This window comes from Schistocerca americana, chromosome 3 (assembly GCF_021461395.2).
Source record: "Schistocerca americana isolate TAMUIC-IGC-003095 chromosome 3, iqSchAmer2.1, whole genome shotgun sequence".
Classification (NCBI taxonomy): Eukaryota; Metazoa; Arthropoda; class Insecta; order Orthoptera; family Acrididae; genus Schistocerca; species Schistocerca americana.
In genome coordinates this window covers 254,682,489-255,811,753 of record NC_060121.1, presented here as the reverse complement: position 1 = coordinate 255,811,753, position 1,129,265 = coordinate 254,682,489, and the positions used below count along the sequence as shown (strand labels likewise).

The 1,129,265-nt window shown below is 41.3% G+C and overlaps 1 protein-coding gene and 1 non-coding gene across 2 annotated transcripts; both read right to left on the bottom strand.

Moving 5' to 3' along the window:
- Window positions 1-275,438: 275,438 nt before the first annotated feature.
- LOC124606003 (dynein beta chain, ciliary) lies at window positions 275,439-1,084,975 on the bottom strand. Its single transcript, XM_047137965.1, has 85 exons — window positions 1,084,771-1,084,975; window positions 1,044,567-1,044,857; window positions 1,039,409-1,039,581; window positions 1,032,801-1,032,995; window positions 1,021,482-1,021,678; window positions 1,008,749-1,008,888; window positions 987,226-987,378; window positions 976,437-976,648; window positions 960,466-960,563; window positions 951,979-952,111; window positions 947,673-947,957; window positions 927,306-927,416; window positions 918,531-918,685; window positions 904,973-905,168; window positions 894,781-894,917; window positions 870,129-870,250; window positions 847,244-847,439; window positions 839,041-839,205; window positions 811,781-811,997; window positions 796,743-796,820; window positions 795,698-795,883; window positions 794,361-794,530; window positions 774,347-774,569; window positions 770,092-770,258; window positions 768,758-768,923; window positions 768,083-768,206; window positions 761,240-761,388; window positions 749,096-749,125; window positions 741,358-741,454; window positions 730,526-730,674; window positions 724,269-724,493; window positions 713,628-713,854; window positions 712,197-712,341; window positions 702,501-702,734; window positions 694,424-694,602; window positions 669,174-669,444; window positions 665,769-665,888; window positions 665,457-665,599; window positions 653,460-653,661; window positions 650,852-650,920; window positions 638,298-638,453; window positions 628,729-628,939; window positions 620,772-620,899; window positions 593,278-593,426; window positions 585,514-585,716; window positions 580,902-580,981; window positions 564,177-564,350; window positions 552,516-552,708; window positions 552,236-552,348; window positions 548,264-548,457; window positions 547,354-547,573; window positions 545,658-545,819; window positions 530,491-530,690; window positions 521,633-521,789; window positions 510,083-510,271; window positions 508,882-509,121; window positions 502,515-502,748; window positions 502,158-502,284; window positions 493,130-493,263; window positions 474,449-474,577; window positions 468,740-468,893; window positions 459,732-459,874; window positions 456,546-456,715; window positions 456,243-456,381; window positions 451,711-451,875; window positions 450,996-451,189; window positions 441,983-442,187; window positions 427,884-428,189; window positions 419,442-419,612; window positions 419,215-419,363; window positions 407,490-407,657; window positions 392,359-392,491; window positions 374,690-374,833; window positions 368,444-368,581; window positions 357,521-357,746; window positions 345,579-345,754; window positions 327,246-327,324; window positions 325,972-326,135; window positions 312,016-312,198; window positions 302,603-302,662; window positions 299,504-299,617; window positions 288,731-288,874; window positions 279,759-279,766; window positions 277,106-277,235; window positions 275,439-276,899 (listed from the first exon to the last, which is right to left on the bottom strand). The coding sequence occupies exons 1-85, from the start codon at window positions 1,084,973-1,084,975 to the stop codon at window positions 276,738-276,740; spliced, it is 13,953 nt and encodes a 4,650-aa protein (XP_046993921.1). The 3' UTR covers window positions 275,439-276,737.
- Window positions 536,490-536,564, bottom strand: Trnas-uga. The gene has a single exon. It is a non-coding gene; the product is annotated as a tRNA-Ser (tRNA).
- Window positions 1,084,976-1,129,265: the final 44,290 nt, after the last annotated feature.

Genomic DNA, 1,129,265 nt, shown 5'->3' with positions numbered 1-1,129,265 from the left:
TTTAGTAACAAAATGGGTCATATCCATCGCAGATTTGAATGTTGCGCAGTTGTGATTTGGAGCATCACATATACAGTAATTCTGGAGACGATAAAAGTAAGTAAAAATACAACAATGTGTTACATATTTGCTCATTCAGAGTTTTAAATTAAATGTTATGATTGGTTTTCCCGTCTAAAGCTTACTGCCCTTGTGGAGTATTTTTCACCAGATGCTTTTCGCTTTTGCTTATTAAGCATCATCTGTGGTCAGCCCGGAAATATAGATACCTCTTACGTCTCAACACTTCGGTATTTGTAGACAAATAAAACTTAGAGCACTTTGGTGGTTCGAAACAGCGAACACAAATACTGAATTAGATACAAAAAGTGTATGAACCAATTTAAGGCCATGCAGAAGAAAAATGAAAAAGTTGATAGATTTAGCTATGTCACAAGACATATGGAAGTTGAAGGAAAAAATAGCACAGAGTGAAATTCCTAGAACCTTAGTTGATAGTTGGGTCACAACAAGAAACAACTCCTTGACAGATTATTAAACCACACACACACACACACACACACACACACACCACAGAGCAGCCCAACATAAGTGTCAGTCACTACTGTTACATTTATCGTCACTTCTTTATATTTTATAACTTTAAATTTGAGACGCCCACGCAAACGATTGCTATCACGTTTAAGCTCATAGATATGTAGCATGAACGCTACAGCACTTCAGAAGTGCTACAAAAGTGAGATATACAGTCCGGCTGTAAATCGTAAGTCACAGATTGACAGAAAAAACTTAAATTGTACTTGCTTTGTTAACTGAAATGATATTTCCTTCAGTAGTTTCCTGGAGATAATCAGCTAACGTTACTGCAATCTCACATCGTGTGTACAGTTCAGCATCTTCTGTAATTCACCGACAGGAGCCGGTGTAAGGTTCCTTCCGATATAGTCGATTATGTACTGTCTGCCATCGGGTTCCCTAAATGGCAGGCAGCATCGCATAACAGCCACGCTATGAGGGAAACAAACCAACAGCCAAACAGGCGAAGACATCAGGTAAACACGCCGAAGATTCCAGTCGATTAATAGGAACCTTTCCTTGCAGAGGGCGCCGCAACATATCCGGCCACGGATTCCTACGCCGGGTTTCTATTGGCTCCAGCTCACTATATAGGCCCGGCCGGTCGAAGGCAGACCAGTCTTCGTCCGCTGCTAATGGCAACCGCTATACCAGTCTCCGAGAAGATATCACCGAAGCCGCTGTACTGCACCGCCGATAGAAGTACCAGCCGACCGAGAGGAACCACATCTCCGGCTAGATCGACGGACGTCCCTCTCCACCCTGGCCAGGCTCTACAATGTAGTCCTGTCCACCGGTTACTACCCCGACCTGTGGAAAACCTCCCGTATCTTCATGTTCCTTAAACCTGGCAAACCGCCGTCCGCCGTCTCCTCCTACCGTCCCATCAGCCTTACCTCGGTCTTCAGCAAGGTCCTGGAATCTATCCTCACCCGACGCATCCACCAGCATCTCCGCCAGCACCGCCTCCTTCCCGTTACCCAGTGTGGCTTTCGGCCGTCCTTCTCTTCCGACGACCTTCTGCTTCACCTCACTCATCTCCTTTCCGAACAGCTTAATTCCCGTCGCTCCGCAATCTTCCTCTCCCTGGACCTCGAACGTGCATATGACCGCGTATGGCATTCCGGTCTCCTCTTCAAGCTCCAAACCTTCACCCTTCCCATTAACTACGTACGTCTGATCGGCTCCTTTCTCTCCCGCCGTCCATCCTATGTCACCATCCATAACACAGATTCCTACACCTTTTTCCCCTCTGCCGGTGTGCCCCAAGGCTCTGTCCTCTCCCCCCCTCTGTACCTTTTGTACACGGCGGACATGCCGCCGCCGTCAGCCCCCGTCCACCTTCTCCAGTTTGCCGATGACACCGCCTTCCTTGCCCTTGCCCCCACCCTACAGCGCTCCCAACACCTTCTCCAATCCCATCTTGACCGGTTCACCGCTTGGTGCAACCAGTGGTTGCTCAAGGTCAATCCCTCCAAAACCCAGGCGATCATTGTAGGCAAAACCACCCCTTCCTTCCGCCTCCTTGATTTCTATCACACCATCTATGGCCGTCCTATCGCCCTCACTCCCACCCTTAAGTACCTTGGCGTCACCCTCGACCGTCGCCTCTCCTGGACTCCCCACCTCCGGACAATCCAAGCCAAGGCACGCTCCCGCCTCAGTCTCCTCAAGCTCCTCTCTGGCCGTACGTGGGGTCTGGACCCCTCCACCACCCTCCACACCTATAAGTCCCTCATCCGCCCAATCCGTTGTTATGCCCATCCGGGTTGGATCTCCGCCCCACCCCCCTACCTTTTATAAATCCCTCCAAATCCTTGAACATCATGCTCTCCGCCTCGCCTATCACATCCGTCTCCCCTCCCCCATGCGGATCCTGTACAATCTCATCCCCTTCCGCCACCTCCTCCATTTTCTTGAAAGGATACGGATCCTGTACACCTCCCGCAAACTCGATCCTCCTCACCCGCTCGTCTCCCCGATCCTCTACCACCCCCGCCTGCTGCCGCGCCTGTATTCGCACGTCCCACCCGGTCTCCATCTCTCCACCCTCCTTACCCTCTCCCAAGGTGGCTTCCGCCAGCTCCCCCTCCCTGATGATGTCCTCCTCCCCTCCATCTACCCCTCCTATCAACTTTGACCCTGCCCCACCCCCACTTCTGGTGTCCTTTCCTTTGAGCACCCTCCCTCCCTTCTCTTCCCTTCCCTTCTCTTTCCTTTTCCCACGTCCCCTCCCTCCACCCCTCTTCCCCTGGGATTCCCCTCCCCCTTCCTCCCTCCCCCCTTTCTCCCCTGCCCGTGGCATCTCTGCTCTCCCCTCTCGCTCTCCCACTCCCCTTCCTCCTCCTCCTCTCTTGGCAGGTCCCCGGACTCGCACACGCATAGTGAACATTCGCGCGCTGGAGATCATCGACATCAGTATCTCGTGTGTGTGCTTCGTTTTCTGTTTCGTGCAGTTACGACTCCACTGTTCACATGTGCCATCGCCGTTCTCCGTGTTTTGTGCGCCGTGTCCACAAGTGTTAGTGTTTTTATCGTCCAACGCGAACGGCTTCATGTTTATTTGTTTTTTTTTTTGTATCTCCATTTTTTGCCCGCCGTTTTTTTGTATTGTCTGTATGACCTCTATGTCATGTTATTGTTCCACTTAAGGCTGAAGAGCAGCGTAATGTGCTGCTGCCAGCCCGCCTGTATAGGTGATTAAAATTACAATAAAGGAAAAAAAAAGACGGACGTCTACATCTATTGTACAGCCAGCTATTGTATTGTAGAAGAAGTTACGTTCAATAAACTGTTGGAGAATACAACAGATTACAAGGTCATTACACACGTAGCACAAGATCCAATTGGACAAGGATATGGTAAGAGCCAGTTATGTCCTTTTCAAAGCGACCATCCCCATATTCGCATAAAGTGATTTAGAAAAACCAGGAAAAACTTAAATTTGATAAGCCTGAAAGGGCGTTACACCCCTGAGTGCGAGTCCTGTGCTTAAAGCACAACGCCAACTAGCTCAGCACTTTTACGACTGTTCCCAAAACGTTAACTGTACGTTATTTTTTAACACTTGTTCTTAGATTAACGCCATCTTCTTTTCTGTTCTGCAAATTTAAGTTTTAGGCGAGTGAGCAAATTTTGGGAAGACAAAATATAAAAGAAAACCAACATAATTTAATTGTTGGAAAGGACAACAGTAACCGTACCTGATATCTTAACTTTTCCTTCCTTCCAGTGATTTCCTTCTTTCCAGTTTCTGATACTAGGCTTTATCAACGAAGAATCTGACATGCTGACAAAGGACAGGAAGTATTACTTGTCAGGCTGGGCACTAAAGACCAAGTAATGATCAGCGCTTAAGTCTGACCTGGTGATAACGTACCGCTTAGATTCACCGTGAAGTCCCATACAATCAAGAAAAGAAGCAAAGTAATTAAGTCTCACCTGATAATGTACCACTTGGATTCACAGTGAAGGCCCATACAATGCAATAAAAGGACAAAATCATGTTTCTCGTGTGTGTGTGTGTGTGTGTGTGTGTGTGTGTGTGTGTGTGTTGGGGGAGGGGGGAGGTTTATAGCACTCCTAAGCAGCGTCGACAGGTCATGGAGCCTCCCCATGATCAGATGCAGACGCAAATCCGTCGTGGCATACCATCTATGACATCAAACTTCAGTCCCACTCTTCAATGGAGATTCTGTATAAGTCGCGCAGGGTTTGTGGTCGTTGTTGACATTGAGAAACAGCTCGTTTCAATCGATCCCTCAAATATTCGACGATTGGGTTCACGTCAAGGGAACATGCAGGCCATTCCATTCTGGTGATCCTAGAATGCTGAAGGAATCTATTCGTGAGAACAGTATGATGGGCACGCGAGTTATCCTCCATCAAGATGAAATTTTCACCAAAACTGAAAAGGTACAGTACTACCCGGCATAGAAAAGAATTGCCTCATTGGGTACAGTAATACCCGTTGTATAATAACATACTTCGTTGTTCTTGTCAGCCGGCCGGAGTGGCCGAGCGGTTCTAGGTGCTACAATCTGGAACCGCGAGACCGCTACGGTCGCAGGTTCGAATCCTGCCTCGGGCATGGATGTGTGTGATGTCCTTAGGTTAGTTAGGTTTAAGTAGTTCTAAGTCAAGGGGACTGATGACCTCAGATGTCAAGTCCCATAGTGCTCAGAACCATTTTTTGTACCAATCCAAAAAGTGCACTATAGTAATAAGGAAAACCATTAAGAGACCATGGGATTTTGAAATGTGTACGTAATATAGTGCCTTCTGGGCAGAGGATTCTTTGTTTTCTTTTATGTTTAAATGTACTGGAGGAAATTTTGTATCACTGCAGTGGTAGAATCTCAGAAAATAAAAGAAGAGATAGGAAACAAAATGATGGTCATGATCATTCAGTAGAGGGTAGTCATTTTGTTCAGACATTCCATAAGCTAGATATTATTGGAATAGCCAAGCTCTGATTAAAATGAATGCAATAGAATGGGAATGTGATCTTACCGAGTTGGTTTGAGTACATCGGAAATGTTTACAGACAGTGCCATATTTAAAATTTATTAGTCAGATGCGTTTAATTCCGTTGCGTTGAGATAATTAAGAAGAAAAAATTATAGAAAAACAGTTGGGTGATAGGGCTTTGCTGTCAATGTACAGTAGCAGTGGCTACGGTAGGTTTATCAACATTTCCGATGCACAAATATTAAAAGCAATCGCTGGCAGGCCACACATCTAGTAGACCTAACTGCTAGATGCAACAGGTGGGAGAGTTGCGACCGGAAAAGATAACGATCGTAAACTCTCTAAATGTTGGCGACACTGTCCCACTACTGGTTGCAGAATCATGTCTCTGTACGATAGAGCAGTGATATTGCCCTCAGCAAGCACGAAAACTGTGCGGTGGTCCCACGTAATGCCACCCTACAACATCACTATACTATCATCTTGTTGCACATGCGGCACACAATGTTGGAAGTGGTCGACATTACTAGGTTGTCTCCAGACACATTGTCTGCGACTGTCAGGGTACAAACAGATCTGTGTTTCATCAGCAAACACGCGACGCAAATCCTGGGGCATCAGTTCTGCATGATTTCTTGCCCATCGGCAACAGAGTCGATGATGTTGTTGTGTACATCGGTTGGAACCGATTACGTGTCCAGAGCATATCACTTTGAGTCTGGCACACAGGTCGAGCAGCTTCCACGGTTGACAAGCCTTCTGCGCATAACCCAGTAACGCTCACCAGCCGATAGGTGCCGATCATCCTTCGTGGCACAATGACTGTTCACGCTGCTATTGGCCGGACGTGTCTAACGCGCCTCAACTGGTGCTTTGCTTTGAACTGAAGTGCTACAATCCGTTCAAATGCGGCTTTCTACCTATAGGTGGTGCTCATGGTGACTGCTTGTAGGTTTACAAAGAAAATCATGAGTGAACTTCCAATCGGTTGAACAGCAGTCGCTGTAGCAGCACACCAGCACGACATATTGGGGTGATCCTAAACTTTCGTTGATGTGTGTATGACGACAGTTGAATCATTTCCGAAATCTCAGCAGCTGTTCCATCACCTGAATCGTCTATTAACCGTCTCGCGTTTGTAGGTACGTTCGCACAGGCCGCGGAAAATGACATTCTAGATAGATCATTTACGGCTCGCCAGATGACAGTTCATAACCTAATCGACATCCACCTATCAGTCCGATAGACTAATGTTATCCTAGGCTCTACTTCTTCTTTCAATGAGCTTTGCATAAAGTAGTATCGGCTCACACTCTTAACTAGCCCAATTATTTCATACAGTATTTTAAGAGGGTAATACCAAAAGTACGGTCTCCTATTTTTTTATGTCTCCTATTTTTTTATAAGTACATAAACCTGTTTATTTCTACAATGGTTTACATCAGTTTACAGCTCGAACATTTAGCTATTTTTCGACATCATCGCCATTTTTGTAGAGGCTGTGGCAGTTTTCGTATGCCCATGTCACACCAGCTCGCCGCCATGCTGTTCAAAAAGTCATGAGCCTCGTCTTTCACCTCGTCGTCGGAGCTGAATCGCTTTCCGGCCAAATGGTCGTTTAACTTAGGGAACAGGTGATAGTCAATGGGCGCCAGGTCAGGACTATAGGGTGCCGAGCGACATGTGGGCGAGCGTTGTCATGAGGAATGTGTACGCCCTTGCTCAACATTCCTCTTCTCCGGTTCTGAATTGCCCGTTTGAGTTTTTTCAGAGTCTCACAGTATCTGCAGCGTTAATTGTGATTCCACTGCATAACCTTCGACACTGTCTCCTCAGGAATTGACGGTCTCCCGCTCCTTTGTTCGTCGTGAATTTCGGTCCGACTAGCTGCAAACTCTCTACACCACTTACGAACATTTTCGACATCCATGCACGACTCACCATACACTTCCGTCAATTGGCAATGGATTTCAATCAGCGCAGTGCCCTTTGCGTTCAAAAACCGAATAACTGCGCGCAATTCGCACTTGATGGTGACATCCAACCGGTGCTCCATTCTCAACGGCTGCCAAGCCTCACAGTGGCGTGCGCTTGTTTACACACAGCGCGTGAAGCACTCTTCATAACAGTGTGACAGTTGGTCACACATACAGAGTTCTGTACTTATAAAAAAAATAGGAGACCTTACTATTGGGATTACCCTTGTACCTTCCCCTTTCGCCTAGCACCCATTCTCTAGCACTTCTCCACCTGAACCTCACTTCATTAGACACTCCTGCCAGACACTCATTTTTTACGCGTGATCGAGATACATTAATAAATCACTATAGATAACGGAAAACCTAGTTTAATAAATGCAAGAAAATCGTAAAAACAGGAGTAAGGCGATTAACGGGATGGAAAGGTGACACAAGAGACCATAGCAACTTACACGGACAATACTGAAGATGTAGGGTGGCTTTCGATCGCCTCGTCAACACTGCCAGGTATCTTGATTTCACCGGGACTGTGCCGACATTCCTGTTGAAGAGATTACTCTTGATTATACCTTCTCAGGATCCCCCGTTTCCTTCACGACAGAACACTCATAGACAAGCTGAGATATCGACTCAGTTCCAGTGCAAGTATCCGAGATATCAACGACCAGTTACAATAGTTGTGGGCCAGATTGCCTTGGGAGAGAATACACCTTCCCCAACCGAATCAATGTATGCTTCCACGCCAAACTGAGTACAACGTCGTACTGATAAGTGAGCTCACATTGCCAAGCTCTTTGTAAATCTGATTTGATTTTGTAATAACTAGCATAACATCACATACCCTCACAAGTCGTGCAGTTTCATTCCGTTCCCTTCTCCCCTTCTGGATGTTTCACTTTTTTTCCTATTTTTTTTTTTTTTTTTTTTTTGAACCAATAAATTTTCCTACAAAATTGCACCAAAACTCGGTCTGTAAGTCGCCTGAATAAGTTTTTATGAATTTCCAAAGTTGACACCTAGTACTGTGAATGAAGGTACGTCTGGGGAGGTAATACCACGCGTAAAAGTATCCGAACGATTTGAATTACAATCTAACTGACTGGTATGCAACCCATAAAGCTGAAATAACATGAGAATACAATTAAAATAAAGGGATGATCTTCAAGACTTTAAAATAATATGTAAACTCGAAAGTAAGTGGTAACTTTAGGTTATAAACTGATCTCGGAATAGTTAAGAATTCTTCCTGGCATTTCCAGGTTACAGTAAGAATTCTTAGAAAACAAACAAGCAAAAAAAGAGCGTAGAAAGAATACACAAAGGAAGAGCGAAGCATAAAGGCAAATAGCTAGTTTACAAATGCAAGCAGAAAATAAAAGATATAAAAGGGAAGGAGTACAAGCACTAATGGAATAGTACCTGGAGGGCTGCAGTTTTACGTTCGCTTGACAGTGAAAGATACTTTCTTGCTCTGGTGGACGAGAATCATGGGAAGAATCCAGCCTTGTCGGAGGAACGTATCGACGTTTGCTTGAAGCGTTGCCCTGACGACACGCAAAATGTCAGGAAAATAAGGAAGGAAGATTGTATTTAACGTCCCGTCAACAGCGAGGTCATTAGAGACAGAACACAAGCTCGGATTGTGTCAAGGATGGGGAAGAAAATCGCCCTTGCCCTTTCAAAGAAACCATACCGGTATTTGCCTGGAGCGATTTAGGGAAATCACGGAAAACCTAAATCTGGATGGTCAGACGCAAGTTTGAACCGTCGTCTTCGCGAATGCGCGTCAAGTGTGCTAACCACAGTGCCACCTCGCTCGATAAATGTCAGGGTGGTGGACAGAGACTTACACCCCACTTCCCTCAAATTCGAAAGAGCTTATACTAAAAGAAAAGTGGGTATACGTCGTCACTTCACCTTCCTAGGGAGCAAAAAGTGCAGAAAACTCAGAGTGAAGTATTCTGGAAAACGGATTATTACTTATTGTCGGTATACCTGATTTGCAATTGGCGAGGAAGGTTTAAATAGAATACTAAAGCGAATGACCGTTTACTGAACAATATAGGTCTGGAATTTCAAAGAAAAGGAAAGTAAACAGAAATAAAGCGAAAAATACGAGAATTATCCAAGTAATGAAAGTAGTGGGTAATCTGCGCCACACAATACTGTAAGTCAACCAGTAAAGAGCCATAATATCAAGTGTTAAGAAAAGTTAAAAAACAAAGCAAAATAAAAATAAAATTTGTTCAGCGTATCTGAGCAAACTGATAATTGAGAATGTGTGAATAAAACACAACGTATGTGCACCTTAACACACATTGGTCAGCACCATCTAGATGATTGTGATGGACTTCATAGTATTGATCTGGAACGGAGCGTGAGCAAAACAACCTTTTGCTAGACGTCAAAAGTACAACTGTGACAAATTTTAGCGTCACTAAAGTGCAAGACTGGTGAAATGAAATCACTGGAACACAGTAGCAGATTTAAAAAAATTCATAATATATATTAAGAAAGAAACAGTTGCAAGCACCTGGAATTTTTTGGTGCATTGAATAACTAGGTGGGTGGTCGCAAAACGTTTTTGCTCAGAAGCCAATACTGAAATTGTGGGGCACCACCTCTGGCCGCATATGTAAAGATCTTACTATTCATTGGTAACCTACATAAGTTGGTGTGTTGATACGTTCCCAGTAGGCTTTCCGTAGTAACAGTGCGGTAAGTTGGGCGTTGGCCCCCTTAAGTTACTGATCGTTAAAAGTCGGCACCATTCGGAACCCTCCGTGTCGACTGTTCTCTGTTTTAAATTGTCTCAGCGAACCCAAAGCTGTGACACTAATTTTATTGTCTGATGATGTGTTATTGTGATGTCTCTGTAATGGTACCTAAATTTAAATGTACACTCCTGGAAATTGAAATAAGAACACCGTGAATTCATTGTCCCAGGAAGGGGAAACTTTATTGACACATTCCTGGGGTCAGATACATCACATGATCACACTGACAGAACCACAGGCACATAGACACAGGCAACAGAGCATGCACAATGTCGGCACTAGTACATTGTATATCCACCTTTCGCAGCAATGCAGGCTGCTATTCTCCCATGGAGACGATCGTAGAGATGCTGGATGTAGTCCTGTGGAACGGCTTGCCATGCCATTTCCACCTGGCGCCTCAGTTGGACCAGCGTTCGTGCTGGACGTGCAGACCGCGTGAGACGACGCTTCATCCAGTCCCAAACATGCTCAATGGGGGACAGATCCGGAGATATTGCTGGCCAGGGTAGTTGACTTACACCTTCTAGAGCACGTTGGGTGGCACGGGATACATGCGGACGTGCATTGTCCTGTTGGAACACCAAGTTGCCTTGCCGGTCTAGGAATGGTAGAACGATGGGTTCGATGACGGTTTGGATGTACCGTGCACTATTCAGTGTCCCCTCGACGATCACCAGTGGTGTACGGCCAGTGTAGGAGATCGCTCCCCACACTATGATGCCGGGTGTTGGCCCTGTGTGCCTCGGTCGTATGCAGTCCTGATTGTGGCGCTCACCTGCACGGCGCCAAACACGCATACGACCATCATTGGCACCAAGGCAGAAGCGACTCTCACCGCTGAAGACGACACGTCTCCATTCGTCCCTCCATTCACGCCTGTCGCGACACCACTGGAGGCGGCCTGCACGATGTTGGGGCGTGAGCGGAAGACGGCCTAACGGTGTGCGGGACCGTAGCCCAGCTTCATGGAGACGGTTGCGAATGGTCCTCGCCGATACCCCAGGAACAACAGTGTCCCTAATCTGCTGGGAAGTGGCGGTGCGGTCCCCTACGGCACTGCGTAGGATCCTACGGTCTTGGCGTGCATCCGTGCGTCGCTGCGGTCCGGTCCCAGGTCGACGGGCACGTGCACCTTTCGCCGACCACTGGCGACAACATCGATGTACTGTGGAGACCTCACGCCCCACGTGTTGAGCAATTCGGCGGTACGTCCACCCGGCCTCCCGCATGCCCACTATACGCCCTCGCTCAAAGTCCGTCAACTGCACATACGGTTCACGTCCACGCTGTCGCGGCATGCTACCAGTGTTAAAGACTGCGATGGAGCTCCGTATGCCACGGCAAACTGGCTGACACTGACGGCGGCGGTGCACAAATGCTGCGCAGCTAGCGCCATTCGACGGCCAACACCGCGGTTCCTGGTGTGTCCGCTGTGCCGTGGGTGTGATCATTGCTTGTACAGCCCTCTCGCAGTGTCCGGAGCAAGTATGGTGGGTCTGACACACCGGTGTCAATGTGTTCTTTTTTCCATTTCCAGGAGTGTATTTGCGGTATGAGACATGATCGCAAATATTTACTAAATGTTTCGAAAGTCTTTCTTCCACTTGTCTTATATTACGAAAGCTTTAGTTTAATTTCATATTTCTTGCTACAAATATGTATCGCATCTGAAAATGACTATGTTTATGATGCCTATTCACAAATTCATGTAGAGTCTCTGATTTACGCAGGGTGACAAAACAACAATGGTCTCAGCCCATTGTTACCCGCACTGAAACTTAGTTTATTGTGCGGTTTCTCTTCCTGTAATTGTAGTAAAGCCAGCCGGTACCTCTGAAGCGTAGTACAAAATCTTTTACCAGTTTTTTTTTATTAGACTCAGTTTCTTCAGGAACTAATGACTCGAATATTCTGTGTCTTTTGACCTCCAACGGTTCGCACTGCAAGATTAAATATGGTGCGGCTTCATTCCCATCACCGCATACTCTGCACTTAGGGACTTCTTTCGCTAAACCCATCTCGTGTAGGCGTTTTCTAAAATTGCCATGACCAGTCATCAGTGCTAATGAGTTTAATCAGGCTCATGTTCAAGCCCAGGATTACAGAACATTTATTGGAATATGGCTTTGGCATCATTAGCTTATTATATTTCTTTTTGTGGAACTTAGTCCAGTATTCTGCGTGCTGCCTTCTAATCCAAATTGGCAGTTTTCTGTCGCACCTGTCCTGGCCAACCTATCGCCTTGTTCATTGCTACTGATTCATGAATGATCAGGAACCGCAGCAGTTACCCTGTTGCCTTCCCCAAGTCTCACAAGGGCCGTACAGCATTATGCAACTATCTTCGAACTCGTTGCAGGGAGTGATGGAGATTTAAGAGCTGCTTGGCTGTCTGAATGAATGTAGATTCCACGATCCTTGTAGCACCTCCGAAAATTCTCTTCCGCGCACTCTCTGATAGCGGATATTTCCGCCTGGTTCAAAATGGTTCAAATGGCTCTGAGCACTATGGGACTTAACTTCTGAAGTCATCAGTCCCCTAGAACTTAGAACTGCTTAAACCTGACTAACCTGAGGACATCACACACATCCATGCCCGTGGCAGGATTCGAACCTGCGACCGGGACGGTCGCGCGGTTCCAGACTGTAGCGCCTAGAACCGCTCGGCCACCCCGGCCGGCTTTCCGCCTAGATTACCGTGCCAGCTTCCCTAGAGAAATTGCTCCCTCTAGTCTATCTTTTAGCTCGTATACCTCGTCCCCAGCACCTTCGTCTGTTTTCGATCCGTCAACAAACTACGGTATGCACCTGAGTTCCTGCTTCCACTACTGTCTACTTCCAGTTATTACATTGAAAGGTTTATTGTCATAGATGGGAGTTGTTGAATAGCCTGCCGGTATTTCCCCGAGCATTCCTATATTTATTACATTCACCATATTGATGTGCGATTCTGTATTTCCTAACGGTTTTCAGTGGAGGTGATCGGCCAACTTTTCACTGGCCAACTATAATTTCTCCAGTGCACTTTTGATTCGACGAATGAGTCAGGTACACCCAGCAGTTGGGAATGGCAAGCATTTATTCTTTACCATTTTCAGATATACATAAGTCACGCTTATTCAGACGCTACTAAACGTTAACACCATTTACACTGGAAATTTATACTCGAAACCGGTAAAGAATAAACACTTATCAGTCGCAACTGTGGTTTGTAAATGACTCCTCAGTCGAATAAATCTACTGCGCAGCTGTTGACAATGCCCCGCCATGTTTATGACATCAAAATTCGCCAATGTAGGGAACAAAAAGTTTAAATTACAGTGCGCCAGTCTGACAACGATTAAGCACATCGTAAAATATTACTGTCTCTGTAAGTATTTTTGTTTGTTACTGAGTGAGAAACATACACTCTTAAGAAGTTCTTAATGTTAGTTGATATTTTTGGATTCGACTGTTAGTTGTTAAGTGCATTTTATTGTAAACTGCGGCTCAGAACCGCGGGGCACACGAATATTTGATTTGGGCCACATACAGCCCACGGGTCATAGTTTTGTAGTGTCGCAGAATAGTAAAGAGTTGGAAACGTGGAACATTGTCACTGTTTCGTTGCCTATGCCGAGAGCCAGAGGCAGTAGGTTAGCCAAGAGGTAAGAGGGTTGCATATGTATCGGAATGTGTCGTCAAGCAGGGGCAGTGGCCTGGTTACACACAACAGGCGAGAGAGGATTGCTTAGCACGCGGGTTTGTGTTACACAGAGACTTTCGTAGAGTGTAAGACAGTTATAGCGTCAGCTGTACTGCATTTCATAACTTCGCATAAGTCTGCCGTAACAGCACATAACTCTGTCACAAGAACACCTAAGGGGCGAGTACGACAGATAAATCAGCGTTCATTACAAACGAGCATGACGTCAGGACGTCGCTCGTGCTTCCTTTAAATACGCCAGCTTTGATAGCAACAAGGCACTCGCAGTTAGATGTGTGCTGGGACGCGGCGTATCGCTCAGTTTGTGCTGGGACGCGGCGTATCGCTCAGTTCGGTGATCGACATGTTAATCTTTATTAAGGAGATGTTGCAGTAAGGGCGGCCCATCCAGCAGCAGACGGGAGGGGATAGTACCAGCTCTGGTCCTCTCTGCTGCCGCTGTCAATCATCCACCTAGGATTAGCAGACATCGCGGCAGACTCGCTCGCCGCCAATGCTGACCACATCAGTGAGCCGTCGTCGAGATCGTGCGGGGCCTAGGCCCTGTGAATCCGCCATCACAACCGGGTGAGCCGATGACGGTGGGGGACTGCAGCCCGTTCCGCCCGTCCACCACAGACGAGCCACCAGGAGAAGCAGGGAAGAAGACGGGGTGGGATAGAGTACACTCCACACTACGAGAACGCCTCTTGTGCCGACAGCGCCGGGACTCCAACCCAGAGTCTCCTACGCGCAGCAGCTTGCTGTCCGCCGCTGAGCCGGCTGCCCAGCCGGAAGCCACCAGCCACGCGCGGCCAAAGTAAGGGCATTCCACTGCTACGTCACAACACGCGGCGCTGCTCTAGCAAGACTGGTACGGCCCGGAGCTGGTGTCATCGCTCCAAGTCAGCGAGGATTCGGGGAAGGTCGTTGATATCACCAAGCTCAGCCAGCCTGTGCTATGCGGGCCACATTGTACTCAGCAGGAATAAAGGTGTCAAGAATTAATAATGTTTCTTTGGCATTTCTGACGCGTCCACAGTCATTTCCTAGCATCCTGACAACTGGAGAGGTCACCGCTCGGCTTCCAGTCCACTGTAGGCGACCGGGACCACCGGGGCGCCTACAGTTTGACGACCATAGAACTAGGTGACCCAGAAACGTGATATGTGCGACCTCTGTGTCACGGGCTGCCTGCATCATCAGTCAGTATTTGAGAGGAGGCTGCCCTTCCGGCCACTGGCGCTGGATTACTTAAGGCAGACTGGACAGTTCTGTTTTGGGTTGGTTCTTTCTTGAACTCGCATAACTGAGGGTCTCCCGCCCCAGTTCTTCCACAAAGGACCATTCTTTGCCAGTACAGGGAATCGATCCCGTTCCATCCGTATGGCAATGAGACATTTCACCACTCAACTATGGAGGTGGATTGATTTTAATAAATAGTCATGAAATTTGAAGCGCAATTGTGTGCGCAACAGAGGAGGAAAAGCTTTGCATTACAAACTGCAAGGCAGTGACACATGTAACGTCCTAAAGTATTCCACCATGATGTAGGACGCAAATCTTGATCTAGATTTTTCATCCTTGATTGAAGTAACTGTGACAGTCGATCTTATATCGAGGACTGACGAACGCTTCAGTCTTCCAACATATGTCTTCTACTCTCGTAAATCCTGCACATTTCTTACTTTTACGAGGGAGATAGTTCAATGGTTAAGTCCAGTGTGATTTAATTTTGCATGGCTCTCATAAATCATTTGAGAGAGTACCTGGGACGTTCCTCCAGCGAGGGGTAACAAGTTCCATTACATTATCTTTCCCTCGATAATGACCTGAATGCCATGAGATGTTAAGCACTTTTCTACTTTCCTTACATGGGCATACAGTGCTGAACGAGGAAGAAGAAGGAAAGTCTGCGTCCACATGTGTGATTTTTACAGCGGGATTCGAGCTGGAAAAAAAGCAGTAGGAATTTTAGCAACCGTTTCGGTCACACCAGAGCAAGAAAAACGCCGGGCGTTGGATGTCAGACGGCCACGCACACCTGCCAGAGAAGCAGCTTCTCGTGAACAGCCGGTATTTCACTGCATGGCAATTCAGATTTCGCAGTATGTTTGTTACTCGCTCGTCGTCGTCCAAGGCGGAAACGTATGAGGAAAATGGTTAATCCGCTCTATATTAAGTGACAAGTCAACAAAGGGAAAGGTCTTTCTCCTACTTTATGAATTGAGAAATATCTCGATATATTTTTTGAGTATTATCAAATGTCAGTTAGTTCAATGGGAAAACTGTTATCTATTGCGAAACTGACATTTCTAAAACAAATACAGAGATCAGGGATTGTTCTTTTCGATTGTTCTATTACATGTGGCAGATAAAAATTACTTTTTCAGATAGAATAATGTCGGAGGCTACAGCCATGAAGGATCTTTAAATTTTTCTATACTCCTGACATTGTCAGCCCGTGGGCGATCTGCAATGTGTGATAACTGAAGAAAAATTCACAAGCCAAGATCACTGAAAAAGCATTTTATCGGATGACCGTTCTGACAGAGGTGTGCTGTCATCTTTACATGCGAACGTCTTAGATTAGCCTTTACCGTGACTGTTACACTGATATCGAATGAAGCAATAAGTTTACTGTTACCAGTCACTATTTATATCCATGAAGCGTTTCGAAGGTTTAAACCTCCATCATCAGGTGGATTAACTGTGTTAGTATGACATATGTGTGTTTTGTTACGATTTTGGGGTAACTTGTGGCACTATCTAGTGGAGAAACAAAAACCCTGTTTCAGAACATGGTTTCGGAAGTTTTTTGAGTAAAAACTAAACGTACATTTTCACTGCGAAACACGTTAAGTTTTTTAATCAAAAATTTTGAAAAACTATGTTCTGAAATAGTGTTATTGTTTCTCCAAAAGACAGTACCACTGGTTACCCCAAAACCATAACACAACACACACATATATGATCATATGTAAGTCCACCTGATGATGGAGGTTTAAACCATCGAAACATTCGTGGATATGAATGGACAGTGACTGGTAATAGTAAACTTATTGCCTCATTCGATATCAGTAACAGTCACGGTAAAGCCTAACCTAAAACGTTCGCATGTAAAGATAACAGTATAGCTCTGTCGAAACCGGTCATCCAATAAAATGCTTTTTAGCGATCTTGGCTTGCGAAATTCAAAAATGGTTCAAATGGCACTGAGCACTATGGGACTTAACATCTGTGGTCATCAGTACCCTAGAACTTAGAACTACCTAAACCTAGCTAACCTAAGGACATCACACACATCCATGCCTGAGGCAGGATTCGAACCTGCGACCGTAGCGGTCACGTGGTTCCAGGCTGAAGCGCCTAGAACCGCACGGCCACAACGGCCGGCCGCTTGTGAAGTTTTCTGCAGCTGTGCAGCAGCGGCTAGAGTTCCAACGCCGTGCCGCCGCCCTCACTAAGGACTGCAGCTGTATTTCTGCTGAGTTTTTTCCAACTCGAATTCAACTGGAAAAATCGCAGATGTGGCTGCAGCCTAAGATTGTTTTAAAAGACTGATTGTCCGAAAGTGTTCTCCTACAAACGTTAAAACAACGTGCTTAAACGAAGATATTTTTTACACAGCGAGAGACGTACGGACTGCTGAAAGTCCTGCAATGATCGGTAAGGCATGCCGTGAAATTGATGGTATTTTAAATACAACAGTTCTTTTATACCAACAAATAACTTTCACTATTGCCCATTAAAATTGCTACACCAAGAAGAAATGCAGATGCTAAACGGGTATTCACTGGACAAATATATTATACTAGAACTGACATGTCATTACATTTTCACGCAATTTGGGTGCATAGATCCTGAGAAATCAGTACCCAGAACAACCACCTCTGGCCGTAATAACGGCCTTGACACGCCTGGGCATTGAGCCAAACAGAGCTTGGATGGCGTGTACAGGTACAGCTGCCCATGCAGCTTCAACACGATACCACAGTTCATCAAGAGTAGTGACTGACGTATTGTGACGAGCCAGTTGCGCAGCCACCATTGACCAGACGTTCTCAGTTGGTGAGAGATCTGGAGATTGTGCTGGCCAGGGCAGCTGTCGAACATTTTCTGTACCCAGAGAGGCCCATACAGGACCTGCAACATGCGGTCGTGCACTATCCTGCTGAAATGTAGGGTTTCGCAGGGATCGAATGAAGGGTAGAGCCACGGGTCGTAACACATCTGAAATGTAACGTCCACGGTCAAAGTGCTGTCAATGCGAACAAGAGGTGACCGAGAGGTGTAACCAATGACACACCATACCATCACGCCGGGTGATACGCCAGTATGGCGATGACGAATACACTCTTCCAATGTGCGTCCACCGTGATGTCGCCTGGTCTACCCGACGGGAGGCCCTAGCCACACGACATTTCCATTTACCGTGATGTCGCCAAACACGGATGTGACCATTCGAAAAAATGACGTTTAGCCATTGGTGCACCCAGGTTCGTCATTGAGTACACCATCGCAGGCGCTCCTGTCTGTGATGCAGCGTCAACGGTAACTGCAGCCATGGTCTACGAGCTGATAGTCCATGCTGCTGCAAACGTCGTCGAACTGATCGGGCAGATGGTTGTTGTCTTGCAAACGTCCCCATCAGTTGACTCAGGGATCGAAACGTGGCTGCACCATCCGTTACAGCCATGTAGATAAGATGCCTGTCATCTCGACTGCTAGTGATACGAGGCCGTTGGGATCCAGCACGGCGTTCCGTATTACCCTCCTGAACCCACCGATTCCATATTCTGCTAACAGTCCTTGAATCTCGGCCAACGCGAGCAGCAATGTTGCGATACGATAAACCGCAATCGCAGGCTACAATCCGACATTTATCAAAGTCGGAAAAGTGATGGTACACATTTCTCCTCCTTACACGAGGCATCAGAACAACGTTTCACCAGGCAACGCCGGTCAGCTGCTGTTTGTGTATGAGAAATCGGTTGGAAACTTTCGTCATGTCAGTACGTTGTAGATGTCGCCACCGGCGCCAACCTTGTGTGATTGCTCTGAAAAGCTAATCATTTGCATATCACAGCATCTTCTTCCTGTCGGTTAAATTTCGCGTCTGTAGCACATCACCTTCGTGGCGTAGCAATTTTAATGGTCAATAGTGTATTTATTACATCAATAGCCAAGTGATTTTTTAAAGATTAGAATTGATTTTGCCGAGATAGGTGTGGCAATGCTAAGACACTGCACTCATATTCGAGAGAATGACCATTCAAATTTTCGTCTAGAAGTCCAGATTCAGGTTTTCCTTGTTTTCCCTAAATCGCTCAAGGAAAATACCGGGACGGTTGCGGCCCAATTTCTTCCTCATCCTGCCCAAATCATTAACCTCCCTTTCTTTAGAAGTTGGTGTCCTAATGAGATAATGAAAAAAAATATTCTAGACCGCTGTAATCATAGCTCATTTTCGTTTCTAGGATTTGTCTTTCACTGGTGAAAGGCTTAGGCGCAATAAAACAACGTTCAACTTTGGTAATGTGAAAGCACTTGGTAAATATCAACTTAGATTTTAAAAGATTCAGACAAAAACCAGATTTCATATTTTTTTGTGGGCTCTAAAATTTAAAAAACCTCTCTCACACCGGCCTGATCTAGCTACACTGATCAGGATAGTAAAAACATGCGCATATTAAGGGAATTTTCATTCACAAAGCAGGCTTATCACATTCACACAGTTCAATACTATTCTATTCTGATTAAACTGAGCTTAACTTAAATTCCATAAGGCAGTGAAGCAATTTCGAAGTCTCGGCGCGGCGAAAATTGTCAGTCGATCTCCTGAAAACATTTATAATAATTATTAACTTCCGGTGATCACATGGGGAAGACCGGAGATATGCTGGTAAGACCGTGTTAGCCTATTTATTTGAAGTAATAAACTAGATATCTTGAGCATACAAAACGGCAGGTTCGTCCAGTGTAAATCAGACGTTTCCCAGTGATCCCGTGCAACACAGCGTAGTAAGCAGACACTGTCAATAATAATCAGTTAAATAATACGCGAACACACTTACTTTAGTTTAGTTCATGTATTAAATTCCTTCTCATACAGAATCTCATCAAGATGGCGACTAGCTCAACAATACATACGTATACATCCCCCTTCTATCACGGCTAATCGGCAAGATCTCCTTCATTCTTTTCATAAGAGAAAACATAGATAGCAGAGAAGCTATTCCATGGAGTAAATGGACGCTCCAAGGAATAATAGGGCTTGAAACTACTTTGCATTTATAATCATCGTATATTAAAGTTTAGGAATCGGTAAGATAAGAAGAGATATTTCGAGATATGTACTGAGTTATATAATTTATAAAATTTCTGAAAATATCGCGGAGAGACCGCTGCAAGAGACATTACACAGAGTATTTAAAGAATAGATCTCCCATGTATAAAACAGCTCCAAACGTCCGATTACTTTACAAATAAGTTAATGTGTTAAATATTTGGCGTTGAGCACGTAAACGAGTAATTTTTAGAAAAGATTTGAAATTATGCTTGAATTCTGCTGAAAATCGCTAAGTGCTCTCATTATGAAACACCGGGTGCATATAGTGTGGATAATTTACATTCCATTATAAGAAAACGCTAGATTTTCACGAATCTCAGTGTTTATGATGTCATATCTGTATTGCTATACTATTACAGGTACATTCAGTCCTGCAAATAGAATTAATAGTTAAGACGTAGTAAATTAAAACATCATTCCTGATGCTGAAGTTTGCATGAAAAACGAAAATGTAGCAGGCGAAAATATTTTTTTCCTTTCATCATTTTGTGTGGAGGTGTCAGACAAAAAGAGTTTCGTACAGGCTTGAAAATACGTGTAAAGCTTATAGGAAGTCACTAAGTGTTCTCATTCTCAAATATTGGATGTTTATAGTACAGGTATTTGCAATCAGTCAGTTATTTTTTATTATCTCTTTTTATTTTTTTAATACCGGCTTCCGGTACGTAACTGTATAGCCATACCAACAGTGGAAAGGCGATACGAAAGTTTGTCACGACACTTCAGAATATTCATTAGGGTCAAGCCGTACTCTAGTACGAAGTTACATAGCCTTCGGCTTGTCATGTGACGCCTTGCAGCCGATTTTCGTGTCACTTATGACGATCTGAAAATAAGAACATTACGGCAGCCAGTCATGAGACGAGAGGCCGTCAATTATACTGCCTCAGGACAAACAAACAGTTCCTGTCATACTTGCACTACTGGGTTAATATTTTAAAATAATATTATCCTTCTTAACGATTGGATTGTGACAGCATTTGCAATTTTTAAGTTCAGTAAATAATTAAGCGAAATAGTGAAAATCAAATTTTTGTCACCCCTGGATGCTGTTAGGTAGGCAACCTGCGAGTGGCGTTGCACAGACGGTTCTGCGACCGTGCAGGCTGCAGGTTCCTCGACTTCTGGCACAGATTGGTGGGTTTCTGGCATCTGCTTAACAGGCCAGGTGTCCACTGCACACAGAAAGCGGCTACACGGGTAGCGGGGGCTGTGTGGAGGAGACTGGGCGGCGTTTTAGTTTAGAGCGTTTAGGAATCTACAAGCTGTGAGGATCGGGCGTGAGACGTGCTTCGGTAGCTCAGGTGGTGGAGTACTTGCCAGCGAAAGGCAAAGGTCCCGAATTCGAGTCTCGGTCGGGCAGACTTTTAATCTGCCAGAAAGTTTCATATCAGCGCCCACTCCGCTGCAGAGTGAAAATCTCATTTTGGAAACATCCCCCAGGCTGTGGCTAAGCCATGTCTCCGTAGTATCCTTTCTTTCAGGAGTGCTAGTTCTGCAAGTTTCGCAGTAGAGCTTCTGTAAAGTTTGGAAGGTAGGAGACGAGATACTGGCCGAAGTAAAGCTGTGAGGACCGGGCGTGAGTCGTGCTTCGGGAGCTCAGATGGTATTCCGGCTTTCGCTGTCGCCGCGGCCGGACGTGCTAGCTGGTTGCTCCGCGTCGTCGGTGTCCTTGCCAGTGTTAACTGTTTGCCGTTGTGTGTTCCTGTGTTCCGAGTGATTTACGTGTATTGTACTTTTTTGTGGTCGTCCTTTTCGTCAGCAACTTGCCGATTTTGTACGGGATTCGGGCTTGACCGGATTCCCTACAGCTGCAGCGCCATGTCTACCACCATCCGGAAAAACACCCTGCTTTTTGGCTTTGACAAGGATACCCGCCGAGTTCAACCGAGAGCCCTCGAGATTCATGACTGGCTCACCGAGGTAATAGGCATCACTTCTGATTCTGTGCACACCACCCAGCTAGATTCTGATCGTTCTTGCGTGTTTGTCAAATTTCTCAGTCCAGTAGCAGTTGATCGACTTCTTGAAAAAATCGGCAAACAAGTCCCATTTGTTCATCGCGACGGCACCACTAGTATGGTTACTGTAACACGTGCCGATACCTCGATTCAGACAGTTCGAGTACTTAACTTGCCCACAGAGATTGACAATGCTAAAATTAAAGATGCACTTTCTAAGTTTGGTGAGGTTAAAGAAATTGTCAACGAAAAGTGGTCGTCTCGCTACAAATTACAATGTTTCAATGGGATTAGAACTGTGGACATGGAAGTAAAAATGAGCATTCCTTCTCACATCACGGTCGATGGTTATAAAGCTCACATTATATATTCTGGCCAAGCCCCCACCTGTCATTTGCAATGAATTAGGCCATCTTCGCCAGGACCGTCCCCGCCGAGTTTTTGTCTTGAAAAGTAATCTCCAGCCGCGGCGTAGATTAACACTTAACGAGGTAATGGCAGTAGATACTTCTGGTTCTTCTGCACACCCTGATGTTGATGCTCCCCAGGCAACTACATCCGAGACCCCGCCCATAACCGCTGATGCGTTTCCACCACTCGTAGGATGGCAAACTGCTGCGTCAGTTTGTCTTGAAAGTGAATCTCAGCAAAAGAAAAGGCCACTGGAAGGTAGTGATGAGCATTCAGATGAGGAAGTATCTCACACGACTCCTGCAACCCGGAAACCAAAACCATCAATCGCGGAGGATTTAGTACCCGATGATGTTATGCGGGTCGACTTTGAAGCCAGTGCGGATGGACTTGAGGGGATGCCGAATTCTGAGACGCCAGGTCATGAGCAGGAACCTCCAATTTTGCGTGCCGCGCCCGAAGAACAACAGCCGCTACAACACGCACACAGTGAGGAAGTGTTGTGTCAACAACGCGATACAGCTGAAGCCCGACAACAAGTTCCGGGTGGAAGTACACAAGCGAAAGTGTTTACCAACCTGCCAGCTGCCGGCGACAGTGCTGCGACAACGACACCACCTCTCAAAGAATCCACAAAAACTCCGGGACCTCAAAACACCCCACGACGAAGGCTCAATCCACAGCCAAATCTCTCCGTTCCTCGCAACAAGGGTAATTCCACTTCGTCGCAGGCGGATGTAGCACCCCGAAATATTAGTTATGAAATTGTGAGGGAAGGATTCGGTGATGATAACAGCAAAGAACTCGGCGAAGCCCACCTCCAACAGTAGTAATTCCGTTGGTACAAGGTTTGTTCCGTGCTGTCGCCTAAGGTTGCAAAGCTTCTTCGTGTTTCTTTCTGTCCTTTTATCCGGTTATGGTTCGCAGCATTCACTGTGTCGTTTTTGCTTCAACCGGCCTATGATTCATAGTGTATCACTTGTTGTGGTTTTTATTTAGCTTCTTGATCCAATAATCCTCTCATGGCTGCCCACGTTATACCTTTTTTAATCCTGCAGCCGGCACTCTTGAGACCCATGCCATCGTTTTGTTATACTTTTACATCTCATTATCTATATGCTACAGACCTACACTATCACCTCCCTTAATATCAATAGGATTACGTCAGAGTTAAAACTTGCTTTATTAAAACAATTTTTGTTTGACTCTGGTACGGATATAGTCCTTTTACAAGAGGTCGCAACATGGCAAATTAACATTCCCGGCTATGTTGCAATAATCAATTTCGCTCCCGAATTGAGTGCTGGCACAGCGATTTTAGTCAGGGAAGGAATACCTCTAACCGATGTCGAAAAGTTAGACTCTGGACGGGGGATAGGCGAGAATATCATGGGCGTCAGTATAATCAATCTGTACGCACCATCAGAAAGTGCACGGCGCGCTGACAGATCTAAGTTTTTTTAAGGAGGATATCATTTACTTATTGCGGAGAGATTCTCCAAACTTGATCATTGCAGGCGATTTTAATTGTGTATTGCACCGTAAAGATCAATCCCCCAATTTTAATTATTCCCCTGCATTAAACTTTCTTGTCTCCCAAATGAAATTGAGGGATGCGTGGGAAGTTAAGTATCCCACGCTTGTGAAATATACGCACATTTCACATTATTCTAGCAGCAGGATTGATAGAATCTATATGTCGAGTCACATAGTGAGGAATTTGCTACAAGTGGAAATCACTCCAGTCAGCTTTTCTGATCACTGTAGTGTGAGTGCCTGCATAAACTTAGACCTGCAACCAACTCACTGGTTTAGGAATCAGTGGAGCATGAATGTCGGCCTTTTAACAGACGACGAGCTCGAGGCCGAATTAAAAAAAGCTTGGGTATTTTGCTTGCACTCTGTGCACAACTTTCCGAGTGTCTTGGAGTGGTGGACCCGCAAGGCGAAGCCCAAATCACGGAAAGTAATTATATCTTATAGTATAGAGAGATCTCGGGCAGTTCACCGTACAATGGAATTTTACTACATGGTTTTACGGGACTTGTATGATCAGGCAGATGGCTCAGACAGGCGATTGTCCGACATCAAGAAAATTAAAGCGACATTATTAAGCTTAAAGAGAAAACAACTGGAGGGTCTTAAAATTAAGTCAAAAGCCAGATCTGTCAGCGAGGACGAAACGGCTGCGTTATATCATCTGATTAATCACCGCAAGAACCGACGACGGATATTCATGGACGAACTAAGATTAGAAAACGGTACTGTCCTTACTGTGCAAAACGAGATAATCAGAGAAATCCACAGGTATTACAGTGCCCTGTATGAGGCAGAAGCAACGCAAGAGGACGATTCGGATGAGTTATTTGCGCTTACAACCTCCACAATTACGGCCGACGACAACGCCAGCTTATTTTCGGCTTTTAGTCCAGATGACGTCTTTGAAATAATTCGCGGCTCCCCTAAAAGGAAATCGCCGGGCCCTGATGGCCTTCCGGTCGTATTCTATCAACGATACTGGAGTATCATAGGTGATAAGTTGACACAAGCCGTTAACGACATCCTGCGGGGAAAATTTGTACCACCAGAACTTAAAGAATGTAAAATCGTGTTGATTCCTAAAAATAAGGGATGTAAAAAGATTAACAACTTCCGGCCGATTTCTCTTCTTAATTCAGGTTATAAGATTATTGCGAGAGCTTTAAACAAACGAATGATGCCGTTGACCGCAACCATAATTGGGCAACAGCAAACTTGTGCTTATAGGCGATCAATATGTCATACTACAGCACAATATAGAGATATCGTCGCCTGTCGTCTGCCAGCACCATTAATTGCGGCCTCCTTTTTGTCGATTTTTATAAAGCATTTGACCGTGTCAGCTATAAATACCTCTTCGAAACGATGCGGAGGATGGGCTTCCGGCATGCCTCCATCGCTGTCGTGCGCAATATGATCACTGGTCTGGCCGCCACGATCTCTGTCAACTGCCAGCTCACAAGACCAATCACCATCGCAAGGGGTGTCCCCCAAGGAAGCCCCCTTTCCATGTTGCTCTTTGTCATCTCACTAGAACCATTGCTGCGGCTAGTACAAGAGCACATGACGGGCATAATGATCGCCGGGAAGAAAACTGCAGTTGGGGCATATGCTGATGATGTCGGCATCGTCGTGAGGAACAGGGAAGATGTGATTCAACTGGAGGCAGACCTCAGAAGCTATTGTTCCGCTTCGGCGCAAAAATGAATGAAACCAAAAGCAAATTTCTACGTATAAGGGGACTTCACGATGTCGGCCTAGAATGGGCTAACCATGTTACGGAACACAAATCTCTTCGGACGATACTGACGGTCCCCCCACAAAGGATGATAACGGCGAATTGGCGGGATGTCTCGCTCAAAGCCAAGGGTGCTTTAATAGATAACGTCTATCGCAGCATGGACCAAATGCAAGGGGTTAAATTTATAAATACATGTATCCTGTCGCGGGCGTATTATGTGGCACAGGTCTTTCCAATCCCCACTGTCATAGCCAAACAGATAATGAGCAAGTTGACCAATTTTCTGTGGCGGGGGGAAATATTTCGAGTTGACGTGAAGAATGTAACCCTCGACCCTCTGCATGGCGGTATGGGTCTGACCGATCTGAACGCCAAAGCAATGGCTTTGTACATTAAACGGATGACATCCTTAATCCAAAGCTACTCTGCACCCTTACGGCAAAGTTGTTTGAGGCAGTCGCGCCGAAAAGCGTAGAACCGCCGACCAATGTGCAGACGATCGACTACCAGCTCTCCCACATCCGCACATATTATCTGGAAAAGAACTATTTGAGCGAGGTCCTTCTCCAACATCGACCCTTAACTGCCAAGGACATTCTGGAGCACAGGAAACAAAATAAGGGCAAGAACAAAATCGAACAAAAGCATACTGGTGGCAATTGGGATGTCCTGTGGGCGAACATCAGCAGCAGTGTACTTCCGTCCTTGGTCAGATCGACGTGGTACAAAACGGTCAACAACATTAGCAGCACAAATGAGCGCCTGCATGCGATTGGGCTAAGCGACACTGCCCATTGTCTAGATTGTCACCAAGTGGATACTGTTCCCCACACATATACTTGCAGTTACCGCATGCGCAATTGGCAATGGGTTCGTCAAAAAGTCGCCCTTATAACTAGGACTTCTGAAAATAACATAGACACGAACTTACTGCACAGACCGGACGTCAAATATTTTCCGCCAACTAAAAACAATGCCGTCATGTGGCTGTTGGGCCACTATACAAGTCATGTCTTCAATCGGCTGACGGGCGACGATTACAGCGAACTTCTGTTACACATGGAAACGGAATATATTAAAATTAGACACTACGTGGATCACCGTCGCAAGTACGGTAATATGCTCCATATTGCATTCAATAGAACAGGTATTGGATAACTGGTCGAGCTCTAAAACCTTCACCCGTTTATGTATCAACTGAATGAACTGGCTCCAATCCCCTATTGATGCTTTTCAAAAAAAAAAAAAAATCTATGTTCCTTTACAGTCAATGTGAGTGGTGACGGGTATGAGGGCGGCACCGTGGCCAGGCCTCGGACAAATTGACCCCTGCCCTCCTTGCCGCCACCTGCCCGCCCCGCTCGCAAGTTTAACAACAACAAAAAAAAACAGATGGTAGAGCACTTGCCCGCGAAAGGCAAAGGTCCCGAGTTCGAGTCTCGGTCGGGCACACAGTTTTAATCTGCCAGGAAGTTTCATATCAGCGCACACTCCGCTGCAGAGTGAAAATCTCATTCTGGAAACATTCCCCAGGCTGTGGCTAAGCCATATCTCCGCAGTATCCTTTCTTTCAGGAGTGCTAGTTCTGCAAGTTTTGCAGGAGAGCTTCTGTAAAGTTTGGAAGGTAGGAGACGAGATACTGGCAGAAGTAAAGATGTGAGGACCGGGCGCGAGTCGTGCTTCGGTAGCTCAGATGGTAGAGCACTTGCCCGCGAAAGGCAAAGGTCCCGAGTTCGAGTCTCGGTCGGGCACACAGTTTAAGCTGCCAGGAAGTTTCAGAAAGCACTGAGGTTCAAATAGTTATAGGTATGGAAATCTGGCTAGTAATAAGTTTAACCTAAATGTTTACAAAGATCTAACCGTGCTTAGAAAGGACAGAAATCTTTACAAAGATCTAACCGTTTTCAGACAGGACAGATTAAATATTGTTGGTAGTGGAGGATTTATTGCTGTCAGAAGTAGTTTATCTTACGTGAAATCGAAATAGATGGTTCCTGTGACTTAGTAAGCCTTAGGGTTACACTTGACAACCGAAATAAACTTATAAATGGTTCCTTTTATCGACCCTCCCACACTGATGATACAGTTTCTGAACAGTTCAAAGAAAACTTGAGTCATTTCAAGTTGGTATCCCACTCATACAATTATGGTTGGTGATGACTGCAATCTACCATCGATATGTTGGCGAAAATACACGTTTACATTCGGAGGGTGGGATAAAACGTCGTCCGAAATCGTTGTGAATGCGGTCTCAGAAAATTGTTTTGAATAATTAATTCAGGAGCCAACTCGAAGTGTAAAATGTTGCGAAAACATACTTCACCCTCTTAGAAAAAATAATCGTGTGCAATTAGGAAGCATTATAGCGGATACAGGTATTAGTGACCAAAGGTTTTTGTAGTGTGACTGAATATCATAACATCCAAACCGACCAAAAATAAAGTCAAAATACATATATTTAAAAAACAGAAGAAATTCACTTGAGGCCTCCCTAAGAGACAGTCTCTATTCCTTCCAACCTGAATCTGTAAGCGTAGACCAGATGTGGTTTGAATGCAGAGAAATAGTATCGACAGCTATTGAGAGACGTATATCAAATAAATTAATAAGAGCAGAGGTTGAAAATACCGCTTCAGTTGTAAGATTCTTTTCATTTAGAACACGATCGGTTTCGGGCTCTTATGTGCCCATCATCAGATGCAAGCTTGTGCTGTGGGGACCGGGTACAGAACGCAGTGTATCACCAGAGCTCCGAGTCCTGTGCTTGCCCACTGCGGCGCTCGGGGTCGCAGCACAAAGTTAAAACACCTGATGATGAGCGTATACGAGCCCGAAACCGATCTTCTTCTAAATAAAAAGAATCTTATGACTGAAGCTGTATTTTAAACCTCTGCTATAATGCTCAGTTGCAGATGTTTCTTCGACGGGATTGTTTGAAATGAGTAAGAGATAGTACTGATCATCCATGGTACACAAAATAGGTCATAACACTGTTGCAGTCGCAAAGAAAAATGCATGCCAAATTTAAAAGAACGCAAAACCCTCAAGATTGGCGAAGATTTAAAGAAGCTTGAAATGTAGCGCGGACTTCACTGCGAGATGCTTCTAATACTTTCCATAACGACACTGTCTGTCTCAAAATCTGCCAGAAAGTCTAAAGATATTCTGGTTTTATGTAAGGTACACCAGCGGAGAGATACAATCAATATCTTCACTGCGCGCTAACAATGGCAGTGTTACTGATGACTGCGCCACTATGGCAGACTTAAATGGTTCAAATGGGTCTGAGCACTATGGGACTTAACATCCGAGGTCATCAGTCCCCTAGAATTTAAAACTACTTAAACCTAACTAACCTAGGGATATCACACACATCCATGCCCGAGGCAGGATTCGAACCTGAGACCGTAGCAGTCGCGCGGCTCCGGACTGAAGAGCCTAGAACCGCTCGGCTACCGCGGCCGGCGTGGCAGACTTACTAAATACGTTTCTCCGAAATTTCTTAACCGAAGCAGATGAAGTAAATGTTCCAAAAATTCGAAACAAAAACAACTGCCAACATGAGTAGCTTATAAGTAGATAAACCCGGTGTAGCAAAGCAGCTTAAATCACTCAATAAAGGCAAAGCCCCTAGTCCTCACTGTATACCTGTCAGAATCCTCTCAGAGTATGTTGATACAATAGCTCTATATTTAACAATCATATACCACCGCTCGCTCGTCGAAAGATCTGCAGCTAAAGACCGGAAAGTTGCACGACTACACCAGTACCCAAGAAAGGAAATAGGAGTAATCCGCTGAATTACTGACCCATATGTTAACGTCGATTTGCAGTAGGATTTTGGAACATATACTGCGTTCGAGCATTTATGGGTTATCTCGAAGAAAACTATTTATTGAGGAACAGCTAACACGGTTTCAGAAAATATCGTTCTTGTGAAACGCAACTAGCTTTTTATTCTTACGAAATAATGAGTGCTATTGACAGCGGATGTCAAACTGATTCCATACCTCACGAGGGACTTCTAATCAAATTACGTGCCTATGGAGTATCGTCTCAGTTGGGCGACTGAATTCGTGATTTCCTATCAGAAACCTCACTGTTCGTAGTAAGTGAACCGAAAGTCACCGAGTAACCGTGTTATAGGGTGTCCGCTGTTCCTGATCTACATAAATGGTTAGGTGGAAATCGAAGTAACCCTCTTAGATTGTTTGCATGTGATACTATCATTTACCATCTTATTAAGTCATCAGGTGATCAAAACAAATTACAAAACGATTTAGACAAGATATTTGAATGGTATGAAAAGTGGTAATTGACTCTAAATAATGAGAAATGTGAAGTCATCCGCAAGAGTGCTAAAAGGAATCCGCTAATTTCGGATGCATGATAAATCATATAAATGTAAAGGCTGTAAATTCAATCAAATACAATTACGAATAAGTCAAGTTGGAACAATCACACAGATGATATTGAGGATAAAGTAAACAAAAGACTACGATTTATTGGAAGAACAATTAGAAAATGCAACATGTGTATTAAAGAGACTACCTGCACTAGCTTTTACGTCCTCTACTGAAGTATCGCTGTGGGGTGTGGGATCCGCATCAGATGAGATCCGCAGAGGACTTCGAGAAAGTTCGAACAAGGACCGCCCGTTCTGTACTGTCGCGAAATAGGCGAGAGAGCGGCACGGATATGATACGCGAACTAGGGAGGCAGTCTTTAAAACAAGGGCAGCAGGATCTTCCCATGAAATTTCAATCACCACATTTCTTCTCAGAAAGTGAGAATATTTTGTTGGCGCCTCCTACATAGGCAGAAATAGTTATCATAATAAAATAATAGAAATCAGAGCTCGCACGGAAAGATTTAAGTGTTCGTTTTTACTGCGCACTTTTCGAGAGTGGAGCGATAAAGAAATAGCTTGAAGGTGGTCCGATGAATTCTCTGCTAGGCACTTAACTGTGAATTGCAGAGTAATCATGTAAATGTAGATGTAGATACAGACGTAGATCGGTGCCTCGTTACTCGCTTACTAATATAGGTCCTCATTTGTGAACATCATTTAGAGATTTTTGTTACCAAATAATACGTACATTAAATAATATCCAAACAATCTTATTGCTTAAAGGAATACATTTTGTTAGAAAAACTGGTGTTTTAAAGAAAACAAGTGGTCCACATTATATTGCATGAAAATGCAAAATAAATTACCAGATGGAAACAGACAATAGCTCTGAATATGAAGGGATTATGAGTGGAATTTAGCAACGTGTAATCCTGAACCCATTTTGTTTTCTCTATTAAGAGAATGATCTTTGTTACAGAAACCAGATTAGGAATAGTTACACAAAAGTAACATTTACTAGGCATACAGTGTCACAGATTATATTTGTAACGAAAGGTTACATGTTTTTCAGCAAGTTGTCTTTCCATTAATTTGCATAGCATTCAGTACTACAGCATTGATAAATGCAGACCAAGAGGCTAGTAGACATGGCAGACACTTCAAAATTTTTATGGCTGAGGGTTTCGCCGTAACACATATATGCTGGAATGTCTTATTCAATTAGGTTTAACAAATTTTACATCTTGTATCACTTTGTGTCTTGGAGAATAAAAACTGCTGACAATAAAAAAGTAGCGAAAAGGATATTCAAAGCATTGAGAGGCAGAGAAATCGATTTCTCTTTGTTATTGGTATATAATTTACTGGTGGCTGGATACCTTAAAATGTACAGTGCAGTATTAACGTTAGTTGAATTCTTCTCACTCTAACGTGTTTCCAGTCTGTTTGAAACTACTCAATAGTTTAAACTTGAAACTACTTAATAGTTAAAACTTTCATATCCTACGTATCATTATTCTTGTATATTCAAATTCGACTAACATTAGTAAATTTTAAAATATCCAGCGAACAATGGTTTGTGTATTTTTTGTTGTTATCGTTGTTCTTGTAAGAGTTCAGAAATTTAAGAGTATGACACGAGAAAGGAAGAGAAGGGCGACCATTAAAAAAAGTCTTACCGAGACATGAGAAAACAGTAGCGTAATGGAGCAGCGACTACACACTGATAGCGGCTGCTACAGACTAAGAATCGCGGGCCGAGTGCGTGGGATCGATGGGACACTCGTGGCCAGCGATAAGCAGAGCGTCATTCTGTGCCTGTAATGACAACACTACCGCTATGTCAGCCTAAATTAACTCGCCGCTCCACCTGACTTCCCGCACGTATGAAGCCGGGCGCTTGCTATCTCCCGTTTCGCAGATGTGTTCACAAACACGTACAAAGGACCGCAACAGCTAGTTTTCTCTCTTTGTGTTTTCCGTTTGGGCTGCTTAAACAAAATTTACTCAAAGTAAAGCTTAATTCGATTTCAATTCTGCACAAGTTATTCTTAGTGATAGCCCATTCTTCCATCATGAATAGTATCACTACGTGTGCCGCTACCTGTAGGTGGCTGTTCTGTTCCTGTTACGAGCCACTTGTTGGCCAAACACCAAAGTCAATGGTTTTCAGACTGTATCAAACAGTACCTCTGTGTGTACCGCTTCATGTATGGTGGCTATTCTGTTCTTGTTACGACCCATTTGTTGATCAAACGTGTAAGTCAGTGGTGATCAAACTGCGACCCGAATCAAGTGTTCGTGCGGCTCGCGTTTCTCAGCCATATTTCATAATAATACGCTTTAGGCGATTAACAGCAGGATCCAAAAACGTCATGTAACGTTAAGGCCTCCTTAAAAGAGTGCTTTTCTTGCACAGTAACGAACAAAAATACTTACAGACACAATAATATCTGAAAATGTGCTTAATTTTAATTGACGTCGGTAATTTCGGCCGTGAGCTAAGTGAAGTTGCAGCGCGGCCACTGCGTGGTTAATAGACATGAGAGAAGGAATGTTTTATTGTTTGTGTTCTAATTCTGACAACTCAGCAGCGTGCACAAGTAGCACCGATCACCTGCTACGGTCCAAATGTCAAACGAAGTAACATGGTATTCATCATTTTGATTTGCAGCTCCTTGTGTTAGCCGTGTTTGCAGTTAAAATTGTTGGATGTGAGGTCCGCCAGTTATGCAAAACACCGTTTTTTCTCAGTACCCAAACATGTTTCGGCACCACTGTGCCATCATCAGTGGGTTTTCGTTTTTATTTATTCTATAATGTGAACATTTTTGTTAAATGATTATAAAATTATGTGGATGTTTATTTAAAACAATAGATCGTTTCTTTTTGTAAATACCTTTACATTTGGAGTGCATATATTTACAAAAAGAAACAATTTTTTGTTTGAACTAAACTTCCACATTATTTTATAATCATTTAACAAAAAAATGTTCACATTACAGAATAAATAAAAACGAAACTGATGATGGCACAGTGGTGCCGAAACATGTTTGGTACTGAGAAAAAACGGTGTTTTGCATGAATGGCGGGCCTCACATCCAACGAAGTAACATGGATTTGTAAACGTGCATTATAGGGACGGTCATCTTCAAATGTGGTGCATGTTTGTAGCAAGTAATATGAAATCAAATTCAGATTGTAGTAATACCACGCAATGACTAAAAGGAAAATGGCATTCAAAACTCACTGAAGCGCCAAACAAACTGGTATAGGCATCCGCATTCAAATACAGATATACGTAAACAGGCAGAATACCGCGCTGCTTTCGGCAAAGCCTATACAACAACTGTCTGGTGCAGTTGTTAGATGGTCTACTGCTGCTGAAATGGCAAGTTATTAAGATTTAAATGAGTTAGTTTGAACGTGTTGTTATAGTCCGCGCATGGGCGATGGGACACAGCACCTCTGAGGTAGCGATGAAGTGGGGATTTTCCCGTACGACCATTTCACGAGTGTATCATGAATATCAGGAATCCGGTAAAGCATCAAATCTCCGACATCGCTGCTGCTGGAAAAAGATCCTGAGAGAACTGGACCAACGACGACTGAAGATAATCGTTCAACGCGACAGAAGTGCAAGCCTTCTGCAAATCGCAGCGGATTTCAATGCTGGGCCATAAAAAAGTGTCAGCGTGCGAACCATTCAACGAAACATCATCGACATGGGCTTTCGAAGCAGAAGGCCCAGTCGTGTACCCTTGACGATGCTTTACGCCTCGCCTGGGCCGTCAACACCGACATTGGACTGTTGATGACTTGAAACATGTTACCTGGTCGGAACAATCTCTTTTCAAATTGTATCGAGCGGATGGATGTGTACGGTTACGGAGACGAACTCATGAATCCATGGACCCTGAATATCAGCAGGGGACTGTTCAAGCTGGTGGAGGGTCTGTAATGGTATGGGGCGTGTGCAGTTGGAGTGATGTGGACCCATGATACGTCTAGATACGACTCTGACGGATGACACGTACGTAAACATCCTGTTTGATCACCTGCATCCATTCGTGCCCATTGTGCATTATGACGGACTTGGGAAATTCCGGCAGCACAATGTGACACCCCACACGTCCGGAATTGGTACAGAGTGGCTCCAGGAACACTCTTCTGAGTTTAAACATTTCCGCTGGCCAACAGACTCCCCAGATATGAACATTATTGCGCACATCTGGGATGCCTTGCAACGTGCTGTTCAGAAGAGATCTCCACCCCTTCGTACTCTTACGGATTTATGGACAGTCCTGAAGGATTCATGATGTCAATTCCCTCCAGCACTACTCCAGACATTATTCGAGTCCATGTCACGTCGTGTTGCAGCACTTCTGCGTGCTTGCAGGGGCCCCGCATATTAGGCGGATGTACCAGTTTCTTTGGCTCTTCAGTGTATTTGGTAAACATTTGTGATCGTGTCTCATATAGTAATTACTGATAGTGACTGATATAACATAGCAAATTAGGTAGATTACCAATCAACAATGAGATCAGTAGCGGAAAGTGTGCTGAAGCGGCCAGAAAGGGAAAAGTAGCCTTTGCTTATCTTTTTGCCCCGAACAAGTCGCTGCCTGCCGAAAAGTGGTCAGACTAGTTCTAACATACGTCGGCATTGTTGTCAGTGAGACCGACAGAGGAAGTTTCTTCCGTTACTTTTTAGTGAAAATTTTTTTCTTTTTGAGTCGTGTGATCTAAGATAAGTTATTTCTATTATTCTTGTTACCTCACTTGTCTGGATAGTAATATTTTTTTTAAATATCAGTGTTTAAATAACGTCTTTTGGTCTACAAACTTTGTTTCAATTTGATAATTTCTTCTGTGAATCGCAAATGCCGACATGGCATCCGGTCGGGAAAAGTGGCCACACTACTCGTCTGGAAGAGTGGCCAACGTGTTCACTCCTACGAGACTTGTTTACTTCCAAGAACTACGCATAGTACAACAGATAAAACTTTCAAAATCCTTTTATATCCAAAGCTTTCATGCACCGTTCTAACCCTGGTGACAATTTTCAATTAACTGGGTTATGTTCTATTTGGCCTAATACAAAAGTCAAATCGAAAACGGTCTGCTCCATCCGCTTACATTCTTTCAGATAGTAGGGCGTTAAAATGACGAGAAAATATGCCCGGAAATAAGTTAAACAAACATGGTATGCTACTGCGATGGCACTAGCCACTGTACCCACTTACGTACGGCAACTGGTCACTATGTAAGCCTTCAGAAAAATGCATGTAGTTGCAATATATTATTTTCTTTTTCATTTAAACGTATTTGGCGTGACAGCTTACAATATGTAGATTCAAAAAGTGTAAGTTGTAAGCTTGTATTAAGAAGCTGGTGAAAGTTGAATTTTTCTTCGAGTGACGTGGCCACTTTTCAACCTCCCTTCCTCCCACCCCATACCCCTTCTTCCTGAGCGAAACGGTCCAATACACCGCCCAATATCAGGTCTTAAACAAAAGAGTTTGACGCCAGCTGGTATAAATCATTAAATACCCAAGGAGCGTAAAAGGTTCCGCAGGCATGTTCACACACTGCGTGCAACATAAACTCCGTACAAAATATGAGTAACTTAAGTGCCCTCACACGGAGAAGAACCTCTGTTTAGTTTCATCTGAATACACTGATGTTGGTATCCCTGAATCAATTCCGGGACATATCAGTGAATGCAGATCCGTATCCACCAGTTTGCAAAGCAAAAATAGCGAAGGCTACTGCATGTAGTGGACGTTGGGAGTCGGGTACATCGTAAAAGGTCATTTCTCGCAGTAGCGCGTGAAGCTGCACGTCTTCAGTAGGTGAAACAATACAGACAGCGGATGCCTGGAGGGGTGTGGTATGGACCGAAGAGTCATGGTTTTACCTCTTTTCAAATGATGCAAGGTGTATGGAGCACCGGCAGCCCAATCAGGCAGCGTGTGGAGAGTGTAGTTTAGGTCAGACGTGGTACTGTGGTGTTTCAGGGGAGACTCTCGTGCTGCCATGACTTGGGTCCACTGATTCAGGTTACCGTGAAAATGATCCAGCATGTTTATTTCAACATTCCCGGTGACCAGGTGTCACCCTTTCTTCTACATCTCCATGGTGAGTATGTCGTGGACACTCCCATCGTCCAAACTCACAACATCCTTACTCAAAGGGCCGCTAGCTTAAGAGCCGGATTTAACGACCATTCAGGAATCCCGCCCCTCCTTAACTCGGTCGCTTGACCGCCCGACCTTCATCGCAAAGAAAATGTCTGAGAGTATTTGGAAAAGCCGGTAAAACGTAGTGATCAACACCCCTACAATTTGATATTTTTATGAGATCTAATACACAGTGAGTGGCTTCAGTTGGGTATAGCACAACTGAAGAAAATTTTCTTCCTCGCCGAATTGAGGCTATTATAAAATGTGTATGCGGTAGGCGGTGTTACACCGTATTAGGGGCGTGTGTCCCGAGATTAATTGATGTTTTGTCCAGTGTTATCCGTAGTACTGTGATGTTGTTCGAATGCCAGAAATTCTAAAACCTCCAAACGACTCGAAGTAGCCATCAATGCTTGCATAAGATGTATATTTAATGTTTGGTACCTCACGTCAGCCTTTCCTACGATCAGTTGGGTCGTATGTGAACGGATACAGTCTGTTTTCTTCATCGTGTTCTTAGTCACTGCTATCCCCAGTACCTGTCCTCGAATATCAGATACATATCATCGTTATGTAACTTCATTACAAGATCTGACACGTCCAGATTCATGGCTGTACCTATGCGTAACGGCAGATCATACTCCATCCCATCCTCCATTTTAGCCGTATGACTCTGTAACACACTACCCAATAACGTGGGGTAATCCAAGACCACTTCTCATACAAAAGGAGATTAAAGTTTTTCCCGTTTTCATCAGTACAGCTTCTCTCTCGACATATCCCAATTGTCTTCTTTCTGTCCAACAGGAAACTAGTAATTCTATCACGCTGGAAACGTCATCTATGCTTTCGTCATACCCATCGTTGTTTTTCTCTTCCATCTCATCTGCTAAACGTGTTCTGTTTTTTTTTCTTGTTTTGCTCTTGGCCTATCAAATTTTATTCCAGATTTGATCCATTCTGTACTGCTATTATACACAGAAGAGCAAAAGAAATTGGTACACCTGCGTAATATCGTGTAGGGCCCCCGCGAGCACACAGAAGTCCCGCAACACGACGTGGCATGGACGCGACTAATGTCTGAAGTAGTGCTGGAGGGAAATGACACCGTGAAGCCTGCAGGGCTGCCCATAAATCCGTAAGAGTACGAAGGGGTTGAGCTCTCTCCTGAACAGCACGTTGCAAGGCATCCCAGATATGCTCAATAATGCTCATGTCTGGGGAGTCTAGGGACCAGAGGAAGTGTTTAAACTCAGAAGACGTGTGGAGCGTCGCATTGTACTGCTGGAATTGCCCAAGTCCGTCGGAATGCGCAATGGACATGAATGGATGTAGGTGATCAGACAGGATTCTTACATACGTGTCACCTATCAGGGTCATTTCGAGACGTACCAGGGATCGCTCATCACTCCAACTGCATACGATCCACACTATAATAGAGCCTCCACCAGCCTGAACAGTCCCCTGCTGACATGCAGGGTCCATGGATTCGTAAGGTTGTCTCCATACCCGTTCACGTCCATCCACTCGATACAATTTGAAACGAGACTCGTCCGGCCAGGCAACATGTTTCCAGTCATCAACAGTACAATGTCGGTGGTGACGGGCCCAGGCGAGGCATGAAGCTTTGTGTCGTACAGTCATCGAGGGTACACGAGTGGGCCTTCGGCTCCGAAAACCCATATCGATGATACTTGTTGATGGCCCAGCACTGAAATCTGCAGCAATTTACGTTGAACGATTCTCTTCAGTCGTCGTTCGTCCTGTTCTTGCAGGATCCTTTTCCGGCCGCAGCGATGTTGGAGATTTGATGCTATCCCGGATTACTGATATTCACGGCACACTCGTAAAATGGTCGTACGGGAAAATCCCCACTCCATCGCTACCTCGGAGATGCTGTGTCTCGTCGCTCTTGCGCCGACTCAATTAATCGAGAAACCAGCCATTATAGGAGCAGTAAGCCATCTAACAACTGCGCCATACACTTGTTGTTTTATATAGGCATTGCTGACCGCAGCGCCGTATTATGCTTGTTTACATAGCTCTGTATTTGAATCAGCACGCTTATACCAGTTTCTTTGGGGCTTCAGTGTATATGTCTGTTAGTCATTACTTGCACCCAAATCAACATAATTACTAAATTGTTTAACACGTGTTAATTAGAGTGACATTCCTAAAATATCGTTTAGTCTTTGTTACTTCTTTTATTATAATTATGCACTGATCGTATACTATGCATGTTGTAAGCACACTGTATCTATTAGTACTGCTCATGTGATGCAGGTATTCTAATGTTGAGTAACCAAGGACGTCTGGTTAGCTGCAATAGAGAGTCCATATGCACTAATATTGCCAGATGAAAGAAATTCACAACTAAAGAAAGTGAAAGGGAATGTCAGCGTTCAGACCCCTTCAGAAATCGAGTTCGTTAAAGACGAAGCACTAAATCGGTCGGTAATCTCACACCATTTTTCTGAGTTTATTTCGGGAAACCACAGAAAAAACCTACACCAGGACAGGCGGACGGCAATTCGAGTTCATTCCCCTTGCATATGAATCTAATGTCTTAACCATTGTGTAGCCTTCCTTGGTTACAGAGTCTAACAAAATTTATAAAGGACCCTAAAAGATTCAAATTTTACATTCGAAACTTGCTTCAAATGCAACGAAATAAAAGAAACCCTCTTTTGCCTGCAAATGTTTGGTGATGCGGAATTAAGCAGCCTTAAGTTACGTGCTGACTCGGTTCGAACAACTAAACAAGCAGGCATAATGAGCGATTTAATGCAGTTCATAGAGGTGAAGAAATTACCTCGTGTTGCACTCACTGATTTTAATTAATCAGAGTTCTCTAAGATCTGAGTACGCTATTTCTGTTTCCTCCTTTTTTCGTCTATTTTTTTAACTTTCTCTCTTGCTAGCCACCATTTTAGTAGGGGAATATTCCCCTCGTCGAAACTAGGACGGGAAGTAACCATTAAACTCTGTGGTCAAGCGACACCGTGAAATGATAATGGGTTTCTAAAAAAAAAAAAAAAAAAAAAAAAAAAAAAAAAAAAAAAAAAAAAAAAAAAAAAAAAAAAAAAGACTGAAGGAGACTGATGATCCAGGAAATTTTTGGCGTCGCTAGCAGATATTTCAAAAAAAAGTCTACGTTAATATACCAAGTTGTGAAGCGATGGAGTCAATCAGACATAAGATTCCTGTATTATTCGAGAGCCTCTACATTACTAAATCGCTAACCCGGTTCATGGCTGACAGTGCAGGTTCCAGTTCCAAGCTGTCTATCTAACGACTTCCAGGGGCAACAAAAATGTTATTTTCAGTCTTTAGTGTGACTATTGACCGAATTTAAGAACTTCAAATGCTGTCATAATGTATTCATTAAGAGATACAATCTTAGTTGAAGGTTTGACGCAGTAAGACAAGTATTACAGCTACAGCCTGTGCGTGAGATCCGCTCAAAATATTTCGTAACAGTCGTAATTTCAAGCCAGTGGTGTGCTGGAGCGAAATGCGGTTAGAATCGCTACACACACCTGTGTGTTATGTGTAACTGCAGGAAGTTCCATTGCTGTATGTCAGATATCGTTCAGTGCTGTATAGAGTAGAACGTCGTGTCGCACAGTTTGTGGATTTCGAGAGGGCAGAGTTAGAGGAGCAACGCGTCTGCATTAAGTTTTGCGTGAATCTTGAGAAAACCTTTACAGAGACACACCAAATGATGCAGGAAACCTACGGTGATGAGTGCTTAAGCCGTACTCAGTTTTACGAATGGTTCACATGGTATAAAAATGGCCGGACGGAAGTTAGAGATTACTTCGACTCTACCGACGACGCTCCTGTCAAGAACGTCAACGAAATTGTATGTGCCAATAGAAGACTGACTGTCAGACAGATTGCAGAACAATGTAAAATTTCGGTTGCATCATTACATGAAATCCTGACGCAGAATCTTGGAATGCATCGTGTTGCCGCCAAGTTCGTCCCACGCCTCATGAGTGAAGACGATAAAAGCCTACGCCACGCAATCAATCAAGAGCTTAAAGATCGCGCAAATGAGAACGATATGTTCCTTAAGAGATTCATAACCGATGGTGAGACGTGGGTCTACGGCTATGACGTAGAGGCCAAGGTTATAAAAAAAAAAAATAATAATAAAAAAAAAAAAGAACACGTTTGAAGTTGAATCTCTTTTGTCCGTGTTTGCTTTAACAATACATAATGCCGGCCGGAGTGGCCGAGCGGTTCTAGGCGCTACAGTCTGGAACCGCGCGACCGCTACGGTCGCAGGTTCGAATCCTGCATCGGGAATGGATGTGTGTGATGTCCTTAGGTTAGTTAGGTTTAATTAGTTCTAAGTTCTAGCGGACTGATGACCTGAGAAGTTAAGTCCCATAGTGCTCCGAGCCATTTGAACCAATACATAATGTAAATAGACACAAACACACACAACCTTCGACATAGAATAATTAATTTCAGGCATAGCCATAACCGTTTCCAAATCATAATTTTTGCTTAAATAATTTGTCTGCATTAAGTTTCATATGGCTACAGATGACAGATTGAAAGAAGACAGGCACTATAAAAACATAATACCTCAAGAGAACCACATCATGTAGTAAAGAAGATATGAGTACATAACTTCATGTGTTCTTCAAAAAATTTGTAATTACGGTATTAAAAACTAATATTTACGTGTGTACAAGCAGTAAAGAGCATTCTTTATGTTTAACAGCCATAAAATAAAAGCCCTCTGATGATACATGCTGCAACTGCAGTGAAACATGTTTGGGATATAAAACAAAATTATGTTTTTCTGAAGCTGGACCCCATCCAAAAACACATGTATAAAAAAGCCGTCGGATCAGGTCAAATGTCAAAGCCATTCTGACACTTTTCTTTGACTTCGAAGGATTTGTTCATCATGAATTCGTGCCACAGAGAGAAACTGTTAGTCGGTGGTACTATCAGGACGTGTTATGACGCCTGCGAGAAAATGTGAGAAGGAAACGGCCTGAAATATGACGAGAAAATTCATCCCTGTTGGTGCACACTATTGCGCAAGAACGAAATCGCTGTGCTGCGTCATCCGCCATACTCTCCAAACCTGGCCCCTGCGGACTTCTTTTACTTCCAAAGTAGAAAAAGCCGTTGAAAGGACGAAGATTTTGCAACGATAGACGAGATAAAAGAAAATTCGCAGGCACGATTCAGCAAGAGGCGTACCAAGATTGCTTCCCAAGTGGAAACGGCGTTAGGAGTGGTGTGTCAATTGTGGAGGAGAGTCTTTCGAAAGTGACGAAGCGCTATAGGTAAAAGGTAAGCGTAGAAAAATGTTGTGGACAAAGTTCTGGAATTTTTTGAACAGACCTCGCAAATGTCTTGAGGCAGCGCAACTGATAACGCTCAGTTCCCAGACTATAACCATCTACTGTTCGAGAATGAGAACACTTAGTGACTTGCAACAAACATTATACAATATTTCAAATCTTTACGAAACTTTCACCCTCCTACGCGCTTAGAAAATGATCAAAGGAAGAAAATACTATCGCTTCTTACATTTTCGTTGTCCGTGCACTAAAACTGCCGCATCAGGCATGTCGTCTTTATTTTCTTACTTATTTACTATTAACTATATGCGCAACACATTTTGCAAAGAGTGTCCACACATACCACTGAATTTGCCTGCAGAATGATGTCATTGTACGAGGCACGGTTCAGGTAGTACGACGTCACAATGGCCGGCCTCTGTGGCCGAGCGGTTCTAGGCGCTTCAGTCCGGAACCACGCAGCTGCTACTGTCGCAGGTTCGAATCCTGCCTCGGGCATGGATGTTTGTAATGCCCTTAGGTTAGTCAGGTTTACGCAGTTCTAAGTCTAGGGGACTGATGATCTCAAATGTTAAGTCCCATAGTGCACAGAGCCATTTGAACCATTTGAACGACGTCACAAACATTGAGACGTGGAAAAAGGCCAGCTTTCGCTCAAAACGGAGCACAAATTACCCAGAAAATATGATACACATCCAGTTTTAGATAGTGAGAGCATTTAGCGACTTCCAACATATTTTAAACATAATTACAAACTTTTTTAAGACTTTTTCTTGCTTACGTGCTTGAAATCAAATTCTTAACACACTAACTCATTTGTAAAGTAATCAGAACTTTGAAACTCTTGTACACATGGGAGTTCGATTCTTTAAAGGATCGAGGGTTTACTGGATTATTCTAAAAGGCAAATCTATCGTTAACTTGAAGATTGATTTGACCTCTGCGCTGATTTATTTGCATGGTCCCATTGCAGGTGGTGTGCCATCGTCTTTCTCCGACCTTTTAACCGACCTACCCAGCCCGGAATTTTTCACATTGATATATATATATATATATATATATATATATATATATATATATATATATATATATATATAAATTGTTGCTGTTGAAAGAAGCGAAAAGTGACAAAAAAAATCCTGTGACTGGCCAGGGTTTGAACACCGGGCCTTTGGAGTAACAGTATGACATTTAGTCACCGGACCACACCTTGCGCATTAAATTCCAGCCAGTCCAAAAATTTTGCAGGCATTACAATGGGTGTTGGCAAATGGTTCGATAATGCTATCCCTGTTAAGACGATGACTAATATTTTTCCACAACAGTATCATCTTCCGTCCACAGAGAAAATTTTTGTCATTAACCAGAGAACAGTTCGCGCGCACTTAAGGACAGTTACAACCAAAACAATCCTACTGTTATACCTTTTGATGTGATGCGGATTGATTAGATATTGAGCTCCGTTTAACGGTAATTTAGCAGCCAATATCCGCCTATATGCTAGATACTACATAATGAGTTTCATTAGAAAAGAGAAACACCATTTTCCTTTAACGGGAAGGAACGCCATCCTACTGTCACCCACAATGGAACCGTCCCACACACAGCGCCATAGCGGGTCCACTAATTTCTTTCTGTGGAATCACGCAGTTTCATCTCTGAATCAAACGCGCTAAAGAAATATTGAATGTGATAAAAAATTATGAATTTCACAAATATGTAAAACAACGTCTCCACCGTGTTCAACAGTCAGCCAGTCATAAAACTGGAAACTGTTTATAGGCCGAGGACCTAATGGAAAGGAATTCGTGCAAATCAAATACTTGCTTTGGAAGTAGCAGTTCCACTTTTTTTAAATACAGAAAGTGTTATGCAACTGAAAAGGAGGGAAGAAAATTAACATTTAACGAGGTAATTAGAGAAGAAAGACAAGTTTGGATAGGACAAGAATCAAACAGGAAACTGCCCACGTCCTCTTCAAAGGAACCACCCCCAACATTCATTTATATTTCACTTCTTTGCGGCTATTGTCGGCGCCGCAGGCATTTTCTCCAGCGCTCATTCGTGTATGCAGGCAACCAGTCGTGATGAAATTTGGAAACTAGACATATAAATAACTACAATATGTACGAGCAGTAGCTTTGGAACTGATTTTCCCAAGCAAATACTTTATCTCCTTCGAAAATAATGGAGAAGATTATTAAAAGTCCACTTCCTGTTGTACTTATCATAATGCAATGGGATGTTTCCTGACATTCTATTCCGAACGTAAGGGATGGCTGATACGTAAGGAGGAACTGACTTCGCAGCACTTTCAGTAAATTAAATATTACACTGGTCCAAATGGACGATTAAATGTATGGACTTCTTCCTGACGACACATCACGACAGTCACTTGGAATGATGTAGGGAAGCAACTGAAAATCTAAATCTGGATATCTGCATGGTAAACTAAACCACAGTTCTTGTAATACAAGACTAGCGCATTAATCATTGCACCACCTACTACACGATTGTAGTATGAAGAGTGCAGTCCCCTTCCAGTGAGGTGAGACAGTACTTGAATTACTGGACTGACATATGGGAAGAGAGGGGTTCAAATCTCCCTACAGCCTTCCAGACTTCGGTTTTCCGTGATTTCACTCTACCTTATGTTGGGATGGTTCGTTTGAAGAGGAAGTGGTCAGTTTCCTTTCTCATTCTTGTCCTATCCAAACTTGTGTTCCTTCTCTAATGACCTCGTTAAAAGTTAATTTTCCTCCCTCCTTTTCAGATGTATAACACTTTCTGTATTTTAAAAAAATATGTCACTCCTCCTCTCCAGAACTAGTCCCAACAGCACACTGCTTCATCACCAAGTGATGCAAGAACTTCATTGTGTCACTCAACATGCTTATTAAATCTACCAGCCATTTGTGCTGTCCATGTCGAAAGAACCAGAGGTTGTACAGAGTTTCAGGGAGAGCATAAGGGAACAATTGACAGAAATTGAGGAAAGAAATACAGTACAAGAAGAATGGGTAGCTTTGAGGGATGAAGTAGTGAAGGCAGCAGAGGATCAAGTAGGTAAAAAAAGATGAGGGCTAGTAGAAATCCTTGGGTAACAGAAGAAATATTGAATTTAATTGATGAAAGGAGAAAATATAAAAATGCAGTAAATGAAGCAGGCAAAAAGGAATACAAACGTCTCAAAAATGAGGTCGACAGGAAGTGCAAAATGGCTAAGCAGGGATGGCTAGAGGACAAATGTAAGGATGTGGAGGCTTATCTCACTAGGGGTAAGATAGATACTGGTTACAGGAAAATTAAAGAGACCTTTGGAGATAAGAGAACCACTTGTATGAACATCAAGAGCTCAGATGGAAACCTAGTTCTAAGCAAAGAAGGGAAAGCACAAAGGTGGAAGGAGTATATAGAGGGTCTATACAAGGGCGATGTACTTGAGGACAATATTATGGAAATGGAAGAGGATGTAGATGAAGATGAAATGGGAGATACAATACTGCGTGAAGAGTTTGACAGAGCACTGAAAGACTTGGGTCGAAACAAGGCCCCCGGAGTAGACAACATTCCATTGGAACTACTGACGGCCTTGGGAGAGCCAGTCCTGACAAAACTCTACCATCTGGTGAGCAAGATGTATGAAACAGGCGAAATACCCTCAGACTTCAAGAAGAATATAATAATTCCAATCCCAAAGAAAGCAGGTGTTGACAGATGTGAAAATTACCGAACTACCAGTTTAATAAGTCACAGCTGCAAAATAGTAACACGAATTCTTTACAGACGAATGGAAAAACTAGTAGAAGCCGACCTCAGGGAAGATCAGTTTGGATTCCGTAAAAATACTGGAACACGTGAGGCAATACTGACCTTACGACTTATCTTAGAAGACTTAGAGAAAGCTTTTGACAATGTTGATGGAATACTCTCTTTCAAATTCTAAAGGTGGCAGGGGTAAAATACAGGGAGCGAAAGGCTATTTACAATTTGTACACAAACCAGATGGAAGGTATAAGACTCGAGGGACATGAAAGGGAAGCAGTGGTTGGGAAGGGAGTAAGACAGGGCTGTAGCCTCTCTTCGATGTTATTCAATCTGTATATTGAGCAAGCAGTGAAGGAAACAAAAGAAAAATTCGGAGTAGGTATTAAAATCCATGGAGAAGAAATAAAAATTTTGAGGTTTGCCGATGACATTGTAATTCTGTCAGAGACAGCAAAGGACTTGGAAGAGCAGTTGAATGGAATGGACAGTGTCTTGAAAGGAGGATATAAGATGAACATCAACAAAAGCAAAACGAGGGTAATGGAATGTAGTCGAATTAAGTCGGGTGATGCTGAGGGAATTAGATTAGGAAATGAGACACTTAAAGTAGTAAAGGAGTTTTTCTATTTGGGGAGCAAAATAACTGATGATGGTCGAAGTAGAGAGGATATAAAATGTAGACTGGCAATGGCAAGGAAAACGTTTCTGAAGAAGAGAAATTTGTTAACATCGAGTATAGATTTAAGTGTCAGGAAGTCATTTCTGAAAGTATTTGAATTGAGCGTAGCCATGTATGGAAGTGAAACATGGTCGATAAATAGTTTGGACAAGAAGAGAATAGAAGCTTTCGAAATGTGGTGCTACAGAAGAATGCTGAAGATTAGATGGGTAGATCACATAACTAATGAGGAAGTATTGAATAGGATTGGGGAGAAGAGAAGTTTGTGGCACATCTTGACCAGAAGAAGGGATCGGTTGGTAGGACATGTTCTGAGGCATCAAGGGATCACCAATTTAGTATTGGAGGGCAGCGTGGAGGGTAAAAATCGTAGAGGGAGACCAAGAGATGAGTACACTAAGCAGATTCAGAAGGATGTAGGTTGCAGTAGGTACTGGGAGATGAAGAAGCTTGCACAGCATAGAGTAGCATGGAGAGCTGCATCAAACCAGTCTCAGGACTGAGGACCACAACAACAACCACAATGTCAAGTTGTTATGTTTCATTTTAGATTGTAGTCCTTCTTATAACTGACTACATGAGGAAGGCATGCGCCTGTACCACCTCGGAATGAAATATAGCGATTTTGTTATTAATGACGTCTACTCCCCCAACTTTTTAGCGAACTACATTGTTATTTAATATCCTTACAAACTGCATAATTATTTGATATGATGAGCTTGCTACGGTCGCAGGTTCGAATCCTGCCTCGGGCATGGATGTGTGTCATGTCCATAGGTTAGTTAGGTTTAAGTAGTTCTAAGTTCTAGCGGACTGATACCGCAGCAGTTAAGTCTCATAGTGCTCAGAGCCATTTGAACCATTTAATTACTTAAAGAATAGCATTTATAAGTAAAAATTTCCGTTTGATGCGTTGTTTAAGCACATATTGAACCGACGGAGACACCGATGGGGGTATATAAACACCAACTTGTAACTAAGGGGTTAGTGTGCATTTCGAATGGAAACTTTTTGATCGTCCCTTATATAAACCAGTTTCAGATGTCTGATTACTTTAAAAATGAGTTAATGTGTTAACTATTTGGTGTTAAGCACGTAAAGTCTTTTTGAATGAAGCACACCCTAATAACGTTGGTTTAACATCTTTCTAATTATTCACCTATTGGCTAACGAAGAATGCAAAAGCTACTTTTTCGCCCTTCTCAACGTTTGTGATATATCTCCTGAACTGTGTGTCGAACAATGATTTTGCAGGTACATTCAGTTATATGTGTGGATACTGTCCGCAAAATGTGTTGCGATTAGCAGTAGGCGAAAGAAGAAATAACTTAAAACGTCGTGCCTGATGTTGAAGTTTTACTTCATGATCAACGAAACTGTAGCGAGGGATAAAGTTTTTTCTTTTCATTAGTTAGTTGGAGTGTCAGCGAGAACAAGTTTCTAAAAGGTTTGAAACCACGTGTAAAGTTTTTTGGAAGTCGGAAAATGTTCCCATTCTCAAATACTGGATTTCTGAAGTCTGGGTATTGAAACGTCCCCTTAGAAAAATTAAGAATAACTGTGCTGGTAAACTTCTACTTTATTTGATTCAAAGACAGCTCAGTAGAACTGAACGTTCTCAGACAGTTCTCTCTTTACTTATTCTGTTCACTAAACTGACACACAATGTTTTTTAGCGCAACGCAATCTGACTTTCAATAATCCCTGCAAAAGAATGGCCCTGACTAACAGTTACCTATACCTTTCATGAATCACTTACCTCACAAAAATCTTCGTTACTCGAACTACTGCAATACAGCGAGCGCCGGTACTGCCAGCTAAATAAAAGATTCTAACTACTGAAGGCACTAACTACTGATGGGCATAGTTAGCAAATGAAAGATTTTGATAGAGATGAAACAATGTATTTGCCTTAATAGCGTTCAAAAGTCTATATATATATAAATATATATATATATATATATATATATATATATATATATATATATATATATCAATTCATGACATCCATCTTTACAAATTTCCTTTTTCTGTCGGACACATGTCCAGACCGTCCGCTTATAGCAACGTCTCAAAACTCTGGCGTCTCTCTCTCAGTCCACATCCACCACTGCTGGCGACTCACCTCCAACTGTCCAACACTACACCAGCGAAAAGTCCAACCAACAACAGACTGCACACAGCGCAGTCAGTCATTTTCATACAGAGCGCTACGTGGCGTTACCAACATAAAAAAAACAGCCTACTTACAGTATTTGCGCACCGTTAGTTACGCTGTCTTAAGACAAACACGCCGTTCCTCACTGTAATACCTGTCTTATTGTGTAAACCGTTTAACGTAAAATTCTACCTCCTAATTAGTAGATAATCACAGAATTTTAGATTTTTAAATTCAGTCGGTAATTATAATTGCGAAGTACTGAAAATTGAACTTTTATTGCCACTGGAGACTGTTAGACCGAGTGACGTGGTGACAGTTTTAACACTTTAGTAATATAGAGTCTAGTTTGCCAAGACAGAACTACCTAACCACGATCATATAGATCGAAACAGGTCATACAATAAAACAATAATTTTGTGGCCGAAGACTATTATAAATTCTACACATTATTTGATATGTTTATATGTTTGTAAAAATCACTGTAAACATATCAAATAATTATACATTATGCAAACACTTTAAATAACAGCAAAGTTGGCTAAATAGGTGGGAAACTAGGGGCCATGGAGTAAAAGCAAGTAAAAAATTTGCACAGTCTTGTTGGTAGTGGAATGGCTTTCGCTCCTAGTCAGCGACAGGGAAGAACACTTCAACCTAACTTGAATCGTAACAGCTTGATATGGGCTTTTTAGCAATCACCAATTGCCGACAGAAGCAAAAGTAGCGTTTGGTATCACGAGGAAATCTTCGCACCACCTGATGGTCGTAAGATTTGGTTTCCTAGTCTGCCTGTTGCCAGACGAGACACGAAGCCAGTCATTACACACGTTCCATATTTTTAAAAGGCACGAAATCAACAGACAAGAGATTCTGTTGGTTAGACGGCACAGCTGTTGATCGTAAGTTTAACAGACATGCTCCAAAAAGGGAACATACTCTCCCTGGCCGAGGGTGGTAGCACTCACCGGAAACTGTAGTCGCCCTCGCCGACTGGTCAGATGTGGGTGCGGACGTCCACTGGAGGCGGTGTCAGTGTCGCGGTCGCACGTCCACTAAGCTGGATTACCGACCTCCAGATTACCTCTCTCTTATCCACGCCGCTAATCGCCGCTGTCTTTTACTAATTCCTGCAATAAAATTCCTGCCGGCACTGCTTCACTACTTATCTCTATTTCGGTAGGCTAAGCACCTTGAGTGCAACTTCGGTGACGCGGTACCGGACTCCGTACGTTTATGACAAAGGCGTAGCCCCCGAAAGAGTGCTGTGACGAGGTTTCTGCAGGCCACCGAATTCGGCGGGGTGGAGTTACGGAAGGCATGCTGACGCGTTTTTCGATCCTCTACGACTTCCACTCTTGTGCCAAACTTCTCATAGTAGCACCTTCGCCGGCCGGTGTGACCGAACTGTTCTAGGCGCTTCAGTCGGGAACCGCGCGACCTCTACGGTCGCAGGTTCGAATCCTGCCTCGGGCATGGATGTGTGTGATGTCCTTAGGTTAGTTAGGTTTAGGTAGTTCCAAGTTCTAGGGGACTGATGACCTCAAATGTTAAGTCCCAGAGTCCTCAGAGCCATTTGAACCATTTTTGAAGTAGCACCTTCACAAGACGTCCTCAATTATTTGGTGGATGAATTCTAATCCTTGCTTTCCCTTTCCGTTTTGGCACTCTTACAGCTCCATGGAATTTATTCTTTGACATATTAAGAGACCAACCATCCTGTAACTTATGAAACGTCCCCCTAGAAAAATTAAAAAATGACAGTGCTGTAAAAACTCTTACGTTATTTGATACAGAGACAGCTGAGTAAAACTCAACGTACTCAGACATTTCTCTCTTGTTCTGATCATCACTAAACTGTCACATAATATTTTTAGCTCAACGCAATCTGACTTTCAATAATCCCTACAAAAGAATGGCCCTGGCTAACAATAACCTATCTTTCATGAATCACTTACAAAAATCTTCGTTACTCGAACTACTGCAATACAGCGAGCGCCAATACTGCCAGCTAAATAAAAGATTCTAACTGCTGAAGATTTTGATAGAGAACAAGCAATTATTTACCTTAATAATGTTCAAAAGTCATCAATTCATGACCTCCATCTTTACAAATTACTTTTTCTGGCGGACACACGTTCAGATTGTCCGCTTATAGTAACCTCTCAAAACTCTGGCATCTCTCTCTCCACATCCACCACAGCTGGCGGCTCACCTCCGACTGCCCAACGCTACGCGCTATTCACATCCAGCTGCCCAACACTACAATAGCGAATATTCCAACAATGCCAACCAGCCACAAACTGCACACAGCACAGTTAGTGATTTCCATACAGAGCGCTACGTGGCGTTACCAACATAAAAACCTAAACAGCCTACTTACAAACTTCTTACAGTTATTACTTTCCAAATACACTCAAAGACAAAAATAAATAAATAAATAAACGATGCATCACGAAGGTATTATGAGAATGGGACGGAAATTGGTAGATGTGTTGTACATGTACAGATAAACAAGTGATTACAATTTCAGAAAAATTGGATGATTTATTCAAGAGAAAGACCTTCGCAAATTGAGCAAGTCACTAACACGTTGGTCCGTCTCTGGCCCTTATGCAAGCAGTTATTCGGCTTGGATGATTGAGAGAGTTCTTGGATGTCGTTATGTGGAATATAGTGCAAAATTCTGTCCAATTAGGATCGTGAAAAACTTGGGCTGCCTGGAGGGCCCCGCCCATAATGATCCAAACGCTCTCAGTTGGGGAGAGATACAGCGACCCTGTTGACGGAGGTTGGGTTTATCAACCATGAAGACACGCAGTAGAAACTCTCGCTGTGTGCGGGGCGGGCATTATCTTGCTGAAATGTAAGCCCAGGATGGCATGACATGAAGTGTAACAAAACCAGGCGTACAAGCTGTCGTGCTACGGAAAGAAATGGCACTCCAGAACATGACTTCTAATTGTTGGGCCGTAATGCGGCCTACAGTCAGGCTGGTATCCCACTGATGTCCGGGGAGTCATCAGTATACGTCTTCGGCCTGTAATCTTATTGAATGGAGTAGAATTCCCAAGATTGGCAAAGTTTTACAGAAGTTAGAAATATGGCGCGTACTTCAATGCGAGATGCTTTTAATAATTTCCACAACGAAATTCTGTGTCTAAATATGGTAGAAAACCCAGAGAGATTCTGGTCATACATAAAGCACGCCAGTGGCAAGACGCAATCAATACCTTCACTGCGCGATAACAACGGTGAAGTGACTGATGACAGTGCCACTAAAGCAGAGTTATTAAACACGGTTTTCCGAAACTCCTTCACCAAAGAAGACGAAGTAAATATTCTTGAATTCCAATCAAGAATAACTACCAAGATGAGAAACATAGAAGTAGATATCCTCGGAGTAACGAAGCAGCTTAAATCGCTTAATAAAGGCAAGACCTGTGGTCCAGATTGTATGCCTGTCAGGTTCCTCTCAGAGTATGCTGATAAAAATAGCTCTATATTTAGCGATTATGTACAATCACTCGCTCACAGAATGATTCGTACCTAAAGACTGGAAAACTGCTCAAGTCACACCAATACCCTAAAAGGGAAGTAGGCGTAATTCGCTGAATTACAGGCCTATATCACTAACGTCGATTTGCAGTAGGGTTTTGGAACATATACTGTATTCGAACGTTATGAAGTACTTCGAAGAAAACGATTTATTGACACATAGCACGGTTTTAGAAAATATCGTTCTTGTGAAACACAACTAACTCTTTATACTCATGAAGTAATAAGTGCTATCGACAGGGGATGTCAAATTGATTCCATATTTTTAGATTTCCAGACGGCTTTCGACACCGTTCCTCACAAGCGTCTTCTAACCAGACTGCATGTCTACGGAAGATCGCCTCAGTTGTGCGACTGGATTCGTCATTTTCTGTCAGAAAGGTAGTAGTAATAGATGGAAAGTCATCGAGTAAAACAGAAGTAATATCGGCCGTTCCCAAAGGAAGTGTTATAGGCCCTCTATTGTTCCTGATCTATATTAACGACATAGGAGACAATCTGAGTAGCCGTCTTAGATTGTTTCCAGATGATGCTGTCATTTACCGTCTTGTAAAGTCATCAGATGATGAAAACGACTTGCAAAATGATTTAGATAAGATATCTGTATGGTGCGAAAAGTGGCAATTGACCATGAATAAGGAAAATTGTGAAGTTATTCACATGAGTACTAAAAGAAATCAGCTAAATTTCGATTACGCGATAAGTCACACAAATCTGAAGGCTGTAAATTCAACTAATTACTTAGGGATTACAATTACAAACAACCTAAATTGGAACGATCACGTAGATAATATTGTGGGTAGAGCAAACCAAAGACTGCGATTCGTTGGCAGAGCACTTAGAAGGTGCAACAGGTCTATTAAAGAGACTGCTTACACCACGTTTGTCCGCCTTTTTCTGGAGTACTGCTGTGCGGTGTGTGATCCGCATCAGGTGAGACTGACGGATGACATCGAAAAAGTACAAAGAAGGGCAGCTCGTTTTTATTATCGCGAAATAGGGGAGATAGTGTCACAGACTTGATACTTGAATTGGAGAGGCAATCATTAAAACAAAGGCGTTTTTCGTTGCGACAGGATCTTCTCATGAAATTTCAATCACCAGTTTTCGCCTCCGATTGCGAAAACATTCTGTTGCCACCCACCTACATAGGGAGAAATGATCATCACCATAAAGTAAGAGAAATCAGGGCTCGCACAGAAAAATTTAAGTGCTCGTTTTTCCCACGTGCCGTTCGAGAGTGGAACGGTAGAGAGACAGCTTGGAGGTGGTTCATTGAACCCTCTGCCAGGCACTTTATTGTGAATAGCAGAGTGATCACGTAGATGTAGATGTAGTCCCGCTTCGAAGTGAGTCCCGAGGACCATTGATACCAACCTGACTTTCACCCGTCGTACTGGCCGACAACCAGAAATGATGGTCTGGGGTGCCATTTCTTTTCTTAGCAGTTACCTTTTTGGTTGTCATCTGCTGCATCCTTGCAGCACGGAGGTACGTCGACAATATTCTACTCGCAGTTTTGTTGCCCTTCACGGCAAGCCCTCCTGGGCTTACAGTTCAGCAAGATAACGCCCGCCCGCACACGGCGAGAGTTTCTGCTGTTTTTTTTTTTTTTTTTTTTTTCGTGCTTGCCAAACCCTACCTTGGTCAACAAGGCCGCCAGATCTCTCTGCAACTGAGAACGTCCGGAGCATTATGGACAGTGGTCCCCAACCAGCTCGAGTTTCCGACGATCTAACGCGCCACCTGGACAGAATATGGCACGACATCCCACAGGAGGACATCCAACAATTCTGTTAACCAATTCGAAGCCGAATAACTGCCTGCATTAGGACCAGTGGCGGACCAACGTGCTATTGACTGGCTCAATTTGTGAAGCTCTTTCTCCTGAATAAATCATCTAATTTACTGAAACTGTAATCAATTGTACATGAACATCACATCTGCCAACTTCGTCTCATTCGGATAATTCCTTCGTGGTGCGTCGCTTTTTTCTGTCAGAGTTTGTTTCCTTGCTTATCAATTCTGCGGCGATTCTCCTTGTTTCCTAACTTGTTAATGTACATAATTTTCATCATCATTCTAGAACCACATAATAGGAAGGAGAGGCACACTGCAAACATTCGAAATCCCCTTAATTTTTATTACTTTTGCACATCTAGATTTCGGCTGTAAATAGCCATCTTCAGCGCTAAGGTACAAGGTTCAAATGGTTCAAATGGGGGAGCACTATGAGACTTAACATCGGAGGTCATCAGTCCCCTAGAACTTAGAACTACTTAAACCTAACCTAAAGACATCACACACATCCATGCCCGAGGCAGGGGCAGGGTTCGAATCTGCGATCGTAGCAGTCGCGCATTTCCGGATTGAAGCACCTAGAATTGCTCGGCCACCGCGACTGGCTAAGGTACAAGGAAAAGCACATAATCAGAATTAACCTTACATAGAACAACAAGTAAAACACCTTGTTATCCATTAGCAAGGCCTCAAACCGGATATCTAGACAGCTGCTACTGGATAACATTTTACTTATTGTTCTATGTAAAGTTAATTCTGATTCTGTAATTTTCCTGTGTGTTTTAGCACTGAAGATGGCTATTTGTAGCGGAAGCCTAGATAAAAGAACACAGGATTGCGACAGATTGCAGTGTGCCTCTCCTTCCTTGTTGTCTACGGTCGCTGTACAGAACAGTTCCTCATAGAATCAAAGTTTGTTAACATCTCAAACGCTTGGATTCTTTTTTCTTCTATGCGGTCGCCCTGTAGATCCCCTAAGGTAATTCAGCGTGTTCGGTAGGGAACGGGCCACCGTCTGTAATTAAAATAAAAAAAAACTGAGTGGCGTTCTCATTGATGAAATTTGAAAAATTTCATGCGATTCATGCGACAGCGGCAGAAAATCACTGACGAATAAGCGACGAAGATATAAATTGAAAGAAAGAAGAATGAAAGTATCGTCGGCGTCGCTGCATTCGGTTTGGCGGGACCAGGGTTCGATTCCGATACCACGTCACATTTTTCTGAGGTAAGGAGGTGTGGAACGGGGTCCTCTCGACCCGGTAAGGCCATATGAGAAGCTGCTCAAGTAAAGCACCAGTGAGTGACATCACAAGGCTTCATCTGCTGGCAGTAACGGCTGGGGGGATTGCTAACATGCTGATCACGTGTCCCACAGCCAGAGATCGCTTCTCGTACTGCCCTATAGGGTGCAGGCGGCCATTCGGAATAGGGCTAAGATCTAATCTGTGAATGGTGTTTACGCTGACGTTCGCCTTGTAAAATTACGGTAGCAAGCTGTTTGCTTCTTTGGTGCCTTTCGGTTTCTGTTGAGAGTCGGCCGGAGGCTAGCGTGACGAGTGTAGTTGAGGCTAAAGCGCCGGGTGGAATAATGTAAGTGTTTCAAGTTAGGACTGTAGCCAGAGTGCTGAGTAAATGAGAATAAGAAAAGCACAAATGTGTACCAATTATTTGTCATCGGAAATTCTGCTGAGATCTGGATAAGGTGTCGAGCAGAAAGAGATGACTGTTGGAATTCAGAACAGAAGCCAGAGCGATAAATATAAATTATAAGGAGAAAAGCATAATATGTGCGTATTACACGTTTGGCATCAGTAATAAGTGTTAAGTGAAATACAAAGTTTTGATGTAACTGTCGTGTTCCAAAAGTTTATGACTCCGAATATTCAAGGCAGAAATAAGTGATTGAACCATGAAAATTCAAAATCTCGTTCTTAAATTAAGGTCTATGTTTCATACCAGTAGATTTCTCTTGGCGAGGACTGCTCTCTTTGACTGTCCTAATTTGTTTCTGATATCCTCATTTCTTCGTCCATTATTTAGCTATGTCCATTATTACGCTTCCAAGATGGCAGGATCCCTTTACTTCGTCTACAACATGATTGCTAATTTTGATGTTACATTTGTCGCTAATCTCATTTCCGTTGCTCTTTAATATATGCGTCCTTGTAGACCATATAATTCAACGGATACTGTAATTCTTCCTCACTTTAACAGGGGATCGCTGATGCATGACCGCTCTAGAGCTCCCCGGAACTCGTGGAGGTTGGTCGGAGCGTGGTAAAAGTGGACAAACCTCTCTCTTCTCAAACAAAAGCACAGTCTGGAGACATGGAAGAGCCATTTGAACCATTTTTTCATTAAAGCCTCAAATGTTGGGGAAAAACCAGTGGAAGCAAAGTTGTACACCTTGTACAAATAATAAATCTACATCTACATCTACATCCATACTCCGCAAGCCATCTGATGGTGTGTGGCGGAGGTTACCTTGAGTACCTCTATCGGTTCTCCCTTCTATTCCAGACTCGTATTGTTCGTGGAAAGAAGAATTGTCGGTATGCCTCTGTGTGGGCTCTAATCTATCTGATTTTATCTTAATATACTGCTTGACTCCTCGGTGAAGGTATGTTCTCGAAACTTCAACAAAGGCCCGTACCGAGCTACTGAGCGTCTCTCCTGCAGAGTCTTCCACTGGAGTTTATCTACCATCTCCATAACGCTTTCACGATTACTAAATGATCCTGTAACGAATCGCGCTGCTCTCCGTTGAATCTTCTATATCTCTTCTATCAACCCTATCTGGTACGGATCCCACACTGCTGAGTAGTATTCAAGCAGAGGGCGAACAAGCATACTGTAACCTAATTCCTTTGTTTTCGGATTGCATTTCCTCAGGATTCTTCCAGTGAATCTCAGTCTGACATCTGCTTTACCGACGATCAACTTTATATGATCATTCCATTTTAAATCACTCCTAATGCCTGCTCCCATATAATTTATGGAATTAATTGCTTCCAGTTGCTGACCTGCTATACTGTAGCTAAATGATATGGGAGCTTTCTTTCTATGTATTCGCAGCACATTACACTTGTCTACATTGAGATTCAATTGCCATTCCCTGCACCATGCGTCAATTCGCTGCAGATCCTCCTGCATTTCAGTACAATTTTCCGTTGTTACAGCCTCTCGATATACCACAGCATCATCCACAAAAAGCCTCAGTGAACTTCCGATGTCATCCACAAGGTCATTTATGTACACTCCTGGAAATGGAAAAAAGAACACATTGACACCGGTGTGTCAGACCCACCATACTTGCTCCGGACACTGCGAGAGGGCTGTACAAGCAATGATCACACGCACGGCACAGCGGACACACCAGGAACCGCGGTGTTGGCCGTCGAATGGCGCTAGCTGCGCAGCATTTGTGCACCGCCGCCGTCAGTGTCAGCCAGTTTGCTGTGGCATACGGAGCTCCATCGCAGTCTTTAACACTGGTAGCATGCCGCGACAGCGTGGACGTGAACCGTATGTGCAGTTGACGGACTTTGAGCGAGGGCGTATAGTGGGCATGCGGGAGGCCGGGTGGACGTACCGCCGAATTGCTCAACACGTGGGGCGTGAGGTCTCCACAGTACATCGATGTTGTCGCCAGTGGTCGGCGGAAGGTGCACGTGCCCGTCGACCTGGGACCGGACCGCAGCGACGCACGGATGCACGCCAAGATCGTAGGATCCTACGCAGTGCCGTAGGGGACCGCACCGCCACTTCCCAGCAAATTAGGGACACAGTTGCTCCTGGGGTATCGGCGAGGACCATTCGCAACCGTCTCCATGAAGCTGGGCTACGGTCCCGCACACCGTTAGGCCGTCTTCCGCTCACGCCCCAACATCGTGCAGCCCGCCTCCAGTGGTGTCGCGACAGGCGTGAATGGAGGGACGAATGGAGACGTGTCGTCTTCAGCGATGAGAGTCGCTTCTGCCTTGGTGCCAATGATGGTCGTATGCGTGTTTGGCGCCGTGCAGGTGAGCGCCACAATCAGGACTGCATACGACCGAGGCACACAGGGCCAACACCCGGCATCATGGTGTGGGGAGCGATCTCCTACAGTGGCCGTACACCACTGGTGATCGTCGAGGGGACACTGAATAGTGCACGGTACATCCAAACCGTCATCGAACCCATCATTCTACCATTCCTAGACCGGCAAGGGAACTTGCTGTTCCAACAGGACAATGCACGTCCGCATGTACCCCGTGCCACCCAACGTGCTCTAGAAGGTGTAAGTCAACTACCCTGGCCAGCAAGGTCTCCGGATCTATCCCCCATTGAGCATGTTTGGGACTGGATGAAGCGTCGTCTCACGCGGTCTGCACGTCCAGCACGAACGCTGGTCCAACTGAGGCGCCAGGTGGAAATGGCATGGCAAGCCGTTCCACAGGACTACATCCAGCATCTCTACGATCGTCTCCATGGGAGAATAGCAGCCTGCATTGCTGCGAAAGGTGGATATACACTGTACTAGTGCCGACATTGTGCATGCTCTGTTGCCTGTGTCTATGTGCCTGTGGTTCTGTCAGTGTGATCATGTGATGTATCTGACCCCAGGAATGTGTCAATAAAGTTTCCCCTTCCTGGGACAATGAATTCACGGTGTTCTTATTTCAATTTCCAGGAGTGTATATTGTGAATAGCAACGGTCCTACGACACTCCCCTGCGGCACACCTGAAATCACTCTTACTTCGGAAGACTTCTCTCCATTGAGAATGACATGCTCCGTTCTGTTATCTAGGAACTCTTCAATCCAATCACACAATTGGTCTGATAGTCCATATGCTCTGTGGGGAACTGTATCGAACGCCTTGCGGAAGCCAAGAAACACGGCATCTACCTAGGAACCCGTGTCTATGGCCCTCTGAGACTCGTGGACGAATAGCGCGAGCTGGCTTTCACACGATCGTCTTTTTCGAAACCCATGCTGATTCCCACAGAGTAGGTTTCTAGTTTCCAGAAAAGTCATTATACTCGAAGATAATACGTGTTCCAAAATTCTACAACTGATCGACGTTAGAGATATAGGTCTACAGTTCTGCACATCTGTTCGACGTCCCTTCTTGAAAACGGGTATGACCTGTGCCCTTTTCCAATTCTTTGGAACGCTACACTCTTCTAGAGACCTACGGTACACCGCTGCAAGAAGGGGGGGGGGGCAAATTTCTTCGCGTACTCCGTGTAAAATCGAACTGGTATTCCATCAGGTCCAGCGGCCTTTCCTCTTTTGAGCGATTTTAATTGTTTCTCTATCACCGTTCTTGATGCGTTGAAACCACTCACGACACGTTCTTTCACTAACAGCGTCCTTACCATACATTCCTGAGAGCATTCGATGAGACTCATCCGCTATTTTCTTCATATCGAAACAAAACAGTAACACCTAACACCTCTCGCAAATGACGAGAGGTAGGGTTGTAAACTGACATTTTCAATCAAGAACAACTTTATAATGAAGACACAAATCGACTAACGTTTGAATGAGGCTATGTTGACCGAGGTATAAGCTAACTGCCTGACGTCTGCGATCTGTTTCTTTCGAAGGCTACTTACCGTTGTCGCCACCTATCAGCAAAGTTCTACACCTTGTATATATCACTGAAATGCGTTATATACGTACAACCACACTGTACTTTTTCTTTAATAAATAAACTGACGTCTTAGAGCCGTTTGTATGAGCTATATTCCCTAGATGGTCCTATGGTGCGTCCTCGCCAGGGTCAATTTTTTTATAACTACCTCCCCAAAGTAGCATTTTACATCAGTTTTCAAATTAAATGCTTATAATGAAGCACTAACATCTATTATTAAAACGCATAAAATTTTAATTGCCATTTTAATGAATTGATAAAATTCAAAACAACGGAAAGCGTAGAAATCATTACGGCATTTACAGGGTGTTTCAAAAATGACCGGTATATTTGAAACGGCAATAAAAACTAAACGAGCAGCGATAGAAATACACCTTTTGTTGCAATATGCTTGGGACAATAGTACATTTTCAGGCAGACAAACTTTCGAAATTACAGTAGTTACAATTTTCAACAACAGATGGCGCTGCGGTCTGGGAAACTCTATAGTACGATATTTTCCACATATCCACCATGCGTAGCAATAATATGGCGTAGTCTCTGAATGAAATTACCCGAAACCTTTGACAACGTGTCTGGCGGAATGGCTTCACATGCAGATGAGATGTACTGCTTCAGCTGTTCAATTGTTTCTGGATTCTGGCGGTACACCTGGTCTTTCAAGTGTCCCCACAGAAAGAAGTCACAGGGGTTCATGTCTGGCGAATAGGGAGGCCAATCCACGCCGCCTCCTGTATGTTTCGGATAGCCCAAAGCAATCACACGATCATCGAAATATTCATTCAGGAAATTAAAGACGTCGGCCGTGCGATGTGGCCGGGCACCATCTTGCATAAACCACGAGGTGTTCGCAGTGTCGTCTAAGGCAGTTTGTACCGCCACAAATTCACGAAGAATGTCCAGATAGCGTGATGCAGTAATCGTTTCGGATCTGAAAAATGGGCCAATGACTCCTTTGGAAGAAATGGCGGCCCAGACCAGTACTTTTTGAGGATGCAGGGACGATGGGACTGCAACATGGGGCTTTTCGGTTCCCCATATGCGCCAGTTCTGTTTATTGACGAAGCCGTCCAGGTAAAAATAAGCTTCGTCAGTAAACCAAATGCTGCCCACATGCATATCACCGTCATCAATCCTGTGCACTATATCGTTAGCGAATGTCTCTCGTGCAGCAATGGTAGCGGCGCTGAGGGGTTGCCGCGTTTGAATTTTGTATGGATAGAGGTGTAAACTCTGGCGCATGAGACGATACGTGGACGTTGGCGTCATTTGGACCGCAGCTGCAACACGGCGAACGGAAACCCGAGGCTGCTGTTGGATCACCTGCTGCACTAGCTGCGCGTTGCCCTCTGTGGTTTCCGTACGCGGTCGCCCTACCTTTCCAGCACGTTCATCCATCACGTTCCGAGTCCGTTGAAATTTTTCAAACAGACCCTTTATTGTATCGCTTTTCGGTCCTTTGGTTACATTAAACCTCCGTTGAAAACTTCGTCTTGTTGCAACAACACTGTGTTCTAGGCGGTGGAATTCCAACACCAGAAAAATCCTCTGTTCTAAGGAATAAACCATGTTGTCTACGTTGTGAACAGCACACGCTTACAGCAGAAAGACGACGTACAGAATGGCTCACCCACAGACTGCGTTGTCTTCTATATCTTTCACATCACTTGCAGCGCCATCTGTTGTTGAAAATTGTAACTACTGTAATTTCGAAAGTTTGTCTGCCTGAAAATGTGCTGTTGTCCCAAGCATATTGCAACAAACGGTGTATTTCTATCGCTGCTCGTTTAGTTTTTATTGCCGTTTCAAATATACCGGTCATTTTTGAAACACCCTGTAAAATGGTTTATGAACATCGATATAAACACATATATTTCCAAAAAGAATAATTACTGGATCGCACGAAGCACCGTCTGCGAATTTTCTTTCATCTCGTCTATCGTTGCACATCTTCGTCCTTTCAACGGGTTTTCCAACTCTGGAAATAAGAAGAATGTGCGAGGGTCCAGGTTTGGAGAGTACGGAGGATGAGGCAGCGCAGTGATTTGGTTTTTTGTGCAATAGTCACGCACCAACAGGGGTGAATGAGTGGGTGCGATAACGTGATGCAAGAGCCATGAGCTGTCGCGCCACATTCCAGGACGTTTGCTTCACACATTATCTCGCATCTCGCAGGCGTCGCAACAATTCCGATAGTACCATTGACTAACAGTTTCTCCCTGTGGCACGAGTCAAAGTCAAAGAAAAGTATCAGCATGCCTTTAGCATTTGACCTGTCCTGTCGAGCTTTTCGTGGTCTTGGAGAACCTTTCCCGGCCCATTATGAGAACTGAACCTTGACTCTACATCATAACCGTAGAGCCACGTCTCATCACCAGTTACGATTCCTTTAAGGAACATCTTGTTCTCATCTACGCGATCCAAAACCTCTTCACAGACTGTGAGGCGAAGGTCTTTCTGGTCTTGACTCATGAGCCGTAGTATGAAGTCGGGGGCAACACGATGCATTCCAAGATGCCGTGTCAGGATTTCATGACATGATGCGACTGATACGTTACATTCTTCTGCTGTCCCTCGGACAGTCAGTCTTCGATTTACACTCACAGTTTTGTTGACGTTCATAACGTGACCGTCGTCGGTAGACATCGAAGGTCGTCGTGAACGAGAGTCATCTTCCGTCCGTCCAATTTCATACCGTGTGAACCATCGAAAAACCCAGTACGGCTTAAGCAATCATCACCGTAGGCATCCTGCATCATTTGGTGTATCTCTGTAAAGGATTTCTTGACTTTCACTTAAAACTCAGTGCAGACGCATTGCTCCTCTAACTCTGCCCTCTCGAAATTCCCAGACCTGTGTGACACAACGTCCTACTCAATACTGCATTGGACAACAACTAGCAGACATACAACAATGAAACTTCCAGCAGTTACACATTAAACAAAGGCGTGTGCAGGAATACCAACCGTATTTCGCTCCAACACACCATTGGTGCGAAATTACGAATGTTCCGAAATTTTTTGAACAGACCCCGTATGTTTTCCTAAGTAATCAAAACTAAAATGAAAGTTATAAATAAACTTACTGGCTACACCTCGTACTAATGAAGCCACTTCAAAAAAAGTAAAGTCTGTGGCGCTAGCTCGTGACCGGGCTATTGGGCCAACTGCGGATAGAGTGCATGAAGCGTTTCTCCGCTACAACGCTGGGAGGGGTAGAGGAGCAACCGGCCGTTGTGGCCGAACAGTTCTAGGCGTTTCAGTCCGGAACCACGCGGCTGCTACGGTCGCAGGTTTGAATCCTGCCTCGGGCATGGATGTGTGTGATGTCCTTAGGTTAGTTATGTTTAAGTAGTTCTAAGTCTAGGGGACTGATGACCTCAGATGTTAAGTCCCATAGTGTTTAGCGCCATTTTAACCATTTTTGAAGAGGAGCAAGCCCATCGCCCGGCTGCCTCTTACTACGGGGAAGCTCTCCGGCAGCATTTGGTAGCAGGCTGAGTGAAGCTCTCCGGCAGCATTTGGTAGCAAGCTGAGTGGACCTGGGCTGTCTTGGAGGAAAATGAAACTACCTACAATACCTTAATACCGTAGCCGTCTTAACATATCTCTTTCAGAACTAGCGAAATCAAAACCACGAGTCTGTCTTCTGAGTTGGAGATTAGAAACCCGTATCTGATCAATTTTGAAATGCTATTTTATCCGATTCTCTTTGTAACCATAAGTGATATTAAGGCAACAATGTTTAACGTTTTATGTGTACTGGTTTGGAGGAGATAAGGTATGTTCAGAAATATGATTTCCGAGAAATCGAGCTCATTTAAAACTGCGAAACTTCCGTTAACCATTCTTTCAAAAGTATTTGCGGTTTTCCCAGCCGAAGTAACATGACTTGGTGCCACTGGGAATTTGGAACACGGAAAAGAGAGATTCGAGAGGTGGATGCTCATTTAATTTATATGAGCTGTGCACCGAAAAATTCATCTGAGACAGCCCATGCAAAGTAGTGACGTATACATCTTCTACGATTGTAAGGCTGTCCACACAATAGCATTAAATGTAGATTATTTTTTTATTTATAATTTTTGTGGTGCGGGTACCTAGGCTGCAATGTAGATAGCTTGCGACTAAATGCGGCGCTGTGAAGTCTAAAATTTTATAGGTTAATAATGTAAGTTTCACTGCATTTATTAATTCTCAGGATATTGTCTTTTTGTTTGGTTAATTAATTCTGAAGTTTGTTTTCTAGTTACAAGGTACGTGTCATAGGCATTTCTGATTTGTTACTGTTCCACGTTTTGAAAGCCTTCTGGCGAGACCGTACCGCCTTTTCATAATCATCATTCCAACAAAGCCGTTTTTTTCGCCCTTGTAAAAGAGTTTGGTTTTGAGCAGTTTAGATGAATTGAATTAATGGACGACATTATTTATACGAGGTGGTCAGAAAGAGTTTGAAAAGCTTGTAAGGCTGTTGCAGGGTAGTTTGTGTTGAGAAGTAACTGTTAAGAAAACGTTCGATACAGTGCGCCTCTTCCGAGTTAATTACATCTACATCTACATCTACATCTATACTCCGCGAGCCACCTTACGGTGTGTGGCGGAGGGTACTTATTGTACCACTATCTGATCCCCCCTTCCCTGTTCCATTCACGAATTGTGCGTGGGAAGAACGACTGCTTGTAAGGCTCCGTATTTGCTCTAATTTCTCGGATCTTTTCGTTGTGATCATTACGCGAGATATATGTGGGCGGTAGTAATATGTTGCCCATCTCTTCCCGGAATGTGCTCTCTCGTAATTTCGATAATAAATCTCTCCGTATTGCGTAACGCCTTTCTTGAAGTGTCCGCCACTGGAGCTTGTTCAGCATCTCCGTAACGCTCTCGCGCTAACTAAATGTCCCCATGACGAATCGCGCTGCTTTTCGCTGGATCATGTCTATCTCTTCTATTAATCCAACCTGGTAAGGGTCCCATACTGATGAGCAATACTCAAGAATCGGACGAACAAGCGTTTTGTAAGCTACTTCTTTCGTCGATGAGTCACATTTTCTTAGAATTCTTCCTGTGAATCTCAGCCTGGCGCCTGCTTTTCCCACTATTTGTTTTATGTGATCATTCCACTTCAGATCGCTCCGGATAGCAACTCCTAAGTATTTTACGGTCGTTACCGCTTCCAATGATTTACCACCTATGGCATAATCGTACTGGAATGGATTTCTGCCCCTATGTATGCGCATTATATTACATTTATCTACGTTTAGGGAAAGCTGCCAGCTGTCGCACCATGCATTAATCCTCTGCAGGTCCTCCTGGAGTACGTACGAGTCTTCTGATGTTGCTACTTTCTTGTAGACAACCGTGTCATCTGCAAATAGCCTCACGGAGCTACCGATGTTGTCAACTAAGTCATTTATGTATATTGTAAACAATAAAGGTCCTATCACGCTTCCCTGCGGTACTCCCGAAATTACCTCTACATCTGCAGATTTTGAACCGTTAAGAATGACATGTTGTGTTCTTTCTTCTAGGAAATCCTGAATCCAATCACAAACCTGGTCCGATATTCCGTAAGCTCGTATTTTTTTCACTAAACGTAAGTGCGGAACCGTATCAAATGCCTTCCTGAAGTCCAGGAATACGGCATAAATCTGCTCGCCAGTGTCTACGGCACTGTGAATTTCTTGGGCAAATAGGGCGAGCTGAGTTTCACATGATCTCTGTTTGCGGAATCCATGTTGGTTATGATGAAGGAGATTTGTATTATCTAAGAACGTCATAATACGAGAACACAAAACATGTTCCATTATTCTACAACAGATTGACGTAAGCGAAATAGGCCTATAATTATTCGCATCTGATTTATGACCCTTCTTGAAAATGGGAACGACCTGCGGTTTCTTCCAGTCGCTAGGTACTTTACGTTCTTCCAGCGATCTACGATAAATTGCTGATAGAAAGGGGGCAAGTTCTTTAGCATAATCACTGTAGAATCTTAAGGGTATCTCGTCTGGTCCGGATGCTTTTCCGCTACTAAGTGATAGCAGTTGTTTTTCAATTCCGATATCGTTTATTTCAATATTTTCCATTTTGGCGTCCGTGCGACGGCTGAAGTCAGGGACCGTGTTATGATTTTCCGCAGTGAAACAGTTTCGGAACACTGAATTCAGTATTTCTGCCTTTCTTCGGTCGTCCTCTGTTTCGGTGCCATCGTGGTCAACGAGTGACTGAATAGGGGATTTAGATCCGCTTACCGATTTTACATATGACCAAAACTTTTTAGGGTTCTTGTTTAGATTGTTTGCCAATGTTTTATGTTCGAATTCGTTGAATGCTTCTCTCATTGCTCTCTTTACGCTCTTTTTCGCTTCGTTCAGCTTTTCCTTATCAGCTATGATTCGACTACTCTTAAACCTATGATGAAGCTTTCTTTGTTTCCGTAGTACCTTTCGTACATGATTGTTATACCACGGTGGATCTTTCCCCTCGCTTTGGACCTTAGTCGGTACGAACTTATCTAAGGCGTACTGGACGATGTTTCTGAATTTTTTCCATTTTTGTTCCACATCCTCTTCCTCAGAAATGAACGTTTGATGGTGGTCACTCAGATATTCTGCGATTTGTGCCCTATCACTCTTGTTAAGCAAATATATTTTCCTTCCTTTCTTGGCATTTCTTATTACACTTGTAGTCATTGATGCAACCACTGACTTATGATCACTGATACCCTCTTCTACATTCACGGAGTCGAAAAGTTCCGGTCTATTTGTTGCTATGAGGTCTAAAACGTTAGCTTCACGAGTTGGTTCTCTAGCTATCTGCTCGAAGTAATTCTCGGACAAGGCAGTCAGGATAATGTCACAAGAGTCTCTGTCCCTGGCTCCAGTTCTGATTGTGTGACTATCCCATTCTATACCTGGTAGATTGAAGTCTCCCCCTATTACAATAGTATGATCACGAAACTTCTTCACGACGTTCTGCAGGTTCTCTCTGAGGCGCTCAACTACTACGGTTGCTGATGCAGGTGGTCTATAGAAGCATCCGACTATCATATCTGACCCACCTTTGATACTTAACTTAACCCAGATTATTTCACATTCGCATTCGCTAATAACTTCACTGGATATTATTGAATTCTTTACTGCTATAAATACTCCTCCACCATTGGCGTTTATCCTATCCTTGCGGTATATATTCCATTCTGTGTCTAGGATTTCGTTACTGTTCACTTCCGGTTTTAACCAACTTTCCGTTCCTAATACTATATGCGCACTATTTCCTTCAATAAGAGATACTAATTCAGGAACCTTGCCCTGGATACTCCTGCAGTTTACCAATATTACGTTAACTTTTCCTGTTTTTGGTCTCTGAGGACGGACGTTCTTTATCAACGATGATAATGTCCTCTCTGGTAAGCCGTCAGGTATTTTATCGTTTCGCCTAAGGGGGGTCCCTCTAACCTAAAAAACCCCCGTGTGCACGCCACACGTACTCTGCTACCCTAGTAGCTGCTTCCGGTGTGTAGTGCACGCCTGACCTGTCTAGGGGGGGCCCTACAGTTCTCCACCCAATAACGGAGGTCGATGAATTTGCAACCATTATAGTCGCAGAGTCGTCTGAGCCTCTGGTTTAGACCCTCCACACGGCTCCAAACCAGAGGACCGCGAACGACTCTGGGCACTATGCTGCAGATATTAAGCTCAGCTTGCACTCCGCGTGCGATGCTGGTTGTCTTCATCAAATCAGCCAGCCGCCGGAAGGAACCAAGGATGGCCTCAGAACCCAAGCGGCAGGCGTCATTCGTTCCGACATGTGCTACTATCTGCAGCCGGTCACACCCAGTGCGTTCAATAGCTGCCGGAAGGGCCCCCTCCACATTACGGACGAGACCCCCCGGCAAGCACACCGAGTGCACACTGGCATTCTTCCCCGACCTACCCGCTATTTTCCTGAGGGGCTCCATAACTCGCTTAACGTTGGAGCTCCCTATAACTAATAGGCCCGCCCTCTGTGACTGTCGGGACCTTGCCGGAGAATCGGCCACTGGCCCAACAGGCGAGGCATCCTGTGGTGGCTAGGAAACGATGTCATCACCACTAGGAAGCACCCCGTACCTGTTGGAAAGGGGTAAGGCAGCTGCCACGCGGCCAGATCCCACCTTCGCCTTTCGGCCAGGCACGCGCGAGCCCACCACTGTCCGCCATTCACCCTGGAGTGATGGCTGACCGGTAAGATGCTCACTGCCGGAAGACGCAGCGACATCAGGGGTTCCATGTGATTCCAAGGCCACCGAAGTAGGCATAGGTCTCACCACAGTTGCCCCAACGCCACTACGAGCCGACGCCTGCGCCTCGAGCTCGATGAGCCTAACAGACAAAGCCTCCACCTGCCCCCGAAGAGTGGCCAATTCTCCTTGCGTCCGCTCACAACCACCACAGTCCCTACACATGACTATGTTTACCCTACTCTATACGGTGACAAATTCCCAAGATAATCTTCTGATGAGCTACTCTGATAATCAAGAAACACACACTGAAATACGAGACGCGAAAACTACGCTAGGTTTTCCCAGAAAAACTATTTAAAAGCTAAGCGCAGCAAATAAGTACAAAAACGCTTTATACAAACAGTACTCGCTGCTGCTGGTGCACTCGCTCTGGCTGTCACAAGACAACTGCTGATTCAAGTGACTAGTGGCTAACGGCCGCGAAACAAACAAAAGACGGTTTTAGGGCGCTTTCTGTTCTAAACGATCAAGAAAACACTACGAAATCTAACACGAAAACTATGCAAAGTTTTATCAAGAACTGTTAGTTACTATGCAGAGCAGATAAACACAAATAGAATCCCTTCCTTAGTGGAAGGTCGTAAACAAAATGCAAAATAAACGCTTTATACAAACAGTACTCGCTGCTGCTGGTGCTCTCGCTCTGGCTGTCACAAGACAACTGCTGATTCAAGTGACTAGTGGCTAACGGCCGCGAAACAAACAAAAGACGGTTTTAGGGCGCTTTCTGTTCTAAACGATCAAGAAAACACTAAGAAATCTAACACGAAAACTACGTAAAGTTTTATCAAGAACTGTTAGTTACTATGCAGAGCAGATAAACACAAATAGAATCCCTTCCTTAGTGGAAGGTCGTAAACAAAATGCAAAATAAACGCTTTATACAAACAGTACTCGCTGCTGCTGGTGCTCTCGCTCTGGCTGTCACAAGACAAGCATTGAAGTTAGCCCATCAGGCCGTTGCGCGCTCAAATTCAAGCTGCCCGCCAGAGATGGTGTCGCCAAACATGTGCTTCGTTTGGTTTCCTAGAACCGAACAAGAGAGTGATAAAGAAATTAATTATAACTGGTGGTCCGCACGATTTTGCGCGAGCAGCGGCTTGATTGGCTAACTTAGGTGCTAATTATCTCGGAAACGGCGCTACATATGGAAATCTTGTCTTAACAATAACATTTCTCAGCTTATATATTTTGACTCGATCGTTTCCGGCCTACGGCCCCTTACTCAAATTAATACATTTACCTTCGTCCATCATCCCTGAAAGTTTGTAACCTTATCACGGAATCACCCTGTGTTAGGTGCATTAAAAAAGAAACGAGCTGGGGGATGTAAAATGAAAACGATGAAAGGATCGTAAGAAGGAGGTGGGCATCCTGTAAAATTATTGAGGTCCCAAACTCGTCGCTAGAGGAACACAAGCTCATACCCACGAAAATAACAGTCACCAGTTATTTTACTGAGCTTTTCTCTCTTTCCCTAAATGTGCATTACAATCGCCCACCAGAATTTTCACATGATTTTTGGAATTTTAGAGACTGTGATTTCTACCCCACCCCTCATGACTTGTTTACTTTTTTTGTGTTTGCTTTATTTTCTTGCTTGATCGGCATATGTGGATTAGCTACCGTGTACGTTTTATTTGCAGATTGAAATACATTATGACGACAGTCAATTCTGTGAAACTGAAAAGATTTTTTAATAAACATTAATATCAAGAATTTTTATAATCCTCTTAAAACAAAGCTAAATGGATAACGGCTCTAAAATTTCTGTTTCAAGAAGGGAAACAGCAAGTGACACTCAGCAACCAAGTAAACTATAGAGAATGTTGCCAATGTTTTAAGAAACTTCAAATCTGCTCTGAACCCACAGAAATATTTCCACCAGAAATTCTCCTAAAAAAAGATTCATAAGTATCAAAAGTAAGGAAAATTATAGACAAATTAAAAGGTTAAAAAATAACAATGCATTAGGCGAAGACGGAACTGTCGCAGAACATCTGAAATCTTTAAAAGAAATCACACTGATGATGCAAAACATTTGACGAAATGAGAAAACTCCGCGTGACAGGAAAACTGTATTGATGCATCCAGTAATAGCACAACAACTTGAATGCAAAATTTGTGGGCATCAAACAGGTTTCAGACAAGTACATTTTGCCTACAACAGTTTTTAATTTGGAAACTGATTCTATGGCAGTAAAAAATTTATAATAATAAAGTAGTTTGTATGTTCGTAGAATTTAGATATCCGTATGACTGAGTGAGCCGGAAGTCTCTCTTCAAGACTCCGAAAGAACAAGATATGGACTTCAATTGTTCAAATGTGTGTGAATTCCTAAGGGACCAAACTGCTAAGGTCATCGGTCCCTACACTTACACGCTTGTTAAACCAACTTATGCTAAGAACAGCACACACACACCCATGCCCGACGGAGGACTCGAAACCCCCGCGGGAGGGGCTGCGCAATCCGTGCACAGTGCCTCAAACCGCACGACCATTCCACGTGCCAACCATCCACAAACTGGCCGGCACACCGGACCTCGACACTAATCGGATTCGTGCCGGGGACCGGCACGCCTTCCCCCTCGGGAAGCAGCGCGTTAGACCGCGCGGCTAGCCGGCTGGGCTCGGGCTTCAAAACCGTTGCAGTTGTTGGCGAAACAGTAAATGGTATACAATCGGTGGTAAAATCCAGTGGAGAAATTTCTGAATATTTTGAAATTAAGGTAGGACTGAGACAAGGTGATGGACTCTATGCACTACTTTCTAACTGTGTCTTAGAGAAAATAATCCAAGAGTGACGACAACTGAAAGCAGAGCTAAAAACTTACGAGCCACTCAAATTAGGAACAACCAATATTAGCACAGACTGCTTAGCTTTTGCAGCTGTATTGGCGATTCTATGTCAGGACATTGATACAGGACAAAATTTTATTAGAAATTCTTATGGGGACGACAGAAATAGTAAGGCTCCAAGTACCATTATAAGATAGAAAATACATGCCTAACGACTACCTCCCACCCACGTTTCTAAAAAGTACACACGGGAATATTTAGAGAGTTTCTCAGTTCAAATATTTGTGCAAATCCTTTCAGGAAATTGGCCTGGAGAAGATTTGTTACGATACTCGTTGTGACAATGGAAACGGCTTTCAGGATTACATAAGACATCTATAACAAAAATCTATCTCAAAATACACTTTAACAGTAAAACGCAATCATCAAACCATAGTGCATTTATGGGAATGAAAAATCCGTTTTAAACAGAAATTAAACACATTGACGAAATTCGAAAGGGAAAGCAAAACGTAATTAGGAAAGTTTTAGGTCCAAATTATACTGAAGAAGAAACATATAGAGTAAGAGCAAATAATGAAATTGAAAAGTATACTGACGTACATTCTAATATGAAAAAATGTAGGCTAAAATTTTGTGGTCCTGTTGAAAGAACAGAACCACTCAGATTTAACTAGACAGGTTGAAAAATTCTGTGAAACCGACAGTAGAATTAAAATTGAAGCAAAAAAAAAAAACAATAAAATTGGTCGATAGGGTAAAGGAAGATGTGAAGGAAGCAGAAATAACAACTTAATATACCAAACAGGAAAATCTTCAGGTAGAAAATCACGACTGGACCGGGAGGAGACCAGAACAGCTTCGTCTGACGAGCACATTCTGCGAGGCTGAAATTAACATGGACACAAAGGAAAGCCAAAATGAAACCCTGAATTTTCCTTTGTTGTACGCCATACGGTCCCACAGGGACCAATCGGGAGTCTTCTGTATAAAAATACAGCCTACGTGTGTTTGTGCTCGCAAAATTCGAAAAGTAGTTGGATGGTTGACTTGAAATTTTTGCACACTACTGTAATAAATGTTTGGGCACATATAGGATATATATTTATATATAAAAAATAGGGGCCGGCCGGCGTGGCCGAGCGGTTCTAGGCGTTACAGTTTGGGACCGCGCGATCGCTACGGTCGCAGGTTCGAATCCTGCCTCGGGCATGAATGTGTGTGATGTCCTTAGGTTAGTTAGGTTTAAGTAGTTCTAAGTTCTTGGGGACTGATGACCTCAGAAGTTAAGTCCCATAGTGCTCAGAGCCATATAATAGGGACACGATAGCAAATAAAAAAGTTGTAAAACTACTCCACAATTTGAATTTGCAGTGGCAATATACAAGGGTCAAGGTCGGACAGCGGAGGAAGAGGAGAGGGACAGGAGGAGCTAGAGGGGAAAGGAGAAAATGGAACGAGAAAGCTGGTAGGAGGCAGTAGGCAGAGAGAGCGGGGTAGAGGGGGGGGGGGGGGGCAGGAGGCGTTGGAGGAAGAGGGGGGTAGAAGGAGACGGACAGAGAAAGGCACGAGGAGATGGTGGACAGAGAGGAGGAGAGAGCAGGAGCAGGAGGAGATGGAAAAGGTTGGAGAGGATGAGAGGGGCAGTCGATAGAGAGACAGAGATGGATAAGGAGGAGGAGGTGGACAAAGAGAGAGTGAATATGAGCTGGACAAGGACGGGGGAGATTAGGACGTATATCCACTTCCTATACATATTTAGGAATTTTCATTCAACCAGACTGAGACACAACAACATGTGAGCGGATACAGCTAGTACTATAATTTGAGAAATTACAGTAGTTCACGCACCTTAATATAGGCAACACAACATACATTACCTGCAACAAGGGCAGACGGTATAAGTTGGGTTGCCTGTCTTAACGGGCGTGACGTATTTTGCAGGTTTTACTTTGCCCGCCCTGTATAACATTAAACATGAACACTGTCCGAATGTCCTGCAAATTTATGTTTATTTTATCACATAGGAACCAAGGGGAACACCGGTATCTGTGTCCATACCTTAACTTGTAAAGAACAGAGCTGGCCGACTGGAGAGTGTATACAGCACAGGGGAGTCAATGTCTAACGTACAAACAGCACCGACAGAATAACGCGACAAGCTGGAGTAATTGCAGTTCTACACACTTACCCGCTTTGAGAACGGTTTAGTGGCCGGCCGAAGTGGCCGTGCGGTTAAAGGCGCTGCAGTCTGGAACCGCAAGGCCGCTACGGTCGCCGGTTCGAATCCTGCCTCGGGCATGGATGTTTGTGATGTCCTTGGGTTAGTTAGGTTTAACTAGTTCTAAGTTCTAGGGGACTAATGACCTCAGCAGTTGAGTCCCATAGTGCTCATAGCCATTTGAACGGTTTAGTGCTTGTTGGCTACTTGGAGGACAGGAGGAAATTGCCAAGACAGACGATCGGAACAAGACGTGAGAGCAATTTTGTAAATGCGCTTAGACTGTAAATGCTTCATCCAGTTGTACGTCCAGATACTGACTCAGTTTGATAGAGGAGATGTAGTGTAAGTGGAAATTAAAGCAAATGCGTCTGCATCAGCAGCGCAACTCGTTTTTCCTTTTTAAACTCTCACGTGACGCTCCCAGATATACTCACACTTGTCACTCTCAGATTATTGCCTGGGGCTCTGAAGCATCTGGATCTAGAACAGATCCATCGTACCTCTTTCACTGTTACTTGGCAAGGGCAGCCGTGGTGAATGACTAGTCAATACACGCCATAAGAGTCCCCCATGCCCACAGAGCAGGCGCCAGGCGAAGTGTGGTCAACAGTGGGGCTTCCTTTGCAAAAGTCGTGGTCATTGGAGCTAGATGAGATATACATTCACTGAAATGCTAGGAAGCAGAGCTGCAGGGGTACGGTGCTGCGCTCTCAATGTCTTCAACCTTCACAGATGGCGCACTAGACAAGCAGGGGAAGCCGCAGATCGTGGTCAGTTGCTGCCATAATTCCTGTAATTGATAACTTCCTTTTATTTCAAACACAGTCACGATGTATAACGATCATAACCGATTTCGGTCTACAAACGCCATCTTCAGATGCTCCATTAGGAAGAATGTGAAATGCCTAAATTAATATCTTAAAATCTGTAAAAAAAGTTATTATTGTGAATCAAGCAAAGTATAATTACAATACACGACGTATCAAATGTCATGGGATAGCGGAGCACAGACGGCGCAGGTGTGTTGTATGCGCACCACACTCCCCCTGTGTCAGCTGCAGTTGTATAGGGGATCTGAGAAGTGGCTGTGCAAATGATTTGTATAACATGCAACGTTGTCGGGAGCTGACGCCATTCGAATGGAGTGTGGTGGTCGGTGCCCGACGGATGGTAATTTCGATTTCGGCAGTGGCGCACGAATTAAGCTTCACACATTCGACCGCGTCCAGGATGTATCGTGAATGGTTGAACGAGGGTGTCACAGTTCACAACGGACGACCTACTGGCGTCCAGCTACCCAAGATGACTGTGACCTGCGACATCTGAGACAGATCGTCAATAGCGACAGAAGAGTAACAATGCAACAAATCACAGGGCGTGTTAGACACGTGTCCCTCTGGACAGTTCGTAGGAACATGGGTTCCACGGGGTATGGGAGCCGGCGCCGCACACGGGTGTCACTGTTAACTCAACGTCATCGGGCACAACAGCTTGCATTTGTCACCAGTCACCAGAGATGGACACTGGAACAATGTCGTAACGTGATATGGTCGGACTAATCACGCTTTCAACTGCATCTTGCCGATTGGCGACACCGTGTGTGGCACAGACTACATGACTCTGTGGATTCAGCCGGCCAGGAAGGTGTGGCTCAAGGAGATGGTGTCTCTTTTATGGTCTGTGGTGTATTATCTTAGAACGGAACGGGCCCCTAGTCGTTCCGGTCAGCGGAATGTTGAGCTGCACGGGAACCATTTCAAGCCACTTTTGGCGTTTCAACACCATGACAGTTCTGCTGTGTTTCGAGATGATAAGGGGCCGCCACACCGCTCTCACATCGCCCAGGAATGGTTCCAGGAACATGGGAGGGGAGGTCTAAAGACTAAGATGGCCATGCCGGAGCACAGATTTGAACCCCATCGAGGTTATCTGGCACGTCGTGGAACGCAGGCTGCGTGCCATGTATCCTGCACCCACGAACAGACCAGAATTGGCTGCCGTTCTGCAAACGATTTGGTGTCAGCTGCTTCCAGAAGAGTACCAGGGACCTGGAGACTGACTACTATGGCGTGTCACTGAAGTCCGCAGGGCCAGAGGAGACCACACGTGATATCAGGTGCCTATCCCATGACTTTTGCTACGTCAGTATACGTTGAAATATGCAACACTTAATTGTCTTAGAAAAATTTTATTTTAAATTTTTTATTTTAAATTCCAGTCACTTTTTGAGATCAAGCCTCTATTTTATGATAAATTATTAGAGTAGCGTCCCATCTAGGTTTCTAACAATGAAAAGAGATGATTATAAACAAATTAAGGCAGAGATGCGGAAGTAACACCAACAGATTCACACTTCATATTTGAGGAAGCTTATGAAGGTAATACACCTGCGCTTTGTTTTTCCGCCCTTTTCATTTCACTTCACAGACCTTCCTTCGCATATTCAAAAGCGTGTATTACCTCCTCTTGCACCAATCACGGCATCCAACTTTTCAGGCAGGCATCTAATTAATGCTACAATGTCCTCATGAGGAATCATCTCCCAATCTTTCAGGAGGGCTTCCAGTAGGTCCTGTAGGACCTCTGGGTGGTGCTGACGGTCCTTTCTCCGCAGACGATCACATTAATGGTCAATAGGATTGAAATCAGGGCTTCGTACTGGCCAAGACGTACCATGAATCTGCTTGATCCAAGAACTCTTGCACAGCTCTCACAACGAGTGGGCGGTAATTGTCATGCATTAGTGTAAAACCATAACCAATAAATGGAGCGGAAGGCACAACATGCTCCAAAAGTATTTTCTCCACATACCTAGTGTAATAAAATATCGCAGAATAACATTAACAGCTTCCCAAACCCTGATGACATGATTAAATATATATGTCTAGTATAAAAGTACCCTATGTTCACTTTTCAGTTATATTTTGTTTAAGGAACAAATGCTGGCCCCGCAGCAACTACTATTGTCTTTCTTCTCCTGGCGCTCCTCCTGATTGCACATAAGGCAGAAGGTAGTCTCATTTCTTATTGTAGATCTTGTAATAATTACAATCTTAGTACGATACATATTGCAATTACTTATTACTTTTAAACATCCCTCGTCCTAATCCGTTTCCTAATTTTTTTCGGCAATTTGTCAGAGAGCGTGATTCAAGTCGGTCGTCTCAGTATGGTGATACCAGAGATCAGCCGCCACTGTAGCAGCCTTAAATGCATATCGCATGATCGACGCAAGAACCTGCTTTCACTTTAAATTTACGTTTGAAGTCCGATATAATTTTTGAACAATCATTCTATTACAAATGTAAGATATGCATTATCTTATTAACGATAGCTCGGCTGTTAATAGTTACGCCAATTTCATAATAGCTCCCAACACTGATATAATCGTACTCAATTTCTCTATTTGCTTACTTTATCCTTTACGATCGACATTCAAAATCTGGTACTACAGGGAAAAATGGTTCAAATGGCTCTGAGCACTATGGGACGTGACTGCTGAGGTCATCAGTCCCCTAGAATTTAGAACTACTTAAACCTAGCTAACCTAAGGACATCACACACATCCATGCCCGAAGCAGGATTCGAACCTGCGACCGTAGCGGTCGCGCGGTTCCAGACTGTAGCGCCTAGAATCGCTCGGCCACACTGGCCGGCACTACAGGGAAAGAGCGATTAAACAATGTGCTGTAAGGCGAACATTCGCCACGAAGATGAATCCGTACTGGCAGTCGTACTGATTCTACACCATCAGAGAACCACCCAGAAAAGCGTGCTGGATGAGAACGTGCAAGGGAAATTCCCCAGGCCGTCTACAGGCCCTCTCTGAACCGTCAGGTGATTCCAGGCCGAATCGCGAGTCATCGATGAACGACACTTGCCCCCACTGTTGTATTCTCAATTCACGACATTTCCTTATGTAACATTATAGACCTGCACTAAGCTTTCTGGTGAGTTCTTTTGTGAACAAAACGTACGTGACATTGGTTGCCAATGAAAACTTAATAACAAAAAATCGGGAATTGCGTGTTCGCCTCCGTAACATAGAGGTAGCGTTACCGCCTACCACGCAGGGGGCCCGGGTTCGATTCCCGGCAGGGGCCTACCCAATCTTCATCATCTCGCAAGTCGCCGACATGGCGTCACCTGAAAAGGACTTGCAATACGGTGGCCGAACTCCCCCGAATAAGTCTGCTTTGCTTTCCTTACTCTTTGCGTTGGATGCGCACGTCCGCTACAGGATAAGTCATTGTAAAAACAAGACAATATATATAAGTTACAATGAAAATTGGAAAGGTTATTCGTTTTATATAGAGCAATACGCTGAGGTAGTAAAGCCACATTTAAAACAGAGCAAGGTCTTTGCAAAAAAAAAAAAAAAAAAAAAAAAAAAAAAAAAAAAAAAAAAAAAAAAAAAAAAAGAAGAAGAAGAAGGGAAACAGGAGCGATCCGCTTATGACTCATACGCTCTAAGAAAAAAAAAAAAAGAATGGGACGAAAAACGGTAGATGTGATTTACAAGTACAGACAAACAAACAGTTACAATTTCAGAAAAACCGAATGATTTATTCAAAAGAAAGAGCTTCTCAAATTGAGCAAGTCAGTATCGTGCTGATCCACCTTTGGCCCTTATGCAAGCAGATTCCGTCCAATTGGTGGGTTAGATCGTCAAAATACCGAGTTGTCCATAGTGAAACAAACGTTACCAGTTGGGGAGGGATCCGGAAATCAAGCTGGCCAACCTAGGGTTTGGCAGGTCTGAAGACAAGCAGTAGAAACTCTCGCATGCAGCCACTATCTTGCTGAAATGTAAAGGCAGAATGGATTACCATGAAGGGCAAGAAAACGGGGCGCAGAATATCGTCAACGTACAGCTGTGCTGTAAGGGTGCAGCGAATGACAACCATAACATATAAAAAGAAATGGCACCCTGTACCATCATTCCTGTTTGTCGGACTCAACGGTGGGCGACAGTCAGATATCCGAGGTGTCTCCAGATACATCTTCGGCCTCGTGTCTCATTGACTGGAGTGGAATTGTCTTCAGTGGTGAGTTCCGTTTCGAACTGAGCCCAGATGACCAACGAAGTCGTGCCTGGTGACGCCCCGGACAGTGGTGGGATGCCAACCTGAGTATCGCCCACCACACGGCTCGACAACCGGGAGTGATGGTCTGGGATGCCATTTCACTTCGTAGCAGAACCGCTTTGGTTGTCATCCGTGGCACCCTTACAGCACAGCACTAGGTCTAGGATATTTTACGCCCCGTTTTGTTGGCCTTCATAGAAAGCCATCCTGGCCTGACAATCCAGTAGTATAATGTCCTCCCGCACCAAACGAGAGTGTCTATTGCTCGTCTTCATACTTGCCAAACTCTGCCTTAGCCACCTAGTTTGTCGGATCTCTTCCCAACTGGGAACGTTGGGGATGTTATGGTCAGGGCCCTCCAATCACCTCGGTATTCTGACTATCTAACGCGCCAATTGGACAAAATCTGGCACGATATCCCTCAGAAGGATGTCCAAGGCGAATAACTGCTTGGATAAGGGCCAGAGCTGATCAAGTGCGTCACTGACTTGCTCAATTTGTGAAGCTCTTTCTCTTGAATAAATCATCCAATTTTACTAAAATTGTACTCATTTGTTTCTCTGAACATGTACATTACAGCCACCGATTTCCGTCCCATACGTATTACTTCGTGGTGTGTCGTTTCTTTTCTTTTTTTTTCTTTTTTTTTTTAGTGTATTGTGTATTTCCGACTGTTGAAGGCACTGCACCTTGGTTTGCGGGATGTTTACATGTTTACACCCGTGGCCATAATCTCGAGAGAAATGTTGCGTCCCACACCGTCACGGACAGCTGGCACTCATTGCGGCTGCAATGTGTTTGCGTTAGTCGGGCCTATGCTCGCAAGCAAAGATAGTACAGCGCAGGACTCCGTCGCAGAGAGGTCCCGTCAGCTGGAGCACGCAAGCACAATAGGCCGACACTGGTTATAATTTTGTCTGAAATAAAAGGAAATTCACAATACGTCGGTCAACCATCTCCTTCGACGGAATGTCATTTTTTTCTTCCAAATCCCTGTATTGTTGGAGACCTTATACTACTTACACCAAACAGGATGATTTGTCATCTCAACTGTCACTTATGCAGAATCTCTGAATTAAAACAGGGACATTTGTAAGACACACACAATCTACAGGCATTTATTAGTACATTACAAATGTTGATTCAATGCGCATCAAAATGGCAGTAAGTTACATACCCTATGGCTTTCATATTTCAGGTACTTTAAATACCGATTATTTGGCGTCCCCGGCCGTAAGTAGCATTCAGTTAGTCAACTAGACATCTAAAAGCCCATTATTTTCATCACATAATTATAAACCATGTCCGCCCCTGGTAGCTGAGTGATCAGCGCGACGGAATGTTATATCTAAAGGCCCGGGTTCGATTCCCGGCTGGGCGGACATTTTCTCCGCTCAGGGACTGGGTGTTGTGTTTCATCATCATTTCATCCCCATTGACACGCAATTCGCCGAAGTGGCTTCAACTCGAAAGACTTGCACCAAGCGAACGGTCTACCCGACGGAAGGCTCTAGCCACACGGCATTTATATTATAAACCATTACATATTTAGCGAACTACCAATAAAGGGCTGTTATGCTACTGAGTGCTGAGCTTAGATTTTATGAACGATAATTTTAAATTGTTTGTCACTGCATTCTTTTCAGACAAAATAAAACGAAAGAGCTATATTTAAAAAAGCGATATGATATACCAGAGTCTGAGGACATGTTCAACATTTATGTCAGAAAGTAACCTAAACATATAGAAAGCTCAAAAAACTCAATATTAAACACCTAAAAGTTATGAAAACGTTGCCACAGGAATGTGAAAGTACAGATCATTGCCAAATGTAGACCCAGTGCTACACCGAAAAAAATATTAGCTGTTTTGCTGTGATGAAATGAATTGTTACGAACTCGATAGCGTTGGGTATAGCAGCATATTATAAACAGATTCTACCTCAAAATTACTAAAAACAAGCAAAATTTTTCCTCACTTCTCATGCTGGCACACCGATAAAACGCTTTCTTCAAGGAGGTGCTGTCACTTAAGGAAACATTCTTTCTTTCTTTCGCTTATGCCATAGTCACGCAGCGATCGCAGGATCGGCATGGTTACAACGCATTTGGCAATGTTAGTTTTTAGGGATGGCCGGATGCCCTTCCTGCCGCCACCCAATACACCCCAGGATGGAATCAGTGTACCTCAACTGCTGTGTCTAGTGTAAAGTTTGAAATAGTCGGACGTGTTCCAAATATCTGTGACGCGTGTAACTGAGGCGGAACGTGGGGACCAGCGCGGTATTCACCTAGCGGGATGAGGAAAACCGCCTAAAAACCACTTCCAGGCTGGACGGCACACCAGCCTTCGTCGTTAATCTGCCGGGCGGATTCGACCCAGGGCCGGCGGGCCTACCCGAGTACAGGCAGCAGCGCGTTAGCGCTCTCGGCTATCCTGGAAACATGTTAGAAAGGAAAAGTAACGATGCACGGAAATCACGTTATGTAAATCAATTGCTACAATCGGGCACAGCGAGTTTAGTTATTCCCTCAGTTAGAAAAAAATAATGGGTGCATGTGGTATACTGCTACATAAGGACTGTGAAGTCTAAATTTGGTGCCCAGTCTATGAGCGGTTGTCATAACCACCAAGAGACTTGCAAAACGTAAGTGAAGTACACTTACGTTGCTATTAACAATGTTTATATCATTTTCATTAATGATTACAAGGAAACAAAAGAATCACTTCCTCAAACCTAGCCAAATTTAAGTCATAACAGTTTAGCACATGATGTGCCTCACGTTTCTCAAGAAGCAGAGTCGTATACGGACAGGACGTGTCTAGTACATTGGAAGACCGAGATTGTCAGATTCTGTGAAATGGCATCATAATTCTTTGTATGTTATCTTGTCTTTTTAAGCATATCGCTAATCCTAGCGAAAACATCAAAACTATTGCACAATATCTGTTTCTGTTGTTTGTATGACGGCCATGATTTAACGGCCGTATACACTGTTTATCTCACAACATTCACACCGGCGTCAAAACTATACAAAAAAATCTGCATTCCGATGCGCTTACTAAATTTGTCGGCTCAGAATTGTTGCAGTTGTGTGTTTTCTTTTTACAGGTCTGAATTTATGTTATTGTTAATGATGAATAAAGAAGAACGAGCAATTTGGAAAATGGGACTTGTTAGGTAGTGGCTCTGAGCACTATGCGACTTAACTGCTGAGGTCATCAGTCGCCTAGAACTTAGAACTAATTAAACATAACTAACCTAAGGACATCACACACATCCATGCCCGAGGCAGGATTCGAACCTGCGACCGTAGCAGTCGCTCGGCTCCAGACTGTAGCGCCTAGAACCGCACGGCCACTCCGGCCGACACTTGTTAGATTAGTTGTTCAAAAAGACCTGCTAGTTGTGTATCTTCTTTTTAACTCCGAATTGACCCTAATCCTGCTGAGCTGGCATGCCAACGGCAGATCGTGCTTACCTTTTGCCGCAGTCAGAACATCCCTACTGAATATTACGAATAACGGGAACCTGATGTAGAGGGGTAAGTAGGATATTATTTCCTGTCTTTCTCTGACCTTGTAAAACTTCGTGAAGTGTTACTTCTGGCAGATACTCAGTAGAAGCTTTATCAACGAAAAAAAATCATAGCAGCATTTCAATTAATCCATGGTGTCTTCAGTTGATAAACAAAGACAGCACACTCAAATTTATTGCATGTAATAAATCGGAAAACTGCGTGTAAATATCGGTTTGTAGCGACTTCGTGCTGCTGGGCTACACTTTCACCTACGGGTATTCGTAGGTTCATTTGGTAATACTGTTATGCAGTTACACAGGCTGGACCAAAATTCGCGCACTCGGACGCCGCAGCGCGATTCAGTGCATATCGACAGTGCAAAAATGTCTCTTACATAATTTCGTTCCGTGTATATTTTCGGTAGAAAATGGACGTAGGAAAAAGGCAGTTTGTCAGCATTGTAATTGCAAGTTTCCTTATTCACTAGGAAACAGCTGTCCTGCGTATTTAAGTGTTGAGCGCAGCGTTTCGTGTTGGAAGTCTCGAGATCACGAATTCGATTCTGGATCGATGTGTATTTTCATATTATTATCTAATTTCGATCTGCCCAATAATGCTGTGGTACATTCTCTGAAATCTTTACAGCATAACTGCATCCGCAGTTACATAAGCAGCATAGAAGCGAGCTAATAGTCTTTCCACATTGCGTATGTGTGGAAAAGTCCATGAAAACGCTTCATTCGTCGAAATGGACCGTTGTCCCTAACACGCATCAGTACTTCAGTAGGTTGTTTTTGGTAGCGTTTTTGCCCAGGCAGTTATGGAGGTAAACTTTTTAGGTTTTAAAATTGTACTTTAAGTAATAACACTTTCCCTCGCAAAGTCGATGATATAAATATTTTCAGAACACTCTGGGAGATCCTACTAAGCTGTTTCCATAGCGTTAATAGAAGCGATTTTCTAGATATCCAATGATGTGTCAATAATAATAATAATAAAAATAAATAATAATAAAATTAACTCCGCCATAGCCGACCCAAAGCGCGGTACTGGTCCTCATATGGGTCAGGTTCTGAGCGACATACTACTTGATTAGGATATGACCCAAATGCTGTGGTCAATGTACTACTGACTTCTACTTCAATTGAATACGATTAGGTTTGAAGACATGTAGCAGCTTGGCAAGCGACTCACAGAACGTTTGCAGAACTAGAGAGTTCTGTTCGTGTAAATGTTGTAGAGCCCTTCAAAACCTCATCGACAATTACGCTGACACCACGCTACGCAGGCGCCAAGCTGTACTATGATTCGGGATGACCACAGACTGCATTAGGATATTAATATCACCATTTGGGTGTGTCAGAAAGAATATTAGACTTAAATGCTCCATCGATGAGTAGGCCATTAGGAGCGAACAAAAGCTTGTATTCGTCAAACAATGGAAAGAAATTGGTCGCGCCTTTTTCAAAGGAACTATCTCCGCATCCGTCCTAAATATGGATAGCCAGATAGACATTGGAACATCATTCCTTCCGGATACGCATGTTCCTAGCTATGTCAAAGGACCAGTAAGTGCTCCACCATGTTTCGAGTCTGTGGACAAGAATTACAAAGCTCTTGTATCAGCTCCTGAATTAGTGTTCACAGTCGCTACCACAAATTTCATAGAACTTCTAATATCTGAAAAATACAAAATGAGTACAGTTTTAGTCGACGATCAGTCGCTTTGCGGAAGCAGACGTTGTGACTAACGTGATCTCTACTTCAGTTTGCTGGAATCACCACGTAATTGCAACATTCATAATATATCCACCATATACCCCTTTAATATTTTTGTGTGGTTGACAGTCTTTTTATGGGTCTGGTGACATTCTGTATTCCTATGTATCTTTTACTAATCTTTTAGCCTCTTCAGTGCTACTACATCCGAAATAAACGATAGACCCTGACACATTTTGCAATGAAGCGCTCAACGACTTCGAAAGTAAAATTCTATCCACAGACTTGACAGAGATTCGTAAGAAATTTTGACCTTCTGCTAATTCAGTAAGTGGATGGAGGCCATTTGTCCACACATTCTGTAATCGTCATGGTATCGAAACGTGGGACGACGGGAATGGTCGAAATACTAAATGCCTTTTTCCAAAACTGTTTCACTAAATAACATCGTACTGGAGTTCCTGCTTCACATCGTCGCACCAATTTCGAAGTGAGAGATAACGAAATAAGCGACTACGGGATACATAAGGAACTGAATCGCCCAGTAGAGGAAATACCACTGGACACGATGAGATACCAATATGATTGTATGTAGAGCGTAAATCAGAACTGGCTCCTCCTCTAGCAGCAGAGTACCGTAGGTCGCTGGAGGAGTGAAGAGTTCCTAGTGGTTGGAAAAAAGACAGATCACATTCCCGACATCAAGAAGGGTCGCCGACAGACACACAAAATCAAAGACTTTTATCTCTGACGTCGGTCTCATGCTCGCCAGTTATGACAATTCTGAAGACCGAAAATCTCCTCTGTAGGGATCAACATGGGCTCCTAAAACAAAGAACGTGTGACACCCAATTCATTCTGTTCGTCCGCGGGATTCAGAAAGCAGCAGATATCGACGCCCAGCTTGACGTCGTGTTCATTGACTGTCTAATGAACAAAAAAAGAGCTTACCGAATCTCAGACCAACTGTGTTATTGGACAGAAGAGTATTTACCTAACAGAACAAACATGTTAACTACAACGTAGAAAAATCTTCAGACCTAAATGTAACGTCGAGTGTAACTCAAGGGAGTATCGCAGGACCATTACTTTCCACAAATATGCACTGACGGAAAAAAATCGCAACACCAAGAGGAGCTGCGCGACACAAACGTAGGTTTATAGGCATGTTTCCTACATCTCAAAGATGATGTGTATTCAGAGTTCACGCGAGTCGCACAAGAGTGGTGCAGGTAGCGCCACTATGAGAATGCAAATCAGGTTTGCTGTTATGGTCGTCAGCGTTTGCTACCTTTGAGACTGGAAGTGGTGCGTTGATGTAAGTCAAGAATGTCTCTAGGGCAACAAAGACGCCATTATCAACACCTCACTGAGTTTCAACGAGGCCGTGCAATAGGGCTTCGAGAAGCTGGATGCTCCTTCTGCGATATTACAGAAAGACTTGGCAGGAATATAGCCACTGTACATGGTTGCTGGCAGCATTGGTCACGAGAATGTACGGCCGCAGGAAGACTTGGTTCTGGACAGCTATGTGGCATTGCCGAGAGAGACGACGATCGTGTTCGGCGTATGTCTCTGCCGCATCGTACTGCATCTGCAGCAGCAATCTGAGCAGCAGTTGGCACCACTGTACCACAACGAACTGCTCAAGAACAGCTCCGTGGCAGATGTCCTGCAGCGTGCATTCCACTAACCCAAAACCATCGCCATTTGTGAGAGCTCATTGGAGGGCTGGGTGGAAGTCTGTTGTGTTTTCTGATGAAAGCTGTCTCGGTTGCCAATAATGGAGGAGCCCAATTGAAGACCTCCAACCATCATGTCTGCATGCTAGACACACCGGATCTACACCTGAAGTTATGGTACGGGGTACGATTTCGTACAACAGCAGGAGTACTCTCGTGAGTATCCCACGCACCCCGGCCGGCCGCTGTGGCCGAGCGCTTCTAGGCGCTTCAGTCTGGAACCGCGCCGCTGCTACGGTCGCAGGTCCGAATCCTGTTTCGGGCATGGATGTGTGTGATGTCCTTAGGGTAGTTAGGTTTAAGTAGTTCTAAGTCTAGGGGACTGATGACCTCAGATGTTACATTCCATAGTGCTTAGAGCCATTTGAACCATGCACCCTGACTGTAGTTTTGTACGTCATCTGGTGATTCAACCTGCTGTGCTGCTGTTCATGAACACCATAACAGGGGTGTTTTCCAACAGGATAACGCTTGCCCACATGCTTTACGGAGTGTCGAAATGTTGCCTTGACTCGCTCAATCGCCATATCTGTCTCCAGTTGAGCACATATGGGGCATCATCGGACGAAATCTCCACTTTCATCCACAAACAGCATTAAACGCCCCTGTATTGTCCGACCAAGTGTAACAGGCATGGGACTCCACCCCACAAATTGACATCCGGCGCCTGTACAACACAATGCATGCACGCTTCCATGCTTTCATTCAACATTGTGGCAGTTACACCACTTATTAATGTACCAGCATTTCCATCTATAATGACTCATCTCGCGCTTACGTTGTGATCTTGCAATGTTAATCGCTTAAATAATTTACCTGGACAAATTCATTACTCTAAGTTAATTATTTTTGAGTCTTGTAATTTTTCCGACGTTGTAGACACTTCTAACCCTAAGTACAGCAATGTTTTTCCGCTGGCGAAATATTAATTCTTCTCCAACATTTACATGAAAGTGACAGAACACTAAGTTCAGAATGTCAGTGCCACGGACTTAATTTACACAAGTAGCGTTAATGGAATTCAACAGGGGCACTTTAAGTGGATTTCGTAACGAAGAATGGATTATGTGTCATACAAATTCTGTTAGTGTTGGCAACATAACTACAGATTTTCGAGCAATGTGCTCCTGTGCGAATCATGCGGATGCTGTGAACTGCAAATACCACAAGAATCTGCCATTATTTGTGATATGAGTTGGTGATGCGCAAAACTTATCTATAAACTGGGAGAAAAAGGATCGTCAACAACTTTGGGTTCCCAGATAATCTCATGAAGAATAAAAAAGATCAGTAGAGGTTGTTTAAAATAGTTTTTGTTGCAGGAACAAAATGTCTACTCCATGGTGGATGGGCTCAGGCGTGAATCAGGAAGTTGATCCTCGGTTGAGGTCGCTTTCCTGCGTGCAAATATAACTTAACTTTATAGCCATTTTTAACGTGCCGCAGATGACTAGGACATTAACAATAATGATGATAATAAAATGTTTTAATATAATCATAATAATCCATTTACATTTGTGTTTAGCACAGTGCTCTTTCTCTTTGGTGATTATAAGCTCCGTGACACCCCCCCCCCCCCCCCTCCCTTTTCCCTATTTTAAGTATGGATATATCGGTCATTTTTGACCTCATATAGTTACCCTCCACTTCACTGCATTTAGTCAGTTAATATTTTATAATGTAGTATCAGCCCCCTGTTGGATCCGCAACTGGTATGGCTGTGATTTCTAAAAGTTTCCTCCCTATTGATCCGCGGAAGACTCACTCGTCAGTAGTAAGAGGATGTAGCACTGAAGAGTCCGTGGCCGACGGATGGATGGCTAAAATGTCACGGCAAATACAAATTTCGTCCACACTGTTACTCAGATTCGGCTAATAGGGTTTTAATCCATCTAAATCTTTCTCCACGAGGAAACTAAATGATTTATTGCTGAGATAAAACAAGGCCATACCTTTAGGCGCCTACTCAGTTTTCCACGCGACGCATCAGCGATATTTTCTCGGCCAAACGCGCAGTATATTATAACGGAAAAATAAGCCCGTTTTATGTTCTGATTTAATGATGACTGGCACGTGTCTGATCAACCGAAAAGGAAGTTCATACTTATGACTGTGTGTGCTACAAGACCGAGATGCGAGGAAAATTACGGGTAAATCCCCTACAACACGCAGAAGTTTGCTTTGTGAGAACATATTTTTAAATATTCCATGATGCGTATTCTCTGTCTTTTCACTCTAAATTAGACTTTCTTTAAGTAAGGGATATGTTCGTCACCTTTGACCGCACATAGTTATCATCGATTTCAATGCATTTAATCAAGTGAATATTTTAATGTGATATTCAAAAAGAACATGTTATATCAGCCTTTCTCGAGTAGTATGTGTGTGTTTTTACGGTTATATCTAATTCAGTGGTCGTCAAACCGCGGCCCGTGGGCCACATGCGGCCCGATTCAAGTATTTGCACGGGTCGTGGTTCTCAGACTATTACGTGGTAATACACATCTCGCAAGTAACAGCCGGGTCCAAAAACGTCATCTACCGTTAAGAGCGTCTTAAGAGCAAGAAGTAAAAACATAAAGACAGTAATATTTTGGACTTCTTACCTCAAGGGAGCCAACGGCCTTGTTGCAGTGGTAACATCGGTTCCTGTCAGATCACCGAAGTTAAGCGCTGTCGGGCTGGGCTAGCACTTGTATGGGTGACCATCCGGTCTGCCGAGCGCTGTTGGCAAGCGGGATGCACCCAGCCCTTGTGAGGCAAACTGAGGAGCTACTTAACTGAGAAGTAGCGGCTCCGGTCTCGGAAGCTGACATACTGCCGGGAGAGCGATGTCGTGACCACATGCCCCTCCATATCCGCATCCTGTGACGCCTCTGAGCTGAGGATGACACGGCGGCCGTCAGTACCGTTGGGCCTACATCGCCTGTTCGGGAGGAGTTTAGTTTAGTTTTTATCTCAGGGGAACATGGCAAAGTAGCGTGGCCCCTGCGGGGTTAGAGGATGTGAGAGGGCAATGTTTTATTGTTTGTCTTCCAGTTTTGGTTTTGAAAACTCACGGGCGTGCGTGACTTGTACCGATCAGCTGCTATGATATAAATTTCATATTGAAATAACCCCAATGGTCCCGCCGCAGTGGTAACATCGGTTCCCGTCAGACCACCGAAGCTTGCCTAACACTTCGATGGGTCACCGTCAAGGGTCTGCCGAGTGCTGTTGGCAAGCACGCTGCACTCAGCCCTTGTGGGACCAATTGAGCAGCTACTTGACTGAGGAGTGATGGATCTGGTCACGAAAACTGACAACGACTGGGAGAGCACTTTGCTGACCACACGCATATCCGGTGACGCCTCAGGGTTGAGGATGACACGGCTGCCGACCGGTAGCGCTGGGTCTGAAATTTTAAAAAAAATATCATTATCGGCTGTCGATGTATAGAAAAAAGTATTGATATATCGACGGAAAAATATCGACGTATCTGCCTATAAAAATATCGACTACACATTGTAAATATACTGCCGGCTTCAGAGATGCATATTTGAATGTTGATTTATTGTTAGATATTCCGTCCATCAACAAGTTAGCCGACTCCCTATGCCCCTTAGAGCAAGAATTGAAAGGAAGGCGATTCACGTTCACGCCTGGTGATAACCTCTTTGCTGACAACGGTAACTGCATGTAAGTGATTCAACAAAACGTATCCGATGAGACCGTCGTCCGGTTTCGTCACGTCGAATTTGTCCGAACACTTTATGTCGACTTCCCAATTTTTCATTTTTGCCAACGCCAGAGACCTAGCAGTTACAGTATTAAAATTTCGTGTCGAAGCTAAACGTTGCAGTTTCTGTAGGTAGCGCCAAGCACAGAGTATGTCAACATTTCCTGTCACATGCCTCTCTGCCCACCGCAAAGATCAGTCTTGTCATTTAGATTTTTGTTCATAATTTCAGCAACTGATTTTGAAGAGTGCCGATGTGAAAAAATTATAGCACACTAGTTACTTTAATTTGTTTTCTTTTTGGCGCAACTAGTATGCTATTCCTTCACGTCGGATATCTTGTTGTTATTCCATTCACAACACTCCCTTCTTCTTTTGTGTCACATATACCAGGCAAACAGAAAGACTGGACGCGATGAAAGCTCAAAAACTAGTAAGACACACCACACAGTGAAAGCAAAGTTATGTTCTACTACAATATCAAAAAACAACTTCAAATTTATACCGAAAATTGTGAAAATATATAATATAAAATGAAACATATCTCTTGTACTGCAAGCTCTTTCGTTTGTATGTTTATGGAGGACATAATATGGACCAAAAAAAAAAGGAAGTCCGGTAAACATGGGCTCTAAAATGTTTACCTGAAGAGCTGTGGGCCATTGTTTAGCAGATGACATATTTCACAGAAGCGACGATGAACCCGTGCTTTTACCTCGTAAGGTATGCACCTTACAGCCCACATATACTAGACCTCTATTTCTTGCTTTGGTCCGTACTAGCTCCTTTGATAGTTGTGCAGTCTACAATCTTATGTTAGTAACAACAGTACCGGTACATGTATTCCTGTGTCAGAGATATCAGAACGATTTTCGCTTATAACTTCCGATTCCGAATATTACGGACCAGGTTCTCTTACCTCAAGTTGAAACATTTACTCTTCTCCAACATCACTGAAGGTATGTAATATCAACACGGAATCACCCTGTATTTTCACCAAGGAAAGCAAAATTAAATTAACGCTGTTGTAATGAGGAGAAATAAACTGACATTCAAAACACTTAGTTAACATTTGTGATCATGTCTCATACTGTATATCGCATTTTAATGTATTTTTTAATGTGGAGAGATGCTGTTGCCTTCTTGCACATTGCAGTTACATGCTCAGTTCAATTTAGATTATCATCTGTTATTACTCTTAGACTCTTTGATGAAGGAGAGAAGTTGATATTTGCCCCATTTATGGCTAAATATGGCAGGGAATACTGATAATTTGGGCTAATGATCTATAGTAACCAACTAGAACCACTTGGATTTTGGACAGGTTGAGCCTTAACATATACTGCGCCCATTTCGATAGTGCTCACAGATAGGTATTGAGTTTCTCGATAGCTGTCTTCAAATTTTTGTTTTGCATTTAGATACAACTGGAGGTCAGCAGTGAACATTCAGTTTTTGCATCAGGCCAAAACTGATAATACATCATTTACTTACAATTAAAGGAATATAGGACCTAATACTGAATCCTGTGGGTACTACCTGCTCCACTGCGATTTTATCTACATCTACATCTACATCTACATCTACATTGATACTCCGCAAGCCACCCAACGGTGTGTGGCGGAGGGCACTTTACGTGCCACTGTCATTACCTCCCTTTCCTGTTCCAGTCGCGTATGGTTCGCGGGAAGAACGACTGTCTGAAAGCCTCCATGCGCGCTCTAATCTCTCTAATTTTACATTCGTGATCTCCTCGGGAGGTATAAGTAGGGGGAAGCAGTATATTCGATACCTCATCCAGAAACGCACCCTCCGAAACCTGGCGAGCAAGCTACACCGCGATGCAGAGCGCCTCTCTTGCAGAGTCTGCCACTTGAGTTTATTAAACATCTCCGTAACGCTATCACGGTTACCAAATAACCCTGTGACGAAACGCGCCCTGAAGTTCTAGAAATCCTTCTTCAGATTTCTTCCACACCTCTGTTGTAGGAGTATGTAAATATTTGGTCTGTAGAACAGTCCATATAGCCTGGCACACTATTTCACTTTATGGTGCCAGGTGTGTTGGTGTGAGCTGTCGCCAGCAAACCAGTCAGCAAAGATGTTGCACGAAGATCGATGGTAGGTTCTGGATCAAGCGCACCTATCACAAGAGTGACCAGAGACACACCGACAAGCAACAGGCCGCCAACGCCCTCTCGACAGCAAGTATTTAGGCCGCCAACGCCCTCTCGACAGCAAGTATTTAAGCCGCCGCCGCTAACCGCAGGCCGCACTGTTGAATCGCTCGTTACTGTATGGCGGCCGTCACGTACAGTGCGGCTTTGACGCACCGGCATACGGCCTGCCGCACCGGCCGCCGCCGGTTTGTCACAGATTACAGATTCGCCGCAAGCCGGAGCGGCTACTTGCCTCTGTTGTCGCACTCGGCTGCTCTGTGGTCACACTGGAGCGGCGGGAGGCGGTTTTTGTCTTGCAGCTCGTAGTGCGTACATCATGGACACAGAAAGACTTACAGAGGAGGTGAGAGAATACAACTTTTTGTCTAATACACGCGATCCTGATTTGGAGGTAGAATGCTTTTGCCCTTGATATACTCTTGATAGAAAGCTGAATTCTCAGAAATAGTATTGTCACTGTGACGTCCATAACTTCCAATATCAACTACTGTAAACTCGTAGTATGGATCAACGATCGCCAGGAGAACTAGCTAAAAGAACTGTTTGTAACAGAAGAACTGGGATCCACTATCCTTCGGGCATTTTAACCTGATAGGCTTTCCGTCTATGCTTCCAAGGCAGTCCGGAAACCCCTGAAGTTCTAGAAATCCTTCTTCAGATTTCTTCCACATCTCTGTTGTAGGAGTATGTAAATATTTGGTCTGTAGAACAGTCCATATAGCCTGGCACACTATTTCACAATATCTGAGACTGTTGAACGTCCTAACCGAAAAGAAAAGGCTATGGTCTGGCGACTGTCGACTGTAGTCAAGTATCTGGAAAAGATTAAAATCTGTTATGCCGATAGAACGAATGGATAAGTTAACGACCAAAGATATGTTTGTTTAAATTCAATGACAATGGTATGAATACAGTGAAACAAAACAATGTATTAAGTAGAAAGTTGTCTCTAGCGGGACATACGGAACTAGATGTTACTATCGTTTGCTGTATTCGTAAACACTGCAAATAAATTTATCACTCCACTCCTAACTACGTTGTGGGATAGCACTTTCTTCCGCCGAACCTTTCATATGATACAGCAAAACCGAAATGGAATAATTTATATGACTTCTGTTTGAAGCACAAAGAGGCCACAAACGTTAAAACTTACCTCAAACAAATGGTTACCCTGTGCCTTGCATCAATTGGCTTTCTCCAGTTCGTTGTGCACTTCTCGGCGCTACCTTATCAGACGATGCATTTCCTCGAAACATTCTCGCAACATACGAAAATACACTCCTGGAAATGGAAAAAAGAACACATTGACACCGGTGTGTCAGATCCACCATACTTGCTCCGGACACTGCGAGAGGGCTGTACAAGCAATGATCACACGCACGGCACAGCGGACACACCAGGAACCGCGGTATTGGCCGTCGAATGGCGCTAGCTACGCAGCATTTGTGCACCGCCGCCGTCAGTGTCAGCCAGTTTGCCGTGGCATACGGAGCTCCATCGCAGTCTTTAACACTGGTAGCATGCCGCGACAGCGTGGACGTGAACCGTATGTGCAGTTGACGGACTTTGAGCGAGGGCGTATAGTGGGCATGCGGGAGGCCGGGTGGACGTACCGCCGAATTGCTCAACACGTGGGGCGTGAGGTCTCCACAGTACATCGATGTTGTCGCCAGTGGTCGGCGGAAGGTGCACGTGCCCGTCGACCTGGGACCGGACCGCAGCGACGCACGGATGCACGCCAAGACCGTAGGATCCTACACAGTGCCGTGGGGGACCGCACCGCCACTTCCCAGCAAATTAGGGACACTGTTGCTCCTGGGGTATCGGCGAGGACCATTCGCAACCGTCTCCATGAAGCTGGGCTACGGTCCCGCACACCGTTAGGCCGTCTTCCGCTCACGCCCCAACATCGTGCAGCCCGCCTCCAGTGGTGTCGCGACAGGCGTGAATGGAGGGACGAATGGAGACGTGTCGTCTTCAGCGATGAGAGTCGCTTCTGCCTTGGTGCCAATGATGGTCGTATGCGTGTTTGGCGCCGTGCAGGTGAGCGCCACAATCAGGACCGCATACGACCGAGGCACACAGGGCCAACACCCGGCATCATGGTGTGGGGAGCGATCTCCTACACTGGCCGTACACCACTGGTGATCGTCGAGGGGACACTGAATAGTGCACGGTACATCCAAACCGTCATCGAACCCATCGTTCTACCATTCCTAGACCGGCAAGCGAACTTGCTGTTCCAACAGGACAATGCACGTCCGCATGTATCCCGTGCCACCCAACGTGCTCTAGAAGGTGTAAGTCAACTACCCTGGCCAGCAAGATCTCCGGATCTGTCCCCCATTGAGCATGTTTGGGACTGGATGAAGCGTCGTCTCACGCGGTCTGCACGTCCAGCACGAACGCTGGTCCAACTGAGGTGCCAGGTGGAAATGGCATGGCAAGCCGTTCCACAGGAGTACATCCAGCATCTCTACGATCGTCTCCATGGGAGAATAGCAGCCTGCATTGCTGCGAAAGGTGGATATACACTGTACTGGTGCCGACATTGTGCATGCTCTGTTGCCTGTGTCTATGTGCCTGTGGTTCTGTCAGTGAGATCATGTGATGTATCTGACCCCAGGAATGTGTCAATAAAGTTTCCCCTTCCTGGGACAATGAATTCACGGTGTTCTTATTTCAATTTCCAGGAGTGTATTTGAAGAACCTATCTTCGTCAGACTCTTAGATCAATACACAGACGATGGTATTCTCCTAAGCTTTCTCTCTTGCTATTAATGTCGTGCACCCAACATCTCCTCTTCTTGGTGCCATTTCGTATCGCTAGTGCGAGCTACTCATTTCTGCAATTAAAAGAAAAAAAAAACTCGCACAAAGATAACGCGTCCCGTGTGAAGATTCCAAATCGTCTAACGCCAAGACAATCGCGCTACGCATGCAAGGTTAATAATGGGGTTCGGCCCTTTCCACAGTGTAACGCAGCTGACGCATCAAGAGTCGCTGCGGCCGGCCGTTGCCTGTGTGGCATCCCTGGCCGCTGACGGGTCCGGCCCACCGCTGCGCCGTCCGTCGCAGCGGCAGGCCGGATTCTGTCTGGCCAGGCCTTAACTCACACTCCAGTTTGGCGTCCGTCAGTCCACTCGTGAGGCGGATATAGTTCATCGCAGGCTACGACAGTACTTAGCGACCAGGTTAGTGACCGTAGCGAGGCTCAAGTTTGCAGTAGCAAGATTACCGTTATTGTCTGCAAGAGGACTATTACTGATGAGCTTGTACCACGAACATACACTGCATTCAATTTAAGTAGAGCTTCATGTAGATAAAGAACCGTATTAACCCATGTGTACATTTGTGTTGAAAGAGGATACCGACCACCCATGAAACATCCTCTCCCTTGCTTCTTTGCGGTAGAAGACTCTACAGTGGCGACGAGGATGCCACACAGGAGAAGAGGATACTACACCGGGCATGACGCATTTCCGAAGAGATGTTTGGTATAAGCGAAACCATTGCACTGCATTTGGCGAGAAGTTTAGGTTGCTCAGTTTGGCAAGTAAACTGTCAAACTACTGCCTAGATCAGATCTGTAACTAAGATTAAACGAACATAAGAATGAGAGGCGTTTGTTGTACATTATTCGGCTACAAAAGATAAATAATTAAAAACTTAAAAAATATTTGTTTTTTTTCTTTTCCATTCTATTTTCCAGTTCGTACTTGTAAAATGGCAGTCTTTACATTGCAAACTTTCAAAGTCCACTTACAATACACGATTTAAATGTGTGTTGTTGCACATTCACAAAATTAGCTTCTCAGATAATAGCAGTAAGTCCCTGCGGATTTCACCTAAATTTGACAATAAGTATTTATTAAATCTACTTTATAATGAAATTATCACAATGGAATCGTTAGGCAGGAAATGTTGTAGGGCAGGAGAACCAAAAACAGCGTTTTATTGGCAAAACCCTCAGAAAATGCAGCAATTCTACATCCACACGATTACTCTGTAATTCAAAATGAAGTATCAGGTAGAGCGTTCATCCAACCACCTTCAAGCTATTTCTCTACTGTTCCACTCTCCAACAGCGCGCAGGAAAAACGAACACGTAGATTTTTCCGTGCGAGCTCTGATTTCTCTTATTTTATTATATCATATCTTCCCATTTATGTGAGCCCCAACAAAATATTTTCGTTGTCTGATTGAAATTTCACGGGAAAATCCTGACACAACGAAAGACGCCTTTCTTTTAAGGACTTTTTAAGTACCAAGGCCGCTGAAATTTAAGTACCAAGACCGCTGAAACCATTTATTCATATAGATTACCGACTTCGACAGTTCTCTGTTGCCACCTTCGGATCTGCAAAAGATGGGACCGAGGGATACAGCAGCTAACATAACAGCACACATAATTATTTCTAAGATTTGCAGTACATAGAACAACAACATACGTATGTTTACATCATTACACAATCTTCTCATTCAGTACAGTACGCCGTGCTACACAATGTATCTTCATGTTAGTATCGTGGACTATACTAGAAGTCGGAATGGAGTTTTAAAATAACTGACAATCCAAGAGTAAACATTCTTGGTGCGACTCTGGGATCTGTCTTTTGTCAAGTGGTGATGAATGTGAACACTTGTAATCGGTGATATAACATGCGTGTGCATAACTGTTATTTTAAAACTGACATGCCGACTACTAGTACAGCTCACGATACCAACATGGAGATAACGTTGTAGAGCATCACTTACTGTACTGTAGGAGATTGTATAATGAAGTAAACGTAGATATGTTGTTCCATGTATTACAAATCTTGGATATAATTAGGTGTGCTGTTATTTTAGTTACTGTATGCTAGCACATTCGGTCCTATCTTTTGCATATCCGAAGACAGCAACAGAGAATTGCCGCAACCGGTAATCCAAATGAATAAATGATTTCAGCGGTCTTGGAAGTTGAAAAGTTATTCAGTGTTGATAATACTACAGATCGCCCCCACGCTGCTGTTGTCAGAAGTATATTTGTTTTAATATTTGTCACCCCAATTCGCTTGTCAAATCCGTGGAACTTTGTCCCTTATTTCGCGATAATACAAAACGAGCTGTCCTTCTTTTAAATTTTGCGGTGTCCTCCATTAATTCCATCTGATACGGATCCCATACCGCGCAGGAATACTCCAGAAGAGGAAGGACAAGCGTAGTGTAGGCTGTCTCTTTAGTAGACCTGCTGTATTTTCTAAGTACTCTGCCATTACATCGCACTCTTTGGTTTGCTTTCTGCACAACATTATCTATATGATAGTTCAAGTTTAAGTAATTGTAATCCCTAAGCATTTACTTGAATTTATAACATTTACAGTTGTTTGATTTGTCGTATAACCATTATTTAGTGGATTCATTTTAGCATTCATCTGGATGAATTCACACTTTTCATTACTTAGAGTCAATTGACACTTTTCAGACCATACAGATATCTTGTCTAAATCGTTTTGCAGTTAGTTTTGATCATCTGATAACTTTACAAGACGATAAATGACAACATCATCTGCAAACAATCAAAGAGGGCTACTCAGATCGTCTACTGAATCGTTTATGTAGATCAAGAACAGGAGATGGCCTGTAACACTTCCTTGGGCGACGCCATATATCATTTCTGTTTTACTCGATGACTTTCCATCAATTTCTACGAACTGTGACCTTTCTGACAAGAAGACAAGAATGAGTAAAGAGGCTGCCTACACTATCCTTCTCCGTTCTCTGGTAGAGTACAGTTGTGCGTTATGGGATCCTTACTAGATAGGATTGACGGAAGACACCAACAAAATTCAGAGAAGTGCACCTCGTTTTGTATTATTGTGAAATTGGGAAGGGAGAGAGAGAGAGAGAGAGAGAGAGAGAGAGAACATGTCGCGGATGTGATATGCAAATTGGGGTGGCAGTTATTAGAATAAAGGCATTTTTCGTTGAGGTGAGGTCTTTTCATAAAAATTTCAGTCACCAACTTCCTTCTCTGAAATAGAAAATATTTTTTTACTCCCTCCTGCTTATGGAGCAATGACCATCGTGATAAAATAAGAGAAATGAGAGATTTAGATTTAGAGATTTAGGTGTTCATTATTCCCTTGTGCTCTCCGAGAGGAGAACGGTCAGGAAACAGTCTGAAAGTGGTTTTGTGAACCCTCTGCCAAGCACTTGGATGTGAATTACTGAGTCACATTTGCTCGTTATCGTTATTTCAGCCCCCCACGAAGGGCAGGCTGGAATGACCAAATACCACTCTTTAGCCAAAGATTATGCGTATTTAAAAGAAGTTTTGAAATATAAAAAAATGAGGTGACAATAAATGATGTTTTCTAAAAAAAAACGCATTTATGCACATTTTTATGAAGTTTGAAACATTTTACACGGTTTTAAATTGCAATTAAAATGAAATCACTATTGATAATATTAATGATAGTAAGGTATAATGATGATGCTAGTGGTTCACGAAAATGATAATGGTCATGATGGAGATGGAATGATAGTATGATATTGGGGCCCTGTGGTACCGAAGGTAGCGAATGATAGTCATAAAGGGGGAGGGATGGAAAGGGGTTGTGTGAAGCGAAGCATTGTGACTAGAGCTGGATTTCGTCGCTTGGTAGTGGGAGTAGACTGAAATTCTGGCAGAAGCGGAGGGATAAACCATAAAAATGCATCGAAGGTGGAATATGAATGTAGTGCCGCAGCATGGCATCAGTGTTGTTGTTCAAAATGGTTCAAATGGCTCTGAGCACTATGGGACTTAACTCCTGAGGACATCAGTCCCCTAGAACTTAGAACTACTTAAACCTAACTAACCTAAGGACATCACACATATCCATACCCGAGGCAGGATTCGAACCTGCGACCGTAGCGCTCGCGCGGTTCAGACTGTAGCGTCTAGAACCGCTCGGCCACTCCGGCCGGCGTTGTTGTTTAGTGGGTGGATATACGTTAATGTGTTGGATCTGAAGGTGCTCTAGGAAGAGAAGGAAGTGTAGCACGTGCATGAGTTGGTACAGGATGTGAGTTGCGGAAGGGAGGAGGATACGGAAGGCGAACTGGAGCGCATATCTTTCCTGGATTTCAAATGACTTATAGAATTTAGGGCAGGCTGAGATCCAAGCACTGTTGGCGTAAGTTAGGATTGGGAGGATGAGGGATTTATAGATGACGATAATGGTAGAAGGATATAGACCCAGGTGCGGCCTGTTAGTAGTTTTAGTTGGTTTCGGGCTTCGTGTTGTACGGTAAGGAGGTGTATATTCCGTGTTAGTTGTCCGTGAAGGGTTAGTCCTAAACATTGTATTGTGTTAGCCAGAAGAATGAGCTGCTTGTAGATGGAGAGGTGGAAATCTAGACGACGGCCGGCCGGGGTGGCCGAGCGGTTCTAGGCGCTACAGTCTGGAACCGCGCGACCGCTACGGTCGCAGGTTCGAATCCTGCCTCGGGCATGGATGTGTGTGATGTCCTTAGGTTAGTTAGGTTTAAGTAGTTCTAAGTTCAAGGGGACTGATGACCTCAGAAGTTAAGTCCCATAGTGCTCAGAGCCATTTCAACCAATTTTTTCTAGACGACGAAACGCTAAGTAGTGCGACCAAAGATAGTACCTTGGCTTTCCTGACGGGTTTACTTGAAGTTTCCACTAGACCAAGAGATTCCAGTGGAGCTGGAGGGAGCCAAGGGAAAGTTGGAGGGTGTGGTCAATAACTAGGTAGGTGAAGTCGTCAGAATACTGCAGAATATATGTGAGAGTTGGTGGTTTGGGAATGTCTGCAGTGTAGAAGACGTAAAGGACGGAGTACAGGAAAGAGCCTTGAGGCACGCCTGCATTGAATGAAATGTACAGAAGAAAGTGTGGTTGATTGTGAGATGTGGATGATGGTGGGGAAAGAGGGATGTGAGTAGGTGGATGTAGTTAACGTGGAGTACATTAGTTTGTAGCTTGAAGAACAGCCCAGAATGCAATACCTGGTCTAAAGATTTCTGGATATAAAAGGAGACAAATATGGTGGACTTTCTGTTATTTAGTTGATGGGATATCAGTCGGGTAAGATAAGGATCGTCGATGGAACAAGTAGGTGTTGCGGATGGATATATGTGTTGAAACGTGCTTGTGGATTTGTTGGGTGTGGATGGTTTCAATGACATTGCTGAAAAGTGGCGTGAGACAGATCGACTTCGGGTGTATTCCACAGCTCTGAGTAATGATCTATCCAGAATCGATACTGCCTGCTTCACTCAGAATTAATTCGAGAAATTTTTATTTCCTGATCATATTACACAAGGATTTCTTATTGCTGACCGTTTCAGCTGAATCTTTACGTAGAGTGTCCATGCTATCGACATGCAAGCTCCTTTTGTGCTTCGGATTAACGACGCGGAAAACAGTACCGAGATTCATCCCGTCAGTCCTTTGATAAGAGATGGTGCGTCAACAGTATTCCTTGTTGCGTCATACATAAAACAGCTGCAATCTTCAAAAATAATCGAATAATCCTATTCTGCGATTTTGCATTGCCAGGAAAAATTGTCTTTAGTTTACGTAGGGACTTCATAAAGTAAGCGACATATGTCGTCATACGTTAAGGTCATTGCGCAACAAGAGTAGCGCATTGTCGTAAGAGAGTACGTGTCCCTAGTTTCCTGCAGAGACAGTTCTGCTGCGGTACGGTCAACAGTTGCGTCATAGTGTGCGTGTGACGTGGCGCGACAACTGGAAGCGTGTACCAACTTTGAAACACGCGGTATAGTATGATTCTTGGTGGCAAAACGTCTAAATTACACACAGATTAGCGGTGAAAGTCTGGCGGTATTTCGACCAAATACAAAGTCACGTCGAGGTGTAGTGAAATGGCGTCAACAATTTGACCTAGGGCTTACAAGCGTGGATGATGCTGATCGGGAAGGACGGAAGAACTTGCGCAATACGATTTTCATCTTTTCGGTAAGCTGAATGTACATCTGGGGAGGGGGGGGGGAAGCTTCCCCAACGAAGAAAACGTTCACACAATGGATCTCGAATGGCTCAGTGACCAAGAAACGGATTTCTATCGTGGAGGAATTGAACTTTTAGTCGAACGTTCAGACCGGTTTGCAAGCCTTAGTAACTACGTCGAATGCGTCTATGTCATTTCGAAGTGTAGAAGAGCATTCAAAAAAAGATACTGCCATAATAATGTGTAACTTACTTTTTGAAGTCTTCTTATAGGTACATAAAACCTATCGGGTAAATTATGGGGTGTGAGATAAATAATGGTACACACTTCGAGTGGATACTCCTTGTGCCAAGAATAAATCGAAGTCCAAAGGATTAATTGTGGGAACCCTTTTTCCAGTACAGACTTCACTTCTGCGCGACGCATTGTTTACTCTTAATATCATTGCACGAACGTCTTTAATGCTGGTAAATGCATGCGAAATCCGAACGTGCAAATCGGCCCACCCGTTCTCTAGGCTAATATAAACCAAACACTTGGTACGTTCTCACTAGAAAAACTCCAGTAGGTGGAGGTTGTAAGAGTACGGCTACATTTATTTTAAACTTGAGGTGTGCGGAGGATGGTGCTCCATGTAACACTGTCATCTCTCCCCCCCCCCCCCCCCCCTCGCCCTTTTCCCCCATCCCCCACCGTTTTCCTGTTAAATTCTCGAACGGTATGCAGGAAGAATTACCGTCCGTAACATTTCGAGTTGGCTCGGATTTCTTTATTTTTCCCATCACGGTAATTGCACAAAACGTATGGGGGAGACAGTGATTTCTTGATTAATTCTTTTTGGACTGTAATAGTAAACCTCATATGACGTTCCACTTTTTGTCGACTCTGCCGCCACTAGAGTTACATAAATACCAGAAAACCCTCAACCACCGATTCCTTAAGGAATCCAACTCCCATATAAAACTCACCTGCAAACATCTGACTACTTTACAAGCGAGTTAAGGTGTTGAATATTTGAAGTTAAGCATGTAGGTGAAAAAAAAGTTTAGAAAAAGTTTGAAATTAGATTTAAAGTTTTTTGGTAGTTGCTCAGTGCTCCCATTATCAAACACAGTACGAATACAGTCTGGGTACCTTGCGCTACGTTTTAAACAAACGGCATTTTTTCACGCATGTCAGTGTTTATGACGTCATGTCTCCTGGACTATGCGTCGTACAATGATATAAGGTACATTCAGTGGTACATGTGGTATTGATTCGAAAATGTGTTGCGAATAGAGTTAGTAATAAAGAAGTAATAAATTAAAGTATCATGTCAGATGCTATAGTTTTACTGCACAGAGTGCAAAAATGTAGTAAGCGATAAACTTCTCACTTTCATCATTTTGTGGATGGTGATGGTGAGGAGGGGGAGGGGGGGGGGTGTCAGCAGGAAAAATCTTTGTAGAGGTTTGAAATTATGTGTGAAGTTTGATGTGAGTCGCAAAGTGCTCACATTCTCAAATACTGGAGGAATGTAATCTAGGTAACTTGCGCGCTCCGAGTTACGCTGTCTCAAGCGTTTAACATATCATGTTAAATCTGCAACAGAAGATTGTACCTCTTAATATGTAGATTATGACAGAATTTTAAAATTTTACACTGGGTCAGTAATTCTATGAAATACTGAAATTCAAATTTTTGTTGACCCTGGAAGCTGTTAGATAGGCAACCTGAAACTGATGAACGTGAACCGAATTAACCGTTTAGCAATTCACAGCTCTCTCGCTCTCACTGAAGGAACCCGTGACGAAATGCGCTGCATGCGTTTAGATCTTCATGGAGCACGTCTGGCGATTACTGTAGCATCCACTGGCGGTATACGAATAGTAGCTTGTTCATTCCGCCTGAGGCAGATGCAGCAGTAGTGATCAAACTGCATATCTCGACGTAACTTCATCAATTGTTCGATAATGTTCCACTACAGGGCTAACCCCAACGCCGTTGTCAGAATTTGTTGTTCAGGGAAACGTTTTCTGAGTATTTTGGTGTATAACGGACTCTTTGCCCTAGGTGCCTCGTTACACAGTATGATATATTCGGTTTGTTGCTCTGATTACCTTTGTTTTTGTGGAAATATGAGGTGCAGTCAAATGAAAACGAGACAGGTGGAAAAGGTAAGTGAACTGTTTATCACATCAAAAGTAATCGCCGTAATTGTTAATACATTTATCCCACTGTTACAGACGATGGTCAATGACATCACGGAAAAAAGGTTTGCGGTTGCCTACGGAACCATAATTATACCCAGATGTCGTGCACCTCTTCGTCCGAAGCAAATCAACGGCCACAAATGTGCTTTTTCAGGCCTTCAAACAAAACATTGCGTGGAGAGGGATCGGGGCAGAATAAAGGATTTGTGAGGGCTCCCCAGCGAAACTTCTACAGCGTAGTCGAAACATTAGGCACGCCAGGTCCGGGAAAGTCATGATGGCCGTTTTCTTTGACTACAAGAGCCCGCTGGTCATTGACTTACTCGAACACGGCTCCACGATTAACGCGCAGTGGTCGTGGAACCATTGCAGAAACTGATGCGCGTTATCAAGTCCAAACGCTCACGAATGGCGACGGATAGTATCATTCCGTTGCAGGGTAATGGTCACCCACATATTGCCAAGGTTATTTCGAGTAAGTTGCAGAAGTTTCACTGGGAAGTCCTTACACATCCTCCACACCATCCCGATCTCTTCTCACGTGGTTTCCATATTTCTGGAGACATGAAGAAAGACAATTTGCTTCGGACGAAGAGGGGCACGTGTGGGTACAACCATGGTTCCGTAGGCAACCGCAGTTTTCCAGAAGGTATTGATTGTCTTGTCTCACTGTTGGATACACGGATTAACAAGTATATCGATTACTTTTGATTAATAAACAGTTTGCTTACTTTTTTTCCCTCTGTCTCGGTTTCATATAAATGTCCCTTTTTACCATCAAGTTAGTGAACACGTCTACTACACAAAACATATAGTCGTGCAACAGTCCTCGGACAGATGCAAAAGTAATTACTATGACGAGGTTGCCATCGCTGTGGGATCTGCTCAACATACTGTCTTCATGTCGATCTTCCTTTACATTCAGTAAACCCGTACACGAGGACCATATCGACCAACTCACCATCAATAAACCTATCCACACCGTTGTGTATCACTGTTGATATACAACTAATACTTTCGAAATAACAGACCCGAGAAAGGAACCGAGGATTACTAATTGTAAACTTGAGGACGAAGAGTAAAGTGCCCATTACTGTTGCAACAACCATAGTAAATGTAACGATTTTCTTCCCAAACAAAATACACACCGTATGCCGTCAGTATTTCTACTGTTGTGTAGATATCTTCACTGCAACATATACACAAAGATAAATGCGGGTGAGAACTCAAATGAAACGGAGTTTCTCTGTAACCAGCGACCGCTCCGAAATTTTTGGAGATGGGGTTCTGCCTGTATGCCCTAGTCACGCCTCACGTCATCTTTCGTACACTGAAGCATATTCAAATATAGAGATATGTAAACAGGTAGAAAACGGCGCTGCCGTCGGCAACGCCTATGCGATAGAAGTGTCTGGCGCAGTTGTTAGGTCGGTTGCTGCTGCTACAATGGCACGCTATCAAGATTTTAGTGAGTTTGAACGCCGTGTTATAGTCGGCGCATGAGCTATGGGACGCACCGTCTCCGAGGCAGCGATGAAGTGGGGATTTTTCCCTACGACCATTTCACGAGTGTGCCGTGAATATCAGGAATCCGGTAAAACATAAGATCTCCGACATCGCTGCGGCCGGAGAAAGACCCTGCTAGAAAGAGACCAACGACGACTGAAGAGAATCGTTCAGCGTGACAGAAATGCAACCCTTCTGCAAATTGCTGCGGATTTCAATACTGGGACATCATCAACTGTCAGCGTGCGAACCATTCAATAAAACATCATCGATACGGGCTTTCGGAGCCGAAGGCGCACTCGTGTACCCTTGATGACTGCACGACACAAACATTTACACCTAGCTTGGGCCCGTCAACACCGACATCGGACTGTTGATGACTGGAAACACGTTGCCTGGTCGGACGAGTCGCGACTCCATATAGTATCGAGTGGACAGACGTGTACGGCTACGGAGACAACCTCATGAAACCATGGACCCTTCATCATGTAAGCAGGGGACTGTTCAAGCTAGTGCTGTGGGAAGGAGGGTGGGGGGTGCAGTTGGTGTCATATGGAATCCCTGATATGTCTAAATACGACTCTGACAGGTGACACGTACGTTAGCATCCTATCTGATCTCCTGCATCCATTCATGTTCATTGTGCATTCCGACGGACTTGGGCAATTCCAGCAGGACAGCATCCCACACGTCCAGAATTGATACAGAGTGGCCTCGGGGACACTCTTCTGAGTTTAAACAGTTCCGTTGACCTCTAAACTTGCCAGACATGAACATTATTGAGCATATCTGGGATGCCTTGCAATGTGCTCTTCAGAGGAGATCTCCACCTCCTCGTACTTTTAAGGATTTATGGATACCCCTGCAGGATTCATGGTGTCAATTCCATCCAGCACTGCTTTGGACATTAATCGAGACGATGCCACGCAAGGTTGCGGCACTTCTGCGTGTTCGCTGGGGTGCTACACGATATTAAACAGGTGTACCACTTCCTTTCGTCCTTCAATGTGGATCAGACCTATCGATACGCCGTGTTGCCTTGTAAGATATTTTTGACAAATAAATCACATAACTCGCATGACAGTGGATGAAAAGAGCGATTTTATGTAAATTATGGTGTTAATATTACATCTTTACAATGTCGCAGATTCCCAGAGGACGTCTAGCATCTCAAGTAATTAAGGCCTAGAATAAAGCCCAGAATCCTGTGCAGACGAGCCGATACAAACTTTTCGTGGTGTCGCTTAATCACAATTTTCATAATGCCGTACACTACATCACGCATCATCCTCTTATCAATCTTTTTTGCATTACTACGTGTTCCCGACCATTAGACACTACCCAGTTTACACGAATGTTAAAGCAAGAAAGTATTCTATTAAGTGTAATTTCCCCAACGTGTTACTCGCTGGTAATGGAAAGCCTCACGAAGCTACAGAACGTATTGGGAAATTTACCAGACGCCAAGAGTCAAAGACTTAATTCACGCGCGTGGGTGTACGACTTAACACATGTTTTCCTCAAAACTCTGTTGTGGAATACGAAAACAAAAGCGGCGACTACAAACGGGATTATAGTCTTCAAACGTCGGAGAGTTTAACTCCTGTAATCCTCTTTGAATGCCATCTGTCGCTGCGGACTGTCTAACTAACGCGTAAGATTGTCGGGACACTACGGATTTCAGCATCTAGATAATTGTTTGCTGAGTCCGTAATGACCTGTCCTACTGATTACGCTGACGGCATCCTCAACAGTTTGACGCAAAGGCTCCACCGTCAACGGCACGGAGGACTTTCGCACCTTACTTACCACATACCAAATAATATTTTAAATAATATTTCTGTAAGAAAAAAGAAAAAAAAAGAAAAAGTTTTTACTCAGCGTAAAGATTATTATATAAATACAGAAAAATGCAGCCACTCACTTTTTGAAATATTCGTTTATTCCAGCAATTAATTTTCGAACCTTTTCAGACTCATCTGAAGATGGTGCACCAGGAAGATACATGTTTATATGCACAGCGTAATGCTGGGTACTAGCTCTGTGACAAGAAGACAGATAAAAAAGACTTTGATGTATCGCTGAGAGTGATGTTTACTCGGCTAGTTGTATCCAAAGACATAATTCTGAATTCTGTTAGTTACTGTAATAGTGTGGGATGCTTTATAATTGGTATCAACCTGGGAGCTTCCATTGTGTTTCAGAAGTGAAAACTGAGTGATCTGTGGCAAACTGGAAATCACAATGGAAGTTGCCAGCTGGATAACAATTATAAGGCCGACAATACTGTCTCAGTAAAAGAATTCATCTTTCGGTACAACTCGCCGTATAAACATTACTCATTGCTATATATTAAATTTTTTAGGGTTCCGTGCCTCAGCCTGTAAAAAATGGAATCCTTAAAGGATCGTTTTGTTGTCCGTTCGCCTGTCTCCCTCACCGATTATTTAGAACCCTTTTTCTTGGGGAGGGATAGATGTATGAAGTTCAAATTTGTCACATATTAAGGTCTACGGTACCTTGACAATATATAATTTTGAGCTTCTAAGTCAATTCAATCAAAAGGTGTGGCCATTTAAGTCACATATTTTGATTCTCGGAAACTCACTCGTCAAAGCCTGTTCATCTAGAATCATGAAATTTGCAAAGGAGCAAAATTTCATACTACGAGTAAAGGAAAATCTAAAAATTGTTAATTTGTAATTATACCACACGAAAAACTATTTTTTATCACTTTTATCCATATATCCGTTCGTTTGTTGAGCTCCCTTTTTCTTTGGAACAGGTAGGCGTATCAAATTCAGATTTATGTCACATATTAAAGTTTGTAATTTCTTGGTAGTGTACAATACTTAAGCTTTTAACTCAATTTTCAAAAGATTCCGCCATTTATGTCACATATTTTGAAACTCGGAAACCCGCTAACCAAAACCTATAGGCTACTTCCCGCTGACCCGGAACCATGAAAATCGGCAAGAAGCAAGGTTTTATAGTACAGGTCAAGGGAAATGTCCGAAAATTGTTAATTTGTAATTATACCACACGAATAAATAGTTTTGTCTTTTTTTTAAATTCTGTCTATTTGTTTTCCGTGAACAGGTTGGCGTATCAAATTCAAATTTACGTCACTTTTAAGGTGCATTGGCGGTCTAAAAAACCTAATGCTTTTACGTCCATGCAGTCGAAAGATTCGTCCGTTTACGACATATATTTTGACAGTCGCCATCTCAGTTATCAAAACCTTTAGGATACTTCCCGCTGAAGTAGAATCATGTAATTTGCCGAAGTTTCGCAGTACAAGTAAAGTAAAAAATCATAAAATTGTTAAATTGTAGTTATATCACAGAAAATATCTTTCTGGCATTAGAACAAACGAATACATTGCATTCATCATACGTCAAAAGCGTAACAGACGATCATTACTGTTTTGCTTTTGTTTTTCTTTATCTGGCCTTCAGCGACGAACATTACTGCATGCAAACATACGCTGAAGAGCCAAAGAAACTGGTACACGTGCCTAATATCCTGTACGGCTCCCGCGAGCACGCAGAAGTGCCGCAACACGACATTGCATGAACTCATTAATGTCTAATGTGGTGCTGGAGGGAATTGACATCATGAATCCTACAGGGCTGTCCATAAATCCTTAAAAGTCCTCGGGGGTGGAGATCTCTTCTGAACAACACGCTTCAAGGCATTCAAGATATGCTCAATAATGTTCATGTCTGACGAGTTTGGTGGCCAGCGGAAGTATTTAAACTCAGAAGAGTTGATCCTGGAGCCATTCTGTAGCATTTCTGGACGTGTCGGTGCACATCACTAACTAGACACGCCCCACTCCATTACAGAGCCTCCACCAGCCTCGGCAGTCCCCCGCTGACATTCAGGGTCCATGGATTCATGATGTTGTCTCCATACCTATATTCGTTCATCCACTCGATATAATCTGTAACGAGACTCGTCCGACCAGGGAACGTGTTTCTAGTCATCAGCAGCCCAGTGTCAGTGTTGACGGGCACAGGCGATGGGTAAAGCTTTGCACTGTACAGTTATCAAGGATACACGAGTAGACCTTCGGCTCCGAAGGCCCATATCGATGATGTATCGTTGAATGGTTCGCACGCAGACACTTGTTGATGGCCCAGCATTGAAATCTGCAGCAATTTGCGGAAGGGTTGCACATCTCTCACGCTGAACGATTCTCTTCAGTCGTCATTGGTCCTGTTCTTGCAGGGTCTTTTTCCGGCCGCCGCGATGTCGGAGATTTGATGTTCTACCGGATTCCTGGTATTCACGGTACACTCGTCAGATGATCGTACGTGAAAGTCCCCTCTACATCGCTGCCTCGGAGATGCTGTGTCTCATTGCTCGTGCGCGTTCAAACTCACGTTAATCTTGATAACCTGCCAATATACTGAAACACGTATGTAACGCAGCAGCGATGGCGAGGCATTGTAGCATCTGTGACCAGAGAGTATGCGCTTGACCGCGCGAGTGTTGCGAGCGGTTCTCAGTCAGTAGTTGTCTTTGCGAGTTAGTTGTCGCTATGCAGAGTAGCAGTCAGTCAGTCGTTGCGAGTCTGTAGCTCTGTCTAGTTGAGAGCAGTACTCAGTCTGTAGTCGTCATGCAGAGCGGTCGGTCAGTAGTAGCAGCCCAGTGCGGTTGTGTGATGTAGGCGGTCGGCAACAATGGTCAAGATGAGGAATAAGGTATACTGTTAATTAATATAATCATTAGATAATGAAAAATTTTATTTATTGTAATTATTCTCCAACAAGTCTCCCAATAATAATTTTTTATTTCAAAAGCATTTTTTCAAAAGTTTAATTTTTTTTGAACTAAAGATCTCGTTGCACTTCCCATTTCATTCCACTTCTTTTGAAGAAAAATTCCACTAAAATCACAAAAAAAGAGAATATTATTATTTGCAATGCAGTTCCTCCAAGCGGTGCGCAACAACAACAGCAGATATGTGACATCCATTTATTCTGAGGTAAGACTTTAATTCTGATTGTTTTACACAGGGCCAAGACCGATATTTCGGTTTAATTAAATTTTCTTATCACTGAATGGACTTTAATTTTTCATGAGGAATTTATATTTGAGTCAGATTGCAAATTTCACATTTTTGTTGCCATTGTCAGTACATTTCATTGTGGGCAGGTTACGCATTGAGCAATGTCCATCAGCATTTCTAATTAGCATCGTCCTTTCTTTAAAAATTTTGTGGGGAGGTTACACTTGGCTCCCACATTTCTATTAAGTATTGCTATATTTTCTTTTAAAAAAATTGCGGTGGGGAGGTTACACTTGGCGACACCCAGTCCAGGATCGTATTTCGTTGAGAGTCTTTTGAACAACAGTCAGATATCTGCTCTTGTTTGCTTAGATATAATTAGGATTTAGCGCAACGCTGTTAATAATATTGTGACTTTCTCTCTACAGGTCAACGGCAGTTTGTTGCTTTGTTGTATTTGTGTGTTGCTTTTGCACTGTGTTGATTTGTTTTGTGAAAAATTTTGACTATTGTAAAAATGCCGCGAAAGACTGTGAATAGTGTATCGCGAAGTATTGTGAATGAAATTACCGACTTAAACAACGTGACCGATAGTAATTGTGATACGCAACGTAATGATGACAATCCTGCGTTCACTAACAATCAGTGCATTCCAACCACTAATGATGACTTTCACCTTAATGATGAACAAACGAACTCAATTGCCTCGTCTGTTAACTTGACGACAATTGATGACGCAGAATGCTCTATAGTAATGAGCGCTGCCGAGCCTAACACACCCGGTTTGAAAAATTCTCGTGAAAGTGGTCAGTGTACCGAAATTACGACGGACTCGAGTGAGAAACCTTTTTGTAAATTACAGAATGACCAAATGGTCGCGCAAAACAAGACAATTCCAGATCCACCACTAAACAGCACAGAGAGTATAAACGCTAATTTTGGCCTTGATCAATTTTTGGCACTAGTGTTGCAACGACTTGACCAAATTTGTGAAAAATTTGATGAGCAGCACAAAGAATTTATAGAACGGAACAAACAATTTTCTGAAAATTTTAAACAGCAGAACGAAAAACACGACAACGTTAATGAACAGAAGAAACAAGTTAGTGAACAGATTACAGCTGTTACCGTTCAATGTCAGGACAATAAAGAACAATTACGTGAGGATACTGAGGATTGTGCTAAAAACAGTAATAAAGAAGTTGGCACTTTTGCACAAGAATTAAGTAGCACACGTGTAGACACAACAGAATCACATAAAGACGAGATTATTGCAGTCACCGAACAATGTTCGGCAAACGCAACATTGATACACGAAATTAATGCATTCACCGAACAATGCCGTAAAAACGCAGTACAGATTCGCGACGAGGTTAATTTAGAGTCAGCGGAAGTTTCACACACTCCGAATACGGAAGTTGACGAGAAATTTGCACGACAGATCAACCAAATTGACGAAAGTGTTACAGTAACAGAGTTGAAAACTATTCCAGTCACCAATACGTCACAGAATCCGCCAGTTTGCGAACATTTGTCTGACTCACGCAGCGTGTATAATGCGAACAATTTACAGAGAATACGCGAATTAAAATCCGGAAAGCCACGCGACTTAAAATCTGAAAAGCTATGCAACTTGAAATCCGAAATGACACAGACGAACAGATTCACTCACAAACCCGAACGTGTTATCAAACCGAGTGACGAGAACGTAGATTTCAAGCAATTTGCATTTGTAAGAAAATGTAAGGAATTTAATAATGACAGCGTACAGGTACACGATTTGCACTGTATACGACAATTTATCTTTGTACATTCACCGCTATTACCTGTAATGGAGAAGCTAGCTTTGAACCAGATGCGACAATTTATTTTTTTATTTACAACAGCATTGCCTGTAATGAAGAAATTTGAATTAGCACGGATACAACAATTTACTTTTGGAATTTTACCGCAATTGCCTGTAACGCAAAAGCCAAAATTTATTTGCAGTACGTAATAGACCTCAGGGGATTCATTACGCTTTAATGAATATGTGCCGTAGCGAGCATAGGGCCCCGAGCTGTAGTAGTGCTGTTTCATCTTTAGTTTTCTGCACTGCTGCCTTCTCTTCTACTATCCTTTATATCTATCCAAACTGCTCTTTAACTATTGCTCTTTGTAGTATTAAGAAACATGTAATGAATATCCGATGTGACAAACTTTTACCGAATGTGACAATTTTCAGTAGGCACTCCCGTAATGACAACTACCGCCGTAATTTTAATTACAGATAAAATCGTAATCATCAGTATGTGTAAAAGTAAAATTAACAGCAAACGCATTTTTTGGTAACAATAGATGTTTTTCACCACAATAGCATGAAAGTCAACCGCTTAGCATACGTAACCAACAATGCAGTCTACAAGGTCAACCAAACTTTAATGTTTCGCCGCGTGCACGTATAGTCCCAGCTCCAACAAATAGTAACGCATGGCAGCAAAGAAATAACTACGTACAGACAACACACTATTTCAACTCGTATCGCAATGCGCCGTATAGAAATTACTATCATGACAGACGTAAAAAAAAAAAAAAAATTATGAGCACAATTTTCAGCGTACATTTAATAACAGTCGATCTTATGAGCAGCAACAACATCAGCAACAACAAATAATCATGAATGAAACAGACAATAGGTGTCATCCATAGCGTAACACGTCAGTAAGAAATAACAGAACAGTTCGTATAGTGGATATGCCACAACATTGTCCCGTAAATAATAACACGTACGATAAATTTTAACCAGATACAGCACAGATTGCATATTCCAGTAACGCAAACATTACTTTTGATACGCAGAATTTTGCTCACGAGAATGTTATTTGAAACATGCTCTGTTGAATGCACCACTTTTATCGCACCAAGACCTTACTAGAAATTTTTGCATTGCCACCGACAGTTCCAACACCGCCTTAGGCGTACACATTTTCCAGGAAATAGAAGAAGATGGTTCTACAGTAATTAAAAACATCGCATTTGCAAGTCGCATTTTGTCACCTGCTGAACGAAATTATTCCGTCACAGAACTTGAAACATTATGTGTTGTATGGGCTTTCACGAGATTTAGGCACTTTCTTTACGGCAGACATACCACCGTCTACACAGACCACAGAGCAATACAATTTTTGCTTTCAGCTAAATTTACTCACGACAGATTAAGTAGATGGAAACTATATTTACAAGAGTTTAATTTTACGATTGTTCATATTCCCGGCACGCAAAATGTTATAGCAGACGCACTATCGCGTTCTCTCGGCAACAATCAGCAAGACGTAGCAACCAACTTCTGCAAAACAAATTTCAGCGTCATGTACATTCAACAAGTTGCATTTGAAAATTTCATTTCGTCGTCATTACGAGACATAGTATTCTTTTTTTTTTTCTTCACATGCTTTGGTCAGCTGCGCGAGCTAATGCTTCTGTCCGTCAGCTGTGTTGTCTTCTGCTGTCACTACCAATTTACGACACTCACAAAACACAAACAAATGTTTTTCAGCAAATGATTAATTTTGACACGTGCAAACTATTACGGATAGTAACAAAGTAGAATCGGAACACAAAAGAACATGTCCGACCTCACTACCATGTTTTTGCTACATTTTTGTCGCTGTTGAGCTCACTTCAAAATTTGTTACTTTCACTCCGTTACGCAAAGCTACTGCTAAAACTGTTTCGAAAGCATTTGTAAAACATTTTCTATTTCATGTAGGGCATGTAATGAAAGTAATTTCTGATAATTGATCTCAATTTCGTAGTAGTGTATGGACACGCATGTTACGAGCTAGAAACATTTCTCCGATCTATATATCCAAGTACCACGCTTCTTCGAACCCTTGTGAAAGATTAATGAAGGAAATTGGTAAGCTGTGCAGAATATACTGCCACAAAAGACATATTGATTGGGATACACACATACTCTCATTCCAAGATGTAATTAATTCCATTCCAAATGAATCCACTATGCTATCTCCGACTGTTATACTGAAAAACGTTGAACCACCGAACAAAATTAAAGAATTAATAGAATTCCCCAAAAATCGTCGCCTACGACACCACGAAATAATTGACATTGCGCTGAACAACATCAAACGTGCCGCAGAGCGCCGGAGAAGACAGCAAAAACAGGTTTGTACACGCCGCGACTTTCACGTTGGACAGAAGATATTAGTACGTACACACTATTTATCCAGCAAATTAAAAGGTAAGTGCAGTAAATTTGAACTTCTATACGCAGGTCCGTATCGGATTCGCAGCATCCCTCACCCCAATGTTGTACACGTCGAAACTTTGAGAACCAGAAAATCGAAAGGCAATCACCATATCTCAAACATTAAACCGTTTATTGAGTGAAACCACTGTATGATTCAACACACTATGATGCCATTTACTAATGCAATTAATTCACCTGACTAATTATTGATGATTATCGTATTTTTTTTCTTGGCAAGTGCCCGGCAAGGTAAGGTTAGCAGGTCGCTCTTCTTGTCGTTACACATCAGACCATGCATATTTTTCCAGATGAATTTACACATTTACGACTATTTCTGCAATTATATTTATGTGACTACTTATTGATGATTATCGTATTTTTTTTCTTGGCAAGTGCCCGGCAAGGTAAGGTTAGCAGGTCGCTCTTCTTGTCGTCACACATCAGACCGTGCATATTTTTCCAGATGAATTTACACATTTACGACTATTTCTGCAATTATATTTATGTGACTACTTATTGATGATTATCGTATTTTTTTTTTCTTGGCAAGTGCCCGGCAAGGTAAGGTTAGCAGGTCGCTCTTCTTGTCGTTACACATCAGACCGTGCATATTTTTCCAGATGAATTTACACATTTACGACTATTTCTGCAATTATATTTATGTGACTACTTATTGATGATTATCGTATTTTTTTCTTGGCAAGTGCCCGGCAAGGTAAGGTTAGCAGGTCGCTTTTCTTGTCGTTACACATCAGACCGTGCACATTTTCCATTTTTTTGTGTATATGACTGTACTCCAGTTTTGTTTGTATGCACTATGAAATAGTTAAGATATAACACACACCAGTCGACTTTGACATTTTTTTTTTGCCTTATGACATCTCAACATCGTGACTGTTTCACATTTTTTTTGCTACTGCATTGTATTATTCTGTGTACATTTTTTCGCATCCGAACACTGTCAATGTCTTGGACATATTACGTTTTCTGTCATGTTATGCTGTATGGTTAATTGTGTCACCATAAACCAGTCATTATTTAGTGGGTATAGGATTTAAATGCAAGACATTAATCTTTGTTCATCAATTTCAGAAAGGAATGATGATTCTAAGAAATAAATTTAACATAAATGGGAATTTCACCTACGGAATAAACGAAAGGAGATGCAATAACTTTATGAGGAAGAGTAAAGGGATCAGGATTAACAAGCATTAACAAGACTATACTATACTCATCACAGAATAGCAGTCTTAACTAATTTTTTCTTTCAGAATACAAGGTGATTGATGCAGGCTGTCAGAGAGAACTACACATCTTATTTTTAGTGATGAAATATGCTAGAGATAAGGAATAGTTAGGTAATGAGTAATGAAGTGATTTTTTGCAGATGATAGTGAATACTGATGAATAATGATGAAGGAAATGGTATTATGAATAATGAAGTTTTTCTTTACAGGTGATGATAATGGTGAAGTTATGATGATATGGATAATGAAGTTTTTTTCTTTATGCCACGTAGTTATTTAAGTATTTGTTGCGGTTTGCTTTGACAGCAGGTGTTACATTGCATAGTAGGATGACGGAAAGTTTTGGAAAGGACAGCTATGGAACACATTTTATACACATTTCACTACTTGTTAATTCGAAGTTCACTACTTTTCAGCATAGTGTGCGTTTCTTCTTTCAGGTCAATAATCCGTTTTTGTATTTTTTCCAGGAGAAGTTTTTCATGACACTTACTAAACCTGTTACTTATTATACCTGTTCTAGTACTTGCATTTTTATATTTTTTACCCATTTGTGTTTATCATTTATAAATGTGATCACATGTACTGCCTTGTTACATAATCTTGCTACAGCTGACTCATGACGAATGACGTTACCTATCCTCATTTGCAGCAATAGGTCAAAAGCAAAAAGTATTATGCCTCAGCAATTAATTATCGATCCCAACGCAATGCATTGCTACCAAAAAAATGTATTACCAGACCCACATAATGTCACTAGTTTATGATAATTCTGAATAATACTGATCAACTCTGAATAGCACGTCACTCGAGTAATGACCTCTTAATGAGACTATATTCAAAATAATGCTTTGTCACTAGCTAATAACTGCCACTGTTTATTGTAATGCCTGTGATTACTAATGATTTGACTGTAATTAACTGATTTTTAATAATGACTTTGTAATGATCTGAATAATACTGAATGATGAACTATGTTTTATTCTATTCAATACTTGATGGCCACTGAGTGCCAATAATTAATGTCAATCAACGAAATTGTTATTAATTATGCCATTAATTAACTCTTGTTTTCAATGTTCATACTTTGTAATTGGAAATAAATGTGATTGTTTAATAATGCTTTGTAATTAGGAAAAGACTAATGATTCTTAATAGATTGGAATGACACATAATTAATTAACTATGGTACTGTTTAATAATGCTTTGTAATTAATTAAGGCTAATAATTCTTAGTATATTGAAATGACAAATGATTAATTAATTAACTGTAATTAGACAAATGATTAATTAACGACAAATGATTAATTAACTGTAATTAGACAAATGATTAATTAACGACAAATGATTAATTAACTGTAATTATACAAATGATTAATTAACTGTAATTAGACAAATGATTAATTAAAAACAAATGATTAATTAACTGTAATTAGGAGAAGGTTAATGATTCTTGATTATACTCTGTAACTGAAAAGAATGCGATTATTTCATAATGCTTTGTAACCAGGAAAAGAAGGCTACTGATTCTATGTAAAACAATTAATGAACATTTTTCTGTAATACTACATACTTGGTACAGAAATGTTCAATAACTGGGCTATGAATGCCACGAACTATCAATGAAGACTGTAATTGTCAATATTATGTGACTTGATGTCCTTCACCTCATAAGCTGACTACCCTGAATTACTGCAATGTCCATTTGTCCTGTTTATCCCAGTGATCATGGAGCACTATATTTGGTTTTGCACTAATTCTACGTTGGTGTGCCTTGTAAGAGTGTGGTGTTGACACGACATGCTGTCCACCACCATGAGCGATGAAGACATTATTATGGTCCCACTGTTTGGTGTACCTAATGTACTGCCAAAATGAAAACATGGAACATTACTACGACAGTTCAGTGTCTTGGCTACACTGATAAATTCTGATGGGAAAAGAACTTCAAGTTGTGTCACTTGGTGTTGTACTACTGTGGAAAGATATGGACTTTCAGAGCAGCTGTGTGCAATCTAAAGTGCTACAACCATGATGCAATCCTTCCCTTTCCTATCCTGATTCTTGTCACAAAAAAAATTTTTTTTTGGTAACATCATTTATGTTCATAGGTTATACATTTTTCGATTCGCTAAACTCCAGTGTGAGTACACTTATGTCACTGGTCGACATGATGTTTGCCATTATGTTTATTTGTTGTGAAAATACTAAAGACATTTTTCAGTGCATGTGCACTTTGGACATGAATTTTTTTGCCATTATGTTTATTTGTTGTGAAAATACTAAAGACATTTTTCAGTGCATGTGCACTTTGGACATGAATTTTTTTTTTTTGCCATTATGTTTATTTGTTGTGAAAATACTAAAGACATTTTTCAGTGCATGTGCACTTTGGACATGAATTTTTTTTTGCCATTTTTCAGTGCATGTACACTTGTCAACATAATATTTTTTGCCAGTCTGTTTATTTGTTCTGAATATGCTAAAGAATTTTTTCAGTGCCTGTGCACTTTGTTATCTGTCAAATAATTTGTATATACTTTTCTGATTTGCTACTATGTTTAGTATTCACATTTTGTCCTTGTCTGATATATTTTGTACTTAGTGCGTGTGCACAACATTTACTTTATGTACTACATCTAATTATTCTTGCCAGTCTGTTTATTTGTTCTGCATATGCTAAAGAATTTTTTCAGTGCCTGTGCACTTTATCTGTCAAAAAGTTTGTATATACTTTTTTCTGATTTGCTACTATGTTTAGTATTCACATTTTGTCCTTGTCTGATATATTTTGTACTTAGTGCGTGTGCACAACATTTAAATATTCTGTAAGTTGTAGGATTTTGTTAATTAAAGAAAAATTTTGCCGCGCTTGGCAAGTCCAAATGACTCACCATCGCTGCCAAATTTTTGCCCCCCGAGTGGAGGGTTATGAAACACGTATGTAACGCAGCAGCGATGGCGAGGCATTGTAGCATCTGTGACCAGAGAGTATGCGCTTGACCGCGCGAGTGTTGCGAGCGGTTCTCAGTCAGTAGTTGTCTTTGCGAGTTAGTTGTCGCTATGCAGAGTAGCAGTCAGTCAGTCGTTGCGAGTCTGTAGCTCTGTCTAGTTGAGAGCAGTACTCAGTCTGTAGTCGTCATGCAGAGCGGTCGGTCAGTAGTAGCAGCCCAGTGCGGTTGTGTGATGTAGGCGGTCGGCAACAATGGTCAAGATGAGGAATAAGGTATACTGTTAATTAATATAATCATTAGATAATGAAAAATTTTATTTATTGTAATTATTCTCCAACAAGTCTCCCAATAATAATTTTTTATTTCAAAAGCATTTTTTCAAAAGTTTAATTTTTTTTGAACTAAAGATCTCGTTGCACTTCCCATTTCATTCCACTTCTTTTGAAGAAAAATTCCACTAAAATCACAAAAAAAGAGAATATTATTATTTGCAATGCAGTTCCTCCAAGCGGTGCGCAACAACAACAGCAGATATGTGACATCCATTTATTCTGAGGTAAGACTTTAATTCTGATTGTTTTACACAGGGCCAAGACCGATATTTCGGTTTAATTAAATTTTCTTATCACTGAATGGACTTTAATTTTTCATGAGGAATTTATATTTGAGTCAGATTGCAAATTTCACATTTTTGTTGCCATTGTCAGTACATTTCATTGTGGGCAGGTTACGCATTGAGCAATGTCCATCAGCATTTCTAATTAGCATCGTCCTTTCTTTAAAAATTTTGTGGGGAGGTTACACTTGGCTCCCACATTTCTATTAAGTATTGCTATATTTTCTTTTAAAAAAATTGCGGTGGGGAGGTTACAATACAGTCCTGGAAATTGAAATAAGAACACCGTGAATTCATTGTCCCAGGAAGGGGAAACTTTATTGACACATTCCTGGGGTCAGATACATGATCACACTGACAGAACCACAGGCACATAGACACAGGCAACAGAGCATGCACAATGTCGGCACTAGTACAGTGTATATCCACCTTTCGCAGCAATGCAGGCTGCTATTCTCCCATGGAGACGATCGTAGAGATGCTGGATGTAGTCCTGTGGAACGGCTTGCCATGCCATTTCCACCTGGCGCCTCAGTTGGACCAGCGTTCGTGCTGGACGTGCAGACCGCGTGAGACGACGCTTCATCCAGTCCCAAACATGCTCAATGGGGGACAGATCCGGAGATCTTGCTGGCCAGGGTAGTTGACTTACACCTTCTAGAGCACGTTGGGTGGCACAGGATACATGCGGACGTGCATTGTCCTCTTGGAACAGCAAGTTCCCTTGCCGGTCTAGGAATGGTAGAACGATGGGTTCGATGACCGTTTGGATGTACCGTGCACTATTCAGTGTCCCCTCGACGATCACCAGTGGTGTACGGCCAGTGTAGGAGATCGCTCCCCACACCATGATGCCGGGTGTTGGCCCTGTGTGCCTCGGTCGTATGCAGTCCTGATTGTGGCGCTCACCTACACGGCGCCAAACACGCATACGACCATCATTGGCACCAAGGCAGAAGCGACTCTCTTCGCTGAAGACGACACGTCTCCATTCGTCCCTCCATTCACGCCTGTCGCGACACCACTGGAGGCGGGCTGCACGATGTTGGGGCGTGAGCGGAAGACGGCCTAACGGTGTGCGGGACCGTAGCCCAGCTTCATGGAGACGGTTGCGAATGGTCCTCGCCGATACCCCAGGAGCAACAGTGTCCCTAATTTGCTGGGAAGTGGCGGTGCGGTCCCCTACGGCACTGCGTAGGATCCTACGGTCTTGGCGTGCATCCGTGCGTCGCTGCGGTCCGGTCCCAGGTCGACGGGCACGTGCACCTTCCGCCGACCACTGGCGACAACATCGATGTACTGTGGAGACCTCACGCCCCACGTGTTGAGCAATTCGGCGGTACGTCCACCCGGCCTCCCGCATGCCCACTATACGCCCTCGCTCAAAGTCCGTCAACTGCACATACGGTTCACGTCCACGCTGTCGCGGCATGCTACCAGTGTTAAAGACTGCGATGGAGCTCCGTATGCCACGGCAAACTGGCTGACACTGACGGCGGCGGTGCACAAATGCTGCGTAGCTAGCGCCATTCGACGGCCAACACCGCGGTTCCTGGTGTGTCCGTTGTGCCGTGAGTGTGATCATTGCTTGTACAGCCCTCTCGCAGTGTCCGGAGCAAGTATGGTGGGTCTGACACACCAGTGTCAATGTGTTCTTTTTTCCATTTCCAGGAGTGTAGCAGCAGTAACCTATCTAACAACTGCGCCAGACACTTGTTGTCTTATATAGGCGTTGCCAATCGCAGTGCCAATTTCTGTCTGTTTACATACGTCTGTATTGGAATATGCACGCCTATACTAGTTTCTTTGGCGCTTCAGTGTAAACTGTAAGTTGTAGTCATGCTTTAGTAAGCAAATAAAAAATATTTTATTAAATATTGTAAATATCCCTACATAAACTGAAGTCGCCTGCACGCTTCTTTTTGTGTGTCCTGATTAGTCTGACACTGCTGTAAAGATTTTGACTGCATCTTGAAATTCCCGGGACCGATATCTTGGCAGTATCTATATCGAAAACTGGGAATATTTGTTAAGATTTTCGGGAACCCTCAATGAACGAGTCCTTCTCGCAGTTTTGTCACTGGGCCAGTAGCCGGCATTATGCTATGAAAATAAACATTTAACTTCGTCGCGCGGGGTAGCCGCGCGGACTGAGGCGCCTTGCCACAGTTCGCGTGGCTTCCCCCGTCGGAGGTTCGAGCCCTCTCTCGGGCATCGGTGTGTGTGTTGTTCTTAGCGTAAGTTAGTTTAGTTTAAGTTAGATTAAGTAGTGTGTAAGCATAGGGACCGATGACGTAAGCAGTTTAGTCCCATAGGACCTTACCACAAATTTTTACATGTAACTTCCCTGTGAGCCGACTGAAGATCAGCCAGAAAAGATTCGAACATTAGTTAATGGAATAATGCACTACCTGGGGTAGCCATCGTCGGCGAATAATGTGGCAATATGGAGGGAGGTCGCATTATTCCAATGTCTTGGAGAGGCACAGCGGTTTTAGTCCTGACGTCATGGTCGAGGAGCCACCGGGTATGACTTCAGGTCGCTACTGGTAGTGATTGATGGAAATCTGCCGGCAGAATGGGCATCCTACGTCCTCATGTGTTACCCCTCATGCGATAGTATCGTGATGCTGTTTTTCAACAGGACGATTCTCGTCCACACGTGTCACGTATCTCTATGTACTGTCTGCGTGATGTTGACATACTTCTGTGCTCACCAACATCCCCAGATCTGTTCCCGATAGAACTGGTAGCGACCAACTTGGACGTCAACTCTTTACCAATGCCAGTAGGCAGCGTATCAACGACCACTTGCGTCAGTTGTTGGTCAACTCGCCTCAGGAGAAGCTACAATGGCGTTAGGACACGCTTAACTTCTGACTAAGTGAATCCACTCAAGTCAGAGGGGGGGGGGGGCAAGGTCATAATGATAAGTGGGCCCAGCCGGCCGTTGTGGCCGAGCGGTTCTAGGCGCTTCAGTCCGGAACCGCGCTGCTGCTACGGTCGCAGGTTCGAATCCTGCTTCGGGCATGGATGTGTGTAATGTCCTTAGGTTAGTTAGGTGTAAGTAGTTCTAAGGCTAGGGGACTGATGACCTCAGATGTTAAGTCCCATAGTGCTCAGAGCCATTTGAACCATTTGATAAGTGGGCTCATATGGCCAGGTTCTCTATAAATTTGACTAGATTTTGTATCTGAAATAACATCGCATACCCTCTCAACCTGTGGAGTTTCATTTCGTTTCTTCCTCCCCTTCTGCGTTCCTCCCTTTTTTTTGTCAGGCACGGTATTTATGACTGTACAGCTGAGGTTTTCATTACCATAGCAGTATATATGATATACTTGGTACAATATGCATCTTGTACTGAGGTCCTGTTGTTTGTTTACTCGTTTACACCTGCTGTCTCAGGCTAAAATAAACCTAAATCTCTTCAATTTAAAGTTTAATACCACAAGGGAAGTTTCATTTCCGTAGTGTTTCTGACTGGAATTCTCTTTACCGTAATCTGGCTCATCTGGGGATTGTACGAACACAGCATGGTCGAGAAGTACAGGGACCTTTGACAGAGCACGAGAAACGTAAAAAGAAAGAAAAGAAAAAGATAGACCTTCAACGTGTAACATTTTTTCCATTTGTATCCAATTTAAGCTTGCCTTAAAATTGGTTGACTATCGTTTAGTACTTACGTTGTTACAAAGTAATGTTGACATTGTATTTACGAAAGGTGCCATTGCAAGTGTTGAAATTAGAAATTTTATTTGCTGTTATTGAGGGTGGCCACTAAAATACATAAATTTTCGAAGTTCGAGATAGCAAACGAAAGAGTCTTGCAAAGTGTGTAATGCTTAGTACAAAACACAACACCTGCAGGAAGTACCTGTGTATTTATACATTGCTAAGAAAGTATCTGTGTAACAGTGGCATCTGCAGCTATTGCGCCTTACAAACGCTACTTACTTTTTGTTGTTAGGCTCAGTTGATTCAAAGTTCTTCGGCTCTCCCAAATTTCACTTTTGACGTTCTTTTTCTTTCTGTCTGTCTTATTATCTAGATCTGAACTTTCCGTTGATTACAAACCAATAGATGTAAAGAATCATCAGGGATAAAACAGCGATCGGTGAGTAATTAGCTCTGAATTCGTCCAAGGTTCGATTCCGTGTTCATGTAGAATAACATGGAAATGCGATAACCACGTCACACACTGTTTAACTTCTCTATGAGGTGTTAGTATTTTACTCGGCTGTCGATACATGGTTGTTCAAGCAATGTTAATTGATCCATCTTGTGGCACAAACTTGCCCAAAAGAATCGGCATAGTGATAAGACTTTAGACTCATATTCGGGAGCGTCCGGAACTAATACCTCGTCCGGCCATCGAGATTAACGTTTGTCTTGGTTACGCTGAATAAGATCCATGCTACGATAGCTCCTTTAAAAGGAAACGTCACAGATTGTTGACAGCCTGCCAAACCACAAACGGAGCTAAGGCAACGGTTCCTTTCCAACCAATGGCAGTCTGGCGAATTTTGCTAATCGTCCTCTCCTTTTATGAGCATAGTTTTGTACAGCACATCTTATTTACCAGAGTCTTCAGTTAAACGCAGCTAAGGCAACGGTTCCTTTCCAACCAATGGCAGTCTGGCGAATTTTGCTGATCGTCCTCTCCTTTTCTGAGTGTAGTTTTGCAGCACATCTTATTTACCAGAGTCTTCGGTTATTTGATCACTGTTTCATTTTAACAGATCCGTTCTGGATTGCAATACGGAGCCCTAATAATTTCGTGCGTCTTTCACTGAATAATGTGGACGTATTTATGTGTTTTTCATTCGCGCTGGTGATAAGTGGTATGCAAAATACACTGTCTGCCAAGAAAAGTAAAGCACCTAGAACATATTGTTAGATATTAATGTAACTTTGGCACCATCGTGCGTGAACACAAAGCCACCGTTGGAACACCATTCATTCACCTGAGGCAAAAGCCTCTTTTTCAGAACTTTCCCAAACTGAGATTGATTCATGGTGCCTTAGCCACTTTAAAGGCGACCAGTCCCCTTTGCTGTCATGACATTCCACACCATAACAGACAAAGGATATTTTACGGTTTGCGCTATACAAAGCTCAGAAGACTCTTCTTCAACCGTTCTTTGGACATATTGGCTACTTTCTTCACACATGGAAAACGTAGACTCATCAGAAAAGCAGACCTGAAAGGAAAAAAGAACAGTTGAATCACAAAAAGTCCATGATACCAGATTTTGTATGCTCATATGAACAGAAGAAAAAAAGGAAAATTTTTCTGTGTCTTTTTTTCAATATTTTGTTGAAAACAAATATCGTCTTTCAAAAGAAATTTTCATATACAGATTCTCAATTGGTTTAAACATAGTTTATTTACTTTGCTCCAGTCCTCTCCAAATTGATTTCTAGCTTCATAAGTTCATTCCAGTCTCTTTGCACTCATCGCAGCGGTAAGTTTTGATTTTTTGCGTGGACGACGACCTGGAAGCCCTGCACTAATAAGCTTCCTGCGGGCTGTGGAGGTACAAACATCGACCACGAAGTTCGCCAGAGCCTTCTTCAATTCTTGACTGTTAGCTCTTCTGTTGCCTTCCGCCATCTGGACAAGTTTGCTCTCGCATCCATAGAGGACTGAAATGAAGGCCATCTTTCGCTGCCTGGCAAATGCGGCTTACAAATTCTTGTGAAATTTTTAAACTGTTTCTTCAAGTAATAGTTTTATAGTATCAACTTTTCTCGGCGGCATATCACTTTTCCAACATCTAACCAACAAATGTCTGACAATTGATTATTGATAATAATGAAAATATTTATATTTTATGCCTAAATTGCAAGTAGAGATAGTCATAAATTATTGTTTGATGATACATTAAATATAAAACGCACCGTAAGTACGTCCCAGCTGAATAAACTGTCTTCGAAACAGCTGCAACCACGCAATCTCAACAGTAACAATTGACAGCCTAGGGAGTGCTGCCAACATTGTAATTGGTACATTACTGCCAATAGGACAGACAAATTCTGCCATATAGATGGTATTGAGTGAAAACCCCAGTATCACATGGCTGAATAATTCCGGAGTGGTAGAAAACATAAAACTTCTCGTTATGAGTCTAATAATTTTCACATCTCTGTACATTAGTGTTGTTCGTGTTTAGTATTGTTTCCAAGCCAGGTAGTTTATATAAGGGACGTGAACATCACACGTTGAGCGATAAATGTGAAGGACATAGACACCTTATTAGTACCGAACAGGGATTCAAAGAGGCCTAATTGTACGTCTCCATTCGGCCGGGTGATCAAAGTTGTGGGGTACTCGGATGTGATAGTGACCGATACTGGACTGCGTGCGAACGTATCGAGCAGGGATATTCGTCGTCAAAATTCCGAACACGTCTGGCCGCCACAAGGAAGGATCGCCGATTTGTGCATTAAGCACACCGTAACCCCTTGACATACGCGCCTGTCATCCGAGAACAAGTAATGGATCCCCTGCAACATAGTGTTCGTCCCTCACCAGTGATCGGCAGCAGTTGGACTAGGGAATTAACGCCGCATCCGTAGGCTGCTGTTAACACCACAACACAAACGGCTGCGTTTGAAAGCGTGAGCAGCTGATGAATGTCATCGCATTGTATGCATCGATGAATCGCAGTTCTGTGGTGTTCCAGATGACATAGTCGTAGAATATGACGGCGATCTGAGTGGATGTCTTATTGTGCCACGGTTTTGGAGAGGTTGAAACGCGTATGTATTTAGTACAGCGATGACGAGGCATGACAGAATCTCTGACCAGAGAGTTATTTATCGTTGCTAGTCTGCGCTTGACCGCGCGGGAGTTCAGTTGCATGTAGGGAGTCGGTAGTAGCAGTTGCTAGTTGCACTCAGTCTGTGCTAGTAGCGCGTGAGAGACAGTCGGAGTTGTGTGAGGAGTCGGCGGGCGTCGAATGGCCCTCTGGTCAAGATTCGGGACAAGGTATATTTTTTAATAAGGTAATGGAGCAGCATTGCGCACATCTGATAATGTAATGCATCTTAACTGTAATTAATTTGTCCAAGAAATGCCCCAATAATAATTTTATTTTCAAAGCAAATTTTTAAGAGAACAAACATTTTATTGAAAGAGAATTTCCGATGCATTTCCTTAAAAAAAAATTTACTAAAATTCAAAAAATATTTGCGATGCATTTCCTCCAAGCTATGGCGAAAATAAGAGCAGATGCAGTTTTACTGAGGTAAGAATTTGAGTTTAATTATTTGACAGGGCCTAAGATCGACATTTCGGTCTATTTGCGTTTTCATTGTCACTGAGATTTCATTTTTATTGAATTGACTTTCATTTTTGTGGGCAGCTTACATTTGGTTCAGATTGCTATTTCACATTTAATTGTCATTGTCCATATATTATATTTTTGTTGGGAGGTTACACTGGGTTCTATTGCCATTAACATTTAAATATTGTCTTTCTTTCGAAATTTTGCGGGGAGGTTACAAGGTACAGCGGTGTTTTTCTTGGAGTCATCGTATGGGGAGTCACCAGGTATGACTTCAGGCCACGGCTTGTAGTGATTGTGGGAACTCTGACGTGCATATTTTTCCAGACTGACTTACGTATTTTATGAATAATTATGCAATTCTATGTAGTGACGTATTAATTTTATCAAATTCTCTCTCCATTAAAGTCTTTAATTCTCGCCTCTATTAACTACACTACATACACGCTGAACACAACGAACGTCACATTTTTTTTTCTTTCTTATGTATATACGATTATTTCATGTTTTGTTTGTATGCACTGTGAAATGGTTAAGATATAACACACACCAGTTGACTTTGACATTTTTTGCCCTATGATATCTCAACATCGTGACTGTTTTACATTTTTTTTTTTTTTTTTTTTTTGCTGCTGCATTGTGATATTCTCTGTGCATTTTTGCCTTTGAACACTGTCTATGCTTTTGACATATTACGTTTTCTGTCATGTTATGCTGTATGCTTAATTATGTCACCATAAACCAGTCATTATTTAGCGAGTATATGATGTAAATGCAAGACATTAATCTTTGTTTATCATTTTCTGAAAGAAATAACGTGTAAAGGAAATAAATTAAACAGAAATGGGAATTTCAACTGCGGAATGATCGAAAGAAGATGCAAACCTCGCGAGGAAGAGTAAATGGATCAGAATTAACAAGCATTAACAAGAATATACTATACATCGTAGAATAGCAGTCTTAACTAATTTTTTCTTTCAGAAAACAAGGCGATTGATGCAGGCTGTCAGATAGAACTACACATCTTAGTTTTAGTGATGAAATATGCTAGAGATAAGGAATAGTTGTGTAATGAGTAATGAAGTGATTTTTTGCAGATGATAATGAATGCTGATGAAGAGTAATGATGAAGAATATGCTACTATGGATAATGAAGTTTTTCTTTACAGGTGATGATAATAATGGAGTTATGATAATATGGATAATGAAGTGATGGATAATGAAGTTTTTTCTTTACAGATGAGGATGATGTTGAAGTTTATGTATTTATGCTATGTAGTTATTTAAGTATTTGTTGCAGTTTGTTTTGACAGTATGTTTTATATCGTATGGTATGATGACTGAAGGTTTTGGAGAGGACAGCTATGGAACACATTTTTATACACATTTCACTACCTGTTAATTCGAAGTTCACTACTTTTCAGCATAGTATGCGTTTCTTCTTTCAGCTCAATAATCCATTTTGTATTTTTTTTCAGGAGAAGCTTTTCATGATACTTACTAAACCTGTTACTTATTAAACCTGTACTAGTACTTGCATTTTTTTTTACCCAGTTGTGTCTATCATTTATAAATGTGATCACATATACTTCCTTGTTCACAACCTTGCTACAGCTGACTCATGACGAATGACATTACACATTTTTCATTTACAGGAACAACCTAGAAGCAAATTTTTTTCTTTTTCTCTTCTTGCTTTCCCTTATAATTACCCAAAGCAATGCATTGCTAACAAAAAAAAGGTGTGTATCACCAGTTCCAAATAATGCTACCCATTTAAGAGAGTTCTGAATAATACTGAATGATGAACAATGTTTTGTACTGTTCAATACTTGCTGGCCACTGAGTGCCAATAATTAGTGCAACTAAATGAATTATGTTAATACTATACCATTCATTAGCTCCTGTTTTTAATGATGACTTTTGATGTTTTGCAACTGGCCACTGAGTGCCAATAATTAGTGTAACTAAATGAATTATGTTAATACTATGCCATTCATTAGCTCCTGTTTTCAATGATGACTTTTGATGTTTTGTAACTGGCCACTGAGTGCCAATAATTAGTGTAACTAAATGAATTATGTTAATACTATGCCATTCATTAGCTCCTGTTTTCAATTATGACTTTTGATGCTTTGTAACAGGCCAATGACTGCCAATAATTAAAAATGTTGTACTATTCAATACTTGCTGGCCAATGAGTGCCAATAATTAGTATAACTCAATGAATTACGTTAATGCTATGCCAATAATTGACTCTCCTTTTCAATGATGACTTCTGATGGTTTATAATTGGCCAATAAGTGCCAATGTTTACTATAATCAGTTAATTTTATGAACATTATTCTGTCATACTAAATATGCTTTGTAACTGTCCAAGGACTGCCACTGTTTATTGTAATACGATTACCCATGATGCCAATAATTGCTATATTCAGTTAATTTTATGAACATTATTCTGTAATACTAAATACATGGTACAGAAATGTTCAATAACTGGGCTATGAATGCCGCAAACTACTAATGTAATCCTCAATGAAGACTGCTATGTGACTTAATGTCCTTCACCTTATGACCTAATTACCTGGAATTACTGTAATATCCATTTGTCCTGTCTATCCTCATGATCATGCAGCACTATATTTGGTTTTTGCACTGATTCTACGTTGGTGTGCCTTGTAAGAGCGTGGTGTTGACACGACATGCTGTCCACCACCGTGAGCGATGAAGACGTTATTATGGTCCCACTGTTTGGTGTACCTGATGTACTGCCAAAATGATAACAGGGAATATTACTACGACATTTCAGTGTCTTGGATACGCTGATAAATACTTCTGGGAAAAGAACTGCAAATTGTCTCACTTGGTGTTGTATTTCTGTGGAAAGATATGGACTTTCAGTGCAGCTGCGTGCAACCTAAGTGCTACAACCATGACGCAATCCTTCCTATTCCTTCCCTAATTCTTGTAAAATGAAAAAGTCATATACAGTGCGTGAGCACTTCCTTTCATTTGTTAATAAGATCAGTTATCCTGAAATTACTAAAGACTTCTATAGTGCATGTGCACTTTATTACACTCCTTGATTAGTTTGTTTGTTGTAGAAAAATACTAGAGAGTACTACAGTGCGTCAGCGTTTTTGTCATTTGTCAATATGATTTGTACTCATTAGGTTTATTTGTCGTAAAAATATTAGAGAGTTTTTCAGTGCGTGTGCACTTTATGCCATTCGTACTCATTACGTATATATTTTGTGGTTTTCTGATATGTTCTGTACTACAGTGCGTGTGCACTTTTGCCATTTATTAATACATTTTGTGATTTGCTGATATATACTCAACTGCAGTGCATGTGCACTTATGTCACTTGTCAACATGATTTTTTACCATTGCGTTTATTTGTTATGAAAATGCTAAAGAGTTTTTCAGTGCATGTACACTTATGTCATGTGTTAATATGTTTTGTGCTGAACGTCAGTAACTGTGCACCTATGTCATATGTTCTGTACTCATTGTCATTGTCTGAAATGTTTTGTGCTTGGTGCATGTGCACCACATTTAATTCATGTTCTGGTTAATTAATTAAGAAAAAATTTGTTGCTCATGGCAAGTCCAAATGACTCACCATCGCTGCCAAATTTTTGCCCCCCCAGTGGAGGGTTATGAAACGCGTATGTATTTAGTACAGCGATGGCGAGGCATGACAGAATCTATGACCAGAGAGTTATTTATCGTTGCTAGTCTGCGCTTGACCGCGCGAGAGTTCAGTTGCATGTAGGGAGTCGGTAGTAGCAGTTTGCTGCAGGGTGTTTCAAAAATGACCAGTATATTTGAAACGGCAATAAAAACTAAACGAGCAGCGATAGAAATACACCGTTTGTTGCAATATGCTTGGGACAACAGTACATTTTCAGGCAGACAAACTTTCGAAATTACAGTAATTACAATTTTCAACAACAGATGGCGCTGCGGTCTGGGAAACTCTATAGTACGATATTTTCCACATATCCACCATGCGTAGCAATAATACGGCGTAGTCTCTGAATGAAATTACCCGAAACCTTTGACAACGTGTCTGCGGAATGGCTTCACATGCAGATGAGATGTACTGCTTCAGCTGTTCAATTGTTTCTGGATTCTGGCGGTACACCTGGTCTTTCAAGTGTCCCCACAGGAAGATGTCACAGGGGTTCATGTCTGGCGAATAGGGAGGCCAATCCACGCCGCCTCCTGTATGTTTCGGATAGCCCAAAGCAATCACACGATCATCGAAATATTCATTCAGGAAATTAAAGACGTCGGCCGTGCGATGTGGCCGGGCACCATCTTGCATAAACCACGAGGTGTTCGCAGTGTCGTCTAAGGCAGTTTGTACCGCCACAAATTCACGAAGAATGTCCAGATAGCGTGATGCAGTAATCGTTTCGGATCTGAAAAATGGGCCAATGATTCCTTTGGAAGAAATGGGGCCCAGACCAGTACTTTTTGAGGATGCAGGGACGATGGGACTGCAACATGTGGCTTTTCGGTTCCCCATATGCGCCAGTTCTGTTTATTGACGAAGCCGTCCAGGTAAAAATAAGCTTCGTCAGTAAACCAAATGCTGCCCACATGCATATCACCGTCATCAATCCTGTGCACTATATCGTTAGCGAATGTCTCTCGTGCAGCAATGGTTGCAGCGCTGAGGGGTTGCCACGTTTGAATTTTGTATGGATAGAGGTGTAAACTCTGGCGCATGAGACGATACGTGGACGTTGGCGTCATTTGGACCGCAGCTGCAACACGGCGAACGGAAACCCGAGGCCGCTGTTGAATCACCTGCTGCACTAGCTGTGCGTTGCCCTCTGTGGTTGCCGTACGCGGTCGCCCTACCTTTCCAGCACGTTCATCCGTCACGTTCCCAGTCCGTTGAAATTTTTCAAACAGATCCTTTATCGTATCGCTTTTCAGTCCTTTGGTTACATTAAACCTCTGTTGAAAACTTCGTCTTGTTGCAACAACACTGCGTTCTAGGCAGTAGAATTCCAACACCAGAAAAATCCTCTGTTCTAAGGAATAAACCATGTTGTCTACAGCACACTTGCACGTTGTGAACAGCACACGCTTACAGCAGAAAGACGACGTACAGAATGGCGCACCCACAGACTGCGTTGTCTTCTATATCTTCCACATCACTTGCAGTGCCATCTGTTGTTGAAAATTGTAACTACTGTAATTTCGAAAGATTGTCCGCCTGAAAATGTACTGTTGTCCCAAGCATATTGCAACAAACGGTGTAATTCTATCACTGCTCGTTTAGTTTTTATTGCCGTTTCAAATATACCGGTCATTTTTTAAACACCCTGTAGTTGCACTCAGTCTGTGCTACTAGCGCGTGAGAGACAGTCGGAGTTGTGTGAGGAGTCGGCGGGCGTCGAATGGCCCTCTGGTCAAGATTCGGGACAAGGTAAATTTTTTAATAAGGTAATGAAGCAGCATTGCGCAGATCTGATAATGTAATGCATCTTAAGTGTAATTAATTTGTCCAAGAAATGCCCCAATAATAATTTTATTTTCAAAGCAAATTTTTAAGAGAACAAACATTTTATTGAAAGAAAATTTCCGATGCATTTCCTTAAAAAAAATTACTAAAATTCAAAGAACATTTGCGATGCATTTCCTCCAAGCTATGGCGAAAATAAGAGCAGATGCAGTTTTACTGAGGTAAGAATTTGAGTTTAATTATTTGACAGGGCCTAAGATCGACATTTCGGTCTATTTGCGTTTTCATTGTCACTGAGATTTCATTTTTATTGAATTGACTTTCATTTTTGTGGGCAGTTTACATTTGGTTCAGATTGCTATTTCACATTTAATTGTCATTGTCCATATATTATATTTTTGTTGGGAGGTTACACTGGGTTCTATTGCCATTAACATTTAAATATTGTCTTTCTTTCGAAATTTTGCGGGGAGGTTACAAGGTACAGCGGTGTTTTTCTTGGAGTCATCGTATGGGGAGTCACCAGGTATGACTTCAGGCCACGGCTTGTAGTGATTGTGGGAACTCTGACGTAACAGCTCTACGTCACAGGCGTCCCGCTTCTTCATGTGTTACTTCTCGTACAATATTTTGGTGCTATTTTTCAACACGGCAATGCTCAACCACACACGCCACAGCTCTCTAAGACGTGTCTGCGTGATGTTGAAGTACAGCTGTGGCCAGCGGGTATCCCCAAATCTGGCCCTGATACAACATGTGTGCGACCAGTTCGGCCACCAATTCCATCCAAATATCATTATCCGCGATGTTAATGGTCGGTTACAACAGATGTAGGGCAGCTTGTTTCGGGGGAGTATACAACAGTTTCCAAACACCAGTCTCTGCACTCAGTTAAAATACAGGGAGCGATAGGCTGTTTACAGCTTGTACAGAAACCAGACGGCAGTTATGAGTCGATGCGTATGAAAAAGAAACAGAGGTTGAGAAGTGATTGAGACAGGGTTGTAGCCAGCCCAAATTTTATTCAATCAGTACACTGAACAAACAGTTTAGGAAACAAAACAAAAATTTGGAGTCGGAATTAAAGTTCATGGAGGAGAAATAAAAACGTTGAGGTTTGCTGATGACATTGTAATTCTGTCAGAGACAGCAAAGTACTTGGAAGAGCAGTTGAAGGGAATGGATTGCGTCTTGAAAGGAGGATATAATGGAACATTGTGGAATTGAATTAGGTGATACTGAGAGTACTGGATTAGAAAACGAGACACTAAGAGTAGTTGATGAGCTTTGTCATGTGGGCAGCAAAATAACTGATGATGCCCGAAGTAGAGAGAATATGAAATGTAGATTGGCAGAGGGAAGAAAAGTATTTCTGAAGAAGAGAAATTTGTTAACCTCGAATATAGAGTCAAGTGTTGGGAACTCTTTTCTGAAGGTTCCACTTCTGAATAGAAGTGGAACATGGATGATAAATAGTTCAAACAAGGAGAAAATAGTGCTACAGAAGAATGCCGAAGATTAGATTGGTAGATCGCGTAACTAATGAGAATGTACTGAATATAACTGGGGAGAAATGTGTTGCACAGTTTCACTAAGACGAGGGATCGGTTGATGGGACACATTCTGAGATATCAGCGAATGACAAATTTTGAACTGGAAGAGAGTGTGTGGGGTAAAAATCGTAGAGGGAGACCAAGAAATGAATGCCGTAAGCAGATTCAGAAGGATGTAGGCTGCAGCAGTTATTCGGAGATGCCCAGGATAGAGTAGTATGGAGAGCTGCTGAAACTGGTCTTTGGACTGAAGAGCATAACAACAACACTGTACCACGTATCTCCCGAACCCGTGAAGTTAAATTGTTTCCTCCTTCCCTTTTGGTTGGAGCCTTGCCTTTTTTTCAGTCTGTGTATATACTTGCGTTAAATCGATCGCAATGGAAGTGAAATTCGGCTAATATTTTAGAGAAACGTCTTTACTTTCGACAGCATATCTAAAGTAAGAGGTTAAGGGCCTCCGGAACGCCCTATACTTGCAATGTTAAAATAACGCTTATAAATTACATCTTTCCTCACAAAGTATTTGAGGTAGGAAGTTGAACTTTTTACAGATTATTTATTGGAATATGGGCTACAACTTAACACAGGGATTTTACAAAATTTTAGTTCAGTTATTAAAGATGATTCTTTTTTTTCAATTGTAATGAAAATTCACAACATTTTTTTGCAATTTTTTATTTATATATTCAAAAATATACAGTTTTTTGGAAAAAGGCTGTGTTAAATTATGCAGAAGGTACTGTGTAACATTTACTGAAAGTTTGAAACAAATATGTTTGGAAGATCCTTAGAAAACATGTAATTAGTATGAGAAAATAAAAGTTTTGGGAATCGAGCGACAAAGATTGGATTAACTTTTTAGTGCATTCCAGGTCCATAGGATGGATTATCTTCATCCTCTGAAAACTCCTCCTCCAGCTTCCTCTTGTTCCTCCTCCTGTTTACTCTTGCTTGTATTTCTAGACTCTTTACAGCCCTGTCTGCAGCCCGAAGGCGATCCTTGTCTAAAGCAAGCATCCCTCGTTGTTGTGTTCGTAGATTTTGCTACCATTTTCTTCAGTTGCAGTTACTGCAACACTGTTCCAAAAGGTGGTCATGTATGAACACTTATCACATTTCAGTTGTATTTCACTAGTAAGTCCTACGCGCTTTATTATGGAGAGTTCCAGACCAACTTCACTACAATGAATACATGTTACACAGTTTGAAAAAATTCCTTTGAGAACCGACATATCAAATATTTCATTCACATCCGATTCGCCCATAAAACATTCATAGTTTTCACTCATTGAACCAAGCTTCTTCTGTGAAGTATTTTCTTTCCCACTTTGATTGCTATGGGCAGGTGTACTTGAGAGGTTAGGTTCACTCACTGGGTTATCGTCTTTATTGTTTACAGTAATAACACATACCTTTGGCTTTCCAACATTTCTCCTTTTCTTAAAAGCCTTCAGAGGATTTCTAATAACTTTACTTTTACTCATTATTATACTTCAACAAAACAGAGACTCAAGAAACAGAATTACGAATAATTTCGAGATAGCGACAGAGTAAATAAACATGAAACAATCGATAATCACACCAGCGATATATATTGAACCATCAGAGGTTAGCCACAACACATACTTTATCTCACATCACTAAAATGTACCTGATGAACACGGACGTTAATAATAACACCATTTGACAGCAGTTTAACAGCGCCACAGTGGGTCACGCCCATGTAGAACAAACACATTTCAAAAAAAATTTAAAAATAGTTGTAGTCTTCGGAATTGAATAAATTATATATCTATTAAAAGATTCAGAAAACGCAAAAAAGTAAAAATTGAACTTTTCATGATTTTGAGCCTTTCCGGAGCCCCTTAAGTGACATTTTTGTACTCAAGTAGAATACGAAGGAAATAGCTGATAACGTCATGTCCACTGACGCAAGAGCTATTGTAAACGTCTCCTTCTGCATTCCAATGCATTAATCCAGGTTGAATGTACCAAAAGCGCTGTTGAAGTGACTAGCCTTTGTCTGTTGGTTTCATGGACGTGACCATTTAAAGAGATATCTGAACGCAGGGAATTCTGAGCAGAAGCTATAGATAAGGCAGTGTTGGTGACTAACGGGACCCAACGTGCATGCTTCTCAGAAGGCTCGTTGTGAAGCATCTACATCAATACTCCATCTTCGTTGCACAGATGAGTCCTAACACTGTACGAGGGCCAAATTTTCGAATATCACTGGGTCAGTTGTGAACTGCATAAGCTGAACAGTCGCATCTTCCAGCTAGTTCGCTGCTAATAACTGGTATTAGTTTTACCCGCAGAGTCACGTATTGCGCAGCAATGCGATATTACAACTTATGAAAAACTGAACATATTAACGTCCAGGCAGAACATTGATTTGATGTTTCCACACTTAAGTGCGGAAGAGGGGCAAGAAAGGGAACTTGCCTCTCTGGAAACTGGAGAGTTAAAGATTTTATTAATATGTTGAGTGGATAATCATAAATTCTCTGAGCTATAACAAGTTGAAACTGTCCAACACATTTATATAAAAAAAAATGACGATTTTAGACTCTTGTCCGCCCCCCTCTGCCAGGAAAAATTTCTGCGGACGACCATGCTGAGATACCTTGTCATAAATTGGAATACACGGGAAAATCGTAGTAACTGGGTACATTGTTTGTTCAAAGAGCAGACACAACATCTTAGAAGCCACAGACACACAATTGTAAGAAGTAGTCAGTCACATAATTTTTATTCGAATATGCATTATTAAGTGCATGAATGAAAAATGAATAGCAAACTCTCTCAAACGATGTTTACACATAAACGATGGTTTATTTTTTTCGGATATTGGAGATTGGGGCCCCTGAGTGCTCTCTTACATCGAATCAGACTCCCCACAATTAGCAATCTAAATGAAAACAGTTTTGCGCAATAGTGAAAGACAATACTTTGAACGCATTTATCTGCTTATTTATTTTAGATTATTTCACTGGAATTTGTTGCGTGTGTCACGCAGATAGCAGCATACAAGAGGTACATCTGCGATTAAAACAAATTTTCGCTAGTACATATAGAGCAGACTGTAGCTGATGACAGATCAATGTAACACATCATGGTAACAATGCAACAAACGAAAACCTTTTACACCTTTTGTTCTGGGACGGCTTCCGCAAGTGGAAATTAAGCAGTACGTAGATGAAGCAGTGCCTAGCTGACGGTGTTTATAAACGACTTGAAATGACTAAGAGTTTATTTTTTAAGGTACCTAAAAATTTGTGGCTTCTTTGACGTTTCGAAGAGATTATTCATGCCTGTGTCTTTTAGTAATTTCACAGATAGAATAATTGAGGACAGTGGCTTCCGTTGTGACACAATTTCGAGCAACTCAGCTAGTCCAAGCTTCTGAGATCCACGTCTTATCTTTTCAGCCGTGAACAATTTCGTCTTTCTTTGTTGCGAAAGCTTGTGTGTTACCACGAACAATAGAGTGATACGGAGCATTATCCATAACGACAGCTGTTGTGAGATTTGTCACAACTATGTTTCGAACAACTTCGGAAAACTACACTAATGATGGCCCAATTTTTTTCGAACGAAACAATAAGAGGCAGTGACAATAACTTTTCCACCTTTTTCAACAAGAATTGCTGTTGTCCCATTTGTTTTATTTCGCAGTGCAGCAAAGTGGCTCATAACTACCCACTTTAGCACCGTCTATCTTTTCTGTCTTTCTGCGGTCGCTGGGCAACGAAATAACGCTGCTCAGCTGTTTGCGCCAAAAAAAAAAAAAAAAAAAAAAAAAATCGTCTCCCAGACTGTGTGTTTCAACTTGCTTGTACAAAGCGACTTCCTGGCCTAACTGGTTTCTGCGTGCTCTGTAGGGAAACTTCACATTCCGTTTTTGCTGCGTGTTCACTATCGTTTGGCATCCAAACACATAATTTTCATCAACAATAGATACAGATTCAGTGGCTATGTTTGTCAGACCGTACTTAGATAAACATGGGAAGAGGAGCAGAAGTACTTAGATAAACATGGGAAGAGGAGCAGAATTTAAAATGCACATCGAATTGTCACTATACACTGAGGTGATAAAAGTCATGGGATACCTCCTAATATCGTGTCGGACCTCCTTTTGCCCTGCGTAATGTAGCAAGACGTAGCATGGATTCAACAAATTGTTCGAAGTCCCCTGCAGAAATACTGAGCCATGCTGCCCCTATATTCGTCCATAATTACGTAAGTGTTGCCGGTGTATGATTTTTTGCACGAACTGACCACTCGATTGTGTCCCATAAGTATTCGGTGGGATTCATATCGGACGACCTAGATGGCCAAATCATTTTCTTGAATTGTCCAGAATGTTCTTCAAAACAATCGCGAACGATTGTGGCCAAGTGACATTGCGCATTGTCATCTGTAAAAATTCCATCGCTATTTGGGAACTTGAACCCCAGGATCGTCTGTAAACGGTCTCCAGGTAGCCGAAAATAACAATTTCCAGTCAATGGTCGATTCAGTTGGACCAGAGGACCCAGTCAGCTCCATGTAAACACAGGCCACACTATAAGGAGCCACCATAAACTTGCACAGTGCCTAATTGACAGTTTGGGTCCATGTATTGGTGGCGTCTGCGACACACTCGAACCCTACCATCAGCTCTTACGAGCTGAAATCGGGAGTCATCTGACTAGGCCACGGTCTCCTAGTCGTATAGGGTCCAACCGACATGGTTATGAGCCCAGGACAGGCGCCGTAGGCGATGTCGTGTTGTTAGCAATGGCCTTCACGACCGTCACCTACTGCCATAAGCCACTGACGCCAGATTTTGCCGCACTGTCCTAACGGATACGTTCGCCTTACGACCCACATTGATTTATGTGTTTATTTGACGCAGTGCTGCTTGTCTGTTAACACTGACAACTCTACGCAAACGTAGCTGTTCTCGATCGTTAAGTGAAGTAGTTGACCACTGTGTTGTCCATGGTGAGAGGTAATGCCTGAAGTGTGGTATTCTAGGAACACTTTTGATACTGTGTCTCCCGGAATATTGAATTCCCTAATAATTTGCGAAGTGGAAAGTTCCATACCATAATCTACCCCCTCCTTCCTACCTGCACCTGTTATCCACATTAGTCTTTTATGAAGATTTGAGAGGAGCGAAGATTACAATAACTTTCTAGTTTACTTATATTTTCAGGCTCCAGTTCTTGTCTAGGGGTCTGTTTCTTGAAGCCGAAATTCTTTCATTATAGGTCCACATGGTTGAACTGATCGAAATAAATTTGAAGATTGTTGTTGCAGAATTTTTCGTTGTTACGTTAATATATTTTGTCACATTTTAGTATATCATACAGTCTTTTGATTTTTCACATTAACAAAGCCGAAATTACATTGCTCGCACAATATACAAATAATACGTCCGTTCATATCAGAGGCATGCTTACGTCTGTATCACTGAGCGGAAAGGTATACAAGTTTTGTTGACAAATTATTTTATATTGGTTTCGATTATTATTTCATAAACGAATCCAGAAATAACCATAATAAACAGTACTAGATTGCGTAATTAATAATAGAAATTTTAAGCGTGCCCAATAATTCGTAATTTCAAATGTTTCTGAAAAAATAATTTTAACTGTACATACAGAACTAGTACTTGTCGATCATAATATTCAAGATAAAGTAATTCCTTTTCGTAAATTTTAGCTTGAAATATAACATACAGGGCTATTACAAATGATTGAAGCGATTTCATAAATTCACTGTAGCTCCATTCATTGACATATGGTGATGACACACTACAGATACGTAGAAAAACTCATAAAGTTTTGTTCGGCTGAGGCCAAACTTCAGGTTTCTGCCGCCAGAGCGCTCGAGAGCGCAGTGAGACAAAATGGCGACAGGAGCCGAGAAAGCGGATGTGGTGCTTGAAATGCACTCACATCAGTCAGTCATAACAGTGCAACGACACTTCAGGACGAAGTTCAACAAAGATCCACCAACTGCTAACGCCATTCGGTGATGGTATGCGCAGTTTAAAGCTTCTGGATGCCTCTGTAAGGGGAAATCAAAGGGTCGGCCTGCAGTGAGCAAAGAAACGGTTGAACGCGTGCGGGCAAGTTTCACGCGTAGCCCGCGGAAGTCGACGAATAAAGCAAGCAGGGAGCTAAACGTACCACAGCCGACGGTTTGTAAAATCTTACGGAAAAGGCTAAAGCAGAAGCCTTACCGTTTACAATTGCTACAAGCCCTGACACCCGATGACAAAGTCAAACGCTTTGAATTTTCGGCGCGGTTGCAACAGCTCATGGAAGAGGATGCGTTCAGTGCAAAACTTGTTTTCAGTGATGAAGCAACATTTTTTCTTAATGGTGAAGTGAACAGACACAATGCGCGAATCTGGGCGGTAGAGAATCCTCACGCGTTTGTGCAGCAAATTCGCAATTCACCAAAAGTTAACGTGTTTTGTGCAATCTCACAGTTTAAAGTTTACGGCCCCTTTTTCTTCTGCAAAAAAAAAAGTTACAGGACACGTGTATCTGGACATGCTGGAAAATTGGCTCATGCCACAACTGGAGACCGACAGCGCCGACTTCATCTTTCAACAGGATGGTGCTCCACCACACTTCCATCACGATGTTCGGCATTTCTTAAACAGGAGATTGGAAAACCGATGGATCGGTCGTGGTGGAGATCACGATCAGCAATTCATGTCATGGCCTCCACACTCTCCCGACTTAACCCCATGCGATTTCTTTCTGTGGGGTTATGTGAAAGATTCAGTGTTTAAACCTCCTCTACCAAGAAACGTGCCAGAACTGCGAGCTTGCATCAACGATGCTTTCGAACTCATTGATGGGGACATGCTGCGCCGAGTGTGGGAGGAACTTGATTATCGGCTTGATGTCTGCCGAATCACTAAAGGGGCACATATTGAACATTTGTGAGTGCCTAAAAAAACTTTTTGAGTTTTTGTAGGTGTGTGCAAAGCATTGTGAAAATATCTCAAATAATAAAGTTATTGTAGAGCTGTGAAATCGCTTCAATCATTTGTAATAACCTTGTACTTTGTATACAATTATATGATAATTTTCAGAAAAGCAGCTGAGATAATACTGACTTGTTCAAAATTCGAAAAATAATACTGGTATCGACAACTACTGTTGAGGAAAAGTAATGCTATAGGAGGACGTCCCGTTACAACTACCATTCCGCACTCACAGCCCGTTAATTCCCGTCGTGCGGCCTTAATCACGTCGGGAACCTCTTCACATAAATCACTTGAGTTCAAAAGACACGTCTGCCACTGCATTGCCCATTTACATGTTGTGTACGCAATTATAGCTCCATCTGTATATGTGCATATTGCTCTATCCCATGATTCTTGTCTCCTCAGTGTACTGCCGCCACGTTGCGTATAAAGAGAACACCAGATACGGCTGACTAATAGCCGTCACTCCTTTTTCCCTCATACCACAAGTGCGTATGGCTAACCTGTTGTGTTGAAACCACTCGGTTGTGGAATAATTTCGCCGTAACATTAGAGAAGCCACGGATTTAGGTAATTTAAAAAATAAACAAATGAATTGCCTTTTAGTCATATACATTGCTAGGCACATAATGCTCCACTGCAATTGCCAACTATAATATTCGTGAAATTACTGAAAGACACAGGCCTGAAAATGAAATGGCTCTGAGCACTCTGGGACTCAACTTCTGAGGTCATTAGTCCCCTAGAACTTAGAACTAATTAAACCTACCTAACCTAAGGACATCACACACATCCATGCCCGAGACAGGATTCGAACCTGCGACCGTAGCGGTCTCGCGGTTCCAGACTGCAACGCCTAGAACCGCACGGCCACATCGGCCGGCCACAGGCCTGAAATTATTTCATATCTTTCCCTCAGAATAGAACAATACTTTCTTATAAACAACAAAAAGTTCATGTTGTAGAAGCTGCGAATCGAGTTACTAATGAGATATAGAGGAAAATAATGAACAGCCCTGCAGTGGCAGCCAAGAACGAAGGCGATGAGGAAGACTGCTCCTGAGAGGGAGCTGTGATAGTTCGAGCAGTACAGAGGAAAACGATTCCCAATTAGATACAGACAGTGATATAAATGGAATTTTTCCGTATTATGAACGCAATGCAATCAGCTATTTAAAAGGAGAGGGTGGTAGCAGCAGGTCATCACATGAGAACACGGTGTTGGCTGCAAGTTGTCCAATCAGATCCTTAGTCTGGAATCGCTAGAAGTCGGAAGGTTCAAATGGCTCTGAGCGCTATGGGGCTTCACTTCTGAGGTCATCAGTCCCCTAGATCTTAGAACTACTTAAACCTAACTAACCTAAGAACATCACAAACAGCCATGCCCGAGGAAGGATTCGAACATGCGACCGTAGCGGTCGCGCGGTTCCAGACTGTAGCGCCTAGAACCGCTCGGTCACTGCGGCCGGCGAAGTCAGAAGGGATTGGCCATTGTTGTCTGCTATGTTACTATTTCACACGTTACTATTTCATATTCTTTCTTTTCCTGTGATACGTGTAATTAATTGTTGCAGTTAGAATCTTTGTTAAACGTGCATGACAATACATAAAACTATTTCACTTTCGATTACAAACAAAATTCAAGCAGTCTTTATTTCCGTGCATGACGTCTACTTTAGTGGAAGCATGATAAGATTCTTGTGTCACTCGTTGGTAGAACAAGTTAATAATTAAAATGTTTTACAATAAAAAAAGAAAGTCCAAATACTCTGCAATGTTACGAAAACATTTTTCATTTCCATGGTGAAGTATAAAACACACGGGTTGGAAAAAGATATGGAAACATCGTGAGAAACGCATGCTTGAATATAAATTTAGATTCCAGCCAAACCTGCGGCTGGCACGGCTGTATTTGACCACGAACGGGACATGTGCAATGTCCTCAATAATTCGCATGTGTCAGTGTGCGTTGAGTGATGATGTCAGACGGTCATTGTAGACGATTTTGACGAAAAATAAGAAAACGGCATCTGCAAAAATCACTGCAAAGCTGAATGTCGCACTCGCGAACCCTATCAGCCCAAAAACAACACGAAGGGACTCCGTAAGCCGAGAACAGCAGGGCGAACTCGAATTCCATAACCACCCAGCAGTGATTAAAATGGCCGTAACACAAAACCATGTTGCCGAGGCCGTAAAACCTGGACTATTGAGCAATAGAAGAAAGTCATGTGGTCGGATGAACCTTGTTTCTCACTATTTCCAACTCCTGGTCGGGTTTACGTCTCAACACTGAAACGTGGGGGCAGGGGGGCGGGGGAGGGGGGGAGGGGGATTAGGTGATGACTTGGGCAGCTATATCATGGTAGTCTACGAATCCCATCATTGACTTTTTATGGATTATTAATTGCTCATATAATTGGAAGCAATCCTCCGGAGGGCTTTTATAGCTGTGTACTAGCGGGCGATAATGCCTATTTTATGTGTTCCACAAACTTCTTATCGTGGATAGCATTATATAACAATAAAATTACGCTTCAATATTTCATAGCATTTTACCTATGCATTCTTTACTCGCGTTGGTAAAGAGTGTGACTTATTGGCCTAATGGATCGGACGTGGCAGCCTCAAGTATCTGTTGTTTTTCCTCGTTTCCAAACGGATTATGTTGCGGTCATTTTTCTTCGGCGGCAGAGTAGTTACAGGAACATGCAGAAGGACGTTTAGGTGCCATAGTTAGTGCTGTAACTTCCGGTGGTACTGGAGGGACACAGTTTCTTCCCAATAAGACTTCGCCACACTGATGTACCACCATCCAAGAGTATTTCATTTACTCCCCCAGCCATATGGTTGTTCGTTCATTGAGCTCTGGACTAAGACAATGCTTACATACATCTACCTGCAGCTATGTGCTGAGAAGGGGCATTGCCGTAACCATAGCACTCAATGTATTAGTTGAGAAAGCTTGGCACGTATGATAATGCTAACTAGACAACTGTCGTTTTACGCGTGGAGCTGGCCCCTGTTGCCTGTAAACACTGTTCGTAGAAATGAAACATCGCTGAATGATCTAACAGTTTATAGCCCCTCTGTATTTATTTCTAAGCGTTATCGTAATGTGTCATAGTTTTTTTCGATTTTCTGTTGCTCTGAAAATGTGTCCTTGTTCGTTTCGTTTTCGTGTAACGACCGTGTAGGCGCAGCAGCACGTTACATTGACAGTTGGTCCAGACTGTATATCTGCTGCTACAAAGTTAGAATGATAACGTGCCGTGAGAGCTAGGTATCAGCTGGATAATTCGAACGTTGAGCTCTGCGTGGAATGTGAACACACACACATCACAGCGTTGATTTATGACCGTTTACGTAATTTTCGGTACAGAAGAACCTGGGCTACAACGAAGATTTGGCGGAGATGGCTTTATTTCCTGTTAACTGTACCGAAGTATCTCTGTACCGTAATAAAAGGTGGTGCTTCCCAGCTTACAGAAACAGAAGTAAGGTTGAGAAATAAATAGAGGTGTTCGCTAGATCCCTCTCTGAAGGAGGAGATCAAACGAAGCCCGTGGTATAAGTGGGGAGCCATTATACAGTGCTAATGATTATTTATGTAATGTACAACGATTTCCTAGGGACTTAAATCGTAAACAAACATTGAGTTATTCAATAGTTAACGTGCTACATTGTCAGTTCAATATTTAGTAAATCGTCCATTTGAAGGAGAAATCGTTGACATGCCAGTTCGCTAGGCTACATGCCCGAAGATCATCATATGATGCTTTACAAATAAATAAAATGATAGACTTAAGAGTGTTACAAATGGTCCAAATGGCTCTAAGCACTATGGGACTTAACATCTGAGGTCATCAGTCCCCTAGACTCAGAACTACTTAAACCTAACTAACCTAAGGACAGCACACACATCCATGATTGAGGCAGGATTCGAACCTGCGACCGTAGCAGCAGCGCGGTTCCAGACTGAAGCGCCTAGAACCGCTCGGTTACAGCGGCCGACAATGTCTTACAATAGTTTCGTCGAGTGGAAAGATGAGATGAGATAAAACGGGTGATTGGTTAGCTGATATGGGGGAGGGATAAAAGAGCGAGGTCATCGGTACCACCGAGTTAGGGAAGGATGGGGAAGGAAAGAGACCATGTCATCCCGGCATTTGCCTGAAGCGATTTCGGGAAACCACGGAAAACCTAAATCGGGATGGCCAGATGCGGGTTTGAAGCGTCGTCCTTCCGAATGCGAGTCCAGTGTGCTAACCACTGCGCCACCTCTCTCGGTCTAAAACCGATGGTTATGAAGCAGGTACACACAGCAGACCGTCTTCCCAAATAATAAGAAGTAATTTCTAGTTGTCCTGACGAGGTAAATCCTTACACAATAAGGTTTGTATGTTAAGTGAAATGGTAGTAAATTACAGTTTGTTTGGCATGTTACCACTTGGTCCATCTTGGAATGCAAATACAAGGATGAAACATCTTTGCATGCCAAACACATGACTTGTGCCTACGGACAGCAAATCTTGGTGCCGGTCGGTTGCGCTCGGCATATATCGTGTCTTACGGGTCTGCAGCTCGTAGCGCTTCCTGGTGGCGGACAGAGAAAGCTTACACTCACCTTTTGATTCATTCAGCGCTAAATTCAAAATTGTATGTTAATTACTTAAGTTTTTAATGTCATGTACATCGTCACAGTCTTCACACCACAACGTGAGGAAGTGCCTATCTTGCTTATGCAATTGTTAAGACCTTCAGTTTACGTTGCTGAAGGACTTTACAAATCGCATAGTACTGCATCTGCTGCAGCAACTTGACTACTAGTTGGCAGCACAGTGACGCAACGAACTTTTATAAATCGGTTGCTTCATATTAGAGAAGCTTAATATTTTTGTCAAGATCCCTAGTAATACCATTTATTCTGGATAACGGGTTTCGGTAATCAATGTTTCCATTTTCATATCTCAACAGACAGGTTATTCCACATTTTGAAGAATGTCACATTGATTACTGAAACCAGTTATCGAGAATAAAAGTTAATATTACCGATCGTGGTAAAGAAGTTTAGCTTCTCTAATAAACACTGAAGCGCCAAAGAAACTGGTATAGGCATGCTTATTCAAATACAGATATATGTAAACAGGCAGAATATAACGCTGCTGTCGGCAACGCCTATATAAGACGTGTCTGGCGCTGTTGCTAGATCGATTACTGCTGCTACAATGGCAAGTTATCAAGATTTAAGTGAGTTTGAGCGTGCTGTTATGGTCGGCGCACGACCGATGGGACACAGCATCTAAAGGGTAGCGATGAAGTGGGAATTTTACCTACGAATACTTTACGAGTGTATCGTGAGTATCGGGAATCCGATACAACATCAAATTTCCGACATCGCTGCGATGGAAAAAAGATCCTGCAAGAACATCTACATCTACATCTACATTGATACTCCGCAAGCCACCCAACGGTGTGTGGCGGAGGGCACTTTACGTGCCACTGTCATTACCTCCCTTTCCTGTTCCAGTCGCGTATGGTTCGCGGGAAGAACGACTGTCTGAAAGCCTCCGTGCGCGCTCTAATCTCTCTAATTTTACATTCGTGATCTCCTCGGGAAGTATAAGTAGGGGGAAGCAATATATTCGATACCTCATCCAGAAACGCACCCTCTCGAAACCTGGCGAGCAAGCTACACCGCGATGCAGAGCGCCTCTCTTGCAGAGTCTGCCACTTGAGTTTATTAAACATCTCCGTAACGCTATCACGGTTACCAAATAACCCAGTGACGAAACGCGCCGCTCTTCTTTGGATCTTCTCTATCTCCTCCGTCAACCCGACCTGGTACGGATCCCACACTGATGAGCAATACTCAAGTATAGGTCGAACGAGTGTTTTGTAAGCCACCTCCTTTGTTGATGGACTACATTTTCTAAGCACTCTCCCAACGAATCTCAACCTGGTACCCGCCTTACCAACAATTAGTTTTATATGATCATTCCACTTCAAATCGTTCCGTACGCATACTCCCAGATATTTTACAGAAGTAACTGCTACCAGTGTTTGTTCCGCTATCATATAATCATACAATAAAGGATCCTTCTTTCTATGTATTCGCAATACATTACATTTGTCTATGTTAAGGGTCAGTTGCCACTCCCTGCACCAAGTGCCTATCCGCTGCAGATCTTCCTGTATTTCGCTACAATTTTCTAATGCAGCAACTTCTCTGTATACTACAGCATCATCCGCGAAAAGCCGCATGGAACTTCCGACACTATCTACTAAGTCATTTATATATATTGTGAAAAGCAATGGTCCCATAACACTCCCCTGTGGCACGCCAGAGGTTACTTTAACGTCTGTAGACGTCTCTCCATTGATAACAACATGCTGTGTTCTGTTTGCTAAAAACTCTTCAATCCAGCCACACAGCTGGTCTGATATTCCGTAGGCTCTTACTTTGTTTATCAGGCGACAGTGCGGAACTGTATCGAACGCCTTCCGGAAGTCAAGAAAAATAGCATCTACCTGGGAGCCTGTATCTAATATTTTCTGGGTCTCATGAACAAATAAGGCGAGTTGGGTCTCACACGATCGCTGTTTCCGGAATCCATGTTGATTCCTACATAGTAGATTCTGGGTTTCCAGAAATGACATGATACGCGAGCAAAAAACATGTTCTAAAATTCTACAAGAGATCGACGTAAGAGATATAGGTCTATAGTTTTGCGCATCTGCTCGACGACCCTTCTTGAAGACTGAGACTATCTGTGCTCTTTTCCAATCATTTGGAACCCTCCGTTCCTCTAGAGACTTGCGGTACACGGCTGTTAGAAGGGGGGCAAGTTCTTTCGCGTACTCTGTGTAGAATCGAATTGGTATCCCGTCAGGTCCAGTGGACTTTCCTCTATTGAGTGATTCCAGTTGCTTTTCTATTCCTAACGAGACCAACGGCGACTGAAGAGAATCGCTCAACGTGACGGAAGTGCAACCCTTCCGCAAATTGCTCCAGATTTCAATGCTGGCCCATCAACAAATGTCAGCGTGCAAACCATTCAACAAAACGTCATTGATACGGGCTTTCGGAACCGAAGGCCCACTCATGTACGCTTGATGATTGCACAACACAAAGCTTTACGCCTCGCCTGGGCCCGTCAACACCGATATTGGACTGTTAGCGACTGGAAACATGTTGCCTGGTCGGATGAGTCTCGTTTCAAATTGTATCGGGCGGATGGACGTGCACAGGGAAGGAGACAACTTCATGAATGCAAGGACCCAGCATTTCACCAGGGGACTATTCAAGCTGATGGAGGCTCTGTAATGGCTTGAGGCGCGTGCGCCGGCCACGGTGACCGAGCGGTTCTAGGCGCTCCAGCCTGGAACCGCGGGACTGCTACGATCGCAGGTTCGAATCCTGCCTCGGGCATGGATGTTTGTGATGTCCTTAGGTTAGTTATGTTTATGTAGTTCTAAGTTCTATGGGACTGATGACCTCAGATGTTAAGTCCCATAGTGCTCAGAGCCATTTGATTTGAGGCGTGTGCATTCGGAATGATAAGGGACCCTTGGTACGTTTACATACGACTGTGACAGGTGACATCTACGTCAGCAGCCTGTCTGAACATCTGCATCCATTCGTGTCCATTGTGCATTCCGACTGACTTGGGCAATTCCAGCAGGACAATGCGACATCCCACACGTCCAGAATTGCTACAGACTGACTCCAGGAGCACTTTTCTGAGTTTAAACACTCCCCAGACATGAACATTATTGAGCATATCTGGGACGCGTTGCAACATGCTGTTCAGAAGAGATCTACCCCCCCCCCCCCTCGTAATTTTACGGATTTATGGACAGCCCTGCAGGATTCATGGTGTCCATTCCCTCCAGCACTACTTCAGACATTATTCGAGTCCATGCCACGTAGTGCTGCGGCACTTCTGAGTGCTCACTTGGGCCCTACACGATATTAGGCATGTGTGCCAGTTTCTTTGGCTTTTCAATGCATTACCACAGATCGCCCCTTGCTTCTTAAAATAAATAATAGACGCCCTGCAGCGTGCATTCCACTGACTCCAAACCACCTCCGTTTGCGATTTCACTGGTGCCAAGCGAGAGCTCATTGGAAGGCAGAGTGGAGTTCTCTTATGTTTTCTGATTAAGATGGTTCAGTCTGGGTGCCACTGATGACCGTTTGTTGGTTAGAAGAAGGACATTTGAGGGCCTGCAACCATCCTGTCTGCCAGCTACACATATTGGATATACACCTGCAGTTATTGTCTGGGGTGTGATTTCGTATGACAGCAGGAGTACTTTCGCGGTTATCCCACGTAACCTGGCAGCAAAACTGTACGTCAATGTGGTGAATCGACCTGTTGTGCTGCCTTTCATGAAGAGTATTCCAGTGGGTGTTTCCCAACAGATAATGCTCGCCCACATACCACTGTTGTAACCCAACAGTCTCTACAGAGTGTCGACATGTCGTTTTGGCCTGCTCGATCACCAGATCTATCTCCAATCGAGCTGGGAAAACTTCGGAGGACAACTGCCGAGCCATAAACAAACAGCTTAACCGTCCTAGCACTGACCGATCAAGTGCAAAAGGCTTGGAACTCCATCCCACAAAGTGACATTCGGCCGCTGTACAACACGATGCATGCACGTTTGCATGCTTACTTTAAAGATTCTGGCGGTTACTTCGGTTATTTATGTACCAGTATGTCACATTAGAAATGGCTTACCTTAATCTGTTATCTTGCAGTGTTAATCACTTAAATGTATTATCTAGATAAATGTATTCCCGAAATTCGGTTCTAGACGTGTCAGTCCAGAACCGTGCTGCTGCTACGGTCGCAGGTTCGAATCCTGCCTTGGGCATGGATGTGTGTGATGTCCTTAGGTTAGTTAGGTTTAAATAGTTCTACGTCTAGCGGACTGATGATCCGAGATGTTAAGTCCTATAGTGCTTAGAGCCACTTGAACCATTTTCAACCGAAATTTCATTACTCTATATTAATTATTTTTTGGGGTTGCGATTTTTTTCCGACAGTGTATTTACATCGGCTGAGTAATTGGATTATTACGAAATAATACTGGCGCCGTCCAACTGCAAACTACACAGCAAAATCAGTTGATTACAGGAGTGGTGTACATGAACTAGAAATGCGCATATAACTCGTTTGTGTAATTTTTTATTGTGTCTGTTGATGCAAATATTACAGGCGATTTCTGAAATAAGAATGCTTGAATCACTCCGTATTCGCAAACGGGGAATGGAACGGATACAACAGGAGCATCAGCAGTGTTTGTTTGCACACAGGATTTATTTCGGTTTAGTTTCTGCGAAGAAGTGAATTGTATCTGTACTTTTTACAGTGTTGACTGGAACTTATTCTGAATTTTTTCGTAAGCCTTAGTGCATCTGCATTGTGTTAACTGATTTACTAGTGTACCTTCGTGCCAACATAAGCTCTACTGCCGCCTGATTCAGCGTGGATCTCGGTGACCGTTGATTAAAATGTTCAATGGCTAGTGTACCGGTAGCTATAGAACACAGCCGTCGCACCAGGAGTTTCTGTTTGTACATTGGATTTAGTTTAGTTTTTTTCTCGCGAGTTTCTGCGTAGAAGTGAGTTGTATTTGAATATTTTACCGTCTTGACTTGGGTTACATAATTTATACTACGTTTTGCATAAACTTCAATTCATCTGCATTGTGTGACTCAGTTTTGTAGTGTAATATAAAGCAAAAGTACCGTAGCAGAAATACGAGGGTGAGTCAAATGAAAACCTTAAATGTTTTTTTTAAATGTTATTTATTGTGCAGAAGTGGTACAAAGCTGTATCACTTTTCAACATAATCTCCCACATGCTCAATGCAAGTCCTCCAGCGCTTACAAAGTGCATAAATTCCTTTAGAAAAAAATTCTTTTGGTAGTCCGCGCCACCACTCATCCACCGCATGGCGTACCTCTTCATCAGAACGGAACTCCTTTCCTCCCGTTGCGTCTTTGAGTGGTCCAAACATATGGAAATCACTTGGCGTTGAGGAATGGCGCCATTCCTTGCTCGCTCTCTTCGTTTCTGGTTGGTGGAAGTGAACCCAGGTTTCGTCCCCAGTAACGATTCTTGCAAGGAAGCCATCACCTTCTCGGTCAAAGAGCCGAAGAAGTTCTTCAAAATCATCAACACGTCGTTCTCTCATTTCAGGAGTCAGCTGCCGTGGCACCCATATTGCAGACACTTTGTCAAACTGGAGCACATCATGCACAATGTGGTGTGCTGACCCATGACTAATCTGTAAACATGCTGCAATGTCATTCAGTGTCACTCGGCGGTTTTTCTTCACTATGGCTTCAACTGCTGCAATGTTCTGTGGAGTCACAACTCGTTGTGCCTGACCTGGACGAGGAGCATCTTCCACTAAAGTCACACCATTTGCGAACTTCCTACTCCATTCGTAGACTTGCTGCTGTGACAAACATGCATCACCGTACTGAACCTTCATTCGTCGATGAATTTCAATAGGTTTCACACCTTCACTACGCAAAAACCGAATAACAGAACGCTGTTCTTCTCTGGTGCAAGTCGCAAGTGGGGCGGCCATTATTATACTAGTACTGCGACGGTATGTGTGCATCTGCACTATGCTGCCACCTACAGTCGATTCTGCACGCTGTTTGTAGCATGCTTAATAACTTAGAGGATAACGGCGCGAAATTTCGATTTGTTAATATAAATTTAAGGTTTTCATTTGGCTCGCCCTCGTACTTGGATTGCATCCAGTGGCTGCTTGGTTAGTGTTACGTTCCCTGTGGTATACGAGGTCTGTTCAAAAAATTCCGGAACTTTGACCAAAAAATTATTCTGCGCTTACCTTTTACTTATTGCGCTTGGTTTCCTTAGAGATACTCTCCTTCACAATTGATGTTGTAAGGGGTCCGTAGGCCCTTACTATAAGTTTGCACTCGGCACAGGTCGAGGGGGCAAACAATCGATAGTGTGTCGTGTTGCGAGAGCGAGCGTAGAGTTGAGTCAGTTCCCAGGTTGCGGGCCTAGCCGCGCGGAGCCCTGTTGCGGTAATACAGGGCTGACCGACAAAGGGAGTGGCCATCGCCGCGGTTTAACCCCTTTGTGTTAGAATAATACGGGAAAGTGAAGAAGTACAATTACGAGAGTGATCAGTGATTCTTCTGTGCCGTTATTTGTGGTTTCGCTTCTACCGCGCCGGCATCATTTGGATTGCAGTGTTGGATTACAGTGATTGAATTTGCGTGTGACGATAATGAATAGCGAGGAAGCCTGTGCTGAGATTAGCCATTATTAAATATGTATGACGAAGGCAGTGGCTGTCTCCTTTTTCTTGTGTTTTTCAGACGAATGTAGGTCTTGATTAGTGAAGCTGTGTTGGCGTTCTTCTTGTCACCAGACATTTCATTATTACAGCATTTGAGAAGGACAAAATGGAATGTAACAACTCCGTAGCAGTCCATTCCGATTGCCAGCCCCATTAGGTACACGGTCACATTAATTAATATTTATTAGGGCTGCTACCTGATCCCGATCGAGCGGGATATATAAATCGGAGGTGTTACACCCTTGGCTTACCGTGAAAGGACAAGTGCAATTTTGGGACGAATCGTAAAGAACAGTAGGTAATTTTATCTTGCTTAACGCGAGAAAATATTTTTCAATGTTGGATCGGGACAGAGCATAGACTTTAAAATCGCGACAAGAATCAGTGCATTTTTGAACAATACGAAGTAATAATATCTTACGATTGTGGCTAAACTGTTTCTTCTCGCCATATTTGATAAGAATAATAGTGTTGATAAACTGTGTTATAATGTGCAAATGCGTAAATCCGCGTAAAAAACTGTGAAAAGTGAACACTAAAGAAAGACACGTGTGAACATTACTATAGCAAAACGAACTAAGAATTTGTCACGGAAGCTTTTAAAGAAGTGTTTAGTTGTAATATTTTGACTGAAATTGCTTTTTGAATAGTGAAAATCGGACAGCTTCAAGTGGACCCATAAACTGTTATGCGGACGACAATTCATGTGGCGACGCAATTGTTGAGTGACGTCACGCAGACCCGTGTAGCAGCTGCGCCAAAGAGCTTCGATCTGCGAAGTGATTTCACACGTCATCCCAACTACCTGTGCAAGGAGTAGGTCAAGCGCAGACGCACTACACCGAGCGCCGACCCGGCATCTAGCGGCCGAACTACAACTACGCCCGCCTGCAGCGCCACGGAGCGGCCAACGGAGAACTACGATGACTCGCCACGGATCTTCAGCACGACTTCACGCGGCTCCGGCAGCAGTACAGCGCCACGCCCACTTCAAACGTCAAAACATCGCGACTCGTGGTAACGTCAGTTGGTGAGTGGAGACGACTGGTTAGCATAATATTAAATTGCAGTGTACTGTTTTCGCGGTAAATAAACAATGATAAACGGAATTTCACATTAGGAAAAGTGCCCAATTACAGTAATTTCCGTAAAGTTTGCGAAACATACTCTGAAATATAGCATACTTATTTATGCATACTGCGCTGTCTAAATGGTAATTATACAGATATGGTCATTGTTTTTGGGGATTTTACATTTATAGATTTTATGAGTGGTGTGATTTATCTTGTTTAGAACATTTTACATAAGCTGTGTATGTGAGAATTGATATTTGAAGTTATTAGGTTTTGAGAGTTGTTATGTTCGGTATTCATACGTATTGTATCAATTTTGGGATTAACTGAAAATACTGCAGGCACTGTTTGGTTAGTTTCATGGTAATTAGGAGTGTTTTGGGTTACTAGAGGTTATTTTGTTTTACTTGCCTGTGCATTAAAAATAAACCAAACGTGTCTACTGACGATAAGCAGGTTTGTGAGGCAGTAGTTGAAAGGAAAGGGATAGGACAGGAAGACAGAGAGGATTCGGGAATCAGTGATTATGGAGTGTCATTAGATAGCCCATTAGCACATTCAACTAGTTATCCCAAGACACCGGGACAAACGATGAGAAATAAGTCAGTTTCAGAGGATGCAGATAAGTGGTCGATGTTGGTAGACTTGATAAAGGAGACTAACGCATCATTAAGGAAAGATTTACAAGAAACTAGAGAGAGGGAAGAAATATTCTGCAAATCGTTAGAGAAAGGTTTACAAGAAACTAGAGAAGAGGGAAGAATAGCCCGAGAATCATTAGAGAAGGGTTTACAAGAAAATAACGCATCATTAGAGAAAGGTTTACAATACTCTATAGAAAGGGAAGAAATATTCCGCAAATCATTAAAGGAAGATTTACAAGAAACTATAGCACAAGAGATCAAAACATCGCAGATGGAGATGGAATGTAATCTGAAGAAGGAAATGCAGGAGCTACAAGAACGACTGAAGATGGACATCGACGAGAGAGAGAGGAAGCTACAGAAGAGCATAGATCAAGTCCAGGGAGACGTGGAGAAGATGGAAGGAAAGTTGACAAAAAAGATAGAAGACGATGTTGAAGAAACTAAAGCCGAGTTGGGAGAAAGGATCGCCGAGGTGACGCAGATGCAGAAACAATGCAATGATGCAGTTAAGGGGATAGGAGATAGGCAAAACCAACTGGCTGTCAATCTGAGAAATGCTATAGCCATGCAACGAGAAGAGGATAACAAGAGGGTTGCAATGGAGGTCAGGCAATTACAACAGGGAGTGCAGCAATTGGAGAGCAAGACAGAAGAAATTGATAAACGAATTAGCAATGCCACTTTAACCGTTGGGGAAGGTAGAGTCGTTACCTTGATGAGCAGTGATAATCGGTACGTCCAAAATAATACAGGGCAGAAATTTAGACCGAAAGGAGGGTTGCACCAAATGATATTTATAAAATGGTTAAAAGGAGTTTTCCCAGCACATCTTAAAGACTCAGACAAGATTCAATTTGCAATAGATAGAATGGAAGGTGAGGCCTTCACTTGGGGAGTCAGGAAGAAGGAAGGAACTACTAGTTATGATCAGTTTGAAGAGGAATTCTTGAAGAAATACTGGTCCAAAAGTCATCAGTGTGCAGCAATTGAGGACCTACTCCACCGCAAGTCACTTAGTACATGGAGAGGAACGTTGAGAGAGTTTGCCAAACATTTGTGGGAATTGAACGAGACCTTGGAACAACCCCTGAGTGATGACGTAATCATATCAGCGATAAAAAGAAGAATGAGCCGGAGAATGCAAGAAACTGTATCCGGGAGCCTAATTAAAGATAGGGAGGCCTTGATGGAAATACTGGAACAGTTGCAATCCGTTCGATCACAGGAACACAATCAAGCTAATGATCAAAACCGAGGGGGAAGTAATGACCCAAGGAATCATTTTGGTAATTCGTCTAATTATAGAGGAAGGGATGGTGGCCATAGGTACAGGAACCATGGTGGTGAACGGCAATGGAGAAATGATTGGAGAAGGAGTGAAGATCCAAGAGATCATGAGAGAGGATGGAATAGGCGAATGAATGACACAGTGCATATAGAAGAGGCGGAGAGACCGGAAAACTGAATGACACTCCAGGTGAGGTCCGGTCAAGAGTGAGAGCTACAAGGACCCGAATAAACCTACTAAGATATATTTAGGACATTTAGTTGTTGAACGGACATTTGGAAAAGGAAAATGTTTATTTACATTGTGTTTTCTGATGTATTATAATTAGAATTGCATATTTCATATCGACGATTACCTGAGAGTGGGTATAAAACCTGTAACAACTAATTTGTAGTATAATAATTCATATGTCATGTGTTCAAGTAATAATTTTTTATTGTATGTTGTGTGTTTCATTCAATATGGACTATAGAGGACTATTGCTGCTTGATAAAAAAATTGTAATTTGGACAAAGCCATGTTTATGAGATGTAATAACCTTTTGTAGAAATTATTGTGGAGGCAGCCCACTACCGGAGTCGAGGGATTATTTGGTGAATTGTAATTACATTTATTATTTACACTCTGTGTTTTGTTCAGATGTAGCAGTGTCTAATTCCCATGCCGATTCTTTTACGCTGCAGGCTCCAAAGAAGTTTTCGAGGGCGGGGATGTAAGGGGTCCGTAGGCCCTTACTATAAGTTTGCACTCGGCACAGGTCGAGGGGGCAAACAATCGATAGTGTGTCGTGTTGCGAGAGCGAGCGTAGAGTTGAGTCAGTTCCCAGGTTGCGGGCCTAGCCGCGCGGAGCCCTGTTGCGGTAATACAGGGCTGACCGACAAAGGGAGTGGCCATCGCCGCGGTTTAACCCCTTTGTGTTAAAATAATACGGGAAAGTGAAGAAGTACAATTACGAGAGTGATCAGTGATTCTTCTGTGCCGATATTTGTGGTTTCGCGTCTACCGCGCCGGCATCATTTGGATTGCAGTGTTGGATTGCAGTGTTGGATTACAGTGATCGAATTTGCGTGTGACGATAATGAATAGCGAGGAAGCCTGTGCTAAGATTAGCCATTATGAAGTATGTATGACGAAGGCAGTGGCTGTCTCCTTTTTCTTGTGTTTTTGAGACGAATATAGGTCTTGATTAGTGAAGCTGTGTTGGCATTCTTCTTGGCACCAGACATTTCATTATTACAGCATTTGAGAAGGACAAAATGGAATGTAACAACTCCGTAGCAGTCCATTCCTTGCCAGCCCCATTAGGTACACGGTCACATTAATTAATATACCACGATTCCGTAATTTTCAAGTGTATCGATCGGCTGTAGTTACTGACGACAAGCGGCCCTTCATTTCTTACATGGTTTAGATGCCGTCCACATGAGATTCTTCCTTGTGTCATTCTTCTTTCTTGCTTCAATTAGTCTTTCTTTATTTAAATGCCCGATACGTATAAAAGTTCACTTCCTAACACACAAACTAATTATGTTACCGTGTACATGAGGAAACTTTGTTCTGATAATCGAAGTTAAACTTTTAATTACGTTGTTACATTTAGAAATTGTTTGTCCATGGAAACCTGAAAATATAACTTCGAACTGTTTCACGGTATTCACCCAATCTGTTGTTGGTGTTAGGCGACCCCCACGAGAAATAGTATTTATCCATGATTGAGAACTTGTTCCAGGAATCGAGCACATTTCAGTGCGCGATCCCAAGGTTTTAAGGTTTTCAAATGCGAGATAGCCAACCAAGTATTGAACAGAGTCGGGAGTAGCATCTTCTATATCAGCACTATTTTGATCTATTTCGTGGACAGTTCTCGGGAATTCTTCTTCCTCTTCGACAATATCTAACATGTCACAACTATCTGCACGTTTCACTTGTCGTTCGTCTGTTTTCTCAATACAGAGTTTACTTGGGATGAACTTCAAGATGTCGTCATCGTGTGTTTCAGTAACAGTATCTGCAGAAACGGCAGTGACTCTTTCTGCAGCAACTGCTGCACTGCCTGATAAAGGTATGTTGTCCGCATTTCCAGTTAAAAGAAGAAGCTGTGGGATTATTGTAAAACGCACCAAGTCCTTGAATTCTAGAAAAATAATTTTCCAAGCAGTCCTGATTTAGACGTGATGTTAAGATAAACTTCACGTTATCTTTCTTTACCTCTTCGAGAAACCCTAGAAGGGATGTGATTGAGACTATAAACCCCTTCTGAAATGGCAACAAATCGTTCCTGTTTCCACAGCGCATGTCATGGAAAACATCGCGAAACCTTTTTAAAGTTTTCTCTTGAGTTTTAAAATTCAGACCAAATCCGCAACGTAAAGGCGTAACATCATGAATGGGAGTTCTGGAATGTAAAACGTCGAAAACATCGTTTACTAAATCAAAGAGCATGCTTTCCCGTTCTTTTCCCAAAACATACAAGAGAGGTTTAGCTGTGCGACGTAAAAATAAGCGGGCTGGCATCCTAACATTTTTTCGAGCACGTCCTGTAACACTGATGTGCGCTTCTGAAATGTGATGTACTACATTCAGATCGCCTTTCTGGCTGTCTAACAAATTCTCAATTGCATTCTTGGTTATCAAAGTTCCATCACGAAGAGATAACCCTTCATCTAAAAAGTGGTTCCTAAGGAACCTCAATAGATGTGGCACATCGTAGAAACCCAGATTTACCTTTCATTGTGCGCTGGATTTTTGAAAAGGTTTTTAAGATGTTGACACAAAGTTCATTCCATACTTTAGAGTTTTTTGCACCTATATCACACGTTACAGCCTTAACATGTAGTCCCGAATTTTCAATTTTTAATATTATATCTAGTAGCAGGCCACAGTTCACTGTGACATCAAAATTGTAACAAATCGGCGGCTTCCAAGATGAACACAAACCACGAATCATTGCAACTAGAACATTTGTATGAGGTCCTAAAATCCTGTCTTCCGAAGCATCATAGCAGATTCTAGCATCAATGTTCATTTCATCGAAACACAACATAGTTGTCTTCTGTAGGGGAGTAAATGTACGACTCTTTGCTTTCAAAATTGCCATAACTTCTTCTGAAATACCTGGATAACACTTAAAATTCGTAGTCCATTTCTGACGTGTTCAAATGGGTCAAATGGCTCTGAGTACTGTGGGACTTAACATCTGTGGTCATCAGTCCCCTAGAACTTAGAACTACTTAAACGTAAGTAACCTAAGGACATCACACACATCCATGCCCGAGGCAGGATTCGAACCTGCGACCGTAGCAGTCGCGCGATTCTGGACTGAGCGCCTAGAACCGCTAGACTACCGCGGCAAGCTTCTGACGTGCTGCTCGACATGGCAAAGGAATATTTCGCTTCCTCAAATATGCATAAACTTTTTGAGAAAGAGCTTTTAGAGTTAGGGCATTGGCAATATCCTGAGCAGTCCATTTAACACGGCTGTTGCCTTGCAACAGCGAATTTGTCCTGAAGTGAAACACTTAGCCAAGATGTTTTGTACTTCAGAATGAGATTTTCACTCTGCAGCGGAGTGTGCGCTGATATGAAACTTCCTGGCAGATACTACCTTATATGTCTAGCTACCTTGCCCAGTACGCCTTAAGCACTCATCACCGTGGGCTTTCTGCAGCATTTGGTGTATCTCTGTAAAGGATTTCTTGAGTTTCACGCAAAATTTAATGCAGACGCGTTGTTCCTGTAACTCTACCATCACGATATTCGCAAACTGTGAGACACAACGTTCTACTCAAAACAGCACTCGACAATAACTAACAGACATACAGCAATGAAACTTCCGGCAGTTACACATTAAACACAGGCGTGTGCAGGAATGACAACCATTTCGCTCCAACACACCACTGGCGCGAAATTACGAATGTTCCGGAATTTTTTGAACTGACCTCGTAAACAAAGATTGAACAAAGATAGACAGGAAATACGCCTGTTGGGTGTGGATGCAGGGGAATTCATCACCGTCCATAAATAGCTGTAATTTACCGACTAGTAAAATCATCAGACGATGAATTCCAATTACAAATGATCTAGAGAGAATTTCTGTATGGGACGAAAAGTGGCAATTAGCACTAATCAAAGAAAAGTGCGAGGTTATCCACATGGGTACTAAAAGAAATCAGATAAATTTTGGGTATACGATAAAACGCACAAATCTAAGGGCTGTCAATTCGACTAAATACCTAGGAATTACAATTACGAGCAACTGAAACTGAAAAGACCACATAGATAATATTGTGGGGAAGGCGAAACAAAGTCTGCGATTTGTTGGCAGGACACTTACAAGATGCGACAAACCCACTAAAGAGACAGCCTATATTACACTTGTCCGTCCTCTGCTGGAATATTGCTGCGCGGTATTTGATCCTTACCGCGTAGGATTGACGGAGGACATCGAAAAAGTGCAAAGAAGGGTAACATCCATTAGATAAATTTTAACTACAGTGCGACGAGCGGAAATTATGCCTCTAACTGTTATAAACATTATCCATCCGACATACAGAAAACAGTGAAATAAAACAAAACGATGGTAAATATTAATTATTTATATAATATTTTATGATTTAATTGGACATATCGATGTGTATCACACAAAGACAATGATAATTGTAAATTCCTTTTATGATCTGCGTTCGTCTTCCTTTGTTTTTACCTTTTTTTGGTTGGCTATTGTAGGTTGCGGACGCAAGACGTATATCAAACTGAGATCTGTAAGAAATTGTAATTATTTGTTAATTATTACTTGAGAATAGAGTTCATAATTATTATAAATATGAGTGAATAATTATTTGTAACTTTAATTCCTCTCTCAATAATCATTATCTGTGTTAATTATTTCTTTCCGCTGCAATGCGCGCAGCCATTGATGATAGCGATTTGTATCGCATTTTTATCTGTGTTTCTTATGAAAGTATCAAAGATTTGCTTGATTGAAATTAGTCTAAATTGTGCACAATATAAAAATAAAGTTTAATGGGCATTAATTCAAATATATATCGCGTTATAAGGAAATTTGCTCTAACAATAGAAGGTCTCTGTCAATTGTCTGCTGCCATCTTAACAATTATCTCAGCCGCAAATTCAAATTACGCAACTCTGCAGAGATAAATGCCGAAGGTAACAAAAATGTGTAAAAATAAATGTGCACCAGTGGTCTCGAACTTATTTTAATGAAAATAGTTCGAATCAGATTGGTTCTTTAAAAACAGTGCTCATAGCACGATCCATACAACAAACTTTTCTTGCTGATGTATGGAGCCGAAATTAATTACGCACGAGTCGCGAAGAATATTGTTTCAGGTAACATACGTCAGTGTTGTGCGCGCTGATATTCGATGGTTTTAATGATCATTTTGCTGAAGATAACTGTTTCCATCATAATCAATAGTTGTATAGAATCTGTTGTATGAACTGTGATTTAACGACACTTACACAACTTACAGACAACACTTTAACACAACGTTAACTTTGATTTCTTTGGCAAATTGACCAAATCTTTAGCCGGGAGAAAAAATTATTTTGTAATTACTCACTGTAATGAAATAGCATTATCATTTTCATTTACAATTTAGTTAAATACCAAACCACTGAATAACACAGCGAACGCCACAAAGGGCAGCTCGTTTCATGTTATCGCGCAATAGGAATGAGAGTGTCACTGATATGATACGCGAGTTGGGATGGTAGTCACTGAAACAAAGGCGGTTTTCTTTGCCGCGAGATCTATTTACGAAATTTCAATCACCAACTTTCACTTTCGAATATGTGAATATTTTGTTGACACCCACTTACGTAGGGAGAAATGATCATCATAATAAAATAAGAGAAATCAGAGCTCGAACGGAAAAATTTTGGTGTTCCTTTTTCCCACGCGCCATTCGAGAGAGGAATGGTAGAGAAGTAGTATGAAAATGGTTCGATGAACCCTCTGCAAGGCACTTAAGTGTGAATTGCAGAGTAACCATGTAGATGTGGATTTGGTGTAGAAGCTGTAGTGGCCTCTGTCGACAGACTTCATGCTCTTCGCGGTGGGCTGCCCTGGGAATGGGGCACCTGAGAAGAATGCTTAGGCACCCCTAATACCTGTAGCGTCGCCTATGGTCCCTGGTGTCGCAACGCTTCCGATTCGTTCGTTATGGCTGGTTGTTACTTGCCTGACGGTGAACGGCAAACAGTCGGGAATTTCAGGACGGAAAGCGAAAGTGGGTGCTGGTCGTATGGCTGTCCCCTTACACCTTAAAACAGGTATGAGATACTGGCCACTGCTGAAAGTACATCTGAAACAGCACGGGACGCCTCGTCCGCTGGGACTGGATCCGATCTTCCTGATAGATCTGAACAAATACAGAGGGTGGGTTGCTTATCATTGCGAGCTCCAACGTTAAAAGGGCGATGGAGCCCATTAGGAAAACAGCGGACGGATTAGGAAGGAAGGCACACTCTCATGACAGAGGAGTACGTCCGAGATGTGAAGGAGGTCCTGCCTGCAGCAAATGACCGCAGTGGGTGCACCCGGTTGCGAATCGTGGCTCATGTCAGCACGAATGACGTCTGCTGTCTGGGTTCAAACGCTATCTACTGTTCCGATGGGCGGCTGTTGCTTTGGGGAAGACAGCTGGTTTCGACATGGCGTGGAAGCAGAACTAGCGTTTTGTTGCATCGTCCCCAGAACTGATTACGATACTCTCAATTGGAGTCGAGTGCAAGGCTTAAACCAGAGGCTCACGTGGTTCTGTGACTTGGATGCTGATTTTTCGATTTCCGCTGTCGTGTGGAGAGTCGTAGTAGGACTCCCCCCCCCCCCCCCCAAACAAATCTGTCGTGCACTAACAGGAAGCAGCTACTGGGTTAGCGGTCTACGTGTGACGTGCGCATATAGGTATTTTAGAATAAAGAAATCCCTCCACAGGCCTGAAACAATAAGTTCTGACTTCACATTAGGAAGAATACTATCCCCTTTAATTAAAGTAAAGAAAGTGTCATTCGTCATGGCAGAGCAGAGAACATAAATGGTAATATAGTAATAGTTAACTGCAGGGATCTCTACGGACGTCCAGGTCCCCAGTCCTAATCTCGCTTATAAATGGTATTAATACACATATAGTACTAGGGACAGCAGTGAGACTCTAAATTACGATTGGAATGTACTCGTATATGGCAAAGATTGATTGAGCACCAGTGGTGGAGGTGTGTTTTTGGCTGTAGAACACGATAATAGTGAGGTTAGTACAGATTCCGAATGTATTTTGGGTGAAGGTAAGTGTTAAAGGAGGATCAACATAATAAATGAAAAGCACCAGTTTGCTTTTCATTTATTATAATGTTGCTCTACCAAGAACCGACGGAAGATTCTGTTAATATGAGGATCAACATGTTCATTGGATGCTTCTATAGACTCAGCAGCAGTTGTAGTGGCGGAACATTTGAGAGAAAAATGGCTCTGAGCACTATGGGACTTAACATCTGAGGTCATCAGTCCCCTAGAACTTAGAACTATTTAAACCTAACTAACCTATGCATATCACACACATCCATGCCCGACGCAGGATTCGAACCTGCGACCGTAGCGGTCGCGCGGTTCCAGACTGAAGCGCCTAGAACCGCTCTGTCATCCCGGCCGGTCATTTGAGAGAAAACTTGGAGAAGGCTTCGCGCCGATTTTCTGGTCATGTTATAGAATTAGGCGGAGTTTTAACTTACCAGTTATAAACTGAGAGACTCAAGTGATTAAGATGGGTATTAGCGATAGGGAATCGTGTGAAATTGCTCTAAATGCCTAATCCGAAATTTAACTTGTGCAACATGTCAGAGATCTAAGTCGTGAAGGCAACATACTTAATTTCCTGATCACCATCAGTACCGAATTTTTGACTCAGCGTAGTATACAGTGCACGTTAGACCGAGCAAAGTGGCGATGGATGGGAAAGACCCGCTGTAGTTCGACACGTTATTAGAAACGGTTCAAATGGCTATGAGCACTATGGGACTTAACATCTGAGGTCATCAGTCCCCTAGAACTTAGAACTACTTAAACCTAACCAACCTAAGGACATCACACACATCCATGCCCGAGGCAGAATTCGAACCTGCGACCGTAGCGGTAGCGCGGTTCCGGACTGAAGCGCCTACAACCGCTCGGCCACACCGGCCGGCCGTTATTAGAAACCTGTTACGCGAGCGAAGAGAGTTTCACTGCAAATTTAGATACAGTCAATGCCTCACAGACAAACAAAAATTAAAGGAAGCCAAAATTGGCGTAAGGAGAGCTACGTGTGAAGCATTCAACAAATTCTAAAATAAACATACATCTACCAACTTGACAGAAAATACCAGGAAGTTTCGGTACTACGTTAAATCATTGAATGAATTAAAACCAGTGGTCCAGGCACTCTACGACCTAATGGCATTCAAACGGAGGGTGACAGACCAGTTCGTAATACTAAGCGCGTTTCTCCAAAACAGTCTCACTGAGGAAGATCGTATTGTGGTTACTCTGTTATATCGTTGCACGAACGTCAGTACGACATACACGGATGAACCAAAATATTATGATCAGCTGCTTAATAGCTAGTTTGTCCGTCTTTGGAACGAAATACATCACTGATTCTGCGTATCAAGGATCCAATCCCGTTCGCTGTGTCGCCTTTTTTGTCGTAGAGTATTTATGAGCTTTTTCTCAGCCTAAGATCCTAATCAAGCAGAGCAGAAATTAAAGGAATAGTTTTGTGCTTCATCACTGACTCAATTAGTCAGAAAGAGAACCTAACAGAAATGCATAACAGATTCCAATGAGTGGCGCTTACATCTGCATCTACGAGGGGCGTTTGAAAAGTCCGTACAGAAATAAAAACTACTTACGTGTTTGGGGTAAATCTTTTTTATTTTTCGACGTAGTCTCCTTTTAGACTTATACACTTCGCCCAATGCTGTTCTAATTTCTTGATCCCTTCCAAATAATAGGAATTGTCCAAGTCTGCAAAATAGCTATTAGTTGCTGCAATCACCTCCTTGGCTGAATAAAAGCTTTGGCCCGCCAGCCATTTCTTCAAATTGTAGTCAAAGAGAGCCACGCCTGGAGAATAAGGGTGATGTGAAACAAGTTGGAATCCTATTTCCATTAATTTTGCGACCACAACTGCTGAGGTGTGTGCAGGTGCATTGTCGTGATGGAAAAAGGACATTTTTGCGGTCCAATCGCCGGCGTTTTTCTTGTAGCTCGGTTTTCAAACGGTCCAATAACGATGAATAATATGCACCTGTAATAATTTTACCCTTTTCCTGATAGTCGATGAGGATTATCCCTTGCGAATCCCAAAAGACAGCCGCCATAACCTTTCTGGCCGAAGGACTGGTCTTCGCCTTTTTTGGAGCAGATTCTCCCTTGGTATCCCATTGTTTAGAATGTTGTTTGGTCTCAGGAGCATAGTAATGTATCCATGTTTCATCCACAGTCACGAAACAACACTTAAAGTCCTGCGGATTCTTCCTGAACAGCTGCAGACCATCCTTGCAACACTTCAAACGATTCCGTTTTTGGTCAAGTGTGAGCAATCGCGGAACCCATCTTGCGGATAGCTTTCCCATGTCCAAGTGTTTATACAAAATATTATGTACCCGTTCATTCGAGATGCCCACAGCACTAGCAATCTCACGCACCTTAACTTTTCTGTCATCCATCACCATATCATGGATTTTATCAATGATTTCTGGAGTGGTAACCTCCACAGGGCGACCAGAACGTTCAGCATCACTTGTGCCCATATGGCCACACCGAAAATTTTGAAACCACTTATAAACTGTTCTGATCGATGGTGCAGAGTCACTGTAATGTTTATCAAGCTTCTCTTTAATCTCCTGAGGCGTTTTGCCTTTCATAAAGTAATGTTTAATCACCACACGAAATTCTTGTTCGTCCATTTTTTGACAATCTCTCGGACTTTGCACGGACTTTTCAAACACCCCTCGTACATCGCTTAGACTCATATTGTAACGTTACGAGAGCCTTCGCCCCGCGAGAGTCAAAACTGACGTTACTTCTTCCAACTTATATCGAGTGCAAGACTAAAAGTGCAAAATTAGGGAAACTCAGACGTGCACAGAGCGATACCATCTGACTTCGCTTGCACAAATTTCTGTTAGAGAAAAGGAATGCGCAAGCGGTGGCGAAGAGAGTGATTATCGTTCATCATGAAGTTTCCGTCACGCACCAAACGTTTGCTGTAGGTCAAACTAAATTCAGATGGTTCAAATGGCTCTGAGCACTATGGGACGCAACTTCTGAGGTCATTAGTCCCCTAGAACTTAGAACTACTTAAACCTAACTAACCTAAGGACATCACACACATCCATGCCCGAGGCAGGATTCGAACCTGCGACCGTAGCGGCCTCGCAGATCAAACTATCGTGATATTATACACAGGGGGAAAATGTGATCATATGCTTGTCAATCAGCTGTCAGCCATTTTCCTCCTCTTACAAATGTTCTAACAGCCTTCAATTGATGCTGAAATTTAAGAAAACGTTTCCGCACAAGCCTATAGTGGGGCACGATACTAGTTCCTCTCATAAACACTTAAAGTGCGAGCAGAAAATCAGAGTTGATAACCAGATCGACTCGGATCAGATACTAGTCCACGTGTCGCTTTCATCCTGCAATACTATTTCATCCGTGACTTGCATAGCGAATGACACATTTTGATTGACTGTGTAGACATTGGACTGGAACTAAAAAGGCGGAGAATTCCCAACGTCTCCCCCGCACGTGATTGCCATTTGATTACATGGAAATGAAAATCTATGATTCACGTCTGATATTCACAGGGATTTGCTTTGTGGTTTGTTTAGAAATGTCATTGCTGTCGTTACTCCCGAATCTGAATTCTTCCTGTACGTGCATTTATCACGTTTGCATTCTGCTCTTATCTGATAATGTACCTTTAGGCTATCGCAGTTGCCCGACGGTGTAGCTCAGGAGGAGATCTCGTGGGATTTACGGATTTAGGGAAGCTTGAAGGTTGGGTTTTTTGTGTTATTGCTTCGTTGCCTATGAGAAACAACTGTCGAATGCGTAAGCAACATTTTCTTTTTGATGAATAGTTGACGTGCTATTCATGTTACTGTAGTACAGCAACAAACGGCAATTCATTCTTCACAGAAATGCTATGACTACGACACTGAGTGCAAGGAAATATTGTAGACTTCATCCTGGAAGTTGTGTCCTGCTATAATGACTACTCTGCGCTAGAATGGCGAGAGACTTAGTTGAGCGTTCACACTTTTCTAGAAATCAGAACTCGATCCAGCTAAAAGCAGCTGCTTTGCCAGCACTTTACAGGTGGAGAAACTGGAGATACGTAAGAAACCAATCACTAGTGCGAAAGCATAAAATGTCATAATGTTGGTGAAGCGTTTCTAAATACCTGTCGTAGATCAGATGTAGACAAGGCACCTTAAAAATGATAAAGCCTGACTAGTGAACAGCTGTAGAGAACTTTAAAATGCGTATTAGAGGCAAACTGGGCGTGACTATCAAGCCACTACCAAATAAAGACAAAGACTCCAAGAATTGAATGGTGTAAGCTTATTATCACACTTCCTTATTGAAGCGTTGGTGCTTGGTGACAGATTGTAATAATTACGTTATTAAGACGTGTGGTAGAGTTTCTGTTAAAACTCGAAACGTAATGAGTTTTGACGTAAGCTGGACAATTTTTCCATTAGAATAGTCTTGTAGCGAAGCATGCCACATCTACACAACAGAGACATTGACCATAAGAGTTTAGTTATATAAGCAAGCAGTAAGAATGTACCTGGTCTTGAGAATATTAATCAGCTACTTCGACAAAGCTAAGGCTTCCTAAAATCGTGCCCTGAAACGAGGTGCTCTCTGTCTGATATTTTGCCCACCCATATCTAGAACAGCTTTTCCTTGCTCCCCGCCCGCTCCACAGCCCAAACTCCCATTCTCCGCATTATCCTGGTCAGACCAGACCGCATGCTCCTTCTGCACCCATTTCCATACCCACGGTACCGTTCCCGCTGTAAGAGTTGTCAGGAACACCTTCCTACGACCACGTACACAAGCTTTGTAACTGGCGAAACGTATACTATCAAAGGATGTGCCATCTGGGAAATGGCACAAGTCGTCTGCTAACTGCCTTGTAAACACTGTTCGGCCCTACACATTGGTATGACTACCACCAAGTTATCAGTAAGGATGAATGGGAATAGACAGAGTGTGTATAGTGGCAAAAGCACGGCCTGCAACATGACAGTCTTGACCTCGGAGCCTGCTTTACTGCGTATGTCGTCGAGACTCTCCCTCCTCACGCCAGTTTCACAGAACTTCTTATGTGTGAACTGTCTTTACAACATGAGCTTTGTTCTCGCCACCAAGCTAGCCTAAATTGTCGTTAATGTCTTTGATCTGAGTATTTCTTTTCAGTGATTATTCCCTTTCTTCCCCCCTTTTATCTTTCATTGTTTATTTTTCGACCTATTTTTTAGGGTGCTACAAAGTTAAGATGCGACATGGATTTGTACTAGACTAAAAGAACACTACAGAAACTAAGTATGGCAACTAATTCTGCATTTTCAGGACATTGTCATGAAGCCAAACACAAATACATCACATCTAGAAATTTTACGTTAGGAACAAAAAATACAGCAAGTAGCTGAACTGGAAATTCTGTAAACCAAACTACATGACAGACCCACCTGGACGAAAAATGAATACATGACATTAAAAAGGGATCCACCGTTCAAGAAGTGTGCTAGCGTAAGTGTTAATTCCTGTAAAAATGTGTTAAATTTCTCCAATGGCTGTTGGTTTAAATCAACTAACACTGAGAGAAGAGCTAATTAGAAAAAGAAGTAAATCTACCTTCAGTCTGAAGGTTGGTATGAATACCACAATGCCTTACTTTTCATTGTTCTATTGCAGTTGCTACGCTCTTGCCTTTCTCCAATCTCAAAACTGACCAACCCAGCGAATTATATGGGAACCTATAGTTTAAAGTGGACACCGAACCAGAGAGAAACTGAGCTAATAGAAATCAGGCAAGGGAGTTGTTACACCTTGCAGGATGTGGATTTGAAAAACGTACCTCAACAGATCGTTATTGTTCGAAAGCTACTAGCGTTAACTTCCGTCGACTTCAGGAAAGCGCTAAATTCAATCCATCTAGAATCACTTTGAAGTATCGCAATGTTTCGTCAAAATACACTGAAGGGCCAAAGAAACTGGTACACCTGCCCAATATCGTGTAGGGCCCCCGCGAGCACGCAGAAGTGCCGCAACACGACGTGACATACTGGAGGGAATTGACACCATGAATCCTGCAGGGCTGTCCATAAAACTGTAAGAGTGCGAGGGGGTGGGGATCTCTTCTGAGCAGCACTTTGCAAGTCATCCCCGATATGCTCAATAATGCTCATGTCAGGGGAGTTTAGTGGCCAGCGGAAGTGTTTAAACTCAGAAGAGTGTTCCTGAAGCCACTCTGCAGCAATTCTGGACGTGTGAGGTGTCGCATTGTCCTGCTGCAATTGCCCAAATCCGTCGGAATGCACAATGGACGTGAACAGATGCAGGTGATCAGACAGGAGGCTGATGTACGTGTCACCTGTCAGAGTCGTATCTAGACGTTATCAGGAGTCCCATATCACTCCAACTGCACAAGCCCCATACCATTACAGAGCCTCCACCAATTTGAATAGTCCCCTGCTTACATTCAGGGTCCATGGATTCAAGAGGATGTCTCCATACCCGTACACGTCCATCCACTCAATACAATTTGAAACGAGACTCGTCCGACCAGGCAACATTTTTCCAGTCACCAACAGTTCTATATCGGTGTTGACGGGCTCAGGCGAGGCGTAAAACTTTGCGTCGCGTGGTCATCAAGGGTATACTAATGGGCCTTCGGCTCCGAAATCCCATATCGATGATGTTTCGTTGAATGGTTCGCATGCTGACACTTGTTGATGGCCCAGCAATGAAATCTGCAGCAATTTGCGGAAGAGTAATACTTATGCCACAATGAACGAGTCTCTTCCATCTTCGTTGCTCCCGAACTTGCAGGATCTTTTTCCAGCCGCAGTGATGTCGGAGATCTGATGTTTTACCGGATTCCTGATATTCACATACACTCGTGAAATGGTTGTACGGGAAAATCCCCACTTCATCCCTAACTCGGAGACGCTGTGTCCCATCGCTCGTGCACCGACTATAACGCCACCTTCAGATTCACTTAAAACTTGATAACCTGCCATTGCAGCAGACGTAACCGATCTAACAACTGCGCCAGATGCTTGTTGTCTTCTATAGACTTTGCCAGCTGCAGTGCTGTATTCTGCCTGTTTACACATCTCTGTATTTGAATACGCATGACTATAACGGTTTCTTTGGCGCTTCAGTGTATGATGCCTGAACTCCAGTTGCTGCTGAAGACTTTACCTGGAAATATAGACTTCTTAATCATCAATACGCGGGTCAGATAAGGATGTGTTGCCACTCTTATTTGATTTACATGCTGTATGTACATATTACTATGTAGAATGCAAACGCCAAATTTAACTTTAGAAAGTGTCCTTCAAAGCCCCATTCCTTGAAGAAGACATTTTATTGTTTTATGTACCTCCAGAAAATGACTGCCAACCACGTTCACAACACCGCGTGTGCCCAAGACCGTGGAAATCGAAAGTACTTTCGTATCTCGATCAGTGTGCTCGATGTAGGAATTCCCTTGCCTGATTTCTACTTTTTCAGTTTCCCTGTCCTTCGTGGTCCACCTTAAACTGTGATGTCCCTCCGTCGTAACAATTGTAATAGGATCATGAACAGTAAATCAGCGCGGTGGTCAAACCAATGACATGATAAATACCACTGGCAATAAGTTTTGCTGTGCCGATAACCTTGCCATAGCCATACAAACCAGCATACTCGAGGAAAGTCAAAATATATTTTTACAGTCTTAGAAAATCTCAATACGTATTACAAAGCATGGAGACTTCAACCAAACGCAGCTAAGACAGAAGTCTGCGCATTCAAGTTAAACGACAGAAACGCAAACCAACAGCCCAATGTGAACTGCTGTCATCAGTGGATTAGACACTATTTTCAGCCTAAATAGCTTAGCGTTACTCGATCAGAAACACTAGCCAGAAGGTAAAGACCCGAAACAACATAACAAAGAAACTATCTGACACAATCCAGGGTGCTGTAACATTCACTCTGCGGACTGTAGTTCTGGCACTTATATACCCAGTAGCTGAATACTGTGCCCCTGTTTGGCAACACAGTGCTCATAGAAGGAAACTAGACATCCATCAGAATGAATGAATAAGAATTATTAAGGGTATACTAAAATCCACACCGATCCCTTAGCAGCACACACAATATTCCACCACCTTCATTGCTACGCCAAGAAACAACCGATCGAGAATGCAGGAAGCTCCATCATCCCGACTACCTCCAAGACCTTACAATTTCCACAGTTTTAAATGACCCTCATCTAGACCGCTTGATATCACTCATTCCACTGCGGCATAATGGAAGGAACAATAAGAAGTTTGACCTTAAAGAAGAGTAGTGCAAGAGATGGAATGCTGCAACAATAAAATGGCAAGAAGTTCAAGAACCATCTGCTAGTCTACCAGGATTTGATCTGAAAAGTGGACACGATTCAACAGGTTAAGAACCGATCAAGCCAAGTATAAGGCTCTGATGCACAAGAGGGGCATCCGAGACTCTCCAGCCTGCATTTGTGGGGCTCAAGAACAAATAGTTCTGAATAGTGTCAGAGACTGCCCTCTGAGAGAGTACCCAGGACCATTCAGTGTTTTTATTGATGCTGCTCACTCCTCTATCAATTGGCTGCATTCAGTGGATGTTGAACTCTGATTAAATGTATCTGTCCTAATTTTGTAATTTAAATGTCTTCCTTTTAGCAATACTGAAGTATTAACATTAAGAATCTGAATACATTAGCTCTGTGCCGAAATCCATAAATGTATAATTGCAAACTGTATGTACTTCTCAATATTTTCTGTGTCGCCATTCGATAAACAACTAAATCTCGAACCACAGTCACCCACAAACAATGAGGCAGGGGAGAGTGTTGTTCATACCTCGGAACACATTATGCTTTTGGTCGATAATTCAGTCTAGCGAATCACACGAGGTAATGAGCACTAGAGATCGAAATAAGCCGTTCCCGTCATTTTCTGCAGTTTTTGTTGTTAGACATAAGGTTGTGTTTTCTGCAGAATCTGCAAATATTTCGCTTTCTACACATTTGAATACTGTAAAATGCATTAGTGCTATTTGGAATATATTGTTAATTCTTCAGTTTTAGAATTTTAGGCTGAATAAAATGCTATTATTTTTGGAATGGATAAATCTTATAAAAATGGAGGTATGTGTCTGCATGTGTGTGTGTGTGTGTGTGTGTGTGTGTGTGTGTGTGTGTGTGAGTGAGTGAGTGAGTGAGTGAGTGTACACGTTTCACATATCCTCCTAAAACACTGGACCGATTTCAACCAAACATGATACACATATCTCCTACTGTCAGGCAACAACCACTGTGGGTGTAAGATCCACCTACCTATCACAGTTCGAGATATGACGCCATAAACAATTAGTAGCGTGAAAAACAGAAGCATCATGCATGACGCTTAAAGTTATTACTTCTGTGTTACAAACTCAACTAGCAATAAATTTCATAGGCAGTATCTGCATATATCGATAACTGCATCTACAAAATTATTTTATGGTACCACACATAGTCCTTAAACATGACGTCATAAACACTGAGATGTGTGAAAAACTGTCGCATTGTGCATGATGTTTAAATGTATTACTTACTTGCTACTAAATCTAATCGTAATACATTTTGCACACAGTATCCACATATGCCGCTGAATGTGCCTAAGAAATTGTAACATTGTACGACACACAACTCAAGAGATATGACGTCATAAACAGTGAGATAAGTAAAAAACTGCCGCATCGTGCATGACGTTCAAATTTATTACTTCTTTGGTAATGACTATATTCGCAACATATTTCGCGTACAGTACCCACAGATGCCTCTTGAACGTACCTACACAAATATATCACAATACGACAAATGTTTCCAGAGATATGATGTCATAAGCACTGAGATGCGTAAACAAATGCCGCTTGATGCATTAACCTTCAATATATTTATTCTTTATTACTAAGACGCTCTTACAGCCGAGTCAAGTGTCACCTGCCAGCGCTTTTGACAGCTTTCAACTGCGAAGCGCTAACAGCTGTGGGCGAAAGCAATAGAATGGTTCAAATGGCACTGAGAACTATGGGACTTAACAGCTGCGGTCATCAGTCTCCTAGAATTTAGAACTACTTAAACCTAACTAACTTAAGGACATCACACACATTCATGCCTGAAGCAGGATTCGAACCTGCGACCGTAGCGGTCACGCGGTTCCAGACTGTAGCGCCTAGAACCGCTCGGCCACTCTGGCCGGCGCGAAAGCAATAGCCGTCTCTACAACGTTGCCACAGCACGTTTACAAAATCGCGTTGTAGATATGTGAAGCAACTGCGACTAGCGTATAGAAACTGCATGTTTCTAATAGAAATCCGGCAAAATGAATACCTGGGCGACGCCGGGTTTGTCGGCTAATAATTGGCATAACATGTTCCTTGAAACAGAAGGAGCCCTTTTAGCATGGGACATGTGATATTTGCAAATGAAATGAGTTTCTATAATATCTAAATAATTTTACCTATCTTGAAAATGGACGTTTTAGTAGTTTCCATTAGCTTCTATGTCAAAATGTATTTAACTTGTAACTTTGTGATGATAATTCCGCTTAATCTGATTTCCATACTGATTATTGGCTTGTAGTTGAGTAACAGATAGACGATTCAGTAGAGCATCTACAACATTTCCGAGATTGCAATGCTTTTAAATTTAAAATCCTTGGTACATGGTCTTGTTGTACCTTGGAAAATGCTTTCACAGTTGAAAAAAACCTTAATTTTCCGAAGTAATTTAAAAAAAACTGCAGCACATAAAAACTAAATGTCATCATATACAAGTGGAATAAGAAAGTGCATTGAACTTCTGTTTACAATGCTGACAGGGGGTGAAAGGCTGAAAGGTGTGTAAGGTGTCAGGTAAATCCAACACCTTCCATGAAAACCCTGACATGATAAGCAAATCCAGTAGTATGTCACATAACTCCGAATAAATCGTGACATTAAATTAACCAAAGTAATACGAGTAACGAGTGAGCAAATGGAATACCACAGACTAACACAAGAATGCCTAAATGCATGTCATACCTTCCCACCGTGAGACAAACGCAGTTCCGAGGGGAGAAACGAGAACAGAAGCCGAGAGCAGAACCGTGTTAAGCTGGAAGGCCCTACGATTGGGGACGGACGGACACCCACGTCGCCAGCTAACCGCTAGGACCACACCACCCGCAAGTTTTAGCGTGACACTTTTTCGCGTCTCTGTTACGTCAAGACCACCCCACAGCCAATGTTAAAGCTAGAGCCCTCCAGAAGAACAGTATAGATCTTATTATAACACAAAAAGGGCCACATCACCCGCAAGTTTTTAGCGTGAGACTTTTTCACGTCTCTGTTACGTTAGGACCACCCCCCAGCCCATGTTAAAAGCTAGAGCCCTCCAGAAGAACAGTATAGATCTTATGATAACGCTAAAAGGACCACACCAGCTGCAAGTTTTAGCGTGAGACTTTTTCCCGTCTCTGTTACGTTGCAAACTTTAAAAAACATTGCCCCACCACGAAAAGTACAACGTTTCTCATTGGATAGACAGAATTTTTGTAGGCGGAGCTTAAGGTTAACATTGAGACCCTAATTGGTCAGATGAAAACACAGCCAGATAGTTTTTTTAAACCAATTTCGGTAAATTGTAGTAAGGAGAAGTTAGGAGAGAGTTGCTTCCGAGACGGCGAGGTGAGCGGAGCTGTGCTGTCCGCCGCCCCCTGACGAACACCGACGAGGTAATGAACACACGCGATGCCGCATTTTTGAGCGCATAAGGCTTCACTCAGAACTGCAGAAGTCTAATCTGTTACATCCCCTTTTTGCGTAATACTAGTGTCGATCGTCAATTAAAGCTCATGGTGTTCACATTTGCCACTTGAAGTAAAAATGTGAAACGCGATGATTTTCCTGTTATATAGTTATTGAGAAGCCACATCAGCCACTGTAATTTACGACAAGTTAGATAAGTAATTAAAGATAATTGAGGGTCACTGTAGACCATTTTTGTAGTTTTCTCTTTTGTGAAACTTAATTTAAACCTAGAATATAGATATGATATGGCATAGGTCATCCTTCGATCCATTGTAAAACTTGGAAACCCATTCAGGGAATATTCATTCACATTTTTGTTGAACGCAGTTGGTTTTTACCATCCTGTATTAAAACATTTCCTTTATCAATAGTGCATTTTATAAACAATGTTTTGTGAGTAGAATAAAATTTCCAATGGTAAACTTAACTGCTTTTTCGACGTTATTTTACCGTCTAACTAAAAATAGGAAAGCCTTGAACCCCTTCCACTAAATTTAGTTAGTATTAAGATTCTTTTACAGGGAGTGCAGTGGAGCTGACGCTGAAATCATTAAGTATTTGGTTATATCATCGCTAGTCTCACTGAACTCTTCTGAATTCTACATGTCATGTGTGGTCTGGCGTCTCCTTACCAGCAACAGGTCCCAGGTTCAAACTAGTCAATTCCCTAAAAAACACGCTCAGAGCGTCGTTCTGCGAAAGTGGTAGGGAGACACGATATAGAACAAACAGTCATCACGCAGAATGTTAGAAGTGTACTAAGGTATAACACTTTGCTGTGCAAAACTTAAGGGCGAAAATAGCTTTCGTATGATGTTTTACTGCCAAGTGACACAGCTCGATGAATCTTGGACCATACATAGAAAAATATGTTACAGTATAGTACAAAAAGTTACTGAAAGAAATGCGCAGTGAGACGAACAGAAATGACATTTTTATTCAAAGACAATAACTGCCCCCTGGACATTACAAAAGGCAAGAAATAGCTGTTGTTAATAGGATATGAGATTACCACAGACAACAAAGCATACTCTGCATTGTTCCCCCATGCTGGCCACAAAGTTGGAAAGGGGTCCTTGTGGCAGGGCGCTCCATTCCCCCATCAGTACGGTTGACAGTTGCTGGATGATCGTCGGCGCTTCTCGATGTGCCGCGTACATGAGATTTAAGTCGCGGGGACGAGCAGGCTAATCCATTAAGCCGAATATCCTCTTGTTCTAAGAACTCCTCCACCTTCGCTGTTGGATGAGGTCTAGCATTCTCTTCCATAAAAATGAAGTCAGGCCCAAATGCACCCCTGAGAAGATGCACTTGGGGAGGGAGTTCAGTGTCACAATAACGTTGACCGATTAGTGTACCGTCTTCAGCACTCTGGTGGTCAGTACATCTATGCATCATTATGCGTCCCCATAACACATGACCTGGACCACCGAAACGATCATGTTCGACAATGTTGCAGGTCAGGTGTCAGGTGAGAATACGTAATGCACTCAGGTACATTGTCGAACATGATGGTTTTGGTGGTCCAGGTGATTTGGAGTGGTGTTAACGGGCGTACTGACTTCCGATCTTTGAACACGGTACGCTCCACAGTCAGCGTTGTTCTGACACTGTACTCCTTCCCCGTGTGGCGTCCGTGATGACTTCACATCCTACTGAGAACCATGTGCTACCTTTTGTATTATCCAGTCGACCATCATATACCGCGGTGACTTCACGGTAATTATTGTCTTTGAACAAAAGTTATCTCCTGTACTATGTGGCCGTGTGGCCGGAGTGGCCGTGCGTTTCTAGGCGCTACAGTCTGGAACCGAGCGACCGCTACGGTCGCAGGTTCGAATCCTGCCTCGGGCATGGATGTGTGTGCGACTGATGACCTCAGAAGTTAATTCGCATAGTGCTCAGAGTTATTTGAGAGCCATTCTTCACACCACACAACGTTTGGATCATTAATGTTTACGCTCCTTACACCAACCTATGCGTCGTTTGGCGTTTACCGGCGTGATGTGTGGTTTATGAGCTGCCGCTCGACCATGAAATTCAAGTTTTCTCAGCTCCCGCCTAACTGTCATAGTACTTGCAGTGGATCCCGATGCAGTTTTGAATTTCTGTGTGACGGTCTAGATAGATGTCTGCCTATTACACATTGCGACCCTCTTCAACTGTCGGCAGTCTCTGTCAGTCAACAGACGAGGTCGGCCTGAACGCTTTTGTGCTGCACGTGTCCCTTCACGTTTGCACTTCACTATCACATCGGAAACAGTGGACCTAGGGATGTTTAGGAGTCTGGAAATCTCGCATACTGACGTATGACACATGTGGCACACAATCACCTCACCACATTCGATCTCCGTGAGTTCTGCGGAGCACCCCATTCTGCTCTCTCGCGATGTCTAATGGCTACTGAAGTAGCTGATATGGAATACCTGGCAGTAGATGGCACCACAAAGCACCTAATATGAAAAACGTATGTTTTTGGGGATGTCCGGATACTTTTGATCACAGAGTGTATGTTACTTGGCACTTAACACATGCGAAAGCTATTTCCGTTCTTTAGTTTCGCACACCAGTGTATTTAGTCAGCACATGTTCTTTCAGATAAGTTACGTAATAATTTACTGTTCTTATACCCGACTGGTTAACGAACAGAGATTGTCTAATTATACCACCAACCATATTTATAAATAATTTCATTGACTTGCTCTGCACTGTTCAAAATATCGTGGTACTTTTCATTGTCTTTGTTACGTGTAATTTGCACTACTTTATAGCGACCATTCAAAATTTAATGTAAAGGAAATTGTGTAAGTTCTTTAAAAGTAGCTTTTTGTACACATTCCCCACGAATCAGTTATTATCTTGGAAACGACTGCCTCAATTTTTGCATCCAATTAGGCTTACCCAATCATGGTCATTTGCACAGCCAATTGGAGAGGGGGAGAGTTACAAGCTGCTGAGTTGCTCCTGCCATAGTTCTTGCGTATTCCTGACCCTGTTGTTTTTGGGATTGTGTTGATGATATTCATTGGAAAGCCCGATGGTATATCTCCAGTCTCGTAGATTGTACACAAAATATTAAATAATTGTTTGGTTGCCATTTCCCCGAATGAATTTAGAAATTTCAAAGGAATGCTATCAGTTCCTTCTTCCTAGTTTGAGCACAAGTCTTACAAAGCTCTTCCAAACTCTGGATCTAATATTGGATCTCCAGCGTCTGCCAGAGCGACACTCATTTCTTCTTCTGTCAATTCCATCTACTCGCAGAAGCCATGAATGTACTCTTTCTGCCTATCCGATCTATCTGCAGCATTTAATAGTGGAATGTCTTTTGTACTCTCAATGCTGACGTCTTCACTTGCAATGTGATCGGAATTTATTTTGACTTTTCCGTACGCTGACTTTCTGCTCCCGACGTCCAATTTCTTTTCTCTTTCTTTACATTTTTCCTGTATCTATTTCGTTTTAGCTTTCCAGCATATTCTAATGATTTCATTCCTATGTAACTTATATTAGTGTATATCTTTCTTTTATCAAATGTTTTTGTGTTTCCTTCCTTTGTCAATCAAAAATGGTTAAATTGGCTCTGAGCACTATGGGACTTAACATCTGAGGTCATCAGTCCCCTAGAACTTAGAACTACTTAAATCTAACTAACCTAAGGACATCACACACATCCATGCCCGAGGCAGGATTCGAACCTGCGACCGTAGCGATCGTGCGGTTCCTGACTGACGGGCCTAGAACCACTTGGCCACACCGGCCGGCCTTTGTCAATCATTTCCCTTGCGACTGAATGATTCTTCGAGTACCTTCATTGTATCTATATTTGTCTGTACAGCTTCCGTGCCATCCCTTTTTAGGGATGTCAACTCCTCTTCAGCTGAACTGCCTACTGTGATATTCACTGTCGCAGTATCTACAGCCTTTGAGAACCTGAAAGACACACTGTTATGCCCTAAAACTTAAGTATCACACTTTGTCCAGTTATATTTTTCTGAGATGTTATTTGCAGGTAGTTATCCTTATTTCATAATTAAACAGATGGCAGTGAGGTCGCCGGCCACTGAGGCTGAGCGGTTCTAGGCACTTCAGTCCAGAACTGCGCTGCTGCTATGGTCGCAGGTTCAAATCCTGCCTCGGGCATGGATGTGTGTGATATCCTCAGGTTAGTTAGGTTTAAGTAGTTTAAGTATCTTTAGCATCAGATGTTAAGTCCCATAGTGCTTAGAGCCATTTAAGTCTTTTTGAGCAGTGGGGTCCTATTTTAATACATGCTCTACAATTTCTCGACAATTGTCCCGAAATCAGTTCTCAGCACTTATAAACCATATCAATTGTTTATCAGGAGGTTAAATTCGGAAGGTTCTCCTAAGGCATATGGCATTATGTTGAGAGTTTTTTGTATATAGTTATCGCGAAAGATTTCAAAATCCGCACTAGTAATCTGGTTGAACGACAGTGGTTTAAAGATGTGAAACTTCTTGCTTTCATGGTGTATCACTTAATCCATAAAATTGTCGGAATTCTCTGGTACCCCAGCCCAGCGATTCTGAAATCCTGCTGGAGGGCATGGAACTCGATGACAGCCACTATACCAGTGGTTCCCAGCCTTTCTTAGGCCATTACCTCTGAGTGCAATGAGACATTAGCTAGCGTCCTTGCCCTGCCATCTTTCCCCCCTCCCTCACATTATCACCAGTTTTACTACTACCTAAGCTGTAGAATTTCTGGGAACAGATTTATGTTTAAAATGATGAAACATGTTTGATATTAGTTTCTGTGGGGGGGGGAGGGGAGGGGTCAGCAAGGGAGGAGGAAGCGGAGCGGGAGAGGGGGAGAGTAGGGGTGGGGGTGATGTTAGAATAAATGATGAAAGAATTCGTTCTGCATCGCATGTGCTACCCACAACTCCTTCTCAGATAAAAAAAAAAAAAGCTAACTATTGCGACGGAGCGGAAAATAAGTGCGGTTGAAGAGTTCACACGAATGTGCATATATAAATGTTCGTTAAAAAATGTTAATGCAAATTTTGGCTCTCACGTAAGTCTCAGGGGATAATTTCCACACTAGGTGCATTAGTACACTGTTCCACACCCACTCATTAGTTATAGTTTTTGTATTAATATTCACTCAGACATTAGTACAGTTTATGCTAGAGAACAAAAATTAGGCGATTATTATAGTAAAATCATTTTTCACAACACAGTTCAATCACTATTTATTAGCGTCGTCCTTTTCTTTCACACAATGAAATTAGCACTGGTGAGACGCTTTACAGTTTTACTTAAATAATAATTTGACTCCGAGCTCCCAATAACAGTAATGTAGGCTGCTGTAATCGAAAATTACTCTATCAGTTCGAACAGAAACACAAGTCCCAATGTCCTCTTTGTTTTAACAGTTTGGGCGCGAAATCACAGATTGCCACATGTTCACTTACGCCGATGTATACCTCGTAATTCGTACTGACACAAATTATCGTAGCACTTCCAGTTCACCAGATATATGCTTGCACACTTGCACTATTAAACAACACTCTTTGTCGAAATAAATCGGCGCGAAAAATTCTTACTCAAACGACCACATGGGCCACCCACAAGTGGGGCTCGCTCGCCACCCACCGGCCAACGACTGACGAACGACTGACTGACTGCCCCTTGGACAAGATGGCCGCTCGCTTATATAGGCTCGGATGTCTACCCACTCTTGGTTATGCAAGTACCAACCTCTCTATTTAAGGTTGCAAATTTAGACACGCGCACCCTTCAACAGAAATAAGTACACTATCGGAACCGTGCTAAAAAGTACATCTAATTTACAACGTTACATTAATTTCTAGGATTATTCTATCGCCCGTAAATCAAGTTTTAGTTTTTGTAAAATTTCGCCACTTAGCGTAAATTTGTTTGTTTACATCTGTGCTGCAAAATTTTAACATAGAACTGCATATAGCACTGTTTTTAGACGTAAACTATAGCGATCTACACATTGCGCTGCTCAAAATCCTCATATCTATAATAATTAATTATGGGCGATAAATGTTAATAATAATTTGCAAACAATGAAAACTATTGCAAGTTAAGTGTATAGTATAACTTAACTAGTTTAAAATACGTGTGATGCCACCCAAAATATTATATAGTGCCGTTCTTACCTCATGAATTTTCTATTGAATTTTATAAACAATTTCCCATCAAACTTTGTTTATTGCTTTTTACTAGCTTAATTATTTATGAATCTTAACATATAACTACGGCACTCGATCCGCTATGACGAAACGTTTGTAATGAGCGCTCGCTCATCTCTGTAAGTTGTTATTTACTACTTTTATTAATTTTTCAGTATTCAGGATATTAAATAATTTTCAAGTTACTATAACTTTTGCGTCTCATGACTTCAAATAAATATCGATCTTTCAGAAGGTGCATATTGCTGACCACAATCCACTGCCGCATCGCTCTTCACCGTAAGTTACATAGTTTTCGAGTAATGCGCGAAAAACTAAACAAAGCTCCAAGCTGCGGGCACGTGGCCGCCCGGCAGCGGAGGCATCTCGCCGACACGTTGCTTATCTCGCGTGGGCGCGCCACGCGCTTCCGCGAATGGCGCACCATGTCGCGCGCTCGCTTTCCACAAAGCAATTCATGCATACTACACATGTTCATCTAGTAGCGGGGGTTTGTACCGTCACACTAATCACAGTGAGGGTAGACACTTATCCCCTGCATTACTCTTCTAGACTGCGGCACTTGCTTGAACTGCTCATTGCAACCCCATTTAAAATCAACCAAGTTAAAATGTGTGTGCTATACTTAACGTTCGTAAATCATGTGATTGCTGCATTCCTTACTTCTGAATTGTCGGAAATTGGAAGACTTCAGGCTGTTAATGCTTTGTATATGTTCACAGCCACTAATAACAGTAATAATAACAATAATAATAATGCGTAAAGCACTATAGTAGCCCTGATGTAGTTACCGCTGTGTGTCGTGCTGTCAATTAATCATTTATCTGTTTCGAAGCGAGTAATGAAGCAATTTTTGGACTACTGCAGGTACTATCTACAACTTGGGGAAGACATTTTCTTGAAATTTTAGCATTTGTTACGTATTTGTATTACTTTTATCATCAGCGACATGCGGGACAAAGCATAATAATGGCGACGACGTAAAACGTTAGCAATGTTCCATGGATGCAAACCTTGTGCAACTCGCGAAACAGCAGCAGCAATGTTGCAGCAGCAATTGCAATAGCACTTTCAATGGCAAACTGAATTGCTCCATCAGGAAACTCAGCTTTTGAAGGGTAAACTGCAGATTGACAGTACCCACTCCATACAGGCAATGGCTGCTTCTCAAGAGGACAGCCGGCCCCGCGTTTCTGCCTTCTGACAATAACAAACAGGCTTGAGACATATATTTTCAATGAATGAAGCAGCACTTCACCGCCTTTTGGATGTCTGATGACGCTCTCTCATGGTCGCTCTTCCTTACTTGGGCTTTCTTGGGGACGTTTTCTTGCTGAAAAAATTGTCTCTGCTCTCGAATCTAGTCGTACTCACCTTCGAGGAGATGTGCTTGTTTCTTTCAAATTGTCAGTCGTGACCGTTCCATGTGACCATATCATGATTCGAGTTTTATCACTACCATAAGCAGCCTGGTCAGTCGTATCACTCGCAATATTTGAGTCACCATTGCAATTTCACTTATGTGAACTCAGCTTGCAAAACCTTATGTGCTGACTCCTTAAATCGATGTATAGAGATCCAATTGGCTCCAAATTCGGCAGTATACACTGCAGCTCTCATGCTGGACACTCCTCTCTTGGACGGTATTTTGAAAACCGCACACTGTTTCTAAATCGTGCAGATAGAAAATGAGCGCCTTATGGCGCGGCCATGCACAGCAGCGTTTCAATTGCCGCACCACACTTCAGAGGGGAGCGGAATACTCGTAACCCACTTTCCAGATGGCAGTATTGTGATTCATCGATTTCTGACGTGTTGATGACTTCTGAACAGCCAGTCACACCCCATCAGAGTGGGCGGCAGGGACTTCCGTCATGTCCTGACTGCTTCACAGCACACCCAAGTGCGAACCGTCTGGATTTCTGAGCACATTGCAACTTGTTGTGGGAAAGATGGGTGTCCCTGAACTGTCTGGCGTAAAACGTCGGGACAGTCGGACCCAGTTCCTTTTATGAATCATGGTATGGTGCATGAACTTCAGGTGATTGTTTCCCAGGGGGATCCTTCCACTACCAAGCTGTTTATCAGTCTCACAATCGCTGAACCATACGCCCATTTCAAGGGTGGGCCGGCCGCGGTAGTCTTGCGGTTCTAGGCGCTGCAGTCCGGAACCGCGGGACTGCTACGGTCGCAGGTTCGAATCCTGCCTCGGGCATGGATGTGTGTGATGTCCTTAGGTTAGTTAGGTTTAAGTAGTTCTAAGTTCTAGGGGACTGATGACCTAAGATGTTTAGTCCCATAGTGCTCAGAGCCATTTGAACCATCAAGGGTGACGTAGGAGCTACCATTTCCTTGGTAAACCTCCAAATGTATGCTCATCTGGGTTCCCCTGAATTGCCCCTTCCTCCTGTGCACTGGTCACGGGTGGTGACTGTTCGATTCCCCTCTGGGGTCAGTTCATAGTCACACTGTCTATAAGAAGGTCACCTGGCTGATGACGCTGTTTGTCACTCAGCTGGAAACCTTTTCAGTTTTGTTGCATTCTAGCTGTTTCACTTATCCATCACTGATGAGGTTCATGTCGTCTCTGACACGCTTCCTTTCTTTGAATTTGATGAACATCACATCTATATTTGAAACTGGCCTTGGGAGCGCCATAGATTTACAGAATCATACTTCATTACATCCAGAGGCAGTGGACCATTTCTGCAGGGCATGACACATTCCAGTCCCCGTATGGATGACCATTAAGCGGGGACTCGATCGCTTCCATGAAGCTGGAGTGATTGAACCTGTGAAAGCTAGCGCTTGGTCCACACCTCTGTTAGTGGTCAAGAAACCCAATGGTTCCGGCTGTATGGGGACTTCATAGTGACATCATTGCCCTGATGAAGTGGAAACCTACCCCATGCTTTGTACAGAAAACCTCCTCACAATACTTGTCAGAGGTGAATGTTTTTCTAAGATAGACCGTGCCTAATCCACCCTAGTAGATGAGGAGTCACCATGCATCATGATCATTAACACACCCTTCATCTTATACAAATAAAAGCAGTTGTCTTTTGAGTTCTGTATTGCTCTGGGCTTCTTCCAGGAATACTTGGGACAGTCAACAATGTCCATCCTGCATGTACTAAGTATCTTGATGACGTAATTGTTATGGGCAGTACACATGAGGACCACCTGCGCAACCTTTGCACTAGAGATTGGCAAACTTGTTCATCCTTGGGAACGTTCACTGGTGAGCGCTCTTTTTCGGGAACCGTTCATTTTAACTCGTTCACCGTTCATTTGTGCTTAGTATATCGTTCTTATTAAAAACTTAAAATTAGTAGCATAGGTGACTGAAGATGGAAGACGCCGAGAGCGGGTACTTGCCTGTGCCCTGCAGTACAGAGTTTTTATTCATAACAGAATTCTCATGCACTTCTACTTTTCGTGAGTCTGCAGAATCTCTCGTTTAGCCAACAGTAGTGTTATGTGGGTCATCGCAGTGAAGTAATATAAGGTGGCGCACGAAAAACAGGCCCCGATTACAGACTGCTCGCCAATTACGTACGATTTGTTGACTGCTACTAGCAGAATAAACATGTAATAATTAGGTAGTGAAGAAATAACAAATAAGCAAATGCAAACAACAACAACTTTGAAACAATAGATGACGATTGGTAGGCGACAATCAACAGTCTAGTACTCGGGGCCGATTTTTTGTGCCTCACCCTGTACCACTGAAATAGTATTGTAGAAATTATCATATTCTCTTTACAAAATGTGACAGCAGACACTGGATTATGGATTGCGGACTTCATTTGGTTGTAACAATGAACATACATTTTACCTTAGATAAAAAAGACGGAAAAAGCCACTCATACGTGACGTGCCAACTTCCTTTGCATGTGAAATAACAAAAAAAATCTTGCCTTTTTACAATTATTTCTTCTGCTGTTTATCGAAATAGTGAAGAAAGCTGATACGCCGTTTTGTTTCCTAAAAAGATATATGTATCTACATACAACGTAATTTTTATGTGATTTACGTAATTATAATATTCATTTTAATTACCGGTCGTGGACGCTGAATAGAATACGAAAAGAACCAGGACTTCAGAGTTCAAAAAGGTTTGAAACAGATCTAGAATGGGCGTGCGCAGCGAATGAAATGAACAACTCTTTACTGAACTATGAGCAGTCGGCAGTGGAGCTGCGACGAGTGGCCACGCGAAGAAGGACGAGTCCGGCCGAGCGGGACCGAGGCCGAGACAGAAGGGAACGGGACCGGGCCTGAAACGAGACCGACTGACAGAACGAGACCGACCGTTTCCCGTTCCCGGGACGGACGGGAACTGGACCGACGCTGAACCAGACCGGGCGACGTGCCGTTGCAGGAACGAGACCGACCGTTTCCCGTTCCCGGGAACTACAAGTAGAAAGCCGCGACCGAAGTGAACTATGAAAGACTGTTCCTTAGAATTCGTTCCTCGCTCGTTCTGTGCATCTTGGTGAACCGTTCCTTTGGATCCGTTAGTTCGCGAACAACCCACCTCTACTTTGCACCCTCTTTACTGTGTAGCATGATTCAACGCTCAAGAGCCACTTACACGATACGATTTATTTCAGGAGCAATTGGAATACCTCGGACACTTGCTCAACAAAGAAGGAATCCAGATCACTGACCATGATATTGCAACTATCGACTCCTTGCCTACCCCCAAAACTTGAAGGAACTGTAGGCTCTTTCGGGGCAGGTGAATTATCATTCGAAATCTCTCCAACAAGTATCCTATATTATGCATCTTCTCAGACCGTTACAGAAGAAAGCTGTGAGATACAGATGGATGGCTGCCTGTGAGCATGCTTTCACACAGCTGAGGTGACTGCTGCTCTCAGAGCCTTACATTCTTTCCCCCATCACATCCACTGGTTTTGGCCACAGATGCCTCTTCTTATGGCATTGGTGCAGTGCTCGTGCATAGGAATGATGACAGTACTTGTAGTATATGCATTTTCAGTAACCACACTCATGCATATGCTTCATGGGTCAAGTACGGCCCCTACCTCACCACAGGAAGTTGCTCGTCAACAGAAGGTTCACTGAGCTGTTCGCTGCCAAGGCTCCTAAAGCTGCCACTGCTTCTGGGGGCGCAAACCGCGAAATTATGTGGAGTGCAGGTTGTGGTAAACAGTGCTACAGTTCCAGGCATCTATTTGCTTCCTCACTGTCATGTGTCCACATGGCACCCCACGTATATTCCAACACTGGCGAGTACGTAGGTCGCCACTCAGACTCCCGATGGCAAGTTTAGCTCTGGGCTCCAGACCGACCACCAGCTGACCTCGAGCATGCGGTTCAGACTCCAACACCTGACGCTGCCGCTACCCATCAGACAGTGCTATCTCGTGCCTCCACCAGAATGGCAGCCGTTGGCTGTCTGGCAGCCACTGCACAAAGCCCCGTTACACTGGACCTAGGCCTCTGTCAGGATCTCTACTGCTACCATCCGACAGTTGCTGTACTGAGCTCACAATCAATAAACAAGCAGTTTTATTTCAAAGTGTGCATATCAATCACAACCTTGGTACAGCACTCAGCCAAGGATTCTTCAGTACTGACCAGCGAATTGCATATACATCAAAGACTACGACACCTGCTCAAAAGAACTATTTGCAGCTAGAGAAAGAAACTTGTTCAATTATCTCTGCAAGTAATAAGTTCCATGTATGCACCTATTTGTGACCAAATTCAACCTCATTACATACTACAAACCGCTCACAGCACTCTTTGGGCCTTGCTCGCAGCTTCCAGAGCGAACAGCACAATGGCTCTTTCATTGGGCACTTTTCCCCAGCTCCTATAATTATATCATTAAATAGAAGCCCACAGCACAACACACAAATGTGGACTCTCTATCTCGCCTATCAGTGGGACACCTTCAGTCTTTGACCAATGGGAAATCTCATGTTTCCACATAGAAGTGGAACAGCCACAAATCTCAGATGGATTTCCCATTACGGCTATTTGAATCATTGCAGACCCATACCATGACCTTATCTTTGTCATGCACTATGTTCTCCATGAATGGCACATATATTTTTCAAGGAAAATCAGTGTAGAGCTCCAGGCTTGGGCTCACCTCTCCCACCATTTGTGAGTTGTCACTGTTGTTGACACAGGGGCAGATACACAGGATGTCATCATCTGAACTGCCTTATGGCCTCATGTTTTACAATTTCTCCATCTCAAGCACTAGGGTATGTCAGGCATGAAAGCCCTCATGAAGTGCATCACTTCTGGTGAGGCTTGAACAAGAACATGAAGGCTAAGATGCACAGTTTTCCTGCTTGAGCCTGGCACCAGGCTGCCTCGCCCCAGTTCAAATGGTTCAAATGGCTCTGAGCACTATGGGACTCAACATCTTAGGTCATAAGTCCCCTAGAACTTAGAACTACTTAAACCTAACTAACCTAAGGACATCACACACGTCCATGCCCGAGGCAGGATTCGAACCTGCGACCGTAGCAGTCGCGCGGCTCTGGACTGCGCGCCTAGAACCGCGAGACCACCGCGGCCGGCCCTCGCCCCAGTCTTTCGCCTCATGGCCCACGTCCCATTGCTCGTAAAACTGCGTTCATTTGGACTTTGAGGGACATTTTTGGGGCTCCATGTGGCTAATTATCATAGACGCTTACCCTAACTATCAATATGTGGTCAGCTTGGCCTCCACCATACTTAAATGCTCGCACAGATTCTTGCTGTCTAAGGGATTCCCCAACCATATCGTTGGACAATGGGCTCCAATTCATGGCGATGGCTTTAGAAGAATTTTGCACCTCAAACGGCACCAGTTGGCTATTTAATCTGCCATTTCACTTGTCCTCCAATGATGCAGCAAAGTGCACGTGCAGATGTTTAAACAGCAGATTTTAAAAGCAGCACCACAGTTGCACTCATGATGTTTCTGAGCACATACTGGACCACTCCCACGCCTGATGGTAGCCCAGCGCAGCTCCTCCCTGAGTGGCAACTGCTTACTGTGCTCCACCTCCTAGCCCCATAGCCTTGGGAACTCTGGACTCAGCACTCCAGGTGCTACACACCGGATGCAACAATGTGGGCCCTGTGCACATGAGGCAGAGGATGCGTGGACACTGGTTATGGTAGTTTCCACTCAAGAGTGTAGCCTTACAACAATTGATACTATGAGGGGTTTGGAGGAGCATCACACCAACCAAACCCATCTGTACCGACCGACTGTACCACTGATGATGACTCAATCAGACCTGGAACACCCACCATTGCTGGTCCCACACGCACACAGGTATTCACTAGGCATCAAAAGTTTTCGATCGCCCATGATAAAAACTATTAGTTTATTTCAATGTACGAGCGTTGCCCAGAAAGTAATGCACCATATTTTTTTTTCAACAATTCTTTATTGAACATAATGAAAATTACACACATGAAAGAATAGCGGTTTATCTACACACCCTATTTTTCCTCGTAATCTCCATCCCATTCTATGGCCTTCCTCCAGCGCGAGACAAGGGCGTGCATGCCCTATTGGTACCAATCCTTATCCTGGTGGCGTTGTCAGTGCTTCAGTGTGTGGATTACCTCCTCATCGTCCTCAAAATGTCTTCCACGAATGGCATCCTTTAATGGCACAAACAAGTGGAACTGCGAGGGGTCTAGGTCACGGCTGTAGTGGCAGATGGGGTAACACTGTCCAGCCTTGTTTTGCGATATGTTCTGGAATACTCAGACATGTGTTGGGCCGAGAGTTTTCGTGTTGCAGCAAAGCATGTCCTGGACTGGTGTGGTACCGAGGTCGCCGGAAGCGCATCTTCAGTTTTGTTAATAAGTTGACATATGCTTCTGAATTAATGGCACCGCCTCTTGGCATCACTGCAATGAGAATCACACTTTCACAGTCCCAGAACACGGTGATCATGACCTTACCGGCGCAAGCAGCTGGTTTTAAATTTTTTCTTCTGTGGGAAGTGAGAATGGCATAACTCCATCGATTGTCGTTTTGTTTCGGGCTCAAAATGGTGAACCCAGGTTTCATCTGCTGTCACAATCGGGACAAGAAGGGCTCCCCCTCAGCTTCAAAACGTTGCAACAAATCAAGAGAAATGTTCTTTCTGTGCAATTTGTGATCCACCGTTAGACACCGTGGGACCCATCTTGCACACATTTTTGAGTATCCATGAGTGCAGATAATTGCATTCATACTTCCTTTGCTGATTGACAGATGCAGCGCCAACTGCCGAGTCATAATGCGTCTGTCGTCGCGAATGGCAATATCAACTCCTGCAACATGTCAGGTGTGACAGCCGTGGATGGTCTCCCCGACCGCTGCAAATCGTGGAGCTCCGCCGAACCGCCTTCTGGAAACCTCACCTCCGTGCCCAGCGACTAACTGTACTCCTGTCGACAGAACATGCTCCATAGACTTCTTTGCACAAGCGTTTGTGAACATTCTCCACAGTTTCTTTCCCTGCAGTGAGAAATTTAATGACGGCATGTTGCTTATAACGTACATCAACTACAGACACAAATTTGAAACTGTCCTGCAGCTGCGCTATCCGCCGGAAATGATGGCAACTTGGCGCGCTCGGTCAGTAGACTTCAGATAATACATACGTAATGTTTCGCATTCGTAGCATTGTTTTTGGCTGAGAGAAAAAAAATGCGGTGCTTTACTTTCTGGGCAACCGTCGTAGAAGCACATTCTACAAACTGAATAGACCAACAAAACAAGTATTTTCTATTTCCATCATTATGTACAGTACAATATGGTTCAGATTTTTCCAAAAAATGGTTCAAATGGCTCTGAGCACTATGGGACTTAACATCTGAGGTCATTAGTCCACTAGAACTTAGATCTACTTAAACCTAACTAACCACGGACATCACACACATCAACTCCCCAGGCAGGATTCGAACCTGCAACCGTAGCGGTCGCGCGGTTCCAGACTGAAGCGCCTAGAACCGCTCGGCCACATCGGCCGGCGGTTCAGATTTTAGCCTCTTCAAAGTCTCCACCCTTCGCCGTCAGAACAGCTGCACAAACACTCGGTGTTCTGGAGATAAGATTTTCTAGTGTTTTTGCAGATATTGAAGTCCAATACGTCCATAAATTTACGAAAGAAAAATCACCAAGCAGCCCTATTTAGAGTTATATATTAATACCTTCAGCTGCTGACGGGCGTTGATATGTATCAACAGGGACAGGTAAAAATGTGTGCCCTGACCAGGACTCGAAACCGGGATCTCCTGCTTACATGACAGACGCTCTAGCCATCGGAGCCACCGAGGCCACAGAGGATAGTGCAACTGCAGGGACTACCTCTCGCACGTCTCCCGCGAGACGCACCTTATATGTCCACACACTACATTCATAGTGTCCCTGCCCAAGACATTCTAACCAAGTCTTGTAAGAGTTCGGGTAATATGTGTGCATCCACACAGAAGAAGAAGGTCATGGCTGGTACTGCCAGAACTATATACTTATATGGATGTGGTGTCTGTTCTTTCGGACTCAGTCAGTGGTTTTTTCTTTTTTAATCTACTGGCGATGAGGATATTTGTTGCTGAAACTAGTTTGGGAAATAAACAGTTAAACAAATAACAAGATGTTTTGCATCAAGGCAGATTCAATTTCTGATATTGACGTTTTTCTATGCAAACACGGACCAAATGGAAGAGTTCCAAGATACAGTTAATCAGTCCAGTAATACCACGCAAATGAGCATGTGCACCAAGTAAGGGTCAATTTCCCAACCGTGTTGTAACCGCAACCAACAGACCACAGAGTGAGAGCCGTTCTGCCTCGACGCTGCCGACTTAAATAGCCGGACCGGCGGTGAACAGCCAACTCGCGGCCGGCCAAAGCGAAATCGAGGGCAAAGATGACACTGCAAGAAAGGGGTACTGGCGCCAACTGCGCAACTTGTCAGCAATCTTCATCCGGCCATCTTGATTCGGTTTTCCCGTGGTTTCCCTAAGTTACTTCTGGTAAATGCTGGGATGGTTCCTACTATAAGGCCACAGCCGACTACCTGTCCCATCCTTGTCAAACTAAACCAATGGTCGTCAAAGAGCGGCCCATGAGCTCCATGCGACCCGAATCAAGAATTCGTGTCAACCCCATTTCTCAGCTGTATTTTGTAATACAGGGTTATTACAAATGATTGAAGCGATTTCACAGCTCTACAATAACTTTATTATTTGAGATATTTTCACATACAAAAACTCAAAAAGTTTTTTTAGGCGTTCACAAATGTTCGATATGTGCCCCTTTAGTGATTCGGCAGACAACAAGCCGATAATCAAGTTCCTCCCACATTCGGCGCAGCATGTCCCCCTCAATGAGTTCGAAAGCATCGTTGATGCGAGCTCGCAGTTCCGGCACGTTTCTTGGTAGAGGAGATTTAAACACTGAATCTTTCACATAACCCCACAGAAAGAAATCGCATGGGGTTAAGTCGGGAGAGCGTGGAGGCCATGACATGAATTGCTGATCATGATCTCCACCACGCCGGCCGCGGTGGTCTCGCGGTTCTAGGCGCAGTCGGCTTTCAGCCGTGTTACCGTGCGGACGGGCTCGGCGCGCCGGGCAGTGCTCCGCAGCTGTTGTTGTTTACCCGCTAGCGCGCGGTCGCGTCGTTGTCTTGCCGTATAGTACCTGTACCGACCCGACATGGCGTTCTCATATCGAAAAGCTACAATCAAACTAACGTTCAACGCATCGTACACGAGACCGAAGGCCCATGAAATTGAACGGTTTCTACGAGACATCATGCACATCGAACCACAAGAACTGATAGGAATTCATCTGTCTATTGTAACCAGCACAGTGTACCTCAAACTGATTGACGAAGCGGCCTGCGACAGATTACTCCAACGATCTGCAAACGGCTTTCGCTTCTGTCACGCAGACGGTAACGTGAGCGTGGTAGGAGTTGACCATGCTGGTCTGGGGGTGCGTACCGTGCGCATCTTTGAACTACCGTTCGAAGTCCCTGCCAACCTAGTCGTTGATGCGCTGCGGCCAAACGGCACAGTTCTGAGCCACACAGAGGAGAAATGGAACACAGTCGAAACGTACCCTGTCCTTAACGGGGTACGACAAGTGCGCATAGAACTTAAGAAGCACGTTCCATCGTATGTTTTCGTTGGTGGCTGCCGCGCAATTGTTATATACGATGGACAACCGAGGACCTGCTCGGGCTGCTGCCAGGAGGGCCATGTTAGAACTGAGTGTCTGCAGCGCCGCCTCGTTCAGGTGCCCCGCAATGAACTTCCCCAACGATCCACTATGACCGCTCTCCCGCTAACATATGTGGAGGCGGCACGACATGATGTGATGGATGATCAAAACCTGCTACCTCCTCAAGCCGCTGCCAGCTCCGTTGGCGAGCCAGCGCCGTCGACGACGCCGCAGCCCAACGGTGCAGAGGATCCTACAGCCTCCGCCCACCGCAGCGTCGTGGGCACCCAGCCACCGTCACTGTCGGGATCAGACACAGGGGTTCCTAGCGACCGAGACTGTGTCGAGCCCCGCCCTCCAGTGGGTGTCGAATCTCGGACCCGAAAGCAAAAATCACCCAAGCGACACAAGAAGAGGCGATTGTCAGCTGACGAACAGGACAGGAATGTGAAGCTGGCGGAAGACATCGACTTCGTTGACTCGCCCACAATTGCAACAGACTCCAGTGGCATCATTCACCAGAAGGTGCCTGAAGACAAGGAACACTCTCCTAAATCTGGTGGCCCAGAAAACGAGGCGCACTGCGTCGACTCCCAAAATGTGGGCTCCTGTGAAAGCGTCCAGCCCCCAATGACATCACAATCGTCTCTTGGTGATTGGGCAGACGATATGGAGGCAGATGATGCACAGCAAACATCGATATCTCCACCAGAGCCCATGGCTGACAATGAGCCCGGAGGGCTCTGCCAGTCAGGGACTTCTACGGCACAGTAATGCACAGCATGCAGGTGGATGGCTGTGTGGTGTGTGGTGTGTGAAATCACTGTGGGATTGCACCGGCACACTGCCTCCGCCACTTGATATGTCTCAGTCATATCGTGTGGGAACAGTCAACGTAAATGGTGTCCACTCCACTGTCAAGACCCGCATGTTACACGACATGATCAGAGCGGCAGACTTGGACATTGCCCTTCTCCAGGAGGTCCGTCCCGAGCTGTGTTTAGACCTATATGGCTACACCACGTACAGCCTACCCGTAGGTGGTGGCGCAGGAGGAACGGCCATCCTTCTCCGAGATGGCATAGACGCGACGGACGCGACGTACTTGCCGAACGGGCGAGGCATCGCACTCACACTTGGCGCAGTCCGCCTCATTAACGTCTACGCTCCCTCCGGTAATTCGCACCGTGATGACAGGCATGTCTTCTATTCGGAGGAGTTGGCCCCACTTTTGCAAGGAAATATGGACCATTACATAGTGCGCGGCGATTTTAACAGTGTTCTGCGGCCCGAGGACCAGATACCGCATTACGTCCCATGCCCCGCTCTACAAGCATTGATACGTGACCTCGCGCTCCACAACACATGGCTCTTGCATCATGGGACCCAGAGTGGATATACGCACTTTACCAGCCATTCTGCCAGTCGTCTGGACCGGATATACGTCTCGCGTGCCCTCCGCACAGCAACCCGTGATGCAGAACTCTGGCCGACGGCCTTCACGGACCATCTCGCGTACATCTGCACTGTCACCTTGCCCCGACAACTCACAAGACGCAGCAGGGGCCCGTGGACGCTGAACGTCTCCCTCCTTCGCGAGGAAGCGTGTCGGCGAGCAGTCACTGACACGTGGCGTCGATGTATCAGGCGCCTGCCTATGTATGCTTCCACGTTGCTGTGGTGGCTGGGATGTGTCAAACCTGCCATCCGAAAGACCTTGATGGCCTACGGGCGTGACAGATCGAACTGGCACAGGGCAACATCGGAATTTTACTATACAGCGTTACGTGAGCTGGCGACGCAACCGCCGTCTCCCGAACGTCAGATGTCCGTACAACGCATCAAAGCTCGTCTACTTCGCATCAGGACAGAGCAGCTAGACGGTGTCCGCATCCGTGCGCGAGTGCAAGACTGTATCCCCAACGAAACAGCGTCAGTGTATCACATTGTGCGCGAGAGGCGCCACCGCAAACGTCAGCTCATTACGGCGGTAAACACGGAGGACGGCGGGCGCGCAGTGACACAAACGGACATCGCGCACACGTTCGCCAGACACTATGGGACCTTGTACATGGAAGATCCGCGAAATGCACGCGATTATGACGGGCTGTTGCACGATTTTTCCGCCCCTCGGGACGTGGCTTCCGATGATAGTCTGCTGTTGCCCATTACACCCGACGAGCTGACATCGGCCTTGGCACGCGGAGCACCGAACAAGTCGCCTGGACCGGACGGTTTACCCCTGGAATTCTACCGCACTTTTTACCACCTTATGGGTGACAAGTGGCTCCAAATGTTTCAAGACCTGATCCGCCCTGATTTCACTGTCCCCACAGAATTCACAGAAGGCATCTTGATCCCAGTTCCGAAACCGAATGGTGGTTGTAGGTGGCAGGATTTTCGCCCACTCACACTCCTCAACAACGACTACAAGATCTTCGCCCGTATCCTCCGCGCGCGTCTCCACACCGCTATCGGGAAAGCCATCCACACCGATCAGACATGTTTAGGTGGTGTCAGCAACATTCATACGGCGTTAGGAGCATACCGCGACGTAATTGCTTTGACGGCGGCCTGCAAAATACGAGGCGCCCTTGTCGCCGTAGATTTTGACCACGCATTCGACCGCGTCGATCACGGCTTCTTACGCGCAGTTTTGCATCGCATGGGCCTCTCTCCGGAGTCTGCACAGGTGGTCCTTCGACTGGTCCACGGAGCGCGCTGCCGCATGACGGTCAACGGTTATCAGTCTGGTCACATTGTTGTTGGACGGTCAGTGCGACAAGGGTGCCCCCTGTCGGGCATATTATTTGCTGCAGCACTTGAACCAGCTTTACATGGTCTACGGCAGCGATTAACTGGTATCTCCTTGCGGGACGTGACCTTTTGTTGTGGTGCATTCGCCGATGACGTGGTGTTCCTGGCCAGATCAGAGGATGAAATGCATATGGCGCTACAGTGGCTACGCCAGTACGGGGCGGTCGCTGGGAGCGTCATCAACGTGAAGAAGACAAAATACATGGACGTCGGAGGGGGGATTTCCCACACAACGGCGGTGCCCTTTGAAAAGGTGCCCGTACTCAAGTGTTTAGGAGTGCAATTCTATAGCAATGTCCGCCGCACGGTGGCGGCTACGTACCGCCGGCTCCTACACCAGACACGTGCTCTGCTGCAGGACAACAAACTGCGTCGCTTGGATATGCTCCTCAGAACACGTTATGTCAACACCTATCTTGTCTCAAAACTGAACTATTTTGCGAATATCCTTCCCTTGACAGCTACGATGGCCGACAGATTTCAAGCAGCATATGGACATTTCGTAAGCACCGGTCTGGTTTTTAAAGTCCGATACGCCACCCTGACACTGCCGCAGCGGGCGGGCGGTATCGGTTTAATTCACGTATATAACCGTGCGCGATCGCTTTATCTCAACACTATGCGTCGCACGTGGACCTCTGCCCACGCCACTCTGACGGGCACCCTGATAGCGGAAGTGGCACCACACTCTCTGCATCCCCCGGTTTCTGTAGGACACATTTCACCGGCACTCACCCACATCAGAGAGTTCTTTATTGACTTCAGCTACTTACGTTCAGAACTTCCGACGACACGGAAGCCCAGCACAAAAGACTATTATCGCCTCTATCAGCAGCGGCAACCTGTAAATACGGTCACCCACAGACACCCTGAAGTTGCCTGGAACACGGTGTGGCGAGCGGTACACACGCCTTTTCTACCTACGACGGTGCGTTCATTGTGGTACGTAGTTGTGAATGGGAAGTTCGCTACTCGTCAGAGGTTACATTCCATACATCTGACGGACGACCCCTTGTGTCCGACATGCTCAGTTGCTGACTCGGATGCACACCGTCTGACGTGTGCCGCGACCAGCGAGTGCTGGCTACTGACGCAGCGCATGCTGGCATTACTCTTGCGGCGATTGCCGGAGTCTATCTCCCCTGATGACGTATTGCGCCCCGACGTCGTATACTTTCCATCAACCAGAACGAACGCCGTTAACTGGCTAAAAGGCATGGCCGTTTACTACATATTTTGCGATGCTCCCAAAGGCACACTCGACTTTTGGTCCCTATTGATGACGACACATGCAGCTTTCAGCCGCCACCCGAAGTACAGAACTCGTTTCGCAAATTATTTAGGTTCATTATTTGCGGATCCTCCTGCTCACTGGGGCGTTCCGGGTATGAGACGTTGAAAATGAAGAAGAATCCTGGAGCATATTGATCCTCTACGGACGGAATAGGGGGGAACCCCTCCCAACAGACGAGAAGACGACTCGGACGCTCGGCTACGGCAGTTTGTAGGATCTTTCTTTGTAATGAAACAAAAATAAATCTATAATACAAAAAAAATGTTATAAAAATTAAAGAAAAAAATAAATAAAAAGAACAACATCGACAAACCCACTCCATCCTCTTCCTGATCCTTCGATCCTCGAACTCGAACACGTTGCTTGGGCGTGGCGGCGGGATGGCCAGGCTTCGGGTGTCGACCCCTGCCCTACCCGTCGTCCTGCTCCTGCAGCGGTTCATTAGAAAAAAAAAAAAAAAAAAAAAAAAAAAAAAAAAAAAAAAAAAAAAAAAAAAAAAAAAAAAAAAAAAAAGGCGCGCAGTCCGGAACCGTGCGACTGCTACGGTCGCAGGTTCGAATCCTGCCTCGGGCATGGATGTGTGTGATGTCCTTAGGTTAGTTAGGTTTAAGTAGTTCTAAGTTCTAGGGGACTGATGACCACAGCTGTTAAGTCCCATAGTGCTCAGAGCCATTTGAACCATTTTTTTTCTCCACCACGACCGATCCATCGGTTTTCCAATCTCCTGCTTAAGAAATGCCGAACATCATTTTCATAATTTCATAACTTTATTTAGTTTTTCTCTTAACTTTTTTTTTTTACTGAGAGAGGTGTTAAACCACAGCACTCGCCTGTGGCAGAGGCAAGGTTCAAACGGCCGTCTGCCTATCCCGATTCAGATTTTCCATGGTCTCCCTGAATCATTAAGGCTAATGTCGGCATGATTACTTCGAAAAGGATACGTCGATTTTCTTCCTGATACTGTTCAATTAATGTATGAGGTCCGTTCCAAATGACTTCGTCATCGACAGGAAGTAAAATTCTAATCTTCCGTCCTTTTCTAGTGTCCTTTTTTGTATGTAAAACAGTGGCAAGGGTACGAAAGTACTTCCTAACCCTTTGTGCAATGAGACCTGTTCGCAGAACTAGTGATACGCCCAATGCCTCCCTAACGACAATTCCGTCTTGCAAGGAACGAATCGCCCAATAAGTATGACAGAATCATTCACCGTTCACTGACAAAACATTTGAAGACACAGTGGAACCTCGCATAGCGAGCATAACTCTTTCCAGAGTCTTACTACTAGTACGAAACACTCGTGTAGCGAAACAATTTATCCCATATAAATTAATGTAACATACAATAATGCGTTCCACGCAGGAAAAGTACTAAAAGATTTATCGCATTCATGCTATTTATCCAAACAAAATTATACACACAGTATTACGCACTTTATGGTTCACGATATGTTAATTAATTCTTTTTTAATAGGAAGCTACCTATAGTCATTTATTTCTGGCGACGCTTCGACACTTTGGCGAAAATTCGACACAGCATTACCGTCAAATAAATTTGTAGCGCGCGTAGCCACTGCTTTAGTGGTGTCACGATTTTCAATGTACGATGCAACTGATTCCCATGCTTTCAGCATTTCTCTTATTGCGTCAGAAGATTGCTGCTTTGCTGTTACCGCCACCTCCTGCACATCTGAAGAACTTGGTTCAAATGGCTCTGAGCACTATGGGACTTAACATCTGTGGTCATCAGTCCCCTAGAACTTAGAACTACTTAAACCTAACTAACCTAAGGACATCACACACATCCATGCCCGAGGCAGGATTCGAACCTGCGACCGTAGCGGTCACGCGGTTCCAGACTGAAGCGCCTAGAACCGCACGGCTACTCCTCTCCACAACTTCCTGGTGTGAAACAAACTGCAACTCCATAAGCTCTTCGGTCTTATTATTACTTGATAACCTCCTGAGTCATTACAATTAAAGAGGTTAATTACAAGGGCCCAATCTGTGTAATAACTATCGTATGGGCAGCGAAACTTGGTAGATAATCTATTGCCTTAATGTGAAACTGATTTACGCTGGAAAAATAATTAGTTCCAAGTTTGGCCACCAGTTGCATATCTGTCGCTGTGAAAGCAAGAAAATGTACAGACATGTTTGCATATGTAATGGTTCAAATGGCTCTGAGCACTATGGGACTCAACTGCTGAGGTCATTAGTCCCCTAGAACGTAGAACTAGTTAAACCTAACTAACCTAAGGACATCACAAACATCCATGCCCGAGGCAGGATTCGAACCTGCGACCGTAGCGGTCTTGCGGTTCCAGACTGCAGCGCCTTTAACCGCACGGCCACTTCGGCCGGCCATATGTAATGGATTAGGAACGAGACGTGGGCAGAAAAGGTCAAACAAGTGGGAAAGGTGTGATGTTGATTTTATTACTAACCGCTGCATAAACAATTTGTTCAATATGAGCGCTGAAGACGTCGACAAGACGCAGTATAGTGCCAGATTTGCACCCGTTCGTCAAAATTGGAACTATTTTTTTTTGTTGCCTTTGATCTTCTGTAACTTCATCGATATCATTGTTATCCACTTCTAGTCCCATGCTCTTCGCCAAAACACAATCTCTTCTACTATAGGCTCCGTAGGTACTGACTCAGATGCCTCAGAGTCACATTCAACAACGCACTCTTGGCAATCCCTTCCCACGCCTTTTCGATCATCTTGACGCAGGCAACGATGTTGAGGTGGTATTTCCAAAACTCTTTGAGAGTGAGACTGGAAGCTTCAGTCAACTCAAAGCAATGCTCGAATAGTGTTTTAGTGTAGATCTTCTTAAAGTTAGAAATAATCTGCTGGTCCATACACTGGAGTAACGGAGCAGCGTACGGAGGCAGAAATTGGATCTTGATGAATCTAAATTCTTCAAGGAAGTGGTATTGTAGGCCTGGAGAATGGACAGGAGCATTGTTCACAATAAGCAAGACATGGAGTGGCAGATTCATCTCAAGCTAATATTTTTTCGCCGAAGGACCAAACACTTCATCGACCCGAAATGTTCAAATGTGTGTGAGTTCCTAAGGGACCAAACTGCTAAGGTCATCGGTCCCTAGACTTACACACTACTTAAACTAACTTATTCTAACAACAATACACACACCCATGTCCGAGGGACGACTCGAACCTCCGGCGGGAGGGGCCGCGCAATCCGTGACAGGGCGCCTCTAACCGCACGGCCACTCCGAGCGGCTTCATCGATCCGATCACAAAGAAGATAACATGCCACCCAAGCCTTGTTGTTGAACCTCCATATCACATTTAACGTGCTCTTCTGGACTTAAAGACTTCTTTAAGGCTCATGGAGTTTCGGAATGACAAACAAGCAGCGGTTTAATTTTAAAATTGCCTCTTGCATTGGCACAGAATATTAGTGTGAGACTGTCTTTCATTGGCTTTTGACCGAACAATAGATTCTTCTCTGCTGTTATAAAGATATCTTCAGCATCTATTTGCAGAATAGACCCGTCTCGTCGCAAATGAAAACCTGTTGCGGCATATCACCCTCAGAATCTACGAGCATTTGGAAGTTGCTGATGAAGTTCTCTGCTGCTTTTGTGTCAGATCTGGCTGCTTCGCCGTGCCTCACAACACTGTTGATGCTGGTTCCTCACCGGTTCCTCTCTTAGACTTCTCGAACCACCCACAGCTTCCGTTAAACACTTCTTCGGCCGCAAATGATCCTGGCGTCTTCTTAACGAGGTCAGCGAAAATCATTCTCGGCTTCTCACAAATGATGTTCTTGTTAACAGTGTCGCCTTGCAATTGCTTTCTATTTATCCATAAAAGGAGCAACCTTTCGACATAGCCCAGAATACAAAACCGTTGTTTAGGTACTCTTGACAAAAGCACTGTGTGAACACAAGTTTAGAAAACTGTGTGGTTAAAGGCTGTACTAATCATTATCAGTTTCTCAAAAATGATGTTCTTGTTAACAGTGTCGCTTGCAATTGCTTTCCATTTACCCATAAAAGTAGCAACCTTTCAATGTCGCCCAGAATACGAAATCCAAGGTACTCTTGACAAAAGCACTGTGTGAACCCAAGTTTAGAAAACTGTGTAATCAATAGCTGTACTAAGATGGTAGCAGAAAGAGCGCTAAATCCAGTCTACAGTACGTACTAAAGACATTGTCCATATGCCGCTGCCGACAATGGAAGGTGTTCATGTTGTTGAACGTTTCCCCACCCACGCTGGGCTACATCACACTAAATCGTCCATCACTCGTTACACGAAACATTGCTCGTCTCAGTGAGTCATTTTTTTTACAGTTTGTTTTGCTTGATACGCCAATTGCGCGTAATTCTGAGGTGCTCGCTATGCGAAGTTCCACTGTATCTTTGAAACAACAGAAGTTAATATTTAATCAATGAACTTTTGAATTAACAACTTTTAATCGCTTCATGTGATTCCAAAAAACGGTATATGATATGATAGCATTGTACTACAGCTATCAGCCCTGAAATCTGTGTGTCTGTGTCTATTGTCTTTATTGATTTACATCTTTTATATATGTGTTTCATTACGCAAACGTTGATTGCAAGTGCTATTAAAAAACGGCGCTAATTTAAAAGTGTTCAACTACATATGTTCGCAGACACGTAATTGAAAAGAGAACCATACACGCTTCTGACAAGCAGGTCTACATAACTGTTTAAACCATATTTAACGACAATCTGCAGTCATTTATTGTGACCACATTTGTACAAGAATACTGGCTTACTTATGCGTGGACAAACCTTTATTTACGTTTATTGTGAATGTTCTGAGTGTGACGGAATATTTATAACATTTGTTTGTTTAAATACTGTTGTAATATATTAATTTAAGTGGCGAAGTGGTCATATTTAGTAGAATCATGCCTTAAGAACGATGTTCTTGTGGTGGGGACGGTCTTCAGCCAATGAAGAAGCAGACAGTAGCGGAGTACTAAGGGAATCAAGTTGAGACTATGACTTTTTGAGTGAAGAGCTTAAGGCAGACCCACCGGCAGTAACATATGTGATCAAGGGCGTACGCAGGATCTGAACTAGGGGGGGGGGGGGGGGGGGGGGGCAAGTCATACTAGTCTCAGGAAACAAGGACTCGAGACAACAACATACAGCACTTCTTATTAAATGAAACAGTAAACCAGTGAAAAACTGCTTTTAATAAACATTTTAAATACAAGAATGCACTTGTACAATCCGAGAAAACATGCAGCATTTCTTATTAAATAAAATAGTAAACTAGTGAAAAACTGCGAATATCTTCTAGGGGGGGGAGGGCAGCTGCCCCCCCCCCCCTTCTCCCTGTCCCTCGCCGGGTACGCCCATGTATGTGATTCAATCGTGGAGGATTTTGATTCTGGCCGGTAAACGGTCGCTATCATACTTCTGAAGGGATTTTATAATTCGAGAGCTCTGAATGTGTTCCAGAGTAGAACTCTAAATCTTTCCGCTTGTTATGCTGAACGGTGCATAAACAGTGTATGAGTTACTGTTGTTTGCATCACGTGAGTTAATTTGTGAATTTGTGAGTCATCATGTTGAACTCTGAACTGTTTTGAGCTGGTGAATATTTTGTATATATTGCGATCATGAAACGGACTTAGTTTTCACATCTTTGATTACACTTTGTACTGTGTTCATCATAAGAATAAACGTGATGTAAACATTATACCATATATTTTCTGCATTTTCTTGAATTCTACTGGATTTCGTTTCACGTGGAGTGAAAGCCAATCCGTGTCCAGTACAGTCAAGTACGTATACAAGGTTACGTTTTATGCTGTTTTACTCGTACTTAAGCTGGCCGCTGTGGCCGAGCGGTTCCAGGCGCTTCAGTCTGGAACCGCGCTGCTGCTATGGTCGCAGGTTCGAATCCTGCTTCGGGCATGGATGTGTGTAATGTCCTTAGGTTAGTTAGGTTTAAGTAGTTCTAAGTTCTAGGGGACTGATGAGCTCAGATGTTAAGTCCCTTAGTGCTTAGGGCCATTTGAACCATTTTTTACACGTACATAGACTGAGCGATAATGCGGAACAACAACTTTACCGGCGCATTTAACTGCTTCAGCTGGTCCAACTAACCTCCAATTATATGAGCAGTTGCAATTCAGAAGTAAAAAGCAACGACCATAGAAACAATATAGCTTCGAACGTCATTTAATTTTTAAAGAGAATGAAATAATATTCGGCAAAACTTCAGCACTACTACAAGCGTCCTAGCTGACCACACAAAAAGCATAAAATGCCCTCGTTCTCACCTACCATAGTATTCTAATTACAAACAAGAATGATGAAGATGCCTAACCCAAACACATGGTAAATTTTCTGAGCGAGCTATGTGTGATTCAAAAGCATGCAGCAGGGATTTCGGGATTTCACCGTATTGTTGAATACTGACGCCACTGAAGATATTTATTACAGTCAGTCGTCTGGTAATGTCTTAACTCCTTCCTTATCCGAATTCGAGAAATCCATTTCAGTTCTGGAACTGTCATCTGCTACGCTGATAACGAGTCGATCAAGAATAGAATCCTCGAGGCCATCCAAGCGCCGGCATTTTCTTTTCTTTTATGACGTGCCGTTCTATATCCAGCCACCGTTCGGCGGTGACATGTGAAACATTTACGTGCGTTCGTTCCAGGAAGTGACTGGCAGCTTAACAGTCTTGTTATTTCTCGCTACAAATGCCTTAACTTGGCTCCAGATCAGTTCTGTTGGGTTCATACTGTAATGGTACAGTCCGCCTGCTTAGCTGGGTGGTAACGTGCTCGCCTCGTATGCGAGCGGGCCCCTGCTCAATTCCCGACAGGGTTGGAGATTTTCTCCGCTCAGGGACTGAGTGCTGTGTTGTCCTCGTCATCATTTCATCCTCATCACCGGCGTGCTAGTCGCCCAATATGGCGTCGACTGAAATAAGACTTGTACTTGGGGGCCGAATTTCTCCGGATGGGGCCTCCCGACCAACGATGCCATACGCTTATTTCATTTTTGGTTAATGGTACAGTGGCAAATGTAAAAATGCAGCATTTGTATGGTGTGCTCGATACTGTGAAAATGATTGTTTTGCATGTTTCTACGACACTTATCGCTCTAGTTCGTGTGAGACTTCACCTGTGGTATAAAACAATGGACATAATCCAAATAAAGAGTATTTGGTTTTTCATTTTTGTCCCAACAAATTAAATTGTTATGTGTTCTTAATTTAAGCAACGTTTATTAACAACCTTTCATAAAATATCGATTATTATGAAGTTATATTCCAAATGAAAACAGGAATTTTGCGTGCAATACGTAATTAGAAAAAGGGCGACGCGCATTATCCATAAAAATCATGGTGAATTTTACAATTACGAGATGTAGGTATTTCAAATTGAACGAAAAAATGGAAGGGTGACCAAGGTGAGACTTGAACCAACGACCCATGAATTGCACCAGATTATCATCTACTACAGTGTTTCCCAACCTTTGTTAGACCATTACCCCTAAGGGCAGTCAGACGTTAGCTAGTACCCCCGCCCCCTCCCCCCCCTTTTGCTATCCGTTACCCCTCCCCCCCCCCCCCCCGCCCCTCCACCTCTGCACTATCGCGAACTTTAGCACCTACTAAGCTGTAGAATGACACACTTTTTCTGGAACATTTTTATTTTGGAAATGACGAAATATGAATGATATTTAGTTTGTGTGTGTGTGTGTGTGTTTGAACGTGGAAGGAATTCGTGGTGCATCGCAAGTGCTACCCACAACTTCTTCTCGGATAAGAAAACTAACTATCCAGAGTGAGGGCAGATACTCGTTACAAAACATACTTCCCCTGCACTACTCCCCTCCATTGCAGCACTTGATTGACCTGCACACTGTAACCTCACTTCAAATCAAAGTTAAAACGTGTGCACTATACTTACTGTTCGTAAATCACTTGATTGCTGCATTCCTTACTTCGGAACTGACAGAAATTGGAAGACTTCAGGCTGTTAGTGATTAATAATAATACTGTGTACAGCACTATAGTAGCTCTTATGTAGCTACTGCTGTGCTATCAATGAATTGGTTCAAATGGCTCTGAGCACTATGGGACTTAACTTCTGTGTTCATCAGTCCCCTAGAACTTAGAACTACTTAAACCTAACTAACCTAAGGACATCACACACATCCATGCCCGAGGCAGGATTCGAACCTGCGACCGTAGCAGTCCCGCGGTTCCGGACTGCGCGCCTAGAACCACTAGACCACCGCGGCCGGCTATCAATGAATTCATTTATCTGTTTCGAAGAAGGTAATGACGCAATTTTTGGAATACTGCAGGTATTATCTATAACATGGAAAAAATGTCCTTGAGGTATTTAGCATTTGTTACGTACATGTCTCACTTTTATCATCAGCGATGTACGGGGCAAAGGAAAGCACATGAGCTTAGTGGAAGGACTATGTGAGGAACCTGTAATGTCCACTGCATTAATGCTACTAATTGAGAAAAAGTAATACCTATTAGAGTCTTACAATATTGTGATTATAGTAATAATCTTTTGAAAATAATTTAGTTTCGTGATTGAAGCAGAGTTGGATCGTTTGGGTTGCACCCCTCTGAAAATTGCAATGTACCCCTCAGGGGGTAATTACCCCCAGGTTGGGAACCATTGATCTACTACGATAGCGATTCCGCTACACATACATTGTGTATTTGCATCTCAAATGTATCGAGTAGGTCCTTTGGAAAACTTCAAAGCCGATTTTTTCTGTAAATTTTTTGAAAAACATTAAGAACAGCCTATTTCTCGACACTTAACTGTGTTCCTCATGCGTGTTTCACTGCGGAGCAGAAAGCAGGTTCAACCATTGTCATTCTGCGTATTAACAGCGCGACAATCAGAGCACAACAGTACAGAGACAGTGACTGTACACGTGTTTTGAAATAAGAAGCGTGATTAAGAAAAACATTGATTGTTGTTAATATACTGAAATATCTTAAAGTTTCATTTGACGTAACTTAGTAATAAGATATCCAATACATGAATGGGACCTACTTCCAAAAGCGTAACGACACCAGCGTACGTGTGCCATGACTTCTGACCAATCACCTCTGTTCATCATAAGAATAAACCTGATGTAAACAAACGCAAACGAGGTGATTGGTCAGCAGCCGTACCTCTTGTACACTGGTGTTGTTACGCTATTGGAAGTAGGTCCAACTTACGTATTAGATATTTTATTAATATGCTACTGTAAATGAAACTTTAAGACATTCTGATGTACAAACAGCCATCAACGTTTTTCTTATTCATATTTTAGCTACGTAATTGTTTCAAAAATCGTGTAGTCACAGTCTGCAAGCGCCACTTGTGCTCTGTTTGTCTCACTGTTCATATGTACCGTGAAAATGGATGACACTCCCTCCTGTTTCGTAGAGAAACACGCGCGGAACACCGTTAATGGCTGGAAACAAGTTGTTCTTAATGTTTTTTATAACATTACAGAGAAAAATGAGCTTTGACGTTGAGAAACATGATATAATTTACATAAATATTTAAACTGCAAATTGTACACTTGGCGTAACCGGTAGCGTCATTGTTTGTTTAATGATGGAGCTGACGGGCAGAGGTTCGAAACCTCTTTTTTGCGCCGTTTAAATACTAAATCATTTAAATAGAAATTTATCAATGTGTGGTAATTAACTCACACTCAACCATCATTTTTCAAGAAAAATGCACTAATTACATATCACACGCAGAATTCTGGTTTTAATTGCAATAACACATACTTCATTATCGATATCTTGTAAAAGAGTGTTACAGATTTTGAAGTTACGGAAACATTACACAATTACACAAATAAATCTTTTGGAGAAAAATGAACACTCAAATGCTCTTTGTTTGCATATCGGCGTCGAGCACACTGCACAAATACTGCGTTTTTACAGTTGCCACTGTACCACTGATATCTGAACCCAATGGAACTGATCCGGGGCCGAGTTACGTGGTATGTCGCGAGAAATAACAAGACATTTAAGCTGCCAAGCTTACTGGAACTAATGTACGAAGCTTTGTGAAACGTCACTACCGAAAGTTGGTGAAATGCAGAACAGCACGTCATAAAAGAGGAGGAGGAAATGTAAACTTTGGTGACTTGGGATTCTGTTGTTGATCGCCTCGTTATCAGTGTAGCAGTAGTGAAAGATACCGCCTTCCTTGGAGTCTGCTATGGAAGAAGTTCAGACGTTACCAGTGGTTGTGGCTTCAATATAATTAAGTACATGGTGAAACTCCAGCAGTGCGCTTTTATGTCGCACGTAGCTCGTGCAAAAAAATTACCTTGTTTAAGTCATCACTCTCGTTTTTAATTACAGTACTATGTTAGGTAAGTTCGAGAGCACGTTTTCCTTCATCTCACGTAAGAACGTATCGCCATTTTATGTCTTTACTACAACTGTTCAGGTTAGCTGGACCAGGTGGCTGGCCAGTGCTTTCCAAATTATATGCGCCAGTGAAGCTGTCGTCCCGTATTATCGCTGAATGAGCCGGCCGCAGTGACCGAGCGGTTATAGGCGCTTCAGTCTGGAGCCGCGCGACCGCTACGGTCGCAGGTTCGTATCCTGCCTCAGGCATTGATGTGTGTGATGTCCTTAGGTTAGTTAGGTGTAAGTAGTTCTACGTTCTAGGGAACTGATGACCTCAGATGTTAAGTCCCATAGTGCTCAGAGCCAATTGAACCATTATTGCTGAATCGATGTACACGTAATGCACAGCCTAAAACGTATTCTCATTTCATATTTGACTGTGCTCAAGACAGATTGGCTTCTGGTCCACGTGAAATGAAATCCAATGAGGTACCAGCAAACGCGGAAGAATACATAGTATAATGTTTGTGTGAGGTTTATTCTTATGATGGACGGAGTACAGATTACTCAGGTTTATTCTTACACTTTCAACATAAGTTTACTGCATTTGATAAGGGTGTTTTGTCTGTATTGTTTACTGAATACCATATGATCACCAGATTTAATTCGACTCAACAAATAAAATTGGTACTTTTTGCAGACGATACTTCTATCATAACAAATCCCGATAGAAAGAAAGCAACAGAAGATTTAGTAAAAGATATTTTCCAAAGAACTACCACTACACTCAATTGTGTGCAACAAATGAAGTCATACCAATAACTGCTGTGACACATGAGCGCCGGCCAGTGTGGCCGTGCGGTTCTAGGCGCGTCAGTCTGGAACCGCGAGACCGCTACGGTCGCAGGTTCGAATCCTGCTTCGGGCATGGATGTGTGTGAGGTCCTTAGGTTAGTTAGGTTTAAGTAGTTCTAAGTTCTAGGGGACTGATGACCTCAGCTTTTAAGTCCCATAGTGCTCAGAGCCATTTGAACCATTTGACACATGAGCAGTAGTCAGTAAGTATTGCAGAATGCTCCAACTTGAGCTGGAAGAAGCACGTTACTGAGCTCTCAAACAATTAAGTTCAGCTACTTTTCCTACTCGTATAATTGCTAACCTTGGAAGCAAACGCATCAACCACATAAAATATTTTGTATATTTCCACTTGGTAATGATGTACGGAATAACTTTTTGGGGTAATTCACCACATATAAAGAACGCACTGAAATCACAAAAGCTACTTAAGAACTAGTAGCCGGAAAAAAACTAGTTTTTAAGCGAAGTTGCATGAGTAGGAATAAAACGATAATATATTCATTAATATTAACGCTAATCATGTATACATATCCTATAATCTGACTCGTTCCACATCATTTCGACAAACAAATGCGAATGGAGACTGCTGCTAGAGAAAATCTAGCGGTAGTGGCTGCCGGCGATTAACTGTAAATGTGTGTTGTAACAGATCATGCTGATCATCAAAGCAATAAACTAACAATAAACTGTAAATAAATAATGCACTATTGTGTGTTGGAAATTTCGTCGCTGAAAGCTAGTGCCTTCTTCTGGAACTGTTCTCGTGTCCTGTTATCAGCAACGTCCATTCGCATTTGATTCATGAGGCTCACAGCAAATATAGGGGTCGTTTCTGTAGTTAACGTAGTGTTGCTGTTCCGCGTGCTGGCTGTAGGACGCTGCTCACTGGTGCGACATCAGTTTACTCGGTTCAGTGAAAGGGTCTGAACCCATATTTTGTCATTATCCGCTCTGATTTTACCCCAACACGAACCCTTGTAAGTAGGCTGTTTAGGTTTTTTTATTGGTAACGCCACGTAGCGCTCTGTATGAAAATCACTGGCTGTGCTGTGTGTAGTCTGTGGGTGGTTTGCATTGCTGTTGGCTATTGTAGTGTTGGGCAGTTGGCTGTTGACAGCGCGTAGCGTTGCGCAGTTGGAGGTGAGCCGCCAGCAGTGGTGGATGTGGCGAGAGAAATGGCGGAGTTTTGAGAGCGGATGACGTGGACAGAGACAGTAAATTTGTAAGACTGGATGTCATGAACTGATATATATATATATATATATATATATATATATATATATATATATATTATGACTTTTGAACACTATTAATGCAAATACATTGTTTGTTCTCTATCAAAATCTTTCATTTGCTAACTATGCCTATCAGTAGTTAGTGCCTTCAGTAGTTAGAATCTTTTATTTAGCTGGCAGTATTGGCGCTCGCCGTATTGCAGTAGTTCGAGTAACGAAGATTTTTGTGAGGTAAGAATTCAAGAAAGGTATAGGTTATTGTTAGTCAGGGCCATTCTTTTGTAGGGATTATTAAAAGTCAGATTGCGTTGCGCTAAAAATATTGTGTGTCAGTTTAAGCACGATTTTGATAATTTTTCTAAGGGGACGTTACATATGAATTTACTGTCTCTGTCCAGATCATCCGCTCTCAAAAACTCCGCCATTTCTCTCGCCACATCCACCACTGCTGGCGGCTCACCAACTGCGCAACGCTACGCGCTGTTACCAGCCAACTGCCCAACACTACAATAACCAACAACAGTGCAAACCAGCCACAGACTGCACACAGCACAGCCAGTGATTTTCATACAGAGCGCTTCGTGGCATTACCAATAAAAAAACCTAAACAGCCTACTTACACCATCCCTTAGAAAGTGATTTGTTCCCGTGAGTCATTTAGATTGCTTAAGCTAAATTTTAGACCTACACATTTTCTGGACATTGTGCTGAGTGGTCAACGCGGCAGTCTGTCACGCCAAGGGGCCCGGGTTCGATTCCCGGCAGGGTCGGATATTTTCTCCGCTCAGGAACTGAGTGTTGTGTTGTCCTCATTATCATTTCATCATCATCAGTGGAAGGCAACGGGAAACCACCACTGGAATCACTTCCATAGACGCTCATGCGGTGAACCTCTCTGACGAGGCTTCCCCCATTACAAAACCTGGCTTAAGGCAGAACGCAAAGTGCCAACTCCCAGAAATAGGAAGCGTGCCCTCGGCGGGTTAGTTAACATATTACTCTTGATGAGGAATTTTCAAATTGCACAGGCCTTCTTTTGCTAGTAATGCACGATCCAGTCACATTAACGCGACCAACGCCTATGTTCGACGCCAAGTTGCAATAACCACTCACAGACGGTTGGTGGCAGCACTATCAGTGGAAGTATATAAAACGTGACGGGAGAGGCGAATGTAATGCGGAAACGGAGTGATGCATCTGACGTCCAAAAGGGCCTGATCGTTGGCTTTCGGGCCAGGGTTGGAAGCATTTCTGAAATGACTAAGTTTGTAAACTGTTTGCGTGCCGCCGTTGTTTGAGTATACCGTGCATGGCAAAATGAAGCTATCCGTAACCAGCGCGGATGCAAGTGTGGAGCACCACAGGCCATATACGACAGGGGTGAACGACATGTGTATGGGCGAACAGACGTGCAATTGTTGAGCGACTGACCGCTCAGTTACCAACACCGTCTCCTCAACAATCATTAAGCGAACGTTCCTGTGTATGGGCCTCTGCAGCATGTATCTGGTCTGCGCACCCTACTGACTACTGCTCATCGGCGGCGAAGGCTGGAATTTGCAGCCAATACCGCAACTTGACGCCCACAGAGTGACGACAGTTGGCCTTTTCAAATGAATCACGTTCTGTGCTCCATTAGACAGATGGCCATTGGGGTGTACGCCGCGGAACGTATAAAAGTCAACAACCGTCATTGTGTGATGGTCTGGGTAATATTTTCGTAGCATTCCCTGGGTGATCTCGTCATTCTGGAAGCCACAATTTTGCATCCCGCCTGGAAGGCGGCGCGTGGGTAGGAGCAGGAGCAGGAAAAACACGTCGGTACTGCACGTACGTAAAAGTGGTTTACTGGAGCCGGAACATATATTCAGAGGCATATATAACTTGTACAGATGAGCACAGTCTCAAGCTGAAGCCAAGTGTCCCGGCCGTCTACTATTGATCAAAAAAAAAAAAAAAAAAAAAAAAATGGTTCAAATGGCTCTGAGCACTATGGGACTTAACTGCTGAGGTCATCAGTCCCCTAGAACTTAGAACTACTTAAACCTAACTAACCTAAGGACATCACACACATCCATGCCCGAGGCAGGATTCGAACCTGCGACCGTAGCGGTCACGCGGTTCCAAACTGACGCGCTTAGAACCGCACGGCCACTCCTCTCCACAACTTCCTGGTGTGAAACAAACTGCAACTCCATAAGCTCTTCGGTCTTATTATTACTTGATAACCTCCTGAGTCACTATTGATCAAATGGGCTGAAACTGGAGCGGAGCTCGTGGAGCTCTCCCGCTCCGGCTAGAGTGCTCTGTCGTCGGTGACTCGTAGTGCCAACTTGAGAAAATATGCCGTGGCATCCACACTACAGCCCTCGCTTTCTCTATTGTTAATAGTTTTTATCATTTAATAGTGAAGTACTGGTTCTGCTTTCATCGTTTCTGTCTGTGATTTTGAAATGACTTTCCACAGCAAATATAACAATTTCTCAATATTATCCATTATGCAAATAGTTTTCTATTCCTATACCTTCTCTACAGGGTGGTCCATTGATTGTGACCGGGCCAAATATCTCACTAAACAAGCGTCAAACGACAAAACTACAAAGAACGAAACTTGTCTAACTTGAAGGGGGAAACCAGATGGCGCTATGGTTGGCCCGCTAGATAGCGCTGCCATAGGTCAAACGGATATCAACTGCGTTTATTTAAATAGGAACCCCCATATTTTGTTACATATTCGTGTCGTACGTAAATAAATATGGGTGTTTTAGTTGGACCACATTTCTCGCTTTGTGATGGATGGCGCTGTAATAGTCACAAACGTGTAGTATGTGGTATCACGTAACATTCCGCCAGTGCGGACGGTATTTGCTTCGTGATACATTACCCGTCTTAAAATGGACCGTTTACGCGGAGAAGATCGATATCGTGTTGATGTATGGCTATTGTGGTCAAAATGCCCAACGGGCGTGTGCTATGTATGCTGCTCGGTATCCTGGACGACATCATCCAAGTGTCCGGACCGTTCGCCGGATAGTTACGTTATTTAAAGAAACAGGAAATGTTCAGCCACATGTGAAACGTCAACCACGACCTGAAACAAATGATGATGCCCAAGTAGGTGTTTCAGCTGCTGTCGCGGCTAATCCGCACATCAGTAGCAGACAAGTTTCGCGAGAATCGGGAATCTCAAAAACGTCGGTGTTGAGAATGCAACATCAACATCGATTGCACCCGTACCATATTTCTATGCACCAGGAATTTCATGGCGACGACTTTGAACGTCGTGTACAGTTCTGCCACTTGGCAGAAGAGAAATTACGAGACGACGACAGATTTTTTGCACGCGTTCTATTTAGCGACGAAGCGTCATTCACCAACAGCGGTAACGTAAACCGGCATAATATGCACTATTGGGCAACGGAAAATCCACGATGGCTGCGACAAGTGGAACATCAGCGACCTCGACGGGTTAATGTATGGCGCTGCATTATGAGAGGAAGGATAACTGGCCCCCATTTTATCGATGGCAATCTAAATGGTGCAATGTATGCTGATTTCCTACGTCATGTTCTACCGATGTTACTACAAGGTGTTTCACTGCATGACAGAATGGCCTTGTACTTCCAACATGATGCATGTCCGGCACATAGCTCGCGTGCTGTTAAAGAGGTACTGAATAGCATATTTCATGACAGGTGGATTGGCCGTTGAAGCACCATACCATGGCCCGCACGTTCACCGGATCTGACGTCCCCGGATTTCTTTCTGTGGGGAAAGTTGAAGGATATTTGCTATCGTGATCCACCGACAACACCTGACAACATGCGTCATCGCATTGTCAATGATTGTGCGAACATTACGGGAGGCGAACTACCCGCTGTTGAGAGGAATGTCGTTAAACGTATTGCTATCGATACCACACACAATGGATCAACACAAGTATGTATCTATGCTTGGCGACCATGTCCATCCTTAAATGCAGTTTGTTTTTCCATGGCATGATGGCATCTACCAGCCGGACAATGGAACATATTACATAGTTCACAGTGTACACGCGTAGTTCGAGAATCACCAGGATGAGTTAACCGTACTCTCCTGGTATAAAATTCGCCAGATTTAAACCCAATAAAGAATCTGTGGGACCACAGAAGTCTACACTGTAAAATGTGGTTATTATCCATGCTTTTGACACTGGCAGTATGTTTTCCGCCAGACAACATGGTAAGAATGTTCTTGCCATCATTCTCCTACGTGCTCTTTGAGGCTTTCCCACGCACAGACTGCTTCAATTGTTTATAGGCGTTGTGTCAAATGGTATTTCCCTCGAGGCAGCTGTACTTCATCTTCAGGTTCTACTGACGCAATGGTGTTGTGGCTCACTGATTTATGCGCTGGTTCTCTAGAAAAATGCAGCCGCCTAGGGGCAGGATTATAACGTCATCGCAGAGGGCGTCGACATCCAGAGCCCTATGTTGGAGAAACGTGTCGCGATCTACGCATGTGTGGGCGAGGATAATCACAGCCGCAAGCCGAGTACCGCAACGCTCGCATCAAGGCAAGCTGTAGGTGCTCATCTGAACTGCCCAAGCTTGAAACTTCCTGGCAGATTAAGACTGTGTGCCGGACCGAGACTCGAACTCGGGACAATTGCCTTACGCGGGCAAGTGCTCTACCAACTGAGCTACCCAAGCACGACACACGCCCCGTACTCACAGCTTTACTTCTGCCAGTATCTCGTCTCCTACCTTCCAAATTTTATAGAAGCTCTCGTGCGAACCATGGAGAACTAGCACTCCTGAAAGAAAGGATACTGCGGAGACATGGCTTAGCCACAGCCTGGGGGATGTTTCTAGAATTCGATTTTCACTCTGCAGCGGTGTGTGCGCTGATATGAAACTTCCTGACAGATAAAAATTGCTTGGGTAGCTCAGTTGGTAGAGAACTTGCCCGCGAAAGGCAATGGTCCCAAGTTCGTGTCTCGGTCCGGCACACAGTTTTAATCTGCCAGGAAGTTTCATATCAGCGCACACTCTGCTGCAGAGTGAAAATCTCATTCTGGAAACACCCCCCAGGCTGTGGCTAAGCCATGTCTCCGCAATATCCTTTCTTTCAGGAGTGCTAGTTCTGCAAGGTTCGCAGGAGAGCTTCTGTCAAGTTTGGAACGTAGGAGGCGAGGTACTGGCAGAAGTAAAGCTGTGAGGACGGGGCGTGAGTCGTGCTTGGGTAGCTCAGTTGGTAGAGCACTTGCCCGCGAAAGGCAATGGTCCCGAGTTCGAGTCTCGGTCTGGCACACAGTTTTAATCTGCCAGGAAGTTTCATATCAGCGCACACTCCGCTACAGAGTGAAAATCTCATTCTGTCCTAGCTTTGATTTGCCATTTGTGTTAGCTCGCTGGATTTCTTTGCTTTCAGCCGATGAAATCCCGTGACTGTTACATAAGTCGTTAGCTATACTTTTTTCGACTGTTTCTTTAATGATGGAGGCGGATGACAGAATCTTAGTCTCTCTGTAGTTCATGCCGTGTCCCATGTCAAGAAAGTATTCAGCGACAGCAGATTTTTGTGGCTGATCCAATCTGATATGATGTCTCCGTTCATTGCATATGTTTTTAACAGTGCGATACATCTGGCCCATGTAAGATTTAGGACACTGACACAAGATTTTATTTAAGAGGCAGTCAAATGAAAACTGAAAACCTGCCATAATACACGGTCCGCGCGACAAGTTCAAAATGGTTCAAATGGCTCTGAGAACTATGGGACTTGACTTCTGAGATCATCAGTCCCCTAGAACTTAGAACTACTTAAACCTAACTAACCTAAGGACATCACACACATCCATGCCCGAGGCAGGATTCGAACCTGCGACCTAGCGGTCACGCGGTTCCAGACTGAAGCGCCTACAACCGCACGGCCACTCCTCTCCACAACTTCCTGGTGTGAAACAAACTGCAACTCCATAGGCTCTTCGGTCTTATTATTACTTGATAACCTCCTGAGTCATTACAATTAAAGAGGTTACTTACAAGGGCCCAATGTGGGCAATAACTATCGTATGGGCAGCGAAACTTGGTAGATAATCTTTTGCCTTAATGTGAAACTGATTTACGCTGGAAAAATAATTAGCTCCAAGTTTGGCCACCAGTTGCATATCTGCCGCTGTGAACGCAAGAAAACGTACAGACATGTTTGCATATGTAATGGATTAGGAACGAGACGTGGGCAGAAAAGGTCAAACAAGTGAGAAAGGTGTGATGTTGATTTTATTACTAACCGCTGCATAGACAATTTGTTCAATATGAGCGCTGAAGACGTCGACAAGACGCAGTGTAGTACCAGATTTGCACCCGTTCGTCAAAATTGGAACTATTTTTTTTTTTTGTTGCCTTTGATCTTCCGTAACTTCATCGATATCATTGTTATCCACCTCTAGTCCCATGCTCTTCGCCAAAACACAATCTCTTCTACTATAGGCTCCATAGGTACTGACTCAGATGCCTCAGAGTCACATTCAACAACGCACTCTTGGCAACCCCTTCCCACGCCTTTTCGATCATCTTGACGCAGGCAACGATGTTGAGGTGGTATTCCCAAAACTCTTTGAGAGTGAGACTGGAAGCTTCAGTCAACTCAAAGCAATGCTCGAATAGTGCAGGACTGTAGCGGTCGCGCGGTTCCAGACTGTAGCGCCTAGAACCGCTCGGCCACAACGTTAAGCTTGCGCGACAAGTGTCCCCACTGTTGTTATATTTCGATACTGGCGCGCCGGCCGTTGTGGACGAGCGGTTCTAGGCTCTTCAGTTTGGAGCCGTGCGACGGCTACGCTCGCAGGTTCGAATCCTGCCTCGGGCATGGACGTGTGTGATGTCCTTAGGTTAGTTAGGTTTAAGTAGTTCTAAGTTCTAGGGGACTGATGACCTCAGATGTTACGTCCCATAGTGAACAGAGCCATTTGAACCATTTTTTTGATACTGGCGCCACTGTGGTAGGGGAATGCCATAGCGCCAACTCAGAGGTACACGCTATTCAAGAAAGGTAGTAGGAGTAATCCACTAAATTGCAGGCCCATATCGTTAACGTCCATATGCTGCAGGATTTTAGAACATATATTGTGTTCGAACGTAATGAATTACCTCGAAGAAAACGGTCTATTGACACACAGTCAAGATTGGTTTAGAAAACATCGTTCTTGTGAAACACAACTAGCTCTTTATTCACATGAAGTGCTGAGTGCTATTGACAAGGGATTTCAGATCGATTCCATATTTCTGGGTTTCCGGAAGGCTTGTGACACTGTACCACACATGCGGCTCGCAGCGAAATTGCGAGCTTATGCAATATCGTCTCAGTTATGTGACTAGATCTGCGATTTCCTGTCAGAGAGGTCACAGTTCGTTGTAATTGACGGAAAATCATCGAGTAAAACAGAAGTGGCGTTCCCCAAGGTAGTGTTATAGGCCCTTTGCTGTTCTTATCTATGAAAACGATTTGGGAGACAATTTGAGCAGCCGTCTTCGGTTGTTTGCAGATGACGCTGTCGTTTATCGACTAATAAAGTCATCAGACGATCAAAACAAACTGCAAAACTATTTAGAAGAAATATCGGAATGGTGCGAAAAGTTGCAATTGACCTTAAATAACGGAAAGTGTGAGGTCATCCACATGAGTTCTAAAAGGAACGCGTTAAACTTCGGTTACACGATAAATCAGTCTAATCTAAAAGCCATAAATTCTACTAAATACCTAGGTATTACAATTACGAACAATTTAAATTGGAAGGAACACATAGAAAATGTTGTGGGGAAGGCTAACCAAAGACTGCGTTTCATTCTCAGGACACTTAGAAAATGTAACAGACCTACTAGGGAGACTGCCTACACTATGCTTGTCCGTCCTCTTTTAGAATACTGTTGCGCGGTGTGGGATCCTTATCAGGTAGGATTGACTGAGTACACCGAAAAATTTCAAAGAAAGGCAGCACCTTTTGTATTATCGCGAAATATGGGAGAGAGTGTCACAGAAATGATACAGGATTTGGGCTGGAAATCATTAAAAGAAAGGCGTTTTTCGTTGCGCCGGAATCTCCTCACGAAATTCCAATCACCAACTTTCTCCTTCGAATGCGAAAATACTTTGTTGACACCGACTTTCATAGGGAGGAACGATCACAATGATAAAATAAGGGAAATCAGAGCTCGTACGGAAAGATATAAGTGTTCATTCTTTCCGCGCGCTATACGAGATTGGAATAATAGAGAATTGTGAAGGTGGTTCGATGAACCCTCTGCCAGGCACTTAAATGTGATTTGCAGAGTATCCACGTAGATGTAGATGTATTGTTGGTTATGACCTTGGTTGATGGCGGCCTGGTCTAGTGTGTTCGTCCAGCTGTTGACATGACGGCAAGCGACGAATAGCAGAAAGGTGTGGTTCGTTTTCCTGTGGCTGAGAGTGCCGGAGTACGCGAAGTTCATCGTCGCATGTCCGCTGTGAATGGCGAACACTGCATGTCACTGACATGTGTGCACGAATGGAAGAGGAAATTCGGAGGGCGTACATCACCACAAAACGATCCGCGCCCATCGAACCATTACCCCTGATGTGATGGGCCGGATTGATGATCGTATCCGGGGACACCGACGAAACATGGAGGATGAAAATTGTGTTCATGTTCGCATTAGCGATGAGTCCATGCATGTTGTCGTCAAAGACCACTTGCATTACCGCAAAATTTGAGCGCAGTGGCTGCCGTATCACTGACGGAGGAACAAAAGATGAACAGAAGGACGTCAAATCTGAGTCATCTGCTGCGCTAACACGAGGAAGAGCATACGTTTCTATCCTATGTCGTTACTGGGGACGAAACGTTGTGCCCCCATTTCAGGCTGGAGGGCAAACGGCAAAGCAAACGGTGGAAACATTCCACATCTCCCCCACCAAAGAAATCCACAGCTGTTCACACAAGTTCCGCTAACGTCACGATGCCCTCCTTCTTCGACTGCCCTCTGCTCGTCGAGTTCCTGGAGCGTCGAACCATGCTCAATGCACATTGCTGTGAAGACACTTTGCAGAAACTGCAAAGCGCCATAAGGCCAAAGCGCCGAGGAATGCTGTTGGACAGAATCATCCTGATGCACGATAATCCCCCCCCCCTCCCCCCACACTGCCAACTGGACGAAGGTTGCCTTCAGAGATTTGATTCGGAAACATCCTCCGGATCCTTCACGTGTCAATTTCACATCTTTGGCGGCCTCAAGAAAAACGTACTTGAACATCGGTTTCAGTCGGACTAGGAATTGCAAGAGTTGGTGTGGTTGTGGAATCTTCAGCGGCCGATCGCGCTCTACGAAACAAGAATTGATCGTCTTGTCTCCCAGTGGGAAAAATTATTAACACGTGTGGCGATAAATTCTTAACAAGTGCGGTGATTACTTCTGAATGGAACCATTCCATGGTCCCGTTGTGGCGGGTGTTCTGTTTTATTTGAGTGTCCCTCACATATTCGTGGTCTCCTTAGATCCAGGTCGCCTCTAACGAAATCCAGCACCTTTGCACTCGCGCCAGAGGGCAGAAGACACTTTATTTGATTTTTATGGAATAGTCTGCCGACCTTAAAGGGCATACTGTCCTCATGGTTTTCTGGGCTTCTTCCGGCTGTTCTTGAGGTTTAGCGCGTTTTGGTCGAAAAGCATTGCGCATCTGCTTTTCGTACCCGTTCTGGACAGGCACAGAGAGCAGATAGCTAAACTCTCCTAGTATGCTCTCTGGGTCTGAGATAGCTCTAGCCCTGCGAAAGAGAGTTCGTAATACATTGATGCATTTCGGAGTGGTGATTACAGTTCGTAGCTCGTAGGTACAGGTCGATGTGTTCAAGGTTTACGAAACACACTTGGACACAAGGAACCGCATTCTTTTCTACGAAGCAAGACGTCCAGAAAAGGAAGGTTATCACATTGCACCACTTCCACGATGAAGCAGTTGCTCGTATGGAGGGAGTGAACATGTTGCAAAAATAATGGAAGCGTTGCTGTTCCATGTGACGGTACCATAGAAGTATCGTCTATATCCCTCCAAAAACGTTTAGATTTCAAATCCGCCGATTGAACTCATCCATAAAAACGTTAGCTACTGTGAGAGACCGAGAGCTACCCATAGCACCATCGACAGGCGAAAAAAATGTCAGATGTCCTCTTCCGGTTTAGCTTCTATCAGTTGTAGTGAACCCACCAGAGGTATTTGTAAGAAAAAACAGACCACAACGAAACTCACTAATACGTAGGATGGTTCGAGACGCAGGTTCTTCAGCTGCCATATAAAATTCTCTGAATTCCGAATATCATATTCACAATTCCCTATCAAAGGGTTCAAGAGAGAAGCCAGATGTTTTGCTAACTAGTACAGAGAGGTGACAAAGGTTATTGGATATCTCCTTATAACGTGTCAGGCCTCCTTTTAACCGGCGTAGCGCAGCAACTCGACGTGGCACACATTCAATACGTCGCTCGAAGTTCCCTGCAGAATTACTGAGCCATGGTGCCTCTGTAGCCGTCCATATTTGCGAAAGTGTTGCCGGGGTATGATTTTGCGCACGAACTCACCACTCGATTATGTCCAACAAATCTTCGATGGGACTCATGTTGGATGATCTGGGTGGCCGAATCATTAGTACGAATTGTCCAGAATGTTCTTCAAACCAATCGCGGACAATTGTAGCCCAGTGACACGGCCCATTATCACCATAAAAATTCCAGGGTTGTTTGGTAACATGAAGCCCGTGAATCGCTACAAATGGTCTCCAGATAGTCGAACGTAACCATTTCCAGTCAATTATCGATTCATTTGGACCAGAGGACTCAGTCCATTCCTTGCAAACACAGCCCACACCATTATGGAACCACCGATAGCTTGCACAGTGTCTTGTTGACAAATTGGGTCCATGGCTTCGTGGGGTCTGTGCCATACTCGAAACCTACCATCAGCTCTTAACAAGTGAAATCGGGACTCATCTGACCAGGCCACGGTTTTCCAGTCGTCTGAGATCCAATCGATGTGGTGACGAGACCAAGAGAGGTGCTGTAGGCGATATCATGCTGTGAGCAAAAGCACTCGCGTTGGTCGTCTGCTGCCATAGTCTATCATCCCCAGATTTCGCCTCACTGTCCTAACGGATGCATTCCTCGTATGTCCCACATTGATTTCTGTGGTTACTTCACGCCTTTTGCCTTTCTGTTAGCACTGACATGCCTAGACAAATGCTGCTGCTCTCTGTTGTTAAGAGAAGGCCGTCGGGCACTGCGTTGTCCGTGGTGAGAGATAATGCCTGAACTGTGGTGTTCTCGGCACGATCTTGACACTGCGGATCTCGAAATATTGAATTCCCTAACGATTTCCGAAATGAAATGTCCCATGCATCTAGCTCCAACTACCATTCCTCATTCCAAGTCTGTTACTTCCCGTCGTGCGGCCATAATCACGTCGGAAACCTTTTCACATGTATCACTTGAGTACAAATGACAGCTCCGCCAATGCACTGCCCTCTTACACCTTCTGTACGTGATACTACCACCATCCGTATATGAGCATACCGCTGTAACATGAATTTGTCAGCTCAGCGTACGTTAGGACTCTTATATTACTCACAATATTGTGCAGTTTACACAGCACTCTTCGTCGCAAAGCCCGTGAGCCATTCAAACAATCCTATATTAGCAAGTTTTTCTTTGGTTGGGTTTAGTAGTGTTTAGCACAGGAGTGATCACAAAATTGTTTACGGTTGGTATTGTATTGTTAATTATGACCTTTGAGGCACATTGATGCTGTTCGATAATGCTTTATGGGCATAGAATATTTCCCTGTTCATGACGACGCACACCCTACCAACTCGCCTCTTAACGTTTATTTAGTGTCGTTCGATCAGCCTTACGTTGCTTAGCGCGTAGTAATTGCTGTCCTTACACTTTTACACATGTGACTGAACACTTCCTGTTTCCTTAAATAACGTAACTATCCGGCGAACGGTCCGGACAATTGGAGGATGTCGTCCAGGATACCGAGCAGCATACATAGCACACGCCCGTTGGGAATTTTGATCACAATAGCCATACATCAACACGATATCGACCTTTTTCGCAATTGGTAAACGGTCCATTTTAACACGGGTAATGTATCACAAACCCAATATCGTCCACACTGGCGGAATGTTACGTGATACCACGTACTTATACGTTTGTAATTATTACAGCAAAACGAGGATAATGGAATGTAGTGGAATTAAGTCGGGTGATGCTGAGAGAATTAGGTTAGGAAATGAGACACTTAAAGTAGTAAAGGAGTTTTGCTATTTGGGGAGCAAAATAACTGACGGTGGTCGAAGTAGAGAGGTTATAAAATGCAGACTGGCAATGGGAAGGAAAGCGTTTCTGAATAAGAGAAAGTTGTTAACATCGAGTATAGATTTAAGTGTCAGGAAGTCGTTTCTGAAAGTATTTGTACGGAGTGTAGCCATGTATGGAAGTGAAACATGGACGATAAATAGTTTGGACAAGAAGAGAATAGACGCTTTCGAAATGTAGTGCTACAGAAGAATGCTGAAGATTAGATGGGTAGATCACATAACTAATGAGGAGGTATTGAATACAATTGGGGAGAAGAGGAATTTGTGGCACAACTTGACAAGAAGAAGGGACCGGTTGGTAGCACATGTTCTGAGTCATCAAGGGATCACAAATTTAGCATTGGAGAGCAGCGTGGAGGCTAAAAATCGTAGAGGGAGACCAAGAGATGAATAAACTAAGCAGATTCAGAAGGATGTAGGTTGCAGTAAGTACTGGGAGATGAAGAAGCTTGCACAGGATAGAGTAGCATGGAAAGCTGCATCAAACCAGCCTCAGGACTGAAGACCACAGCAACAACAACAACAACCACAATTATAACAGCGCCGTCTATCACAAAGCAAAAAAAGTGGTCCAACTAAACATTCATATTTCTTTACGTACTACACGAATATGTAATAAAAATGGGGGTTCCTATTTTTAAAAAACGCAGTTGATATCCGTTTGACCTATGGCAGCGCCATATAGCGGGCCGACCATAGCGCCATCTGATTACCCCCTTCAAGCCAGACAAGTTTCGTTCTTTGTAGATTTTTCGTTTGACGCTTATTTCGTGAGATATTTGGCCCGGTCACGACCAATGGACCACTGCTCAAACCAGTAAGGATAGAAACTTGAAATTTGCAGAGAGTGTTGATCTTATACTGTAGACGTTGTTTAAGAAGAGATTTTTCGAAATTCCACCCCTAAGGGGGTGAAATAGAGCAGAAAAGGTTTTTTTTAAACAAGACGCTGTTAAGGCAATTTTGAAGCAAGACATACGAAAATTGGTATTTGTTTTCTTGGTTAGAAATAAATAAATACCTGTTTCAGCATTTTTGGAAATTTAACCCGTATATGTGTGAAATAGTGGATGGATTTTTTTTTTAAATAAATCTTTATTAAAGAACTACTAAAGGATTTTTAAAGCAGCATCTATGAAAATTGGTATTGAATCTCGGTTACAAATATAAAAAATGTGTTTCGAGATTTCTGGAAATTCAGCCTCTATGAGGATGAAATAGCGGATGATAGTTTTATGGAACTATTTCATTGTGCAAGCATTTTTGAAGCTAAATCTATGAAAATTTATATTTGGCTTCTCTGTCAGAAATAAAACATAAATATTTCACTGATTTGGGGAATTCAACTCCTAAGGGGGTGAAATAGGAGGGGGTGAATTAGAGCCAGACTGATTATCCACTAACTCACCATCACCCAGCCGAAACTTGAGATTTGGAAAGGGTGTTGATCGTATACTGTAGGCAACATTTAAGGAGGGATGTTCGAAATTCCGCTCCTAAGGGGGTGAACAGGGGATGAAAGGCTTTTTGAAACCATGTCACTAATAGGCCAATTTTGATGCTAGAACTACGAAAATTGGTATTTGATTTCTCGGTCAAAAATAAAGAATAGAGTGTTTCAGCGTTTTAGATATTCAAGCACTAAGGGAGTAAAATAGTGGGTGAAAGTTTTTGTAAAATAAATCATTACTGTTTTTGAAGCTACATCTACGAAAATTGGTATTTGACGTCTCGCATAGTAATGAAAAAAATACGTGTTTCATATTTTTTGGAAATTCAACCCCTAAGGGAATGAAATTGAGGAAAATAAGTTTTATGAAATTATTTTCTTATGAAAGCATTTTCAACGCTGAATCTATGATAATTTGTATTTGGCTTCTCTGGTAGATTAAAAAAAATGTGTTTTACTGTTCTTGGAAATTCATCCCCTAAGAAGTTAAAAAGGAGATGAAAATTTGTAATAAAATAGTTTTTTATATATAAAAAAAAATTTAAATCCAAATCTATAGCAATTGTTATTTCACTTTCCGGTTAGATATAAAGAAATATCTGTTAAGGGATAAAAGTTTCTATGGGAATATCGCCACAACAGTGCAAAAGGCGTTATTATCTAAAACCTTGGACTCCAGCTAGCAGAATCGCTTTTCGGGTCAGAAGCATATTCGGAAAAGCCCACGCTTCTGTAGCCTTAATTAGCGCGAAACGTTTAGAAAGTGTTGCAATTTGTGAACAACATAAAAATTCGATTAAAGAAAATTTTAAAATATCTGTGCACACCATACAGTGAGCACTAAGCTAGTTTCTCATAAGAAGTAGTTGGGTTCGCGCTTAAGCAAATCAGGTTACAGCTTCTCTAAGCAGTTCGCCGTATTTTTAACTGTTTCAGTTGCTTTCCACCACTCTCACTGCTTCCTTCTAGACCATTTAGTTGGAACCTAGAACGTCGGTCGAGTGGCATTAGTTTCGTTCAATTTTTTTGCGTCAACAAACTTTTAAAAGTGGAATTTCGGTCTCTATCGTATTTCTACTTCAGGTTTGTATGAGACACTTGAGAGCGTCACAGAAATTTTGAAAAATCAGAAATGGCCTACGAAAAACGGTACCTCTCGACTCACGAAGACGTACTAAAAATTTTCTGGAGCCTCCTACATAGATCTCCCATAGTTTTAGACAATGGTTTGGACTAATAACAGATGGTCGATGGATGTGTACAATTCATTCAAGTTCCATTCGTTAATATAGCGATGTTAAGTATCCCTTTCATAATTTTCTAGTATAGCGTGACGTCGAGAGAGGAATTTGGATATAATTAATCTAGCACCTTCCTGTACAACACTACAAGCTGCAGTTTGGTAGGTAAGTGCGTAGCAGTTCCATATCTCTTGGGCGTAAATCAGACAAATCGCCTCGTACATGCATTAGCTCTGCTGACAACTTTTGTTATCTGTGTGAAATGTTTATTGCTCAGCACTGTTGGTGATGAAAACATTCAGAATGTAATGTTATAGTGGCGTTCATAGAGAAGTCGGAATGACATGTCACTTTAACATAAGCTGCGGTAATACAAACTGAATTTTTGAAAGTGAAGAAAAGTACATATATTTCCTTAATCTTGTGGTTTGCTGATTTCTGTTTAGTCATATCCAACATAATGAATCCTTCTATCAGACAGAAAGGGTCTAACGTGGAATACTTCTTTATGACATGGACTTTTCGCTCCGTTCTCCGCGGTGAAAATTTTGCACTCATCTAAGCCAAAACATTAGTGCAAGAAGATGGTCCATATTCCAACGGTGCGACCCATGACGAAAGCCAACCTACATGCTCTGTAATTGAGCATCTTATATGTTTGATCTCATAGAGGTCTCTATTTTACCGAGGAAAATGTACCACCACACTATCCTGTCGAAAGCAAACACTATGAGGACCATAGCTTCAGTACAGTTATATACCTTATAAAATGTACTACATGCTTTCACGATTACAAAACCGAAGTTAACTGCTTCAAAGCATTAGTTCTTACCAAGAGTAATACAGATGTTTCCACTAGCCAATATATGTTTAAGTTCTGTTCATGGTTGCAATAGCTTTTGATTCTAATGGATAGAGCCTTTATTTTACCAGAGATAAGTTCAGCTTCAGCGATGTACCGTATTATTACGCCATTGCAATGAAGTTGTTTCAGTTTCGGGAATAATACATAAAGCAAAATTAATATGAAGAAAAAATTCCGTGAAAGTGTAAAGCGTAAAGTAAATGGAACACAAGCAGTAGAGGTGTTGCGATTTTGAAGAGAGATACTGTTTTTTTTTTCCCCGTCTGCATATGATTCCGTGGAGATGTGTGTGAGGTTATGTGGTTACAGAAGTTGGGCCAGAGACGAGATACGGAATCAACTACAAATACCTGAACTGATAGTAATGACACTTAAGGTGAATTTCAAAGTTTATGTTCAGGACAAAGAATTGTCTTTGCGCTAAATGACCTTGAACGTGTATTATTTCTCAAAAAAAATTTATAAATATGTTTAAATGGAGTCTATATTAACATTAACCATGCAACGTCGATGGCAAACTTTTTTTCTCGGTCATTCAATTATGAAAATTCAAGGCACAGAAAAAAGTTCTGAAACGTTTTCAGTTGAAAATCTTACTTATTGGGAGAACCCTTCTGTACGGAAGTGTTTCATTGAGACCAAAAGGAGTTTTGCGAAAAATATATCACTAACATGCAAGTCAGGACATGCGGGGACCAAGCAGCAATCGGTATTGTAATTGTCAACTGTCGAAGCTGCGTTGGTAAAGTACCGGAACTTCAAGCGCTGATAGAAAGCACCGAAGCTGAAATCGTTATAGGTACAGAAAGCTGGCTTAAGCCAGAGATAAATTCTGCCGAAATTTTTACAAAGGTACAGACGGTGTTTAGAAAGGATAGATTGCATGCAACCGGTGGTGGAGTGTTCGTCGCTGTTAGTAGTAGTTTATCCTGTAGTGAAGTAGAAGTGGATAGTTCCTGTGAATTATTATGGGTGGAGGTTACACTAAACAACCGAACTAGGTTAATAATTGGCTCCTTTTACCGACCTCCCGACTCAGCAGCATTAGTGGCAGAACAACTGAGAGAAAATTTGGAATACATTTCACATAAATTTTCTCAGCATGTTATAGTCTTAGGTGGAGATTTCAATTTACCAGATATAGACTGGGACACTCAGATGTTTAGGACGGGTGGTAGGGACAGAGCATCGAGTGACATTATACTGAGTGCACTATCCGAAAATTACCTCGAGCAATTAAACAGAGAACCGACTCGTGGAGATAACATCTTGGACCTACTGATAACAAACAGACCCGAACTTTTCGACTCTGTATGTACAGAACAGGGAATCAGTGATCATAAGGCCGTTGCAGCATCCCTGAATATGGAAGTTAATAGGAATATAAAAAAAGGGAGGAAGGTTTATCTGTTTAGCAAGAGTAATAGAAGGCAGATTTCAGACTACCTAACAGATCAAAACGAAAATTTCTGTTCCGACACTGACAATGTTGAGTGTTTATGGAAAAAGTTCAAGGCAATCGTAAAATGCGTTTTAGACAGGTACATGCCGAGTAAAATTGTGAGGGACGGGAAAAACCCACCGTGGTACAACAACAAAGTTAGGAAACTACTGCGAAAGCAAAGAGAGCTCCACTCCAAGTTTAAACGCAGCCAAAACCTCTCAGACAAACAGAAGCTAAACGATGTCAAAGTTAGCGTAAGGAGGGCTATGCGTGAAGCGTTCATTGAATTCGAAAGTAAAATTCTATGTACCGACTTGACAGAAAATCCTAGGAAGTTCTGGTCTTACGTTAAATCAGTAAGTGGCTCGAAACAGCATATCCAGACACTACGGGATGATGATGGCATTGAAACAGAGGATGACACGCGTAAAGCTGAAATACTAAACACCTTTTTCCAAAGCTGTTTCACAGAGGAAGACCGCACTGCAGTTCCTTCTCTAAATCCTCGCACAAACGAAAAAATGGCTGACATCGAAATAAGTGTCCAAGGAATAGAAAAGCAACTGGAATCACTCAATAGAGGAAAGTCCACTGGACCTGACGGGATACCAATTCGATTCTACACAGAGTACGCGAAAGAACTTGCCCCCCTTCTAACAGCCGTGTACCGCAAGTCTCTAGAGGAACGGAGGGTTCCAAATGATTGGAAAAGAGCACAGATAGTCCCAGTCTTCAAGAAGGGTCGTTGAGCAGATGCGCAAAACTATAGACCTATATCTCTTACGTCGATCTCTTGTAGAATTTTAGAACATGTTTTTTGCTCGCGTATCATGTCATTTCTGGAAACCCAGAATCTACTATGTAGGAATCAACATGGATTCCGGAAACAGCGATCGTGTGAGACCCAACTCGCCTTATTTGTTCATGAGACCCAGAAAATATTAGATACAGGCTCCCAGGTAGATGCTATTTTTCTTGACTTCCGGAAGGCGTTCGATACAGTTCCGCACTGTCGCCTGATAAACAAAGTAAGAGCCTACGGAATATCAGACCAGCTGTGTGGCTGGATTGAAGAGTTTTTAGCAAACAGAACACAGCATGTTGTTATCAATGGAGAGACGTCTACAGACGTTAAAGTAACCTCTGGCGTGCCACAGGGGAGTGTTATGGGACCATTGCTTTTCACAATATATATAAATGACTTAGTAGATAGTGTCGGAAGTTCCATGCGGCTTTTCGCGGATGATGCTGTAGTATACAGAGAAGTTGCTGCATTAGAAAATTGTAGCGAAATACAGGAAGATCTGCAGCGGATAGGCACTTGGTGCAGGGAGTGGCAACTGACCCTTAACATAGACAAATGTAATGTATTGCGAATACATAGAAAGAAGGACCCTTTATTGTATGATTATATGATAGCGGAACAAACACTGGTAGCAGTTACTTCTGTAAAATATCTGGGAGTATGCGTACGGAACGATTTGAAGTGGAATGATCATATAAAATTAATTGTTGGTAAGGCGGGTACCAGGTTGAGATTCATTGGGAGAGTGCTTAGAAAATGTAGTCCATCAACAAAGGAGGTGGCTTACAAAACACTCGTTCGACCTATACTTAAGTATTGCTCATCAGTGTGGGATCCGTACCAGGTCGGGTTGACGGAGGAGATAGAAAAGATCCAAAGAAGAGCGGCGCGTTTCGTCACCGGGTTATTTGGTAACCGTGATAGCGTTACGGAGATGTTTAATAAACTCAAGTGGCAGACTCTGCAAGAGAGGCGCTCTGCATCGCGGTGTAGCTTGCTGTCCAGGTTTCGAGAGGGTGCGTTTCTGGATGAGGTATCGAATATATTGCTTCCCCCTACTTATACCTCCCGAGGAGATCACGAATGTAAAATTAGAGAGATAAGAGCGCGCACGGAGGCTTTCAGACAGTCGTTCTTCCCGCGAACCATACGCGACTGGAACAGGAAAGGGAGGTAATGACAGTGGCACGTAAAGTGCCCTCCGCCACACACCGTTGGGTGGCTTGCGGAGTATCAATGTAGATGTAGATGTAGATGAACTTTGGCTGTACAGTATAGCACGACACCTCAAAGAACGAATATTAAAAAACAAAGAACAAAGACTTATTAGCTCTGTGCTAAACCAGGTAATTTCAAAATTGACCTATCCTTCCATTATCACACTTGGGCTGGATTCAGTATAGAATGTTGCTGAATGTACGGTTAAATAATTCATTCCTCTAGTTTTGGTAAAACAGCCTCTGTGAAGGATAAATAAGACTAGAAACACTACTAAGTCAGTTCAAATACTGAAGAATTCAATCAAAGATGCCAGACTCGATCGTTCATGCAACGATGTCACCTGTTCAAATGGCTCTGAGCACTATGGGACTCAACTGCTGAGGTCATTAGTCCCCTAGAACTTAGAACTAGTTAAACCTAACTAACCTAAGGACATCACAAACATCCATGCCCGAGGCAGGATTCGAACCTGCGACCGTAGCGGTCTTGCGGTTCCAGACTGCAGCGCCTTTAACCGCACGGCCACTTCGGCCGGCCGATGTCACCTGTTTTTGATGTTGATAGGTTGCACACCAAATAAATTTACAACTTAAAATCTCACAAGCTGATGTCTTCGATACATGATGCAATTTAGGGTGTAAAGTTTTCAAGTTTAAAAATTGTTCTTAATTCTATATTTATTACCTCAGTAGTGTGTGGAAATGGGCATCCTTAATAACACTTTGTGAAACTGTGTTAAATTGGAGTATGCAGAATGAATAATACCGAATTTGAAGGAAGAACTATATAAATGAGGAAAAAGCACGTGAAAAAAAATCGTATCTAGTAATTGTCTTTCAAGATTATGTTTCAAATCAAAAAGGAAAGATTGTTAAAACGACGTAGATGTCCAAGTTATCGTAAAAAGTTAAAATTTTGGGACTGTGTCGTCATCCGTATTTGTCTGCCCCTTGGAGCTATCGTGTGATCATACGATAAACAGAGATGTTATCGCCGTATGGCTGGCTAGGATCCAGAGATTGTTATCATTATATTCCTTTGGATATAATTGCCTCGGAAGCGCGATACCCATCGACAGCAGCCAGGCCAGGACGATTTATACACTATTGTAAATTATCATATGAAGCTTAGCAAAGTGGCCTGATGTTTTCTAATCTCATACGTCAGGGACAGAGGTGACATTTCCCAGTTTACACCATTCATACAATGTTTATTGCTGCTGTGTCAATCTCATAGCCGGAGCAGTAGCTTCGTAATAGCAGTCTTTTCATTGCCAGTCACACAATGCACTGCAAGTTTAGGTTGTATCCCAACAACGTTGGAGCAGCATTATTTCTTTGGTAAAAGCAAGTATTCACATTGCCTACGAGCATCATAAAACTAAACTATGATTTAGGTGGTTGAAGATAATTCGAGTATTCGGAGAAAACTGTGTATGAAAGGGCGAAAATTCGCGTTATTGTTACGAATAGCAGAATTGGAACATGTGCTGTGGATCGACGATATACAGAGTGCGTTCCATAAGTAATGCGACCAATTCTTTTCCCACACAACGGTACACCACAGCGTGTTGTAACGAGCTGGGTATAAGTGGAGGCGGTGTTAGCTTCAAAATGCTCTTTGTCTCATTCGGCTGCGAGCTGCCGGAGAGTCAGGACGTGCGTTTCCGTCAACCCCGTTTTGAGTTTATATAACTCCGCACAGTGGATCATTCTGCAGAGCAACGGTGCTCTGTCAAATTTGCGTTAAATTTGGGAAGTCCGCCACCGAAAAGTTTCCATTACTTCAGCATGCCTTTGGAATGATTGCTTGTCCAAATCACAAGTTTTCCGATGGCACAAGTCGTTCACGGAGGGCCGAGAGGAGATCACCTACGAACCTCGCAGTGGACGGCCATCAACCGCACGAGCCGAAGAAAATGTGACGCGGGTGCGTGATTGTTTGAACTCTGACAGACGGCTGAGCCTTCAATTGATAGCACTAACTCTAAACGTGTCAAAAGCATCCGCTTTCCGCATTGTGACCGAAGATTTGAACATGAGAAAGGTGTGTGCCAAACTCGTCCCAAAAGTGTTGACCGACGAACACAAGCACATGCGAGTGATTCGGTGCCGAGAAATTTTGGAAATGTGTGAAAATGATCCTTCTTTTTTAAACTCAGTTATCACTGGTATGCGTCGTGGATTTCTGAGTACGACCCTGAGACAAAAAGGCAGAGTTCAGAGTGGCACACCCCATCGTCGCCCCGCCTCAAGAAGGCACGTATGAGCAAGTCCAGGATCAAAACCGTTCTCATTGTCTTCTTTGACGTCAGAGGCGTGGAAAGTTCACCGCGACAACGCGCCGAGTCACAGCGCCTTCATTGTCAATGACTTCCTGGCCAGGACCAAGCCCCCATTGGTTCCTCAGCCTCCCTACAGTCCTGACCTGGCTCCCGCTGACCTTTTTTTTTTTGTTTCCTCGATTAAAAGGAGTCATGAAAGGAAATCATTGGAGCGCAATTGAAAGCATCCAGGCGCATGTTACATCAGCTCTAAAGGACATTCCGGAAAAGGCATTCCAGGATGCCTTCCAGGCATGGAAACACCGCCTCCAGAAGTGTATCGACGCAAGAGGGTGCTATTTTGAAAATTTTTGATTATTTGTACGAATATATACAATAAATGATTTTTTATGAATTTGTTCGCATTACTTATTGAACGCACCTTGTATGCTCCGGCATGCTCTTTAGCCTCATCGGATTTAACTGTGAGGTTCGCCCGACAGCCAACAATAATGGTACAAATGAGAGACTTTCGGTACGCATTGCTTGAAGTTTCCGGACTGGGTGCGCAAATTTATGTTTCCTCCGACAGGTAGCGTAGCTGCAGCAATGTTTCAAAATGGCGTTTATAAGTGATATTCGTTACAAGCAGTGCGTCGTCATTAAATTTCTCACTGTGCAGAAAGAAACTGTTGGGAACATTCACAAACGTTTATGTGTAGTTTATGGATCATTTGCAGCCGACAGAAGTACTTTCAGTCACTGGGAAAAGAGGGTTAGGCATTTACGAGAACGCGGTTCGGCGGAGCTCCAAGATTTGCAGCGTTTGGGGAGGCTATCGACGGCTCTCACACCTGATAAAATGCAACTTGCTGATGTGCTCATCCGAGATGCTATTAATTCTGAAGCATATGTGAACACATTAACCAAACTCAAGAAGCGCGCCCACCGACTTCGGCACCACAACAACGCAGGTGCTTGTTTGATTCAATATAATAACCCTCGGCCTCACATAAGTTTGAGGACCTTGGAAAACATCACTAAACAAGTCGTCGACTCACCTCGGAAGATGTTCTCCGTAGTTGAGAACGAAACGTCAGGGAGAAGAAATTCTACAGATCGACCACGGCAACTTAGCCCAGAAGAGTTTACTGATAAAGACGCCGGCCGTGAAAGCCTACATGGAATGATCACTAAACAAGGTTGGACAGTGTTACCCCGTCCACCCTACAGCCCTGACTTACGCGGAGCAGTCAATAAGTTTTGCAACGCATTTTCTTCTGAAAGCTGGTTGATTTTGTTCAGGATTCCAAAACACCATGTTATTCACCACTCTTCAGTAAGACGGCCTTAGGCTACCTTAGTAGGAGACCCTCTATGTCTGCATGGTACCACTCTACTGGTTGACGTTGGAGCCAACGTCTTGCTGCATCAATAACCCCCTCCCCCCCCCCCCCTTTCATCCACGTGCATCTTCCAGCGGAGTGCATCCTTCAGTGGGCCAAAGAGCTGGAAGTCGAAAGGTGCGAGATCCGGGCTGTAGGAAGAGCAAGAGCAGTCCAACGAAGCTTTGTGAGCTTCTCTCAGGTGCGCAAACTTGTGTGAGGCCTTGTATGTTGTGGAGAAGGAGAAGATCGCTTGCACTTTTGTGTCGACGAACAAGCTGAAGTCGTTTCTTCTATTTCCTGGGGGTAGCACTGTATACTTCAGTGCATGCAGGAGATCGGACAGATTTGCGCGACCTTGTTGTGATGATGACAGATGCCGGGAAAACTCGCCATAGCACACCCCTCAGAGTGTGGTTTCAGTTGCCTGAGATTGCGGTCTTGTATGTAAGTTGTCTGTATGTGTGTCTGTGTGTGTGTGTGTGTGTGTCTATTGTTAACGACGGCCTTAATGGCCGAAAGCTTTATTTATTTGTGCAGGTCTTTTTGTTGTGTCTATCTCCGACTGCATCAACATCTCCGCTATATGGTGAGTGGCAACTTTCCTCAGATTTAGTGGTAAGAGGGCACAGTGGACTGCTCGTCAAAAACTGAACATAGATCACTCATGAAAACAGGAAGAAGGTGTACTGAACCAAGAAAAAAAAATCAAAATAGAAACAGTGAACGGTCCAACTACAAGAAGTGGAAATATAGAAACATGTGCGGACGACGGCGTCGTGGTTACGGGGTCATGATGTTGGACTGCCGAGTGGTCGCGCCGTGTTCAAAGTTCTCTCGTACCAGTGTCCACTTTTTTTTTAAAAATTTTTTTTTGCCCTCCGCTGTACTCAAATTTGTGTCTGTGTCGTGGTGTTGTGTCCGTTTGCAACAGCGAAGTGTAAGGAAGGGACTTATAATGAAAGTTGATTCCGCAGTACTACTCTATTAGCAGCCGAATGGGGACCGCAAACGTTTGACGACAAGGAGAAAAGTCAACTGAATCCTCCACCGCAAAACACGTCTGGTGTGTCATACATGGCATTAGGTGTCAGTACGTGCGTCGTATGATAGGGATCCCTTATTGACGCACCTAGTTTATACGCCCGGTAAATGTGTGAGATATGCCTACACGCCCGATTTAGGTGTTTGTATGAATGTGAACGTGATCATTTCCAAGGGAATGATGAAAATATAATAGGTTGTCACTTAAGCTGCAACAAATGAACGCAAGAACTTCACAATCGCAGAGTTCTCTGTGCTCTGTCAAAACACACGTTTTTAACGTTTTTTGAAATTGCATTCCATTCTGGAAGTTTTGACTCTTGGATTCTTTTGTTGTAACGTGGTTCACACCCCTTTACTTGTTGTTTTCATTTCTGTAGGACTTCTACGTGGTATCTTGCCTGCTCTCACTATTCGTCACATTTACTTGCGACGGTAACTTATTGTGTAATCGATGTATAGTGTGACAACTGCAAGACTACAAAAAGACTACAGAAAGAGAAACATTTCACTGACCGGACGGACAATTCATAACGTTGCAAAATAAATAAATGACACCAGTAGATTTGAAACATGGCGCGTCCACTTTGCAGTCCAACACCGTGACCACTTAACCAAGACGCCGTGGCCCCTCCAATCCGCGCAATGTTGCACTTGTTAATCTTGGATCGTTCACTGTTTCTGTTTTGCTTTTCTTTTCAGAGATCAGTACATCTTCTTCCTGTTTTCAAGCTTGATCTGTGTTCGGTTTTTAATGGGCTGTCCACTGGGCCATCTTACCACTAAATATGAGGGGGGTGCAACGGGGACTTTCCCTTCTTAGAGCCATAACAACTCAGGTGCTTGTTTGATTCAACATGATAACGCTCAGCCTCACACAAGCCTGAGGAAGTCGGAAGACATCACTAAACGGGGTTGGATAGTATCTCCACATCCACCCTACAGCCCTGACTTTGCTCCCTCAGACTTCCACTTGTCTGGTTCATTAGAGCGTGCCATTCGTGGAAGACGTTTTTAGGATGAAGAAGAGGTGACTCCCACAGTAAAGAAATGGCTTCATAACGAAAACAAGGGAGTGGTACCGGCTGTCCATACACGCCCCAGTGATTCGCTGCAGGAAGGCTATAGAATGGGAAGGAGATTACGTGGAAAAATAAGGAGTGTAGAAGAAACACCATTCTTTCTTGTGTTTTCGTTTCAATAAACAATTGTTGAAGAAAAAATATAGGGCATTACATTTTGGCCAATTTTAATGTGTATTTCATTTCCCTTTGTGTCTCACATATACAACAGGTAAACAGCTGAAAGTCGCTTAAGACACACTCTTGGTTGGAAACATTGTAACACCAGGAAGCATAGCACAAACCATTTTTTCTTATTGTGCGTATACAGTATAGTAGAAAGAATACCCGATTAAATTTTCTGATGATGTGAGGGCAAACAGGGTGTGAAATTTAGTATACAGAGCTGCCATATCTGGCAGCAGCAATCTACATCTCCATCGATACTGCGCAATCCACCTTATGGCGTGTGGCGGAGAGTACTCTATACCGCAACTAGGCAGTTCCCTTCCTGTTTCTCTCGCAAATAGAACGAGAGAAAAACGACTATCTATATCCTTCCATCTGTGCCCTAGTTTCTCGTACATTATCTTCGTGGTCCTTATGCGCATTGTATGTTGGAGGCAGTAGCAATCAGCTTCAAATGCCAGTCTTCTAAATTTTCTCAATAGTGTTCCTAAAAAAAGAACGTCGCCCTCCCTCCAGCATTTCCCATTTGAGCTTCCGAAGCACCTCCGCAACACTTGTGTGTTGTTCGAACCTATCAGTAACAAATAGTTCAAATGGCTCTGAGCACTATGGGACTTAACTTCTGAAGTCATCAGTCCCCTAGAACTTGGAACTACTTAAACCTAACTAACCTAAGGACATCACACACATCGATGCCCGAGGCAGGATTCGAACCTGCGACCGTAGCGGTGGCGCGGTTCCAGACTGTAGCGCCTAGAACCGCTCCGCCACTCCGGCCGGCGAACCTATCAGTAACAAATCTTGCCGCTCGCCCCTGAATTTCTTCGATGTTTTCTTTCAATCCGACCTGGTACGGATCCCAAACACTCGAGCAGTACGCAAGAATAGGTAACACTAGCGTCCTTCACTGAAGCGCCACAGAAACTGGTATAAGCATGGGTATCCAAATACAGAGATAGGCAGAATACGGCGCTGCGGTTGGCAATGCCTACATAAGACAGTTTAGTGACACATCACTAAACGGGATTGGATAGTATCTCCACATCCACCCTACAGCCCTGACTTTGCTCCCTCAGACTTCCACTTGTCTGGTTCATTAAAGTGTGCCATTCGTGGAAGACAATAAGTTCAGTTGTTACGGCTGCTACAATGGCGGGTTATCAAGATTTAAGTGACTTATACCGTGGTGTTATAGTCCGCGCACTAACGGTGGGACACGGCACCTCCGAGGTAGCGATGCAGTGCGGATCTTCGCATACGACCATATCACGAGTGTGCCGTGAATGGCAGGAATCCGATAAAACATCAAATCTCCGACATCGCTGCGGCCGAAGAAAGATTCTGTAAGAACGGGACCAATGACGACTGAAGAGAATCGTTCAACGTGACAGAAGTGCAACCCTTCCACAAATTTCTGAATATTTCATTACTGGGCCATTAACAAGTGTCAGAGTGCAAACCATTCAACGAAATATTATCGAATGGGCTTTCGGAGCCGATGGCCCACTCATGTATCCTTGATGACTGCAAGACACAAAGCTTTACGCCTCGCCTGGGACCGTCAACACGGACATTGGACTGTTGATGAATGGAAACATGTTGCCTGGTCGGACGAGTCTCGTTTTGTGTAGTAACGATCGTATGGACGTGTACGGGTACGGTGACAGCCTCATGAGTCCATGGACACTGCATGTCAGCAGGGGACTGTTCAAGCTGGTGTAGAATCTGTAACAGTGTGGGGCGTGTGCAATTGGGGTGATATGGGATCCCTGGTATGTCTAGATACGACTCTGACGTGTGACACGTACCTAAGCATCCTGCCTGATCACCTGCATCCATTTATGTGCATTGTGTATTCCGACGAACTTGTGAAATTCGAGCAGGACAATGTGACACCCCACATGTTCAGAATGGCTGGAGAATGGCTCCAGGAACGCTCTTCTGAGTTTGCACTTCCGCTGGCCACCGAACTCCCCAGACATGGGCATTATTGAGCCTATCTAGGATGCCTTGCAACGTGCTGTTCAGAAGAGATATTCACCCCCTCGTACTCTTACGGACGTATGGACAGCCCTGCAGGATTTATGGTGTCAATTTCCTGTCCACGTCGTGCTGCAGCACTTCTGCGTGCTCGCGGGCGCCCTACAAGATATTAGGCTGGTGTACCGGTTTCTTTGACTATTCAGTGGAATAGCAGTACTGTGTCACAAATTTATTTGTGCTATTTGTTTTTCGCAACAGTCGGTCTAATGTATATTCGACATATTTTATTCAGGGTTTGATAATGTTTTCAATAAAATGGCAATGGGCATTGTTATTCTACGTAATCCATTAACGACAAAAAATGCATTTACGCAATATCCATGTCTTGTATTTTAATTCTGTTGCCTGGTATTCTTTTCTCATGTGGTTTACTTCAGCGTTGTACGTTACAATTTAAATATAGAATTACATTCATTCTGATTGACCTTCCATAAACTACTGACACTCTTAACTACTGCCAACGTGATCTTCTTTTATCGCCAACCATGTAGAGTAAGCTGCTACTGTATCTGTGTGAGATAATGCGACGGAAGTAAACAACAATAAGCGTGTTGCGAAATTTATTAAACTTGCACAGTGTTACATTACTGCAGCTTATAGCGTCCCCAGTGCCTAATTTTTTATCATATAGCCGTAAAATAATAATTTCTCTGTGTAGGTTTAGATTGCAAAGAAATAATTTATGACAGAATGATCTAAAGAGACGACAAGATACGCTCTTTTGTTAATTTTTTAGTCGACTTCACTTCCTCTTTTGTCTTGAATGTGTCTAGAGGGACATCTTGCGTGTGCTGACGAATGTAAGCATATTTGTATGAGTTAAGCATATAATATACTGATTTAATATTATTGTGCACTTTTAATTTGTAAGAGGTGATCCCGATTTCATGTCCGCCTTCCTTGAATTAACCTGCATTCAAGTAATTTACAGCTCAACAATCGCAGCGGCCGATGCAGCCAACGACGCCATTACGTGGCGATATTAACTTATGAAAATTTAACGGAAGCTGAAAAACTCGCCCGCTATTAGCATAATATCAATTTTTCTCCACAGCCGCACGAAGTTGCAGCTTTAAGATTCTTATTTTCAGTACCATAGCTGAGAGCCAGAGCCAGGACTCCGACTACAATACAATGGTCAACGGAGGTAAGAAAAATACTCTCGCGCGTGTGTGGGCCGCAATTTTAATTAATAACTAAAGATTTCTTGCTTTAAAGTGAACTGACTAGCCGAGGAAAGTAATATGAAAAGTTTATTACCTTGTTCAACTTAAATATCATTTTTATTAAGGCCCACCACGTAAGTCGGCAACAATCAAAAAATAATAATAACAATAATAATACATATATTAAATTACGACGGCCGACGGACGCGGGATTGGCGCCGCAACTTTGGGGCCCGATTAATATGATTCTATTGTACTGAATGTAATTATGTATGTGTCTAATTGTTGTAAAATATTAATGCTTGTATGAATTCTTTTACATGTACAACAACAAAACCACACCCTGAGGAGATCTGGAGAAGAAAAAGTGTAGGAAAGAAAGAGGATTGCGAGAAAGAAAAATAAGTAAGGTAAGGCCTATTGTGCAAGCATCCTGTGTAGCTCTGTGCGGAATATGGAACCCATGTGCACATGAGATACCTTCGGTGTTTTGTTTATTTATGTGTTTATTTTTGGAGGGGTAATTATTCGTTTTGTGTATTTATATGTTTATTTTTGGAGGGGATAATTATTCGTGTGTGCATCAGTGTTAAAGATTTGTCAGTGGCTTAAAGTGAATTTATTATGGGTAAGATAGGACAACCTAAAACATCCGTACCAGAAGAACAAAATTCGGTTAATATGGAAAGTGAGGATCATTTGCAATACGTAAACGAATTCCAAGCCACCGCCTCGGATAACATAATTTCCGGAGCGGGGGGCGAGGATCTGTGGACGGTGAATGACGCTCCACAGCAGAATGGGAATAGAGTAACAACTCCACTGCCTGGGCAGGGGGGCCAATCGAGTGCTAGATTAAGCGGGGTACCAGTATGCTCACCGATTGCAGACCCATTTGCAGAATTTCTGCGCAGGTTAGAAGAAAGAGATAGGGAAAGAGATCAGAAACTGGCTCAGATGCTACGTGAGCAAGAGCAGCGCAATGAAGCAAAACTAGATAGGATCCAAAGCGAACTTGCCGAGATGCGGGACGCGTGCAAAGAAATACCCGATCTTGTGCAAAGCTTAGCCGGCGAAATGCAAAAATTACAGATATCGCAGGCTAGGCTTGAAGACAATGTCCAGACTTTAACCAACCGCGTGGATAATGTGGAGATAGATGCACGGAAAAGTATTGACGCATATTTGGAAGTGCAAGCTCAAAAAGTAGAAAAAGAATTAAATGAATGGCTAGAAGTAAAGGATCGCGAGATATCTGCAAAGATTGAAAGCGATGTAAAAACAGCTGTAGAACAAGCGACTGCGGCCGCGAGTGTAAATATTGACGCTAGCGCTGCCGCACTACATGCCGAATTAACACAGATCAAATCCCGTGTGACAGCGGAGTTGCCAAATTGGCAACAGGAGGTCGCGCGGAGACTGTCTGCGTTGGAAAGCAGTTGGCGGACAGATCATGAATCCGACTCCGCGTACTGATTACTATAATAACGCTGACGGTAGGCAGGGTGCGAGTGCGCAACCGCAACCTAATGCGAATTATGAGCACGAACAACATGCGATACCGTGCAGCGCACATCACGAAGTGAAGAATGTCCCAGAATGTAGCAATCAGACGTGCAAAAAAGAGGACAATGTAATAAAACACAGGACATTCCAACCCTTCAATAGCGAAAAACGAAATGTCCACCCTGTTGTATTTATTAAGAGCTTTAGGAATGTGTTTCCCAGGACATGGACGGAAAGACAAAGAATACAGTTCGTGGTCTCCTTTATTCAAGGTGACGCGGCACTGTGGGCCACCGACGTGTCCGAAAAATGTCTAACGATGCAACAGTTTGAAGGTGCATTCTTGCAAAAATTCTGGTCCGATAGCGTCCAAGAAAGACTACGTAAGGAGTTGTACAGTCCAGAAATGTACAATCCTAAGATGGGAACGTTACGCAAATATTTCGAAAAGTATATAAACAAAGCCAGGTACTGGGACAAGCCAATGTCCGATCGTGCCATAATCAGATTGATAAAAATGAAGTTGCCCAGTGAAATTAAAAGATATTTCATCAATGTGCCGGAATACGATATAGAACAATTCATGGAAATAGTGGATTCTGTTGACTTATTGATCGAAGATATGAAAACCGAAAACAAGTGGAACCATGCAGGCTGTAATCAACAAAAAGCCGATTACAATAGCAGCCACAGTAATGGTAGTAAGTTAGTACCAAATGATAACGGGAATAGGCAAGAGCACCGGCAACAGAATCGAGGCACAAACAATGGCAATGGTTATAACGGCAACGGTTATAATCGCCAAAATCGAAAGAGACATCATGATGGACGCATGAGTAATGGATATAATGGTAACGGCAATCCGCAATGGCGGAACAACCGAAACCAGTGGCGTGGTTATAACGAACCGACACCACAGTGGCAACAAAACACAGCGCCACAATGGAACGCCAACCCAGGTCCGTCACAGAATATGTCAGGGAGTTACAACTGACCACCGCAAAACCAGAGCCATACACAATATCAAAATACACCATCGGGGAGGCAGGGCGGCCAACCCAACAGTAGCAACAACAACAACCAGAACCACAATGTGAGGTTAGTGGAAGTGACAGACAACTGTCAACCCACTAATGCTCATCCGTTAAACTAAAGACAGCCACAATACGCTCTCCGTTGTTGGCTGCAGGATGGTGTAGTGAGGGCACATTCACAGACGACAGCCATGAACTTTGTATGCTGAGATACAATGAAGGAACAAAAATAGAAAAGGAACTTGTAGACATACCGCAGAAATGTAACCGAACCGACAAAAGTGTTGTGCAGGCTATATTGCAAGCAGATATGTATGGAGCACAAATACACATAATAGTCGATACCGGTGCGTCAACCAATGTCATGAGCGCAAATTTTTACAAGTACTTGAGTCAAAATAATAGAATACCAGTATTGCCAGTGAAGAATTGTCGTGTTACAGGTGCAATAGGTGCACAATCTCATATCATAAAGCACCAGGTGCAAGTCGAGTTTACGGTAGGAAATGAAGCAATGAAAAGCTCGTTCCTAGTAGTTAAGGGATTAGGTGTTGCTTGCATCCTGGGGATGGAATTTTTACGCCAGAGGGACGCAAAAATCGACCTCTTGTGCGGGGAAGTAAGCCTTATGAATGAGGATAGACGTGTAGTTTTGCCGTTGTTGAGGACACGGGAAGTGCACGGTAAATATTGCCGGAGCTTTCAAACGAGATTCGAAGGAATACAGGTAATGAATTTATATTCTGACTTAAGTACAAGACAAGCGTATTATAAAGAATTTATTACTGAAGATAAAGAGGAAAAAAGGAAACTGATAGCCATGAAAGTTAGGGAGTCAGAACATGTGACTGAAGCACAACAAAACGAATTGACTCAGCTACTTACAGATTATGAGAATGTGTTTTCGGAAAAACCCGGTGTTATCGAGAGCTACACCTATGACATCGAAGTGGTACCTCACGATACTTTCTGTCACGCAAACTACACCATCCCGTGGTCAAAGAAGGAAGCAGTTACGAAGGAAACAAGAAAAATACTTACAAAGACTTAAAGAAGTTTGCTCAGTAGAGCAACGTTTACATTTGTGTGTAGTAGGTTAAGTTTAGAGTGTATTTTTTTTCTGTGTGTAAATGTTCAGATTTTAGTGTAACATTTAAAGACAATGTGGCACACAAGATTAGTGCGATTCAATTTTGTAGATGTTAAGGAATAATAGTATTTTTAAACAATTGCATTTTGAAGAAAAAAATGAACGTAGGTTTAAGAATATGTTAAAAATTTCATGTTGAAAAATGCTTTAAAAAATATTTTTTAAAAAAATTCACCAGCATGTAATGATGAAAGAATTTTTCATTAGCGTGTCATGAATATTTTTGAACTGTAGTAGTAATGAAACTTATGAAAATTTAATATTATAATGTATATGTTGTTCCATGTATTTATGTCTATACCGATCTTGAAATATGCTCAATCATAATTTACTAAACAACATGAGTGCAGGGTGTACATCACCCAAGGTACCTCATGTGTTGTGGACAAGGTACAAAGCAAATCAATAAACGCGACTACCGCTAAGCACTGTTAAAATATATTGCCATCTGCTAAGGCAGAGATTTGCACGAATTTGTAGTGCAAACAAAAGTCACAAATCTAACATTAATCTAAGAACTTGCACGCTAGGCCTAGATTATAAAATGTGTACAATAATGCGAGAGGCAAAGTTTTGTAAAGTCGAGCCTGGCTCTGGAGGGCAAGTACGCAATGAGTGGGCAGACATGACATGGGGACTGACCTCAGATGAGACGGAAATACAATTGTATAGTCAAAAAATCTGAAGGCAAGTACGACTCTAAGTGGAAAAGGAAAAGAGACAAGTAGTGCGAGAGACTGGTAAAATCCAGCACAAGCCAAAATCCAGTTCAGACTGAATGAAATACATTAGTGTTTGTGAACTAATCGAAACAGTTACTTTAAACAGTGTGAAAAACTGTGAAGGTGAAACTGTGATATGGACAGTGAAGTGCTAGTATTGAACGTTCAACAGCGGTGAGGACGCCAAACGCCAATATTACGCACGAAAAACTGTGAATTTGCTTATAAATGTGAACTGTTAACGTGAAGTGAACCCACAGTCAATATTTTTGGGACAGACTGTAATTTCAGTGAGTACAACAATGCGAGATTGGAATGCGATGCGTGGACTGTTGCAAAACAGCGACCGCAGAAACGGCGAATGTTTGTGCTAAGCTCGTATTGGGACACTCACCAGTGCCTGCGAGTGCGGCGAAAACAAATAATTTTGTCAAGACAAAAACTGACGTGTAATGGAAACAGTGGCGCATCAAAACTTCATTCACGGGAGAACGTCCATGTCATATATTCTGCAAGACAGTGCTAGCTTGACACTCGGAAACTGGCGAAAACTTAACAACAACTGCCGCACTAATAAATTCTTCTTTCCCACTAGCGTAACCATCTGCAGCAGGAAACAAATATTACGTTGGTTGTGTGTATGTTTCATGTACTACGTCGGAGATGCGTAGCAGAGCTGACTCCTGCCAACAAGAGGGGGGGGGGGGGGGGGCGAATATCATCCCACTCCGCCACACCCGGGCGAGACAGAAGCGCATCGCCAACCGTGCAGCCGATCAGCTGATTCTGCGCGTTCCGCGACGGCGAGACACACGCTGGCGTCGAGCGGGCGTTGACCTCTCCGCAGCCGCCGCGAACGCCGAGCACCGAACACACCAACCGACGCCGTCGCGAGCCAAACGTCGCGGCGTAGATCATCAACGACACCGCAATCAATTGTTATAATGACCTCATTTTTTGCATAGTGCAACAAAAATATTTGTATGCACATCCTGTACTCCAATGACATTCCAGAAACAATTAAGTGAAAGTGACCAAAGCAGTTAGTCTGTCGCTCCGCCGAGGTTTTCCCCAGGTTTCCCTACGGCCGCGCCAAATGGGGAGCGAACAGTTGACACCCCTGGGACTTCAAGTTTATGGACTAACTCGTGGTTGTATACCTTTGAACACTGCAAAAGTTGCAACCCTAAGAAGAAGCAGCCAAAATAAAACTAGTTGTATTCTATGTCCTTTTGTACATGACTGCATACGTAACCAATTGTATATTATATTGTTATGTAGATAACTTCATCTGTATTACACTTTGTGCGCAACACACCTCAGTAATTTAACGATTTAAATATACGATGTGACATATATAGACTGTGAAAGAAAAATCTGCGTGTGGACACTGTGGACATGAAAGTGGAAATATTTATGTCAAAAAACACGAACATTTTTTATGACATAAACATTTCGGGGGGCAATATAGCGTCCCCAGTGCTTAATTTTTTATCATGTAGCCGTAAAATAATAATTTCTCTGTGTAGGTTTAGATTGCAAAGAAATAATTTATGACAGAATGATCTAAAGAGACGACAAGATACGCTCTTTTGTTAATTTTTTAGTCGACTTCACTTCCTCTTTTGTCTTGAATGTGTCTAGAGGGACATCTTGCGTGTGCTGACGAATGTAAGCATATTTGTATGAGTTAAGCATATAATATACTGATTTAATATTATTGTGCACTTTTAATTTGTAAGAGGTGATCCCGATTTCATGTCCGCCTTCCTTGAATTAACCTGCATTCAAGTAATTTACAGCTCAACAATCGCAGCGGCCGATGCAGCCAACGACGCCATTACGTGGCGATATTAACTTATGAAAATTTAACGGAAGCTGAAAAACTCGCCCGCTATTAGCATAATATCAATTTTTCTCCACAGCCGCACGAAGTTGCAGCTTTAAGATTCTTATTTTCAGTACCATAGCTGAGAGCCAGAGCCAGGACTCCGACTACAATACAATGGTCAACGGAGGTAAGAAAAATACTCTCGCGCGTGTGTGGGCCGCAATTTTAATTAATAACTAAAGATTTCTTGCTTTAAAGTGAACTGACTAGCCGAGGAAAGTAATATGAAAAGTTTATTACATTGTTCAACTTAAATATCATTTTTATTAAGGCCCACCACGTAAGTCGGCAACAATCAAAAAATAATAATAACAATAATAATATATATATTAAATTACGACGGCCGACGGACGCGAGAAGCTGAAAAACGAGGTATGGTTTTCAGCATAACAGGAACACCTACGTAATCAGAAACCTTAACGACTTTTAACTATTCATAAAACACAGTCGTAAAGAAATGCAGGAAGACTGGGACAAGATTGCCACTCTTTGAGACTGAATAAACGCAAGGTAATGTCCATTACAAACAGATTGAAGCCGATAGTGAATGATCACAAGATTACTGGTAGTACACCACCAGATTAAAAGTGTCCTGATACCCCTATGTGATGCAGAATTGACCATTAGAGGACATGAGAACCAGATGAGCCACTATAAAAGTAGATGGGAAGTATTGTGTTATCAGTTGAGAAACTGTAACTGCAGAATGTGTCGGTGAGGAGAGCTCAGTGATTTCGACTGTCTATTAGTCGTTGGGTGTCACCTGAGTAACAAATCCTTCATCAACAATCAACCCTTCTAAAGCTACTCAGTTCGACTGTTGGTGACGTAATTGTGAAATGGAAACGTTAAGGAACAACCAAGATGAAACCAAGACCTGGCAGACCTCACCTACTGACGGACAAGTATCGTTGAGCACTGCGGAGAGTGGTTTTAAGAAAAACGAATGAAAAGAGCGAAGTAAAACCTCGTGAGTTCCGAAGAGCTGTCAACAGTCCAACCAGCACAATGACTTTGCATGGGGAGTTGTGGGTGCAATGCTCGAGCAGCTCCTCATGAGCCACACATTTCTGAAGCAAATACTAAGCAACGCTTGAGGAGGGATAAAGGAGGAGGAGATTAGTGTTTAACGTCCCGTCGACAACGAGGTCATTAGAGACGGAGCGCAAGCTCGGGTGAGGGAAGGATGGGGAAGGAAATCGGCCGTGCCCTTTCAAAGGAACCATCCTGGCATTTGCCTGAAGCGATTTAGGGAAATCACGGAAAACCTAAATCAGGATGGCCGGAGACGGAGGGATAAAGGGCGATGCCTCTGAACAACGATTGGAAACAAGTGATTTGAGGTGATGAATCACGCGATACTGTGTGTCAGCGCAATGGAGAAGTATGAGTTTAGTGAGAGAACGTTACCTACAAGGGTGGTCTGAAAAGTTCTCAGAACGGAACAGAAAAAAAGTACTTAGTAAGTCACTGAAACTTTTTTTTTATTTTTCAATGTAGTCTCCTTGTAGATTAATGCACCTGGTCCAACGATGTTCCAGTGCCTTGATCCCACCTCGAAAATAAGTTTACTCCAGGCCTGCAAAATACTCCGGCTATCAATTCTTCGTTTGAAATGAATCTTCGTCCACCAAGAAAAATTTTCAGTTTTGGGAGGAGATGGAAGTTTGACGGAGGCATATCAAGTGAATAAGACGGGTGTGGCAATTCATACTTTAGTTCGTGTAATTTTCCCATGGCGACGGCACATGTGTACAGGTGGGCATTTGTCTTGATGGAAGATAACTTTCTTCCTTGCTAAACCTTGCCCTTTTTCGAGTTTCTTTTGTTGTAATTTGTCCAGAAGTTTAGCATAGTATTCTCCAACAATTGTTTGCCCATTGGGGAGATAATCCACAAACAGAATCCCCTTCACATCCCAGAACACTGATGCCATGATCTTTCCCGCCGAAAGAATTGTCTTTGCTTTCTTTGGTGGCGGAGAATCAGTATGTTTCCACTGCTTTGAGTGTTGTTTTGTCTCTGTGGTATAGTAGTGCACCCAAGTTTCATCTGTGGTTACAAACCGTTTCAAAAAATCTTGTTCGTTTCTCCTAAAACAGGCCAAACATTGTTCCAATATGAAAATTCTCATACGTTTTTGATCCAGCGTCAAGAGTCGCACCACCCATGCTGCAGATAATTGCCAGAGGACATCTGGCAAGCGTGAGCAATTTCACGCACTTTCAATCTGCGCTCCCCTATGACCATTTTGTGCGTTTTGCAATGATTTCTGGGAAGTGACACATCTTGGCCAACCACTGTGAGGATCATCATCTAAGCTCAGCCGACCAAATTTAAATTCATTTTTCCACTTGGCAACAGCTGAATATGAAGGAGCAGAGTCGCCCAATGTATTCTGGAAATCGGCATGAATGTCCTTTGCTCTCATACCTTTCTTTACGAAGTACTTAATCACCGCTTGAATCTCAATTTTTTCTATCTTCGCAAATCACTACGCGGGAACAACAACAGAGCCAAATCACCGTCACAGCTCTCTTCCAGGAGCACTGACGTGGCACGTGTTTACAGGCAACATACTAATGAATATCACATGAACAACTCGTTGCGCTAGCGCTGACCTCTCGTGGTGATTCCGAGAACTTTTCAAACCACTCTCGTACAATCTTCTGCAGTAGCAGTAGTGAAGAACAAAGGAGGTATTGTTATTGGTCGTTTCTTTTTTTTGTTGTTAGGTTATGTTTCCCTTACTGCACTTAAGAAAACATTAAATGCTGAATGATACATACACGTTTTAGAGCATTGTGTAATGTGTACGGCAGAGGAGCAGTTCACAGAAGACGACAGTTGATTAGCGTGACAATGCACGTTGACATAAAGCAGCATCTGTGAGGCAGTAGATTGTGGATAATACCATTACTGAAACGGACTAGCCTGCCCAGAGTCCCAACTTGAACACAAAGGAACATCTTTGAAGAGTTCGAAGATCTACTTCCCTCCAGACCTCAGCGTCCAACATCACTGCCTTCCCTGGTTTCGTTTCTTGAGGACGAATGGGCTGCCTTCCTCCACAGGCGTTTATACACGTCAGTGATAGTCTCCCCAGCAGTGATGTGACAAAAGTCACCGGATACCTCCCAAAATAATGTCGGACGTCCTTTTGCCTGGCATGCACTCAACAAGTCGTTCGAAGTCCCCTGCAGAAATATGAAGCCATGCTGCCTCTATAGCTGTCCATAATTGCGAAAGTGTTTCACAAATAACCTCTCGATTACGCCCCATGTCAGGAGATATGACTGGACAAATGATTTGCTCAGATTGTCCAGAATGTTCTTTAAACCAATCGCGAACTATTGTGACCTGATGACATGGCCCACTATTGTCCATAAAATTCCATCGTTCGTTGAGAACATGAGGTCCATGAATGGCTTCAGATGGTCTCCAAGCATCCGAACGTAAACATTTCCAGTCAATGATCGGTTCGCTTGGGCCACATGACCCAGTCCATTCCATGTAAACACAGCCCACACCATTATGGAACCACCACCAACTTGCACTCCGCCTTCTTGACAACATGGGTTCATGTCTTCGTGGCGTCTGCGCCACACTTGAACCCTAACATCAGCTCTTACCAAATGAAATCGGGACGCATCTGATCAGGTCGCGGTTTTCCAGTAGTTTAGGGTCCAACCAATACGGTTATGAGCTAGGGAGAGGCGCTGCAACCGACGTAGTGCGTTAGCAAAGCAACTCGCGTCGGCCGTCTGCTGCCACAGCCAATTAACCCCAATTTCTGCGGTTATTTCACGCAGTATTGCTTGTCTGTTAGCACTGACAACTCTGCGCTGCTTAAGTTTAGGTGTCGGCCACTGGATTGTCCGTGGTGAAAGGTGATGCCTGAAATTTGGTATTCTCGGCATACTCTGACACTGTGGATGCCGAAATATTGAATGCGCCAACGATTTCCGAAATGGAATGTCCCATGCGTCTAGCTCCAGCTACCATTCCGCACTCAAATTCCCGTCATGCGGTCATACGACGTCGGAAACCTTTTCACACGAATCACCTCTCCGCCAATGCCTTGACTTTTTATACATTGTGGACACGATACTACTACCATTCGTATAGGTGCATATCGCTACCCCATCACTTTTATCACCTCAGCATTAAGGCGAAGGGTGTACGCACTGCATATTAATGTTTGATCAGATAAACATACTTTTTGAGCCGAACACAGTTTGAACATTTAGAAGTAATACTAAGAAGTGAAATTAAACGAACACGTAAAATTAATTGGAGGGAAGGCGACTGGAAGACCTAGATTTGTTGGAAAAAGTTCAGGGGAAGTGCGTCGCGATTTCTAAGGAAATCAAAGGCAAGACACTGTTGCGACCAACTGTATAGTAATGCTCCAATGTCTGGAGTCTTTACTCAGTAGGCGCGACAACAGACATTGAACAGTTTCAGGGACGTGTAACAGGGCGGTATAGGCCATGTAAAAATGTAACAAAGGTGTTCGGGAAATTTACATGGAAATTCGTGGAAGAAAAGCTATGTTGTACTCGGGAAACTCTGTTTGTTAAATTAAAGAAGCTGATGTTCAGGAAAGACTAAGCGCGCCACCTCGTATATCTCGTCTGGGTATCATGACAAAAAGTAAGAGAGATGGGAGCGCGTACAGAGGCATGGAGTTAGTCACATTTCTCCTCGCTCAGTATGCGAACAGAATACGACAGAAAATCGCTAATGTTGGCACAATATACCTCTTGCTACGCACTGTACAGTGGCTTGCAGAGTACATTTGTAGATATAGAATAAACTGTAGAGTTCGTTGCCTTGATCGATTTTAATATTTTTGAACTGACAACCGGTTTCCACCGTACAGTCATCATCAAATCTAAAACAGAAAAATAGAAACAAATGTATCCCCACTTCATAATTGATTGAAACATGAACTTGAACCTACTACAAACACGCGGAAAACAAGTAAGCTAATTATGTTAAAAAGCTGGAACAACACAGAGCACGTAGTCGTAAAAAAGATTTGATTAACAATGTAGGTAATAATTACAAATGGTGATTCTCTGTTGATGTCACAAATTTTCAGGGATGATAGAGAAGGGTAACTGTATCAATCTGAGACGAAGGACCCTGGTTTGGAAACGACTGAGTCGAAAGTCCTAAGAAAAATCGTTCTGAAACCTCTGAGCGTGGAATACATATGCCGGTACTGTTTTTGCTAACATTGCAGGTTAGGAAACTTGTAGAGGTGGTGGTATGGACTAAAACAACAAAAAAGTCTAGTAAACGTCGGCTCTAAAATGTTTATTGTGAGAGCTGTGAGCAATTGTTCCTCTTCGATACTGTGCAACACTTCTCTTCCACGGCAAGCTCTTTGGTTTCCATATTTTTTGACGAGCTAGTGTGAACGAAAACAAGAAAAAAGGTCCTGCAAATATGGCCTCTGAGATGCATACGTTACGAGCTATAGGTACTAGTTCAGTAGAGGAGATGTGTTTCACAGTAGCGAAGATGAACAAGTGCTCATAAATCTGGAGATATACGTTTTACAGCCCATATTTACTAGACTTTTTTCTTGTTTTTTGTCCATATTACTATCGCTGAAAGTTGCCTACCCTGCAGTCTTATCGACAACAGTAAAATGATAATGTAATCCTTTGTCAGAGATATCAGAACAATTTTCGCTTATAACTTTCGACTTAGTTATTTCCCGACCAGATTCCCTCGCCTAAATTGATACATTGGCCCTTCTCTATCACCCCTCAGAGCATGTAACATCATCAAGGGCAAACACAACAAATTGCGTGTCATTAAGGAGAATATGAATGTGTGGAAGTCTTCCATGCAGGCCTCTCTCAGGGAATCAGTTGTCCTCTGCCGGCTCTGCATTGGCCATACGTGCCTAACGCATGGTTACCTACTCCGTCGCGAGGACCCACCTCAGTGTCGCTGTGGCTCCCAAATGACAGTCGTCCACCTCTTGCTGGACTGCCCACTTTTAGCCGCTCTACGGCAGACTTTTAACTTTCCCAGCACTCTGCCTTCGGTGTTGGGTGACAATGCCTCCACAGCAGCTTTATTTTTACGTTTTGTCTGTGTCCTCCACCCTAGCGCTGTTAGGGTGGAGGTTTTAATGTATTGCAGAGTGGCTGGCTTTCCCTTTTTATTCTTGTAGTTGGCCAGCCACTGTAATCTGCTTTCATGTTTTACTCTCTTCTGTTTCTAGCGTCTCTCTGTTGTTCTCTTGTCCCCTTTTGTTCCTTTTAGTGTCCGTTGCCTTCCCTTCGTTCTTGTGGCTTTTCCTTTCTTTCCGATTTGTGTTATATGTTTCGTCCGTTTTATTCTCACACTTGTGGCATTGTTTTATTAGGAACAAGGGACCGATGACCTCATAGTTTGGTCCCTTCTCCCGCATTTAAACCAAACAACAACCAACCATCATCACGGTATCACCCTGCACAATGAAGTTACAAACAATGGTCAGTATTGACGCTGATGCAAGGGTGGGTTAAAGACCTTTGATAAGCAGATATTTAGTAAGACTAATTAAAAGTCAGAAAATGCAGTCAAATGTCAAGTTCATCCAATTGTCAGTCCAAAAAGTTCTGAGACTAGTTTTACTGCTGACGTATTAGCGACGTCAGCGCAGTAACTACGGTGGCGGCTGGAACTAACGGCTGTAAACAATAGATATGCATTCAGTCAGTTGTGAGCAGGCACTATAAAGCAGTGGATGAGCGTCCATTGTTTGTCACCTTTTTTGTGTCACAAATTGCAAAGGGACGAGGAAATGAACATCTCTGAATCAAGTGTTGAAGATATTCTCCAGAAAGTTTTGAAGAAGAGAAAGTTGTGTGGAAAGTATGACCACACACCTCAATTTCCGAAAAACAGCAGTGAAATGCGGACGCCTACGCAACTTGTGTGAAATGAATAACCGGACATCTCGATGATGAGACTTAGTGTTTTCCGTAAGTAACTACCAAAAACTTACAAAATGCAGAACAGCTCTGATGGTGCGCCAAGACTGAAGAAAGTATGAATGTGATGCGCAAGTTTAAACAACATCCCCAAGAAGTACTTTTCTGACTGTTTCACATGACTGTATGGAAGTTCTATGCACTGCTCAAGTGAGGGAAGACTGTATAGAACACCTGAAGCATTAAAAGCATCATCTATTTTGTATCAGTCCATTCTCGAAACTTTTTGGACTGACGGGATTTACGAAAGTTTTAACTGTCATCTCGAAAAAATCAAGTTACTGCAGTTATCTGACTGCACTTCTGATTAACTTTGAAATCTCAGTGCCACAGTACCGTCGCATGCCGCTACAGGGACCAAAACAAAAGCGCGCAGCTCATTGCTAATATGGAGAACCGTGCGGTATATCGTTTTCTGCATTTGAGGAGGAATAACAGTGGAACAATTCACGCTGAGTTGGTGGGAGTTTACTACAATGCACCCTTATATGATACAGTGGTTGGGTGGCGTAGACGCTTCCATTGAAGTCAAACAAGTCTAAATGACGATGTAAGTGGCATATTATCTCTCTGTGGAGAGCCAGGAAGCGCAATAGAAGTGGAGGTGCTTGAAGTCCGATGTATCATATTTGAGACAATAATGGAAAAAACTGAAATCAGTAATGGATAAATTTTCATGATTTTCACGATATTTTGAACATGGCAGAGGTCGCCGCCCGTTGAGCTCCAAAACTGCTCACATCAATTCAAAACAACGCCGACCCGAGGCAGCAGGGAAAATACTGCTGCTGTTTCAGGCCAATCCAGATGGGTTCTTTAGCCACCTAATCACCATGGACGAACGCTGGGTGGATCATTACTACCCAGAGACGAGGGAGCAAAGCGAGAAGTGGAAACATATTCACCACTGCCGAAAAAGGCCATCATCAGCAATCACCACAGATGAAGCCAAGTCGATACTGAGTGTTTTTTGAGACTGCCATGGTGTGGAGTAAACTGGTTGTGCTCGTTAGGGACAGGACTGTACTACCGGAATCTGCTACCGACGGTACAGAGGCTGTCTAGATGAAGTGTCGTGGCAAGCTGCCCTCGGAGGTGTGTTTGCTTCACAACAACGCCTCAGCACATTCTGCACAGGACATATATACACATGCTGTTTCTGTGGGCCATCAGATTTTGCCCCCCCCCCCCCTCCTGCCCACATATTCCCGTTACAACGGACTAAACACCCAGTGACTTCTTCCTCTGTTTTCAGGTGAAGAAACTACTGTGTGACAACTGGCAGGCACTTTCAGAATGACGTCGACGTGATTTTAGAGATGGAACGTGTAACGGGACATCCTCCTCTAGCATTACCTTTCCTCAACAGTAGTTGTCGATAGCAGTATTATTTCTCGAATTTTAGACGGGTCAATATTATTTCAATTGTTTTTCTGAAAACTTCCATATAATTTTATACACAGTACGTTATATTTCAAGGTAAAATTTATGAAAATGAATTACTTTATAAATTGTTTTAGTCTTGATGTTTTAATCGATAGATACTAGTCCTGAATGTACAGTTAAAGTTATTTTTTAGAAAGATTTGAAATTACGAACTATTACCACATTTAAAATTTCTATTATTAATTACACAATACTGTATTGGTTACTATGTTTATTTCTGGATTCACTTATGAAATAATAATCTAAAGTAATAAAGTAACAAAAACCAGTAGAAATTCATTTGTTAAGAAAAATTGCAACTGTTTGTAATATGGTTATTTCCACATAGTGTGAGAGTCGTCAGCATACCTCTGATGTGATCAGACGTATTTTGTATTTTGTGCGAACAATATAATTTCGACTTTGTTAATGTGAAAAATCAAGGCTGTATGATATACTAAAATGTGAGAAAGTATATTAACATAAAAATAAAAATTCTGGAACAGCAATCTTCAAATTTATTTAAATCAGTCCAACTGTGAGCACCTAAAATGTGACATTTTCAGCTTCAAGAATAAGATCCCCAGCCAAGAATAGCTGGAGCCAACTCTACATGAAAAGCCAAGTAAACTGGAAAGTTTATTGTAATCTTCACTCCTCTCAAATTTTCATACAAGACTAATGTGGACAATAGCTGCAAGTAGGAAGGAGAGGGTACATTAATCACCAAGTCATCTTCATTTGTTTCAAGGTGATAATTAAAATTCCATGACTACCACTCATAATAATCATTTTAATAAAATGCGAGGAAATTTTATTACAATGGTTAGCTTCTGAATTCAACAGATGAAAGTAATTTAATTTCACGTAGAAACAAACTGACATGATAACATTAATGGCTGTAATATATTAATATGCCTGCAGAAACAAAATATATGAAATAGAATACACAGTGTCCAGGCTAGAGATACACACAAACAAGTGCTAACTAAAGAACTTGACAGTTTACGATGTTGGGGTAAATACACAATCGACAGAGATCACTCTCCAAGATTTCATCCTCACCATTTCATTAACAGCGTCGAGTCATATTGCGCATGCGCACAAATGTTTACTGTGCAGTATGCAGACGTATTCCTGACGTTAAAGGTGACAGCTACAATGAAAGGTTCAAATGGCTCTGAGCACTATGGGACTTAAACATCTGAGGTCATCAGTCCCCTAGAACTTAGAACTACTTAAACCTAACTAACCTAAGGACATCACACACATCCATGCCCGAGGCAGGATTCGAACCTGTGACCGTAGCGGTCGCGCGGTTCCAGACTGTAGCGCCTAGAACCGCTCGGCCACCCTGGCCGGCTACAATGAAAGGTGCGGTGTGTACTATGGTTAGCAGATTTAAAATCTGTAACACGTGTTCAATGGTGTGCAAGAAGACAGTGGAACATGAAACCTTCCAAATGTAAATAACTTGATCAGTGGGGCAGAACTCTTCGAGGAAAGGGATGTTTGATTTTAGATGATGGAAAACATCCTAAAACGCATCACATTTAATGAATAGACCGTGGAAGATACAGACGCAGCATTCGCTAGCAGCCCGTGCAAATCCATTAGGAAAGCTAGTAAGGAACAAGCGGCCCCCGTTTGACGGTGCACGACATTGTGCACAAACGTCCCTGGTAGTGTGTGTACAAACACCGACTTTTGCATCACATTACACCTGAGGATCACCACAGACAATGTGACTGTGTTGTTGAAATGTTGCATCGTACAGACGAAAACGAGTACTACCTCAATGCAGTGCTTCTCAGTGATGAGTCTACTCTCCACATCTCTGGCAGCCGACGGCCTTGCCACGTTGGTAACACCGGTTCCCGCCCAATCACCGAATTTAAGCAATTTCGGACCTTGGATAGGTCATCCATTCGGGGAACACCAGGTGCCATTGGCTTTCAGCACAAGCAAGTCGCCCAAGTGCCGTCCAATTGAAAGAATTGCACCAGGCCGCTGTGGCACAGTTAACCAACATAACTTTTTAACATTTAGACAAGAGACTCGAGGTGAAGAGACTGAGTATCAAAGGGACACATCAAAAGTTAGTGTGAAGTTGGGCTTATATAACATGGTGTTAGTGGACCGTTTTTTATGCAGTATACAGTGACAGTGCACGCATGTATCAACATGCATGAAAATATTTGAGGTCCTGCGTACAATGTTCGACTAATAAATCTATAAGCCATTAAGGTATTGAAGCATGAACAAATATTTTTGTATACCTCCATCCCGTACACACTGTACATAAGAATCATAAGTATGACTGTCGCTGTCCAAGGCGATGTCAGTAGCAGTCTCACTGCACGGACACAACTGTTTGTATCTTATGAAATCACGTTCATTTGTTAAGTGCTTTGTTATATATTGCGCTACATTTTCTTATATCATTTTGCTGAAATGATTATTATATGTTACTGACAAACGTATGAACCTTTAACTAAAACTTATTGACATTTAATTTCTCTTGGCAAATACTCGCTTGTTGAAGGTTTTCCACTAGGCCCTCCACCAGTGGTAAGATATGCAGGTTTTACAATTATCTTGTTAATCAGTTCAATTAACAACGTGTCTTCTGTGTTGCTCCAGCCTTTTTAAGGTAATTAGCTTACTTGTTTTCCATATAACTGTAATAGGTTCAACTACATATTTCACAAATTTTGAAATACCTTTCTTTTTATTATCCTATTACAGATTTGAGGATGGCCATAAAGCCGAAACCAGTTCCCTATTCAAATAAATTGTGAATCAAGAGTGCGAATTCTACAGTTTACTTATGTTGAAATTTAGAGTCTATGACTCGTTTGTTAAAGTATCTGTGATGTAACTATGGACGCTCTGTGACTTTGCTCTGTGTAAAACATTGTACAAGAATTTGTGTCACAGTTTTACCTTGCTAATGAATGTGCAACACAATTGTTCGCTCGGAAGCCTGTATATTACTCTTTTAAAAGGTTATGTTCCCAGACTGCATACTTTGGCATAATATTCTAAAAAAAAAAAATAGTCTACGAGATCATTGGCTAGCAGAAATTAACAGCAGCTCGCAGCCATTTGCAACGATTACCGGTAATCTTTAATGCAATGGTTTTTCTAAATGCTAGTTCATTGCATCCGAATGAAAAACTCAAGGGAAAAGAAAACTACACTGAGGCGAAAAAATTCGTAACAACAAAAAATAATTAATGTAGAGTAATGAAATTTCGGGAATACAATTGTCTTGGTAACACATTTAAGGAGTTAGGCCTAACATTGCAAGATCACAGGCTAAGGTACGCGCGAGATAAGCCATTGCAAATTCTGGTACACTAACATCTGGTGTAACCGCCAGAATGTTGGACGCAAGCATGCAAACGTGCATGCGTTATGTTGTACAAGTGCCAGATGTCAGTCTGTGGGACAGAGTTCCATGCCTGTTGCACTTGGTCAGTCAATATAGGGACGGTTAATGCCGTTTGTGGATGATGGTGGAATTGTCGTTCGATGATGTCCGTTATGTGCTCGTTTGGAGAAAGATCTAGTGAGCGAGCAGGCAAAGGCAACATGTCAACACTCTGTAGAGCATGTTAGGTTACAAGAGTGGTATGTGGGCGAGCGTTATCCTGTTGGAAAACACCTAGAATACTCTTCATGAATGGCGGCACAACATGTCGAATCATCAGATTGACGAACAATTTTGCAATCAGGGTGCCTGGAATAGCCACGAGAGTGCTCCTGCTGATACAAAATCACATTCCAGATCATAACTCCAGGTGTAGATCTAGTGCGTGTAGCATAAAGACAGTTTCGTTGCAGGTCTTCAACTGGCCTCCTTCTATCCAACACACAGCCATCACTGGCTCCGAGGCAGAACCAACTTTACCAGAAACCACGACAGACTTCCACACTGCCCTCCCCTGAGTCCTCAGCTGACGCCACTAAAGTCGCAAATCATGGTGGTTTGGGGTCAATGGAATGTTACAGGGTGTCTGGATCATAGCTGTCCTTCAAGTAACCTATTTTTAACAGTTCGTTGTGTCACTGTGATGCCAACTGCAGCTGAAATAGATGCTGCAGATGCATTACGGTCCAATAGAGCCATACATCGAATACTAAGGTCTTTGGTCACGCTAGCGCCACATGACCGTTCGGAGCCTGATCTTCTTGTGGCTGTATAGTCACGTGACCACAGCTGACAGCAATTATGTGTGTACAGTGGCTACATTCAGCCAAGTCTTTCTGCAGTATCGCAGAAGGAACATTCAGTTTCTCGTAGCCTTATTATATGACCTCGTCCAAACTCAGTGAGGTGTTGATAATGGAGTCTTTGTAGCTTTAAAGGCGTTCTTAACTAACATTAACTCGTACAATTTCAAAGGTTCCTAACGCTCACGGCCGTTATAGCGTGAATTTAAAGCACACCAGATTTGCTACTAGTGCCACTCTTATGCGCCTGGCGCGAAATTTGAATAGATATTATCTTTCACATGCAGAAACATGCTTACCAACTTTCGTTTACGTCCCACAACTTCTTCCTGGTGCTGCGGTTTTTTCCATCAATGAACATATGTGACAGTTGGCTATGCAAAGCACAGTCTAATATTAGACTGTGATGCAAAGCAAGTCTACAAGGACTGTGCCATCTTCCAACGAATAGGGTAACTAAAGACAGTGCTGACAACCAGACTTGAAAATTCTTCGTTGGTAGGAGAGAATGTGTGAAAGATAAATTCCACATCACAAAAATTAAATGGTCTCAGCTCTGAAGTTAAGGAAAGATGGTCTGTTTTTATTCTACTTGGATTACCAGACGAATATAAATCTATCATTATGAGCTTAAAAAAATTCAAACATACACTTTACAGGAGACACCACTACAAAAAATTACTGCAAGAAAAGAACGATGACAGCTGCAATAAACAATCGACTAGTCAAATTGCCCTCCAAGTGAACAAGGAAAAGAATGATGTTACGTTCAATTACAGTGGCGGCCTGGTTCTCATGTGCTAATGTGATACAGCACATTGTAAATATCGCACTAAAATTGTGCCATTTTTTACATCTGTTTACAACTGCGCGTGCTCTGATGTATCTTCGTTCCTCCCAACACTATGAGTGCTGCGTTGCTCACAACATCAGGTCCATATTTTTCTTTGAAACTGCATACGGTGTGTTGCGCAATAGAAGAGTATGAGGGATTGTTGAGGAGATACTGTCGTAACGGTCAGTGGCGAAGAGGTCAAATGCACAGAGAATATTCGTGGACTTGGGTTCAGTTTCTGGTGGTACCAACCTTTTCCTCATTTTATTTTATTCCTCGGAATATTAAACTGTTACTATGAAACTAAAACATCTTTAAATAGATCAGTTTACATACGTAAGATTAAGGGATTCAATTTAGTTGTGATTACTAACCTTGTAAGTCAAAAGGCTATATTCCATATATTGCAGCACCTTGATATAATTTTGCACGAGATGCCACTGCCACTGGCAAAAAGGTCCCAAGCGCTATTAACTGCAACAAATATAGGAATACGGTAAAGAATTGTCGCAGCAAGAGCAAAACTGATGAAAAACTTCGGCCAAGGCAGCAGGTTACCGGATATTTTTTCAAACGCAGCTGCAGGTAAAGATACATGTAGACTCAGAGACATCAGCACACATGTCCAGATAAGCTGTAATAGCAAATAATGATAACTTACCTGTAAAATGAATACGATTTTCACTTTTATAACGGCAGATTGTAAATTTCTCGGAGTGGAACAGAAAGAAACTGTGTACCTCAGTGAACATTTTTCTTATTTTTCAATCTAGTCCCTAGGTACACTAACGCACTTAGTCCAGCGATGTTCCAATGCCTTGGCCATATCTCGAAAATTAGGTTCCACCAGGCCTGCAAAATATCTGTCAACTTCGGCTGTTAGTTCTTTGTTTGAAGAGATTCTCCATCCACTGAGGAAAATTTTCAGCCTGGGAAAGAGACAGAGGTCTGATGGAACCAAAATCGAGGATAAGGAGAGGGAGAATGTGGCAACAATTCGTATCTTAATTCAAGTATTTTCCCATGGAAACGACACTTGCGTTTGCGTGCACATTGTCTTGATAAAGATGATTTTCTTCTTTGCCAAACCTAACCTTTTTCGTATATTTTCTTTCAGTTGGTCCAGGAGGTTACCGTAATATTGTCCTGCAATTGTTTAATTAAAGGGAAGATGATATATCAGCAGAATCCCTTTCGCATCCCAGAAAACTGACGCCAACACCTTTCAGACAACCGTGTTGCCTTTAAGTTCTTTGGTTACGGTAAATCAACATGTTTCCACTGCTATGACTGTTGTTTTGTCTCTGGGCTACAGTAGTCGTAGTGCACCCAAGTTTCATTTGTGGTCAAAATTGACGGAAAAAATCTTGTTGATTGCTCTGAAAATAGGTCAAACGTTGATCGAAAATTTTCGGTCTGACGCGTTTTTGATCCTGTGTTTTGCTTTCTTACCTTAACAACAACAGACATCCGCACCATAGAGCACTGACCATCTTATGTTTGCTCATAAACGATGACCTATTATAATGCAGGAGCCTCGTGTACTAGTGCTGACATTTAGTGGTCATACTGTGAACTTTTTGAACTACCTAAATCTACATCTATACTCTGCAAACCACTGTGAAGTGTATGGCAGAGGGTACGTCCCATTGTACCAGCCGTCAGCATTTTTCCCCTGTTCCTTTCATGTCTGCAGTGCAGAATGATAGTTTAAATGCCTCTTTGCGTGCTGTAATTAATCTAATCTTATCCTCATGACCTCTACGAACGTGATACGTAGAGGGTTGTAGCATATTCCTAGAGTCAACATTTAAAACCGATTCTTGAAACTTTGTAAGCAGGCATTCTCAGGATGGTTTACGTCTGACTTCAAGAACCTGGCAGTTTGTTTCTTCAGCACCTCTGTGACACTCTCCCACAGGGCAAACAATCCTGTGACCATCTGTGCTGCCCTTCTCTCTATACGTTCAATATCCACTGTTACTCCTATTTGGCATGGGCCCCACAAGCTTGAGCAATATGCTAGGATGGGTTTCACGAGTCTCCTTTATAGACATTACATTTCCCCAGTAGTCTATCAATAAACCAAATTTTTTTACCCGTGGCTGAGCCTATGTGATCATCCCATTTCACATCCCTATGAAGTGTTACATCAAGCTATTTCTATGAGTTGATTCATTCCAGCTATGACCCAGTCACAGATACGACGTTCCTTCTTTTTGTGAAAGGCACAATTTTATATTTCTGAACATTTAAAGTAAGTTTCCAATGTTTGCACCACTTTGAAATCTTATAAAACAACAGACTGAATATTTATGCAGCTTCTTTCAGACAGTACTACATTATATACAACTGCATCATATGCAAAAAGTCTGATGTAACTATTAATATTGTCCACTAGGTCATTAATATACAACATGAACAGCAAGGGTCCCAACACACTTCCCTGAGGCGCACCCAAGGTTAGTTCTAAATTTGTCGGTTGCTCTCCACATAACATGCTGCCTCCTTCCTAGCAAAAAATCCTCAGTCTAGCCACAAATTTCGCTTGATACGGCATATGATCATAGTTTTGATAATAAGTGTACATGTGGTACTGAGTCAAATGCTTCTCAGAAATCAAGAAATACTGCATCCACTTGAGTGCCTTGATTTAGCACTTAAAGTATGTTATGTGAGAAAAGTCCGAGTTGGTTTTCATATGATCGATGTTTTCAGAATCCATGCTGGTTGGCATGGAGGAGGTCATTTTGTTCTAGATATCTCATTATATTTGGGCTCCGAATATGTTCTAAGATTCTACAACAAACTGATGTCAAGAATATTGGACAATAGTTTTGTGGATCATTTCTATTACCCTTCTTGTAAACGGGTGTGGCCCATGCTTTCTTCCAACTATTGGGTACAGTTCTTTGTTCTAGGGATCTACGATGGATTATAGTTAAAAGAGGGGCTAACTCAGCAGCAAATTCAATACAGAATCTGACTGAGGTTCTATTTGACCCTGGAGCTTTGTTCAATTTTTACGATTTCAGCTGTTTCTTAACACGACAGACACTACTTTGTCGGTACGAGGATTACATTGGAGCAATTCTTCTCGGTTTCCCTTTGTGAAGGAACATTTGAAAACGAAGTTAATACCCTCAATTCCAGTCCTCGTCTAATCCATGAGTATCTTGATACTAACTGTGGTGCCACTAACAGCCGTTACAGATGACCAGAATTTCTTTGGGTTCTGTGAAAGATCATTTGACAATATTCTGCGACGATAGTCATTGAAGGCTTCACACATTGCCCTTTTGACAACTAAACATGTTTCATTCAGTATCTCTCTACCTATAAACCTATGCTTTATTTTACACCTGTTACTCAATATTCTCTGTTTCTTTAGAAGTTTATTTACAGAGACTGTACACCATAGAGGCTCCCTCCCATTATGAACTGTTCTGCTGGGTACATATCTATGCACAGTCGACTATTCTGTTAAACTTTCTCTACATGCTCCTCCCGTGTGATAGAAGTTTCAAGTTCGTTATTGAGACATGACACGACTGCTTCTTATCTAGTTACTGAACATTCTCTTTCTACTTTATTAATTGATTTTTGTACTTTTGTTATCATTGTTGTCACAACTGTGCCATGGTCTCTGGTTCTAGTTTCGATGTGCAGGTCTATTTTCTGCTACTGTTTCCATCATGGGTGTGGTTCCAAACTATCTTTTCAAAGTAGTTTTCATATAAGGCATTTAGTAATGTTTCACAAGATATATTTACATGCCCACCACTAGCAAAACTGTATATTTCCCAGTTGATTGTTGGATAATTAAAGTCTCCTCTAATGATTACAATATGATGTGGAACTTACTTAGAAGCAAAGTGAGATTTCTCTAAAATTTGTGGTTATAGCAGGATGTGAGTCTGGTGGTCAGCAGATATATCCAATTATTACTATATGCCCATCACTGCTACTGAGCCCTGCCTAATCACATGCAGCTTCAATTTCTGTCTTGGTGGATCTGAGTGTCTTGTCTACTGCAACAAATACATCTTTTCCATTTTCCATCAGCATATGCTTTCGATAGACAGTTAAATTTTCGCCAAAAATCTCACTGCTATCAACTTCAGGTTTTAACCAGCTTTCTGTATTTATTATTATGCGGTGATGATGTTTGGTTTGTGAGCACTTAACTGCGCGGTCATCACCGCCTGTACTTAGTCCCAGTTTTTACACAGTCAAATTTTTTTACCTAATCCAATCTAGCCACGAATGGTGGTGTGGATGATGAAATGATGAGGACAACACAAACATCCAGTTCCCAGGCAGAGAAAAATCCCCAACCCAGCTTTGGAATCGAACCTGGAACCCCGTGATCTAAGGCAGCAACGCTCACCACTAGACCACGAGCTGCAAACGGTGTCACAGAACCTTTGTAGTATCTGGTTCACTGCACCCTGTCCCCTCAATGATTGCCAAAGTAGCCTCTTCAACATGTTGAAAGAGGCCCCCAGGCAAACATTACTGAGTGAACTTGGTACTCCTTTTGGTACTCTTTTCTGTCTCTTGCTGCCGTTTCCCAAGGACAACCATAATTCGGTTCTATGTTTGAACTACCAGCGGACCGAGCGAGGTGACACAGTGGTTAGCACAATGGACTCACATTCGGGAGGACGACGGTTCAATCCCACGTCCTGCCATCCTGATTTTGGTTTTCTGTGATTTCCCTAAATCGCTCCAGGCTGCCGGGATGGTTCCTTTGGAAGAGCACGACTGATTTCCTTCCCCGTCCTTCCCTAAACCGATGAGACCAATGACCTTGCTGTCTGGTCTGCTCCCCCCCCCCCCCCCCAAAAAACCAACCCAATTACCAACGATTAACAGATCTCTATCCTTTTGTGTTTGCCTCCTCCTGACACAGGCAAAGCAGATTTCCCAACAAGTGAAGTAAGTCCTATTGGCTCAAACCGCACGCCCACACCGGCCGGCTGTTGTTGGTGGTGTAATGTTTTACAGGACAGTGACTACTAATAGCTTTAAACTAAGCCTGCTGATTATCTTATAGTTTGTAAAGCTAATAATATTATAACTTCCTTTAAGAAGTACAAAAATCGAGGTTTCTATTAAGGTAACAGAAAAACTTGTTTCCTAAAACTTTTTGAAGTTATAGTCGCAAACAAACTCGAAAACAGCTTTAATTTATGTATGGTAAATGTAGAAATATACACCCCTCTTGAAAGGGAAAACCAGGTGTAATATGGTATATTAGTTATAGTTTTGTGCTACATATGGTACAGTAAGTAAATCACAAATGCTAATTTAGTACGAAATAACTTACGCACACAACAATGGTAACTCCCGAAAATTCTCAAAAACGTATGTTTATTTGCGTAGATATACACAAAAATTTTGAGTGATCAAATCTTTGACAGTAGTTTTAAATCACAAATGCTGATTTGCTGCGAAGTAAGTTATCCACAACACTCGTAACTTACGGAAGTTTTCAAAAATATATCTACTTTTGTAAGCATCCAAAAATTCTCAAATATAAGCCTGTTTCTCATGTAATTATACAACGCAATTAAGGAACGATTGTTTATGAACGAGGATAGACCTACTGTTGTCAAAAATATTTAAAAGAGCACAATTTAAGTTTTAGCTTACAACTGACAAATAAGTTCATCGCGGCACCCAGAAATGTTCGAAATTTGACAGTAGTCCAGTCATTGAAGGGAAAAAAGGCGACAAAAATCGCAGTCACAAATTTTTCAACAGTGGTAGAAAGAAGTGTCGTGAACAATCGCCGCCAGTGTGGTGATGGGGGTATCTAAACCTCACTTTTTTACGTTTTTCTTCAATAGCTCGAAAACCATGGCTTCCAGCGGAAATGTTTCCCAACACGGAATTAAACTACATTCATTTGCCCACAAAAATTCGTATTCATTTTTTCTCTAGGACTAATAGTTTCTGTGTGGCAGGAGATGGAAAAATCCACATTGCAGGAGACTGAAAAATTGCAAATTATTAAAAATAGTGTTTTAATGGCATAAAATTAATTGTTATTGTTAATATGTGGATTCAGAACAAATATTAGATGGGTGTACCACATCTAAGTGCAGTGTTCTGGGCGATGTAATAAGGTGAAATGGGGGGGAGGGGGAGGGTTGAATGGAGTGTCGAAGAGCAAGGGAAGATAGGGCAACGGATTGTGATAATAAAGCGCCTCCTTCATGGGTCTGCAAACTGATAAACAAGCAGATGACAGGGGTATCAGGGTTGCCACGAGTATAAGATTTCTACGCAGAACGTTTCACAACTGACAGCGGTCACTTGAGGCTCCAAGTGGAGGGCTGCAAAATTTGTCTACAGTGCATACCAGAGTTAGAAGTGGAATCTGTGTGTGAGGGAAAAAGGGTAGGGAGGTGAGAAATGATAAGTTTCTTGTGCATAAAAACTTTGTTGAACTAGCCCTGGTGTTTTAAAAAGTTATACTGAACCTCTGTGGTGCTCCTTATGAATCACTGGCAACAAAGTGGACATGCATGCTGTGTGAGTGGAAGGGTGGGTGTGTTCATTTCTCACAAAGTACACAAAGACTGTTGTTGTTGTTGTGGTCTTCAGTCCTGAGACTGGTCTGATGCAGCTCTCCATGCTACTCTATCCTGTGCAAGCTTCATCATCTCCCAGTACCTACTGCAACCTACATCCTTCTGAATCTTCTTGGTGTATTCATCTTTTGGTCTCCCTCTACGATTTTTACCCTCCACGCTGCCCTCCAATACTAAATTGGTGATCCCTTGATGCCTCAGAACATGTCCTACCAACCGATCCCTTCTTCTAGTCAAGTTGTGCCAACAAACTTCTCTTCTCCCCAGTCCTATTCAACACCTCCTCATTAGTTATGTGATCTACCCATCTAACCTTCAGCATTCTTCTGTAGCACCACATTTCGAAAGCTTCTATTCCCCTCTTGTCCAAACTATTTATCGTCCATGTTTCACTTCCATACATGGCTACACTCCATACAAATACTTTCAGAAACGACTTCCTAACACTTAAATCAATACTCGATGTTAACAAATTTCTCTTCTTCAGAAGCGCTTTCCTTCCCATTGGCAGTCTACATTTTATATCCTCTCTACTTCGTCCATCATCAGTTATTTTGCTCCCCAAATAGCAAAACTCATTTACTACTTTAAGTGTCTCATTTCCTAATCTAATACCCTCAACATCACCCGACTTAATTCGACTACATTCCATTATCCTCGTTTTGCTTTTGTTGATGTTCATCTTATATCCTCCTTTCAAGACACTGTCCATTCTATTCAACTGCTCTTCCAAGTCCATTGCTGTCTCATAAAGACTGTATGGTATGCTATACAAGAAATATATATGGGGAGAATCTACATGAATCTGCACACTGCTAGAAAGGAAATTAATTCTTTTATGGCAGCTGTTCCATTTTCTGGGAAAGGCAACGTTCACCACGAAGATTGCTCTCACTTTTCAGTTCTCTTGTGTGAGCAGACGAAATAACTTCACTGACCACATGTTTGTATAGTGGAGTAAAGTTCATTTTATTAAATGAATGCTTTTTTGCAGTTGTTAAGTGAGCTTTACGTAAAATATGTTCCTAAAAACAGTGGCTGAGAAACATGTAGTTGGCAAATGTGATGTTGACCTTTGTAGTTTTGGTGGGAAAAGTATTGGATTTGTAAGTGTGGCACTTTGCTGTTGTCTATTGTTGACAGCGTATTGTGAAGCTGTGTAATTGTGTTGTAGTCACCTGATGGTGAATAGATAAATGACCAGAAGGTTACTGCACTTCACTCATCATTAATTATGTTACTGATAGATAGCAAAAAGTCTCTTCCATTCAGGAATTGCTAGCACTTGTAGAATGTCTTGTGCCAAGTGGAGCCACTTACCACACATCCACAGTGTATCTCTAAAGGTGAGTGTCAATATGTCTGATGGAATGGGGCTGGTAATGCTCAAATCTGGAACAGTAATCTTCTGTAATGCACTGCTTTACTTATGTTAAAATATCTGAAGTTCCATAAAACCGAAGTGACCTCTTTCTGTAGCACAGACTGATGATTTAAGACTCCGGGTCTCTTCAGATATTGTGAGAGCTGAGAATGGGGTGATGCACTTGATACCACTCATGCTGTGAAAAGTATTCCAGCTAGTCATAGTGGAGACAATGAAATCAACATTGTTGAATACATACTGACAGCATGTTACATTTGGGCCAGGCTCTTCATGGTAGTAGATAGTTGCCCTTTTTCATGTAATAGCTCACTTAACAGTGGCAAATAAGTTCTTATTTTATAAATTACTGCACTACATAAACATAAGCTCAGTGAAGTTATTTTTTCTACTGACATAGGAAATGCTGGGGAGGTATAGTCTGCCAGAAAAAATGAAAAGCAAGTAGCACTCACAATGGGGGAAGTTGCCTTTCCTAGAAGAACACTACATCTCTCAACAGGATGATTATAAATCAGTTTCCCCTCTAGAAGTCCAGAAAAGTATGCAGAGATTTACATAGATTCCGTCCGTATGCATTACTTGTGTTAGTACTGTTAGTAACTCATATCTGTATTTCATGTAGTGTTAATGCACTCTGTGGAAAATAGACACCCCTTGGGATGTCTGCGCAATGCATCATCAGTGGTTTATGAGGCACACTGTGAAAGGTCAGAACACTTTTTGAAGCACCTTGTAGTTGCTTCTTGTGACGTGATGGAGTGGAGAGAGTGGGTACACACCTGCTCAGTCTTCAGTTTACAGACCTATGAAGTCCATGGACACAGTCCAGTGACTTACCACTCCTCTCGGTTCTACTTTCTAATCCCCACCTCCTCCATACTGCTACACCTCCTGAACGCTATGTATCCCATTATATGGCTCTACTGTACTCATTTATTTATTTTATTTATTTATTTATCTCTTGTTCCGGTGATCCATGTTGTGACAGTATCACAGGATATGGAACGTGTCAATTTTACAAGCTTTTGGCCAGAATTTATGGTAATACATAAAACAAAACAAAAACAGTAAACAGTAACTTAGGTCCCACTACAAAAAAATACATTTTAGATATAGATAGAGATTACAAAACAAAAAACAGTGAACAGTAACTTAGGTCCCACTACAAAAATACATTTTAGAGAGAGATAAAGATTACAAAATAATAAGTGTTACAAAGAAATAAATATTGCAAAATATATGTTCACAATAAAAATATTCGGTATTACAAACACAAATTTGGGCATTTCACAATACAAGAGATGTTAAACACTGTAGTTCAGGAACTCTTCTAATGTATAAAATGATCCTTGCAATAGGAACTGCCTTAAGGTTTTTTTGAACAGGAGATCATCATCTATCAAACACTTAATTCTTGAAGGGAGGGCATTAAAAATCTTACAGCCACTGAAATGGACTCCTTTCTGCACCATACTTAGATTTGGCTGTTCATAGTGGATATCATGTTTCCTTCTAGTATTGTGACTGTGATATGCACTATTCAGCTTAAAGATGGATTTTTCTTTCCTTATGAAGCACATCAATGAGAATATATATTGCGCAGTGGATGTAAGTATTTCAAGCTTCTTAAAAAGATTCCTGCATGTGGCTCTAGGATTGACTCCACACATGATCCTTATGGCTCTTTTTTGTACACACAGTACTTTTTTAGCCAGTGGCTGATTTCCCCAAAATATAATTCCAAATGCCATAATTGCATGAAAGTAACCATAATATGCTGACTTCATGGTTTCCATATTTCTATAAGAAGAAACAATGCGCAATGCATATGTTGCTGAACTTAGTCTTTTGCACAGATCCACGATGTGGCTGGACCAATTCAGTTTGCTATCAATATGCAAGCCTAGGTATTTTGAGGAATCTACCCTGTTCATTGTCTGCTCACCTACCTTTACAAATATTTCCTCATCTTTGGATGTTTTGTGGAACTGAATGTAGTTTGTTTTACAGTAATTTAAAATAAGACCATTAATGTTGAACCAGTTCACCGTTTCATTTAAAATCTTATTTGCCGTTACCTCAAGCTTATCTTCCGAATTATCAATAAGTAGTGTAGTGTCATCCGCGAAAATGGTGAATCTACAATATTCCGTAGAGAGAGGAAGATCATTTATAAATATAATAAAAAGTAGGGGGCCCAGAACTGAGCCCTGCGGCACTCCACATGAGATGGTACCCCATTCTGAAGATATAGGGACACCAACTTGACTATCTACTACAACTTTTTGTTTTCTGTTTGACAGATATGAGTCGAGCCATTTCCCTGCTGCACCACTTATACCGAGATGTGCAGCTTTTTGTAAAAGAATTTGGTGATTTACACAGTCAAATGCTTTTGTTAGGTCACAAAATATGCCAATCACTTTCAGTTTTTTGTTGATAGATTCCAAGAGTTTGCCAGTAAATGCAAATATTGCATCTTCTGTTGACAAACCTTTCTGAAACCCAAATTGACTTTTGCTGAAGCTATTGTGTTCACTGAGATGCTTAACTATCCTGGCATGCATTAGTTTCTCTAAAACTTTCGAAAAGCTTGTCAGTAGTGATATTGGCCTATAGTTAGCAGTATCCGTCTTATCCCCCTTCTTATACAGCGGTTTTACAACTGCATACTTAAGCCTCTCAGGAACTATTCCTTGCTTAAGTGATGCATCAAAAATGTGGCAAAGGACTTTACTTACATGGCTGGAGCAGTATTTTAATAATTTGTTAGAAATGTTGTCAATTCCAGCAGAGTTTTTACTTTTCAGGGATTTAATAACTCTTTCAATTTCTTGAACAGTGACTGTTTTTACCTTCATGTGTTGCACTAAACCAGGTACTCTAGCTTTCAAAAGATTGATGGCTTGCTTCATGGACCCTTGTAAACCTATTTTTTCTGTTACTGTTAAAAAATTGTAGTTGAATGTGTCTGCAACTGTTTTTGGATCGCTAACAAGATTACCCTCACTTTTGATTTGGATATTTTCACTACAAACTGCATTTTTCCCGGTTTCCTTCTTTACAAATTTCCAGATAGTTTTTACTTTATTGCTTGAGTTGTCAATTTCTGCCTTCAAGCACATGTTCTTTGCTGCCTGAATTGTCTTATTCAGAACTTTACTGTAGATTTTATAGTGTGTAATCCTACTGTTATCATTTGAACTCCTGGCTGCAGCATATAGTTCTCTTCTTGTTTTACAAGAGATTTTGATGCCTTTAGTAATCCAAGGCTTGTTTCCAGATTTGCACAGGTTTTCTCTCACTGATTTTTTAGGAAATGCTTCTTCAAAAAGGCTTGTAACTTCATTGATAAATATATTAAATTTTGAATTAACACCAACTGTAGCATATACAGGAGACCAGTCCACAAGCCGTAATTGCTGATTAAAGGTTTCAGTGGTGTGTCTGTTTATAATCCTAAATGTTTTCCAAATGAAATTTTCTTTTCTTCGTACATTCATTTGGTTTAGAGTGAGGAATTGCCCTTCATGATCAGAGAGACCATTTATAATATTTTTCATGGTTAAATTATTGCAAATATCCTTATCTACAAATACATTATCTATTAAAGTGCTAGAGCTGGCAGTTACTCTAGTTGGAGTGTTCACAAGTGGTACTAAATTGTAACAGTACATTAAATGTTCAAAATCTGTCTTGTTTCTATTTTCTGTTAAAAGGTCCACATTGAAGTCACCCATAACAATGATAGATTTAGTTTTCCTACATAGGTGGACCAGAAGTGATTCAGTTTGTCTTAGAAATACATTTAGATTTCCAGCAGGTGCCCTGTAAACAGCCAGAACAATAACAGTTGCACTATCTGCTGTTAACTCAATGCCACACACCTCAAAATGTTGTTCATCACAGTATTTGCTTAAATCTAGGGATTTATACACTATATTATTTTTTATAAATATTGCAACACCACCTTTTTCCATAACAGATCTACAGTAATGAGTAGCTAAACTAAAGTTCTCAATCTGTATCATGTGGATCCCATTCTTAACGTGATGTTCTGAGAAACACAGTATATCAGGCTCACTTTCACACTCGTCTTTTAAATTTATTAGCAACTGGTCTATTTTATTCTTGAGGCTACATATATTTTGGTGGAATAAAGACAAAGTTTGATTTTTCCTCACCTCTGCATTTGCGTGATGTTTGCTAGGAATGGCTTTTTTCAGTACATTAGTTGATAGTATTGCTTGGGGTGTGGAAAACTCATATTGAACACACGAGAGAGATGCTTCACGCAACTTTGAATCCTCATCTCTCGTGTTACTCACCATAAAAAACGCTGAGTTTGTTTTCTGTTGCGTCATGGTACACACATTTAATATTTGTTCTTAACCCACATCATTTAACAATAAGCAGTACTTTTAAACCATTAAAATACTATTTTTAATAATCTGTGGTTTTGGGAAAACTATTAGTTGTATAGTCGAGACAGCGTATGAAGATCACTGACAGCTCATAGTATTGTTGCCAGCTTCCAATTGTGAAACACAAATGGCTGCAGGTGAAAGCAATAGCTGTCTCTAGGACTGTGATAACACTGAGGTTTTGCCATAGAGGCATTCAAAAACTCTGATTATGTTATTGGCTGAGTTAGGCATGGGAAGCTGCCATGTCTAGCCCAACAGCTGTCTAGGGTCAGCTTAGGTTGATTCATCTATAAAGCGAAAATGAATAGGACATTTTTTGCAGGAATTTAATGTGGTTTAATTTTGAACAGGCAAACATTTTCTCTAGGCTCCAGATGTTTGTTGGGCAGTAGCCATTTTTGTATGATGCTACTTGCATTAAATGACATTATGACAACATTGTCCATTTATAGTTGTGGGCAGAGAGAAAGTCTTCTGGTAGACAGAAGACAGAAACACAGGAGGAAGAAGAACTCATGTACCTCTTCTGCTTAATTCTTAAAGCGTCTTTCTTTTTGGTCAGTTTCCATGCCCTCCATGTGATTGAGCCCTTCGCAGGAACCTGCCCTGCCACACCCTGCTTACCACCAATGACTACAGTTACATTTTACAGCTTGCCAAATTTCTGACAAGAAAATACTAAATGTCATATTCTTATCAAGAAATCCTGAACTGTGAACATACTACAGAAACTAGATCCACTAACTAATCATGATACTTGAGTTGCTTAGAATATTTTCATCACAAGAAAATTTCTGAAGGAAGAAACATGTTATTGCAATCAGGTTAGAATTTTAGCAGCAAAAAATGGGCCACAATCAGTCTGTTGCAGACATGGCCACTGACCTTCATGGATTAAGCAGAAATCACAGTTTTGAATATTTCTGCAGGCAGAACTATGCTGACTCTCTAATTAGGAATATTATGACCTCCTGACTCAGAAGTGAGGAACACACATTAATGAAATCCCATCACTGCAGTGCCATTATCAGGCTGGAAACATTACTTCCTTCATCATGCATATAGTGCAAGCACCCATTAGCATGTGACATGCCTTGTGTGTGGTAAAAAGGGACACTTGCAAATGTTTCCCTGTCTGTAGAAGTGAAAAGTGTGAGTGATACAGAAATGCAGACTTCTCAGAACACAGCACAGCAAATGGACTTAGCAGCATTCATAGGCAAACACTGGGAAGTTATCGCTTGATGTTGGTGCTTCTGTATCCTTGTTAAATTCATCCATTTACTTAAGTTTAAGATTTTTGCCCTTGCAAGGAATAAAGACAAAACTAGTGCCTCTGAACAACATCATGTGCCATTGCTAATAAAACTTACAGTTTTATACACTCACTGGCAAGTACTCATCCAGTAAATTTTCTTGTGGTAGCTGACTGCAAAGTGGACAATGTTTTTGGTGTAGTCTCTTTCTGCACTTATGGTTGTACAGTTTATGAAACAGTATGTGCCATGCAGTCAGAAGGATCCTGTGCTACCCTAAAGTCTCTCTGTGATAGATGTATTCATATCACCTCACCTGGGTTATGGATGCTGCCAGATGTCAAAGCTCATATCACTCTTATGGCAATGGTTACCCTGTGTTTCTTCAAAGCCCTCCTGGTGTCCCTGGCTCTAAAAGATGCCATACAAACAGAACTGGACTGGTTCACTCATGAGGATGTGTTAACACTTATTCCCCACACTCAATGAGCACCCCAATGGTAACAGTATGCAAGCACAACACCACTTTGAGACTTTTTTGTGACTTTAAAATGATGATAAATGCACAAGCTGAAGTGGAAACTTATCCCCCTAATGACTGCAGACAAACTTCTTGCAAGATTAGATCATGACATCTTATTTAGTTAAGCAGACCACACAGAGGCGTATTTTCAAATTCCCTTGGATGCAGTATTACAATCTTACACAGTGCTTAATATGCCATATAGTTTCTACATTATAATCAGTTACCTTTCAGAATATCATCAGTCCCTACCAAATTCCAGTGTTCTATGAATAAATTATTACAAGGTATTCCAAACAATGCTTCATACTCTGATGATATCTTGGTTACAAGTGCAATTCCAGAGGACTGCCTACACTACCTTGGACTATTGTTCCAGAGTCTGGAGACAAAGGACTCCAGTGCAAACTGCACAAGTGTTCTTTCATTGAATTTTCCTTGACATATTTGACTTTCAAACTCTCAGACAATGGACTCAAACTAATGGAAGGTTATGTTGTGGGGATCGACACTGTGTGGCCTGCTGCAAATGTAAAAAACAAAAAGCTATGAGTGTTTTTGGTTAGGATCAACTATCCTGGCCCCATCATTGCAAACCTTGCTGAACTCTCTCACCCTGAACTCTCATCCACTGGACCAGCGTGGCACCAAGGCAAGCATTTTGAATGATCACCTCTTAACTGTTTCCATTAAACAATGGGACTCTGTATCTCTAGAAGCGGCAACAATTTTTGCTTCAGAACAAGGGGCTTGCTGAAAAAGTCTTTTACTGGAGACTGTCAGGAGGAGAGTTGCTGGATGCATTAAAGGAGAAAGTAAGACAAATATGTGGCTTTGCTCAGACAGTCAACAAGCTTTCCAGGCTTTTACAGATTGCCTTAAGTGGGCACTGTGCCTATCAACATATACCCCTAGAATGTTGCTGGCAGCAGCGACTGCTTTGTCCCCCAATGGTATATGCGCGGTCCTGTCTCATAAATATACCAATGGCAGAGAGTGCCTGATAACATATGCTTCTAAGACCTTAACCAGCTTTCAGCAGCATTACTCTAAAATAGAATGGGAGGCCCTCACTATCAACTACATAGTCCAGAAATTTAAATTATTACTTTATGGACAGAAATTTTGTCTCTTCGCAGATCACCTACCACAGCTCACCCCCTGTAGCTTTAAGAACTACTTCATATCATACCACCTGTAACGTCCAGTGCTAGGTGCTGTTCTTGTCTAATTTCTACTATTCCCTCCACTATCAGACAGAGACGTTACAAACTAATGTGGACACATTGTCCTGGTTCTCAACAGGAGTCAGCTTTGGACCAACACTAACTGGTGTGTCTCCAACCTGACTTAGATCTGGATTCAGCCATTTCAGCTTTCCCCTTAACCTCATGCAACAGTGTGATTGCCACCTATTTGGATTCAAGGTTACTCCACCTCACTCACTTGGTGCAACATGGCTGGCCAGACACATCTCCCCCTGCCCCTAATATTCAACCTTACTAGCCATGAAAAAATCAACTGTACCTAAACCAAGAGGTTCTGTTGTGGGTCTCATCTCACACAAGGGATACTGCTGCGTCATAATTTTCCTCTCCCTTTTTTACTGCCCACTGTAGCATGTCCTGTATGGCAAGTTTGGCACCACAACATGTGTTTTGGCCCAGTATTGCAGACTGTGCCTGCAAGGTCCATTGACTTGCAACTCCCCAGCAATTCTCTTCCTGGCCCAACACTGCAAGGATGTTGGATTGTATTGACTTAGAATTTTCTGGCCCATTTTTGGGCTTCATGTTGTTGATCGACACTGATTTATTTCCTTACTTTGCTTTTGTGTTCTCCTTGTACCAGGCCACTTCCGCCATGAGTATCATGGCATTGGAAAAAGTCTTTACCCTCAAAGGCACCCCACACATTTTGGTTTCAGGTAACAGGAGGAACACCCATGACTCTGAATGGTTTTGTCCCATAATGGGATTCAACACCTTCATCCCCTCCTTTTCACTCAGTCTCCAACAGTACTGCAGGATAATTTGTCTGCACATTCATTTCTATAAGCATATGATACCCAACACTGCACATAATGCCCTCAGTAGTTTCTGGCAGCTTACAGGGCCACATCAACTGAAGGTCACAGCCCACTAAAGAGGGTTCATAGCTACCCCCAGTGCACCCTCTTGGACATGGTGCATCTGCTGCTGGCATATGTCATCACCCATCAACAAGATCTCTACCTTCCAAGTGTGCTCCCTCGTGTGGACCCACACGTTCTGACACCACCCAACATCGATCTATGGAACAGTCTCTGCCTGCCGCAGTTCCATAATGTATACTATGGACCCTGTCCACAACCTTCTGCAGTGCCATCAAAATCAATTTCGCCTCCACCATCCTGATCAGCAGCCAGCTGCTTCTCCGCACCCAGCGGACCATCCAGTCCCATGGCAGCTAATGCGACATCCATCCACCTTTACCCTGACCTGGCCTTCCACAGTGGTGTCCCATTACTGTTGACTACCATAGCACCACTATCCAGGTGGCGCATGCCTACCTGGATTCTACATATAAGCTGGCTCAGGGGTGGCCTGAGCCAGTTGTAATTCTGTCACAGTGTTGATGCAGTGGAAATGCATGCAGGTCAGTTTATTGGTTTGATCTTCACAGTAAACTTGGTTTGTGTGTGTTTACTCTTTGGGCTCTGTTAGTCAACTGGCTGGGCTCTGATACTGCATGAATTTGACTTCTGTTGGGTCGCAATATGGTCTTCATAGTTCTGTGTGTGTGTGTATTTTGGGCAGTTTTATATTATAATTAAGGTTAAAGGTTTACTATTCTAGCGCTTTTTATCCACACTCATTTCATAAAATTTTAGTATGTGCACTCGAAACCCTGCTGCTGTCTGCTCAAATGAATAAATTGATACCACCATCGTTCTTCCATAGTACAGTGAACTGTGTACACTACACACAGATGGCGCAACAATTTGTTAACAGTACACCAGAAGATCAGCTGGCGTAAATATAATTTCAGCAGGGTGACGTTATAAGTCATACTACCAACAACATCATGCCATTCTTGAGTTAATATATCTACAGACAAGTGATTTCTAATGGGTTGTGAGCCACTCAGCCTCCTCATTACTCCCACTTGACTTTTATATGTGGAGTTAATGTTGCTTACCAAGCTCAGTCCCCAAAGTGAAGAAGGAAACTGAACAAAATGTTGCTGAATTCCTCAACAAATGTTACAACCTGCATTTAAAAACTATTTTTGTGGTGGTAAGTTCCTATGGGACCAAACTGCAGAGGTCATCAGTCCATAGGTTTACACACTACTTAATCTAACTTAAACTAACTTACACTAAGGACAGCACACACACCCATGTTTGAGGGAGTACTCAAACCTCCGACGGGGAGAGTCACATGAACCGTGGAAAGGCACCTTAGACCATGCAGCTATTTAAAAACATGCAATGTTATATTCAATTACTTGAATCACAAAATCAAGACCACTTTCAACAATTTTTAGAACTGTGTTTTTTTGACATAAGACTGATATACTTTTCGAACACTTTGTATTTGAAAATATTACTGTGACTGTTTAATCTGATACCAGTGTACTTCATTTCTAACTCAGTACTGTGTATGGATTTTCAATTTAGTAGTAATCTTAAAGCTTCTTTCAAATATTAGTAAATAAGAAAATTGAATAATCAAAATATCCATGGGTATGCTGCCGGTCTATAGTGTCCAACGGGCACAATATTTCGGCGATCATACATGTCGCCATCATCAGGTGAACTGACGGACTTAGCTCCTATGAACGTGCCGGCACGGAGATCCGTACGCTATGGCTGCTCAGAGGGAACTGGGTTCGGTCGCGGCGGCGGCCGATTTAAATACCCTCCGCCCGCGGCGCGCTCCCTCCGCCGTCCGCGCCCCGCGCCACGGTCGCGCGGTAGAACAGATTGCGACGGCGTCTGAGATGACGTCGGTGTGATGGCTCTGTCCGCCGTGGTCGTCACAACTATACGTTTGCTCGATTTACTCTTGATTAACCCGATCGCTGGTTCCCAAGCCTTGCTAAGATTATAGCCACAGTCACGGTTTATGAGGTCGTCATCGGTGCGAATTTCGATGGCCTCTCTAACAACGCTGTCCCAGTATCTCGACGTCTGTGCCAGAATCCTCGTGCGGTCATACTCCATGGCGTGATTTTCCGACAAACAATGTTCAGCGACCGCCGACTTGCTCGGATACATCAGTCGAGTGTGCCTCTGGTGTTCACGGCATCGATCCTCTACGGTACGCATCGTCTGACCAATATACGACTTGCCACATTGACACGGAACCTGGTACACGCCGGCCTTCCTCAAACCGAGGTCATCTTTGGCGCTCCCCACCAGTGCACGAGTTTTATTTGGGGACAAAACACAGTTCCGACTCGGTGTTTCTTCAGAATGCGGGCGATTTTCCCCGAGAGTGCACCTGTGTATGGAATAAATGCAGTGCCTACCTCCTCCGTCGTGACTTCATCCATCTCAACAGGTTGTGCTGTAGTGGTTGGGCGGAGAGCACGTTGAATCTCCCACTCTGAGTACCCATTTTTTCGAAATACAGTTCTCAGATGTTCCAATTCCTGGGGTAGACTCTCTGCGTCAGAGATAGTGCGCGCCCTATGTACTAGAGTTTTAAGTACCCCATTCCTCTGTGAAGGGTGGTGGCAGCTGTCTGCGTGCAAATACAGATCAGTGTGCGTAGTCTTCCGATACACCCCATGACCTAGGGTGCCGTCAGCCCTTCTCTTGACCAGGACGTCAAGGAAAGGTAATTTACCCTCCGTTTCAGTCTCCATAGTGAATTTGATGTTGGGGTGTATGGAGTTTAGATGTGTAAGGAAGTCCAGGAGTTTATCCATACCATGTGGCCATATGACGAACGTGTCGTCCACGTAACGGAAAAAGCAAGTAGGTTTCCATACGGATGACGACAGGGCTTCCTCCTCGAAGTTCTCCATGTACAAATTCGCTACCACCGGTGAGAGTGGGCTACCCATGGCAACTCCCTCCGTTTGTTAGTGGTATTCTCCATTAAAAAGAAAGTACGTGGAAGTCAAGACATGCCTAAAAAGTTCAGTGGTCTTCTCGTCAAACTTCTGACTAATCAATTCTAGTGACTCTCGCAGGGGTACCCTCGTAAACAAGGAAACGACGTCAAAACTCACCATGATATCTGACTCATCCAACCTGAAGCTATCAGACAGCTGCCACCACCCTTCACAGAGGAATGGGGTACTTAAAACTCTAGTACATAGGGCACGCACTATCTCTGACGCAGAGAGTCTACCCCAGGAATTGGAACATCTGAGAACTGTATTTCGAAAAAATGGGTACTCAGAGTGGCAGATTCAACGTGCTCTCCGCCCAACCACTGCAGCACAACCTGTTGGGATGGATGAAGTCACGAGGGAGGAGGTAGGCACTGCATTTATTCCATACACAGGCGCACTCTCGGGGAAAATCGCCCGCATTCTGAAGAAACACCGAGTCGGAACTGTGTTTTGTCCCCCAAATAAAACTCGTGCACTGGTGGGGAGCGCCAAAGATGACCTCGGTTTGAGGAAGGCTGGCGTGTACCAGATTCCGTGTCAATGTGGCAAGTCGTATATTGGTCAGATGATGCGTACCGTCGAGGATTGATGCCGTGAACACCAGAGGCACACTCGACTGATGTATCCGAGCAAGTCGGTGGTCGCTGAACATTGTTTGTCGGAAAATCACGCCATGGAGTATGACCGCACGAGGATTCTGGTACAGACATCGAGATTCTGGGACAGCGTTGTTAGAGAGGCCATCGAAATTCGCACCAATGACGACCTCATAAACCGTGACTGTGGCTATAATCTTAGCAAGGCTTGGGAACCAGCGATCGGGTTAATCAAGAGTAAATCGAGCAAACGTATAGTTGTGACGACCACGGCGGACAGAGCCATCACACCGACGTCATCTCAGACGCCGTCGCAATCTGTTCCACCGCGCGACCGTGGCGTGGGGCGCGGACGGCGGAGGGAGCGCGCCGCGGGCGGAGGGTATTATATCGGCCGCCGCCACGACCAAAACCAGTTCCCTCCGAGCAGCCATAGCGTACGGATCTCCGTGCCGGCACATTCATAGGAGCTCAGTCCGTCAGTTCACCTGATGATGGCGACATGTATGATCGCCGAAATATTGTGCCCGTTGGACACTATAGACCGGCAGCATACCCGTGGATATTTTGATTATCAAATACGCCGGGAGAAACTCAAGAATCACAAGAAAATTGAATGATTACATTTTATTTTCCAAAGTTCTGTGCTTATGTTGCATTTATTATATTTCACTTCATAAACTGTTTTTTGACTCATCTTAAGCAGAGAATGTTTCAAATAAATAAATACTGGAGTTAAATAGGGGACACCACAAGACAGGGTATTTCTTATTGACAGGGTAGTTATTTATTATTCATGCTGTCCAACATTTATCCAACTTGTGTTGAAGGCTACAGATTCTCCCTAAAACAAACAATTGCTTATTTATCAATGTTTTTAAGCAAATTGATAATCTGTTTTTGAACTTGAGTGCATAATTACCAGTCAGTCAATTATTTAATTGTTACTTAAGTTACGAAAAATATAAAATCAAAGGGGGGTATTGAAATCATAAATTATATTTAGATGCATAAATGGTTTTACATCTTCAGCAATAAATCAAATTTGAATATTTCAACAACATTTAATTAAGTATATAACTGTATTCAATATATAAGTATGGGAGCTACCACAAAATACAATAAAATACTGGAAAACAGTCACTACATGTATGTCAAGTTTTGTTTCAGACATCTTATAATGATTACTATAAAACTAGATTTTATTAAAACAGAAATTATACACAAAGTTATCTATTGATATGCTTTTCACATACTGTATGTAAAATGGGTGATTTAAAATGTGAGGACTCCCAATCCACTCCATATGAACATGTATTACAAAAATACATTATGTTTGAGTCTTATTATAAGAAAAAATAGTGAAATTGGCTTTTATAATGAAATAAGGCTCTTGAAGCACAATATAACAAGCAGCTGGTTACTTGATTAACAATAAGGCAATGTGCTCTCTTCAGTTTTTCCTGGTATTAATCATAACAGTGTGGCTTGGGTGTTCAGTCACATTTTTGAATAAATTTTTCTGTGCTATACTTCAGTGACCAACCCAGTCAGCTCTGCAGGTGCTGAAAGCTGTGTTATTATCCATACTTGCTACCTGGCCTTCAACCCAACTGTGATGTACTATTGATATTTATGGCTGAGTTTGACTTCCAGTGGTTTCTATGCTCTTTGATGCTAATTTGGGTTTTGGAGCCAGAGCTGTTATTCTATAAAATGCACATCTTCTGAGCATTATCCAGATCTATGAATGAGATTTCGGGTGGATTTTAATAAAATTTTGCTTACACTGAAACCTCTATTGGGGTTTGTCACGACTCCCTAATTATGCTGAGAAAGAATGAAGTTGGTGTTTGTAACACAATACCAGTCTCATAGCATGTCATTTAATGTTCAGAAATTTGCTGCATGTCATTTAAAGTTCAGAAATTTGCTTCGTTGTTTTGGTCAGGTGTGTTGATGATGTTCCTTACACTTCTGAGCTATTTTAACAATTTGTCACATTCGCACGCAATACAGTACATAGCCAGCTTTTGGAAACCTAGACATTTCTTAACATTACAAAGAAGACTTTTGTTTGGAGTGGGCTATATTGAATGCTGTGGCAAAATAATAGTAGCATCATGATGCAAATGGCAAACTTCTGGGACAACACATTTAAAGAGCCTATTGAAATAAACATGTTGGAAAATCTGATATACCACAGCAGAGGTTTCAATTTAAGCAATGCTTGAGATCCAGCACTAAATTTGTTGAGTTTGCACTGGCTATCTCATCCACCAGAACTCGAAAACACTGAGAGACTGAGTGTTTTATGGATTATAATGCAGGCTTTGAAGAATAAATAGTACCTTAGGATGTAAAATACTGTCTAGAGAAATGGAATCAACAACATGGCTGAACACCTGACCATTAAACAATAAAACACATTTTCCAGTTACACAGATACAGGGTTGCTACCTGACGCATGTACATTTTAAGAAGCACAACATTACTCTTATCTACAAAAAAAACCAAACATAATATCATATCTACAACAAAGTAAATTATAAAGCAAAATAGCAAGAATCCATATTTTAAAGAATTTGTACTAGATATCACTCTTTGGAAAGCACTAGCACTGTTATATTTGCATCTCTAATAATTTCAAATCTGAAGCAGTAGTGCAACTCCTGCCAATATCCATTTTGTTGGTTTGTCCTTAGTCTTGAGGTTAAAAGTCCATACATAAGTTGGTCCTCTAGTTCGTGTTTTGTAGATAGGACATTCATAAATGTTCCTAGTATCTATCTTGTCTTGTGTAATAGCCTGAGGAAAAAGTATATAAATGAAAAGATAGTAAGTAACTGATAATAAGAAGTCAATTATTACAGTGGCACATGATGAAAACGTATAGCTTCCAAGAACTTTATTGTCTCTAGCAGTAAAATTGGATAAATAGTCAATGCTTGATTGCAAAAGTAAATTCTTAATCTGTGATATAATAGTAAATAATATATTAGAGTAATACCAACCCTTATGTTGAGAACTGGCAGCATAGGAAAAAGTTCTTTGAGACGTGACTCACTAATCACACCAGCCTGGATATCCCAACGTGCTCCTTCCATAAATAAACCATGCACATATGCTCCATCACGTGGTGCACTGCGTACTGTTGCACTTTTTCCACTGTGCAGAAAAAAAATGTATGTAAGCCTGCAGCTTCTCCCTCTCACATCCTCAAGTGGAAATTCCTTAGGAAATATTTGTGCTTACTTCTTATCTCTATGAAAGTTATCTCTTTCCTCACACAATATACAAAGCTCCTTAGCCTAAGTATATGCTGTCCACCTAATCCAGTTCTAGGCAATAAGTAATCACACGTTTAAGAAATTGATAATAGTGGGGAAACCATGAATGAAAGTTCATTAGTAAAATTCTGGGTGTCCAGATGATTGAAATAAAAATGTCCTCACATTCAGTTTTTGGTGAATAAACAAAGTTTAACATCCTCTGCAATTAGATGTTAGAGGCACTAACACCACTCAGTGATCCACATACATTCACAGATACTATGTCATTTTGAACAATATCACAAGTTATAGCCCATGGAACAATACTAGAATTCCGGTAATGCTTATCCCACAGAAATCAGTTCAGAAAAAATCACACAATGTTACTAACTGAATGCAATTATGGCACTTCAAGACTTTTAATACCTCTATACTTATATGCTGGTATATCAAGTCTTTGTGCTGTAATTGGCAAACAATAAAAGGAATTATTAGGTAGATTGGGAATAGAATGCCACTGTTAAAACAGTCTACAAAGGTTCAGTATGCCTGTTCAAAGTTCAGAAAGGAATCTAATACTAACATGAAGTTGGATACTGTTTGTTATTTTAGTTTCTATAGCTAGTCACTGTAGGGTAGTGGTTGCTGAAGTATGCAATACTTCATTCATCTTTCTATGCATAAAAGGCCGTGTGTTCACAAAAGTCATCTTGAACTAGGGTAGGCTATTAAACAAGACATTTGGTACTGATATAATCAAATTCAATCATCTTGACAGTTATGACATTGTAAGCTAAACGTCCCGCTTATGTTTTGGAGGACCATTAGATGGAGAATATCCACTAAAACAGTTGACCCTCGAAATAACATTTGAGAAAGCTAAGTTATCTTATTGGAAATGTTTCATTCCAAAAATACATAGAAATGAAAGGCTCAAAACTGTTTTAAGAAGTACTGTCAGGCTTGGAATTAAGGCTAGGTTTCTTTGGTTAATTATGAAATACTTGTTGCCTAGGATACATATACTACATTACACTACTGTTACATCACCCCTTTGCTACCCACAGGATAACTACGAGGGCAGTTCAGAAAGTAATGCAACACATTTTTTTTTTCTGAAACAGGGGTTGTTTTATTCAGCATTGAAATACACCAGGTTATTCCCCAATCTTTTAGCTACACAACACTATTTTTCAACGTAATCTCCATTCAATGCTACGGCCTTACGCCACCTTGAAATGAGGGCCTGTATGCCTGCATGGTACCATTCCACTGGTTGATGTTGGAGCCAACGTCGTACTGCATCAATAACTTCTTCATCATCCGCGTAGTGCCTCCCACGGATTGCGTCCTTCATTGGGCCAAACATATGGAAATCCGACGGTGCGAGATCGGGGCTGTAGGTGCATGAGGAAGAACAGTCCACTGAAGTTTTGTGAGCTCCTCTCGGGTGCGAAGACTTTTGTGAGGTCTTGCGTTGTCATGAAGAAGGAGAAGTTCGTTCAGATTTTTGTGCCTACGAATACGCTGAAGTCGTTTCTTCAATTTCTGAAGAGTAGCACAATACACTTCAGAGTTGATCGTTTGACCATGGGGAAGGACATCGAACAGAATAACCCCTTCAGCGTCCCAGAAGACTGTAACCATGACTTTACCGGCTGAGGGTATGGCTTTAAACTTTTTCTTGGTAGGGGAGTGGGTGTGGCGCCACTCCATTGATTGCCGTTTTGTTTCAGGTTTGAAGTGATGAACCCATGTTTCATCGCCTGTAACAATCTTTGACAAGAAATTGTCACCCTCAGCCACATGACGAGCAAGCAATTCCGCACAGATGGTTCACCTTTGCTCTTTATGGTGTTCGGTTAGACAACGAGGGACCCAGCGGGAACAAACCTTTGAATATCCCAACTGGTGAACAATTGTGACAGCACTACCAACAGAGATGTCAAGTTAACCACTGAGTTGTTTGATGGTGATCCATCGATCATTTCGAACGAGTGTGTTCGCACGCTCCGCCATGGCAGGAGTCACAGCTGTGCACGGCCGGCCCGCATGCGGGAGATCAGACAGTCTTGCTTGACCTTGCGGCGATGATGACACACGCTTTGCCCAACGACTCACCGTGCTTTTGTCCACTGCCAGATCACCGTAGACATTCTGCAAGCGCCTATGAATATCTGAGATGCCCTGGTTTTCTGCCAAAAGAAAATCACTGCCCGTTGTTTGCAACGCACATCCATTACAGATGCCATTTTAACAGCTCTGTACAGCACTGCCACCTGTCGGAAGTCAATGAAACTATACGAGACGAAGTGGGAATGTTTGAAAATATTCCACAAGAAATTTCCGGTTTTTTCAACCAAAATTGGCCGAGAAAAAAAATGTGTTGCATTACTTATTGAACTGCCCTCGTATATACTAATTATACTAAGACAGAATGAGATTTTCACTCTGCAGTTTTAATCTGCCAGGAAGTTTCATATCAGCACACACTCCGCTGCAGAGTGAAAATCTCATTCTGAAAACATCCCCCAGGCTGTGGCTAAGCCATGTCTCCACAGTATCCTTTCTTTCAGGAGTGTTAGTTCTGCAAGGTTCACAGGAGAGCTTCTGTAAAGCTTGGAAGGTAGGAGACGAGATACTGGCAGAAGTAAAGCTGTGAGTACCGGGCGTGAGTCGTGCTTCGGTAGCTCAGACGGTAGAGCACTTGCCCGCGAAAGGCAAAGGTCCAGAGTTCGAGTCTCGGTCAGGCACACAGTTTTAATCTGCCAGGAAGTTTTATACTAAGACAGATTTTTTTTGCACAAATATTTGTTTGTGTGGTTTCTATGTGAGATTTCAGTTTCACTAGGTCTCCTTGTTGCAACACTATTTTCATAAGATCAGTTTGTGGCTATAATGTCTTCAACACATTATTTAGTAGGTCCAGTCATTGTATCTAATTGTTATTCGTGAGCCACTGTAATACCGGAATATGACACATCAGTATATTAATTTATGTACTAAATGTTTGTAGGGTTCCAATGTTAAGTGTTGCCATGAAATTCTTCTGGATTGTAGTCCACTTCATTCGGTAAAATGATGAACCAATGTTATAGCCTTTATCAGGCTGTGTAAAAGTACTAGAGCAATACAATATAAACTGTAATATACTAACTATTTGTGCTTTTCTGTCTTTATCACCCCTCAATGAGAACATGTTAAAATTTATCATACTGTCATGTCATAACCACACTCAACTCCAAAACCAAAAGCAGGGTCACCAGTGAAATGGAACACTTAGAACTGAAGCACATTTATTATGAACGTCAATGTAAAACCAGAACAGAACAGAATTGAACTCCTGGTCAGCACACTTCGATAACCTTCCAAAAATGATAAATATACTAAATAACAAATAACTGCTGGTGGTCAGTGTGGGGGTGGCAACCTGCAGGCCACCAGCAAGTAACACTAACCCCTACACGAAAAATCATGCACCACAGCTTGCGGCATTGGACTCTCTCCTGGAGAAAAAGCAATCCACTGTTCCAGTTCTCATCAGAGCTGACTGCAGCATCGTAGATCTAGAACTTTTCAATGGTCGTCTTTATGGCAGTGCTGGTGGATCCTTGCATTCTGCTCATGTTGTCACATCCTCTTCACTATGATGAGCATTGGAGATAGCCCCCATCTGTCAAAGCTTCGCAACAGTCAAGCAGGTCTTCCCCCCCCCTCTCCTCAACAATCTACACCTCAGGAATGTCATAGGGCTTTTAATGGGGGATGTGGATATCTCTGCACTTTTATCTTCCTGATGAAGGGTCATAAATCTTGACTTCATATGTGACATCCGGCAGGCAACAAAGGAAATATGATCCAAAGTACTGCTTTGGTAACTTTTCCAGTAGCTGTACTTTCCACACTGGTGTAAAAATTGATACCAAGTCTCTTGGTCTGTATCTCATTGAATATTGCTTGGTGTTATAATGCTCTTGGTGTTTTTCCTGGGTGTCTGGGTTCTGTGAGCAAACCAGCTCTCTTGCTTCATTGGTCCTAGTGATGAGTGTTTCATGTTGTCATCCTGAGTATGTTCAGCTGAAACAGGAACAATGTCCCCATTGTTGTTTCAGCATTGCAACCATGGAGCACAAAGAAAGGTGTGAAGCATGTAGTGTCTTGCTACACTGTGTTGTATGTAAATGTCAAAAGGGCAGTATTGTATCCCAATCTGTCTATTCTACATCACTGTACATGGAGAGCGTATCTGATAGTTCATTATTAAGGCATTCTGTGAGCCATTCATCTGTAAATAATATGCAGTTATCATCCTGTGGGTGATGCTGCAACGCGAAATTATCTCTTATACTGGTCTCAAATGGAAACTTTTTACATGATTATACATCATTACATGGGGTGATCCACATTTCAGACAGATGTCTTCTACAAGGAGTTTTGCAATTCCTGTAGCTTCAACAGTCAGAACTGCTTCGACAACAGCACAGCGGGTGAGGTAGTTAGTGCAGACTATTAATCATCAGTTCCCATTTGTCGATTTCAGGAACCTTTCCAAGAGGTTGATTCCGATTTTGAATGTAATTGTAATAAGTGCTTCTGTTGGTGGTATCCCTTGCAGTGTCTCATAGTATCTAATAGATTGGTAGAGACCTGGGCAATGATACCCATGTCTGATAGTATCTAGAGTCTTCACAAATCTTAGGTGACCAGATGTAACAGCATTACAGAAATACTTCAGGATAGCCGACTTTACACGAACTGGGATGATGAGCAACATTTCTGTCCCAATTTATCATAGTTCTTCTTATACAGTGTTCATTAACTAGAATTCTCCTTTGGCTGGATCATCCTTCTTCAAGACTGATATAGTCTTCATCAGTTCTGGATCCTTCCTCTGTTCAGCAGCAATGGTTTTCAAATGTCTTATGTCTTCAAGGAAACAACAATATGATCCAAATAGCACTTCTCAAATCCATAGGCTCATCCCAGAACCTTTCCTCAAAGTCCATCTCTCTGCTCACCCTTACCATTCCCCACACTCCTACCTTCTACATGCTTTCTAAAGTCCATAAACCCAACCACCCAGGATGCCCCATTGTGGCTGGTTACTGTGCCCTCACAGAGAGAACCTCTGCTCTCATAGACCAACACCTTCAACCTATTACTCGCAACCTATATGAAAGATACCAACCATTTTCTCCACCAATTCTCCACAGTTCCTGTCTCTTTACCATATGGTGCCCTGCTCACTATTGATGCCACCTCCATCGACACTAACATCCCTAATGCCCATGGCCTTACCGCTACTGAACACTACCTTTCTCAACACTAGACGTATTCCAAACCAACAACCTCTTTCCTAGTCATCATGACCAACTATATCCTCACCCACAATCACTTCTACTTTGAAGGCATTACCTACAAATAAATACAGGGTACAGCAATGGACACCCATATGTACCATCCTATGCCAACCTATTCATGGGCCATCAAGAGGAATCCTTCCTAAACACCCAGAATTCTAAACCTCTCACCTGGTTCAGATTCTTTGATGACATCTTTGCAATCTGATCTGAATTCAGGGTGAGGACACCCTATCCACATTCCTCCAGAACCTCAACAACTTCTCCCCCATTTGCTTCACTTGGTCCTAACGAACCCAAGAAGCCACCTTCCTAGATCTGACCTCCACCTCAAAGATGTCTACATTAGTACCTCTGTCCATACCAAACCTACTAACCACCAGGAATACCCCCACTTCAACAGTTGCCACCCATTCCATACCAAGAAGTCCCTTCCATACAGCCTAACCACCCATGGTCATCGCATCTGCAGTGACAAGTGGTCTCTCTTGAAAAGTACCGAGGGTGTCACTGAAGCCTTCACAGACTTTAATTATCCTCCCAATCTTGGTACAGAAACAAATATCCCATGTTTTATCTTTCAAGTCTCCCACTACCTCCTAAAGTCCCACCATCCGGCCACAGAGAAGCATTCCTCCCATAACTCAGTACCACCCTGGACTGGAGTAATAGAATTACATTCTCCACCAGGGTTTCGATTACCTCTTGTCGTGCCCTGAAATGAGAAATGTCCTGCCCCTATCCTTCCCACCCCTCCTACCGTGGTATTCCGCCGTCCATGAAACCTACACAATACACTCGTCCATCCCTACACAACCCCTACTCCCAATCCTTACCTCATGGCTCATACCTCTGTAATAGACCTAGATTCAAGATCTGTCCCGAACATACTCCCACCATCACCAACTCCAGTCCAGTCATGAACATCACCTATCCCATTAAAGGCAGGGATACCTGTGAAACCAGCCATGTGATCTACAAGCTAAGCTGCAACCACTGTGCTGCATTCTATATGGGCATGACAGCCAACAAGCTGTCTATCTGCATGAGTGGCCACCGACAAACTGCGGCCAAAAAATAAGTGGACTACTCTGCCAAACATGACATATTTCATTTCAACAACTGCTTCAAGGCCTTTGCCATATGGGTCCTTACCACCAACATCAGTTTTCCGAACTGTGCAGGTGAGAACTTTCCCTGCAATATATCCTATATTTCTGTAACCCTCCTGGCCTCAACCTTTGTTAGTCATCGTCTCACCCACCCAGCCCCTTCCCTGTTCCCATTCCAGCACTACACAGCCATCATTCCATCATCACACCCAGTCTCTTTATTTCTCTCCTTTTCCACTAACCCTCTCCCCTCCCCCTCCCCACCTCTGCCCTGCCCTCCATCTAACCTCCTGACTGCACATAGTTGCCCTACCCTCTCTCCACCTCACCCTGCGCACTCCCCAGTAGCACTTCACTGTCTGCCACCCCTACCCTACTATCCCCCCCCCCCCCTCCCCGCCCCAGCCTCCACCTTACCCCCATCGAGTTGCCACTCCCATCATGCACTGGTGCTGCTGCTTGCAGTATGGCTTCAGTTGCCTGAGACTGCAGTCATAAGTCTGTGAGTTCCATTTGTGCGCACGTGTGTGTGTGTGTGTGTGTGTATGTGTGTGTGTGTGTGTTGAGTGTGTGTGTGTGTGTGTGTGTGTGTGTGTGTGTGTGTGTGTGTGTATCTGTCATCTATTTTTGATGAAGGCTTTACTGGCCGAAGCTTTATTTGTGACACTCTTTTTGTTGTGCCTATCACCAACTCAGCACCTCCACTATATGGTGATATAAAGTACTGCTACATTCCATTCTGGATTTTCCTTTGTTCCTTTCAAGGAGTTTAGGGTCTCATCAATGCACAAAAACGGGTAGACATCTTTTTTCATGATTTTTTTCAGTTGTCAGTAGTTGATGCAGTAACATCATCTGCCATCCTTCTTCTTCACAAGGACCACAGGTAAGAACCACAGACTCTGAAGGTTCAATGATGTCATCTTTTAGCATCTTCTACACTTCTCCCACATGATCTGTTTTTCCAGTATCCAGTGACACCATTTACAAGTACTGTCTAATTTGTGAATGATCCCAAGTGTCAATAAGATCTCTTCCCATCGGCCACTTGGTCTGTCTATTCTTCACCCCAGACTTGAAAGCATCCAAAAATTCATACAGAATGGCTATCACTTGCTGATGTTGTTCCTCAGACAGCCATATCCTACTGGCAGTTCTATAGTACCTTCCTCTCCTTTGTTGTCTGTAGGGCCAGTGAGGAATATTTTTCATTGATGGCACTAAACTGCCCTTCCTGGACTGATTCAGCTGCTCCTATGCACATAACTTTAGAGATGAATTGGGCCTGGTTGGGACAGTTAGTGATCAAGGGTCTCCTTGATCACATAAAATGCTTATGATCTTTGATGGCTTGTAGACTTCTTTCGTAAGCCAGATATAAATTTGCAACTGACAAAAGCTTCACTGTTTAACTGAGCATTTTGACTAATTCATCTCATATATGATGGCTAAATATCAATGTCTTCATCACCAGACAACTGCCTAAAGCAGTCTTTTGATGTGTGCTTGTTGGAATAGATTCATCACTCTGGACCTCTAATCTGCCACAGTCTATGACTGCTTGTGATGCCTGCAAAAAGTCCTATCTGAGAATAATATTATGACTACATTCTGTCAAAATGACAAATCCAGAGGACTGCATTCTCTCACTGATATTTATTCTTGCAATATGGGTTCTTGTCAGCTGGACATATTTCCCATTTGCAACTTTCACCAAAATCACTTTTATACCACAGGACATAAGTCTTATTTATCTGACAACAATAAAAGTTCAACACTACATAAAAGAAAGCTTGAGCTGACTAACACTCATACAGACTGGCCATCGATGATGATGTCAATGATATTTCCTGACATCTTGGTGATTGTTCTTCTGGGAGGATTTTTATCTGCGGTGGCCTCACCTACATAGATGGTCACCTATCTTAGTTTTCCTGAATTTTGTGGCTAGGCAAGCAACTAGTCCCTCTGTATCACTATGAGGAATGGCTGTGGCATCATAGGGAGCAACTTTTATCCAGAGTAGGTGATGGACTTCATCCCAGAAGTGTGCTATAAGAATCTGCTGTTCACACTTTTCAACACAGTAGTTGTTGAAAACTTGCCTTCTTACAATGTGTCCAGCATCTTGTCCTATGTCCTCCAAATATCTGTAAGCAGATATGCTACAGATTGTCAACAAATGTTTTCTTCAGTTTCTGGAATCTGACCCAGTTATAAAGCTTATCTTCATCTTTCTCAAACCACTGCTGGGCTGTCCCATAAATGGAAAACTACACATTCACCTAACACATCTCATCATTCCACCTATTGCATTTGGCAACTTAGTCAAGTCCTTTCATCCATTTGTTGAATCCTGATCAACATTTCTGAAAACACTGACGGATGCCTGACATGTAACTGACTTGTTGTGTTTTGGAATTCGTTGGTAGCCTGAATATATGGATCCTGGGACTGGTATACTGCTTGTATTCCAGTACCTGCCCATGTAAGCTATGCCTTTTATGTTGCCTAATGGAAGCCATCATGATGTAAATGTTTTACAGTATATGGTACCTACACCAAACAATTTCAAGTTAAAACTACACTAAAATCCAAGTCAGAAAGCTGCAATGAAGTCCAAAACAGAAGGCACATTTATTATGAATACCAACACAAATCCACAATGGAACTGAACACCTGGATAGAGTGTGCCTATTTTTATATAGACATTAACTATTCCAGAATATACAAACATTACAAACATAAGAAATTTTGAGAACATTCCAGAAATGATAAATATTAAACATCAAATAACTGCTGGGGATCAGTTTTAACATGACAACCCAATGCTTATCAGCCAATGATGCTAATCTCTATATCATACTGCCTGCAGCACAGCTTACAGGAATAAGACAATGTCGTTGCATCAACATGGGAACACATGGAGGTTGTCTGGTGCAGAGCCCCACGGTCAACAATTTGCTCTGCATGACAGTATCACATGAGCAGCTGACCAGATTCCGAATTTATAAGATGCTCATTCCCAGTCTGTGGTGCAAAACAATCTGCCCTTTGTCAAGCTTTTTTACACCACTGGATGTCCCCATTTGAGAGCCATATTGTTGCTAAAAAGATTCGTCATTTGTCTCTGCATTGGTTATATACTTTTCTCATCACAACACATCTACATTGCCACATTGTGGCAATCAATCTTGAGGTGGGCACTAGTCGTAATGTTTCATCTCATCAATGTGAGTATAAACACAAAAATTGGCAGCTTTTGATTGTAATAATAGAGCAATAAATCTCTCTTTCTGTGTGTGCATGAAAAGTTGAGTATCGTACAGCATATTGTTTTCAGCAGCAGTGAACTGATTTTCATACAATGCAGTTCTAATCATAATGCAAACAGGAAATATTTGGATTAGACACTATTGACTGTAAAATAATGAGAGGATATAGTCCATTATTGAGTTTATCTCAGCAGAGAGCTGTCTTGCAAACATTGCAATGTCTAAATTTAAATTAATTTATCAAATAATGTGTCCATTAGTTTTTTAGATAAAAATGTTTTGTCACAACATAATGTTCATGTACAATTATTTTTATAAAATGTGTAATCATTTAAGACAGCTGCCCAAAAAGTGTAATCATTTAAGACAGCTGCCCAAAAAGTGCAATCATTTAAGACAGCTGCCAAAAAGAGAGAAAGAGAGAGAGAGAGAGAGAGAGAGAGAGAGAGAGAGAACCAGATGAGTATTACTTCTCTCTGTTTTAGCAGAACTGTTTAACAATAACTAGGTTACTTGCAGTCAAGCTCCTTAAAACAATTTTGCATTATTTTCAGAGCCTCCTGTTTCAGAGCCTCCTGTTCCAAAATCAGATGGTTTGGTATTTACCAACTGGACATTTCCTTATAGAAAGTGTCTCACGAAAAACATTAGAGATGGCTTCCAGTACAATCCTAAGGATATAGCTACTTTGGTGGTTGTGTTCCTCAACCAGTTTTCAAGCACTATATACATTTTGCTTGGTAGCAGCTGTTTCTGAGCATCCAGAATGAGTTTCATCCTCATGAGAATATTTTTGTGACTGGGTCCGCTGTCCTAAAGTATATTAATTACCAAATGCAAGAGTTAGGTCACACTTATATACACACTGAAATTATGAATAAAATTATCATGCAGTGGGTGTGAGGTACAAAGAGACAGTCTTTCACTATCCACATGCTGCAGCAAGTGTTGAACAGGAACTGCTCTTACAGGGCTGCTCACATAGCACTGCTGCAGGAAATAAGGGTACTCTGTTTTATAATTCATGTGGATCACATGTAAAGGGTCAGATTAATGTTGAAAAGTGACTAATAATTGTAAGAGTAATGTAACTGAAAGTTACATTTCCGTATGAACTGGCTGATATTTATGAAGCTATGATCAGTAACACTGTAAATAGTACTTCCCTCAGATAAAAGAATTTAAAGTGTAAGATGCTGTGATAAAAACACAATGCCTGATACTTCACTAATGTATTGTTTAAATCAAAGGCTGTCCATTTCTGTTGCATATATGGTGTCTGAAAGTTTATTGTTCCCTCTTTCCGTCTTGTTGCTACCCATAACTTTTTCACTGCACCATTTCTAAGCAGTGCACTAGGTGAAAACAATGTGGAGTTGAAGAAAACAGGAAGTATTTAAATTAGGCACAATCTATTTTAAAATACCAATAAGTACATTACTGAGTGTCTCTCAGCAGAAAATTGTTATGCAACATTGTAGAGTGTAAACCTGAAGTGAAGAAATGATAATTATTTCAGCTTCTTATATTGCATTTATACTTATTGTTAATTTGTTGTGTTAACATAATGAGGTCCTTTCAGATTTTAAATTGTTGAAATTTCTGGAGAACTTACACAACATCCTCTTTCAGCTTTTTTGTCACATCACACTGTAAACACATTTTGTCAAGAGGAAGTTCATTCTTGCGAGCTGTCGACTGCATGATGGCTGTCAAAAATGACTGTGGATTGAAAAATCCTGCCAGCCAGACAGATGCTGGTAGCTGGAAACAGAAAAGTCACAACAGGAGTGTGTAAGATGGAAAAAAATTTGAGCATTTATACTACAGTACAACCCCATTTTTACATTTTCCTTCTTTTTATGTTCATTTTTGTCCATCCCAACACAAGTCCTATTCTCTAAATAGAAGCTTTCCTGTCATTAATGATTCAGTGTTACAACATTTTAAGTTTTCTTTGATATTTTCACAACTTCTAACATCGATTTTCATTCCCAATATATGCAAAAAATGCATCATAATCCTGGTCAAAGTCAGCCTTGGAAAAAGCAGAAAATGCAAATGATACGCAAAGTTATTGATCGTGTAACATAAGTGTTAGTGCAGTAAACAGGATTTTCATGTTGGCGTGTTGGGTCACGGCTGCTTGTATTATAGGTTCACAGTGTTTGGAAGGATGGGATAGTATGCTGAGTCACTGCCATAATGATGATCACGATCTGACGATAGTGACTCCAGTATCAACCTTCCTTCTGCTCACTGTGTTGTATTACAATAGCTTTAATTTAATTTCACAGTCATTTATGCGAGTAAAAACTGCTTTTGGAGATGGCCATCTCTACAATGGGCTTTTAGGAACTGTGTTTACTTCCGCGTGAAATGTGCTAATCTGAATTAGGCATGCAGTCTTAGGTTGTTACAACATGATATCAGATGTAAACATTCATGCTCAAGATGCTCTGTAATGTGATGACAATTTCTGCCCTCTTCCTCACCCAGGATGTCCCTGAATTGAGTAACCTCCTTGTCAGCAACAAGCTCTAGATTTTGTGCCTACAAGTTAACCAATATTGTGTTACATACAATAATTTTATAATTATTATCAATAATAAGTCTCACATTGGAACATGACTATCATTTTAATGTGGTTTCGCAAAAGAGTAGAGCTAATTGCTGTTACAAAGAAACAAAAACAATTAATTATTTGAGATTTTTTTAAAAAATTGGCAAAATTAAAATTGTTTCAATAACATATTTTGAACAATATAAAGAGAACGGCAGTACAAGTAAGTTATTCATTTTTACCTATTGTGTTCCCAGTATTTTACACTCTCCTGTTTTGGGTCAGTCTGCTAAAATATGTAAAATGAGGTTTTACTGTATAGTGAGCCAAAACCTTATATGAAGGGTTAATTTCAATAGTGGTACAAGTCGATTTTTGTTCATTCTGAGATACAGAGCCCTAAAGTTACAAGAGCACTGAAAAATCTGCAGTTGAGATACCAGAAATATTCCAGTATATATACTTGAATATATTATTATTATTATTCACGTTTGGGCCCTACTGGACCACGCGAAGTACAATCACGGGGCATTAAGTTATTTTCTTTTAGACTTTCTCTCTGCCCAAATTGTTTTCATTCTCTCGGAATGAGCTCTTTTCCTTTCATCAGACCATGTGGTTCCAGTTTTCTTTGGTTTTTCAGCTTGACCAACTACCCAGTCATGAATTTTTTGCCTAAATAATTTTCTGTCTTGAATTTCATCTTGTTTTATATCTGCCTCTTTCATGTCCTCTTTTATAGCAGCAATCCATTTTATTGTCTCAAATTTAGCTTTACTTCGATTTTCGTAGAATTCCACTACTTGTTTAGTTAGTCTGGTAGCATCCATTCTTTTAATATGCCCATAAAATTTTAATCTGCGTTTTTTCATATCCGAATATATGCTGGTGTATTGTTGAATTTCACTATTTGCTCTTAGCCTGTATGTTCCTTCTTCAGTATATTTTGGACCTAGAATTTTTCTGATTACTTTTCTTTCTCTTTTTTGGATTTCTTGAATGTCCTTTTTTCTGTTTAAAATTAGCGTTTCAGCCCCATAAAGGCACTCTGGTTTTATGACCGTGTTGTAATGTCTCAATTAAGAGTACCTCGAGAGACATTTTTTGTTGTAGATGTCTTTTGTAAGTCTAAAAGCTGTCTCCATCTTTTGACAACGAATTTCATTTCCAATTTTTTCTAGACCAGTCTCTGAGATTGTCTCACCTAAATATTTGAATTGCGAAACTCTTTTGATTTTTCCATACTTAGTTTCCAAAAGTTTGGGTGCCAGTTTGTTGCTAGTCATATACTGTGTTTTTTCAAATGAGATTTGGAGACCTACTCTTTCTGCTGTTTCTTTAAGAATTTCTATTTGTTTCTGAGCAATTTGGATGTCCTGCGTTAGAATAACCAAGTCGTCTGCAAAGGCCAAACAGTCTATTCGAATATTTGTTCGTCCTAATTTCACTGGTTGGTCAATTTTGAACTCCAATTTTCGTTCGCGCCACTCTTGTATTACTTTTTCTAGAACGCAGTTAAATAGCAACGGAGAGAGTCCATCACCTTGCCTCACGCCTGTTTTTATTTCAAAGGATTCTGAAATTTCTCCTCTGAACTTTACTTTTGATTTTGTATCAGTTAGCGTGTCTCTGATAATTGCCGTGGTTTTAGGATCCAGGCCTTGTTCTTTCACAATTTGGAAAAGAGATTCACGATCCACTGAGTCATAAGCCTTTCTAAAATCTACAAAGGTGCAAACTAGTTTTTTATTGTAAATTTTTTGATGTCTGAGAATTAGTTTGAGGACTAAAATCTGTTCTGGGCAAGATCTATTTGGCCTGAAACCTGCTTGATATTCGCCAATTTTCCATTCAAGTTGTTGTTGTGCTCAGTTCAGAAGACATTGAGAGAGGATTTTGTATGTGACTGGAAGAAGAGAAATTCCTCTGTAATTATTAACATCAGTTTTGTCTCCCTTCTTATGAAGTGGGTGAATCAAGGCGGTTTTCCATTCATCAGGAATTTTTTCAGTTTGCCAAATGTTTTGCATGATTGAAGTAATTTCTTTAACGGTTTTTGGACCAGCTGCCTTTAAAAGTTCTGCAACAATTCCATCTTCACCAGATGCTTTGTTGTTTTTCAACCTATGAATTTCTTTAATGATTTCCTCTTCATTTGGTGCAAGTGAAACTGGATTGCATTGTTGGGGAATTTTTGGTGGAAATCTTTCTGTGGGCTCGGGGCAATTTAGAAGATTCTTAAAATATTTAGAAAGTTCTTTGCAATTTTCTTGGTTGTTAAGAGCCAACTGTCCATTTTCCTTCTTGAAGCAAAGATTCTGGGGTTGGTACCCCTTTATTTTGGTTTTAAAAGTTTTATAAAAATTTCTGGTATTGTATTTCTGAAAATCTTCTTCAATTTCTAAGAGTTGACTATTCTCATATTGTCTTTTTGTTTGTCTAATTAGTTTTGAAGTGTCTTTTCTAGTTGTCAGGAATGTATCATATGTGTCTTCTGTCTTGTTGCTATTCCATGCTTTAAATGTCTCTTGTCTGGCTTTGATTGCATGATCACAGTTTTCATTCCACCAAGCATGTTTCTTGTGTTTTCGTAAAGGAATTTGATCTTGAGCTGTTTTGATAATCTTGTGTTTGAGTTGTTCCCAATTTTGTGCACTTGTTTTGTCAAATTCGTCTGCTAATAATGATGGTTGGATTTTACTGGTGTCAAATTTGGGGATTAATGGTGTCCTTTTGTTGAAATTTTGGGGTTTTAGCTTTAGTTTCACACGGGTTAAGTAATGGTCTGAGTCAATATTGGCGCCTTTACGAACTTGAACATTTAAAATTTCTTTGTGACATGGATACGAGATTGCAATATGGTCAATTTGGAATTCACCTATGTCCTTGTTAGGTGATCGCCATGTCTTTTGTTTTGAAGGTTTTTTCTTAAAATGACTTGACATAATTTTGAGATTGAAATTTCTGCAAAATTCTACCAGCCTCTTTCCATTTTGATTGGTCCATTTATGTGCAAGGAATTCACCGACCGTTTTTCTAAATTTTCTCTCTTTCCCTAACTGTGCATCAAAATCACCCATTAAAATCTTTACATAATTTTGAGGAATTTTGGAGATTGTATTCTCTAACACTTCCCATGACTTATTTACTTTTTCTGGATTTGTTTTATTCTCCTGGTTGATAGGCATGTGTGCGTTAATTAAACAGTACATTTTATTTGCACATTTCATGGAAATTGTCATTAGTCTGTTGTTTACTGGATTTACTTCGATTACGGAGCCAAGAATGTCTTGCGAAATTGCGAATGCAACACCCAGATGCGGAGTGTTTTTAAGAATTCTTTTGTCTGTTTTACTTTTAAACAATCGGTAGTTTCCAAAATCCATGGTATTCTCATCAGGCAACCTTGTTTCTTGCAGGGCTAAAATTTTGATATTTTGTTCTTTTAGTGTGTCTCCTAATTTATAGAGTTTTCCTGGTGTCAAGAGAGAGTTAATATTGATAGTTCCAAAAAATGTTTCGACCTTGGGCATGAGTCGGTCAAAAGACTTCGATTTCCTCTGGTTTGGGATATAGCGTTTCAGCCTAGTCTCCCCAGAATCCGATAGACTAGTTGCGCCACTGATGGCGGAGGATTTGTTACCACCTGGGGTAATTTTGTAATTACTAAAACGCTCCATAATAGTACTTAGAATCAAAGGGTTGAGCTCAGAAAAGCTCAGTGGTTAAGACTGGAGTGGTTAGTTCCAGAATTTGTATTACGGCCGCACCTCTGGTGAACAGACGCCGACCACAGTGCCGCTTGTTACAAGTCAGACGCAAGGTGGATTTATTGTATTATGTGCCTCTTCCGCTAGTTCCACCGTACTTGAATATATGTTATATATATATATACTTGAATGAATACAAACGTCTCAAAAATGAGATCAACAGGAAGTGCAAAATGGCTAAGCAGGCATGGCTAGAGGACAAATGTAAGGATGTAGAGGCTTATCTCACTAGAGGTAAGATAGATACTGCCTACAGGAAAATTAAAGAGACCTTTGGAGAAAAGAGAACGACTTGTATGAATATCAAGAGCTCAGATGGAAACCCAGTTCTAAGCAAAGAAGGGAAAGCAGAAAGGTGGAAGGAGTTTGTAGAGGGTCTATACAATGGCGATGTACTTGAGGAGAACATTATGGAAATGGAAGAGGATGTAGATGAAGATGAAATGGGAGATATGATACTGCGTGAAAAGTTTGACGGAGCACTGAAAGACCTGAGTCGAAACAAGGCCCCGGGAGTAGACAACATTCGATTAGAACTACTGACAGCCTTGGGAGAGCCAGTCCTGACAAACCTCTACCATCTGGTGAGCAAAATGTATGAGACAGGCAAAATACCCTCAGACTTCAAGAAGAATATAATAATTCCAATCCCAAAGAAAGCAGGCGTTGACAGATGTGAAAATTACCGAACTATCAGTTTAATAAGTCACGGCTGCAAAATACTAACACGAATTCTTTACAGACGAATGGAAAAACTGGTAGAAGCCGACCTTGGGCAAGATCAGTTTGGATTATGTAGAAATGTTGGAACACGTGAGGCAATACTGACCCTACGACTTATTTTAGAAGCTAGATTAAGAAAAGGCAAACCTATGTTTCTAGCATTTGTAGACTTAGAGAAAGCTTTTGACAATGTTGACTGGAGTACTCTCTTTCAAATTCTGAAGGTGGCAGGGGTAAAATACAGGGAGCGAAATGCTATTTACAATTTGTACAGAAACCAGATGGCAGTTATAAAAGTCGAGGGGCATGAAAGGGAGGCAGTGATTGGGAAGGGAGTGAGACAGGGTTGTAGCCTCTCCCCGATGTTATTCAATCTGTATATTGAGCAAGCAGTAAAGGAAACAAAAGAAAACTTCGGAGCAGGTATTAAAATCCATGGAGAAGAAATAAAAACTTTGAGGTTCGCCGATGACATTGTAATTCTGTCAGAGACAACAAAGGACTTGGAAGAGCAGCTGAACGGAATGGACAGTGTCTTGAAAGGAGGATATAAGATGAACATCAACAAAAGCAAAACAAGGATAATGGAATGTAGTCGAATTAAGTCGGGTGATGCTGAGGGTATTAGATTAGGAAATGAGACACTTAAACTAGTAAAGGAGTTTTGCTATTTGGGGAGCAAAATAACTGATGATGGTCGAAGTAGAGAGGATATAAAATGTAGACTGGCAATGGCAAGGAAATCATTTCTGAAGAAGAGAAATCTGTTAACATCGAGTATAGATTTAAGTGTCAGGAAGTCGTTTCTGAAAGTATTTGTATGGAGTGTAGCCATGTATGGAAGTGAAACATGGGCGATAACTAGATTGGACAAGAAGAGAATAGAAGCTTTCGAAATGTGGTGCTACAGAAGAATGCTGAAGATTAGATGGGTAGATCACATAACTAATGAGGAGGTACTGAATAGAATTGGGGAGAAGAGGAGTTTGTGGCATAACTTGACTAGAAGAAGGGATCGGTTGGTAGGACATGTTCTGAGGCATCAAGGGATCACGAACTTAGTATTGGAGGGCAGCGTGGAGGGTAAAAATCGTAGAGGGAGACCAAGAGATGAATACACTAAGCAGATTCAGAAGGATGTAGGTTGCAGTACGTACTGGGAGAAGAAGATGCTTGCACAGGATAGAGTAGCGTGGAGAGCTGCATCATACCAGTCTCAGGACTGAAGACCACAACAACAACGACAACAACATATACTTGAATATTTCTGGTATCTCAACTGCAGATTTTTCAGCACTCTTTTAACTTTAGGACTCCATATCTCAGAATGAACAAAAATGGACTTGTACCACTATTGAAATAAGCCCTTCTTATGCAAAAGATGTATAATTCATAAGTGATTTGTTTAATGGGCATGTTTTCTCACCTTTTGGAAATGCAAAGCGTGTGAGTAGTCAGAAAAACATGTGAAGTATTGAAAATTTGCTTTTTGTAACCAAGACAAGTAAAAGTGATGAAAGAGTGGTCAGGTAAGAAGATTCCGCAACATTAAAACTATTAACTTTTCAGATACCTGAAACTGAAAATAGAAGAAGGAATATCTGGCGGCAAAATATTCCTGAACCACTGTTGTTTTGCTGGTCAGATTTTACTGTTTGCCTCTAGTGCAGATGAACTTCAGGGAAGATGCAGCAATTCACTCTCATAATCAGAAAAACCAGTCATGGATGATGCGAGCTATATGAACAGGGGGTCTAGGTACACAGCATCACCGATGGGGAACAAACATTGTATCATGGGATGGACCTGAGCAGCCAAAATGGTCACATAATCCTTGGCAATTGTGCAGACTTACAGAGTAAACTTAGAGTCCATGGAATGCCATGATACAGCTGCCCAGATCACTGAACCCCCACCATGTTTTCCTCTTGGGACGTAAACTCGACAAGAAGTTGGAAATAGTGTGCAATAAGACTCATCCAGCCAAATGACTTTCTCCCATTACTCCATAGTCCAGATTATATAGGTTCAGCACCACATTCTTCTGTTATGGGTGTTCGTTGGAATTCCAGCTCACTCTGCAATTCCGTCCTTCTGGAGCTCCCTTCATGTCTTTTTGGTGCTAACAAGATTCATTTCTGCTGTGACTTTTGCAACTGTCGTCCTCTTATTTTTTCATCACTATCCTCTTCAATGACCATCCCTCACAAGAACTCAACACACACTTTCATCCGCACTGTCTGACTTAGGGGATGATGTTGCCTGCTATGCAGCATAAATCTTCTATATGGTGCCTCATGAAATGCCAAACACTTCAGCTCCCTTGGTTACAGAAGCCCATATTGCACTTCACTTTGCTCTGACATGATGCACTCACAACTACACAGAACCCTGTTCTGACCATGACTGACACCTGCAATGTTTTTAAGATATTGCATGGTACCATCTGTGGTCAAATACAATAGTTCAGGTCAAATACAATAGTGCAACCTGCAGACTTGGTTAGCATCTCCATTTATGTTCAAGCATGCATTTCTCGCAGTGTTCTACATTTTTGTCCAGCCCAATAGCTGCAGACCACAATGCATGAAGATGTCTAAAGGAGACATTTATCCAGCAGTAGATGTCAAGTAGCTATGGTTGATGATGAAGTGAAAATTGCTTATGATAATAACGAGAAAACCAAAATAAGAAAATCATTTTCACAATTACTTTTATGATACTGCAGGAAGTAACTGCAGTAACATCTTCACAAAATGAAGAGAGTCTTTAGAAAACTATATTTTGATTTAATAATGAAGCTAATAGTAACACAGTTGAGATCTTCAGAAAAAATTGACAGAGGAATGTTTGCCCACAATGGTCAAAACACATTCGTGCGATGAAGCAATAAAAGTATTCAAACTGAATGAAAAAACAGGTGGTGAGGAAAAATAATATCTAAGAGATCTGCACTTTGAGATAGTTCAGAAGAGTAAGGAAACAGTGTGACTAGGTAATAATATAATTTTTGTAGCTATGAAAGACAGAGAACTGTTCCTTAAATAAAAATACTGCAAAGCTCTTTCAATAAATTTGACATTTTGGAGACAAGACAGCTGTGACAACCACAGATTAAGTAAGAATAATGAGAGGAGTAAAAATTAAGCATACACAAATTAAAAAGATTTTGTTCCATTTGGACTGAGTGGTGATTTATATTTTGTGATGAAAAGTATCAACTGTGAAGGGGCAGATGATCATCGATGAAGCTGCAAGTGGTGTTGACACAGTAGTCCAATTACCTTCATAGCAGAGCAGGGATTCTCCTAGGCTTTAAGAACTGACATACAAGAAAAACTCCCCAAGGCTCAGTGTTTGTTACAAAATGTAAAAATATAACAATGAAAACGATCAATTATTGACCAAATTATTTAACTGTATAGATAAAAAATCTACTCACCAAGCGGCGGCAGAACACACACATAAAAGACGGTTGTAATTAGCCAGATTTCAGAGCCAGTGGTTCCTTCTTCAGGCAGAAGGGTTGAAAGGGAAGGTAGAGGGGTGAAGGAAAAGAACTGGAGAGGTCTAGGAAAAGGGGTAGATTTCGGGGAAGTCATGCAGAACTGCGGTTCGGGGGAGACTTATCGTACGGGATGAGAAGGAAAGAATGATTGTTGGGGACTGCATTGGGTGAGTTTTGAAAACCTGAGAGCTTAAAGGTGGAAGACAGGGTAATATGCAGACAGAGATTACTGCTTAAATGTCATGTATGAGTTAACAAGAGTGAAAAGCTAAGTGCATTGTACATAACAGAAGTGAGAGGGGTGACAGTGAAAAATAGATGGTAAAGACAAAGAAAGATGTAGAAAAATAAAATAGGTTGAAGCAAAAAGTAGTTACAGTGAAGAAATAATGAGATGAAAAAAATTAACGTAAATTAAGGTCCAGTGGGTGGTGGGAACCAAGGACATGTTGTAGTGCTAGTTCCTACTGGTGGAGTTTTGAGAAACTGGTATCTGGGGGATACTCCAGATAGCGCGTGTGGAGAAACAGGTGCCGAAGTCATGGATGTCATGTTGTAGATCATGCTCTGCAACAGGATATTGTGAGTTGACAGTAAACACCCTTTGCCTATGCCCATTCATCCTAATTGATAATTTGGTAGTGGACATGCCGATGTAGAAGGCCGAGCAGTGTCTCCCTTTGATAGTATATGTTTTGCCAGTTACAGGGTTGTTACAGTTGGTGGCAGGAGGGTGCGTAGGGCAAGTCTTGCAGTAGGGATGGTCACACGAGTAGGAGCAATAGGGTAGGGAGATGGGTGCAGAAGGAGCATAGGATCTGACAAGAATATTGCGGTGTCTGGGAGAGCAATGGAAAGCTATTCTAGGTGTGGTGGGCAAAATTTCAGACACAATGGATCTCATTTCAGGGCATACTTTTAGGAAGTCATGGCCCTGCTGAAGTAGCTGTTTAACACATTCCAGAGCAGGATAATACTGAATCACCAATGGTGTGATCCAGTTGTTTTTTGGAGGGATCAGCAGTACAAGGATTAGATGTGACAGCTCAGGAAATCTGCTTTTTAACTAGGTTGATAGGGTAATAACGTGCAGTGAAGGCTGAGGTGAGAATGGTGGTGTATTGCTGTAAAGAGTCTGCATCCGAACAAATACGTTTGCCTCATATGCCAAGGCTGAATGGGAGGGAACGTTTGACATGGAAAGGATGGCAACTGTCAAAATGTAAGAATTGTTGTTTGTTGGTAGGTTTAATGTGGATGGAAGTGTGTAGCTGGCCTTTGGTGAGGATGAGATCTACATCAAGGAAAGTGGCATGGGATTCGGAATAGGATCATGTGAAATTTAATTGGGAGAAGGTATTCAGAGATTCCAGGAATTTTAGCAGGTCAGCAGATCAGAATTTATTCCTAGCAATTAACAGATGTTCTGTGAATATTTTGTTTATTCAGTCTGGAAAACCTTCTTGTTACCAGAAGGAAGCTTTTAATTTACAGTTTAATTAATTCAATAAAAACTGCACTACTCATTCATGAGTATGTTTACAATGGCAATTTCTATGAATACCATGATTTAAACCATACACATGTACAGAACTTGAATATATGATAACAGTAATTCTCATGCTTTCTGGAATCTCTTTTATATCACTGTTTTTTGTGCCTTAGAGTCTGTTGGAGTTTTAAAGGAGTTCACAGCAAATGAATAAGTCTCTATAATCTCCTATTTCTGAACTACATAAAGATAAGTTTTTTCCATATTTTGGGCATTATATGGTACTTTAATCCACTGTTTGTTTCATATTAAGAATAACAAAATTTTTAATACTTACCACAAAATCTGTGGCCCATGTTTCAAGCTCACGTAAGCGAAGCAGAAGATCAGCAAACCAGGCAGTAAGACCTAGTAGGGAAGGATATGCTCTCTGGGCCCACACAGCTGGAACCTACACAAAATTGATGATACTGTCACACGTAATTAGACACGCACTGCAAAAATTGTTTGAAAAAGCATAGGTTCCTGTAGAAAAACTTCGTGATTTCAAGCACAACTGTACCTCTTAATGAGATGGTGGAATGGTACTTTTCCGGAGTTTACATTTTGTAAGCTGACTCAAGTCTGAGCTGGGGCTACCTAACACTACTACAACTTGTATGTACCACTTTCACCACAAGCTTACTTGAAGTAGGTATATGAGGTAAAAAGTGGATGGGCGAGAAAAATGCAGCTGAGGAAAGAAACTTTCATAGTTGAAGGAAAAGTCAAGGGATGCAAGTTACACAAGAAAAGGAAAGCAGACAATGGTCAAAACATACAGAGAATGGGAAAAACCAGGAAAGTGGGGGGGGGGGGGGGGGGGGGAGTTGAGAGAGGGGGGGCGGATATGTAGAAATGGTGGGAAAAGAAAGCTGCAGAGAGCTGAAAAGTGGAAATAATGAACCTTCTAAAGCAATTTTAGTACTAGTGAATAAGTAAGTACCAACTGCGGTCGGGATAAGGAATCTGGGCTGGGGGGGTCTCAGTTCCAGGTACATCCTGGAAGATGTTCTGGAGTTTGATAAATGGTTGTTAGTACTGCGACTGATAGATTTGTGAAGGTCAAATGATATACACACATCAAAAAAAGTTTTGCATCACCCCGGTTCCCAGAACTCCTGAAGACAGATGTTGACTGTGGATATTGTATCACAGACACAGTCCCTTTGACTGTTCAGAGATGTCACTAAACCCGCCCAAAGATGTAGACAACCATGAATGAGCAGCAACTATTAGATGGAGGGGGTCCGACAGCTGATCAATTCCAGTCATTCCATCAGGAAAGAGGTACATGGCTCATGTTGTCTGTAGTTCAACCATGCCTAGATGATCAATACAGTTGTTCAATTGCATTCAATGACATGCCTTACTCAGGCCTCCCAAGGGAAACTACTGCAGTGGATGACCACTACCTGTGGATTATGGTTCAGAGGAACCCTGACAGCAATGCCACCATGTTGGATAATGCTTTTCGTGCAGCCACAGGACGTTGTGTTCGACTCAAGTTGTGCGCAATGGGGTGCATGATGTGCAACTTCATTCCCATCGTCCATGGCGAGGTCCATCTTTGAAACCATGACACCATGCAGTGCAGTACAGATGGGCCTAACAACATGCCAAATGGACCGCTCAGGATTGGCATAACATTCTCATCACTGATGAGTGTCGCATATGCCTTCAACCAGACAATCGTCGGAGAAGTGTTTGGAGGCAACCCGGTCAGGCTGAATGCCTTAGACACACTGTCCAAAAAGTGCAGCAAGGTGGAGGTTCCCTGCTGTTTTGGGGTGGCATTACGTGGGGCCGACATACGCTGCTGGTGGTCATGGAAGGCGTTGTAATGGCTGTATGATACGTTAATGCCATCCTCCGACCGATAGTGCAACCATATCAGCAGCATACTCGCGAGGCATTCATCTTCATGGACAACAGTTCGCATCCCCATCACGTACATCTTGTCAATGACTTCCTTCTGGATAATGACATCACTCAACTAGAATGGCCAGCGTGTTCTCCAGACAAGAACTCTATCAAACATTCCTGGGACAGATTGAAAAGGGCTGTTTATGGATGATGTGACAAACCACTATCTATGCCGAATCGCCATTGAGAAGTGGAACAATCTGGACCAACAGTGCCTTGATGAACTTGTGGAAGTATGCCACGATGAATACAGGCATACATCAATGCAAGAGGATGTGCTACTGGGTATTACAGGGACCGGTGTGTACAGCAATCTGGACCACAACTTCTGAAGGTGATACAATATGCGATGTATGGTTTTAATGAGCAATAAAAAGGGCGGAAATGATGTTTATGTTGCTATATTCCAATTTTCTATACAGGTTGTGGAACTCTTGTAACCGAGGTGATGCAAAACGTTTTTTGATGTGTGTAGATAATATGAGCCCATGACAGATTAGTATTTGATAACTTTTTGAAAGTTATATGGTTGGAATGAGTAGTATCACTTGTTTTACACAGGAACTTCTCAAAAAGTACATTTTACTTCATTAATTTATTACAATTACATATTTTGCACAGCATGTTTGTGTAAGGATATAGTCTTGAATAATTTCCATCCTTCATAGCTATTTCAAACCATTTACTCTTAAATATAAATTGGAATTTAGACAAAAGAGTTCTTTGTAAGTTATGTATTTAACAGTCTCTCCCCACCTAAAATATTTTCCTCTGGTTCTCAGGAAATAAGGTTGCCAAATCCAAATCTTGTTTACACTCAAAGTGGACAAAAATTATCATATTTAAAATTCAATGCATATGCAATTCAAACACGAAAAAGTTTATCATGTTCAAAATTCAATACACATAAAATTCAAACATGTAAGAACAATTTTTAACAAAAGTTATTTTATATGAATCTTGTAGGGTAGTTCTTGTAGAATGTAAATACTTTTGGATTAAAGGAGATCATTCACCTGAAATCAGAAGCACTGCGTTGTCGATAAGCATACTGGCTGGCATGAGTGTAGCTATTGGTGGGAAGCAGTACATACTGAAGGTGACACGGGAACATGAATTAGGAGGGGGTGACAGGACACAGGAACTGGAAACTGTTGGGTGAAGGGTGCGGGGACAGTGGGTTATCTGAGATTGAGGCCAAGAAGATTATAGGAGTGGAGGATGTGTTGTAAGAATAACTCCCACCTGCGTTGTTCAGAGAAGCTAGTGGTGAGGGAAGGAACCAGATGATTCGGCTGAAAGCTGTCAGCCACACGTGTCTCATTAACAACTCTCACAACATATTAAGCATAACATAGCTTTAATATGGAATCTAACACCACTTTGATCTTCTGAATATTTTAGAGTTATACCACAAGAAGATAATGTGGTTGTATTAACTTTTATTATGTGTATGGAAAACAGATCTTACCTGATCTAAGAAAAGTGCATTCTCCAATTCTTCCATGACAAATGTTATTGTCAGTTCACCCTGCAAAATGCATAAGATCATTACCAAAAGGCCGCTGTCGAAAATATTTGATAGTCTATTACAGAAAAACTATAGCAGAAATGGTTATTCAAGAAGTTTGGGTACACTAGTTACTGATATATCTACGACACCATACTCACATGTTGGTTTCCTAACTAATTGCTCCAGGTAAATTTCAGACAGTAATCTCCAAATAGGAATATCAACAATGTAGGAAAAGACAGACTGCTACTTTCCATAAAGATGACACATTAAGTTGCAAACAAACACAATTAAAAGACACTTAGATATGTTTAAGTAAGTTTTAATTGTGTCTGTCTATAACTTAACATGTTATCTTTATGGTAAGTAGCAATCTTATAATTTTCTACATCACTGATATTTACAATAATCTCACATTAATCCCTGCTTCAGTCTTGAGGCTCTCCCATTAAAATGTCTGCCTACTGGTCAAGAAAATTACACCAGGTTTCTCTAAAGAGTTTCACCACTACATCTGAGGTAGAAGTTCAATAGAACCATCAGATTACCATGTTTTACCCACCTTTGAAGCTTAACTTCACGTAGATTCTTTTGCATTTAGAATCTGTAATGACCAAGCTTCTTATGACAATAAATACATCACCGCCATTGGTGTAGAGCCTATCTTTGTGATAAATATTTCAATTGGAATACAAGATTTTGTCACTGTTTGATTCTGGTTTCACTCAGCTTCTTTTTCTTAGTACTATGTGTGTACTGGTGCTGTTAATAAGTGAGACTAATTCTGGAGTCCTACCATGGACACTCCTCCTATTAACTTATACCACATTAATAATGTATTTTGTTTTTATTAATCAGCAAGGATGTACATTATCTGTAATTAATGTAACTGGTATATCACCTTCGCTCATCGCAGCATGTAATTGATCACCAAGTATATAAAGACATGCTTATAACTTAAAAATCCCTCATGTGCATGTCATACATACTGTGCTTACTCTGTGGTGTGTACACTTGATGTATGAAAGATGGCCCTAATTTTTCACTCAACACTGGAGGTCAGAAATCTGCATCTAAGATTGATGCAGAACCATATGATCCTCCCGTTTAAGCCCTCGTCTTGGCTCCAAACCAGAAGTTCTGTATACAAGGCTGCAAATGATGAACCATACTTGCATCCACATGTGAGCCTAATTGTCTTCAGAAATTCAACAAGCTATCTAAAGGAATTGAAGAAGGCTTCAAACTAAGGCAGGTGTCACTCTTGTTGATATAAGCTTAAAACTTGCAGCCAGATTTACCCTGTGCACTATGTAGCCATTGTCAGAGTCTCCCCATCATCTCATATTTGACGTCCTGTCAAACATACTGACTGTGCACTGGCCACCCTTCCCAAGTTGTCAGCTATTTTCTTGCAAGACACAATTAACCAACTAACTTTGGATGCCCAAATTACCAACATACCCAGATTCTCTATCAGAGAATTCTCCTTACATCCAAAAACAAACTGAGTTTTTATCAATTTTCCACGTTGCAGAACTGCATACATGATATACTGTACTAACCCAAGAAATTGAGACTAAATGAAAAATTAAGGACTGCAATAACCATAGGTTATCCTACACACCTTTTGTACTACAAATGACGCAGAGAAGCTACATTACTAATATCACAATATACAAACAATGAAAAAAAGATTAAAAAAAAAAAAAAAAAAGAAACGAAACTCTTCCACAATGGCACTGCGCACACAGACAGAAAATCAAACATCAGTAACAGTGCACAGCTCTACAATGTTCAAACTACACAGATTTCAAAGTTTTAGAAACTGAGTTACATTTTAGGAATTTCTATCATCCTCAGAAATCACTTCAAGCTGTACCTATTGGTCCTAAATTAATGACTCACAGTACGTGATTTCTTTAAAAAGTACAGTTCTGCCTAGTGCAAAAATATTTGCTCATGCTAGTGGTGGAAGACTGAGCAACTAAGAAGTTCACAGTTCCAAAATCTTCTTGCAAATACTGAGAATAGCTGTCGTGTAGTAAGTTATCAGAACCAAGAACAGGAACACCTGTTTCTTAGTTGGGATTATCACATGCCAGTAGAATACAAGTTCAGAACCAGAACAATATTCGTAAATGTTCACAGCTTTATAGGTGTTACAAAGAGTTTGGCATTGCATTCTGAATACTTCTTTTTGCACAAACACAACCCCATAAAATTTTGTTATTAACTGTTCTAATAATTTTCAGAAACAATCATGAACATCATGAGGGAATGAAATATTTTGAAAATAAGTTCTAATGAAATTATTAAGGACACTCTGACTGTAAGGTAAAGAACTGATGTGCAGCAAGAAAAAAATTGCAATTCCTTGATTTACAATACAATTCCAGACTTAAGTTTTCTAAAATTCTTTCATCTATAACGCAACAGTTCAAATCATGGGTTAATGTCATTACAAATTGATGAGAATAAAATGAAAATTCAACATTAGCATTAATTCTAATGGGGTCATCAATAAATTGCATTGCAGTTTAGGAGGAGAGGAAATGATGGTGTAGGGATCAGGATAGGAAGGTTGAGGGACACAGCAATGCAGCAAGGCTGGGAGGGGGCAAATGGTCTATCATGCCAAATGTTCTCCGAGATTAACAAGATTTTCCAGAAAATATATTATTACATAAGAAAATTCTATATATCATATATGTTATTATGGAGGGGGGGGGGGGGGGGGGGAGGGGTGCAATAAAGTGAAGTGTTGTACACAAGGTGCCAGTGGGAGGAGGACGGGCACAAATAAAGTGTTGTGCCCTGGCTCCCAGTTATGTTCACTATGCCACTCGGAGGAGGAATATAGTAGTTTATGTGATGAAGCATAATGAGAGGGGCAGTGTGACTCCGTTAAAATGTGATTCCACCAATCTGCATAAAATAACTTCTTTGCCTTATTCCTCTATCTTCAAATATCACTTGTCCCTGATGGAGCACATTACCTTTGGTAAGCTGCATACAATACTGCCTCAGCCTTGCTTTTACAGCACACATGGAAAAAATTCTTTCTTCTGGCCCACTTTCATTTCAAAAGGTGCACTATTTTGGAATAGTTTCTGCAGTGTGGAATAATTTTTTTTTAATGTGGTGTACCACAGCTGCAAAATTTTTCATGACAGATCTATTTATATTGATACACCATCACCATCCAAGTACAGACCAAAAATAGCAACAGCTCATTAAAGTTTTTAACAGGTTGTTTGTTGTTATGCTCAAAAGTGATGAGGCACCATTGTTGCAGCTAAGCTGGTAGATCACATGGCTGCTTTCACAGATGGCCTTGACTTTGACATGGATGGAGATGACTGTGACAGAATTTGAGCAGATCATAGTGGGAGGATGTATGGGACAAGTCTTGCATCTAGGACTATTGCTGGTATATGAGCTACTGGACAAGGTGCTGGGAGCAGGGGTAATAGGGATGGACAAGGAGAGATGAGCATAGATTGGGTGGATAGTGGAATACCACTGTGGGAGGAGTGGGGAGGATAGTAGGGATGATATACCTCATTTAACGGTATGACGAGATGTTGTCAAAACCTTGGTAAGGAATGTGATTCCGTTGCTACAGTAATTGACCTCCACCTCAGGGATGGCTACATCAGTGTCTCCAGCCACATCAAATACACCAACCACCAAAGACACCTCCAATTCAACAGCTGCCACAAAATCCACATCACGAAGATCCTTCCATACAGCCAAGCCACCCATGGTTATCCTATTAGCAGTGATGAACAGTCCCTCTCGAAATAAGGCAAGAGTCTCACCGAGGTGCTCAAGACCAAAATTACCATCCCCACCTACTCCAGAAACAGATCTCTTATACCTTGTCTTCCCGGGCACTGTCATCCCCACATGTCTGGCCACATGGGAGCAACCCCATCGTGACTCAGTAGCACCCAGGACTAGAGAAACTTGATACCATTTTCTGTCAGGGTTTTGACTATCGATCCCTATTCCACCCCTGCTCCCACACCCTTGCCCCACTGCTCATACCCCTGCAATAGCTCTAGATGCCAGATCTGTTCCAGATATGCTCCCACTAACATCTATTCAAGTCATGTCACAGATGTCTCCCAACACATCAAAGGCAGGTCCACCTATGAAAACAGCCATGTGCCATTTTCTACGTGGGTATGATAACTAACAAGCCGTCTGACTATGAGAATGCCCATTGGCAAACTGAGGCCAAGAGGTAGCTGGAGCACCCAAATGCTGAGAACACTTCCCTGATCCCACTCCAGTCCTACATTTTTTCCTGCACCTGCATAGTCCTTGTATAGGAAAAGCCCCGAAAAGCCCCGACACGCTACGATAAAAGTTAAAAACCAATGTTGTTGTTATTGTTGTTGTTGTTGTGGTCTTCAGTCCTGAGACTGGTTTGATGGAGCTCTCCATGCTACTCTATCCTGTGCAAGCTTCTTCATCGCCCAGTACCTACTGCAGCCTACATCCTTCTGAATCTGCTTAGTGTATTCATTTTTTGGTCTCCCTCTACAATTTTTATCCTCCATGCTGCCCTCCAATGCTAAATTGGTGATCCCTTGATGCCTCAGAACGTGTCCAACCAACCGATCCCTTCTTCTAGTCAAGTGGTGCCACAATCTCCTCTTCTCCTCAATTCTATTCAATACCTCCTCATTAGTTATCTGACCTACCCATCTAATCTTCAGCATTCTTCTGTAGCACCACACTTCAAAAGCTTCTATTCTCTTCTTGTCTGAACTATTTATTGTCCATGTTTCACTTCCATACATGGCTACACTCCATACAAATACTTTCAGAAACGACTTCCTGACACTTAAATCAATACTCGATGTTAACAAATTTCTCTTCTTCAGAAACACTTTCCTTGCCATTGCCATTCTACGTTTTATATCCTTTCTACTTCAACCATCATCAGTTATTTTGTTCCCCAAAATGACAATAAACAATAGCGCGGTCACTGTAAGCATCAGAAAAAATGTATTTTGTTACGCTGGAAGGCGAATGACAAATGATGGAAACTTTGTTCAATTTTTTTTGTCAATTATTTAATAGACTCTGTCTTTAGTCCTCATAGGGAGCAGACATATTTTTGTGAGAATTGTGTAGTAGAATTTGTGATGCCTGAATAATAATATTTATGAAAATATGAAGTGTGGGGATTCTTATTAGTGAAAAACCATGAAAGTTTTTATTTTCTTCCACACATTATGCTAACGTCATGTCACTGTAGCTGCCTGCATCTGAAGAGGAAGTCCGACAAAAATCAGTATTGTACTCACAGTCAAAAATGAGAAGTACTGATGGTGGAAGAAGAAGCATACAACTAGATTGTGTAAATCTCAACGCTGTAGAGAACGTAAAAATCAATGTAATTTCACGCTACTACTGACTTACAATTTACAAGACTGGTAAATTAAGACTGAAAGACAATTCATTTACTTCAAAATTTATAAAAATCAAATTTGATAATATTATAATTAATTCAATTAATAATAATAATATTTATTATTTTTATATATATTTGCACATCCTTTACCCTTCTCTGCACCTCTCCTCTTCTTTCCCCCCTCCCCATAAACATCCCTCTTCCACAATACCATCCAATGCAGAATGTAATGGCCCTATCCTGTCCCCACCATGTCCCTGAATACTCTTACAGGCAGCACTAACATCTTCCCCCTCCCTTCCCTGCTCTGCTATCCCTCCCAGCCCCACACCTTCTCTTTACCCCCACTGCCTACTCCATCAAAGATCACTGCTCACTTCAGACACAGTTATTGTCGGCCCTTAGATGACAGTGACCATGAATGTGTGAGTTGTGCTTGTGTGGATGTGTGTGAGTTTTGTTGTTTATGTTTGATGAAACACTTGGTCAAACAGCTGAATGACATCTAACAGTCTTTTTCATTGTGCCTATCTGCCATTCAGAACCTTGTCTATTTTATAAGTAGCTGTCTATCCTTTCAAGTTATTGCTTTTTTAACATAGTGTGTTTTAGAAAGGATGATACTACTCTATAATCATATATTTATACAGCAACTTATTCCCAAATAAACAAACTCATTCCTGTTTAAATTGCCAAGGATGAGAGTTTAAAATGTCTACTTTTAGACAACATAATTGACACTGTGTTTGAGTTTTGTTTTTGGAATATGTGGTTACATTCTTTTGGTTTTTGGAAGAAAAACTCTTTTCAAAATCTTGCAGTACATTTTTTTTTTTAAATTTCAGGAACAGTGTCATGAACCATTTAATGCTTCAAAAAATAAATAGAAGACTTCATACTGATTTTTATATTTCATTGAGCTCCAATAAAACTAGTTCATTTATTACACACTGCATATTTCTCAAATTATTTACCATGTTTTTAAAACATTTAAGTTTACTACTGTTAATGGAAACAATACCTTTTACCTCTGTTCAGACTGGTATCAAAGTAAGTGTGCCAAAGGGAAAATTTCACATCATACTGCATTTATGTATATTAAAGAACACCTACACGTCACAGGTATCACTGTGACAGGATGCAGATATTTGTATGCTACAAACATTGTATACTTAGGCTGCACATCAAACTGCATTTGTTCCTGCTTCAAGTGTGTGAAGCTAATTCTTTGTGGTTTTTGAGGACCACCTTCCATTAATTGAATGTGCTGACCCTGCCCACCACTATATCATAAATTCATGCACCATCCAACAAGAATGTATGAACTGACCAAAATTTCTGAGCTGAAGCAGGTACAGTGGAACGTCACTTAACGAGTACCTCCCACAGTGCCCAATTTGAATAATGAACAAAACAAATTGCAAAAAAATGCCTCACTTAGCAAACAATGTTTCGATTAATGAGTGACAACAATTCAGCGTGGTGTCTCCAGCTGTTTACACCCAGAGGGAGAAACTTTCAACAATATGAACACCTTTCACTGTCACCAGTGGCATATGAACAATGTCTTTAGTATGTACTGCAGACTGGGTTTAGTGCTCTTTCTGCTACCATCTTAGTGCAGCTTGTGATCACACATTTTCTAAACAGTGTTTTTTTGTGTACAAATTTTGATAACCTTCATAGAAATGACCCTGAATATAGAGCAGCAAGAAGATGACCGTTAGAGAAAGAAAATGACCTTAGAAATGAAATGAAAAATCATTGAAAAAAGTGAGCTTGCTGTGAGCATTGCTGATTTAGCAAGCATATACAATTGGCCTACATCAACTATTTGCACTATCCTCAATACCAAGGATGAGATTAAGGAAACAGATGCTTCAAAGGGAGTGACAAGAGTATCTAAACAATGGTTTCATATTCTGGATGATGTTGAAAGTTTGCTCCTTATGTGGATAAATGAAAAGCAATTTTAATGTGACATTGTTAACAAGAACAGCATTTGTGATAAGGTAAGAATGATTTTTGCCAACCTCATTAAGAAGACACCATGATCATCAGAGCCCAAAGAAGTGTCTAATGGAGGTTATGGGTGGTTCGAGAAGTTTAAGAGAAGAACCAACATCCACAGCATTGTGAGGCATGGTAAAGCAGCCAGCTCTGCCACAAAAGCAGCAAAGAACTTCATCAGCAACTTCCTGATACTCATAGATTCTGGGGGTTATCTGCTACAACAGGTTTTTAATTGTGTCAAGACAAGTTTATTCTGGAAAAAGTTGCTGAACCATACCTTTATAACAGCAGAGGATAATGTATTGCCCAGTAACAAGGCAATGAAAAACTGTCTCGCACTGTTATTCTGTGCCGATGCAAGCGGTGATCTGAAAATTAAACCACTGCTTTTTTACTGTTCAAAAACTCCATGAGACTTCAAGAAATGTTAAGTTCAGAAGAGAAGGTTAAATGTGATGTAGAGGCTCAACAACAAGACTTGGGTGACATGTGATGGTTTTTGTGATTGGATCAGTGAAGTGTTTGCTCCTTCAGTGAAAAAATATTTGTTTAACATGAATCTGCCACTCCATGTCTTGTTTGCTATGCTCCTGTCCATTCTCCAGGCCTACAAAAACACCTCCTTGAAGAGTTTCAATTCATCAAGATCCAATGTGTGCCTCGCAACACCATTTCATTACTCCAGCCTATGAACCAGCAGATTATTTTTAACTTTAAGAAGCTCTACACTAAAGCATTCTCAGAGCACTGCTTTGAGTTAACTGAAGCTACTAATCTCACTCTAACAGAGTTTTGGAAACATCACTTTAACAACATTGTCTGCACCAAGATGATAGAAATGATATCGATGAGCTTGTGGAAGATCACAGCCTAGAAATAACCAGCAAAGAGCTTATGAAGTTAAGATGTGTTTCACAGCAGGAAGTTACGGATAGAAGTTCTTCAGAGGAGGAGGAGACAGTATCAGCAAAACAGCAATCTTCTGACACAATAAGAGAAATCCTGAAAGAATGGGAATTGGTTGCATCCTACATTGAAAATCATCACCACAATAAAGCAGTGGCTACATGCGATACAAATTTATTTGACGATAAAGCTGTGTCGCATTTTCGCTAAGTATTGAAGCATGAGCAGAAGCAAATGACTGTTGATAGCTTCCTAGCAAAAAAAATTTTGTTATGTTTTGTGAATAATAAAGTACTTAATACTGCATGCACAATTTTGTTTGAATAAATGGCATGAATAAAATAAAACTTTTAGTACTTTTCCTGCATGAAACGCTTTAGCATTTTTTACATTAATTTATATGGGATAAACTGTTTCACTTAATGAGTGTTTTGCACTACAAGTAAGATTTTGGAACGAATTAATGCTCGCTATGTGAGGTTCCACAGTAGAACTATTTATGACCTTCTTCACAAGGGACCACTGACCTGCAACTTGAAGCTGCATCTTTTATAATATAACTATACAATAAATCAAAGAGAAAACCAAGTCTTTGTTTCACTTTTTCAATGATAGTTACTCTGAGTAGTTGTGGAATAGTTCCTGTCATGTAGTAGACTTGTCAAGCACTGTCAAATATTTATTTGTGACACAAAAAGAAAAGAAGAACAGTGAATTGTACCCTTGAATGGGAGTCCTTAATATCTTATTACATACATACAGAAATTTCCTCAAATGAAGAAGATATAATGGAACCTCTCGGTGCTGATTCAGATCATGTAATAGTTGATATGAATTGCAAGCTATGTTGATGTTCCAGATATGCAGCTGACTACCATAACAAGCTTCACGGTCATGCTCTCATTAAGACTGAAGGAGGACTCAGTACTCTTCATCTTCTCATTTAAAAACAATTCCCTCTGGACATATTCATATGTTTCACATATTCACTAGATACTGAAAATCTATACGTAACTATTACCTTCAAACCCAGATCCAGTTCCCGAAGTGAGCGTTTCATTTCTCCAGTTAAGTAATTCATGCGCTCACATTCCTGGAAGGCTACAATTACATAGGGAGTACGTTCTTCCACTTTTCCCATAATTTCTGCCATATTAAACTCTTCTGGCAATTTTTCCATTATTTCATCCACAATTTGTTTTACCTAAAAAGTCAGAAAAATAAATTCAGCACTTTTAGCTTCCTTATTCATAATAAATAAACAGTGTAAATTGGTAAGGTAATTTATGTAATGTGTGTATGTAATATCAACAGCATGACAGCATTAAGTCACAAAATAACTGTGCAAGTAACTATTATTCAGAGTGAACAACTTCTGAGACATCACTTCATAAGTAAACTTCTTCACTCCCAAGCAAAGATACGAGATGAGCTGGTTTATATCTCTGAGTATGAAGATATGGATTCCTTATTAGTAGACATGTGACTCAGGAAGATTTTAATTTGGTCTTACAAACAAGCAACCCCTTTATTGTTTTTGCATAAAAAACAAATGGTACACAATAAATTGAATGGGAAATGCCTGTAACTGTAGTAGTTATACTCACATCATATCAGTACTACAAATTTTGATGGTTGCATTCCACTGCTCAATTTTTAACCTAACTACTTCTTGCACATTTATTGGACAGAAATTGTATACAGATACATACTGTTGGATAGAACGCATCCTTTTTTTCATAAAATGCAAGAACTCATTTACTATTTACTTAATAAATAGATGGAAGATCCCTGAAGAAACCTGGACTAATTTTCTTCAAAACCTGCCTACAGGTCATTGGAATTAGTATGAGGGAATTAGTAGGAGGTGGATGTTAGGTGTGAGTAATTAAGCAGATGCCACTTTGTGCCATATACAAACTGACTGTGGCCATATTAACTACTTGTAAGGAGTTCTTCAACAGCTCATAAATTGTCATTGCCATATGAGTGAGTCCACCATCTTGCTGATACAGTCCCTTCACTGTTTGCACACTACAAGGTAAGACCCAGCACTGTGACTGATGGGACAAGGAGAATTAACAAAATTTGCAGGACAGTGTACAACTTGCATCAATATCCACTTGTTTCAAGTTGCTACCACCCTCAAATCAACATACAGTGCAGTGTACACTGGCATTTTCGTCATTCAATATTATCTTCACTGTGTTGTTAACTCCATATTTAACACCCAGTTTTGTATAGAAAAGCTGACAACATGCTAAGCTCAGAGGGTGTCTGCTAACGCAGGCAGGTTAGGCTGGTAGCAAGGAAAAACAGCCAGTGCCTGCTGAGTAAATACAATTTGTATTGGTGGAGCTAGCCCTCATTAGCAACCATATCCTGTCTCTTCTAGGAGCACACAAATAGTATTGACTAATTGAGAAAATATGAACGGTAATGACTTTCTAAATAGTAGAGGCATTGAGTCATCAATAGGCACATAAACAAGACTGAAAATTTGAGGACACGCACACACACACACACACACACACACACACACACACACACACACACACACACACACACACACACCTGTACACCTACATTGTGCTGGTTGAATACAAAATGCCAGAGTGAATTGTGAGGGGTGATAGAATAGAGGAAGAGTAGACTGTGGGAAACAGTGTGTGGGTACAGGATGATTTATGATAGGCTGCTGTTGCAGGGTGGAGGTGGGTGTGGGGTAGGGAATTAGCAGAGATTAAGGCCGGGAGGAATATGGGGACAAAGGAAGTGTTGCATGGTTAACTCCCCTCCATGGGATTTACAACAGCTGGTGTTGAGGGGAAAGATCCAGACTGCACAGGAAATGAAGCGGCCATTAAAGTTTAGCATGTTCTGCTTAGTAGCATGTTTCATAACTGGGTAATCAGCTCTGCTCTTGGTCACAGAGCTTCAACTATCTATCATCATGCCTGGAAAGAGGAACATCTTATCCACAATTCTTCCCACCCCTCCTATAGTGGTATTCTGCTGCCCACCCAGCTACATAATATCCTAATCCATTCCTATGCCACACATAACTCCAACTCCTTCCCACAGGGCATTTATCCCTGTGGAAGCGCCAAGTGCAAGACCTGTCCTGTTCACTCACCCAGTACACCCTGCTCCAGTCCTGTCACAGGCTTATCCAGTCCAGTCAGGGGCAAGGCTGCCTACGAAAGCAGCCATGTCATATACCAGCTCTGCTGAAATTTCTACACAGCATATTACCTGCACATGACCACAGACGAACTGTCCAACCGAATGAATGGCCGCCGCCAAATTGTCGTAAGAACAGAGTTGAGCAGCCACTGGTGGAAAATGATACTAAACACAACACGCTCAATTTCAATGTCTGAAACTCTGGCTCTCTGGAATCTTCTGCCAAGCAACAGCTATGTAGGTTGGTGTTTTCGTAGCAACACATTGTTTGCTCTCATAACCCTCCTAGCCTCGATCTCCACTAATCCCCAGCCCCATAACCAACACCCTGTCAGAGGACCCTAACTGCACTCATCTTGCACACACACACTCTTTTCCACACAGTCTCCCCTTCTTCTTTACCACCAGCCCCTCCCAATCCACTTCTCCAAATCATCATTAGCATGCACTGCATGAACTCCCTGGTGTTTGTGCCAGTTCCCAGATGCTGTATTCCTGTCTTGTGCATCTGCTGACTCACCCTCCCACATTCCCATAACCAGACTTGCTGCCTCATTCTGAGCCACCAGCTACCCTTTTCCAACCTTCCCTCCCATTCCCTGGCTCCATTCTTGCCTCATCCTGTCCACCCAGCACAACGCATCAACCCACTCTACCTGCAGAACTGCAGTTCTGACATTGTGCATGGAACCAGTACAAATGTAGCTATGCCTGTGTGTGTGTGTGTGTCTACATATATTACCAAACGAGAAAGCACTGGTAGATAGACACACAATAAAAAACACACAAACAAATTTCAAAGCAAGAAATTTGTGTGTGTGTTTGTGCAAGTGTTTTTTAGTGTGTTTTTGTGTGTGTGTATTTTTTATTGAGTTTTTTGTTTTTTACTGTGTCTATCTACCAGCGCTTTCCCGTTTGGTAAGTCACGGAATCTTTGTTTTTAATAAATATATAAAGCCCACATCCTTTCGTCTTTCCCTCTCCTTCCCTCTTTCCTGATGAAGCAACCGTTGGTTGCAAAAGCTTGAATTTTGTGTGTATGTTTGTGTTTGTTTGTGTGTCTATCGACCTGCCAGAACTTTCGTTTGGTAAGTCACATGATCTTTGTTTTTAGATATATTTTTCCCACGTGGAATGTTTCTAGCTTAAAAAGTTTTCATACCTTTACTTCTAAATTATTTGTTCACATTCTGCCAAAACTTTCCATACCATATGAATTATAAAGGTGAAAGGCTGCAATGCAAGCATGTTACCACAGTAAAAGATTTTTCACTCTTAACAGTAAATGCACTGCGAGAGAAACCAGAAATCAATATCAAACACTGAAAATTAGCTTACGACTTATGAGCGTCTGAAAACTTCCGGACTTTATTGATTTCACAATGCATGCAATTTCATTACTAGTTTGCATTGTTTGTAATTATCGCTTGACCCTATGGCTACTAGGACTTTTATGAAGATTTTTATAATTCAAATTTTCCAGATTTAATTCATTTTCACAACTTTCTTTCTTATTCTGTGCTGGTTGGTTACATTAGTATATTCCTATGACAACCTAATTTTATTTTTAAAAAACAGTTTATTTCTACATTTATATTCTACAAACCACTGCCAAGTGCATGGTAGAGGGTACTTCCAATTGTGCCTGTTATTAGGACTTTTCCTGTTCCACTCAAGTATGGAGAGAGGGAAAAAATGTTCGCTTAATCAGCTTTGTGCACATTATAACTTGTTTAGTCTTGTCTTTGTGATCCATATGCAAGCAATACATAGGGGGTTGTAGTATATTCTTGGATTCCTCACTCAAAGCTTGTTCCTGAATCTTAGTAACTTGACTTTCACTGGATAGTTTCACTGTATCTTCAGGTGTCTGCCAGTTCACTTTTTCCAGCATCTCTGTGTTGCTCTCCCATGTGTCAAACAAATCAGTGACAATTCATGCTGTACTTATTGTTAAACATTCTATGAGCATATCCCATCTTAGTCCTATCTAGTACAGGCCCCACACATTCGATTCTAGGTATAGACTGTGCTTTCTGCTGTTGTATTTTGTTATTTAAATGTTGCACCATCGAAACTGTAGTTGAGAAAACAATTTGTTAGCTTCCACATTATGATGATGAATATGTTAACTCACAGCCTGTAACGTATATGTTGCTCACAGAATTGCGAGCAAGCCTATAAATACTAATTACATTAATTTCACATTAACCTTTTTTAATTGATTTTGAGAGGCACACCCTAGAAATATTCACTTTGAAACAAAATTGTCTTCATATAAATACATAGGCTATCGTCTCTTATTTCCATGAAGATGATTCACAAACTTAATCTGTTATCTCTATGTACCTAGAGCTACAGAGACTTTTTTAAAATAATAATCACCTGGAATTACAGAGGTTTTTTTTTTCAAAAATATCAATTTTTTTTACTGCTTTGATGTTGTACTCCATATTTTCACGCCTTGTGCTTCTCTTTCCATTAATTACTACACCCAACGTTCTCTATAATAAGTTTTTCATGTTCTAGTCTGTGTTTCCTCTATACTGCTTTACCTAGTGCCAGATATTCATTTAACCTGCCCCATATCCTTGTAAGAGTCTTTCATGGACTTCTTTTGTCAGATATTCTTTTCATTACTTCCTCATTTCATACTTTATCTGTCCACATAATTTTTAGCATTCTTTGATATCACCCCATTTCAAAATGCTTCCAGTTTCCTCTTCACCACATTTCCAATGGTCCATTTTTCACTTCCACACTGTGCACCAGACACAGACTGTCAAGACCGTTTTCTTCATTACAGTATTAATATTAATACCACTAGAACTCTTTTATTGAATATAATACTGCTCATAACTTATTTCATGCAACACCCAGTGTCAATAAAAAGCACCCCTTTTTCCCCATTACAAATGAAATGATTTTTAAAGTGGAATTTTAAATGCTCATTTAACAGAACTGTCACAAATTAGTCAAGGGCAATATTCATCTTATGATATTTATTCACAGAGACAGTAAAACACAAAAGACTAATCAGTTCTCTAGCAGTGTCCTAGCCCACACTGACTGCTGCTGCCATGCAGAAGCGATGCTCAATCACTGTTTGAGTACTGATTATTCTTCATGTTTTATTGTTCCTGTTAATAAAACAAAAAACACACTAGACTAATTTGAGATTGCTCTATTGAATGGGCACATAAAATTTTGATTTAAAAATTGTTTTGTTTGTAATAGGAAACAAGCTGGTGCCTTCTGTCGACACTGTGTATTGTGTGATAGACGTGATGAGTAGAATTTGTTTGGGCTGACTCCAGCTACAGATTGCAAAAATTAAACTACAAATGTCTGCTGAAACATCAGAGAAAATTGCTCTGCTGGCCCAAGTGGTCATATACACACTGATGGGAAAAAATCACAGCACCAAGATTGAGTTACACAACATAAATGAAAGTTGGTAGGCATGTTTCTACATCTGAAAGATAATGTCTATTCCACTTTCAAGCCAATCACATAAGAGTGGTGCTAGAAGTGCAATCATGAGGATGCAAATCAGATTTGCTTTAAATTTAAGATGTAACAGTCGTGAGCATTAGTTATCTTTGAGACTGGACGTGGTGAGTTGATGTTGGTCAATAATGTCTTTAAAGGTGACAAAGACACCATTATTAACATATCACTGAGTCTGAACAAATTGTGTAATAAGGCTATGAGAAGCTGATTGTTCCTTCTGCAATACTGCAAAAGTCTTGGCAGAAATGTAACTACTGTACTTGACTGCTGGTAGCAGTGGTCACAAGAATGTGATCACCAGAAGGCTGGGCTCCAGACAGCCACATGGCGCTACCAAGAGGAAAGACCATCGTGTTTGGTGTACGGCTCTGGCCCATCACACTACAGCTGCAGCAGCAATTTGAGCAGCAGTTAGCACGACAGAGACACAATGAACTGTTACAAATTGGTTACGTCGAAGACATCTCTGAGCCAGATGCCCTGTAGCAAGCATTTCACTGACCTCAAACGACCTCCATTTGCAACTTCAGTGGTGCCAAGCAAGAGCTCATTGGAGGGAAGGGTGGAGGTCTGTTGATTTTTCTGATGAAAGTTGGTTCTGCCTGGGTGCCAGTGATGGCCATGCACTCGTTTGAAGGAGACCAGTTGACGGCTTGCAGCCAACCTGTCTGCATGCCAGACATGCTGGACCTACACCTGGAGTTTGGTCTAGGGTGCAATTTTGTATGACAGCAGGAGCACTCTTGTGGTTATCCCACATATCCTAACTGTAAATTTGTATGTCAGTCTGATGATTCGACCTGTTGTGCTGCCACTCATGAACAGCATTATAGGATGTGTTTTTCCAACAGGATAACACTCATCCACCCAGTGCTGCTGTAACCCAACATGATCTACATTGTGTCGAGCTGTTGCCTTGATCTGCTCAATCACCAGATCTGTCTCCAGTCAAGCATGTATGGGACAGTATCAGGTGACAACTCCAGAGTCAACTACAAACAGCATTAACTGTCCCTCTACTGATCGACCAAGTGCAATAGGCATGGAACTCCATCCCACCAGCTGACATCTGTACAACACAATGAATGTATGTTTGCATTCTACATTCTGGTTGTTACAGCAGTTATTAAGATACCAGCATTTCACATTTGCAACAGCTTATCGTGCACTTAATTAACCTGTGGTCTTTCAATGTTAATCACTTAAATATGTTACCTAGACATATTCCCAAAATTTCATTACTCCACATTAATTATTTTTCAGTGTTGCCGTTGTTTTCTGTCAGTGTATTTCTGATATTTTCGTTGCTTCATTCATCCTGTGTAATCTTGTTTCCTAGATAGGAGAATTCTTTGACTTCTGCTGTTACGTTATTCTCAATTTTGGTGTTGAGCAAGTCGTAAGTCCTTTTTCTACTGCTCTTCACCAGTTTCTTCTTTTCTCTGTTTATCCTCAGACCATATTCCCTTTTAAATATGATGTCCATTCCTTCCAACAGATCTCTGAAAGATTTTATGGGATTTCCTTTTTTTGTCAACAGTAAAAATATCCAGTATTTCAGTGAGTTTCATATAAAATACTTTGTACCTTTCTCATAATGTGCATTGCTTTTTTATGTAAGCTTCTTTATCAATACTGTTTTGGCCATAGTTATACACATCTGTGTAACAGAGATAAAAGTAACCCTGCCTTCTCAGTACAGTTCAGCAGAATGTGCAGTGTCTCCAGGTGTAAACAGAACAGTGCAGCTTCCATACACTGTTCAGTCCATCAACATGCTTTGAAGAATCATTTCAGTCCTAGACTGTGCACACAGTGTCAATTCGTGGGAAGAAGGGTTGACATCATGGGAAGTTGTCCATAGAATTAACGTACAACACAGCAGTGTCATTTCAGCATTCAAACACAATCAGAAGGCACAAGACATTGCTGGTCTCCCTTTTAGTGGTAGCACATGACAAACAGTACCAACTATTGAATGCTACCTACAAATTATGGCATGTAGGTACCCAAAAGAGAATGCAATAAAATTAGTGGCATCAAGTCATCTTCACTGACAAGTGCAAGATGCGTCTGATGCCTGATGATCATCACAGAGAGTGTGGAGGTGGCTGCACATTAATGCACCTCCTAGGCATCCAGTTTCGTGTGATCAGCAGGGAGGTGTGGCAGTATCATGTTGTTGTTGTTGTCTTCAGTCCTGAGACTGGTTTGATGCAGCTCTCCATGCTACTCGATCCTGTGCAAGTTTCTTCATCTCCCAGTACTTACTGCAACCTACATCCTTCTGAATCTGCTTAGAGTATTCATCTCTTGGTCTCCCTCTACGATTTTTACCCTCCACGCTGCCCTCCAATGCTAAATTTGTGATCCCTTGATGCCTCACAACATGTCCTACCAACCGGTCCCTTCTTCTTGTCAAGTTGTGCCACAAACTCCTGTATGGATGTCAAATACCTCTCATCACTATCAATAGTTATTTGGCTTCAGCTTTAAAGATGACAATGCACAAGTACACCATGCTCACCTCTTGGTCACCTTCCTCTAGAAAGCAGGGTTCAACTAAAAAAATAGCCTGGGGTAACTGCTTGCCTGAATCCAACTGAGCATACTTGGGATAAGCTGAAACCTACTGTGCATCATCACAGGAACCCTCCTCAAACACTGGATGATGACATGATGAATGTCACTGAAGACTGTGATCTGTGTGAGCTGCAACATCACCACCATGTGGACAGCATGATAAGGAGGATCAAAGCATGTCAAGCAACATGGTATTTAATTTTACTCAGCAGCAGAATTTGATTACACAGATATGCAGAGTGTGCACCCACCCAGATAGCTGAGCATGTTAAAGTGCTCCCCTCCAGGGCATGGGGAGGCATTCCACCCCCGTATCAAGTTCACCACACAGACTGACAATGGGGAACAGAGTCCTGGCAAGCTTGGATGTGGTTTTTAGGCAGTTTTCCACACCCCAAAAGGTAAATATTGGGCTGGTTCCCATACCCTGCCTCAGTTACATGATGTGCAAACACTATTAAAAATGTTGTCGCATTTGATTGTATGCAGTACAGTAGACGTAGACAGAAGGAGTATATGGGGGTGGGGGGGGGGGGGGGGGGGAGGTGGGGGGGGGGGGTGTTTCTGACAGTAGCTTTTAAAATATTTTTGGCATTGGCAACCTCATTGTAATAACAGCCAATATACAGGTACAGTTGGTTCTCCTCAAAACTGCAGAAGTCCCATATTAGTCCTGATCCGGCTTTGGCTGCATATAAAGCACTGGAAAGGAAGGAAGGAAGATATGGAGAGATGTGCACTTTTAAACATACTGGAACGAGATATGGAGAGATATGCACATTTAAACAGACTGCCTCTGTTTTGGTTATTTATTTCGCAGTAAAGTTAATTCTTTTTACATTCATAAGGCTTGTTCTTTCATTCCCCTCTCTCTTCTTGAATTTTAGCCCACATACTATCATAGGTATGCATCTAGAGCAAAGTTTTTTCGTTTTGTTAACTAATTGTCCAATTATTAAAGTATCTTCTACTTAATGCTAGTCCTTCATAGTCCCTAGTTTGACTGAGGGTGACTGTTAAGTTTCTTTCTGTTGTGTTGTGTGTTCCAGGTAGCTGACTCAGAGTCCCCAAAACTCTTAAACCATAGTCTAAGGTTCCCACTGGGAAAACTGTGTAAAAGGAAAGGCAATAGTGCATCATTTCCATTACCACTTGAGGCATACCACATTTTTCTCCAGCATGTGGAGAAAAAATATTAAGTTATATGCATTCTTTTTTGCTGCAGCAATGAAATACTTCAGTTCTCACTGGAATTTCTCTCAATAGATGCAGATGTTGTTTCAAAATACGGTGAAGAGACAAAGAAATGGGTATACCCGCCTAATATTGTGTAGGGCCCCAGTGAGCATGCAAAACTGCCAAAACATGACGTGGCATGCACTAAACTAATGTCTGAAGTAATGCTGGAAGGAACTGACACCATGAATTCTGCAGGGCTATCCATAAATCCATAAGAGTACAAGAGGGTGGAGACCTCTCCTGAACAGCACGTTGCAAGGCATCCCAAATATGCTCAATAATGTCCATATCTAGGGAGTTTGGTGGCCGGTGGAAGTTTTTAAACTCAGAAGAGTGTTCCTGGAGCCACTCTATATGAATTCTGGATGTGTGGGGTGTCACATTGTCCTGCTGGAATTGTCCAAATCCGTTGCAATGCACAATGGACATGAATGGATGCAGGTGATCAGACAGGATGCTTACGTATGTGTCACCTGTCAGAGTCATATCTAGACATATGAGGGGTCTCATATTACTCCAAATGCACTTCCCCACACAATTACTGAGCCTCCAGCATCTTGAACAGTTCCCTGCGGACATGCAGGGCTAATGGCTCTGAGCACTATGGGACTAACTTCTAAGGACACCAGTCCCATAGAACTTAGAGAACTACTTAAACCTAACTAACCTATGGACATCACACACATCCATGCCCGTAGCGGTTGCATGGTTCCAGACTGTAGCACCTAGAACCGCTCGGCCACCCTGGCCGCCGCAGGGCTTATGGATTCATGAGGTTGTCTCCATACCCATACATTTCCATCAACTCAATACAATTTGAAACAAGTCTCATCTGACCAGCAACATGTTTCCAGTCATTAACAGTCCAATGTTGGTGTTGACAGGCCCATGTGGGGCCTAAAGCTTTGTGTCATGCAGTCATCAAGGGTACACGAGTGAATATTCGGCTCCAAAAGCCCATATCAAGGATGTTTTGTTGAATGGTTCACACACTGACATTTGTTGATGGCCCAGCATTGAAATATGCAGCAATTTGCGGAAGGGTAACACTTCTGTCATGCTGAACAATTCTCTTCATTCGTTGTTGGTCCCGTTCCTGCAGAATCTTTTTTCGGCCACAGTGATGTTGAAGATTTGATGTTTTACCTGATTCCTGATATTCACAGTACATTCATGAAATGGTCGTGCAGGAAAATTCCCACTTCACCGCTACCTCAGAGATGCTGTGTCCCATCACTCGGGCACCGACTATAACACCATGCTCAAACTCACTTAAATCTTGATAACCTGCCATTGTAGCAGTAGTACCGATCCAACAACTGCACCAGACACTTGTTGTCTTTAGGCATTGCCAACTGCAGTGCCGTATTCTGCCTGTTTATGTATCTCTGTATCTGAATATGCATGCTTATACCAGTTTCTTTGGTGCTTCAGAGTATAAATCAGTGTTTCTCTCCTTTCAGGAAATGTGTTACAGTTTAGGGAATTGTAATTTCATGTGTAGAATGTGGTCTTATTTATGATGAAGCTGTTTTGGTCACAGGGATATTTTCATGCAAAAGATTTTACTGGTCTGCAAAATATAATGAACAAATGGAGCAAGTGAGAATTGTGCTATGTAGAAGTCTACCAGGTATAACTAGGAAAATAGTGGGAGAGGTAAAAGACACACTAGAAAAGGTTGTGCTGATTATGTTCAAGCTGACAGCAGTAATTATATGTAATTAAATATGTGCATGTACCATAATTTTTTATTATGGCTCCAAACACATCCTATTAATTGGTCATAAGAAATTTCACTAACTAGGCCTACGTAAGTGGAGAAAAAACTCCATGATTATTTTAGCAACAGTCACAGTTTCTCTTACAAATAAAATCTGTTATGATATTCAACCTGTAGGTTTTCCCAAATCAAGCACAGTATACAATTATTATCTAGATGCTTACAATCTTTTCTACTATTGAAGCAAAAGATTTGAGCTTAATTCAGGAAACACCAACGTATATGAATAGAGGAAGGATAAAACATATGCTTAGAACAAAGATCCAAATTGTATATTCCCCAAATGGAAATAAATCAAAAACCTTTATTTTCAATGGTTCAAACATTCTTAAACAATCAATTAATATATATTACATCTAATAACATTACTACTATCTAATCATCTACTATTTGATCGTCGGGAGTATGTGGCTCAGGGACTGCGTCAGCTTTCAGACAACACCACATACAAAGTTTGCCAAGGTAATCCCATTCCTGATGTCCAGGCGGAGCTTCAAGGAATCCTCAGAACCTTAGGCCCCCTACAAAACCTTTCACCTGACTCCATCAACCTCCTGACCCCACCGACACCCTGCACCCCTACCTTCTACCTTCTTCCTAAAATTCACAAACCCAATCATCCCGGCCGCCCCATTGTAGCTGGTTACCAAGCCCCCACAGAACGTATCTCTGCCTACGTAGATCAACACCTTCAACCCATTACATGCAGTCTCCCATCCTTCATCAAAGACACCAACCACTTTCTCGAACGCCTGGAATCCTGACCCAATCCGTTACCCCTGGAAACCATCCTTGTAACCATTGATGCCACTTCCTTATACACAAATAATCCCGCACATCCAGGGCCTCGCTGCGATGGAGCACTTCCTTTCACGCCGATCACCTGCCACCCTACCTAAAACCTCTTTCCTCATTACCTTAGCCAGCTTCATCCTGACCCACAACTTCTTCACTTTTGAAGGCCAGACATCCCAACAATTAAAGGGAACAGCCATGGGTACCAGGATGGCCCCCTCGTACGCCAACCTATTCATGGGTCGCTTAGAGGAAGCCTTCTTGGTTACCCAAGCCTGCCAACCCAAAGTTTGGTACAGATTTATTGATGACATCTTCATGATCTGGACTCACAGTGAAGAAGAACTCCAGATTTTCATCCAACCTCAACTCCTTTGGTTCCATCAGATTCACCTGGTCCTACTCCAAATCCCATGCCACTTTCATTGATGTTGACCTCCACCTGTCCAATGGCCAGCTTCACACATCCGTCCACATCAAACCCACCAACAAGCAACAGTACCTCCATTATGACAGCTGCCACCCATTCCACATCAAACAGTCCCTTCCCTACAGCCTAGGTCTTCGTGGCAAACGAATCTGCTCCAGTCCGGAATCCCTGAACCATTACACCAACAACCTGACAACAGCTTTCGCATCCCGCAACTACCCTTCTGACCTGGTACAAAGCAAATAACCAGAGCCACTTCCTCATCCCCTCAAACCCAGAATCCCCCATAGAAGAACCACAAAAGTGCCCCACTTGTGACAGGATACTTTCCGGGACTGGACCAGACTCTGAATGTGGCTCTCTAGCAGGGATACGACCACCTCAAATCCTGCCCTGAAATGAGATCCATCCTTCATGAAATCCTCCCGACTCCACCAAGAGTGTCTTTCTGCCGTCCACCTAACCTTCGTAACCTGTTAGTTCATCCCTATGAAATCCCCAAACCACCTTCCCTACCCTCTGGCTCCTATCCTCGTAACCGCCCCCGGTGTAAAACCTCTCCCATGCACCCTCCTACCACCACCTACTCCAGTCCTGTAACCCGGAAGGTGTACACGATCAAAGGCAGAGCCACGTGTGAAAGCACCCACGTGATTTACCAACTGACCTGCCTACACTGTGATGCATTCTATGTGGGAATGACCAGCAACAAACTGTCCATTCGCATGAATCGACACAGGCAGACAGTGTTTGTTGGTAATGAGGATCACCCTGTGGCTAAACATGCCTTGGTGCACGGCCAGCACATCTTGGCACAGTGTTACACCATCCGGGTTATCTGGATACTTCCCACCAACACCAACCTATCCGAACTACGGAGATGGGAACTTGCTCTTCAATATATCCTCTCTTCCCGTTACCCACCAGGCCTCAATCTCCGCTAATTTCAAGTTGCCGCCACTCACACCTCACCTGTCATTCAACATCATCTTTGCCTCTGCACTTCCGCGTCGACTGACATCTCTGCCCAAACTCTTTGTCTTTAAATATGTCTGCTTGTGTCTGTATATGTGTGGATGGATATGTGTGTGTGTGCGAGTGTATACCCGTCCTTTTTTCCCCCTAAGGTAAGTCTTTCCACTCCCGGGATTGGAATGACTCCTTACCCTCTCCCTTAAAACCCACTTCCTTTCGTCTTTCCCTCTCCTTTCCTCTTTCCTGATGAGGCAACAGTTTGTTGCGAAAGCTTGAATTTTGTGTGTATGTTTGTGTGTCTATCGACGTGCCAGCACTTTCGTTTGGTAAGTCACATCATCTTTGTTTTTAGATATATTTTTCCTATGTGGAATGTTTCCCTCTATTAATTCATCTACTATTTTAATAATATCTCTTTATATTTTCACTCAATTTAAACATATTAAATTTGGACATTTGTCTTAGGAAAATACCTTATCTTCCCTGGTAACTGTAGCACCACCAGATGCCCCAGCATCCCTTGGCTGCATCTCAAATACTGTACGGAACAAATTCTCAGATGTTGTTGTCAGAAAACCAATTTCAGCATTCGGATGCAAACCATACAAGTATGGGGACTCTGGGGGCATTGCTTCATCTGAAGAAGAGAAAAATAATTTACATTACATTATCTATAACTGAAGAAAAAATTTCAGTAACTAGATAAAGTTCTCTTTCTCAGTATAGTATTTTCCAGAAGATGACTTTTCTTCTGAATATGCACATATGATTATTCAAAGTGACCTTATCAATGAGTGAAAATTGTTCTGGGGATTCAGTGTGATGATTTAATATCACAAAGCAGATAATAAAAAAATAATATAACCATACTTTTGTATTTGCCTGATTAAAATTGTCACAAAACATTCAGAAGACAAGAGGGATAAAAGGGCCTAATATCTATGAAATTACCAAAAGCAGAGATTGATCAGAGTAACAGTAACGCAGCACAACTAAATAACTGGCCATTCAGAATCCTGTTACAAGCAGATATGAAAGACACATGAGAGAGACAGAACACAAAGAATTAAACATACCAGGGAGGATTTATATGCTAATGAGAATGATTGGTGATGGCCAGATACTGCAACTGAACAGTTATCATGCCTAATTGCATTTTGGAAGACCTAGATTCAATTTGTGGCACTGCCAACAAACTTTCCTTTGCAGAAGGATAGGAACAAGGTGCACTCAGCCTCATGAGAACATCTGACAATCTACTTGAACTGGAGGAAGGAACTCTTATCTGGAAATAGTGACTATATCAACCAGAGGAGTGGTGTATTAGCCACATGACTCTCCACACTTGTGGTAAAATAACAGCATAGGCAAAATACACTGATCAGTCTGCATCTTATGGCTTCTAGTCCTCTTGGATATGACACAATTATCAGTCAACATCACACAGACACTAGATGCCTCATGGCGTTTAGTTAGCTGCTTATTTATTTCCAATTTCTTTCATATTCCTGAAAGGATGCATTTACATGCAGCAATACACTAAACCACTAAGCCAACCCTCAAAGTGGTAAAAATAAATATACTGAAAAGCGATATTTTCCCCCATCTTTTGTGATGGTAATAATGAAAAACATAGTATCATAATTTCAAAATACCTGCATAGAAAATAACGACTGCAGATTCATTATTATAAGATAATCTAGATGACATTTACACAACTGATGTATGGTAGCATACAGATACTTACCAATATATGCATGATAACCTTGATAGTCTGTATTGGGAGGAGCCGGGAATCCTGGTGCCAGCATCAGCTCACCATCAACCTGAAAGAATTATTTATCCATGACATGAGTCAAATACAATAAATCTAACTTTTAACATACAACAAAGGTAACAACTAACTTTTAACACACAACAAAGGTAACAACTTTATAAAATGTGTAGTGAATATATGCTGTACTGCACCGAAGACTGACAGTCTTATGGATGCCTTGAATTTTTAATATGAAAAAATACAGTATATATGATTCTCGTGACTATGGCTATTAAAACTATAAAAATACCTATTTTTTTGCCTTAAGTTGAAATTAATATTGTCATTCATGTAAATCTTCAGTACACTACTATCAAATCTTGTTGTCAAAAGTTTTCATGTAACGCATGCCTGAATCTAGAGTTAAATGTTACTCAACAGATACTTTATTCTCAGGAAAAATAAGTTATTTTGAAACTTGGGACTAGCAGTCCTTTTTCACACTTCTGCCACATGAACATTTCTGTATCTTATAACCGTTTTACTGCATTTATGTTAGATCTTGTTGTTATGCTGATTAGTTACAAATGCACAAGTAGCACATTAGAATATGAGTATACTTTGGATGTAAAATTATAATAATCTGTGATACTGTAGTGGTAAGTACTACCAGTCACTAAAAGGTTCACTGAGGATGCACGATTATGAATTCATAGGATTTGAAATGAAACATTGGTTACAATGATGTCACAACCACACATATTTTTTAGAACGGTATACAATGTGTTCCTGTGTTTGAATAGACGACGCATATTTGTAATTCTATAACTCTTATTCCCAAATTATATAGGTCATATCATATATATATATATATATATATATATATATATATATATATATAAAATAGAGGGAAACATTCCACGTGGGAAAAATATATCTAAAAAGAAAGATGATGAAACTTACCAAACAAAAGCGCTGGCAGGTCGATAGACACACAAACAAACACAAACATACACACAAAATTCTAGCTTTCGCAACCAATGGTTGCCTCGTCAGGAAAGAGGGAAGGAGAAGGAAAGACAAAAGGATATGGGTTTTAAGGGAGAGGGTAAGGAGTCATTCCAATCCCGGGAGCGGAAAGACTTACCTTAGGGGGAAAAAAGGACAGGTATACACTCGCACACACACACATATCCATCCACACATACACAGACACAAGCAGACATTTGTAAAGGCAAAGAGTTTGGGCATTTTTTGGGCAGAGATGTCAGTCGGGGCGGATGTACAGAGGCAAAGATGAAGTTGAAAGACAGGTGAGGTATGAGCGGCGGCAAATTGAAATTAGAAATTAGCGGAGATTCCCATCTCCGGAGTTCTGACAGGTTGGTGTTAGTGGGAAGTATCCAGATAACCCGGACGGTGTAACACTGTGCCAAGATGTGCTGGCCGTGCACCAAGGCATGTTTAGCCACAGGGTGATCCTCATTACCAACAAACACTGTCTGCCTGTGTCCATTCATGCGAATGGACAGTTTGTTGCTGGTCATTCCCACATAGAACGCTTCACAGTGTAGGCAGGTCAGTTGGTAAATCACGTGGGTGCTTTCACACGTGGCTCTGCCTTTGATCGTGTACACCTTCCGGGTTACAGGACTGGAATAGGTGGTGGTGGGAGGGTGCATGGGACAGGTTTTACACCGGGGGCGGTTACAGGGGTAGGAGCCAGAGGGTAGGGAAGGTGGTTTGGGGATTTCATAGGGATGAACTAAGAGGTTGCGAAGGTTAGGTGGACGGCGGAAAGACACTCTTGGTGGAGTGGGGAGGATTTCATGAAGGATGGATCTCATTTCAGGGCAGGATTTGAGGAAGTCGTATCCCTGCTGGAGAGCCACATTCAGAATCTGATCCAGTCCCGGAAAGTATCCTGTCACAAGTGGGTCACTTTTGGGGTTCTTCTGTGGAAGGTTCCGGGTTTGAGGAGATGAGGATGTGGCTCTGGTTATTTGCTTCTGTACCAGGTTGGGAGGGTAGTTACGGGATGCAAAAGCTGTTTTCAGGTTGTTGGTGTAATGGTTCAAGGATTCCGGACTGGAGCAGATTCGTTTGCCACGAAGACCTAGGCTGTAGGGAAGGGACCGTTTGATGTGGAATGGGTGGCAGCTGTCATAATGGAGGTACTGTTGCTTGTTGGTGGGTTTAATGTGGACGGACGTGTGAAGCTGGCCATTGGACAGGTGGAGGTCAACGTCAAGGAAAGTGGCATGGGATTTGGAGTAGGACCAGGTGAATCTGATGGAACCAAAGGAGTTGAGGTTGGAGAGGAAATTCTGGAGTTCTTCTTCACTGTGAGTCCAGATCACGAAAATGTCATCAATAAATCTGTACCAAACTTCGGGTTGGCAGGCCTGGGTAACCAGGAAGGCTTCCTCTAAGCGACCCATGAATAGGTTGGCATACGAGGGGGCCATCCTGGTACCCATGGCTGTTCCCTTTAATTGTTGGTATGTCTGGCCTTCAAAAGTGAAGAAGTTGTGGGTCAGGATGAAGCTGGCTAAGGTAATGAGGAAAGAGGTTTTAGGTAGGGCGGCAGGTGATCGGCGTGAAAGGAAGTGCTCCATCGCAGCGAGGCCCTGGACATGCGGAATATTTGTGTATAAGGAAGTGGCATCAATGGTTACAAGGATGGTTTCCGGGGGTAACAGACTGGGTAGGGATTCCAGGCGTTTGAGAAAGTGGTTGGTGTCTTTGATGAAGGATGGGAGACTGCATGTAATGGGTTGAAGGTGTTGATCTACGTAGGCAGAGATGCGTTCGGTGGGGGCTTGGTAACCAGCTACAATGGGACGGCCGGGATGATTGGGTTTGTGAATTTTGGGAAGAAGGTAGAAGGTAGGGGTGCGGGGTGTTGGTGGGGTCAGGAGGTTGATGGAGTCGGGTGAAAGGTTTTGTAGGGGGCCTAAGGTTCTGCCTCCGCCTGGACATCAGGAATGGGATTGCCTTGGCAAACTTTGTAAGTAGTGTTGTCTGAAAGCTGACGCAGTCCCTCAGCCACATACTCCCGACGATCAAGTACCACAGTTGTGGAACCCTTGTCCGCCGGAAGAATGACGATGGATCGGTCAGCCTTCAGATCACGGATAGCCTGGGCTTCAGCAGTGGTGATGTTGGGAGTAGGATTAAGGTTTTTTAAAAAGGATTGAGAGGCAAGGCTGGAAGTCAGAAATTCCTGGAAGGTTAGGAGAGGGTGATTTTGAGGAAGAGGAGGTGGGTCCCGCTGTGACGGAGGACGGAACTGTTCCAGGCATGGTTCAATTTGGATAGTGTCTTGGGGAGTTGGATCCTTAGGAGTAGGATTAGGATCATTTTTCTTCGTGGCAAAGTGATATTTCCAGCAGAGAGTACGGGTGTAGGACAGTAAATCTTTGACGAGGGCTGTTTGGTTAATGGCCAGCTTCACACGTCCGTCCACATTAAACCCACCAACAAGCAACAGTACCTCCATTATGACAGAACCTTAGGCCCCCTACAAAACCTTTCACCCGACTCCATCAACCTCCTGACCCCACCAACACCCCGCACCCCTACCTTCTACCTTCTTCCCAAAATTCACAAACCCAATCATCCCGGTCGTCCCATTGTAGCTGGTTACCAAGCCCCCACCGAACGCATCTCTGCCTACGTAGATCAACACCTTCAACCCATTACATGCAGTCTCCCATCCTTCATCAAAGACACCAACCACTTTCTCAAATGCCTGGAATCCCTACCCAGTCTGTTACCCCCGGAAACCATCCTTGTAACCATTGATGCCACTTCCTTATACACAAATATTCCGCATGTCCAGGGCCTCGCTGCGATGGAGCACTTCCTTTCACGCCGATCACCTGCCGCCCTACCTAAAACCTCTTTCCTCATTACCTTAGCCAGCTTCATCCTGACCCACAACTTCTTCACTTTTGAAGGCCAGACATACCAACAATTAAAGGGAACAGCCATGGGTACCAGGATGGCCCCCTCGTATGCCAACCTATTCATGGGTCGCTTAGAGGAAGCCTTCCTGGTTACCCAGGCCTGCCAACCCGAAGTTTGGTACAGATTTATTGATGACATTTTCGTGATCTGGACTCACAGTGAAGAAGAACTCCAGAATTTCCTCTCCAACCTCAACTCCTTTGGTTCCATCAGATTCACCTGGTCCTACTCCAAATCCCATGCCACTTTCCTTGACGTTGACCTCCACCTGTCCAATGGCCAGCTTCACACGTCCGTCCACATTAAACCCACCAACAAGCAACAGTACCTCCATTATGACAGCTGCCACCCATTCCACATCAAACGGTCCCTTCCCTACAGCCTAGGTCTTCGTGGCAAACGAATCTGCTCCAGTCCGGAATCCTTGAACCATTACACCAACAACCTGAAAACAGCTTTTGCATCCCGTAACTACCCTCCCAACCTGGTACAGAAGCAAATAACCAGAGCCACATCCTCATCTCCTCAAACCCGGAACCTTCCACAGAAGAACCCCAAAAGTGACCCACTTGTGACAGGATACTTTCCGGGACTGGATCAGATTCTGAATGTGGCTCTCCAGCAGGGATACGACTTCCTCAAATCCTGCCCTGAAATGAGATCCATCCTTCATGAAATCCTCCCCACTCCACCAAGAGTGTCTTTCCGCCGTCCACCTAACCTTCGCAACCTCTTAGTTCATCCCTATGAAATCCCCAAACCACCTTCCCTACCCTCTGGCTCCTACCCCTGTAACCGCCCCCAGTGTAAAACCTGTCCCATGCACCCTCCCACCACCACCTATTCCAGTCCTGTAACCCGGAAGGTGTACACGATCAAAGGCAGAGCCACGTGTGAAAGCACCCACGTGATTTACCAACTGACCTGCCTACACTGTGAAGCGTTCTATGTGGGAATGACCAGCAACAAACTGTCCATTCGCATGAATGGACACAGGCAGACAGTGTTTGTTGGTAATGAGGATCACCCTGTGGCTAAACATGCCTTGGTGCACGGCCAGCACATCTTGGCACAGTGTTACACCGTCCGGGTTATCTGGATACTTCCCACTAACACCAACCTGTCAGAACTCCGGAGATGGGAACTTGCCCTTCAGCATATCCTTTCTTCTCGCTATCCGCCAGGCCTCAATCTCCGCTAATTTCTAATTTCAATTTGCCGCCGCTCATACCTCACCTGTCTTTCAACTTCATCTTTGCCTCTGTACATCCGCCCCGACTGACATCTCTGCCCAAAAAATGCCCAAACTCTTTGCCTTTACAAATGTCTGCTTGTGTCTGTGTATGTGTGGATGGATATGTGTGTGTGTGCGAGTGTATACCTGTCCTTTTTTCCCCCTAAGGTAAGTCTTTCCGCTCCCGGGATTGGAATGACTCCTTACCCTCTCCCTTAAAACCCATATCCTTTTGTCTTTCCTTCTCCTTCCCTCTTTCCTGACGAGGCAACCATTGGTTGCGAAAGCTAGAATTTTGTGTGTATGTTTGTGTTTGTTTGTGTGTCTATCGACCTGCCAGCGCTTTTGTTTGGTAAGTTTCATCATCTTTCTTTTTAGAGATATATATATATATATATATATATATATATATATATATATATATATATATATATATATATATATATATATATATATATATATATATTGAATTTAATTGATGAAAGGAGAAAATATAAAAATGCAGTAAGTGAAACAGGCAAAAAGGAATACAAACGTCTCAAAAATGAGATCGACAGGAAGTGCAAAATGGCTAAGCAGGGATGGCTAGAGGACAAATGTAAGGATGTAGAGGCCTATCTCACTGGGGGTAAGATAGATACTGCCTACAGGAAAATTAAAGAGACCTTTGGAGATAAGAGAACCACTTGTATGAATATCAAGAGCTCAGATGGAAACCCAGTTCTAAGCAAAGAAGGGAAAGCAGAAAGGTGGAAGGAGTATATAGAGGGTCTATACAAGGGCGATGTACTTGAGGACAATATTATGGAAATGGAAGAGGATGTAGATGAAGATGAAATGGGACATATGATACTGCGTGAAGAGTTTGACAGAGCACTGAAAGACCTGAGTCGAAACAATGCCCCCGGAGTAGACAATATTCCATTGGAACTACTGACGGCCTTGGGAGAGCCAGTCCTGACAAAACTCTACCATCTGGTGAGCAAGATGTATGAAACAGGCGAAATACCCTCAGACTTCAAGAAGAATATAATAATTCCAATCCCAAAGAAAGCAGGTGTTGACAGATGTGAAAATTACCGAACTATCAGCTTAATAAGTCACAGCTGCAAAATACTAACACGAATTCTTTACAGACGAATGGAAAAACTAGTAGAAGCCAACCTCGGAGAAGATCAGTTTGGATTCCGTAGAAACACTGGAACACGTGAGGCAATACTGACCTTACGACTTATCTTAGAAGAAAGATTAAGGAAAGGCAAACCTACGTTTCTAGCATTTGTAGACTTAGAGAAAGCTTTTGACAATGTTGACTGGAATACTCTCTTTCAAATTCTAAAGGTGGCAGGGGTAAAATACAGGGAGCGAAAGGCTATTTACAATTTGTACAGAAACCAGATGGCAGTTATAAGAGTCGAGGGACATGAAAGGGAAGCAGTGGTTGGGAAGGGAGTAAGACAGGGTTGTAGCCTCTCCCCGATGTTGATCAATCTGTATATTGAGCAAGCAGTAAAGGAAACAAAAGAAAAATTCGGAGTAGGTATTAAAATTAATGGAGAAGAAATAAAAACTTTGAGGTTCGCCGATGACATTGTAATTCTGTCAGAGACAGCAAAGGACTTGGAAGAGCAGTTGAATGGAATGGACAGTGTCTTGAAAGGAGGATATAAGATGAACATCAACAAAAGCAAAACAAGGATAATGGAATGTAGTCTAATTAAGTCGGGTGATGCTGAGGGAATTAGATTAGGAAATGAGGCACTTAAAGTAGTAAAGGAGTTTTGCTATTTGGGGAGCAAAATAACTGATGATGGTCGAAGTAGAGAGGATATAAAATGTAGGCTGGCAATGGCAAGGAAAGTGTTTCTGAAGAAGAGAAATTTGTTAACATCCAGTATTCATTTAAGTGTCAGGAAGTCATTTCTGAAAGTATTCGTATGGAGTGTAGCCATGTATGGAAGTGAAACATGGACGATAAATAGTTTGGACAAGAAGAGAATAGAAGCTTTCGAAATGTGGTGCTACAGAAGAATGCTGAAGATTAGATGGGTAGATCACATAACTAATGAGGAAGTATTGAATAGGATTGGGGAGAAGAGAAGTTTGTGGCACAACTTGACCAGAAGACGGGATCGGTTGGTAGTACATGTTCTGAGGCATCAAGGGATCACCAATTTAGTATTGGAGGGCAGCGTGGAGGGTAAAAATCGTAGAGGGAGACCAAGAGATGAATACACTAAGCAGATTCAGAAGGATGTAGGTTGCAGTAGGTACTGGGAGATGAAAAAGCTTGCACAGGATAGAGTAGCATGGAGAGCTGCATCAAACCAGTCTCAGGACTGAAGACCACAACAACAACAACATCATAAAATACATCAGAGAACATATAAATATGACAGTGATCCGTTTTTGTGTACTTGTACATTGTAAGAGTAATACACTAGGTGGTATACATGAACTCTCTGGCATATTTTGAGTTGTTATCTTTGCCGCATTATAGAAGTTCTGATGCTGTAAGTCTGTTTTTATAAATCATCACTGTATATTCTGCTTTCAGATATAAAAGTAACTTATGTATGTTCCAGAATTACTTGCAGTTATTTATGTAGATAAATTATGAAGCCAAATAATTGGCGACACCATCTAAAAACTTCTGTATCTTTCAGCAAACGGCATAGGCTGCAAGCAGCTAAATACACACGGGTGAAAACGTGCAATGGTGACAAGTTATTCCACGAGATCACTGACAAAATTAACAAACTTCAGAAGGACATAGAGATTTCAGAGCTAGCATTTACAATACATTTGGGTATGAGTTCCATACAGGACAACAAAAATGGCATTAACTCTGCAACACCTACACATTGTAACACAGTGGACACTTTTTCCCAGGTGACAGACAATATTAAAATAGACTTACAGTATCTGCCAGCTCAAATAAATGATCCTGTGTGGTGACCAGAATTCTATAGTGGAGCCACAATCACAGTTCAGAGCAACAAGATGTTTCAGTGGCTCACCCCCATTATGATTGCAATTAAAAGCCCTCCATTTACACCACCATCACTGCAAACATAGTTCAGGTAATGGAGAACACATTCCAGCAGCAAAAGATAGATAATGACCATGACAGTTTACACTGGTGATAAGCAATGTTGACCAAGAAACTGTAACAAAGGTGTCTAGCATTTTAGTGCACCTGCCACCAGACAGAGCTTACAATAAGCTGAAAGAATAGCTGATCTCTCACTATACGAAGTTCATTGACCTCAGAGTGATTGGTTGGTTTGTGGGATTAAAGGGACCAGACTGCAACAGTCATCGGTCCCTTGTTCCAAAAACTTAAAAACACATACACAGAGTAAAAAAACGGATAATGGAGACAACAGATGACACAGGTAAAAATAAACTCAGACAAAGAACAGACGAAAAGAATTACAATCACACAGAGTGTGACAGTGGTTGGCCGAGCATAGAGACAAAAAAGGAAAAGCCAATCACCGAGAACACATTCAAAATTCAGACTAAATCCGTAGGCCAAAGGCCAGACTCGACACAAAATATAGACAAACACTTAAATCATGTGATAAAAGCCCCCTGCCCGAATAAAATGCAAAGCTAAGTCCCCCATGGCAGAGTCAGCTGTTAAAAGGGCATGGAGCATATCAGGCAGTGCTAACGTCTGCCTGGACACAGCTAAAAGGCGACACTCCAACAAAATGTGGACCACAGACAAAACGGAGCCACAGAGCGACACAGAGGGGGGTCCTCACGACGCAATAAGAGGCCGTGCGTCAGCCGGGTGTGCCCTATGCGTAGCTGGCAGAGGACGACAGACTCCTTGTGAGAGACCTGCGCGGAGGACCGCCACACAGTCGTCGTCTCCTTGATGATGGAGTTTGTTTGGCATGGGCAGGTTGCGCCATTCAGTGTCCCATAGTTCAAAAATTTTGTGGCACTGGTGGCCTCTTTCGCCAGGCGGTCAACATTTTCATTGCCGGGTATCCCAACATGGCCTGGGGCCCACATAAAGACCACAGATCGGCCGCAATGGGCAAGAGTATGCAGGGACTCCTGGACAGCCATCACCGGACAAGAGGGAGGGAAGCACTGATCGATAGCTTGTAAACTGCTCAGGGAGTCGCTACAGATAACGAAGGACTCACCTGAGCAGGAGCGGATATACTCTAGGGCACGAAAGATGGCGACCAGCTGAACAGTGTAAACGCTGCAGCCAGCCGGCAATGAACATTGTTCGGAATGGTCCCCTAGAGTTAGAGCATAGTCGACACGAACCGTCAGTGTAAACAACGCCAGAACCCTGATACGTGGTGAGGATGGAATAAAAGCGGCAGCGGAAGGCCTCCGGAGGGACTGAGTTCTTCGGGCCCTGTGCCAATTCGAGCCGAAGGCAAGGGCAGGGCACACACCATGGGGGTGTACGTGGAGGGGCCCGGAAAGGAGGTGGGAGATGGAAAACCCCAAGCCCGGAGAGAAGCTCTCTGACGCAGACGGCGATCATACAACCCGACCGGGGCCAACGTTCTGGGAGACGGACGACCAACTGCGGGAACAGGAGATGATAATTAGGATGTCGGGGCAAGCTAAAAACATGGGCAGCATAAGCGGCCAGTAAACGTTGGCGCCGTGACTGCAGTGGAGGGACACCTGCACCCACAAATAAGCTGTTCACAGAGCTGGTCTGGAAAGCACTGGTGGCAAGGCGCATCCCGCTGTGAAGGATTGGGTCCAGCACCCACAACGCAGAAGGGGATGCTGAACCATAAGCTAGGCTCCCATAATACAGACGGGACTGGATTATGACCTCAGAGTGAGCCATGTACTTTATCAGGAGAAATCCGGTGACAAGACACCATCAGAATTCTGGCAACATCTGCGCAACTTAGTAGACAGCTCTGGAGTTCCTGACAATTTGTTGCCTCATGTTTGGTTGCAACAACTACCGACACAAGTACAAAAAATGTTGGCAGGATACAAGGATAGACAATCCAACAAATTACTGCAGGCCACAGAGGGAGTCTATGTAACACTCGAGCCACCCACAGCAATTGCAATGACATCAACAGACCTGCCTGACAGAATCGATTACTGCTGGCCAAAACCACCTGAGGTTACAACTGTGGACTGTGCGGCCATCACACAACAATGCCCATCAACTGTTTCCGACAAAATTCAAGATTTAAGAGCCACAGTGGAAGTGATGGCAATGCAGCCACAGTGGAAGTGATGGCAATGCAGCTGCACATGCAGAAACAATGACAAGGTGCCAATTGTCAAAACCAGGGCCAGTTCAAGTTGATGCCACTAGTATGTTAACCACAATGACAGCAGAAAGGCTCTCATGAGGTATGCTGGTATCATAAATGTTTTGGACAGTACACTGCAAAATGTATGTCACTGTGCATTTATTGAGATGCTCAGAGAGTCCACAATGACAGTATGGTGTCTGCATGCTATCGTCAGAAGCTACCGCTGTACACATATTCTACTATGCTGAAAAGACTGCATGTGGCAGAGTGGCATACCTGCCCAGTGTTTCTTGTGGACACTGGCTCACCCATCAGCATGCTGTCTGTTAGCCACACACCACACAACAAGACAGACATTACACCACAACTGAAGGCAGTTAATAGTTCCATGATCAACACTTATGGATACAAAGTGTGCACCATCAACGTTGGTTTCTTCTATCAGTTCATGTGGTCTTTTGTAGTCACTGGTGTCACCAAACCTATATTAGGTGCCAACTTTATAGCACATTTTGCATTAGGGCAGGGAACATAGTTGCTAAGTTTAGCAGACAGAAGTAAAATAGCAGGAGCTAGAGACAATCAAGCTTAGAGTGTGCTACAAATTACAGACAGCCTAAGCCCCTCAAAGACACACAGCACAACTGCAACATGAAGACCATGAAGTAAGCAAGCAAATGAGTTGCAAATACAAGTTCACTGTAACTGCATCAATTACTACATCTGTACTGGACCAGGATGGCCAGTCTCACTACTCACACATAGAATCACACCAGAACAGATGATAGAGATGAAGGCGATTTTTGAGGAAATGTTACAGTCTGGAGTTATTTGCCAGTTGGACAGCTCATGATCTTTGCCCCTACACCTTGTTCACAAGATAGATGGTTCGTGCAGGCCATGTGGTGATTACTGGACATTACACACAGTAACAATCCAGGACAGGTGTCTGGTGCCCAACATACAGGAAGGACCTCATGTGTATGCTGTCCAGCACAATAGTTTTTAGAATCCTTGACTTTGAAAATTAGAACCCTTAACTGTGAAAAAGCATACAATCAGATACCAGTCGCTACTAGTGACATATCAAAGACTGAGGTGATCACACCATTTGGTTTATTTGAATTTTTATTCATGCCTTTTGTTCTAAAAAATACTGCCCAGACTCAGCAACGTTTCATTAAGCAGGTACTAAAGAACTTTTGTATCACATACTTGTATTAAATTTTGGTGTTCTTGGGTCGTGCTCGAGTGGGTGAACAACATCTGTGCAATATATGCTGGTAGCTGTTTGACCAAGGAGTGGAAGAGTAAAGTTACCTTCCTGGGCCACACTGTTTTGGTCAATGACATTTGCCCATTAACAGGTAAAGTTACAATGTTACAATCTCTCTTGAAACAAGCAAATTATCAGCAATTGAGATGCTTCCTGGGAATGAAAAATTTTTACCGACATCACCTTCCCATAACGGCAGCTGTACAGACAGAGCTCGTGGGTGCACTTGCAGACCATGATGCCACAGGATGCTGATCTGTTAAATGGACACCCAAAATGGAGAAGGCATTCCATGACCCCCAAGTGAACTTAAGCCAGGTGGTGTTACTCACTCACCCATTTCCTCATGCACACCTTGCTTCAGCCATTGATGTGAGTCATTTGGCAATCAGTGTAACGCACAACCAACATTCACATCAGCACTGGTGACCACCAAAGATTTTCTCTAAAAATTTACAACCATCCCAATAGAGGTGGAGTACATATGATAGTGAATTGATGGAAATATACAAGAAAGTCAGGTACTTCTGACCTCAAATAGAAGCTCGACTATTAATCAGATCAAAAACCCATTACCCCTGCATTTGAGAACGTTAGTGACAAATGTTCACTTAGACATTTTTGATATATGCTGCATTCATAAGCCAGTTGACAACAGTCATCCGCCACATAAAAGGCACAAAAAATTTTGTGGCTTACTACTTTTCTCATATTTCTGGGGTGGCAGAGACAAACAATAAAAAACCCACTGTGGAACGGCCACAGACCTGCAGTTATGACAACTGTTAAGTGACTCATCTAAGGGACAAATTTTGAACAAATTTCTGTGCCCAACTCTAAGTTGAAATTGTGGTGTGATGTTTCCCAGACCAAACCAATAAATTCTGAAGAGCTGCGAAAGAGAGTCTTTGGCAAAGTTGTGAAAGACAGCCTTTGACAGTGCCCATGGCTTATCTCACCTGGTGGCCATCACTATCATTAAATACTTACTGTTCACTGTGTGTGTGTGTGTGTGTGTGTGTGTGTGTGTGTGTGTGTGTGTGTGTGTGAGAGAGAGAGAGAGAGAGAGAGAGAGAGAGAGAGAGAGAGGGAGAGAGAGAGAGAGAAGAGACCTTCTGTGAAAACACACACACACACACACACACACACACACACACAAGTCACACTAGCCTTTGCCCAGTGGCTTCGTATATCAGGGTGTATACGTGGACAAGGAAAAAAAATTCCCGGATTTATCCTGGATTTCCCGGTTAGAAATACACTTTCTCCCGGGTGGAACATAGTTTTTCCCTGTTAATTGACAGTATATTTTCTCTCGGAACTGTATAACTTATCAATCCTTTGAATGGTTATTGTTTTATACATGCACATAGAATTTCCCGGCACTTTAGAAAATGAAACACCTTTTGGAAAGATGTTTGATGTGCAGTAACATGCACGCTGCATATTTTCGTATTGCGAAAGTATAAATTCGAATTCCACCAAGCACCACATGTTACTTTCCGAAGCATTGAAATCGAAATTGCGATGCGAATTTGTAAGCCAGTCATAGTTCATGTCACGTGATCTCACCAGCCGATGACAGCATATATTCAGAGCTTCGGACACGTGGTGTAGTCAGCCAATAGCAACATCACTGTTAAGTAGCGCAAACACGCGAACGGAAAAGTTAATGGTTTCAATTAATATATATAATGTTGCTACAAGAAAAACAAAGCTTTCACATATAATATTGATCTCTAAGGCCCATATGCTGCAAGAGAAGCTAAGCTTTCACATATAATATTGGGCTTTTATGCACGTATTACATTTTAAGATATATCACACAAATGTACCAGTAAATTTTTTAATAACGACATAAAAGTGTGATCTTCTGGGCTATAAATTCTTCTAAGTAGCTCGTCATCAAAGAGCTGATTTTTAAATGAGTCCCAGATTCCCAGTGAAGTAGGCATCGACCTTATATTAAGCTTTTCAATGTTGTTTCAGGATGTAAATTTCCTTGGGTACCAGTACTTTGTTATCTCATGTCTGGTTCTTTGTTATGGCATAATGCCATACATTCTAGGAAATGAAAACGTACACTTGAAATGCTCTGAACAGTTGAAACTAGCCTATAGTTTGAAATTAAACCCTTTGTTTCAAAAATATTGACTGCCTCAGCGGAAAAGATTAGTGAAAGAAAATTTCTTCAGCAAACCGATAAAAATAACTTCATTGTTCTGCATGGCAATTAATGCTTGACTGTCAGAAAGGTGGAAATAAAATAAAATCTGAAACTAATAATGTATTTTGGCCATCCGTAATTATGTGAATGTATTTTAATTCACATGACAGCTCCCGGCCAAAGAAATCAATTTTGTTTTCATTTGACATGAGTGCAGTAGACGAAGAGGAAACAGCAAAATCACTAAATGTGAACACGGGTCACATGGAGACAACCCACTTCCCTATTATAACTCAGGCTGCTCTGCGCATCAGACCCGTATCTACGATATTTCCGAACCGGGGCAATAGAAGATAGTGGCGTCCCTCGAGCGTTTGAGATAGGACGTCGAAAATTTAAAAAAATAGAATTTTGAAAAATACGTTCATTTTGTAGCGCACATCTTTCTGAAGACTCTGATACATAAAACATACGTGTCCGAGGAATTGTAAGACATGTTATCTGACCTTAAGTGTGCCAAAGTGCAGCGCCACACCTCTTCACACAGCATTCTTCTATCGCACGTCACTGTATTTCGCTCTGTGGAATTGAAACGTGTATATTTTGTACTGGATTCCATCAAACTATATTCAGGACAGTGGAAATTAAAATGTCCTATGGTGCCTCTCCTGCTTCCAGTCTGCCAGTTTGACATCCTGCCCTTCTTTCTTTTCTTTTTTTTGAGAATAAAAACTCTTCAGAAAATTTGCACTCTTTATTCCCTATTAGCTAACAACTTGCTGCTTTGTGTGACATAAAATTAAGTATAGGATACATAAAGCCAGTAAGGAGAAGAGACAAGCAAGACAGTACACATTTCTTCAATCTTTAGCTCCTAGATTTTTTTCTACCTAATCTTGTTACAGCTTTACATGGCGTGCTTTCCTTTCTGCGAAAGGATCTATTACCTCATCAAAGTTTGTCAAACGTTTTGCTACATGAAAAATCGAAATGTCGTTGTCTAATACTGAAAAAGCTGTAATTACAAATAGACCCAAGACTGGTGTGGTTTCTCGACCTGATTACTTGTATTTTGTCACTGTCTGCGAGATAAAACAAAACAGGGCTTTATAATACTGCAGCAATTGTAACACACACCAAATAAACGAGACCGTTTTGGCAGAAATGGTCGTTTTTATAACACGGCAGATTATAATTCACAAAGTACCAATATCAAATGCCTATTAGGCCTACTACAAGTAAAAATCTTTATGTTAGGAAATAGTTTTACACTTCACTCATACGCTCCAGTTTCTCAAGCTTGAGATCGATAAGTAGTAATGGGAAATTTTTATAGAAATTTGAAATCGTCTTATTCTTCCATAATTTGTGTGATGTCCCCGTTTCTTCTCCTTCCTCGTTCTAACAAACAATGTTGTCATCACTAATTCCGTATCTATTCCTGCCAATGTCAAATCTTATTCGCTAGTTAACTTCACTAACTCTGCCAGAATCACCAGTTCTCCGGTTAGGCATTGTTACGTGTTCGTACAATGCGTTTTCCGCGCTACTTCCAGAATAGACCTTAAAGCGGCTGCTAGCCGGAGACTGTAGAACTGGCCCTTGCTAGTATTGCGATCTGGCCAAAAATTTTCTGTCAAAATTTCATTTTCTTGGATACATTGAGAAGATAATACGTAATCTCTCTTACCTGTTATCTCTGTTAGTCGTTTATTCGCACTCTGGTAGTCTGAATCTATGGATTTGGCTGGTAATCGTAACAATGCTCATCATTCGCAAACCCTATCAACCAAATAGTCAGACAGTGGTTGGCTTTCTTTCGTTCGGCTATACTCTGCTCAGCTCGTATAGCCCCCTTTGTCTGCAGGAAAGTTTATTTCTAGATGTGACGAGGATTCCACTGACAGAGACATCACGTACACGATGCATGCATTCACAAATCAACTTATGGTTCATTCAGAAATCAACTCAGAATGTTTTCAACAATGTTCACAAACCGACAGGGACACGTTTCAAAGTCATACGAATAATCGATAGACCAACGTGCGGTGGATGCTAGGCGCTTTGTGAAACAAGTTTTATATGAATTTGCCCCCTCCCCCTCCCCCACACTCCTAGATCCAGGGCTGCTGCGCAATCTGGCAGCTTGGGCATGCCAGTAAACTTTTTCCCGGTAGCACCTAGCTGCTTTTTTTTTTTTTTTTTTTTTTTTTTTTTTTTTTTTTTTTTTTTTTTTTTTCTGTAGCCAGAAGTGGAAGAAGGTACTACTCAACTGCGCATGCGCATTATCCCACTCATAACTGCTAAAACAAATCTAATGTTAACAGTTGTGACGTCATGCTCATCGGAGGCAATTTGTTGTTACAAAGCATTGCAAAGTCTTACTAAAGCCTTTGACACATTTTGCTGTTGGCAGACGCTTGTATGAGCACTGTGTTCTGTGCACTGTGTTGCTGTATATGGCGCATTTCCTTTGCAATTTAAGTTTTATTTTAGTTTTTTCTCTCATTCATGTTTTATGGCTGCAGTATTATTCTGCAGTAGCAGGATACAGTAATATCCTTTGTTAGAGTATTGGTTCTTACCAGTCAAAGTAACAAAAATTTAACTGAGAACAAACACAATGAAAAAAGTCCTGGATTTCAAAAAAATTCACAGGTTTTCCCCGGGTTTCTCCCGGATGAAAAAATTCCCAGGTTTTTCCCGGATCTCCCGGTTGTCCCAGGTCGTAGACACCCTGTATATGTATGCTTTTGACACATATATTGAACACACCTCTCCTCCCCCTATGTGTCCACCTCTCTCTACCTCTACCTCTGTCTCTCCACCACATCCTCTCCCGCCTCTATCTGTCTGTCTCCTTCTCCCACTCTCTCTGTCTCTTCATCTCCTCCTCTCCCTTTCTTTGTCCATTTCTTCCACCCCACTCTCTCTGATCATATCCTCCTCCCCTTCTCTCTTTCAATCTTCACATCCTCCTCTTACTTTCCCATCTGCCTACTACCCTTCTATACCTTCCACTTGCCACTTGCATCATTGTGAAAAATTACAAAATTTCAATAATTTGTAATAGTGTATTTATAAGTTTTTGATTGCTTGAAGCAAGCTCGTCAAATGTGGATGAGTATTAAGCTTGTCAAATTTGGATGAGTATTAGTAAGATTTTTGTGGTGGAGTTGTTTTCATGTAAAATTAATGAATAGAAAGATCTAGAATAAACACAAGGTAATGTTGACTTGGTTATTAACATTGTAAAAATGCACTTTAAATTGATTAATAAAATAATTAGGTGCAGAAATAATGTGCCTATAACTCTATTAATTATAGTAATGAAAATAATTAAGCATAATGTCTGAAATTTGGTTATCTTTATAGTAATAGTTGTATAGACCTATGTTACAAAACTTGTAAAAATTTGGTTTACATCAAACATTTTCATTCTTTTGTAAAGAGTAATTCACACTTGAATATTTGTAAAAACACAATTTTTCATTGTAAAAAGTAATTGTTTTGATTATACACTAGTAATCTGCTATTGTTACTTCTTTATATATCCAACAGTGGCTGCAGCCACAACAAACAGTTTGTGAGTGTGTGTTGAAGATCTAATTCAGCTGTTAAAGTCATGGTTCAGGTAAGTTGTTACAAAATGATCTTGAAGATTGGAAAGGTCAAGAATTGGAAAAATTTGAGAATATTTTTGTTATATCTGTGAAGAGTAAATTGGAAGCTGCATGGAAATGTTGTCAAGTTACTATTTACAATGGGAGATCCCTGGACCTAATTATTCAACAATGAAGTTAAGTACTGGCATTCACATTATCTTTTTCTAACATTACCTGATTGAATACTGAATCATGGTGATGCATATTATTTTAGTGTTTCAACTAAATCACCTGTAAAGTACATCTTATTTTTTGCAAAAATAAAAAAATACTGTTTTATTTAAATACTTGGATAGTAATGTTAGAATCCTAGAGAAACACTGAATGTATGAGCATGTACATAACTCACATGTGCGCACCCACACTCACACACACACACACACACACACACACACACACACACACACACACACACACACACACACATTGTTAGAAAATTTGAAAATATGACATCTTGAAAGCAGAAGATTACATGATAACTCAATAAAAAAAAGTTAAAAATAACTAGATCTGTGTATCAGAACAGAAAATACAAAATGTAGTGGCCAAGGCGAAATAACATCGTGCACAGGTTTGATAGAAAATGCTGTTTATTATGGAGAAGGTCTACTCACAATAAACAGAAAGAAACTGTTGAAATAGCTATAAAATGTTAGAACTAGTGATTCATATTACATATGATATTATGCATTATAGTTAAAGTTATTCCTTCATTTTGATTTGATAGAGTGAATACTCACAAGTCCAGGTTGCATTAATTCTTCTAAGTAGGAAATGCAGAGTCGGCGATCCCAGTCATCAGTTATGTGTCCACCATACATAATCTCACCAAACAGATAACGCAGATCTTCCCATGGAACTTTAGAATTTGCTTCTAAATAGTTGTATAAGACATTCACACTAATTGTCAGGTCACCTGAAATATATTTTGCAATAATGCATTAAATTATGTAACAATATATTAAACACTTTAGAAAATGTTTGGTCAGGGATTATGTTGCTGACAACTGAAATTCTGGTGTTAAAAATGAAATGTGGTAAGTATGTAATGAGACTGTGATCCTCTAATTGCTTAGTCACATGGGACAAGGTTGATATTAGAATGCAGTACTTGGTTCATGGAATCTACTAGTTAGCAGCTCGTGGTCTTGTGATTCATGTTGTTGGCCGTCACTCACAGGGCCTCAGGTTCAATTCCTGTCTGAGTCAGGGATTTTGTCTGCCCTGGATTGGGTGTGTGTGTTGCTTCATCATCATGCCATCATTAATGCTGCACAAGTCACTGATGTGATGTCAAATAAAAAGAATTTCACCAGGTGACCACAAAAACACATGCACATTTTATTTCTTCATGGGATCTACTTTACAAATAATTGCCCACAACCACACAGAACACAGCATGGCTAGCTTCACTAAATATGTTATGTATTCATTAACTGTATAGTTGCAAATAATGCTGGACAAATAAATGTTAGTAATTATACCCATTCGCTTTTCCTTGAAAAGTAGTTTTATCAGATTATATCAAGTTCTGTTAATATAAACTGATTCTAAAATACCCAGCAAGCATAGGTTCTTCAACACAGTTTAAAGCTTCTGTTGTAGTCTAGAGGAAGAACTTAATGTATAATATCATACAAGTTCAGCCACACTACTGCTCATATAGTGCAGTGTCCTAACACCTATGAAAACTTGTTTTCATTGACCACAAAGTCATCCTGACTCGTGATGTTTAAGTATCGCAATACACTAAAATTCAGTTTTTCATCTCTGGCCATGAATGTCCAAATCATCTCTACAGAAAACAAAACCATTTACAATACTAGAGACTGTTGGCTATATAAAGTCCACAAAAATTTTGTAGTTGACAGCAATCTGCTCAAAGACTGGGTTCTTCTTCCTGTCTTAAACTGCTATCTAACCAAGTCCCAAAGCTGAACCTCTACTGCCACTGATGCAGCGTTTATTTTCCAAACATGAAGACAGTTAGAGCATGAAGCATGGAACACATTAGTGAAAGTACCCTTTTCCATCCCCGTCACTGACCTGCTTCAACTGACCAGAGCAAAATTTAGTAAGAAGCCCACTATTTAAATTTAGACATTCACTACAATGAAGTCTACTACAGTGGTTTTTCTCTTTTGTTTTTCCATGCCAAGTGAGAGATATTTATAACATGAAATATATGTACTTGTATTTGTGCAAAACAGCTGTCGCATAGCAAATTATACAAACATTGGTTCAACATTTAATAGATCTATTTATATGTTGCAACTTCACTGTCATGCTAGACCTGCGCAGTATTACAGTCTGTAACAGGTCCACTGGGTCTCTTTTAACCACAATAATGGTAAATCTATCTGACAGAATTCCAAGAAATAAAGATAAAATCTCCAAATGTTATTCTACTAATTAAGACAGTATGTCATTTTGAGTTGGATTTTTATACAGTTTTCTCTATTGCAATCAAACTTCGTATTATTACACACCACTTTTGAATTACAGGAAACTTTATTACTCACTCTTTCAATTATATGCTAATTTTACCATGAAATCATAATTATATCTACAAAACTTCTAGATAAAAAGATAGATAATATGTATGTTTACACTGTGGCTATAGTTACTTGTAAATTTAGAAGTTTGCTGATAACTGGGTCCACAGCCTATACAAAAATTTTTAAATGAAATTTTTGGAGTGTTAAAACATTGTTTATTGTGATTGCAATTTTGACATGTTGTTATTTTCAAATATCCTGAAAACAGTAAGTTGTCAAATATAATACATGTAATTATGAAATTGACAAACAATGGTGGGTTTTAAACTACTTATGTGGAATGTTCTAACCCACTGAATAATAAAAAGCTGTGCCATGCTGTGTAAGAGCATTTGCACGAAATGTTATAAATTTATCAGCTGTTCTATATGCCATATACCAAGTGTACCGATATAAAATGAGCGTGAAGATACAAATGTGTCGATAAGGAACATTTATTGTGAACGAGCCTTAATTTTTGTTTGTTTGGTTGGCATGACATCTGTCAAAGATATTTAGTATGCATCAAGTCAAGGAACAAACAACATCATATGTTTTTATCATGTTAACAATGTCAAATTTTGTACCAGAAAGTGATGATTTGCGGGAAGCATTAATTTTTGTTTTCATCTGAAAAAAAGTGCTACAGAGTCACATCAAATGCTTGTTGAGGCATATGGTGATCATGCTCTATCAGAAGCAACATGCAAAAGATGGTTTCAACGGTTGAGAAATAATGATTTTGATGTAAGAAATGAAGAATGTGGAAGACCACAAAAAAATTTCGAAGACGCCGAATTGCAAACAATATTGGATGAAGATGATACTTTGAGTCAGAAGCAAATGGCAGCAATGCTAAATGTTGCACAACAAACAATTTCTGACTGTTTGAAAGCTATGGGAAAGATCCAAAAGTGTGGAAAATGGATGCCACATGAATTGAATGAAAGACAGATGGAAAACCGAAAAACCATATGTTAAATTTTGCTTCAAAGACATGAAAGAAAATTAATTTTGCATCGAACTGTTACTGGCGATGAAAAATGGATTTATTTTAAGAATCCTAAATGGGAAAAATCATGGGTTAATCCAGGACAACCATCAATATCGACTGCAAAACCAGATTGGTTCGGCAAGAAGACAATGCTCTGTGTTTGGTGGGATAAGAAAGGTGTGGTGTATCATGAGCTTCTAAAACCCGGTGAAACTGTGAATACTAATCGCTACAGACAACAAATGATCAATTTGAAGTATGCATTGATCGATAAAAGACCAGAATGGGACAGAAGACATGGCAAAGTAATTTTTTTACACGACAATGCACCTGCACACGAAGCAAAACTGGTTCAGGATACAATCAAAACACTTGGCTGGGAGCTGCTACCCCACCCGCCGCCGTATTCACTAGACCTGGCCCCTTCTGACTACCATTTATTTTCACCAATGGGACATGCATTGGCTGAGGAACACTTTTACTCCTACGAAGAAGTCGAAAATTGGATCTCATTGGTTTGCTTCAAAAGACGAACATTTCTATTGGCGTGGTGTCCACAAATTGCCAGAAAGGTGGTCAAAATGTATAGAAAGCAATGGTCAGTACTTTGAATAAAATGCTTTTACTTTTCAATTCAAAATTAATGTTTCATTTTCACAAAAAAAAAAAAAAAAAAAAAAAAAAAAAAAAAAAAAAAAAAAAAAAAAAAAAAAAAAAAAAAAAAGCTCAGTTCATACCGGTATTAAATTTCATGTAGTAGGCATGGTAACTGGATCATGAACAATAGCATCGTTAAGAAAATAATTGCCTAACACTAAAATTGCCTTAGATATGGCCCAGTTACCGTTCTTAGAATAGAATCACAGTTAAAGTCACAAAGATTATTACTGCTCAGATAAACCAAGATATAGAAAATAACAACCTTGCAAACAAGGAAAACCAGAACCAGAGAGTTTTTGAAATTAACAAGAAATTAATTGAGAACAATGCTATCACCCTCAAGGCATATAAAAGGAATAGTTTGGTCACTATAATTTGAGACAATTACACTCCTAAAATGCACAATTTCTTTTCTGCCAATGGTATTGTAAAGTTAAATTTAATGCCTTTCTTACAAAAGAAGTAAATAAGTGTGATTTTATTTTTTTATGAAAAAAACATAAATAAATAAAAATAAAATGAATCTTGGTTATGAACCCGCACAACTCTACCTTACATGCTCAACCAAAGGTCCATAAAAGCGGTATCCGAATTTGCCAAGTTGTTAATTATGTAGACAACCCTGTCTATAAATTCAGCAAAAAATTAGATACTCTGTTTAAAGAATATTATGTTTTGGAAGAAAATTATACTGTTAAAAATTAAATGAACTAAGAGCCAAAATTAAATACATCTCCATTCCTGCTAATCATAAATTTGCTTCCTTGGACATAGCTATAATATTTACTAACATTCTGATTCAAGAGACTATTGAAATCATTGAACAGAATCTTCTCCAACACAAGAAAGTCAGTGTACAAAAAATTAATGAAATCATTACTTTAATACATCTAACACTCTCTTATAACTATTTCAAGTTCAATGATGAAATCTTTTTTATAACCTGAGGACATTTCCAAGATAATTGTATAGTCAATACACTTGCTGACATTTTTATTAACCATTTTGAAAGTCAGTTCTTTAAGAAATTCCTCACCACAGCTAATAAAATTGAATACTATAGCAGATGTGTGAATGACACGCCAGTGCTATTTAAAGGATCACTCAGTGACACTGACATCATTTTAGCACAACTCAATAGTATGCACACTAATACTTAATTCCACCATGGAATCAAAAAAACAACATGCTATTAACTTTTTGGATTTGACTCTAAAGAATGACAATGACACTCATAGATTTGGCATCTATCGTAAGCCCGATTGCACTGACAATGTCATCCACAATAACTACTGCCATCCTGTTCCATTATGTGAGTCACAGACTAACAGTCTTCCACCAGAAAAAAACAGAATTAACAAAGAACTAGCAATCCTTAGACATGTAACACTAAATTATGGCTTCCTTCCACAAATGATTGATAAAATATTTGCTGCAAAATTACTCAGTCACAATGCTAGTAATGAGATCACATTGCAGAAAGAGGAAGAAGCTAAAACTAAATATTTATCCCTTTCACATGGAGGATCTGTTTCTAAAAGAATAGGTAAATAATTACATAACTCCTAAGACTAGGCTTCTGTACTAACTAAGCATTAGGTCTCACAATACATCACAGTATTGAACACAACAAACGTTATACACAATCTGGATATAAATCAACAGTGGAGAATGCAATGACTCTCATATAGAACAAACTGGAAGGAGTTTCAGCGTTCATTTTATGGAATACAGTAACACCAGTGATAATTGTAAATCATCCTTTGTGAACCACATTTGGACAACTACACACGTTAGATATCACTGAAAAGTTTTTAGAAATTCTCCATAAAGTAGGAGGAGGAGGGCAGCTTGACTACTTAGAAGAGATCGAAATTTGTATGGCATTTCAAGACCAGCCATAATTCATTTTGAATGAACAGACTGACCTTTAAAATTCGAAATTCGTGGACTGTTTCAGGAACACCTTATAATCTAGTTAATCCTGGCAAATATTCTAGACCATGCTATACTTATTCCTACTTCACATTGCTGCTTTCATGTATGTCTGAGAATTTAGACCTTCTTCTATATTTGTATTTTTATGTATTGTTTTATTTTGACCTGATAAGTCACTTCATTTTTTTCCTGCTTTTAAACTATATTCTCAATATCATGCACAGATTCCCTTTTCATTTCTCACATATTTTCATCACTTTTCTCTTTTTTACACACACATTTCACAATCCAGATCTTACTGACTTCATATTAGCACCTTTGGATTCCGTAGCTCAAATTCTTTGCATGTTTACATCTTTTCTTTTTTTTGCGATCCAGTTACATGCCTACTACACGAAATTTAAATGACAGTGGTTACATCATTATTTCACCAGCTCTATAATGTATATGGTATATGGAACAGTGACATATTTACAACTCTTGTAAATGCTCTTAGACAAAAATGAAATTTTCACTCTGCAGCAGAGTGTGCGCTGATTTTGAAACTTCCTGGCAGCTTAAAACTTTGTGCCGGACCGAGACTTGAACTCGGGACCTTTGTCTTTCGCGGGCAAGTGCTCTACCAACTAAGCTATCCAAGCACAACTCACAACCCATCCTCAAAATTTTACTTCTGCCAGTACCTCATCTCCTGCCTTTCAAACTTCACAGAAGTTCTCCTGCACAACTTGCAGAGCTAGCACTACTGGAAGAAAGGATATTGCAAAGACATGGCTTAGCCACAGCCTGAAGGGTGTTTCCAGAATGAAATTTTCACTCTGCAGTGGAGTGTGCGCTGATTTTGAAACTTCCTGGCAGATTAGAACTGTGTGCTGGACCGAGGCTTGAAGTCGTGACCTTTGCCTTTTGCGGGCAAGTGCTCTACCAACTGAGCTACCCTACCACGACTCACAATCCGTCCTCACAATTTTACTTCCACCAGTACCTCGTCTCCTACCTTCCAAACTTCTCAGAAGTTCTCCTGCAAAACTTGCAACCAGCACTACTGGAAGAAAGGATATTGCGAAGACATGGCTTAGCCACAGTCTGGGGGATGTTTCTGTGAAGTTTGGAAGGTAGGAGATGATGTACTGGTAGAAGTAGAATTGTGAGGACGGGTCATGAGTCGTGGTTGGGTAGCTCAGTTGGTAGAGCACTTGCCCACAAAAGGCAAAGGTCCCGAGTTCGAGTCTTGGTCCGGCACACAGTTTTAATCTGCTCTTACACAGCATGGTACAGCTTTTTATTATTGAGTGGGTTACAACATCCTACATAAGTAGCTTTGAAATCTTTACTACCAGTGTTTGTCAATTTCATAATTACATTTATTATATTTGATGACTCATTGTTTTAAGAATACCTGCAAATGATAACATGTAAAAACTGCAATTGCAATAAATAGTGTCTTAACAGCGAAAAGTGGAAATGATTTGATCTGAAAACCTGTACATTACTACAACTTTGCTGCCATGGTGCGCATCACACATTTTGAGTAGTGCACTGTTCGGCTTCTCCAGGCCCCCACCAGAGGTTGCCAATCATCATCTGGCACCTCAGTCACCTACAGCCGATAGCCAGCAGCCCCTGGCAGGCAAATGCTCTACATATTGTCATGCAGTGGCTCAGGCCAGCAGTCTGTACCTGTTACCAAACTACCTTGTATCTCTCACTCTACTGTGTTGTACTACTTGTGTTTACACAGTCACACTGTGAACTAATAAACTGTACATTTCTTATAAGTGTGTCTTTTATCACATTCAGACCCATAACACAAGTTGCGATGGTTAGAACTTTCGTGTGCTCAACTTCAGAACTTTTGTGTGCTCAGATTCAGCAACTGCTTCTACAGTGACAGCACCTTCTTCCAGCCATCTTGAACCACTGCAAAGCTACATCGACAGTACAGGCTCCACTGTTTCCACTGTACCGACCACTGCTTTCTGCTGACTGATGACTCTCCTGCACATTTGCAACCTTTTTGTCACATGGCTCCGCCACTGTTTTGTTGCATTTAGGGTAATGGATGTGGATACTCGTGACGTTTTCTTTTTGTCTTAGATTTCTCCTTGCATGTAACAGTTGTGTCTTTCAGGCCCCTTTCCAGAGGCTGGCTTCACTTTCCTTTGATGTCAACATAGTTTTAATGTCACCATCACCTTCATCACATGCACACCCATGTTATTGGCACTCAGTGGAATTTTCCCAGTGCTGTTGCAGCCACATCAATATAAATGTCATTTTCTTCTGCACCCTCATTGACTCCTATGAAAACTCCATGGTCAAGGGTGCGATCCTTTCCCTAGCACCTGCTGAGGCAGTTTGTCACAGTGCCCTTTGGTGTGGATCCATCCTTGAATGCTGTTTTCCGTGCTGTGAGCACTCAAATTGAACTGGGGGAGGGGGAGTGACATCATCATCTTTGTTAGTGAACCACATCGATGCATAGCAACAAGCCCATTGGGCAAAAAGGAAGTCACTGCCATTTACACCAGGAAATGAAGCATTGTAATGGACAACCACATTGCCAACAATAACAAGGGCACTGTGTGGCACTTCAGTCATGACTCTCATGCTTTGTGCAATTTGAGAGCTGCATGTGGACAGCTGAACTGCTGTTTCACTCCTCTAATTGCAAAAGTATTCATATCTGGGCTCCCCACCATTGGCTCCTGTCAGTCACTGCGTGCTAAGCTACTGCATACAAAATATTTCTGTTCTTGGTTGATTTACTGCTGCCACAACTTACAAATTTGTTGTCTATCCTACCACATATTTAGTTGTTCCCAGTCTTCATATTATAAATTTGTTTGGGTTACATGTTTTTGTTGCCTTTGGAATTTCTCTTATTGCAACATACTTCTGCCTATCTGCCATACATCGAAGCATGCAAATGTGGACGCACTGTCTCAGCTGCCCATTGGGGCCTGATCCACTGTCTGATCACAACAAATCATTGTGTTTTCCATTTTACATAGAAGTAAGACAACTATTGATGGTGTCACCATTACCAGTTCCAGGGATGCATCCACAGTTGCTCTGGACACAGTGCTTAAAAGAATCAATCATAAGGTGGAATGCTTGGCTGTGTCCTGCCACAAGTGTTCAAATCATTATGAAGCACTGCACAGTCTTTTCCTCTTGGCCCCTCTATCTTGGGACAGAATCCATATCCACTTTGCTGGACAATTTTGACTTTTCTGGTTATTGGTTATAAGCACCTTTTCCATGTTCCCTTGTGTTGTTTGTTGTTTATCTACTGCAGCAGATTCAACTGTCACAGCACCATCAAACAATTTTTCTGTCAAAGGCCTATTTTGTACAGTGGTTTTAAAGGACAGGCTTCCATTTTTACGCATCTCCTTTTACAATTTTTTCTCCTGCAATGTTGCTTGTCTACTGCAGCAGATGCAACTGTCACACCACCATCAAACAAATTTTTTGTCAAAGGCCTATTTTGTGCAGTGGTTTTAAATGACAGTCCTCCATTTTTACTCCTCTTTTTACAATTTTTCCTCCTGCAATGGCATCTATCGGTATCGCAGTTCAGTGCCGATAGCACACTACCCAGGTAGTGCCCTCCTGCCTTTCTGCTGATGGATCGCCTCTACGCGGATGACACGGTATGGCCACTCAATACCTCTGCAGTGCCTTTCTCTCATGGCAGGAGCAAGCGGTGGGGTGGTGGTTAAAAGGGGGGGGGGGGTTGCGGTGGGGGGTGAGAGTTGTGGGAGATGTCAGGCTTCCTCAGTGTGCCCATAGCTGTCTCCTGCTCCGATGTGGGTGCCTCCTCCAATAGCCCAGGTGCCTTCTCCACCAATGTGGGTACCTACTACCCAGGAAGCAGCCACTTCTTGCACCAACACAGGTGCCTCCAACACTGACACAGATCCCACCTAAAATGATGACAGCACCTGCTGCCTTCCTGCTGGTGCTGCCTATCTTCCCTCCACATACAGTGGCCCCTAAGCACACAGCACCTGGAAATGAGTCCAATGTTGAGCTACTCCTGTCTGTGGGGTGCCAAGGTCACCCACCTGCTCAACTGCAGGGGTAGGAAGGCATGGGTGCACACTCCCTTGGCCCTATTCTTTGGTCTTTGTGGGCCTGGAACTGTTTTCAGGGCATACTGAAAACTATGGATGAAGGGCAACATGCATATTCCACATTTCTACATTTCTGGAAAGCATTTGACATGGTGCCCCATTGCAGGCTTTTAATGAAGGTATTAGCATATGGAATAACTTCACAGATATGTGAGTGGCTCAAAGATTTCTTAATTAATAGAGCAAAGTATGTTGTCCTTGACGACGAACGTTCATCAGAGACAAGGGTATTGTCAGAAGTGCCCCAAGGGAAGTGTGATAGGACTGATATTATTATCTATGTACATAAATAATTTGTCAGACAGGGTGGACAGCAATCTGCAGTTGTTTGCTGATGATGCTGTGGTGTGTGGCAAGGTGTCGAAGTTGAGTGACTGTAGGAAAATATGAGACAACTTAGACAAAATTTCTAGTTGCTGCCACGAATGGCTGCTAGCTCTAAATGTCAGAAAATGCAAGTTAGTGTGGATGAGTAGGAAGATAAAACCTGTATGTTCAATTACAGTATTACTAGTGTCCTGCTTGACAGTCACATCATTTAAACATCTGGATGTAATGTTACAAAGCAATATGAAATGAAATGAGAATGTGAGAATTGCGGTAGAGAAGCCAAATGGTCAACTGTTGTTTATTGGGAGAATTTTAGGATAGAGTGGTTCACCTGTAAAGGTGGCTGCACATAGAATGGATGTGTAACCTATTTTTGAGTACTGCTTGAGTTTTTGGGATCTGTACCAGGTCGGATTGAAGGAAGCCTTTGAAGCAATTCAGAGGAGGCCTGCTAGATTTGTTACTGGTACCTATGAACAACACGTAAGTGTTATGGAGATACTTTGGGAATCCTTAGCTGAAGGCACCATTCTTTTCAAGAAATACTATCGAGAAAATTTAGAGAACCAGCATTTAAAGCTGACTGCCAAATGATTGTACTGCCGTCAACATACATTGTGTATACTGACAACAAATATAAGATTTGGGAAATCAGGGCTCATATGAAGGCATGCAGACAGTCATTTTGCCTCGCTCTATTTGCAAGTGGAACAGGAAAGGAATTGGCCACTAGTGGTACACAGTACCCTCTCCCACACACCATATGGTGACTTGTGGAACATTTATGTGGATGTAGATGTGTACTTGTGGGGCAACTGCTTCTGACACTATGAATGTGCCACCCATCAGCACATCACAGAGGAGACAGCAACTGGTCATTCTTTGCCCCCCCCCCCCCCCCCCCACAATGAAAGGAAGGACATTACTACACCTTTGCTGACACTGTCGCAGTGCACATCACACAATTTGAGTAGCACATGATTTGGCTGCTCCATGCTCCCACCAGAGGTCACCAATCATTATCCAGCACCTCACAGTTGCCTGCTGCTGGTGGGCAAATGTTGTCTATAGTGTCATGCACTGGGTCCAGCCAGCAGCCTGTACCTGTCTCTAAACTATCTTATACTTGTCATTATGTTATATTGTACTACTTATGTTTACACTGTTGCACCGTGACGTAATAAACTGTGTAATTTTTATGACTGTGCCTTTTATTGTGTTCAGAATCAGAACAGTGGTGTTGTCTTATTACAAGTATATGTCTGAATTATGACATTCTGGCTGAATTTGTATATGACATTCTGGCTGAATTTGTACGCTGCTTACTTTTAATTTGTGTAATAGCATCTCAGATATTCTGATCAGATATGTCTGTTGGCAGAAGGTATCTGTAGCTAGTGATCTGACAGCAATTAAAGCTTGAGTGATTAGTATACTGATGTATTTACTTTATATGTCATAACTTTGGCAATCTTCATTTGTACAGATTGTTTGAAGTGTCAATGAGCATTTCTCACAGACTGAAAAAACCTGTGTGTTCAGATTTTTCATAGCATAAAAGGATGGTAAATAACTTGATTGTCACTAGATGCAATGACATCCTTTTCAAAAGCTGCAGCCACCAACTCGGAAGTTACTAAGCATTTTGTACATGTGCACAAAATGCCACCATCTCCTTCCAGAAAGCCTAGCCTGCCGCAAAAAAAAAATATTGATGTGCAGTACATTCATTACACTTCTCCTCCTGGCACCACATGGTTCTCAGCTGCTGTTATGAAAGCAACCTCAGGCTGATACTTTACCTGCCACCTCTGTCCATCATATCCCATAGTCTCATTATTTAATTGCCATAACTCATATATAATATCACTTCACCTTCACATGATGGATGTATGTTGCATTGTACATTCTGGCCATTGTACATTAATGCCACACATATTTCTTTAATATTATTGATGTTCATACTTTGTACTGTGTTACTGAAAATATGAGCAAGTTAGTGTTGGCAATAATTACCCAGTATGCAAAGTTTATATACAAAGGTCAAATAAACATCTATTTCTTTTACCATTAATACATACCAACATTGAAGGGATAAATTTTGTTCCAGCCTTGTGGCCCAAATTTCCGCCTCTCAGCAACAACAGCATGAAAATAGCACAATGAAAATAAAATTGCCTTGAATTCCGCTTCCTTGCTGCACATCTCAAGAGTGTCTTGATTGAAATTGTCTAAGGCTTTGTGCACATTTGCATTCATCCCTGTTGGAGGCTCATTTGTAATTTTAATGGAGGATTCTAGGATTCCCTAAAAATATTTACATCTCTGTCAATATTCAGCAACAAGCATTGTATTAAAAATAAAGATGAAGGATTGTTACAAGATTAATTCAATACAACAAAGTGAATACATATGTAATTTAGTTAATCATTGAAGCATGAAGCTAAATTCAATAATAAAAAATCATAAAAATTTATGAGGGAGTGACACTAATTTGAAACCATTACAGCAGCAGATGTATTAAACAGATAGAGATAGTTTTAATAATTTGCAAAGACTACCCAAATTCATATTCATTCTATGTATGCTCATGAAAACAGTTTAAATATGTACCCATATATAGCACAGTTGGAAATGGAATGCTAACATCAAAATGTAGTAAGTGTCCTCGCCATTTCATCAATCCAAAGGTAGGTTTGAACACCTGAGTACTCTACTAGGCATTGTCCTGTTAGGGGTATTATGCTATTGCCTTCCTCTGACTTTGAATTGACTTATTTGGGGGACTACAATTGATATTGAACCACAGTTCAGCTCAGCATTTTTCACGTTAACAAACATTACCAGATGTAAAAGAAGTGAAAAGCGATAAAAAATTTGTAAGATTGAACCCAAGATCTTTTGATCTGTAATCTGTCATTTTGAATCTGTAATCTGTCATTTTACCACTAAGCCACACTTCTGAACCATAAATACTGCACAAGCTACAAACATAGGGACAATAGCAGGACAATGGGCCAAGAGAATTTCTGCAGGAGTTTCATCCATGCACCCATTGTGTTCTGTTGATCCAGTAATGAGAATTTTACACTGATATACCATAAACAAAGTAAGTGGCCATTCCTCTCCATTAATAGGAGATTCACTGGTGTGGATGCCAACGTGCCATAAAGCTAAAACACTAGCGAAACCAAAGTGCAGGCAGTCATAATCAAAATGGATCTATTCTAATGCACAGTATTACATTAGTCTGACAATTTTGCCAGAAGTGAATATAGCATACAAATATGTATTGAATTTTCATATTTTTCAGTAGCATGTTTATTGTACAAATTCCACTGTAGTGTGTTCTCAATGAACACACAGAAATATTTTACTGCTGCCTGTCTGGTAGCCAGTGCCTGGTGAATATGACTGCTAATCTGAAATGTTTGGTCAATTTATCCCTATGTATGTGAGTAATTTAGTCACAGATTGGCTGATTTTATTCAAGTGCTTGCTAGTTATTTCACAGTTTGTGTAAGTTCATTAATCACTTTAGAAGATGTAGGTACAGGTTTACGGTGTCATGTAAGCCCATGATGAAGTTGAAGAGGAATTGGAAAAAATGGGGATTCACAAAACAGAGACCTACAGAAAACCTCTGCACTTTCTCTTAGGGGGTACCTGATAACTGTAAGTTTTCGTAACATTACTTAGAGAGTACTTGTAGTATATGACTCACAAAGCTGTCTGGAGTTTGGTATGATTTCAGTTTCTTGACTAAGAGAGGTATTATAGTTGGTGAAAACTGCTATAAAATATATGTACTGACTCAAAGTTCAATATCAGTCATCAGTTATACAACAATATTATTTGTACTCAAGAATTTGAATGGTCTTGGTTGTTGATATATAAAACACACACACACATGCACACACACTGCAAACGCAACAGCAGAAGCAAACAACACTATAACAACATCAAGACTGGTCACCACTGTGCCACCCATCAACTCTTACACAACAATCAAAAATAAGCGCCACTGTAGGTGTACCCTGTGGGGAACGGGGGAATGAAAGAGGCAAGAAGCAGCTGCCCCCCCTCTTCCCTATAGAAAAAATAATCACAAAGTGAACTCACATCGCGCTCTGTCATACTGATAGACATATCAATTCGGCATCAATCTGAGTTACGGTGAAATATGTAATGGATACTGCCTTGCACTAAGCAAAATATGAAATGGATACTGCATTGTAGTAAATGTGCCCATAACCATTTCTTGTGAAAGCGAAGCAAAAAGTTAGAAAAGTAACTCTGCTCAAAGATGTTTCAGTCACTCTTTACAGTAGTCTCATTTGTACATTTCTGTAGCATTCTTAATGCATAGCATGTTTTACTAAATTATGCGTTCATGGATTAAGTATGTTTATTCCATTTGATGTTATTTTGGAACCACATACTGGAGAATTCAAGTCTCTTTGCTGAATGGGAAAATCTTACAGAAAAAGTTTTCTTACTGCTGATTATTAGTTTGTTCTTACAGGGTGGGCAACTATGTTGATTTGTAGCAGTATTTATTGAATACTGTACTTCATCCCGGCTTTTATTCTTGTTTATTACTGGTATGCCTTTTGCAAACAGTATTATTTTATGTGCCTCTACATTCAGATCCAGATCATTTTATGTTTATAAGATCAGATGTCCCAATACAGAAACCTAGTGGACGCTCTAGGTGACTGAACCTTCTTCAGACAGATGTTCCATCATTAGTTTAGATTCCTTATGTGTGAATGTAAATAAGTGAATCACACCTTAGTGATTCCTCTTATACCATAATTTTCTCATCCGTTACTTTTAAGAGATAATTTAAACATCTAAGCAGTATGGTCAATTTTTGGCTTCTAAATTCATGATTTGTTTAATGAAATATTCTTACCTAAAACAAAATTTAATCTGTTATACATAATTTTTTCAATTATTTTGGATAGGCTGGCTATTACTGAAAGGGTACAGTAATCATTAATTTCACTCCTATCATTTGTTATGACTTAACAGTTTTTAGTATGTGTGGAGCAGTTCCAGACTGAAGACTGCAGTCACAGGGGTGAATCTGTGGTTGAACAATGTTTAAGCAACATTTTTTTTTTATCAACATGCAAGGTATTACATCTATCACGGTTGAGTATTTCTCAATTCGTTTATAGCTACTGTAATTTCATCAGTTGTCACACTTCTAACTTAAAATGGAGTTGTCACAGAGTCTCAAATTGTCTTTTACAAGCTGAGAATTTGCACTAATATTCATTGTGTGATATTATTGGCCAAAATCTTCTGAATGAGGGCTACTCAACAGATCCTGCTAACTAGCCAGTAAGTTAGAGTTTGCAACTAGTGCACTCTGTATGGCTATATTCTGTACTGATGTAGGCTATGACAAGAAAATCAGATGCCAGCCAGAAGAAACAGACAGGCAGTCATCTGATCACAGTATGGCTTGTCAGTAGATGTAGTTACTTACCAAGTAAAGCAGAGTTTCTGATTGCTCCCTCCAGTTATCTTCAGTACTTATCATAGGAAGCAATGAGGATACATTGACATTCAGCTGATGAAAGACAATGGATGGTTAAAAAAATAAATGTTCTTTGTGCTTTTAAATGTGTTTAACAGCAGTATTGGAATTGCGTCTCATGAAGATAATTACTAATCAGAAGATCTGATATAACTGTTCAAGAGACTACCCAAGCTTTCCCAATTATTATTTCCTTCCTTACAGAAGGATGCACTGGGGAAGGTTAGGAAGGAACTGCAGACCACTCAAGGCTATGATGACACAGACCTATCTGTTTCAAGGACAAGGGGAGACGAAGATGAATGTGTAGGCATTAGAGAGAGGCGTAGGAGGGCAAAGACAGTATGTTTGAAAGCAAAGTGTCAGCCTAAGTTTGGAGATGAAAGAAGATTAAGCTCAGATTTAAAGATGGATTAAGAGAAAAAAAATGAATAGTGCAGTTAAGAATTACAAGGAAAAGAATATGTGAAAAAGTAAAGAGACAGAAACTGGAAGAAGGAACATGAAAAAGTAAATTCAATTTAATCATGAAAATAATTGAGTAAATGTATATATGAAAAATAATGAAAAAAGGTAGGGAGAATCAGTGGAATATACGTTAATGGAGCTTATGTCCAGAATGGTGTCAGGATGTGAGGATATGTCAGAGAGCAGGTTCCAATGTCCAGAGTTCAAAGTAAGTAGTATCCAGAGTTCAGAGAAACTAGTTTCATGTAGAAGGATCCAAATATCCTGAGCGGCATAACAGTCAATCAGGTCCCTTGAATTATGCTATCAAGCATGTTCAGCCATTGGATACTGAGTGTCTCCAAGACAGACAGTTCAACGCCCATTTATCCACTCAGCCAATTTAGCAGTTGCCATTCTTATATAATTATATGAAAGCATGGTTTCTGCTCTCTCGGACATGTCAAAAAGAACAGACATCATACAGAATCTGCAGCTATGATACATTATATGTATATTGAAGATGTAGAGGGGAAGAAAGGAAAGTAAAGGGAGGGGGTCACTGCTGTCAGCTGAATTGTGCCATTATGCAGAGTCAGTGACGCCGAGAGAAAATGTGTACCAGACTGGGATTTCAACCTGGGTTTCCTGCTTACTAGGTAAGTGCATTAACCACTGCACCATCTGGGACACAGTGGGCACGCCTCATGGCTGATTCACACTCCCATTGAGCACCACCTATCCGCAGTCACCTGATTCTGCGTGGTGTCTGTTATTTTGTTGGACATGTCTGAAAGAAAACATCATGCATTCATATAATTGATTGATACGCTTAGCTGGACAATAGATCCACCTTCTTCAATGTGGATGCAAAAATACATCTGACCTCCTGTGGGAACCTCAGAGTAGCGAACATGAAGGAAATGGACAACAACTGCGGACAGGTGGCACTCAATGGGATTGTGAATTGGCTATGGGTGTGCCAAGGTTATCTGAGCAGTTGCGATAATGCTGTGTCCCAGATGGTGCAATGGTCAATGCAGCTGCCTAGTAAGCAGAAGATCTTGGGCTCGAATCATGGTCCCGCACACAATTTCCCTCATTGCTGCTGACTCTGCATAATGTCCCTATGCAGCTGACAGTAGTGATCCACTCCCTTTCCTTTCCTTTCTTCCCCTCTCCACCTTCAATTTACATACTATTACATAAAATATATTGCAATGAATACATGTCAGTTGTTAAACAACATGCCATTTCACATGTTGGTCTGTCTTTAATACTGTAGGATGACCTGTGGTGAAGCTTTTGAACTAAATGAACATTATTTGATCATGTACAATTACATTGTGTACAGCAGCTGTACATATATAGGACATATCAAAACCAGAAAAAATTCAGTAGCACTTATTTACTTAGGTGCAACAATTCTGATTACACACTTTAACGCCGATGATTATAGAGAACTATACACACAAATTTAATTCATTACATACTTTTTGATAATTTAAAAATCCTTTTGCGCTAGATATTCTTTTTGTTTCTTTGGAAAGTTAGTGTAATCTGTACTACAATGGAGCATTCTGATCAGATTTCTTAGAGACCTGATAACCAAGTACTGAGGTTCATTTTCAAGCATCGTCAGTTGGTGGAATATGCTTCACATGTCATTCTTCCTCTTACTCTGTGTTTTGTGGATGTGTACACTAGCATTAATAATCCACTCCAAACTATCTTTTGTTATATCTAAGTTAAGAATTATTATTATTATTATTGTTGGGGCAATGTGAACACTCTTTTTTTTCCTAAGCGTGTCGTCACTCCATACTGCAGGTATGGTTTAAATAACCCATAGTATACTGTGTACAAAAGCCATCTGTCTACATATTGCAATGGCTACTTCATTATGAATATGGTGGAGCTGAGTTTCCTACAGACATGATTAACATTTTGTTTCCATTTCAGCTCATTATACACTGTAACACCTAAGAATTTAGTGGGCTCAACTTACTTTAGCCTTGTTTTATCCCCTTCTAAATCCATAGACTCAGGCTTTTCTTTGTTTGTGAATACTGCATACATAGCCTTCTTCAGGTCTCTGGCCAGTTTATTTTTCCATAAGTAATTAGGCTGTGATGTTTGCAGAAATCTACGCTCCTCTTTCAAGCTGTTCCAAATTTTGGTCAGAATTCAGTATTGTTGTGTCATCTGCATATAATATTTTCCCCTCATTCTATTCAACATCTGTATAATTTATGAAATGATTAAACAGCAATGGCCCTATTACTGAACCCTCCAACACACCGGATATGAAGGTTTTGGTTTCTGACTCATATGCATTCCTTATTGATACTTTATTTTTCCTCTTGTATGGATATGACTGTATCCTGTTTGCCCTCACAGGGCATAGTTTTCCAGTTTTCGTGTCTGTATTTCATGGAAAATGGTGTCAAGAGCTTCCAGAAACATTGTAGATACAACTCTTTGTTCACCTAATGTATGTATAACATAATCTGTCAGAATGGTAATTGCTGATTATGTGGATTTATCATACATAAAATTATTCTGTGTTGGTACAAGAATGTTGTGTTTGTCCACATAAACACCTTCTCTATTAAGCATTTCCACAATTTTTGAAAACCCTGAAGGTTAATTTTATTTATTTATTTATTTATTATTTATTTGTCCCGTAGATCAAATCAGTAAAATGGCTTGTACAACTGATATGGGATAAACTGGTCTACAGTTGCCGGGTCCTCTTTATTCCCTTCCTTGTACACTGGCAGAACACACTTATCTTCAGTTTTCTTGGGAAAATTCCATCTCTGAAAAAGCTCAAAGATATATCCAGCAAAGATGTGACTAACATAACGCCATATCATGTGATGCAATATTTCATCATCACCAACTGATTTCTTGGCTTTTAGTTCCTGTATAGTTTTTCTCAGTTCATCTTTTGCAACTGGTTTCAAGAACATGTTGCTGTAGATGTATTACCCTTCTTTTTTGGATTGTTTCTTTCCAATCATATGTTCCCTATCACATTATTAGTGGTATGTTTACTATTTCTCTACTACCTGTAACCATTATTTTGTGTTTTTCCATGGAACATATCTCTGTTCTTTTTAGTCATCTTTCTTCGTTTCAACATTAATTACATCCCAAGCTCCCTTTATTTTCATTTTTTAAATTTTTTATGGTAGTGTTAATTGCTCTTGCTTTTCCCTCCCATTTTTTACCTGTGCAGCACACTTTTGTAGTATTGTGGAATTTACAGCCTGGTCCATCTCTCTCAGATCCTGTGGGTTTCAGTCCTAGTTCCCTACTTAATATTGTTATAAGGATATTAACATTTTGATTACTGCCAATCCTGATTTGTTTGTTGGTTGTTCATTTTGATTCTGATGTTATGACATAACTTCTGCAGAAGTGTATCAGCTGTCCACAACGATCAGATATTTCTGTCTGAACTTTTTGACATAGTCATTTCTACTAATAGAGGTAATGATGTTGTCAATAACTATTTGACTTTGAGAAGTCATTCTTGTAGGTGCAGACATAGTTGCCCCAATGTCATACTGCATTAATAATTCTTCAAAATCTTGTCTTGCTTTTGATCCTTTCAAAATGAAGTCTCCATATGCAACCACTCTTCTCTTCACATTCACTTGTAGTAAGTTAGAATTATTTTTCCTGTAATGTGTGTGGTTATATTTCACTTAGGAATACTTCTACCTCTAGTTTCTTGTTACTAATGTATTGGATATTCTGATGCAGAGCTTTTATATAATTTTCCTTTTGCTGACTTAAATGTTGTGACTGTATTCTGAAGTCCCTAAAGTAAGTGGTAGCACCTGAGGCATGGAACATGTTTCACTGTGGGAACAACTGCAGGGGTAAGAACTGTGGGATAATGACAATGGTCTTGGAATGTTATATGGTCAGAAAATACTGTGACGGAGGATGTCAGAATGCGATTAGCTTGTTTCAGGGCATGACTTGAATAAAGTAATAGCTTTCCTTAACTACTATATTGAGGTATTCAAGTACTGGATGACAAAGGGGATTCTGTGTTTTTTGGTGGTGAGAGCAACTGTGGGAGATGTGAAGCTGGGAGAGGCTGCTGATGAAGGCACTGAGGGTTCTATTGAGAGATATGTTTGCCCCAAATGCCTGCTAGGCTGTAGAGATGGAATCATTTGATGTGGAAGATGTGGTAGCTGTCAAAGTAGAGGTTTTGTTGAATATTCTTTGTCTTTGTTGAATATTCTTTGTTTTAAATGGATGGGTGTTTGAATGTGGACTTCAGAAGGTTGAACCCAACATCAAGGAAGATAGCTTTGTCTTTGGAAAAGAATCAGTTGAATCTGTTGAAAGAAATCGAGGGTTCTTCTTCACCGTAGGTCCACATCACAAATGTGTTATCGATAAATTTGTACAACATCTTGGGGAATCTGCCTGCCCCCCCCCCCCCCCCCCCCCAACACCAATACCCACTACCCTCCCGATCACTACGTCTCTTTGGTTTTCCCAGCTCCTTTGTCTTGCAAGTTCTTAATTGCACTATTCATTTAATTTCCCTTCCTCTAACTCCATCTTTACTCCCCATTCTGTTCCTCTATCATCTCTGTACTGAAGCTGGCACAGCACTTGATCTCAAGAATGAAATGTTTTGTTGAGGTAGGAGATAACTGATTAAGTGCATATTGTCTTTCGGATAATTTGAATGAAGTAATGTGGAATCAAAGTCTGTGTAGATCAGGTGTACTAAGACATTCTCTGCTTGTAAAATATTTGAAGTGCTGAATATTTAATGTTTTTTAAATGATTTTACATAGTTCCAATTGGGAGAAAGAACAAAACAGTTAATACAGTTGCAAAAACACACTGATAATTATCTTGTGAGTCCACTGTGGCTACTTGTCTAAGCCAAAATACATTCTCACAATGTTTAGCATATCAAAAAGCATCTGAAATGAAAGAGATGCTCCATACTATCAAGAGGTTTTGAATAAGCAAAGGTACCAAGAATCCATGAAGGCTGGGAGTTTGAAATTCCCTTGTTCCCCTTTTAACTGGAGGCATTCAGAGACTCCAATTGAAAAGACACAGAACTACCTTACCTGGAAAAACCACTATGATGTCATTGCTATTCTGACTCAGATCCAACATTACTCTCTTTTGATAAATACCCAGTCAATGTAATTTGTTGATCCCTACAACACTCTGATTAATACTATTGACTTGCAATTTTTCACTAGTATAACCAGGCCACCCAATTCTCTTTAGGGTGTCTGACTTTACACCACACAACTGAATTTTATACAAACTTTCTACAAACAAATGTTTAACTTGAAGATCCCACACAGAGACAAATGAAAGAAAATAACTATGCATTTGTCTGTCTTTCAGATATAGCTGAACAATAAAGACAGGTAGTGACTTTTCCCCACAATGTTGGAAGACTTCATGGCCCTCACATGTGTGGAAGGTGTGTTGCTTGACAACTGCATAATGTCAAGCAGAAATTCATTTTTCTACATTAATAGTGAGCATATTTCTGTACTTCTGCTTTGAAGTATGGTTCGTTGGAAGTTCATTCAGTCTATATGCCAAGCATTATTTTTTATATCCATCACAATGTACAAAAATTATACAGTTTCAAAGCTGATTTTCCTTACTGCGAGAGATTTTCTCTTCAAGTGTGCAACATATTTAACAAACAGGAAGCTATCCCCCCTCCCCCCAATGGTTATTGGGCTCTTAATTTTGTATTGTGATGAGGCATCAATAAGCTCTATTTGGCATTATCGTACATGAAAATCCTGACAAATCAATATCTATATTTACTTTTAAAATAGGGAATGCACAGCTAATCAATTATGGATATCATCCTGTTGCATCTAAAATAACTATTAGTGGTTTTTTTTTCAAATTTTGTTATCTATTTGCCTTTTCCATTACAATACAGAATAATTATTTTATTTTACATATTTCATTTTATAATTTCAAGTTAATGAAAGAAGCACACAAAAATCTTAAAAGTAACAGATATTATTTTATATTAACCCAAATAAATCACTGTAATGTATTTACTATTAATTGTATTATATCTGGATTGGTACCAAGCACTTTTGGCAGGAGAGGTGTGACTGATTTGAGCTTAGCAAGGGAGTGAGTAAGATGTTGCTGAATGGCCAGGATGTCGAAGCATACTAACATGTGAACAGTCATAATTCTATGATAAGGAGTGACATTGAGAGATTTAAAAGTGAATAAACACATGGAAATCAAACAATGAAAACTCCAGGTAGGAATATCAACAATGAAGGAAAAGAGAGATTGCTACGTTACTAATGAAGACTGTGGCTAAAAGCTATATGTGTATGTCTTTTAACCTTTTCTGGTGCAATTTGACGTGTCTTCTTTACAGTAAGTAGCACTCTATCTTTTACTACATTGTAAAAACAAGGAAAGTTTTTCCAGATGTTTCATTTGGTAAATCCTGTTTCACATGAATCTTGTGAAGTTACAAAAATTAACACAGGAGTTTTCTACAGGTAATGGAGTGATCATATACAACAATCACCTTGAGGACCAAGACATATGTTAACATAAAAAAATGTGTATTTCCTGCTCTCAAGAAACTTTAAAATATATTGCAAAATACTCATAAATAACATTGGGTAAACTGCAATTACAGTTAATCCTCATATGACGTCTGTCTTAATGAATAATGACAGTAGATATATAATGTTTCAACTACAGGAGTTGAATTGTAATTCTGCATGTAAACTTTGTATACTCAGGTAGTATTTTGAGTTTACAGAGACTACAAAATAATAAAATATGTGAACTACAGAAACGTGTTTTGGAGTGCCTAATAGTGTGGGTAATAAAAGCAGACACACAAAACATGTTGCAAGTACCACTAATAAAACCACATTAATCTCTTTGTCTACAGAATAATCAAAAGCACTTCCTCAGGATTAAGTTTTTAGAATATTACCTGTGGAATGATGTGAGCAGCTGCAGATGCTGCAGGTTCCGCACTCATAAACAGACGATAACTCGGGTGTGACCCTACAGCATAAAACTCTAATTTCTTCTCCAGTGCTGGCAACCACTTTTTCACTAAGTGGATATTCTGCACAGAGTTAAAAGTGCATTCAAAATATAACAGTACACTAGAAATGTTTAGTAATTATTAAATTTGCAGTATTTACAGGAAACACAAATGATTTATCCTAGATAGTATAGGGTCTGCACTTTATCATACCCAAAAACGAATGGTATATGGTGGGTTCCACCCATTATTTCTGAATGTATTTCTATACTGTCACAAATGGAGAAGTCCTACAGGTTATCACAATAAGAAAATATGCAACACAGGGAACAGACTACATCTGCATCTGTACTTCACAAGCCACACAACAGTACATAAAGAATTGCATAGCAAAAGCAAAATTTGATATCATGGAGGGCCAGTCCTGACAAAACTCTACCATCTGGTGAGCAAGATGTATGAAACAGGCGAAATACCCTCAGACTTCAAGAAGAATATAATAATTCCAATCCCAAAGAAAGCAGGTGTTGACAGATGTGAAAATTACCGAACTATCAGCTTAATAAGTCACAGCTGCAAAATACTAACACGAATTCTTTACAGATGAATGGAAAAACTAGTAGAAGCCAACCTCGGGGAAGATCAGTTTGGATTCCATAGAAACACTGGAACACGTGAGGCAATCCTGACCTTACGACTTATCTTAGAAAAAAGATTAAGGAAAGGCAAACCTACGTTTCTAGCATTTGTAGACTTAGAGAAAGCTTTTGACAATGTTGACTGGAATACTCTCTTTCAAATTCGAAAGGTGGCAGGGGTAAAATACAGGGAGCGAAAGGCTATTTACAATTTGTACAGAAACCAGATGGCAGTTATAAGAGTCAAGGGACATGAAAGGGAAGCAGTGGTTGGGAAGGGAGTAAGACAGGGTTGTAGCCTCTCCCCGATGTTGTTCAATCTGTATATTGAGCGAGCAGTAAAGGAAACAAAAGAAAAATTCAGAGTAGGTGTTAAAATTCATGGAGAAGAAATAAAAACTTTGAGGTTCGCCGATGACATTGTAATTCTGTCAGAGACAGCAAAGGACTTGGAAGAGCAGTTGAATGGAATGGACAGTGTCTTGAAAGGAGGATATAAGATGAACATCAACAAAAGCAAAACAAGGATAATGGAATGTAGTCTAATTAAGTCGGGTGATGCTGAGGGAATTAGATTAGGAAATGAGGCACTTAAAGTAGTAAAGGAGTTTTGCTATTTGGGGAGCAAAATAACTGATGATGGTCGAAGTAGAGAGGACATAAAATGGAGGCTGGCAATGGCAAGGAAAGCGTTTCTGAAGAAGAGAAATTTGTTAACATCTAGTATTGATTTAAGTGACAGGAAGTCATTTCTGAAAGTATTCGTATGGAGTGTAGCCATGTATGGAAGTGAAACATGGACTATAAATAGTTTGGACAAGAAGAGAATAGAAGCTTTTGAAATGTGGTGCTACAGAAGAATGCTGAAGATTAGATGGGTAGATCACATAACTAATGAGGAAGTATTGAATAGGATTGGGGAGAAGAGAAGTTTGTGGCACAACTTGACCAGAAGAAGGGATCGGTTGGTAGGACATGTTCTGAGGCATCAAGGGATCACCAATTTAGTATTGAAGGGCAGCGTGGAGGGTAAAAATTGTAGAGGGAGACCAAGAGATGAATATACTAAGCAGATTCAGAAGGATGTAGGTTGCATAAGGTACTGGGAGATGAAAAAGCTTGCACAGGATAGAGTAGCATGGAGAGCTGCATCAAACCAGTCTCAGGACTGAAAACCACAACAACAACAACAACAATGGAGGGCTAAAATACTTTAACAGCAAGTAATCATAATTTTTTCATGTTTAAAATGGTTGATGGAAAATCTTTAACAGTGGCTGTAGTGACAGTGAAAGCCATGTGCAGAATAAGTTGTGCCATATAGCGTTTTCTTCCCAGTTTGATTTAGTACTAATTAGTGAAGTTACTCGAACTACCCATTTAATTCTCAGCATTCTCCTGTAGCACTAAGTTTTAAAAATTTCTGTACTTTTCTTGTCTGTTCTGTTGATTCTTTTCATCCATGTTACACTTCAAATAAATACTTTCTTTAAAGATTTTGTAAAAAATAAAGTTTGCATATTTCAATTTTTCAGAAAACTTTTCTTAATATTGCCATCCACATTTTATATACTGCTTGCTTCTGCTGTTGTCACTTATTTGCTGCTAAAAATAGCAAAGCTTATCTACTACTTTTGGTGTCTCTTGTTCTAAACTAATTCCTCAGTATCACCTGTGTAACTTGATGCTACTCCATTATGTTCATCTTAATAATCTCATTTAAAAACAGTACCCATTCTGACAAACTGATCTTTCAAATCTTTTATTGTCTCTAACATAATTAGGATTGCACGGGCAAACCTTGAAACTTTTATTTCTTCTCCCTGATCTTTATTTTATTCCATTTTCAAATTTCTTCTTAGTTTCTTTCACTGATGCCAGATGTACATATTAAGTAACATCAGCTACAACCCTCTCTCTCTACCTTCTCAATTATTGCCTCTTGTTCACATTTTCTGTCTCTTAGAATGTTAGTCTGTTTTATGACAAACCTTTCACTCGCTATATTTCATCCCTGATAACTCCAGGAGTCCAAAAAAGTGCATTCCAGTCAACATTGTCAAAAGTTTTTCTTAATATACAAATGCTATAAATGTGGGTTTGTCTTTCTTTAGTATATCTTCTAAGATATGTCACTGCATCCATATTATTACCAGCATTTCTACATTTTTCCTGAACCTAACCTGATTTTCCCTTTACCAGACACTCCATTCTCTGTAGATAACTATGTTAGCATTCTGAAAACATGATTTATTAAAGTGATTAATTTTATTTATTTATCATATGGCATATATTAAGAACTTCTAAATAACAAAGATACCTTAAACTGATAGTTTAATAATATATCTGTCAGTACTTGCCTTATTTAGTCCTGGGATCATCTGAACTGATTCACATATACTGCATATCGGGTGGCATATTTTTTATCCTGGTTGGTTCTCCCAAGAGCTTAGGAATTCTGGAGAATTGTCAGATACTCTAGGTGCCTTATTTCATCTTAGATGTTTAATTGGTTTGTCAAACCCTGAACAGGATAGCTTTGAGAGATGCAGAAGTGAATGCAGCAGAAGAACAAAAATGTATAGGGACGATGTCCAACAGAAATCCGTAAATTTGATTCTTGATAGGAGGAAATATAAAAATTAGGCAAAAATTGATATATCAATTTGCTTGTTTCATTTGCCTAACTTTCATATTTTCTCGTATCAAGAATCAAATTCAGGAATACTTTGTTGTTCTTCTGCTGCCTTCACTTCTTTAACTCTCAAAGCTGTCCTCCTGTATGATATTCTTTTCCCTTATTTCAGTTATTCATTGCCTAATGCTCCCTCTCAGTAATCACTAACACTACTTTACATAAAACGTATAGCAGTTATGAATCTTAAGCATGGTTAAAAAACCATACTTGTATGATGCACATGATCCGCATGAAGGTTGTACGGTCTTACCTTTCTCCAATCTATGAACTAGCTCAGTCAATCTGTTTTGAAGAGCTGGCCGGAGTGGCTGAGCAGTTCCATGAGCTACAGCCTGGAACCGCACGACCGCTTCGGTTGCGGGTTCGAATCCTGCCTCGGGCATGGATGTGTGTTATGTCCTTAGGTTAGTTAGGTTTAAGTAGTCCTAGGTTATAGGGGACTGATGACCTCAGAAGTTAAGTCCCATAGTGCTCAGAGCCATTGGAACCATTTTGTTATGAAGAAAGTGGAATTAGAAGCACACCACAATTATGTTTCATGTACAAAAAAGCAGTAACAGCAGTTTTGGCCACATTACAGCTTGTCAATAATAACACTTGCCCCAGATCACTGGTTCTGTTTTCTTATTGACTGTGTTGTCCTAGCCATGTTCTCTCTTGGGGACATGGTGCTCACCTCCTCGTATATTCTCTGCTGCTTCTCTGTTGACAACTGGCAGTACCTCCCCTAGTGTACCCTTAAACAGATTTTATGGCTGTCTTGAAATGTCCCTATAAATACTTCCCAGTTCCCATTTAAAGTAGTAATCAATAATTTGTTTGAGGAAATTTGGCAGTAGTTACATGCATAGCACATGTGGTCTACTGTCATTGTAAGTTATTTGTTTTAGGTTTTCAGTGTACATCATCTTTCTCTTCAAATTTCTTCTTCACAACAGATGTTTTCACCACTTTGTCAGGATCTTCTGGTGCCTGCAGTTAGCTGAACACTCACACCATGTCAAGAAGATCTCAGCAAAAATGCCAGAACTTTGTGAAGAATGAATCTCAAGATGACCATGACACAGCCCTACCTATTTGATATCCATAATCTAATATATCATTCCAGTTTTGAGATGCTATCAAATATTCTATTATTTTCTACTATTAACTGATGCCCAAAATTACTCCCATATTCTCCCTTTCCATAATCATAACCTTTATGATGGTGTTAGTGTTAGCTGCTCATTTCATTTTAGTTCTGAGGAGAGAAATTAAATCAATACATTAGTCAGAGTTACTGATTACTTTGTTATGAACTTTTCTATTAATAGTGATACCAATACATGTAACATCATTCATTAATGCCATAGCTATTACTTTATATACAACTGATTTCACTTATCCTATTATTCCGTCTCTCTATTTTCTCTACAGATTTTCCAGTGCACGCACAACATTTACACCTCTTATATTGCATACTGCAATTTATACAGCCTTTTTCATCCTACCCTTTACGTGGCCAAAAAGGGCTTCATCAGAATTGGACAACACACACACACACACACACACACACACACACACAAAAATTACACACACACACACACACACACACACACACACCCATACACACATGACAGCAGTCTCTGGCTGCCAAGAACAGACAGCAAGCAGCAGCACATGATGGGAGAAGCAAACTGGGTGGTGGTGGTAAGGAGGTGGCTGGGATGGGTAAGGGGCAATAAACTGCTGCTTGTGGGAACAAACAGGAACTAGGTGGTGAGAGGGTAGGGGAGCTATAAGCAGTTGGGAGGTTAGACTGAGCGCAGGGAGGGGCAGCAGAAAAGGAGAGAAGTGAAAAGACTTGTGCTTCAGGAATAGAGCTGTATAGTGCTGGAATAGGAACAGGGAAGGGTAAAGGAGAAGGATTAATGAAGATTGAGGCCAGGAAAATTATGGGAACATAGGATATGCAGGTGCCTATAGCAATACATTTGATTGTAGGTGATGTCTTCAAAGGAGAAGTAATTGTGGATGAGGTCATGGTGACTAAGAAGGAGCCTGTTAAGTTGGGAATGTTTCAGGCATTGGGAATGGTAGTGTTGAATACTTTTGCTCACCAGACATACTGAACAGAATTAACATAGGCATCGGAACACTGACACTGGATGCTTGGAGATACAAAAATGTTTCCTGGACTAACAATGCACAAAAATGTAGGTACATACTGATGACAAGGTATCAGTATGTTGAAAATCTTGGAGCAGATGTATCTCACTTGCCAACAGTGCACTGTGCAGGCAAGTGGTTGGGGTATTTTCCATCTTGGAAATGTTTACATTGGATGAAATGCTGCACCTCAAGTGAACGTACTGCCCAATCATATGCATCTGTATGTTTACCTCTACCTTGAGCAAAATAATACACCATTCCATAGCTCTTGATTAGCCAAAATGATTGGAGAAATACTCCACAGACATGAAGATGTTTATGTACACCCACTGTTTTCCTTTCTTCACATCACCTGAACTCAATCTTATTAAGCACATCTAGGCACCACAGAGTGGCACTGAATAAGCTACAACCAATATCCTTGACTTACGGGTAGCATTTGACCAATTATGGATTAAGATGGCTCCCCAAGTTTTGTTGTCTCATGGAGACCATTCTACATAACAGTACTGATGTCATAAACACAAAAGTGGTGACACACACAATTAAGTAGGTGCCACTAATTCGTCTACTCATGAGAGTACATTATTTATCTTGTAGTTCAATACTACGATTAAGTTCAGTGTGTAGCACAACAAACCACAGTAATATGGGGAGTAATAACAATGTGACTGCATGATGTTAGTAAAACTGTATTACTACCTGCAATATAACCCAGTGTCCATTTTTTGCTCCAATGTCCATAGCTTGTTCAGCAACTACCTCTTGGCCCTGTCCCAGAGAGACATTGTGCAGATTCTGGGCATCAATTGTAAAACCCAGTTTGAAACCAAGTGTTTCAACATCCTGGAAGAGAAAACATAGATTGCTGTCAAATTTGTGTAAATGCCATTTGGTACTTTGAGTTATCAAACCGATGTCAATAAATTATAGTAGGTCAAAAGCATGTGCATGCTGCACATTAAGTCTTTTTGTTTATCTCATGTGCCTGATGTGTTTCACCTTCGTTACAAGGCATCTTCAGTGAGTGTTCTGAAATATCAAATGATTTTTTGTTTTCACTTACAGATTATCATTTGCACTTATAGTTTACAGATTTAAAACAGTTCACTGAGGTTTTTATAATATAATGGAAAAGTACTCAGCCAGTTGCTGTGGCCGAGCAGTTCTAGGCACTTGTCTGGAACTGTGCTGCTGCGACAATCGCAGGTTCGAATCCTGCCTCAGGCATGGATGCATGTGATGTCCTTAGGTTGGTTAGGTTTAAGTAGTTCTAAGTCTATGGGACTGATGACCTCAGATGTTATGTCCAATAGCGCTTAGAGCCATTTGGAAAGGTACTTATGGATCAGTGTCTAACTCATTATGATAATAATTAATTATGTGCTTATCAGTAATACTTCTCCATTTTATTATAAAAAACTGAATAAACTGTTTTATATCTATGACCTATAAGTGCAAACAATAACCTGTATGTGTGAACAAAAATCATGTAATGTTTCAGGACACCCACTGAAGATGCCTTGTAACTAATTCGAAATGCATCTGGGTGTGTATTTCCAATTATAACACATTCTGGCTACTGCCATTAGCAGATCTGTAATTAAGACGATAGTTACATAACAATGAGAAAAGTAGTACACACCTCACTAGTCAACAAAAGCAAAAATTCACCCACCAAAGCTTTGAATTTATGATACCTGAAATACATTTGCATACAAGTTAACATAAGGATGGCCATCCCATAAAACCTATAGTGAACAACAGCTCTTGGCCAAATTTTAAGATAAATAGGGAGCATAATAATAAAATCAAAGCCGCTTATGTTCATAAGCTCTTTAGTGTTAAGAAATGTTATAATTATGTGACATATGTTAACAGAATTGAAATCTTGGAATGGGGCAATGCTGGCATTGTAAAGATTGTTACAGATATACAGATTAACAGTTCTGTTCAAATAATTCAAGAGGACTTATAGAAGTGACAGAAAATTGGTAAAGGCAAATGTGTGGAGTAAATAAACCTTCTGGCATTAGTGCGTTCTTTTAGCTATTATAAGGTCAACAATCATATTGTCACTTAGAAGACGGTATAATTAGATGAATGACGAACACTAACTTCACTTAACAAAGGTTTATTCAGCACTTGCACATACAAGAGTGTGGAGCGAACTGCCTCCAGCCAGAACACATACAGTATATATACAGGTACAGAACATTCCAGTACAATGATGCTTGACATTTGTAGATACTTCTAGAATGTACTCGAAACGAATATAGAAATTAAAATTGTACAGTCCAGGTGAGCTCTGAACTCACGACCCTCCATGCAACAGTTTAGTATCATAACCACCACACCACAGTGCTCCTCAGCTTCTTCTGTGACATTGCTCCCTCCTTAAGGGAACAGTGTTTTGGTGTTACATCCACCTAGTCCGGGAATGAGTCATCAGTCCTGCATACTCCAACTCCTGATGACTGATGCTTGCCTTGGCAGTCATCTTCTTAGAACTTCTTTTGCCTCTACGTTCTTCGTCACCTTTCTGCTTGTTGCCTGTTGCTGGCGCTTCGAATTTACCCTGGGTTGCAGGACCTTTGTAGGGCTTCATTCAAAGGATGTGGACCGTATGTCTGATCTTTTGTCATCCTGTGTTGGGGTTGAAATCTTCAACTTCGTAAGTAACATCAGACAACTGTCTTACAACTGTATAAGGTCCAAAGTGGCGCCTAAGGAGCTTCTCAGAGGGACCAGTCTTCCGAACAGGAGTGGAGATCCAGACCAGGTCACCAGGCTGGCAGACAACAGGGCGGTGGCTCGCGTCACACCTTCGGCGATCATTTTTTTGAGCCTGCAGCATGCGGAGTTCAGCTAACTGCCAAGTTTCCTCAGCTCTGGTTAACACATGGCCAATGTAGTCATCATCCACATTAACAGGATGTAACGTAAACACCTCATGCCCATGCAACAGGAAAAAGGGCGTAAATCCCGTGGTGTCTTGTTTGGCGGTGTTGTAGGCAAACGTCATGAAAGATAGCAGCTCATCCCAGTTGCTCTGCTCAACATTGATGAACATTGATAGCATGTCAGCCAAGGTCTTATTAACGTGTTCAGTAACCCCATTAGTAGGTGGATGGTAGGCAGTCGTCATGTGATGAGTAATGTTGCACTGATGGTTTATCTCTGTCACAACTGAAAAACTTTCCCTCGATTCGTAATTAATGACCTTGGGGCTCTGTGTTTTAATATGATGTCTTCCACAATGAATTTGGCTACCTTGAATGCTTTGGCTGCTTTAATGGCTTTTGTAATGGCGTAGTGCATCAGATAATCAGTGCAAACAATAATCCAGCTATTGCCACTAGCAGACATTGGAAATCAGCCGAGGAGGTCAATGCCAACATGCTGGGATGGTGTTTTGGCTGGTGGAATTGGTATGAGTCGGCCAGTTGGTTTCTGAGGGATTCCCTTACTCCTCTGGCACTCTAAACGGTGTGGCACATAGTGACAGACACTCCTAAATGAACCTGACCAGAAAAATCTCTTTCAGTTTCTATCATATGTCATAATAAATCCTAAATGTCCGGTCTCAGGTGTGTCATGTAATTTCTGTAGAATATCTAAGCGCATGTGTTTAGGAATCACTGGTAGCCACCTCTTCCCAAACAGATCACAGTTTTTCTTGCGAAGTAATCCATTAACTACCTTAAATTGTCCTTTCACAACCTCTGACTGATTTAAGGCAAGCATAATTTGAGAGATATCTTTGCATCCTTCTTCTGCTCAGCAGAGAGATCCTGGAGTACAGCGAGACAGTCACTATTTTCATCAAAGTCTTGATGGTTTTGCACATGGTTTCTACAGAGACGCCCGGCATCTTGGTGTTTTCTTCCACTTTTGTACACCATGGTAATGTCATACTCTTGAAGATGTAGTGCCCACCTGGCGAGTTGTCCTGTTGGATCCTGAAGACCTGTCAGCCAACAAAGTGAATGATGGTCTGTAACAACTGTGAATGACCTTCCATAGAGATACTGTCAAAATCTGCACATGGCTCAGATCACAGAAAGACATTCTCTTTCTGTAGTTGAGTAGTTTCTCTCAGCTTTTGTAAGTGTCCTAGAAGCATAGGCTGTAACCTTTTCTTTTCCATCCGAAATTTGCACCAGAACAGCACTGATCCCATACTCACTGGCATCTGTGTGTAGTTCTCTAGGTGCTCTCTCATCATACTGACCAAGTACAAGGTCAGTCATCAGAGCTTTTCACAGCACATTGAAAGAATCTTGTTGAGCACCACCCCAGATAAACTTAGCATCATCTTTTAACAACTATTGGAGTGGCCTGAATTTGATACAAAAGTCTTTGATAAAATGATTGTAATAAGAACATAATCCGAGGAAGCTTCTCACATCTCTAATACTATTAGGAATAGGAAATTCTGTTGTAGCTCTCACCTTTGCTGGGTCTGGCCACACACCTCCGTTTGACACAAGATGCCCAAGTATATTGATTTCTTTTGCTCCAAACAGACACTTTCTTGGATTAAGTTTCAGTCCGCCTTGTTGGAGACACTTAAGAATGGCCCTCAGTCTTTTTATATGGTCATAAAATGTCTCTGAGAACACTATAATGTCATCTAAATAACAAAGACACAACGTCCACTTCAGGTGACATAGAAGATTATCCATCATCCATTCAAAAGTTGCTGGTGCATTACACAAACCATACAGCATTACCTTAAACTCATACAGGCCCTCAGGGGTGATTAATGCAGTTTTCTCACGATCAGCCTCACCTACTTCAATTTGCAAGTATCCCGAGTACATGTCCATGTTTGAGAAAAACTTAGCCCCCTTCAGACAATCTAGTGTATCAACAATTCATGGAAGAGGATAAATGTCATTTTTAGTTATCTTATTAAACTTCCTGTAATCAACACAAAAGCGCCAACTGCCATCCTTCTTCCTGACAAGGGCCACTGGTGATGACCATGGGCTCTGCGAAGGCTGAATGATGTCATTCTTCATTTTCTCTACCTCGTAGCGAATTATACGATATTCCGTTGCTGACACACAGTATGCTCTCTGGCTTATTGGCTGATGGTCTCCAGCGCTAATCTGGTGCTTCACTGTTGATTTGTCTAATTTGCCCTTCACCTGTGGATTTAAGCATTCAGAGAACTCTTGAAGAATGGCAAGTAGCTTCTTCTGTTGTTCCTTAGTGAGGTCTGGTGATAGTCGAGCTAGAAGATCTTGCCTTGTAGTGGTAGCGCTAATTCACCCACAGACTCGGCATGGGAGGTTTCTATGACGCTCAACTGTTCTTCAATTAATGGCTCAGCATTTGCTATGCACAAGCATCTTGGAAGGATCTGCGGTTCTTGGCAACTGTTAACTATCCACAATTCAGCGAATCTGTTCTTAAACCAGATGACAGAGGTTGGGATGACCAAGTTATTCTTCAGTGGTATGGTTCTCTTACATTCAGCTACAAATTCCATGGGTTGATGCATGGCATGACACATGACAGTTGCCTTTCTAGTGCTGACTGCAGGAATGATCACTTCATCCAGCACACGTAGTCTTCACACACTCGGATGCACATCTTCCTGTCCACAGTACCTCATCTCGTCTAGCATAATCTTCGAGTGACCACCATCTATAATTGCCTGTGAAGCTTTCAAAAAGTCCCATCCCAAAATAATGTCATGACTACACTCTTGTAAGATGATAAATTCTAAGGGCTGTGTATGGCCACTTATACCTACATGAATGGTAGATCTTCCTGCAAGTTTTACATATTTCCTATTAGCCAGCTTCTGCAGAGATGTTTTGCTGTCGATGAATACAGTTTTCTGCAACTGGCGACAGTACTTCTCCGAAATGACTGAATATGATGCTCCAGAGTCCACAAGAGCTTGGGCTGGTTGGCCATCCATGAGCATATCGATGTAGTTTCCTATCATTTTTGTACTGATAGATGGTGGAGGATTTTTCTCTTCGGTGGCCTCATCTCCAAGGAAGGTCGCACCCTTTAGTTTTCCAGGTTTTGGCAGCTAGGTGATCGGCTGGAGCTTCTAAACGGCGATGGAGAACTTGCTCGGCATGTTTGGGAGCATGCTCTTCAGCAGCTAGCTTTCAGCGATGGTGACCTACATCGTCCTGCACCCACTTCTGCTTGTTAATCTTTGTTGTCCTGGAGTTGGTGTCAGTTAAGATCGATCTGCTGTCTTCTGGCACAGGCATCATTAAATATCTGCTGCCTTTCTCGACAATACTGCACTACATGTCCCGGTCATCTGCAGTGGAAACATATTAGTTGGTTATCCTGGGTCCTCCAGACGTCAGTCTTCCTTGGTGCCCGAACAGGTTCCTCATGCGGCATTGTAGGAACATAACTTCACCTGGGTCTCGACTTTTTCACCATTTTAAAGGGAAATGAAGGACGAGAGATTGGGTTTAATCTCTGTTCCACTTCCTCCCTTATGACCTCTTGCAGCATCTCAGTTTCCTTCCTCCATCACTAACATCGATACGACATTTGGAAGCCATCCAAACTATTTGCGTGTCTCGACATAGTGGCACCATTTTATAAAGTCGTCTACTGTCGAAACTTCCTTCAGGAGTAGGGCTTGATACATGTCCTCAGCAATACCTTTCGTGAGATGTGCAACCTTGCCTTCTCCTTCATTCAAGGATCCACTACTTTACACAGCTCCAAGACGTCTTGAATGTAGGATGCTGTAGTTTCTCTTGGACGCTGTGCCCTGCACTTTAATTTATCTTCAGCCTTGCACTTCTGTCGTTGTGTGTCGCTAAAATGCATGTGCAGTGCCACCTGGAATACTTCCCCGCTTGTGAACTTCTCCTCGTTGTTCTCATACCATTGCTTGGCAGTGCCCTCCAAACAGAAAAATACATTAGCCAAATTGACGGTGTCATCCCATTTGTTAAATTTGGCTATACACTCATATCTGAAAATGGAAATGCAAAGGCTCAATCTAGATGTAGTAGGGGTCAGTGAAGTGAAGTGGAAGGAAGACAAGGATTTCTGGTCATATGAGTATCGGGTAATATCAACAGCAGCAGAAAATGGTATAACAGGTGTAGAATTCATTATGAATAGGAAGGTAGGGCAGAGGATGTGTTACTGCGAACAGTTCAGTGACCGGGTTGTTCTAATCAGAATCGACAGCAGACCAACACCGACAACCATAGTTCAGGTATACATGCCGACGTCGCAAGCTGAAGATGAACAGATAGAGAAAGTGTATGAAGATATTGAAAGGGTAATGCAGTATGTAAAGGGGGATGAAAATCTAATAGTCATGGGCGACTGGAATGCAGTTGTAGGGAAAGGAGTAGAAAAAAAGGTTACAGGAGAAAATGGGCTTAGGACAAGGAATGAAAGAGGAGAAAGACTAATTGAGTTCTGTAACAAGTTTCAGCCAATAATAGCGAATACCCTGTTCAAGAATCACAAGAGGAGGAGGTATACTTGGAAAAGGCCGGGAGATACGGGAAGATTTCAATTACCGTATTTACTCGAATCTAAGCTGCACTTTTTTTCCAGTTCTTGTAATCCAAAAAACCGCCTGCGGCTTAGAATCGAGTGCAAAGCAAGAGGAAGTTCTGAAAAATGTTGGTGGGTGCCGCCACAACTAACTTCTGCCATCGAATATATGTAGCGCTACACAGGCATGGTTTGTAGGCACAAAGATAAATACTGGCGCCTAGACCTCTGCGTCAGTAAATAAATTAAAAAAAAAGTGGAACACGAGCTTTTTTTCCTCTGCCCCGAGTTTCGACCACTGTATTTTCATATATTATCCAACGAAGTAAATACAAATTCCATATTGTTCATCTTCAAATGTAGCAGCATTTCAATGTACTACAAAAATCCGACTGGCAAGACTGTTTGGGATGTTTGTCAATATGGCCAACTCTACGTTCTGGATTTTTTCTTACCTGTGAGAAGAGATGGTTGCTAATAGGAAATTTTATGAATTGTGAATCACATGCAATATTCTCTTCACCATAAGAATAATACGAATATAAACATTTTGACATGTGTTCTGGCTGCTATCTCATTTAAATCCTGTCTGCTTAATAAACTACGAAACTAGTGAGACAACAGCAAATGCGGAAGAATATACATATCATGTCATGTTTATATTCGTATTATTCTTACGCCTAATAGTGATACAGTCAGAAATGAAGCACGGAAATTGACTAGATTTTTAAAACTAAGATGACTCTAATTTCTGTGCAGAATGTAATGTACTAAAGAGGCGCCTGCAAAGATTTTTAAACGGAGAAAAATTTTCGCTAAACTCTCGTTCAGAACATTTTCTATCATACGCAGTCTATTATTTGGTTCTTGTTGATCATTATCAAAGAAAACAGCAGTGTAAGTAACAACAAATAGCAGTATCTTGCCATTGTTTCGCTACTGAGACAATTACTCTCTCTTTTTTTTTTATTGTAAGCGGCGGTAGCGCGCACAAAAGCAAGCCATGCCGCGAGCGGTGACAGGCCTTTAGATGCACTATCAGAATGCGACAAACAATGCATGACACAGTACAGTAATGCATTTTCAGCTTAGAATGATGTAAACACCTATAACAAAGAAAACGGTGCCTATCAGAGCAAAGAAAAATAAGCAATCAGTTCAAACCAGACGAAGCACGTGAAAAAGGAAGGGTATCCGTATAAAAATGGACGGAGCGCCTGACGCATAGCAATGGCTACCTGGTAAAGCTTAATTGCTAAGCTTACGACTCCAACCAAACTAATGTAGCTGTATCGTCATTCATTCGACCTAAATTGTGTCTCATATTACAATGGACCAACTTTGTTTCGATTTGGAGATGCGGCCTAAAACTTTTCTCTCCCCTTGAATTTCGAGTCTCAAATTTTAGGTGCGGCTTAGATTCGGGGAAATTTTTTTTCCTTGATTTCGAGTCTCATTTTTCAGGTGCGGCTTAGATTCGAGTGCGGCTTAGATTCGAGTAAATACGGTAGATTACATCATGGTCAGACAGAGATTCCAAAATCAGATACTGATTTGTAAGGCGTACCCAGGAGCAGATATAGACTCAGATCACAATATAGTAGTGATGAAGAGTAGGCTGAAGTTCAAGACATTAGTCAGGAAGAATCAATACGCAAAGAAGTGGGATACGGAAGTACTAAGGAATGACGAGATACGTTTGAAGTTCTCTAACACTATAGATACAGCAATAAGGAATAGCGCAGTAGGCAGTACAGTTGAAGAGGAATGGACATCTCTAAAAAGGGCCATCACAGAAGTTGGGAAGGAAAACACAGGTACAAAGAAGGTAGCTGTGAAGAAACCATGGGTAACAGAAGAAATACTTCAGTTGATTGATGAAAGGAGGAAGTACAAACACGTTCCGGGAAAATCAGGAATACAGAAATACAAGTCGCTGAGGAATGAAATAAATAGGAAGTGCAGGGAAGCTAAGACGAAATGGCTGCAGGAAAAATGTGAAGACATCAAAAAAGATATGATTGTCGGAAGGACAGACTCAGCATACAGGAAAGTCAAAACAACCTTTGGTGACATTAAAAGCAATGGTGGTAACATTAAGAGTGCAACGGGAATTCCACTGTTAAATGTAGAGGAGAGAGCGGATAGGTGGAAAGAATACATTGAAAGCCTCTATGAGGGTGAAGATTTGTCTGATGTGGTAGAAGAAGAAACAGGAGTCGATTTAGAAAAGATAGGAGATCCAGTATTAGAATCGGAATTTAAAAGAGCTTTGGAGGACTTACGGTCAAATAAGGCATCAGAATTTCTAAAATCATAGGGGGAAGTGGCAACAAAACGACTATTCACGTTGGTGTGTAGAATATATGAGTCTGGTGACATACCATCTGACTTTCGGAAAAGCATCATCCACACAATTCCGAAGACGGCAAGAGCTGACAAGTGCGAGAATTATCGCACAATCACCTTAACAGCTCATGCATTGAAGCTGCTTACAAGAATAATATACAGAAGAATGGAAAAGAAAATTGAGAATGCGCTAGGTGACAATCAGTTTGGCTTTAGGAAAAGTAAATGGACGAGAGAGGCAATTCTGACGTTACGGCTAATAATTGAAGCAAGGCTAAAGAAAAATCAAGACACGTTCACAAGATTTGTCGACCTGGAAAAAGCATTCGACAATATAAAATGGTGCAAGCTGTTCGAGATTCTGAAAAAAGTAGGGGTAAGATATAGGGAGAGACGGGTCATATACAATATGTACAACAACCAAGAGGGAATAATAAGAGTGGACGATCAAGAACGAAGTGCTCGTATTAAGAAGGGTGTAAGACAAGGCTGTAGCCTTTCGCCCCTACTCTTCAATCTGTACATCGAGGAAGCAATGATGGAAATAAAAGAAAGGTTCAGGAGTGGAATTAAAATACAAGGTGAAAGGATATCAATGATACGATTCGCTGATGACATTGCTATCCTAAGTGAAAGTGAAGAAGAATTAAATGATCTGCTGAACAGAATGAACAGTCTAATGAGTACACAGTATGGTTTGAGAGTAAATCGGAGAAAGACGAAGGTAATGAGAAGTAGTAGAAATGAGAACAGCGAGAAACTTAACATCAGGATTGATGGTCACGAAGTAAATGAAGTTAAGGAATTCTGCTACCTGGGCAGTAAAATAACCAATGACGCACGGAGCAAGGAGGACATCAAAAGCAGTCTCGCTATCGCAAAAAAGGCATTTCTGGCCAAGAGAAGTCTACTAATATCAAATACCGGCTTTAATTTGAGGAAGAAATTTCTGAGGATGTATGTCTGGAGTACAGCATTGTATGGTAGTGAAACATGGACTGTGGGAAAACCGGAACAGAAGAGAATCGAAGCATTTGAGATGTGGTGCTATAGACGAATGTTGAAAATTAGGTGGACTGATAAGGTAAGGAATGAGGAGGTTCTACGCAGAATCGGAGAGGAAAGGAATATGTGGAAAACACTGATAAGGAGAAGGGACAGGATGATAGGACATCTGCTAATACATGAGGGAATGACTTCCATGGTAATAGAGGGAGCTGTAGAGGGCAAAATCTGTAGAGGAAGACAGAGATTGGAATACGTCAAGCAAATAATTGAGGACGTAGGCTGCAAGTGCTACTCTGAGATGAAGAAGTTAGCACAGGAAAGGAATTCGTGGCGGGCCGCATCAAACCAGTCAGTAGACTGATGGTGGGGTAGGGGGGGGTGGGGTGGGGGTGGGGGGAACCCTCATATACCTTCAGCCACTTGTTTGGATCTTGGCCATCGTCACCAGAGAACTCGGAAGGATGTCTCATGTAGTGGCACACCGTTGCTGTCAACGTAACGGCCTCTTCTTCTTCTGTCTCTGGTAGATTACGATCTGTTGAATATAGCTTGAACTTGGGTTTCTTGCCATGTAAACGGCGGCTCTGTCGTGGCCTGATGGCAGCCACTGTGTCATTGATAATCACAAGTTCCAATACCCGGTGCCTCCACCAGAATAATATCACATAGAAGATGGTGTAATTAGATGAATGACGAACTCTAACTTCACTTAATGAAGGTTTATCCAGCACTTGCACATAGAAGAGCACGGAGTGAACTGCCTCTGGCCAGAACATATACAGTATATATACGGCTACAGAACATTTCAGTACAATGATGCTTGACATTTGTGGATACTTCTAGAATGTACTCGAACCAAATATGGAAATCAAAATTGTACAGTCCAGGTGAGTTCTGAACTCACGATCCTCCATGCAACAGTTTAGTATCATAGCCACCACACCACAGTGTTCCTCAGCTTCTTCTGCGACAATATGAATCAACAAACAGATGAATTATCAATGGGCAACAGAAGAAAATGTTATCTACTGCAGAAGATATGTAGATGACATTATCTTATTACAGAGGTGTAATGCTGATAAAATACAGAAAGTGGCTAGGAAGATGTCGTTACAAATGGAAAGTCGTGTCATCCCAGTAGATATATGAACAACTTATTCAAGTATATGATACACAAATCTTAAAGTTACCTTTTCGTGAAGATGAAATAGAGAATGAACTTCAGATAATTATGCAGAAAGTGAGGGTGAGATGGAGAAAGAATGTCAGGTAATTATGCTGATGGGTAGTGTAAAGAGATACGGGAGTAGTGGGAGTATCCATAAATACTAGATTTAGCACAGAAAAATATACTTGGCTGGGAGAACAATAAAAGATATGTGGCATTAACATTTTTTGATGCACGCAGCAAAAGTCTTGCATACAGCTTTATAAAAACCAATATCAGCATAGGCTTCCAAACCAGAGGTAGCTTGCAAAATAAGTTAAATCCTAAAATTGGGAAAGAATGCAACAAACACAGCTCAGCTATTCAGGAGCATACAAAATAGAAAGTAATGACTGAGGTAAATTTTATGTATGACAGACCAGGAGGAAATTCACAACAATATCTACATAGCACTTCTATGACGGGAGCTGGAACACATTGGTGGGGGGGGGGGGGGGAAAAAAAAAAAAAAAAAAAAAAAAAAAAAAAAAAAAAAAAAAAAAAAAAAAAAAGAGAGAGAGAGAGAGAGAGAGAGAGAGAGAGAGAGAGAGAGAGAGAGAGAGAGAGAGAGAGAGCTGAGTGAGATAAATGTAAACATGAATGTGATTCAGAGAACACCAAAAGGACATGACTTAAACAAGCTGGATGACATTGAAATTTTTATTGATATACAAGATCCTCAAACAATGTTAAATGAACAATGTGATTTTAGTCTAAACTATTTTTCTCAAATTTTTTGAGACTTGCTGCTGTGATATATGGTGTGTTCTCCCACTGTTTGCTAAGCCACATTCTGCACTTATTGGATCAGCAGTGCTCCTGCTGGCAGTGTGCAACTGACCACTTGTCTGAGTGCAAGTTACTGGACTCACTGCAAGATGGGGTTACTGTCTCAAAATGTTTTAATTAAATGAGCAAAATGATTAATTCTTTCTATCTGTTTTACAAGTCCACACAATTTAGTACACTTTTGACCAAACTTCACTGATAAGGTCATAACTCTTGGAGCATGGATAATTATCACTGCAAGAACTGTTTTTATACACAGAGCAGCATGTTAAGACAAGAAGAAGGACATATGATTGCAAGGAAGATAATTATAATGAATACTTGTTGTATTTAGGCATACTCCAAACTTAATAATTTGTACGATTTGAAATTATAACTTTATGACTCTAGAATTGCACTCACTGAAATCATGTTTTATAATTTTATTTATAGTATCTATAGCTTTGAAGATGCTCACTCATTTTATGCAGATATGACCTGAAAAATGAAGGCACCCCACTAAGACCACTTCTCAGTTAGTACTCATATTTCAGTGAACTTTTGGACCAAATTGACAATTGATGCCCTGCTTCAGACTGTGTTTCATTGCAACTGAAAATGAACTTTGTTTCATGAGTCCAAAGTTTTGATGAGTGAATTTTTACTTTTGTCAAATGGTAAAACACACACGCACACACACACACTAATACCACAACCTTTTGGGATCCTATATGCTTTTACCAGTCTCATCCCCACTCTCCCAAAGAGGGCATATGTGTAATATCAGTGTGCTGGTTTGATTTTGTCTTTTCTAGTTATCTGGATTTGATTACACTGAAGATTTTCTTTTGCAGCAAATTAATAAATTTCATTAATTTAAGCTGTTGTTTTGACATTGTTTATGTTGTGCATCAGCAATAAGCAGAATGAAAGAAACATGTTGGGTTAAAAGCTGATGTACCTTCACAATTTGTACATTATAAAAACTTCAGGCACAGGGTAGGAATAAAATTGCTATTGTAATTATGGAGTAATTAATTATTAAAGTTCCAATATGTCTAGTCATCAAAAGACAGCTATTTTTATGTTTTCAAACTAAAAAAACAAATTTTATCCATAATAGAAATATGACATGATTATTCAGCATACTAATGTCTTAATTATTGTTAGTTAATGGAATTGTAATTATGACTATATAGAAATGTAAAGTTTTACTGGTACAAAACATACTTAATTGAATCTCGGCCTTTCACTGAATAAACTAATCCCTCTGTTCACCTGAAAATGGTTGGATAATTATCCTTTAAGTAAGTAAAATGATATATGCAAATTAATGAATTATATTGTTGTAATTATAAAACATATAATTTTAATAGAAACACTTTCTTTCCTGTCTTTGTAGGAAATTTTTCACTTTTATTTCATGTAAATCTCGAGACAATTTGGGAAGGTATATGTAAAAGTTTTAATTGTTAAACCTAAAAACTTAATATGTAACAATATTAGTATCTATCATATAGATAGAGGTAATTTGTACGCCGCCATATCTCAGTTGGAGTTAGTTTGACGTCAGTCATGACACAGTGTTAAGTCAATTTCATATGCAGTTCACCGCCGAACATCTAGTGTGCAAAATAAAACTCGTGAACACGAATTTCTGGAGCTTATTTTTACCATTGCATGATTCCTGAGTGATGATGCTGTAACGTCAAGATAGCCTATGGCAGCATTAAGAAGCAGCGCCCCAGATTACACAAGATACATATTATGTATTTTGTGGAGGATATCCATAATATGACATGGTATTCTGTTTTCTCATGTTAAGCAATGATACACATCCCAAACTTCACCACACACAAAAATCATTTTTCACCATATTATATTATAACACCCCCCCCCCCCCCCCCCCAAACACACACACACTAATATCTACTGATTCTTATGTTACTTTGATCTTAATAGAAGGTCTGATGATAGAAGTAGCTGAAATATGTCATAATAAATGAAAATATAATAATACTCCTAGTAATCTAGACAGTATTATTCAGAAAAATTCATTATGATCACAATCTCATTTAAGGAATTTGTTGCCTTCATTAATAATGTGCTATTTCTAGCTGTAGCATCCTAAAATATTACCTCCTTCCACAGAGGTTGTTTGGAACATACTATTCTTTCAAGGAAAACAACAGCTTTCTAAATTTTCTATCAGGGTTGTAGGGAGGTAACAGGAAAGTCTACTAGCATTCTCACAGAAGGTAGCCAACACAGTCCCCAGCCTGCTCCAGAATACAAACCACCAGCTAAAACTGGGTACTTTCCCTTTACATTTATATTTGAACATTACAATCTTACATTTACATAGCATTATGTTTGAGAGAGCTGTAACACAAGAAAGGAATCATCAGAAATGAAAAAAATACTGCATGTGTGACCTATAGTTACAGGTGTGCATGGAGAAGAAAAAAGATATCAACGCCTACAACTCTCTTGGGTGGATAACCAATTTAACCCATTCAGTAAGCCAAAGCTCTGATGGTAGGGTTGCAAGTGTCATGAATTTTCATCTGATAATGTTGGACCACATAGTTTACATTCTATACACTATGAAAGTTGAGGATGTTCATGCCCAAACTTTAATACAAGAAAGCTCATCATATTCTTGAGATTATCTATAACTTACAATTTTCTGTCATTATTACTGAAACAGTTTTTGTGAAGTTTTCTTGGAACAGTTTGGCAACAATTAACTCTAAAATGAAGCTGAATTGCAAGTTGTTGTCACATACTAGTTACTGTTAGTCAGAATTTGTTCATAAAATTTACATTAATGCACTATAACAGAAATGAAAACTCTACTATGTACTTGTGAATATACACAAGAAAAATGTTGATGATAGATTCACTGATTTTATACCAAACATTACTTATGTGCATATAATGTAAATAAATGAAAACCATATTATTGGCACCGCCCTTTACAAGGGGTAGTCATAATGTTTTAGTTCTTCTTCTCATGGCATTACAACCCTGCATGGGTCTTAGCCTCTTCAACATGTTTCCTCCATTCTGCCCTCTCTAACGTAGTCCTCTGCCATCCTCTAACTGCGAGAGATTTTATATCTTCTTCCACATTGTCTATCCACCACTTCTGTGACCTCCTTCACTGTCTTCTTTCAGTCGGCTTCCACTAAAAAACCTTTTTGATCAGTATTCATTCTTCATCTCCAGAAACATTACTTATCCTGAATTGCCTCAAAGACATGGCACAGAATCTGCATTCAAATATCCTGAGCTGCTGCTCATCAGCACTCATTAGTGCCATGTTTCACATCCACAGGTTATAACTGGCCTGATCATGATCTCATAAAGTTGTAGTTTCAGTTGTCTATTTAATGACCTACAGGGCAACCATTTCATAAACATGTGGAAGCATCTGTTACCACTTAGGAAGTGCTGTTTTATTTCAGCTGACGTGGAATTTGTTCTATTAATTTTAATTTAGTTATACCTAGAAAAAATAGATATGTAATAATAATTATTATTACTTTTTTTTTTTTTTCCAGGTACATTTTTGAAGTTCTGCAAGTCACTGAAAATGCATTTCTACAGCATGTGTTCAAGGAGCCAAAACAATATGGAGCAATCCATCAATAAAGTGGACTCATTGTTCTCACGATGGATGACTTGGTAGAAGTCTGCATTTTGGCTGCTCAGGAAATGTTTCACAATAAAAATCACCTAGACATCAGTCTGGAAATGTCACCTTGCCCAGTGATAGTTGGGTCTTCACCTGTTCCAGCAGTAGTAAACCCAAACATTTCCACTGTTCGCTTTGCTGCTTTTTCTTGGGGTAATAGTGATACACCCAGCAATCCTCTATGGTGATTCTGGAATGGTTTGACACAGCTGTGCATTCACCACTGCCTCAATTTCACAGGCTTTCTAAAAGGGTATGAGCAGTCACAGATGTCTGCAATTTTTTCCGCGTTCAAATATAATGTATGATGCTGAAAATTCATCCACGACTGAGTTTCATTTTTTCGACTATCACCTCAACTGTCATACATCAAATTTCAAGCACCAGGATCTCTACTTTTTTGCAGTTCCCTATTATTCACAAAGAGAATGTCTTCCAATTCATTCTTTGGTATTCAGACAAGACATTTGCTTGATTACACTGGAAGCACCTGTGCTATCTAACCAAAGTGTAATATGATGGCGCAGCATCACCATACACTTCCAACAATTCAGCATGGATTATTGAAGTGTTGTTCTCCACCACATGGAGATAACACATTACCACTTTGTCTATGGGCAGTGTATTTTGTTTTGGCTACTCTAGTGGTTGGCTATGCTACAGTACTGGGACCCAGGGATTTCAATGTGTACAACAGCTGCATGCATGAATCTGTAAACAAAAAATTAATTACAGAGTTTTATTTTTTTCATGAAGATAATTAAAATTTTGTGACTACCCGTTGCACTCATGTCCTCATGCCACCTCAGTTTGTTATGCCTTGGAATTTCACACATGGAGCTTCATTTAGCGTGTGTGCCCATTAATCTCTACATCTGTTACCTGCAAGCTATTTTTATTTGTTTTGAACTGAGTAATATGAATCTGCTCCATTATTCTCTTTGCTGTATTTGAACTGTTTGTTAATATAGCTGCATCATCAGCAAAAATATAGTTTCTGAAGAGAATTTACATTTCTACATTCCTTCGCATCATGTTATGCAAATTCCATCATGAAGGCGAGCCTTCACAGATGTGGAATGAATCAAGCAGGTAGAAAAAAAAAAGCAGCCATTGCAGGTGATTTCTTTAGAAGTATACTAATAGCTGAATTGTGGCTAGTCATAATATACTCACACTGATGGTTGCAGGACTTGCTTCTGGATTACTTTATATGTGTATACTACAAGAAAAAAGCTACAATTAAAAAAAGCTACTACTCATTCTATTACACTACTCAACTGTTGTTTTTACATTTTCTTTACACAGACCATTAGAAGTTGTCAATGTATTGGTAAAACCATGACCTGTTTAACACAGACATTGGAGCTAAGTGTAATTGACATTGCTGAGTCCAAATATTGTGAAAAATTGTAGTTTGAGTGGCTAATAGTCAGAATCTCAATTATGAAAAATTGTAGTATGAGTGGCTAGTAGTAAGAATCTCATGTACATTAACTTTTACTTTATTATTAGCATGTGACACATACATAGAATGTACTGTTAACTTTCAGGGTCTGATCAATAACTTTGTAAAAATGGACTTGAATTAATGGTAATAGTCTTTTCCTAGTGACATCTATCTTGAAACACATTGATCTCAAGAATTTTCAAGAATACATTTCACATCCTTGTTGTATGTATGTATACTACTAATTGAACAGAGGTAGTAATTGGTACAACACAATAGAGTTGACTGTATTATTAGTTTTATCATAATATAATGCAGAGGAAATTGCATTCTCTTGTTTGTCACAATGATATAAATGTTTGTATGAGTTTTCTTACCTTCAGGGGATTAACACCAGGTGACAATATAAAAAATATGGGTGTAGAAGGACTAGATTCTTCAAATGACTTAGCAAATTCTATTGTTCTTCCTTCCACATACTTGGCGCCAAGCTTTTCTTCAATGAATGCTCTGCATGAAGAGAACATATAGGAAGTAATGTGTAAAAGACAATAGAGATGAACTTTCTTTACCTTTTACCTCAAAAACATTTGTTCTGGGATATATAAATACTGCAGAAGGAGTACACTTAATACTCCAGAAAAACTGTTATTATTTTGGTAGACTATAGCAAAAAAACATTCTCACTGCAAAAATTATTGCACCATCAAGAATTATTAAAAATCATGGAGGTTGTGCGACAAATAACAAATACAGTGTAAACACAGAAATAGAATTTTAATCAATAATGAGGCAGAAATGTTGGCCAATTATAGACTTTGAACTATCCTTTAAAGTCACTGGAAGATAATTTATTTATGTTGGTTAAGAAAAAGAGTGGACATAATACCAATGCTTACGTGACTGTCATGTTTTGTTCCCTACAGTGTGTTTAGTTTTGTTCTTGTGATACAGTCTCTGCTTTTTGTTATGAGGGTGAGACTTCATTCATGTAAAATGGATGTCATTAATGCCACAACATTTCTATTTGGAAGTTTATGGTTTAAACAATCAAAAACTTTCACAAGGTCACAGAACACATGAACACGAAGATGTTTCTTCCTTGACTCAGTCAGGAATCAATTTCCGAGACCCTGTAGGGCTTTCTCTGTGGAGAATCTTTGATGAAAGCCTGAACTGAGAGGCATTTTACAAGCTATGTAAAATGAAACCTACCATAGATTACATTTCCAAATGGAGCTGAATGGATCTGTAATTAAAGGTGGTTTGCTTATCTCCAGTTGTTTAGGTAGATGTTACTAAAGCATATTTAATTGTCAGGAAATATGCTGTGAGTCACTGACAGAAACAAAACATAGCTACATCACATATGGGCAAAATTTTGATACTCATGATCATAGCCACTAGCATTACTACCTATAAGGACCTGATGAAATCTGCAATTTCTTTGGTTTTGCATGTCTGAAACTAATTTCTGCTGGTGATGCATATCGTGTCTGCTAAAGTAAGTCTACTACATTTGTATTTGGTGAGATACTGAAAAGCCATGGATGGGATACAAACAACAAAAGGAGTGAATGTAATCACTAACTATTTAGTTGTGGTGTTGAGTGCAGGTGTAACATTACAACAGATAGCCACAGCAGCATAGACATATTTTATGCTTCTCATAATCAAGCACATTTTTGGGTCTTGTATATCCATTGGACATATTGATGTCTCAATTGGTACAATGCATACACCAGGTGAGGTCATTAAGTGTGGGGCACCAGATCATGAGGATAAACAACAGCAGAAGATTTAAGGATTGCTGTGGATATCTCAGACTCACTTGTCTCAGTTCACTGGTGTGCACTATATGCTCACTAGTAAACTTATAAAGTGATCTCGTGATACTTGATTATTTTCAGGACACTGATTAAGACACTGTTATATCCAGTCATTGACATTTGGCTTTTACATGGACGTATCTTATTTCTCTAATGCAGTGCCGTCTCTGTTCTCCATTGGTAGGCATGTTGTGCCCATTGTGAGTGCACCAACTGTTTGTGCATGCACCAAGGAGTGGTTATTATTTGAGTGCTTCCCAGTCTTGAAAACCTACAGTGTTCTCCAGCAGTAAAATTTCAGTTATTCACTAAATCTCCAAAGTATTTTAATTGCCATTAGGTACATGTTTTTGGTTTGTTTAGTTCAAGAAGAGTAGGATCTATTATATTCTGTGATTTGTTTGTACTTAATTGGTGTTCAATGAAACCCGTGATAACAAGAATTGTTTGGAACTACAGCCTACACCAAGCCATAATAGCACTTATCAGGCCACTTTGTTGAGGACAGCCAAGATGAACAAGTAGTTTTTTTGAGATCTGTAAGCATCAGCTTGATTAGCAGCATTATCTCATACAGAAGCTGATGTATCTTGCATGTCTACAATTGCTTCTGGCAATCTTGGCTTTCCTGCCATTTAATGAGCCCAATAGGACTGTGAAGCATACCAGAAGCATTTAGCACGTTATTTCCAGGCAAGTGACTTTCAATGGCCTGAGAGGCCACATTTTGTACTATCCACTTTTTTATTATCTACGAACCTGCGGCTCTATTATCATGGGCAAAAAAAATTGGCCTCTCTGTCTGAACCATCAGTGCGACCCCTAAATACTATTAACTCACTTTCAAGTGAAAATTTTGCAACAAAAATTCATTTATTAGCTGCTCTTTGCTAAAAGAGCAGCTAATAAATGAATTTTTGTTGTTTTCTCCAACATTGTAAGGTAAATAAGATAACTTGTGAGATAATTATGCATCATGAATTGTGGACCTGGGTATAAAATACAAATTTACATGTTCTTTTGGAAAATCACATGCAGAATCATTAATGACATGTTGATCAGATTTTCACAAAACATTGTGACATGTGCTAGGCATTTAGACAGTCAGCTCATTCTTTAGCGAACTTTTGGATATTGCCAGGTCTGCTAACATTTCACAGGCAGTTCAAGCTATTTTTTCCATTCAACATAATACATTACAGCTGTCATTTGACTGGTTGGGCATAATTCTCACAGCTAGACTTAACTACCCATATCATTATGTTATCTGGCAGCAATGTTTCCCAAAATCATACAGCAGATGTTTGTTAGAGACAACCAAGCCAGCAATGTTTGAGTGCACTTCTGTAAATAAATTTAATTACAGATGCTAGAGTAGCACCACGCCACTTTACATTGGTTCACAGCACTCCAATATGATATAGGGGCCAGAGCCTCCATTACTCCTCAGCCTATATATCTCCAGCTGGGGTCTCCACCCTTAAAATCAGGAGCTTACTCTCACCATGAAATTCTATTACTAGACAAGGTAGTTCTGTATTTAACACATAAAGACATTAACCAGAACCCTTATTTTGTCTGAAGTGGCAAAACTTCCAGTGGAAAATATTTTTGGCCTCAATGTGATACAGCATTTGGGTTTGATATCTAACACTCGGTTCAGGCGAGTTGTAACAGCATCCTACATGTGGAATTGGATTCTTTGTATCACCAATGTAGTCCCTTGTTTTGTACAGATCTAGGAAAGGCTTCTAATTTTTCCACTCACACTGCATTAAAAGAGTAGGCAGTGAAAAATTTTTCAAACCCTATCCAGTATCTTTAGCCTTGTGGGTTGAAGTTAAAGTAGAACTGGATCACACAGAGCAGTTACAAGTTCTGTACCAGATTCATTGTAGCACATGGACATCACCTTTAAACAGAGCAAAGTCAACGTTGAAGTATCAATAATTATTGAAAGGATAGATTGCTACTTATGTAGAGATGGCATGTTGAGTTGCAGAAAGGCACAACAAAAAGACTGTTACACACTAAGCTTTTGGCCAAAGCTTTCTTCAAAAAATAAATGAAAACACATATGCACACACACATTCATTCAAGCACACACACCTCATGCACAAATGACCACTATCTAAAGCTCCTCAGGCCAGACTTCAGCTGTTGCATTGAAAGAAAGCAGCAATACGGAGGGGAGCAGGGAAAGGGGAGGGATAGCAGGGTATGGCTGGAGCAGGACAGGGTTGCGAGATGCAGTGTCAGAAGTCTGAGGTTGAGAGGGGAGAGGGGGGGGGGAGGAATGGAAAAAAGGAAGAGGATGAGGAAAGGGGAAAGACCGGTGAGGTGTTGTCAGAGAGCAGTGCATAATGGCAGTGAGGGAATGTAAGTTGGGAGACAGAGGAGGTGGAAACTGTTGGGTGGAGGGATGGAGGGTGTGAGGCTGGGGTAATTTCAGGAGTGGAGAATGTAAGGATACTTGACACCTGCACAGCTAGGAAAAGCTGGTGGTGGAGGCAAGGATCCAGAAGGCCCAGGTTGTGAAGCACCATTTAAATCAAGCATGTTATGTTCAGCTGCATGTTGTGCAACAGCATGGTCCACTTTGCTCTTGGCCACAGCTTTGCAGTAGCCATTCATCCTGATTGATAGCTAGTTGATATTCATAGAAATATAAAAACTATATATAAAAACAAAGATGAGGTGACTTACCGAACAAAAGCGCTGGCAGGTCGATAGACACACAAACAAACACAAACACACACACAAAATTCAAGCTTTCGCAACAAACTGTTGCCTCATCAGGAAAGAGGGAAGGAGAGGGGAAGACGAAAGGAAGTGGGTTTTAAGGGAGAGGGTAAGGAGTCATTCCAATCCCGGGAGCGGAAAGACTTACCTTAGGGGGAAAAAAGGACAGGTATACACTCGCACACACGCACATATCCATCCACACATACAGACACAAGCAGACATATTTAAAGACAAACTCTTTGTCTTTAAATATGTCTGCTTGTGTCTGTATGTGTGGATGGATATGTGCGTGTGTGCGAGTGTATACCTGTCCTTTTTTCCCCCTAAGGTAAGTCTTTCCGCTCCCGGGATTGGAATGACTCCTTACCCTCTCCCTTAAAACCCACTTCCTTTCGTCTTCCCCTCTCCTTCCCTCTTTCCTGATGAGGCAACAGTTTGTTGCGAAAGCTTGAATTTTGTGTGTGTGTTTGTGTTTGTTTGTGTGTCTATCGACCTGCCAGCGCTTTTGTTCGGTAAGTCACCTCATCTTTGTTTTTATATATATTTTTTCCCACGTGGAATGTTTCCTTCCATTATATAGAAATATAAAAACTGGGTGATGATTGCAGCAGATATAGTATATGACATGGCTACTTTCACAGGTGGCCTGACCTCTGATACGGCAAGATAAGCCTGTGACAGGACTGGAATAGAAATAGCTGAATGCATGGATTGGGCAGGTCTTGCACCTGGGTTTTCCACAGGGATATGATCCCTGTTGCAAGGGAATAGGACTGGTAGTGTCATAGGGATGAACTAGGATGCTATGGAAATTGGGTGGGTGGCAGAACACCAGTAGGAGGATTGGAAAGGACCTAGGGTAGAATATCCCTCATTTCAGGGCATGATCACAAATAATCAAAGCCCTGATGAAGGACGTGGTTCAGTTGCCCCAGTTCGGGATGGTATTGGTTAACAAAGGGGACACTCATTTGCATGTGGTCCTTGGGGGTGATGGGAGGATTGGGGATGTGTGTTGATGTGGCAGGGTAAATCAGTCTGTGGACTAAGTCTCTTTGTGAGGCCTTCAGCATACAGCACAAGGGAGTTCTTTGCAGACACATTGTACCTGAATGGCTAAGCTGTATGGGAGGAATTTTTTTGGTGTGGAAGGGATGACAGGTGCCAAAATGCAAGTACTGTTGGTGGTTTTCATGTGGACAGGAGTGTGGATGGATTGCTTGGCCTGAGATAGTGATCACCTACTCAAGTGAATCTATGTGTGTTTTCATTTTTTTTTATGAAGAAGGCTTTGGCCAAAAGTTTAGTGTGTAACAGTCTTTTCATTGTGCCTATCTGCAACTCAATGCACTGTCTTTACGGTGAGTAGCAATCTGTACTTTTCATAATTGGACATCACCTATAGTAATTGTTCATATACCAGATTGTGTGTTCAAGAAAACAGCGAACACTCAGTCAATTGTGACTCATACCTTCTTCCAAATTCTGATGAATTATTTTCAAAATTGGTAGGAGGTCAGAATTTCTCTGAGGTCCATCATTTATAAGCTTATTTTCATCTTTCTTTTGACGATGCTTCTAAAGCCATTTTGGTAATAAATACTCCTTATGGATTTTTATTAGTACTTTTTGGTGTTGATAGTGCAGCAAACTGTTGTCTACTCAATGCATCAATCATCTGGATGATATAGTACTGACACGAAGGGATCAGCAGGAGCATATATAGAATCTCCAGCAAGTATTTTTAGTCCTATTGAAAGCCAGACGGAAGTGTAACTCATCAAAATGCTCATTCTTCCAGCCTTTATTGAGTATGTATGTTGTATTCCTATCCAGGAAGGCCTCAAAACAATGTCAGAGAATGATGCAGTCATTTCTCATGTCAGAGAATGTGGCAGTTATTTCTCACTTTCCAATACCAAATAATGTAAGGATCTTCATGTTTTTATTGGCAAAGTTGTGTATGATGCCTGATTCCCCCCACTCCAAAACTGTGACAAAAGCCCATTCTCTGAATCATCTGTAGAGAAAAGGGACCCTTTTACATTGGTCTGCAGATTGTCCACAAGCATTTCTTAAGCTGAAGCAATGCTTCCAAACTGCTCCATGCCTAACATTATATCAGCTTCAATTAACACTTCTGTTAGCGGTGGATGCAATCACTACATGACATTGGGATTGTTCAGTAACAGAAGTGCTTGGCTGGTTCAGAAATAACTATTGCATTTGCCTCTAAGGTGCTGACCAAGGCACAAGGAAATTATTCACAGATAGAGAAAAAGCACTGGCAATTAAATTTGCTACCCAGAAGTTATTCATTTTCCTGCAACAAATTTCATTTGCTCATTGATCATAAGCCATTGGTGTCCATATTTGGCTGTAAATCAAATTTACCTAAATGGGCATCTCAGAGGTTTCCGATGTTGGGCTCTTTCCTTATAAAATCACCAATATTCCATTCACTGCCATATGTCAGCTTACCATGTGAATGCCAACATGCTGTCAAGATTCCCTACAATTTTAATGAAGAATTTGATAAACAAGAGACTGTTTTCACATCAACTCACAATCAGAGTAGTTAGTGGAAGAGATTCCCATCATTTCTAGGTATTTTGCAGCAGCCACACATAAGGATCCACTCTAGAGACAGGTTTGCCAGTTCGTACAAACAAGCTAGGCACATGTCCTTCCTTTGGCAGCTTCCTTGGAACTTTGTTGTTCTTTCGGCCTTCATATTCTCAAAAGCATCCCACTGTTATTCAATCAAGATGACTGCTAGTGTCAAGTAGTCATTCCACAGGTTCTGTGATACCATATATTGCAAGTCTTGTATCATTCTCAGGGGTATTTCCAGACTGATGAACCTTGCATGACAACATGTGTATTGGGCACGTGTAGAAGAGGATATTAATCAAGTGGCTCAAAAATGTTGGGCTAATCAGTTGTAGTAATCAGCACCACACCACATCTGTGCATCATGGCCTGCATGTACTCAGCTGTATGACTGGGTGCTAGTGGTAAATTCTGATAGATGCTTATCTTCATTTCCCATATGTAATAAAAATGCAACAAACCATGAACTGCGAATAGCCCTAGGGCTTCCAAAACTATTTTTTCTATTGAAGAAGCCCACAAACTCTTGTTATAGACAATGGTAAACAGTTAACTTCCACAACTTTCTACAGTTTTCAGAATAGAACTAAACGTACTACCACATCTCTCTTTCACCCTGCATCTAATGGCATTGCAGATGTCTTGTGAGTTCGTTTGAGACACAGATGAAAAATTCCACTCTTACTGATCATGCACTGATCTCTCTTTTATCCTCATGCCAGTCAATATTGTTCCCAGATCAAAGCCTGGTGGAACTTTTGCAAGGAATCCTCATTGTAACAATAATTAAATCAATACCCTAAGCTGCCCACATGCATTTATATACATCAACAGGGACAATCGCAAATGTATGTCCCGACCAGGACAGAGGATAGTGCGACTGCAGGGATTTATTTCTTGCATACACCCCTTGAGACCCACATTCCCAACTTAATGTCCACACACTACATTCGTAGCGATCCTGCCCATTACACTCGTTAATCATGCAGACAATCTTACTGAGTCCCGTAAGAGTTGGGGCAATGCATGTGGATACGCACAGAAGAAGGTCAATGGCTGGTTAGCCTTAACTATATGAAGATGGTATCTGTTATTTCGGACATCTTTATAAAATCATCATTGTTCCTTGCTAGATTTGCTGCAGTCCCCATTACTACAAGAAAAAGAAGAAGAAGCTACCATTTTAAAGTTTGCATACCCATCTGGGCATGTACGTTGGGACATATGTCTGGCTTAATATGTAGCTCCATCTTTGACCAGCATTTGCCAGAATTTTAAATTCATACAACTGACTTGTTTTAAATACTCACAAAGAGAAACAGATTTTCTGCCATCCTGGAAATTAACATAATACATGTGGGCTATGTCCCCAATATTTAATTATGACACTTAGTTTATCCAAATTTCCACTGGTTTAATTTGACATACTTTTCCCTGATTTCCCAAACAATATTTGAATTTATTAGAGTAAGTGGAATTCTGGCAATGCTGCTGTGCCGTTTTGGGGGAGCTGCACTTTAAGTGACTCCACGATGCCCAACTTGAATGGAGTACCTACACGGCATTTACATCAGCATCATGAGGCACACTGCAAAATGCTTTCTACTTCTATTAAAAAGGCAGTCTTCATTAGCAGTGCAACCAGCTCTGTTTGCACTATCTGGGGCAAGCTCTGTCCTCAGATCTGCCACACTGGCAGCAGCAGCCTGCAATGTCCACTCCATGAACTGGCAAAAGCAGACATAGGGTCCAGTTCAAAGACAATATCCTATATCCCTGGTGTTGGACTCCTGGCATTCCCATCACAATGTCATCCATCACCCTTTGGGTCAGGACCCAGACAACACACAGAAGGATCTCTGATCTGAACCAGGTTTAATCTCAGACTCACAGTAAACTCAGAAACTAGTGGCTTTTGTGTCTGTGCCTGATACAAATATGGAATCCCTAAACAAAGCCAAGTTCATTGTGGGACAAACACAGAATGAATTTCAATAATGATAACCAATGTATCCAGTTCTACAGCCAGGTTGGTTTCAAAATAGCAAATGGGTGAGATTTCAAAGAGCTCATTCAGAATACTATTCTGAGCCATGGTGGCTTGCTCAGCTTGTTGCTGTGTGTGGCTAAGTCCACAAGACATGCTTTCTGTGTCTCTCACAGTGCCCTTCACTCCTGAGCTGCATTGTCTTAAGAGCCACTATGACACCATTCACTGGAGGGATTATTAAATACTCCCCCTTGATATTGGCATGTAGGGCCAAAAATGGTCAATGGTAGAGGTGGAGGACACTTGGAATAGCAGAACTCACCACTGGCATATCACCACGAGCTCAGGGCCAACACCCCGCCTCCCCCTGCCACAAGGCCCAGTGACTGCCCAGGGACTGCAGGGGAGGAGGATACAAGAATGTGCCATGTTAATAGACTGCTTTGGTACCAATGGAATGAGGGAAAAGGGCACAGAGGATGGAATGTTTCCCAAACCTTGAACCCCTCATCTACCCTTTGGCAATGGAGAAGAGGGAAGGTGTGTCAACTGCAGTTGTGGTTGGAGCTGGTTTTGGTGACAGGTCAGGTGGACATGAACAACTGTGACGTCAAAGAGCTAATGGTCCCTGTGGCCTACAATGACCCCTTGGTCCACCCTACATGCCAGCTGGATGTGCATGCTCAGGCATACGTGCCCCTCATGTAGGTAGGCTTGTACAAAGGATGGGCACACTGCATGGAATGCTGAAATCTAACTGAGTGTGATGCCAGGGCCCTCACAGGATTTTGGCTGGACTGACCCCATCCACGGGAATGGATCTATATGTCACGAAAAAACTATGCAAGGCATCCTTGGTTGATGATGTCTGCAAGGCCTTCTGCATCCATCCAGTCTCCATGTTCAAGAGCAGAAATACATTGTTCATGCAATACAGGTCTCCATAATCTCTCTTTTATTAGTTATTTGAATAAATTTGTGTTCCTCATAATTCATTATTACAAATAAGCTGTTAAAAGAACTCAGGAGATGTTAACTATATCAAACTAGGCTAAAAAAAAGACAAGTTACATATTTCATACAACTGAAAGTCCAGTTAGGAATATCAACATTGTAGGAAAAGACAGATTGCTACTTACTGTAAAGAAGACACATCAAGTTGCACACAGGCACAATTAAAAGACATTGACATAAGCTATCAGCCACAGCCTTCATCTGTAAAAGACAGACACACACACACACACACACATGCACACACACACACACACACACACACACACACACACACACACACACACAAGCAAGCACTCCTCATGCACATACAACCACCAACTCCAGCATCTCGGGCTGGAATACAACATCACAAGGGAAGCAAGCAGCAATTTGGAAGGGAAGGGGAAGGGGAAGGGGAAGGGGAAAAGGGAAAGGGGAAGGGGAAGGGATAGTAGTGTACGAATGGGGAGAGAGACAAACACTGTCTGGTGGAATGTGCTGGGACTAGACTGCCAACAGACGCAGTGACAGGAGGCTGTGGGGCAGGGAGGTGGGAAAAAAAGCAGCAAAAAAGAAGAGGAGAGGGGAAAGGTAGGCGGATGCATTGGCAGAAGGCTGCAAATACACAGGGTGGGAGATGAGAGTAGAGAGAAGATGAGAGGACAGATGGGGTGGAAACAGATATATGCTGCAAAATAAGAGAAGATTGGATATCACTATTAAGTATTTTTTATTGAAGTTAAGTGGAACTAAGTAAGGAGGATTTTCTTATTTTTGACATGCACTGGTGTACCTGAAGTCTGCTGCCTGCACCTACAATTTAAATGTAAGAAAGGAAGTTCAATTTGCCAAAAATCATACAAGCACAACATTTCTAATAATGCCATTGTAATATACTTTAAATTAATTTTTCTTTCCATTCATATACATTCATATAGCAATGTTAGTATTATTGTGTATTTTTTTATTATTACAACACATGGCCTATAAAAATGTTGGCACAGGAGGGTGCCATGCTGGTGCCCATGGCTGTACCGCTGATTGGTTTATATACCTTCCCTTCAAATGAGAAGTAGCTGTGGGTCAGGAGAAAGTTAGTAAGGTATATGAGGAATGAGGGAGTGGGTTTGGAGTCTAAAGGACACTGGGAAAGCTTCCCATGTCAAAGACACCAACCACTTCCTCCACCTACTTTCCACCATCCCCAGACCTTTACTTCCTGGGTCCCTACTCATCACCGTTGATGCCACCACCCAATACACCAACATCCCTCATGCCCATTATCTTACTGCACTGAACACTACTTTTCCCAACGTGAAGGAAGTGGTGGGTATTTTTGATATGTGAGGCTTTTCCAACATCCTCCAGACTCCAAACCCACTACCTCATTCCTAGTACACCTTACTAACCTTATCCTAACCAACAACTACCATATTTACTCGAATCTAAGCTGCACTCGAATCTAAGCCGCACCTGAAAAATGAGACTCGAAATCAAGGAAAAAAAATTTTCTCGAATCTAAGCCGCACCTGAAATTTGAGACTTGAAATTCAAGGGGAGAGTAAAGTTTTAGGCTGCATCTCCAAATCGAAACAAAGTTGGCCCATTGTAATATGAGACACAATTTAGGACGAATGAATGACGATACAGCTACAGTAGTTTGGTTCGCGTAGTAAGCTTAGCAGTTAAGCTTTGCCAGGTAGCCATTGCTATGCGTCAGGTGCTCCGTCCATATTTATACGGGTACCCTTCCTTTTTCATGTGCTTCGTCTGGTTTGGATTGATTGCTTATTTTTCTTTGATCTGATAAGTGCCGTTCTCTTTGTTATAGGTGTTTACGTCACTCTAAGCTGAAAATGCATTACTGTACTGTGTCATGCACTGTTTGTCGCATTCTGATAATCAGTGTTTATGACCTGTCCCGCTCGCGGCATGGCTTGCTTTTGTGCGCGCTACCGCCGCTTACAGTTAAAAAATAAATAAAAATTAGAGGAGTCGTCTCATTAGCGAAACAATGACAAGAGACTGCTATTTGTTGTTACTTACACTGCTGTTTTCTTTGATAATGATCAACAAGAACCAAATAATAGACTGCGTATGATAGAAAATGTTCTGATCGAGAGTTTAGCGAAAATTTTTCTCCGTTTGAAAATCTTTGCAGACGCCTCTTTAGTATATAACATTCTCCACAGAAATTAGTCATCTTAGATTTAAAAATCTAGTCAATTCACGTGCTTCATTTCTGACTGTATCACTATTAGGCATAAGAATAATACGAATATAAACATGAAATGAAATGTATATTCTTCCGCATTTGCTGTTATCTCACTCTAGTTTCGTAGTTTATTAAGCAGACAGGATTTAAATGAGATAGCAGCAAACACGAAACAATACATGGCAAAATGTCTATATACGTATTATTCTTATGGTGAAGAGAATACTGCATGTGATTCACAATTCATAAAAGTTCCTATTAGCAACCATCTCTTCTCATAGGTAGAAAAAATTCAGAACGTAGAGTTGGCCATATTGACAAACATCCCAAACAGTCTTGCCAGTCGGATTTTCGTAGTACAGTACATTGAAATGTTGCTACATTCGAAGATGAACAATACGGAATTTGTATTTACTTCATTGGATAATGTATGAAAATGCAGTGATCGAAACTTGGGGCGGAGAAAAAATCTCGTCTTCCACCGTTTTTTATTTTTTTATTTATTTATTTATTTACTGACGCAGAGGTTTTGGCGCCAGTATTTATCTTTGTGCCTGAAAAGCATGCCTGTGAATCGCTACATATATTCGACGGCAGAAGTTAGTTGCGGCGGCACCTACCAACATTTTTCAGAACTTCCGCTTACTTTGCACTCGATTCTAAGCCGCAGGCGGTTTTTTGGATTACAAAAACCGGAAAAAAAGTGTGGCTTCGATTCGAGTAAATACAGTACTTCTCATTTGATGGGAAGGTATATATTTATATTTATTTATAAACAAATCCATGCCAGAGCCATGGGCACCCACATGGCACCTTCCTATTCCAACCTTTTTATGGGCCATCTAAAGGAGACTTTCCTAGCCTCCCAAAATACAAAACGCCTAGTCTGGTTCAAGTTCAATGATGATACCTTCATTATCTGGACTTGGGGCCAAGACACCCTGTCTTTGTTTCTTCCCAATCTCAACACCTTCTCACCCATCAGCTTCATGTCAGCCTCCTTAACCCAGTGTGCTACCTTCGTAGATGTTGACCTCCTCTTCTTGATGACACCATCTGTGCCTCTGTCCACGTTAAACCCACCAACCACCAACAGTACCTGCATTTTGACAACTGCCATTTGTTTGACACCAAAACATCGCACCCATATAGCCTGGCTACCTGGGGGTGGTGTATCTGCAGTGACAAAAACAAAGGCAAAGGTCCTGAGTTCCAATACACAATTTTAATCCATCAAGAAGTTTCAAAAACTCCCTTGTTCAGTATGCTGGGGGTCTCACAAAGGCCTTCACAGACAAGCACTATCCCCCAAACATAGTCTCCAAACAGATCTCTTGCACCATTTCAACCTCACACCCACAATCCTCCCGCCACCCCCAAGAACCAGCCACAAAGGAGTGTCCCCTTCATCACCCAGTACCACCCAGGACTGGAACCACTGAACCACATCCTTCGTGAGGGCTTTGATTACCTATCATTGTGTCCTGAAATGAAGGACATCTTACCCAAGATACTTCTCACCCCTCCTAAAGTGATGTTCTGTCATCACAACATCCACAACGTCCTAGTCCATCCCTACGCCACTCCCAGTCCCAACCTCTTGCCACACAAGGATCATATCCCTGTTGAAGACCCAGGTGGAAAACCTGCCTAATCCACCCACCCAGCACTAACAGTTCCACTCCTATCACAGGTTTGTCCTACCCCATCAGGGGATGGGCCACCTATGAAAACAGCCATGCCATTTATAAGCTCTGCTGCAATTATTGCATTGCTTCTGATACTGGTATGACTACCAACTAGCTGCCCACCAGGATGAATGACCCCTGCCAAACTGTGGCCAAGAGCAACGTAGACCACACTGTGGCACAACATGCATCTGAACATAAAATATTTTATTTCAGTGGTTGCATTACTACTCGAGCCATCTGGATGATTCCTTCCACCACCAGCTTTTCTGAATTGTGCAGATCAGAGTTGTCCTTACAACACATTCTCCATTCCCGTAATTATCCTGGCCTCAACTTTGGTAACATATTGCCCCACACTCTTCACCCAACTGTTTCCATCCCCTCTGATCTATCATCTCCTTCCCAGCCTCATCTCCCACTATGTTTATTTGCAACCCTTGGCCAATGCAAACGACTGTCATTTCCCACTCCTCTCCTTTTTTTCCCTCCACCTCCCTGCCTCACAACCTCCTGACACTGTGTCTGTTGGCAGTTTAGTACCTGCACGCTCCACAAGACAGTGTTTGTCTTTCTTCCCATCCATACACCATTATCCCTTCCCCTTCCCCACCCCTTCCAGATTGCTGCTTGCATCCCATATGATGTTGCATTCCGGCCCAAGGTGCTGGAGTTGGTGGTCATGTGTGCTTGAGGTGTACTTGCTTGTGTATGCATGTGTGTGAATGGTGTGTATTTGTGTGTCTCTTTTACAGATGAACACAGTGGCCAAAATCTATATGTGAGTGTCTTTAAATTGTGCCTGCCTGCAACTTGATGTGTCTTCTTTAAGCAAGCAGCAATCTGTCTTTGCCTATGTTGTTGACAAGCTACATATTTATATGATGATACTATCCCACAATTGTACTGCTGTCTGTATAGCACAAACAATACTTCAGTCTGGAAATATTTATATTTTCTTGTATTTTACCCAATTATTGGTTTAAATTTTTAAGATTTGATGTTCTGGAATACTGTCACTGTGCTTTGCAGCTATACTGTAAGATGTTGAAACACTTGTTCATGGCCACCATGAAACACATGAATAAATAAATAAATAAAGTACTTAGATACATCTCTCAATGAAATTAATCAATTTTTGAAAATATAATTTAATTCGATAGATAAAAAATCTGCTCACCAAGTGATGGCAGGAGAACACACATGTAAAGGTATTAAAATCTTCAAGTTTTCAATTCCAGGGCTCTTTCTTTCTTTCCCTTCAACCCCTCTACCAGAAGAAGGAGCTAGTAGCTCTAACAGCTTGCAAATTTCAAAATCTTTATATGTGTGTTCTCCTGCCACCGCTTGGTGAGTAAATTTTTTTTTTTCTTTTTTTACCTGTCCAAATTATATCAGATACATCTCTAATATCATACAGTTCCCTGAAACTTACATCATAGCATATGTCATTCGGTCTGGACGAAATGCACGCATCATGCTCAGTCGCTGCAAGGCAGTCTTATTTTTCCACTCTTGTGGGAACTTCTCTCTCTCAGGACACTCTGACTCAATTAACTTCTTCCATCTTTTAGGATTAGTTTCAATGTCGCGATCCAGATTTCTGAAAATACAGTTATCTTAACACTGTTGTCCATTCAAAGACGTGTCTCAAACACTAATGATTATCATATTGTAACATTGCATGCTTTATATTGCAGATGTTGAGTATTTTATTTAGTAATGGTATCATATTAAGTTCTACAAACAAGACACTTTATTAAATTTTAACAAGCAAAACATGAGGCAGCATTCATGAAGATGCAATATATTTTGAACAAAATTTTTAGCAGCTACTGCTGTGGAGTGTCTGTCAGACAGAATGAAGATTTAAAAAAATAACACAGTTATTGGTAATGTATTGTTCTGAACAGAAGATGTAATAAAATTGCCTAAAGAAAAAGCATGTGTGCTACAGTCCAATGTATTTTCAGTACCATAACATCTAATGTTAGTGCATATAACAAAGTAATATTAGTAATTATGACACAATCTAGATATAAGATATTCACCTTCATGTAAAATCAACAGTGGAACTGTATAAGCATAATATCATGTCTAATAAACAACACGAAATTAAAATGTGCAAAAAAAGAATCATAAAAATTCCCAGCAGATAAATGTGTGAAAATCTCAACACTGAAGAAAACAGTTAGCAAAAATAATTGTTAACAGCCATAGCACTACTAAAATTTGGCTACTTAATATCTTTCATTGTTCCAAAATTTTATAATGATCTTTGTCTCCCCCTGTCCTCACAACATGTGTCCCTCTGCTCTTATTTTCTAACTTCCCAATCCAATTATCTTTACTCCTAAGAAAGGCACTAACAGCCATGAGAGCCAAGATAATTTTTTTCTACTTTTATCTGTGTCTATCAGCAGTACTTAGAACTCTCTCTCCTGATGGTATATACTGGCCATCCATTCTGTCTCAGTGTAATTAGCAGACACTAACTCCATAACCAAATGGTTAATATTGCTGCCTTTGGATTTTTTTTCAGGTAGAGAAAGAGGTCCACTCAGTCTTGTGAGGCTAAATGGAGTGCTGCTTGAATAAATATGTAATGGCACCATCAGGACTGATCTACTGGCAATGAATCTGAAGTGATGGGTGACATGCTGCTCACATGTCCTGCAATCATAGATTGCTTCTAATGCTCCCTTGTATGAAGCAGTTGGTGTTGGATCAAGCATAAGGCCTAATCCACATGTGTTATTTATGTTTTATATATTAGCAGAAAGGAGGCTGCTTTGAAAAATGCCACTGCTCTTCCTATTACACTATTCAGCTGCTTTTTATGTCTGATGTAAATGAAGTATATGTGTAACTTTACATGGAACACTATTAGCTGTGTATATAATGGTAAAATTAAAGTCTGTTTAATGAGAACATGTACGCCAGAATTTACACCTCTCAATACAAATATTTCATACATTTTGGAGGAATGAAGTACTAATTTATTTTAGTTTTGAATAGTTGGCGATTTCCAATTTACTATCTGTTAACTACTTTTTCACCAGAATATAAAATTCCTTTCTGAACTGTAAGTGTAATTTATGTTCATTTACTTTTGTATTATGATTGTCAGTTTCACAGCTGATCCATCCTATTATTAATGTCAACGAGACAAAACTTATGCAGTTCCACACAACACGCAAAATAAACAAATAAATAAAATGTAGTGGTGATTAATAAATGGGAGTGCAGTCCTTCAAATTACTGAGACTTTACACAGACAGTGAGCTAAATTTATCCATACACACTTCTACAAAAGATTGAGTACAGCAACATTTACTATCCATCTTGCTGCTTTGATCAGTGATAAGGACAAAACCAAAGCTGTATGCTTGGGATATAACCCCATTAAACCACATCTTATGGCATAATATTCAAGGGCAACCAACCAGATGCAAGAAAGATATTTACCATACAAAAGTGAGAGATCAGTGTCGTGTGTGGATCCCAGAAGAGGGGTTTATGTATAAACTTATTCAAACATCTGACCACGCTCACAATGACACTGCAGTACAATCTTTCTATAATCTCTTTTGTTGCCAAGAATTTTAGATTGTATAAAATGGACAATGTACATGCAACCATTCAATCAGGGTGAAGTGAAATTCGCGCACTCGGGCTTTGCAGCATGACTCCTCACATGCCAGTGATAAAAAAAAATATCTCTCACAAAATTTTGTCCGGCAAGTACATCCGGCAGAAAAAGGATGTTAAAGAGTGGCAATCTGGCAACGCTGTAACCACATGTCCTGTGAGTACTTCTGTCAGCACTTACTTGTTGTGCTGTACAGTTGGTGCAGTGGATAGAGTTTTGGGTTAGCATGCATGAGGTCAAGGGTTCGATCCTGGGTTGAGGTGCATTTTTTTGTTTGCTAATTTCATTCTGACATTTCATACTGTAATATACAGCGTTTCTTAGGTAACATATACCCTAAATTTACAACATTTTGTAATGCTGAACATAACAAATACGTGGTTAGGCAGATAAGAAACAGACAGTTGAAACAAATGGCCGGTCATAGGACAGAATAACTACAAAATCAATACCTGTTTCGAGATGCTAAAGACGATAGCACAGTACAATAACACAACATCTAGTTGCTATTTATACTACATGTAATATGAGCATTCAGATGTCGCACATTAGCAACCAGTGACAATAATAATGTCCATATTAATGACTGCATGACCTTCACAACAGAATACATTGTCCTCAGAACAACAGATGCTCAAAGTGACCTCCCTGCACGTCCAAACATTGTGCAACCCACCAGATCATACAGCTCTGGACCCTTTGCAACAAAGCTGCATCCACAGTAACAAGAACAACATGAACATGCGCTACCAATTCTTCCACATTCGCCAGAGTAGAATACACATGTTCCTCCAAGCGTCCACACAGGAAGAAATCCAGGCGATTTACATCAGGTGAATGCGGTAGTCATCCAACTGGACCTCCATGTCCAAATACTATCGCACATTAATTCCAGAGTGCGGAGGTGCACCATCATGTTGGAATCATATCCTCTGGCAAACATGTAGTGGAACATCATCCAGCGCATCAGACAGATAGTTTGAGAGGAATGCATGATATCTTCATGCAGTCAACTAGTCAGGCAACATGTAGGGGCCCAAACACCTGTCGTGCAATATTATGGCCCAGACGTTGATACCATACAAACTTGATATCCACAGTCACAGGTGATGTGTGGGTTAACCTCACACCAATGGTGGGCATTGTGCATATTGAAGACACCCTCATGAGTGAATGCTGCTTCATCCGACCATATTATGGTGTCCACAAAGTCATAGTTGGCTTCCTGTTGTTGTTGGAACCATTCACAGAATAACATTCGCTGATGGCGAGCTGCAGGATGGAGGTATTGCGTGAAAGCATAATGATAGGGGTGCAGCCCATGCTTGTGCAGCACATTAACAACCATGTGTTGTGAGACACGCAACTGCCTTGCTATGCTACGTGTAGTTCACTGAGGTTCTTGGTGTATGACCTCCAGAATAGCTTCCTCAGTAGCTGGAGTAATGCAAGTCTGTGGACGACCTCTGTCTTGCGATGGTGAAGGAGAGAATCTGAGTCCCAAAGATGCACCTCCAGATGACAAAACACATTTTTATTTGGATAGCATCGACGAGGATGTCTAGCAGCATATTCACGAGCGACAACACGGGCCTGATTATCAGATACACCAAGGACCAGAAGCATATCCACATAATCATCATTTCTGTATGCGTTAATCTACTAGCAACATATTATAGAATTTTATATCAAAATGCAAAACCTCATTCTAAACCCTATCTGGGACACTTTGTATGGAAACTATTTTTACATACATTATTGTGGTTGTGAATATCACAGTTCATCCCATAACAGCTCTTACTATTAACCACAAATACCAAACCAAAGGAAGTAAATGGCCTGGAATTCCCAAAGTCCCTCAAGAGGCTTCTACCAGGTGTTTGGTTATCAGTTTTAAATAATATGCATACCACATGGTTATGTAGAACAAAAACTTTCTTGATCTTAGCATCATTGTGACAGAAATACATGGCATAGGGCGGTACTGAGTAAATGTATGCTAGGAGTCTAGTCTGCAAATTATTACAATGAGAGAAAATTCTAAGTAAAAAGCTTGCAGAATTGAGTTTTCGATTAACTTATCCAAATTCCAGTTCCACCTCAGTTTCTTATCTATCAGCATGTCCAGGAGTGTCACATGCAGAATTTCATGTGGTTTTCAATAACTGACCTCTACTTCTGTTAGTTGTAATTGCATAATATTAAGTCTTAGTGAGAATAATCAATTTATGTTCTTGGAAACGTGACAGATAATGATATAGGGTAATATTTCTAGCTTAGTTCTACAAGAACCGATTCTATATATTTCTGTCTCTGTACAGAATCTTTTAAGGAAGATATACTTAACTTATCGTCAGAAAGATGGTTCAATATTTTGGTTTAAGTTCATTTCTTAAAGATGGAAATGAATCTGTAACTAGAGCTCACTTGCTTATTTCCACTTTTATACATTGGTGTTACTACTGCATACTTTGGTATTTCAGGAAATATGGCTTAATTCATTGTATGATTACAAAATAATTTAAATAATGGTTCATCCAGTTAGTACAAGATTTTGATGCTTTTCTTAAATACCAGAACACTTACTTTCTTCAGTGACTGAATGCTTTTTGTCATATCTTTAAAAGTTGATTTGGCAAAACTGGTATCTGGTTGTGGAGTATTTAATGCCTGCACAAAAACATAAAGTTCACACATGAGACTGAAAACAATGGTACCTTGCCATTTCTGGATGTGGAAGTATACAGAGCTGCTGAAGATAAACTGGGACACAAACTGCACAGGAAACCAATGCACACTAATCGGTACCTGCATGCAGAGAGCCACCACCACCCAGCTCAAAAGTATTCTGTACTGCATACATTAACTGTCTTAGCCTACTGGATAAGAGATGAAAATAACATCAAAGAAGAATTAAAGGAACTACAACATACGTTTTGTGCCAATGGCTATGATGACAACAGCCAATGGCTATGATGACAACATCATAAGAAAGGTAGCTAAAACCAAACGGAGCAGAAGGCAAAGAAGAGAAGCTTCCACTTGTACACTTACCATATGTAAAAGGCTTCAGTGAATGGCTAGACAATGTCCTCCGCTGACAAGGTTTCAAACCTATTTTTCCAAGCAGTCACAGGATCCATGAAATGATAGGTTCCACCAAGGATGTAGTCAACAATCTTAACATTACAGGTGTTTGCGAACTACGGTGTGAGTGCGGTGCTATCTACATAGGAGAAACAGGGAGAACTGTCAGCTTACGAGTAGCAGAACATGAACACTATGTACGATTACAACAACATAATAAATTGGCAATAGCGGAACACCACTGTGACTGTGGACAACCTATCAGGTTCCAGAAAGCCCGAGTACTGGTGAAAGAATTGTGGATGCGAGAACGCAAAATACAGGAGGCGATCAAAATTATTAAGCAGCCTGACAACATCAACAGAGAAGATGCCTACAAACTCCTGGCATCCTGGTTGCCGCCCATCCCAGTCCAACGGGCTGTAAGCAGTCGCGGGGCAGAAGCTACATTGGACACGGACGTATCTGCACAAGCAGCTGTAGAGCAACTGTCAGTCCAATTCCGCGCACACCAGGAGCAAAACTTGCTGACCAGAAGCCAAACGCTGATTGGCGGACAGCTACCAATCGTTGATGACATGGACATCCACGAATAGCCTGTCTCCTTCCATCTTCCGTTATGTCACGACTACCAAATCATATTAGAGGGTCAATTAAAAGTTTTACAACAGTGACGCCAGACATCGATAGTCTGTAATAAATAGAAGAACCTATTCCTATGCAAAACCAGTTGTGCCCTGAGGAAAGCCATTGCAATTCGGCCAAAACGTCGGTTTTAGTTTATTATTGATGTTAGTTTTTAGTGATGACATGGCATAATACACAGAAGAATTTTAATCACTATGACACCGGTCACAGAAGCCTATGTTCTTATACTTAATGCCTATCTAAGTGCCAGTACATCCAGTGGATCTGCTTTTTATGGTACATTTTTTTTTCACTGTGTTTTAGTCCACTGTTAGGAAGAATACATCAACTTTTATGACAAATGGTGTGAATTCATCATCTTATGTTTCACTGTTACTGCCATCTAATACTTTAGTATTTTATCCCTTATTGATTTGATTCGTGTGCCTAATAATGCTCCTTTCTACCTTTGCTTTATTTTTCGATTGTTTGTATGTATAATTTTTGTTTTTGTGATTACATGGTAAATAACTTAGCAGTATTGCTAGTAGTACACCTTAAGGTCTTGATCAGAGCAAGTCCTTTGCAATAAATAAAACTCTGTTCCTAGCACAAAATACTTTAATCTCAGAGATTAGCCATTCCTCCTCTTGGATACCACTGTAATTGCCCCTGACCCACTGTAAAGACTATTTATATTTATAGTGTTGTAAAAATATTATTAGGAAATGATTAACTTTCTCACCTACTATGTACCCTTGATAAATATCTTTCCATTTTTCATCTTGTAAATTCTCCCTGAAATGTGTAGTTTAGTCAGCATTTACAATTCTGTGAAATTTTACTTTTCTCCTCTTAGCTAAACCGGATTTTTGGAGGTGATTTACTGCTTCTATTTGACCGCCATGGTCAGAAAACAGTTTGCTTCAGAGGTAACTTCTATTTAGGTGTTAGCATGTATTTCTGGAAGTATTTGTCTCATGTGTTGTCTTATATGGATGTGAAACACAGATGATAAAGAGTACATACTAGAAGGGAATAAAAAATTTTAAAACATAGTACTGCATAAGGATGCCGAGGATTTGGTAGATAGATCAGATAACTAATGAAGAGATACTGAACTGACCTAAGTAAATCCTAGCTTAATCGGACACAAGCTGAGGCATCAACAAATAGTTACTGTAATAATGGAGGAAAATCTGTGTAAGTGGGGGGTGTGCAATCAAAACTGTAGGAGGAGAAGACAACTCAACACAGCAAGGAGTTTCAAATGATGTAAGCTTCAGGAGGTATGCAGAGATGAAGGGAGTTGCTTCAACCAGACTTCAGGCTGAAGGGTGCAACAACAATATGCCTATTTGATGAAAAGCAGTTGGATTCAAAACTCACCAATCATTGATGCAGTCTGTCTTTCTGTTCTTAATGAGAATGCTACTGTAAGGAACAAAGCAAATCAGGACAACATTAACTCAAACTGCCCTCAAGTACAGTACAAGAAGAAGTCAATACTAAAGTTTACAAACACAGTCACTAGTTAGTTATTTCTACTGAGTCTTATCAATATTCTCTAACTGTTTTATAAAATTTACATTTCCTGTTGGGGGAGTGTACACTGTCATAACCAGAACCCTGTATGTTTCCAAGTCTCTTACTGAAGTGTGGCAGTCAAAGGTCTGTTCAATGCAGTATTCATTTAGGCTTATGGATGCAGATACATTTTCTATGTATACAGCGACTACCCTTCCCCTATACCGTCCCTGTCTGTTGCCATCTATGTGCGTCACTTGATTTTTGTGACTTTAAAATTGTGTTCCATTACACATAGCACCTCTCTAAATATACCTTTAGATGTTTCATTATCCTGTTCTGCTATGAGAAGCTCATCTTTCATATTTAACAACCCAAGCAACTGCTCTCTTTTCATTACCTGCTGCTACTATGTTTACAGATATTCAGCAGTTATGTCTTTCAGAAACATTTGCTCTGTAACAGGCTTAGTGAAAATGTTAAAAATCACATGGATTTGACAGGCAGTACTGCAGTTGCACTGAATGCTTCTAAAACATAGTGATGCAATAATCTCTTTTCAGAAATATCCAGATGTGTGCATCATCAATCAGATGGCTCCATCTATGGTGGAGCCATGTGAGGGATGATATACAAATCACACTTATGTGTGTTCATCCCAACCTACAGAGTAAATTCTGAAATTGTGAATTTACAAGTTTGACAGAATGCTTTACCCCCGCAGTGCAAAAACCACTACATGACCTTTTTATCAAGGTATTTTATCAGAGAGACTAAATCATATGTGATATCACTATGCCCTGCAGTAGTAGATTCTTGGGTTTTCATATGGATTTTCATATACACAGAGAGTTCCACATGGCGGGGATTGAAAAGAAACGTGTTAATAGTCATGTGACAATAAAATGAGTCAGACAAAAGTTTTATGGTTCCAAAAGTTCTACTTCCTATGCTCCCACAATATTCTTTATTCCAGAAGTGCTCATCCAGCAAGCTACACAGCAGACTTTCTGTGATGTTTGGAACGCAGGAGAGTTAGAAATGAAGCTGTGATGTCATGTCATGAGTCACAGCTGCAGTTCTAAGTGGTGAGAGTACTTGGAGCAGTGCCTATGAATTCCATGGTTCTTGGTTTGAGTTCCAGTCACCACACAATTTAATCCATCAGGAAGTTTTAACAGGTAAAGGTATATCAATATGGAGCTCAACAATCTTTACATTTGGAAGTGCTACAGGATCCCTGGAAGACAATTTTAAAGCTTAGACAACAAATATTGCACCTTTAACTGAAGGTCATTATAACTGTATTCATACCAGACTAATGCAAGTCAAAATGGCACCAGGACAAGTATGACTTTTTTATTGAAGAAAATGACCAAATAGTACATGGCTGTATGCAGGTAGCAAACATTTTAATGGTCAATTCCTGAGTGTAAGCAGAGAAAAGGAAGAAGCATTGCACTACATGTAACAAGCAGTTCCACAAACAACGAATCAGTTTTGTAACAGTCCAATTATTTAATGTTAATTTAAGAAAAAATTAGCTCCATTTTATTTCCATACTCACTGGTCTTCTGGACTGATAAGAAAATGCTTGGTGCATGTGTGCTACAATCTACACAGTACACAAAACGGGACAGAATACTTGTTGCAGAAGCAACAAAAAAAGCATACCATATTGAATACAATCAAAATCCCTAAGATTGGCAGTGTTTTGCAGCAGCTTGAAATTTAGTGCAGATTTCAATGTGAGATGCTTTTAATAACTTCCACAAAGAAACTCTATCTCAAAAACTGATGGAAAATAAAAAGAGATTTTGGTCATATTTAAAGTTCACTGCACAACAGTCATGATAATTTTACCAATGAAAGTGCCACTAAAGTGGAGTTACTAAATACTATTGTCTAAAATTCATTCATCAAAGAATGATAAAGCAAACATATCAGAATTTGAATCAAGAACTCCCGACAACGTGAGTAACTTAGAAGTAGATATCCTCAGTGTAGAGAAGCCACTCAAATCACTTGATAAAGGCAAGTTTTCTGCTCCAGATTGTATACCAATTAGATTCCTATCAGAGTATGCTGATGTAATAGCTCCATGTCTAGCAAACATATCTTGGTGAAAGATCTGTTCCTAAAGGCTGGAAACATGCACAGTTGACATCGATACTCCAGAAAGAAAATAGGAGTAATCCATTGAATTACAGATCCATATCACTGACATTGATTTTCAGCGGGATTTTTGAACATGTTCAATGACTGAACATTATGAATTACCTAGAAGTAAAAATCTATTGACATGCAGTCAGCACAGATTCAGAAAATATCATTCTTGTACAACACAACTCTCTCTTTATTCTTATGGAGTTATGAGTGCTATTGACAAAAGGTCTCAAATAGATTCCATATTTCTGGATTTCCAGTAGGTTTTTCATGCCATTCCTCATAAGTGATTTCTACTCAATTTGTGTACCTATGGAGTATCGTCTCAGTTGTGCAATTGGATTTGTGATTTCCTTTCAAAAAGGTCACAGTTCAAAGTAACTGACAGAAAGTCATAGAGTAAAAAGGAAGTGATTTATGGTGCTCCCCAAGGAAGTGTTATAGGTCATCTGCTGTTCTTAACTTATATAAATGATTTAGAAGACACTCTGAGTAGCCCTCTTAGATTGTTTGAAGGTGACTAGTAAAGCCATCTCTTAGATTGTTTGAAGGTGACTAGTAAAGCCATCAGAAGGTCAAAGCCAATTACTAAATGATTCGAACGAGATATCTGTATGGTGTGAAAAGTGGCAATTGAATCTACATAATGAAAAGTGTGAGGCCATCAAGCATTATTACTGAATGGAATCCATTAAATTTTGGTTACATGATAAATACACAAATCTAAAGGCTGTGAATTCAACCAAATACCTAGCGATAAAAATTATGAACAACTTAAACTGGACATATCACTGGATCCACTGAAGAGGCTGCCTACACTATGCTTGTTCATCCTTTACTAGAACATTAGTGTGCAGTACATGATCACTGCCAGATAAGGTTGACAGAAGACGTCAAAAAATTTCACAGAAGGGCAGTTTGTTTTGTACTATCGTGAAATAGGACAGGGACATGATATGAGAGCTGGGTTGGCAATCATTAAAACAAAACAAAAGTCTATCTCTTTTTTAGATGGTGAGATGTTTTGCAAAGTTTCAGTCTCAAACTTTCTCCTCTGAATGTGAAAATATTTTATTGAGCACCCCCCCCCCCCCGGAACTTAAGTGTAAATTTCAGAGTAGTGATGTAGATGTAGCTGTAGGTCCTTCCTGACCTTCCTTTTCCAAATTAATCTCTTGAAATAAAGTACTAAGCTCACTGAAAGCTCTGTTTATTTAATTAGAGTAGTTAGAGTATTTATATTTTATCAGGATATTTGGACTTGGGGAACTGGACAGAGGTTGACTTTATCAGTAAGTAAACAGCTGCTATTTGTGAAGTTACATAAATACTTTGTTTTGAAGTACTGAGTACTGTGAATGGAGGAGAACTGGCTTTTTCCTAAGTAGCTGCTTTTCTCCTGTTTTACAGTAGCTCCCTTCAGTGGCTGCTTCTGTCTGTTAAGATGTAACTTGACTTCATCTCAGTGATCTGTGGTAAACTGGATGCCAAACTGTAGCTGTGCCAGCCAAAGATGCTCATATTTCATTCCTTGTGTAACTACATGATGGTTAAGAAGTATCATTACAACAAAAAAGAAAGTACTTTCAAATTCTATACCCACAAGAGACTATTACATTGGATGGTCCATTTCTGGAAAAGAACTAAATGTATGCCTTCAAAATCAGCACAAAAATGGTAATAGTTCTGCTGCATCATTCTAAATCTCAAGAGTGAACCAGACATTAACTGGCAGATAAGAAAAATGATTCTATTAATTTTGCTTGTGCTTTACTCATGCTAATACAGTTACTTGCAAAAAATACTGTTCACTTCAACACTACTGTCAATACCCTGCAAGTGAATTCATAGTAATCTTTACGTAGACAGAGCATTTTTACACAATAGAAATCTACTAATGTCTCTGATGTAAAGTTTCTCAAATGGTTGTTATAACTTTTAGAATATAGCAAATCATATGACCAGTTTTTAGTCATGGTAATTACAAAAAAATTGTTTAAAACTTCAACTTTATTTAGATCACCTAAACTAATGGAGTAGTCACTGCTAAGACGCTGAGGCTAAAGCATTAAGGCAACTAATGGTAGGTCTACAGTAGAACCTGTATTCATCTTTAGATGAGAGGCTACGAATGCCACCCCAGCTGCTGTCAGATAAAAAGTCAACTGGACTAGTCACATGTGGCATTATGGGAAAGCGTAACAGGAAATCCAGTTCTGCAGGCTGAATTTCTTCATTCATCAATAAAATCTGAAAATGTTATGGAACAACATAACAAAACATATATACTACAAAACTGTATTTCACACAGTGATAGGCTGCACTCACCTGAAAAGCCATCTGTGAAGCAAATATAAGTTTGTCACATTCAAAAAGCCCTCTAGTTGTGTACACAAAAACAGAGTACGTAATACAGTCTATTAGATTCAAAACCCTTGTGGGCACATCATCAGATGGTACAGCTTTCTCAATTGCCTTTTGAAAAACCACGCTAAATGCCTGAAATTTATAAAAAGAGACCCATAATACATTATTTACAAATGTAAAATAAAATTGTTTGATAAACTCTCAGGCACACATCTAAGGAATATCATTAAAATATTCAATATTTCAGTGGATGAACTTATCAGCACTCTCAAAACTGCATGGACATGTGGAGGAGGAGGAGAGGGGCAAGGAGGTGGGTTAGAGGGATCGAACACCTCTGCCTCCTGAAATATTCTAAGTAAGAATTAGATTCTTCATTATCACATGTATCTGCTTTCCTTCGCATGCGGGATCAGCACAATCCCTGAGTCCTTTGTGTTTACAAATTTATTTAGCATTGCTCCCAACACATTCCTAATACAAAGAGGCGATTGTGTTGTCTTAACAAGTAACTGACCAATGCAACAGGTGCTCCCTAATGACCTACATTCTTTGTATCCTATATTCCTTGGTACACATGCACTGGCATAGTGTCATTCTTTTTTGAGAAATTACTCACTTGCGTTAATGAGCTTCTTTGAACCACAGCCTGCCATTAAGCAATGTATAATGTGGTTCATCTTGGAAAATCTATTTAAAAGGCAGGTTGCACTATATGTGTGATGAGGATGCATAAATTGTTCTGTGGCATTACTTAAGAGAATGTTCATCCTGTAATGTGTGATAGAAGCTACTAAATGAAACAAATCCTTGGCTAGAATGTCTGTACTTTAAACTAAGTTTAGTAATACAAATGGTGCTGCTGAGTCCACCTTAGAACACAGTTCCCAGCATATATTTGCACATAGTTTGCACTGTCCCATTCACTCATGTAGAAAAATCTCTCTCTAGTACAGAACTTGTGACCTGCTGTCCAATAAACCAAAACTTTTGCCAGTCAGTAAACAGTTGTTAAGTTCACATGATGGTCATCAGTTTAGTATGCTCACACAATACTACACTGTTCACCAACTTGCAGTAATCTGAATGTTCTGAAATATAATTACGTAGCAAGCTACGTAAAATTCTCCAGCCCATCAGGAGCACGTCACAATTTTCTCTAAAAATCTTAAAACTTCAAAAATGTCATTTACAATGGCTCTCTTAGTTTCTGAGCCATTAATTAGGTGAAAGCAAATTACAACATATTTACTTATTGGTACATTGAACAAAATTTCCTCCCACTACTAAAGCTTAAGCACAACTCCTCCAGATAAGAGAGAGTAAATCTCTCCTGCTTCCAGAACACATGATCATTCTTCTCTCTGACTACTGGAGTATAATTTAGCAAATCAACTTCATAGCTTTTCACATACAGCATGGTAATATTTCTCCTTAACCAGTTCCCAACTCCAAATTTCATTTAATTATTCCCCACACTTTGTCTCTTTCAAAAAGCAAATGGACTCAAAACAGTCCCATCTTTAACAGTCTTAAGGACAAAAAGACTTTGTTTCTAGAATTCTTAAAGTGACTACTTTACAATGAGTATTTAATGTCACATATGTGACTCATGGCATGTTGCACAATGTGATTCATATGTGTTGACAAATTTCAAGATTCATATGTCACATACACGCTGCATTCACTTCATCACTTACGTTTAGCACTGATTGTGCTATTGAATACAAGGACATTAGAGAAGGAGGACAAGCTCGGTTTGCTTCAAGGGAGGAGAAGAAATCAGCCATGTGCTTGCAAAGGAACCATCCTGATATTTGCCTGGAGCAATTACGGGAAATCATGGAAAATCCGAATCATGATGGCTGAATGCAGATCTGAACCATCATCCTCCTAAATGCAAGTCCAGTGAACTAACCAATGTGTTCTCTCCACTGATTCTAATACCAGTATAAATGTAATTAGTAACATCAAACAACTGAAAATAATAATTAATGCTCTAAAAGTTAAAACATTATGTAACTTATACTTTTAGGAACGAAATACTTTTTATTTAACCATATAGTAAGAAAATGTTTAGTCATCCCTTGATGTATTTACAAAAACATATTAACATGACAGGATGTTGCTTTTAATGGAAGGTTATAAAATCTAGCTTTTAGGTAATTTTGATTATCTCTAAAATTACTTACGGTGTAGAACTGAAACATACAGAAGTTAACTACTGTCATTCTGAAAGACTTCATAGTGATTGGTATATGGGAAATGACTATTAATTCAAAGGTTGGTGTGTGATTTAAAACAATGTGCAAAGCATATGCACGCATGGCTAACTCTACAACATGCAAGCACAGGGACAGCAGATTGCAACTTCCCAGTGTGGGAAAGCATCCTGTAGAGCACTAGGCCAGTAAGAAAAATCTTACATTTTCCTAATAATCAGTGCACATCACTCACACACAGTAATGTCAATGACGGATAGTAATGGTGAATGGCTCAGAAAAAAGAGTGCACATCCTCCAAATGTATATTGGATTTCCACAAGTTTGTAACTGCATCTTCTGGATGTGATTAATGTGTTTAACACAGTGAGATCAACAATTAGATTCGCATAAAAATGAAGTGGATGGGAGAGGAACAATTATCTCCACTGATTTTTTTCTATGCAAATAAAAATGTTTTTAACCAAATGCAAACTCAACTTCTGTTGATACCAGTACATCCCAAATTAATCCTGAGTCAAGTGACATCACAGTGAACACAGCAGCTAGCAATAGTAAATGGAATATCAGACAATATGTGAATGAAGTTCACATTGATAACTTCTGCAACGAACTGCTGAAATCCCTATGGGTGCCACTTGAAGGCTACATATTCCCAGCACATTCCACAGAAAACCTACTTTTCTGAAAACAGTGGCCTCGCAGGTACTCTTGGTTGGCATTTTCTGAACACATTCAAGGAGCACCTTGTAAAAGTTTCATTCTTTTTCAAGCAGACAATGTTGGGATATGTGTACAACAACACTTGGGTCCTTTAAAATATGGCCATAAGGTAACTGGAAGAAAGCTCTAGACAACATTCTGGTCACAGAAAGATGATATATCATCTAAAATGTGTCAAATCTTCTGACAGAGTTTTGAAGGTAGCAAAGGGAAAGAAAAAAATCTGTTGTGCATTAACTGAACAGCAAAAAGGCACATCAAGATGATAACTGAAGTAAGGTGTTTCTATCAACTGTGAAAACTGCCATCCTGGAATGTTTATAAGCCCAAGTTGAGCATAAAAGAGGGGAATACAAAAGGAGCTCTAGCGAAGGAAGCATCAGCAGACGTTACACTCTATAATGTATATAAACAGTACATGTCAGTCTTTCTGGACTTCAATTAAGCCTATGATTCAATAGACTGTGAAGCCTGTTAAACATCCTTAATGAATTCATGGTTGACCTTAAACTGTTGGCATTAATTAGAAGCACCTTAACATGTAGAAATCCAAGTTAAAATCCTATGATGCCCTCAAGATTCCTTGGAGATACAACAGGAGTCTGACAAGGGAATAGGCTGTCTCCAAAGCTTTTCAATGGTGTTTTTGAAAAAAGTCATCTGTGAAAACTGACCAGTGCCCGATGAGAACTGGAACTAAATCCAAGGGGATTATGGTAAACTGTCTATTTTTAGCAAATGGTATGGCCATTCTGTCAAACAATGTAGAAATGCTAGGATTCAAATTGAACTGTTAAATGAAACTTCCAAACAAACTGGCCTGCAGATATCATTTGAAAAAACAGAAGTATTCACTAACATCGAAGATGCCCCTGCAAAAGTTTGGACAAAATATGAAGATATCAGCAAAGTACAAAAATTTAAGTATCTGGGTGAGATCATTATGAAAAATGCACTGGACAGGAAAGCGCTTAAGGAAAAAGTACATGAACCTGAAATAGTCTAACTAGCATTGTGCTCAATGCATAGCTATAAAATGCTTTTCACAAAACACTAAGACACATCAGTATGAAATGGTTCTGAAGCCAGCTGAAACCCTGTGCCCAAATGTAAATATAGGCCTCTTCAAAGAAATGAGGAAAAAGAACCCAAAATTACGAAAAAGAAATCATGGGAATCAACTGGAGGAATGACATGCACCAAAAAAGATCAATGAGGGATGTCTATGACAAAATATGAAAAATTAAAGATTCAATCTGTAAAAGATGTATACAATTTTATGGTCACTTCAAATGAATGGACAGGAACAGTTGACCAAGATCTTCCACTTTTTTAAACAATATAAAAGAAGACCTCCAGCTCCTTCAAATGGAACACAAATAGACTTGAAACAGGGATCCCTTCAATTAGTTGGTTTCATATCCTATGGATCATTCTGCATGATAAAATGTAATCATGTGAAATGAGTCATTTTACATTCATATCTCAAATTAATTTGAATATTGTTACATCTGAATATTAATAAGTTTTTTAAAATATAGAGATGTGAGGAATTCTTCTCTGGAATAGAAGAGTTATCAAGGAGAAACTTTTCAGTTTGTTTTCAAATTTTACTTTGCTGTCTGTCAGACATTTTATAGCACTGGATAAGTGATCGAAAATTTTAGTTGCTGCATTGTGAACCCCACATTCTACTGAAGACATTTTTAATGTATACTAATGAATGTCATTTTTCCTTCTGGAATTGTAATTTTGTATGTCATTGTTGTTTTCGAACTTTAGTGGATTATTTACAACAAATTCATGAAGGAATAAATATACTGTGAAGCAGTAATCAGAATGCCCAGCCCCTTAAACAGGTACCTACAAGACGATCGTAGTTGGGCACCACATATTATCCGTGGAGCACATTTTTGAACAAAGAAGATTTTTTGTTAAAGATGAATTTCCCAGAACATTATTCCCTATGACATTAGTAAATGAAACAAGCAAAATCTGTCAACTTACTCATTTGTTCCCAAGATCTGCAATGATTTCAAGTGTAAGTGTTGCTGAAATAAGTTGTTTTAAGAGTTCCAAAATGCATCTTTTCAAGTTTAAATTCTCATCAGCATGGACAGACAAGAACTTGAAGTTTCCACCCTATTTATTATTTCCTCACCATGTGTTTAACTTATTATTGGTGTAGTACCCCTAAATGTGCAGAACTGAATATTTTGTCTTTTTAAAACTGAGGATGAGACCATTCATAAAAAGCCAGCAATGGCACTTTTAAGAACATAGTTTACCATCTCTTCTGTTTCTATATGTATGCTTGCACTGATAACAATACTAGTGTCATCAGCATAAAGAACTAATTCTGCTTGTTGTATACTAGATGGAAGATTGTTTATGTTATCCTTGGGGAATCCCATACATGATTTCTCCCCAGTCAGAGTAATGACCCCAGATCAGAATGGCTGAATTACTAAGTACAGCTTTGCGCATTCTATTGGTTAGATATGACATTATCCATTGGTTGGCTATACCATCAGTCTCATAAAACTTTAATTTATCTAGGAGAATAATGTGATTGACACAGTTAAATGTCTTAAACAGGTCACATTAAATTCCAACTGTGCACCATTTTACTATTTAATGCTTGTACAATTTCATGAATGTACATGTAAATTGCATTCTCAGTACAGCATCTCTTTTGAAATCCAAACTGTGATTTGTTAAGAATATTATTGTTGCTCTGGTGGGATACTGTTCTAGAATACTTGTATATCACCTTCTCACAAGTATTGGAAAATGCTGTGAGCAGTGAAACAAATTGGTAGTTATTGACATCTTTCATATCACTTTTCAATAGGTGTTTGACAATGGCATATTTCAGTCTCTTTGGAAAAATACCTTGAGTTATTGATGCATCACACATTTTAGATAAAACCAGGCTTATTACATGGGAACGTATCTTTAGTATTCTATTGGAAACACTATCGAAACCATATCAGCTTTTATTCTTGAGAGAATGTATAATTTTCTAAATTTCAGAAGTAGTAGGTGATACACTCACATGATTAAATTTTATGAGAGTTGCTTTTTCAACATGCTGCTGCTTTCTTTTCCATACTTTCTGTTATATTTAGGAAATTATTATTAAATATTCAGTATTTGCTACCTGTGACTCACCATTTATAGCCCTTTGATTCAGGTCAACAGTGATATTATCCTGTTCTGTTCTGTGGCTGGATGACTTGTCTCTCATCTCACTACATTCCATGTAGCCTTAAGTCTGTTGTCAGAATTACTGATTTATGACATTATGTGCATGTTTATGGCTTTTTTAATAACTTTTCTTACTAATTTTGAGCAGCTTTTGTAGTGTGAAACTACTGTAGGATCTCTACTTGTTCTTACTAACAGATTCATTTCCCTTTTCCTTTCATAAGCTACTTTAATCCCTCTAGTGACTCATGGTTTTTTACATGGATATTTAATGTTTTTTCTGGTTAGCTTATGCAGAAAGCTATTTACAAGTAATGATATGAATTTATCATGGAATAGATTAAATTTTATGTTAGAATTTGGTTCACTATAAATTTCATCTCAGTTCATCTCTTGTACACTATTCTTAAAAACATATGTTTTGGAGTTTTTATTATTCAAACTGATTTCCACTGAGGAGCATCCATACTGTAGGGAAATATGTTATCTATCCCATTTAACTGTGCATCATGATCAGAGAGAGCAATTGTTATTTTCTTGCTTTGAGCTTCACCAATGAAAACTGACTTTATCCACCCACTGGAAAGTTAATTACTGAGATCAAACTGTATGATCCACATAAAGTTTCCAGATCATTTTTCCCATCAGAGTCCTTAAGAAACTCTGCACTGAAGTCACCACAGACTATCAACTTCTTGCAGCTGTCTGACAGATAGCGTAGTAAGAAATCCATATTCGTCAAAAAGGGTTCAAAATTTCTCAGTGGGGACCTATATACAGTTACCTAAAAACTGAACTATTTTCCAGTATTACTTCACAAGCACACATTTCTAGGTGCTGTTCACCACAAAATCTACTTGCCTCAATGTTTTTGAACTTGTGTTCTATATTAACAACTCCTCCCATTTCCATATTAGTTCTGCATGAATAAGCTGCTAGGGTGTAATCTTTTATATGTAACTTATCTAAACTTATGGTTATGTGGTACTCAGATAAGCAAAGGATTCCTATCTTTTCAGAGCTCTCAGAATCTCAGTCTCAACTTATCATTATATAATCAATCTGAAACTTCCCAGTGTCTTCAGGTCTCTTCTGCATATACAAAATTCTTAAATCATTCGTAAACTATGTGTTTGTGATGATTAACTTAAGCTCGGTGCAAAATTCTTTCGTGTGCAAAATTCTTTCAGGTTGCTTCCTTTTTCATTCATTTCCCCAAGTTCAAGTTCTCCTACTGTTTTTCCTTTTCTTGTTTTTTTCTACTACTGAAGTCCAGACCCCTCCACAATTAAATTTTTGTCTCCCTTAACCAACTATATAATTTCTTTTATCTCATCATACATTCTTTCAATTTCTTTATCATATGTGGAATGCTTATAAACTTGTACTGTTGTGGTGGATGTTGATTTTGTGTCTATCCTGACTTTGATATCTTGTTCACAGTGCTGTTTATAGTAGCCTAAATGAACTACTATTTTCTTATTCATTATTTGAACTACCCCTGCATTACCCCTATTGGATTTAGTCTTTATAAGCCTGTACTCACCTGAACAGAAATACAACTCATCATGCCACTGCACATCACTAATTCCCACTATATCTAACATCAACCTATCAATTTCCCTTTTTAAATTCCCTAATCTACCCACCCAATTAAGATAAGTAACATTCCATGCTCTGACCTGTAGAATACCAGTTTTGTTTTTCCTGAAGACAACATACCTCTGAATAGTCCCCACCCAGAGATCCAAATGGTGGACTATTATACCTCTGGAATATTTTACCCAAGAAGATGCCATTATCATTTAACCATATAAAAAAAACTGCAGGCCCTCATCAAAAATAGCAGCTGCAGTTTCCTCTTGCTTTCCCCCATTTGCATTACAAACATAGCAAGGCTATGTTGGCTAATTTTACAAGACGAGACCAGTCATCATCCTGACTGTGACCCCTGCAGCCATTAAAAAGACTGCTGCCCCTGTTGAGAAACCATACGGTTGTCTGGCCCTCCATTGTGTTGGCACCTACGGTACTACTGTCTAAATAGTTGAGACAAACAAGCCACCCCTTGCCAGCAGGTCTGTGGTTCATGGGGAATCTTTATGCTTACAGAACAGAAACATCCCACAAGTGCATTACACACATACTCTTCGAATAACATATGTCCATAAATATAAGGAAGTGCTATTGTTTTATAATGAAATCCACACCGGTATTTTGTAAACATTAACTGTATAGGAGTACATACCTTTAAAGAAAACTGGTAGATAGGGTTGATAGTATTCAGATCATTGAGAATGAAGTACAGGAGAGATGCTCGAGCTGCTGCCGGTCTGTATAGCTCCCGAGCCTGGTCAATCTCAACGGATGTCACACGGGCCTCAGCAACTTTTCTTTCAATTTCAGCTGCTGTCCGTTTTGTTGTCTCTAGATTTTCTACAAGTGCTGTGTCACCCAGTATGTTACCACCAGCAGAAGACAACCTTGACAGCAAGTCATCTTCTAACTGTTTTAACATTATTTTAAAGTCATTCTGTTGTTTTGTTAAGTCAGCCTGTAAATAAAAGAGTAATTATTTCAAGACAATATTGTCCAACACATACTCAAGATGATAAAAATGGACTGTTCCCATGCTAAAGAAATTAGAAGCTGCAAGTAAAGTACGAAGCCTATTGGTGGAAATGGATGCCACTTATTCTTTGTCAATGCACAGGATTGAGCCCACTTTTAATTATCTGCTAGTCCATTCTGTATATTGCAGAAAATATGAAGAGGCAAATAATAGTCAGTTACACCCACCAAATAACAATGATTTGATACTGTAATACTAAGTACACAGCAAACTTGATGCAGTGTCATAGAGGGGTATTCAGGAAGTAAGAAATGTTTACAATTTATGTGACAGACATATTGTATTCACAGAAATGTGAACAAGTGCTAACTACCACAGTTCATCAGAATACATGCAACTATTAGAGAGAACAGGAACTCCTATGCTTGAATAGCTTGCAATAATGTCCAAGAGTATCTGTATGCTCACAGCATGTTTAGTACACTTAGACAGCCAGTTCTTTAATGCACAGCTCAGAAATTCATCGCCACACTGAAAAGTGTACGGTGAACAGATACTGGGTGCATTAGTGTTATGGAGATAACAGAAACAGTTCAATAAAGGATCCAACAAGATGCACAGGATGAGTAGAGAAAAGGAGAGGCAAGGCAGGGATAACTCACCATGATAACTTCGTGCATTTTCACAAATTTCTTGTTCACTACTGCAAGAAACTGTCACAGAAGAACTGAACTTCTGCAAATTATGTGCCTGCAAGAACCCACATTTGCTAACAGAAGAACATACAAAGCTGCAAAAGAATTGGCATATAAATGCTTCAAAGTGGTAGGCCTAATGTCCAGAGGGCTATGGTTTTTGTAATCATATTGTGACTGTCAATGAAACTTGGTGCTTCTTGGGCCTCCACAAACAAAATGACAGCTTCTTACCACTCAGAAACCGCTATAACCTGCACATGGTTGTTTAGGACAGAAAACAATACTGCCACTGAATTTTTTGGAGCATATTGGAGCACCGATATCAGCATTCCACAAAGAGAAATGCTGTACAATTCAAAACAAGTGCTGTGGCAAGCTGAGCTATATTTTTCTTCTCCTTTTTCATCCACAATTGTTCATCTCCATATAGCAGTTGGAACATTACATACTATGGCTGGGAAGCAGTTTCCTTTCATTCTAAAGTCCCAACATACCCCATTCAATTTAATTTTCATCTCCTTTTGCACTTTAAAGTGTTTTTAATTGGCAAGAGATTTCACCATTAAAATACTACTGAACAAGATGCTAACAATTTGTTAACATTATGGATAGCATAACTCTTCATTATGGGGAAACAAAACATATTATCTACTTACTACACAATAACTGTCATGTTAGAACACAGTCCAATGTACATGAACTCCTTTATAACCCAACATTGTGTTCTGGAAAATTTTGTGTTCTTTTAATTGGCTAGTGGAACTTACTTTCTGCAAATTATTTGAATTATGACACTTCAAGATAAAGTCAGAGATTATATGTTTCATTCCCTACTTGCGAAGCTCAATACTGTTGTGCCCTGAAAGAGAATGCATTCATAGAACAAGCATAAATTAAACGTACACAAACAATTCCTGTGGCAAATTGACTGTCAAATCATTATGCAAATTTGGTTGTATATATAGGGAGAGGTAGTAAGAGGATGAGATAGGAAAGTGGTGCCAGTGAGCTACGTTATTGCAGGCAGGGAGAGTTGTGTGGAGCAAGTGATGGAGTGGAGGAATAGTTTGGGAGTAGGGAATACAACAGAGGCAGAGGATGAAAGAGGGGAGAGAGTGAATGTACAAGTCTTAACCACATCCTTTGCCAGGGCTTAAGCTGCCTATCATCATGCCTGATAAATGAAGAACATCCTATTCACAACCCATCAGACTAGGGATGGTGGCTATCGCTGAACCATTAGGTTTTTGGTTACACCATTTTTTTTTCTCCCTTTTATCCTGCCTGTGAAAACTGTTCAATATAACAGGTTTCTGAAATTACTGATTTTTTCTGTTATTTCCAGCAAAAATGTAAGCCATGAAATAAAGATACAAGTATTGTAAGACTCCAACAGACATTTGCATTATATGTTTCAAGACAAGTAGAATCAACACATCAAATAAAACACGCAAATAAAAGAAAAATCGATCCATCCACCATTAACTAAATTTACAAAAAAGTAATAAGGGGTTGAATACTACAAAAAATCACCAGTATTCACCTGATGATTTTAAATTTTTGATACTCTGCTCACAAATCATGTTGTAAATGAGCATCATATTAGTATTTAGACATTACAAATAGTCAATGCAAAATGGTGAAAACTGAGCTTGGTAAAGACTTTCTCATGTTAAGTTGTCTGTTTCCAGGGGCTACATGCTGATAAAGGCACATTATGTAGACAAAGGCAGCAGATCAATTACTTCTTATTTTTATTATAAACAATAAATGAACTGTCCAGTTTTCAATTTATTATTGTTGCCATAATTTACTTTCTCTTTTATTATTTCATAGAAATGGCGCACAAAAATTAAGATTTTGTGTAAAATTTGTAGCATTCTTTGTGTTTAATTATTTCCAATGAAAATCCTGTTTTGAAGTCAAATATATTTACTTTTCAACAGGAATTTCAACATAATTGATTTTTTGCTAACACAAATAAAAAGGCATAAAAAAGAAAACAAATGAACAATTTAGATACTATGCAGAACATAACATTTGCAAGGGACAATTACATGACAATACTTAAAATTTTCGTAATGAATTAATCTATAGGCCAATATTTATTGTTCAGTCTATGATGTGTTGATCTGTAAGTTGACTCCTCTTATAAGAAACAATATCACTGAAAGACAAACTAATCTTCCAGAAGCCACATAACATCGTATATGGGCTATAAATGAGAAGCCTAGCTTACACCCTTTACACTGCTCCCAAAAAACAAAAGGAATGACTTCTGAATAGTAAAGGAATGCTGAAAATCAAGCTTTATTACATTCAGAAACAAACCATCAGGCTCCACTTGCCCACTCTTGGCTACTACCTGATCATGTGATGCAGTTGTTCTGACTTCCTCCCTTTGCAGTAAAGATTAAAGTTTACCAATTTTGTCCAAATAGGTTTTTACCTCATGGGTTAAATTCTGCAAAAGCTTTTCTGGTAATGAGGTGGTTTTTCAGATAGGATTTTGTTTACACTGTGTTTCAAACAGATTTTTCTTAATAATTTTTCAAGAATGGTTGCTAGAACAATAACATAACCTCCTGATATTACTGACTTCTGAAAATCTCCTTTGCAACCTTTTTAAAAGACTTTAAAATATCCAATGTTACTGACAATAAGTCAATATAATTTAAAACTTACAGACTACAGATGGTGCCACTCTGCAATATACCTGATGTTCAGTTATGATGGGAAGAAACTGCCACACAGACCAGGCGAAAGCATGTCTCGTACACTTCATGTATACGCGTAGCAGCTAATAGGCCATGCCATGTGGCAACAGGCACATTATTGTCTCAGCAATGTAGTATCGATTCTTATATCACGTGTTTGTTGCTCATTTCTGTCAGCATTGTTATTAAAATAGCACTACCCAGTTTTTCCTTTTTTTATTAGAAAGCAAATAAAATTTCTTTAATACCTTGTTTCTTAAAAATAGTTTTGCTTAAAAACCAAAAATTTTAGGACTACTGCAATGGAAAGTTTATATACCGGTTTAATGACCCTGTTATTAGAAACAAATAAAAAAAAACTGTTATAATCAATACCAAACAAATACCTAAGAGTACTGGTTATTCAGAACAAAAATACCAGTATCGGTTTTAACCAGTATGTTTTTCCTTTTCCTACTGCCGTCCTCATTTCATGGCTTTCAACCACTTTTCATTGCAGAATTAACTTCTACTTTTTATGGCATATGTTGCTAAATCTTCTTGCCTTGTATTGTTACTTGGATGCGTGCTATTTTCTTGCATATTTGTCCCCATGTTTAGGTGCTCTGTATTTTAATTCTGAACTGTGCATATTTGTTTATTTACTTTTAATCCTCTTTACAATTACTTTCCTACCAGATAATTATACCTCACCTCATGTAGCAGCACACATTAGCACATATGTTGTCTGCTACTGATTCTAGAGTAGCACTCTTTCCATACCTCCAAATTTGACACAAGAACTTTTTGCATTTTCTCATCTTTTCTGCTGTTATTTGTAATTCCTTTTACACATCTCCAGTGTTTATTGCTGTTCTATATTATAACTGTTCATAATATCTTAAATTCGTAATTCCTATGCTACAATAAAATTGTTCTCCTGTCAGGCTTCAAATGCCAGCTCTCTACATTTCCTCAACAGTGTTTTATGATAGGAATGTCATCTTCACTCCAAGTATTCTCGCTTGAGTTTGTAAAGCATCTCCATAATACTCACCTGTTGATCGAACCTACCAGTAACAAATCTAGCAGCCTGCCACTGAATTGCTTTGACATATTCCTTTAATTCAGCCTGGTGGTGATCAAAAACACTCGAGCAAGATTCAAGAATGGGTCACACTAGTGTACTATATGTAGTCTCATTTACGGATCAACCACACTTACCTGAAATTATCTCTATAAACCGAAGTAGGTCATTCATGTTCCATACTACTGTCCTCATTTGCTCATTCCATTTCATATTGCTTTGCAACATTACACCCACTTATTTAGTTGAAATAATTGTAACACTATTCATGCTGTATGCTAACATTATGGAAATGATTTTCCTACTCATCGGCTTTGACTTACATTTTTCTACATATAGAGCAAGCTGCTATTCATTATACCAACTAGAAATTTTGTCAAAGTCATCTTGTATCCTCCTACAGTCACTCAGCAATGATGACTTCCTGTTCCACAGCATCATCAGTAAACATCTGCAGACTGCTGCTCATCCAACCTGCCAGATAATTTATGAATTTAGAGAATAATAGTAGTCCTATCACTTCTTTGGGACACTCCTGATGATACCCATGTCTCTGATGAACATTTGCCACTGAGGACACTGTACTTGTTTTTGTTACTTAAGAAGTTGCCGAGCCACTCACAGTTCTGAGAACATATTTCCATATGCTCATAGCTTGGTTAACAGTCTGCAGTGGAGCACAATCTCAAACACCTTCCAGAAAAGTAGGAATACAGAATCTGCATGTTGACCTTCATCTATATTTCACCAGTTACCATGTGACAGCAAGCTGAGTTTAGCACAACCAATGCTTTCTAAAACCATGCTGATTTGTGGATACATGCCCCACCATCTCAAGGTAATTTATATTTGAACTGAGAATATGGTCAATAATTCTGCAGCAAACTGATATTGCTCTGTAATTTTATGAGTCCCTTCTGTTACCATTCTTATATACATAAGTTACCTGAGCTTTTTTCCACTCACTTGGGTCTTAGTGCTGGGCGAGACATTCACAATAAATGCCAGCTAAATAAGGGGCCAATACAGCAGAGTACTCTCTTTAAAGCCGAACTTGGTTTAGGAAAGAAACAAATGAGGGTTTTTGTGTGATGTGTTACAATCCAAGCACAATCTGTCACCATGCTAATATATGTCCCAACTTTTACCCTATAAATATCTTGTGGTCACTGTTCTTGAAGTTATTTACTGTAGTGGACCTGCTATGCAGTGCTTCTAGAAAGTGTTGTGACCTCTTGACAACAGACTTCTTTAAGTCTCACAGGGGCAGATGCTGAAAGAGAGCTCAGATCTATTCAAGCTACTAAAACAACAAAGTAACTTTTGAGATAATTCTTCTGTATTATAAATGCAATTTTTCAACTGTACAACTGCATTTACATCTGTGGGTGAACAAATCTCTCTTAAAAAGTACCTCAAAACAGATCACAACATGTATTCAAGTACTGATATGATATTACACAATGACAGGTCTCATATAATCTTTAATTTTTCTGGTGTTGTCATTATCATCCAGGTCATTTGCTTCCCCATAGCTTAAGGGACCCTGCACAGTGCATAGAGACACTCACTCATCATGTGTTGTCAATTTTCTGAGCTGATGTCTTTTGCACACAGTCTTCACATATGCAAAGCAAGGCATGCACTATGGATTGTTCCACAACCTAAACAACATTTCTGGTTTCCACAAACAGCTTTTGTTGGCCTGAGTGGTTAGAAGTGAAACATATTTTCTGCAGAATCAACACGTCACACTACCGATTCCCCCACTGAGGTGAAATATGTCATGAAACCCATCTTACTTGACTACTCACAAACATCACATAACACTGAAAAATGTCAACAAATAACAATAGTTTTAACTTTCATTCAGTTACTGGTATTTATGAGAGCTTAACTCTCCCCTTTGCATTTTCATTTTAGAAAAAATATCTGTTGCATAATGCAGCTTTTACGGATGAAAGACAGAGAGTCTAAAATAGCCTCATTTCACATTTAACATACTTCATTCAACATATTGGTTTATGTCTATTCAACAGTTTATGCGTATTCAACCGTTGTTCATTGCATGCTACAATGTAGTAAATGACTTTGCAATTATGCATTTTATTGCTCTATTTGTACTGGAGTTCTCTCGTACATTATCCAGTTAGTTTATACTTATTATTTCATTCTCGTAGCTAAAATTATAAGAGATATTTGCCTTGTTTGTTCAGCTACATCATTATTGGAATACTCTTACTCAAAGGTAATTGCATTTACTTTTCTTTCAATTCACTGATTACAATAGCATGATTTTCTCAAATTTATTCAGATAGAAAATATTTAAGTTCATTTTACCATAGGGAGTTACATCCTGACATTTTGATCTACACCATTCTCCACAATTTCAAATCTCAAGACTGTGGTAAGTCAAACATGTGCAGAAAAGTAAATTCAAAGAATCATCACTGCCCATGTACGTCTGACCACTTCAACCATGTGACAAACAGTCACTGTACAGCTTCCCACCTCTGTAAGAACTGCATTTACACTTTGTCTTACAAGAAGATAGTGTATGAATGCATTTTTATCTTTTCATTGTGAGCATCCCTTTATTAATCCGTCTATACAAAAAACAGTTCAAGTCATTCCATCTGTGGATTCACCTAACTATGGATTAGAGCGTCCGTTTCCTGTTTTCAACTATCCTTCTCCTCTCCAATGCATACATAAAACTGGGTATGCCCTGTCTTAAATCTTTAACAACATGCACAGCCTCTAACCCTTATCTTTCTGCATCTCAGTGACAAAGTTTCTCCATAGCAAATTGACTCTGCCCGGTTACTCCAAACATATGTTTCCTGATGACTCCTTCTTTCTTATGTTTTCATCTTTACTTCTTCTAATGCAATAGCTTACAAATATTTTATCTCCTACATTCATATTACCATTTGTTACTACTAACATTGATGCACACTTCTTCAAGAAGTCTTCATATTCTAATAGATACTTGTTGTCAATGACTGTCCCTAAGGATCTCTTCATTGCATTATAATGTTTATCATTATTTTTTGTTACTAAAATGGCCATAGTTCGCTCACATAAAAAATGAAAAAATGCAATACTAAGTGTTTATTTGTATGAAATGTATTTTTTTCTTGATTTCTTTATACAAATTCTCACTGGATATATTAAAAGTTAGATTCTACAGCTGTGTTGAGCATAAGTTTCAGTTTGCCCTTAATCTGTACAATATACACACATTAAAAAAAACTTTTGCATCATCCTGGTTCCCAGAACTCCTGAAGACAGATGTTGACTGTGGATATTGTATCACAGACACAGTCCCTTTGACTGTTCAGAGATGTCACTGAACTTGCCCAAAGATGTAAATAACCATGAATGAGCAGCACCTGTTAGACAGAGGGGGTCTGACAGCCAATTACTTCCAGTCATTCCACTAGAAAGGAAGTACACAACTCGTGTTGTCTGTAGTTCAACCATGGTTCTACATCTACATCTACATCTACATTGATACTCCGCAAGCCACCCAACGGTGTGTGGCGGAGGGCACTTTACGTGCCACTGTCATTACCTCCCTTTCCTGTTCCAGTCGCGTATGGTTCACGGGAAGAACGACTGTCTGAAAGCCTCCGTGCGCGCTCTAATCTCTCTAATTTTACATTCGTGATCTCCTCGGGAAGTATAAGTAGGGGGAAGCAATATATTCGATACCTCATCCAGAAACGCACCCTCTCGAAACCTGGCGAGCAAGCTACACCGCGATGCAGAGCGCCTCTCTTGCAGAGTCTGCCACTTGAGTTTATTAAACATCTCCGTAACGCTATCACGGTTACCAAATAACCCAGTGACGAAACGCGCCGCTCTTCTTTGGATCTTCTCTATCTCCTCCGTCAACCCGACCTGGTACGGATCCCACACTGATGAGCAATACTCAAGTATAGGTCGAACGAGTGTTTTGTAAGCCACCTCCTTTCTTGATGGACTACATTTTCTAAGCACTCTCCCAATGAATCTCAACCTGGTACCCGCCTTACCAACAATTAGTTTTATATGATCATTCCTCTTCAAATCGTTCCGTACGCATACTCCCAGATATTTTACAGAAGTAACTGCTACCAGTGTTTGTTCCGCTATCATATAATCATACAATAAAGGATCCTTCTTTCTATGTATTCGCAATCGATCACATCTGCATTGTTACTTTGTGCCAGGAAGGGCTCTCAACAAGGGAAGTGTCCAGGTGTCTCGGTGTGAATCAAAATGATGCTGTTCGGAAGTGGAGGGGATACGGAGAAACAGGAACTGGCGATGACATGCCTCGCTCAGGCCGCCCTAGGGCTACTACTGCAGTGGATTACCACTTCCTACGGATTATGGCTTAGAGGAACCCTCACAGCAATGCCACCATGTTGAATAATGCTTTTTGTGCAGGCACAGGATGTCACATTATGACTCAAACTGTGCGCAATAGGCTGCATGATGCACAACTTCACTCCCAACATCCATGGTGAGGTCCATCTTTGCAACCACAACACCATGCAGCACGGTACAGATGGGTCCAACAACATGCCAAATGGATCGCTCAGGATTGGCATAATGTTCTCTTCACCAATGAGTGTCGCATATACCTTCAACCAGACAATCGTCGGAGACATGCTTGGAGGCAACCTGGTCAGGCTGAACGCCTTAGACACACTGCCCGGCAAGTGCAGCAAGTTGTAGATTCCCTGCTGTTTTGGGATGGCATTATGTGGGGAGGACATATGCTACTCGTAGTCATGGAAGGTGCCGTAACTGCTGTATAATACGTGAATGCCATCCTCCGACCGATAGTGCAATAATTTTGGCAGCATATTCATCTTCATGGACGACAATTCATGCTCCCATTGCGCACATTTTGTGAATGACTTCCTTCTGGATAACAATATTGCTCGACTAGAGTGGCCAGCACGTTCTCCAGACATGAAGCCTAACGAACATGTCTGGGATAGATTGAAAAGGGCTATTTATGGACGAAGTGACCCACCAACCACTCTGAGGGATCTATGCCGAATCGCCATTGAGGAGTGGGACAATCTGGACCAACAGCACCTTGATGAACTTGTGGATAGTATGCAACAACGAATACAATGCAAGAAGATGTGCTACTGGGTATTAGAGGTATCGGTGTGTACAGCAGTCTGGACCAACACCTCTGAAGGTCTCGCAATATGGTGGAACAACATGCTATGTGTGGTTTTCATGAGAAATAAAAAGGGCTGAAATGATGTTTATGATGATCTCTATTCCAAGTTTCTGTACAGGTTCCGGAACTCTCGGAACTGAGGTGATGCAAAGCTTTTTTTTATGTGTATATATATGATGATGTAGATGAAGACGAAATGGGAGATAAGATACTGCGTGAAGAGTTTGACAGAGCACTGAAAGACCTGAGTCGAAACAAGGCCCCGGGAGTAGACAACATTCCATTAGAACTACTGATGGCCTTGGGAGAGCCAGTCATGACAAAACTCTACCATCTGGTGAGCAAAATGTATGAGACAGGCGAAATACCCTCAGACTTCAAGAAGAATATAATAATTCCAATCCCAAAGAAAGCAGGTGTTGACAGATGTGAAAATTACCGAACTATCAGTTTAATAAGTCACAGCTGCAAAATACTAACGCGAATTCTTTACAGACGAACAGAAAAACTGGTAGAAGCGGACCTCGGGGAAGATCAGTTTGGATTCCGTAGAAATGTTGGAACACATGAGGCAATACTAACCTTACGACTTATCTTAGAAGAAAGATTAAGAAAAGGCAAACCTATGTTTCTAGCATTTGTAGACTTAGAGAAAGCTTTTGACAATGTTAACTGGAATACTCTCTTTCAAATTCTGAAGGTGGCAGGGGTAAAATACAGGGAGCGAAAGCCTACTTACAATTTGTACAGAAACCAGATGGCAGTTATAAGAGTTGAGGGGCATGAAAGGGAAGCAGTGGTTGGGAAAGGAGTGAGACAGGGTTGTAGCCTGTCCCCGATGTTATTCAATCTGTATATTGAGCAAGCAGTAAAGGAAACAAAAGAAAAATTCAGAGTAGGTATTAAAATTCATGGAGAAGAAGTAAAAACTTTGAGGTTCGCCGATGACATTGTAATTCTGTCAGAGACAGCAAAGGACTTGGAAGAGCAGTTGAACGGAATGGACAGTGTCTTGAAAGGAGGATATAAGGTGAACATCAACAAAAGCAAAACGAGGATAATGGAATGTAGTCAAATTAAATCGGGTGATCCTGAGGGAATTAGATTAGGAAATGAGACACTTAAAGTAGTAAAGGAGTTTTGCTATTTAGGGAGTAAAATAACTGATGATGGTCGAAGTAGAGAGGATATAAAATGTAGACTGGCAATGGCAAGGAAATTGTTACTGAAGAAGAGAAATTTGTTAACATCGAGTATAGATTTAAGTGTCAGGAAGTCGTTTCTGATAGTATTTGTATGGAGTGTAGCCATGTATGGAAGTGAAACATGGACGATAACTAGTTTGGACAAGAAGAGAATAGAAGCTTTCGAAATGTGGTGCTACAGAAGAATGCTGAAGATAACTAACGAGGAGGTATTGAATAGGATTGGGGAGAAGAGAAGTTTGTGGCACAACTTGACTAGAAGAAGGGATCGGTTGGTAGAACATGTTTTGAGGCATCAAGGTATCACAAATTTAGCATTGGAGGGCAGCATGGAGGGTAAAAATCGTAGAGGGAGACCAAGAGATGAATACACTAAGCAGATTCAGAAGGATGTAGGTTGCAGTAAGTACTGGGAGATGAAGAAGCTTGCACAGGATAGAGTAGCATGGAGAGCTGCATCAAACCAGTCTCAGGACTGAAGACCACAACAACAACATATATGATGATAAAATCTACTTAACAGCTCACCAATCCTTCAGTTTTATTTCTCTTAATGTAATGTATTAATAACTACAGCCTTTTAATTTCATTCATTTAACTTGCTTATTTGTTAGCACTCCCTTATCAGATATATATGAATGTGCCTGTTTATTTTACCCGCCAAAGAACACTGGTATGTCTCCATGTAATCTAAGTGTTGTCCTACCACTAAAACCAGGAGAGGATAGTGGATGATATTTTTGCTTTAAATAATGGGGTAATTGAAGAGGAAGTAGTTGCTTGATGGAAAATGGAAAAGGAAGTAATGAAGCAATTAACTGAGACTACTGGCAGACGATACTCCACTGAATTTTCATAGGATGCAAATTCTCCTGGGATTTTGAATTTCTTTAACATGTCATAATGTATAATCCCTTTTCTTGATTGGTCTGCAGGTCTACAAAGAATACTGCTTTTGGATCAGGTAAGCCCAGTACCCTGAAGGTTCCCCCATAGCGTGGAAAAAATTGCTTGTATCCTTTTTCAAATCAGAACTAGGATGGAAACCCTTAACTAATATTAAGTCCCCAGAATTTTCATTCTGGAAACTTTCCCTAGGCTGTGAATAAGCCATGTCTCCATATTATACTTTCTTCCATGAGTTGCAGGAGAGCTTCTCTGAAGTTTGGGAGAAAAGAGGTACTGGCAGATTGAGGCTGTGGAGATGGGTTGTGAGTCGTGCCTGGGTAGCTCAGATGCTAGAGCACTTGCCCACGAAAGGCAAAGGTCACAGTTTGACTCTCGGTCCGACACACAGTTTTAATCTTCCAGGAAATTTTAATATTAAGTTCTCAAACCTGGAATACTGGTGTAATTATTGCTTTTTTACTGTATTTCCATATTCAACTTTGCACTTATTTTTTGTAAATTTTCCTTCATCATACTGTGTAATTCTTCAGCTTTAATTTCTGTTGAAGGTGGCCACTTAAAAATAACTTTAATACTGGTTCACCAATGACAGTTTTAGTTCACCAATGACAGTGTTATTCACAATTTCTACTGGTTATAACTGTTGACATATGTGGAAGTTCATTCAAAATAATTTGGAACTCAGGAATCACCTGATCACATGTTGTACGGTAGTAACAAATGTATATTCTACACAGACATCCAATCTCTTTCATCTCCTGAGGGGGATATTTTGAAATAGCTGCATGTCTTATTCTTTCCCACACTAGAAAATCTTTGAAATTATTCCTTGTAAATTGCAATCCATTATCCACGAAGATTCAGCAAGGCCTACTGACATCTTTAAAATAGCCTCTTAAACATTTTATTACTGTAACTGAATTAGCTTGTTTGACAGAATGAAGTTTTATGTATGTCTACCAATATTCTATCAGTACTGTCAGTACTTTCCTGGTGACAGCATGTTAGCTACCTTCCATCTCTTGCTGCTATCTTCAGTGCTACATGAGTTGACTTCTGACATTGTTGTGTAAAGAACTGAGATGGGGAGTCATCTACTGTCAGTAACAACTCATATCTTCACTGTCATTTGTCTCTGGCATAAAATCACTACATGACTACAATAAGCTATTTTCTAATTCAGTATATTGAATCTGAGTTCTCCAGAGTACCCAGTATCTCTTCTTTAGTAAGACCACATTGGCATGACCTAACTGAAAATGAGTAATAAAGGGGAAGCAGGGGAGGAGAGGGGAGGGGGGGGGGGGAGGGAGGGGAGGCACATCAGAGGAAATACAACTAGTTATCATATTATTATTATGTTTACAATATCCAGTGTGGAAACCTTTCTGACAATGCATATTATCATCATTTGAAGCAGTGTTTGTTGACCACAACAAAATGCAACATTTGTACCTTTGTAATTATGATGACAGCTATATTCTAAAAAGGAGTCATGTCAGGAGTAACTGATCTGTCCTGCTATTCTATGTATTCTTCATGAAAACTTTAAAATTCAGTAAGTTGGTGTACAATATTGTCAACCGTATAAGAAATGAAGGGCAGTCAAAAAGTTTCGCAGAGAGATGTTAAAAACTCGATTTGTTATTACAAAAATGAAAGAGTAAATGTGTCCTTTGACCTCTTTCATTGTTTATAGAGTTTCTCTGATATTTAATTAAGAATGTTATCAGACTGTAGATCTTCACCAATTATAACATGTGTCCTCTTTAACATAAAAGACTACTGCAAGGAATAATAAAAAGAATCCAGTAATTACACCATATCATTTATCTCTGGAGTTAGAGATTTATAAACTTAGAAAGTTGGTTTAATGTATAAAACAAAAAACGTACTGAAGTCTGCAGTTTATAAATTTTCATTTATAATCCGAGATCTGTAAATTAGTGACTAGCATTTCAATACTGTTTTAGTAAATAGTTTACTTACTTTTAGTTCCTCTAGATCTGGCCGTTCAGCTTTCACAACTTCTGCTAGCAACTGATCTTCCAAGCCATCCCTTGTGACTGTAAAGTTAATGAGGGTTGTCTGTGCTTGCATCTCTGGTTTATAGTGTGGGTTTGCTAGCTTTGTATGCAAGAGAAGCCGAAATTTGCTATTGTATTCAACTTCCTTATCACCAATCTTAATAGCCCTGTCAATAAATGTAGGTGCTATGATATAAGACATACAACATCTTTTTCAAAGTAAATTATGAAGGAAATTCAAGCAAACAACATAAGATACACAATGTGACTATGTAAATTTTCCTGACATATTAACTAATAATATTCTTGTCAGATCTGCAGCCAGATCATTCAATCATATTGATACAATATTTCAGCAGTCCATTGGCCGTCATCTTCAAGTGAGAATGCTGTTTGTTAAATCTCACTGGAGCTGATACCTAACGTGAATGGAGGCTCTTTTATAAGGCACAGGGAACCAAAAGTGTCTGAGTGAGAAATTGTCATTGCTACTCTATAACAGCAAAGTGAACACCCTTGTGATGAAAGCTGGTAGAAATGATGACTTGCTGTGGAGTATGTAGCTCTGCCTTCTGAGTGAAAGAGCAATGATTTTTAATATCAGGTACATGAAGATGCCACATTTTACTTAAAGAACAGCCCCCTGTAATGCATGAAAGAACTTGAGGTATGATGGCAAACTTACATGAATTTAGAAGGAAGAAATGATGCCCTGAATCGTGGAAGAGAAATATGATTAAACAAAAGAAGGTCATGGGTTTGGAGCATACCAACTGGAAGTAAAATATTGTTCCTAAAAGGGAAACAGATGCAGATTGCAAGTAAACAGTCATACAACTTTCACCCTTTGTATCAATATGTATTGAAATATTATACTAAAATGTGATTATAAATTCCTTTCACGTCCATAAATTTTTAATTTATATTTAAGAAGTAATACAGGAAATTGGTAAAAATATGTTATTCAATGAAATACATTGGTTAATCATACACGGTTTCAAGAACTTCCCAGTTCCCGAGAAGGAACTATTGTTGACAGAATTCAACGATATACCAAACAAAGGTGGACAGGATAGGTACTCGAGTGCTTGTGTTCTTCCCTTTATACCAACTGTGGAAGGACAGGCAAACTACTGTTATAAGGTAACTGGCATGACAAGAAAAGTATTATTTTATTAACCATTTTTTCCTGAATTTTGTAAATCAGTGATTCACTTTTTATAAAATAATTAAAACAAAATAACATAAGAATATGATTTATGGCCCATTTCTGCACTTGTTAGATTATTTCAAGATTTCACATTATGTATCACAAATTTTCAGGTAAAGAAAAAGGTTGGTTTATGTCAAGAAAATTAATTAATGACTATTAGTTCATTCATGTTGTGCCAGTGCAACACTCTAAGGTAAATGATTATGGAATATATTTAATAGTGTTAGAGTATTACAAATATATGGTAGGATGAAGAGATACCTCTCAAGTTTCCAGAATGAGGTTTTCACTCTGCAGCGGAGTTTGCGCTGATATGAAACTTCCTGGCAGATTACAACTGTGTGCTGGACCGAGACTCGAACTCGGGACCTTTGCCTTTCGCGGGCAAGTGCTCTACCAACTGAGCTACCCAAGCACGACTCACGCCCTGTTATCTTGTTGACTTGTTAAAATTTGTTGTTGGAGGCCTTCAGCCGTAAAAGACTTGCATTCGGTAAAGATCCGGCTATGTGCCGCTTTGGTTGTAAAGGTTATTAAATTACAACAAATGTCAATTAGAAGGAGAAACTGACCTCAACCTTTGGCTCCTTTCCACAATCCTATTACCTGTTCTGCCCAGCCGGTTTAGCAGGCGTTCCAAGTTCTGCAAGGTTCGCAGGAGAGGATCTGTAAAGTTTGGAGGGTAGGAGATGAGGTACTGGCAGAAGTAAAGCTGTGTGGATGGGGCGTGAGTCGTGCTTGGGTAGCTCTGTTGGTAGAGCACTTGCCCGCGAAAGGCAAAGGTCCCGAGTTCGAGTCTCGGTCCGGCACACAGTTTTAATCTGTCAGGAAGTTTCATATCAGTGCACACTCCACTGCAGAGTGAAAATCTCATTCTGGAAATGTGCCCCAGGCTGTGGCTAAGCCATGTTTCTGCAATATCCTTTCTTTCAGGAGTGCTAGTTCTGCAAGGTTCGCAGGAGAGCTTCTGTAAAGTTTGGAAGGTAGGAGACGAGGTACTGGCAGAAGCAAAGCTGTGAGGAAGGGGCGTGAGTCGTGCTTGGGTAACTCAGTCGGTAAAGCACTTGCCCGCGAAAGGCAAAGGTCCCGAGTTCGAGTCTCGGTCCGGCACACAGTTTTAATCTGCCAGGAAGTTTCACCTCTCAAGTTCTTTAACTGTGAAGACCATGTGGGAAATGTTTCTTGACAACAATGGACTTCCTCAGTCATAGATCATTTTTAACCAAAACAAAAACAGTTCTAATCTTGGATGGCAAATGAAACACACTTTTAATATTAGAGTTCTCCTTGGTTCAGTTAAACATGATCTACAACTGAGAAAGTCTGGTATTTCCAAAACCCCTTGTAGGAAAACTTATACTGGCCAGACAATTCACACCATTCATGAAAGAGGCATTGAGTACCATCACCATACACGATTGCTACAACCTGAGAAATCTGTGGTGGTGGAGCACTAGCTAAGAAAGGGAGACAGAATGCTGTATGATGAGATACAAAATTGTCTTACTATTGGGATTGTCTCTTAAAGGAAGTAACTGAAATTAGATTATCAGATAAAATTATAAACAGAGACAAAGGCTACCCTTTAAGTAAACATGGAACCCTGTTCTATCTGGTGTTAAGAAACAACAGTCTTTGACACAGCCACAAAGACACATAGTCTGTAGCGATTCACTGTTTCTGCCAGCTTTCATCATTGTGGCGCTCTACCTTCACTTTGCATGTTAGTTAGTTACACGTTCCAAGGATCATTTTGCACAATAGGTTGCAAAGATGTGGAATGACTTATTTCACATTCACATCACAAATTAATTTGTACATACAGCTACACTCTGAAGATTTCCAAGTTGACTGTCTCTCTCTCTGCCGGAGACAGATGACAATGTATGCCACCCGCAGGATAGTAGATGTGCCAACAATGGTTTCAACATCATCCACCAACAGACAGCATAGTGGCATAGCTATCATAGCACCATCTGTGTCTATGCCTTAATAGGGAATACTCAGAGCCAGAAGGACCAGTGTTGTGCAAACGTGTGAAACAAGCAGGCAAGCCTGCAATGGAGAAGCATTTGTCCTTCATACAGCCAACTGAATAAGTTTCAAAAGGGTCAAACTGTGGCCTTTGGAGTGGCGGGATGTTCCTTTTGGAGAATTGCCATGCAAGTTGGATGTGCTGTGTCAATTGCGCAACAATGCTGGTATCAGTGGTCACGTGAACATTCTCACTGCCATAGACAAGGTTCTGGATGTTCACACAGCACAGACCCCCACCAGGATCATTGTGTTGTAAGGGCAGCAGTGGCAGATCATACAGCTACCACAGCACAGATAAGATGGCTTGTGAGCCCGGATGTGTTGTGAGCTGATTGTTGGTAATGGGACTATGGGCAACCACACCACATAATCAATGTGCATGGTTTGACTGGTGCCAACAGAGGATCACTTGGAAGATGGAATGGTGTGCTGTGGTCTTCAGTGATGAAAGCAGATTCTGCCTGCATGCAAGTGAGGGTCGTTTGTGCGTACAACACAGACTGTATGAGTGCTGTCTTGTAGACTTCATCCAACTTTATCCAAGACACACTGGCCCCAACCCAGGCTTTATGGTTTGGGTGCAATAAACTACAACTCTCGTTCACCTTTGGTGCTTCGGGAGAGGAAGCTAACTGACACCCAGTATGAGCAGAATGTTGTTGGGCATGTTCTTTTGCTGTTCTTGCAACAGAAAAATGATGTGTTTGTTCTAATTGGATAATGCTCATAATGCTCACCCATACACTGCCCATGAAACTCAACATGCACTGCTTGCATTGGTGCCCGTTTAGATTAGATTAGTACTATTTACTGTGTTTACAATTATTCTGCATCTCAAATTTGAAAATCCACTTCATTATTTACATGTTACTCACTAGAAACTAGCAATTTATTTACAATGTTATGCTTGAAATACACTGAATTTGGTGTCACTTGCTTTCCTTTCGCTTCTGGGGCATAATCACTTAAATTTACTGTTTCTGATATCATTCACTTTTTTGCTGACAGTAATTCTCATTGTCCTGAGAGTAGTTAAATGAATTTGGTCCTTTTTCTGTTTTACATCATTCCTTTGTTGCTCTATATTCTTGGAGATGTGGACTGTCCATTCAATGGACTCTCGTGCAAGCTGCCACGCGATCATTTGTATTAAGTTATTGGAGCTGTGTGTGTACAACACAACAGAGCATGAAACAAGAATGAAGATGTTCATTTCAACGTTCCTGAATAAACATTTTAATATTTCCATGAAAACAGTTTTTGAAAATATTACAGAATAGGATAGCTAAAAAAATCTACTCACCAAACAATTGCAGGGGAACACACATGTAAACGTACTTAAATTTGCAAACTTTTGGATCCAGTGGCTCCTTCTTCTGGCAGAAGGGTTGAAGGGGAGCTCCAAAAGCTTACAAATTTAAATATCTTTGTATGTGTGTTCTCCAACCGCAGCTTGGTGAGAAGATTTTTTAGCTATCCAATTATATTTCATTTTCAAAAATTGATTATTTTCATTGCTGTATTAGCCTGTGTGGCCATCATTCCTTCTTATGTAATTCCCTTGTCAGTCTTTGTTGCCATGTATCTTGTCAAACGGTCGCCTTTTTTCTACCATACATGCTATTCCGCTCATTTCTTTTTCTGTACCACCTATATTAATCAAAATCTTATCTCTATGAATCTTCTAGTACTGATTTCCATCCACACAGGTTGGTATATTGTTATTTACAAATTTGCATATAATACTCTGTTTATGGTTCATTAAACTGCAGGGCCTTCTCATATTTGCTTTTCACTGATTTATTTGCAAATTTGACATCAATTTTCTCTCCCATCCTCCATTTCCTAACTTACACGCAATTCTTTCACATTGTTGTGCATTTGTTTCTCACAAAGTCTGATCGATTTTTACTGCTGTCACCTGCATTACTTTATTTATGAAACACAATAGATTACATTTTCTCCGATGACTTTCTCTTTCTGTTTGCCCTGTTTTTAAATATTTTGTCTGTTTTCACAACTTTTTCAATGGAATTTTTTTTTCCAATTATAATTTTTTTGTATCATATAGATCACTTTTCTGGAGAGAAATTCTCACCCACTGACGATTTCTTGTTAATTCTTGTCTGTTCTCACAATTTTTGTATGAAATTTTCTGGTTTTGTGATCTTTTTCCTTGCTTTTCTTTCTTTCTATATTTTTGCACCATCTGATTCTTCTTTTTAGCCACTACTGTCTTCTCTAACACTCCAAACCCTCCTCTCTTGCCATGATGAGCTCCTCTCTAATTATATCCATTTCTTTTGAAAACATGCTTTTGCACAATCAAAACTGAGAGCCCACATTCAGTTTCTTGAAGCCTGCTTGTGCCTGGGATTTATTCCCAAAGGCCTAACATTGAAAGCCCCTGTTTCTGGATGTTATACTACTTTACACCAGCCTCTTCTACAGTTTCAAGTACAACAGCTCCTGCATTTACCTGGTGGCTAATCTGTAACATATAAGCCTCATCTGCCAATTTCCACTCCCCTTCAACATCCTGCAGTTATCTGCCCCTCATGTATCCTTGGATGGTATAATGAGTTAAGCCAACTTCAAAACTGCAACAACATGCCAGACTTCACCTCAAAAAGCTATTCCATCTTCTCCTAAACCATCTCAACAGTGGTGTTTCCCTTCCTGTCTCTCTGCAGCTCCATAAACTGCCTTACCATTAATCACCACTCCTCTCTTACAAACTGAACTCGGCCAACCTTCTTAACATCCCCCAGCCTTCACCACTGCCTCCAAGATGTACAAGGACCAGTCACAACAGTACAGTATTCTAAAGCTGTCTAAGGCCTCTCTCCTCCTGAATTATCTATATCATCTAAGGGTCTCATTTTCAGCCCTAAGCCTGCATTTAATCATGCTGCTTTGGTGAAGAACCTACTTTCTTTCAGACATAACATCAACTGTAAATATCACTTTGCAACCCAATCCCAAAATCTTTCCAACAACAAACCTGACGTTGAACCCTACCTTGAACAGTTCCAACCACAAGCCCTACTTGATCCACCACCACTACATCAAAATCATCCCTCACGAGCTTTCCTAGAATTCCTCACATCCAGCATTGCTTCACAACCCTTCCTCAGGTCCCTACAACATTGATTGATTGATTGATTTCTTTATTAATCCATGTAACAATTTACATTGTGTGGATTTCGTCAGCAAAAACATATACAATACAATATACCTACAATTATACACATAAAATTAGTATTTACACACATTTTTGAGGTATCTTAAATTAGTTTTATATCTTTATGTAATTTGTAATTTTCTTATAGTACTGTACAATTTTTGATTACATATCATAATTATTTCCTCATGTATTACAATGCAGGCTACTTTAATTACACTACATGTTTTAATTCAGATAGTCCGTTACTGCGTAATAACTTTTATTTAATAAAAAAAATTTTAGTTTTGTTTTGAACTGTCCGATTGTGTCAATATCTCTTATTTTTTGGGGTAATTTATTATATAATTTAACAGCATTGTACAACAAGCTCTGCTGAGTTTTAACTTTATTTTTCCTCTCTAGATGCAGATTGAATTGGTTTCTAGTTTCATAGCTGTGTACTAATGAATTTTTCATATAGCAGTCAATATTTTTTTTTTACATACATGACCACAACTGTACCTCAGCAGAAATCCAGGCTCCTCATTCCCTAAAAACCGATGACTCCATTAATATCCTCCCAGTGGAAAAGGCATCCATTGCTGTGGTACTTGATCAATGGGAGTATATAAGCAAAGGTCTATGCCAAGCTGCCTGACACCTCTATGTACAACATCTGCCATTAAGATCCCAGCCCCGTGATACAAACTGACCTGCAGCCCCTCCTTAAAACCTGAGGCCCCTCACAAGGATTAACATCTCAATCCACAGAACTTCTTATTCCACCCACACCATGCACCCTCCCCCCTTTTACCTTCTCCATAAGATCCACAACCCCATTACCCTGGCGCCCTATAACTGCTGGCTTCAAAGCACCCATCATACATATATCTGCCTTAGTCGATCAACATCTGCAACCCACAACACAAAGACTTTTCTCCTATATTAAAGACACCAACCATTTTCTAGATTATCTGAACTGTGCACCCTTCCCACTCTCACCACACATCTTGCTTGTCACCATTGATACCACCTCCCTCTCCGCCAACATCCACCATGTAAATGATTTGTATGCTGCTGAATATTTCCTTAGTCAGCACCTACCTGATCCAAACCTATGGCATCCCTCCTTCTCACCTTAATTAACTTTATACTTACCAACAACTATTTTACCTTCGTGGGGCAGACATACAAACAGATCAGGGGCACAACCATGGGAACCAAGATGCCTCCTTCTTATGCCAACCTTTTCGTGAGTCACTTGAAGTGGGCTTTCCTGGGATCCATATGCCTTTGGCTCCTGATTTGGTTTAGGTATGTAGACGACATCTTTATCATATTGACTGACGGTGAGGTTGGTCCGTTAAAATTCTTTGAATCTCTAAATACATTCTCCCAATTAAGTTTGACATGGTCTTATTCTGAATCTCATGCCACTCTCCTTTGCATTGTTCTTACCCTCACCAAAGATCAGCTACACACCTCTATTCACGTTAATCCTACTAACAAGCAACAGTACTTGCATTTTGACAGTTGCCATCCTTTCCATGTCAAATGATTCCTCCCATACAGGCTTGGGATTCAAGGTAAATGTATATGTCCATATGCAGACTATTCAGAGCAATACACCATCATTCTCACCACATCATCCACCAGGCACAATTACTCCACCAGCCTAGTTCAAAAGCAGATTTCCCAGGCCATTATATCCAATCCTGGAACTGTTGATCCCTCCAAAAAACTCAGTGTTATCCTGGTCTTGAATGTATCTACCAGCAGAAGTGATCATATGGCATTGCTGGCTGGGAACCCCCTTCCAAAGAAGTTCGGATGCCGAGTTCGAGTCTTATTACAATCAACGCCACATTGGGCAACTCGCATGCCGGTGATGAGGATGAAATGATGATGACAACACAACACCCAGTCCATGAGCGGAGAAAATCTCCAACCTGACTGGGAATCGACCCTGGGTGCCCGCTGCATGGCAGGCAAGCATGTAACCACTCAGCTAAGCAGGTGGACATCTACCAGCAACTTCAACCAAAGTCCTGTTCCTTCACGCCTCTTCCTTCCCCTTCAATGCTTCTTCCAGAATGAATATCTTTATATGTGTGTTTTCCTGTAGTTGCTTGGTGAATAGATTTTGTTTTTTTAGATAGCCAATTCCTGGAGAAAAAATTTGAATATAATCTATTTTTTCCCAAGAAATTATTGTCATCAATATTTCCAACATGTCTTCATTCCTTAAATGTTTATATTGCTTCTAGATTCAGAACAAGAATTCTGACTGTGTTGCATTTACCTGTGTACTTGAAATTCCCTCTCTCTCAAATCAAATGGCTTGAAGCACTATGGGACTTAACATCTGAGGTCATCAGTCCCCTAGGCCTAGAACTACTTAAACGTAACTAACCTAAGGACATCACACACATTCATGCCCGAGGCAGGAGTCGACCTGTGACCAGCCCCTCTCTCTCACACACACATTGTCACTCAGAGGTCAACTACCATATATCAACCAACAACTGTTTCTTATAGTGAGGCCGACCGATGTCTTACCTGCCTTTCTTTATCAAATTGCGGCCAAGAAGGGGATCCAGCACAGGATCGACATCTTCATCAATGTTCTCAAAGAGCAGTGTGGCTCCAGTTGTCAGAGCTTTCTCCACTACATCAAGATAGCCACGCTGGCCCAGGCGTAGAACAGTCAACTGCTCACCATACTTCTGCTTTATCCATTTCACACCTTGCAACTGTTTGTGAAAAGGAAGTCACAATGTACAGTGCAGTATCTGAAAATACACTTTGTATGCATCTTACATAGTGTAAGTTCCAAGAAAAAAAATATTTATTACATATATAATGAGAATAAAAAAGATAAACTTTTGTGCTTAGCTTTGTTGTATTCAAATTTTATATTTGCTGTACAGATTTCTTTGAACATCATCATGGTGAGCTTACAGATGAAGAGTGATCTCTTGCCTTAGATAATAAACAAAGTGTGACAGAAATATGAATAGTATCCCGGGAAAGATGGCAAGTAAGGTTTATATTAATACAAATGTAATCCCAGACAAGAAATGTATCTAACAAACATAGTTGTCATTAATTTCAAATTATCTTCCAGGCTTGCAATAATGTAGAACACACGAAATTATACAAAGTATAACAAAAAGAAAACTACTACCTTATATTGAAGCTAGCAAAAAGATACTTCCTTCATGATGAATACTGACAAAAATTCAGTTAACCCCTTTAATAAAAAGAATCTCACCTGTGGGTCAATCATAAGTGGCCACCTGTCAGAATTTGTAAGAATTGTTGCATTCTCAGTGGACATCCGGTCACTGGGCAAACCTTCATTGTTCCAGACAGCTACCAATGCATCATCAGTCAGCAATGTTAATGGGTCCAACCCTTCTGTTATTGGTATAGGGGGCTGAAACAAAATTGCTTTTCATCCTTCATTGTAGTAGACGCAGTTGATCATAACAAACAGTGACATTCAGTGATTTCTGAAATAATGGCCTAACAACAAATGACATTAATAGATTTAATACTGAGAGTGCACAAACTAATGAGGAAAAGAAGAAAAGTTATAGTTTAATCTCCAACTGATATCAAAGTCATCAGAAGAAGAGTTCGAATACAGCTAGACAAGCATGGGTTATTCAGAGGACCCACTTTACATTCATGGGAAGTGAGTTAGGCTTGACCACATGAGACCATTATGAACTACATGATGTACAGAATTTCTATCATTTCTCTATGAGCACAAGGGAATCAGGTCAAAGACAAAACATCAGCACCTCCTCTATGGCAAGGAAAATGGAAGAGGCTGCAGTACAAACATAGAAAGACACACTGAATAAACCTGTTTCAGTGCACTGTGTATCACATATGTGTATAATATCAGCTTCATGGCTCTGGCACTGTATATAAATGACACAGTCATATTGACCTGCAAGATCACTTGTCAACCTTGCATGACATCACTTTAGGATTACCTGTGTCAGACTCACTACTTTGGCCATCAAGTGGTACTCAGTATGGAACATAGTGCCACAGGTCTTCGTAAAAGGTTGGACCATCATCTGAAATGTTGGCAGCTCACCTGACAGATGACAGAAAAGTTTATTTGAGACCAAGAGCTTTCTGTAGTGTCCTCAAACTCTCATCCAACACTGGTGCCTCACTCTGGCATCATATCTAGACTTTGGAGTAGACGCTTATTAATGAATAATTAATATGTTTTTACATGAATTTTGGTTTTTTATTTTTTGGGACAACAATGCAGTTGTTTTACATGTTCAGAAACAAATCTATGGTTTCACATGCCTGGTCACCAAGGAGAAGCAGATCCAGACCAGATATCTTAACTACTCCAATAGCTGATTGATGGGAGAAGTTCAAAACATGGTTCTTTCCAATCATTTTAAACTTGTGAAAATGGGGAGAACAACCAACAGTATTTGATAAAATTGTACTGTGTATCACACTAACATAACCAAACATGTGGTTATAATGATTTGGACACAGAGTAACAGGAAGTGTCATCACTATTTAATAATGTCAAATTAAAACTAAAAATAGGAGATGTTCCATTGTTGTCTCACTTTATCTGCATTTTGATGACAGAATGGATATGGAATAATATATGATTAAAGTAATCTACATTTTTGTTGGGAGCCTGCAAAGGAACTGAACATCAGGCTATAGTGTCATCTCCTACCTGATATACTGCATGGGGCAAAGCTTAAGAGATTCTAAAGTAGAAGAGAGATGTGATCATTCAAAAACTTCTATTTGTTCACATTATAACATAAATGAAGTATATAAATGATATGAAAACTAATAACAAATAAATGTCATATGACTAGGGCCTCCCGTCAGGTAGACCGTTCGCCGGGTGCAAGTCTTTCAATTTGACACCACTTCGTTGACTTGTGCGTTGAGGGAGATGAAATGAGGATGAGTAGGACAACACAACACCCAGTCCCTGAGTGGAGAACATGTACGACCCAGCCGGGAATCGAACCCAGGCCCTTAGGATTCACATTTTGTCGCGCTGACCACTCAGCTACTGGGGCAGACAAAACTAATAATACAATCAAAACAGAGAATGACAGATAAACAATTTGATATATAGCATAGTAAAATGTCCATTGGTTAAGGGTATGTCAGGTGTACAAGATGGAAATTAAGGAGCGCTAAACACTGTGTACCATTTTCTGCTAGTGACATATATTACACGAGAAATCACAATATCTTGAGAATGACAAAGTTTGAACTGTGAAAAATAGTCATTATACAGGGTGATTCAAAAAGAATACCACAACTTTAGGAATTTATAAATCTGCAACGACAAAAGGCAGAGCTAAGCACTATCTGTCGGCGAATTAAGGGAGCTATAAAGTTTCATTTAGTTGTACATTTGTTCGCTTGAGGCGCTGTTGACTAGGCGTCAGCGTCAGTTGATGCTAAGATGGCGACCGCTCAACAGAAAGCTTTTTGTGTTATTGAGTACGGCAGAAGTGAATCGATGACAGTTGTTCAGCGTGCATTTCGAACGAAGTATGGTGTTAAACCTCCTGATAGGTGGTGTATTAAACGTTGGTATAAACAGTTTATAGAGAATGGGTGTTTGTGCAAAGGGAAAAGTTCTGGACGGCCGAGAACGAGTGATGAAAATGTAGCACGCATCCAGCAAGCATTTGTTCGCAGCCCAGGAAAATCGACTTGCAGAGCTAGCAGAGAGCTGCAAATTCCACAATCAACTGTATGGAGAGTCCTACGAAAAAGGTTAGTTATGAAACCTTATCGTCTGAAATTGGTTCAAGCACTGTCTGCAGCTGATAAGATTAAAAGAATCGATTTCTGTGATTTTATCCTTGCTCAAATGGAAACAGATGAATCGTTTCAAAGATTGTGTTTAGTGATGAAGCAACTTTCCACACTAATGGGAAATAACTCAGTATGAACGTGACTCGCCTAAGGTGAACATTTTCTGTGCCATTTCAGCCAATAAAGTTTTTGGTCACTTTTTCTTCGAAGGTGCTACTGTAACTGGACTACAGTACCTCGTGACAGAGCACTTCATCACTGGCCTCCAAGAAGCCCTGATCTTACCCCCTGCGATTTTTTCTTATGGGGGTATGTTAAGGATATGGTGTTTCGGCCACCTCTCCCAGCCACCATTGATGATTTGAAACCAGAAATAACAGCAGCTATCCAAACTGTTACGCCTGATATGCTACAGAGAGTGTGGAACGAGTTGGAGTATCGGGTTGATATTGCTCGTGTGTCTGGAGGGGGCCATATTGAACATCCCTGAACTTGTTTTTGAGTGAAAAAAAAACCTTTTTAAATACTATTTGTAATGATGTATAACAGAAGGTTATATTATGTTTCTTTCATTAAATACACATTTTTAAAGTTGTGGTATTCTTTTTGAATCACCCTGTATTGTGTAAGTGACAAACAACTCATTTATCCAGCAGTGTCATTTTGCACAATTTCAGCTGGTGTTACAGATGTGCTGTTGTCTGTCCCACAATGTGGAGGTTACTGCTGCCATGTAAATTGCATGCTCAGATTTCTTTCAGTAAACATGCCTGTTTAGAAATGAGTGTTGCCTTCAGCTACAAATAGTTGATCAAAACACATACTTTATGAGCAACTAATATTCTTTTCTGGTAATTCTTGGTTGTAACTGGACAACTGTTATGGCTAAGCATATTTCAGTTGTTATAGTCTACTATCTACTAGATCCCATTATTGTACTGGAAAAATTTGTGGTGTGATTATGTCAGGTTGTCTTTGTGGTGCCATAAGCGTCATGATCAGTCCCAGCTGCACAAAATTCTTAGTATTCTTGACAGTATCACGCAAGTTGGAAAGCCCACACATCTCAGGAGATGTACTCACGCTTCAACTTTCATGCGTAAATTGTTAGAAAGCAGAAGTATTCTTCTCCATGAAGACATATGGGATTCAGTCAGTCAGTGACTCACATGATACTCATGCAGTTGACAATACATTTAAGATTTGTAGTCAGATAAAAGCGTCTTGGATAATATTCCTTAATGGCTTCTCCAAAGTATGTCTGATACAATTCCGTAACACGTACTTTTATTATGGTGAATGACAACTTTTTCCACAATTAATTCTGTACATGTACTATAGTTTTATTTCTTTGGGTACTGTACCATTTATTTGTAATACAACAGGAAATGTATGGGATAAATTCTATTCATTTGTATGTATCTTGCTTGGAATTGCAGTTTTACTGCATATTTTGAAGCATCATTTTATGTAATCATTATCAACAGAAAACTGGCGATGTGGTGGAAATGTGATGGTGTACAGTTTGTGAGTCATCAGACTGTGTACCAATATCCTGAGTTTAATCTCAAACTGCTGTATAGTGCCTCATGAAGTGAGAGCAAGTAGCATTCTTCATGGTGATCAATTCATAAGATGGTCATCTTCATGCTGTTCAAGAGAAGAATACTGTGTTCTGAGATGAAGTTTTATATCGAATCTATTCCTTTCATTTGCACAGTTATCATTAACAACACAAATACAACACTACAATGTACTAGCATTTCACACCATCATTCACATGACACAATTATGATTTTACGGTCTGAAACCTCAGTAACAGCAAAGCACATGTAAGATGGCGCAGAGGCACAGCTTTCAAAATAAAATAAAAATGAACAAGTATTGTAGCCATGGACGAAAATGAAATAAAAAACTCACAATAGCTTACATTTTATTACAAACAATAAGACTAAAATGTACCTCAAGTGTGCGCAGGAATGTCAACCACATCTTGTTAAGCAAATCAAGTCTGAACTGTTTAGTGAAGCAACCGACATAGGATATAAAAGCTGTTACCAGTAATACATCTCCAGGAAGAGTGGTCCCTTGCTTCATATAACTGTGAACAGTGAAAATGAACCATTACATAGAAAATTCTGTGTAATTATCACAACAGCAACTGATGATGTACAACAATACTCAGTAAAAAATTCTCAGAACAGATGTATGTAGACTGCATGTACAAGAAACAGGAAAATTATAGCAGACGGATAAAGAACATACTTGGCAACAGCTTCTGCCCACCGCACATTTTCTGATGCTAAGCCTCCAACAAGTCGATTGGCCAACTCAATAGTGCGTGTTGTGGCATCTGCCTCTTGCTGACATCGTAACTTCTCAGCTGTTGCCTTCTCAAAGTCTGCTGTCAGTTGTGCGAGCTGCTCTTCAAGGCTCTACAACAGATACACAAAAATAAGGCTGAAGTCTTCTAAAAACAACTGACTAACATCTGAAAACTGCCACAGTTAACAGTTTTACAGCACTGTCTGAGTGAGCACAAAATTCCACTCAAGCACACATGACCTAATTTTCTGCAAGATAAGTAAAGATTGTATAACAGTAACATTGACAGAATGCAAAACAAAAGCTGAAATGTTTAACTCCATTTTCAAATGTTCATTTATGAAGGAAAACCCAGGAGAATTGCCCCAATGTAATCCTCGTACTACTAAAGAGATGAATGAAATAAATATTTGTGTCAGTGGTATTGAGCAACAACTGAAATCATTAAAACTGAACAAAGCTCCAAGGCCCAATGGAATCCCTGTCAGATTCTATACTGATTCCATACAGATTTTGGAAAAATCCACAGGTCACATTTGTTTACAAGGACAGTGGAAGTGATCCACAAAACTACCATCCAATATCCTTGACATTGGTTTGTTGTAGGATGTTAGAACATATTCTGAGCTCAAACATAATGAAATATCTTGAACAGGATGACTTCAATGACAACCAGCATGGATTTTGAAAACTTTGATCATATGAAACCCAATGCTCACTTTTCTTACATGACACACTAAAAGCTTTGGATCACGACAGTCAGGGTAAATGCAGTATTTCTCGATTTCCAAAAAGCATTTGACTCAGTACCACACCTAAACTTACTGTCGAAAGTTCTATCATATGGGGTATCAAGTGAAATTTGTGACTGGATTGAGGACTTTTGGTGGAGAGGACGCAGGATGTTATCTTCCATGGGGACTCATTGTCAGATGTAAAAGTAACTTCAGGTGTGTCACAGAGAAGTGTGTTGGGACCATTGCTGTTCATGTTCTATATTAATGACCTTGCAGACAATATTAATAGTAAGATTAGGATCTTTGCAGATGATGCAGTTATCTATAATGAAGTACTATCTGAGAGAAGCTGCATAAATATTCAGTCAGATCTTGATAAGATTTCAAAATGGTGCAGAGATTGGCAACTTGCTCTGCAAGTTCAGAAATGTAAATCTTGCACTTTACAAAATGATAAAACACAGTTTCCTATGACTATACTATCAATGAGTCACTGCTGGAATCAGGCAATTCATACAAGTACCTAGGTGTAAGAATTTACAGGGATATGAAATGGGATGATAACATAGGTTCAGTCATGGTAAAGCAGGTGGTAGTCTTTGGTTTATTGATGAACACTGGGGAACTGCAATCAGTCTACAACAGAAATTGCTTACAAATCAGTCGTGTGACTGGTTCTAGAATGCTGCACAAGTGTGTTGGACCCATACCAGATATGACTAACAGTGGTATTGAACATATACAGAGAAGGGCAGCATGAATGGTCACCATGGGAGAATGTCAGAGAGATACTGAAGGAATATGCTGCACTCCCCGCCCCCTTCATGTATCGCTCAAACAGTGATCAGGAGGACACGATTAGAATAATTACTGCACACCCTCAGAGGCAATCAATCATTCTCTCCATGCTCTGTAAATGAATGGAACACGAAAAAACCCAAATAACTGGTACAGTGGGACATACCCTCTGCCAAACATCTCACGCTGGTTTGCAGAGTATAGATGTAGATAGTATAATGCATACATGGATCCCAGAACACTTTACTCTCATTTGCTTCACTGTCTAGTGACTGTCTAGTTGTATCATATTTTCTTTACATTATTATGATTACATCTGGATGACATGACAGCATGTGGAGGACCATCATATGACAATGAATTTTGACATAAAAGTGAAGGCACAAAGAGAAACAACTGGCAAGATTCATGAGCACAATGCAGTGGTTGTACAAAGAATGGAAGATTCATATTACCAGTACAAATAATGAACATCCACAGCATGTTACTAGAGTTCTAATTGAGGAACACTGTTATTTAATTTCAAAGAAGGTTTCAAAATGCATTATTAGCGGTGAGTATGATGCCATTTGTTATAACGGAGGCTTTTAAGAGTAACCTTCATTATGAAATAGTTGATTTCATTCCACTTGATTTAGTCAATATTTCCTGAGTGAATTTTCACCCTGCAGCGGAGTGTGCACTGATATGAAACTTCCCAACAGATTAAAACCTCGTTCCAGACTGGGACTCAAACCCAGGACTTTCGCCTTACATGGGCAATTGCTCGAGCAACTGAGCAACCAGAGCATGACTCATGACCCATTCTTACAGCTTTACTTCTGCCAGCACCTCATCGCCTATGGCTGTGGCTAAGCCATGTCTCCCCAGTATCCTTTTTCAAAAGTGCTAGTCACACAAGTTACTGAGGAGAACTTCTGTTAAGTCTAGAAGGTAGAAGATGAGGTACTGGCAGAAGCAAAGCTGTAAGGTTGGGTTAGGAGTTGTGCTTGGGTAGTTCAGTTGGTAGAGCACTTGTCCACATAAGGCAAAGTTCCTGGGTTCAAGTCCCGGTCCAGCACACAGTTTCAATCTGCCATGAAGTTTCAGTCAATATTTGTTGACAACTAACTATGTACTGTTGTTAATGAAGCCACCTAAACAATGGGTATAGTTCTCCAAGACTTCAAGATATTTTGAGAATTTAAAATTAAACTGTTAATTTCACGGTATGATATTTTAGAACAATGAGATCATATGAAGAAAGTAATGTTGTAAACACAATACTTGTATATTTACACAATCAACCAAACTTGATTATTTAATACAGTTCATGCAAATATTTTATCAAAGTGCATCAACAAGGATATAACTAAGAAATACACAAATATTGGAAAAATATCAGTTTTTTACCCCAAAAGTGGAAAAAATGTTAATAATGTTTATAAATTTAGAAAATTTTAAAGGAGATAGTATTTAAATTGATATTGGAAGTTTTACTATATTCTTTTTGAATATATTTTCTCATATACGACAAAATCAGCCCTCTGTAAACCATGGCATATACAGTCAGGGGAAATTTACAGCAGTGTCAAAATAGTACATAACTTACTGCAACTTTTCGTTTGATGACACTGAGTTTGTCTTGTGCAGCTGCTAATTCTGCATTTGCCTGTGCCAGAGCCTTTCTCTTAGGTTCAACATCACAGTATACCTCATAGAATTTTATGATGTTGATAACCCATGCACAGAGACCTAGATCATAAAACAATTTTTAAAGTTTTGAGATGATTAATTACACTGAGTGTATAATAAAAGATCTCTTATATCTATCACACTATATAAATGTATACAAAATACGAAGTAATATATTGTCTGATTTATTTGCAGATCAGTGAATTTGTACAATCATATGAGATTTACTTGCAATTATTCTTACTATTCTCTAAAAGGAACACATCACATCCTTTTATCACATGGATGTTTATTAGCTCCTACAATTGATGAGTTACTTTGTAATTAGGATAGATCTGAATATCTGAAGTGCACTGGTATCTCCAAATCTCTTCCACGTGTATAACCTTCTTACATTATTCATAAACCATATGTCAGCAATGATTACATTGAGCTCTATGTAAAATTCTTCCATGCAGGTTTCCCTTTCATTTCTTTCCCACAGTCCATGTTCCCCTACTAATTTTTCTTCTCTTCCTTTTCCCACTATTGAATTCTACTTCTCCATCACAATGAAATTTTTATCTCTCCTAAGGTACTGAATAATTTCTTTTATTTCATCACACTTTTTTTCAATGTCCTCATCATCTGTGGAGCTAGTAGGCATATATATATATAACTGTACTACTGTGGAGTTTGTGGCTTGGTATCTGTCTGTGTTATGATAAAGCATTCACTGTGTCATTCAAAGTAGTTTACCTGGATTTGTACATTCTTGTTTACTATTAGACCTACTCTGGCATGATCCCTTTCTCATTTTGTTTTGATAACCTTCTACTCACCTGACCAGAAACCATGATCATCCAGCCACTACATTTCACAAATTACAACTATAACTTCAATCATTCAATTTCTGTTTTCAAACAGTGGAAAATCCCAAATGGAATAACAATATAAAAGGATAAATGCCACTGCCCGTATGGAGGAGACAGTGAGGCAGACAGGCGCAATGAAAAGGACTGCTGCACATAATTCAGCAACTGGACTAAGTTCTTCACACTCTCTCTCTCTCTCTCTCTCTCTCACACACACACACACACACACACACACACACACACACACACATACACAACTACTGTTTTCTGTTGGCTATTAGAGCCCGGAGATGAATATGTGTGAGTTTTGTTGTTTATGAGTGATGAAGGACTTAGTATGATAGCTAGATTATGCCTAGGCAACATTTTTCACTGTGCTCGTCTGCCACTCAATGTCTCCTGTATATGATACATAGGATCTATCCTTTCATATTTTTGTCATTTCTATTTTTAGTTTTTCTAGAGCACCTACCAGATTAAAGGATGATACATTTCACATTCTAACCTGTAGAAAATCAGATTTGTTTTTAGTAATGACAACATTGTCCTGAGTAGACCCTGCCCAGGGATCCCTTGGGAAATATAACAGTAGTAGTTTTCCTTTATTTTTATCTGTATGAAATACCAACATAGCAAATTCCGTGTCAGTAATGAGACAAGGCGTGCAACCAACAGTATAGTTCTGTGTGTGTGTGTAGTGGTTGTGGTGGTGGTTAGGGAGGGGACAGGGGCAAGGACCAATGCAGTTAATACCTACAATAAGTGTCTCCCTGAACTGTGAGAATTGGTAAATGTATCAGCAAGTTCTCTGGATCATTCAGCACTGTCATCAAGAAAGCAACAATAACCAACATTCATTTTAACTTCACTAAGTGTGAATGTAAGCCACATACTATTTTCCATTGACAGATTGTTAACAATACAACTAAATGTGTAACTTACATTTCACACACTTAATAGTATCAGTATTGTGAAAATTATTTAATTAGATAGATAAAAAATCTACTCAGCAAGTGGTGACAGAACACACACATAACAGACTGTTATGATTGGAAAGGCTGGTCCTTTTCCTTCACCCTTCCTTTCCCTTCAACCCTTCTGCCTGAAGAAGGAGCCACTGGCTCCGAAAGCTTGCAAATCACAACATTCTTTCATACGTGTGTTCTGCCGCCACTTGGTGAGCAGATTTTTTATCTATCTAATTAGATAATTTTATCAATAATTGATTGTTTCAGTATTGTGAAAATGATAAGATTTCTACTCACCACACAGTGGAGACATTGAGTCACAGACATGCACAGCATAAAGACTGTTAAACAAGTAAGATTTCAGCCAAAAGGCCTTCCTCTGAAATTAGACAACATAAACACACACATTCACAAAAACACAACTCTTACACACATGATCTCTGTCTCTGGCTGCCAAGGCCAGACTGTGAGCAACAGTGTGCATGGCGAGAGAAGCAATTGAGGTGATGAGGTTTAAGATGAGGCTGAGCCAAGGAGGGGAAGGACAGCAGGGTAAAAGTGCTGCTTGTGGAAGCATACACGAATGAGGTGAGGAGAGGTTAGGGCAGGTAGGTGCAGTCACAAGGTTACACAGGGATTGGGGGTAGTGGGGGAGGGGAGTGGAGAAGGAATGAAGTAAAAATAGTGTGGTTGCACTGGTGGAATATAGGACTGTGTAGTGCTGGAGAACAGGATAAGTGGGTGAAGGGCTGTGACTGACAAAGGTTGAGGTCAGGAGGGTTATGGGAACATAGGATATATTGCATGGAGAGTTCCCATGCATGCAATTCAGAAAAGCTGGTGTTGGTTGGAAGGGTCCAGCTGGCACTGGCTGTACACTGAAAAATGTTGTGAAGGACAGCACATTCAGCAGTTAAGTTGTCTAGCTGTTTCTTGGGCATAGTTTGTTGGTGGCCATTAATGCAGCCAGATAGCTTGTTGGTTGCTATACCCATGTAGAATGCAGCACAGTGACTGCAGTTTAGCTTGTATACCACATGACTGCTTTCACAGGTAGCCCTGCCTTTGCTGGGGTAGGTGATGCTTGTGACTGGACTGAGAAGGTGGTGGCAGGAGGATGTAAGGAATAGATCTTGCATTTATGTCTATTACAGGGATATGAGCCATGAGACAAGGGGATGGGAGTAAGTATTGTATAGGGATGGACGAGAATATTGTGTAGGTTCAGTCGGGGGAAAAATACAACTGCTGGAGGGGTGGGAAGGATGCGGTAGAACATTCCTTATTTCAGGGCATGATGAGAGGTAGCTGAAACTCTGGCAGAAAATGTGATCCAGTTGCTCTAGTCACAGGTGATACTGAGTCACGAGTGTAATGCTCCTCTGAGGCCAAATGGTTGGGCTTTGGGAGAGATAATGCATGAGAGATGTGTTTCTGTGCACAGTTGGGAGAGTAATTAAAGCCTGTAAAGGCATCAGTGAGACCTTTGGTGTGTTTCAAGAGGACCTGCTTGCCACTGCAAATGTGACAGCCATGGGTGGCAGCAGTCAAAGTGGGGGTATTGCTGGTGGTTGGTAGGTTTGATATGGGTGGAGGTACTGATGTAGCTGAGGTGGAGATCAAAATTGAGGAAGGTGGCTTGTTGGGCTGAGGAGGATCAGGTGAAGTGAAAGGAGAAAAGGTGTTGAAATTCTGGAAGAATGTGTATAGGGCGTCCTCACCCTCAGTCCAGATCACCATGTCATTAGTGAATCTGAGCCATTTGAGATTTGTATGATTCTGATTGTTTAGGAAGGATTTTACACTTAATAGTATTTTGTAGAGAATATCTATAAATGTCTGTTTCAAAAGAAAAAAAATTGAATTTAATAATTATCCCATTATTTGAACTTCTGTAACGAATTTTGTTTTGCTGTTTTAAAAATACATTCAGTATTCCATCTTGAGCAAAACACAATTTCTACTTGTTCAGTGTTTTGCATAGATATTTCAGTGCTGTACACCATCCTCAATAAGTTTCACAATACTTTATTTAGCTGCTGTTCGTGATGCTGGCTGCCTCCTTCCTTGCAGCTCATCTCTGAATACAGTCTGTTATCTGCAATTTTACATCTAAATCGCTATTGTAATTATGTTAATTTCTTATAGGATGTAACAATAGATCAGGTTTTTTACATGAATATATGCTTTTGTTGCTGGTTTTGCTACTCCCTTTTAGCACTATTTTATTGTGATGGACAATAAATGCTTTAGTTATGTGAGTAATTGTGTTAATTTCTTATGGGATGTAACAATAGATCAGGTTTTTTACATGGAAATATGCTTTTGTTGCTGGTTTTGCTACTGCCTTTTAGTACTATTTTATTCTGATGGACAATAAATGCTTTAGTTATATGAGTACAAATATTTTAATATTATAATGTAAAAGTTTTTAAAAATTAGAAAAGTATCATGTCAGTGGGTGTCTCAGGGTTGTTATTCTTTCTTGATTTATTTTATGCAGATGTTCACCTGAAGATGTGGCTCTTAGTGCCATGAAACTGGTAGTGATCTAAAAATAAAGTATTAAATACAGCTGAAGCATTCTATTAGTACCCAAGAAGATACGAAATGGGCTGCAACAATAGGATACCACAGAACAATGGCCTAGGACCTCTCTTGTTTCTTATTTATGTAAATTCTCTTGTTTTTTATTAACGTAATTGATGTTGAGATTCCAATTCATGGTACTCACATAACTGTTTGCTTATGTCAATAAATTTTGTTGTAACTGATATAAATAAAATATTACAAACACCTGCAACCAAAGTTTTAGAATGTATACAAATGTAAACCTAAACTCCGTCCACAGGCCCTGGCATATCCATCAGTCCTGACTGACTGCCATGGCACCCTTCTGCCAGAAGCATCACTGGATGCAGTATGGAGGAGCTTCGGTACAGCACGACACTCACTCAGCCGCTGTCAGTTTTTGTGGTCTTCAGCCACTGTTACTCAATGAAATAGCACATCAATGCATATCAGGAGGCTGAGAGAAACCAATTCCTGCTACTATCTATGACCTTACCTTCTGGGGTCATAATAAGACAAACCTTAAAATCATCTTCATAATACAAAATCTAGCTGTCAGAATAATTATCAACAGTTCAAGGCTAACACCCTCAAAACATTTACTTCAACAACTATTGGTTCCACCATTTTTTTGCCTCTGTACACAAAGAAGTGTAATTAATATAAAAAGTACATTGATAGTTTCAAAACTAATTCAGATTTTTATTCCTGCAAAGCAAGAATGTGCAGTGACATACACATAAAAATGATACACAGGGCTGTAACACAAAAACCAACAAATATTTGGGTAACATACGGTACAACAAACTATCATAACAGATAAAACAAATAAAAAGAATTATCTTCATTTAAGGAAACAGTACAGTATTCAGAATGTTAATGATCTTATGCTATTATAGTGTAAATTAATACCTGAAATACGCTTGCAGCAAATAATTATATTCATTTACTGATGACAATAGCATTTTAATTCATGTGCTTATTTAAATGGAAATGAATATTTTGAACAAATGTGTTCAAACTCAGAGTTTATTTGTACATAAATGTCAGCTGTATGTATTACATATAAAATACCTATATAAAAAGGAGCAAACTACTGGAACAAGGTGACTTACTTATAGTATGTGGTAATACATAACATGCAGTTGGGCCAGTCAGTGCAAGAGTTCCAATCACTGCATGTTAGAGAACTAGAAAAAAGAAAAAGTGAGGGAACTGTCTGGACATTACATTTTTAGGTCAGTTCGATTACTGGGCCTCCCCCTTTTCTTTTTTCTAGTTCCGCTAACTTGCAATGATTGGAACTCTTGCACTGACTAGCCCAACTGCATGTTAAAGTCAAATACTGTTAGTAAGTCTGTCAATGTCATACCGTTTATCAACAACCAGAACTTTACCTCAGTGACCATTTACTCAATGTGGTGGAGAGTTATTGCCTTTTGGAACTGGTCTTCAGTTATAGTTGACATGGCTTACCCAGCTTTGTCAACTTAAACAAAAGTGCTGGCTATACCTTAATTCACTTCACTGCCTCAGTAACACCAGGCTGCTCTACCTTGTGCAGCTTTACAAAGCCCTGATACTGATCTCTCTTGATTAAGGGAGTCTCGCATAGAGTTCAGCATCACCCTCAGTATTTCAGTCACTAGATATGATACACCACTGTGAGGTTTGACTACAATGTCTCTGCTCTGAACTCCAACTTCTCCCACTGTCATCTCTCGTCAGGGAGCAATTGTGTATGCCCTCATGGTGTGTACACCAACCATGGATTTGTGTCGATTTATCCTTTAGACCAAATGATTCAGTTGACACCAAGGTTTTTCACCACCTGTTCCTAGTTGTCCTCAATGTATTTCTGGCTTTGGGAAGTGGTACACAGTGATGGCTCAATGGCTTATGGACAAACTGGGTCTGTATACACACATACAAGGTGCAGTGATCTACTCTCCTTGCCGAATTGATGCAGAGTATTCACTGCTGAATTGGTGGCCATCAAACAAGCCCTAAGTCTGCTCTTTCTTGCACCAGCAAGATGCTTCTAATCTGCAGAAACTCCCTGAACACTCTTCAGGCCGTAGAACAGTACTACCTCATCACCTATTTGTCACAACTCCCCAAGATCTCCTTTCTGACCTCCATCAAGCTGAACAGCAGCTCGTCTTTTTTTGGGCCCCTGGACGCATTGGGATCTAAGGGAATGAACATGCTGATTGATTGGCAAAGCTGGCTCTCAAGATGGCAATTTTGGAAATGGGGCTCCCAGAACTGGACCTTCAGTTGGATGTCTATAACTCAGTTTGGCCTGAACTCTTCAAACAAACTGAGGGCAATAAAGGACACCATGACCACATGGCAGTCTTCTCTTTGCGCTTTTGCAGGGAATCTACTGTCCTTTGTTGGCTATCCATGGGTCACACTTGGCTGACCACTGGCCACATTCTCCAACATTAGAACTCAGCTTACTGATGATATGGTGTCTGCCTGACTGTGGCCCACATCCTACTACACTGCCAAACTTTTGGTTGCTTTGCAACAATATCTTCAAGTTCCTAGCATGCTGCCTGCTAGTAGACAACACCAAAGCAGCTGATCTGGTTTTTATGTTTCACATGTGAAGGTGGTTTCTACTTGTCTGTGTGAGGTGGGGCCTTTGGCCTCATTGGCCCCATGAGGGGCTGGGAGGCGGCAGCACTTACCTGCCTAGCATAGGAGGGCCATGGCGGCCCTTGCTCGGTGGACCAGCCTGGCTCCTACCTTTCTCCTTATTCTTTTATATTTCCCGTTTTCCATGTTTTGTCTTTCCTAAAATTTTACAATCTTCCTAGAATTTGCCTTTTGTGTCCTTCCTCTGGGGATTATTCCTGGTTCACTGCATATGGGACACAGTGTCTCCCAGCCAATGCCATACAACTTGACCTTACTTTAATAGTAGCAGTACTACTACTGCTGCTGCCACTGATAATAATGACACTGATAGTGGCAGATATAAAATCTATCTACAGGTGTACGAGAGTAATATTTTCTGGCATGGGGAGTTTGAAGTGGGAGAAATTTACATCAACTTCACCAGCTAAGAGCATTAGGAAATGATGATATCTGTTTGGAATGAAGAATGTAATGTGGTAACAAGTATGTACAAGAGCAAAGATACACATCATTGTTGCTTCAGTAAACATGTCATTAACGGTGTCTATTGAAGCTGGAGAGATTACTCAGTCCTCTGATGTAATGAGGAAAGTCATTCCAGAGTCAGGCTCTTGCAGCTGGAAAGGACTTTGCTTTGATGGAGAGTGTGTTTCTGCCATGTTGTTCACACAAGACCATTAATGTTAAGGAGAGGGATGAGGGACAGTGTATTTTGATAAGGCAGTAGAGGAGACAGAGTTATGGAAATCTCTGCACTTGTCTCTATGTAGCCAAGCTAGCTATGCATAAGATGGTGAAATATCAAAGAGTCTAATATGATATGTATTGAATACATGTGTTTATCGCCAGTTTGTGGTAACGACAAGCTTTGCTGAGTAACATCTTGTCATATATCACTGTAATTAACATCTGCAAATATGAGTGTTTGTACAAGTTTCTTTTTCCTGTCAAAAAGGAAGAGCTTTTTATATTTCTGGAGGGCATGGAGAAATGATGGTGTCTTCTTGGATATTGCAGTTATGTGCTCAGCTCAGATTAGCTTTTCCTCTATTATTTATTACTCCAAGCCTCTTTGCTGAGGGATAGAGGTTGATTTTTGTACCATTTATGATCAAATTTAGTAGGGATTTGCAATATATCAGGCTATTGTGCCTAGAATAACGAACTGGGACCACTTGCATTCTGGACGGTTTGAGCCTTAATCCTATATTCTGTGCTCATATTGATAGTGCATACATTGCCCTGTTGAATTGTTTCCTTCCCCTCCTCCAATTCAGGCTGCCTCTTAGTTTGTCATCCCCCACCCCCGCAAAATTCACTTGTTACAAAAGACACTGACAGTGTAAGCTAGCTACTCCCTTATCCTTTGCAAAGTAATGAGTGAAATTCCCTTTTCACTAATCATAACCTTCATGACAGATGAAATAGACTTAAAATGTTTTGGTGCAGGGCCTATGGCTTGCATTCACTTTTTTAGTTTCTGTTTCATTTCTGGCATGAAAAACTAGACACCTTGTCTCCTTCATATGGTCAAATTTCCTTTTGGTCAGTATTCAACAAATGCATAAAAATTTCTCATAGTTAATTCTAAACATAAAATGTAATTTCCAGTATCCTATTATATGTATACACTACATTTTTATCAGTTTGGAATGCCTGTCATGTAGATCAAGATTACGGTCATATTTGAACACACAATACATAATTACTTAAAGAGTAGTATGACCAAAGGTATTCCACAGATGAACTGACAATTGACTTCATTTTCATTTCACTGTTGTCAATGCTATTCTGTGCACAGCCAATTAATGCATCATTATAACAGTGGTGTACACTAATCTACATTTTCAGACAAATACATAAAAATACTTTATGTGACTGACCTGCCGCAGCTGCAGACTTGCTGCGAACAAACTCTGGTTCAAATTCTGAATCCTTTAAATATGGTTGAATAGCCTTTATAATTTCAGGGTGTATATTTTCTTTGTCATAATTTATAAGAGCGTCTAAGAAAGCATCCACTTTTGCCATCACAACCTGTAAGCAATATCAGCATAAGCATCAATGTTAGTTCAGAAATTATTTTACCAATACTGCTGAAGGCATAAAAGTAGATTGTTAGTCAGGTTTAGTGTCAGAAAGCATTAATACAAACGAGAAATGACTGAATGCAACTTAGTAGCATAATTGTATAGGTGTGAAATGAAGCAATTCCAGTGTATTATGGTATCACCACTAAACTGTAGCCTCTTCCAGGTTGAAAAATGATACAAATTCTTACTATTTCTGTGTTACTCCTCCCGTGCACTGTGTTGGATATCTATGTTACTGATAACTTGTATTAATCAAACAATCGAAAATCCAGGATGGAATGTAACAATTATGAGAAGGAACGTTGCTACTCACCATATAGAGGATAGAGGATATGCTGAGTCACAGATAGGCAACACTAGACACACATACGTGCCCCCCCCCCCCCCCCCCCCCCCCACACACACACACACACACTCATGAAAACACAAATCACACACACAATTGCAGTCTCAGGCAACAGAAACCATACACCGTGTGTAGTTTCAGTTGCCTGAGACTGCGGACGTGTGTGTGAGTTGCGTTTGCATGAGTGTGTGTGTGTGTGTGTGTGTGTGTGTGTGTGCGCGAGCACGCGCGCATGTGTGTCTAGTGTTGATGAAGGCCTTAATGGCTGAAAACTTTAATTGTGAGAGTCTTTTTGTTGTGCCTATCTGCGACTCAGCATCTCCGCTACGTGGTGTGTATCAACTTCCCTTCACATAATGATTACTTGTATTAAAATGTATAGACATTTTTCATTAAAACAGCTTCATTTTTCAGAGGGATTGTGTGCAAAGACATGCTTTTTAATATTATCTGCACTTGTGCAGTCCAATAAAATGATTTCACCTGCCATATGTAACAATATCCTATTCTTTAGTAATATCTATTTACTGTGAAGCGAACAGATTTTTTCTGTCGTGGGTGCAGTTTGATATTATCCTTAGCTAGTAATTCATGTGCATGTTACAATTATTTTTCAATTTTAATTTTCAGAGCAATACTTTGTTTTCTGTACAGAACTATCCCAGAGAATTATTCACTGGACCATTGTATAGACCGCTGTTTATTATGTTGGGCACAGTGATGTTCTGTTTGTGGTTGTTGCCTATCTTAGCCCAGTACCAAGGCAATGTTCTTTTTGAGAAACTCTACTGAGAAAAGTTAGAGAACTGGCATTTGAAGCTGACTGCTGAATGATTCTACTGCCGACAACATGCATCACGCATAAGGACCATGAAGGTAGTTTTGGCTCATACGGAGGTGTACTGACAGTCAATTTTCCCTCACTCTATTTGTGAGTGGAACAGGAGAGGAAATGGCAAGTAGTGGTACAGGGAACTCTTCACCACCCACTATAGAGTGTCTTGCAGAGTATCTACATAGATGTAGATGTAGACGTAAATGTAGATGTAGAAATATATATGTGTTAGAGGATGAAAGTATCTGTAGAAATATCTCCACAAGAACACAAAAGGCATGATGAACAAAATCTTTGGACTCCAGCAACTAGAATCGCTTTTTGATCAGAGGTACACTCAGAAAAGACCATGCCTCTAAGGCCTTAATTAGCATGAAAAGTTTTGAAGGTGTTGCAATTTGTGAACAATATAAAAATTCACAGCAGATGCTAAGTAAGCATAATAACAAATTCAGTGTGTAGTAGCTTGGGCACCAGAATATCGTATTTTATGGCATAATCTTCTGAGGAACAAATGAGCAGAATATAGCAACTATCCTTAAGCTACAGAAAAAGGGTGTACAAATTATAAGAAAAAGTGCTAAGAGAACTCACTGCACTGCATTGTTTAAATCTATGTGCAACTTGACAGTTCCATGTGAATGCATTTTGCAAACAGTGGTCCAGATTAGGAAAGAGCACCCCACATACAGCATAGGTGAGAATGGAAGTCTATGGAAAACAACAGAAGAAGGGACAAGCTAGAGGGGAATGCTGCAACATCAACAAGCAGACTACCTGGACGTGGAATGAGCACTAGATGATAAAAGTAGTAGAGGTAGACTGAGACTATAATCTGTGTTGCATATTCTAGAGGATGTTGGATACAATAGTTATGTAGAGATGAAAATATTAGCTCAGTACAGGAAAAGACGGAGGACAGCATCATACCATTTGAAATAATTATGATGATTTAAAGAATGTGAGCTCTGGATCATTTGTGCCACAGTTGCCTAGTCCTAACTGATTTCCCCCATCAACAGCATCAGTGAATTTCCTGTCAAGCTATTCTTAATTGTTCCCCTAAATATTTTTTTTTAAAAATTGATCTCAAAATCTGCAAAAGTTATTTTCACAATTTATTACAGAGCTCATATATTCTCCAACTATTATGTTACAATTAAGGAATATATATCACCTGAATTTCTCAATGACGCTCAGCTTTCAGTAAATAGTCCAATGAAGCATGAGTCCTGTACAAGTACTGGCCTTCTTATCATGTGTAAACTAACTATCCGCATTACAGTTCATTTAGACAGGAGTGGATGGCCACCACTCCATCATAATGTCTTTTTGACACTTACATACATTCTTTGAAGATATCACTGTAATCTAATTTTCGATCATCAGATTTGGGACCAAGTATCTAGTGACACTCATTGATTTTCTGGAAGTTGTTCCAGTTCAGGCATTATGCTGGAAATACTTCCCTACTTAACTTATCAATGAAAACAATCAGTTTATAAAATGTAATATAGTGTAATAGAATGTAATGTAATGTAATGCCATCACTTGGTGAGTGGATTTTTTATCTATCCAGTTACATTATATTCCATAGTTAATTGATATTTTCATCTCATTGGAACTTTCATGATGATCTACACCTGTCTGGATGTTAGTAGCCAGTCAGCTGGTCTCAAAATTGTGTGAATTAAAAACACTTAAAGGTTCAGGACTGACTTAGCTACAAAAGTGGTCTGATTAACAAACTTGTACTAGGGTTGTTTGGTATGCATCAATAAATTGTATGATGAAATCAGACAATGGAAAATCCAGAGTGAAATGTAACAATATTATGAAAAGCAAAGTTGCTACTCACCATATATTGGAGATGTTGAGTCATAGAAAGGCACAACAAAAAGACTCTCACAATGAAACCAACACTAGACACACACACACACACACACACACACACACACACACACACACACACACACACACACACACACACACACACACTCATGCAAACGCAAATCGCGCAACTGAAACCACACACGGGTGTGCGTTTTCAGTTGCCTGAGACTGCAGTCATGTGTGTGAGTTGTGTTTGCATGAGTGTGAGTGTCTGCGTGTGCATATGTGTCTAGTGTTGACAAAGGCCTTAATGATCGAAAGCTTTAATTGTGAGAGTCTTTTTGTTGTACCTATCTGCTACTCAGCATCTCTGCTATATGGTGAGTAGCAACATTCCTTCTCACAAAACTTTATGATGTGATGCATAAATTTGGCAAATAGTATCATTGATGGCAAGCATGGTTCTTTTAGCAGTTGTACAGTTGCAAACAAAGTGTGAAGAAAATTAAAAAAATGTTCTTACAAAGAAGAAGAAGAAATAGGGAGAGGGGTTTCTACCGTTATTAAAAAAATCCCGTGCAGAGGTGGATTGCTGGAAGTATGAAAACTAAGATGGATAAAGTATGTAAACATGGGTATAGAATTACTTAAGATTAAAACACTTTGGCCAACAGCTGACATCATCACAACAGAGATCAATGAAAAAATCCATGCTATCATACCGTAAGATGAATCTGTAAACATCCCAATCAGATGAGTACACAATATCCTGCACAAAATCTGGAAATAAAATAGCTGAGTGTGAAGTTCAAGCTGCAATTGCTGACTGTGGAACAAAATAGCACCAGAAGAATGTCTCATCACAACGACTGGCAACAGTTGCAATCTGCAAGATTTATACGTCAATTTGTGATTATCGATTAAATCCAGATCTGTTATTAGACACTGGAGTAAAACAGCCCAAACCTTGACAGAGGTTGGGAGTGTGTACCAAAAAAAGTAATGATTATTGAGGTTACTTTGCAATAAAAACCATTGACGCACAAAAAGTTGCTCTTTCACAAAGAAAAGCACCATTATACATTGCAGCAGTAATAGTAATTTGAGAATTTAGCTGCTTTGATCACATTTTTAGTCATGATTTAGCCATGGTATATATTGATTGACCAGTCATCTCATGCAGGCGCTGCGAGTAGTTTTCATTATTGTGCATACCAGTTGCCTATACTTCAATCAAGCTCTCGAGCAAACCATAAAATAATTATACTGAGAAAACTGACAGATCAAAAGCTATTTCCAAGGCAGTTAAAAGAAAATGGGAAGTCATTGCACTGAGCATATACTGCAGACATGGATAAAGACTAATAATAGTGGGCTTTTGATCGGAGAAAAAACCTTGTATTTGGTGTTTTTCTTTTTTTTTTTTTTAAATCACATATATAAAATGGCTCTTGCACAACAGTTGGTCACAAATTTGTTGAAGATTTTAGTTCATTGTTCCCCTTATTTCAGGACCAGGATTACAATCAGTTCTAAAAAGTATAAACATTGATTATTCTTTTGTGGCGACTGGTGTACTGAAATATAAACTGTGAGAGCCCAAACTACAGACATTTCAGTTTTCTCATATGGGTGATGCAGTGTCCTTTACTTGACATCAGGAGACAAAATTCAAAGTACTGCTGATGAGACTCATGTAATTGTCCCAATGGAAATCATCCCACTTTCAGAGGTCTTAATTCCTTCCTCGGGAAGAAAGTTTTCTCAAGTGAGTCTTCCTTTTGATAAAATTACCTTTAACTTGACTCATTTATTGCAGCAATGTTACAGAGAAAAACTGAAAGTAGCAACAAAAATAGCTGAGAACACTAGTGCTTTTTTGTTACAGACATATTCTTTAGTTTTTTTAAAGCAACCTATAATTTCCAAGAACTATGATAAATAAGGCATCTTCTATGTTTAATTGTTCATCCTTTTGGACAGCAAATCAATCACAGTTCATTAGTGCTCTTGTTTTAATTTCGTGACATCTTGGAAGATATAAATACTTCAGTTACCATCTGTGGTAAGTTTTTAACTACAATTGAATGTTAGCAATTGCCCTGTTGAATGCTTCTGTTCTCTCCCCCTTGCTCCAACCACCACAAATAAGCTGTCCAAAAAAGTTCATTTTGAAGGTGTTAGTAAAGGCAGCTATCTAGTATGCATCTTCTTGAACCTACTTAAACACAAAATTTATGACAAATTAATTTACTGCCCCTATGCAAAGCATGTCCCACCTCATATAATCTTCACTTCTCAGTAAATATTACTGTCCAGCCTCAAAATGAATGAGAAGACAGATGGAATATTGTTCATTTCAAAATTAAACAGAAAAAAACTGTGCAGATAAATGCGAGGACTACGTAAATTCGTTATGACATTGGTGATAAGTAATTAACAGAAAACAATGCTATTAAAATTCGGAGTTAAGATCTGTGCAGACCTTTGCTGCCTTCCAGCTACGATCCTTTGGAATCTTTCCATTGGGAGCCAGGAGAACCATAACTGCTGCAGTAACATTTGTGACAGCTCCGGGCGGAGATCCAAATGACTTCAGTTCTGTAAGATTTGCCTGGAAGATAATACAAAATTATGCATTATAGATCTCTTGCAATAAGTACACGGCAGTATGAAAGCACACTCGTAAATTAATTATTGTCATAAATAACAGAATCACGTGTGAATCACTCAAGTAATACTGGACACTAGAGCCATTCACAGTTTTTTGAAAACAATGGTTAAATTTACCAATTTTGTGAACACTGAGACATTTTTTACATGTCAAGTATGTTCAATGAGTCAAGAGGGAGACATGGTATTATCAAATCACAGCTCTCTCTCTCTCTCTCTCTCTCTCTCTCTCTCTCTCTCTCTGTGTGTGTGTGTGTGTGTGTGTGTGTGTGTGTGTGTGTGTGTGTATTTAGCCTTGATACACACAACTATGAGAAGTTAAAAAGTAGGAGGAGGTTGTACGGCAGCACTAAATCATCCACTGTGTTGTATTCAACTGGCTGTGAGGATTATAACTTCAGGTAGTGAGGAAATATTCTTCTGAAGAGATTAGGTTAAGGTCACAGGAATGATTTTCCCAAAGAAACAGGTTGTTACCTTGACTACTGCATGCAGCGAAGTCCTCTTCTGTGCAAGATGCCAGTTAGATAATTGAAGGAACTGCTTTACTTTATTTGTAGTTTGCAGGTATCCAAAAGTGGTGACACATGTCTAAAAGTGAACTGCCTCTGTTTCCCTTCCATTTCCCACACTGAAGTGCAGAAAAGTGGGAGGGGAGTGTACCTCATGGATGCTTTCGAATTAGTGCAATCCAAAAGTATCTATATACATGAAGATTGCTCTAGGCGTTTGTTTATCAGCATTGTTCTCAATCAGGATGCTTAGTGAAACGGCGATTCTTTTGTTGAGTGCAAAAAGCAACTAAGATTCACAACAGAACTCTTATTTTCCAGCAACCACTAACTGTCATCAACAGCCACCACTCATCTCTAAAAGTATATGTGTATGGCAACTGAATCAGCACTTGAAGGGTAGCTCAGTGTCATTGATGAAGAATAATTCTTCACCACTACTACAGGCAATGCAGGGGAGTAAGCTACTATCCAACTGCCAATAGGATCTGTCCTGACCAAGGAGCAATGTTGGAGAGTCATAGCCATTCTGTGCAAATTTTTGTGTACTTTCAAATCAGCAGTGGAGAAGAGACAGCAAGTGGCCCTTGGTAAAACACTATATCAAAACTGAGGGTTGTCCACCAATTACTCAGCACTCATATAGTCACCAGCAGAACTATGGATAATTCAGGAGAAAGTGGACAAGATATTGCAAGATGACATCATCAGACCTTCAGAGTCCTCTAATGTGATCCTTGTGAAGAAGGAGAACAGCACATGGTATTTCTGTGTCAACTACTGATGACTGAACAAGATCACGAAGAAAGATGCTATCTGTTGCCAAACACTGAAGACACTCTAGATTGCTTGAAAAGAACAAAGCGCTTCTCAGCTATGGACATGAGGAAAAGCTACTACGAAATTGAAGTTGTCAAGGTTGACCAGGAAAGTACTGCCATCATAACTCTACTTCGTCATCACTAATTGTAATGTTTAGTCTCTCGCTGTTCTCATTTCTGCTACCTCTTATTACTTTGATCTTTTTTCTGTTTACTCTCAGTCCATATTTTGTTCTCATTAGGCTGTTCATTCCATTCAATACATTGAGAAGTTTCCCACAAGAAGATCTGCTTCAAAGAGTTGGTCTTCCTGTTGTTGCTGTAGAAAACATGAATAAACAGAAGTCCTGGTGTAACAAACATTGGACAAGTGGGTAGTAATGTTCACATTAATTTGTGCCACATGCAGTTTTGAGTTTCTATCTTGCTTATTTTGAGCTAGAACTATACAAAACTGGCACAGTATGTGCCTTTTAGATTGATTACATGTTTCCTAAACTGATCAGTACAGGTGCTGCGTCAATACTTTAAGCAAAACTGGGCGTATAACAGTGGTTCCACATGGGGCTTATATACATTTTGCTACAATGATAGTGATTATTAAAATCAGAAAATTAAAGAATTACAATAAATTTTGACAGGTAAAAGTATATTAAATAACACTGAATACATCATAAAATAAAATGACATTACTTAATATATGAATTTAGTTACAGAGCAGTCTCATTCACAATGAAAATAGTCAGGGTTGCCACAAGTTTCCCCAAATGAAATTCCCTGATATTTTCCTGATTTCCAAACAAGTTTTACCATTTTTCCCTGATAAATTTTGAGATCTCAAGGGAAAGTTAAAATTTAAGTTGATAACGTGTCTTTACAGCTATGGTACAAAAAGCAATAAGGCAAATGAGTCGAAATCTAAATAAAACTTGTAAGTAGATGGCGTTCCCCAATGTTCCCCAATGTGAGGAGCCTATTACAGCATCCACAGAAGTAGCCTCTACAACACATTACGAGAATTTAGTATGCCCAGTAAAATCATTAGGATGATACAACTGTGCATGGATGGCTCCCAGACAGCAGTGACGTTCAGAGGATCCATATCCCTCACCTTTCAAATTAAAACAGGCTCACGACAGGGAGATGCTCTTTCATGTGTCCTCTTCAACCTTGCATTAGAGAAAGTGGATCGGGAGAGTAATTTACATCTATGTATTGGTCTCCAATTTGAACACAGTGAAGTAAAACTCCTGGCTTATGCAGGTGATACAGTGTTGCTGAGTGAAACTGAAAGACATGTACAGATCTCTCAGGCACAGTGCCAGCAAAATCGGGCTTTTGATTAACCAAGAGAAAACCAAATATATGGAAACAGGTCGAGTCATAAACCCAAATCCTTACTTTGAAATTAACCAACATTCTAAATCCTGAAAAGTTCTCCAGTTTAAATACCTTGGATCACGTTTCAACAGTAAAAATATCATAACAATGGATATAAATGAAAGAATAGCCTCAGGGTCAAGATGTCTGTACTCACTAAGCAACCCACTCAAAAGTAAAGCTTTGTCAATCACCACAAAGATGAAGATATACAACACTATTATCTGCCCCATAGTACTATATGGTTCAGAAAGCTGGACGCTTACAAATATTGAAAGAGAAAAACTGAATGTTTTTAAAAGAAAAGTAATGAGAAAAATCTGGGGACCTGTGTTGGAGAATGGCATATGGAGAATTCGAAAAAACAATGAAATTTATCAGTTAATTAAGCAACCCACTATCATCCAGAGATTAAAAAGTAGGACACTGCAATGGGCTGGACATGTGGCCAGAATGGAAAACTACAGAATCATCAAGAAAGCATTTGAAGGAACTCTCCAGGCAACAAGACCATTGGGCTGACCTCAAACAAGGTGGAAAGATGACACAGTGAAGGACATCACAGCATTAGAAATTTCCGCAGGGTGGAGAGAGGCTGCGAGAGATAGAAGGCAGTGGAAGCAGATTGTTGACGCAGCATGTGGTCTACAGGGCCTGTGATTGCTGAGAAGATAGATAGATAATGTGAGGAAAATCTTAAGTACCAACACCAACATCTTTTGTAATGAACCGTTTTCAGATGAAGAAAGTAAGCCAAATGGTATATGTGTTTCATTATGTTATTTCATTATTTTATTTCAATAAAACGAAAGACATTTGGTGACAAAAATATGCATTTCTTTGGAGTCACAAGACAGATTTAAAATACCTTTACTGATTTCAGAAATAATCTCAGAAAAAAGTAGGCCTCTTGAAAGAAATTTATCAGGTGAGGAAGAATTGTGTAAACAAACACTGTAATTGACCGCCAATAAAATGTTGGTTCTACTATGTTCGTTATTGTCAGTTGTTACCCACTGTGTTATATCTATTATTTTACAGGTATTGTGTGATTTTTATTTCAAGAAATATATGAGTACATAGCTTACAAACCGCCAGCAACTAACACAATATTCCTCTTCCTATCGTCCATATTTTCTAACGTATAAACTACTGTCGAAGGGCCAAAATCTACTAGGCCAAATAAAATGTCCATAAAACGCCACACTGTACAATGTTCTGGTGGTGAGACAGTCACAATTCCCGAAATCCATTGCCCACGGCCTTCGGCCTGCTGAGGAGCACCGCAGTCCTGGGTCCATGGATAAAGTATGAAAATCCGATGCATTATACCATACACAAACACACCTGGCCTGCAGGCAGATTGGTGGGACTAGATCTGGGCACGGCCTGCACATTAGTGGGAACCAAATGGCTTCAGACTGGCAGGCCCAATCCATTACAGATTGCAGAAATCCACACGTGAAGCCAGCTATTCACAAGCCACATCCCAGCATGTTGATGAAATGAGACCATGGTGATCAATACAGGCAACAGATAACTTTTTCAAATACTCAGAGGACCAATAATAATGAGGATAGGTAACAACTCACCATAAAGATGATTGCTGAACCACAGACAGGCAAGTAGAAAAGACTATCTCACTCTCACAACCAAATATTCAGACATAGCTTTTGTTAGGAAATGAGAGCACATACACGTTCACACAATCACTTAGACACAACTCACGCACACATGACTGCCATCTTCAGCCACTGCCTTTACAGTCTCTGAGAATCAGATCCAAGCAAACCACTCCCATTGGCAGCTGCCAGGGTACCAGCAAGAAGTAGTGGCAACACTGACTGCAAGCCGAGGGAAGTGGTAGGAAGGGGAGAAGCAGTAGTAATAACAGAGTAGGGAAGCGGCACATATAATCAGCTGCACCCAGCCAGTGACAATGCATGACACCTCAGTAAGCAAACCATTTCATCTACCGAGGCAAAAGCAAGATTTTTCCAGTGGTTTTTTTATTTTTCTTCCCCCCCCCCCCCCCCCCCCCCCCCCCCCCCCCCCCCCCCCCCCCCCCCCGATTCATTTGAAATTCCCTGGTTTTCAGAACCTGTGGAAACCCTGGATATGTAAATATAACAATACATATTACATCTTAGTGGATCGTTCATAAAATATAGAACATAAATTCTTCCTAGGATGCTTCCTAGCTTTAATAAAAATATACTCCATTTCAGTAAAACAATCTTTTTGAAACTGAGTCTGGCAGACAGGCTAATGCTTTGTAATTACATAGTTATGCTCGTATTTTAATCAGATTTTGTTCTGTGTGTGTGTGTGTGTGTGTGTGTGTGTGTGTGTGTGTGTGTGTTTTTTTTAATGCATTAGTTTTAAACTATTTATCATTGATAATGAATATAACTGAATTTCACTGATTTTAATCACCTTCAAATCACTTTTGTTTTAAAAGTGTTATCAACAATAATGGTAGCAGAATTTTAGCAATATTAAGAGAAAATGAATCGTTTTAAACATTCGTACCAGTTAAGTGTCTACAGTTTCCTAAGTATGGTATTACTCATATTTTCCATATTTGACCACGCTTAGGATTGTTATTTAAATGCTGTTACCTTGTCAACTAATTAATGTGGGTGAGAAACTGTTGGTAACAAACTTTTTAAAGAATTGGTAAAATCCTAGCTGTTACGTTTCAACCTTCCGTACTTATTCTTCACTTTCACTGAGGATAGCAATGTCATCAGCAAATCTTCATCATTGGTATCCTTTCATCTTGAATTTTAATCTTGAACCTTTCTTTTATTCCAGTCATTACTTCTTTGGCATACAGATTGAACAGGAAGGGTGAAAGATAACATCTCTGTCTCACAGCCTTTTTAATCTGAACACTTTGTTCTTGGTTTTCCAAGCATATTGTTCTCTCTTAGTTTTTATAAATATCATACATTACCTGTCCTCCCATGTAGCTTATCCCTATTCTTCTCAGAATTATGAACAACTTTGCACCATTTCACATTGTTGGACGCTTTTTCCAGCTGAATAGAAGCTATGAATGTGTCTTGGTTTGCCTTCAGTCTTGCTTCCATTGTCAACCGCAACATCAGACCTGTCTTTCTGGTGCCTTTACCCTTCCTAAAGCCAAGCTGATTGTTATCTAACAGATCCTCAATTTTCTTTTCCTATCTTCTGCATGTTATTTTTCTCAGCAACTTGTATGTATGAGCTGTTAAGCTTATTGTGCAATAATTCTCACATTTGTTGGCTCTTGCTATCTTCAGAGTTATGTGTATGACATTTTTCTGAAAGTCTGATGGTATTTAGCCAGTCTTGTAAGTTCCACACGCCAACATGAACAGTTTATTGATGCCACTTCCACCAATGATTTTAAAAATTCCAATGGAATGTTGTCTATGCCTTCTGGATTATTTGATCTTTAGTTGCCCAGAGCTCTTTTAAATTCTGATTCTAATACTGGATCCCCTATCTCTTCTGTATTGACTCCTGTTTTTTCTCCTATCACATCATCAGGTAAGGCATTCTCTCACAGAGGCCTTCGATGTACTCTTTCCACCTATCTGCTTTCTCCTCTGTGTTTAACAGTAGAATTGTCATTGTCGTCTTAATGTTATTGCTCCTGCTTTTAATTTCACTGAAGGTTGTTATGAGTCTTCCACATACTGGATCAGTTCTTCTGACAATAATTTCTTTTTCAATTTCTTCACATTTCACTTAGTTTCTTTCCACTTCCTATTTATTGCATTCCCAAGTGACTTTTATTTCTGCACTCCTGTAATTTCCTAAACATTTTTGTACTTCCTTCTTTCATTGATCAATTGAAGTATTTCTTCTGTTACCAATGGTTTCTTCACAGTTATCTTCTTGTCTTGAAGTTTTCCTTAGCAACTTCTGTGACTGCCCTTTTTAGAGATTTCCATTCCTCTGAAACTAAACTGCCTACTGAGCTCTTCATTGTCAAAATATATGTAGCCTCACGGAACTTAAGCATCTCTCTTCATTTCTTAGTACACTGTTTTTTCATGACTAGTCCCATAACTTCAGTTTACTCTTCATCATTAAATTGTGATCTGATACTGGGTATGCCTTACTATCCAATATCTGATTTTGGTGTCTCTGCCTGACCATGATGTAATCTAACTGGAATCTTCCCATATCTCCTGGCCTTTTCCAAGTATACCATCTCCTCTTGTGATTCCTGAACAGAGTATTCGCTATTACTAGCTGAAAGTTATTGCACAACTCAGTCTTTCTCCTCTCTCATTCCTACTACTAAGCCTATAGTCCCCTGTGGTCCTTTCTTCTATTCCTTCCCCACAATCAATCTCCCAAGACTATTAGATTTTATTCTCCCTTTATAGACTGAATTACTCATTCAGTATCCTCATATGCTTTCCCTATCTCTTCACTTCTGCTTGCAATGTTGGCATGTATACCTGAACAATTATTGTCGGTATTCATTTGCTGTCGCTGCTGATGAGAACAACCCTGTCACTGGACTGTTCACAGTAACTCACTCACTGCCCTACCTTCCTATTCATAATGAATACTACTTCTGTTAAACCATTTTCTGTTGCTGCTGATATTACCCTATACTCATCTGACCAGAAATCTTCTTTCCATTTTACTTCACTGACCCATGCTATACCTAGATTGAGTCTTAGTATTTATCTTTTCAGATTTTCTAGCTCGCCTACCAGTTCAAACTTCTAACATGCCATTCCTCAACTCTTACAATATTATACTTTTGTTGGTTACTCAATCTTTTTCTCATGGTCACATCGCCTTGTCAGCCCCTCCTGGAGTTCCAAGTGAGGGACTAGTCTGGAATCTTTTGCCACCAGTTTCCCACCCCTAGGGAAAGAGAGTGCCCTGAACCTCTTAGTGCTCCTCTGCCCTCTCTGACAGAGCCTCTGACAGAACAAGAGTGGCGTCTTATGCCAGAAGTCTTCAATCACCATTGTTGATGATTTTTATTCAAAATCTAAGCAGTGGTAGGGTTGGAACACAGGACCGAGAATGTTTTGATTATTAGCCAATTGCACTGCCCCTAAACCATGTGTGCAAGACGTGTTAAATCTGCTCATCTGGTGGGTCAAGCAATATGTCCTCCTCTTCCTATCCATTTTCCTGGAAGTTCCTCATTCAGATGGTTACGAATGGGTAAATCTGAATGTGGTAGAGCTCCATCCTGTTAAAACCACATCGTTAAATGATATTGCAATGGCACTTCCTCCAGCAGCAGTGGCAGTTCCTGACACAGAAAGTGCAGGTAGCATGTGCCTGTCAAATGACTCTCAAAGAAATATGGTCCAATAAGACAATCACCCAAGATTTGACACCAAACATTCATTCCCCATTGTACATGATAGATTGACCATCACATACAATGAGGATTGTCAGTACTCCAGTAGCGCATGTTGTGGTGACTGATGGTACCATTATTGTGGAATCATAATTTGTCCAACATGCAAAATAGGAATGCTGTATCATTTTCCAGATTTCCTAAAGCCACTAACAGAAAGTCATTCAAGCTTCGAAATACTACCCATGGAGCTCTTAGTGTGATGTGGATGGCATGGTTGATATTTATGTGAATACAATATTTGCCATATGTACGACTGGCTGGTGTTCAACTGTTGTGCAATTGCCCTTGTACTCATGTGTGGATTGATTTGAGCTGTATCCAGCATTTTCACCAGATGTTACAGTCCTCTCTCAGACAGATGGTACTTCTGAATTACAGCTGCTTTCCTTACACTTCTTTCAACACTGTGCAATGTCTTCGCAGTCATGTGTCGCCTGTCTGACTATGTTCCTGATACAGGCATAGCACCTTGATCGCATTTTTTCTTGCTTCCCCATAAATAAGGATAACGTCAATGTATTCGTCTGTGGAAAACATGACGACTGACAGCAAAGACTATATTCAGGCCTTATGCCAGAACAGTGTACACAGGGCACAATATCAATAACAGCATTGTTTTCTTGTTGGGATGTGGTAAACATTGCCCTGTGCTTACATACTAACACATTGTACCGATGCAAAAACTTTTGAGCAATGCAGGACTCGAACCACTGATGACATGTCTCATTCATTACTTGGCTAATGCCTAACCACATCACCATACTAGACTTTTGGGAATGTGCTTGTATTACAAATAGGCCAGAATACAAACTCCATCAGTTCATTGTCTAATACAGTATTTACTTCACTGTTACTTAGTATTAAGGATTAATTTCACTCTGTTAAATCTGTTGACTAGGCACAACATACTAACATAGTTACATGGTAGAATGACATAGATAAATAATTTAAAGGACTGATGTTTTGCAAATGGACTATACTACCTGTCAGGTGTGTTCAGCATTGTTTATAAGATGAGCTTACTGGACGCTAGTACCACACAATATGCCAGCAAGGGGATACTGACCTTTTGACAACTTCACACGTTTGATGGGAAGTATCTGACAATTTTGGTAGGTGCAACTGAATAACCCTGTACATGAGGTGTTGACTTCCTTCCAGTACTCCATTTAACACTCTGTTCCCAAGCATCACAATATATGTGATGAAAAATTTACTATAAGATAAAAGGCAGTAACAATATTATGAGAAGCGGAGATGCTGAGTTGCAGATAGGCACAACAAAAAGATTTTCACACTTAAAGCTTTCAGCCAATGGCCTTTGTCAACAATACACACACACACACACACACACACACACACACACACACACACACACACACACACAACACACACATCTCTCTCTCTCTCTCTCACACACACACACACACAAACACAATTCACACACACAAATGCATTTTCAGGCAACTGAAACCACACTGTGAGCAGCAGCACCAGTGCATGGTGGGAGTGGTGACTGGGCAGGGGAAAGGAGGAGGCTGAGTTAACGAGGGGGAGGGACAGTATGGTGGGGATGGCAGACAGTGAAGTGCTGCAAGTTGGGTGACAGGCAGGAGAGAGGTGTGGACAGGATGGATGGGGGAGATTAGCAGAAAAGGAGAGAAACAGATACAGAAAAACCTTGCCGCAGTGACCCCATTCCAGTAATACAGCAGGATCTCTAGTGACTAGTCACATCCTTCGGCCCATAGCATAACCTCTCCCTGGAGTCCATCTCTCTACTCACCCCTACCCCTCCCTGCACTCCTACCATCTAAATGCTTCCTAAACTCCATAAACCTAACCACCCAGGACACCCCACTGTGGACGGTTACTGTGCCCCAACTGAGAGAATCTCTGCTCTCATAGACCAACACCTTCAACATATTACCCAGAATCTACCCTCCTATATAAAAGATACCAACCACTTCCTCCATTGACTCTCCACATTTCCTGTCCCTTTATCACACAGCACCCTGCTCGTCACTATTGATGCCACCGCCCTGTACACTAACATTCCTAATTCCCATGGCCTTACTGCTATTGAACACTACCTTTCCCAATGTCCGACAGATTCCATACCCACAACCACCTTCCTAGTCACCATGACCAACTATATCCTCACTCACAATTACTTGTTCTTTGAAGGCATTACCTACAAACAAACCCAGGGTACGGCCATGGGCACCTGCATGGCACCATCCTATGCCAATGTATTCATGGGCCATCTAGAGGAATCCTTCCTAAACACCCAGAATCATAAGCCCCTCACCTGGTTCAGATTCAGTGATGACATCTTTGCCATCTGGATCGAAGGCGAGGACACCCTATCCACAATCCTCCAGAACCTCAATAACTTTTCCCCCATCTGCTTCAGCTGGTGCTACTCAACCCAACAAGCCACCTTCCTAGATCTTGACCTCCACCTTGAAGAAGGCTATGTCAGTACCTCCACCCATATCAAACCTGCTAACCACGAGCAATACCTCCACTTCGACAGCTGCCACCCATTCCATACCAAGAAGTCCCTTCCGTACAACCTAGCCACCCATGGTCATCGCATCTGCAGTGATGAGCAGTCCCTCTCGAAATATACCAACGGTCTCACTGAAGCCTCCACTGACCATAATTTTCCTCCCAACCTTGTACAAAAACATATCCCCTGTGCCTTATCTTTCCAGTCTACCATCAGCTCCCAAAGCCCCACTGTCTGGCCACAGAGGAGCATTCCCCTTGTAACTCAGTACCACCTAGGACCAGAGCAACTGAATTACATTCTCCACCAGGGTTTCAATTACCTCTCGTCATGTCCTTAAATGAGAAATGTCCAGTCCACTATCCTTCCCACCCCTCCCACAGTTGTATACCATCATCCACCAAAGGTACACAATATACTCGTTCTTCCTTACACAACCCCTGCTCCCAATCCCTTACCTCATGGTTATTACAACTTTAATAGACCTAGATGCAAGACCTGTCCCATACATCCTTCCACCACTACTTACTCCAGTCTGGTTACTAACATCACCATACCATACCTGTGAAACCAGTCATGTGGTCTACAAGCTAAGCTATAAACACTGCGCTGCATTCTATGTAGGCATGACAACCAACGAGCTGCCTGTCCACATGAATGGCCACTGACAAACTGTGCCTAAGAAACAAGTGGACTATCCTGTTGCTGAACACACTGCCAAACATGATATCCTTCATTTCAATGACTGCTCCACAGCCTGTGCCATATGGATCCTTCCCACCAACACCAGCTGACTAATAGTTAACCTAAGCAGGAAGCAGTGAGATACATAAATTAATAGTTAAAAAAGTGAAGGTGCCAATTTTTGCTGTAACAGCACGAGAAAGTTGATCTAGTTTATTTATAGAGTTGTGTCCTCATTATTGAAGAAAGAATAAAAACTATCTAGGAAAACCATGGAAGCACATAAATAAGGTGGTGCACATAGGATATCTCTCACATACTGAAACTAGTACTATCTAGCTACTATTTCCTCTTTCAGTAATATATCCTACTAGCTGAACCCTGTGGTGTTACCCGTGATTAACATTTATTTATAAAGAAATGTTAATGTCAAAACTCACCATCCATGCGTAAGTCCCATAACAAAAGTTATCTCTTGGAGGTATTGAGGTGAAATCCACTGGTTGCTCAGTACACCCGCGGTGTCAGAAGGTGGAGAGGGGTGGGGTGCGGGTTGTAGCTGACAGAATACATATTGCTCACAACTTACTCGTTTACTTAAGGAAAGAAATTTTAGATGACAAGGTAGCAGATTACAAAATGTGCCAGGAAAGGAAGTAAATACCACATGACTGTTACTGGCAAGCCTAGCACAGTAAAGATCATAATTGTTTTGCTGTGTATGGAGCAGAAATGTACAGTAATACATCTCTATAAACAATGCTCTGAGACTTCTTATTCTCTGTATGTATGTAGAGATATCTCACTCTTGATACATGGGGGCAGCCAATGTAGAGCTATCCGCGTGAAAAACATGATGTTCCCAGATGAATACCTGCCACTTTTGATGTTTGTCCTTGACCTTATCACTTACAAGGGAAACTGCAAGTGTTTAAACTAGAAAGGCAAGTTTGTTGAGATGATAGGAATTTGTGGTATCAATACAGTCCATCCTTTGGTTCTGCCAGTGATGATGGTGGTCTGCACGGCACGCCTGGTGCACCCAGGTTATGCATCAGTATGACAGACACACCCACCTTCGGCTCCAACTTATGGGATGCACCCCGACAGCTCTAATGAGTTTAAAAAATCTACAGGTTACATAGATACTTCGTTACTTATCATCACAGTATTGACCGACCAGTAGGTGGTTATCTCACCAGGTACTTGATCAATGATTTTTTTAATGATGTTTCACACCAATTCATACTTGGGTGCCAATATCTCAACACTAAATTTAATGCATTCATTTGATAGTTAACTTTCATGAATGACTTTTTAGTCACATTATTCACCCATGGGAACACTGAATCTTTTCAGAATAAATTGTAGCCTACGTGTTAATGTTCGGGTACAGGCTATCTCCAGCCACTTCAGTGTGAAGGAGTAACAAACATACTACCTCTATGAAGAAAGACAATAAGCCATTTCTAACTTGGTGCATTACAGATTTTATAATATTTGTACATGCAACACTGTCACCTGGCCTTAAGTGTGCCTGTTACCAAACGATATGTTCATATATTATAATCAAATCCAGCATCCCTGCAAACATATTACATTTGTAATACAGCTATGAATTCATCATTTTACAAAAGTAAAGGTTCATTACCAGTAATTAAAAAGTATAAATAATATTATGAAAAGGATAGGTTGTTACTTACCATACAAGGGAAGAGTTGAGTCGCAGACAGAAACACCGAAAAGATTGCTATACGTTTTAGCTTTTAGCCAAAACGCCTCCTTCTGAAACACACACATAACGCAATTCACACACATCTGTGTGATTTGTGCTTCTGCAGATGTGTGTGAGTTTTCTTCTTGAGAAGAAAGCCTTTTGACCAAAAGCTAAAATATGTAGATGTCTTTTTGTTGTGCCTGTCTGTGGGACAGTGTCTCCTCTACATGGTGAGAAACAATCTATCTTTTTCATAGTATCATTGTTATTCCATGCTGGGCTTTCAATTGTTTGGAAAAATAAAATAAAAAATGGATTCATATTTGATCAAGCATATTTTGTACATGACCAGTGAATATTTAGGCTTTGGTTCTTTTTTTTACTACTTTCAACGCAAAGTAGTGCTTTCTCACAGAGCTATGCTCCAAGTTAACCATGACAAAAGTGCAAAAAGCTTACAGAGTTTGAAAAATGATGTGCTATTGCTATGAAAGTCTACTAACACAGCATTCCAATGACAACAGTTTGCCACATGTCCCTGTGAGAATCTCTCACATCTTGAGTTTATTGCACAATGACACTGCATGATAACGGACGACAGTAATGCTGGAATTTACAAGGATGACAAGAGCTCATAACTTACAGAATTGTCAACAGGACTCTGCCCACTTCTCTGCCTGGTTTCACAGTCTCTATCGACAAAATATTCTCTATTTAGTGCTGCAAGAGGTGTAGAATTGGTACCAGACAGTCATGTTACTCTCCATTTCTGACCAACACCATGGCAGTGATGTGGTATGTCACGTGCCAGATGGTTTTATGAGGCCAACGCAGTAAGATGGTTCAACATGGAGACATGAAAAAATGACAGAAAGGAGAGATCACATTTGGATATGCCCATGACCACATTGCGAATAATGTAGCTAGATTTCTTGGTGAATCAATACGGATCGTCCAACACCTCTACAAGATACTCGAAGCCATGTAATGTGGTGTAAGGGTAGTGTTGTAAAAATGATCCTAATTGACATGGATCAGTGACAAATAAATGATAATTGGTTATAGAGTCATCAGGAATTTTTGCTGTTAGTGATGCAGAGCCACCTTGGACCGTTTTTGAGCTAACAGTGCACAGGAAACTGCATACAATGTACATCAGGTGTCGTGTACCAATGAAAAGGCCATTTCTCACAGAACCATAAGAAGTCTTAGCCTCTCAAATTACCCAGACAATGCAGAAACTGGATAGCAGCTGATTGGGGGCAAGTAATGCAGTCTGACAAAGAGCAATTTAGCCTCTCTTCAAATGATGAAAGGTGTCGAGTGCACCAGCTCCCCAATGTAGAATTTACCCTGCAGTGTGTGGTTCAGGTTTGAGGAGGTCCTACCACGACATGGGCCTACTCATTTAGATTTCTGTGAACATGAACCAAGATGTTTATTTCAATATTTTTTGTAAGTGTAGCCCTTTCATCTACATTTTCATGATGAGTGTGCTATGAACACTCCCATCTTCCAAGAAGACAACAGTCATGTTCATAGAACTGCATACATACTTTCCTCCTTTGACAAACACTCGGACACCCTACTACACCATGAGTAGACCACAATATCACTTAATCTTAATCCCGGAGCAAATGCCTGAGGATTTTTAAACAGTGAGTAAAACAGAGCAACTAGCCACCTGGCAATCTGGTAATGCTAGGGATCTAATCATCAATGAGTGGCTTCAGCTCTATGTGGCAGTCTCTCTTCTTCACAGATGAGGCTGTTATTAAAGGGTGTGCTTATTCTTGTGGCTTTATCCTCTATAAAACTCGTCCTGTGTAGCCTATGACAATTATCTACATAAGTTTTAATCACTCCAAAGAGCCTATTTATTAAAGAGACAGCTATGAGATTATGTGTACCAGATACCAGCTGACCTAACCCGGCTTTGTGTATCTTTGTAATGGTCACATACCTGAATGGAAAGATGGTACACAGACAGCCTCTGAGCAGACTCACAGCGTGAAATATTATGTTGAAGGGCACGCTATGCAACAGGATTCCAGTGCCCTAAATACTTCATACATTAAGGGTGTGAAATTTAATTCTTCATATAAACACCAGTACCTCAGAACTACCCACTTGGTAACTTGTTCTAAAGAAAAATGCTGTCCCTTCTAATCCCTGACCCCAGAAACTTCACGTTCTTTACCTCTTTTCTTTGGGTGAAAGAAGATCTTGTCCAAAAGATTACAATACTTTGTTTTATTATGTTGGCCAATGTTTATACATTAAAATCTAATGAACAGGCCATTTCCTATCTTTGTTTATTGGAATGTGGTTACATTTTTCAAAAATGATCAAATATCAAAAAAATTCAACAATGAAAAATCCAGGACGAGGGTGGAATGCAACAATATTATCAAAAGGACAGTTGCTACTCACCATACAGTGGAGATGCTGAGTCGCAGATGTGCACAACAAAAAGAATTGTCTCACACTCACACACACACACACACACACACACACACACACACACACACACACACATATGACAACAGTCTCTGGCTGTTGAGGCCTCAGCAGCCAGAGACTGTGGCAATGTTTATGTGAGTTATGTATGTGTGAATATGTGTGAGTAAGTTCCATTTCCAACAAAGGCCATGTTACTGTTACAAATATAAAAAAATTAATTTATAGATGTGATAAATACTGAGAATTATTTTCTATGGATCAACGAACACAATTACAGACAAATAGCTGGTTTATAGTGACAAAGGGTTTGTTGATGCAGAATATGCTAGGGGACAGTCTTTGCCTACTCTGTGCAGAAAAGCTGTTGTAGTGAAGTTGGTGGCTGTTTTGGATATTTTGAAAGATAAGCATTCCTCTAATGGAGTAGAAAAATCATTAATTAAGCTATAATAGTTTACAGTGACTGTAGACGTATCTGGATCTTCCACTTGGATTTGTTACATGGATCACTGGCTTGGGAGCTTGAGTGATATGGGGATTGACAAGAATATCATTTAGATTGGCCTGTTTGGAGAATACCAATGTGGAAAGGACAAAAGGCTTTTAGTAAAGATATTCCTCATTTCAAGGCAAGAGGTGTAGCTTAAATCCTGGAAAGAACATGACATAGTTGTTCCAGTGCTGAGTAGATTTGAGTGCCAAAGGCAGCACTTCTCTGTGTCTCACCAACTGACATGCGAGAAGCTTAGAATATGTATCCAGGTGATACATGAGAAATCTGTTTCTAGACAAGATGGGCAGGGTAATATTGAATGGTGAAAGCATGAATTCAATTTCCAGAATATTGGAGGAAGAACTGCACACCACTGTAGGTTTGGCATTTATGAGTAACCAAAATGTGTGGGATGGACTTTCTGGCATTAAATGAGTTGGACCCATCCAGATGAAGGTATTGTTGGTGACTAATTAATTTGAAGGAAATCAGATTGAAACCAGAAGTGAACAACACCTCATGTGTTTTTCTTGCTCCAACCCAACTACCCACTACTTTCCATGATTCTAACCTCCAACCTCATTTCACCTTACTTCCTTTGACTCCTCCCCAATGAGAGCATACTAACTCAGAAGGACATTGCATCCACCACCTGATCGAGCTTTCTACAGATAAAAGTTTCACCACTCTCAAGAATTGCAGATTACCTGATATAGGACAGAGAATGGGGGGAGGAGGATGTAGTAAGCTGATGGACACACCCATATACATGCCCTGTTGCAGCACTGTCATTACAGAAGTGCTGTGCTTCTCAAATATCTTGGCCCATCCAAAAATCTCTTCTCTAAGTCTGTCTCATTCCAAAGTCACCACTACTCCTTGAACTCCCACTTTCTATATGCTCGCTAAATTCATTTAAATCAACCACTCCAGCTACAACCCAACATGTTTACACATCATTCACAAAGTATCCTCCTCCATAGAGAGACAAATAACTTCTTCCACTAAAAAGATACCACCACAGCATCCACCAAAGCACAAACAACTTCTTCTACCAGTTCCCTTCATTTGCTGTTCCTTCACCACCTTTACTCTGCCACAGCTGGTATACATTCCTTTATGCTAACATCCCCATTGCACATTGTCTCTATACCATCAAGCATGAACAGTACCTCGTAGTGTGTCTCTATAAGGACTGCTGGGCTATAGAGTGCAGCTCAATATAATGTGGCTGGCTTCAGAAGCTGGTTCCAAACTCAGTAAACACGAATCCTTCATCCTCTGCCCCTACCACGGACATTTCTGTATTGCACAGATCACAGATTGGAACTGTTATTTCAACACATGCTTTCCTTATTCAATCCTGCTGCTCTCAATTTCTGATAGCCCCATAATCCATCTGCTTCAACCTCCACTCCCTCCCCAAAACAATATTCAGTCACTCTGCCCAATACCAACTTCACACTTCATGCTAGTACTTTCCTACCCAATACTAATCCACCTGTATTCCCTTTCTATCACACATGATGTTCTTCCACATTATTCCACCCACCATATTTTTTTCAGCCACTTCTGGCACACTCATGTGTTCCACATTTTCACAATCTTATTTAACTTTTCCCCTGCTATGCTTCTCTCTCTCCAGCTACTCCAGCCCACATTTCTTCCATATCTTATCCACTCATTCATCATTCCATCTGAGACTACCATTCATCCCATTTGATCCGTGCAGTGCCTGGAGTGTGGTGGTAGTGGTTATAGTGGTGGTGATTTTGTGTGTGTGTATGTATTGCTCATTGTGTCCTCTGTTAGATGCACAGTGATTCATTCTCATGTAGACATTTATATTACATCCTAGACTTCCCATTACAATACTTCATGTCTTAACGGATTGTTACAATTTCATTTACAGAAATGCATTCAGTTTTGTTTAGAGATTGTTACAATTTTACTTACAAAAATGTATTAACTTTTGTTTAGATATGGTTCCAGAGTCTTCATGTATCAAAATATAGAATACTTTTCAACAACTGAACACACATTGTTCCTTACACAATTACACAAATCACAGCCACTTTTTTCATAGTTTCATATAATGATTCTGAATTACAAAATTTGACTTTTTTATGCAGGTTAATTAATTTCTTGTTGACAAATTGTTACTTTGTTAAACTTACATGTGAGAGTACCCTTTCTTAAAGTCTGTGACTGACAGCAGAATTGTGAGGAAGATTTGGTGAAGGTAGAATGCATTTTTTAATATACTCTGCCTGCACCAAATCCACCTCGCAAGCCCACCATCAGAGCTCTTCTGACATTGTACAGCACTGCCTCAATTCAATAATGAACTTGTATGTTTCGTCTGTACCTCACCTTTTACGTGGATGTTTTTGTCTTTTGAGAAATGCAGTTAATACTCAGCAAAATACTGTGAACATATAAAACCCAACAGACACAATACATACTATTACAATAGCTTAAGAAACTAATTACAGCCCCATTACTAAACTTCTTACCTTATTCAGAGTGTTAAGAGCCTCTTGTGCAGCTGTAAGGGCTGGCTCAGCTTTAGCCAAGTCTTCTTCACAGTCCTGCTGTTTTTTGGTCACCTCTTCTGCAATACATGCTACTTTTTGCTCCTCCTCATCGGCTGAAAATGTACAGTAGTTATTATATCAAAAATTGTGTGTTGTTTAGAAAATGCCCTACATACATCTAATTTTTTTTTATTCCAAGGATAATGCTAATACAGAATGGAGTATTGTTAAACAAGAAGCAAATAGAAATGTTGATACAAATATAGTTCTCCATACAAACATCCATAGCACAACAGCAGGGGGAACAACCATAGCAAAACAAATTTTACATTTACAGTATACAGGTGATATAACATTATGTACAAAAAGGCACACATGAGGTGAATACTACAAATGGTAAACTGTGACCTCCTTAAGGAATAGCAGCTTTCCATATTTTAAATACGGTGTTGTTTTCTAGCTATGTCAAATATAAAGTAAAGCAGGTTGTGAATCAATATTCTCTCTCAATATGCTACTCTTGTGATGCAGAGGTACAACTTTTCTTCTCAGATCATATTTCTGCCAAAACTGTCATATATTTATCTGTAGTGACAACCACATGCCAACCAACAGCCATCCACCCTCATAACCATTCAGATGTTAACCTGAAATCACACTGCAAGAAGAGTGAACATTCTACATAACAATATTACAGTACAGCTAATTACTATTGCTTGCAATAGTCTCCTGTGGTTGCAGCCTACATCATTGTCACTGAGACCGGTTGCTTGTCTGTGACAACACACATGCATCACTACAACAAAATGAGTCATAGTCATAATGCACGGATTAATGTATTTTTCTGTGTGCTATTTTTATGATTGGTTTTATATTTTATTTTACTTCAGTTTAAGGATGAAATTCCTGTTATATTGGCCACAGGTGTTGTTTGTTTGCTAAATGTAGATTGTCCCTATCCCTAAGATGTGTGGGAAGGCTAAAAATAGTTGTGTGACAAATATAGTGTTGCATATCTGCTGCCTTACATCTTCAGTGCATAAAATTATGTGGAGTGACACTTGTTGCAACACATGAAGCACATGGGTGGTCTCACTAAAAGAACATACAATTGACATAAATTTGCTCTTAAAGTGAAAGAGGAACTGGCTTTTTCAGTCAGTGAGTATCATGGCCTCATGGAATAAAATCTAAATGTTCTGAAAATTCCATGTAGACAGAATCTAAACCCTAATCTTCCTTCCCTCTTTCCTTCCTGTATGAGCTAAAAGAGAGAGAGAGAGAGAGAGAGAGAGAGAGAGAGAGAGAGAGAAAGAACTACGTAGCTGGAAGGAAACAGAAACTCTGTAAATTAAATGTTTAAGAGCTGGTAGTTATTTTCTCCATGCAGTGTGGATTCAGGGTTCTGTTCTGTGGAGGATAGGGGGTGTAGCAGTTTGCTACAGTCTCTCTCCTCCCTCCCCTTTCCCAAAATTAAATTGCTGTCCCACCTACGTACTTTTAATGTCTCACTTACACCTCTGATTACAATAATAACAATAAAATATACAGTTCTTAAGACACCAGTAATTTGTTTAAACCAGTTTTGGTATAACTTCAATTGCAATTGCAGTTCAGAGAAATATATAATTTGAAAAGCATTTGTCCACAAATTTGAGTATTATTTGTGTTATATAATTTAATTCATATAATAGCAACAATGCCTCACTACTCTGACAAGATTATAATTTACACAATATAAAATTGATGTCTAAATGAGGGTAATGTTGTCCTCCCCCCTCGTCTCATTTCCTGGTCATTTCTGCCATGGGAAGTCAGTTACTCCTTTTTATTTTTTTTTAGTGTAAAGGTGGTCTTTCCCTTTCTGTCTTAGCTCACTCAACTTTCTATGGTTTTCTGTTACCACTTGTGGACCTCTGAGCCATGTCAGATTTGTTGTTGGCAGCAGTTACAGTCAGCCCGTAAATGGATATCTTTATCTGGTTGGACGGTGCTCCACAGGTGGTCAGACATATGGGCAAGCATCTGAAAAGTATCCTACATTAAAGATACCTTGCAGTTTTCTAGAATTTTTTACCACCTTTGAGATGCTTTTGTCTCAAATGCCAAGGGTGTATGGAAGGGAATGTTTAACATGGAAAGGATGACAACTGCCAAAATGTAAGTACTGTTGTTTACTAGAAGGAATTTCTTCCAGTCCATATGTGGCATAACAGCAAACCAGTGCTTAACAGTATTGGTTAAAAACAGTCTTGGTTGCAATTTTTTATTTTTTTTTTTTTTTATTTTTCAATGACGTGTTTCACCTTATTTAGGCATCTTCAGGTTATCTAAATAGAAAACAGAGAACAAATACATCTATTTAAGAATCGCGATCGTGTTGTGCAGACTTGGATAACCTATAAGCATGTATAAACAGATCACCTATTGAAAATATAAACAGATCACCTATTGAAAGAGCAAATACCTTAATTTGGTAATTCTTAAGAATACTTTAGTCGGTGTAGCCAAAGGGCATCGTCGAATATATCAGGCCAACATCACCTTCATTAAACTCAGTCAAAACTAGAAATATAAAATAGTAAAATAATTACCTTTTCTAGATGGATGTGAGAGGCACCAAGATCTGCATAATGCGTTCCCATTCACAGGAGCGAGTAACAGTAAGATGGGGGCTCAGGTAGTAAGCATAATGCGCCACAGCGTCGTGTGCCAGTACTGAAGCCTAATACAGAATCACCTCAAGAGGTGGCGCTGTGACACAGCAGCGATTAAAAATGAGAGATCGTAAACTGTATATACATACCCACTAAATGTTTATAAATGTAATGCACATAAAACATTGATAAGATGGAATTACTAGGGGCAACACCTGAGCTTAACTTATCCTAAAATTTTGACGAAGTAAAATATAAATGAAGGCGGTAAATTTAAAATGAGAAAACAAGTTGTTTAATACAACACACAGATGGAGTACATAAACAGATTTTTCGTATCATATACCACTAGATAACAAGGTATCCATAGATACCTTTAGGAAAGCCACGACCACAGATGCTATTATTCATGCTTCTTCCTGCCATCCACACCAGCATTAGATTAGTTTTTTTAGAGCTATGATCACGCGTCTATGCGAACTGCCATTATCTGAAGACACAGTTAATAGGGAACTTGACAATCTAAAGTATATCGACCGTAATAATGACTACAGTGTTGCGCTCGTTGATAAGATATACCAAGACAAAACAATGATGCCCCTTCAGAGTTCACCCGATGCACCTTCTGTCGCGGAGCACATTTACATTTCCTTGCCATTTATGTGCAATTTTAGTTATGAACTGGCAAAACTTTTCCAGGGAGTGGGCTCTTGTATAGTATTTTCTGCAGCTACCAATCTCCAGTTTATGTATATACATAATGAATCACCTAAAAAGAACAACCTTTTGGCATCGGGGGTATATCTGCTGGAGTGTCGCGATTGTAATGCAGGATATGTTGGACAAACAGGCAGAACCTTCAAAATTAGATTGCAAGAACATCTTCTTAATAGATGGGGACAGGTAAAACAGAGCTCTGCCTTTGCCCAACACCTTAAAGCCAGTGGCCACCAGTCCTCCACAAGTACAAAATCTTAAGATTTTGCATTTTGCACAAAAGGGTAAGAAGTGAAACATTTTGGAAGAAATTGAAATATTTAGGCATATGGAAGACAAAGATTTGTCTCTCCTTAATGGACAAATATATGGTGACAATCAGGCCTTTTTAGAAGTTATGAAATCAGTGTTATTAATGTAATCCTGGAGCTCTCGTAGTTCTGCCTAATATCAGCCCTGTTCCTCTCTGGTTTCATGTCGTCTTCTTAGCAAGGCCATTAGGTTTTTTTTTTACTCAAATAGGATACTTGTGAGTTTGTCCCTTTAAATGATGACGCATTTTACTCATTTCCATGTAGATATAAGAAAATGAGGGGGTGGTGGGGTGGGGGGTAGGGGGGGGGGGGGGGGGTTTACCCGCATAACGTCTATCTTCCACGTTGGTGTGTATTTTTGAAGCCTAATAATTTTACTTGTATTTTATAAAAAAAAGTCTTCTTGCTAGATGTTCTAGCTCTGAATGATTCAGTATTGAGTGTTAAATGGGTGGCCTCTTTATTTGAAATTACGGTCCTGTGTTTTTGATGTTCTCATTCTAGTGGTATATAATACGCAAAATCTGTTTATGTACTGCATCTGTGTGTTGTATTAAACAACTTGTTTTCTCATTTTAAATTTACTGCCTTCATTTATATTTTACTTCATCAAAATTTTGCACAGGTGTTGCCCCTAGTAATTCCATCTTATCAATGTTTTATGTGCATTACATTTATAAAGTTTTAGTGGGTATGTGTATACAGTTTACGATCTCTCATTTTTAATCACTGCTGCATCGCAGCGCCACCTCTTGAGGTGATTCTGTATTAGGCTTCAGTACTGGCACACGACACTGTGGCGCATTATGCTTACTAGCTGAGCCCCCATCTTACTGTTACTCACTCCTGTGAACAGGAACGCGTTATGCAGATCTTGGTGCCTCTCGTGTCCATCTAGAAAAGGTAATGATTGTACTATTTTATATTTCTAGTTTTGACTGAGTTTAACGAAGGTGATGTTGGCCTGATATATTCGATGATGCCCTTTGGCTACACTGACTAAAGGATTATTAAGAAATACCAAATTAAGATATTTGCTCTTTCAATAAGTGATCTGTTTATACATGCTTAAAAGGTATCCAAGTCTGCACAACACGATCGCGATTCTTAAATAGATGTATTTGTTCTCTGTTTTCTATTTAGATAACCTGAAGATACCTAAATAAGGCGAAACGCATTGTTGAAAAATAAAATAAAATAAAATTACAACCAAGACTGTTTTTAACCAATACTGTTTACTAGAAGGTTCTTCCACAAACACAACCACGCTGGTGTCCCATAGTAACTGTCTTCAGGGCATCCACCAATCATATATCTGCCTTAGTTGATCAAAACCTGCAACCAACAGTATAAAGACTACTTTCCTACATTAAAGACATCAACCATTTCCTATTTCATCTGAAATTTGTGCCCGCTCACTCCCACCACACGCCTTGCTTGTCACCATTGATGCCTCCACAACTTTATGAACATTACACAACACACATTCTTTAAAATTTGAGGTATATAATTACAGTTAAGCAGGACAACTCTGAACACAATAACTGTGTGAAATGCAAGTACTAATCCTTACAAATGAAGACATTAAATAGGCTCAGTATAGTCAATAACAGAATTACATATAGTCACAATATCATGGTCAAGCACCATGGAGTACAAAGATACTACAACATTGAACATACTTGAAGACATCAAAGATTACAAGGTCAAAATGTAAAACACATTTACATAAAATACTATGCTGCATCTTAAGTGAAAGATTAAAATAGAAGTCAGGGCTAATTTTATTTTATTATTTTATTTTTGCAGGAGAGTTTGGTTTCTACAATACAATTGATGACTAAGAACAAATATCTTACAAACATAAAGTAAACACAAAGGGCACAAGCAGTACCCTTTATGTTTACTTGCACACCAATTTATCCACATATATGGTGAGACCCTAAAAAGAATTCTAGGTAAAGTGTTAAGTAAGAGAAGAAAATGAACTATAAAACTAACCACTATTGTTGTAACAATATACAAAATGAGTGATATAGTTGTAATTATTATAGCTCACATCAGGCATAATATGTCAACACCACACGGTAAGTAGAAAATGCAGGTCATAATCCCCTTATTGGAGGAAATGGAATTATTTGCAGGGATGATTGCACACTCATAGAAAATACTAAATGAATAAACTGATTTAAAAATTATCTCAACAACTTTGTTGACATCTTTTAGAATATAGGATGCAACAAAAAGGAATAAACATATAACAACATTTATATTAAAGATCTACCCCTATGTGTCATCACAAGACAGAAGACAAGAAAACTATAGGGATGGTAGAATACAAAATGTTGTAGTAGCATGAAAATTACATTTAAATCTGGCATCCTATACCTTCGAAGTTACAACAAAGTTATTGAGGTAGTTCTTATTTCATTAAAATCAGTATATACATCAAGTTTCCTTTCTGGGTGTAGAATCATCCTTGTGAATAATTCAGTTTCCTCCAACACATCTATAGTACAAGGAGTAATACAAAGGGTACAACTTATCAGTCTTACTACCCTCACATATAACTATCCATAAAAACGAAAGTGAATGGTGTACATTGGTAAAATGTTAAGTAAGGAAAATGAGCTGAGAAACTCACCAACTTAAATTTTAATAATAATAATACAAAAATTATGTGGCACTGTTATAACTATTACACTAACAACATATGAATTGCTATCACAAGCATAAGATGATTAAAAACCAGAAGTTGTAGTCATCACAAGCATAAGGTAAGTAAAAATCACAAGTCCTAAACTTCAAATTCTAAAACAGAAAAATATGCTAACACAGTTATGGTCAGCTGTCACATTCAGGAAGCAACAATAACAAAGTAAATATGACAACAATTTATACTACTATATAATCCTACTGTCAACACAAAACAGAAAGAAGAAAAGCTGTTGGAATGGAAGATTACAAGATTCCGTCCTAGTAAACAAACTTTACAATTAATCCTTGCATCCTATTTTCTAAAAGACATCAATAAAGTTGATGAGATAATTTTTAATTCTTGAATCAGTTCATTCATTTAGTATTCTTTATGGGTGTACAATCATCCCTGCAAATATTTCAGTTTCCTCCAATAAGTTCACAATAACATTCTTATATACTCTGTGTAATACCTGCATTTGATCAGAGATGTTCCCCATGGTGTGATGGTATGGTTTTAGGTGCATACCAAATGCATATGAATTGCTCAGATATGTGTGCCCTTTAAACCTTGTTCATAATTTATTTTCTACCTATTAGGCCAATATAAATCTTAACTGTAAGCAATTCATACCGTAAATACCAGATTGATAACAAATAGATCCTTGTTCAGTATGTTGTTACATTTTCATTCCTAACCCCCCTCTCAGTCTGAAATGCCAAAGTAATATTGCTTCTTTTAAAAATTTGTTTTATCTTGTCTGAGACATTGCCAAAATACAGTAAAACAGCATACTTAGGTTCTGGTTCCGCAATAACTTCTTCTGAAGTAATTTCATATTTCTCAATTTTGTCTCTGGGCTTTAATTTTTTGTTCTATAGTTTATCTACTAGCTGTGAATCATACCTGTTCTTCAGACCTATATACTTTAAAGTGTTAAGTTCTTCCACTACACATTGTTCTGACAAAGGAAGTCTGGTAACTCTATCTGTCCTACTGTATAGAAAAGCATGCTTGTAAGATACTGGATGACATGTGTTACTAGTGATAATGACATCCGTAGTTATTTCTTTCCTGAACATGTTGAATGGTTGTGTACCGTTACATATTGCAGTTCTCAAATTTAAGAAAATGATCCCATTGTCTGTCTCTGTTTTGGTGGTAAACTTCAATGAAGGATGCATGTTGCTGAAGATCTGATGTAAATTATGTACATCACTGGCATCATCATGAAATAAAATGAAATCAAACAATGGAAAATCCAGGATGAAATGTAACAATACGAGAGAAGAGAAGTTGCTACTCGCCATATAGTGGAGATGCTGAGTCGCGATAGACACAGTAAAAAGATTCACACAGTCACAGCTTTTGGCCATTAAGGCCTTTGTCAGCAGTAGACACACATACAAACACGCACATACACACACTCACGCAAGCGAAACTTGCATACACATCTGCAGTCTCAGAGAGCTGAAACTACACTGTGAGCAGCAGCACCAGTGCATGATGGGAGTGGCAATTGGGTGGGGGTAAGGAGGAGGCTGGGGCACGGAGGGGGAGGGATAGTATGATGGGAGTGGTGTTCCTATTTTCTAATCTGAAGATTACAACTAGTGATTTTTACTTATCTTATGCTTGTGATATTTAGGATTTGTGGGTTTTACTTATCTTATGCTTGTGATGACAAGTTTATCTGTTATTGGTGTAATGTTACAATGGTGTCATGCACTTTTCATATCATTGTTAAAGCAAAACATATGTTGGTGAGCTCCAAAACTCATTTTCTTACTTAATATTTTATCCTTGTTACCATTCACTTTCATTTACATTGTTATCGATGTTCATATGTGAGGCTAGTAAGACTGGAAAGTTGTACACTTTATGTAACTCCTCTTACTATAGATGTGTTGGTGGAAACTGAATTATTGTACACCCAGAAAGGATATTTTATATACATTCTGATTTTAATGAAATAAGTATTACGGCAATAACTTCATTGTCACTTTGAAAATACAGCATGCCAGATTTAAATGTTATTATAATGCTCCTACAACACCTTGTCTTCTGCCATCCCTAAAGTTTTCTTTTCTTCTGTCTAGCAATGACACATAGTGCTAGATCTATAATATAAATGTGGTTATATCTTTCTCCTCCTTCCCTCCCCCCCCCCCCCCCCCCTCTCTTTCAGCAAATTGTAGTACACTATTGTCAAAAGTACAAGAAATAAGAAAAAGTCACAAATTCTGGCGAAAAAATGCCAAAAACTGAGTTTGTTATTGCAGAAATAAAAGTTGAAAAGTGTTGTTTGATCTCTTTTGTTGTTCTAGTGCTATTATGAGAAGCTTGAACCAGAGCATAGCAATTGATTAGGGAGCCAGGTTCGCTCACATGGCGAAAATGTTCCAAAATTATCAACTGTTTTCCAGCCACAGTGGCTTCAGCACTATTGGTGTACATTCTTTTTAGAATTTGGAAATTCATAACACAGTACTACAATCTGATTTTCAGGATGGAATCTAAGGTTCTACTGTTATGTCTTTTGACATACTGGCATCTGTGATTTTTTTTTTTTTAAGTCTATATCTACAAATCATTTTATAAGAGTTAATTTTTTTACTCACCAACTGCTTTTTCTGTTGACACTTTTTCAGTCTCTACTCTTACAACTTCAATCAGTGCATCTGCTGCTTCATTCTTTTGTTTCAGCTCTATTTCCTGAACAGCTAACTTGGCTTTCAGATCATCAACCTAGGATATTACAATCAGTAATTTTTTTTTTTTTTAAATCCACACTGTATGATACCAATAAAAGGACTAATCAAAGGAAACATTATCAAAGACCATAACAAATGTTAGCAATAATAAGGAGTTGGTTCTTAAATTAAGTGCACAAATATTACATAAAACTTCAAATTTTATGCAAAGGTTGTCTTTTTCCATATCCTGTTATTTACTGTATGCACATATCGTATACTTGCCTGCTCAGCAGTGCTCTTCAGTTTTTCCAGTCCATTCTCAAGACGTTCTATCTTCCCATGAAGTTCAGCACTTTTTTGACAGAGGAGTTTGCCATAAAGGCTAATTTGTTCCAAGAATGACTTAGGCGTTGTATAGTTGTATCGCCGCTCATTCTGCAGGTACACCCGAGACATAGAGTTCACAGATGTGTGCACATAAGCCATGAACCTGGCTGCAGACTCTAGGAATTCTTGCTAAAAATTTATAAATCAAGAGAAATGTTAAAAATGGATGTGTGTTAAAGGAGCAAAATTAATCTAGCATATTCTCAGATTAATTGTGTGACTCTGTGGTTGACTTGTTGCATCAAGACTAAAAATTCAGAGATTTAAAGTTCAATCTGTGGTTGGTCTTACAACTTTTTCTGTCAGTTATCAGTTCTTCCATTCTCACAATACTTAGTAAATGCAAACATGCCAAATTGCAGCATAGTTTGAATCACACGTTAAATAGAAGGCTCCATACAACTGGATGGTAAATCAGTTGATAAACTAGAAGAAGATAATATGTTACCACCTCCAATTGGACTGTGCCTAGTAAAAAACTGTGGCACAGAGGCAGTTTTATTTACATACTAACTGATTTAAAGAGTGTAAGTAGAGGGTGATTCTCTGGTTACTTTACAGACTTTAAGAGGTTATGGAGTAGGGTAAATCCATCAATTTGAGTTCAAGACCCTGGTCTGGAAATGACTGAGTCAAAAGTTATAAGGAAAATCATTCTGATGCCTCTGATAGTGAAATACATGTATCACTACCATTTATTGCTCAGATTTTAGGGTAGGCAACTTTCAGAGTTGGTAGTGTGAACCAAAACAAGAAAAAAAGTCTAGTAAATAAGGGCTCTAAAATGAATACCTTAAGAGCTATGAGCACTTGTCCACCTTCGATACTGTGAAACACATCTCCTCTACTTCCAGTTCTTCAGTTTCCATACTTTTGGAGAAGGTAACATGGATCAAAACAAGAAAAAAGTGTCCATTAAATATGGGCTCTAAAATGCATATCTTAATAATTTTACTTGTTCAGTAGAAGAGATGTGTTTCACACTAGCAAAGATGAAGAGGTGCTCATGGCCCTTAAGGTTTGTATTTTACAGTCCATATTTACTGGACTTTTTTCCTTATTTTGGTTCATAGTACCTCCTCCAGAAACATGGAAACCAAAGAGCTTGCAGTAGAAGAGACCTGTTTAACAGTATTGAAGATGAACAAGTGCTCATAGCTCTTAAGGCCTGCATTTTTACTAGACTTATTTTTCTTGTTTTGGCCCATACTACCACCTCTGAAAGTTGCCTACCCTTCAATATTACCAACAACAGTACCAGCACACATATTACACTGTCAGAGGTATGAGAATGATTTTCACTTATAACTTTCAACTCCGTCATTTCCAGACCATGGCCTCATACCTCAAATTGAAACATTTACCAATCATGATCATCCCTGAAAGCTGGTAACAGTAGCACAAGTTTGCAACAGATAAATGACAATGAGTATCATATAAAATTTATCAACAGTTCCCGGCTACATTGTGTGAAAAAATATGCACACTTACCCCTTGATCACTCACACTCAGGACACCACTTTTCAAACTAGTCTGAATGCTTTTACACTGACAGTATGCTGAACTATCTATACATGTGAAAATATGAACCAATATTTCTTTAACAGAAGTATATGAATGTTTACACTAATAGTCAACAGAATTAGACATCCCTTTCAACTAGTGTGTACCACTCCTTTCCACCAAGATGTCAGTGGTAACAAAAACATATGGCATGAACTTCAGAACATGACTGACTTAATGACATTCAGCCACTACCCACAAGACATGAATATTTGTTGGAGCTGTGGTATGGCATGCTCATTTTGCTCAATGGTAGCCTAGATGAGATCCAGTGAGACTACCTATGGAGTGTTTTTCAAAATTTTCTTAAGAGTTTGCATATGACAATGTGATGCACTGTCTAGCAACAGGTTCAAATCTTATGCAATGTGCTGTAGGCCAACAAACATATGCACATAACTGGACAGTACTTTCCTGTGTCACTTGCTAGTGAGAGACCCTGGCAGCTGTATCAGGGGCCTATTTAGTCTCGTGTAAGCAGGCCCCACATGGTAAGGGGCCTATTTCATCCCGTGTAAGCAGGCCCCATGTGATAGCACCTCTACCACATGCATTAATGATGGCCTGTTGATGAGCGACATGCATCACGTGATGTGGTTTTTGGTATACTGCCACTCTACATTAGCAAGCACCAATGTGTACTGTGACTTTTAGAACCTGGTGACTTTTTTTCCATACATCAGAGCATCCAGTAGCCATCATCCTATGTCAGTAATAATCTCTGTAGCCCAATAACAAGAAGCTGGATGTGGATGATACCACTTATCATCAACTATTGCAGCCCAGTAATGAAACAGTGAGTGATTTGCTGCACTGTGGGTTGTGTTTCTTCTGTTACAATCTGCAATACCAAGCACATCCTCCTATCATTGATACAGCAGCTGCCACTGACAGTGGTAGTTTTACTTGAACTGAGGTACTCACAAAATACCCCTTGACAAGGCATTCTGTGAAAAACTCAGTGTTGTGTGTCCTTGGAGATGGAGTGCACCATTCGTAGCACACCCAGTATCTGCCCATAATCAGATCCAGTGATATAACATGTCTTGCTATTCCTTCACTTGACTGTAAACCTGATGGGCAGTACAAGCTCTAATGACATCACAGTCATCTGACTTGTGAAACTATTCCGTTCTCTATGGCAGCACTTCTCCATAACAGCAAGAGCCGAGCAAGGTGCTGCAGTGGTTAGCATACTGGATTCGTATTTGGGAGGATAACAATTCAAATCTGCATCCTGCCATTCAGGTTTAGATTTACTGTGATTTTCGAAAATTGATCCAGGCAAATGCCATCTTTGAAAGGGCAAGGCTGATTTCCTCCAGCATCCTTTGACACATTTCAAGCTTGTTTTCAATTTATAATGACCTCATTGTTGATATGATATTAAATACCTCTCTTCTTTCTTCTTTTCCCCAACACAACAGCTACATATATAAGTTTCTTATAAGTATAGACCAAGCAAGGTGGCACAGTGGCTAGACACTAGACTTGCATTTGGGAGGATGACGGTTCAATCCCGTGTCCGGCCGTCCTGATTTAGGTTTTCCGTGATTTCCCTAAACTGCTCTGGGCAAATGCCGGGATGGTTCCTTTGAAAGGGCACAGCCGATTTCCTTCCCCATCCTTCCCTAATCCGATGACCTTACTTTACTTTGAAGGATTAGTTCATTGTGAATTCATGCCAAGGGTAAAAACTGGTTTTGTCATCTGTATTCAACATACTGTTTCACATCAGGCTTTGCTTCAGACTTTTCACCATTGAGTTTTCAGAATGTGTATCTAGTTGCTTACATTTTTGGCGTCAGTTTGGGAGACTATGAGGCACTAAACTAGAACTATTTTTGGCTTCAGTTTGGGAGACTATGAGGTACTAAACTAGAACTATCTTTATGAAGCACAGAAAGGTCCATGGATGTTTACTTTGAAGAGAAAGTAGGTAATAAAGGCTTCTTTCTTTAAACAATGGAAAGTCCATGATGGAATAACAACAATATGAAAACGAGAGATTGCTACTCACCACATACAGCACTGAGTCACAGACAGAGACAATGAAAAAAATAGACATTGAAAATTTAAGCTTTCGGACAAAAACATCCTTCTTTTGAAATAGGTACATCCACACTGCACCGAGAATGGTGGCCATTTGTGTGTGAGTTGTGCTTGTGTGTGTGTTTGTTTACTGTTTTGGAAGAAGAATCTTATTGTCTGAAAGTGTCAATGTTCAGCAGCCGTTTTCATAGTTTCTGTCTGCAAATTAATGCCTCATTTATGTGATGAGTAGCAACCTATCCTTTTCCTATTGTTGATGTCTTCCTTTGATAGTCATGGAGTGGTTTATCATTATGAGGCTGCCACGTCCTACACCTTCCTCCAAAAAATTCACCATTATGATTTACATCATAACATTATCAATAGAATCATCTGGTTTTTGGTTAAAATGAAAACGTAATGTGTGCTGTAACTTCCGTACCACACACATTTCTCTCAAAGTATTTTATGCCTCTTTTCTTGTTTGTAGTGAGTGGCAAACATTTTTGAAGTATCAAAGGCCATTACAATGAAGATGCAGGGAATTCTGATGCCACTGTCAGAAGACTGAACCTCTGTCAGGTTCTATGATTGGCAGACATGGTACGTGCACTGTGCACAAGTGACAGGGAACTACCTGAAAAATCCCTCATTAGACTGAATTCTGGCTGCATTATTCTGTGAGTGAAAAATGTTTGTTTTTAATCATGGTGAATTATCAATTCTGTACCAATAGGGATACTATAATGGTTTAAGCATGGTAGCAATTAATGCAATAAGTAACCTGATCAGTTGTTGAGCACTAAATCACACGTTGCTGGGTGTCAGACTCTTCTCTTGAAGTTTCCACGTGCTGTTACACCAAATGACACTTGTAATTTGAATACAAAAATTCAAAGCACAAACTGTGATACATTTAACTATACAATATCATAACAGTCAATTTACAGATGTGAAAATATAATGTTCAGCAAAGACAACAAAGTTTGTTGACAAGCCATAATTACAGCCATGGTTAAAATATGCAAATATTTAAAAGAAAAAAAGTTGAAATTAGTAGCACTCAACCTAGTTTGATAATGACTGCAATGTGTGTAAGAGACTAAGAAGCTATTTCAGGTATTAACGAGATGTATAGTTATGAAACGCATAACTTATAAAATTTGCTCATTACAAAAAGTAATTACTAGTTTAAGAATTTATAGTGTTTCAGGTGCTTAGGAGATGGAGCACCAGAGCTGCACTTAAAATTTTGTCAAACAAGTTGGATTAAGTTCTTATCTAAATATAAAATAATTAAAGTGTGTCATAATTAGCAATTTCAAAAACACCTAATTTGTACTTTTATGAACACTAGAACACTGTTTGGATTTTTACACAGTTGTTGTAACAAACAACACTTTAAAAGACACACCCAGAAGGAATAGAATTTAAAGTTTAATGTTCTCTAGGCTCTCCAAAACAACTGACTTAGTCAGATCACCTGTACTGTTAAATGAAAACACCACAATTTGTAATTCCTTAAGTAAGATCCACTACAAAAATATAGAATTTTTTTTTCATGAAAATCATTAACATCTGATGGAAATATGACACTGTTGATGGTGATGTGTCCATTTTTTGGGGCTTGGTGCTCTTCAAGAGGAGTGCATTAGGTGCCAGTACCACACACACACACACACACACACACACACACACACACACACACATTACAGCCACAAACACAGTTTTCATACTTCGCAAAGTGAAGGTTCCTGTGGGGCCCAGGATAGGAAAAGCCCTCCCAATTGGGCAACTTAAACTGCTCTTTGAGATCTCCCACCCATTCATGCCATATGACTTTACTTACTTGAAAACATCTGCTCTTCTTTTATGGTAAATATTATTTTATATCTATTGTTTGCGTAAATGACGGAAAATGTAACTACTAAATTGCTACTTAAGGTGTCATCCATTTTAGATTATGAGACCCTGGCTTGCACTTTGTTTTCTGATACTGTATAGATCAGATGTGTTTGTAAAGTCCTGTTTTTTATTAAAGTATTACAAAATAGTAACTTGAATTATGTAGTATGATGTTACACTTGGTAGAAATTAATCATCCAATGAAATAAATACAACTGAGTTACATGATCAGTGTTTCTATTTCAAATACAGTAGAGCCTATTTATACTAAAACTGTACAGCATTGAAAACTGTCCTGGAGGAATTGACAATGTAACTTCAACATCAAGGAGATTGTCGTGACCCAAGATAAGTAAAGTTTTATTGACTCACTCGGTATTTTGCACAATTGTGGAGTTTGCTGTGCTAAACTCATATAAATTGTGATTGTACATTCGAATTTCCAGCTGAGAATACTGAACGACATTTTAATATCAAATTATTTCTCCGACGCACAAGTCGTCGACGTGGCGTCAAATCAAAAGACTTGCACCCGGCGATCGGTCTACCCAATGAGAGGCCCTAGTCAAGCCACACGACATTTACATCAAATTATTAAAGGAGCGGTACACAAAGTAAATAGCTTCTGGTCATAGCTTCCACCTGTTACAATTTCTTAATTGTGAAAAAGTGAAAATTAGTTACTACAATCATTCATTTAACTGAAAGCAATTAAACTTCACTTCTCTACACATTCTATAATTTTCTCGTGTTTGATACTTACAGGCAAAGGTTCAAGTTCTCCAAGAAATCTTTTGGAAACAGACACTAACGCTTCCTGAGGCCATTCATGAAACCAGTTAATTGATGTGGAGTTGATAATAGCTGGAAATTTCCTAGCACGTATTCTCAGAGTTGAACCCACAGGGGAGAAGCACAGTACTACTTTCAGCTGACGACGCACACGATCCACAAAGAACTTCCAACAGTTTTCACGAGTATCAAGAAGGCCAGCACCTTTCACCTGAAATGAAGAACACATGCTTGAGAATGAACAGATATTGCCTTTTATTTTTATTTTAAATGGTTAAAATGTCAAAGAATTTATTTTATATTACTGTCACAACAGGATATTAATACAGTATAGGATAAGGGCAGCCCATAATAATTTTATCATCAAGTATTTTCCCACCAAGCATATGGTCCAATGAAGTCTGTTTTTATATATTTTGTTTTTTTCTGAGTCTAACCTAACTGTTGTTCCCTATAACAGCAACATGAGAGATATTACACTGATGTAGACAGCATGGCTCTTGATAACGAAAAGTTATTAAAATCAATTATGTTTGCTGTCTTTGTACATATATTTTTGAATCTGTATAAGAATTTTAAATATCCACTGTACGTCATCAAATTCTTTACTTTGTAATCACTGATAACTGACCACAAATATAGAGAAATGTGGTAAAATATTAATACAGAAACCAAATTTCATGGTGTTTGTCACATATTCTCATTCTTCAAATTTGCTAAATTATTTTTCCTTGTTACAACATTTTTATTGAATGGAAATGATAAAAAAGATTGCTGGTTGAAAATGGAGCCCATCACAATGTATCCAGATGAAGAAACTGTGTTCTCATGATTACAATACTGGAAGTGACTGATGATTGTGCATCACTTTTGATTAATCTATCACAGGTCAATCAACAAATTCTTAAATGAATAAATAGAAGAAAAATAGAGACATCATTAATACCTTTGATCATGTTTTTACTCTGACTATAAATAACACAAAATGACACATACATGCAATTAATTTCAACTGAAAAGACAGTACTAGATAATTTAAAGACATTTGAAGATAACCTTCTAAGAAAGCAGTAACTGAACTTACAAGTTCATAATCAATTGATTTCTCAAACTATTACAGCTAAGGAATGTTTTATTCTCTTCTTTGCAAAGATTGAATACAATTATCATACCTCATTACGAACTCCACCAATGATGTTCTCAACTTCATCATCTGAGAATAAATCAGGAACTTCACCTGATGCTAGCATATCATTTATGAGTACGAGAAAGAGCTCATTAGGAACTTGGGCATCTGTCATTAAGAACATTATGCCCACATTCTTCAGCCCAGACTTCAGGTACAAACCTGACAACTCCATCTGTTAAGAAATGCCATGTTTCATTTATCACTGAACAAGTAATCAACAGTAGATATTAAATGTAGAGAAGGCACAATAAATGTGGCAATGTAAGGCTGAAAATATATGAAAATGAACATCTGTGTGGGAACAAACCACTACTAAAAGAGGAGAAGAGGCATTTGGCAGCAAACCATTAGTAGAACAGGTCACCGAACGAGGTGGCGCAGTGGTTAGACACTGGACTCGCATTCGGGAGGACGACGGTTCCATCCCGCGTCCGGCCATCCTGATTTAGGTTTTCCGTGATTTCCCTAAATCACTCCAGGCACATGCCAGGATGGTTCCTCTGAAAGGGCACGGCCGACTTCCTTCCCCATCCTACCCTAATCCGATGAGATCGATGACCACGCTGTCTGGTCTCCTACCCAAAACAACAACATAGAACAGGTCATAGCTATCTTCCACTGCCTTGATACTACAGCCTTTCTAGGATGGATAGTGATCTATCTGGGTAATGTGATAGATCTGCTGAACATGATTGGATAGTAGAGGGACAAACACCAAGGAAGATGAATCCAGTGTGCAATATGTAGGTGACATCCACAGTAAGTGAGTATGGCAGAAAGTGAAGAGTCATCATGAGAAATACTAACAAAGATGGTACAGGAGGAAGATGGATGATCCAGAAATGTGAGATAGAGATAAGTAAAGAAAAATACAAGATAGGGTGGAATAGAAAAATACCGTAGGAAATGTGAAGCTAGTGTGAGAGAAAAAGTGTAGAACTGGATGGGAATGGAGCTGAATGTGGAGTCAAGTGGGAAACATGGATTAACAAAATTTGTGGCTGCATTGCGGGGAGGGGGTGTGAGCTTATGGGAATGAAAGATTTGTTAGAGAACAAACTCTTCCATCTGTGCAGTGTCCAGCTCAGGAAAACTGCTGTTGGTGCAGACGATGAAGTTGGCAGAGCTTGCAAAGCTGCCATTAAAGTCAATCAGATACACTGAGCAGGTGTTCCAGAACTGGATGGTTCAATTGGTATTTGGCCACAGTTTGATGAGACCATTCATTAAGATCTTTCCCACTACAGGCAATCCACTATTCCCTAAACCATTTTTCAGTGTTCGTGCTAAATAAAACTTTTCGTCCCCTATTTCACCCCCTTAGGGGTTGAATTTTGAAAGACACTGAAACACATATTTCTTTATTTGTAACTGAGTAACCAAATACCAATTTTCATAGATGTGGCTTTAAAAATGCTTTAGTAGTTCTTCAGTAGTGATTTACTTCCAAAAAACTTTTACCCAATATTTCACCCTCTTAGGGGTTAAATTTCCAAAATTGCTGTCTAGGGTTTCTTTATTTCTGACCAAGGAGCCAAATATCAATTTTGTAGATCTAGCTTCAAAATTGCCTTAGCAGCAACATATTTTCAAAACCCTTTCATCCCCTATTTCACCCCCTTAGGGATGGAATGATGAAAAATTCATTCTTAAAAAATGGCTGAAGTTTTTCAACACCATCTGCAAATTTCAAGTTTCCATCCTTAGTAGTTTGGGCTGGGTGATGATGAGTCATGAGTGAGATAGCCAGTCAGTCAGCTGAGACAATGCCTTTTATATACAGAGATAACATGATTTCACAATTGTACATTATGGGCCATATAGATCGAATTAGACATTACTCCTCCATTCCTGTGTTGGTTCCGCACATCTCCACTGTGTACACCTACATATTACACATTGTTTCCTAATTCATTCCGGACAAGACTGCTGCTCTTCCCAGTTATAACTGCTAAGCTGGAAGAATGTAAAAGGTAGAGAGAAAAGATCAGTTACTTTTGCCTTTTGCTCAATATTTCTTCTATTTAGTGAGCAGTGAACTCGTAAATATTTTCCACTGATTTATAATAAGAAGCACTTTTTTGTAGTATCAACATCATTGATATTATTTGTATCTTCTAGTTCTGACTAAGTTCAGTAGATAGAGATGTCCATCAACTAATAATATATATCTGGTAATTAATGGACTGAGAATTGTATTTGCATGACTCAGTCATTTGTGTAAAAGAATGAAACTCACTGAAGAGTAAGTGCTTAGCATAACAAAACTGTGCCTTTCCACTTGAGTAAACTGAGTTGAGACAGCATCAATACTTTGAAAAATAAAGCATTTATCATCTGGTGAATGTGAATACATGTTGTAAAATCAAACACTGGAAACTCCAGTATGGAATATTGACCATATAAGGGAAGATAGATTAACACTTAAGTTGCAGACAGGAACAACTAACAGATACTTATACACTAGCTTTTGGCCACAGCCTTCCTCAATAAAGGAAACACTCATACATTCATTCACACAAGCTTGTGTGTTTCCTTTTTTGATGATAGGTGTAGTCGAAAGCTAATGTGTAAGTGTAAGTGTTGTTGTTCCTGTCTGCAGCTTAACATTTCATCTTTATGATAAGTAGCAATCTACCACCCTATTCTTATATTGTCGAATATGGGCTGCGGTTCAGAAGTGAAGCATATGTTTTAGTGGATAAGAACCAATTGATAATAATCATAACCAGCCACATTACTGTTAAAATGTGCAAAAGCCACATCATTCTCCCAAAGTTTACATCATGAAGCAGAACTTTTTTTGTTTTGGAACGAGGTGTATATGAACAAAGCTGAAAACCAGATGTTAGATTCTGCATTAATAACTGACAATCATGAAACTATTATTAACTATCTTTCATTACTCCTGCTGCTTCCTCTCTTGTACGAAATGGCTGCCTTTCACCTGTTTTGTAGCTTAATGTCTATCTATCACAATGGCATTTATCAAAGAATAAAATATAAATAGACACCCATGTACAATGAGCATTGATATTTGTTAAGCGGCTAACGGGAACTATTATTGTTGTTTGAATTTTTGCAGCTAACAGAGACTATTGTTGTTGTTTGTGTTAAGGGCACATGACATTGTACTCACAAGTACTAAGGTAATTAGTATTATGCTGCCATAGTAAAAAAATAATGCAATATAAATTAGCTGTAATAAATTGTAAAGATTTCCAAATGGGAATGGTTTACTGGTTAGATGCTAAATAGTTAAGGTAAGTTTACTATCAACATACTGTGTAAAAACTTGCCACAAACACCATACACTGGTGAGTCCTCTTATCTACAAAAGGAACCATATTCCAGAGGGCAGTGTCCTATTTTGAAGGAGAGAGGAACACTTTCACATCAGTGGCTGCTGGAAGAAAGTCTATTGTGAACCAGTATTGGAATTTACCAACTGCAGCTTGTTCTTCCCAATGGCATGTTGTCCAGCACTTTAAGAGTTAGGACATTTACATGATGTCACAATAGGTACACCACAAATGTACTTGGCAGTTGCATCTGCCAGTCTGTTGCACCAAATTTGCTCATCCATCATCCACAGGAATATAGCCTCCTTCTTTTGATGTTGGAAGCAAAGCACGGTATCTTGTGGACTGGACTGATTTCCCTGCTGGGTGCAAGCACTAGATGACTTGCAAGGAATCATTTAAATTTGGCAAAAAAATGTCCTTTTTGCTCCAGTACCCTCAAAATTCCACTTACCTAAGCATCACAGATGCTAAGTTTATTTGGTAATTGAATCTTGAAGGTATTATCAGGGTGAACTACAGAGCAGCCAAGGTAGTCTCCCATAGTTTAAATTGTCAAATAATTGTGGTGCTGTCACAATATATCAAAAACTTATTTTGCTGCTGAATTTTCCTCTTAAATCCAAGAATACAGTACCAGTTGGCCTCTGGGCAGGAACTGAAATCTGTTTGACACGAAATATCACTAGGTCAGCTTTTAGGTGAACCTCAAATGACTTTGTTACTTGTGGGTGATTAGTTTATGCTATTTTCTTTGTTGTTTGTTGTTCAGCAAGGTGGAATATGGGTGACTCTCGATCAAACACGAGTATGGACAGTGTGGCTCACCAGCTTCCAATCAGAGGGGGAGTATGGGGCTGTCCTTGCATGCATCTGTGGTTAATCTAATTTCCTCAGAAGGATAACATCTTAGCATCTTCATGTGCTCATAAAGCCTATGCTGGTGCCTGGATCTCAAAAAACTACAACTTGAGTGGGACCACATATCTTGTAAAACTGAAGCGATAAGATGTGCTAATCCAAAAATTTAGTGTCTTTTAAGAGATCTGGCTTCAATTTTCTGAGATGTGCTAACCACATCAGTTGTCAGTTTATAACCACTCAAGAGGTCATCTAGAAACCTTGCAATCTCTTTCACATTCAGAATACTGTTCCTCAGTTGCAAAAAATGTGTCACATCTGGTTAGGATTGACGAACAGCGATGTTTCCCTCAAAAATCAAATGGCAGTGTACAGTGTTCAATGCTTCAATCTTTTTATTTGATGTCTGCAATCAGCACCCCACTGTCAATGAATTTGATCAGGCACAAAATATCATGAAATCATCCATGTATAATGAACACTGCAGTTACACACACACTGCGATCACAATATTGATGGCAATGGTAAAGATAATAACGTTGAGGACACTGCCTTAAGGAATACCATTTAAGCCAGTAAAGATTTTCTCAATGTGTTCTGTGAAGAAAGACTGTATACAAATCAGGTTCCTTTCAGAGCATACTGATGCATTAGCTCCATACATAACAACCATTCGCTCAACAAAAAATCCATACCCAAAGACTGGAAAGTTGCACAGGTCACACCAGTATTCAAGAAAGGTAGTAGGAGTAATCCACTAAATTACAGGCCCATATCATTAACATCGATATGCAGCAGGATCTTGGAACATTTATTTTGTTTGAACATTATGAATTACCTTAAAGAAAATGGTCTATTAACACACAGTCAAAATGGAGTTAGAAAACAACGTTCTTGTGAGATACAACTAGCTCTTTATGCACATGAAGTGTTGAGTGCTTTTGACAAGGGATTTCAGATTGATTCCTTATTTCTGGAAGGCTTTGACACTCTACTACACAAGCAGCTTGTAGTGAAATTGCGTGCTTATGGAGTATCATCTCAGCTATGTGACTGGATTTGTGATTTCCTGTCAGAGAGGTCACAGTTTGTAGTAGTCATTGAGTAAAACAGAAGAGATTTCTGGCACTCCCCAAGGTAATGTTATAGGCCTTTTGGTGTTCCTTATCTATACAAATGATTTGGGAGACAATCTGAGCAGCTGTCTTAGGCTATTTGCAGATGACGCTGCCGTTTATCGACTAACAAAGCCATCAGAAGATCAAAACAAATTGCAAAATGATTTACAAAAGATATCTGAATGGTGCAAAAATTAGCAGTTGACCCTACATAACAAAAAGCGTGAGGTCATCCACATGAGTGCTAAAAGGAATCTGTTAAACTTTGTTTACACAATAAATCAGTCAAACCTAAAGGCCGTATATTTATCTAAATACCTAGGAATCACAATTACAAACAACTTAAATTGGAAGAAACAAAATGTTGTGGGGAAGTCTAACCAAAGACTCCATTTTATTAGCAGGACACTTAGAAAATGTAACAGATTTACTAAGGAGACTGCCTACACTACACTTGTCCATCCTCTTTTAGAATCTGCTTTGTAGTGTGGTATCCTTACCAGATAGGATTGATAGAGTACATTAAAAAAGTTCAAAGAAGGGCAGCACATTTTGCATTATTGTGAAATATGGGAGAGACTGTCACTGAAATGATATAGGATTTGGGCCGGACATAATTAAAACAAAGGTGTATTTCGCTGTGATGGGATCTTCTCACGAAATTCCAATCACCCACCTTCTCCTCCAAATGCAAAAATATTTTCTTGACACCAGCCTACATAGGAACAAATGATCACCACAATAAAATAGGGAAATCGGAGCTCATACGGAAAGATATAAGTGTTCGTTCTTTCTGCGCACTATACCAGATTGGAATAGTAGAGAATTGTGAAGGTGGTTTGATGAACCCTCTGCCAGGCACTTAAATGTGATTTGCAGAGTATCCATGTAGATGTAGATGCAGAGGTAGATGTAGAAAAGGACTACATAGATATGGGTCAAAAGCCTCTGAAGCTGTTTTTACACTTACAGAATAAAAAGTGCAACAGCAAAAAGTAATTAATATAGAGCAATTAAATTTCAGAAATACATATTTAAATGGTTAACATTGCAAGATCACAGGGCAAGGTAAGCCACTGCAAATGTGAAATGATGGTACATTCATAACTGGTGTAACCACCAGAATGTTGATACAAGCATGCAAACATGCATGCATTCTGATGCACAGGTGCCAGGTGTTAGTTCATGGATGGAGTCCCATGCCTGTTCCGCTTGATTGGACAATACAGGGGATGGTTAATTCTGGCTATGGATGATGCTGCAGCTGTCGTCTGATGTCCCATATGTTCTTGACTGGAGGCAGATCTGGTGATTGAGCAGGCCAAGCCAAGATGTCAACACTCCACAGAGCATACTGGGTTACAACAGTGGTATGTGGGCCAGCATTATCCTGTTAGAAAACACCCCCTGGAATGCTGTTCATGAATGGCAGCACAACAGGTCGAATCATCAGATTGATGTACAAATTTGCAGTCAGGGTGCATAGGCTAACAATGATAGTGCTCCTGCTGTCATACAAAATCGCCTCCCAGAGCTTAACCCCATGGGTCCAGTGTGTCTACAGGCAGGTTGGTTGCAGGCCCTCAAATGGCCTCCTCCTAACCAAAACACAGTCATGGCTGACACTGAAGAACAGCCAGCTTTCATCATAAAACACAACAGATCTACACCCTGCCCACCAATGAGCTCTCACTTGACACCACTCAAATCGTAAATGGTGATGGTTTGGGTTCAGTGGAATGCACACTATAGGGCATCTGGCTTGGAGCTGTCCATGAAATAACCAATTTATAACAGTTCATTGCGTCACTGTGGTGCCAACTGCAACTCAACTTGCTGCTGCACATGTAGTGCGATGCGCCAGAGCCATATGCCAAACAGGATAGTCTTCCTTGTCAGTAGTGCCATATGGCCATTCTATCTGGAGCCCAGCCTTCTTGTGACCATACATTCCTGTAACCACCACTGTCAGAAATCATGCACAACAGCTCCATTCCTGCCAAGTCTTTCGGCAATATCGCAGAAGGAACATCCACCTTCTATAGCCCTGTTACCCAACATCATTCAAACTCAGTGAAGTGTTGCTACTGGCATCTTTGTCACCTTAAAGGCATTCTTGACTAAAATCAAATCACAGCATCCAATCTAAAAAGTAACTAACAGCAACGTATATTTAAAACAAAACCTTATTTGCATCCTCATAGTGGCGTGACTAGTGCCATTCTTAAGCAACTAGTGCAAAATTTGGACAGAAATCATATTTCAGATGTAGAAACATGCCTACCAACTTTTGTTTGTGTTGCACAATTCCTTCTTAGAGCTGTGATTTTTTTCTGTCAGTGTATGCAATACTTAAAAAAATCAAATTTTTAACTCTGCACAAAACACAAGATCATCTGTCAACATATAGGAGAAATACAGGTATGTTTAACACAAATAGTAGAAATGACAGTGAAATTTACGCCCTTGAATACAAATATACTGTTAAGTTACAGAAAGAAGGGCTAATAAGGTAAAGTTTACTTGGTTTTTTAATATCAGGAGATTTTCAGTTTCCTCCTTGATGTCTACTGGCAATGTGTTATTGATGTTAGCAACAGAATATAAAACTCTGTTCCGAACCCTAGAAAAGCATCCATAGCCTGTATGGCAATAATTTTTACTCCTAGTATTGTGGTTGTGAATTGCATGGTTTGTCCTAAATTCTAGTAATTAACCACAAACAGGATTAGAGAGTATATATTGGCGCAAAACTGTATTAGTCAATCCCCTAAGAGACACTCTAACTCTCCCCTTTCTTCTGCTCTCTAGATAAAGAGAACTTTTCTCCTGAAAATATTTGCACCATTCTTCTGCTGATCATTGATATGGAGCTCTACCTGGTTTTCATGATTATAATAGACTTGATTTATGTGAGTTTTAAAATTTTCCTGGCAAACTGAGTGTCTGAAGAGATTTCGGCTTGCAGATGGACAGCTTCTCCATCTGAACAGATCTCATAAGGCTCAACGGTACTAATCAACTGCCATGTCATTCTCGGCCTATAGGTGTCACGTGATGCGGAGGGGCTTGTGGTCACAGCGCACCGCTCTGCCAGCTGTTGTCAGTTTTCATGACTGGACCCACCACTTCTCAGTCAAGTAGCTCACAAGAGCTGAGTGCACCCGCTTACCAACAACATTCAGCAGACTGGATGATCACCCATCCAAGTGCTAGCCAAGCCCGACAATGCTTAAGTTTGATGACCTGACGAGAGCCGGTGTTAACACTGCAGCAAGGCCTCAAGATGGACAACTACACTCCATGATATTTTGACTGGGCACTAGCCAGTCATCCTCAGGTGAGCCATTGAAGACTTAAGAAGTAGTCCTCCTTTTCACAACACAGTGTGCTATGTTGAGTACATGTCAAAACTGAGTTGACAGATGGAACACACTACTTCATGGCAGTATTCTTGCTGGTGTAACTGTGGAACTCAGCTGTCCTCTGCATTGCTGCTTGCTGCAGACTTCAGTGTACTCTGTTGCTTTCAATTTCAGCAGATTATGGAGATGACAGGATTCCACACATTGTCCAGGTGGTAGCCACTGTCATAGTTCATCAGATTTTATGCTAAGCATATTTCCATGGAATCTTTAATAAGTAATCCCTAAAATATTTTGCTGTGGTCAAAATTATTGTTTTATGTACTCCACTAAATGTCCAATACAGATGCAATGTTCAGCAGCAGCAGACTTGTTTGGTTGCGAAAGGCAAGCGCGGCACTAATGTTTGGTGCAACATTCTTCCACAGCATGGGTGCTGTGGCATATATAAGCCAAACTGCACTGGCAACCTATTTTTTAAAAATTCCAATCTTCTGCAATAATAAATTGTCCTTCATTGATCCCAGAAGGTCAGCAATCTCAGATGGTAATGGGAAAATCACTTTCATCTGAATATTATAGAGGATTCTTGTTATTTTAAATGAAATATTGGCAACCAAGGGAAGAAAAGATAGAGATTTGGTGCGTGTGCTCTGCTCTTTATCTTGGTTTTAATTGATAGTGCCCTGTTAATCTACCAAGTAGAATATCCATTTTCTCTGAACACTGTCTTCAGGTGGGCAATCTGTTTAGGCAAACTATCTCTCTGCATGTGAGATAGTGTGATCTCTGTGTGAAAGCTATTTAAGCACATTCACAGGTTGCGATGGGTGTTGACAACTTGATGATTGTAAATACAAGTAGCTATATCTGGCCTTATGATAAACTGAATGCCCCAAAGAGCCATCGTTCTATCTAACCAAAACATCCCAAAAAAGGCAGACCCCCAACCCCACCTTCTTCTAATTCCTTAGTGAACTGGATGTTGTTATGGATAGAGTTGAAGTACTGGAAAAATTCCAATAATTAATCTTCTCTATGAGGCCACACTATGAAAGTATCATCCAGGTATCTCCAAAATACAGTTGGTTTAAGAGCTGCTGATTGAAGTGCTCTCTCCTTAAAGTCCTACATTAAAAGGGTGGCCACCAGGGGAGACAGAGGGCTACCCATGGCACTGAACATAAAATAGGTTGAGGAAAGGGTGTGCCAAAACAAAGCAGTGATGTCAACCTGGAACTTACCACCAATTAGTGACAAAGATTTTGTGAGTGGGACCTCTGTAAAATGAAATACTACATTTAAGTTGACAAAATAGTCTGAACTACTTAGACGGAGAGCCCCCAGTCTGTTGATAACATCAGTCGAGTTTCGTTTATGATGTGAGAATTATCCCACCAGTGGCCTCAGCAACAAAGCAAGAAGTTTGGCTAAAATGTATGTGAGGCCACCAATGGTGTTCACTATTGGCCATAAAGGTAGACCTCATTTATGAATTTTATGAAGGCCAAACAGTCTTGCTGGTATGCAAACATGTGCCCTTACTCTTTGGTGGTCCCTTGAGATAACAATGAAAAATTCAGGATTGCAGAAGTCTTCCACTGCAAACATCCTGTAAGATTGTAATCAATCTTCCAAATAGGTGGGATTACTTAGTAGACCATACATCTTATCAACATACACACTACAAGGTAACAATACTGTTGCATCACCTGTCAGCACCATTATGTCAGGATCGTTTCATAGTGCACCCTTTTCTGTGGAGGTTAAGTTACTGTGTTGAGGACAATTCTTCAAAAGAGCACAGCAAATTCCCCATATTATTTTTCTGCGGCATTCAAAGAAAAGAAATGCCATGGGTAGCACTTTGTCAACTGTGTTAGACAACCTTTGTAACAGAGTACTTTGGGGAGAGAGAGTTCAAATCAGCAGCCCTTAAACTAACTGTATTTTGGAGGTACATGAGTAATACTTTCATAGTGCGGCCTCAAGGAGAAGATAATTATCAGAGTTTTTCCACCATTCAGCTCCACTGATACGAGCATACCGTTCAATATGGAATGATAAAAGATGGTTGTCTGTCTTTCTTGGATGGTTTAGTTAGATGTAAGAATGATGGTTCTCTGAGGGATTAACTTCATCATAAGCCTACAAATACCAACTCAACATTGATTTGTCATTACAAGCCACAAACTATGACTGTGCTTAAATTGTCTGCAAAATACTCATAGCATGCTGGCAGGTGCCTAATCGAAGTATTCCAAAGTGTAGTTGGATGACAAACAGCTGCAGGCCCTGAATTTCTTGTGACAGGCTTGATTTAGTTAACTTTCTTCTTTATCTTTTCTAAATAGTTTAGAGTTTATTACCAAATGGGTCAAATTTACCAAAAACGTTTGAGGCAAAATACAAAACAATAACCAGAAAATCATAGATAGCTATATGGAAAATGTCCTCCAGAAGCTTCATTATTATTGTACACAGAGTTTGCAATGAAATAAGCTATAAGAGAAAAATATCAACTAAATATAAATGACTTAATTTATAAAGATAGCTGAGAAAGAAATTGAGATAGAAGTTGAGAATAACATCACAATTGTTTTCAGAATATGATACTCTTTTGTTCAGGGAGCTCAAATCTTATTTCAATGCTTCGCTTGAATATTTACAATGGCTTATTTGCTGCAAACATCAAACTGTTTCTTTTTGAGACACCATATTGCTTATTGTGAAGGAAACATAATGCACCATTATCACTGCACTTGACTGCCCACTGAATCCTGGTGATAATAAACACAACATTTTCTACAAACAAATGAAATAGAAAAAAATGTTGTACTTAACATTACATTTAAAATAATGGAAGAAATATGCATCAACAACAGACCTTGAGATCAGGAATTCCATAACCTTTGCGTAGTTGTATCTGTGCTACCTCAAGACTGGAGATGAAAGCAGCAAGGCGAGACAGAGACTGCTTTCCTGATCCACCAACTCCCACAAGTAGAGCACTGCCTCTAGGTGTTTCAAGAATGCGGTTGATTCTGGAGAATAGTGAAAACGAAATGTTTTAATATGGCAATTTGGCAAAGTTACTCATTCTCTTACATTTGTAAAGTTTTATAATGTGGTAATGGTAAGGCCATAGTAACAAATTAGTGACAAGTATAAACTATTTTTCAAATGTTGGGATGTACTCAGGTAATTTTGTATCTCAGAAGACTTGTTTGTTATCAAACCCATGAAAATTTTGCGTACTCATAAGAATAATGAAATCAAACTGTATCTCTACCCGTATTATGATTTAGTTATAATAGAGGGAAACATTCCACGTAGGAAATATATATCTAAAAACAAAGCTGATGTGACTTACCAAATGAAAGTGCTGGCAGGTCGACAGACACACAAACAAACCCAAACATACACACAAAATTCAAGCTTTCGCAACAAACTGTTGCCTCATCAGGAAAGAGGGAAGGAGAGGGAAAGATGAAAGGATGTGGGTTTTAAGGGAGAGAGTAAGGAGTCATTCCAATCCCGGGAGCGGAAAGACTTACCTTAGGGGGAAAAAAAGGACGGGTATACACTCGCCAATGTTGGTTTGATGATTTTTCTGATGTTTCACCAGTGTGAGTCTCTGGCAATGCCAATGCTTCACCCTACATTGCTGGTGATGGATTGGAGTCAAGTTCACAGCCAAGGGTTTTTCTGTGGTCATTATTACTATGGTTCTCTCCTTGCTATTTGCAATGATCATTCGCTGCAACATAGGAATCCTGGACACATTCACACTGAAGCTTTCCTCTTTTTTAGTGAAGCTATTGTCATTTTGTGGAATTCTATAACTTTCCTGAACAAGCAGGTGTGGTAGTTCTTCTCCACAGCAAGATCTCTGTGTTGGTGAATTTTATTTATGTGGTCAGTCTCACATAGTATGTGCTTCTCCATGGCCAATCTCTCCACCTGTTACAACCTGAAATACTACATACATTCAGTGACCATGGTGTTGATTGATCGTCCACAGTGACCACAGTGTTGATTGATCGTCCACAGTGACCACGGTGTTGATTGATCGTCCAGTCATTCCAACACAGACTTTTCCACATGTACATGGTATGCTGTATTTTCCTGCACTGGTAATGACCATACAAAAACTCTCGGGTGTTGGTGCAGCAGGTCCATATAATCTGTGGCCACATGCTCAACTCCAGTCCACCACCAACAATGGAGAGTGAAGTTTTGACAATGTCAGCCACATGTTCTGAAAAAACATCAGAAATACCATCAAACCAACATCTACTAAAGAACCCAAGAAAGAAGGAATAGGCAATTTGCAAGTGGCCATGAAAGCCTTAACAATTTTGAAACAGAGATTGTTGCACTCTCAGTTAAAAAAAAATGTGCAAATGTCAACAGGCAAAAGTTAGTGGAAATTCATGCATCTGTAACAAGATCAAAGCACAAAGCATACAACAGCATCCAACACCATACCTTAGGGAGACCTTGCTAAGAACCCAAAAAATTCTGGTTATGTGTAAAATCACTAAGCAACTGACAGCTTCTGTCCAGTCACTCATTGACCAGTATGGGGTGGCAACAATAGCAAAAGGAAAGCTGAAGTTTTAAATTTCACTTTTAAGTAATCATTCATGAAGGAGGATTATACAAACATACACTTGTTTGAGTGTCGCACTGACTCCCGCATGGAGGGCATAGAAATAGGTATCAGTGGAGTAGGTAATCAACTGAAAGAGTTGAAAACAAATAAGTTTCTAGGGCCAGTTGGAATTCCTATCCAGTTTTACAGAGGATACTCTGCAGCACTGGCCACTTACTTAGCTTGAATTTATCATGAATCTCTCACCCACTGCAAAGTCCTAGTGACTGGAAAAAAGTGCAGGTAACTCTTGTATATAAGAAAGGTAAAAGAATGCATCCACATATTTACAGACCAGTATCCTTGACATCAGTTTGCTGCAGAATTCTTGAACACATTCTGAGTTCAAATGTAATTAATTTCCTTGAGACAGAAAAGCTTCCATCCACATCAACACAGTTTTACAAAACATCACTTGTGCGAAACTCAGCTGGCACTTTTCTAACATGATATCCTGTGAACCACAGAAGAAGGGCAACACATAGATTCCACAGTCTAGATTTCTATAGAACCCAGTACAATTCCTCAATGGTGAGTGTTTATGAGAAACAAGGATATCACCAGGAGTGCCTCATGGATGAATGATTCAGTCCAATCTCTTCTCTATTTACATAAATGAACTGATGGACAGGCTGAGCAGCAATTTACAGCTGTTTGCTGATGACACAGCAGCGTACAATAAGATATCATTGTTGAGTGACTTTACGACGCAGGATGACCTGGAATTTCTAGCTGGTTTAATGAATGGTAGCTTGCTCTAAATGTGGAAAAACGTAAGTTATGCGGCCTCATAGGAAAAACAATACTGCAAGGTGATATGAAGAGCAATGAGCATGCCAGATTGGTAGAAGGGAAGATGAATGGTCAACTTCATTCTATTGGGAGATTTGTGGAAAAGTGTAGCTCATCTATAAAGGAAACCATGTACAGAACACTAGTGTGACTGCTCAAGTGCTTGGGATCTCCATGAGGCCAGATTAAAGCAAGACATCGAAGCAATTCAGAGACATGCTTCTAGATTTGTTACTGGTAGGTTCGACTGGCAAGCAAGTATCACAGTGATGCTTCATGAACTCAAATGAGAATCCCTGGAGAGAAGAACACATTCTCCTCATGAAGCACTATTGACAGAATTATAGAATCAGGATTTGAGGCTCACAGCAGAACGATTCTACAGCCCCCAGTGTACATTTTGCATAAGGACCACAAAGATAAGATGCAGAAAATTAGGTCTCATGCACAGGCTTATGTGCAATCATTTCTTCCTCAGTCTATTTGTGAATTGCACTGGAAAGGAAATGAGTCGTTGTCATATGTGGTATCCTCCACCGTGCACCATACAGTGGCTTGTGAAGTACGTATATAGATGTAGATTCCATCACTTTAGCCAGTTGGTATTGGCCTGTAGCCTGACATTTCACCAGGATCACCTTTTCTGTAGACTACTGCTGTTCAAGATACTTTTAAAAAGTATGGGGAAGTACCAGAGGAGAAGCATTCATTTAATGGTTCTCAAATTTCAAAAACAATTTTCTTCGGGACAGCACAAGCCATGCAATAGGAATCTGGACTCTCTGATGATTGTAAGCTATTACTGCACTTGTGATCTCATTAGCATGCAATTTTTACCACTCATTGTTTTGCATCATAATACTTACATGGTCTATACCCGTATCTGGAAACTCATTTACAGTTTTTTTGACTACTCTCACAAAGTACTCATTAAATTTATCTGCACTTCAAGACTTTATGAACTGTTGACTCTGTCCTACATTCACTGTGTTGTACTGGGTGGTACTGGAAAATGTTAACTATTAATATCAAATACAGATTGAATGAATCCCTTTCTGTATTTCTTCAGTTTCTTCTTTCCAATTAAAAAATTATAATGCATTTACAAAGTGTTCTAATTTATAGGTCTTAATGATTCTGTTGTTGAACACATACTTTAAATGACAAGTAATATCTGACTGATTACTTACTGATTTTGTATTTAGTTTGGTAATTAGTGCATTATGATCTACAATAACTGGTTCCATCACACTATGTCTTTTAGACAATAGGTAGTTGCTTGTTCAATGCAAAAGCCAAACAACCAGCCATGACAAAAAATCGGGTTTATAAAATCACATCTCGTGAGTGTTAGTATGGCTACATTGGACAGACGAGGAGGTCAATCTGCACAAGGCTTAAAAAACACCATAGAAGCTGGAGATTGAATAAGCCTGATTCAGCCTTTGCGGAACATTGCCTTAACAATAACCACAAATACATAATAGATGTACCATCAAACAATGGAAAATCGTGGATGGAATGTAACGATATTGTGAGAAGGAAAGTTGCTACTCGCCATATAGCAGAGATGTTGATTCGCAAATAGACACAACAAAAAGACTCTCTCTCTCTCTCACACACACACACAAAAGCAACTCTCACATACGACTGCAGTCTCAGGCAAATGAAACCACACTGCAAGTAGCAGCACCAGTGCATGATGGGAGTGGTGACTGGGTGGGGGTGAGGAGGAGGCTAGGGCGGGGAGGGGGTGGCAGTCAGTGAAGTGCAGTCAGTGAAGACCCTCGGTATATTTCGAGGGTGCCAAACATGATATCCTTCATTTCAATGACTGCTTCACAGCCTGTGCCATATGGATCCTTCCTACCAATGCCAGCTTTTCTGAAATGCGCAGGTGGGAACTTTCCCCGCAATACATCCTATGTTCCTGCAATCCTCCTGGCCTCAACCTTCATTAGTCACTGTCCTCACCCATCCAGCCGTTGTTCCCACTCCAGCACTACACAGCCATCATTCCAACACCACACCCAGTCTTTTTATTTCTCTCCTTTTCCACTGCCCCCCCCCCCTTCCTCATCCCTCCCCTGCCCTTTGTCTAACCTGCATCACTTCACTGTCTGCCACCCCCACCATACCATCCCTCCCCCTCCACAACCCTGCCTCCTCTTTACCCCCACCCAGTTGCCACTCCCATCACGCATAGATGTACAAGTCTTACACACACAGGAGAAAAAGGGGGCTATACTCATCCAGTTAGAAATTTTTAGAAATTAAGAAACAGATGTGTATGTCCTCACACCTATTATTAAAGGAGCAAACCCAATTCAATTACCACTTCTTTTAGATGATACCACAACTCCAGGATAGAAATAAAACTTAGGGCCTCGATCCATCAGTAGATAAAAAGTTCTTGGCTAATGCATATCTTTATTCCTAGGTACATTTAGTCATGTTAGTGTAATTGCTGAATTGTGTAATTCCATATGTAAATTGTCAAAAAATGATCACTGAAGTAATTTTACATTAAGCCAACAATCAATACATTAAGAAGTTAAGATGACTACCTTTGCCTTATCATCAAGTTCATCTTTGCATTAGCATCTTTGGGAATCACTAAGCTACTTGAAAATGTGCTTATAACCCGAAACCCAGGTTGTGCAGTGACAATTATAAAATATGTAAAACAAGAGAAAAAACAGTATTTGTTTAGTTAATTTACAATGTTTCACCAAGAACCCACAGTGGATTCAGTTAAAGTGAATAGCTGTTTGTTGGTGCCATCTACTCACTACATCCAGGTAGATAATATGTTTGCAGCATTCCAGAATTGATTGAACCAAATAGGGCTTCTCAAACATGTACTATAACACACATTTATATGCAGAGTTCAATTGTCTGTGGTATTATTAATAACTGTATATAGTTTGCTTCTTTAAGCATCTGCAGTCAGTAATGGCATCATCTGAAACTCTCATTTTCCCACTCAGAAGTAAGAAGATGTGTCATTAGAGAATCGTACTTGTAACAGAAATCTGAGTCTGCAAGATCTGTCGAGACTACTACTCCCAGGTTAAATTGGGTAGGTATTGACAAGCAGTTGGGTTGGGGGGTGGGTTGTTTTGGGGAAAGGAGACCAGACAGCGAGGTCATTGGTCTCGTCGGATTAGGGAAGGATGGGGAAGGAACTCGGCCATGCCCTTTGAAAGGAACCATCCTGGCATTTGCCTGGAGAGATTTAGGGAAATCACGGAAAACCTAAATCAGGATGGCCGGACGTAGGATTGAACCGTCATCCTCCCGAATGCGAGTCTAGTGTCTAACCACTGTGCCATCTCACTCGGTATAGACAAGTAGTGTAAACACTTATGGTAGCTATGATAAAATGTTTCCCAGCAAAAATTATAGTAGTAATAGTTAGAAACTGACTATATATCAGCATTATACCTGACTGGCAACTAGCCCTTAATGCAGAGGAACAACTCAAGAAACCTAAAAACATAGTAGCTGTTGACTACATTTTTAATTAGTCATTACAGGAGTCATAAATATCATAAAACACTGTCAGGTAATAGTGTGAGGTGACATGAAGGGTAACCATTACATAGGCTCTTTTGTAAGTGAAGTGAATGGCAGGCGTTGATTTATTGGTAATTTACCTGAAAGCTATCAATAAAAGTGATTGCTTACAAAAAACTTCATGACTCATATTGAGATACTGTTGAAGTATATTATACTAACAATGTCAGTGTGTGTGTGTGTGTGTGTGTGTGTGTGTGTGTGTGTGTGTTTGTAGCTTTCTACATATAATTTTAGCAGAGGTTAAGAAGACACACTTAAATAAATAACAATGTATACAGTGGTGTATAAACAATCACTGACCTCAGAAGAAACCAGGATGTAAAAATACATAAAATTAGGGGAATATGAGGAAAAAGCAACCAGTTACCTGTAGAGAACTTATGCACGGCATACAGAAATAGGTAATAGAAGGCAGTTAACACTACTAGCTTTCGAGCTCTTACTCTTTTCCAAGTACACACATTCACACTGAGACCCAAACATACATGCTTGTGGTAGCAGTGAGACTAAAAGGATGTATGTATGTATGTATGTCCAGCATCTTCTCATAAATCACTGGATCAATTTCAAACAAATTTTGTATGCACACTGCCTGCTATATGAAAATAAGTAGCGTGGTGGTTAGAACCTCCAAGCTCCCATACGAATGGAGATACAGGTGCTAAACCGTTTTTCTACCCCTGACATGTAAGCTACCCTGAATAACAGGTGAGTTATGCTGGTAGTAACAGCATACCTTTCTGGGGGCTGCATGTGCAGACAGGCACAGCAGAGCACAAGAGGGGAGGATAGATGGATATTGAGAGAGGGGGAGGATGAAAGGAAAAGAGAAAAGGAGAGGAAGAGACAGACAGAGGGGGAAGGAAGTAATTTACAAGAAGGAGGAGGATGGGATGGACAGAGAGAGGGGGAAGGATGAGATGGACAGAGAGAGCAGGGAGGAGGAGATGGTCAGATCAAAGCAGTCAGGTAGATGCAGAATTTGTTATTTCCGAAAAGCACCTGACTCAGTGACACACTTACACTTATCGTCAAAAGTACAATCATATTGGGTATCAACTGAAATTTGTGACTAGACAGAGGACTTTTTGGTAGGGATGACACAGCATGTTATCTTGGATGGAGAGCCATTGTCAGATGTAGAAGTAACTTCCGGTGTGCCCAAGGAAGTGTGTTGGGAATCTTGCTGTTCATTTTGTATATTAATGACCTGGCAAACAATATTAACAATAGCCTCTGACTTTTTGCAGATGATGCAGTTATCTATAGTGAAGTACTGTCAAAAAGAAGCTGCATAACTATTCATTCAGATCTTGATAAGATTTCAAAGTAGTGCAAAGACTGACAACTTGCTTTAAATGTTCAGAAATGGAAAATTGTCCACTTCACAAAATGGAAAAAAAACAAAACATAATAGCCTATGACTATAATATCAATGAGTCACAGTTGGAATCGGCCAACTCACAAATACTTGGGTCTAACTCTTTGTAGGGATATGAAATGAAATGATCACACATGCTCAGTCATGAGTGCAGCAGGTGGTTGACTTTGGTTTACTGTTAGGATACTGGGGAATTGCAATCAGTCTACGAAGGAGATTGCCTACAAATCACTCATGCAACAATTCTAGAATACTGTTCAAGTGTGTGTCCTATACCAAATAGGACTAACAGGGGATATTGAATGTATATAGAGAAGGGCAGCACAAATGGTCACAGGTTTGTTTGATCCATGGGAGAGTGTCAGAAAGATACTGAAGAAACTGAAGTGGCAGACTTGAAGATAGACATAAACTATCCCAAGAAAGTCTACTAACAAAGGTTTGAGAACTAGCTTTAACTGATCACTCTACGAGTATACTACAAACCCTTATGTATCATTCACGTCGGGAGAGTGAGAATGAGATTAGAATAATTACATCACACACTGAGGCACTCAAACAATCATTCTTCTCACACTCCATGCATGAATGGAAGCAGAAGAAATCCTAATAACTGGTACAATGAGACTCATCTTCTTCAATGCACTTCATGCTGATTTGCAGAGTATAGACACAGATCTAGGTACAGAGGAGAGCAGTTTGTTGTGCAAAGGCTACATATGTGGATGGGCACAGCTATGCAGAGAAGCTGGGGGAGATGTATAGTGAGAGAGGGGAGAAGATGACATGCCCAGTAAGAGTGGGGAGAAGGAGACAGGGAGATTGAGGTGGGAGGCTGAGGTGGACAGAGAAAGATGGTGGGAGGAAGAGATGGATAAAGAGAGAGGGGAGGAGGAGATGTGTGCAATATATGTGTCAAATGCATATGTGGGCAACACCATGGGTAAAAGGCTTGTGCTACAATAACAAGTACCCCATGTATACAAAATTCTCCTAAATCACTGAGAATAGGTGAGGTGGAAATGTAGGTAGAGTTATTTGGCATGATCATCATATTATTACAGTGTTGGGCTATGATTATAAACATATATAGGATGTGGCAATCAGTGTTTGTAAAATTTCTTTGTGCTTGCACTTTTTGCACTGTTTTATACAAGGGAAACATGCACCTATTTCTTATATGAAATATCTAACTTCTAACAGCTCATATTGGCATCATTTCAGTCAGGAGCAAAACTTAAGGAAGTAATTGCTCATCTGCATTAAGTATATTCATGTATGGACTCATGATCAACATTCACATAATTTTTCAAAAAAGTTGTATTGCAAGTACCTGCAGATATGCATCATAGCATCTTCAAACAGCACGAGGTTCATCGCAGCCACCAGGTCATTATAACTAACAAGGGCATCCTGAAGTAGTTTAGTTAGAACATCCCACTCTTTCACTGGCATGTACTTAGGTTCACCAATTCCTTGAGCAAAATGGCAAAACAAGTTTGGTTTTTCTAACACTATACTTTCATCCATATCCTGTGTCAAAATAAAAAGCAAGCATTACATTTTTGTTTGATAAGTAATGGCCTACTTAAAATTTATGTAAGAATGCAACAATTAATTTCAAATATCAGAATTACAGTTACATTAAGAGCAGAAAACAATCTTTTGTTGCCATGAAGAATGTAGGTGTATCAACCTTTCCACCTACAAATTGGAATTATTATAGTTTATGACAGTAAATAATTTTTCTGGTGATAAAATTAATTATTCTATTGCCTTATGTTTCACAAAGAAAGAAATAAGTATTTAAAAAATAAAAATAAACATTGAGAAATAAAAAATAAATAATACAACTGTGCAAAATGAAGTCAAGCAATAGAAAGTCCATGTTCGAATAACAATAACACTAGTCAACAGCCATTTTGCATCTGGGATGTGATACATCAACTAGTATGTATTTTGGTGTGTAGAATCTGAATGTACCTTTCAAAATGTTCTAGCATCTATCATTTTTTAGTTTTTAAAGGTTTTTTTATTTTTTGGTATTCAGTATTTTGCATTTTACTGTTCTTCTGTTTTGATGTTTAAGTGTTTGTTTTTGATTTGCATAGGCGAGCTAGAAGATGTACAAATCGTCAGTAAATGGTTGGTGTGGTAATCTGATAGTGTGAAAGAGATCTTCAGTGAGTCTTTCCTGTGATAGATACTGCAAAATTTTGTGTTTAATACTTACGCTAAGAAAAATGGCAACTAGTAAATCTCGTTGCTGTCCAAACCATCCCGACAACTTTTGTTATGTGTATGGGAAATTCACTCCAAAAGCCCAAAGAAACTAATCACTGATTTGGTTAAGAAGGCATATACACTGTATTTTGATTGTCCTGTTGGTGATCAAGATAAAAATTTTGCACTTCATATTGCCTGCATAACCCATACTACAACCTTAACCGAGTAGTTGAAAGGAAAACATTGAGCAATGCTAATTGCTGTTCTAATGGGGTGGTGTGAGCCTAAAGACCATTATTCTGACTGTTACTTCTGTCTTACAAATATTTCGGGACATTCAAGCAAAACTATACATAAAATAAAGTATCCAAATGTATCTTCAGTGCATTTGCTTGTGCTCCATGATGAGGGTTTGCTTGTTTCTGTCTGTAACTTGAAAGCCACAGAACCAGACACTATGTCAAGTGAATCAGAAAGTATTGAACATATAGAAGTGTACTGCCCTCAATATAAAGACACTTTGCCTCCGCTCTTTAATCAAAAGGAATTGAATGATTTGGTTCGCGATCTACAACTTTTGAAACAGCAAGCTGAACTCTTGGGGTCGAGACTGCAAGAGCGGAACCCTCTAGCTCCAGGGACAAAAATTTCCTGTTTCAGATCAAAAGGTGCTTCCTTTGCTCAATATTTCGATATGCAGAATTCAATGTATGTAGAGATGTCAATGGTCTGATGATGCAGCTATGCGTACAACATAATCCACAGGAGTGGTGACTATTTATTGACTCCAGTAAAACCAGCTCGAAAGCAGAACTACTGCATAATGGCAATGCATTTCCATCGGTACCTTTGGCTTACACAGGAGACATGAAAGAAACTTATGAAACCATGTCTTTGCTGCTAGAGGCAATCAAATGTAAGGATCATGAATGGCAGCTTTGCTGTGATTTAAAAGTTGTTGCACTCCTTACAGGTTCACAGGCTGGATTCACAAAATACTGCTGCTTTTTGTGCCTTTGGGGCAGCTGTGACACCAGGAACCACTATACAGTCAAGGAATGACCTATAATGAAGTCATATGTTCCTGGAAACGTAAATGTGAACAGTACCCCATTGGCTGAGCCCAATAAAATCATTTTGCCTCCCCTTCATATCAAATTGAGCCATATAAAGACCTTTGTAAACGCTCTGGATTAAGAAGGTGACTAGTGTGATATTATGAAAAGTATCAGCTGCTACTCAGCATAAAGATGACACATTGATTTGCAGATGGGCACAATGAAAAGACTGTTACCTATTGAGGTTCTGGCCACAGCCTACTTCAGAAATGAAAACACTTATTCACACAAGCAAGCACACCTCACCACACACAAGACCACTATCTCTGGCGGCTCCAGCCAGAATTTAACTGTTACGCTGTACAAAAGCAGTAATCCAGAGTAGAATGGAGAAAGGGGAGGTGTAACAGACTATGGGTGGGGGTGAGGATGGGGGGAACGTGAGTGCTGTCTGGCAAAGCATGCAGGGATTAGATTGCTTCAGAACAACGCTGTCAGGCACAGTGCTGGGAAGCTGTGAGGGAAAGGGGAGAGAGTTGTGGGGAGCAGGAAAGGGGAAAAGGCAGTAGGTGTGGGTGAGGTGTGCTTCCATATATGAATCTGTATGTGTTTTCTTGTCTAAAGTAAGCTGTGGTCAAAAGCTCAATGTGTAACAGTGTTTTCATTGTGTCTTTCTGCAATTTTATGTCTCATCTTCATGGTACGTAGCAATCTATCCTTTTCTCAATATTGTAAATATTGAGAAGTTTATGAAATCTTAAGATTTTGGAACTTTATAATTCTTCCTAGCCAGCTCTAGTGAGAAAGAAGGAAAGGAAAACAATCTGAAGACTGAGTACATAAACATTAAAAAAGCTAAACTTTTTCTATATTTCTCTGCCCACTTTCCGCTGCCTCTCCCTTCCCCTCCCTCCTTGTCATCCCTCATTAATTTTTATCTCTTCTTTGCTCTCCTCAATCCAGACTTTCTTCTTCTTCTTTCACAATGTCTGCATTGTCAGAATGATGCACTCACTTGCTCTCAGCTGACAAACAGACATCATAATGATACATGTCAACATATCACAGGTTGCTTATTTATTATATAAGGCAATTACAGCAGTGGTTACAACAGCCAGTTTCTCCCAACAAAATTTAGGGAAACTGTCATCAAATGCTTGAGTTTTTCTCTAGTTTGGTGTGGCATGAATACTGTGAAAACATTACATAAAATTAATAAATTCCCCACTATCTTTTCTTCAGTAGTATTTATTAACTACTAAAGACTTAATACATTGATTTTTTCAGTGCACTATTTCATTTGCATTCAAATTTAATTTCCAGATAACCATGGTGGTGAGCCAAAACATCATTCTTGACCACTGCCTGGTGGCAGTGTGGGCACATGATGCGGTAAGGAAAGTACACAAGTGGAGCAATGAGGACTGCGGACTCCTTCTAGCAATGATGTTGTTGTTGTTGTGGTCTTCAGTCCTGAGACTGGTTAGATGCAGCTCTCCATGCTACTCTATCCTGTGCAAGCTTTTTCATCTCCCAGTACCTACTGCAACCTACATCCTTCTGAATCTGCTTAGTGTATTCATCTCTTGGTCTCCCTCTACGATTTTTACCCTCCACGCTGCCCTCCAATACTAAATTGGTGATCCCTTGATGCCTCAGAACATGTCCTACCAACCGATCCCTTCTTCTGGTCAAGTTGTGCCACAAACTTCTCTTTTCCCCAATCCTATTCAATACCTCCTCATTAGTTATGTGATCTACCCATCTAATCTTCAGCATTCTTCTGTAGCACCACATTTCGAAAGCTTCTATTCTCTTCTTGTCCAAACTATTTATCGTCCATGTTTCACTTCCATAGATGGCTACACTCCATACGAATACTTTCAGAAATGACTTCCTGACACTTAAATCAATACTGGATGTTAACAAATTTCTCTTCTTCAGAAACGCTTTCCTTGCCATTGCCAGCCTACATTTAAATCCTCTCTACTTCGACCATCATCAGTTATTTTGCTCCCCAAATAGCAAAACTCCTTTACTACTTTAAGTGCCTCATTTCCTAATCTAATTCCCTCAGCATCACCCGACTTAATTAGACTACATTCCATTATCCTTGTTTTGCTTTTGTTGATGTTCATCTTATATCCTTCTTTCAAGACACTGTCCATTCCATTCAACTGCTCTTCCAAGTCCTTTGCTGTCTCTGACAGAATTACAATGTCATCGGCGAACCTCAAAGTTTTTATTTCTTCTCCATGAATTTTAATACCTACCCCGAATTTTTCTTTTGTTTCCTTTACTGCTTGCTCAATATACAGATTGAACAACATCGGGGAGAGGCTACAACCCTGTCTTACTCCCTTCCCAACCACTGCTTCCCTTTCATGTCCCTCGACTGATATAGGCTGCAAATGGGCAAATCCTCTGATGCAACTGAGCAGATAGTTATGGCTCAGTATTTGGGGATAAGCATCTCAAAAACAGTGAAGCTGATTAGCTATTATTGTGCTTCTGTTGTGAGCATTTATGGAAAGTAGTTGAAGAATGGTGTAACACTGAGTATGTGACAAGTTGTTGGACATTCCTGCCTCATCACAGAACATGGTCATAAAAGGCCTGTTGGCCCTGTAAACCAGGATAGGTGACAATCTGTGGCACATCTTACAACAGAATAGTACTAGTGACGGTACAAGTTATTTGGGGAGCACTGTACAGCCGACATTACTGATAATGGGGCTCTACAGCAGATGACAAACATGTGTACCCATGCTTGCTCAGCAAAATTGCCAATCATGATTGCAGATGGCATCGGATCATCAAGACTGGACTGAGGATCGATGGAAACATATCACCTAGTTGGATGAATTATGTTTCTTGTGTCACCATGTCAATGGTTGCACCTGGATAAGTCATCACACAGATGAATGGCAGCTCGAACACAGGCTCTGCCAAGGACACAGGCCGGTGGTAGGAATATAACGCTTTGGGGGACAGTTACCTGGGCTTCTGTGGGACCTGTTGTAGTAACTGAAGGCTTCCTGTAGGATAGCTGTCCATGTCATAAGTGCAGAATTATGATATACTTGTCTCAGAGCTAGCATAGTGAACTCATGTTGATGTCTTGGTCAACAGAGTTGCCTGATCTGAAACTGTTGGAATACATCTAGGATGCTATTGGGATCCAGCTTTGTACCCGCTAACCACCAGCCTGTAATTTATGGGAACTGTATGACCTGTGCACAGACCACTGTAGTATTGTATTGCATTCCACATATGCACCAAAGTGCTATTAAATAGCTGTTCACAATATTTTGGTTCATTATTGTTTATTCCATCACTTTCAAGACCTAACACCTTATATCTTGATCCTGTTCCTCCTACTTTCAGGAAGAAATCAGAGAAATTTTCTGAAATTATAAAGCTATTTGCAACAGAGCAAGGTGGGATTATCCTGCTTATTGTTATACCCCACTTGATGAACAATATCATATTTTTCTAATGTCCTTTCATTAGCAGTACATATATGATGTTGTTGTTGTTGTTGTTGTTGTGGTCTTCAGTCCTGAGACTGGTTTGATGCAGCTCTCCATGCTACTCTATCCCGTGCAAGCTTCTTCATCTCCCAGTACCTACTGCAGCCTACATCCTTCTGAATCTGCTTAGTGTATTCGTCTCTTGGTCTCCCTCTTTGATTTTTACCCTCCACAGTGCCCTCGAATACTAAATTGGTGATCCCTTGATGTCTCAGAACATGTCCTACCAACCGATCCCTTCTTCTAGTCAACTTGTGCCACAAGCTCCTCTTCTCCCCTATTCAATAGCTCCTCATTAGTTATGTGATCTACCCATCTAATCTTCAGCATTCTTCTGTAGAACTACATTTCGAAAGATTCTATTCTCTTCTTGTCCAAACTATTTATCATCCACATTTCACTTCCATACATGGCTACACTCCATACAAATACTTTCAGAAACGACTTCCTGACATTTAAATCTATACTCAATGGTAACAAATTTTTCTTGAAACTTCCTGGTAGATTAAAACTGTGTGCCCGACCGAGACTCGAACTCGGGACCTTTGCCTTTCACGGGCAAGTGCTCTACCAACTGAGCTACCGAAGCACGACTCACGGCTGGTACTCACAGCTTTACTTCTGCCAGTACCTCGTCTCCTACCTTCCAAACTTTACAGAATCTCTCCTGCAAGCCCTGCAGGAGAGCTTCTGTAAAGTTTGGAAGGTAGGAGATGAGGTACTGGCAGAAGTAAAGCTGTCAGTACCGGCCGTGAGTCGTGCTTCGGTAGCTCAGTTGGTAGAGCACTTGCCCGCGAAAGGCAAAGATCCCGAGTTCGAGTCTCGGTCGGGCACACAGTTTTAATCTGCCAGGAAGTTTCATATCAGTGCACACTCTGCTGCAGAGTGAAAATCTCATTCTGGAAACATCCCCCAGGCTGTGGCTAAGCCATGTCTCCGCAATATCCTTTCTTTCGGGAGTGCTAGTTCTGCAGGGTTCACAGGAGAGCTTCTGTAAAGTTTGGAAGGTAGGAGACGAGGTACTGGCAGAAGGAAAGCTGTGAGTACCGGCAGTGAGTCATGCTTCGGTAGCTCAGTTGGTAGAGCACTTGCCTGCGAAAGGCAAATGTCCCGAGTTCGAATCTCGGTCGGGCACACAGTTTTAATCTGCCAGGAAGTTTCATATCAGCGCACACTCTGCTGCAGAGTGAAAATCTCATTCTGGAAATTTTTCTTCTTCAGAAACGCTTTCCTTGGCATTGCCAGTCTACATTTTATATCCTCTCTACTTTGACCATCATCAGTTATTTTGCTCCCCAAATAGCAAAACTCCTTTTCTACTTTAAGTGTCTTATTTCCTAATCTAATTCCCTCAGCATCAACAGACTTAATTCGACTACATTCCATTATCCTCGTTTTGCTTTTGTTGATGTTCATCTTATACCCTCCTTTCAAGACACTGTCCATTCTGTTCAACTGCTCTTCCAAGTCCTTTGCTGTCTCTGACAGAATTACAATGTCATTGGCAAATCTCAGAGTTTTTATTTCTTCTCCATGGATTTTAATACCTACTCCGAACTTTTATTTTGTTTCCTTTACTGCTTGCTCAATATACAGATTGAATAACATTGGGGATAGGCTACAACCCTGTCTCACTCCCTTCCCAACCACTGCTTCCCTTTCATACCCTTCGACTCTTATAACTGCAATCTGCTTTCTGTACAAATTGTAAATAGCCTTTTGCTCCCTGTATTTTACCCCTGCCACCTTCAGAATTTGAAAGAGAGTATTCCAATCAACATTGTCAAAAGCTTTCTCTAAGTCTACAAATGCTAGAAACATAGGTTTGCCTTTCCTTAATCTATTTTCTAAGATAAGTCGTAGGGTCAGTATTGCCTCACGTGTTCCAACATTTCTATGGAATCCAAACTGATCTTCCCCGAGGTCGGCTTCTATCAGCTTTTTCATTCGTCTGTAAGAATTCGCATTAGTATTTTGCAGCTGTGACTTACTAAACTGATAGTTCAGTAATTTTCACATCTGTCAACACCTGCTTTCTTTGGGATTGCAATTATTATATTCTTCTTGAAGTCTGAGGATATTTCGCCTGTCTCATACATCTTGCTCGCAAGATGGTAGAGTTTTGTCAGGACTGGCTCTCTCAAGGCTGTCAGTATCATATCTCCCATTTCATCTTCATCTACATCCTCTTCCATTTCTATAATATTGCCCTCAAGAACATCACCCCTGTATAGACCCTCTATATACTCACAAATCAGATACTGGAGTGTAAGGTGTACCCAGGAGCAGATATAGACTCAGATCACAATATAGTAGTGATGAAGAGTAGGCTAAAGTTCAAGACATTACTCAGGAAGAATCAATACGCAAAGAAGTGGGATACGGAAGTACTAAGGAATGATGAGATACTTTTGAAGTTCTCTAACGCTATAGATACAGCAATAAGGAATAGCACAGTAGGCAGTACAGTTGAAGAGGAGTGGACATCTCTAAAAAGGGCCATCACAGAAGCTGGGAAGGAAAACATAGGTACAAAGAAGGTAGCTGCTAAGAAACCATGGGTAACAGAAGAAATACTTCAGTTGATTGATGAAAGGAGGAAGTACAAACATGTTCCGGGAAAATCAGGAATACAGAAATACAAGTCGCTGAGGAATGAAATAAATAGGAAGTGCAGGGAAGCTAAGACGAAATGGCTGCAGGAAAAATGTGAAGACATTGAAAAAGATATGATTGTCGGAAGGACAGACTCAGCATACAGGAAAGTCAAAACAACCTTTGGTGACATTAAAAGCAACGGTGGTAACATTAAGAGTGCAACGGGAATTCCACTGTTAAATGCAGAGGAGAGATCAGATAGGTGGAAAGAATACATTGAAAGCCTCTATGAGGGTGAAGATTTGTCTGATGTGATAGAAGAAGAAACAGGAGTCGATTTAGAAGAGATAGGGGATCCAGTATTAGAATCGGAATTTAAAAGAGCTTTGGAGGACTTACGGTCAAATAAGGCAGAAGGGATAGATAACATTCCATCAGAATTTCTAAAATCATTGGGGGAAGTGGCAACAAAACGACTATTCACATTGGTGTGTAGAATATATGAGTCTGGCAACATACCATCTGATTTTCAGAAAAGCATCATCCACACAATTCCGAAGACGGCAAGAGCTGACAAGTGCGAGAATTATCGTACAATAAGCTTAACAGCTCATCCATCGAAGCTGCTTACAAGAATAATATACAGAAGAATGGAAAAGAAAATTGAGAATGCGCTAGGTGACGATCAGTTTGGCTTTAGGAAAAGTAAAGGGATAAGAGAGGCAATTCTGACATTACGGCTAATAATGGAAGCAAGGCTAAAGAAAAATCAAGACATTTTCATAGGATTTGTCGACCTGGAAAAGCGTTCGACAATATAAAATGGTGAAAGCTGTTCGAGATTCTGAAAAAAGTAGGGGTAAGATATACGGAGAGACGGGTCATATACAATATGTACAACAACCAAGAGGGAATAATAAGAGTGGACGATCAAGAACGAAGTACTCGTATTAAGAAGGGTGTAAGACAAGACTGTAGCCTTTTGCCCCTACTCTTCAATCTGTACATCGAGGAAGCAATGATGGAAATAAAAGAAAGGTTCAGTAGTGGAATTAAAATACAAGGTGAAAGGATATCAATGATACGATTCGCTGATGACATTGCTATCCTGAGTGAAAGTGAAGAAGAATTAAATGATCTGCTGAATGGAATGAACAGTCTACTGAGTACACAGTATGGTTTGAGAGTAAATTGGAGAAAGACGAAGGTAATGAGAAGTAGTAGAAATGAGAACAGCGAGAAACTTAACATCAGGATTGATGGTCACGAAGTCAATGAAGTTAAGGAATTCTGCTACCTAGGCAGTAAAATAACCAATGATGGACGGAGCAAGGAGGACATCGAAACAGACTCGCTATGCAAAAAAGGCATTTCTGGCCAAGAGAAGTCTACTAATATCAAATACCGGCCTTAATTTGAGGAAGAAATTTCTGAGGATGTACGTCTGGAGTACAGCACTGTATGGTAGTGAAACATGAAAAACCGGAACAGAAGAGAATCGAAGCATTTAAGATGTGGTGCTATAGACAAATGTTGAAAATTAGGTGGACTGATAAGGTAAGGAATGAGGAGGTTCTGCGCAGAATCGGAGAGGAAAGGAATATGTGGAAAACACTGATAAGGAGAAGGGACAGGATGATAGGACATCTGCTAAGACATGGGGGAATGACCTCCATGGTACTAGAGGGAGCTGTAGAGGGCAAAAACTGTAGAGGAAGACAGAGATTGGAATACCTCAAGCAAACAATTGAGGACATAGGTTGCAAGTGCTACTCTGAGATGAAAAAGGTTAGAGGTTAGCACAGGAAAGGAATTCGTGGCGGGCCGCATTAAACCAGTCAGCAGACTGAGGGGCGGCGGGGTGGGGGGGGGGGGGGGGGGGAATTACTGCTTCCACCTTTCTGCTTTCCCTTCTTTGCTTAGAACTGGGTTTCCATCAAAGCTCTTGATATTCATGCAAGTGGTCCTCCTTTCTCCAAAGGTCTCTTTTATTTACCTGTAGGTGGTATCTATCTTACCCCTAGTGAGATAAGCCTCTACATCCTTACATTTGTCCTCTAGCCATCCCTGCTTAGCCATTTTGCACTTTTGAGACATTTGTATTCCTTTTTGCCTGCTTCATTTACTGTGTTTTTATATTTCTTCCTTTCATCAGTTAAATTCAATATTTCTTCAGTTACCCAAGGGTTTCTACTAGCCCTGATCTTTTTACCTATTTGATCCTCTGCTGCCTTCACTACTTCATCCCTCCAAGCTACCTATTCTTCTTCTACTGTATTTCTTTCCCCCATTCCTGTCAATTGTTCCCTTATGCTCTCCTTGAAACCCTGTACACCCTCTGGTTCATTCAGTTTATCCAGGTCCCATCTCCTTAAATTCCCACCTTCCTGCAGTTTCTTCAGTTTTAATCTACAGTTCATAACCAATAGATTGTGGTCGGAGTCCACATCTATGCCTGGAAATGTCTTACAATTTAAAACCTGGTTCCTAAATCTCTGTCTTACCATTATATAATCTATCTGATATCTTCTAGTATCTCCAGGGTTCTTCCATGTATACAGCCTTCTTTCATGATTCTTGAACCAAGTGTTAGCTATGATTAAGTTAAGCTCAGCACAAAATTCTACCAGGCAGCTTCCTCTTTCATTTCTTAGCCCCAATCCATATTTACTTACTATGTTTCCTTCTCTCCCTTTTCCTACTCTCGAACTCCAGTCACCCATGACTATTAAATTTTCATCTCCCTTCACTACCTGAATAATTTCTTTTATCTCATCATACATTTCATCAATTTCTTCGTCATCTGCGGAGCTAGTTGTCATATAAACTTGTACTACTGTAGTAGGCGTGGGCTTCGTGTCTATCTTGGCCACAATAATGCGTTCACTATGCTGTTTGTAGTAGCTTACGCGTACTCCTATTTTTTTATTCATTATTAAACCTACTCCTGCATTACCCCTATTTGATTTTGTATTTATAATCCTGTAGTCACCTGACTAAAAGTCTTGTTCCTCCTGCCACCGAACTTCACTAATTCCCACTATATCTAACTTTAACCTATCCATTTCCCTTTTTAAATTTTCTAACCTGCCTGCCCGATTAAGGGATCTGACATTCCACGCTCCAATCTGTAGAATGCCAGTTTTCTTTCTCCTGATAACGACGTCCTCTTGAGTAGTCCCCACCTGGAGATCCGAATGGGGGACTATTTTACCTCCAGAATATTTTACCCAATAGGACGCCTTCATCATTTAATCATACAGTAAAGCTGCATGTCCTCGGGAAAAATTACGGCTGTAGTTTCCCCTTGCTTTCAGCCGTTCGCAGTACCAGAACAGCAAGGCCATTTTGGTGAGTGTTACAAGGCCAGATCAGTCAATCATCCAGACTGTTGCCCCTGCAACTACTGAAAAGGCTGCTGCCCCTCTTCAGGAACCACATGTTTGTCTGGCCTCTCAACAGATACCCCCCCGTTGTGGTTGCACCTACAGTACGGCTATCTGTATCGTTGAGGCACGCAAGCTCCCCACCAACGGCAAGGTCCATGGTTCATGGGGCGGACATATATGAGAGTTACACAGAACTACTAAATCCTTATTCAGGCATTATTTCATCAGTCTTCATTACCCCCTGTACAATATAAAGATGATCAACAACAGCAGTACATTGTTTCATATTAAAACATCCCATTTAAATATTGATTTACGATACCTGTGGGCAACATGCACTTCAGAATTCCATCTTGCTAAAAGTTATTTACAATGTCTATGCTCAGGTCATGCAATACCCATAAATTACAGGCTGTTGGTTAGTGGGTGGAGAGCTGGATCCCAATAGGGTCCACAATGTGCTCCACCAGTTTCAGGTCAGGTGAATATTATGAACAAGAAATCAACATTAGTTCACTATGATAGTCCTCAAACAAGTGTAGAATGAGTTTGGCCTTATGATATGGACAGTTATCCAACAGGAAGAACCCATCTAAAGTATTTCATTCTCCACTTTTCAACAAATGTTTTACTTTTCAAAAACCTCTATATTTCAAAAGTTATTTGTATTCAAAATTTGCATGCTTCAGAATGTTGTAATCTTAAAATGTATTTCTTTCCAAAATCCAGTCACACAGTTTCGGAGCCCTTATTTTCCTGTTTCTGAAATTATGTGCTTTTACTTAAATAATCTGTCAGTTTGTTAATTATTCCAATTACAAGAGTTAACTTTTTCACTTTTTGGCAAATATTGGGAATCCCTGTGCACATTAAACAGAGCTCCCATAAAATAGTGCCAATACTTCGGCAATATCTAATTTTACAGCTAGTAGTTAAACACAAGCATACTTCATTGCCTATTATATCTTTGTTCTTTTTCATTTTCCATCTTTTATGTTAATATTTAAAACAGATTAGCTTAGTATTTTAGCAAATTGTAATTTTCTTTAATATGTGCATCTTTACATATGTGTCGTGGACAAAGCAAGAGTCAGTGGTAGACAAATATTCAATCAATTCAGACACTCAGTTATTCATTTGCACTCACTGTTCAAACAGTACAGTCACTTTGTTATTAGTAAGTCAATGTTGAGTAGTTAAAATGTGCAGTTACTATGTCAGTTAGACTGTGGTAACCATTACAATGTAAGGTTGCGAAGTCTGCTGTCTGTACAGCCACTTTAAAAACTCTGGTAAATCACTCTTATATTATGTGAAATGTTCAATATAAAAATTAATAACTACAAGCTGATCATTGTCATTGTCAAGGAATATGGCACAAAATAACAGGTAAATAACTTTACATACAGTCTACTTTAGCACTATGTGTTGTTCACACAAGTACAACAACCCTGTAAACTTCTCAAGAAAGTTCTGTATCACCCTCGTAACTGGCTTAGTTTGCATTTTCTTGATACCATAAACCTATTTTCAATTACTCTTTTGGCCAAAAGCACAATGTACAGCCACCTATGTAGTGCAGGTAAAAATAAACCTGTATTCTCAAAGCAAATCAGAGGAGGGCAATTTGTCCTCAATTGTAAATGGGATTTTCCAGCTTGCGTGCATTGTTCAGTCAGTCAGCATGCCTCAAAGAGTAATTTCAAGCTGAGATCAAGCAATATTGTCATTATATTGCAAGAAAGGCTTTCAGCTTGGGAAGTTGGCCACCACAGTAACATTGTTTGACCATTAACCACTATCGTGAGACATAAATTATTTAAGATGTGTCTTGTAGTGGTTGCCTATGGTCAAAAACAATAGCTGATGACTGCTACCTACAAATTATGGCACTTAGGTACCCCAAGGAGAATAAAACAGAAGTATGTGTTGATAAGGAAGCTATTAGTCTAGATGTAATGTTAACTTACGAGGGCATGCCGGAAAGTAATGTCTGCAAATTTTCATGTGAATACTCTTAAAGCTTTGTAAATAAAACAAATGTTTATTAACATTACACATCTTTATTCTTCACGTCTATATGTTTATTTCTCAACAGAGACACTCTGGTGATGAACACATTTCCCCCAACAAGAGACCAGTTTGTTGATACCATCACATTAGAATGTTTGACTTTATTGACATAGCCACAAACTCACCTCTTCTTGCACCACTTCATCACTATGAAAGTGAAGTCCTGAAAGGTGCTTTTTATGTTTTGGAAACAGATGAAAATCAGATGCAGCCTCAACACAACTGTATGGAGGATGATCAATGACAGTGAACCCAAGAAATCTGATTGGTGCAGATGTCGCAGCATTCATGTGTGGTCTGGCATTGTCATGCTGAAGGAAATGGTGTTCCATGTGTGGATGAACTCTTCTGTGGCTAGAAACTGGATTACAGCACAATGTTTCTCATGCACTGACGTAGTTATGTTACATACTGCAATGTTACACATTACAATTTGGAGTCCTCTAGTGGCATAGTGTTGTAACTTGTGCCAGCAAAGCGGTAAAGTCAACTGAGTAATATGCATAACAAGTAATATCTCAACCAATATTGAGAACAGAATAAGAAGTTTGGAGGTATTATTTGTTAGCATGCCCTTATATACATGTGCCTATATTTTGTACATACTTATACGTAGAATTTTATACTGTCTTGTATTTTAACAAGTCTTATATCATAAGCTAAACTAAACTCTGCCTGAACAGGCAATGAAGGCCAAACAATACCAACTTACTGCCATGTCATCCTCAGCCCACAGGCATCACTGGATGCGGATATGAGTGGGCACGTGGTCAGCACACTGCTCTCCTGGCTGTATATCAGTTTACGAGACCAGAGCCACTATTTCTCAATCAAGCAGCTCCTCAGTTTGTCTTGCAAGAGCATTCCTATATCATGCTTTTGATAAAATAGGTGCTAAATAAATAAACTGCCCAGCAATACAGTCAACATGTCAACAATGTGTTCATTTTTCATGAGGATAATGCAAAAGCACACAGCTCCCACCTCACAAACAAATTCTTCCAAGAAGAATTAATGTACTGAATGGAACAGCCTGCACTACCTGCTGACATGAACCTGACTGAACTTGCTTGGGACCAGCTGAAACTTGCAGTGCACTGTCATACAGAAACACTCCTCACACACTATCTTGATTGCACAGTTTAGATAATTTTTAAACATTTTCTGGCAGATTAAAACGGTGTGCGAGATCAGTACTTGAACCTGGGATCTTTCCCTTTCACAGGCAAGTTCTCACTGACTGAACTATCCAAGCATGACTCACGTCCTGCCCTCACAGCTTCACTTCTGCCAGTATCTCATCTCTTATCTTCCAAACTTCACAAAAGTTTTGTTGCATGTCTTGTGAGACTAGCACTCATGGAAGATAGGAGTACTGGTCTGGCACACAATTTTAATCTGACAGGAAGTTTCAAAACAGTGAATGTTCTGGTGCAGAGTGAAAATTATTTCTGCAAATTTTTTTTTGTTAGTGTCAAGTTTTATTTTACCATTCACTGCACCCTTTGAATCTGAGTCCACACACATTTGCAATATACTGGTGGTTCACAACATTTTTTTTTTTTTTTTTTTGAGAATTTTATTTTCATATCTACTTAAAAGTAATCAGAAAATATTTCATACCTCAAAATTTTTCTTCACAATGTCTAGCTGCATTTTTGCAAATGCTTCGATATCTTTTTCATCTGTGAGCTTGTCCCCATAAACTCTTTGTGTCTCATGCATCCACAAACGGACCAAATCAGTTGGTGCAGTCACACAATCTCCTTGACTGAACAGAAGCCCCTATAAAAAGTATAAAATAAATTTATGTTTTCTGCAAGGGATATGATGAACAATGCTGCAAACACAACTGTAGTGTCAAATGTTTTAGGCAACATACAATAAATCAATATAAGGACTGGAGCTAGCAACAAACCAAATTTAGATAAGAAAAATTACATTATTTGTTGAGAATTTCAGCCATTTTAATAATGAAATAATGAAGAAGAGCAGCCTTAAGACACTAAGAAGTTAGTTATTACATTTGTTAATTAACTTGATGCTGCGCATTTGAATGATAACTCTGTGTGATATGGAATGCACTAACAGTTTATATAAATGAAACACAAATTTCACACATTTAAATATCTGTTCAAACATTCCTGCACAAAAATAAAATGCCACATAAGCGTAAATTCACTCTCTACCTTCGCAAATGTCTGAAATATGGTTCAGTTCAATAGAGCCAATTCGTTCATTAGTACCACTCATAATATGAGTGTGCAAAACCTGTCTCACTGGTCCTAGTCATGAGTGATTTTGTTTTACGAGTTCCACACACTTGAAGTGTCTCATCAATGCAACACAAACCTGACACTCCTCAATATTCATCCCAGTCTACAGCTCTACAAAAAATCTTGCTATATGCCTTTAGCAAAGTAGCTGGTGAACAATGTCATCTTGTCTTCCCTCTACAACACTGACATCAAGCTAAACCATGTTTTGATTCCACCAAAATAGCTGACAGTTTGCCCAGTTGCATCCTTGCTACAAAAAACCACTTGTTACATACAGAGGATTCTATTCTATGTTACATACAACTTACAAATACATAATTTCATTCACCTCCATTACTCTTAAAATCTGTATGGGCCAAGTTTCAAGGATTACAAATAGATACAAAAGGTCTTTGACCTTCTTCGATTATGGCTTCGGCGGGAAGAAAACTGAAAAACTTAATTATCTCTGCTACGATGATATTAACAGTTTTCAAAGATGTGTCCACACAATAGAATGCATATTTTGGTTTAATTTAGCCTATTAATACCAAGTTGCACTAAAAATTTTGCTCAAGAATAAACAACTTAAAAAAAAAGTATCTGAATTTAAAGAAAATTTGTGTGGCATATATTCTGAGAAGTCTCTACATGCTGGTATCAAAATGTCAAAAAAATATGGGTTATGGCAAACTAAGCTTAATGAAATGGTACTGTAACACAACTTGCAACCTGGTCAGGGCTACAAGACGGCATGGCAATCACAAAGTGTCAAGAAGTTCATGCCTGCTTCTTGCAGTGTGTCTCTATTACCTGCTGGCTTCTAATGAAGGAACTAGCTTAAATTTCAATGTCCCATAGTTTAGTTGGCCTTATTTTCGTCAATGTGTCTGTTAATACTGACAGTGCTCCATATTTTGTGAGATGTCAAGTAGGTGATTCTACCTCAAATTCTATAAAAACTACAATTATAATCCCTTTCAAGGTTTGATCTGAGTGTTTTACTTTGCAGCAATGGCAACAATAACATTTCACAAAACATAAATATCAAGAGATAATACCTGAAATACACTTGACAAATCTCTGAGATTGAAGATATAATGAAACTTAACAGCTGTTGGAAGGAAGACCTGTGCTACTTTATGGTGTAGTATCAGCGATGCAGACACCACATTGACAGTGAGGCGCCAAACAGTTGATGGAAAGCGATAATCTGGATCTGTCAGATGTTGTGACAGTATTGACTGGTAAATTGTGTTGAGTGATTCTGTCCCGGGAAAACTGCAAAGATACAAAACAGAAAATACAATAATCAGGGAATGTAATCTGTAATGAATGCTTCAGCAGTAACCAACAGATGACAATACAAAGACTGAATGAGTAATTCATATCACACAATTAGAAATGCTTGAAAATGTGTGTACAACTAATTATTGAAAATAAATGTTAAAAAAAGAAACATAACTGCAGTTATGTGTGAAAGGACAAACTGTATTTTAAGACCTTTATGTAATAACACTACCTCACACGAATTAAATATTACAGTATGAAAGTAAGGTAAAATAAAAACAGTGAATTATATATTTCATTATAAATACCCTCCAAATTATTTATAATATAATTATTCTAGATTGAAATGAAAATTGACCTAGTTACTTTGCAGGATTAACACAATTAAATATTACTGTATGAAAGAAATATGAAATAATTTCTGATCAGTGGATTTGTATTTCGTTTTAATATTCTCTAAACATTATATATGATGCTGTTCAAATGCACTGAAAAGAAATTTGACATAATTAATTTTCACAATTTCCAAAGTTCTTGATTGTTTTCTAAAATTAACTACCTTCTACAACAGATATTTCCAAAACTCACTGCAGAATTCAACAATTTTCATGTCATTATCTATAAGTGATATGACCAAGATGCTCCTCTAGAGAAAAGATGGCATTTAGCTGAAATACATACCTGACAGCAAACACACAAAAATGTCTCTGAAGACGAGGGTTGATTGTAAAACTGCCAGCAGTGGGATTCATACATGCCACATACTGACAGTTGTGAATGTCCTTTAATGAGAGTTTTGTACGATCATACCAGTGACTATAATCCAGGTGTTGTCTAATAAGAGTATGTGGCTGGACTGTTCCATATGCATCTACCTGTGAAGCAAAATAATCATTAGTTTAGAACACAAATGCATTTAATATGGGAACATACATAACGTAAAATTCAGTCTTCATGTGTTTGCCTGTCCTTGTTAATATGTTGTGCACAGTGCTGGGTCATCAGTAAAAAATGATCACCAATACTAAGACCATAGTTACAAACTATGATAATTCCTGTGTTTCTTTTATTTATAATGTGGACGTTTCACCTAGCACCACCATTTGTAAACACATAGTAAGACTGACAGTTCCTTCTTCTATTAGAAGGGAGGATCTTGGACAAAAAAGAGACTGCTAAGATTTACAAATATAAAAAGGTTAAAGGGGAAGTCATCCATGACTATGGGTCAAAGGGCGTAGACAGGATGAAAGGGAAAGGGAAAAATAAGATGATTATCTATACGACTTTTCCGGAGAGTTTTTCTATCTCCTTAAGTCTTACGCAGTCTCTTATCATCCAATACCTCTCTTTTGATAGAAGGAAGAACACCTGGTTCTGAAAGCTAGCATTTTCTGTCATTCTATGCCTTTCTATTTGGTAAAAAGATATTATCTATTAATATTATATTTTCAGTTCATTTATAATTTTGATGACTGTATTTTCTTATGATATGTAATTGCACCACTTTACATCACTCAGAAATTTACTTAATATTGCATTAAAATAATACCTTAAAACTGTAAAATATGTGTGAGACTAATTAGGCATAAATTAACAATAAACAAGGAAAAGGCATTGAGTGGCGAATAGATACACTGATAAAATACTACTAAATATCACTGAGCTACTGGTCTAAGTTCTTTTAAATATGGCACTGAAAGTTCTGGCAAAATGTAAGCAACCAGAAAAATACTCCTATCGGAATACGAAAAACATGAATATGTTGCTGTTTATTTAAAAGACTCTGGGTGAAATGTGGGGTAGCAGCTGCCTCATTCTACCTTTCTGAGCACCTTTAAAAAATTTCCCCAAAATTTTGGCTTGCAAACATATTTGTGTATTTTTTAACATGCAACTCACCTCAAACTCACATAAGCTCCCCTAACTCTAACTCACACATACCCACTAGTCCAGCACTGTAAGTCACTCATACCTATCCACTTCTAGTTCCCCTTTCTCACTCAGTCATTCAGCCCAACTCATTGTCATTATCTCTGTCTGTCTCTCCCTCTGTCCTCTGTGTCACAGAGACAGTTCCCTTCATTCTGTCGTACTGCCCCAGTCTCCCCTCACTGTCACTGTCTCCCTCTTGCTCTCTCTTACTGCTAATATACCACGGTGCCCCTCTCTTTCTCTCACAGCGCCATTGTCTCCTTTGCTCTTTCTATAACACACCCACTGCTAACTATCTTCCAGCATTTATTACTTTTCCATCATTTTGCTGCAGCCATTGTCTTCTTCTCTCAGTGCAAGCAAGTGTGTATATGTTTGCATGCCAGAATTTTTGGTAACATTCTTAATGGTGCTGAGGAAGGTAGAATTAGGCAGTTGTACCCTCTTTTCAGACAGTCTTTTACATAAACAGGAAGATACTCGAATTTTTTGTGCTCTGATAGGAGCATTTTTCTGTTTGTTCCCTTCTTTTCCCTGTCTCAGCAGGGCAAGTAACTTATATGAAAAGAACTGTATTAGTCAAACTAATTATACAGCTCAGGCCGGATTCTACTTGCAAAAAATTTTTGCATGTGCTCCAGTACTACAACATGGGGTTCCCAGATGATAACAGAGGCACTTTACAGTATATTTCTCCATCCTAAGTCACTTTGTAAACTATATTTTCACCTCACACCTATTTTTATCTGTACAATCTCTGTATATCAGAAACAGATTGTGATATGAAGACAATTTTCAAGGTTGTTCAAGATCAGGCTCTTACGAACACACACACACACACACACACACACACACACACACACACACACACACACACAAAATTGCAGCTATTTGCTGTGCATAGTCATCTCAAAAACTGCAGCTGAGTTTTGGCTCCCAAAAAACAAAGCTTAGGATGTTTCTCAATAACAGATAAAGATTTTTGAAACTGGGGAGAGAATATACTGCTAAAATTTGAGCTATTTGCTTTGGTTATTTATTATTTAGATTTCGTCTCATGCCAGATTTTGCTTGTAGAAATAGGGTAACCTCTGTATCTTGGAAATGGGCGACGATGTCAAGAAAGTTTTCAAGGTTGCTCAAGATCGTGATCTCAGGAATATATCACAAAAATTTCAGTCATTTGCTGTGCATAACCATCTTGGAATCCTGGACTGGGTTTTGGTCTGCTGGCGATGCCTAAAATAAGAGTAAAAAAATCCTTTTTGTGGGATTTTTCACAGAACTGCCCATTAACTAATAGTGTCTGTCCATAAGTTCTGTCAAGCTCAGACCATATCAAAACCAAAAAGAACCAACTGATCTGCTTCATTTGCCTAAGCAAGAGGAGGTGTGTAATATTCATACTTTGACCTTTTACTGTAGGATAGTGACACTAAGATGATCCTTCTGTCGGGAATACAAAATTGTCTCTAGCACAAGAGTGTTCCAAAACACTTGATCCTATCTTTTTATCATCAATAGAACCTGAGGTATGAGCACAAGAAAATCTCATATTTATGCGTGGCATTTTAGAACATATCAGGTACATATAACAATAATTTAATAGTGAAGGTAAAAACTCTATGTTGAGTCATCGATGGCCAAGCAACAGGAATGAAAACTTCACTAGCTTTTTGATGAAACCTTTTCTGAGCTAGAGTACACACACACACACACACACACACACACACACACACACACACACACACCGTGCACACACACGCGCACGCGCGCGCACACACACACACACACACACACACACACACACACACACACACACACACACACACACACACACACAGATAGAGAGGGAGAGAGTTACACTGTACTGACTAAATACACAATGCTGAATCTGCAGTAAGGCATGTACAGTAGGGTGAAGGGTTGTGTTGGGTGGAGTGGGTGGATGGAGCAAAGAGGCATGGAGTATGAGAGAGAGTTTTAGATGGGTGGATGACAGCTCCGAGGAAGGCAGCAGTTGTGTGAGATAGAAAATGTAGGAGGGAGAGAGAGCAGGTGCACATGACAGGAATGCAGCACATGGGCAATGGAGCAAGGGAATTCATGCAGCATATGGTGACACTGACATTGGGGAGGGGACTGGGAGGGAGAGATAGAACTGGGGAAGGGGAAACTGTTGGGAAGAGGGTTTGAGTGGAGGGGTTTCACAGAGATTGAGGCCAGGTCCATAATCCTCCTGGCCTCAGTTGCTGCTAACCTGCTGCAACCACATCCTCTAGCACCTCTTTTCTCCATGCACCTGCCCCTACTGACAGAACTCCTTAACCAAGTCTAACTGCCTAACAGCAGTCCTTACATTGTGTATTTAGTCAGCACAATGTAACTGTGTGTGTTTGTGTGTGTGTGTGTGTGTGTGTGTGTGTGTGGTGGGGGAGGGGGATGGCCACTGTTGTGTTCAGGCACGTGTGAATGTCTGTGTTTTCTGTCAGCATCTGACAAGGAACTTAGTCCGACTGATAAGTAATATCTAGCAGTCTTCTATCAATGTGGCTGTCTGCCACTCAATACCGTCTTTGCATCATGAGTACAGTCTACCATTTTTACATTGTTGTCGTTCCATCTTGGATTTCCCGCTGTTTATGTCAAAAGACCATACACACCATTTTGACTATAACATATAATTCTATTTTCCTGAAATTAGTAACAATGGTTTACCTCTGGCATATTCATATCATCAACGAAGTAAATTAATGTTTTGTTGCCTGGAGGACCATAATTTCTTCCTGCTTTCTTCTCCAGTGGACGTTCCAAAATTTTCTGAAGCATCTCTGTTGAATAACAAATGCAGTGTACATTTTTCAGAGTAAAATATCTGTTGTAAAGTGTTTACAATATGATAATGGATTTGGAAAAGAGCAGCACTGATCTCACTTGCAGAATAAAGCTGCTTCTTGAAACAAGTACATGACGACCCATGGTTAACACATTTCCTTACCTGACGTGGTGTAGAAATTGAATGGCACATTAGCAACTGCATAATTCTCTGACAAGTTACACAGTTTGTCACTGACTAGCACTGTTTTCCCAACTCCACCATTCCCTACCAGCATCACTGGTTGCCTCTTTTCCATAAGCATATCCAGAAAAAACCGGACCCTAATGGATTCAGATGTATGCACCAAAACAGCCTAAAAGAAACAGATACTACATGTAAGTTACTATACAGATAAATAGTTTTATATTTTTGTCATAATACTTATGACATTACAGCTTACACAGGCCTTTGCAGTAGTACCATTTGCAACTTACAAAATGAAGTGAAGAAGTGGTAGGTGTTCAGGGGATATACAGTGTCATTTAGGAGGGAAGTCACATAATTTGTGAGGTGATTCTTCATGTGAAAACAAACAAAAAATGTGCTATGAACATGTGTCCAATTTATGATCATTACAGAACTGGAGCAGATTGAATTCTACACATGTCCACAAATGGATAAGAAGACAAGTGTGATTATTATTTACCAAAATGCTGTGTAAACACTGTGGTGGACTGAGTGATGGTGAGACAGATGACTAATCCATTCTATAAAAGATGTGGGGTTTTCCCAACACATAGCAGCACTGTGATGTCGCACCAAGGCAACAGCAGCAAGCGTACTAGTCTGCAATCATGGGCTGAAACAATAAGCAGCCATGAGGTCATGTGGATTTTGTGCTTGAATGTTGACTAATTGAGCAAGTCCACTGTGTCCATGAATACCAACATGCCGCATACGTTCACCCACGAAGAATACGCGGATATGTTGTTTGTGTGTGCCTACTGCAGTGTCAGTGCCCATGCAGCTTCGGCAGAATACCAGAGATGTTTCCCTGATCGACGAATCCCCTGTGCCGGACTATCTCCCAGGAGTTTTCAAACATTACATGAAACCGGAACATTACCTAGTGTACACATAACATTGGAACATGAGGCCATCCAGTCAGTTGAGGAAAGGGACGAAATCATTGCAATGGTACAACAGAGTCCCACCACCAGTACATAACACATTAGCCATCAGCTTAATATTCCTCAAATGCGAGTATGGTGCACATTACATTCAAGAGGCCTGTACCCATTCCATGTGCAGCCCGTGCAAAATCTGTATACAGGTGACTCAGTAACGAGACAATAATTATGTGAATGATGACTATACACAGACGTCATGCAATATACTTTATTTTCAAATGATGTTACATTTAAATGTAGTGGTTCATGAACACCCACAATTCTCATACATATGCAACGGAGAAGCCAAATGACACTACAGAAAAAATATTCCAAATTAGGTTCTCAGTGAATCTAGTGTGGTAAGATTGATGACCCAATGCCTGTGTTCCTGCCAAACTGCGTGAGAGCCACAACATATACACATTTCCTGATAGAAGACCAACCTGCACTTACGGAAGATGTGACATTAGAGCAATGATGGCAAATGTACTTGCAACATGATGGATCACCGATTCACTGTCCCAGACTAGTATCCCAGTATCTGAGTAGCACATTTCCTCTACAGTGGATTAGCTATGGACAACCCACTAAGTGCCCGCCAGATCACCTGACCTAATCCTTTTGGACTTCTGTTTATGGGGCTGGTTAAAGGGGGTGTATATGCTACAAAGATGGATACACGTGAAGAAACTTTATCACTTGTATCATCAATGCTGTTGTGTGCATTAAAGTCGGCCAAGATGATGTTTTCAATGTGCAACACAACACATTCTCCAATATGTTGACAAGTGCACTGAGTTGGGGGGAGGGGCTTTTTTGAACACCTCTTGCAGGATGGATCAGTCATCCATCCCATCTTTAATCTGTCCAGCACCATGCCTACACAGCATTTCGTTCGTGGATGTGTAGTCTTCAACCCACTCCTGTTCCATAATCAGACACATGTTCGTAAGACTTTTTCAGTTTATTTTCACCTGTACAATCACCTCACAAATTATGTGACATTTCTCCTGAATCATCCTGTATATTAAAAATAATTGCAGATTTGCTTAATACTAGAAAGAAAATCATTACCTCATCCTGAATCTGTGTGGCACTGAAGACAAAAGCATTATCAGGGAGACGGATTAATTGTTTTCCTCTCCATGAATATTTTATGGCCTCACCCGCACCTACTCATTGGCACGAAATTGTTCCAAAATAAAGAAAGCTGTGTTAAAGTGTTTTGCAGCAGCCACATTCAGACAGACTTATTGTTTTCATTATAGATTTCATATGAATGTAATGTAGCTAGACATATTAATATCAGGGAATGTCCTGAATTAACTGGGACCTCTTCCTCCTCCATTCCACAAGAAAAATAGTATTCTCCAAGAATGTTATTCTGATGTGATGGAATTCTGAATGTCATAAAATTGGAAAATACCCATCATGGGGTACCATTTGTGGCAGTTTTTGCAATCAATGAGACTACACTGAAACAAGAGCTTGAAATGGACACCTGAGATCACGCACTGTTTCTAACTATTCAAAAATATATCATTAGAAGCCTACTGTTAGTCTTAAGTACAGTAACAAACTGTTCAATTTACATCTCTCAAAACACGTCTCAAGAGCCAGCACTTTTTATTAACATAAAACTGGCCAATGATAATTTAAATAGCTTATTGCATGTGCAGGACCACAACGACTATAAATTTATTGAGGGAAGACAGTGTCCTGCATAGGCTGTTTTTATTTTTGAAATAAACACTTTATTTCATTCTTTTTCCTTATTAGCTAATTTTGCCCATTGGACATTTTCATAGTACCTCTGTCAGAGTGAAAAACTGTAGTGACATATTTGATCTCCACACATTAGAGGAAGTATCATCTAACTGTATCCTTAATACAAGTTCCTTATGAATGTGATGGTAATGGACACAACTTTCACATATGTGAATTTCATATGTAAAATGATAGAATCCAACCCTTATGTGGTTCTGTGCCACTGTAGCTACATAAACCACATTGAAATCTAAACTAATGGATTTTAATGTGTTTACACTGGCACATTGACAAACAACTGCAAAAAGGTTGGATTGGATTTTACCATTTTACATACGGAACTCACATCTGTGAAATGTGTGGCCATTGCCAACCATGTCTGCACATTGGTTACTGACCATTTTATACATAATTCACGCTAGTTTCTTTGTTCTGTAGATGGAAGGCACAGACTCCTGCCTTTGAAGTCTTCAGCCTTGGATGGTTCCAATTACAGTAAACTGCAATCCATAATATGAACTTTCTTCCATTGCATCCTTACCTCACGAGTTAACAATCATGTCAATTTACAGTGTAGCTTTATCTGATAATATTTTTTTTATTTTCTGAAAATAACAGTGGTGGTATATGGCAGAAAGAATAATCAGCAGATCAGATGGTGTGTGGAATATGCCCCAAAACTGTGTATTTCAGAAAATAATTCTTTAAATAAAATCAGTTTTTAATATACTACATTTCTAAGTCAGACTAAAAAGTATAAAATAATTTCTTCAAGCTTCATACCAGTTCCTAACCCCATGTGCATAGTCCTGAAAATATGTGATAGCGATTTTTTAATCGCTATGAAAAGACTTGTAAAATTTAAAATGAAAAATGTGGGTATAGGACTATCTGTATGGGGTTACGAATCTGTATGGGGCAGGATAAATTATTTTATACTTCTAATCCAATTTAAAAAGTGGTACATTAAAAATTTATTTTGATTTAAATAGTTAGTCTGTGTTATTTGGTCTCGGGTGTGTGACACTTTTCAATCAATTTCAAACATTTTGATGAGATTACAACAGAGATACGTAGTAAATGTCAATTTTTTCAATTTCTCTTCACCTGTGTTAACCAATATATTGCTTCTAATGTGTAAAAATCATGAAAAGACTGTGAAAGTAAAAATTAGAGAGATTCAAGCTCACATTGGAGCTTACCAACAACTACTGTTCCTGTGAACCATTCATAACTGGAACACGAAAACAGAAGCATGGCAGTGACACACAAAGTAACCTCCACCACATACCAGACAAGGAAGCAAGTTAATATTGGACTGCCATCTGGTTCTGAGCTATATTGAAAATTTAAAAGTCTCTAGCTCATTGGAAAATGATAATGGTAAAACAAGTAAACTCCACTACACATCTGACAAGGAAGTTAATATTCCACTGACATCCTGTTCTGAGTTGTGTTAAAAGTTTCAAATCTCTAGCTTATTGAGAAGATAATTTAAAATTAGTGCCAAATGGAGAAACAGACAAGATAGCGACCTAATGAAAACATCGTAAAATTATGATTCATTAGAAACTGCACAGAAATAATCTTTATTTCTCAGCTAGACGGTCCCAAAATGCATTAGATGAAAGCTGTAAGACATACTGGAATGTGAGATTCTCTTTATTTTTGAAATGGTAACTGGAAACTTACACACGAAAGCAGTATCAAAAACTATATTCTACCAAACCAATTCAGTCCAGTATTGCTATTCCAGGCTTCTCTCAGTATACTAGGTCTCTCTCCTACAGGATATCATTCTAGTGCTTCTAAAGGTAATTTAGCAGCAGTAAATATAATCTACAAACAGAAATACCAATCCTGTGGTATTACATACAACATCTAATGATAACAGAAAAAATAATTTTAGTCATCAAAAATAAAACATTGTACAAATCATAGCTCAGTTATTAGAGCTACCCCATATTAGGCTGGTGTGATATTGAGTTTGATGATATACACTGACGGCAACAAAACGGCCTCGAGAATAATCATTGTTTCCAGCAATTACACAGATTGGCTGCTGTGTTGTGTTGATTTCGCAGTCTCTTAACACAGGAACAAAGACGGTAAAGTGTGATGGGAGTATGAAGACAGTATAGCATAGCACAGCAGTTACAGCCTACTCAGTAGGTTTGCAAACATTTATTATTTTTCACATTTTGTTGTTACTGTAAATAAATCTCTTTAAACTCAATGTCACACTAACTTCAGACTGCTCTATTGACTGGAGGCATAAAATTACAATTCACACAACTATTTATTTATTATGAGCACAAAAACGACATTTTCCAGTGACACTGGGCATTATATGAAACATTTCATGAGCAGCAGTAGTAGCCATACACTGGCTGTGTCAGCTTTCAGCACTACGGCAGTAGCTTGTGAAAGTAGCCTGCTCTCAGTGCCGCAGGCATTTCTTCTTCCGAAGACTGTTTACAAGTGCACAGCTTGTTATGGACACCATACTGCTGACAAACAATCTACCGATATGCTGAATGCTAGGAGATGCCATTAAGTCACCACCAGACCTCCAGCAGGCAGTCTTTCACTGGGCTTAATGTCAGCCGCCTCCAGCGGACCATCTATTGGAGATACTGTTGAGCTTGTGCTGAGCTCAAGTCCAGCACCAGCAATGCCTATGCCACAGCATCATGCCAGGCACCAGCCATGCCCTCTCCACAGTCATGATTGGGTTTCATTCGTATCTGATCACGACCATCTTTTTAGTTGTGTTATATCTTAATCTGCATTATGCTGAACTGAGCTTAGTTGGGTGGTGCTGTAAAAAAGTGGTACTGGCATACTACCTGTGAATCATCACTTATGGGTCATAAATTATTTGTGTGCAGCCGTACAACTAAGGACATAAAAGTATTGTGGGCTGCCTCCACCTACACATCACATAATAACTGAAAACATCTTCAAAAGAAAGGAAGAGTGTATTGTTGACAGTGAGGTCATTAGAGACAGAGCACTAACAGCAAGGACAGGGAAGAAAATCTGCCATGTCCTTTTCAAAGGATCCATCATGCTCTTCACATTAACAAATTTACAGTAATCGTGGATAATTGAAATCAAAATGGCCAAACAGGGATTTTTGATCTATGTTCTTGCCAAATGCTAACTTCTGTGCCATCTCAAATGGTAAAATATCTTTTAAAACGCCAGAGAAATTACACTTGATGATTTTCTGGCAGAGCAACTGTCATATGACACAGATGAGGAAAGGAACAAATAACTGAAATGTGGGATAATAAAGGGAAGGCAATCTCTCACCTATAGCTTTCTAGCTCTTGCTCTTGCTCTAGCAAAGGTGCACCCAAACATATACATCTGCAGCTGTGGCAAGACTGCGCATTGATTATCAATTACTGAAAACAGTCTTCTGTGATATGCAGGGAAGGAGGTAGTGAAGGACATACAAGGCCATGAGGGGATAGTGGGGTAGTGTGAGGCAGGTCTTTCAACCAATCAATCAGCCACTGCATGAGACAAAAGGCATTTGGAGGGTTGACGTGTAAAAGTCAAGGACACGAAGAAAAGGGCGGCCAGGGGAGGGGGGAGGGTGGATGAAGGGTGTGGAGAAAAGGATACTGTCCTGTCCAGCTCATTCACAAATCGATCTGACACCAGTAGAGCTGTGCATCATTCAATGTGGGAATGACAAGTAAACAACTGTCTCTAAAAATAGATCACTGGTGAACTGCTGGACATCAGTGTCCAACAGGCACAACATTTCAGCAAGTGACCACATTGCCAACATCGGATGCACTGATGAGCTGGCTGCTGGAGTGCCAGCACTGTGCTTTTATCTCCTCCCCCTCTCCCCCATAGCCCAAGATTTCTACACATCACCCTTACTCCAAAATATTGTTCACATTGGACATTGACATCTGGCACTTCATCCACGAACTATTTCCAGATGAGGGAGAAACTGAAGAATCAAGCAACTTCCTTATCACATGAAAGGCCACCACAGAAATATGACAAACTGCAAAATTGACCATCCAGTTGCTGAACATGCTGCATACCACAACACAACTGAGTTCAACAGATATTATACATGAGTGATTTGGATACACCACTCCAGCAGTACTTTCTCTGACCTACACAGGTGGGAACTATCTCTCCAGCATACTGTGCACTCTCGCAAACCTCATGGCCTAAACCTCTGCTAACCAGTTTCCCACCGCTTCATCTCACCTATTTCTTTCTCTCTTCTGTCCACACCATTCCTTCCCTGTCCACACTGTGTATTGCCTCCCTTCACATCTGAGAGCTCTCCCCCCCCCCCCCCCCCCCCCCCCCCCCCGTTCTCCACCAAACTTTCTCTCTCTCTCTCTTCCCTCCCTGTCTTCCTCTTCAACTCCAGCTTTCCTCTCCCCCTTGCCCCCTCCCTCTCTCTACCTCTTATATGCTCTACCCTTTGAACTCCTTTTGTGTTGTTGTGCAGCTGCTGAGTCATCTGTCGAAAGACCTGCTCTCATTAACTCGCTACCCCCTCTTTGCCTCATACATTCTACCCAACTCCATCACCACCTCCCACCTCACAGGCAATGCTCCCAATAACTAGTATTCAACATCAGTTTCACAGCAGCTGCACATTCGTATGTTTGGATGTCTCTGCGACTGCACATGTGAATATGAGTACTTTTGCTAGAGAAAGAGAAAGAGCTCAAAAGCTAGTGTAAATACTGTTTCCTTTTGTGTTTCTATGCACCACACACAACAGATGAGTAATTGTATATCCTTAATTTGAATGATCATTCCATACAAGATTTTCTATTGTTGAAATGTAGGAAACTCAGATTTTGTACATCGTCAGATATCAATTTGTGGAGGGTAACTTACAACCAGACAGTTAGCAGCAAAGGTGGACAAACAACTTTGTGTCAGTCTAACTTGTGAAAAATCCATACATTTTAATAGTAAACCAATTCTGAAACAATTTTAAACTACAATTTATTCCTTAATCCTCTTCTATCCAAGCAATTGATGATTCCACAATCTAAGGAATTGTAATTAACAGATCTCACATAAATTAGGTTAACATTATGAAATATCCAACAGTGAAAAATATTGTGAGTTTTGAATCCTAAGTTCTTGTTACAAGTTGGTTTTCATTCTGGATTCCTTAATTAACATATAATGCAATTCCGTAGTTAAACAATTTGTATTTGTGTGTTTTCTGTGGTTTCAGAAAACCACTTCCTTGATAATACAGATATTGAAAGTTATTTATCTTAAATAAATTTGGATGAAACTGTTTTTCGGCCTGGTAGTCATTTCCTCCACACACCAGGCAAGTAGTGCGGGCAGCCACCCCACTAGGAGGACATCTACATCTACATCTACATTTATACTCCGCAAGCCACCCAACGGTGTGTGGCGGAGGGCACTTTACGTGCCACTGTCATTACCTCCCTTTCCTGTTCCAGTCGCGTATGGTTCGCGGGAAGAACGACTGTCTGAAAGCCTCCGTGCGCGCTCTAATCTCTCTAATTTTACATTCGTGATCTCCTCGGGAGGTATAAGTAGGGGGAAGCAATATATTCGATACTTCATCCAGAAACGCACCCTCTCGAAACCTGGCGAGCAAGCTACACCGCGATGCAGAGTGCCTCTCTTGCAGAGTCTGCCACTTGAGTTTATCAAACATCTCCGTAACGCTATCATGGTTACCAAATAGCCCTGTGACGAAACGCGCCGCTCTTCTTTGGATCTTCTCTATCTCCTCCGTCAAACCGATCTGGTACGGATCCCACACTGATGAGCAATACTCAAGTATAGGTCGAACGAGTGTTTTGTAAGCCACCTCCTTTGTTGATGGACTACATTTTCTAAGCACTCTCCCAATGAATCTCAACCTGGTACCCGCCTTACCAACAATTAATTTTATATGATCATTCCACTTCAAATCGTTCCGCACGCATACTCCCAGATATTTTACAGAAGTAACTGCTACCAGTGTTTGTTCCGCTATCATATAATCATACAATAAAGGATCCTTCTTTCTATGTATTCGCAATACATTACATTTGTCTATGTTAAGGGTCAGTTGCCACTCTCTGCACCAAGTGCCTATCCGCTGCAGATCTTCCAGCATTTCGCTACAATTTTCTAATGCTGCAACTTCTCTGTATACTACAGCATCATCCGCGAAAAGCCGCATGGAACTTCCGACACTATCTACTAGGTTTACATGGGTAAATGGCTTTCATCAACACCAAGATATTTCCTTGAATGACCTGGGATGTTTACCATGAAGTTACATGTTGCCTCCACAGCATCTGGAGGCATCAACCTCACCGACAGGCATTGCGCCTGTCGCAGCAAAGTCCATTGTCGGCAGGGCACTACTTTGCTGCACCAGGTCATATGCCCTTCCTGTGCCATGCTGACATCCGTCTGCTCCCAACAATTTAGGGTACCAATGGACCATGCAAAGACAGTTACACCTTACACCTCAAGTCGGCAGAACCATCTGGCCACATCAGCAGTTCAGTCCCAGCACTACAAGTTGGCACACCAGCAGTTTCATCTCAGTGTTCCATGCCAGCAGACCTGTTCCAGTTCATCATGGTCTGCACCAGCAGCACATCAGCTGTCACATGCTGGCAGCACCTGGGCATTAATGTCCTACATCTTCATACAATACCTACTATGACTCTGGGGTACATTGTGTAGGTACATCACAGACAGTGTCATAGGAGAGATGTCTCTGTTACACAGTTGTGTAGATACTCATTGAAGAGCATTATAATTGGGTTTCATTTTGATAATAAAGTTATTCTTATGAAGCATCTCTGATCACTCATCAGTATGCGAGTACTTTATTGATGATGAGATAAACAGTTTTGTTCTATATCTACCCTAATTTGTTGGTGAAGAATCTGTCTCTCCCACCTGGTACAAGTGTGTTTCGTAATGTTTTTAGATCTATGCATCAAATTTCTTAGTAGTTGTCCTTTCTGCATAGTTCAGGTGACTCGTTACCATGTGTAGTAATGCATATTCTCATTCAAGCTGCTGGTCTGTTGTTTTCAGTATTTTAAGGTTCAAGTTTGTCATTCATGGACAGTGTTCTCATGCACAGACTGCATGTTCAAGTTCCTTATAATGCCTGTCTCATTGTCAGAGCTGCTACTGTCTCATGTCATTCCCTTCAGAAGCAGCAGGTTCAGATGTTGTTACAGGGTAGTGTAATTCAGCTCACTCAGGTTTTGCCTACTACAGTTGTGTCTCAGCACGCAGCTCCCATATTTGCAATGTTTGTTTGTTTGTTTGTTTGTGTGTGTGTGTGTGTGTGTGTGTGTGTGTGTGTGTGTGTGTGTGTGTGTGTGTGTGTCTGTGTCTGTGTGTGCATGTTCAACGGTCAGACAGAAGACTGGGAACTGTACCATCAACAGTTGAGTTGCATTTTATGGCCTATGGCATCAAAGGTATGCAACGCAGTGCTCATTTTCTTACCAGTGTAGTTGCAGAAATTTTTTATCTGTGTCATCAGTTCTTCCCCGACTTGCACCTGGAGAACTTAGAAGAGTATGATTTACTGGTGGAACAGTTAAAAGTACATTTTCTTCATGTCACTCACCTCCGGCTGAGAAATGCACGCCCCACGTCCTTAGTTAATGACAGTCAGTCATTTTCACAATGTTTGAGTGAGCTTGCTCCTGAACAGAGTCCAGACAGGGCATCTGTCAGTTTTTTATGTGGCCAGCTGGTACATCTTCCATCAGGTTCTTTGGATTGTTGTTGTTGTGTCATGTGCCATTCTGTGTCTTGTTCTCAGAGTTCTATGGTGGCAGTACTGCCACTCTTGGCATAGCCCATGATGCCACTGGACACCAATTCTCTTAATCTAAATGTCAGTTCTGTTGGCACTGGCCCTGTTATGGTTTGCCCCCTTCACCATCAAGCCTGTCGGTGGTGACATCAGCCCCGACATCAGTCCGGACATTGCCAGTCCTGTCCTGGCCGGGCCTTCTATTGTCTGCATGCGAAAATGTCAGTCTTGTTATAAGTTCAGTGTTCACATGCTGTGAACACTGGTCCAGTAACATCCCAGGTCTTCATGATGCTACTTACCATGACTCTAGAGTGCGTCATGTAGGTATGTCACAAAAAAATCGTAGGAGAGATATTTCTGTTGTATTGAGCTGTGTGGATAGTCATCCAAGGACATTATAGATGAATGCTATTTTATTAAGTTATTCTTTTAAAAGGATAGCCACTTAAACCAGGAAAAAAATCCCTGAGAATTTCAAGTGTGAGGAGGAAGATGGTGTCAAGAAGCTCCTGATAAACTAATGGTGAGCGGGGGGACAGCATACCACAATAATGACTTTTCTTCCCTCTCAGCTGAGCTATGTAACAGCCATAAGCAGTAGTGTAACTGCAGGTTTTAATCATCAATAATTTATTAAAAATAATATTCATATAATTAACACACTTTGAAACAGTAAGTATTTTAAAATTTATGATTTATAAAACTCAATAAAGTTCAATTTCAAAGCTAAGTTAAAAATGCAGACTGCCGTGAGATTTCATGAAATTCCTGTAATTTCCTCAGACTTACCTGATTTTTCAGATTAAATGTAATCCCCCAAGAATTCCACATTTTACAGAAGAATCACCATCCTGTTTAAACTGTCTCTGAACTCTCCTCAGTACAAGGGAACGTTATAAACAAAGAGTATTTTGAGGTCATATGCCTGTTCTTCAGTTGTCAATTGTGAAAGTTTCAGGTCAACATCATAACAGATTTTTGCAGTAATTTCATCTTATTAAAAAATACAGTGCCCACTGAGGAGAGGAAAATAACATGATTTGAATTACTCACTTCATCTAATCTAATTACCTGAAGTGGTATATCTGGGTCAAGTATGAAACGAGGTAACTTCTCGGTCCATGGCACAAATGTTTTGGATTCTGAGTCAATGTAGTAGTCAAAGACTGTTCCTTGGGCTGGAAATTTCACTGATTTGAACTCATTCACCCACCATTTTGTAAATTCTACACGGTAGTCAATATTCTGAAAAGAGAATTTATTTTAAATTTTTTGCAGTAATACTGACAGCAAAATAACACAACCATTAAAATATCTCTTTTTACCACAATGAAATCCAAATCATAAATATCTATTTACAAGTGAAGCAGGAAAATAAAGAAAAAAAAAAAAAATAAAAAAATAAAGAAAAAAATTTAAATCAAAAATTTTATTTGTTCTTTTCATTGATGAAGCAGCTTAATTTTTTTTATCTTAATTTTTTATCCCATAAACTGCAAGACTTAGACAAATAATTATAAATAAATAAATTAATAATAATAATAAATTAAAAGAAATTAAAAATATTTGTCTACCTGAACTGATAGCATGGAACTGAGAGAAGTGTGGTTAAAATACTTGTTTCCACCAAACTAATTACAGCTGAAAGTTGTGTTTTCATATCAGTATTATGAACATTCTTAATTTAATCTATCAAAAATACTGTTGTTGAAAGATAGCATCTGAATGAAAATACTTAAAAAAAGAAAATTACACAAGTTATGACCCCCTTAAAGAAGCCTAACACATTCCAGGTTTTTCCATTGCCGTTAAGAGCACAAATGTTAGGAAATAAGTAGTACTCTTTGCTCTTTGTATTTGATGAAACTTATGCATATATTTACTAGTTGAGCTATTATTGGTTTATTAATATTTATTTCTAATCTACTGTACTACAGATCAGAGTGGAAACTGGGAGGGGTAGATTAGTTCTCCCACCCCTTAGCTTCACTTTGTGAGTGTGAATGAGAAGCCATTGAGACAGTCTGGATTGGTCCATGACTCTAAGCTTACACTGTTATGACAGTGTCATTTCTGCCACTAGTGCCATCAAGGTTCGATTATAAGATGCAAAGACCCAAACACTAACTGTTATCAGCATTTATGAGGCAACTCTGCATTTCATTCATGCTGCTGTTGCTATGGCTTTGCAATTGTTTTGCTACCAACCATTTGCTTATATGTTCATTGTATGGAAGTGCTGTACATTTGCAAAGAGACTTGAGATTTTCATCACATGGCATTGATATCCTTATTTGCAAATTAAGATGACTGAGTCTTAAGACCCACAGAGCCCAACAGTAGAGTCATGTACAAGGAACACAAATTTCTTGATGACTTTAAAGACAATGCTACAAGAGGAGAAATTGTATCAACATCACAGACTGCAAGGGTGTGCAGTGTTCCACTAAAAACCATACAGATAATATTTATAAAAGTACAATATCCAAGGAAAGATGTTAATGGAAGAAGAACTGTCACTGAATTGGACTATCTCTAGAAAGACATTGTTCACCAGAATCAATATGAATTTTACAGCTGTGGCAGGGATATGCACATCAGAAAGAAAAGCATTGCTGTCCTATTATTTATCTCAATGATATCTGGTAAAATAAAAATCATGCTACAAAGCACAGCTGGCACAATTTAAAAGTCAATGATGGTTTGCAAGTGATGACTGGCAAAGGAAACAAACTTATTGTTGAAACTTCCTGAGAGATTAAAACTGTGTGCCCGACCGAGACTCGAACTCAGGACCTTTGCCTTTCGCGGGCAAGTGCTCTACCAACTGAGCTACCGAAGCACGACTCACGCCCGGTACTCACAGCTTTACTTCTGCCAGTACTTCGTCTCCTACCTTCCAAACTTTACAGAAGCTCTCCTGCGAACCTTGCAGAACTAGCACTCCTGAAAGAAAGGATATTGCGGAGACATGGCTTAGCCACAGCCTGGGGCTGTGGCTAAGCCATGTCTCCGCAATATCCTTTCTTTCACATCCCCCAGGCTGTGGCTAAGCCATGTCTCCGCCATATCCTTTCTTTCAGGAGTGCTAGTTCTGCTAGGTTCGCAGGAGAGCTTCTGTAAAGTTTGGAAGGTAGGAGACGAGGTACTGGCAGAAGTAAAGCTGTGAGTACCGGGCGTGAGTCGTGCTTCGGTAGCTCAGTTGGTAGAGCACTTGTCCACGAAAGGCAAAGGTCCCGAGTTCGAGTCTCAGTCGGGCACACAGTTTTAATCTGCCAGGAAGTTTCATATCAGCGCACACTCCGCTGCAGAGTGAAAATCTCATTCTGGAAACTTATTGTTGGTCATTCAAGATCCCTGAATATGGTTTCACAAAACCTGCAAGGCTACACTTTACATCCTGCATAATCAAGCAATTGTCATGAAAACATGAGTAGTGATGTACATAAGCACTGATTTTTAGAATTATTGCACAATTTAAGAGAGGGTTGTGCGACTGTAATGGACATAGCTAGTTATGTTGTTCAAGAAAAAAGCAGAAAATTCTTGATTCAAATACAAAGAAGGAAAAAGAAATTGAACAATGACTACAAGAGAAAACTATTTCAATTTTGGGCTGAGAGAAAACTATTTCAACTTTGGGCTGCTATACAAAAGTGGAAATTCTGAACCAGGTCAGCTACCACAAGCAATTTGAACCTGACAGCTTAGCAGCAGTTATGTGCTGACATTCATATTCTGCCAGATATGCTTCTTAGTATGATTTTGGTTTAGCTAGGTTGCACTGATATAAATAAAAGGATAATGATGGATTAGCTTTCTGATGTGCACTTTCCACACTGAAAATTACAGTAAAATCTTAAAAATAGTTAGTTGAAAGCGTTGACTCCACAGGTAGAGAGCTTTGATACTCTGAGTTCTTCATAACATGGCAGTTAAACAACAGTAAATTGCATAAAATGTTATGTTCCCCCCCCCCCCCCCAAAGCTGTAAAGACTGTTTCCACTCTCTGCTTCCTTTTCTGTCTCTTCCAAAAAATTTCTCAAGATGAGGTAGGTCTGTTGCCAGGCATACACTGCCTGTGCCAACAGTTTTCTCAATGTTATATGTAGGGAGCAGATGACATTTGTTTTGTGTTTTGTACTAAAGCCAATATGCAAAGTTAAGTAATTCTTAAATGCTCACACAGTCAAAACTGTAATAGCTTTAAAATTTAACAGATGAGAAGTAACAGTGTATTTGGCTGTAATATACTATCTAAATCTCAGAATAATACAGTAAATGGAAAGTCTGATGCTTCACTATAGTGTGTTCCAAACATTTCCCTGACATATAATTTTGCCTTCATAATAAAGTGTTTAAAATAAGTAACTGTCCACTTCCAACTACCAAATCTTTATTGCAATGTGCTGTCTGCCAATTTTGATTATCATATCATTTTCAAATAAATCTGTTGTAATGCACTGTGTTTACATGTGCCAAACAGCATTGCCTGATGGCATATTTAGCTGGCTTCACCTTGACACATGTAGGCTGAAGTCTTCTGCCTTGTGATGACTAAGGTGTACAGTCAGCACTTGAGGGGGGAAGGATGCAAAAAAAGTGGAGTGAGTACTGTCTATACTTCTATACTTTCCCCTCCAGCTGCCAGTTTCACTCCTCCCTAATATAATGTGAATATTTTGAGTAACACAATTCTCTGTCACTGGAAGACAAAAACACAAATTGAATAATTAACTGACATGCTGGCTCACTTGTTTCTTCTCAAGAGCTTACAGGTAGACACTCAGTTGTTCCTACTCTCCCAACTTTATCATTCACTTTGCTGCAGATGCTCTTAACCTTCATTTATCACACTATCGTTTTCACATAATTTAAGCACTCTTTTCACACTTTATGGATCAGGTTCTTGTATTGCCTATGAAACAATATCCTATTGTAAAAATTCAACTATCTATATTTTATGCATTACTGCTTTGCATTTGCTATCCAACAAGGAAATAACACTGCATTTATCAATATTCATAAAATGGAGATTATGCTTGCTCATATAAGAGTGTGATGCAATGAGCAAATAAAGAGTTGGCCAGGTGAATGATTTCACAGACGGTCTACGCAGATATTCCATGAACAAAATGTTTAATTAAAAATAGCACATTATTTTGAGACGATCTTCAAAAGCATCCCAGTCTTTACAATCTAGCCATGTTCCTATTTGTATTACTTGTCTGACACCTCGCAGTGCTGCTCAAAGTGCTATCTACATTATATGCATATAATCCTTAAACTCCAAAACTGTAATAAAATAGCACAGTGATTTTATAATGTGAAGGTCACAGTAGTTTTTTATGTGAGTGTCAGAAATGATGTTTTGCAAAAGACGAAAGTGCTGCGAATGGAGCCAATGGCAACTGGTAAATCAGCCAATGCTACAGAATAAAAAACATGAATTCAAGAAGGGACTTGTCCAACTCATCTTGTTTCCTGTTACAGTCAGTCTACTTTGACACCTTCCCGTGCACCACAGCATCATCAGCAAATAACCACAGATTGCTGCTCACCCTTCCACCATGTCATTTACGTATGTAGAAAACAATAGCAGTCCTAACACACTTCACAGGAGCACTCCTGACGATACCATTGTCTCTGATGAACACTTATCATCAAGAACAACATACTGAATTTTTGTGTGCATATCACACAGTATCACACCAGAGGCTGAGAATGGATTGAGCTATGTTCCAATGTATTTCAAAACTATTCTGCCAGTGATAAGGTCAGGAATGGCGTCTACAGATCACAGAATATCATGGGATATGCACGCTCATGCTATATAGTGGTGTAAAACAAGTAATTCTATGTATTTTACTTGTAAAAAATATAATGTGTGATTACGAAACATAACTCATTTCTCACAAAAACCATAATGCTTATGGTCCTTAATGCTTTGTATTTGTGCTTCCCCATTGAATTGTTACATTACCTCCTATGTATAACGACATATGTGCAAGTTGAGGAATAAGACTGCAGACTCTTATTGAATGTATGAGTATATCGAATAGTTTCCCAGATATGTGTGTGGCATGAAGACCTCATAAGTAAGAGGTCCCAGTATGTTGTCCTCAATGATGAGTGTTCATCAGAGACAATGGTATTATCAGGAGTGCCCCTGTGAAATGTGTTAGGACTGCTGTTGTATTCTATACATGTAAATGACATGGTGGACAGGGTGGGCAGCAATCTGCGGTTATTTGCTGACGATGCTGTGGTGAACGGGAGGTGTTAAGGTAGACTGACTGTAAGAGGATACAAGATGACTTAAATCAAATTTCTAGTTGGTATTATGAATGGTAACTGGCTGTAAAGGCAGAAAAGTTTAACTTAATGTCAAGTGTAGGTGACTATAACAGGAGTGTGCTCAGTGTTGTAACACGTTTGTGTTTAATGTGGTGAGAACAGGAAAAGCTTGAAACTTGGTGCTGGCACATAGGCTAATACTCTTGAAAAGCCCCAAGTGGTCTGCTGAGCTTAATGTCCCCATTTGATGGATAGATCCCCATGAGCAGTGTCACAAGTCCTCTTTGCATGAAACATCGCTTAGGGATTTGGAGTTTTAATTCTGGAACATTGGCGCTAAGTATGTTGATAAGGAACTTTACACCACCACCTCACCTTCCCTTGCAAGCCAAATTTGGGTGGGAAAAATTTCTTCTGCCAGCAGGACTTTAATTGGCTACCTCCAGTCTAGTGCCACTGCACAGGCTGCATTTGCAACCTAGGCTGTGGAGGCGAGTTTTATGTGATGCTATTGTTACAACACTGAACTTACATTTCTGCTGACAGCATTCAAATCCCTGTGTAGACGTTGTTGTTGTTGTGGTCTTCAGTCCTGAGACTGGTTTGATGCAGCTCTCCATGCTACTCTATCCTGTGCAAGCTGCTTTATCTCCCAGTACTTACTGCAGCCTACATCCTTCTGAACCTGCTTAGTGTATTCATCTCTTGGTCTCCCTCTACGATTTTTACCCTCCACGCTGCCCTCCAATACTAAATTGGTGATCCCTTGATGCCTCAGAATGTGTCCTACCAACCAATCCCTTCTTCTAGTCAAGTTGTGCCACAAACTCCTCTTCTCCCCAATCCTATTCAGTACCTCCTCATTAGTTATGTGATCTACCCATCTAATCTTCAGCATTCTTCTGTAGCACCACATTTCGAAAGCTTCTACTCTCTTCTTGTCCAAACTGTTAATCGACCTTGTTTCACTTCCATACATGGCTACACTCCATACAAATACTTTCAGAAACAACTTCCTGACACTTAAATCTATACTCAATGTTAACAAATTTTTCTTCTTCAGAAACGCTTTCCTTGCCATTGCCAGTTTATATTTTATATCCTCTCTACTTCGACCATCATCAGTTATTTTGCTCCCCAAATAGCAAAACTCCTTTACTACTTTAAGTGTCTCATTTTCTGATCTAATTCCCTCAGCATCACCCAACTTAATTTGACTACATTCCATTATCCTCGTTTTGCTTTTGTTGATGTTCATCTTATATCCTTCCTTCAAGACACTGTCCATTCTGTTCAACTGCTCTTCCAAGTCCTTTGCTGTCTGTGACAGAATTACAATGTCATCGGCGAACCTTAAAGTTTTTATTTCTTCTCCATGGATTTTAATACCTACTCCGAACTTTTCTTTTGTTTCCTTTAGTGCTTGCTCAATATACAGATTGAATAGCATCAGGAAGAGGCTACAACCCTGTCTCACTCCCTTCCCAACCACTGCTTCCCTTTCATCCTCGACTCTTAAACTGCCATCTGGTTTCTGTACAAATTGCCAATAGCCTTTCGCTTCCTGTATTTTACCCCTGCCACCTTCAGAATTTGAAAGAGAGTATTCCAGTAAACATTATCAAAAGCTTTCTCTAAGTCTACAAATGCTAGAAATGTAGGTTTGCCTTTCCTTAATCTAGCTTCTAAGATAAGTCGTAGGGTCAGTATTGCCTCAGATATTGCCTGTGTAGATATCTAGACGAATATCAGGGTGGTTCTTTTGATAAAGAAATGGCCCATTTCTTTTCTCCTATTCAAATTTGTGCTATCTCTAACGATTTCAGTGTTGAGTAGACCATAAACCCCGAACCTTCTTCGATCCTGTTTAGTGTGAGATCACAGATATACAACACAGAAAATGCCATTTACTGATGCCAGACTCCTGTATGTGGCAACATATGGCTCTTGTTCAGCTTGAAAATTGCAATAAGTCCCGTGGCCATCAGGATCTTTCTTGAGGAGATGCCACAGACCATTACTGCATATGGACAGAAATGTTGTTTGACCTTTCATGTAGTGTGTTTGGGGCAACTGATCCAACTGACATGTAATGTTTCTCTGTCCATACCACACAAAATTGTGCTGGTATAATCCATAACACTTCAGGCAGGGGATTACCTTTGTAATCTCGGGTGTTATTGATTTAGCATATGTTAAAATTCAGGAGTAAGCAAGAAACACATATCTTTTTGTTTTCTCCAAAAAAATTCCTGCCTTGAGATACAGGCCTCCAAAGATGACACTGCGAACACCATTTTGAAGATGCAAATTTTGGAAATTTTTTTAAAATGCTGTATCTCTGTAACAGTTCTAGATATTTTGTTAGAGTTTTTTATTTGAAAGATAATTGCTTTATGATTACAATGGTATCCTTTGTTTGGACATATCTGTCAAAGTTCTTTTACTGGAACCTTCAGAATTTTTTTTTATAATTTAAAGAAAAAAGTTATTTTTCAAGAATGCCAATGCAGAAAAGTTAGTTTTTTTCTGTTGATTAGTACCATGTAGTATGATATTCTCTATAATGGAGATCTTCCACTTTTAAGTTGGACAGGTTTTATTTTTAAAAAATCATTTTTTTTTGACTTTCAAAGGCAATGTATGTCTTCACTGAAGTTGTTTCTCACTAATTTCTTTGTTACAATGTTTATTTCTATTGTCTTTGTTGCAGTTATTTCTTATCATTTTCTTTGTTACAGTTATTTCTTTTCACTTTCATTGTTGCAGATATTTCTTACATTTTGTTTTAGTTTCTTGTCAGTTTCTTTGTCGTGGTTCTTCTTTGCAGGTTTCTGTATTGTAGTTGTTCAGTGCTAATTTGTTTACTGAAAAGACTTCTAAGAAATCTGAGACCATCCAGTGAGTTCTGTGTTTTTGGGAGGAATTTGCCAGTTGAAACACTTGCAGTGTGTTTTGTGAAAAGAAACGTTTGAAATGTCTTCTGACTGGGGCCACAGGACAGTGAAGTGTGCTGACTATTTGCATATCCATAAAAGAGTGATATATAAGACAAACAAAAAAACAGACTTTGTTCAGGTTGGGAATAAGTGTTCCCATTTGAAGACTCTGTTTTAAAGTGAAGATGTTTCCAGTGATGACTTTTTGTGTTGTAAATGTTTTGACAGAATAACGACAATGATAGTTTCTGAACAAGGTGAAGCCTCTCATAGTGCAGATTTTAATCAATAGAGGAAGAATTAAATACCCTGAATCAGTCAACTACAGAGGTAGCTGTTAGTCCCGTTAAGAAACTGTGGTCAGTGAAGTCGAGTCATAAGCTCTATGCATCAAGAAAGTCAAGAGAAATTACTAAAACTATGGATGAATACATTACAGCAAAACTGACCACACTCTTCAAAGTAGAAATTCCGTCTCCAGAAGAAAATGAACCAAAGCACTCTTGCACCTCTTGCCAGCAATTTTTCACAAATATCAAATCAGTTGTTGAATATTGTGCATCCTACAGCGAAAAGGTGCAAGTTTTAACTACGACTCCAGAGACATTTTCAAAGAAAACAATTTTGAACCATGTTCCATCAGTATCAAAGTACATGGTAGACAAATCAAGACGTGTGAGGTCTGTAAAAGGACTCTTTGGAAGACCAGAACCCTATTATGGTCATCCTGTACAGGCAGCTTAAGTCCAAATAGTGCAGTTATTTTATCTGGAAGATAAATGGGGCTGTTCTTGGTAGAGTGCCAACAAAAAGACACTATAACTGTAACAGTTGAAGGTCAAAAAGTTGTGAAAGTGAAGAGGTCATGACTTGCAGTATTAAAGAAACTTTTGCAATTTATAAGAGCAACTATACAACTTTACATATTGGAAGATCAAAATTTTATGCACTATGAACTTAGTGGGTAATTCTACATTCACCTAGAGATATATGTCTATGTGTGTACAGTGCGAATATTGAACTTTGTGTGGTAACTTTGAAGAACTTACTGGAACACATGACATAAGACATCTTGGTTGGGCATGTGAAATCATTAGTAGTCTGTGACGTAAAGCGAGAGACTTGTTTGTTTCCTGAATGTGGTGACTGCCCTGGAAAGGGAAGACTGTCTTTACAGATACTTGGCCTGGAAGACATAGCAAATAACTCTGCAGAAATTACATATGCATCATTGGAAGAAAATAAACTAATTAAGAAAACTGTTGCCTTTGAAAGTTTCATTGATGAACTTGGTAAATGGTCAGTGAAAGCAGTAATACACCAGCATCTGAAGAAATTGCAGCAAAACACATTGCAGAAGTGGAAGTGTGTCTACAGGCTAAACAGCTGTGTTTAGTACTTCACTGTGATTTTGCTGAGAATTGTTCTGTAATTCTCCCACAAGAAGTACAAGGGTGTAGCAACACTGCCGCACACTAATTCAAGCTCGCCGGTGTGTGTGTGTGTGTGTGTGTGTGTGTGTGTGTGTGTGTGTGTGTGTGTGTGGTGTGTGCGCATGCGTCAGTGCAGTGTTGTGCGGTCGTAATTACTGTATACGACGTCTGCGTAGTTCCGCGCCCAGCCTCTAGAGGCGCTGTGTTTTCTAGCTTTTCTATACCTTCTGTTTATTATTATTATTCCTTGTTTTTTGAGTTAATGCATGGTTCCGTGCCTCCTGGCTTGTGTGGACGAATACTGTTTTCTCTCTAATAACTACAGAAGTTTTCCCAGGATTAAGGATCCTTCTGTAGAGGCCGGAAGCAAATTTTGTATCTCCGATCGGTCCATGCATGTCGGACGTCGTCAGATACGCGCTCGCAATAAAGTTATTGTTGCTGAACTGAAGGTCTTTATTTTTCTGAATCACATTAAGCAAAGGTTGGACAGCCACCAGTTTAGCTGGACCCGACAAGTGGTGACCCCAGCGTGATTAAAGCAGAAACCGACGTGATTAAGAAGAAGCAGGCATGAGCTAGAAGAAGCAGGCATGAGCTACGTAAGTAACGAGCACATAATGACCGAACAGCAGGCCGTCTCCAGGATTGCAGTCCATTTGCTGCCATTCTGGTCTGACAATCTGGTACTCTGGTTCGCACAAGCAGAGGCCACTTTTGGCTGCGCTGGAATAACGGTCGAAGCAAATAAATTTGCGCTGATTGTGAGCCAGCTCGACCAATGTTACGCAGCCGAGGTGTAGGACATAATCACAGCACTGCCCGAGACTGGAGCTTATGCCAGGTTAAAATCAGAGTTGATTCGACAGGTGGCCGCATCACAAGAAGACCGGATACGTCAGGTTCTGACACAGGAAGAAATTGGCGACAGGAAGCCTTCTCAATACCTGAGACATCTACACAGCAAAGTAGACACCGTTACTGTGCCAGACAATCTGCTCAGAAAGCTGTGGAGCAGTAGATTGCTGCCACAAATAAAAGCCATAATCACCTCACAAACGGACATGCCGCTGGATGCCATGGCGCAGCTAGCAGACCGGATTCAGGATGCGATCACACCGGCTCAGGTCAGCCCAGTCGCGGTTGGACAACAGTACAAACAGTACCGCGTCTGTAGCACGGGCTGACCATGATTCACTCGCGGCCAAGGTTGAGCTTTTGTGCGCCCAGGTCAGTGCACTGCTGGCACGTGATGACGACAACAATAGAAGAAGCTGATACAGACGGCGGCGTTCTAGAAGCAGATCTTCCGGCAGTACTACCACTCCGCAAGGCGAGGTACCGTTGCGCTGGTACCACCGACGATTCAGCGATCAGGCAAGGAAGTGCACATCGCCATGCTCGCACCCAAACGCCACTGGTGTTTGACAATAGGAGCAACTGACTGCCAGTTATCCTCCAAGCACCTGTTCATTACCGAAAGGGGTTCTGGCGTAAAGTTTTTAATTGACACTGGATCGGACCTGAGTATCATACATCGTTGCCGGCTGCCAACTGCCTTTCGTCTGATGGCTGCCAACAATTCTTCCTCGCAACATATGGCACACAGAGGATGGAGCTTAATCTCGGCCTACGTTGCCCGTACGTGTGGAATTTTACAGAGGTTGACGTCATGGAGGCGATTGTTGGGGCTGACCTCCTGGCGCACTACCACCTGCTGCTGGACGTCGAGAACGTACGCTTGGTAGACAGCGTCACTGGCTTAGCAGTCACGGGTTTCCGTCGCAACACCACAACGCACAGTGCCAAGCTGGTCCATGCTACGGAGGGTGAGTACACTGAATTACTGCTTAACTATCCGAACTTGGCCAGGCCGCCCGGCGCTTCCAGGTTCATACCACATGACACGGTGCATCACATTCAAATGACTGATGGTCCCCCAGTAGCATGCCAACCTAGGCGTCTCGCTCCGGACCGACTGAAGATAGCAAAGGCAGAATTTGACGCCATGATTTGCGAAGGCATAATGCGGGCATCAAAGAGCCCGTGGTCCTCCGTGTTACATCTTGTTCCAAAGAAGGGTGGAGCTTGGCGCCCATGTGGTGACTAGCATGCGCTTAACGTGCAAACAGTGCCGTACAGATATCCCGTTCCGTTACTGAGGGATTATAATCACACGTTACATGGTGCCACGGTGTTCACAGTTCTGGACTGCGCTAAAGCGTATACACAGATTCTGGTGGCCAATGAAGACATTCCAAAACTGAAATAATAACGCCTTTCAGTTTATTTGAAAGCAAATTTATGTCTTTCTCGGTTTACGCAATGCCACTCAGACCTGGCAAACGTTTATAGACTCGGTTCTCCAGGGGCTACCGTTTTGTTTCGCCTACCTGGACGATGTGTTAGTGTTCTCTGCTGACCGTGAACAACACCGACAACATCTGTGAGAGATTTTAGAGCGATTGGAGCGCTACGGTGTCATCTTGAACGTGGACAAGTGTGTTTTTGGGCAGTCAGAGGTGACATTTCTTGGCCATAAGATTTCTGCTGAAGGCTCTCTTCCTCTGTCTGAGAAAGTGGACGATATCTTGCAGCTACCCCGACCAACTACGATCAAAGAATTACGTCGTTTTTTGGGGATGCTCAATTTTTATCGACGACACCTTCTTCACGCTGCGGAGCTGCAAAAACTTTTGACGGCGGCATTATCAGGCCCTAAAGTAAATAGCAAGTCTCTGATACAGTGGACAGAGGACATGTGTTCTGCGTTTGAGGCAACAAAGAAGAGCATGGCCGACGCGGTGCTTCTCGCACACCCACGGCTCGACGTGCCATTAGCAATTGTCGTAGACGCGAGCCAGACAGCTATCGGAGCCGCTTTACAACAATGGTAGGACAACGCATGGCAGCCACTGGCATATTATTCCCACAAGCTTTCGCCTGCACAGAGAAAATGGAGCACATATGACCGTGAGCTCCTGGCAGTATACCAAGCAGTGAAATATTTCCGCTCCCAAGTGGAAGCGTGAAGTTTCACGATATATACAGACCACAAGCCACTCACGTTCGCCTTCTGTTGGAATAGTGTCAACTGCTCCCCCCGTCAATTTCATCACCTTGAATTCGTGGCCCAGTTTACTACCGACATTAGACATATTTCTGGGATCGACAACATTGTTGCGGATTGCCTATCACGGATCAGCAGTGTTTCCATTACCATAGACTTTCCTGCACTGGCACAGGCACAGGCACAGAGAGATGATGAAGAACTCCTTGCCTATGTTAAAGATACTGCTTCCGCATTGCAACTGAAACTCGTTGATGTTCCGGGGGAAGATACACAGCTATACAGCGACGTATCTCGCGGCCGACCTCGTCCCTTTCTGACGCCGGCTTTTAGAAGACAAGCCTTTGATACAGTACATGGATTGTGCCATCCAGGGGTACGCCCGACATTCCGCCTAGTATCGCAACTTTTTGTGTGGCCGGGCATGCAAAAAGACTGCCGTGAGTGGGTCCGATCTTGTCTTCAGTGCCAACGCTGCAAGATTAACCGCCACCTACATGCACTGATCGGCAATTTTCCTGATACCATCGCCCGCTTTGCCCATGTTCACTTGGATGTAGTCGGACCACTTCCACATTCGAACAGACAAAGATATCTATTTACAATGATCGACAGTTTTACACATTGGCCGGAGGCAGTGCCGGTGGATAATATCACAGCAGACACATCCGCTTTTGCAATGACTTGGTTGGCAAGATTTGGGTGCCCACTACATATTACCACTGACTGTGGACGGCAATTTTAATCAGACCTGTTCTCGCAGGTGGCCAATTTCTGTGGTTACACCCACCATAAGACCCCAAGTTATCATCCAGCAAGCAACGGAATGATCGAACGCTGGCACCGTTGTTTGAAGGCCACGCTGATGTGCCACGAAGAAACCTGGACAACTGCACTACCAGTGGTCTTGTTAGGCTTACGGATGACTTTCAAACCAGACCTGGGTTTGTCAGCGGCAGAACTGGTTTATGGAGAAACACTGCGCCTTCATGGTGACTTTGTAGATGCTGATGCCACAGAGACAGTTGCTACTGGCCAGCCGAATTTCTTGTGATGCTTGAGGGACCATGTATCAAAGATTCGCCCTCCGAAAGCCACTCGTCATGGCAAGCTGCCCACTTTCTGGCACCAGGACCTGGAACAATGCCGTCACGTCATGCTCCACACTGAGGGCGTCAAACCGCCTCGACAAGCTCCTTATTCTGGTCCATATGAAGTGCTACGGCGCAGTGCCCACACGATGGATATCCTAGTGAATGGCAAAACCACGACTGTTGCGTTGAATCAGGTTAAACCTGCGTATGTTTTTCCTGACACCCTACTAGCGGCACCTCATCATAGGCATCCACCTACCGCTGTTCCAGACACGGACACCACATCTCCGGCGCCAGCTCTTCAACATCCGCCGACCAACACAGCACAACATCCACTTCCTGACGCTGTTCCTCCACCTCCGACAAAGATGACCCGTTCTGGACGTCGGGTGCACTTTCCGACGCGGTATCTCGAAGCCGACGCTCCGCTTCCGCCAGGGGGGCTGATGTAGCGACGTTGCCGCGCACTAATTCAAGCTTGCCGGTGTGTGTGTGTGTGTGTGTGTGTGTGTGTGTGTGTGTGTGGTGTGCGCACGTGTGTCAGTGCAGTGCTGTGCGGTAGTAATTACTGTACACGACGTCTGCGTAGTTCCGCACCCAGCCTCTAGAGGCACTGTGTTTTCCAGCTTTTATATACCTTCTGTTTATTATTATTATTCCTTGTTTTTTTGAGTTAATGAGTAGTTCCGTGCCTCCTGGCTTGTGTGGACGAGTACTGTTTTCTCTCTAATAACTACAGAAGTTTTCCCAGGATTAAGGATCCTTCTGTAGAGGCCAGAAGCAAATTTTGTATCTCCGATCAGTCCATGCAAGTCAGTCGTCGTCAGATACGCGCTCGCAATAAAGTTATTGTTGCTGAACTGAAGGTCTTTATTCTTCTGAATCACGTTAAGCAAAGGTCGGACAGCCACCAGTTTAGCTGGACCCGACAAGGGTATCATTGGAGTAATGACCAGGTTTCAATTTTTACAGGAGTGACATATAAACAAGACCACAAGGGTTGCAGTTATAAGTGATGACACAGAACATGACTCAGCACATGCCTTGCTAGCAATGTACAAAATTCTTCAACTGTAAACAGGGCCAGAGAAGATCACCATTACATCTGATGGTGCTCCTAGTCATTTTAAAAATCGTTACGAGCTGTTTGAATAGAGTAAGCTGTTGCTGCCAACTGACTGGGTATACGGAGCTACTGGTCACAGGAAGTGGCTTTATGATGGTGTAGGAGGCCTGCTGAAGCACCATGCTACAAAACATAATCTTTCAAGACCCAATACAGCTGCGATTCAGAATGCTGAGGATATTATGAGAGTCATGAAGTCTTTCACATCCACAGCCTTCCTTCTTTTGTCCAAAGAGGAAATCAAAGAATTCCGTGATCAGAAAAAATAATGGTCCAAACGAACAACTCCTGTGAAAGAAATTCAGAAGACACATTTTTGCACTCAAAGTGATGGGCGAACTCGTATTGCACGCACTTTTAAGAGCAAGAAAGAAGAAATTTCATTCATTCGGCCAACACCTCAGAACCAGCAGGATAATATTCAGATTCACGACTTGAGACGGGGGACATTTGTGGCGTGTGTGTATGACTGTGACTGGTGGATTTCAGGAATTATAGACACCAGTTATGAGGAAAACAAAATTGTAGTGAACTTTATTCTACCACATGGAGCAGCTGCTGGATATAGGTTTCCAGCTGAAGAACAGCAACAATGCCATCAGTGCTCACTTCTTGTTCACAATGTTTTGAAGATTGTAAGTGCTCCAGTTCTTATTGGTTCAACAGAAGGCATCACTCTATATCAAAGGAAGATACTGAAGCAGTGGAACACATTTTTAGTTCACTGACTGACTAATTTCAGTACAAAACAAGAGTGCACAGAAGTTGTATAAATTGAAACCTTTAAGTCTTTGGAACTTGCACATACATTTAGGAACCATTCAAAATGCTTGAAAAATGAGTTTCTTGCTCATCTTTCAAAACTAAAATTATGTTAAATAAGGCTAGGTTTTGATTTTTATGATCCTGATATGTGATAATGTGGTTCTAAAACAGGTTTTATGTATGGCAAAAATTTCAATTACTTATAAAACCTGTTCTAAGTAAAAGTGGAAGCGATTCTTTTCAGGGAATGTAGAAATATATGGTACTAACCAACAGAAACAAAAATAAAAATTTTATGGATTGGCATTAAAAAAAATCCATAAATTATTAAAAAAGTTCAGAATGCTATAGTACAAGAACTTTGACAGATAAGTCCAAATGAAGGATTTATTTGTAAACATAAAGCAGTTATCTTTCAAATAAAAAATACAAACAACAAAATATCTAGAACTGTTCCAGAGATATAGCATTTTAAAATTTTTTCCAAAATTCGCATCTTCAAAATGGTATGTGCAGTGTCATCTTTGGAGGGATGTATCTTAGAACAGAATTTTTTTTGGATAAAACAAAAAAAATATGTATTTGTTACATATTCCTTCATTTTAATGTATGCTAAATTCCATGACATCCGAGGCTATGGACATATGATTTTTTCCTAGCCTGTCTGAATTGATATGGACTATGCTCCATTTGTGATTGCACCATACTTATGAACAAACTGGAAGATCTGGCCACCATTCATGCGAACAATGAAACACTAAATTTATTTGAGTTGCTAGTAACTTCAGAAGAACCATGCCATAACATATTTCAAACTGGCAAACCTTTTCCATTTTTATTATGTAATGCACAACAATGTTGTGCCACAGTCACCTCTCCTTGAGTTTTTATTTTTCCTAACAGGTGACAGATTTTTACAGACCAAGTGATTTAGATGTTCATGAATGCATATGAGAAGAGCAAGCACAGTGCTAAGGAACACAAATAAATAATGTGATCAAATGATTTTAATAATAATGATTTCCTGCCTGTATAAAGTTTCCTATACACACCACAAAATATTTCAGATACCTGATCCTGGAACATAGTTGCGCCAAATGCCCATACACAAGCAAATACAAAGTAGACATCGTACCAGTCTCTTGGACAATCTGGAAAATAAAAAATTATCTATCACTGAAATGTTTAGTAAAAAAAATATATAAAATAAATGCCACAAAATACCCCCACACAAAAATTAAATACTTTCCATGTTTTGGCTTACACTTGACACAAAAATGTCATATTTAAAAGGTTTCCTGCAAACCACTTCTGTTTGATAAATTTTATAAAAATGTCAGATACTATCTAAACTTTTAGACAGCTGACAAATAATGACTGCAGACTTTTTTTATAATAGAGGCTGACAGGAAACAATTTCACATAAGGAACTATAAGCTCAGTGATTGATGGTTTATGGATATAATGCTACCTCTTCTTATGTACTGATTATTAGGGTCAACCGAAGAATGGGATACAATCTGTCAGCTTTGACCAATGACATCATAGGTTACTCATAGATATTAATGTCTTTACTTTCGAGTCATAGATAATTGGTTGTCTTCTGTGGATAAGTGCCATCCCTGGAAATTGAAAAAAAAAAAAAAAAAAAAAAAAAAAAAATAATAATAATAATAATAATAATAATGTGGTTTTAAAAGACAGCGCTAGACATTTTCTTGATTTGCATTGATTAAGCAACTGGTTTTTTCCAATTCATTTGGTGGTTAATTAATAACTTTGAAAGAATTTGGAAGAATAGTTTTTCATTTAGGAGAATTTTTAGTCTTTCATTTTTGTTTGTAGATAAGGATTTATCTATTCCCATGAATATGGAAGACTTAAAGCAGGTTTTGGATGCAGATATGATGGCAACCATTAAGTTTTTGCAAATGTCTGGTCTTCATGCTGATTATGTTTGATGTTGTGAGTGTGGCAAATGATGGCAACCATTCGATTTTTGCAAATGTCTGGTCTTCATGCTGATTATGTTTGATGTCGTGAGTGTGGCAAACATACGCGCTTGCTATGTGTGTCTGGTCATCGTACTCATGATTTATTTGTATGGAGGTGTAGCAAGGATTGACTATGGCACTCAATTAAACAAGAAACATGGCTTGAGAAATCAAAACTGGCCTTGAGGGTAGGAATAAAAATTACATACTGTTGGTGTTTGAGATATCCTGTGTGGTTGTATGTGCATGAATGTATGTGCATGCAGGTACTCCATATCAGCGACCTCAGTAGTCATTAGACATCATGAGAGAGCAGAATGGGGCACTCCGTGCAACGCACAGGCTTCGACCGTGGTCAGGTGATTGGGTGTCACTTGTGTCATATGTCTGTACGTGAGAGTTCCATACTCCTACACATCCCTAGGTCCACTGTTTCCAATGTGATAGTGAAGTGGAAATGTGAAGGGACACTTACAGTACAAAAGCATACAGGGCAAGATCGTCTGTTGACTGACAGAGACCGCCAACAGTTGAAGAAGGTCGTAACGTGTAATAGGCAGACATCCATCCAGACCATCACACAGGAATTCCAAACTGCATCAGGATCCACTGAAAGTGCTATGACAGTTAGGCAGGAGGTGAGGAAACTTGGATTTCATGGTTGAGCAGCTGCTCATAAGCGACACAACATGCCAGTAAATGCCAAACGACGCCTCGCCTGGTGTAAGGAGCATAAACATTGGACAATTGAACAGTGGAAAAACATTTTGTGGAGTGTAAAATCACAGTACACAATGTGGCAATCCGATAGCAGTGTGTGGGTATGGCAAATGCCCGGTGAATGTCATCTGCCAGCGTGTGTAGTGCCAACAGTAAAATTCGGAGGCAGTGGTGTTAGGGTGTGGTCGTGTTTTTTGATGGAGAGGGCTTGCACCCCTTGTTGTTTTGCACGGCACTATCACAGCACAGGCCTACACTGATGTTTTAAGAACCTTCTTGCTTCTCACTGTTGAAGTCAATTCGGGAATGGCAACTGCATCTTTCAACATGATCGAGCACCTGTTCATAATGCACAGCCTGTGGCGGAGTGGTTACATGACAATAACATCTCTGTAATGGACTGGCCTTCACAGGGTCCTGACCTGAATTCTATAGAACACCTCTGGGATGTTTTGAAATGCCGACTTTGCGCCAGGCCTCACCGACCAACATCGATACGGAGTGCAGCACTCCGTGAAGAATGGGCTGCCATTCCCCAAGAGATCTCCCAGCACCTAACTGAATGTATGCCTGCGAGAGTGGAAGCTGTCATCAAGACTGAGGGTGGGCCAAAACCATACTGATAGAGGGTACCAAGAACTTGTAAGTCATTTTCGGCCAGGTGCCCGGATACTTTTGATCACATAGTGAATGTCACTAATAGGTCAACTGCCGTACAGGATACACATGTTATAAATGAAGTATGGGATACAAATTTTATGTGTCATCTTCTTCACCCTTCACGTAGTTGAACTGAGGTACAGGTTGCCAATGTTATGTACATCGATTTCTTCATTTTCATTAGCAGTAGTATCCTATTCTTCAATTGGCCTATAAAGGCCAACTGAAGTATGGGATACAAATATTATGTATGTAGATCTTTTCATCTTCACTATTAATACTATTTTTGTAAGAACAGAATGCTAGTAGTAGCAGAGGCAAAAGAATCAATACCTGCAAAATTTGTATCCCGTACTTCAGTTGACCTGTGTAGTTCAACTGAAGAATAGGATATGAGTGCTAACAAAAATGAAGGAATCGACGTATGTTATATTTGTATCCCGTATTGCAGTTAACCTATACAGATCGACTGAAGTTCAAGATACAACTCATATATGTGGCAAATGAGGTATTCTACGCTACCGCTACTTCTATCCCATTTTTCCCTTTATTTTTTACAGACGTACTAGGACTGTAATATCCTTAACATTATGATCAAAATATTACTGGACGTGATATATGTCTACCATCTGTTTTATCTCCTGCATTCCTTTGTTTATGAATACTTGTCTTTGCTGTTAAATCTGTGTAATCTCTGGAAAATTCTGACATCATTGGTCAAAGCTGAAGGGTTGTATCCCATTCTTCAGTAGTCCTGCATATTACACACTACATCAGTTTTTTATTTACATTAATGAACTATTTGTTTCACTAGGAAAACTGGATTTATCTTTAGTGTGGTCATACTAAGGAGTCTTTCATTGAGTATTTACATCAGTTGAAATAAAAACTGGATCTTTTGAAACATGACATGGTAAATGAAGATAAACTTTTAATTCATTGTTATCTCATACACATGGGTATATAATTCAGATACACTAAAATATACTGACATAGGTTTCCTGTAATCCCTGTCTTTATGGTGTAAGAAATGAGGCAGAAACTTTTACATCATTGGAACAGCACTGCAACAAGGTAAGCAATGATCTTTGCTGGCCACTTTCATGTTGGAGACTAATGGCCAGTATGTATTCCGACCTGTGTGGCATGGATTCAAACAGATTACTGATGGCTTCATGAAGAACATTTTATTACTACTCAAGAAAAGTAAACATCACTTCTAGTGCAGTCGTAAACAGACTGACCAGCTGTCACACATTTTTCAAGTGTATTCCAGATGCCTAAATAGACTTTCATGCTTGAGAAGTATGCTGGTGATAGCTCTCAAATAAATTCTCATATTAAAGCAAGTCATCCATGAATTGAGCTCATTGGAGAAAAGCACTATCACTGATAGTTTAGATCTATTTACTGTAATACATTAATATTTGAATGTACTATCAAAAATGCTTTCTTTCCATGTTCTTTTTTAGTTTTTCATCAATACTCTGTGGATTGTGTTGTAACTCAGTTCGTGATTATGTAGCTTAGGTCACATGTTTCCATGGAAACAATGGAAAAAATAAAAATGAAAGTATCATTCCTTGCACCAGAAAATTGGAAGAAGCTCTGTACCAAGAAAATGCTGGTCTGCAAGTCTGTATATTCACCAATGCTAATTACTGTCCTCACCTTTAATAACTGTAAGACTGGTATTTTTTGGGTGGAGAATTTTGGGTTTGTTTTGTGTTACATGCTATCTCCATGTGTAAACATTTTTTGTCAAGGCTAACTCTATACTGTGGCTCATTACATAATAAAACTCAGTCTCCTTTTATGTGGTCCACATGGGAAGTTGTATACTCTATTGTCTTTGAAGTTATATTGTAAGTATCGAACTAAACATGGGGCCACATGCAGAGAGGCCGTATTCATCAAGACACAGCATAGAATTAATGAGTTCTGTTCTTTTGCTGTGAATGGCTTGCTGCATTGAATTACATGCGCAATTACTCTAATTGGATGTAAGAGCTGTCACTGCTTATGGGCAACCTTCAGTCTTAAATGTGTTAAAGTACTGAGTCTGTAACAAAAATAATTGATTTCAAGAATTCTAATGCCACTGTACACTTCTAAGCTACATATAAAATGTGAACTGCCTCAAAAATACTTTTATATGTGTCACAATATTAATTTTAGTTTGATAATTCTAAAACCTAAGGTAGTAGAAGCTAATTTAAATATAATTGGTTTGGAGGCTACTGAAGGCTAAGTCAACAGCTACAACAAATTTCATGTAGTTACCATCTCAACTTGAATAGGTTGATTACCTGCAGGTGTATTTGCAGGAGTCAGCAAACAGTCCAGAAGATAGCACAGCATTTGTACATGGGCAATCTCAGCAATCGGTGTAATTTTTTTGAACCTAACGCGTAGACACTCAAGACATGAAGGTATGTATTTATCAAACAGTGCTACAAGACAAGATTTCTCCTGGGTTGAAGTTCTTGTCTCTATCCAGCTTGTAACATATCTGAAAAATTATTCATCTTTTATTGAATTTTAGTATCTGGTTACGTACATGCCAAGTAGAGAGGGAAATGAGTTCACTTATACTACTAGTTACACGGAGCTACCAAGGAGGTGCAAGGAATTACAGCAGTTCATATTATTATAAGGAAATGTACTTCCAACAGAGAACTTCAAACAGTTAAAGACAGAAATAGCTTCCCCTTTAACAGACAAAAAATAATATACATAGAAATAAACATGATAAAAATACTATCCTCTGAAGTTCCTTCATTTGGTAAAAGAGTTACTGTTGGAACAATCAACATTACTAAGGGATTATATAGCAAACTTTGAAATACGCTAGTTGAGGGGCCAGAGAAGAATAAAATTTGCTGTCATATCTAACAATCTACACTGATAAGCCAAAAAATTATGACCACTGTCCACTGCAACGTTGGATGCAACCTGGCAGCATTGTGGGGATGTGACACGGTAACAAAACTATATAGGTGGAACAGACATGGACGGTGGAAACTAGTTAAGATATGGGCAACAAATGGGGAAATCCATTGAGATAAGTGGCTTTGGAAAAGGGCAGGTTATTATTGTTATTATTAAGCAGAGTTTGTGAACAAGTACCTCGTAAACGGTGAAGTTGGTTAATGTTCATGTGCCACTGTCATGAGCACCTACAGAAATAGATAGAAGGGCAGTGAAAATACCACTAGGCACTCAATGGTTGAGCATCCATGACTCTTGACAGAATGTGGGGTTCAGAGGCTTGTCCACTCTGTAATGTATGATAGCTGATGATCTGTGGCATGTTTGCCAAAAGAGCACAATGCTAATGCACACACAAATGTTTCGGAGCACACCATTCATCACACAATGTTGAACATGGAGCTCTGCAGCAGACCACCCCTTAGTGTTCACATAATGATCCAGTGACATTGTCAGTTACAATTTCTTTGGGTATGAGTATTCAACTATCAATCAATGGGAACATGTTGGCTCTTTGTGTGAATCACATTTTTGCTACAATAGGTTGCTGGTCATCTCCACAAACACCATCATTGAGGTGAACAGTGGCTCAAAACATGCAGAGCATCATGGATGCAAGCTGGTGGGAGCAGTATTATGCTAGGGGAGACATTCTCCTACACTTGAATGGGACCTGCACTAATAATCAAAGACACACTGACAGCTGCGAACCATCTGCATCCCTTCATGCTAGTGTCCTCCCCGATGGTGATGTCATCTTTCAGTAGTATAATTGTCCGTGTCTTGGAGCCAGAACCATGCTACAGTGATGTGACGAGCATTATAGTGAACTCAAAATGTCTTGGCGACCAAACTTGTGTGATGTAAATCCTATAGAGCCCATCTGGGTCACTATTGAGTGCCATCACCACATACGCAAATCAGTAATACGCTATTTACGTGAATTTCATGAACTGTGTGTCGACATCTAATGCCACATACCTCCAAAAACCTACCAACAAACTGGTGGATCTTTGGTACACAGAATCACCGATCTATTTCGTTCCAAAGATGGGAAACAAGCTATTAAGCAGGTAGCGATAATGTTTTGGCTCATCAGTGTGTAGTTACTAAAGATGCTTTTAGTCACCTGTTGCTCATGTGTCAACATCAGCCTATGAAAAGGATAGATTACTATTCAACGTATAGCAGTAATGTTGAATCGCAGATAGGCACAACAAAAAAACTATTAAACAAGTGAGCTTTCAGCCAAAAGGCCTTCTTCCGAATTAGACTACATATACACACGCACATTTACGAGGTCAGACTGGCATGTGACTCAACATCTCCACTATATGATCGATAGCAATCTATTCTTTTCATAATATTATCATTACTTCATTCTAGATTTTCCATTGTTGCACATGTGTGTCAGCTGTGAACACAGTGTAGAAACTACTCCTATGAATGTGAAGCACATCATTGCCCAACTTGAAGTTTTTCGGAATATGCGTGATTCCCTTAGACATTGAACACAAGCATACCTTACTAGTGTATTGAGCACCACCTTTAGTGATGGTGCACAAGTGCAGGTGGTATGGGATAGCAAGCAGATTACATTAGAAGCTCTGATGTTCCAAAGTAACAGAATAATGTTATTTTTTTTATTTATTCATTCGTTTACTTCATTCTGTAGGTTGTTTGTAATATCAAGGAGTTGCAGAAGTGATGTGTCTCACAGTAGCAAAGATGAACATGTGCTCATAGCTCTGCAGGTATGTATTTTAAAGCACATGTTTACTGGACATTTATTTCTTGTTTGGATACATACTATCACCTCTCAAAATATGGAATACTTTTTCTTTTTTTTTTTTAAAAAAAAAAAAACCTTATTTGCTCGCACATTACACTTCACCAAATTAAAGCCTTTATTTGCTACTAGCAAACTTCTTTTAGTGAAGAATTATCTCTTTGCTTGTGCTACTCTGCTTCTTGTATCTCCCTTGTCTCGTACAACATGTGTTGTTTTGCTTCCAAGATAGCAGAGTATTCTAAGATGTGGCACACAAGCATTTTGTAAGCCATAGCAGAGAGCTTTACTGTATGATTAAATGATGATGGCGTCCTCTTGGGTAAAATATTCCTCTTGAGTAAAATATTCTGGAGGTAAAATAGTCCCCCATTCGGATCTCCGGGCGGGGACTACTCAAGAAGATGTCGTTATCAGGAGAAAGAAACTGGCGTTCTACGGATCGGAGTGTGGAATGTCAAATCCCTTAATCGGGCAGGTAGGACAGAAAATTTAAAAAGGGAAATGGATAGGTTAAAGTTAGATATAGTGGGAATTAGTGAAGTTCAGTGGCAGGCTTTTGACTGTGTTGACCACAAAATATTACTGCAGAAGTTGGACCATTATGGAGTAAGGGGAGTAGCTTACAATTGGTTCCCCTCTTACTTTAAGAACAGAAAGCAGAGGGTAATTCTCCGCAATATTGAGAGTGGTAGTGATGTTCAGTCCCAATGGGGCACTGTTAAGTGGGGCGTTCCCCAAGGGTCGGTACTGGGGCCACTGCTGTTTCTTATTTATATAAATGATATGCCTTCTAGTATTACAGGTGATTCAAAAATATTTCTGTTTGCTGATGACACCAGCTTGATAGTGAAGGATCTTGTGTGTAATATTGAAACAGTAACAAATAATGTAGTTCATGAAATAAGTTCGTGGCTTGTGGAAAATAATTTGATGCTAAATCACAGTAAGACTCAGTTTTTACAGTTTCTAACTCACAATTCAACAAGAACCGATATTTTGATCAGACAGAATAGGCATATTATAAGCGAGATGGAACAGTTCAAGTTCCTAGGCGTTCGGATAGATAGTAATCTGTTGTGGAAAGCCCATGTCCAGGATCTTGTTCAGAAGCCAAATGCTGCTTTATTTACCATTAGAACAGTATCTGAAATAAGTGACACTTCAACACGAAAAGTAGTCTACTTTGCCTATTTTCATACGCTTATGTTGTATGGTATTATTTTTTGGGGTAATTCTTCTGATTCAAAAAGGGTATTTTTGGCTCAAAAACTGGCTGTTCGAGCTATAGCTGGTGTAAGTTCGAGAACCTCTTGTCAACCCCTATTCAAAAATCTGGGAATTCTGACATTGCCCTCACAGTATATATTTTCTTTAATGTCGTTTGTTGTTAGCAATATTAGCCTATTCCCAAGAGTTAGCAGCTTTCACTCAGCTAATACTAGGCAGAAATCAAATCTGCATGTAGAATGCACTTCCTTGACTCTTGTGCAGAAAGGAGTGCAGTATTCTGCTGCATCCATTTTCAATAAGCTACCACAAGAACTCAAAAATCTTAGCAGTAGCCCAAACTCTTTTAAGTCTAAACTGAAGAGTTTCCTCATGGCTAACTCCTTCTATTCTGTCGAGGAGCTCCTGGAAGAGCTAAAAAATTAAGCAAATTCCAGTGTTACATTGTTGATTTTCTTCATTTAAAATTACGACTTGTCACCTGAATATGTTTTTTTTATATTTCATTTTATCTGTTTCTAATATCGTGTCATAATTTCATGTATTGACTCGTTCCATGACCATGGAGACTTCTCCTTAATTTGGTCCCACGGAACAATAAATAAATAAATAAAAAAATAAATAAATAAAAAAATAAATAAATAGCAGGAACAAGACTTCTGGTCAGGTGACTACAGGGTTATAAACGCAAAATCAAATAGGGGTAATGCAGGAGTAGGTTTAATAATGAATAGGAAAATAGGAATGCGGGTAAGCTACTACAGCATAGTGAACGCATCATTGTGGCCAAGATAGATAAGAAGCCCACACCTACTACAGTAGTACAAGTTTATATGACAACTAGCTCTGCATATGGCAAAGAAATTTATGAAATGTATGATGAAATAAAAGAAATTATTCAGATAGTGAAGGGTGACAAAAATTTAATAGTCGTGGGTGACTGGAATTCGGTAGTAGGAAAAGGGAGAGAAGGAAACGTAGTAGGTGAATATGGATTGGGGCTAAGAAATGAAGGAGGAAGCCGCCTGGTAGAATTTTGCACAGAGCATAACTTAATCATAGCTAACACTTGGTTCAAGAATCATAAAAGAAGGCTATATACATGGAAGAAGCCTGGAGATACTGACAGGTTTCAGATAGATTGTATAATGGTAAGACAGAGATTTAGGAACCAGGTTTTATATTGTAAGACATTTCCAGGGGCAGATGTGGACTCTGACCACAATCTATTGGTTATGACCTGTAGATTAAAACTGAAGAAACTGCAAAAAGGTGGGAATTTAAGGAGATGGGACCTGGATAAACTGAAAGAACCAGAGGTTGTACAGAGTTTCAGAGAGTGCATAAGGGAACAATTGACAGGAACGGGGGAAAGAAATACAGTAGAAGAAGAATGGGTAGTTTTGAGGGATGAAGTAGTGAAGGCAGCAGAGGATCAAGTAGGTAAAAAGATGAGGGCTAATAGAAATCCTTGGGTAACAGAAGAAATATTGAATTTAATTGATGAAAGGAGAAAATAAAATGTAAAAATGCAGTAAATGAAGCAGGCAAAAAGGAATACAAACGTCTCAAAAATGAGATCGACAGGAAGTGCAAAATGGCTAAGCAGGGATGGCTAGAGGACAAATGTAAGGATGTAGGGGCTTATCTCACTAGAGGTAAGATAGATACTGCCTACAGGAAAATTAAAGAGACCTTTGGAGATAAGAGAACCACTTGTATGAACATCAAGAGCTCAGATGGAAACTCAGTTCTAAGCAAAGAAGGGAAAGCAGAAAGGTGGAAGGAGTATACAGAGGGTCTATACAAGGGCGATGTACTTGAGGACCATACAATGGAAATGGAAGAGGATGTAGATGAAGATGAAATGGGAGATATGAAACTGTGTGAAGAGTTTGACAGAGCAGTGAAAGACCAGAGTCAAAAGAAGTCCCCCGGAGTAGACAACATTCCATTGGAACTACTGACGGCCTTGGGAGAGCCAGTCCTGACCAAACTCTACCATCTGGTGAGCAAGATGTATGAAACAGGTGAAATACCCTCAGACTTCAAGAAGAATATAATAATTCCAATCCCAAAGAAAGCAGGTGTTGACAGACGTGAAAATTACCGAACTATGAGTTTAATAAGTCACAGCTGCAAAATACTAACGCAAATTCTTTACAGACAAATGGAAAAACTAGTAGAAGCCGACCTTGTGGAAGATCAGTTTGGATTCCATAGAAAAGTTGGAAGACGTGAGGCAATATTGACCCTACGACTTATCTTAGAAGCTAGATTAAGGAAGGGCAAACCTACATTTCTAGCATTTGTAGACTTAGAGAAAGCTTTTGACAATGTTGACTGGAATAATCTCTTTCAAATTCTGAAGGTGGCAGGGGCAAAATACAGGGAGAGAAAGGCTATTTACAATTTGTACAGAAACCAGATGGCAGTTATAAGAGTCGAGGGACATGAAAGGGAAGCAGTGGTTGGGAAGGGAGTGAGACAGGGTTGTAGTCTCTCCCCGATGTTATGCAATCTGTATATTGAGCAAGCAGTGAAGGAAACAAAAAACATTCAGAGAAGGTATTAAAATTCATGGAGAAGAAATAAAAACTTTCAGGTTCGCCGATGACACCGTAATTCTATCAGAGACAGCAAAGGACTTGGAAGAGCAGCTGAACGGAATGGATAGTGTCTTGAAAGGAGGAGATAAGATGAACATCAACAAAAGCAAAACGAGGATAATGGAATTTAGTCGAATTAAGTCGAGTGATGCTGCAGGAATTAGATTGGGAAATGAGACACTTAAAGTAGTAAAGGAGTTTTGCTATTTGGGGAGCAAAATAACTGATGATGGTCGAAGTAGAGAGGATATAAAATGTAGACTGGCAATGGCAAGGAAAGCGTTTCTGAAGAAGAAAAATTTGTTACCATCGAGTATAGATTTAAGTGTCAGGAAGTCGTTTCTGAAAGTATTTGTATGGAGTGTAGCCGCGTATGGAAGTGAAACATGGACGATAAATAGTTTAGACAAGAAGAGAATACAAGCTTTCGAAATGTGGTGCTACAGAAGAATGCTGAAGATTAGATGGGTAGATCACATAACTAATGAGGAGGTATTGAATAGAATTGGGGAGAAGAGGAGTTTGTGGCACAACTTGACAAGAAGAAGGGATCGGTTGGTAGGACTTGTTCTGAGGCATCAAGGGATCACCAATTTAGTACTGGAGGGCAGCTTGGAGGGTAAAAATCGTAGAGGGAGACCAAGAGATGAATACACTAAGCAGATTCAGAGGGATGAAGGTTGCAGTAGGTACTGGGAGATTAAGAAGCTTGCACAGGATAGAGTAGCATGGAAAGCTGCATCAAACCAGTCCGAGGACTGAAGAGCACAACAACAACAACAACAACAACATAGAAAGATGTAAATGTTTGTTCTTTCTGTGCACTATACCAGATTGAAATAACAGAGAAGCAGTTATTCTTCCCGTACTGCATACACAAATGGACCAGAAAGAAATCCTAATACGCAGTCAGTATGATGAGAAATAGCCATTGCCATGCACTTCACAGTTGTTTCCAAAATATGGTGGTAGATGCAGGATCCTACACTAGCTTCATCACTATGCATCTAGTTTTTCAGTACATTTATCACCAGAAATATTTTTACGTATAATTTAAGTTAATAGTAATAACATACAATATTTGTAAGAAATTGTGAACAACACTAATCAGATTGCTACAAAGCTATGAGTGTCATGTTAAATCCTGCGATTTGAAAAAAAATTCAGTTACCAAATATTAGAAATGAAATGAGTTTACTCACAGGCTATTAAATTAACTTGTAGTTAAATATGACTACATATTGTCCATTTACAGATGAATTTATGTAGCAGCAATACTGCTTCATTTTATAAGGGAGGTGCTACACATATTTAAATACAAACGCTTGTATGCTTCATTTTATAAGGGAGGTGCTATACATATTTAAATAAAAACGCTTGTATGGAATAGAAGGGGTGCAAGTGAGAAACATTTATAATTTTCATGCATTAATACTAAAATGTTAGATACAAACGGATTCCATCCAAGATCTTGAGGGTTAATATAAAGAATTCCAGCACGTGATACTGTTGCTGGTGTAGCAGTGCGCAGATTAGATATTTCAAACAATAAACGCATTGATGGGTTCAGTGCTATTCTTTCATTACTTGCCAGTGTCAAAATCTGTAACAAACATACAGATTCAATAATAAAGCAAGATTACTACTCTCAGCCTTCAAAATATACTGCAGTAAGCAATATAGTTTCACTCCCTCTGCTAGACCACTTATATAAAAAACATGCATCTTGCAATGAAAATGACTTTTATTTGTAATAACTTCAATAGATATTCAACGGATAGGAAAGGAATTTACTGTGAATGCATATGAAAGCTAAATTTATATGATATTGTCAGATATGAGAAAAATCAATACAAATTAATGCCAGAACGGAACTGTGATTCTTCAACTTCTACAAAATAGTTCACAAGTGAACAGCTGAATGTCAGTGTCCAACGGTTACAATATTTCATGAAGCAACATGTTACCATCATCAGGTGCATTGATCAACAGGTTACCTAGGATTTGATTTGAAGCTTATATCTCCTACCCACATCCTCCTAGTGCACCCTCCAACCTGGTGTCCTGTACACAGTCCACGTACAGGCTCGGGGGTGCATACAGCATCTACATCCCCATCCTCCTCCTGCCACTGACACAAGCTCTGTCCGAAGGTCACACCTAGGGATGCATGCTGCAAGAGTTTCCGTTACTGCTGTTGCTCCACCTGCTCCCTAAAGTTAGTTCGATGTGGGATATTTCCTTCCTCTTATTAATCAGGTAAAGTACAGGTTTCCAGGCCATATTAAGAATGTGGCCACAATCGCAATTGATCAGCCACTCCCTTACTCAATCTCCATATATTCTTTAATGAACGGATCCAGAAGCTATACGTCCATATCAGAAACTTTGTATGGTCATAACCCATTTTGTGTAATTCTGATAGGCAACAATTCTGCAACTCTCAACTTGTTTGTCTACTCCAGTTCGGTGTGCTGTTGGTGTTCTTGGCAATGGCCTTCAACAGAATGCACTGTCTGACCTACGTACAACATGCCACATTGGCAGGGAATCTGACAGACCCTGGATTTCCATAGTCTGAGTTTGTTCTTGACATCGATAATCCTTGCGAAACATCATCAACCACATAGCCAAGCAACTGGATGAGGATGCAGTTTCAGCTCTTAAGAAAGGACCTACTGAGGTAGCTGTGTGACTTACAACTGTAGCTGATGAAGAATTATGTCACGATGAAACCTGTAGTGTTCTTGCTGAACAAAACCTACGAAACCAAACATGTCTAGCAGGGAGAGTGTGCCATACGGGAACTAAGAAATGATCTAGACATGGTAGTCCTATCAGCAAACAAAGGCAACACAACTATGGTCCTATCTAACTAGAATTACATTGAGAAGATGTGAGGCCTGTTAGAAGACATTGCACATTGGAAGATCAGCACTGAACCTAATAATAGAGGAGAGAGGAAGACCATGTCACTTCTCAATGAATCCGGCTCGCCAGACGAAGTTATTAAGAAGTTACAACAGAGAGCAGGATCCACTGAAATTTTACAGGGTGCCTTTACACCCCATTGTTAGAACCACTGGTGACCGTCACACTCTCTCACTGGTGACCGTCACACTCTCTCAATAAATACCTATAGGATATGCTTTGTCCTTGTGTCGGAAAATGTCCACATCATACTCTCAAGTATGTTGATTTTGTTGGGCATCTTAATAACTTTAAGCTTGAGGTTTCTGACACCCCTATGAGCTTTGACATTCTTTTCACATAGTGTCTTTACAAGAACCCTTAGAACTTAACTGGTTAGAAATTTGACACAGAGGTGACCAACCATTTTAGGCATGTCTTAGTGATTACATAGTTTTTCTTCAACAGCAGTTACTATGAGCAGATGGAAGAAATAGCCTTGGTGGTTCACTTTCACCAGATTTTTCTAACATGTATATGGAATATTTTTCCTGGTATGTGACAATGCTTTTATCATATGGTGAGAAGCAAGCTGAACAATTTACTCATATATTTCAATCACATATACCAGACCTCCAATTATATCATGGAAGTCAGAGTGGACAGAGTGCTCACCTTTCTCTAAGGCCTTGTTAAAAGACAGTACACTGGATCACAGTGTGCACCTTGAGATCACATGGCAACCTGTATTTAACGTGCTGACAGCTTGCCACCACCAAGTGCAGAGGAACAGGGTGCTCAGGATATTGGTACATAGACACGCACCCTCTCTCAAAATGGAAGTCTCAACCAAGAACTTGAACATCTGACAGTGTAACAAAAGAATGGCTACACAGATGGAACATTCCAAGAGCCCTACATCCTACACTGACTGTACAACCAACGGTAACAGAGAATAACACTAAATGAAGAGTGTCTTCAACTCACCAGATAAAACATGGACATTGCTTGGTAATGTCAAGGACAAACTTTGACTATGGAAGTTGGGTGGGGGGGGGTTCTATCAGATGCTAATATGGCATGGCACAAATCAGGGAGTGCATACAGTTGAAAATTGTTGCCAAGAACACCAAACTGCAGCAATCTAGCAAGTCAGTGGTCACAGAACACTGCTATCATAAGTAGAAGGGGTGGATTATGACCAAACTGAGGTTCTGACACAGACATCTAACTTCTGAGACTTTGTCGTTAAAGCATCTATCAAGATCCAAGTAAAGGAACTGCTGAGTCATTCTGAAAGTGACTACGTTTTTAATAAACCCTGGGAAACTGTACTTACAAGGGAACATTCTTAAAGTATCAATAAACGATGCTGATGAAACTTGGGGGTTGTGTAGAGGGGGCAGCATAATGCAATACATGTTTTTTTGTTTGTGCCCAATTTCACTTTTAACCCTTTAACTGCTCTGGACATGTTAACATGCGCGCCTTTGTGACTGTCACTGTGTGCTCTGAACGTGTTTATGCATGCCACCAGTCCTTCTACCTGGTACTCTGAATGTGTCTATGGGGTCCCAGTGTGCTCTGAACGTGTTTACACACACCACCAATCCTTCTACCTGGTACTCTGAACGTGTCTATGTGTAGACATGTTCAGAGTACCAGGTAGAAGGACTGGTGGCGCGCGTAAACACGTTCAGAGCACACAGGGACAGGCACAAAGTTGCGCGTGTTTAACACGTCCAGAGCAGTTACAGGGTTAAGAGGCAAACCAAGCTCTGAAAGGCAATGAGGCACATTAGGTGTAGAGGGAATATCTTAGAAATTATGATACATAAAATATTTTTTCATATAAATTTTCATATAAATTTGATAAGTAATCAACTTCCTGAAAACTGTATTATCAATTTTTGTAATAATTTGAAATTTTGCAATGTACACTACCACTATTAATTAATTTTGAAAAATGAACACTTTTGTTACAACATAAAATCAAGAAGCTTTCAAGCAACATATATGCATCTGTAATAAAACTTGTTTCTGAAACACCACTTTGGGAAAATAAGCTGCAGTGTGCTGTTGGAGTATTTTCACCATAACTTATTATAATATTTAGATGTATATTATTAGTCTAATTATTTGCTTTACTTATTTTTGCTCTATGTTTTAAATTGTTATTTTAAATTTTACATTCAATTTGTGCGTGTGTACATACATAGATTTTGGGAGTGGTGACTGGGTGGGGGTAAGGAGGTAGCTGTGGCGGGGAGGGAGAGAGATAGTATGGTGGGAGAGGCAGACAGTGAAGTGTTGTAGTTTAGACAGAGGGCAGGACAGAAGGTGCAGAGGGGGGAAGGGGTAAGTGATGAAAAGGAGAGAAATAAAAATAACAATAAAAATAAAAATTAAAAGAAATTAAAAGACTGGGTGTGGCGGTGAAATGACGGCTGTGTAGTGCTGGAATGGGAACAGGGAGGGGGCTGGATGGGTGAGAACAGTGAGTAACGAAGGTTGAGGCTAGGAGGATTTACGGAAATGTAGGATGTACAATGTGTAAACTTTTAGATGGCGGACCTCTCCCTAGTCCTGAATCGGTAGAAGTCGGGAGGCTTCCTGAGGCACGCAGTTTCAACTGCTGCCAACATTACGTAGCTGACTGTGTTGTACAAGGTAGTCATTGTCGTCTGCTTCGTTATTGTTTTACGCTGTACTGTTCTGCATGTTTTTATTGTGCAGTTGTGCTAAACATTATCAAAATGAGTGAAGAGGCAGTTGCTGGCCCATATCGGGAGTCACCAACAACCCCTACCGGTGTTGTTGTCGTTGTGGTCTTCAGTCCTGAGACTGGTTTGATGCAGCTCTCCATGCTACTCTATTCTGTGCAAGCTACTTCATCTCCCAGTACCTACTGCAGCCTACATCCTTCTGAATCTGCTTGGTGTATTCCAGATGCCTAAAATAGACTTTCATGCTTGAGAAGTATGCTGGTGATAGCTCTCAAATAAATTCTCATATTAAAGCAAGTCATCCATGAATTGAGCTCATTGGAGAAAAGCACTGTCACTGATAGTTTAGATCTGTTTACTGTAATACATTAATATTTGAATGTACTATCAAAAATGCTTTCTTTCCATGTTCTTTTTTAGTTTTTCATCAATACTCTTTGTCTTTAAATATGTCTGCTTGTGTCTGTATATGTGTGGATGGATATGTGTGTGTGTGCGAGTGTATACCTGTCCTTTTTTTCCCCCTAAGGTAAGTCTTTCCACTCCCGGGATTGGAATGACTCCTTACCCTCTCCCTTAAAACCCACATCCTTTCGTCTTTCCCTCTTTCATGATGAGGCAACAGTTTGTTGCGAAAGCTTGAATTTCATGTGTATGTTTGTGTTTGTTTGTTTGTGTGTCTATCGACCTGCCAGGACGTTCGTTCGGTAAGTCACATCATCTGTGTTTTTAGATACATTTTCCCCACGTGGAATGTTTCCCTCTATTATATACATTCATTTATATATATAAAAAAAACAAAGATGAGGTGACTTACCGAACAAAAGCGCTGGCAGGTCGATAGACACACAAACAAACACAAACATACACACAAAATTCAAGCTTTCGCAACAAACTGTTGCCTCATCAGGAAAGAGGGAAGGAGAGGGGAAGACGAAAGGAAGTGGGTTTTAAAGGAGAGGGTAAGGAGTCATTCCAATCCCGGGAGCGGAAAGACTTACCTTAGGGGGAAAAAAGGACAGGTATACACTCGCACACACGCACATATCCATCCACACATACAGACACAAGCAGACATATTGGTCTTTAAATATGTCTGCTTGTGTCTGTATGTGTGGATGGATATGTGCGTGTGTGCGAGTGTATACCTGTCCTTTTTTCCCCCTAAGGTAAGTCTTTCCGCTTCCGGGATTGGAATGACTCCTTACCCTCTCCTTTAAAACCCACTTCCTTTCGTCTTCCCCTCTCCTTCCCTCTTTCCTGATGAGGCAACAGTTTGTTGCGAAAGCTTGAATTTTGTGTGTATGTTTGTGTTTGTTTGTGTGTCTATCGACCTGCCAGCGCTTTTGTTCGGTAAGTCACCTCATCTTTGTTTTTTTTTTATATATATATATATATATATATATATATATATATATATATATATATATATATATATATATATATATATTTTAATGTACATGATGATTTCAGTTTCGTTTACGAACAACATTTAAAGCGAGTTTTACTTTGAAGCCTTTCGTCTGCTTTCGTGTAAGCATGACGTGCAATTTGTAGTTCCAGCACTGCAACTGGTAGGCATGCCCCCCACCCCCCACCCCCCAACGGCTCCTCTCCTCACCCCTCCCCTCGCCAGCAAATGCTTGCTTCCTCCTCTCCCCGCACTCCCCTCACAACTCTGCCGTCTTACAGTTAACACACTGTATTGCAGGGAAAGTTCCCACCTGCACAATTCAGAAAAGCTGGTGTTGGTGGGAAGGATCCATATGGCACAGGCTGTGAAGCAGTCAATGAGATGAAGGGTATCATGTTCGGCAGTGTTTTCAGCAACAGGGTGGTCCTCTTATTTTTTGGCCACAGTTTGTCGGTAGACGTTCATGTGGACAGACAGCTTGTTGGTTGTCATGCCTACATAGAATGCAGCACAGTGGTTGCACCTTAACTTGTAAATCACATGACTGGTTTCACAGGTAGCCCTGACTTTGATGGGATAGGTGATGTTAGCGACCGGACTGGAGTAGGTGGTGGTAGGAGGATGTATGGGACAGGTCTTGCATCTAGGTCTATTACAGGAATATGAGTCAAGAGGTAAGGGATTGGGAGCAGGGGTTGTGCAAGGATGGACAAGTATATTGCGTAGGTTGGGTGGATGGTGGAATAGCAAGGTAGGAGGGGTAGGAACAATAGTGGGTAGGACATTTCTCATTTCAGGGCACAATGAGAGGTATTGAAACCCTGGCAGAGAATGTAATTCAGTTGCTCCAGTCCCAGATGGTACTGAGCTAGTGGGAGACTGGAAAGATAGGGCACGGGAGATTTGTTTTTGTGCAAGGATGGGAGGATAATTATGGTCTGTGAAGGCTTCAGTGAGACCCTCGGTATATTTAGAGAGGGATTGCTCGTCACTGCAGATGCAACGACCACGGGTGGCTAGACTGTACAGAAGGGACTTCTTGCTATGGAATGGGTGGCAGCTGTTGAAGTGGAGGTATTGCTGGTGGTAGGCATGACAACCAACAAGCTGTCTGTCCACAAGAATGGCTACCGACAAACTGTGGCCAAAAAACAAGTGGAGACCCTGTTGCTGAACATGCTGCCAAACATGAAACCCCTCATCTCAATGACTGCTTCACAGTCTGTGCCACATGGATCCTTCCCATCAACACTAGCTTTTCTGAATTGCACAGGTGGGAACTTTCCCTGCAATATATCCTACACTCCCATAACCCTCCTGTCCTCAACCTTTGTTAGTCACTGTCCTCACCCATCCAGCCCCCTCCCTGTTCCAATTCCAGCACTACACAGCCATCATTTCACCGCCACACCCAGTCTTTTAATTTCTTATTATTTCCTTATTATTCCCTCTGTCTAAACTGCAAAACTTCACTGTTTGCCACTCCCACCATACTATCCCTCCCCCTCCCTGCCCCAGCCTCCTCCTTACCCCCACCCAGTCGCCACTCCCATCATGCACTGGTGCTGCTGCTCGCAGTGTAGTTTCAGCTCTCTGAGACTGCAGACATGTGTGCAAGTTGTGTTTTCATGAGTGTGTGTGTGTGCAGTGTGTATGTGTGTCTACTGCTGACAAAGGCCTTAATGACCGAAAGCTATGATTGTGTGAAACTTTTTATTGTGCCTATCGCAACTCAGCATCTCCGCTGTATGGTGAGTAGCAACTTTCCTGCCCTGGTATTGTTACATTCCATCCTGGATTTCCCATTGTTTAATACATGCCTTTCGTTAATTGAAAATAATAAGTACCTCATTAGTGTGATACAAAATCATAACAATAATGATACTCTGTAAAGAAATGATTAAAACATAACATTTTTCTTACACCATGCACACAAAATGAATGAAATTTGTTCACATAATATACATGACAAACAACAGAACATAAAACAAAATTCAGCAGGATTTTAAGTTGTTGCTGATTTGTTTCAGTACAATGGTATGCTTTGGCGAAGAGAATTGATTACGTACTAGTGATGATTATATTGGTTCACAAGTGGAGATTGAAATCATAATCACTCAACAGAATTAGAGCCGAAATTTTTCTCACAAATTTATTCTGACATCAAAAGCTGTATAAATCCTGTGGCTGTAACTCTGCTGTTGAGCCCTTTGGATCACCAGATGAAGAAATTCCTTGTCCTCCCGCCTTGTGCTCAGGTGCAATGCTCTGAATGATCCTTTCACATCAGCCACCCCAAGAATCTGAATGATGCTCTGAATATTTCTTTCACACTGACCAAGAATCTAATAATGATACAGATTTTACACCAGCAGTGGAAAAGAAAACTTCTTTCAGACACCTTTTGACCTGGTCAGATGTTTGTTTACCAGATTTCCTTGCTGTCACCAGGACATATTGGGGCTTAAAGAGGTGGTGGTCCAGAATGCTGTACACACCGGTACCTCTAATCCAGTTTGCCCCACTTCTCAATGGTGATTCAGTGTAGATCCCTCAGAGTGGTTGGCAGGTCACGTCGTCCATAAACAGCCCTTTTCAATCTATCCCAGGCATGTCCGATAGGGTTCCTGTCTGGAGAACATGCTGGCCACTAATGAGATTTTCACTCTGCAGCAGAGTGTGTGCTGATATAAAACTTCCTGGCAGATTAAAACTGTGTGCCGGACCGACACTCGAACTCGGGACCTTTGCCTTTCGCGGGTAAGTGCTCTACCAACTGAGCTACCCAAGCACGACTCACACCCCATCCCCACAGCTTTACTTCTGCCAGTACCTCGTCTCCTACCTTCCAAACTTTACAGAAGCTCTCCTGCAAACCTTGCACAACTAGCACTCCTGAAAGAAAGGATATTGTGGAGACATGGCTTAGCCACAGCCTGGGGGATGTTTCCATAATGAGATTTTCGCTCTGCAGCGAAGTGTGCACTGATATGAAACTTCCTGGCAGATTAAAACTGCATGCCGGACCGAGACTCCAACTCGGGACCTTTGCCTTTTGCGGGCAAGTGCTCTAGCAACTTCTGTAAAGTTTGGAAGGTAGGAGACGAGGTACTGGCAGAAGTAAAGCTGTGAGAATGGGGCGTGAGTCATGCTTGGGTAGCTCAGTTGGTAGAGCACTTGCCCACAAAAGGCAAAGGTCTCGAGCTCGAGTCTCGGTCCGGCACACAGTTTTAATCTGCCAGGAAGTTTCATGCTGGCCACTAGTCAAGCGATGATGTTATCCTGAAGGAAGTCATTTACAAGATGTGGATGATGGGGGTGTGAATTGTCATCCATCAAGACGAATGCCTCACTAATATGCTGCTGATATGGTTGCACTATTAGTTGGAGGATGGCATTCACGTATCGTACAGCCATTACGGCGCCTTCCCTGGCCACCAGTGGCATACATTTGCTCCACATAATGCCATCCCAAAACAGCAGGGAACCCCCACCTTGCTGCACTCATTAGACAGTGTGTCTAAGGCATTCAACCTGACTGAGTTGCCTCCAAACACGTCGATGATTGTCTTGTTGAGGGCATATGCGACACTCATCAGTGAAGAAAACGTGATGCCAATCCTGAGCGGTCCATTTGGCATGTTGTTCAGCCCATCTGTAGCGCGCTGCATGGTGTTGTGGTTCAAAGATGAAAGATGGACCTCACCACGGACATTGGGAGTGAGGTTGCGGATTATGCAGTCTATTGCGTACTGTTTGAGCCATAACATGATGTCCTGTGGCTGCACGAAAAGCATTATTCAACATAGTGGCATTGCTGTCAGGGTTCCTCTGAGCCATAATCCACAGGTAGCGGTCATCCACTGCAGTAGTAGCCCTTGGGCAGCCTGAGCGAGGCACGTCATCAACAGTTCCTGTCTCTCTGTATATATTTCGTGTCCGAACAACATTGCTTTGGTTGACTCTGAAATGTCTGGACATTTTCCTTGTTGAGAGCCCTTCCTGGCACAAAGTAACATTGAGGACGTGATCGAAGTACAGGCATGGCTGAACTATGGTCAACATGAGCCGTGTACCTCCTTCCCTGTGGAATGAATGGAACTGATCGGCTGTTTGACCCCCTCCTACTAATAGGTGCTGCTCATTCATGGTTGTTTACATCTTTGGGTGGGTTTAGTGACAACTCTGAACAGTCAAAGTGACTGTGTCTGTGATACAATATCTACAGTCAAGTTCTGGGAACTGGGGCAATGCAAAACTTTTTTTAATGTGTGAATGTATTGCATTATTTTGCCCATTTTACATACCTGTTGAGTACCATCAAGACTGTTTATTGACACTTGGAAAAGTTCCTTTGCTAGTTTGATAAGAAGAGGAAGGAAATACCCCACAATGAACTGAATTTGGCCTCCAGTGGAACAATGGCAATAGCAGAGATGCTGCCTGTGTGCATCCCTGAGTGTGAATCTCATATGAAGTGAGTTGTCAGTGGGAGGGGGCATGGAAGAGATGTTGTACATGCAACGATGTCTGGGCACAGACCATGTACAGTGTTACGTCAGAGGGAAGAAAAGTGAGGGGGGAGAGGGTCGGGGGAAACAAGCCCTACAACTGCTCCTTGGCAATACACCTGCTCCTAGCCAATCACTTCATTAGCACAGCTGACGACAGCAATGTGGTTGGATACCAAAATACTGGGTGCACTGAACACTGAAGTCTGGCTGTTCACCTGTGAACTATTTTGTCAGAAAGAAATCGTTGGCATAAACAGATTACACAGCAATAATGGGTCACAAGTGGTAGGCACTCATAGACATAGTAACTGCAACAGGCACTACTCAAAATGCTGCTAGCCTGAACTCAATAAAAAAAATTGTATATGCACTTATGTCATTATAAGGTGTATATGTATATGTCACTATAAGATGCTTCACAAGAGTTTGAGAATTTCTTTTGGAAACGGAAAATTTTGAAAAATGTTTCCGCCATTTTTAGCAATATATAATCTTCTGATTGCATAAACAACTGTTGCAGGTTGTTTAATGCTGTAAATAAGCCTATCATATTCTATAAGCAGCTGTTTGCTGCCGTTTGCAATCTTCTGGTCACTGTGTTGTTCAGGGCAATCTATTACAAAAACATCTTGTTCCACTATGGTGTCAGAGGAACACAATTTTAATATGCAATCAATACTCATTCTAAATGAAGTACGCCTGTTCCAAACAGTCAGCCTGAGATCCATAATGAGAATCACACATGTACAGGGTTTAATTGCCAGGTGGCTTTCTAAAGAGAGAGACTTCTGAATTTTAAAAAAATTTTAATAATTTAAAATCAGATGGGAAAAACAGTTATCAAAACATAAAATACATTTGAATGATGCTGTTTCTCCAAAAAATGTTTTATCCATGGACCACAATGTGAAGAATTGTGGTTTTGAGGATATAATACTGCAATCATTAAAGACATACAAGACTTTCTCAGGAGCCTTTGATGTTCTCATCAGTGGATCTCACTAAAACAAAGGGAATGAAAAACACTGCCTGGTGAAAAAAGAGCAGAGCTCAAAAGGGCAGGAAGAAACAGAATGAAATGGTGCAGCATGTCATGTTATTTCAGTGATTACAAAATTGAGTAAAATTAGAAAGAACTTGGCAGTATGGGCCCACTTATCAATATGATGTTGCACTCTTTGTGGCTTAGATGGATATACTGATTCAATAGGGAAGGGTACCTAGAGCTGTTGTATCCTCTGCTGAGGTGAGCTGGCCCACAACTGTTGTAAATGGCCCGTGATATCGCGGAACTGGCACTAGGATAGAGTCGACTTCCACACTGGTCCCACACATGTTCTATTAGGGAAAGCTCTCAGTATCTTACTGGCACAGGTGTAACTGTCTGCCAACTTAGCTGGGTGGTAATGCGCTTGCCTGCGACACATTGGGCCCTGGGTTCGATTCCTGGCCATGTCGAATATTTTCTCTGCTCAGGGACTGGGTGTTGTGTTGTCCTCATCATCATTTCATCCTCATCATCAGCCACAAGTTGCCCAATGTGGCGCCAACTGAAATAAGACTTGCACTTGGGGGCCAAACCAGAATGGGACATCCCAGCCAACAGCGCCATACAATAATTTCACACGTGTACCACAACATCCCCCCCCCCCCCCCCCCCCCCCCAAGAACCAGGGACCTTGCCTTAGTGGGAAGGCTTGTGTGCATCAGCAATACAGATGGCCATACCATGGGTGCAACCACAATGGAGGGGTATCTGTTGAGAGGCCAGACAAACATGTGTTTCCTGAAGAAGGGCAGCAGCCTTTTCAATAGTTTCATGGGCAACAGTCTGGATGATTGACTGATCTGACCTTGTAACACTAACCAAAACGGCCTTGCTGTGCTGGTACTGCGAACAGCTGAAAGCAAGAATTAACTACAGGTGTAATTTTTCCCGAGGGCATGCAGATTTACTGTATGATTAAATGATGATGGCGTCCTCTTGGGTAAAATATTCCAGAGGTAAAATAGTCCCCCATTCCAATCTCCGGATGGGAACTACTCAAGAGGACATCATTATCAGGAGAAAGAAAACTGGTGTTATCGGATTGGAGCATGGAATGTCAGATCCCTTAATCGAGCAGGTAGGTTAGAAAATTTAAAAAGGAAAATGGATAGGTTAAAGTTAGATATAGTGGGAATTAGTGAAGTTTGGTGGCAGGGGGAACAAGACTTTTGGTCAGGTGAATACAGGGTTATAAATACAAAATCAAATAGTGGTAATGCCGGAGTAGGTTTAAAAATGAATAAAAAAAAATAGGAGTTGGTGTAAGCTACTACAAACAGCATAGTGAATGCATTATTGTGGCCAAGACAGACACGAAGCCCACGCCTACTACAGTAGTACAAGTTTATATGACAACTAGCTCTGCAGATGATGAAGAAATTGATGAAATGTATGATGAAATAAAAGAAATTATTCAGGTAGTGAGGGGAGATGAAAATTTAATACTCACGGGTGACTGGAATTCGATAAGAGGAAAAGGGAGAGAAGGAAACATAGTAGGTGAATATGGATTGGGGGCAAGAAATGAAAGAGGAAGCCGCCTGGCAGAATTTTGCACAGAGCATAACATAATCATAGCTAACACTTGGTTCAAGAATCATGAAAGAAGGTTGTATACATGGAAGAATCCTGGAGGTACTAGAAGTTATCAGATAGATTATATAATGGTAAGGCAGAGATTTAGGAACCAGGTTTTAAATTATAAGACATTTCCAGGGGCAGATGTGGACTCTGACCACAATCTATTGGTTATGAACTGTAGGTTAAAACTGAAGAAACTGCAAAAAGTTGGGAATTTAAGGAGATGGGACCCGGATAAACTGACTAAACCAGAGGTTGTACAGAGTTTCAGGGAGAGCATAAGGGAGCAATTGACAGGAATGGGGGAAATAAATGCAGTAGAAGAAGAATGGGTAGCTTTGAGGGATGAAGTAGTGAAAGCAGCAGAGGATCAAGTAGGTAAAAAGATGAGGGCTAGTAGAAATCCTTGGGAACAGAAGAGGTACTGAAGTTAATTGATGAAAGGAGAAAATAAAATATAAAAATGCAGTAAATGAAGCAGGCAAAAAGGAATACAAACGTTTCAAAAATGAGCTCGACAGGAAGTGGAAAATGGCTAAGCAAGGATGGCTAGAGGACAAATGTAAGGATGTAGGGGCTTATCTCACTAGAGTTAACATAGATACTGCCTACAGGAAAATTAACGAGACCTTTGGAGAAAAGAGAACCACTTGTATGAATATCAAGAGCTCAGATGGCAACCCAGTTCTAAGCAAAGAATGGAAAGCAGAAAGGTGGAAGGAGTATATAGAGGGTCTATACAAGGGTGATGTACTTGAGGACAATATTATGGAAATGGAAGAGTATGTAGATGAAGATGAAATGAGAGATATGATACTGCGTGAAGAGTTTGACAGAGCACTGAAAGACCTGAGTCGAAAGAAGGCCCCGGGAGTAGACAACATTACAGTAGAACTACTGACAGCCTTGGGAGAGCCAGTCCTGACAAAACTCTACCATCGGGTGAGCAAGATGTATGACACAGGCAAAATACCCTCAGACTTCAAGAAGAATATAATAATTCCAATCCCAAAGAAAACAGAGGTTGACAGATGCAAAAATTACCGAACTATCAGTTTAACAAGTCATGGATGCAAAATACTAATGCGAATTCTTTACAGACAAATGGAAAACTAGTAGAAGCCGACCTCAGGGGAGATCAGTTTGGATTCCATAGAAACAGTGGAAGACGTGAGGCAATACTGACCCTACGACTTATCTTGGAAGCTAGATTAAGGAAAGGCAAACCTACATTTCTAGCATATGTAGCTTTTGACAATGTTGACTGGAATACTCTCTTTCAAATTCTGAAGGTAGCAGGGATAAAATACAGGGAGCGAAAGCTATTTACAATTTGTACAGAAACCAGAAGGCAGTTATAAGAGTCGAAGGACATGAAAGGGAAGCAATGGTTGGGAAGGGAGTGAGACAGGGTTGTAGCCTCTCCTCAATGTTATTCAATTTGTATATTGAGCAAGCAGTAAGAAAACAAAAGAAAAATTCGAAGTAGGTATTAAAATCCATGGAGGTGGTGGTGGTGGTTAGTTTTAACGTCCCGTCGACAACGAGGTCATTAGCGACGGAGCGCAAGCTCGGGTTAGGGAAGGATTGGGAAGGAAATCGACCGTGCCCTTTCAAAGGAACCATCCCGGCATTTGCCTGAAACGATTTAGGGAATTCACGGAAAACCTAAATCAGGATGGCTGGAGACGGGATTGATCCGTCGTCCTCCCGAATGCGAGTCCAGTGTGCTAACCACTGCGCCACCTCGCTCAGTAAAATCCATGGAGAAGAAATAAAAACTTTGAGGTTCACCAGTGACATTGTAATTCTGTCAGAGACAGCAAAGGACTTGGAAGATCAGTTGAACGGAATCGACACTGTCTTGAAAGGATATAAAGGATGAACATCAACAAAAGCAAAATGAGGATAATGGAATGTAGTCGAATTAAGTCAGATGATGCTGAGGGAATTAGATTAGGAAATGAGACACTTAAAGTGGTAAAGGAGTTTTGCTGTTTGGGGAGCAAAATAACTGATGATGGTCGAAGTCGAGAGGAAATAAAATGTAGACTGGCAATGGCAAGGAAAGCGTTTCTGAAGAAGAGAAATTTGTTAATATCGAGTATAGCTTTAAGTGTCAGGAAGTCATTTCTGAAAGTATTTGTATGGAGTGTAGCCATGTATTGAAATGAAATATGGACAATAAATAGTTTAGACAAGAAGAGAATACAAGCTTTCGAAATGTGGTGCTACAGAAGAATGCTGAAAATTATATGGGTAGATCACATTACTAATGAGGAAGTATTGAATAGAATTGGCAGAAGAGGAATTTGTGGCACAACTTGACTAGAAGAAGGGATCAGTTGGTAGGACATGTTCTGAGGCATCAAGGGATCACCAATTTAGTATTGGAAGGCAGTGTGGAGGGTAAAAATAGTAGAGGGAGAGCAAGAGATGAATACACTAAGCAGATTCAGAAGGATGTAGGTTGCAGTAGGTACTGGGAGATGAAGAAGCTTGCATAGGATAGAGTAGCATGGAGAGCTGCATCAAACCAGTCTCAGGACTGAAGTCCACAACAACAACAACAACAACAACAACAAGAACCACAACATCACACAGACAGTTCACAGAGACACATGCCATGTGCGGACAAGCACTGTTCTGTTGAAAAGTGGTGCCACAGTTATGTCTCAAGAGATAACATGTGAGGACGCAGGATGCCTGTGACATACCACTGTGCTGTCAGCGTTTCCCTAAACACTACCCGCCACAACCTGAAGTCATACATGATGGCTTCCCACACTGTGAAGCCAGTACTAACTCTGGTACGCCTCTCCAAAACATTGGATGAATGGAACTTCTCCCCAGACTATCGTCATACTTGCTGATGATGGACATTTGGGGAAGCGTACAACACGAGTCATTGCAGATCACAAAGTGGCACCATATATCAGCAGTCCTAGCTTCTTGGTCATGGCACCACTCCACAGACATCCATTTGTGCTGTGGTGTTTATGACAGCCTATGCATGGGATGGTAATTCCATAGCCCTGCTGCTGCTAGTCTCCGATCATGGTATGGGGTAAGACAGAGAAAGTTGCAAGGAGTCCATTACTTGTTCTTGGATGGCAGATACTGGTGTGAAGGAATTAAAAAGTGCTTCATGCACAATATGGCAATCCTCCCTTGTGGTGGTCAGACATGGCCAACTGAAACCTTGATGTCAAGTGTGCCTGCCCTCAAATTCCCATTCATTCCAACATTGGTCCACTGTCACATCTGAATACTCCACAAAACTATTCAACCAGCTTGTCGAATGGTATCTCACAATGGTGCCCCTTCCAAATTCTGTCAGGTGCTGTCTTACATGAGTATGCAGCATCTTTGTATCCTCCACAGTGACCATTAAACATCTGATGCTGCTCATGTCCTTTGTATACCCTGATAGGCCTGGTAAGAAGAAAATTAAACATGAAGAACACTAATGCACTCTGGTGGCTGTTCTACCCACTGCAGAGAACTGAAACTCTAATCATTTACATACCCGCTGATGGTATGTATGTGTATGAAGTTACACTGACACCCATTCATGTCTTCTGGGTGCTTCACTTTCTGTCATTCAGTGCAGATTGCCTGAAACTTTTATACACACTTCTATATATACATCTGATAAATTGCATATGCATGTCCATGTAGTAATAATACGTGTGCTGACCAGTCAGATATCATAACAATTAATGATGTATGTATTTTGGGAAATATACTGAAGTTTAAGAGTGAATTAAAAAGATTTATGTTGTTTTTTAAAACTAGGTCATATTTTAAATGACGTTAAAACCATAACATCATACAACCATCATTTTATAATGTTTCCAAATCTGACTTATTTCAGATACTCTATCAGAAACTACTCTTAGTGGCATCTATGGAACATGATTCATGTTATTTAATCTAAAGAAATCACAGTTGCTCATGCATAAATTAATTACACTTAATGCAGTGGATATTATAAGTGGCATTAAAAAAGAAACAACCTGGAGGCATAATTACAGAAACCAGTACCTGTATGTAAGAAGTATTGACCCTGGCTGTTAAGACACTTGTCCCACTATGAAACAAGGCAGCGAATGGCTGTCTCACAAAATTCCTGGGGCTGCAATGTTAAGCAGTTCCGCACGTACAGCTGGACGTCGTCGTCCGAGGTGAATCGTTTGCCCCTCAGAGCCTTTTTAAAGGGACCAAAAATGGTGTAATCACAGGGAGAGAGGTCCAGACTGTATGGAGGGTGGCCAACAACCTCCCATTTGAATTTCTGCAGGAGTGCCGTGACTGTGTTGGTCGTATAAGGGTTTGCACTGTCATGGAGCAGAATGCCCCCATGTGTGAGATTGCCTGGTTGTTTTGATTTGATCACTTGGCGAAGGTTGGTCAAGTTTTGTCAGTAACACTGAGCATTCACTGTTGTCCGATCCTGCATGAAGTGAATCAGAAGGGGGCCGTCTTGGACAAAGAAGAATGTCAGCATAACGATTCACTTCAGACGATGACGTCCAGCTGTACATGCGGAACTGGTTAACATCGCAGCCCGGGAATTTTACGAGACAGCCATTCACCGCCTTGTGTCACAGTGGGACAAGCCACGGTCAATACTTCCAACATACAGTAATGGTTTCTGTAATTATGCCTCCGGCTCATTTCTTTTTGAATGTCCCTTATATTTTAGTCTTCATACAACATCCAACAAAAGCTCATTCACTTATGCAGCCATGCAATTATAAGTATCCATGTTTGTGTGTGTCTTAGTCAGTCAGCTCTAAGAAAGAATGTTGAAATCTCAGCAACAATTTGCGTCTTGTTTCTGTGCATTTTAGCATCTCAAAACCTTAAAAGCACATTGAATGGTTACCTTTAATTCTTTCATTATTTGTATTTCACTCGGGATTTTCTAGTATGATAGAAAACATATGGCTAGTTTAAGACAAAAGTTAAATTAACTGCCTTCAGAAATAGTTGTTCACTACCATTAATGGCTTTTTTAAATGGCTGTCTGCAGTTTCACACACATAATTCATCTGACATAGGGAAACATGCATGATGTAATAATAAGAATGGTCACATTATTAGCTAAACTTCATGAGACCATGAAATCTTGTCATTATTTCTTGATGGTAAAACTGAATTTCAGGTAATCTGTTAGGGTTTTAATCATGAGTGATTTAATATAGAACAAGTAATATATATCAACAAAGGTTCTTGCAGTAAGAATGCCCTTAGGGTTTTACAAAAGAGTAAGTATGATAACTTGTCTTTTACTTTGTATGGAAGTCTATTGTAAAATTGTATATTGCTGCTTAGTGTGGAGGTTTTATAGGCTGGTGTCCTTACTGGCTGGACATGAAAATTTTCCTTTTGTCTTGTATCATGTTCAAGGAAATTAAAATTTTCATTTACATCTTTTAAATTCTTTCTAATATATTTACAGATTTCTAGTATATACCTACAGGGAAGAGGGACAATTGATGACTTTTGAAAAAGGCGTTTGCAAGAATCTGTTTGTCGAGCATGTTGCATTGCTCTTACAGTTCTTTTTTGAGTTCAGAATATGACTGAACTAGGTGGTGTATTTTCCAAGAATATAATTCTGTACAGTAGGATGCTGTGGAATTGGGCAAAGTAGGCAGTTTGGACAATGGTATAATTTGCTTTGACAGAGTGTAAACGCAGACTGTAACATATTTTATTTAGTGTTCCATTAATTTTGTTTATATGTGTGTGCCATTTGAAGTGATTTTGAAGCCATAAGCCGAAAAAAACTTTGTTTACAGAGAAGATGAAATTTTGTTGTCAAACTGGTGCAGTATGCATCATATTTTAAACAGAAATTTAGGAATGTTGTTTTAATCTTGACAATTTTCCTGAAACTTTTACAGTTGTTATAATTTAGTTTGAATGTTCACTCGATTACATGGTCTAAATTTTGTGCATTATTTTTAAAATATGAAATGTGCCTAATGCTATGCCATAAATGAAACACTACAAGAGCATTTATAGGTGCATATATGAGGAAAAAATGAAAAAAATGAGAATGAGAATTATATATATATCAAATGCAATGAGATATTTAACAATTCATGCAACATTACCACTGTCCGCATTGTTTCACAATTGGTTTGTAATGTATATATCAAATATGATAAATTTATGTAACACAATTGGTGGTACAATGGACTTCTATTTTACTGCCATACAAACATAATGGCCCAAAGTCAAAGCCTGATCCTCGTATCTACAACGTTTCAGAGCTATACTTTCTGACATGTTGCGCTGGGAATAAAATAATGTCATGTATTTGTCTGTACAAGAGTATTCTGTTGCTATTAGAACAAGTACATCACTTCATTAAAAGTGAAAACAGCAGATCCCCCTCCATTAACCCAGTTGTATAGAGTATTTACTGACACATATAGAGGACTCAAATACCGCTTTTCACAATGGCCATTCCTTATTCTTTCATGAAACCTGTCATAAGCTTCACGTGTGACGTTATGAATAGAGAACTATGAGTATCAGAAAGAATTTCAAAGTCCATAGACAACACTTGCAAACAGTATTGCCCATTTACACCAAAAACCAAGTCCAAGTTCTATGAGAGTAACTACTTCTACTACTACTACTACTACTACTATGTGATCAGGCCCAGTGGACCACACGCATCTACTAATTTCCTCCTCCACTGTATTCTGTCCATTGCTGCTATCTGCCATTCGTTCACATCTATTGACACTTGGATTAAATCTTCATGGAGTCCATCCCTCCAACGCTTCTTGGATCTCCCTGGCGGTCTCTTTCCTGTAGGTGTGAAATCCAGGAGCTTCCGAGGCCATCTGTGATTCTCCATCCAGGCCACATGGCCGGCCCACTGCATTTGTTTGGCTTTGACAGTTCCTGCTATGTTGGGCTGCTGGTATAGTTCCTCAAGCTCTTGGTTGTATCTGATCATCCATTCCCCTGTATCTGCATCCAGAACCAGACAGAAGATCTTCCGAAGCACTTTTCTCTAAAAAACAAAGAGCTTATGGAAGTCCTGTTTCCGGATACTCCATGTCTCACAGCCAAATAGAACAACAGACTGGATCAGGGTTTTGTACAGTCGAATCTTGAGCTGTCTGGAGAGATATTTGGACTGAAGCAGTTCAGCTAGGCTGTGGTAAGATCAGTTTCCTGCTTGTATTCTGGCACTGATCTCTGCTTCACATGACGAGTTCTCAATGAAAAGTGCCCCTAGGTATTTGAATTCTTGCACTCTCTTGTAGGAATGGTCCCCAACCTGCAGTGATTGTAGATGATCAGCAGTCTGACAATGACCACGCGTCATAACGAGGTATTCAGTCTTGGCTTCATTTATGTTTAGCCCAAATTTGCTGGCAGCCTCCTTTAGTGCTTTGGTCACTTGCTCCAATTCCTCTTCCAACTTAGAGAATAAACAGATGTCGTCTGCACAGGCTAAGTATGTCAATCTCTTTCCTTCGATATCAATCCCTTCGTTCTCTTGGAAGGTCTCACGTACGATCTTCTCGAGGGCAAAGTTGAACAGCATAGGGGACAAGCCATCTCCTTGCCTGAGTCCTGCCACAATTTCAAACTCCTCAGTTACGAGATTTCCCATCTTCACCTTTGCACGTGTTTCGTTCAGACAGATCTTCATCAGATTGATGAGTTTCTCTGCTATGGCAAACTCCCTTAAACAATTGAGCAGGCTCTTGCGATGTGTGCAATCATAGGCCTTCTTAAAATCAACGAATAAAATATGCAAATCTTTACCATATTCACCCAGTTTCTCAGTGAGCTGCCGGAGACTGAAGATGTGATCTACTGTTGACCGTCCTGGCCGCAAACCTCCCTGGTACTCCCCAATCACTGATTCTGCCACCGGCTGAATTCTATGTATGAGGCAATTGGACAGGTACTTACAGCAGACGTTAAGCAGGGCGATTCCTCGATAGTTGTCAGTTTGTCGCCCTTCTTATGTATTGGACAAATCAGAGCTGTTTTCCATTCTGCTGGTAGTTCTTCTTTGGTCCATATTGCCTGTATCAGTCAGTGTATTTTTTCTGCAAGTTTCTCTCCTCCTGCCAGGATCATTTCAGCCTGTATTCCATCTTCGCCTGGACTCTTATTCTGTTTAAGGTGTCTGATTCTGGTTTTTATCTCATCCTGGGTAGGTGGGGTTTGTCTGCATTGGCTGTAATTGGGTACTGGAAATCAAACTGCAGTTCAGGTTCATCACAATTTAGCAGCTGTCGAAAGTATTCTTTCCATCTCTCAGCTATGTCCCTATCATTCGTCAGGATCTTATAACGGGAATCTTTGACAAATTTCTGCTTGGCCTGGTGACCTTTGCAGAGATACTTCAGCTTCAGAAACATGTCCCTATTCTTTCATCCTCTGAAGTCTGTTTATGCTTCAGTGATGATATTCTTTATGTATTTCCTCTTTGCTCTTCTCAGAATTGCTTGCGTAGTCTTTCGGACTTCCTCAAATTGTGCTTTGGCCTGTGCCAGATTTGTCCCCTTTAGCCACTTGTTCCTGGCTTCCTTTCTCCTTTCCAGCACATCTGCACATTCCTTTCCAAACCAGATCTTGCCCACTGGGTTTCCCATGAGTGTTTCCTTTGCTGTATCCCTAACTGAGCTCTGGATGTTTCCCCACATTAGTTCAAGGTCCTGATTCGCGTCCATTTCACTGAGTGATTCAAAGAGGTTACTTAGTTGCAACTGGTATCCGGTCCTCATTGCCTCATCTTTCAGTTTCTCCACATGGTACCTTTCCACTCTTTTTAATCTAGGCCCCGTTCTTCCTTTACACTGTATGTTTAAACGGCCTCTGACCGGGAAATGATCACTCCCACTTTTGGCACCTCACGCTGTCTTAACGTCTAACACCCATCTCTTGGCTCTGAGATCAATGGCAACATGTTCTATTTGATTTACAGTTCTCCCATCTGGTGACACCCAGGTTCCTTTATGTATGTTTTTCCGCTGGAAGTTTGTGCTGGAGATGAACAACACTAATGATGTAGTGAAGTTGATGAACCTAACCCCATTGTCATTGCTTAGGTTGTGTAAACTGTGCCTTCCTGTTGTGTCTTGGAATATTTGTTTTTTCCCAACATTGGCATTCATATCACCAAGGAGGATCTTCAGGTGTCCATTTGGTATAGCGTCAATCACTGCCTCTAGCTGTGCATAGAACTCGTCTTTCACTTCACATTCGCTCTCCTCTGTAGGAGCATGACAGTTCACAAAAGTCGTCTTATTATGCTTTACGTCCATTGTTAGAACAGATATTCTTGGGTTGACCGAAACGAATTCTGAAACATTAGTAGCCAACGTCTTACTAACGCAGAAACCAATGCCTAACAGATGACTTCGTTCACAGGCTCCACACAGAATTGTAAAGTTTTCAACATCAAAGCTCCCAGCATCGTCCCACCGGATTTCTTGCAGTGCAACTAGGTCTAGTTTGTACCTCTGAATTTCCTTGACCACACTGATTGCAGCTCCTGTCTTGTACAGACTCCTTACATTCCACGTTCCAAATCGTACACCGTTCCTTTGCCGTTGACGTCATCTATTTTTGTCAGTAATGTTCCGAGGCTTACTTGTAGTCTTGAAAGCATGTTTAATTTTTTTTATGAAGAGAGGGTGCTGGCCTCTCGTCCAACCTGCGGTGTTACCCTCACAGCTTACAGGACTTTTGGCTTTTCTTAAGGGGTGGGCTCCCCTCAGGAGTTGGGTTATAAGTAGGATTAAGAAAATTGTAAAGACGCCCTCGGGTCTCAAAACCTAATACTGTTGGGGTCAAAAAGGCAAGAGTTGGCCAAGGGAGGCCGATAGGGAAGGAGAAGTAGGGGTCTGACACAAGTAAGTGGAAGCAATGTCAGACTCAGCTCGGGTCCCCGTGGTCGCCACCCGCGTACTTCTAGCTGAAGTCTCCTGGGGAGAGTAAACAGTGCAAAATCGATTGAATAAGTAGCTGCAGCTAATGGAAAACACGAAGTGAAGAGTGACTGCCATTGAGGGTATTACATACAGTTATAGGCAATTTCTCTGATATGCGGTAACATGACAGGTGTGACCAGAGTTCATATATCTGCTTGCTGTTTGGTAAAGCCTCTCTGATCCTAAATCTATGTTTTTTCCTCCATGTAGCTGCCCTGGCAGCAGTAGTTGCCAGCTGACTGAGATGAAGTATCAAGCCAGTGCTTCCACAACTGTTCTGGCTGTTTCCTGTGGAGGAATTGCAGGAACTGTAACTGGAATTGGTAATGACAGAGAAATCTTGGTTTATACATAGTGAATGGAGTTTAGACCAGCAGCATATGTGGTAGTGGCTGTAACTCTGTTGGAGGCAATGGGAGCTGGTGGTGATAGGGTAAAATTCAAGTACCAACTCTATGATGAGCAGCTGGGTCACTACCCACTGCAATCAGCCTTGGCTATAATGACAGTCAGAATCTTGGAGACATCGTGTAGCATTGCTGCATATCTGGTGACTTCTGGCTCAGTACAGTGAGCCTTGAAAGAGATGCAAAACGCCTATTGTCTGTCAGTGTTATCCACCCTTCGCATAGGCTAAAAGTACATCTCACATGGCACCTCCCATGTGGAAATCCATCACCGATGAAGTTGACTTCATGGCAGCTCACAATATCATTGACAGCAGGATAGGAAGATGCACAGGTACATGAATGTGGTGGCAAACTGTTTAGACATGTCCAGTAATTGGAATAACATAGAATCCAAAAACAAATTTACTGTATCTGTAAGGATGGAAGGAAGATAAGGATTTAACATCCCACTGGTATTGACAACATTAGAGATGGAGCACAAACTTGAAATGTTTCAAGGATGGGGAAGGAAATTGGCCATGCTCTTTCAAAGGAACTATTCTGGCATTTGCCTTGAGTGATTTAGGAAAATCACATAAAACAAATCTGGATGGCCAGATGTGGATTGGAACTGTCGTCCCGAATGTGAGTTCAGTGTGCTAACCACTGTGCCACTCACTCGGTGTTTCTGTGTAGGAGAATGTAATGCTGTTAAGATGTGTAGTCAACATGTTCTTCATATATTGAGGTAATTTCTTACTAATAATACAATTCTTGGCAGGTGATATCAACTGTGAAGGCTCCTATTATTAGGATTTGGTAATTTTTGTATCCTACTAACATTTGTGAGGTCTGTGAGAATGCTGGAGAATCCAAACACTGATAGGTATCACAATTATGTGATTTATGCACTAGTATCAACTTGAAAATATGCAAGATGAGTACAAACATTCAGATCAAACAAAACACATGTAGTGGCACTCTATGTGGCTCCAGTTTGTGTGAACTTATTCTGTTGAAATCAACACATTATAGATGTATGGCCAGAGGCTGTGAGCAGAAACAATAATGTTAGAAAGTAACAGTGAAATTCCCTTGTCATCTCAGCTTAACACATGCTCCTCAAAGACAGAGCAATTGAGTATTAAATACGACTTTAAGCTGATGTTTCTGAAAAGAAAAGTTTATCATCCATGGGCATTATCAGTTTCGACTCACGGAAGTGAAGTTCTGCGCAATGAAAGGAAATGATGATAGAGACAGGGAGGAGTACAGTTCTGTGGAAGACACAGCTGCTGTTCTTTGGCTTGAGCTGTCAATGGGAGAACAAGCATGTTCAGGTTTGCAGTTTTTGAGATTCTGAAACAGATGTATGACATATAGCACTTACTCCACTGAGGAATATATAAAAGTTTTAATGCATAACATGGGACCTGCTCATCTGGAAAGAAGCTAATTTTTAAACCCTACCACAGTGAGTTGGGATCTGATTTCTTCGATATTGTGTTATCAAAACTGAATCGGCACTTTCAAAGACCAGCAGTCCAAGGTGTATATGATAAATACAGTAGATTTTGGTGCTGATGAAATTTCAAAAAACCCAACACTACATAGTCCCCCTAATCCCTTTCTTTTAAACAAAGTAGTGGACATAAAAGAAATGTTTTAGTTCCTCAAATGACAGGTCAGTAGAGTCTCTCAATGAGTAAAGGAATCTTAGGGTGTAATGTCCCATCAATGATGAGATCATTTTTGACATACCATATGCTTGGATTTGGAATGGATGGGGAAGGAAATGAACTGCTTTCTTTTCACAGGAACAATCCCATCATTTGTTGCGACTAAAGGAAACTATGAAAAATCTAAATCATGATGGTGAGGCACAGATTTGAAACACCATTCTCTGGGTGTGAGACTGATGACTTAACTGCTGCCCTCTGTGACTTTCAATGGTGACAACTTATGGGACAACTGAAGAATTGTGGGCAGAGTGCACAACAAAAGGACACCTCACTGGAGCTTGGTTTCAACATCTTGACCCACATGGTGAAGATATGTGACTGGACTGAAGCTGATGACAGTGACAGTGACAGTGGTTGTGCTGGCCAAAACTGCTTCATTTTCTGAAGCTGGTTAGATAATCTAATGACTGCTAGGAATACAGAGATTGAAAATCTGAGCTCTTATGGTCAGTGTTAACCTCACTGGTACCTTCCTAGCCTCCCTGGTATATTTAGAGTGTGTGCAGAATAACATGGCAAGTAGATGTGTAATCGGTGGGGCATTCATGGGGAGCAGTAGTGGTACAGGTCAGGGGCAGTCGCTGGAGGGGAAATGCCAAGCACTGGAGGGCAGGTGCCATTTTGAACTGAAGACTGTGCTCATATTTTTATTTTTTGTAAATATTAAGTGCAGCCACACGATGCTCACACTTGCACGATGAACATTCAAATAGATCTACTGTCACCTCTACTTTGGGTAACACCTAAAAGAAATTCAGTTAAAAATACAACAAAAGCAACGACTTACTCTTGCCTGGCTTGTTAACCATTTGTAACTTTCAGAGAAGCAACAGGAGTGGAAAATTTTGAGTGCAACCCACATTTCATTGTTGTCATGCTAAAATTTACTTCTTTCCGCAAAACACAGCAGTGTTTTCACAATGTTACCTCCCTAGCATGTTGTACAGACACTATTGCAAGAGAGTTCTGAAACAGTGGTTTATTAAGTTTATTAAGTGAGGAACTGAGGAGAAGTAAGGTCAATAGCTTATGAAAAAGCACGTCCTTGATAGAAAATATACATGTAATGTTTCACTTATGTTGTTCCAAAACCTAAACAATTCCTCATTTTACTAGCTATCAACGGTCTTTAAAAATTACATTCTTTCATCAAAAAGTCTGTAGTCAGTTGAATAACACAGTAGGTAATTAAGTTTTGCATAATAACCATATGGAAAAACAGTCTCTTCTTTGCATGCTATCGTTTGGCATAATCTAATTTTGATATCTCAAATCATTTATGAAATATGTGGAATGTTGTGTATATTTCATTCAGGTTTTATTGCTGGCAGGTATGATAGCAAATGAATGTGCTACATCGGGTCAATTTTCCTGAAACTGGATATGTAGTGATCGCCACCCAAGTCTAAAGAAAACTTCAATATGTTAGCTAAATTTCAAATGCAGCAGCACGTTATGCAATAACTATGACAATTAATGAAAAGATGGGCACATCATCAACAAATGACATATAAGGCTATAAATAATGCAAAAATGAATTATTTTTACTGTATAGTATCTGTAAAATCATTTGTGAAAATTTTCAGGGTGTATGCCTCAATTCTGTCCCTGCAGCGCATCACTGACCTGCCAACAGCTGGCAAAAAATGTTGGCCTCCCCTTCCGAACAAATGAATGAACTCGCGAAGCACACTGAACCAAAACTGGTTACTGTGCATCAGCCACCACATCCTACATGGACTCTAGTAACAAGATTAAGTGTGATCAAGCAGTGCCCACTTTCTAGTCATTCACAGAGCCAGTTGTCACAAGCTTGAAATGTTGGGGACTGAAGAGTAACCAGGAAGGATTGCCAAATCCATAAACCATATAAGCAAATGGTAAATTCCAGTACACATCCAAAATTCAAGAGTGAGTTCTAACAAATATAAATTGTGCACAATCTATAAAGTAAATATATGCAGCACGATCAAAACACAAAGTGAAATGTCTCTACCCTGAGCAGAGCTACTTGAGGGTATAGATTATGACTTCCATCTATGTAATAAAGTGGGCATAGCAACAATACTCTATGAGTATTCATGATCTTTGATGTGACAATAATATTGTTGTAGCTGCTCTGGCACTTGCTCAATGTTTACATCCCCTTCTTCCAACTACAATACAAAATGATCACATGTCAAAAATTTTCTGTGCTCTACATGTTTGTTTCTTCATAGATACTCACGAGTAAAAAAATGTCTATGTAGCCCACATACACTAACTTAACAGATTTATATAATTAACAGAGAAACTCTTTGGCAGATCCAAGAAGATTCAGCATCTTATTTTATTAGATAAGAATTGTTTTTACTTTTATCAGTTTGAACCACAATTTAAAGTTGTTCACAATTTTATCCCATTGACACGCTTTTTCTTGCAACATTAAAATCACTCCTGGGAAATATTTGCAACACATCTTCAATATACACATCTAGGGAGAAAACCGCTGTGCTCTTACTGAGAATTTTATATTAATATTATTAAGATGCTGAATGTATTGGATGTCTAAAGCACTTCTTCTCATCATAAGTGTTCTTTATGTGATGTTCCCACTGTTGCACAAGATTATCCTAATCTATTGTCATTTTTTACATACCTTGTTATCATCCATAACAGTGTTGAGTGATTCAATCCACATTGGGTCGATGTCACCATCCAGTATAATCCATTTAGGGTTGTCGCCACCTAAGTTTGCTTGATCCCTCATTATAACAGAAAACAAACCTGCAACACAGTGGATGTATATTAGAGTTTTATGATGAGCCGCATGTCAAAATAGAATACAAGAATGCCTATTTTCAGAATCAAAGATTCCTTTATAAGTCCTAATGAAAACATTCTACTACAACGTTACTAACAGAAAAATAAAATAAATGAATAAAATGATTAAAAATATTGTGTTTGACTAAGTAAAACTTATTAACTCTTTTACATCTAAAAATCAAAAGCAAAATCAAGTAAAAACATTTCATTCAATAGAAGTTATAAAAAGCTGAAACTACACTGTCAACAGCAGCACCATTGCATGATGAGAGTGGCGACTGGGTGGGGATAAGGAGGAGGCTGGGGCGGGTGGGGGAGGGATAGTATGGTGGGAGTGGCGGACAGTGAAGTGTTGCAGTTTAGACGGAGGGTAGGAGAGAAGGTGCGGAGGGGGGAGGGTGTAAGTAGCGGAAAGGAGAGAAATAAAAATAAAAATAAATTAAAAGACTGGGTGTGGCGGTGAAATGACAGTTGTGTAGTGCTGGAATGGGAAAAGGGAGGGGTAAGGAAAGTGACTAATCAAGGTTGAGGCCAGGAGGGTTACGGGAACATAGAATGTATTGCAGAGAAAGTTCCCACCTCCGCAATTCAGAAAAGCTGGTGTTGGTGGGAAGGATCCATATGGCACAGGCTGTGAAGCAGTCATTGAGATGAGGAGTATCATGTTTGGCAGTGTGTTCAGCTACAGGGTGGTCCACTTTTTTTTGGCCACAGTTTGTCAGTGGCCGTTCATACGTTCCAACTACAAACCATGCCAAGTGATTCCATTCCCGCAATCCAGCAAGATCTCCAGTCACTACTCAAATCCTTAGGCCCATCCCAGAACCTCTCCCCGGAGTCTATCTCTGCTCCCATAGACCAACACCTTCAATCTATTACCTGGAACCCATCCTCCTATATAAAAGATACCAACCATTTCCTCGACCGACTCTTCAAAGTTCCTTTCCCCTTACCACACGGTGCCCTGCTCGTCACTATTGATGCCACCTCCCTGTACACTAACATTCCTAATGCCCATGGCATTACTGCCATCGAACACTACCTTTCCAGACGCCCTATGGATTCCAAACCAACAACCCCCTTCCTAGTCTCCATGACCAACTATATCCTCACCCACAATTACATCTCATTTGAAGGCATTACCTACAAACAAACCCGTGGCATGGCCATGGGCACCCACATGGCACCATCCTAAGCTAACCTATTTATGGGCCATCTAGAGGAATCCTTCCTAAAAACCCAGAATCCTAAACCCCTCACCTGGTTCACATTCTTTGATGACATCTTTGCTATGTGGATTGAAGGTGAGGACACCTTATTCACATTCCTCCAGAACCTCAACAACTTCTCCCCCCTTTGTTTCACCTGGTCCTACTCGGCCCAACAAGCCACCTTCCTAGATGTTGACCTCCACCTCAGAGATGGCTACATCAGTACCTCTGTCCATATCAAACCTACTAACCACCAGCAATACCTCCACTTCAACAGCTGCCACCCATTCCATAGCAAGAAGTCCCTTCCATATAGTCTAGTGACCCGTGGTCTTCACATCTGCAGTGACGAGCAGTCCCCCTCTACATATACTGAGGGTCTCACTGAAGCCTTCACCGACTGTAATTATCCTCCCCTCCTTGTACAAAAACAAATCTCCCGTGCCTTATCTTTCCAGTCTCCCACCACCTCCTAAAGTCCCATAGTCTGGCCACAGAGGATCATTCCCCTCGTAACTCAGAACCATCTGGGACTAGAGCAACTGAATTAATTCTCCGAAAGGGTTTCAATTACCTCTCGTCATGCCCTGAAATGAGAAATGTCCCACCCACTATCCTTCCCACCCCTTTCTACCATGGTTTTCTGCCGTCCATTGAACCTACACAATATACTCGTCCATCCTTACACAAACCCTGCTCCCAATCCCTTACCTCATGGCTCATACCCCTGTAATAGACCTAGATGTAAGACCTGTCCCATACATACTCCTACCACCACCTACTCCAGTCCGGTCACTAACATCACCTATCCCATCAAAGGCAGGGCCACCTGTGAAACCAGTAATGTGATTTACAAGCTAAGCTGCAACCACTGCATTCTATGTGGGCATGACAACCAACAAGCTGTCTGTCCACATGAATGGCCGCTAAACAAACTGTGACCAAAAAACAAGTGGACCACCCTGTAGCTGAACACGCTGCCAAATATGATACCCCTCTTCTCAATGACTGCTTCACAGCCTGTGCCATATGGATCCTTCCCACGAACGCCAGCTTTTCTGAATTGCGCATGTGGGAACTTTGCCTGTAATACACCCTATGTTTCCGTAACCCTCCTGGCGTCAACTTTCATTAGTCACTGTCCTCACCCATCCAGCCCTCTCCCTGTTCCCATTCCAGCACTACACAGCCGTCATTTCACCGCCACACCCAGTCTTTTAATTTATTTTTATTTTTATTTCTCCCCTTTCCACTACTCACCCCCTTCCCCCCCTCCGCATCTTCTTTCCCACCCTCCGTCCAAACTGCAACACTTCACTGTCCGCCACTCCCACCATGCTATCCCTCCCCCTCCCCACCCAGCCTCCTCCTTACCCCCACCCAGTCGCCACTCCCACCACGCACTGGTGCTGCTGCTCGCAGTGTAGTTTCAGCTCTCTGAGACTGCAAACTTGTGTGCAAGTTGCACTTGCATGAGCATGAGTGTGTTTGTACATGTGTGAATGTGTGTCCACTGCTGACAAAGGCATTAATGGTCGAAAGTAATGATTGTGTGAATCTTTTTATTCTGCCTATCGCGACTCAGCTTCTCTGCTATATGGTGAGTAGCAACTTTAATTCTCTCATATTGTTGCATTCCATCCTGGATTTTCCATTGTTTGAAGTTATAAAAAGAAAGAAATCAGGATAAACAGAACGGAAAGAACTTCTCAGTTGCTGTTTTGATGGGACTTGGAAAGACAACTGCGGTTCTGTGTAGTCAGCAAGAATCGCCAGTTCACTTTGCATAAAGTAATTTGTACAGAATGAAATGACACACACACTCACACACTAGAGGCAGATGCACATGATTAAATGAAAAGAAAACAGAATAAAGTTGTTTAAATGCTATAAAGTTTTTACACATACAAGAAGAAAACCTATGAAGTTATTTGTTCTTCAGAGAATGGCAAAGTTGATCAAAGAAAAATAAAGTAATAGTTTTTCTGATATACTACAGCAAAAAATATTAAAGTTGCTGAGTTGATGGAAGTGGAGATCAATACATATCCAATATAATTAACTTGTTAATTCATTGTCAATTGTAGCTTGGGTACAACACAATAAGAATTAATTATATTATGAGCCAATTTCAGCATTAGAAGTCCTAACCATCATATGTGCGCCACCTATGGAGCATATCATTATCTAGCTAAGCCTTGCATACACACTACCTGACACAAAAAGCGAAGCACCCAGAAGACATGATTGTATGTCAATGTAACTTTGTACATGTACATACCATTGGTGGGTACGTAAATAACTTAAGTTGAATTTCATGTGGCAGGTAGAACAGCAATCAGAGTTCTGCTGTTGTTCATGTTTAATGTTGTCAACAGGCCTTGTAGGATATATAGTTGGCAGGAACAGCATCAGATGTTGAGTGATCACTGTGAAGGACATGCGGATGTGTACTCATGTGAGACATCATCATTAGCACCTCACAGAGTTTGAAAGGGGTCTCACTGTGTGTCTCAATTTGGCTGGCTGTCCAATTGTGCAATATCCAGATTCATGCACCATTCAGATGTGACAGTCACCCGATGTTGGGCTGACTGGGAAAGTGAGGGCCAGCATATTTGTCATCTAGTTTCCCGTGGGCCACTTCTGATAACCACAAGGGAGGATCACGGATCACCATGGTGTGTACCAAGCATATAATAAACCGTTCACATCTGTACCTCCCAACGAAGAATGAGTAATGGACTTCCTACAATATTTTGTATCATCCTGCACCTGTGGTCAGAAACTGGCATCATCTGGACTAGGGAATGACTGTCCTATGTGGAGGCTACTGTTTATACCACAACACAAATGGTTGCCACTGGAGTGGTGCCAATACCATAAGGAGTGGACTGCTGATGAATGGCACCACACTGTGTTTCAGTGAAGAACCTTTGTTTGCACTACCCCATATAACCATCGCTGTGAGTATGGTGGTGACCTCATAATAAGATCTGTTTCTTCCAATTTTCTGAAGAGACACTTTGGTGCTACTCCTGGTGTCAAGGTATGCACAGACCTTGGGTTTGACTATACGTCATGGATGATAGTGACTCAGGGAACACTGACAGCATAGCAGTATTTCACAAACATCATGAATACTCATGTGTTTTCAAAAGAAAAGTGCTAGTCCACACAAGGTGTGTGTCTCTGTGAACTGTTCACATGGTGTTAAGGTAACCCAGTGGCTGCCAAGATCTCCAGAATTGTCCCTACAGAACATGTGTGAGGCCAGTTCAGACTTCAACTCTGTCCCAGGGCCAGTAAGCAGGATACCAAGAACTAATTACAACAGTTGTGGACCAGCTTGCCTCAGGATTAAAGGAGTGCAACCTCATGCTGTTAAGTGTGCTCATACAGTGAAGTTCTTAGTACATTTTAGTCAATTTCATAATCACTGAAATAACCTCACATATCCTCTCAACCTATGGCTATTCATTTTCTTTTCTCCTCCACACTGTACATTTTTTGTTAGACAGCGTATGATGACAATTTCAGAATTTAAATAAATGTCAAAGGAAGTTATTCTAGACTTTCGTGCATGATGTCAACCATTTTAAAGACAACAGAGATAAACATAAGAAAACAATTTTTGATAAATTACATGTTTTTCCATGATGCCAGAAAGGGAAAATTGGTAGGAAAACATGAATAAATATAGAAAAGGATGGGAAAAAGTTCCCAGGTAAGTTTGGCTTCCTAAATGAACTTCCAATGTGAAATTTGTATTCTAGCAATAAATAAATAAATAAATTTGAAATGACTGCTATCACATGTAAAAGAGCAAATGAGAGCCCACATACATGTATAGTTATGTTGGTCACACCAAACGTCTTTACAGGTTGCAGATATAAAGGTTGGAATGGGACTAGAACTGCTAGGCTTCGGTCCTAGACAGATATTTCAGCAGTCTTCTAATAGTACTTTAGATTAATATCATATATATAACAGTGAATATCTTTTGGAGAGGAGCCTGCCAACATTTGCACTGCTTTTTTATGGTTTTACATGATATGGGTTGGGTTGTCTTGGGGGAGGAGACCAGACACCGAGGTCATCGGTCTCATCGGATTAAGAAAGGAAGAGGAAGGAAGTCGGCTGTGCCCTTTCAAAGGAACCATCCCAGCATTTGCCTGGAGCGATTTAGGGAAATCACGGAAAACCTAAATCAGGATGGCCGGACTCGGGATTGAACCGTCGTCCGTCCGAATGTTACATGATATGGCTGTCATGAGACTTGTTTGAGCCTTCTACATTCAATGGTATTGTTAATATTTGACTGGTTAATGCTAGATATTACATTTCAGTTTCTGGAATATTTTATGTACTTCCTTCAGAGGAAAATAATGCAGACAATAAATATGGGAAAGCACATGAAGTAAGAGAAAATGACAAAGAAAAATAAAAATCAATCCAAAATCATAATCCAAGAAAGTTAAAAGATACCAAAAGGGAGCTGCAAGTAACATTAGACTAGAATAACTGACTGGTAGGTCGTTAGCATGAACTAAAATTTGGCAGAAATGAAAAAGGTACAGAATGAAACAAGATAACAATAGGGCAAAAAATGAGGTAAGGAGGAAACTGAGAGAGAGTGAATTATACGCATTATCATGGAAACAAAAAATTCATCAACATAATTAAACAGGCAAATGAACAGAAAAAATTGAAGGAAATAAAGGGACAAGAAGCTAGCATGTGTGAAGGTCAGGAGGAAGCCAAGGCCAATTACATACTGAACATTACTTTTCATTTATGCAGACCTGAAACACTGGCATTAGAGGGGCAGGTCCTAATGACCTGAACACAGCAAAACAAATATCCTTGTCCTTGCTTTTACATTTTAGAAAATCTTTGACAAAAAGATGCTGCATACAATCATTATAGATCAAGTGTACTCATGTCAGCACTAAGTGTTGTGTAAAACTTGTGGATCAGACACCACATGGATAATCTGACATATAACTCTCACTTGGGTTACAAATTCTTGCAAGCAGCTACAATGAATATTGTGGTACTTTTGGGCTGTGTATGGTAGGTTGGTCATTCAAGTGAGGTTTGAAACCATGAATGCCTACAGAAAAACTGTCTCCAATAACAAAACCCTATATCTGGTTGCTTAATATGTGTGGAACATAAATGGATTAGATTTGCACTTGATTCATGACTTTGAACCTAACTGCCAAAATAAATGCTCCTTGATAGGTACTTGTTTCTTACTGTCCACTAAATGGATTAGATTGGCACTTGAGTCATGACTTTGAACCTACCTGCCAAAATAAATGCTCCTTGATAGGTACTTGTTTCTTACTGTCCACTAGCTTTTTTTTCTTTTGTTGTTCCTTAGCTCTCTTCAATAGTTTTCACTTGCAGCTACAGTTCTCATATTTGATGTATTGACTCTGTGAAGCTCATCATTGATACACTGGAGGCTGGATACTAGTTGTTATACTTTGTTACTCATCTTAGATCTTTTGCATTCCCTAATACTTTGTACAGAGTAATACCTTCTTGCCTCCAGTGTCTGCCTGTGAACCTTTTCATCATTATTTTTCCCAAGTTTTATCTGTTTCTTAAGTCTGACAAATACACTGATTAAAATACGTTAAAAGTTTAGGAATATGAGTCGCTGTAAAACTTCGCTCAGCTGATTCTGTTTTCAGTTTTTTACCAGCTATGTTCACCACTTCTGAAAATTATTGACAATAAGGCTTTCATTCTCATGGGGCTGTGAAGTAATCATAATAAATGAGTCTCAAATTAAAAGACTACATCTTACATAACTTTTGTCTGGGTCATTACGCATGAATTACACTGGCACCATTACGTTAAGTGTGTATTTCTGCAAGTTTGTCTTTCAACAATTAAAAGTAAATAATAAAAATGTAATATGTAAAGCGTCTAAAAACAGATTGAATTAGAACTAACTTTCTGACTTGCTACCCCCTAAAACTAGAACAACTAACCAAAAGCATAATATTACAGGCAATTGTTAGAAATGACTGCTCTGTTGGTACCTATTGCCTAATTGTGGATAAAAAGGAAGATAAAGCTGTCTTCAAACCAAAGGCTGGTTTGAACACCATGGTGATTTAATAGGCATGGTCCTATTGGATGTAGTATGTCCTTGCCTTGCTCCTACTTTTCAAATGACTTACTACAAGGGGTCCCAAAGTTTAATGTGGACTCTGAACCACAGTGTAAAATATTAGAAGATGTAGAGAAAATGATACAGATGGGAGAAAGGGGCATCCAAGAGGAGCCCTCTTGGATCAAATCCTTAAGATTCATAATATTTGACTGTGGCACTCTCTCACTTGCTGAGTTAATGAATAACAGTGACACGTTTCTTCTAATTTGATTATAATATGAGACTAGCCTAACACATTATGTGCTAAAAACCTTAAAAGTAGATTTTACTTCGGTAGTTTCTGTTAGAGGAATTAATAATGAGATGAGGTATCTGAAATATTGGGTCCAGTGAACTGAACAAAGCTATTATTCTACAACTTATGAATAAATAATTCTCTGACTTACCATCTTTCCATTCACGAGTATTTGGATTTATAATTCCAAAGAGTTCATCGTTTGTAACAGCTTTTGGATTAAGGTCATTGAATACTGGCTTGCGTTTCATATTCACATATGTTCGTAGAAGTGTTTTCCACACCTGTGTCTTTCCCGTCCCAGCATTTCCCACAACAAACACTGAGTGGCGTACTTCTAGCAGCTCCTCAAGCTGTACCACCTGCGGAGATAATTGGTTTGATTACAGAGCTTTATGTGTCTCACATATAAAATGTAAACCTTTTAGACTTAGTTATCACAGTAATAAGAATGTGGGTTTTCATTTCAAACATTCTATATTATATATAAAAAAGGCAGATTCTGTTCAGAAATACACTACATTCACAGACAGATGGGCTACCCAATATTTAGCTATAAGCTGGTGTCACAACTTCCAGTATATCTGATAGATATCTGATAGACACCCATGAAGTAAATGAAAACATTACTCCTGGATTTCTGGCACTAAATTCATTCTCCAAGGCAGAAAAGAGGATATTGTTAGGCGAAATTGGGGATGGCAAGAAGTAGTGGAAGATCACTCAAAACCCAGATTAAAAGTGATCAATCTCGTCTCAGTAGGACAAGATCTGTGCCTCCTTTTACCCTCAGATGGAGTGGGTTTCTCTTCATCTGATTTCTGGGTGAACTGCCCATACCTCCCCACCCTCCCTTCTGTCAATGAAGACAAAAGCTAGAGATAAGATCTTTAATTATTTTATGTGTGTCTTATTTGATGCACAGGGAGTTGGACCCCCTGACAGTTAGTACTGAGAATCCATACTATTCTACACATTAGCATGAAACTATTGTAACACTCCACAATCCCGTTCCCTGAATAAGGTGTCATAGGTGATAAAAAAATTAGAAGATTTGAAGAGATTCATCAAATATTCAATATAACTTCTCTGCACTATTGCCCGAAAATTGTAATCAGTAAGTAGCTTCCTAATGAGAAAATGCAAACAAACTCACATTGTTTTGTCCTATTGAAACAACAATTGGGGGCACTGACATGGGAAACACATAAGGCACAAAAACTAGATTTTTCAGAGGTGAAAATATTTGTAGGCATGTTAAAAAGGAGTTTCAGAGGTATAATGGGGTATTCACATACCACAAACACATGAAATTTTGCCCAATATTATCAATATGCAGCCACGTATTACAGCTGGACAACCATCTACAACGAAACAAATTAAAATGGATCCGTGTTGCATGAATATCACCTTCTACATGTCCATACAACTTGTGCAGTTGGTATTTAAAGGCATTTGAGATTTACTGCTGTCATCTATGAGGGTTTCCACAGCTTTTTCTAATTTTCATGGATGCAATTCTCAATCACTGACGCATCTCAAATTCACTAGTGCTACATTTAATTTCTCTTTAGTCACAAGTTTGACATATTTGAATGAGGATGGCGTAATGAAAGGTATTTGAATTTCTTCCCAAACACACATGAGAGAACCACTGATCAATGCTGATTGTGGGATGAGCTACTTCCTTAGATGTTTAAATCTGGACCTTAGAAAAGCCTATCTCAGTTTCGTCATAAATAATGACTTTCTTATGTTGAAAAAGAGAAAATGTGAGCTTTGATGAGAACATTAGTCTATTTTATGTATTTCAACTTATAGTTATAAGACTGTAGGTTATTTCCTTAGAGGTATTGTTAAATGATGTCCACTGTTTTCTTTTTCATGACAAATGTGACAATATGTCTGCTAGAGAGACCCAAAACTGATTTAAATGACTGTCTGAATACTTGAAGGCGACTGAGAGGCATTAGTAACATATGGTTATTGACACCTGTCCCCTAGAGGATTCAGATATGGGATCATCATCATATGGCTGAGGAGAATACCTACAAAGAAATTATTACCTTATGTGACAACAAGAATTGGTTACTTATTGATATGTAAGGAACTGCTTTTTCTTTTTAAATAAAAAAAAGTCATAGGTCTGTAATATGTCTGCCATGAAACAGATGTTTTATTTTTTTGTCAGCAAATGGTTTTCCATGTTAATATCTTAGTTAACACATTGACTGCCATGAGGCCATCACTGAATATGGCAGAGCCTCACATTTGATTCAGCCACACACTGCCAGTACTGACAAGGCCAATGTGGTTCATGTGAACAAAAAGATTTGTAAACCACATAAAATAAAGTTATTTCGCTCCATCCTGATTTATAGATGTCCTTTATGGTCAAAATCTGGATGCCTGCAGATAAATCACATCTTACTGTAACATGTGAATTCAGTGTACCTTGAAGACATTGACTAATGCAGGATATTTATTTCACAATGAGAATTGGAAACAAAAACTAATTGTTAATAGTATGTAAACTATTGAACTGCAATGTTATTTGCAGTGTAATGCTACTCGCAAGTGATATCTTTAGGGCAGTCACTGACTTATTTTTCTCTCTGTTTTTATATATGTTTTATTCTGTTGTTGAATGTGCCATTTAATGGAGTTGCATAAGTTGCAGTTTAGTTTTTATGTTGCAGTTAAGTTAATTGCCTAGCCCCACAACATTTGATGACTCTGACATGGTTTCTGATAGTCACTAATGTGAAATTTGACAGTCACTAACACTTGGTATCCCGTCAAGTCACACTAAGTACGAACATCTGCAACCATGTCACCGATCTTCTGTGCCCCTGTTCACCCTAACTCCATGATGTCAGACCTGCCACCAACTACAGACATGTTTAACAGTCCACTAATTAATCACATGACAGTAAACCCATAGCCATTTTGGCAACAGAATCCATGCTGTGGTTTATGCAACTACAGAGTCTGTGCTAACGCATGTAACTACAGACGACATGAAGTACAGTTATGTAGTTGCTGCACTCAATGAAAATATGGTCACAAAAGTACAAGACATTCTGGCATCACCACTGAGCACTGGTCATTATTTAATCATCAAGAACACCCTGATTGCCTTGCTCTCGCAGTCTTGAGGTGAAGAAGTTGGAAAAACTACTCCACACTGAAGAGCTAGTCGATCACACTCCATTGCAGCTACATGATGACTGCATACATTAGTGAACAGTGCAGTGAGTAATGACATTCTGAGGAATATTTGGCTAACACATCAAAGATAATCATTAAAAATAATTATCGTCCACCCGGACCTCTCCCATTATCAGAAGGATACACCTACTGCCTTACAGCCATCGATCATTTTACACGCTGCTCTGAAGCATTCCCAATCACCAACATTACCATAGAAACTGTTGTGTTTGTGTTCTTCTGGGGATGGATCAGCCATTTCTGTGTGCCTCTAGGAATTACAACAGAGCACGGTAAACAATTTGAGCCATATTTGGCATCCTACTGCGTATGAAGCAGAACAGGACTACAGCTTAACAATGTGCAGTGAATGCTTTAGTTGAAGAGCATCACTGCCAACTGAAAGTGTCACTTCCATGTCATGACTCACAGTGGTGGACAGAGATGTTGCCTGGGTCTCAATGTGTCACAGAGAGGAGGCCTGAAAGCCATGACTGTGGAACTTGTTTATGGCCAGCTGATATGACTGTCTGGCGACTTCTTTGCAAATGTGTCAAATGACTGCATTACTCCATCAGATTTCAGACAAAAGCTGCATACGTAAATCTGGCAACAGCACACTGTGACACGGACTTGACAAATACTCCAGCTGCTCCACCATTCATTACAGGTCAGCCACAATAGACGTAAAAGTCAATCTCTAATGTACTGTCAGCAGCCTATGCATGACCCATTGTTACCTCATCCAGATGGCATTTCCCATTCGACAGAAAATATTGTTGACACTAAGGGGGGAGTGGTGAAGTGCAGTGTAATGCTACACACAAATGATAATTATTTTTGAAGATTATCTTTGGTGCAGTCACTGACTTACGTCTTCTCTCTATTTATGTATATATGTTTTATTCTACATAAAAGTTTTCTGGGTAGGGTACCACGTCATAATGTATAAAACTACTGCAACTGGAGAAAAACCAATGTTTCGGCCACAGTTGCAACAGCCTTCTCTGGGTCTACTGGTGCATTCTAGCTATGCAGTGTTCCTTATATTTTGTTGTTACTGTTCAATGTGCAAGCCATTATGTCATAAAAGACAGTTTGTTTCATTGGTCACTTAAGGAAGAAGAAGAGGGAACTTTATTTTAATAGGTTATTGCAGAGGACCGGTTCCCGTGAGATTACCAAAGTTAAGCGCTGTCGGGTGTGGTCGGCACTCGGATGGGTGACCATCCGGGCTGCCATGTGCTGTTGCCATTTTTCGGGGTGCACTCAGCCTCGTGATGCCAATTGAGGAGCTACTCAACCACATAGTAGCGGCTTCGGTCAAGAATATCATCATAACGACTGGGAGAGCAATGTGCTGACCCCATACCCCTCCTACCTGCATCCCCCACTGAGGATGACACGGCGGCCGGATGGTCCCGGTAGGCTACTCATGGCCTGAAGACTGAATGCTTTATTGTGGAGGAGAGAGAACGTAACCTCTGCTGTCTATTGGCTCTTGTGTTATGTGCCCTGACTGGTCGTCACTGTCAAATGAGAAGTTGACTGCTGTTTACCAAATGCTGCATGTCGGCCATGCGGCAGCAGTTACTCGCCGGTAGTGCTCATGCCTCGTGTTGACAGTGCGGTCAATTGGGCTCTGATTGCTGGCAGCCAAGAAGGGGCAAGCCTGAGTCCATCCTCTCTATTCATGTTATTAGGATATTTAAGTATATCGATGGCCTCTCAATTTTGCGTTTCGTCATAACTGCCTGCTTGGCCAACACACACAGGCTTCGCTGAATTTTATTTCTTTTCCGCAGTCTTGCTGATGTTCTGCCACTGCAGATTTGTTGTGTTGCCTTAGATGCATATAGCGCTCGTGTTCCCGAATGCGCATTGCTATTGGCCTGCCAGTCTCGCCAATGTATGCCTCTCCACATTCACATTCCACACCTGCAGTGTTTAATGCATCCAGCTTGTCCTTGGTGGAGCCTAGCACATCCTGGATCCTGTGACCACTATGAAAGACAGGCTGCATCCCACCCCGAAGAAGGTGTTTGCCTATTCAGTCAGTAACATTTTCCACATAAGGTAAGCGCACTGTTGGCTGCAGTTTCTCTATTTCTTGCTTATCTTTCTTACTTGGTTTCGTCGACTAGGCTGTGTGGATCAACTTATGGCTGTAGCATTGGGTGGAAACGTTGTGCATCGCCTTTTAAGTTCATATGTTATGTTTTGGGCATCGCTTAGGTGCTGTGCATGGATTGCCAAAGAACAGATGACTGAGTTCTTCTGCGCTGGGTGGTGGTAGGACTTGGTGTGCAGATACCTGTCTGTATGTGTTGGCTTGCGATATACTCTGTGCCCCAGTGTGATCTCCGTTGTACTGCATACTTCGACGTCTGTCCTGTATACTTCGTCTTGGCTACCAGCAATCAGAGCCCAACAGACCACACTGTCAACACAAGGCTCGAGCACTACTGGCAAGTAACTGTCACCGTGTGGACGACGTCCAGCATTTGGTAAACAGCAGCCAACTTCTCATTCGATGCTGACCTCCAATCATAGCACATAACACAGGAGCCAATAGACAGCAGAGATTATGCTCTCCCTTGTCTGCAGTAATCTATTATGATAAAGTCCCCTCTCCTTCTTCCTTAAGTGACCAATGAAATGAACTATCTTCAAAAATAATGATGTAATGGCTTGCGCAGTGAACAGTAACAACAAAAAATATAAGGGACCATGTACAGCTAAAATGTACCACTAGACCCAGAAGAAGGCCACTGCAACTGTTGCTGAAACGTTGGTTTTTCTCCAGCAGCAGTTGTTTTATACATTATGACACGGCACCATATCCAGAAAACTTTTATGTCAACTGACTCTGGCCACAGAAGCCTATGCAGTTATATGTTTTATAATGTTGTTGAATGTATTATTTAATGGAGTAGTATGAGTTACGGTTTATCTTTTATGTTCCAATAAAGTTAATTATCTAGTCCCTCAACGCTATGAACGAAAAGAGAAGAAACAATCATGCACACAATATACAGTTTATTGAGTATGCAAGCAGAAATGTGGATGCAAGTACATGGAAATCAGTGTGTTTGTGAATAATGTGGTTGGCAGAGGTGTTACTACGTTCCTCACATGTTTAAAAACTTCAAACCTTCCATGAGTTTAGAAATCTTCATGTAACACTTCCGGCATCTTATTTGCACTTTTTTGTTTCTGTTATATTTTTATTGTGTAACTGTCAGGCAGTGGGTTTTTGTATTTCCTGATATTGGACCATGAGATTGTTGTAATCATTTCTGGCTGCCAGAGAATGTTTAATGGATATTGCACCTGATTTCTTGTATAGCAGCACCAGTTCAATCGAGAAATACAAATTATTGCACAGTACTGCAAGAAATCTACAGCAAATAGATCTGCAAGATGCCAATACTGTGATCAAGGTTAAACTGTTAATATGTCCCCAGCCCAAAATTGCATTTACACACCACTTTTCTCTAAAGTATGTGTTTCATCAACAGACCACATGTAACTGTGGTTCCAATACAAAAACACCATCCAAAGATAGGCTGTACTAAACAGAGTGGAGTTTTTGGCCACCGGCAGACGTGCATTATCAGCCATCAGGCCCTGAAGTGTCCGTCAGTATACTCCCATCAGTCAACATGTAAACAGTTAACTCAGAATAATATCACTTAAGTAGGAGTTAGCAGATGAACAGATATGTAAAACATACAGGTGGATTAAAATAGTCTGCCGACTGAGGAGTTGAATCGAGACATTTGCCTTTTACGGGCAATGCTCTTAATGTATGAGCTTTCTATGTAAGATATCAACTGTTCTCGTAGCCTAAATTGTGTTCTGAAAGCCAGAAGAGATTCTGTTAAGCAAGCCTGTTAGAAGAGGGATAATGGCAGAATTGAAGCTTTGTGGACAGGTCACATGTTGTACATAAGGGACTCGGACAGTAAGAGTACTGCCTATAAAAGACAAGGTTCGGGATTCAATTTCTGATACAGCAGACAGTTTTAATACAACAGGGAGTATCCAAACTGTTCTCACATGAAAAGAACTGTTCAAAACTGTTCAAATAATAGAAATTTATGAGACAGTATCATATCACACACTTTGAAGATTACAGTTACATGAGTATGTGTGGAACAGCAATGAAACCGCTATGGGATCAGCTGCCTGTCTCGTATAACAGACAACACGGATATTTGAGACTGTAGCAATGAGCTTAAATTGTCATTTTCAATGTGTTCTTTATCTCATCTAATTTTGATCCTAAAGGTTTTGGACACACTGATTGGATATCCAAATCATACGATGAAAAGTTGGACATCCAGATTTGAATTCTTCTCCTAGAACTAATCTTCAAATGCCACTTCAGTTTCATATAAATGTGGTTACTACAATACACAATGGTTCATACGTAAAAACAAGTCATACATATATAAATATACAAATAAATGATATACGACAAATATATAAACATGTTCCTTCATTACAAGAGAGTACACACACACACACACACACACACACACACACACACGACAGGAAGCATCTACTACTCATCGACAACATAACCATTGGAACGGTACAAAGAGACAGATTAATTTAGAAACTCTGTCAATCCGCAAGCTTTCTGGGCATCTGACAATTCACTCGTTAGGACAGGGAATATATAAAAAAGATAAGAATTTAAATGTAAATTCTAAAGAAAAGGAAAATTTATTTCATACCAGATGGTATATAAGTTACAGGAAATGATTAACAAAGATGCAGGCTTTCATGGTCTGTGTTTTTGGTGATATTTGTTTTATTGGTATTAGGCCATGATCCAAGACATGTTTACCTGCCTAATGTTTGTCTTCCAGTACTGGAGATATCATCAGAGGATACAAAACTTACAAAGCAGTTACAATGCCTAAGAAGCTCACCAAGCTGAACTGGTTATCTGTATGCATGCAACGCAACAGACAGTTTGTGATATCATCAGAGTGTCACCAAAGGTTGTAGAGTCATGCTGACAAGTTGTGCAAGTTGAGGAGCTTTATTTGTTACTAAGACCCACAGCTTGTCTAATTTCAGTCTCTATTCTTTTCTCTTAAAGTTGTTTTTGTGCTTTTGAATATGTATGGTCTCTCTGTACAAAAGAAGCATTAACACCTGCCTTAACAAGCAAAAGAGAAATTTTCTGGGCAACACAGATAAATGGACAGAAGCAGATCATTCACTGAGACCACGGAACCACCAAATTTGCTTCTCTGATACAAAGGTTTTATCATAATTACTATGATAGAATGTACAGAGGGGTTATAGAAATTTGACAACATAAAAATAACTTGACCAGAAAGAAGAAGGATGGAAATTAGCAAACTCGTGGGCCCATTAGTACTATATAAATTCCATAACAGACGTCAGTGCAATTCTGTGATCTTTGACAACAGTCTACTGACATCACGTACTGATCGTTGAGTGTATAAATACAAACAGTTTTGCTTACTGAGCTAGTTTGAAATTATAACTGCTTTATAAATTGTTGCAGCCTCTGATAATGTCTCCAGGATCAGAAGACAAAATGGCAGAGGAATATGCCTTGGACCACAGCCTAACGCTCGTAAAATAAATAACAATGAATTGATAGCCAACATTTAAATTCCGAAGTAACATTATTATTATGCAGTTAGTATACAGTAACAAGACACTATGACAAAAGCATCTTTTGATGAAACCTGCCTCTCTCATGATTATATGGTGAGTGAAGTTCATAACAGAGGCAGACTGCTTGAAGATGAAGACATACATGCTCATCTGTGTAAGGAACATGTTATGTGAAGAAAAGAATATTAGAAGTTATGTGTGCAGTAACAATCAGGGTGAATTCACAGATTGAGAATTGCATACCAGAAATTACTCAGAAAATACTCAAAGATAAAAATTCGGATTTTTTTTTTCAGAATGACATTACTCAGTACAGTCTAGAGCCTAGAGTCTGAGTGAGTATTTGGTTAAGTACCAGCTTAAAGGTACTGGAGTTTCCCACCTACAAACCAGATCCTATTTCATACAAATGTCCACACTTCCCACAAAAGAAATGACAGGCTATGAAGGATGGAGGTTCTTCATAAGTACCTGCTTAAGAGGGCACTGTGAGATGTGTGCCAAGTTGCCTACAGAGGTTCTGGAAAGTTGAGTCAATTACTAATTGATGCCCAAAGAGAAAGATAGAAACTTTTGAAAGTTTAAAAAAAAAGCCATATTATAAACCTACATTAATGACATTTATTCACAGAAGAAATGTTTTTAACTGAGGGAGAACAGGCCAAAAGACCTGACAATGAGAATGTTTTTAATCATTGTAAAATCTATTTTGCTTGTAAATAAGTAATAAAAGAAATTTGCAGGCATAATTTTCTAGGATCATATTCTGTTACTCACATCACACATATCTATCTCAAAGAGATGTGATTCAAAACATGCAATAATAATTATATTTATCTCTACCTTTAAAATGAAACCATCTTCTGGCTGTAAAAGAAGATCTGCTGCAGCCTGTTTGACACTACGTTCAAAATCAACATCTCTCTTTCGAGGTACATCCAAAGCAGGAAACAGATCACCAATGAGACCCATGAACACTGGCACATCATCAGTTACCACCTACAATAAAATATAAAACTCCATTTACTGCTTCTAGCCGTAAGCATCTTGTGATCCTAGAGATCCAATTGAATAACATTATACATAAGAAACAAGTCTAATAAGTTAGATAATTTTTCATTCAGCTACCAAACAAATCAAATTTTGAGGAAAAAATTTTGATCACAAATTTAAATTTATTTTCTTTTCTTTTCAATGCTACATCCACTTTTCAGACGTTTATCTCAATTTTTATGTGAAATGTACTTTAGTACTTCTGATTTTTGAAAGAAAGTATGAAGAAATTTTGGAAAATTACTATCCTGGAAGAACTTAGGTTGAGAAAAAAACTATTAATCTACTTCATTTAGCTTACGTTCATATACATATTATTTACAGTTGCTTTATTATGGGGTTTTTCATAAGCCAATGAATATTCACTAATCAGCATCGGAGTCTTGTGACTGGATAAAATATCTCAGAATGTTACAAACGCTCATTATGGGATTTTTGTATGTGTAAACTGGTTTCAGTTGACATAAAAGGCATTAATTTAACATAAACAATAAAGTTAATTAAGTTATACATAGAATGCATGCTTTCACAGCCTGTATTTGCAATATTGCTGGGCGTTAGACTTTGGTCCAATTTGTTAATTTTAGCACTGATTTTACGTTAATTTATTATTAACACACGGTTTATCTGATGGTTGTCTGCCTCTGTATCTCAATAGTCAGCTTGTCTGGCTGCTGTGCACAGGAACTGGATTTGCTTCCCTGTACTGCCAGGGATTTTTCCTTGGTGGGAAGAGTGGAAGGTGCTGCACTAAGCCTTACAATGCCAACTGAGAAGCTCCAAGGTCAAGAAAGCCAATAACTGCTGGGAGAGCAGTGTCCTGACCCCATGACCCTCCATACTGCATTCAATAATATTACTGGTGGAAGATGGCACAGTGGTTGGTCAGTTCAGATTGGTCCATCAGGGCCAGAATGTGGAGCTTTTGTTTTTTTTTTTATGTTTAGGGCCTTTTTGAAGAATGACTGCTGTAAGAAACTATGACCTTGTGCTTCATTTACACTCGAATATCAGACACAAAAGCCATTACTGGGCACAGCTCATTCACACAAAGAAGTTGGTAAGTAGATAGTGTAAAATAAACAATGATCTTGGTAGATGCAATGAATGAAACTTTTTTGATGTGAAAATGTTATTCTGCCTTTGAATTAGCCTACAGTCTCACGTAGTCATTACATTTAGGTTGATGGATGGCATGGATAATTTTCATGTATTAGTATCGGTTACCGGGATAAAATCAGATGAGTTGAATCATCGACAGGTGCTTGCACCCACCCACCCACTGACCTACCCGCTCACCCACCCACCAACACACACACACACACACACACACACACACACACACAAACAAACAAACAAACAAACAAACAAACAAACTTGCAAAGATTTCACAGCAATCCTCTCCCAAGCTGGTTTACAGAAACACACCTATGTCCCTACATGTTACAAGTGGCTTGGCTTCTGATGGGGTAGGATAAGCCTGTGACAGGACTGGAATAGGAAATGCTGGTGGAGTGGATTGGGCAAGTCTTGTATCTACGTTTTCCACAGGGATATGATCATTGAGGCAAGGGGTTGAGATTGGGAATAGGATAGGGGTGGACTAAGATTATGTGTAGGTTGGGTGGCTGACATAACACTACTTTAGTAGGTGTGGGAAGGATCTTCGGTAGGATTTCTCTTGTTCCAGGGCTTGATGCTGGATAATCAAAGCCGTTACTAATAGTATGGTTCAAATGGCTCCAAGCACTATGGGACTTAACATCTGAGGTCATAAGTCCCCTAGACTTAGAACTACTTAAACCTAACTAACTTAAGGACATCACACACATCCATGCCCGAGGCAGGATTCAAACCTATGACCTTAGCAGCAGCACTGTTCCGAACTGAAGCACTTAGAACCGCTTGGCCACAGCGGCCGGCTACTAATGGTATGGTTCAGTTGCTTCAGTCCAGGTTGAAGTTTGGTATCAAGGGAGGCACACCTTTGTAGCTGATTCTCGTGGGCAGGGGGAGGATTGAGGATGTGTGAGGATATGGCAAGGGAACTTTGCCTGCAGTGTAGGTTCAGGTGTTAGTGCTTGTCTCTGAAGGCCTTCACAAGACCTTCAGTATACTGCGCATGACAGCTCTTACTGATGCAGATAAGTTGTCCACAGGTGACCAGGTTGTGTGAGAGGGATTTTTTGGTGTGGAGGGGACGGCAGCTGCCAAAATGCAGATACTTCACAACCTGGGATATCTGGGTCCTTCTCTCTACCACCAACTTCAGGAACTACACAGACGTGAGTTATCTTTGCAACATGTCCTTCAGTTCCTTAAGTGTCCTGGTCTCAATCTCCGGTAACACAGTGTCCCCAAATTCTCTATCCATCAGCCTCCCCTTCTTCTTTCCTACCACCCCCTCCCAAATCGGATCCCAGTTCATCGTCAGAGTGTGCCACACTCCACCAGCTCTGACACCTGTCCACCACATGCCTATTACCTGCACCTGCCACTCCTCCATCACAAATTCCTAGACAGCATACAGGCTGCCTACCCTTGAGGTGATAGCCACCCACCCTAAACCACTTTTCCTGCCTCCTACTTCTCTCTCCCTCCACCTATCCCATGGGACATAACCATCACTCCAACCTAATCCACCTAACGAACTGCCTTATGCATCAATCTGATGTCGTGTAGGGATGCGCAAGAGCGTGCACCCTTTTGTGTGTGTGTGTGTGTGTGGGGGGGGGGGGGGGGGGGGGGGGGGGGGGGAGGGGTGGGGGAGGGGCGTTCTGCATGTATTTGTACTCTAACTCAAGAAAGAATTCCTCCAAAAGCTAGAAAGTTTTCTTTCTATTTCATGTGTGCCTGTCGATAACACGTTTATTCATTTCTGGAGATTGGTCTCCTTTACTCCTAAAGTATCTACATTCTACCAGAACTTTCCTACTATAATTAGTGGGATAAAAGTTTTTAAAACATCAGGAAAGTGTTACCTATTTAACATTGTTGTGAGGTACTGTCAGGTAATGATGAAAAATTCAGTTAGTGGATTACTGAGAATTGTGAAAAGATTCTGAACATGAGTATGATATCTGATGATCTCATTTGAAAAACTGGTGGTGAACATAAAAGTGATATCTCACACTTCGTTGCCATAACAGACAAGCCCTAAATTGATGATTTTTAAAACATACATCAAGAACACTGAGGGAAGATTAAGTTTATAGAGATTTTTCTGAAAAACAGAAAAAAGAGTGAGGAAAAAAGTTTGTCTGAGGAAGCTGAAGAGAAGGGTTTTAACTTGACAGCTGGCTGGAGTGGCCGTGCGGTTCTAGGCACTACCGTCTGGAACCGAGCGACCGCTACGGTCACAGGTTCGAATCCTGCCTCGGGCATGGATGTGTGTGCTGTCCTTAGGTTAGTTAGGTTTAGTTAGTTCTAAGTTCTAGGCGACTGATGACCTCAGAAGTTAAGTCGCATAGTGCTCAGAGCCATTTGAACCATTTGTTAACTTGACAAGCAAATTAAAGAAGACAAGTGATACAGGATTATTTGAAAAAAACCTGTGAACACTGAAAAATATAGTTACAGCATTGGTTAATGTGGATAAAACCTGGTTTTGGAGGTCAAGGATGTATTCTGAAAATCTGGAATTAAACTTTACATGCAATGGCCATTCACTTTTAATTTTTCAACATCAATGTTACATATCTTGGACAAGTGTCTTTTACAAAATGCCATTTCTACTTGTGGGCTTTGCCATCACATGTGCAAAGAATGCATACTCCTTTGGGGTTGCAGACCTTTGTACACAACACACACAGCTGAGATGGGCAGCAGCAGCCCATTTGTACTCACAACACATGTACAATGGGTAGGACTACTGGTCACAGCTCTATGAACGAAGTCCAAACCAAAGCAGCCATTACTAAATCATTGTGTGTGTTTGTCAGGTCTATTTTGATCTTAGTAACCTATATCTAAAATTGCTGATTTTGGATTATACATACTATTTTGTACTGTCGATGCTAACATCCAGGAAGTTTCTACATCCAGATCATTAAATTAGTATTTACATTAGAAATAACTGTAATTACATATTTTAACTCTAAAAACAAAAACCAAGGCAACAGCTCTCACAGTGCCATCCTTGTAACAACTGTGAGAGCAAAAGTATAATTTTAATGATAAAGCAGCCTTAACATGGAATCAAATGACAGGAATGGAAACAAATAGGAAGGAGTGTTTATCTTATGTAAATGAGCAAATCTACAGAAAATGAGATTTTAATGGCCTTTTAATGACTACGTCATTATAGAGAGAGCAAGCTCAGCCTGGAGAAAGATGGGGAGGACCTATCTTGCGATTTGTTTATTAATTCAGGAAAACTGTGGAAAACCTCAATCTGGATGGACAGACATGAATGTGAAGACATCCAGTACTAAATTTTGTGTCAAGTATCCCACTCAGTGGAACACCCCACTTAGTGAATGGGTAGATGGATGCTGTGGAAAAATTGTATGGAATTTGGGCTTAAACAGCCACAAGAATAGAATGACTAATGAGATAATGGTAACAATCCAGAAAATGTGCTCTGGTTACATGCCTGAAATGCATCATGAAGTGTAATATATTCATAAATTTAATGTCACTAAAGAAAAAAATTATCATTTAACTAATCATTAACCAAAGAAGAAGCTCTATAGTAGATTCACAGACAATAACTATACCAATCTTGATAAATTTGGGGGCTGTAAGAAGATAGTTACCTTCTTCAATGTTAAAAGTAATGACAAATCAAAAAGAAAGTATGTAAATAAGCTTCAATAACAAGAAATTGGGAGCAGTTTTCCTAACAAGACAGACTCAATTTTCACTCGAAAGAATATTGGGTGGAAATAAGTGCAAAAGACTCAAAAGTTATTAGAACAAAATTTTATCCAATGAAAATGCCTGATGTCATGGCTGACTGTGCTATTACACAGCATTACAATAAGAAGGTTAAAGAAGATGTCTTATTTCCCATTACAATATCTTGAATACAGTATCTGTAGAATTTATTGTTCATACTCTTAACTAAAAATGTTATGGAATGAAACACTGTAGGAATAAGTATAAGACCTAGGCAACTTTGCATTTTATGAAGAGGACATAAAATTAACTACAACATCTGGGGAAACAGTCCAACTACATCTAGAAGACAGAAAGAAAGTAGGAGATAATAATTACAGCAATCAATAAAGGGTGAATACAAGAAAATCTGGATTAAAAACTGGCCAAGATTGAGAAAAAGTACAAGCACTCAGTTGTCTGAAACAAAGACACACTTTTGGATAGACAAAGAAGGCATTAGAAAACCTTTTTATCAAGTGCAGGTACAAAGAAGCCTTTTTGAAGGAAGCAGGAACTATTCAAGAGTTCGATGTTAATTTAAAACTGACAAATGATATCCTCCCAGAAATCTTAGCCTATTCCTACAGGTCTAGAAGAAGCTGTCACAGCAAAACTGAAAGGGATGCTAGAACAAGGACTAGAATCAAAACATCTGATAGTGCTTACAACACATACCTGTAAATAGCAAAGAAAACAGATGGAGGAATATGTATCATAAAATATGAATACACGCTCAATCAGGTGGAGACCGAAAGATATTGACCAATTGGGAAAAACAGCAACAATTTATTGTTTTTATTTTAATTATTTATATTTCTTTCTTTACTGTGGAATTATCATCCCAAAAAATAGTTTATCAGAGACAGCCACAGAAGGAATATTCTCCCTCTAAAATAATGGGGAAGATTATCAAAAATGGCAATCACCTCATGGGATGAACATTAGAGATTGTTGGAAGAGCTTGTAAGAAGACTAAAGAACAAAAGGTACCAACACACATCATATTTTACCTTGGAACAGATCAGATTTCTGATGTTGCCTGATGGGTATATGTGGGACAAGGCTTGATACACAAGAATAAAAGCAATGGAGAAATTAAGGAATGCGTGGAATCACAAAAGTGATAACAATTAAACTCATATTTGGGTCTGGTCAGGTTCTACTGGAAATTCTTCAAAGGACAGTGTTTAACAAACCAGCTCTAATAGATTTGTTAAAATACAAGCAGTAAGTGATATGGGATAAATTTAGATACTTATCTATTCAAGGAAATTGTGGAATAAAGCCACATTAAAGACATATGTGGTTCATCATCTACAACTCAATTAAGAATTTGAATTAGCAACTGATGCTTCATATTATAGTGTACGATGTGAACAGTTTCAGTTTAAGCCAAATGACAAAGATCCAGATCATTAGTATTTGGCAATCACATCATGGGAAGGGGCAAATTGGATTACAAGCCCCCAGAAAAAGAAGCACTGTGGAGTTGCAAACCACATTGATATCTGTTAATGAACTGAAACATCATCAGTGTACCAATTATCAAGTACTTACCTTTTTAATAGAGAGGAACTTAGTTCATTATTAGCTTATGGAGGCCTGTGTCATAGTTGCAAGAATTGTTACTGAAGATAATATGCAAGAGATCAGGTCATTATGAACAGGCTGTCTTGTCCTGTTAACCTTTAAGTAGGACTGGTAAGGAAGAGTATGAAGTGCTAAGGGCTGAAGCTGAGGTTTATTTATTAAGAAAAGGTGAACACAACACAGAGGTAAGTCAACGAGCTCAAAAAATTATAAGGACCCAACGTAATGACTCTCATTTTAATAATGTTACTGAGATGGGGGAATTGGCTGCTGAACAAAATTAACACTGGCAGGTATTTCTCCATGAATCATAAAGAAGTACCACTGAAAACAAAGAACAGTGGTGACTTTACATTTCTCACTGTCTTGTGAAAAGATTAGTCTGGTGGATATATGAATGATATGGACTTTTTGGGACTACAAAATGCATATGGTATTTGAGCAAGTTTTATTACTTTAGGAATTTAAAAAGTCAGGATAAACCAAGTATAAGAAGCAGCAAATCTTGCCAGAAAGTAAAAACTAGTGTCTGTCCCAAGCAGTATTTAAAGTATTGCAGTAACTTATACAAAAAGGATTACGGGATTTAGTGGAAACTGAACTGAACTTACATGCAGTGAAGTATATCTTTGTGGTTCTGGAATGTTATCTGAAATATGTTCAGCCCTATATTTTGAAAATAGTAACTGCACATAATCAGTTTGTCGATTTTCAAATCTTAGCAGAAAATTAATCAACAGTGGACCTCAATTTAGAAATGATAGACATAAGATGGAGTATAGTGGTGAAATATTTGGAAAAAAAATTACTGAGTTGCCTCATTTACCAGAGGATTCATGCCGATCATAGTTCTAAGGGGGCCCACTATGGAAAAACCACTATTAAAAAATGTTTGTGTCCTTCCCAACTACAATGAAGATTGAGGTAAAGAAAGAAAACTAGAGAATGCAAGTTGTAGAGTAAAATCACAAAATGAATAAGTTAAGGAACAAAATTTTGAAATAGGGGAGCTGATTTTAACCCTGGAGTGGGGTACACCTGTCACCCAGCAGTTTTACATTGTGATTATTTTTGTTATGTTTAAAGTTGCAGCGTTCCCATACTCAGTAACTTTCAAATGGGTGCATTGTTGAAGATTTAAAATTTTTATTAATCTGAATAAAATAACTATGTTAGTGATGTCAGATCCAAAGAAAAGAAGAGTGGATGGGTCTTCCGTTCCTGAAGTGTGGATGAGGTGGCTCAAAGATGATGCAGAGAGTAATGAAAATGACGTATTTGATTCTGAAGAATCTGATTCAAATGAAGATGATCAACTAATGGAAAATGATCGTGATACTGAAACTGAACAATCTGCAGATGAATATGATAACAAGAACAGTGAGTAAGTATTTCCTATTATCTTGGGAAGGACAGTAAAACAAAATGGTCTAAGTCTTTTCCTAAAAGAAATGTGAGAACTAGGTCAGAGAATATAACTCATCTACCTGACCCCAAGATGCAAGCATCAGCAATACTTTCTGAAGATAAGTTACTGGATCTTTTCTTAGACAGCAGCATTTAGAAAATTATACTTAAGTGCACATATATTTATGTAATAAATTTGAAAATCAAATTTCAGAGACATAGAAATGCTAAACTCATTGATGAGACTTAAATAAGAGCACTTTTTGGCATACTCTATCTAATAGGAATCCTAAGAAGTTCTAGAAAAAACACTAACATGCTCTGGGATAACTCTAGAGGAAACGACTTAGAATTCCGTTACCTAACTATGGGTGGAACAAGATTTAAATTTCTTCTGAGATATTTACGTTTTGATGATGTAAGGGACAGAAGTCTACTAAAAGAAACTGATAACTTAGCCCCAATTAGAGACATTTTTGAAAATGTTGTTCATAATTTTTCAAAACACTTTATTCCAAGTGAATATTTGACTGTCGATGACAGTTACTTTCTTTTCAGGGAAAATGCCAATTCAGACAGTACCTTCCTAAAAAGCACACCAAATATGCCATTAAGACATTTGATTTGGTAGATGCTAAAACTGTCAATACTTTCAACTGAGAAACTTATTCTGGCACACAGCCAGAGGGTCCTTTCAAGCACAGTAATTCTACAGATGTAGTAAGGAGATTAGTGGAACCTGTCAGTGGGACCCTCTGTAACATTACTGGTGACAGTTGGTTCAGCAGAATACCACTGGCTAAGTACCTACTAGAAGACCAGGGATTGACATACATTGAAGTGCTCCAGAAAAACAAGAAGGAAATCCCCAAGGACTTTTTACCTAATAAGCAAGGACCTCAATATTCTTCTTTGTTTGGCTTCCAAGAGAATTGTGCGATAGTTTCATACTGCCCTAAAGTTAATCAAAATGTTCTCTCGATATCTACATTGCATCATTCTGATACCACTGATAAAGATACAAGAGATTCACTGAAACCAGGAATTGTAACTTTTTACAAAATGACAAAGATTGGAGTTGATTTACTTGATTATCTAATTCAAAAAGATGATGTGCCGCGAAACACTTGTAGGTGGTCTATGGTTGTTTTCTATAATTTATGTAATGTTTCTGCAGTAGACACACTGTCCATATACTGAGCAAATTCTAGAACACGTAAACCATTGAAAAGTACGGAGTTTCTGCAGACGTTGGCCAGGGAAGTGATGAAACCTCACAGATCTACTGTCCCTCAAATTCCCATTGAATTACGGCAGCGTGCACATGTTCTGCTGGGCACAACTTCAACAGTTACACCACAAAACAATCCCAGAGAAGGTCCAAAGGATGTTGCTATGAGTGTGGAAGGCAGAAAGACAAGTAAAAAAGGAGGGTGTGTCTGCCTTATTTGCATACCGTATGTGTTAACTGTCTCTGAAATAAATTATTGAAATATTTTTTTGGATATTTGTGTTTTATTTCAATCCCTATACACATACTAACATAGAAAAAGTAACTACATAACATTTAATAATCATTTCAATGAGTAATTACGAAACACAAATGGGGGACCAGAGTCCCCCACACGCCTATCCCCATAACGATACAACATGCACGTACTGCAGGGTTAAAGAGGGTTCATTACAGAAAATCTCTGGAAGTTGGGAGGTGAACAAGTCCTTCCCTGTTCAAAGGATCCTGTCAGATCAGATCAATACCTCTGATAAAATCAGTAGTTCTTGCAGACTAATGGAGAAAATGGAATTCGTCTATGTGATATAGAGTAAAATATTTCATAACATTGCTTGAATAAGGTAGTAGTAATTCATGAAAGTCAGGATTCATTAGGTCTCTCTAACAAATCATCTGAAGTGACACATAAAGCAGAATGTGAATAACTATTTTTTGTGTAAATAAGTAGATTATAATATTCGGCACGGGAAACTTTCAGGAAACACAGTAGTCAAAAATGACATGCTAAGCAGAAGAGGTTTGTGATTACAGGGGAAAACCTTTAACTTTTTATATGGGGTTGAAAGAATTGTTCCAAAAGGGAAATTAATATGAGCCCATGTGCCTGCAAGTGCTACATGGAGTGAACATCTAATGATGAATGCTCAGCAAAGTACCCTAGTTGAAGGTTTTGAAAGGCCAATACTGTGAAGCAAAACTGTGCTTGTTATTGTAGCCACTTGTGGAGTAATGCTGCAGAGAGACGTTTGCTAATGACTTTCTACCTGTCTAGAATGAACTGGGTTATTTCAGAAACTGAAAGTGTAAATATCACTGTTACAAATAAGATCTGATTGTCACATGGTTATGAAGGTGACGGCTTCTCATAAATTTTATTTCTTAAAACTCATTAATTTATCATGTCTGCTATACAATTCAAGGATATTAATGGTCACCAAATAATGGGCATTCAATGATGAAAGGTTACAGGTAAATAAGCTGAGTTATCTAGCATATATTGGAATCAGCAATGCTACTAATGTTCCTTCATCTCAAGCATCACTGAATGAAAATACCACACAACATATTATCAGGACAGTTAATTCCTGATGATGGTGACAGAAGAAGCCACTGAAAGCCTGTGTATGAAAACAAATCTAATGCAGCAAGTAAACCAAGAAACAACTTGCCCAAGAATGTCTCCAAGAAAAACTACATTCTCATAATTACCTATTATGACAGAATGTTCTACCATTGATGGTAATCTAACAGCATCCTCTTCAGTGTAATCTGATATACTCTTCTTGTTTCTTCTCTTTCTACCACTCTTATGGTAACATTCCTGGAAGTTCCTCCATTAATTCATACGTTTGGATCATGTGAACTCTTCGCAGTTTTACTTACACCACATTAAAATAACTTGGTAGTCACCAAGTATGACAGGTTACACTGGTGTTAAGAACAAGACATCAGATTCTTTCCAATAAGCATTAAGTTCCCACAAACTTCCTTAACTTATCCCTTAATTTTGAGGGTGCAGCATCATAAACTTTATTATTCCTTTACGTAATATCCTCACCTTATATTTTTCAGCCATCTTTAGAGAGAGCAGACAAAAGCTACAGTATTTGTGCTGTCATTTTAAACCACAGGAAATACGAAATAAACTTGTTAGCTGCACCCCTGAAATTTAATGGATGAATTATTTTGCTACAAAAACATAAAGATAGACATAGCTGAACTTAATTTATATCTGTGTTTCTGCTCTGTCAGTCTTACCTTACTTTTGTTAAAACATTTTAGAAGTGTGATATGACACTTTTCTCCTCCTTGTAGGAGTATAGACTATGATAGACATTGCAACAAATTAAAATTGTGTGCTGAACAAGTGGCAGCTGAGAAGGGATGGAGAGCAACAACAGAGATGTTGAAACTTCTGAGTCGGTTCATGAAGCATGCATGGGATGTAATATTAGTAGCCCATTGTCCTCAAAATACATGGATTGGGGCTTAGGTCCCCACTGAGCACACACTGTCACTGTATCACAAATGTTTTCTTCGAAGTCTTTAATTGTCTTCAGTTTACCTCTTTTAATTCTTTTTGCTATCTCTGTATTTTCTATTCCTTGTTTGTTGTTCTTTCTTTGGCCCAACATAGTGTTCATAAACTGTTTTTTCCTCTCTCGTTTCTTGATTCTTCTGGTTTACTTCAAAGTTTATGACCTCTAATCTTAATCATACATTCCTTGTTGCTTCTGATGTGAATCATTTTAACCAGGTACTTTTTATGAACTGAAGTCATGGCTGATTTCACTGTTCTTCTGATAAATGTATCTGTTTCTTAAATATTCCGGAAGATTTTCTCACTTTGTAAATCCCTTAGCTCAGAAAGTATACAAACCATGGGAAAAATCAGTCACATGAAAATATAGTAAATGTCTCCAATTTAAAAATATGAAAAAATATATATGTACCATTTATAATTAACATAATAAATCTTAATCAAGCAATGGAAATTCCAGGCTGGAATATCAACGATGTAGGGAAAAATAGATTGCTACTTACCATAAGGTGACATGTTTAGTTGCATGCAGGCACAATTAAAAGACATTTACACACTAGTTTTTTGCCACAGCCTTCACTAGAGAAAGAGAGAGAAACACACCCACAAACTCATTCATTTACCCAAGCAGGCACACTTCATGCACACACGACTGCCATCTCTGGCATCTCGAACCAGAACGCAATTTTGGTCTCAGCTGCCGGAGATGGCAGTCGTGTGTGCATGAGGTGTGCTTGCTTGTGTGAATGAATGTAAGTTTATTTCTCTTTCTTTTTCTAATAAAAGCTGTGGACAAATGCTAATGTGTAAGTGTCTTTTAATTACACTTGTCCACAACTTAATGTAACATCTTTACTGTAAGTAGCAATCTACAATGAATCATAAGTTTGCTGAAAAATGCTGTGAACTAACCTTGGGGATATTGAAGTCTCTGAGGGCTCTCATCAAAACTTCTTCTTCAGGCCTACCAGGATCACCTCTCTGCAACACATACAAAAGTTTGTAAAAGCATCATAGATATACAAATTCAATGAAGGATACTCCACAACACTGTGATAACTACTTGGATTTCAAAACATTATGTTATTATACAAGACAAAAACCAAAGACTCTCAATTCCTTAAATTCACTGACCACACATTACCCCCCCCCCCTCCCCCCCACACACACACACAATAAGTAATTGAGGTCCCAGTTCCCATCTATATTTAGATTTTCTGTGTGGTTCTCATGTACAGCACCCATTTGAGATGGTAAAAATCAATCTATGTGTTTGCCCTTATTCTGCATTTTCTGATGCAGCAAGTATCTCAGTGATTTGCTAAGCTGAGATTCCTTCTTTGAATAAAAGTCTGAATTATTATTTCTTGGATCTGATTCTGGATACATTAAAATTCTACTCATTTCAATGACCATAACAGTGGTGATTATTAAACAATCTTCTTCAACAGTTGCAGAGTAGAAGTAGTAACCAATGCAATTCCTGCTTTAATAACAGGGTAATTTCTATCATACTGGGTGGCCCACAGGAAATAGTACATTTTAAACTGCCCCCCTTCTAAGGTGTAGATGTGCTCATGCCATCTATTGCATCTAATTGGACCTACAAAGTATGCCATTCATTTCAGTACAGGACACTGGCCAGTACAAGTGTGTATTGAGGCAGTGGAGGAGTTCTTCTCACTTTCAGAGCATTACCGCTGTCCAACACACGATGTGCCTTGCTAGAGACAGCCATTTTCAGGCCCTAGACAAAAGAAAAATATCAAGGTGGATAAAACAATGATGTGAGACAGGTTCTGCAGCCAATGTGCAGCATAAGAGATCTGAAATTACAATCTAAACACTGGAAAATATCCCATGAGTTCATGCAGTTATGTAACAAAGCCCACAGTGATCTATCCTCCATTACAGAACATTACAAATCCCTTCTCATCTTTGTGAAGGATTGAGAAACAGGATTTCAAGTTTTGTTCTTATAAACTGCAAGGGGGCTTAACAATTGTGGCTGGGAGAAAAAGTGAGTAGGTGCATTTTCTACATAACATTATTGGACAGACTTGACCAGGATAATGCTTTTCTGGCAAATCTTGTGATATGTGATGTGGCAAAATTTCGTCTGGATTGGTTTGTCAATAAACAAAACTTTTATATTAGTTGGACACAGACCAGGCAAAAGGTCATCATCTGTTGTGCTACTGGATAATCCATTAGCATAGCTGGACCATATTTTTTGGAAGACAAGAATGGCTGACCATTCACAGCTGCGTGGACACTACATTCTAAATGCAATACAGTTTCAGCAAGCCCATAATTCAATGACTACACTGAGGTACTGCTTTCATATAGATTGCTCTCACCATTCAGTAATGTCCTATGATTGGTGATGTTACCCATTCTTTGAACCCATGGTTTTTCCGAGGGGTCATCTCAACAACAAAGTTTCTTCACAGCAATTTTACAATACTGATCAGAAGAAAGCTACAATCTAGAAAGAGATAGAGGGAATTTCTCAAGAAATGATTGAGAACTTGATGAGGAGCTTCAGTGAAAGTCTTCAGCAATGCACTTCAAATGATGGTAGCCATTTGTATGATGTGATTTTTTAGAAACAGAACAGTGTTTGGCATTTCAGTATTGTTACTGTGTGTACAACAGTTATCTATAAATTATATTGTTGTCAACAATCCTAAACCCTACAATAATCTAGTAAAAATGTAATAAATCCCATGAGCCATCCTGTGTTATCTGAGGTGCATTACTAGAGGCTTCGTGAAACAATCAAACTGCCTATGACTTGCAGTGGTCATCTTATAGGATGTGGTAAGCTGGGCACTCCAGCCTACCAATATTAGGCATAATGGCCAAGTTCCTTGATCTGCTAAATATTATCTATGGATGATGCCTCAATACCATTATCTCATGAGGACTCATATGTCTCAATTTTTACATCTTTGCATGGTGTGGATATAGAACATTCAGTCTATTGCCCCTCATCCTTTTTATCACTAGAACATGTCTTGCATCAGATTCATAGTTAAAAACATGTTTGAAATTTTGCAGTTTAATGTAATGTGAGTAAAAACCGATATGCATAAAAACCAAAGGTGAGCGCTTACATAAGCTCTAAATTCTTGTTATGTTTAATGGTAATAGGAGCAGCACCTGTATTAAAACATTGATTTATCTGTCTGCCACAAAAAAGACAATGTCATTGGCATGTGCATTTTGCTGTCTGTGTAGTTGTGTGTGTGAATGCATGTACTTTTGCTAGAGAAAGAGCAAGAGCTCGAAAGTTAATGTGAATACTGTTTTTTGTCACGTGTTTCTATGTGGAACACATCAGTCAGCTGTGAGTGAGTGGTTGCCTTTCCATGATTGTGCATATCATTCCATCCAGGAATAACTGTTGCACAAAAAAGGCTGTTAAAAACACTAATCATTATAGATAACTTAATATATGAACTCATAAAAACATTGAGGAAGCATAATTTACTTACATACACCAAAAATAACCTACCTTTAGGGAGCCGGCAACAACAAGCACTGATTTAATTGCGCGAAGACCCCAGTCATAGTGATCCTGCTTAGAAAGAAGTTCTTTACATAGAGTGTACAATGTAATAAACTTTCGAGCTAGTACACGGGCATCCTGGAACCCTTCTGCTACAAGCATTATTTCACAGATCAGCTCAAAGTCAGGAACCACCATTGCACAGGGTCTGCAACAAAAAAATCAGAAAATAAATAACAGGTGCTTCAATAAACTCTAACTTTTGTTCACAAGTTTCATACATATAATTTCAGTTAAGAAGAAATTTACATAGCATCATTCTGTAACTCAGTGGCTCAATGACAGAAGGCCCATTCCAACCTATGATCAAAAATAAGTTTCACACACAGCACTCATCCTGACTCTGCCTGCAAACAGTTTACAGAATATCATGACTATGTCTCTTTCTGTTGGTTACAGTTTGTCTTTAAGTACATGATTCCGAAGTTACCACACCTGAGTGTAAAAAGGGCTCACCCCAAACTAGAGCTCTAATTGGCATTGTTGCAGTGGCAAAACATAGCTTGTGTTATTCTGGTAGTGAGTGAAGTACGTCAGATTTACCAAGTGTTCAAGCTAATGTAACTAGTATTACTAGCAGCAGAAACAAATCCTTGCACAACTGCCAGGACATACATTTCTTCCATGTGAAGCAGTAGTTGCTACAGTCGACAAGTTTGAAAGGAGAACACAAGACTTATATATGTTTGAAAAATAAGCTGAATCATAAAGGAGAGTAGGGTAATGAATCCATAGAGACACAGCAGAATGAGTACCAACGTTTTTAAAGACACTGCTAATCTAAATAAAATATTAGTAAAAGGAAATGTGTCACTAGATAAACAGAAAGTGTGCATTGGGCAGATGTCACTGTTTTGATTTGCAGACATGAATGTGCAGCATAAGTGGAATTTTCTTTCAGTGACAGAGAAAATAGCTACTCTGCATGTAGAAAAAGGGAAATATCCTCTCTTCTGTGATGTTATCTTTCCAATGAAACACCCTCAAGGTGCAGGCCAATTAAACAGTCAATCTATCATGAAATTATTTTCATCATTAAATTCATAGCTTCTGTATATTAAGCAATCTACAGAAATTTCAAAAGCAGAATCTGAAAAAAACTTCTAAGTCTAACATTTAGGATGTTGATAAATTAAGCAGTAAAGGTAACAACTCAGCAAACAGCAGATGTACTGCTGGGAGGATAATGATGGGGTCATCAACTTTTAGGAAACATAGACCCCGGAATTCTACAGAGGACAGGTTTGGGTCATGTTATAGAGACCTAAGGAAGGATCGTGAAGCAATGCTGGATGTGAGGAATTCTTTGAAGGCTTATAGGGGGTGATTCTGAGGTAGTGGTGGTGGATCAAGTTGGGATCATAGTCTGAACTATTCAAGATAGGGTTCAATGTCAAGTCTGCTGTTGGAAATGTTTTGGAATTGGGTTGCAAATTAATATTTCCAATTGATATTATGTGTGAAGGAAAGTAAGTCCCTCACCAAAGCAGTATGATCAACTGCAGATTTAGTGCTGAAAGATAAGCGAGCGTCTGCCACTCTTTGGTGTGACATCATAAGCGCGTGACTACGTGTGAGATCGCTCTCTAAGTTTTCATCTATTTTTAGGTTTCAGATATATATTTTAACGGTTTTTGTGATAATATTTACTATATAAGTGACTTATTAGTGGTTTCTTCATTCACCTCTGCCTTTCTTGTGTTGTGACCTGATATTTGTGAGTGTTTTGTATCGAGCAACTTAACCTTTTACCCGTGATTACATTCCGCACTGACCAGTTGCAGCTGTAGCGGCACATCGAAAGCTAAGTACTAATTAATTGTTTGTATATAGTAGTTTATTTAGGAACTTTAGTAGTCTTCAATCGGTGTTCTTGGTGTTTTCCGGTGAAATAACTTCAGAAGAAATTTTTGCAAACTGCTTTCAGTTTCGTTACTGTGTCATTAGACGTTTGATTTTCTTTCTGTGTTAGTATTTTGTTATATTCTCATTTGTTGTTGATTAATACTGTCAATAATAGTAGTTACTTCCCTTGTAGAGCAAGTTTGTGATTATTGTAGTAAGTTTTTAACATCTTCTTATTGTAGTAGTGGAACTTAGACAAAGTTGTTTTCTTGTTTCAATAACTGTAAAATTTTACCATGAGTGAGAAGTGTGGGCTTTGCCGTAGGTTTGTGAGTAGTGGATTGCGGTGTGAGACTTGTTCGAAGTATTTTCACTGGGGGGAATGCAGTGGGGAAGCCAGTGGGCATTCTGGGGAGATCCTCTCCTGGAACTGCAGGTTATGTAGCAAGAGTAAGTTGATAGAGGAGCAGGAGTGTAAGATCTGTGCCCTTCAGGTGCAGCAGGAGGAGCTAGATAGGATGAGGAGGGAGAAGGGGGTTGGGGAATGGGAGCTGGCTGTTGGCAAGAGATCTGCTAGGAGAAGGAGATTTTCAGATAGTTTGGTGTTTGTAGTAGATATGACCAACTGTCAGAGTCTAGTGTAGAGAAGTCTCTAGTAGCTGTAGATGTAGGAAGTATGCAGCAGACCTCAGCAGTTACGGTGGCTAGAACAGTTGCAAAGTCTAAGAGAAAGAAGAAGGTTCTGCTGTTAGGTAGTTCTCATGGTAGAGGTGTAGGCCAGCAGTTGCAGGAGGTTTTGGGGAGTGAGTACCAGGTCACCAGCATTGTGAAGCCTAATGCAGGATTGGCTCAGGTGACTGTTAACATAGGGGGGTTATGTAGGGATTTTACTAAAGAGGATCAGGTAGTGATTGTGGGTGGGGCTGGTAATAGTATTGATAGGGATGGGGAGTATGACATAGATGGTGACCTGGAAAAGATAACCACTCAGACTGGCAACACGAATGTGCATTTCGTGGAACTGTTTCAGCGTCACGATCGGCCTCATCTTAATACAGCCGTCAGGCATAATAACATGAAACTTAGGGGTGTGCTGATGACAGAAGGCATGAGTCACATTTCAGTGGTGTCGGTGGAGTCTATCAGCAGGACGGGTTTCACTAGACATGGCCTCCACCTCAACAGGTATGGAAAGGGGAGGTTGGCACAGCTTATAGGTGACAGCATAGGTGGGGGTGGTGGGATCACTCATGGGAAAATTCCGGTAGTTGTGGGTGTTAGAGCTGTACCTTTTTTAGATTGAAGTCAGCTGATGGGTATTCCTGCTTAAGGGAAGTCTCTCTAACAAAGAAACCACTTTCGACAAAGCTTAGGTATCCGATGAATGAGGGAATTAGTATATTTCATCAAAATATACAAGGTATTAGAGATAAATTTAGTGAACTGCTTATAGATGTTGACTCTGAAATTATTGGTATATCTGAACACTTCTTAAATAAGGAGATAATTCAGAGGCTTCCTTTACCAGGATACAGGTTGGCTGGCAGCTTTTCTAGGAGCTCTTTGCGGTGTGGGGGAGTAGCCATGTATGTGAAAAACGGTATCCCATTTGAGTCAATTAATGTTTCAAAGTACTGCACTGAAAAGGTGTTTGAATGTTGTGCAGGTGTGGTTAAATTTAATGGAGCTAAACTTCTTACTGTTGTTATTTATAGATCCCCAGACTCCGATTTCACAACATTTTTGCTAAAGCTCGAGGAGGTTCTTGGTTCACTTTATAGGAAATACAAAAAGTTAGTTATATGTGGTGACTTAAATATTAATTGTATAAGTGATTGTGCAAGGAAAAGGATGCTGGTAGACCTCCTTAGTTCATATAATCTTATGCAAACCGTATTCTTTCCACTGAGAGTGCAAGGGAACAGTAGAACAACCATAGACAATATTTTTGTTCATTGCTCATTACTAGAAGGGCATTCTGTTAGCAAAAAGGTGAATGGCCTTTCAGATCATGATGCACAAATTTTAAGTCTAAAAGATTTTTGTCCTGCAACACATGTTAAATACAGTTACCAACTTTTTAGGAAAGCTGATCCAGTTGCTGTACAGACTTTTGTAAACCTTATCAAGGAACAAGAGTGGCAAGATGTTTATAGTGCTGATACAGTAGACAATAAATATAATGCTTTCCTCAAGACTTTTCTCGTGCTCTTTGAAAGTTTCTTTCCATTAGAACGTTCAAAACAGGGTACTGGCACAAACAGGCAGCCTGAGTGGCTGACTAAAGGGATAAGAATATCTTGTAGAACAAAGTGGCAATTATATCAAAACGTTAGAAACAGTCACAATTTAAATGCAGCAGCCCATTACAAACAGTATTGTAAGGTGCTTAAAAAATTTATTAGGAAGGCAAAAAGTATGTGGTATGCAGATAGAATAGCTTAGTCTCAGGATAAAATTAAAACCATATGGTCAGTCGTAAAGGAAGTGGCTGGTCTGCAGAGACAGGTCGAGGATATAGAATCAGTGCGTAGTGGGAATGTCCGTGTTACTGATAAGTCACATATATGTACAGCATTTAATAATCACCTTCTGAATATAGCAGGTGAACTAAATAGAAACCTAGTCCCAACAGGGAATCATATAGCGCTTGTAGTAAAAAGTTTTCCGAGACTGTTACCTGAAATGCTCCTCCATGATACTGACAAGAGGGAGATTGAGTTAATAATTAAACCACTAAAGACCAAGAACTCTCATGGATATGACGGGGTATCTAACAGAATACTGAAGTATTGTTCCATGTATGTTAGCCCAGTACTTAGCCATATCTGTAACTTTTCCTTTAGGAGTGGTCGGTTTCCTGACCGATTAAAGTACTCGGTAGTGAAGCCACTTTATAAAAAGGGAGACAGGGATAATGTTGACAATTATAGACCTATTTCTATGCCATCAGTGTTTGCTAACGTTAATGAGAGGGTTGTATATACAAGGTTACTGGAGCATTTAAATTCACATAATTTGCTGTCAAATGTACAGTTTGGTTTTAGAAATGGCTTAACAACTGAAAATGCTATAGTCTCTTTTCTCTGTGAGGTCTTGGATGGATTAAATAAAAGGTTGTGAACGTTAGGTGTTTTCTTTTATTTAATGAAGGCTTTTGACTGTGTTGACCACAAAATATTACTGCAGAAGTTGGACCAGTATGGAGTAAGGGGAGTAGCTTACAATTGGTTCACCTCTTACTTTAAGAACAGAAAGCAGAAGGTAATTCTCTGCAATTTGAGAGTGGTAGTGATGTTCAGTCCCAATGGGGCACTGTTAAATGGGGCGTTCCCCAAGGGTCGGTGCTGGGGCCACTCCTGTTTCTTATTTATATAAATGATATGCCTTCTAGTATTACAGGTGATTCAAAAATATTTCTGTTTGCTGATGACACCAGCTTGGTAGTGAAGGATCTTGTGTGTAATATTGAAACATTATGAAATAATGTAGTTCATGAAATAAGTTCGTGGCTTGTGGAAAATAATTTGATGCTAAATCACAGTAAGACTCAGTTTTTACAGTTTCTAACTCACAATTCAACAAGAACTGATATTTTAATTAGGCAGAATGGGTATATTATAAGCGAGACGGGACAGTTCAATATCCTAGGCATTCAGATAGATAGTAAGCTGTTGTGGAAAGCCCATGTTCAGGATCTTGTTCAGAAACTAAATGCCGCTTTATTTACCATTAGAACAGTATCTGAAATAAGTGACATTTCAACACGAAAAGAAGTCTACTTCGCATATTTTCATACACTTATGTCATATGGTATTATTTTTTGGGGTAATTCTTCTGATTCAAAAAGGGTATTTTTGGCTAAAAAATGGGCTGTTCAAGATACGTGAGGTGTAAGTTCAAAAACCTTTTGTCGTCCTCTATTTAATAGTCTGGGAATTTTGACATTGCCCTCACAGTATATATTTTCTTTAATGTCGTTTGTTGTTAGCAATATTAGCTTATTCCCAAGAGTTAGCAGCCGTCACTCAGTTAATACTAGGCAGAAATCAAATCTGCATATGGAATGCACTTCCTTGACTCTTGTGCAGAAAGGAGTGCAGTATTCTGCTGCATCCATTTTCAATAAGCTGCCACAAGAACTCAAAAATCTTATCAGTAGCCCAAACACTTTTACGTCCAAACTGAAGAGTTTCCTCATGGCTCACTCCTCCTATTCTGTCGAGGAGCTCCTGGAAGAGCTAAAAAATTAAGTAAATTCCAGTGTTACCTGAATATGTTTCTTATATTTCATTTTATCTGTTTCTACTACCTACAACTGAATATGTTTCTTATATTTCATTTTATCTGTTTCTACAATCGTGTTATAATTTCATGTATTGACTCATTCCATGACCATGGAGACTTCTCTTTAATGTGGTCCCACGGAACAATAAATAAATAAATAAATAAAAGTGAGGCCCTCAGACAATACAGATAATTCAGGAGGGGAGAGTTCTTCAGATGAGAGGTTAAGGACACTACTGTTGGGTCTGGTTCTTGGGATTATGTGTTATTCTTGGTCTGGGAGGCAGTGGTGCAGGTTGTGGTATGTTTAGGAGGTTGGCCAAGCTTGGCTTGTAGGAGAGGAGTAGTGGCTGATGGTGTGGCTGTTTAGGGAGTTGCAGAGGGACAGGAAGGGAAATAGCACTGTTCAGATAGTTTAGGAGAAGGTGTGATAGTTTTTTGAGGTGAAGTCTGGCATGTTTCTGAAGTTTGAAGTTGGCTTGGCAGATTACACCATTTGAGGAAACATGAGGGGCAGATAAATGTAGGATTTTGTAAAAGGAGAGAAGTCTGATTGAGTGAAAATTTGCTGATGATGCATACAAATCACAGATTAAATGGGTAAGAGCAAGAGATTACTATATTTGCAACTGTATAAGAGACTGGTGTAGGGTAGGATTGCATGCAGAAAGATGGACTTTCAATGTTCGGCCTTCACGACCCTTCCTCAGGTCCCTACAATATGGCCCTAACCTGTCTCTTGCAGAACTCCAAGATCTTCATTCCCTAAAAGCTGATGACTCCATCATCATCCTCCCAGCAGACAAAGGATCTATCACTATAGTACTTGACTGAAAGGAATATGATAGTAAAGGTCTATGCCAGCTGTCTGACACCTCTACAAACAGCATCTACCATCAAGATCCCATCCTGTGATTCAAACTGACCTGCAGTCCCTTCTTAAAACCTCAGGCACCTCACAAGGACTAACACCTCAATCCATAGAACTTCTCACTCCACCCAAACTAGGCACCCCCACCTTTTACCTTCTTCCTAACTTTCCGAAACCCAGTCATCCTGGCCGTCCCATAGTTACTGGCTTCAAAGCATCCACCAAATGTATATCTGCCTTAGCTGATCAACACCTGCAACCCATAGAACAAAAGATTCCCCTCCTACATAAAATATACCAACCATTTCCTAGATCATCTGAAATCCATGCCCATCCTGCACCCACCACACACCTTGCTTGTCACCATTGGTGCCACCTCCCTCTATACCAACATCCCCCACGTGCATGGTCTGTCTGCTGCTGAACATTTCCTCAGTCAGTGCCCACCTGATTACAAAACTATGATGTCCTTCCTACTCACCTTAATCAACTTTATATTTACCAACAACTACTTCACCTTTGAGGGGCAGACATGCAAGCAGATCAGTGGGTACGGCCATGGGAACCAGGATGGCTCCTTCCTATGCCAACCTTTCCATGGGTCGCTTGGAGGGGCTTTCTTGGGATCCATAAGTCTTCAGCCCCAGGTTTGGTTTAGATACATTGATGACATCTTTACCATATAGACTCAAGGTGAGACTGACCTGCTAAAATTCCTGGGATCTCTGAATACCTTCTCCCAATTAAATTTCATATGGTACTATTCTGAATCCCATGCCATTTTCCTTCATGTTGACCTCGTCCTCACTGAACGCCAGATACCACATTAAACCTACCAACAAACAACAGTACTTATATTTTGACAGGTGCCATCCTTTCCATGTCAAATGTTTCCTCCCATACAGCCTTGGCATCAGAGGCAAACATATTTATTCAGGTGCAGACTCATTACAGAAATACACCATCATTCTCACCTCAGCCTTCACTGCACATAATTACCCCAATAGCCTAGTTAAAAATCAGATTTTCTGGGCCATCACATCCAATCCTGGTACGGCTGATCCCTCCACAAAACAGCTTTGGAGCACACCATTGGTGACTCAGTATTATCCTGGTCTGGAATGCGTTAATCAGATACTTCAGCGGGGCCATGACTTCTTAAAATCATGCCCTGAAATGAGATCCATTCTGTCCGAAATTTTGCCCACCAACCTAGAATAGCTTTTCATTGCCCGCCAAATCTCCACAATATTCTTGTCAGACCTCTTGCTCCTTCTGCACCTATCTCCCTACCCTATGGCTCCTACTGCTGCAAGACTTATCCTACACACCCTCCTACCACCACCTATAATAGCTCTGTAACTGGCAAAACATATATTATCAGAGGGAGAGCCACCTATGAAATGACACGTCATATACCATTTACCAGTTACATATACCAGTTACAGAACACTATTCAGCCTTCTACATCAGCATGACTACCACCAAATTATCAATTAGGGTGAATGGGCATAGGCAGAGGATGTATTCTGGCAACTTGCAATATCCTGTTGCAGAGCATGCTCTACAACATGACCTTCATGACTTCGGCACTTGTTTCACCACACGTGCCATCTGGATTCTTCCCCTCAGGCACCAGTTTCTCAGAACTCAGCAGGTGGGAAATAGCACTACAACGTATCTTTGGTTCTCATCACCCACCTAGCCTTAATTTACATTAATTTCTTCCATCTCAGCATTTCTTCACTTAACTTCTCTTTGCTTCACTCCGTTTTAGTTTTCTACGTCTTTCATTGTTTTTCCTGTCTATTTTTCAACATCCCACTCCCACCTCTATTACATACAATGCACTTAGCTTTTCGCTCTTATTAACTCATGCATAATGTTTAAGCAGTAATCTCTGTCTGCATATCACCTTGTCTTCCTCCTTTAAGCTTTCAGTTTTTCAAATCTTGTCCAATGCAGTCCCCAACAATCTGTCTTTTAATCTCATCCTGTATGGTAAGTCTCTCCTGACCTGCGGTTCTGGGTGACTTTTCCCTAAATCTACTCCTTTTTCCTAGACCTCTCCAGTCCTTTTCCTTCACCCTGCTTCCATCCCCTTCAACCCTTCTGCCTAAAGAAGAAGCCACTGGCCCCAAAAGCTTGCCAATTACAAACATCTTTTATGTGTGTGTTCTGCTGCTGCTTGGTGAGTAGATTTTTTTATCTATTCAATTATATAATATGTATTGTTAGTAGTTTTTTCTTGTTTTGTTGAAAGAAGTTATCAAAAAGGAATAAGACATGCTAATTAGCTCTACTGAGCGAGATGTAACATCAGTTTTACTAAAATATATTATACTTTAGGAGAAATAACTGGATCATATTTTTACATAATTGCAATGAAAAACAGATTGCAATTGAATTCTTTTTGAGTTACACAGTTTTCCAATATGCAGTACTGGATTGATGCGATCAACACCACCGCTAGGATGACAGACAACGATGATGACCAGCAGCAAGATGACCATGAGAGTGAAGAGTGAGTGAGATCATGAAACTTTATCAGTGAAAGATATAGCAAGAAGAGACAAAACTAACTACTTCATTGTTAAAAGTTAATAACTAAAGTAACAATGAGCACAGTCACTAATGACTTAGTTCATTGGTAGTCAACCTGGTCTTTACCATCCACTAGTGTGCATTCCAGCTTTCATGGGGGGCAGTTAGCAGTTGGGGGTTCAAGACATTTCTATTAGGTTTTCATAATATTTTGACATATAGTACTTGCTAAGTAATTATTATTATATGCTTTAATTTGTTGCAACACTGCTTTATACATTTTATAACATACAGTTACTTCCTTACTTCATAAATCACCAACACTGTGGAACTGGTGGCCAGTTAGAAAATTTTACTATTAACAGAAATAACAAAAGTAGGGGGATATGCAAAGAGGTTGACAATCTCTGACTTAGATTTTTTTTTTTGGGGGGGGGGGGGGGCAGGGGCAATCTAATAGTAGATTTACACAAGGAAATGCACCTGCAGTTAGAATATTTAAATAAAGAATTACACTTGCAGGTATCAAATCAAAATCAAGAGTTAAATCTCTGAATGAACATTTTACACAAAGAACTAAATAGTCACAATAAAAAAAATTAGTCCACTTGACAACTGCTTTTGCAGCTTCTAATGAACATAATACAGACAGCTGAATTAAATGTTAATTTGAATTTGCTTGACAAACAACTGGAAGGTCATATTGTGGAGTTGAGAGTAGAAATGGCACAGTTAAGATCAGATGTAAATATAATTAATGATAAATTAAACAATTATATTAGAAGAAGAATTGGCAAAAAATTACAGATGTCTGAATGAGAAGTTTCACAACAGTTTATAATCACTGCAAACTGAAGTCATGGAAATTGTGCAGGCAATGTCATCTGATGCAAACACCCAAAGAAAAGTACAGAAGGGTTTTATACATGTAGCCACTGAGTTAAGGGAATTCCACATTGTAAAGAACAGTTGATGTGCAACAGTCACTTGATTACTGAATTGAAAGAAACTTTCCATCAAGATCTGGGAATCTGGCTAGGTAAATGGGAGTATACATTCAGTACCTACAGATTTCGTAAAAACAGTAGTGAATACTGAGAATAGGTTACAGGAAACTAATAGGTAGATGGCAGAGATGGCTAACCACACAGATGTTAAAAGTGCTGAGAAAGTGCTTGTAAAGGAAGTTGGGATACAAAGTTGTAGGAATCATGCTATCACTAAAATTTCTCTCCACACTACTACTCAAAATCTTCCCAATTCTAAAATTCCTTCACAATAAGGACCCCAATCTCCAGATTTGCTCTTTGGATACTCTGATATCTTTTTATCATTCTGCACTGATGGAAAAGCATCTTTGAATGTTGATATAAAGACAATATTATGTATTTCCCCTTCAGTCTTGAAACATGGAATCTTACTGGATAGATGACTTCTGCTTTCTAGATGAAATTCCTCCCAGAACATGTTTGAACTTCCTATTGTCATTGTGGGTGACAGCCTGGCATTTCCTTTTCTAACAGAGCATAGGAGTTGGCATTATTGAAGACTGTGATAAACGTTGAGAAAGCTTATACTGTTCTTGAACTTCATTTGCCTCAGTTTCGCAGGACACTGCAACTATATTTCAGAATGGGGTTTCATAAAGAAATAAGTGTCATCTGCATCTGGCAGTGCTGTCAACAGATTATAATCACAAGATTCCTCTGGAAGGAACACCAATGGATCAGCCAACGGTCACTGCTGCAAAATTGGCTTGTGACCTGCTACAGATAATGCTCCCATCAATTTTTGTGTATCATTAAACATGCTAATAGGAAACAAATAGGCAGGTCATGGTGAAAACAATGATCAGAAATTCCTATCATGGCCTGCACACTTGCAGTATGTTGTTATGTTAAAGATTCAGTGTTTTTGCCACCTTCACCAGTAAACCTACCAGAACTACTGCCACAAGTCAACAATCTTTAGAAATCAGAAAGTAAATTAAAAGCTCATTTGTTACTTTTTTGAAAGCATTTCTGGCCATTACATACCTATAGGTGGCGAAATTATGAGTACTGCAAACAGACAAATACAAAAGTAAAAAAAAAAACTAGCTAGAAGCTTTCAGAATTACTACTTCCTTGCTGGGGAAGGAAAGGGGAACTGGTTGGGTAGATTCAAAAGGAAGGACAGGTCACTCACACTCCAGGATGAGGGAGACCTACCCGCTGTGAAGACAACAGGAGATAAAGATAAAAGAGAGGCACCAGAGAATAAAGCAAGAAGAAATACTGATAATGACCAGAGACATTAATCACTATCGGTACTGTAAAACAGTTGACAAAAAGTTGAAAGATATCTCCACATGAGGAATATTATATGTCAATAAGAAGCTGATGAAATAAGTTTACCTGAACAATGCTTTCAAGTTTTCAGGAAGTTCTGTGCGTCCAGCATATCCTGGATTCATTGTGATAAAAATTCCTACAGTTGGAACAAGACCAATCTGCTCACCCATAAAATTGAAGGTTTCTTTTTTATCTCTTATAGCATCCTGAAAACAGGAAATTTCATTGTTAAATATCTTAATTCTCATTATGTTCAAGATGTGTTAAAACATATTCCATAAGTTTCTACAATAACTTGATGGCAACAGGCAACAATTTTTATATTTCAACTTATCTATAGAGAGTATCACAAATAAGAATTTTGGAAAACTATACCTGAACAGATTTGACTTGCACAGCGACAACTGACAAAACTTCAACAGAGATTCGATTGAATTCATCAAAGCATCCCCAGGCACCCGTTTGTGCTAAGCCTTTGTAGATGTTACCGCAGGACTGGGGAAAAAATGTTATTTTTCACTGGTCACTGCTGTTTCTGTAGTCATTAACACGATGGCTCAATCAAAAATTCAGCCATATTTTAACCCTGAATTAGATTTCTCAGCTATATCTGCATACACCTCTGTTAAATTGGTATACTTTTAAAGTCAATAATTTGAGATTGTATTATATAATTCCAGTCATTTCAAATTTGTTTCCCGTGGATTTTAAAACATTACTTACATGTTTCAAGACACAAATCATGTTATTATTAACATAGCACATTTCATTTTATGTCACAAAAATTTGAATTGCACAGTCACTGAGTTCTTAAAAGAAACATTCATCAGAAACAAATAAGATAACAAATTCTGTCATGGGATTTTTAATTTCGAAAAATGAATAAAGTGGAATGGTTGGGAACAGAAAGGCTTTCAATTTAGCTAGTTAACAGAAAGACAATGAATTTGGCAAATGCTGATGTGGTATAAAAACGTGGAGAGATATAAAATGACATGTCTGCAGATGATACTGTGATTATAGTATTCGTCTAGGGAAATTTTATGAAGAAGCTTGTAATACATTTGGTAATTCTAGGAAGACCTTTGACAAGTTATTGAAGTTTAACACACAGCATGCCAGCTTAAGCTTAGACCTTAATTAAACCCACACATGCAGTTAATGGCTGCTGGTCTAGCACAGCAGCTAGCTTGTGTATGATAATTACAAAGTATCCCATGCAGAAACCAGCCTGGTTCTCTGCATCAGAAGCAGAATATACACTAATGTGACAAAAGTCATGGGATAGCATTATGTATATACACAGATGGCGGTAGTATAGCATACACAATGTATGAAAAGGCATTGCATTCGCGGAGCTGTCATTTGTACACAGATGATTCATGTGAAATGGTTTTTGCATGATTATGGTTGCACGATGGGAATTAATGGACTTTGAATGTGGAAAGGTAGCTGGAACTAGACACATGGGACATTTCACTGGGAAATCATTGAGGAATTCAATATTCAAAGATCCATATCAAGAAGATTGTAGTGAGAATACCAAATTTCAGGCATTACCTTTAACTACAGATAACACAGACACTGACGGCCTTCATGTAATGACCGAGAGCAGTGGCATTTTCATGGAGTTGTCAGTGCTAACAGACAAGCAATACTGTGTATAATGACATTGGATGGACCTTAGCTGACTGGAAAACTGTGGCCATGTCAGATGAGACCACAATTTCCTTTGGTAAGAGCTGATGGTAGCGTTTGATGCAAACCCCACAACGGTGTGCACAGTGTTTATATGGAATGGACTGGGTTCTCTGGTCCAACTGAACCAACCATTGACTGGAAATGATTATGCTCTGCTACTTAAGAGATGATTTGCAGGCATTCATGGGCTTCATGTTCCCAAACAATGATGAAATTTTTATGGATATCAATGCGCCATGTCACTGGGTCACAATCGTTCGCGATTGGTTTGGAGAACATTCTGGACAGTTTGAAAAAATGATTTGGCCACCCACTGAGCATTTATGGGACACAATTAAGAGGTTAGTTTGTGCACAAAATGCTGCACCAGGAACATTTTTGCAGTTATAGGGGCAACATGGCTTAATATTTCTGCAGGGGACTTCCAACAACTTGTCGAGTCCATGCCACATCGAGTTGGTAGACTAAGCCAGGAAAGAAGGTATCACATGACTTCTGTCATCTCAGTGTACATACAGTTATAAGATGAATTAAGACACAACAAACTTAAATGATTCAGACAGGTGATGCATATCATTCCCATCTCTCACCATAAAAAAATGTAGGGTGTATCAAAACAATCATTTGCTTTGGCACATCTATATTGCTGAAACTAATAAACATATACAATGAATTTTGTTTCTTGATGAACAGGAAACTCAAAAGGTTTTTTCATACCTTTGATGTGTGTTTGATATGCTCCCCTTGAGATGCATGGCATATGTCAGTACACCATCCAAATACTGCAGTGAGCATGTCCTGAGTTAAAGCTTCCATAGCTGCTGCTATGCAATGTCGCAGTTCTTTCATTGTTATTGGTAACAGAGGCACATAATGAATCTTTTTTGAACCCCCACAAGAAATGATCACATACAGTTAGGTCCAGTGACCTTGGACACCAGTAATGTAAGGCTGAATCATTTGGTTCAGTGTGACCAATCTATCATTCAGTAATCCTTTGATTTAAAAATTCCCATACTTCCAGATGCCAGTGTGGCAGCGGCACATCCTGTTAGTAAATGACGTCATTTGAATAAGTTGCCAATTGTGGGAAAAGAAAGTGTTAAGGATATCGAGAAATGTGTTTCCTGTAAAAGTATTCTCGGCAAAGAAAAATGTACCACACCTTTCCCCGTGAAGCTGTACAAAACACATTAAATTTTGCAGAGTGCCTCTCATGTTATACAACTTCATGTGGTTGTTCTGTACCCCATATTCTCACATCTTGATGGTTCACTTTTCCATTTAAATGGAATGTTGCCTCATCACTAAACACTAAGCATGGAAGAAAACTGTCATCCTCTATCTTACCTAGAACAAAATTACAGAACTCCACACATCATTGTTTGTCACCTTCATGAATAGCTTGCACGTCAGATGGACATCAGGGGTATGTTAAGCTGTTGAGCTGCATAGCAAACGGACTTCGGCTGTTGCATTCGACATCTGTGTCAGACACTAAGGGATGGCCCGGCGATTTGCCTTTGCACAAACAACCTGTTTCTTGGAATTGTTCATGTCATTGTCTAACGCCCCTGTGCTGTAGGAGAATCCATACCACACCCAGTCGAAAATCACACTGAACAGTTATTACTGACCCGCACTGCGAGAAATGTAGAATGCAAAATGCTTTCTGTTGTCCCGATACCATTTTTACTAGGACTGAAGTGGGCGCACACTACTGCTACCTGGTGGGGACCACGTAAAACTCTCAAGTTTGCTCTTTCCAACAGTGCATTGTTCGCTCACATATCTCAAATAACATATTAGTTATGATTCTTTCATATCAGATGATTCTTTTTGATACACCCTGTATTTGCAACACTATAAAGATCACTCAGGCATATAAAGAATTAAAAAATAATAATTGTCTGACTGCGGATGGGTGATCTCTCATTATTTATAGACCAGTCATAGGCAGAATAAACTGCATATACAAAAAGAAGCCTGCTGTAGCTTTGTTTTATCATAAAATAATGATGGTAATCACGTATATAAAAGCATAATTTAGTCTTACATAACTAATGAATGTGTTACAACCTTGTAATCCATTTGCTCTGAGCAGTTGAATACATAAACCATTATGCCCAGTGCTCTCCCAAGGTCCTTTGTAGTTTCTGTCTTTCCAGTACCAGCAGGTCCCGCTGGCCCTCCACCCATCACTAAATGCAGTGACTGCGTGAGAGTAATGTAGCAGCGATCAGTCAGTGGTGTTATCACTAGTCGTGGAGTATTGCCAAGATACTCATGTGAATATCTGAACTGTGCATCACAGATGTTGGCAAAGCAGTCCCGTTCCTTTTCATCCCATCTGCGTGGCAGTTTGTAATTATAAACAAGTGAATGCAATCAAATTATTTTCATCCTAGTTTTCAATATTTCAAGAGAAAAATGAATTTTAATTATTATTTCTATTGTTATCTAGATAGGCATAAATTTATATTTATAGGCTATGTCTCTTACAAAGTAAATGAATTTTTAGGGTCACAGACTAATTACGAGCAAATGTAACTACTAAAACATCACGTAAAAGAACTAGTTTTTCAATGAAAAGAAAAACATTGAACAAACACATAAATGTTCCTGTGAGGGTCCAAACACTCATTCTGTACTTCTGCTATTCGCTGCATGGCAGTGGCAAATAATACCATCACTATTTTTTATGGATAAAAAAGTAGCAAGTTTTCTATACACAGAATCTTTAGCTGCAAGAGTTACATTTTAACAGTGGCTATTTAATATTGAATAATGACAGAATTCACACAAGCCTCATCTTATGAATTGGTGGTTATCTGTACATAATATATTTTATGTTTTTTATGTAATTCCTTTATTCATTCCATATATTTGAAGACTGTTCTTCGTACAATTTAAGAAATACAGCATGTGTGTGTGTGTGTGTGTGTGTGTGTGTGTGTGTGTGTGTGTGTGTGTGCATGCAATTAGAAGAATTAAACATGTTTCTCCATTATTTTTTTCATAAGCACTTCTAGTATTTTACAACACGTGACTGGAATGGTCATATAGCTAGGATATGACAGCAGAAGGACACAGAAATAAATGCCCTACCTAATGGATTTCAGAATATAATTACAGAAGAACTAGAAGAACCGCAAAAAAGTGCCTCCCACAAGTGGACAGTACTGTATGAATGCAAGGGACGGACAAGCATTTTACACCAGTCAGTTTATTAAACATGAGTCAATTGTGATTGTTTAGTGATCTTTCAGAGTTGAAACCAAGCAGCTGATCTGCCTGAAAAAATAATTAATTTTGTTACAGTAATCAAGTGAGAATGGCATCTTGCAAGCTGAGAAGGAATTAGACTAACTAGGAAAGTCAACAGAAAAGATGGAGTGAGATTTGAGAAGCATTCATCACAAACTGAGTGCAGCCTATGCAAACATAATGGGCTAAACTTGTGGTAAGTTCCATTGCAGACAGATTTTTTGCCATTGCCCTTGCGTTCAGTATAGTTTTTTGCCTATCCTATGAAACATAATTTGTTAGTCTTCATCAATGCAGCTCTTAGCAAAGTGGTACAAGTACTCCCCACATATGCCAAACACCAGTTGCACCTGGTATGGACATATGAAAGCCAGGCTCTGTGAACATATCATTTCTTACAGTCAGGCTGGCAGTAACCAAAGCCTGTTACCAGACAGCACACAAGTGCCCCGTAAGCTCATAACTTCAGCATACTGTGGTTATACTGACAATTACAAAAATATATATTGTTTATGCAACTCAGTAAAATAAACAGCTACAAGTCATGTAGTCATGCCATCACATGATTATGAATATTAGCATCACAAACCCTTGATTTGTTTGTTTGCCAATTATTGATCACAATATACTGCTGGAATATTTCTGTACCTGAGAGGTAAAGGAGTTGCCACTGTATTGATTACAATTGTGAATACTGCTGGAATATTTCTGTACCTGAGAGGTAAAAGCTAAAATCCAGTTTTTACAGTTTCAACTTAATTTCATATTTGTAATGCCCAGACACTGGTGGAAGACAGGCAGATTTCTTGCTCCAGCCCAGGGCTGATTTTGGCCATGTTAAAAAGGCACATATCCATTTCTCACGTGGAGATAATAGGGCAAAAGTGGAACTACCATCATTACACAAATGGTTACCATACTTATCTGCTCCTACAGGATGCAATGGAGACACCCACACTTTTACTTCTAAACACAGAGTGATGATAATCTCTGGACTTTTCATGCATTCTCACGATAACAATTGGTTAATAAAGAGCCTTAACTGTTAATGATACCAGCCATTCTTTTCATGCAGTTTTACTGTTAGCAGTTAAGATTTAGTAGGAAATTATTGGATAAGAAATTATTGAACAGTTGAGTTGTTCAAGAGCAAAGTTAATTACATAATTTGCTCTACAGCAGAAAGAGCAGAGTGAAGGTATGTTTATGTTATTCAATACAGCTTGTTTGTTATTAATAATTCCATCCTATGATACCTGAATTACCTCAATACTCACTGGTACAGTTTCAGATGCAACAGCCTGTACAATCATAGTAAAAACATAAAGCGCTGATTTTATTGGTGGCATCATTACATTACTTTACTAATCCTTTCAGATATCATGTCATCCATTACCATTTCTTGTTCTGAAATCCATCCATGTCCTTCAACAGAATCTGTTGCTGGGGAAAATGTATACAACATTGCATTCTATTTTTGTATTTCTGCAGAATGATTGCACTGTCACAATTACATCTACATCTATATACATACTCCACAAGCCAAGAGTCATTTCCTTTTCTGTTCCGTTCGCAAACAGAGCCATGGAAAACAACTGTCTATATGACTCGATGCGAACCTTAATCCCTCTAATCTGATCCTCTTAGTACTTATGTAAAATGTGCATTGACGTCAGTACAATCACTCTGCAGTCAGCCTCTAATGCCAGTTCTCTAAATTTTCTCAATAGTGCTCTTCAAAATGAATTTTGCCTTCCCTCCAGTGATTCCCATCTGAGTTCCCAAAGCATCTCTGTCATACTTGTGTGGTGTTTGAACCTACTGGTAACCAGCCTGGCAGCCTACCTCTGAATTTCTTCGATGTCTTCCTTTAATCTGACCTGGTGCACATCCCAAACACTTTAGTAGTACTCCACAATGGGTTTCACTAGTGTCCTATATGCAGTCTCTATTACAAAAAAGCCACACTTCCCTAAAATTCTCCCAATGAACCAAAGTCGACCATTCACCTTTCCAGCTACAGGCCTTATATGTTCTTTACATTTCATGTTGCTCTGCATCTTTATACTTATATATTTAACTGTTGTGACTGTGTCAAGCAGCACACTACTAATACTGTATTCGAACATTATAGGTTTGTATTTTCTCCTCATTTGAGTTAACTTACATTTTTCTACATTTAGATCTAGCTGCCATTCATAACACCAACTAGAAATTTTGTCTATGTTATCTAGTATCTTCCTACAGTCACTCAATGACAACACCTTCCCATACACCATTGCGTCATCAGCAAACAGTTGCAGACTGCTGCTTACCCTGTCTGCCAGATCATTTATGTAAATAGAAAATGACAGTGGTCCTATCACACTTCCCTGGGGCACTCCTGACAATACCCTTATCTCTAATGAACACTCACCATCAAGGACGACTTACCGTACCTTCTCTAACAGTTGGCAGTATGGTACCACGTTAAATGGTTTTTTGTAAATCTATGAATATAGAATTTGCCTGTTGCCCTTCAACCATCGTTTCTCATATGAGTAAAGGGCAAGCTCAGTTTCAAATGAGCGATCTTTCTAAAACCATGCTAATTTGTGGACAGAAGCTTTTCCCTCTCAAGGAAATTTATTATATTAGAATTGGGAATATGTTCAAGGATTCTGCAAAAAACTGATGTTAAAGATATCGGCCTGTAATGTTTCAAGTCCATTGTTTTACCCTTCTTATATACAGCAGACATCTGCACTTCTTTCTAGTCTCTTGGGACTTGCACTGGGTTGGAGGTTCATGATACATGGAAGCTAAGTAAGGTACCATTACCATAGAGTACATTTTGTAAGCTGAACTGGGATTCCATTACGACCTGGCGACTTATTTGCTTTCAGATTTTTCTGTTGTTTCTGTACACCAGTAATATTTATTACTATGAACTCCATACAGGAGTCTGTGTGATGGTCAAATGAGTTTATTTATATGATTCTCCTGCATCAACAATTTCTTAAATGCAAATTTTTGAACTTTGGCTTTACTTTTACTATCTTCTGCTGTCACACAGGGCTGGTCAATCAGTAACTTAGCCTTAGACCTACTTAGCAATTTTATGTAGGACTAAACTTGTCATGGGCTTGTGGCAAGATCTACTGCTAATGTATGATAGTGGTAGTTGTTGTGAGCTTTGCACATCAATCTTTTGGATACACATGAATTTTTATTAACTTTTGCCTGTCATCATTTGCACATTTTCTTTTGAACTGAGAGTGCAACAGCCTTCGCTCTGTCAGCACTTTTTTTTTTTTTACATTGCTTAACCAAAGTGAGTCTTTTCCTATCTTAACCCACTAACAAGGCACATGATTCTCCAGAGTATGATTTATAATTTTAACTTTGCCCCTCATTCCTCTATGTACATCGTACTGGAACTAAATGTTGTCAATTCATAGTCTAAGTGGGATGCTAACAACTGTCTATCTGTTCTTTGTAGCAGGAACACTCCCCCAGTCTTCTTGATTTATTTATTAACTTTAGTAACCAAAGTCAATGTGATGACTTCATAGTCACTAATTGCCCAGCAAGACTAATGAAAAAGATAATGGGAGATGCTTTAGGAAAATACTACTACTATACAAGTCACCACTGACTGGTATGGAAACATGCCTTCGTGTACTCAAATGAGCTTGTAGAATGATGTGCAGCACACAGAGAGTTGATAATGAAAGGCAATAGAGTATTAATAACTTTTGGAACATGTCATCTGTGGACAAAAAATAGCTATTGTATGACTTGGGATGAAACAGTTAGTGGGTACAATGGCAATGAAATTGTTTCCTGGAAGTTAAAATGGGTGGTAGAAAATCTCTTACATGAAATAAGGATTCCAGCAGTCTGGTCTGATGATTGCACTGAGCAAAACAGAAATATCTAAACTGCAATCATGTATACCTGTCCATTTTAAAGCTCTTCTAAACTGAAATAAATTCATGAAAAATATATCCTAAAAGGCCACACAACTGTGGAGATCAACAGAGTTCATTCTACAATGTAGGGAAGATAGGTTGCTACTTACGATAAAGAAGATATGTCAAGTTGCAAACAGGCACGATTAAAAGGCACTCACATGTAGCGTTCAGCCACAGCCTTCTTTGGTAAAAAGAGACACATACACAACATTCATAAACACACAAGCAAGCACACCTTACGCACGCATGACTGCCAACTCCAGCATCTCAGGCTGGCTTCCGTGTGTGTGTCTCTCTTTACTGATTAAGGCTGTGGCTGAAAGCTACATGTGATGTCTTCTAACTGCACCTGTCTGCAACATGACATGTCTTCTTTATGGTGAGTAGCAATCTCTCTTTTCCTTGTTGACATTCCTACCTGGCTTTTCAATTGTTTGACAGAGTTCATTCTATCAATGACTGAAAGAAGGCCAATCTCTCCTATCTGGAAATCACTGTTCCACATGATTGGGTAAAATTTATCTGAACATGTCAAATAAAGAAATCTTTGTTGGTTGACGTCTAATTCATCCCCTATAATATACTCCAAGAGATGAAATAGTGGAAAATACATTTTATTTTCAGGGTGGTGAGGCTCAAACACTTTGCATATAGAACATGGAATAACATCTTACAAGACTTCTTAGATGATAGGTTCTAAGAAACAGACTTTAAAAAAAAATGTTGAGTTCCTCAACAGTTCCCAGTTACTCCTAAAGTACTTCTGGGAGTGAAATCTATAATTTCAGGTAAGTATGCAGTTCTCCATACTTTGTGCTAGTGGATCCCACAACAATGTGCACCCCACAAAGGTAATGACAGTGTTCAGTGTGTGAGAGAGGCCTGTAAAGTTGGAATGTCCTATACAATGCAAGAATATGTAATATTCTTGTTAATGTATGGTAGGTGGCAATTAATGTGAAATCTGTTTTGTATTGTTAAATAAAAACTGCTTGAGCTATCAAAAATGTGCTATAATCTGTTAAGGGTACACAAATGTATCTTTGTGGAAGAAATGCTATGTACTATTTTTCTAGTTTTTGGGCCTAGTAATAATCAACATTATTCTTCTGAATAATGTTTAAGTTAATGTACAGTTCCACAGAAGTTTGACACTTCTAACAAAGATGACCTTGTAAATGTATTCTTCTGTCTGTGAGAACTCTGATAAGACATGATACAACCTTGTAACAACTGCTCTCATGCTACCATAAGTACTAAGTCCCCACTATTACCTTAGTGATGAAGGCTTTTTATGAAATATGGTGTAAGAGTCTTGAAATGCCCGTATGCTAATTTCTACCACTGCGGTATTCCCAAACTGAAATCATATAGGGCAGAAAATAATTTGTATAAGAGAAACCGTTCTCCAAAATGTTATTTGTTTCTTTCCTGATACTGACATACATTGTCTCTGGAATTGTGACACAAACCATCAATAAAACAAATTTGTATTTTGTCCGTGCCATCAATGGAGTGCAAGATGTCAGCTGCAGAGGTTGACCATATCAAACTATGACTTCCGATTTGTTCAAATGCTTTCCTTCAGCATAAATGGCAACTAGTCATATGTTGGGAGGCACATTTATGCCTATAAATTCATTGCTAAAAGCTCCAGAAATATGAAACATATAGAAAGTTTCAAAGAGAGATAAAATGGTGGCTGAATTTACAAATATTTTATAAACACAAAATCAGTTATGAAGATAGAGTGCTAATACTAGAATGTATAATATATTTTTCACAGTGATTTGTAACTGTCAAGAGACAATTGTACCATATGGTGATGGGCAACAGTTGGAGAAATTGTTGGGCCATTGTTGTCAATGATAAGTTGGGTCTCTGAATACAAGACTAAAAAGATGCAAACCTATGTAATGAAAACACAGAGTTGGTGAGAAACAAGTCATACTCAAAGAAGGCAAAGACTTCTGGGTGACACTATGACAGATAAGAATTGGTTTTACCCCACAACATTAGGTCCCTGGGGTCTCTGACTGTCACTACAAGACTAAAAATGATGCAACCCGTGACATGAAAACAGAGAGTCACTGAGAAACAAGCCATACTTAAAGAAATCAAAGCCTTCTGGCTGACACTATGACAGATAAGACTTGGTGGCAAGCTGCCACTGAGATGATTGGCACTAGATATAACCTTTACTGTGTGCAGCTTCGGATACTCAACAACAAAACACACACTTTCTGCCTCTGTTCTGTATTATTGTTAGAAAGCACTTCTGAAAATGGATGGCTAGAGTGATCCTGAGTTTGACACTGAATTCAGTAGCTCACAAAGTGAAGAAGAATGTGATGTCACTGTACCAGAAAACGAAAGTGATGACATTCTGAGAAGTGCTCGCCAGCAGTATGAGATAAATCACACAGCTACATACATTTAAAACTATTCTTATATTCATACTCAGACTTCACATCCACACAGAAAACAAAAAAAAAGTGTTTAAGTTACAAGATATTTTAGTTGACGTACAATGCACAAGTATACTCGTGATTTTCCTTAAGGAGGGACACTAAAAGTGCACCAAATCCACAGTTTTTGAGATATGGCAATGAAATTTTATACCACCCTTTACATGAAAGTAACACATTTACATACAAAATCCTTTGATTATATATATTCAACTTTTTTTAATGTAATTTGAAGTTTTATTTTCAAAAAAATAATGTATGTTCCTTTTTATCAGAAAGTATTCAAGAGATTTCTACAAAAAATTCTCTGTTTTATCTCTTTATATGTTGTAAGCTTCTCTCATGAGGTTTTTGGAATAGGTCGAATAGGATAATTTTCATAATTTTTTAATTATAATTCCACAAGTACAATTTTAAATTCATGCAAAATTCGAAGCACTTTGTACCATATCTCAGTTTGCAATTGGAATTTCAAAATTAGCTCTTGAGACAATGTTTATTAGGTTTACAGAAATGTGTGTACAAAATTTCATAATTCTAGCATTCATAGAATCTGAGGAAAAGGTACATAAACTTTAAAAAACAAACTTTTAGGAAACACAATTTAAAGTTCAACCTAACTTTTTTCCTTATGTCACTACTTCAGAGGACAGATTAGATTAGATTAGTTTTTCGTTCGACTGGTCCATGCTGAGAAGATTTTTTTTTTTTTAAAGCTGAAATAACAATACTAATAGTATGAATATATACAACACATCATTTGTTTCTATTAAAAAATTCATCAGTGGAGTAGAAGGAGTTGGCCACTAGTAAGTCTTTCAGGCTCCTTTTAAACTGATCTTTATTTGTAACTAAATTTCTTATGTTTGCTGGCAAATTATTGAAGATCAGTGTTCCTGAGTAGTGGACCCCTTTTCGAACTAAAGTAAGTGCTTTTAAGTCCTTGTGCAGACCATTTTTGTTTCTGGTATTGTATGTATGAACTGAGCTGTTTATTGGAAAAAGAGATATATTATTCAGGAGGCAGTAGTTAATATACCCAGTTCTTTGAAGAGGTTTCTACAGGACATCCATGAATTTACTCCACAAATAATACATATTACACGCTTTTGGACTCTGAAAACTTTTGTTTGACTTGAAGAGTTACCCCCAAATATTATACCATATGACATTATGGAATGAAAGTAGGCAAAGTATGCAAACTTTTTCATTTTTATGTCACCTATGTCAGCTAACACTCAAATTGCAAATACAGATTTGTTAAGGCGTTTCTGCAGTTCTGTGGTGTGCTCCTCCCAACTGAATTTATTATGAGGTTGTAATCCCAGGAATTTAAGACTGTTAAACTCTTCTATCTGCTCTTCATCGTACTTTATGCAAATACTGGGTGGAAAACTCATATACGTTCTGAATTGGATATAGCGAGTCTTTTCGAAGTTTAATGTCAGTGAGTTGGCTTTAAACCATTTATTAATATCCATGAAAATATCACTAGCAGATCTTTCTAGAACTACACTCGACATACTATTTATTGCAATACTTATGTCATCTGCAAACAAAACAAACTCTGCTTCTGGCAGTGTAGCTGATGAGAGATCATTAATGGACAGTAGAAAAAGCAATGGCCCTAAGATGGATCCTTGTGGGACACCACATGTAATTTCTTCCCATTCTGATGATGACTGACAACTTAATTCACTAGTCCCGTGCACTGACACCCTTTGTTTCCTGTTAGCAAGGTATAACTTGAACCATTTTGCAGCACTGCCCATGACACCATAGAATTCTAATTTATTTAAAAGGATGTTGTGGTTCACACAATCAAATGCCTTTGACAAATCACAGAAAATACATGCTGCTTGTAATTTGTTATTTAATGAATGAAGTACATTTTCGCTGTAGGTGTATATAGCCTTCTCAATATCAAAGCCCTTCAGAAATCCAAACTGTGTTTTTGATAATATGTTATTTGTGGTCAAATGGTTGAGAAGCTGCCCAGACATTACTTTTTCTAAAATTTTTGAGAATGCTGGCAACAGTGAAATCGGTCTGTAGTTTGATGGTATCTCTTCATCCCACATTTGTACTCTGGGTTATCTTTCCCTTTAAGGTTTCTCTTCTGGTTTCTTGTTGTCTGTCTTCTTTCTTTTATCAGGTCTTCATCTGAGGTTTCAGCTGCAGAGACGCACTGTAAATATATTTTTCTCAGGATGTCTTGAGTAAAATTTCCTATCTCGAAGCCCATTCTTTCTAATACCTTCATCCTCCTGAGGTTCCCATCATTAAATACAATAACTGCATCATAAGTGTAGAAGATTCAAATGTTTTTTTAGGGAATCGTTTCCATATGAGTTTATAAGATAAAGAACAGAGTCAAAGATGATCTATAAAACCAAAGACTCTGTATCATGGCCTTCTAGATGTATCCCGTGCACGTTTGGTTGAAAGTAATACACAGAATCATTATTCACTGAGCTGGTATTGAAGTGCTGCTTCAAAATGTGGCCATAGCAGGGAGGCTGCGTCACACTTTTAATTAATTTTCAGGCACTTTAGATCCGATTTCAACATTGAAACTTTGGGAACTTATTGTCCATGAGTTGTACTAACAAATACAAAATAAATCGAAAATTGACATTTTTGGTCAACTTCATCAACGTCCCCCCTTAAGGTCCTCTTCACAAATTTGTGACTCATTATTTTGAGCTTAAAGGGCTATATGTCTATGTGTAACACCATTAATTAAGGGGACTATGTATGTATTTATTTTAGAGAGATTACTGCAAAATACATGTGCATGCATATATGTACACACAAATAAGTCTGCATGGCTCCACTGTACCAATTAACTACATTGGACTGGTTGTATTGGGTATGGTGGGAAAGGGGCAAAGGAGATGAGGAAGGGGAGAAAACATTAGAGGGAAGGGTGGCTGATAGCTGGGAGGGCAAACCAGCGAGATTATGAGATAAGAATGTGGTAGTAGTGAGCTCACTTTGGAGCAGGCAGGGGGACTAGTGTTCTGCAGAGAGGAGGGTGAGAGTGCAGAATGAATAAAACATTGGAAGCATCGGGACAGAAATGGAGGTGGGAATGGGCCAGGATCAGCAGAGACTGATGCCAAGAGGATTGCAGAATCAAAGGATGAGTTGTAGTAATGACAATACCCACATATGTAGTTCATAGAAACTGATATTGAGAGGGGGATGGGAGATTTCGATGGCACAGGCTGTGAAGCAACCACTGAAGCACTGGAGTCAAGCATGTTGTGCTCAGTAGTGTGTTTGTTAATGGGTTGTGAACAGCTCATCATGCCCAAATGAAACGTTAAATAAAAGTTGCTGCAGAGTTCATATATCATATGACTGATTTCATAGATGGCATAGCCTCTGACAGGAGAGTATTTGCCTGTTATGGGAGCAATAGGAAATGCTCTATGAGTAAAAGAACACATCTTGCATTTTTGTTTTCCACAGTGGTATGACCTATGTGAAAATGGGTTACAAATAGGTGTAGTGTAAGGAGTAAGCATGATATTTGCAGATTGTCTAGGCAATGGAATATCACTATAGAACACATTTCTGGACACAATGATAAGAAGTCAAAATATATGGTGAAGTATATGGTTAGGTTAGACCAGAATAATACTGGAAAATGAGAGGATTGCTCTATTGCAACTAGTTCATGGGGATTGTTGGAGGATGAGGGGTACATATGGATATTGTATGGAAGTTCTGTTTGTGGACTGGGTTTGGAGAGTAGTGTATTGCCTTTTGTTGTGCTCTTCAATGGCTGTACTGCATTTCAAGGTAGTTGTATTGGGGCTGGGTACCAAAAATCCTTAAGAATTACACATTTCCTGCTCCTTGTATTTCTTACCCCTGGTGGTGTCAGTATACTTCTTTTATCTCTTGTTGTAGCTGCTGTTTCAGTGGATGCTGGAGGTGTTTCTGAAGCTGATGTCTTCTTGGATGTTGGAGATGCTGCCAGTTTTGATGTTGAATCCATTTTTGTAACTGGTGTTCCAATTGATACTGGAACTTTTGCTGAGACTGTAGTTTCATTTAAAACTGGAACAATGGTTGGCACTGACGCTACTGTGGATGGTGAAGCTGCGTATGAAGCTGATAAATGATGCTTTGATGGTGTTGATTTTTCTTCTGTTGATGATGTCTGAGTGGCATTTTGTACAACTGGTTTTGCCTCTGTTCTTCTGGTTGCTGGACTGGTCACAGATGCTGTGCTTGATTTTGAACCTGCTAGAGAAGGTGGTACATCTGCCGCTGACGATAACGGTTCAGCTGTTTTTGATGATTTTGACACCGCTGATGAGTTGGCTGATTTGACTGTTGTACTGAATGACACATCAGATGGTTTTACTTCTTCTAACATTGAAGAATCTTCTGTTGTTGCCAATAATTGTGGGACATCAGCCCATCCTATTTCCACTAATGTTGATACTATAATAAGGTCATTTTCAGAAAGTGTGATAGTGATTTGTACTACTTTTGACTCTTTAATAGCATTCAATATTTCAGCACTCATGGCTTCTTTCCCTTTCATGTTTCTGTGAAGTCCATACTCTGTAAAATGCTCTCTGCAATCACTATTTATCCTAACATATGTAGCTTTAGGATAACCTCGACATATCTTGGCGAAAAGTCTGTTGGCGGTAATAATCTCAGTATTGACGCAAGAGTTTTCCATGATATCATACCTATGAGGGATACTGACCTCAAAAATTTTCGCTTCAGGCATTTTACAAATTACTTGCTTTAAAACTGTTGTAGCGCATCTAGTTTCATTGTGGTATATATTGTTGGCACCTCAACTTATCACACATGTGCTGCCATCTGTCATAGATTGTTTACAGCTATTTAAAACTTCACATAGTGGTACTCCTAGTTTGATTATGCTTTTTACCATGAATCCTGTTTTATTAGAACTCATAATTTTGGCTACACCTCTTCCATGGCAGTCTGCAAGAATAAGGATTTCATGTCTATTTTCTAACATGTGTTTTTTGTTTTGTTTACAAATAGTAGGGCTATTTGTTTTTCTTTGTAAGCACAATTTAGTGTTGATCATTGAACTGTCCATGTGGCTCATAGTACAATTCGATTGTTCTTTCTTCTCTATGTTATTTTCAACCACACTAAACGTATTACTTAGTTTTAAAGTAAGTTCCGCTGTTTTCATTTTTGGTCATGTGCTGCTTATTTGACTGGTATTTGAGAATTCCTGTATGCTAGATTTCGGTATGTTCCTCATCAGATGGCTACAGTATATTAATGGGATGCATCATAGATCATCTGTTGCATGTTTTGAGTGCCACTGTCCCCCTACATTACAAAACAATTTAACATGATAAATATTTGAAATGGAAATGAAGGCAAAAGATATGCTCAGTGTAAAAACAACAAGATGAATGCATGCATGTTCCTAGTACTTCCACCATTTTTCTCAAAACTTTTAACCTCCACATAACACAAATTATGATACTTCATTGATTTCCCATATAACATCTGCTTTTAGCTGAACAAACATACAATATTTAAGCCTAAAAATGTAGTGGGGGACCATGTGCACTTGGAAACTGAAATCCATGATGTCTCAGTGTTTCAACACATTTCAACTCTATATTGGCAACTCAAAAAATGCTGAAGAGTAAAGATATACATTGTTTAAGTGAGGTTTCAGATATGGAATAACAGAGATAACAGCAGAAACAATATGAAAATTTTGTACAGAATGTGACAATCTAAACAATTTCAGAATTTGAGATAATAATAGAGACATATGGTGCATAGTAAAAATATATAAAAAGCTAGAAAGAAACAGATTTATCTTGCAGGAAATCAGAAATGTACAAGGTGATAATAATTAATATTCCAGTTTAAAAAACTGTAAAGAAAGAATTGCTTTTCAGAATGAAGTCAATTTTGAACAGTATATTATCAAAGAAGGGGGAAACTTTGTCAGAGGGTGGGATTAAGGAAAATTTTACCATTAGATGGCACTGTAGGCATCATGCCATAAATGTATTCAGCTGCAAGTGACAGATGAATCACAATACAACAGCTACACTGTGAACAGCACATTAAACCTACCATAATGTGTAGTGTACGTGACTGCACAAGACTGGCATTCAACAGTTGTCACATCATTCGTTAAGCCAGCCCATCCACCATGGCAAGGTTGTATCACATAATATGGGAAAAACTGGCTTTTAACTGTCCTGAGGATAAAAACTACAAAAAAGCAGAAACAAAATCAATCTAGTGGTAAAATTTTCGTTAAATTTCTTTTTATTCCCACAACATTTCCCCCTTCTTTAATAATATTCAGTTCAAATTTAACAGCATTCTGGGCACTCATTCGTTTTTTAACAGTGTTTTGAAACTGGAACTTTAATTAACTGTAGATTATAAGAGTGGGAAAGTAAACTAGATTAAATTAAGCAGTAAGTGCAGCATCATTTAAAAATTAATATTTTACAGATATAATTGAACATTGCAATTAATACCAAAGGTACTTATTAAACATATAAGCTAAAGATCTGAAAGGATGGGGAAAGAAATTGGCTGTACCCTTTCAAGTGAATCAGCCCAGCATATACCTTAATAATTTAGGTAAATCATAGAAAAACTTAATCTGAATGGCTGGATGGGAATTTGAGCTGCCATCCTCCCAAATATGAATACACTGCACTTCCTTGAGGACTAAGAAAGTGATAACAGGAATGTGATATAACATGCCGAATTGAACAAAATGATTTTAAAATGTCTTTAGAATATATGTAATTAAAATTCAGTAAGAGAAACAACTGTCATTAATAAAAGTATGGAAAATAGCAAATCGTAATCTTATGTTGGGCTGGTGCCTTTTCATCAGGAACTGCCTCTGTAGTCAATGTCTCTATGACATGCCTACATGCCTGTGCAGTGGCACTCAACTTGTAGGCAGCTGGTTATAATCTTTGTCGTAGAAAAATTTTCACCTACACTGGGTGGAGAGGAACTGACGAAGTTCTTCATCATATCTCCATATTGTTTCATAAATTGAGACCATCTGGTCCATCTTTTGGATGGGAACATTAAGCCTGGCAGTTCACTTGGTGCCCTTCAAGGGAAGCAGATTTTATGCCGGTATTGGGTCCACCTTATCCCCTCTCTTAGCAGCATACAACACAAATAAACATGACACCACATTGTGTACACACACATTACAATCACCTACAGTCAAAAGATACATTTAAGGCAACAATATCATATACCAGATGGAAAAGAGTCATCGTTTTTGGAGGAAGAAAAACCATTCCTGATCAGACAGCTGAAGAAATCCTTCAGGCCTCCCATCCAACAATGCCATACAAATCTTTCTTTCTTTTCAACACTTAAGATGATAAACAGCAAAGTAACTAATAATAGAGAGAAAACTGAATAAGCTCTCTAAATGTTTGTATAGTTTGTGAGATGAATCAGGAAAACAGGCAGTTAATAAAGAAAATAATGAATATTAGTACGTAAAGGCAGGTAAGGTCTATAACGCTATTTGAAGTATAAAGAAAATCTTCCGGAGATGATGGTGTTTCAAGCAAAGGAACTTGCAACACTGTTCACAGAATGTCTTCAGAGAAAGACTATTTCCCAGAACTAGAACAATGCTGTAGTTATTCTACTGCACAAGAAAGTAGACAGAGAAGGAATTTAAAAAAACTATAGACTTGTCAGCCTCCTCTGTGTAATGTACGAAGTATTCACTAAAATTTTCACATTCAAGACAGCTGGAAGGATCTGATTGTAAAAGTATATAGATCACCGTACCTGATCAGGAAGTTGTCTTTAAAATTACAAAACAAAGCACTGAATATCAGTAACCATTTTGGCTGGAATTTATACATTTTGAGAAAGCTTTGTTCCAATGAAATCTGTCCTTAATAATTCTTGAGAAACATTGCACTAAATTAATATATGTTAGAATATGTTAGTACATATAAATCAATGGGACAGTTTCTATTAGACTTTATCTGGATAATGAGAAATTCAAAACTGAATTGACGGTGTCTGGTCCAGTGCCTCCTGCTACTTCTTGCAGGTGCCACTAGTCCCAGCACTATTGGCACCCTCAGTGCCGGCACAGGTGCCTCATCCATTCAAGCACTGCCAGCGCCCTTCCTGCTGACCCCAAAACCTCTTCAAGTTCCGGCAACACTGGCAACCTCCTTGCTGCTGACATGCATGACGCTGGCCCACATGCCACCAGTCCACACACTGATAGCACACCTGATGCTCTCCTCCACTGGCCCCACCCTTGTGCTTTGTGTGCCTTCAGCTCTTGTCCTCTCCATGGCCTCACTTTCTTGGTGTGATGGTGTCGACTCTCTCTCCTCTGTCAACTCAACTGATGACATGTTGTTCCCTCTGGGCATGTTGTCCTGGGTTTGGCCTTTTCTTCTACTTTCCACCACATCCTTGGTGCCCTGTTTTCTCTCCTGAGCTCCTTCCCTTCAGTGTGTGATTCCCATTCGCTTCAGGCACTTACTTTCTCCTCCAAAAGAGACCTCTATTTCATGCGATCTGCTTTCTTCTGGGTCCTGCTCTACATCGCTCCAACCTGGTTGCTGCCTTTGGACATCTTCAGCTGTGGTCCTCTCCTGCATCCTTCTGGGCTTCGTAGTCTCAGCAGAGCCTCTGGCTCTTCTCCTTGGAGCACCCTCCATGAGACATATCTTATTTTCCAGGTCTGCCCCTTTCTGTTTTCCACTGTGCAGGTCTCTCTCTCTCTCTCTCTCTCTCTCTCTCTCTCTCTCTCTCTCTCTCTCTCTCTTCACCATGCTTCTGGTCCCAGTCTCTGCCACTGCAGGCATCTGTTTGTGGATCTGCCATCCAACATCATGACATCTTTCTCCAGAAGAAGTTTCTTCTATATGATGGCTTCACTGCATGTCCCTCGGGGAAAAATGAATGCGCACATCCATGGTTGCGAAATACATCACAACCGAGAGACTCCAGTGAGATGGCTCCGCCATCTCCTCTGTAGGGGGAAGGGATGCTGCATCTTCAGCTGTCACCTATGACACAGCCGCTGATTATACAGCACAATGACTATGACACCTCCTCCATAAGGAAGAGGGATGTGGCATCTTGGCTGGCACCTTATGATCCAGCCAACAGACATACAACAGACTGCCTGTAAAGGCACACACAACCTTACTGCAACTCATCATATCTACAACAGCTGCTGCAGTGTCTGGGGATGCCACAGCATTGCTGTTGCCTGCACTAGCTCATCCCCACAGACAATGTGACACAAGCATTTCCCAGTATTCCTCCACCAGATGGCTTTGTAAGATGCCCTCCTGCAGCAAGCCAGTCAGCCTGCGAGTGTGTGAGTTCCAGTTCTAGTTCGCAAATCTGACATTGGTGTTCACCAAGTTCTATTCATCTGAGTGTAATGCATTCTGGCTGGAGCCAAGATCAACAGCGTATCAGATACTAACATGCCTACAACAGTGTCTCCTTATAGTGACAGAATGTTTATTCATATTGTACCTTCACGAACCATTATTGAGTAGTCTAGTTTCTCATGAGATCAAGGTACTCTTTCAGTTGCTTTCAGTCAGAAACTGTTCAGTTGCTATTTAGAACCTAATGTTATTATGTATTCTCTGTATCAGTAATAAAGTTCTATTGTTCTTGGTTACCTGGGTACATCTCTCTTTTTGAAATGGGCATCACTCACACAGTAGGATGATAAAGAATATGCATTAATTGACAACACATAAATCACCTTCATTTTGCAGATGGTATCTTACTATTTTCCTATTATGCAGATAGATATCATTGCAAATAGGCAGTAAAGTTCACCAATACTTATCTTCAGGAAGCAAAATTTCAGTCCTACTGTTGAACATACTAAAAATGACAATAAAAAAGTCTATTCCTAGTTTTATGAACTGTCAGTTCCTACATCAGGGAAGAAAGAAGGATAGGCTTTGGAGCACAGGGAAGGAGAGGCAGGTCACTCAGGCTGCAGGATACGAGAGACCTGCCTGATACAAGTCATCAGCGATTTAACATCCAGTCAACATGAAGATCATTATAGGGTATGATTTGCAGTGTTACACATGATTCCAGAGGAGTGACACATATCCCTGCCAGCAGAAGATAATTGCAAATGAAAACCATAAAACAAGTTATTTTAGAGGAGAGTGCAAATATTGTGCAAATTTGTTTTTTATTTGCATGTGGAGAACTACGTTGAGGGACAACTCATGTCCTAAAGATACGATGACAATCGCAGTAGCTTCGCCAGAGGAAGTACATAGAAGTTCTTAGCATCACCGTCATACTATGGAGAACTGCAAAGTCCTTTGAGGATATACATGTTTCTGACAACAGATATGATTTTACACAGAAAAATAAAATTTTAATGAAATGTCATTCAGGTTCGTCCATCCCTGGACAGGCTCCTACTTGAAGGATTTATGTTGAACATTACGACCTGACTGAAGTCTTATGTTATCCAGTTGACGTTATATATGTTGCTAGACAATATGTGGATTATATATACAGAAGGTGTTCATACACTATTCAAGAAAAGTCACAGTAGGATTTCCCTACAGCCATAACTATGCATGGAGCAGACAACATCTGATAAAGCAGTGCAATGGTCAGGCTTCAGTAACTGAATCATGTTCAATAACAACAAAAACCACAGAGGACGATGTTTGTCTCCCCTTGCCTTCACATCAGGTGGATCCCTACGTCTGAGTGAATCCCTCCTTTCCAAACTGCAACAAACTATATCTTCTTCCTCCTTGACAAAAGAACTAACAGTCCTAAGAGCTAGAAATTGATTCTTTCTACTTTTATTGTGTCTACTGGCAATACCAGAATTTCACCTCCTGAATGTAATTGATAGGCAGCCATAAAGTATGATTGTAATATTACTGAATAGAAGATTATGGAAAAAGTTGGAAAGTAGGTATGAAAATCAATTGTAATAAGACTAAAATAACATATAATCAGCTCATCATGAGCAGTTCTATGCGCTACAGTCTGGAGCCGCGCGACCGCTACGGTCACAGGTTCGAAGCCTGCCTCGGGCATGGATGTGTGTGATGTCCTTATGTTAGTTAGGTTCAAGTAGTTCTAAGTTCTAGGGGACTGATGACCTCAGAAGTTAAGTCCCATAGTCCTCAGAGCCATTTGAACCATTTTTCAGCTCATCAAAAACAAAATAATACACTACTGTTTGGAGAGATGTGATTACAATCAAATTTATTCCCCATATGAGGGACATGAAACTACACAGATGATTACCATTACAGACCTGTATGTGCACTGTGACTGCAGAAATTTAGCATGGAAAAGTGCCACCACATAGTGCAATCAGAGCTGCTAAACATCATGACATGGAGTCAAAAAGCACATGATTATGCTGCTGGGGAATACTCTGCCATGTGGTTTGTAGGCACGTCCACAATGCATCAACTGTAGCTGCAGGACGACCTGAACGAACAAGTAGGTGACCGACCATATCCCAGATGTCTTCAATGGGCAGCATGTCAGACGAACTGGCAGAACAGGGAGGTATTGGCACCCATCGTTCTTCATAGAAGGCTTGCACATTCCTCGCTATGTGTGGCCAAATGTTGTCCTGATGAAATATGGCATGTGGAACAGCCTGCAAGAGGGGCAGTACCTTGAGCTGTAAAACCACCCTGATACAGTGGTAGTTATTCAGATTGTCCTCAAGATATAGGAGGCGAGATCACATGTTATGAACTGTGGTGCTCAAACCATCACACTTGATGTTTGTCCACTATGCCACTCAACAATACAGTCTGTCCTATTGCATTCACCATGGGGCCATTGGATGTGTATGTAGCCATCACAGTAGGACAAGTTGAAGAGAGACTCGTCCAAAAACACTATATTTTCCACTCAGCACACTAATGTCACGTTGCCACTCAGCATGCCAATGTCGGCATTCACATGTCCCAGGCAGTCTGCAGCACTGGTGGGTTCTAATCAATGGAAGCCGATGCAATGACATGCCTGCCACCAGCCCAACCCACAGAAGATGGTGTCCAACTGTTGACTCAGACATGTCCACATCTGTTGCAATGCGCCAACATCACACTAACACCAATGACAAAATGGTTCTCTCTGCAATGGCCAAGTGGACAAGACAGCAGTCATATTGCGTTGTGGTCAAATATTGCAGTCCAGCACCCTGTCGATGCTGTGTACAGACGTCCTCTCTACACTAGCTGCATATGTGCCTCACTGTTGATGTAGTGTGCCCTATATGAGCGACAATGTGACAAACTGACAGACCTGCCTCCTGGAGATCTGTCATTCTGCCTGGTTAAAACACACTATTCCACACTGTGATGTTGGCGAGGGATAGTGGCACTTGGTTACACGTTTCCACTTTGTATAATGTCTTCATACGGATTGAGTATTGCGTTAACACTATCTGTTGAGTCACACAAAAGTGGGCGCTGTTGGGCCTGAATGAATGACACCTCTCTGTCATGTAAGTCACTTATTATGGTTCTGCTGTTCTACACATTCTCTACCATTGCTTGTGAGTGTTTCACTTTTTACAAACAGTAGTCTCCAAATAAATACAGATGTACAGAGTCTGAGATGCTCATGCGTTAGTCATATAAGGAGACCACTAAGCAAAATTCTGTCACACAAATATCTGCTAGTACTCTTTATAACTCCAAGATTCTAAGTGGAACTTTAAATCCTCAACCAGCATCTCATTTGCTGTACATGATTTCAACCATTATTGAAAGGTGACTCAGATGTTCCTTTAATCTATTTTATTTCTCTATTTTAGAGAAGCCATTTCACAAAACTTTTGAATGTATTTTTTTCAAATTTTTACTTTATTTCAAAGTTTTGATCAAAAAGCTTGATACATAATATATTTAAACATCAATCTGTATTCTATTATTAAAAATATATAGGTCAAGAGACAGCAGAGGACTTTCAATTTTCACTGTGATTTTATATTTTTTGATACTTCATTAACAGAGCTAGTCTTCCTTTGGCTCAGAACATTAGGACAAAAACCGATTGTGTAATTTTGGTTTGGATCAATCATTAAGTTTTTCTTAATTACTCAGATTACTGTCAAACAGTTAAATATTTTTTTCCACTGATCAATTTGGCACCCTACTTGACCACTCAGTTTTAACCACATTTGTCCATTTTTCACTCTTCATTTGCCTATGAAAATCCAAACAAAATTCCATTGTGTAATTTATAGGGAGTTTTGTTTTCGCTCCTCTCAAACATTTGACAAAAAATTAAATAATACAAATTTACAATGAGCAAGTGACCACATGTCCTATCCTTATAAAAAGACATACCCTGTGTGTGTATGATGACAAACCATGTATCATTGTAAGATGATGCATGCATGAATAATTATATGAATAATTCACAGAAACAGTTGATAAGTTCTTGTATTTCAAGTAATTGAAGACAGCAACTATATGGACACAAAAAATAGACATAATAGTAAAAGTATGGTGTGCATTTGGTAAACCAAACAAGTTTTCAAATGTGAAAACCAAGAACTGAAGACTTCTCACTGGGCAATCAAGAAATGTATGCTCAGATTTACTAGGAGTGTCATAAATACAAATATGTGGACCAGGAAATGTAGTGGCATGGAAGGTATAATTATGAATGTAATGAAGATGGGTGAGATATTTAGCGAACTAAGCGGTTGTCAGAGGGATCACAAAAGTTTTTTGTTACATTCCAAAAGATAGTAAATTTCGAGTTGATGACATTACAAAACATGCATTAGTAATATGGAGATATAGATGAGGTCCACAACTTGTGATAAAGTCAATGGTGAGATTTACTCAGCATTAGATGTCAAATGGTTGTGATGATGATGACAATGCTATGACAAATCAGTTAAGTTTTAATCTCTGTACTTGCTCCATGACTTTTAATCTAAACCTTGATCTGAAAGTTGTTTTATTTATCAGTTATATTGTATTAACTGTCTTCATGTATCTTACAATCCTAGTTGATGAGTATGTAATTTTGGATTCTTCTTGTGGCTGTATTAAATTATTGTCTATTCTGAAAAACTGTTTTTTTTTCTGTTTTTTTTCTGGTTGTTTTTTTTTTTTTTTTTTTTTTTTTTTTTTTTTTTTTTTTTTTTTTTTTTTTTTTTTTGTGGGTGTAAAATCTGGCTATTCCACTCTCCACTCTGTGAAATAATATCATTTAATATATTACTTATATCTGGATTTTTTAGCACAGTGTGGATACTATATAAACAAGAACTATTCATACACAATACCTGCATTTCTCAAAAGCACTTAGTATAAAACAAAGTACATTATGTTTGTGGAGGAACTGCTCTATGGGTTGCATCATTATGAGTAAAAAGAACTGTCATAGAAGGCAGTTTCTGAAACTATTCATCTACAATGAAATAAACAATGAAGGGTGGTGGTGCTGAAGTTACAATGTAAGTCCACATATGGGAGTCGCAAAGTTCAAATTTTCATCTGACTAATTTAATTTAAGTACAACAAAAAGACTCTCACAATTAAAGTGTGTGAGTGTCATTTCAACTGCTTGAGACTCCAGTCATGTGTGTGTGTGTGTGTGTGTGTGTGTGTATCTATTGTTGATGAAGGCCAATGGCTGAAAGCTTTAACTATAAGAGTCTTTTTTTTTGTGCCTATCTGCAACTCAACATCTCTACTATATGGTGAGTGGCTACTTTCCTTCTCATAATATTGTTACATTCCATCCTGGATTTTCCATTGTTTAATTTAAGTTTTCAATATGACAGGATATTTTACATATGACAGAATAGGTCCCTAAAAAGGCCAAGACTGCTTCTTTTTTAATTCTTTTCCAAGTTAAAATGCATTCCATCTCTAACGATTTCGATTTTTTTTTAGACTCGTTTGTTGCAGTTCTCAATGTTGGCTAACATTGTGAATGTCTCTTAATCTCTGCAGAAGTACTGTAGCCCACATTCTTTTGAACCTCTTAATGGTAGTCTCCATCTACAATTTTTACCCTGCACACTTCCCCCCTCCACTACCGACTTAACAATCCCTTAATGGCTGAGGATAATCAAGATGTATCACAAATTTCTTTTCTTCATGATTCATTAAGTACCTTTTCATTAGTCATCTCATCTAGCCATCTAATCTTCAGCAGTCTTTTGTAGCACCACATGTGGGTATTGCTCTGTTACTGGACACTTTCCCCTCCAGTAATTTCAGTAAAATGCACTCCCAAATTTTTGGTGAAAGAAGACTAATTCTTCTCTTTATTATTTTTTTTTTTTTTTGTTTTGTTTTAGAAAGTGCAGTATGAAATATATTTAACAATTAGAGCAATAACATAGTATTTTTTACTATTGTCTTCCACAGAATTTAATCATAGAATTATATTGAAAATTAACTTAAGATGTGATTACATGATCAATATCTCTTTACCAATACAGTAGTCAATAGTGTATCAAAAATATCTGCAGATCATCATAGTAAATTCTAAGTATACGTCCAAAAACTATAAACAAAACTGTCCATAGGAAACCATTCCACTAGTCAACAAATGCTTAGAGAAATCACTGGGACATACAATGCTAAAAACCAACAAATCCCACAGTTTTGGCAAAGGATAAGCTGTTATGATTCTTCCTTCAGTCAGTGGTATTGATTTTTCCTTGTTCCTTTTTCATGGCTCTCATCTTAATTTTTCTGAATATACTTGGGGTGTTGACATGGGAAAGCATGTAAATTAAAAAAGCTACCTTTTACTGGAGAAGCATAAAATGTTTGTAAGAGAGTTAAAAACAAGTTTGTTTATAAAAACTGGGGGGAAAGGGGATGGGGACACACATATACAACTAATGTGAAGCAAAGAAACTGAAATAATACTAAGACTTAAAGAAGTGCATTGTGTTAACAATACTTATTTTTTTGGATGGGGTCCACCTTTGGCAAAACACAATTTTGTTTTATATCCCAAACATGTTTCACTGCAGTTGCAGCATCATCAGCAGGTTTTATTTTATGGCTGCTGAACATAAAGAATGTTCTGTTTGTACGTACGTAAAATTGAAGTTTCAAATTTGTGAAGAACACATGAAATTATGTACTCATACTTTTTTACCTAAGTAAAATGTTAGTTTTTAAAATTGTAGTGACAAATTTTGAAGAACACATAAAGTTATGTATTCATACCTTTTTACCATAGTAAAAAGAAAATTCTTTATGTTTAACATCCATAAAATAAAAGCCCACTGATGATGCTGCAACTGCAGTGAAACATGTTTGGGATACAAAACAAAACTGTGTTTTGCTAAAGGTGGACCCGATCCAAAAACGTAAGTATTGTTGAAGGAAACAAGGACAAAAGAGCTTCAACCTCAAGATGTGTTAACAATAAAAAGTTGAATATAAATCAGCTCTAATAAGTTTTAAATTCATTTTCTTTGTAAAATGAGTGATGTTTTTCATATAAAAACTGTACCACAGAAAAATTTTCTGTTTACATTCACTAATTTAAGTTCTGGTTTCAAGAGGTAGATGAGGTCTCATCTCAAAGATGGTGTCCAGGAAATGTCCTCTCTTCATAATATTGGCCCTACTCCAGGAGGGAAAATCAGTTTTTGATAACCAAGAGAAAATACTGACTTTGAAGGTCATTGTGTTTAGTTTGCTTTTGCCAAATGACGGAAATCTTCATGTTGCATGAAGACAACATTGAATGATTGAATGTGCTCTGCTTGACTAACATCTGTCTTCCAAAAGAATGAGATTCAGAGTCATATCCTTGCAGCCATCTCTTTTTTTACTGTCACATTGGGGATTAGAGAAATAATAATTTTTTTTTATTTTACAATGTTTGCTTCCAAAACTCATAATACAGCTTACATTCATAAAGTTGTTTGGTGTCTCAAGACTTGTAAGTGATCAAACAGAAGCTGTTAATAACAACAATAATGATGATGATGACAATGATAATAATAATAATAATAATAATAACAAAAAATGCTGTTGATAGTGTGGCAATAGTGAAAAGTATGAAGGTTACTCTTGCCCTGTGAGATTGTCGTCCTGTGATGTGGGGTTGCTGTCAAACTTGTCACTAATTCCACCTTTGGACAGTAGGAACTTTACTATTTCATCTACAGACTTACTAGATTTGCTGTATCATTTCCATTGATCCATATTACGTTATTCACAAAAAAAAATCATTTTTTTAATTTTTTTGGTGACTTTCATGCTTTCCCCATGTGAATGTCTCAGTTAACTCTCTTTACCATACTGACATGGTTACATGCATGCCACCCGTCTGTCCAGCTTATTATGGTGTCGTAATGGATCTGTCCAGTCTTTCTAAATGAGTACAATTATTGTTCCCAGGAGACAGTCACACATGATAAACTCAAAGCTAAAAAGTGAATCTTTGTAATTTTGTGCATCTTGCATATAACCTACCAAGAAATTATTTCTTGGACTGATAAATTTTATTACAAAGCTGATGACAAGTGAACAATTACCACCACTGTAACAATTAAAGTAACATGACAAAGATGTAACAGCATCAGTTTTGTTACCTGTGCCGCAACTGTGACTGCCACTGGAATGCGGATCCAGCCTCCACTTTGGATTGTATCAATTTTGCTACAACATCCCGAGAGTGAACATCAATTGTGCAGATGGTCATTATCTTTTGTCGATCCTGTTTTGTCAGTTCTCCAAGCAGTAATGAAATTAAAGTGCTTAGTTGCTGAATCTGTTAAAATAATAAAGATAACATGATGCACAAAATAAGAATGTCTTTATATCAGAAATTATCCCCTTAAATTCTAAGGAAAGTGCACTGAAAACTTTTATTGCACTCCCAAACTTAATCTTTGAATAAAAAATTTAAATAAGACTACTTTGTGTGTCCGAAAGACAAATGCAGTGCTGCTCAAGCAATAAAATGCTGTATCTATGGACAAGACAACATTAGCAAGTTAGATGACCAAATTTCTTCTTCTGCTTTGTCTTTTTACCATTTCTTTATGCAGTCATAATTGTCATATACGCTTTGGCAATGTTAGTGGCAGCTATAATAATAATAATAATAATAATAATAATAATTTTATTGTCATTCGGCCATTACAGCAATAGACAACGTCATATACATACTAAAATACAATTAATAGTTTGAAAGAAACAACAGGTTTCTTGTTAACATTATAGTATTATATTACAGTTGATAAATTCTCTTATGTCATAGAATGGGTGGAGGACTAGCCAGTCATGAATTGTTTGTTTGAATAATTGTTCAGGTAATTCTTGAACAGATTGAGGAAGTTTATTAAATAATTTGTACCCCATGATTTCGTAGCTGTTGAGTGACTTTGACAACCTGTGGTAAGGAATATAGAGGCACCTATTCCTTCTTGTATTGTGGCTGTGTACATTTTCTCTGGTTTTTGTTTCTGGTAATTTCTTCTTCGTATAAATTAGAACATAGTATATGTACAAGTTTATAACAGTCATGATTTTCTGTTCACAGAACAATGGTTTACAGTGTGCCTTATATGCAGAACCAGTGATTATCCTAATAGCTTTTTTTTGCAGTATTAATATGTCGTGTACACAGCTAGAGTTCCCCCACAAAATAATTCCATATGTTATTATACTCTGAAAGAATGAAAAATAGGATGTTCTAACATATTTTTCAGGAACACAATCCATAAGTCGCCTTAACAGGTAAATAACTCTAGACAATTTACCACTAATATATTGTACATGTTGACCCCAAGATAATTTATCATCAATGTATACCCCCAAAAATTTGACATAACTTGGATCGTCTGACAGAAACTTGTCTCTAAGACTACAGACCATCTGCTGTGTTTTGTTTTCATTCAGCAGGAATCCATTTGCCTTGAACCAATAGGATGCTTGGTCAATTGTCTTTGCTGCACAAGTTTTAAGGCTATTGAAATCCTCACTAGCATGAAGAAATGTTGTATCATCTGCATACAACACAGTGGTGGACTTGATAAATGACGGCAGATCATTTATCATTATCAGGAACAAAAAGGGGCCCAGCACAGATCCCTGCGGAACACCTACCTTGACTTGCTCTATACTCGACATTTCTCTCCCTACACAAACAACTTGCTTACGATTCTGGAGATATGATTTCGTTAATTTAAGGCTGTTATGTCTAATGCCCTAGAATTCCAGTTTTTCTAGGAGTGGCTTATGCTTTACACAGTCAAAAGCTTTGCTTAGATCACAAAATGTGAGTTGAGCATAGCCCTTATCCTCAAACACTTGATGTAAGTATTTGACTACAAAGTCTATAGCATCCACAGTAGACAACTTTTTCCTAAAACCATACTGAGATTCACTAATTATTCCTAATTTTTCAAAATAGACAGATAGCTGTTGGTAAATTACACATTCCAGTATTTTAGAAAAAGCTGGGACTATGGAGATTGGTCTGTAACTGCAAGGTGAGTCCATATCTCCCTTTTTATATATTGGAATTACCCTAGCCACTTTGAGTTCTTCGGGAAAATATCCTTCAGATATGCATTTATTTATACAGAATGTTAAGGGGTACACAATATAGTCTATTACTTTCTTTAGTAAATTACAGGATATGTCGTATATATCTACACTGTCTGAAGATTTCATCCGTTTTACAATGCTTAGGACATGACTAGGTGAGACCTCGGAGAACATAAACGTACCTGTGTCTGTTGGTGTTCTGCAAACATTTTTAGAAAGTAACTCTGATGAATTGGTATCAGGTTTGATTATAGTATTTCCTACATTTTCAGCGGATTTAATAAAGAAATCATTGAATTTTTGGGGACTTATATTAATTGTTTTGCTTCTTACATCTTTAGCAACACCATTTATTAATTTTCATGCAGCTTTGCACTTATTTGTGGAATTATCAATGGTATTGAAATTATGTGCTTTTTTGGCTTCCACGATGGCTTTTTTATACTCATTCCTGCATTTTATGTAGGCTAATCTGGCATGTTCTGTTTTCTGATTGCTACATATATTGTGCAACACCATAACTTGGTTTTTCATACTTGATAATTGTTTAGTGAACCATGAATTTTGTCTGTTTGTAGCCCTGTTTGTAAAGCCTTTGTCAGTTAATTTGCATTTCTTTATGGGGATATTGTCATTAAATTGTGTCAGAAATGTTTTAAAAAATCTCTCAAATAATAGTTTCCCTGACAAATCAGCACTAAGACTATAACTTGTGTCACCATGACATTGGTTGAACCAGTCTCTCTCAGCAAGGGACTTACAGAGCTGAACAATTTTGTCATCTGTGACAGGCCTGGTGATTGTAACTTTTGGGACAGGCTTAGGAATATTACTATTATCAATACAGAACCTACTTGTATAGTTTAAAGATACAGAGTCATGATCTGAAAATGGAAACGCTGTAACAGCACATGATTCTTCTGTAGTTTTAAAGTTGACAAAAATATTGTCAAGACATGCTTTATCACTTGTGGGCCTGTTATTGATTGAGTGCAAATTGCACTGTCTTAAAAGGTTTTTCAACTCAGTCACAGTACGTTTATGTGTTGTTATATCAAAATCTGCATTCAGATCACCACCAATTACTATGTCATAATGCAACCATCTGGTCCCTCTTAGTACATCTAACAGCATGTCCAATTTTTCTAGAAATACATTGATGATACCCTTAGGTGACCTGTAAAGGGATACTATTACTAACTTAAGACTGTCCATAACTATACCAGTGGCTTCAAAGTTCTGTTCCTCACATAAATAATCTAGGTCCAACTTAACAATGGAGCAACTGAATGACTGATTAATATATATTGCCACACCACCTCTTATATGCAGTATTCTACAGTAACTATTTGCTACATTATAGTTATCAAGTTTGACAACTGTAAGTACACTCTCAGTAACCCAATGTTCACTCAGACAGAAAATATCAAATTTGTTATCTAGTCCAAAACTGTTTACAATAAATTCTTTATCTATTAGTCCTTGAACATTCAGATAGCAAATTTTAAGATCATAATTGTTGTTTATTTTAGACTGAACGTTTTGGTGAGGTGATGTGAAATTTGTTACACTACTTATCTCCTGGGCTGCTTCATCCTGCTGCCTTCCACTAAAAAATCATTTAGACGGACAGGAGGTGCTGTTTTCCGTCTACACGTAACACTTGATGCTGCTTCTCCTGCTGCAATTCTCATTTCTCCTTTTGGAGGCACTATAGTTACTGTTGCTGGTGAAACTTCTGCTGTTGATGCTACTGTTACTTCCTTTTCCACTGCTGCTACTGATAATGCCACTGGTGACTGTGACGCTTTACATGTTTGCACAGTTGTAATTTTTTCATCATAGGGTGTATCTGCAGATGTTTCTTCCTCATATGCTGTTGGTGCACTTTTCTTTTCTGTTGTCATTGGCAGAAAACCTGTTGCAGGTAGTGCTATTTTTACATAGGCACCCACTCCTGCTGTCTTTATCACCTGGAGAATTTCTTTCGCCAGCACTTTCTTGCCTAGGTTGTTTCTGTGCAGTCCATGTCTGGTAAAATGCTCTCTTACTGAACTCGTTGCTTCAATGAAAGTTGTGTGCACAAAACCGCTACAAATCTTCCTGAATTTCCGATTTGTCGCGATGATTTCTTTCTTTACACGCGAGTCTTCCGTTAAGTCGTGTCTGTAGGGAATGTTTACAACAAATACCTTCGCCTGTGAAATTTTTCCTAGCGATTCTTTCAGTGTTCTTACAGCAAAGCTGCTTTCATTTTTATAGACATCGTTTCCCCCTTCGATTATGACACAGTTGACGTCGCTTTTCATGGAACTTTCACAGTTTTTCAGCACTTCTCGTAGAGGAGCACCAGGTTTCGAAATTCCAATCACTTTATATTCGGACTGCATATCAGACATGATTGTAGCCAGTCCCTTGCCATGACTCGTCGATAATATGTATATTTCTTCCTTCTTCTTCTCTGTTTCCTTTTTTGTCTCATGTTCAGTTTTATTACAAGTTGCTCTCACACGATTTTTTCGTTTAATAGTATTTGATGGTAACGTGTTTCTGCTGGCACTTTTTTGTTCAACAGATCTTTCCGAGCAGTTACCTGTTACACTGAGATTTTTTGTCCGTGATTCTGAGCTGTCTGAACTTAGAACATCGTATTTATTCATTAGTGGAACACGAAAAACATTGGTATTTAAGACAGGTCGAGAGATTTTCTTAGGCCTAGTATATACACACTCTCGTTTGCCTGTTTGCGTATCTGTGGGAAGGTCCATATAGTCGATCAAACTTTTCAGCATTTCTTCATATTGTCTAGCTTTACTTAAGTCACTTTGCAGTTCTTCCCTCACACTTATTTCGAGTCCAGCGTTGCACATTTCAAATGCAGTTTCAAGACCGTTGCACTCAGTTCCACAGTCACATGTAGGCCTATGTTGACCGAGATTTGCTTCCACGAAACAACAAGAATGATACCATTTATGCGCCACTACACATATTTTAACACCTTTTATCACTTTTTTTGCACATGGCATACAATTCACTGACGGTAATTTACCGATATTCACGGAGCGATTTGCCACTACATTCATATACGCCGCCATCTTGGATGAGCTTCCTGATTCCACACTCCCATCAAAATGTTTCTGTATACCCTCATATTCTGTGTACCCCATCTTTCTGCATCTAGAGGAGGAGGAGGATATTAGTGTTTAACGTCCCGTCGACAACGAGGTCATTAGAGATGGAGCGCAAGCTCGGGTGAGTGAAGCATGGGGAAGGAAATCGGCCGTGCCCTTTCAAAGGAACCATCCCGGCATTTGCCTGAAGCGATTTAGGGAAATCACGGAAAACCTAAATCAGGATGGCCGGAGATGGGATTGAACCGTGGTCCTCCCGAATGCGAGTCCAGTGTGCTAACCACTGCGCCACCTCGCTCGGTGCATCTAGAGGTGGATACCTTACCCCATCTGTCTTTACCTAGAGTAAAGCACATGGTCAAGTGTGAGAACATTTTCTAGATGTTTGCATATCATGTATCTGAGGTGGGATATAGGAACCAGCCCAGCATTTACTTTTTTAATGCACTCAGTTATCCAGGTAGATAAATTTAGACGACCAAATGATGATAATAAAACATCTTAAGGTAGGTATCATTAACTAAAGATGTATTGTATCATCCAGTATGATAAATAATGATTTAACTGCATTATTTAGAAAAAAAATTAGTAGAACAGTGGAGTGAAGTTAATTAAGCAGAAATTGCAGATGATAAGAATTTTGATTTTCTCTTAAATTCTTTGCTGCAACACTTTTAATTTAAATGTATCTTAAAAGAGGAATGAATTGGAGAGAAAATGGGATTAACACCTAAATCAAAGTAATGTTCAACAAGAATATGTTATTCAATCCAAACAATTAGTTATAATTAAGAAATGAAATTTGAGATTGTGCAATCATAAATCATAAAGGATGCACCATGCAAAGAAAATGAACAAAGAAAAAAAAAGGATCAAACTGATCTGTAGTATTATTAAAAAGAGAAAAAATTGTGAATTATTGAAATTTCTTAGCAAGTAGTTACTAAGTATTTATTTCCCAGCAGACTGAAATATAATCAATGAAAGTAGAGATAACTGAATAACATATAATTGAGGACTCATCTTCCTTCTTCCACCACTTTTAAAAATGTGATAGTCTATGACAAACTACAAATTTTGAACACAAACATCTTTTAAATAATTTCTCTGCTTGGCTTCTGCCAAATCTTGTCTACACAGAAAACAACATTAAAATTTAGTGTCACTAGGTGCTGGTAAACAAAATATATTCTCATAGTATTTTCTGTGATGTCAAGAGCTTTCATAAAGGACATGACAAAATTTTGTTAGGGAACTGATGAGTTATAGTATTAAGGATACGTTCTGATCTGGATAAAGTCTCAGTTCAATATTTAGGAATGAAACAAAATTTACAGATGTTCTACTGCATTTCTTTAATAATTTAGAACAGACTAAACCACCTCATATTTCGATGCAATACCTGAAAACTGACACCAAATTTCAAGTGTTTCTATATGCATTTGTTGTAATGGTTAACAAGGAACAAATGTATTGAATAAGTAATCGAGCATTGTCTTCCGTCAGGCACTGACAGAAAATCAAAAAGTAACTTGCAGTACCAGAATTACATTACTAAATATGTAGTAGTGTTATTATTTTTTGTTTGTCTCTCTATACAATAATAATGAATTGATGTAATAGAAGGACTAGATCTGTAACTAGTAAAAAAGTCAAAGTATAAATAGTAACTTAATGTTCTTTCACTTTTTCTACATTCTTAAGCTGCCATTTCACTTTCTGAAGCAAATGTCTTCAATTTACAGAGCATTTCACAGTGCTGTAATTTGCAGTCACTTCTCTGACAAAATAATATGTTCAGATACTGACTGACAAAGAACCAAGTTTACTAATGCCACTTTCAAATGTGATTAGTTTATTTGTGTTAAACAGGAATCTTTCATAGAAGTGATAGGGTCGTCAATAATTTTCACAGTAATTGTGTGAAAGTACTACCAGGAAATCACCTTTGTCATACATTCTGTGTCTTTATCCTATATTAACTATAGGGATTGAAGTCTCTGATATTTTCCATTTCACATGTTTAATTTATGAAACACTTCATACAGAGCTAAAGTTAACAGTTACCTCAGCACATTAAGAAAGTGGCAAACATAGAAACTTTTACCAAGCCACAGAGAGGATGACTATGGATTTAAATTTGTAAGATTTCAAATAAAATCTATGCTACCTAGCAATTAGATCACCTGTCACTGATGTCATAGATTGGCGTTTTGGTAGTGAATTGTTTTCAAATGTCACCAAGAATCAAATATGCACCTCCTAAATAACATAACTGATGTCTGGTCTGCAGAATGATGTTTGCTTTTCATAACTGCAATAAAATTTACTGACAGATCAAAATTTTGGACCCATATGAGACTGAATCCAGGCACTTAAAGAGTCAAGAAATTTCATTACAATATACAGTCTACAAGCATGTGTAAAATTTAGTCCGGGAATAAACCTGAGCCACTGTCTATCATATTTTTCTCCCAAAGATGCTAGTTAAGCTCTGTATACAAGAGAATCTCTTTGGAATTTGGGAAAGAGGGGTGAGATACCACTGCTGGCAAACTGAATCTTTGTGGTGGACAATAATTCAGACTCATAAACAGTCTTTAACTGTGTCTGTATGTCTCTCATCAATAAATTGGTTTCCTCTCTCAGTTTCATTTGTTTATCATTATTTACATTATACTGGCCCACAACTACACGGAGTGAACTGTATGTAATCATCAGTACAAAGGGACTCTGTTCTGTCTTCAAGGTATGCTAATCCTAGAGCCTCATGGGTGTACATCTGTAAAGTTTTGAAGAGCATAATGAAATTGCAGTTAGAAACAGAATACACAACATGACATGACCGAAAAAGTATTGGTGCCCACTGCAACATCTATCAAGTTGGAAACCAATAAAGCACTTTCCTTATTTAGGTTTCGAGTTATCCTAATCCAATATCCAAAGTAGGTAAGATATCTTTTAATTCACAGCTTTAGCTTACCTGTTTTTTCTGGTAGTCCTTTAAAGCATTTTCATAGCCCTCCTCAAGGGTCGCAAATGCTAGATTAACTTCTGTACACCACCAGATTTGCGTACCACAAAGTGAAACTTGTGCAGGAAAATCAAACAGCCACTGATCACGTGGTTTTTCTTCATAAAGTACCACCCCTTCACCAAAGTAATGTCGGATAGATACACGCATGGCTGCCTGCAGTCTGTTTAGCCATTGTTCAACCTAAAAGAGTTACTTGTTATTTTATATGTTGTGAGACCAAAATTTATATTTTGAAAATATTACTCAAAAAAGAGTTCATATGCTTCTTAATGAATATGGGGAGTATTTGTTCTATTGTCCTTAACTTCGCTATTAAAATGGGAGAATTCATAGGATTCAATTGGATAATATTCAGTTTTATGACTAACTTATACATCTTGATCTTCAACACTCCAAATCATTATACACTCCTGGAAATTGAAATAAGAACACCGTGAATTCATTGTCCCAGGAAGGGGAAACTTTATTGACACATTCCTGGGGTCAGATACATCACATGATCACACTGACAGAACCACAGGCACATAGACACAGGCAACAGAGCATGCACAATGTCAGCACTACTACAGTGTATATCCACCTTTCGCAGCAATGCAGGCTGCTATTCTCCCATGGAGACGATCGTAGAGATGCTGGATGTAGTCCTGTGGAATGGCTTGCCATGCCATTTCCACCTGGCGCCTCAGTTGGACCAGCGTTCGTGCTGGACGTGCAGACCGCGTGAGACGACGCTTCATCCAGTCCCAAACATGCTCAATGGGGGACAGATCCGGAGATCTTGCTGGCCAGGGTAGTTGACTTACACCTTCTAGAGCACGTTGGGTGGCACGGGATACATGCGGACGTGCATTGTCCTGTTGGAACAGCAAGTTCCCTTGCCGGTCTAGGAATGGTAGAACGATGGGTTCGATGACGGTTTGGATGTACCGTGCACTATTCAGTGTCCCCTCGACGATCACCAGTGGTGTACGGCCAGTGTAGGAGATCGCTCCCCACACCATGATGCCGGGTGTTAGCCCTGTGTGCCTCGGTCGTATGCAGTCCTGATTGTGGCGCTCACCTGCACGGCGCCAAACACGCATACGACCATCATTGGCACCAAGGCAGAAGCGACTCTCATCGCTGAAGACGACACGTCTCCATTCGTCCCTCCATTCACGCCTGTCGCGACACCACTGGAGGCGGGCTGCACGATGTTGGGGCGTGAGCGGAAGACGGCCTAACGGTGTGCGGGACCGTAGCCCAGCTTCATGGAGACGGTTGCGAATGGTCCTCGCCGATACCCCAGGAGCAACAGTGTCCCTAATTTGCTGGGAAGTGGCGGTGCGGTCCCCTACGGCACTGCGTAGGATCCTACGGTCTTGGCGTGCATCCGTGCGTCGCTGCGGTCTGGTCCCAGGTCGACGGGCACGTGCACCTTCCGCCGACCACTGGCGACAACATCGATGTACTGTGGAGACCTCACGCCCCACGTGTTGAGCAATTCGGCGGTACGTCCACCCGGCCTCCCGCATGCCCACTATACGCCCTCTCTCAAAGTCCGTCAACTGCACATACGGTTCACGTCCACGCTGTCGCGGCATGCTACCAGTGTTAAAGACTGCAATGGAGCTCCGTATGCCACGGCAAACTGGCTGACACTGACGGCGGCGGTGCACAAATGCTGCGCAGCTAGCGCCATTCGACGGCCAACACCGTGGTTCCTGGTGTGTCCGCTGTGTCGTGCGTGTGATCATTGCTTGTACAGCCCTCTCGCAGTGTCCGGAGCAAGTATGGTGGGTCTGACACACCGGTGTCAATGAGTTCTTTTTTCCATTTCCAGGAGTGTAGCACACTATTAATAAGAACAATAAGGAACATATGAATACTGGAGAAAATTTTTAAAATAATAAAAAAAAACACGAACAAATGAAATAAATAAAATAGTCTAACATTTCAAAGTCTAGAAACTGCTTAAAAGTATTGAGAAGATTTTGCAACTTTGACACTTCAAAGAATATTTATGAAATGTAATTAACATTTTTGATAAAATAATAAACATATCCAGCAATTATCTATTCTCTTCTCTATACATACAATCCAAGGCTTCAAATATCCATGTCTGTCTTGTCTGTTTCCTTACATAGTCTACCAATATTTTATGAGGCCATCATCAAGGTTGTTTCTAATCTAAAGAATTAGACAGTTAAAAGCCATGTGATGATAGGGCATAAATTATTTAATAAACTTTACTTGTACAAGACCTTTCTGCATGTATTTCATGCTGATTAGCTGCTCACCTATCTGTGATTTTAATTGATTTTTAATTGTAATATTATATTGTAATTTCAACAGCTGACATAAGCATTCTAATTCAGGCACATTAGGAATTTACGATTGAATACAAAAATCAGTTTCTTTTATAAAGGCCATGATTTTTTATGCATCTGTTCATTTCTGCCATTTGTTATCATGAGACATTTTCAGTTGCTATAGGTACATAAATCCACTCACTAATCCAATGACATTTATGCTATTCTTGTTAAGTCTGACTTTCTGATTTCTAACAAGTCAATAACATAGATTTTGGTCTTCAGTAAATAATTCTATATTTGCTCAGTTGGTTTTTCCCAAGCACTTTGTTGTGATGTGGTTATCTGTTCAAAGACTGGTTTGATGCATCTAGTCACACTAGTCTCTGCCTGCTATTGTAACCTATGCCCACTTGAATCTGCTTACTGAAATCAATCTTGGTCTCCCTCTGTCACTTTCAATACACCCGCCCTCTTCCCCCCATCACTAAACTGAAGATTTCCCGAAATTACTTTTCTCCCCTAATTTGGGATGACATCACTAAGCCTGGCAACTGGCTTAAAATACTACTTACTTGGTATTCATCGCTCAGGGAGATCTGCACTAGTTCACACATTCCCCTCCCATTACTACTCTCTAGCACTCCTTCTTGATCTTTCTAACTACCTGAGTACTACTAAAGTTGCATTTCTTTCGCACTCATGTCTCTGCGTTTCAGAACTCTTTTAGTTGTTTGCATACTTTTTCCAACAGACTTCAAAGCAGTGAAGCTGTTAGAGATGTCTAGACTAAAGCTAGCAGAATTGTAGCATCTTTTGAACCTCTTGCCTGTTCTAGTAGCTTTAACTACAGTCCAGTTACATGCCTTATCCCTAACCTAACTAGTGCTAACTGCAGCTCACAAGTGTTCTAATACTGTTTGTGCTGCTGATGGATCAGATTTGAATTTTAAGATCAGTTGCTCTTTCTCCATAACCATGTAGGGGTAGGCACATCATCCACTAAGTCACGAGGTAGACAAAAGTGTGTGTTGACACCTATCAGCATGTCCAGGCCTCTCGCAAATAAACACCTTTTTTCAATCATTCTTAAAACAATTGCTGGCAATGGTTAATTTGTACTCTGTGTAAAATTCTATGTCATAGCTTCACTTTTCTTTACCTTTCTCCAGCCCATTTTTTTACAATACTTCCTTCCTCTCCTACTACTGAATTCCAAGTTTCCCATTTCAATTAATTTTCTGTCTCCCTTACTGTGCTAAATAATTCCTTACATCCCACAATACTTACATTTTTCAATCACTTTATCATACGTGTAACTAATGCACATTCATTCATGTGTTCCATATATCCCATTAAGAATAGGAACTTTCAGGGATGTGGAATGAGTCAGGGTACACATTAACAAAAGACAAGGAAATCATAGAAACTTAATCTATATATTGTATTAACAATGAACTATCACTATACTGCTTAATGACAGTCATGCTTATGCTAGCAAAATTTAATTAACTAATTAGCAGGAAAGCTGCTACTTGAATTTAAGTGTTTGTTCCCAGTTCTATTAGATAAATGCTATATATCTGCTATTGGCAACTTAATATTTACTTGATTGCAATACTTACCTACATATGTAAATACTGAGCCATATTTACAATATACTTGTCATGTGGTTTTACAATGTACTCTGCTACTTGCCATGCAGCTAAAAGAATTTTTCAATCCTTGACTCTAGATATTCAGATAATTTGCAAAAAGAATGGCTAGTGAGATATGTGTTTAATTTTCTTTGGACTGACACGGGTTCCCAATTTCTTACTTTATTGTCAGAATATTATTACTTTTTTTCTCGCACTGTGATTGTGCAAATCACAATTCAGAAGAATCTGATAGTATACAAGGTGACTCCCCTAAAACTTGCACCACAAATATTGCAGAAATGTAAAGTGCTATTAATGTGTAGTTTTCACAGAACAGATTGGTAATTAGGGGCTTACTTTGTTATTTAATTAACAGATTGTAATAATATTTAGAAAGTATATTTTCTGGGCTAACAGCACTTTTTTTATATGGAACAATGTCTACTGACATTAACAAACTAAAAGCAGGATAAGTTAGAATATCAGTGGTGTCTGTTTCAGGATTCTAGTGCGAGTCACTTACGAGATATTGTATTTTCAAAAGTTTTCACACTGACACTTGTTTGAGCCATTCAACCTGTGTAGTTGCTAAGTATGATGTTGTTATGTTTGCTTACAGTGTGCTTATGTGTTCCTTGAGTGCACTGCAACTTTAGTAAGTTAGTGTGTGTCAGTCCAAGAAGTAGACTGTGAGTGGATGATGGCATTTACCGATGCAGAAAAAGCTGACATGCTCATGGTAATGGACAGTGTAGGAAGAATGCAGTTCGTTTTTGTACAGTGTGTGCGGCAAGACATCCCAATGGACATAAACAATCTCAGCAATTATTTATCAGCCTCTTCAACCAGTGAAAGTGGTACTGTAACACGTACATAGGCAAGTGTCCTTCACATTTGCCATTGACAAATGTTCCATTCCTATGACATCTCTCTCCATTAAGAGTTGCACAGAAACAATTATGAGAATCATGTTAACTTCTGTACATGGGCATTAAGACAGGATTTTTGAGACATATCACATACCTTGTTTTGTGATAAAGCCAAATTTACCAATCATGCACTGGTGAAACATGCACTATTGGCCTGTTGACAATCTTCATTGGCTTCGTCAGGCGGAATGTCAGCATCCATGGAGTGTAAAAGTGTGAAGTAGGATAACAAACCATCAGCTCATAGGACCCTTTTTCATAGATGGACTACTGAATGCACAAAAGTATCATAGTCTCCTAAGAGGCCATCTTTCACAGATGCTAGAAGACTTCTCTCTGCAGACAAGGGACCTATGGTACAAGCATGATGGCTGTTCCGCTACAGTGCACCAAGTACTACAGAATGTGTTCACAAATTGTTTCCGAGTAATTAGACTGGATGCAGAGGACCTGTACCTTGGCTGGTCCATCCCCAGATTTGATGCCTGTAGATTTTTTTTTCTGTGGGGAAAGCTGGAAGACACTGTCTACTACACCCAATGATATGCAATGACATATTACTGCAGCCTGTTCGGACATCTCTGCTCATATGCTTAGCACTTGTGCAGCAGTCATTCAATACCAGACCGGAGCATGTATTGCTGCTGCTGGTGGTCATTTTGGACACATCCTGTGATGGTCGACAGTCTTGTCACTGATCAGAATTCACATAACTAATGTATACACTTGTGTTGCTCTTTAATGTGTGGTACCACAGGTATTGTACAGGTACTAGTGTGGGAACTTTTCAAACTGTGATACCTCATAAACAACTTGTACTAGAATCATGCAACACACACCACTGACATTTTAATTTACACTACTTTCAGTTTGTTAATGTCAACAGGTGTTGTTCCATTTTAAAAAGTGTATGCTTGCACAAAAAAAAAAAAAAAAAAAAAAAAAAAAAAAAAAAAAAAAAAAAAAAAAAACACTTTCTAAATATTATTACAATCTTTTTCCTGGCTAACAGCATGAGCCCGACTAGCAACCCATTCTGTGAAAATCACACATCAGTAGCACTTCCCATTTCTGCAATGCAAGCTTTAGTTTAGTCACCTCATATGTACACACACAGTACAACTCAGATTATCTGACCTTCGATTAACTGACTCCTTGGATTATCTGACCATGCCTCTTACCATCCATCTGCACTCCATGCAAAACAGCATCCCAGAATTACTGACCAATTTTACTCCTGTCACAACATGTGTCCACCTGAGTCATGCTCCTCAGGCATGCTTAGTTGACAAGACTACTGTACTGACAGACTGTTCACTTTACTGTACTCTTTAATCTGCTGCTGATCTGTGTGATCTGTAAGTTTATTATCATATCCCTTTTTAATTTTAAGGTTGCAGTGTAATTTTATTAATTTATTACAGTGTGACTGAGAAGTGTAAAGGAGTCTGAAAGTCCAAAAATGGCTACAAATCAGAAAAGGAAACATGATGTGTGCACAATCAAACAGCAACTAACTGTACTGCAAAGACTTGACAAAGGCGAGTTAGTTATTAAACTAGCTTCTGAAATGGATGTTGGAGTAACAACAATTAAGGTCTGGAAAAATAACAGAAAAGGTCTTGATGCTTTATCATTGACTCTAGATTATGAAAATGCATTAAAAAGTAGAAAAGCACTGACAAAAAATTTGTGAGCTCTTGGATGATGCTGTGTGTGTTTGACTTTGTAAGGAAAGATGTAAGGGGACTCAATTTTCAGGCCCTCTCATAAAAGTAAAAGCTTTTCAGTTTCGGGGAAAGGAGGAGGGGGGAGGAAAGCTGATAAATGAAATGAAATGTCATGTGACGACGGCCTCCCAGCAGGTAGATCTGATAGCCTGGTGCAAAGTCTTTTGAGGTGACGCCACTTCACAAACTTGCATGTCGATGAGGATGAAATGATGATGAAGACAACACGAACACCCAGTCCCTGAGTGGAGAAAATCTCCAACCCAGTCAGTAATCGAACCCGGGCCCCCTGGCACAGCTGATAAATCATCAAGGCAAAATGCAAGTTGCTACTGCAGGTGAAAAACCTTTTGCTTTTGATGATGATACAGGTAGGGAATATGCTGAAAAATTTGGATAAATAACTGATGAATCATACAACATTGATAAGATGGGACTAAACTGTAAAATGCTCGCTCAAAAAACACTTGCCTTCCAGAATGAAACAATAACAGGCATCAAACAAGCAAAGGGCAGAACGACCATTTCAACATGCAGCAATAAAGTTGGTGACCATAAACTGCCATTTTTTATAATTGGTATATCTAACAAACCAAGAGCCTTCAAAAAATAAACATGTCAGTGCTTCCTGCTCAATGCAAAGCTCAAAAAAGTGCTTGAATATGTCATAATTTGTTTAAAGAATGGTTTTTTGATGCATTTGTTCTGGCTGCTCAAAAATGGCTGAAATCAAAAAACCTACCACTGAATGCTCTAGTATTTGATAGGCAATCCTCTAAAACTGAACTTCAACAAGGTGTCATAGAAGCTGTGTGTCCCCCCTCCCCCACATCTTCAACAATCCAAGCAATAGAGCTTGGTGTTAAGTGTGTAGTTAAAATGACATTATAAGAGGAAGGAGGTCAGTGCTTCTTTAGAGAAAACAGAAGAGCATTGTGATTGTTATGAAGTAAGGGAAAGCTTCAATGTAAAACACACAATTTACACAGTTACTAAAGCTTGCCAAGAGCCTAAGAAAACCACTCTTCAAAAGCCATGGAAAGAAGTCTGTCATAGCCTAAAACAAATCAAGAACTTTCAAAAATAATTAGTCACACCCTGCAGATTTAGTCACTCATTTGCAAACTCTTCAAATGATATCCAGCCTCCTAATGTAGAGGAATGGCTAGCTGAAAGCAATACTGCTGCTATTACCAATGAAGAACTCAATGATGATCAGATCATTGATCTTATTCTGCAACATTATAGAGTCATTTCTTGTCAACTCACCCAGGCCTCCCTGCTTGACCATCATATGTTTTGACAAAAATTTATGTGAACATTTGCACATGTCCCCAATGAACATTGGTAGAGTTTAATGTTCTTTGAAGCAATACTGGCTGAGATATGGTCACTTGTTTGTTTTGTGCCCAACTTCGATTCTAATTATTTAGCATTGTTAGTCCATGATGGACAATCAAGCACACTTTTAGTCAGCAAAGTCATAGTCTTTCTAATGAGCGTAGTTTGGAGGGTTTTATAGAACAGAGTTTTTTGCAAATTCAGGTTGAAAATATCACATTTTTTTATCTTTTTAGAAAATCTTCAGCTTTGTACTTACATTGTTCAGTACTGGAAAGTGAAACATAAATGAAAATTTATATTTGAGAACCTTGTGTTGTTAGGTTACTAAAGGCCAAGCTTTAAGTGCTCATCATACCTTTAGTCCCTGAGATATAAGAAGTCAATCTTTGAAATTTCTTTGGGCACAATTTCTTCGAGTGATTTTGTCTAAAATTTTCCACCTGAATATGGTTCATAAAATTCTGCTCATTATTATTCTTAAGAGAATGCTTATAGTGCTACAAGGTGCCAAATTTCGTTTGTTTCAACAAAATATTGCAGGAGATAGAAGAGCTCAAAGCTGCCAGAAATTCAGGGTCACTCTGCACAATGTTACACATGGAGTCAAGCAAGAGACTATATCTCGGCAAGTACTGCTTTGACAAAAATCTAGCTTCACTAATGTTCACTGGGGAGGTGTGTAAATGTTCACAGAAAATTTCATGTAAATCCGTGGTGGCTGAGAAGGAAAATATTCTGAAATTACACAATTTGACAGGGAATGACACAACAGTGTTCAGCAAGAGGGAGATGATGATGATGAATAGGAAGAAGAGGAGAGGACCAGCCACTCTGCAGCAGTATTTGAGACTATACTCAAATATCTGGAACAAAAGCCAACGTGTCGGAAAGAACCGACACCACATATATATAATTAAGTTGAGGAGGGCCATTGATCTCTTAAGTGCAGATGCACAACAGGTTTGAACTCTTATAGAAATGGGCGAAATGCCTTGAATAATGACAATAATGGGCAAGGTGTTCTACATTAGTAGTGCGTGGATAGGCTGAGAATTTGGATCTGACAGGAGGAATGCTACAGTAGTCGAGGCAATTGTGATGACCACTGTGTATGGATGGCTTAGTGATCTGAGCATATGCCTAGTACCTAGGAGACCCAGGTTTGAATCCCAGTCTGGCCCAAATTTTCAAATTGCCCCATTCATTTAAATCAATTCTCACTCTCAGCCAATGTATGTAATTCTATTGTGTTAAAATTTGTATTTGCCAGGCCAGGGTGGTACTGTGAACTGCGTAATTATTTTTCAGTCAGATGGGGAAAATAATTCTCATATACAAAGTCCTTCAGAATATTGAGAAAGGGATTGCATCCACAACTGACAAAGCTGAGGGAGAGAGACATTTTGGTGAGGAAAGAGTGGCATGTTATCAGTGTAGAGGTAAACCTACAAAGCCTAAGCTTATACAAAATGCCTAAGAAAGACTGCAAAAATCTCAAAGAAACTAAAACAACAAACAACTATTTGTAAGTTTCAGCTGTGAATGAGATATATGTCCAATTATTCTCATTCAGTTTTAAGTGGTTCTATGGCAAAGACTATCACTCACACAACATGAATGTGATATCATCTGATTTAAAAGTATAATGTTTCAAAGCTACATGCATTGTAGGAGAAAATGTCATCAAAATTGAACTTTTTTTACTTACTGGTCCTGTGCATTCACATATAGAATTAAACTCAACATATTCTCCATCCTTAGCAATCATTCCTTTAGCACGCTTTTCATCATTCCCTTGCTCATCCTTCGTAAATTTCAGATGTGCCATTGAATCAAATAGCTTTGTTAGATGCCTGTAATATATAATATTATTCAGATGACTGAGGAAGGATTGTTAATTAGTAGATGACAGATTAACTCTGGCATAAACTTTCTATTAATTTTCACTACACTTGGCAACATTGTGCATTTCACACTGAGAAAGACAATTAAAGAACACCTGCCAATAGGGAAAATAGTGTTTTGGTTTATTTTGTTTTACTTTAAAGACAAAAATAATATTTTTTTCTTTTATGTTTTATTCAGACAATTTCATTTATTTCTAAGTGAGTGATAAAAGCCAGGCATCAACTCGAACGCAGGCTCCATCAGTCAAGTCATCAAATCAGAGAGGTGTTTTATGTGTTTTTAGGTATCATCTTCCATGCTATTTTTCCAGTTTGTTGTTACTATTACTGTATGACACTTGCTTAGGATAGTTGCCAAATAAGTTTAGTTGTCAATGTCATAGAGGCTGAGCAGTCAAGCTTTCCATAACTAAGTAACTTTAGCTCGCATGGACCCACAGAAACTCTTCCTAGCAGCTGTAAAAATCTGTAATAATGGAGCATTTCGTGAGCTGTAGCCATCATAGTTAGATCACATTACACACATCTAATCTAATCTGAATTCGCTGTGCATATTGAGTGTACTGAGTTATGGTAATAAGCAGTGGTATCTGGAAAGTTGGTTCTGTGAACTAAAAAGAAATTTTAATTTTATGGCTTACACTAGAAAAAGTGACAAATGTGACTTGGTATTGAAAGTACTTAGTGAGAAATAGGTCTCAGCAGAGGTGCTATTGAAACTGATGGACTAATACCTGTTAGCTACAATTGTTCATCTGAAAAATAAAGTATAACCTCACAGAGCACATGACATACAGTACAAACAAAAATATTTATTTTCCTTTTTAAATGGTCTATGTAATATAAAGATAACATAATCAAATTTGTGTCATACCAATAATATACCTAAATAATTGCTTCAAGTATTGATGAACCTCATGGGCACAATATTTCAGCAAACACGCATACTGCCATACCCAAATGCACCTGGTTATGCAACGTGTCCAACTTTTAAAATGTTGTGCCCCCTGGAAACCAATATACAGCCAAATGCTGAAGAATTATGCTTTCCATGTACCCAAATGTGCAACAAAAAATGTACCTTGTAAAATAATTGAGCAACAGCAATACTTTCATAAAATAAACCAACAATTTTAAAACTGTTGATACTATTTACCCCCGAACCAGCTTCCTGACTCATTGACATGCATATTTTCATTATTTAATGGCTTAATAACAGTAATATACAATACCTTGCAACAACTTTTGGCAAATTTCCATTAGACAAGATATCCAGCAGGTCAGCAGATGAAACGAAGTAGAACCTTGGGAACGCAAGTCTCTTTGTTTCCAGATATTCTGCTAATGCTTTTTCACAAAGTGTAAGTTCACGCTGAAGTTCCTCTAGTTGCTGAATAACACCCTCCTTATTAGTTGCTTCCACTACATTTGGTGTCTTTGCCATTTCCTCCATTAGTTTCTACAGGACCATAATTTACAAAAAAGAAATATCAGTAAAAATGCTGAGCAGTATGGGATTACTTCCACAATGTGTGCACATTAATAAGTCTTTAGTGCATCCTAAACTCAACAGCAAAAATGTATTTATGGAAAATAACTACCATACAGCTGGGTTGTTATAGTTTATAAGCTATTGTGTCAGCAAATACTAATTTGCATTAATTGAAACTTACTGAACCATTCACTTCCTCACAAACAATATCATGCTATTTGCACTGAACTCAACTACTGCACAAGTGAAAAACTGCACTGTGTTTATCTGTGGATAATATAATACAGTGTCAAGCCACATCATGATGAGTACCTGTTAACACCCAGATTAATTGCCATTTGCAGTACAAACAAATATTAGAACCCTAGCCAACTTACATTTGTGCCATAGAGAACACAGATGAGCTGAAAGTGATTTAATTTGGTGCTGATAGGGTTCCATAGACACACATTGTCTGTAAAGCATTTCGCAGCTGTACAGTGGTGCATGATGAGGACTCAGACTGTGAAAACACACTAATGTGTTCCCACAGATGTTCAATCAGGTTAAGATTCAAGTGCATTTAGTTCCAAGCAATTGATATGAAGTTTCAGTCATCCATTATGAGCCATCTGCAAATAATTCCAATTGTGTGGTAAGGCATATTATCTACATCTACATGATTACTCTGCTATTCACAATAAAGTGCCTGGCAGGGGTTCAATGAACCAGCTTCAAGCTGTCTCTCTACCGTTCCACTCTCGAATGGCGTGCAGGAAAAATGAGCACTTAAATTTTTCTGTGCGGGCCCTGATTTCTCTTATTTTATCATGATGATCATTTTTCCATACGTAGGTGAGTGCCAACAGAATGTTTTCACATCAGAGGAGAAAACTGGTGATTGAAATTTCATGAGAAGATCCCTTTGTGTTAATGATTGCCACTCTAATTCACATATCATGTCTGAGGCACTATCTCCCCTATTTCATGAGGAGAAAACTGGTGATTGAAATTTCATGAGAAGATCCCTTTGTGTTAATGATTGCCACTAATTCACATATCATGTCTGAGGCACTATCTCCCTTATTTCATGATAATACAAAACGAGCTGCCCTTCTTTGTACTTTCTCGATGTCTTCTCCCAGTCCCACTTGATGCTGATCCTACACCGCACAGCAATACTCCAGAACAGGGTGGACAAGTGTGGTGTAAGCAGTCTCTTTAGTAGACCTGTTACACCTAAGTGTTCTGCCAATGTATCACAGTCTATGGTTTGCTCTACCCACAACATTATCTATGTGATCGTTCCAATTTAGGTTATTTGTAATTGTAATTCCTAAGTATTTAGTTGAATTTACAGCCTTCAGATTTGTGTCACTTATCGTGTAATTGAAATTTAGTGGATATCTTTTAGAACTCATGTGAATAACTTCACACTTTTCTTTATTCAGGGTCACACCATACAGATATCTTATCTAAATCACCTCACAATTTGGTTTGGTCATCTGATGACCTTAAGGACGGTAAATAACAGCGTCATCTGCTACTCATATTGTCTCTTATGTCACTAACATAGATCAGGAACAACAGAGGGTGTATAACACTTCCTTGGGGAACACCGGATATTACTTCTAATTTACTCAATGACTTTCTGTCTATAACTATGAACTGTGACCTTATTGACAAGAAATCACGAATCCAGTTGCGCAACTAAGGCAATATTCCATAGGTGCGCACTTTGGTTAGAAGACACTTCTGAGGGACGGTATTGAAAGCCTTCCAGAAATCTAAAAATATGGAATCAATTTGACATCCCCTGTTGATAGCACTCATTACTTCATGAGTGTAAAGAGCTAGTTGTTGTGTTTCGCAAGAATGATATTTTCTGAATCCGTGCTGACTATGTGTCAATAAATCATTTTCTTTGAGGTACTTCATAATGCTTGAGTACAGTACATGTTCCAAAACTCTACTGCAAATCGACATTAGTGATATGGGCTAGAGATAGGCAAACTCGTTCATCCTTGGGAACTAGTTCACTGCTGATCGTTTTTTTTTTTTTTTTTTTTTTTTTTGGGAACCGTTCATTTTTACTCATACACCATTCATTTGTGCTTGGTATATGGTTCTTATGAAAAACTGAAAACTAGTAGTGTAGGTGACTGAAGGATGGAGGGCACCAAGAGGGGACACTTGCCTCCCCCCTGGAGTATAGAATTTTTATTCATTACAGAATTCTTACACACTTTTAGAAGTGATTTCTGTGATTCTGCAGAACCTCTCGTTCAGCCAACTGTAGCGTTGTGTGGCTGATCACAGGGAAATAATGTAGGGTGGCGCACAGGAAACCGGCCCCGAGTACAGACTGCTCGCCAATTACGGACGATGTGTTGCCCGTTACGAGCAGATACTACAAACAGACAAACATGTAATAATTAGGCAGTGAAGAAATAACAAGCTAATGCAAGCAACAATGGGGAAACAATCAATGACGATGTGTAGAGAGCTGGAGAAGAGGACATGACAATCACAAAAATCTCACGTGACGCGCATGGGCTATAGCACATGTAGTCTTGTAAACCTGTTGGTGGTTGTTTCCTAGCTTAATAGACCACAAGGGTGTTGTATAAAATTCTTCATTTCGACTTCCACTACATAGCTATGCTAAGTTGTAAACAATAATCGTTTACACCCAATATATACTTCACGTTGTCTCTGAGTACGTAGGTGAAGTAGACTTTATGGAAGCATAAAATAAAATGTGGTTTTCTCATACTTGCGTCACACACTTCGTAAAAATTAGGTTTTTATGTTGCATTATTAAAGTTAATGCAGCAATAATAATTAAGTTTGCAGTAATAAAGTTTTTAATTTGAAAACTCCTTCTGAACAAATGTTTTTGAGATAATAAGTAAATACGATTTTATGGCAATCTATGTCTTTTCAAATGGAGAGGCACCGCTTTTCCTACTAAGCCAAAATGACCCACAACCCTTTTTTCTTTTTTCTTTTTTTTTTTTTCAAAGAAACCAAACTAGCAGGTAATGCAAATTGGAAACAACCAAATTTAAAAATAATTAGAGCCTTTCTAAATGTAATGTTTTGTATGTGAAAGATACACGAAAATCGTTTTATATGAATTTTCTTACACTAAAAATTAAGCAAATTATTGAAAGTTAGTTGCTAAATCAAGTCAATGAAACCAAAAAATATATGAATAACAAAAAAAGCTTGTCTTATTATAGGTATGTCTTCTTCTGTTCATCGATATAATGAAGTGACCTGATATGCCCTTTTGTTACCTGAAAAGACGTACCTATTACATACAATGTAATTTTTATGTAATTTACGTAACTATAAAATACTTTTTGATTACCGATCGTGGACGCTGAATAGCCAGACCCAAGTGCAAGAACAGTTTGGAACACATGTTAAATGGGCGACCACAGTGAACGAAACGAACAACTGGATACTGAACTAACTAGGAGCAGTCACCAGTGGAACAGAGACAGGTGGTCATGCGAAGAACGACGAGTGCGGCCGAGGGAGACCGAGACTGAGATGAGCACGCGACCAAGGCTGGAACGAGAACTGCCGAAGTGACCGCCATGACTGAAGTGAACTAGTGAACTATGAGAACAGATCGTTCCTCGTTCCCAGGAACTATAAGTAGACTGCCGCGACCAAAGTGAGAACCGATCATTCCTCGTTCCCGGGAACTATAAGTAGACCGCCGTGACCGAAATGAAGTATGAACCGATCATTCCTCATTCCCGAGAACTATAAGCAGACCGCAGCGACCGAAGTGAATTATGAACCAATCGTTCCTTGGAATTAGTTCCTCCCTCCTTTCGTTCATCTTGGTGAACCGTTCCTTTGCACCCGTTCGTTCGCGAACTACCCATCTCTAATATGGGCCTGTAATTCAGTGGATTACTCCAACTTCTCTTTTTGGATAGTAGTGTGACTTGAAAGCTTTATTAAATGATTTAAGCTGCTTTGTTACACCGAGGATATCTACTTCTATGTTTCTCATCTTGGCAATTGTTCTTGACTGGAATTCTGGAAAATTTACTTCATCTTCTTTGGTGAAGGAGTTTCAGAAAACCATGTTTAATAACTCTGCCTTAGTGGCACTGTCATCAGTGACTTCACCGTTGTTATCGCCCAGTGAAGGTATTGATTGCGTCTTGCACTGGTATGCTCTATGTATGACCAGAATCTCTTTGGGTTTTCTGCCAGATTTCAAGACTGAATTTTGTTGTGAAAATTATGGAAAGCATCTCGCATTGAAGTATGTGCCATATTTCGAACTTCTGCAAAACTTTGCCAGTCTTGGGGATTTTGCATCCTTTTTTTCACTGCTTCTGCTACAGCGATCTGACCTGTTTTGTGTACCATGGGGGATCAGTACCATCACTCATTAATTTATGTGGTATACACATCTCTCAATTGCTCTCGATACTATCTCTTTGAAATCATTTCACGCTTACATGATGAGTGCAGACTGTCTCTTAAAAAGGTGTTAAGAGCATTTTTATCAGCTTTTTTAAATAGATATACTTTACATTTCTTTTCAATGGTTGTAGGTGTTATGGTATTCAGCCTAGCAGCAACTGCCATGTGGTGATTAAATTAACAGGAAGGTCAGCATTGGCTGTAATATTGATGGTTTATTGATAGCAAAATCGATTTTCAATCACATAGTGATCATCTTCAGTACTGTAGTGTACAAATTAAACTCTGGGCACTGGTATCAAGTTATTATCAGCAATCAAAACTGAGAAATGATCACAATAACACTTGTGGTCACTAATCCCCATATTTGTCACAATACTTGCTATTTATCCAGGATTATTTGTTGCTAAGTGCTTAAGTATGTTTTCACAACCATTTATGCTTTGAGTGGGCTCATGAACAAATTGTTCCAAATAATTTTTTGGGAAACCATCAGCACAATTTCGGATGATGTTTTATGCCTGCTGCTGGCTTTAAACATATAATTTTTCCAGCATATAGAGGGTAGATTGAAGTCACCACCAACTACAAGTTTTCTTTGAACTGTACAGCAACTATATCTTCTGAGCCGGAGGTTGGTAAAATGATCCAATTAATAGTTTAGTCCGATTATCAGGTATAGCCTCTACCCACACTATTTTGCAGGAACTATCTACTTCAATTTCACTACAAGGCAAACTACTTCTGACAGCAATAAGTACTCCGCCACCAACTGTATTTAATCTATCAATGTTAGATCATTTGAAAAACTTTCAGCTGAACTTATTTCCGGCATTAGCCAGCTTTCTGTACATATAACTATTTGAGCTTCAGTGCTTTGTATTAGGGCTTGGAGCTCCTGTTCTTTCCCAACACAGCTGTGACAATTTGCAGCTACAATACCAATCATTTCTACACCTACCTTACTGTGCTTTTATCTGCCCCCTTTTCGACGAACGCCCTTTCTAAGGTTCCCTGGAACCCTCTAACCTAGAAACCATCCAGTCCCTTGCACACAGCCCCCATTACCCATGTAGCCGCCTCCTGTGTGTAGTGGACTCTTGACATACTAAGCGGAACCCAGAAACCCACCACCAAGGAACCTGCAGCGTACATGGTCACAGAACTGCCTGAGCATCTGATTCAGACTCTTCACTTGGCTCTGCACCAAAGGACCATAGTCAGTTCTATTGACAACGCTGCAGATGGTGAGCTCTGCCTTAATCTTGGAAGCAAGAATGGCAGTCTTTACCATTTCCACTAGCTGCCCGAAACCAGGGAGAAGCTCCTCCGATCCAAAGTGGCACACATCATTGGTACTGACATGAGTCCCCACCTGCAGTTGGCTGAACCCTGTAATCTTCATGGCATCCAGAAGCACTCTTTCCACATATGGAATGACTCCCCCCAGTGTGCACATGGGGTTAAAATACTCTATTCTGTTTAAGATAAATTTATTATTTTATCAAATAGTTTTTAAGTACAATATTAAATATAATACAAACCATAACACATATAATTTACAAACAGTCATTCAAATTTCTAATATAATCAATTAAGTCATTCATTGCCATAAGGAAATCATCACAAGTTCCACAATACTTCCTGTTGGGACATTCTGTAACAATGTGATGAATGATTTGCTTAGCTGCTCCACAATCGCTTTTTGGAAATGAAGCCTTACTCCATCTACGAAGAGAGTTCGCACTTCTGGCATGAGTGGTACATATTCTGTTAATTGTTGTCCACATTCTGCATGACTGGTCAAAGGCAGGTGGTTCACTTCTAACGCAGACAGTTTCTGGCCTCTGTCCAGTCTCATGCCCATGAGTCAGTTAATTTGAACTGACATGTGTACTATTTTTGATGATTGAAGCTGGTTTCTTTCTAGGATAAAAGTGCATTTATGGATAGGGAGTTACAGGTTGCCTTATATGCAGTTTAAATTCATGAAGAAGAGCTACTTTTTGTCAAAGTCCAAAGGACAAAATGCAGCTCAATTTGGACAGCTATTCAACTGGAATTGATATTAGTGTACCACTGATATTTCTCTTTATGTTGTGTTTGTGTTTTTGCACTATTAAGGCATTCTCCCAATACGATGATGCCTTCATGATTGTTTTTGCTGATGGATATCTTATTTTAACCAGGTGGGTATGATCCATTGAGGAGCAAATGATAGAAGCGACTCCGTATGGTATCTGGCTTGTAACAAGTCATATCCTGGTATTTTCCCTCTCTTGGTTAACTAGGCTTCACTGTCAATATGGGTTTCCTGAGTAACTAAGATATCAACATTTTTCTACCAGGATTTTAAGCTGGACCTGTCGTTTGGCCCACTGTATCCCTTCTATGTTGAGTTGGCAGATCTTGATACATGGTCCAAGATTCCTTGTTAGGAAGCCCCTAGAAGGGCCAGTTAAATTTGCTGTCATGTGGAGTGTATTGTGCTATAATGTGCTTCAGAGAGGATATTTGAAGACTGTCTGGCAACCACACTCTTAAGTGTTACCAGGTGTGCACCACATAGAGGCAAGCGGACATTAGGACAAGGGAAAATCATTTTTCAAGTGCAAAGTTTTTTTTTGTCTCTTCCATGTTGTTTCTTACTAGACATGCAATGTTCATATGTGGATACATACTGTCAACTATCACCTGTCTAGTTTCAGAAACAGCAGTAAATAAAAGTCTCTTCTACAAGTGCACCAATATTACAACAGCAAGGTACTGATAACAATGATATTTTGTGCTTCCCTTTTTTCTTTTGATTCCTCCATCCCATCTTTCTCTCTCTTCTGCCAAGCACAGAGCATTTGTAAACATATGACATTTCAGGGTGGTTAATGTGTGAATGCTTCATTTGCTGGGGGAACTGGGATACTATGTCATCACAAAATCCTTTGTATTCAACCGTTTGTTATCAACAGAAATTGATCCAAAGTTGGTGAAGATAATAAGGGATTTGCTCCATCATTTTCAACAGTTAAGAAATGGACATCTGCATTCAATTGTGGTTGTTCTTCTCCTGACATTGACCCATATGAACGATGTCCTGAAACTGCAACCAAAGGTGAAAATGTGGAGGAAGTGAACAATATTGTATTGGAAAACAGGTAATTAAAGGCGTGTGAAATATGTAACACTATACTGATATCGACTGATGACCTCAGTAGTTTGGCCTCAAAGGAACTTACCACCATACTGACATCACAAGACAGAGTACAGTACATTTTACATTAACTGTAATACACATATACACGTGTAAGATTGGTGTTGCATTTCTTAAAGCAGACTGAAAGTAAATGCAGTACCATATGTTTAAAACCTTTTTCTTCTTTTTTTAAACTCTTTTTTAAAAAGTCCCATTATTCTGAGTAACAATTTTTACAGTAGATGCAGAGTGGATCCATCACTTCATGCCAGAAATGGCACACACACACGCACACAAAATTCAAGCTTTCGCAACCCACGGCTGCTTCATCAGGAAAGAAGGAAGGGAAAGACGAAGGGATGTGCGTTTTAAGGGAGAGGGTAAGGTGTCATTCCAATCCTGGGAGCAGAAAGATTTACCTTAGGGGGAAAAAAGAACAGGTATACACTCGCACACACACTCATGTCCATCAGCACACATACAGACACAAGCAGACATATGTAAAGGCTTGTGTCTGTTGTGTTTGTTTGTGTCTCTATCAACATACCAACGCTTTTGTTTGGTAAGTTACATCACCTTTGTTTTTAGATATATTACTGGGAGATATATACTTCTCAAAGCAAAAACTACTTAAAAATTTACTTTGGTGTAGGTAAGTGGAACATACTTTAGAACTGAGTTAAATGATATCCACCTCCAGATTTGATCTGCCTGAGGCAAACTGAACAGCATTGGCTGCAAGTTTACATTATAAAGCCAGTATAAAAGAACTGTTCAATCAAGCTACTATTAGATAAGTGTGAGATGGACAAAACAAAGACACTTAAGACAGGGAGAATAGACCATAATAGAACAGAAAACATTTCAAAAATGGCTTTGTTATGGAAATTCCTTTCTTCCCCTATGACAAAATACATAGCCTCTGCAAGCTGATTTCGACTTCCAGAAAGGTTTTGACTATTGCTATCAGGGACTAAAAGAAATTATTTTTATTAATTACCTTGCAAAGAGGAAATAAAAAATTTGTCCCTTGAAATAAGTAAAACAACAAGTGATAAATGCCGTACAAATAATCTGGAATAGCCGGATAAAAATATGTAAGTAAGGCATCTGACTTCCAATAAATAAATAGATATTTTATCATGGCAATGCTCCTGTGAACAAAGAAGCTTTGACAATATGAAAACTTATGAACATTTCCTACAAATCATTGTAATATCATCATTATTCACCAGACTTAGTAGCCTCTGTCTTCTATTTTTTCCAAAAATAAATTTGTGTGTTGAGAATGGTTTGAGACCAATGAAGGGGTTGGATTATGGGAGCTTTCCATGAGTATTTTGCAGACCTTACAACCATATTTGGAGATCTTATACCAATTGCTTGCAGATCTTTCAGGATCACATTTCAGGGATGGAAGCTATTCATCTAAAAAACATTGGACAAGTGCACTAACTTGAAATCTGATTATGTTGAAGTCCTTCACTGCAAAACCATGGATTTTTCACCTTGTTATCATAGTACAGAAGCAAACACCATTTGTCTAGATTGGAGCTCCATACACAGCAGTGTCTGTCAAGCTGTTGCAGCAGTCAGAAGTAAAGATGCCCCTGATAGTTTTGATTCATGAGTCATCACATTGCAGCATGTCAGATGGCATTCCTATCACACTGCAACAAATCAGTTGACATTCATACTGTGGTGTAAGAAGGGATTCTTTGAAATTATATCTTCCATCTTCATCCTCTTAGGTCTACAAAAGATGTTGGTGGTACCTGAAAATGTAGTTTAGGTAGTTTATAAGTGTTGGGTCTTCTCATTATGAGAAATATTATTAACGAATATACAGATGAGATGCAAAAGTTGTCAGCTCTGGACATCAACAAAGTACAATGACAGTTATGTGTATTCACTTGCTGTGGAAACTCGCTTGTTCTTTTAACATTGCAGCTTGGCAGTGCCTTGGAGATCAAGGAGTGAAAAGACGAGTGCAAGAATGTAAATTTTCACAAACAACTGAAACATCATTATAAGAACTGTCATTGATTTGATAGCTAATATGTTGTAATCACATATATGTTGTAATCTGTCATGAGCAACAAAGTAAGATACATCTGTTCTTCTGTTATTGTAACTGAAGCTGTACAAGAAAAACATTGCATGTAAAATACAGAACAGTTGACGTAAAACTGTTATGTCATTTACTAGCTTGGACAGTCTGGAGCTCTTTTCCAGACCCACACATCACAAAAAAGTCCAATGGTGACGTTTGTACATCAGGGTGAAAGATCGTACATGGAGTGTAACCACACAACCAAGCATAAACAGTAACATTTCAATGCAGTGTTATGGTTGATGCTCATTGTAGACATCAGTGGCATGTAGTAATTCTGCAGATTAAGTTACAGCTATTCACAATGTTCATACTGAGGCATTCATTCTAAATTTTTATAACAGACATATATATGAGTAGTCGGTGAACTTCGTCATTTCATACACACTACCTCTCTTGGCCAAAGCCAATGGACATATTCTTTTCTAATGCAGATTTACCCATGACAATAGCAAGTGAAATGGCTACAGACAAATGGTCACAACCAAATTTACCTTCATTAGTTATGTATCACCTTATATATGTCAAGAAAATAGTCATAATGATGTGACTTGACAGTGTGTGTATTTTCAGCTCACGACTATATTTGCCACCAGGCAGCATATGGTTAAATTTAGTAACAAGCATCAAATTTTACAAACCTTGAATTCAAAGTCAATGTAGTCAAAACGTTCTGAATCACGAGGCAATTGCTTGCGAATATCTTCAGAACTCATGAAAATTGATTCAAGGTGAATCCACGTCCTCTGTACCTCAAACCACGTAGTAATAACCTGGTCAGCTGCTGACAGCTTTTGCTGCCATGCTGATACTTCTTGAAGGAAGTGAGCTATGAACTTTGATGTGATGAGATTCTGCAGCTGCACCTGTGTCCATTAAAATTTATTAAATGACTGCTTCTTTAGAACCGTAAATCTAATTACAGATAAAAATAAACACAAGTTTTATGGAAAGTACATAGTGCATCCCTCTTCAATTCAAATGGATTTTTTGGCATCAGTGTGCAATTAATGGCAGAAACTCTTTTTTGAGGCATCTACTTACATACCGCTTGCACCAACTACTTTTTAATAATTGATTTCATTTTCAATTAATTAGATGGGGCAGTCAAATGAATTATTTATTTATTTATTTATTTTGTGTTCCACTGATCCACATTGTGAATTTATCACATGCTATGGAACATCTCAGTTTTACAAATTTGTTGTGCAGTATGTAAATAGTGCCAATCAGTTTCATATTAAAGTAGTTACAGCTCAGGTTCTGTTACAGTAAAATAAGTCTTGCAGTTAAATAATATTACAGAAGCAATAAACATTACAGAAAATAAATATTACAGAAAATTTATCATATATATATATATATAAAAAAATAGAGGGAAACATTCCACGCGGGAAAAATATATTTAATTCTCCTTTCATCTTTCCCTCTCCTTCCCTCTTTCCTGATGAGGCAACAGTTTGTTGCGAAAGCTTGAATTTTGTGTGTATGTATGTGTCTGTTTGTGTTTCTATCGACCTGCCAGCGCTTTCGTATGGTATATATATATATTAGAGGGAAACATTCCACGTGGGAAAAATATATCTAAAAACAAAGATGATGTGACTTACCAAACGAAAGCACTGGCACGTCGATAGACACACAAACAAACACAAATATACACACAAAATTCTAGCTTTCGCAACCAACGGTTGCTTTGTCAGGAAAGAGGGAAGGAGAGGGAAAGACGAAAGGATGTGGGTTTTTAAGGAGAGGGTAAGGAGTCATTCCAATCCCGGGAGCGGAAAGACTTACCTTAGGGGGAAAAAAGGACAGGTATACACTCGCGCGCACACACACACACACACACACACATATCCATCCACACATATACAGACACAAGCAGACATATTAAAAGGCCTTTGCCAGACATTTGTCTGCTTGTGTCTGTGTATGTGCGGATGGATATGTGTGTATGTGCGAGTGTATACCTGTCCTTTTTTCCCCCTAAGGTAAGTCTTTCAGCTCCCGGGATTGGAATGGCTCCTTACTCTCTCCCTTAAAACCCACATCCTTTCGTCTTTCCCTCTCCTTCCCTCTTTCCCGATGAGGCAATAGTTTGTTGCGAAAGCTTGAATTTCGTGTGTATGTTTGTGTTTGTTTGTTTGTGTGTCTATCGACCTGCCAACACTTTCGTTCGGTAAGTCACATCATCTGTGTTTTTATATATATATTTGCCTCTGTATATGTCTGCTTGTGTCTGTATATGTGTGGATGGATATGTGTGTGTGTGTGTGCGAGTGTATACCCGTCCTTTTTTCCCCCTAAGGTAAGTCTTTCCACTCCCGGGATTGGAATGACTCCTTACCCTCTCCCTTAAAACCCAAATCCTTTCGTCTTTCCCTCTCCTTCCCTCTTTCCTGACGAAGCAACCGTTGGTTGTGAAAGCTTGAATTTTGTGTGTATGTTTGTGTTTGTTGTGTGTCTATCGACGTGCCAGCGCTTTCGTTTGGTAAGTCACATCATCTTTGTTTTTCGATATACATATATATACAGGGTGTTTCAAAAATGATCGGTATATCTGAAACGGCAATAAAAACTAAATGAGCAGCGATAGCAATACACTGTTTGTTGCAATATGCTTGGGACAACAGTACATTTTCAGGCAGACAAACTTTCGAAATTACAGTAGTTACAATTTTCAACAACAGATGGCGCTGCGGTCTGGGAAACTCTATAGTACGATATTTTCCACATATCCACCATGCGTAGCAATAATATGGCGTAGTCTCTGAATGAAATTACCCGAAACCTTTGACAACGTGTCTGGCGGAATGGCTTCACATGCAGATGAGATGTACTGCTTCAGCTGTTCAATTGTTTCTGGATTCTGGCGGTACACCTGGTCTTTCAAGTGTCCCCACAGAAAGAGGTCACAGGGGTTCATGTCTGGCGAATAGGGAGGCCAATCCACGCCGCCTCCTGTATGTTTCGGATAGCCCAAAGCAATCACACGATCATCGAAATATTCATTCAGGAAATTAAAGACGTCAGCCGTGCGATGTGGCCGGGCACCATCTTGCATAAACCACGAGGTGTTCGCAGTGTCGTCTAAGGCAGTTTGTACCGCCACAAATTCACGAAGAATGTCCAGATAGCGTGATGCAGTAATCGTTTCGGATCTGAAAAATGGGCCAATGATTCCTTTGGAAGAAATGGCGGCCCAGACCAGTACTTTTTGAGGATGCAGGGATGATGGGACTGCAACATGGGGCTTTTCAGTTCCCCATATGCGCCAGTTCTGTTTATTGACGAAGCCATCCAGGTAAAAATAAGCTTCGTCAGTAAACCAAATGCTGCCCACATGCATATCGCCGTCATCAATCCTGTGCACTATATCGTTAGCAAATGTCTCTCGTGCAGCAATGGTAGCGGCACTGAGGGGTTGCCGCGTTTGAATTTTGTATGGATAGAGGTGTAAACTCTGGCGCATGAGACGATACGTGGACGTTGGCGTCATTTGGACCGCAGCTGCAACACGGCGAACGGAAACCCGAGGCCGCTGTTGGATCACCTGCTGCACTAGCTGCGCGTTGCCCTCTGTGGTTGCAGTACGCGGTCGCCCTACCTTTCCAGCACGTTCATCCGTCACGTTCCCAGTCTGTTGAAATTTTTCAAACAGATCCTTTATTGTATCGCTTTTCGGTCCTTTGGTTACATTAAACCTCCGTTGAAAACTTCGTATTGTTGCAACAACACTGCGTTCTAGGCGGTGGAATTCCAACACCAGAAAAATCCTCTGTTCTAAGGAATAAACCATGTTGTCTAGAGCACACTTGCACGTTGTGAACAGCACACGCTTACAGCAGAAAGATGACGTACAGAATGGCGCACCCACAGACTGCGTTGTCTTCTATATCTTTCACATCACTTGCAGCGCCATCTGTTGTTGAAAATTGTAACTACTGTAATTTCGAAAGTTTGTCCGCCTGAAAATGTACTGTTGTCCCAAGCATATTGCAACAAACGGTGTATTTCTATCACTGCTCGTTTAGTTTTTATTGCCGTTTCAAATATACCGGTCATTTTTGAAACACCCTGTATATATATATATATATATATAAATAATAAATAGAAATAATCACAAATACAGGTTTGGGAATGTATCTGAGAGTTACAGGTACATTGGTTAAGGAACTCTTCTTAAATGTAAAATAACCTTGTAACAGGGAATTCTTTAAGTTTTTTTTTTTTTTTTTTTTTTTTTTTTTTCAAACAGTAAGTTAATTTTGTAGGAATCCTTTTGTTTTGCCTTTCTGTGACTCAGCATCTCTGCTATATGGTGAGCAGCAACTATATTTTTCATTATACTGTTACTGTATTTGTAAGTCTGAAATTCAGCTCGCCAGGTGTGTTTCTTCTCTTTTGGTTGTTTCTGCTCACATACTGGTCCATACCTGTCTGTTTGTTCTTGTTTGGTACTTTCACTTCACAACAGTCTTTTTATCTGTTCTTTCTCTACATGACAGTCATTTCTTATATTTTTCCACTTGTGTTTGCTTTACTATTGTACTGGTCTTTTTATTTGAACCAAATGTATGAAAGGTGCAAGCTTATTGCAAATGAGAGGCTTTCTTCATCTGTTTAGATGTAAATTACAGATTGTACATTCATTTCTTTATGACCTTTTGATTTCAAAATTCACAGAAAGTCCCTTTCCACACACACACATGTAACAGTGTCGATTTCATCTATCATGAAGTGATTCACAAACTAATAACTTCATGTCTAGATGTATTGGATGAACCATTATATTCATTTTGGGTGTTAAATTTCAACATGCAATCCAGAGAATACATCATTTTCCTCTGAAATTCTTTCAGTATTCAGTTAATTTCACTATTCCGTTAATTTGACTACTTTTTTAACAACTGTCTTGATTGGTGAACCAGGTTTTATAATACTTGGCACACTGAAATGATTTTCTATCTTGTCCTGTAATGATTTCTCACAGATTATTTCTTGATTATCATTTATGGTAAGAACTTTGTTTCATTGATAATTTGCTATAAATGCATTTGTTGTCACTGACCATCACACTTGCTGCAGGTTTGCTCCTCCTTGGCCTACAGGAATTTCTTCCTACATACTCTACTTACAAATACCACAGGGCATCAGATGTTGTGGACGCAGTACTGTTTACAAACAGGCTTTTGTTACAGGTGCTACTAATGGGCGCCAGACAACTTCTGAGTGTTGGGCTCACATCGGGAAACTGGTGATGATGTTATCGAAACAAGCTCCATCTGCATGTCATGTGGTTGCAGATATACTTCCACCCTGCTGAATATTTAAGGCAGAGCTCAACCTCCAGCAGGCAGGATTCAACTGCCCACTCAGTTCTGGGCCACAAGCCAGTTACACCTTGTCACCCATCAATCAAAACTTGTTGAGACCAGCCCGGATGCTTTGTTGTTCACCACACCATCTCTGCACCGATTCAAGGTATGCCACATGCTGTGACACCCTATAGATGTCATCCTAAAGTCACCCAGGATGAGGCTTCCCTTCGGAACTGGTATTATGCCAGTGGACTTTGTTTCTGTTTCTCATTTATGATCACAATCAATCTTTCAGTTGTTAGCTGAACCAAACATATTGTGAATGTGTGCTGAAGTTCAACCTCGCAATCAACACTCAGTAAAAGCGTGCATCACCCACTACAAGGTCCTAATACACTAAAATTTTATTTTTCAATATTTAGTTCAGGGTAATCAAACAAATTATTAAGCACATCAAATTTTTTGTAGTTCTTTTATATTGGCAGTGTTGATTTGCTCATTAAAAAGTCCTAACAAAATATACTGTATCAGAAGCTGAGACAGAAATAGGTCTTCAAATGAGGTATTCACACTTGCAACAATCCAATCCATAATGCTAATATTTAACTCAGTATTTTTTATTGACAAAGCTGACTCTTGGCAGTCACACACCTCTAATATTACTGTGTTCTATGCAAGATTATTCTTTACTTTAGTCCAAACATATTGTTGTTTGCTTGTGTATGAACATGATATGTGTGTTCTGGCATAAATATATGTGCAGATGCATTTTGTTCCATTTTTTGATTTCTCCTTCTATGAGATCAAATTGGTGCTGTTAACAGTATTGAAATGAACCTGCATTCCTTATACAGTGTTTTATGTTATTACATGAGGTTCTCACACTTTTTTAAAAAGTTATATTAAAATCTTTTATGTGTTTTGTACGTGGTTGTTTATTTAAATTCTAATTTATTGTGGTTTTCGTTATGTGTATGTTGGGGATACTGTTAGGCAATCCAAAAGTCAAAAGTAACCACACTCCTTTCAGATAGGAAATCAGCATACTTTTTTTGCCTAATTATTTCTAAATTCAAATGTTACAACATGTCACTGACTCGTAAAATAAAGATGTACAAACACATTTTGATGAAAGAGGCTTCATATAACCCTGTTTTAAAGCAAAGGGCATTGCAAATCCATACACATGGACATGTGTTAATTTTAATTTTGCATTTGTGTTTGTCTTCCAGATTTTTGAAACAATTTTGCGTGTTGTGTAAAAGCCATTACAATCACAAAAGGAGTGCCATCCTCTCACTCTATGACAACCAGACAGTGCATTTCTATCCAGACATGTGACACACAGTAATAACTAAATACTTGCACTATGAATGGGGCACCACACTTCACTGTGAAAGTGCTATTTTAGTTTATGTGCATTTGGGAGCATATGTCTGCATTTCTTATACACTCCAGCAATCATCTGTCTGTGTTTCATGTTTACTGAATTTATGTCATATCTCCACATGAAGTGCTAACACAAAGAAAAGTGAAAGCTTCACAAATATACTGCAACAAAAATTATTATACTGTACCTGATTGTCCTCGAGTGTTTCAATGAGCTCTTCACTGGCTTTCAGCAATGTACATCCGGTACGTGAATGCGTCTCTTGATCAAATTCCATCTTTGACCATGTTGTGTGAAGATCACGTAGAACCTTCTCCATTGACATCTCTTTGACAGCTAAAGTTGAGTAATACTAATATTATTATTATACTGTAAAAATGAACTTCTTTATACACAATACTCAAAAATATTCAGAAAATCATTTACTGAACTAAGACTCTGGTCTGAATTTCACATGGTTCTCAGAAAATTTGAAAGAAGCAAAATGTTCTTCTTTTTGTGTATTATAGTGCACTGAATCTTTGTTAGTACTAGAGCAAAGAGAAGAATCAAAGAGAACACTTCAGTGAAGTAATAAATTACATTACTATTATGAAACCTGCATTAGTTATCCTATTACAAAAAATATATGACTACCATAACACTCATTATAAACCACTATAAAAATATAATTCAGTTAATGAAAACACCAATTTCATTTTGCTGATGCCAAATATAAATGTATCATACTAAATCATTCCACACTACAAGATCTGCAGTTGAATGGTTCCTCTGAAGAGATGGTGGCATAAATTGAAGGGATGAAATTTATTTATTTATTTATTTTGTTCATGTGATTTGACTTTAAACAATGTGCTTCAGCTGTCAGACAAAATTATTTACATTGATTAGCTAATGGTTTACAAACATTTCAACAGGTCTATATGAGATCAAAATATGTATTATCTTCTGTAGACTTTATACATGTACAGAGCTTACTAAATCGCTGAAGGCCCATGTGGAATGCTTCCTTCTGACAAAGTTGTGTATTAGCTTGTAGGCTGGAGTTCATTCTTTTGTAATGTTTATTAAATTCACTGTTTTTCTTTAGTCTGCATTCAGTCGGAACTTTTTTTTCTCATGAGAATATATATGTGAGGCAATGTTAGGATCTCTGTCCTTATGACAATAGATTTTAATGAGCCTGACAACATTACGAAAAGGATTGTTGCTGCTCACCATATAGTGGAGATGCTGAATCGCAGATAGGCACAGTGAAAAGACTCTCAGAAAGTAAGCTTTCATCAGAAATACACAACTGAGTCTGGCCTCAGCAGCCAGACACTGTGGTCATGCATGTGTGAGTTGTGTTTGTGTAAGTATGTGTGTGTTTTGTCTATTTCCAATGAAGGCCTTGATGGCCGAAAGCTTACTTTCTGACAGTCTTTCTGTTGTGCCTATCTGCGACTCAGCATCTCTGCTATATGGTGAGTAGCAACTATCCTTTTCATAGTATTGTCATATTCCATCCTGCATTTTCCACTGTTTGATTTGAAAGAGTCTTTAATTTTGCTTCCATTAATGATCCTCATGGCTCTCTTCGCAATTCTACAGTGCTGAGGGCAGCTGGAGAATTACAGCGTAATGTCCTGCTCTATATCATGTGAGTCTGTATGTGATCATAGTATACACTTTTGACTGTTTTGTGACAAGTACATTTTTGCAACACACTCAAAGAATAGTCAAAACTTATTTTAGCATTTACATGATTAATCTGTTTATTCCATTTCAAGTTATTTTGAAGTCACAGAGTTAGTTTCAATTGGATGCTTATTAACAATTACAATTGTTGAGATGGGTCTGTGTTTTGTGTGGTAAGGAAGTTTCTGGATACATTCTTTTTGTTGTTATCATTTGTCTATTGTTTAAAGGTTGTTCAGTAACTAAGCTTTCTGTACTGCTCCAGGATTATCCGCTTTGAGAGTACAGCCATGTCATCTACAAGTGTAATGGTTCAGTGAGCATCTACATTCAGGCTAAAATCATTGACACACTGAAGGAGTAGCAGAGGTCCCAGTACTAAGCCCTGAAGCACATTATGTGTGGTTGTTTTACTTTCAGATAAAATTTCAGTTACTGAACAGAATTGTTAGTCTGTGTATATCACACTGACCTTCTATAAGTAATTTCTAAGAAACAATGCAATTTTGATTGCCTGTCTTCTGATATCAGTAATGTTCAGTTTTTATTAGCAATATTTTATGACCCACTGATGCTCACCATAGTGAGATAGATCTATAAATATGGCTGAAATGGGTTGTTTTGTACCCAAAAGTTCTAGTAGCTGTTTGTGTAGATCTGTTGTGTCTAAAACCATGTTGAGATATATCCAGTAAACATTTTTTGTCAATGAAGCCCCAATCAGTTCTTTCCATAATTTTTTATCAAAACCTTTAGAGTGATGCATCCAGAAACAATCAGTTAAAGTTATACTGAGCTTATGGAAATTGTATGCTAAGTTTATGGCCATAGGATGAGTGATAGACATATGCACTGATGTCACACGCTGAGGAAAATGTGAAGTTGGTTTAGAATATATTCATGTATGCCATCCAAAAGTCATTGTGTCAGGCTATATATGAAAGCAGATTCATGAAGCATGCAGTATATACAGCACTCCACAAACATGTAAATTTTTACATCTACACCTACAACTAAATAGATACTCTGCAAGTCACAGTATGGTGCATGGTGGAGGGTACCATGTACCATTACTAGTAATTCTCTCCTCTGTTCCACTTACAAATAGAGTGAGGGAAAAATATCTGTATGCCTCCGTATGAGTCCTAATTTCTTGTATCTAATCTTTGTGGTCCTTACATGCAGTGTATGTTGGTGGCAGCAGAATTATTCAGCAGTCAGCTTCAAATACCAATCCTCTAAATTTTGTCAGTAGTGTTCCTTGAAAATAGCGTTTCCTTCCTTCCAGCAATTCCCATTTGAGTTCCCAAATCATCTCAATAACACTTACATATTGTTCGAACCTCCAGTAGTACTCAAAAATAGGTTGCACCAGTGTCCTAGATGCTGTCTCCTTTACATGTGAACCACACTTTCCTAAAATTCTCCCAATAACCCAATGTTGACCATTCACCTTCTTTACCACCGTTCTCACATGTTCGTTCCATTTGTTATTGCTCTGCAACATTATGCCCAGATATTTAAATGACTTCACTGTGTCAAGCAGGACCCAGCATTATAGGTTTGTTCTTCCCGCCCATCTCCATTAACTTACATTTCTCCACTTTTAGATCTAGCTGCCATTCATCACACCAACTTGAAATTTTGTCTAAGTCGTCTTGTATCTCATACAGTCACTCAACTTCAACGTCTTACTACACACCACAGCATCATCAGTAAACAACTGCAGACTGCTGCTCACCCTCTCCACAAAATCGTTCATACACAGTAGAACAACAGCGGTCTTATGGGGCACTCCTGACGATACCCTTATATGTGATGAACACTCCCCGTTGAGGAAAACGTACTGGGTTGTATTACTTAAGAAGTCTTTGAGCCACTCTCGTATCTGTGACTTACTACTTATACAGGGCTATTGCAAATGATTGAAGCAATTTCATAAATTCACTGTGGCTCCATTCATTGACATATGGTCACGACACACTACAGATACGTAGAAAAACTCATAAAGTTTTGTTCGGCTGAAGCCGCTCTTCAGGTTTCTGCCGCTCGAGAGCGCAGTGAGACAAAATGGTGACAGGAGCCGAGAAAGCGTATGTCGTGCTTGAAATGCACTCACATCAGTCAGTCATAACAGTGCAACGACACTTCAGGACGAAGTTCAACAAAGATCCACCAACTGCTAACTCCATTCAGCGATGGTATGCGCAGTTTAAAGCTTCTGGAAGCCTCTGTAAGGGGAAATCAACGGGTCGGCCTGCAGTGAGCGAAGAAACGGTTGAACGCGTGCGGGCAAGTTTCACGCGTAGCCCGGGGAAGTCGACGAATAAAGCAAGCAGGGAGCTAAACGTACCACAGCTGACAGTTTGGAAAATCTTACGGAAAAGGCTAAAGCAGAAGCCTTACTGTTTACAATTGCTACAAGCCCTGACACCCGATGACAAAGTCAAACGCTTTGAATTTTCGGCGCGGTTGCAACAGCTCATGGAAGAGGATGCGTTCAGTGCGAAACTTGTTTTCAGTGATGAAGCAACATTTTTTCTTAATGGTGAAGTGAACAGACACAATGTGCGAATCTGGGCGGTAGAGAATCCTCACGCATTCATGCAGCAAATTCGCAATTCACCAAAAGTTAACGTGTTTTGTGCAATCTCACGGTTTAAAGTTTACAGACCCTTTTTCTTCTGCGAAGAAAACGTTACAGGACACGTCTACCTGGACATGCTGGAAAATTGGCTCATGCCACAACTGGAGACCGACAGCGCCGACTTCATCTTTCAATAGGATGGTGCTCCACCACACTTCCATCATGATGCTCGGCATTTCTTAAACAGGAGATTGGAAAACCGATGGATCGGTTGTGGTGGAGATCATGATCAGCAATTATGTCATGGCCTCCACACTCTCCCGACTTAACCCCATGCGATTTCTTTCTGTGGGGTTATGTGAAAGATTCACAAGAAACGTCGAGCTCGCATCAATGATGCTTTCGAACTCATTGATGGGGACATGCTGTGCCGAGTGTGGGAGGAACTTGATTATCAGCTCGATGTCTGCCGAATCACTAAAGGGGCACATATCGAACATTTGTGAATGCCTAAAAAAACTTTTTGAGTTTTTGTATGTGTGTGCAAAGCATTGTGAAAATATCTCAAATAATAAAGTTATTGTAGAACTGTGAAATCACTACAATCATTTGTAATAACCCTGTACTTTTACCTTCATTCACAGCCTGCAATGGGGCACCGTGTCACATGCTTTCCAGAAATCTAGAAATATGGAATTAGCCTGTTGCCCTTCGTTCATAATTCGCAGTATATCATGTGGGAAAAGAGCAAGCTGAGTTTTTCACAAGCAATGCTGTCTAAAATCATGCTGATCCGTAGACGTTAGCTCCTCAGTTTCAAGAAAGTTTATTATATTTGAACTGAGAATATGTTCAAGGTTTCTGCAGCAAACCGAAGTTAGGGATATTGGCCCGTAATTTTGTGGGTCCATTCTTTTACACTTCTTATATTTGCCCACCAGAGCCTCATTGCATAAAAGAACTTACACTTACATATTGTTGGCACAGAATCAAATTTGAATAATTCCTGCTGAGTTGGCACAAAGACTGTCAACATTTTTCAAACATCTGGCCTAATGAGGTATGTTTTCTAAGTTTGTGGTTTTATAAACAGCCTTCACTGCCAACACTGGTCTGAATGTGGTACTAAGATGATGGCAGAGTACGAACAAAAATATTCAAAAGTGACCGTGTGGTGTGGAATGATGGCAGTAGATGTTCGAATACAGTACAAGTGGTGTGCTGACTGACAGTTACATTAATTAAATACCTAGCTATTATGTTGCAAAGCTACATGAAGCGGAGCAAGCAAGTAAGGTAAATAGTAGGGAAAGTGCTTCAATTTAATGCGAGGATTCTAAGGAAGTATAACTCATCTATAAATGAAACCACATATAGAACACTAATGCAACCCATTCTTGAATACTGCTTGACCATTTGAGGACCCTACCAGGTCAGATTAGAAGAAATTGAAGCAATTCAGAGGTGTGCTGCTAGATTAATTCCTTACTGGTTCAACCTATATGTGAGTATTACAGAAATGTTTTGTGAACTCAAATGGGAATCCCTGGAGGTAAGATGACATTCATTTTGTGAAATACTATTGGGAAAAATTTACAGAATCGGCATTTGCGGCTGACAGCAAAACAATTCTACTGTCACCAACGTACATTTTACGTGAGGACAGCAAAAATAAGATAAGAAAAATTAGGACTCTTATGGAGGTATATAGACAATCATTTTTTCCTTGCTCCATTTGGAAGTGGGACAGGAAAGGGAATGACTAGTACAAGCTGCCCCCCATTTTGCGCAGTGTGGTGGCTTGCGGAGTATGTATGTGCAAAGGCCGTTCGAAAAGTTTTGAACAGTCGTCTCTAATTTTTTTATTTTTTGCAGGAGGAGAATGCAATGTTTTGTGAACATGCTTGGAATATTTAGCTATAAGTTGGTATATAAAAGTATTTTCTTTTATTTACAGGTGAGCCATAATGGACCATGAAGTAGATGTCAGGTTGCGACAATGGGCAGTGATGGAGTTCCTCTTCAAGACCGGCTATGACTCTGCCACATCGATTCACAGGAAGTTGCTCCCTATTTATGAGGAGGACACAGTGAATCACATCAGTATCCAGTGGTGGTTGCAGAGGTTTAAAGAAGGTGATTTCTCTCTACTGGACAATCCATGATGTGGTAGACCATTGACGACAGTGAGTGATGTGAATAAGGAGACCATTGATCAAATCAACCAAAATGACAGATGTGTGACGATTTTTACTTCTTTGGTCATCTAAAGGCCCACCTGTGTGGTAAAACATTTGATTGTGAGAAAGACCTTATTTACTGTGTCAAGCGATGGTGTAAAAGTCAATCCCCAGAATTTTACCAAAGTGCATTTACATCATGGAAAGAATGTTGGGCCAGATGTGTAACAGCTGATGGAGGGTACATTGAATAGGTTCAATGTATAGCTAAAGGTTCCAAGTATGTTCACAAAAAATTTCGTTCTCCTCCTGAAAAAAATAAAAAAATTAGAGACGACTGTGCAACATTTTTTGAACGTCCTTTGTGGATGTGATTGGACTCTATGTGCTGCATGCCACCATAAATGTCATCCAGTTAACCAGATTTAGGTTTCCTGTAATTTCTCTAAATTGTTAAGACAAATTCCAGGATGGTTCCTTAAAAAAGTCATTTCCTTCCCGATATTTCCCGAATCTGGGCTTGTGCTCTATTCTGAATCATCTCATCACCAACAGGACACTGAATCCTTCTTCCTTCAGATGTTAAATGAGTGTATATGGCCCATCATACACAATTGGAAAAATATTAAACAACTTTTTTCATGAAAGTCAGTGAAATACTACACAATGCAGTTCCTGTATATGCCTGGCTGGATGTTAGTAAGCTATGAGACATATCCTAAACAAATGACTGTAGAACATTAAGAATCTGGCCCCTATCATTTGAGGAAGTTTGCAAACACAACTAGCACATACTTCCAATTTTTTTTTAATCAACACAGTTCTCAAGCTAACAAGATACACACAGACTACTTTCTCTTGGCAGAATTGTGTTAGTGCAGTTTTAATACTTTGATAATTTCTAGACACCTAGCAGTTTCATCAGAAGTCAAGACGAAGGAGGGGGGAGGAGGGGAACAATAACAAATTGATTATAGATGAATATGGCATAGTAGTACATTTGGCAGTAATTTATTTTTCTTTCTATCACATCCTTCAAAATTCTAAAACTTTTCCAGTCAGATATTGCTTTATAAAATTTGCACACTGGAAAATGATTTCTTACAGCTTTCACTCAAAAACAACAAAACAGCCAGTAATTCCCTGTGGTCTCTACCTTAGTGACTTAATAACCTGTTAAAAATAACATATATTCTGAGTGACAATGTGCTCAATTTTCTTAGAAAAAAACATGGCCTACAATGAGAATTATACTTATTATCACAACACACCAATCACACCAAAGATTTGGTGAGCTTTAACACTCACCTCGAAGAAACAACTGTCGACACATATTGCATCATATAAGGAATATATGTTACCATGGAACAACAGAATCCTAAAGATTGCCAGTTACATTCACATGAATTGTCTACTGTTATTGGGATTGTGAACCTACTTTTCCTTATTCCCAGTGACCTAAGTATGTTCTAGCTTTGAACTTGAGGTGACTTCAGTCTGTGTGGTTTGTCATTTTACATGAAACCTATTTCCCTTTGTTATTCTTTTCTGTTTCAAGCATTCTGCACATTAGGAAAGTTTTTCACAACATACATTTAGCTTTAATAGTAAATCATTAGTGCTGAGTTTGTAAACATTTAACATACAAAATAAATTTTTATGTCTTGGTCACTTTAGAGATGAAAACAGTTTTGCTTACATAGGACACAAAATGTAAGGACTTTATTATATATGCAAATTCAACATTGGTTATGCTTTACTAATCAAGCAAAACAAATCTGGTGAAAAACTCAGCTAATCTGCAGATTGCTTAAGAGAGAAAGAAAAAAAAGACAAATAAGATGGCTGTGGAGGATGGCCATGCATATAAAAACACTGTGGTATTCTATGGCAGTTCCTTTGAAAAGCCAAGCCCAATTTCCTTCCTCAATCTGTACCTCAACTGCAGTCACCTTGTTTTTGATGGGATTTTAAACTCAAAACTTACTTATTTTCTTTCATATACAACAATAATGTTAAAAAAGAAGAGTTCAGAGAATAATAACATTGAAGTTTGTAGAACAATAATGTTACAGTATTAATAGTGTTGAGATTGTGGCAACATAAATAAAGTATAACCCTGCTTTTACATTCCAGAATTAACATTTTCCTGCCATTTATAACATTTTTTATTGCTCCCATCAAATTTCCTATATTCATAGTGTTAACTCGCACCTGATTTTGAGCCAACATATTTAAAATTTTCTAACAAATTACTCGTTATGAAAAAATGTAATTGACATAAAATGATGCTATCATCACGCTGGTGTTGTTGGCCATCAAATAGCATTTACAAGCATTACATGGTAACATTACGTGGTTAAGTATCTTGGCACTAGGACGTTCTACCCAGCACACATGAATCAGTAAAAGTAGGAACAATTTGTGATTTATTTTAATTCCTTTGGCTTTATCTCCTGCTGCTGCCAAGCTCTACTTGGCACAGTGGCTGATGGGAGAGTTTAGGTTTATTCAAATAAAGGTATCATGACCAATCAGGACCATGTCCAAATATTCTCTGCTACACATGCGCACCTTCATGACTGTTGTGATCATCACGCTCTGTAGTGTGGCCATTTGTACCACTAGTTGACACCTTTGCTCACTTTTAGTTGCTCAAATGTTTTTGACTTAAACATAGCACCAGTTACACATTTTTTAACATTTAGCAAGACACATTTAGAGAATTTATTCTCATTGTCAAGTGCAGATATTTACATATGTAACTTTTGTGATATTTAACAAACAAACAATATGAGTGACAGTTTGTATGTGTCTGATTTTTTACACAATGGAGGAAGAACAGTACCTTATAAACTCAAAAATATGACCATGATGTGAGAGGCACCTAAAACATAACCAACGCCACACTAAAAACTTATACTTGAACCTGACAATGACTGTGGCCATGTGTGTGTGAGTTGCATTTGTATGTTGTCCAATTCCAATTAAGTTCTTTTTGTCAGAAACCTTACTTGTTTGACAGTCTTTTTGCTATGCCTATCTGTGACTCAGCATCTCTGCTACATGGAGAATAAATTTTCGAAACATGTAGAGATAAACATGAAAAAAATATGGAATTATTTACATAATGAATGACAGTTGTAGGCTTCTCAAAAACACTAATTACGATGTATGAAGTTAAATGTTTTTACTTCCCAGACTGTTAGCAGTTCCAGTTACATTAACAGCTTTTACGAGATAATAAACCTTTATTAGATATGAAATAAGTCCCTGACCTGCATTTTGATGCCTATTACGTACATATCTCACATAAAGTACAAAAATGCAAGGCAGAGATCCTATACGGTCCTTTTACAAGTTCCACACTTATTTCCCACATTTTACACAATTTTTTAAAGTTCCTTGAAAAGCATAAAAGCGGCATTTTACTGTACAACATTTTCTTATTGCAATAGTAATTAACACCATTCACATTTCACAAGAAATTTCCCAAACTGAGAGTGAAGTGGCAGATGAGATACATTTTTTTTAACAACAGTTAGTGGAATGTGTGTTATGTTACTGCTTATGATGCAAAAACAATATAATTAAGAACTGCTATGAAGGAAAACTGTATTTATATGATAGTGAAGTAAAAACAGGGGCCTTGTTAAAGTAGTCCACTACCAAATAATTAGTCAAATCCTTGAACAATGGAATGTAATTAGGACATAAGAAAACAACATTTCAAGCAAAGAAATAAACTCATATTGTTTTTGATGAGGCGAGCAACTGTTGAGATATAAGAACATATTTACTGTAATGTCTGAAGTATGGTGGTACAAAATTATGAAATGTATATTCTGGGAGTGGAAACATAAGTTTACATGAAATACAGCAGACAAATGAAAACATCTTTTTGTGCATGGCCAGTGATAATAATTTCTTACTGGTTAATTATGGATAATTACAGAAAATATATTTGAGCAAACCACACTCTTGAAAGGCATTACTGACACCTTAGTCAAAAGCATATATCAATTCCCATAAAACATAGGCCCACATACCTCTTCATCTGCATTTATGCCATAAAAACTGACTGTCTTCAAGATAAGCAGCTTGAAAGATTGGTAAGCATTCAGTTACGTGCCATCATCTTTGACCAGTTCACAGTATTGCCTCACAACAGTATTCCTATCTACACATTCTGCAAGACTGCATACATAGCTGACACAGGTAATGCTTTAAAACATACATCATTGTTACTGATGTTCCATACATGTCACAGTGGTATTTCATTTTCTATTTGCTACCCCTACTACATGCTAATGGTTTCGGATAAAGTTTTTGTGACTCTTAAGAGTTTCTGACCATTACAAAAGATGCTCAAGATGACTGCCAGTGGCTTAAATGCAACCAAGCACATTACTGCCTTTGCAAATCTTTTGAAACTACAGACAAAATTTTTCCTTTATGCTGTTACATATGTTGATGAGGGCAATTGGTTCTCTCATTGTTTGCTACATATAAAGACATTCCAAATCAACTGCATGTAATTATAAATGTAGTTCATTTGACTAAGAATAATACCTTTGTCCACAATGTTCTTCACTTCTTCCTCACATTCATGAAGATTAAGAGCGAGGAGGTCAGATAGGGTGGTGCTTTCATCCATCACAAAACGTACCTTTGAATAAATAAAAACAATTTTCAAATAAAAATTCTGAGGACAGAATCTGTAACTTTCCTTACACAGATGTTTTTTCTGTAAGTTGCAAATTCTATATGGGTGATCATCATAAAGTTTTTAGGGCTATTACACACTATTCTAAATAAATTGTTAGATAAAATAAAAACTGTGGCACAACTGAACTATGTTCAAACATACAAGAAGCTCTTACGTATTGTTGTTGTTGTTGTTGTGGTCTTCAGTCCTGAGACTGGTTTGATGCAGCTCTCCATGCTACTCTATCCTGTGCAAACTTCTTCATCTCCCAGTACCTACTACAACCTACATCCTTCTGAATCTGCTTAGTGTATTCATCTCTTGGTCTCCCTCTACGATTTTTACCCTCCATGCTGCCCTCCAATGCTAAATTTGTGATCCCTTGATGCCTCAAAACATGTCCTACCAACCGATCCCTTCTTCTAGTCAAGTTGTGCCACAAACTTCTCTTCTCCCCAATCCTATTCAATACCTCCTCATTAGTTACGTGATCTACGCACCTTATCTTCAGCATTCTTCTGTAGCACCACATTTCAAAAGCTTCTATTCTCTTCTTGTCCAAACTAGTTATCGTCCATGTTTCACTTCCATATATGGCTACACTCCATACAAATACTTTCAGAAACGACTTCCTGACACTTAAATCTATACTCGATGTTAACAAATGTCTCTTCTTCAGAAACGATTTCCTTGCCATTGCCAGTCTACATTTTATATCCTCTCTACTTCGACCATCATCAGTTATTTCACTCCCCAAATAGCAAAACTCCTTTACTACTTTAAGTGTCTCATTTCCTAAACTAATTCCCTCAGCATCACCCGATTTAATTTGACTACATACCATTATCTTCGTTTTGCTTTTGTTGATGTTCATCTTATATCCTCCTTTCAAGACACTGTCCATTCCGATCAACTGCTCTTCCAAGTCCTTTGCTGTCTCTGACAGAATTACATTGTCATCGGGGAACCTCAAAGTTTTTACTTCTTCTCCATGAATTTTAATACCTACTCCGAATTTTTCTTTTGTTTCCTTTACTGCTTGCTCAATATACAGATTGAATAACATCGGGGAGAGGCTACAACCCTGTCTCACTCCTTTCCCAACCACTGCTTCCCTTTCATGCCCCTCGACTCTTATAACTGCCATCTGATTTCTGTACAAATTGTAAATAGCCTTTCGCTCCCTGTATTTTATACCTGCCACCTTCAGAATTTGAAAGAGAGTATTCCAGTTAACATTGTCAAAAGCTTTCTCTAAGTATACAAATGCTAGAAACGTAGATTTGCCTTTTCTTAATCTTTCTTCTAAGATAAGTCGTAAGGTTAGTATTACCTCACGTGTTCCAACATTTCTATGGAATCCAAACTGATCTTCCCTGAGGTCCACTTCTGCCAGTTTTTCCATTCGTCTGTAAAGAATTCGCGTTAGTATTTTGCAGCTGTGGCTTATTAAACTGATTGTTCGGTAATTTTCACATCTGTCAACACCTGCTTTCCTTGGGATTGGAATTATTATATTCTTCTTGAAGTCTGAGGGTATTTCGCCTGTCTCATACATCTTGCTCACCAGATGGTAGAGTTTTGTCAGGACTGGCTCTCCCAACGCTGTCATTAGTTCTAATGGAATGTTGTCTACTCCCGGGGCCCTGCTTCGACTCAGGTCTCTCAGTGCTCTGTCAAACTCTTCACGCAGTATCTTATCTCCCATTTCGTCTTCATCTACATCCTCTTCCATTTCCATAATATTGTCCTCAAGTACATCGCCCTTGTATAAACCCTCTATATACTCCTTCCACCTTTCTGCCTTCCCTTCTTTGCTTTGAACTGGGTTGCCATCTGAGCTCTTGATATTCATACAAGTGGTTCTCTTCTCTCCAAAGGTCTCTTTAATTTTTCTGTAGGCAGTATCTATCTTACCCCTAGTGAGACAAGCCTCTACATCCTTACATTTGTCCTCTAGCCATCCTTGCTTAGCCATTTTGCACTTCCTGTTGATCTCATTTTTGAGACGTTTGTATTCCTTTTTGCCTGCTTCATTTACTGCATTTTTATATTTTCTCCTTTCATCAATTAAATTCAATTCTGTTACCCAAGGATTTCTATTAGCCCCCGCCTTTTTACCTACTTGATCGTCTGCTGCCTTCACTACTTCATCTCTCAGAGCTACCCATTCTTCTTCTACTGTATTTCTTTCCCCAATTCCTGTCAATTGTTCCCTTATGCTCTCCCTGAAACTCTCTACAACCTCTGGTTCTTTCAGTTTATCCAGGCCCCATCTCCTTAGATTCCCACCTTTTTGCAGTTTCTTCAGTTTCAATCTGCAGTTCATAAGCAATAGATTGTGGTCAGAATCCACATCTGCCCCTGGAAATGTCTTACAATTTAAAACCTGGTTCCTAAATCTCTGTCTTACCATTATATAATCTATCTGATACCTTTTAGTATCTCCAGGATTCTTCCATGTATACAACCTTCTTTTATGATTCTTGAACCAAGTGTTAGCTATGATTAAGTTATGCTCTGTGCAAAATTCTACAAGGCGGCTTCCTCTTTCATTTCTTCCCCCCAATCCATAGTCACCTACTATGTTTCCTTCTCTCCCTTTTCCTACTGACGAATTCCAGTCACCCATGACTATTAAATTTTCATCTCCCTTCACCACCTGAATAATTTCTTTTATCTCGTCGTACATTTCATCTATTTCTTCATCATCTGAAGAGCTAGTTGGCATATAAACTTGTACTACTGTAGTAGGCATGGGCTTTGTGTCTATCTTGGCCACAGTAATGCGTTCACTTTGCTGTTTGTAGTAGCTAACCCGCACTCCTATTTTTTTATTCATTATTAAACCTACTCCTGCATTACCCCTATTTGATATTGTATTTATAACCCTGTAATCACCTGACCAAAAGTCTTGTTCCTCCTGCAACTTCACTAATTCCCACTACATCTAACTTTAACCTATCCATTTCCCTTTTTAAATTTTCTAACCTACCTGCCTGATTAAGGGAACTGACATTCCACGCTCCGATCCGTAGAACGCCAGTTTTCTTTCTCCTGATAACGACGTCCTCTTGAGTAGTCCCCGCCCGGAGATCCGAATGGGGAACTATTTTACCTCCAGAATATTTTACCCAAGAGGACGCCATCATCATTTAGTCATACAGTAAGGCTGCATGTCCTCGGGAAAAATTACGGCTGTAGTTTCCCCTTGCTTTGAGCAGTACCAGCACAGCAAGGCCGTTTACGTATTACCAGCAGAAATTTTGACAGAGTTAGCAATCACTTAATTGAGTTTAGATCATTCTTGGGTTTTTGTGCAACTGAATTTCATTACAGCTTCCCTATTTTATTTATCTTTCACAGAACTCGATAAAATAACCATTTTTGTGAAGCTGAGATCCGTTTTTAAGTATTTATACTGCTAATAAGAATGAGTTTTTAACAGGTACACATACTAACATTAAAAGTTCAAAATTTCCTGCATGCTACCAACCAACCTTCATATACGTAAGGTATAATAGTACTATTTGATTGCCATTACATGTACTATTGATTCTATCCCATATAAAAGTGGCTTCATGAGTAGACAGAATAACATTTCAACTGACATGTAACCAGTGACATAATTCAAGTCACACGGCACTGTCTTCACTGTGGAGATGCTGCTTGCATTGTAGATAAAATCACTATAAGCCTTCAAGACATAATGTTGACCATACACAAATTTCTTGGGATCGAGATGTGAAGAAAGTCATCCTGAGCTAGCTGTATGACTCTGCTGAATGATGTTAATATGATGTTGCTGTTTTGGTCTGTTATTGGAAAACTCTTTGTTTACATGAAACATGCACAATGAAGGCTACCACTTTCACACAACACATTAAATAAAAAAAAATAACAAAAACAAAAACAAAAAATTACACAAAAAAGTGCTCTAAGAAATTTGATGATCTGGAATGTCACAAGCACCAATGGTACTCTTTTAACAGATACAAGACAATTACAACTGCAGAAGGTACAAGCATACATCATGTTTTCATACAATGGATTACTGAAATTCTTGTGGCATTTTTAAAATTCACTTGTACAATGAAATACTAACCCGATGTACTTGTGATTCCTAACAGTCATAGAATTACAAAAAGCAATAATAAGCAGAAATTCAAAGGTAAAGTTCCCTGAACGCAACAATATTCAGAGCATAGATGCATGAAGCAATGAGATTAGAAGGAAAAGTGAGAAACTATTCAGAACAGAAATTCTGTCTACATACAAATTATTGGTCTGACTGAGCACTTTTGTCACTTCTTCGGGTATGGACCATTCCTCTTTGGCTCCCTGTACACAATGTTTTTCTAATGAGTGGCAGAGATAATCATCTACTGTGTATTTAGATGGTTCATATCCCTCTTTCAACAAGTGTTACTGCAATGGCCTCTTTTCCTTTTCCTGTCTTAAATGCCATATCGCACCGTATATCATAGTGAATCCATCAATATCAAATACGTTGCTTAATTTTTCATAAAATGAAATGCTATCCATTACTTAATTCTTACAAAAATATGAAAAGGGTGCACTGATAGTCATGAAACATCAGAGAAGCTTGCAGATGGATGTGTCTGAAAGCGCGTGGAGAACCTCTGCCAGATAATCTCTGCAGCCCATAACCAGCTGCCACACATGTTCTCTACAAGCCCTAACACAGTGATCCCTTTCCAGAAATCCAGAAGGATCTCCAGCCCCCTTCTCAAAAACCTGGGTCCACCATGTACCTGTCCTCTGAGTCTTATATCTCTGCTCACTCATACCATGAGAAACAGAAGCGTCAACTTCAGGATATTAGGATAATTTTAGAAAAGTGTAGTCAAATCTAAAGGAAGCTGCATATAGAATATTACTTAAACCCATTCTTAAATACTGCTTGAATGTTTGGGATCCCCACCAGGTCAGATTACAGGAAGACACTGAAGAATTTCAGATGCATGCTGCTAGATTTGATATCGGTACGTTAAGGCAACTCAAGAGTGTTATGAATATGCTTTGTGAACTCAAGATGCAAACTCCTGGAACAGGGTGTATATGCCGACAAGGAAACAAATTTTCGGATTTCCTGGTTAAAAATACACTTTCTCTCGGGTGAAAATACACTTTTTCCTTGGTAACTGACAGTATATTTTCCCTCAGAACTTTAAAATTTATCAATCCTTTGAAATGTTATGGTTTTATACAGTGGCGTAGAATTTCCCGGCACTTAAGGGGAGGGGGGGGGGGGGGGGGGGGAACACATTTTGGAAAGATCTTTGATGTGCATCATCTACGTTGCATATTTTCATATTACAAAAGTATAAATTCAAATTCCATCGGACACTGCATGTTACTTTCCGAAGCATTGAAATCAAGATTGTCCAAACATAAAATATTCTGATTAATTTCTAATTTTAAAAGTATTAGATTATCTTACATACTTCTAAAAAGTCTCAAATATTCTCAGCAATAATCCACAAAGCATAGTCTATCAGCCATGACTGCATTCAGAGGCCACTATATGGATCATTAGATAATATGAGGAAGGTGTAGTCAGCTTAAAACTTAGTTATATCACTTCAAATCATACTATTCCTGTCATTTACTTTCAGGTAATGTGTGCATTTTTCTAGATATCAACGAAAAAAGTTCTACTATAAATAAGACTTGGTTGCTTCAGAGTTCTAATAAAATAAACATGATTTTCTTTCAAGGATGGTTCAATAAGTCTGGTAAAAAAGCAAGAAAAAATCATGGTTTCGTAAACAAGTCACCTTACATCTCAACAGTGTCTCCGTTGTAGGATATACACTTGGACCAGTGATCCACCAGCATTTTCATCCCATCACAAAAGCAGGTTCTGTCAAACTCAATGACTGTAGCTATCACACCCACATTTGATGAACATTTTTTCCCAGCAAACCAAAGTTTCAAGTAAGGGAACAGGAAGAACTCACTTGGGGCTAAGTCTGGTGTATAGGGAAGATGAGGAACCAATTCAAAGCCCAATTCATGTACTTTCATCACTGTTATCACTGATGTGTGGGATGGTGCATTATCCCGGTGAAGGAACACTTTTTTGCATACCAACTTTCAACTTTTTTTCAGGCAACGCAAGTTTTAAATGATCCAACAGTGAAGTGTAATAGGGTCCGGTTGCGGTTCTGCCTTTTTCCAAGCAATCTGAGAAGATTATTTATTAAGAATCCCAAAAAACAGTGGCCTTCACCTTACCATACAACAAAATGTTCTTTGTGTTCTTCAGTGCACTTTCATGAGCCTTTGTCCACTGTTTTGGCTGCTGTTGAGACTCTGGTGAGTAATGATGGACCTGGTTTTCATCAACAGTCACAAATTGGTGCAAAACTCTTGCAAATTGTAATTAAATTCGCCAGACATTATATTGAAATATTTTGCCGGATACGCTTTTGGTCGACTGTGAACAGTCGCATCACCCACCTACTTTAAAGCCAGTTCTCCAAGCAGAATATTACGCATTCACTCAGCTGAGATGCATGTAGTCTCTGCAATCTCACGAATTTTTATTTGGCTCTCCTCCATTACCATATCATGGATTATGTCAATGGCTTCCTTCATGGTGAACTCAACTGAACAACCAGAGCACACTTTGCCTTCGGTGCTTGTCCAACCACATTTAAATTCGTTAATCCCAAAGAAAATGGTCCTCAGTGGTGATGCAGAGTCTATGTGAACTTCATCTATTTCTATTTTGATTTGTGCAGCAATCCAATCCTTCAAATGAGAATGTTTCGTAACAGCACAAAACACAGTTTTCTACATTTTCAATAGAAGTCAACACACTGATTAATTCAGATAGCATCAACAATGAACGGCATACTGTACATTGTTGAAATTCTTTATACGGCCCTTGAAAGAATCAAGCTTACTAACTATGAAAGTGAGACAAAAAGAAGTGTTCCATTCTTTCGTGGAAATTTACCAGGCTTATCAAACCACCCTTGTTTTTGTACATACATATTCATGAAAATGATGATGTCTTTGGTGTGTGCATTTGTATACAAATTCATGCATGCAAAAACAATGCACAAGGAATATTGTACATATGAACCTGCATTATTTCTCATCACAAATAATAATGGCATGAATAAGAATTAATAACATAACTTAGAAAGCCATGAATGAATGTAATTCACTTGGACAATAAATGACATGCCAATTACTGTAATGGTGTAACTATGTTTGTAACACAAGTAAATACTTTTAATATAGCCATGTGCTTTAATAAGTTTATTTTTAAGTTGTACCTATTGTACTAATATTTAATTTATTTCATTAACATGACTCATCATCAGATGTGACAAAATAGATTTAATTAAACCAATAAGCATTTTAAAACTATTCTGGTTAGAAATAAATTTATTTTGGGCACTGGACAGAACTGTCATAAGAAAGGGAAACTATTATTAATGTTTCAGTGTATCACAAACATACCACATTTGGAAATTTCAGCAAGCAAATGGTGGACATTGTTAGTGTGTTTAAAAAAAAAAAAAAATCAGGTGTAACAACTTTTTTGAGCAGAGTAGTACTTACAGTGACTTCAGGTGGCAATGCAGCTAAGCTCTGCATCATCAAGTGCACACACACACGAAATCGCCCAGTCAGAATTGCATAGCAAAGGACAGAGAAGAAGTCACTATATCATTTCTATTATATTTTCTTGTCTATAAAAGCATGTTTCTTTGCATACTAGTGAAGGAACATACATTAAACATCACACACATTAATTTTGGAAAAAAATGATACATTGGGAAGGAATGCAAAGAAATGAAAATCTATTTACTGAATTTATGAGACGGAAAATTCCAACTTTAGTTTTCAATCCTTGATTCCCGGAGGAAATAATTAGAACACTAATACCGTAACTTACAAGATCAATTATAGTCAGTTTTTGTAAATTAGATCTGTTTTGAGGCAATATGAAAGGTCAAGGTGTAGTAACACTGTTCACGTTTACGTCGCACTTCACTTAGCGTAGAACGGGACTGTGTCCTAGGCATGCCCGATGTTAACTGACTGGGCACGGCCTGTGCTGCTGGAGTTGTTCTTGTTGTTGTTGTTGTTATGCCGGCAAAGGTCGCGTCCGACTTCTCGCGTGCCCTCCGGTGGATGGGACTCTACTTGCGGCAACTACCGTCTGTGACGCGCTGTGCCAATGTGCACCTCCCGCGATCTTTCTGGTGGCTACAATACTCCTCCTCCTTCGGGGGGAAAGCCACTGTGATCCACTGCATCTGAAGGTGGAGCGTCGGGCAGGAGCGATGACCTCCACATCCATTGGATGGCCGGAGTCGAGGGGATCTGCCAACCCTCGAGCCGGAACCTTCGAATACGGCTGGAAGTGACCCACACGAAGAGGCCCCCGTCGTCCCACAACCGGAGCCCGGGACAGAACGGGCGACAAGCTGTCGAACTCTGGATCCTGTTCCACCGTGGGAGGGGCAAGACCCAGTGGCTGGGATGAAGGGGAAGGGACGACCACAGGTGAACCAGCCTCCTGAGAAACCGGGCCTGCTAGGGGGGCCGGCTCTCGCTGGGGCATCTCGAACGATGGCGATGCCGGTGCTGGAGCTACTGGAGGCTGCCAAGGCTGAGAACCATCGCAGTTCGGCAGAGTCACAGTGGGGAGAGGAGGTAATGTCCCCTGTGAAACCAACACCGGTGCCGGCAATGGGGAAGCCGGTGTCCAAGAGGTCGGAGGGTGGGTGCCCGAACGTGGACATAGCTGATTTTGGTGATGACGTACCACCCGGTCCCCCGCCTGCAAAGTATAGAGCCGGCGGCCATTTCGGCACAGGACCACCGCCGGTATCCAACGTGGATTGCGACCAAACCCACAGGCCCAGACCGACATACCCAGAGGAAAGCCAGGTACTCCATCTTGTGAAGACTGGCGAGGACCAGGCCGGAGGAGGTGCAGCAGAGTCCTAGGTTGACGCCCATGGAGGAGCTCTGCGAGGCTGCATTCTCCCATTGGTGTGGTCCGGTATGCCGTCAAGAAAAACGTCAATGCTTTCTCCGCAGGAAATTCGTGCACATACTTTTTCATCTGCGTCTTAAATGTGCGCACCATGCGCTCGGCTTCCCCATTCAATTGTGGATGGAAGGGGGGAGAGCAAACGTGCCGAATACCGAAGCGCCTACAAAAATCCTGGAAGGTCTGCGAAATAAACTGTGGTCCATTGTCCGAGACCAGGGTGATTGGCAGACCTTCCACAGAAATGAGTTTTGCTAGTGCCTGGATTGCAACTTCTGAAGTGGTTGAGGAGCAGCGAACCACATATGGGAATCGGGAATAAGCATCAATGACAATGAGCCAAAAGCCATTGAGAAACGGGCCCGCAAAGTCGATGCGAACACGTTCCCATGCTTGGGTTGCTGGCAGCCATGAAGAGAACGCTGCCCTGGGAGATGCTTGTTGGCTCGCACACTGGGAACAGGCGGCCACCAAATGCTCAATTTCTCTGTCAATACCAGGCCAGTACACATATCTGCGAGCCAAGGTTTTAGTACGGGAAACACCCCAGTGCCCCGCATGTAATAACGTGAGGACCTCCCTTCGTAAACTTGCAGGAACAACCACGTGAGGAGCTGTATCATCGGTAGCCAGAAGGAGAACTCCTTCCAAGACTGAGAGGCAGTCTCGTAGAAGAAAATAATTACGAAGAGGGTCCGAGGCCCGGCCCGGAGGGCGGGATGACCACTCCTGCTGAATGAGGCGAACTACTTGCCGGAGAACCGGGTCAGCTGCCGTTTCCCTGGCGACTCGAGAACTAGTGATCGGGAAGCCATCAACCGCTTGGCAGGACGCCACATCCAAATGAAAACACATAATCTCCTCTCGATCGAACGTAGGATCCGGGCCCACCGGAAGACGGGAAAGAGCGTCGGCGTTGGCATGCTGTCCTGTAGGGCGAAAATGAATGTCATAATGGTACTTAGAGAGGAACAAGGACCAGCGCTGTAGTCTGTGGGCCGCCCTATCCGGAATCTGAGAGGTGGGGCCAAATAACGATATTAACGGCTTATGGTCAGTGATTAACTGAAACTTCGTGCCATACAAGAAAGGGTGAAACTTGGTAACAGCATAGACAATGGCCAAAGCCTCTTTTTCCACCTGGGAGTAATGGGCCTGTGCGGGACTAAGCGTTTTAGATGCAAACGCCAGTGGTTGCTCGGAACCATCTGCATTGCGATGGGCCAGGACCGCCCCCACCCCATACTGCGAAGCATCTGTAGCCAGGACCAACGGCTTATGGGGATCAAAAGTAGCCAAACAAGGGGCTGACGTGAGGAGGCCCTTCAATGAGGTGAATTCTCGCTCGCATGCAGGCGTCCAATCAAAAGGAACACCCTTGTGAAGAAGGCAGTGCAGGGGGTGGGCTATAGTGGAAGCCCTGGGAATGAACCGGTGGTAATAGGCTATCTTGCCTAAAAAAGCTTGTAACTCTTTCAGCGAAGCGGGCCGAGGAAGGTTGACGATACCTTGGACCAAACTTCCTAGTGGCTGGATGCCGTGCCCAGAGATGGTGTAGCCCACATACTCAATGGATGGTTGAAAGAAGGTTGACTTATGCAGGTTGCAACACAAGCCCACAGACCTGAATTTGAGAAAGAGGGCGCGAAGGTTGTGCAAGTGTTCCTTGATGCTGCGGCCTGTGACAATTATGTCATCCAGGTAATTAATACAATGAGGAATTGCCGACGTGACATGCTCAAGATAACGCTGGAATATCGCCGGGGCGCTGGATATTCCAAAGGCCAACCGCTGGTATTGGTAAAGGCCAAACGGGGCATTGACGACTGCCAACCGTTTGGAGTCCTCATCAAGTGGTATCTGATGATAAGCCTCCGACAGATCGATTTTCGAAAAATATTGGCCTCCCGCCACGGAGGAGAACAATTCATCAGCACGAGGCAAAGGATAGGTGGCCTTGAAATCGCCACAAAGACGTAATTTTCCCGAGGGCTTCCTTACAATAACGAGGGGCGAAGCCCACTCACTGGAAGAAATGGGAAGAACGACCCCTAGGGCTGTCAGCCGGTCTAGCTCTTCCTTTACCTGAGGGCGGAGAGCCAAGGGGATCTGCCTCGCGCGTAGAAAACGCGGGCAAGCCGACGCCTTCAACGTTAAGTGAGCTTCAAAATCTGAAACACGCCCCAGGCCCTCCTCAAAAATATCTGGAAAGTCGGAGATCAAAGATTCCAATGATTGATAGGGAACGTCTTCGGAGACCAACTGTATGGTGTCAGCGATAGAAAAACCGAAAGCTTGAAAGGCATCCAGGCCAAAAAGGTTAGCTGAGCTCGCATCACTGACAACAATAAAAGTAATAGGCCGAGTGACTGATTTGTAAGTCACGTCGGTAGTGAATTGACCCAGTAGGGGAATGAACTGTTTACCATAACCGTGTAGATGCCGGTAAACTGGCGCCAACGGGGGCGATCCAAGGTCGGAATAAGTTTGTGCATTCAACAATGAAACTGCCGCGCCCGTATCGACTTGCAGTTGTAACCGGCGCGACCGAACCGACACCTCGATAAAGAGTTTGCGTGCCGATGCGTCGGGAGCCTGGCCCGATGAAACTTCCTGAATGTCAACGTACTTCCTGAATGTCAACGTCCATGTCCTCTGTACCTGCTTCCTTCGATTCTTTTGAGGCTGAGTGGCAAACTTTAGCAATGTGACCTTTTCTATTACATTTGCGACAAACGGCCCAACGCTGGGGGCACTCTGACCGATCATGATGTATATAGCACGACGCACAGGACAGCAACAGGGGCCGGCGGCCGGAATTCTGATTACGCGCCGTGCGGGAGCGGCCGTAACGGCCGGATTGTACCGCTCGCACGTCGTCCACCCCTGACACAGTGGACGCGGCCGAGCCGCTCTGAACCTCCGCGACGTCGCACCACGCTTCCAGCTGTTGACCTGCTGTGTGAGAGACTTCATACGATTGAGCAATGGACAGGACTTCCTCGAGGGAAGGGTTTTCTAACTGCAGGGCCCTTTGCCGGACCTCCCTATCAGGGGCCAAATGAACAATGACGTCGCGTCCATAACGTGGGCGTACGACTCTCACGACTGCTCCGTGACAAAATGACACTTGCGACTAAGACCGTGCAGGGTAGCGGCCCACGCCCGGTAAGACTGATGGGGCTGTTTCTTGCATTGATAGAACTCGACCCTAGCCGTCACAACATGCGTGCGGCGGCAATAATATGAAGACAGCAATGAACACAATGCGTCAAAAGACAAGGACGAGGGTTCCTGCAACGGCGCTAGCTGCTGCAAAACTTGATACAGCGAGGGAGATATCCAAGACAAGAAGAGAGCATGACATACCTCCGCATCGGCAACATGAAACGCCTGGAAATGCTGCCGAAGGCGATGATCATATGCATCCCAATCCTCTGCCGTCTCGTCATACGGGGGAAAGGGAGGAGGGAACGGCGCCGGAGCAGACGGCGTGGAGAGCAACGCCGGAAGCACTTGTTTCATGGTGGCCATGAGTCCCGTCTGCTGCGCAACCAAAACTCGCACCAAATCCTCCATGCCGTGGAGAAGCTGCGAAACCGGAACAACGACGCAACACGCGTCGCTAATTGTGTAGTAACACTGTTCACGTTTACGTCGCACTTCACTTAGCGTAGAACGGGACTGTGTCCTAGGCATGCCCGATGTTAACTGACTGGGCATGGCCTGTGCTGCCGGAGTTGTTGTTGTTGTTGTTGTTGTTATTATGCCGGCAGAGGTCGCGTCCGACTTCTCGCGTGCCCTCTGGTGGACGGGACTCTACTTGCGGCAACTACCGTCTGTCACCCGCCGTGCCAATGTGCGCCTCCCGCGATCTTTCTGGTGGCTACTACACAAGGTCTTTGTCAGACGGCTTAATGAAGTAAGCTTGCATACCTCCCCAGCATAACCCAAACATCTGAAGTTAGCCTAAAGGAACAACAACATTACGGTGGCAACTAAACGGTAAATGATGTAATTTTTGGTCGAGCCACAGAAATAAATTCAGAGATATAGAACAAAATTCCAGGGTATACTGTCTTAGAAACAAAAGTGAATTATAAACTACAGTGGGGAAATATGATAGGCTAATTTTCATAGTAACCACATAAAATAGTGTCATTCAGAATAAATATAACTGAAAAAAAAATCATAAAATGAATTAAGCGAGACAGTAACTGTTACGTTATACATCAGAGCAGGACTATAACCAAATAAAGCTCACAATTTCTAGCACTGTCGCCAGAACTGATCATGGTCCTTTGGTTCTGAGTCAAGTGCAAGGACTGAAGCAGACACTTTGAGACTTCCATGACAAGCTAGTCTGTGACTTTCTGGACTTGTGCCATGGGGCAGTAGGGGCCCCCTAAATGGGCCAGGTGTGTACTATACATGAGAGGCTGTTACTCAGGTAAATGACTGTGTGTGGGGTGAACATAAGGTTTTACTTATATCAGGTGACTCCCCATCCAATCCAGATAACAATAGCTGTAGAAAAACCAGAAATATCAATGTAGTGTTGAAACAAATGCCTCCCACAGATGAAAGTATTAAAATCCTAATGGTAAACTGCCAAAGCATTCACAAAAAAGTGAGAGTTTGAAGCACTCATGAAATGAAGTGAAACTCTTATAATACTAGGTACAGAAAGCTGGTTGAAACAAGAAATTGCTAGCAGTGAGACTTTTGGGGAAAATTTAAGACTATACTGAAAGGATAGGAAAATGGGAAATGCAGATGGTCTATTTGTCACAGTAGACATGAAACTCAAATCCACTGGGGTAGAAATAAGCTCCATATGGCATTGTTTGGGCAAGACTCAGTATCAGGGGAGGGAATTAAATGATAGTTGGATCCTTCTATTGCCCTCCTGACTCATCTTTGATGTAACAGAAAACTTTAAAGAAAACCTCCATCCACTTGTGTGTAAGTTCCCCAATCATACTGTAACCATCAGCAGAGACTTTCTTTAATCATCCAACAATTAACTGGGAAAATTAGTTTTGTTAACACTGGGTGTAACAAGATATCCTGTGAAAAATTTACTAAATGCCTTCTCTGAAAGCTACCTAGAACATACTGTTAGGAACCCCATTCATGATAGAAATATATTGGATCTAATGACAACAAATAGACCTGACCTCTTTGAGGATGTCCACATCGAAACCAGTATCAGTGACCATGGACACAGTTGTGACAACAATGATTACCAAAGTATGAAGGACAACTAAAACAAGCAGAAAGATATTATATGTTCAGTAAACTAGACAAAAAATCAGTAGTGTCATATTTCAGTGAGGAATTGAAATGTTCAGCACAGGGCAGGATCATGTAGAGGAACTATGGCTCAATTTTAAAAGAATAGTTGACAGTGCACTGGACAGGTATGTACACAGTAGAACAGTTAACAATGGGAGGGAACCTCCATAGTATAAAGTCACTGTAAAGAATCTTCTAAGGAAACAGAGATTACTGCATAATAGGTAGAAAACAAAGTGTAGGGCTATAGATAAAGAAATACTGAATGAAATGCATTTGGCTGATTCCTTCAATGACTACCATCACAGAATACTGTCAAATGATCTTTCACAGAACCCAAAAAAATTCTGGCCATATGCAAAGGTTGTTAGTGACACCAAAGTTAGTGTCCAGTCCCTAGTGAATAAGACAGGATTTGCAATTTGGGGTAGCAAGGCAAAAGCTAAAATGCTTAACTCCATTTTCAAATGTTTTTTACAATGGAAAACCAAGGAGAGAATTGCCCCAATTTAATCCTCATACCACTAACAAGATCAATGAAATAAGTACTAGTGTCAGTTGTGTTGAGAAACAGTTAAAAATCATTAAAATTGAACAAAGCTCCAGTGCCAGTAGGATTCTGTGTCAGATTCTATACTGAATTTGCGGATGAGTTAGCACCTCTTCTGACTTTAATCTATGATAGGTACCTTGAATAAAAAACTGTGCCCAGTTCTTGGGAAAAGACACACGTCACACCTGTCTATGAGAAGGGTAACAAAATTGATCCACAAAACTTCCATCTAATATGATTAACATAAATTTGTTGTAGAATCTTAGAACATATTCTAAGCTCAAACATAATGAGGTATCTGAACAGAATGATCTCCTGAAAGTCAAACAGCATGGATTTCAAAAACATCGATCATGTGAAACCCAACTCATTCTTTTCACACATGAGATACTGAAAGCTTTGGATCAAGACAATCAGGCAGATGCTGTATTTCTCAATTTCCAAAAATCATTTGACTCAGTAACACACCTACACTTACAGTCAAAAGTATGATCATATGGGGTATCAAGTGAAATTTGTGACTCGATAGAGGACTTTTTTGTACGGAGGATGCAACATGTTGTCTTGGATGGAGAGTAGTTGTCAGATGTAGAAGTAACTTCAGGTTTGCCCAGGAAAGAGTGTTGGGACACTTGCTGTTCATGGTGTATATTAATGACCTTACATACAATGGCATAGTAATATCAGCCTTTTTGCAGATGATGTAATTATCTGTGATAAAGTACTATCTGAAAGAAGTGACATAAATATTCAGTCAGATCTTAATAAAATTTCAAAATAGTGCAGAGATTGGCAACTCGCTTTCAATTTTCAGAAATGTAAAATCTTGCACTTCACAAAATGAAAAAAAGTAGTATCCTATGACTATAATATCAGTCAGTCACTGCTGGATTTGGCCAACTCATACAAATACCTGGGTGTAATGCTTCATCAGGATATGAAATGGAATTATCTCATAGGTTCAGTCATGAGTAAAGCAGGTGGTAGACTTTGGCTTACTGGTAGAATGCTGGAAAAGTGCAATCAGTCTACAAAGGAGATTGCTTACAAATCACATGTGCAACAAGTTCTAGAATACTGCTCAAGTGGGTGAGACCCAAATCGTATAGGACTAACAGGGGATATTGAACGTATACAGAGAAGGGCAGCACACATGGTCACATGTTTGTTTAATCTGTGGGAGTGTGTCACAGAGATACTGAAGGAACTGAACTGCAAGACTCTTGAAGATAGACAGAAACTAACCTGAGAAAGTCTATTAACAAAGTTTCAAGAATCAGCTTTAAATGATTACCCTCCGACTATACTACAACCCCGTACGTATCGCTTGTATAGGGATCATGAGGATAAGATTATAATAATTACTGCATGCACAGAGGCATTCAAACAATCATTCTTCCCACACACCATAAGTGAATGGAACAGGAAGAAACCCTACTAGCTGGTGTAATGGGACATACTGTATTTACTCGAATCTAAGCCGCACTCGTATCTAAGCTGCACCTGAAAAATGAGACTCAAAATCAAGAAAAAAAAAATTTCCTGAATCTAAGCCGCACCTGAAATTTGAGACTCGAAATTCAAGGGGAGAGAAAAGTTTTAGGCCGCACCTACAAATCGAAACAAAGTTGGTCCATTGTAATATGAGACACAATTTAGGTCGAATGAATGACGATACAGCTACAGTAGGTTCGAGTCGTAAGCTTAGCAGTTCAGCTTTAGTGGGTAGCCTTTGCTATGTGTCACACGCTCCGTCCGTATTTATGCGGGTACCTTTCCTTTTTCACGTTTGGTTTGAATTGATTGCTTATTTTGCTTTTATCTGGTAAGTGCCGTTCTCTTTGTTATAGGTGTTTACGTCACTCTAAGCTGAAAATGCATTACTGTACTGTGTCATGAATTGTTTGTCGCATTCTAATATGAGTGTATACGGCCTGTCCCCGCTCGCGGCATGGCTTGTTTTCATGCGCACTACCGCCACTTACAATAAAAAAAAGAGAGGAATCATATCATTAGCAAAACAACGGCAAGAGACTGCTATTTGTTGTTACTTACACTACTGCGTTCTTTGATATTGATCAACAAGAACCAAATAATAGACTGCTTTTGATAGAAGACGTTCTGAACGAGAGTTTAGCGAAAATTTTTCTCCGTTTGAAAATCTTTGCAGACGCTTCTTCAGTACAATACATTCTGCACAGAAATTAGAGTCATCTTAGATTTAAGAATCTAATCAATTGCCGTGCTTCATTTCTGACTGTATCACTATTAGGCATAAGAATAATACGAATATAAACATGACATGATATGTATATTCTTCCGCGTTTGCTGTTGTCTCACCCTAGTTTCGTAGCTTATTAGGCAGGCAGGATTTAAATGAGATAGCAGCAAACATGAAAGAATACATGGCAAAATGTTTATATTCGTATTATTCTTATGGCAAAGAGAATACTGTATGTGATTCATGTGGTGTCACCGCCAGACACCACACTTGCTAGGTGGTAGCCTTTAAATCGGCCGCGGTCCGTTAGTATACGTCGGACCCGCGTGTCGCCACTATTAGTGATTGGAGACCGAGCGCCGCCACACGGCAGGTCTAGAGAGAGACTTCCTAGCACTCGCCCCAGTTAGACAGCCGACTTTGCTAGCGATGGTTCACTGACAAATTACGCTCTCATTTGCCGAGACGATAGTTAGCATAGCCTTCAGCTACGTCATTTACTACGACCTAGCAAGGCGCCATTACCAGTTACTATTGATGCTGTAAAACATGTACGTCAAGAGCGATGTTCACCAATTATGAATTAAAGTTAAGTATTCCAGTAGTTACGTACGTTCTTTGCTACTACAAATTCCTTGTCCTGTTCCAGACCTCACACCAGCCTGCGTGATCTTAAATGCGTGCCTTTCGGCTTCCTGTCATAGTGGATTGGCTGTCTTGCCAATCCACAACAATTCACAATTCATAAAAGTTCCTATTAGCAACCATCTCTTCTCACAGGTAGGAAAAAATTCAGAACGTGGGGTTGGCCATATTGGCAAACATCCCAAACAGTCTTGCCAGTCGGATTTTCGTAGTATATTGAAATGCTGCTACATTCAAAGATGAACAATACGGAATTTGTATTTACTTCATTGGATAAGGTATAAAATCCAGTGGTCGAAACTCGGGGCGGAGAAGAAGGCTCGTCTTCCACCCTTATTTTTTTAATTTATTTACTGACGCGGAGGTGTTGGCGCTAGTATTTATCTTTGTTCCTGCAAAGCATGCCTATGCAGCGCTACCTATATTCGACGGCAGAAGTCACTTGTGGCGGCACCTACCAACATTTTTCAGAACTTCCGCTTACTTTGCACTCAATTCTAAGCCGCAGGCGGTTTTTTGGATTACAAAAACCGGAAAAAAGGTGCGACTTAGATTCGAGTAAATACGGTACCCTATGCCATACATCTCACAGTGGTTTGCAGAGTATACATGTAGATGTAGAAGCTGTATTTGAGATTTACCATGACTGCAGATCGCCACTTTGAGATTTTTTTTACTCAGGGCAGGTCTCCCTGTGAAAAAAAACGATTGTCTCAAGCTAGGTAATTTGAAACCACTGTTGGCATGGCACAACCAGTCATTCCCCCCCATGGGTGAAGGGAGGCTGATTTGATTAAATCAGTCACAAATTTAATTACTTGTAGGTAAGGAGCCTTTTACCAAGATTCAATGTGTTCCGGATTTTCTTTCTTTGCATTCATATCTAACAGATATCTAGTAACAAAAACATTTCAGAAGATAAATTAATTAATGTCTGTGAAATTTGTTTAGATGTGTGCTAAAAATACTAACACGGCCTCAGCAGAAAGCTATTAAGTGATATAAATCAAAATGTCAACAATATTTGAGACAGAAAATGAATACATATGTTAGGCTGCCAAAAGTGAAAAATTTGGAGCAGGTCTCACAGATAACATTAATTTATGTTTGAAATTAAATTGCCTGAAACAAAAAATAAATAAGTGGTACAATGAACATACACTGAAGAGAAAATTTCCCTAAGCTCTAGAAAAAGGAATACATAGACCCAGAAGGAGAGTCGATTCAAATCATTTTTGTACATAACATCTCTTCTGATGAATAGCATTTCCTTATAACAGGAACCAGTATATTTTTTTCCAGTTGCACCTCCAGCCCTAAAACCTCCCTGTGTTTAGTTGAGTAAAAGATGGGTATGGTTAATGAACGTAAATGACTGCCACATAAAGGATCAGTATCTTCCCAAATTTTTCTGTAGTAATGTGGTTTATAACTGTAGATTTCCTTGTTGCATGTCACTGCAAGGGATCACAGTTATGATCCACGGAACATTCAAATAAATGCAACTACCCCAAGAGAGAAACAGGACTGAGTTAACAGTATTAATCTTTGAGTCTATTAGAACAGCTCTAAGTTTTTCTTTTTTTTTTGTGGTTTGTAATTACAATATGTCTTTTCTGTCTCAAATATTATTAACAATAATCTTTTTACTTTCATTATCAATAAAATAAAAAGTTTGTATGACTTTCTGCTAGTTTTAATAGCATGAGATAGTGTGGAAAGTATTGTGTGCAAATCCATAATACACAGACAGATAAAGAAGAGATAAATAAAAATGTTGGAACTGATCTTAAAAATACCAGATGGCACACAACAAAAATCCTTACTTATGACAGAAAATATGGAAGAAATATCTAATAAAAGTTTAGAATTCAATGTAAAGCTTTAAGGGAGACGTAACAATAGAGACAGGAAGAAGTAAGTTTCCGTATGAGAAAAACATATTCATTGTCAATCAAAAGAAACAACAGCAAACAGAAGGACCTTTGTTGATTTCATCAGTTGATGCCAATGCCGTTCTCGTATTGCTGGATTCTGTAGTTCACCAACTGCTCTCAGAGATGTTAGCATGTTCTTGACAGTAGCCTCAAGTGTCACATATGTATCCCATGATCGCATTTCCTTATCCAGTGCTGAAAGCAAAACTTTCATGTATCTACCTTGTTAATTACAGATATAAGATGCTATAAACTGTGTAAACGTTTCTATTCAAGCATTGTTCAATAAGGTTACAAATGTTAATGTTGACAGAAATACCTGTGTTTAAAATATTTTTTTCATATTAATGATGTAGATTATCTGCATATATTACCACTGTCCATAGCCATGAATGATAAGAAATGGACAACTGAGGAAAAAGTTGATTAATGCTTTCTCTGTTTTATAAATTGCTTACCCATAAGAATAATTTTATACCACAACTACAGGCTACTGCAAAGAAAAACCAAGGGCTGTTTTTATTGTAAACATATTAATAAAGAAAAAGATTGTTTAAAACTTGTAATTTATAAGATGAACACAAAAAAATAAAAATCTTTCTTTAAGGTGTAGAGATACAGTGTCAGACAAATTTATAGTGTATTTTTTTCTGTCTCCTCTTACAAGAAGTAGCAATGTATCACTAAATTGCAATAGCTATTAAATATGATGCAATTTTTTCACTCCTCAAAATAACATTGCACTCACGGTAGCATTTACTGGTGTTGATGTTTCATAAATAACTGATCTCTTTGTGTGCCCTATTCTGTGTGTCCGTTAGTTGATTTGAACCTAATTGACTTTCCTACATACAAGATAAAGTCTGCATAAGTTGCCCTGGAACTACTGGATGATGACAGGGGTTTTTCTCTCCATCCATGAAGCCACCTAACATGTACAACACATATACATATGTATATGTGTAGTTGTAGTCTTCAGTCAAAAGACTGGTTCAATTCAGCTCTCCTTTCTAGCTTATCCCGCACAAGCCTCACCATCTCTGCACAACTCTTGCACCCTACATCCATTTAAACTTGCTTACTGAACTCAAGCCTTGGTCTTCCTCAGTATTTAATGGCCACAGTTCACTCCATTAACGAATTAACTATTCCTTGATGTGATATTAAATTATTTCCATTATGTATCCTATATTGTTACACAATGCAATAAACTGTAAAGTTACAAAAACTTTTCTCGAAATTGTAGGTGTTCTCTACGTATTTCGAGCTCCTGATACACTCACATCATATCACAGTTTTTGCCAAAATTGCATACATTTGCAGCAATGATAATATACACAAAAACACCATTGAGGTCACATGTTAGTGTACCATGTCTACCCAAGACTTTGTAAACATTGCTAATTTGTAGCAAAAATGTAGTGACAATAGACCAAACATTATTGCTTTCATGAGAAAGTCCTATCATGCCTATTTTGGAGTGAAACTAAGCGACATCAATAAAGCTTGGGCTCCACAGTTCATGTATATAGAAGATTTACAATGGTGGGTGGCAGGAAAGAAGAAGTAATTAAGGTTTGGCATCCTCATGGTCTGGTGGGGGAAACAGAATCATACAGACAACTGCTACTCCTGCTACTGTACGGTTACTAGTTCAGCAAGAAAAAGAAGAGTACGAGTACCCAAATAACATCCTCTCAGCAATTATTCATATTCCACATGTCCTGGATATACTTATACAACAGTTCCATAGACGTTACATATGGATTGTAGTGACGACAGAGATATTGTGTAGGAGGTGTATGACACTGACTTTGAAGTAGGCACAGATGAGAGCTCTCCTCTGTGTGATCTGGGACTGAACAAGAATGAAGCACAGTTCTTACAGTCAAGACTGCATGGAAGACATTTGTTAACAGCTGTTACATTTTACAGAAAAAGAGACTTGATTTTCACATAGCATTTTACTCAAAATGACTTGTTAGTGTACTGCATGAGGCACAAGTTTTGATTGGCCAATTCAACATCCCATATGTGCTACATGACTGCAGACTGTTTACTGTCTCATCTAAACGAAGCCTGAAGGCAATTCTGCTGCACAATGGTAACATGTATGCCTCCGTGCCGGTTGGTCATTCTGTGCATCTGAAAGAAAAACATGACAACATGAAGGTTCTTCTTACTACCATTTATTTTGAGGATCGCAACTGGATGGTGTGTGGTGATCTTAAAGTTTGGGTATGCTGCTAGGACTACAATCAGGATGTACCAAATTCCCTTGTTGCACCCGTGAATGAGACGGTTGAGCTCTTGACAAACATTGGGAGCAAACACAATAGCCCAAAAGATTGGAACTGGTTCAAGGGAACATAAATATCTAGTGTGACCCTCTAGTGGAAAGAGACAGAATACTTTTGCCACCTCTTCACATAAAACGGGGCACAATGAAGCAGTTTGTCAAGGCATTACCTGAGTGGGAAAACTGTTTCAGATATCTGTGTTACAAGTTCCCAACATATCAGATGCTAAGTTGAAAGAGGGCATGTACACTGGACCCAACATTCAGAAACTAATGTTAGATGAAGATTTTTTTCATTCAGTGAATGGCATGAAGTGAAGATCCTGGACTATCTTAAAGTTTGTGGTTCAGAACTTCGTGGGAAATAATCACAGTCCAGAGTATGTCAGCATAGTTGAGATATGTTGACATAATTCAAAATGCAGGGATGCCCAATGAGTTTAAAGTTACATTTTTTTAAATTTGTACCTTGATTTTTTTCATCCAAACCAGACTCTGTTAATGAAGAACAGGGTGAAATATTCCCTCAGGATATCAAGGACATGAAACGACGAAACCAGGGAATCTGGAATGTTTGGATAATGGGCGACTACTGCTGGATGTTTCACCTTGAGGATATGGATTTGCCCCATAACAGAACAAGCAGGGGCCATGCCATGGCAACTAAGAAAGCAGGGAATAAATGAGGATAGCGTTTTGTACCACATTCTCTGTATGCATCAGTTCACTGTGTACATATTTTAGTATGTTCTTGTTTTAAACTTGTATTCTACTTCAGCATGATTCGTCTGCACAGGCACCAACTCCATGGGGCCTGAGCCCCTTCAAAAGTTCATTTGGGGGTTTATTAGTTATATTATGCTTTGTAAAATCACAAAATTATGTTGGAATTTTCTATTTTCCTTGTTTGACAATAGTTACCTTTTAAAATACGTTCAGTAATGAGTTAAAACAAATAATTATTACTGTAGTAAGCAGGTTAACTGAAAACGAGTGGTGTGAATCATGATAGTGTTATGGTGCTGCGGGCACACTTAGAATTTGTCACGGTGTGCGAACCTTCAGGTAAAGTCTTGTGCCCGCAGGCCAGCACTGCGGCCATGGCAACATCAAAAGGACTGGAGCAGAAGCGCCTGGAACCCTCCACCTCACGTTGCCTTGACACTTTGAGACATTACGATGCCGTGGGTATATAAAGCCCACCCTGCTGTTGCAGTCATTCAGTGTGGATAGTTTCTTTCAGTATATGCTGCAGAAGTCTTTAGTGTTCCGACTTTTAGTGTCCAGTGGACTGTTTTATGTGATGATATTTTATTCATTTACTTTAGTCTCTTAGTGTATAATGAATTAAGTTTGCAATGGATAAATTTGTTGCCAAAAAGGTGCACTTGGGAGTAGATGATACTGCAAGACAAACTCCAACAATTATTGTGTAGTCAATTGCTTTGTCGTCTTCAGCTGAGAGCCATTCATAGCTGAAACCTGGACAATCTGGTAAGGGAAGATTATTTCAGAAGTCTTGGTTGATCAAATTTACTTGGCTAGAATATGAAGCATCTACCAAAAAGAGAGGTAGATGCTAAAAACCTATTACAATTTTCTTCAATAAAAGAAAATGCATTTATTTCCGTTGGGTTTTCTAACTGGAAAAAAGCTTTGGAAAAATTCCGTCTTGATGAAAATACGTTTACGCATAAGGAAGGTGTTCTGAAACTAAATTCTATCACTAACCGAAGTGTGGCCTCCCAATTGAATGAACAGTCAGATAGTGATATGAAAAAAGGACATTTAGCTCTTGACACAATTTTTACTACCGTGCAATTTATATGCTGACAAGGACTAGCAATTAGACGGCACAAAGATGTAAACTCAAATTTTTTTCAGTTGTTGGAACTCTGAAAGAGTGACATATCTGGTTTTAAAGATGGGTTAGGGCATTTGGGGTATAAGTGGACATCACACGATATTCAAAACAAGATCATTGATCTACTAGGAAAGTCTGTGTTGAGAAAGGTATTGGCTTCAGTCAAGGAGACTGAACACTTTTCTATTATGGCTGACGAAACAAGTGATTCTTCGATTCATGAACAAGTGTCATTTTTTATTCGTACTGTCGATGATTCCTTAATCATCAATGAAGATTTTATTGACTTATACAAGATGCCCAACACTGAATCACAAATTCCGTATAGTATTTTAAAAGATGGTTTTGCTCATCTTGATTTGTCAAGGGATAAGTTAAGAGGACAATGCTATGATGGTGCCTCAAATATATATACAAACAAAAGCACGTTACATGCACTGCACTGCTCACAGTTTAGATTTGGCAGTTGTAGACAGCCTCTGCCATCTTATGTCTATGAGGGATATTATGGCTTTAGCAACAGACTTAATAAACACCGTAAGGGAATCAAAGAAAAGGATGGGTCTTTTCAGAAGCATACGCTGTGAGAGCGCCAATGACCAAGCTGGTCTACGACCTCGTTGCCCAACTCGATTGACTATGCGAGCTTCTAGTATCCTGAGAATATTGAAAAACTTTCAAGAACTTCTAGGGTTTTTTGAAACATTTGCTGCAGAGGACAAAACAGAGGCACGTTACAAATGTACAGGCTACCTTGAGTCAATGTTACAATTCAAGACTTATTTCTTTTTACATCTTTATTGCCATGCACTGAACCCAGTAGAGAATGTCAATGAAAAAATTCAATGCCCTCATCTAAGTGTTGCTGATATGGAAAAAATATGTGAGGGCTTGATTTGTATATTGAATAGAAGGCATGACAGTTTTGTACACTTTTGAGAATTGTGCTTAAAAGAAAAACCTTCACAAGTTGATGATCCTTCACTTCCTCGGAATCAAAGTATACCAAAGGAATATGAAAACAATGAAGCCAACTCACTGCACACTTTCAAAACCCCAAAAGCATACTACAAAGCTATTTAAATTGAAATTTGTGAAATGGTGTAATCTTGCATTGCTGAGTGGTTTGCTTCAACTGGACTCACACAGGTCATTGCAGTTAAACAAGAGTGCTTGCTTTTAGTAAACAGAGGTGAAACAAATTTGGAAAAATCAACTGAGTTTTTCAAAAATGACCTAGATATTGAGAGACTGCACTACACTTGACTATGCTAGCCAATATCGCTAACAAAAAACAACTGGTCTTAAAAAACATGCGTGATGTAAGAAAGTACATTACACAAGAGCCTGCAGTTGGAGAAATGTTATGTGAAGTAGTGAAGTGCATTAAGCTTCTCCAAGTAGTTCCAGTCATAACAGTAACAGCAGAATGGTCATTTAGTGCCTTTAGATGTCTGAAGTCATATCTCCAATCAACAATGGGACAGAAGCGATTCAACAGCTTCATATTCAGTATTCCAGTCAGACGGTCGACATTTGCACCTTTCTAAAGACACTCTAGCCCTAATAATGGCATTTAGAGCAATCTTAAAACTCTTTATAAAATAGTTAATTAAATACATGCATAATGTTAAATTTTTAGTTTCGAAATATTAGTGCTAGTTTAGTACTGTATTACTATAGTATTGTATTAGTTATTTTCAAATACTTAAATATTTTTCGGGAGTAAAACCCAATAAAAATGTAAATGTCATGTGACTAGGGCCTACCGTAGAGTAGACCATTCACCGGGTGCAAGTCTTTCGATTTGAACGCCACTTCGGCAACTTGCGCGCCGATGGGGATGAAATGATGATGATTAGGACAACACAACAGGCAGTCCCTGAGCGCAGAAAATCTCCAACCCAGCTGCGAATCAAACCCAGGCCCTTAGGATTGACATTCTGTCGCACTGACCACTTAGCTACTGGGGGCGGACATAAGGCCAAATTAAAACCCGCTATTTACATACTTTTTGACTGAACATATTAACTTTATTAACTGTATAAAAGCATTAACTTTGAGACACTGTTTTTATTTAATGAACCCTGAGCCTTATTCAAAGTGCTATTACTGTGCGGCAGCAATATTTTATGTTTTATTCTTCTAATGATAGTTTAGGTTTTATTTAAATATAATTTCAGTCTTTTCAGAGCTATATATTCACTGCTCTGTAATAGTCTATAAGCATGATTATTACTGTAAATTAAATTAGCTCTTTATGAAAATACCATTCGTGTTTATGTTTTGTTTCTTCTTTAAGATCCAAAAAATTTGTCAGGCTTGTTGAATTTTCTGGAGTGTCGAGTTATCGAGAGTCCAATTTTCAGGGTTCTAATGTTGATCATATGACTCTAAAATGCTTAAAATAACTAAACACTCACTATTTTTCATCTAAAATTCAGAAAGTTTCCTGAGGCAAGACCCCCAGTATGGGCACCCCCAATATTTTTTATAAGTCAGCACCCCTCTTCGTGTGCCATATATGTATGTACTACTTCTATATGTGATAGCAAATTGACTAAGTATATGACTGGTGGCACAGCAGTGGGTGATACAATGGTTTGAGTATAATTTTTGAATTTAGACGTCAGAAATACATAAAGATTTGTAAAAAATGTTTTTTCACTGTTACATTGTGAGTATTTATTGCATATTAATTACATCTTCTGTGTTTTTTGTATTACCTCGTATTTCCTTAGCAAACTTCTTGCATTCTATATCCATGTTTTCAACATCAATCTTCCTCCAGGGGGTGGTCTTCCAATCATCAATGCATGTCTGGACTATATGCACATAATCCCACAGTTGCTACAATCCAAAGAAGAAACAATTGTTACTGAAATCAAAAATCTCTTACTATCAAAAATGTATTACACGAATATATAAAACTACAAGATGGTACAGCAAGAGCTCAAGATGGCATAGCCAGGTAGTTTGTTTGTCCTCATATCATTGTTTTTGTGCCAGATAGTTTGTTTCTCCTCATATCATTGTTTTTGTGCCAGATAGTTGTTTCTCCTCATATCATTGTTTTTGTATCACCCAAAATTTTCATTTTTTAAATTTATGATATAATTATATGATACAGTTATACACAAGTCCCTTCAGAGAAACTTTTAACAATTTGACAAAAAACATATTTTTATTTTGGTACAGTAAGAGCTCAAGATGCTATGACCAGGTAGTTATTTCTCCTCGTATCACTGTTTTTGTATCACCCAGATTTTCATTTTTTACAGTTTACAATACAATTATACATACAGTTATAAACAAGTCCCTTCAGAGAAACTTTTAACAATTTCACAAGAAAAATATTTTTATTTTGCTCCAGCTACCAAATTGCACAATTGTTAGTGTACCTTTAGCATGCGCAACTCCTTTCTGCACTGTCTGACATGCTTGAATTCAGGTACATTAACCTCAAATAAGGAAGTGGAGTCTTGGATAGCTTGCATGTCCTCTTCAAATTTATTAATTTCTAAATGTGTTTTATCCACCAAGTCATATGGATCCTTACAGTCATACCTGCATCAAATGAACAGAACATACAGAATCATCACTTTTTATGCACAGTTTTTAAGAATACAGATATTTTTCTCATAGATCATTATTCACACAAATCAAAAATGAGATCAGTCAAATATGTCTTAAGTACCATAATGGCGATCCTAGGCAGTTTTTGTAAGGTCAGTTTAAACCTTCTTTCATTTTGTGTTTAATAATTATGGTAACAACATGGTGTATAAACTTTTTTTTTACAATTCTTCGTTTGTTATTATTAATCATAACAATGACAACACTTGATTCCACCATATTTTAGTCAGTCTTTAAATCAGCAGCCCTTGCTCCAATAAGTAAAAGAAAAACAGAAGCAGGAGATCACATATAAAGAGACAGATGGTGCAACATGTAGAAAGACAATGAATAGCATAGAATGGTACAGAATGGCATTGATTATAAATGACAATATGCTGTCAGCTAAAACTTAGACTGAAACTTGTCTTATAGCTTTGTTTTGAGTGAAGGCATCAACACGAGACCTATGAAAGACTTCTTCAGACCACTGAAATGAGAAAATTCCACAGCAAACTGTTTTGATTTTAAAGTGACTTAAAGTGAATTAATTCTAAGCTGCATTACTTAAGTACATACCACAACATTATGAGCAAAATGCAGTCTCACAAAATGGTACTTAATTCACCACTATTCTTGTAAATGTTGAGCATCTCCATAAAGTCTAGATCTTCTTATATTTTCACATTTTCTGTAATGTGGAAAAGTACAGTAATATATAAGATTTTAGCGAAGATGAGGATGTGTGCAACTCTTTAAATTTTCACTCTGTGAAGGTGTGTGCACTGATAGTGAGCACTTGCTCATGAAAGGCAAAGGTCTCAAATTTAAGTCTGGGTCCAGGACATGGTTTTAATGATTCAATTTTAGCTAGCACAATAGATTAAAACACTGGTAATATAGGGATTTTCCACCTCGTTTCCAACTTAGACTAATACCAAAATGTGTACAGATTACTTTTGAGATGGCAAATCTTCAGTAATATATTTTGGAGGCTGATGTGTTTTCATTTTATTTCATCTAATACAAACTGCAATCTTGACTCTTTGACGGATTTTAATGAAATGATATTTGTATTAGAATATACTAACATTTATTTTTAATAAACTGCTAATAATACCTGAGGAAACGGTATTTGCGGAAACGATCACGGTACTGCAACTGCTGATTGTCAAAGGTCTGGATTCGACTTCTTATGCAGCACACTTCAATTGCTTGCAGTGGAGCCACCTGTTGTTTTACTTGTGTAGCTATCTTCTTTGTATTATTCCATTGCTCTGGTAATTCCTAAATGAACGTTTATGTATCAGTGATATTGTATCATTGATTACTGTACTGAATGTGTTGTAAATATATAGCATTGTAACATTCAATTCATTCAGCCAAGTACACAGTTAGTTTCACTACATTTACTGGTATTGTTTGAAACAGAACACATATTTAAATTTAGGAATGGCAACTAGAGGAAGTCTTCATAATGCTGAAAGGACAGTTTGATTTCATTTTTCTTTATTAGCTACGTATTTTGTCATAATTACTATCATTACAATTTAAAGAATGGAAAGTCCAGGATTGGATAACAAGAACATCGAAAAAATAGGTTGCTAGTCTCCACAACAAGGAAATACTGAGTCACAGACAGACACAACGAAAAAGAATGCTACAAATATTTCAGCTTTTGGGCAACTTCCTCTACAGAAGCAGAAAACACACACATTCGCATAACAGCAACTCACACACATATTGCCATTTTCTCCAGAAAATAAGGCTTGACTGTGACTGCATGTGATGTGAACTGGAATGTGGTTAGGGTGGGTAGTGAGGTTAAGGAAGAGGAATTGTGTTGAGAGGAGGAGGGATAGCAGTGTAAGGTGGGAGAAGATGCTAGTGCTGCCTCGGGGAGTATGCAGAGACATGTTTGAGGCAAAATAGTGGGCTGCTGTGGGCAACATCGAGAAGCTATTCCATGTGATGAGGGGCAGATGGAGGAGGGAAAAGAGCTGAGGAGAGAAACAGATAATAGAGAAAGGTGTACTGGCAGCACAGAAGGTGTGTGTGAGGCTGAAATGGGAGCAGGGAAGTGGTTAGGGAGATGGAGGACAGGGTATAGTGAAAACTGACACCAGGGCAGCTGATTTTGGTGGGAACAATTCAGTTGGTACAGGCATTATATTTGACAGCATGTTCTTCAACTGGGTGGTTCAGCTGCCTCTCACCATTATTCATATGGACAGACTGCTTGCTAGCTGTCACGCCAAAGCAGAACGTGGCACAGTCATTGCACCTAAGTTCACATGGCTGCCTTCACAGGAGATGCCTGTGACAGGATGGGAGTAGATGGTCATGAGGGGATGTATGGAGCAGGTCTTGCATCTGGGTCTATTGCAGGGATATGAGCCATGAGAGAAAGGGTTGAGAACAGGGGTAGAGTAGGAACAGACAACAATATTGCATGGGCTTGGTGGGTGGTGGAGTACCACTGTTGGAAATGTGGAGAATATGTTGGGGAAGGTATTTCTCATTCCAGGGCATGATGACAGTGAGTTGTAACCCTGGAGGAGAACCTGATTAGTTGCTCCAGTCCTGGATTAAACTGAGTCACAAGAGGAGTGCTCCTTTGTTGTCAGACAGAGGGTATGTGGGGAATGATAGATGAGTTTTGAGATAAGATCCATTTTTTACAAGGCTTAGAGGGTAATTACAGTCTGTGAAGGCCTCAGTGATACCCTCTGCATTTCTGGGAGGGATTGCTCATCACTACAGATAGAATGATCAAGACTGTTAAAGATTAATCACTTGGTGGCATCTAGCAACGCCATCTTTGGTTAAGTATTGGAATTCATCACAAAACTAAGGAAGTATACATTCAAATAAAGAGTCCATGATTTGAACCACTGCCCTTTCAGTGGTATCACTGCATAAGTTTGCCCAGTTGCAGACATAAATCACTGAGATATTAATGTCAGTGATGTGAAACAATGAAAATCATAACCAGAATGATGATATTTAAGTCAAGTCAGAATCTGCTACATCAATCACAGCCTCACCATTTTTCACTTTTCCCTGTTCACAGAATGCTTATGATCCATAACGGACATGGTACTCAGAGTGAGAAAGACAACCAGTTCTGAAGCAAGAGATGATTCATGAATTACTTTGAATACTTTGCACTTCTTCTGTGTCTACAACTAATGATGAGTCTTGGCCTCTTCAGCTATCTCCTTTCATTTATCCCTGTCCCTTGCTAGCATTTTCCAATTTCTGTAGCCTGTCTTCTAAAGGCCTTCTATGACTCTGTCCTCCCATCTAATCTTCAGTCTGCCACATCCTCTCTGTCCACCTCTCTTTTCTTGTAAAGTCTTTTTTGGTATTTCCATATAATTCATCTGTGCCCACCTCAGCCTAGATGACTTCACAATTTTTCTAACAGGCTGATCTTTGTAGATGACGTACTACTCGTGGTTGTATCTCCTCCTCCATCTTCGTCTTTCACAAACTGGGCCAATGATTCTCCTGAGGATCCTTCTCACAAATGTATCCAGTGATTCAGCATCCTTTGGTGTCAGAGCCCAGGTTTCAGAAGTGTATGTACACATTGGTCTGATCAGTGTTTTACAGATTGTTAGTTTTGTGGTTCTAGTCAGGAGCCTTAAGATAGAAGCTATGTTGTGGTGAAATAAGCTTTATTGGTTGCCATTAGTCTCTGCTTTGTTTCATAGCAGGTATAATTTAAGACTGATACAATTGAACCTAAGTAATTGATATGATCAATACTTATAAAGGTGTTATTCCGGCTGGCAAGTCCTGCCTGTGGCTCTCCCAGCAGGTAGGTATTTTGTTTTCTGCTCATTGATATTTAGTCCTATATTCCTGCCAGCCTGTTCAAGAGCTGTGAGAGTTCTAGCTACTATGTCGATATCATCCACACAGGCCAGTATCTGCACAGATTTATGAAGATTGTTCCCCTATTCAAGAGATTTGCTTCTCTCATCACCCTTGCTTCTCTCATCACCTTCTCTAAGGTGGCATTGAATAAGAATCTTACTATCCAGAACGATATTTTCACTCTGCAGTGGAGTGTGCGATGATATGAAACTACCAGGCAGATTAAAACTGTGTGCCGGACCGAGACTCGAACTTGGGACCGAGTTCGAGTCTCGGTCCGGCACACAGTTTTAATCTGCCAGGAAGTTTCAATGTTACTGTCCTTACCATTCTGACCCCATATGCCTTTGTTTTTTCCAGAATTTGTCTAAGGGTAAATATCTAATTGATATTTAACTTATCAAGGACAAATCCACACTGCAACAGCCCCATTTCCCTCTGTATTATTGGAAGGAGTCAGTTGTACAGTATGTTAGAGAGGATTCTGTATCCTAGATTAAGCACTGTGATCCCTTTATAGTTACCCCATTTCATCTTGTCTCCTTTCTTATATGCAGAGCATATAATTCTGTCTTTCCATGATTGAGGCATTTCCTCTTCTTCCCATATTAGGTTAACCACTTTCAGGATGTTGCTTTCCAATTCAGAGCCTCCTTGCTTGAAAAATGCTGCTGGAATGCTGTCCTTTCCTGTCGCCTTGTTGATCTTCAATTTCCTCGTTGCATTCTCACGTTTTCTAAATTAGGTGGCTCCACTCTGTTATTTGGGTCCTCTTCCTCCTGTATTTCTGTTGAGTTCCATGATATAACTGGTATTGGATTAAGGACTTTATCATAGTAGCGGCTCTACTTCATGCTTATAATTTTGCCCTTCTCATATTTTATTAAACTTGTTCTGCCTATACAAGGTTTCCATGTCCTATTCACCTCTCCATGAAATTTCCTTGCCTCTATGAAATTTCCTTCTCAGAAGCTCCATTTCTTCAATATTTGGCTTTATCCACTCCCTATTTTTCCATTTCTGGGTCTTTTTTTTTAAATTCTCTGTTTCTCTTTACATCCTTCCATTATCCTCCTGATATACTTTGGTTGTAACGTCATTGTGTATGTTTCATTTTTTTCATTTGTTATTGTTTCACATCCAGTCTGCTCTCTGCACTACAATGTTACAAATTACACATTTTGATGATAATTTTCATCTTATCCAAACACTGTCACATTCCCCTCAAAGAAACATCTCACAAAGAGTAAAACCATTAAAGATTGACTGCTTTGTATAAAGGGTGATTTTTACAGCTGCAGAAATTTTTCCTAATAAAAGACTTAGTAACCTCTCATGTCAACAGATGTTCTCCAGCAGACTGCCTGTTTCTAATTTTCCTACTGACTAGCGCACCAACAATAATGGTATCACATGAACTATTACATCTAAGAATGTAACACAGAGCACCACAATGGGCAGGGGCTGCGACATTATATTGGCATCATTACCTGCAAGAGCACATTGACCTCTTCAGGTAAGTCCTGATCATATTGCTTTAGTAAATCAATAGTTTGCTGTAACGGTTCAAACATCTCGTCAGTATCAGCCTGACGCTCCTTGACATTCATTAGGTAGCCCATAACACTGACAAGTCGCTCATAGTCACCCTCCTCAACAGGTTGCAGCAATCCTTCATCTGCTTGGTGTATAAAGTCTGCAAGGTCGGATAAGCTGAAAAAAAGTTTCAGTCAGCCATGACACACTATAAACCGTGTGAAATACTAATAACAATACTAATAATAATGAATGATATGGTAAATTATTCATGAATGACGTATGAGCATTCACAATATCCCACAGCAGGACAAGTTTAATGATGAGTGGGACTTGTAGCAGTGATTAATTGTGAGGGCTCTATTCAGCAACTGTACCCAATTTTTTAAACATACAGGGTGGCTCTCCTAAAAGTTATCAGACACATTTTCTTTGGTGTTTCAGTACATATTTGCAGTTCTGCTTTTGCACTGTGCAGCTGGAATCAGCCAAAACAAATACTGCTTGTAATGTCTTTCATGCGATGCTTAGTGTCAACAGAAAGTGTTGGTTTGTTTCCTGTTATGAACAAAATTATTTTTAAAGCAGTTTTTTTTTTTTTTTTTTGGAATACAGTGATCAATAGATCATTATATTTTGATGCGACGTAGCAACTCTGTCCTACAAAGAAATTTTGTCTGCTTTAGGTGCCTATTTCAAGGAATCAGTTAATGTAGTTGCAAAACGGTATACGTTCTTTCGTACAAAATGTACGGCCGGTCAAACTAATCGGGAGTGGGTTGCAACTTTGCAAGGCCTTACAAGGGATTGTGCTTTTGAGTGTGAATGTGGACTCCCTTATTCAGATACTATGGTACGTGATGCAATTGCACAGAACATTTCTGATGTTCGTATACGGGAGCAAATTTTGAAACTCGTCAATCCCTCCCTTCAACAAGTGATAGACATATTGGATAGGCAAGACACACTTGACTTTGCTCAGGAATCATTTGAAACTTCGCCAGCTGTGTGTCACATTAACCGGCCCGCCGGGCGAGCTGCATGGAACTGTAAACAGCCCTCGCGCATGTCCGCGCAGCCACGTGTCCCGCACCAGAATGCAAATGCAGTGCTAAAGTCCTGCCCGCGGTGTGCTACTAGACATTCGCGTGAGAATTGCCCGTCCTGCCAGGCTATTTGCTTTTTCTGTAATAAAAAAGGACATGTTCAGAGTGTTTGCCAGGAAAAGCTCTGAAAGGACACACACAACCATTCCAGGCCCTTTGCTTCGCACCGGAATCAAACCAAGAATACTCAGGCTCGTGAACCTTCGCCCATGGACATTCATGTAGTTAATTCCACTCTGCCCACTGCCACTCTCTCTAACAGTGACGGTGTTCGTCCCACAAAAAGTGTGCGTCGACGTCACCGGAAATCACGTCAATTAGCAAGTGATTCTGTACCAGTGTCTGTTCAAATTGCACAAAACAGTCGCTCTCGTCGTCAGCAGGACAATAAACATTTTGTAGACTTGGACATTAATGGCAACGTGATCCCATTCCAGCTCGATACCGGAGCTGCAGTTTCATTGATCAATAAAGACACGTACAAACAACTGGGCACACCTCCGTTGCATGCCGCAAATGTTAAGTTACATAGTTATTCCGAACAGCATATCCCTGTGTTAGGACAGTGCAGCCTTCTTGCAACATACTTGGGACAAACAAAACTTGTGTCATTTTACGTTCTTCGTTCTTCTTCTGCAGTGAACTTGTTTGGTTTAGATTTATTTCAGTTGTTTAACTTGTCTATCGTAAATCAGGTCCTATCAGTGAACCAGACTGTGCCTTCAGCCAGTGTTTCTCGTCTATGTGAAGAACTTGCAGACATTTTTGCCCCGGGCCTTGGTTGCGCTAAGAATTATGACGCACATTTGGAACTGAAAGTAGACGCGCAACCGAAATTTTTCAGAGTGCGCAATGTTCCCCATGCATTGCATGATGAGGTCGCAAGAACATTACACGATTTAGAATCACAAGGTGTGATTGAACGTGTGCAGGCTTCTCTCCAGGCATCACCCTTAGTAGTATTGCCAAAACCTTCCGGCAAATTGAGACTTTGCGTGGACTTCAAGGCAACAGTGAATCCACAACTAGTGATTGCCACTTTTCCTTTACCCCGCCCGGAAGATCTTTTTGACAAACTGTGCCCGGGTAAATATTTTTCTAAGTTGGACCTAGCAGATGCGTACTTGCAAATACCGGTGGACGAAGAATCCCAGCGCGTATTGGTGGTTAACAAGCATCTTGGTTTGTATCGATTCAAAAGACTGCCATTCAGGTGTGCATCCGCCCCTGCATTGTTCCAGCAATATTTACAAACTGTTTGTGCGTCGGTCCCTACTGCAGCAAACTATCTGGACGGTATTGTGATCTCCAGAAAGACAGAAGAAGAACATTTAGCCAATCTCAGAACATTATTTCAGGTCTTGCGACAAAACGGTCTTCGCTTGCGGAAGGACAAATGTGTGTTTTTTGCTCGTGACTTACCATATTTGGGACATGTAATCAATGCCCAAAGCATACATCTGCGTCCAGAGCACCTTTGTGCCATACAAGACTTGCCTTCGCCGCAGAATTTGAAGCAGCTACAGAGTCTGCTGGGAAAAATTAACTATTATCATAACCATATCCCACATGCCTCTTCCATTTTGGCTACGCTTCATCGCTTACGCCGTAAAGGTGTTCCGTTCATCTGGACGACAGAATGCGAACGCGCCTTTCGCCAGTTGAAATCGGCGTTGCTTTCTAATACTTGCCTTACGCCATTCGATCCCCAGAAATCCCTTTTGTTGATGGTAGATGCATCGGATTTCGGGATCGGAGCTGTGCTTGCGCACAAAGATGGTTCGCATGATCGCGCTATTGCCTTTGCGTCCAAATTGCTCTCGTCAGCGCAACGAAATTATTCACAGATCGAGAAAGAAGCTTTGGCTCTCGTATTTGGTGTTACAAAGTTTCATGATTTCTTGTATGGTCGTCACTTTACCATCATCACAGACCACAAACCTTTGACATCGCTTTTTCATCCGCACAAGCCTGTACCTCCATGTACAGCGCAGAAATTCATTCGCTGGTCTCTTTTTCTCTCGCAGTACCGCTGCGATATCTTGTATCGGTCCACTGCTAAGCACGGAAACGCCGATGCGTTGTCCCGTTTGCCTGTTGCTGAGGATAGAGCATTCGATTCTTTCGAACTTGCTTGCATGTTCATTGATTCGGAAACCGATGACGTGGTTGAATCGTTTCCAATTGACTTTCGTCGTGTAGCTACAGCCACAGCTGCTGACCCTGTCCTTGCTACCGTTTTGTGTTTTGTTGCCACGCAATGGCCTTTGTCAAAGTCACGGATCGAGGATCCGTGGGTTCGCCGATTTTTGCACACAAGGAGAGACTTTTTGTTCGACGTAGTGTTTTGCTGTTGCGTTCTGGTAATGATCAGTCCAGAGTCGTGGTCCCACGTTCGTTACAGTCCTCTGTCTTACGGCTTCTCCACCAAGGACATTGGGGTATAGTGCGAACGAAACAACTTGCTCGTCAGCACTGTACTTGGTTCGGAATCGATGCTGCGATTGCGAATATGTGCTCTTCTTGCATTGCGTGTGCCGAACAACATTCCGCACCACTGCGGAAATTCTTTGCATGGCCGAAAGCCACTTCCCTTGGCAACGCGTACACATCGATTTTGCTGGTCCATTCTGGAATGCTCGATGGTTCGTTGTGGTCGATTCTTTCAGTAATTTTCCTTTTGTTGTCCGGATGTCTTCCACGACGTCATCTGCCACCATCCAAGCGTTATCTGCTATCTTTTGTATTGAAGGTCTTCCACAGACTATTGTTTCCGACAATGGCCCACAATTCATGTCCGCAGAATTTCAGTCATTCTGCAAGGCCAATGGTATTCAACATCTAACATCCGCGCCATTTTCGGCTCAGTCAAACGGTGCCGCTGAACGATTGGTCCGGACTTTCAAGTCACAGATGTTGAAGCTGAAAGAGTCGCATTCTCGGGAGGACGCGTTATTGCTCTTTTTGTCATCGTATCGCTCTCAGCCCCGAGATGGTCGTTCGCCGGCTGAGTTGCTCCACGGTCGTCCTCATCGAACCTTGATGTCTTTGCTACATCCGCCGCATCAGGTTCCTGTGCAGCGGCAGACACCTGCTTTTGCACCAGGCGACGTTGTATATTATCGCAACTATCGCGGTTCACAGCGTTGGCTCGCAGGGCGCATTCTTTGCTGCCTCGGCCGCGCTATGTATCTGGTTTTGTGGGCCTCTGGTGAGGTGCGTCGGCATCTCAATCAGCTGCGCCTCTGTCGTCGCACGGGTTCTGCCGCTCCCCGTCTGCTTTCAGCGATGGTGCCGTCCGGTCAGCGCCCGGCGGACCCATCTACTGGCTCGCCTCATCCCCAGGTGTTACCGACGCTGCCTTCCATTTTGCCCCATGGCGACGCGCCGCCGCCGCCGCCGCCGCCGCCTGTTATCCCGCTGGCGCCGCCTGCAGAGGACGCGTCGCTGCTGCCGCCGGGCACCTCCCTGGGTCACGCGCCGCCGATCGCTTCCCGTGACCCGCTGTCCTCCGACTTGGAACTCTTGCCCGCTCCGGACCATCTGTTGTCTTCGCCAGTCAGGTGCTCCGACTCGATGGAGGTCGACCCGTCGGCCCCTCCTGACTATCTTCGGGCGCATACCCCGCATGTTGGCATGCACCCTGGACTAGGTTTTCAGGCGTTTCCTAGCTCCCCTCGGACCGAATGGCCGGGTGCGGGTGGCACAGCCTCGCCTGTTGTTAGGCTCCCCACCTCGTCGCATACGCCAACATGGGGTCCTCCCCACGCGGGCGGAAGCCTTATAACACAACCGTCCGCCGATTTGCGGGGGAGGAATGTGGTGTCACAGCCAGACACCACACTTGCTAGGTGGTAGCTTTTAAATCGGCTGCGGTCCATTAGTATACGATGGACCCGCGTGTCGCCACTATAAATGATTGCAGACCGAGCGCCGCCACACGGCAGGTCTAGAGAGACTTACTAGCACTCGCCCCAGTTGTACAGCCGACATTGCTAGGAAAGGTTCACTGAGAATTACTCTCTCATTTGCCGAGACGATAGTTAGCATAGCCTTCAGCTAAGTCAATTGCTACGACCTAGCAAGGCGCCATTTATCCTTTGCTATGTATCTAATGAAGCATGTACAGTAACAAGACCAATGTTCACCAATTGTGGATTAAAGTTAAGTATTCCAGCAGCTACGTACTTTTCTTTATAGCATTCATTACGTATCCTGTTTCAGACCTCAAGCCAGCCTGCGTGAGTTTAAGTGCGTGCCTTTCGGTTACCCGTCACTGTGGACTGGCTGTCTTGTCAGTCCACAACATATCTCTTTATTAGTTCCTTACTAATTCATACAGTTCAGACATTCTTCTGATTGTGATCTATTCTCTGGTGCGCCCCAGAGTTCCTCATAATATTCTGCTGACATAGCTGCAGACATTGTCATATAGCAGGTGGCGTGCAAGCACTGATGCAGCTGTGCTGTGGTCCTAGGTGGTCACCAGGTCTTCTCTAATGCACAATGTTGCATCGTTCAAATGGCATGGTGATGGCGTTGCCCGGAGTTGAAGTCTGGACCAATGGTGAGGAGCAGGGGCAGGCAGATGGTGTAGTGTTGCCTGCCCAGGCTGGGCAGAAAGGCAGATGACCTTCCTTTGTGGTCCATTGGCATCTGAGTTTACAGCAACGATTCCCAACTGACACATGCAAGGGCTGTGTTTGTGGGCCACTGTGAACCATCCGGAACAAGGCAAAGACTGGAATCTGGCATAATTTTCGAAGTCAGTCGAGCTGGAGTGGCTTCTCGAAGGCTAGCCCCAGGGCACTGATACCTGGAACAGTGTCACGGATGTCTTGCGCTGCTGGGGGGTGGTGATCAAGCAGGAGCAACGTCTGGTTGTGGCCGATGTCCGTGGCTTGTGGCCTGATTCAGGTACTCGTGGTCCGATGACATTGGGAGCCAATTGCGCAGTTCACTGACCAGCACCTGCTGTCTCGCTGTGGCCTTGTTGCAGTTCTGGGCTCTGTCTTCTCCTCCAAGTTCTCCTACTGTTTTGTCCCATTACAGTATTTTACTGTGTCCTTTATTATTTGCATTAAAACTACAGATAATACAGTATTTGGCAATGAGCTCACTTTGTTTCCACATGTGTTCTGTGAGTTCAATGGATCTGGTATTGGTTCCATTGTTACAATGGCAGCAGTGGCTCAGACAGTAACAACAGCAGTTAAACTTGCTTCATAGGGTGCCACAGTTCTTCAGCACCTGCCATCAGCACAACCACCCATGTGCCCAGCTTTTAGCACTATTCCACAAGATGAAGGATGAGTGGGACACATATGTCTGGCATTTGCAGCAATGTTTCAAGTAGAGAAACTGGCTTTGCAAAAATCTTTTTCTTGTCTGAGGTCAAGCTCAAAACATTTCATTTGCTTCGAAAAGCTGCTCCATTGATGGACCCTGCAGCTTTGTCACTTCCTCAAATGGGTGTGTTGATGAATAATTAGTAACATCAGAAACCCAACTTTGTGCACTTAAACCAGTTGTGTCATGCACAGGTAACCAACCTTCGGGGGCTAAGACAGAAGTGCAGACTTAAGTGTGATCATTTTCAACAGTCCTCTAGTTATTCTCTGATACATGATGTAATGGTCTGTTCTGCTCCAAATAGAGAGGTGTATTATGTTTATTGCTAAGGCATTCAAAGAGTCACAGACTGCAAGTGAACACTTTGATGATGTAGTGGGTGTAGTGGTGGTGTGTTCAGTACCATAGGAACAGAGTAATTCATGGACAGTCTCATCGTTTTCTTCTAGTTCACACTCTTCGCTGTCAGCCTGTGGCTCTTCCTGATGCAGTATCCCCTTGTGCCCTCATTTCTTCTGAGCAAATGTTCACAGCAGCTCCACGCATCGGTTAGCACAGCATATTGTGGCTGCCCATGGGGCCAGTCCTCAGATGTGGAGATGGAGTTCCTGGAGGTTCAAACTGTCATGCCAGTGATCAGCCAGGAGTTCAGTGTTCCAGCAAGATTGCAAATCCGGCAATGGCTATTCTGTTTCCATGTTGATACCATGGCCTGTGTCTTCCATGACTCTTGAAATGTATCATCACTTGGGATGCCCTTCTCTTTCATCCATCAATCATTATTTGGTCAGTTACAGTGATTAGCCAATTCCTGTTTAAGGCCGGTTCACTATCAATGCTCATTATCAGTATGTCACACAGGCAGTCATATTTTTGGCCATTGAAAGGTCAAAGTCCAAAAACATTTTTGGCCTCAATGTGTTCAGGGTTTTTGCTCTACAGATTCAAGGTGCTGTACATCTTGTTTCTGACTCCATCCCATTCCAGGCATTAGACAACCTCTGTCATGAGTTTGGGTCACTGTTTTCACTGGCAATGAGTGCTGCAAAAGGCTACAAGACCTGCATCATTCTTAAACCGATAGCCATACCCAAATTTTGTGAACCTCAGCCTATCCCATTTGCTTTGTATCCACCTGTTATGGAAGACTTAGGCAGGTTGCATGGCCTAGATATCATTGAATGATTTCCTTCCAGCCAGTGAGCTACTCCTCTGGTTGTTACATAAAAGCCTATGGGGGTACTTTGTTCATGCAAGGATTTTAATTTTACCAATCTGCAGCAGATCGCTGGCCCATTCCCCACCCAGAAGAAATATTTGAGTAATTTTGTGGGCAGTGAGTGTTTCTCTAAAATTGACTTGGAGGTGTATCTGTAGCTTCAGCCAGATTCTGCCTCTCAACAGATAATGGTCACCAGCTTGACCTATGGGTGTTCCATACACATGTCTGCTGTTTGGTATTGTCAGTGCACTCGCCATTTTACTGGGACTTTTAAAACAGTTAATGCAAGTTGTTCTGTGCTGCATAAACTATCTTGATGACATCATCAACACAGGTTCTTCATGGCAGGAACATCCCGCTAAGATTCAAGTTCTGTTCACGAAATTACAAGGGGCAAAACTTAACTGCAATCTGCAAAAATTAAAGTTTTCCAGACAGGAGTTGAATATTTAGGCTACTTTCTTTTGAAGGATGTCATCAGACCCATGAAGAACTATATAGCAGCTACTGATAACCTCCCTAAATTGTGGAACCTCAAGAAACGCCAATTGTTTCTGGGCAAAGTCAGTTATTGTTCATAATTTATCATTAATGTAGAATGCTCATCTCATCAGCTGAACAAGTTACGGAAAAATGGTGTTCCTTTTATCTGGTCAGCAGCCCGTGACAGAACATTGACCCACATAAAGACACTGCTAAAGACATTGCCATGCCTCAGTACCTTTACACCACAAATGCTCTCCAATAAGGAGTTGAAGTGGTGTTAGCTCACAGAAACACTGATGGTTCTGAACAGCCTCTCCTGCATTCCTCTAAAACCTTGACAGCTGCTCAATGCAGTTGTTCTCAGATACAAAACTGTAGATACTGGAGCTGTTTGCTCTCCCTCTATCAGAACCATCTGTGCCCTCAGTGCTTGCCAACCCATCATGCCTGCAGCCACAGCAGATGTCAGTGGGTAGTCTGCCTTCAAGCACTGCTTCATTCCAGGGGTCAGGTGTCGTAGTGGCGCCTTTGGGTGAAGACCTGTTGGACACTGACAATGTCGAGATGCGAGCACCAGCTGTGCCAAACTCCTTGCCGATGCACAACATTGGTTGCCTGAACACTGTCCTCCCACAAGTGCACCCACCAGCCCTCCCACAGTCATAATTGCATCTATCCCTCATTGCTGGCTCGTCATCATTCAGGACACTTCCAGCTATGTGACGTATCAGTCCAGTGACAACTGACAGCGCAGCACAGTGATGACGACACCTCATCTGACATGGATGAGCCAATGGAGGCAAATATTGTTAACGAGCAGCTGCTGTTGTGTTGCCGCGACTGCTGCAGTGTCACCTGAGCAGGCTTCATGGCCTACTCAGACACAACAGACTGTCTCTGGTAGCAGTCCCACTTGTGTGGCCTTCCGCCTTTTTACTCCGATGGCTGTGTTGTCAGCTCCCCAAAACGGTGCCGCTTCCATCACACCCAAAGAGTTTATGTTCAACACTGCTGGAGAGAGAATGAAACGAGACCACCTGCTTCGCATGCTGCCGACACCATTGTCGACCAAGTGGGGATAGCCACACTCCAGCAGCACATCCTACTGTCTCTTGTGTCATCTGTGCTCCATGAAGATTCTACTTGCCAATTAGGACTGTTCTGTGATTTGTTTTGACAAACTTGCTTGTTACCGGATTTGGCCTGGACTGGTTTTTGCACTGCTTCTGTACAAGTGTGTGCACAGTCTCTGGTTGTCTGTCACTGCAACTGTATTTACTGCATACTTTTTTATTTGCAATAAAACAGTAGATACAACAGCTCCTTCAAATCCTATCCTGAAATTAACATCTGTAATTTTAATGCCATTTGTTGAAGAACCTAATGTCATATTCATTACAATTATAGTTCCAGTTGGTGCAGGGAGTGGCAACTGACCCTTAACATAGACAAATGTAATGTATTGCGAATACACAGAAAGAAGGATCCTTTATTGTATGATTATATGATAGTGGAACAAACACTGGTAGCAGTTACTTCTGTAAAATATCTGGGAGTATGCGTGCAGAGTGATTTGAAGTGGAATGATCATATAAAATTAATTGCTGGTAAGGCGGGTGCCAGGTTGAGATTCATTGGGAGAGTCCTTAGAAAATGTAGTCCATCAACAAAGGAGGTGGCTTACAAAACACTCGTTCGAACTATACTTGAGTATTGCTCATCAGTGTGGGATCCATACCAGGTTGGGCTGACAGAGGAGATAGAGAAGATCCAAAGAAGAGTGGCGAGGTTTATTTGGTAAGTGTGATAGCATTACGGAGATGTTTAGCAAACTCAAGTGGCAGACTTTGCAAGAGAGGCACTCTGCATCGCAGTGTAGCTTCCTGTCCAGGTTTCGAGAGGGTGCGCCTCCTGAGGAGATCACGAATGTAAAATTAGAGAGATTTGAGTGCACACGGAGGCTTTCCAGCAGTCGTTCTTCCCGCGAACCATACGCGACTGGAAAAGGAAAGGGAGGTAATGACAGTGGCACGTAAAGTGCTCTCCGCCACATACCACTGGGTGGCTTGTGGAGTATAAATGTAGATGTAGATGCAGATAGTTAAGTAGAAAATTATGGCAGCAATCCAAATGACATACTGTTGTATTTAGTTCCTTACAAGAACAAAATTTGAATGACTACTAAGTAACAATATGGCAAATATTCAGCACAATATTTATGACATCTACATCTATGTGTACAATCTGTAAGCCACTTCATGATTTATGACAGAGTGTACTTTTTGTATCACTGCTGTTTCCTCTCCCCTGTGTCCCATTCAAGACTGGTGCATGGGAAGAACAACTGATGAGACACATTTATATCACCTCTAATTTCTCTGATTTTTGAGAGATGTATATGGGAGGAGGTAAAGTGTTGCCCAACTCTTCTCGGAATCTAATTTCAACATTCAACTTCTTCATTGCCTCTCATGTAGTGTCTGCCACTGAAGTTCATTGTGCATCTTCATAATGCTCTCCTACTTACTAAACAAACCAGTAATGAAACCCACCAATCTTCACTACATCATTTCTGTCTCCTCAATAAAATCAATCTGTAAGGGTCTCAGAATTACATATCCATAAGATTCTTCTAATGAATCCATCCACTTTATATACAATTAGTTTGTGCGATCATTTCACTTTAGGTCAGGCCCCATTGTTACTACTAACAAGAAGAGGTCAGGATAGGATCAATTTTTTGAAACCGTTTATACGGTGATGTAGGGTAGGGTCTCAGTTATTACACCCTGCAGCCATTCAGCCTGGTGGGGCATAGTTTGCAAGTAATAGACAAAAAAAAGTTTAAATCATTATCAAAATAATCTTGAACATTATTTTTATTCAGTTAATTGGTTTAAATGTAATTATTTACTTCTAATCCTTTGTTATGTCATTTTAATCATTGGATTAACTTTTTGATTTGCAGTCATTTTTTCTTTAGTTCTTCTTTTATTTGGAATCCATGTCCATGTAATTTTAATAATAATAATAATTATTTTTATTATTATTGTTATTAACTTTGATTTAATTTATTCCATTTTATCATTTTACATTATCATCTAGGTTAATGCATTCATTATTTCTACTTCTCATTTTGCTTGAATTTCATTTCACTTATAACCCCCTTTTTCATTTAAATCTTCATTTACATTATTTTATCCATAGCGCAATAAGAATTTTTGTTTTATATGTCTGTATGAAGATTAGCTACCAAAAGTATGTACATCTTGTAACGAAAAATACATTAATGATGGAAGCTGAAGAAATGAATTAATATTTGTGCTATGATTGGGACTTGCACCTCAGTCTCCTTGCTACTAGGTAGGTTTGCTAGACATTACACCACCATGGCACTATTGCTAACATAAAGACATGGACTACCCTACCGTAATGCCTCCCCTAACACAAACTTGAGGAAAAATTAATCATATCAGAAAAATACGTTATTGACACCATTCTGCAGTCAATATAAATAGATTACTTCATATTTTAACCAATAGATTGGCATTTTCAAATGTTTAAATATTATAATAGGTAAATTAAAAAAATAGTCTCACATGCACATAGATTTGAAATGGAAAAGAATGAATGGAAGAGAAAATGAGAGCAAATCAAAAAGCTAATATGATGGTTAAAAGAGATGACAAAGGAATAGAAACAAAAAATTTACATTTAAACCAATCAGCTGCTTAAAAATAATTATCAATGTCATTTTGCTAAAGATTTATAAATAAAAAGCTTCAAAGCACCTGACACAATTTGAACCCACAATTTTCTGTATGTGAGGAAAGCAACTTAAGCATTACACTGTGCTGCCATTCAGTGTATTATTCCTATTTTGACAGTTCTAGACCATCATGTGAAATTCTGGAATTTTTTTCCTTGATTACTCACAAATGATGGTCCACAACAGTGAATGGCTGCAAGATGTCACACCTGGGGACCCTAACCTACACCAGCATTTAAATGGTTTCAAACAATTGATCCCAATTTAGGGGATCTCTCCTTGTAAGTATTTTAGTAGTTTTAGTGTTTCCAGTGATGTATCACCAAAAGGGTTTTCCAACATTCATGTATCTCTTTGCCTATTTATGTGAAATATATCACATTTATTTGCATTCAGAGTGAACTGACAATACCTGTACCAGTCACCAATCCTGTGCAGTTTTTTCTGCATTTGATTAATGTCTTTGCACACTGTAACCTTCCTATAGACAACACAGTTGTGTATGAACAGACTCCTGGACTTTCTATTTTTATCCACTATGTCACTTCTGTACAATATAAATAATAATGACCCTATAACATTTCCTCCTGGTATTCCCAAAATTAGTTTTATATCTGTCAAATATTATCTAATTAAGAACTATGTGTTGACTCCTGTCTGCTACAATGTCCTGAATCTAATAATAAATTTGATCCAATGATCAATAAGCTTGTATTCTGTTCACTAAATGAAAGATTGGAATTGTTCAAATGCTTTAGGCAGTTCGAGAAACACTGCATCAACATTGTCTGTGGAGCTCTGGATCTAATACGATGAACAGCATGAGCTGACTTTTGCAACATCTCTTTTTCCGGATTCCATGTTGGCTTCTATACAGAAGATTTTTGTTCTTCAAAATGTCCGAAATAAGTATCATAAAATATGCTCCATAATTCTACAATAAATTGGTATCAGTGATATAGGCCTACAATTACGTGCTTCTGCACAATGACACTATCAGAAAATTGATATGACATATATTTCTTTCCAATCATTTCATACCCTTCATTTCTCCAGCAACCTACAATTAACTGTGCTATATTGCTAGAGGGAGAGCATAATGTTTTGCATAAGCTCTGTAGAATCTCACCCATTTCACCAACAATACCAAGAAAGCAGTCAATCCCAGCTCAGAGATTGACATCATGTCACCTGACTTCCAGAAGGTATTTTATACAGTTCTGCACTGATGACTGATGAGCAAAGTATGAGTATACTGAATATCAGGTCAGCCATCTGATTGGATTGAAGAATTGTTAAACAAAACACAGAATTATCTCTTCTGATGTATAACTTGCTTCGGGTGTACCCAAAGTGTATATTATAGGCCCATGGATAACATTGGAAGTTCTGTAAGGCTTTTTGCGGATGATGGTATTGTACGTAGAAGTCGCAACACTAGAAAATCACAGTGAAATGCAAGAAGACCTGCAGAGGATTTATGCTTGGTGCAAGGATTGGCAGTTGAGCTTCAACATAAACAAATCTATCATGTTGTGCATAACAGGCAGAAAAATCCAGTATTGCAGAATTATACAACTGCAGAACAGACACTGGAAGCAGTTACAACCATCGATTGGTAGGACATGTTCTGAGGCATCAAGGGATCACCAGTTTAGTATTGGAGGGCAGCGTGGAGGGTAAAAATCATAGAGGGAGACCAAGAAATGAATACACTAAGCAGATTCAGAAGGATGTAGGTTGCAGTAGGTACTGGGAGATGAAGAAGCTTGCACAGGATAGAGTAGCATGGAGAGCTGCATAAAACCAGTCTCAGGACGGAAGACCACAACAACAACAATGCATACAGAGTGATTTAAAATGGAATGACTACATAAAACTGATTGTCAGACTGTGACTCATTGGAAGAATCCTCAGGCAGTGTAGCCACACACAAAAGAAGTAGCTCATTCAACCAATACTTGAATATTTCTCATTTGTCTGGAATCCATACTGCACATTAAGCGTAAGTGTGAAAGCATCTCAGAAAACCTATGTCTGGTGGAGAAATCCTTTTCAAATCCAAATTGAGTCTGATTAAGCACCTGATTTTGAGATAAGTTTATTATGGTCCTTGCGTGTATAATTTTCCAGTACCTTTCAAAAGGACATAAGCAGCAAAATGCATATTTCAGTGTGCCTGGAAATATAGCCTGTGATTGTGATGTATTTTATATGTGGTGAATGCACTGCACGTAGGTGAAGATTTCAATAATTTACTTGAGTGGTATCAACTCCAGACAATTTCTGCTTTTGACAGAGTTAATTAAATTCTTGAGTCCTTTGGATTCGATGATGATTCTTACATGCAAAATACTTTAGATTATTGCTGTATTTGTTTGGCACTGGACTCTTGATTGTGATAGCATGTGTGATTAGCTTTACTCACAAGGAACATGTATTACAATAATTAAGTTTCTAACCATGTGACTAACAAAGTGCACCTTGTGCCTACCCATAATCACTGATTTTGTTCAAATTTATGGTATATTCATGGCTAAGCCAGAAATAAAAGTGAAGGAAGTAGGAGCTTCAGATGCCTGAGCATTTAGAAAAAATTTCATTTTTGGGGTAAGGTGATGCATGAGACATATAACTTAGTGTGATTACCAGGTAGCAGTTAATGGAGGGGGAAAGAGTATGAAATGGTTATCCAAGGGTTGTGGAATTGCGTCCCTATGGAGAATTTTTTTTTTTTTTCAATATTCACATTTCTTACGCTATAAATGAACTGAAATAATGCTCAATATATTGTATTTACTAATATTTTTATAAGAGTCATGGAAAAAAGGCAACTGAAAATTTGGGATTGCAAATAAATTTTGAGGAATAGATTGTAAGACGTACATGAGAACTTCATATTTATAATTAGAAACTTCTATTGCTTCACAGTTGATGATTTACACATCTTCTGTTAACATTTGTCGTAAAATGGGGGAACAACTAACTGTCTTGACATTTTCCACACATTATAAATGGTGAAATTTTACAATTGCATGCTTGTTTTAAGTTTCTGGGTGTGAGTGTGTGTGTCTGGTACAGGTAAAATTGGCCCATTGAGAGAGAAAACAAAACCACATCCCAAGAAGACTACATCAAAGTACAATCCATAATATGTCCCCAGCTATCCTCACCATATTTAATGAAATGACGAGCTATGTATGCCATCTGCCAAGCTATGTGGTGAGAAAGAACCTTTTATGAGTGTAAACATCTCAGCGCACAGCTTGGCACAAAGCACACATAACTTGTCATTTCATAACATTAAATATGGTAAGGATAGCTGGTGAGATATTATGGAATGTATTTTGGAGCAGTCTTCTTGGGATGTGATTTTGTTTTCTCTCATGATGGGCCAATTTTACCAGCAGTGGGAACCTATTGTTCACTCGTAACCGCCAAGGGCCAGTGGGATACAAAGTCCAGTGCACTTTATTTACAGTCCCTTCTTGGAAAATCATTTGCAGAGTCTTCATGGACCCTGTAAGTACCTTCCCTTCTCGGATACTTATTTGCAATCACAAATTTTCTTTTACTTTTCCTTCTCAAGCCTTTTATGAAAGTACTAATAAATACAATATATTGACCATTATTTTGGTTTATCTGCAGCATAAGTAATGCAAATATTTAAAATTAAAAATATTTTCGCAAAGGGACTGAACCCCATGAACTTCGAGTTACTGGTATGTACTCTTTCTGCTGTGCCAATCACTGCTTGGCAACTATACCAGCATCAGTGACTCATGTCTCATGCAACCCATGTCAAAACCGCTATTTTTTCTGAATGCTTGGCCATCTGAAGCTTCCACTTCTGTCACTTTCGTTTGTGGCTAACCTCTGCATATACCATGAATTTGGACGAAAATGGTGATGACAAGTATTTGTGGTCCATAACCTATCAACCTCTCGCTCTCACTGCTCTATATAATTAAGTCAATAACCTCTTAAAAATGATGATTAAGGTCTTCTGAAATCAGAACAGTTTCTATTGAGCACTGAATTAATTATACTTTATAAGTTCAAACAAAACTTGCCACCAATGTCTGAAGTTCATTTAAGACACACTGGCATTCACATGATTTAAACACCCCTTGAGTCAACTATGCTTTCAGATCCAGTCCTGTTGCCATAAAACTAACTTGAATTGAACATTTATCACATTTGGTGGCTACTTTTCACACTCTGAATTGCAATTGTGCATGAATGTCTTGCTTCAGAACCCTGTCCTTTTCAGTGATACGTATTGTACACATCCAAGCCTGCCTCCATACAATATCAGATACTCAAATAGCACATCTCTGCCTGGCCTTCAGGGTATCTACGCAGATATGTCAGAAAGACTGAGGCACTTTCCCATTAAATTAAATCGAGAAAACTCAGTAGCTATCAGAATACTGGTTTAGTGAGCATCAGATGTTTTGTCTAACACATTTGGTAGTTGGGCTTCATCACAATGCTTTGAAGCTATACAACAGTGATAAATAAGCAAATTTTATTGCTGGTACTGACTTTCCATTTAGATATATATTGCTTTTTACATATTCTTCTTCATGAAAATGATGTGCAGCAAGTCACTGCCAATGAACTGATACACATATGGCATGACATCATCCGCACAGTTGTTCGCTAGATGAACTGAAGCATTTTCTGTGAAAGGAAGTCTTGGAGGATCTGGCTGGAGCATAGCTCTTGTACTTATTTTGTACCACTGGTGAGCATTTACCAAATAGTCATCTGGTGAACAGTCATCAATTACAGCCTCCAATAAAGTAATGACATATTCTACATCACTTTCTGAGTCACTAAATTCAGTGTCGAATGTAGGATCACTATTGATACTCATTTTCATATGTACTGCCTAAAGAACAATACAGGACAGAGGCTGAGACCATGCAATTTGCTTTTGATTTTGCAAAGGTGCACAAGATGCACTGAATGAATATAGACATGATTTTAATTTTTCTGAAGTTTGTTCCTTCATTTCCCAAGTAAATTAGAGGTTTTAAGTTTCTGCCATTATGGGATAACTTGGGACTTTAAGCTGTTATGGAAGCATATTGTTTGTTGTAATATGAAATCAGTGCTCCTTCTCTGTTTGTTCCGACCATTTCACCCAATTTGCTTTTTCTTGTACAAGATATTTTGATTCCTTTTACCATCCAAGGTTTCTTTGTTTTCTTGAGAAAGTAGCTGTTAAAGATTGATAGAAATCCATTTGTAATTACACTAAATTTTTAACTGACACATGCCACATTATACAAATCCATCCATTCAGCTTCCTGTTGTCTGTTCATTAATTAGTCCCATTGTTTCCCATACTACCACTTAATTGTAATAAGTTACTAACTTTGGCTCATTGCACATCATGGTCAGAGAGGTCTCTCACTAACAAGTGAATGTTTATATCACTGATTACATGCTCACCTACAAATATGTTATCTATTTGTGTACTCTTTCCTGTATAATTATGGTGGTAAAATTAACAAAAGAAGTAATGTTATATGTGTTAAGTAGCATTTACAAATTGTTTCTTTTTTCTCAGTCTTCCAGAAAATTAATGTTAAAACCCCTAGAAACTATCATTTGCTTCCTTTTGTCTGTTAGATCACATAACAACATCTAAAACTTCTCTAAGGATATCTGAAAAATTTCCTAGCATGTATCTATGTCCTATAATAATTATAAATAGCTTCTGGAAGTAATAATTCAGAGGCTTTCAATTATCAGTCCAAGCAGAAGCTACTAGTTTCAGTAGATTTGAACTTGATATTATTTTTAATGTGCATGGCGACTCCTCCTTTCTTCACATTTTCTCTATAGAAATAGGCTGCTATGTTTAACATATGGATTTGTGTGTTAATGTAGTACTCAAACAGGCATAATAGATTAGCTCCCTTTTGACATTTTAGATCATGTAAACAGACAAGAAGTTAATTAAATATGTCTTTTTTTAAGAAAAAATAAGAAAAAACACTTGATGCATCACAGTAGCTTCATTCAAACAAGTTTCTTTTGAATGAGATGTTGCATTTATTTTCACTTATTTTAAAGCAGTCTGTCTGAATGAATGAGCTATTTAGCCTAAAAAAGGTTAACATCATGCACCTGTAATCACAGCTCATTGGTGACAGTGCCCCTTTATATTTCCACCTGTCAGTTCTGTTAATTTATTTATAGTCAAGTCTGCTTCCTTAGCTGAGCAGTTAGCGCATCTGACTGCCATGGAGCTGGGCCAGGTTCAATTCCTGGCCGAGTCAGAGATTTTCTATTGTTGCATTGTCCTTATCATCATTTCATCATCATCAACACGCAAGTCACCCTATGTGATGTAGACTGAAAAGACTTGCAACTAGGTAGCCAAACTTCACCAGGTGGGGACTCCCAGCCATCAATGCCATACAATCATTTCGTTTCACCTTTCTCCATCCTCTTAAAGTGTACATCATGTCTTGTGTGTTTCCGCCTCCAAATAGCAGCAACTAACACAACATTGATGAGAGTGCCCACCGAAGTCAGCAGCAACTTGTTCCATTACTGGTTAACTCATCTGACAACATTGTACATCACAGATGATGGTGCACTGCAGAACATTAACAAAAGCCACATTAGTGTGTGAGGTTGCTGCATCTAGCTTATCCAGGTCATTCCTGATACTATAGTAGTTATTCTTGGCCAGACTTTTGCTGTGCTCCCAGCTACCAATACCTAATCCCCTTTATTTACTTACCTAGTCAGTGTCCTAATGTTCTCTATTACTTGAACAAGTCTAGCACTAAGTTTTCAAATACTTTTGACCTAGTACTTGGATCCTATGTTTTCTTGCAGCTGTTGGTCCACAGCCCTCGCATGAATGCTACATAGCAAAAAGGTTTTCTTTTTTAACTCAACACAGTTTCTGAACTGTCTCTTAAATTCTTATCAATGGTCTGCTGCACCTTACTTTCTTCTACAGCCAATAAGGCTCCTACCATTCAAAAGGTAGTAGGCTGTATCAGCACCTCAACTCAATGGTAAGAGATTTAACTGAAATACTTCCCTTTCGCATCTTTTCTATTACCTTTTTCCTCATCCCATACTCTCAACTTTTCTTCCTTAGATATTTATCCATTATTTAATGCTTAATGTTATCCCAGTTCATTGCAGTTTGTGGATGTTGTTCAGTAGTTCACAGTCCTATCAACTGCTTTACATTCTGCAACTAGGAAATCATCTCTCCTAGCTTTTATTTGGCTGTAACAAAGCTTCTTCACTTTTAACTTAAACTGTCCACAGGCTTCTCAGGAGTCAACAGAATATCCATATCTAAAAATTTTGACACCTTTTTAATTCTGAAAACCTTCAACATCTAGAATTCCATGCCATAGTACCAACCATATACAATCTTTAATCTAATAAAGAGTCTCACGTTTTGCACTGAACCTGAGCAGTTTTGTCATCAGATTTCACCATGGTATAAATGGTTTAACTGCTAATGGCACACAAAAGTAAAGCTACGCATTGGGAAAGACATTTATTTTCATATTCCTTTCCAATTGCACAGCAGTCTTAAATAATAACTGCTATCTAAATGTCCATGCAGTTTCAGAAATACTGCAATTTCTATGAGTAGCCTGTCACATAATACTTGGTTGAAATTATCTGCATGAAATGACAGCACATTAGAAATGAAGGTGTATCATGAACTATATTAATGGCTTACTGTGGGAGAAAAGTTCAATTAATCCCCCTGCCCTGCAATTTCATCTGAAGATTAGGTAATAAATTACTATGCTTATAGGGACTGAAAGTAAAGTTTTCAGGAATCTCCAAATAAATACGAGCTCTACTTACTGTCTGACACTAATAGTTTGTAGCTATCTTGAAGGGTATGCAGAATGCAAAAACATATGATGCAAATGATGATTAATGTAAACTAAAGGCATAGTAAAACAAATATTTGTAAATGAGTTCAAATGAAGAAAAAATTTAAAAGAATCAGAATATAACATACTTACCTAGATGTAACATAATCAACAAGGTAGCTCTTGAACATACCACTCCATTTGCATATTGTGTTTAACAGTGCTTGCTTGAATGGGCGTATGTCAACTTGAAACCAAGAGTGGAATGTGTGTGTTGATGAAATCTCTTCCACTTGAAGGTAAAGATTTTCAAATGTGTCAATCTGTTAGGAAAGAAATAAAAACTGATTACTGAACAGTATTCAAAAAGATTATCTTAATTGCAGATATTAAGAAGTGTGAAGGTGCATTGTGCAACATCAAATACTGCTGTTACTACTGCACCTTGAGGTATCTTCTCCTGGAGCTGAAATATGTACTTCAGCTATTCTCACAATGTTAAGAGCATTTTTGAAATTCACAGCAGCTACTAAATATTTGCTAGAATTTCTAGAATTTTATCACAAACTAATATTCTTTATTCTGGATTCAGAGTAAAAATTAATATTGAGCCAAATCAACACCCTCCTCCATTCATGCTGGTTCTATGAAATCAAATTTTATACACTTTGCAACAGACTCAACTGCATCAAATAAGTGAAGAACTGAATGGATTATAACTAAAAACACAAATCATAAGCCATAGGTAATTTTCACATCTTTTGCCATAGGTAATTTTCACATCTTCCAATATTCTAGTGTTCATATAGACATAGTTTTATGAATATCAAAAAAGAAAGGAATTTATATAATATTGTTCAGAATAAGGATCACAACTATCTAACTGAAGTAAACTTCACATGTAGATAGGTTGCAGATTTTGTTTAATTCTCACAAAAGCAGGGGCTCTGAGTTAGGATATTTTTTTCCTCTTCTTCTCCCTCTTCTTCAGCTCCTTGAGGTTTAGGCACTTGTGCCTGTCCCACCTTCACTTTTCAATGCCATTTTGTTCTGTGTCTTCCTACATCCCTTCTTTCTCTTAGCTTGTACAGCATTGCCTCTACATTCAATCTTTGCATGTGATACTTCCCCGATGTTTTATTTTCTTCAGTCTTTTCATTAATATTAGAAATATCTATCTGAGTCCTAATATATTTATTTCTACTGCTTGTCATTTAATTTTATTGTGTTTTTCGCGGATCTGTGACTCACCTCCATATAGCAATACAAGTGTAGCCATGGCTTTATAAAATTTTAATTCTGTTTCTTTTTCATTTTTACCTACTTATTGTATTAATTACCCAACATTATTACAGACAGTAAATATTCTGTACAACTTTGATGTCAAATATAAAAATAAAAATTGCTTCCATGTTTCTTTCTTGTGCAGAGAATTATTGGCAATAGTATTCTATCAAAATGAATCAAAATTAAATGTATCTATTGATTACCTGCTCCTTGAAATTGTCCAATGTAGGAGGCGAGCCTTCAGGATCCTGCTCCTCTTCTGATGCAAGCATCTCTAGCTCATCGCCAGTCAACTGTCGTCCATACTCCAAGAACTGCTGCATATAGTTTGCACGATCATCAAGCCACAGGTATGAATATTCTTCAAACTTCTTAGAAAATTCTGTTGCCTGTAAAACAGTTGGCTGATAACTTGATGCAAACTTTCCAACTTAAGGCATTCTATACAGAAAACACCGGGACAAATCATTGTAGTGGCAGAAGAGTACAACAATTATGATAAAATTTATGAATCATTGAACTGCTCCCGTATACTAACAGTAGCTTTTTAATTAGTTTTTGTGTCTGACGTGAATGACAATACTGGAAGAATATTTTTCAATAAACTATTAACCAAAACTTTTCTTTGCGATAATTTATTTTGTTGCCAGACACTGTTGATCCTTCCCAAGGAAGGTACTATTAGTTCTAAAAGCTATGTAGTATGTCACTTTTGTATGTGTCAATTGACAGTACTGTACATTTTGCCACCTGAATGTGGTAGCAATTCTTTCATAACTTATACACTGAATTGTAATTATTTCTACAGTGTGCTTGTCTTCTGTAAAAAGGGCAGGTGATAATAGGTGTTAGCCTAATACTGGTCTGCAAATAAAATTAATATTTATATACAGTAGTCTTGAAAATATATTGAAAATAATGTTTTTCCACTATGTAAAGGCTACACATCAAATACATAATAAATTACAAGTGTTATTATAAGATCATAAATTGTAGTACTGTGATATTTTGTTTATTCAAGTACCTGAAGATCACAATGGAATGAAAAACAAAAATTTTCTTCACTGACGCAGACAAATGACTAAACAATAGTTTTTTTTCGATAAAATGCAATTTGATGAAGTAGATTTTAATATAATTTAATTGTTCTATAAAGCAACAACAATTCCACAGAAGCCAAAAGGAGTAATAAAGTTGAAATGGAAATAGCAACAAAAATTAATTTTGCCTACATGGTTTAAAACGAACCTCTTTTGCAACTTTCTTCACACCATCAAGGACTTCTTGTTTCATTTCCTTAATGTCCTCATTATTTTCCAGATCCTCCTGCAACATTTAAATACATGCATCACTTAATTTCAAATAATAATTTCACCCACACAGCAGGTAAGCATTAACTAATACACTGCAGAAGCAGTTTGACATGGATTGCATCAGTAGCTTTTATGCAAGACAAAAAAATTACTACACATGTGAGCCTGCAAGTAATAACACTATACTGTGCACAAATGATGATTTGATTTAACAGATGGGACAGTAGGCTTACAAACTCTACTCAAATGATGACAAACACATTATTGCTAGCCAATGAGAACGGAATAGAACTGAAAACAGCATACCATACTTAGTTATGAAAAACCAGAACTCCATTCATTAAAACATATGAAGAAAACAAAGAAGGAACTGATGTCAAATGGTGACACAGGAAGAAACTGCTATCGCAACATACACATAAGTTACACTATAGAAACAATGACAAAAATGCAGTGCAGTGTTTCATGTCCAGTGTACACTTCCTCAGTAATATCTTGTGTTTGGGATTTAGATCATAGTATTATGCACAATTTTCTACCTAATTTTTAGTTTGCCATAGTGGGAGACATCATCAGATGGTATGCAGATAAGGGTTTCAGTTCCACAACTTTTATTTTGTAAATGAATACTCCCTACTCCATTATCTGTGACATCCAAACTGTTCTATTTATTTGTACCAGTGAAATGTAGAAAATATTTGTTTCACAGAGCCATAAACACTGGATAATCTAAACTCATCTTCATAGTCTCTAACAGGCTATCCCAAAGCACGAGATAAAATTTTAGGTAGAAAATTATGCCAAAGCACATGACCTACATCACAAATATCAGATGTCACTTAGGAATAATGGTACTAAAAATATAAAAAAACCTACATTTCTGCCAACTACAGTGTAATAATACTCTTCTTCCTTTAACTATCTTCATTCCTCATAAAGTTGTATGATGAACATTTTTCATCCTTCTTCCATCTGCGCTACTTTTATATACATTAGTTTCCTTCTCTTTTCGGAAAGTATAATTATGTCAGTTATGTGTAATACTGTACCTTTCTTGTGATCTTCCAGTGTTTTTAATGTGGTGTACTATAAAGCAGAAATCTCTAACTGTATATATGTTCAAAAAATGCTGTATGTTTATTTGTCCCTCCTACCAATTTTAAGAGAAGATTAACAGGTTATGTGGCCAGATTCAATTATCTCCAATGACAGAGAGTGAGTGTGCCATCTAAGTGACGAAAGGAAATTTTGCAAATAAATTCCAGTTAAATGCAGTTAAAGAGTTGAGAAAGTGCCAGACTGTTGATTGATTTACTGTGGAGGATTGGAAGCAAACAATATTCAAACAGGGACGTTTCTTGCTGCGCAGTTTCCTTGTAGATATCCGACAAGCTTTCATATTGACTGTAGTCCACAAGTTTTGGTCAACTGTAATTGTTTGCAGAACTCAGTCCAGTTGTCTGCAGTCTTTTTCTACCTGGAGAAGGTGGCATCTGAGAACAACATGATCAGCGGAACCTTCTTCTCCACATTGACAGACTGGTGTGTCACTACACCCCACTCGATGCAGATGTTTTGGATATGAACCGTGACCTGGTAACAGGTGCACCATACCTTGAGTAGTGGCAATGTCGCACAGTTTGAGCCTGTCTGAGCCTGTCCCTGACGCTTGGGAATATGCTATAAACATGCGTTGCAGTGCTCCTAGTGTCCCAGCCATGCTGCCATTCATCTAACTTCCAGGCTCATAAATATCTTATATCAGTAATATGCATTCCTTTTATCTTGTACACACAATCATATTGCTCATGCCCCAACCAATACAGCATTGCCCTGTAATGTATCACAATATCCATTGAACATATCCTGAGGATCACCAGTAAATCCTCTACAGCCATAGTACAAAAGGCACTGGAGAGCCTCAGAAGTACACACTGCTGAAATCATCACAATCTTGTTTTGTAGCTGCTTACCCTGAGGCGATGTGCCCAGACACTGGCAGCTAAGCCCACAATGGCACTGAGGATAGTTTTGGGATATGATCACACCACATGCAGCAGTAATTTATAGTAAGCAGTGCCAGCACAGGCAGTCTTATGCATAATTTTGTCCACTTCCTGAGTAAAGATTATATACGTTATTGAAACTTTCTTTTCTCATTTAGAAGAATGCCTAAATATCTACAAACAGTGCTCCATTTTACGGGTATTCTGTCAAGTGTCAGGGAGGGCTTCTCACAAAAGAAAATCTTCCCTTCGGAAGTGTGTATGTGGTTTTACAAACAGCTCTAGTCAGTTTTCCGCTCTTGCACCAAAGCTGCATCTGAGCAAGCATGTCACCCTCCTTTTCCTAAAGTTTCACCTTGGAAACTGCATACACAACTATTAGAATGTAATCTGCATATGCAATAACTCCTGTTGTAGCTTCTACCCCATCTAACAGATTTAATACGGGTTCAATACTAAGATCCCAGAACAGTGGACCACTTGCGGAGCCTTGTGGACAGCCCTTGGTAACCTCTTATACAGCTCTTATACAGACACTTGGCGACATTGAGATCTCGAAGGCGTGTGAAAATTGCACCACCAAAGATTGTTCAATGCACCTGCGATGTCACAAGCGTGACTGCATACTTCATAGTTGAATTCATACTTCATTGTCAAATTTTCTACAATCTGAAGAGCTCCATTAACCACATCATCTATAGACTTCCCTTTTCTGAATCCATATTGATACTGGATTAGACCCATGAGCTGCCTGTGCACCTGCAACCAATCACAGAGCAGATGTTCCTGAACTTTGGTCATGATGTTTAATATGCAAAGAGGTCTATAGCTCTTTGGTGATGCCAGATCTTTTTAGTTTCCTTTTTAAATCACTACAGCTCTCACTGTTTTCTATATCGCCAGGATCCTACCTATTCACAATGCCTCATTTAGTAATGCTGTCAATTATGGCACCATCAGTGGACCTACCATTCACACGACCTCAGGGTAGACGCCATCTGGGCCAGATGTGTTTCCAGTTTAGAGCTTGGAAATTGCGACAGCGACTTCTTCTTGATTGAATGGTACCACCAACATCTGATTGTTGAATTCGGTGTCTAGTTCACTTTTAAGTTGTGCATGCATTTCATAGCAGATTTCTGCTGACTCCCTCCATCCAGCCATCATTGAGACATCCTCTTTTTGAATTGTGCACACAACAGCAGGTCCCTTAACCTTTTCAATCAATAATTTATACGGTGTTTCCCATATGTCAAATTGCATTTGCCTTTGTAGAAATTTCTCCCAGTATATTCTTTTAGTTTCCTGGAGCAATGTTTTGTAGCACATCTTAATTGCCTGGTATTCATGAAGGCTCGCAGTGTGCTCTGATTGGGCTCCAAAAGCTGTAGCGTGCCTGTTTACCTTTTTCGTTCTCTTTTTTTTAAGGAATAAAAAGTCCGGTGCTCTTTGCACAATTAGTAGCTGCATCCTAAATGTACCGGAAGTCATTCGATTGCAAATTCTACAAGGAAGGCAATCCATTTTCCTGATATCTAACCCAGTCCTGCTTTCCTCTGTTTGTCTCCCTGAGTTATGGTCATTTCCTCCTTCCAATGACAATACCATTACAGTCACTAGTTACTGGATGCCAACTATTAATCTTAGCTCCTGCCATGTGGTTTACTAAAGTGACATCTATGTTATTGGTTACACCTGCTTACCCCTAAAATGTATTCAGCAGGTCTTCTAGACTACTGAATAAAGGTAATTAATTACCTCTACTGGTCTCAAAAATTAAGGGCATAATCATCAGTAAATAGTGTCCATATGGGATTAATCCAAGCACAGAAAATTCACTCACAGTAAACAAACGAAAGGAAAATGAACAAGTAATGGGAATTCTAACAACAACAGTGGACTATAATTATCTGAATGACATACAAGACTGAAAACATAGTGAAAGAAATATGGAATGCGCTAAAAGATTCTTATACACATTTTGATTTGTGCGATGGAATCCTTGTGTTAGAGAAATGTGTGAACATTGAAAAGAAAGCCGATAAACCAATGTTAAATTACTTTGGGAAATGCACTACTATTCAAAGTCCATGGTTTTGGCACAGAATTATCAGTTAAGGAAGCAACTATGCATACTTTGAGGGCTCTGCCTACCAAACTCAAAACTACTGCAAGAAGAGTGTGATCTGATGAGACAGGTATCTCTCTTAAGAAATTCACAAATTGTCTTTTGGAGGAAGAATGATGGCTTCCAAAGTTGAAATGTGAAAGTGAATAGAGTGCTTTTTAGGAATTGCATTATTTATTATACAACTGTACTTTTTTTTTACTTCAGCTATCAATTTCAATAAATTTCAGATCATCTTCGTATCACAAAAGATGTATTCAATTGTGTATTCAGGGTTCCTACTCAAACTTAGAAAAAAATTTCCTGAGAATTCCAGGTGTGAGGAGGTGGTGTGAAGAACCTTCCATTAAATTAATAATGAGCAGGTGGGGAGAGAGGAGGGAGGGAGCAGCATACCACAATAATGACTTTTCTTTCTTCTCAGCTGAGCTGTGTAACAACCATAAGAAATAAGCAGTAGTTTAACCACAGTTTTTAAACAACAATAATTTACATGGAATAATATCATATAATTAATGCACTTTGAAATATTAAGTATTTTAAAATTTGTGACTTATAAAACTCAGTAAAATTCAATGTCATTGCTAGGTTAAGTCCCTGATAGTTTATGAAATTCATGAAATTCTTTGAGATTTACCTGATTTTTCGAAGTAAAGTGTAGTTCTCTGAGAATTCCAGGTTTTTGAAAATAATCGGCACCTGGTATTCCACAACAGCAATCACTAATCATTTCTGAAATCTTCTATTGAGGTATAACATGTGTTGTAGAACACACAGTTGAGTGAACTTTTTGTAGCCTGAAGATGGTTTGAATTTGACTTAAAATACAAGTATAGTTGATTATTAAATGATGCACTTCCTAGCAGTTATGAAAGGTGTCCAACACTGCCTATACAAAATATTTCTGAAGTGAGAGCATTAAAAGTTTTGGCAGTCAGAAGAGAGCAACCACAACAAAGAATGTGGGATGAAAGTATTTAAAGGAGACAAGGCTGCAGCAACAGCCAGTGTGGCAGCCCTTGTGGTAACAATGAATAAGTGATGATCATTATGGCCTTGGCTCACAATATTTTGATTGTCAAGTTTATGAACATATTGGAAAACATTGCCCACAATATGGTGATCAGGGTTCATATAAATCACAGAAAGGAGGCAAACAAAACAGTTTCCAATTCTGTGATAGTTAACTGCCAATGAAAGTGTATTTGTAAGTATGAAACATAATGACAAAATTTCAAGCTATAAATGAAATAAGTGCAAGTATATTGGACATGGCTGCATATCCACATGTGACATGTACCTAATTTTCTGACAAAACGATAGAAACGTATTTATGGATTCTGAACAGTGGAGCAACACGCCACATGACTTATCAACATGATAAATATGTCATTTTCATGCATATTAAGGGGCAGTAAAAGTACCTAGCAATGGATAACTGTTACACACAGGTTTCAACATTGTGGAGATGTACCACCAGAAGAATGTGAAGGACAAACAGTCGACTTGCAGTATATGTTGTACATCCCAGACATCATGTGGAATTTGATAGCAATCTCTCAGGCAACAGACAAAGAAGTGATGGTACAATTGACAAAAGATAAAGCTAGAGTCATGAAAAAAATGGGGAAATAATTGCTAAAGCTTGAAAGAATAGCAACTGTGCTACGTTTGTGAAGACAATTCCAGTATGGCCCTGCTGTGAATCTCACCACTAGTTAGGTAATTGTCTTATGGCACCAAAGGTTGGCTATATTTGTACTGAGAAAGTTAAGAAATATGTTAAATGTAGTGAAATAGCTCTCGAAGCATCAGATGACAGGATAAATCAGATGTGCAGTGTGTGCATCAAAGACAAGATAAACAAACTGAAAACAGAGGAAATGAGCTCCTGCATTTGATACAGAGTGATGTAATATGTACCTCTGGCCCACAATCACTTGGTTGAGTGAAATATGTTGTACCATTTAATGATTATTGTTTGAGATACATGGTAGTATGAAAACAGCAACTCAAGAATTTTTTTACTGATCTCTAGCAATATGGCAAATAGGCCAATGGAGAATGCATTTTGTGTAACGAAGTTCTGCAAGAGCAAGTCTGCAACCACAGTGTGTCAGAAGTGTGGGACCACATTTTACAAAGCTCTATCTACTGGAAGATCCACTTACGAGTTGGAACGGAAGTTTAAGGAATTGAGATACATTTGTAAGGGGAAAAGGAGTGGGCAACCATCAACTAAGGTGGTCAAGGTAAAAAGTGTTTGGGCCCTTAGTCTTTGCTGAGTGGATGATCACTGGGCATTCTTACATGGACATGCTTCAGCTGTTGTTCATGTCACAATTGTAAGATGACAGTCATAATTTCATTTTACAACAGGACAGTTCTCCATCGTTCTTTCATTACGATGTTCCATGTTCACCGAACCCCAAACCATGTGATTTTTACCTGTGGGATTTTCGCACCTCCTCTTCCCACAACGTCCTTGACTTATGAGAACGTAACAAGGCAGCTGTGACTGACACTGATACAGGCACTGTAGGCCACATGTCAGCCAAATTGGACAATATAATAGACCATTTGTGAACATAACACTAAAAATGTCTTGAGTTGCTGATTCCATACATACAGTCGCATAATACCTTACGTCAATACAAACATTAATAACAATGACTTGAGAGTGTCTAGATCATTTTGAATAACCCCGTATTTATCAAAAGAAGAAACCACGAATGCTACATCTGAGCAATGCAAGCAAATATATGAGTAAAGAATTCAAAGAATTTCTGCAAAAAGAAGGAATCTGGAGCAGCTGACTCTCCTTAGCACACTTCAACAAAATGGTGTAGCAGAACAGGTCAACCAAACCCCCAAAAATAATGTGTGATGATCGCTTCTGGAGAATAAATTGTCACAAAATTTATAGGGGGCAGGGGGTTAAAGCACTATATTAACAGCAAATTACTTATGAACTAGAAGGCTAAAAACAGAAAATGGTGGAGAAAATCTGTGACTATTTGGATGTCGTGTACTGTTGAAAATGAAAAGTAGTCATGGCAAATTGGAACCAGACAACCTCACATAACAGTTGAATATTCAGAAATCATGAAGGACTACAGACTGTGACTTCAAGCATTACAGAATTTATGCAATATGGATACACGAGAAGCATGTGATCTCATACAAAGTGAAGATTTGGAATTGTGTGACTTCTGAATAGATGAAAATGGGAAAGGAAACTGAAGCGGAGGGTGAATGTGCTGAGAATGATTACTCACCAACAGATGATAAACAATGTGAATTACGGGAACCATTCTCAAATAAAAACTATGGAACACATTCTGACCAGAAAGCTAAACAGTCAGAATAACTGGAAGTCTACAAAATAAAATAAAATAAGAAGATCTGTCCATTTGCAGAGGCGAGTACATCAAGAAAAAAATGTACACAAATCATATATGAAACCATGTCAGATGATGATAAAAACAATGGCAACAAGCAATGTCAGAACTGAAAAATGGAAAAATATGAAATTGAACCTGGGCATTTGTACCACATACTAATAACAATAAAAAATACAATGAAAATAGAATAATTGTAGTCGACAGTGATAGCTTCAGGCAATGACCAAAGACCATGTTGTTGCAACATATTTGAAGCTGACATGAAAGATGAAGTCTGTGTGGACCTGCCCATGCATTTCACAGATTAACTGACAAACTGCACAGAAAATTCTATGGCATATCAAATCAGGAGAAAATTCACAATGTTGAATGGTTCTGTAGACTTGAAAAGTGGATTGATGGATTCAATCAGCCCACCAGAAGATGAAACATGACATTCAATGAGTTCCTGCACAAGTAAGAGAAATTACAACCAATTGCCGAGTTGTCAAACAAAATAAAAAATATCTGATGCATAAAATTTGAATAAGAGACCTCAGAGTAGAAAGAATTGTACAGTCAATTAGAATCAGTAGAGATGACAGATTTTAGACCAAACAACATATGCATAGGAAATTTTAAAAGAATCTCAAATGGAAAACTGCAGACCTGTGGAAACACCTCTCACTGTTACTGTACAGCTACAAAATGCAACAGATGATGACAAGCTTAGTGAACAGGATGCATCACAGTACAGAACCACAGTCAGAAGTCTTCTATACTTGGCAGTGTACACAACCAGATTGAGCACATCCAATGATGTAGTTAAGCCAGTTCAGCAACAATCTGAGTGAGGAAAAATGATGTGCCATCATCACACTCTAAGTTATTTGGGTGGCAGGACAAAAAGTGTTTGCTTATTGCAAAACTGATAAGGAAATTGAAATGTTTAGTGATCAGACTGTGGAGCTGACCAAATCACGGTAAATTTTATAGTGAATATTTATTTTTGGGAGAGTGACTATATGCAGGAGCAGCAGTAAACAATGGATAGTTTCATTACAGCATGAGTGAAGCTGTAACAAAAGCAATGTGGATGACACACCATTTCATTAAGACTGGTTAAGATTGTTTTCTGTCCCATCCTACGAATATTTTCATTGATAATTAATAAATGAAGGAACTTGTTGAAAATTATAAGCTTCAGAAAGAGCCAAACATATGGATCTAAAGATGTTCTTTGAGCAACAAAAGGTCAAAGGCAGCAATGTAAGTTTGTAACATATTGTGAGTGAGTAGAATGTCACTGATTGACACAGGCAATCAACAACCAGAGGTTGAAAACTCATGTTCAAAGTTACTGGGTGCCAAAGATCAGGGACATCAATGATATGGACTATCTTTCTTGTAATCTTTCAAGTCTTTTCAGTACTTTTATATTGTCTGCTTGTGTCTGTATATGTGTGGATGGATATGTGTGTGTGTGCGAGTGTATACCCGTCCTTTTTTCCCCCTAAGGTAAGTCTTTCCGCTCCCGGGATTGGAATGACTCCTTACCCTCTCCCTTAAAACCCACATCCTTTCGTCTTTCCCTCTCCTTCCCTCTTTCCTGATGAGGCAACAGTTTGTTGCGAAAGCTTGAATATTGTGTGTATGTTTGTGTTTGTTTGTGTATCTGTCGACCTGCCAGCACTTTCATTTGGTAAGTCACATCATCTTTGTTTTTAGATATATAGTTCTACTAAAGATATTTATAACAAGCACTGACTACATTACCATCAATACTGGCACAGTCCTATAAGAATACTATTTTTAACCTATTTCTATACCATTATGTAGCAGGAGGATATCATCATCAGGGAAAAAAAGCTGGCATTGTACGGTCAGGAGCATGGAATGTTAGATCCCTCAGTGTGGTAGTTAGGTTAAAAATTTAAGAAGGGAAAAAGGAGAAGTTGAAGGTAGATGATGTGGGAATTATTGAAGGTGGGTGGGAGGAAGAACAGGACTTCTGGTCAGATGAGTGCAAGGATATAAAAACAATGCAAGAGTGGGCCAGGTTTGTGTGTGTGTGTGTGTGTGTGTGTGTGTGTGTGTGTGTGTATGTGTGTGTTCCACATCTCCGCCAAAGCCACTGGGTCAATTACAACAAAACCGGGTACATACAACACTTATTGTCTGGAAAGAAATCTGTGGGGTTAAGAAAAAACTAGCTCCAATTGGAGTGGAGATGACATAGGAGAGGGAAAAGGAGATGAACAGAGAGACTTGGAGGAAGAGGGTGTGGGGGAGAAGTATATGGACACAGAGAGGGGAAAGGGGATAAGGAAAGAGACAGGGGCAGAAGGAATGCACTGAGTGTGTGGGAAAGGAGCAAGGGGAGAGTGGAAGGAGGAGATGGACAGGCAGAGAAAGAGGAGAAGGAGATGGACAGAGAGAGGGGAAGGAAGATGATGGAGAAGGATATGAACAGAGACAGGGAGGAGAGAGAAAGGACAGTGTGTTCAGGGGGCGGGGGGCAGGAGGAGATGTACAGAGAAGGGGAGGAAGAGATGGACAGAGAGAGGGGGAAGAAGAGATGGAGTGAGAGGGGGCAGAAGACAAGGGCATACAGAGGGGACAGGAGGAGATGGACAGAGAAAGTGGGGGGAAGGAGATACATGAAGAGAGGGAAGAAGAGGACAGACGGGAGACGGAGGGGGGAGAGACAGCAGGAGATGAAAGGAGAGAGGGAGAAGAGGAGATGGAGAGAGGAGGGGGAGGAAAACATGGACACAGAGAGGGGAGAAGAGGAGGTGGACAGAGTGAGGGGGAGAAGGAGATGGGGAGAGAGAAGATGAGGAACACATGGACAGAGGGGGGGGGGGGGGAGGGGATGGCAGAGACAGGGGGAGAAGGAGGAGGTGGACAGGTGGAGGAGAAGAAAGAAAGAAAAAGTAAGATTATGCTAAAACCAATTAATAAAATGATGACAGACCCATCTTCAACCCCACAGGTCCAGAAAATTGGTTTTAACATCTTACTACTGAAACATATTGAGAAAGTATCAACAAAACAGCAACTTCTGTACAGTTTGCAGACAAAACAACTATGAAAAGTCTGACTCATGGTCAACACCTGTGACTTGGGTCTCCACTCCATTCAAGTAAAATGGGGTAGGTAAACAGCTGTACTACTTACCCCAAATTAAGCTAGCCTGCTCAAAGAAATCTGTATAAATGCAGCCATAAAAGTTAGTTGATTGTAAAGAGTACAAAACTGATTTGTATAAAACTCATAGTAATAATTGTTACTATCACCCAGTAAACAATTGTACAAACCCTCACCAGATTTTGTCCTTTAATAGACAAAACCCTTGCAAAATAAAAAAATTATACTTCCAAATATGCATCCACATGAGTCACTGGATACATACTATCACGTTGAAAATATTCATCAACAGATATTTTATTCTTTACCACAGCACCTATTTATGATACTTTTATTCCCTGCATCTCTGCCATCAGGCAGTAAGTTACATTTTTAGGACACATAGTAAATTTCTGTAGTAATGCCTGCTATACTCCTTTACCCCCTATTACCTGCATCAGGAACAGCATTCGAAGCTCGGAGACTTGTGTCTTTACTTTTCATTTACTAATGTACTAACGTACAACTAAAGCTCAGGTAGGTTCCTCTAAACCACAACTCTGGATTAAGCAATAAAGCAACAGTATTCTACTTTTGTAGAAACAATCAATTATACATCTATCCTCAGGAAACTATTTACTAACAACTATCCAGTTTTCACAATGATGGATCCCCTATACCGGGTGGTTATAATTTAAACTGAAAGTGTTCCGAGTACTGCAGTATTGGCTGTATACATCACGGGATGCTAAAACATTTTAGGTATGTTCATTAATCGGTGAACATGTGGAGTATGCTGAAAAAAATAATGGTTCCACTTTTGCCACTAGGTGTAAATATTACGCTGCAAAAAGACATAATGTGAAATGTTTTCTGTTTTCACATCAGTATGCTGTGTTTGGTGACACTGTAATGTAACATGACATTTTGTTAGGAAATGCCATGGTACACCCTTAAGCTCTTCAAGAAATGCAAGACATTCACATGAATATAGAGAGAAAAGATATTATTTTAAGTTAGTTGAGCTAGAATGGAACAAAATACTGTCGCTACACTTCTGTTTATGCAAAGCCAAGACTATATGCAGGAGCTGCACCACCTGTGGGCATGAGTGATGAACAGACATTGTCACTTGATGTGATGGATATTTCCTTCTGTGGAGCCGTTTATGGAAAGTGTTATGTCGGCTCACAAAGGCATAACCAAAGAGCCTGTATCAGCAATAAACATTATGTAAAATGTATTGTATTTGACTTATTTCATTGTACATGGTCCAGAGAGGAGGAGGAGCCTGGTACTCACTGTAAAGTACATAGTATTAATGGTTAATCTGAGAATGCGTGATTAATTATAATGTAACTCTGGCTATGAATGTTTTACATGGTTTGAAACTTTTTCCAGCTAATTGATGAAATCTTCGGGGAAGAGGTTCCAAGCACTGTGAAGGAGATTACTAGTTGTGAATGAATAGAAGTACGAGCTCTACAAGATAAATTTATACATGACCGTAGTATCCACAAGATATTAGCCAACAAATTGAATCTACAAAAGTTGTTTCCTATTCTTAGAGGATGCATGTAAATGGTAAGTTTGATGTCTCCTTGTGAGCACTAGGCATATGATAATGTGTGTCGAATTCCTCTGTGAAGTGAGTGTGAAGTGACGAAGATTTATGTTTTCTGTATGAAGGCTATTAAGAAGGAAGATCTTGCACTGCTGGTGAAATTGTTTTATCAAAATAACAGCAATAGCACCACTGCATTGCAGGAATATTGCCAACAGGACTAGCTGCAAAGAGGACCTGTGTCAATACATGAGCAAAGAGTATGATCAAGAAAACTGAAAAACAGGTGAATTACATGATGAAGCAGGGAGAAGGAAGTTGACCAACCCCATTTCAGTTGTTGATGAAGTTGCTGTAGCTATAACTGACCATGCAGCACATGCCTCAAACTCTGCAGCCAATGCTCAAGCTGTGTCACGGGAATTGTCTCTCTCCTGGTCAACAGCTCAAAAGATTTTGCAGTGCATTTTACACTGTTATCTTGAAGGCAATATTCATCATGTGCAACAAATGAAGCCCCAAGATACACTACAACATCGTAATATTGCCCTTACTTTCTTGATATGGATGGAAATGGTTGATATTTGGCTGGGGAATATTCTTTGGAATGGACGAGGCACAGTAACAGCGTGGCTACTCAAACTTGGAAAAAGAAATCCCTGAGAATTTCAGGTGTGAGGAGGAAGATGGTTTCAAGAAGCTCCTGACAAAATTAATGGTGAGCAGTGGGACAAGCAGCATACCAAATAATACTTTTCTTTCCTCTCAGCTGAGCTATATACTGGCCATAAACAGTAGTTTAACCACAGTTTTTACACATCAAGGATTCCAGGTTTTTCAGAAGAATCACCACCCTGATTTTGCTCTCCACGGTGTCACAACTGCACAGAACTGTTGCATACGGGGTTCTACTCTGCCACATGTTGTGCAGGAACATTCACTACACTCAGTATATGTGACTGTGTGGTGTGGTTTCACAAGCTCCTCCATTCTCAGTCCATTTTTCTTTGACGAGATGATGCCTCGTGCACCTGTCAGGTGTAGAATGCAACTGTGTCCACACCACTATTTTCATGGAAGATTGGGTGACACCTCATGTCGCTTGCCAGGTGAAAGATTTGCTTCAAGAAATGTTCGGTATGGAGCATGCTTAATAAAGTGGTCAGTAGATATGCAGTCAGGAGGGAAAGTGTGGGGATATTGATAGTGGTGGGGGTTGCCAGCAGGGCATCAGCACACTGCAGGGGAAATGCTGAGCAGTGGAGGGGAAGTGCTATCCTAAACCAAAGCCTATGCACATATTTTTTGTAAATATTAAGTGGAGCCTCTCCATCCCCATACTCGCATGGTGACCATCCAAAATAGAACAGCTGAGCTACACACACACTCCAATACAGAGTGAAAATTTCATTCTGGGAACATCCCCCAGGTTGTGGCTAAGCCATGTCTTCACAGTATCCTTCCTTCAGGGAAAGCTAGTTCTGCAAGGTTCACAGGAAAGCTTCTGTGAAGTTTGAAAGGTAGGAAATAAAGTAATGGCAGAATTAAAGCTGTGAGGATGTGTGCCATGAGTCATGTTTTGGTAGTTCAGTTGGCACAGTACCTGCCCACAAATGGCAAAGGCCCTGAATTTGAGTCTCGCTCCTGGTACACAGTTTTAATCTGTCAGAAAGTTCCATATCAGTTGCAGAGTGAAAATTTCATTCTGGAAACATCCCACAGACTGTGGCTAAGCCATGTCTCCATAATATCATTTCTTCCAGAGTGCTAGTTCTGCAAATTCACATGGGAGCTTCTGTGAAGAATGGAAGATAGGAGACAAGGTACTGGCAGAATTAAAGCTGTGAGGACAGTTCTGTTTACAGTTAATGTAAGTGAATACATAAAAACTCTACTCATCAAGCAGCAGAAGGAGAATACACGCATTTAAAGGTTAAGGTGATTTGTAAACTTTTGAAGCCAGTGCCCCTTCTTCTGGCACAAGAGAGATGAAGAAAAGGGACTGATGAGGTTTAGGAAATAAGGAGGGTTTGGAAAAGTTGCTCAGAGCCATGATTCAGTGGAGACTTACCAGATGGGATGAGAAAGAAAGATTGATTGTTGGGGACTGCAGTCTCCTACCACCACTTGGTGAGTAGATTTTTTATCTATCCAGTTACATTATATTTTCAAAAACTGAAAATTGTTTATTTAGTATGAGTTACAGAAAGATATAGTTATGATGAAACATAATCGAAACTACAACATAAAGAAATGACACAAAAAATATTTTTATAGTAGTAATTAGGAAAAAAACACAGACTTGCAAGAACTGCGAGGTGTTTGATCTTTCATAATAAAGAACTATTTGTGATACAGTTTTTGTCAGAAAGGGGTGTACATTTTATAGCTATTATATGCAAATATTCAAGTATAAGTTTCCATAAAATATCAGACAGTTAATCATGGACTACACAAGAGGCTTGTGTGCAGTACTATGTAATAGGAGTGAAGCATTATTGAAAAGCTTTATTAAAGTAATACCTACAACTGAAAAAAAGAAAAGAATAGGAAACATTGTCCCACATACACACACACACACACACACACACACACACACACACACACAAACTTAAACATTATTTTGAAAAGAGAAGTTCATTATTATTATATCCTATTAATATGACCTGTTAACAGGATGAAATGCAAATGTTATTCAATGGGTTTTCAGGTCAAATTTGTTTGGATATCTATTGCACCTTTCTAATTACACTTATCTGATACCTCATATGTCCGGCCACAATTTGCACTTATGCGTGGTATAAGTGCAGCCATGTGCATAATATCATCAATAAGACCAGAAACAAGCTTCTGAAACCCATCAGGATGGTCCTGTGGCTGAAGGGGTGGCACCAGCTCCAGAGTAGGTTCACGCAGTTGCAGCTGAGCTTCAAATAATGGTGCATATCCACCATCCATTTGTTCCCATAGTGTTCCCAGACTGAAATCATTGCAGTGAAAATGCAAGATGTTAAATGAATTTCAAGCACCTATAACATTACAAATGACACAAAAAGATATAGCTCAGATTTTTATTAACATCTCTCACATTAAAGCTAGTCCCTCATGAAGGACTCACTCCTCAATGATAGCAATTAAGTCAGTAGACAAAAGACTGAAGCAAGTGGCTCATTAAAAACTTAAAGCTTAATTTAATATAAACACAAAACATTTGCCTGTTGGTGTTATTAATCATAGAGATGGGCAACAAAAATATTATCCAATTACATCTATGATGCAGCTTAAAAATAGTACCTATTTATGAAAATAGAATGAGACTAACATAGCAGGACAGAATGTTCATACAGACTTTAATTTTGAAAATTGCTGCAATCTTTCTACTACATCTAATGTAAAAACACACTTGTTAAGAAAAAAAATCAGAACTGAGTTGTTTAATAACTTTTTTTTAAATTTATACATAGTTGTCAAAGATATGTAAATATACCAGCAAAGACATTGTTACCTTCCACATACAATTTCTCCAACTTCACAAACTTAAATATATATATATATTTTTCCCGCGTGGAATGTTTCTATATATATAGAGGGAAACATTCCACATGGGAAAAATATACCTAAAAACAAAGATGATGTGACTTACCAAACGAAAGCGCTGGCACGTCGATAGACACACAAACAAACACAAACATACACACAAAATTCAAGCTTTCGCAACAAACTGTTGCCTCATCAGGAAAGAGGGAAGGAGAGAGAAAGACAAAAGGATGTGGGTTTTAAGGGAGAGGGTAAGGAGTCATTCCAATCCCGGGAGCGGAAAGACTTACCTTAGGGGGATAAAAGAACAGGTATACACTCGCACACACACTCATATCCATCCGCACATACACAGACACAAGCAGACATTTGCTTTGGTAGGTGAGTGGCTTATATATATAAGCCACTCACCTACCAAAGCAATAGGCAGAGTATAGTTTGCCACAAAGTTTATTTTTTTGATCTTCTTCTTCCTTCTCCTTCTACTCTTCCTCCTTTACCTCTCCACTACTCGTTTCTTGCTGTAATGTCTCTGAAGGTCTTGATGCTACTGCTTTCTGAATACAATGTTTATTCTGTTGTGTATAACATAGTAAATAATTGTCATCAATTTCTAATGGTGATGTGTAAATTTCTCTTTCACTGTACTGTACAGCACATGCACAGCAATTTAAAAATAAATAAATAAATAAAAATAAAAAAAGAAGATAAAAAGAAGATAAAGATATAGCATAACACATTACTTACCTACCTGACCCCTAGAGTTGTAACAACGATACGGATACATTTGTCACAGTAAGCACTACGTATGATATTTTGAAATATCTGCTGCACTTGGTCATTGTTTCAAAAATTGAATGGCATCACACAACTTAATATAGTATACATAGAATAAATAATACGGATTGGAGCGTGGAATGTCAGATCCCTTAATTGGGCAGGTAGGTTAGAAAATTAAAAAGGGAAATGGATAGGTTAAAGTTAGATATAGTGGGAATTAGTGAAGTTCGGTGGCAGGAGGAACAAGACTTCTGGTCAGGTGACTACAGGGTTATAAACACAAAGTCAAATAGGGGTAATGCAGGAGTAGGTTTAATAATGAATAGGAAAATAGGAATGCGGGTAAGCTACTACAAACAGCATAGTGAACGCATTATTGTGGCCAAGATAGATACGAAGCCCACACCTACTACAGTAGTACAAGTTTATATGCCAACTAGCTCTGCAGATGATGAAGAAATTGAAGAAATGTATGATGAAATAAAAGACATTATTCAGATAGTGAAGGGAGACGAAAATTTAATAGTCATGGGTGACTGGAATTCGAGTGTAGGAAAAGGGAGAGAAGGAAACACAGTAGGTGAATATGGATTGGGGCTAAGAAATGAAAGAGGAAGCTGCCTGGTAGAATTTTGCACAGAGCACAACTTAATCATAGCTAACACTTGGTTTAAGAATCATGATAGAAGGTTGTATACATGGAAGAACCCTGGAGATACTAAAAGGTATCAGATAGATTATATAATGGTAAGACAGAGATTTAGGAACCAGGTTTTAAATTGTAAGACATTTCCAGGGGCAGATGTGGACTCTGACCACAATGTATTGGTTATGACCTGTAGATTAAAACTGAAGAAGCTGCAAAAAGGTGGGAATTTAAGGAGATGGAGCCTGGATAAACTGAAAGAACCAGAGGTTGTACAGAGTTTCAGGGAGAGCATAAGGGAACAATTGCCAGGAACGGGGGAAAGAAATACAATAGAAGAAGAATGGGTAGCTTTGAGAGATGAAATAGTGAAGGCAGCAGAGGATCAAGTAGGTAAAAAGACGAGGGCTAGTAGAAATCCTTGGGTAATAGAAGAAATATTGAATTTAATTGATGAAAGGAGAAAATATAAAAATGCAGTAAATGAAGCAGGCAAAAAGGAATACAAACGTCTCAAAAATTAGATCGACAGGAAGTGCAAAATGGCTAAGCAGGGATGGCTAGAGGACAAATGTAAGGATGTAGAGGCTTATCTCACTAGGGGTAAGATAGATACTGCTTACAGGAAAATTAAAGAGACCTTTGGAGATAAGAGAACCACTTGTATGAACATCAAGAGTTCAGATGGAAACCCAGTTCTAAGCAAAGAAGGGAAAGCAGAAAGGTGGAAGGAGTATATAGAGCGTCTATACAAGGGCGATGTACTTGAAGACAATATTATGGAAATGAAAGAGGATGTAGATAAAGATGAAATGGGAGATACAATACTGCGTGAAGAGTTTGACAGAGCACTGAAAGACCTGAGTCGAAACAAGGCCCCGGGAGTAGACAACATTCCATTAGAACTACTGACAGCCTTGGGAGAGCCAGTCCTGACAAAACTCTACCATCTGGTGAGCAAGATGTATGAAACAGGCGAAATACCCTCAGACTTCAAGAAGAATATAATAATACCAATCCCAAAGAAAGCAGGTGTTGACAGATGTGAAAATTACCGAACAATCAGTTTAATAAGCCACAACTGCAAAATACTAACGCGAATTCTTTACAGACGAATGGAAAAACTAGTAGAAGCCGACCTCGGGGAAGATCAGTTTGGATTCCGTAGAAATACTGGAACACGTGAGGCAATACCCCTCTCAGGGGACACCGCCTTATAGTAGGCACCTTCAGTGCCGGGCGGGAGGGTTTGCGTGCTTCGGTGAAGTCGAGAGCTACGCCGGCGGTAGCATAGCTACTGGCAGGGTCTCCCAAGCCGGACTGGTCCCGACAGAGGAGCCAGACAAAGTGTGTCCCACAACATAGGGCAGGGAGGGCTCTAGAGGCGTAGTGAAGCCAGCTTCCCTAGAGGAGTAAACCTCATACAAATCCTGGTCCTCCAGTTTGGGGGTTGGGCATGGGGCTAATAACCCCATACTGTAAAAAAAAAAGAATATTACGGAAATTCAACAGAAGCCTCGGAAACTGGATGGAAAGCATGTATCACGACCCCGGCAAAGGAAACGGATAAAGGATCTAACAGTAGCATCATGGAATGTGAGGACAATGCTTCAGCCTGGAAAGATGAAAGAAATAGCTAATGAAATTTTAAAATTCAAATATGATATTGTAGGGCTACAGGAAATAAGATGGCAGGGGAATGGGCAGATAGATAAACCTGAGTACTCGTTGGTATATAGTGGACCAGAAGAAAGAACAGGCCAACTTGGAACAGGGTTTATAATAACTAGGGAAGATAGGAAAAGCCTTCTAGAATTTGAACCCATAAATGAAAGGATGTGCAGACTCAGACTAAAAGGTAAATTTAGGAATATATCAATAGTTAATGCACATGCACCAACAGAGGAAAAAGAGGATATAATTAAAGAACATTTCTACGAAGACTTGGAAAAAGTATACGGTGCAGTACCTAAATATGACCTGATGCTAGTAATAGGAGATTTTAATGCAAAAATAGGGAGGAATGAACATCTGTATGGAGTTTCTGGAAAATATTCACTACATGAAGAAAACAATGAGAATGGAGACTTATTATGCCAATTCGCAGCAAGGAATAATATGATTATTAAAAGTACCTGCTTTCCACATAAAAGGATCCATCTGGGAACTTGGAAGTCTGCAGCCAATGGAGTAGTCAATCAGATTGATCATATTTTAGTGATTGCACGCCACTCCACGTCAGTTACGGATGTACGGAGCTGCAGAGGACCAAACTGTGATTCAGACCACTTTCTGATAAAATCAGTCTTGAGAGAGAAACTGTCACTAACAAATGGCAACAGAATGGGAAAGATGATGAAATGGAATACAGACAAACTGAACATCCCCGATGAAGTAAAAAAATACCAAGCAACACTAAGCAGAAAGTTGAGCAATGAAGAGACCACAGAAGAAGTAGATGGAAGGTGGAACAGGTTTGAAAAAGCCATTAAGGATGCTGCAGAGGAAATAATAGGCATAAGAAGGAACAGAAGAACCCAGGAGTGGTTTGATGAAGATTGCAGGTCAGCAATAGAGGAAAAGAACAGGGCAAGAACAAAAATGCTACAGAGAGAAACCAGAAATAATGTGGAACAATATAGAGAATTAAGGAGAAGAGCTAACAGACTGTGCAAGAGAAAGAAAAGAGAGTGGAATAAGAAGAAATTTCAAGAACTAGAAGAACTAAAGGAACAGAGTGAAATAAGAAAGTTCTATCATGCCATAGGCAAAATGAAGAATAGATTCCAACCAAAAACAATGGCCTGTTCCAGTAAAGATGGGAAAATGATAAGGGAGGAAGAACAGATAGTGGGAAGATGGGCAGAATATTTCAAAGATACACTAAGCACCAGCCTAGAAGATGAAGAGACAGCTGCACAGGAGGGAAGAGTGGAGCTGGAAGTAGACAATGAAACCAATGAGGCAAGAAAACCAACACTACAAGAGGTCTCCCAGGCTGTGCACAAGTCAAAAAACAATCGAGCCCCTGGGGAAGACAGCATAATTGCTGAATTAATAAAAACTGGTGGTGAGGCTGTAATAAAGGAACTGCACACATTAATATCAGATATATGGGAAACAGAAACTATGCCAGATAATTGGAAAATTGGAATAATAGTCCCCATTTATAAGAAAGGGGACAGAACAGCATGTGAAAACTATAGAGGTGCAACACTCCTAAGTACAGCTTATAAGATCTTCACAAGTATATTAAACGAAAGGATACGGAAGTGTGCAGAAGGCATACTAGGGGAATATCAGTGTGGCTTTCGACCGGGCAGAGGAACAACTGATCAAATATTTGTGATAAGGCAAATGATGGAAAAGTTCTATGAATATGATATAGATCTGCATTTCTTATTCATCGATTTCAAACAAGCCTTTGACAGCATAATTCGGCAAGAACTATACAGAGTACTGAAAGAAGTTGGTATATGTGCTAAATTAATAAGACTAATCAGAATGACAATGACAGAGACAAGAGCAAAAGTAAAGGTCCTTAGCAGAACAAGTGAGAGCTTTGACTTTAATAAAGGTGTGAAGCAAGGGGATAGCCTCTCCACTGTCCTATTCAACATTGCCCTGCATAGTGCAGTAAATAAAATCAACAAAAGAGGCACCATATTTATGAAAACTAGCCAGATATGTGCATACGCTGATGACATTGCTATAGTAGGAAGAAATACCAATACACTCCTAGAAACATACCGGGCAATGGAAACAGAAGCCTTAAAAATTGGCCTCATAGTAAATGTAAACAAAACAAAATATATGGTAATGTCACAATCTGAGGCCAGAAGAACCCCTAAAAACCTAAACATCAATGGGAAATGCTTCAATGGAGTGTCCTCTTTTAACTATTTGGGAGCCCTAATAACAAATGATAACAGTATTGGAAAGGCTATAAGGGAAAGAATACAAGCAGGAAACAGAGCTTACTTTGCAAATATGCAGCTTTTCAAAAGTAGCCTTGTTACAAGAAAAACTAAATTGCTAATATATAATTCCCTAGTCCGCCCAGTTATCACATACGGCTCAGAGGTATGGACATTGACAGAACACGATAAAAATGCTCTAAGAAGCGTTGAGCGGAAAATACTACGCAAAATCTATGGGCCAATAAGGGAGGAAGAAGGCTGGAGAATACGCTACAATGCTGAATTACAGGAGTTAATACAAGGCAGGGACATAGTAAAATTTGTTAAATCACAGCGAATACGATGGCTAGGACACTTGGAGAGAATGGCAGAGGATAGAATGCCAAAGAAAATGATGAAAGGTATGATCCATTCAGTTAGGCGAAAAGGGAGACCTAGAAGAAGATGGATCGATGAGGTAATAATGGATATCAGCAATACGGGAGTCCGGGGGTGGAAAAGAGCAGCAAATAACCGAGAAGTGTGGAGGAAGATTGTTGAAGAAGCCAAGGCTCACCAAGGGCTGTAGAGCTACTGAAGAAGAGACGTGAGGCAATACTGACCTTACGAGTTATCTTAGAAGAAAGATTAAGGAAAGGCAAACCTACGTTTCTAGCATTTGTAGACTTAGAGAAAGCTTTTGACAATGCTGATTGGAATACTCTCTTTCAAATTCTAAAAGTGGCAGGGGTAAAATACAGGGAGCGAAAGGCTATTTACAATTTGTACAGAAACCAGATGGCAGTCGAGGGACATGAAAGGGAAGCAGTGGTTGGGAAGGGAGTAAGACAGGGTTGTAGCCTCTCCCCGGTGTTATTCAATCTGTATATTGAGCAAGCAGTAAAGGAAACAAAAGAAAAATTTGGAGTAGGTATTAAAATCCATGGAGAAGAAATAAAAACTTTGAGGTTCGCCGATGACTTTGTAATTCTGTCAGAGACAGCAAAGGACTTGGAAGAGCAGTTGAACGGAATGGACAGTGTCTTGAAGGGAGAATATAAGATGAACATCAACAAAAGCAAAATGAGGATAATGGAATGTAGTCGAATTAAGTCGGGTGATGTTGAGGGTATTAGATTAGGAAATGAGACACTTAAAATAGTAAAGGAGTTTTGCTATTTGGGGAGCAAAATAACTGATGATGGTCGAAGTAGAGAGGATATAAAATGTAGACTGGCATTGGCAAGGAAAGCGTTTCTGAAGAAGAGAAATTTGTTAACTTCGAGTATAGATTTAAGTGTCAGGAAGTCATTTCTGAAAGTATTTGTATGGAGTGTAGCCATGTATGGAAGTGAAACGTGGACGGTAAATAGTTTGGACAAGAAGAGAATAGAAGCTTTCAAAATGTGGTGCTACAGAAGAATGCTGAAGATTAGATGGGTAGATCACATAACTAATGAGGAAGTATTGAATAGGATTGGGGAGAAGAGAAGTTTGTGGCACAACTTGACCAGAAGAAGGGATCGGTTGGTAGGACATGTTCTGAGGCATCAAGGGATCACCAATTTAGTATTGGAGGGCAGTGTGGAGGGTAAAAATCGTAGGGGGAGACCAAGAGATGAATACACTAAGCAGATTCAGAAGGATGTAGGTTGCAGTAGGTACTGGGAGATGAAGAAGCTTGCACAGGATAGAGTAGCATGGAGAGCTGCATCAAACCAGCCTCAGGACTGAAGACCACAACAATAACAACAACAACAGAATAAACATAATGGAAAACAAAGTATAAAGCACAGTCAACTTTACCTGCATGCAGCTCACGTTAGTGTTTCTTACTTTTAGGAAACTGACAGATGGAGCAGGTACAATCAGTCGAGATTCAGAATAGGGATATCATAATATCAGTTAATGAACTTACAGGACTGTTCAGATACAAATATGTTTTAAAATGGAAGACAATGTGACTGAATGTGTCTTTTCCCAAAGGCTGAGTACACCAACAATAAGCGACACAGTGGGAGTAGTGGAATGGGGTATGCTACTATTTCATTTCAGGACCTTAATATTTTATGAGTTCAAAAATACAATCATTATTTTGAATTTTGTGATATTTGTGACTAAAAGAGCATGTTTATCCTCTTTTCATAATTTCAAACTCTCAGCTTTGCTTGATCTATTGTAAGTGATCAGTGTTCTGGAAAGCTAATGTTTGTGCATATTACATCAGAATTGATACATAAAGAGACACCAATGTGTGGCATCTAGTTGAAAAGTAAGTCATGACAATATCACACACATATACATCTAGAGTCTTTCGCTACTGAAAGAAGACATCGCTTCTTTAATGGAGGAGACAAGGACAGTATTAATGATAAGGTTAAATATTTCTGAAAGAAAGTTAACTAAAAGTTAATACATTTGTTGCTTTGCCATAAACCTACACTCATCATCCTGCTAGTATTTTTTTCAATGATTGCTGGTTGACCGTTAATAAAATACATTATGTTGTTCAGATTGACCATGAATTCTGATATGGTGGAGGTGGGCGGGAAGGTAGGGCACAGAGGGAGCTGCGAGTTTACAAGCCTGGCTGGCTCCTGGCTTAGACAAAGACGCTAATGTAGTGGCAAGGTGGAGCTTCATATGCTTAGCCATAGTAGGGCACTAAGTACAAAGGGGTTAGGCTGCCACAGGTAATGGCCGGAAATTCCTGAAAGGATTCTGGTGGTTAAGCCAGCTGCAGATGCATGGATGACTGTCAACATGTGACTTTGCAGCTAGAAAATACTACTTGCCTGTATTATATAGAAAATTACTATATGTGAGTCCACTGGATCAATGTAGTAAATATGAACATCAACTTGTGCACCTCAACATCACGAGTTCAATGCAGCATTGCAAAACACTGTGTAAACTCTAGTTTTTAAGTGACTATGAACTTTATGAACAATGATTGCAAAAACGTTTTACACCACACTACTAGTAAACCGAAACTGCCACAATCATAAACAATATGCGAAACAGATGAAGAACTGTCCAGTGAACACATACCAACACAGTTTGCCTGTAACTTTCATGGATCCAGAGTATTGACCATTTGATTACAATCACTCAGTTAAATTCACCAGAGCAAAATGTACTCTAGAACCATATGTATCATGGTGCACCATGACTATACAGGAACCATACCTTTACCCTTCTCCTAAATGTATTTATGTTTAGACATTGCTTGATTTGTGATGGTACTCAACAGTACTCTGTACCTGTACCTCTGATGAAAAAAAATTTACACCACAGATTTTGAAATGTGGAAGAATAGAAATTTAGGGGAAAATGGTGTTGAGACACTTGCAGTTCACTTTCAGTTGAACGCACAAGATACGATTAAAGCACTTGGTGAGTATATTTTTAATAATTATGAGAACTTTGGTGGAAACTGTGAAACAAAGAAAATTATTGCATTAATTAGCTTCTGTTGACAACGACCACCAAGACAGTCCCAGTGCCGTCTAGTGAATGTGAATCTGATCATTAGTGATTGCAGAGCCTCTCTGTTAACAAATACTGTTTCTTCTCTATTTTTTCTGACGTGGAATGGCCCACCACTGACTCATTTTGACCCTTCAAAGTACGTGGAATCTCGGCTGCTTCATGGACGACACTTCACTATGGATACCAACAGCAGGGGAAGAGACATACGAGGGATGTACAACGAAATCCTTTCAGAGTTTTGGCCAGATATATAAACTGTAAGTTAAAACATTTAAGATTTTTCCTTATTCAGTACCCTGTAGTTCAAATTTATGTGTCTTCATTTTACTGTGATTTCTTCTTTACAATAAAAGGCAAAATGAGAAACAGAAGACTTAATAGAAATGTAATAAAAATTGTTGGTGCACATGGGAGTTTTATTTTTTACCAATACAAATGTTGTATTCACACTTTTAAAATGCTCAGAAAAGCATTGAAAATAAGAAATATAAATTTCAAACCTCCATCAACACCAACGCCCGAGAAGGCCACAGTACCAAAACCTCTTTTTCACAAATCAAGCCCTGTGTTTAGGTAGGTAAGACATTTCTGCTAACACTAAAGTATTATGCAGTTTGATTACAGCAGGCCTCCAATTAAATTAGATGTATTTCAAATTTGGTGAGTGTTACATAACAATAAAGAGCACAGCATAAATTATCAGGAAATTGTACACTGTTTTCACATGACACACGTAAAAAGAAATATTTATTTTTATTTGCTTATTTTAGATGTTGTGAATGGGGTTGTGAAATTTATCATGATTTCATTAATGTTAGTGTAGTATTGTAATTTAGTATAGTGTTGTAGTATGTGTGTAAGATCAGAATAGGGACATGCTTATTTCAATAAGTTTAGTCTTAAGAAAATTATACACTTTCAATGATGATTATTTTATCATAATTTTGTAAGATGTTATTAGCATGATTAGTGGAGTATGGTTTCCTGAATTTAAACAGGTGGCACTGCTGCACCTCATGTTCTTTTGTGGTCTGTCTGTTTCACATGGTTGGATCTGGCAGTCATTTGGTTATGAGTCAGGGCACCAGTCAGTAAGAGCTGAACTAAGTCTCTGGGTGGCAATCCAGCTGCACTGTTCCAACACTTTATAAAGTTTTATGAGTGATAGAATCTTTGAGCAGCATATGGGTACATAACACTCTTTCAAATTTCTTTCAAGTGTTGTATCCTTTCATAACTGAAAGACCTTGATTCTGTGTGTCATGCTGGACTTTAAAAGCAGTGAAGCACTGTTACTAAGGAACTTTAAGATGAAAATATAGTCGGGATCTGGATTTTGGTTCTGCTTCCACAGTAGCTGTTCTGCCTGAGGCATCTGCCACATCTTATGAGCTACTCCTGTTATCTTACCTGCACTTGGCTACAAGCTTAATTCTTTAACCTTGATATAGAAATCTTATTAACCTTGCTACAGAAACTTTATCAGCCTCATGTTTAATGATTTTATGTGGGACTTTCATTTCAATTTTTGTGTTTTAAGTGAACAATATATAGCAGTCAACTTAACTTCACCACTTCTTTTGTTCTCACCGAATTTTCACTCATTTTATTTAACTTACTATTTATTTATTGTTGAAGCCTATGACAAACCTCATGTATTTAATGGCTGTGTGTTGAGGTTGTGCCCAGAATAGCTTGAATTACCAATCATTTACTGAACTCACTGGCTATCATGAATGGACTCTTCAGCACAGAAAACAGATGTTGGGGCATTGTTATTGATTAGATTTTTCATATGATTGTGCTTCAGTAAAAGTTCATTAGACATTTGATAGCAGTATCAATATTAGCACAACTAAAATAAGGACTGAAATGCTCATGTGACTGCATCGAAAAAAATATAAAAAGAGCAATGAGACATTGACCTTTTCTTGTTTTTATGCATAGTTCCACAGGGGCCAAATTGAGGAGCAAATCTCCATGGTGATGGGATTAACATCGCAAAATTAACATCAGCAAAACAACAATAGGTGAAATAAAATGCACATGAATCCTATGCAGATGACAAACTGTGAGTATGTATTAGCATAATTAACAATAAAACACAGGAATCAGCTTATTTTGTTCACGAACTCCCCGACAGAATAAAAGGGGTTCAGTTTAGAGTTGAAAGTGTGAGGATGACTGCTAAGACTTTTTAAATTCTTGTGGTAGCTTACTGGAAATGGATGCAGCAGAATAATGCATGCTTTTCTGCAGAAGACTCAAGAAGATTAGATCCAAGTGCAGACTGGATTTCTGTCTATCATTAACTGAGTGAAAGTTGCAATTTCTTGGTAATAAGCTCATATTGTTACCAACAAATGACATTAAAAAAATGTTGAGAGGTCAAAGTCAGAATTCCCAAACTCCAGAACTGGAGTTGACAAGAGATTCATGAACTTACATTACATATTGCTCGAACTACCCATTTCTGAGCCAAAAATACTCTTTGTGAATGGAAAGAGTTACTACGGAATATCATGCTGTCTGTCACAGGTGAATGCAAATATACAAAGTAGATTAATTTTTGTGTTGGACTATCACTTACCGCAGATACTATTCTAATGCTAAATAGGCCTATAGCAGAATTAAGTTTTTGAACAAGATCCTGAACATGTGCCGTCCATGACAACATATTATCTATTTGAATACATAGAAATTTAAACTGTTCAGATTCCCTAATGATATGCCCATTCAATGTTACGTAAGTGTCAGTTATGGTTGAGTTGCATGTCAAACTGTAAAAATTGAATATTACTGTGATTTACCATCAATTTATTTTCTACAAGCCAGGAACATATGTCTGGAACTGCTCTATTTGATACATTGCCTTTATGTTGCACTTAAGATATTTTCGAATCACCTGTCATATTTGAAGGCATTTATAAACAGGTGCACTGACCCCCTGAGACAACCCCCCCCCCCCCCCCCCCCCCCAATTTAATCATGTCTCAATCAGATATCACCTCATAACCGTTCCAATTACTGTAGAGAATGGCCTTTTGCTGTCTATTCTTAAAGTATGAGAGGAACAACTGTGAGCTACTCCTCTTATTCCATAATGGTTCAACTTCTGCAGTAAAATTTTATGATCAACACATTCAGGTGCCTTAGATCAAATAAGACACCTAGTCTTTACACAAAAAGAGAATATAGTGATTTCAGTTGTTACACCTTTTCTGAAACCAAACTGTTCCTTTGACAGCAAATTATGTGAACTGAAATGATCAATTACCATTATATTCACAGATTTTTCAATAACTTTTGCAAACACTGATGGCATAGGAATAGATCTAAAAAAAATGAAATGATGTATGGCATTGTTGGCCGGGAGGCCCCACTTGAGGGAGTTCGGCCGTCGTATTGCAAGTCCTTTTTTGTTGACGCCACTTCGGCGACTTGCGAGTCAATGATGATGAAAATGATGATGGAGGACACACAATACCCAGTCCCTGGCCAGGAATCAAACCCTGCCCCCCTGTGTGGTAAGTGGTAATGCTACCTCTATGCTACGGAGTGGGACAATAGATCTAAAGTTGTCTATGTTACCCCATTTTCATTTTTTACAAACCAGTTTCAGTACTGAGCAATTTAACTGCTCACAAAACTGACCATTTCTAAAGGAAAAATTACAAATTTGACTAAATACTGGGCTAACATGGGCAACACAGTGCTTTAGTATCCTGCCTCATCTTACCCATGACCCCTTATTAGTACTGCCGAGGTGTATTTCAGATAGCAGTCTTGGAAAGCCATTTTCTAAGAGGATAATACGATTTCCTGTAGAAACTAAGTTTTTATTTAATTCACCTGCTATATTTAGAAAGTGATTGTCAAATACTGTGCATATAACTGAGTTAAAGAAACAAAAATATTTTTACTATGAACTGCTTTATATCCCTGACCTTGTGCTGGTTGCAGACATTTCCTTCATGGCTGACCATATGGTTTTAATTTTATCCTGAGAGTTAGCTATTCTATTTGTGTACCACATGTTTTTTGCTTTCCTAATGACATTTTTAAGCACCTCACAGTAATGTTTATAATGGACTATTGGAGCTCCATTGTTACTACCCCTAACGTTTTGATATAATTCCCACTTTCTTCTACACGATATCCTTATCCCATTATTCAGCCATCCATGTTGCCTGTTACTGCCAATATCCTGTTTTATTAGTTCTAAAGGAAAGCAGCTTCCAAAGAACATAAGAAATGTGTTGAGAAACACATTATATTTATCGTCTATGTTATCTGCACAATACATCTCTATATATATAAAAGGCAATGTCCCGACTGACTGACTCACTCACTGACTCATTATCACTCACCCTAAACCATTAACAGAAACTTGGAATTTGCAGAGGGTGTTGATCTTGTGCTGTAGGCATCAATTAAGAAGGAATTTTTTGATACTACATCCCTAAGGGTTTGAAATAGAGGATGAAAGGCTTCGTGGTATTATATCACTATTAAGGCAATTTTGAAACTAGACCTAAAAAAATTAGTATTTGATTCCTTGGTCAGAAATAAGAAATACGTGTTTCAGCAATTTTCGAAATTAAAACCCTATGGGGGTGAAATAGTGGATGAAAGTTTTTTTGAAAGTAATGTATTTTAAAGCTACATCCATGTAAACTGGTATTTGACTTCTTGGTTACAAATTTAAAAAATACATTTGTCAGGGTTTTTTGAAATTCAATCCCTAAGGAGATGAACTGGCGATGAACTGTTTTATGAAAATATTTCATTATGAAACCATTTTTAAAGTTAAGCTTTTAAAAATTGGTATCTGGCTTCTCAGTTACAAATGAAAAAATGCGTGTTTAACTATTTTTGGAAATTCATCTCCTAAAGGGTGAAACATGGCCAGCTTGATTCACTGTCTCAATACCTAGCCCAAACCACTAAAGATAGGAACTTGAAATTTGGAGAGAATGCTTATCATACTGTAGGCATTGTTTGGGAAGGCATTGTTCAAAATTGAACTCCTAAGGAGATAAAATAGGGAATGAAAAGCTTTTTGAAAATATTTCACTATTAAGACAATTTTGAGGCTACAACTACGAAAATTGCTATTTGATTTCTCAGTCCAAGATAAAAGAACTAGTGTTTCAGGGTACTTCGGAAGTTCAATCATGGAGGGAGTAAAATAGTGGGTCAAAGTTTTTTGAAAATAAGTCATTATTAAAGAACTAATAAAGCATTTTTAGAGCTACATATATGATAATTGCTATTTGACTTTTCACTTAGAAATAAAAAAAAAAAAAAAAAAAAAAATAAAACTAAAAATTTAAAAAAAAAAAAACACATCTTTCAGTTTTTTGGAAATTCAATCTCTAAGTGGATGAAACTGGAGATGAAAATTTTCATGAAATTATTTAAGAAGCATTTTTTAAACTAAATTCTATGAAAATTTGAATGCTAAATCCATGAAAATTTGAACTGGTGTTGATAGCTGGAAATAAAAGAGTCTTTTTTTGGGAACTCAAGTTCTAAGGGGGCGAAATGAGATCAAAATTTTAAGGAAATATTTCATTATATAAAAAAAATAATTTAAGTTAAATCTGTGGAAACTGTTATTTCACTTCCCAGTTAGATACAAAGTAATACATGTTAGAAGACGAAAGTTTCTATGGAAATATCACCTCAAGAATGTGAAAGGCATGATTAAAAAATACCTTGAACTTCAGCTACCAGAATCACATTTTGGTTGGTCAGAAGGACATTTGGCAAAAACCATGCTTCCATGACCTTAATTAGCGAGAAAAGTTTAGAAGGTGTTGGAATTCATGAAAAACATAAAAATTCAATTAAGGAAAAAAAAGACATGTGCAGACCATACAGTCTATGAGAGTGAGGCAATGGGTGCCAAGCTAATAGTAGCCTAATATAATTCAGGTGAATGTATTATTTTACAGTACTGTTTAGGACTGCCTATCCTATAATATGTTTTCTTTCTCTGTCAACAGTAGAAACAGAGTGCTAGCTAAGTTTTATTAGTCATTAGATACGGAATCAGGTACAATCTTGATTACAAAACTATCTTTTCATTCATGTAGAAAGACTAACAACACAATGGAACACACACAGTCACGACACTCCTGCTCATTTTTGTGCTGCAAGCGGACAGTAAGCTACATATCTGGATTTACATTGATCTGTAACATAGTTTTTACAATACTGAGTGTGTGTAATGCCACAAAAACCAGCAATAACTAAAAATGGCATCACATTTGTCTTTCTTTAGTTTAGTAAGGACCATGGGAGGTATGAAATGGTACATAACAGGACAGTTTATTTATGTATCTCTTGTAACCTGTAGATATTTACTGGAGAATGTTTTTTTCTTGTAAGAACAAAAAACAATGGCTAGTAAATAGCAGAAGACCTGACCTTTAGCAGAAATATACCTTATATCCACTCAACAACATGCAGGTTTCTTCACTACATCATCTGTGAAAACAGCCATATCATATACCACCTCTGATGCAATCATCGCATAACTTTTTATATTGGCATGACTACCAACCAGCTGTCCAGCACGATGAATGGCCACCTGAACTATGGCCAACAACAATGTGGATGACCCAATGGTACAACATCCAGCCAAATATAACATGCTTGATTTCAATGGCTGTTTCACAACTTGGGCCACTGGGCCATCCAATACCAGCTTTTCTGAACTCGCAGATGGGAGTTATCCTTACAACACTTACTCTGCTCCTGAAATTACACAATAGTTTATTGTCTCCACACCTTTCACCCAAAAGTTTCCACCCCCTCATTCTATCACCCCAATTCACATCCCCTCAGTCTCAATGTGTGTCACTCTCTGTGAACACATCAACCAGCTTTTCCTCCTCTCTGCTCCCCTTTTTCTGCCCCCTCCCACCCCTACATCCTCCCAATGCTGCACCTAGCAAGTTTGTCCTGCTGCCTTCTAATCCCGGCTTGCTCCAACAGACAGCACTCTTCTCCCCCACCCATATCCTGCTGTCCCTCCCCTTCTACACAACAACTGCAGTCTGGCCAGAGAGGCTGCAGACAGCAGTAATGTGTGCATGAGGTGGATCTGCTTGTGTGAATGTGTCTATTTTTATTTCCTTTCTGGCAAAGGCTTTGGCTGAAAGCTCAGTGTGTAACAATTTTTGTTGTGCCTGTCTGCTGCTCAACCTGTCATCTTTAGATTGAGTAACAATGTATTCTTTTCGAGACCGTTCACATTCCAACATGGACTTCTCACTGTTTATGAAACACAAAAGTATGTTCTTCTGGAATTAATAAACAGCCACTCAGTTGCATAATGGAAGATTTATTTAAACATCTCGGCCATGGTTTCAAGGGTTTTTAAATAAACCTCCCATTTTGCAACTGAATGGCAGTTCATTAACTGTACAAGATAATTTCATGCTATGGTTGCTGCTCCAGCCATGTACAAAATTTTAAAACAAAAATACATTATGTTTCAATTAGCATATAAATCTGGACAATTACACAATGCCCAAATTTATATGTATATTACATGTGGCTATGATTAGATAATTATGTCTATATTATCATAAAATGTCTTTGACATGTGCTAAGAAACCTGCGCATATAAGATGCTGCTGATTATAGGCATGTGTGTCCAATACTAGTCCAACAATATATAAACACATCCTGCTGTGCAGCTTATGCATATATGAGAGAGAGACTTGTAAGAGCAAAATATGCTGGACTAAGCTTCTTAATTAGTGAATCCATGTCCTGACCCTGTTATCCAGCTGGACTGCAAGGAGTTTTATACAGTACAGAACTTAATTTTGTGATGTACAACCAATAATGTCTACTTCTGGTACTGGCATCTCAATCTTCCTTTTTTGAAACTGCAATATATGTCTTTTTGGGATTAAGATTCACATTGTTTGCTGTGAGGCAATTGTAGATATGTACAGAAATCATCTGATCTGTGTTTGGTAAGCCAGCTCTGAAACTGGGCCTGTAAGTTTTGAAGGAAACAAGATGATATGATAATTTTCGGAATTCAGATTTTATACCCTAATAGCATCATTAGCTGTCTTTATTTAACATTGGGCCATTTCCACTTTCATTATGGTACAAAGCATTCTGAAATTTGTAGAGCAGCAACAGAAACAGAATAGTCACAGATGCAGAATCTACAACAATTACTGCAGAGCCAGCTAGAGCTGGAGTTGTTACAGAAATAAATTATCAGTAGCAAAACCAAACAAAATTGTATCACAACACAAACTGTTGGCTCACTACCCATCTTCAGTCCAGTCAGGCCAAGTTCCACTCTCTATCTCTGTCAGCCTCTGTCAGGTCTGAATCTGTCACACCCATATGTCACCATCTCACATTGGCTCAGACCACAGACTAAGTGTCACTACATTTACATCTACATCAATACTCCACAAGCCACCTGACAGAGTGTCGTGGAGGGTACTTCTGGTTACACAATCTGTAGCCCCCATCCCTGTTCCTTTCATGAATTGTGTGGTGTGAAGAATGATTGTTGATAAACCTCTGCATTAGCTCTAACTTCTCAAACTTTCTTGTTGTGCTCACTTTGCAAGATGTATGTCAGTTAATATGTAGTCCGACTTTTCCCAAAATGTAATCTCTCAGAATTTCAATAGTAAACCACTCTATAATGCATAATGTCTCTCTTGTAGCATCTGCCACTGGAGTTTGTCGAGCATATCTGTAATACTCTCTCACCGACTAAAAAACCTTGTGACAAAATGCACTGCTCTTTATTGTATCTTATCTAGCTCTCATATTAGTCCCACATGGTAACCATGCTAAAGTTATGAGCAATATTCAAGAATCAGGTGAAAAAGTGTTTTGTAAGTCACTTCTTTCATGGGTGTATTAAAAGGAAAGGAAACCCCATGATCTGGTCCTGAAGACCACGCCACAGTCGAGCAAAAGCCCTGTTTCCAGAATGAGATTTTCACTCTGCAGCAGAGTTTGGAAGGTAGGAGATGAGGTACTGGCAGAATTGAAGCTGTGAGAACGGGTCGTGATTCGTTCTCGGGTAGCTCTGTTGGTAGAGCACTTGCTCTCAAAAGGCAAAGGTCCCAAGTTCAAGTCTCGGTCTGGCACGCAGTTTTAATCTGTCAGGAAGTTTCAAAAGCCCTGTTTTATTGTCGCTCATTCTGGATCAGGAAGGAGAGGCACGATGTTTGCACATCCCACTTCTGACTGCTATCAAAATGCTGACATTAGAGTCACTGCCTCTCCATCAGGTAGCTACTCAGATGGTATCATGAGGCTGAGTGCTTCCCGATACAGCACTAGCACCAAGGAAAAATCCCTGATAGTGCTGGGAATCAAACCCAGGTTCCTCACAAGAGTATCCGTCATGTTGCCCATTCGAGTACAGAGGTGAACTGGATAAGTTACATATCCTTAATATTCTTCCTATGAATCACAGTCTAGCATCTGCTTTCCCTACTATTTGTTTTATGTGGTTATTCCAAATAAGGTCACTCTGGCATGTTACTCCTGGATATTTTACAACACATACTGTTTCCAGCAGTTTGTCATCAATGGTATAGTTGTACAGTAGTGGATATCTTCTCATACGCAAGTGCAATATCTTATATTTCTTTACGTTCAGGATGAACAGCCAGTCCCTACACCATTCGTCAATCCACTGCAGGTCCTTTACCAAACCGCTACAGTCTTTTGGCGTTGCTACAGTCTTGTAGACAAGAACATTATCTGCAAATAGCCTTATGCAATTTCCAACATGTTCTATTAGATCATTTAAAATATTGTAAGCACTTCCTTGGGGGTAATCCAGAAATTACTTTCACATCTTTAGATTTTGTTCCATTAGGAATGAAGTTTCAGTTCCCTTTGAAAGGAAGTTGAAAATCTGGTCCAGTATTCAGTAAGAATGTATTTTTTTTTTCACTAAAGGGTAGTCCAGGAACATGTCAAATGCTTTCCCGAAGTCTAAGAATAAGGCATCAACCTGAGCGCTGATGTCTACAGCACAATCTCATGGAGCAACAGAATGAGCTGAGTTTTGCAAGATCTCTGTTTGCAGAATTCATGTTGACTTTTATGGAGGAAAGTTTCATTTTCCAAAAACATCATAATACATAAGCATAAAACATGTTTCATAATTCTACAACAGATTGATGTCCATGATATAGACTTATAATTATGTGTATCTGTCCTATGATCCTTCTCAAAACCACAAATGACCTGCATTTTTTTCCAGTCACTGTGGACCCTTTGTTACTCCAACAACCTACAATAAACTATTGCTAGTAGGATGGCAACCATGTAGTATTCTGTTCTTTGTTCAGGAGAACAGCAACCATTTTTCTCTAAGGTGGCACGGATTACTGGCACATAACAATGTATTCATCCTGGATATGAACATCAACCAAGATGGAACACAAAGCTGCAATGTGTTATTTTTGCCCTCAGCTTACTATGATATATCATAAGCCTTACACGTTGACCAAGCGAGGTGGCACAGTGGTTAGCACACTGGACTTGCATTCAGGACGACGGTTCAATCCTGCGTCCGACCATCCTGATTTAGGTTTCCCGTGATTTCCCTAAATTTCTTGAGGCAAATGCCAGGATGGTTCCTTTGAAAGGGCACGGCTGACTTCCTTCCCCATCCTTTCCTAATCCGATGAGACCAATGACCTCGCTGTTTGGTCTCTTCCCCCAAAACAATCCAACCCATCCTTGCACGTTGACTTCGTCTTGTGCTTTTATTTCCACAGTTATTTCTTCTTCCGTGTGAATCTATGTCATTACTTGCCTGCCTAAAATCATTTCACTGCAACACACAGCATTGTTGTGGCAGTACAATATATATTGCCACATACAATCTCTTTAATCGCTCCCATAATGAAGACAACATGTATTTTCTAGAACTTACTAGAACTCTAGTTATACACTCTTCTGATGTCTGCTGCCATGGTCTTTACTTTCCACAGTAGCTGCTGGTCTCTATTTCCAAACTGTGTAACTTATTTTTTTGCCATTAATTTATAATAAGGCAATGGCCTAAAGCCTGTTTCGTTTGCTATCTTCTATCTAGTCAACTAGTTATTCCATGCATATGTAACTTGAAAATAAGTAAACTGAATAAAATTGTTGTATTGTTGTTGTGGTAGTCTTCAGTCCAAAGACTAGTTTGAAATAGTGATTGCTGATGATTTTAACATGCCTACAGATTTTTCTTAAAAAATTAGTGACATTGTTATTCAAATTAATATCTTTTGTTAATATTCCAACTAAGGTAACTAACTCCTCAAAAACAGCCATAGATAATCTTTATAGAAATGTCTAATGTACAAAATTATATTATGAAACCAATAGTCAATGGCCTCTCTGACCATCACACAGTTTCTTACGTTAATACTGATCAGGATGCAAAATCTACTAATTATTAGTTCTGAGTGTACTTAGTAAGCCAGCAATTAATTAGTTTTAATATGCCCTTCAAAGACATGTGCTAGAACGATGTAAACAGACCTAATGACATGAACAAGGAATATAACACTTTCAATAACAAAGTCCTAACCTTATCTGAAAGTTGTTTTTCGAAAAACTCTACTTTGACCTGATGGAATGGGACATACCACCTGTCATGCACTTCACAGTAGTTTGTAGAGTACAGATATAGATGTAGAATCTATGGCAGCAAATTTTACATTCCATACGGCAAATGAATAGTTACAAAATTAATACTTCATGGGATATGGGCGTGAATTTCTAAACTGCAAGACTACTGAATTATAAATGAAAGTGCCTAGTGTAAAAATTAATTTTGTAGTTATTTTGAAAGCCTCACTAAGCCTTCAAATACAATTTTCATCCCTGCCTTATACAATTCCCTTACAACCGTTACACTGAAGATAAAAGCCTATACACCTGCACGCAGATAATTATCTTTAAGCAGTCCAAATGAGAATGGTAATGGTAGGCCTGTATATCTGGGTTCCAGTCGGTTCTGAAGAGACGTTTTGCAACTTACAATTAACACGCCAAAGAAATAGCAGTTCTTAAAAACCGATACTCATTTACATATGATATCTATAAAGGATACTGAAAACGAACCTGAAATTTTAATTGGAAAGGTACCGGTATAGGATCTACATACGTTTCAGTAATTTTTTCGATTACTTGCACCTCTCCTGCACGCCTTACTTACAGTGCAATGATTAGCTAATAACGTACCGGTGATATTCATCTTCTTTAAAAACACAGTTTCTTTGGTGCTATCTTTGCAACAATGAAAAATCTCAGCAACAAATAGCTCATTTGTAACAATGACTCCTATTCATTAACGTTGGGCCCTCTCTACAGTGCTGACTAACAGTGTGTAGGATCTACCAACTTTAGAAAAAATAGGCATGTAAATTACGTGCAATACGAACAAAGACCTATCGGTGGATGCAATCACATGTACTATACTAAAGTTATCGAAAAAGAGGCCATTACTCTTCTGCTTTGAGGGTTTAGCGACAGTAAAGTTATTATTACCGGTACTACTATCGTAATTATTCAGAGGGCTACTTTTTTTAGCGCTCACGCTTATAGAACTAAATTGAAAGCGCAGTAGCAAAAAATCTTAACAGACAGATATTTATTGAATAGCGCGTGATCTAGATTTAACCTGAAAGAAATGCCCTGTACCATTTGAGTCTCAATCCCCTATCTCAAAACTACAAACGATTTAGGCTACTGTTACTGCCTTCTCAACAAAAAAGTCAAAACGGGCCTGTTGGACAATAAATCCTATTTTGTACAGTTTTCAATATGTCTCATAATTGTTAGTGAGCAGTAGTGTTCTTTTTTGCAGCTACTAGTCCACATTGCTTCCCGGTATGCACTGTCAGATTTTTTAAAAAAAGGCGTTATATTACTTGCACCTAGAAAAACTCTTACGCTATGTTTACCACTGGTTGATACGTAATCATTCGTCTTGAATGTTACTTAGTTACAGAGTCTAATTTCATGTGCTTCAGTTTATATGTGCTCATAGGAACTCTGGCAAATCACTTGCTGTAACAGCAAATTTTGCATTAAAATTATCCCACACGGTGGCTTTTTCGGTTCAACTTAGCGCGTTTGCTCCTCGTTTCCAATAGCACAAATACGTATAAACATTTGTGCATATGTAATTTCCCTGAAACGAATCTTGCGCTTTTCAGCAGACAAGTATTCGTGGTCGGCTGTTGCTCACTGGTGTGTTCTTAAGAACTGCGTTGTTTTTGTGTTCCACGCGAGTTATTGGCGGCAATGATGACTGCTGACTCCAAAGAGTGGACACTCAAATTTCTTGAAGACTGGGCACTCAAATTTATTGAAGACCACAAGGAGAAAGACGTACCGCGTTTCTGTGGAGCTGCTCATCACAAAATTACTTCGATAAAACTGTGAGGCACGATGCGCTTTAGGAACTCAGCGCCCAAATATAAAACATAAATAGAATTTTTCTATTTTATATAAAATTAAATGGTACTTATATAATGAAAGATAACTAACCTTCACAAAATCTGTTTAGTGCTACTCATTTTCACGAATAATCACTGAAATGCTTTATTTTGAAACGCGAAACAAATATTACGATATATTGATAATTTTTACTTACGGACCGTCTGACAGCAACTGAAACATTGCATTGAAACAAGCGTTCAGTTCATAGTGCTGTGGAACGTGGAAAAAACCGCAAACTGGCATTCATAAGAAGAACAACACCAAAAACGCAACAGGAGCGTAATATGTAAGAAATTGTCCACGCAACCTGCCACTGATGATGCCTTGCAGAAAATAAAGGCGAAACGCCTATGGCACTAAAATTGTGTTTCATTCAGTTGCTGTCAGACGGTCCATAAGTAAAAATTATCAATACACCGTAATATTACACGCAACTGAGGAAGACAGGACTACAAAAGTTGAAGATGCGAAACAAATAGCTCAAAATTGTATATGAATCACAGGTTGCCAGCCTTATCTCTACATAAACTGCATTTCGCGTAGCAGTATCTTGCCTAGAGATACACGTTTCGTTTCTCAATCAAAAACGTGCTTTGACATTCTTGTAAAATTTCAAAATAAAACTTCGGTGCCACTTTGTACGTCACAATAAGGTCATCACAAATCACGAGCAAAGAAGTGGTCCGCAGAAAACTGCTTGAACAATGAGGTAACGTGTGTAGCCCGAGAATGCGTGTTGTAGGCCTACATGCGTTCTTTGTACTAATTTTTGTGCACGCACTGTTGTTCACGTGCATCTGCGACAGCGTACGAGGATAGAGGTGTTGGTGGAGATACTTTAGGTACAAGTACAGTTGAACTGTCAGAACGAGCGACCGAGTGATACATCAGGATGCACTTAACTCCATCTTGCATTTCTTAATGGTGATAGAAAAAAATGGTTCAAATGGCTCTGAGCACTATGGGACTTAACAGCTGCGGTCATCAGTCCCCTAGAACTTAGAACTACTTAAACCTAACTAACCTAAGGACATCACACACATCCATGCCCGAGGCAGGATTCGAATCTGCGACCGCAGCAGTCGCACGGTTCCGGACTGCGCGCCTAGAACCGCGAGACCACCGCGGCCGGCAATGGTGATAGAAGAAATGATGAGATGCTTTCTCAAATAGCTGCATAATTAAAAATGCATCAGCTAATCCTTGTAGAGACCAAGCAGATATTGTTGCTAGCAGTTTATCTTTACTCAATTTTATTTTATCATCATAATTTTCTTGGCCTTTGATCCCATGGACTCCATGGTTGACCCTATTATAATACGGAAATTCGCAACATAATTATGTTTAAAACAATATTTACGTTCCGTTGTTGCTTCAATAAGCTCTTAAAAGAATGCTAAAAAAGCAACGCTGATTTCATACAAATATAAGACTGAGGAAGTTTTATTTATTTGTATAATTGTAACTAAATCGTAAAAAATGGCCAATCCGCATACGTCACATGCGCAGTGTGTAAAGCTGCCAATAATACTGTAAATATGCGTGAGATATGAGGCTTCTATGCAGTGTTATAACCGATTGCGAATCTCTGCATGCCATTAGTATCCGAAAAGCGTTAGTGCGGGGTGCCAGTAAACCTGTAGTATGATAAATTCAGATGCTTTCATGAAATTGCAGACAAAAAAGGAAACTCTCTTGAAGTGTTCTGAAACATTTTATTCAGTCAGGCGAAAAATCTGATTACAATATATTTAACACAAAGAATACGTAACACAATCTGTTGTGCGATAAACTATCTTTGTTTCCTTGAGGAAAACACTATAGCTTCTTATTCAACTAGTTATTCGAGACTTTTGAGAATAATGCACTTACCTGGAATTATGTAACAATGGAAACAATCGTTATAATAAACAAGAAACTGAGGATGGCACGGCTTAACTGTTGAAACGGGCAAAGCTTCAAAATGCCTCACCCAATAAGAAACAAGACGCCACGGCTTAACTGTTGGACCGGGAGAAGCTTCAGAATGCCTCACCCAACAACAAACTGAGGATGCCACGGCTTAACTGTTGAAATGGGCGAAGCTTCAGAAAGCCTCACCAATTTCAGTTTACGCCAATGAGAGTGCCTGGTCTGTCTCGTTCCTGATATGACGTACAGTCATGGAAATAAGTATTCATACAGTAGGTGGTGACAAACTACGATGGTGTGTTGGGATAGTAAGTCACCCACAGCGCCGATACGAATAAGTACGATGATGTAGCGTCAGATAACCATGTCAGGTAATGAAGCTTCCCGTATGCCATGAATCTATTCTGGGAAAATAAAATATGTTACACTCCGCACGGTCTACGACAGGGCAAAATGTATTCATACAGCGGAATACTTTCAAACAAACAAACGGCTGACGCAGCCCCGGAGTGCATCCCACACTTGTGTAGTCGTGTGGCGGCCGTGAAGCAACAGCACGTCGGACATGGGTGCCGTGGAACAGCAGAACGGGCCGCAAGGGGAAGGAAACGACCATTGAGGAACGACACATCGTTGTCGCCCGATATCTTTAACACAAGTCGTATACCGAAATTGCGAACATCAGAGGACGAAGCCGAGTGACTGTGCAATCCGTCATTAAGCTATATAAGGACAGACGTGTAGTAATAAACAGTGAACGACACTGTCGTCCACAGAAGCTTACAACAAGAGAGACCAGAATGCTACTAAGAATCACCAAGAAAAACCCGAAAACGACAGCGTCGGCATTATCCGCATATGCACATGAACACTTCCGAAAGGACATCACTCCAAGGGCAGCTCGTACCATTCTCAACCGTTCGCGCTACAGAGCCAGGGTCCCGAGACGGAAGCCCTACATCAGCAAAAAGAACAGGAAGTGGAGGACAGAATTCGCGAAACAGCTTGTATCCAAGACAGCAGAGGTCTGGGATACTGTATTGCTTAGTGATGAAAGCTAATTTAATATCGTGCACAATGATGGTAGGATCTTGGTCTGGAGAAGACCGAATACAGACCTCGACCGAAACAATATTCAACCCACGGTGAAGCACGGAGGTGGTGGAGTGATGGTATGGGGCTGTATGTCAGCCTCCGGTGTCGGAAAATTAGTGTTTGTGGAAGGTACTATGGACAGATTTGTGTATATAAACATTCTCAAACAGAACTTACAACAGAGTGTTGACGCTTTGGGCCTTCCTAGAAATTATTACTTCCAACAGGACAATGGTCCCAAACATATGGCGCAAATTGTCCGGCTGTGGTTGCTCTACAACACTCCACACACTCTTAAAACTCCAGCTCAGAGTCCGGACCTGAATCCCATCGAACACTTGTGGAGTGAGCTGGAAACACGAGTGAGAAAACACGACATCCGTAGTAAGGCCTCTCAAAGAGGCTCTCCTTCGAGAATGGCAAGGTATCACGTCGGAAACTACAAGAAAATTGGTCCATTCCATGCCACGGAGGTTGCGAGAAGTAATACATAGGAAGGGTATGCATACGAAGTATTAAACATGTTCTGGCTTTGTTAGAAGTATCATTTTCTGTTGGTGTTGAATACTTAATTCCCAGCGCAGTAGAGAACTTGGGAGACGTTGTTGTATTTTGTTTTGTAAAGGCTTGTTCATTCTCGTTCTATATACCAGCATAGCTGCATTTGCGACTGGCCAATGTGTATTGTCAATAAAGGCAGTTCACTTTTCCACGCTGTAGTGTATGAATACTTATTTCCATTACTGTAGGTCGTATGTACTTCTTGATGTAATCTGATTTCTCCAGTAGCCTCATTAGCATGCCCATCGTTGTCTATGCTGTTGAGGAGGCTCTATTCTCAGCTTTTGGCTGTCATCCACCTACTCTCCAGGTATCCTCTCTCGATATTTTTTCTTCTAGGTTCGTCACTGGAAGAAATTATGAAAAGACTAGACACTGCATCTGATCAATCTTTAAAAAAATCCCTTCTTTCGTGAAGTATGCGCATTTCGCTACTAGCATAGAGCGGAAAGCGTGGAACGTTTAGCTGGTTTAGGCAGACGCAGGAGCAGAGCGCAGCAGCCAACAACGTGGTCCCTGGTTTGCATCGGAGCCGTGGTGCACAAGCCACGAGTGGCGATTGGGAATGGTGAGAGCACCTGCAGCCCACCGCTCGCAGCAGGGCGTCCGACACGAGCCCGTCCACGTAGGCCACGTACTGCTGCCAGCGGTCGCAGTCCTCCTGCCCCTCCATCCCGAACAGCTTCAGGTTGTCCGACAGCAGCGAATGTATCTCCTTAGATGCAGTTTCAATTTCAGCGTACCTGCAAATATATCGTCGAGAAAATTGCTCTGTGTCATATAACGTAGCAGTTGTGCCGGTGAATGAACGGTTTCGAAAGTTCTCGAATGTTTTGAGAGAAATACACTGTCCAGTAGCATTAATATGACCACCCGTCAAAAGTCTAAATAAGAACCTTTTCAGAAACGATATGCAGGAAGAGAGTCAGTGAGGTTCTGGACCCGCCAGGGTAGCCGAGAGCGCTAACGCGCTGCTGCCTGGAGTCGGGTAGGCGCGCCGGCCCTGGATCAAATCCGCCCGGCGGATTAACAACGAGGGCCGGTGTGCCGGCCAGCCTGGATGTGGTTTTTAGGCGGTTTTCCACATCCTGCTAGGTGAATATTGGGCTGGTCCCCACGTTCCGCCTCAGTTACATGCGTCACAGACATTTGCAACATGCCTGCACTATTTCACGCTTTACACTAGACGCAGACATTTGGGGTACACTGATTCCATCCTGGGGGGTATGGGTTGGCGGCAGGAAGGGCATCCGGCCATCCCTAAAATTAACATTGCCAAATCTGTTGTAACCACGCCGACCCTGCGATCGCTGCACTACTATGGCGTAAGCGAAAGATAAAAAGAAAGTCAGTGAGGTTCTGGAAGGTATCGAAGGGATGTGGAGTCGTGCCAACTGCAGTGCTGTGGCCAGCTGCACTAGGTATATGGGTTGAGGATCCACTGCCCGAACGGCACGATCGATTTGGTTGAAATATGGAGCGTTTGCTAGCCAGGGGAGTACGTTAAACTCATCCTAGTGCTCTTAGAATCACACACGTGCACTGTGAGCTGTGTGGCACGTTGCATTGTCCTGCTGGTAGATACCATTGTACCGAGGAAAAAACGAACTGCATGTTGGGATGGACACGATCCCTAAGGATATATGCATACTTGTGTTACCCATTGTGCCTTCCAGAATGACTAGATCACCCAGGGAATGTCGCGGAAACGTTACCCAGACCATAGTGCTCCCTCCTCTGACCTGGAACTTTCTGACGATTGATGCAGGACCTACTCAGTGGACATCTAGTTGCGGTATTGGCGTGTAAATTCCAGCCTTCGTCGCCGTTGAACAGCAGTCAGCATGGGTGCATGGAGCAGGCAACTGCTGCGAAGGCCCGTACGCAGCAACTTTCGCTGAACGTTCATTGAGGAGACATTGTTGGTAGCTCCAGTGTCCGTCTGGATGGCCAGTTGCTCAACAATTGCACATCTATACGCCCGTACACATCTCTGCATCTGTAGTTCACCTATGTCATTTATCTTCTTGATTCAATAATTTACCAACAGCCGTATGTATTGTAGAAATTTGTTTTATTTTATGAACTTTTATGTGTTGCCAGTTTCAGCATTATATTGATGCCATCTTCAGGCCCCACTCGTCATAGTCGTAAAATCGCTATACATGGAAGGAGCCGTATAACTGGATCCGTGAATCTAATCTAAAATACAAAACAGTGGGGCAAATAATAGTTTCAAAAAGACGTCAACACACTGTGTTTTATGCTCTAGAGCATGACGAGTGGGGCCTGAAGATGGCATCAATGTAATGCCGAAACTGGTAGCACATAGAAGTTCATAAAATAAAATAAATTTCTACAATACATACGGCTGTTGATAAATTATTGCATCAAGAAGTTCATGGCAGCCCTCGTCCCACGATCCATAATGGATCAACGAAGATTATGTCATTTATGGCCCATAGTGCATCACAGTTGGCATAGCGCCATTTTGTGATGCATGGTATACTTCAACCACAGCAGCACACGAACAGTTTATGAACTTATCCATTTCAGAAATGCTTCCACACTTGGCCTGAAATTCAATGATCACGCCCTTTTGCAGGTCAGATAAATCGCTCCATTTCCACATTACAAGAACGACTGCACTGTTTTCTGCGTCCTTTCTTTTCCTTTATTGTATTTCAACTCCCCATCGGGGCAGGCTGCCAGCAGCATATGCACTGCTCTTCAGCCGAAAGACAGAAAAAGCAATAGAAGACATTTAAAAATAACAAAGGAGAAAACATGGTGAACATAGATACAAAAAAGGGGGACATCATGGAAGACAATAGACAAAAAGGGGCGACTGTAAAATGGAGATAAAAACAGTAAAAAAGTAGCACACACAAAAAGCACACACTGGGATGATTAAAAGAACACAAGGAACAGTATGACCGGAGCATAAAAGTATTGACAGATGGCGTAGCACATAGTAAGCACTGACAGCAACACTAAGTACAAGGCCAGCACACAGTTAAAATAATTAAAATCACACCTCTCGATGCACAGGAGAAACAGCACTAATCACAACACTGACGTGGCACACTGACGATGATCAAAACAGAGGATCTGCCAGGACCAAGGAGATAAGGGAGAAGAGAAGAAGGGTGGGTGGGGAAGAGAGGGGGGAGATGGGAGGGGGGGCGTGCCAAAGAGGGCCAGGTAGGGAAGGACGTGGGAGGGAAGGAGGCCAGGATGGTGTGCAGGGTCTCAGGGGGGGGGGGGGGGGGGTTCTGTGTCCATGTCCCCTCAGCACGCGTTATATACTCTCCACTGCAAGTGTTGCCACCTGCTTTCAGTGAGTGGTTATTGCACAATGATGTCGAACATAGATGAAGGTTACATGAATGTGACTGGACTGTGTCTTAATCTCTAATTGCAGAGCAACATGCACGACGATATGGTTTTACTTATTTTTCCACCCTGAATCGCTATTCAGTACTGATGTCAATAGTAATATATAAAACTGTTTATTATTCTTATTTTAATTCCTGAATACTTATGCTGTCGAAGTTAGAGGTAGTAGCTAACCACTATCCTTCTGTCCTTTTTTAAATTCAGGAAGGAATAAAATACTTGCACATGGTTAGGCGTCATTATTGAGATTAGAAGTCTGGTTTGCCTCCACCCCGTCACCGCCCCCCTCTCTGCTTTTGTTCATTGTGTTCATATGTAGGTTTTCCGGAAGCAATTAACTTGCTATGCAGCACAGCAGGGTCACCTACTGATTTGGATGTGAATTCTATATTTGCCATTGTTTCGACTTCAACATTAACATATGTGATTAATGTGATAACCTTCCTATGGAATTAAAAACAGATCCAAGGAGAATCAATCAAGTTTTTTCGCCTTCCCGACTGTGGCAGCGACGAAATATAAATCTGAACCCCGCAATCGCCCCGAAACAGAATTATCTTTGGCAACGATTAATGCCACTGCGGGCCGCGCTTGTGAACTATACTCATGCTCATAAATTAAGGATAATGCTGATACATGGTGAAACTACGCTCTCTTGGGCGGTTTTCGGGTTTAAATCACTTGAGAGTATGACCATGTGGTGCATTTGACCTGCAGTCGTCACACGGTGGCGCTGGCAGCAGACCACAGATGCAGAGGTTTGTTGGTGCATGTCAGAGTACAGTGCAGTGAGTAAGTGTGCAGACATTTTCAGATGTGCTAATGGTGACTGTGTGTTGAAAATGGATCAAAGAACATATATTGATGACGTTTTGAGGGGTAGAATACTCGGGCGACTGGAGGCTGGTCAAACACAGCAGGTCCTAGCACGGACCCTCGATGTGCCACAAAGTGTGATCTCAGGATTATGGCAACGATTCCAGCAGACAGGACATGTCTCCAGGTGCCACAGTACGGGATGCCCACAGTGTACAACACTACAAGAAGACCGATATCTCACAACCAGTGCCCGCAGACGGCCACGGAGTACTGCAGGTAGCCTTGCTCGGGACCTTACTGCAGCCACTGGAACAGTTGTCTCCAGACACACAATCTACAGGCAACTGAACAGGCATGGTTTATTCGCCTGGAGACCTGCAAGGTGCATTCCATTTACCTCTGGTCACAGGAGAGCCCATAAAGCCTGGTGTCAAGAACACAGTACATGGTCATTGGAACAGTGGTTCCAGGATATGTGACGAGTCCAGGTATAGACTGAACAGTGATTCTCAGCGGGTTTTCATCTGGCGTGAAGCAGGAACCAGATACCAATCCCATAATGTCCTTGAAAGGGACCTGTATGGAGGTCGTGGTTTGATGGTGTGGGGTGGGATTATGATTGGTGCACATACCCCCTGCATGTCTTTGACAGAGGAACTGTAACAGGTCAGGTGTATTGGGACGTCATTTTGCACCAGTGGGTCCCACCTTCCTCCTGATGGATGATAACGCACGGCCCCACAGAGCAGCCATCCTGGAGGAGTACCTCGAAACAGATTATATAAGGCGAATGGAGTGGTCTGCCTGTTATCCAGACCTAAACCCCATCGAGCACGTCTGGGATGCTATCTGTCGACGTATTGCAGATAGAGCATTTCGTGCACTGACTTTAGCATTAAGAAGGAAAAGAAAAGAAGACGCTGGTTGACGAAATGGCCGAAATTAAGAGATAAATATACCCACGAAAAGCTGCCAAAGGATGTATTACACTCAGAACCTGATGCTTACAAGTTTCTCAGAATTGTGACTCTGACTTTTAATAACCTTGTAGAATTACTTTGCACTCATATGGAAAAGGAGGACCCAGTTACACGAAAAGTTCTCGTCTGCATCGTCCTCTGGTGAAAGTTCATTAAAATATTGCAATGTAGAAGCATACGCATCATCTGTGGAAGAACCGGAGAGCTTCGATTTCTTTTTCGTATTACACTCCTGTTACTATGAGGGACATCCAATAAGTAATGCAGCAAATTTATTTTCTCATCTAATTTCGGTTAAAAAAAATTCTGCATTTTGTTGAGTGGCGTAGTGGAATATTTCCTTTTCAGCCCCTATAGTCTCATGAAGTTCCGACAGGTGATGGCGCTATACATAAGACTTCAAAATGGCATCTGCAATGGAGGTGCATTCGAAGCAGTGACCTGTCACTGAGTTTCTTTTGGTCGAAAGCCAGAGCATCGCAGAACGCCTACTGAGACCTGGCAGTTGACAAAAGCACGATCAGTCTTTGGACGAGCCATCTGTCACCATTGCGACAAGGTCACGCAAACCCGCCCAATGTTCCGCATGTGGGCTGACTGCACACAACCGTGACTCCAGCAGTGTTGGAACGTGAGGGCACTCTCATTCGAGGTGATCGACGGACACATCGCTGCACAGCTGGACGTCTCTGTTGGTATTGCTGACACATTCATCCACAAGCTGGGGTACTCAAAGGTGTGTACCCGCTGGATTCCTTGCTGCCTAACAGAAGACCATAAAGAGCAGCGAAGGACAATCGGTGTGGAATTGCTTACGAGTTACGAGGCTAGTCGTAAAAATTTTTTGTCGAACATCATCACAGGTGATGAAACATAGGTTCGTCACTTCGAGCCAGAAACAAAACAGCAATCCGTGGTGTGGTGTCACGCCACCTCTCCTCTGAAGAAAAAGTTCAAAGCCTGACCATCAGCTGGTATAGTCATCGCTGCGGTCTTCTGGTACTCTGTTTGATGTCCTCCCTCATGGTGCAACAATCACCTCTGAAGTGTGTTGTGCTACACTCGGGAGATTGAGGAAACGACTTCAGCGTCTTCGTCGGCACGAAAATGCAAACCAACTTTCCCTTCTCCAAGAGAACGCAAGGCCTCAGGCAAGTCTGCGCAACCGAGAGGAGCTCAAAAAAATTCATCGGACTCTTCTTTCTCATACACTGCACGGATCAGAACTCGCACCTTCTGGCTTCCATCTGTTTGGCTCAATGAAGGATGCACTCCGTGGGAAGCAGTACGTGGATGATGGAGAGGTGACTGATGCAGCAAGACGTTGGCTCCGATGTCCATCAGTAGAGTGGTACCACGCGAGCATACGGGGACTCCCAGTAAGATGGCATAAGACCGTCGCATTGAACCGAGAATATGTTGAAAAACTGGGTTTTGTAACCAGAAGATTGGGGCATAATACTGTGTGTTGGAACGCTGAATATACCGAGCGAGGTGGCGCAGTGGTTAGCACACTGGACTCACATTCGGGAGGGCGACGGTTCAATCCCGCGTCCGGCCATCCTGATTTAGGTTTCCGTGATTTCCCTAAATCGCTCTAGGCAAATATCGGGATGGTTCCTTTCAAAGTGCACGGCCGACTTCCTTCCCCGTCCTTCCCTAATCCGATGAGACCGATGACCTCGCTGTTTAGTCTCTTCCCCAAAACAACCCAACCCAACCCTGAATAAAATCAACCAGAAAGAAAATGTGTTGCATTACTTTTGAGCGCAAAGCCTTCCTGCGTAATATATGCGTTTTAAATACGCAACATCTCTATCATTTTCGCAACTGTTAGTGCTTTTCTGGTTTAATCCTTGATTGTAGTTCCCACAATTGTGGAAATTCACATTACAGTGAGATAAACCGTAATAAATACTATTTCTCGCTAAACATGCGTGGAGAAACATCAACACAAACAACATCCACCAAACTGTCAAATCGGCTGTCAATCATTATTTCTCTAATATACGTCAAATACAGTCCATGTTGGACAAACACGTCAAACACAGACGTACACTGCCAAATACACTACTGACCATTAAAATTGTTGCACCACGAAGATGACGTGCTACAGACACGAAATTTAACCCACAGGAAGAAGATGCTATGATATGCAAATGATGAGCTTTCCAGAGCATTGACACAAGGCTGGCGCCGGTGGCGACACCTACAACGTGCTGACATGAGGAAAGTTTCCAACCAATTTCTCATACACAAAAAGCAGTTGACCGGCGTTGCCTGGTGAAACGTTGTTGTGATGCCTCGTCGTGTGAGGAGGAGAAATGCCTAATATCATGTTTCCGACTTTGATAAAGGTCGGATTGTAGCCTATCGCGATTGCGGTTTATCGTATCGCGACAGTGCTGCTCGCGTTGGTCGAGATCCAATGACTGTTAGCAGAATATGGAATCGGTGGGTTCAGGAGGGTAATACGGAACGCCGTGCTGGATCCCAACGGCCTCGTATCACTAGCAGTCGAGATGACAGGCATCTTATCCGCATGGCTGTAACGAATCGTGCAGTCACGTCTCGATCCCTGAGTCAACAGATGGGGACATTTGCAAGACATCAACCATCTGCACGAACAGTTCGAAGACGTTTGCAGCAGCATGGACTATCAGCTCGGAGACCATGGCTGCGGTTACCCTTGACGCTGCATTACAGACAGGAGCGCCTGCGATGGTGTACTCAACGACGAACCTGGGTGCACGAATGGCAAAACGTCACTTTTTGGATGAATACAGGTTCTGTTTACAGCATCATGATGGTCGCATCCATGTTTGGCGACATCGGGGTGAACGCACATTGGAAGCGTGTATTCGTCGTCGCCATACTGGCGTATCACCCAGCGTGATGGTATGGGGAGCCATTGGTTACACGTCTCGGTCACCTCTTGTTCGCATTGACGGCACTTTGAACAATGGACGTTACATTTCAGATGTATTACGACCCGTGGCTCTACCGTTCATTCGATCCCTGCGAAACCCTACATTTCAGCAGGATAATGCACGACCGCATGTTGCAGGTCCTGTGCGGGCCTTTCTGGATACAGAAAGTGTTCGACTGCTGCCCTGGCCAGCACATTCTCGAGATCTCTCACCAATTGAAAACGTCTGGTCAATGGTGGTCGAGCAACTGACTCGTCACAGTACGCCAGTCACTACTCTTGATGAACTGCGGTATAGCGTTGAAGCTGCATGGGCAGCTGTACCTGTACACGCCATGCAAGCTCTGTTTGACTCAATGCCCAGGCGTATCAAGGCCGTTATTACGGCCAGAGGTGGTTGTTCTGGGTACTGATTTCTCAAGATTTATGCAGCCAAATTGTGTGAAAATGTAATCACATGTCAGTTCTAGTATGATATATTTGTCCAATGAATACCCGTTTATCATCTGCATTTCTTCGTGGTATAGCAATTTTAATGGCCAGTATTGTAATTTGACAGACTAGTGGCGTCTGATGAACTGTTTGATGGTTTACATGGGCCTTAGCTTGGGGACGTTGTGTCTCCGTGTGAGGCAGTCCTAGGTGAGAGCGTACCGCTTGTGGACGCGGTCGTGGCGGTCGTCGAGGCTGAGCAGCGCGTCCTTGCGGCCGTCGCGGCGCGTGAAGACGGGCGAGCGGCTCCAGGGCGCCAGCACGGCACGCATGCGCTCCACGTTGTCCTGCGTGCGCTGCAGCCGCTTCTCCAGGTTGTGCACCAGCCCGTGCAGCTTCTCGATGTACTCCCACAGCTCTGCGCACACAATCACATCACTCGTGTCTCGCACTCCCATTTACAGGGTGGGTCAGAATTAACGTCTTATTGAAAATCGTTTACAACTTTTTTGATACTTAACTAATTTTTCTAAAAAGACAGCATCTTGATCCTTACAATGGCAGAATTTATCGGTATTCATGCGACAGTATTCATAACTAATATGTTCCAAAACGCCCTGCATAAAAATGGGAATTTCAGATGCTTATGCCTCGGGTTCTATTGGTGATAAAAAGGTAGGGTTAAGTGTTCTGGATAGTCCTTGGGCTAGGAACCATTTGTATCCAGCCGAAGAATCGTCTTACACGTACATCTACATCTACATTTATACTCCGCAAGCCACCCAACGGTGTGTGGCGGAGGGCACTTTACATGCCACTGTCATTACCTCCCTTTCTGGTTCCAGTCGCGTATGGTTCGCGGCAAGAACGACTGCCGGAAAGCCTCCGTGCGCGCTCGAATCTCTCTAATTTTGCATTCGTGATCTCCTCGGGAGGTATAAGTAGGGGGAAGCAGTACATTCGATACCTCATCCAGAAACGCACCCTCTCGAAACCTGGCCAGCAAGCTACAGCGCGATGCAGAGCGCCTCTCTTGCAGAGTCTGCCACATGAGTTTGCTAAACATCTCCGTAACGCTATCACGTTTACCAAATAACCCATAGTCTCACTACGCTACAGTACAGGGTCAAAGTATGAATATTACGACTTCCTCCTGCTTAAGCAAATGGAGGAAATCGATTGGTTCTTTTTGCATTTTATGTGGTCTACGGAGGCTTGATGAGACTTATGTAAGCACCATTAGTTCATGGACAGTTCCTCGAAAGACAGCGAAAAATGGCTTTTTTGTTGTTGTTATATTTTGCCTTCACCAGCGGGCCAAAACCCAGCCGAGGATTCCAAAACGACTCTGCACAACAAATGGCTGTAATTTTTACGATGCATTCCTAAGAGCACTATCTCGAACGGTCTTGAAAATTTTCTTCGTACCTTTATCCGTTTCCGAGGTACAGAGGTTCAAATTCACTTGTATACATAAGCCGGCCGGTGTGGCCGTGCGGTTCTAGGCTCTTCAGTCTGGAACCGCGTGACCGCTACGGTCGCAGGTTCGAATCCTGCCTCGGGCATGGATGTGTGTGATGTCCTTAGGTTAGTTAGGTTTAAGTAGTTCTAAGTTCTAGGGGACTGATGACCACAGATGTTAAGTCCCATAGTGCTCAGAGCCATTTGAACCACTTGCATACATAAAGTCCGGTGTGAGACGAAAACTTAGCTGGGATGAAATAGCACGAGAAATATGCTGTAAAATGTTTCCGTTATCATCTGAGAATCCCATGCTGTAGTACTGAAGCATATGCAAATTTTTTTGCTTGTAAAATCCTGTCTGCTTTATTTCAATTTTACATTTCTTTTCATACGACTTACATGCCCTGCTGCAGCCGGGAAAAGGAGGGAACCAGCTGAAAAATGCACGTATTTGAGCACAAAACATGCGAATATGTTCCTGTTTACTTAAAAGACTGACTGAAAAGTGTGGTACCAGCTCCCTCATTCTGCCTTGCTCAGCGCTTTTAAAAATTTTACCAAAAATTTTGGTATGCAAACGTATTTGTGCTTTGTTACGCCGAGAGAGAATAAGATAGTGGCTAAGAGATGGGAAAGTAATAAATAGTGGAAGGGAATAGACAGTGGTTGTGTTTTTAGGGTGTTCGGAAATCCCTGTTACGAACTGCTAGGACTTGTAGAGGGGAGTGAGTAGATAATATTTTGAATTGGAATTCATGTCCTGGAACGTACCGTTTCCTTCGTGCTACAATCTTTTGGAAACAAGTTGGTAACGCGACCGCTTTTACAAGTAATTGATTCGGTGTGAGTCAGTGCATCAATTGCTTTACTGTTTCACTCATTAATAGCCAGAGAAATTGCTCGTGTATTCGTCGACGGATTCTCTTCCACGTGATGCAGTACGGCCTCTTCCGATTCGGAAGAGCGGCGTCTCCTTGGAGCAGGTCTTCCATTACCGTGAGCTTCGCCATTCAGAAGGATCGTGTCGATGTATTCCGCGATCGTCTACTCAGCCATTTTGCTCTAACATTCCCAGACACGTGAATGAGGCTCGAATCAGGTCAGAGAGGTAAGACATATGCCAAAGGCCATCAGCCGATCCGACGTTACCCTCCCCATCGTCTCACCACCATGACTATCCTGTTGATATCAGCCCAACAAAAATGTCCTTTTTTTTCAAGCGGGCTGAAGCTGAAGCACGGAAACGGTACGTTTCCGGACATGGGTTTTTGTTCAAAATATTACGTACTCATTGCCCTCTACAACTCCTAGAAATTTGTAACTGGAATTTCCGATCCCTGTAGAAAAAACGAAGGAAACAGTTGCAATGTGAGAGAAAGAGAGAGACAAATTGGCAGTGGAACACGGTCGACAGTGACAGAAAAGTGCTAAGAAAAGAGTGAAGGAGACAGTGCCAGGGGAGGAGCAATAAAGAGAAAGAGAGAACAAGAGGGAGACAGTAACAATGAGAAGAAAGTGTAGTAATAGGACAGAACGGACTGTGGTTCTGAGACAGGAGACAATTACAGAGAGACACAAAGAGATAATGACAGTGAGTTGGGCTGAATGAGTGAGTGAGATCTTTTAAATAAACAGGAACATACTCACATTTTTTCTTCTCTGATAGGAGCTTTTTTTTGGCTGGTTACATTATATCCCATTTATGCCATGGCAAATACCAATGGCAGACCATGGTGCGAGAGGACTGAGCTGACATCTTCGTACGAAGTATGGCGATCTGTGGTACAAGTACAGAGATGTTGAAAGGGCCTCGCGCCTCGGTAGACACAAAGACTCGAAGCTAATGGACACAGGTTCTGTACCAGATTTTAGAAGACCCTCAACATCCAAGACGGAAGAAAATGTGCAAGCGGTTCAGGAAATGTACACTCGTAGCCCTCAGAAATCACAAAGACAGACGTCTCGTGAAAGTGGTTTAATCCGATACATAGTCCAAACTGTTTCGAAGATAGAGCTGAATTTTCGTTCATAGAAACCACATTACTGCCAGGAATTATTTCCAAAATACTGTAATCATCGGTTGTAATAAGGGGAGATGATGTTTGCTTGGTGTGAAGATTGGGCCGATATTTTCGGTAATATGGGGTCAGATGAAGCCAGGTTTCATGTCGAGGGCTTTGTTATCTGGCACAGTTGTTATTGTTGGGCAACAGGTGATCCAGGGGTGGTTGGTGAACAACTCAGCATCGCGCAGAGGTCACGGTGTGGTGCGGCATGACATCCCCGGAAGTTGTGGGTCTACATCTCTTTCGTAACTCAATGAATGCAAAACGGTACCTTAATATGCTTGAAAATTATGTTCACGGTACTGTATTCACATGAGACAATTACGATGATCTAATCTTTATGCATGATGGGGCCCAGCATCACTTCGTATAACCTGTATACACGTGGCTGGACATCTATTTTCCACGACGCTGGTTGGAACGTCGATGCCCCCTAGAATGGCCAGCAAGAAATCGTGGTCTAACGCCCTGCGGTTTCTTTCTCTGGGGGTGGGTGAATGAGAAAGCTTATTTGGAGGACCGAAATTGACAAGTTCTTGGGAATGTAGCGATGGTTTATCTTCAGAAGTCTGTCGCAAACATCCACATCCATTTACGAAAACTAGTAGATAATGATGGGGCTTATGTTGAAATTCAGCAATGCGTGACAATTCTACCATTGGAAGGTACAAAACTTTTTTACTTTATGAAAATTGGTTAAGTACGAAAAAAGTTATAAACAATTTTTATAGGGAGTTAATTCTCGCCCAGTCTGTATATTACTAAACGGCAAACACGATTCATGGTGCAGGGATCAAGTTGCAGGTTTACTATCTGACAGCTTCTGCGGGCAATAAAAACTTGATTTTACGTATTTCATATAGCTATTGAGCGAATTTCAAAATTTAAAATATTGTCATAATCTGCTCATTAAGAGATATAGTTTTATGTTAAAAGTTTACCACAATAAGACAAGTATTACAGTTACAAAATGTGAATATGTCTTGCGGTACGGTAACTCACAGCGCAGAAATCACCCAAACTACATTGATTCAGTATTTGAGAATGAGAGCATTTAGCGACTTCCAACCAGCTTAACACGTAATTTCAAATCTTCTCGAATTTTTTTACGACTGACATCCCACCCACAAAAAAACTTTTGAAAGGGAAAGAGTTAACCACTTACAACATTTTTACTGTTCATGTAGTAAAACTACGGTATAAGACATGACACTTTAGTTTATAAGCTTGCACAGGATAGAGTAGCATGGAGAGCTGCATCAAACCGGTCTCAGGACTGAAGACCACAACAACAACAACAACAACTTTACTTTTAATTCTATTTGCAACACATTTTTCAGACAGCATGAACAAATACTTCTGAGTGTACCTGGAAACTTATAACGTCGAACGGAGCATAAATCAAGAGACATGACGTCATAAGCACTGAGATGCTTGAAAAACCAGCTTTTGCTTAAAATGTACCACAAGTTACCCAAGCTGTATCCATCCAGTATTTGTTAATGAGAGCAGTTAGCGATTTCAATAAATTTCAAAACTATCCTAAACTTTTCTCGGTTACATGCTTAATGTCAACTGCACACTAAAAACAAAAATAAAAAAAGCGACTTGCCGCGAAGTAATAATCCGAATGGCTCGGATATGATAGATGTGATGTACACGTACAAGACAAACAAATGATTACAATTTCAGAAAAATTGGATAATATTTTCATGAGAAAGAGCTTTGCAAATTCAGCTAGTCAATAAAGCGTTGGTCCACCTGGCCCTTATGCAAGTAGTTATTCGGCTTGGCCTTCACTGATAGATTTATTAGATGTCCTCACGGATGTCGCACCAAATTTTATCCAATTGGCGAGTTAGGCCGTCAAAATATCGAGCTGGTTGGAGGGCCCTGCCCATACTGCTCCAAATGATTTCAATTGGGGAGAGATCCGACTACGTAGCTGGCCAAGGTAGGGTCTGGCAAGCACGACGGCAAGCAGTAGAAACTCTTTCCGTGTGCGAGAGAGCGTTATCTTGCTGAGATGTAAGCCCACGCTTGTCATGAAGCACGATAAAACGGGGTGTAGAATACCGTCGACGTACCTCTGTGCTGTAGGGATGCCGCGGGTGACAACCAAAGGAGCGCTTCTATTAAATGAAATGGGACCGCAGATCATCACTCCCAGTTGTCAGGCTGAATGGCGAGCGACATTCAGGTTGGTATCCCACCGCTGTCAGGAGCGCCTTCAGACATGTCTTCGATGGTCATCTGGGCTCAGTTCGAAGCGGGACTCATCACTGAAGACAATTCTACTCTAGTCAACGATATTCCAGACCATGGGGATGTAGATGAATAGGAAAAGCAGTGCCACAATTGCCTAACTGCACACTTTCTATCCCCCCTACGCAACCATACACGGATCAGCCGAAACACTATGACCACCGCCCACCGTGGCGTTGGATGGCGCCTGGTGACGTAGCGGGCACGGTAACAAAAGTATGTAAGTGGAGCAGATACGGACGGGTATCACTCCAGCGAAAATGTGGGAGAAATCCATTGAGATAAGCGACTTTGACGAAGGACAGATTATTGTTAAGCAGAGACTGTGAACGAGTGTCCCAAAAACGGCGAAGCTAGTCTAATGTTCACGTGCTACTGTCGTGAGCACCTACGGAAAGAGGTAGAAGGATAGTGAAACTACAAGTAGGCTCTAAATGCACAGAACGTGGGGTTCGAAGGTTGGTTGGGTTGTTTTGGGGGAAGAGACCAAACTGCGAGGTCATCAGTCTCATCGGATTAGGGAAGGATAGGGAAGGAAGTCGGCCGCGCCCTTTCAAAGGAACCATCACGGCATTTGCCTGGAGCGATGTAAGGAAATCACGGAAAACCTAAATCAGAATGGCCGGACGCGGGATTGAACCGTCGTCCTCCCGAATGCGAGTCCAGTGTGCTAACCACTGCGCCACCTCGCTCGGTCAGGGTTCAAAGGCTTGCCTGCTCTGTAAACAGAACAAGTGGTGATCTGTAACATTTCTGCCGAAAGAGCACAATGCTTATGCACGCGTAAGTGTTTCGGAGCAAACCGTTTGTCGTACATTGTTGAACATGGAGCTCCACAGCAGACCACCCCTGCGTGTTCACATGTTGACCCGACGACATCGTCTATTACGATTGCAGTGGGCACGGGACTATCGGGACTCGACCGTCAGTCAATGGAAACGTTTGGGCTCTTCGGGTGAATCACATTCTTGCTACGCTAGGTCGATGGTCGTCTCCATCAACGCCGTCATCGACGTAACGGCGGCTCGAAACGTGCAGCGTTCCACGGATGCTGGCTGGTGGGAGCAGTATTATGCTGTGGGAGACATTCTTCTGCGCTTGCGTGGGACAAGTGGTAGTAATCGAAGACACGCTGACAGCCGCGATCTGCGTCCCTTCATGCTTGATAACTTCCCCGATTGCGATGCCATCTTTCAGCTGCATAATTGTCCGTGTCTAGGAACCAGAACTGCGCTACCATGGTTTGAGCAGCGTTATAATGAACTCACGTTGATGTCTCGGAGACAAAATTCGCCTCATATAAATCTTATGGATCCCTTTTGGGTCGCTATCGAGCGCCACCATCGCGTACGCAAATCAGCGGCTAGTTATTTATGTGAATTACATGACTTGTGCGTAGGAATCTAATGCCACATACCTCCATAAACCTTCCAACAAACTATCGATACTCAGAATCAGTGATGTATTTCTGCAGTCTGGAACCGCAAGACCGCTACGGTCGCAGGTTCGAATCCTGCCTCGGGCATGGATGTTTGTGATGTCCTTAGGTTAGTTAGGTTTAACTAGTTCTAAGTTCTAGGGGACTAATGACCTCGGCAGTTGAGTCCCATAGTGCTCAGAGCCATTTGAACCATTTTTGATGTATTTCTTTACGAAGACGGACAAACAGGCAATTAAGCAGATATTTATAATGTTTTGGTTCATCAGTGTATTCAGCATCTCTACCGTATTTCCTGCCCAACTAATGTGTGCTCCACGGTTCCGACCTATGACCACTATTTCATCTCCTATTCACTGCTGATGTCCCAAACCATCCCATGCCGTGTACCTACTCCGAGGTGCTGATGACACTGAATGACTCGCCCTCCATTGAATTTGAAATAGTTTGTTAGGACTATCAGTGAATATGTTGTTGTTGTGGTCTTCAGTCCTGAGGCTGCTTTGATGCACTCTCCATGCTAATCTATCCTGTGCAGGCTGCTTCATCTCCCAGTACCTACTGCAACTTACATCCTTCTTAATCTGCTTAGTGTATTCATCTCTTGGTCTCCCTCTACGATTTTTACCCTCCACGCTGTCCTCCAATGCTAAATTTGTGATCCCTTGATGCCTCAGGACATGTCCTACCAACCGATCCCTTCTTCTAGTCAAGTTGTGCCACAAACTTCTCTTTTCCTCAATCCTATTCAATACCTCCTCATTAGTTACGTGATCTACCCACCTAATCTTCAACATTCTTCTGTAGCACCACATTTCGAAAGCTTTTATTCTCTTCTTGCCTAAAATATTTATTGTCCATGTTTCACTGCCATACATGGCTACACTTCATACAAATACTTACAGAAACGACTTCCTGCCACTTAAATCTATACTCGATGTTAAAAAATTTCTCTTCTTCAGAAACGCTTTCCTTCCCATTGCCAGTCTACATTTTATATCCTCTCTACTTCGACCATCATCAGTTATTTTGCTCCCCAAATAGCAAAACTCCTTTACTACTTTAAGTGTCTCATTTCCTAAACTAATTCCCTCAGCATCACCCGACTTATTTCGACTACATTCCATTATCCTCGTTTTACTTTTGTTGATGTTCATCTTATATCCTCCTTTCAAGACACTGTCCATTCCGTTCAACTGCTCTTCCAAGTCCTTTGCTGTCTCTAACAGAATTACAATGTCATCGGCGAACCTCAAAGTTTTTATTTCTTCTCCCTGGACTTTAATATCTACTCCAAATTTTTCTTTTGTTTCCTTTACTGCTTGCTCAATATACAGATTGAATAACATCGGGGAGAGGCTACAACCCTTTCTCACTCCCTTCCCAACCACTGCTTCCCTTTCATGCCCCTCGACTCTGATAACTGCCATCTGGCTTCTGCACAAATTGTAAATAGCCTTTCGCTCCCTGTATTTTACCCCTGCCACCTTTAGAATTTGAAAGAGAGTATTCCAGTCAACATTGCCACAAGCTTTCTCTAAGTCTACAAGTGCTAGAAACGTAGGTTTGCCTTTCCTTAATCTTTCATTTAAGATAAGTCGTAAGATTAGTATTGCCTCACGTGTTCCAACATTTCTACGGAATCCAAAATGGTCTTCCCCGAGGTCGGCTTCTACCAGTTTTGCCATTCGTCTGTAAAGAATTCGCGTTAGTATTTTGCAGCTGTGACTTATTAAACTGATAGTTCGGTAATTTTCACATCTGTCAACACCTGCTTTCGTTGGGATTGGAATTATTATGTTCTTCTTGAAGTCAAAGGGTATTGCGCCTGTTTCATACATCTTGCTCACCAGATGGTGCGATAAGCCTCTACATCCTTACATTTGTCCTCCAGCCATGTCTGCTTAGCCATTTTGCACTTCCTTTCGATCTCATTTTTGAGACGTTTGTATTCCTTTTTGCCTGCTTCATTTATTGCATTTTTATATTTTCTCCTTTCATCAATTAAATTCAATATTTCTTCTGTTACCCAAGGATTTCCACTAGCCCTCGTCTTTTTACCTGCTTGATCCTCTGCTGCCTTCACTAATTCATCCCTCAGAGCTACCCATTCGTCTTCTACTGTATTTCTTTCCCCCATTCCTGTCAATTGTTCCCTTATGCTCTCCCTGAAACTGTGTACAACCTCTGGTTTAATCAGTTTATCTAAGTCCCATCTCCTTAAATTCCCACCTTTTTTCAATTTCTTCAGTTTTAATCTACAATTCATAACCAATAGATTGTGGTCAGAGTCCACATCTGCCCCTGGAAATGTCCTACAATTTAAAACCTGGTTCCTAAATCTCTGTCTTACCATAATATAATCTATCTGATACCTTTTAGTATCTCCAGGATTCTTCCATCTATACAACCTCCTTTTATGATACTTGAACCAAGTGTCAGCTATGATTAAGTTATGCTCTGTACAAAATTCTAACAGACGGCTTCCTCTTTCATTTCTTAGCCTCAATCCATATTCACCTACTATGTTTCCTTCTCTCCCTTTTCCTACTGTCGAATTCCAGTCACCCATGACTATTAAATTTTCGTCTCCCTTCACTACCTGAAAAATTTCTTTTATCTCATCATACATTTCTTCAATTTCTTCGTCATCTGCAGAGCTAGTTGGCATATAAACTTGTACTACTGCAGTAGGCATGGGCTTCGTGTCTATCTTGGCCACTATAATACGTTCACTATGCTGTTTGTAGTAGCCTACCCGCACTCCTATTTTTTTTTATTCATTATTAAACCTACTCCTGCATTACCACTATTTGATTTTGTATTTATAACCCTGTATTCAACTGACCAGAAGTCTTGTTTCTCCTGTCACCGAACTTCACTAATTCCCACTATATCTAATTTTAACCTATCCATTTCCCTTTTTAAATTTTCTAACCTACCTGCCCGATTAAGGGATCTGACATTCCACGCTCCGATCCGTAGAATGCCAGTTTTCTTTCTCCTGATAACGACGTCCTCTTGAGTAGTCCCCGCCCGGAGATCCGAATGGGGGACTATTTTACCTCCGGAATATTTTTCCCAAGAGGACGTCATCATCATTTAACCATACAGTTAAGCTGCATGCCCTCGGGAAAAATTACGGCTGTAGTTTCCCCTTGCTTTCAGCCGTTCGCAGTACCAGCACAGCAAGGCCGTTTTGGTTATTGTTACAAGGCCAGATCAGTCAATCATCCAGACTGTTGCCCTAGCAACTACTGAATAGGCTGCTGCCCTTCTTCAGGAACCACACGTTTGTCTGGCCTCTCAACAGATACCCCTCCGTTGTGGTTGCACCTACGGTACGGCTATCTGTATCGTTGAGGCACGCAAGCCTCCCCACCAACGGCAAGGTCCATGGTTCATGGTGGGAGGTCAGTGAATATAACCTTCAAAATAATGCAGACAGCTAAGGATTGAATATTGCCAACGGCTATAATAGCCATTTCGCGGTTGGCAACATATTTTGCTAACAAAAAAGTAGTTATTTCTACTACATTGTACCAAATTAATAATAGTTTAATAGTAGATATGGCTCATGATTCATGCGAATTATTTTTTCTGACGACACTTAAGAACAATAAGCGTGATGATAAAGTTATGTCTGCTCCTTTTGATTATATAGTTTGATGGCCCCGGTATAAAAGCTAATAGCATTCCCAGTTCCTGCACGAATTTCGACGCTGTCAAGCTCCTCTTTAACACCTTCACCAGCACTTCATCTGCATCAACCACGCAAAATCCCATAGAATAATCGTATGAAATGACGTAAGTGCCTCCTCTTAAGTGTCCACAACCGACAACCTGCCTCAGTAAAATATCTAGAATTAACACTAGCTTAAAAACTAGCATGGGATTCCTACCTATTAACACTAAAAATCAGAGCCTAAAATAGCCTAAAACTACTGATTAGCCGTCGGATTATCGACACATATAAGACCTTCATCCATCCGATGCTCACTTATGTAAATGTTTGTTGTGACTTGGCAAGACAGCCAAGCCACTAGGAGGTAAGCCGAAAGGCACGCGTTTAAGCTCACGCAGGCTGGCGTGAGGTCTGGAACAGTTAAAGGATTTGACTCTAGCAAATAAAGTACGTAGCTGTTGTAATACTTAACTTTAATCCATAATTGGTGAACAATGACGGTACATGCATCACAAGATAAATAGCAAATGATAATGGCGCCTTGCTAGGTCGTAGCAAATGACGTAGCTGAAGGCTATGCTAACTATCGTCTCGGCAAATGAGAGCGCAATTTGTCAGTGAACCATCGCTAGCAAAGTCGGCTGTACAACTGGGGCGAGTGCTAGGAAGTCTCTCTCTAGACCTGCCGTGTAGCGGCGCTCGGTCTGCAATCACTGACAGTGGCGACACGCGGGTCCGACGTATACTACCGGACCGCGGCCGATTTAAAGGCTACCACCTAGCAAGTGTGGTGTCTGGCGGTGACACCTCAATGTTGCTTGGAGCTCTGCTCCTCCAAAATTCGACAACTCTCTCCACGTCTTTACAACCCCCCCCCCCCCTTCCTCTCCTTGGCTTCTGTATTCGACTAGCTTCTCCTACCTTCATCCTGTACCACACACGTATATCAGCTTTGCCTGTCCTACATCCCCAATAAACATAAACCCTGCCACACCACTGAATGACCTATGCTTTAAAATCCTGTAATGCTGTAGCGTCTGTACCGGAACTTACCGCTGTCTCTCCACTTCGAAACTCTCTACTTTCTTTCTGAGAGTAATTTTAAACACCATCCTCTCGCAGATATGTTTCCTGAACTCTAACCAAACCATCAACGGTAACCTATGGCGCAGGTCTGTACCCAAACGAAACTTTCAATTCACTTTTCCCCTGCCTAATTATAATCTTACGCACTTTCTGACAACCCTGTTCCACCTGTTAGATCCCTCCTATGTATACATCCGATTTTTTCACGTAATTTTCCTTCAGTCCTATCTCCATCGAAATATCTGACCTACATTTACCAGGAAATCTCACTACAACTGTCCTTGTGAATTGTAGGGCACACACGTCATCATAATGAGACGCATTTCAACATCACTGTTCCACTACATAAACGTCTGGTAAGTGTGTAAATAGTTTCTTAAAATGAGTGCTAAGTATAATAGTGAGATAAAAATTGAGGTGTTAAAGAGACTTTTTACTTCTTATAATGTGGTCACTGACGTCCAAGCTAAGTGCTGCTCTTCGTGTTAGTGTAAGAACAGAGTGTCAGTGAAAAGAGGGCGACACATAATGCATGAATGTAACATACCAAACTACATATACGAGGTGCGACAATAAAGTAATGAGACTGGTTTTCTTTGCAAGATGTGGCAACCCTACAGGCTTGTGTCCGCACAATATCTTGGTCTATAACTGCTTCTAGTCCAAGTGGCTCATCGATGCAACTGCTCAGTCGTGAGTTGTGCTGTAATACGTTAACACGTGTTTGTGTCTCTCGTCACTGAAATGGAACTGCATAATAATGTGCAACGGTATGCCATTTCCTTTCGCGTTAAATTGGGTAAAAACGTGACAACAACTTACGGTAAGCTTCAGAAGGCTTTTGGAGAGGAGGTTATGTCAAGAGCTCAAGTTTTTCGTTGGCATAAATGTTTGGTGAAGCCAGAACGAATGTTGAAGATCGCAATGGACGACCATCAACCTCACGGACGGATGTCAACTTGGGTAGGGTGCGTGAACTCATACGATTTGATCGAAGATTATCCGTGAAAATGATTGCAGAAGAACTAAGCATCAATCGAGAAATGGTTCATCTAATAATAACTGAAGATCTTGGCATGAGAAAGATTTGTGCAAAACTGGTCACCAAAAATATCACACCACAACAGCGAGAAATACGGAAAAATGTGGCAGCCGATCTGTTAGAGCAAACGGAAATCAATCCAGAATTGTTGAGCCATGTCAACATCGTTGGTGATGAAAACTGGTTTTTTCAGTACGATCCAGAGACAAAACGCCAAAGTTCGCAATGCTGCTGAAAGGGATCACTCAGACCAAAAAAAGCTCGCATGTCAAAGTCAAAAGTGAAATGCATGCTTGTGTGCTTCTTTGATTAAAAGGGAATTGTTCATAAAGAGTGGGTGCCTCCTGGACAAACAGTTAACCCATATTACTACAAAGGAATTTTACGAAGACTTCGTTATAAAGTTCTTCGTATCCGTGCCAACATTGCTGATAGTTGGATTCTGCATTACGATAATGCGCCATCCCATACTGCTCTGCCAGTACGCCAATTTTTAACCTCAAAACAAATTTCAGTACTACCACAGCCACCTTATTCACCAGATATTGCTGAGTGCAACTTTTTTCTATTTCCAAGAGTCAAAACGGTGGTCAGGGGACACCATTTTCAAACATCACAACTGCATTTATAAGATATGTTTTACCTTGAGGTCAGTCCAAAAAGCTGTGACGAGGGTCTTGGAGGATATTACAGAAGATGAGTTCCAGAAATGTTACCATCAATGGCAGAAGCGCTGGAAACAGTGTGTGCAATCAGAAGGGAACTACTTTGGAGCAGACAACACTGACCTTGACTAAAACGGTAAGCAACATTTTTTTTCACATCAGTCTCATTACTTTATTGTCGCACCTCGTATCTTAGATTAATTAAAAAAAAAAGGCTTCGTTGGTGAAAGGACCACTAAATTTACCAACCAGTGGAAACATGAAATATTACTCTACATTTACACTGTTCATTACCTACGGATAGCACCAGGAAGGAACTAAAGCTGAGGCCATTTGGAATACCTTGTGCCACAGTACTCCACGCTTTCTGAAATTAGGATTTCATTTTGAGAAAAGCATTAGTTGCCATGTAAAAATACGTATATTACGATAGCTAGTTTCACTCTTTGCTGAGCACCATACGACCAACAAGAACATTACAATAACTTTTGGATACTAGAGTAGCTCATCAGTTTGCAGTCAACGTTCGTCAACGTGATAATCATTTTGGTTATCGTTCTTGGCGGAAGTTGGTTGTACGACATTTTATGTACTGTTGGTATGGTTGAATACCGAATTGTGGCTGACATCAGTTGTGAGTTCCATAATTTTGTGATATTTTATGTTTCTAATCTGGATTTCAAGTGGTTACGCCCTTAAGCAGATTCCATTGAAATGTCTTTATGGATCTAATTTTGATCATTGCAGGGCGATGCTAGATGTTTCTGCGGAAGGTTACGGCCATCTCAGAATTACTTTATTTCGACTGTATTTCTTTCATCTTGATACAATAGGATGTACTTCAATAATTTGGGCTATCAGATCGCGTTTCTCAGAGATCTCTAAAATTTGTAGTTGAACAGGCTTGCCGGCCGCTGTGGCCAAGCGGTTCTAGGCGCTTCTGTCCGGAACCGCGCTGCTGCTACAGTCGCAGGTTCGAATCCTGCCTCAGGCATGAATGTGTGTGATGTCCTTAGGATAGTTAGGTTTAAGTAGTTCTAAGTCTAGGGGACTGATGACCTTAGATGTTAAGTCCCATAGTGCTTGGAGCCATTTGAATTTTTTGAACAGGCTCATTTAATGGCGCATGCATGTACCAGTAGGGGATTGCACCTTCCAAAATGATAATTTCCTCCTCCCTCACCCTCACACCACTTCCCAGACAAGGTTGGAAGTGTTCAAGAGTGAGTTGGATAATAGTGTAACCCCTCTCCCCTGGCTTTTATTGTTGTCAGATATGTTACGGTAACCTTGTGGCATGAAAAAAAAAGATAATTTTTACGGAGAGCGATTTAGACTTTTCAAGACCCAAGTGTGAATTTATACAATATGAAGAGATTATTTAACCTGATCTATCAAATCCCTTTCCCAATTTACGAGGATTCTTAGAATTATTAATGTAGATATACTAGAGATAAAGTTTAAGAGGAGAAAACTTTCTCACTGGGGAGTTAATCAATTGGTATAAGACCAGGAGTGAGATCAGAGTCAACTTCGGTGATCGTGGGTTCGAATCTCAAGTTTTGATATGCTTTTTCCGCTGTGGCAAAAGAATGAAGACTGTCGCGAAATAAATACTGTACATTGTTATTTTAAACAATACAAATGTTCTGTAAACAAGGAAACAAGTAATCTGTGTGCTTAATAACACGAGACTGATCCTCGGTGCAGTTTCTATGTTTTTTCCTGTTTTTGTAACTAAACCTTAATCAGTTACTAAAGAATATGAATATGGAAAATGTGTTACGCAGTTTTTGCTGGTATTCAGTTCACCCTTCCCCCTTTTCCTCCCTCCCCCATTCCCTCCCTCCCCCCCTCCCTCCCTCTCTCTCTCTCTGTCTCTCTCTGCCTCTCTGTCTCTCTCTCTCTCTCTCTTTCTCTCTCTCTCTCAAGCCAGTTTCCTGGACGTAGTGCATATTTGCCATCCAATAATCGATGAAAATCAAATTTGAATTACGGTAACTAAGATACATTTATTGGCGTTTGATTTCGGCAGATATCATCCATACGATAGCACAGTATTGGCGTTGACAACTGCTTCTGTACAAAGTTAGGCGCTTTATGTAATTTTTGGTGCAAACAGCGCCATTCGAACCCATGCCCGTGGAAACTGACTATTTTCAACAGACAGGACTTACGGCACTAGGCCACCGTGCCACTTCACAAGCGCTTTCCTCCTCAAATACACTGACGGAAATAGTAATCCCAGCACCAAAAAGGAGTTGTGCGACATAAACGAAAGTTGGTATGCGTGTTTCTATGTGTAAAAGATGATGTCGATTGAAACTTCGCACCAGTCGCGTAAGAGTAGCGCTAGTAGCGCCACGACGAGAATAGAAATCGGGTTTGCTTTAAATACACTCTGTAACGGTCGTGAGCGTTAGTTACCTTTGAGGCTGTTAGTCAGGGAGGTCTTTAATGCGACAAAGATGATTTTATCAACACCTTACTCAGTTTGAACGAGGTCATCTAATGGGGCTACGAGAAGATGGATGTTCCTTCTGGGATATTGCAAAATGGTTCAAATGGCTCTGAGCACTATGGGTCTTAACTTCTGAGGTCATCAGTCCCTTAGACTTAGAACTACGTAAAGCTAACTAACCTAAGGACATCACACACATCCATGCCCGAGGCAGGATTCGAACCTGCGACCGTAACTGTCGCGCGGTTCCAGACTGTAGCGCCTAGAACCGTTCGGCCACACTGGCCGGCGGATACTGCAGAAAGACTTGGTAGGAAGGCAGCCGTTGTACACGATTGCTGGCAGCGGTAATCACGAGTACGGTCGCAAGAAGATCGGACTCCGGACGGCCACGAGGCACTGTAGAGGGGGGAGACCATCGTACTCGGCGTATAGCTCTGGAGTATCGTACTGCATCTGCAGTGCAATTTAACAGCAGTTGATATCACAGGGACAGCTCCGAGCCAGACGCCCTGTGACATGCATTCCACTGACCCTAAATCACCGCCATTGGAGAATTCAGTGGTGGCAAGCGAGAGCTCATTGGAAGACTGTTAGGAGGTCCGTTGTGTTTTCTGATGATAAGGTTAGATTAGCTTAGATTTACTTTCATTCCAATTGATCCGTAGTGAGGAGGCCCTCCAGAATGTGGAACATGTCAAAAAAAATGGTTCAAATGGCTCTGAGCACTATGGGACTTAACTGCTGAGGTCATTAGTCCCCTAGAACTTAGAACTAGTTAAACCTAACTAACCTAAGGACATCACACACATCCATGCCCGAGGCAGGATTCGAACCTGCGACCGTAGCGGTCTTGCGGTTCCAGACTGCAGCGCCTTTAACCGCACAGCTACTTCGGCCGGCGAACATGTCAGAAAAACAATAATACATGACAAATATTTAGCACTGAAACAAATAAGCTAATGTACCATTCCACAGGTTCAAATGGTTCAAATGGCTCTGAGTAATATGGGACTTAACTTCTGAGGTCATCAGTCCCTTAGAACTTAGAACTACTTAAAGCTAACTAACCTAAGGACATCACACACATCCATCCCCGAGGCAGGATTCGAACCTGCGACCGTAGCGGTCGCGTGGTTCCAGACTGTAGCGCCTAGAACCGATCGGCCACCCTGGCCGGCCTTCCACAGGTCCCAAGTGGAATGATCGCCATTTTTGTTAATGAACACTATATGAAAGAATCATTTTAAAAACACTAATGCACTGAATTTAAAATAATTTATTTATTTATTTATGAGGTATAAACAAGTAATAGAACTATTACAATACTTATTTACAATGAACACATTACTGCACTGAAATGGCGCAGATGTTCGATTGTACTTACGTACTTACTTACAGATACACACACACACACACACACACACACACACACACACACACTTGTTTACAATGAACAAATTACTGAAATGGTGCAGAAGTTTACACACACAAAAATGTTGGTTCTATTGAGAAATTCATCAATGGAGTAGAAAGAGTTGGCCACCAATAAATCCTTTAGGCTTCTGTTAGACTGAATTTCATTGGTTGTTAAACTTTTTATGGCTGCTGGCAATTTATTGAAAATGTGTGTTCCTGAATAATACACACGTTTTTGTACAAGAGAAAGTGACTTTAAATCCTTATGAAGATTATTTTTATTTCTAGTATTGATTCCATGAAATGGTTTGAAAAAGTGATATATTTTTAATGACAAATTTCATTAAGGAATAAATATATTGGGAAGAAGTAGTTAGTATCCCTAGTTCCCTAAATCGGCTTCTGCAGGATGTTCTTGAGTTCACACCAATATAATTCTTACTGCACGTTTTTGTGCCCGGAAAACTTTAACTTGGCTTGATGAATTTCCCCAAAACATAATCCCATATGACATTATGGAATGAAAGTAAGCATAGTATGCCAGCTTTTTCGTTTTTATATCCCCTATGTCTGACACAATTCGCATTGCAAATAGGGATTTGCTAAGACGCTTCAGCAGTTCTGTGGTGTGCTCCTCCCAGTTGAATTTATTATCTAGCTGTAATCCCAAGGATTGAACACTGTCCACTTCTCCTATCTGCTTGTCATCGTTTGGTAGGTTGGTTAGTTTTGCCTCGATGCCAGTGATGACCGTCTGTTGATTAGCAGAAGGCCAGTTGATGGAGTGCTACTGACCTGTCTGCATGCTACACACACTGGGCTCACACGTGAAGTTATAGTGTAGGGCGTGATTTCGTATGACAGTAGGAGCACTCTGGTGGTTATCCTACGCACTCTGACTGCAAATTTGTACGTTATTCTGGAGATTCGACCTGTTGTGGTGCCACTCGTGAACAATATTTCAGGGGGTATTTTTCAACAGGATAACACTCGGCCACATACCGCTGTTGTAACCCAACACGCTCTACAGAGTGTCGAAATGTTGCCTCGGAGTGCTCGATCACCAGATCTGTCTCCAGTTGGGCACATATGAGTCATCACCGGACAACAACTCCAGGATCATCCACAACCAGCATTGGTTGGTTGGTTGTTTGGGGAAGGAGACCAGACAGCGTGGTCATCGGTCTCATCGGATTAGGGAAGGATGGGGAAGGAAGTCGGCCGTGCCCTTTCAGAGGAACCATCCCGGCATTTGCCTGGAATGATTTAGGGAAATCACGGAAAACCTAAATCAGGATGGCCGGCCGCGGGATTGAACCGTCGTCCTCCCGAATGCGAGTCCAGTGTCTAACCACTGCGCCACCTCGCTCGGTCACAACCAGCATTAACCGTCCCTGTATTGACAGACGAAGAGCAACATGCATGGAACTCCATCCCACAAACTGATATCCGGCACCTGTACAACAGAATGCACGCACGTTTGCATGCTGGCATTCAACATTCTGATGGTAACATCGGTTGTTAATGTACGAGCATTTCACATTTGCAATGGCTTATCTTGCGCTTACATTAGCCTGTGATTTTGCAATGTTAATCACCTATACATGCTACGTAGATAAATGCATTCTCGGAATTTCATTTTCCTCATTAATTATTTTTTGGTGTTGCGATTTTTTTCTGTCATTGTATATCCGGAACGTGTAAACATCAAATTCTTAGATTTCTCAGAAACTGTACGTTGCGCGCCTGCATGAAAAAAGTTATTTTCGAGTGTTTTAAGGATTCTGCGTTGTCCGAAACCAACACTAAGTCACAATCTACGAACTTAAGTGTTTCGAAAACGGAACAGTAGTTACGAGGAGCTATTTTCGAGTTCTCCCTTCCCCCCTGAGCCGTGGCGCGGCTGTCGCCAGCGTTCTCGCACTTACAATGGCATCGCTGCCATCGATTATAGGGTCACCATCTTTGCCTTCGGGGATTCAGGCCCGTGGTCGGGTGGTTAACGGAGAGAAGAGAGGCAGCGGAGTGGATATTCGGAGGGTGAGATGTGGCTTGTTGACGTTTACCGTGAGACCTGTGGTACGACGCCTGTACGCTATGGGCAGGGTCAGCGAGAGATCCCGGCAGTGACTTGATGGGACCTCGGGTTTGGTATCGCGGTGGTGCACTGTTGTGTTTTGGGGCTTTTTTGCATGTGTAGGTTCTTGTTACTGGCTATTGAAATTGAGATGTGTCTATGGCGTGACGGAGGAAATGTGTGATGCTCGCCGCTGTTGCATGTGAAAACGCTTCGTCTGCCTTGTGTCTGTGCAGGAAATTATGTGAAGTAAATAGCTGATACCACGGCGACGTCTTGCTCTCACGCGTTGTTGAATATATTTCGGAATTACTGAATGGTGAAGCATCCCACGTGCAAAGCAAATGAAGCAAAAATGGTTCAAATGGGACTCAACATCTGAGGTCATCAGTCTCCTAGAACTTAGAACTACTTAAACCTAACTAACCTAAGGACATCACACACATCCATGCCCGAGGTAGGATTCGAACCTGCGACAGTAGCGGTCGCGCGGTTCCAGTCTGAAGCGCCTAGAACCGCTCGGTCACTCCGGCCGGCGCAAATGAAGCCATTTGCGCCATGCTAAGGTACTGTTTTATTCTGCTCAAATCTGTGTCAGCTATATGTGCATTTATATGCCCTTCTTTAGTTGCAGAAGTTATAGAAGTGTGTAAACAGAGAGCTATGTGGAAACGGATGTAAAGCTGAAACCCTTCCAATAAGCGAATACACTCGAACTCTGTGTTACTAAAGGTGCCTTTCGATACCAGCACCTACCTTGGGTAATAAGTGTTATTCGGAGGTTGTCATGGTGCTGTAAGTAATTATTATACACAAAATTGTTTATTATGATTATACTAAATTGGAGATGTAAGGCCAGTTCTGTGCCTCTGTAAATTACTATTGTCTCCTCTGTGTGGCAGCCTAGCATTGTCAGTGGTTTCAATAATTATTTCTGTTATATTTCGAGTTTTGTATTCGTGGGTTTCCTTAAGCTGATACTGTTGAGTTGTAAGACCTATAAACAGGCAAGTCAGTATTCTATGAGCTCAAGACGATATTCTGTTACGTGGTACGTTAGTTTGTTATAGGTTAGAAGTATTTTACGTATTATTAATATTCTGCTGTTTTCTTTGTCTAAAGAGGAGCTAGTTCTGTGAAGTAGTCGTTTATATTTTATTAGTGTGTTACGCGTTGTGTCTTTTGATGTTAATTGTTTTTAAGAAGCTACAAATGACTCTGTGTATGTTGCAGGTAGCTGAAACTGACGTATTCACGGGGGTCGCGTCCGGATGGGGTTGATAGTGGCACTTTTTACTACAGCACATCCGGCTATCCTCCTTCAGTACATTTGTCTCGCTTATATCGTAACTACCTTTGTCGAGTGGAATTAGGGCTTACCGTAATCACCTTACATGTTAAGTATCTCCCTTGTCAGGGCGCGAACCTTCGTGGATATAGTCGTATTCTCATCTGTGAAGATTGATAGTGTTATTCATTTGTTCTCGTCACATGTATGATTATTTATCTTGTTATATTTAATGTCAGTAAAATGTAAGTGTTTCCAAGACCCAGGCAATCATCGTAGGTCGTACCACTTGCTCCTTCCGGCTCCTGGATTTCTCCCTTACCGTCTGCGCCCGTCCTGTCCACCTCACCCCCACCCTCACCTACCTTGGCCTCACCATTGACCGTCACCTCACCTGGATCCCTCATCTCCGCTCCATCCTATCCACAGTCCACAACCGCCTCCGACTCCTCAAACTCCTCTCTGGCCGGACATGGGGGTTGCACCCCTCTAACATCCTCCACACCTACAAATCCTTAATCCGTCCCATTCTCTCTTATGCCAGTCCCGCCTGACCCCCCCCCCCCCCCCCCAAATTCTATAAGTCCCTCCAAATCCTTGAGCGTCATGCACTCCGCCTCTCCTTCCGTATATGCCTCCCGTCCTTCACGCGGATCCTCTATGACCTCATTCCTTTCCCCCATCTGCTCCTATTCCTCGAACATATCCGCATACTCTACACCTCCCGCCGCCTTGATCCCCCTCACCCCCTGGTTGCTCCTCTCCTCTCCCGTCCCTGCCCTCTGCCATGTCTTCACTGTTGTGTCCCCCCTACCCTCCATCTCTACACCCTTCATCTCCTTTCCCAAGGTGGCTTCCATCAACCCCCCCTCCTGGATGATGCCCTCTCTCCCTCCATTTATCTCTCCTATCAACTCTGATCCTCACCCCCCCCCCTCCTTTCCTCCATCCTTTTATTGGGCGCCCTCTCCCCCCCTTCCATCCTCTTTTTTTCCCACCTACCCTCTCTCTGCCCCCCTTCTCTCCCCCGAGTCCTTTTGCATTTCCCTCCTCTGCCTTTTCCCATTCCCTCTCGCGTCTGCCCTGCCCCTCCTCCCCCTTATGGGTCCTGTCCCTCCTTTGGTTCCCCCCCCCTTTCGTTTTTCCCCTCCTCCCTCCTTGTTTTCCCCCTCATCTGTCCAGGTCCCCCCCCCCCCCCCCATCTGCCCCAGGCTATGGTGTGTCTTCTTTGTGCCAACATTTTAGTGCAGTGTTTACAGTGAGTGTTCAGTGTTGTGTGTCTTTTCCAACGTTGTGAACGGACATCATACTGTCACTGGGTGTGATTTTAGATCTCTTGCGAACAGAAACCAGACTGTCGTCATGTTTTTTAATTGTGTGTCTACTATGTTACCTGTCTGCATCCTGTGTATTTTTATTCGCTTTGCCAACCCTTTGCTTTATGTTTCAACTTTCCCCAATTTTCTGCCGTTTTACAATTTAAGTCCCCGTTTTATCGCCTACTTTTATTGTTTCTTAACTTCTCCTTACATTTTAAAAAGTCTGTAGGCTGCAGGGCAGCGTAATAAGTTGCTGAGAGCCCGCCCCCTTCGGGGGGAAAAGAAATACAATAAAGGAAAAAAAATGTAAGTGATAGCGAGGTCCGAATTGGGACATTGTATTCTCCTCTTGTGGAAACAAATTTAAGTAATTTTATTCCTTTTTTAAGTCGCCTTTAGATGCGTACATTTTGCCTCCATGTTTGGTGCTTTTATGGCTTCCACGTTACTTAAAATTACAATAAAGGTAAATTTGGCAACGGAGGGTTTCGTGTATTTATTAGTTGCTTAGTGGATCCTAAGTTAAGTGCAGGAACCCTACCACCCCCACCTCTCTCCCTCCGTCTCCGCTCCCACTAGAGTGTCGAATGTCGTCGGAATCGGGTATTGCATTGACTGGTCCCTCATTGTAAGATGCAAAACCAATATTGTTACATGGAGTACCTAAATATGACGCAAGATGCAACTGCGGACTACCACAAACTGCACGAAATTCAAGTACACCAGAACTTGAACACGACACGCACGAAGTACGCAGCGTACAACATATTGGCTAATGATAACACTTCTGCTGCTTCTCGTTTCTCTAGCAGCCCAGCCGAAGCGTACTGACCTGGTCCCGCGTCCCAGGTGAGCTCGGACTGCCCCTTGGCAATGAGCCCGTCCACCTCCTGCACGCTCTCACGCACCAGCGCGAACTCCACCGGCATGCTGCTGCGGCACACCTTGTTGTACCTGCAAAGGAGAGCACACGATTTCTGTCAACACGTCACACTGGCGGAAACTAGAGACGTCTGACGTTTTTACTCAGACACAGCAAATCGGCCTCGACTGCTGGCGAACAGATGGCAATATTCGGCCGGACTGAAAACTGCGCCGCAACCACGAGATGGGGCCGTGGTAAGTACACTATGGCCATTAAAATTGCTACACCACGAAGAGCATGTGCTACAGACGCGAAATTTAACCGACAGGAAGAAGATGCTGAGATATGCAAATGATTACCTTTTCAGAGCATTCATACGAGGTTGGCGCAGGTGGCGACGCCTAGAAAGTGCTGACATGAGGAAAGTTTCCAACCGATTTCTCATACACAAAAAGCAGTTCACCGGCGGTGCCTGGTGAAACGTTGTTGTGATGCCTCCTGTAAGGAGGAGAAATGCGTACCATCACGTTTCCGACTTTGATAAAGGGCGGATTGTAGCCTACCGCGATTGCGCTTTACCGTATCGCGACATTGCTGCTCGCGTTGATCGAGGTCCAATGACTGTTAGCAGAATATGGAATCGGTGGGTTCAGGAGGGTAATACGGAACGCAGTGCTGGATCCCAACGGCCTCGTATCCCTAACAGTCGAGATGACAGTCATCCGCATGGCTGTAACAGATCGTGCAGCCACGTCTCGATCCTTGAGTCAACAGATGGGCACGTTTGCAAGACAACAACCATCTGCACGAACAGTTCGACGACGTTTGCAGCAGCATGGACAATCAGCTCGGATACCATGGCTACGGTTACCCTTGACGCTGCATCACAGACAAGAGCGCCTGCGATGGTGTACTCAACGACGAACCTGGGTGCACGAATGGCAAAACGTCATTTTTTCGGATGAATGGAGGATCTGTTTACAGCATCATGATCGTCCCATCCGTGTTTGGCGACATCGCGGTGAACGCACATTGGAAGCGTGTATTTGTCATCGCCATACTGTCGTATCACCCGGCGTGATGGTATGGGGTGCCATTGGTTACACCTCTCGGTCACCTCTTCTGCGCATTAACAGCACTTTGAACAGTGGACGTTATGTTTCTGATGTGTTACTATCCGTGGCTCTACCCTTCATTCGATCCCTGCGAAACCTTACGTTTCAGCAGGATAATGGACGACCGCATGTTGCAGGTCCTGTATGGGCCTTTCTGGATACAGAAAATGTTCGACTGCTGCCCTGGGCAGCACATTCTCCAGATCTCTCACCAATTGGAAACGTCTGGTCAATGGTAGTCGAGCAACTGGCTCGTCACAATTCGCCAGTCACTACACTTGATGAACTGTGGTATGATGTTGAAGCTACATGGGCAGCTGTACCTCTACACGCCATCCAAGCTCTGTTTGACTCAAGGCCAGGCGTATCAAGGCCGTTATTACGGCCAGAGGTGGTTGTTCTAGGTACTGATTTCTCAGGATCTATGCACCCAAATTGCGTGAAAATGTAATCACATGTCACTTCTAGTATAATATATTTGTGCAATAAATACCCGTTTATCATCTGCATTTCTTCTTGGTGTAGCAATTTAAAAGGCTAGTAACGTATAAGAGACGATCAAAACTTTTTCCTTTCGATAGCGCTGCTGCAGTGTATATGCAACGTAGCACTACTCCGATGCGGATAAATAAGCATCGACGTGCAGGCAAGGGATTAGTGTGACATTCGTGTGTTTTCGACGTATGTGCAGTATATGTGTAAACATGACTTATGACGACCCTATTACCAGATGCGTCGAAAGAGGACCTATACCGAGCGAAGTGACGCAGTGGTTAGCACACTGGACTCGCACTCGGGAGAACGACGGTTCAAACCCGTGTCCGGCCGTCTACATCTACATCTACATCTACATTGATACTCCGCAAGCCACCCAACGGTGTGTGGCGGAGGGCACCCTACGTGCCACTGTCACTACCTCCCTTTCCTGTTCCAGTCGCGTATGGTTCGCGGGAAGAACGACTGTCTGAAAGCCTCCGTGCGTGCTCTAATCTCTCTAATTTTACATTCGTGATCTCCTCTTGAAGTATAAGTAGGGGGAAGCAATATATTCGATACCTCATCCAGAAACGCACCCTCTCGAAACCTGGCGAGCAAGCTACACCGCGATGCAGAGCGCCTCTCTTGCAGAGTCTGCCACTTGAGTTTATTAAACATCTCCGTAACGCTATCACGGTTACCAAATAACCCAGTGACGAAACGCGCCGCTCTTCTTTGGATCTTCTCTATCTCCTCCGTCAACCCGACCTGGTACGGATCCCACACTGATGAGCAATACTCAAGTATAGGTCGAACGAGTGTTTTGTAAGCCACCTCCTTTGTTGATGGACTACATTTTCTAAGCACTCTCCCAATGAATCTCAACCTGGTACCCGCCTTACCAACAATTAGTTTTATATGATCATTCCACTTCAAATCGTTCCGTACGCATACTCCCAGATATTTTACAGAAGTAACTGCTACCAGTGTTTGTTCCGCTATCATATAATCATACAATAAAGGATCCTTCTTTCTATGTATTCGCAATACATTACATTTGTCTATGTTAAGGGTCAGTTGCCACTCCCTGCACCAAGTGCCTATCCGCTGCAGATCTTCCTGTATTTCGCTACAATTTTCTAATGCAGCAACTTCTCTGTATACTACAGCATCATCCGCGAAAAGCCGCATGGAACTTCCGACACTATCTACTAAGTCATTTATATATATTGTGAAAAGCAATGGTCCCATAACACTCCCCTGTGGCACGCCAGAGGTTACTTTAACGTCTGTAGACGTCTCTCCATTGATAACAACATGCTGTGTTCTGTTTGCTAAAAACTCTTCAATCCAGCCACACAGCTGGTCTGATATTCCGTAGGCTCTTACTTTGTTTATCAGGCGACAGTGCGGAACTGTATCGAACGCCTTCCGGAAGTCAAGAAAAATAGCATCTACCTGGGAGCCTGTATCTAATATTTTCTGGGTCTCATGAACAAATAAGGCGAGTTGGGTCTCACACGATCGCTGTTTCCGGAATCCATGTTGATTCCTACATAGTAGATTCTGGGTTTCCAGAAATGACATGATACGCGAGCAAAAAACATGTTCTAAAATTCTACAAGAGATCGACGTAAGAGATATAGGTCTATAGTTTTGCGCATCTGCTCGACGACCCTTCTTGAAGACTGGGACTATCTGTGCTCTTTTCCAATCATTTGGAACCCTCCGTTCCTCTAGAGACTTGCGGTACACGGCTGTTAGAAGGGGGGCAAGTTCTTTCGCGTACTCTGTGTAGAATCGAATTGGTATCCCGTCAGGTCCAGTGGACTTTCCTCTATTGAGTGATTCCAGTTGCTTTTCTATTCCTTGGACACTTATTTCGATGTCAGCCATTTTTTCGTTTGTGCGAGGATTTAGAGAAGGAACTGCAGTGCGGTCTTCCTCTGTGAAACAGCTTTGGAAAAAGGTGTTTAGTATTTCAGCTTTACGCGAGTCATCCTCTGTTTCAATGCCATCATCATCCCGTAGTGTCTGGATATGCTGTTTCGAGCCACTTACTGATTTAACGTAAGACCAGAACTTCCTAGGATTTTCTGTCAAGTCGGTACATAGAATTTTACTTTCGAATTCAATGAACGCTTCACGCATAGCCCTCCTTACGCTAACTTTGACATCGTTTAGCTTCTGTTTGTCTGAGAGGTTTTGGCTGCGTTTAAACTTGGAGTGGAGCTCTCTTTGCTTTCGCAGTAGTTTCCTAACTTTGTTGTTGTACCACGGTGGGTTTTTCCCGTCCCTCACAGTTTTACTCGGCACGTACCTGTCTAAAACGCATTTTACGATTGCCTTGAACTTTTTCCATAAACGCTCAACATTGTCAGTGTCGGAACAGAAATTTTCGTTTTGATCTGTTAGGTAGTCTGAAATCTGCCTTCTATTACTCTTGCTAAACAGATAAACCTTCCTCCCTTTTTTTATATTCCTATTAACTTCCATATTCAGGGATGCTGCAACGGCCTTATGATCACTGATTCCCTGCTCTGTACATACAGATTCGAAAAGTTCGGGTCTGTTTGTTATCAGTAGGTCCAATATGTTATCTCCACGAGTCGGTTCTCTGTTTAATTGCTCGAGGTAATTTTCGGATAGTGCACTCAGTATAATGTCACTCGATGCTCTGTCCCTACCACCCGTCCTAAACATCTGAGTGTCCCAGTCTATATCTGGTAAATTGAAATCTCCACCTAAGACTATAACATGCTGAGAAAATTTATGTGAAATGTATTCCAAATTTTCTCTCAGTTGTTCTGCCACTAATGCTGCTGAGTCGGGAGGTCGGTAAAAGGAGCCAATTATTAACCTAGTTCGGTTGTTTAGTGTAACCTCCACCCATAATAATTCACAGGAACTATCCACTTCTACTTCACTACAGGATAAACTACTACTAACAGCGATGAACACTCCACCACCGGTTGCATGCAATCTATCCTTTCTAAACACCGTCTGTACCTTTGTGAAAATTTCGGCAGAATTTATCTCTGGCTTAAGCCAGCTTTCTGTACCTATAACGATTTCAGCTTCGGTGCTTTCTATCAGCGCTTGAAGTTCCGGTACTTTACCAACGCAGCTTCGACAGTTGACAATTAGAATACCGATTGCTGCTTGTTCCCCGCATGTCCTGACTTTGCCCCGCACCCGTTGAGGCTGTTGCCCTTTCTGTACTTGCCCAAGGCCATCTAACCTAAAAAACCGCCCAGCCCACGCCACACAACCCCTGCTACCCGTGTAGCCGCTTGTTGCGTGTAGTGGACTCCTGACCTATCCAGCGGAACCCGAAACCCCACCATCCTATGGCGCAAGTCGAGGAATCTGCAGCCCACACGGTCGCAGAACCGTCTCAGCCTCTGATTCAGACCCTCCACTCGGCTCTGTACCAAAGGTCCGCAGTCAGTCCTGTCGACGATGCTGCAGATGGTGAGCTCTGCTTTCATCCCGCTAGCGAGACTGGCAGTCTTCACCAAATCAGATAGCCGCCGGAAGCCAGAGAGGATTTCCTCCGATCCATAGCGACACACATCACTGGTGCCGACATGAGCGACCACCTGCAGATGGGTGCACCCTGTACCCTTCATGGCATCCGGAAGGACCCTTTCCACATCTGGAATGACTCCCCCCGGTATGCACACGGAGTGCACATTGGTTTTCTTCCCCTCTCTTGCTGCCATTTCCCTAAGGGGCCCCATTACGCGCCTGACGTTGGAGCTCCCAACTACCAGTAAGCCCACCCTCTGCGACTGCCCGGATCTTGCAGACTGAGGGGCAACCTCTGGAACAGGACAAGCAGCCATGTCAGGCCGAAGATCAGTATCAGCCTGAGACAGAGCCTGAAACCGGTTCGTCAGACAAACTGGAGAGGCTTTCCGTTCAGCCCTCCGGAATGTCTTTCGCCCCCTGCCACACCTTGAAACGACCTCCCACTCTACCACAGGTGAGGGATCAGCCTCAATGCGGGCAGTATCCCGGGCAACCACAGTCGTAGTCCGATCAGGGGATGCGTGGGACGAGCTGGCCGTCCCCGACAAACCCCCATCCCGACCCCCACAGTGATGCCCATTGGCAACAGCCTCAAGCTGTGTGACCGAAGCCAACACTGCCTGAAGCTGGGAGCGAAGGGATGCCAACTCAGCCTGCATCCGAACACAGCAGTTGCAGTCCTGATTTAGGTTTTCTGTCATTTTCCTAAATCGCTGCAGGCAAATGCCGGAATGGTTCCTTTACATCTACATCTACATTTATACTCCGCAAGCCACCCAACGGTGCGTGGCGGAGGGTACTTCACGTGCCACTGTCATTACCTCCCTTTCCTGTTCCAGTCGCGTATGGTTCGCTGGAAGAACGACTGCCGGAAAGCCTCTGTGCGCGCTCGAATCTCTCTAATTTTATATTCGTGATCTCCTCGGGAGGTATAAGTAGGGGGAAGCAATATATTCGATACCTCATCCAGAAACGCACCCTCTCGAAACCTGGACAGTAAGCTACACCGCGATGCAGAGCGCCTCTCTTGCAGAGTCTGCCACTTGAGTTTGCTAAACATCTCCGTAACGCTATCACGCTTGCCAAATAATCCTGTGACGAAACGCGCCTCACTTCTTTGGATCTTCTCTATCTCCTCTGTCGACCCGACCTGGTACGGATCCCACACTGATGAGCAATACTCAAGTATAGGTCGAACGAGTGTTTTGTAAGCCACCTCCTTTGTTGATTGACTACATTTTCTAAGGACTCTCCCAATGAATCTCAACCTGGTACCCGCCTTACCAACAATTAATTTTATATGATCATTACACTTGAAATCGTTCCGTACGAATACTCCCAGATATTTTACAGAAGTAACTGCTACCAGTGTTTGTTCCGCTATCGTATAATCATACAATAAAGGATCTTTCTTTCTATGTATTCGCAATACACTACATTTGTCTATGTTAAGGGTCAGTTGCCACTCCCTGCACCAAGTGCCTACCGGTTGCAGATCTTCCTGCATTTCGCTGCAATTTTCTAATGCTGCATCTTCTCTGTATACTACAGCATCATCCGCGAAAAGCCGCATGGAACTTCCGACAATATCTACTAGGTCACTTATATATATTGTGAAAAGCAATGGTCCCACAACACTCCCCTGTGGCACGCCAGAGGTTACTTTAACGTCTGTAGACGTCTCTCCATTGATAACAACATGCTGTGTTCTGTTTGCTAAAAACTCTTCAATCCAGCCACACAGCTGGTCTGATATTCCGTAGGCTCTTACTTTGTTTATCGGGCGACAGTGCGGAACTGTATCGAACGCCTTCCGGAAGTCAAGGAAAATGGCATCTACCTGGGAGCCTGTATCTAATAGTTTCTGGGTCTCATGAACAAATAAAGCATGTTGGGTCTCACACGATGGGCATGGCCGATTTCTTTTCCCACCCTTCCCTAATCGGAAGGGACCGATGACCTCCCTATTTGATCTTCTCTCCCGAATCAACCAACCGAGCAGGACCTACGTGCTGTTATTATTTTCTTGGCTGCCGAAGGACAAACACTGGCAGACATCCATCGGAGAAAGAAGAATGTGTATGAGACAGCATGTCGTTGTGGACTGGTGCGCCAAGTTCCGTGTTGGGGGCGATTCGACACAAGAGCTGGTCGATCTGGGAGGCCAACCTCAAGTTACGCCAACTGTAGTGGGAGAGATGGTTCAAATGGCTCTGAGCACTATGCGACTTAACTTCTGAGGTCATCAGTCCCCTAGAACTTAGAACTACTTAAACCTAACTAACCTAAGGACATCACACACATCCATGCCCGAGGTAGGATTCGAACCTGCGACCGTAGCGGTCGCTCGGCTCCAGACTGTAGCGCCTAGAACCGCACGGCCACTCCGGCCGGCCTAGTGGGAGACGCTCCAGCACCTCTCCTACAGTCCCCGCAATTGTCATATCTTCTGTTCCTGAAAAAACGGCCATGAACGGTCGACGATTCCTGTCAGAAGGATGTGCAACAGGCAGTTACGCAATTCTTCACCCCGCTGCATCGGCGGGATGATTGCCTCAATGCTCACGGCGATTTTGCGTGTTTGGCATACTGATTCTGGACTGCACGGCCTTCGAACGGAAACTTTTTGAATGCCCCTTGTAATTACTCGCAAGGCAACGGCCTTGCCGCAGTGGATACGCCGGTTCCCGTAAGATCACCGAAGTTAAGCGCTGTCGGGCGTGGTCGGCACTTGGATGGGTGACCATCCAGCCGCCATGCGGTGTTGCCATTTTTCGGGGTGCACTCAGCCTCGTGATGCCAATTGAGGAGCTACTCGACCGAATAGTAGCGTTTCTGGTCAAAGAAAACCGTCATAGCGGCCGGGAAAACAGTGTGCTGACCAGACGCCCCTCCTATCCGCATCCTCAACTGAGGATGATACGGCGGTCGGATGGTCCCCATGGGCCACTTGTGGCCTGAAGAATGAGTGCTTTTTTGTAATTACTCGCAGTGCTCTAAGCACTGTTTCATCAAAAATATCCCGACGCACCCATGTTATGCGGAACTGACCGATAGATATCACAAGACGAGGGGCTGGCAATGTAAAAGGAGACAGGGAGTGTTGTTTTATCAGTAGAGAAGCAGTAACAGCAGAAATGGTCAGCCAGGAGAGCTCAGTGACTTTGGCGTGAACTATCACCTGATTAACAAAGGCATCAGGGACATTTAAACCCTTATACAGCTACCCAAGTCGACTGTGGGCCATGTGAATTGGAAACGAGAAGTAACAACCATAGCAGTACACAATGCTGTAAAATGTTTTCATATCCTTCCGCATTTAGCGTGTTCCCAAGAGGAGATTGCAACGCCTATGCTGCTAGTTTCAAATAATCCTATTTTGTGTACCTTTATCTTTGGAACCAATGAAAATAACATTATAATTTTTTTACAGGTAACATAACTATGTATTTATGTTGACTAAAGCAGATTTAAGAAATGAGATACTATACAAAAGAATCAAAGATATTAATGAATTAAAAATATGCAGTTTTTTAAATTAAACATTTGCACATGCAAATACCTAACTTCATACTCATTCAAACCAGTTCCATGATTCTCCTGCTGTACGTGTAGAAGTTATAATAAAGCAGCTCATAAAGTTTCTTGCAGCGGTCTTAAGTAGTTAATCAGATATAGGAACATCGATTGTAAAGAAAGTAATTTTGGGAAAATTGAGTTTCAAGCTGAAAATGATAAAAACTGACTCATTACTGTAAATGAAGGCTAAAAAGCGCACAAAAGTATAGTCAGGATAATCTTTTTTGTCCCCGTATATCTTCCTTCGGCCTGTCTTGCTTTTTTTAGTCTCAAACTCGGATTTGGACACTCGTAATTAGTCTAAACTTCAGTTCCTTTACAGTTTGGCATTCATTCAGTATTGATGATGAGATGAACTACAGTCTTACTTTTGCCATGTTCGCATCACAATATGATAAGACAGGATCACTGCCTTCCCATTTAAGAGTATTTTACCCCAAAAAGATATTCTGTACCAAAGCACTTCGAAAGACACAATTCTACACAGCAGTCACAATATTTTCAAATGAAAAACAGCCAATTGGCAGACATATTGCGAACAGCAGGGTAGCCAGCAATGGCCAGCATTCTTACGCTGAAGAGCCAAAGCAATTGGTACACCTGCCTAGTATCGTGTAGGGCCCCTGCGAGCACCCAGGAGTGCCACACCACGACGTGGTATGGTCTCGACTAATGTCTGAAGTAGTGCTGGAGGGAACTGACACCATGAATCCTGCAGGTCTGTCCGTAAAAGTACTAGGGGGTTGAGATCTCTTCTGAACAGCACGTTGCAAGGCATCCCAGATATGCTGAATAATCTTCATGTCTGGGGAGTGTTTGAACTCAGAAGAGTGTTCCTGGAACCAGTCTGTAGCTATTCTGAATGTGTGGGGTGTCGCATTGTCCTGCTGGAATTACCCAAGTCCGCCGGAATGGACAATGGACATGAATGGATGCAGGTGACCAGACAGGATGCTTACATACCTGTCACCCGTCAGAGTCGTATCTAGAAGTATCGAGGGTCCCATATCACTCAAACTGCACACACCGCACACCATTATAGGGCATCAACCAGCTTGAACAGTCCCTTGCTGACATGCAGGGTCCATGGGTTCATGAGGTTGTCTCCATACCCGTACATGTCCATCCGCTCAATACGACTGGAAACGAGACTCGTCCGTCTAAGCAACATGTTTCCAGTCATCAACAGTCCAGTGTCAGTGTTGACAGGCCATGGCGAGGCGTAAAGCTTTGTGTCGTGCAGTCATCAAGGGCACACGAGTACGCTTTTGGCTCCGAAAGCCCATATCGATGACGTTCCGTTGAATAGTTCGCATGCTAACACTTACTGATGGCCAAGTACTGAAATCTACAGCAATTTGCGGAAGGATTGCACGTCTGTCACGTTGAATGATTCTCTTCAGTCGTTGTTGGTCCCGTTCTTGTACGATCTTTTTCCGGTTGCAATGGTGTCGGATATTTGATGTTTTAGTGGATTCCTGATATTCACGGTACACTCGTAAAAATGGTCGAACGGGAAAATCCGCACTTCATCGCTACCTCGGAGTTGCTGTGTCCCATCACTGGTGCGCCGACTGTTCAAACTCACTTACATCTTGACAACCTGCCATTGCAGCAACAGTAACCGATGTAACAACTGCGCCAGACAGTTATTGTCTTATATAAGCGTTGCCCACCGCAGCGCCGTAAGCTGCCTGTTTACATGTCTCTGTATTTGAATACGAATGCTTATAGCATTTTCTTTGGCTCTTCAGCGTATATTGATAGGCGAAAATTACAGCCTTTCATGGTAGTTTCAAAGATATCTATATATAAAGAGATATGTGTCGAAAACTAGGTAGTTTCGCAGGTGCGTAAAAATGTAATAAAATTAAAAACAAAATATTTCTAAGGATCATACGGAGATAAATTGTGTACTATTTTACACAGGAAAAAGTGCTCAAAATTATAGGACCTGTTCTGAAAAATACAAAAAATTTCAGATTTTCGCTTGCAATTAGAGGATGACGAAGATCACCCCCCCCCCCCCCCTTGTAGTAGCACCACCTCCTCTGTACGTCATTGTTGGCACTACACTTGATGACAGGCGACGTTCTCCAGGCAATCGCCCAGTCCAAACCATCAAACTGCGACAAACAACAGCATGATTCATCACTCAAAATCATTAGTTTCTAGTCATCCACTGGCTCTTTCCGCTGCCTCAAGGGATGCTTACGAGTGATTCCTTTCGCTCATTTCACGCTGTCCTTCTACGTCCACTCTACGCAATGCTCGAAGACCCCTGTGCGTCAGTACTCGAGGTCTGACTGGCCTTGGTGTAGCTGTGTTGGTTCTTCGCGTTTCCACTTCACATCACCAGCATTCGACTTGGCAGTTTTAGAAGGGTTGGAATACCCCTGATGGATCTGTTACTCAGGTGACACCCAATGCCAGGTCCGTGTTCGAAGCCACTGAGCTCTCCTGGCCGACCCATTCTGCTATTACTGCTTCTCTGCTGACAACGCAGTGCTCTGTCTCCTTTTACACTGAAGCGCCAAATACAAAGATATACAGGGGGGTCCATTGATCGTGACCGTGCCAAATATCTCACGAAATAAGCGTCAAACGAAAAAACTACAAAGAACGAAACTAGTCTACCTTGAAGGGGGAAACCAGATGGCGATATGGTTGGCCCGCTAGATGGCGGTGCATAGGTCAAACGGATATCAACTGCGTTTTTTTTAAATAGGAACCCCCATTTTTTTTACATATTCGTGTAGTACGTAAAGAAATGGGAATGTTTTAGTCGGACCACTTTTTTCGCATTGTGATAGATGGCGCTGTAATACTCAGAAACATATGGTTCACAATTTTAGACGAACAGTTGGTAACAGGTAGGTTTTTTAAATTAAAATACTGAACGTAGGTACGTTTGAACATTTTATTTCGGTTGTTCCCATGTGATACATGTACCTTCGTGAGCTTATCATTTCTGAGAACGCATGATGTTACAGCGTGATTAACTGTAAATACCACATTAATGCAATAAAATCTCAAAATGATGTCCCTTCAACCTCGATGCATTTGGCAATACGTGTAACGACATTCCTCTCAACAGCGAGTAGTTCGCCTTCCATAATGTTCGCACATGCATTGACAATGCGCTGACGCATGTTGTTAGGCGTTGTCGGTGGATCACGATAGCAAATATCCTTCAACTTTCCCCACAGAAAGAAATTCGGGGACGTCAGATCCGGTGATCGTGCGTCTTCGACGACCAATCCACCTGTCATGAAATATGCTATTCAATACCGCTTCAACCGCACGCGAGCTATGTGCCGGACATCCATCATGTTGGAAGTACATCGCCATTTTGTCATGCAGTGAAACATCTTGTAGTAACATCGGTAGAACATTACGTAGGAAATCAGCATAAATTACACCATTTAGACCGCCATCGATAAAATGGGGGCCAATTATCCTTCCTCCCATAATTCCGCACCATACATTAACCGGCCAAGGTCGCTGATGTTCCACTTGTCGCAGCCATCGTGGATTTTCTGTTGCACAATAGTGCATATTATGCCGGTTTACGTTACCGCTGTTGGTCAATGACGCTTCGTCGCTAAATCGAACGCGTGCAAAAAATCTGTCATCGTCCCGTGTGTCCAGTGGCAGAACTGTACACGACGTTCAAAGTCATCGCCATGCAATTCCACGTGCATAGAAATATGGTACGGGTGCAGTCGATGTAGATGTAGCATTCTTAACACCGACGTTTTTGAGATTCTCGATTCTCTCGCAATTTATCTGCTACTGATGTGCGGATTAGCCGCGACAGAAGCTAAAACACCTACTTGGGCATCATCATTCGTTGCAGGTCGTGGTTGACGTTTCACATGTGGCTGAACACTTCCTGTTCCCTTAAATAACGTAACTATCCGGCGAACGGTCCGTACACTTGGATGATGTCGTCCAGGATACCGAGCAGCATACATAGCACACGTCCGTTGGGCATTTTGATCGCAATAGCCATACATCAAGATATCGACCTTTTCCGCAATTGGTAAACGGTCCATTGTAACACGGGTAATGTATCACGAAGCAAATACCGTCCGCACTCGCGGAATGCTACGTGATACGGCGTACATATCCGTTTGTGACTATTACAGCGCCATCTATCACAAAGCGAAAAAAGTGGTCTAACTAAAACATTCATATTTTTTTACGTACTACACGAATATGTAATAAAAAATGGGGGTTCCTATTTTAAAAAACGCAGTTGATATCCGTTCGACCTATGGCAGCGCCATCTAGCGGGCTAACCATAGCGCCATCTGGTTTCCCCCTTCAAGCTAGACGAGTTTCGTTCTTTGTAGATTTTTCGTTTGATGCTTATTTCGTGAGATATTTGGCCCGGTCACTATCAATGGACCACCCTGTATAAACAGACACAATACGGCGCTGAGGTCGGTAACGCGTTTATAAGATGTCAAGTGTCTGGCGCAGTTGTTAGATCGGTTACTGCTGCTACAATGAGAGGTTATCAAGATTTAGGTAAGTCTGAACGTGGTGTTATAGTCGGCGGACAAGCGATGGGAAACAACATCTCCGGGCTAGCGATGAAGAGGGAATTTTCCCGTACGACCATTTCAAGAGTGTACCGTGAATATCAGGCATCCGGTAAAACACAAATCTCCGACCCGCTGCGGCCGGAAAAAGATCCTGCGAAAAAGTGACCAACGACGACTGAAGAAGAATCGTTCAACGTGACAGGAGTGCAACCCTTCCGCAAATTGCTGCAGATTTCAGTGCTGGGTCATCAACAAGTGTCAGCGTGCGAACCATTCAACGAAATATTAGCGGTATGGGCTTTCGGAGTGAAAGGTCCACTCGTGAACCCATGACGACTGCACGACACAAAGCTTTACGCCTCGCCTGGGCCCGTCAACACCGACATTGGACTCTTGAGGACTGGAAACATGTTGCCTGGTCGGACGAGTCTCGTTTCAAATTGTATGGAGCGAATGGACGTGTACTGGTATGGAGACAACCTCATGAATCCATGGACCATGCAAGTCAGCAGGGGACTGTTCAAGATGGTGGAGGTTGTGTGATGGTGTGCGGCGTGTGCAGTTGGAGTGATATGGGATCCTTGATATGTCTAGATACGACTCTGACAGGTGCCACGTGCGTAAGCATCTTGTCTGATCAACTGCATTCATTCATGTCCACTGTGCTACCTAACTCCCCAGACATGAAGATTATTGAGCATGTCTGGGATGCCTTACAACGTGCTGTTCAGAAGAGACATCCGGCTCCTCATACTATCATGGATTCATGGACACCCCTGCATCATACACAGTATTAATTCCCTCCCGCACTACTTCAGACATTAGTCGAGTCCATGTCACATCGTGTTGCGGTACTTCTGCGTGCCGGCGAGGGCGCTACGCGATGTTAGGCAGCTGTACCAGTTTCTTTGGTTCTTTTGGGTATATTGGCGAGTCCGCGTCTCGTGCCATCTATTGGTTAGTTCTGCATTAATTGATCAGATAGATGTAAAATACAGGGAGTTCAAAAGTAAAGCAGTTGTTTGGATGAAACTTTTTTGTGTGTTGATGTGATACTAGTTCTTGCATGTGAGTGCGATTTTGAGACAGAAGGTTATGTAAACCCCATATTGTTTTCATGTGCCAAATCTGAATGTGAAAGATCGGAATTTGGAAGACATTAATGAATATGAAATACCATCTTCCGCGATCAGTTTTCTCTACTTGATTTAGTAAGGACGTACGCCACTATGAAATGATTGCTCATTTCCTTAAAAGTATAGGGAAAAATCTGTAGTTTTAATAGTATTCATATTTTCATTTCTCGAAGACCCCTATGATTAAATATGCAAATTATATGGACTGATAATACAAAACTATCTGATTTACTCACCAAGGTTTTTGTTAAATGGAGGATAGCCAGAAACTGTGAAAATCTTGTGAGGGTATTGCAGGTCAGGTTGTGTTGAAAAATAATTGTCAAGAAAAAATTCGATATGTTGTTCTGTTTCCGAATTAATTAACATTGAAATTAGCCAGTCAGGATGTTGCGCGTGCAAATTCGAGCCACCCGTCAGAGAAGGTGTCGACAGACGTGTTCTTCGTTTGGTTTCCCTAAACCGAACACGAGAGCGATACAAAAATTGGACATGGAGCGGTAGGAAGGATCGAATCCGAGCCAAAGACTGAGCAGTCTCGTGCGCTATCATCTTTCCGCTATGAGAACAACTGACACTAATTGTATCTGGCGATCAGCTTGAAATTGCGCCCACAACGGCCTGATTGGCTAATTTAAACGCTAATTAACTTGGTAACGGCGCAACGTATCGAATTTTTTTCTTAACAATTATTTGTCAACACAACCTACACTGCAACATTCTTACATGATTTTTAGACAGTTTATAACCATATTGTATTTATTGTGGAACAAATTGTGACACCTTGAGTTATTCATTCTGTAAAAAAAATTATGTTTTTTCCCAGTATATTTAAGTATACAAGGAAAACATATCTTTAGACAGCTAAATAGAGTGAAAACCCTCTATACGAAACAAAAAAATAAACAAAAAAGAGGATAGCATTCTGTGCGATCGATACAAACAAAATACCACCAGTCACGAGGTGAATGTGGATGTATAAAAACATGCAAACGAGAAAATACTGTGGTTCGTGCAGTACAATTTGTTAAAAATCGGACGCGAGTGTATAGCAGAAGAAACTGAAATAATGTTCAAGCGAAATAACGTGATTATTAAAAGGTAATTTCAAACACGAGAAGTGTTTGTGATCCTGTTAAAAAAATAAAGGAAAAACACAATAGTTACAGTGACTACCGAGGATGCTTTTAAATAAAACGAAGCCTGTTTGGTCCAACTACGGCTTTATATGGTCGCAAAAGACTGGATAACTCCCATATTACTTGCTGGCTATTCTGCCCATTGGTAATTGTTGTCCAACATTTACTTGACAAGTTATTTTCTGCACTGTGGCCGGTTTATCCACTGTTACAATACGCTGTAGTCGACGACAATCCTTGTCACCGACACGGTGGTGAAGCTGGTGGCGAAGGTTTGCCCCAAATCTAATAACACACGGTTCACAGTTCCTACAGGACTTTGGGGTGGAATGCACCACGCGCCAGGCACTCGCTATCAGGTCGCTATCAAATAAGTTGCCATAGCACGCATCTCGCGGTCTACTGACACGCTGACAGTCAGTAGTATGTCTGATGGCATTCCCTTCAGGTAGCACGCAGAACTATGGATTCGCCGTGGTGCCAGGAGCGCTCTCTCTCAAACTCAGCAGCTACAATTAATTCATCCACTCGTGTGTGCAAATGTTCTGGGCCAGTAATTTACGGTCTCAAACAGGGGTCTTATTTCCCTTTACATCAACACTATGGGCATTCTTGAGTCACTAGTTTACATCTGTGGAATATTGTGTATAGACAGCCTGACAAAAACAGTGAGCACCCAGAAGGTGTGAAACGTCACGAGTTGAGACAGTATGTGATGTTATTCAAATGATCAAGGAAATCGAATCAGTTTTACAAAGGACTAGGCAGGTTGATCCCATGATCCCAAATCTTTGCGGCCGGAAAAGGATCCTTCAAGAACGGGACTAACGACGACTGAAGAGAATCGTTCAACGTGAAAGAAGTGCAACCCTTCCGCAATCTGCTCTGGAGCAAGTGTCAGCATGCGAACCATTCAACGAAACATCATAACATCATCTATGTGGGCTTGCGGAGCCGAAGGCCCACTCTCCCGTGTACTTCTGATGACTGCACCACACAAAGCTTTACGCTTCGCCGGGGCCCGTCAAGACCGACACTGGACTGTTGATGACTGGAAACATGTTGCCTCGTCCGACGAGTCTCGCTTCAAATTGTATCGAGCGGATGGACGTGTACGGGTATGGCGACAACCTCATGAATGCATAGACCCTGCGTGACAGTAGGGGACTGTTCAGGCTGGTGGAGGCTCGGTAATGGTGTGGGGCGTGTGCAGTTGGAGTGGTATGGGACCTCTGATACGCCTAGATACGACTCTGACAGGTGACACGTACGTAAGCGCTCGTGTTTGATCACCTGCTTCCATTCATGTCCATTGTGCATTACGACGGACTTGGGCAATTCCAGCAGGACAATGCGACTTCCCACACGTCCAGAATTGCTTCACAGTTTAAGCACTTCCGCTGGCCACCAAACTCGGCAGGCATGAACAATACTGAGCATATCTGGGATGCCTTGCAACGTGCTGTTACGCATTTATGGACAGCTCTGCAGGAGTCGTGATGTCAATTCCCTCCAGCACTATTTCAGACATTATTCGAGCCCATGCCACGTCGTGTTGCGGCACTTCTGCGTGCTCGCGGGGGCCCTACCCAATATAGGCAGTTGTACTAGTTTCTTTGGCTCTTCAATGTGTAAGCGTAACGTTCCACCCCGTCTGATCTGGGAGCATGCACTGATTCGGTTGGGAAGGGTCTCCTAAATCCGTTATATCCTCTCCTAAGGTACGCTAGCCCACAACTCTTTTAAGTGATCCTTTAAATCCTGCAGACGGGCATTGCAACGGAGTTAAACATGTTTTACTGGGAAAATATCTGAGGATCTTGTCGGCCACGGGAGTACCTCAGCATCATGCAGATAATTCATGGAGACACTTGCCATATGTGGACGAGCTTTGTTTTCTTGAAAACTGGCACCACAATTTTACCCCACCATAAGTGATGTATGAAGGTGTAGGATGCCCGAGACGAATCGCTGTGCCATCAGAGGTCTGTCAGTCGCAACCATCCGTCACAGTTATGCTCCATGGCTTCCCACTCCATGACGCCAGGATTAACACCGCTGTGCGTCTCCAAAACATTAGAAGAGTGGGATCTCTCCCCGGATCGACGCCATCTTCGCCGACGATGGTCATTCGGGGTAATGGAGAACTGCGAGTCATCATTCAGTACAATGTGACGCCATTCATCAGCCGTCCGTGCTTCCTGATCACGGTGACACTCCAAATGCAGCCGTCTGTGCTGATGTGTGAACGGCAGCCTATGCGTGGGACGGTAATTCCTTAGGCTGACTGCTGCTAGTCTCCAACCAATGGCGCGGGATGACAGAATATTTCTTTCAATGGCAGGCGTGGATGTATAGGGAACACAATGTGCTTGGTGCACAATACGCCGATTCTCCCTTGTGGAGGTCAGACGTGGTCCACCGCAACCTTGACGGCGAATATGCCTGCCCTCATGTTCCTATCCAGAATATTGGGATAGAGACCAACATAAACATCATTTCCGCTCTTTTTATTGCTCATGAAAACCACACATTGCATCTATACGACAATACAGCGAGACCTTCAGAGGTGGCGGTCCAGACTGCTGTTCACACCCGTACCTCTGATACCCAGTGGCACGTCCTCTTGCACTGATGCATGCCTCTATTATTAGCATGTAGTATAATACAGTACCGGCCATAAAAATTCCTACACCACGAAGATGACGAGCTACAGACGCGATATTTAACCGACAGCAAGAAGATGCTGTGACATGAAAATGATTAGCTTTTCAGAGCATTCACACAAGATTGGCACCGGTGGCGACACCTACAACGTGCTGATACGAGGAAAGTTTCCAACCGATTACTCATACACAAACTGCAGTTCACCGGCGTCGCCTGGTGTAAGGAGAAGAAATGCGTACCATCAAGTTTCCGACTTTGATAAAGGTCGGATTGTAGCCTATCGCGCTTGCGGTTTATCGTAACGCGACATTGCTGCTCGCGTTGGTCGAGATCCAATGACTGTTCGCAGAATATGGAATCGGTGGGTTCGGGAGGTTAATACGGAACGCCGTGCTGGATCCCAACGGCCTCATATCACTAGCGGTCGAGATGACAGGCATCTTATCCGCATGGCTGTAACGGATCGTGAGGCCACGTCTCGATCCCTGAGTCAACAGATGGGCACGTTTGCAAGACAACAACCATCTGCACGAACAGTTCGACGACGTTTGCAGCAGCATGGACTATCAGCTCGGAGACCATGGCTGCGGTTACCCTTGACGCTACATCACGGACAGGAGCGCCTGCGATGGTGTACTCAACGACGAACCTCGGTGCACGAATGGCAAAACGTCATTTTTTCGGATGAATCCAGGTTCTGTTTACAGCATCATGATGGTCGCATCTATGTTTGGCGACATCGCGGTGAACCCACATTGGAAGCGTGTATCCGTCATCGCCATACTGGCGTATCACCAGGCGCGATGGTATGGGGTGCCGTTGGTTACACGTCTCGGTCACCTCTTGCTCGCATTGACGGCATTTTGAACAGTGGACTTTACATTTCAGATGTGTTACGACCCGTGGCTCTACCCTTCATTCGATCCCTGCGAAACCCTACATTTCAGCAGGATAATGCACTACCGCATGTTGAAGGTTCTGTACGGGCCTTTCTGGATACAGAAAATGTTCGACTGCTGCCCTGGCCAGCACATTCACCAGATCTCTCACCAATTGAAAACGTCTGGTCAATGGTGGCCGAGCAACTGGCTCGTCGCAATACGCCAGCCACTACTCTTGATGTACTGTGGTATCGTGTTGAAGCTTCATGGGCAGCTGTACCTGTACACGTCATCCAAGCTCTGTTTGACTCAATGCCCAGGCGTATCAAGGCTGTTATTAGGGCCAGAGGTGGTTGTTCTTGGTACTGATTTCTCAGGATCTATGCACCCAAATTGCATGAAAATGTAATCACATGTCAGTTCTAGTATAATATATTTGTGCAATAAATACCCTTTTATCATCTGCATTTCTTCTAGGTTTAGCAATTTTAATTGGGCAGTAGTGTAGCTGTCTCCGTTAGTTCGGAGGTAGGAATTGCGTTATCAGAAATCTAGCATACTTCCAGTCGAGACATAAATGTGGAAGTGCACCTGTCTGCAGATCTTGAGTCACATGTGAAGGATGAAGTCAGTAATTGTATTTCCATTTTAGCTGTCCAGCTATTTACAGATTAAGGGCTGTAAAGAGGGCAACATATATCAAAAGGTCACTTTGTATGTTAAGAGTCACAAAGCGGACGCCGTCGAACCGCGCTATTGACCGTCTAGGCATGGTTGAACTACAGACAACATGGGCCGTGTACCTCTTCCCCGTGGAACGACTGGAACTGATCGGCTGTCGGACACCCCCCGTCTAATAGGCGCTGCTCATGCATGGTTGTTTACATCTTTGGGCGGTTTAGTGACAGCTCTGAAGAGTCAAAGGGACTGTGGCTGTCATACAATATCCACAGTCAACGTCTGTCTTCAGGAGTTCTCGAAACCGGGGTGATGCAAAAACTTTTTCGATGTATGTAGTAAAAATGGTGTCGGAACAACAGAAAGCATTTTGTGTTCTACCTTTTGCGCAGTGCGGGTCGGTAATAACTGTTCAGCATGATCTTCAGACTAGGCACGGTGTGGATCCTCTTGCAGCGCAGAGCATTATGGAAATGGGAATGAAGTCCCATGCTTCTTGACAGAGTGTAGGGGAACGATACAGAAGACCCGCACCGCCGTACTGGGCAAGGTCCTTGTGGAGATGGTTTGCCGTTGCCTTCCTCTGACCGCAATGGGGATGAATGATGAAGATGAAGACGACACAACAACACCCAGTCATCTCGGGGCAGGTGAAAATCCATGACTCCGCCGGGTATCGAACCCGGGACCCAGTTCTCGGGAATCGAGAACGCTACCGCGAGACCACGAGCTACAGAGCATCAGATGATGGCATGAACATTTCGCCGTGCAGCACGACAGCTCAACGTGCTCCAGATGTCCGACTGGCGCGTGTTGGGTCGACGTTTATACATGAAACCTTACAAAACTCAGCTACTGCAAGCTCTTCGTGAAGGTGGGAAGGTGAGAAACAACACCGTGTGGAGTTCTGTAATTATGTTCATGGTAAGATGGAGCATGACATTATTCTTCCACGTTTAGTGTTTAATGACGAGGCAACATTTAAATGGAAAGTTCAACAGTCATAATGTGAGAATATTGGGTACAAAACAATCACATGAATTTGTACATGAAAGGGACTCTGCAAAACTTAATGTGTTTTGTGCACTTTCTCGAGTAAAGGTGTATGGTCCATTTTTCTTTGCCGAGAACAGTGTTACAGGAAGCACATATCTCGATATACTTGAAAACTTCCTTTTCCCACAGTTTGAAACTGATTCGAATGACTTCATTTACCAACAGGAAGGGGCACCGTCACACTGGCATGTGGAAGTGCGGGAATTTTGAAATCAAAGGACTACTGAACGACAGATCGGTCGCACTGGAGCAAATGATTCTGCGTTACATTTCTGGCCTCCAAGGTCACCGAACCTGACTGTATGTGATTATTTCTTGTGGGGGCTTATAAAAGATTCTGTTTATGTGCCTCCGTTACCAGCAACAATGAATGAACTGGGGCATTGCATAACAACTGTGGAAGTTGTAACTCAAGACATGCTCGCTGCTGGGAACAATTTGAACACAGCACTGACATATGCCATGCATCGCAAGGGGGGCATATTGAACACCTACGGAAAGGCATGAAATGAGTGTCCCGTTCATCAAAAAACAAAATTCATTTTCTATGTCTACTAGTTTCAGAAATATAGACGTGCCAAATCGGATGATCATTTTTGATACACGCTGTGTTGCGATGATCAAAACATTCACTTATCTACAATTTGCTCTGATATTTCAAAAAACTCCAGAAAAGAGTTTTCAATTGTATTTAGTTCGCTTATTCCATATTATAAGGGGCGATCAAAAAGTTTCCGTGTGATGGCCTTGCTGCAGCAGTCTCTACGCCGAGCGCCTGCAGTGCCGGCCTCCCGCGAAACCAGACAGTGAAGCTGGTCCCGGACAGAGTAGGGGTTACCTTTGCCGCTCTGACGGCGAACGCAAACTCTCGTCGGCGGCCTCTAGGCGACATCACTTGCGCCACCAGAGGTCGCGGTATCTACTGTTCCATTTTCTTCCTCTCGCCACGTGACCGGACGTAGTCAGCAATGTATCCTGGAGCGGGCGTACTACATAGGCCCGCGCCGAGGCACGAGAGGTGTCCTCATCGAGTGAGCCTCTCCTGGTAGCAGCCGAGGTGCTGTCCTCATCTGCCGATCGCCGACACGTCGAAGCCTGGAAGTCGTCACGTCATCGGCATCGTAGACGGTTACGTGGTCTCCGATGATGCTGATCCAGGCTTACTCGAGTAATTATTCTGTTGATTAACTCTTAAGGCAAGGTCGGACTTCCATCGTGCGTGGTGTTACTGTGTTTGAACTGGTATAATTTTCTGATTTAATTTCTTTATTGTAGGCCACAGAAGTGGCTAGTAAAACGGTTAGTTTGTATGTCTGAAGAATGTTTTTGGTTAGCAGTTAGACCTGTAATACGAGGCGTGTTTTTTAGTAAGTACCGTTTTGAAATTAAAAAAAAGACATGCTAAGATATCTCAATAATTTTATTTTTACATGAAAGCCTGTACCTTAATCTACTTTTCTACATAATTTCCGTCAATATTGAGGCACTTGTCATAACGTTGTACCAGTTTTTGAATACCCTCCTCATAGAAGTCTGCCGCCTGACTTGTTAACCACTGCATCACCACTGTTTTGACTTCCTCATCGTCTTGGAGACGTTGACCGCCCAAGTGTTTCTTCAAGTGCAGGAATAAATGGTAGCCACTGGGCGCAAGATTGGGGCTGTACGGAGGATGATCTAGAGTTTCCCATCGAAAAGATATGATGAGATCTTCGGTCTGACTCGCCACATGCGGAGAGGCATTGTCTTGCTGCAAAATGATGCCCTTTCTCAACTTGCCACGTCTTTTGTTCTGAATTGAACGGCGCAGATTGTGCAATGTCTTACGGTAAGCGGCTGCATTTATTGTCTCATTACAAGGCAGAAATTCCACAAGCACTACTCCTTTTCTGTCCCAAAGAACTGTGAACATGATTTTCCGGGCAGAAATTGTTTGCTTAAACTTCACTTTTCTGGATGAATCTGAATGCCGCTATTCCATGGACTGTTGCTTTGATTCTGGTGTGACGTAGGCCACCCATGTTTCATCGCCCGTAACAATTTGGCTTAAGAAAGCATCACCTTCGTTCTGGTACCGCTCAAGGAAAGTCAATGCACTGTCCAAACGTTTGGTTTTGTGCATATTCGTCAACATTTTGGGTACTCAATGTGCGCACAATTTTCGGTAATTCAAGTGCTCGGTCACAATGCCATACAAAACACTACGAGAAACATTAGGAAAGTCATCCCGCAAGGATGAAATCGTAAAGCGTCTGTTTTCTCTCACCTTATTGGCCACTTCCTGCTCCAAACTTTCATTGACGACTGGAGGACGCCCGCTCCGTTGTTCATTATGCACATTTGTGCGGCCGTCTTTAAATGCTCTCGCCCACATTTTTACCAGTCCATCACTCATTAGTTTTCTCCGTAAACTGCACAGATCTCACGATGAATATCGATCGCTTTTAGGACTTTAGCACTAAGAAATCTTACAACAGCCCGTACTTCACGCCGGCAGCTGGTGGCCGAGCGGTTCTAGGCGCTTCAGTCTGGAACTGCGCGATCGCTACTGTCGCAGGTTCGAATCCTGCCTCGGGCATGGATGTGTGTGATGTCTTTAGGTTAGTTAGGTTTAAGTAATTCTAAGTTCTAGGGGACTGATGGCCTGAGATTCTAAGTCCCATAGTGCTCAGAGCCATTTGAACCGTACTTCACAGTCGGCGGGACTCACGATTATCGGAGGCATCTTAAACACTCCGTACACAACGTAAACAAGGGAGAATCGGACTGTAATGGCGTCAGTGCGTAGACAACAGATGTAGGTACCCAGTGCGCTGCGGCCGCGGTATGGCAAAACGGTACTTACTCAAAAAATACGCCTCGTACAATCCTTATAAGCGACTTGGAACTTCCTTTTTCTATCCGTAGCCAGTGGGCATACGACTCTACATAGCGCGACTTCGATACAGATATAGAAGCACCCACATGTAAGCAAGCGAGTAGTGTGGCATTCGTGTCTTTTCGAAGTAGTGTAGTAAATGCGGAACCGTAAATCAAGGCGGCGTTATTTACAAATGCGTTTAACAGGACCAACGCGCTGTTATTCTTTTTCTTGGCTGCCGAAGACCAAACACCGGCAAACATCTATGTGAAAATGAAGAACGTGTGCAATCAGTGTGAAATGTTCGGGAAATTGCGACAAAGTGTGCTGCTACTTCAAGATAACGTACGTCCGCATATCGCAAATTTCACAACGCAGAAGTTACGCCAATTAAAGAGGGAGGCACTCGAGCAACCGCTCTCCAACCCTGATCTCTGCCAATGCGATTATCACGCCTTCGGACTGTTAAAAAATGCCTCGAAGGGTCGACTATTCCTGTCAGACGAGAATATGCAGCAGGCAGTTACGGGCTTTTTCACACAGCAGGACACCAAATGTGTATCTTCAACCTGCTGCGTGGGTGCGATAACTTCCTCAATGCCCACGGCTATTTTGCCTGATTGGTATACTGATTCTGGACCTATGGCCTTCAAACGGAAACTTTTTAATCGCCCCTTATATCTCGGGAACTATACTTTCTTTTATAAGTCGTTAGGTGCAAAATTGTACTTTCTAATCATTATAAAACAATTTGTCTCGCTTCATAAGTAACAATAGTTTCTCAGTTCTCAATTCCTGTGCTCTTGAAAGACAAGGGCGTGTACTCTAGTGTTGGTATTTGTTAATGAACAATACAGTTGTAATATTTCTGGCCACTGATCTTTAACCATGTGACTATTTCTAGTCCATCAGTAAATTACGTAGGTACTGCTGGAGCTACGCACCAGGTGATGGTCTGGTTGAGGCTGTTGGTGTACTTGCGGAAGATCTCTCCCTTCTCGTACAGATCAAGGGCCTCTTGCGGTATATCCTCGTATCCCATCTGCTGCAAGTAATGTACCTCTCGCAGGATAGCGCTCAGCTGTAACAAGCGCGCAAGGAAACAAATTTTTTTATCTTATAGCCTCAGCCGTAAAAACATTTTTTGTTCTGATATGAGTTCACACACACACACACACACACACACACACACACACACACAGGGGAGAGAGAGAGAGAGAGAGAGAGAGAGAGAGAGAGAGAGGAGGTGCGGGGTGTGGGATGCAAAGGGGACATTGGGAGAAGGAATGGGATAAGTGTGACAGCTGCGGGCGCCTGTACACTTGAAAACAGTCGATTGAGATTCCATTATTACAGAATATTTGTGGAATATCCTCGACATGTTGCAGTAAATTAAATTATTATTTGCGATATGTGACAGGTAAATTAGGATAAGAGCTTGAAACGTAAACGATATTGCCGCTTCCAGGGTGATGGTACCTTTTCGATTGGTCCCCATTTTAGAAGCTTGAGTGCAATTTTGTAAAATAAAATTCAAGTAGTTTATCATATGCTCTCATTAGGCTGAATGGAGACATTGTCAGCTCTTCTTAATCAGAAATAAACTTAAAAAAATCATAGTATCGAAAATCTGATATTTACTACAATAGTTATAGATTTTAACTGCAAAATCACAAAGAAAGATTGGATAGTTGGCGACGGTTAGGAGAAAGGACACATAAATATTAGCAGATGTGAAGAGGAGATCAAAGGCAAAACATTAGCGAAGAACGCAAGTAGAGGAAACTGAATAAGAAGGAGACAGTGTCAGAATACGTGTTGAATATAAGGAAGAACTTTTAGGGATTACCGGGAGCTCCAGAAGTTACTTTTGACGGTGGACAACAGCAATTCTTCTTCTATCGAGCGGGATTGTTTGGGCACTGGATTCACATTCGGGAGGAGCAGGGTCCAAGTACTAGTCCTTCCAGCCACATGTAGGTATTTCATGGTTCCCATAAATCGCCTAAGATGAATACTGGGATGGTTCCTTTAAAAGCACACAGCCGATTTGCTTTCTCATCCTCGTCCTCATGCTTGTGCTCCACCTGTAATGACCTCGTTACCAAGATTTCTGGCTGTTTCACCTCGGCACATTATCCTTCTAAGTTACTCTTCCCTACTGCACCGATCTTTATTTTCAGAGATGGTTCTGCTTACTACAGAAAACATACACTTAGGTGACCTGGTCGTGGTTCGAGCTGACAATAGCCAATAACCGTCGAGGGAAGGTGAAGTTGCAGAGAAAACCATTCGTATAGAAAATAAATAAATAAACAAATAAATAAGCCCGAAAAACACCGAGAAGGGAAAAAGCAGAAATTAAATCCACCATTTTCTGGCCAACAATAACTCAAAAGGAGTATGTATATTACAGGGTGTTACAAAAGGGTACGGCCAAACTTTCAGGAAACATTCCTCACACACAAATAAAGAAAAGATGTTATGTGGACATGTGTCCGGAAACGCTTAATTTCCATGTTAGAGCTCATTTTAGTTTCATCAGTATGTACTGTACTTTCTCGATTCACCGCCAGTTGGCCCAATTGATGGAAGGCAATGTTGACTTCGGTGCTTGTGTTGACATGCGACTCATTGCTCCACAGTACTAGCATCAAGAACATCAGTACGTAGCATCAACAGGTTAGTGTTCATCACGAACGTGGTTTTGCAGTCAGTGCAATGTTTACAAATGCGGAGTTGGCAGATGCCCATTTGATGTATGAATTAGCACGGGGTAATAGCCGTGGCGCGGTACGTTTGTATCGAGACAGATTTCCAGAACGAAGGTGTCCCGACAGGAAGACGTTCGAAGCAATTGATCGGCGTCTTAGGGAGCACGGAACATTCCAGCTTATGACTCGCGACTGGGGAAGACCTAGAACGACGAGGACACCTGCAATGGACGAGGCAATTCTTCGTGCAGTTGACGATAACCCTAATGTCAGCCTCAGAGAAGTTGCTGCTGTACAAGGTAACGTTGACCACGTCACTGTATGGAGAGTGCTACGGGAGAACCAGTTGTTTCCGTACCATGTACAGCGTGTGCAGGCACTATCAGCAGCTGATTGACCTCCACGGGTACAATTCTGTGAATGGTTCATCCAACAATGTGTCAATCCTCATTTCAGTGCAAGTGTTCTCTTTACGGATGAGGCTTCATTCCAACGTGATCAAATTGTAAATTTTCAGAATCAACATGTGTGGGCTGATGAGAATCCGCACGCAACTGTGCAATCACGTCATCAACACAGAAACACAGATTTTCTGTGAACGTTTGGGCAGGCATTGTTGGTGATGTCTTGATTGGGCCCCACGTTCTTCCACCTACGCTCAATGGAGCACGTTATCATGATTTCATACGGGATACTCTACCTGTGCTGCTAGAACATGTGCCTTTACAAGTACGACACAACATGTGGTTCATGCACGATGGAGCTCCTGCACATTTGAGTCGAAGTGTTCGTACGCTTCTCAACAACAGATTCGGTGACCGATGGATTGGTAGAGGGGGACCAATTCCATGGCCTCCACGCTCTCCTTACCTCAACCCTCTTGACTTTCATTTATGGGGGCATTTGAAAGCTCTTGTCTACGCAACCCCGGTACCAAATGTAGAGACTCTTTGTGCTCGTATTGTGGACGGCTGTGATACAATACGCCATTCTCCAGAGCTGCTTCAGCGCATCAGGGATTCCATGCGACGGAGGGTGGATGCATGTGTCCTCGCTAACGGAGGACATTTTGAACATTTCCTGTAACAAAGTGTTTGAAGTCACGCTGGTACATTCTGTTGCTGTGTGTTTCCATTCCATGATTAATGTGATTTGAAGATAAGTAATAAAATGAGCTCTAACATGGAAAGTAAGCGTTTCCGGACACATGTCCACATAATATATATTCTTTCTTTGTGTGTGAGGAATGTTTCCTGAAAGTTTGGCCGTACCTTTTTGTAACACCCTGTATATTGACCCTCGTCCTGTAATACTCTGATATAAAACGGACTATTCGTCAGCTTCCGAACCTATTTATAACACTACAATAAAAGTGTACATAATAAACTGTTACGTTGCGTAGCTGAGCGGGAAGACGGGCAGGCAAGCAAGACTTCTGTAGCCTGCTTGGGTTAGGCATAGATCGGCTTGGATGGGAGTATAGCAGCTTGCCTGTCTGCCCGTCGGGCAAGCATTGGCAGGTTAAAAGCGGAATTGGTACACCTTTGACCAGAGTGCAGTTGCTGTCGGGACTCATTTACTATTCTGTTCTCTAATTCCTCAATTATTAAAGAAACTTCCTCGCAGATTGAAAGAGTGTGCCGGATCGAGAATCGAACTCGGGACCTTTGTCTTTCACGGGCAAGGTAGCAGATGAGGTACTGGCGGAAGTACAACTGTGTGGATGGGTTTTGACTCGTGCTGGGGTAGCTCAGTCGGCAGAGTACTTGCCTCCGAAAGGCAAGGGTCTCGAGTTCGAGTCTCGGTCGGGCAAACGGTTTTAAGCTGCCACGAAGTTTTATATCAGCGAACACTCCGAAGCAGAGTGAAATTTTCATTCTGGTAACTCTAGAGATAGATTTTATTGATTCCGCATGTTGCACATTCGTGTAGTTCTAACTCTCCGTCCAGATGGTGTTGACCTGTGTAGTAATAATAACAGCTATCGTTGTATAATGTAATTTATTTTTGGCCGTAATATTTAGTATGAAATATTCAATAAGTGACTATTTGTTAGTAACGAGGAAAGTTGGAGTTGTAAATAAACTGTTGGACAGAAACATATATCACTGAAATCAAACAACATGAAGCCATTTCCTCCCGTTCATTTACCTTTCTTGTCGTGGTCATTTCAGGAGCTGGATGTTACTGACTCTTCTTACAAGGAACCCAGTGAGGGCGAGGTCGTAAAAGGCCAATGATGTTAATGGCATTCGATGCCTCACATATTGTCTGCCATGCACTCACGGTATTGGCTGCTAATGGCAACAGGGGGCGGGACTCGAGGTTTACAATGGTGTGCACAGCATGAGACTACGATGTGCAGTTGAACTGTTTAAACGGTGACTAATTCACAACAGTGCTACAGTGCTAGTGGTGTTGATGCAAAACGGAGCAATGCCAACAATAGACAAAGCGAACATTGCATTATATCCACAACAACAGCTGCCGAAGCTGACATTTCTTCAGAAAGGAACCCAAAGGATTTCGCAGACTGAGAAAGAAGTGGCAGATGAAATGTTAATGTTTCTACAAGATGAGTCTCTTGAATGTGTGGTCTGGTATACGCTCGACTGTGTGGACAATGTACTCGAGGAGTACAATGATGACGGTACGTGCTTAACAAGCGAGAGTGATACTGAAACAGATGTCGAACCATGTAGTTACTCATCTTCGTCAGGAAGCCACAAATCGCGTCCCCAGTGAAACGTAGTAAAGGACAACCGTTGTTCAAGGAGCGGGTAATGAATATGATTACGTACGTGAAAGATCATCCGCAGCGTAGTTAAAACGATTATGAAGAGATTTAGTATAAGTCCGCAGCAATATGCCCTTGTGGTCCATAAAGAAAACTACGGATATTTAAGGGAGGACAAGGAACACTTTTCACAAAAACTGGTGTTTGAGTGTTTCGATACAATTTACAGGACGTGCATGATAGTTACCTACTAGGTTATGAACATCAAATTGCGCGCGATGAAGATTACAGTGATTTCAAGCGAAGCAGTGGATGTTTGTAGAACTTCAAACAGTGCTACAGAACTGGAAGACTTAAGATTACTAAATTTCAAACGATTTGACGATGCACAGCAAACTGCGGAAATGGTCCGAAAATGAGCAGATGAGATAAACAAATTTTTCCCATCGTTCAGTACGAAATTTGTTTTCAACTTTGATTTGAAGAGGAAATGTATACGAAAGGGATCTGTGCCTCGTGATGACTGGGTGTTGTGTGATGTCCTTAGGTTAGTTAGGTTTAAGTAGTTCTATGTTCTAGGGGACTGATGACCATGGCTGTTAAGTCCCATAGTGCTCAGAGCCATATGAAAGGGACCCTGGAAATTAGAGATACTAAGAGTGTTGTTCGAGGTCAATTAACATCAGTGCCTTAATGCTTTCGTATAGAATTATGCCGACTGTTAATATGGATGGTAAATTGGCTGGAAAGTTATTTCTTGTTCTGCGAGAAGTTGAAAGGGCTCTGCCTCCTCCGACTATTTTTCGCGCGCGTAGGGTAGTAGGGAATATTTACATCACAGCAAGCAAGCATGGGAAAATGGGCGTAAGAGAACTACAACCATGATATGACCACTGATTTTGGTGAATAGCTGGTCGAAAGATCTTGATTTTGCTTGATTTCTGGTCTGTGTAATAAAATCATACTCCTTTATAGCAAACTATCGCTCCTGAAAAGTGTGTGACGTTGCAGTTCATACCACCTAAAACCAAAACTAAACTCCTCCCGAACAGGCCATGAAGGCCCAACGGTACCGACCGGCCGCCGTGTCATCCTCAGGCCTTAGGCGTCACTGGATGCGGACATGGAGGGGCATGTGGTCAGCACACCTCTCTCCCGGCCGTATGTCATTTTCCGAGACCGGAGCCGCAACTTCTCAATCAAGTAGCTCCTCAATTTGCCTCACAAGGGCTGAGTGCGGCCCGCTTACCAACAGCGCTCGACAGACAGGATGGTCACCCATTCAAGTGCTAGCCCAGCCCGACAGCGCTCAACGTCGGTGATCCTGAAACAACTGGACAAATTAAGCCTCTGATTGTTTATTTTTACTGTGCCTATAAAACATATTGTCGCACTACCTGCAGCTACGCCTTAAAGGATGGCCAGTTTCACGATGAGCTCCACGACAGACTGTTTCGCATTCGGTTGCACGCCATCATATGCCATTAATTTCCATTATGCCGTTACAGCGACATGATTCTATATGCATTCCTTAAGGGTGGATATCTAGCTGAAAGTCCTGAACGGTTTGTAACTCTCAATTAGTTCGCCTTCAATCTTGACGGTGTGTACCTGTGTAACCATTCGACACGCCAGTTTTAATTCGGCGTTCATGGTGGAACTTAATGGTTTGTTTCGAACATTTCTTGATGTCGACGATGCCCATTACATGAAGTGTAACACATACTACCAATAGATGGTTGATGTCTGCACCTCCCGAACACTTATTTTCCGTCCCCCTTCTGATGCACATGGTGAGTTACTAGCAGCTAATATTTTCCCTGTCATAATTGTTAACACCCCTTCCCCCATGCACCATGGACCTTGCCGTTGGTGGGGAGGCTTGCGTGCCTCAGCGATACAGATAGCCGTACCGTAGGTGCAACCACAACGGAGGGGTATCTGTTGAGAGGCCAGACAAACGTGTGGTTCCTGAAGAGGGGCAGCAGCCTTTTCAATAGTTGCAGGGGAAACAGTCCGGATGATTGACTGATCTGCCCTTGTAACACCAACCAAAACGGCCTTGCTGTGCTGGTACTGCGAACGGCTGAAAGCAAGGGGAAACTACAGGCGTAATTTTTCCCGAGGGCATGCTGCTTTACTGTATGCTTAAATGATAATGGCGTCCTCTTAGGTAAAATATTCCGGAGGTAAAGTAGTCCCCCATTCGGATCGCCGGGCGGGGATTTCTCAGGAGGACGTTGCTATCAGGAGAAAGAAAATTGGCGTTCTACGGATCGGAGCGTGGAATGTGAGATCCCTTAATCTAGCAGGTAGGTTAGAAAATTTAAAAAGGGAAACGGATAGGTTAAAGTTAGATGTAGTGGAAATTAGCGAAGTTCGGTGGCAGGAGGAACAAGACTTCTGGTCAGGTGTATACAGGAGTAGCTTTAATAATGAATAGGAATATAGGAATGCGGATAAGCTACTACAAACAGCATAGCGAACGCATTATTGTGGCCAAGATACGTACGAAGCCCACGCCTACTACAGTAGTACAAGTTTATATGCCAACTAGCTCTGCAGATGACGAAGAGATTGACGAAGTGTATGATGAGATAAAAGAAATTATTCAGATAGTGAAGGGAGACGAAAATTTAATAGTCATGGGTGACTGGAACTCGATAGTAGGAAAAGGAAGAGAAGGAAACGTAGCAGGTGAATATGGAATGGGAAGAAGGAATGAAAGAGTAAGCCGCCTGGTAGAATTTTGCACAGAGCATATCCTAATCATAGTTCTTGGTTCAAGAATCATAAAAGGAGGTTGTATACATGGAAGAAGGCTGGCGATACTGGAAGGTCTCAGATAGATTATATAATGGTAAGACAGATTTAGGAACCAGGTATTAAATTGTAAGACATTTCCAGGGGCAGATGTGGACTCTGACCACAATCTATTGGTTATGAACTGTAGTTTAAAACTGAAGAAACTGAAAAAAGGTAGGAATTTGAGGAGATGACACCTGGATAAACTGAAAGAACCAGAGGTTGTAGAGAGCTTCAGGGAGAGCATTAGGGAACGATTGACGAGAAAGGGGGAAAGAAATACAGTAGAAGACGAATGGGTAGCTTTGAGAGATGAAATAGTGAAGGTAGCAGAGGATCAAGTAGGTAAAAAGACGAGGACTAATAGAAATCCTTGGGTAACAGAAGAGATAATGAATTCAATTGATGAAAGGAGAAAATAAAAAAATGCATTAAATGAAGCGGGCAAAAAGGAATACAAACGTCTCAAAAATGAGGTTGACAGCAAGTGCAAAATGGCTAAGCAGGGATGGCTAGAGGACAAATGTAAGGATGTAGAAGCACGTATCACTAGGGGAAAGATAGATACTGCCTACAGGAAAATTAAAGAGACCTTTGGAGAAAAGAGAACCACTTGAATGAATATCAGGAGCTCAGATGGAAACCCAGTTCTAAGCAAAGAAGGGAAAGCAGAAAGGTGGAAGGAGTACATATAGGGCCTATACAAGGGCGATGTTCTTGAGGACAATATTATAGAAATGGAAGGCAATGTAGATGAAGATGAAATAGGAGATATGATATTGCGTGACAGATATTGCGTTTGACAGAGCACTGAAAGACCTAAGTCGAAACAAGGCCCCAGGAGTAGACAACATTCCATTAGAACTACTGACAGCCTTGGGAAAGTCAGGCCTAACAAAACTCTACCATCTGGTGAGCAAGATGAATGAGACAGGCGAAATACCCTCAGACTTCAAGAAGAATATAATAATCCCAATCCCAAAGAAAGCAGGTGTTGACGGCTGTGAAAATTACCGAACTATCAGTTTAATAAGCCACGGCTGCAAAATACTAACACGAATTCTTTACAGACGAATGGAAAAACTGGTAGAAGCCGACCTCGGGGAAGATCAGTTTGGATTTCGTAGAAATGTTGGAACACGTGAGGCAATACTGACCCTACGACTTATCTTAAAAAATAGATTAAGGAAAGGGAAACCTAAGTTTCTCACATTTGTAGACTTAGAGAAAGCTTTTGACAACGTCGACTAGAATACTCTGTTTCAAATTCGAAGGTGGCAGGAGTAAAATACAGGGAGCAAAAGGCTATTTACAATTTGTACAGAAACCAGATGGCAGTTATAAGAGTCGAGGGGCATGAAAGGGAAGCAGTGGTTAGGAAGGGACTGAGACAGGGTTGTAGCCTATTCCCGATGTTATTCAATCTGAATATTGAGCAAGCAGTAAAGGAAACAAAAGAAAAATTTGGAGCAGGAATTAGAATTCATGGACAAATAAAAACTTTGAGGTTCGCCGATGACATTTTAATTATGTCAGAGACAGCAAATGACCTGGAAGAGCAGCTGAACGGAATGGACAGCGACTTAAAAGTAGGATATAAGATGAACATCAACAAAAGCAAAACGAGGTTAATGGACTGTAGGCGAATTAAATCGGGTGATGGTGCGGGAATTATATTAGGGAATGAGACACTTAAAGTAGTAAATGAGTTTTGCTATTTGGGGAGCAAAATAACTGGTGATGGTCGAAGTAGAGAGGATATAAAATATAGACTGGCAATGGAAAGGAAAGCGTTTCTGAGGAGGAGAAATTTGTTAACATCGAGTATAGATTTAAGCGTCAGGAAGTCGTTTCTGAAATTATTTGCATGGATTGTAGCCATGTATGGAAGTGAAACGTGGACGATAAATAGTTTAGACAAGAAGAGAATAGAAGCTTTCGAAATGTGGTGCTACAGAAAAATGCTGAAGAGTAGATGGGTAGATCACATAACTAATGAGAAGGTATTGAATAGAATTGGGGATACATGTTCTAAGGCATCAAGGGATCACCAATTTTGTACTGGAGGGCAGCGTGGAGGGTAAAAATCGTAGTGGGAGACCAAGAGATGAATACACTAAGCAGATTCAGAAGGATGTAGGTTGCAGTAGGTACTGGGAGATGAAGAAGCTTGCACAGGATAGAGTAGCATGGAAAGCTGCATCAAACCAGTCTCTGGACTGAAGACCATAACAACAACAACAACAATTGTTAACACAACACTTTCAAATGAGCCTGAATAAAGATTTAACTTGTGACCTCGCACTCAAAGGGTTCCTTGTTAGAATGTGCCCCATCGGAGTTTTTAGCTTCTTTTAGCAAGCATCGATCACCAATGTGTAAAGGAAGCATTGTCGATACTCTTACTAGTAATCGAAAAATCATTGATTTTCGAGTTTATACGAAGGCTTAGCGACAGTTGTTACTCCTTCATACCACCCGAGAGTGTAATAGCGAGTGTGAGGGGAGAGGGGGAGTAGTGTGACTGGCGCACTCCAGATACCACCCATCACACCCAGTAAGGTGGCTTGCTGTGTGTTGCTGTAGGTGTAATTGGTTCAAATGGCTCTGAGCACTATGGGACTTAACAGCTATGGTCATCAGTCCCCTAGAACTTAGAACTACTTAAACCTAACTAATCTAAGGACATCACAGACACCCAGTCATCACGAGGCAGTAGGTGTAATTAATACAGATGTAGATGCCACGTGAAGTTTGATATTGGTATCTTCTAATTCGGGCTGTTGCATAATTTAAGTTTTACACTTCAGACTCTTTCGGTGATTCCAGGGAACATTACGTTTCAAGACAGGGCAAATATGCAATGTCGGTCGTGCTGACCTGCGGGTGGAAGTTGAGCAGCAGGTCCCTAGCGTCCTGCTTGCGCGCCAGCAGGCTCAGCTTGAGGTTGTCCCCGCACTGCTGCGGCACCTGCGCGGCCCAGTCGGCGAACATCTGCTTCTGCCACGCGTCCATGCGCTCCAGCAGGCTCGCGTGGCGAGACAGGATCGCTTGCGCCTGCGCACTGCTAACGATGCTGAAACAAGACACGTGAGAAATCAGCAGGGCCGAGTACAACACTTGCGATGCGAAGGCAAGTCCACTTAAGACATAAAATTTGAAATATAAATTGGAAATATTGTCGTGTTATTCTTTAAGGACTTCTTTTCCACTTGCCATATGGCAGTGATCTACAGGGTGCGTCAAAAAAATGTATACACGCTTCCCGTTCAACAAGGTTAAATATCTGTGAGAAAGTAATGTTATGTTTCTTCAACAGGTGGCAGCAGTCGCAAGGAAGTAACTACAACATGGCGGACGTGCGTTTGAGCTTTGAAGAGCGGAAGCAGATAATTGAGTGGTACTGGAAGTTTGTAGCTGCGGTTCGAAGACAGTGGAGAAGTGAGTATGGTACAGAACCACCTTCAAGGTCAACGATTACAAGTCTACGAGACAAATTCGAAATTCATGGAACAGTGTGTGATGTGCATAAACGTCGGTTCAAAATGGCTCTGAGCACTATGGGACTTAACATCTATGGTCATCAGTCCCCTAGAACTTAGAACTACTTAAACCTAACTAACCTAAGGACATCACACAACACCCAGTCATCACGAGGCAGAGAAAATCTCTGACCCCGCCGGGAAAAGGTCGACCAGGGCGACCTCGTACAGCTACAAGTGATGATTCCACAACTGCGGTCTTGGAACTGTTTCAGCGTTCGCCTCAAAAATCTTCAAGGCAAGTGGCACGTGAGAGTAATGTAAGTGCTAATAGTGTGCTACACATTCTGAAGAAAGGCAAGTTTCGAGTGTACATTCCAAGGCTGGTGCAACAGCTAAGTGACGACGATCCAGATCGAACGTTAGAATTTTGTGAATGGGTTCAGGAGAACCGGGATTTATGGAGAGCATAATTTGGTCGCATGAAGCCCAATTCAAACTCAATGAAACTGTCAATAGGCACAATTGTGTGTACTGGGCTGAAGATTATCCTTACATTACAGTTGAAAAGGCTGTGAATTTGCCTGGTGTAAATGTGTGGTGTGGTTTGTCTGCAAGGGGACTCATTGGGCCTTTCCGCTTTGAAGGTACTATTACTGGAGAAACGTACCTAACAATGCTTGCTCACTCCATATTCCCTGCCATTCGTGCATTATACGGTAATGATGAGTTTTATTTCGAACGAGATGGCGCCCCGCCGCACTATCACGTACCAGCATACCTGGATCACAATGTGCCAGGCCAGTGGATAGGACGCAGGGGACCAATCGAGTTTCCTGCACGCTCTCCAGACCTCACGCCGCTGGATTTCTTATTATGGGGCACAGTAAAAGATGGGGTGTACAAACGTAAACCACGTTACCTGCACACACTTTGGAATGAGATTCAGGCGGTGTGGACAGAAATCTCATTGGACACTTTGGTATGATGTCGGAATCAGTGGTGACTCGTACTCAGAAATGTATTGATGCTGAAGGCCACCAGTTTGAACATTAATCACATTTGCAAAGTACATTTATTTTTCCAATTGGACTTTAGCTTTCCATTTCCAGAAATTTAACATTGTAAAACGGGTAATCAATTTTCTCTGACGCTTCAAAGTGTGTATACATTTTTTTGTCGCACCCTGTGTAATGCCATAAAATAGGCTAAACTTACCTAACTCGGTGACATACTTTACTTCGTGATAGCAGACACATTCTTTGTCTTTAAGTAAGGTAGGCCTTCTACACACAGTTCCAACCGTCCCCAACAAATGGCAGGAATGTCTTCACACGGGGAAGACATTTTGAGCGGGAATGAACGCTGTGTGCGGAACAAATAATTTATTGTTTTTTTGTTTGAAGGGTTCTCGGGTGTCCAGCCGGATACGATCGTCGAATGCCCACGATATTTCGGCGCGTGACCGTTCCGCCATATTCAGGTGGTGCTGATGATGATTATTCGCCGAAGTATCGTGGACCTTCGACAATCGTACCCGGCTGGACACCCGAGAACTCTTCAAACAGCATATAAGCCGGGAAAGTCTCAGATCATATAAGTAATTCACTGGTGTGTGGAGAGAAATACGTAGTTTGCTGCACTGATCCTGCAATGCACATTCATTAAGGTTCAAGCAATTAGTTAGACACTGAAAGGTGGCTACACTGAGCCACAGCGCCAGGGAGTTTTGTTTCGCCGCCTCCACTGGCAGTGATTATTGAGAAGTAGCGGAGGGCAGTGCTTGTTGAGAACTCGTAGTAGTCAGTGCTTGCTGAGATATGGCAGTAGTCAGTTCTTGTTGAGATGTGGTAGTAGCGAGTCGGTGTGGAGATATTGTAATGTTTAGAGTGCTTTTCATCAATATAAATGAAGGTAACAAACTCCTTTTCTTTTTTTTCTCATTATTTCAATGTCCTGAATAATGTGTCATTACAGGTTCAGTCAACAAAGCATCTGGCTTGTGTTCTTGTATTAGAATGTAATTCTGGTTTTCTTGCGCAATTATAGTATTTCTATTTTTTTATCACTTCAATATAAATGGTATTTGAAATTTCTTGTCTTATTGAAGAAGAACCGTGCCAGATGTGTACGTTGAGTCATACTTCCACACACAGAACAGTTATACTTGTGCTTTGGTTTCGTAGGTTTTATAGTTGCTGGGGACTTAATTAATTAATTGTGTTAACGAAAATTTTCATTTCATTCTTTGTTGTTGTTCTATGCAGTCAGATTGCGTAATAATACTAGTCAGGGCCAACCGTTTACGAGACACAGCGTAATCGAACATACAACTACGAAAAATAAACATGATTTTCAAATTTAATAAATAAGCCCCCATGCAACACTCATATCAATTTGTGTTACCAGTGGAACATACTCATAATCTTAGTCACCATAGTTTCGTTTAGAAGCCTTATTACTGAATCATTCGCTTAGGAAAACGACGACTCCTCTTAAGTTTTGTGTCCATAGCAGAAACAATGGCTCCATGTCCAAGCAACTGTGCGTAGAAGGGTTAGAGTAGAGCGGGGCTCTTCCGCTCATGGGGATATTCAGCCTGAAATAAGAGATGTTGCAACGATGCAATAGTTCCTCACAGAGTCAAGGTCGGTTTGCCAGTGTGCGCCAGTATCTCTGTGTGGCCGCGTGTGGTTGTAGTAACAGTATTTTTGTTACATTATTGACAGGACAGAAGAACAAGCTCTAGAGGTGAGCGAATTGTGATGGGTTATTCCCATAGTTAAGGAAAATAACCTTACAAATTAAGGTGTACAATGCACAATACCGTGACATTTTAAATTGTTATTGTCACTGTATAAGAACATATGCAGTGTATGTATCAACAAATGTTGCTGACTTTATTCACAAAGGTCTGATTTGCTGCATCTTTCGAAATGTCTGCAGATGGGGTTGCTTTTCGCCCTGTTCACGTGGGGCTATTTCTTCTCAGTGAAATTACTAGTTTAATTGAGGTATTATTGGAAAATTCCACGGAACTCGTTTTCATTGTTTCCTTTTTACAGATGTTTCGTATATTACAAAAGGCAAAAGCCAAGTGCTTCATAGTCTGAAGAAGATATCAAACAAGCACTAACAAGTGTTACAGGCAGCTCCTCTGGATGACGTGCCAGCAATGTGCTATGTAACTGGGGTGTTACGTGTCTGAGAAGTAGCGGTTCCGGTCTCGTAAACTGACATACGGCCAGGAGAGTGGTGTGATGACCACTTGCCCTTCCATATCCGCATCCATTGATACCTGTGGGCTGAGGATGACACATCGGCCAGTCGGTACCGTTGGGCTCAGGGCCTGTTCGGGCAGAGCTATTTTTTTTTAGTGTGCTAAATGGTTTCACGAAGTATGTGTGAGTGCAAAAGTACAAAATACGTGGTAAATGCTTACGACTTTGACACAGAAATACGCTGGGCGGAATAGCCTCTTGACTGGGTGAAATAGCCCCATCATTTTGATATACTGTGATTTATTCCTTCTTCAGATGTTTGTTTCATACTTTGCTTGTGTAAAGCAATTCGACTTTTTATATACTGGAATATATTCACAATCACATATACAATTTTTTTAAAGAAGTTTCATGTCTCAATATATATAGAGCTTACAGTTGAAATGAGAGCTATGTGAGCAAGAGAAGACAGTCTTATTCAGCTGATGAATTTTGTGGAGCACTTCATTAGTTTTTGAAAGAAATGTGATCGATATGCAAAGATGCTAAACATTTCTCCATTCTGCGGAGTACTTTAATAACTATGGACCACAGTGATGACAACAAAGACAATGTGACATTTGGGAAAATGGGGAGATCGTTTGCTCTTACAAGCGAACTAGAAGTTAATTTCATAATACAGATGCAGGAAATAGGGTTCAGTATGAACGTTAACCAAATAAACCACTAACCATTATTACACAGTGAAATCAGTGTTTAAGTGAAAGAAGACAAGAAATGAGGGCATCTGTGCAACTTGTAAAGAGAGCTATAGCTGTGGTAAGGATTAAAGTTCTTGGATTCAGTGTTGTTTTTATCTGTGATGGTTCGATGAAAGTTGCTCGTCCATTGTTTCACCTGATGCTACCATTTTTATGTGTAATACTTTTGTAAATGTTTGTGACAGTGACACTGATGCGGAAATGAATTAAAAATGCGTTGAGCGAATTTTAACAATACAAAACAAAATTATCTCGGAATTCAACACATTTTCACGAAGTTAAAGCATGTAGCGCCAAAGAATTAGTTATGCTATGGTGAAATTCGGTAGCATGTCTACTTTGTTTACTATATGTTATAACTTCAAAAGTTTTCATTACGTAATTGTCTCTTACATCTAAAATATGCAATTTCTATATTGAATATTCGGATTTTCATTTACTTCCTTAATATTGCGAAGTGAGATAGGTTTACCTTTATTGAACAATATTTTCATCTCTATAGAGTGGATTAACCAATTAATGGAAGACTTAGAAGATGCCACAGGTCTATTGAAGAGACTACCTGCATTACACTTGTCGTCTTCTTCTGGAGTATTGCTATGCGGTCTGGGATTCGCATTGGACAAGAGTGACGGAGGACATTGAGAAAGATCAAAGAAAAGCAGCTCGTTTTATATTATCGCGAAATAGGTGGCAGAGTGCCACAGATATGATACACGGGCTGGGGTGGCAATCATTTCGTAGTGGCGGGTTATTCTCATGAACTTTCAATCACCGAGTTTCTCCTCTACATGAGAAAATATCTTATTGGCGCTCACCTACATTGTAAGAAATGATCATTCTATTAAAATAACAGAAATTAGGGCTCGCACAGAAAGATTTAAGTGTTCGTTTTGCTTACACACTGTTCAGGAGTGAAATGATAGAGAAATAACTTGAAGGTGGTTCGACAAACGCTCTGCCAGGCACTTAATTGTGTACTGCAGAGTGCTCGTGTAGATCTAGGCATGTAGATGTAGTAAGCACACTGGACAAAGAACTCGTCATCCTCAAGAGGCATTTTGATAATATCCTGAAACACCACTTCTGCCAGACTTCACAATGACCTCATTTCGGTGGAAAAGAGAATCCACTGGCTTCTTCAAGTATGCCATATTCATAACGATACACTCATTAGTGATTAGACCCCATTGAGTTACCAAATTGAAGGGTATAATACATGTTACATTTCACCAGCTGTCCTAATAAGTTCAGACAATTTCTGTGAGAGTGAGATCAGCTATTAAGTGGGCCAGTCGAGATGCCCTGGGGTGTCGCAATCAGTGAGTTTAGTCAAAAAATATGCTCCTATTAGATAAGAGTAGAAAGGTCATAGGAATATTCTGTGATATGACAAAAGCTTTCGATTCAGTGAACCACTCCTTACTTCTACGCAAATTACATTTATACTGAATGAGAGACACTGCTTTACAATGGTTCAGCTTTAACAGAATAGGGAACAAAGAACAACAATAACTTCAAATTCAAGAAATTGGTCCTCAAACTGGAAAATAATTGGCCAAGAATGCAGCAGGATTCGATATTCTGTCCTATCTGTTCCTTTTCTACGCAGACGACCTACCACTTGATACTGATGCTCATTCAGTTTTGTTTGCTGGTGATACATCATTTCTAATTGAAAATGAGGTGACTTAGGGAATTCCAGAACTTGTCATAAATATTTGAGAGAAACTTGAATCTTGGTTCCATCAAAATGGACCGAAAATAAATGTAGCTAAAACAAAAATGAAGCAATGTGAAGCTAAATCGTTAGAATGAAATGCAATAAAGGTAGCTTCAAATGATCAGGATATCACAGAAGTGAGCCACGTTAAGTTCCTAGGCATAAGTCTTCATATAAATTTAAATTCGAAGGCACACATAGGCTTTTAACAAACAAACTTAACAGCCTACTTTTGCAGTGTTTATTTTATCAGGTGCCACAAGCATAGACATCAGAAAGACAGTCTAGTGCTCTTGATTTCACGGCAAAAACTTAAGGAGAAATTCAGCGAATGTCATGAGACTTGTAGTTATAAAAAAAAAAATTAGGAACAGTGTGTTGCCATTGTTACAAAATCTAAATATACTATATATTCCTTCCCTTTACATATATGAGGTATTGTTGTCCTTATATATAAATCAACATACACTTAACTCTTACCATTTCCACCAAAACTGCAGCACTCGCCACAGAGAGAATTTTAAATACCCAACTACTGTTTAAAACCCTATGCCCAAACACCAGAGTTCTTTATGTTCAAAGAACCTGAATGAGAGTGTCCAAGTGTGGTACAAAATAACCCTAAAAATATCACAGAACCACCTTCGGCCTCAATAGAGGCCTACTTAGACACACTGCTCGTTAAACGCCTCAATGACCCATCAGTGCACTCCACGCTTTTCAACTTTTGAAAAGAGGCAAAATCTCGACTCATTGGACCACAGTACACGCCTCCAGTCAGCTAAAGCTCAGTTCATGTTTTGTGTGGCCCATTTATTCTGTTTCTGCTTTTATGATGTGTAAAAGGTTATGAGTAAGACTTACTAATTTGCATCTGAATTTAAAAAATTAGTAAAAAATAAAAAAGAACACTCCTAAATAGTCAGCATGCAGCCATATTTACATAATGTATAATGCGAATGTATAATGACTTTTGTAAAATAAAGAACAACCACCTCGAGTCACAAATTGTGATTTTATTTCAATGCACGATCCATTTCGAGCCCTGGGGGCTCATCTTCAGATGCTTTGACAATCTACATCAATTTTTCGCAAAATTTAGATTATTTCTGGCCCCAGTAAGATTACTGTGATATACAGTCAGATCTACAAGCCAGTGTACGCTATAATTTTAAATGTAATGTCCGCAGCGATATCTCTCGTAGTTGACTCTAATCCATAATCAATGCGCTTTTGCACATTGTATAGATTAAGTGTGGGTTGAATGTTTTGTTTTGTCGGTTGTAGTTTTAAAAGAGGGCAAAATATCTGAATCATCACAAGGCAGTGTTCCTTGTAAATCACTCAAAATTATCAAAGCTTTCGTATGGAACTGCTGCTAAAATTCTTTGAAAGTCAAAGACATTTGTTGCGAAGTGGGTCAAATGATATTTAGAGTTTGGAAATGTGGTTTATTTACTGGAGAGAGGGCTAAGGTGCCAAGCTATAATCGATAATGGTGGTGACTGGATCAACTATTAGGTAATTATGCAATTAGTACTAACATGTATTATCGTGTAAACTTATATTTATAATGGTGTCTTTTATTTCATACAGATAATGGCGTATACTTCCTTGTGGAACTGACTATTAAAAAGTGGCACGCTGTGAATCAGGTTTACGAAATGGAGACAAATCGAAAAATAATTTACTGTTTCCTGTAGTTGATACATGGTTTTCAAGTATGGTAGGAGTAGACAAACTTATATACATATAAATACTTTCCATTCTACACCACATTTGTAAACACAATTCAAAACAAGAATTTCCAACGTAAAGTTGTTGCATTTTTACAAATACACAGGTGTTACTATTTCAAAGGAGGTATGAAGTTGTAATATTATTAATTATACATAATTTATTTATAATCTTTTTGTGAATATGTCACATATGTTATCAAATGTTTGCAATATTAAGTATGTGTTTCTATAGGAAAACATAAGCTTTTAAAACTACTGAAAAACCTGAGGCTACTAAACTCCATTAATTCATTCAAACCGTTTTCAGAATTTTTTCTTTGTGTAACATTGTGTCTAATTGTTCTAGTAGATCAAAATTTGTAAGATTATTTTGTGTGTGGAGTACAGTTAGGCTGTTATGAATGTCATGTAGTCTGTATCTGTTTAGGTACATGTTGTTAGCGATTATGGATATCTCAAGGTGGTTAAGTCTAAAAGAATCGGTGTGTTGCTCGTAATGGACAGGGAAAAAACTTCTTGTTTTGCCTAAGTGAAATGTAGGACGACTGTTACTTTGTACTTTATATAATCCACTGTCTTCTTTTGTTGGGTGTTGGTTAAGTCTAAAAGAATCGGTGTGTTACTCGTAATGTATAGGGAAAATACTTGTTGTTTTGCCTAAGTGAAATGTAGGGTGACTGTTACTTTGTACTTTATATAATCCACTGCCTTCTTTTGTTGGGTGTTGATGTTTAGTGTGTGAGGTAAAGGGTGTCCAAGTTTGTTGTTTGAGGAGAAGGTTACTATAATGTGACTGTTTCTAAGTTAGGAATTTTTGTGATGCTATGTCTAAATTGGGAATGTTTGTGAAAATATGTATTGCATCAGTTGTTAATCATGTAGTGCTTCTATTACCCAAGTTGGTTTGTATGTTGTTGGATAGTTTGTCAACTGATTTTTCTGAATACCCATTATTTATAGTAATTGCTTTGATGGTATACATGGTATACATTTCTTCTGTTAGTGCTTTGGGTTTTATACGTAAAGTGTGTGTGCCGTGATCAACATGGATCTAAATGCAGCATACTTATGTGTATTAGGATGGTGTGATGATTTGTGTACTATGGTATCAGTGTAGGTCAGTTTTATATATATATATATATATATATATATATATATATATATATATGTGTGTGTGTGTGTGTGTGTGTGTGTGTGTGTGTGTTCTTGCTGTTGACAGTTTTGAAGTCAAAGAAATTTATAGACTGGTTTCTTTCATGTTCAGCTGTGAACTCTGTTTTATTGTGCAGTGAACTGAATAATGAAAGAAGTTCGTCAAGTTCATATTTTGTGCCTTCAGACAGGAGGAAGGTGTCATCCACATATTTTCTGTAATAAACAATTTTTTCAGCAAGTTTATTTTTCCCTTCAGAAAAATTATTATCTAAGTAGTTGATGAATATGTATGCCAAATAGCTTGACATATTGTTTCCCTTAGCCAAACCTTCTTTCTGTTGGTAGGTTTTATCATTAAATGAGGTGCAGTTGCAAGATAGTACTAGCTGAAGCAAACTGACCAACTCCAAAATTTCTTGTATGGTTAGTTTTTTGTGCGTTATGAGGTTTCTTTTAATAATTTCAATTGTCTCTTTGATAGGTAGATCTGTGAATAGGTTAACAATGTCAGATGAGGCAGATCTAGCTTCTCTGGGGATTTTTACATCTTTTATGAGCGTTGTTAACTCGTGTTTATGGAGTATGTGGTTTCTAAGTGTAAAATTCCCTGTGAATGTTATTTAATAGTTAGTAAAGATTGTATGCTGGTGTATGCTTGCAGTTAACAATCAGTCTACCTAGACAATTAGGTTTGTGGATCTTTGATTGTGCACTGAGTTTGGGGTCAGTGGCGTTTATGAATGTGAATTTTTCTACATATTTATCAGATAGGAGGCAGTTAGATTGGTTAATCAGTTTCTTCAATTTTTTCTGGAATTTAGAGGATTCCAGAAAAAATAAAGAAAATACTTAACTAATACAACTTATTCCTATCTCATAAACAACAAAAAATTCCACATTAATGGCCACCACTATCCCCCAGACTCAAAGCAAAACTAAAATCCATGAACCTAACTCTCCAGCTAGACTGAGTCTTAACTCAAAGAATACACCAGTGTACCAACTTTACCAGTCATTAAACAATATTCTCATGGGATGTTTGAAACCACATACTCAATAGAAAATAAACAAAAGTTAACAGATATGCACAATTACTGATTTTGTATAGTCACACTAGGGTTTTTTTCCACATGGTCATAATATTGGATTATGTATATATGTTTCTTTTCTGTGACAAGAAAAATACGTTATCAACAAATTCTGATGATGATAGTAAGAAGTTTCTATATTAGAACTACTTAAAATTAATCTGCAAAATGTGCTAGTGAAAGCTCATAACATTGTGATATTCAAGTTAGTCTGTGATAGCAAAATAATTCACTAATATATCATACTTTCTCTATAGATGCGACTATTTAATCATGAAAAATGAACTTCACCAGATGTCGTTTAAGACTAAGCTGTATGAGACTATTATAAAAAATGAAAGAAAGCCTTTTTACATAAAACTAACGTTTTTGCAGTTACTTGTCAGGAATTTGACACCCATAAAGTAGACTTTGTCTATTAATTTCTGGCACTTTTCTTGATACCATAAATTCCATTTATTTTGCCCCAGTCATATTATTTACGTCATCAGATGCACCACACTGTCATCAGCGGCCTTTTTGAACAATGAATTAGACGTTACCTGCAAGTACCTTTCGATTTCATATAAAAATGTTAAGGAATAGTTTTTAAATCTATAACCTAGATGTGAAACCATAACCTATGTGTAAAAATGGACAAATCATGTAATATTTCAGGACACTCACTGAAGATGCCTTGTAAAAAAGGCGAAACGCGTCTGGGTGCATAAATAAAACAAAAATTTCGATTTGCGGCATGCAAAAAAGGCATTTTCTTTGAAACAACTGCAATTTTTGAACCTCATTTGAACCTAGGTTTATTTGCAGAATCATTTTCTTCCGAAGTAACATTATTCCTTCCTTTTGATTCTTTCCGATACGTTATGGGAAGTTTTTAAACGTCTCCTACTGTATCAATCTTTCCTGATGGTCGTTGCTGAGTGACAAGGAATGGATACAGAGCATCATTTGGAACTCCAGCTTTGTTATATGGGAATATTCTAGGTTTTGAAAAATGTATTACAGATTAATGGTGGTTTGGAAGGCATCAGAATAAGCATTGGCTAAGAGCCTGTTGAAATCATGGCAATCTGGTTTTTTCCAGGAAGTTTAGGCAAGAAAAAGACCAACTGCTTCCTCTAAGATTCCTTTAACGCCTTATAAACACCCATGTCCAATATCTGAAGAAGACGAGTGGTGTGCGCCGGTAAAGTCACAGTAGGTACTCGGTTTTGGAATGTCATGAGCAGCGTTTCCGGAGTCATCGGTCGATAAGGGGGAATGTTTTCCAATAACTGCTTGAACCATTCCTGAAATATTTCCACATTTGTCCAGTCTTTTGGGGAAAGACGAACTGGTGGTACCTTGGCTGATTTAGTTAGTTTTTCATCCTCATCATCATTGGGAGGATGCTCATGCTGGAGACATTTATACCACAAAGAACTGAGCTCTGGTGGCTCCCCTGTCACCGGAGAACGAATGAAAACCCTGTTTCATGACATCTCCAAAGCCGTGAGAACTTACTTCATTTATTACGTTCAGCCATGAGCTTTTTTTACAATAAAATATCGATGCCGTAGAAGAGCTCACAAGTGAAAAATTTTCTGGTGTCCTGAGGGTTAAACCGTATCTTTGTTTCAATTTATCCCACCAGTACTAGACAGCAATTTCCTTTACTTTTAAACACGGGTGGTTAATTCCTCCTGTTTCAGAGAGCCTATGACCACTGGGTCGAATTTTACAAGCAGAAAGTCCGAAACCTAAAGACTACATAATGATCACATATTTAATAACTTTTACTTCCATTTCAAGCGACATAACACGGACTTTCTATTTTTGCAACAGTCTCACTATCTCGATAGGCCAAAAGTTTCACACTCCTTACGGGATCCGAAAATGTTTACTTATTCCTTCATCAGCCGCAATGTTTGTTAAGAGTTTCAAATCAATAGGAGCGTAAATCTTTTCTCCACTTGGTCGCCATCACTGTTCGCAAAACCCAAGAAAAACGGATGCAACACTAAGCTTCCACACTGTAAACCTTTAATGTTACATGAATCCAATTTCTACGTGTGATGCACTAGTGTCTTACCTTCAGTCTACCGAGTGATCAAAAAGTCAGTATAAATTTGCGAACGTAATAAACCACGGAATAATGTAGGTGTAAAAATTGACACACATGCTTGGAATGACGTGGGGTTTTATTCGAACCAAAAAAAATACAAAGGTCACAATATGTCCGACAGATGGCGCTGGACAGCAAAACTGCTACCGTGACGGGTGAGAGGTACGCCGATATGTTACAGAATCGCATCATCCCCAGCCTGGCTGATAAACACCTGCTGGAACGTACGATGTTTATGCAGGATGGCGCTCCACCCCATATTGCTAGACGCGTGAAAAATCTCTTGCACGTGTCGTTCGGTGAAGCCGTGTGCTCAGCCGCCACATTCGTCATGCTTGGCCTCCCAGGTCCCCAGACCTCAGTCCGTGCGATTATTGGCTTTGAGGTTACCTGAATTCGCAAGTGTATCGTGATCGACCGACATCTCTAGGGATGCTGAAAGAGAACATCCGACGCCAATGCCTCACCATAACTCCGGACATGCTTTACATTATTCCTCGACTACAGGTATTGTTGAGGAATATGGTGGACATATTGAGCATTTCCTGTAAAGAACATCATCTTTGCTTTGTCTTACTTTGTTATGCTAATTATTGCTATTCTGATCAGATGAAGCGCGATCTGTCGGACATTTTTTTAACTTTTGTATTTTTTTGGTTCTAATAAAACCCCATGTCATTCCAAGCATGTGTGTCAATTTGTACCTCTCTATCTACATTATTCCGTGATTTACTCAGTTTTCAAATTTATACTGACTTTTTGATCACCCGGTATGTCAATACGAAATTTTTGAACCGAAAATTCTGTTCATATGAAAATAATATGCCCACTACTGGTCTCACTGAAGGAAAATGACCACCACCCAAGTATTCAAGAAAGAATGTCCAAAATCTTGTATAAGGGATAAAAGATGGCGTGTGAGAGCTCGTTGGAATCCTGTATTCTTCTGACATCTGTTGGCGAAATCTTGAAACTTTTCGCAGTTCAGGCAACTTTGTGAATGGGGAAATACGAACTATCACGGATTAACTAGATATCATGAAGTAACGTTAATTTACCCTATTTGTTAAAACTACCCAACGCTGAGAATACATGTCTTGTTAGTCGTTCGATACGAGCAAGTGCTAATGTCGTGTGCAGTGGGGTGAGGTGGTCGTGTACTTACGGGTGCTGCAAGGCGACGAATGAGTTGACGGGCGCCGAGATGCGCTTGCGGAGCATCTCGGACCAGCGCAGCGCGCCCGCCACGGGCGGCATGCACTTGTCCACCGGCATGAAGCCCCACCGCTGCAGCTGACCCATCTGCTCCTCGTACAGCTCCTGCAACAGCCGGCGGAATCGTGGGCATCCGAAAAAGTTTATCAAGGGAGAGGCGAGACTCTAAAATGGCCATTTTTATGTAAATGAGTTGGTTGATGACACCTCTTGTCATGCCACAACTAAATCTGGTAGGTGATACAGAGAACAAACTATATTCCAGAGAATTGTTAGTTGTCCAGTTACTTTTAGAAGTACGTGAAATTTCTATAATGAATAGAAACTTCGTACTCCAGATTCCTGTGTGAGGGGCTGAACAGCGAGACATGTTGAGTGATTACTGGGAAAGACATGGAGATGTTGAGTACTGATGACAGACACTGTTATCAGCATCTGACAGAATCCTCATTGTGCGTCTCCATATTGCTATCTGCTCGAAACGTGCAGCATACAGATTTGTGGAGCGTTTGTTCTGACTGCTCTGATGCTGGATTGTATGGGAACGTGAGAGTCGTCATACTGGTAGTCAAGGTGCTGGCCGACCACAAGCTAGGAACACCGTACTGTGCACCAAGCACATCGTAGCCTCTTCACGTGTGGGTCAGCCGTCCAACAAGTAATGGACTCTGCAACATACTGTGTCATCCCGGACCATTAGTCACAAACTAGCAGGCTAGGGAATTACCGCTCCATACGTAGGCTGCAGTTAACAACACGAAGCAAACGGCTTCGTTTGGAATGTTTCCGTGGCCTGATGAATCACGGTGCTGCACTACCTCGCACCACCATCTTTGGGTTTTGGAGGGGGGGCAAGGATGATACCGTGTTCCGTCCGTGCTATGAGTGAGACCGGCCGCTGGAACACTTAGAGTTTGAGGTTTTACAGCCAGCGCCTTGTGCACTGCTACGAAAGCGACATCTGACGTGTACCAGTCATGGTCAGCGCCAAATCCTTAAGTCATTTTTACAAGCGTGACATTGTTGTACCAGTCGATTAGTCATGGGAAATGAGTCCACTGCAACGGTCCTCGTGTATTATTCGTGACAGGCTGTGAGACTCGCCTGATACGACTGGTTATGTTTACACGCTGGCACCAAAATCGAGTTTTTTTTTTTTATTTTTTTTTTTAAAGAGCTGATTGCTGTTCAATTTGGCACCTGAACGGTGAAAATTAGGTTATGAGGGACTGCCCTTCGTACATTAAGGAAGCACACGGGAGGGGGAGGATCAAAGGAAACGAAATTTCACGGGTTGAGGTAGTATGTTTTATTATTTCACTGATTACAAAATGGAGTATACGATCCGCAGTTGCATTTTTCCGTCAGTGTGTTGACGTCAGTATAGGAGGAACTATCTGTTAAGTCACTGCAGTTGAACTTAACATAATAAAAACACGTAAAGCAAAGGTATTTAAAAAATATATCGATAACAATCTACGCAAATGGCTGCCGTTTGTCTGCTCAATTGCAGTTGGCCAGGAAGCATGGACTGATGATGAATGTCTTCGTACAGTGTTAAACGATGAATCGCAGTTCTGCGCTACCTCGCATCACCATCTTTGGTGAGTATGACAGCGATCTGCGTTCCTTCACAGTATAAATCATAATTATTAAGAATATTTAAAAAATCTCCTTTTTCTCAATTTCTTTTCTTATTGGGGCTGGGTTGTGTCTGCTACCAACAGAGCACCGCAATTGCCATAGGCGCTTGCAGAATGCCTTGGGTAATCAGTGAACAAAAGCACTGTGAGTCGTTGGGCGAGGGGCCTGTCACTATCGCAAAAACGTCGCGCAAACCTCACCGATCTCACGCGTGCGGCACACAGCTGTGACTCCTGCAGTGTTGGGACGTGCGGACACTCTCATTCGAAGTGATCGATGGGTCGCAGTTAAACACCTCAGTGCACAACTGGACGCCTCTGTTGGTAGTGCTGACACACTTGTCCACTCGTTGGGGCATCCAAAGGTGTGTGTCACTAGGATTACTTTTCGCTTATCAGAAGACCATAAAGGGCAACGACAGAGCATCTGTGCGGAAGTGTTTCCGCGTTACGGGGCTGATCGTAGCAATTTTTTGCCGAATATCGTATCAGGCGCTGAAATATGGGTTCAGCACTTTAAATCGGAAACAAACCGGCAGTCCGTGCAGTGTTGCCACATAACCTCTCCTCCGAAGAAAAAGTTCACAGCCGCAGTCTCAGCCCATAAAGTCATGGTAATGCTCTTCTGGGAGTCTGAAGGGGTTATTCTGTTTGACGCCCTCCTCATGGTGCAACGATCAACTTCGAAGTGTACTGTGCTACCATCAGGAAAATGAAGAAACGACTTCAGTGTGTTCTTCGCCAAAAAATGCAAACGAACTTTTCATTTCCCGTTACTGTTTAAGGCCACCCACAAGTCCGCGCACCCGAGAGTAACTCACAAACCTTCATTAGGCTGTTCCTTCTCATCCATTCTACAGCCCAGACTCGCACCTTACGACGGCCTTATGTTGGCTCAGTGAAGGGTGCATTCAATGAGAAGTAGTACGTCGATGAGGCAGAGATTATTAATGCAGCTCCGACGTCGTTTAGTAGAGTGATACCATACGGGCATACAAACCTTTCCAGTAAGGTGCTATTAGGCCGTCGCGTTGCCGGAAATTATGTTTAAAAATGGGGTTCTGTAACCAAAGAGTGGGGAGTAATATGGTACATTTGTATTCTGAATAAAACCAACACGCTTTCACAAAAAAACTGCTTTGCATTAGTTACTGAACATCCATCGTATAATGTTAATAATTCTTTTATTTGTTATCACAGCGACATGAGGCAATCGAAACGAAATAGTTGTGAGGAAATGTGTCCTGCGTAAAATATGACACCAGTCACGCCGTTAAACAAGCACACTGGTAGCTGTAGATGGTACTGAATTGGCACCAGGCATTCACGTGACCCTTCACTGTTGGCCTTGACAGTGACCTGGTGCATCTGCGACTGTCACGCAGTGTCAATCAGAGTGCTTTCACCATCACAGAAATTGTTGCTGTCAGTGAATGCGGATGCCTTTCAACGACTTTCCGAGGCAACATTGCAAAAGGAGTAGCACAATGGGCATTTTGGGGTTCTCACGGTGGCAAAACAAAATAGCTTCACCCTCTTCACTGGGCCAAACTTCATAGAAACTTGAGAGTAGCTGGATGGAGGCGAGTTAATGTGGGCGGACGAGTCCTGATTTTGCTTTTTGAACTTACGAAAGGCGTCGAGTGCACTGTAGGTGCAGTGTGCTTAATCGGTGATGCGTAGAAGGTGTAGTTGACACCAGGGGTGATTCTGTGATGTTTAGTGGCGGCTTTCCACAACACGACTTGGACCCATGGAAATGAATGAAAAAAATGTTTTCGTAACATTCTCTGTGACCAAGTGTTGTCCTGTCCTATCCATAGTAGCAGATAAGTTTACTGTGGACTCTCCTGCCTTCTAAGAAGACAACAGCCGGGTTCGCAGGGCCGCACGCATAAGTTTCTGGTTGGACGAACAACCAGGTGCCCTATCACAGGTCGACAGGCCCGCTAAGTCACTCAGTCTTAAAGTCCACTCATCTCAAAGCGGGAGAGCAGGAGCGAGAATCCCACTTCATGTGCGTGACAGTGTCCCCTCAGTGGGAACGGGAATGTCATTTTCTAGGCTTCTTCCTGTGTAATTGTCGGGAAACGTTTCCTATACGGGAGTTTCACTCAAAATAATAAACTTTTTTTAAAAATTTGAGCTAAGATTGTGTTTTACTTAATGTCTTCAGGTGAAGAAAAGGCTCTCGTTACTAGCTCTAGCTAAAGAGGATCATTGTGCTAAGTAAGTCATTAGAATAATAAGCAATAAGACAATAAATTACCAGACTATACCTTGTTTGTTATAAATTTTATTTTTTCACGAAACTAAGAATAACAATAGGCCTACATGAAATTAATACAAAACGTACAACTTCGAGGAATATCATACGCCCATGTCTGCGCTCCGTAGAGATATTAAAAGATTTTACATTTACTTCAGAATGACACCTGACTGTTTTGATTAAATTTGTAATTTAATTAAGAATGACATTAAAAAGCAATACACCAACTACGTATATGTGGTGTCTGTTCTTATGGACTTGTCCAAAAGAACAGAGACCATACTGATCGAATTGCCATTATGAATCAAGACACAAAGGTATTAAAGACATTAGCTGCTGGTAGTCATTTATTATATCGATGGGGAAAGTTGAAAATTTGTGCCTGACTGGGATCTGAACCCTGGAATCCTGATTTCTAGGAAGATGTGCTGGCCACTCGCCGTCCGGACACAGTGGTCAACACACCTGGCTGCATGTACTGCACTAGAGCACGCCTCCTATCACACTCTAATTCCGAACTCATCCACTCACTAAAAGGTGTGCTAGGATAGTCCGTGAAGTTTTGTGGACCTATGAGCCCATATGGCATAGTGATCAGCGCCTCTGCCTAGTAAGCAGGACATCCGGGTTCAAATCGTAGTCTGACACAAATTTTTTACTTTCCTCATTGATATAAATCAGTGCCCAATGGTAGTTAATGCCTTTAATTCCTATGTGTCTTGAATATACTAATTGTGAGCCAACATGCCCTGAAGAACGTCTTACAATGACATGTAGCGATGAAATGATTTGATAATTTCTTTTTTTCCATCAATACTTTCTCTGAAATTTGAAAACCCTCACACTGTTTCATACTATGCAGCAGAGATCTTCCATATTCCCTCTGTTGGATCATGCACCTATATTTCCTGTATTCGCTTACACATTGCTTTACATCGTGTACAACTATTGAAAACTTGATGCGAACTGTGTCCTGTTGTAGTATAGGAATGCCCAGTGACAAAATACCTAAAACCTTTTTTCGGGTGAACACCTTAAGAGGAAATGGAGGAATATAAGGGACACATATGGCAAGTGTTTGAGAACCAAGAAGCCCAAAACAGGTCAAAGTATCAAAAAAATACAAAATGACAGTGGGCCCCACGTATGGAAAAATTTTGGCAGTTTTTTGATTTTGCTATATTTACTTAATTAAATAAAATTTATTGATATGGTAATGTACAAAATACATGGAACATGAGTTGTAATTCTTTTATAAATGGTCTCACTTCTGATGACTGATTATACTGTGTTGTTAGTTCAGGAAATGGTAGAGATTGAGCGGCATGCGAGGAACTCGAGCAACGTCGAAGATATGAGAGCGAACATTCAGAAGGGAATATTTGTTCCTGTTAATGCAGCATTTCTTCTTCAGCCATGTTTTGTGGAAATTTTAATGTTCGCCTGCCTGTTTGGTGAAAATTGCTTCAGAGTCTGGGTGTAGCATGGAAAAATAATGTCAACGTCATCCACATTTGGGTCAGTTCTTTTACTTTTTAGGTACTCTACAACAACGTTACTCGAACACTTTTCTTCTGGTACGAGCTGTTTTGCTGTTAGCTTACGCTTCGTAGAACTATTTTTTGGTAATATGTCCACAGGATCAATATTTCCACCTTGAGGTTACGAAGCTACATCTTCAGGCGGTTGTTCTTCATATTGTTCCTCTTCATTAACATGTGTCCTATGAATTTCATGCCGATTTTGGTTACTTTCTTCATCTTCAATATTCGATACGATATCGACAAAAACAAAAAACTCCATACGCGGGGCCAACTGCCAATTTGCATAGATTTTTGGGTACCTGCACCTGGTTTATTCTTTTTACTTCTCAGATACCTGCCATAAGCATCTCTTATATTCCTCCACTTCTGTTTAAGCTGTTCACCTAAAAAAAATATTTCAGGTATTTGGCCGCTGGTGATTCCTGTAGCACAATCGGACACAGTTTTCGCGTCGAGTTTTCAACAGCTGGTTGTTACAGAATTTTGTAAAGGAATGTGTGAGCGAATGCAGGAAATGCAGGTGCATTCACCAACAGAGGGAACCTGGAAGACGTCTGCTGAAAAATATGAAACAATGTGAGGATTTCCAATTTGCAATGGCAGTATTGACGGAAAACATGTAAGTATGAAATGTCCAAATAACAGTGACTCTAAATACCACCGCTACTTAAAAAAGTATTCTATAGTTCTTTTGGCAATCATTGGAGCAGATTGCAATTTTTTATGTATTGACATTGGAGGTTACGGGAAAAACAGTGACAGAGATATTTTTGGACCTTCAAACAAGCGAAAAAGATTTGGAAGTTTCAAAATGAACGTGCCAAGAAAGAAAAGCCTTCCTAAGCAAGACGATTTCTGTTCTTATGTTCTTATAGGTGATGAAGGCCTTACACTAAAGGAGTGTATTTGAGACCACTTCCCTATAGACAATCGAGACAAGATGCAAGGAAAAACTTTTATAGTAAAAGGTTATTCAAAGCGAGAAGAGTTGTAGCAAATGCCTTTGGGATTTTAGCTGAAAAGTTGAGAATTTTTTATAGACCAATTGAACTTCCTGTCAACAATGACACGTTAATTGTACGTAGAACTTGTATTCTTCAGAACTATTTAAGAACAATAGGCAATGAAGACGAAAATTTTGAATTACTGGAGCCAGCAGAACATTGAACAAATGCATTTCAAGATTTGGAACACGATTCAAGACGAGAGCCACAGTTTCGACGTTTCACATACTCGAAAAGAGTGTAAATTATCTCAATCAATAATTTTGATAAATTTAATCAATGTAATTTAAAACTTGTACAAAAACTGAAGTTGAAAATAGTTATGTACTTATCATCTTCACTAAGCTGCTTCCCAATGTGATCTCATATCCTCCACCCTTCTTCCTGTTATAGGTTGACCCTTACACAGAAGATTACCGCAACCAGCCACTTTTTACAAAGCTATTTATTTATTTAAACAGCACCGTTACCGGTTTCGAACCGAAAGGTTCGTCTTCAGACGGATAGTTCACGTTTTACATTGGATTTAGCCTTTTGTTTTCCCAACTGACGAAATTTCCTTGGTGTGGTGGTGCCCTACAACCAAAAACAGATGCCAAACAGCGTTTTTTTTAGCTGTAATTGTGCCTTACAACGATCTTAAGTGATGAAAACAAATTATTATTATTAAAGGGAAGATGTTTCGGTTGCTTACGATGAAGAATCGGCGCCATTTCGCGTCAGTTGTGGAAACAAAAGGCGAAATCTAACGTAAAACGTGGACTAGCCGTCTAAGTGAATCTGTCGGTTCGAAACCGTTAACGGCGCTGTTTAAATAAATAAATAGCATTGTAAAAAGTGGTTGATTGCTGTAATCTTCTGTGTAAGAGTCAACCTATATTTTGTACCCAGGCACAGGCTCAAAATGTCAGTTTTTGACAAAACTACTTGTGGTGTGCGTGCTGTAAGACCTTCGGTACACACACTATCAGATTATTTGACTTGTCATTCTAACGAATAGGCGAGTGTCAGCAATATGTCTCGTGGTCTTATCGTGGCGTGTTTATCTTCTGCCGTTAGGTCAGACGATAGAAATGCCACTTGCACGCTTAGAGTAGCAGATTGGCGGTGACCAACTTTAAACAGAACTTGATTAATTTTCACACAAATTTATTAAAATAATAACAAGCATAAAAATTACTTAACTTGGTTCTGGATGCTATTTACAATTGAAAATATGAAGTTCCTTTGGTATTGGTACGTTAATCTTATTCTCACATATACCTCTATACTTGACCAAAGTGTCTATATATTTATCTTCATGGCTAAGTACAGGAATATGGTAATGTTATTAGGCACAGACTGAAACTTGACTATATAATGGTACAGACAAATGTAGAACTCGTACAGACTGGTACAGACTAATGCAGACTGGTACAGACTGGTGCAGACAAATGCAGACTGACTAATCGGAGGTCTGTACACTCATTATAATACCTCGCGCGTTCATGTATCACTGCGCAAGTGTGATCCGTGAAGAGAAAAGGTTCTACATTAGGAGCAATCTCATTGGCTGCGTTACATATTAATACGCGGATCGGCGGGAGCAGAATTAAGTCCGTCTCTATGGCAGCGCCAACTCGTTGTGCGGAGACGGACGATCGCTGCGCCTGCGCTGTTGGGCTTAGCCGGGTTGCGCTCTAGTGGGAAAGTTGTGTATGCGCTGACCACGCGGAACTATGTACACAACACTTGCTTCTTCCTGTTGTTCCTGTAATCCTCATTACTGAGGTCATACAGAAGTGGGTATTGCTTGACGAGAGTAAGGAGCTTCTCGGCTTGCGACACGGATGCGGAACGCGGGAAATACCGTGCACGATGCGAACTGTGACTGGGACGCAGCCGTGCGTGGCTGTACGGGCTCACATCGCGCAGCGCAAACACGTGTAGCAAATTTCCCGCTCCTGCCGTCCCGCGTTGGTGTGAGTGGAACTCTATTGCAACAGAAAATGGATGTGGACATTCGGAACAGTGGATGACAATATACAATCAACATCCCCACAATTCGGCAGCTTCAATGAATCTAATCGTAGAATGGTTTCAGCTGGCTACCGTATACCGGCCTCTCTCCTTTCCCGAATGAAGGCCATTATCAAGGATAATGCTACATGGTTTAGCGTGAAGTTTCCTAGGGTGATTAATTTTTTAATCAGCGTGCTTACCAAGTGGTAGGCTATAATGTCGAACAAATTAACACATTTTGCAGAAATATTTTAGCAGCTTTACCTCTGAGGTGGTGACCTCGGCATCCAGCATGTCGACGATGGCGTCATACCTGCCGGTGAACTCCTGCTTGATCAGAGGACGATCGAGCACCGAGCCCACGATCTCCACCAGCTGGAAAGCAACACGCGACACACCTCAGTACCTTCTCCAATATAATGATCCACTGCAAAAGAAAGTTGCTAATGTATAACATAATTCAGAATGCACGATGTATTTACTGGACTGTTGATACAAACACAAGGCAGCATTCTCAGTCGGTTGGTTGGTTGTTTTGGGGAAGGAGACCAGACAGCGAGGTCATCGGCCTCATCGGATTAGGGAAGGACGGGGAAGGAAGTCGGCCGTGCCCTTTGAAAGGAACCATCCCGGCATTTGCTTGGAGCGATTTAGGGAAATCACGGAAAACCTAACTCAGGGTGGCCGGACGTGGGATTGAACCGTCGTCCTCCCGAATGCGACTCCAGTGTCTAGCCACTGCGCCACCTCGCTCGGTTTCTCAGTCAGTATACGAGGAGATTCTTTCATTGAATCACTCTCTGATCTAGTCTATCGCCTGTTATGAATTACTTCGAAGAGAACGGTCTGTTGACAAACAGTCAACACGGATTTAAAAAAATATTGTTCTTGTGAAACACAGCTAGCTCTTTATACACTCGAAGTTTTGAGTGCTATTGAAAATGGGTTTCTAACAGATTTCCAAAAGGCTTTTGACACTGCACCTCACAAGCGGCTTGTAGTGAAATTGCGTGCTTGTGGACTAACATCGCAGTTATGTGACTGGATTCGTGATTTCCTAGCCGGCCGGAGTGGCCGAGCGGTTCTAGGCGCTTCAGTCGCTACGGTCACAGGTTCGAATCCTGCCTCGGGCATGGATGCGTGTGATGTCCTTAGGTTAGTTAGGTCTTTTGAACCATTTGAACCGTCATTTCCTGTCAGAGAGGTCACAGTTCGTAGTAACTGACGGAAAGTAATCGAGTTGCGTTCCCTAGGGTAGTATTATAGGCCCTCTGCTGTTCCTTATCTATATAAAGAATTTAGGGGACAATCTGAGTAGCCGCCTTAGGTTGTTTGCAGATGACGCTGTCCTTCATCGCCCAATATACTCATCAGGAGATCAAAACAAATTGCAAAAAGATTTAGAAAAGATATCTGAATGGTGCATGAATTGGCAGTTGACCCTAAATACATGAAAAGTGTGAGGTCATCCGCATGAGTGCTAAGAGGAACCCGTTAAACTTCGGTTAAATTATAAATCAAAAAAATGGTTCAAATGGCTCTGAGTACTATGGGACTTAACATCTATGGTCATCAGTCCCCTAGAACTTAGAACTACTTAAACCTAACTAACCTAAGGACATCACACAACACCCAGTCATCACGAGGCAGAGAAAATCCCTGACCCCGCCGGGAATCGAACCAGGGAACTCGGGTGCGGGAAGCGAAATTATAAATCAGTCTAATCTAAAGGCCGTAAATTCAAATAAATACCTAGGAATTACAATTATTAGCAACTTAAATTGGAAGGAACACATAGAAAATGTTGTGGGGAAGGCGTACCAAAGACGGCGTTTTATTGGCAGGACGCTTAGAAAATGCAAGAGATCTACTAACAGACCGCCTACACTACGCTTGTCCATCGTCTTTTAGAAGGAGTACATCGAGGAAGTTCAATGAACAGAAGGACGTTTTATATTATCGCAAAATAGGAGAGTGTCAAGAACGTGATACAGGATTTGGGGTGGACACCTTAAAAAAAAGGCGTTTTTCGTTGCGGCGGAATCTTCTCACGAAATTTGAATCACAACTTTCTCCTCCAAATGAAAAAATTTTTCTGACGCCGACCTACATAGGGAGAAACGATCATCATAATAAAGTAAAGGAAATTAGAGTTCGCACGGAAAGATATAGGTGTTCGTTTTTTCCGTGCACTGTTCGAGAGTGGAATAACACTGAATTATTGTGAAGGTGGTTCGATGAACCGTCTGCCAGGCACTTAAGTGTGATTTGCAGAGTATCCATGCAGACGTAGATGTAGATGTAGTTGTTTAAAAATTATTACTGTTGCACGGTGTGAAATGTTCACAACTTCTGTTCGGGAATTAGTGGCATACAATTCTGGAAGCGTCGACTGGAATGTCATTATCCTTGTAACCACATGCCCAAGCAGAGGCTCGCTTTAACTGATCATGAATATTCAGCTGTTGTAAATCTTAGGTGTTCTTCCCTGCAGTCACTTTTTTGCAACTCTTCACTCTTTGGGCAGCAGTTATTAGTTTTTAGGTTGGACTGCAGTTTGCTAAGATGGCGGTCAGTCAAGATAACAATGTGTTTAGCGTGCTTTCTTGTCAGGAATACTGGTCGATTGCAGATGTCTGCAGCTCCAAAAGGGATGGAAAGTATCACACGTTCATAATGCGAATGTACTAACACAGATACCGACAGATCAGTGGAATAATGGAAAAATGAAGAAGTAATCATTATCGTTTAGTTTTGGAGCTCTAACAACAGCCGTGTTTGCGGAATAATGGAAATTCCGCTAAAATCTAATTTAGAAGAATATTAAGTGCACCATCTGCAGGGAAGTAACCAAAGTACACTGCTGGACATTAAAACTGAAACACCAGGAAGGATAACAACTAAAAAAAATTACTTATGAGATGTATACAATGTTGTAGAAAGAATAAACGGTCAACTTTGCGGGTGATTTGAGGTTGCACCGGGTCTGAATTTTAGTACATAGAGCTGTCACCTGCGACAGTAAGAATGACTAATTCGAGTAGGCATCGAACCGAATACAGATGCGATGACATATAAGTGTACGCCACTCCATGGAGTTTCAGTTATGCATCATACCAGAGTTCATCAATCTTTGCGGTTGGCGAATACTGTCGTGTCATTCTCCCGGCAACCGATGATCACATGTTTTCAGTGGATGAGATGTGTGGGGAACTTGCTGGCCAGGGTAACAGTTGAACTACATCGAACGAGGTCAGGACAGCAAGGCAACAAGCGGTCTTGTGTTGTCTTGTTGGAAAACAATGTCACGGAGACTTCTAACATAAGGACTGCCACTAGCCTTAATACATCAGAAATATAGCGCCTACTGTCGAAATTAATGGCTATGCGAACCAGAGGTGATCTTGTCGTCCACCCAGTGGTGCTTTCAGGCCAGGGGTGTGACCAACTGACGACGATGTGTTGTGACAAGACGGTCTGTGCATCACCTCAAGGCATTGCATGTAGATAACACTTATCTGCTGTAAGTCTCTGTATTTCCATCTTTTTAGAGATGGTTGCGGGACTCGGCTGTTCGGTATAGGATGTCAAATTAAACACCTTTCAGCCGTCCAGTTTCCGAACTTATTTTATTTCGCTACCAGTTTCAGCGTTTTACTACGCATCTTCAGGACCCTGACCGATGTGTGGGAAGATTCTACCTCGGTTCTCATCAGAACAGTCAGCAGATGATTGCTGAAGTGATCGCTATAGCAAAGATCTACTAATACCAGTATTGCTAGCCATTGTTTTGATGAGAACCGAGACAGGTTCTTCCCACGCGTCGGTCAGGGGCCTGAAGATGGCGTACTAAAACACTGAAACTGATAGCCAGATAAAATAAGTTTGTAAACTGGACGGCTGAAAGGTACTTAATTTGACGTCCTATGTCTGCTGTAAGGTTAACGCTGAGGATTAAAATGGCTGTGTCCTGTTCCAACTCCAAGGAAAGCAGGTGTTGACAGATGTGAAAATTATCGAACTATCAGTTTAACAAGTCACGGCTGCAAAATACTAACACGAATTCTTTACAGACGAATGGAAAAACTGGTAGAAGCCGACTTCGGAGAAGATCAGTTTGGATTCCTTAGACAACTTGTGACACCGAGAAATACGATGAGAACGCCATGAATTTTACTACATTAAAACATTATGACATAACAGATGAGTTTAAGTTTTTTGCTAACAAATATGCATCAGTAATAATTAATAAAGTAGTAACGTATGTATATAGAATTAATGTAAGAGTGGAACGTTTAACATTGGATGATAGAGCAAATAAGAAAATCTTTGAAGACCAAGGAGCTTTGGAAAAAGTTCGTATAGCCTGTAGCAATAAAATAGGTCCATTTAGTCTCAGACCGGAACGTTCACCTGGCGTTCAGTTTGTAACTTATTCCAAGCCCGAGACAAGTGCTGATATTTCAAAAGTTAAATCATGGACGGATTTGGAGACCCAATGTAGAGCAAAAAATAAGATATTTCAAGGTGTGAATCCTTTTTATAATGGTTTGCAAATTGCTGGAGATGAACCTGCTAAGAATGATGTAATACAAAGTGAAGTGAAATATGTAACGTTTGTTTTTAGAAATAGAGTGTATATGACTTTTTGTAAACGCAAGGGAGCAGTAACGTTCTGAATAAAGATTGTTGTTTACAGCTAATGTCTGCGTTGGCGTTTTTTTATGGCAACTGGGACCATATCAGAAATTACCCGGACGACCTACGGCGTATCCAACGCCTCGGGCGTGCAGCGCGAACCCTGCGGTTCATCTTCATCCGACGAAAGGCAAACAACTTCCTGCGCGGCCTCCATATCCGACGAGTCCGACGCCATTTCCGCCTTCATAGATAAACAATGAACAATATGACAATCAGCATGCACTACGTCCACACGTGAAATTAAAGCTTCATCGCCTATAGCAAATTCATTTGACATAAATAAGACCAAGCCTCGGTGTTCTTCACATTAACGGTCACAGGTCGTCCCTCAACAATGCGCTTCAAAATTGACGCATACGGACACCACCTAGACCACTCAAATTCTTCAAACACAATTACATTATGAACACGGGGGCGCGTGCAGGCCAGGACGTGCCTGACCGCCTTGGACATGTTCCAGACGCTTGCGCAACGCCTCGCAGGCAGGGGTATAAAAGGCGGAGCGACAGCTTTCTGATTACAGTAGATGCTACTTCTGTTGGCGGGAAACGTCACTTTGTTAACACTGTATTGGCTATTTGGAATCTTATTGAGTATTGTGTTTCTGAAGAGCCTTTTGCACAAGGTAATTTAACATATATACATGCATATTTAAAGTTGAGTGAAGCAAAGCTTTTAACGGAGGTTAGGAGCGGTCTTGAGTTTATGTTTGGTAGTATAAGTGGTGTGTTTGATCTTCAAAAATGTAGGAGTAGGAAAACAGCTTTGATATATATAACTAAGTATGATGCCGAACCTATTTCTAATTGTAATGATTCTGCTTTGTCTTTTAACGTTCGTGTTCGAAGGTGGGCTGAACGTACTAAGGTTATAGATTATACGGACCATTTTTTAGTTAATAACTGGTCACGTATTCGGTTCATTGAAAAATATTTCGAATCCTTTCAGGCTAAGAAGATTATAGTGAGTTCGTTGTTCGAGTGTCATTTGCAGTATAATGGCTGGGCGGGCCGCGTGGTACGCTGGTATAACCAGGCCTTTGGGTCCAAGGTAGTGCGTAAAAAACAATTGTACCTATGTTGTTGTGGTCTTCAGTCCTGAGACTGGTTTGATGCAGCTCTCCATGCTACTCTATCCTGTGCAAGCTTCTTCATCTCCCAGTACTTACTGCAACCTACATCCATCTGAATCTGCTTAGTGTATTGATCTCTTGGTCTCCCTCTACGATTTTTACCCTCCACGCTGCCCTCCAATGCTAAATTTGTGATCCCTTGATGCCTCAAAACATGTCCTACCAACCGATCCCTTCTTCTAGTCAAGTTGTGCCACAAACGTCTCTTCTCCCCAATCCTATTCAATACCTCCTCATTAGTTACGTGATCTACCCACCTTATCTTCAGCATTCTTCTGTAGCACCACATTTCGAAAGCTTCTATTCTCTTCTTGTCCAAACTGGTTATCGTCCATGTTTCACTTCCATACATGGCTACACTCCATACAAATACTTTCAGAAACGACTTCCTGACACTTAAATCTATACTCGATGTTAACAAATTTCTCTTCTTCAGAAACGATTTCCTTGCCATTGCCAGTCTACATTTTATATCCTCTCTACTTCGACCATCATCAGTTATTTTACTCCCTAAATAGCAAAACTCCTTTACTACTTTAAGTGTCTCATTTCCTAATCTAATCCCCTCAGCATCACCCGATTTAATTTGACTACATTCCATTATCCTCGTTTTGCTTTTGTTGATGTTCATCTTATATCCTCCTTTCAAGACACTGTCCATTCCGTTCAACTGCTCTTCCACGTCCTTTGCTATCTCTGACAGAATTACAATGTCATCGGCAAACCTCAAAGTTTTTACTTCTTCTCCATGAATTTTAACACCTACTCCGAATTTTTCTTTTGTTTCCTTTACTGCTTGCTCAATATACAGATTGAATAACATCGGGGAGAGGCTACAACCCTGTCTCACTCCTTTCCCAACCACTGCTTCCCTTTCATGCCCCTCGACTCTTATAACTGCCATCTGATTTCTGTACAAATTGTAAATAGCCTTTCGCTGCCTGTATTTTACCCCTGCCACCTTCAGAATTTGAAAGAGAGTATTCCAGTTAACGTTGTCAAAAGCTTTCTCTAAGTCTACAAATGCTAGAAACGTAGGTTTGCCTTTTCTTAATCTTTCTTCTAAGATAAGTCGTAAGGTTAGTAATGCCTCACGTGTTCCAACATTTCTACGGAATCCAAACTGATCCTCCCCGAGGTCCGCTTCTACCAGTTTTTCCAATCGTCTGTAAAGAATTCGCGTTAGTATTTTGCAGCTGTGACTTATTAAACTGATAGTTCTGCAATTTTCACATCTGTCAACACCTGCTTTCTTTGGGATTGGAATTATTATATTCTTCTTGAAGTCTGTGGGTATTTCGCCTGTGTCATACATCTTGCTCACCAGATGGTAGAGTTTTGTTATGACTGGCTCTCCCAAGGCCATCAGTAGTTCTAATGGAATGTTGTCTACTCCCGGGGCCTTGTTTCGACTCAGGTCTTTCAGTGCTCTGTCAAACTCTTCGCGCAGTATCTTATCTCCCATTTCATCTTCATCTACATCCTCTTCCATTTCCATAATATTGTCCTCAAGTACATCGCCCTTGTATAAACCCTCTATATACTCCTTCCACCCTTCTGCCTTCCTTTCTTTGCTTAGAACTGGGTTGCCATCTGAGCTCTTGATATTCATACAATTGGTTCTCTTCTCTCCAAAGGCCTCTTTAATTTTCCTGTAGGCAGTATCTATCTTACCTCTAGTGAGATAAGCCTCTACATCCTTACATTTGTACTCTAGCCATCCCTGCTTAGCCATTTTGCACTTCCTGTCAATCTCATTTTTGAAATGTTTGTATTCCTTTTTGCCTGCTTCATTTACAGCATTTTTATATTTCCTCCTTTCATCAATTAAATTCAATATTTCTTCTGTTACCCAAGGATTTCTATTAGCCCTCGTCTTTTTACCTACTTGATCCTCTGCTGCCTTCACTACTTCATCCCTCAGAGCTATCCATTCTTCTTCTACTGTATTTCTTTCCCCCATTCCTGTCAATTGTTCCCTTATGCTCTCCCTGAAACTCTCTACAACCTCTGGTTCTTTCAGTTTATCCAAGTCCCATCTCCTTAAATTGCCGCCTTTTTGCAGTTTCTTCAGTTTCAATCTGCAGTTCATAACCAATAGATTGTGGTCAGAATCCACATCTGCCCCTGGAAATGTCTCACAATTTAAAACCTGGTTCCTAAATCTCTGTCTTACCATTATGTAATCTATCTGATACCTTTTAGTATCTCCAGGATTCTTCCAGGTATACAACCTTCTTTCATGATTCTTGAACCAAGTGTTAGCTATGATTAAGTTATGCTCTGTGCAAAATTCTACAAGGCGGCTTCCTCTTTCATTTCTTCCCCCCAATACATATTCACCTACTATGTTTCCTTCTCTCCCTTTTCCTACTGACGAATTCCAGTCACCCATGACTATTAAATTTTCGTCTCCCTTCACTACCTGAATTGTACCTTTATGGCGACACAAATATTGGCAAGTCCACGTTGATTGAAAAAATCGTTTCTCTTAAGCAACATATATATCTTCCTTTTTGTTCCGAATTCGGATTTGGCGGATATGACCCCCGTGTTCATAATGTAATTGTGTTTGAAGAATTTGAGTGGTCTAGGTGGCGTCCGTATGGGTCAATTTTGAAGCGCATTGTTGAGGGACGACCTGTGACCGTTAATGTGAAGAACAAGCCTGGCATGGTTATCAAACACCGAGGCTTGGTCATATTTGTGTCAAATGAATTTGCTATAGGCGATGAAGCTTTAATTTCATGTTTGGACGTAGTGCATGCTGATTGTCATATCGTTCATTGTGAGGCAATACTGACCCTACGACTTATCTTAGAAGATAGATTAAGGAAAGGCAAATTGATAGATTAAGGAAAGGCAAATCTACGTTTCTAGCATTTGTAGACTTAGAGAAATCTTTTGATAATGTTGACTGGAATACTCTCTTTCAAATTCTGAAGCTGGCAAAATTCAGGGAGCGAAAGGCTATTTACAATTAGTACAGAAACCAGATGGCAGTTATAAGAGTCGACGGACATGAAAGGGAAGCAGTGGTTGGGAAGGGAGTGAGACAGGGTTGTAGCCTATCCCAGATGTTATTCAATGTGTATATTGAGCGAGCAGTAAAGGAAACAAAAGAAAAATTCGGAGTAGGTGTTAAAATCCATGGAGAAGAAACAAAAACTTTGAGGTTTGCCGATGACATTGTAATTCTGTCAGAGACAGCATAGGACTTGGGAGAGCAGTTGAACGGAATGGATAGTGTCTTGAAAAGAGGATATAAGATGAACAACAAAAGCAAAACGAGGATAGTGGAATGTACAGTAGTCGAATTAAGTCGGGTGATGCTGAGGGAATTTGATTAGGAAATGAGATACTTAAAGTAGTAAAGGAGTTTTGCTATTTGGGGAGCAAAATAACTGATGATGGTCGAAGGAGAGAGGATATAAAATGTAGACTGACGATGGCAAGGAAATCGTTTCTGAAGGAGAAAAATTTTGTAACATCGATTATAGATTTAAGTGAAACTATTTGTATGGAGTGTAGCCATGTATCGAAGTGAAACATGGACAATAAATAGTTTAGACAAGAAGAGAATAGAAGCTTTTGAAATGTGGTGCTACAGAAGAATGCTGAAGATTAGATGGGTAGATCACATAACTAATGAGGAGGTATTAAATAGAACTGCGGAGAAGAGAAATTTGTGGCACAACTTGATTAGAAGAAGGGATCGGTTGGTAGGGCAAGTTCTGAGGCATCAAGGGATCAGCAATTTTGTATTGGAGGACAGCGAGGAGTGTAAAAATCGTAGAGGGAGACCAAGAGATGAATACACTAAGCAGATTCAGAAGGATGTAGGTTGCAGTAGGTACTGGGAGATAAAGAAACTTGCACAGGATAGAGTAGCATGGAGAGCTGCATCAAACCGGTCTCTGGACTGAATATCACATCAACTACAATGTGTCCTGTGGTAGGAACAACTGCATTGGACTCGGCAGTGTAAATCTTTGAAAAATGAGAAATCCCAAGGAGCCAAAAGTTCGGTAGTTATGTTTTTTTCTGTCTTCGACCATAAGCTGCTATACAAGAAATATGCAGTTGGTGCAGATAGACTGCACAAAAATTCAATTCTACGAGATGTTTACTGGTACCAGTGTCAAGTGCGGAGAAGCGAGATGCGGAAATGCACTGTTCCTTGGCATTTTTGGTGCAAATGATAATAACAGTTATCCCCTGTACTGCTTTTGTTGGGGACCGCCTGTTGTTACTTTTCCTTTCCCACAGTGAAGACTTCCGGCATGATGCCTCTGCTCAACGTTCCCAAGCCTAAAAGACTGCTGGACTATTTGTTCGCACGAGTGTAAGCACGCAAGCACGCAACCACGTGCTTACAGCAGGTCTGAAACAATTCTGCGAATGGAAACCTTAAGCGACCAACTGACACCCATAGGTTAAGGTAATTCCTTGAGCGCTCCGGCGCGGCGATCCAGCTGTGCAAATCCAGAGATGGACTTGTATGCGGTGGGACTCACACACAAAAGAGTTTGCGTTTCTACTGTTTGTCAGTCCGTATTAGTTAGCGCTTCCGATTTGACCTCTTGGTTTCTCCTATCTTAACAATGGCGGCAGTTGTTCCAAATCACGACAGACGAAAGCAATCTGGCAGTGTTCGTTCTGTTCATCTACATCTACATCTACGTGGGTACTCTGCAAATCACATTCAAGTGCCTGGCAGAGGGTACATCGAACTATCCTCACAATTCTCTATTATTCCAATCTCGTATAGCGCGCGGAAAGAATGAACACCTATATCTTTCCGTATGAGCTCTGATTTCCCTTATTTTATCGTGGTCATCGTTCCTCCCTATGTAGGTCGTATTTTCGCATTCGGAGGAGAAACCTGGTGATTGGAATTTCGTGAGAAGATTCCGTTGCAACGAAAAACGCCTTTCTTTTAATGATTTCCAGCCCTAATCCTGTATCATTTCTGTGACACTCTCTCCCACATTTCACGATAATACAAAACGTGCTGCCTTTCTTTGAACTTTTTCGATGTACTCCTTCAGTCCTATCTGGTAAGGATCCCACACCGCGCAGCAGTATTCTAAAAGAGGACTGACAAGCGTAGTGCAGGCAGTCTCCTTAGTAGGTCTGTTGCATTTTCTAAGTGTCCTGCCAATAAAACGCAGTCTTCGGTTAGCCTTCCCCACAACATTTTCTATGTGTTCTTTCCAATTTAAGCTGTTCGTAAATACATAGGTATTTAGTTGAATTTACGACTTTTAGATTAGACTGATTTATCCTGTAACCGAAGTTTAACGAGTTTCTTCTAGCACTCATGTGGATGACCTCACACTTTTCTTTATTTAGGGTCAACTGCCACTTTTCGTACCATTCAGATATCTTTTCTAAATCGTTTTGCAGTTTGTTTTGATCTTCTGATGACTTTATTAGTCGATAAACGACAGCGTCATCTGCAAAGAACCGAAGACGGCTGCTCAGATTGTCTCCCAAATCGTTTATATAGATAAGGAACAGCAAAGGGCCTATAACACTACCTTGGGGAACGCCAGAAATCACTTCTGTTTTACTCGATGACTTTCCGTCGATTACTACGAACTGTGACCTCTCTGACAGGAAATCACAAATCCAGTCACATAACTGAGACGATATTCCATAAGCACGCAATTTCACTACGAGCCGCTTGTGTGGTACAGTGTCAAAAGCCTTCCGGAAATCCAGAAATACGGACTGGATCTGAAATCCCTTGTCAAAAGCACTCAACACTTCATGTGAATAAAGAGCTAGTTGTGTTTCACAGGAACGATGTTTTCTAAACCCATGTTGACCGTGTGTCAATAGACCGTTTTCTTCGAGGTAATTCATAATGTTCGAACACAATATATGCTCTAAAATCCTGCTGCATATCGACGTTAACGATATGGGCCTGTAATTGAGTGGATTACTCCTACTACCTTTCTTGAATACGGGTTTGACCTGTGCAACTTTCCAGTCTTTGGGTACGGATCTTTCGTCGCCTGAACGGTTGAATATGATTGTTAAGTATGGAGCTAATGCATCAGCATACTCCGAAAGGAACCTAATTGGGATACAATCTGGACCAGAAGACTACCTTTTATTAAGTGATTTGAGTTGCTTCACTACTCCGAGTATATTTACTACGTTACTCAATTCTGGAATATTTACTTCGTCTTCTCTTGTGAAGGCATTTCGGGTGTCTGTGTTTCGTAACTCTGCTTTGGCAGCACTGTCTTCGATAGCATCTCCATTGCTATCGCGCAGAGAAGGCATTGATTGTTTCTTGCCGCTAACACACTTGATCCACGAATACGTCCATCTCGTTTTTGTACGCAGATCTGGGAATGAAACAACACGACTGCACGAATGTTGTAGCGAGGCCAGACAAGAATGAAGTAAGTGTCTAGCAGAAATAACGCTGGCCCGATAATTATGCTTCACAATCGGTCTCCAGTGCGACTTTTCAGCAGAAGCTGTACTATCGCACATCATGTGCAATTGAAAAGCCTCCCACAGTAGCAGTACATCCAAGTCTCGTGTTTTCCTTCTTGTTACGCAAAATTCACTTTGGACGTGTTCTTACTTTCGACTGGGTCCGTCAAGCTCTCTCTCCCGATAATCGAATTATTTTTTCGCTAGTTTCGTTGCTCTTATACAATAACTAATTGCCAAAAATGGGTCGTTTGAAAAGTATTCTTTTTTAACGCTTAGTTCTCTGAGGTTTCTTCCAGGATCTGCGAAAATCAGTGCTGCAGAATTGAAATTTCTGGTCCTTAGACAAGGCTCCGACTCACCAGTTGTGCGCAGTCACTGACCATGTTGGCAAAACAACAGAGAGGTCCCACATGGGAGAAGACTGGCTCTCGGGAAGGCAGTTTGGGCCTCTCTGGCCAGTCAGACACTTATGTCCTGTCTTCACGTCTGCTCGTGTTTACGTAAAGGATAAAACTATTATAAATCCTATTTATTTTAATTAATAATCAACAGCCTCAATTGCACCGTTAACATTACTTTATGAAAGGCAAAACGCCTCAGGAGATTAAAGAGAAGCTTGATTAACATTACGGTGACTCTGCGCCTTCAATTAGAACAGTTTATAAGTGGTTTCAAAAATTTCTGAATGGCCATATGGGCACAAGTGATTATGAACGTTCTGGGCGCTCCGTCTAGGTTACGACTCCAGAGATCATTGGTAAAATCCATTATATGGTGATGGATGACAGAAGAGTTAAGATACGTGAGGTTGCTGGTGCTGTGGGCATCACGAATAAACGGGTACATAATATTTTCCATAAACATTTGGACATCAGAACGTTATCCGCAAGATGGTTTCCGCGATTGCTCACGCTTGAACAAAAACGGAATCGTGTGAAGTGTTGCAAGGATGGTTTGCAGCTGGTCAGGAAGACTAAGTGTCGTTTCATCACTGTGGATGAAACATGGATATATTACTATACTGCTGAGATCAAAGAACGATCTAAAAAATGTGTTACCAAGGGATAATCTGCACCAAAAAAGACGAAGACCTTTCCTTCGGCCGGAAAGGTTATGGCGACTGTCTTTTGGGATTCGCAAGGGATAATTCTTATCGACTATCTGGAAAAGGGTGCATATTATTCATCGTTATTGGACCGTTTGAAAACCGAGCTGCAAGAAAAACGCCGGCGACTGGACCGCAAAAAAGTCTTTTTCCATCACGACAATGCACCAGCACACACCTCTGCAGTTGTAGTCGCAAAATTATTGGAAATTGGATTACAACTCGTTTCACGTCCCCCCTATTCTCCAGACTTGGCTCCCTCGGACTACTATTTGTTCCCCAATTTGAAGAAATGGCTGGCGGGACAAGGATTTTATTCAAACGAGGATGTGATTGCAGCAACTAATAGCTATTTTGTAGACTTGGACAATTCCTATTATTCGGAAGGGATCAACAAATTAGAACAGCGTTGGACGAAGTGTATAAGTCTAAAAGGAGACTATGTCGAAAAATAAAAAAGGTTTACGCCAAACACGTAAGTAGTTCTTATTTTTGAACAGACTTTTCAAACGCTCCTCGTAGTTCGACTACACTCCTTTACCTTATTTTACTTCTGTTTGTATTCATGCTAAAAACTTCTTTTCTAGACACTATCCCACACATATTTCCGCTATTATTATGCTAAATTTAAACGAACACAAAATCCCCTAGATTGGCGATCTTGTAAACTCGAAATCTGGTGCGGACTTCAATGCGAGATGCTTATAATAGTTCCCACAACTAAATTTTGATTCGAAACCTGGCAGAATATCCAAAGAGATTCTGATGGTATGTAAAGTACGCTAGCGGCAAGACACAAGCAATGCCTTCTCTGTCCGATGGCAATGAGAACACTATCGATGACAGTGCTGCCAAAGCAGAGTTACTAAACACAGTCTTCCGAACCTCCTTCACCAAACAAGACGAAGTAAAATTTCCAGAATTAGAATCAAGAACAGCTGCCAACATGAGTAGCCTAGAAGTACATATCCTCGGAGTAGTGAAACAACTTAAATCCCTTAATAAAAGCAACTCTTCCGGTCTACATAGCAATTAGGTTCCTTTCAGAGCTCAATAGTTAAGAATCATATACAACCGCTCGCTCGGCGAAAGCTCCGTACTCAAAGACGTTGCACAGGTCACACAAATATACAAGAAAGGCAATATGAGTAATCCACTAAATTACAGGTCCATATCATTAACATCGCAATGCAGCAGGATTTTAGAACGTACATTGTGTTCGAACATTATGAATTACCTCGAAGAGAACGTACTATTGACACAAAATCAACACGCATTTAGAAAATATCGATGCTGTGAAACGCAACTAGCTCTTTACTCACACGAAGTGTTCAGTGATATCGACAAGGAATTTCAAACTGATTGCGTATTTCTAGGTTTCCAGAAGGGTTTTGTCGCCATACGTCACAAGCGGCTTGCAATCAAATTGCGTGCTTATGCAATATCGTCTCAATTGTGCAACTCATTTCGTGATTTCATTTCAGAGAGGTCACAAAAAATGGTTCAAATGGCTCTGAGCACTATGGGACTTAACTTCTGAGGTCCCCTAGAACATAGAACTACTTAAACCTAACTAACCTAAGGACATCACAGGTTAATTAGGTTTAAGTAGTTCTAGGTCTAGGGGACTGATGACCTCAGATGTTAAGTCCCATAGTGCTTAGAGCCATTTGAACCATTTCATCAGATGGTTTCCGCGATTGCTCACGCTTGACCAAAAACGGAATCGTGTGAAGTGTTGCAAGGATGGTTTTCAGCTGGTCAGGAAGACTTTAAGCGTCGTTTCATCACTGTCGATGAAACATGGATTTATTACTATACTCCTGAGATCAAAGAACAATCTAAAAAATGGGTTACCAAGGGATAATCTGCACCAAAAAAGACGAAGACTTTTCCTTCGGCCGGAAAGGTTATGGCGACTGTCTTTTGGGATTCGCAAGGGATAATCCTTATCGACTATCTGGAAAAGGGTGCATATTATTCATCGTTAGTGGACCGTTTGAAAACCGAGCTGCAAGAAAGCAGCAGGCAGGATACGGTCCTGCGACCGTAGCGGTCGTGCGGTTCCAGACTGTAGCGCCTAGAACCGCTCGGCCACCCTGGCCGGCCAGGGAGGTCACAGTTCGTAGCAACTAACAAGTGAGGGGAAGTCATCGAGTAAAGCAGAAGTGATATCAGACGTTCAACAAGGTAGTCTTATAGGCCCCCTGCCGTTCCTTATCTGTATAAACGATTGAGGAGACAATCTGAGCAGCCGTCTTAGATTGTTTGTAGATGACGCTGTCGTTTATCACTAGTAAAGCCATCAGAAGAGCAAAACAAACTGCAAAACGATTTAGAAAAAATATCTGTATGATGCGAAAATTGATAATTGACCCTAAATAATGAGAAGTGTGAGGTCATCCACATGAGTGCTAAAAGTTATCCATTAAACTTGGTTACACGATATCAGTCGACTCTAAAGGCCGTAAATTCAACTAAATATCTAGGAATTACAATTACGAACAACTTAATTTGGAAAGAACACACAGAAAATATTGTCGGGAAGACCAACCAAAGAGTTCGTTTTTTTGACAGAACACCTAGAAGATGTAAAAGATCTACTAAGGAGACTGCCTACACTAAGCTTCTCTGACCACTTTTGGAGTATTGTTGCGCGGTGTGGGATCCTTACTAAATAGGATTAACGGGCTTTGTTGTTTGAAATTGTCGCTCAAAAGCTAGGCTACCACAAATTTTGTGCACGATGGGTGCCCAAAATGCTTACAGAGCACCATAAATAACAGCGAATGGGGTGAACGTTGACATTTCTGGAGGCCTACCACAAACATGGTGATTCATTACTGGATCGAATCGTAACCGGTGACGAGACTTGGGTGAAACATGTCAGTTGCGAGACAAAGTTACAGTCCATGGACTGGGGGCACACAAGGTCCCCCCAAAAACCAAGAAAATGTTTGCAAACCTTGTCAGCGAGGACGTTGACGGCGACAGTGTTTTGGGATAGGCAAGCTGTGCTTCTTATTGATGTTCTCGAACGTGGAGCAACCGTAAATTCTGCCCAGTACTGTTAAACTTTGCACAGCCTTAGCAGTTCAATACAAACGCCGAGGAAAGTTGACGTCCAAAGTTTTGTTTTTGCACGACAATACCCGACTCCACACGGGAAACCGCATTAAAGAACTCCTTAATTCATTCAAATGTGAAATTTTCCCTCATCCTCCCTACAGCTCCGATCTTGCACCAAGCGACTTCCACTTGTTTCCCAAGATGAAAAACTGGCTTACAACGCAGCGCTTTGATGATTACGCGGAACTCCAGGCGGGCGTGACTCACTGGCTGAAGTCTCAGGCGGCAGGTCTTTCAAAGCTTGTCCACCGCTGCCTCAATGTGTTTGGTGATTACGTGAAAAGTAGTATGTCAGTCGCTCTTTCAGATGTATATAATAAAATGTATTTCTTGTACTTAGTTTTTTTTTAATGCCAAAACGTTCCCTACTTTCTGAATAGCCCTTGTATAATGATGTGATGAGCATTGTAGTGAATTCTCCTTGGTGGTTTGGCCATTAAATTCGGCTAATCTGATTCCGATGAAACCCAAGTGGGGCGTTATCGGGCACCAGCTCCGCACGCTCAAAGCAACCGCCCGAGAAGCGTGTGACCTGTGTGTAGGCATCTGGTCACAAACATCTGGAAACATATCAATTGGCTCCTTTTACCGACCTCCCGACTCAGCAACATTAGTGGCAGAACAACTGAGAGAAAATCTGGAACACATTTCTCATAAATTTTCTCAGCATGTTATAGTCTTAGGTGGAGATTTCAATTTACCAGATACAGACTGGGACACCCAGATGTTTAGGACGGGTGGTAGGGACAGAGCATCGAGTGACATACTGAGTGCACTATCCGAAAATTACCTCGAGCAATTAAACAGAGAACCGACTCGTGGAGATAACATCTTGGACCTACTGATAACAAACAGATCCGAACTTTTCGACTCTGTAAACGAAAAAAATTCAAATGGCTCTGAACACTATGGGAGTCAACATCTATGGTCATCAGTCCCCTAGAACTTCTTAAACCTAACTAACCTAAGGACATCACACAACACCCAGTCATTACGAAGCAGAGAAAATCCGTGACCCCGCCGGGAATCGAAACCAGGATCCCGGGCGCGGGAAGCGAGAACGCTACCGCACGACCACGAGCTGCGGACTGTAAGCGCAGAGCCGGGAATCAGTGATCATAAGGCCGTTGCAGCATCCCTGAATATGGAAGCAAATAGGAATATAAAAAAAGGGAGGAAGATTTATCTGTTTAGCAAGAGTAATAGAAGGCAGATTTCAGACTACCTAACAGATCAAAACGAAAATTTCTGTCCCGACACAGACAATGTTGAGTGTTTATGGAAAAAGTTCAAGGCAATCGTAAAATGCGTTTTAGACAGATACGTGCCGAGTAAAACTGTGAGGGACGGGAAAAACCCACCGTGGTTCAACAACAAATGGTTCAAATGGCTCTGAGAACTATGGGACTTAACATCTGTGGTCATCAGTCCCCTAGAACTTAGAACTACTTAAACCTAACCAACCTAAGGACATCACACACATCCATGCCCGAGGCAGGATTCGAACCTGCGACCGTAGCAGCAGCGCGGTTCCGGACTGCAGCGCCTAGAACCGCACGGCCACCGCGGCCGGCGGTTCAACAACAAAGTTAGGAAACTACTGCGAAAGCAAAGAGAGCTTCACTGCAAGTTTAATCACAGCCAAAACCTATCAGACAAACAGAAGCTAAACGATGTCAATGTTAACGTAAGGAGGGCTATGCGTGAAGCGTTCAGTGAATTCGAAAGTAAAATTCTATGTACCGAACTGACAGAAAATCCTAGGAAATTCTGGTCTTACGTTAAATCAGTAAGTGGCTCGAAACAGCATATCCAGACACTTTGGGATGATGATGGCATTGAAACAGAGGATGACACGCATAAAGCTGAAATACTAAACACCTTTTTCCAAAGCTGTTTCACAGAGGAAGACCACACTGCAGTTCTTTCTCTAAAACCTCGCACAAACGAAAAAATGTCTGACATCGAAGTAAGTGTCAATGGAATAGAAAAGCAACTGGAATCACTCAACAGAGGAAAGTCCACTGGACCTGACGGGATACCAAGAGTACGCGAAAGACCTTGCCCCCCTTCTAACAGCCGTGTACCGCAAGTCTCTAGAGGAACGGCAGGTTCCAAATGATTGGAAAAGAGGACAGGCAGTCACAGTCTTCAAGATGGGTCGTCGAGCAGATGCGCAAAACTATAGACCTACATCTCTGACGTCGATCTGTTGTAGAATTTTAGAACATGTTTTTTGCTCGCATATCATGTCGTTTCTGGAAACCCAGAATCTACTCTGTAGGAATCAACATGGATTCCGGAAACAGCGATCGTGTGAGACCCAACTTGCTTTTTTTTTTTTATTCCGATTTTTGCCGTCTAGGGACCGCGTTAAACAACTATTTTTCAATGTACATTTCTCCTATTGCGCTCCTCCTCTTTTCTCTTCTGCCAATATGTCTTCATCCTCTCTCTGTGCTGCTCCCTTCGGTCTTCTGTCCACACTGTTCCTCCAGTTCTTCTCTTCTTCACTTCAAATCCTTCAAAATGTTGAATTTTGTCTCTCATTAAGTCTCTGTTGGTTATATCATCTTCTCCTATACCCATCTCCTCTAAGTCTGCTTTGACTTCTTTGAACCAGGTAATTTGGGTTCTGGGGTTCTTGTCAAAAAACATGAATATTTTCTTTGTCAGCCTTTCATCATTCATTCTTTTCAAACTCACTTTATTTGTTCATGAGACCCAGAAAATATTACATACAGGCTCCCAGGTAAATGCCATTTTCCTTGACTTCCGGAAGGCGTTAGAGACAGTTCCGCACTGTCGCCTGATAAAAAAAATAAGAGCCTACGGAATATCAGACCAGCTGTGTGGCTGGATTGAAGAGTTTTTAGCAAACAGAACACAGCATGTTGTTCTCAATGGAGAGACGTCTGCAGACGTTAAAGTAACCTCTGGCGTGCCACAGGGAAGTGTTATGGGAGCATTGCTTTTAACAATATATATATAAATGACCTAGCAGATAGTGTCGGAAGTTCCATGCGGCTTTTCGCGGATGATGCTGTAGTATACATAGAAGTTGCAGCATTAGAAAATTGCAGCGAAATGCAGGAAGATCTGCAGCGGATAGGCACTTGGTGCAGGGTGTGGCAACTGACTTTTAAAACAGACAAATGTAATGTATTGCGAATACATAGCAAGAAGGATCCTTTATTGTATGATTATATGATAGCGGAACAACCACTGGTAGCATTTACTTCTGTAAAATATCTGGGAGTATGCGTGCGGAACGATTTGAAGTGGAATGATGATATAAAATTAATTGTTGGTAAGGCGGGTACCAGGTTGAGATTCATTGGGTGAGTCCTTAGAAAATGTAGTCCATCAACAAAGGAGGTGGCTTACAAAACTCTCCTTCGACCCATACTTGAGTATTGCTCATCAGTGAAGGATCCGTACCAGGTCGGGTTGACGGAGGAGATAGAGAAGATCCAAAGAAGAGCGGCGCGTTTCGTCACAGGGTTATTTGGTAAGCGTGATAGCGTTAAGGAGATGTTTAACAAACTCAAGTGGCAGACTCTGCAAGAAAGGCGCTCTGCATCGCGGTGTAGCTTGCTGTCCAGGTTTCGAGAGGGTGCGTTTCTGGTTGAGGTATCGAATATATTGCTTCCCCCTACTTATACCTCCCGAGGAGATCACGAATGTAGAATTAGAGAGATTTGAGCGCTCACGGAGGCTTTCCGGCAGTCGTTCTTCCCGCGAACTATACGCGACTGGAACAGGAAACGGAGGTAATGACAGGGGCACGTGAAGTGCCCTCCGCCACACACCGTTGGGTGGCTTGCGGAGTATAAATGTAGATGTAGATGTAGATGTACTCGTCGAATCCATAGCACGCATCTGATGCCACAAACCTCTGGAAACTTATCTAGTACTTGGTCGAATCCATGGAATGCAGAATAACTGCTGAATAGCGTTCCAGAGGTGGACCAACACGCTTGTAAGTAGGTAGTCATAGTGTATTGGCTCACAGCGTACAAGAACAGCTAAAGGAAAGCTGGCAGTGCACAACATGGATATGCAAGAGGAGCGTTGCAGCTTGGGAAGAGCGGCCACTGCCCACCTTGAAGACGCTCTCGAGGTTCGCGCAGTCGTCGAAGGCCTGGCAGAAGACAGCGGCGAGCCGGCGGTCCAGGTCGCAGATCCTGGCGGTGAAGCCGGCGTAGTCGCGCGTGAACGAGTCGTCCTCCGGGTCGAGTGCGTCGTACGACTTGGCGCCGAACTGCACCAGCAGCTCGCTGAACTCGTGGTACACGCCGCACACCTTTGCCGACAGCGTGCGCCCCTTCATCCCGCCGATCTCTACCTTCTCCAGCTTCAGGAACTCCACAACCGTGTCGAAGAAGTGCTGCGGGCACCAGAGCTCTGCTACCACATTTGTCTCACAGAATGACGCCATCGCTGGTGCCAAATATCAGTCTGAGGTTCAAATGGATAATTCGAAATAACAGTGGGGAAGAAACCTGCAACCGGGCACATTAATTCTGAAGGATTAATTTATTTTTCCAAAACTAGTTTGGAACCTAGGTTCATCACCAGACTGCCGCATATACACTATCTGATCAAATGGTTCAAATGTCTCTAAGCACTATGGGACTTAACATGTGAGGTCATCAGTCCCCTAGACTTAGAACTACTTAAACCTAATTAACCTATGGACATAACACATCCAACCCAGAGGCAGGATTCGAATCTGCGACCGTAGCAGCAGCGCGGTTCCGGACTGATGTGCCTAGAAGCGCTCGGCCACAACGGCCCGCCACTATCTCATCAAAAGTACCCAGACACCTATTATTGGACACTAATATGGGGTGTGTCACACTGAACCTTTATGGTGGCTTGAACTCTGCTGAGGACACTTTCAGTCAGCTTGTGGAGAAATGGCAGACCAATCTTCCTCAGACGCGAGACCAGAGAAGGTTGTGACGTTAGATGTTCGGGTCTGCAGCGAAGTCGAGGTTCTAACTTAGCCCAAAGATATTCCATTGCGTTCAGATCGAGACTCTGGGTAGGTCAGTCCGTTTCAGGAATGTTATTGACCCCAAACCATTACCTTACATATGCTGCTTTATAACAGGGTGTACCATCATGCTGATGTAATCATCGTCTGTGAACTGTTCCTCCTCTGGAAGCAGTACACAATGTTGTATAATGTATTAATATTCTTCCGAATTTAGTAGTTTCTTAATGCGTAAGAAGGGGATCACACTCCAACCAAGACAAACACAACCATACTGTAATACTACCTCTTCTGTGCATTGAGGTAAACACGAGTTTACCGGATTCTCGTATAATCCACTTCCACTGTTCTAATCTTACCCCTAAGTTTTCTCGTTTGAGACAAAATCTCTACCGCATATACACTGAGGTGACAAAAGCCATGGGATACTGATATGCACATATACAAGCGGTGGTAGTATCGCGTACATAATGTATATATGTATTGGCGGAGCTGTCATTTGTACTCAGCTGATTCGTGTGAAAATGTTTTCGACGCGATTGGAGCCACACGATGGAAATTAACAGACTCTGAACACAGAATAGTAGATGGAACTAGACGCGTAGGACATTCCATTTCGGAAATCGTTAGGGAATTCAGTATTCCGTGATCCACACTGCGAATACTGTGCTGGGAATACGACATTTCAGGGACTGCCTCTCACCACCGACAACGCAATGGCCGACGGCCTACGCATAATGAACGAGGGCAGCGGTGTTTGCGTAGAGTTGTCAGTGCTAACAGACAAGTAAAACTGCCTGAAATAACAGCAGAAATCAATGAGGGACATACGACGAACGATCCGTTAAGAGGTTAAGTCATCCTGGGCTCGTGACCAGATCAGTTGGACCCCAGACCACTGGAGAACCGTTGTCTGGTGAGATGAGTCCCGATTTCAGTTGGTAAGAGCAGATGGTAAGGTTCAAGTGTGGCACAGACCACACGAAGCCATGGATCTAAGTTGCACTGCGCAAGCTGGTGGTGTCTCCATAATGGTGTGGGCTGTGTTTACATGGAACGGACTGGGTCCGCTGGTGCGTCTGAATCGATCATTGATTAGAAATGGTTATGTTCGGCTACTTGGAGACCATATAAAGCCGTTCATGGACTTTATGTTCCCAAACAACGATGGAATTTTTATGGATGACAATGCGCCATGTCAGAACAGTGTGGACAATTCGAGCGAATGATCTGGCCACCCAGATCGCTCGACATGAATCCCATCAAACATTCATGAAACATAACCTAAAGACTGGGAAATTGCTCAGGTCACACCATAACCAAAAATGGAAGTAGGAGTAATCCGCTGAATTACAGGCTTTCGACACCGTTCCTCACAAGCGTCTTCTAACCAAACTGCGCGCCTACGGAGTATCGCCTCAGTTGTGCGAATGGATTCGTGATTTACTGTCAGAAAGGTCACAGTTCGTAGTAATAGACGGAAAGTCAACGAGTAAAACAGAAGTGATATCCGGAGTGCCCCAAGGAAGTGTTATAGGCACTCTGTTATTCCTGATCTCGTATATTAACGACGTAGGAGACAATCTGAGTAGCCGTCTTAGAATGTTTGCAGATGATGCTGTCACTTGTCGTCTTGTAAAGTCATCAGATGATCAAAACGACTTGAAAAATAATTTAGATAAGATACTTGTATGGTGCGAAAAGTGGCAATTGACCCTGAATAAGGAAAGGTGTTAATTAATTCACATGAGTACTAAAAGAAATCAGCTAAATTTCGATTACACGATAAGTCACACGAATCTGAAGGCTGCAAATTCAACTAAATACTTAGGGATTACAATTACAAATAACCTAAATTGGAATGATCACATAGATAATATTGTGGGTAGAGCAAACCAAAGACTGCGATCCATTGGCAGAACACTTAGAAGGTACAACAGGTCTACTAAAGATACTGCTTACACCACGCTTGTCCGCCCTATTCTGGAGAACTGCTGTGCGGTGTGGGATCCGCATCAGGTGGGACTGACGGATGACATCGAAAGAGTACAGAGAAGGGCAGCTCGTTATGTATTATCGCGAAATAGGGAAGATAGTGTCAGAGACATGATACGTGAATTGGAGTGGCAAACATTAAATCAAAGGTTTTTGTCGTTGCGACGGGATCTTCTCATGAAATTTCAATCACCAGTTTTCTCCTCCGATTGCGAAAACATTCTGTTTGCACCCACCTACATAGGGAGAAATGATCATCACGATAAAATAAGAGAAAACAGGGCTCGCACAGAAAAATTTAAGTGCTCGTTTTTCCCGCGTGCCGTTCGAGAGTGGAACGGTAGAGAGACAGCTTGAAGGTGGTTCATTGAACCCTCTGCCAGACACCTTACTGTGAATAGCTGAGTAATCACGTAGATGTAGATGTAGATGAGAAGTCATTTCGTGCACAAAATCCTGCACCGGCAACATTTTCGTAATTATTGACGACTATGCCTCAGTATTTCTGCAGGGGACTTCCAACGACTTGTTGAGTCCATGCCACGTCAAATTGCTGCAGTACGCCGGGCAAATGGATACTAGGAGGTAGCCCATGACTTTTGTCACCTTGGTTTAGTTCACTACTGGCACTACACCTGATGGCAGGTAACGTTCTCCAGGTATTTGCCAAACCTATACCCTTCCATCGGATTGCCACAGGGTACTGCGTGATCCATCACTTCAGATCATTCACTTCCAGTCATTCACTGTCCACTGGGGTCGCTCTTTACATCACCTCAAAATGGCTTAGAATTGACAAAAGAAATATGTGGCTTTGAGGACATGCTCGACGATTGTAACCCATTCCTTTTAACTCCCTGGTTACACTCATTGTGCAAGACGGACTGATGGTAGCACTTTGTAACTCATGAGTGACTTGTTCCGATTATTTCATGCGACTTATTACAACCATCCTTCACAATTCTCGAGGATCCCTGGCCGTCAGTACATGAGGCCTGCCCTGTTTTGGTTCAGCTGTGGTTGTTCCTTGGCGTTTCCAATTCTCGGTCACATCATCAACAGTCGACTTTAGCGGCTTTAGAAGGGTTCAAATGTCGCTGATGGATTTCTTATCCAGGTGACATCCAATGACCAGACCACGTTCGAAGGTACTCTCCTCACCGACCAATTTTGCTGTTACGGCTTCTCCGCTGACATTAAAGTGTTCCCCGCCTCCTTTTATACTGGCGTTTACACCACTCGTGGCATCTATGGTCAATGTCGCACTAAATACCGGTGTCAGAATACTTTTGATCAGTATAGTCAGCGACGTTTTTTCAGATTTGCTGTCCTATTGTGATATTCCCCTCATAATTTTATGCATCCCAAACACTTGTTTAAAAAAATAGAAGTGTGAAAAACGAAGTTGGCTTACCAATATCGTTTGCATTCTCTCCAAGAAGCTGTCAAAACGCTCGAACACCATTCTCGGATGGAAGGTCCACATGGTAGGTTCGCGGTCCTTGAAGTAGCCTGCCAAGTTCTCTCGGCGATCATCGAATATCTCCCTTCAAGCAGAAAAGACATTTTTCAGTAGCGAAATCAGGATTTAGCACCCCGTTACTAGCTCTTAGTAATAACTGCACGTAGATACATTTCATTACTGTTTAGCGAAAACCATTTCAAAATGGCAATGCTATGGGAAATCGGTTAGTATTTCTACTTCGAGTTTTACATTTTGCTTTTGAGTTTAGTTAGCAATAATTTTAAACCTGTTTTATCTCTTAGAAATAAGCGACTGCTGTTTAATATATTCATTCCATAGCCATATACATGATGATTTTTTCCACCATGTATGAACTGTAGGGATTACTTGATAAGAGGATACGGAACAAAAAAGGTCTAACGAAGTTCGGCCGAAGGCCGTGTACTAACATAAAGCAAATAATATTAATACACAGCTGAAAACCTGGCACAATGCCTGCGACCAAGTAAAATTACGGTCCGGAAATGCATGGTTTTCATACTAGAGATCATTTATTCAATCATACTTTGTTACAGAGACTGCGATCTAATTCGCGATGTGGCATACACAGTTACAGTATGCGTGGTTTCCTCCTAGAGGGTGGTACTGTTCCTCATACATCACGCCCTAGCGCACCCTCCTGCCACAGTAATTCGTAATGTTGTGTCCGATTCACTTCTCTTGCTGACTCACCTCGTAGTGGATGTGATACAGCGTTGTACACAATGGTTCCGTACTCGAAACTAGGGCTTGCCGACATAGTGTTTACTTAGAGAAAGGCAAATGGCAACGGGAGACGAACAGCAAAGTTGTATCAGGAGACATCCTCGCCGAGAGCAACCAAAGGTTTCAATGTCTGCAACAGTGTTTCTCCGTTTGTCTGAGACAGACTCGGTTCAAGAAGCAGGAAATCATGAAGGACGCACCCCAAATGTTCGGACACCAGACTTGGAGGAAAATGTGATTAACACTGTGCTAAGTAGCGCCGTGTCAGTACCAGGAAATTGGCCCGCCAGTACAGGGTAAGCGAGACGACCGTGTGGAACATTCTCTATGACAATTGTTGCTACCCTCATTACTTACTGCGTGCGCAGGCCTCACTAGCGACATACTTACCAAATCGGGAACAGTTTTGTCACTGGTTACTTCACCAGGCAACCACGATACCGGGATCTGAGTCATCCATCCTACTCACAGATGAGGCCACCTTTACAGGTGGTAGTTCAGCTTTCATAACAATCTGGACAGTAAGCAGAACCAACATGGAGTGTGCTCCCTGCCGCCGTTGGATAAGCAGCTGAGCAGCAAGTCGTTTACTCCTAGCTCACTCATTTGTTACATAGTTTAATTCTTAATTTCTTTGCGTGTTTTTGGTTCTTGCATTGTTTAATTCATAAATTTCGGGCGTATTATAGTATTTGAGAGTGTAGCATCGTGTTTTAGTATCTGAATAGTGTAATTTCGCTTAGTCTCCTTCCGCCGCCGAGCAGTGTCAGCAGTGCGCAAGTAGCAGCATTACTGCATTTACTAGGCAATCTTGTATTTTAATAACCGTTTAAATTTTGTCGATTTGTTTGCGCTCTCTGTAGATTAGTTCAGACGTTCTTAGCAAAACAGTTTTTAGCATGGATAGGGACTGCAACTGCTGTGTTCGGATGCAGGCTGAGTTGGCATCCCTTCGCTCCCAGCTTCAGGCAGTGTTGGCTTCGGTCACACAGCTTGAGGCTGTTGCCAATGGGCATCACTGTGGGGGTCGGGATGGGGGTTTGTCGGGGACGGCCAGCTCGTCCCACGCATCCCCTGATCGGACTACGACTGTGGTTGCCCGGGATACTGCCCGCATTGAGGCTGATCCCTCACCTGTGGTAGAGTGGGAGGTCGTTTCAAGGTGTGGCAGGGGGCGAAAGACATTCCGGAGGGCTGAACGGAAAGCCTCTCCAGTTTGTCTGACGAACCGGTTTCAGGCTCTGTCTCAGGCTGATACTGATCTTCGGCCTGACATGGCTGCTTGTCCTGTTCCAGAGGTTGCCCCTCAGTCTGCAAGATCCGGGCAGTCGCAGAGGGTGGGCTTACTGGTAGTTGGGAGCTCCAACGTCAGGCGCGTAATGGGGCCCCTTAGGGAAATGGCAGCAAGAGAGGGGAAGAAAACCAATGTGCACTCCGTGTGCATACCGGGGGGAGTCATTCCAGATGTGGAAAGGGTCCTTCCGGATGCCATGAAGGGTACAGGGTGCACCCATCTGCAGGTGGTCGCTCATGTCGGCACCAATGATGTGTGTCACTATGGATCGGAGGAAATCCTCTCTGGCTTCCGGCGGCTATCTGATTTGGTGAAGACTGCCAGTCTCGCTAGCGGGATGAAAGCAGAGCTCACCATCTGCAGCATCGTCGACAGGACTGACTGCGGACCTTTGGTACAGAGCCGAGTGGAGGGTCTGAATCAGAGGCTGAGACGGTTCTGCGACCGTGTGGGCTGCAGATTCCTCGACTTGCGCCATAGGGTGGTGGGGTTTCGGGTTCCGCTGGATAGGTCAGGAGTCCACTACACGCAACAAGCGGCTACACGGGTAACAGGGGTTGTGTGGCGTGGGCTGGGCGGTTTTTTAGGTTAGATGGCCTTGGGCAAGTACAGAAAGGGCAACAGCCTCAACGGGTGCGGGGCAAAGTCAGGACATGCGGGGAACAAGCAGCAATCGGTATTCTAATTGTCAACTGTCGAAGCTGCGTTGGTAAAGTACCGGAACTTCAAGCGCTGATAGAAAGCACCGAAGCTGAAATCGTTATAGGTACAGAAAGCTGGCTTAAGCCAGAGATAAATTCTGCCGAAATTTTTACAAAGGTACAGACGGTGTTTAGAAAGGATAGATTGCATGCAACCGGTGGTGGAGTGTTCATCGCTGTTAGTAGTAGTTTATCCTGTAGTGAAGTAGAAGTGGATAGTTCCTGTGAATTATTATGGGTGGAGGTTACACTAAACAACCGAACTAGGTTAATAATTGGCTCCTTTTACCGACCTCCCGACTCAGCAGCATTAGTGGCAGAACAACTGAGAGAAAATTTGGAATACATTTCACATAAATTTTCTCAGCATGTTATAGTCTTAGGTGGAGATTTCAATTTACCAGATATAGACTGGGACACTCAGATGTTTAGGACGGGTGGTAGGGACAGAGCATCGAGTGACATTATACTGAGTGCACTATCCGAAAATTACCTCGAGCAATTAAACAGAGAACCGACTCGTGGAGATAACATATTGGACCTACTGATAACAAACAGACCCGAACTTTTCGAATCTGTATGTACAGAGCAGGGAATCAGTGATCATAAGGCCGTTGCAGCATCCCTGAATATGGAAGTTAATAGGAATATAAAAAAAGGGAGGAAGGTTTATCTGTTTAGCAAGAGTAATAGAAGGCAGATTTCAGACTACCTAACAGATCAAAACGAAAATTTCTGTTCCGACACTGACAATGTTGAGTGTTTATGGAAAAAGTTCAAGGCAATCGTAAAATGCGTTTTAGACAGGTACGTGCCGAGTAAAACTGTGAGGGACGGGAAAAACCCACCGTGGTACAACAACAAAGTTAGGAAACTACTGCGAAAGCAAAGAGAGCTCCACTCCAAGTTTAAACGCAGCCAAAACCTCTCAGACAAACAGAAGCTAAACGATGTCAAAGTTAGCGTAAGGAGGGCTATGCGTGAAGCGTTCATTGAATTCGAAAGTAAAATTCTATGTACCGACTTGACAGAAAATCCTAGGAAGTTCTGGTCTTACGTTAAATCAGTAAGTGGCTCGAAACAGCATATCCAGACACTACGGGATGATGATGGCATTGAAACAGAGGATGACTCGCGTAAAGCTGAAATACTAAACACCTTTTTCCAAAGCTGTTTCACAGAGGAAGACCGCACTGCAGTTCCTTCTCTAAATCCTCGCACAAACGAAAAAATGGCTGACATCGAAATAAGTGTCCAAGGAATAGAAAAGCAACTGGAATCACTCAATAGAGGAAAGTCCACTGGACCTGACGGGATACCAATTCGATTCTACACAGAGTACGCGAAAGAACTTGCCCCCCTTCTAACAGCCGTGTACCGCAAGTCTCTAGAGGAACGGAGGGTTCCAAATGATTGGAAAAGAGCACAGATAGTCCCAGTCTTCAAGAAGGGTCGTCGAGCAGATGCGCAAAACTATAGACCTATATCTCTTACGTCGATCTCTTGTAGAATTTTAGAACATGTTTTTTGCTCGCGTATCATGTCATTTCTGGAAACCCAGAATCTACTATGTAGGAATCAACATGGATTCCGGAAACAGCGATCGTGTGAGACCCAACTCGCCTTATTTGTTCATGAGACCCAGAAAATATTAGATACAGGCTCCCAGGTAGATGCTATTTTTCTTGACTTCCGGAAGGCGTTCGATACAGTTCCGCACTGTCGCCTGATAAACAAAGTAAGAGCCTACGGAATATCAGACCAGCTGTGTGGCTGGATTGAAGAGTTTTTAGCAAACAGAACACAGCATGTTGTTATCAATGGAGAGACGTCTACAGACGTTAAAGTAACCTCTGGCGTGCCACAGGGGAGTGTTATGGGACCATTGCTTTTCACAATATATATAAATGACTTAGTAGATAGTGTCGGAAGTTCCATGCGGCTTTTCGCGGATGATGCTGTAGTATACAGAGAAGTTGCTGCATTAGAAAATTGTAGCGAAATACAGGAAGATCTGCAGCGGATAGGCACTTGGTGCGGGGAGTGGCAACTGACCCTTAACATAGACAAATGTAATGTATTGCGAATACATAGAAAGAAGGATCCTTTATTGTATGATTATATGATAGCGGAACAAACACTGGTAGCAGTTACTTCTGTAAAATATCTGGGAGTATGCGTACGGAACGATTTGAAGTGGAATGATCATATAAAACTAATTGTTGGTAAGGCGGGTACCAGGTTGAGATTCATTGGGAGAGTGCTTAGAAAATGTAGTCCATCAACAAAGGAGGTGGCTTACAAAACACTCGTTCGACCTATACTTGAGTATTGCTCATCAGTGTGGGATCCGTACCAGGTCGGGTTGACGGAGGAGATAGAGAAGATCCAAAGAAGAGCGGCGCGTTTCGTCACTGGGTTATTTGGTAACCGTGATAGCGTTACGGAGATGTTTAATAAACTCAAGTGGCAGACTCTGCAAGAGAGGCGCTCTGCATCGCGGTGTAGCTTGGCTCAAATGGTTCAAATGGCTCTGAGCACTATGGGACTCAACTGCTGAGGTCATTAGTCCCCTAGAACTTAGAACTAGTTAAACCTAACTAACCTAAGGACATCACACACATCCATGCCCGAGGCAGGATTCGAACCTGCGACCGTAGCGGTCTTGCGGTTCCAGACTGCAGCGCCTTTAACCGCACGGCCACTTCGGCCGGCGGTGTAGCTTGCTCGCCAGGTTTCGAGAGGGTGCGTTTCTGGATGAGGTATCGAATATATTGCTTCCCCCTACTTATACTTCCCGAGGAGATCACGAATGTAAAATTAGAGAGATTAGAGCGCGCACGGAGGCTTTCAGACAGTCGTTCTTCCCGCGAACCATACGCGACTGGAACAGGAAAGGGAGGTAATGACAGTGGCACGTAAAGTGCCCTCCGCCACACACCGTTGGGTGGCTTGCGGAGTATCAATGTAGATGTAGATGTAGATGACAGTGAATCATCAGCATCGGTGCAGCCGGAATGTGTGAGCGGGGATGATTGGCGACCTATTTTGGGACTAGTCTTTCTTCCACTTCGCCTAACAGGTCGGAACTATCGGCGTTTCTTGTTGGTGACTTTTCCTCCCCTGCTGGAAGAAGCGCCATTGATGATTAGAAAGGTTATGTGGCTGCTACATGATGGTGCTCCAGCCCATTTCACCGTTAACGTTCGGACGCATCTCAGTCGTGTCTTCCCTGGTCAATAGATCGTAAGGGGGGTCCAGTTGCATGGTCTGCTTGTTCACCGGATCTCAACCCGTGCGATTTGTGGTTATAGGGCCATCTCAAAAATATTGCGTATGCAGAGCCCATTCCAGATGTGGAGACAGTGGAGCAGCGTATTCATGCTGCCTTTGACACTCTATTAGACGGTATTCTTTGTAACAATGTATAATTGAATAAGTGGTCTCTAGCAAGGAAATCATGCATTTCCGGACATGCATTTTTAGTTCCGTGTCCTTTCGTCGATCAGTCCCTAGAGTTTGACACAGTGGGAAAAATCACCCTGTATTTGGCAGTCGAGAAAGTCCATTTCTGCACATCTTGTAAAATTACAGCGCGATATTACTGTGTCAATTAAAATTAATGCTTCCACAAAATATTGTTTCCATAGGAGTTAACCAGCTGTACCCAGATGTTACCATGTCGCATCACCGCAGTCGAAAATGAGGACTCCTGCAGTATGCAGCTGAGTTTTGAAGTGCGATGCGATCATAAATACACGCGAGTTCCATGGTCATTGCACCGACTTGAGACACCTTTTTACTGGTCATCGGGGCTCAGTTCGAAGAGGTGCTCATTACTGAAAACAATATTACTTCGATCAGTGAGATCCCACATGAAGGCGCGTCTGGAGACGCCCTGGGCAATTCACATCGGGTTCGAATATCTCTATAGTATTACCTATTAATGACTTCAAAATGTTCAAATGTGTGTGAATTCCTAAGGGACCAAACTGATGAGGTCATCGGTCCCTAGACTTACACACTACTTAAACTAACTTAAACTAAGAACAACACACACACCCATGCCCGAGGGAGGACTCGAACCTCCTGCGGGAGGGGCCACGCAATCCGTGACATGACGCCTCTAACCGCGCGGCCACACCGAGCGGCTATTAATGACTTCTCTCCTATCGTTTACTTGAAGTAAATTTCGTAATTTTGTGACTTCCTTTTCTGTATAATTTCCTGAAAGAAGCCTGGATATCAGTAATGTTCATCTCACCTGCAATTCAGATCTCCCTCGGTAAGGTATATTGACTTTCACGAGCTGTTATAAGCCTTTCAAACACTATTTCTTTCGCACTTTTGTGAGTTTCGTTTTGGCACATATTTCGTACTTCGGGTAAGTCTTTCATCCATTTATACAATTTATGTTCGATTCTATGAAACGAAGCCAGCTTTGCACATTGCTTGAGTTTAAGATTTTTCTTCCTCTTTCATTACGACATAAAATTTGCAGCATTTTCTTCGTCTCTGAAACCTATTACTGTCATACTTTCTTTCGGCCCCGAAATTATTCTGTTTTTGCTCTGAACTTTAATTAGATGGTTCCAATGGTTCAAATGGCTCTAATCACTATGGGACTTAACATCTGAGGTCATCAGTCGCCTATAACTTAGAACTAATTAAACCTAACTAACCCAAGAACATTAAACACATCCATGCCCGAGGCAGGATTCGAAACTGCGACCGTAGCAGCAGCGCGGTTCCGGACTGAAGCGCCTAGAACCGCTCGGTCACTAAGGCCGGCGAACTTTAATTAGAACGACAATCATGATTTGAATTACAGTTCGTGGAATTGTTAGTTATTTCCTGTTTCCTCTAATGTTTCCAAAATATCTAACGAAATGTCGACATCATTCCAAGGAATGTCCAAGAAATTAACTAATAAATAACACCTATGTAGGTCTTTCGGTGAAGTAGGTGATTTCGACTGCGTACCACGTTCTTTATATTTTATCTTTGCAAGGTTGAAAGCATTAACTGGATTCCACATTACTGCGAAATTCTGGAAGCTGCACAAAGACAAGATGCTATTACAAGCACACGAGTATATGAAGAAATTACAAGGAAAATTGATCCAATTTTATCTACATTGTTAACACTTAGCGATACCACAAAGGCAGCTACTAATTATTATTATTACCACGTGAATTGCAAATTTGAGCCAATATTAACTGAGAACAACTGCCTCAGACAAACTATTAACGGAAACTGAAATTCGCTTTACAAATTACGATGGCGTTGTGCCATGTGTTATATGCTGACCGCTGTATTTTCAATCAAAGGTATGTGTCCGCCGTGTTGCACGTGCGCTGTTGCTACAGCTTCGGCAGAGGTGTACGCTTCTTCAACCTCTTGGAAAGCTGGGAATTTGGCAAACTTAGCTGTTACATTTCTGACATTGTGTTTCTTTAGGTGTATTCTACCTGTACAAAAAATTTCAGGGCAGATTTCGACATATCAGATTGGACAGTTCCGTTGTGAGTCACTCTTTTCTCATACTTTAGCATGAAATGCGGTATGTCTGTGCAGTAACCAATTACAGCTTTCCTGATATTACGCGAATAATTGAAAATCAATAGTATTTTCAAGAGAAATTTCAAAATTAAATTGCAATTGTGGAAAACTTACCTAAAGAACTTGAGTGTGCCAATACATTCTTGTATCCTCTGTTTGGCTTCATCAACATCAGACTGGAATATCGAAGCCGGATCGAGGTACTTTTTGGCCTAGAAGAAAGGAAGTATTCTATCATTAGATGTCAAACCTTTCTGAAGTTTTTTTGGTGTGATTGGTGGGTACACTGTTTTTCATCGTTTCTTTTTGAAAGCAGTATATACTTCTAAATAACAAAGATTTCATTAATATATAAACAGAACAGAATTTTCAGGTGTAATGTCTAATGGTTGGGGTACTGACCTCTGCCCCGGAACGCGTGTACTACACTGCGAGTAAACAAAAAAAATCCATTGGGAAATAGTTTGCAGCTAAGCAGTGTCGAAAACAATGAAGTGTTTCGGTAAACGGCAATAAAATTCAGTATGTTGAAAGTCTAGCCTTTCCTGAAGAGTGAAATAGAGCTTATAGCCAACGGTTAATTCACGCCGAAACCTTCCAATAAGAAGCACGTTGTGTATTTTCAATATATTAATAATATTGAGAGGCACCCACGTGCCTTGCCCATACTGTGGCATCAAGCAGTCAGGTCTGCAAGATGAGTGGTCTGCCAAGCGAGTGGATTCATTCTTATTTATCGAGTAACATGAACTCTCGTACTCACAATTAAGTCACTAATCAACCTCCTGTATGAATAATACGCAACGGAAACGCACTTCTGACTATCAGTAATTTACAGAACTCTGACTGTTCACTACGCACTGGCAATACCATATTTTCTTTTTTCCTTTATTTAACGGCTTTTATCAACACGTGGCCACCGCACTGAATATGAATGGCACACACATTATAAATTCGGGACATCATGACAACATACAATTCGAAGGAGAAGTCCACCAATCATTTTCTTTTCACTATCTTATTTATTCCGATAAATTCTATAATCTAAACACACAAATTCTATAACCTACAAAAATAACACATGAGAAATTCCGCCCAGTGGGCATGGCTTTACATTGGTGATTCTCTACCTTATGGTCTCATAATTATTTAACGCTACAGTGCACTTTCTGGATATGATGGTGGATCTTTTATTATATCTCACAATTCGACTCTCACAATCATCATCACGAAACTTTCCTCCAGATCGAGCGGTACAGAAGGAACAAGCATAACCCACTAATCTTTTGAAACTACCTTGCTACTCTCCCATGCAAACCACACATACCCAAATTACATGACATACACCGCACTACAACATGGAATACAATACAATAAATAGTCACAACACTATCACTTTCAGCTTTCCCACTTCAATTAGTATTTACCCAGTTTCACACGACACTGCCCCACTTCGTAATTCTACTTTCCTACTATGAACTCTGGAGATATAAGCACGTCTTCCTGTGCAATGCAAGCCATGTGGCGTTGGTGGATAGACGGCTGACTCACCTTGCTTCTCTCTCAGAGTATTATAGTTTGAATCAAGCGTCACACGGAAACATATCTCACGAAGTAATATTAAGAACATATTCATCACACACACGAGTCCTCAACTGATACCATGGACGAGTACTTCTCTTTATCCTTTGTCTCATGCACAGATTGAGACTCTCACAGTACTCACCACGTGGAAGTACTCATCTCTAATTTCAAGTCCTGCACACGCCATTTCTTAAATATTTCAACTTATAGTACACACGCTAGTAATTCAGCTTAACTTAAGCACACGGAAGTATTTCAACTTATTGCTACACGTGGTTTCATTGTGACCGTTGGTCACTTCCGAAGATTACTACGATCCCATTAATATTACCTGCCTGACATTTAATTCTCCCCACAAAAGTTCCTGAAATAGAGAAATTATTATTTCAAACTACTCTTAAATATTCCACATGTATACCATGTCTCCACTCTTTTGTCTTTACGGAGCACAACTAAGACAGGTCTTAACAGCACAAGATCCAGCGGCAGAGTCCTGAAACATGGCCGTTCTTCAGGTCCTCTCGCACCTCTGCTGAAGTGGGGGAGCACCTTGCTACCATATTGGTCAGCCACATTTCAGGCGCTCAAAGCTCAGGTAAATTCCATCTCTTTGGTCCCACCAAAGGTGGCCAAAGGATCATGTCAAGGATGATCATATATTCACATTCACTATCTGCGGTTAGCAGACGACCATACATTCATTCATTTCACAGATCTCACCAAACTGGATGTAGGGATTTATTTTGAGGGAGTGCACATGTGATCAATTAAATAAATAAATTGTCATTCTTTCCCACACTGGTATCCGGCTTCGCTGTATTAGTTGAAATTGAGTTATTTTACAAAAAAAATTTGTTGTTCTGACAAAAATAATGAAGTATGTTGTACCTATTTTCAATGTCAGGCGGTACTGTACCCTTTCAATAATAATGTTTGTAAATTATTTGTTTAGTATCTGCGTGGGATTTTTTGTGCATTTCAACATAGCATAGAACTGGAAAGCGTGTTTATTCCATGTTTGAAGAAACGTCACAGAAGTTAAATATTATTATGATCTTATGCAAGATGTACTTAATAAACCTAACAAGTTTCATTTTTCTAAATGGTTCTCAGATTTTTTGAAGCAGTCATTAGCTGGCACAGTGCATTTTTTGTTATGAAGTGTACGCTACTTGTATGTAATTTTACTATACAGGGTGTTCGGAAATTCCCGTTACAAACTTCTACAACTTGTAGAGGGGAGCGAGAACATAATATTTTGAATTGGAACCCTTGTCCGGAAACGTACAGTTTCCGTTCAACGACGGTTTCAATCCACATGTTTGATTGATGCATTTCTTCTTGAGGGATTTAATTAAATGTAACGCAGTAGAATTATTAAACCATTCGAAAGGAAACGTAACGAAACATCCATTTATAACTTAAGCACATTTGTTTACACACTGAAGAGCCAAAGAAACTGGTACACCTGCTTAATATCGTGTAGGGTCCCGTCATGCACGCAGAAGTGCTGCAGGACGATGTGGCATGGACTCGACTAATGTCTGAAGTAGTGCTGGAGAGAACTGACACCATGAATCCTGCAGAGGTGTCCATAAATCCGTAAGAGTACGAAGGAGTGGAGATATTTTCTGAACAGCACGTTGAAAGCAATCCCAAATATGCTCAATTGTGTCAAGGTAATGTCGTGCACGTACGTACTATCGATGGGTATGTAAATGACTAATGCTGCATTTCTCTCAGACAGGTAGAACAGATACCACCAGAGTGCATTAGTGTTGTCACCAGGCCTGCTAGGGTATATATATGAAGGGCATGTAGAGCATCAAAGGTAAGTCCCTCATGCGGATCCTCTATGACTTCATTCCTTTCCCCCATCTGCTCCTATTCCTCGAACATATCCGCGTCTTCTACACCTCCCGCTGCTTTGATCCCCCTCATCCCCTGGTTGCTCCTCTGCTCTCCAACCCCCACCCTCTGCCGCGCCTTCACCATTGTGTCCCCCCTACCCTCCACTTCTACACCCTTCGTCTCCTTTCCCAAGGTGGCTTGTGTCGACTCCCCCTCTCAGATGATGCCCTCTCTCCCTCCATTTATTCCTCCTATCAACTCTGATCCTCACCTGCCCCTCCCTTCCTCTGTCCTTTTCTCGGGCTCCCTCCCCCCCTTCCAGCCTGTTTTTCCCCACCTACCCTCTCTCTGCCTCCCTTCTCTCCCCCTTCCCACTGCCTTTCCCATTCCTTCTCACGTCCGCCCAGCTCCCCATTTTCTTCTCTGTCCCCTCCCTCCATCGGCTCCCCCCATTTTTTCTTTCCCCTTCTCCCCCCTTTTTCCCTATTCATCGATCTGGGTCCTCCCCCTCCCCCCCCCCCATCTGCCGCAGTGTCGCCTCTACAGTGCTGTTTTAAGTGAGTGTTCAGTATTGTGCGTCCATAGTCAGTGTTGCGAACAGCCACCATACTGTCACTAGTTGTGTTTTTATCTTGTGCGAACAGAAATCAGAATGTCGCCGTTTTTTTAATTGTGTATGTCTCCTTCCTGTGTGTCTTCATCCGCATCGTCAACGCCGTGTTTTTGTATTTTAAGTTCCGCAACTTTCCGCCATTTTACTGTTATTAACAACGTCACCGTTCTAACGCCTTTTTATAATGTTTGTTCTCTCTCCATTGTTTGTTTAATTTTTCTCTCGGCTGTAGAGCAGCGTATTAAGCTGCTGTCAGCCCGCCCCTCCCAGGTGGGGGGGATATAAACCAATGAAGGAAAAAAAACATAAAAACATCAAAGGTTGAGTGAGAACTGTGAAGGACACGGAGATGACATGTATTCGTATCAGACAGCGTTATCGGCAGTTGACAGTATTTGAAATGGTCCTCATTGTGGGTCTCTGTTTGGCCAGATATTTGAACCGTGTACTGTCCAGATTTATGCGGCATTCGGATGTTACAGAGGCCCTGGACTGCATGAGAATGCGAGGGCAGGCATACTCACCACCTAGCTTCCAGTTGGCCATGTCTGACAATCATAAGGGAGAATCGCACCAGGCACATCATAATCGTTTCACCTATGCGCGTACTATCCGAGAACAAGTGTCGTACTCTCTGCAACATTTAATATCATCCCATTCTATTGGTTGGAGAGTAGCAGTAGCCAGACTAGGGAATTACCATCCCATGCTTAGGGTGCCGTTAGTACCACAACACGAGCGGCAGCGATGGGAGTGGTGCTGTGACTGCTGATTAATGGTGTCACACTGTGTTCAGCGATGAATCGTGGTTCACTGGCCACTGTTTCCTGCGCATGTACCCCAACATCAATATGGGTTATGACCACCATGCACACGTACACAGGCCACACAACGGGTTGGCATACTCTGGATCAGGTGGTCGAGCAGCTGCTGGGGCAGAGCCTCCCATTCTTGCACCAGTGCCTCTCGTAGGGGTTTGAAGACATGCAGCGATATGTCGACCGAGAGCACACCAGACGTGCTCGATGGGGTTTATGTCTGGAGAACAGAGACGCCACTCCATTCGCCTCCCCCACGATGGCAGCTCGGTGGGGCCGTGCGTTATCATCCATCAGCAGGAACGTGGGACCTGCAACAGCCCTGAAAAGGTGGACATACTGGTGCAAAATGACGTCCCAATACACCTGACCTGTTACAGTTTCTCTGTCAAACACATGCAGGGGTGTAAGTGCGCCAATCATAATTCCACCCCACACCATAAATCCACGACCTCCATACAGGACATTAAGGTGTTGGTATCTGGTTCACGCTAGATGAAAACCCGGCGAGAATCACTGTTCAGACTATACTTGGACTAGTCTGTGATCATAACCTGGGACCATGGTACCAATGACCATGTACTGTGTTCTTGACGTCAGGCTTTAGGGGCTCTCCTGTGACCAGGGGTCAGTGGAATGTACCTTGCAGGTCTCCGGGCGAATAAACCATGCCATTTCAGTCGTCTGTAGACTGTGTGTCTGGAGACAAGAGTTCCAGTGTCTGCGGTAATGTCCAGAGCAAGGTTACCTGCAGTACTCTGTGGCCATCTGCGGGCACTGATGGCGAGATATCAGTCTTCTTGTGGTGTTGTACACTGTGGACGCCCCGTACTGTAGCGCCTGGACACGTTGCCTGTCTGCTGGAATCGTTGCAATAATCTTGAGATCACACTTTGTGGCACACAGAGGGCCCGTGCTACGACCTGCTGTGATTGACCAGCCTCCAGTCGACCTAGTATCCTACCCCTCATAACGTCATCAATATGTGTTCTTTGAGCCATTTTCAACACACAGTCACCATTAGCACGTCTGGAAACGTCTGCACACTTACTCGCTGCACCGTACTCTGACATGCACCAACACACCTCTGCGTATGTGGACTAGAGATGGGCAAAACTGTTCTTTTCAGAGATCGGATCAGAACTGTTCACTCTCTGAAGTGAATTAGCTCTTTTTCATGACTCACCACTCATTCACAATAGAAAATAAATGGAAGGCACGTTGCCCTTTAAACTTGGTTTATTCCAGTACTATACCTGTATTTTGATCTTATTTGATCCTATTTTGAAGTAACACAGATAATGAGCAAGAATTTTGTATTGTTTATTGAAATTTTCACGATATGACAAAGTTTTTGATTATTGATTTATTTTGCACTATCGTGCTTTGGCTTTGTAGCCATTATCATGGTGAAAGGTGAAATAGTCATAAAATGTCTGACATGTCTGAATGATTGTAATATTGTGACAACAATCATTCAGACATGTCAGATATGTAATAAATATTTGACCTTTGCACGTGATAATGGCTACATAGCTAAAATAGCATGCTGATAACGACACTTTTGAGTGCCCCGCAAAACAAACCTCCACATCTAAATAGTGATAGTGTGAAATGAAGTAATAATGAAACTTAATCAAATGGTTGCATTTTCATTCATAAATTACAGTATGACTGCAGTCCGCAATGAAGGAAAAATCACTGATAGGTTTATATTACATCCTGAGTCACTTTGAGATAGAAAAGTTATACATTTCATCTGGTGGAAAAATAAAAATATTACAATAAAATTCTAAGTATTTTTATCAGGTAGGGAAATTTTGAAAATAAGACTGATTCATATTATGTAAACAAACTTTAATTGCATAAAAAGTAACACACAAAAACTGTAATATATTTTAGTATGCACAGTCGACAAACACAATGAGTATATGTTACAGGAAAAACTGATCAATGTTCTGGTTTATAAATAAAATTTGTTCAATTTTACTCGAAGTGAGTCTGTTCCTTCTCTCATTGCATATTTGTCCTGCTTTTGAGAAGATACGCTCACAGGGAACTGATGTAGCCGGGATGCATAACATTTGCAGGACTAGTTCATACAGTGTTGGGTACAGCAACCTTCTAGTGCCCCACCAGTTTAATGGATCGCTGTTCCTACACAAATATGCCTCAGACAAATATTTGTCTAGTTTGACAATTGCTGCACATCCTGGGTCATGACTTACTTGGAGCTGATTTATTGTTTCATCGAAGTCGTCCCAAATTGAAGAGCTCTCGCCTGTTATGGTGGTAACTGGTTCAGCTCGTTGGTGTGTTTCTTCTTGTTGAGCTAACAGTGATTTCATTTTTGCTATGACACTCGTGTAGCAGTCATGGAATGTCGACTCATCAGCAAATCCTTGTTTTTTGAACCGGGGGTCCAATAAAGTTGCTTGTGCAACCACTTCGTTGCTGGAGATGACCCCAAATCGCTCTGACAAGCCTTTCAGCAAATTATTTATTAATGCACGTGTTTCTTCAGGATATTTTTCATTTTTGTCTTTAAAAGACTGTAGTTGCCGTGCCATTAATCTTGGCAAGATCTTCATTTTTGACAGGGAGACTGTTTTCTCTGCAGACATCTCTTTGGTTACCTCATCAAAAACTTTCAAAATTTTTATATATTGTTGAATTATATCCCAGTCAGTGTCTTTCAAGTTTAAAGTAATCGACTTTCCACCCAAAATAGCTAGGCAAGAAATGATGGGATCTTTATTCAATAGAAATCTTTCTAACATGTCGTAAGTAGAATTCCATCTCGTTGGCACGTCTTGTTTCAGTTTCAATTTATCTTTCTTCAAATTTTGTTGCATTTCAGCAAATTTGTTTAATGCAAAAGGACTCTTCTTGAAGTACATTACTGTCTTTTTCACTTCATCAACAATTTTCTGAATTGACTTGTGTATGGCATGTTGCACAATGAGATTTAATGTATGTGCAAAACATGGGATATGCGGAAGATTCAGAAGCACGACAGCTGCTTTCATGTTTGATGCATTGTCTGTGATCATTGCAGTGACTTTAAAATTGATATTATATTTTGCAATAACAGCCTTTACCCAATTCGAAATATTTTCTGCAGTGTGTCTTTCTTCGAACTGTGAGCACTCTAGAAGGTATGACTTCAGCTGACTGTTCACATCTATGAAATGTGCCGTGACTGCATAGAAACTTATGTTATTTATACTTGTCCATCCGCCAGATGTAAGGCAAACTGCCTTTGCAGCAGCCAAATCATTTTTAATTTTTTCAAATAACTCGTGATACAATCTGGGCATTAAAGAGTGTGATAATGTTTTTCGATTCGGTAAATTATAATTTGGGCAAAGCATAGATACAAATTTTTTAAACTCTGCATCTTCAACTAAAGAGAAAGGATGGTACTCTTTGCAAATCATTTTCAAAAGTTGTGTATCTAATGCCATACTTTTGTTTAATGTGATTGGCTTCATAATATTAACAAATCTACTTATGGGTTGTTGCAAATGATAAACAGTTGGAGTTGAGGGGGTCACAAAAGAAGATAAATCAGGACTTGGTCCAGAACCAGATGACAGTGATGGGCTGGATACAGCTTGAGACCCAGTTTGGCTTTCTGGGAGAATACCTTCATTTGAGGTGGAAGTAGATGCACAAGAAATGATTTCTTGAATTTCTGCATCCATTGACAGTGATCTTGACCGGCTTCTTGACCCACACCGTTCTGCAGGTATTGTTGGATGCTTCGATTTTAGATGTCTCTTCAGGTTTGAATTGGAGCCAGAGGGAATGGAAATTATCTGCTGGCAGTAACGGCATTTTCCTTTTTTTTTCCATTTTGGTAAAATGGTACCATATGTCGCTCCAAATTCTTCTAGGCGAAGGCGATGTAACTGACATACTGTCCTCTAGTACTGAAAAGTACATTGGAAATTAAAGTATTTACTCTTGAGATAGACCTCTTAAATAGTAAAAACTTAAAATGACAACAAATTCACATGCATTAATTTTTGTAAACGAAAATTATGGTAGGACTGGGAAGTTTTAAGGAATTTCAGGGCTCTCTGCAATTTTGGGCCCACCCCTATTTTTTTGTATAATGTAATTTCGACTACACTTTCTATGACTTTAGTGATTATACAGTTTTGATCAAAACGATGGCATGAGGTTTTTTTGAATCTATTTACAGACTGGCCAACAGTATATTAAGTAGTGGCATACCTGCGACTTTGCATGGGCTTAGGAATTGGTAAAACAACACATTTTAATTCAATGATTTCTTTGTATGGAGTGTGAAGTGTGAAGACCCAGTTGTAAGAATACAACTTGGAGTAGATTTCATAAAATCTCAATAAATCTTTTTTATGTCAACACGACGGTACTTTTGCCCCAGCTAGATCACAAGTTGGCCTTGCCATGTTAAATGTACGCATTTATAGTTAAAATATGCACAAAAATACCTAAAATATACACTTAAACAAGGAAAATATGCATTTAAAATGGATGAACCTGTATCTAAAACCAGTACAAAATAGAACTGAAAAACAGGACTCTAACAATGTATTAGGTGCGACTTAACATTATAGTAATATTAAAGCAAATATAATTTGGTTTTAGTTGACCCCATTATAAAAAATTACCATCTATTTTTCCACATCTTTCAGAAAGGCCTTTCTTACGTATGCCAAAGTAGATTTCACAGTTGGAAGAGTGCCCTATGCGTCATTTTACTGATACTGAAAACATTAGGGTCCTTTATGCAAACCTGCCCAAGATGAACAGTGTAAATTCCCAACTGCATGTTAAAGTGAAGGGTTGAGGGCTGTCACCACGGACTATCTGTGGATCTCCGCCTATGCAGGGCACTTTGTATAGTATTATAGGCAAAAGGCATATCCCTCCGGTGGGAGACATCAAACGTTTCTGGTGCCGGTATTTCGGCACAAGCAGTGGCCGCCCGCGAGACAAATGGAAATCTGTATTGTTGTCGGTTGACGTGGAGAAGGACTGCAGTGGTATTCATCAAAGCTATGTGGTTAAAGGGAAAGTAGAGCTATCGGTTAAGGTGCTCTCGACAGCGGTTGTGTGAATGCAGTCATTCTATTAACATTCTAAATCTGAAGACTTTTTTTTTCATTTAGCAGGAAACCTGACTTCATTAGGTAAGGCCAAATTTTCACAGGGATCATGGTTGGGCCCCTCAAACTGTATCCTCTACAAACCTCTGAATGCAGAGTGTTTCGAAACTGTCCTTTCAAGATTAGAATTGGCGTCAGAGCATACAATTAATGCTGGTGACGCTAACATAATCTTTCAGTATCTCCACTGTGAAATTCAATGATGCTACTTGCCTACTTCCACTTGGACCTATCCATAATGCTGCAATCAGTTACAGTTTCATACATATATTTGAAACGAAATCTCCAAACAGCGTAATTTATACCTCTCAAACATTAAAATTTGGAATTCTGCTCATGACAATTTTGGAGATGTTGGCCCTACTCGCTAAAATATCCAAGAAAGAAACCGCAATTCACTGCAGAGACTTCAAGTGCATCACTGTATCTGGTCTTGCTGCAGGGGCACAAGAGAGTTTAGGAGACTACTTAAATTTTGTTGCCGGATGTAAAATACAAACTTGGATTTACTAAGAAAGTAACTCGACTACAAGATAAATATGGCCCACTGGAGATGGAAACTTTAAGGGGAAACCTATGCCTTGGATAACGGATGAATTATAACAGCAGATGAATCTCACGCTACAAATCGACCTACAAATATATTACAAGCAAAGAGGGAAGAGTGAATCAATCTGAGAGAAAAGACAACTCAGGCAAGCTGATACATGAATCTACAAGACAGCCGTTGAATAAGTGAAGGCAAAGTAAAAGCTACAGCTGATCCCATTGTCCTAAACGAGTATTTCACAGAGGTAAATAACATTAGTTGTGAAAAGTTCTTTCATTTGTATCAGATGAGCGTCCTCTGTACAGGATGGCATCACAGTCCAAATGATCAAGTTTATTATTGACACAATACTACGCTATAACTACTGCTCGTTACTTCCTTAGACCTAAAGGCTCTTGCCTGGACAACGCAGCAGAAATACTCGTTTCCATTAGAGTATGATCCTTTCTACTGTAAGTGGCATAAGATAATAATGCCTAGTACATGCATAAAGAAGACATATGCTATAATATATTTGTTTAGTAGCTGTGATGTACTAAGTTTTATAGTTCCCTGACCTGGCCAAGCTACTATGCGAATTTTTATTATGGACAAATGAGTTTACACTTTAATTACGAACGAAACAATAAATGTATTGCAAAATGTGTACACCAGTATTTTCCTTGTTTTATACTGCGTAAAGCAATATGCAGCAATTTGGTCTTACGTCAAATTTATATATTTTTTTCACATTGTACTACGGATTTTGCGATTTTAGGCGTCTTCAGAAGGCAACGTTCACTTTAAAAATATACAGCTTGCTATGTATTTGTTCCAGGTTAATGAAATTTTAATATATTATAGCCAAATATAGTGTTAATGGAAATCTTAAGTTTCAACATTTTCCGATCACCCAAAAAAAGCTCTTGATTTTCCTAAACTAAATTTTTCTCATCACAGGATAAATATGTACCTGCTAGCGTGGGTATGTTTTGAAGGTCTCTTTCATGGTTGTAAGAAGCTGCAACCACTGTGAGCATACGGATTTTATACAGAGTGATATTGAATAACGATTGTGAGCGTGTCTGACCGTGAGTTTAATAGTGCGTGCGGTAGGAAAATCAGTTGCTACGTTGCCGCGTTCAGGTGTAACAGTGGCAGCACGGATGGAATTAACGCCTGTGGCTGTTTTTCCCAGCCGCCGGGGGTAGGAAACGGTACGTGACAACGCTGCGCTCCGCTGAACACTGCTAACTGCACGGTCAAACGCGCACACAACCACTATCAAATATCACTCTGTGTAAAATCCATACCTCACTGTATGGTCGCAATGGTTACAGCTTCTTACAACCACAAAAGAGACCTTCACAACGAACCCACGATTTCTGTTATGTATTTATCCTGTGATAAGAAAAAGTTAGTTTACGAAAAGAATAAGAACTTTTTTTTGGGTGATCGGAAAATGTTGTAACTTGAGATTTACATTAACAATATATTTGGCTATAGTATATTAAAATGTCATGAACATTGTACAAATACATCGCAAGTAATATATTTTTAAAGTGAACGTTTCCTTCCTAAGACGCCTAAAATCGCAAAATCCGTAGTACAATAAGAAAAAATTATATAAATTTGACTGTAAGACCAAAGTGCTGCATATAGCCTTACGCAGATTAAACAAGGAAAATATTGGTGTATCACATTTTGCGATACGTTTATCGGTTAGCTCGTAATTAAAGCGTAAATTCGAGCGTCCATAATAAAAAATCCTATAGTAAGAGGAGTCGTCAGGAACCTAATCTGATCAGTTTAAACAAATAAAAATAAAATAAAAACAAATTATGTATGCATAACGTAATTATGTGATATACATACCGGTATTACTACGAGGAACAATATCCAGTAGAGACGAACTCCGATGCAGAGGCGCTGAATCAAGCAGGTCGAGCCGCGAGCTGTATTACTCCGTGAGCTAAGACCGCAGAGACCAGAGTGACACCTGAGTTGCTTTGCTCAACGCTCTGGCTAGAGTCGAGAACGGCGGGATGAGCGTTGAGCGGGTGAGTTCCGAGGGTGGTGGGAGCGGTGAGCGGCCACCAGTCACCCGCTCGAGACAAACCGTCCGTTCTCTTGCGAGCTGGTTGTTGCAAGTAGTTCTTATGTTCTCCGCTAGGTGGCTCTCTGTCCTGTTGCTCGCATCAACTGCCCAGAGGGCAGGACGTGCGACTGAAAAAATCGCCGACAGAGTGCGGTGCTAAGTTAAGGTGCGCCAGACACTGCACGCGGCAGAGGAAGCACAGAGATGGCGCGGCATATGTGAAACACAAAATCCAATGGGGCACTGCACAATGCAGGCAGCCGAGGCAGAAGCAGGGCAGAGGCCGGCGCTGGCTGTGTTGTGTGGCGTGCAGACCAGCAGAGGCCCCGCTGATATACTCCGTCTCTCTCTCTCTCTCTCTCTCTCTCTCTCTCTCTCTCTCTCTGCTGTGGGAAACGTTTGGAGCTACCGTTCTTTTTTTCTGAATCACTGATTGTTCACTCCTTTGAAAGATTCAACTCTATGAATTAGTTCAGGAGCGGATCCCCCATCTCTAATGTGGACTGCTGCCAGCGCCACCGTGTGACGCCCGAGGTCAAATGCACCGCATGGTTATACCCCGAGGTGATTTAAACCCGCAAACCGCCCACCAGTGCGTCGTTTCACCATGTATCAGCATTATCCTTAATTTATGAGCATGAGTGTAGATGTAGATCCAGAATGCGGCAGCTATTTTTGTGAAAAACCTTGCAAGTACGTGCCTCACATCCACTGCTTACTGAAGACCTATTACCGCCACAAATATTCATTTCCGTGCATTTCCTCCTTATCTCAAACTACTCAGTGTAGTATGCTAGACCGTCTGAATAATTTTGTCACTAAAATCTTGGGACACCTTTCAGTTTGCTCACGGATGGAGACGGAAATTGATTTGAGCAGGATTGGAGAAGAAAGTTGGCTGTGACCTTTAAGAAACTGTCTTGGAATTCGCCTCTAGTGATCCAGGGAAACCAGAAAAACTTGAACCAGAATGACGGAAAGTGGACTTCAGCGCCACTGCCCCTAAACTGCTGTGCAACCTCGCTCTATCGCAAACGCTCCGCTTTTATGCTGTATACATGGACGTTCAATAAGTAACGCAACATTTTTTTTTTCTGAAAGCAGGTTGGTTTTATTCAAGATTCCAATAGACCATAATATTCCCCTCTCTTTTGGCTACAAAATGCTATTTTTCAACATAATCTCCATTCAATGCAACAGCTTCACACTACCTTACCGGAAGGGTTCGGATGTCGGCATGGTACCGATCTACTAGTGGATGTCGGAGACAACGACTTGGTGCATCTATAACCTCCTATCATCCTATGTCTGCTTCCCGTGCAGTGCATCCTTCATTGGGCTGAACAGGCTGAAATAGGAAGGCGTGAGATCCAGTCTGCAGGATGGAAGAGGAAGACAAGCCCAATGAAATTTTGTGAGCTCCTCTCCGGCGTACAGACTTGTGTGAGGCCTATTAGCAGAGACGTCCAGTTGTGCAGCGAGATGCTTGTGACCCGGCGATCACCTCGAATGAGAGTGTCTGCACGTTCCAACAGTGCAAGATTCATATCTGTTTGTGGCCATCAGGCACGCGAGAGATCGGACAAGTTTGCACGAACTTGTTGCGATGATGAGAGACTACTCGTCCAACGACTCACTGTGCTTTTGTTCACCACCAGGTCCCTGTAGACATTCTGCAAGCGTCTATGAATATCTGCAATGCTCTGTTTTTCCGCCAAAAGAAACTCAATGACAGCTCTCCGCTTAGAACGCACCTATGTCACAGACGCCATTTAAAGGCTGCTTACAGCGCCACCATCTAACGGAACTTAATGAAATTTTAGGGGCTGAAGCGAGAATATTCGATGATGTCCTGCAACAAATTCCGCATTTTTCAATCGAAATCTGCCGAGAAAAAAATGTGTTTCATTACTTATTGAATGCTTCTTGTATATTGTAGATAAGAATAGCTATTACAAAGATTTTGGAAAGGAATTTTATTTAATTTTATATCCATATATTTTTTGCATAATTATTTTAGGCATCTCAGTTATCTACAAAAGAAATAAAATATAAATAATAGGTTATGACCTGATTGTTTTCCCCCACCTGCTCCTTTTCCTCGAACATATCCGTGTCCTCTACACCTCCCACCGCCTTGATCCTCCTCATCCCCAGGTTGCTCTCTCCAACCCCCGCTGCCACACCTTCACTGTTGTGTCCCCCCTACCCTCCACCTCTACGCTCTTCATTTCCTTTCCCAAGATGGCTTCCATCGGCTCCCCCTCAGGGATGATGCCTTCTCTCTCTCCATTTATCCCTCCTATCAACTCCAATCCTCACCTTCCGCTCCCTTCCTCTTTACTTTTCCTCTCCCCCCCTTCCATCCTTTTTCCCCTCTACCCTCTCTCTGCCTCCCTTCTGTCCCCCCAAGTCCTTTTGCATTCCCCTCCTCTGCCTTTCCCCACTCCCTCTCGCATCTGCCCTGCACCCCTCTTATGAGTCTTTCCCTCTGTCGGTCCCCCCCCCCCCCACTTCGTTTTTCCTCTTCTCCCCCTTTTTTCTACCCTCATCTGTCCAGGTCGCCCCCATCTGCCCTTAGCTGTGGTGTGTCATCTTCGTGCCAACTTTTTAGTGGAGTGTTTTAAGTGAGTGTTAAGTGTTGTGCGTCTTTTCCGAAGTGTTGCGAACAGAAATCATACAGTCGCTAGGTGTGATTTTTTTATCTCTCTCGCGAACAGAAACCAGACTGTCGCCGTTGTTTTCTTTTAATTGTCTGTCTACTATTTTACCTGTCTGCTTCCTGTGTGTTTTATTAGCATAGTCAACCCTTGTTTTATGTTTTAACTTCCACAATTTTCCGCCATTTTACAATTTAAGTCACCGTTTTATCGCTTGCTTTTATTGTTCATTGTCTTCTTCTTATGTTTTAACAATTCTGTAGGCTGAAGAGCGGCGCACTAAGCTGTTGCCAGGCCGCCCCCTTGGGGGGAAATCTAAAATCAATAAAGGAAAAAAATAATAGGTTGTTTCAACATAAATGTTTTATTTTGAGAAGCATACTTTTCCATGGTGGCACTTTTACGTTAACTCAATAAACACGTTATTTCCAAGTAACGAATGCGGTATTACCAGTTAGTTCTGTCTCCCATGTTTTATGTATATTCACTGACGGTTCCGTAATCATTTGTGGACTAAACGTTTTAGGGAAGACATATTAGAGAGACACCACAGTGTATTGCGATGTAATGCAGTTGATTACCGGTTTCCTCAGTTACTGGTATCTGCAAATCTGTTCAGCCTGTTCACAGTGTATTTGTATTAAATCGCAACTAGGACTGCAATAATGAGTTATCAATCTTGCTTTCACTTTACTACATATGAAAACACCCCGCTCTTCACCGCACTTGAGGTCGCCACTCGGAACTCGAGAGCAGTAGGGCAGGCGACGCACCTGCTGTATGAGGAGGTTGCAGATCTGCTTGAGCAGCACGATGATCTTGGCAGAGTTGCAGTAGTAGCGGGAGTTGGCCCACACCAGGCAGACGACGTGCATCAGCGGCTTGAGCAGCGGCTGCACCTCCGAGAAGTCCGTCTCCTCCAGCGCCGTGAAGTGCTTCTGCAACGGCTTCAGATACAGCACGATGTCCTTCGCCTCCGCCAGCGCTGCAACCACCAAAGCGCCGAACGTCTCAGTTAGTTTTTGAAACGGTCGTAGTCTGAAATGATGCTAAGCACGTTAGTGTAGTTTAAATACTGGAAATGATGTTGTACTCAACAGTTCGAAGACTGCTTTGATGCATGTCTCCACACTGGTCTATCCTGTGCAAGTCTTTTCATATCTGAATAGCTACTCCAACGTACTTCGATTTGAACCTTCTATCTACGAGTGAGCCGTGGTAAAAATTGCTGTTTTGAAGAGCGCGCCGCAGGGCGTAGTGTGAAGCAGTCGCCCTTCGTTTCTGGCGGTGGCACCGCTGAGCAATCGCAGCTTTGGTGTCTCCCTCTGGCGGGAAAGGGGAAAGGTTGCCTGTTCACGAGCATTTAAGGGGCGCTATGAGCTCGCCAGTCGGTCAGTCTGGGTCAGTTGGTCAGCCGGGTCAGTGTGGGGCAGTCAGTGTCTGTCTCTCGTCCGGAGTGCTAGTATGCGTTAGGCCGCCAGTCTGCTCGAGTTTGCTCAGGCAATGGTCATCGGCAGTTGGATCGATCAGTTGGTCGGTCGCGCACTGAGACACAAGATGACTTGTCCGTCTTGAGCATCGGCGCATGTGAGGCCGCCACGTGAGTCCAGTGGGCCGCACCGTATAGCGAGGGGGTAGTGGCTTCGCGGCCCGCACGAGAGCAACAGGAGCCAACCCACGACATCGGTCTGGCCGGTGCGAGCTGCGGCGCCGTGAGACGGGAGATCGGCGCGCCTTCCTGCGTCCGTTGAAGCGGCTGGCAGCGGACGGTTCGGGAGAGCGATTTGGGGGTGCTGCGCCAGGTCTTCGCCAGAAATCGCAGTTTGTTAGAAGCTAAGAGATTCGTGACATGTTGTTTCATTTACTTGTTAAATTCTACTTGTTTTCTTGGTCAGTCTCTCGTTCCCAGCTTGCTCGTCTGTATCCCGTCCGCACTTGTTAGGCAGTTAGTGTCTGTCTGTCGGTAAGCCGTACGTCAATAGCTGCCTCTGTCATGTTTGTCGGATTCGGTGTTAACGAACTTATTGCTTGAAGTGTAACGGCCGAATTCCTGAAATATATTTTTATCTTGCCTATCATCCTGGAAGGCGGCATATGTGTAATGTAGAGCAAGTTTGGCCAACCTTGTATATTTTATATAAGACTCCATTTCATGGGTTTTTATTTAAATTGTCCTTTTAGTATATTAAGTTGCCACCCTTCCACCGTATGATCTTTTTTTTAAATCAAGTTGCACCTTCAGTGGCAAGTTAATCTTTTAATGTTAGTGTTTGTACCATTTCCATCCCTCCTACGGGGTGCATAGTTTAAGTGCTTGTGTGAGTTGTTAAAATTTTTAGTTTAAAGTAATCTGGTGTGTTGCAGATTTGCACCAGTGTAGTCTCTCAGAGGTTGTTGTGAGCGATCGTGACTACGGCCGTGTCAAAAGGGAGTGCTAAGGTTCTCAGCCCAAAAGCTCATACTGTCAAAAATTTGTTCTTTCTGCCTCTGAATAAATTGTAACTTGATATTTAGAGGGTGCTTTCTGATTATAATTTTAAATCTGTTAAAAAAAAAGCTTTTAGGAATAAAATTTTCATTTGCTGAAAGAAATTTAATTTGTTTTCATCAGTTACCCACTGGCAACTACTTCCACGCTCACATAGTGTGATTAAATGTGTTAATGTTCTCGAGCAATCGCTAATAAATAAAGTAAATTCTTAAGAAAAAGTTTTGAAAGTAAATTCACGGTTTAACAAGGTGTTTATAAATTAGTTTGCACAAAATTAACCTTTAATTGTGAAAGTGGTTAGAAAATGATAGAAATGTTTGATATAAACTGGTCCAAAATTAAAGCAACAAACGGAAATTTAGGAAGGCTGCTTTTATTTTGCCACAAAACAGTATAAACAGGTGATAGTAATGTAGAAACAATGTAGAGAATACAGAACGTAAATAACTGCAACATGCATAACGGAAGAAAAAAATGTTCTTGGATTTTTACAACTTAACGGATTTGCGCACACAATCCGACAACTGATTAACGTGCTCAGTATGGCGTGTAACCGCCTCTGGCAACAATACGACAGGGCATGCTGTGAATGATGTCATCAGTCTAATTTTGAGGCAATAACGCCCAATCTTCCTGCAGGGCCGCTCGCAGTCTTGGAGAGCGGTTGGTGGATGCTGAAGTGATGCAAGCCATCTCCCTACTCTATGAGGTCGAGCATTATCGTCCATCAGCAATCTTCAGTACGCTGTCTGGGCCCGCAGAACTTCACAACAACCGCAAATAAGGTCTCAAGATCTCAATGTCTCAAGATACATGACAGCATTTAAATCTTGCCGATTGACCCTTGCAATTTCATGAACAGGGGTTTGAGTGTAAAAATAATTGCTGTCCACACTATTAGCGACCCTCCTTGATATCGGCCTTTTTCAACAATATTTTGATCCATAAACCGTGTTCCACATTCCCTACAGATGCGAATCCATCGAGAATCATTCTCCACACTATATCGGCACTCATCTGTGAAAACAACATTGGCCCACTCTTCGATCGTCCAGAAGGTATGTTGATGTCTCCGCTCTTATTATGCGTGAAGCAGTCACCCTCCGTTTTCTGGCGGTGGCGCCGTTGTCACAATTGAAGGCTTCGGTGTCTCCCTGTTGCGGGAAAGGGGAAAAGTGGGCTGTTCGCGTGGGTTTAAGGAGTGGCTGTATGGGCTGTCGTGGAGATCAGAGGGTTGGATCCCCTCATTCGAAGGCGTCAGATTGCAGAGCCTGGGCTACTCTCAGGCTGGAATCTCCGTCTTCGAAGATTGTGTCCGTCTGTCTGTCTGCCTGTCTGTCTGCCCGTCTGCCCGCCGCTTACTGCTGTAGCTGTTCGTTCGTCCGTCCGTCTGTCCGTCCGTCCGCCTGCCTGCTCGCTGTCCATCACCGCCGCTACCGCTGCTGCCTGCTGCCGTCCGTCCGTCCGTCCGTCTGTTCGCCGCCGCCGCCTGGTCGCCGCCAGCAGGTGCTCACCGCCGCCGCCGCCGCCGTCGCCACCGCCGCCTGGTCGCCGCCGCCGCCGCCGCCGTCGCCGTCGCCGCCGTCGCCGTCGCCGTCCGACCCTGGTCTTTGGTCGTCTTCGTCTTCCTCCGTCCTCGTTTTCCTTCGTCTTTTTCTTCGTCTGTCCCCTGTTTGTGTCCTTTCCTTTTCGTTCTGTGCGTTATTGTTTCTCCCTGACGTCATGTCCACCCCCACCACCACCGCCACCGCTACCACCATCGCCATAGTTTACACTTCCCCTTCTGCCGCCTCCACCACTATAACATGGTGTGCCCAGTCCCACCCCCCTCCTTCCATCCCACCTCTTCTCACTCTCCCTTCGCCCTCGCTCTTTGTCGCCCCCTCTCCAGCTTCTTCCTCCCGCTCCTCTCGATCTGATCCTTTCCCCCCACTCCCCCAGCCTGTCACTGCAGCTCCGGCTAGGGTGGTGGCCCGTCGGGCCACTGTCCATGCCCAGCTCTCCCCGTCGCCTTCGCCATCACCGCCGTCGCCGTCACCGCCACCGCCACCGTCACCGTCACCGTCTCCGCCGCTAACTGCTTCGTCCACGCCGGGACCTGGGCCTTCCCACCACCTCCCTACAGCTCCCGTCCCTCTTGTCACTACCCGCCCTTCTGCCGCCGTTAAGCGCCCTAGTGGCACCACCACCTCCTCCGCCCCCAAAAAGGCCCCACCCCGTCCTCCTTCCCCCCCCCCCCAGGGTGCCATGGATGTCTCCCCACCCGGCCCTGCTCCCTCCGCCTCTTCCTCCTCCTCCTCCCCCCCCTCTTTCTACAAATACCTCCTCTCCCGTCCCGATCCTTCCCTTCTTGAGGCCCGGAATCTCTCCCTCCTCCTCCTCCGCCAACACTTCCCTGGTGCACCTATCTCTCTCCTCACTCCCAGACGGGATTCCGTTCTCATCTCCTCCCCCAGCCCCACCCTCCATACTGACATCCTCTCCCGCCTCCCCATCACCCGTTTTGGCCCCAACACCTCCCTCACCCCTGCTCCTTCCCCATCTCCTACCCGCCAACCCCAACCCCCGCATCACCCACCGACCCTCACCGCCATGATCACTTGGCTCAGTCCGTCGATCACGGAGGAGGAGGTGTTGGCGGAGCTCAAAGCGCATCCCCTGCTGGAGGTGCGGGCGGTCCGCCGCATTTTCAACTCGGCCGGCCCCACCCGCCTTATGCGGGTTTTCTCCGAGGACGCCCCCTCCATTGACCGTCTCCTGAAGGAGGGTGCCCTCCTCTTCAACCAGCGTTACAAGGTCGACCCCTCCCGTTCCCCTCCTCAATCCCTGCGCTGCCAGAGGTGTCTGTGCTATAACACGCACCCCACAGCTGAGTGCCACGAGGCCCCCACCTGCCCGCATTGTAGGCAGGCGCACTTCCTCAGGCAGTGCCCTAACCTCCAATCCCCTCCTTCCTGCAATACCTGCAATCTCCCCCATCCCACCTACTCCCAAAAGTGTAAAGCCCGACCCCCTCCGACCACTCCTGAACTCACCGTCCCTGTCCGTCCTCTGGACGCCCCCACCCCTCCTGGAAATTCCCTTCGTCCCCCCCCCCCCCGCCGCTGAGGACATCATCCGGTTCCTCAGCATCGTCCTCCAGAATGTCCATCCCTTTCAGCGCCCCCACACCCTCCAACAGGTATCCTTCGCCGCCCGTTCCATTTTCCACCTCAAAATGTACGCCACCTACTCCAACAACCAGGCCCATTTCACCTTCTCCCGCCTTGACACCCTCGTCTAAATCCCTGTCATAGCGCGACAGCAACGTATCCTTTTCAACAACATCTGCTCCCTTCCCGCCAACAAGAACCTCTTCCTGCACACCCTTGCCACCCACCGCGTGGATGCCTTCCTCCTTAATGAAACCTTCCTCCAACCCCACCACTCCATCCACACTTCGCCCTATCTCCTCCACCGCTCCGATAATCCCCTCCCAATTGCACGTGGCGGAATAGCCATTGGTCACCACTGCCAGATCCCCGTTCGGCTCCAACCTCTCCTTCCCGACCCCACCGTACACCTGATCCTTAGTCTCTTCTTCCCCGGCCTTACCGTTACCTGCGCCATCATCTATGTCCGCCCCAACGCCCCTATTCCCTTCGACTTCCTCTCCCGCATCGACCATACCTTCTCCTCTTACGTGATCGCCGCCGACCTCAACATCCATAGTCGTTCCGGCGCCCAGTTACGGCGGTGGCATCGGTTCCTCTCCTCCCTTCATGACGACCTAATCCCCATCCCCCAGCACACCCGTCCCAAATCCAATTCCACTCCTGATGTTATCCTCTCCTCCCCCAACCTCCTTGGCCGCATACCGGTGGATGTCCTGGAGCCTATTGGTAGCGACCATCTCCCCGTCCTCCTCACCGTTTCAGACGGTCGTCGCCCCCGCCCCGACCCTCGTCATGACCCTCCCCCTAAGTATATCCATGACTATTCCCGTGCCGACTGGAATGCCTACCGGGATACCCTTTCCACCCAGGTCGATAGCCACCCCTTCACCTACCACCACCCTGACGATGTCACCCATGCCTCCTCCTTTCTCCAGCAGACCTTGTCTGAGGCCATGGAGACCCACGTCCCTACTGTCGCCATCCACCCCCACCGTCCTACCTTACCCCCACTGGCCATCCTCCTCCTCCGTGAATCCCGTCGTCTCTACCATGCCTTCCTCCGCACGTGTGACCGGGACACACTACGACGCCACCGGCAACTCCAGCGACACATTCGTAATTTGCTCGCAGCTAAGAAACGCCGGGACTGGCGACAGACATGCACCCGTTTAAATGCTACCCTACCAATAAACTCGTCCACGTTCTGGTTGGCCTTCCGTCGCCTTACCGGAACTAAACCCTCCCCCTATTATCCTCTTCTCCATGATGATCACCCTTCCCCTGACACCCTTAGTAAGGCCAATCACTTTGCCTCCTACCTCTCCGATGTATTTTCCATCCCCAATGATCCCCAGTTCGATTACTCCCTCTTCCCAGATATCCGCGATCGAACTGACACCTCTGTCCCTCCCCTCGCTCCTGGTTTCCAGTACTTGGACAACATTGCACACACGGAACTCAATGCCCCTATCACTTACACAGGATCTCATTGATACACTCCGCACAAAATGCAACACCGCTCCTGGTCACGATCGTGTCACCTACCGTCACCTTCATGAAGCTCCTGTCTCTTTCCTCTCCACCCTGGCCAGGCTCTACAATATAGTCCTGTCCACCGGTTACTACCCCGACCTGTGGAAAACCTCCCGTATCCTCATGTTCCTTAAACCTGGCAAACCGCCGTCCGCCGTCTCCTCCTACCGTCCCATCAGCCTTACCTCGGTCTTCAGCAAGGTCCTGGAATCTATCCTCAACCGACGCATCCACCAGCATCTCCGCCAGCACCGCCTCCTTCCCGTTACCCAGTGTGGCTTTCGACCGTCCTTCTCTTCCGATGACCTTCTCCTCCACCTCACTCATCTCCTTTCCGAACAGCTTAATTCCCGTCGCTCCGCAATCTTCCTCTCCGAACGTGCATATGACCGCGTATGGCATTCCGGTCTCCTCTTCAAGCTCCAAACCTTCGCCCTTCCCATTATCTACGTCCGTCTGATCGGCTCCTTTCTCTCCCGCCGTCCTTCCTATGTCACCATCCATAACACAGATTCCTACACCTTTTTCCCCTCTTGCCGGTGTGCCCCAAGGCTCCGTCCTCTCCCCCCTTCTGTACCTTTTGTACACGGCGGACATGCCGACGCCGTCAGCCCCCGTCCACCTTCTCCAGTTTGCCGATGACACCGCCTTCCTTGCCCTTGCCCCCACCCTACAGCGCTCCCAACACCTTCTCCAATCCCATCTTGACCAGTTCACCACTGGGTGCAACCAGTGGTTGCTCAAGGTCAATCCCTCCAAAACCCAGGCGATCATTGTAGGCAAAACCACCCCTTCCTTCCGCCTCCTTGATTTCTATCTCACCATCTATGGCCGTCCTATCGCCCTCACTCCCACCCTTAAGTACCTTGGCGTCACCCTCGACCGTCGCCTCTCCTAGACTCCCCACCTCTGGACAATCCAACCCAAGGCACGCTCCCGACTCAGTCTCCTCAAGCTCCTCTCTGGCCGTACGTGGGGTCTGGACCCCTCCACCATCCTCCACACCTATAAGTCCCTCATCCGCCCTATCCTTTGTTATGCCCATCTGGCTTGGATCTCCGCCCCCCCTACCTTTTATAAATCCCTCCAAATCCTTGAACGTCATGCTCTCCACATCGCCTATCGCATCCGTCTCCCCTCCCCCACGCGGATCCTGTACAATCTCATCCCCTTCCCACACCTCCTCCTTTTCCTTGAAAGGATACGGATCCTGTACACCTCCCGCAAACTCGATCCTCCTCACCCGCTCGTCTCCCCGATCCTCTCCCACCCCGGCCCGCTGCCGCACCTGTATTCGCACGTCCCACCCGGTCTCCATCTCTCCACCCTCCTTACCCTCTCCCAAGGTGGCTTCCGCCAGCTCCCCCTCCCTGATGATGTCCTCCTCCCCTGCATCTACCCCTCCTATCAACTTTGATCCTCCCCCCCCCACCTCCTGTGTCCTTTCTTTTAGGCACCCTCCCTCCCTCCCTTCCCTTCCCTTCTCTTTCCTTTCCCCCCTCCCTCCTCCCCTCTCCCCCGGGCTTCCCCTCCCCCTTCCTCCCTCCCCTCTCTCCTTTGCCCATGGCATCTCTGCTCTCCCCTCTCCCATTCCCCTTCCCCTTCCTCCTCCTCCACCTCCTCTCTTGGCAGGTCCCCGGACTCGTACACGCTCACTTAACATTCGCGCGCCGGAGATCATCGCCGTCAGTGTTTCGTGTGTGTGCCTTCGTTTGTGTGTAGTGTTGTTCGCCGTCACGCCACCACCGTTCACGTGCCGTCGCCATCATCCATGTTATGTGCACCGTGTCGCCTCGTGTTAGTGATGTTTCTCGTCCAGCGTGAACGGCTACATGTTTTTTCGATTTTTAGTGTCTACATTTTTTGCCCACCGTTTTTACTGTCTACTCTGTGCCACCTTTATGTACTACTTGTTGTCAAACTCAAGGCTGAAGAGCGGCGTATTGTGCTGCTGACAGCCCGCCTTTGTATAAGGTGTTTAAAATCACAATAAAGAAAAAAAAAAAAAAGCTGTTGTGGAGAGTTGGCAGTCGGGGCATCAAGAAGCGACTTCTCTGCCGGTGCTAGAGGGACAGCACGCAGACCGCGGCATCAGCGTAAGCGACGCGAGCAGCGGCTCCGTGGTATGGGGCGTTAACTGCTCGACGCGAAAGGAATCTTCCTGAGCGTGGGTCCGCAAGGGGCCTGATCTGCAGTTCGGCCGTATGCTGTCGGTCGGCGAGGAGGTTCTGAAAATCGGCGCGCCTTCCTGCGTCCGTTGAAACGGCTGGCAGCGGTCGGCTCGGCAGAGCATTTGGAGGTGCTGCGTTGGTTCAGTCCTGGGAGTCGTAACGTACCAGAAGTTGAGTATTGATTGTTAACAGATTTTATGAAGTTTAATTGAATTCAATTTATTTATTCTTGTTAATTATACCAGCCGTAGTTTTTGGGGGTTTCCCGCCATTCATTCTCGTCTGCCCACCCGCGGCAAGGTGGTAATATTAGAAAGGGTGGTCCGTTTGTCCCCTTTTGAGGACGAAAGGGGGGTGGGGGAGTCAGAGTAAATCTGTGGTTCGGATTGCTTCTTTCTCCTTACAGCTTACCTACGGGTTTATTCGACTGTTAGCCTCTGCCATGTCTGTGAAAGTCTAAGGCACCAATGGCTGTAGTGTTTAAAATGCGAGGCACTAAGACCTGATCCATTCTCTCGCCTGCCATAACTGGTATTACTAGAGTCACATGTAAAAGGTTCTCTAAGAAAGAAGAAAAATTTCTTTTGCCTCGTGGTAAGAACGAGTCAATTGCATAACGAATTCCTGCTCATCTGGAAGCTGTAACTTACGTAAATTTGTGTTTATGTATATTTGGCTATAATTAAGCAAGGTTGTTAATGTACGCCGTAGTGGATTTTTGATATTGTTTCTAGTCAGCAAAAACTGTTGTGTGTTTTTCCAATTCAATAGCTTTTAAGGCTTTTACTCAACGTGCTTATGTGTTTTATACAGGTAGTTGGTTATTAGTATGTTTCCTTGCCATGCAAATGTTCGCCATTTCATTGCGGGTAGAAATTGTTGCCTTGAAAGGAGAATGTTGTAAAGTTCGCAAGTCCTACCTGGCGAGCGTGTGTGTTTGCCGTAAGTTAACTGGCAGAAATTTGTAAAATTTGTTTTTTATATATTTTGGAAATGTTAATGTTATTAATTGTGAGTGTCCCCCCGTGTGCATGACTCATGGGATTTGGTATTTCTATTTTGTGAACTTTTGTAAACAGGATTGGCTTTATATGTTGCAGACAAGTTAGATTCTGCGTCATTTAATGAATGGAGTGAAATTCACCCGTAATTTAGCTGAGCTTGAAATATTATACAGCGTCGCGTTGTGTGCGTTAAATTGCTTACCTGTACTTGCCTTTTACTGGCGTGAATTTTTTTATAATAATTTAAAAGTCCTTTCCTATCGTAAATTGTCACTTATTTGTTAAATGATTGTTGTTTTTTTAAATATCGTAAAGTGTTGCACCAAATTTGAATAAAAAGCGTTACTGAAAATTGTGTGTAATTTCACCAGTTATTCCTTGGCACGTACTTCCACTTTACATTTTGTGTATTTATTGAGGTTAATAACCTTTGGTGAACCAGTAGTAATTTTACGGTTCAACAGTCACCATTAGCACATCTGAAAACGTCTGCACACTTACTCGCTGCAAAGTACTCTGACATGCACCAACACACCTCTGCGTATGTGGACTGCTGCCAGCGCCACCGTGCGATGACCGCACGTCAGATGCACCGCATGGTCATACCCCGAGGTGATTTAAACCCGCAAACCGCCCACCGGAGCTTGTTTCACCATGTATCAGCATTATCCTTAATTTATGAGCATGACTGTAACTCCAACTATCATTCTACATTGCCGGCCGGTGTGGCCGTGCGGTTCTAGGCGCGTCAGTCTGGAACCGCGTGACCGCTACGGTCGCAGGTTCGAATCCTGCCTCGGGCATGGACGTGTGTGATGTACTTAGGTTAGTTAGGTTTAAGTAGTTCTAAGTTCTAGGCGACTGATGACCTCAGAAGTTAAGTCGCATAGTGCTCAGAGCCTCAGTACCCTATCATTCTACATTGATAGTCTGTTACTTCCCGTCGCGCGGCCATACTCACGTCGGAAAGCTTTTCACATGAATCACCCGAGTACAGATGACAGCTCTGTCAATGTAGAACCCTTTTGTACCTTGTGTGTGCGATGCCACCGCCATCTGTCTATGCGAATATCACTGTTCCATGACTTTTGTCACCTCAGTGTGTGGTACTGCTAGAAGTAGACAATAACTTGTACATCGGTTAAACTGGTTGCTCTAGGGCGTCCTCAGAAAATGGAGCATTGCTGCTGCTTCTGCTGCTGACTGACCTGCGACGATGTTCCTGAAGATGGTCTTGAAGCAGGGGAAGTAGGCGCTGTCCGTGCGCTCCAGGATGACCGCCATCTTGCGCACTCGCTCGTCCCTCAGCTGCTCGTAGATGTGCTGGAGATTGTCCAGCCGCTTGTTCCAGTACGTCATCTCTGGAACAGGCACAATTTATTTGTTGGTGTACGTTGTACGTATCACACAGCTGTCATCTTCTTACATAGATGCTACATCTGACGTTCAGATTATACAATTGCTGATGGCAGACCCTGCTACCTACCACATTACGGCAGCAATTATAATTCTGATATTAGGTCGGTGCATAAGTTCGTATTGTTCCTCTTTTGCATGTTGGTATTCCGTTTGCTATGGGCTTGTTTATCGATTGCCATTCTTCATTTATAGTTCACTGTTGCTATTTCACTTCTCATATTGTCATTTTGTAATGTGGAGATAGTGAGTAGAGCTGTGAACGTTAGAAAATGGAGTGCCAAGTGGAGAAATCGGAGCATTTCCGACCTATTCTTCAGTTTGAGTTCAAAAGAGGAGAGACACTGGCGGAGTCAGTTAGAGACATTTACAGCGTGTACGGGGAAAATACCGTTGGACAGAGCACGGCAAGAAAATGGTTACCTCGTTTTAATGAGGATAGTTTTGACATTAGTGACCCACCATTTTGAGGAAGATCTCCGGGGTTTGATGAAGACCGTTGAAACGCACTGATCCACAATGATCCACGTAAGTTTATTAGAGAACTGGAAAATGTGATGCACAGTGATCGTTCCATCACTCTATGACATGTGGAGTTTCAAAAATCGAGTGTGTGGGTACCGCATCACAAAAATCAGCTTGTGACCATATATGCATGTCTGCTTGCTCGTCCTCAATTGGCTTGTGAACAACACCGACAATTCCTATCCTGTATCATTACTGGTGAGAAATGGTGCCTTTATGGTAACGCGAGTAAAAGAACGGAATGGTTGAGCACAAACAAAGCACCAGCTCCCTATACAAAGACCTGCGCGCATCCACAAAAGATAATGTTACGGATATGGCGCAATAGAGACTGGTTGGTCTACTACGAATCGCTTCCATGAGATGTTACCATGACTGCTGACATACACTATCAACAAATGAGATGTCTCGCAGTTGCTATCCAAGAACACCGACCAGGAATACTGCGTGAAGTGATGTTACTCCACGATAATGCCAGCCCGCATTCTGCTAGATTGAAAATAAACACACTACAGGCGTTGAGTAGGGAAGCTAGCACACACAATACTCACCTGATCTTCCGCCCTCAGATTTCCAACTTTTCCGCTATCAAACAACTTTCAAGGAACTTCCTTGCCGGAGAAAATGTTCTCCGAACAAGGCTCGAGGAGTTCTTCGCCTCAAAACCGGGACGCTGATGACCTTGCCGTTGGGCGCCCATAAAAGCCATCCAAAACCAGGTGATTTCTACAGCCGCGGAATCACACCAGCGTTGGCAGACTGTTGTGAATAGTGAAGGAGGATATACACTACTGGCCATTACAATTGCTACACCAAGAATAAATGCAGATAATAAATGGGTATTCATTGGACAGGTATATTCTACTAGAACTGACATGTGATTACATTTTCACGCAATTTTGGTGCATAGATCCTGACAAATCAGAACCCAGAACAACCACCTCTGACGCAATAACGGCCTTGATACGCTTGGGCATTGAGTCAAACAGAGCTTGGATGGCGTGTACAGGTACAGCTACCCATGCAGCTTCAACACGATACCACAGTTCATCAGGAGTAGTGATGTGACCAGACGTTTTCAATTGGTGAGAGATCTGGAGAATGTGCTGGCCAGGGCAGCAGTCGAACATTTTCTGTATCCAGAAAGTCCTGTACAGGACCTGCAACATGCGGTCGTGCATTATACTGTTGAAATGCAGGGTTTCGTAGGGATAGAATGAGGGGTAGACTCACGGGTCGTAACACATCTGATATGTAACGTCCACTGTTCAAAGTGCCGTCAATGCGAACAAGAGGTGACCGAGACGTGTAACCAATGGCACCCCATACCATCACGCTGGGTGATATGCCAGTATGGCGATGACGAATACACGCTTCCAATGTGCGTTCACCGTGATGTCGCCAAACACGGATGCGACCATCATGATGCAGTAATTAGAACCTGGATTCACCCGAAAAAATGACGTTTTGCAGTTCGTGCACCCAGGTTCGTCATTGAGTACACCATAGCAGGCGCTCCTGTTTGTGATGCAGCGTCAAGGGTAACCGCAGCCTTGGTCTCCGAGCTGATAGCCCATGCTGCTGCAAACGTCGTCGAACTGTTCGTGCAGATGGTTCTTCTCTTGCAAACGTCCCCATCTGTTGACTCGGTGATCGAGACGTGGCTGCACGATCCGTTACAGCCATGCGGATAAGATGCCTGTCATCTCGACTGCTAGTGATACGAGGCCGTTGGGATCCAGAACGGCGTTCCGTATTACCCTCCTGAACCCACCGATTCCATATTCTGCTAACAGTCATTAGATCTTGACTAACGCGAGCAGCAATGTCGCGATACGATAAACCGCAATCGCGATAGGCTACAACCCGACCTTTATCAAAGCCGGTAACGTGATGGTACGCATTTCTCCTCCTTACACGAGGCATCACAACGTTTCACCAGGCAACGCCGGTCAACTGCTGTTTGTGTATGAGAAATCGGTTGGAAACTTTCCTCATGTCAGCACGTTGTAGGTGCCGCCACCGGCGCCAACCTTGTGTGAATGCTCTGAAAAGCTAATCATTTGCGTATCACAGCATCTTCTTCCTGTTGCTTAAGTTTCGCGTCTGTAGCACGTCATCTTTGTTGTGTAGCAATTTTAATGGCCAGTAGTGTACTATTGATAACTTAAGTCTGTTGTGTGTATCTCTTGTATTTATTACACTTATGGAAAAACGCTGCGAACCTGTGCACCAATCGAATACATTGTCGAGGAAAAGAAGGCGAAACAGACATTCTTATACAATCTTCTGGTTGTACGATGGACTGTATAATGTGAAGATTAAGCGATAAGCTGATGTATTTATCCCTGACGGTCCATGGGGTTAGTATAGAAGCCCGCTGTGTAAGCAATCTCTCACTCATGGTGGGTTGTCACAAAGTTTTGACTATTATTTAGGTGGTGGTGGTGGTGGTGGTGGTTAGTGTTTAACGTCCCGTCGACAACGAGGTCATTAGAGACGGAGCGCAAGCTCGGGTTAGGGAAGGATTGGGAAGGAAATCGGCCGTGCCCTTTCAAAGGAACCATCCCGGCATTTGCCTGAAACGATTTAGGGAAATCACGGAAAACCTAAATCAGGATGGCTGGAGACGGGATTGAACCGTCGTCCTCCCGAATGCGAGTCCAGTGTGCTAACCACTGCGCCACCTCGCTCGGTATTATTTAGAGAACATTAAGTTACGTAATTACTTTTTCATACGTATGCAGGTACCTGTGTGGAGTCCTGGTACACACTGAAATCCGCGTGCCACATTACCATAGCACACCGCTAGAGGAGCCATAGGAAAATGGCCCAGCCCATCGACAAAATGCATTGTCGTGCGAGGATTAGATTTCTGCATTTGATGCAAATGTGCAGTACCAAGGCACGACAACATTGCAATGGGTAAGTGACTCAAATGCTTCCAATATAGTCAGACAAGTCTGAACTACGAAGTAGCAGAGCATTCCTTTGTTGAAAGGTATTGGTGCTCAAAGCCTTGAGCAACAATATCAAGGCGATAGTGGAAGAAGTGGAAATCAGTGATGGTCCAATTTCAAATAACTTATCGTAACTTTGAACATGGCATAGGTGGCAAACCACTGGGTTTCATCACTGCTCGCATTCATTCAAGAAGCTCGCTGATCCAACACAGCAGTGGAAATGTTGGAACTGTGCCAGACCAATTCAGGTGACTTTTTCAGTCCCCTTATCACCATGGACGAGTGTAGCGTGTATCAGTATGACTCCGAAGCAAAGAAACGAAGAAAGCAGTGGAAACGTGTGGATTCGTCACAACAGAAACAGCCGAAGGCCCAACCATCGTCAGGCAGTATGATGCTGGGTGTTTTTTGGTACAACCAAAGTGTGGACCTAATGGGCAAGGTGTCACAGGAGTGTGCTACCCAAGTCCCTGAACCAAGGTATGAAGGTTTTCAAGAGGAAGAGTCACGGAAACTGCCCAAGGGGGTGTTTTTCCTACACATTCTGCACAACATACAGCCACACATGCTGCTTCGTTCATATGTCACATTTTGCCTCTTTCCCCGTATTCTCCTGACATGGTACCCAGTCAGTTGTTCTGATTTCCTCGGACGTCAGAGACATGACGTGTGACGCTATTCCAGAATGTTGAAGAGATAATTTTCGAGTTGCAACATTTCGTGAAGAGCCAAAACGAAGACTTCTACAATCAAGGTCTTCTCCAAGTCAGGCGTCTATAGGAGAAGTGTATCACATTGAACGCGACTACGTGTAGAAGGGCTTGCAGCGTCACCAAATTTCATGGTTGATGCTTGATTTTTTGAGGTGATAGTCGAAACGTTATGAATACTCCTCGTACGTGCCCACGTTACTATCTCTTGATGCAAAATTCAGTAGTTTTGTTGTTAGATTTGTGAAATTTTCCAAGACTAAATTAGGTAAAACAAGCGCGATAAGTGAAAGGAAGTTTTTTATATACCATCGTTCAACTGAAACCTCATCCGGATTATTTTTTATGTAAATGAGTTTGTCTTATTTCTAAGCCGAACGAATAAAAATAAAACTGCCAGTTTAGATAAAGCGTACCCCCCGGAACCTGAAAGCAGTACGAAAGCCTTGTACGGAGATAGCGTTGACATCAATGAAATTTTGTTTCTTTTATAATGGTGCATTTTATGCAGCAATTCAGGTTAAATTACAGTGAGCCGTGCTGCGGATTGCGTTGGTGCTGTTGTAGATTTCTGTCCTCTGTTGGAGTCCAGACTGTATCGTTTAATTGACATGGTTGCGGTTGTTTGTATTCTTCTTGTGCTGACTGGCGCCACTTGGTTTCGCAAGTGTTGCCTGTCGGCTAGTGCCAGCATCGGCGTTATCGATATGTAGTAACTGTGGCCCTATCTTTGGGGTGAAGTCGTTGTGCTTTCGGGTCGCGTGAGTGGGCAGTTCGGTTGGGAACTCCGGAAGATCCAAGAGGGCAGTGCGGGAACACGCCGGGGCCGCTGGCGGCACGCATCCACTGCCAGATGGAAGGGCTGTGGTCGCGAGGGTACACGACCTAGTCGTCAACCTGATCCAACAAGCTTTTAAGCTGAGTGGATTTTAATCCTAGCAGTGAAACCACCACCATCGTGACATCTCGCAATTCTCCATTGACTTGAGTTCGTGTTGCTGTTCGCAGTGTCGCCGAGACGAAGAACAGCGAGTGGAGTGCTTGGGGAAGGCGGATCTAATTAGCTTTCCTCGACTTCTTGTTACTAATTGCTGCATTCTATGTGTTACTATTTGTTAAGTTCAACCAGCGGTATTTTTCCTGCCTGGTGGCCGCTAACGCCCCAGTTACCTGCCCTGGAGGTTAGTGTATGTAACGGCAGTGTACGTTTCCTCGCCTTGCCGCTGCTGTCTGGTAAGGCGTGTAGTTTTGACAGTTTCCTTGATTTGTGGGTCGGTTGGTGTTTCTTCTACTCTGGTAGTAGTGGTTCCTTTTTCCTTTCGGACGTTCTAAACACAGCATTCTGAGGACGTTGCGCTGACCGCCGGTTCCGGCTTTGGCGTGGTGTTCCACCGTTGCATTGGTTATCGGACGTTAGGTAGCTCCTGCAGATTATCATTCGTCATTCGTTAGACTGCCACTAGTCTGAGTTACCATCTTGTGAAGTGAATGCAACTCTTGGCTGTCTTTTTCATCAGTGGCGAAAGTGTTTGGCCTGACCTACTCAGAGGTAGATTGCTGGAGCACCGTCTGTGACTAGCCCTTATGTTTTATCATTGTGTTACTATGTTATTATTGTGTTACCAAGTTACCATCATTTGTCTCACCTGTTTGGTGATCAGTTGCTTGTCCTTTTGAATTAACCTTGTTATTATATTTGCTGTTTTATTGTATGTTTCTAAATTTTTTTTAATATAATTGCCATTCGTGGCGTTACAGCAACTATCACTTTGTCTCACCTGTTTGGTGATCAGTTGCCTGTCTTTTAAATTAACTTTTGCTATTGCCTTGCTGTTTGACAGTATGTTTGTTAAATTTTTTCAGTAATTGCCATTCTTGGCGTTAAAGGTCTTCAGCCGTGACTGTCGCTACTTGTCTTAAAATTCTAATGTGGCAATTGTATTTTAGCAGTTAACCTTTAAGACCTTGTTTTCAGTGTTTTAATAACTGTAGTTTGTAAGTTGCAACAAATTAAACAATTCGTAATTTATTGCCATTAAGGCCTTCAGCAGTGAAACAATTCTTAATTTATGGTCATTAAGGCCTTCAGCCGTGAGTGTCGTTAGTTGTCTTAAATTTTTAATTTGGCAATTGTATTTTTTCAGCAGGCTTTAAGACTTTCGTCACTTGCCTTTTATATTCTAATAACTGTAATTGTAACTTGCAGCAAGTTTAATCAGTCCTTAAATTATTCCCATTAAGGCCTTCAGCCATGAAACAATTCTTAAATTATTGCCATTATTTAATTTGTTGTTGATTTTAAATAAATTGTGTGCGATTAAAAGAAATGCCAACCAATAGTAACTGATTACGTCCCCGTCCACAATCGTAACCTAATCCTGCCTTCCTTGACCACCAGGTCTCAAACAGCTTCATTTGTGTGATAATCACATTCAGAATATTTACGTGACTTCGATATAAATAATTTCTGCATAGCCCTAAGAGGATTAAAGAGAATCACTCGTAAAATTGCTAGTTTTCATGTAGTGTACGCAGAGGTTTCTTGCGCTGATTGCAATAACATAAAGATTCTATTATGGTGCTAAGTATTGCCGGTACGCAGTGATATGTCAAATACCAACTTTATATGTCCGTTAATTTGACTTACGGTGCTTGTCAAAGTAGTCATGCTTTGTGCGGTTCGCTCAGATGGATAAACTGAAATACCGCTATGACCTATAACTTTCTTTTACAGGATGTATCACCAACAGAAGTTCAATTGAAATATAAGGAGACATATAAAGAGACTGATTCATCATTTACATGCGATAAGAAATGGACAGCCATATTCAGACGTGCAGTAGTTCTCTTGAAATATATCTACGCGATGCATATCCCAAAGCCAGAATCAAAGATGAAAATATCGAGAAAGATATGTGTAAAATCTTCCACGTCCAGTGTCAATTTAATTAAAATCCTTTTGGACAGTAGCCCGCGTCAGTTTGAACCTAAAACCACAGTAAAATCAGTGTTTCGACAATCTTTGTAGTCCACTACGTCGAATGACACTATTAGTAATTTAAGTAACATGGCCATTGGATTGGGAAATTAGGAAGAGGGGAGGTATTTATGGTCCAAATGTAAGTAGCTACGGAGGTTACTTGAAACTGACGCCAGAACGAAAAGTTAAAGTAAGATGGCATATTGCAACTGTGGCAAAATGAATGGGACTCTTCAGGCACCGGAAGAAGGACATACAATTTATGACTAACATCAGGGAAAGAAAAAAATGAGATTTCCTCAGCGGTCGAGTGGAATGATACACTACTTGACTGATCATAGCCCGTTTGCTAAGCATGTGTATAAAATTAAAATGCAGATTAATGATAGTTGCGCCTGCGTCAGTGTAGGCACCCCAGAGCATACATTGTGGGACTGTGTGCTCTACGAGATGCAGCGGGTAATGGTCTTCAGGCATTAAGGGCGCTGGATCCCCGAGCAGCACTGGGGAACGAGTCAATCTGGTGCATCTTGGACGCTACTACAGCCGCCGTATCCAGGAAGGAAGGACAAGGAAAACTTCACAAGGGACTCAACCACATGGCAGTTGACTGCCATCCTGGGTAGACGAGATACTCTACAGAAAGAGAGAAGAATCTAGGTTGCGTTGGTGCAAGTGATCACGGAAGCATGAGTTCTAAGACGTTACAGTGAAATGTGAAATCACTTATAATGTGGAAACACAGCTGACGTGCTGTCCTAATCCCGGCGAATTCAGTAGACAATGGCTGCCGACCAGGGCAATATGAGGGCGAATCCAGCAGCGGAATTTATAAAGTACCAGAAACAGATATTTAATCCATATATTTCTTACTATGCAGAAAACCCGACTGAATGACCTATGTTTGCTTTCTAGATAATAAGGTGTCATGTGAAGAACAAACAAATATCTTAGCAGTGGTCTTCTTCGGGGTCACAAAACTGGTGTCACAACCGAAATGGAAAGATATATAGGCAAAAACCAGAAACCAGTACCCAATAGTTACGTTACTCTGAATAGAACCCCTGCAAAGACAGTCTAAAAGTCAGCTTTAATAGTAGTTTTTAAATCACAATGGTCAACGCCAAAAAGGATTGTATTCAAATTCATAGTGTTCTATTAGAGATGTACAGATTAATGATTTATGAAATAGCTACGACATAGTCTCATCAGGATAAATCGTACATTAAACAAGAAGAACTCATGATGAAAAAATCTTATGGCAGCTGACCAATTGTGTAAAAACTCCGGACTCTGTTGATCATTCAAAAAGAATCCAACTTCTTTGGTGATTCGGTTTGCTACTGTCGATGAGACATGGGTAGTCTGTTCCATGCAAGAAGCCAAATAGGAAATAAAGCAGTGGGTCGAATCTGACGCAGTTGCACGAAAAACGCGAAGCTCATGTCGGCTGTCGAAACGGCTGTGAGGAGTGTTTTCAGAGATCCTTCTTACCCGTTACCTTACATAATATTAATCACTAGCGAAAACTACTTGGAGGAAATGGTTAAGAAGAATCCTGGATTGCAAAAGAAAAGAAAAATCGTCTTTAATTAGGACAATGCACTTGTCCAGAAAAGTGCTTTGGCAGTTGCAAAACAGAGGGACTTTATGTAAAAACTGTTCGAGCGTCTATCTATTCAACAGATTTGTTAGTCTCTGAGTTGCAACTATTCCTAGATCAAAAGAAATTTGTCCCTGGAAAACTCTTCGAGTCTATATCGCATCCGCAGGTATGTATTTTGTCGACTTAACAAAATACTATATTGTGGTGTTTCTTGATATTTTCAACTGTGTTTGCAGTTTGTGGGCGTTTTTCGATTGGCTCAAATTCAAGAGAAGTGAACCTGCATTTGAATTTAGTCACCCATTTATCAAGTGCTGAATATGATATGACAGACTCCTTACAAACTTTCGCCAAGTTTAGGTGAACTTCCGTTGGCAACAAACTGTTCCAAGCAAAGAAACTTATGCCGAGAAAATAGTTCTTCGGCGTACGGCTGCAACTCCGTGATCAATACTTCGGCAGTAGGCCATGTCGCCATTATCAGTTGCGCAACTGACGATATAAACATAGTGTCGCTTGCTAAACTATTGTGCCCCTTGGACACGGAGATAAGGCTGCACATCAGGTAACTTATATGTACATGGTTGCTCTGCAAATCACACTTAAGTGCCTGCCAGAGAGTTCATCGAAACATATTCACAGTATCTCTATTATTCACTCTCGAATTTCGCGTGGAGAAAACAAACACCTATATCTTTCCGCTCGAGTACTTGATTTCCCTTATTTTATTGTGACGATCGTTTCTCCCTATGTACGCCGACGCCCACAGAATATTTTCACACTCTGAGGGTCCGCAGCTCGTGGTCGTACGGTAGCGTTCTCGCTTCCCGCGCCCGGGTTCCCGCGTTCGATTCCCGGCGGGGTCAGGGATTTTCTCTGCCTCGTGATCACTGGGTGTTGTGTGATGTCCTTAGGTTAGTTAGGTTTAAGTAGTTCTAAGTTCAAGGCGACTGATGACCATAGATGTTAAGTCCCATAGTGCTCAGAGCCATTTGAACACTCTGAGGAGAAAGCTGGTGATCGAAATTTCATGAGAAGATCCTGCTGCAACGTAAAACGCCTTTGTTTTAATGATTGCCACCCCAATTCGCTTATCATATCCGTGGCACTCTCTCCCCTGTTTCGCGATAATACAAAACGAGCTTCTCTTCTTTGATCTTTTTCGATGTCCTACATCCATCCTGTCTGATACAGACCCCACATCGCACAACGATACTCCAGAAGAGGGCGGACTAGCGTAATATAAGCAGTCTAGTAAAACTGTAGCATCGCAGTCTTTGGTGATCGTTCCAATTTAAGTTATTTGTAATTTTAATCACTGTATTTCGTTGACTTTATAGTCTTAAGACTTGTGTGAGTGTGATTTATCGTGTGACGGAAATTTAGCGGTTTCTTTTTAGTGCTCGTAAGGACGACTTCACACATTTCATGATTTAGTGTCAATTTCCAATTTTGCACCATTCAGATGTCTTTTCTAAACCGTTTTGCACTTTGGTTTGATGTTCTGATTACTAAACGATAAACGACGACATAATCTGCAAACGATCTAAGATGGCTCCTCTTATCGCCTCCTAAATCGTTTATGTACGTAGATAAGGATCAGCGGAGAGTCTATAACGCTACCTTGTGGACCACTTGGAATCACTTCTGTTATACTCGATGACTTTCCGCCAGTTATTATCTTAACAGGAAATCATGAATCCAGTCGCTTGACTGTGATGATATTCCATAAGCACGCAATTTGATTACAAGCCGCTAGTGAGGTACGGTGTCAAAAGCCTCCTGGAAATCTAGAAATACGAAATTAATTGGAAATCCCTCGTCCATAGCACTTAGCACTTCGTCTGAATAAAGAGCTAGTTGTGTTTGACAATAACGATATTTCCTAAATCCATACCGACTGTGTGTGAATAGACCGTTCTCTTCGAGGTAATTCATAATGTTGTAACACAATATATGTTTAATTTGCTTCACTACTTCGAGGATATCTATTAAGTTACTAATGTTAGCAGCTGTTCTTTATTCTAGTTCTGGAATATTGAATTTGTCTTCTTTGGTGAAGGAATTGCGGAAAGCTGTGCTTAATAGCTCTGCTTTATCAGCACTGTCATTGACAGTATTTCGAATCCTATGGCATAGACAAGGCATTGATTGTGTCTTGCCGCTAGCATACTTAACATCCAGAATCTCTCTGGATTTTCTGCCAGTTTTCGAGACAAAGTTTCGTTGTGCAAACAGTTGTAAGGATCTTGCGTTGAAGTTCGTGTTAAATTTCGAGCTTCTGTAAAAGACCACCAATTTTGTGGGTTTTGCCTTCTTTTAAATTTAGCATGCTTTTTCGTTGTTCTGCCGCAGTGTTCTGCCTTGTTTTGTGTATCATGGGGGATCAGCTCCGTCAATTGTTAATTTATCATAATATTAATACGTGAACACAAAAACTGAAGTACTGGTTTTTAATATTAATTGTACAAGGAGACCAATGATCCTTATACACTACAGAGCCAAAGAAAGTGGTAGACCTGCCTAATATCGTGTAGGGCCTCCACGAGAACGCAGAAGTGCCGCAACACGACGTGGCATGGACTCGACTAATGCCTGAGGTAGTGCTGGAGGGAACTGCCACCATGAATCCTGAAGGGCTGTCCGTAAATCCGTAAGAGTACGAGGGGGTGAATATCTCTTCTGAACAGCACGTTGCAAGGCATCCCAGATATGCTCAATAATGTTCATGTCTGGGGAGTTCGGTGGCCAGCGGAAGTATCTCATCTCGGAAGATTGTTCCTGGAGCCGCTCTGTAGCAATTCTCGGCTTGTGGGATGTCGCATTTTCCTGCTGGAATCGCTAAATCCGTCGGAATGCACAATGGACATGAATGGATGCAGGTGATCAGAGAGGATGCTTACTAACGTGTCACCTGTCAGGTTCGTATCTAGAGATATCAGGAGTCCCATATCACTCCAGTTGCACACGCTTCACACCATTACAAAGCTGCTGATACGCAGGGCCCAGGGATTCATGATGTTGTCTCCACACCCGTACACGTCCATCCGTTCGATACAATGTGAAACGAGACTCGTCCGACCAGGCAACATGTTCCCAGTCATCAACAGTCCAATGTCAGTGTTGACAGGCCATGGCGAGGCGTAAAGCTTTGTGTCGTGCAGTCATCGAGGGTACACGGGTGGGCCTTCGGCTTCGAAAGCCCGTATCGATGATGCTCCGTTGAATGGTTCGTACGCTGACACTTGTTGATGGCCCAGCATTGAAATTTGCAGCAATTTGCGGAAGGGTTGCACTTCTGTCACATTGAACGATTTCCTTCAGTCGTCGTCGGTCCCGTTCTTGCCGGATCTTTTTCTGGCTGCAGTGATGTCTGAGATTTGATTTTTTACCGGATACTTGATATTAACGTTACACTCGTGAAATGATCGTACGGGAAAGTCCCCACTTCATCGCTGCCTCGGAAATGCTGTGTCCCATCGCTCATGCGCCGACTATAACACCACGGTCAAACTCACTTAAATCTTGATAAGCTCCCTTTGTAGCAGCAGTAACCGATCTAACAACTGTGCCAGGTACTTGTCTTATACAGGCGTTATTGCCTATACCGGTTTCTTCGGCGTTCAGTGTATACTTCGGAAGGTACTTTACCCCAGATGAACACAATGAAAAAATAATGTGTACCTGTAGCCGTTAAGAGTGGTAAAAGGATGTAGAAGCTTTTACATTCATAACACTGATGTTTTATTCTCTATCACGCATTAAAATCTCCAATACCTGAACATCTTAAATTGAAGAGCTCCCAACTTCTGTCTTGCGAATCGATGAAGTGTTATGGTAGAAATGACACACGGAAGTTATAACTTTTTCTGAAATGGTATTCTAGAGGCTTGCAAGTTGACACGGTTTATTTGCAGTGTAACAAGTATACCGGGCAGCTACAATGCGACAACTGCTAAGTCGATAATGTTGTCAGCAGTGAAAATCAATATATAGTAGTAACGAAGTCTGTAGATAACGTTGTATATTGGCATCGTTATTTCACTTACTTTTCTGTTAGAGTAAATGTGTGATAATTTAGTGCGATTACCAGAAAATTTAAAGTAAGTTCCTAATTTTTAATTTCTTTGTTTTCAATAACTGGGATTTCCGACTTCCCTTATTATGCGAAAGCTATATTTGTTTAAGGGTATGCCTAGAAGGAGAGTGCTAAAGGGTCAGAGTGAGAGACGCAGAGCTAGACACACACAATTTTTGCGTAGAGAAAGTGGCAGCAATGTGGACATTCATAATGACAATGCATCCGTTTTATTTAACGATCATAATATTAATGCGTGAGCATCGAAAATTCAAAGAGGCCAATGAAACTTACATAACTCTGAAAGAATTTTGCAGTAGATGGGTACAAAAGAAAAAAATAATGTATGTACATGAGGTAAAAGAAAGTAGACACACACATTTGGAAAGTCTCTGGCATTGCTGCTAGCTTCTATTACACGTAACGATCAGGTGCTACAGCAGAAACGACACACGAAAGTAACGTTTCGTGAAGTTGCTATCGAAGGAAGTTCGTATTTAAATGTTGCATATAACTGGTTTTCGGTATCATACGTGTGTAGGACAGCTACATTGCACCAAATGCCACATTGTTGATGTTGTCAACAGTCGAAAACCAAACGTAGCAATGAAGCCGTTGGGGACAACAAACGTTGTTTGTTATCGTCGTTTTTTCACTTACTTTGATCTAAGAGCGGCTACACACCTAATCACGCTTGAGCAAGCGTTAACGGAACTATATAGCTCTGTGTTCGAATGCCGCCATCACCACAAAATTTAGAGTGTCCCTAATTTTCTGTATCTTAATTTTGAGTAGCTACTATCTCGTATTATAGGGAAACTATATTTGTTTTAGATTACGCCTCGAAGAAGAACATTCACGAGTCGGACTGAAAGTCGGAGAACTAGAGAGACAATTTTTGCTTAGAGAAAGTAATAGGAACAATGCAGTTTGCTGATAACGATAATTCTATTGTCGTTCTGAAAGATACATTTAAATGTTCGCTGAACATAATTACAAATAATTTTGACAACTGTAATTGTGGTTTGATGAACTTACAGTGCAGATTTTGTAATGCAAATCATTTTGCGTTTGAGATGACTTTATGCGATAGAACGGCATTCACATTGAGTTGTTGTAAGGGTAAAAATAATTTGCCGCCATTAACACAAAATTTATTTTCAACACAGTGTGTCAAATATTCCCTTCAAATTATGGAACAACTGAAGAGAAAGCAAAAAATATTTCAAGAATATACGTAAGTATTATTTAGCATTTGCCACGGATCAGTTCTGCGGCTAACATTTCAGACACCTTAAGATACATGACATCTGCCATCACAGAACATGTCCACTGACGCAATTGGTCGAATTTCGACCACAGGCTACACTAGTTAGGTATAAATCTCCCAATTGTTGTCGATACTATTTCTTTGAGTTCAGGTCACATATGGTCTACACTCACATTGTTTATTTGGAAGGAGTGGAGATTGTCTCTCAGGACGGTGTCAAGCGAAATTTTATCTACTTTTTACGATAGATATATTTTTCGTTTATTTTTGATGGATTTGGCAGTTACGGTATTCAGTCTTGCTACGACAACCCTGTATCCCTTTTGATGCTCGTTATTAGCTCAGGATTATTTGTTGCTGAGAGCTCGAGCGTGTTTTCACAACCGTTTACTATTCGAGTTACGAACTAACTGCTCGAAATACTCGTAATTTTCAGAGAGAGCGTTTAGCACAATTTCGGATTATGTTTTATGTGTACCTTCGGATTTAAACATGCATTTTCGCCAACACATCGAGGATAAATTGAGGTAACCATTAGATTCGAGTTTTCTTTGAACCTCTCAACAATTGTATTATTTGAGTTGGGTGATCCGGAAAAGGATCCAATTATTTTATCTCGGATGCCAAAAATGACAGGAACTATCTGCATCAATTTCGCTTCGAGATAAACTACTTTTAACAGCAACAAACACGCTATCACTAACTGTATTTATCGTATCCTTTCTGAACACGGTTAGGTCCCCCGCAAAAAATTCGGGTGAATTTATATCTGGCCTTTCAGTACGTAAAACGATTTCAGCATCAGTGCTTTCTATTAGCGCTTTGAGCTCTGTTACTTTCCCAACACAGCTACGACTATTTACAACTGTTATACCGATGGTTCCTACATCTACACTACTGGCCATTAAAATTGCTACACCAAAAAGAAATGCAGATGATAAACGGGTATTCATTGGACAAATATACTAGAACTGGGATGTGATTACATTTTCACTCAATTTGGGTGCATAGATCCTGAGAAATCAGTACCCAGAACAACCACCTCTGGTCGTAATAACGGCCTTGATACGCCGGGGCATTGAGTCAAACAGAGTTTTAATGGCGTGTACAGGTACAGCTGCCCATGGAGCTGCAACACGATACCACAGTTCATCAAGAGCAGTGACTGGCGTATTGTGACGAGCCAGTTGCTCGGTCACCATTGACCAGACGTTTTCAGTTGATCTGGAGATAGGGCTGGCCAGGGCAGTAGTCGAACATTTTCTGTATGCAGAAAGGCCCGTACAGGACCTGCAACATGCGGTCGTGCATTACCCTGCTGAAATGTAGGGTTTCGCAAGGATCGAATGAAGGGTAGTGCCACGGGTCGTAACACATCTGAAATGTAACGTCCACTGTTCAAAGTGCCGTCAATGCGAAAAAGAGGTGACCGAGATGTGTAACCATTGGCACCCCATACCATCACGCCGGGTGATACGCCAGTATGGCGATGGCGAATACACGCTTCCAATGTGCGTTCATCGTGATGTCGCCAAACACGGATGCGACCGTCATTATGCTGTAAACAGAACCTGGACTCATCCGAAATAATGACGTTTTGCCATTCGTGCACCCAGGTTAGTCGTTGAGTACACCATCGCAGGCGCTCCTGTCTGTGATGCAGTGTCAAGGGTAACCGCAGCCACGGTCTGCGAGCTGATAGTCCATGCTGCTGCAAACGTCGTCGAACTGTTCGTGCAGATGTTTGTTGTCTTGCAAGCGTCCCCATCTGTTGACACAGGGATCGAGACGTGGATGCACGTTCCGTTACAGCCATGCGGATAAGATGTCTGTCATCTCGACTGCTAGTGATACGAGGCCGTTGGCATCCAGCACGGCGTTCCGTATTATCCTCCTGAACCCACCGATTCCATATTCTGCTAACAGTCATTGGATCTCGACCAACGCGAGCAGCAATGTCGCGATACGATAAACCTCAATCGCGATAGGCTACAATCCAACCTTTATCAAAGTCGGAAACGTGATGATACGCATTTGTCCTCCTTACACGAAGCATCACAACAACGTTTCACCAGGCAACACCGGTCAACTGCTGTTTGTGTATGAGGAATCGGTTGGAAACTTTGCTCATGTCAGCACGTTGTAGGTGTCGCCACCGGCGCCAACCTTGTGTGAAATCTCTGAAAAGCTAATCATTTGCATATCACAGCATCTTCTTCCTGTCGGTTAAATTTCGCGTCTGTAGCACGTCGTCTTCGTGGTGTAGCAGTTTTAATGGCCAGTAGTGTACATTCTTCCTGCGTCCGACCTGCGGTCTTTGAGACTGAAGACCTTTTTGTGTTTCTCCGAGACCCACTAACCTAAAAAACGTTGCATTCCACGCCACCGAGTCCCCGCTATCCATACAGCCTCCTCCTGCGTGTAATGGACCCCTGACCTATTTAGAGGAACCCGAAACCCCACCACACTATGGCGCAGGCCGAGGGATCTGCAGCCTATAAGGTCGCAAAACCGTCTGAGCCTCTGATTCAGACTGTCCACTCGGTTGTGTACCAGAAGTTCGCAATCTGTCCTGTCGACTATGGTGCAAATGATGAGCTCTGCTTTCATCTTGCTGGTAAGAGCGGCAGCTTTTACCACTTCAGATAGCCGCTCGAAACCAGAGAGAATCTCTTCTGAAGCAATCATTGATACCGACGTCAGCCACCACCTGCAGTTGGCTGCACGCTGTAGTCTGTAGCATCCAGAAAGAGTCGTTCCAAGTCTGCAATGACTCCACCCAGTACGCACATAGAATGCACTCTGGCTTTCCCCCTCCGCTCCCTTTGGCAGCCACGTCCCTAAGGGCCGCATAAGGCGCCTAACATTAGAGCTCCCAGCTACCAATGATGCCACATGCTCTGACTGCTCGGATCTTGCAGGCTGAAATGTTTTCTCTGAAACGACGATTGTATCTGGCGGAGGGACATCATCAGCTGCAGATAGCACCTGAAAAATGTTTGTCAGACTAACTGGGTAGGCCTTACGTTCAGTTTCCTGAGAAGTCTTTCGCAGCCTGCCACGCTTCGAGGCGACCTCACACTCGACCACGAGTGAGGGGTCAACTACAATGCGAGCAGTAATTGGACTAGCCACCGGAGTAGACCAATCGGTAGACTCGTGGGTCACACTGGACGTCCGTTGAATGCTCACGGCCAGTACACAACAATGATTCCCGCCTACTTCAGCTTCAAGCTGAGTAACGGAAGCCAACACAGCCTGGAGCTGAAAGCAAAGTGTCATCAACCCAGCTCTTATACGCACACAGAAATCTTGTAAGCATTTTCGATACGTTCCTTTCTTCTCCGATTATGTGGATAACTTCTTCATTCCCTATCTTATCAGTACATTTAATTTTAGGCACTCTTTTGTAACAGCACATCTCAAATGCTTCGATTCTCTTTTTTTCCCATAATCCTTGATTCAGCAACGTACAATGCTGTGCTTCAAACGTACATCCTCAGAAATGTCTTCCTCACATTAACGTTTATGTTTGATACTAGTAGACTTCTTTTGGCCAGGGATATCCTCTTTTCCTGTGATAGTATACTTTGTATATCCTTCTTGTTTCGTGTGTTGTGTGTCATTTTTCTTCCAAGGTAGTAGTATTCCTTCACTTCGTCTACGTCTTGGTCACTAGTCTTGTTGTTTAGTTTATCGCTGATCTTATTTCTGCTACAACTTATTATTTTTGTCTTTCTTTTTTTTACACTCTGTATGCATTAGACTGTCAATTCCCTCAACGGATCATGTAACTTTCTTCACTTCCACTGAGGACAGCAATGTCATTAGCAAATCTTATCACTGACATCCTTTCACCTTGAGTTTTAATCCAACCCTTGAACCTTTCTTATATTTCCGTCATTGCTTCTTCGATGTACAGAGTGAATAAAAGGGGTGAAAGACTACGTCCTTTCTTACAGCGTTTCTAAGCCAAGCACTTCGTTCTTGATATTCAAATCTTATTTTTCCTTCTTGGTTCTTATGCATATTGCACATCACCCGTCGTCCCTCAAAGCTAATCTCTATTTTCCCCAGAAGTGTAAACCTCTTGCAGCATTTCACGTTGTCAAATGCTTTTCCTACGTTTACTTTCCTACGTACATGATTTTACAGTATTCTTTAGTCGTCCATAATCAAGCTCAACATCAGAACTTCCTCTCGGGTCCTTTTACCTTTCCTAAAGCCAAACTGCTCGTTATTTGTAGATCCTCAGTTTTCTTTTCCATTATTCTGAATGTTATTATTGTCAGCAACTTGTATGCATGAAATGTTAAACTGGTTGTGCAATAGTTCTCGCGCTTACATTATCTTGTTACTTTCGGGGTTGTGTGGATGATATTTTCCCGGTAGTCTCATGGTGTGTTTGCAGTCTCATATAGTCTACATACCAACTCGAATTGTCAGTTACCACTTCCCACAATGATACCAGAAATTCCGAATTAATGTTAACTGTCATTTCTGTTTTATTTGCCCGCAGCTCTGATTAATACTGAAGCCCGTTTCTTGTATAACGAGTCACATTTCTTCTTCTATCACGTCATCAGACAATCGTTCCCATTGTAGATGTCTTCAGCGTTCTTTTTCCACCTATTCGCTCTCTCCTCTGCGTTCAACAGTGGTATTCCCACTGCAATGTTGACGCCCTTGTTTTAAATTTAAGCGAACGTTGTTTTGGATTTTCTATATGCTGAATCAGTCTTTCCAACGATCCTTTCTCTAGATTTCTTTACATTTTTCCTGTAGCCATTTTGCCTTTATTTCCCTGCACTTCCTATTTATTTCATTCCTAAGTGCCGTATTCCTCCCTTTCCCTGAAGATTTTTGTTTTTCTTTCTTTCGTCGATCAACTGAAGTATTTCTTCGGTTGCTCAGGCTTTCTTTGCAGTTGCCTTCCTCGTACCTATATCGGCCTGTTCAACATTTGTGATAGCTGTTCCTCTTCAACGGAACTGCCCTCTGTGGTATTCATTATCGATGTATCTACCGTCTTAAAGTAAATGCATCTCATTCCTCATTACTTCAATACCCCATATTTTACCACATGGATACTTCTAGACGATTCTCTTGAACTTCAGTCTAATCTCCGAAATTACTATCTTGTAATCTGAGTCTATATCTGCTCTTCAGTATGCCTTACAATCTAATGTCCTGAAATCTCTGTCTGATTATGACGTAGTCCAGCTGGTGTCTTACCGTTTACCCGAGTCTTTTCCAAGTATACCTTCTGCTTTTACTGGTTTTGAACAGTGAGTTCACTTGCTGAAATTTATTGCAGAACTTAAGTAACCTTTCTTCTATCTCATTTATAATACCAAGCCCATTTGCCATATATTGCTTCTACGAGGGATGACCAGAAAGTAATGCACCGCATTTTTTCTTCAACAATTCTTTATTGAGCATAATGAGAATTACACACACGAAAGAATGGTGTTTCATCTACACATCCAATTTTTCCACGTAGTCTCCATCCCATTCTATGGCCTTCCTCCAGCGCGAAACAAGGGCATGTATGCCCTGTCGGTACCAATCCATGTCCAGGTGGCGGAGCCAGTGCTTCACTGTGTGAATCCTTTGTTGATTGACAGATTCAGCGCCAACTGTCTCTTCGTAATGCGTCTGTCCTCTCGAATGACAACATCAGCTAGTTGCAACGCGTCTGATGTGATAGCCGTGGATGGTCTTCCCGACCGCTGCAAATCGTGGAGCTCCACCAAACCGCCTTCTGATGACCTCAGCCTCCCTGTCCACCGACTAACTATACTTCTGTCGACAGCAAATGCCCCATAGACTTTGCACAAGCGTTTGTGAATATTTCAACAGTTTCTTTCTCTGCAGCGAGAAATTCAATAACGGCACGTTGCTTGTAACGTACATCATCTACATACGCCATTTTGAAACGGTCCTGCAGCTTCGCTATCTGTCGGAAGTGACGGAAACTTGACGCACTCACTCAGGAGGCTTCAAATAATTCATACGTAACGTTTCGCATTCGTAGCATTGTTTTCGGCTGAGAAAAAAAAATCGCTGTATTACTTTCTGGGAAATCCTCGTTTTGCAATCGCATTCTAATCCCTTATGACTGTTAGATCATCATCACCCTTTACGTACTGAATTACTTGTTCAACATCCTCATATACTTTCTCCATCTCTTCATCTTCTACTAGTGACTTCGGCATGTATGCTCGTACTTGGACTATTCTTGTCCGTATCGTTTTGCTGTCGATTTTGAACTATTCACAGTAGCTTGATTTCTGTCCTACCTTTCCATTCATAAGGAATACTACTCCTGTTCCTGATATTAACCCTTTATTCGTCTAACTAGAAATCCTTATCTTCTTTCCATTAGATTTCACTGGCCCTCTCTATATCGAGACGGAACCACTGCACTTTTCTTTTCATATTTTCTACTTTCCATGCACATTCAAACTTCTAACGTGCCGCGCTCCAACTGTCGCTCGTTACCCATTTGTTGGTCATCTCCCCCTTGACAGTCTTCTCTCGGAGATCCAAATATGAAACAAATACGGAATTTTTTTGCCAGTAGAGAGATCACCATGAGACGTTTTCAATTACAAACCACATCTAGTGTGAATATACATTATGTGTCTTTAATGTATTGGTTTGCTTTGCCTACTGTATCCTCATTCTGTTGATCACTGCTGATTCTTCCGCCTTTTACGGGCAGTTTCCCTCCCTAACGGTGGGAGTGAGCCCAGACCTTTGACAAGGCCGGTGCCAAAACGAAGAAGACTCCTTATAACAAAAGTATTCAAAAGTCCTCGGCCACCATTGCTTATGGTTTTTATTCATGATTTTAACCAGTGGCTGAAATGGAATCAGGGAGTCATAACGTTTTGACTACTAGTCAAAGGCGCCACAACTAGATCTTTTCTACTAGCTCATTCCGCAAATGAATTGATATTTGACTTACATTATTGTGCAACACGTACCAATAGAATAAATACAAAATTCGATAGATATAAACGCTAACTCTGTGCCATCCCGATAAGTTTCTCAGCGGAAACAGCCCTGAAAAAAATTCGTAAGAAAAATTAATTGTTTTCCCGTTTTCAGGGGCGAGCACCGATCACACAGAGGAACATTCCACCAAAATGCGGCAGGACAAACTGACAGCACTTACCTGCGGAAGGCGTGGGGTGGTGGCCGGCGCCAAAGGCTTGTGACGAGTCCTCGCTGAGCACGTCGTTGATCTGCGTCGCCCACTTTATGATGACGCCCTCAATGGCGCTCTTCAGGTACAGGTCCACCACGTCGCCGCCGCTGTAGACAAAGGAGTTTTTGGTATTTCCTGGACCACGGACGCTTGTTCTTTTGTATCTGCTCTTATATATGTATGTGCTCTCTCTCTCTCTCTCTCTCTCTCCCTCTCTATATATATATACACTCCTGGAAATGGAAAAAAGAACACATTGACATCTGTGTGTCAGACCCAACATACTTGCTCCGGACACTGCGAGAGGGCTGTACAAGCAATGATCACACGCACGGCACAGCGGACACACCACGAACCGCGGTGTTGGCCGTCGAATGGCGCTAGCTGCGCAGCATTTGTGCACCGCCGCCGTCAGTGTCAGCCAGTTTGCCGTGGCATACGAAGCTCCATCGCAGTCTTTAACACTGGTAGCATGCCGCGACAGCGTGGACGTGAACCGTATGTGCAGTTGACGGACTTTGAGCGAGGGCGTATAGTGGGCATACGGGAGGCCGGGTGGACGTACCGCCGAATTGCTCAACACGTGGGGCGTGAGGTCTCCACAGTACATCGATGTTGTCGCCAGTGGTCGGCGGAAGGTGCACGTGCCCGTCGACCTGGGACCGGACCGCAGCGACGCACGGATGCACGCCAAGACCGTAGGATCCTACGCAGTGCCGTAGGGGACCGCACCGCCACTTCCCAGCAAATTAGGGACACTGTTGCTCCTGGGGTATCGGCGAGGACCATTCGCAACCGTCTCCATGAAGCTGGGCTACGGTCCCGCACACCGTTAGGCCGTCTTCCGCTCACGCCCCAACATCGTGCAGCCCGCCTCCAGTGGTGTCGCGACAGGCGTGAATGGAGGGACGAATGGAGACGTGTCGTCTTCAGCGTTGAGAGTCGCTTCTGCCTTGGTGCCAATGATGGTCGTATGCGTGTTTGGCGCCGTGCAGGTGAGCGCCACAATCAGGACTGCATACGACCGAGGCACACAGGGCCAACACCCGGCATCATGGTGTGGGGAGCGATCTCCTACACTGGCCGTACATCACTGGTGATCGTCGAGGGGACACTGAATAGTGCACGGTACATCCAAACCGTCATCGAACCCATCGTTCTACCATTCCTAGACCGGCAGGGGAACTTGCTGTTCCAACAGGACAATGCACGTCCGCATGCATCCCGTGCCACCCAACGTGCTCTAGAAGGTGGAAGTCAACTACCCTGGCCAGCAAGATCTCCGGATCTGTCCCCCATTGAGCATGTTTAGGACTGGATGAAGCGTCGTCTCACGCGGTCTGCACGTCCAGCACGAACGCTGGTCCAACTGAGGCGCCAGGTGGAAATGGCATGGCACAGGACTACATCCAGCATCTCTACGATCGTCTCCATGGGAGAATAGCACCCTGCATTGCTGCGAAAGGTGGATATACACTGTACTAGTGCCGACATTGTGCATGCTCTGTTGCCTGTGTCTATGTGCCTGTGATTCTGTCAGTGTGATCATGTGATGTATCTGACCCCAGGAATGCATCAATAAAGTTTCCCCTTCCTGGGACAATGAATTCACGGTGTTCTTATTTCAATTTCCAGGAGTGTATATATATATATATATATATATATATATATATATATATATATATATGTGTGTGTGTGTGTGTGTGTGTGTGTGTGCGTGTGTGGTTCGTCAGGCGCATTTTCTCTGGTGTTTCGGCAGATATTTGCAATTTCGTTTTTGCATTGTGCAGCTGGTGTCAGCCCAAACAATTACTGCTCGTCACGTCTTTCATGCGACGCCCAGTCGACGGGATGCGTCGGTTCGTTTCAAGTCATAAACAAAATGAAATGATAATTAAATCAAGACCCTACGCTGCCGACAGGCGTTGATATACATCAACGGGAACAGTTGAAAATGCGTGCCCCGACCGGGACTCGAACCTGGGATCTCCTTATTACATGGCAGACGCTCTATCCATCTTTTTTTTTCTTTTTTTTTTTTTTTTGCTTTTTGTTCGTTGTTGATCATTGTGCTTGGTCGTTGCGGACGTCACATGACATCCGTTCAAGTTCTTTTGTTGATCCTTCCGTTCAGTTTTATATTACAGAGGCCAACCAGCTTTCTCACCGAACACGCTGAGCTATCATGCCGGCAGATGTAAGCAGAGACGGACCCATCTGAGCCACCGAGGGGACAGAGGATAGTGCGACTGCAGGGACTTATCCCTTACACGCTCCCCGTGAGACCCAAATCCCAACTTGATGTCCACACAATACATTCGTAGTTCCCCGGATCGTTTCACTCGTTATTCACGGCAGACAATCTTACCGAGCCCCGCAAGAGTTCGGCAATACATGTGCATCCGCACAGAAGAAGAAGTTAAATGGCCTGTTAGCCTTAACTATATGAAAATGGTATGTGTTCTTTCGGACATGTCCGAAAGAACAGATACCATCTTCATATATAAACATAATGATTTTTGAAACCATATATTACGTACTCCTTCGGTAGACACGTCTCAAATTAATCTAGTGCGACATTTGATTGATCGATAGAGGGACAGTAAAACGCAAGGAGTGACGAGTACTGCAGCAGCGACAGCACCGCGCTGGCCCGCGCTGACTGCCGCCGTCACACAGAAGCGTGCTGCTCAGTCGCTGCTGGAGTACTCGTCATGCCCCACGTTTTTCTGTTTATGTTAATACAAATCGATAAATCGAATACTGCACTACACTAATCTGGTAGCGCTCTATCGAATGGCCACGTAAAATTACGAATTAAATATCATTTCGTTTGAAACGGGAGACAAACCGACGCATTCTCTCGACGATGGGCTTCGTATGAAAGACTCACGGCCAGCAGAATTTGTTTGGGCTGACAACAGGTAATTAGTTCTTAGCAGTATAATGATCAACGACATGAGGATGCAGAAGGCAATGGAAACCACAGGACATGTGGCCTGTTATTGAAGATGTGTCATGATGATTTCTCCATTGGCAAAAGATTCCGGAATAGTCCCCCATTCGGATCTCCGGGAGGGGACTGCCAAGGGGGAGGTTACCATGAGAAAAAGATTGAATAATCAATGAAAGGTATAACGTTCTACGAGTCGGGGCGTGGAATGTCAGAAGCTTGAACGTGGTAGGGAAACTAGAAAATCTGAAAAGGGAAATGCAAAGGCTCAATCTAGATATAGTAGGGTTCAGTGAAGTGAAGTGGAAGGAAGACAAGGATTTCTGGTCAGATGAGTATCGGGTAATATCAACAGCAGCAGAAAATGGTATAACAGGTGTAGGATTCGTTATGAATAGGAAGGTAGGGCAGAGGGTGTGTTACTTTGAACAGTTCAGTGACCGGGTTGTTCTAATCAGAATCGACAGCAGACCAACACCGACAATGATAGTTCAGGTATACATGCCGACGTCGCAAGCTGAAGATGAACAGATAGAGAAAGTGTATGAGGATATTGAAAGGGTAATGCAGTATGTAAAGGTGGACGAAAATCTAATAGTCATGAGCGACTGGAATGCAGTTGTAGGGGAAGGAGTAGAAGAAAAGGTTACAGGAGAATATGGGCTTGGGACAAGGAATGAAAGAGGAGAAAGACTAATTGAGTTCTGTAACAAGTTTCAGCTAGTAATAGCGAATACCCTGTTCAAGAATAACAAGAGGAGGAGGTATACTTGGAAAAGGCCGAGAGATACGGGAAGATTTCAATTAGATTACATCATGGTCAGACAGAGATTCCGAAATCAGATACTGGATTGTAAGGCGTACCCAGGAGCAGATGTAGACTCAGATCACAACACAGTAGTGATGAAGAGTAGGCTGAAGTGCAAAACATTAGTCAGGAAGAATCAATACGCAAAGAAGTGGGATACGGAAGTACTAAGGAATGACGAGATACGTTTGAAGTTCTCTAACGCTATAGATACAGCAATAAGGAATAGCGCAGTAGGCGGTACAGTTGAAGAGGAATGGACATCTCTAAAAAGGGCCATCACAGAAGTTGGGAAGGAAAACATAGGTACAAAGAAGGTAGCTGCGAAGTAACCATGGGTAACAGAAGAAATACTTCAGTTGATTGATGAAAGGAGGAAGTATAAACATGTTCCGGGAAAGTCAGGAATACAGAATACAAGTCTCTGAGGAATGAAGTAAATAGGAAGTGCAGGGAAGCTAAGACGAAATGGCTGCAGGAAAAATGTGAAGACATCGAAAAAAACATGATTGTCGGAAGGACAGACTCAGCACACAGGAAAGTCAAAACAACCTTTGGTGACATCAAAAGCAACGGTGGTAACATTAATAGTGCAACGGGAATCTGCTTACAAGAAGAATGGAAAAAAAATTGAGAATGCGCTAGGTGACGATCAGTTTGGCTTTAGGAAAAGTAAAGGGACGAGAGAGGCAATTCTGACGTTACGGCTAATAATGGAAGTAAGGCTAAAGAAAAATCAAGACACTTTCATAGGATTTGTCGACCTGGAAAAAGCGTTCGACAATATAAAATGGTGCAAGCAGCTCGAGATTCTGAAAAAAGTAGGGGTAAGCTATAGGGAGAGACGGGTCATATACAATATGTACAACAACCAAGAGGGAATAATAAGAGTGGACGATCAAGAACGAAGTGCTCGTATTAAGAAGGGTGTAAGACAAGGCTGTAGCCTTTCGCCCCTACTCTTCAATCTGTACATCGAGGAAGCAATGATGGAAATAAAAGAAAGGTTCAGGAGTGGAATTAAAATACAAGGTGAAAGGATATCAATGATACGATTCGCTGATGACATTGCTATCCTGAGTGAAAGTGAAGAAGAATTAAATGATCTGCTGAACGGAATGAACAGTCTAATGAGTACACAGTATGGTTTGAGAGTAAATCGGAGAAAGACGAAGGTAATGAGAAGTAGTAGAAATGAGAACAGCGAGAAACTTAACAGCAGGATTGATGGTCACGAAGTCAATGAAGTTAAGGAATTCTGCTACCTAGGCAGTAAAATAACCAATGACGGACGGAGCAAGGAGGACATCAAAAGCAGACTCGCTATGGCAAAAAAGGCATTTCTGGCCAAGAGAAGTCTATTAATATCAAATACCGGCCTTAATTTGAGGAAGAAATTTCTGAGGATGTACGTCTGGAGTACAGCATTGTATGGTAGTGAAACATGGACTGTGGGAAAACCGGAACAGAAAAGAATCGAAGCATTTGAGATGTGGTGCTATAGACGAATGTTGAAAATTAGGTGGACTGATAAGATAAGGAATGAGGAGGTTCTATGCAGAATCAGAGAGGAAAGGAATATGTGGAAAACGCTGATAAGGAGAAGGGACAGGATGATAGGACATCTGCTAAGACATGAGGGAATGACTTCCATGGGACTAGAGGGAGCTGTAGAGGGCAAAAACTGTAGAGGAAGACAGAGATTGGAATACGTCAAGCAAATAATTGAGGACGTAGGTTGCAAGTGCTACTCTGAGATGAAGAGGTTAGCACAGGAAAGGAATTCGTGGCGGGCTGCATCAAACCAGTCAGTAGGCTGAATACAAAAAAAAGTGTAATGCTGACGTTCTTACAGATTTGGATAATTGTAATTGTTGTTTAAATAAATGTGTGTTATTTACGATACTGCAACTGAGTTTGTGTCCACAGTCCATCTTTCTGAGCGTAGGTAGCTCGGTTATTTGTTGTTTACAAATCTGACAGCTCACTCAAAATGAGGTTTCAGATTTTTAATTGCGTAAAAACACTTTAATTGATCATAATTGAACCACCGTACCTTTACTGATAAAATGCCATTGTTTGCTTCTAGTGCAGAAAAACTTCAACAAATAAAGGATGAGCTTAGTAGAACAAGACTGAAAATAGGCCTGGAAATCTGTTGGAATAATAACAGGACAATGTGTAATCAACATACTGAGAAGAAAATAGTACAGATTGAAAATGTAGTCTTGAAACCATTTGAAAAAAAGGAAGAAAGCTCAGTGTTTATAGTCCTTTGCACAAGCTCAGATTTGGGAGGATTGTGAAGGAAACCGGCCTTGCCTTTACAAAGGATCCATCCCGGCATTTGCCTTAAGACATTTAGGGAATCACATAAAATCTAAACCTGGATGGCCGGACGGGAATATGAACTGTAGTTCTCTGGAATGCCAGTCTACTGTGCTGACCACTGCGCCTTCTTGCTCGGTGAACAAGGTAACAGTTGCCTGTAATGCCTTTGGTGAACCAAATAGTTTTCAAAATGAAAATCCGACGCGTCTGAAACGGAGAACATAGTCAGTACGTAACACCAGTTTTTACATACTGCATTCGGATGTGAGCTGTTAATGTAAAAATCACTGAAACTCGGGAGTTCCTTAGTTACAAGTGTAGAGAAGCGTGATGAAAATTACTCAGTAAGACAGGAAAATAAGCAAAAGGATAAGACAACAAACTGGAGTGGTCGTCGTATTTGTGCTCTAATGAAAATTGAACGGAATTGGTTGGGACATGTTGCCTGGTGAACAGATAGAAGGGGCATCTGTGGAGAAGTCCAAGATATAAGTAGAGATGATAAATGGTAGGATGACATTGGAAATCATAAAGGAGTGGAATGAATACTGACAAGCGGCACCCGAAATAGGTTGCTCTCTGACACAGTCGAAACTCTGCTTGGTGAAAGAAGGGTGAAAATGGACACTTATATTGTGCTTGGTGGTAACACTGAATAGTTTCCGAGAAAATGACAAAGTCTTGATGCTACTGCTTCAATTCGCAAGCGCGGTGCTATACCAACCGAGCTGGCACGGTAGTAACTAGGAGCAAAGTTTCGAATTTTTGTACTCCGTGTTCAAATCTGATGTTATATTGTCATTTTTTTCGTTTTATTGTCGCAGAAGTATGCAACTTCAATGGGATCAGTATTTTACTGATGTCGAGAAACAATGGAACTTTTTGCGAAAGAAATAAGTATTTCAAATCTTACTAAAATTAGATTTTACCATCGCAAATCTTACATAATGTTATGTAACTAATAGTAATGAAAATTAAATACATATAAATTCCAGTATATTAATTTTTGCTTTGATATTTGCTTTTATACATCAAGAGAACCAGTGTATTCCGAAGCCACAGTCACATTCTTTAATGTGAATATCATTAGGGAAAGCAACTTCGTTAACGTTGCCAAATACCTCGCGATCTGGCGATAATTTCACGGCAAACTAAACGTATCAAAGCATTTCCTCCAAAACTGAAGGCTGCGATTGATTACTAATCCCGGCGTACATTTTATTACTTGCAACGCTTCCGTTTGCTGTTGGGTGAGAATAGGGCACTTCTGCAAGGGAGGAATGTATTTTTTCACCTGTCAGTAAAATTATACGTCGTACGGTTGACAGAACGGCATACACCTTGACAGAATTACTTCTAACACGTCGATATTCCGGTTTCATCGACAACCAGACCGTCGTATAACGAGGGATTGGCTCTGAGCACTATGGGACTTATCTGCTGAGGTCATCAGTCCCTAATAGAACTTAGAACTACTTAAACCTAACTAACCTAAGGACATCACACACATCCATGCCCGAGGCAGGATTCGAACCTGTGACCGTAGCGGTCGTGCGGTTCCAGACTGCAGCGCCTACAACCGCTCGGCCACTACGGCCGGCTTATAACGAGGGATAGCTTTGCACAGCCCACAAATCAATAATGTGCAGAAGCGGCTACATTTTACGTAAGGTCGCAAAACTTAATCCAAAACTTTACGACAGATTCGTCTCAACTGGTTGACAGTTATCTCTGTAAGATTGTCAACTCAAAAGATAACATTATCTTACTTGAGACGTGATACATTCTGTTTAATCGGTACTTTTATCAAAACTAAGGTTAAATTCAAGAATTATACTGGGGGTTTGAAGTTGAAAGAATCTCACTGTTCCCAATAGTTCATCAAATGGAAGCTTGTCATTGGCGCTGCTGTCCTTAGTGACACGATGCTGCAGAATTCCGTGTTTCCCTATGAATGAGTTGCACCAGGTGTTCCATGCATTGAATTCAAAAGTTTCTAATGCTAATTAGGCTGCTGCAGTCATTGCCCGCTAGCTACCACAGTGCTCGTGTAGTAACAACATGTCCATTGTTTCTAACTTCTGTAAAACAATCTAACACACATGAATCGATCATTTGATATATATCTCGATTCGATCCTCTGCTTGTCATTTTGGTCTTCCATCGCGGTAGCTGTTTCGTATTTGTGGGCTTGCGCACTCGTATACTGCTCAGTGCGAATTAACACTTTCCGGAAAACTGTTACTAACAGTTTTTGTTTTTCTCCTAGAAAGTCACGTCTGGGCTAAGTCGTGAACTGTACACTTTCCGATTAAAATATGCTCTTGTCGGCCTATGTCATGCAACAAAATGCCCCTCATAGATGTTATTCAGGGAAGTATAGGGCCCTGTTGTGACAACAGCCGACGCGCTCGTGTGTGTTCGCCATCATCATAGCAGCTGACAGCATACGTTACGAGCGTCCCAGGTGCCTTCGAAGCGTGTACTATGGCTGCTGTCCGGGCACATGAGCGTGTTGGCTGTTGTCACTACAGGCCCCAGTACTTCGCTGAATAACATCTATGAGGGGCACTTTGTTGCTTGACACAAGCCGACAAGAGCATATTTTAATCGGAAACTTTATTGTTCGCGACTTAACATAGACATAATTGAAGATGGTCTTTTTATCAGTTGACGACGGTTTTTTATCAACTGAGAAGGGCTGAAAACTTACCTAACTGAAATCTGGTTTCGCAGAACAGAGCGGATCAGGTTGTGGAAAGGGGCCAAGGTAATTTACTGTTAGTTATACAAGAACATACACACTGTATTCCTCGAACCAAGCCGGCCGGGGTGGCCGAACGGCTGCAGTCTGGAACCGCACGACCTATACGGTCGCAGGTTCGAATCCTGCCTCTGGCATGGGTGTGTGTGATGGCCTTAGGTTAGTTAGGTTTAAGTAGTTCTGAGTTCTAGGGGGCTGTTGACCTCAGAAGTTAAGTCCCATAGTGCTCAGAGCCATTTGAACCTCGAACCAATGCACAGTTTTTTCTTTAAAACAACAAACATCAATTCACGGCTGAGTAACGGCTGAAGGTCTTTCTTAAGTAAAATTAAAATACCTTCTCGGCTAAAGGCCGAAATAATATTTCAGATAAGCTAAGGAAATTCTTTATAATATTTCAGATCAGCTAAGGAAATTCTTTAAAAGCCAAGCGTTTACAAATTTCGGCTAAAGGCCAATTAAAATTGAAATTAATTCTTCGGCTGAAAGCCCAATAAAATTTTTTAAACATAATAAAAGAGAGGCTTTAAAAATAAGCGTTTACGCAGTACAACAGAAAAACAAGTTAGGAAAACTTGAAGTATCTTGTCGGCTGCAGGCCCAAACAATTACTCCAAATAATTAAAGACAACCTTAAGATAAACATTTACAGAGCACGGTTGAAGGCCGTTTTATGAATTCGAGATAATTAAAGAGAAACCTTACAGACAAGGATTTTTATATTAAAGCCAGAATTCAAGATAATTAAAGAGAAACCTAACAGACAAGGATTTATATATTAAAACCACAGATTTTGAAACAAACTCGGCTGAAGGCCTAAATACAGAGCAACAATAATTTTTAAAGAAACACGGCTGAAGGCCTAATCTTAAAGCTGTTATGAAGTTCGGCTGAAGGCCATATACTAAACATAAAAAGAGACAATATTAATACACGGCTGAAGGCCTGGCACAGTACCTGCGACCAAATAAAATGACAATCACAAACAACAAACAGTGGTGCTCAGAAGTGTTCCAAAGGTCAGCCTGGGGAGAAAAGTGTATCAACAGTTTAGCTGAGACAGGCAGCCAAGCGTAAACTGAACAATCGGGTGGCAACACGACCTAGGGACGGCCGAAGAACCAACCAACAAACTAATCAATTCCCCCTATTGCAACCGACCAACTGCGTATTCCAGTGCGCAGACAGCATTCATCTGCTCATTGGATATCACATAAGCTACACACTTGCACAAGAACTCGCACAGTCGTAAAAGCAATCACTGTGGACCAACACGAACGAATCAATTCGACACACAGAGAGTTTCCACAAGCGGTCGGCGACCAAATACACGTCGTCCGATGAGACGAACGACCGAGCGACCAGCCCAGGTCGTCCCCACTCAAGCTATGAGTGTCGGCGACGGTCGGGCGAGTCTTGGCTGTCCGGAGCTGACTGCAGCTCCAACCCGACTCAACTCGATGACCGTTCGGAATTCGGAGACACGACGACCCGGGCACTCTGGCTCGGACTCACCATGCAGAGGAAACTCTTGCCCATTGTCCACCCGACACCTCTGCACAAGAAAGGAACCGACACACGTCCGGCAAGATGACCAAGTGACGAGGCCCGGAAACGGTCAAAAGACCAAATACACGTCAGCCGATGAAACGACCAACCGAACGACCGACCAACGGTCGTCCCGCTCCAATCTCCCTCCGTCGGACAGTTCATGTGTGTCGCCAGCGGTCGGCGAGCAATGTCCGCGTCTCACTGGCGCTCCGTCCCCGACTGCTGCTGCGTCTCGACCGAGCTCCCTACTGAACTCCCGACACACGACGATCCCGAAATACTCGAGGTCGCTCGAGAGATAGTAGGACGGTGCACTTATCGATCAGCGCTGCTGCTGCCACTCACGGGCAAGGAAACCAGCGCCTAGTGACGCCGATATATCGAATTAAAAGAAAAACGAGGCAACAGAACCAAAAAAAAGATGACGAGCAATAAACGGCATGAGCGCGAACAGCGCACGCCTCACTAGCCACCCCAATTGTTACCCTGCGGCATTCTGTAACCTATGACACACCATTTACATTTGCACCAGAAGATGCAACTTAAAAGTTTGCGAAACCGGTTGTGTGAGTTTATAACTGATCTGAATAAATACAGCTGCAGCGGACTATTGGACATTTTATGTAAATTGAAGGTGGAGGGGGGAGAAAGGAAAGGAAAGGGGTTACTGATGTCAGCTGCATCGGGACATTACGCGGAACCAGCGTCGACGAGTGAATTGTGTACCGGACTGGGATTCGAACCGGGACCCCTGCATGGCAATTAGACGCGCCGACGACTCAGTTAAGGGGAGACGGAAGGCAATTTTTATCCCTATTCTGCCAATGCTATTTTACCCTTTGAATAGGTACACTTACGAAACGAACTATGAGTGATAAAACAATGAAATTTATATATGCCTCAATTTACAAGTAAAATGAACATAATACCTCTTATGGCTTTTAAGAAAAAAATTTATTCTTTCACCAGTAAAATTTAACTTTTTTTGGTACATTAATTAGTATAAAACAGTTTCTGATTGTTTGGTGGTTCTCAATTTACTTGTAATAACTTATTACCATCTGCAGTACAAATTGACCAAATTTCATTAGTTTAACAAACAATGGTACCTGAAAGTAAAAAAACTGTAGTTTTGAGAAAAATCCGTTTAAAGTTTAATACTGCAATTCTAGAATAGTTATTGATGAGAATTACTGACCACTAATATTTTCCTGCACCGTACTGAGCATCATATGAATCATACTGATCTTCTTTTCTTCTCTTGGTCCATCTTCTTTTCTGTCTGGCTTCCCTTGTGAATTTTAAATTAGCAATATCTGCTTTGCAGATTCTCTCTTTATCTGTTTGCACCATGGATTTTGCAGTATTTCCACTAGATTTTATGCCCAATAATTCCAAAACATCCAGTTTTCTAATTACACCATCACTGAAGCATAAAATAGCATCATAAACACCAAATTTGAGGGTTGTCAGCTTTCGGTAACCGGTTCCAAATGACATACAACCATTAACGCCCGAAAACAATAACAAACACGATCGGAAAAACGAGTATCGATAGCATATACAGGGTAGGAAACATTGAAGCGATAAAACAATAGAAGCATGAAATAATATTGTATTGTATTGCATGTTAACCAGGGACCTAGAAACGACGGAGGGTCTCCGTCCCCGCCGCAGCCGCAGTGGTCCACAACACCACGACGACTACTGCAGTCCACTTCACTCCTCCGCCGCCCCACACGGAACCCAGGGTTATTGTGCGGTTCGGTCCCCGGTGGACCCCCCAGGGAACGTCTCACACCAGACGACTGTAACCCCTATGTTTACGTGGTAGAGTAATGGTGGTGTACGCGTACGTGGAGAACTAGTTTGCACACTGGTTAACCTAAATTATCCTAAGGACAAACACACACACCCATGCCCGAGGGAGGACTCGAACCTCCACCGGGACCAGCCGCACAGTCCATTACTGCAGCGGCTGAGACCGCTCGGCTAATCCCGCGAGGCGCGGGCATGAAATAATATACAAGAAGTAAAAGAATACTGTGCGTTATCTCTGCATGGCGCAAAAAGGAAGGCGTGGCATTTAAATGTCAGATTGTACAGAGCGCCAGGAAAACCATCATATCTCACGAAAAAATTGTCGTAGTTACATAAAACAAAACCTGTTTCAAGCAGGAAAGACCGGGCATTTCAAATATGCTAAAATCTAAAAATCGAATTTTTGGTGCTTACTTGCCTTTCTTCTCCCATTAAGGGGGCGGCCAGCTAGTTAGTAGTGAAGAGAGGTTACCTGGAGACGAGCGCTCGCTCTGCCTCGTGCACGCGGTCGACGCCGACGGGCAGCGGCAGCACGGTGTGTCCGCTGACCTGTCCGCGCACCTGGTAGACGGTGCTCTGCAGCGAGTGCACGTGCCGCTGGATGTCCTGGGCCACCACCTTGGGCCACGCGCGGCTGTTGCCCGGGTTCGACAGCAGCGGCACGAACACCTGCCCGGACACACGCAATCACTCTCTGAGCCCACTCACATCTCACACAGACAGGTGTTCTTCGTCACAGTTCTGTTGCACAGGAGGCCAGTAATTTAGACGCGTGGCCGTCGAATGATTCGGTAGCTCAGCTAAACGAGATGAAAGGAATCTGTGGAAGATACTTATCGGAAGAATGTAAGGGTTAATAGGGATCTGGGAAGTTTCCAAGAATAATTGCCTATCGAAGTCGCGGTGTCCAAACGATACATATCGAACGTGCAATCGTAAATCGATCATGCGACTCGGTTGGCGGGCGTTATGAGTTTGTTACGTTGATCACTACAGCAACGACAAAAGAAGAGCGTTACAAAAATACTTGTAATAAGTTTCCTTTAATTTACATCTATGGTCACAATCTTTTTGTTTAACAGATTACCGGTTTCGGTCTTTAATGACCATCATCACATCTTCAGCAAAAATGGGAAAAATATAGATACACTCGCAAAGTGTATACAGCTTACGAACAATACATAGACAATACTGAAAAGGAATCTGTGGCAGATATTTACCGGAATTATGGAAGAGTTAATAGGTATCTGGCTAGTTGCTAAGAATGATTGCCTTCGAAGTTGCGTTGTCCAAATTTAACAATGTTTTGTTCTAATCACTGCTTTTTTTTCTTTATTGTAATTTTATACCTGTACAAACAACAGGTAGGCTGGCAGCAGCATTCTACGCCGCTCTTCAGCCTTAGAGGAGACAATGTTAAAAACAGAAAGAATACTCATAATTGACATAATGGCGGGTAAAAAACAGTAGACAGAGAATACAAAACATGGAGCCGTTCACACTCGACGATAATCCACACTACAAACTGTTGACACGACGCACAAACGCTGATGATTTCGATGGCACATATGAACGATGGAGCGTGACGGTGAACACTGAACACAAAACACGACGACACACACGAGAAACAGATGGCGATTATCTCCGGCGCGCAAATGTCCATGTAACGTGTGTGAGTCCGGGGACCTGCCAAGAGGGGAAGAAGGGTGAGGGGGAGGGAGAAGGGAGAGCAAAGATGCCAATGGCAGAGGAGATGGGAGGAGGAGTGGAGGGATGGGGGTAGGGGAAGCCCAGGGGAGGAGTGGGGAGAAAGGGAGGAGGGAGGGAAGTGGGAGAGAAGGGAGAGAGGGTGCCCAAAGGAACAAACACAGGAAGAGGGAGGGAGGATCAACGTTGGTAAGAGGGGTAGATGGAGGGGAGGAGGGCATCATCAGGGAGGGGGAGCTGGCGGAAGCCACCTTGTGAGAGGGTGTGGACAGTGGAGAGATAGAGAGCAGGTGGGACATGGAAGTATAGGTGCGGCAGCGGACGGGGGCAGGAGAGGATGGGAGAGACCAACGGGTGAGGAGGATCGAGTTTGCGGGAGGTATAGAGGATCCGTATCCATTCGAGGAAAAGGAGGAGGTGGGGGAAGGGAATAAGGTCGTGCAGGATCCGCGTGGGGGAGGGGAGACGGATGCGATAGGCGAGGCGAAGAGCATGGCGTTCTAGGACCTGAAGGGATTTGTAAAAGGTAGGGGGAGTGGAGATCCAGGCAGGGTGGGCGTAGCAAAGACGAATGAGGGATTTATAGGTATGGAGGGGTCCAGACCCCTAGTACGGCCGGAAAGGAGCTTGAGGAGACAGAGTCGGGAGCGTGCCTTGGCTTGGATCGTCCGGAGGTAGGGGGTCCAGGAGAGACGACGGTCGAGGGTGACACCAAGGTACTTAAGGGTGGGGGTGAGGGCGATAGGATGGCCCTAGATGGTGAGGTAGAAATCGAGGAGGCGGAAAGAAGGGGTGGTTTTGCCTACAATGATCGCCTGGGTTTTGAAAGGATTGACCTTAAGCAATAATTAACTGAAACAGCGAAAATAAAGGGGGATACAATAGTTAAAGTCTGTAAGAAGGAGCGATAGAATGTAATATATTGATTATTCCTTGCTACTGTAGTGTTATCTTGAAGCTGTGAGAAAGGAGGACAGGCGCTGCAAGGCGCGGAAGCAGAGACGATGCTGAGGGCAGACGAAACTAGGAGAGATATTTGAGCCGTAGGTGTCTGGCTCTTCGAAAAGCGCGCCAGGCGGAGTGCTTTCGCTTCGCGTCTAGTGTTTGCGGTTGCACTTTCGGTTTGGCGCGGTGTTTGGATTGCTACCGCCCTCTGGGGGGAGGTGGAGCAAGTGTACGGTCGCGTGACGATCGGGAAGTACGTACTGGGCGGTGACCGAGAGAGGTGATGGCGCGAACGGGGCCCTGTTGTTGGGGGTCGTCAACTGCTCGCCACGTGCTTTGGCCGACCTCTTGGCTGTCAGGGGCTAAGTCTGCCTTACCCGCATGTACGTGGCTTGTGAAGCTTAGAAGTCGTGGTGCAGGAGATCAGAGCGTGGGACCGTATGTCTTCTTATCGCCCGTTGAAACCACTGGCAGCGGTTGGCTCTGACGAGCATGAGGAAGTGCAACGTGTTCCCGGCGCTGTGGTGGAGTGTGAGAAGTTGGGTACTGTTTTTATGTAACAGAGTTATATATTTTCTTCACCAGTGGTTTTTTGGGGTCTTCCCACCACAGTTTTCGTTTGCCTGTCCGCGGGAATGTGGTAATTGCTTCTTGGTCGGGCCGTTTCATTCACACCTTGATTGGGTGATTTAGGGTCGGTGTCGTGTGTCTCTGTGGTTCAGAGTCTGTACAGACACCGCCTTTGCTACATCTTCTGGTTTTGGGTAACTCGGAGAGATGGTGGCTTGTAATGCAAGTTTTGGGGCTGATCTTCTGTGGCCCTATAGACCACCAATAACTATTGCGACTATTGTGATCTGGGTCCCTTTAGACGTGTCACTCCCTCACCGAGCTAAGGAAAATTTTTTTGGGGGGACTGCCTTTAATATGAAGGTATGTGTGCTGGCTTATTCGTATTTATCTTGTAACAAATATAAGTTATGTAACTGGCGAGAGACGACTATTTTTGCTTAGTACAAGCTAGCTACTTAAAGTTTTTTTTTGGAATTGTTCCCTTATTGATACAACAAGTCTAAAATCTTCTTATTGTTGACGTCAAACTTTGCAATATCCTTTACATAGAGCTATTTTTAAAGGAGTTTTTTTTATATTTTTGTCCTATATATATATCAAGTTAAAATCTTATTATTGGGAAGTTGTTAACGTCATACCTTGCAATCTCCTTTTCATAAAGAAAATTTGTCAACGACTGGAATTTGTTTTTGAAATATTTTTTTTTAAATGCCAGACTTAAAAATTTATTCTTGAGAAAATCTTTAAAATAAAAAGGGATATTTAGCAGTGTGTGTTATTTCACCAGCACCTCCTGGCCCCTACTTCCACGATAACGTTTTGGAATAACATGTGTACTTGAGTTGTTTGTGAACCGCCCTAATTGACGGTTCAATATTGTTACATAAAAGTAAACCGTAAGGGGAGAGCCTTGCGAAAATGCAGGTGCCCCCAGACGCGGTCCCAGGGCGCTAGTTACTCCTCAAGGAATTAACATGTAACTTCATGTGTTGTCTAGACGCTGTGGTAGGTTGCCACCGTAGAACTTTGTAACCAACAGGCACGTACTAGCGTATAAAGCCAGCTTGATACCGGCCCTGAGAACAGCAACGTTAAACACCAAAAAACTGTTGACCTAGCAGTCCCTACTCCGGGGAGCCCGAGGGGCGAGGCTAAATGACGTAAAACAATAATGTTGCAAGCCTTATTTGGCAGAGCAGTCACGTTTAGCTTTCAGCTGAACAGTGTTGATACCAAATACGAACTTAGTCAGTGCAACTGCATTAACATCCCCGCGTTAGGAGCTGTAGACGGGACCTAACTAAATCGTGATTGGCAGTCGCCTGCAAGAGACCTGCGGGATTGGCAGGGTGGCTTTAAGTGGGAAAAACAGTGCCTCCACGCGACTCTTTAAAACCCCTAGATTCCGCCTTTTTGGCGGAGTTTTCAGTGAGATGATCTGGGCGCCGAATCCGCGTCCGTCGACTCCGGCCTCGGTCCAGCTCCGCGTAAGTCTACTCTCACTTGGAGTGCCTCAGTGAACAGTGTCTCATTCAGTATGTTGTGTTTTGCAACTAAATTGTTGCCTTAAGATGCTGCTAGTATTTTCTACTGTGGTTAGTATCCACTCCTGGGACTTCCGCACTGGTTTCTGTTGTAACAGTGTTATTCATGCTTTTTCTAACCCTAGAACTAGCCTCCAGAGGATTAGTTAGTCTGGATAAACAACTATTTAAAAACCCTGTTTGTCCAAGAATCTCCACAACGAGTTCCCTACCAAGTCTCACCACCTGTATTTCTAATAAATGCCTGTACCAGTGTTGGTTCAGATAGAAAAAAACAATCAAATGCCTTCACTGTGAATTGTCCTTCTGCCTTCTGCTCTGTAGCGCTCGGGAGCGCAGACTGACCAGTAACCCCTTTTCTCCCTCTCCCACCTATATCAGGACATGGTAAGAATACATAGTATCTATTATGCAGGCGCATAATCGACAGGTACTGCAAATTTACTATGAAACGACATTACAATATCATGCAGAAAGAGTTTAAAGGTTCATTTGACAACGAAAGAGCAAAAAATTGCAACAATCGACAGACAGGTTTCATTGCTCTGCACATGAAAAAACACTTTGTGCTAAATTGACAGCCCTTGGAGATTTGGAGATAGAAATACTAAAAATTCTGAAGTCACCTGCATTATTCCACTGTCAATTGTGACAGTCTTCAATCGACACTTCTATATAGCGCGGAATTAACCACTAGATGCCACAAGAGGCGTAACCATCAGTATACAACAGGCGGGGCCGATTGTATTATCAGCAGAGAAACAGTAAAGCGGTAACAGCAGAATGGGTCGTCAGGAGAGCTCAGTGACTTTGGATGTGGATTAGTCTTGGCATGTTACCTGAAAAACAAATCTATCAGGGATATTTCAATCCTTCTAAAGCTGCCGAAGTTGATTGTTGGTGATGTGATTGTGAAGTGGAAACACGAAGGTACAGCCACAGATAAACCAAGACCAGGCAGACCTCATGCACTGACGGACAGGAGCCGTCATGCACTGTGTGAAAATTCACACGAAATCAGCGGAAGGAACTAGTCGTGAAGTCCAAAGTGTTACCAGCTGTCCAGCTATCACAATGACTATGCACAGGGAGTGAAAGAGAATGATTACCTTGGGTCAGTAGCTCCTCATACGCTACACATTTCTGTAGTCAGTGAGGTGGTGTACAGAGCGAATGGAAACGAGTGATTAGGAACGATGGATAACGCTGTACCCTGTGGCAGTCCGATGGAAGGATCGGGTGTGGCGGAATCTTTGAGATAGTTATCTGCCGTTGTGCTTAGTACCATCAGTACAGGGGAGGTGGTGTTACACTAAGAGGTTGTCTTTCATGGTTAGGGCGTCGTTCCCTTATTGCGCTTAAGAGAACGCCAAATGCGGGAATACACACTACTGGCCATTAAAATTGCTGCACCAAGAAGAAATGCAGATGATAAACGGGTATTTATTGGAAAAATATAGTATACTGGAACTGACATGTAATCACAGTTTCACACAGTTAGGGTGCATAGATCATGAGAAATCAGTACCCAGAACAACCACCTCTACCCGTAATAACGGTCTTGATACGCCTGGGCATTGAGTCAAACAGAGCTTAGATGGCGTGTACAGGTACAGCTGCCCATACAGCTTCAACACGATACCACAGTTCATCAAGAGTAGTGACTGGCGTATTGTGACGAGCCAGTTGCTCGGCCACCATTGACCAGACGTTTACAATTGTTGAGAGATCTGGAGAATGTGCTGGCCAGGGCAGCAGTCGAACACTTTCTGTATCCAGAAAGGCCAGTACAGGACCGGCAACATGCGGTCGTGCATTATCCTGCTGAAATGTAGGGTTTCGCAGGGATCGAATGAAGGATAGAGCCACGGGCCATAACACATCTGAAATGTAACGTCCACTGTTCAAAGTGCCGTCATTGCGAACAAGAGGTGACCGAGACGTGTAACCAGTGCCACCCCACGCCAGCACACCGGGTGATACGCCAGTATGGCGATGACGAGTACACGCTTCCAATGTGCGTTCACCGCGATGTCGCCAAACACGGATGCGACTATCATGGTGCTGTAAACAGAACCTGGATTCATCCGAAAAAATTACGTTTTGCCATTCTTGCACCCAGGTTAGTCGTTGAGTACACCATCGCAGGCGCTCCTGTCTGTGATGCAGCGTCAAGGGTAACCGCAGCCATGGTCTCCGAGCTGATAGTCAATGCTGCTGCAAACGTCGACGAACTGTTCGAGCAAGTGGTTGTTGTCTTGCAAACGTCCCCATTTGTTGAGTCAGGGATCGAGACGTGGCTGCACGATCCGTTACATCCATGCGGTTAAGATGCCTGTGATCTCGACTGCTAGTGATACGAAGCCATTGGGATCCGGGAAGGTGTTCCGTATTACCCTCCTGAACCCACCGATTCCATATTCTGCTAACAGTCATTGGATCTCGACCAACGCGAGCAGTAATGTCGCGATACGATAAACCGCAATCGCGATAGGCTACAATCCGACCTTTATCAAAGTCGGAAACGTGATGGTACGCATTTCTCCTCCTTACACGAGGCATCACAACAACGTTTCACCAGGCAACGTCTGTCAACTGCTGTTTGTGTATGAGAAATCGGTTGGAAACTTTCCTCACATCAGCACGTTGTAGGTGTCGCCACCGGCGCCAACCTTGTGTGAATGCTCTGAAAAGCTAATCATTTTCGTATCACAGCATCTTCTTCCTGTCTGTTAAATTTGACGTCTGTAGCACGTCATCTTCGTGGTGTAGCAATTTTAATGGCCAGTAGTGTATGAACACATTTTACGGTATTGTGCGCTGCATGCGGTAGAGGAACAATTCGGGTAAGTTATCGTTTGCACGAGTCCAGCATGACAATGCGCCCTGTCATAAAGCAGCATCTGTGAGCGAAGAGCTTGCGTACAATAACATTCCTTAAATGGACTGATCTAACCAGAGTCCCGACATGATGCCAAAAGAACACCTTTGGTATGAGTTAGAACGTAGACTTCGCTCCAGATCCCAGCGTTCAAAATGACTACCGTCTCTGGTTTGGGCTTTTGAAGAAGAATGCCGTGCCATTTCTCTACAGACATTGAGACCGTTCATTGAAAGTATCCCCGGCAGAGTTCAAGTCCTCACGACGTCGAAGAGCGGACACATCGCACATTAATGTTCATAGGCGTCCAAATACTTCCGATAAGGTGGTGTATTTAAAGCCATATTGCTGTTTCGCAGTCTGTCCATCTATTTTTATTTGAATATTTTTATTGACATAGTGAAGATATCATGTAGCTGTGTGTTACACTTAAGGTTTATAATTTGAAGCTGGACGTAATGTGGTACTTCAGAAGCCAAAAAAAAAAAAGAACGATCTGCAGATAAGTCGACATCAGATTTGTATCGTGATATGTGTTTGAATCTACTTGGTCCGGTCCAGTAAGTTGGATAGTACGCTCCCCCCTTCTCCAACTCAGTAATCGATGGTGCACCACTAAACAGAGCATCCGTTAAGCAGAGTGCATTAGTAGTACGCCTACTTTCCGATCTCTAATTTCATCTGTTTGTTGTAGGTCAGCAGAATGACTGATATCGATCTGAGTGTGCTTTAGTTTTCGCTTAATGTTTTATTCGTCTTATGTGACATTACTCATTTTTAAAAATATATCGTATCGAAATAAACACATAAATCTCCAAAAGCTTTTTTCTCATTAATTACTTTTGAATGCATGGTGGGAGTGAACAGTGATCAAAGTGTTACAAATATTTACCGTCAAAAACAGTCTTGATCACAATTTATTTATTACGGTAATAAATAGACTGTTTTTGATAGTAAAAAATTTTTTTTCTCATTCTTTAGTTGGATGAAGTACTTCGGTACTCCTCGATTTGTTTCGCGAACTTCTCGGATGAATACAGAAACAGTTGACCTCTAGTCGGGAGAGATGCGGCAGGAAACTGCATCAAGTTAGAATACAGTCTACAGTTTGGTTGCTACAGATATGACTTCTCTTAGATGAGTATCGGCGTACTGGATTTTTGACTCGCACTTTTTCGTAAGGGACGCTGAATGAACTTTCTGACATCCTGAATGTAAAAAAGTATTCTTTCTGATCTGTAACTGGGAATTCTCTAAGAAGTACATTGCATCGTACATGCATAGCTTAAGACCAATCCCTTTTCGTATTCATTTTCTCTTCTTTTTTACGCTTTAATCGCCTTTACCACTTCTCTTTTAGGATGAACTTCGCTGCAAGATGTGTTGCTTTATTCGCCCTCGCTCTCCTATACTGCATCATCCACAGCACTCGGCATCTCAGCACCAACTAAACAGTGCATAGATGCACACTCGCTTATTTGCCATTTAATTTTTGTTTTAAATCATCAGACTCCGACTGGTTTGATGATGTTCTCACCTTTTCCCATCTAATGTAGTCGTTCATCTCTACGTAAATATTACACTGAACAGCTTCTGTAATTTACGTCTACATCTGCACCTATATTTACAAATGTACTCCGTAAGGCTCTGTACACTGCATGACGGAGGGTACATGGTACCAATATTATCGATTTCCTTTCGTATTCCATCCGTGTAGTCAGCGAGGGAAGAATGTACCTCTGCGCTGTAATACATCTCGTCTTACTCTCACGATGCCTATATGAGATATACGATGGTGGCATCATAATGATTGTGCAGTCTTCTTCGGATTCAAGTTCTCTAAATTTACGAAACAGGTTTCTTGTTCCCCGAGCGTTTTTGTTACATTTTCGTGTGGTCTACACCAGGGACGGCCAAGAATTCGGCTTGTGAGTCGTGCCCAGGCAAGAGTGCCGTAGAGCTCAGCTTGGCAGCACATTTCCTCAGCCGCCACAGCACGCTGTCTTAATGGGAGGAGGGAGAAGAGGGTGAAACTGTGGAAGCGCCGAATTTAAATGACAATGCAGTCGCATTGCATGCGACTTGGTTTTATATTCTACATTTCTTGACAGCACACATCACTTACAAATTTCCAGTATTATTTATTTTTATTAATTAATTAATTAATTTTTTTTGGAGCGATGAAGACATAATTTTTATCTAATACAAACTGTCGGACATAGGCAGACAGTACCACAGATTTTCGCACTCAGGTTGCCATGTAATCCTTACTCATTTAGTTTTGTAATCGAAAACAGGTCATACACACGTACATGTTGATCGAAAGATTATATCATTTTTGCAATCTCATTATGAAGAAGTAGAAACTCTGCCTCACGAAAACAACGCAGACATCCTGGACAGTTTTAACATAAAAGGATTTGTACTTAAAACGGAAATTATATTGCAGAACAATCAGTTACATCTGCACATGTGCAGGGGTACTTTCAACTGAAACGGCAAAGGGTCTCGAATACACCTCGATAAGGATTTAAGATTGGCACTGTCTTCAGAATGTTTAGAAAACTATCCTTGTAATTCTTTAAAGCCACAATGAATTCCTGAAACCTCGCGTTTTCTACAACGCCAGTGCTCAGGGAACTGGACTGGGTTTTAGACAAAATCAGAATAAGTTTTTTCTCACCTTGCAGTGTCTTACTGTGGCAGGCTGCAGTCATGTCCACTTAAAATGAGAAGTCTGCAATCCATTCCAGGTGTTCTAATTTTCGTTCCTGAGATGCTTTACCCTTCATAAATTCAACAACAACGGGTTCTAAACCGAAAAACCGCTCCGGCATGCCGCTTGACTTAATTAACGCACTTTGCAGCAACGTATAAATTCTCCATACTCGTTCAATTCCTTTGATCTGATAGTGTACATGGAAGTGTCGAACTGCGATTACGCGAAAATAAGGAACTGGTACGTCAGGCACCAATGGGAAGGTTCAAAAACGACATAGCCCTTCTGGTAGGCTGTAAAAAGCTCTTGGAAGACACGTCGGAAGGAATGGAGGGCTTAACTGGAATATAATTGTTGTGTACATAGTTCCACGTGGTCAGCGTCAGCGCGTACATAACTTTCCCACTAGAGCGCGCCCCGCTAAGCACAACAGCGCAGGCGCAGCACTCGTCCGTCTCTGCACTTCGAAATAGCGCTGCCTTCGAGACGGACAAAATTCTGCTTCCGCCGATCCGCGTATTAATATGTAACGCAGCCAATGAGATTGCTGCTAACGTAGAACCTTTTCTCCTCGCGGATCACACTCGCGCAGTGATACCTGAAGGCGCGATATATAACGAGTGTACAGACCTCCGATTAGTCAGTCTGCATTTGTCTGCACCAGTCTGTACCAATCTGCATTAGTCTGTTCCAGTCTATTTCAGTCTGCACCTAATAAGATTATCACATTCCTGTACATAGCCATGAAGATAAATGTATAGACACTTTTGTCAAGTATCAGAGATATGTGAGAATAAGATTAACGTACCAAGACCAAAGGAACTTCAGATTGTCAATTGTAAATAGCATCCAGAATCAAGTTACGCAATGTCTATGCTTTTAATTATTTTAATAAATGTGTGTGAAAATTAATCACGTTCTGTTTAAAGTTGGTCACCGTCAATCTGCTACTCTAAGCGTGCAAGTGGCATTTCTATCGTCTGACCTAACGGCAGAAGATAAACGCGCCACAATAAGACCACGAGACATATTGCTGACACTCGCCTACTTCGTTAGAGCGACAAGTCAAATAATCTGATGGTGTGTGTACCGAAGGTCTTACAGTACGCACACCACAATAATATAGCTTAAAGGTAAAGAAGCCGAAGAGGGAGATAATGAAGTGTGGCAGAAAGAAGAGTAATGAGTTGCTTAAAATGAAAACTGCAAAAGACACAACAGTGAAAGAAGTGAAGAAATTAATCCTACCTAGAAAGGAATATAGTGTAGACAAGAAAAGATCTGCACGAGATAGAAAATGGTGGAAGATAGCGTCAAACCAGCTGACAGACTAGTGGCTTTCCGCTTAATGGTCTACACATTCAGCCTGAAGGCGAGTGTAACGACAAGCAGAGACAGCTGACACTGTGTACGTGTGCTCACCTCGTCTACGAGCGCGGCGAGCTGCTCTATCGGCCTGGCTGCGAGGTCTCCCAGGATGAGGAAGCTGTTGATGTCCTCTCGCGGCACCGGCGTGCGCGCCCTCCTCACGAAGTACGCCGACTTGTTCTTCAGGCTCAGCGGGAAGGCGGACGCCACCGACAGCTGCGCCGCGTTGTTCTGCATCACCAGCAGCATCTGCAGCACGTGGCAACTTGAAGTCAGCTCTGCCGGGCAAACCGAAGTGAAACCTGAGCTATGGCCAGAGGCTAAGCACCGTCTTCAGGCCACAATTGGCCCATCGGGACCATCCGACCGCCGTATCATCCTCAGTGGAGGATGCAATAGGAGGGGCGTGTGGTCAGCACACCCCTCTCCCGGTCGTTATGATGGTTTTCTTTGACCGGAGCCGCTACTATTCGGTCGAGTAGCTCCTCAATTGGCATCACGAGGCTGAGAGCGCCCCGAAAAATGGCGGCTGGACGGTCACCCATCCAAGTGCCGACCACGCCCGACAGCGCTTAACTTCGGTGATCTCACGGGAACCGGTGTATCCACTGCGGCAAGGCCGTTGCCTCCGGAGGCTAAGGCCGTGCAAAATATCGCAGCACCTAGGCGAGGCGAACCCTTTGTTCCGAAGGGCGGCCACCTGAGTTGAATTTCGCTTGGCGACGAGCACTCTTCCAACTTTCTCGTTGCTATCGCTCTGCTACACACCATGGCATCGCAGTCTTCACACACAGTGGGTGCGTGGGAAGTTCTTCATAATCATGCGTGTGGAATTATATGCTATGCCATTATATTTATGGTGAGAGAGGCAAACGAGATAGCTAAAATTTCATTAAAAAGTGTGCCTGAGAGGGTTGCCGGAGCCACTAGCTATCCCTCTTACATACTAAAGAAAATAAAGGAGGGGGAAGACATAGCTACAAGTACTTTCAAAGGCTCCAATACTTCAGTGAAGACGTGGAAGAATGAGAAAAAGAGTAATGAAAATTATATTTAGATTATATTGATGAACAGGTTGTCAGAGGACTCATACACAATTTCCACATGACAAATGTTCTTCGTTTATACTGTCAATATTGTGAAACGTCCCCTTAAATTAGTGAATTACTGTGCTGGTAAACCCCTTACGTTATTTGATTTTCAAACAGCTCAGCAAAACTGAACGTACTCAGACATTTCGCTCTTTACCTATTCTGATCAACACTAAACTGACACACAATATTTTTTTAGCGCAACGCAATCTGATTTTCAATAATCTCTACAAAAGAGTGGCCCTGACTAACATTAACCTATACCTTTTGCAAATCACTTACCTCACAAAAATCTTCATTACTCGAACTACTGCAATACAGCGAGCGCCACTACTGTCAGCTAAATAACAGATTCAAACTACTGAAGGCACTAACTACTGATAGGCATAGTTAGCAAATGAAAGATTTTGATAGAGAACAAACAATGTATTTACCTTAATAGTGTTCAAAGGTCATAATATATAGCAGTTCATGACATCTAGTCTCACAAATTTACTATCTCTGATGGACATACGTCCAGATCATCCGCTCTCAACACTCCGCCATCTCTCTCCCCACATCCACCACTGCTGGCGGCTCACCTCCAACTGCGCAACGCTACGCGCTGTTAACAGCCAACAGCCCAACACTACAATAGCGAATATTACAACAATCCCACCCAGCCACAGACTGCACACAGCACAGCCAGTGATTTTCATACAGAGCGCTACGTGGCGTTACCAATATAAAAACCTAAACAGCCGACTTACAGTTGTACTAAGCGACATTGCCCACTACACCATATCTTTTTGCTTTTTTTTTATCAGATTTGCTTCTGCTAGTGTGTTGGCAGACTTGTTTCTTTTTCTTTTTTTGTTAGTTCTTTGTTACCGTGATTAGTTCTTTTTGTGTTTGTAGTAAGAAGCTATTGTCTTTTGGACGTTTATATTTCTCGAATTATTGGTGGTACCGACATAACCTTCTAATACATTCGTTTGCAAACTCACTAGCTGTAGCTTATGAGTTCCGCAAGATACGCGATTGCACATAGGCTTCAGCTAGCGAAATGCACTTCCCCACGAAATAGTGGCCGTTCACAATGTGTTGTCTTTACCACTACCGTTGTCTCTTCCCCTGATATTCCGTATACACAGGTATAGGTCAAGTTATTTTGTGCGCATACAGTGCAGTCATAAATTGCACAGTGATGGAATGAGAACGATTTCCCACAGAAGGAGCGCCGAAGTCTACACCCACAGCCATATTATGCAGACCACTGTGAAGTACATGGAAGGGGGTATTTCCACCACAACATGTTAGGGTTTCTTCCCGTCACTTTCGTGTAAGGAATGACGTAAGAATGCTTAGACGCGTCTATGGACGCTGTATTTAAGCTAATCATGTCCTCACGGTACTTTTGTGGGCAATAAATAGGACACTACGGTATATTCTTACATTTCTGAGTACTTCTTCTTAATACTTTGTATGACAGTACCTACTTATGTAATTATAGTTGGTAGTGACTTCAATCTGCCCTCGGTATACTGGCGAAAACGCACGTTTAAAATCGGTGTTAGGCATCAAACATAACCCGATATCATAAAAACGCTTTTTCGGAAAATTATCCTGTATAAGTAGTTCATGAGCCCACTCCAATTCCAAATGGTTGCGCAAACATACTCGACCTCTTAGCAACAAATAATCCTGAGTAAATAAGGAACATCATGACAGATACATAGATTAGTGACCACAACGTCGTTTTAGCGAGGCTGAATATCGTAACATCTAAAACCGCGAAAAACAAACGCAAAAAACATCTACTTAAAAAAATCAGAAAGAATTCACTTAACGCCTTCCTAAGAGACGGCCTCCACTCCTTCCCAACTAACTACGTAAGTGGAGACCAGGTGTGACTCAGATTCTAAGAAACAGTATCAACAACAATTGAGTGATTTATAACAAAGAAATGAGCAAGAGTGGAAATTAATTCCCATGGTACACGAAACATGTCAGAATTCTGTTGCAGAAGAAACGAAAAAAACGCGCCAAGTTTAAAATAACCCAAACTCTCCAAGTTTGGCGACGCTTTACAGAAGCTGGGAACGTAGTGCACATCTCAAGGCGAGATGATATTAATATTTTCCACAACGAAACTCTGTCTTGAAATCTGGAAAAAAATCCAAACAGACGCTAGTCGTACGTAAAGCGCACTAGCGGCAGGACATTCTCAGTACCTTCACTGTGCGATAGCAATGATAATATTACTGATGACAGTGCCAGTAAAATCCTTCTTCTCATGCGTTCTACTTACTTACTAGTCTTGTCTGTAATGGGTCCAGCACGCTTGAAAAAAATTCCAGGATGGGCTGTACAAGTGTTTTGTAGGTAGATAGCTTGCACATAGGTCCCTGGTGAAGATGTCAATGGACACCAAAACTGCGGATGAAGGTACCAGTGCGTGTTAAAGGACACCCCTCTGCACGGTTACTCTGTCCCTGTCACGGCAGTCATTGAGCCCAGACGCTGGTACAAGCTTCGCAGAACGACAGAGACGCGTCTCGCAATGAGTGTATCATATACTTCCTGACACTTGCCGACTGCACGAAGCTTATGTCTTTTCCTGAACACAACATGTCGCTTGTTAAGTCCATAGTTGCGAATAGTTGCACGAGTGACCTTTCTGATCTTTTATCATGGCGTTCGTGGGACAAATAGGCTTATAGTGTTTACAGTTTGTCGAATGCTGTTACTGGAATTGTTTATAGTCAGAACTGGGGTACCCTTCGAAGACGTACAGCCTCAGTAATAAACGTAGTAAATTATGGGGTTACCTGTACTATAAGTCTCTATGGAACTTCATTCATGACGGATGCCATCTGGCTCTAACCCATTCCCAAATTTTAATTTCCTCATCGTCACAGCAATCTGGTTTTGCGCAAATACACTCCTGGAAATTGAAATAAGAACACCGTGAATTCATTGTCCCAGGAAGGGGAAACTTTATTGACACATTCCTGGGGTCAGATACATCACATGATCACACTGACAGAACCACAGGCACATAGACACAGGCAACAGAGCATGCACAATGTCGGCACTAGTACAGTGTATATCCACCTTTCGCAGCAATGCAGGCTGCTATTCTCCCATGGAGACGATCGTAGAGATGCTGGATGTAGTCCTGTGGAACGGCTAGCCATGCCATTTCCACCTGGCGCCTCAGTTGGACCAGCGTTCGTGCTGGACGTGCAGACCGCGTGAGACGACGCTTCATCCAGTCCCAAACATGCTCAATGGGGGACAGATCCGGAGATCTTGCTGGCCAGGGTAGTTGATTTACACCTTCTAGAGCACGTTGGGTGGCACGGGATACATGCGGACGTGCATTGTCCTGTTGGAACAGCAAGTTCCCTTGCCGGTCTAGGAATGGTAGAACGATGGGTTCGATGACGGTTTGGATGTACCGTGCACTATTCAGTGTCCCCTCGACGATCACCAGTGGTGTACGGCCAGTGTAGGAGATCGCTCCCCACACCATGATGCCGGGTGTTGGCCCTGTGTGCCTCGGTCGTATGCAGTCCTGATTGTGGCGCTCACCTGCACGGCGCCAAACACGCATACGACCATCATTGGCACCAAGGCAGAAGTGACTCTCATCGCTGAAGACGACACGTCTCCATTCGTCCCTCCATTCACGCCTGTCGCGACACTACTGGAGGCGGGCTGCACGATGTTGGGGCGTGAGCGGAAGACGGCCTAACGGTGTGCGGGACCGTAGCCCAGCTTCATGGAGACGGTTGCGAATGGTCCTCGCCGATACCCCAGGAGCAACAGTGTCCCTAATTTGCTGGGAAGTGGCGGTGCGGTCCCCTACGGCACTGCGTAGGATCCTACGGTCTTGGCGTGCATCCGTGCGTCGCTGCGGTCCGGTCCCAGGTCGACGGGCACGTGCACCTTCCGCCGACCACTGGCGACAACATCGATGTACTGTGGAGACCTCACGCCCCACGTGTTGAGCAATTCGGCGGTACGTCCACCCGGCCTCCCGCATGCCCACTATACGCCCTCGCTCAAAGTCCGTCAACTGCACATACGGTTCACGTCCACGCTGTCGCGGCATGCTACCAGTGTTAAAGACTGCGATGGAGCTCCGTATGCCACGGCAAACTGGCTGACACTGACGGCGTCGGTGCACAAATGCTGCGCAGCTAGCGCCATTCGACGGCCGACACCGCGGTTCCTGGTGTGTCCGCTGTGCCGTGCGTGTGATCATTGCTTGTACAGCCCTCTCGCAGTGTCCGGAGCAAGTATGGTGGGTCTGACACACCGGTGTCAATGTGTTCTTTTTTCCATTTCCAGGAGTGTAGATAGCAGCAGTTCGGTCTAAGTGTTTTTGGTAGTACAGTAGTTAGAGCGAGTTCTTCATTATCGTTGAATGAATTATTGTGCAGGTGGAGTTTGTTCAGCAGGAATGCTGATGTTAGCCGCAATTTCTTTATCATGCTGACATCACCCGCTTGTAATGCGAATAATACCCTGATGTACTTACTCTTTTAGAGAAGGTGTCTATGAGCACCTGCGGATATCATACTGCAGTTAGTGTTTGCCCAGTTCAGATAAATATTATTCTGTCTTATTATAGTGGTTGAGAGGTATACGTCACTCCGCTGTAGTGAATCGTTGACGGAGACGTCTTGTAGCAGTAACTGAGTTACGAGTACAGGGCACTCGCATTCAACTAATATCTGTGTGTTATTAGTGACAGATTTTGAAGAATATAGTCCTCAGCTCGTGGTCGTGCGGTACCGTTCTTGCTTCCCACGCCCGTGTTCCCGGGTTCGATACCCGGTGGGGTCAGGGATTTTCTCTGCCTCGTGATGACTGGGTGTTGTGTGATGTCCTTAGGTTAGTTAAGTTTAAGTAGTTCTACGTTCTAAGGGACTAATGACCATAGATGTTAAGTCCCATAGTGCTCAGAGCCATTTGAACCATTTTATGGAGAACATAAACACAATCAAAACGACTGCTACGTGTAGGATTCAGATAATGATAGCAGTTTGATACTGAAACATGGTAGTTTGAGAAAAGTATAGTCGAAGGGGTACACTTCCGTAAGTAAATAATTCTCACAGACTCGCATTTAAGATAATTTCTTAACAGGTCGTTCTATCCACGTCAGCGGAAGAGTCTTCACATTTATAGAATACATGATGTTTTTCGGCTGTTATAGAAGAACCTTACCATTTCCAAAAGAAACAAAATGAATGTAAGCAGGCCAAGCCAAACAATTAACTCTGAAAGCAAAATTAGATGGAAAATCAGTTCTACAATAACAATTTCTTCAGTCACATGCATCGTCGTCTTCATTGGCGGCTCCTAAGAAATCAGATCTACGATGGTGAAATTCCAAAGATGGTGTAGAAAGCAGAAGAACATACAGTCGAAACGTATTTACTCCGGTACAGCAGCGTGTTGTACAGGTTACAAATCGAAGAAACCTCCTGAGTGATAACTCAAGACTACTGCTAGATGGAGTACTGCATCTGGGCGCAGCTGTGCTTTCTGGAGGATCAATGTGTTTTGCTCACTCACCATTGGCTCCGGCTTGTTGAGGAAGTCCATGACGATCTGGCGGAACTCCTCGGTGGCCATGACGCGCCCCCACTTCTCCGGCTTCAGTTTGAGAGTCTTCTGCACGTAGCTGCCCAGGAACTCCACCCGCGGGTCAGGCCCGCCTTCCGACGCCATTGCGTCCGTCAGTTTACCTGCAGGTAAAAGACAGCGTTTATAAATTAAATAGACGAGCCCAGTAAATAAATATCCAAGGTTAAGTCGCTTCTTTGTACAGCTGGCAACAATGTCATTATATCTAATACTTGCATAACTTCCTCAATTCTCCAGGTGTTAGAAATTTGACGTTGAAATGGCAGCATCTATTTGTTGTTGTTGTGGTCTTCAGTCCTGAGACTGGTTTTATGCAGCTCTCCATGCTACTCTATCCTGCGCAATTTCTTCATCTCCCAGTACCTACTGCGACCTACATCCTTCTGAATCTGCTTGGTGTATTCACCTCTTGGTCTCCCTCTACGATTTTTATCCTCCACGCTGCCCTCCAATGCTAAATTTGTGATCCCCTGATGCCCCAGAACACGTCCTACCAATCGGTCCCTTCTTCTAGTCAAGTTGTGCCACAAACTTCTCTTCTCCCCAATCCTATTCAAAACCTCTTCATTAGTTATGTGATCTACCCATCTAATCTTCAGCATTCTTCTGTGGCACCACATTTCGAAAGCTTCTATTCTCTTCTTGTCTAAAATATTTATCGCCTATGTTTCACTTCCATACATGGCTACACTCCATACAAATACTTTCAGAAACGACTTCCTGACACTTAAATCTATACTCGATGTTAACAACTTTCTCTTCTTCAGAAACGCTTTCCTTCCCATTGCCAGTCTGCATTTTATATCCTCTCTACTTCGACCATCGTCAGTTATTTTGCTCGCCAAATAGCAAAACTCCTTTACTACTTTAAGTGTCTCATTTCCTAATCTAATACCCTCAACATCACCCGACTTAATTCGACTACATTCCATTATCCTCGTTTTGCTTTTGTTGATGTTCATCTTATACCCTCCGTTCAAGACACTGTCCATTCCGTTCAACTGCTCTTCCAAGTCCTTTGCTGTCTCTGACAGAATTACAATATCATCGGGGAACCTCGAAGTTTTTATTTCTTCTCCATGGATTTTAATACCTACTCCGAATTTTTCTTTTATTTCCTTCACTGCTTGCTCAATATATATATTGAATAACATCGGGGAGAGGCTACAACCCTGTCTCACTCCCTTCCCAACCACTGCTTCCCTTTCGTGCCCCTCAACTCTTATAACTGCCATTTGGTTTCTATGCAAATTGTAAATAGCCCTTCGCTCCCTGTATTTTACCCCTGCCACCTTCAGAATTTGAGAGTATTCCAGTCAACATTGTCAAAAGCTTTCTCTAAGTCTACAAATGCTAGAAACGTAGGTTTGCCTTTCCTTAATCTAGCTTCTAAGATAAGCCGTAGGGTCAGTATTGCCTCACGTGTTCCAATATTTCTACGGAATCCAAACTGATCTTCCCCAAGGTCGGCTTCTACTAGTTTTTCCATTCGTCTGTAAAGAATTCGCGTTAGTATTTTGCAGCTGTGATTTATTCACATCTGTCAACACCTGCTTTCTTTGGGATTGGATTTATTATATTCTTCTTGAAGTATGAGGGTATTTCGCCTGTCTCATACATCTTGCTCACCAGATGGTAGAGTTTTGTCAGGATTGGCTCTCCCAAGGCCGTCAGTAGTTCTAATGGAATGTTGTCTACTCCCAGGGCCTTGCTTCGACTCAGGTCTTTCAGTGCTCTGTCAAACTCTTCACGCAGTATCATACCTCCCATTTCATCTTCATCTACATCCTCTTCCATTTCCATAATATTATCCTCAAGTACATCGCCCTTGTACAGACCCTCTATATACTCCTTCCACCTTTCTGCTTTCCCTTCTTTGCTTAGGACTGGGTTTCCATCTGAGCTCTTGATATTCATGCAAGTGGTTCTCTTTTCTCCAAAGGTCTCTTTAATTTTCCTGTAGGCAGTATCTATCTTACCCCTCGTGAGATAATCCTCTACATCCTTATATTTGTCCTCTAGCCATCCCTGCTTAGCCATTTTGCACTTCCTGTCAATCTCATTTTTGAGACGTTTGTATTCCTTTTTGCCTGCTTCATTTAGTGCATTTTTATATTTTCTCATTTCATCTATTAAATTCAATATTTCTTCTGTTACCCAAGGGTTTCCACTAGCCCTCGTCTTTTTACTTACTTGATCCTCTGCTGCCTTCACTACTTCATCTCTCAAAGCTACCCATTCTTCTTCTACTGTATTTATTTATATATTTATATATTTATTTATTTATTGTTCCGTGGGACCAAATTAAGGAGAAGTCTCCATGGTCATGGAACGAGTCAATACATGAAATTATAACACGATAGTAGAAACAGATAAAATGAAATATAAGTAACATATTCAGGCGACAATTCGTAAGTTTAAATAAAGAAAATGTAACACTGGAATCTGCTTAATTTTTCAGCTCTTCCAGGAGCTCCTCGTCAGAATAGAAGGAGTGAGCTATGAGGAAACTCTTCAGTTTAGACTTAAAAGTGTTTGGGCTACTGCTAAGATTTTTTAGTTCTTGTGGTAGCTTTTGAAAATGGATGCAGCAGAATACTGCACTCCTTTCTGCACAAGAGTCAAGGAAGTGCCTTCCACATGCAGATTTGATTTCTGCCTAGTACTAACTGAGTGAAAGCTGCTAACTCCTGGGAATAAGCTAATACCGTTAACAACAAACGACATTAAAGAAAATATACACTGTGAGGGCAATGTCAGAATTCCCAGACTATTGAATAGGGGTCGACAAGAGGTTCTCGAATTTACACCACACATAGCTCGAACAGCCCGTTTTTGAGCCAAAAATACCCTTCTTGAATCAGAAGAATCACCCCAAAAAATAATATCATATGACATAAGCGTATGAAAAAATGCGAAGTAGACTACTTTCCGTGTTGAACTGTCACTTATTTCAGATACTGTTCTAATGGTAAATAAAGCAGCATTTAGTTTCTGAACAAGATCCTGAACATGGGCTTTCCACAACAGCTTACTATCTATCCGAACGCCTAGGAAATTGATCTGTTCCGTCTAGCTTATAATATGCTCTTTCTGTCTGATCAAAATATGGGTTCTTGTTTAATTGTGAGTTAGAAACTGCAAAAACTAAGTCTTATTGTGATTTAGCATCAAATTATTTTCCACAAGCCACGAACTTATTTCATGAACTGCATTATTTGATACTGTTTCAATATTACACACAAGATCCTTCACTACCAAGCTGGTGTCATCAGCAAACAGAAATATTATTGAATCATCTGTAATACTAGAAGGCATATCATTTATATGAATAAGAAACAGCAGTGGCCCCAGCACCGACCCTTGGGGAACGCCCCACTTAACAGTGCCCCATTGTGACTGAACATCACCACCACTCTCAATATTGCGGAGAATTACCTTCTGCTTTCTGTTCTTAAAGTAAGAGGCGAACCAATTGTAAGCTACTCCCCTTACTCCATAATGGTTCAACTTCTGCAGTATTATTTTGTGGTCAACACAGTCAAAAGCCATCGTTAAATCAAAGAAAACACCTATCGTTCGCAACCTTTTATTTAATCCGTCCAAACCCTCACAGAGAAAAGAGAATATAGCATTTTCAGTTGTTAAACCATTTCTAAAACCAAACTGAACATTTGACAGCAAATTATGTGAATTTAAATGCTCCAGTAACCTTGTATATACAACCCTCTCGTAACTTTAGCAAACACCGATGGCATAGAAATAGGTCTATAATTGTCAACATTATCCCTGTCTCCCTTTTAATAAAGTGGCTTTATTACCGAGTACTTTAATCGGTCAGGAAACCGACCACTCCTAAAGGAAAAGTTACAGATATGGCTAAGTACTGAGCTAACATACATAGAACATTACTTCAGTATTCTGCTAGATACCCCGTCATATCCATGAGAGTTCTTGGTCTTTAGTGATTTAATTATTAACTCAATCTCCCTCTTGTCAGTATCATGGAGGAGCATTTCAGGTAAATCTCTCGAAATGTCTCGTTTATTGTACGTGGCTGGGTAACAGACGCTGTATTTTATGGAAATCTCGATTCTGTTTATTGTGAAGTTGTCGTTTCGAGACTTTCAAAGGACGAAAACGCGATCTTCCTGATGAAAGAAAGAGTGGAAGACTTTCTGTACTCACTTCTCACATTGTTCAATTAGTGAAGAAAACATCCCTGCAGGGATATAACCACGAATTCCACTATAACACACTGATTCATATAGACGGATTAGGTTATTGGAAATCGCAAGCGAGCTTGATGGTGCATGTGGAATATCGAAACTGCTGACTAAAAGTCACGACCGAAATTCAGTGCCGCAGATGTTTCTCAATCCCGACGAGTTACAGAGAGACGACTCACAATTCTCGTAAAATCTCGAAGCTCGTAGAATTTCTAATACTCCCTATTCTCGATTTTGACGATGCTATACTTCAAGGACTTTCGTACGAAAATTCTCGCAGGCTTGAACTGGCGATGAATGCTTGCGTCCGATATTTTGTGGCGGCGTTCGTAGCGACAAGCAATTCGCTGTAGAAACGGCTTACGAAGTCACCGCCACACTTTTAATAGCGGGCCGACCGGTCCGCTGGAACAGTGAACAGAAAGATGAAAACCCAAACACTCTGATTAAATAAAAGTCGGTACTTATCTTTATTAACGAAGATACAGAAACACAGTAGTGAACTCCGTGTCTACAGAAATCTGTCTAGTTCGAGTCGGAGCAGCTAGGTCAGCGTCGGCTGACGACAAAGCGAGCGTCGACGGCGGGGGAGGGGTCTGGCCGCAGGCGTAGCGGACGAGACCGGGGCGGAGACTGTTGTCGGTGGCAGTCCACGGTCCGCACCCCAGCATTGGCTGCGCGGGGCCTCGGGAAACACCGACTGAAAACCGAGGTCAGGGTGCACGCCTGTGACCACGGGCGCAGCTTCTGGTACTGGACGCGACGGGGCGTCGGGACTCACGAAGAGAGGCAGCGTCTCCTGACGCTGCGTCGACGGCTGCTGAGTGGGCGCCGGACAAGGCGCTGCGGTGTCAGACTCCTTGGGGGTGCCCAAGGAAAGCGGCTGCAGGACAGCCTGCACAGCCACCGCTTGGGCGCTTGGGAAGGCGGCCCGGCTGAGGGGTCGACGTCCATCAGCTCCGAAGGCGGTGGCGACTGAAGAGGGACCGCAGGCGCCGGAGCGACCACCTGGGGCGCTCCCGGATGAAGCTGCGCGGGAGGCATCAACGGGACGGGCTGTCGGCGTGGTAGCGGCGACGGCTGCTGCTGCTGCCCTGGGGGCGGCAGCGAAGTCGGAAGGCGCGGCTGGAACCCGCCGCGGACCAAATCTGTGGACAAAGAACGAGCGGCAGAAACCGGGCGGCCAGCGCGGCGCAACTGGTTCTGATGCCTCCTGTGCACCCTAGTAGCACCTTGAACAGTATAAAAACCGCGACCCTGGACACTTATCACGGTACCACGTTCCCAACGACGGCGACCATGATACACTCTGAAAAAAACGGCGTCGTTGCGCTGAAAACGCGTGCGATGCTCAGAAGCGGCGGGTCGATCCGGGGGGTGCAACAACTGTAGTAGGGTGCGATGACGACGGCCGTGGAGAAGCTCCGCAGGCGAAGGGCCGTCGCGTGGCGTGGTCCGGTACGACGACAGGAACGTGATGAGGGCCTGCTGACGAGAGTGCGTAGCACGAAGGCGGTCCATATGATCCTTGAATGTGCGTACAAAACGTTCCGCTGCACCATTCGATTGAGGGTGGAACGGCGGAGTAAGAACATGGCGAATGCCATTGGCAGAACAAAAACTTTCAAATTCAGCAGAGGTAAATTGTGGACCATTGTCAGACACTAAAACTTCTGGAAGACCCTCAATACAAAAAATTCAAGTCAACGCCTGTATAGTTTGTGCAGACGTTGTAGACTGCATGGGCACAACAAACGGAAAATTACTAAATGCATCTATCACGATGAGCCAACGAGAATTCCAATATGGACCAGCGAAATCAATATGTACTCGCTGCCAGGGACCGGCAGGGCGTGCCCACTCAAAATAGCGTTGAGGCGGAGCAGCTTGGTGTTCGGCACACGTCGAACAATCTGTAGACATCTGCGTAATCTGCTTATCAATGCCGATCCATGTACAATGACGGCGGGCAAGCTGCTTGGTACGGACCACTCCCCAATGACCTTGATGCAACAAGTCGAGGACCTTGGATTGGAGCACTTGGGGAACCACTACACGAAGCTGGTCATTCTCGGTGCGTAACAGCAAAACTCCGTGCGAAACAGACAACAGATGACGTTGCGGATAATAGCGACGAACCACAGGATCCGATATGTCCTTTGCCTTGGACGGCCAACCACGTTGAACAAAACGTAATAGTAAACTCAGATGAGGATCCGTAGCTGTCTCACGTGCCACCTGACGATAATCAATCGGAAAATCCCGGAGGGATTGATGTTCATCGGCGTCAATCTGATGGCAAGAGTCGTCAGAGGAATCGAAGACATCATCCGCAGCAATCGGCAATCTAGAAAGCGCGTCAGCGTTTGCATGCTGAGCTGTAGGGCGATACAGTATCTCATACTGGTATTGTGATAACAAAAGAGCCCAACGTTGTAGTCTCTGAGCTGTCCGCTGAGGAACTGGTTTAGACGGATGAAACAGTGACGTCAGGGGCTTGTGATCTGTTACTAAATAGAATAGTCTACCACAGAGGTAGTGATGGAATTTTGTGACACCGAACACAATAGCCAACGCTTCCTTGTCCAATTGGCTATAATTACACTGAGCTTTGTTTAGCAATTTAGATGCGAACGAAATAGGACGTTCGGTGTTACCGACTCGGTGAGACAACACAGCACCGAGGCCGAAAGAAGAGGCATCACAAGCTAACACCAGAGGCTTGTTAGGGTCGTAATGGACCAGACAACGATCATTCAATAAAGCCTCTTTAAGGTGCTGAAAGGCTGATTGGCAATCAGCTGACCACACAAACGGAACATTCTTACGGCGGAGGCTATGCAACGGTGCAGCAATCTGTGAAGCATTAGGTATAAACCTAATATAATACGTCAATTTGCCAAGAACTGCTTGCAGTTCATGCAGATTGCGAGGGGCGGGCAAATCACGAATAGCTGCTAAATGTGACTGGGAGGGATGAATGCCTTGAGCATTAATAACATGTCCCAGATACTCCAACTCCGTAAGGAAAAATGAACATTTATCGATGTTGCAACGTAGGCCTGCCTGAGACAACACTGTAAACAAACACTCCAAATTACGGAAATGTTCAGCAGGCGTCCGACCGGACACAACAATATCGTCTAAATAGTTGCAACACGATGGCACATTAGCCAGAAGTTGTGACAAAAAACGCTGAAAAACAGCTGGAGCTGACGCACAACCAAAAGGCAAACGCAGAAAACGGAACAACCCCAACGACGTGTTTATGACAAAATACTGTTGTGATTGCTCGTCGAGGGGCAATTGCAAATATGCTTCACGGAGATCAATTTTGGAAAAGAAACGAGCTTCCCCTAACTTATCCATCAGCTCGTCCGGTCTAGGCAAAGGAAAAGAATCAATGACAGTCTGAGGATTAACTGTCGACTTAAAATCAGCACACAAACGTAACTTGCAAGACGGTTTCTTTATAATAACTAAGGGAGAAGCCCACTGGCTCGCTGAAACGGGTTGAATAACACCGTTGTTTTGCCAACGACGAAGTTCATCTTCTACAGGTGCCCGGAGGGCGTGAGGCACTGGACGAGCACGAAAAAATCGAGGCTGAGCATTACCTTTTAACGTAATATGAGCGGCAAAGTTCGCAGCACAACCTAGTTCGTCTTTAAATATGTCACTGTATTGTTTACACAAATCGGTTATGCTGTCTTGAGGAACAACAACAGAATTAATTTGCAACACATTGTCTTGGATAGACAGGCCAAACAAGTCAAAACAGTCTAATCCGAAAATGTTTACACTGTCTGTAGCTCGGAGCACTGTGAATGAAACTGTTTTTGTATTGCCACGGAATGTGGCTGGCACGCTACATACACCTAACACAGGAATTTGTTCTCCACTACAAGTAGCCAAAGAATGTTTTGCCGCTGAAAGTTTAGGGCGGCCGATAGCCGCATACGTAGCACTATTTATGAGAGTCACAGACGCACCAGTGTCTAATTGAAAATTGAAGGTCTTATCCTGGATGCGTAGCTTCACAAACAGTTTATTACACTGTCTCTGGATCGGTGCAGTGGAGGCGGAAGACACAAAATCAGAGCGTTTAGCGCGTGTTCGCTGCTTACAACTCGTGGGTTGGGCGGGTGGAACAACAACTCCCGCTTCACTTGCAGTCTGTACATTACGTTTTACAGCGTTTGAATTACGCTTGGGTCGCATAGCAGAGGGCTGGGTGGGTGGCTTATTGCGAACAAGTTTATTACCCACACGAACCGTGGAAGAGTCTTTAAACGCGACCTTCTGGGCGGGCTGGCTTTGAAGAACATGAATATCCATGGGCTGGGCAGCACTAGAATTGTTCTTGCGTTTACGCAAACAAACAGTCTGGATGTGTCCTTTCCTTTGACAAAAGTGACAAACCGCGTTTCTTAACGGGCAACGTTCACGAGGATGAGCAAGAACACACTTAGGGCAAGACTTAACTCTATCATTTTGCAAACGCGGCTGTCGAATGTGTTTAACATGACGCGGCCGGCTAGTGTTTACAGTCTGACTCTGCCGGTGGGGCCGCGGGCGTGACATAACTTGCTTAGCACAGGCAATTTGAGAAATACATGGCTGATCTAACTCACACTCAGCATAGTCAAAAGTATCTTGGGCTTCAATGATGTTCATCACAGTCTCCAATGACGGGTCAGGCAACTTTAAGATAGCAGCACGAATACGAGAATCTGCAATGTTTTGAGTAATAGCGTCTCGTAACATGACATCACTGTAGGAAGCTCCACACACACAATTAAATCGGCACTGACGGGTGAGGCCCCGTAAATCTGTTAACCACTGTTTATTAGATTGATGTGGCAGTTTCTTTAATCTGAAGAACTTGAATCTGGCTGCTGCCACATGAACTTGCGACTCGAAATACTCAGCAAGCTTGTTAACAACAACGTCATAGTCTAAAGCTTCTGGCTTGGAATCCGGGAACAACTTACAAAGTAGTCGATAGACTTCCACGCCTGCACTGGAAATTAAATAAAGCTGCCGCTCAGTACCCGTGATTTTGTAGACTGTCATGTGCGCCTGCAACTGCGCGAAATATTCTCGCCATTCTTCTCTTGATGCATCAAAAGCACGGAAAGTTGGTGCTGCCTGTGCTTGTTCCTTTTGTGTTGGAGGATTAGCCGCTTGTTTGGCGATTGCTTCCACCAGACTTTGTATTTGCTGACTCTGTAACAAGATCAACTGTTGTAATTCGGCAGACATAGTGAACACAAATTAAACCAGCCCCCAAAATTTTATCGCTATAATTAGTATAACCAGAAACAAGTTGAACCAGCCCTGCACACGAGTTCGGAAGTCCTCGTCGCCAGTTTTGTGGCGGCGTTCGTAGCGACAAGCAATTCGCTGTAGAAACGGCTTACGAAGTCACCGCCACACTTTTAATAGCGGGCCGACCGGTCCGCTGGAACAGTGAACAGAAAGATGAAAACCCAAACACTCTGATTAAATAAAAGTCGGTACTTATCTTTATTAACGAAGATACAGAAACACAGTAGTGAACTCCGTGTCTACAGAAATCTGTCTAGTTCGAGTCGGAGCGGCTAGGTCAGCGTCGGCTGACGACAAACAACAACTCTGCTGCGACGAACACACAACTGACTAGCAAGTACACAATTCGGTGGCGAGTATACAACTGAGCGGCGAATCCAGAACTGTCCTAGCGCTCGCGACTCCAGCGCTTAAGAACCCAGAAGCCAGCGGTGGCGCGCGCAGACTTGCGGCGATTTCCTGTCTCGCTGGCGCTGCTTATGCGGACGGCGTCCGGACTTTGATGCTGCCAACCTTTTGGCAGCGGGCTCGGGTGGCATTACTGGCTAGGATATAACACGATATATTTGTGAAGTTCGTTATTACGATCATATCACTCCAGCCTATACACAATTATCGTGGCTACGTGCTCATAAACGTAGGGACTACCATACTTTATGTTTACTCCATCATCTTCTCAATCATCAGACTCCCTCTTACTGATCCTCAGCCATTATATTACTCTCTGAACAGCACAGCGGAAATACTTGTTGATGTGTCGGCAGCTGGGCCAACACCTTGTAGGTCGAGACGGCTGAAAATGCACGCTAGACTAACGCAGACGGGCGTGAAGTACTGGAACAGGCTACGTAATTAATGCTATGAAGAAAAGTACGTAGCTGGATTAATACTTATCTTTAATCAATCATTGTGGTACATCGCTCTTGACTATACACAGGAGACTTTAATTACAATCACTGTAAGGCTAATGGCGCCTTGCTAGTTCGTAGCCATTAACTTAGCTGAAGGCTATTCTGTCTCTCGGCTAATGAGAGAGAAAGGCTTCGTACATCTAGTCGCTAGCTAGGTCGTCCGTACAACTGGGGCGAGTGCTTGTTCGTATCTCGAGACCTGCCTTGTGGTGGCGCTAGGTCTGCGATCACACAGTGGCGACACGCGGGTCCGACATGTACTAAATGGACCGCGGCCGATTTGAACTACCACCTAGCAAGTGTGGTGTCTGGCGGTGACACCACACTTGTTCTCAACAAAGTAAGATCCTCTCAGTACCACCAAACAACACCGCCATGTATTCTAAATCATTTTCTGTATCAGGAACCCGACTTTGGAACAATCTTCTTCAGACTATCAAAGAAATTAAATCGCTTCCAGTCTTCAAAAAGCAGCTAATGGCTCACCTTCTCTCACAGTAGCTATCTCTCCCACATACTGGTTTGCAGCCCACACTCTTCAATCCCCCCTCCCACCTCCCCCTTGAACTTTTCCCTTCTCTCCGCTTACAAAGTTATTTGCTTAAATCAAGTCCTTTCCTAACAGCCACTGTTACTGTCATTCCAATTTTCTTGTTCTTCATCCTTTCTTTTTCTGAGTACTACACATGATTTAAGTTGTTCTGAACTAGTCTATATTATTTTAATGCACTTTCCAGAATGAGATTTTCACTCTGCAGCGGAGTGTGCGCTGATATGAAACTTCCTGGCAGATTAAAACTGTGTGCCCGACCGAGACTCGAACTCGGGACCTTTGCCTTTCGCGGGCAAGTGCTCTACCATCTGAGCTACCGAAGCACGAATCACGCCCGCTCCTCACAGCTTTACTTCTGCCAGTATCTCGTCTCCTACCTTCCAAACTTTACAGAAGCTCTCCTGCGAACCTTGCAGAACTGTTTGGAAGGTAGGAGACGAGATACTGGCAGAAGTGAAGCTGTGAGGACCGGGCGTGAGTCGTGCTTCGGTAGCTCAGATGGTAGAGCACTTGCCCGCGAAAGGCAAAGGTCCCGAGTTCGAGTCTCGGTCGGGCACACAGTTTTAATCTGCCAGGAAGTTTAATGCACTTTGTTTTATTATTACCGTAATTATTACCATTTATCCTTACTGTCATTTTTGTGAACTATTATTGTTACTATTATTATTCTTATTATCATCTCTAAGATTGTTATCATTTTCATGAATGGTTTGCTAATACACTCCTGGAAATGGAAAAAAGAACACATTGACACCGGTGTGTCAGACCCACCATACTTGCTCCGGACACTGCGAGAGGGCTGTACAAGCAATGATCACACGCACGGCACAGCGGACACACCAGGAACCGCGGTGTTGGCCGTCGAATGGCGCTAGCTGCGCAGCATTTGTGCACCGACGCCGTCAGTGTCATCCTGTTTGCCGTGGCATACGGAGCTCCATCGCAGTCTTTAACACTGGTAGCATGCCGCGACAGCGTGGACGTGAATCGTATGTGCAGTTGACGGACTTTGAGCGAGGGCGTATAGTGGGCATGCGGGAGGCCGGGTGGACGTACCGCCGAATTGCTCAACACGTGGGGCGTGAGGTCTCCATAGTACATCGATGTTGTCGCCAGTGGTCGGCGGAAGGTGCACGTGCCCGTCGACCAGGGACCGGACCGCAGCGACGCACGGATGCACGCCAAGACCGTAGGATCCTACGCAGTGCCGTAGGGGACCGCACCGCCACTTCCCAGCACATTAGGGACACTGTTGCTCCTGGGGTATCGGCGAGGACCATTCGCAACCGTCTCCATGAAGCTGGGCTACGGTCCCGCACACCGTTAGGCCGTCTTCCGCTCACGCCCCAACATCGTGCAGCCCGCCTCCAGTGGTGTCGCGACAGGCGTGAATGGAGGGACGAATGGAGACGTGTCGTCTTCAGCGATGAGAGTCGCTTCTGCCTTGGTGCCAATGATGGTCGTATGCGTGTTTGGCACCGTGCAGGTGAGCGCCACAATCAGGACTGCATATGACCGAGGCACACAGGGCCAACACCCGGCATCATGGTGTGGGGAGCGATCTCCTACACTGGCCGTACATCATTGGTGATCGTCGAGGGGACACTGAATAGTGCACGGTACTTCCAAACCGTCATCGAACCCATCGTTCTACCATTCCTAGACCGGAAAGGGAACTTGCTGTTCCAACAGGACAATGCACGTCCGCATGTATCCCGTGCCACCCAACGTGCTCTAGAAGGTGTAAGTCAACTACCCTGGCCAGCAAGATCTCCGGATCTGTCCCCCATTGAGCATGTTTGGGACTGGATGAAGCGTCGTCTCACGCGGTCTGCACGTCCAGCACGAACGCTGGTCCAACTGAGGCGTCAGGTGGAAATGGCATGGCAAGCCGTTCCACAGGACTACATCCAGCATCTCTACGATCGTCTCCATGGGAGAATAGCAGCCTGCATTGCTGCGAAAGGTGGATATACACTGTACTAGTGCCGACATTGTGCATGCTCTGTTGCCTGTGTCTATGTGCCTGTGGTTCTGTCAGTGTGATCATGTGATGTATCTGACCCCAGGAATGTGTCAATAAAGTTTCCCCTTCCTGGGACAATGAATTCACGGTGTTCTTATTTCAATTTCCAGGAGTGTATATCTGTATGTGTTGTTCCTGGTCAGATGTAAGAGAGGGCCTTAAGGCCCTAATCAGGCTAAATAAGCAAATAAATAAATAAATATACTGAATTATGACATAAAACGAATCTCGGATAGCAAACTTATTAAGACGTCCGATGGCTGGGTTGAAAGGCATTTGCCGACGACAACGATAAGATTCGAATAGCGGTGGTAAAAATGTTGAAAGAGCCTGTAGGTCACGTACTCGACTTTGGGATAAAGAAACTGATGTCCACTTTCAAAAATTTATAAACGTCGGACCAGAAAAGATACTAACAGTAATGTATTCTAAACATACCCCGAAATAATAGCTGGGAACTATTACTCAGGATATATTTTATATGTCCATTAATTTCGGGCAAGCAGCAGCGCTAATAAAATTTCCTCCACTGATATTTTGGCCGCGTGTCGTCCGGCCATCCTCAGAGTGAGTCACAAGACTGACAACAAGATGCCAAGCGCGGCCTTAAATGCTCCACAGCGGCGGTACTGCGCATACGGGTCAGAGATGCTGGTCCGTGGCAAAGAAATATGCTTACACATGCGCCGCCTGTGGCGAAGGCGGACAACAATTGGATTAGCTTATCGATGCATGATCAGCGGCTGTGACACCATGACGATTTCTCTGCAGTTTAATTGCCTCAAGAGCAGAATTCCATGCTTTGTCCAAATTAAAATCATTATCTCTATTTATTAAATTATTATCTAACCTCTATAGCTTCCTTGAAGACAGATTCCCAAAAGGAAGAGCTGGATGTCAAAATCTTCACATGACTGTAATTCATGGAATGCCCCGTATCAATGCAATGTTCTGCCACAGCTGACTTGTCTGGCTATAATAACCGTGTGTATCTTCGATGCCCCACACATATCTCGTGAATGGCGCGTGTTGTTTGACCTATGTACGACCTCTCACAATTTCCTCAAGGAATCTGATACACACCCGCTTTACAAAGCTGTAAATCGTCCTTCACAGAGCCGAGTAAAGCTGCAATCTTCTTGGGGGCCGGTAGACCACCTTAACACAGTGTTTCTCAAGAATACGGCTTATCTTCGAGGAAAGAGCATCCACATAGGGCAAAAATGCACTATATCTGAAGGGATTACTATCTCCTTCCCCATCACATACCTGCATTCTAGGTTTTGCATTGAGTGCTCTACAAATTTGTTGCGGAGAAAATCCATTCGATTTAAAAATGCTCTACGTATGTGATCTCTTCTAGCAAACTATCTTCATCGGATACACAGTGCACCCTATGCACTAAGGTCTTAAGGACACCTATGGTCTATGCACGGTGATGTTTTTATCAAAATGTTGGCCAACAAGAGATAAAGAGTCCTTTAAAGGTACCTTGGTGTATAGTGATACCACGTCAAAACTAACAAGCACAGTTTTTGTTATATTTGTGGTGAATTTGTGATTAAAAAACACCAAAGAAACATGACAGACTTTGTGAAAAAGGTTTATCTGTCATACTTTGGATCTAAACTTGGTGATGAAGATAAATCTTGGGCGCCACGTAAGGTCTGTTATGTGTACGTTGAAGATCTGAGAAAATGGTCCAAAAATATATTTGCTGTTCCTATGATATGGAGGAAGCCAAGAAATCATTCCGATGATTGCTACTTTTGCAGTGTTGATTTTACTGGTCATAATTCTAAAAACAAGAAGGTAATAAGCTACCCTAACCTTCCGTCCGCCATCCGGCCAGTGGGTATGGTGTCGATTTGCCGGTTCCTGAACCACCAGATGATTTAAAATCTATGCCAACAGAAGTACTTTCTGATGTTTCCACATCTTTCAGTAGTTAACTAAAAGAAGGCGTCTTTGTCGGACCTGACATTAGAAAATTGATGTTTATGTTAACTATAAATCCACAATGACTTTAAATGAGAAAGAAGCATGGGTATCATTCAAGCAAGTCGTTACAAAGTTCTTAGAACATGAAAATGACCCAGAATGTGTTTCTACTACAGCTGCAATATTAAAGAAGTTTAAAACTTTAGGATGTTTAATGAGCCTAAAAGTTCACTTTTTGAACAGTCACGTTGATTATTTCCCGGACAATATGGGAGACGTTAGTGAGGAGCAAGGAGACCGTTTTCACCGGGACATTAAAGTTATGGAAAAACACTACCAAGGCATCTGGAACACCAACATGATGGGGACTATTGTTGGTCACTTCACCGAGAAGTTCAGCAAGCGACTCATCGTAGAAAAAGCTACACAAGAAGCTTCAAAGAAAAAAGAGAAAGAAAATACAAACCAGTTCCAGCTGACAACTGAAACCTCTATTAACACATATCATTGTTTTAAGTAGCTAGCTATAAATACAAGCCACGCTTATGTTGTAACAAAGCGTTTCATTAATTTCCCCGTTTACCGTATAGCATAGAATTTTTATACTATACAATAAAATGCATATTGCTCGAAAAATATGGGTGACGCAGAAAAACTAGGGCTAGATTTGGATTCAGCTCATAAAAATCTATAAAGATCAGCTATCAAAGTAAAAAAAAGTTTTTCAAAAAAAATTTTTCGTTCGCCTGTGTAATTTTTTTCCTTTCTTCAATTTGCTACTAAATTTTTAATACTGTTATATAAGTATGGGGCGTACATACTAACATTACGAAAGTGTGATTAAGCTTTCCCCATTTACATTTATTGTTCCTACATTCTTTTTGATTGTACTGACTCCAGAAATACCACTGCTATACTATAGTTCGATACCTGTAAAACTTTGTGAGCTATTCAACGGAACTCCATATAATGTCCCATAACAACAGAAAGCTGAGGATTCTGACTTTCCAATAACGTATTTTAAATTACCTAAAGTAAATTTTCTTTCAAAATGATTTAACTTCAAGTTCAGAGCCATTGCTATTTTCAATTGGAAATATTGCATTACCATTGTTAGATTCCGAACTTTGCCTATATACTATTGTCATTTTAAATTTTCCGTGTAAAATGACATAGACTTACAGTATTGACTGATTAACTGAGTAATTGAAAATTGTGTAATTTATTTTAATTTTCCCATAAACATAAGCAAGAGGACTCACACTGTGTAAGAAAAATACCGTCTGTGTATTTTCCTAAATTTCGACCTGCAACATTTTTTATAAGCTAAAGTCACATTAGTTCTTGTAGTTCATCAAGAACAGTAAAATCAAACATAACCGATTTTCAAAGTGTAATGTACACTACTGGCCATTAAAATTGCTACACCAAGAAGAAATGCAGATGATAAACGGGTATTCATTGGGCAAATATATTATACTAGAATTGACCTGAGAAATCAGTAGCCAGAACAACCACCTCTCGCCGTAATAACGGCCTTGATACACCTGGGCATTGTGTCAGACAGAGCTTGAATGGCGTGTACAGGTACAGCTGCACATGCAGCTTCAACACGATACCACAGTTCATCAAGAGTAGTGCTGGCGTATTGTGACGAGCCAGTTGCTCGGCCACAATTGACCAGACGTTTTCAACTGGTGAGAGATCTGGAGAATGTGCTCCTCAGGTCAGCAGTCGAACATTTTCTGTATCTAGAAAGGCTCGTACAGGACCTGCAACATGCGGTCGTGCATTATCCTGCTGAAATGTAGGGTTTCGCAGGGATCGAATGAAGGGTAGAACCACGGGTCGTAAAACATCTGAAATGTAACGTCCACTGTTCAAAGTACCGTAAATGCCAACAAGAGGTGACCGAGACGTGTAACCAATGGCACCCCATACCATCACGCCGGGTGATACGCCAGTATGGCGATGACGAATACACGCTTCCAATATGCGTTCACCGCGATGTCGCCAAACACGGCTGCGACCATCATGATGCTGTAAACATAACCTGGATTCATCCGAAAAATGATGTTTTGCCACTCGTGCACCGAGGTTCGTCGTTGAGTACACCATCGAAGGCGCTCCTGTCTGTGATGCAGCGTCAAGGGTAACCGCAGCCACGGTCTCTGAGCTGACAGTCCATGCTGCTGCAAACGTCGTGGAACTGTTCGTGCAGATTGTTGTTGTCTTGCAAACGTCCCCAACTGTTGACTCAGAGATCGAGACGCGGTTGCACGTTCCGTTACAGCCATGCGGATAAGATGCCTGTCATCTCGACTGCTAGTGATACGAGGCCGTTGGGATCCAACACGGCGTTCCCTATTATCCTCTTGAACCCACCGATTTCATATTCTGCTAACAGTCATTGGATCTCGACCAACGCGAGCAGCAATGTCGCGATACGATAAACCGCAATCGGGATAGGCTACAATCCGACCTTTATCAAAGTCGGAAACGTGATGGTACGCATTTCTCCTCCTTACACGAGTCATCACAACAACGTCTCACCAGGCAACGCCGGTCAACTGCTGTTTGTGTACGAGAAATCGGTTGGAAACTTTCCTCATGTCAGAACGTTGTAGGTGTTGCCACCGGCGCCAACCTTGTGTGAATGCTATGAAAAGCTAATCATTTGAAAGTCACAGCATCTTCTTCCCGTCGGTTAAATTTCGCGTTTGTAGCACGTCATTTTCGTGGTGTAGCAATTTTAATGGCCAGTAGTTTAGTTTACGAAATGGCAGTTTACTTTTAGCCCATCTATTAGTAGTCGGGTGTGACCCAAAATTGCCAGTTCGCGGTTTTAGCGTTGACGAGTAGGGTCTCTGTCGGACGCGCTGTCAGTATTGAGCCACTGTGATGCGTGTTCTGTGCGCGAAATTACGCTCACCGATGACCGCGCAACTCAAGTACCTTAGTACGTTAAGATATTTCGAATGATTTCCGTTACCTAAATTAGTGAAGTTTCACTGTACGGTAATGTGTTCAGCAAGCACCGTAGAGTGTTATTGCCATAGAAACTAGTGATTGTTGGTCATGGTGAATCTCGTTTTGGACTGATTTAAATGAAATACAAAAGTATAATCTTGTTCAATGGATTACCTCAGGACAGTGCTAAGTAAAAACAGTGACGTTTTTCGTGTAAATGTGAGCACTGTTTATATGTCATAATAGAATAAATAACTTCACTACTGAACTGTGACTGTTGATAGGCAATAGTAGGTTCTGGCCCGAATACCTTTGCTTATGAATTTCGTGGTGCATGAACTGGTCACCGCTCTAATAATTAAACTTCGCATGGAATAAACATATCTGTGTTATGCAATTCAAATTATGACCTTTTGTACGTCTTTGGGCAAACACCACTCTGCTCACATTTCAGCTTACAGCTTCGAGGTGATCGAGTCTGGTGCTACCGAGAATGAGACTACTGTAAGAGGTCCATGATTAAGGAATTTGTTGCTAGCGCACTCGAGCAGATGTAATTTCGATGGATTGTTCATGCGCTGCCTGCGATATGCAAGCTATAAGAAAATCTCAGACCAGAGAGCAGTGTTGTCAGCAGTAGGAACTGTGTAACAGTAGCAGTAAGTAGTTCACTGCAGTCTGTGTATGGAGTTGGCTGGGCCGGTCGTGGGGAGCTATGGCGGCGCCTGAGCGTTGTAGTATAAGGTAAAAGCAGCCTCGCGCATATGTACTATTGTTATATCAAGTCCCATGTAAATGTTTTAAAAAAAATCTTAGTAATAATCTCTCTTATAAAAATTAACTTTTGACAATGATTAATCTCAATTTAAAGAATTTACTAGTTTCTCCTATCCATGGTCATCCAGATTATTGTAAAGAAAAAACAGTTGTTTCTTTTATACACGACAAATCTATCGGCCAGCATTGCACTGGGCTGTGCCAGAACAATTTCTTACAGGAGCAGATATATACGCGTTATCCGGCGACTTCATTGAGGTAAGAATTTTCAATTTATTCAGTATGATCTTTCAGGGCCATGACACAGCACTGCTGACGTGCAAATTTACCAATTTAGATTCACAGACAGCTAATTTTTGCAAAGTTATAAGAGAGCCACAATTTTGTTGAGAGATTAGTCACATTTTATTATTGGTAGGTTAAGGGATTTATTTATTGGGAGGTTACGCTAAATGTGAATTATATAATTATATTTTTTATTGTGGGGAGGTTACACTGAATGTGAAAGTTATACTTATTTTTTACTGTTGGGGAGGTTACACTACGAAAACCAGGTCACTTCCGCTACAACTCTTGTTTGGGAGGAACAGATATCAAAGTCACATCTAACCATCGTGATTTACGTTTTCCGTAATTTCCTTAAATCAGGAGACTGTCGCATTGGCCAGTTTCCATCCCCATCTGTGTCCAAACAGAGCTTTGTTTCCCTATTTAGTGACATCGGTGCCGACATAACATTATAATTTCACATTTTTCCCCTTCCTTCCATCTAAAGAATTAGCGACCAGCAGTATGCGCGAGAACTTGGGCAGAGCAGAGATTGAAACTTACGTACGCCGTCTATCGAGCGCAGACACAGATGTCGTGCCTTCGCTCACGCAGGCGCGCGATGCGCCCCAACTTTTAATGTTCTTTTCCGGAACGCGGGCCAACTTTGCGAGCGCAGCCTTCAAACTTGGCCACGCGGCTTCGAGCGGCCGCACGCTTGTCCCCGTGATCTTCCGCTGGCGGCAGCGTGTTTATCCGTATTAACCGCTGCCGTGCTGCGGGCAAACGCCACTTGTTAGGCGGAAAATTTCCCTTCCTGCTCTAGCTTAGCGTGACACGGCCGGCCTAGCTGTGGTTAACGTACGGTGGACCGTTCTTTACATATTTTCCACTGCAAGTCAAATTGCCTACTGAAATTGCTTCAGAACAAAAACGTAAATTGGTTTGCGTGGAACGGAGCACCTCTTGGCACATGTATGGGTAGAAGTATTAATGTAAATGAGTTCTTTGCGTGCATTTTACTGTGCTTACATAGTTCAGTGTAGTAAACTGGTTTTGCTCAGAGAGAGCAGCAAACGTGTCGTGGTGTGGACTCTACGTATACAGCCATTTTCAGCAAGCCACCGTGAAATTAATGACAGAAAGTACTTTCTTCAATTATCACATATTAGTGTTTACGTCCATTCCTATATAGAGTGTCAGAAGATTGATGGCTTGAATGCGTCTGTGTGCGCTATAATTAGGCTAAACCTTTGATGGCGTTCCCTGCAGGATTAGTGATTAAAATTTATATGTTTCTAAAACTGGCATATGCACCCATTAGCTTAACTACACTACTGGCCATTAAAATTACTACACCTCGAAGATGACGTGAAATTTAACCGACTGGAAGAAAAGCTTTGATATACAAATGATCAGTTTTTCAGAGCATTTACACAAGGTTGGTGCCGATGGCGACACCTACAACGTGCTGACACGAGGAAAGTTTCCAACCGATTTCTCATACACAAACAGCAGTTGACCGGCGTTGCCTGGTGAAACGTTCTTGTCATGTCTCGTGCAAGGAGGAGAAATGCGTACCATCACGTTTCCGACTTTGATAAGGGTCGGATTGTAGCTTATCGCGATTGCGGTTTAGCGTATCACGACATTGCTGCTCGCATTGGTCGAGATGCAATTACTGTTAGCAGAATATGGAATCGGTGGGTTCAGGAGGGTAATACGGAACGGCGTGCTGGATCCCCATTGAAATCGTCTGGTCAATAGTGGTCGAGCAACTGACTCGTCACAATACGCCAGTCACTACTCTTGATGAACTGTGGTATCGTGTTGAAGCTGCATGGGCAGCTGTACCTGTACACGCCACCCAAGCTCTGTTTGACTGAATGCCCAAGCGTATCAAGGCCGTTATTATGGCCAGAGGTCGTTGTTCTGGCTACTGATTTCTCAGGATCTATGTACGTAAATTGTGTGAAAATGTAATCACATGTCAGTTCTAGTATAATATATTTGTCCAATGAATCCCCGTTTATCATCTGCATTTCTTCTTGGTGTAGCAATTTTAATGGCCATTAGTGTACTTTTTATAATATTACAATAATGTGTATGATACACGTTAGTTTGTTCTACTATAGGAGGTGAGTTATTTAATTGAGGTAAGTTTATTTACTTCATTGAGAGCGATTCAGCTGGCCCTACTGATGGGTTTTATGCGGCCTGCAACACCTTCAAAAAACTATGTGCGAGATTTTCACATTCTCTCGCTCACTAAACACAAACTGTTAATCCCACAGAAAAAAATGAACAGTATCTTTATGCAGGACTTTAATGTACATAAATTTTGTACTGTCATACGTTTTCATCGGAGGCCAAAGTTTTTGAGTTACTCAAGAAAAACGCGTTTGAAGGTCACTGTTGAACATTCTTCTTGAATAACTCGAAAACTATAGCATATAACGGAAACTTATCCCAGTACAAAATTTTACTATATTAAATTTACTACGAAAAGATCCCATTAATTTTTTTCTGTAAGATTAATAGTTTGTATGTAAAGTGCAAGAGAATATGAACATCTTGTGCATGGTATTTGAAGGCGTTGCAGGTTGCATTAAACCAATTGGTAGGGGCAGCTGAATCACCCTGTTTATACTATCAATGAAACCTTTTAATAAAGCTCTTCATTAATTCTTTTTATTTAATGTATGTTAATTTGTTGTTTTTTATTTATATGCATTTATGTTTAAAGTTATTAATTTTTGTTTTTTCGAAATGACCTTTTTATTTTTATTGTATAATGTAAATAACTTAATGTAATGTAATTTATTTGATTTAACATATTACTATCAACATAACTTAATTAAAATTACTGGAACCTATTATTTATGACAAAAGAAATTATTATTTTTTTTTACCAAATTGCTGAAGTCATCGGCCCATAAGCTTAAACACACTACTTAATCTAACTTAAACTAACTCACGGTAAGGACAACACACACACCCATGCCCGAGGGAGGACTCGAACCTCCGACGGGGGGAGCCGCACTTACCCTGACAAGGCGCCTTAGACCGCACAGCTACCCCGCACGGCAAAATTATTGTATAACAATATATTTATCAAGACTCACATTTGGGCAGTATTTTGTAACTAGGTACTCAAGTGTTTTGTAAACAATCCGCTTTGCAGACTTGTAGCGTTTTTGAGCTCTTATTAGTCGTTAATCGAGAAACTATCGATGACGCAACGCCTATAATTCTCTGTGTAGCTTATCGATGTGATGCTAAACTGCAAAAAACACCACAACATAGCCTTATAAGGGAAACTATGCGGAATGTGTGAGTGTAGCGAGGCCAAAGTCTAAGAGAAAGTGTGGCTTCTAGCTGGATGACGTACCCGATGAGAAAAGCATATAATTTGGAACTCAAAAAGAACAATATTTGTAGCGAAATGTGAAATGATACTGTAAAGAAAAAAATTGCAGAACACGTAAAGGTGCTCTGTCGATATCTGTATTTATGAAAATAATATTATGGCTAATACAAAGATCAAAAATAAAATTAACTGTTCTCAAAGTAATGATACGCCGTCATCCAGCCATCGTGTAGCCTGCTGCCTGATCGACATGAAAGCATGGGGCGCGTTTGTAGCAGATGGGGCTGCAGCTAGCGTACAACTGACGTTGCCATGGGGGAAAAGGGCAGAAAAACTATCATTAATATTTAAATGGCATGATAGGCGAGAATAAATGTTCCTGTGACTCGAGGCAAGCATACACCCACCGGGTTACCGATATTTCGCTTTGTTAGTAGTACACACTTAGATGTAATAAATACTGCTCTAATAAGATGCGCTTTTCGAGAAAACGAAGCTCAAAGTTTTACACGCCCGCTGAATAGTACTCCGAACGCCACCCGTTGAGCATTGGCGTTAACGCAGCTGGCTAGGGCGATAGCCCAAAATATGCCCGTTGAAGTGTTCGTAATCATTAACATGCATATAATATTACAAGGTTGTTACCCTTTCAATTCCTTTCCCCCAGTTCACGCTCACTCACTATGTATCCTTCCTTTTCTTATAATCAAATTCCAGTCCCCGCATCACAATTAAATTTCGTCTTCCTTAAATATATCAGTAATATTCGCCCCGATAGCTGAGTGGCCAGCATGAGGGGTTGCCGTCCTACGGACGCGGGTTCGATTCCCGGCAGAGTCGGGGATTTTCTCCTCTCAGGGACTGGGTGTTGTGCTGTCTTTATCATCATTTCATCCCTGTCCGGCGCGTGGGTCGCCCAATGTGGCGTCGAATGTAATAAGACCTGCACCAAGGCGGCCGGACCTGCCCCGCAAGGGGCCTCCCGGCCAGTGATGCCAAACGCTTATTTCCATTTACCTCAGTAATTTCTTTTAAACCAATCCTTTGTGTATCAGTCTCACATGCGAAGCTAGTAGGCATATAAACTTGCACTGCTGTCATGGATGTTTGCTTTGTTTTGCTAGTTACGATAATACTGCCACTGTACAGTTCGTGCCGGCCGAAGTGGCCGTGCGGTTAAAGGCGCTGCAGTCTGGAACCGCAAGACCGCTACGGTCGCAGGTTCGAATCCTGCCTCGGGCATGGATGTTTGTGATGTCCTTAGGTTAGTTAGGTTTAACTAGTTCTAAGTTCTAGGGGACTAATGACGTCAGCAGTTGAGTCCCATAGTGCTCAGAGCCCTTTGAACCATTTTATACAGTTCATAGTAGCTTACCCACAATTTTAGTTTCGTATTCATTATTAGACCAACTCCCGCGTATTCTTACTTAATTTTGGTTGATAATCCTATTCTCGCCTGAGCAGAAATCCGGTTTTTACTGCCACTGCACTTCACTAATTCCCGGTATGTCTAACTTAAACCTACCAATTTCTGTTTTGAAATTCTCTAAACTCCCAACCTGATTAAGGGATTTAACAAACCACGCTCGGACTCATAAGCTGTTTGTTTCTCCCGACGACAATGTCGTCCTGAAATCCTAGTAGTGTATGTTTCACTCCCGGAATATTTCACCTAAGAGGAAGCCGTCATCATTACGCGATGTAGTAGAGCTGCACGTCCTCGGATAATATAGCGGCAGCAGTTTCCCTTTTCTTTCAGCCTTTCGCAGTACCAAAATACACTGAAGCGCCAAAGAAACTGGTATAGGCATGCGTATTCAAATACAGAGATATTTAAACAAGCAGAACACGGCGCTGCCGTCGGCAACGCTTATACAGGGTGTTACAAAAAGGTACGGCCAAACTTTCAGGAAACATTCCTCACACACAAATAAAGAAAAGATGTTATGTAGACATGTGTCCGGAAACGCTTAGTTTCCATGTTAGAGCTCATTTTAATTTCGTCCACCTACGCTCAATGTAGCACGTTATCATGATTTCATACGGGATACTCTACCTGTGCTGCTGGTTCATGCACGATGGAGCTCCTGCACATTTCAGTCGAAGTGTTCGTACGCTTCTCAACAACAGATTCGGTGACCGATGGATCGGCAGAGGCGGACCAATTCCATGGCCTCCACGCTCTTCTGATCTCAACCCTCTTGACTTTCATTTATGGGGGCATTTGAAAGCTCTTGTCTACGCAACCCCGGTACCAAATGTAGAGACTCTTCGTGCTCGTATTGTGGACGGCTGTGATACAATACGCCATTCTCCAGGACTGCATCAGCGCATCAGGGATTCCATGCGACGGAGGGTGGATGAATGTATCCTCACTAACGGAGGACATTTTGAACATTTCCTGTAACAAAGTGGTGAAGTCACGCTGGTACGTTCTGTTGCTGTGTGTTTCCATTCCATGATTAATGTGATTTGAAGAGAAGTAATAAAATGAGCTCTAACATGGAAAGTAAGCGTTTCCGGACACATGTCCACATAACATATTTTCTTTCTTTGTGTGTGAGGAATGTTTGCTGAAAGTTTGGCCGTACCTTTTTGTAACACCCTGTATAAGACAACAAGTGTCCGGCGCAGTTATTAGATCGGTTACTACTGCTACAATGGTAGGTTCAAATGGCTCTGAGCACTATGGGACTTAAAATATGAGGTCATCAGTCCTCTAGACTTAGAACTACTTAAACCTAACTAACCTAAAGACATCACACACATCCATGCCCGAGGTTGGATTCTAATCTGCGACCGCAGCAGCAGCGCGGTTCCAGACTGAAGCGCCTAGAACCGCTCGGCCACAACAGCCGGCTACAGTGGCAGGTTATCATGATTCAAGAGAGTTTGGACGTGGTGCTATAGTCGCCGTACGAGTAATGGGAAACAGTATCTCCGAGGTAGCGATGAAGTGGGGATTTTCCCACACGACCATTTCACGAGTGTACCGTGAATATCAGGAACCCGGTAAAACATCAAATCTCTGACATCGCTGCGGCCGGTAAAAGATCCTGCAGTAACAGGACCAACGATGATTGATGAGAATCGTTCAACGTGACACAAGTGCAACCTTTCCACAAATTGCTGCAGATTTCAATGATGGGCCATCAACAAGTGTCATCGTGTGAACCATTCAACGGAACTTAACTTTGAGAAATACATGTGTCGCATGCAAAGGACGACATGCAATATAATCAACGTCCTTAAGAATAGTGATTCCAGTACAAGTGAAATGATACAGTGGGTGCTACTATCCAGGTCGCTTCTGTAGAACTGGTAGAACTGGACCGTGACCAGTCGGCGCGGCACTTACGTATGATGTCCTCTTCGTGTAGAGGGCACTGCCGTTGCGTTGTCGTCTTGGAGAGGGGTCAATCAGCGTGCAATTGGCTGACGTCTTCTTCACTGCCCTCTCTGCTCTATCGCTTAGGGCTGGCGTTCCGGCGCTTGACTTTAGCCGGAACAGTAAGGACATTATATAAACGGATCAGAGACTTATTAGGAATCATTCTATCGACGACATGGGCCGCAGTTGGGGAAAGCCATTGACGTGAACAACTTTGACAAAGGGCAAATTGTTAAGACGGATTCTGTGAACAAGCAGCTCGGAAACGGCAAAACGTTCCTGCTACTGTCATCAGGCAAGCCTTCCGCTTCAGATAGTATACCAACCAGGATCAAAAAATGGTTCAAATGGCTCTGAGCACTATGGGACTTAACTTCTGAGGTCATCAGTCCCCTAGAACTACTTAAGCCTAACTAACCTAAGGACATGACACACATTCATGCCCGAGGCAGTATTCGAACCTGCGACCGTAGCGGTCGCTCGGTTCCAGACTGTAGCGTCTAGAACAGCTCGGCCACCCCGGCCAGCCCAGCCAGGATCCTTTCAGAGTATGCAGACATAATAGCGCCTTTCTTAGCAATTATATACAACCGCTCACTTGACGAAAGGTCTGTTCCTAAAGACTGGAAAGTAGCACAGGTCACACCAACATTCAAGAAAGAAAATAGGTCTCAGTTGTGTGACTAGATTCGTGATTTCCTCTCAGAGAGGTCACAGTTCGCAGTGATAGACGGTAAGTCATCGAGTAGAACTGAAGTGATATCTGGCGTTCCGCAACGTAGTGTCATAGCCCCTTTGCTGTTCCTGATATACATAAATGATCTAGGTGATAATCTGAGCACCCTCGCTCCCCCCTTACATTGTTTGCAGATGACGCTGTAATTTACCGTCTAGTAATATCATCAGAGAATTTCTCTATGGTACGGAAAGTGGCAATTGGCACTAAGCAAAGAAAAGTGCGAGGTCATCCACATGGGTACTAAAAGAAATCTGACAGATTTTGGGTACACGATAAATCGCACAAGTCCAAAGGCTGTCAATTCGATTAAATACCTAGGAATTACAATTACGAGAATCTTAAATTGGAAAGACCACATAGATAATATTGTGGGGAAGGCGAGACAAAGACTGCGCTTTGTTGGCAGAACTCTTAGAAGATGCGACAAACCCACTAAAGAGACAGCCTACATTACACTTGTCCGTCCTCTGATGGAATATTGCTGCGCGGTGTGGGATCCTTATCAGTTAGGATTGACGGAGAACATCGAAAAAGTGCAAAGAAGGGCACCTCGTTTCGTGTCATCACGCAATAGGGGTGAGAGTGTCACTGGTATGATATGGGAGTTGGGGTGGCAGTCACTGTAACAAAGACGCTCTTCTTTGCAGCGAGATCTATTAACGAAATTTCAATCACCAACTTCCTCTTCCGAATGCGAAAATATTTTGTTGACACCCACCTACGTAGGGAGAAATGACCATCATAATAACAGGAATCAGATAGGAATCAGAGCTCGAACGGAAAGATTTTGGTGTTCCTTTTCCCCGGGCGTCATTCGAGAGTGGAATGGTAGAGAAGTAGTATGAAAATGGTTCGTTGAACCCTCTGCCAGGCACTTAAGTGTGAACTGCAGAGTAACAATGTAGATGTAGATCAGTATATATGGAAACTGGTTGAAGTACAGTCAAACCACGTAGGCCATAAGGTGTTGGACATCCACGCCTCATCACAGAACATGGAGGTCGGAGACTTGCTTGCTCCGTAAAGCAGGTTAGTCGGCGAACTGTGGGAGATTTGACGACCGAGTGCACTGTTGGTGCAGGCAAAAGTGTTCGTGATACACCATACGGCGCGCATTGTTGAACACAGCGCTCTGTGGCAGATGACCCGTACGTTTTTCCATGTTGAGTCGACGATATCGTCAATTATGATTGTAGTGAACACGGAGCCATCGAGACTGGATCGTAGATCAACGGAAACGTGTCGCCTGGTAGGATGAATCATGTTTTGAGTTATGCTAGGTCAATGATCCTGCCCGGTTACGCGTCATCCAGTCCAAAGGATAATCAAAACAATCACCGCACCACGGACACAGGCCGGTGTAAGCAGGATTATGCTATGGGGCATTCACCTGGGCTTCCATGGGCTTAGCGGAATGATTGAATGCACCGTAACAGCTGTGATCCACATGGATTCCGCCATGCTTGTTGTCATTCCCGCCAGCGGTGGAATCTTCCAGAAGGATAACTGTCCTTGTAACAAGCCCAGAGCCGTGATAAGTCATGTTGATGTCTTGGCCACAAAACTCGCCTGATGTGGTCCTGATGGGACACATTTGGGACGCTATCGGTCATCATATCCGCGGCCACAAAGCACCGGTGCATAGTTTACAGAAATTGACGTGGTCTGAGCGGAAACCTCGCCGGGAATCTATCAAGGTCTTGTTGAGTCTATGCCTCGCATTATTGCTCCTGTGATGCATTCCAGAGGTGGATCAACGCACTATTTGAGCCGGTGCGGTTCGCTATTTAAACTTTCTTGTTTTTGAGATCACCCGCCTTCTCATTATTTGCCGCGATGTCAAGATCGAGATCGAATTGGAGTCTCTAGTCGCTGTATATCTTAGGCGAGTTGGCTTCCCGCGCGCCGCGAGACGAGAGAATGGGGAAGGACGGGGTTGTTTCGAGTTAGCTCTGGACATCGGTGTCGGAGGCGAAGGCCGCTTGGTCGGTGGGCCCCGGGGAAGCAGTCGGTTGGGGACGGAACGCCGTGGGCACGAAGATCATAGTGTGGAGGGCCGGTGTTGTTCCGATGGCGATCATTGTGTGGTCACTCTAGGGCTGAGAAGTGATTTCTTGGTTCTACCCTTGGATTCCGACAAATTACGGCAGGTTTGGTGTATGAGGTGAACATGAGAATTCTGAAGAGGTGCACGTTGGTGGTGCGTATATCAGAGTTGAGTGGTGTAAACTTTGCTTCGGTACTGCAGTCTCCAGTTATAGCGCTGCATGGGAGGAGAGCGTTGATATCGGCATTGTCATCTATTTAGCTGCTTTAAAGTAAATTGTTCTGGATCGAAGGTGGGTCCAAGTGAGGGACCGAATTATTGCTTGTCATATTAAGAAACCTTAGTCGGCCCCCAGCGCGTTAAACTCTGTTATCTACAGTTATAACGAGTAATTGACACTCTGGTAGTGTCCACGAGTGAACTTGGGAGGTACTGTTAAGTGTTTGTAGTAAGGGAAAGATTGACTGTGGAGCTTTTCAGTCAGACGCTTATGAATCGTATTAATTGCAGTTCACTTCTGATGGTGTTTTACGAGACTACTTGTCGTGACATTCTGTGGTTTGGTGTGGCACTTCCAAGAGTTTAAATCCCCAAATATTTTTCTTACTGCCTTGCTGAGGTTGCCTTGTAACAGTTGTTGATTTGTCTCTTGTCCACCCCACCGTACTGCTGTTTGGTGCGGTGCGGTATAGTCGAAGTGTTCAGTAGTACCGCATCTACTCCTTCGCCCGTTTCAAGATTTGCGAGCCGCATCCACATCGACATATAATCCCAGTATGCAATTTGTGTAAGTTGGTTGCGCCCTGTTAACGTTTTGAATATCGTAGAAAATCTTTCCCGTGCTGCATGTGATCCTGAAGCAGAGCACGGTGCATGCCCACGACGAAATCAAAAGATATGTATTGTATATTTTTTAACGGATGTAACCACTGAGCTTAAGAGTTGATTTGTGTGTTTTTTATTTATTTCTAAAGGAAAAGATTTACATACCTAGTTAATTGTAATATCTATCCTTCATTATTTGGCATAATTCGTTGTGATAATGTAGTATGCATCACATGTAGGGAGATTTATGGTTTAAAGTGTTTAAAAGGAAGGATAATATTCTGTGACATGGTGCGAATCGTAGAGGCTACAGGGTTTGAGCATACGTTGATAGTAATCAGATTTTATTGCATTTAAGTTTTGTTTTAATTAATATTTTGTGATCAGTATTTTACTGCCTCTGGAGATCACAGGTGATATCTAAGAAACTTTTGGTATTGCCATGTGCCGTTAGAATCTTTTATTTAACTTTGTGTTATGCAATTAGTAATTTTTTCCTTTGCTTACAAAGGAATTTTGAGTTTTAAGCGTCGTAGATTGATTCTGAGAGCGGTTTTTTGATTTGTTAAAACAATGGTTCAGGAACTTTCATTAAGAAACTATACTGAGGATCTTGCTGTTCATGATAACGAATGCTCACTTACTATTTTAAAATCAAGTTAATAAAGTAGTAAAACTTTAAAGGTAAAAAGGACTTTTATTAGAGAAATGGTGCCCGCCAGTACTCCCCACAACTTACACGTATTCAAGGTATTGGCCATTGGGTGTTGTCTGTTTTCCACGGTATATATCTCAGCTAACGCCTTCGGGGCCATGTCACTGTTAAGGAGTTGGTCTTAATCTTTCGGCTCAATAGAGTAGCCGGCCGCGGTGGTCTAGCGGTTCTAGGCGCTCAGTCCGGAACCGCGCGACTGCTACGGTCGCAGGTTCGAATCCTGCCTCGGGCATGGATGTGTGTGATGTCCTTAGGTTAGTTAGGTTTAAGTAGTTCTAAGTTCTAGGGGACTGATGACCACAGATGTTAAGTCCCATAGTGCTCAGAGCCATTTGAACCATTTCAATAGAGTAAGTGTTGGTCTGGTACCGAGTAAACTGCTTTCTGGAAGTCAAGAAATACTTCATCTGCATGACTGTCTTCATCCTCTGTAACATCTCATTTCCTGGCCGTAACGGTGTACCACCACTATGGCCATTCTCAAGGACAGGGTCATGTTTCTGGGAGCAGGAAGCTTGTTTCAGCTAGGAGCTTATGGGCTGGGTTTTTTACTAATCATATTTTAGTGGTTATTTCCCCAGTGACATTCGGTGTTTCCGACATCCTTACAGGAGCGTCGAAAACGGGAGCAGGAAATGGTAAATGAGAATTCCTTCATTCCATTGCTATTTCTAATAGGCTGAAAGGCCTATGTGTTGAATTCGCGAATCCGAGAGGTTCGCCTTAAACCTTGTGTCTGAAGCAACAAGTCGTAGGCCCACTGGAATGGAGTTTGTGTTTTGAAGAGGTGATCATTCCGGAACTCTGATCAGCGGCGTTATGTTTTCGGTGTGGAAAGCTAACAGCATGTGAAAGTGCTTTTTTGTAGGGGGCCAACTTCTGCATGGACACTTTCCTGTCTACCTTGGCATGTTGTGGCAATACCATAAGATATATCGCTATGCATTAATAAGTAAAATTGGCAGCTTAATGTTTTAAACGGGTTGGACGGAAATACATCATTACTGGCTTCTTATGTAAGATCCATGTATTCTCTTCACTGAGGCTGGCCTGAGAAGATAAGGGATGGTCCTTGGTGGTCACAGAGACAGCTCGTGTCCTCCCCTGCTGGGCTGCTGGCTCATAGAAATATTGTGACCGCATGCTGGCTGATTTCCGTTGTCTGCGAGGCGGTACTGCCTTGGAAAATATATCAGGCCGACCACAGACCCTGGAGAATTTCTGCTGTGACGTATCTGCATTTCCTGTCAGCAGTTGCAATTACAAGACACCGACATTGTGCTGTGTGCAGTGTGGGAAAATTCCATAATCTAACTGTTCGGATGATGTCAGCCTAGGTGCTGTAGCTCAAATGGCAACACAGCATGTACACAGTGGTCCATTGATCGTGACCGGGCCAAATATCTCACGAAATAAACGTCAAACGAAAAAACTACAAAGAACGAAACTTGCTAGCCTTAAGGGGGGAACCAGGTGGCGCTATGGTTGGCCCGCTAGATGGCGCTGCCATAGGTCAAACGGATATCAACTGCGTTTTCTTAAATAGGAATCCCCATTTTTCATTACATATTCGTGTAGTACGTAAAGAAATATGAATGTATTAGTTGGACCACTTTTTTCGCTTTGTGATAGATGGCGCTGTAATAGTCACAAACGTATAAGTACGCAACATTCCGCCAGTGCGGACGGTATTTGCTTCGTGATACATTACCCGTGTTAAAATGGACCGTTTACCAACTGCAGAAAAGGTCGATATCGTGTTGATGTATGGCTATTGTGATGAAAATGCCCAACGGTCGTGTACTATGTATGCTGCTCGGTATCCTGGACGACATCATCCAAGTGTCCGGACCGTTCGCCGGATAGTTACGTTATTTAAGCAAACAGGAAGTGTTCAGCCACATGTGAATCGTCAACCACGACCTGCAACAAATGATGATGTCCAAGTAGCTGTTTTAGCTACTGTCGCAGCTAATCCGCACATCAGTAGCAGACAAATTGCGCGTGAATCGGGAACCTCAAAAACGTTGGTGTTGACAATGCTACATCAACATCGATTGCACCCGTACCATATTTCTATGCATCAGTAGTTGCATGGCGACGACTTTGAACGTTGTGTACTGTTCTGCCACTAGGCACAAGAGAAATTACGGAACGATGACAGATTTTTTGTACACATTTTATTTAGCGACAAAGCGTCATTCACCAACAGCAGTAACGTAAACCGGCATAATATGCACTATTGGGCAACAGAATATCCACGGTGGCTGCGACAAGTGGATCATCAGCGACCTGGTGGGTTAATGTATGGTGCTGCATTATGGTTCAATGGCTCTGAGCACTATGGGCCTTATCATCTGAGGTCATCAGTCCCGTGGCATAATGGGAGGAAGTATAATTGGCCGCCATTTTATCGATGGCAATCTAAATGGTGCAATGTATGCTGATTTCCTACGTAATGTTCTATCGATGTTACTACAAGATGTATCACTGCATGACAGAATGGCGATGTATTTCCAACATGATGGATGTCCGGCACATAGCTCGCGTGCGGTTGAAGCAGTATTGAATAGCATTTTTCATGACGGGTGGATTGGTCGTCGAAGCACGTTCACCGGATCTGACGTCCCCGGATTTCTTTCTGTGGGTAAAGTTGAAGGATATTTGCTTTCGTAAACCACCGACAACGCCTGACAACATGCGTCGGCTCATTGTCAATGCATGTGCGAACATTACGGAAGGCGAACTACTCGCTGCTGAGAGGAATGTCGTTACACGTATTGCCAAATGCACTGAGGCTGACAGACATAATTTTGAGCATTGATTGCATTAATGTGGATTTTACAGGCAATCACGCTGCAACAGCATGCGTTCTCAGAAATGATAAGTTCACAAAGGTACATGTATCACATTGGAACAACCGAAATAAAATGTTCAAACGTACCTACGATCTGTATTTTAATTTAAAAAACCTACCTTTTACCAACTGTTCGTCTAAAATTGTGAGGCATATGTTTGTGACTATTGCAGCGCCATCTACACGAATATGTAATAAAAAATGGGGTTCCTATTTTAAAAAACGCAGTTGATATCCGATTGACTTATGGCAGCGCCATCTAGCGGGCCAACCATAGCGCCATCTGGTTTCCCCCTTCAAGCTAGACGAGTTTCTTTCTTTGCAGTTTTTTCGTTTGATGCTTATTTCGTGAGATATTTGGCCCGATCGCTATCAATGAACCACTCTGTATAGTGTGCCAACCTCTGGGCAGTTAATGAGCATACTGTAAGCGATAGCGGATCAGTTTTGGCAGGTTTCACCTGCATTTCATCATGCAGAGAGGAATTTTTGGTCGTCACTGTGCCGAAAGTTTTGAATCCTCCCCAACAAATAGTGTTTCTTAGGGAGGGGAGATGAATCAGGAGTCGAACAGTCGGTGCGGTGACGGGTGACAGAGAGGTCACATCGAGAGAGAGAGACAGGCGCCTGGTCGCAGCCTGGTGCAGTTTTCGCTGATTCGATCGACTAAGTTTCGTTTTTTATCACTAGCGCTGCTTTTCCTCTGAGCAGTTCACAACTTGTGAGGAACAATTCCGCTGCTTCTTTTGCGTTTTCAGTGTGTTACCTTGTTTGGATCTTGGATCCCGTTCAACTTGCTTTTGCGGGCTGCACAGTTTCTGGAAAGCCAATTGTAGTTCCAACCATCTGTTCAATTAGAGATATCTACTACTTGTTAGCAGAACTGTCTGTCCCAATCGCTCAATCAATTATTTATTGTACTTTTGGGCACAACAATGTGCAATCCATTATGGAATTTGATTTGTTAGATTTTGTAGAGATGATCTATCTCTTATCCGAGCGTTAAATAAGAAACTGTTCATAGATCTATTTCGAGAAAATGTTCACCTTACTTTTGAAGCAGTTTAAAGAAAACGAGTCCAGGGATTAAAAGAACTGAATTTTTCCTCCCTTTTTTATTGTCCAACAACAGTTCAGGCCTGGCGACCGTCATTAAATAACCAACTTGACCGATTTGTTCTGCACAACTGAATTGTGCTCACCTACTGTGACGGCATTCTGCTGTAATGCAGGTGCCCCTACACAGAACTAACAGGGTGCTCGAAAGTTCCCCTTACAAACTACTTGGACTTGTAGAGGGGACAGAGTAGATAATATTTTGAATTGGGACCCGTGGTCGGAAACGTACCGTCTCCGTGCTACAACCTTCTGAAAACATCTTGTAATGCGACTACTTTTACAGGTAATTTATTACGTGTGACCCAGTATATCATCTTACAGTTTCAGTCATTAATAACCAAAGGAACGAACAGAAAAGTTAATCAGTTTTCACAAACGCTATTGTTTACAGTTAAACCGTTTTTGTCCCTTTCAAAGGAGAGTTAGCATTCTGATCCTCTACAAGTAAGGTTTGATGAGGCGGCCACAAAGATCGGTGCACACACTGTACCTACGAATGATGCTGTGCTACGCACGCTCTATCATACCTGGTCTCTGCAATCTGCCGTGCAGTGACAACAACTCGTGCCATCAGATCTTCTTCTACCTGTATAGGAATCTCAAAAACCAAACATCATTCGACCCTTCGTTCGCGTCAAATAACATCAGCCGATCCGACGTAAGCAGCCCCCCCCCCCCCCCTCCCTCCATGACTGCCTTCTTGGATACCTACTTAGCAAACTTATTTTCAAATGGCTGTAGCACGGAAACAGTACTTTTCCGGATATGGTTTCCAATTCAAAATATTTTCTACTACTCAAATCCTAATACTTGTTTTAAAAAAAGCACTCCTTCTTCAGGCTACAAGTGGCCCATCGGAACCATCCGACCGCCGTGTCATCCTCAGGTGAGGGTGCGGATAGGAGGGGCGTGTGGTCAGCACACCGCTCCCCCCGTCGTTATGATGGTTTTCTTTGACCGGAGCCGCTACTATTCGGTCGTGTAGCTCCTCAATTGGATCACGAGGCTGAGTGCACCCCGAAAAATGGCAACAGCACATGGCGACCTGGATGGTCACCCATCCAAGTGCCGACCGCGCCCGACAGCGCTTCGGTGATCTCACGGGAACCGGTGTATCCACTGCGGCAAGGCCGTTGCCTAAAAGTTTGTAAGGGGAATTCTATTTCCCTAGTAGGAAATTTAATTAATTTGTGTGACAAATGTCTAATGAGAACTACTCTAATTTGCATTCAATACAACCTTGAGATCACAGAGCTTTTTCAGTTACTGTGGTAAGCAATTTGCTGGGTTAAGGCAACATAAGGTTTACACCAGTTTGGATATCATTTGTGTGATGAGCATGTAGGTGTGGCAGGCAGATAGCACTTTTCACTGTGGGGCCCCAGGACGTCACGCTCAGAGCAACGATCCCTACAAGCTGCACACTTCAAAGTCTTGTGGATTAGTGAACATGGACTTGTTCGGTCAAAAGAGACCTCACAGGAGAGTGTGGTACCACTAGCTAGCTGGAGATAGTGTTAAATAAAAGTTACGAAATTCGCTAAGTTTAATTCATGCCAATAAATGTGGTGTGGTGCGGTGCTTTTGTGAGAATGTTCTGTTTATGGACATTGTAGTGAATTACAATTTTTATGTTGTGATTATAGGCGGGAGTTGCTAGTAACCAGTTGGAAGCAATACACTCAACTATAAGCGGTGGACCTATTCCAGTCCAGGGATCGTACCTACAAGGCTTATAATTTAACCCTGTTTCGAGGGTCAAAGCGAGGCTGGTGACCCTTACCTAAGGTGACTAGATTTGTGGCAATGCAGAGAGTAGCTCCGCATCCGGCACCATGGAAGCTTCCAGGACGGGCAAACGGGACTTTTCAGCGCGACCTTCACGTTTTCATGTGAGAGTGCGAACTGGGCTTCGCATGCGATACATTACAATCGACTGCGTCTGAACATGGATAATCATTCTATTGACGTCGAAAGCGGAGGAAGGGAGCCCCTTCAACAGTGTCGTGCTGGTGTGCATGTCAGCGGCAACTAGGGATGTTCTGATACATGTAAATACGAGTAAGTATTCGATATTCTTGTTTCGATACCGAGTACTATCATAATAGAATCAGTCTTCCGACACCCTCGGTATCGAAAGGAAAGTACTTGTATCGAATCGATTTTATGCGGGTATCCCAGCAACGAGTGAGAGACTGTTTTGCTTGTGTGCTGATTTTTCAATAAGGTGGAATTTAAGCTTTTTCATATTGGAGAGCTTACGTTCGAGAAAATTGATATCTCAAATCGTAATTGGTAGTGTTACATCATCTGATATCTCAACCAGTTTCATTAAAGCCTTTTGAATAGGTGACAAGAGAAGCTTCTGGACAAAATATGTGCAATATCCAAAATTGTACAAAAGATTCATTGACGGACAACATAACTTCATAGTATCACACCAGTCTCATAAAGTGTCAGAGAATGCAAGAACATTTTACGGAGAGAGCTGAAGAAGAGGTATGTGTTAAATCAATTAAATGACCATGCAGCCATTGCCACTCTGTTGGACCAACGTATCAAAACCTACAGTTTCAAGACCGAGTAGCGTGCGGGCGAGACATACAAAAACTGAAAATTATAGTTTGTGAGCAACGAAGTAGCTCAAGTGAATCGGAGGAAGATGCTGCTTCGTCTACTGTAACGCATCAATACGACTTAATTCATTTTTCCGTGCTTATACAGATATGCTCAATAACATTTTGCCGTCATTACTGCATCTATGCCTAGTGACTATTTTCAAAATATGGTGCAAGTATGATACAGAACACAAATAAGTTGTCTCTTAAGTACTTACAGCAATTGATATTTTTGAGAGACCTTCTAAAAGATGACTTTTTGTTTAAAGATTAGCATTAATAAAGAAATTGAGGTATTCAGCGTGCTCTTTTAGACTGCACAATGTAAGTAATCAAATAAAATACCATATTTACATCATTTGCATACAAAAATTGAAGTGTCGATATGAGTAGGTATAGATACTTTTGCAGTACTCATATGAATAACATAGCGGCCACCCCTCGGATCCAGATTTTTAGTGGGCGTCTAAGTTAAGCTTGTGTTGTGGTGACGCTACTGGTGTAGGAGGTCGAACTCGGGAAGTAGTGTGTATGGCTGTCATGTTATTCAATCTGTATATTGAGCAGGCAGTAAAGGAAACAAAAGACAAATTCTGACTAGGAAATAAAATCCATGGAAAAGGAATAAAAACTTTGGGGTTTGCAGAGGACATCGTAATTCTGTCAGAGGCAGCAAAGAACCTGGAAGAGCAGTTGAACGGAATGGGCAGTGTCTTGATAGGAGGATATAAGATGAACATCAACAAAACCAAAACGAGGATAATGGAATGTAGTCGAATTTAATCAGGTGATGCTCAGGGAATTAGGTTAGGAAATGAGACATTTAAAGCAGTAGATGAGATTGCTATTTGAGGAGCAAAATAACTGATGAAGGTCGAAGTAGAGAGGATATAAAATGTAGACTGGCAATGGCTAGGAAAGCGTTTCTGAAAAAAAATTGTTAACATCGAGTATAGATTTAAGTGTCAGGAAGTCGTTTATGGAGTGTAGCCATGTATGGAAGTGAAAGATAGACGATAAATAGCTTAGACAAGAAGAGAATAGAAGCTTTCGAAATGTGGTGCTACAGAAGAATTCTGAAGATAAGATGGGTAGAATACATAAGTACTCAGGTACTGAATATAATTGGGGGGAAGAGAAATTTGTGGCACAACTTGACTAGAAGAAGGGATCGGTCGGCAGAACATGTTCTGAGGCAAGGGATCATCAATTTAGTACTGGAGGGCAGCGCGGAGAGTAAAAATCGTAGAGGGAGACTAAGAGATGAATACACTAAACAGATTCAGAAGGATGTAGGTTGCAGTAGGTGCTGCGAGATGAAGAAGCTTGTACAGAATAGAGTACCATGGAGACCTGTATCAAATCAGTCTCTGGAATGAAGACCACAACAACAACACCCTAAGGGGCCAGTGAAACGGCGTTGCCTTGGATCATATTTATTACTAGTAATTTTACGGTGTAGACTGTCTTCTTCGGCGCGGTGGTAGACAAGCAGATTCACACACTCGAGCGCGACAAGGAACGGGGACACTGCTGCCTCACCTGCTGCGTCCGTTGTGCAGGTCAGGACACCACACTGATGTTATGCGGGTGGCCGGAGCAGGAGTGTGCAGGCGCTAGCCCACCACGGGTCGCTGGCAGCCAGAGCGGCCTGTCTTAGCGCTCTTGAAGGTGGACATGCATTTAAGTGAGTGTCGACAGCATATACAGAGGTAAAAAAAGTCATGGAATAGCGATATGCACATATACAGATGGCGACAGTATCGCGTATACAAGGTATAAAAGGACAGTACTTTGTCGGAGCTGTCATTTGTACCCAGATGATTCATGTGAGAAGGTTTTCGACACGACGGCAATTAACAGACTCTGCACGCAGAATGGTAGTTATAGCTAGACGTAGGGGACATTTCCTTCCGTAAACTGTTAGGGAATTCAACATTCCGAGATCCACAGTGTTAAGAGTGTGCCGACAATATCAATTTTCAGGCGTTAGCCCTGATGGCGGACAACGCAGTAGCCGACAGTCTTTATTTGACGGCCGAGAGTATTGTCGTTTGCGTAGAGCTGTCACTGCTAACATACAAGGAACACTAAGTGAAATAATCCCAGAAATCAGTGTGCGACTTACGACGGACGTATCCGTTAGAATAGTGCGGCAGAATTCGGCTACTGCAGCAGACGACTTGGCGAATGCCTTTGTTAACAGCATTACATCGACTGCAACGCCTCTCCTGTGCTCGTGACCATATTGGTTGGACCCTAGGCGACTGAAAAACCGTAACCTGGTCAGACGAGTGCCGATTTCAGTTAGTAAGAGCTGATGGCAGGGTTCGAGTGTGGTGTAGATCCCAAGAAGCCATGAATGCATGTTGTCTACAAGGCACTGTGAAAGCTGTTGATGGCTCCATGATGGTGGAGGCTGTGTTTACATGGAATGTACTCGGTTCTCTGACCCAACTGAACCGATCATTGACTGTAAACGGTTATGTGTGGCTATTTTGAGACTATTTGCTGCCATTCATGGACTTCATGTTGCGAAATGACAATGGAATTTTATGGATGACAAAGCACCATGTCGCTGGCCCAAAATTTTTCGCCAATGGTTTGAAGAACATTCTAGACAATTCAGGCAAATGATCTGGCCATATAGATCGCCCGATGTGTATCCCATCGAGCATTAGCCGGCCGAAGTGGCCGTGCGGTTAAAGGCGCTGCAGTCTGGAACCGCAAGACCGCTACGGTCGCAGGTCCGAATCCTGCCTCGGGCATGGATGTTTGTGATGTCCTTAGGTTAGTTAGGTTTAACTAGTTCTAAGTTCTAGGGGACTAATGACCTCAGCAGTTGAGTCCCATAGTGCTCAGAGCCATTTGAACCATCGAGCATTTATAGGTCGTAATCGGAAGGTCAGTTCGTGCTCAAAACCCGGGAACTCGTTCGCAATAGATGACTATGGAGGCAGCATGGCGCTATATTTCTGCAGAGGACTTGTTGAGTCGATGCCACGTAGAGTTGCTGCACTACACTGGAAAAAAGGAACTCCGACAACACATTAGGAGGTATCCTATGACTTGTCACCTCGGTGTGTCACTGACGGCGGGTGCCGTGAAGGAAGAAGCTCAGGACTCGAATTAGCAATACATCGCATTGCCAGGAAGGCGGTTCTCAGTTGTCTCTCCCAACAGGTTTTAGGCGGTAATTTGCAGTTGCTCGGTACGGTCCTTCACAAGGGGAGGCCCAGGCTCTCCCGCATTTTCCTCAATCACGGCGGTGACCAAACAGCAGTGGCAGCTAGCAGTAGCTAAGGTCCACTACAGCCGATTGGCCGTGGACTTGGAGGCGAAGTCTTCTCTCGACATCAGGCAGCAGAACACGATTCGCTAGTCAAGTTATCCTGTAACTAGCGAGAGGATCAGAGTTACAGATGGAATGACCAGACACTGAGATTGAGGTTTCAGAAATGGTCGTATAACCATACACTGAGATTGAGGCTTCAGAATTGAATCTGGACATAATGTCATGGCCGGTGATGCCGTCATTTGCCCTCATTATCTGGAGGCATCAGCAGACTTGTCCCCATCGTGGTGTTTCAGTTATTACGAGTTCCACTACCCTTTCCGCTTTTCCATCAGTGGAGTGGCTGAGCTCGGAGTTTACATGTTACGGCACCGTAGATGAAGGCTCGCTGAATGACACATGAGGTGCTGTCGTACTGTCGTTTGCACATCTTGATTATGGTTCGGTTGGCTGTGGCAATGGATTCTTCTGCAACATAGCACTCGTTGTGTGCCCGAGTTGCCGGTTATGAAAGTATGAGCCAGATCTGATTCTCTTCCGTCTGCGCCAAGTAACAATTTTAAACTACGATGCTGCAATGAGGCACTGCAATACAGTATTTCGTGTCACGACAGGGCTGCGACAATAATTGTAACCTCCTCCCTGTGCGGGAATCATGGACAGTTGCGCGAGAACAGAATGTAGATACACAGTGACATACGGCAGTGTGAGTCGATCCCCGAGGCTTGGTCGAATGGCCGACACAATTAAGGCGACTACTCGCGTAAAGCGGGAAAACCGGGTTCATGTCCTGGTCGGATACAAATTGTGACTGTCACCAATACATTGAGCTGTTGGAGTTTGTTCACATTCGCAATTGCATATACATTTCTTGTAACACTTTTAATAATCTATTTGAAGCGCCAGACATGCATATTCAAATGCGGAGATATGCAAACAGGCAGGATATGGCGCTGAAGTCGACAATGCCTGTATAAGACAAGAAGTGCTACAAAGGCAGCTTATCAAGATTTAAGTCAGTTTGAACGTGGTGTTATAGTCAGCACACGAGCGATGGGACACAGCAACTTCGAGGCTGCGATGAAGTGGGGATTTTCCCGTACAACCATTTCATGAGTGTTCCGTGAATATCAAGAATCCGGTAAAACATCAAATCTCCGACATCGCTGCTACCAGAAAAAGATCCTGCATGAACGGAACCAACGACGACTGAAGACAATTGCTCAACGTGACAGAAGTGCAAACCTTCCACAAATTGCTGTAGATTTCAATGCTGGGCCATCAACAAGTGTTAAGTGTGCAAACCATTTAGAGAAACATCATCGATGTGGGCTTTCGGAGCCAAAGACCCACTCGTGTTGTAACACCGGAAATGCAGGATGCATGGCACCTGCTACCGATATATAACTTGTTTTTAATTATATGTAAATATTTGTAATTTAAACGCTTTCGTTTAATAAGTAAGGTCATTGCTTCACTGTATGTGTACATTTAGGTAGAAATCTGATGACTTTTCATTGTATTTATCTGTGTTTTACTGTGAAACTTATAAGCTCTGGGAAAAAGCCAAAGGAATTGTTATTTGTATCGACTAGCAACGACAATAGCAGTGCTTGTGCATTGTAAAATCTTTGGATAGGGAGTTGTTGGGCAGAGCGCGCAGAGAGAGTGAGAGACAGGTTCCAACGCTCTCGCAGTAGAGAGTACCATTTTCGGCGGCATCATGTAGGCGCGCCGGCCAGATGTCTAGAGCAGGAGTACGGACAGTGGACGGGTGGAAGAGTCAGTATTAATTACGGTTGCCCGTTCCTATAATTAGCCGTGGCCCCACAAGATGCTACCGTCTTCAACAACAGCAGCAGTTCCGAGTTTCGTCGTATGCACAGCACTGAAGTAAGACTGTTCATTGGTAGGAAGTATTAATGGCTAACCCAGCAGCGCAACTGAATGTAATTTGATTGATACGATTTATTTAAATAATAATCAGTTTAACTCAGGGCGATTGTGTCCTCATTGCCAGCCAGACATTGTTACCGAGCAGGATCCTAGTTCCTTTTTTTCCTAATATGCTGAGTGTCATAAGAAACAAATTTAATAGTTACAGCCAGTTTATTAATGAATAATTTCTCTTTTAAGAATGTTAGCCTTAGTCTACTTTCAACTAACTGTTGTACAACAGAGGCTTCAGTATATAACTAAAGTAAAGTAATTTCATTTTTCAAGTCTGAGAATCAATCATTGGAAAAAATCCAAATCTAAAGAAATGCACAAATTAAGAGTGCGGAAGTTTTATTTACTTTACATATAGCTTGGAGCACATGGCTGTTTGGTTTGGTACGTATTCTAGTACTTAATTCTGTTCAAGTCAGTAAAAAAGGCTCAGTTGTTCAGACAATAATATGAAATCCACTTTGCAAAATAAGTACGGCAAAGTAAAAAGTGCTTGCTTTTTTTTTTTAATTCTTTGATGACATTATGCTGAAGTCACTGAATGTCATTGTTCACGTAACGAAGTTCAGTACTAAAATACAGTCTAATTGCATATTTTCAAATCATTACTCGATTGCCTTTTTCAAAATTTAATGCCAAACATATCGTAAGAGTGACTCCTCAGTTTTCTTTATCATTACATACTCACTTAAAATTAGTGTCAAAAAAACGTGACAACCTTCGGTTGCCACATCAGTGTTTAACAATGCATGTTTCTCTTTCCCATCACCTTATACAGGATTTTGGATTTAAATTGCCCTAGTGGGCTGGCGACCGTTAATTATTTCCTTTTCGTTCATTAGTGTAACTTTTGGATTCATGATCAGTGGTATGCCTTATCTGTCCAGCGTTGTCCGTGAGTGAATGCACAAAATAACTTTCATTTTCCAAATTATAGCCCTTTTCGGTTTAATTACTTTTAGTAGACTTGCCATCAGAAGGGTCGGTTGTACATTTTCCTCCTACTTATCGATATCACTTCTTCGGGAAAGATAGCCTTATACAATTAGAAAAAATCAAATTGACATACGTGCGATCCAAGGTCATATTTTATATCGCAAAGAGGATAGGCCGATTAGTAAGAGGGAGGTTACAGCGTACCCTTGATGACTGTACGACACAAAGCTTTACGCCTCGCGTGGACTCGTCAATACCGACATTGGACTGTTAGTGACTGGAAACATATTGCCTGGTCAAACGAGTCTTGTTTCAAATTGTATCGAGTGGATGGACGTGTACGGGTATGGAGACAACCTCATGAATCCATGGACTCTGCATGTCAGCAGGGGACTGTTCAAGCTGGCGGAGGCTCTGTACTCCTGTGCAGTTGGAGCAATATGGGACCCCTGATACGTCTACATACGACTCTGACAGGTGACACGTGCTTAAGCATCCTGTCTGATCACCTGCATCCATTCATGTCCATTGTGCATTCCGACGGGCAATTTCAGCAGGGCAGTGCGATACCCCCACACATCCAGAATTGCTACAGAGTGACTCCAGGAACACTCTTCTGAGTTTAAACACTTCCACTGGCCACGAAATCCGCAGACACGAACATTATTTAGCATATCTGGGATGCCTTGCGATGTTCTGTCCAGAAGAGACCTCCACCACCTCCTACTCTTATGGATTCCCAATGGAGATAAGTCTTCCGAAGTAAGAGTGATTTCAGGTGTGCCGCAGTGGAGTGTCGTAGGACCATTCCTATTCACGATATACATAAATTACCTTGTGGATAACATCGGAAGTTCACTGACGCTTTTTGCGGATGATGCTGTAGTATATCGAGAGGTTGTAACAATGGAAAATTGTGCTGAAATGCAGGAGGATCTGCAACGAACTGACGCATGGTGCAGGGAATGTCAATTGGATCTCATTGTAGACAAGTGTAATGTGCTGCGAATACAGAAAGGTCCTTTATCATTTAGCTACAATATAGCAGGTCAGCAACTGGAAGCAGTTAATTCCATAAGTTATGTGGGAGTAGGCACTCGGAGTGATTTAAAATGGAATGATCATATAAAGTTGATCGTCAGTGAAGCAGATGCCAGACTGAGATTCATTGGAAGAATCCTAAGGAAATACAATCCGAAAATAAAGGAAGTAGTTTACAGTACACTTGTTCGCCCACTGCTTGAATATTGCTCTCACCAGTGTGGGATGCGTACCAGGGGGGGGGGGGGGGGGGGTTGATAGAAGAGATAGAAAAGATCCAACCGAGAGCAGCGCGCTTCGTTACGGGATCGTCGGGATCGTTTAGTTATCGCAAAAGCGTTACGGAGATGATAGATAAACTCCAGTGGAAGACACTGCAGGAGAGACGCTCAGTAGCTCTGTAAAGGCTTTTGTTGAAGATTCGAGAACATACCTTCACCGAGGAGTCAAGCAGTATATTGCTCCCTCCTATGTATATCTCGCGAAGAGACCATGAGGATAAAATCAGAGAGATTAGAGCCCACACAGAGGCATACCGACAATCTTTCTTTCCACGAACAATACGTGGCTGGAATAGAAGGGAGAACCGATAGAGGTACTCAAAGTACCCTCCGCCACACACCGTCAGATGTCTTGCTGAGTATGGATGTAGATTTAGAGAGAGTCTTGCAGGATTCATGGTGTCAGTTGCCTCCAGCACTACTTCAGACGCCGGCCGGTGTGGCCGAGCGATTCTAGGCGCTACAGTCTGGAACCGCGCGACCGCTACGGTCGCAGGTTCGAATCCTGCCTCGGGCATGGATGTGTGTGATGCCCTTAGGTTAGTTAGGTTTAAGTAGTTCTAAGTTCTAGGGGACTGATGACCTCAGAAGTCAAGTCCCATAGTGCTCAGAGCCATTTTGAACTACTTCAGACATTAGTCGAGTCCATGTCACGTCGTGTTGCGGCACTTCTGTGTGGTCGCGGGGGCCCTACACGATAATAGGCAGTAGTAGCAGTTTCTTTTGCTCTTCAGTGTAAATTTGCTGTGCAACAGTAGTATCGCAGTGCATCTTGGGTACCGAGCGAGGTGGCGCAGTGGTTAGCGCACTGGACACGCATTCGGGAGGACGACGGTTCAATCCCGTCTCCGGCCATCCTGATTTAGGTTTTCCGTGATTTCCCTAAATCGCTTCAGGCACATGCCGGGATGGTTCCTTTGAAAGGGCACGGCCGATTTCCTTCCCCATCCTTCCCTCACCCGAGCTTGCGCTCCGCCTCTAATGACCTCGTTGTCGACGGGACGTTAAACACTAATCTCCTCCTCCTCCTACATCTTGGGTCCTAGTCATCTGTGTAGGTATCAATGGTTTGATGGTATCGGAACGTCTGTAGCGGCGAACGGGCAGGCGACGTCGCGAGCCGCGTGCCTCTGCCGCCGCTGCAGCGGTGGGCGGTTGCTGGTTCTCGGTCGCGTCGTTCGCGGAGATCGACCGCGACGGCGACGGCGACGGCGACAGGCGGCGGCGGGAAGCGGCGCTCGCACATAAATAAGGCGGCAGCCATCGCCGGGCCGTACCACGCGACGTCGCCAAAGGCGCATCGCATCGCATCGCCGCCCGTAATGATGCACGCGACCGCCGACTCGAAATAGCGCCGACCTTCCGCCGTCCCCGCTAAATCTCTGCCTGTGCAGGAGCACATTCGTGGCGACAAACTTGGAAAAGTTCGCTAATCAATTCCTGCGCAGCTACAAAGAAGAAATAAGCCTGTGTGCACAGAGGGAGAGAGATCCCAAAATAGTCGCTCGTCGTGCACCCGATCCAGTATGAGAACCGTAATGTATTCCTCGCTATCCGTGCACGTTGTGTGCATACCAAGATCTCTTCAAACAGGAGCGGATGCCAGGCGTGGTGAGGAGGAGGTCATGACTCCCCAAAAATATTTTAGTCCGAAGGTCGTGATCTAGCGGCTCGCGTTGCTGCCTCTGGATCACGGGGTCCCGCGTTCGATTCCCTGCCGGGGTGGGAATTTCCTCTGTTCGGGGACTGGATGTTTGTGTTGTCCTCATCATCATCATTTTTGACAATTGCTAGATTGGACTGTGTAAAAATTGGGTCTTTGTACGGGCGCTGATGACCGTGCAGTTAAACGCACCACAAACCAAACATCAAAAACATTTTAGCAAAATCATTCATACAGGGTTATTCAGCTGCCCCTGCCTGTGGGTTTTATGCAACTCGCAACGGCTTATAAAAGCACGCGCAAGATTTTCAAGTTCTCTCGCTTCCTACGCACAGACTACTAGTCCTACAGAAAAAAATTAACAAGACCTTTTTGTAGGACATTTAATGTAGTTGAATATTGAACTGGCATACGTTCTCGCTAGAGGCCACTGTATGCGAGTTATTGGAGGAAAACGTGTTTGAAAGTCACTTTTGTACGGTCTTCTTGAATAATTCCAAAACTGCGGCCTCTAGCGTAAACGTGTACCAGTACAAAATTTAACTACATTAAATTTGCTAGAAAAAGGTCTCATTGATCTTTTTCTAAGGATTAATAGCTTGCGCGTAAAAAGCGAGAGAATATGGAAATATTCCGCGTGGTATTTGAAGGCATTATCAGTTGCATAAAGCCATTGGTAGTGGAAGGTGCATAAAACTGTATAAAAGAAGCTCTTAAATCCATGCCTTGAAGGTCCAAGCGATGACGACCGGCCGCAAATGCGGTATAGAGGGACATATCGTCAGCACACTGCTCTCCCGGCCAGTTTGCCGACTTTTCGGACCTTCGAGCCGCTCCTTCTCAAATATCTCACGAGGCTGAGTGCATCCCGTATCAGTCCTCCCACCCTGGAAAAATCCTTGGCAGCACCGGAATCAAACCCGGCTCCTCTGTATGGCAACCATCTGACCACTCGGCTATAGAGGTGGACAAACCGTTTGCAAGCGGTTCTCCATTAGCAATGCTCAGTATTCTGCAGCATGATAGGAACGATCATTCGAAGCAAAAAAGTCTGTTAAACATGGTTTCTAAAATGCATTCCTTAACAGTTACGAGCACTTCTTGATCTTCGATACCGTAAAACAAATCTATTCTACAGCAAGTTCTTTTCTTTCCATATTCTGGGAAGAGAAAGATTGTCTGGTCCTTACGGGCTCGAAACTGTATACCTTAAGAGCTTGTTCAGTAGAAGAGATACTTTTCACGGCACCAAAGATTAACAATTGGGCATAGCCCTTAAGTAATGCACTTTAGAGCTCATGTTTGTTGGATTTTTTTTCTTATTTTGGTCCATACTACAACCTTTCCCGCGCGGGATTAGCCGAGCGGTCTCAGGCGCTGCAGTCATGGACTGTGCGGCTGGTCCCGGCGGAGATTCGAGTCCTCCCTCGGGCATGGGTGTGTGTGTTTGTCCTTAGGATAATTAGGTTAAGTAGTGTGTAAGCTTAGGGACTGATCACGTTAGCAGTTAAGTCCCATAAGATTTCCAAACATTTGAACTACCACCTTTCAGTATAAGGAAAGCAAAGAGCTTGCGTTGGAAGAGATTTGTTTCACAGTACTTAAAATAAAGAAATGATCATAGCACTTAGGGGACGCATTTTAGAGCCCATGTTTACTGGATGTTTTTGCTTTAATGGTCATATCGCTGAATGTTGACCATTCCTCCTGGAACACCCTGTGTGAAACGAATTTCTCATCCAGGCTCTGAAAGCATAAAGCATGTCACCCGAGAGCCGTGACATCCTCTGCCAAACAGATGCACTATAGAGGATATACGACCAGCGTCCCCTCTCCCTGCCGCTTTGCCGACTTTCCGGACTTCTGAATCAACTAGCTCCTCAGCTGGCTTCACGAGGTTGGATATGCCTTGTACCAGTCCTTCAACCAAGGAAAAATCCTTGGTAGTACCAAGAATCGAACCCTGATCCTTCGCATGGCAGTCAACTACATTGACCACTAAACTACAGAGACCTGCTGATCGTTTATGTACATGGTTCTGGGAAGAGACACAAATTCCGAGATTTCTCGAGCTGTGATGTCAACTGCTCGGAAAGTTGGAGGCGTGCTCGGGCACCACTGGAGACTGCTCTCCGATTGATGAGACCTGTTCCAGGTTCTGACGGACGCGATGGCGCGTATGTCTGTCCAGCGTACCTTAACGGCGTTGAAACTAAACCGCCATTTGATGGTCCAGGCGATGATATTGCCACAGACACGCTTCAGACGACATGACGTTGCAGATTGTGCGAACTGCGGGGGAAGACGGCAGCGTCGCGCGCTTAACGGCGCACAAGGTCGGTCTTCGGACGAGTTGGCCCATCCTAAAGAACAAACCCTGTAGCACCCATGCACGAGTGTGGATTTTAATTTTACATATTTTATGCCGTATCTATGATAGCAGAAGTTTGTTCGTTTCAGCCTTTAACCCCAGCCTACTGCGAGTGGTGTAGTTCTCAATCGGGTATATTCGGGAGATAATTTCCAATTCTGGCAATCACCAGATAACCGAACGGAGCCCCGCAAAAACTCTGGTAGATATGAGACTGTTCTGCATAAATTTTCATTTAAATAACGCCTTGACCAGAAGAAATAGATTGAGAAAATCTGTTAATTTATTTCTGGGACAATAAACGACATTCTCTCAGTCAGTTATTTAAGAACTGTTGCTTATCTCCAAGCACCAAACAAGATTCATTAACAAAGGTATGTTATATTATTAGTTTATTTTTTACCCCTGGGGGTACACCGGACAGTTCGCGATCCGATCATAATGATCGAACTTCGGATATGTTATCGTTACACCACTACTGAAATTTGTTACTGACATAACTTGAGAACATGCTGTCGATACACAACTACCGCCTATCTATTGGAGGTGAAGATCATATACCCAAAGGCGAAGATGAATCGTGTGATTATGCAATATAACAATAACGAAACATTGAGTTTATATATACAAGTTTTATAAAATTCATCTGCGAGAGATTCGAAATTTTTTGTATCGCCGTGCATCTACATCCACATCATATGCATTCGAAAAAAGAGAAGGGGCTTACATCTTCCTGAAATCTGGGTTACAGACTTTATATTCATTATAGAACGATCACACATTTCTAGATACGTTTCTGTCTGATGAGGGCTGGTTATAGTAGAGGGCGAACTGTGCCACTGTCCAGGGAGGCAGGTTCTGGGGGGGGGGGGGGGGGGGGGAAATCTTATATACGGCTCCAAAAGGATTAATCAAACAACATAACGAAAGTTTTGTATAAATGGAGAAGTGTAAGAATAAGCTGGAAATACATATTATTCATAAAATTTTGTGTTACGATATTGTGAAACAGGTGACAAATTAAGCGCTGGAGTTTGTCATATTGGATGCTTCTTTCAAAAGTGAAAGTTTGCTAGCGACAGTGCTACCAATTCAGTTTCTGCCTTCAACTTGAAAATCACTAAGAAAGGAATAAAATGTATACTGCAGAACTAAAGATAAATGTCAGCATATGATAACCTAACAGATCCTATACAGCAATCTTAAGCAACAGTGTCGCTGACAAAAATGAACACTTTCTAACAAATTAGTAAAGAATAAGGAAATTATGCTCTGCCCGTCACATGTATACTCTTTTGAATATTGACTTTGTGATAACGCGTCGTTTGCACGTGGAAAGTTATATGGCATCTTCCCTCACCATTCTCTCTCCTTTGGATCTGGCATTAATACCATTTACACTGCTCTTCTTGTTGCCCCACTCCTCTAAATTTTTTTCTGCTTTGCCTGTAACTTCTTTTAAGTTTTCCCTCATTGCCTTTTCTGTCTCGGTGTTGAAGCCATTATCAACAGATATTAATATAAAGACAATAGGGGAAAATCGATCAAACACAGCCGAAGCAACTAAAATGCACTGCATGAACTGTTTATCCAGTTTCGTCGTATCTCAAATGTTTTGCCTTCCATCAACTTTATCTAGGGTTTAACTGTTACTTTTCGCTACACTAAATGAAAGTGCTTTCAAAACTGCTTGTTTTGAGCCATAAATCGACGTCGAGGCATGTCGGAAAGCACGCCTTCTCGATATCCGAACATCCTTTATGTACAACGGACACGCCAAACAGGCACTGGCGATTTATACGGTCTTTTTCAACAAATAAAGCATTTATGTGTAAGTACCCTCTCACAAGATCTACCGAACGTTCACACGGAGCTGTGTTACTAGAAAGAGAAGGGACTCCTTTGCCGCCGCTTTGATCTGCCGCTGCTCCCGCGCCGCCGTGTTTCGCTTCAGTCGTGGAGTCTGCAGAATGCCTCTTATTTACCTTTCTTAAGCTCGTGGATGAGGAGCTGGTGACGCCACAGCGTGGAATTCCATGTGCCACTATGCGGAGCTTGAAATACAGAATGGCACGTCAGACTTTTGCCTCTTGGAGAGTAACAGCCCATGAAATGCGATATCGTTTTACGTTACAAGCAGAAAATAGGAACCACCATATTGTATGGCGTTAAACATCGTATTTGATGGGTTTTCTTTCTCATGGATTACGTGGCACGAATATAACCCTTTTTAGAGCATCAACAAATTGAAGATCTCTAGAAAAATGGTTGTTTTAGCTACGATAAGTTATAATAAAATGACAGGATACTACATATCGGTAGGAAAAGACTACCAGAAGTTGTTTTTAGTGTTATAACTGCTGTGTTCCGAAACGATACCGTTGCAGTGCTACGGAACAGTGTTAATCTATGAAAATTGTGTCTTTCTGGCACAATTTTCATATTAAATATCAAACGACACTTGTAGATGCAGTTTTTAGAGATTATAAACCATATACGAAGACGCGCTTGTTATGACGAATGTCTAGCGCAGTGGATAGAATCGTGAGAACATGAGTTACAGTCAACAAGGCAGGAGGTTTGCGCCTTCTAAATTTTTTTGCTCAGTTTCTTCTGTAAGAGATTCTGGATCTTTCTTATTCATTTAATAGAAGTACTACCTCAAAAATCAATATTATTTATTGTAAATAATGTATTTGCTGCAGTTTTTGTTACAAAGGCCAACGACTGGAATGTTTCGTCAGTGGCCAGAAATCTTATCGTGACTGCCTGTCTATGAAACTAAACACGAGTTACACGCTCCAAATTTTTGATAATACAAAGGTTTCATGGTGTGGGTTCCTGTTGTCATGTCCTAGTTCATGAACCACGGGCAACGTATGAGTGGCCAAGTAAGTGGTCCTGACAGTCAGGATACCAGTTACTCTGGAATAAGGCTGGGAATCTCGGACATATTCTGAGTCGTGGTTACCTTTGTGCTCAGACGGCAAAGACTACCAAATCCACCGGTTAGTCCCTCAACCGTTAGGGGTAAAACCCAATGGGACCCGGGGCCAGCAAGGCTAGCAACCTGCTTCCCTGGTACTTTAAATATGATGCTGGCAACAATCAGAGCAAAATGCCTCGGACCTTTGGAGGTGACGGAGTCCCACCTCTAATTGACAAACCAGGGACTCCTAAGATACGACTCGGCAAACGAATGGTAAGGAGATGGGGAGCTATTAATATCAATGGGGGCTACTCTGCGAAGGAATTGGCAGAGGCTGCAAGTAAGATGGGGTTGGACGTTTTAGCTGTTAGTGGCATTCGGGTAAGGGGTGAGAAATAAGAGGAAGTGGGAGAATACAAGGTTTACCTGTCAGGAGTCAAAGCAGAAATAGCACACGGGGGGTGTAGGGCTTTACATCAGGAAAGAAATGGAATCCAGCGTAGTTGCAATAAGGTACGTAAATGAACGACTGATGTGAATAGATTTGACAGTGTATAACAAGAAAATTAGGATTGTGTCAGTATATTCGCATTGTGAAGGGACAGATCAAGATAAGATGGATAGTTTTTATGACGCACTCAGTGACGTAGTTGTTAGAGTAAAGGACAAGGACAGTGTTCTGCTCATGGGTGATTTTAATGCCAGGATTGGAAATCGAACAGAAGGGTATGAAAAGGTTATGGGTAAATTTGGAGAGGATATGGAGGCCAACAGGAACGGGAAACAACTCTTGGATTTCTGTGCCAGTATGGGCTTAGTAATCAAAACTCCTTTTTTAAACATAAGAACACTCACCGGTATACTTGGGAAGGCAGGGGAACCAGATCTGTCATTGACTATATAATAACAGATCAGGAATTCAGAAAGGCTGTGAGGGACACACGTGTATTCAGGGGATTCTTTGATGATACTGATCACTATTTAATCTGCAGTGAAATTGGTATTGTGAGGCCGAAAGTGCAGCAGGTCAGGTCCATACGTAGGAGGATAAGAGTGGAGAAACTTCAGGATAAGGAAATCAGGCACAAGTACATAACAGTGATCTCAGAAAGGTACCAGGTAGTTGAATGTAGTCAATTACAGTCATTGGAAAAGGAATGGACAAGGTACAGGGACACAGTACTAGAAGTGGCTAAAGAATGTCTTGGAACAGTAGTGTGTAAAGGTAGGATGAAGCAAACAGCTTGGTGGAATGACACAGTCAAGGCAGCCTGTAAAAAGACAAAGATGGCGTATCAAAAATGGCTACATACTAGAACTCAGGTAGACAGAGAAAGTTATGTTGAAGAAAGAAACAAAGCCAAACAGATAATTGCAGTATCCAAGAAGAAATCTTGGGAAGACTTTGGAAACAGGTTGGAGACTTTGGGTCAAGCTGCTGGAAAACCATTCTGGAGTGTAATTAGCAGTCTTCGAAAGGGAGGTAAGAAAGAAATGACAAGTATTATGGACAGGTCAGGAAAACTGCTGGTGAATCCCGTTGATGCCTTGGGCAGATGGAGGGAATATTTTGAAGAGTTGCTCAATGTAGGTGAAAATACGATCAGTAATGTTTCAGATTTCGATGTACAATGGTATTGGAATGATGATGGAAATAGGATCACATTTGAGGAAGTGGAGAAAATAGTTAATAGATTGCACTGTAATAAAGCGGCTGGGGTGGATGAAATTAAGTCGGAACTCATCAAATACAGTGAAATGTCATGTCTTAAATGGCTACGCAGGATAATTGAAATGGCGTGAGAGTCGGGACAGGTTCCATCAGACTGGACGAAAGCAGTAATTAGCCGGCCGAAGTGGCCGTGCGGTTAAAGGCGCTGCAGTCTGGAACCGCAGGACCGCTACGGTCGCAGGTTCGAATCCTGCCTCGGGCATGGATGTTTGTGATGTCCTTAGGTTAGTTAGGTTTAACTAGTTCTAAGTTCTAGGGGACTAATGACCTCAGCAGTTGAGTCCCATAGTGCTCAGAGCCATTTGAACCATTTGAAAGCAGTAATCACACCAATCTTTAAACATGGAAACAGAAAAGATTGTAACAACTACAGAGGTATCTCTTTAATCAGCGTTGTGGGTAAAATCTTCTCAGGTATTGTTGAAAGGAAAGTGCGAGTATTAGTTGAGGACAAACTGGATGAAAATCAGTGTGGGTTCGGCCTCTTAGAGGTTGTCAGTACCAGATCTTTAGCTTACGGCAAATAATGGAGAAGTGTTACGAGTGGAACAGGGAATTGTGTCTATGCTTTATAGATCTAGAAAAGGCGTATGACCGGGTTCCTAGAAGGAAGTTATTGTCTGCTGTCTTTACATAGATAGTCAGGCAGCAGTTAGAGTTGATGGTAAATTGAGTTCATGGTTCAGAGTAGTTTCAGGGGTAAGACAAGGCTGCAACCTGTCTCCATTGTTGTTCATATTATTTATGGATTATATGTTGAAAACAATAAACTGGCTGGGTGAGATTAAGTATGTGAACCCAAAATAAGCAGTCTCGCATATGCGGATGACTTAGTTGTGATGGCAGATTCGATTGAAAGTTTGCAAAGTAATATTTCAGATCTAAATCAGAAATGTAAGGACTATGGTATGAAGATTAACATCTCCAAAACGAAAGTAATGGCAGTGGGAAGAGATATAAACGGATTGAGTGCCAAATAGGAGGAACAAAGTTAGAACAGGTGGACGGTTTCAAGTACTTAGGATGCATATTCTCACAGGATGGCAACATAGTGAAAGAACTGGAAGCGAGGTGTAGCAAAGCTAATGCAGTGAGCGCTCAGCTACGATCTACTCTCCTCAGCAAGAAGGAAGTCAATGCACCGTTCAATCTTTCGACCAACTTTGTTGTATGGGAGCGAAAGATGGGTGGATTCGGGTTACCTTATCAATAAAGTTGAGGTTACGGATATGAAAGTAGCTAGGATGATTGCAGGTACTACTAGATGGGAACAATGGCAGGAGGGTGTCCACAATGACGAAATCAAAGAAAAACTGGGAATGAACTCTATAGATGTAGCAGTCAGGGCGAACAGGCTTAGATGGTGGGGGCGTGTTAAACGCATGGGAGAAGCAAGGTTACCCAAGAGACTCATGGGTGCAGCAGTAGAGGGTAGGAGGAGTCGGGGTAGACCAAGGAGAAGGTACCTGGATTCGGTTAAGAATAATTTTGAAGTAAAAGGCTTAACATCAGAAGAGGCATCAATGTTAGCACTGAATAGAGGATCATGGAGGAATTTTATAAGGGGGACTATGCTCCAGACTGAACGCTGAAAGGCATAATCAGTCTTAAATGATGATGATGACAAAAGTTACTGAAAATATACACAAATCAAAAAACGTTTTGCATCATCCCGGTTCCCAGAACTCGTGAAGATAGAAGTTGACTGTGGATATTATGTCACAGATACAGTCCTTTTGACTGTTCAGAGATGTCACTAAACCCGCCCAAAGATGTAAACAACCATGTATGAGCAGCGCCTATTAGACGGAGGGGGTCCGAGAGCCGATCAGGTCCCGTCATTCCACCAGGAAGGAGGTACACGGCTCGTGATGTCCGTAGTCAATACCGCGGTTCGATCGCTTCCGCATTGTTACTTTGTGCCAGGAAGGGCTCTCAACAAGGGAAATGTCCAGGCGTCTCGGAGTGAACTAAAGCGATGTTTTTCGGACATGGAGGAGATACAGAGAGACAGGAACTGTCGATGCCATGCCTCGCTCAGACCGCCCATGGACTACTCCTGCAGTGGATGACCACTACCTACGGATCATGGCTCGGAGGAACCCTGACAGCAACGCCACCATGTTGAATAATGCGCGTTTGGGAGCAACCCGGTCAGGCTGAACGCCTTAGACACACTGTCCAGCGAGTGCAGCAAGGTGGTGGTTCCCTGCGGTTTTGGGGTGTTATTATCTGGGGCCGACGTACGCCGCTGGTGGTCATGGAAGGCGCCGTAACGGCTGTACGATAAGTGAATGCCATCCTCCGACCGATAGTGCAAACATATCGGCAGCGTATTGTCGAGGCATTCGTCTTCATGGACGACAATTCGCGCCTCCAACGTGCACATCTTGTGAGTGACTTCCTTCAGGATAACGACAGCGCTCGACTATATAGGCCAGCATGTTCTCCAGACATGAACCCTATCGAATATGATTAACAGATAACACATGCATTATCCCCTATTATGTTGTAAATAAATATTCCCATCCTATCCTACTGCCCATTACAATCATAGCACTATTTAGTAAGCTATATGATGTCGACAGATGAAAAGACTTTACGATATAAAGCTTATAAGTTGTATCCTTGGTGTGCACTATCTTTGCTACGTGCACAGGCAGTATCTTTAGTAAATGTATTTTCGCGCCAACTGACATAGCTCCACATGTTGTCAGTGCACCTGAACTTGTATGTGTGATAGATTATTAGAACGATAGTAACATCTAAAGTTCAATATATATTTAACAACATTTTACGATGTAATAAACGTCGTATTCATCGGGACTCTCACAGTCAAAAGGCTGCATATTGACGACGACATGTACTCATATCAGATAGTTTTATATTCTGACAGAATGTACATTTATCTCCAATTTTTATAATTAAGCTACTTTCTAAATGAAATGTTTGCTTAATTATGTATATATACCCTATGGTTCACTTTTGTATTTTTGTGTTTAAGTAACTTTGCAGTGTTACTTGAAAGTAGCCATAAGGCCGAAATTGCAATAGTAACAATAAATATTCTGTCGAATATGCCTGGGATAGATTGAAAAGGGCTGTTTATGGACGACGTGACACACCAACCACTCTGAGGGATCTACCACCTCTGAAGGTCTCGCTGTCCGGTGGTACAATATGCAATGTGTGGTTTTAATGAGCAATAAAAATGGCGGAAATGATTTTTATGTTGATGTCTATTCCAATTTTCTGTACAGGTTTCGGAACTCTCGGAAGCGAAGTGATGCAAAACTTTTTTTGAGGTGTGTATATACCTCTCACTGCGTTAATGGACTGGTTCATTTACGTATCATGCCGGTAAATGTCTTCGAAAAAATCTTCTCTTCCATTCGAATGAAATTACGAAGCGAATCTTGATATTGAAATCTATGTAAGGCTCAAATGGTTCAAATGGCTCTGAGCACTATGGGACTTAACATCTCAGGTCATCAGTCCCCTAGACTTACAACTACTTAAACATAACTAACCTAAGGACATCACACACATCCATGCCCGAGGCAGGATTCGATCCTGCGACCGTAGCGGTCGCGCGGTTCCAGACTGAAGCGCCTAGAACCACTCGGCCACCAACGACCGGCTCTATGTAAGGAAGTATGTTATTTTCTAGTGTTGGTAGTAAATTCAACATCAAGAATATGGATATTATGCACGCGCAAAGTAACATTATACCATATCTATACGTATGAGCCAGAACATTACCACCTATCCAACAGCCGTTATGTCCACCTCTGGTACGGATAATAGCGCCGGCGTGTGGGGGTTGCCAGCGCATCTGCACACACAAGTCACCTTTTTTTTGTCATTAGTTTTCATACTGGTTTGACGTGGCGCGCCACGAATTTCTCTCCTGTGCTAACCTCTTCATCTCAGAGTAGCACTTGCAAGCTACGTCCTTAATTTGCTGGATATATTCCAACCTCTGTCTTCCTCTACAGTTTTTGCCCTCTACAGCTCCCTCTAGTACCATAGAAGTCATTTCCTTATGTCTTAATAGATGTCCTATCATCCTGTCCCTTCTCCTGTCTCCTTTCCTCTCCGATTCTGCGCAGAATGTAGTGTTGGCAGAAGAGCCAACACTGTTTTTCTAGAGGAGGCCGAAATGCACGCGTTTAATTACACGCTGACTGGCGTGAGGTCTGGAACAGGACAATATCTTGAGAATTGCAAATAAAGTACGTAGTTGATATAATACATAACTTTAATCCACAATTGTAGAACATCTCTCGTTACGGTACATGCTTCATAATATTAATTATCAATTGAATACGGCGCCTTGCTAGGTCGTAGCAATTGACTTAGCTGAAGGCTATGCTAACTATCTTCTCGGCAAATGAGAGAGTCTTCGTCAGTGTAGCATCGCTAGCAAAGTCGTCTGTACAACTGGGGCGAGTGCTAGTAAGTCTGTCTAGACCTGCCGTGTGGTGGCGCTCGGTCTGCTATCACTGACAGTGACGACACGCGGGTCCGGTGTATACTAATGGACCGCGGCCGATTTAAAGGCTACCACCTAGCGAGTGTGGTGTCTGGTGGTGACACCACACAGAACCTCCTCATTCCTTACCTTATCAGTCCCCCTAATTTTCAACATTCGTATGTACCATCACATCTCAAATTTTACGATTCTCTTCTGTTTCGGTTTTCCCACAGTCCATATTTCACTACCATACTATGCTGTACTCCAAACGTACATTCTCAGAAATTTCTTCCTCAAATTAAATAAGGCCGACATTTCATATTAATAGACTTCTCTTGGCCAGGAATGCCCTTTTTGCCATTTCTAGTCTGCTTCTGATGCTCTCCTTACTTAGTTATTTTACTGCCTAGGTAGCAGAATTCCTTAACTTCATCTACTTCGTGACCATCAATCCTGATGTTCTCGTTGTTCTCATTTTTATTACTTCTCATTGCCTTCGTCTTTCTTCGGTTTATTCTCAATCCACACTCTGTACTCATTAGACTGTTCATTCCGTTCAGCAGATCATGTAATTCTTCTTCACTTTCACTCAGGATAGCAATGTCATCAGCGAATCGTATCACTGATAGCCTTTCACCTTGAATTTTAATTCCACTCCTGAACCTTTTTTTTATTTCCATCATTGTTTCCTCAATGTACAGATTGAACAGTAGATGCGAAAGGCTACATCCTTGTCTTACACCCACTTCGTTCTTGGTCGTCCACTCTTATTACTCTCCCTTGGCTGTTGTACATATTGTATATGACCCGTTTCTCCTTATAGCTCATTCCTACTTTTTTCGGAATTTCGAACATCTTGCACCATTTAACATTGTCGAACGCCTTTACCAGGTCGATAAATCCTATGAACTTGTCTTGATTTTTCTTTAGTCTTGCTTCCAAAATTAGCCGCAACGTCAGAATTGCATCTCTCGTGCCAAACTGATCGTCATCTAGCGCAACCTCAATTTTCTTTTCCATCCTTCCGTGTATTATTCTTGTAAGGAACATGGATGAATGAGCTGTTAAGCTGATTGTGCGATAATTCTCGCACTTATCAGCTCTTGCCGTCTTCGGAATTGTGTGGATCATGCTTTTCCAAAAGTCAGATGGTGTGTCACTAGACTCGTACATTCTACACACCAACGTCAACAGTCGTTTTGTTGCCACTTCCCCCAATGATTTTAGAAATTCTGATGAAATGTTATCTATCCCTTCTGCCTTATTTGATTTTAAGTCCTCCAAAGCTCTTTTAAATTCTGATTCTAATACTGGATGCCCTATGTCTTCTAAATCGGTTCCCTTTTCTTCTTCTATCACATCAGACAAACCTTCCCCCTCATTGAGGCTTTCAGTGTATTCTTTCCACCTATCCGCTCTCTCCTCTGCATTTTACAGTTGAATTCCCGTTGTACTCTTAATGTTATCACCCTTGATTTTAATGTCACTGAAGATTGTTTTGAGTTTCCTGTATGCTGAGTCTGTCCTTCCGATAATCATTTCTTTTTCGATGTCTTCACGTTTTTCCTGCAGCAATTTTCTCTTAGTTCCCTGCACTTCCTATTTATTTCATTCCTCAGCGACTTGTATTTCTGAGTTCCCCGGAACGTTTTTGTACTTCCTCCTTTCATCGACCAATTGTATTTCTTCTGTTCCCCACGGTTTCTTCGCAGTTACCGTCTTTGTACCTATGTTTTCCTTCCCAACTTCTGTGATGACCCTTTTTAGAGATGTCCATTCCTCTTAAACTGTACTGGCTACTGAGCTATTCTTTATTGCTGTATCTATAGCCTTAGAGAACTTCAACCGTATCTCGTCATTCCTTAGTACTTCGTATCCCACTTCTTTGCGTGTTGATTCTTCCTGACTAATGTCTTAAGCTTCAGCCTACTCTTCATCATTACTATATTGTGATCTGAGTCTATATCTGCTCTTGGGTACACCTTACAATCCAGTATGTGATTTCGGAATCTCTGTCAGATCATGATGTAATCTAACTGGAATCTTCCCGTATCAACCGGCCTTTCCCAAGTATACCTCCTCCTCTTGTCATTCTTGAACAGAGTATTCGCTGTTACTAGCTGGAACTTGTTACCGAACTCAAGCCCATATTCTCCTGTAACCTTTTCTTCTTCCCCTACAACAGCATTCCAGTCCCCAATGACTATTAGATTTTCATCCCCCTTTACATACTGTATTAGCCTTTCAATATCCTCATACACTTTCTCTATCTCTTCATCTTCGGCTCGCGACGTCGACATGTATGCTTGAACTATCGTTGTCGGTGTTGGTTTGCTGTCGATTCTGATAAGATCAACCCTGTTACAAAACTGTTCACAGTAACATACTCTCTCCCCTACCTTCCTATTCATAACGAATCCTACTCCCGTTATACCATTTTCTGCTGCTGTTGATATTACTCTGTACTCATCTGACTAGAAATCCTTGTCTTCTTTCCACTTCATTTCACTGATCCTTAATATTTCTAGATTGAGCCTTTGCATTTCCCTTTTCAGATTTTCTAGTTTACCTACCACATTCAAGCTACTGACATTCCACGCCCCGCCTCGTAGAACGTTATCCTTTCGTTGAGTATTCAATCTTTATCTCATGGTAACCTCCCCCTTGGTCGTCTCCTCCCAGAGATCCGAATGCGGCACTAATCCGGAATCTTTTGCCAATGGAGAGATCATCATGACACTTCTTCAATTACAGGCCACATGTCCTGTGGATACACATTACATATCTTTAATGCAGTGGTTTCCAGTGCCTTCTGCATCCTCATGCCATTGATCATTGCTGATTCTTCCACCTTTAGGGGCAGTTTCCCACCCCTAGGACAAGAGAGTGCCCTGAACAACTGTCCGCGCCTCCGCCTTCTTTGACAAGGCCGTCGGCAGAATGAGAGTGATCTCTTATGCCGGAAGTCTTCGGCCGCCAATGCTGATTATTAATCAAAATTTAAGCAGCGGCTGGACTCGAATTATGAGTCAAAGACGCTACCCCTAGGCCACGGAGAGGCCTAGTTCCCGTCAGTTCCAGACAGGAGGGCTATGAGCTCTGTCATGTTCAGTCACGCCCAAGATGTATCTGATCGAGTTCATATCTGAAGAGGTGGAGGGCCAGGACATCAACTCGCCATCATGTTCCTCAAACCACTCCGTCCCACTCCTGGCCTTGTGACATGGAGCATTACCTTTTTGAGAAACGTCACTGATCGTCATGGGGGGGTTGTACGTCGTCTGCAACTACGATACTCCTCGGCTGTCTTGGGGCCTTGCATGCGCTCCACTGGACCCTGGATGCTCACAAGAATGTTCCCCGGAGCATAATGGAGCCGCTGCCAACTCCCCTCCTTCCCACACTACAGGTGTCAAGAAGGTGTCCTCCTGGAAGACGCCGGATTCGCGTCCTCCCATTGGCATGATGAAGAAGGTATCGAGATTCATAAGACCACGCAACGCTCTGTCAGTGCGCCATCTTCCAATGCCGATGGTAACATGCCCATTTCAGTCGTATTTGCCGATGTTGAGGTGTTAACATTGGCACATGCATAGGTCGTCGGCTGCGGAGGCCCATCTTTAGGAGTGTTCGGTGCACTGTATGTTTAGACACTGTACACACGCTACTCCGCCCGGCATTAATGCCTGATGTTAGTTCCATCACAGTTCGCCGCCTGTCTTGTTTTACCAGTCTACCCAGCCTACGACGTCCGACACCTGTAATGAGGGTGCCCGCCCAACCCCACAAGGTCTGGACGTGGTTTCACCACGCGTTGAAGACATTCACCACAGCAGTCCTCGAACAACCGACGTTCAGTTTCCGAAACGCTCGTGCCGAGCCTCAAGGCATCACAATCTGCCCTCGGTCGAACTCAGACAGATCGCTCTTTATATCGATAGTAGGTCGGTGGTCATAATGTTCTGGTTGATAAGTATATATTGAATTTGAAACCGAAAATTGGATGAAAATGCAAATGACTGTATGAGCAACTTCTACCAGTAAAATTTTGGTAAACATTTTTGGAATACAGTGATCAATAAATTATTATATTTTAACTAAAGTTCAGTCTTGATCACACCATTTATGTTTCAATGACATAGGTAACCGGTTTCGGCTATTTTTGCATAACCATCATCAGGCCCATGGCTCCCTTAGGATGGTAGGCGGAGCTCTCCTCAGCTGCTACGAAGTCAACTCGTAGCAACTTCGTAGCAGCTGAGGAGAGCTCCGCCTACCATCCTAAGGGAGCCATGGGTCTGATGATGGTTATGTAAAAATGACCGAAACCGGTTACCTATGTCATTGAAACATAAATGGTGTGATCAAGACTGAACTTTAGTCAAAATATTCTACCAGTAAGTATCTCGGATCATTGTAGACCATTATGTTATGTTCTCTACCAGCAATTCGCTGTTCAAGCCATCGACGAGCCGAGAATCTTCTTCACGATTTTCTCCGCTCTTCTTCGACAATCCCTAATAAAGTTAACGCAGCTATTTCACGTGCGTCCGTTTTTGTAAAGCAACTTAAGTTCGCGAGGCAAATACAGCCGGCAACGGGCGCTGGAGAGCGTTGATCACATTGAACAGCACGCCCTGTGCGACGATGCCGCTGTCTCTCGTGAGGTTTCATATCACGTCCGTGTCCACGTGTACGTCAGGTGCCTCGCCCCGTGTGAGGACGGCTTAAATTGAATAAGCAAATTGCTGTCCATGGGTGATCCCCACAAGAGACACACGTTTATTGACAAGTGAGCAAATAGAAGATAGCAAGATTGAACTATGTTCAAGAGTTGATTTTGTCGTAAGAAGTTGATTGACAATGGAACTAAATTTCCTCAAAGGAGGTAGTTGTATGAAGAGTGTGATTACTTCCTTTTTGTAATCGTTAATGGTTAAGTTTTCGGTAGGTCATCATCTTACTGCGTTATTACGGAGACATTTCCTTTTCAAAGAGTTTTCAGGTAGAGTCTCTGTCGAGCTAGAAGATAAGTTGAATGTATTTTTGGCGTTCTTGCTAAAGAGTGCAGAATTTTTTATTGGCTTTCGAATGTACCTTCAGAATTTGCTACAGATATTATCAAAACTTGCTGTTTGTTGCAATGTTTTGTTCACGACAGATACATATTTGAAGACACTTTGCGTACTTGTGTGTTATATGACATGCCAATAGATCCCACACAAGCGGGAAGAAATGTGAGCGACGCTTACCAATCGTCTTCAAATAGTTCAAATGGCTCTGAGCGCTATGGGACTCAATTTCTGAGGTCATTAGTCCCCTAGAACTTAGAACTAGTTAAACCTAACTAGCCTAAGGACATCACACACATCTATGCCCTAGGCAGGATTCGAACCTGCGACCGTAGCGGTCTCGCGGTTCCAGACAGCAGCGCCTAGAACCGCACGGCCACTTCGGCCGGCCCAATCGTCTTCTCTGAGGAATGTTTGCCCCCAACATCCGGTGTAAACTTCAATTTTCAGCATCACAGATGAAGTCTTCTGTATTGACTTCCATCTCTAGCGAACGGTATAGCCTACACGACCGCAATACCAAATTCCAGTGAGCAGCATTCTCAGCACGTCACGAGCCGACTGTTAATATGCGACGTTACCTGCTGCTGGGCTGGTTAGCAACGCCACCGAGTGGCGACGTGTGAAGGCCGCTATAAGGAGCAGTGTTCTGCGAGCGGGGGCCCAGCGACGCTTCGCGGTGGCTGCGGTTCGCCACTGAGCGCCATAGAGGCACGGAGCCCGTGCACTTCTGGAGGCGCCCATTCAAACCAACATATTGCCGGCGGTCTAAGTGGCTCCGTGTGAAGCTGGACTTTCTCACTCGCTATTCTATGATCATCTACTTTGTACAGAGGAAGCGTCTACGTATACCGCCTACAATGAGCATTAAGGTGCGCTGCAGTTCTTGTGCCGCAATTGTTGTTTTCGGTTATGTCGCTCTGTTTCCACAGCGATGTTGCAAACCCTACTCTCCCGGCTGCTAGCAGCTGACGGTTGGCAGCTGTATTCTAGCGAAACACCGTTCGCTTGCTTTGTTTGTTTGAGTAGCGAATGAAACACGATATAGTGGTCTAACTGTGGTTTGTATCGCTGATAGAGATCTCTACTTGCTAGAAACATATTTCATTAACTAAAAGCATTTATTTTTATCTATTAACCTTGAACCATAATCGGGTAGATGAAGAAGATTCTGTCGCCAGTCGTTATCATTTCTCTTGTACTCTACCCAGTCAGGACGACAGTAACGATTGTGTTAAAAGTTTATATTAGTACGTTCAGCTTACAGTTTCCCGGTATTATTGGTTTCATGTGAAAAGACTTTCTCTCTGTGACGTGGTGTTTCTCTTTAGGCTATATTGCGAATGTTATGTACACGGGCGTCACGACCGGTGAGAACAGGGAGAAGTTCCCTCCCAATATCTTTTGAAAAGCAGTTTCAATTGTTTGTATCTTAATTGACAAAAAATTAACACCGTTGAACGAACATCTCCAAGATAGTAATAGAAGTTCTTGTGCAATAAGAAAAATAGTGAATGTATCAAGAGTAATTACTATGAACAGAGTTTAAGGCAATTCATCAATATTGTCTCTTTTTAAAAGGCAAAGGAATGATGGTAAGTAAATGTTTATTACTAAGTCTATTTCAGTTTACTCAATTATACCACTACAATGTAGCAGAGTATTTGGGTTATAGGAATTTATCAACGGTTTTTTTAAACTGTTCGAAATATAGGATACAGCCTACTATATTCCATACATAATATTTTTCCTTGATTCTTACCTACAAAAAGGTCTAGGACATATAGTAATGGTGACGCCTGTGGCTAATGAACTACAAGTATTACAATGTCTGACGGCAGGAAACACTTTTCTGGCAGTCGGTATAGAAAAATGTAGATAAAAAATTGAAATTTTCGTTAGATAAATTTTTTCGACCTAAAGAAGGTTTTGATACAAATAATTTACGCACAAATGCAGATGCAGACATGAATCAGGTGAATATGTGCCTTCAACATCGTAGGGTATATTGGCCATTGTGTGCGAGCTCTCAAAGCAGAAGTAATGTAGTCGATTCACTTCCAGCAAAATGGCCTAATAAAATAAACGAGTTCTTTAGCATAACCTCTGTCAAAAGAGGCCCTCCAGACCAAATAGCTGAATTTGACAGCTGTCCTTTGGATGATTCAAATCGTTGCTTTACTTAAAAAAATAACAATTACGATTTGTGCAGTTGTAAAATTGGTCAGAGAAAATGGTTAGTTTATTCAAAAAGTGAAGATGTCTTTGTTTTTTGCTCGGAACTCTTTCAACATTAAAATATTTCTCAAGTCAGATGATCACAGTAACTGTCGGCACATTTCTGGGACATTAGTTAGTCACGGTAGGTCACTGTCCAGAGGACTAAAATCTGACGATACCGTCAATGCAGGAATTCGGCAATATTAAATGCAGAAACTTGGCACTGAAAAGGTGTAATCGAATGCCTTTTTAGCAGTTATTCATTTTTGGCATGACAGTGTCTTCTTTTAAGATGAACTTCAGAAAATAATGTTCTCTTACAACAATGGGATTTTTAAAGTTGGCATATAATTTGGAAAATTTTATTCGGTCCCTGCGCGGATATATGGAGAATTAAAGGTGATGAAAATCAGTCTCATTATTATCTGGGGAAACACTTAAAAAGTGGAATAATTCACATGTTCTATAAAAAATAAAGCTTTACTCAAAGTTGCTAACATTATTTTGAACTCTACACCTCATATTTGTGGTATTGGGCAAATAATGATAATGCGTTTCGTTAAGGGAAATTCTACTATGTTGACAATTCTGATATAGATATTAATGACCATTCTCTTGGCTTTGTAGCTGTAGGATACATCTGGTTTGAGGCTGACAGAGGTAGACTTAAAACTGTTAGAGAAAATAAAAATACCTGTGCAATACATAGGAGGCAAGACTATGATAACGGTTCTAGTACGGAAGGCAAGAACATAGGAATGCAAAAGCGGATTTTAGATATGAATCCTAAGATATTTTAATTTCCTGGACCAGTCATTCCCAAAATCAAGTTTTGATTGACGCTGCAAAGGCATCAGAATACAGTTTCATTCTTTTAAAATTTATGGCTCCTTTTCTGCATCCATGCAACATTCGGCAGTCTTGAATGGTCGTATATCTGCACTAATATTAAAACCATTGAGAACAACAGGATGGGAAAGTAGGATTGATGCATTCACTCGTGTTAAGTATAACATACGAGATGTCTATGATGTTCAGCGAAGACAATAACATGAAGAGAATGGTTTCACATGAGGCTGGCTGTTTGGCAAACCTTATTCGTATGTTTCCCTTCCATTGATCACTGGTGATATGGTATATGTGGTATCATATATTGATACGACTCCACAGACGTCACAGTTGGCAACGGAATTGCAAGTTTCCATCTTATACCGATAGCAGTCGCTCGGAAGCTAGCTGACCCAATGGAGCGCGCCTGCTGAGCCACACCTTCAATGGCTCCAGACGATGAGCGCCCTCTGCCGCCGCGGTATAGGATGGCCGACGGCAGCCACTCACCCCACCACTTGGAGCCACTTCACTGCGACACCATCGTTCTTTGTACAGCGAGCTACACCCTTGTTGACAATATGACAGCTGCATTATTTGTAATGAGTCTTTGTACATTTGGAGAAATATAAGTCAAGTAAATCTTTTGTTTCTCGTGTTAACTTGTTCGGTGATCATTTCTGCTCCTGTCCAGCATTCCTACGACAATTTTTGCCGCACCACTCTGTAGCTCACCTCTCCTTACCGTTGTATACAAAGTCGTATACAACAGTATATTATTCCATATTAATTTTGGCAGCAGAAATCTACAAAGTATTACCACAGACGTATAGAAAACTGTTGATTTACTCGGAAAGACAACAATATTTTAGAAACTGCAGGTAAGACCTCACATTACAGGATCACCTACTAAATCATTAGGAACTGGAAACACAACTCGATATTGAACAAACGGTCGTAGATGATACAACGCAGATACGAAAGAGACAGCAGGAGAAACAGTTTCAGTATGAGGGAAAAGATGAGAAAACTGAAAATCCAGAAACGCAGTACAAAACAGACTTTTGTTTTAAAGTACTCGATGTTATACACAAGTAAACGAGCTTTTTTTATTTTTTGTACGATGTTAGTAAAATTAAAGACATATGTAGAGAAAGAAGTTTTTCGAAGCTTAAACAGATTTATGTGTACGTGAGGTCAACAATGGGTCAGGCACGACTGTGTGGGTTGGCAACGGTGTCTGCTGAATGTAAGCTGACATAATGCTTGAATTTCAATGAAGTCATACAGGAGTTTGCTGATGCCAAAGATAGAAAAATACCTGTAATATGAGGTAAGTGTGTAAACGTATGTTTATCAATAATTTTAGTTTTTATTTATTTATGTATGTCGTACGTTTTCATTCATTTACTTAATAAGTTTTATAATAAATATTTGTTGTTAGATAGGCCCACATTTGTTTTATCTAACGGCTAAAACTGTTCCCAAATGTCACCAACCTGTGTAAACCCATTTTTGGAGGTGCTATTTCACAAACTATAGTCTGTTTACTTTTCCTTGTTTGCTGAGATCCATAGTTCTGTTCGCAACACCCTGATATAATTCAGAGCTCTTCGTGCGTTTTATAGCTTCTGCGAACGCGTGGTGTCTATCACTGTTCAGAGCGGTATTGAAAAGTCGTTCAGGGTGCAATGAACAGGTGTGAATATGTCCCTTTATGATGTGCTACGAATAAAGAAGATAAACGTCTACTTAAATAAGAGCTGTCACGAAAACTGTCTTTCACGCGCGTCAGTTGTACCAGAGCGAGCAATAGGTATGAACCGCCAACTGTGAGCGTTCAAAGTACTACGAGAACTCTGCTCGCCTTTATCCCCGCGGCGGTCGTTGTGTTTGTCCCTCCACACCACCTCTCCTTTCTACTTAGGGAACCAGAAACATTATTTTAGTGCACGGGATGCCCTTTGTCTCTGCTATCCTGCTTCTTACAACTTCTTTCTTCAGCCATCAAGCATCGTTTTTCTTCCGTGGTAGCAGAACTTCATCATTTCGTTGGTTGGTTGATTTAGGGGGATGGGACCAAACAGAGAGTTCATTGGTCCAATCGGATTAGGGAAGGATGGGGGAAAAAGTCGGCTGTGTCGTTTCAAAGGAACCACTCCAGCATTTGACTGAAGCGATTTAGTGAAATCACGGAAAACGTACATCAGGATGGCTAGACGTGGGTTTGAACCGTCGTCCTCCCGAATGCGAGTCCGGTATACTAACCACTGCGCCACCGCGCTCGGACATCAATTCGTCGACTAGTTGGTGCACTATTTTGATTTTAAGTTAGTGGTTTTTTCTATCTGCTGCTATTTAATACTTTCGTCTTCCTTTGCATTACTCGCAGTTCGTATTCTGTACTCATTAGTCAGTTAAATCGACTCTAAAGTTATTATAATTCTTCCTCACTTTCACTGAGAATGGCTGTGACATCAGGGAATCTTATCATTTGCCCTGAATTTTAATCGTACTCTTAAATCTCTTTTATTTCTACCATCACTCCCTCGACGTACAGGCTGAACTGTACTGGGGAAGATTGCATCTCCACCTTTTCGTTATTTCAGTCCGAGAATATCTCTCTTCATATCCCATTCGTATTGTTCCCTTCGAGTTCTTGTCCATAATGTGTATTACTTGCCTTTCCCAATAGCTTGTACCCATTTCTTGAGAATTTCAAATATCCTGCTTCACTTTAAATGTTTGAACACATCTGCTAGATCGATAAGTCCTATTAAAGTGTCACAATTTTTCTGAAGTCTTGTCTCCGTGCTCAAGCACAACTATTCCTCAGACGTTTCTGTATCACTTGAAACACTCTACATTTACAGTTTATTTTATATACCACTTACTTTACTTGCATTGCTCCAAAAGATAATTCCGTACGGTAATTGACATCATACGTCCTTATCGTAATCACTTGTATTTAGACTGAATATCATGCCAATATGATATCGGATTATTTGGTTCCTCCTCGGCGTAAATAATTATTCTTCAATCGAATATCATGCCAGAATGATATGGAACCACTCAATTTCTGGCAATTTATACATCAATTTGTTTGTAATGATAACCAAAACGTGTTTAACCACCAAATCGGGCTTCGCATGGAAAGTTTAAGAGCATTACTGACTGGAAACTGAAAATACAGTATGTTCCTGGAGGAATGGCGAATAATCAGACATATGAGGGGAACGATCATTCGAAGCAAAATATCTAGCAAACGTGGGCTCTGGAATGCGTACCTTAAGAGATGTGAGCACATGTTCAGTAGAAGCTATGTGTTTCACGGTAGCATAGATGAACAAGTGCTCATAGCACTTAAGGTATGCACTTTGGAGCCAGCACACAGGTCGGCAAAGATGTTGCGCGAAAATCGATAATAGGAGCTGGATGGAGAGCGCCTATCACGAGAGAGGCCAGAGACACACCGACAAGCAGCACGCCGCCAACACCCTCTCAACAGCATGTACACTATGTGATCAAAAGTATATGGACACCCCCAAAAACATACGTTTTTCATAATAGGTGCGTTGTGCTGCCACCTAGTGCCAGGTACTCCATATCAGCGATCTCAATAGTTGTTAGACATCGTGCGAGAGCAGAATCGGGCGCTCGGCGGAACTCACGGACTTCGAACGCGGTCAGGTGATTGGGTGTCACTTGTGTCATACGTCTGTACGCGAGATATCCACACTCCTAAACATGCCTAGGTCCAATGTTTCCGATGCGACAGTGAAGTGGAAACGTGAAGGGACACGTACAGCACAAAAGCGTACCCGCCGACCTCGTCTGTTGACTGACAGAGACCGCTGATGGTGGAAGAGGGTCGTAATGTGCAATAGGCAGACATCTATCCAGACCATCACACAGGAATTACAAACTGCATCATAATCCACTGCAAATACTACGACAGTTAGGCGGGAGGTAAGAAAACTTGAATTTAATGGTCGATCGGCTGCTCATAAGCCACACATCAAGCCGGTAAATGCAGAACGACGCCTCGCTTGCTGTAAGGAGCATAAACATAAGACGATTGGACGACTGAACTGTGGAGAAACGTTGTGTGGAATGAAGAATGACGGTACACAATGTGGCGACCCGATGGCAGTGTGTGGGTATGGCGAATACCCGGTGAACATCATCTGCCAGCGCGTGTAGTGCCAACAGTAAAATTCGGAGGCGGTAGTGTTATGATCTGGTTGTGCTTTTCATGGAAGGAGCTTGCACCCCTTGTTGTTTTGCGTGGCACTATCATAGCACAGACCTACATTAATGTTTTAAGCACCTTCTTGCTTCCCATTGTTGAAGAGCAATTGAGGGATGGCGATGGCATCTTTCAACACGATTGAGCACCTGTTCACAATGCATGGCCTGTGGCGGATTGGTTACACGACAATAACATCCCTATAATGGGCTGGCCTGCACAGAGTTCTGACCTGAATCGTACAAGACACCTTTGGGATGTTTTGGGACGCCAACTTCGTGCCAGGCCTCACCGACCGACATCGATACCTCTCCTCAGTGCAGCACTCAGTGAAGAATGGACTGCCATTCCCCAAGAAACCTTAGAGCACCTGACTGAACGTATTCCTGCGAGAGTGGAAGCAGTCATCAAGGCTAACCGTGGGCCAACACCACACTGGATCCCAGCATTAACGATGGGGGGCGCCACGAACTTATAAGTCATTTTCAGCCAGATGTCTGGACACTTTTGATCACGTAGTGTATCTAGGAGGCCGCCGCTGATCGGAGGGCCCCACTGACTCACTCATCGAGTTTGGCGTCTGTCAATCCACTCGCAGACCGGGTACAGTTCATAGCAGGTTAGGACAGTGCATAGCGACCAGAGTAGTGACCATAGCGGGACCAGCAGTGATACTTAAGTTTGCAATAGCAAGATTACCGATATATTCTGCAAGAGGACTATTACTGGAATGAGATTTTCACTCTGCAGCGGAGTGTGCGCTGATATGAAACTTCCTGGCAGATTAAAACTGTGTGCCCGACCGAGACTCGAACTCGGGACCTTTGCCTTTCGCGGGCAAGTGCTCTACCATCTGAGCTACCGAAGCACGACTCACGCCCGGTACTCACAGCTTTACTTCTGCCAGTATCTCGTCTCCTACCTTCCAAACTTTACAGAAGCTCTCCTGCGAACCTTGCAGAACAAGCACTCCTGAAAGAAAGGATATAGCGGAGACATGGCTTAGCCACAACACATGTCTCCGCTATATCCTTTTTTTCAGGAATGCTAGTTCTGCAAGGTTCGCAGGAGAGCTTCTGTAAAGTTTGGAAGGTAGGAGACGAGGTACTGGCAGAAGTAAAGCTGTGAGTACCGGGCGTGAGTCGTGCTTCGGTAGCTCAGATGGTAGAGCACTTGCCCGCGAAAGGCAAAGGTCCCGAGTTCGAGTCTCGGTCAGGCACACAGTTTTAATCTGCCAGGAAGTTTCATATCAGCGCACACTCCGGTGCAGAGTGAAAATCTCATTCTGGAAACATCCCCCAGGCTGTGGCTAAGCCATGTCTCCGCTATATGCTTTCTTTCAGGAGTGCTAGTTCTGCAAGTTTCGCAGTAGAGCTTCTGTAAAGTTTGGAAGGTAGGAGACGAGATATTGGCAGAAGTAAAGCTGTGAGTACCGGGCGTGAGTCGTGCTTCGGTAGCTCAGATGGTAGAGCACTTGCCCGCGAAAGGCAAAGGTCCCGAGTTCGAGTCTCGGTCGGGCACACAGTTTTAATCTGCCAGGAAGTTTCAGGACTATCACTGATGAGCTCGTGCCACAACACATGGACTCTATTCCAGTTAAGTAAATACTTCTAAAAAAAATCAAATGGCTCTAAGCACTATGGGACGTAACATCCGAGGTCATGAGTCCCCTAGACTTAGAACTACGTGAATCTAACTAACCTAAAGACATCACACACATCTATGCCCGAGGCAGGGTTGGAACCTGCGACCATAGCAGCCGCATGGTTCTGGACTGAAGCGCCTGGAGCCGCTCGGCCACGACGGTCGGCAAAATACTTTTAGTTCATATAAATAAGGAACCGTATTAATCAACGTGTGCATTTGTATTGTAGAAAGAAGATACCGGCCACCCATAACAACATCCCCGCCCTTGCTTCCTTGCGGCACAAGACTCTACAAATAGCTCAAAGCTGTTAAAGTTTGCGTTTTAAAGCCCATATTTACCAGACTATTTTTGCTTCGAATGATCATTCCGGTTGTAGCCCACATATTGATCATTCCTCCTTGGACGCCTAATGTAGGATGAAAATAGTCATGTCAGAAAGCGCAGAACTGCAGCAGAAGTAGACCATAATTTATGCATGTTGGGAGAAGGGAAAGATGTCTTGGGAAATATCAGAGAAAAGATAAGTGATTTTCCTTAGGAGTGACACGGAATACAACTCGAACAATCGCTGTGCTATGCGCTTCCTTTGGGCACACTATAGTTGGTAGTAAGCAGCCTTCTGATGCCGTCGATACATTTATTGCAGACTTTCCAGTTGATACTGATTATATATAATCAGTGTCAACTCATCGTGCTTATGTTGGAATTGTGCGGAACAACTGACGTGTTGAAACTCCTTGGCAGATTAAAAATGTGTGCCGGACCGACACTCCAACTCGGAACCTTTGCCTTTCGCAGGCAAGTGCTCTACCATCTGAGCTACCCAGGCACGACTCACGACCAGCCCTCACAGCTTTTCTTCCACTAATACCTCGTCTCCTACCTTCTCCTGCGAAAATTGCAGCATTAGCACTCCTGGAAGAAAGGATGTTGCGGCGAAATGGTTTTGCCACAGTCTGGGGGATTATTTTGGTATGGTAGGGCACTTGCCCGCGAAAGGCAAAGGCACTCGATTTCGAGTCTCGGTCGGGCACACAGTTTTAATCTGCCAGGAAGTTTCATATCAGCGCACACTCCACTACAGAGTGAAAATTTCATTCTGGAAACTGACGTGTCCTTCAAAGAATGTGTAAGGATGTCACTGGTTCTGTGACAAACGCTGGTTAATCTAAGGTGGTGATAAAGGTACTCCGGTTCCATGTTCACAACGAGCTGTATGTTGTAGTGCAATCAATCACAAACAAAACAAAAGGAACCAAATTACGCAGCGCTTTCGCTACGCTGCTTTGGTTTTGTCTCGTCCACAGTCTCGCCACGAGGGAGGTACGGCGGAAGCAGGAGGCAGCCCCGTCACAACTTAAATTACGGAAAAGAAAGCGAGGCTGCGTGCCCGCGGAAATCACGCGACAAGAAAACCTGCCTTCTGCCACGCACGCACACGCAGTTGCGCTCCGAACTCGAAAAAGAGCAACAAGAAAAGGGAATAACGGACGTTCAATGAACCTTAACATGAGCAATGTGGGGTCATTGCCGTCATGATCTAAGAAGCCAGCTTAAAGCCATCTTGACTGTTAATCGACTGTGACTGTCTTACATATATGAAAAGATTTTTCAGAGGCTGCTACCAGTCACAAGATTTGTCGACTTACTTAAATTATTTAGTGTAGTAACATGTTTCGAAGTGCAAACATAATACTTAGGCCATAATGGCAATACAAAATCATTTAAAAAAGTATATATACATTTTAAAGCTGTTGCTTACAGTCTTCGCATGTTCTGTGACCATTCTGCGGAACCTAATATAAGGAAATTCTCACTTAGTTTGTTGATCTGCTGTTCACATAAAAATTTTTAAATAATCACTCACAGTGTTCATATTGAATGGCCGGCAGAAGACATTGCAAGGATCGACACATTGATAGTTAAACTGAATCAAGCTTTGTTTTGACGGCCTTCTTGTTTCATTGTGGATGTGATTGTGATGGCGTGTTGTAAACATCCTTCGTAAGTATCCTTAACTATTATAGATCCAAGGAACCACAAGAACTGAGTTATCTCATCACAACACAAGATAGAGTGATTCACATAAGATATGTGAAAAGATCAACAAAATAAGTGAATATTCCTTCGAATTATGATACTAATTCTCTTTCCCCACAGAATGTTCACAGCGCGTGCCAAGACTGTAAAGAACTATTTTAGCAGCTAAGTGAACTTTTCTTAAATGTTTATCTGCACTGCCATTTTTGCCTGAAGATAAAATTTGTACCTCAAAACATTTTGCTTCACTGAATTATTTAAGAGAACCAACAGATTTTATGACTGTTAGCCGTCTTTGTGAAACCGCCGGCCGGTGTGGCCGAGCGGGTTTAGGCGCTTCAGTCTGGACCCGCGCGACCGCTACGGTCGCAGGTTCGAATCCTGCCTCGGGCATGGATGTATGTGATGTCCTTAGGTTAGTTAGGTTTAAGTAGTTCTAAGTTCTATGGGACTGATGACCTCAGATGTTAAGTCCCATAGTGCTCAGAGCCATTTGAACCATTTTGTGAAACCTTTTCGTAAGAATCTTGTAAATACGAATTTGTACAGTTGACTTCTTGTAACATAGAAGTAATCAAACATATTTTAGACAGTTATCTTCAACAGACATTAAAAGCAGCGCCTCATTGATGTGGCCATCCTACTTTATTTCACGTCATCTGTTCCATTTTGTTGTAGTTGCAGCTGTTCATTCCAATGATAACTCTTGCAAATATGGATATCCTTGTCATGCTTCTTCATTTTTCCCCAGGATTTTACCTTCTAAGATGTTTCCGTGAAAGTATTATTTCGAATTATGCGTACAATTCCTTGTAACATGTTAGCAGTGTCCTCTACTCTTTTTTTTTTTTTTAGTATTTATTATATTTCTTTCCAGCCCATGATGTTTTTGTGGCTCTTCTCCATATCTACATATCTATTGCTTTCTATAATTTTCTCTTCTTGTTTCCCCAGTGTCCATTCTTCACAATCATAGCTCCAAATACTTTTCTTGATGAATTTATTTCTTATTTCTGCACGATCCGCTCATATCAATGTGACCCTCACCTATCCACGTCAACATGCAATAACCACTCACTGACGGCAGGTGGAAGCACTAACAGTTGAGGGTATATAAAGCGTCTCGAGGAGACTGAGAAAACAGTGCACTCGTTGCATAATACGGAAACAGAGCAATGTATCCGACTTCCAGAAGGGCATAGTCTTCGATTTCGGGGCAAGGGTGGAAACATTTCCGAAACGGCGAAGTTTGTAAACTGTTGGCGTGCCGTCGCGGTTAAAGTATAGCGTGCATGGCAAAATGGCATTAACCAAAATCAGTGCCGAGGCAACTGTGGTGCATCATGGCCATAGATGACAGAGGTGAACAACGGTTCGGAGATGTGTACGGGAGAATAGATGTGCAACTGTTGAGCAACTGACCGCGCAGATGAATCAAGGAGATACCAGCACTGTATCGTCGACGAGCAATTCTTTCCCTAGACTTCGCCGGTGCTTGCGATAGGGTCTCCCATCCCTATCTGTTGGCCGTCATGTCGCGGATGGGTTTTGGGGAGCGCTTCTTAAGGGTCATCAGGCACTTCTTGAATGGAGCAAATTCCACGATCGATGTGAATGGCTGCAGGTCACGACCAATCCGATCCGACGGTCGGTTCGTCAGGGGTGTCCCCTGTTCATGTATTTGTTTGCTCTGGCACTGGACCCAATGTTGCGTGAAATAGGACGAATGGTCGATGGTGTCGCCTTCCCGGGCGTCACCTTTCGCAGTGCAACCTACGCAGATGACGCTGGTGTGTTTGTGGCGCACACTCGCGACATCGACTCGGTCCGGCGAGTCCTCAACCTTTATGAACGAGCCTCTGGTGCTGTGTTGAACTCCAACAAAACGGTGCTAATCCCGCTGGGGCCGCGGTCCCTGTCAGTCGAGCGACCGTGGTACCGCATTGTGGGGGAGCAACGTATCTTAGGCCTCGAAGTGACTGCCTCCCCGCAGCGCATGATAACACTCACGTGGAGGCGCATTCTCACCCGCGTCAGAGGGCTTTGCGTTAGTCCCGCTGATCGGCGACTCGACCTCCATCAAAGAATCTCCCTGATCAATACTTTCATCTTGTCTAGGGCACGGTACGTAGCGCAACTTCTTACATTACCGAAACTAACAGGAAGAGCCATCTCTCAAGCGGTATATTGGCTCTTGTGGCGGCATGCCATATTCAAAGTCGATGCACAGACCTGTACGCTGCCTAAAGTCGACGGTGGTCCTTGGCTCATCGATCTTCCCCGCAAGTGTGCGGCTCTCCTGATACCCCGTACCGCCACTTTGCGCGACATTGACCCGGGAGGGAGGACGGCGGTGCTTTTCGACCGTTACCGCCCACGCTCGGCGCGTGCACCGGTGTGTTTGACACACATTCCGTTCCGGATGGCGACAATCAGGGACTACTACCTCCATAGAAGTTACGTCCTAACGGTGGCCACCGACAAGGCATGCACGTCGAAGCGCCTTTACCAGGCACTTCGCGGCCAGCCCACGCCTCATCAATTGGAAGACAGACGACCGTCGGTCGTCTGGCGCCAAGCTTGGGCCAATATCAACCATCCGGCCCTTCCCACGGAAGTTTCAGAGCTGTGGTACCGCGTGGTCAATAACCTAATACCCTCAAACCACCGCCTGGCGGCCATCCGCCTGCGGCCCTCGGCTGCTTGCGGCCGATGTGGACACCAGAGAGCATCGTCTCTTATGCCCTCACGTCACGGAAGTGCGGGACCTTGCGCGTGTGCTGCTGGCGCTGATCAGTAGGACTACACCGGACAATGTGTCAATCGACTGGTTTCTCACCCCTGACATTCAGACCAACCCCTGAACACGACGTAGCGCAATGGTGTGGCTCTTAGGCCACACCGTTTTCACGATTTATGACCTTCGCCTAACTGATGCTGTCTCTTTCGTGGACTACCTTTGGAGGCAGCATCGTCTGGCGGAAACCAACCGGCAATATACCACTCCCTTTGCGAAGTTTCTTAAATTGGCAATGGTTCATGGCTATCAAAAGGTTTTCCGGGTACGAGGATTGTATGAGAATGGCCCAGGATCTCTGTAACTCGGACGTTCGATCTACACTTGATTTGACTTTGTCCTTGATATGACTTTGGCGTCACTGGAGTCTATTCTCTTATGATATTGGTAATGCGAAAATTGTGTGAAAATTCTCGGAAAATTGGAAAACCCGTAATTTATCTTAGAGGCTTACAATTTAGTTTATTCTTGTAGGCGATGGGATTATCTCGCCAGTTTCTTTCCATTTGAGTGAGCCGCCCTCCTGTGTTTTATTTTGTATTCCTTTCTCTCTTTATTTAATTTTTCCCCCTCAGTCCCCAAATTCTTCTCTTGCTTCATACCTGCAGAGGGAGGTGTGACCGGCCGGAGTGGCCGAGCGGTTCTAGACACTACAGTCTGAAACCGCGCGGCCGCTACGGTCGCAGGTTCGAATTCTGCGTCGGGCGTGGATGTGTGTGATGTCCTTAGGTCAGTTAGGTTTAAGTAGTTCTAAGGGACTGATGAACTTAGAAGTTAACTGCCATAGTGCTCAGAGCCATTTGAATTTGAATTTTGTTGTTCCTGTTACTGTATTTCATTAGTAACGAAATTCATTTACTATCATTAATATTTTGCTTACTGTCTTAATTCTTGTGTTTACTTGTCTGTCCCATTTTCCTATCACCATTAATTTAGCTGCGTTAGTGTTGTCCAAGACACGAGATAAAATTTTCAACATACAATTCCCGTGCTATTCAGAAGTTGCTAAGACTGCTATATAAGCAGCAAGCCGAGTACAATGTGTTCGTTTACCGTTGATTTCGATCCCTTTTGTCCCGTTCTCCATTTTTGTGCTGCACTTTTTATAAATAAATTAAATAAATATGGAGAGAGGAGACAGCGTTATCCGACACCTATTCTTATCCTAGCCTTTCTCTCTTAATGCCACTTGAAACTTTCTTTCGTCCGTGCCGCGGAGCTTACATGACGTTGGACCACGTCACACTCCCAGCTGCGATCAGAATCCTCGGACTCCTGGCAACATGCAGCGCGCGAGAGACAAAAAATCAAATGGCTCTGAGCACTATGGGACTTAACATCTGAGGTCATCAGTCTTCTAGACTGAGAACTACTTAAACCTAACTAACCTAAGGACATCACACACATCCATGCTCGACGCAGGATTCGAACCTGCGACCGTAGCAACAGCGCGGTTCTGTACTGAAGCGCCTAGAACCCCTCGGTCACAACGTCCGGCTGCGTGATAGAAAAATTACGGGACTTATTTCTCCGCAGATATAATCGGACACGTTTACTGGCGCTCCCTGATTAATCCTCTGCACTGCTACATATGTAAAATCAGTTAGAGAGGCTCACTTTGAGCCTCGAGTCAGGGCTAAACTTTTCTCAACTCCAATAATTAAATGCCCTGTAACCATCTAACTGCTTTCAGTAAGCTTCCGAGATCTGGTCGCTGGTTCATTACTAGCCGTTCGATGCACTGCTTCCAGTTAGTTACTAGAAGCAGCGAGCCTCCAGTAATCACAACAAACCAGGAATATAGTTCAAAGTTCTTAAAAGTCGCACAAATGCACCACACTCGAATTGGCACGGAAACGAATGAAATGAATTGATATCAATCAATTCTAGCCAATTCCATCACCTCCAGCAAGCTGATGGCTCGACGCTCTGCTCTGAGACCTCTTTTCACCGAAAATGTTCACGCACGCTAATCCCCAGTGCTCACCAAGAGGAGCAGGGAAGTTTCGAAGCACAATGGGACGCTGGCGATCGAGAACACACTTTCGAATGCTTTGTAGGCTTTCCGTGCCGGAAAAGTAACCTCATTGATCACAAAGGATGACTAATTGGAGACATGCGGAACGACGGCATCTTCAAAATACAAACTCCGCCCCAGAAGGGCAACTATTCGGCACGAGGGCTGCCTGTCGACTCTTCGATTTCGCGAGCTGCCAGAATTCTCTACATTATTTAACATTGAGGCATTCCAGCCAACCAGAGTCAGGTGCAGAATCTAGGCAATCTCACTGGCCATTTCCTGCTCCTGCGTACATGCCTTCTGGCATGACTTTAAGGAGATTTTCTGCCATGGATGCTGTAAACACCGGCTGTCATGAGGAAACTAATTGCCTTGTAAGCTAGCCATGTGGACTTCGATCACAACCCATTTATGAGGATTAGGGAAAGACCAGTCCTTCAGCTCCAGGGCGAAGAAAGACTCCTTCCCCGGAAGACCAGGAAATGAGATGTTACACATTGACGTCTGTTTCTGTACTCTCGTTTTTGTGTAGACTGAGTTTTCAGGATTCCATACCTCAGTCGGTAAAAACGGAACCCTCGTGCGAATACTTTGTTGTCCGTGTATCTGTCTATCTGCCCAACTGTTAAGACCCCTTTTCTCAGGAATGTTGAAATTTCTCACTTACTGAAGTCTACGGCAGGATTTCACAGCGACTGTACTCCGCGAGCAGATGATGAGCCCAGGTCTACGAGAAGCGAGTGCTGTACACCCTCCATCATCACAGGGAATAGGATGGGGAGCCGTGTGGAGACTTGTATAAACGGGGAAATTGATCTTGAAGGAGATTCTTGGCGAAATCTATATTGTCTTAAAATTCCCTGTCGCTTTACAGATCAGTTACTTCAAGCTGCAGATTAGCACCATTTGGGTACTGTAAGCTTTTTCATTTTCCCATTCAGTTGCCCTACGGATCCTCATTTTCTCCCTAGACAACAGGCGCTCCGTCAGTAGATGCGTAAACTAATAAAATCCATTACAAACATTTTCTACGCTTTCTTCAAAGCTTCTAAGAATGCTGTATGTCACATCCGGCTGTGTGCCTGTAATATCGACACTACCAAAGAGCGCTAAAGCAAATAGAGTACAGCAAACTCTTTGTAAAGGTTTTGCGAACTGGCTGTGGGACACATCATGAGTGTTGTGCGAGATACACGACTGTCATGTTTGACAGTGGCGCCACTGGAAACTGTTCTACCCGAAGTGGACATAAATCTTCAGCTCACAACTACCAAGTATTCTTTTATTAAATCAGCATCTGTCAAGGGACACAAATACTTTAAGTAAAGTAATGCAGTTTCGTAGCTCATCCGTCCGGCACACCCACTTCGTTTCTTCCATTTCTTCTTCCTCTTCAGGGAGCTTCCTTTCAAGCAAAAACTTCTTATAGACGCCCAGGTCCTTCACATCTTCCTTTCCGGCATTTTTTGACGTGGTAACACAGGTAGTACTTTTTATATTGAACTTCCTGAAATTATTCGCCGTCTTACGATGCACTAGGTAGCTCTTTGATTTTCAAATCAGTTCCAAATAATAATTGAAAATATCTGTGAATCGGTGCGCCGTCGGATTCGGGACTGCCTTTATAACTGAGCTGTGCTGTGCTGTGCAGCATATTTTGTCGTCCTTTTCTGTATCAGTCAGTGCCCAACGTTCCAACGATGGAGTATATGCTAGAAAAACGATTCCAGAATCCCACAGCGCTGACTAATGGTTTCCAGCGTTCAATAGCACGATTATTGGCAAGATTACTAGAACATCCCAAGAAGCGTGTTATTAAAATCTTTAAAATTCAGAAATTCGTACTAAACAAGCGTTCGATAAAAGCTCATTCACTGACTCCAAATCACTCTCAAATCCATCTTGCACTGTTTATTGATTTGCTGGCAGTCAATTTTGACCTCTTTCGCCGGCCGCTGTGGCCGAGCGGTTCTAGGCACTTCAGTCTGGAACCGCGCGACCGCGACGGTCGCAGGTTCGAATCCTGCCTCGGGCATGGATGTGTGTGATGTCCTTAGGTTAGTTCGGTTTAAGCAGTTCTGAGTTCTAGCGGACTGATGACCTAAGCAGTTAAGGCTCATAGTGCTCAGAGCCATTTGAACCATTTTTTTGACTCCTTTCCTGTGCATTATAACTGGTAGTGCTACATCTGCTATTACATATTATTAAGTGGCTGCCCATGTATTATACTTAACAAATTAAGGATACTATCCACCTATGTTATGAGCTATGTTATGTTACTGTGGTAATATATTAGTGTGTTAATATATTTATAACTGTTGAAAATACTCCATAAACTAATATTTTTATTCACGATTGGGCCATACAGGACCATGCGATGTAGAACATGGACAGTTTCAGCGCTTTATTTCAACTTTCCTTTGTGCCTACGTCACTTTCATACCTTCAGAATGTGCTGTTTTCTGCTCACCAGACCAAATTATTCCGGTCTTCTTGGGTTTTTTTGCCAGGCAAAATACGTCGTGAATCTTCTGCCTTTCTCCTGACTTGTATGTCCAGTTACACCTGCATCTTTCAGTTCTTCTTTTAATGAACCGGTCCGTTTTATCGTTTCAACTTTGGCATTATTGCGAGTTTCGTTGAATTCCACAACCTGTCTAGTCACTCTGGTTGGCTTCATTCTCTTTATGTGCCCATAGAATTTTAGCCGGAATTTGTCACATCTGAATACATCTTGGTATTGTTTTCAGATTCATTTGCCCTTGTATGTATTGTATTGTATGTTAACCAGGGGCCTAGAAACGACGGAGAGTCTCCGTCCTCGCCATAGCCGCAATGGTCCACAAACCTACGACGACTACCACAGTCCACCCCTCCGCCACCCCACACCGAACCACTCTTTCAGGGATATTGTGCGGTCCGGCCCCCGGTAGACCCCCCCTGCCCCCCCCCCCCAGGGAACATCAGACGAGTGTAACCCCTATGTTTGCATAGTAGAGAAATGGTGGTGTACGCGTACTTGGAGAATTTGTCTGCGCAGCAATCGCCGACATAGTGTAGCTGAGGTGGAATAAGGGGAACCAGCCCGCATTCGCCGAGGCAGGTGGAAAAGCACCTAAAAACCATCCACAGATTGGCTGACTCGCCGTACCTCGACACAAGTCCGCCGGGCGGATTCGTGCCGGGGACCAGGCGCTCCTTCCCAGTCCGTCTGTACTTTCCTTCTTCAATATAATTTAGATCTAAAATTTACATCACTTATCATCTCTCTTTCTGATTTCTTCAGTGTCTATCTTCCTGTATAACATTAGTGTCTGAGCCCTATAAAGACACAGGTTTGATAACACGTTGTAGTGCCTCAGATGGTGTATTCTGAGAGGCGTTTTTTGTTATAAATGTCACTTGTAAGCCATGCAGCTGCTTCCATTTTGTTACAACGAATTTCGTAACCAGTCTTTTCCTGGCTCTGAGCGAGGTGGCGCAGTGCTTAGCACACTGGACTCGCATTCGGGAGGACGACGGTTCAAACCCGCGTCCGGCCATCCTGATTTATGTTTTCCATGATTTCCCTAAAATCGCTCCAGGTGAATGCCGAAATGGTTCCTTTGAAAGGGCACGCCCGACTTCCTTCCCCGTTCCTCCCTAATCTGTTGGGACCGATGTCCTCGCTGTTTGGTTCCCATCCCCAAATCAACCAGCCAACTCTTTTCCGGGTTAGTTTCTTTCTAAAAATCTGAACTGCGGAACTCCCTCGATTTTCCCATATTTAGCTGTCAAAACTTTGGTGCAAAGCTACTGCTGTATGTGTATTTTGTTTTTTTCAGACGATATTTGGTGCCCCGTTCTATCTGTTGTTTCTTTAAGAATTTCTACTTGTTTTTGCGCTGATTGAATGTCCTCACATCGAATCGCTAGGTCATCTGCAAAAAATACTGGTTCTTCCTATTTTGACTTGGTGATCAATTTTAAGCTCTGAATTTAGTTTCCGCAACTCTTTGTTTACTCTTTCTGAAACAAGAATTAAAATTGATGGAGAGATCCCGTCACCTTATTTCACCTCTTTTTTAATTTCAAAATGCTCGGAAATTTCTCCCCTGAATTATACCTTAGATTTTGAACCATTTAGTGCTTCATTAACAACCGCAGTGGATTTGGTGACCAGACAGCATTCTTTCAGAATTTTGAAAAGAGACTTACGGTCCACTAAGTCTTAGGCGTTTTTAAAATCTATGAAGGTGCAAACTACTTTCTACCTGAAAATTTTAAATTTAGTTTCTGAACTAAAATTTGTTCTTGGCAAGACCTATTTGTTTTGAAATGTGCTGCATACTTGCCAGTTTTGTGTTCAATTTCTTGTTGTGATCGGTCCATGAGACATTGAGATAGAATTTTGTGTGGGACAGGAAGAAGGTAAATCCTTCTATAATTCTTAACATGTATTAATATAATTCAGCTGTCCATTTCCAGTCATACATTGTAACCACACTGGAGTTCGCTCCCGGTAGCTGAGTGATCAACGCGAGAGAATGTCAGTCCTAAGGGCACGGGATCGATTCCCGGCTGGGTCGGAGATTTTCCCCGCCCATCGACGTGCAAGTCGCCGAAGTGGCGTCAAATCGAAAGGCTTGCACCCGGCGAACGGTCTACCCGACGGGAGGCCCTAGTCACACGACATTTATTTTACCACATTGGAAACATTTTACCATTTATTTTCTACTGTGCGCAGTGCACAGTTCTGTAAAATGTGTCCATTTCCTCCAGCATTTAGCTTCCCTTAAGCACAGTAAGAGAGCTACACCAGACCGAGAGAAGCACAGACATACCGAAACACCTTCTCCTCTGTATTTCACTGCTGGCACTACGCGTGATGGCAGGTACCGTTCTCCAGGCATTCGCCAAACCCAAACCCTTCCATCGGATTGCCGCACGGTGCAGCTTCATTCATCAGTCCAAATCACTCGTTTCCAGTCATCCATTGTCGAGAGGCGTCGCTGTTTGCACCACCTCATGCGTCGGATAGGAGAGACTATATAAATGTGTGGCTTACGAGAAGGTGTACCCCATCCTTTTTTAAGTCACTAAGCAGTCACTGTGCTAACTAGACTGCTCGTAACACTTTGGGACTGGCGAGTCAGTCCTTCCGCTGATCTGATGCAATTTTTACGATGCGATATATATATGAACTGGGCCGACTAGTACTGCGTAAAAATCACACACACATATATATATATATATATATATATATATATATATATATATATAATGCGATTTATATATATCTCACGGTACTTTTTGCACCTGTCTGAGGGTTGGTGCATTACTCTGTGTTGTATGTTGTCTGTTGGACGTTACATTATTACTCTGTAACGACCCGCCAGAGACTGTGGGTCCCTTACACCAAAACACTCGGAAGGTATCCCTGAACAAGTACATTACATGTGTGTTTCAGTAGTTCTGGAACTACTGCAGCACTTTCAATTACATTTGGTACGTGGATGATATACTACCAGAATACAGTAATCTTTGGGGTAAGACACCTCTGGTATCCCTATTTGCTAGATTGTGAGTGGGGGAATGGTTACAAAATGGCTCTGAGCACTATGAGACTTAACTTCTGAGGTCATCAGTCCCCTAGAACTTAGAACTACTTAAACCTAACTAACCTAATGACATCACAAACATCCATGCCCGAGGCAGGATTCGAAGCTGCGACCATAGCGGTCGCGCGGCTCCAGACTGTAGCGCCTAGAATGGTTACATGTAGGGGTAACTATGGACCACTGGAGTTGTTCCTTTTTTTTTTCTTTATTGGATTTTAATTCCCCCCCCCCCAGGGGCGGGGGGGGGGGGGGGGGCTGGCAGCAGCGCAATATGTTGCTCTACAGCCTACTGAAAAGTTAAAAAACAAAAAAACATAATGATAATATAATCAAACAAGAAAAACAGGTGATAAAACAGTGACATTGTAAAGAAATGTAAAATGGCGGAAAGTTGTGGAATTTAAAATATAAAAACACTGCAGCGACGATGCGGATGAAGATACACAAGAAGGAGAAAGGCACAATTAATAAACATGCTGACAATCTGGTTTCTGTTTGCACGAGATAAAAAAACACAACTAGTGACAGTATGGTGGCTGTTCGCAGCACTGACAGGGGACACACAACACTGATCACTCACTTATAACAGCACTATACAGATTTGGGGGGACGTGGACCTAGGAGAGGGAAAATAAGAGAAAAAGAATGGGAGCCGATGGAGGGAGGGCACATAGAAAAGGGGGGGCTGGGCAGATGCGAGAAGGAGTGGGAAAGGCAGGGGAGGGGATAGCAAAAGGGACTCATGGGAGAGAAGGATAGGTGGGGAAAAAACAGGATGGAAAAGGCAGGGAAGAGGGAGCCCAGGGAAAGGACAGAGGAAGGGAGGGGGAGGTGAGGATCAGAGTTGACAGGAGGGATAAATGGAGGGAGAGAGGGCATCATCCGGGAGGGGGAGTCGACGGAAGCCACCTTGGGAAAGGAGATGAGTGCAGAGGTGGAGGGTAGGGGGGCACAATGGTGAAGGCGCGGCAGAGGGCGGGGGTTGGAGAGGAGAGGAGCAACCAGAGGATGAGGGGGATCAAGGCAGTGGGAGGTAAAGAGGACACAGATATGTTTGAGAAAAAGGAGCAGATGGGGGAAAGGAGTCAGGTTGTAGAGGATCCGCATGCGTGGCGAGAGGCGTATGTGGAAAGCGAGGCGGAGTGCATGGCGCTCGATGATCTGGAGGGACTTACAGAATTTTGGGGGGCTGATATCCAGATGGGACTGGCATAACAGAGGACGAGATGGATTAAGGATTTGCAGGTGTGGAGGATGGTAGAGGGGTTCAACCCCCATGTCCCACCAGAGAGGAGTTTGAGGAGTTGGAGGCGGTTGTGGGCTTTGGATTGGATAGAGCAAAGATGAGGGATCCAGGTGATGTGAGGGTCAATGGTGAGGCCAAGGTGGGTGAGGGTGGTGGAGAGGTGCACAGGGCGCGAGCAGATGGTAAGGGAAAAGTCAAGGATCTGGAAGGAGAAAGTGGTACGACCTAAGATGATTGCCAGCGTCTTGGAAGGATTGATTTTCAGGAGCCACTGTTACACCATGCGCAAAAAGGTCAAGGTGATTCTGGAGGGAGTTGTTCCAACCGAACTTCATACTTATACGATTTACTATGCCAAAAGTATTATTAAGGGACTAAGAAACCCCTAGCACTTCAAGGTATAGGGGTATTGGTAGGGGAGGAGAAAAGAAGGCACTGAATAGTATGCATAAGTCTGAAACAAATAAAAAAATTTCAACCAAATACAGGATGAATATTAAAAAAACAAACAAACTGCAGGGACGGATTGGCGACTGCAAGTGGAGGAAAAAGGGTCCTATGAATACATGCCTGGAAATGCATCGTTGGCACAGTAGATGGCGCTGAGGAATGACAGTTCACGTGACCATGTGCTGTGTGTGTGCAGGCTGTGTGACTGACGCAGCGTACTGTAAGCAGCAGAACTGTCCGCTCTTCATGTAGGGAAAAAGTCAAGATGGTGTTTGTGTAGGCCATACAGATGAAAGCAGTCAAGAGTCAGCACGGCAATACCAAAACAAATACCTTCACAGACACCAACCACATCACACAATATTTGAAGCACTTCTTGTGCGTTTGTGTGATATGTGTCCTTTCTGACAGACGGACGTGGAGGGAAGCGGCGGGCTGTATGTACACCAGATTTGCAGGACCGAGTTCTACAGGATATTGAGACGAACACCAGTACAAGCTCCAGGCAAGTGTCCCGATAGCATGATGTAAAGCAAAGCACGGTTATGTATACCCTGCATGACAACCGCTTGCATTGCATCCCCTGGAGGTCACTTTCAACATCTGTTGTGACGTGTATGCGATGCAACTCTTTAATGTGTTCCGTGACGATTTGTTGTCGTTGCATGCACACCGTCCATTTCCTGAAACATGTTCATAGGACTTTTACTCCTCTACAGTCAGGAATTCGTCGCTGCAGTTCGTCGGCTTTATTAATCTTCACCCTGCATAGTACACGTATGGTTTGCTACCTATCAAAAAATAAATAAATAAATAAATGAAAATAAATACTCGAACAGAACGACACCACTTCTAGGGGTGGCATGCTGGTTTGAAGTGAATGACATATAAAGATAATCCGAAAGACAACGATATTAATGTCGAATCCATAGTTGTAAAGATAACTAAGCTGATCCGAAGATAGTAACGGTAGATGAGTGCGAGAACTACCTTACAATCAAACTTCCTGGCAGATTAAAACATAGTGCCGGACTAGGATTCGAACCTGGGACCTTTGCCCTTTGTAGACAAATGAGCTATCCGAACACAGTCCCGGTTTCATGCACAGTTTTAATCTGACAGGAAGCTTTATATCAGCACAAACTCCGTTGCAGAGTAAACATTCGATCATCTTAGCATCTCATGCATCCACATTAGTGGTAAGAATAATATACAGAAGAATGGAAAAGAACAATGACGATCTCTTAGGTGACAGTCAGTCTGGCTTTACGCAAGGTAAAAATACCAAACAGGCATTTCTGAGGTGGCGCGTAATGGAAGTAAGAAAAAAGCGTACGATAATGTAAGACAGCGCAAGATGTTCGGAATTCTCAGGAAAATAAAGTGTAAACTATAGGGAAATGCAGGTAACATACAATACACGTATGTATAAAAATCGAGAAGGAACAATAAGAATGGAAGTCGAAGTACGAAGTGCTCGGTTAAAAAGGCTGTCAGATAGAGATGCAATCTCTCTCCGCTGCTGTTCAATCCGTTCATCAAAGAAGCAGTCACCATAATGAACGAATGATTCAAGAGTGGAATGAAATGTCAGGGGGAAAAGATAAAGATTCGCTGATGACTTTGCAACTTTCAATGGAAATAAAGAAGAATTTCAGGACCTGTTGAATAGAATGAACAGTTTTCTGAGTACTCAAAGATTGGCGGTAAAACGCAGGAACACGAAAGTAATGAAGAGGTGCAGAAATGAGATTAGCTATGATCTTAACATCAAAATTGGTGACCACGAAGTAGACAAAGTAAAGAAATTCTGCTATCTCGGAAACAAAATAACATTTGACGGACGAAACAAGGATGACAAAAAGGAGACTAGCACTGGAAAAAGAGAGCATTCCTGGCCAAAAGAAATTTGCTAGTCTGTTAGTATCAAACATCGGTCTTAATTAGAAGGAAGATATTTAGAAGACTGCACGTTTGAAACAGCGCGTTGTATGAAAGAGAATCATGGCCAGTCGGAAACCTGGAAAAGAAGATAATCCGGAGAGTTTAGATGTACCGCCACAGAAGCATGTTGAAAATTAAGTGGACTGATAGGATAAGGAATGAGGAAGTTCTCCGCAGAACCGACTAGGAAAGAAATGAAAGGAAAACGTTGACAAGAAAGAAGGTACAAGATGATAGGACATGTGGTAAGATATCAGGGAATAACTTCCGTGGTACTAAAGGGAGCTGTAGGGGGTAAGATCTGTAGGGGAGACAGACATACAACAAATAATTGAGGACGTTGGTTGCAGGTGATACTCTGAGATGAAGCGGTTGTCACAGGAGAGAAATTCGTGGCGGGCAGCAACAAATCAAACTTCCTGGCAGATTAAAACTATGTGCCGGGCTGAGACTCGAACTTGGAACCTTTGCCTTTCGCGGGCAAGTGCTCTACCAACTGAGGTACCCAAGCACGACTCACGTCCTCACAGCTTTACTTCTGCCAGTATCTCGTCTCCTAGCTTCCAAACTTTACAGAAGCTCTCCCGCGAAAGGCAACGGTCTCGAGTTCGCGTCTCGGCCCGGCACACAGTTTTAATCTGCCAGGAAGTTTCACATCAGCGCACACTCCGCTGCAGAGTGAAAATCTCATTCTAGCAAAAAATCAGTCATACGACTGATGAAAGAGAAAGAAAAAAAGACACGCTGTCTGCTGACAGTCCTGATGACATGTAACAATGTAGTACATAACTCTGAAACGCTTGGAGTAATTTCAAATCGGTAGTCGTATACGTAATAACACATCCGGAAAAATAAACAACTGGTATCTTGGATAAACAGCGAATGTATACAGGGCAGTCAGAAACAGTCTGTAAAGCTTTTAAGGGTGTTGCAGGACAGGTCGTGATGAGAAATGGTTCTTATGAAAAAAAATTCGATACTCTGCGCCGTTTTCGAGTTATTTAGCATTGAAGTTAGCCAATCAGGTCGTTGCGCGCGTAAATGCAAGCACTTGCGTGCGTTAAAAATGCGGTAATGCACAGTCATCTGTGGATCCGTGAGTCACCACTTGTGAAATGCTCATTACCAGTTAAGATGTGCATTTTTCGGAAGTGATGAATTTAAGCTAGGTGAGTAAAAGCACGTTTCGCCACACCGCCTCTGGCAGGCTGCATGAATTGGCACGCGCTGCGGCCTGAATGGCTGACTTCAATGCTAAATAACTGCGGAAACGGTGCAAAATATCGAATTTTTTCCTTAACAATTGTATTTTCTCAGTACAACCTCCCCTGCAGCAGACTTACAGGTTTTTCAGATTGTTCTGACCATCGTGTGTATATTTTGTAAGCAATTGAGCAGGTATAGAGATGAGAAGCGTGCTGAGGTCGGCAGCTGCTGCGGTACTCACCGCTTCTGACGCCCCCTGCAGAGGACGCGGGGCAACTGGGCGCGCCTCCGCCTTCTTTGCAGGCAACCCGCGTGGCGCCGCTGCCCGATGGGTGGTGGGGGCTGCCGGGGCGGCCGCACCCGCACGCCACATCGTGCACAAGGTCGCCACGTCCTCTGCGATTCTTATTCCCTCTTCCCAGGCCCGATTTACGATCTGGTCTTCCTAGTACAGACTGAGCACAGTGCAGTACGGGACGTCCATCACATAGTCTGCTGGACTATAAACCAAGTCTGTGAGGCAGTGTACGACTTTGTTCTGTTTTACATTTTTTTTTACACTTATTACGTACATTGAAAACCTCCCTTCTGGGAACTACGAGGGTTGCGCTGTGGGGATGGAGAACCGAACGACTTCGTTTCATTCGCAGAAAACTTGGAAGGTGCAGCATATCGACCAAAGAGACTACTTATGCCCTGTTCGTCGGTCCATTTCTAGAGTACTGCTGTGCGGTATGAGATCCTTACCAGATAGCGTTGATGGAGGATATCGAAAAAGTTCAGAGAATGGCAGCACGTCTTGTATAACCGTGAAATGGAAATAATGTCACGTATATGGTTCAGTAGTCGGGGTGGCAATCATTAAAACAAAGGCGCTTTTCGCTGTGGAAAGATCTTTTCGCAATATTTCAATTATCAACGTTCTGCTTCGAATGCTAAAATATTTTGTGCATTTTCAAGTATAAGGGGTAAATGAACATATTAGTAAAATGAGGTAAGACAGATCTCGCACGGAAAAATGTGGGTGTTCATTAGGGAGTAAAACGGTCGAGAAATAATCAGATAGCGTTCCTATGAACCAAGAACTTAAATATGGTGTTGTAG

Bases quoted from the DNA above. Each gene is read 5' to 3' on its own strand.
- LOC124606003 (XM_047137965.1), bottom strand. From the start codon at position 1,084,975: ATGCGATGCGCCTTTGGCGACGTCGCGTGGTACGGCCCGGCGATGGCT. The intron at 665,889-669,173 runs GTTGTAACACAT...TTTTTTCCCCAG, and splicing joins CAGAGCAAATGGATTACAAG to TCCTGCGGTAACATCTACAA. The intron at 585,717-593,277 runs GTTTGTATCTAA...ATAATTTTTCAG, and splicing joins CAAGATCTTGGATGGAATCC to ATATGTTACAAGCTGGATAG.